The sequence below is a fragment of the Equus caballus genome, chromosome 19, assembly GCF_041296265.1.
Source record: "Equus caballus isolate H_3958 breed thoroughbred chromosome 19, TB-T2T, whole genome shotgun sequence".
NCBI classification, from domain to species: Eukaryota; Metazoa; Chordata; class Mammalia; order Perissodactyla; family Equidae; genus Equus; species Equus caballus.
Genome location: NC_091702.1, coordinates 67,226,083 through 68,379,515, shown reverse-complemented (window position 1 = coordinate 68,379,515; position 1,153,433 = coordinate 67,226,083). Strand labels below are relative to the sequence as shown.

The 1,153,433-nt window shown below is 37.4% G+C and overlaps 2 protein-coding genes and 1 long non-coding RNA gene across 13 annotated transcripts; 2 read left to right on the top strand and 1 right to left on the bottom strand.

Moving 5' to 3' along the window:
• The first annotated feature begins 303,142 nt into the window (after positions 1-303,142).
• Positions 303,143-1,083,176, top strand: EPHA6 (EPH receptor A6). Of its 11 annotated transcripts, XM_023623978.2 has the most exons (20): positions 303,671-303,829; positions 372,691-372,755; positions 418,912-419,032; positions 452,543-453,206; positions 650,942-651,097; positions 664,803-665,138; positions 796,926-797,050; positions 840,110-840,157; positions 840,564-840,726; positions 869,549-869,657; positions 873,543-873,613; positions 876,697-876,822; positions 902,949-903,134; positions 947,332-947,457; positions 962,648-962,709; positions 984,628-984,837; positions 1,051,848-1,051,997; positions 1,068,252-1,068,445; positions 1,079,474-1,079,623; positions 1,080,624-1,083,176. In XM_023623978.2, the coding sequence occupies exons 2-20, from the start codon at positions 372,751-372,753 to the stop codon at positions 1,080,736-1,080,738; spliced, it is 3,117 nt and encodes a 1,038-aa protein (XP_023479746.1). In that variant the 5' UTR covers positions 303,671-303,829; positions 372,691-372,750; the 3' UTR covers positions 1,080,739-1,083,176. The 11 variants fall into 11 exon arrangements, with proteins under 11 accessions (XP_023479743.1, XP_023479747.1, XP_023479745.1 ...); XM_023623975.2 differs by lacking the exon at positions 418,912-419,032 and having other exon boundaries at positions 303,143-303,829; XM_070243946.1 differs by lacking the exon at positions 840,110-840,157.
• LOC138918939 (uncharacterized) lies at positions 952,639-953,193 on the bottom strand. Its single transcript, XR_011428709.1, has 2 exons — positions 953,005-953,193; positions 952,639-952,878 (listed from the first exon to the last, which is right to left on the bottom strand). It is a non-coding gene; the product is annotated as an uncharacterized lncRNA (long non-coding RNA).
• A 12,241-nt stretch (positions 1,083,177-1,095,417) lies between the features above and the next one.
• ARL6 (ADP ribosylation factor like GTPase 6) lies at positions 1,095,418-1,136,151 on the top strand. Its single transcript, XM_001504416.6, has 8 exons — positions 1,095,418-1,095,677; positions 1,098,590-1,098,739; positions 1,104,360-1,104,421; positions 1,104,844-1,104,912; positions 1,109,752-1,109,846; positions 1,124,259-1,124,388; positions 1,128,150-1,128,205; positions 1,133,297-1,136,151. The coding sequence occupies exons 2-8, from the start codon at positions 1,098,617-1,098,619 to the stop codon at positions 1,133,320-1,133,322; spliced, it is 561 nt and encodes a 186-aa protein (XP_001504466.1). The 5' UTR covers positions 1,095,418-1,095,677; positions 1,098,590-1,098,616; the 3' UTR covers positions 1,133,323-1,136,151.
• The last annotated feature ends 17,282 nt before the right edge of the window (positions 1,136,152-1,153,433 follow it).

Below are 1,153,433 nucleotides of genomic sequence, written 5' to 3'. Positions count from 1 at the left end.
CTCAACACATTTTGTAAACTATAACCTGGGAGAAATTAAAAGGAGACCCTGTGACGACAGTCTCGCAGGTTGGGAAAGTGTGCACACGCATTTGGTTGGATGTTGAATGTGAGCTTTAACAAAGCCGTTCAGGGAGAGATGAGGGTGGAACCACTTCCAGTGGCTCTGAAGAGCTGCCTTTGCAGGAGACACGCTTTGCGTTTTTGTCAAACATTTCCCTTTGGGATGCTCCAGTCAGACGAAGCAGGCAAACTCAGATTTAGGGTGTTTCTATTGAAACCATGCTTATTGTACCAGAGGATCTGGGGGAGAAGGTGCTACACTGGCGACTGGGATTAGTAAATAAATGACAGATTTCTGATGTAAGAACTCTATCTAACAGGGTCCTTTTTCTGTGGTTACTTTCATGTGGAAATAACTGGATGCTAATAGATCAAAAAGCTAATATGTTTCCAAGGGAACTCGAGTCAGCAGTCTGGACTGTAATGCCCGTGACTTTTAGTCCTTACAGCAAGCCCCAAGGATCCTAAGACTATAGCAAAAGTAGTGGATTCCAAACCTGGGCAGAAAATCCTTTAAGACATTCACCTTGAAACATAAGTTTTTCTGACTAGTTTGAAATAAAACTTTTTTCACAAAATCTTGCTAGTACTGGCTGGAGTTTGTTCAAGAAAATCCATTTCAACAAACGCTCAGTACTCACTATGCATTAAGCACTCTATTAGATACTAGGTTATATAAAGGGGTGTGTGTAGGCGTGTGTGTGTGTATGAATGTGTGTGTGTGTGAATGCGTGTGTGTGTGCCCTGAAACCTATAATTCAATATGCTGAAAAATTTTTTAAAAGCATCATTCTGGATTCTTCTCTCATCAAAAGAAATCAAAGCACTCCCCACTGCTAGACTGAGTTATACTTATGAAGAATCTTGGAGAATAAAGAAACTTTTGAAAAATTACATCTTCTGTATCTTTACACTTACTGATCTTGTTTAATTTCAGATTTTCTTTCAACTACATTATTAAAGATATTTCCTCTCTGACCATTATACTTCAGACTTCCAATTTTTTAATGTCATTTTTTAAAAATTTGAAATTAACCTTACTGAGTTATAATTTATATACAATGAAATGTACCCATTTGGAATATAGAGTTGGATAAAATTTGATAAGAGTATAAACCATTGGAATTATCACAACAAGTGTAATATAGACTATTTTCTCCTGAAACATTTCCCAATGACTTTTTGCAATCAGCCTCCTTTCCCGACCTTCAATCCGGGAGGTTATTAATTTGCTTTCTATCACTCCGGTTTGGTTTGTCTGTTCCATAATGACATATAGTGATTTACACAGAAGATCCTTTTCGTGTCCAGGTTTCTTCACTCGGGATAAGATTTTAGAGATTTATCCCAGTTGTTATGTGCATCCATGGTGAGTTTATTTCAGGCCAGTACGTATTGTATGAGTATAACACTATTTGTCTTTGACTCACATCTTGATAATAATGTGGGTCGTTCCCAGTTTTAGGCTAATATGAATAAAGTTGTCATAAATGATCTGTATCCAAATCTTTTTCTGGACCTAGGAACACTGGACAGAACTTGAGCACCACAGTTGGGGGCCATTTTAAAAAGTGAAATTATCAACAAAAATCGCAAAAACTTGTGGCACTAAACAGACTGTGAAAATGGGTCTCCGGGACTCTTAACTCACCCAGTCCATGGTGTTTGTTATGGCAGCAGCGATGACCAATGCATGTTTACAGGGGGATTCCAGTTTCCGCTGCTCTGCGCACGTCCACAAACGACTGTGAAAGTGCCCCCAGTGTGATTGCGGAGTTACAAACACATTTTAGTGAGCAGGTAAGTCTGCAAACATGGAATCCACAAATAATGAGAATCGTGTGTGTGTGTTAGATTGATACTTGAGCGTGGGATTGAATTATCAGCTCATGTTGTAAATATGTGTTTAATTTTTAATAACCTGTCAAACTGTTTGTCATTTGATCCTTCAATCAGCAAAGGATGAGAGTTCCACTTGTCTGAATGCTGCCAGACAATTGGTATTTTCAGTCTCTTTTATTTTTTGCTATTAAAGCGTGCGTGATTATCTCATTATGAACGTTTTCCTTCACAAATTTATTGGCATATAATGTATGCAAAAAACGGCATGTGTTCAAAGTATATTTTGCTTTTGAGAAATCACCCTTCTTGAGCATTTTGTGTAATGAAATGCATCAATTTTCAGTGTGCAGTTGGATGGGTTTTGATAAATGGACAGCCCCATAAAACCACAACTGTCAAGATATCAGACATTAATGTCCTTCCAGCAGTTTTTTATTCCCTTTGCTCACTTACCTTCCACCCCAACCACAAGGTCATGGTCTCTCAGCTTCTTCTGGAAATGTTATGGTAGCTTCTGGAAAGCTTAAAATTTTTGTGTTTATGTTGGATCTATGTCCCATCCCAAGGTAAGTTTTGTATTGAGATTAAGGTCACAATTCATTTTTTTCCATATGGACATGTACAGTTCATGCACCATCTACTGAAAAGACTATCTTTTTTCCTTAGAACTTCATCAACACTCAATTGTATAGGTTCATTTCTTACTTCCATTCTTTTCCTTTGACTCATTTGTCTATCACTACACCAACACCATGTGGTCTTGAATATTTAAATGTTACGGTAAAATTGAAATCAAGTATAGAGAGTCACACTTGTGTTTGAAGTGGTAGGCTCTTTCTAAGTCTAAAATTCTATGATTTCATTAAATAATTCATTAATTCAACTAACAATTATGGAATGCTTACACCACATCAGCTACTTTGTTCTGCACTGATAATAAAAACAAGAAAAGTTTATTTCTCGAGATCTCATAGTCTGAACATAACGTGAACTAGAAACTCTTAAAATAGAAATGTGTATCCAATATGACAAAAACAGAAAATGCAGGAATTAAATTTATCTGTAGAGGGCAGAAAGTTACAAGACTAGCTACACCTATAGTGGGATTTTCAAATCCTTCCTATCACATGACAATTCAAAGACAAATAATGCAATCATGTTTGTAAGATTTGCTGAATAATAATAAATTCTGGTGCAGGGAGACCGCAGAGCAAATATATTTGTTTCAATATACCAATTAAGATAGTTATGGTTATAATTTAATTCAATGTTGGGTCAACAAAGAATAACGACTACATTTGAAAGAAATCCAGGTGGTAAAAATTAGTAAAAGTTAATGCCCTATTGGATATGTATGTTGCAATGGTGAAGGAGAGTAGTTGTCAGAGAGGAAGGCAGCAGGTGGCTAGATGAACTGGGTTGTCATAAACTTAGATTATAAATTCGAGAAGGAGGAGGTGCGAGTAGTAGATAATTTAGAACATCATCCAGTTGAGGTTCTTACACTCGTTTATGGAAAGGCCATTAGGTCAGTATAATTGTTTGGGCAAGAAAAGCAACCTTTTAAATGTCAGTGATGCATCCCTAATCACATATTCCAGAAATTATCCCATTAAACAAGTGACCTGGATCATAACTGTATTATGTCCATATTAAAATCACTCTCTTTGAAAGGCTTATGGAGCATTGATAGATAGTACTTCACAATTCTATCAATTATATATTATTATTTAATGTGAATGCATGTTTTGCAGTTAACTTATTCATGAACATTCTCTGAGACGTAGACTTCCTCAAAATTGATCCAATTATAAGAGTCATATAAAACTGGAAAGCATTTCCATGGTTGTTCACAGCATCATCTACTCCAAGTTTAACCTTTTCATCATTTATGGTTATTATTTCAGAGATACAATTAAGTAATTGCTTGAACACATGCATGAGTAAAAAATAACTCTAAAATATTTTAGTCTTTTGAGGATACCCACATGTCCCATATTTATGAATAAATGGAATAGTTTTTTAGCAAAAAGCAAGTATATACTTCAGGATCATTGATTTTCACAAAGAAATATTATTTATTTTTCTACACACTTGTTATTCAGCTAATATAAACATCACTTCAGTGAACAATATTCAGTATTTTTGGCTTTGATAACTTCTGGTAACGTAAAGTATGATTTATCTGCCATGAGCCTATTCTGGATACTTAGTAAGGATATAAAAAATGGTAGCAGTAATTTGACAATTCTCTCTCCAGTGGTGTTAAACTGTGTAACCGAATCAGTCCATATCATCAGTATGCTGCATAACTGTCAGTTCACTATTTTCGCCTTCTCGATTTCGACATTCTAGTCCACCATTGTATCAGTGTTATTAATAATAAAAATAGCAAATATTTATTGAAAATTGATTACATGACAGGTGTTCTGCTCAAACTTTGCATTAATTAATTCATGAGTCTCCAAATGTGTTGTTTCATTTCTAGAAGTAACTAAACTATTAAGAATGAGAGCCTTATAAATAAAAAGATTTAAAATTTCTTAAACCAGTTTTTTAAAAAATAAGAAAATAAATAGCAAATTATGCAGGTTAAAGTGCAACAATCTGTCATATTGTCCCAAGGACGTTGGGTGGAGGTTCTCTCCTTTTGAAGACCATCTGCTTTCAAGGGATGGGGGTAAGAACCCTCAACTTGGGTTCTAGAAGTAGGAACAATTTTCCAAAATTCTGAGTATTATTTATGCTTCTACAATTGAGAGAGATGAATCCAAGAACATATCCCCTTAGGTTTCATTACTGTCCTATTGCTGTCAATATCTGATAGGGTTCTTTCTATTGGGATGTGAAAACTTTCATTCTCTAATGTTTCTTCCAGAGGACCAGATCTGAGTCTTAGATGATTCAAGGATTGCTTAGGATAAGGTTAATGAAAGACTACTGGTCTATGTTAAAAAGAGGTTGGGGTGTACTGCATGGGTCCCCTACAATATTTGGCCATGTCTGCTTGTCATAGTGTGAAGTCTAGATTCATAGGTGATATTTCTAGATACATAGGCCAGTCTGTCACTAATTCATAGGGTAAGAGTTGAAGAACCCAAGACGGATTAGATCTCATTGTCATTAAATAACTGACTATAACATAATAAACTGGAAACTGATAATAGAAAGATATTTAAAAGTTTCATCTATTTGGAAACTAAACAACACATGCTTCCAAGAAACTCATTGATCAAAGAGGAAATTAAAAATAATATTGTATTTGAATTAAATAAAAATGAAAGTGCAATACATTAAAATTTGTGGTGTGCAGTTAATGATAGCACTGAACATTTACTTAGAAGACAGGCCTCATATCAATGATTTAAGCTTCATTTTAAAATCTAGAAGGAAAGGAGAACAAATTAAACTCAAAACAAGCAGAAGGAAAGAAATATTAAAGACCATCCTCTTAATGGAATTGAAAATAAACAAACAAAAAAAAACACCAAAAAAATAAAGAAGAGAATCAATAAAACCAAAAACTGCTTCCTTGAAAATATCACTAAAATCAATACAATTCTCACCATAGTGAACATAAAACACATACACACAAATTACAAATATTAGAAAGGAAGAGGAGAAATCATATCATACCTTATCAATTAAAAGGATAATAAGGGAATATTAAAAATTTATGCACATAAATTTGACAATTTAGATGAGATGGCATAATTTTTGCAAGATCCTAACTAGTAATCATCATTCAAGAAGAAATAATTGTGTGACTAGTTCTACTTCTATTAAAGATTTTGACTCTAGTCAAAAAATATTGAACCTAAGAAAACCACAGGTCCTGATGGCCTTCCTGGTGAATTCTACCAAACATTTCAAGAAGAAAAAGTACTAATTCCATGCAAAGTCTTCCAAAAATGAAAGACAAGGGAACTTTTTTGAATTTTTTCAAAAGGCTATCATTTCCTTAATTCAAAAATGAAAGACCTAAAGAAAAATTTATAGGCTGATGTCCCTCACGAACATACACAAAATTCTTCAGTAAAATACAGCAATATATAAAACATAGAATTCAGCAATATGTAAAAAGTACAATATAAGGCATCATAACTAATTTTGGTTTATCCCAGGAATGCAGGGCTGGTTCAACATTTGAAAATCAAACAATGTAATTCATCATATTAACAGACAAAAGGTGAAAACCCCTATCTTAATAGATGCAGGAAAGTCTTCAACAAAACTGTAACATTTACCCATGATAAAAGGTCTAAGCAAATTAAGAATAGAAGAGAACATCCTCAACCTGATAAACAGCATTAAAAGCTATAACACACACAAAAAGCGACTGCTAACATCATAATTAATGGTGAAAGACTAATTGGTCTTTCCCGAAACTTGGAACAAGTTAAGGATATCCACTCTCACTGCTAGATAAATACTTCTATTACATATCATACTGGAGGTCTTAGCCAGTGCAATGAGGCAAGAAACATAAACACAAGGTTTACACACTGGAAAGAAAAAATTAAAATTCTCTATTCACAGATAATATGTTTGTTTATGTAGAAAATGCCACAGAATCTACAAAAAAAGTTATTTGAACTAATAAGTTTAATAATGTCACAACATGCAAAGTCAATAAGCAAAAATCAATTAAATTTTAAACACTAACAATGACTAATTGAAAAATCAAACATTTTAATGTACCACGTTCCATAACACAAAAATATGAAATAGTTACAAATCTATCAAGATACGTGTAAAGATCTATATGCTGAAAACTACATAACACTGATGAAAGAAATCAAAGGAGATCCAAATAAATGGAGATATGTGCTATGTTCATGGATTGGAAGACTCCATAGTGTGAAGATGTCAACGTCACCAATCTGAACTACAGATATATTGCAATCCCAATAAAAATCTAGGCTGGATTTCTTTTTATAGAAATCCACAGCTCCTTCAAAGGGAATTAAAATAGCCAAAATATGTTGGAAAAGAACAAAGTTGTAGGGCTTAAACTACAAGATTTCAAGACATAATGTAAAGCAGTAATAGACAAGACAGTTTGTATTGGCAAAAGGATAGACAGATAGATCAATAGAACAGAATAAAGAGTCTAGAAATAAATCCATACATATGGTCAATTGCTTTTCAACAATTTTGCCAAATTCTGGCAAGGATACAGAGTAACTGAAACTCTCATACATTGCAAGTGGGAATGCAAAATAATACAGCCACTTTGGAAAAATATTGAATGTTAATTATAAAGTTAAACATCCACCTGATGTATGACTCAACAATTCCTCTCTAAACATTCACCAAGTGAAATGAAACTTTATGATCACACAAAAACCTGTGTGAGAATCTTTATAGCAGATTTAGTAATAATTTCCAAAAACTGAAACACCAAATATCTTTCAACTGGCTAGTGGATAAACTACTAAAGTACAGCCGTAAAATGGCGGGCATTATTCAAAAATAGGAAATACAGACTACTGATAAATGCAACATAATTTAATCTCAGATATATTATGCTGAATGACTGAAGTCACACTAAAAATGGCTGTCTACAGTATAGTCCATTTTTATGGCATTTAGGAAAAGGCAAAACTTTACATAGAGAAACAGCTCAGTGATTGTCGGAGGCTGTGACAGGAGAGGTTTTACCTACAAAAGTGCACAGGGAAATTTAGTGGGGGGTGGAGTAGTTCTGCATCTGGTAGTGGTGGTTACATGACAGTAGGTGATTTTTCAAAACTCAAAGAATTGTACACTAAAACCAGTGAAATTTTGCAATCTGTAAATTATACCTCAACTGAAAATATAACTTTCATTGATACACTAATCTGTGATTTTGGCAAAAGTCTTGGGAGGAATTCAAAGAATTATGTGATGCTGTTATAATGAAATCCCTTTCATTTCCATCTGCTTATTTATTTAGACATTTCCAAGTGCTCACGTTATAAAAATGAAGCATAGCAATAGAATTTTGCCAAAATCTATCTCATTCTAGCAGTAAGTGATAATTAGTCATGGATGCATGAATTAATTGTGAAGCATACAATTTTACTTCATTCATTTCAGTAATAAATGTATTTTCAAAGAAAGTTTATTCACATGTAATGTTTATCTATTAAAAAGTAATACATTAACAATGTGAATTAGTATATTAACATCAATGATGCAAAAGAAATTATTTTGTATTTGAGTTCTTTAAAAATAAGCTTATGTATAATTAATGATATATGATGAATAATATGGCAATAGTTAAATAATATGCCATATTATATATTGATATACAATATATATTAGATATATATTGATATATACTGATATAAAATATATAATTTAAAAGATATGACTTATCACTATATCATATTCTTTTCAAATTTGTGATATATTAATATATAAATACTAATAGTATTGTCACTATATCATTAGAAAGGTAAGCTATTGTGATAAATGACAATATTAAGCATAAAATATGTCATTACAATAAAATTTTATTGAAAGACAGGATGCAAGAACAAGTTCAATTTTACCTGTTTCATAGTTAAAATAAAAGAAAGCAAAATATAAATCAGAATAAAAGCAGATGATTAGGGGATTAATTAATTTGGTCATTGTCTCTAAATTGATAGTGGGACTAATCTAGATCCTTGTAACACTAACTCCACCCGTGGTCTCGTTCTTCTTTGCTATACTGGCAGAGTTTTCACAAAGATTCTTTGGAGGAAACATACAGAAATGGAGGTGCTTTAGTTTTTTGTTAAAATTTTCTTTATCAATTACAGACTTGGCATTATTTTTCAGTGCACCCTGTGTAAAAGGTCCTCCGTTGTTCATTCTTTTCAGAGTTGACCTGGACAAAAAATTCCCCTGTCTTAATCAATGTGTTACTTGGCTTCCCTTTTGGGTCTTTTGCATACCATTAAAGTTAGAGAAACTTTCATTTTTGCCTTTTCTAGTAGGAAGTTTGAAGTGAAACATAAGGATAAGTTGTTACAGACCACTTCAGCTTGAGCTGTGGCTTTTCCTCCTGTAGATGTTTAACACATATGTGTGTGTCTTTTTTTGTTTGAAAGATTTATGAGAAACATATATAGTGTCATATTTATACTTCTTATTCAATAGATTTAACTAATTATCACAATAATCTGTAAGGGAGGTATTCTTTTATATTCTAAAGAATAAGTGAATCTCAAAAACATTTTCCAGTATTCTCTTTTATCAAGTGATCTTTTATTTTATCCATATTACTAGGTCAATCTTATGCCTAGTAAATTTCTAAAGAAGTTTAATGATAGACCACCTCAAATTATTTTTGGAGTAAGTATGAAACAAATAGAAAGAATTTTGCAATCCTTAAACTATAAATGAAATTTGAAGACTTGAAAGTGGGTAGAAGGAAGGAAAATACATTGTTATTCAACATTATTTTGTTTTGTTGTAAATATCATCATAATATGCTATTATAAAAGACTTGAAATGAAATCGGTTTATGTCTAATTTGAATTTCAGAAACAGACAACTTGCTGAATGTTGGAAGTTGATATGAAACAAATGTGGAAAGGTCTTTCTAAATGTCACACTTATTCTTTTCAAACTAAAATTAGATTAATTTGGCTCAATAAACTGATAGCATTTTGCACAGCAACAATTTGCATAGGATATCAAAGTCTCTACTTCAGTGTGCAAGTAGAAGTGTAATTTACTATCTTTTAAAAAGTGAATCATTAGTATTACATAGATATTGCCTCTTAAATGCTTCCTTGAATAATAAAAGGTCCCCAAAGGAAATAAATTAATTTATTTAAAGTTCTATATCCCTAAACATAAACTTTGATGGAAAATGGTCATTAGTAAATGCAAAATTAATTTTAGGGGAATTTTAGATTTGTTTGGATTCCATTTCTGGAGAGATTCTAGAATTAGCGTTTTTCCTGTACTCAAAAGCATTCTAAACGAATATGCTTTTATTTCCTAACTACTTTTTGAAAGCATGTGAGGTAAAAGCTGTGAACGGTAGCTAAATGCAGGATGTCCTGTTTTATCATTTGGGCAATTTTACCAAAAATTATATATCACAGGTGTCTTAGTGGAAAACCTGAAAGATTTTGACATAAGCCATATGCAAAACACCCCTGGGACTTTATATAATTTCACTTTAATTCATTTTTATAAAATAAAATTGATATTTTGGACACTTTTTTCAACTGAGTTTATTACTTTTTAGGAGAAATATATTATCCCAATATAATTTACAGTTTTTTGGAAGAAATAATTTTTATGTCTCCATTAGCCAACCTAAAGCTTTATTATTTCAAACGCAGATGATTTTTCAGGCAAAACTTTTGTAGAACATAACCGATTTCTAGGATAAAATAATGATGATAGCATTAGAAGGTAAGAAAGTGACTTCAAGGTCATCCAGAACATCTCAAAGTAGCTACGACTTTACAGGCTTTTCCCCAAATGAAATCAATCTCTGATTGGTCCACACATTTGTGTATAGTTGATAGGAAATAATCATTCCTATCTCTATTGTGCAAATGACAATCCTGCCTTTTCTGCTTTCACCATTCTAAAAAAACTATGTGAGTCAACAATATATTTTAGACCTTTAATTGCATTTCTTATTTCAAATACTTATATTCACAACGAATAATTGTCGTATAAAGTGATTGTGAATTTTCTTATAGACAGTTCTAACTGAATTTGGTTTTGTTCATTATTTTTCTACGTCTTAAATGAGGGAGACGTTCTAGAGATCCTCAGGTGGTCGTTCGGGCAGAAGCATTGAGTGTAAAGAAGGCAAATCCATGTCACATAGGATCATGATGGAAGTGTTCATATGTAATTAGTCTGCACCAGGTTGCGCCAGAATTGTGCCATATTAGGAAGTCACTGTTGGCCTCTGCGGTCGACAGGTTGGACAATCAGCAGTGGTTCTACACAGAGAGAGCTGAAAGATTGAAAGTCCATGCTGTTGAACCCTTGTATGCACTCTACCACTGTTGCCAGGGCAACTTTATTCATAAACATTGAATATAGACATGGTTGGCTGAGGAAGAAAGCTTACTGATATCTACATAACAGGTTATCTTGTACACCTGATTATTAAGATCCTGGTCTACTGAGATTTGTCTTTGATGAATAGTCACATTAGACACAAATACATGCATCCTCTGTGCCCGTGTAGAGAGTTCTATCCACAAAGCTCTTTCCCAAGTTTTCTAATTGTCTTCTTTCCACATACCTGACTATTCAGCCAAACCATTAGCCACTGTATACGAGTCAGTGTAAATCTGTACCTCTCACTGTCTCATCTTCCATGGGAAATAAACAACAACTTGGACTACTTGATGTTCTACCCACTGAGAAGCTTTTGCTTCATCAGGGCCAGCTCAGTGCAGGTCTGTGGCGCTTTAGCTGTCCACTCTCGTATAATACCAATAAATCATCCAGAACCATTGCTCCCCATGAGTCCATAGAGGCAGTTGAGATGGAATAGGTGATGTAGCCAGAATATGAGCCATGGGCTTCTGGGCAATGTGCCCAGGCATCTTGTGCCTCAACTCTTGCTCAACTCAAACTCACACATACCACACACATTTGATGATCAGCGCTTTTGGCGTGGTCAACACCATGGTTTGATGTGCGAGATAAAATACAGCTCTTTTTTTTTTTTAAAGATTTTATTTTTTTTCCTTTTTCTCCCCAAAGCCCCCCAGTACATAGTTGTATATTCTTCGTTGTGGGTCCTTCTAATTGTGGCATGTGGGACGCTGCCTCAGCGTGGTTTGATGAGCAGTGCCATGTCCGCGCCCAGGATTCGAACCAATGAAACACTGGGCCGCCTGCAGCGGAGCGCGCGAACTTAACCACTCGGCCACGGGGCCAGCCCCCTAAAATACAGCTCTTGATGGACATTTAAGATGGCATGTTAGCACGGGGATTCATAATCAAGCACCCATTATTGCAGTCAAGACACAGAACAGTTACGTCAGCACAAGGATTCCTCATGGTGCCCTTTGAGTATATACCTTTAGAAAGATAGAATTTCCAATCCCAATAAAAGTGAATGTGATAAAATATAGAATATAGTTTATGGAGAATATAACACTTTATTGAGCAATATTAATGAAGACTGGAATAAAGGAAAGGATATACCTTGAACATGGAAATGAACATTCAATTTTAGAGTTTACAGTCACTTCACATCAATCTGAAAATTCAGTGCAGATCCAGCGTGGAGTCCTACAGAGTTTTGTTTGTTTCATACATTGAACTTAGGAAAATTGATGCTATAATTTTTATATAAAAACTAAGAATATAAAAGAAACTAACATAAAACTAAAAAAATAAAAACTAAGAAAAAATAGTTTTTGGAGAAATATAACGATTTTGCATGACTTGCAGTGCTAGATATCAAGATTAGTGTAAACCTCTAGTAATTAAGGTAATACACTATTGGGAAGAACATGTAAATATCAACAGACCAGAGGAGAGATTCCAGAACTATAACTCAGCATACGCAGTTCAATGATGTATGATGTTGCAGGTGTGTGGATGGTTCCACATCAATTAATTTTTATAGGAAAAATTAAATTGGACTCCTATTGTGAATCACACCATAAAATCATTACCAAATATGTTAAAGACCAAATGTGGAAAGAAAAACTCTAAAATATTTAAAAGAAACCATTTGATAACTGTGTAGGAATGCATTTTTAAAAAATATATAAAAGTGCAAACGTTTAAGGAAAAGATTAATAGATATGAATTTATGAACTTAAAACACCTGCTCATCTAGACAATACTGAAGTGGAACAAAAAGACATTAAATGTCAGAATATATTCATCATGCATAAATCCCAATCCATGACATAGGTTATTTGAATTGGTATTATTTATTGAGCTGAGTTTTGATTATACAGATGTTCATTATGTTATTTTTGCACATTTGTGATCACAAATATTTCATAAATATATTTAAACCATTAAAGCATCATATTGGCTCTTAGTTTGTCATAGTGATTTTATTCCAACTTTTCCAAATGTTTTATCATAAACAGTAATAGATTACATCAAGATCATTTTTGACATCTATTAACAAGCTCATCACATTTTCTAACTGACTCAAAGATGTGAAATACTATATCAATACATTTATAATTTTGTGCTTTCCTTGAATTACTGAAATGTTTTATTCAGTTATAGTGGGAAATTACTATTTTTTTATTGAGGTCATAAAGATTTATAACATGTAATTTCAGGTGTACATTATTGTTTATCGGTTTCTGTATAGACTGCATCATGCTCACCAACAGTAGACTAATTTTATCCATCACCGTATATCTATGCCCTTTATCCATTTCACCCATCCCCCAACCCACTTCCCCTTTGGTAACAACTAATGTGTTCTATTTACCTATGCATTTGTTTATCTTCCACATATGCGTGAAATCACACAGTGTTTGTTTTTCTCTGTCTCACTTATTTCACTTAACATCATACCCTCAAGGTCCATCCATGTTGTCACAAATGGAACACTTTAGTCTTTTTTAATGGCTGGGTAGTATTCCATTGCACATATATACCACATCTTCTTTATCAAATCATAAGTTGATGGGCACTTGGGTTGCTGCCATGTCTTGGCTATTACGAATAATGCTGCAATGAACATAGGGGTGCATATATTGTTGAATTCAAGTTCTTTGGATAAATACCCAGCAATTGGATAGCTGGATCACATGGTATTTCTATTTTTAATTTTTTGAGAAATTTCCATACTGTTTTTCATAGTGGCTGCTCCAGTTTACATTCCCTCCAAGAGCGTATGAAGTTTCCCTTTTCTCCACATTCTCTCCAAATTTTGTTATTTTTTTTACTTGTTGATTATAGCAATTCTAATGAGTATAAGGTGACATCTCATTGTAATTTTGATTTGCATTTTCCTGATAATTAATGATGTTGAACATCTTTTCATGTGCCTGTTGGCCATCTATATATCTTCTCTGGAAAATTGTCTGGTCATATCCTCTGCCCATTTTTTGATTGGGTTGTATTTTGTTGTTGTTGAGTAGTATGGGTTCTTTATATATTTTGGAAATTAACCCCTTGTCAGATAAATGATTTGCAAATATTTTCTCCTAGTTGCTGGGTTGACTTTTTGTTTTGTTGATGCTTTCCTTTGCTTTGCAGAAGCTTTTTTAGTAGTTCATTTTTTCTTGTTTCCCTTGGCTGAGTAGACATGATATTCAAAAACATACTGCTAACGTTACAGGCTCTTAACATCAGCCCTGATATCAGTTCCCCCACATTGAACCCAGCGTATATGGGTTAAAACTAAAACCCACCACCCCCTTTCCTGCTTCTCTAGCTCCACTCATATGTAAATACCTGTTTCTTTAAACTTGGACTCGTTGAGCTTTACAACTAAATGGGAGTTACAAATTGTTAAAAGCCCAGGTGGCCTGATGTTGGAGGCACACTAAAGTTTAGCTAATCATGTGTCCTTGAAGTTTGCCAGGAAAGCCTCTGTCTCAAGAATATCAAGGAGCGGAGGCTTCCCAGACCTCAGCTCCTCGACTCCCGGCGCTTGAACCAGCCTCAAACAGGAAGACGAGACAAGAGACAATGGCGAAGGATGCCCACCTGCCATCCTCCTATCTCACCCTCCCCTCCCACCACCTTACTGCAAGCAGGCTCTCAAGGCCAAACACAGGCTGGTGGGAAAACACCTACCTGCACAAGCTACATGCGCCCCCCTCCCCTACCCAAAACCCCAAATAAAAATCCCTACCCATTCCTCATCGGGGAGCTAGCAATTTTTGAGGCATGAGCCCTTGCTTTGCTCCCTGTGCCTGGCATAGTAAAAACCTTTCCTCTTCCACTCAAGACTCTGTTCTCATTATTTGGATTGGCATCAGGTTCAGAGACTGAACTTTCGGTTACACTAAGGCCGATGTCAGAGTGTACTGCCTATATTTCCTTCTAGGAGTTTTATGGTTTCAGGTCTTGCATTCAGGTCTTTAATCTATTTTGAGTTAATTTTTGTATATGGGGAAAGATAATGGTCTACTTGCACTCTTTTGAGTGTGGCTATCCAGTTTTCCCAACACCATTTATTGAAGAGACTTTCTTTTCTCCATTGTATGTTTTTGATTTCATTATTGAAGATTAGCTGTCCTTAGATATATCGTTTTATTTCTGGGCTTTCAATTCTGTTCCATTGATCTGCGTTTCTGTTTTTGTGCCAGTACCATGCTGTTTTGATTACTACAGCTTTGTAGCATATTTTGAAGTCAGGGATTGTGATGCCTCCAGCTTTGTTCTTTTGTCTCAGGATTGCTTTGGCTGTTTTGGGTTTTCTGCTGTTCCACATAAATCTGAGGATTCTTTGTTCTATTTTTGTGAAGAATATCACTGGGATTCTGGTTGGGATTGCATTGAATCTGTAGATTGCTTTAGGTAATATGGACGTTTTTACTATGTTTATTCTTCCAATCCATGAGCATGTAATATATTTCCATTTCTTTATATCTTCTTCAATTTATTTCAATATTGACTCATAGTTTTCAGTGTATAGGTCTTTCACCTCTTTGGTTAAATTTACTGCTAGATATTTTATTCTTTTTGTTGTGATTGTAAATGGGATTGTATTCTTGACTTCTCTTTCTGTTAGATAATTATTAGTGTATAGAAATCCAAATGTTTTTGTAAGTTGATTTTGTATCCTGCAACTTTTCCATACTTGTTGATTATTTCTAATAATTTTCTCATGGATTCTTTAGGGTTCTCTATATAGAGAATCATGTCCTCCAAACAACAAGAGTTTCACTTCTTCCATTCCAAATTTGGATACTTTTTTTTCTTTTTCTTGCTTATTGCTCTGGCCAAAACTTCCCGAACTATGTTGAACAGGAGTAGCAAGAGTGGGCACACTGGTCTTGTTCCTGTCCTCAGAGAGATGGCTTTCAATTTTCCCCCACTGAATATGATGTTGGCTGTGGGTTTGTCATATATGGCCTTTAGTATGTTGAGATGCTTTCCTTCTATACCCATTTTATTCAGAGTTTTTATCATAAATGGATGTTGGATCTTGTCAGATGCTTTCTCTGCATCTATTGACATGATCATGTGATTTTTATACCTCATTTTGTTACTGTGGTGTATCATATTGATTGATTTGTGGATGTTGAACCATCTCTGCATCCCTGGTATAAAGTCCACTTAATCATGGTGTACGATCCTTTTAAAGTATTGATGTATTTGGTTTGCCAATATTTTGTTGATGATTTTGACATCTATGTTCATCAGCATTATTGGCCTATAATTTTCATTCTTTGCATTTTCCTCATCCGGTTTTTGTATCAGGGTGATGTTGCCTTTGTAGAACGAGTTAGGAAGCATTCCATCTTCTTCAAGTTTTTGGAATAGTTTGAGAAGCATAGGTATTAAAACTCCTTTCAATATTTGGTAGAATTCTCCAGAGAAAGCTTCTGGTCCTGGACTTTTGTTTTGTGGGAGGTTCTTGATTACTGTTTCAATCTCTTGTGATGAGTTTATTTAGATTCTCTATTTCTTCTTGATTCAGTTTTGGGAGGTTGTATGAGTCTAAGAATTTATCCATTTCTTCTAGGTTGTCCAATTTGTTGGCATATGGTTTTTCATAGTATTCTTTTATAGTCCTTTGTTTTTTGCAGTATCCATTGTAATTTCTCCTCTTTCATCTCTAAATTTATTTATTTGAGCCTTCTCTCTTTCTTTCTTAGTGAGTCTGGCTAAGGGTTTGTCAATTTTGTTTATCTTCTCCAAGAATCAGATCTTAGTTTGATTGATCCTCTCTACTCCTTTTTTGTCTCTACTTCATTTATTTATGTTCTAAATTTTATAATTTCCCTCCTTCTGCTGACTTTGGGCTTTGTTTTTTCTTCTTTTTCTAGTTCTGTTAGGTGTAATTTAAGATTATCTATTTGAGATTTTTCTTGTTTGTTGAGGTGAGTTTCTATTGCTATAAATTTCCCTCTTAGTACCAATATTGCTGCATCCCATAAGAGTTGGTATGTTGTGTTTTCATTTTCATTTTTCTCCTGGTATTTTTTAAATTTCTCCTTGATTCAAATGTTGTTTAGTAGCATGTTGCTTAGTCTCCACCTTTGTGACTTTCCCAGCATTTTTCTTGTGGATTATTTTTAGTTTCATAGCATTGTGATCAGAAAAGATGCTTGATATGATTTCAATCTTCTTAAATTTATGAAGGTTTGCCTTGTTTCCCAGCATACAGTCTACGTTTGAGAATATTCCATGTGCACTTGAGAAGAATGCATATTCTGCTGTTTTAGGATGGAATGTTCTATATATATCTATTGGGTCCATCTGCTCAAGTGTTTCATTTGCATCCACTATTTCCTTGTTGACTTTCTGTCTGGATGATCTACCCATTGATGTCAGTGGAGTGTTGAGGTCCTCTACCATTATTGTGTTGCTGTTAATTTTTCCCTTAAGTCTGTTAATAATTGCTTTATATACTTTGGTGCTCCTGTGTTAGGTGCATATGTATTCATAAGTGTTACGTCCTCTTGGTGGAATGTCCACTTTATCATTATATACTGCCCCTCTTTGTCTCTCATTGTGTTTTTTATCTTGAAACCTGCTTTGTCTGACATAAGTGTCAACATCTTCTTTCTTTTGTTTGCTATTTCCTTGAGTATTGTCTTCCATCCCTTCACTCTGAGTCTGTTTTTGTCTTTAGAGCTGAGATGTGTTTCTTGGAGGCAGCATAACGTTGGGTATTGTTTTTTAATACATCCAGCCACTCTGTGTTTTTTGACTGGAGAATGCAATCCATTTATATTCAGAGTGATTATTGATATATGAGGGCTTAATACTTTCATTTTATCTCTTGTTTTCCAATTGTTCTAAACTTCCATTGTTTCTCTTCCATTGTATTTCTGACTGCCCTTTCAGTTTGGTGGTTTTCTGTGATACTTTCTCAGTTGTCTATTTATGTATTGTTTCTGGTTCTTCTCTGATTTTCTGTTTTGTGATTACCGTGAGGTTTGTATAAAAGATCTGGCAGATGAGATAGTCCATTTTATGATAGCCTCTTATCTCCGTTAGCCTAAGCAGGTTCCAGCCCTATCTTCCCCTTCTGCGTTATTGTTGCCAAAAATTATTCTGTTTTGTGTTGTGAGTTTGTGACTAAATTGAAGTGTTCATAGTTTTTGTTTTGATGTTTTCCTTTACTTTACCTTTTATGTTATAATTAAGTGATTGCTAACTTGTTCTGATAGAGAGCTGCAGTTTTCTGACTTTGCCTGTCTATTTGTCTCCTTGCTCAAAGCTTTGTAGACCTTTCCTTTTCGTTTCAGGTATGAGGGCTTCCTTCATCACTTCTAGTAAGGGAGGTCTAGTGGCGATGAACTCTCTCAGCTTTTGTTTATCTGTGGAAGCTTTTACTTCTCCATTGTATCTGAATGATAGTTTCACTGGATAGAGTATTCTTGGTTGAAAGTTTTTCTCTTCAGATTTTTGAATATATCATTCCATTCTTTCCTCACATGTAAGGTTTCTGCCAAAAAATCTGTGAAAAGCCTGATATGGGTTCTTTTGTAGACTGCTTTCTTCTGCCTTGCAGCCCTTAGTATTTTTTTTTTTTTTTTTTTTTTTTTTTTTGTCATTGACTTTTGCCAGTTTTACTATTATATGCCTTGGAGAAGGTCTTTTTGCATTGATGTAATTAGGAATTCTGTTGTCTTCATGTATTTGTAAGTCCAGTACTTTCCCCAGGTTTGAGAAGTTCTCAGCTATTATTTCTTTGAACAAGCTCTCTGCTCCTTTCTCTCTCTCTTCTCCCTCTTGAATATCTCTAATCCTAATGTTGCTTTTCCTAATTGAGTAGGATATGTCTCAAAGAATTTCTTCATTTTTCTAAAATCTTAATTCTCTCTCCTCCACTGGAAAGATTTCTATATTTTTCTCTTCTAAATCACTAATTCTGTCCTTCTTCATATGCAGAATTTCTGGGTTTTTTTTTTTTTTTTTTTTTTAGTTCTAATCTCTTTTGTGAAATAGTCCTTCTGCTTATTAATTTTATTCCTGGGCTCATTGAACTGTCTTTCTGAGTTTTCTTGTAACTCATTAAGTTTCTTTATGACAGCTATTTTGAATTCTCCATCATTTAGATTGTAAATTTCTGTGACTTCACTGTTGGTTTCTGGAGACTTGTCATTTTCCTTCTGCTCTGAATTGTCACTGTAGTTTCTCATAATGTCTGAAGAACTAATCCTTTGCTGGCACATTTGTGATAGTAGCAGGTCGCAGACTCTACCTGCTACAGGTGGGGGGATCAGGAGTGTGTTTCTGATGCCACCCTATTGGCTGGAAGTTTCATGGGTATGGTGTGTGCTCTTGTAGGCCAGCATAAGATTCGTGCACCCACTGGATTACCACTGATTCTACTTACAGTTGTAGCAGCTGCTGTGCTTAGTAGGCAGGGTTTCTTTGTGGGGTCTGAGCTGGGGCCACTTGTTAGGGCCACAACAGCATGGTGGGCACTCTCACTGGCTGGGACAGCATGCACACGCTTGCACATGGCTCCTTCCACCTCTTCTTACTTTGCAGTGATAGACTTTCCCACTGGAGGGGCCAAAGCAGCACATTGGCACTCCTGCCAGCCAAGAAAGTATGCACACAGGGCTGCTATCACCTCTTCTCACAGTCGTGCCAATGCACATTCCCCCTGGCAGGGCCACGGCACCACAGTGGGTACTCCTGCCAACCAGGGTACTGTTCACCCTCAGCCTGGGCTGACCCCGCCTCCTTCTAGAGTAGTGCTGGTCACTGTGTGATGACTTTTGCCCTGGCTTCCTGCTCCTGGGAAAGAGGAGATGAGTGCTCACTTACATCCCTTACTTCCTGGGGTCCCAGTCCACCCACCTTCAGATGTACAGCTGTGCCGGTCTCTCAGGTATCCTGTTGTGCTGTGTGGGTATCCTCTGTTGGTCAAAGAATGTCTTTTCAGTTGTAACTCAGAGGGGGAGAGATAAAGGGAACAGCCCACACTGCCACGTTACTGACATCACTTAGAAATTATTTTTTAACTACTGTTTTCTGTTTTAGTTAGGATTTTTATATAATAAGCAGTACTGAACTACATGTTTTCTATGTCTGATGTTTTCTAACGTCAGAGAAATCCTACATTTATAAAATATATCCAGGAGCTTTGTTTTTCTGTAATTTGGAAAATAATATAGAATGAAATATCTATGAACCTTGAAATACGAAATAATGCACTATTATTATTTTATTATTCTTTTCTCCTTTTTAAATTCAATTTGTAAATAAACCTTTTCTTCCCAGGCATCCATTTCATCCTATACAATTTATGAGTGATATGTATGATCAATTTTGTAAACATATTTTGATGTATGAAATAGGATAGATTCTTTATTTTACATTAATAAATTCAATACATAACTACTAATTCAATTGTACAATAACACTCAAGATTTCTATATACAAAGGTATTTGCTCTCTTCAATCTGTCAAAAAAGATTAATGTCATATTTAAATTTCCAACACTCTCTCTTTTGTTTCTACTTGGTTTTGATTTATATATTTTACTATGATAGGTGGTCCTAAACAAAAGAAATAATACTTATGTAATTGACCTTTTTCTCAAAATAAATTGACCATCTGTTTCTGTTGATGATTATTGCTCTGTATTGTGGAATCACTGTAATATTATTTCTTGATGGTGGATTTGCCTGATAAATCTTTGTCTGTATTGTCATATTTGGCCTTTCCTTTTATAATGCGTTCTCTCACAAAGTGCATATGGATAAAAATTTTTAACTCAAATGACAGTCATTGATTTAATAGAGTTACTGATTACATTAATTATAGATATTCTCTTGACTTATATGTTTGATATTCTGCCATGTCAGCACATAGACTCTCTTTTGTTTTGTCATCTTTGTATATGCTTGATATTACTAATAAGAAATTATTTCATGTGGTATATGACTCCGGTCATTTGCTTGTGGTTTCATGGAATGCTATGTTGAGAAGTATTCTGAAGCAATGAACTGATGGCTACCTGAGTTACTACACCAGGCAGCAATATAATCTATTTGTCTTGCTAGCTGAGTATAGGAAAATCTAAAATGGGTGATGGAGAAGGAAGAGTATGGATACTATTTAAGGCCATAGGGCCAACTGTAGCTTCCGGCAGATATGGTAACTTGTTTTGGTTATCTCCTTTAAATACCTTCTCAGAATTCCAACAGGTCACTCTTTAAGAGTTTGAGTTGCACCTCCACACTTGAGAAAACGATGGCAGGATGTTCTCATGCAAGATTCAGGTCTAATAAGAAGAGGCTAACAGATTGGGCTGTGCAGGAGCAGCCTATGCCCTCTCAAGGTTTGGTCAGTCCTTCTTTCCCACTGGCCCTTGCCACTTGGTGTGTTTTTTGGCTGGTGGTCAATTCCACAGTTGAAATCCATGTCACCTCTATCACTGTCTCTGCATCTAACATCACTGCCTCTCTCATACTCTTTCTATGACAAGAGTCAGTCTTCAGTATAACTCACTGCCCTAACTGAGTTGGAAGTTACAGACTCTCCAGCCTCAAGGTATGACCAATCAAACTCACAGAGACTGGAATCTTACAGAAGTGAATAATATAATCCTAATTCAGAGAGACTTTGGCTGCCAAGAGGGCTTGGATAACTAAACCAGATGTGGTGAAGTTAAAGTACCATGTGGTAAACATTTCACAGTGAGATGAGAGACAGGAGATGAGAAGGAGCCAGCAGATTACTTGCTCATTTCTCAGGCCAGAAGGATGGGTCCGAGGTCTCACCAGGGATGACAAACGTGAACAAGAAGGCAACTAAGTTTCATTTGAGGCTGAACTTGGTAATGTAGCACATTGTGCTTGCTCTCCCTCCTGGCTTATTGTACTTCTGTTGAACTATATGTTATAGTAAAGACCACATATTTGACTATCAAATCCAAGAACAGTGCCGTAACTTTTATTTGTCTTTTTAATGATACAAAATATATGCAATGTTACTTTCTTCTGTATCATCATTTTTTAGTTTTTACTTCAAATCTCAATATTTTTTATTGAATGGCATTAGTTCTTCATCCATTATTAAATCTTACGTTTAAGTTGGTTTCCTTGTTTGAAAAATTACGATATATAATATGCACTATTTGTTTTATAATCAAAGATATGACTCCTACAGCTTTTCTTTTAATTCTTAATTTCCTATACTTGGCACTTTCTTTGGGTGTTAAATTTTGATGTAAAATTTTGAACTGAATAGAAAACAAATATATCTCAGTGATATATGTTTGAGCCTTTTAATATTTTAGATTATATTGCAGTTGTTAAAAAAATAATTTCATTTTGTCTAGAGATCTATTTTTACATTCAAATATTCTTATCTAAAATTTCTCAAGGTATGTTTTCTCATTTTCTGATAGGCTTCTGTTACATTTTACTTGTTATATTTTATTAAATTCCACCGCTTTTTACATATTTCCTAATTTTGTTCAAAGGATCTATTCTACCATCAATGGGTATCACCACAATTGCATTTAATCTCTTATTTCTAAGTTTGTTAAATTCTCTAATTGCTGGTCCAGTATAGTGACCCAAAGAAAATGCAGTCTCACTGGGATTATGTGAAGGTAAATGATATAACATATTTAAATGAAGTAATATATTTACGGCACGTAGCTCAGAACATGGTGCAAACTCAAGCACTCAATAAACGTTAGATATTACTATTACTTTTGTTTTTACTGTTATCATTTGTGCTAGGCTGAAAATGTCCTCCTAAAATTTCAGGCACCAATCTCCAGAATCTGTGACCATTACCTTATACAGCAAAAGACTATTAAATTAAGGATCTTGAGAAGGGAGATTAGCCTGGATTGTTTGGGTGGGCCCAAAATGCAATCACCTGTCATAATAAGAGAGAGGCAGAAGGAGATTTCACACAGACAGGAGAGAAGAAGACGACGTGATGATGGAGGCGGAGATTAGAATGACGTGGTCATTAGTCGAGGAACCATGGCAGCACCAGGAGCTGCAAGATGCAAGGGACAGGTTTTCCCCCAAGAACCTCGGGAGGGATCACAGCCCTAGTGACACCTTGATTTGGCCCAGTGATACTGACTTCAGACTCTGGCCTCTAGAACTGGGAAAGAACACATTGCTTTTATTTTAAGCTGCCAATTTTGTGGTAATTTATTAGTGTAGCCATAGGAAGCTAATACATTGTTACTACAATCACTGCTTCAGGTTACAGGAAATATTTTGTTTAGCCTGGTATCTCTGTTGGAGAAGCACTAACATATAATAGCGGATGCACCATCTATAACTTAACACGATAATAGGAGTTTTTAAGACAGGAGATTTTCTTTTTTGTTTCAACTAAAAGATATTTAATTGCAGTGATATCATTCAGTTTTCTATAGGTTGCATGAGTGTAATCAAAGAAGACTGGGCATGTTCAGTTTTTAGGCTGTATTTAGCAGTAGTGACAGAAATGGAAGCATCCTGAATTCATCATGATACTCCTCCTTCCTGTATAGCTCAGATAGTGTCTCCGAATCCCTCTTGAAGCAGCACCCAGGAAACAATTATCAAGTGATAAGAGTGAGCACATGCATAAAAGCAATGTGCTATCTTAAGCAAAAATTGTCAAATGGCAAAATGGAAGAAAGCAGAGTCACTATATTTTTCAGACTAGAAGTTTTATTCAATTTTATTCTAACTTCATTGCCCTTACATTCTTATTTTTGTTTCTCTCAGTCATCAAGATTACAACTGTAAAAAATTTTTCCAAGAAAAGTTTAACATCAATATTCTGTTTTGCTGAATACTTGGGATTATCCTTCTGGTTTCTCATTTTGGCAGAATATGCATTTCTAGGAAAATTGTATCTACCTCTAAAATTGAGATATTATTTCATCATCTCTGTTATTAAGAATTTCAGAAAGATAGCTATTCGATCTGATTTTTATTCCTTTATATAAATGATATATATTTTTTTAATTTCCCTTATTGGGATGATTATAGTATATATTGTCTGAATTATTCGAAATGTCAATAAAACAAACCAAATACTCCTATCACATGGATATATGAACATTGTGAGCCTAAATCTACAGTGATTGTATAAAACTGAATATTAAACAACTGAGGAAGAATTTTAGGTAAAATCTGATATATTTTGTTCAATAACCATTTGGTCACAACATAAAATAGGGAGTAAGAGTATGGATCCCGGAGCCAAATACTCTCCATTTCTGTTTCTCTTCTGACACATACTAATTATGTCTTAATTTTCTCAAGATTTATTGTGGGATTTAATAGGTGTAAAGCACTCATAACATTTCCTGAAAACATAATGTTCAATAACTTTTGTCTTTTATTTTTATGCCGAGCTTCAGTTTCTGGGATAAACCTTATCAGGCATGGTATATTGTCGTTTTTCCAGCTTTTTTGATTTGCTAATATTTTCTAAAGACTATTATGCCAAAAGTCATAGGATTATTGGTCTGTAATTTTATTTTTGTAATGGCTTTGTTAAGTTTTTCTATTAGAGTTACACTAGCTTCATAAATTGAGTTAGGAAATATTGCTTCCTTTTCTACTTGCAGGAAAAAAAATTGTCAGTTTAATGCCATTTCTTACTTGAGTGTTTGATGGAATTCATCACTGAAAGCCTCTGGGCCTGAGGTTTTCTTTTGAAAATATTTTTAATAATAAATTAAATTTATTCAATGCATATGGATCTATTCAGATTTTATTTTCTTATATAACATTTCTAAATTAGATTTTCAACAAATTTAAACATATCTAAGTTGTCAAGTTGTTGGCATGAAGTTGTTTGTAGTATTCTCTAATTATTTTCATGTCTGTAGGCTCTTTGCTGAAAATCTCTTTATTTTTTTTATTGCTGATTTTTCCTCTCTGGTTTTCATGAGGTGGAGGGGAGAGATTGTTGATTTGGTTGATATTTTAGAAAAACCAGGCTTTGACATGGTGAATTTTCTTTATTTTCAGTTTTATCTATTTCATTGGTTTCTGCTCTAAACTTTATTATTTTCTTTCTTCTACCTGTTTTGTATTACTTTTCTTTCTCTTTTATTGTACCTTTTTTAAAATTTTTATTGAGGTCACATTTGTTTACAATATCATATAAATTTCAGGTGTACGTCATTATATTTAAACTTCTGTATAGACTGCATTGTGTTCACCACCAAGTCTATTTTCCATCATCGCTATACACTTGTGCCCCTTCACCCCTTTCATGCTACCCCCACCCCTTCTCCCTCTGGTAACCACCAATATATTCTCCTTATCTATGTATTTGTTTATGTTCCATGTATAAATGAAACCAGATGGTAGTTGTCTTTCTCCATATGACTTATTTCACTTAGCATTACACCCTCAAGGTCCATCCATGTTCAACAATTATTAAATAATAAGAAGAGAAATAGCAAGTGTTGGAGAGAATGTGGAGAAAAAGGAACTCTCTTACACTGCTGGTGGGACAGTAAATTGGTGCAGTGAGTATGAAAAACAGTATGGAGATTCCTCAAAAAACTAAAAATAGAAATACCATATGATCCAGCTATTCCACTACTGGGTATTTATCCAAAGAACATGAAAACACTAATTGGAAATGTTCTTCTTCTGTGTCTTAAAGTAGAACCTTAGCTCATTGACTTTAGAACACTCTTTCCTCTAATATAAGCATTTATAACTATGACTTTTCCTCTACACCCTATTTCAGCTACATCCTAACAAATTTTTGTACGTTATAATTCCATTCTCATACCAGCTCCTACTTTTATTAATGAAACTATTATATACATAGCTTTGCGCTATGAAATCTATCACCTCTGCTTCTCTTCCTGCTTTTCATAGAGAACTGATCTTTCCTTTGCCCCCTTGGCCCTGTCCTGCTCAGTTTGGATTCTACCCCACACAATGTCTCCGTCATGTTGAGCTTTGTCTTGGCAGGGTGTTGAGTAGTGTTAGTTTAGAGTATTTCTAGGGTTCTAACTGCTCCAGCACTGTAAGTTTCACGTTACTCATAAAGGTGATCTGAATAACTCTCTGGTTTCCATTGCTCTTTCAGACTGGCCCAACATGTTTTCCAGTAACTGGCAATTTCAGCAGAAGCCAAGTTTATTTCTTTGTGCTTCTTCCCACACAGATACTGACACCATCTGTCTTGTACTGCCAGTGGTGTGTCCCCACTCGCCTGTATTTATGGGTCAGTGGGGATATTCTGCCACCAAATTTTGTCACAGATATTGTCTAAGAATCTTCAGTTTTACTATTCTAGTAGGTTTGTCTGTTTTCTGGAAAGTTTGGGAAGATAAAAAAGAACAGTATCTATGACCAGCTCATCACCATCTTCTCCAAACCCTCTCTTTTGGAAACTCTTTTTATCCCCATTTTATATAACTGACTTTTATGCGTCTATGACTTATTTTATGCATTACCTTATAAGCTATAAATATTAAAATAGATATAGATTTCAATAAGCATAGGGCAAAAAATTATAATTATTCCAACAGGTAGTCATTACAGATCAATTTCTAATCTTCCTTACAGATATGAGATACATATTCAATAAACTTATTGCATTTCAGCTTCTTTGTAAATAAAATCTATGGTTCAGATGTATAAAATGTCCACATTGTGAGCTTTGTTTTAAACACGTAGCTTGACAGGGTTTTTCAGGGAATTTTCTAGGTAAACTACAGCATTGATTTGGTAACGAATATACAGCACAGAATAATTTCTGAAACTAATACCTACTCATTTCAATTCAGCAGAAAATCAGTTGGGTCAGTGAGGATGCAAAATAAGTATACTGTGAAAACAAAATGGCTTCCCCGTATTGGCTCTTTACTGCCTTTAGGGCTTTACATGTTTCGCTAAATTGAAATTTCATACCCTAAGAATAGCTCTGTGGCTTCCTAATCCCCTGCTTTTCTGATAACGTCCTTTCTAGAATAGAAAAAAATGAGAAGTTAATTGCTTAAACTCTGAAAAATGCTTTTCTTTGAACTCAATGAAGCACAAAGATAAATAGTGTATTACTAAAGGGAATTTAGCTCTATTTACGACTGCTTGTAGTGTGAAATTGGTTGCATGTGATCTCTCAAGACTTGCTTTCTTTTTAAAACATTGTACACCAGCTCTGACTACAGAGAAAGATGGGAATGGAAAAAAAATTTAGATTAAGGGACTTTCTTTTACTTAAACAACTTTTCAATGGTTCTGTTTCATTTTTCTGGTGTAGTGAGTTTTATGAAAATCTTAACTGAGGGCTTCCGCAATGATGCACTGTATTGTATCTACACTTGTCATTTTCTGCGATTCTTTCATTTATCATCCAGGATAGTCATTCTATTTAATAATTGTTTATTGCAATACATTTGTTTTTCCATGTGTATTCTGAAAATTTCCAACTAGGCATACAGAATCTCTCTGAAATCAGCATTTGGGTTTGTCACATCCCTCTAGTCCCTAAACACAGCTCTGGGCATCATTCATAACATGAAGTTTGTCTCACGTGCTTTATATCATTCAGAAAGACACAAAGTGTGTTTACAAATAATGTAAATTATATGCACAACTGAAATAAGATTTGAAGTATTTCACTACAAAACAAGAATTATCTTAACTACAGAACTTACACACATTTTCTATGAATTCTAAGTTAGTGATACATACATATAATACACCATGGAGACAAAAAGTTAACAGATTACATCTTTTTAACCATTTTTATATTGGTATTCCATCAAGTACAAGATTAAATGTAATTTTCACAAGGCTGTGTTGCACTGTTTTGTCACTGTTTTTATTTATCTCAAGCTTAGTGTTGTAACAAGTCAAAGTTCCTTGAAGAAAAGAATTTGTCACATTCTACCATTGCTTAACACTTATTATGGAAAAAAATTCAAACACATACGAAAGTTTAAGGACTGATACAAAGATCAACTGATATATTACATGTAGACATATACATGCAATGACTGTCAGGTTTATATTTTCATATAGATAGGTTGATCCATTTGAAAACAAGTTTCAGAGCTAAGATGTATTACAACGAGTTGGCTTCTGGCCATGTTTGAATAACGTATCTGCTATAAAAGTGGCTTCATGTTAGGCACAACACAGTAAAACTACTGACAATCGGTGATAGAGCAAGCACCTTGTAAGTATGCAAAGTGCACACATGTGATACACAGATAAACATAGATGGGAATGACGGATGACTTCTTAAAGAAGTAATACTGACTGGAAGACCCATAAGATCCATCATAAGCTCATTTTTGTATGATTCAAGGGAAGAGCAGAGGTTCTTTCTTTAATTTTTTTTCTCTACTTCTGTCACTCGTAATTCATATATCTAGGTCATCTCTCAGTATGCCTCTGTTAACTTTTTTTTTCTTTCTTTTTTTTTCTGCTTTTTCTCCCCAAATCCCCCCAGTACATAGTTGTATATTTTTTAGTTGTGGGTCCTTCTAGTTGTGGCTTGTCGGACATGGCCTCAGCGTGGCCTGATGAGCATGCCGTGTCTGCACCCAGAATCTGAACTCGTAAAACCCTAGGCCGCTGAAACGGAGCACATGAATTAACCACTCCGCCACGGGGCCGGCACCATCTATTTTGCTTTCTTAACAATGGGTCAAATTCTCTTGCTTTGCTTCTTGATTTTTGGTCATACGATATATATTTTGCTTTAAAAACTGGAGACTGCAGGAAATATTACTCGCTCCCAGGAAAAGTCAACCTCCTGTCTCTTTCAGGTAGCTGGTGTGGGTAGGTGAGTCAGTCACATCTGTGCTACAGCTGAGCTCGGCTTTGTTACTGCCTTCGTCGATCAGCTCACCACTCACTCCCAGTGTCTGGGAGGCAGCGTCAGGACTTAGCCTTCAATGAAGCACTGGGTCTGAGCACAGCGGGGATTCTGGTGTTCATCACAAGATCTGCCTCCAAGATGCCGACATGCTTACCTATGGAGAGCCTCTGCTCTGCATGTGGACACCAGATTGGGGGGCTACTCTAGTTGGCTTTGGTCTTCCATCTCACCAGCAGCTTCCTACTCCTCAGAGGAATACAGGGGCACTGCCCCCTCCATAGCCCGCCTCAGGCAGTGAGGGCCCGAACCTTCTTATGGGATTGCCCATGGCTCTCTTTTCCTCACTGCAGCTTGTAGCAGGACATTGCCTCTCACTTACAGAGGGTGTGTTCGGACACTGGGGGCCTCTCCCAGCTTTCACCTGTTATCTCTGGGCACTTGCTAAAGGTCCATGGAAAGTGCTGGCCAGTAGCTACAGATGCGCTCTGTGGCTGAGGTTCCTGCAGATTTTAATCTTTTGTGCCGGGCCATTTGACGACAGTTAAATATGATTAAAATATGGCTCGGTGCTCCTTAATCCCCTCTATAGAGTATTCCTCTTTGCCCGAGCGCTCCATCAAGAATGAAGGCAGAGATGGATAACTTCTTTCCTAGAAATGATAACTTACATTCTGGAATTTGGTTCATTCAACTTTCTTTGCACACTCAGCTATCTGATAGGCTTGAAAAATTATGTTGTTTTAACTTATCCAGTTTGCTCTTGTGTGTAGGCTGGGAGAAATAATCTCTGGCAAGTTTCTATATCTTAATTGAAAGTTGTAGTATAGCAGCTTTGTCTTTAAGGAAATCACTGGAAGTTGGACACATCATTTATGATTGGATGTCACAAACTAGAAAATAGCCACCAGGGAGGTTGGACAGTGTGGTGGGGTGACCAGGTGCCCAGCTGAAACTTAACAGTCTTTATATTAAAAGGCAGAGGGAAATTACGAATCTGTTCTGCAGATGATTGAGAATAATTTGGTTTACATCCTTGCTCTCACAGGAATTTTTTTAAACCTTCCAGCAAGGAGATGATACTGACTTAGTTTTCTGAGTCACATTAACACTTTTTCCCCAAAGACATTGTTAACTAGCAGAATCCCTAAACTGCACCTGCTGTAACTTCATCCTCATTGCTTCTATCCCAAAGAAGGGTCATTCCCCCATTATTTCCATCTCAAAGAAAGACCAGATAACTTTTTATTAAACCTCTATTCTCATGCTCTCTCTTAAAGATGACCTTACTGTTATGAAACTAAAGTGATGAAAGATGTCGGTGAAGGCTGGCTGCTTTCTTTCCTTTCTTCTACGCTTCCTTTCTTGCCAAGACACTTTGAAGAATCACCTATTTAATAGTTTTCCAGGGCTTCCATAACAAAATACCACAGACTGGGTGCCTTCAACAACAGAAATTTACATTCCGTTTCCACAGTTCTGGAGGCTGGAGTCCAAGATCAATGTGGCAGCAGAGTTGGTTTCCTCTTGGGCCTCTTTCCTTGGCTTGCAGATGGCCACCTTCTTGCTGACGTTTCATATGGTCATCCCTCCGTGCGCATCCACCCCACAGTGTCTCTCCATGTATTCTAATTCCCTCTTCTTAATGACCTTATTTTAGTTTAATTACCTCTTTAAAGGCCTTATCTCCAAATACTGTCATATTCTCAAGTATTGGTGTTTAGGGTTTCAACATATACATTTTGGGAGACATAATTCAGGCATAGGAACATATTAATGTCATTTAAAATGTCATCTCTAATAATGTTAAATTTTTAATGATTAACAATGCTAATTAAAGCTAGACTTAAATCTTTTAGCTTTTTTAATATTGTTTTAAACTCACCAAAAGCTAGATTTAAAGAAATGCATTTAGTATTAAATTGACTTATATCACATATTTGATGATTATAGTGTATACTTTCTCCACTGTGACCTTCAGATACCACAAATAAAGAACTTAGCTTATAGACTGAGAAGGAAATATAGGCTATTACAAATCAGAAATCAAGTAATCTCTGCAGCTTTATATTTCATATCATCCTGGGAATTCTATAATTTCATGAGATGTCAATACATTTTCTATTAAAAAATGTCTAGATAAGTAAGTTTTATAAAACGTATCCAATTAAAATAAAATATTTATTCAACGTTACAGACTTTATAATACCTGAATGTTTACTTTGAATCTTAAAGATGGAAGTGTTATTATGGCCATGCTTTCCTATAATAGAGAGAGAACAATGAGGGTAGAGCAAGTTCTTCAGAATTTGTTCCAGCTTAGGCTATATGCAAATTAGGAAAACACATTATCTAAATACAATAATTAAGTCAGCAGTAATCATAAGTAAAAATGAAAGGGTAATGTTAACAGGGAAAGCAGTTATTTTATGAATTTTCAGCTAGATTTCTTTAAATAACACTCTCGGGTGTTTTTAGATTTTATTTTTCTGGATGCTACAATATGTAAAAGAGAGGGAAAGCATGTTTTCAGAAAGCTAAGGTTTTCTAATAAGGCATAATATTCCTGAACAAAATACTAGTGCTTCATTTGTTTTTTATAAAAACATAGCAGGTAAAATTATACATAATTATTTTATTCTATTTTTTATTGAGGTATAGTTGACATATAACATTATATTAGTTTTAGGTGTACAACATGGTTTGATATTTGTATGTATTGCAAAATGATCACCACAATGAGTCTAGTTAACATCTGTCACTGTACATAGTTATAAAATGTTTTTTCTTTTGTAATGAGAATTTTTAAAATTTAAGTGACACTCTCATTTATTTCTGTAACATGTTTATTTCATATTCATGTATGTTATCTTGTTTGGTTTTCATAAACATCCATAAAGTGGGAGAATACGTACTATCACTCACACTAAAAATGGCACACACTGAAATTCAGAGCAAAATGTCAAAAAACACATTGGGATAGTTCAGATGAGAGATCAAGCATTTGAAATTCAAACGAAAAACGATTTTTTATCAAGATATCACTTTGTCTAGATTAATTTAAAGCAGCCACACTTACAATACAACTGATCTGATCAAGAGGTATTGAAAAGTATCTGTAATATCTAAAATTGCATATATCATAAACTGAAAACATAGTAGAATATACTTCAATCTTCACGTTTGCATAATATTTTTTAATGTGGAGATTTTATACCTTTAATGACAATGTGAATTTTAATCTTAGATATTAATTTGGTAATTACAACATTTATAATTCAAATTTTAATTCTACATTCATGGATATGACATATTTATAAAAGAATAAGCTCCCATTTATTTTTGACCCTCTAACACATTATTATATGCCTAATTGTCATCACCTTCTCATTAACTACTTAAATTCTAATGTTTGATTAAAAAATTATATGATTCATTGGTAGACCTCTGTTCTGTTTCCTGCATCATATATATTTGCTAAAGCTCATCTATTTCATATATTGAAATTTTATATTAAATAGCTTTGTTTTTGTTTCATAAATTATTGTCCACTTTATGGTGGAAACAAGCTTTTCAAAATCAATATATGAACACTGGAGAAAACACAGAATAATATATACTTGTGAGCATTGAGAGGGCCAAGTATAGTGCATCCTCTTAAGCAAGTCATCAATTTGAGTACATTTCCAATTTCAAGAATTCATTATGTTGGCATTTAGAAAGAGCCATTCAAATGTCAACTTCTCTTAAATTCAGAAGCTGAATAGCTCCTAAGAGATCTGACAGAAGTGGGTAAAACAGAAAAACAATATTAAACAGATACACACAAAAAAAGTCACATCAGATAGCCAACAAATATTATTGGAAAAAAGTCTGTCACTGAGTATCATTTCTTTAGGGAAATGTCATATTCAGATTTACCAGAGGTTGTCACAAATGACAGTGATACGAAATACAAGCATTACCTAAAGAGTACATTAATTTTCCCTATAGATTGAACTAATATATTAAATAAATTTTGGTTAAGATGTAAATTAGAGAAGAACTACTTAAATTTTCAATCTTGAATTAAGTTGGCAAACCTAATAGAAATTCAAAACAACAGCTGTAAAAAAGAAAACAAAACTAGTATATAATCCAGTATAATTCTATTTATCATGCTGACTCTGTTAGAGAAAAACATTTATTCCAGAATAAACAAATGTGCGGGTGGGATCTCAACAAACCCAGTAGAATGAGAAATACCTGAGGTCCAGTCCTCACTCCATCAGCAACTATTCCAGGCATGTTTTATTTTTACCACAGCGGTTTTCACGTTACATAGTGACTACTTTATTCCTTTTTTAACGGCAATTTGAAACAAAGGATTACAGAGTTCGATGACCATTTCGATGTCTCCTCTTCTTAGTGCTTCTAAAGGTTGAAGCGTCTCAGAGCTCATTTGTGGGCCTCCTCTTCTCACACATCGCTTCCTTCACAAGGAATCTCACCTGTTGCCAGGATTTTAAATTCCATCTATAGGGTAATTCTAACATTAATATCGCCAGAATTGTTTTTGCTTCTGTGCTCCATACTCACAAAGACAACAGCATTCTTGCTGTCACCTCGGTCACCTCATTGTGTATCTCATTAGAAGCACTAAAAATGCTTCTCCTCCAGTCTCCCACACCTCAAACAGATGCTTCATTTATGAGCCAGTGAGACACTTTTTTGACACCATTCCTGTCCATCATCCCCCACACTCAAACCAACGCCAACTGCCTCTGATTTTCTATTAGTTCCCTACTGCTGCAATAACAAATGACCACAAATTCAATGGCTTAAAACAAAACAAATTTATTCTGTTACAGTTCTGGAGGCCAGAAGTCTAAAATCAGGATACTGGCATGGCTGTGCTCCTCCTGAAGACTCCGTGGGATCATTCATCCCCATGCTCTCCAGATTCTAGAGGCTGCTTGCATTCCTTGGCGTGTGGCCCCTTCCTGTGGGCAGTGTGTCATTTCAGGTCTCATTCTCTCTCACCTCTGCTTTCATCATCCCATCTCCTCTGACTCTGACCCTCCTGACTCCCTCTTTTTCTTGTAAGGATGCTTGTGATTACCTTGGGCAACCCAAATAATCTTAGATAGTCTCCACATCGCAAGGTTCTACAAAGTCTCTGTGACTCTGTCAACTGTGATAGGCACCAGGAATAAGGATGTAGACGTCCTGTTCATCCTCCCACAGTGTCCCTCAGAAAGTTTCTTGAATGTCTCCTCTTCTTTCCTTCTTCCTTACCCTGCCACCCCAATATACCATCACCCTTTCCTGGAATAACTTCCCAACTGATTTCCGATCGCCACTATGCATTCTTCCAGGACGTTTCCCACTTAGTGAGCATGATTGGTCTCAGTAAAGAAAAATATTATCATATCTCCCTGCTTAAAACATTTTAATAGCTTATCTTTGCTTTAGGATTAATTTTATGTCTTTAATGTGGCCCTGCATAATCTCACTCCTGCATAAAATCCTGTGCTTCATCTGATGCTTCTGCTCACTTAGTTACCACACAACAGAGACCTGCCCTCCCGTTTAGCCATTCATTATATGTCTTTGCAAGTGCTTTTACTCTGAGAGCCTTCCCCTGGCTCTTTATAATGCCGTTTGGTATTACAACATCTATAACGTAAAATAACATAAGATGACAAGGTCCATATTATCCAGGAGATTTATACTTGTAACTTCCAGTACTTCAAACAGAGCTCCAAATATTTTCAGTGCTTCTCTTCCTTTAGGTTCATGAATTGCAATGCAAACGTGCGTCTTCTGCAGCAGGACTTTGCCATCTTCATGGACGGGCAGTTCATCTGCACTTGCTTTCAGGTTCATTCTCCACCCCTCACTTTCTGCATCCTATGGTGCTAGGAAATAACTCTCCTGGCTCCTTTGCAAACCACCTTCCCACTCTATTCAGCAATGGGAGGTCCTGCTGGATGACTGGAGGACAGGAGGAAGGCAGAAGCTCAGATGTTCATCTCACTCATGGCGTCGGGGAGCATGTTTGGCAGAGACCGAGTCTTCTCCAAGTCTTCTCTAGTTTCTGACAGTCAGCACCTCCATCGTAGCCCCAGCCTCTGTCGGCCGGGTTTCCCTCTTCAGTTGTGTGGCCCTTGTTCCTGACCTCTGTTAACACTATATGCTCCCTTTACTCCTCCAGCCATAAAGATGAAGATAGCTTTCTTACTGATTGTATGTGTCAGGGTTCCCCAGAGAAACAAAATGAATAGGATGCAGATATACACACCACACAATATATGTATAGATAAAGAGATATATCTGAGGCATATATACGTACCACATATACATACATATTATATATGTATATGAGGTGTGAATATGAGGGCATGTATATACAAGCGTAGAGATATATATATATATCCTTATGGTGGCTGACCCAAGATCTGCAGGGTGAGTTGGCAAGCTGGAGACCCAGTAGAACCAATGGTGTAGTTCCAGTTTGAGTCACATGAACTCAGAACCAGGAGAGCCAATGGTGTTGTTCCAGTGGAGGCCAGCAGGCTTGTAACTCAGAAAGAGCTGATGTTTCCATTTGAGCCAAAGACACAAAAAGAATAATGCCCTAGTCAAAGGCTGTCAGGCAAGAATTCTCTTTTACTCAAGGGAGAGTCAGCCTTTCTGGTCTATTCAGGCTTGCCACTGATTGAGTGAGGCCCACCATGTTAGGCAGGGCAATCTGCTTCACTCAGTCTACCAATTTCAACATTAATCTCACAGACACACCAGAATGCTGTTTGATCAAACACCTGGGCACCCTGTGGCCCAGCCAAGTAGACCCAAAAATTAACCATCACACTGCTGTTGCTAGTTTCTGGGTGGCCTCACTACATGTTCTTTGTATTCTCAGGTCTTCCTTCACATGAAAAAAATAATTACCTGATTTAATTCTTTTTTTGTAGACAGAGAGCTGGATGGATCTTCACTGATGGAACAGGTATCCTTTTGGAAGGGGTAATTTCTATTCCTTATGTTCTAACTACCCCTAAAATCTATATTTACTACAATCAGTTCATCTTTTTTAAAATGGCCCAGAATTTGTAAATACATGTATAAACATTATTTTTACTTCTCTTCCCAATTATTCCCTTTGGTGAGTCAGGTATACATGTATGCATTCATTGTCCTTTCCGTCATTGTTCCTTGCTTCTAAAGGAGGATTTTGTGTATTTTGGGTTAAGATGACACTTTTTGAACAGTTTCTCCTCTTTTTTCAAAACAGTCTATTCCTCAGCTTATAAATTGTCTTATCAAGACAACTGTTTTATAGATTATTGAGTGAATGCTGAGAAAAATAGCATACATTTACCTAATAAATTGGTAAGTTCATACATCATACAAAGACTTGTAACATCTTAAGTGTCATTTTATGATATTATTGCTTTATTTAAATAAATATCTATAAATAAAATTGAAACATGGTAAAGCTACCATATCTAAATTATTTGTCTTAAAATGATTCAAATATAGTTAAAATAGAAAAATTACTCTTTTAATAAGCTTTGTCAAAAAAATTACAAGCAACAAATAACTACTACATATTAATTAAATGTAGAGTGTGAGTTAGAAGACAGTGAAGAAAAGTGGCAGGGTTTGCTTCCTAGAAAGCTCCTGTCAATGATCAAAACTCCAGCTTTGCTAGAATTTAACTTGCATCAAGAAGAAGTCACTAGGCTTGTTCAGAAAAGCAATTTTGCAAACAAAACTGTCTAAGGAGCCTGGGATGCAGAAAACCGATTTGACTCGATGTTACCTATAAACACTGAATATCGAGGATGCTTCTCACAGTTGACAGACAGCCCCCCAGAGCTCCGATAGGAAGGCTCTTTGTGAAGGAGATTCTGTAGCAAACCTGGAGATTCATAATTATCACCCAAAATGAGCTCACTTGGAAGTGCAATATCATCTTTGAGGCTTAATGTTTTCCAGCTTAAATTGTTCACTAGAGAAATCTAAGTCCAGATGGGCAGCAGAATAGTTGTAGTTTTATAAATACCTCTGCTTATGTAAAAGGCTTAAACACTCCTCAAATGTGAAAGTCTTAGGATAGAAATCCGGAGTTAAGTCTAACCAAATCTATTAATATTTGAAGAGAAATAATTTGCTCTTTGTTCAATTACAATATTGTTGAAAATAACTTTTAATAATTTTAGGTAATTTCAATTGCATTAGAGACTCCCTGCAAAATTTTTATAGAATATTTTATGAGAGACCAATGCGATTGGAACATCTATTTTTCTGACAATTGAGTGAAATTGTTTCATATTAGCAAATCTGATTGTTAATTAAATATATTAATATTAATCAGAATTTTTCATTCCTCGACTAATAAGAAATATTTAATTAAGCTTTTACTTTCTTATTGATGTGAAGACTATTTTCCCAAGCAAATCCTTTGAGGTTTATTTGAATACTTGCCATGTCGGCTACCTCTCTGGATTCATGGAAATCTTAAAATCAAGTCTTAGCAGGGAGCATCCATTGCTCCACAATTCCCATACAATAAGTACTAATTTTTGGTGATCTGTATACTGGGAAATAATCCTTCTGGTTCTATTTGCTCTGTTTCCACCTCACTTTTGCTCGTCCTGTGTCTCCACACCCAGTGCAGAGCAACGGGCCTTGGCAAGACACGCCATCACCAGCCTCCTCTCCACCCTTTCCTTTGCTGCAGAGGACCTGACCCCTACTGACTACACCATGCTCAGAGTCTATATCCTAACCAGGTAATGGCTGCAATAAACGGTGAAAATTGGAAAAGAGAGTCTTCTCATACCACTCGGAAGCATCTCGAAGGTGAAAAAATAACCACACATACGCAATACGAAAGCAATTTTAAAGTAATAGAAAAGTGACTGACAGACAGAGTGAAGCCTGTATGCCCTAAAGATGTTCAAAAGAGTTCAAAAAAGGAGACAACAATTATCTCCTCCTTTCTCCAAAAGAAAAAGAAGCTTTGGATTCACTAAAGGAAAGAGTTTGTTTGTAAATAAGGAAGAAAGTGAGTGTGTGTTTCGGGGGGGGGGGGGGGTGGTGGGAGGGCATATGCAAATGCACAGAGCTAAAGAGTAACTGGCACTTGCTTACATGCCCAAGTACCCTTCTCCCAGCACCGAATAGCTAAGTGGCATGTCACCAAGCATCCTTTTAGTTTTGCATCTAGTCTAAAAATTATTATCTAACCATTCACTTTCTATAAAATATCACTACTGTGAGTTTACCTTTGATTGGGCTACTGGAAACCAATTGAAACATTCACTGTTGCTACATATTGTGAATTTGCCTTTCAAATATGTTAAAAAAATAAAGATGATCTTGAGTTTGGTGATGAATTTTTAAGCACAACACAAAAGGCACAATCCATGAAAGAAATAATCAAGTTGGACTTCATTAAAATTAAAAGTTTCTGCTCTGTGAAAGATATTATCAAGAGAATGAGAAGAAGAGCCACAGACTGGGAGAAAATATTTACAAAAGACATATCTGATAAAAAAAAAAACCTACTATCCAAAGTATAAAAAGAATTATTAAATATCAACAATCGGAAAATGAAAACCCCTATTAAAAAATGGGTAACCAAAGAAGATATACAGATGGCAAGCAATCATATGAAAAGATGCTCAATGTCACACGTCATCAGGGAAATGCAAATTAAAAGAACACTGAGACACCATTACACACCTATTAGAATGGCCAAAAACTGAGGCTTTCACAACACCAAGTTCTGGTAAGGACGAGGAGTAATAGGAACGCTCATTCATTGCTGGTGGGAATGCCACATGGTACAGCCACTTTGGACAACACGCAGTTTCTTACAAAATGAAACATATTCTTGCCATATGATCCATAAATCATACTCCTTAGTATTTATTCCAGTGGGTTGGAAACTCATGTCCACACAAAAACCTGCACAGGGATGTTTATAGTAGCTTTTTTCATAACTGGTAAAACTTGAAAACCCCCCAAGCTGTCCTTCAGCAGGTGAATGGATAAACAAACTGTGGTCCATCCAGACAACAGAATACCATTCAATGTTAAAAAGAAACTAGTTACCAATCCATGAAAAGACATGGAGAAACTTTGAATGCATATTACTTGGTGAAAGAAGCCAATTTGAAAAGGCTACATACTATATGGTTCCAGCTATATGACTTTCTGGAAAAGGCAAAACTATGGAGACAGTAAAAAGATCAGTGGTTTCCAGGGCTTAGGGCAAGGGTGAGATGAATAGGCAGAGCCCATAGGATTTTCAGAGTAGTGAAAATACCCCGTGTGATACTATATAGGTGTATACATGTTATTATACATTTGTCCAAACCCATAGGATGTACAACACCAAGAGTGAACCCTAATGTGACCTATGGACTTTTGGGGATTACAATGTGTCAGTGCAGGTTCCTCAGTTGTAAGAAATGCATCCCTCTGGTGGGGATGTTGACAGTGGGGGAGGCCATGCCTGCGTGGGGGCAGTGGGGCACATGGAAGCTCTGTGTACATTCTGCTTAAATTTGCTGTGAACCTAAAACTCTTCTAACAATAAAGTCTACTAAAAAAATTAGATCCAAACTAAATGAGTTACTATCTCCACATACCTAACTCTCTAATGTGATTTTTCTTCACATACATGGACTCTTCATAAGAAATCTATAACCGCTAAGGTATTCAATATATGATTTCTGCCCAACCAAATAGCAACTGATGAGTGTGAACAAAATGTCAGTGCATTTTAGACATACAATGTCCCAAATAACTATTCTCCATGAAAATAAAATAAAGTAATAATATCAATGAGTCACATATTTTAATTCTGATGAAGAGAAATAGAGAACCAAACTGTTATTATCTGAGTTTTCATGGATTGACAGCAGATTGCTTTTTTCTGTAATAAGATGTTTATTCATAATTTGTGTGTGGATTTGGTCTATTTTCCGAATTTTCCCCTGGAATGTGGTTAGCACTGTTTTATCTACATGCTTCCACTAGACCTGTGTTTAGAGTTATTTGTCCATTTTGCCAACAAAAAGTAGTTCTTATTTGACTCTCTCGTGCATGAGTGCTTGCCACCATTTCCTCCTTGCACATCATTTCCAGCATTTTGTTTTTTCCTCTGCAATCTGAATTCAAGTATATTCAAGTTGTTCTCCAAATCTTCTTGCTTGCTTGCTTGCTTGCTTTCTCCTTCTTTCATCTTCTTAACTGTCAGTTCCCTATGACAGCAGCCTAAGTACTTCTGTGTCATCTGTCCAAACAGGAAAATTACAAATCATTGTGTTCACAGGACTCTAGTGGAATGGATGACTCCCTGCCCAATTACACTAGATTAGTCTAACTGTTTAACAAGCCTGTGCACTCAACTAGAACTTCTGATTAGCTTCTCATGGAAATATAAATAAAAGTGGACAGACATGGGTAATCAACATTTGAGGAATAGTTTTACTATAAAAGAAAGAGAACAAAGCAAACAAGTAGAAGCAATGGAATTCTAAGTAAAGAGTTAATATGGAAAAGAAAATAATGAATAAATGTATAACTAGTATCATTCTATTGAGAAGAGAATATATTGACCCCTTATACAAGATCAGTGATGTTCTAATAAGGCAACATATAGAGACTCAAAAATTAGATATAGAAAGTAAGCCCAAGGTAGCAAAAGTCAAAAATTAATAGAATAAGGACTTCCACTTCCAAAAAGAAGGAGCTGACGTACTTTTCCCTATTTTCTCTTCTAAGTAAAAATAAAACCCTGGATATTACGCACAAGACAAATACAAGAAGATACCAGCAGGTGGAGAGAAGGCAGCAGCCAGCTGGGAATCTCATGTCCCAAAGAACAAGATGGTAGTGACTTTCCCGGGATTTCTTTTTGTCTCCTATACTCCAGATTTGATGCTGACAAAATGAAGACACAGAATTGGGCAGAAACTGAATAAGCAAAACCTCAAGGACCCAAACAAAAGCCGACGTACCTGGGAAAAGGCAGCACAGCATAGGAAGACAGGAATTTTCAGGGACAGCTGCTCTACCTGGCTCAACACCACAGGAATGGAAAACTGTGTCTCTACTCTTAGCCATGCCAGCAGATTCCAAGGAGGCGGCCTAGACTTTCACACCTGCCAGGCTGTAATGAGGAGCCCCAATCTCCCACTTCCAGGTGTGGTACCAGTGAAGGTGGAGGAGAGAGCTGGGACTTTCATGCCCAAGGGGCTGTAACAAGCCCCCAAGAAACCAGAAGAGACCATGTGGGGAACCTGGATTTCCACCCACATCTGGCAGTAACAAGAGGTACTTCCCTCTCCATCTGGGGTCATGTCAGAGGAGCCTAGAGAAGGCCCCCTCACCATTACCCGGAGAAAAGGAGGACACTTCTCATCCCGAAGTAAGGAGGCACTCCTACCCCTGCCAGTCAGGGAGCTCTTAGAAGAGGCTTTGTGTGAGCCAGAACTCCCATCGCACTGAGCAATAATGAGGAGCCCACTTCCTAGGGTCTCAGTGGAGGCAAAGTGGGTAAGCTGGACTTCTGCCCCTACTTGTCAGTAATGAGGTGGTCATTCCCCTGCCAGAGAGGTGTCAGAGGAAGCCAGCTAAACCAGAAAATTTAAATAAGATCCAGAGTCTCCTAATAGAAAACTCAAATGCCCACATTCCAATTAATAATTATTTATCATACTAAGAACCAGAAAGATCTCAAACTATATGAAAAAGAACACAATCATATGCAAACACTAAGATGGCAGTAAGACTAGAATTATCTGACAAAGATTTTAAAGCAGCCATGACAGAAATGCTTCCATGAGCAATTATGAACAATCTTGAAGCAAATGAGAAAATAAGAAGTCTCAGCACAAAAGAAGGTAATATAAAGAGGAGCCAAGTGAAAAAAAGAGAACGGGAAAGTGACATAAAAACTTCAAAAGATGGGCTCAACAGCAGAATGGAGAGAACTGAATAAATAAGAAGTAAATTGGAAACCATAGCAAACAAAATTGACCAGTCTGAGCAACAGAGAGAAAAATACAGTGAAAAATGAATAGAGACACAGGAATCTGTGGAGCCATAGCAAAGATCTAACCTTCGTGCCATTGGATCCCAGGAGAGGAGAAAGAGAGCAGGGCTGCAAAAGTCCCAAGTAATTCATTGCTGAAAACTTGCTAAAGTGGAGAAGAAATATAAGCCTACAGATTCAAGAAGTGAGCAAACCCCAAACAGGATAAACCCAAAGAAATCCATCATAGTCCAAGAGACGTTGTAGTCAAACTACCAAAAACTAAAATCAAAACGCTTGAAAACAACAAGATGACAATGACACCTTATCTTGTAGAGGTGCAGCAGTTCAAGGAGCAACAGATGCCTCTTCAGAACCATGAAGAAAGCATTATCAGAGAAAGAGATCTTTCAAGCGCTGGAAGAGAAAAGCTAACTAATGAATGTTTCGGTGAGAGGACACAGACCAGGGAGAAGACAGTTATTCAAATAAATAATCGAGACAAGTTTACTGTGTAGGAGGAAATATGTAGAATTTTAAAAACCTCTGAGTAACTTGGACAGTGAATGTAAAAATATCAGCACTAGGCACAGCAGGGTGAAATGCAGAACAATAGAATAAAGGGACAATCCTAAATTCTTCCACAAAAAGGAGAAAATGTTCCTGGGTCAATGATCAGGAATCAGGAGGGCATGGGATTTTCAACACGTATTTTCAGCATCTGTGCCTGAACAATAAGCAGTTGTATTTTATTAAATGTTTTAAAATAAACAAAAATATAGGTTCAACCACACGAGAACAATGAATTCACTCAGAAATTAGCCTTCTTAAAATTGCAATTTTTAAAGACCATTAACCTAAAGTAGTATGGAGTGTAAATATTTATGATTTCTTTTTAAATATGAAAATTAGTATTGCAAATAAACAATAAGTTATCTTGTACTTTGTAAACAATTAAGTGCTTGCTTATTTGTCAGAAATAATGTAAATTTGAATACTGAAAAGGAAATAGGTATGTTGAAAAATTACTATGACATTTACCCTTGGCAAACAAAAGCAAAGAATGTAAGGCTATTAAGATCACAAAGAGAATTAATTGTTATTCAGTTATTAGAAAAACAAAAACCTATCAGTTGGAGATAAATGTCATGTCCTAAGGAAACAAGAGACATATGAAGGTCAAACTTAGTTTATCCTGACCTTGTCATTTGTCTCGGGAGCCAAAATTAATGAAGAAAACTTGAGATTACACTGAAGCCCAAAGCAAATGCTTAGTCTAAGAACTAACCACAGTTGGTAATTAACATAGCAAATCTAAGCCAAAAAGCATAGAATAGATGTACCAGGGCAAACGACATTTTCCTATCTTATATTTGTTGTTGCAATGGTAATGAGAGAATGCATTCAATGAGAGAATAGCTCTGAACGTAACTTTTATTTAACACTGTTTAAACGATATAGTAAAATGAATAAGGAATTTTCTTGCCATGGTATTATCTGTCTGTTCTTTTCACTGATTTTCCATTCGACAATATCTAGTGTTGCCTTAAACACATACATACGTGTATACATACACACATTAATAGATTAATTTATTAAACAATGCAGTTGCTGCAATATTTTCCTTCCCTTTCCTCTCTTTTTCAGCATAGCAAAGTATGGAAAGAAAACTGTATCTAGTGCTTAAAACTAAACGGTAGTGTATCTTTAAAGTGAGTGCCTGGGAATATTGCTTCTGGTTATAAAAGGGGAAAAAGAGAGTAGTAACATGCTTTTTGTGCCATTCCTGTAACATTTAACAGGAGATACCCAAGTTTTCCTGTTTCAAAGTGTTTTGTATGTCTTTTTCCATGCCATGGTCAAAGGAATTGGCTGGCATAGCTCAGGGCAGCAGGGACTCAAATTTGAAACCGCATTGTGCACAGCCTAGAAACTAAGCTTCCCTGGGCAAGGAGATGAGGCACCTCCTATGAAGGAATTCACCCTCAGGAAAAAGTAGAAGAGTCCCACAAATAGATTCACGGTCATTAAGCCAAAGTTGGAGAGAAGGTTGATTCTAAACAGAAAACAGTGTTTGCTATCCCCAAGATTGTCCTCTAGATAAGTTCTCACAGGCTCATACTTTAGTCACAATGTAAAAAAATCCATATAAATGGAAATTTTTTAAAGCAGAGGGAAAACAGAGATTTGACACCTTGACTGTGGATGCATCAGCACTATGGGTAGTAATGTGTTCACCACGTGTGAAAGACATCTAAACTCAGGCACTGGCGTCCTCAACACCAAGAGGAAACAGCCGCATTTCTGCCTTAAATGGATATTCAGGGCCCTGCTGTCATTATAACATCCACAGTAACAGCATAAAAGAGTTGTTATGCCCCAATGGCCTCAAACAGGAGACACAAAAAGTGACAGATACAATATGGCAGGTGAGAAAACTAGACTGTGAAGCACAGGGGAGGCATAGCCACAAGAGTCTAGGAACAGTTTGCATTGTTATCCTGGGAACAGAGGATTCAGGGTCATAACAGGGGAGCACGGTGGTGAAAAGCTGCAGAGACCTTGGACCCACCATCGTGAGTTTCCACTCTCTACACTAGAGAGGTTTTGTCTGAATTTGTTACCTGTTTATTTAATAAGAGCAACAATTAACAACTTTACTTTGAGAAAAAAGTCCTATGTTTTCTTCTTGAGCAGCCAACAAAAAAGCATGTCTGTGCTACCCAAACTGTACTTAAATATCAGAAAACAACTGCAATGCATAGGAATCACCAAGTGGTCAAGCTAACCACAGAGGAGCCTTAGCTCAAATAAAATCATATCCAAATGAGTCTATCATTGTGATATTGTCATAGTCAATGTTGTTACCCAGTCAAGAAATGCTCTTTTTTTTTTTTTTGAGGAAAACAAATTGTGTGAGACCAGCTAAGTTTTAGAATCCCGATGATATAATCACAAAATAAAATGCTAATGACAGAGTATATTTAGAGATATTTTCAATAATGTCCTCTTTTTAAACATGTGTGGTAAGGGTTTTCAAAATCTGTTTAGCAGTGCACAGACAGAGCTCTGAAATGTATCATTGGTTTCCAATATCTTTCAATTATGATTATCAACTCTATTTTGTTAACACAAGAAAGGACTATGTGTTATGACCATGACCTTTAAGAATAAAACTGGCTTCCACCCTACTCACCCCCAATTTAGCACATATGTACAACGCAGTCTATTGTTGTTAAATATCCTCTCCAATGTCTATTTAGCAATCAGGTATTTTCTTAAAGATGTTTGTAAATGACTAATGCTGGACTGATGAAGACAAGAAGATGTTGAACTGCATATATTCATATCATTTTCACCTGAGCTAAATTATTAATCATATCTTCCAAGTTTCATTATTTCCAACATCTCTGCTACTCACATTATTGTTTGTGTTGATTCATACTTATTTTCCCTATATCACGTTGGTGAAATAATAAAATAGCTTAGAAAATTAAAGCATTTATTCATTTTTCTTCCAAAATAGAGTCATAAAGTTTTGGAGTTATGTGAAACAGAATTATTCCTCTTTATTTGGGTGTACAAATAACATATATATGATGAAAACACGTGCATTGGTTTTATTGTCATAAATTATTTTTGGGAAAAGATAAATTAGCAAGCATATCTGGAAAAACTTTATAAATTGTGCATTATTTCATGTATAAAGTGTTAATCTTTTTACTCATATACTATTTGCAAGTAAAGATGAGAAAGTTTGCTCTTTATTCTCTAAGATCAAATGCAATAAAATCACAAAGGAACTTGTCCAACATTGACAAAACTTCATCATTTTAGATAAAAATAGCTGAACAAACTTGATCAGACATTTGAACTATATTATGATGGTACTTTTTAAATTCTCTCACAGGAGACTCATAATCATGTTCTATTCCCGATTATATTGTGCCCAGTGTTTTAAACGCCAGACTAACTTTCAGCGAACCACCTCAAAACAAGATGGCGTTAGTTTCAATTCCAACCCTAAGGGAAAGCCCTTAACCTGTGAGTGTGGGAGCCTCCCCTCATTAGTTTAATGAAAGCTCCAGCATGTTGTCTCAGTTGACTCTTTTCATAAATAACTCTTGTCCAGCTTAATCCCCTTTCTTGAACTATTCTTCAATAATTTGCAGGCAATTGGTGGTTTTAACTTTTTTGCCGTCATTGACAATAAGTATGTACCGCTGGGCTTAGCCAATTAAGCCATGATATATTGTGATGAATCACTAATTTCAATCAGAGCATACACTAAAGGATAGCCTTATTTTTTATATACTTCGTTAGACCGCAAAGTAATCTGTTTTAACATTTAAGTTTGAGATTTTCCTATATGTAGTAAAAAGATGGCTATTAGTTTGTTTATCCTTTTATATCTTGCAGGAGTATGGAAAAAACAATTTCAAAAGATTAATAAAAAACTCCATTTAAATCTATCAATAAATTTTATCAAGAAAACATTTTTATCAAGTCCAAATTCAATATTATGACACACGATGTTGGAAATGTCAAAATTTTTGCACAATGCAAATATCACTAAAAAATCTAAAGATCCTTGAAAAGAAGCTTTCAACAAGTGGCCTGTGAAAGCAATGACCGTCTTTTACTTACTGTTACTACTTTGATCAATAAGACTAGAACCAACACTTTCTGCACTTTTATTTAACGGAAACTGAGCGTAGGATGAAAAAGAGTACAGACTGGCAGAAGATGTAATGTGACATGAGAAACTGAAATAGGGAACATCAAATTCAAACACCATAGGACAGACTGAGTTTGGGTATTAATGGAAAATAAAATATGTTTAGCTAGAGACTGGTAAGCAAGGTAGATGCCAGAGATAGATGTCAGCTGAATCTTGTAGGTCATGATTAGTAGTTTAATTTTCCTTTTAATTCAATGAGAATCTTTTGAACACAATAGTGACATGAATTGATTTACATTTCACAAATAATTTAGGGGATATTTAAATGTAATTATTTTTCCTGTAATTCAAAATATTTTATTTTAGAAACAATTATTCTGGGAAATGACCCAAAGTTTTCATCAGACTTCAAGAAAAATGTTAAGACCACCTGGATGAATTAGGAGGTTGGAGAAACAGCAAACGTGGAAATAGAAAAAAAAAAAGAACTAAAAGACTACTACAGTACATCAGAAATGAGATAAGGATGGTTTGGCCTATGACGGTGGCACTAGAAATGAATACAAATGATTAGATTTAAAATATATTTCAGAAGTAATGCCAAAGGACTTGCCAGTGGGTTGAATGTGGAGATGAGGAAAACACGGAGGCTGACTCATGGGCTTTTGTTGTCAGCAGTTGTGTGGTGACACTTACGAGGTATTCTTTCCATACATTCTGAGTCCTGCTCAAAATTAGCTCTGTTAAAAAAAGAAATACATTTTACTTGACATTTCTTTAAATAAAAATACAACGGAGGAAATATAAGTTTGGGGGAACGAATCACATAATTTATTTTATTTTTTTATATTCTAAAATGATCGGAACTAGAACAACATGATCTGATATGATATTCAGATTGAATTATCAGCATAGAGTTGGTTCATTCTGATAGAATTTTCATTTCTGAATTAGCACATGTGAGTTAGCTACAAAACAAGTAAACTTACCTCTATACAAATGATGTAAATTTGTCTAGTTTTTTCAGTCACATTAGATTATTTTATACTTGGCACCCAGCAGTCATGTGGCCCTTTCCATTTATCACTGGTGTTTGTATTACTCTGAGATATTCTCATTTGCCTTTAGATTGTTATTTTTTCTTGTTTTCAAATAGGGAAAAATCCCAGGTGCCAAAAGTTATTTACTTTTGTGGGGAATCACAAGGGAGAAATGAGAGCTGCTAGTTGGAGAAAGAACAGAAGTGAATTATCAAGTTCAAGTGTAATGCATTTAAGCAGAGGAGACAGAGGAGAAATTAGAGGCCGAATCAGAGGTGAGGAAGGAAAGTGAGGAGAATTTTAAAGAACACAGGAACGGGCAGGTAGCAGCAACCAGATTGCACACAGAAAAATGATGCAGCTCTAATGATGATGTGTCAGAATGACAGGTGTGACAGACACACATCAGTAATGCAGGTATTCACGGAGGTGCCTTCCAGCTGCAGGCAAACGTGGACATGGGCCGAGTGTCTTCAGTGCCCTCTCACCTCCCCTCCAGCACCCCCGGGTACCACCTGAAGCACTCAGTGTCCTCGCCCTGACCTCCTGATGTCGGTGCTGTCCCTGCCTGGCATCCATGCAAGTCAGCAATTTCTGGCCAACACTCCACAAGTGATACAGTGTATTTACCTGGATTACGTTCATTCAGGCCCTGACCCCTTCATGACCAACCAATTCAGGAAAGTGCTCTCATTGCTGCTAACAGCTGGATGTGTTGGCCATCTAAACGTCATGTTTGTATCTCACTTCACATATCCAGAGACAAAATATCTCGTCTTAAAGAAGGATGATTAGAGTAGGAAATGAGGACAGAATGTGGGTCTGACAGGTAGCAGGCTGGCTTTTTGAGAAATTGTTTCAGGTACGTGTCTGCTGAGTAAACACACACAACAATAGCCCATAAAATATCATCCTGCTCCATTGTTGTCTGTCCCGTTAAGAACAATTTGAGGAAAAAGTGTAATTGATAAGTTCTACTTTTTGAGTAGATAGTCTGTCAGCAGTGAGATGAATTATATAAGAAACATAGCAATAAAAAGGACTAGTAGAAATTTTCCTAAAGAAATAGAATATGTACAGAAATTTTAAGAAAAGCCTCATTTGTGCTAATTCAAGTGTATCATTTTAGTAAAAATCGTATTTTAAACTGAAACTGTTTATTTAATGACATGTTTTTACCAACCCAGCATATAATTCCAAGTTTATTTTTTCCAAACTTTACAACATCATAAACCAGCACTGAGAGACATGCATATAATTGAATGAATAAAATAAAATTGTATGTCAGTGCTTTACAGAATAGCACATTATGTTATACTGAGAAATACTGTAAATAGTATTACTGTGTAAATCAAAATATCTTCAAAATGCATTGTATATGTAACTCAATATAGTATTGAAGAAATCAAATATTATTTAAATAACTAAATAAAATTTTCATTAACTGTAGCAAAATAGAATAGATATAAATTGAATATTTGATAAACTATGATGAGAAAATCAACATAACTATTATATGAATTAGTCCTTTATTTATCAATAGAATTCTTATTTTTATATCCTAATAATTTGTGTTGAAACTGAATTGCCCAAACAATTAGTTTGAATTCTTTATTATTTCACTGGCTTTACAAAATGTAAAACTACAGCCCATATTTAGTCTCAGTGTTTTGGAAACTAACAAAATGTTGTTCTGTACAAAATTTAACTTATTCAGAAAAGCATTTACATGTCTCAGTGATCTATTCATAATAAACGGCAAAAAACATGAGAAAGCAGAAGCTTGTGTAATGGCAGAAAGTGTGTCTGTTACAATTTGGAAAGGAGATAACGTACTTAATGTACCGTATAATCTAGATAAGGATGTTTCTAGCGAGTATTGAAGGTACCAGCCAATTTCTGCTTGATGCTTACAGTAAAATGCAAGAGAAGGCTCAACAAAAAACTTTTTGAACGTAAGAGAGGAACGACCTTCTGGAAATTCCCAGCCTCTCGAGGTGGCAAAGCATGTTAAAATTGAGCAATGCCGTCTGGGCAAATCCAAAGCATATTCAGGAAAATAGTCATACCAGTTTCTACTGCTACTATAACAAATTACCAAAAACCTACAGTTTATAAACAACACAAATTTACTATCTAGCAGTTTGCAGATCAGAAGTCCAAAATGGGCCCTACAGGGCTGAAATCAAGATGCCACCAGAACCCCACTCCTTCTGGAGGCTCCAGAGGAGAATCTGCTCTGTGCCTTTTTCAGCATTTATAGCTGTCCACAGTCCTTGGCTCACAGACATATCCCTGTGACCTCTGGTTATGTTATCACACCACCTTCTCTGACTCAGACTCTCCTGGATATCTTATAAGGACCCTTGCCATTACCCTGGGCCCACCTGTGTAATCCGGGATGATCTCCCCATCTTCAAGACCTAACACTTAATCACTCTGCCAAGAGCTTTTTGCCACGTAAGGTAACATATTCACAGGTGTCGGGGATTAGGGCAATGACATCTTTGCAGGATATCATTCAGTGGTCTACTATTAAATCACAAAAGTCTAATAATAGAACCAAGGATGTGACAGTAAAATCCATTGTTAAAACCTTGTATCTAGGGATGTACCCAGGGCCATGCCTCAGAGAACTGATATGACAAATAGTAGCTTCTAAGAATGCAAGGCAGTGTTGCTCAGCAGCCTAAGCAGAAGCACATGTAGAAAGGTGATTTACAGCTGTGCCTTTTGTCTAGTGAATTTAACCCAATAACGTTCATAGGGGACCCAAAAAAGTATTAAGAGAATTGCACTCCATGGTCAATTTGCACTGAAAGAGACAATGATAGAACTCAATGAAAAAAGTCCCTCCGATGGTACACAAAGGCTTCCTTTTCTCCACATCTTTGTCAACACTTGATATCTCTTGTCTTCTTAAAGATAGTCACTCTAAAAGGTGTAAAGTAATATTTTACTGTGGTTTTGACTTGCATTTCCCTGATTGGTGATATTCAGTATCTTTTCCTGTACCTTTTAGCCATTTAGGTGTCTTCTTTGGGAAAATGTCTATTCACTTCATCTGCCCATTTTTCAATCAGATTATTTGTGCTTGGATATTGAGTTACGTGTGTTCTTTATATATTTTATATACTAACCCCTTATCCAATATAAGGTTTGCCAATATTTTCTCCACTTCTGTAGGTTGATTTTTCATTTTATTGATGCTTTCCTTTGCTGTGCAAAAGCATTTTAGTTTTATATAGTCTTGTTTGTTGATTTTTGCTCTTGTTGATTGTTTTTTTGGAGTCATATCCAAAAGAATCATTGATGAATGTCAAGGAGCTTCCTCCCCATGTATTCTTCTAGGAGTTTTACAAAAAGCATGAACATTCCTCATAATATTAAAAAAGTAACTACCACATGATCCATCAATCCCACTTCTGGGTATATATTCAAAGGAAATGAAAACAAGATATCTGAACTCCCATGTTTATTGCAGCAATAGTCAACATATGGAAACAACCTAAGTGTCTGTCAATAGATGATGGACGGATAAAGAACATGTGGTATATATATACAATGGAATACTATTCAGCCACGAGAAAGAATGAAATCCTGCCATTTTCAGTGACACGGATGGACCTTGAGAGCATTACGCTAAGTGTGATAATCAAGTGACATGAAAGAGGTGTTAGCTAACGCTATGGTGGTAATCACATTGCAATATATAAGTGTATCAAATCAACATGCCATCCACCTCAAACTTACACAATATGTCAATTTTATCTCAATTTAAAAAAAGGGAAAGAAAAAAGTCTATTGGACATTGACACTTCTGTAGCAGTAAGCAGGCTGAAGAAAGACACTCAACAGCAAACATGGGCTATATTTTGTGCAAAAGGAGAAATTGCTCAGAGGCAAGTTCCAAGAGCCACAGAATATCGTCCTCAGACTTTGAGCCCTAATCTGGGAACTAGTAATATGTGTCATTCTGGGTTTCAGAAATGTTGTAGAATAGTGACTGCTGCGTAGTTCCCATTTTCCTCTTTATTAGTAAGAAGGTCCATGCTGGTAATTCTGCATCTGTCCCACTATTGTGTTGACTTTATGGAAGGTAGAGAGGTCAGGCAAATAACTTGTGTCTGTAGGTCACAGTTCTCAGATCAAGAGGACCTGCACTCTAGACACCACACCTGAAGTGTCTCGCCCACACCTGAACCCAATTTCAAAGACGAGATCCTGGGGGCTGGCCCATGGTGTAGTGGTTAAGTTCAGCAAGTTCTACTTCAGTGGTCCAGGGTTGGGGGTTTGGATCCCAGGTGCAGACCTACGCCATTCATCAGCCATGCTGTGGCAGCAACCCACATATAAAGTGGAGTAAGACTGGCACAGATGTAAGCTCAGGGCTAATCTTCCTCACACACAAAAAAAAGACAAGATACTATATTTGAGCTGATGTTGGAAATGGAGGAGAGTTTGGAGAACATTTGGAGAGAAGAGGTAGATTTTTCATGAGGGGGTGGGCATGAAGGCATGAATCACTGAAGGCCAGAAGATGGACTGAGCTAACCATTCTCCAATGATTCTCACCTCCTTGTATTTACATGCTTGTGTAGTTGCCTCCCGCATTAAACAAGGCTGATTTGTAAACCAATTAGATATTGTGGACATGATGCTACGTGTCTTCTAAGACTAAATCAAAAAGACATTAAAATTTCTGCCTTCATCTCTTGTATCACTCACTCTGGGCAAAGCCATCCAACATGCCACATGGACGTTGAAGCAGAGGTCCCTGTACAGAGGCCCACTTGTAGAGACAGTAGGATCTCTCACCGATAACCAATACCAACTTGCCTGCCAAGTCTGCGAGTAAACTCTTCAGTGGCTCCTCCAGCCCCAGTCAGCCCTTCAGAAGCCTGCAGCTCTGGCTAATGTCTGTGAGCAACAGACCCAGCCCAGTTCAAGAACTGCCTGGCCAAGATGCTTTGGACCCTCAAAATTTATGAGGGGTAATAAATATTTACCATTATCTTAAGTCACTGGTTTTGGGATAACTTGTTATGCAGCTATAAATAACTGATGCATGCAGTTTGTCTCAAGAAGAAAAAGGGTAATTTTATTTTCCATTATGGTTTTCACCAAGGCATCCTTATATGCACATACAAGTAAACTATTCCATCCTATTCCCCACATAAAAGAAATATAACTCATATCGGAAAACTATTATATATGACAGAACAATCTTCTCTGACTTCAGCAGTCCCACCATGAAAGCCACTTATTTCAAACATATAAGGAGATGTGATGGCCAGTTTCACTTCCTTGGTTTATAGAAAGCTTCAATTTCAGAAAACATTTGTTTCTGATGTATATCCAACTTCAGTTCTATTTTCTTCCATCCAAATGAAATATAACAATTCTAGTAACCACATCCTCCAACAAGTGACTCAATGAGTGTTCGTAGTACGCTTCTCTAGCCAGGAGATAACCAGCCTCCACTCCTCAAACATCTATCAAACAAAAGCAGAAAGAAGCAAGCCACTCAGGTGAAAACACAGGTCTATTTCTTGAAAAATGAGAAACTACTCAGAGGTCAGATACAAGAGCCACCGTGTATCATTCCCAGACTTTGAGCCCTAATCAAGGAGCTGGCATGTTTAAAATGCTGCTTTCAGAGAAGCTTTCCCAGCTTGCCTGTTTTATCATCACAGTACGCCTAAAATGAACTGTACTGTCCCACTTAAGAACCCGAGCTTTTCAGGTTTTTAACACGTGGTAGATGCTTCACTGATGGTACTAGAAAGAAAACTGCAACTTCTATTATTTTCAATTTTATCCATTGAGCATATCTAGGAGAAGCTGAACAATCAACGTGTTGCTGGAATGATCTAGGATTTATGAGATTTCATTGCACATCAAATTTCAGGCACCTCTGTATTATTTACTTCAAGATATAACGTTTTTTAAACACTTATAACATGTTTATATTGTTTGCTTTGTAGGCGAATGCCAGCGATTAGAATGAGTACAATGAATTTCAATTTATCAAAGCAGGATTTTAAAGGTAGTGGTGGAATTTATAGAAAATGAATTTCTATTGTCTGCATATTGCACAATGTCTATAAAATATGCTAATTAAGGAGGATTCCAAAACAACAATGGATATTGTCAATGTTCCTATCTTTTAAGAGGCTCAATTATCTCACATAAAACATTTTTAAAAAGCAGAATCTTCTCCTGTAGTTACTGTGAAAATTAAAGAAACCAGTGCTTTTAATCTAATGTCTAAAATAAAATTTTAAATACCAAAGGTAAAACCAGATGCTTGGGTCCACAAGGGCTTTATATCCATCAGTAAGTACCTCGCAGTGCACAGGTGTACAGGAAGTCTTTGAGACACACACTTTTCTCGCAAACCAAGACTATTTCTGTTCCACAGGGATGGACTCACTTTTCAAAAAATGTTCTGGATTGATATATAAGTCTTATGCCAAATTATCCACATTCAAGTACTGCAAAGTTACAACTTTAAAGGAAACCTGGACACAAGTTTTCCAGCTGGAAAACCTTCTCTTTGTAGGTAACTTACGTGGGCAGCCAATTTGCAAACAAAAATTTGTTTGGAGAGAATAGAATCTGAGTAAATGGAGTTAGTAAAATCATCTGCAATTTTAATTACGTCAGGCTTACAAATTCTGAGTCATCCATCTGGAAAATCTGAATATATCTGCCACAGTAAGCAAAAGGTCAAGTCCTTGGGCCAGGACACAGTATTCTTGGCACGTTTTGTGTTGACAAACTTGGTCTTCTTTCTTCTGTAGTTGTTGAGTAGGATGTTGAGATCATTCTGTGCACCAAATGCTGATCTGGAATCAGAATTATTGGGTGAAAAAAGATCAATATAAATCTTCTAAAAATCTCTAAAGACTGATCAACATTTCCTGACATTTAGTCTTTCAGAGACGAAGTCTGAATGTAATCTGATAACTTTTTTGCTTGCTTTTTGTTTTGTAAATAACCTGGTGTTTTCGCATGGATGTATGTTGGTTATCTTTTCCTTTATCATTATAACTCAAAAGATACACAGGACTCTCTTTCACTAGTTTTGTCTGGATTCAGCAAGCACTGTGAGGATAGCTACCCAGGCAATTTGTCTAATCAGGAAATTCTCTCTTTTGTATTATAAGTCTTATTATTGTTTTTTTCCTTTATGCCGATAAACTAATACTAAAAGTTTGTATCTTTTTTTCTTTATCCCCAACGCCAAGAAGGTTTCTGTTACTGGTCTCACACTTAGTATTCTAGGAGAACTCCTCACAATGTCCTGCGAATCACTATTACAATTCCGCTCTGTGTCTTCTTTCCAGCCTCCTGAGTGAGTGGCTCATGATTTTGCGGTTATGTGTTCCATTAACCTTCAGTTTCTCCACTTTCATCCGTGTGCTTGTATCCCGATAGGATGTTATGAGTCGTCACTCTGCTATCCTTCTTCTGGATGTTGCTCTGTGACCTCTCACTTTCATTTTATAGAGGTGATATTTCTTGCACCTTATTAAGAACATAAATCTCATCTTTACAAATATTCTTTCTTTGATTAATTTTGGGCACCTCTCCTACAAGCCTATGATTCTTCTTTTCTCTTATTTTTCAAAATATATTCCACATTTTGGACTTTTTATTTTTTTTCTGCTTACTTATCTTTGATAAAATATACCTCCAAACAGACCCAATACGTGCCAAGGAAGAAAATATGAGACTATTCCTTTGCTGTTGCCACTATTCATCTGGGTGCGTGCAGCATCCTACTCTCCAGTCTACAGACTGAGACGGATGGCTCCATCTCTTCACAGGAAGCCTGACATCTTTAGTGCCTTTATACAGGACGACTCTCCCGGATTTGGGGGCTGTTGCTTCACTATGACCCACCTCTTAGATATTTTAATTTGGAAATATATTGCCCTATGTTTCCTTCTGGTTTTGCTTTTGCCTATAAATCCTTCGTGCTGGAGCTATAACTGCCAGATGAAAACTATGGCCAGCAGTCCGTACTCAGCATCCTGATAGATTGAATATCAGTGAGGAAGTCTCAGAAAGTTTTTGGAAAGGTATAAACTGATAAGGACTAAAGTGTAACTTATTTCTAGTTGCCCAGGTCTTATAGTTGGTAAAATAAAACATCTCTAAACCAACAAGCACAAATCTGTTGGGAAGGTAGGCTTTTTCGCTCCTACCAGGCAAACCGTGCTTCCCCAACAAATGAGTGTGACAGGTACAAACGACCCACGATGTTTCAAGTGGATGACACGCCTCCAATTGTTTTTACCTCATATGAATAATCTCAGATTCTGGAAATAGGTTGGTCGTAAGTCTTAGTTTTCAATGACTTAATTGTATGATTTTCAGTCGTGTTCTAGTTTCCCTGCCAAAAACATATATTATTGGAATATCAAAAGAGAACACATAAAAATGTATAAGAATAGATTGCAGTCTGCTGATTAAGCTTAATTTTCTGAAAATTTCACTGACTAGATCTTTCAATGTATTTAATCAAAGCCATTTTCATTGTTTTGTACCAGCCGAGAAAATTTCGTTGATATGAACTTTCTGAAAATTAGGCAGCCCCATCATGTGATGAGATCAAAAATTGAAGGCTCTATTTAAACAAAGTTTATACCAGAGACTTTATTCGTCTAGAAAAAGTACATCAGTAAAGAGCCAACTGCCAAGTTTCTTTAAAAATCCACACCTAAATTTGAGGTGTCCAGAGAAATCAATGTATTGGGTATCACATCTACACACTCCTGATCAGCTTCTACCTAATACTTTTACAAGAGTCTCATATATGATGACTATTCATACATTTTAAAAGACAGCAATGAGTTTGACCCACCGTTGTGTTCAGTGACGCATCTCCACAGACTAGAAATGTGGTCCACAAGTGCTTAGTGAGAGAGCAACTGTGCAAACTCGGTGGCTCCATGACCAAGTCACTCCCATCAGGTCAGTGGCACAGGGTGTGGTTTGCTGACTGGTGGATGACTCTCACTTTCTTCTGGGGAGAGCCAACGTGGAGACTGTTCTCATAACAATGCTCAGTCATTATTTGCCTTTTTTCACTGTGCGAACGTTTGCACCGGTGGCCCAAAAGTAACGGTGGGTGGAAGTCCTGGCAGTGGCACCAAACTGGACACGTAGTCACTGGATCGCTCACAGCCATGTACTCAGGGGAAAGTAAAATGCTGGCCTCCCTTTATAAACGTCCTTGATGAAATAACGCTGCCATCAATTTTATTAAATTTAGACTCTGAGTGAGCATCTTTTTAGACAGTCAATGTGATGATTTGAGGAGAATGCATAAAATACATAAACTCTTTCTTGTAACATCATTGCTCTTGAAATGACTGACAGACAAACTGCTTATTCAGATTTGGATATTTGAGGAAATAGCATATTAAAATATGACAATATGTAAGAAGGCTATTTGTAAATATTTTTGTAGTAGCATAAATTTGGAAACAATTTGCGACCCACATTAGGAGTCTGCTTATCAAAAATATGGAATATTAAGACTACCAAAATATATGCAGCCCTATAAAATGGAAATATAGTTAGAGGTTCTTTGATAGAGAAAGAGTGATAAAACTGTGTAGTAACAAATGCAGATTATAGAACAGAATGTGTTGTGATGCCAATTATCTACATACAATAATGGGGAAAATATCTGAAAGAATTCACACAAAATGGTAGGAGTGCTTAAACTTGTGTGGTTGGATTTAGGGTGATTTTTTTTGTTTTTATTTTTCCTTGTGTTTTTCTTATTTGTATTTCCTGATTTACTTTTCTTCTTTTTTTTTTTTTGGTGAGGAAGACTGGCCCTGAGCTAACATCTGTTGCCCACCTTCCTCCTCTTTCACAAGGAAGATTGTCACTGAGCTAATATCCATGCCAATCTCCCTCTATCTTGTATGTGGGATGCTGCCACAGCACGGTCCAAAGAGCAGTACACAGGTCTGTGCCTGGGATCTGAACCCACAAACCCCGGGTCGCCAAAGCAGAGCACCTGAACCTAATCACTCCACCACCAGGCCAGCCCCTGATTTGCTTTTTAGTATAATTAATGAGTATGTCTTGGGTAATAAATACGTAAGGTGAACAGATGAGTAAATATTCAAGCGATTTTGGCATCTTGTCTCCTCAATCTTGTGAATCCTAGGCAGCTGAGGAGAGGATGTAAGAACAAGAATTTTGGAGATGTTTTTAGTAGCTCCTTCTGTACTCACTGAAAACCTTAATTTGACTCTGCTTTGAGGCTGATTTAATCACATGATTAGCTAGTGCCTTAATTGGCAAAAACTAGTTTCCTTCATCTCCTAGGAGCACAGCCATCAAATACATTAACGAATAGAAGAACGGCTCGTGAAGACAGGTCAGCTCACCAACCAGGAGCAGCTTTCTGAGTGTTTATTAGGTGTTCATTACTTTGCCGTGAAAACATTGTTTTTCTGAAATTTGAAAGGAAGCATGCCCCAAGGTTGCTGAAAATTACTTGTGTTGCTAAGTGTTTGGCAGAACACAATGGGAAAAGATGTCAAACGACTGTGCCTCCCTGATGAGCACTGTGTTTTAAAGGTGAAAGGCCCTGCAACGATTATTTCCCCAAGTTGCACATTGGTGTACATTAAACAATACAATTTCTGTCAACTACTAAAATAATCTCTATGATTTTAGGTGTCACTTAGAACAATGCAGTATTCTTACAGAAGAACCATGATGTCTAAGGGACGTTTATTCAAATATATTATCTCTTTTTCCTGAGATGAGTCCAGGCAAGTCCTGAAAAGAGAGACGACACCCACTCAGCCAAGCATATTGGTCACAATAAAGGAAAAAACAAGTATTTACAAAAGTATATACTTATCTATTTAAATGCAATTTGCTTTTCCAGTGCCGCTGCCCACATTCGGATGACTGGGCTTTGCAGGCGAGAACCTGAAAGTGCAGTTGCTCTGCTTCTGGTTAGGATCTTGCACAACCTGACGAGGAATGGGAAACCGTGTTGCTGCTGAGAGACACCATGCCTAAAGTGATTACGCTTCTCAAGCCAAATAATGAGAACTATGTCCAGACAATGGACAGCAGGATTGAAATTGAGGTGCCCCTCACTCTATTTATGGCCAACCATCCAAATCTAGCTAGCCCAACACAATTTTCCAACCTCATTGCAGATATTTTTCCAACAGGGCTGGAATCATCCAAGGAAGTGTAAGTTGGAAGAGAGGATGCCCCAAAACTCTCCTTTATCCTTTATTCCTTAAAAAAAAAGTACAGTTAGTATGGAACAGATAAAATTACAGTATCTGTTTTTGCCTTCAACACAGACACTGCGCACCTATGACTATAATTTAGTTTGGGCAATTATGAGCTGGCTTGAGTCACATAAGTTAAGACAGATAAATATATTTTTGTGGCAAGTAGTACTTTTCTAGCATGAGGCGAAGAAAAGGCTGAGTGACAAAACGTTCGTGAATATGTGAACTATAACCCTTCACAGTCAGATACTAAGATGACAAGCTTTCATTTCCCGAGGGCTTGTCTCACTCAAGGAGAAGGTAGTGAGCAGACAGATCAAAATTAGAGTTCAGTTAATTAGGTGACAATCATTTGACTAATTAGGGAGCATATCTCGAGGGCAAGAGATATAGAAATGGGAACAGAGGAGAGGTGATTTTTCCTGTTTAAAGGTAAATTTATCACATGAGAAAAATGCATTAAGAAAAACAAAGCTATAAAATTGCAATGTAGATGCAGGAACAATGTTTAAGGAATTGAGTCTTTTTAAACAGCAATGCTGACGATTGAAACGTCTTCAAACAGTGCTGAGTATGTGGTGCGAGTAAGTAGACAGGACAGGGAATGAGAAGACTCAAACAATTATTTCCCCACACTGTGAAGTCCTGACAGGCAGCATCATGTAGTGGGAAGTGCAGAATCTGAATGTTAGGAAACTAGCAGGCCATTATTCTAAGCTGTGCCACTAACATTCTGGAAAGCCAGCCCCGAAGTTCATCTTTGTGAGCCTCAAATTCTTCCTCTACAATGTAAGATGGTGGGAGTAGATAACTTCATGACCTCCGAGATTAGTTTCTTTATGGATGCCTGTTTTTGTCACTAAAATAAGAACATTCTTTTCTCTGATTAAGCTGGTATTAAGATTACTTTTGAATTCTTTAGATAAGAATACTTTTAAAGCTGGGTCATTATAAGATACAACTCAACAGTTAATAGAAGGTGATCTTCAAGGTCTATGGCCCAACACTACAGTACGAGGAGAAAATTAGGAATCAAGACAGCCCTGAAAACAAGCACAGTTTGCACAGGGCCACTGTAATTTTCCTTTAATCTCTTAAATTCAGTTTAGATCCTCCCTCTTATAAGCAATACTGATGGAGAGATAAGTATTTTGTGTTCAAATTTTCAATAATCATAATAACGGAAGAGTATGGGGGCCAGCCTTGTGATGTGTGGTTAAGTTCAACGCACTCCGCTTTGGCGGCCTGAGTTCATGGGTTCAGATCCCGGGCATGGACATCCACTACTCATTAGCTGTGCTGTGGCAGCAACCCACATACAAAGTGGAGGAAGATTGGCACAGATGTTAGCTCAGGGCTAATCTCCCTCAGCAAAAAAACAAAGAGTATGACTAAAAAATAGGTCCCAATCTCCATGTACTTGGTACCTCACATCTCTACATGCTATGTTAAAGAATAGTTGGACAATTATGTTAGGAGGTAAAAAACTCAACAATGGCTTTCTTCTAAATTTCAGTTTGTCAAAAACCTTTAAAAATAGATTACTGGATACTGACCAACTTCTCAAGTTATTAAGAGTATCTAACATTAATTAATGATAAATAGTCTACCTTGAAATATTTTCTAAGCAAAACTTACTTATCATACGCTTTTTCATAAAACATAAAAATTATCCTAAGTGTAAAGATTATTATAAATGCCAACTAGTGAAATTTTATTGTTATATTTAAAGCTAAATTCACCAATTCCAGTAAAAGTTTCTTGTAAATATTTCCATTGTTATAGGAACGGTGTTAATTTCCATGTATCAGTTAAAGAAATAGAAACAGAAGATAATTCATTACACCTGAATGATATCTTAATGCCACATGTCAGGCAGTTTTGCATCATTGTTAAGAGTTCAGAATCTGCAGTCAGATTGTTAGGTTAAGTCTCACCTCTACTGTTACTACTATGTGATCTTAATTGTATAACATCTCTCCCTTGGTTTTCTCAGGATGAGCAACATCATGTTACTCTGGATGAGTGTGGGAGGGCCACTGTAACAAAGCACAGGCACACCTCAGAGATATTGCAGGTTCAGTTCCAGACCAACACAATAAAGTGAATATCGCAATAAATGCCACACATTTTTATTTCCCAGTGCGTATAGAAGTTATGTTTACACAATACTGTGGTGTATTGTGTGCAACAGCATCATGTATAAAACCAGCAACGCACATATCTTAATTAAAGAATGCTTTATTGCTAAAATTGCTAACCATCATCTGAGCCTTCAGAGAGTCATAATCTTTTTTTTTTCGCTGGTGGAGGGTCCTACCTCCATGTGGATGGCTGCTGACTGATCAGGGTGGTGGTCACTGAGGGTTGGGGTGGCTGTGGCAATTTCCTAAAATAAGACAAGAATGAAGTTTGCTGCATTGATTGACTCTTCCTTTCATGAACGTTGTCTCTGCAGCATGCGATGCTATTTGATAGCATCTTACCCACAGCAGAACTTCTTTCAAAATTGGAGTCAGTCCTCTCAAACCCTGTTGCTGCTTTATCAACTGAGTTTATGTCATATTCTAAATCCTGTGTTGTCATTTCAACTCTCTTCACAGCATTTTCACCAGGAGTAGATTCCATCTCAAGAAACCCCTTTCATGACCATTCTACTACCTAAACTCATGCAAGGGAGAAAAACAGGTTTCTTGCCATGTCTGCCCTTTACAATGGTCTTTATACTACATCTCCCACTTTATCTCAGATTTCTACTAAAAGCCTATTGACTTCATCTCTGTGACTCAAAAATGCTCTTGCTAACTCAAGGATTTCTCAGTTGCAACTTGGGAATATTTTTACTCCAGTTTTTTCATGGCTGACTTTTCAACTCTCAGGTTTCAGGGCAAATATCCATTCTACCAAGCGCTGTTCTTAGCAATAGATGACATTTATTCACTGCTTATTATTCCTGTAGTAACTCTACATGCTATATTTTAATTAAATCTCAGTTCAACACTATAGGTTAAATTCTCTTATTGTCACCATTGTATTGACGATGAAACTGAGGCTTCATTAGGCTATTAACTTAACCAAGTACCATGGTGTATACCCTGTCCTGGAGCCCAGATTCTTCTGAACCAAAGCTCCTGCTGTATTAATGGCTGCTGGGTACAAACTCTCAGTTACAAGAAGGAAATTAGTTTGGCATTTCCTCATTGAAGAAGATGCCAGAGATTCTGAAAAGCTGGTGCATAATTTGTAATCATAGAAGTTAAGGGCCTTTACGTGTAGGAGTAGACAATTTTGTATGCCTCAGTAATTTTAAGATTTTTTTAAAAGAATACAATAACATCCATAATTATAATTCTCAAGCATCAAGAAAAAGTTTTCCTTAGGAAATTCTTTCCATCAAGGCATAAAATAAGCGCAATCAGTTTTAGAAAAATGCCTATGTTAAAATAAATGCTAAATTTGGTGCTTAGAGGAAAATCTTTCAGATACTTAACAGTTACTCCACTCCCTGATTTAAAAAAGGAGTGAAGGAATGTTTGCCAGATCACCATCAAACCTGCTTTCTTACATGTGTTTCCCTCTGAAATGAATCATTCACATGACATAGCTCAGATGATGGCATCTTGTGAGAGTATGAATGTCAGGAAGAGGAAACACAGATGCAGATTCAACATTTGTAATTGAAAGTAAAGCAAAGTTTTCTGTTTCTTTAAAAAGGCACAAAAATGTAATGAACATTTGACTCTATGTATTGTTTATAAAAGAATCCACATCAAGATAGCAATTTGTCCCGCAATATATAGTAAAGATAGACAATCATGGTTAATATAGACATAGGGTTTTGAAGTACTAATTAACACAAGTGAATAGGAAACATAATGAAGGACATATTCTATGTTAATGAAAGAACTTATCTTGAGACTTCACTTTCTCAACACACCCTGTGGAGTTCCAAGAGTCAGAACTGATCCCATAGTGTGCAGTTTTTACCACACCCAGGACCTTTCACACTGCTAGCCAGAACCAAATGGATAAAACTGATTAGCCTGCTGTAAACCTATTCCACAATTTCATAGGAATCTAAGATAAATAAGGAAGGGTGCATTAACATTTGTTTTCCTTCAGAACTTACTTTCTTATCTTTGAGAGTATTAATTATTAAAGCACAATTCATTTTGCAACATTGCAAAGCAATGTCAAAATCTAGCTCCTTCCAGGGCCAGCCCAGCGGCGCAGCAGCTAAGTTCGCACATTCTGCTCCGGCGGCCCGGGGTCTGCCAGTTTGGACCCAAGGCGCAGATCCACGCACTGCTTGTCAAGCCATGCTGTGGCAGTGTCCTACATATAAAGTAGAGGAAGATGGGCACGGATGTTAGCTCAGGGCCAGTCTTCCTCAGCAAAAGGAGGAGGATTGGTGGCAGATGGTAGCGCAGGGCTAATCATCCTAAAAAAAAAGAAAATGGCTCTTTCTAAAGGACATAATCATTAGAAGAGATGCCTGGTCCTATTGAAATTTCCTGGTAACTTTCCTAGTGCACATGCTCTTAGCCTTGGTTTTTCAGAAATATCTATTTATTTATTGTTATTATCGCCCTGTGGCAGTTCTTGAGAAAGCTCCAAAGTTCATGTCTTGCCAGATACTGACAATGCAAAGATAGGTCTAAGCCAGTTCAGATTCCCATTGTTATTGCACGGCTGAAACAGTAACATCCTCGGTTTCCAATTGAAGGAATAAGGTTTCATGAATTTATTTATGACCAGAAATCCTGCTGCCAATGTTGCTCTCGCGGTCCTTCTCAGCAATCTTAGTGTAATAGGGCAGCAGTCACCTTGGTTTAGATTAAACTTGCAGGCGGGGGAAGCTTGAGACAATTTGCAACCTTTTAAAATGGGAATCTTTCCTTTTTATTGAAAAGCCCCACAGGCAAATCATGGGAAACAAACGCAATTTTGAAAACTGTTTCACTGATGGGTTTTTAATGACAGCGTTTGATGTCTATTCGAAGGGAGATAATCAGCGTCTCCCCTCAGTTTGTGAAAGTCAGAGGAGAAGGACAGAACAAGAGACACCCCATAGCAGATGGTCCAGCGTCCAGCTCCAGCGATGACCGTAAGGGGCTGGAAAGGAGGAGATTGTGAAAATGGCAATGTGAAAAAGGGGAATAAAGTGTCTTTCCCTTAATGGCATACAATACCATCCTTACTGATCTAAGTAGACAAGAGATGGGTTACAAAGTGAACTGAATTCTGAGATGAGCCATACCTCCACGATTCCTTCACCGGCGCTGGAAGCCTTTTAAGAACTGGCACAGGAAAACTTGGTGAGCAGTCATACCCGCACTTTGCAAAATGAAATTTACCCATCTCTGGATTTCCTTGCTTGGTGGCACTAGGGAAGTATAATGAAAGCGTAGTATCTAAGGTTTTACAGATAAATGATATAAGGAGCACTTGGTGAACTGGATGATGCCAGTTAGGAAAAAAGAATACTCAGGGCCTGTGAAATTGTCTAAATTGAAAATCTGCATGAAATAACCATGAGTTAATCAGATTTAAACATCTCAGCCAGGCAACAGAATACTATTACCTCTCAGAGACGTTTCAAAGAAAACTATCAAATGATGATCCCCTATTCAGAACTGGAGACAACTCCCTTCAGCATTTGTCCCCACCGATGCCTGGAGTTTAGGAGGGGAATTTAGCTTCCTAATTACGTTTAGTCAATCCTATAATCACAATTAGTCCATTCCTCTTCTAATATCGCAATTGATGGCAGGATGAGCTCAGTTGGAATATCGTGGTTGTCAGGAGAGTAATGCATTCTGGATAATCTGCAGTGTGAGTATTACAGTGCCAGATACCAATTTTATTAAACACTGTTGAGTGATGTTGGTGTCCTAAGGCAAAAGATCAACTTTAGTAACTGAAAAATAATTCATAGTTTTCTGTCAATGTCTTTGTTATCAATGCTTAGTTTAGAAAAAAGCAAAGGTCTAGCTTGTTGTCAAGAGGCAGTTTTATTTTCTAAAACAAATCACTTAAACTCTTTAAACTCAAACACCCTTATAAAATGCAAGGGTCATCTCGCTGAACTCTACACCTGTGCCAGTTACTAAAGACTCCAAGATAAATAAATCAGATTTTTCCCTACGCTAGCCACAGACTAAAGAATGGTGGAGATGTAAACTAAGAACTGCAGTCCAGTGTGTAGTGTAAGCTAGTGTGAGCAGAGCTGGCCCAATGGTGAAGCGGCTAAGTTTGCACGCTCAGCTTTGGTGGCCCAGGGTTCACAGGTCTGGATCCCAGGCACAGACCTAGCGCCACTTGTCAAGCCATGCTGTGTTGGCATCCCACATAAAATAGAGGAGGATTGGCACAGATGTTAGCTCAGAGACAATCTTCCTCATCAAAAAAAAAAAAAAAAGCATGAGCAAAGAGTGTGGGAGCAAAGAAGCATGGTAATGTGAGAGTGTGGCCTGAGTGCTTCCGCGTAACAGAGGATTGGTGATGCTTACCAATTTGTTCACCAGTTGTCTACAAATTCCAAAACCTGTGCAATGAAAATGTGAACAGCTCTTGTCAGCAGTGGTCCTCTCAGTTATCCACACTAACATTCTGGATATGACCATCATGCTCTATCTTTCTAGGTGTAGTGTATGTGTGATAGTACTATCTATCAAAGACTTCATTAGTCTTGTCTTAGTAAACATTTAACAATTAGGGAGAGTTAAACCGTTACACAACTAGTTCATTAAAGACTTCATTACTGTGGTAAAGAATCTGGGTTTCGTCAAGTATTCCCAGTTTTAAAAATAGAGAAGATGTGTTTATATGTCACAAATTTAAAAAAAAAGAAGAACTATCAAAAAAGAATGACAGCTAAATCCGTTCTTAAATGGCGGGCATGGTTTGAACTTGAGGGAAGGAAAAGGTGATCCTAAAAGGAGTTGGGACGCGCAGCGGCCTCAGTGAGGGCACACACAGAAAAGTGAGGCTTGTGCACCGGACCAGTGGCAGGCAAGGAATTATATTCGTAAATCTTTGAAATTGACATGATGCCCCCATAGAAATAATTTAATAAATTATAATTCAGCCAGAATATGTATTGTAGCTGTAATTTAAAATTATGCCCCAGAATGCAAATACACAACCATATATCAAATATCATATTTCAAGGCCTCATTGACTCAAGATGTCCTAACAACAGTTGTACTTTCTTCCCAGCATCACCAGCTCCAAAAACAAATTTAAATGTAAATAATTAACATTGTGGTAGGTTTTAGTTTGATGTGGTGAAAACGGTGGAACATGCTAACATTAGGTACTAGCGTCAGCAGTATTCACAGGAAAATCGCTTTGACTTTTCCCTGCTTGGAAATACTGATAGACAGTCATCCCAATGTTCCAAGAGGCAGCGACTCTTTCTCTTGATGGAAAACGTTGTAACTTGAGCTGAAGCACCAAGGATCCTCATCAGAATCACATTCTCAAGGCTCCGAAGGAAGGAAAGCATTCTGATTCCAGCTAAGTAGTTTATCTCTTCATCGTCATTTAGTGCCTCTCCTGTCAAGTGTACTTTTGAAATAATCTTTGACAAGAGAATGAAAAGACGTCCATGAGGGTGTCCTGAGGGGTTCAGCCTTGTGGAATCGGCTCCCTGCTTTTGCCTGTTCAAACTGAGCACGACTGCCACACGCCTCTGTGCAAAGGGAGCAGATGTATCTGGCAAAAGAAGCCACATGAGAGCATGAGAATCTAAACTCAGGCCAAAGACGGGCAGCGCGGTGCAGCCAGCCGGGAGAGGTAAACGCCAGGAAGGGCTGATGTTTCGGAAAATAGTCTCCAAAGCAGCAGCTGAGTCAGAAGGTGATAACCTCCCTGCTGGAGGCCACACAAGTCGAGAGAGCACCCTCGGTCCCGACCGCGGCCGGGCCTGCCCCCAGCTGCAGAGTCGTGCGGTCGACGAGAGTGCTGGGGCCACGCACACATTTGTCCAGCAGAACGTAGGGAATAAAAACAGAGTGGAAAAGAAGAGAATTGTTGCGTGCCCATGCCATGATTTTAGGACTGATCCTTGCACGTTAGAGACAGACAGACAAAACAGTCTTTGACACACACGTCGGCAAGTGATCAATCCAGGTGGGGACCTGGAAGTCAATAATTCATACAAAAACAGAGTATTTCAACATTAGGACAATTAAAAAGTGAGTGGGAACAAACAACTCTCCACTTTAAACCTCTACTTTAGGACAGACATTCCAGTCACCTGTCTCCATCTATGTTGTTGTCATTAGCGCCGTCAAGTGGATTCTGTGTCTTAGCACCCCTGTGGGCAGCGGAGGGAGCCCCCGCTGGTCTTTCTGCCCCATCCTTTCACTTTCCGGTGCCATATCAGACAGTGCTCCGCTGCTATTCACGGGGTTTTCAAGGCCAGTTTTTCGGCAGTGGGGGGCCAAGTCCTTCTTCCTGCTCTGTCTGAGTTGGGAAGCTCTGCTGAAACCTGTCCACCATGGGTGACCCTGCTGGCATGAGAAATCCTGGTGGCAGAGCTTTCAGCATCACAGCAACACACAGCCACCACAGCACGACCACCAACAGATGGGTGGTGGGGTTCTCTGACCAGGAAACATCTAGCCACAGTGGTGAGCACCAGATCTTAACCACTGGAGCACGAGGGCTGGCTCTATCTATGTAAACATATATTTATCACACACATATGGCTGTGTGTGCATATACACACACATAAACACAAATAGAATAGACAACTAAGTGCAATAATCTTGTGACACATATATGTATACACACACGTATATATACACGTATTTGTGTGTACTCATGGTAGCCATACTGTCTTAATTTAAGGTCAGAGCAATCAGAATACATATTAAAGTGGAATGAAATTGTTTTCTCAGATCCTCACAACCAACAAAATATTGATTTTCTCATGTCTCCTGACTTGACTGTTTTTCTGTCATTTAGCAAACTTGCTTATTTTTGTGATTTGCAATTGTCTTCAGCCTTTTTCTATCGCCCCTAGAAAATGGTAAATTCCTCAGGTCCATTTAATCTTATTCAACTCTGCATCCCACACACCTGACTTAATTCTTTGAGAAGGGTGGGCTTTGGCAAAGTCTTCTTGCAGCCAAAGTTGGTCAAATATGCTGAAACGCAGCGCACAAATATGCTGACACTTCCTGTTGTATTAATTTCCAAGGCCAGCCATAACAAAGAACCACAAACTAGTTAGCTTAAAACACAGAACGTTATTCTCTCTGGAGGCCAGGAGTCTGAAATCCAGGCGTCAGCAGGCCCGTGCTCCCTTGAAGGCTCTAAGGCAGAATCCTTGCTTCCCTCTTCCAGGTCCTAGTGGCTCCAGGCATCCCTTACTCACGGCGGCACAACTCCACCCTCAGCCTCCACCTCACATGCCTTCTTCTTGGTGTGTCTGTGTCCTTTCCTCTTCTTATAAGAATACCAGTCATTGGAGTTAAAGTTACTCCAGGTCCAAGATGACTTAATCTCCTGATCCTTAAGTAATTACATCTATAACGTCTCTATTTCCAGGTAAGTTCACATTCCGAGGTTCCAGGTGGACATGAATTTTAGGAGGACACTATTTATCCCACTATGCCTATAAATTAGACACGCCTATTAGTCAGTCAATAAGTGCATCATTTCTTCATCCACAAATATTTATTGAGCCTACCATAAATCAAGTGAATGAGAACACCAGTGAACCAGACAGATCCTTTGCTCTCAAGGTACTGCTCACTTTTGGTTGCAGGGGGCGAGGAAAATAGTAAATATCAATAGACAAGTGACAGAGAAAGAAGAATGGATACCTATATATGAAGGTACACAAGTAGAAATAGATATATAGAGAGAAGTAGAGCTAGAGATGGAGAGGTGATGAGTGCAAAGAAGAAAATAGAGCAAGATGAGGAGAACGAACATTACAGCATCAAGGTTGTGCTCCTTTGATTTGTGTCAGCAACATCTGTGTAAACCTTTAAGTCACATTTTGAATAGGAGTTTATTTAGCTAGTATTATTGTAACTTAAATGGCTCCTCAAAATGAATTCCTCTCATTCTCAGAGGACTTTTTTGTGCAGCAAATTATAGTAGATATTTTATCAAATTATAACTTTTAACACTAATTTTTGAAAACAGAAAGAAGGCATTTTTAATGGTCTTTCATGAAAACAAAGATATACTTTTTTTTTTTTTGCTTGAGGAAGATTAGCCCTGAGCTAACATCCATGCCAATCCTCCTCTACTTTGTATGTGGGTCACCTCCACAGTATGGCTGATGAGTGGAGTAGGTCTGCACCCGGGATCTGAACCTGCGAACCCAGGCTGCCAAAGCGGAGCACTGAGAACTTTAATCACTCAGCCACGGGGCCAGGCCCCAGATGTGCATTTTTTAATGAAATGTAATTCAAAAAGAAAAGAGTCACTGACTAAATGTGGCAGAGAAAAATCACAGATTTGTCTTCCAGAACTGTGATGTTGAGATTCAGTTACCTCACTTAAAAATAGGGACAGAACAGATCTTTCAGTGGACAGTGTGAAGGTTAAATGAGATAGCAGACGTGGGGGTGGTAACCCAGCACATTATCCGGAACATACAGGGATTTAAGCAAATGTTAGTTGAATCTAAACGCCTCTTTAATTACTCTTTCTCTCAATATTCATGATAAAAAATGTAACATAATCTTTGCTATCATCATATAGCTATTGACTGTTTTATTGTAATTGAATTGAGTTTATGGCCTCACCTCAGTCCATAATAAGAGTTTTCATTAAGAACTCCTGAAAGAGATCAGAAAAATGGCATCTATTGTTAAAGGCTACTATTCAGCCTCTCTTTTTAATTATTTAAACTATCAAATTCAAATCTTCCTTTTAACTATCTAAAGGTATCCCTCCTTAAGTTAAACATGTTACAAGGTAAGTTACTTTAATGTAGACGTGGTTTCATCACACCTGCAGGAAATTAATCCACCGTACACATCCCGCATTGCCTCCTCTGACAGTTGCAAGAAGAAGGATACTGAGTAACGTCCTCACTCAGCAGCGCCCCCACAGTATGATAAGTAGTTTGTGAATAACACGGGTAATCAGAAAAGGCAATTGCATTAATTTGAGGGTGGGGGAGATGTCATTCTACCTTTAAAATTGTGTCAGTCTTTTGGACTGAAAAACTTCTTCTGATTAAGAGTGAATATTTATCTCCCATTTCATATGCTTTTGCACTAATCAAACTGGTGCCAAGCCTTTTATTTTTAATTCGACTCTAGATACTTTTCTAGTTACTGTCAAGAGATTTAGATGAAGTATGTGTTCCTTTTGACAGAACAAACCTGTAAGAATACTTTCCTCGGTTTGTCATGCAGTATTTAATAATTCTCCCCTTGAATTTAGAGTTTCTTGAAACGGGCTGAAATCTAAAAATATTTCTGGCAGAAGCAGTTATACCAGACATCTTAATTATTATGTTTCCAAGGAAATGACAGGCTGTGTAAGGGGGGCTGGCATGTCTCCCTGCAGCTATGTGCTTTTTATATTAGAACTTTAGGCTATTATAAATCACCTCGGCCTGAGTCTGGCATGAGCACAAGCCGCAGATATAAACCCCCTGCCACGGAGCGAGGATTGTGTTAACCCTTCACATTGCTCCTTACTGTCTGGTGGTACTCTACCCGGAAATAACACTTCTAGGAGCATACAGATTTCTAAATGGGCAGTGCAAACATCTGACTGCCTCGTGTTCTTTATTTTCTTGAACTTCTGTTTATCCTCCACTGCTGGAATCACCCCTAAAGATCAGATGGAGCAGGAGGATGGAGTGCGCTGGAGGGCAGGAGGTTGGCAGTTGTTCCATGGAGCTGATGCTCTTGATAACTATTGTTTGATCTGAGTCCCTGCCTCCTCGCTGAACGCCATGTTTCCACATCAGGAGAGCAGCTTGATCTTTGCACCTGCTGCCTCCTCGTTACAGGGAGGGAGAAGCGCTCGGCGGTTTTTGACATAAGCAGCTGACATGACGGCACCGGGCAGCAAATTGAACAGAGCGGCTGAGTTAAACTGTTTCCTGTTGGGAAGGTATTTTGAATTGTGCTGCCACACTCTTTCAGCCTGCTTCCTGAATTTGGGCCACTTCACTAAGTATTATTCTATCGCCAAAACCCTCAGCCAAGTTTAAGTCCTGCTGCTAACAATTGAAAAGGCAGTAATCAGCAAAATTGGCATTCTCCAGATACAGGGCAGTGTCAAATGGGGCCAACTTGACTTTGCAAGTGTTATTAAACCTCCAGGATTATGTGACTGATATATTTCATTAATAAAGTGAAAATAATGCTATTTTTTACAAATGTATTTATAAAATGCTTTATTATCTATTGAGAGAAAACAGTGGAGCATTATAAATGTTAAAAGGCTTTGGAGATACCAGGAAATGGGCCCGAGTCTGGTTTGGGATCTAACACATCCTTCTACATTACCTTGGATGTGCTTGAATGTCTGTTTATCAAAAACAGTAAAACCCATAACAACCCATAAAACAAACAAACCAAAAATCCAGACTTGCATGCCTTGCCAACTTCATAGTGCAGTTGCAAAAATCCAATGAGAGGAAAAATGTGACAGTAGTGGAAAGACTGTACAGTGCTATGAAAATGCACATTTTTATCACCAATTCATGAGATTTCTTTTATTGTTAGAAACTGCTCGTTCTCTTCCGAGAGCACAAATCAGCAAGTAGTGTACGGATGAAATAATGAGAGTGTGATTTTGGTAATGAGTGCCTACTCGATAAATTTATGAAGAAGAAGGACCTTCATTCACACCAGAGCATCTTGTCAGTCTCTCATTACCAATAAAATCCGGTGAAGTCCATCAGGATACTGACAAAAGCAGCTGGCAGGGACTCCTGCCTCTAGACAGCGGAGCCGAGCTCATAAAAGCTCGGCCTCTGCACCACTTCTTGATTAGTTATTCCAGAAGATTTTCCAAAGAATTTATATTTAACCTCATTATATATTATGTTTTATAGGTGGCTTATCTTAGCATAAACCTCAGACATAAGGGAATATCATTTTCAAATAAGATCATTAACAGAAATTGTACAAATGTGACATGATAATCAAGAATACTCCCCCCTTGCATCCATGTTAAATTTTTTGTTCGTTATGTTGAATATTTGGTTTTGTACCCAAGATAGGCAATTTCAAGTGTTGATATAAACAATGACTTAGCCACTTACTAAAGTTAATTAAATATTCTCTTATTGCTAATTACAATGCAGCTAATAAATAACCTTGGATTATAAAAATAAGGAAAAACAATTATGTAATACCATTTTCAAGTATCTTTACTTTCTAGTCAGTTGTTAATAGGGAGATAAGAAAACATATCCAGTATAAATATTTTTATTACTTTCTGATAAAATGAAATACCAACTACCAGGTAGGTTGTAAGTTATGGAACTGTGCATCAGTCTCAACATCAACAGTTCACTCTCGCCGTGGCTTGCTGCAGCACAGCGTGGTCCCTTTTCTGAGCGAGTGCGCCCATTCCCCGGCTGCTGTGAGACTTGACTGTTACTAGCTCATAGATTCCTCCTTCTTTGGAAAATTGCCATTCGCAAAATAGAAGCTGCCTCATCTGAGAGGCTCTGCCCACCCAGGGGCAGCCCACAGCCAACGACAGACTCAGAGGGGAGCACAAAATCCTGGTCCCCTCCCCTCAAGATGGAATCAACTTTGCGTTACAATTCACGCAATTTTGACTCAGCTGAGACCACATCCTTGTGTAGATCTCCACGGTGTCATCCTGCTTTCTTTATGCAAACCTTTTCTCCTAAGAGCAAATCCTGATAAACTTCTTGCTCCCACATCTTTGTCTCGGTCCCTGCTTCTAGGGAAGACTAAGAAATTGGTACCAGGAACAGCCCTAAGAAGCAGATTCTAAGGATTCTGGAGTTTGATCATTCACCAGCTAGTGAACAATGAGAATCCCATGTCTCCGTAGTGGGATTTGATGTTTCTTAACATCCTGTGGAACTCAGTTCTAAGATTTTTGCCTGCAGTGAACGGGGGGAGAAGAAGATGGACTGGCTCATCTCCGACGTTGGAGAGGTGTAGGGCGAATCCAATTCTAAGGACCATGAGTCAAGTACCTATTATTGAATACTACTGATGCTCTAAACAAAGAAAATTACCAGTTTAAGCAATTAAATACCAAGTAAAAGAAAAGTGTGAGAGCCAGAGGGGCTCCACGGAAGCATTTAAGCAAGCTTCAAGGGAGCCAAAGCACAGACCAGGATCAGGACCCAATCCTAGAGTAGCAGAAACTCAGAAAATGTTGAAATCACAGTTTTGGCACGTGTCCAATATCAGGACCGTGATAAGGCAGGAAAGGGAGCCTTGGGACTGGAATATTTGGGTAGATGCTCTGGAGATTTTCCTGAGCCTTCTAGGTGCAGAAATGGTCAAATCCTTATCAGAAAAAGAGCCCTCTGCTTCTTGAGGATTATTGTACAACTTCAAATGGGGCAAGTGTCCTACCAGATGCTTGCCTGCTCTGGGTCTGCTCCCACCTGTCCTCCTGGCCACCGAACTGTAGTGCAAGCCCTACAAGTTTTTTTCATTTTTGTAATGCAAGTGCCTGAGGTAGGCTGTGATTGCCTAGGCAGCCACTTCAAAGGGGCATCCACTTGAAGGAAGGCTCTCTGGAATAAGCACGCTGCCAGCCACAGGACTAGATAAAGGGCGAGGCCGCCTCCCCCACTGAGGCTCCTTTCTTTTACAGATTTTGGTTGATTTCAATAACTGACAATTTGGGCCACTGGGTTGCGTTTTTTTTTTTCCTCTTCTTGTTCTTTAAATTCCTGCTGTTTGGTTTTAAATTTATCAATGCAGAGTGAGCCAGCGAAACCCTATGCCCCGACACTGAACCCCAATAAAAGCAGAACCCCAGGCCCGTGCATGCCCTCTCTCTCTCTACCCATGACCTCACGGTGTGGCCCCAGGTGTGCTGTGTAATTTCCAGGTCCTGTGAGTAATAAACTTTTATTTGTCAAAGTTTCCTGATGGTTACTGCTGAAGGGCATCTTGCAATCATGATAAGGACCATAAGGGCTGGTTCAAACACAGCATTGGTTATTGATAGGCTGAGACTAGCATAAAACACAAACCAATCACGAGCGTGGCCTGACTGTGTAAGGAGTAGGCCCGGCGGGGAAGGAGAGATATTATAAACTCTGTAAGCTGCAGGTTCCGGCTGGTTCGTACCAACAGGAAACAGGAGTACATGCCTAGGAGTGGATCATGAGGCTTCTGGAACGAAGGTGGCATGATATAAAACTGGATCTATGAGAGTTTATCAACATGAGGATCTTCTTCTTTGGCACAGAATTTAACACCCTGGCAAGAGCCCCCAGATTCAAGTTCCTGGAATGCACATGTTTTGATTTTTGAGAAATTCACCTTGCACTTCATTACCTACAATTTGAATCCGTGAAACCCTGTAACGCCTCAGAGCTAGGTCTCTGCTTTGATCTCCCCAAGTTTAATATGCCATCTCTGTGACCTGTTTTGCCTCAGGCATACCTGTCGCGTTCCTGAATCAGCAGTGTCCTGGTCTGTATATCTCTCTTCTATTAGCAAGAATGCTGGCTTTAATGTAGTAGAAATGAATGCATCATTTATACTCATGGGCCAGGCATCCTAACATCGTCGCAGAAGGGCTGCCAATGCTCTGACATCCACAGCTGCTATGGGTTCCCTAGTTTGCTTCAGATCCAGCTTGGCAGACCCCAGGGGATCAGGGACCACTGCTGACATGGACATGGTCACTCTCATGTGATCCGTTTGTCACCCTCTGCTGGAGAATGATTGTCCTCTATGCTTTACTCAGGCTGTGCCTCCGCTAGACCACCTGATGTCTCTGGATCCTAATTATAAACAATATTGTTAAGAGACGTTTCTTCTTGTTCAGGCAATGACAATAGCTCTCCAAGCAAAGGGTCAGCCACTATCACGAGTTTGAAGAGTTATTCATGGTTTGGAAGTTAGTTAATGCTCCATTCCTTCCCTCTGCGTGCTTTACCCAGAGCCAAGTTCCTGGAGAGAGTATATAAGAAACAGCATAAAAGTGTGACATGGAAACCTGTAGGTAGGTGCCATGGGCCGCCTATGAATTAACATATGGTCTTTAATTTTTCCATATGATATTGAATATATTCAATATTATATAATAATAATGGAAAAAACTAAATATCTATAAATAAAAATTACATTTATAAAACATCCAATTATTAACTCTTGATTGATTCATAGAAAATGTCTTGAAAAACTTAGTAAAACATTTTACACTTTTCTGTAATACCTGATTATTCTCTTTTTCGTGTATATAGATGTGTGTATACATTGCAGCTGAAGTATTTTTTATTTTCTTTTTTGCTAGTTGGATAAAGAACAACTTCTAAAAACTACAGTTAAATGACACTGTATTTTAATCCATTCTCTTGGTGTTTTAGAAACCTTTGTATATCATCACCTTAGGCAGTTACCTGTCCGTTCTACCCAATCAGCAGGCTCTGGATTAAATGGCTTAGAAAAGATGCGAAAGGAAATGAAAACTCTAAGAGGCAATATTTCTTTACCGTACAGTTTGTTCATATGTCCAGCCCAATTATTTTCATAAATGTTTCCCATTGTTGAATTTTTTATTAAAAAAGTGTGAATCATTTAAAAAATATAAATTACCCAGAAGTTTATTAGTGATCCAGTAAACATAAAGACTTTTATTTATACAGGCAAAAAATCTATATTAAATATGAACTAGCTGAAGTGACCGTAAGGTGAGTTCCTCCCTGTGTTTAGAGCATTGTTAAATCTGGTTCAGTGGTTGTTATATCAGGCATTCATCTTTTCCTCACTACGGTTTTACTCTTCATCAATAAGTGACTGAATACGGCTTCCCCAAAGCAATACTGAATTCTAACACTTTGCTTTACAAAATCTATACAAGAATAAGTAGGGTGACTTTTCATTACAAAGGTTTACTTTTGTATTGAACTATAACACACAAAAAGTACACAAATAGCATGTCCATACATGTAAATTATCTCAGAATTCATACACCCATTTAACCCCCAAACATGGTAGAAAATAGACCATTCCCTGAGTCTCAGAGGCCTCTCCTGCACCCTCCAATTACCTCCCTCCTACGTCTTCAGAGTTGAATCATATTCTGACTTCCAACATCACAGATTTGTTTTATCTGCTTTTGAATTTTGTTTAAATGCAACTACTTGGGTGTTACTGGGTACTTTCACTCAACAGTTTGGGAGCTTCATTTACATTTTTGTATACAGTAGTTCATTCATGTTTACTGCTGTATCACAGCCCATTGACTATATAACAATTTGTTTATCCATTCTTCTGTAGATGAACATATGAAGGGTTCACTTTTGGCTATTATAAAAGTGTGCTGCTATGAACGTTCTCGCACATGAATTTAGTGGACATTTGTATATATTACTCTCATGTATATACATAGGAGTATTAAATGAATTTAGAAAAACTGCAGTATACAAAGTTAAAATATGTAAACCTATTGCATTTCTCTGTACTAGCAACAAAAAACTGAATAGTATTTTTAAAAATCTACTTCTAATAACGTTAAAGCCAAAATAATTAGGAATGAATATTTTCAAAGATGTGCAAAATCTGCACTGAACTACAAAATATTACTAAAGGAAATTAAAGACAACCTAGAAAATAGAGAGATATACATGTTCATAAATTGGAAAAGTTAATATTATTAAGCCATCAATTCTCCTTGGATTTCTCTATATATTAAAAGCAATCCCAAAAATAATCTCAGCAGGACTTATTGTTTTGGAAATTTCTAATTTTAATCTAAAATGTATATGAAATGCAAAGAACATAGAATATAAACAGACTTCTTGAAAAAGAACAAATCTGGAGGCCTTACATTACCCGACCAAGATGTAACGTGAAGCCGCTATAATCAGGACAGTGTATAACTGACACGAGGATCCACAGAATTGGACCCAGACTTATACAACTATTTGATAACAGTGTAAAATTATCCAATGGCAAAAGAAATTGTTCTCAAAAAAGTGCCAGAATAACTGACTGTTCATTTGAAAAAAATTAACCTTGACATCTTCCCCACACCTATATCGAATTTAACTTAAGGTGAGCCATATCTGCACATAAAAGCTAAAACCATGAGCTTGTAAAAGAAAACATAGGAGAATATTTTTTTGACTTACGGGAATGAAAAGGTTTTTTTAGACAAATCACATAAAGAAATAACTACAAAAGAAAAATTGATAAACTGGATATCATCAAATTTAAAAACATCTGCTCCTCTAGAATATATTGTCAACTCTTGTAACTCAATGATAAAAAGACAAGCAACTTAGTAAAAATAGACAAAATTTTAAACAGACCCTTCACAGAAAACATACAAGAATGGTCAAAAACAGGTGAAAAAAATTGCTTAACATCATTAAATCATCAGGGAAGTTCAAATTAGAACCATAATGAGATATCACTACAAGATTTATCCCTTCATAAATAACTAAAATTTGAAGTTTGATTTTACTGAGCATAGGCGAGATGTGGAGGGATAAAAATGCTCATCCATTTTTTGTGGTCATATAAAATGGTACAACTACTTGGATAAAGTTCAGGCAGTTTCTTATAAAAATAACACACACCTACCCCATCACCCAGCAATTCCAATTTTAGGTTTACCTAATAGAAATAAAAATATATGTCCGTAGGTGACTTGTACAAAATTGTTCATATCAGCTTTATTTACAAAAGCCAAAATCTGCAAATAAACCAAGTGCTTATCAATAGTGGGATGAATAAACAACTATCATGTATTTATACAATGGAATAATACTACTAAATAAAATGGAATAAACTACTAATACATGCAATGGCATGGATAAATCTTAAGAAATCACTATGCTGGGTGAAAGAAGCCTTAGGTACAAAAATCCATAATATATAATTCCATTTACTTGCATTCTAGAACATGTTAAACTAATCTATGATGGAACAATCAAAACAGTGATGACCTCTGGGAGGATAGGGCTGGGAATTAACTGGGAAAATGTATGAATGAGTTCTCCAATTTGATGGTAATATTCTATAGCAAGATGGGATTAAATACACGCATGTATGCATTTATCAAAGCTCAACGAATATATACTTAAGACTTGTGCATTTCATTGTAAACAGAAATCTGCATATACTAAATCTGTAAACAAATATAGAATTCTAATTAATAATATGCATGCCAAAGTATGACACAGGAAGTGTACAGTTGTCTGCAATTTATTTTAAAGTATATCAAAATAAAATATATCAATGGATGGACACCAGGATGGGTACAGAGATAGATGTGAGATAAAAACATGAATGGTAGAAACTAGATGGTATGTGAACATTAACTCTAAAATTCCTTAAATTTTTCTGTATGTTTTAAAATTTTAGTAATAAAATGTTGAGGAAAAACTAATTAGGACTTTTGCTACCAGCCATGCTGGATTAACTGTTACCAGACTTTCTTTCTAGATGTAACAAATAGAAAACAGAGCAAAATACATGAAATAAAGTTTTTCCAACAGCGGACAACAGAGAACTGTGATCCCGGAGAAAAGAGAAACAAGCAGAAACACAGGTTTGCCCACGCTCTCTGGCTGGAGATATTTTCCAGAATGAAGATCAAGGAGGGAGTACTAAGCAGGGCACAGTAGACCCTGAACTGAAGAGATGGAAATCAAGTTCAGAGTAAGTGTGGTAGCTAGAGTTTGTGAGACAGAATAACAGAGAGAAGGGAATAATGCAGAAAATGAGTTTCGGAAAATTTCCCGGGGTCCCCTTGACATCACCATGAGTGTAAAGTGCAAATTCACAGGGTGAAAGTCCATGCAACCAGTCAAGGAACTACTGGGAGCTGTAAGCTGGAATTATCTTAGAGCCCACACCCATGAAACATTTGTGTTCCCGCCAACTAGAGTAAAGAAACTCCACTGACAACTCAGAACATTCGACAGCGATACCTGGAGGGCAAATGTGATAGAAATCCCAGGATCCAGGCTCCTCTAAACCTGCTGTGGAAAATCTGGATCACAAGTCCCCAAAGAGTCAAGTGGATGTGCAAGGAACTCACATGCTTCCCAAAGTGAACCTCAACACTCCTTAACGTGAGATAAAAAGAAAAAGTCCAGACACCAGGAAACCTACCTTGTACAATACCAGGACGCAATAAAAAAACAATTACTGGATACCTAAAGAAGTGAGAAAACATGGCCCATAACCAGGAGAAGTTCAACCGTTAGAAACGAGCTCAACAATGGCAGCAATGATAGAATTTGTAGACACGGACTTTAAAGCAGCTATTATACCTCAAAATTTTAAAGGAAAAAAGAATTTATTGTGAGGAGAAATAAAAGATATAAAAGGAATCATATAGAAGTTTTACACCTAAAGATATAACATTTCAAATAAAAAAAATTATTGGGTGACTTAAGAGCAGGTTACATATTACAGAATAGAGTATGTGTTAACTGGGAAGACATGGCAATAGAAATAATATGGAAGCATCCAGAGAAAAAGACTGAGGACAAAAGCAGTCCCAGTGGCCTAGGGGACAATATTAAGCTGCCTAGCATACACGTAACTGGAGTAACAAAAGGAGAGAAATGTGGACAGAAAAAAATTTTTGGAGAAATTCCTCTTATTTCTTCTCTGCTAAGAAAAATATTGTTTCTTAAAGATTTATTTCAATCCCCACTTTCTCAGTGTAGCATCTTCTTCATCTGCAGACAAACTAATTTTTCTTTTTCTGAATTCCTAAGGAATTTACCCTTCACCACGCTCTGAAAGTTGCTTGGCCTGCCTTTTCATTTTTCTTAGATAATTCCCTTATGGATACTTACTTGTAAAACTAAATCAAAACCTCCCGTATGATTTCCAAATCTTTTTCTTTTATGTACTTCACAGTGGACAGAGCAGATGATGAGTATATGAAGAAGAGGAGGAAACTATGTTTATGAAACTCTGGACAGCAGCTGACATTATTGTCCTCAATTATTCACTCTTCCTTCTCTATAGATTATACCATCCTACCCCCACTGACTTCGATCATTAATTCCCTTTGCTTTCGCATGATTACTCTGCTTTGGCCAATGGGATGTGAGTGAATGGGATGTATGCTGCATCCAGGAAGACATTTTAGAGGCATTCTCAGTTTCCACTGCTCTTTCATTCCTGTGCCCTGTGCTAGAGAAGGGCATGCCCCAGAAATTTCTGTCCACTGAGGTAGCAAAACAGGAAAACATATTGTGCAGTCCTGAACCTGGACTGCGTCCCAAAGCAAAGTCACAGTAGACAAAGTGACAAAAAGAAAGACTCATTTGATGTAAGTCACCAAGAATTTTAGGTTGTTATTTTGTAGCATGTCACGGCAAGACCTCATAGACCCAACCCCAGCATTTAGCATCTGAAGGTCCTTGAAGAAGACGTGTAACTTTTTAACCTAAGTGAACATTTTCTTCATCTGCATGTGGAGTAACGCAAGCCGCCTCCTAGCAGAGACTCTCAAGGATCGTCGTGAAAATCACCGACTGAGATTTTTAAAAGTCTAGTGAATCTTTGGGTTTAGTTTTGAAATAATTATTTAGTTTTGAAGTATGTAAAATACTTACAGTATGCAATGAAATAACTGTTTAATACGTTTCAAAATAAAACACATAAATTAAAGAACACTATAAAACTCTGATTTATTACTTATATGGTCTTGAGAACACGATAATATGTTAATTTGACTTAAATTTCTGTTTGAGGGATCAGGGAAACTTCAGATGATGACTTCAAACCCAATTCTCAGTTATGTACCTTATTCATTTATTCCATCGACCCTGTCTCTCCTATAGTAAAAATTTGAAATAACCATGTTAAGTTTTTAAGGAAAGGCTATCTTAGTCATTGTTAATGTCACTTCCACCTCACAGTCTGCTTGGAATTTAGAAGAATGCCCCAAATATTATAGATAGCTTTTAAGAGAATTGGAGATTTAATCATGTGTTTTTCAATATACTTAGCTTTTTCATATATACTATAATAGTACTTTGCTAATAGAACACTATGATGAAGAAAATTATAAGATTTACTAAATTCTATGAAACATAAAAAAGTAATATTATAGCAGTAAATGAGAACTCTACATAGGTAAAGGTCAAATCTGTTTCTTAAAGGCAGAAATGTTTAAAGATATAGTGGTAAGCACACTGATATAATTTATTATTAATTCCATAGAGACTTCTTTTTTCAAAACTTAGATTTTTTAATTACATATTAAATATGATTTGCAGTTTGTGAGCTGAGATTATATCAATGCCTTTGGCACTACTTATTTAAGAGATGACCTCTTACACATTTTTGTAAATAACCAGTTGATCCCTGTGATATTTTTTTATCTTAAGCAGATTAAAATTCTAAAGCCAAGAAGAAAGAATTTATTAAAGGAATTTTTTCCTAGCAAAATAAGATATTACATTTCTTAACAAAAGCCAGGCTGTGTTACATTTGTTTTAATCATGAGTTTGAGAGTCTAACAATTTGAAAATAGTATATCTATTTACAGATTTATGTAATATTTTAAGATTTCCCAGGGAAGGGGTTGTATCTAATGTAGCTGCCCCTACTCATTCTTGTCAGCAAGGAACACATAACCCGCTGAGTGAACATTAAGTAGAGATGTTGCACTGTACAGTGATGTGCTGCATAACAACATTTTGGTCAAGACGGACCACGTATACAATGGTGGTCCCATAAGATTAGCACCGTAGGTCGTAAGTGAGCAGTAGGTGTGCCATCCAGGTTTATTTAAGTAAACTCGCACAACGACAAAATCACCTAATGATGCATTTATCAGAACCGGTGCCTGTCGTTAAGCGACACAAGCCTGTGATGTGGAAAGAGTGAGAGAGAAATATTCCCTCTATCACTGTAGACACAATTTAACAGTCCTCCTAAATCAATTCTTATTTTGAATTTCTTAGAAATCCTTGGTTTTGGCAATCTTAATCATTCAGAAAGACTGGAATATAATCTTTTAGTTCACTTTACATGACAACTAGATAAAACAAAATTTAATGTTCCCCTCCACTTCATATGTATATATGAATATAACAAAGATTCTTTCCTTGACCAAACTTTCGTCATGCCCCTGAGCCTTCTCCTGGGAACATCTGTTCACTTCCCAGTGAAATCTAGTTTAAGCAAGGAGCCTGCTAAGTCAGTCTCACCAGAACACCGCACCCTCCGCGTGCGATCACCCCTGATATCCGATCAGGTCCCTCATCCTCCACCTTCGTCAGATCACCCTGGCCAGCCCTCAGCAAGAATCCTCTGAGGTCAGTCTAGCCAGAAACCTCCTCATCCCTGACGTTTCTTCTTAATAATTTTCCAACCACTGGCCAACCCCACCCCGCTCCTTGGCTATAAATTCCCACTTGCCCATGCTGTGTTTGGGGTTGAGCCCAATCTCTCTCTCCCACTGTAAAATCCCATTGCGGTGGGTCCCTATACCTCTTGCAATGGCCTAGAATAAAATCTGCCTTTACATCTTTACCATCTTTAACTATTCATGTATAGTTGATACAATATCTATTATAAAATTATTCCATATTAAAAATTAAAAATAATATCTTGCCCATTCTGAAAGAGAATAGACCTAAATGAGTCACCTATTCAATGACAAATGTCAATTAAGCACTTTCTGTAATGAGGCACTCACTGCACTAAGCATATTATCAAGGATCCATCAACTAATAAAACTAATAAAAAGTTCTTTGAAGCAATATGCCTCATAGTATTTTTTTTGACCACTGGTAAAACATAAACTAAAGTCACGTATTACACCTAGTATGTCTGTATTTTGGTTTTAGAATCCCAAGAATACATGTGATTCAAAGGTGTATGAAAGTTTCAAAAACCGTAGTAATCCCAAAAACTGAGAGATGCCAGTTCAGAAAATTAAAGACTCTAGAGCTCTACACTTCTAACACCTGGCGCTTCTAATATGGGTAATCAATGGGATACACTTTGTCCATGAGGTTGATTTCGTGCAACAAAGATTTCTGTAAACGCTGAGAAGTACCCAGTATCTTCCTACTTTCTCTTTCCCTATCTTCTTTTCCTTTGCCATCCCTCCATCTTAACAAGGCCCCAGAAGTCTAAGAATTTGGAATTGAGAAACTGGTACAAATTTTTAAGAGTTAGAATCTTATTTTATTAGCAGAAAGACAGAAGTAATGCAGAATTATTCTGACATAAATTTTGGTATGACACCACTTACGTTGTAGATAGAGAGTGGAGGCACAGAAATACTGCTCCTTTCTCAGTGCTTTCTCACTTATCGACTGTGACTTAGAAGTTCATCATAAAAACCAACAGCGATGGTGATTCTGCTGCCGTAAAACTGCCACGGAGTGTTAGAGATGATGATCATCCTGCTTCACCCTCTTTATTTTAAGGACAAAAAAAATTAGATGTAGAGATTTTCTCAGGGAAGCACAGGCTTAATCTTATACAATAAATTTAACCTGCAATCTACTCAGAAAATATTTTCAATGCAGAAATCACTTTTGGCTTCCCAAAAGCTATTGAATTTTCTTTACTTTTTCTATTAGAATAATGATTCTAAATGCGTTTATAGGAAGTATTATTAGTTACTCGATCAGTTAGCTTTAGTTTCATAATAAACTACTCTAAAAGCTAGTAGCCTTAAACATCACATGTTTATTTATTAGCTAATCATTCTGGGGTTAGCAATTTGGCTCAAGCTCCGTAGATCGTTGTGCTTCTGGTCTTTGCTTAGAAGCTTCTAGTCTGCTTCCAGTCTGGGCTCATGCTCTCAGCTGGGCTTACTTTGCACCTGCAATCAATTTCTAGTTTCATGGAAGTCCTAGTTGATTGACCTTTAGGACACATCTATTCTCTGTGGGGCCCCCGTCTTCCAGCAAGCTAACTTGGGCTTCCTCATTCATACCCGTTCACAGGGCTCCCAAGAACAAAAAGAGAGCAAACCTCAACACAGAGCTTTTCAAGGCTCTGCTTACGTCAAGGTTGTCCATGTCCATTGCCCGAAACAAGTCCCAAGGCCAAATCCAAGGAGTGGGAAAATAGACTCCCTTCTTGACGAGAGAATCTGCGATTATCAATTTTGCAAAGGTGCAAATGCAGGGTGGCAAGATTCTGTGGCCATTTTTACAAGCTACTGCCACTAGATTAACTCAATTATTTATATTGCTGTTTACAAGTTCAAGTATTTTACTGAAAGTCTTTCCAGCAACTTGAATTAAGTAATGTGAATAAATCTAAAAATTCTAATCTAATTAATTCATATGATGGGAGCCACAAAATGGAGGCTGCCTACATTGCAAAACGTAACCTCTGTCAGCCTGCACTTAGGGAAAACCTAACACACACAATCACAAACCTCCAACTCACCTGACCCTAGAGGACAGACCCTGCTGGCCTTATAAGGAAACCCCCTGCCTCCTGGCCAGTCAGGCCCGCTGTCCACATAGCCTCTTCTAATGCTCTGTAACACTGGCTCTCGCCCAAAACCCCTTGGGAAGGGTGCACCACTGCTGGTGAGGACCACACTCCCCAGTCCATGGATTGTTTTCTCCTGAATAAAGCCTGTGACTAAATGGTATTATTTTTGTCTTTTGACAGATCATAGTCTTTGCAGATTGCTCACTGGGTTGTTCTTTTCCCCTTCTGATAGTCTTAGTCTTTTTATTGGAATATTTAGTCCATTACATTTAATCCCATTATTTGTATATTTGTATTTATATCTACCAGCCTACAATTTTTTTGCTATTTTGGCAGCCAGCTTTAGGTTATCTTTACTCTTTTTTTACCTTATTTTAGTTGTATTGAATATTTTCATTATTCCATGTTTCTATTCATTTAGAAATTTCATCAAGTGGTGTTTTAGCAGAAAACAAAGTTCTGAATTTTGAAAATATTTTAGTGAAAGAATTTATTTTATTGTATATTTTATTGTGTATTCATCGCATTCTCTCTCTTCTCCTTCTGAGACTCCATCCTGGTCGCAGGGTCTGACACACTCAAGGGGAAGGGGTCATCCACTGTTTGCACCAGGGTGGGGATCTTGGAGACTATCTTACAATTCTGACCACCACAGAGAGCAGTGTTCCACAGATCTGAGGATACCATTACCTTCTATTCTGTTTTAATAAGCTACAATTATGTTCACAACTAATGACTTATCTGTATTCAGAAATAAATGTATTTTTTCTGGAAGAGAGAAAGATATTCTAATAGTAAAATTCCTTTTTAAAGAGAACTCCTGCTACTAAATTAGAGCCAAGACAGAGTAAATTAATAAAGTTTTATAAGAAGTCACATACATTAAGAAATATAAGAACCTGTTTTGGATAACAAGAGGGATGATGCTTCACCCACGTCACTAAATAAATTGCAATTTCAGAACGGATAAAATGCTAAGTTTGTTACTGCACAAAATTGGGCTTCTGTTGTCTGATGCACATAAAGGTCACTTATTATGGAATCAGCTTTTGAAAAACAGTAGTTTTATTGCAAGGTCAACCTGCAAGGAGACAGGAGGCGATGCTCTCAACTCTGTCTCGCTGATTCAGGATTCGGGGCAAATTTAAGAGGTTAGGGAGAGCAGGCTGGTACTCGGACAATCTGGTTGGGCAAGTTTTGATTGGGGGGCTTTAAACAGTTATGGTAGGTGTGGAGGGGGCTTTAACACTGGCTCTTCTTAGACGATGGCCTGTTGCCTCTGCTGAGAGTCTGACTTTCAGGGTCCAGTCATGTCCTGGTTCTTTGGTTCCATCGGGGTAGAATCCTTGGTTCCTGTGTCCCTCCAGATCAAGATTTTCTCTTCTGCACATGCTCTGGTTATGTGACTTTGCAAATTCTCTGAAAAACAATTTCAATTACTCTGTTGATAAGTTGGGGTCAGTTTGGACTGGTCCTAGAGGGCACATGGTTACAAGTTTACAAAACTATTATTCAGGTTAGATCTATTTAGTATGTAGATAACACCAATCACTGGTTTCTCTCGTTTTCCCTGCTGATTACATTTGAGTATAGATCTTTTCCTACTCGGTGTAGAAAACGGACATCACGGAGAGAGGAAGAGTAAAGGAGGTATTGAAATATGGCAACTTGGGAACAGCTTGTGTTAGAGTATTCTTTGAGATAAAATGCCAGTCACAGAAAGGAATCAAATGAAGCAAGTATTTATTGATTGCCTAGTATTTGTCATAGTGTTTTTTGCTGCTTACCTTTGTAACCCACAAATTTTATATGACCATAAAATGGCTTTGGGGCTGGCCCGGTGGCGCAGTGGTTAAGTGTGCATGTTCTGCTTCAGTGGCCCAGGGTTTGCCGGTTGGGATCCCGGGTGTGGACATGGCACCGCTTGGCAAGCCATGGTGTGGTAGGTGTCCCACATATAAAGTAGAGGAAGATGGGCATGGATGTTAGCTCAGGGCTAATCTTCTGCAAAAAAAAAAACAAAAAACAAAAAGGCTAACCAATAACACTCAGAGCTTGTGCAACATCATTAAATATTATTCCTTGTCACCAGCCATCATAGCATCCATGAGTCATCTCTAAGGGAATCAAGTTGATTCTCTCTCTAACAAATGGAGGAAAACTACAATCCCGTCCTACAGCCTCTACTCATTAAAACTAAAAGGCAGCGATTCTCCTCCCTGAACTGGTCATATAAGCAGACTTAATCGGCTTTCATTAATTCCTGCCCAGCAACAAATAAACGAATGTCTCTGGAACTGCTGCCATTTACAGCAATTCTTAAATGTTCCTTACTTTTTCCTTTTGATTTTGACCCACCTCTAACTCAACCCAGTTTTACCTATCATCAGCCAACCCTTGTTTATTATTTCCCTGATTTTGTCTTCCTTTTCCTGTTAGATTTGCATACTAATCACAGTTTTCCAGACCTGATTTTTGGTGTTCCTCAAGGCTTTTGTTTCAGAGCTTTTCTCTTTTCATCCCTGGTTGCCACAGATAGGCACTATCACCCAAGCTTTATCCTTTCAGAATTAAACCATTGGCATAACGTAATTTATCTCGACATCCACCACTACCACACCTCTCCCTCTCCCACCCTAGGAAGGGAGATACAGAAGGAGGTACAGATGCCCACAGAATGTAAGCAGAGATACGTCAAAGAGAAAGAAAGCGGAGCAAATTTATGTCAAGCTATTCACAAGCCTTAAATAACAGACAAAAAGCATTATATTTACACTTAGGGGCAAAATAAGAACTAAATGGGAAAAAACAATGCAAGCAAATCCTTTAGCACAGTGCCTGGCACATGGTAAGTACTCAATAAATATTAATGTTAACTTTCTGTGGAGTGATGTGTTGCTCTGGGGAAGAATTCTCACTCATTTGCTCTATTTGTGCTGAGATAGTCCCCTAAATAGGCATACTTTAGAAAATCTCAAAGTTGATGGAAAGCAGTAAATATACTTGGGGAATTCATCCAGGCAAATCTGTTTTCATAACTTTTCATTCATTTCGGTTATTAAGATAACCTTAAATGAAGTGGAATCATAGTGATTATCCAGCACAAATGACAATCTAGCAACATGAACATGCCTATTACATACAGACAAGTATAATATTCACTCTCTCTTGTTTTTATTTACCTCATGAAACGCTTCACACATTGTATTATGCTGGTGTTCCTCTTGCTTTTTAAGTTATTAAGGATTCCCTCGGCCACTGTCAAGTTGTATGATTGAACTTTTAATAGATATTTAGTTGGGAGTTCTAATAATAAGGCTAGATGTAAAATATCAAATGTATACAAGGTACAAAAGAAGAATGGCATTCACATTTTATAGAAACCTCTCCTGGGGATAAGGAAGTTCAGAAAAATTTTAATATTCAGTTTTTTGTCTTTCAGATCCACTTTTATTTCAAAGTGTGTGAAGCAGCTGTTCCTCTCTCCGTTTTCTTTCTTTCTTTAAAGATTTTATTTTTTTCCTTTTTCTCCCCAAGTCCCCCAATACATAGTTGTATATTCTTCGTTGTGGGTCCTTCTAGTTGTGGCATGTGGGATGCTGCCTCAGCGTGGTTTGATGAGCAGCGCCATGTCCGCGCCCAGGATTCGAACCAACGAAACACTGGGCCGCCTGCAGCGGAGCGCAAGAACTTAACCACTCGGCCACGGGGCCAGCCCCCCTCTCTCCGTTTTCTTACAGCAATAGATACAGTAGCAGAATATTGTACAGGGAACTGGGACCTGGTTGGTTGTATGCACACGCGTTGACTCTTCTATGGTAGAAGCATTCAACATACACTCACACTTCAATTTTTCTGTCTTGCAAATTAAACATCTTATTCCAAATCACTTCACCCATTTCAGGTCATGAGCTCTGATCCACGATTACCAAACCGACCTACTACGTCAACATAAACAGTCGACTTGTAAAGTAAATACCAATTCAAGCACAAATATTGTGCCATTTATTAGAAAGTAATCCAGGATTCTTAGGTGGTCTATGTGACAAATTCATTTCGGAATGTAGAACTGGAAAAATATTAACAGATTTCTTACTTAGTGTAGAATAGCAACAGGAAGAGAAGGATTATCTTTAGTTATACCTGCGTCGTTTCTCTGTAATTAATGGCTGATGGAAACTTCTTGATTGTGCCTGGACATTCTGCTGTTTTGCTGTCTTTATGTAGAGAGAGAAAAATAGTTTATAGGAACTATTTCCCCAAAACTTAAAAAATTATTACAGCTTACAGTATATTTTGGTGGAAATATTGAAATTTGAGGACAAAAATGCCGGGGTTCTTGTCCTAACTCTGTCACTATGCTTGTGATTTCCATCAAGTCACTTTATGAGCTTTAGTTTTTTCATTTACAAAACTGTGTAATTATTTTTACTTTACTAATTAACCTCACAAGCTTTGTTTGGGAATCAAATGAAACAATGTACATAAAATTACTTTGTATACAATAAAGCTCTCTAATAAAATTACTCATTACATGTGTAATATTATAAAAATTATAACATTCCACTTTTATTTTTCTTAAAGATTGGTACCTGTGCTAACATCAGTTGCCAATCTTTTTTTTCCCCTCTTTTTCTCCCCAAAGCCCCCGAGTACATAGTTGTATATTCTAGTTGTAGATCCTTCTGGTTCTGCTATGTGGGATGCTGCCTCAGCATGGCCTGGTGAGCGGTGCTGGGTCTGCACCCAGGATCTGAACCAGTGAAACCCTGGGCCTCTGAAGTGGAGCACACCAACTTAACCACTCAGCCATGGGGCCAGCCTCTAACATTCCACTTTTTAAAACATGTTAATTAACCCTAATTTAATATATTTATACAAAGCATTATCATTAAAAAACAACTAGTCTCAGTTTGTTGGAATCTAATATATGTCCAGTACCTCTTATTTCTTAGGCCCTTTTAGTTTTTCTCTACATCAATGTTTAGAAAGTTTGTTTGGTATACTATATTATTACATATTTTGGGATGAAAGAAATTAGACTCAGAGTAATAAGCAGTTTGTCCAAGAGCACAACCAATAAACCTCAGAACCTAGGTTTGAATTCCTGTCTCTGATTTTGAAGTGAAAAGTCGTGAGATGCCCACTTCTGTCTCACTACATTATTAATCACAGCGGCAGTAAATGTGTCATATACAACCTACTGAAGATAAATGTTAAGACTTTGACATCCAGCCATCAGTCAAGCATCACTCATACTTTATGAAAGTCCATGTGCATGCATCTGTATACAAAAAGAATCATCTCTTCCCAAAATATGTCCCCTTCGACATGGAGTCACCTTTTTAAAAGAATGGTACTGTTTTCCTGAACATAAACTCAAAATGCACAAGTGAACTTGGGGAAAGGCTGCCTTAGCTCCAGGGACCCCAAGTGTCTTGAGCTCATTAGTATTGACTTGTTCCAGTAAGTGGCACTGACAGGCACAATCTATTGGCTGCAAAATGGGAGAAAAAGAAGATGGTAGAGGAAGAAAGTAAGATGTTATGGATACTTAATAGCCTCATTGTCAACAGTTTTCAGCCCAACATCTAAGAGATCTATTTATAATAACAGAGGAAATTTTGATATGTCTAATGAGCAGGGTCAAATATAAGAATGCTGGGGGATGGGGGGTTGCTTTGTTTTTTTTTCGTTTTTTGTTAAAACAAGCAATGCATGAGAAATGCTTGTTTAAACTTGAGCCCCTACTCAAACCTGTATCTATGCCTCACATAATTCTCTATATCCTGCTTTTAGTTTCCACAGATGTGCTGGATCAGGGAAAATTGTGGTCAGGTTTATGGATAAGTGAAGAGATGGTTAACTGTAGGACATATCCCAAAGAAATAACAAAACAATCGGATAGGGCATGAGTCTTAGATGAGGATTATGGTAAAGATCAGGGACAAGATGCGATAATGTCAATGATTCTACAAGATTCACAGCTGAAATAAAGGTGTTGCTGAGCAATCTTCATGCAAATAAAAACCATTTTCTTTTAAGGAGTCAAAATGTCCTGGTGCTTATATTAAAGCAAGCATGTCAAGAATGATTCAAAAGTCGTTATTTACAAGGCAGTAATACTTTTCTTCTTCTTTAGCTAACAGTTTCAGGCTCACTTAAGACTTGCTGAGTTTCCTGCCATGTACCAGGCGTTTCAGATTTAATTACTGAAATCCTCATCGTGGCCCTATAAGTTGGTATTAATAACCCTACTTTGCAGATTAGGAAGAAACATCAGTTGCTCAATGTAATGCATTTTAAAAAGCGACTGAACCAAGACTAGTTACTCAAAATCCAACGTTCCCTTAAGTATCCCCAGCTGTGAGGACGTTTTCTATTAGTATTGAAATGCCCCTACCAATTTTGGTGGAAATTTGGATCTGACAGACCTAACACAGACTCCAGATGATTCTGCAGGTCCCTTACTCTGTCTCACCAGCAGGCCCACCCTGATAACATCAGTTTTCCGGTGCCTCACATTCATGCTGCTGGGACATGTCATAAAACCACATAAAAGCATTTACACAAACTAAATTCTATTATCTTTGTGCTCAAATCCAACGATTCAGTCCAGCAATGCTTTAATCACCTGGCTGTGGATTACCCATCTTGCAGACTCTGTTATACTGTTGCATCTCTGTAATACTCTTCAGTAGCTTCAGTAAGATGCTCTTCTCTTGGTGGGTTCAGTGTTGTGTTAAAACCTCATTGCAATGTTAATCTCATTATTTATCCGCTGAACTTTCTATTGTTGAAGGTAACCCAGAGCAAGTGCTATAGCAAACGTGGAGGTAAATTGAAAATAAATCATGTTAGAGACCTGAGTTATGGACAGGAACTAAAATAGCATTAATTCATGGAAACTTAGGGAGGACAGGGTTTCGGGGGATTATGTATTCTAAAACAGAAATCTCCTCCGTGACCTCCCTGACAAGGGACCATTGTAGGTTTTCTTTTTGAAGGCTACCTTTTTATTCCACAGAAGGATGAGGCAATTTCAAAAAGTAACAATCTATTAACTGTGCTAGAGAGCCTGACTTCTAAAAGATAAAATCCCAGCTCTCTAAATTCTATGCTTCTCGCAGTAGAAATGTGGCAAATATGGCTTTGTTGTTGTCTGTGAACAGCTTTTATTGAACAGGTTAAGCCATTGTTCAACCATGACTCTAAATCGTCTCCAAAGGAACGCCTGCTTCTGAATTGACCAATTGTCAGTCATGCGCCCTAGTCTCTTCCACCTTAAAAAGTGCATGGCCTTCCCAGGGTGCACAGCAGCACAGAGTAGCGTATCTTTCACATATGATATTAAGCATTGTAAGAAAAGTACCCATTCAGGACAGACTTTTAAATCTATGGGAATAAATCAGTTTGTTCTCATAAAATTTCTATTCCTTTTAGCTTTAAAAAAATTAACAAATATTTTCATATGTTCAAATGTGGATTGTAAGGCAATATGAAAATTTTTAGATTAGATAAGATATTGTACTTTTGATATCTTTTCTTGTCTTATTATATAATAAAAATTATAAAGAGCATATATTTTCAGTGGAAAATACAATTGAAATCGAGCCACATTGCCCCATAGGGGCAGACGTGGCCACATCAAGTAAACGGGTGAGCCTCTTGATGGACATGGAAGGAAGTGGCTGTCAGGATGTCCTCAGCATGAGAAAGGAAGATTGTCTCTGAGAAGGCACAGCTCTGCCTCTCACATTTGCTTCCAGCTCAAACTCTCAAAGACTAAGGCATTTTCTAGAGAGAGAGGCCTGTTAATAAAACTTGAATGATTATATTTTCAGATAAACATGTTGCAAAATCCCCAGGTACAAAGTAATCCTATTTTCTCAGTAAAATAAAACAAAAACAAGAAATATGCTATTTCTGCATGTATTGGCATATTTAGTGGACAATTTGAAGACTTTAATTCATCAGCAGCATCTACAGGTGCTGTTGTGTCCCATGGCTGCTGACACGTAAGTTTCAGACACTCACATGACTCTCTCCTAAAGAACGCTCAGAAACATTGAGGAAATTTTGTCGGGTGCCACATTGATGAGGTCCTAAAGTAACCAGTAGGGGTTAGGCCCAGAGACATAGAGTAACATATGCCAGAGAAGCTCAATTTGTACTAAAGGCTTGTGGGGTTCATGTTACATATAAACATTTCAAAGAGTAATAGCCCTAATAACTTTTTTTCCCCAAAAGATATTTTCTTAAGAGAACATTTTTTTCAGTTGGTAAGATTATAAGATGACTTTTTTAAAGTGCTTTGAATTGGATTTATATGTATAAACTTAATAAATGGTAGCTATTCATATGCAACATGAGGAGCCTGCATGTTATTTTAAGAACTGTAAGTAGTGGAATCTTAGGAAAGAGCACCATTGCAGCAACGAGGAAGTTGGATAAGGGGTAAGCAAGACAAGCAATAAGAAAGTCAGTGATGAAGATATTCTGGCACTTGGGCGGGACAAAAATGGGGAAATGTGTAGAGTTCTGGGGAGAGGTTGAAAGGCAAATTTAAGAACCCACTGGGAAACTAAATCAATAATACTTGACATTTATCACACTGAACAATATGTGCCAGGGACTGTCAAACATAATTTTCTCTCTCAAATTTCTCTGTCTAGTATGGAAAATATAAACACAGATAGTTTTAAATATGTGGCACTATGCAAAGAAGTCCTGAGACACTATAGCAGACACTGCTAATGCCATGCCTTGTGTCAGCTCAACCCAACTGAATTCACCTGCAGCTACGGTCCAAGGTGTCCAGGAGGCTGATGGCTTCACCAGAAACTCTTTACCTGAAGACTTTTCAGCACTTTGGGAGTTTGCCCCACCCACCACAGTAGGTTGAAGGTGAAAACTGAGGAAATTAACACATTGACACTAGAAGAAGCTGTCAACCGACAGGGGCTGGAATTGGTGGTCCTGTTTCCTTTGGGACCATTATGATGTGTGTTCCATATGATTCTCACAGAGGGTCCCCAGTGTTATTGAGTCCCTGTTTCCTACAGTGGTAAAATGTTTGTTGACACTCTGCCTAATTTCATTGTCTCATTTTCCTTATTCATTCACTTGTGCTTCCTAAGAACACTTCCCAAATTAATAAGCTGCACATAAGTCTTTGTTTCACCATCCTATTTTCTTTGGGTGGGGGTGGGGCATGAATGGACTACAAAGTAGAAAAGTTGGAACCAGAGGTGGCATTAGAGAACAGTCTTCAGAACGAGCTTTAGGAATTGTGTCACTTGCTGGTCATGTCAACAAGGACCACATTATTGGTGGTAAATGGGATGCTGACAATCCTAGGCACAGTGTTAACCTCTGGTGTGGTGTAGCTTCCCAATTACTAAGATCCTCCCCATGGTAGACAGGGATGAAGTATGCGTGGACATGCACCGGCTTAAACAAATTCTCCTGTACTTGAAAAACATGAGACAATATAAACCAAAAGCATGGATCGTGGAACTGACTGGCCTTTGCTGGACAAGTCTTAACAGGAATAACAGAAGGCACTAAGCTAGCCTCCTCTTGGGGAAGATCATTGATGATTTCTTGGAGAAGATGAATATGCAATAAGCTATCAAATTGAAGTGACAAAAACAAACATTTCAAGTAGTAGAAGTGAGAAGCATCACTGTGTGTGGGAAGAACTATAAGCAATTCCTTGTAAGCTAGAGTCAGGGGCTGGGCAAAGCGTCCAAGGCCAGGTCAATGAGGCTTTTATAGCCATTTCAAGAAACTTGGACTTTATCCTAGAGGTGATAAGAAATGATTCTTGCAGGCATTCTCAACTCTACCAAACACAGAAAATGATTTGACTATTTTCTTAATTTTTTTCAAGGATAGTGCATAGCTAGTACCATTAAGATGCATAGGAGAGCAGTTAATTCATTATATTTAATGGATGCCTAAGGACTTTAGGATTTACTTCTTGCAGAAACCTATTTGAGAAAAGCTCAGGATTTTATAACGGAGATTACTATAGCCTTATTTCAAATATACCGCTCTTTACTTATACTTTCATTCTTTAAAATTAAAATCAAATTGAACGGGACAATATACTTATCCTTCCCTCATGTTCACAAAGAGAATGAAACCAGACTACCTGAGACAAAATATCATATTTCTTAACAAAAATATCTCACTATCTCATGAAAGATAACTGTACTGCCTGAAATAATGGAGAAAGAGTTTATCTCTGCTATTCCTTTTTAATTCTGCATCTAACCTTCAAAACAACTCAAACACAAAACACAGCTTCGTAAATTATGTTCAAATTCAGTACTTTAAAATCAAATTTTGGGGCACTAGCCCTATGGCCTAGTGGTTAAGTTTGGCACGCTCCACTTTGGCAGCTCATGTTCACAGGTTCAGATCCCAGGTGCGAACCTACACCATTCATCAGCCATGCTGTGGCGGTGACCCACTTATAAAGTGGAGGAAGATTGGTACAGATGTTAGCTCAGGGCTAAGCTTCCTCAAGCAAAAAAGAAACAAAAAGAGAAATATTGGCAACAGATGTTAGTTCAGGGCAAATCTTCCTCAGCAAAGAAAAAAAAACATCAAATTTTTGGCTGTGAATTGAAAGTTGGGATTTTTTATTCTCTTAATTATGCAACACATGAGAAATTTGGTTTTCTGTTTGGTTTCTGCTTTTCTAAGTGTCTATATAAATTGGCTAAGCAGAAACTTTGAATGAAGAACAACAGAATGCCATTGTTATTGTTAAAAGAATTTCAATTTTAGGCATGAATATTGAAGATACCCCTGACTAAATTTGCAACCTATTATGGCGAGTCAACAAGTGAATGCTTTCTCTCTGTCTATCTGATTCCATGATAGTTATTTAAGCATCTTGCCAAAATGCTACATCAAAGACACTAGTAGCTACATGTCGAAAAATAGTATGTATGAGCAACATATTTATTCACAATTCAAATTTGATTATATTTTATAAACTTATTGGATTAACACCAGAAACAAACCAGACATGAGATAGCATTATATTCAAAACTCCTTTTATCCTTTGATTTCAGAGACTAAATAAAAAGAAAAATTAAAGCTAAAAGCTTCAATTATTCCAGGTCGTATTAATCATGATATGCTAGTTCTGCTGCCAGAAAAATTAACAATCCAAAATCTCAGAGTCTTAAATCAACAAAGGTTGTCTTATTTTTCGTCCTCATCTACATCCACACTGAACGTCCAACGCAAGAAAGCTGGACAGCAGGTGTGGACAATGTTCTAAGCAGCTGCTCATAAATCCAGGTTGACTGGGGTCAGCAATGTGATTGCATTTGCTGCAACTAAGGAAGAGAGAATTTGGCAAACTCCTGACTATTGTTCTGTATTTCATCCTAGAAATGACACCTACTGCTTTGTTTACAGCCCAATGGCCAGAAATAGTCATATCTTCCCACCATGTTACAAGAAAGCTTAGAATTTTCATATTTCGTGTGCTCAGGAAGAAGAGTAAATCTGGATAGTCATAAGCATTCATAACATCTAATACATATGCTGAATTACTAAGGACTATAATTCAATTATCAAATTTTAAGGTGAAAACCATAAATATTACATCATCTTCACTATAATGAATTAAAGCAATTGGTTTAAATTACACACCTTGAAATACAGTTATAAAATAAATCAGATTTCTTGTTTACTGTCCACAGACTTCTTTCAAAGAGATGCTATTGGAACCAGCAGATCTTGACACAATCCCCTTGAGATTACGTAAGCACTTTGATTGTCGAGAAGCTGTAAGACTCGTTTATTCAGACTTGGTGAGCAACGCAGGTACTCAGATTTTCCTGAGAATTAGAAAAAATATTCTGAATTGAAATATATGCCAAATCATTTTTACTAAATATAGCAAAAGTAATAAAATGCTTGGATTCTCAGAATAAATTGAATCTTTAGAACTCAGCACTACTTAATTGAACCCCTTGTCCTCCACATCGTCTGTTATTTACTGTCCCCTGTTATCTATAGTTTATATGTCTTTATGGATTATTTAAGCAATACAAATAGAGTATGTTGAGAGGTCTGTATACATAATATAGATATATGCCATAAATTAATTACACAAGTCACATGACTCGCTTCTCTAAAGCTTTAATTTCTTTCTACTCCTGAGAGGCCATAAAGAACATACAGAGCACAAAGGCACAGACTCAAAGGTGATGCGCCCAAAATCAATAGCCATTGTCCTTGCTGATGGGTAGGATTAAGGTGTTGATGTTTCTTTGAGAGGTTTTTCTGTGTTTCACCTTTTACAATCCACATTCTTTCCCATTATAATCCTGGTACCCACAGACACATAGTATAAAGATAAATCCAATGTGAAGTCATCAGAATTTCTAAAGTAAAAAATATTTTTTGAAGGCAAAATCATATTTGCAGATAAATATTCTGCATTTGATGCGTTCCACCATTTTCTGATTCTATCAACTTTGGGAAATTACGATTTTCCACCTATTGATTATAGCCTCTTAAAATATACTAATAAATATTCTAGTTGTCCATCAATATCCATTTTCTCTTTCCATAGGTTGATTCTAGAACTTGACATTTGGAAATATTTTCTTCTTACCCTCAATTTTATATGGATACTAAACTGTTAAACTAGCTGCTGACTTTTACATTCAAATTCAAGCATTAAAGATTCTTCTTAAGTAAAAGGACATTCTTCTTAAGGACACAAGTACATATTGATTATATGTGCTCATAATAAAAATTAGCAAAATATATTCATATATATTCTTTGCAATTGTATAAGAAATGTTATTTTAAATATTTAACAAAATTAAAAATCTATCACTTCTTTAATTTTTACTCCTCCTCCTCAATTTTCATATTTTGAGGGAGTTAAGAAACCAGTTGAAGGCTATGTCAATTTTTAGTTGAATTCTACACAGTGGTGTATCAGAGTCAACCCAAGTTTCAACCTTGTTTACCTGATAACATGTGAACTTCTTTTTTCCAAAGTTTGGGAGTTATTGAGAGTGAAGATAAACCAGGCATCACGTGATATTTTGAACTTCCCTGTTACAATGAAGAGAAAAAATAATGAAATGAAAGGGGAATACATCTCCAACTGCTTGTGTGAAAATGTACTCAAAGCAGTGGGGAAAGAATGGTGAGATCTCATAAAAATAAAAATGAAATGGATAATACATAGGTAACAAAAATAATCCTTCAAACAGAATAAAAGATATGATTAATAAGCATATTTTAATTTCATGGACAAACATAGCTCTCCATTTTAAGATTATTTCAAAACTATTCTAAGTAAGATGTTAAATAAAGGGAAGGAGGAAGAAAGGCTCATTTATTGGGTCTGATTCTGTGCTATGCACATACTATCCCTTTTATTCTTTTGTAATGTTACATACAAGGAAAATGGCCAAGATGAATAACTCACGAAAGTGACTTGTCAAGTAAGATCTTTCCAACTCTAAAGTCGGGGTCTACGACCACAATTCTGTGCTATCTTAAGCATACTAATGCATTTGTACATCACTTTGCAGAGTTTCAGTATGTGAAAAATAACCCATAAAACTAGAAATAGAATATTATTGCTGCACCCAATTCTAGAAAGGTGAAACACCCCCAGAGAGTTTTCCAGTACCTGAGTTTACCTAGTAAATAGTCCAGGATTTTTTTAACCACTTAAACCATACTCTTTTCTCCTCTGTGAGGTTTTTCTTTGATATATAGTTTGGAAGCAAACAAAACTATTTGTTTACATACGTATTTTAAGATGTCTTCAGTTAAAAGGATGTTAAATATGTTTTTGGTAATGGCATTATCTTTTATTAGCCTCCAATGTGTGAAAACGTTTGCATATTTATAAGATTATTATGAATGAATGAATGAAATCATAAATAATGTTCAAATGTTGCTTCTGATAAAGTTGCTTACTGTATTCCAAAAATAATCGTAAACTTCACTTCTTACAGATATTGCTATAAATATCTTAGAGCAGCAGAAGCCACTTGTTATGCAGGAGAGTTTTCACTATTTTCTAATAAAAACTTTAAAAGCGGGACTTTGGGGCATAAATCATTGAGAGTAATTCTTGATTCTTTTCCACATCTGTTTGGACTGTTTCGTGTCAACTTTCCCTGTTTGTTTTACTTTACGTGTTACCTTAGACTCTCGATGTGCGACGAGAACTTCGTTCTCTGTTTAAACTGGAAGGAAGAACGCTCCTCTATGTGATGAGCGTTTGCCGCGGCAGTGGCTGAGCCGGTAGCGTTCCAGCTGATTGATTGCGTGGCTGACTGATCCATCACGGCCTGACTGCCGGGACCAGGGGAGGCAGAGATTATAAAAACAGCCTGTTTTCTTATATGGAAAACAGTTTATTTTAGCTCTGTGTTTTTTAAAAAATCTATTCTCTTCATTCCCTTTAACTTCAACTATGCAATTTAAACGTTAATCTTTAAGACTAGAGGCAGTTTACGTAACATTATAAAATGAACCCTTCAAAATTAAGAATCGGTTATCACGTGTTGCTTTAATCCCACTCGTTTATAGAGCTCGTTTGTCTGCAGGTGTCTCTCTCATTGCCCTTCCACGACTCACCTTTCTGGACAACGCAAAGGGAGGCCTCACAGTCACTCAAAGCTCCACACAAACTAGATTTCACTACTATATTTTCTTCATTATTTTGCAATGAATAACATTTTTTTCTAATTTTCCATATATAATCTATTCATATTAAATGAGCTCAGCTATTACAAAAAGTTTAAGAAAAAAAGTTAACGTTTCCTGCAATACCACCCTACTAAAATATTCACAGTTAACATTCTGGGGTAAACTTTTCGCATATTTTTACGTGTGTGCATGTGTGCATGTGTGTGAGTGTGCATTTAAATATTTAAATCTGAAGCAACTCTACTTATAGTACATGTATACATATAACCATATATATTTTTGTCACTTTGTACTTTACAAAAGTGGTATTATTTTTGCATCTTGGCATTATGTAGCCATTAGTGGTTATGTGATATTTCACTAAGTGGATGAACCAGAATTAATCATCTATCTGTCAATGGAGGGATATTCATTATGCTTCCAGATTTTGCCTCTACCAATAATGCTGTGATAATCATTGTTTTGCATATATTCTTATGTTTTGTCCTTATGTAGGTATGAAACATTTCATGACTCTGTGTTGAGTCAAAAATATGTGCATTTAGAGGCTGGCCCGGTGACAGAATGGTTCAGTTCCCAATGCTCCATCTTTGCAGCCGGGGGCTTGCAGGTTCGCACCCAGGCTGCTGAAGAGGAGCGTGCCGAACTTGAACTGCCAGGCCATCACGGCTGGCTCTCTCCTTGTATCTTTAATGTGCAATTTCCTATTACTGGTGAATTCGAGTGTCTATTTACATACTTACTAAACATTTGGATGTTCTTTTTACTGAGGCACTTTTTATTCACTTGCCCACTTTTCCACTGCTTATTGTCTTTTCCTAATTAATCTGTAAGTTTCTGCTGTAAAGCATAGATGTTATCCCCTTATCTGCTGCATTATCTGAAAATATTTCAATTTTCATAAGTTTCTGAATTACTTTTAGCATGTATTTTCAAATAATTTTAAATTATCAGACTTATCTTCCATATATTACACGTTACATGAGTTACATGTATCAGTTAAAATTATCCATCACTGCTAAAATTTTAAGAATTTTATTTTATGATTACTAATTAAATTTGACAGTTGAAATGATCTGAAATTTTGTTTTATTTGTGGTTTCCTGTAGGGGTGAAATTTTTTCTTCCTGGTAAATAACCAATATTATAATCAATTAATTAAGTAAACCTACTTTTCCCCACTCAACTGAAACACAATCTTGGTCATATATTAAGTTGCCACATATCACCAGATCAAATAGTGGACTCATGTCTCTATTCTTGATCTATTTTGTTTTTCCATAATGCACTATCTTCACATTTTGATTAGGCAATATTTACTGTAATATGTAACATCTGGCAAGCATCCCACACTATTCAACTTTTTCATTATGTTATTACATCTTATTAGATATTTCTCCATCAATAGAATTTAATAGTCTATCCAAATGTAAAAGAAGACATTATTGTCATTACATTTGAAAGAAAATTAAATTTATCATATAGTAATCCAAGAAATAGTCATAATTTTATTGTCTTTCTGCCTAAGGACATTTATAGACTTCATTTATTTGGAACTTCTAGATACTATGTAATGGCTGCCGCTACTATAAGTGAAGATCTTAGAGCCTATGTTTCCAAATTCCATCACACATCCCTATCTTGGGACAGCTCCCGGAAACCACCAAAGTCAGGGGGCAGCTCATCCCTGTTCAATGGGAATTACCTCGTTTCAAATATTATGTATCAGGAATTTTCTCAAGATGCAAGCAATTGTTCACCCAAGAAACCGTTGGTCTGAAATGTGATGATGAATGATTCAATGATGGCAAAATAAAAATCATCCCTTTTGCTTACGAATGCACAGGTCAGCACATAAATCGAGTGCCCTGGAATTTGTAGAAAGTAGATGAGCATTCACTGGTAACTCAACTTAGAATTCCCACAAAGAAGGGCTTCTGGTCTCAGATATTTTATGGGATTAAACTAATGTTATTTTAATAGGTAGGCTAACAATTGGCTAAAGTTATTTCATTCACGATTTCTGCCTTATAACATGGTATTTGAGTCAAATATTTGTCAGATCATTAGAGCAAACTCAGATCAGTGTTGATTGAAATAACTTTATATTTCTTTCAACTCTCCCTAAATCTCTCTTGGATAAAGAATTGGAATAGTTATCCAGTAAGCAATGTTTTTATACTTCAATAATCTAATTTCATAGCCAAATATCCTCTTGAAACTCTAGGCCTAGTATCTGAAGTTATCTGCAAGATTTTAATAAAAATTTTCATTTCCTCCTCACTAAAAAACTGGTGAAAATCTTAAAACCTGACAAGGCTTCTGAAGAGTTTCTATTCTAATCAAGTCCAGATTTTTCTTAGTTTTATAATCGCATCTTGTGAATTATCTGTTTTTGTGACTCAGAAAATATTTAATCAATTAAATTTAAGTTTTCTAGAGTTCCTTTGTATGAAAAGAGTAGATTTCTGGATTATTGAATGTTTCATATCATTACGGTTTAAATTTATATCAATAAGAGAATTTGTAAGATATAAAATTAAAGTCAAAATTATGTAAAGATCAAAAACCATCCATTTGTGGGTGGTTGAGGTCTGGAGCTGGAATGGCCTCTAGTTAGGTCTCCTCTGGTTAAAAGCCGCTGGCCCTGGGCAATTAGGAACACTTGCTGTCTTCAGTTTTCTTACCAAATTCACAAGTTTGTTCTGGGGGTTAAACGAGGTAACACAGGTAAGTTGCTTATAGGAGTGCCAGTATGTTAGTTATCATAATTGCTTTTTCATGACTTGGACAATTTTGAATAGCTCTTACAAACACATGTGGACACAGGCAGAACAATTTACACCTGTGCTGTCAAGAAACAGTCATCTCAGCAGATCTCATCAAGATGGCGGTGTAAGCAGACTCTGGACTCATCTCCTCCCACGAACACAACCAGGTTACAACTATTTTTGGAAAAATTACCCTGGAGAGAAAACTGAAAACTGGATAAAAAGAACCCCCACAGCAAGGGACAGTCCTGACTAAGGCGGAAGAGGCAGAAATTCCTGATGGAGGGGAAAAAAGCCACCTTTGGGAGCAGCAGAGCTTCCCAGCTGGCCAGGTGGGAGCCACCCTAAGGTACGCAGCCCCCCCTGGAGGAGTGAGGTCCGGAGCAGTGGCAAGACTCCTATAACCATCCTTCAGACTCAGCCCAACTGAGACGAGGGTCTTACTGTCTGGCTTTGCTGGCTATTAACTGCAGCAAGGACACCCCAGAAAAGCTATGGGCTGAAAGCCGAAAAGACCCAGGTCTTAAAGGGCCCACGCACAAACTCACTCACTGCGGCACCTAAAACCACCAGCGAGAAGGCTGACAGTCCTTTGTGTGTTATGGGGGCATCTTGGTGAGAGGAGGGACCTCTCCAGAGACTGAGACATTGGTGGGGACCATTGTTCTGAACTGGTCTAGGCATGCTGACACAGACCCTGGTGGGTGCCATTGAGGTTCGTCCCTTGGCCTGTTAGCCCAGGGGTCTGCCACACCCACTAGAGCACAGATTTAATCCAGTTCAGCCAGGGCAGGCAACCCCCCCTAGGGACCGGCCCCACCCAACAGCAAGCCCTCAGGCTACTTTTCATCCTACATTGAAGGTGCCTTGATCCTCTACAGGCAGGCAAGGGTGTCTGCCTCTGTGGGGCAGTGCCTGTGTGAGGACCAGGAGAACTGTGGGTGGCATTGGTGGAGAGGTGGGGGCCTCTGTAGTGTGGCGTCAGGGTACACTCCAGGGGGTTGAGAAGTTTGAACAGACCAGGACTGTGTTGAAGGTGTGTGTGGTCCTGTGGGGTGTGAGGCTTATCAGTGGCACAAGACCTGTGCTTCACAAATAGCCATAAAAAGGATCAGCCCCACCTTCCAGAGCCTGAAACAATTGTGTGCTCCAATGCCTAGGGCAAGCCCCACTCAGCTGCTCCTAAGAGAACTGACAACAGACTTAGGCCTGAGGCCTGTAGCAACTGTAATCCTCCGAGCCTAGCAACCAGCTACACTGGGCACCAACCCAATTAAGAGGAAAACTGCAATAGGATTGTGCTGATAGACTTTGTAGCTGACGGTGCTGAGGCTCCCAAACTGGATTTACAAACAGCTGGCCAGGGAAGGAAAGACTAGACTCCCTGGGTTCCTACAGTGGGAGCATCCCTGCCACAGCAGAAGGACACAAGCAACCCACAAAGGGGTCACTCCTGGATCTTCTGAACTGGTGACAAGAGGGAAGCACACTGCTGGGCCCCATAAGGCATCTCATACATAAGGCCACTTCTCCAAGATCAGGAGACATAGCCAACTCACCTAATACATAGAAATAAGCACAGAGGAAGAGGCATAATGAGGAGACAAAGGAATACTTTCCAAGCAAGGGAACAGGGCAAAACCCCAGAAAAAGGACTAAATGAAACAGAAACTAGTGACCTACTCGATAAAAAGTTCAAACAAAATATCATGAGGATGCTCACAGATATGGGGAGAAGACTGGATGAACACAGTGAGCTCATCAGCAAAGGACTGGAAGATATTAAAAAAAATCAGAAGTGAAGTATATAATACTGGAAATGAGAAATTCACTAGAAGGACTCAATAGCAGAGTAGAAGATGCAGAAGAATCTATCAGCGAGCTAGATGAAAGACTAGAGGAAATCACCCAAGCAGAACAGAAAAAAGAAAAAAGAGTTAGAATGAGAACAGTCTAAGGGAACTCTAGGACAATATAAAGTGTGCTAACATTCAGATTATAGGTGTCCCAGAAAGAGAAGAGAGAGACAAAGGGGCAGGAAATTTTTTTGAAGAAATAATAGATGAAAATTTTCCTAATCTGAGGAAGGAAACAGACATCCAAGTTCAGGAAGCACAGAGAGCTCCAAAGAAGATAAGCCCAAGGAGGTCCACACCAAGACATATTATAATTAAAATGTCCAAAATTAAAGATGAAAAGAGAATCCCAAAAGCAGGAAGAGAAAGACCACAAGTGACATATAAAGGGAAGCCCATCAGGCTGTCAGCAGACTTCTCAGCCGAGACCCTACAGGCGAGAAGTGCTAAAGTGCTAAAAGGAAAAAAACTACAGCCAAGAATACTCTATCCATCAAGGCTGCCATTCAGATTGGAAGAAGAGATAAAGAGCTTCCCAGACAAGCAAAAATTAAAGGAGTTTATCACAAACAAACCTGTTCTACAAGAAATGCTGAAGGGATTTATTTAAGTGGGAAAGCAATAACCACAAATCGAGATTTAAAAAAAAGATTATCAAAAAAACAAAACAACAACACAACAACAAAAAACAGGCAATAAAATCACTTGTAAAGGTAAAAATATAGTAAACCTAGCAGATCAACTACCTGTGAAGATAATATGAAGGTTAAAAGACAGATGTACTAAAATCACCTATTTCAATGATAAGAGGGTAATGGATGGACACACACTGAACAAGAGACTATATCTGATTTGAAAAACATAAAATGTGGGAGGAGGGGAGTGAGCTTTCTAAAAGTGCTACTAAAACTAGAGCTTTTAGAAAGAGGTCAAGCTAAAGAGTCTGTCAACTCGATACAGACTGTCATATACATAGAATATTAAATAGGATCCTCATGGTAATCACAAATCAGAAACATATAATAAGCAAAAAAGTAAGACAAAAGAAATCAAACATATTACTAAAGATAGACATCAAACCACAAGGGAAGAGAGCAAGAGAAAAAGACAGGAACAGAGAAGAACTACTAAAACACCCAGAAAAAAAAGTAACAAAATGGCAATAAATACATATTTATCAATAGCTACTTTAAACATCAATGGACTAACTGCTCCAATCAAATGCCATAGGGTGGCCAATTGGATAAAAAAACAAGACTCATGTATATGCTGCATACAAGAGGCACACTTCAGTCCTGAAGACACTCACAAACTGAAAGTGAAAGGATGGAAAAAGATATTCCATGCAAATGGCAAAGAAAAGAAAGTAGGGGTAACAATACTTATATCAGACAAAATAGACTTTAAAACAAAAACTGTAACGAGACAAAGATGGGCACTACATAATGATAAAGGGAACAATCCAACAAGAAAATATAACACTTGTAAATATCTATGCACCCAAAATAGGGGCACCTAATACATAAAGCAATTATTAGCAGACATAAAAGGGGAAATAGACAGTAACACAATAATAGTAGGGGACTTTAACACTCCACTTACACCAATGGATGGATCATCCAAACAAAAGATCAATAAGGAAACACTTGCCTTAAAGGACACATTAGACCAGATGGACTTAGTAGATATATAGAGAACATTCCATCCAAAAACCACAGCATACACATTCTTTTCAAATGCCCATGGAACATTTTTGAGGGTTGATCACATATTAGGCCACAAAACAAGTCTCAATAAATTTAAGAAGATCGAAATAATGCCACGCAACTTTTCTGACAACAAAGGTATGAAACTAGAATTCAACTACAGGAAGAAAACCAGAAAAGCCGCAAAAATCTGGAGATTAAACAAAATGCTACTAAACAATGATTGGGTCAATGAAGAAATCAAAGAAGAAATCAAAGAATAAATCAAAAAATTCCTGGAAACAAACGAAAATGAAAACATGATATGTGAAAATCTGTGGGATACAGCAAAAGTGGTTCTAAGAGGGAAGTTTATAGCAATTCAGGCCTACCTCAACAAAGAAGAAAAATCCCAAATAGACAATCTAAAAGTGCATCTAAAGGTACTGGAAAAAGAACAACAAACAAAGCCCAAAATCAGCAGAAGGAAGGAAATAATAAAAATCAGAGCAGAAATAAATGAAACAGAGACTTAAAAAAAATGGAAAAAATTAATGAAACCAAGAGCTGGTTCTTTGAAAAGATAAACAAAATTGACAAACCCTTAGCTAGACTCACCAAGAAAAAAACAGAGAAGGCTCAAATAAATAAAATCAGAAATGAAAGAGGAGTGATTACAACAGACACCTCAGAAATACAAAAGATAATAAGAGAATGCTATGAAAGGCTATATGCCAACAAATTGGATAATCTAGAAGAAATGGATAAATTCTTAGAAACATACAACCTTCCAAAACTGGACCAAGAAGAAGTAGAAAATTTGAATAGACTGATCACCAGTAAGGAGATCAAAACAGCAATAAAAAACCTCCTGAAAAATAAAAGTCCAAGACCAGATGGCTTCCCTGGTTAATCCTACCAAACATTCAAAGAAGACTTAATACCTATCCTTCTCAAACTCTTCCAAAAAATTGAAGAGGAGGGGAGGCTTCCTAACTCTTTCTATGAAGCCAACATTATCCTGATACCAAAACCAGACAAGGACAACCAAAAGAAAAGAAAATTACAGGCCAAAATCACTGATGAACATTGATGCAAAAATCCTCAACAAAATACTAGCAAGTCAAATACAACAATACATTAAAAAGGTCATACATCATGATCAAGTGGGTTTCATTCCAGGGATGCAGGGATGGTTCAACATCCACAAATCTATCAATGTGATGCACCACATTAACAAAATGAAAAATAAAGCCACATGATCATCTCAATAGATGCAGAGAAAACATTTGACAAGATACAGCATCCATTTATGATAAAAACTCTCAATAAAATGGGTATAGAAGGAAAATACCTCAACATAATAAAGGCCATATATGACAAACCCACAGCAAATATCATTCTCAATGGAGAAAACCTGAAAGCTATCCCTCTAAGAACAAGAACCAGACAAGGATGCCCACTGTCACAACTCTTATTTAACATAGTATTGGAAGTCCTAGCCAGAGCAATCAGGCAAGAAAAAGAAATAAAAGGGATCCACATTGGAAAAGAAGAAGTGAAACTATCACTCTTTGCAGATGACATGATTTTATATCTAGAAAACCCTGAAGGTTCCACTAAAAAAACTTTTAGAAACGATAAAGGAATACAGTCAATTCGTGGGATACAAAATCGATGTACAAAAATCGGTTGCATTTCTATACACTAACAATGAAGTGGCAGAAAGAGAAATTAAGAATACAACCTGATTTACAATTGCAACAAAAAGAATAAAATGCCTAGGGATAAACTTAACCAAAGGGGTGAAAGATCTGTACACGAAAAACTATAAAACATCGTTGAAAGAAATCGAAGAAGACACAAAGAAATGGAAAGATATTCCATGCTCTCGGATCAGAAGAATTAGCATCGTTAAAATGTCCACACTTCCTAAAGCAATCTACAGATTCAATGCAATCTCTATCAAAGTTCCAACAACATTTTTCACAGAAATAGAACAAAGAATCCTAAAATTTATACAGAACAACAAAAGACCCTGAATAGCCAAAGGATTCCTGAGAAAAATGAAAAAAGCTGGAGGTAGCACACTCCCTGATTTCAAATTATACTGCAAAGCCATAGTAACCAAAACAGCATCGTACTGGCACAAAAACAGACATACAGATCAATGGAACAAAATTGAGAGCCCAGAAGTAAACCCACACATTTATGGAGAGATGATATTCTACAAGGGAGCCAAGAGCATACGACGGAGAAAGGAGAGTCTCTTCAACAAATGGTGCTGGGAAAACTGGACAGCCACATGCAAAAGAATGAAAGTAGACCATTACCTTATACCATGTGCAAAAATAAACTCAAAATGGATTAAAGATTTGAATGTAAGTCCCCAAACCATGAAACTTCAAGAAAACATGGGCAGTACACTCTTTGGCATTGGTCTTAGCAGCATATTTTCAAGTCCCATATCTGACTGGGCAAGGGAAACAAAAGAAAAAATGAACAAATGGGACTACATCAAACTAAAAAGCTTCTGCACAGAAAGGAAATCACCAACAAAAGGAAAAGACAACCTAACAATTGGGAGAAGATATTTGCAAACCGTGTATCAGATAAGGGGTTAATATCCAAAATATACAAAGAACTCATTCATCTCAACAACAAAAAGACCAACAACCCAGTTAAAAAATGGGCAGAAGATCTGAACAGAGATTTCTTCAAAGAAGATATACGGATGGCCAACAGGCATATGAAAGGATGCTCAACATCATTAGCTATCAGAGAAATGCAAATCAAAACTACAATGAGGTATCACTTCACTCTGGTCAGAATGGCTATAATTAACAAGACAAGAAACAGCAAATGTTGGGAGAGGATGTGGAGAGAAGGTAACCCTTGTTCACTGCTGGTGGGAGTGCAAACTGGTGCAGCCACTATGGAAAGTAGTATGGAGTATCTTCAGAAAATTAAGAATAGATCTACCGTATGATCCAGCTATCCAACTGCTGGGTATTTATCCAAAGACCTTGATAACACAAAGTCATAAAGATACCTGCACTCCTATGTTCATTGCAGCATTATACACAATAGCCAAGACTTGGAAGCAACCTAGGTGCCCATCAAGGGGCGAATGGATAAAGAAGATGTGGTATTTACATGCAATGGAATACTACTCTACTACTCAGCCATAAGAAATGATGAAATCCAGCCATTTGCAATAATATGGATGGACCTTGAGGGTACTATGCTAAGTGAAATAAGTCAGAGGGAGAAAGTCAAATACCATATCGTCTCACTCATAAGTAGAAGATAAAAACAATCAAACACATAGCATTGGAAATTGGATTGGTGGTTACCATGGGGGAAGGAGGGAGGGCAAAAGGGCTGATTAGGCTCACATGTGAGGGGATGGACTATAATTAGCTTTTGGGTGGTGAACATGATGTAACTACACAGAATTCAAAATATATTGTGATGTACCTCCAAAAGCTATATAATGTTATAATCCAACATTACTGCAATTAAAAATAAATAAATAAAATGAAAAATGAAAAAGAAACAGTCGTCTCCAGCTATCAAACCAGTCTGTCTGGTTTTCTTGTCCAATTTGGTTTGTTCACATACTGCTACAGCCAAGTTTTATTTGCGGATATGACAAATTTAAAACATAGAAAGAGAAAAGCTCTTGAGAACGTCAGGTTGAGGGAGTGGCTATGAGTCTGGTGATATGAAGTTTTTATTTTTACTTCATATTTTACTTGACCAGCACTTCTTCAGGGCCTGCATGTTCTAGCCCTTGTGCGATGCTCTGGAAAGAAATGGTTAAGAACAGACTCTGAAGAAGGTTCAGGCCCATTTATAAAATGAGAGTTTAAATGAAAGAATCACTAAGGACTCTTCTACCTCCTAAACTGGAAGAGTTTCTGTGTTCCAAGTAAAGCTTTGAATACCTAGTGTGGCCAGATGGAGAAAATCAATCTTATTTATGTATATATATATTTATAGTATCATATATATGTTTAGTTGTCTATTCATATATTTTTCCCTGAAAAGCAATTTGCAGAAACCAAGACAGTATTTGCTAAGTATTATAAGCACATACTAATGGGCAAAATTCTATGGGTTTGAATGTTAGCCCCATGAGTTAATAGCTGTATGACTTTGGCCACTTTCTTTAATTTCCTGTGTCTCCATTTTCTTTGTCTATAAAATGGGGATAATAATATTAGTTACCTAAAAGGAACGTTATGAAAGTTAAAGAAGTTATTGCGTATAAAGCACTTACAACCTTGCCTGAAATGTAAGTGTTTTAGAGGTGTTAGGTAGGGGTCAGGCCCATGGCTGAGTGGTTAAGGTCAGGCGCTCTGCTTCAGTGGCCCAAGGTTCTTCCAGTTCGGATCCTGGGCGCGGACATGGCACTGCTCATCAGGCCATGCTGAGACGGCGTCCCACACAGCAGAACGAGAAGGACCTACAACCAGAATATGCAACTAGGCACTGGGGGGTCTTTGGGGAGAAAAAGAAGAAGAAGAAAAACAACACAAGATTGGCAGCAGAGGTTAGCTCAGGTGTCAATCTTTAAAAAAAAAAAAGTGTTAGCTAACGTACTATCATTATACTTAAGTAAATGTGGTCAACCTTCTAATTTCCACTGTGTTCTGATGAAGTTACAGCAGGTGAATACAACCACATCTCCAGTCCTCTTGATCTAAACAAAACTTATCGAGAAGGATAATTTCAGGCACTGAGTTCTCTCTGCTCTAGGTCTGCTATCCTCCAGGTTCAAGGGTTAACAGAAAGACCCCCCACGCTTGAAATAAGACTATTCTTTTCCCAGGAAGGATCAAGATCTAGCCCTTCGTATTCAGATAGGACCTTGCTTACCCATATGTCCTACTTTATCTGTAGGAGTCTAGTCACATTCCTTATTCTTTCACTAATTTTGCCTCGGTTGTCTTATTATTAGTGATAGAGGCATGCACCTAAATGATTCTTCTAACATTTTGGCTGTTTAGTACCATGAGCTCTTTCATCCCATTTTATTTTTCCTCTGGCCTTCATTTGCCATTCACCTCCATGGTTCTGCACTAGACTGCATGACTACTGCTAAGTGCAACCTCTCTGTAATCTCAGTTTCAAACGCCTCAACTTTTGAGCACTTTCGCCTATCTGTCCCACTCACTCTTTCTGGTGCCCTGACTTCAACACAACTTTCACTCCACTGGTAAGGTCTGTTGATCCTCTCAACCTTTCACTATCCTTCACCCCTCCTTATATCCTCTCCTCTCCTTTTCTAGCTTACATTTCACGGAAAACTTTATAAGCATTATTTTGTATATCTATTTAAGTTGGTTATTTGCTCATAATCATAGAATAAAATTCCATCCTGATTTAACTCGTTCTCCTCTGGGTTTCTACCTCTAACACACACAGCTGAAAATAGCTGGAGAAAACACAGCCACGTTGACACATCACACTTTAGACCCATGATACAAACTTCAAATGGACACTCAGTGCTGCTTGGCAATTAGACTACATTTTTCCGGTCCATCTATGTTCTTCCTATCTTAAACCATTACCCATTACTTCATACTGTCTTTCTCTTCAAAGCTCAGTTGTCTCCTCCCTACCCTCAGTCTAAACTTCTGAATACACTGAGAAAATCAAAGTGATAAGAAAAGAACACACAAAGTCCTACCTCCATACCCACCATTTTCCTGCATCTGTATCCAGATTTCTGAATTCTCTCCCGTTGCTCAAATTGAACTGCTCACTGGTGACTGACGCTAACATATCTCCGTCTACCTTAGATGTCATCCTCTCTTTCACACTGAGACAGCATTCCTGGAATTCTTGCATCTCTACTACATCATCCCATACACATAGGCATGTAAATATGATGATATTTCTCTTATCTTAAAGAAAATCCATCTCTATCTCTAGAATTTATTCTTCAGTGGTCTACCATCTTCCTAGCCCTTTTACGTGAACACTCCTTAAATGAGTGCTTTATACCCTTGCTACTCAAACAGTGGTCCTTGGACCAGCACCATCAACATTATTTGTGAAATTGTTAGAAATGCAGAATCTTGGACTCCACTCCAGACCAACTAAATCAGGATCTATATTTTAACAAGATTCCCAGATTATTTGTATGCACATTAAAGTTTGAAAAATATTGGTTTATATTTCTCTCCAATACTACTTTTCCCATTCTCTCTCAGACTCCTTCCAATCAAGATTTTACTCCTAGAATTCCACTGAAATTACTCTTATCAATGTCACCAATGACCTCTTGATTGCTAAATCCAATGGTCAATTCACAATCATTATCTCATTTGAAATACCAACGGAATTTGAGAAAACGTGTCACTCTTTCCTCTTTGAAATACTATCTTCATTTAGCTCCTCCAACAGAACTTTCTTATTGATATTCTCCTGTGTTAAATTTTCCTCCCCTCCCTAACCTCTTAAAGCACTCAGATCCTAGAACTTTTCTCTTCCCTGTTATACACCCTACATTACAGATCTCAGGAATTTAAATGTGTCTATAATCTGAGAGCTCTCAAATATTTAACTCCTGATGCAGCACACTTACCTTCATTCTTTGAACTCACATATATCACTGTGTACTCCCCTACTCCACTTGGATGTCTAACAGATCTCATCTCCAATTTAAAATGTTCATTTTGAGTCTTTAGAGTCCTCCATAAGACGCTCCATCCACAATCTTCACATTGTCACCTAATAACAGCTCCATCTTCCAAGTATTCATGACGAACATCTTTGAATCATCCTTGACTTGTTTCTTGCTCCCGTATTCTGCATCCCATCTATCAGGCTATCATATTGCCTCAATCTTCAAAATATATCCTGAATCCAATTGCTCAAATCAGTTCCCCTGCTAATCATCTTAATTAAACTACCATCATCTCTTGCTTGGATTACAGCGATAACCTCTTTGTTCTTCCTGGTTCTACTCTCCCAACCTTACAATTTATTCTCAACACAGCTTCCAATAAGTTTTTTTAAAATCAAACTTGGATCAAGTGTTCATGTGCTTAAAACCCCCAAAGAGTTCTCATTTCATTCTTAGTAAAAGCCGTTGCTCATCCTGATGCCCAGAGCACTGCAGGATCTGGCCTTTGGAGCGTCTCTGGTTTTGTCTCCTGTAATTCACCACCTTGCTCACTCCACTCTTGTGCTCTTGGCCCCCTTATGCTGTTTGAACAAGTCGGTTACCCTTCCACTTACAGGACTTTGCATTCTCTGTGCCATCCGCCTGGGATTCTCTTTCTGCAGATGTAAGCCTGACTTGCTCTCTCACTTCCTTCAAGTCCTAAATGTCACCTGTTCCGTGACACAGAGCTGATCATCTATTTAAATTTACCCCTCAGGCCTATTCCTCTCCTTTACTCAGCTTTAAAATTCTTCATATAATTTATAAATTATACTATACCATACAAGTAAAAATTATTTTTTCAGTTATTGCCTTTCTCTTCCATATTGAATGAATTTTTTTTGGCTCCTCTGTCACTTCTACATTATTAAATTTGAAAAATAGTAATGCTCAAGTTATTTATTGGATGAATTGATAACACTGACTATCCATATTGACTATCCAAGGTATCGGTTTTGAATATACTTTTATTACATGAGGGAGGATGAAAAGTGTATTATTTTGTTGTATTACCTTAACAATATATTTAGTAGCAAGAAATATGGTGCTCGAGTAAAATGCTGCTGTATAGAGATAAATGTATCTTTGGGAATCCTAGTAGACAAATACCTCAACGATAAACTCTCTCCATAAGATGCCTTCTCTATTATTAGAGCCCTGATCACAAATCATGGATGTGAAGTACATTGCTGTAGCTCAGATGTGTATTTATTTTAAGGCCAACATTTCTCAATTAAGAGAGAAAGTCGGCTTTTCCAAGATAACCATTGGCAATCAAGAAAAATAGATTTCCCAGCCCTTCTGGACTTTTTAAACAATCGGATCTATGGTTATTCATTGACTTAAGTTCAGAATTTACTCCTAAAAATGATTTTACATGTTTATATATGATGTTTTCAAATTGTACCTAGAAGGTTTTGTGCCCATCTGCATCCAATCCAATAATATTTCCTTAGGAGCCCCTCTCTCTTGCCACCTGAGGTTCTATGTACTATAGAGCAATCTTCCTTCCTACGTGGACTTTTCAGTGACATCTTTCTTTCTCTTTGATTAGGTTAAGAGGCTCTGCTGTGTATATATATGTGCCATACATATAGCACACATTGCCTCCTTAATCATAAAACAATTGATCTTTTTTGACCCACGTCCTACTTTGAAGTATGTTATCTAATTTTGAGATATTTGGGAATTTAAGAGCTATTTTTCTATTATAGTAGTGTCCCCTTATCCACGGGGCATACATTCCAAGACCCCAAATGGATGCCTGAAACCACAGATAGTACCAAACCATATATATACTATGTTTTTTCTTATACATACATACCTATGATAAAGTTGAATTTATAAATTAGGCACAGTGACAGAATAGCCAAAACTGCCAGCATCACTACTCCTGCGCTTTGGGCCATTATTAAGTAAAATAAGGGTTACTTGAACAAAAGCACCGCAATACCATGACAGTCAGTCTTATATCCCAGATGACCACTAAGTGACGGATGGGTGGGTAGCGTATGCAGTGCAGATCTGCTAGACAAAGGATGACTCATGTCCCAGGCAGGAGGAGCGAGATGGCCTGAGATGTCATCAAACTACCCAGAACAGTGGTCAATTTAAAACTTATGAATTGTTTAATTTTGAAATTTTCCATTTAATATTTTTGGACGGTTGACCATAAGTAACTGAAACCATGGAAAGCAAAACTGAGGATTGGGGGGGACTACTATATTGATTTCTAGTTAATTCCACGATTGTCTGACAATGTACTTTGTATGATTTCTAGACTTTTAAAATGTTGGCTTTTTTTGTTGTGTTTTGGTTTTTTGACCAGGAGAGATTTGCCCTGAGCTAACATCTATTGACAATCTTCTTCTCTTTTTTCTTTTTCTTTTTTTTCCCTGCCCAAAGCTCCAGTACATAATTGTATATTCTTGTTGTAGGTCTTTCCAGCTCTTCTATGTGAGCTGCCACCACAGCATGGCTACTGACAGACAAGTGATGTGGTTCCACACCCAGGAATTGAACCCAGGCAGCCAAAGCAGAGTGCACAGAACTTCAACCACTAGGCCATCAGGGCTGGGTCTATACTTTTAAATTTTGTCAGGTGTGTTTGATGGCCTGGAATGTGGTCTATCCTGGTGAATGCTTTTTGTGAGATGATAAGAATATGTTTGTAGGAATATTCATAAATGTCAAAAGGATTAAGTGGATTGATAATCCTGGTCAGGTGAACTATACCCTTACTGACTTACTGAGAGGTGTTGAAGTATCCAACTATAGCAATGGATTCATCTGTTTTCTTTGTAGTTCTATCAGTTTTTACTTCATGTATTTTGATGCTCTGTTATTAGAAGAGTACAAATTTAGGATTATTATGTCTTCTGGTAAAATGAACACCTTTATTATTATGTAATATCCTGCTTTATCCCTAATAATTTTCCTTCTTCTTAAGTTTGCTTTGTCTGGAACTAATGTAGTGAGGGCACTTTTCTTCTGGTTAGTGTTAGCATGGTATATCTTTCCCTGTTCCTTTACTTTTAACCTGTCTGAATCTTTATATTTAAAGTGGAGTTTCTTATAGACAACATATAGTTAGGTATTGATTTTTATCCACTCTGAAAATCTGTATGTTTTAAGTGGTGTATTCAGACCATTCACAATTAAAGTGACGATTGATGCAGTTTGTGTAATATCTACTAGGTTTGTAACTGTTTTCTATTCTCTGCCTTTATTCTTTCTTTCTTTTTCTCCTCTTTTTCTGCCTTTTATGATTTAATAAGGCATTTTATTACATTTTATCTCTTAGCATAGCAATAATTCTTTTTAATTTGTTAAATGGTAGCCATAGAGTTTCCAATATATATATTTAACTAATCTAAATCTACCTTCAAATAGGTGTTTCCCCCTCTCTTGCCTGCAACTTTTTTCAAATTTTCTCTTTGTCTTCGGTTTTCTGAAGTGTGTATATGATATGCCTAGGTGTAGTTTTTTTGTTTGTTTTGAGTTTTCGTTTTGTTGTTGTTGACGTTTTTGTATTCATCATGTTCTGTGTTTTCCGAGCTTCCTGAATTTGTAGTTTAGTGTCTGTCATTTATTTTGGAAAGTTTTTGGCCATTATCACTTCAAATACTTCCTCTACTCTACTCCCTCTTTCTTCTCCTTTGCAATTTCAATTACATATATATTATACTTCTCAAAATAGCCTCACAGTCTTTGGATGTTCTAATCTGTCTTTAACTCTTCTCTCTACGCATTTCAGTTTTGGAAGTTTCTACTGAGCTATCTTCAACCTCACTAATTCTTTCCTTGACCATGTCTAGTTTACTGATGAGCACACCAAAGGCTTTCATCATTTGTGTCACTGTGGTTTTGATTTCTAGCATCTCCTTTTGATACTTTCTTAGACTTTCCAACTCTGCTTACATTACCCATCTGTTCTCTCACGCTTTTCCTTTAGAGCCCTCACCACATCACTACGGTCATTTTATGATTCCCTGATGGATAGTTCCAGCACTGGTGCTGGATCTGAGTCTGGTTCTGCTGCTTACTTTGTCTCCTCACACTGTGCTAACTTTTGCCTTTTTTGATGCCTTGAGTTTTGTTGAAAGCTGGACATATTGGATCAGGTAATAGAAACTGAGGTAAATAGGCTTTTAGTGAGAGGATTTATGTTAATCTGGCTAGAAGTTGGGCTATTTTTAATTTTTATTATTTACTGTATCTGTAGGTACCAGAGACTTCAAAAACCTTTAATGTCCTTCTCTTTCCTCCCCTGTTGTCTTTACACTTCCCTAGAACGCCTCCTCAAAAACAGGGTGTCTTACAGCCCATTCAGCTGTAACCCGCTACTATTACACTGGAGCCCTGTTGATGTAGTGGGAGGGTGAACATAGCTCTGTACTATGTGAACTATAGTTCTGTAGTCTTCTAATTAAAGCTAAGTCTTTCAAGAGGCTTATATCTCAGGGCTGTGACATTCACAAGTGTTTCTCCTGTAGTGTAGCTCCTTCCCTCATTAGATGTTACAGAAAGACTACAGGATCTTAGAGTGAGAGGAATGCCCTTCTCCAACTGGGATAAAGGTCTAGTGAAGTCTTATATTCTGGAGAATAGGCCTTAAGGAGAGCTTATTTAATAATAATTACCCTTTCCACAACCATTACTCTTCCCATTACCAGAGCTATGAGGGGATCTGCACTCTGAGAACCTGGTGATCTTGAGAGAGCTGACAACAGCCACACAGACTAGAGGCCTACAGCAATTTCCTGAACCTGAGCCCAAACCTGAGCCTAGAAACCAGCCACACTGGTGGCCTCTTCACTTAACAGCAAAACAGCAGCAGGTGTGTGCTATTATACCATGCAGCCAACTGTGCTGGGGCTCCCCTACCCAGTAAAGTAACTAAGGGGACCATAGCAGCCACATGCACTGGAGCCTTACAACCAGCCAGCCAGGGTGACAGCTTAGCTTCCCATGCACCTGCAGTAAGAGCAACCCCACCACCAAAGAAGGACTCACATAGGCCACACAGGGGACACTCCAGGAATATTTGGAACTGGTGACAAGAAGGAAGCACATTGCTTGGCCTCACAAGACATCTCTTACATAAGGCCACTGCCCAAGATTAGGAGACATAGCTGATCTACCTAATATGTAGACATAGGTACAGAGAAATAGGCAACATGAGGAGACAAAGGAATATGTTCCAAATAAGGGAACAGGACATATCCTCACAAAAAGAATGAAACAAAACAGAGATAAACAATCTACTTGACAAGTAGTACAAATTGGTAGTCATAAGGATGCTCACTGATCTTGGGAGGAGAATGGATGAACTCAGAACATCAACAAAGAATTGGAAAATCTAAAAAAGAACCAAGCAGAAATGAATAACACAATAATGGAAATGAAAAATTCACTAGAAGAAATCAGTAGCAGAGTAGATGATACAGAAGAATGGATTGGTGAGCTAGACAAAGGCTAGAGGAACTCACCCAAGCTGAATAGATAAAAGAAAAAAGAAATAAAAAGAAAGAGGACAGTCGAAGGGAACTCTGGGACAATATCAATCATACTAACATCCATATTATAGGTGTCCTGGAAGGAAAAGAGAGAGACAAAGAGACAGAGAATATATTTGAAGAAATAATAGTTGAAAATTTTCCTAACCTAAAGAAGGAAACAGACATCCAGGTACAGGAAGCAAAGAGAGCACCAAAGAAGATAAACCCAAAGAGGCCCACACCAAGACATGTTATAATTAAAATGTCAACAATTAAAGATAAAGAGAATCCTAAAAGCTACAAGAGAAAAGCAACAAGTTACATACAAAGGAAATTCCACAAAGCTGTCAGCTGACTTTTCGGCAAAAACCTTACAGGCTAGAAGGGAGTGGCATGATATACACAAAGTATTGAAAGGAAAAAACCTACAGCCAAGAATACTCTACCCAGAAAGGTTATCATTCAGAACGGAAGGAGAGATAAAGAGTTTCCCAGACAAGCAAAAACTAAACGAGTTTATCACCAATAAACCAGTTTTACAAGAAATGTTAAAGGAACTTATTTAAGTGGAAAAGACCACAAATAGGAATAATAAAATTATCAAAAAATAAATAAAATAAAATCACTGGTAAAGGCAAATATACAATAATGGTATATGAAGGCTAATATGAAGGTAAAAAGACAATAATACTGAAATTTTCTATTTCAATGATAAGAGGCTAACAGATACACACACAAAATGAGGTTAAATATGATATCAAAAACATAAAATCTCGGGGGGAGCTAAAAGTAGAGCTTTTAGCAAAAGGTCAAACTTAGGAAACCATCAACTTAATATAGATTGCTATTTATATAGGTTATTGTATATGAACCTCATGCCAATCACAAACCTGAAACATATTTTAAATACACAAAAAGTTAAGAGAAAGGAACCCAAACATAATACTAAAGAAAGCCATCAAACTACAAGGGAAGAGAGCAAGAAAGGAACAAAGAACTACTAAAACACCCTGAAAAAGAGTAACAAAATGACCATAGGTGCATACTTATCAATAGCTACTTTCAATGTCAATGGACTAAATGCTCCAACCAAAAGACAGGGTGGGTGCCGACTCAGTGGTATAGTGGTTAATTTCATATGCTCCACTTTGCCGACCTGGGGTTTGTGGGTTTGAATCCCAGACATGGACCTACACACTGCTCCTCAAGTCATGCTGTGGTAGGGTCCAATGCACAAAAATAGAGGAAAATTGGCATGGAAGTCACCTCAGGGACAATTTTCCCCAAACAGAAAGAGGAGAATTGGCAATAGATGTTAGCCAATCTTCCTCACTTAAAAAAAATAAAAATAAAAAGACAGAGTGGCTGATTGGAGAAAAAAACAAGACCCACATATATGCTGCATACAAGGGACACACTTCAGACCTAAAGACACTCACAAACTAAAAGTAAAGGGATGGAAAAAGATACTCCATGCAAATGGCAATGAAAAGAAAGCTGGGGTGTTAATACTTATATGAGACACAATAGACTTTAAAACAAAAACTGTAACAAGAGACAAAGAAAGGAATTACATAATGATAGAGGTAACAATCCAAGAAAAGGCTATAATACTTGTAAATATCTATGCACCCAACACAGGGACACCTAAATATATAAAGCAATTATTAACAGGCATAAAAGGAAAAATAGACAGTAATACAATAACAGTAGGTGACTTTAACACTCCACTTAGACCAACGGATAGATCATCCAAACAGAAGATCAATAAGGAAACATTGGCCTTAAAAGACACATTAGACTAGATGGACATAGTCAATATAGACAGAACATTCCATCCAAAAACTACAGAGCACACATTCTTTTCAAAGGCACATGGAATATTCTCGAGGATTGATCACATATTAGGTCACCAAACAAGTTGTAAGAAATTTAAGAAGATTGAAATAACACCAAGAATCTTTTCTGACCGCAATAGTATGAAACTAGAAGTCAACCACAAGAAGAGCAGAGGAAAAGACACAAATATGTGGAGATTAAACAAAACGCTACTGAACAACTATGGGTCAATGAAGAAATCAAAGGAGAAATGAAAAGATACCTGGAGACAAAAGAAAATGAAAATACAACATGCCAAAATCTATGAGATACAGCAAATAGTGATACAGGCCTACCTCAGCAAATAAGAAAACTCTCAAGTAAACAATGTAGCAGTGCACCTAAAGGAACTAGAAAAACAAACAAAGCTCAAAATCAGTAAGAAGAGGAAGGAAATATAAAAATCACAGCCAAGGGGCCAGATGGGGGGCATAGTGGTTTTGTTCACACACTCCTCTTTGCTGGCCATGGGGTTCACAGGTTCAGATCCCAGGTGCAGACCTACACACTGCTCATCAAGCCACACTATGGCAGCATCCCATATACAAAGTAGAGGAAGATTGGCACAGATATTAGCTCAGGGCCAATCTTCCTCACACACACACACACACACACAGAAAAATCAGAGCAGAAATAAATGAAATGGAGTCTAAAAAAACAAGAGAAAAAAATTAATGAAACTAAGAGCTGGTTCTTTGAAAAGATAAACAAAATTAACAAACCTTTAGGTAGACTCACCAAGAAAAAAAGAGAGAAGGCTCAAATAAATAAAATCAGAAACAAAAGAAGAGAAATTACAATGGACACCTTACAAATACAAAAGATGATAAGAGAACACTAGAAAATACACCATACAAATGCTATGAAATGTAGACCAACAAATTGGATAATCTAGAAGAAATGGATAAATTCTTAGAATCATACAACCTTCTAAAACTGAATCAAGAAGAAACAGAGAATTTGCATAGAACAATCACTAGCAAGAAGATCAAAACAGTAATCAAAAACCTCCAAAAGCATAAAAGTTCAGGACCAGACAGCTTCCCTGATGAATTCTATCAAACATTCACAGAAGATCTAATACTTATCCTTCTCAAACTCCTCCAAAACATTTAAAAGGAGAGGAAGCTTCCTAACTCATTCTACAAGTCCAGCATTACCTTGATACCAAAACCAGACAAGGACAACACCAAAAAAGAAAATTATAAGCCAATATCACTGATGTACATCACTGCAAAATCATCAACAAAATTTTAGCAAATTGAATACAACAATACATTAAAAAGATCATACACCATGATTAAGTGGGATTTATTCCAGGGATGCAGAGATGGTTCCACATCCACAAATCAATCGATGTGATACACCACATTAACAAAATGAAGAATGAAAATCATAAGATCATCTCAATAGATTCAGACAAAGCATTTGACCAGATACAGCACCCAGTAATGATAACAACTCTGAATAAAATGAGTATAGAAGGAAAATACCTCAACATAATAAAGGTGTATGTAACAGACCCACATTTGCTATCATAGGAAAAAACTGAAAGCTATTCCCTCTAAGAACAGGAACCAGACAAGGATGCCCACTTTTGCCACTCTATTTAACATAGATTTGGAAGTTCTAGCCAGAACAATCAGGCAGGAAAAAGAAACAGAAGGGATCCAAATTGAAAAGGAATAAGTAAAACTGTCACTATTTCCAGATGACATGATTTTATATACAGAAAACACTAAAGAATGCACAAAAAAACTATTAGAAATAATAAATAAATAGTTACAAGATACAAAATCAACATACAAAAATCAGTCGTGTTTCTATACACTAGCAATGAAGTAGCAGAAAGAGAAATTAAGAATATAATCTTATTTCCAATTTCAACAAGAATAAAGTACGTAGGAATAAACTTAACCAAACAGGTGAAAGACCTGTACACTAAAAACTATAAAACATTGTTGAAATAAATTGAAGAAGACACAAAGAAATGGAAAGATATTCTGTGCTCTTGGATTGGAAGAATTAACATAGTTAAAATGTCCATACTTCCTAAAGCAATCTACAGGTTCAGTGCAATCCCTTTCAACATTCTAATACCATTTTCCACAGAAATAGAACAAAGAATCTTAAAATTTATATGGGGCAACAAAATACCCCAAATAGCCAAATAAATCCTCAGAAAAAAGAACAAATCTGGAGGTATCACACTTCCTGATTTAAAAATATACTATAAAGCTAAAGTAATCAAAACAGCATGGTACTGGCACAAAGATAGACACACAGATCAATGGAATAGAATCCAGAGCCCAGAAATAAACCCACACATCTGTGGACAGCTGATTTTTGACAAGGGAGCCAAAAACCTACAATGGAGAAAGGAAAGTCTGTCCAATAAACGGTGTTGGGAAACCAGAGCAACCACATGCAAAAGAATGAGTAGAACAATGGAATACTACTCAGCTATAAAAAAAGATGAAATCTTGCCTTTAGTGACAACATGGATGGACCTTGAGGGTATTATGCTAAGTGAAATAAGTCAGAGGGAAAAAATCAAATACTGTATGATCTCATCTCATAAATAGATGATAAAAACAACAACAAACAGAAGGAGAGATAGGATTGGTGGTCACCAGAGGTAAAGGGCTGAGGGAGGAGCGCAAAGGGGGTGACAGGGCACATGTGCACAGTGATGGATGGTAATTAGTCTTCAGTTGGTGAGCATGACGTCGTCTACACAGAAATTGAAATATAATGATGTAAACCTGAAATTTATATAATGTTATAAACCAATGTTACCTCAATTAAAAAAAAAAGAACCTGGAAGTAAAACACATGAAAGTTTGGGTCCCCCTTTCAGATGTGGTCTCCAGGATTTTCTCCCTCTCGGGCGAGTCCATATTGAGGATCCAGCGATTGATCAAAATCCCCAGTATATGGACTCACTGGCTTCTGTTCCAGGTAACCAGCTATGGGCTGTGACTCTCTAGATTTGCCTGACTCTCCAGATTTTGGATGTGGTGGTTTGCTCTGCAAACTCAGTTCTCTGATGTTTCCAAGAAAAATCACTGATTTTTTTGCTTGCCCACCTTTCTATTGTTGTAGGGATGGGCATGACAACTTCTAAGCTCTTTACGTATTGAAGCAGAAAGCAGAAGTAACACAATTTATCTTTATCACTTAATTACTGCCTCCTTATTCCACTGGACTGGAGTGGAAATGTGCCGGAAAACACTGGTGCTGCCTCTCTTCTTTACACACGAGCATCCCACGCCTTGAAAATGCATGCGGAAGAAACGCAGTAGATTTTTTTTAATGTATTTGCAGAATGAATTAGTAAATGAAAACTGAACACTTCAAAAAGATACTTTTACTTTCATGAAAATATAGACGAGTTCTTTAAAACAAAGAAGCCTATTTAAATTCCATTTTTTGACAATTATGTAAGAATATCAAGGGAGTTAAAATCATGTGTTGTCTTGTGGAAAAATTAAGTCAAACGCTTAATTGGAGATTTATTATTTTAACTACATTTAGCTAAAGCAACATTTTAAATGTTATTTCTAAATATATTTGTGATTTTATTAATAATTACCAAAGGTCTACAGGTAATGTATAAATTAATGGAGAAAAATATTGTCCTTCCTGAGCTGGATCTACCAATTTTTCATGATATAGAAATGGCAGCAGATCATAGACTGCCTATTTATTTACCTTATTTTGAACTTCTTGTATGAAGTAATATAGGTTTTTCATTTAGATTACTCTCACAGTCTCAAAATGGAGTAAATTTCCATCCCTTAGATAAAATTTTTATGAGTTGACTTTGGTGTCTTTCTTGGGTCCTTCTCTCAACTTTCAACCTGTTTTGCATGTTATTGGTGGAAGTGGTTATTTAGCCAGAATATTGTATGGAAAACTCCCAAAGTGCATTGGGAAGAATATTGGTTTTGTTGCCTTTACACTTGATTTAAAATCTTGGCTCTGCCTCTGGCTGTTTCAGTAACCTCGAACAAATTTTTATTAAACCTGGAAGCATCCTTGGTCTGCACTGTTAAAAGGAATAGCACCATTTGCTTTATGCTTTGGTTGTGAGTAAAGTATCTGGTGCATAGCAGGTGCTCAATATACCATAGGACTCACCCCTCTTTCCCTCTTTGGAGGCAGTACATGATGCTTACTTCCACCATAGCTGTTTGCATTTGGGAGGGATGGTTTTCTACTAAAAGGAGGAAAACTGCCCACTCTCTGCTAGCCTCAAAGAGGATTGGCTGAAATTCCATAAGATTAACTTTCATCTGGTATCCAGCCCCTAAATTCAGCTTTATTAAATCATTCATTTTTGTCATCAGATACAAGAGACAAAACAATAGAATGACACAAAATCTTGCCAATTAAGCAAAATTCTAATATGTTATGAGAAACATAAATATTACACCAGAACTACGGAAAAATGCACATTGATGAGAAGGGAAATCTTAATCAGAAGGTTGAATGTTGAGCTTAGAATCAATAAAAATAGGTGGGTTGTGCATCCTTATGTCAACTTCAACTGTGGATTTGGAACTAACTTCCCAGGTGCTCCAACTCCTTGAGCAGAACTTGGGTAAACCTCTTATGCTTCTCTTTTTCCTGACTCTGCTAACTAGAACCTTCAGACAATTATTTTAGTTTTTATATAGTGTTCACTAGAGTTGAAAAGTTGTCGTTTTTAAGTTCATTCTAATACTGAGGAAATATCAAAGCCGTGACATTTCAAACCGTCACCTTAGTGTCAGTTATATGTTCGAATGAGAAATTTCTTTCATTATATGCTGTTTAAAATAGTTTCACAATCAATGGAAATCCATCTCCAGGATCCCAAAGTAAACCATCGACACCCTGTTCACTCATTTGACATGCATCCTACCACAGAACCTACAAAACTGGCAGCTGTGAGACACATCGGTGCCAATAATTTAGGTCACGAACATTGGCTCTTCCTTACAGAAAGGTTTTCTTAGATCTCAGATCCATTGTATGCCAATTCCTGTCAGGCACTGTCTCTGTGTCTATTTCAAATGGGTTGTGTTTATTTCTTAGGCCTTCCACGCTCTTCCTCTCTGATTCCGTCCAATCGGCAGCTTCGTGATTTTCTCTACAACCCACCCTCCTCTCTCCAGCTCCACTGCTCCTGCCTTGATCCAGTCTTACATTGATTCTTCATAAGGACGATTTTAATATTATTCTAAATCATTTATTTCTCTGATATTTTTATAGTAATTCTCTCCATAATATTGGAGTAATCATTATGAAAAATTTCTATCCTTTATTTCAAACTACCTTTTGGCTGATTTTCAGATCCCAGGATGAAACGTGCATTTTCAAAATCACATAACATTCTTCTGCCCAGTGTTCTCCCATTTTAACACGGAATAGCTTCAAGTCCAGTTCAGGCGTCACTTCCCACTATGAACCTCCTCTGATGCCAGGACAGACTTGTTTCCACCGCCATGTGATACAGTGGCGTGAACGGCCTTGGTCAAGTTACTCAGTCTCTATGACTTGAGTTCCCCTCTCTGAAGGAATGTGTGTAATATATGTAAACATTACAGTGTCTGGAACTAAGAACTGTGTAAACCTAGCTATTTTATTATTATTATTACTATTATTATTATATTTATTCTAGCATAGTTTTGTGGGTATATCTTTCTTTCTCACTAAACCATAATATTCCTAAGGTCAGGAATAAGTCGTCCTTTTCATCTGCGAAACCAACACAATGCCCTCATTTAGTAGGTGTCCATAAACACATGAAAATGAATAAAGGAAAATAATGAGCTAGCATCAACTAAGAAGGTGTCAGGGAGAGACTTGGTGAAACACGGGTTATCACCCTGAGTGAGGGGAGAAAATCAGTGACTCTGTTCACTTCAAGACTTGCAGAAATGGCTACAGGGAGCATCCCATCCCGGGGGAAAGAAAGGGAAGGGAAGAAGCATTAAAAGTTTGACAGACGGCCTTACATCAGAAACTGGCATCCTCAGTAAAAAAGAAAAGTATATATATGCACATTTAATATTGGAATTTGAGTGTGTTTCCTAAACAAGGAATTGAAAAGAGAAATTATGATTATTGTATCGGGTAATCTGTTAATCTATTGCTGTGGAATAATATACCTTAACATTTATCAGTTTGAAATCAGCATCTGATTATAAAAACAATTTGAAAAGTTGAAATCTTTATTGTTACTATTTTGTCCTCTTTAGCATCTGCCAACCACTGTGACTTTCAATCTTTCTTCTACGCCCCTTTTTATTTCATCTAAAGTATTAACGTTTTCTGAAGATTCAAGCTATCTCAGTTGAAGAAGTCATTTTTCTTTCTCTTCTCTCATTTCAAAGACAGGATGAAATGGTGGGAAGATCAGAGACTTTAGAATAAAGAGAAATGGCTTTGAATTCTTAAGCACTTACTGGTATTTAATTTCTTATCCTCATAATATGATGTTCTGATTTATAGTTTTAGGTCAAAAAACCTCAACCTCCACCTTCACCTGTGATCCAAAGAATATAATTAGATCCTTTATGTGCCCAAATTACAGAGAATTCAGGCTCCTCTCTCTTCAGGCTCCTTATTTGGCAAAAGTCATCGAGGTGTTTATCCAAATGGCAAATGTCATTTGCTCTGTCTCATTGTTTGAGCAGGGATTTACCATAGTCACCTCCTGAAAATCTGTAAGTTCACGACTACTACTGGAAACAGGTGACTCAGAGTGACCTTCTGCCTTGTTGGGATAGTCACAAGCTGGAGGCACCCAGGATGTTGACTGTCTAGAGAATATCCTCTCCAGTGCTGTTCTTGTCATCACTGTGGTGGGGTGAAGACCACGCCAGCAGCTCCCACTCAACAGCACTGACTGTTTCTGTTCTGACACTGGAGCGGGAGTTCAGCTCTGCCCCTTTGCGGCTGGTAGACTCTTCAGCTACCAGTAACTCCCCCTGCAGCTGGAGCTGTTACCAAGACAGTCATTGCTAAAAACAGGATATTTGGATAAGATTTTCTGTTCTACCCTATGATGGTTGCAAGCAGTGAGAAGGTGCCTTCGTGACCGTCAATGTCCTATTCAGATCTCATTACAGCTCAACGTAAACAAGAGTGTTCTGTAATAAAATTTGCTTAGACTTTAGAAGTTTTAACCCTTTGTCCTCACTCACTCAGCTATTTTCCCAGAGCACATTCCCGCTCAGAGAAGGGCTGGTCAGGCGAAATTATGAGGGCCGCTGGATTCCTGCAGTGAATTTGTCCAGTGGTCCTTTGATTTCACACATATTGTTTCCCTCCATTGTCTTTGCCTTTACTGACAGATTTCTGCAACTAAAAATTTCGGAAAATTACATGCTAAGAACATTCCTTCTCATAGATAGACTCCCTCTATGCCTTATGAAATTTTGATTCTTTCTGCTCCAGAAAGCTTAAAAATTTGCATTCTTAAAGTTTCTTTCAGATTTTTGCCTCATCAATCATACTTCTACATTGTCGTCATCAGGTCCTCCATCCTCTGTCACGCGTAGCAGCCGTAGAAGCAGCTCTCAATTGTCTGACAGCAGTGATTAAAGCAGATACGTTCGGATCTCTTTCAGTTCTAACAGTCTACATGCTTTATCCAAGACTTCAGTGTGTTTATACTCATCAGATAATGGACTTTCTAACATAAAGTTAATGTTTTCTAATTGAAGAATATTTTTAGAATAAAAATGAATTAAATAGCAATTATTCATGAATCAGAGTTTTTTTCAGTTTTTGTGTGTGTTTTCACTCATTTAACACTCAATTTGGATTTTCAATATTATTTCCTTTCCAATTGTTTTACTTATGTAGTGGTTTATTCTTCACAGTAATGGTTCAACAACTCATACATTGACCCACTGACAATGATATTATGCCAAAAACAAGATATAAGTTATTTTTCCCTATGTAGCAGAGTAACATAAGGATCTCATCTATGTTTTAAGACGGTCAGCTGCCAGTATGTGCAAAGGGGAGAGAAAATTTTGTATGCTCCCTGTGAATTTTAGAAATAACTTTAGTAAAAATTCTTCAAAATTGTATAACGTTTTTCTTTGTTAATCTTGTGCAAGTTGAACAACATGGTTTTCTCCAAAATATTTCTTCAGTTAATAATTTCAGATAGTCTACTGTAATAAATAATGGAATTACTTAAAAGCATAAAGAATAAATGGGATTTCTTGTTTTTATTTTCTCTTTACCCCTAATGGTTTTAGGAACTCAAATACTTTCAAAGTAGATTAAAATAACCTGTTAGAAACAATTCTTGTGGTAAGTTTTTCCTCAATGTATATAACATAGCGCTATCTGTTTTGTTTCAAGTTCCAAAACTATAGAGCATTTTAGGGAATGCCAATATAGCAGGAGATTAGGAAAGCTTCCTTTCTACAAGTATTTTAGTGTATTTCTTGTATTTTCAAATATATGGGAACTGGCCCGGTGGCACAGTGGTTAAGTTTGCGTACACTGCTTTGGCAACCCAGGGTTTCGCCCGTTCGGATCCGGGTGTGAACCTACGCACTGCTTATCAATTTATGCTGTGGCAGGTGTCCCACATCTAAAATAGAGGAAGATGGACACAGATGTTAGCTCAGGGCCAGTCTTCCTCAGCAAAAAGAAAAAAATATATATATATATATTTGGACTTGCTATAAACACACCTTGTACATACCAGAAAGTTAGCTCTTTTATGAGTATGATCTTTGAGAAAGATTCATCTTACTATGTGAAAGAGATTTCCACTGTCAAGTGAGGCCTTCCATTTTAGAGATGGCCCATGGATTTTGGAAAATACTCAATACTATATTGTAGGTGTATACACATATAAAAATCAAAGGAGACACATTGCATAATCAGTTGTGTGCACTCCAGCTATTATGAAAATAAGAGGAAAATGATAATTCTTGCAATTTTCCTATTAATGTATAATTTAATAATTGACCTTGAACATGCATCAATGTTTTAGCCCCTAATATACAGTGTCATTTTCCAGGGTCAAATTGTGTTTTAAAAGAAGAATACCTAGGGGCTGGCTTGGTGGCACAGTGGTTAAGTTCATGTGTTCCACTTCGTCAGCCCAGGGTTCACCCTTTTAGACCCCAGGTGCGGACCTATGCACCACTTATCAAGCCATGCTGTGGCAGGCGTCCTACATATAAAGTGGAGGAAGATGGGCACAGACGTTAGCTCAGGGCCAGTCTTCCTCACCAAATGAAAAAGAAAGAAGAAAATGTACTTTATTTCAATGTCTAAATGGCATTGTCTAAATGTCTAAGAGCTCAACTATGCACAATAAGAGGAAACAATAACAAAGAATCTCCTCACCAAAGTATTGATCGCACAGCTTTTATGCAATAATAGTACATTTAGTTCCCATTTCCTGACAAAGGCTCTGGAAGAGGCAGCGTGACGTTGAAAATTTGGAGAGTGGAAAGGAGTAGGACAAAATGCACGATTTTTTTGAGAATTTTTTAAGATCTTGCTGCTAACACCAGTTTAGAAAGCGCCGTAGCATGCTGGTGCGTGAGGCTCCTTTCAATACAAAAGAAGCAAAACCATGTCTATTGTTCAACATTAAAATACTCCACCCCTGCAGAGAACACCAAAATTGTCTTCTGTTTATGTCTTTTTCTTTGTGTTTTACTGTTTTGTTTTACAAACAGGTAAAACTTTATTTTGGATCACCACGTCAAAGATTTGAAATTTCTAAATTTTGTTAAAATTTCAACAACTCCAAATCAATCCATCTTCTCAAAAAAACCCCACATCCTATGTACTGTAATTAACTCTTCAACTTCAAGTGCCCATAAGTCAGAACCTTGCCGGGAAAGAAGTACTGGGGTTTTTGTGTTCCATCACATTCAGTTATGACAACATAATAGAACATATAATATTTGTAAAACTTTCTTTTGTTTGATATAATTCAGTGTATGCCAGGCCTAACCTCTTTGAACAAACAGAAGTCTACAATTATAATTGCAGAGCATGAGTTTCAAATGGTTATTAATGGGAACGTTTTCCAAGCATTATAATACAACAGGCATAAAAATAATACAGGAGCAAACTGTCAGTTGCAGCCACCGAGGCAAATCTCAGCCCTTGCAGTCTGGCAAAGAAGCTCAATGGAGAGCGCCCTCAGGCAAACCCAAAGTAACAACGTGATTTCGACTACACCTGTTCTGATCCACTGCCATCGTTCCCTGACCTAGCAAGTGGCTCCTCCTTCCATCAAATCCATGCAAGTTTCTGCTTACACTTAGGATAATTTTGAACATCGTATAAATGACCTGCAAGGATTATATGGACTGGTTCTGTACTAATTAGGATTAGATTTGACTTCTAATCTCATAAACCCAAAGTAACAGTGTCTTTTAAAAAATTAGAAATGTATTTAACTTCCTCATCCATGTAGACACTCCAGGGTCTCTGTGTAAAGTCCTGTACTGTCAGATAGCTGGGCTCCTTCTGCCTGTTTTTCCACAGTGCATGGCCATTTGCCCACCTTGTCCAAAAATCTCTTCCAGTTCTAGCTACTATATCAGCGTTACAGACAAAAGGAAGAAGAAATAAAGGACACAGCCCATCACTTAACAGATTATAGAATTGGCACACACTACCTCTGTCCATATTCCACTGACTTAAACAGGGCCACAATTATGCATAAAGAAAGCTAAGAGATGTAGCCTGTAGTCTATATGGACAAGCACCAAAATAAAAGTTGAGGATCCTACTATAGCTATTCTTTTGCTATTCTTTTCCAATTATTTCTCAGTTGAATAAAGCTCTTCTTCTGCAAGATTCCTCTGAAAGGATAAGAATGTACAGTAACTGTTGAATTCTTGCCTGTAGAAAAAAACCCTGATCTTCTGGAGCCTTGTTAAATGAGGACATCTCGGATGGTTATTACATTCTTGGCTTACATTTTTGTCTCCTTGAGTTTCTTGAAAATAGCATCTCCATTTTTGTCCAGCCTTATATATTGCTGTCAAAATTCTGATGACAACCTGATTTTCTCTCCTTTGTTAATTAATGCAACTTTTCATCTTGACACCCATGGAATTAAATCCTTCCCTTTAAGTCCCAGAAGTTTTACTTGCACATCTTGAACTGGACCATCTCAGGTCAAACTTCCCAGAGACAAGGAGGATCACTTCAAAAATGTAGATTCAGATCTTCTATTGTTTTAGAAAATCTTCTTATACTTTACCTTGAAATTAGTGCTTTTTTCAAGTCTTTTGTTTTAATGTTTCACAGACTCCAAGATACTATGCTGAATATTCTTACGTTGGCACAATATCTATAATTTTCTCTCTCATCCATTTACCACTCAAGTTATTTTTTCATTTCCACTCTATTGATGATATTTATTCGTTTCCTAAACTCTCTTAATTACAGTTTCACTTCAATCTATTCACATTTGATCACATTGAAATTTAGTATTCAACTTTAAATGATTTTGTCTTTTTCAACTACTTCTTTCAGTTAATTTCAGTCAACCATCATTTCATATCTCCTGTTTTTTTATCCAATCCTGTGGTGAGTTTTTTATTTGAAGTATTTTTTCTTTTTATGAGTGCAAATGCTTGCTTAAAGATATTTGATTCAGGTTTCAGAATTGTAATGCAGTTTTCCTTTGTATTGAATCATTTTCTTAGTATCTTTTTTTTGCTGAAATGTTTTGATTCTTATTGTCTAAATTTTGCCCAAAAGAGTTTGGCCTGTGGAATGTGGCTGGAAATAATCAATACCAACTCCTGGCCTAGCTTTTAAAATTCTGTTTCCTGCTCCTTTCTGTCTTTCTTCTCATGACTGCAGCCAGTTCCAGAGGATGTTGCCGGGGACGGCAAAGCCTCCAGTGTACGGCAGAGAACCCCTTCCATGTCTGCTCACCTTCTGACTGTGACATAAGTGAGCAGCAAACCTGCCTGCAAACCTGACTCCAGCTCTCTCTCTCACTCTCCTCCTCTCTCTATTTTTTAAATTTAACACACATAAATGCAGTCTTTACTGTACACTACTAGGTACTTTAAAAGCACAAATATTAACTAATCCTAAGGCACATTTAGGTTAAATATCTATCACACAGCTGAGAAGCATAGGGACCAGCAGAGAGCTTGGCTATGTCGTTTTGCTTTATAGCATCATACTGTATTGCCTCTCCATTGGACCCTTTTCTTATGTACTTCATTGTCATTTATACTATTTTATTACATTGTATATTAATATGTCTGAGGTAACAGGAATTCAATTTCACATTGTAAATATTCAACCAAAAATAGGCTGTTTTAATATTACTGTGAAAATATGAGCTGCTTCATTCCATTAGCAACTCATTTCCATCTTTAATTCAAGTGCAAATTTACTAAGGTCTTCCATCTATTTATTATTTAGTATTTATTATTTAATATGATGCATACTGTGCACTTGAATAATGTAGTTAACTAATGAGGAATAATTTTGATCCATACAAAGTGAAATTATAACCTTATTTGGAACATTATATAAAAAAGAAGTTCATAGATAATAAGCAACTGAAATAAGCTATAACATGTTAAAATACTATTTCTCAGTATAAAATCTTTATCTTTGGAGTTCTTTTCTTGAGGGGAGGTGATTGCATTCTGATATGCTAGTAATTTTAATGTGGCTTTTATTAAATTTTATTTCATTTTTTAGAATTTTGTAATATGGTGTTTTTGAACATTCTTCATAATTTGTATTTCACTGTATATTAATTTTGTTTTACAAATCTGTTGTTAGCAGATTTATATGACACTGGGAGAGGTTCAGCTATTTAGAAATTGGAACTATTGCTTTGATCTTTCTTCACAAAAGCTTGCTCAACCTAACACAGCATATTACGTATTAAAGAAATACATAATCCTCATTTATGTATTAGGAATAACGTTATTGCTTATGGTTGCACAGTGGTCTACCTCTTGTGGAAATATGTATTCAGCTCATTGCTTTAAATGTGACTGCCTTGCCTTAGGACATACTGATATCCTGCGTGGATCCCTGTTTAATTCTTTCATCTTCCTGAGTTATTTTCTGGATATACTTTAATTTTATTCAACTGACGCAGAGCTACCTCTGGACTACTTTTGAAGATCCGTTTAATATGCTGTTAGGAGTGATATAAAGACCCATTCAACTATCTTATTTATCTGCCAATTTGCTTGAATTCCTTGCAACAAAAATGTTTATTCAGTTTGAAATATTTTGGCCAAATGACTAATGATACCTATAGAAAGTGGAAAGAAATTGATGTATGCTCCTAAAGAGCCCATGTTTTCTCCATTGCTTTCCCTATTCCCTTACCACTCACATGTATGTGTAGGATCCAATGAGGCTTTAAGGAGTCATTAGATGGGAAGAGCCAGGATCACTCAGCCCCCACTAGGTTAAGACAACCCAAGAGAACTTACGCAACGACTGTGCATGCATGGGGAAGGAAATTTTATTATTTAACCCACGAAGATTTGAGTTTAATGTTATTGAGAATATATTAACTTACCCTGATTCATATCAAAGTTGAGCAAGTTGATATCAGAGACTAAAAATATGAAAATATATAATCCGAAGTAACACACAACCAACAAAATTTCACAAGGAAAAAGAAAACTGCAATTCAATACCCATCTAGAACAAGATGCAAAAATCCTTAATGAAACGGTCCATATAAAATCCAACATGTAAAAAGGATAATACATTTCAACAAGTGGGCATTTCCCCAGGATGTTAAACTATCAAAAAATGTAATCCATCATATTAATAGAATAAGGAAGGAAAACCACATGATAATATCAAGAGATAGAGAAAAAGCATTTGACCAAACACTCATTTAAGTTAAAAGCTTTCAGTGTACTAGGAAGAGAAGGAAAGTTCCCAACCTGATAAAAGGCACATATACAAAAACCTGCAGGTAACAACATACTCGACTGTGAAAGACTAAGTGCCTTTTCCCTAAGACTGGAACCAAAGAAAAGCTGTGACCTCTCATGAAGTCTATTCAATGTTGTTTGTAGGTCTCAGTGTAATTAAGCAATAAAAAAAGAAATAAAAGGCATACAGAATTGGAAACAAAAAACGTAATGTTATCTTTATCCATAGATGATTTGTTTGTGCCCAAGGAAAATTAGAAACAAAAAAAGTAATGTTATCTTATCCATAGATGACATGTTTGTGTCCATGGAAAATCCTAAGAACTGGAGACTTCCAGAATAGTGGAGTGAAGAGCTTGGTGGACTCTTTCCAGAGTAGCATCCAGTCAACTGGTGATAACTATAAACACCAAATTTTGTAAAGGGAATACAGCAATTAAAGAAATATTTATTCAAGAAAATCAACTAAATCTCAGAAGAATGAAAGTCAGTGTCCCTTGAGCTACAATACACTCCTATATACTCTCCCCCACCTCCCCACACTACGCCTTCGCAGCCTAGTGTATAGAAACTTCACTCCAGGTGGGTGAGGCCAAGAAGGCAGCTTTCCAAGTCCCAATAAAGGACTGTGGTTCCACCCTGGAGAGGAAGGCCACCAACATCTCTCACACACCCTCCCATCTCTGTGTGGTGGAATCTCTATCATGGTCATGTGCAGCCAAAAGGACTAGAGTTCCTTTCTCAAGCCAGCCTCCATTGATAGGACAGAAGCTCTACCCCAAGCAGACAGGATAAGGGTTCTGCTCCCCAATCACTCCCACTTCAACTCCCTATAGACAGAGATTCTTTGCCGGGAAGGGCAAGCCGAAATCAGGAGGCTAAACTCCATATCTGGCATGTAGATTATAGTTATCAGCTGAGGGAATCTCGACAGAGATTCTGCCAATGGGGAAAGGCAGATTTTAAGAACAGAGAGATCCACAGCTCTATCCAAAAGTTCTGAACCAATTCGGAGGTTGGTGAAATTCATACCTTAGGGGAATTGAATTGTTGAAAAAAATGGAAATCAGAGGTGAGAGATTAAGAGGTCATTGCAAGTTCCAAGGTATTAGTAGCAGTGAGAGAAGTGATAGAGACATCCATGGAAAAGACAGCTTAGACGGGTCTTCCTGGGGTTAGAGAAAGCCTGAAACTGAGAACACTCTGTCTATGAAAAGAGGTGTAACTTTAATGAGACTGTGGAAAGTGATATTGGGAGTTGTCATAAGAAATATATATTTGGTCTTTGTCCCCTCTCTGGCACAAGGCTCCTAAAACCCTTGGAATTTCCTAAGTGTTGAGAGTGATAAAAGCGTCTCTTGCTATGTTAATGAAGTGACTTTTGGAGAGTCCCTAAAGATGGAGGCTGGTTTCCAGTGGAGCTAACCATGTAATTGGAGGGTTGGAATTTCAGTCTCACCCCTGGACCTCAAGGGAGGGCAGAGGGCCTGGAGATTGAGTTGAATCACCAACAATCAATGATTTGATCACTCATGCCTTTGTAATGAAGCCTCCACAAAAACCCAAAAGGACAGGCTTCAGAGAGCTTCCAGGTTGGTGAACACATGGAGATTCAAGGAGAGCAGCGTGCTTGGAGAGGGCAAGGAAGCTCCATGCCCTTTCCTTGTACCTTGTCCTGTGCATCTCTTTCACCTGGCTGTTCATGAGTTATATCCTTTTATAATAAAGTGAACTAGGAAGAAAAATGTTTCTCTGAGTTCTGTGAGCTGCTCTGACAAATTAATTGAACCCAAAAATGGGGTCGTTGGAACCTCCAATGTATAATGGGCAGGTCAAAAGCACAAAATGCAAAAAATGAATTAGAATGGATTTTCAGAACACACCAGAACTGTATAGGCCTACACTTATTAAAGAAATTGAATTGATATTAATGACCTTCCAAAAGAGTAAGCACAAGGCCCAGACGATTTCACTGATGAGCTCTACCAAATATTTAAGAAAAGAATGATGCCAATTTTCCACAGCCTCTTCCAGAGAATGGAAGTAGAGGGAACATTTCCAACTCATTCTATGAGAGCCACATTAACCCAATCCAAACCAGATAAAGACATTGCAAGAAAGGAAAACTGAAGCCCAATATCTCTCATGAACACACATGCAAAACTCTACAAGAAAATATTAGCAAATCACATCCAACAATGTATAAAAAGAATTATATATCACAAAAAGTAAAATGTATTCAACATATGCAATGTTGGTTCACCAATCAAAAGTCAATTAATGTAATCACCACATCAACAGACTAAAGAAGAAAAATTATTTCATCCTATCAATTGATACAGGAAAAATCATTTGAAATATACAATGTCAATTCATGATAAAATTCAGAAAACTAGGAATGGGGGGAACTTCAATAACTTGATAAAGAACATCTATAATAAACCTAAAGCTAACAGCATATTTAATAGTGAGAAACTAGGTACTTTCCCCTTAAAATCTGGAACAAGGCAAGGATTTCTCTTCTCATTACTCTTATTCACCACCATACTGGAAGTCCTAGATACTGCAATAAGGCAAGAAAGTATATAAAATTACACAAATTTGGAAAGAGGTAATAAAACTGTTTGTGTTCTCAAATGACTTGATTGTCTATGTAGAAAACCCCAAAGAATCAATGACAGAACTCCTGGAACTAATAGGTGATTATAGCAAGATTGCAGCATGTGAGGATAATATACAATTGTCAGTTGCTTTTTTTACTCTTGGTGAGGAAGGTTGGCCTTGAGCTAACATTTGTTGCCAATCTTCCTCTTTTTTTTTTTCTCCCCAAAACCCAGTACATAGTTGTATATCCTAGTTGTAGATCCTTCTAGTTCTTCTATGTGGGATGCTGCCTCAGCATAGCTTGATGAGCTGTGTGCAAGTCTGCACCTGGAATCTGACCAGCGACCCCTAGGCGACCAAAGCAGAGCATGCAAACCTAACCACTATGTCACTGGGCCAGCCCCGTCAATTGCATTCTTACATGCCACCAATGAAAACTGTATTTCAAGGTTTTTTTAAAAAACTACAATTTACAAGAGCTCCAAAAAATAAAATTCTTAGAGAGAAATTAAACAAAATATGTACAGGAACTATATTCAGAGAATTACAAAACTTAGATGAAAGGATCCACAGAGGATCTATATAAATGGAGAGAAAAAGCGTGACCATAGGTGGGAACACAATGTTGTTAAGATTATCATTCTTGCCAACCTGATCAATTGACTTAACTCAGTTTCAATTAAAATCCAAGCAAAGTATTTGTATATATTGAATTAGCATTTCTAAAGTTTATATGGAAAAGGAAAAGACCCAGAATATCCAACAAAATACTAAAAAATAACAACGTTAAAAGACTGACACTATATAACTTCAATCCTATTATGCAGCTATAGTAATCAACACAGCATGGTATTGGTGAAAAGATAAGCACGTAGATCAATGGAACAGAATAGAGCCCAGAAGTAGACCCACACAAACAGAGCCACCTGATCTTTGACAAAGGAATAAGGCAATCTAATGAAGAAAAGACAGTCCTTTCAATGAATGGTGCTGGAACATGCAAAAAAGGCTAAACATAGACTTTACAACTTTCTCAAAGGCTAACTCAAAATGGATCAAAGACCTAAACGTAAGATGCAAAATATATTCTTTTAGAAGATAACATAGATGACCTTAGTTTTGGTGATGAGTTTTTAGATGCAACATCAAAAGCACAATCTATTTTTAAAAACTGACAAGTTGGACTTTATTAAAAGTAAAATCTTCTGCTCTGCCAAGACACTGTTAAGAGAATGAAAAGACAAGTCAATGACTGGGAGAAAATATTTGTAAAACACATCTCCCGTAAAGCACTTGTATCTAAAATATGAAAAGAACTCTCAAATCTCAACAGTAAGAAAGAGAACAATCCGTTGTTTTAATGGTCAAAATGCCTGACAGATGCCTCAAAAAAGATCATATACTTCATGGCAAATATGTATATGAAAGTGGATTGAACCTTATTTGTTAATAAAGAATGGGAAATTAAAACAAATAAGATCACAACACACTTATTAGAATGGCTAAAATCCAACAAAACAATTGACAACATCAAATGTTTTTGAGGATGTGCGTCAACAGAGCTCTCCTTCACTGCTGATGTGCAAAGTGGTAGAGCCAAAGTGCAAGACGGCTTCTTATAATGCTAAACATGGTCTTACCAAGTGACTCGGCAACAACCCTTCCAGATATTTCATCAATTAAATTGAAAACTTACGTCCACACAAACCTAAATAGGAATGTTTGTAGCAACATTATTCATAATTGCCAAAGGCTGGAAGCAACCAACTTGTCCTTCATTAGGTAAATGGATAAATGAATTATAATATATTCATATAATGTAATTTTATTCAGTGATAAAAAGAAATGAGCTGTCAACACATGAGAAGCATAGGTGAGTCTTAAATGCGTATTGTTAACTGAAAAGAGCCAGACAGAAAAGATAACATACTATATGATTCACTATATGATCCCAAATATGTTCATTTCTGGAAAGGGCAAACTTTAGATACAGGTAAAAAATAAATAAATATATAAGCAGTTGCCAGGGATTTGAGAGTGGGGGTGGGGGAAAGTTGAATAGGTGAAATACAAGGGACTCTCTGATGTGAAACTGTTGTGTATGATCCTGCAATGGTGAATGCATGAGGTTAGGCATTTGTCAAAACCCAAAGAACTTTACAGCATGAAGAGTGAAGCTAAATGTATACAATTATTTAGGAAGTTGAGGGATCCCGGGATGGAATGCAGAATGTGACACAACAATCTAAGTGTATTGCACATGCGTGAAACAAGTCACTGAAGAGGTTGGGAGCCTGGTGGGGGAGACGTGCTGATGTAAGTAACTTTGATAACAAGTGGGTAATATAAGACTAAAGGAAAAAGGAACTGTGAATAAGCACTGTACTCTAATTGATAAAGTTTTTCCAAAAGGGAAGCAATTCTTATACTGCTAAACACGCATGTTGGAATTGAACCAATAAGCAAATGTATAGTAGATAAAGGAAGCCAGGTTCTCACTGTTGAAGTGGGAGCTTACAGACAAGCAAAAGGAGAATCGAACAATCCATATGGTAATAGATTATAGTTGTAGCCATCGGTATGAACTCATAGCTTAATATAGATGCAGATGGCTACAAAAAGAAATATTTATAGGTAAGTGTATATACACGTGTTAGCATACACATGTATTTCCTTATTCTGTCTGGTGAGCTGGCCTAGAAGCAATGACCCCCAGTAGCAAAGAGTACACCTAGTAGCAATATCTTTGTTTCTAATACCATTTCCCAATAAAAGAAACCAGACTCCTTGGAAAATGACTGATTCTAGGACTTGAGCAGGAAATATACATGGTGAGAATGGAGCATACTGTTGAGTCAGATAGAAAAATAAATCAACAGAGCCTACATTGATGGGATGTGAAAAAGACAGAGGAGTCAACAGAAACATCTCCCAATGGCCAAAGGTGGAACATTTGAGAAACAAAATAAAGCAACATTGAGCCATAACTGAAAGTATAAAATAAACATCTGTAAGTCCATACTGAACTGACATAAATAAATGGTTGAATAAATAAATAAATGGAATAGAAAAGACAAAATCTCACTTGCAGAAGAATTCCAAATAATTTATGAAAAGTACAAGCTATATGGTATCCTAAATGGGGTCCTGGAACAGAAAAGGGGGAATAAGGTAAAAACTAAAGAAACACAAATAAAGTATCAACTATAATTAATGATAACATATCAAAATTGGTTCACTAATTGTAACAAATATACCATATTAATGCAAAATGTTAATAATAGGGAAAATTAGATGTGGGATATATAAAAACTCTTTGTACTGCCTTGTTAATTTTTCTGTAAATCTAAAACTGTCCTAAAAAGTGTCTGTTTAAAAGAAATAAAAAGATGGGGAAAGATACCATGCAAACATTAATTTTTAAAAAGTAGAAGTGGTTATATTGACATCACACAAAGTATAAATTCAATTTATTTTGGACAGTTATATTTATGAGAAAAGCTCAAGAAATCAGAAATATAAAGACATTACAATCTTAGTTTCATGCTTTCTATTTACCAGAATTACTTTTATATACTCTACCTCGAAATCAACAAATTACCTCTATAAGATGTTTCTACATGATGCTGCAATTCTAAAGGTTGGATTTCATTATGAAATGTTTGTTTCCCCAGGTATTCTCTCTTTCGTGTTCTTGTAAATTTGCTAAGAAAAATGCCTGAGGCTTACTCATTCAGAGAAAATAAGAGGTAAAATACTGAAAATTTGGAGCAAAATTGGCTATTATAAGTGAAAGAGTAAAAAATGTTTCCCACTTGCAGCAAGATATTTCCTGTGCTCAAAACTCAAGGAAAGAAATTATCTGAATGCAGAAGTCATGGAAAAAGATAACAAAGTCAAATTTTTTTTAAAAAACCTTTTTAACCTATTCACATATAAAATTATCATATTACAATACTTCTCACAATAAATATCATCATGCTAAAGGTTATTTCTATTGCAAGCCAAGAGATAATTCAAATTAGTATATTATGTCCTTGTGTCTCCTCAAGAAATTGTAACATTATTATACATTTCCTTTTATAAATTACTGTAAAAAATATTTTAAAATCATTTTCTTAACGACTAGTAGTCTTTAAAAAGGCTTTAACTCCATAAGATATTATTGTATGTTTAAACTTCAATAAGTATAAATAAAAATAAAATAATTTGTCTATAATTTATTAGATTTAATGTTTCCATCAATAAGGTGAATATGTTTTTACAAATCTGTATCAATATGGTCAGGCTTAAATCAATATGAACTGTGTAATCTTATTCATTTTATTCAAAATATCATTGCTTCATAGATCATTGATATTTAATCAATGTGAATTTGAGTTTCCTTAAGGAATAGACATCATTTTTACATTAACTTTTAGTTTATTTCCTTTACTATTTAGCAAACTAGATAAAGCAGCCAACAAAATACATGGGGATGAGAATTAGGACGACACGTGTAAAATTTATGTTGATCACATTCTTTAGAAATATATCATGGTCACATTTATGTTTCCGAGATTTTTAAAATTTCTATTACCTGTATAGCTGTGGAAAGACTATTTATTTTGACACACATGAAATACCTTAAAAACGAATTGAAAATTTATAAGAAGTTCTTGATCTCCAGCCCCACCTCTACCATCTCCAACACTTCTCTCCTTTCATATGACAGCAACAGAGGGCAGAAAAGGAAAAGTGAAATTGTGAGAACCTAACGTATTTGCAGAAACACAAAAAACATCAATGAGAGAAATAAGAGTTCTGCTGTGCCCCCACATCTCCAAGCCCACGAATTGGTCAGATCCCATTATCTACAGCTCACATCCATTCCCATTTGATCTCATCCTTTTCCAATGAAAAACCAGTGGTACACTTCACCCATCCCAACCCCGCCCACTATAGAGTCAGCCTCCACCAGTTCCTGCTTACTTTCTTTGAGTAATGAGCAGTTCTGCTCAATATAATATCATTAGCATGAGGAGGGAACTCATGACAGTCTCTTCTAGTGGAAGCCCCCGACTCTGCTTTGAAACCTGCAGCCGTATGGTGTTCTCTCACCCACAGGCTTTCAACCACGAAAACACTGCAGCTCCTCTGCTCACTCTGACGTATTTCCAGATATCCTCCAACCATCTCAGCTTCCTAAATTCAGCAGTTTAATGAAAAAATAAATAAATTCACTTCAATTAGAACAGCAACATAAAAAATGTAAGAACAAAATTAACCAGAAATGTGAATACTTACATGGAGAGATATCATAAAAATCCACTCGTTGACCCAAAGGAGGCTAAAATAAGTATACAATTTCAAAGGTGGAGACACACAAATTCTTAACAAATTAATATGGAAATCCATTGTGATCCTTATCAAAATCTAGTTTGGTTATTTTCTTGTTTTGCTTAGTTTACCTTAACTTTTGTTATTCTTTTGTTAATTTTGGAAACTTAATAAATGAGTATTAATCTTACCTGGTAAAATAAATATTTGTAAATAGCCATTAAGTTGATTTTTAAGATGTTTTGAAAATCTGATACTATATCAGACACTAAAAGTATTATGAAATTACAGTAATTAAATTTAGTGGTAATGGGCCGGCCCTGTGGCTGAATGGCTAAGTTCTCGTGCTCTGCTTTGAGAGTCCAGGGTTTTGCTGTTTTAGATCCTGGGCTGGACATGGCACCACTCATCAAGCCATGCTGAGGCAGCGCCCCACGTGGGTGCGACCAGAAGGACTTACAACTATAATATACAACTGAGTACTGGGGGGCTTTGAGGAGAAGAAGAAGAAGGAAAAAAAAAATTTAGTGGTAATGTTTCATGATTAGACAGATTTAACTGAAACAACAATCAGTGACTAATCTAAAGTATAAATAAGTATTTGTTACATACTAAATACCATATTAGTAAATTCTTTTTCAGTTCAAAACAATGTACAAAATTCCTCAAGGAAAATTTAAGGATGTCTTAAGGAAGGGTTTGAAAGGTGCTTAGATTATACTCGTGACACCAGGAATAGATTTGCTCTCTCTCTTTTATTTCCTTTCTCCTCCCAAATGTCTCCATTTTCAGCCAGCTTTCCATGCTTTCTTTCAAGATAAATGTTGTAGCATGACATCCTATATCCTTTCACATTTAAGTTCGGTGGGAAAATCGCAAGAATATCTTTCCCAGAATATCTAGCAAAAATCTTAGTATGTCTTTTTGATCAAATGGCAATGCTGAAACCAGTCAACGTGCTAACTGACTGAAGCCTGCTCCATAGATGCAGTTGCTCTATATATGGAGTTTGGAGGTGGGGCCGCACTCAATAAGTCACACAAATTATTTAAGTATTCCCCCATATGGCTGTTGCCTAAAATAATTTCCATCTCTATAAATAGTACATACATGTCTAGCTTTCAAATTAGCACATTCTAATTTTCAAGTGTAGTTTTATTATTTAATTGTTAAATAACAGCAAGGCTGAATTTCTTTCATAGAGAGAAGGTTGTAAAACTGCGTGATGTAATGCAGGAAGAAATGGCATCTAAAATGAAGGTGGATATATTTGTTTTGACGAAAGGCAAAGGACAATTCTTCTACTGGTAGAGCAGTGGGTATATATGGGAAAAAGCTGATGGTTGGTATCACAGAGAATCAGGAAAAAAGATTACACGATGAAAATAAAGATGAAATGATGAGGTAAAAACCTTGAAGAAACCGTAAAAAGTACTGAAAAACCAGGTTAATAGAAGATGGCAGTGACAGTCCTCTTGAAATTGGAAAACAAAAGTTTTAGTTGCATCTAGGCACACAATTATATCATTTTATCCAAAGTAATTTAAAGTTACTGCTGGAGTGGACATGTGGTATGTTTGTTTGACTGGGGTTTGCAGAACAGCTGCAATAAAAGGATAAAAAGGGCAGTGAAACTGAGACTTACGGCAAGAGATTAACTGATGTCGTAGAGATGGGGATCTGGGCTGGAGGGAAAGGCAAAAGAGGTTTGAAGTGAAAAAATGCATAGAGAAGGAATGGGAGATGTTGATGAAACTGCAAAGATGGCTACTGCTATGGAGAGAGTGGTAGAGCAGCAAAAATAGGAGACTATGCTCAAAGAATGCAACCCGATTTCAGAGCTGAAGAGATTTCAGGAAATAAAGTTTCAGTTGTGACCATGGGAATGAGGTTGCTAAAGTGACATCTGAATGAAGTTCATTCAAATTTAATGGGAATGCATGAAAGTTTTAATTTCTTCTCTAGGATAGTCCAAGTTTAACCAATGTTGTAACAGAATGGTTCTAGGGTGTTGGTCGGAAGAATTGGACCTAGCCCCAGATTCCCCAAGTTCTGTTTTCCAGGAATAGATTTAGAAATGCAGAACTGTAGATGACACAAGGGTCCTTGACCAGTGTTTAATGTTTCATTCATTATGTGATAACTCACTCACTCATTCTTTCAAAAAATGTATTAAGAACCTTTCTTTTCCAGGCATTGTTATATAGATGAGGGATATAAAGAATAATATGACATAGTCTGTCTTAAAGAACACAAGGTGTATTATGGGTATTGTTATGGAAGAAGACAAGACACAGAGCAAGAAAGATGGAAGAGTAGAAGGTGGGAAAGGGAAAGCAGAGGAGAGCTCCATTCTCCAAAGCAACTGGAGCAACGGGAGGAAGGAAAATTGATGCTTTACTCCAGAGAAATCTTTTCAACGATAGATTTTAAAACTACCAATTAAGATTAAACCCATAATCCTCTAATCAAAGAGAAAAGAAATGCTTCGACTATCTGAAAACTATCCTAATCAGGAAAATTACTGGAACTTCTCTGATTAATATATTCAAATGATTATTAACAAGGAGCAATGTGGCGCCTTAACACAAAAAACTTAAAATATTAAATTCAATGTATTCTCATATCCTCCCAGTGAATAAAGAAAATTATAAGATTTAAATCTGGGAAAATAAATTTAACTCACACTTAAATGCTAAAATATACCATAAAAACTACTTGTAAAATAATCCATATAATTCTAGGACATATACGTCACTCTTTATTTGTAGTATTTTCTTCCGTCTACTGTGTTTTTCACAGAATTGTGGAAAAATATTTTTCAAGTTATCCCAGAGAAGAAATCATGAATACCTTAACACATAATTTCTAATTTCATGTGTACTAAGAAGACCTTCAAAATCTAGCCATTATGCAGTTTATTCAAACTTTTCATTTACCACCCTTCATGTCTGTAAATCAGCTTCTCTGTGACACTAGGATGATGAACCGTGCCCCCGGCTCTGCTTGCTGCTAAACTTCAGGCACTTCTGGGCATGTCTAATTAACTTTCAGGAAAGTTCTATTTATACAGAGGTCTTAGGGCAAGAGGAGACAGACATGACAAACTTGGCCCAATATCATGCCTTCATCTTCTGAGTTACAGAGCAATTCAGCGTACGATACGGTAACCATCATACAGATTTAACACTTGGCTTAGCCCTCTATGAATTTATCTCTCAGTCCTATGGCACTCAGAGAACAGGAATGAACAGCTGAAAAAGACTGTGGACAACTCTTTAAAACCTTCGGGTAAACTGAGAACTTTTTTGAGATATTCCTAATAATGTAATAAAAATAGGAAAAAGAATGCTTCTACACATATCTTTCGAGATAAGCTAGGCTGTGCTTCGTAACACAAATGCAGAAATCACTCTAATGTGAGTTGAGAAGTCTTTCTTCAACTTATAGCTAGACCATCTGGATCACGTGATCTCTGGGGTCACAATGTTAGGGAAGAGAAGACACCTGAAGAAGGCATACCAGCTCTTAAGTGCCTTGGCCAAGAAGGGCCTGGAGTCACTTCCTCTCCTAAATCAATCCCGTAGTTCAATCCGCGTGTCTCACCCAACTGCAGAGGAAGCTGGGAAATCACATGTTCCCACTAGCCCAGAAAAAAGGAAATAAAACAGGATTTGGTGAAATCCAGCCTCACACCAACCTGTCACTTTGATGCAGATTAATCTCTACTTTCAGCGTGAGGTGTTCAGGGTATGAGCAGCGTTTCCCAGAAGGCAGAGAGAGGGTACTGGGTTAGCAGGTGATGCCTGGACTCAGATCCATGCCAACCAGCACACGGAGACTTGATAATGAAACTACACTCATGAGGGATGGAGAAACTAAGGATACACATGTTTATTTTATGCTTCCTCTTATTTCCACTTTTGTTCAATATTTAAGTGGTCTTGCTTTTAATTCTCAGGCTGGTGCAGTAAAATAAAATTACTGTTGACATCCTGAAGTTTTTATCGGTGACCTTAAGGTGAGCAGAATTTAAGCAGTTGGTCTTTGAACTTCCAGCTTGGAGTGTTCTTGTTCCGTTCCATTCTATTATGTTCTGTAAATATTTGTTGCTCCTTTTTATGTGTGAAGCATTACTAATGGCACTGAAGGAAATAGAAAATTGAATAAATGTTTCTTGCCCCAGGGAAACTTCAGACAAATAGAATGGTGAGTTAAATTCACAAATAATTATGGGAGAAAACAAACAATAATTGCAGTAAATGGGGTGCAAAGTGCTGTAGGAAATGAACAAAAGAGAACACATCTAGTTTGGGAATAAAGAAAACCTGAAAACCAGTCTTCTAAAAAGAATATATATCTTCTCTTTAAATTTCCATCCCGATGTATCTCATGGATGTAAACATGAACTTTGTGGGAAATAACAAGTCAATTCCTGGTCTTTCTCAAACCCCAGATTATAATTTCCGCCTTCCGGTGGAACACATCTAGACTCATCTTTCTCCCTCTTCCTGACTACTGGGACCACAGTTTTTCCAGGCTTAAAATCTATTTGTTTTTGTGGATTTTCCATTATGTATAATTTTTCACATTCGATCAGCTGAAATTCACTTCCCACTGTCCACACTCTGCCTTGTCAACACAGAGCTTTGTCTCCCTGCTGTACCTTGCTGTAATCTTACCCTCTCTGCTCTTCAGTCCCCTCTTGATGCCCGACTCCTGGCGCATCCCTCATTCCTGCATTGAATGCTCTATCTTCTCTGAATCAAAAGGAATGTTCAACTGTTCAGAATCTATTTGGCTTATGACTTTTTATCCTATCCACTATTACACACTTTTGCTTACTTGTTGTATTAATAGCCCCACTACATAATCATCTGCTCAAAGGCAGGAAATGTGGTTGACAATATCTTGCACTTATTAGGTACTTCACTAACATTTTGAGCTGAAATGAACTCTCTAAACCACACTACTTGATATTAAAAGAGAAAATGTGAGGTCATCAGGAAGAGATGCTGAAATGCTTTTTAAATAGTCTCTTCAATATTCTATACTGTACAATTTAAACAATGATAATTAGAGAATTGATTGTATCGGTGGTATATTTCTAATTTTAAATTATTTCTCATTGGCAATGCTTTGTAATAATACAATTTACTAAAATAATGATAGACTTGGTTTCCAGAAAGAAAATTTTGCTGCTAAGATCCAACAGTTTCTTCTGGCCCCCCAAAATATAGAAGTTTTAGACATAGAAAAAGTGTTCCACTTTACCAGTTTGTAACAAAGAAGTGTTGTAACATTATTAACTCTAGGACTGCTTACCAAGTCACACCAGACCTTGCAGAAATAGGTTCAAATTATTTATACATTTTTTATGCTCCAATATTAGTAACAGGTTAAGGGGAGGGAACTATTTAAGAAAAAAAATAGACCTTTTAAAGATCTCGAGTGGAAGTACTGCCAAGGAAAAAAATTACGGGATCATAGAACTCTAGTAAAAATGTCAACTTGCCTGTTTCAGTGTTTTATACATTGGTTAGTAGCTGTGCCAGGGTATCTTTTCACAACGGAGAAGAATAAATTATGACACCATTCCGTGAAATATATGGACCCCCAGAGAGAACACTCTCCTTCATAGATCCTGGTGCACTGTGGCCTCAGTTCAGCTCATAAAACATAGACCTGTCAAAACATCTTATGATTAGTAGAGAAGTATATTTTGAGTATTTCAGGGGAGTACTTGGTTTATTATTCAGACTACAGATTATATTTCAAGGGAAAATGTCTAATACTAGAAACAATAAAATTATGATTGTATGGTATTATATCGTGTCTTTTTGGCAGAAAGTAGGCTCATTCATTAAAGTAAGAGACTTCATTCTCTCCAAACATATTTAAAATTTTATGAGATTATTATAACAATATAAAACATAAAAGCCTAAATCACCAAAGTTTTTAGTTTATAAAAAAATAAAATCTGGAAAAATTCCTTTTTTCTGGGTCCACGATCTTAACCACTTTAAGACACTATAATTAAAGAATGTTATAATTGATAGTTTGTATATACATAAAAATTCACTATTGAGTCATTCTTACATAGCCATGATAGATAAAGTGGTAAAATAGATCTAATTATAAGTAAATATTACCTGAAGTTGAGGTGAGATTAAGGGAGATAATTTTATCTTTCTTTATGGAAAAAGATGGTGTATGAAGCCTACACTGGCAGGGACTCTGTCACAAGCAGTGGGCAGGATCCCAGAATGAAGAACTAGCATCAAAGAGAGTTATACGAGCCATTCATTCCCTACCATATCATTGTTGATTGAGTACCTACTAGGCGCATTTCACTTCTCAACATAGTAGGGAAAGAATAGTAAATAAAACAAAGAAAAGCATATGCATTGATTTGATACACATGTATTGCAAAATGATCACCACCCCAGTATTAGCTAAGACATCCATCTCATCACATAATTACCATAATTACCATTTCTTTTTTGTGATGAGCATTTAAGATCTACTCTCCTAACTAGTTTGAATTGTTTAATTTGGTATAATTAATTATAATCACCAAGTTGTACATCAGATCCCCAGAATTTATTCACCTGTAGCTGGACGTTTGTAGTCTTTGACCAACATCTCCCCATCTCCCCAATTATTTGTTTTTTAATAAAGATGCCAATGCAACCTAATAGTTAAAGAAAGAGCTTACAACAAATAGTGCTGGAACCATTGAAGATCTGTAAGATAAAAATGAACCTTGACTCCTAACTAAGATCATAAACAACAAATAATTTGACCTAAAAATTAAATCTGTAAAGCTCTTAGAAGAAATCATATGAGAATGTCTTACTTATTGTGTATAGGCAAAGGTTTATGAGAGAGGACTCAAAGTGGTGGCATCAAAAGATAACATCAAGAAAGTGAAAGACAATCCAAACACTAAGAAAAACATTCACAGAATATATAGCTGATAAAGGGTTGGTATCCAGGATATCTACAGAGGTCTATACACCTCCATAGTAAAATATATACACATATTTATTATTTAAAAATATATATATTTAATAGATACCTCACAAAGAAGGACATACAAATTGTCATACACATCTAAAAAATGCTCAACATCATTTGTTATGAGAAAAATAAATCCACAATGAGATCTCATTCTACACCCATCAGAAAGGCAAAAAGTAAAAACAGACTAGCATTGCCAAATATCAGCAAAGATATGGAGAGATCGGAACGCTCATACATCATTGATGGAATAGTAAAATGCCACCACATGCTTGGAAAAAGTCTGGCAGTTTCTTTTAAAACTTAAAAACTCTAACTAAAGAAAAACAATTAAACAAACGAAAACTGTTATCCCATATCACAATAATTCCACTCCTAGGTATTTACTCAAAGAAATTGAAATATATGTCCTCAAAAAGATTTTTACAATAATGTTCCTAACAGCTTTATTTAAAATAATCAAACCCAGAAACACTACAGGTGTGCATCAAGAGGAAAATGGCCAAACAATTGTGATGTATTCCTAGAATGAAATATTATCAGGAAGTAGAAGAAACTATTGATACATGCAACAAATTGAACCAATATGAAAAAATAATGTGCTGAGTGCTGTAATAGCTAAAACTGTGTGGTGCTGGCACATGATTAGACAAGCAGACCATTGGAATAGAATAAAAGTCCGGAAACAGATCCAAGTACACTTAGAAATTTGTCAGATCTTGTATGATAAATGCGGCATTTCAAATCAATAAGACAAAGAAGGACATTTTAATACATGATGCAGGGATAATTGGTTAGCCATTTGGAAAAAGATAAAATTAGATTCATACTTCACCACCATACCCAAGGACTTAATTCCAAATGGATCATCTATTTAAATGCAAAAAAAAATGGAGTCAAAAAAGCACTAGAAGAAAACGTATGAATTCCTCTTAAATTTTGGTGTCAGGGAAACACTCCCTAACTATAATTCAAAAGCCAGAGACAATAAATTACTATGGATGACTTTACCTAGAAATGGCAGCAAATTTTATAGCAAAACAAAAAACTCACATAAACAAAGTCAAAAGACAACTGACAAACTTGAAAGTATGTATCACAAGTTTGTAGTATATACTACAAGTGAAGGGTTAGTATTCCTCATATGTAAAGAACTCTTACAATTTAAGGATACTAGGCCAAAAAGACAATAGGAAATTAGGAAAAGGACGCAGAAAACAGTTCACATTAAGGGATAAAAATAGCTCTTAAGTATGTGTAAAGATACTCATCCTCACTCATAATTAAAGAAATATAAATTAAAATCTCATTAAGGTAGCATTTCTCATTTGTGAGGCTAGAGAAAATGAAAAAGAATGGCATCCCACCCTGTTGGCAAAACTATGGGAAACCTGGCACTCTTCTACATTGTTGCTGGGAAGGTAAACACTAGAGCCCTTCTGGAGGGAAATTTCCAATAAACTCACACAATTACATGTACACTTACCTTTTGAGCTAGAATTCCCATCTCCAGGGATTTACTCTGATGATACACACCTCCAACAAGACAAAAATGCATATGTACAAGGCTTTTAATTGCAGCATTATTTGTAGGTGCAAAATTTTGGAAAAAATCCAAATGTCCATACCTATAAGAATGGTTGAGGCAACTATGGTGCCCCCACAATGCAGCATGATGCATCTGTGAACAGAATGAGGAAGATCTCTATGGACAAATACGGAGTGATATCCAGGATATATTGTTAAATGGAAAAGCAAAGTACAAATTCATATATATAATAGCTTTCATGTAAAAAAAGAAGGGGAGAAATAAGAAAATACATGTTCATCCACTCGCTAATGCAATAAAAAAAGTGACATGAAGAAGTCAATTAAATTGATCACCTGTAAGGTGTGAGTAGAAACTGGGTAGGAAGATTAGGGAATGCAAACAGAAATAGGTTATCTTCTCCTCACTTAAGCATAAGTAATTAATAATCATAGTTTTCTATACAAAAGATAAGAGCAAACTAGTTATTAACTACAGGTGCTTTCTCTTTTCATCTGCTAATATGATAACACATATTCTGATCAGTGTGTAGAACTTTTCCTCCTTATTTATTTTCTCTGCCTTAAATAAATCCCTAAATGGTCATTTGACTTTACTGAGACATTTCAGACATTTATTTTGGAAGCCTCAATTCATTCAGGATTACCGCTTTCTTGACAAAATATGCTTCCCTCATCTGTCTTACTTTATAAAATATGTATTTAGAAAAATTGGAGGCTTTGGAGTCAGAGTCCTGAGTTTGAACTCTGACGATAATAATAATTTAGGATCTTTATTTTCTTCACATGATGTTTTGAAGATAAGTTAAATAATAGGTAAACTATCTAATACTCAGGAAAAGTACCCAGTAAATGGTGTCCTCTCCTTCCAAATTCCTTACATACCTTAAAGAGTTAAATGTACAACGCTCAGCAGACCTAATCACTAAATAATTGCACGGATTGTTCAAGTAAAATTAATTGGATAATGTTTTTTTAAATCTAGTTATTTTGGCCTACTAAAATAATTTAATTGACAATGTGGCAATTGAAAAATTTGTAGATATTAAAGCTAATATCAATTGTTTAATTAAGTTTTTCAAAGAGCATAGGACTGAATAAAGATAACTTTCAAAGATGCTTAAATTTTATTTCCTATTTGGTCAAGTTTTAAAACGTCATTATTTGAGCAAGAGAAGATTCAACTCTTATGTCAATAATGAACACCACTTGTGAAAGAATAGATCCATTCTTAGTAAATCACCTGACTTTGCGCGCATGCTTTAAGAACATGGACTTAAAGTGTGTCTTCAAGTAGTATTTAACTTGATTTTAAATCCACTGCTCCTTTAGTATGTGACCAGTCACTTGACAACTGAAATTACTTTCATGGACATTTCATTTCCAACTAAGCCTTACACATCTGTTCTTCCCACAAATTACAATTTCGAAATGATCATAATTCAGAATTTGACTATAAAACAGTAAGATTAAGTGATTTAAATGCATCAGTATGATCTTTGTTCAATGCAGCATATATTCATAAGGCTCCCTCAAGTTTAAGATGTAAATTATGATATATATTCTCTTTATTTGTATATTAGATTCACAATAAAAGGGTTCGATGGTTATTACATATTTATGACTATCCAGACATCAATGTAAGATTATATTTAAGATCAAATTTATTTAAAGTGAACTACTCAAAAGAGCAAGAAAATGAACCATTCCATAATCTATCTTTCTCTTATCTGTAACATCATAAAAAGAAGCAAATTCACATCACCAAAGGGAAAAACATAATTGAGACAATGATACTTTAGATAATAAGACTTCAGTCTTCAATGGCACTTTCACAAACTGAATTGTACAAAAATTTAATTTGTAATGTAATGATTGCTGAGAGGTGAGTATTTAATTTAAGCTATGTTAATTGACTACAGAATTTTGCCAGTAAACAATTGAATGAATGAGTGATGAAGAGATTAGTATATTTTTTTATGTATAAAGCTGCTTCGGCAGACTTCTAAAGGTATACATTTCTGAGTATTTTCTGCTTCCTGGAAGGAGTCTAATCAAATATCGTAGCATAAACCACTTCAATAACATGGGAAAATGTTTTTTCATTATTTAGTCTTCACCTGTAGTGGCCATCTGTTCCATCATAATTCCACTCACATATGCACTAGATGTTTTCCTCACAAGTATAAAGTTAGCAACATGGCACTTCGTATTTTCAGTTAGTATAACAAATCATGCAGCATATTAAAATCATAAAAACATGTTTCATATCTAAGAATAACACATGACCTATGATATGACCAGGAGCTCAAATACACTTTAAGTATCAAGCAAACTTACCCAAATGATTGTGTGTGTGTTTGTCTGTGTATCTCTGTGTGTGTCTGTGTGTGTGTGTAATGTATGTGTGTGTTTTGATGAATAGTTCCAAAATGTTTTGAGAACTTAATTTCTGTGGATGATTTTATGATGGATGGATATTACAGACTTTACCCCGGAATTTAGCTCATCTTTGTAAAAAGGAAAACAGTTACTTCATGCACATTTGAGCTTAGGAATATAGGAATAGAAGTATGAATAAAACTATCATTTTTGCAACACAGAAGGAACCTCTGAAACTTCAAATACAATTCCAAATTCAAAGTTTCATCCATATTTCCAACAAGCATTTAACAAGCTTGTTTACGGACCTGCATTAACAGGGGACCTTATCTTTCCAGCCAGTCAGAGCATGAATATATAAAATTGAATTTTTTAAAGTGCTGATATAGAATTATGACTTGCAAATCTTAGTCATACAATATGTAAATATACGTTGAATTGAGCGAATTTTTCTTTATTTTAAAAGTAGTGAATACATTTAACACCATGGTCATTATTCAGAATCCAAATAAATATGACAGGTACACATGCCTATAAACAAAAATGGATGTAGTCCACTCCCAGCTACAAAACACTGAGCAATTAACTCTGACAATGAGTATTAAATGTGCCATCCCTATTTTACCCCCAAAAAAGTGACTCAGAGGTAGAAACAGTTAGATATTGTTATAGACTGAATTATGTCTCCCTCAAAATTCATATGCTGAGGCCCTAACCCCCAGGACCTTAGAATGTGACTGTATTTGAAGATAGAGCCTTTAACGAGGTGATTAAGTTCAAAGGAGGCCTTTAGGGTGGGCCTTAACCCAATCTGACTGGGGTCCTTATAAGAAGAGGGCATCTGGACACACAGAGAGGCACCAGGAATACCTGCAGACGGAGAAAAGACCATGTGAGGACACAGGGAGAAGGTAGCCATCTGTAAATCAAGGAGAGAGCCCTCAGAAGAAACTAAACCTGCTGACACTTGACCTTCGACCTCTAGCCTCCAGAACTGTGAGCAGATAATTTTCTGCTGTTTCAGGTACCCAGTCTGAGGTACTTTGTTAAGGCAGCCCTAGTTGACCAATACAGGTACATAAAGAGAGATTAGATAGATAGATAAACATAGAGGTAGTAAAGTAACATAAGAAACAATGAAAATGTCAGTATTTAATGAGTTAGTATACTTCAGAAAATCCAAATAAACCAGAGAGATAAAGAGAACATTGTGAAAAATAAAATTTAAGAGAGCAGAGTCCTATAGAGCTCCTAGGTAGGCAAAGGGCCATTGTTAGTGCAACCTGGAGAAGCATCTCTTACACACATGGCACCTTCCATATCCAAATCAACTGCATGGCCAATCCAAGTGTCTAATTATTAGTAATCCTGAGATAGGATTTGTGAAATGAGTTGAGATAAACTCATTGTAATAGATCAAATTTACAACAGATACAAAGGAAATAACAATAGAGAAAATAATTAAATTGATTTTAAATATTTGTGCAATGTACCAAATTAAGGCTAGTTGATCACTTGGCAACGCACTTTGAGTTAAATTCCAAGTACAAAGTTGGAAAAGTCAGTTGGATAACGAGAGTGTTAACTCATAACAACACTGTGTCTTGTGTACTCTCAAACCATCCGTAACCTGTATAGTCATCATTTGACACATAAGTACTGAGGGCATACTGTGCACAAGGCATATTTCTAGGCCTTGGTTATACAACAGCAACTAAAAGAGACAAAGCTGGTGTCCTCAGAAAGCGTATGTTCTGGTGGGAGTGATGATTAGTAAAGAAGCCCATGAAGGTCAAGGAGTGATTAAACGTAATGAAAATGGAGGATGTGGGCATGGCAGGGGTACTGTATTTTTAAAGAGTCATGTTGTGAGCTGAATTGTGTTTCCCAAAATTCCTATGTTGAAGTCCTAATCCCCAGTACTTCAGAATGTGACTGTATCCAGATATGGGGTCTTTAAAGGGATATTTAAGTTAAAATGAGGTCATTAAGGTGGGCTCTAATCCAATATGACTGATATCTTTATAAGAAAAGTAAATTTGGATACAGCCACACATAGAGAAAAGAGGACGTGAAGACACAGAGGGAAGATGGCCATCTGCAAATCAAGGAGAAAGGCCTCAGGAGGAACTGACCCTGCCAACACCTTGATGCCGGACTTCTAGTCTCCAGAACTGTGGGAAAATAAATTTCTGTTCTTTAAACCCCTCAGTCTACGGTACTTTCCTATGGGAGCCCTGGCAAACCATACGGACGGTCTGGGAAGGGCTCTCTGGGGAGATAACATTTTAGCAGAAAGCAAACTTCAATGGCTCTGAGACAGGACAACTAGACATCTTTGCAGCTGAAGTAGATTGAGCAAAACAGACGAGTACAGGAAAATTAGATCCAAGGAGTTGGCAGAGGGCAAATAACATTTTTGCCTGCAAGACAGTTTGCCAGGTTCATTGATAAAGAAGAATGTATATTCATTACCCCAATTTCTGTCTTCTCTGCCAGAACACTAACCTGAAACAGAAAAGCCCACAACTGAAACGCACCTTCCAGAATTTCTAGTCTCTGAAATCTCATTACAACCAGTGCTGTGAAGGTTGAAGAAAAGGAACACTCCCATTGGTTGTTGGTAAAAATCTGATCAGCACTATCTATTCAAATTTCAACGAGAAACATCCATTGACACAGCAGTCACGTCTTTAAGAATCTTACAAAAATGAAGACATAACTACTAAAGGATATAAGTACAATGATATTTATTATACCACTGGTTACAAGAGAAAAAGTTGGAAAATATTTAACTGAAAATAGAGCACTTTATAACACACAGCTTAGAGAAACAGATATCAGTGAAATATGCAAAAGAAAGAACCCGGTGACAAATAATTTGGTTTTTCTTTCTCCTCAGAGTATAATTTTTTATCTCTTACTGTGTATGATATATAATAGATTGGAACATGGCCCTTTATAGTTTCAAACAAATTTTGCTACATAATTTTATTTGTGATAACACGAAGAATCAGATATTGTCTCCATTGTAAAAACAATACACAAGCAATATAAGGTTGAAAATGGTAAAATTAGGGACTCCAAAACCTGTTTCACATTAGAAATTCATGAGGAGCTTTTAAAAACACCAGTTTCCACATTTCACAGTAGACAATTAAATGAGAATGGGGGAGGGAGTGATGCCTAGGTAGTTATTTTTTTAAATCTGTCTTATGTAAAGGCTCTAATGTTTAGCTAGTTTTAGAACTATTGGGTTAAGTGACTTGATAAAAAGGTCTACACATAGATGAGGTTAAATAAAGGAGGTCCAAAGAATGAAATGCTTACCACATCAAAGCACAAAAAAGTTTTATTTTACCTTTGAAATCAATGTAGAACTTGAAGAGATGTGCTGGATAGAGCTAAGTCTAATTTTCCTCCCGATGAAACGCTTAAAAGCCTGGATATACACAACGTTCAAAAACACATACCTGATATGAAAAGGAAGAAATGAATTTCCTTTATGCCAGAAATGAAGGGGAAATTCAAAGACAAATCAGTAAAGAGTTTCAATCCTAGCTATAACCTGTGGGGCGCAAGGACAGGGGCTCTGACCTCCGTGTGGAGAAAGACGACATGGATTTGGGTCTGCGTGAATGAGGGAGCTGGAATTAACAGCTGTGCCTGGAGATGGAAATCTGGATGGGCTATGCTTTCTAGGAAAAGTAGTAAGAGCCTCTCCACCCACCAGCCTAGGTAAACGATAAGGAAAAAAACAAGAAATGTGACATCAGAGAAGTGAGAAATCTGTGACCTGCCTGGTGTCAGAATCATGACATAGGAAATTAATACAAAAACAGAACTGGAGCCAGGAGCCCTTAGAGGCCTAAAAGAAACACAAGGAAAACCAAAGTTTAGGATCACTTTCAAAATCCAGGAGTGTTGACATACCTTGAGAGAAATCAAACAAAATAAAAAGAACAGCTCTTGCGAGAGGATATATTCAATGGGAAGGAAATCATCCCCAGAAGGAAGGAGTAAAATCCTAACAGCATAGTTAGCAGAAAATTTGTAAACATGCTATTAAATAAAATAAGCAGTAACTGTATAATGAAATAAAACGGGAATGTTGCGAATTTTAAAACCAAACAGTAGACCCTTTTTCATGTAAGGTGGGAGGAACACAATCCAGTTTCATGTTTTCTAAGGCACTTTTATTGTCTGAAGAGAGAGATCATGAAATTGATTTATTTTATATTTTTAAGTCAAGTAAACATGTTTGGAATGTAAGTATATAGAGTAAAATAGCAGAAATATAACGGGAATAATACAAAATCCAAATTAGGAGAGAGAAATAAAAAAATACAACCATTATAATGAAAAACAAAAAAGGAAGTAACCAAAAAAAGCATAGTATTTGAAAACACAAAATGAGCACATGATAATGTTACAGCACAAAGTTGGGTTCTCCTACTCAATGCCCATAAAAAAAGCCAATTATTACAGTATCAGCTTTTGGGAAAAGAAAACAGCTTTATTGCGAGATCCACCTGCAAGGAGACAGGAGACATAAGCTCTCAGATCTGTCTCCCAGATCCAGGGCTCGGGGGAAAACTGACCTGATGAAGGGGACGGCGGTCTGAAGCGTGGGGATAGATGAGTGGAGGTGAAGAGAGGTGAGGTAGTTGATGGTCTGCGTAAGTGTAGTCAAGCTCCATGGCTCTTCATAGACTCATGTTCACAAAATGGTGCTGTTAGCATGATCTGAGGGTGGAGTTCTTAGCTCCTTGAGGTCAATCCGCACAAGCCCAGTTGATGAGTTGGTGTCTTAACCAGCCTGAACTGGACACGGAGTTGTTTCTCAGTTCCTGGAAAGCCACTCTTAATTACTCTGTTGATAAGAAGGGGTCAATTGAACTGGTCCTCAAGCGCCTGCAGTTATAATAAGATGGTGGGCAATAGTCCATATGAAATATTAATTAAAATCTTTTCCTAAATTCATAAAACACACTTGAAAAAAACAGATTCTTAAATTGTATTGAAAGAAAAATCTAGCTGTTTTTTATTCAATATACAATCACAATGAAACTGATATTTTGAAAGCAAAGGGTAGAAAATATAAAGCATGCAAATGCTAACTCCAAAAAAACTGGGACAGCGTTGTCAATAGTGGATAGAAGCAAATTTAAGCAAAGAACAATAAAGAGAAAGAGGCCAATAAGATTAAGAGGAAAATTTTTTCCAGAATAACAAAATTAAAAAAAAAATGCTTGTTCTTAGCAACATAACCTCATTAGACAGGGAAAGTATATATTGAGAGAATATGGTGGAGAAATTGATAAACTCACATTCACTGTGGGAGATTAGAAAGCATCGTTCTCAAAATGATATATGAACTAGAAGGAACCAAACTAAGTACACAGAAGACTCAGCTAACACAATAACTGCACCTCACAGATGCATAAATAACCTTGCATAACAAGATAGAACTCTTTGCAAGAACCATATGTGGAACATTTACAAACTTTGAACTTCATTATACTACAAAACAATTCTTAACAAGTACCAAATTACATAAATCATACAGACCATGTGCTCTGGAGAAAAAGAAAATACAAAAAGCCATAAACAGGTGGAGACTGCCAGCTAGCCTACCCTTTAAATATTTTCCCTTCTTTGGCCACCCGCTGAACTACATTCCCAGCCTCCCTTGTCGTAGGGTACAGCCAGGCCCCTGAGTAGACTGCAGTGAAATGTGAGCACAAGTGACAAATGCCATTTCTAGGAATGCTTCATGCTCCTGTCGCTGCTGCTGGCTGAGCGTAGATTAGGAGCAGGCCGTAAAGCACAGCCTTGGCAGAAAAAGGAAGGAGAAGAATTTCTGAGATGATCACCATGTGGAGGAGAGTCCAGGGACCCCTGTGCAGAAAGGGTGGAAACATTAAATTTTGACTTCACTGTTACAGCCATTTAGCCTTCTCTAATACAAATACCAGGAAACAGGACTTAATGGTTTGCAATTTAAAACTACACTTCTAAATAATTAAAAGTCACAGAAATATCATAATGTAAACCATTTAATATTCAAATCTGAATGAAAATGAAAAGTTATAGAAATGTGACAAATGCAGCAAGAGATACTTAGCATATAATAACTTTAAAATTTAGGTTAGAAAAATAAGAAAGATGTAAAATTAATAAGCTACGTATGAATTTAAGAACACGGAAAATCAAAGAGAGGAGAAGGAGGGAAATAATGATAAAAGCGGAAACTAATGAAATGGGAAGCAAAGGAATAATAGATACTATCAACAAACTCAAATGCTAGTTCTTTGAGAAAACTAATAAATTTACTGACTCTTAATCAAGAAAGAAAATCTGAAGAGACAAAAAACTTCTAGAAAATGGAACATTAGTACAAAATATATTCACAAAGATAACACCATGACTGCATACCATATTTTAGAGGTGATACTGAAAGTTTAAGAAACAGATAAATATTAACTTATGCAAAATATTGACTTATTTTAAAAGGCAAGAAAATTACAGGTATTTTTGTGTATCTAGTTTAATGTAATAGCAATAATGCAGAAGGGTATTTTGGTGGAGAATTTTATATAGCAGTTTGACTGGGCCACAGGATGCCCAGACATTTGGTCAAACATTATTCTGGGTGTGCCTGTGAGGGTGTTTCTGGATGAGATGAACATTTAAATCAGGAGACTGAGTAAGGCAGATTGCCCTCCCCAATGTGGATGGGCCTTCATCCAATCCTTTGAAGGCCTCAATGGAACAAAATGGCGGACCCTCCCCCAAGGAAGGAAGGTTCCGCCTGCCAGACTGCCTCTGAACTGGGACATCAGCTTTTTTCTGCCTGCAAACTCAAGCTGAAACATCAGCTCTTCCTGGGTCTCATGCCTGTTGGCCTTCAGACTAGAACCACACCACTGGCTCTCCAGGGCCTCCAGCTTGCTGACACCCTCTGCACATCTAAGGACCGGTACGCGTCCATAATCCTGTGAGCCAATCCTTAGGATAAATCTCTTTCTCTCTGTCTCTCTCTTTCTGTGTCTGTCTGTCTGTCTCTCTGTCTCTCTCTCTCTGCCTCTATATATATCTGCTATTGTTTCTGTTTCTCTGGAGAACTCTGAGTAATACAGCACTGAAAGAAAAGAAAAGCATGAGACAATTCTCTTTGTGAAAAGAAATGCAAAAAATATAAATGAAATAATAGAACACCAGTAACATGGATGCACATGTGTTTATTGACACAGACACACAGACACACACACACACACACACACCATGATCAAGTGGGATTATTACCAGGAATGTAAAGAACATCTTTTTATGAATATTGCCACATGAATCAATTAAAGAAAAAAATCATGATTTTAGCAGTAGCTGTAAGAAAAAGCATTAGGTAAAATTTCATCTATGACAAGTATTTTAGTAAAACAGAATTATAAGAAAAAAATTTTAACTTAATAAAAGCTACCAATCAAAAATCTGCAGCAAATATTAGTGTGATAAAAGAATTGTAAAAATATTATCTTAAAGCAAAAACAATACAAAATTGCCTACTATTATGGATTCTGTTCAACAGAATATTTGCTAAAAGTCCCATCAGAGCCAATAAAAGTAGAAAAAGAAATGAAGCATACAGAAATCGGAAAGGAATCATTTTAAATGTTGTCATTATTTTCTGTAATTATTGTCCATATGGAAAACTCAATAGAATCTACAGACACGATAATAAGATGAATAAGCAAAATTAAAATATATAAAATCAATATGAAAATCAATAGTTTTTATGCTTAGCAAAACTAATTTCTAAATGAGATTTTAAAAACTCCATTCACAGAAACAGTAACCCATGTGGTATATAGGAAGAAATGTGTTCAAGATCTTTAAGTGAATTTATTTTTATAAAATTGCTGATGCGCATTAAGAAGGCTAGGTCAATAAGTGGAGTGAGAAACTGCACTCACGCAGAGAGACTCACTGTCGTAAAAGTAACGTGTCTCCAAAATGAATCTTTAACTTCTGTTACTGCTAATATCTCTGGAGAATTTGAAATTTTGATACTAAAATTATTGAAAAAGAAACGAGTTTTTTAGAATGTGTCAAATTAATTCTCAGCACTCCAGAAATGTATTTCATGCTGCCCTCATTATTCAATGCTCCTTTTACTTCTGTGACTCTCCAGTATCCTCCTAATACATTGTTATTTATGTTTTTGATGGTCTGAGTTATCATCACTGTGACCCAGAGAATTTTAATGAGCACATCTGCTTGAGTTCAAACTGTTCATTTAAGTACCTATGACTCAATTTCTTCAATTTACTGAATATTTTCCAAGTTTCCTTCAAGCACGCAGAATCTTTTTTCCCCTGTGTGTTATAGACATGCAAAGGAAAACGTACATTCTTTCCCTTAAATCAGAAGCCACCTCTCCTAGGAGGTTTAGAGAAATTAAAATAGTTGCCAAACTCGTCCTTAGCCCAGGTACATTAGGCAGCCTTCTGAATACTGCTGTGCTAAACCTGACTTCCCTGCCTTCCACACACGAGTGATCCTTACGATCCGGCCTTTCTAAGACTATAGGATGCAACAGTTGCTGGCAAGACTTAGTGCCTGCAGGGATAGTCAAAGCACCACAGCAACAGCCCGATCTGGCCCTAAGGCTCTTCCAGTCAGCTTTGTTCCCAAGGTCCGCGGCCAAAACTATCCGTTGTTATCTGGAGAAGAATGCTAGAAGAAAAAGGAAATTAAATGGATTTTGTCATGCTCTGTTGAAAAAAACTGGTAACACTGATTTCATGCAGTGGAAAGGAACCTGATACTTTTAGTTGGACTGCAAAATGAACATTTGTCTTCTTTCTTGAATAACAAGTATTTATTTATTTACAAACTAAATCTTCCCTTAGTATTAAAAGAACTCATAAGGTTTAAAATTCTGAAAAATACAAATAAGCACAAAAAGGCAGTGTAAGTGACACATAGTCCTCTCCACGACTCACATTTATCTATTGCCCTCATTATTTTTCTTTTTGTGGAAATGGCACAACCTTTTGAAATGTCTAGGTTAAGGTTTGTTGTGACAAGAATTCTTTATGTAAATGAGGAGGATCTCTGGAATTATTCAAAGGTTTTAAAAGAATATCTGATAATTAATTAAGTATGAATGTATAGTTTTATTTAAATTAGTCTCTGGCAAAGAATTCTCTAATCCAAAGCTAAATATTCACTTAGAAAAATGTAGTGAAAGCAGTAAAAAAAACTGGCACATCTCCAGTGATAAATGATGCGGGGTCGGTGAGCCAAGGAGTCGAAAGAAAGATTTCTTAGACTCTTAAGATCTGGCAGTAGTGCTCTTTTATTTAGAAAATAGAATAGCATGGGGACAGGACCTATGAGCAGTCAGAGCTTCTGCTGCGTGGTGACAGGACCCACGGGCAGTCAGAGATGCTGCTGGAATGGGGAGCTGCTGCTGCAGCCGCTGGCATGGGGACATGACCCATGGGCAGGCAGAGCTGCTGCTGGCATGTTGCTGTTGCTGCTGCCCTTCTGCTGCAAAGTTGGGTGGAGAGTAAGGCTAAATTTAAGGCATAGGTATGTGAGTTATCTCTTTACAAGACCAAGGAATATGTAAAAAAGTTAAAATGGTGTCAGTGCCCCTGGGATCCGGCCATTTGGCGGTCCCACAACTTTTAGATAAGAATCAAACCGGATTGAGTAAATGGCAGGTCACCGCTTGAATATTATCCTCAGCTAAAGACAAAGGAGGATTTGGCGGGGGGGGGGGGGGGGGGGGGGGGGGGGGGGGGGGTCAGTTACATGAAGTTGCCAGACAGTAAACAACTTAAGTTCTTGCCTCTGGCATTGATTAAGAGTTTCTAGAGATAAGGCCATCCCCCTTCTTCCTGGCACAGAGAGGGAGGCATCTTCACAGATAGAGGTTTTCCTTAGAAATGTAAATCTTTCCCAACAAAGGGACAAGCAAATTCCACTCCTTGGAGCCTGCTTCTCATCTGTAGTTTTAAAAGTAACCAGGCTAAAAATCCTCATCATAAACCGTTTTAAAATTAAGCAGCCTAAAAATCCTCATCAATAAACAGTAGCCAAAAATATACATTTAGTAGAGAATAATCTCTTTATTATTTGCTCATTAGCTTATCCAATGTAAATTTCTTTTTACTTTTAATTTAACTTACGAAAAAGTCTAGGTTGATTCCTAAGACTCTATAAAATTGCATGAAATTTCTGCTTTAATGCCTTATTAGCTATTTAGATATTTTAAGCTTCTGTGTCTCTTGCTACTAGCACCAATTAAGAGTTGTGAATGTAATTTGCACTTTCTTATTAGCATTCACATGTAGAGAGTACTTGTCAAATGTACTGCCTAGAAATTAATGCTTCAAAAGGACCTTCTTTGTCAAGAACCTTGCTGAATCATCGTGTATACACTTTGATTGAGAATGTCTAACAAACAGCTTCAAAGTGGAACATTGACTGATGCTGCTGGTTTTATGTTCTGCTTCCAAAAGATTTTTTTTAAAAACCACAAAGCATTGAATTACAATTTAGTGGCTCTTCAGAAGTTATGATTGCTAAGTATTTCAAATCAAGTTATGATGCAAACATTTTTAAGTCATCTGGCTCATAATGAGCAAGAAGGAGCCCATTACAACTCTACACTGGAGAAGCAAATGTGGATCCCCAGGCAAATACCACAGTTACAGTGTGCTAAGAGTCTCACCTTCATAAATAATAACCCAAAACCCATGGATGCAAAAGATGCCATAAAGGTTTAGAACCCGGCTCTCTTTATCCTATGCAAATGCTATTTCCAAGATGTCTTTGAATGGAATATCTTATTATTAACTGATGATAAATTATTTTTAAATAAGCAAAATGTAAGACTGTGAGATAGAATCATCAACTCACTTTAGAATTCTAAGTATTCTTCTCTTCTCAGTGAAATTTTGACACTACTATTTGACCCAAAAGTTTATCTGAGTGTTCCACGTTTTTTGTGAATGTATAGTTTCATATCTTTACTTTGAGCAAAAACCCTAAAGCTTTATTGTAAATAGTGATTTCTGTTCAGGGATCGTGTATTTGAAATGGGGGATAGATCACAGGAGAGAGCCATTTAACCATTTATCTATTCATTCAAAAATATAAATAGAATTCTTCTGTATGCCACCACACTCTGATAGGCACATTGTTTCTATGGAGAGATGACAGAGACAAACAGGACTTTCTCCCTTGAAGTGGATATGTTGGATGTATCTAAATAAGTTTTCCAGTATCATTCACATAGAGCTGGGTGTCATCATTAAAAAGCAATATGTTAAAGTTTTGAATAATATAGATCTTTACTATGATTTTCATTAAAAGACAGTAGAATTTACATGGTTCATTACATATCAAACGTTCTTAAAAATCTTTTTTCTAAATCTTTCTCTCTTTCCAGTATTTCCAACTTACAGCAAGCACTAAAATTGCTGTTTCTCTCTAATACCAGCACAGTTCACTCATTGCCACATTGCTACAGATCCAAACCCTCCTTCCTCTTCTCTCTTGGTATATATATATCCAAAACCTGACAAATAGTACCTGCCATGGACGGCTCTCTGGGAAATATGAATTTCCTTCCACTCTACCGATTTTCTTGTGAGACTAAGACACTTCTACCATTATAATATCCCCATTACCCACAAAATCTGGGAAATAAAATTATCCATATAATAAAAATGTATCTTGTGACATTCGATGGGACGGTTAGCATATTCAATGTTGATATGCTCTATATAGCAAACATGAGCTCCCATCACCTCCTATGGATGTGACTGGCCTCTGCTCCTTTATTGGCATTAATAAAGAGTCCACTCCACAATTCTACGTGCTACTAGGTGAAGAAGAAACCAGTTCTGATGCACCGTACTTACTCTGACTTCCATATATCCAAAAGCAAGAGGGAAGGCAGGGTACCAGGATTCCGTTTACTTTGAGTAAGACTGCCATTGCCTGGCTCCATTCGTACACAGCGAAGTGAAGAGGCACATGAGAGATCTGCTTTCACCTGGCAACCTCTTCACCCCTCCCCCCAACAACCACTATTACAGCCTCATATCCACCACTCATTTTGTGTTCATGGGAACTTTTCTCTTTATACCCATTAGTCTAGTCAGTGGCCCCAAAGAGAACTGGTCCACACAGCTCTAACTCTCACTCTCACTCTCACCTCTCCCAAACTTTCCCGTGTCACCCTCTTCCTTCTGTAACTCAACAGTCCTTCATCGCCAGAATCACTTCCATTCTCAACTTCTTTGATATCATCTTCACTCTTCTTGTTTTTAACCAAGAACTAGGTCTGTCTTATAAACCCCAGGGACCCTCTCAAGTTAAATTATCTTCAAAGATTGTACCTCATCCCTGTCTAAATCATTCTTCCTCCCCCCTCCCTAAAATTCCAATTTCAAATTACACTTCAAAATGTTTACCTCAGTCATAATATTTAGTGATACCAAATGTCTACATAAAAGACTCTTCCAATTCTCTGACACTCTTCCAAGAATATTTAATACTCACAAAAACCTAGGAGGTAAATATTAATACCCTATTACAGAGAACTCCCTGAAAGCAGCATTTATTCTGAGTTTCCAATAATTTTCCTTCACTTCTCCATCATATCAATCCTAACAGGTTTTCCTGATTGACAAAAGTTTTCCTTTGTCAGCACTATGTTGACAAATGTTTATCTCCAACTAGACCCTTTACTCTTGAATTTAATGAATATGTACACCTGATTACCTGGCACCTTTCTGGACACCTCAAACTTACCATGACTGAAATTCTTACCCTCCCGCTTCTTCACATGGCTGTCACATCTCAGTAAATGGCAAATTTATACTTTCAGTTGCTCAAGGCAAAAATCCAGAGGTTATTTTTGACTCTTTTCTTTCTCTCACAGCCTGTACCCAAGCCATTAGCCTATCCTTTTGGTATCATCTTCCAAATACATATAGATTATGACCAGGTCTGATCACCTCCAACACTACTACCCTAGTCTACATAAGGTCACCATAGGTCATTGTCCCAACTGGTACACTTTCAGGAATAAGACACTAGGATTAATTCACCAGAAAAACAAGTACACACTGGGACTCTTCTACCAAAAAAGGTCACTTTGGTTAAAAGCTGTCACTCTAGATCAAAGCCACCATCAAACTCTAGCCTACATGGTTGCAATAGCCTTCTAACTGATATCTCTGCTACTCCTACATTTAATTAGCAACCAGCACTCATAACCTGTAAGCCAGGTCACATCTCTCCTCTGCTCACTACCATTCAATGATTTCCCATCTCCATCAGATTTAAATCCCACATTCTCACAATCGCTTGAAGGCCCAGAGGATCTCGCCACCACCAGTCTCCCACCACCTCTTTGGCCTCATTTTCTCTGCTTGTTTTATACCCTTGTAACCATACTTTCACCTAACTAATGATAGAACATGCTGGGTCATTGCATTTGCTGTTCTTTCCGCTTGAAATGCTTTCTCCAGATATTCCCTGGTTCCTCCATCACTTTTGTATATTTTCTGCACAAATCTTACCTCAACACACGCTATTTAAAATGGCACCCCAAAACTCCCTACCTCTGTTCTGATTCATGTTCTTCATAACACTGAACACCATCTGGCAGGTTATATTACACTTAATTATTTATTTTCTGTGCCCCCAACTATTACGTAAATTCTATGAGAGGGGGCATGACTATCTTTTCTTAGGTAATATATTTCCAAAACCTAGAAGAGTATCTGGTAAATATTAGGAACTCAATAAATATTTGTTAAATAATTTAATAAATAAATGAATCTCAATAGAAATTTGATCCAAGAAAAATGGAAGAAAGTTGTGAAAATATTTCCATATTCAATGTGTTTGATATTCATGAAGTCAGATGTATGCTTTATAAATGCTCAGAGTCTAGTCGGCAAATTCTTCTCAAAAAAGCATATAGCCAATGAAAGTCAAAGTTGATGTTTTTGATTTTATTTAGAAAATGTTAAATCATTATGATAGTCTAGAAAAATCTCTGGCCGAAGGGATATAAATCACTTGTGTAGCTACTCTGCTCTCAGGCAGGTAGAGCATAACCCCCTCCTTATGTTGGCTGTGCATAGTAAGTTCCTGCCAAGGAGTACAGTATGAAGGGGGACAATTTTATAGTGGGGAAACTTCTCACGCACGACTTCAGCCAGGTGATCAAGATTAACGCCAACAATATTAGACAATGTAATAGAATGTACCCTGGGTGTGATATGATGAAAATGGCACTTTACTTCTGTGATCTTCTTTTAAAAAACCCATTACCCTAGACTAATCATGAGGAAAACAGCAGACAAATGACAATTAAGGGACATTCTACAAAATACCTGACCAGTACACCTCAAAATTGTCAAGGCCATCAAAAATCTGGAAAGCTTGAGAAACTGTCACAGTCGAGAGGAACCTAAGAAGACACGAGGACTAAATGTACCGTGGATCCTGGAACAGAAAAAAGACATTAGGTCAAACCAAGGAAATCTGAGAAAATGAGGAACTTTGGTTCATTATGAAATATTATTAAATAACAATGTATCAATATTAGTTCATTAATTGTGACAAATGTACCAGACTAATACACGACGTTAATAATAGGGGAAATTAAGTATGGGGTATATGGGAGCTCTTGGTACTATCTTTGCAACTTTTCTGTAAATCTAAAACTATCCTAAAATAAAAATAATATTAAAAATTTATAACAAATGATAATTTTTACTTATTAATATTGTCAATCTGTTAAGAAATTATCTACTCTGAACTTGACACTGCATCCAAAGTTCATATAACAATGATTTACAGTATTGATTTCCAATAGAACTTTCTGAGATGATAAAAATGCCCTAACTCTGCACTATCTGATGTGGTAGCCAGTGGCCAGATGTGACTATGAACCATTTGAAAGATGGCTAAAGTGACTGAGAAATTTAATTTGTTATTGGGTTTAGCTTTATTGATATGAAAGTAAGTTGTCACATACAGCTATTAGATTTTGAATGGTGCAGATACAGAGTAATCAATTACACATTGGTCAGAGAGGTTTTGAAGTTAGTATGATTTATTAGTTCCAGTGTAACTTTTGTTGTGGTTTGGTTGTTCTACAGTTTACTACAATAAGGGCTTATTTTCCTTAAAAAGTATAAGCAAATGACAAATGTAGATTTACCTTAAATCATTAGCTCTTATGCAAAAATAGCCTAACATAGAAAATATCACTTACTTCTGAATCGGTGTAAAAGTGATGATTAAAACTGTGAAGATGATTCTACATTCTACAGTGTTACATACTTAACTAATACAAAGTGGACAAGAGAAAATAAAAATCAGATAAATATCAAATTGTGCTTTAAGTTATCAAGAGGAAAAAACGAGGATCAAACTTATTAGTACATGTGTAGAGGCCATTTAATATTTCCAGCTTCCAGCAGGTACATCACACAGTTCAACAAGATTAGGGCGAATAGAGTGGCTGCTTGCTGAAAACATTTCAAATTAGAAGGAAGGCATACCTGAGGTTAGAGAGCCTGTATCTCCATCAGGGGACAGAGAGGCAGAAATGGAGAGACAAAATCCTTCTAAAAGATGTAACTCTGAAAGACGATCTAAAATAAATAAAACTGCAAGAACAAAATATCAGGAATACGTAATAAAATTACCTTATAACAAGCAGTGTTTCCAATAGCTATGATTTGTATTTGTATATTTAGGGTGATTTGTTTAAAAGTTAGCAGTGTTTTTCTAGATATAACAAATTGTAGACAAGCGATCATTCTTTTTATCTCCCTTCCAGTGCATACTTAAAGTTTTAGTAGCCTGTACTGGAAAACAGATAAAATCTGACCGTGCATTCTATGTTTGTATCTATATTGAGCAAAGGTTCTATTATAGTCAAACAAAAGTCAAGTCAGCACTTCTTTTTGTGTGGAATTTGAATAAACGGGCCCTGAAGAATAGTTCCTGACTGAATTTTATTAAAGATTAGTTTTCTAGTGATTGTTTTTATTACAAGATCTCTCTAGTGTTTGCTCGTCTGACATGGTTCCCTGACTGGAATTTCAAAGAAAAACCTAATATATTCTCAGTTCAGAATATCATAACTTCCTAACCCTCTCCTGTGGTTAAAACGTGTTATTCACTTAAGGTCAGCGTTATGAACAAAATTGAAAATATAAGACTTGGGAATGATGATGTGAACCAACTATAAAAATACATCAAAAGCAAGAATAGGCACATCTGTCTCCTAGGAAAGTCAGTTTTTATTAAAGATTGTCTGCAGAGATACTAGCGTATTTTTCCTTCTTTTAAGAAATCAGTGTTTTTTCATTATTCTTTCTATTCATTATTTGTGGGTGTCCTACTCTTTAGAACAAGCAATTGTTAGGGGGTTTTTTGCCTTGGAATAAACCTAATTTCAATGAATTAATGTTTTTGTCATTGGTTTCAATTAAATGGATATTTATATTTAAATATGAATCACTCACTACAAAGTTACAATGATTCTTTTACAACTTGCTGTGTATTCCATAAAAATTAAAGTGAAGGCATAATGTAAGCACACATTTTGCTTATTATTAATTTTTCAATCAGAATCCAGCATAAGTCAATCTCAATGTACAACTATTAATCCAATAAAGATTGACCTATAGGTATTCAATATATTTTTGCTGTAATTCAAATTATAGCATTCCAGGATGACAGAGTAAAAACAGGGCTAAATGCAGTAAATTTTTTTTCTTCTCTACTAATCTGAATTGACATTTAATGTGACTAGTTGTAAAAGTAAAACATGTCAATAATAGCAACGTTAAAATTAAAAGAAATAAGCAACATGCAAATTATTCTTTCAAAGATAAAAACTGAACTTATACATAATACCAACCTTGCCATCACTTATGAACTCAAAATGGTGATGTTCTGTGGCAAAAAAAAGTCGACTCAAAATTGGTCAAATTACATCTCCCCCGTATTTGATAGATTCCAACTTTCATCTCTCTAAATTAGGATCGCTCCGGGGAGTTTGCTAGAATTACCTCCACAGATTTCCAGGGACATTGGATTCTGTAGACAATAACAGTATTCAAGAACAGCTTAGGTGCTGACCAAAGGAAAGGGAGGCAAGGCATAGAGACAAAACAGAGGGTCCCGGCGTCTAGTCCTTCACTGCTGGGTAAGAGGCAGCTCTATGAGCGGGGCCCCACGACCTGGAGTTAATACTGAAATCCCTCAATGTTTTCCCAGTCGTTATGGTTGCACAAGTGTACACCAGCCAAATGTGAGTTCTGTGTCTAACACAACCCTGCTCTGAGGACGCGTCTACTCCAAAACCTGAGTCCATAATACGGTCCCTTCACAGAGTCTGCGGCAGACGCTAAAGGGTCTGAGTTCTGACAGCAGACGCCTTCAAAGTTGGGTATCTCTCAGGCTCATGGGTTCCATGGGCAAGGTAAGGCATTTTGAGATGCCTTTTCAAAATTTCCTTTAGGACAGTGGGTTGTACTGTCTTCTTATACTGATATAATTTCTACATCACTTTATATACAAAGGCTCCAAAGTTCAAATATTTCAATTAAGTATTGAGCTGACTTTATCCACTAGTACAGCAATTTGACTGCACTAGGATTGGGGGAGCATCTATACCAGAGAGTCTCTGGAGTTTTAATGACTTACCTGGACTTCGGGCACTCGAAGGCTTCTTTTCTACTGCCATTCCCCCACGAGTTCAGTGACAGCCTCCTTTCCTTCTGTCAGGAAATCCTGTTTGTCTGGCTGCACGCGCAGCTGGCTGAGCAGTGCGGGATAGGACGCGGGGAGACCAAAGAAAAGATCCGAGACAGCAAATGAGACATATATGTTTACTGGGAGCTACTCATGGAGAAAGTTCAGTGGCGGCCGGCTCGATGGAAGTGTGCACCCGCAACCAGGGGTGGGGAGGGGGTGCTTACATAGGCAGGTGGCACAAACGCTATGTGCTGGCCAAGAAGGGCTGTCCCTGGGACGACCAGCATTCCCTGGAACAGCAGCTCATTCAAACGGGCTCTGCATTCCCGTAAGACCTAATGTTCTTTGAGGAAGAGAAGGTAGGATCCGGCTGGCCAGGCCCTGATTGTTACAAATCCCGGCTTCTGGGCACCTTGCCCAGAAGGGAGCGAGAAGGACACATGGCTGCAAAGTGGGCTTGCAGGATCTTGCTGAGCAAGCAAGGCCCAGGCCCTATGCTGTTAAAGTGAGCTCTCCGTACTATATTATGGTAGAAAGCCAGGGGACTGTAATATCTGATGGCAGCATTGTAGGTAAATAATGAAATGGAATTGACTGACTTCTGATGGAGAAATGGAGATAAAGTCATTGATCAAATCAATCGCCATATGTCAATGCTTGGTGAGTGAGACACTGACTCTACTGTAATGGTCATTTCAAAGACATAGCAACCTGAGACATCATCTTTTTTAGACTTCTATAGCCCACTGCCTATCTTCAAGGTTTCTTTAATTTAAGATACATCAGTGTTTTGTGAAGAAAACCAGGGTTTTGTAAGAGTATGTGATGTTCACTAGGATCCTAATTCTCACATCGCCATGATTAACAAAGATATTTTTTATCACACCCCCTCAAATGCAGTATTATCTGGAATTAGGGAAACTCTGTGGCTTCCGATATGCTCTTTCAACTAACATTTTCCTAACCTTTAAATTTATGGCCTGAGTCATAATATTCTTTGCTCTTCTAACTGTGAAGCCACAGTAATTTTAGCCCAAATTTGGTTTCTAGTTTACTCCATGCCCCTGGGCAAAATCACATGTAAATACTCCTGAATTGGCATACTTTGGTCATCTTATTGAAAGCTAAAAAGGAGAATTATAATTTGACCGCTGTAGTCTGAATGTCCCTGAAAAACTGCCAGTTTATCCCACCCTAACACTCTGAGGATAGCAGTAGGTTTTAAGGTGGTGCCCTTAGGCTGGTCTTTTATTTCTTCAGTTTTTATGAATAGTTCCTAATCAGAGCTCTTGTGATTTAACCTGACCCATTGGTCCTTTGTATTAGAAGCTTCTTTTTTCTGTGTGTGATGCTGTATTCCCTGCTAATAATTCAGGGTTTATTCCCTACCTTCACAACCGCTCTTAATCCTACAAATGTCCCACTAGAGCCCCTTTTGGAACTCTTGCTCTTCCAGTTACCTATTGCTGTGTGACAAACTACTTCACAAATTAATGGCTTAAAACAACAACCATTTAATCTTATTTCACAACATTTTGGGCCAGGAATTCAAGTAGAACTTGGCTGGATTATTCAGGAGCTTCATGTGGTATTGAATAGACTCACCTGGTGAGTTCAGGTGAGCTGACGCTTTGATGGTATGGCTGGAAGACTGGGTTCAACTGGGCCCCCATCCCTCCACATGTAGCCTCAGGCCCTCTCCATGTTGTCTCTCCGTTGAGGCCTCCAGGCTTCTCAGGTGGTAGCTCAGGACTCCAAACGTGAGCGTTAAGAAACAGGAAGTAAAGCTATAAGTCTCTGAAGGCTTGGGACCAGAATGAGCAGAGCATCACTTCCAACATATTCTAAGCATTGTCAAAGCCTGATTAAAGGTGAGGGACCATTCATCCCACCTCTTCATTGGAGTAGTGTAAAAAAAAGAAAACTTACAGCCACCTTTAATCTACCACAACGAATCCTTCCTGATTGAAACTCCACAGTCATTACCTAGGTGGTTCTTAGCACTTACAAAATGAGACCAAGATTTGGAGCATCAGGAAGCAAGAGACCCAGACCCAGCAAGAGGGGTGAATATGTTAGGTAAACTCAGGCTGCGATGCTCAGCTTTTCCGTAAGTTCCTTACCCCCACCCCTATCCCAGTGAGAAACTTTTGGATTTTTTTTAAGGCATCATTGGGTCATGTTTGGTATATTTAAACCAAGAGGAATCTAGGGAGATCACGCTGAGACATGACAAAAAGTCGTAGATTTTATAGCAGTGGTTTGTTGCACTGTCTTAGACTGCATGTCTCTATGATGGGTACTTTTCAATCCCTTTGTCTTTATGAGCCATGTGTAAAGAGACTTCCAGAATTGATATACCTCCCTCTGGAAGCAAGCCTACAACTTATCTGTGGTGGCAACATTCTGCCCCATAGATTTGGGACCCACTTTTTACCGCTAGGTGAGCTCACAAAAATAACCAACCATTAAGGAAGAGTAAGTCACTATCCCTGAATGTCCAGAGGGGCCCACTTCTTGGCCTTTTGAAGATAGAAGTAAATATCACTCCCACAGTAGTAGGAGGGAACAGATTTCTCCTTTCTCTGAGCTGTCCAATATTTGATCTCCCTTACCGCAAAACACCTGCCTGACTGGCTCCCACTTGATCCTATCTAAGTGGAGCTGAGGGAGACGTTCTCTCATCTATCTGATCATGCCTAGTGACTGCTCCTTTGACATCTCCATCTCCTGAAGATTAGGTTGTTGTTCTTTTCCTTCAGCAAACTTTTTCAAACAAGATGAGCAACATCCAGGAAACTTTCTCATGTCCTTTCCCTTTCCCTTCTTTCATTCCTACTGGTTGTTCCTCAATGGTTCATGCAGGCAGCCTGCTGGATTTCACCCATGGGACTTCTATACGCAACACTGGCTTTTGTGACAAAGGATATCTCAGTGATTTGACACAATAAAGGTTTATTTCTCACTCACAATATCTGTCCCAATCTGTTACTCAAGGACGCAAGCTAACAGAAAAATTCCCCAAAATTTGTGCCTCCCAAATCTGAAACACGTGTCTTCCCTGGCTGCTGCAATGGAGGAAGAGTACTCCTGGAGACATCTCATTTCTCTCCTATGCTTTGGGGAAGATGTGACGTGTTTCACCTCTGCTCATGGTCCATAATCTAGAACTGGTTCCATGTCCCTGCCTATTGCAGTGACCAGGAAGTATAGTTCTCTGAACCAAGAAGAAAAGGAAAACTGGACACAAGTGAGCACTCACAAAATAAACCATAAGTTGCATGGTAAAAAATTTCTTCTCTTAACCTCAACAGCAAATTTGGAGATAAAGTCAAAAGTTGAGGTATTTTATGGATATGCAGATCTGGATGGCCTCCTTGGCTACAGTTTCAGGCCCTGGGAAATGAAGACACAAATAAAAAATGGAAAAATTTTTAAAAAGCAAACATGCAAACAAACAACTCTGTCAATATCACATTTGGTTTAGGGCAAGATTGAAACATCAGAAATGTATTAATTAAGTATAAAGAAAGTAACTAGACATTATTATTTGAAAATTGTTTATGGTAATCATATCACATTCGCTTCCTTACTTCATTTAAAGCATTGCTCAAATGTCACCTCCTCAGAAGATAAACCTTATGTTAACTTACCTTTTGAAAGTTGCAATTGTTATCTCACTTTTTTGTGCCTTCTTTATACCATTACAGTATTTTATGAAGTGTGATCATATTATATATTAATAATACTTTTCAAAGGGACAATACATTATACACTTTTGATATACCTGCCTCTCCACCTAGAGTTCAAGTCATTGAGGGAAGACATTCTCTTTGATTCTCAATCACTTTGAACAATATCTGAAAAATAGGCATCCAATGCATATTTATTGAATGAATGGATGAAGAAAAACTCTGAAAGAATCAATCTACTACAAAATGGCTTCCATGCCAGCAATTTGTTCAAACTATATTCTCAAAGATAAATCAGAACATTCTTTATATAAAAGCAGATAATCAACCATCAAAAAAAAGAGAAACTTCCCCTCAGTCCTCAGCCTGCTTCGTCTGCATCAAACCAGCCACCTCCTTTCCCCGTTCCCTCATCTCTATCCTTATTCTTATCCGTTTGCTTCTGTGACATAAATTCTGTTTCTCTCCCTCTCCCTCTTTAGCCTCTTTTTTATCCTTTCGATTTTGACTCTGTTCTTGGAAATTTTTAATAGTTTCTTTTCCTCTGCTTGACATCAAGCTGCAAACATTCTGCTAAACTCTCTCTCTCATTGATAATCTCTTTCATAGTGGTGCTTCATTTACCTGCTTTGACTATTATGGTCATTGCTGTAAGCACCCAGATTGAACTGTACCTTGAACTGATGATCATTCCAATGACTCACTAGACTTATCAACCTAAACACCTTGCATTTAAACTCAAAATATTCAACTTAACTTTCTTGACACTTCCAGATGAAATGGAAGATGAAGCAGGCATGGGAAATAGAACCACACACACATCAAATATACACACCACATATTTACACACTCTACATACACACATTTCAACCATATATATCACATAAATTAGTAGTTAAAAAACTTTTTCAAAAAATATATAGTTGAGTTTGAAAGCAAAGAAAGAACCTCTGTCCATCTCAGGAATGGATGGAGAAATTCCTTGCCCTATGTAATTGGAAGTTGAAGCTGTACCGCTCGAAGGCTTATCAGGATGAGAAATATGTTTCAAGACTAGAGTCTTAATGTAATGTTTAGAGTAGTGGAAAATTGATTCTCCTTTTGAGCCTGAGTAATCCTATTAAATCTCTGACTATCTCCAGGCATTGACCTGGCATTTAGTACCAAAAGGAGCACCTCCGTTTCTTAAGGAATACAGGCCAAATTGCAAATTCAGAAACCTAAGCCAAAACCAGGTTCAAAGAGATCAAAGAGAGAATAGAATACACAAAATAATTGAACATTATTACAGAGAACAAAATACAGAAAGTAAAATGTACAGGTAACACAGTAAAAAAGACAGTTAAAGAGAGAATTACAAAAAGTAATGAACCATGAAGAAAGAAATACAGAGAATACAAAGAGATGAAAAATAGATGAGAAGAAACGCTGGAACGTAGACTATGACTGACTAATAGAATTTCAGAATGAAAGAATGGAGAGAACGAACGAAAGTAAATGCTTGAAGAAACAATAACACAATTTTCCAGAATTGAAAAATATATGATTCTCATATTTAAAAAGTACTAATGTTCTAAATAGGATTAAAACAAATCCACTTTAGTCTAAAAGTTGGATATGGTTGAAAAATGACTTTTCTTTAACAAGAAAAAATAAACAAGAACACTTTCAAATGTAATGACATTAGTGGTTAAAATCTTCATAGCATTATTAACTACTATGTAATAATAATAATTAGATTCAGGTAGTCTCTCAGGGAAGCCACTATATACATGGTTAAGCTCTCTGCTTCTGGTGTCAATAGAAGAGACTCACATCCCTTCTCTACCATTTACCAACTGGGTAGCCATGAGACTATCACTTAAACTCTCACGGCCTCAGCTGCATCAACTGTAAAATGGGGATATTCATAGAAAATTATATATGTGGCACAGTATCATTGTCAACAAAATTTCATAAGGAACATTAACAATTCATTTTAAAATGAGATATTAAATTTATCTATAAAAATAAAGTATATTCATTAACATTTAGTACTCATGAATTATACATTAAGTATAACATTTATAACTTTTTAAAATTTGCTTTTTTATAGTTCAGGTAGCTATATAAGGTATCATCCAATAATAAGTATATAATTTTTTCAAATTAGGAACTTCTGAGAGTAAAGGAGAGATTTATTAATGATTATACCAATACCATCATGGTATAATTCTGCATTTTCCAAAGTCAAGCAATTTGTATGATCGTTCTACCCATGATAAAATTGGTTTTCAATCATGAATTTCACACTGTTAAATTGAATCATATAATCACATAGAAATTGGTACCTCTGAAATAGATGAGCATACCCCACTGGTGTCATATCTAAATCTGCTGCTAAACTGAATTCAATAAAGAGGTAATAATTTATATATTTTTTGCATTCAAAAAGTATAATGCTATGTCTACATAATTCCAGTTCTGCTAAAATTCTTTAGGATTCTTTAACTCAGTGGTAACACCTTTCACAAATTCATATTGTATTCTTATACTTTAAGAACTGTTCTATTAGCTTGGACTCATTCCCGTTTAGTGCTGATTTGGAAGCAATATCAGATGCAACAGAGGGTGAATTAAAAACCTGTTGAAAAAAATAGTTACCATCCTGTTCGAATGAAACTATTCAGAATCATTTTCAATAGAACTAATCCTTGAGAATGGGCTTTATTTTATGTTCTCTAACTCTTCAAACTTGAAGTGCTAAATAAAATGGATATTTCAAGTTTATGGATTTTTAAAGAAACTTTAGACAGCAAATTAATTTTTGTATGGATTCCACTTCCCCAGAATAGAGATATATCACTTATTTTGTTTAAATTTAAGTGAAATAAAATTAAACAATATATTTTGCTCCTCAAACAATGCAAATAAAGATTTAAACAGGAAATTTATTCAACAGATATATATTTACAGTCTTCCAACCCTAAAAGAACAGCCATATGATGCATGCCTCTCTCCTACATTGAGGCAAAGAGTTTATAACAAATACATGTTAAATGGAATTACCTGTCCATAGAGGAGTGGCTCAGAATGAACTCATACCACAGTAAAACTTTTAGTATATATGTAGAAAAGACAATTGTGTTTTCTCTGGCTATTAGGAAGCAGTAATTCTAAAATGTACTGAATGCATATTAATCTCTAAGCATGTCAACCATAAAAATTTATGTAAGAGAACTGAGAATGAAGGGGTCGGAAGAAGAGGGGTGGGCAAAGTGGGCCTCCTTAAAGGACAGACTGTCAGTCTGGAAGTACCTGGATTTGAGAATAAAGTCTCTTCCTGCCCATTTAGTGGCTGGTGAGTAGAACTGAAGAGGATGCAGGAGCCTGTGGATTCCTCAATCAACACTGGGCTGTATAGGATAATTTAGGATGAAAATTCACCTCTATTTTGAAAAATTTTTATTACCTTCTGTGTGGTGGTCAGCTGACATTAATATTTTTGGTTGCTCTTTGTAACAGGATGTTCTGTCTTATCATTCAATGTGAGAGTCAAAGTATGGGACTGCTTGTGTCATCCATAGGTAAGGTCCCATTTGAAATCTTCATACTTAATGAGATGATTCAAAAATTAAGGATGAAAGAAACGAAAAATGCAAAAGGAAAATATTGTGTTAGGTACAGGGTACCTGCTCATCCAATCCACTTTCTGTTCTTTCTGGACATGGCTAGATTACATTTCCCACCTTCCTTTTCAATAAAACGTGTCTAAAGGGCTAAGTCCTAGTCAATGGAGTATGAGTGGAAGTGGTCAATATGACTTACAGCTCAGACCATAAAAATCTCTCATATACAATATCCCATGCTCTTTCCGTTTCCAATGGCTTTACAGATGAACAGAGTGGCATTGGGTCTAATTGCTGAAAATAGTAGACACACAAGACGGAAACGACTGATTTGCCGCCTCATGATTTGGAGAAGAGCCAAACACCAAAGTACTTACTTTGAGCTTTACAAGATGACAGATTAACTTCTGTGGTGTTTAAGCCTTTATGTATTTTCAAGTTTGTCTACTACTGCAGCAATGGCCACCTGTCTAATAACAAAGTTGTTCACGGAAGTGGGATGCTTCATCTGATTTTACTCAGTCCTCTTCTTCTTTGAAAATGGGCCACTGGATTTGACCATCAGGTAGTCATGGGTGAACTATAAGAAAGCAGTTTTAGTAGAGTAAGGATGAATCATAACAGAGAGTCCAGGATGTGAAGATTGGTGTCAGGTGCAAAGAGGTGTTTTTTCAAAAAGTTCTGTAGTCTAGAAAGATAGCTAAGAATTTAAGCATACAGGAAGACAAGAATAATGAAAAACTCTGATTTATTTTTAGAATGAAGATGGTTTGAAGGCATTTATAGGTCATGGAAATGGACAAATATGTGGGAGGAAGTAATGGTATGTGAGAAAAAAGGATAAAATTGATGAAGTAATGAGTTGGATAATGCAAAATTGGTAGATTTGAGATAATGGGTAGAAGTGTTAGATGTGGAGAAGACAAAAAAAGGAAGTAAGATGAGTGGAAATATACGAACATATGCACACAAATATACATGCATATATGCATACAGACGTATAACGTAGGAAGTGAAGATGCAGCTCAGAGTTAGATTCTTGGCGGTATTTGAGGCTTGAGGAATAGACGAGAAAGAGTATAAAAAGAGCAGAATAGGAAAAGCTCAACATTTTGATGGCCTAAACAAAACTGCAAAACATAACTTTGCAATGGACATTTGTAAGTAAAAATAAATTGTAGCTAAGAAGATATCATGATTTTGTTTTTAAAGAAATTTGTACTCTACTGTATATTATTAGTCTTCTGCCAAATATCGTACATGTTGTATCATCAGAGAAACAAAATGACAGTCAAAAATGGCAGATTACAAGGGCCAGCCTGGTGGTGTAGTGGTTGAGTCCATGCACTCTACCTCAGCAGCCTGGGGTTCACAGGTTCAGATCCTGGTAGCGGACTTGTGCACCACTTATCAAGCCATGCTGTGTCAGGCATCCCACATATTAAAAAGAAGTAGAGGAAGATGGGCATGGATGTTAACTCAGGGCTAACCTTCCTCAAAAAAAATGGCAGATTACATTAGTATAGATTTTGTGTCAAGTATATTTCACTGTGTTCTAATTCTTTGAAAATTCATAATGTATATGTGGATTATACTATAACTCTCAGTTAACCAAACTAATTCCAATTTACCATTCCATGTGAACAAGAGTTTACTGTGTATTAAAATGCATACCTAATCTGATTCAATGGTCTATGAAAATGTCAATTATTTTCAGAACAAGCTTGAGGAATTTAGAATTGCCTCAAGGATTTTATAGTTGTAAACATATTCTGGGAAATGTACTTGTAAACTCATAGTTTAAAATTGTTCGTGTTTTTAAGATTCAGACTGATGCACCCAGAGAGTAGGAATGCGTGGATAGTTTTTAAGAATTTGATCAGATACTTTAATGCTTGCAGTGTACCACAAAGGCAAACATTTTCATCATAATGCTCATGAACTCACAACATAACTCATAAGATTTTGGTATTTCCTGTCTATCATTTCCTTTCCCATATCACTGTTTTGGAAATAGGATTTTTCTTATACATAACCTAGATAATCAGGATATTAATCATTTATATGCTTTTAGTAAAATATTTTCTAATTATCTAGTGAACCTTTTCTAGAATGTTTTACTGATTCTCTAAACCTCTCAAAATAGTCTAGAAAATCAATTACCTCATTACAGTGTAAAATATGTCTTCGGAACAGCGTATAAAATTTGTCAAATAGATTACTTTTCATCACACATATTCATATTCTAGAACCAAGAAACTGCGATTTCTTTCAGTTAATTTGTCTAACTTCCAGGGAAATTGAAAATTTCCTCTTGTTTATCTGTGAGGCACATAACCTATTATTCTAAAAATGAAGTTGTAAGATACTGAATTAAAATCCCACTTCCTTAAATACGGATAAGATTTTGAGTATCCGAACATTTCTCTGGCTGTGGCACATATTAGAAAACGCTTTAGAAGGGAACACGTTTTGAGAGAGTGTATGAAGCTGAGCAGCGGTGGCTCAGAAATGGAACATGTCCCCTAGAGAAATAAGTCAGGGACACGCTTCTTCCAAACCGTTCTCTTTGATTATGTGAATAGAGTTTTCCTCACCAAAATATTGTTTTTTCTCAAATCTAAAGAATTAGAATGGCCTGCCTTTCCCTCAAGTGCACGGCAGGAGGCTTGAAAAGAGCACGTGGTGAATTGGGATCAGAAGGTGACTCAGGAAATGCCCCGGCTGCTGTCCAAAGGCAGCATTCCGAGCACAGTCCCGTAGTATCTATCCACAATAGTGGAAACAGCCGTCCTCGCTGTCCTCACCAGAGACGAGACTGTCAGGATGCAGCCTAAGCATTTGAGCAGAAGCGTCTTCTGGGCTAACAGGGCAGAGGGCAGGAAACCTGGACTTTTTACTGGTGTAACACAGAGCTCTGTCCCAGTGAGACTACAACACTGTCCAGCACGGACAAGGCAGATGGAGAAATTCCTTACAGAATCTCACATCACTGGGTGCACATTTTATAGCCGTTAAAAAATCAGGTAAGGGGCTGGCCCAGTGGCATATTGGTTAAATTCACACACTCTGCCTTGGAGGCTGGGGGTTCACAGGTTCAGATCCCAGGCAGGGACCCAGCACCTCTCGTCAAGCCATGCTGTGGTGGCATCCCACAAAAAGGCAGATTGGCAACAGATGTTAGCTCAGGGCCAATCTTCTTCACACACAAAAAAAATAAGGTAAATTTAACCTCAAAAACCTTATATATTATCATAAAATAGGCAAAGTATCATATTATGAAGAGTTATTAGGTTCTAGAATCAGCAGACATAAATCCTGTTTCTGTTTTTCAATAATTATGTAACTTATCTTCAGTTTTCTTATTAGTAAATTGCAATATTCACATATAATAAGATATAAATGAATGTTTAACTTGGTACATTATGTTAGTTGCAGATATTACAACTGAGTTTACATATCAATCAATTTATACACAGATCTTCCTTGACTTATGATAGGGTTACGTTCTGATATAAATCCATCGCAAGTTGAAAATATTGTAAGTCAAAAGTGCATTTAATATCCCTAACCTACTGAACATCATAGCTTAGCCTAGCCTGCCTTAAATGTGTTCAGAACACTGGCATTAGATTACATGAGCAAAATCATCTAACATAAAGCCTATTTCATAATAAACTCATGTATATTATACATATATCATGTATACTGAATATCTCATGTAAGTGATTGAACACTGTACTGAAAGTAAGAAACAACGGTTGGACGGGTCCAGAAGGGTTCTAAGTGTATCCTTGTTTACCCTGGTGGTGGTGGGGCTGACTGGGGGCTGTGGCTCACTGCCACTGCCCAGTGTCGAGAGAGGGTCCACGGCATATCGCTGGCCCGAGATTCAAACTTTGAAGCATGGTTTCTACTGAATGCCTATGACTTTCACATCATTGTAAACTTTCAAAAGCGGAAGTCAACCATCTTAAGTCGGGGACCAACCATCTGTATTCCAACTGCTTCCTTTGATGAAAATTTAGGGAACATTTATAACAATGTGCAAATGTCTTTATTTGAATAACCAGAACCTTTAAGAAAGTAAGGACTGCCTCCTGTCCTGTCACTTAATTTGCTGTATCTGTAATTTGATCTGTTACAGGAGCTCAGCAGAAAGCCAGAAAATGTGTCTGTGTATAGTAAACATTTTCCTTTACCAAATTCCTCTACTTATTTTTACATAATGATTTTCCGCCAGAAATTTTTAAGTGTGTTATAAAATTTCTAACACATTTTATGTGCATTTTCTAAAACATTAATGTTTGGTAGAGTCAGTAATGAACTGGTTGTTCCTTCTTATCATTTATTCAATTGATTATCTACTCCTGAACTTGCATCAAGGTCTACTCCTAAAAGAGAAGAGAAACATAAAATCATTTATCTGGATAATTTAGTCCCAGAAGAATTTGGCTGCAATATTCAATAACGTCTCCTACCTTTTTTCCATCATCTCTGTCCTCTTCGATCCTCTTAGCAGTGTCCGCATGGAACACAGCCCAGTGGATACAGCAATATCCAGTCTTAAGGCAACTCTTTTTAAGCAGGATGCAAAAGGCAGCCTCAGACGCACCAAGCTGTGCTTTATAATTTAAGGATGCTTCCCCAAACTGAGAGCCAGGAAGTTAGCTGTGACTGCAAGGCTCCTGAGTGGCTTCACAATTGACCTCACACCGCCCTATGGATTTGGCTCCAGCCACATCCAGTATGCGCTTCATTCAGTGAGCTCTCATCCCAGGTTCAATGTCCCAGCTGCTGCACCCCATGCACCCTTTATCACATCACTCATTCTTGTGAATTGAAATTGTATACTGCTTCCCCAACCCTGATGACAATCTGGTTATTCTGCTAGTGGCTGAATCACTCTCCAGATATGGGCTAATGTGTCCCAATTACTTCCCACTAGCCCTTCTCTCTCACTGCCTCACTTTTGTGTCGATGTCCCCACTTTTGCCTCTGGATCTGTTTTTAACAGATGGACCCATCAGAAATCAAATTCCCTCCATGTTGCTCCTAGTGATGATCATCTAGATACACCCCTACTCTGTCCTGCCTCATTTCAGGTGTCTGTCCCACTTCCAGGGACAGCCCTATCTTCTCTGTGCCTTAGATTGTCTGCTCCATCTCCTCAGGCCTTCCTACCGCTGCTGGCTTTTCCCTCCCTATTATCTGGGGCTGCTGACGATGCTCCATGCCTGTGCCACCTCCTTTCGCTTTAGCTTCGAGAGAAAGTCTATCTGATCTGTGATTTATACTTGCATTTATTTTGCTTTGCACAGATATTGCAATTGTCTTTACTTAATATTTTAAATTATTTTCCTGAAGAATGTATGTTAGAATACAATACTTACCCTAAAAAGTAATGTGACCCAATCTCATACACTTACATAAAAGGTGATACTATCTTTAACCCAGCTAGATTCATGGACGTGCACAGAGCCCCACCATGAGAAGGATTCCATGCTTGGTTTAATGCTCTGCTGTCACCATCTTGAAGTTCTTAATAATTTCATCTTTGCACTTGTGTTTTGGAGTGAATTCCGATGGAACAGTGGAGCATGCACATGAGTGGAGAAGTTACCTGCAATATGCTTGTCCTCTATCCTTTGTCACCCTTTTCCCATATAGTATTTGAGGTCCCCATAGCACAGAATTCTGCTGGTCTCATGATGCATGGGAGCTCAGAGAGACTCAAAGTGAGGACAATATAGGCTTGTTTTGTCTATGGCTGAGTAAGTAGAGGCCTTGACTACCCGGCGAGGCCACACTTTCCATTAGAACCAGAATTTGCTTCGTACAGAAAAGCAACAGCATGTTAAGGAACATGAATGACAAAGGAATCCTTTCACATACTTCCTTACTTGTGTTATTTCTCTCTGTTAGCCAATCACTTCCGCTGAAAATGATCACATAGAAGGAAAGGGGAAGAAAGAGCCCACACAGCTCCTTTCCTTCAGCCCTGCCTTCCTCATCAGTGAGCTGAAGGGAAAGGATTTTTAGTAAAATCTGTGTACGTATATCAAGAAGTTAAATGAAAACAGTTCAGTTAGTCTGGTGCAGCATTTCCACTGTTCTGGTAAGAACGAAATACATAGGCATGTAAAAGTATGGAATACAAATTGTATAATTTCAGTAATTCTGCATACAAGTTCAATGTTCTATTATTTGCATTTAAAATTTGAAATGAGCATTATAAAAATCAATGGTAAAATTCATGCTAATAATTTATATGCTTTTTACTTAGAAATTAAATAAAAACACCAATATAGGTCAAGAGGGAGATTGTGGAAGAAATTTTAAAGTTTCATGTTTTAGTACTTTTACTGGCACTTTTTTTTCTGCTTTTTCAACAAATGCCCTGTGTTTTCACTTTGCACCAAATCTCTTGAATTATGTAGCTGGTCCTGGTCCTTAATAACATGTTTGAATATCATTAGCTGATTAATCTCGTTGCATTTTTAGTGGTCACAGTGTATTGATAACAAGAGTAAGTTTACCCCATTTCCTCTCGGGGGGTGTCCATAGCTGACAGAAACATACATGTTGGTTTTATCCTCTCTTTTATTTTATCTCCTCTTCCAACCACCACCAGTAAAGTCTTATATAAAACTTAGCAGTGTTTCTCCTTGATCAATGAGGTGTCTCTCTTTTCTAATATTTTCTGTAGCAGACTCTGGCCCCCGGGGACTTAAACACATTGATGCTTCTGTTCTGCTATTTTTCTTCATTTAGTATCTCATCCTTAGAGAGCACAAAGGACAAAGCGATTGTTTATCCAGGTGTGGTATCACTGTTGTTACGCACACAACATGCTGACTCTCTGTACCCTTCCTATACTCAATGGGATAAAGTAAAAAATATCCTAATATATATTTTTCTGCTATTTCTCCCCAAGTGTTTGTAGCTGTCGTTTCCTCTAGCTATGTGAATAACCTTACAGATACGTCAAGATTTAGATAAAAATTAGGTTCTGGACTGGACTTCTTATCTGGCGGCCTCTACTTTGCCCTCCTGATCCTGGAGAGGTCCACATAGTATGTCTTGTCGGTGGAACATTACTTTTAAAATAAAATTAATTTGTCCCACTGTACTTCCATTTTAGTTTCAGCATTTGACATGACACTTGCTGCATCTTTTGAAAGTTTTTTCAACAATATCTGCGATCTGCTGGTTATGTTTTTGTACTTATTTTAGAATGACATTTGAAACGTCTGTTTAAAATTTAGCTTAACATGTTGTACGCTGTGGATACATAAAATAAATTCATAAGAAAGGAAAATATATTAAATGGAACAAAATTTTTTAAAGCATTTTGCATCACTTATTACCCAAAAGATTAAATTAGTATATGAAATTTGTGTATTTATCAATTATATTAAATTTAAAATTCTAATGTAATAAATTGATATTAAATTTATGTTAATATAAATTTATATTAAATTTTATATTTAATTTATATTAAATTTAAAAATTTAGAGACTTCTAAAGTATCAAGTAGCTAATGCAGTTAGCCCTAAAGAAGCAGTGAAATAAACTTCTGTAACATTTTTTTATTTAAAAAGTAAAAAATTTCCTGTTGAGTAAAACAAAATAAAGTATAAATGATATTTCCTTGGAATGTATGGATTTTTTGGCAAATAGTTTAACAGCTGAATTTTCTGTCGCAACATAAAGGACAGCAGAGCATGGCACCGTGTGAGGGCGGATTCTGACAGCCAGCCCGGTGAGGCTGTAATCCAAGCTCCATCTCTTTCAGGGCAGTGCCAATAACGCAACGTACGCAACTCCCTGCGCCTCAGCTTCCCCATCAGGAAATGAGGATGCTAGAACTAACCTCATAGGTGTGTTACAGTAATTATCTAAGGTAACATTTGTGAAGGGTGTAAAACAATGACAGGCATGTAATATTTGCTAGATGTGTCTGGGTACATAAAATTTAAGATTATTATACTTTATCGTATTGATACTCCTTGTTATGCCTAAACATACAATCATAAATAGGTGGATATAAATGACTCCAAAAACTGATAAGCCTACAAGCAAATGGCATTCAGATACTATTTCTGGTGATGACAGAATTTTATATTTGTGAACTTACTGCATTGTAAAGTGTCCTGTAGAATTTTAGATTCTGCCTAGACGCACAATTTAGGTTGCAACGTGTGAATTAAATATGCTTTGCTACACCGCAAAAAGTAAATTCAAATTTAAATCAATTACCTAAATATATGTGATATAGGGAATCAGAATGCCAAAGAGGCACAGAAAGAAAGCTGAGCCATAAGAGTAACAAGGCTGACACGTGTTGCGTGTGATGATATTAAAATATAAACCAGTCCAATCTTGACTTAGCACTAAAGTTTTTGCCTAATTATGCTAATTTCTAAATAATTTGAGATTTGTCATAATCAAGCATTGATCCAATTGATGTAACACTCATATACTCATTTCAACAGTAGAAAATATCACTTTAAGATACTCACGTCAGGTCTTAGAGTACCTCGCTTTCATCCACTGTCAAATTAGGGCTGACACGAACAATATTTTGTCAGCTTCATACTAAAACCTGAAATTGAGTGGGGTTGCGATCACCAGGAAGGGAGCAAGGGTCGATGGAACCCAGGCGAAGCTGGTTCTGGTTTGCCATTTCCGAAGGCGAGGTGATCTGAGCCCTTCGTGTCCAACACCCAGGCTGCAACTCATCCAGCAACAGCTCTGGAAACTGATGAGTGGGGCATCCTGGAGCTGATACCAAAGCCACGGAAAATCAGACGCCATCTCATGGCTCTCATTGGTTTGGTTCTCATTGTTATGCACGTTAACTATCTAAACCTACAATCTGAATGAATGGATCCATTTTAGAATAAATAACTTAGCATATTACTAAATAGTATTATTAAGATAAATTGAATCTATATGGTCTTAAAATTTTAGTAGAGAAATCAGACGGGGAATTGAATGGAATTTCTTCCATTACTGAATTCCTAGCATGCAGATTCTTACTACACATTTTGACCTCCAGCCACTCTGGACAATTTTTTAAACCTGACATACAATTTTATACCTCTATTCTTCTACGTAAGTCATTCCAGAGCATCTTCTGTCCAAAGTCCAAATTAAGCTTACTTCAAACGTTGCCTCTTGTCTAAAGTCATGACTGATCAAATTCCCAAAATGAACTGTTCTCCAGGTTGTGTTGCATTTTCAATTGGTTTCTATACATATTTTGTCTTATATAAGAAGGCCTTTCCTATCACGAGTAAGAATCTATTCTTCAATCTTTAAAATTATAAAAGAAAATATAAGGCTTCTAACCAGATTCTAAATTTTTTCCTCAATACTTTAGAGTTTTTTTAACCTAGGTTTTAATACTTGTTGAAGTTGAAATCTCATTTTGATTTTCTCTAAATGGGTTATGAATTGTCCTAACTTTATTAATTAGATATTCCATCATTTCCCTCAATTTCAAAGCCACCTTCACTGCACACTAAATGTTCATCTACTTGTATGTATTTCTTGATTTTCCACACTGTCGCACTGCTTGATTTGTCCCTCAGTCCCAATATTATATTATTTTCATTACAATACTTTAAAAACAAGTTTTGATAGCTGAGTCCCAATATTATATTATTTTCATTACAATACTTTAAAAACAAGTTTTGATAGCTGAGAGGACAAGTTCAAGTCTTCCTTTTCCCTCCTCCCAGCTCTGCATTTTTTCCTCCAAAATTCATCCAGCCTGAGCTTGCACAATCTCACTTCTATTTATGAATGTAAGTATTCAAGACTCCATTCAATGTCAAAGAAAGAAACTGTTGCAGTTTTGATTGGGATAGTAATAACTGTGTAGACTAACATGGAATATAATTGATAGCTTTACAATATAGAGTTGGGTATCTACTAAGTGGGTTTATGTTAGGTTTATGTTCAGGACTACTTTTATTCCCTTCAATAGCATTTTTAAATTTTTCGCATAGAAGTCTTATGCATTTCTTATTAGGCATATTACTAGATTTTATATAATTTTTTTCTGAAGTGGTTTGGGATCTCTATTCTATTACATTTTCTAATTGGTTGCTCTTGTTGTATAGGAACACTTGATTTTCTTATTTTGATCTTGTTTCTGGCCACCCTGCTAGACAGTCTTAAATCTCATTGTTTTTAGTTGGTTGTATTGAGTTTTCTACGGAAAGCACATCATCTGAAAATAATGAGACGTTTAACTCTCTCTTTCCAATACTTATACTTCACTTTTCTTTTCCCTTCCTTAATATACCTATTAGGACCTCCGCCATCATCGTGAATATTAGTAAAAAGAGTGGCATCTTTTTCTTATTCTTGACTTTAATCAGAGTGATTCTACTATTTGACAAATATAACATTTGATGTAAATTTCTTCTATACATTTTCTCAGTATTCTGTAAGTTTATTTATAATTATTGTTTCTTTCTTTCTTCCTTCCTTCCTTCCTGTCCTTCCTTTTCTTCCTTTCTTCCTTTCTTTCTTGTCATTCTGGTGGGTGTAAAATAGTATGCCGTTGTGGTTTTAATTTGCAGTTTCCTGATGACTAATACTGTTGAACACCTTTTCATATGCTTCTTGACCATTCTTGTATCTTCTTTTTTTTGAGATATAACTGACATACATTATATGAGTTTCAGGTGTATATCATGATGATTCAATACATGGGCATATTGCAAAATGATCACCACGATGTCTAGTTAACATCTGTTACCACACAGTTACATTTTTTTTCTTGTGATGAGAACTGTTCGGATCTACTCTCTCAGCAACTTTCAAATATACAATCCAGTACTTAACAACTATAGTCACCATGCTGTACATTTGATCCCCAGGGCTTGTTTGTTTTATAACTGGAAGTATGTACATTTTGACCACCTTCACCCATTTCCCCCACCCCCAACCCCTGCCTCTGGTAACCACCAATCTGTTCTTCATATCTATGAGTTTGGTTTTTTTTAGATTCCACGTATAAGGAAGATCATACAGTATTTGTACATCTACCTCTTTGTCCTTTTCTCCATTGATAGAGACATAGGTTGTTTCCATGTTTTCTCTATTGTAAATAATGCCTCTATGAACATGGAGTTGCAGATAGCTCTTTAAGGTAGTGATTTTATTTCCTTCAGATATGCACTCAGACATAGAATTGCTGGATCATACGATAGCTCTATTTTTAAGTTTTTGAGGAGTCACCATACTGTTTTCCACAGTGGCTGCACCAATCTACATGTCCACCAATGGTGCATTAGTGTTCCCTTTTCTCTACGTTCTCACCAACACTTGTTATATGCTGTCTTTTTTATAATATCCATTTTGTCAGGTGTGAAGTGATATCTCATTGTGGTTTTAATTTGCATTTCCCTGATGATTAGTGGTGTTGAGCATCATTTCATGTATCTGTTGGCCATATGAATGTCTTCTTTGGAAAAATGTCTATTCAGGTTCTCTGCCCATTTTTTAAATGGATTGCTTGTGTATTTTTGCAACTGATTTGTAAGAGTTCCTTATATATTTTGAATATTAACTCCTTATCTGATATATGGTTTGCAAATATTTTCTCCAATTTCTTATGTTGTCTTTTCATTTTACTTAGGCAAATGCTGCACTGATTTTGCTGCCTCTGCTAGAATATCAGTAAAGAAACTCAAGGTCTGTGCTGGGACTGAAACCAGATGGGCACTCCAGATAAAGCTATTTGGGGAATTTTCATGGGTCCTAAAATATGGATTACTTGGTATCACTGATGCTTTGCAATAATACAAGAAGCCAGCAAGTAAAAGAAGAAAGAATATTCAAAGAATGTAAATGTCTCATCACGTAAAACAAGAAAAAGGTTATTATGTTCCCATCTGCAAATTCCTCTTAGAAAACATATATTTTACTTCCTTATTTTTTAATGCCACTCATAGAAAATAAACTGTAGAAAAATATCTCAAATGCATTAAAACAATGACACATATAAGATTCACACAGCGCATTCTCCCAAGATCATGGTTTACTTAGTTGATTTCCCCTACTTCCTCCTCCTTCACCAGGGCAAGCAGGCTATAAAATTGTCACCATGACTTACCCCTTCATCCTCATTTTTTGGAGAGTCATGTCCTACACTGACTCTGGGTTTGGTCACGTGATTGCTTTGGGCAATGAGACTTTAGCAAACATAACATAAGCAGAAGTTTGAAAGTTCTTGTCCATTGGGGTTTGCCCTGTGTTGAAACTGTTTGAAAGTAGCCACTACATGAAATGCAGCCACACCAGGAAAGCTCACTGAAGAGTCTCATCCAAGAAATCTTGTCTACATCTAGACTTGATTTAGATGATGAAATCAGGAGACTCAACTTTTGGAGGAGGGTGAGTTTATTTTCCTCAAGAAAGGGATGGAAATTAGTACAGCTGGAGAGTGAAATGAGACAAATTGTTTGCAACATGGAGATCATATTCCCCCTTCTGGCATCTTTGAACCGGGCATTTCTCCCCACAGACTCTGAGACTGACCATGTGACTTGCTTCGGCCAATGAGACCATATCAAATGTGATGCAGGGACACACTTCAAGAGCGTTTGCTCATAGGGCTTTTGAAATGTGATCACCATGTGAATTGGCTCAAGGCAACTATAAGACACATGAGTGAGGTCATCCAACACCAATAAGCCCCTAGCAGACCCACAGCTAACTACAGCCACACGAATGAGCCAGGCAAGACCAGCAGAGGAATGACCCAGATAAGCTCAGACCAAATTCCCAAACCAAAGAACCATGAGCTGAGAAATGACTGCTGTTTTAAGCCACTAAATTTTGGGATACTTCATTATGCTGCATAAGCTAACTGTTGGACCCCAAACCCTATCCTTCACCTTGCTAGTCCACAGCGTAACCCTGTCAATAACTGTAGTCAGAGAATAACTTTCTGTCTTTGTGAAAAAAAAAACTGGATAGAGCATAGTTTCTATTTTTTCAGACTTATTCATGTAAAAACATTTTAACAAATATTTTAGATAGCTGAGAGAAATATGATTTTCTACTATTACTTTTTACTGACATTAATTATTAATGCTTTGCATTTTCCTTTCAATTGGTGCTAATTGAAAATACTTCATACTGAAGATGTGTGACAATTTACAATAGAGTCAATGAATAAACAAACCTTTAAAAAATAGGATGCAGTGCTATTTCTCCAGTAGCTGATAAGCAACTGCAGGTTTCCACACATCTATTGGATTTTCCAAGAAAACAAGTTACCATAGCAACTCCAACATCATATGATATGCTTTTAGACTACTACTAGTCACTAATATTTCTTTAAATATGAATACATGTATAAATATATCAACTCGTGATTAAACACATTGATTCAGCCTCAATTAGGTTGTAAGATTGCTACTTGTTAAAATAAATACAAAATCCTGATCCAAATACTTTTAATCATTTCAACTGGAGAAACAAATGGCTGTGCAATGGATCTCAGAGCCCTAAAATTATACAAAACTCCACTGATCCTACTATCTCTATGTCAGATATTGAAAGCAGCTTGGGGAGGTCCAAGAAAGAATACCAAACAGAAATCCTTAACAAATACAGGAGAACTCTGGACCCTAATTCCCACTTCTCAACCATCAATTATTGGAAAAGAAGAGGCAGCAACAAGCATGGATGTAGGCAAAGAAGCAAACCCAGTACTGTAATTCTGAGCATCCTGTTACTTCAGGAAAAGGAGTTAAAAGGATGCTGGCTTAGAAGCCTCAGGTTTAGACTTAATGTCTGTGAAGTGCCTTCAAAATTGCTTGGGGGCGGGGATGGGCTTTCTTAGTTAGACAAAGGGTCTTCCCGAGATTTAAAAGTGCATCTTGAACTATTGAGATAGTCCTTGTCCACAACACTCCAACTAGTCCATTCTCACATGGTCATAAGGGATGTTTTCCTGAAAGTTTTATCTAATCATGCAACTCCTATGCTTAAAAATTGCTCCCGCTTCCCCACTGTCTGCATCCTATTGTGGACACTGCCGTTACCCTGGTGAGGAGCTCCTCTCCTGGTTACAAACCTCTGTGGGACATTTCAGATCCACGTAGGCAATTACAGAGGCCCTACCTGGCAGGCCTCACAGGAGAAAGCTGCTGGCCCCCACCACACATGCACAAACACACACACTCACACACATACATGCACACACTCACACACATGCACACCCCCCAGGCTGGGGCACAGCCAAAGCATTGCAGTCCCTCCAGAGTTATAGTCAAGGACTCAGGTCCCTGGCTCACCCTGCTCTTTGCAGGGTTGCATTCCCAACCCAGGAGCCTTCGTCCTAGATCCCTTCACCTCAGGCCTGGGCCAGGTCTTCTTGGGGCACCTCTGAGGAAGCCTCCTTATGGGGGGCAGAGAGGGACCCTGAGGCATTTGCCGATTCTGACTCAACACCCAGTACTTTTCCACTCAAAGCCCCTCCCCTCACCTTTCCCCTGACTTTAGGGTCCATGAAACCGCTAGAGGCTTTCGTTGGGGGCTTCCTCAACAGTGAGAGAACCCCCTCCCCTCCAACCCATGTCTGCCCTGACCCTCCTGACCTTTGACCCGTGCATGGTTCCAGGGGAAAAACAGAACTCGAGGGAGCCCATGCTTTCTCTGGGGTTAGCTATTGCTTACACCATCTCAGCAAGTGATTTAAGGCTTAACTCTTCCATTTGGGGCTTGTTGCTTTAATCCTTTAACCAGCTACTCAGACACCTGACAGCTCAGCTCCCAGGCTCCTTCCTCAGCTGAGCCCCTGGCACTCAGCCCTGTCAGTTTCCTCCTTACCTTCAGGGCATCATTTTCCTCCCTCCGCAACTTCCCCCACGCCTCGGATTCAGCCCCACTGCACCTGCTCCAGTCTCCACGTTTATCCGTTCTTACTAGAACCCTCCCTTTCCCCCTGCCACTGAATAATAGAAAACTAACTAATATCCCTGAAGAGCGATGTAAACATGACTTCCTCTCCGAAGATCTTCCCACCTCACTTACACCTGGCTGCCTTCAGACTCCTCCATCTTGTAAGAGCTTTACCACAGTTTTACATACACCTGGTTATAGCACAATTTCTATGTCTACATATTTCTTCTTTTAATAATGATTGAGCTTTGGGCTGAAAGGGCTGAATCACATTTTTGTCAATATCCCTAGTTCCTAACCCAGGGCTTAGCACGTAAAAGATATTTAATAAAAACCCTATATTCCTAATGATTCTTTTTCTTAGATTTCATCATAAAAGTGAATTAAATGTCGTGTTTGGTAATGTGTTGAACATAAAGATGACAGGAGTAGGGAGGAACACGTGATTGTGATGCTTAAATTGTTTGTGGGAAGCATATCTGAACTTGAATTCAGTTTTGCTCAAAGATTGTTATATGAAATTATAGTTCTGACGTTCCTATGAATTGATATAATTGAAAAGCTACACAACAAGAAACGCTTCCTCTATGCTCTAAAGAATTCCTGCATGTAGTACTCCATGGAAAATGACTGAGGATTGAGTTTTACACATTCACGCCATGAATATTGCTGAAATAAAGCATAATATTAATAAAGCTTAGTCTTTGTGTAAAAGAATAGTGCTTTTCTTATTTTGTGGGTAAACTAATTAAAATTGTAACTTTCAGTCTCAAAAATATAAAGTAATTTTGACAAACATTTGGTTTAATGTAAAACCAAGAATTATGCTAAAAGAAAATGTAATCAGCTCTACTTTTAGTTTTTAAACCAAAGAAATGTGGACAGGATTTTTTTTTTTAATTCCTCCTTAAACGAATCATTGTCACACCTCTCTTATGTCAAACCCTGTGCATTAGGTTCTTGGTCTTGAACCTCACAATTTTTTTCTTTCATTTTAAGATTTTAACATATTCTAATTTTCTTACTTTATTTTAATTTTTTCTATCCCCACCTCTCTGTTTTGCTCTATTTATTCCACTTTTTCTTTCCTCTCTTGTGCTCAATCTACAGATGATTAGTCAGATTATGGAAAGTCACATTCACTTATACAAGGTGATATTTTTATGTAAAAATGCTTGTGTTATTGGAACAGCTTTTTTTAGGCAAGCCAATAAGCCATTTCCTGTCACAATCTGAAATAGCTGTATCATATAGGAAAATATATTCTCTTCCACATTAGTCATTTCTGGGTTTTGCATGTGATTCTAACATCTGTTCTTTCGTTTAGTTGATATTTACTGATCATGAAGTGTTAGCCAGGAGTGTTGTTCAAAAAAAAATGACTGTTCTCAAAAGTTTCAAGTTGGGGCCAACCCCGTGGCCAAGAGGTTAGGTTTGCGCACTCCACTTTGGTGGCCCAGGGTTCGCCGGTTGAGGTCTCACGTGTGGACCTATACACCGCTCATCAAGCCGTGCTGCGGCGGCATCCCACATGGAAGAACCAGAAGGACTTATAACTAGGATATACAAGTATGCACTGGGGCTTTGAGGAGGAAAAAAAAGAAAGATTGGCAACAGATGTTAGCTCAGAACCAATCTTCTTCACCAAAAAAAGCACACCTTTAAAAAAAAATTTCAAGTTTAGGATGTCAAAATCCATGTCTGCAAATATTTACTACAAACATGATGAGCACAAAAAAAAAAATGACCTCATAACTTGAGTCTTCCTGAGGCCTGAAATACGCTTTGAAGGCTGTCAGTCACCGAATGTTAATCTTCTACCACTTTCCAGACCCCAGACTAGGTGTTAAGGTGTCCAGCGTCCAATGGTCAACAAAACCAACACACTCTCCAAGGTTGAGAGGGAAGAGTTAGCAGGAGGGATGGGAGATGAGAGAGGAAGGACACACCCAGAGCTGTGAAGCCAGGAGACAGTCTGGTATACACAGAAAACAGAAAGATCTGCTGTGCTCCAGGCTGTTTTGTCTTTGTTCTTTTTGGGTGGTGGGGGGCTTAGACTACGACGGGAACACTAGATGTAGGGTAAAGAGAAGTAATTAGACAGTTGTCGAGGAGACTGTTCTTAAAGGGGTTTCTGTAGGATGAAGGAAGTAACCGTTTCTTTCTTACACACAGCCTGTGATTTGGAGCACTTGTGCAAGCTCGATACGCAGTTAGAGAGATGGGATCACAGGCCAAGATGGGACCGTGAAGTTGCCCTATGACTACATCTCACAGTTCCTATGTGCCCCCTGGGACCAACCACCTTCAGCGTCAGTATAACAGCTAAATGATTAAAAGAAAAAGTTAAGAATTAAACACTTAGTCCAACTTTTTGTGCCTGAATGGGTAAAACTGATCTTTTTCAAATTCACTTGAAATACATTACCAGCGGCTGGCTCCGTGGCCGAGGGGTTAAGTTCACACGCTCCGCTGCAGCGGCCCAGGGTTCGGATCCTGGGTGCGGACATGGCACCACTCGTCAGGCCACGTTGAGGCGGTGTCCCACATCCCACAACTAGAAGGACATGCAACTAAGATATACAACTGTGTACGGGGGGGTTTGGGGAGATAAAGCAGGAAAAAAAGATTGGCAACAGTTGTTAGACCAGATGCCAATCCTTAAAAAAAAAAAAAGGAAGATTGGCAACAGTTGTTAGCCCAGGTGCCAATCTTTAAAAAAAAAAAAAAGAAAAGAAATACGTTGCCATAGAATGTATCCCCTCGATTCGTGCTCTCTGATGGTTCATTCACTGTTCACACAGCAAATCTTTTTTAAGCTTTTACTATATGATGGTCTTTGTTTTTCATGCTGAGTCTCCAGCTATGGGTAAAATGGACGTCATATATAAGGAAGCAAGATAAATAAACAAAATATATATTGATGTTTCCCAAAGAAAAAAATGAAGCAAGAAGGGAGACACAAATTGCAGTCATGAGGATGTCATATTTTAGACAGAAGTGGAGAGGGAAGGCACTGCTGACGAGATACTTAAAACCTGAAGGAAAAGAGGGAGTGAGATACTTGGATACCGGGGAGAAGCGCCGACCGGGCAGATGGACGAGCCAGGAGCAAATGCCCTGAATCCTGAGCTGGCCTGGCAAGCAAGAGGGAACAGTAATGAGGCCAATGTGTGTGTGTGTGGGGGGGGGGGGGGGTGGCGGGTAGAGGAGAGGAACAGGGTGGAGGAGGGGCCTATTCTAACCGTAAATCATGTGCAAACTCACTGTGGAGTTTTGAGCAGGAATGACATCATTGTCCTCGACAGGGTGACTTTGGTGAGTGTGTGGCTAGAAACAAAGAGGGACTAGCGCAGAAGCTGAGAGAAGTAGGAGGCCCTTACAATTTGAGCACAGCCAGAGGGGGAGGTGGCTTGGACTGAGGTGAAAGAAGTGCAGGTGGTCAGAAAGGTTCTTCCCATCACCAGGGGTGGCCAACTTGAGGCATAAAGGAAGTCCCAAATCCAATGACGTGGCCATACTGATGAGTTCAGAGAATTAGTCGTGATTCCCGCGTCACTTTCCACGAGAGCAGTCTAAAGCATTTGCTCTGCCTCCTAGTTAGAAAGCGCACAGGAGGAGCGAGGCTGCAGTCGGTGAGACAAGAGAAGCTCTTCACCCCTCCTTGTTTAAGTAGCTGCCAAATACAAAACGGGAAGTCGAGTCATGAAAAGATCAGCCTGGCTTCCAAAGTGATAAGCAGTGAAGGCCCCCAGAATCACAGAATCATGGGTCACAGTCACAGGCTGTGCGCTGAAGAAGGAAATGCAGGACTCTGCAGCGTGCTGATGGGCTCCACGATCTGCCGTGTAGCCTGGAAAGTACGCAATATCTCTGAAAGCGGGTAATTGTGACGCCAAAGCACAGGGCTGGTTGTGCCTGTTAAACGTGAGTATGAGAGACTATTAGAACAATGTCTGGAACATGGAAACAGCCACTTAAATGGTAGCCAGCATTTTATCCTTCCTGAGGCTAAAGAGAATAGCCTCATGGTTTAATTCATCAATTTCTTCCCAAATTCAGCCTACGTTAGACCCCAGGAGAACACCATCCCTGAAGCATAAGCTGATGTAGCAAAGGAGGAGATCAGGACCAGAGGTCAAATATTGCTTGAACTAAGAGATCTCATTGGAGCAAACTACAGCACCAAGTTACATAAAAATTTCCAAAATATATGGATATGAGGGTAACAATTAATGAAAGTCGGCAGAGTAGCCTAGCGCCTTACACATGTAGACACTCAGTGTACGTGTTCAATGAATTATGTTTTTTATTTATGTATTTTATTTTATACATACCTGCATTAGCCATTGATTTGGTATAAAGACTCACTCTGCTCTCTTTTAGATTCTCAAACAAATGATCAATTATAGTTTTTTTCCCTTAAAATTTATAACTGTGGAAGGCAATTCGATCAAATAAAAAAAACTACTGATTTAATATAGTCTCAAAAAGTGTGACTGACATAGTATTTGTACTGGATTTCAAAAAGAATAAATTTTTTTAATGTGTTTATTTACTCTGGTAGGAAAGTGGGAATTTAGTATTAGAGAATTGGAAATAAAATTCCTTACTGGATGTTGGAAACACTTGGTTCATGCTGACTTATCTTTCGCTGCATAATGACAATGAGCTATAACTGAAGTGGGGAAATATCTGTTTAAATTCTATATGGAGTAGTTCAGTTTCTAAGTGCTATGTTCCCACAAGCATGGAATTTGTATTTTTATCTCAATTGTTACTTATTTTCCATTCTCTGAGCAGTAAAGCAACACGTCAGATTACCTTTCAGAAGATAGTTAGAAGACTATTTGGTACTTGTGTGTATATCTATATCCCTTCCAGTTACTAATAGCTCCTTTTGGGGGGAAATATTCCAAAATGTTTTTTCCCAGGAATCTAGCATCCTGCCTCTTTCAGAAAAACCTGCTCGGTTACGTGGAGTTGCATGAATGATAGTCAGCATCTCGTGGGGACTAAGTAAATAAATAACGTCATAATAAATCACTCCTGTGTTTGTTGGTAAGCTTAAATAAGATTATACAAATACAATGCTTCATGAATAGTAAAATCTACATGCTTATTATTTATTTGTATAATTAATTTCTTTTGCAATATTTCCAATTGGTTTTCAAATAAAAAGTTAACTAGAATAGAAAAACTAACTTACAGAAAAATTATTTTTACACTTTGTTAAAAAATGAAATTCAACTGGGTAAATTTGAAGACCTAATTGGCTTTATTTAATGATTCATAAATCGGACAACATCCCATCTCAAAAACAGAAAGGCGCTCCAAGGAGCTGTACAAAATGGAAGATGTTTAAAGGCAGAAGGACACAGGGCAGGGAAGCTATTCTGGCAAAGAGCGGATTGCCTCAGGCAAGGTCACCTTCCTCGGCAGGAAGGCAGGGGTCCATCAGGCAGAGGACCTCACTGGTGCTGACCAGGCCATTCCAGGTTGAGCGGTTAAAGTTCACAAGCCCGCAGAGGCTGACACTGAGGTTAGGCATGAAGTCTTGGTTTGGTGACATGGGCTTAGCACAAAGGACTCCATTTTGGGCCTGGGCCTGTGGTTTCTTTTTTAACAACTCTTACATTGGAATTGTTTAGAACATGTTTACGTTAGCAGTCTAAAATATGGCTGAGACACTGATCTATACAGACAGATTTGTCACTAGAAAATTGTAAGAAAATCAGATCCTATTGTTCTCTTGAAAAACTTTTAAGAATTACTCTGAGTTTTGTTGCTTTTATTTATTCAAAAAGAAGCCTCTTTTAGACATTTAAAAGAATAGATTTAATATCTGTACAAAAGTATCTTTTTCCAAAAATGTGACTCTGACCTTAAAATAATTTATTCTGATGCTTGCACTTCAGTATTGTAGTTATTATAGTTAAAGATAAAAAATTGGCAGAAGTTTAGAGAAAGAGAGAAAAATATCAAATTTATAAATAAAAACCCTGATTTTTACATCTATTATCATTTGGGATCATTTCTTTTATTGAAGTCGGTTTGTCCTAGCTTAGTCATCATTCTCTGTCAAAAAAACATTACAGGATATTTAAGTTTCCACAAATAGCTTGAAATTTGCATGTTTATATTTATGATCAGAGATTCAAACTCTATTTATATTTTCACATATTTTCACTTGCACTAAAAGCATAGAAGCATATCTAAGTTAACAAATTACATCATTCACACCAGAACTATATGCAAAACTCGGACTCATTACAGTGCTTTTCTTTAACCTCTAATCAAATTAGTAATTCTCATCTTATTTTAGTCTTATCTACAAATAAATATCAAAATTATCAAGAAAGGATTAACTTCAGGCATTAAAGTATAAGGAGTGCCCTTGAGCCACTTCCCAATGAAACTGGTGACAACTGAAAAAAAATACAACCACTGAAAGCCTCTGGCAATGATCCTAAGGGTGATCCACAAATGAGGGAATATCTGTTCAAGGGCATCTGTGACAATTTGGTAAGAAAGGCATGACTCTGTGGTGTTTGAACCAAGAGTGCTCCCTCTCACCCTCCAACCGACTCAGAGAGTTGGAAACACCAGTCCAGGGGCTGAGCTGAGAGCACAGGGCCCCTCTGCCCCCTGCACCCACACAGAGGGCTCTCTTCCAGGGAGAAGCAGGGTGTCAGCATTTGCCATCCACCCTCAGCATCCGTTACTGAAGCTACGTCCTGGAGGAGTACAGTTGAGGGGGTCCCCTTGCGGATCAGAGGCTCTACTTGTGGGTGTCGTGCTGAGAGCACCGGGGCACTGATCAGTGCCATGGCTCCTGAGGTGGTTTTTTCATCCAGGAGAGGCGAGCTGAGAGGACTCAGGGTGCTGCTCCACTCAACTCCATCCCTCAGCTCCTAGAGCAGGATGCTGCTCAGAGAAGTTGCCATTGTCCCCATCCCCAGCTAAGGAGCTCTGGCTCAGAGATTTTCCCTGAGGGGAGAAACAGACCATAAAACAAAAAATCTCCTAATCTCTTCCCAAAATAACTGACTTCAACTGTAACAGAAAGTGAAGAAGTTGGATCCTAAAGGTACTCTTAAGAAAGGTGGAGGTTATGTTGAAAGGTAATTGAGGGGAGAGTCAAGATACAGGCTGAACTGTAGGTGGGCCAGGCTTCAGAATGTATTTCAGGGAATAAGACAGATGGGAGGAGCCCTCCTAGGGTCAGGACAAAAACCAAACTTTGACCTCAGAAACTGTTCCTTGAAAAGCCAGAATTTGATTGGATTCCTTTGTAGAGCAATTTATGCCCCAAGGCATTGAAGGAAACAAACCATCTGCAGTTAGGGGAGTTTAATGCCTGGGTGTGGCCCGAGGAAGACAGAGAGAGGGTCCTACCAAAGCCACGTTCCTACCAGGATGCCTGCTGACAGACCCAAACGTGCAGCTCCCAGAGGAGCTGTGTCAGAGGCTGGACACTGTGTGGTGGGCCGGGAGGGGCTGGAATTGATTTCACTAAAATAATCCAGTCAGTCACTAAACAAAAATAAACAAACAAATAAAAATAATAACCCCAGAGGGGAGAGACAGCAGCACCTAGAGATGTGACAATATACTATTTAAAATGTTCAATTTCTCATAAAAATATTACAAGACGTACCAAGTATGACCCATACACTGAAAACAACAGCAGCCAACAGAAATTGCTTGTGAGAGACCAGGTGTCAGATTTATTAAAGAAAGATTTTAAAGTTACCATTATAAATATGTTCACCGAACTAAATGAAACTGATCAATGAAAGAAAAGAAGTCCTGCTGACAATGCTGCATTAAATAGAGAATATCAACAAAGAGTAAGAATTATTTAAAAAAAAAAAAACACAAAGTATGGAGTTGGAAAATTATAGTAACTGAAATATGTCGACAAAAATAATCCATAACCAATCTACAAATGAAAATTTGGGTGAGTTGACAAATAAAAATGGCAAGTAATAGGATATATTGGAGTATATGAGGAAGCCATTTTGTGTAAACCTAATTCGGCCTGACCTTATCTTTCCAAAAGGACCTGACCGAGGCCATTGAGCATGCATTGTATATCTGCTTTAGATATTCCCTATGGCAAGAACAAAGGCCCTTGAGATAAAGGTGCAACTTCCCTCTCCCTCCCAACGTTGGCATTTCTTTAAGGATTAAGCATATTTCCTTAGGCTAGAAACTGATTGCTGCTCTCACCTGTGACCACCCAGCTCAAGACAATAGACTTGCCTCCTGCTACGCCCTCCGAGAGAGCAGACCCACTACCTTCTGTGTCAGTCAAGCGCTGTGCTGACAGGGCAATCTTGTGACTACTGTGGGAGGGACATTTCAATGATATGTGAAACAGCCTGTTTGGGGGTATATAACCACTCTGTATACCTCACTTCTTTGGTGCCCTTTCTTCCTTCAGGAAGAAAGGTCCCGGGCCATGGTCCTCAGATTTCAGCTTAGAATAAACTCACCCAAATGTTCACTTATAGATTGGTTATGGATTATTTTCATCTACAAATAAAAATTTCACTTGAGAGGCTAAAGAGTAAATTTGAACTGTCAACACAAAGTGACCAATAACAGCTCTATAGAGAAGAAAAATCAGGTGAGTTTATTCTGAGCCAGAGTGAGGATTATAACCCAGGAAGGCCTTAGAAGGCGTTCTGGAGAAGCATGGTTTTCAGTACAGTCTTATATCTTTTTAGAACAAAGAACACACATTAAACACACCCAGGATACATTTTCATCAAAGTTTCAAAGAGGATTTTAGTTGCAAATTAGCAGGTCAGCATGACCCTGATGTCAGGAAACGGACTAACCCTGGCTTTACCAGTAGGGCTAGGAAGGGAAGTCTGCTCTCTTATCCTAAGAGGGGGCATTCTTTACTTTAATGGTTAAGCAGGTGTACAACGTATTTGATAGGCCATAAGTCAGGCTTTTTATTTCAAGTCAAATAAGTTTTAAACCTGAATAGTTACCCTACACACCTCCATATGTGAAAATCTCTTGTCAGAACAAATGCACTTCAAGATAGATTAATAGAAATTATGCAAGCCAAGGAAGAGAGAGAGTCTCAGAGAAACTTGGGGCACAGTTAAGAACACCAACATACACTTAATGAGACTACCAGAAGGAAAGAAGAGAGCAGGGGGGAAGAAAACTCAAGGAAATAATGGTTGAAAAGTTTCCAAATTTAGTGAAAATTTTTAACTTACACGTCTAGGGAGCTCAACAAACTCCAGATAGGACAAGCACAAAGAGACCCACAAACTGATGCATCATAGCAAAAATGGTCCAAGTCACAGACAAGGAGAAAATCTTGAACACTTTACAGATAATTTCTTCACAAGACTCTTTTTGCCTTCAAAAGATCCCAGGGCTAGGAGCCCAAAGATCTGAACTCAAGTCTGAAATGAGCTCTGGCAATTGCTCAGCATCCCCCAGTCCCAATTTCCTCACCTACGAAACAGAGTTAATATTTTAAGCACACTTAAAACTGTTCTTAGAGTCAATGAGGCAATATATACGAAAGCCTTTTGAAAAGAAAAAAGGTCCTAAACAATGTAAAATGCTTTTTTAAAAAAATACTTTGAGTGAAAATGTTTTGGGAGCTTAAACTAAGCATCCAGATTATTCCAGTTCACCCTTTGGAGCTGCTTCACCATAGTGTTGTCTGCCTAACCCACACAACAACTGGCAGAGACGAAGGAGGTCGTTTCTGTATTGTAAAAACTATTATTCTTTTTAAAAAGACACAATTTGTACATCAATACAGGCCAAGAAAACACATTAGTGATAGTTGAATAAGCACTAGATCAAAAAGCTCTAAATCAAGCATTTGAGGATTTATTGAGTATTTTAATATTACCATGTAATTATAAAATATGCTAGGGGATTCTAAAAAGTTGTGCTTATATTCATGTTTATCAATTCCTTTAGAAGAGAAGCATGTATCTATTTCTTTTTTTTATATAAAATTAGAAAAAGAAATAGTATTTTGAATAAATATAATTTATATTGATAATACTTTGATATTAACTTGCTATTATCTATATAATAATGACTTGCTATGCCCTACATTTTATGTGTGTGTATATATATATATATAAATTTGTGGTAGAAGTGAAATACACAAGGAAGACACTGATTCATGGAAATGATCTAGGTTATATTTTCTTAGAAATTGGTGGAAATCATGATTCTGTTTCAGCAAAACAGCCAAATGCTTACTGAGATGGTTTTAATTTTGACAGACACAAAGATAGTCTTAATTTTGATAGGTCATAAAAACAGAGTACAGATAGCAGCGCCTGTGAATAAAAGTAACAGGGATTTCAACAAGGTCGAGGGGTAGGATTTTTCCTCATGTAAAAAGAAATTTGGGGGCCAGCCAAGTAGTGTAGTGCTTAAGTTCACGTGCTCTGCCTCGGCAGCCCAGGATTCACCAGTTCGGATCCCAGGTGCAGACTTACACCCCACTCATCAAGCCATGCCGTGGCAGTGCCTCACATACAAAATAGAGGAAGAATGGCATAGGTGTTAGCTCAGTGACAATCTTCCTCAAGCAAAATGAGGAAGATTGGCAACAAACGTTAGCTGGGCAACAATCTTCCTAAGAAAAAGAAAAGAAAAGAAAAGAAAAAAGAAATTTGGAGGTAGGTTGTTTCAAGTGCTCATGCAGCCTCTTAACAATATCATCAAGATTGTACGTTTTTCTGTCTTTTTCTCCATTTTCTTTTTTCCATGGTTGCAAATAGACTTCTCCAAATCCTAGTATGATGACTGATAAAGACATTAAGAAGCAGGAATGAGGCGGGGCCAGAAGCAAATGGGACTTTTACCTCACTTATCAATGAGAGTAAGAAAAATATCTATAAGCCTCTCAAACTGACTTCTCCTTCCATATGCATCTAATCTGCCATGACTGGAACCATGGCCAACCTTAGCTGCAACTCAGACAAGAATATATCTAGTCTTATGTTTTTGTCTTAATATTTAAAGAATTGCATTTGAGAAGATGTTGAGAATAGCTAGCTTTTGGATTATCTAACCAACAATGTCTAGCAAAAGTACTATGAAAGAAGAAACTATTGGATAATTTCAAAGCATATATGTATATATACAATTCATTCATGAATATTGAATGAGTTTCAAATATTCCAATGAATGAGATAATCTTTGGGCACATTTTTCAATCTACAGCTAATTTATGTATGAAACTCCCTTCTAAGTTATCATTATTTTCCAATAATAATTGTGTTTTCACAAAAAAAGTAAAGTCTGAATTTGGTGCTAATCTACGAATAATATGTGATTTAAATTCTTTTCTATTGTTTCCAAACAGAAGTCTCAACCATTGTCCCTAACAAAAAGTTTCTGCCACCAACTCAAAGACTATATAAACATTTTTTGTCTGTTCACAAATACCCAGTTCTCTTATTCCAAGAATATTTTCTCTTTTCCACCCATTTGAACTCAAGCATAACCACGGGGACATTTTTTGACCCATTGCTACATGACTTGTCATGGGAGGAGAATTCTCCCCAGCCCCAGTGAAGTGGGGCCTGTGCATGTTAGTTTTTACCAATGGAAAGTGATTGGAAGTGATGGATTCAACACCTGATTAGAAGTAATAGGAGTCATCACATAAACTGGCCTACTTCTCTTTTTATTTCTCTGGATAAATACATGAAATATAAATTAGTTTATGTACTTATATCATCAGAAAATTTTTAGATAACTTCTTACATATTAAATAAATAAATGCTTAAAACCACATGTGATTCTTATAAACAGTCACTAATTATCACTTGACTACACTGTGTCCTGTGGGGAGGCATCCCCATCCCGTTGAACTCTGGGAAATATATTTAGGTGTTCTGTACAGGTAGAATATACAAGATCAATGGCCAACAGGACCACAAAGACATCACCCCAGCTCCCTTCTCAGGGGCATTTGGTCAGGATGGACGGAGACTCTCTCAGTTCGGGGGGAGAGGGCGGTGAAGGGAAGTCATTGAGTCCAGGGACTGACTGTTCAAGATGATAATTCTGGGGCAGCTAGTCTTATGAAGTGTTTCTCCCACCCATCCTCATGACGGGAAGTCTTGCTCCAACTGGTAGCTTGTCCTCGCTATGGCCCTGATGGAGGCCAAGAGAGAGCTGAGTCATTCTAGGTCATAGTATATGTCATTACCCTCAGAGGCATCATGATCCCAACTGAGGCACTGACAGAAATCCTAGGATTAAAGATGCTTTACAAATATTACCTTGCGTTCTTAAAATGAAGGCTTATTTAGAAGCAGGAGCCTGTATCAGGAGGTCTCATACATAACTAAATACATTGAACTATTTTGATTTACTGAAGTCTGTACTTTCAAACTACCTCACATTCTCAATGCTTAGTTCTATATAATTTAAGAACATCTGGAATGATGGGCTTCTAAATTATTAGAACATATTACTTTATTTCTTGGGGATATATTTATAAACTCCTCGGCAAATTATATTTAACTATTCCTTAGGCAGTTGTATTAATTCATTACTATTGTTGATAAATACTAAGATTAAACTATATATGCTGGGATATTTTTAAAAAACAGTTGTAAACATTTTTAAAAATAAATCTAAATATTTATAAGAACACTGAAAGGAAAAAGGAAAAGAACAAACAGACGATTTGAAGCAACGGTAATGACAAAAATCTTTATTTTTTCCTTTTTGATGAATTCATCAGATGCATGTAACATGCTCAAATAAACCACATGTATTTGACAGAGATATGCTGTGTAAAATCTTGGCTAAGTTTGTGTAGCAAGTATAGTTATAGAAAGGTTGAATAAAAATACTCTACCCAAAGTAGCAAGTATTGTTACAGAAATCACATGTATCAGGAAGAAATAGCCAGCATTGTTTTTTCTATTGCAGGGACATTTTTCCTCTCAAGCCATTCAACCATAACAAATTTGAAGTCATGTATAGAAAGCTACGTAATTCCTTTAAAGTAACATCTTTTATTTCATAAGAAAGTAATAGTTGGTGAGGTTCAGTAAAACGTCATGGATGTTGATCAATGTAATGGTCTATTCCCCACGTGTCTCTCTTGTTTTTCATTTACAATTGAATGTCGATGCCTGAGACTCTGCTGCCCGTTCTCACTGAATTAGATGATTTTGGCTAAGGAAGCATAATGATGATCATAAAGTAACTATGATAGCAAATGTCTCACCTCAGAGTTGCGTTAAATGAGATGCTGCTGGTTTGTATCAATCCTCCACTTGCCTGAGGAAATAAGATTTTTTGGTAGTTATGATGAGTTGCAACTTTTATTCAGCATTTTATTCTGAAAAAATCTTTGCTCTCCATTTATTCTAAAATTTGTCTAGGAAACCATAAGTTGAATATTAAGAATAAAATATTAGGGTTTAGGGAAGAGAGAAAGATCATAACAGGTCTCATTTGTAACAAAAAGAAAATAATTTATGAAAGTTTGACTAAATCAATAACTAATTGTGATGTATTTATCTTATAATGAGTGATTATAATACTTTACAATAGCAACTAGTCTTCTTTGCCCCATTATAAATTAGTTAGAACCACAAATGCAGTAACTGCATGGTTCTTATTGATTTTACTTACTGAGAGATTTGTAGCCTGACTGTAATCTATTTAGTCATAGTCACTGATTCAATATTCAAGTAAAACAGCTAATATGATGCAAATATTGTCTTGCTTATTACTTAAAAAGTGAAAATAGAGAGAAATTTTTGTTGTCTTATTAGGAAAAGCAATAGTGCAAAATGATGTAAAAATAATGAATCCACTTAAAATACCTTATATAGTCCTTAATACCATTACAGCTAATGAGGAGCTCTGGAAGCTTGGTTATTCTTTTTAAATAACTTTCATTTGAGTGTAGAGTTGTTAAGGCATGAGACTAAATTATGTCTAAAAATAAAAGTGGAAACCAATGTATGTATCTATGGTACACTAATTTGGTAGTTTAGTTTTTGGTTTGGGTTTTTTTTTGCATGAATCTAACTAGTACTCGCCTTAGTTACAGGCTAGTTGATTATCTCAGCAGTAAACGTGTTTGCACCACGTGTCTCACTTCCACCCCTCACCCCTGGTACCACAGACACCATCATCTTTCCAAAGGAAACCAGCCTAGATGCAGAGCCCTATTTTAACAAACGTGGAATAAAGTTGTTAAATGCCATTTTTTCAATGCTTCTCCCTGATTTTGTTTGGTCATTTTCTGACTTTATTTGGAGGTCAAACAAAGATTAAAGATAAGTAAGAAAAGTTGAAATTATCTTATTGAGTAATGAGGATAGGGATGAGCTTTCAACATGAGCTCCAGCGGTCACCTCTCCTGTGTTTTAACACGTCTCCCTGTGCAGTATCCTGTCTACACCTGAGCAGCTTCCACAGCTATAAGACCCCCTCTTTGCAATGGTACAATGTGTCCTCTACTCAGAGACTGGTGATCAGTTTGGAAACAAGGCTATAGCCACTCTGTATTCTTAATAGTTTCAGGTGACACTACAATCAATTTGCTTCTTGTAGTAGGAAAACAAAATAGCTCCTCTCTATTTTTCCTCCTTATCTGTAATAATTTTTACACCTCATAGGTTTGACTAGAGATCTTGTCCAGGATTCAGATGGCATTAAATTCATCTAGTCCTTCAACAGTCTGGGGGGCACATACCAGGGGCCCAGCAAAGGGAACCTCCGTCTCCTAACCTAAAGGATCCTTTATGAGCTCAGCAGAGGAGTCAGGAACATGGATAAAAAGTCTTTCTACACATCAATGATTTAATAAAACAGCTGTAGAAGAAGAATGTATAAAGTACTATGGTAGCAAAGAAAAAGGGGGCATTTAGTCTGCCTGCTTGGAAAAGGAAAAGCTCCATAGATGAGATATTTAAGTGCATGTTGAATGATGATTAGGGGTTCACCAGATTACAAAGGTAGAGATGGGAGATAACTGAAGCAGAGAGAGCAACATCTGCGAGGAACGGACGTAGGAAAGTGTACAGCACTTTCTTGATCTAATTCTTCACCGCTTCTGACGAATACACTGACTACAGACTCATCAGTCTTTGGCTATGGAATCGACCACACGACCTGCTTTGACTAACGAAATATGGGATGAAACAACACTGCTTATGTCTTTAGAAGCATCATATATTTTTAATCACTCCCATATGCTTTCAACCTCTCCATGAGAAGAGCATACCTTGGCTGCCTATGGGTTGAAAGAAGGTGGAGACATGCAGAGCAGCCCCAGACCTGAAAAAGCTGCAGCCTAGAGGAGGGCTGCCTAGTCAACCCACAAATTCATATGTGAGAAATAAGTGTTTAAGTTGTAGGATACTAAAGTATGAGGTTTTATCTTATGCAACAAAGCTGTACTATTGCAGCACAATTCCCTGGGAAGCAGCTCAGGGAAAACAAACCTGCAGTGCTGAGTTTCTATGTGTAAGGAGAACACACACAGAAGATGAGCTCACAGCTACGTGGGGACCAGATCAGAAGGGCCTTTGAATGGCCACCCCAAGGTTTTATGCCTCACTTTTCAGGCATTGGGAAGCAATAGAAGACTTTTACATACTGTTGTTAAAAGCCAACCTAATCTTAAAAGATTATGCTGACAGAGCAGCAGTGGATAAATTAGAGAGGATAGAGGCTAGGGGCAAAGGTTGAGAATGATGCTGTTGAAAGTCTTCGGTAAGAGAGTTGGAGATGATGAACTGAAGCATGAGGATGTGGGGAGATAAAGCTAAAGAAATACAGAGAGGAGTTTCACAAGAGAAAGGGAGTGAATGGATGTGGTGACATGAGGAGGCAGCTGCCCAGTCAGAAATTCGGTCACTGCATTTTTGGTTCTTGGTCAGATGTAACCTGTGCTGTTGATGTTCCATTAGAACAAGCAGGAGAGGAGGTGGAGAGCCAGGTGCCAAACACCTTAATGAATCCAAGAAGTGATTTGGAAATTAGTAGCTATTAGAAGGTAGAACAATAGTAATATAGTGAGGCAATTTGATCTCAATTGGAGGGATTTTTAAATAAAGGAGAGATAAAAACTGATTGGAAATTGTTGTAAAGGGCCAAAAGAATCTTTTTAATATGTTTTCTTCAGGATATGGAGACATAGGGTGGAATCCTCCATTTCTAGAGGGTGGTGAGAGCTCTAAATAAGATAAATCGCCGGAGAGCATACATAATCTAAGAAAAGTTTTGGTATGTTGGGATATTTATTGACAATTCAATATATTTGTTAAATGTATAAGTGAAAGAATTATACACTAATTCAGAAGATGCCTGATAGCCTATAGCAGTAGTTCTCAACTGGATCGATGTGGCCATCCATGGACATTTGGCAATGTCTGGAGGCATTTTTGGTTGTCACGGCTGGGGGGAGAGTACAGGGGAGGTGCTACTGGCATCTAGAGAGTAGGATGCTGAGAAACACCCTACAATTTAGAGGGCATTCCCCCACAACAAATAATTATCTGGCCCAAAATATCAATACCGCTGAAACTGAGAAAATCTGGTCTGGGGTTTAGTCTGGGGCTGTAGATGAAAATCGAGACAGGAAGTGATCTGAGAGGCCAAAGCACAGAGAGAACGCAATTAAAGGGCTCAAAAGAACTGTTGTTCCTTTTGGCTCTTGTTCATCTTATCTTAAATCCTAATTCATATGGTTTTCTGAAGCACATGGGAAAACCTTGTGTGTTGTAAGTTTTTAATAAATGCTTTAAAAATAATGTTTCTACCCAAAGGAGTGTGAGCATAACTCCCCACTCCTTAAGTGTGGTCTGTGCCTAGTGACTTTCTTCCAAAGAAGACAGTGTAGAAAGGGGAAAATAGAGTAATTTACAGGTGAAACACCTGACAGACACCACTTCAACCAGGTGATCAAGGTCAACATCAACAGTGATCAATCATCTTCATACTACATACTGTTGATATGATGTGATGAAAATGACACCTTATGTCTGTTCTCTTCCTCCCAAAGCCCCATAACCCCAGTCTAATCATGAGAAAGACATCAAAAAAATTCGAATAGAGGGCATCTTACAATGTACCTGACCAGTCTCCTCAAAACTGTCAAGGTCATCAACAGCCAGGAAAGTTAGAGAAATTGTCAAGCCAAGAGGACCCTAAGGAGACATGACAACTACATGTAACCTGGTGACCTGGATGGGATCCTGGAACAGAAAGAACATCAGATGAAAAGTAAGGACATAAACTATGGATTTTAGCTAACGATATTAGTATATCAATATTGGTTCATTAATTGTAGCAAACGTACCACACTAATGTAAGATGCTAATAATAGGGGAAACTGCGTAGAGGGAGAAGGCATAAGTGGACTCTCTCTAGCATCATCTCTATTTTTTATCAATCTAAAACTGTTATAAAAACAGTCTACTAATAAAAATTTTGAATAAATGAAGAGTTTTTAATCAAAAATATAATAATGATAATTGTAGTCTATGCTAAAATTTGATAAGCAAACTAAAAACTGAAAATACTTCTTTGGAAGTTATTTAGGAGTTTACTTACAAAGTAACATTCAAAAATGAGATAACTTATTTTTCTCCTTTTCCATATGTTTGTCAGATAAAAACTGCAAACACATAACAATAGCAAAAATGCACTGAATATATGCATATATAATAGCAATGGAAGGTTTTTTTCAAATGTTGAGGTATGAAATATTAGTCTACTGGACTCTAGTCAATAGTAAGGCTGTAGACATATCAGATGATAGCTTTGTTCCCAGCACAAGAAAAAGCAAAGATTATATTTAAAAGATGAGTTTCTTTGACCACAAGAAGATTTTTCTAATGGCTATTCTCCCCTAAGATATTCATGTGAATTTTAATTTTCCCACATTATAACTAGGAATAGGCAAAATTTTAGCCATAGCTTTATTTTTTATCTTTTCTTAAGCCAATTAAGATTTTAATCACATTTTATAAACAAGCCATGCATGTTCTTCTTTGAATTCTGAACATTCTTAGTACACAAAACAAATTAAATCTGTGGAAGCAAATCTATAATTATATTACCATAGAAATCATGTACACAAAGTAACATAACATAATTTTATCTTGAAATGCATTTGTATATGTTTACCCACACATTTTAAATTATTCATAATTGGTTATATAAGTAGTCTAGAATTTGTTTTTACCAACTTTATATATAATTGATATATAATATTGTATAAGTTTAAATTGTACAACATAGTCATTAGATATACAAATATATTGCAAAACAATTACCACAATAAGGTTTATAACACATCCATCATCTCACGTAGTTACAATTTTCTTGTATGTGGTAAGAACTTTCAAGATCTACTATCTTAGCAACTTTCAAATATACAATAGAGCGTTGCTACCTATAATCTCCCACTGCATATGATATCCTCAGAACTTATTCCTCTTAGAGTTATAAGTTACAAGGAAGTTTGTATGCTGTGGCCACCTTCACCCCTCTCCCCTGACCACTCCCACTGCCCCCACTCCCATCCGTGGCAACCACCAATCTGTTCTCTGTTCCTATGAGCTCAGTTTTTCTAGATTCCACATAAAGTGAGATTATATGTTATTTGTCTTTCTCTGTCTAACTTATTTCACTTAGCATAACGCCCTCAAGATCCATCCATGTTGTTGCAAGTAGCAGGATTTCCTTCTTTTTTAAGGCTGAAAATATTCCATTCCATATATATATGTATGTATGTATATGTGTATATATACACACATATACATGTATGTATGTATATATATATATATATACACACACATATACCACATCTTTTTATCCATTCCTACATCAATAAACACTTAGGCTGTGTTCATGTCTTGGCTATTGTAAATAATGCTGCAGTGAACACAGGGGTGCAGATATTTCTTCCAGATAGTGATCTCATTTCCTTCGCGTAAATACTCAGAAGTGAAATTGCCGTATCACATGGTAGTTCCATTTTTAATTTTTTAAGGAATCTCCATAATATTTTTCATAGTGGCCATACCAATTTATATTCCCACCAACAGGGCACAAGGGTTCCCTTCTCTCCATATCCTTCCCAGCACTTATTTCTTCTCTTTTTAGTAATAGCCCTTGTAACAGGTGTGCAGTAATATCTGATTGTGGTTTTGACTTGCATTTGCCTGATGATTAGCGATGTTGAGCACCTTTTCATGTACCTGTTAGCCATTTGAATATCTTCTTTGGAAAACTGTTTGGGAGCTTTGCCCATTTTTTGATTGGATTATTTGTTTTCTTTTTTGTTTTGGGTCTTTTTTCTATTGAGTTGTAAGAGTTCTTCATATATTTTGGATATTGACCCCTTATCAGATCTGTGGTTTGTAAATATTTTCTTCCATTCAGTAGGTTGCGTTTTCATTTTGTCAGTTGTTTCCTTCGTTGCATGGAAGCTTTTCAGTTTGATGTGGCCCCACCTGTTTATTCTTGCTTTTGTCACTTGCGCTTTGGGAATCACATCCAAGAGATCACCGCTACACTGATGTCAAGAGAACTTACAGCCTATATTTTCTTAGAGGAGTTTTATGGTTTCTGGTCTTATGTTTAAGTCTTGATTACTTTTCAAGTTAATTTTTATGAGTGGAGTAAGATAGGGGTCCAGCTTCATTCTTTTGCATATGGCTATCCAGTTTCCCAAGCACCATTTATTGAAGAGTCTTTCTTTTCTCCGCTGAGTCTCCTTGGCTCCCTTGTCAAGTGTTAGTTGACCATATATGCATGGGTTTGTTTCTGGCCTCCTGAGTCAGTTCCATTGGTCTATTTGTCTGTTTTGATGCTAGTGCCACACTATTTTGATGACTGTAGTGTTGTAAATAGTTTGAAGTCAGGGAGTGTGATGCCTCCGGCTTTGTTCTTTGTCAGGATCGCTTTGGCTATTTGGAGTCTTTTGTGGTTCCATACAAATTTTAGAATTTTTTTTTTTCTCTTTCTGTAGAAAATGCTATTGAGATCTTGATAGAGAGTGCGTGGAATCTAGGTAATATAGACATTTTAACAACCTTAACTCTTCCAATCCACGAACATGGGACTTCTTTCCATGTATTTGTGTCTTCTTCAATTTCTTTCATCAGTGTCTTATAGTTTTCAATGTACAGAGCTTTACCTCCTTAGTTAAATTTATTCTTAAGTATTTTATTGTTTTTGATGCAGTTGTAAATGGGATCATTTTCTTTAATTTTTTTTTTCAGGTAATTTGTTGTTAGTGTCTAGACATACAACTGATTTTTGTATGTTAAATTTCACAATGATACTTTAGAATTTTTTTAAAATAATGCTCACCATTCTGAGAATGCTCTCAATTTGAAGAGAAATACAGGGAGAGAATTAACATTTATTGAGTTTGAACTCTTAACATGTGCCTTCTCATTTATTTTCACAGCATTGATATCCTCATTTGACAGAAAATAAGACAGGCTGAGAAAGTCTAAATTGAATTCAAACAGAAAAGTGGATTGCTAAATTAAAATGGTGGCAAAATCGTGTTATGGGTATTGAATGATATGGAATTGAAACAGTTAATACATCCTAGAGCAAACAGATTTCATCTTAAGGGCTAAGGGTAGGTTTGAAAAATATTCTGGGAAAGATCTTGGCTCAGCACGACAGGTAGCTGCTCTGCTCCTAAAGTGAGGAGCTGCTGGGATGAAGGGCGCGGTTCCCCTCCCACTGTGCGTGCCTTTGCATCCGCCATGGTCCCAAACTCCACTGTGTCCATCAACTGACAGCACAAAGGGATCTGAAGTCTGCAGTCTTGTGTTCGGCATTGACAACACAGAATTCCACAGCTCCATCGACACTTGCACGCTCTTGCACACGTTGCTTCCCTGGGAAGCTCCTCATCAGTTTTCTACCTCCGCACACCGTTCTTTTTAAATTTATTATTTCTTACATTTTATTCTCATATCCCGCTCTCAGTCTCTTCTTCCTCCCTCCAGGAGGATTGTGGATTTGGAATAGAAAATAACATCACATAGAAAACAATTTAACAATAACGTTGCCAATTTGAACCTATATCATAAATTTGAATACCTTCCTACCATCCCATAATTTCACTCTAGGAACAAGAGAACTCTCACACGTACACAAGGAGATAGGCACAAGAGTTTTAGAGCAGCATTTTTATAAATAGCAAAAGTATATATATAAACAAATGAAAAAATAAAAGGAGAAGGTAAAGAAGCTTGATAAAACTTACTGTTTATCAAGAGGAACATAGAATGTTTTAGTTTCTGCGTGCAACTTAAGGCTGTGCAGTAGTAAAAGCAAATGATGGAGAGCTACACGTATGAACACAAATAAAGCTCACAAACATAACATTATGCTAGCAGCAAGCTGAACAAAAATTTATCTAATATATCCTATTTATATGAAAAAATGCGATTTTGCAGAATTCTTAGGGATCCATACATATATAGAAAATTGCAAAGAAATGCATGTGAATTATAAACACCAAATCTGTGATCTTAGCTTTCTCTGGGTGGGAGAGAAGGAAATGTGTTCAGAAGGGGTAACAGAAGGGTTAGAACATATTTGAAAATTGTATTATTAAGAAAAATAATGAGCACATTTCTGGGTGATAAATAATCCATACTTAAATTTAAAATGTAATTATCTTATAGCGTATATAAACTAAAAGAATAAAAACTTGTCTGTGAAGAGGCATAATTGTTGAAAATCAAACACTCTCATGTTTCTCATTAAATTATTAAAAATTGTGTGGAAAACAAAAATCCTATAATTGTGTAGTTCAAAATAATAAAGGAGTTTATGATCCAATGAGGACAGAGGAATGGGAGAATTCAAAAATGTAAATGGATAAAGAATATATGGTAAATAGAGTATGGATTATTACAGTTACAAGAATACGGGATAGTTTCATCTAACTGGATGGATTTAGGAAATCAAAAATGACAGCAAAGGTGTGTGTTGGACACTTGCTTGCACCTTCTGGGCCAAATAGTCTAGAGACTATGAAAGAAAAAAATGAAAATAGACTGGATAGAACAGAGATAGTCCCTTTAGTTATAGCTAGCTATGGATTGCATCAATTCCTCAGTGAGGCTCATTTTTAATTTGATTACATCCTTGGTACCCTGTCTCACTGTTACATTAACAAAATAGAAAATTATACATTGTTCTCTATCTACTGTGCAGAAACAGTCATTCTCAACTAATTGTTTTTAATCCTTAAAAGTTTCCAATTTAAGCAATCTCTTTCCAGATTATTTTTAGAGACATCTGAACTAGTCAATTAGGACTGACGACTGAAGTCAAGATGCTGGTGTCCAGGGTGAACAGAGCAAGTAAGCGTTGATGTTAAAGCAGCATTTCCCAAATTGCGATGAGTGCCCTTCCAGCTGCTAATAATTACTCATAACTTTAGAAAGGTTTTTGGAAAGGAAACTTGGGTTAAACAAAGTTAGATAAGCTCTGTCCGTATGAATTCTCAAAGCCTTTTCTATGCTAATGTGCCTGATGAATTATTGGGTGTGGGGTACGTTAGCAAGCTGTTGTGTGCTTCCCAAATTTATTTGATAATGAAACATTTTATTTTTATTAACTCCCTATTAACATCTCAATTTTGTCTTAACAAAGCTTACTTCTAGCTGGGTGTGGACGTGAATAAACGTGCCAAATATTTTTTAAAATTTAAGAAATTATCAAATAATTGACCTTTATACACAGTAAGATATTTATGGAAAATGTTGTATTTCAGCTTTCACTCAATCTAAAAACAACAGCTTCCACTCAATCTAACATTTTTTTTAAGGGAGCATTTTATCTCTTTCAATCAACTGAATATTATCATTATTTTTCTGGCCTAAACTTAATTTGAACTTAGAGAGAAATAAGATGAAGTATGAAGAACTTTCCACCAACTGGAACAACGGAAAAGACCACACTGAGAAAGAGAGTTCTCTCTTCCTGAACCTTTTTTCAAACAGCAGCTGAACGGTTCGCTCTGGGATATTTAGAGTATTCCTACATTACGTAACCCCTAAAGTACACTCAATGTTTTGGTGTTCATAGATGACAAGCGGTCATAAAGAAATGGAACATCCACTTCCATAATAAGTGTCTAAGAAATTGTGAGAAGCCATTCAACCAGATGATTAAGTCTTTTCTCAGCTTGAATGTTTCTGCAAAAATTTACTTCAGTATTGGCACTATACAGTAATGACACAAAATGTACACAGGCATGGGCTTAGGTAGCTTCAAAGGGATTCCAATCCTAGACAGAGCTGTTTTACCGACACGTAGATGGATATCAAACATGACTGAATCACTCATTCTGAAGTTGCCTAAGTATAAGAAATGCTTAGGTCCTCATAATGGATTCAGGAGGCGTTTCCTATAATCTTTGAGAACTGTGTTTAAGTTTCTGGGAAGATAATTGACTACCTCCACCATAAGAGCATACCGCATTTAGACGAACTGTGCTATAGCGAGAAGTATGGTTTAAAATTACCCTGGAGTGAAAAAGCTCTTGCCGCGAAACACAGTGCTGTTAGTTTTGAGAACTAACATTGAATATTGGTATAGTTGTGTAGATAAATAAAGTAAAAGTGAAAAAGCACACTTGAGAAAATAGTAGGAAAAGGAATAAAAATAATGATTTATGGTAAGTCAGTATAATTTAATGAATTTTAGCATTAGTTGTAAATGAATGAACAACAGAATTCTTTGGTATTCCTTCATGTATAAAACAGACTTTTTAAATAAATGAGGTCAATTACCTAGGCTTGCGTTAGCACGTCCTCACATATCTTTCCCTGGAGAGGAAGTCCTGCTGAAACAGCCGCACACAGTTTACAGCAGCAAGAAATAGAAAAGATGGAGCAGAGCTGGAGCCGTCGCTCACGCCCGCTGGACCGTCATCATCTCTGCTCTCTAGAGATGATTACAGAAACGGTTTTCTTTTTCCTTACATCTATTTAGTCTGAGTGCAGTGGCCAGAGAACTGCCAGAATATCCTGGCTTTTCCTCCTGAAGGATGTGATAACAAATTGTAGAAAAGAGAAACAAAGGAACGTGGAAGAAGGGGAAGTGGTGAAAACAGATGCAAGCAGCACATGTTGTTCATGCAGGGACCAAGAGGAAAAAAATCACTCGCAATAAGGGCCTGCGGTGGAGGAAAAGCAATGACTCGGGGGCCAGGAAAGCAGCCCTGGGTAGCCCTTACATGTGAATCTCTTTTCACAATGTTAAAATTAGGGGAGAGGATTGCACAAATAAATTTTGAGGTATTTTCCTTTTTAAAAATTCTAGACCCTGTGTTCAGATTACAGTGCTCTTTGTGTGAGTGTGTGTGTATTTTCTCTCTTGCTGAAATATTCCAAGATCTAAAGATACCTGGAGTATTAAGAGTTCTGCATGCAATTCCAGTGTATGGAAGGGGTCTTTCCCATTTCCCACACTAAGCAGTTCTCTGACCCCTGCTAGGTGTCCTACAAGTCAACTCAATTCTGACACTACCTACCTAGAGATAGCCCCACATCACACAGGTTAAGGTCTGAGTCCTGCAAGACTGCCACCCCACCACCCACACACACACTGCGGAGGTCAATTGCAAGTCCACGTTGTCATCGGCGCTTCTGTCCGACAGGCTATAGAATGGGTATTCCAACAACCCCTCCTTTAGTTCAATTAATTTGCTAGACAGGCTCCCAGAACTCAGAGAGTTTACTTACTAGATTACGGGTTTATTATCAAAGGATATATCTCAGGAACAGCCAGACAGAAGAGATGCACAAGGCAAGGTGTGTTGGAAGGCTGAGGCACTTCCATGCCTTCTCTGAGCAGCCACTCTCCCAGCATCTCCACGTGTTCGCCAACCTGGAAGCTCTCAACTCGTCCTTTTGGGTATTTGCACAGGCTTCATTACATAGGCAGGACTGATTAAATCCTCAGCTGCTGGTGATTGGTTCAACCTCCAGCCCTTCCCGCCCTGGAGGTCAGAGGGTGGCGCTGAAAGTTCCAATTCTCTAGTCACATGATTGGTTCTCCTGGCAACCAGCCCCCACCCTCAGGTGTGGTCCAAAAGTCTTCTCATTACCGTAACAAAAGACACCTTTGTCACTGTCATCATTTAGGGAATTCCAAGGGTTTTGGGGGCTTTGTGCCAGAAATGGAGATAAAGACCAAATGTAAATTTTTTAGGATAAATCACAATATCACAGGTATACTAACTCAATTTTTGAGTGAGGCTAAATATGAGTAAATTAAAGTCATTTTAGGCTTTTAAAAACCCATGCCAGATCGTTCGTTTCATCTGTGTTGGACAACTTCTTAGGCAATGAGTGATTTTTACACATCCGTTAAAATTCACACATATTTTTCAACACTGTTAAACCCTTAAACACGTAAAATAGAAGACAGACATTTTTCTGCAGACCATAAAGAAAAAAGAATTTCTAGATATGACCCTAAGAACACAGGCTCCAGGCTTATCTAGTTAATATTCTCCCAAGGGAAATGTTCTAGCTAAAATTCCATGGGGATAATGTCTCCTTAAACTCAACATCAAGAACCTAATCTTTCTTCCTGGTAGAAAGTCAGAGAAATAGGGTTCATTCTCACTAGATAAATGTGTTAGCAACAATAACAGTCCAGTCACAACATCAGAGAACGGAGGTTTCATGGTGTCTCTACTTGACAGCACACCCCCTCCCCATTACAGTATGGCTAATTTCATGCTGCTACGCCCTCCTCCACAAATGTTTTTGCATCAGAAACATGGGGATCTCCACCCATTGGTTCATTACCCTCCAAAATCCAACCAGAAAATTTATATTAGCCGTCTTAGCAGGAATATGTTTGAACAATTGACGTATCTAGACATTTATTTATTGGACTGTTTTGACCAATCCTTTGTTAACTCTGAGTTACATATGTTCAGTGAAAATGTGCTGACTAGCTGAAGCCCAAGTTAGTATCCTAATCCTTTCCATATGTATAGATTTATTGTTTCGGTGTATGTCTTCCTCCAATATAACGCACATTCCACAAGAGCAAACTTGTTGATCATTGTTGTATCCCGAACACTTCTGACAGAGTTTCTGCACATACTAGATTCTTGATAAATATTTCATTAAGTAATGAACAATTATTTTCCTTAGGAAACTTGCATGTAGCATGGGTGGTTAGGCCAAGAAGAAACTCAGGACAATCCTGGGTGACCAAGAGGACTCTTGGGACTCCATGGTTTTTCCTTGCAAAAGAGCATTTTAAAAAAATCTGATAACATTCCAACTCAACCTGATGAAGAGAGAGATAAATGGATATGGATGTTTGCTAAATCAGCCAAGGTTTAATATTGGATGTTAGAATCATGAGTTAGATTGATTTATTTTGTTTTTTGGTTTAGTAGTACTTTTTGTAGTTTATACAAGGGGCAAATATTGCCTTATTCAATAAGAAAAAAAATATATGCTCTAATAAGTTAAAAGGGGAACCATTATTTAACCTCTAATATAGCGTAAAATTTTGCAAAGAAAATATTGAGTGGCTTAAAATGTGTTGCTACATTTTGTTTGTCAAATATCTGGAATTGAGATAGTATTTGGTATCTAAGATACCCAGGACACTCAAGTAGTCCAGACATCTACCACCTCCAGAGACTCCAGGTAGAAAAATACATGCCCATATGACAACGTATCGTTGCCTAGCTGAGGCTATTTTTTCCCAAAGTCACTGGTATTCTTTTCTAGAGAAAGTGTAGAACATCTTTTGCCAAGATTAGACAGAACTGAGCATAGCCTGTCTTTTCCTTCCAGGCCCACGTTCCTTTCTGCACAAAATGACAAAGTTACGTGAGTGAAAGGAAAAGAAGTATGAGAAAAGGGAAAGCAAGAAGAAAAAAAGAAATAATCTATCTCTAAAACCTGGAGCGTAAGTAGCCAAATTTGCACAACCACTTCTTTCCCCATCAGGAGAAGCCTGTGAACAGAAACAAGCCAGCCTTATTTAGACCCTTCCAAAGCACAAAAATGAAAGCATACAAAATGGTTGAAATCCACAGAAGACAGGGAGATTGTGGCACTGAAGCAAAAATTTCCTGCCTTTAACCTGGGTATATCATGTCTCTCCTTTCTTTAAGAGGGAGAAAATAGGAAATTGGAAGGAATCCAACTCCCCAATCCATGGTCTTTTATATTTCCCGTACAGCATCGAAATAAACTTTGTGTATTTTTGTGTTTACTTGTATATTAACTCTTCTCCCACTAAAATGTAAGCACCATGAGGGAAGAACATGACCTAGAATATAGTTAACACTCAATAATTATTTGTTAAATAAACTTTATTCAATTAACAAGAACAACAAGAATTTAACGGTTAGTAAGCTTATAAAATTCCTTATATATACATATATAAATGAATGTGTGTGTGTGTGTGTGTGTGTATAAAAGGAGACCCTCATAGTTCCGCCTCTGGCACAGTCTCTGATGATGGATGACACGAGCATTCTTCCATCTGTGTCCTCCTGTACTGATTCTGAAGCTGTAACCCTACCAGAATTCTACAATCCATGGACCAGACTGAGAAGCTCATGAAGTCACAGCCATGTGCTGGCTTTCTTCCTTCATGTGACTTTCATGGTCACATTATTACAAGATGAAGATAAATGTATATCTCATGTGTTAGACGTAAATCTCTCTTGTTGTTTCTCTCCATCTCCTCCTGCTTTTGACTTAATCAAAACCATGAGGCACCCTGAATCTCCTATGAAGCCTGTTTCCCTTCAATCAGTCTAGAATCCTTTGCTACAGTGCCTTTCATATTATAATAAAGTAGACTTTTATGTCTTATTTTTAAACATTTTGTCACAGTAGTCACTCTCTTATTGTAGATTTCACTCAAATGAATATCATAAGCAAAAACCCCTTTCTTATGTTATGCTCGCTGTTATGATCTGTCTTAACTTTGAAAAGAAACTTTTGAGACCTTAATATAGACAATACTGCAATGAATTTCACTGCTTATATTTGTGCAACAATAATAAAAGAAACTCTGTTTCAAGAGAGCTTACACAAAAGCAGCAGGAGAATTTCAATGTATTATAAATCGTAAGCATGAAAACATAAATTTACACTGTACTGTACCCTATCTGCTCCATGAGACAATCTAAGCCAGAAAAACACAGTATGGTCACATCTACCTCACACAAACAATTAACTTTGGACAACCAAATAACTTGGATATATCAGTTATACAATGAAAATACATCAAGCTGAGTTCTTTCTCTGACAAAATAGTGATATATTTTATTATTTGGAAATGCAATCCAATTATAGATCTTGAATGTCAAAGTTTAAAGAAGCATAATTTCGAGTGATTTACTAAGCACTTTAAATTCAATTTATTTCAGTTATTTTTCCTACATATTTACCAAAGCTGCTTTTTCAAATGGCTTATGTCAAAAACACCATATAATGGTAGGGTATTTATAGGCATAATGATTATCAGAGAGAACTATGTAAACATCAATAAAATTAAATGAATGATTTCGTAATAAATAAGAAAAAATGAACTCTTGAAGAGAGGCTTTGTTAAAGGATTGTAACTAATTGGATGAGTAAGCATAATAGTGTGATTATACACAGGTGTTTGTATAATGATATTAATAACAAATAAAATTATTTTATAGTATTAAAAATAATTTGATATGTTGACTTCCAAATTCAGTTTAATCTATGTTCTTAATCACTTGTTTTCTTTTAAAATAAAACAAAATGAATGAGTTTGGCATTTCGATATGTTTACTAAAAAGTAATGTAACCTCATTCACGAGTGATTCAGTTAAAGGTAGGCATTGTTACAATTTTTAAAATATATTGGACACCAAATTTAAATTCAATCTAAAAATATATGTAAACCTTGAATGACTTGGTTTACGGGCATTTTGTCATAATTCTTTTGAGCAATCTATGACCAAAGCTTTTTCAGACGAGGCATTAGATTTACACAGACCCAGCTGCACTTTTGTTCTTTGGTCTCTTTCAAGGAGGAATTCTATTTTAGAGTCATATTAAATTATAATACCAGACTACATGCCTCAGCAGAGTACAATTTTTTTTTTTTTTTTTTTTTTTTGCAAAAACAAATAGTATTGACTCCTGGTTTTAGTTCTGACATGTAAAGACCTTGGAAGTCATTACTCCCTTTTACAGCAAGCAAAAGCTGAACAAACTGAAAATCGATGACTTTAATTAGGCTCATCTGAGAATTGAGGTCACAAGATAAAGCCCAACCCAAAATCTGTAGAGACAGGAAATACAGAGAAGCACAGCCTACATCAGCTCACCAGGGTCAGAAGCTACTAGAGCTATAAACTGGAAGAAATGCTTAAATGATAACTTTGACAAATTTCTAGAGGCAGAGTGTAGACTAGTGTGAGAATGAGAAACCCCTGGGTTCCATGATCTTAGGAAGTCCCCAAATTTTTATAGTTTTAACATTCAGAAACCTGACCAGGTTCTCATGCTGAAGAGGCAGGAAACACTGTTGTGTTTCTGGTGAGGGTGAGGAAAGAAAATCATTTTGATATATGTCCAGAGTATTCTTCATAACAAACGATGACCAGCAAGAAAAAAACTTTACCAGAGGCTTATATGACATAGGGGGCAGGGAAATTACCCAACTATAGCCCCTTGACCCTCTCTGTTTCACCTATGGGAGAGAAAGGAAAGCTGAGAAACATTCGTGAGATCAAAGACCAGGGATACAGATGCACTAAAAGAATGAGACAATCAGAGGACTACAGAATGTCTCTCTTCCCGCCACGTCTTACCTCTACATCAACAGGGATTCAGTATAATAATGCTGGGTTACAGCTGAAAGAGCCGCAAAGTTCAGAATCTATTTAACAAGGAGTGTTTAGGGAAACCCAAAAACCACAGGTGAGATTTAAAAACAAAACAGGGACCCTAGAGGAATTTGAAGCTTCTGGCACCTAAAGTTACGGCAAACATTAAACACAGCCCAACTCCCAGAAAGATTATCATAAAACTTCACACCAAATCCTATTTAACTGTTCCTATTATCTGATATATCACGCTTGGGTTTCAACAAAAACTACTAAGACAAGAAACAAACACACTTACAGTCTAAAGAGACAAAACAAGAATCAAAACCTGATTCAGACATAATGAAGATATTGGATCTATGAAAACTGGAATTTAAATAACTATGATTAATAGGCTAAGGGCTCTAGGAAAAAGCAGATAACTTTTAAAGAACAGTATTATGGTTAATGAAAGTGGAGAACATATGAGAACATAAAGAACAGGTAGGTAGTGTAAGCTGAGAAAAGGAAAGTCAAAGAAAGAATCAAAAGAAAATACTAGAAATCAAAAACAGTGTGACAGAGTTGGCGAACTCTTTCGAGCTCACCAGGGAAGTATCAGTAAGCTTGAAGACAGGCGAACAGAAACTTTCCAAACTGAAATGTAAAGAGAAACAATGAAAAAGATCCAAGAACTTTGGAACAACTTCAAAATGTGTAAATACATGCTATTGGAATACCAGAAGGAGAAGAAAGAGACAATGGAGTTGAAGAATATTTGAAGAAATAATGGAAGAAAATTTTCCAAAACTAATTGCAAATGTCAAACCACAAAACATAAAGTACCTCAGAGAACACCAAACATGATAAATATCAAAAAATCTGAATGTAGATGTTTCATATTCCAATCATAGAAAGCCAAAAATAAAGAAAAACCTTGAAAGCAATCAGAGAAATAAAACATCTTACCTACAGAGGAACAATGATAAGAAATACATTGACTTCTCATTAGAAACAGTGGAAGTTAGAAGACACTAGTAAAATACTTAAAACGCTGAAAGAAAAAAACACCAACCTGGAATACTACATGTAGTAACATTATCATTCAAAAGAGAAGGGGAAAAAAATACTTTCTCAGACAAATAAAAACAGAGAATTCACTGCCAGTAGACCTACCCTGTAAAAAATGCTAAAAAATGTTCCTTAGGGTGAAGGAAAGTGATATAGGTCAGAAACTCAGATTGACATAAAGAAAGGAAGAGCATCAGAGAAGGAATAAATAAAGGCAAAATAAAATATTTTAATTTTCTTATTTCAAGTTGATCTAATAGATAAATATTTGTTTAGAGTAATAATAGTAAGAATATAGTGAGCGATTACAGCATACCTATAGGTGAAATGAATGAAAACAATGCTATAAGGGACAGGAAGGAGGAATTAGTAATATCCTGTTACAGGGTACTTGCACTACCCATAAAGCAGTATACTATTATTTGAGAGTGGACTTAGATTAGTTATAAATGTACGTTGCAAATTCTAGGGTGACCACCAAAGGAATTTTGAAATGAAGTATAATTGATATGCTAAGAGGGGAAAGAAAATGGAATTGTATAAAATGCTCCATTAAAAGCAAAAACGCAGAAAAACAGGAAAAGATAAAAACTAAGAATGAATACAACAAATAGAAAACAGTCACATGGAGGATATAAATCAACTATTTCTATAATCACTTTAAATGTGAATGGTCTAAAAATTTCAGTTAAAAGAGAGATATTGACAAAGTGGATTTAAAAGAAAACAGACTCAACTAAATGTTGTCTATAAGAAACTCACTTTAAATCTAACTCAGATAGGCTAAGAGTAATGGGATGGAGAACAACATAGCATGCTAACACTACAAAAGGAAGCTGGAGTAGCTATACTAATTTCTTAAAAAGCAGAATTCAGAATAGGGAAAAGTCATCAGGGATAAAGAGAGGTATTACATAATGATAAGGAGGTCAATTCTCCAAGAAAACATAACAGTCCTCAATGTGTATGCACCAAACAACAGTGTCAAAATCTGCAAGGAGAAATAGACAAATCCATTGTTACAGCTAAAGACTTCAACTCTTCTTCCAGTAATTAATAGATCACTAAGAAAATCACTAAGGATATGATCAATAGAACAGAACCATCTATCAACTAGACCTAATTAACTTTTATAGAATGCTTCATGACAAAACAGCAGAATACACATTATTCTCAAGGTCGCATACAACATTCTCTACTATAGACCACACTTGGGGCCATAAAACGCATCTAACAAATTTAAAAGATTAGAAATCATGCAGAGTGTGTTCTCAGACCACATGGAATTAAATTAGAAATCAAAAACAGAAAGACAGCTTGAATTCCCCCAAACATTTGGAGATTAAACAAAACACTACTAAATAGCATATTGACCAAAGAAGTCTCATGAGAAGTTTAAAAAATATTTTTAATTAATTCAAAACAAAAATTTATCATAATTTGTAGGATGCCTTGAAAGCAGTGCTTACAGGGAAATTTATAGCATTAAATGTGTACATTCAAAATGAAGAAAGATATAAAATCAATAATCTTAGCTTCTGCCTTAGGAAACTAGAGGAAGAAAAGCAATTTAACCCTAAATAAATCACAAAAAACTAATAAAATAAAGAGCAGTAATGAATGAAATTGAAAGGAAGAAAGCAGTAGGGAAAAATCAGCAAAACCAAAAGCTGGTTCTTGGAAAAGAAAAATAAAATTGACAAACCCATAGCCAGGCTAACCAAGAAAAAAAAAGAGAGAAGACATAAATTATCAATATTAAAAATAAAGATACCCATTGTTACCATTGATTCATGGACATCAAAAGATAATGAAGGAATATTATGAACAACCCTATGACTGTAAATTTTGTAATTTGAAAATTGCTGAAAGAAACAAACTACCAAAACTCACACAAGGACAAATAGATAATCTGAATAGGCCTCTACCTATTAACAAAGTCAAATCAATAATTAATAACCTTTTTATTTAAAAAAAGCCCATATGGATTCATTGGTGAATACTGCCAAATACTTAGGTGCAATTCCCTACAATCTCTTCAAGTAAATAGAAGCAGAACGAACACTTCTTAACTCAATCTGAGGCCACTATTACCCAAATATCAAAAACAGATAAAGACATTACAAGAGAGGAAAACTACAGACCAATATCTCTCATGAACATAGATGCTAAAGAAAATATTAGAAAATTGAATCCAACAATATATAAAAAGAATATTATATCATGACCAAGGGGTAATTATTCCAATTATGCAAAGCTAGTTCATCATTTGAGGATTGACTAAGGTAATTCACTATATCAACAGTTTAAGAAAAACTGTTATATGATCACATGCAGAAAAAGCATTTGACAAAATCCAACACCTACTCATAATAAAAACTCTCAGCAAACTAGAACGAGAGGGAAACTTCTTCAACTTAATAAAGCACACATACAAATATCCTACAGCTAACGGCATATTTAATGGCAAAAAACTGGATGCTTTCCTCACAAATTAGGAAGGACAAGCCAAGGATAACTCCTCTCACTATTACTTTTAAACATTGTCCTGGAAGCCCTAGCTAGTGCAATAAGACGAGAAAATATAATGTAAGGTATACAGATTGGGAAAGAAAAAATAAAACTGTCTTTGTTCACAGATGGCATGTTTGTCCATAAAAAAAATCCCCAAAGATCAACAAAAAACATCCTAGAACTACGAAGTGATTATAGCAATATTGGAGGATACAAGTTTAATGTACAAAAGTCAATTGCTTTCTTATATACCAGCAATGAACAATTAGAATTTGAAAGTAGTGTGCATAATGGCATACTCCAGAACACCAATCACTCCCAGAGGTCTGCTGAGACCTCCCTGTAAACTATATGTCACAGGGGAGGGTCATGGGAGAGAACCTGGAGAGCTCCCAAAGTGTAACAGACATGGTCCACTCTTGTCATCTATCACTTGATCAGTGATTCTCAATTAAGAGAGATTTTGCCTCCCAGGGAACACTGGAAATGTCTGGAGACATTTGGGGTTATCAGAACTGGTTCAGGGGTGCTACTGGCCTCCAGGGTGCAGAGGACAGGTATGCTGCTAAACATCCTACAACACACAAGACAGCCCCCCAGAGCAAAGAATTATCTGACCCCAAATTAGGTTGGAAAACTTCTCTAAGTAGATACACATGCCCAACCCATGCTTAAATTAGATGCTTTCAATCAAAATGAGATTTGTGGTTGACTGAGAAATAGTCATGGCTCCAATCACAATGGAATTAATTAAAATATTTATATACATCTAATAGATATATCTGTGTAATATTCACCACAGAGAGAATAAGGACGTTTTGCTTATTTTTAAAAGTATATTATGAGGAACAAAAGAAAAGTAAACAAATAATTTTCAGAAAAACTGAACCAAAAGTAAAAACCTTGATGCTTACATTTAAATTAAACACATGTCAGACAGAGGTATTTGCATGGTTCATTCCTTGGTGATAGAAACTTGAATGTATCTTTCAGGTGGACGAGAAAGTGCATTTCCAGGGCTCTCCTTGTCATGTATCAGGAGATCTAGCACTGCTTTTGCTTTGGGGATTTTTTTAAATTTATTTTTCAGAATTTTGATAAGATGCAGAAGCCAGAGAGCTGTTTTCTAAGGAAAATCGACTTTCATTTTTAAAATCTTTAATCATGGAGCAGTAGGGCTGCTTGTAAATTAAATAAGCACAGAGTGTGGCGAGTGTCTCACTGTCTGCCTTACATCTCTCTTTTTTGCGAATCTCCGTCATTAGTGTGGAGTATGTGGCTGGCGTTCCAGATACAGAAAGACATTGCTCCCAGCTAGGGACTAGTGAGCTAAAAGTTGATAGATCTGCCACTAAGATTCAAAATGGGTTTCAAAAATCAGGAACACAGTCAGACTTTGAGAGGGTTGACTATCTAACGTTAAAATAAGGAGCATATTGAATTTCTCATTCAAAACGCTGAGGAAAATAGGTCTTGACACAGCTTTCAAGAAGCATAAGAAGCAGAAACTGTAATAATTAAACTGAGACATATTACAAAAAACTCAGTTGGTTAAAGTATTCTTCAATGATATATTTTCCCTTTATTTTCCAAAATTCAAGAAAGTATTTTGGCTGATTTTATTTAAATATAGTGCAGATAGATTCTTTGATACCAAAGTTTATATATGCCTTGTTTTTAAAGCTTAAGAGTCTCTGGATACCTTATGATTCAGCAGGTTTTAGGTCAATTTGTAACTTACGATATTTTAAAATTTAGCACACAATTAGCAAATTTGAATTATGTTTAGTAGAATACGTTACTTAAACATAATACAATAATCATTTTTTATAAATTCTTTCTTAAACTAAAAACAATCTTCAGTTCTACAAGTATAAATAAAGTAATGCTAATCTCCCCTTTGTGTCTGTCACATCCTCTCCTCCCCACTGCAACCCTCTCATTTGACTGAATTTAAGGAGACTTTAAGTTGACTCACATTACTCACGTGAGTTCATCCCTTGGCCTCATACTACCTGTGTGAAGTTGATCACTTTACTTCAATCAACCTTTCTAAGGCTCACGCCTCTCATCAATCAAATGGAAATAATAATAGTAGCCATATCTCAGGACTGTCACAAGCACTAAATGAAATACAGCAGATAATACAGAGCTCTTCATAAGTTAGCAGGGGTCCTATCACCTTTTGGCTCGGCTTGCTCTGCTGATGTCCGTGGCCCAAGCTGGAAGCTTCTTTAATTAAAGATGTGCTCTTCTGAAACTTGTCCGGGGCCTGAAGGCGATCCCCTCCTGACTCAGGTTCACTTCAGCAGTGGACCAAGGCTCCCCATGGGAACTTCTCGTAGACTCTGCTGCGGTCACCGCGCTGCTCACGGGGTCAGACCTGCCGGAAGGCTGCTGGCATTTACCTCAGCTGCCTTCCTAGGCTCAGCCACACTCCAGAAATCTGGTCAAGTTAAACTCCTTCTCTCCCCATCCCTACCCAGGGTTCAAAGCCAAAATTTTGGTGCAGGCACTCCTCAGGTTGAATTGGGGTAGGAGGTATTGGCAGGAGACTCAAATGTCACAACTCCCAAAAGTCCAAAATGTGAATAAAGGCAAAATGCATCTGCCATCGCTCCCCTCAAATTACTGTGCACATATGCCTTTTTGTCTTTTCTCTCACATCTTTCCTTTCTTCTTAACCCGTTAGAAATAGGAGGGGTAAGTTTCTGCCCCGACATCAGCTTCATGCTAAAGCTTATGGCAAGAGAGAGTGAAGGAGAAAGAAGGACAAGCTTACCCATAAGGGCGCCTAATTTCAGAAATTTCTTTTCTATCACTGTTATCATTAATATTATAATCAATATTCATTTAGTGAAGAAATCTATGATTATGATTAAAACTGGGCTTAAAGCCAAATAAATAATCCCATGCCTTAGATTAATCTGATAACCCCACTCACCACTATTCCAAGAAGTAGCACCACCGAATATTATTTGTAGTATTTGTGTGTAAAACATACACACACACACGCACAACACTACATACAATATTACATTCTTTCAGGAGGAATTGTGAGTTTCTGAATGCTTAGAATAGAGGTGGTTTTCATAAATGCTAAAAATAATTCTCACTGATGAATTGAAACCACCACAGTGTAAATACTGCCATATCCCGTGATTAAAGCAATCACAGGAGGGACTCAAAGAATTTGCAGAAAATATTTTTTCTTCAGAATTGCTAATTTGCTGATAATGAACTCCTTTCTTCGTTATATCACTAATGGAAATTAAGGGAATGTTTTTGTCTTTATTACATTCATTTCTTCCTGCCAATATATTCCTAAAATATATTTTGTGACTAATATTGAAGGCAATAGTTAATTTGGCTTATGTTACCAATTTGTTCCAGTGAATTTTATTTACTGGCCATTTTATTCTCTCTCATAAAGAATCACCCTAGTAAAGAGTAGTTTTCAAAATGTGACTTTTCAGAAGTTCTTCAGTCGCTTTCCTTCAATGTGACCAAATGACTGCGCAGTTCTGGAGCTGTCTATCCCATATCCCTGGTACAACTGGGTTGGTTCTCTTTAGAGCGATCTTTCTATTCCCAACATAGGGGTGCACGAGTGCTCAGAGGTCCATAATCCGGGTGAGCTACATGAACCCATCCCAAATCTGAGTGTAGCCACTCATGGCACAGAAGGTGATCTTTTTAGGACCCTTCCAGTCAGCAGTTTGATGGGCTGCCTGCGTAGTTTGATTGACAGGAAAAGAATACCCATACCCAGCATTATTGATAGCATGTGCCACAGGCCAGGGTTCTGGACCAGTATTGGTAAGGTCAGATGAATCAGATGAATTAAGAATACTAGCCCTATCTTGTTCCTACTTAATGTACTACTTTAGGGCCTTTCTGGAGTGGTGGCACCCACCATGGCAATCCTGAGGAGCTAGAGGGGGTCAGATGCCCACATATCCAACATTGGGATTGATTCCTTTGCTGGGCATATGAGTGAGCCCACTGTTTAAAGGTATTTCTTTTAGATGTCCATCCTGTGACCAGACACCACAGGAGCAGCAGAAGTGTGAAGCTGACCAGATAGATATTTAGTAGGAACCTGTATGGGAAACTCTTCCCTTCCGGAAGAATTACACTTGTGGCCTCGTCCTTAGATGCTCATGGGGCTGCAGTTTTAAGAACCTGACCTGGTTGTGCACACCCTGCATGTTGACCAGGGGAGGCAACACATTCAGGTGTAAGGAGATGGACTTGGGGCTGGGTATGCCACACCAGGACCCCATCTTCTCCCTTCTTTCAATGGTGCATGTTCCATCCCAGGTATGGTGCATTTCCACAGGTACAGCTTGCAGCAGGACAATGGGATCCCAGTGGAGACTGAGTGGTTCCACTCACCCAGGGGTGTGAAGTAATTCACCTATCCCAGTAGGACATCTCATGCTAATTCCAGCAGGTAACGTGTCTCCCAGGGTTAACAGGGCTTGGTGTTCTCAGCAGCGTAGCACATTGACCCAAGGTGTGACTTGGGGCAATGGCTGTTCCCTGTGACTTCCACACCTTTATGGTATTGGGTGTCTCGGCTGGGGTCTCGAGTCTGGCACGTGGGGCAACAGGCCCTACTAGTTTGTCATTCAATGTATTAAAGCCTAGGATAGTATGTTAGTCCAACCAGACTAGGTGGTCTTATCTGTTAGTAATTTAGTCTGCTGCTTTCATATTCCCTTCCTACTTTCTACCAACCCTGCTGCTTATGGATTCTAAGGGAGATGGAAGCTCCAGTCAATGTTATGTTCCTTTTCCAAGTCTTGCATATCATGGCTTTTGAAATGTGACCCCCAGTCACTGTCTAGTCAACAAGGTCATCGGTACACTGTACTCAGCTTCTCTGATCCCCTAATGGTGGCAGCCTGGTTTGCATAGTGACAGGGGAAAGCTTGGGTTAGGCCAGAAGCAGTGTCTACACAAACCAGGGCATATTTAAAATCCTCTCTTGCCACAGAGAGGGGGCCGATATAATCAATTTGCCAATCCCTCACCAGCTGGGAACTCCCATGGATGACCCCAGACTCCTTTGGCAGTTGCCTTGGGCACTGTTGCGAACACACAGGAAACGCTGTGACTGCATTAACCAAGTCACTATATTTCAAGGGCAATCTGGCATCCCTGGCAATGCGCCATCCCACCCAGGTGTTGCAGTGACCACTCTTCCTCTGCACCCAATCTGCTGTGTCTCATGAAGGGGCAGCTATACCAAAAAGCTCAGCAGGAGTATTTCCCTCATCACGAATGTTTCCTGAACTGAGGGCTGTCTTTCTGGCTGGGGCTGCTGTTGCTGTGCTTTTGTTTTCCTTTGTATTAGGGGTCAGAGGGCACAGGATGCTCTGTCTGTTTTACTGTCAGTCACCACAACATCCTTCTCTTTACTTTCCTCACTTTCCCCAGGATTCTACCACTCAGCGTCCCTATCAGGCTTTGTCACAAGTGCCCAAACCTTAACCCACCTTGTTTGTGCCCTCCTAGATCTGCAAAATGGCATGCTTGGGTCTCTAACTTACTATCCTGCTCTCCCATCTTGCCTGCCAGCCCTGAAGCAAGCATAGGAGTGGGAAAGCACACGTCTTTTTCTAACCTCGGCTTCCTCCAACTTCCTAACTTGAGCTTCAGCCTCTAGTTGGGCATTGGTGGCCACAGTAGAGTCCAGCCCACTGCAGCAACCATCCATTTCCCTTTTTTTCTGAAGTTCCTCAAACAAGCACATTAGACCAGCTGGTGTTTTCCGGGTGTCCCCATACTCACACGGCAGTCCACAAGCATCTGACGTAAGGACATCCCTTTCCACATAAGGGTTGATGGCCAATTCAGGATGTCCCCCACGTCTGCCTCTTTCCCAAGACTCATTTCTTCAGCCTCCTGGCTGGCTTACCAATTGTTGGGAGTTCCCAGGGTGAATTCAAAACCAGCCCCTGTAAGCAGAGGACAAGGAGAGTCTAAAGAAAGAGGCAGACCACTCCAGATTGGGAGGTTTAATAAGCAAGGGAACTTACATATGAGCCTTGTCTCGGGAGGCCATGAGACAGGCAGATCTCTGTGCCCACCCACCAGAATCTTACAGTTTATACAGAGGCCTTAATGAGGTTCGGTCACCTACACAGTCCAGATGGTCTCACCAACACCTTACTCTCTCATGGCTGTGTCTTGAAATGGCTCTTAGTGTGGGAACAATAGGTAGATGTACGTTCCAAGGACTGGGGAGGGGTGAGAAACATTGGATTGCCTGCGTCCAGCTTGGGGGTCAAAAGGCGGTCACATCCTCTTGATGACCTCCTCCAACATGCAGAGTGTGGTTGTGAAGAGTAAGTGAGGCAATGAATACAAAATGCTTAGCACAGTGGCTAGTGCACAGGAAGCACTCCAGACCAGATATTTTTGTGATGTATGTATGGCTTTATCTCTAATAATCCTCTGTCCACTGATACCTCCTCCATTCAGGCCATGATATCTGTGTCCTAAAGAGGGCTTGGCTTAGTAGACCAAAGCAAGGGCATCAAATTATTGTACTTTAATGATTATTGTACACCAAGGCCCAGATGGAGGACAGAAAGGTGTGGAAGAATGCTTACCTTACCAGTGTTTCTCACCTGAAAGAAAGTGAAGGCTCACATTGAGACTGGATAGGGAAAGAAGCTAGAGGCCGAGCAAAGTTTCAGAGGTCAGTCAAGCCTTTGGGAACCTGAGATGAAAGGGAGCCAGTGCCTGCTTCCCAACTGGACCCTTGGGAGGCAGCAGTTTCACCGTAGTCCCCCTGCCATCACAGAGGCACAAAATAGAGCTTCTCATGGACAAGCTGTTTAGGATGCTGAGGCAGGAACAGGGAGAGGCTGTCCTAGTGAACATCCTGGGAGCACAGAGCAGTCCAATGTCCCCGATTTCTGGAGGAATGTGCGGATGTGAGTTGAAAGGAATAAAGTGCCTACAGACCTTGAGGATCTCACAATTATGACAAGAAAAAGGACCAAGTGTGGCCCACCTGGGCCATCTATCCAGCAAGAGGCATCTCTGTGCATGCTAGCTAGAGTTGTAAGCATGGCTGTTAATTAACTTCTCACCAACATAATGCCATAAAGCTACCTTAGACCAGCAGATCTTAAAAGCCAATCTGGTTATAGGAACTAAAGGAAAAAATACTGAATGGACAGTATAAATATAAAATGACTAAGTTTATCTAGAATTGACCAAAATTAGATATTTTTCCCTAAAAGCATTGTCACATTTTTACACATGTGAAATTGTGGCCTGTGACTTTTAATCTAGGACACTAAATAATAGTTATTATTCTTATTAATAATTAATAGTCATGTCAGAAATCCAACAAAGCTTTTTCAAAAGGTGAAGAAGCACAGATTTTTAGAATTATCTTATTTAGATAGATCAACATGGCTATCAAGAAGATATTTTCCTTACATTAAAAAATTATTAATCTTATTAGTCTGTCAGCTTCCTATGAACTCTGGCATGATAGAAGCCGATTTAAAAGCAGTGGACAGGATCCTGTAGCATGAATGCAATTTAACTTTACAGCTAGCCCTGAGATTTGTGACAAAGCACTGCTCAGTCCCTGGAGTAACACACACCCACGGATTAAGTGTCAGGACTGGAAAATTGCGCTGTAGATCATGTCACGGCAAACCTAAGAAGGCTTATACCATGACATAGCCACAGCTTCTGATATGCTAAAATTAGTTAACTTGAAAAGATCTGTGGTTAGAGTTAATTTATTTAAATTATTTCATGTTTCCCTTTGTGTAAGTCGTTCAATAACTAGACAAATCTAATAAAATGAAAAAACTTTAAGATAGTACATAAACTATTAAAATAAATAAATTCTATAATTATCTCCTTTGCCTAAAGGTGTTATATAAGCTGTAAGTACTACATTTGATTTCCGTGTTAATGATTTGTGAACTAAACAAATGTATTCTCAATAGGAAAATTTGAAGCAGAGATGTCTTCTAGTGAAGGCACATTACATGGCATACATTTAAAGAGTTGACTCAGTTGAGACTTAGACTTCACCAACCAATAGTAAGGGAAATAATATGCTGCCTCAAGGACTGAATACCTAGTGCCACATCTAAGGATATCACAAAGAGTATTTCCTAGTCATCCCACACAGACTCGACAGTCTTTCCTACAACAAATTACACTCAACAGTGTATGTCGCTAGCCAGCTGCCATTTGGCCCTGACTTCGTGACCCAGTAGGGAGTTTGGCTTGTGTATAATGGAGATATGAGGCCTCTCCAGACCTTCCCTGACATTTCCTTATGTCTCTCAATTCCTGGTCACCTGCTGTGCTGACTGAATTTGCTGTTCACTTCCCCATTTCATATCAAAGTTCATCATAATTACTAACATCACTCAGAAGCTACATGTCTCAGGATGCAAACGGCCACATCTATGCATCAAGCTTTCCACTTGAGATTTTAGCCAACCCATGATCTTAAACAGAGTGGGACTTTCTTTCTATATTTTGTATGACTACTCGGGACAGATCAATTTTTCCTGTTCTTGGTGTTGTTCTCACATTGCCCCAAACTGCTCAGTTCACAAATAGAGAAAATTTTATTTTATAATTCATAAAAACATAAGCATTTAGTAATTTTCATTAATTTTTTAGATGTTTTAAGTTTTTCGAAGAAAAAAAAAGATAAAATGCCCTAAACAATAAATGTGTTTACTGGTTTTTCAAACTGAAAAAATTGGATGTAGTTCAGTTTCAAGCACAGTTTGATCTGAGATCCACCTTAAATTCAGAATAATGCCTGTACTGAGTTTAGCACAGTGGCACATCGGGTAGGATTAGCCTAATTGACTTATACCAGTAAGGACCCAACTCTGAAGTTGAGGGTGGGATTAACTCTACCCAAATCACTTGCCTAATTGATTAGTGTAGGGTAAAATGTTGGACATCTATACATACCTCATAAACCTACGAAGGTTTATGAAGGTATTAAGATATACAGAATTCATAGGAAGATATATTAGCATTTAGAAATGCCTGAGCTATTATAAAACCAATCCATTTTCTCCCCAAAAAGAGACAACCCAAAATTTCAAATGCCTATGCCTATATACTCAAGTCCAGATTCTCCAGAGACATTCTATTTTCTTTGTCAGGCCCTCTTCATGAGCCTCTTTATGCTCTCGTGATATATGGTTAAATGACAATTTATCTTCCTACAACATTTGCCTGATCCCATGGTCATAATTTGATGACTAATAGCTCCCTTTCGAAATGAGAAGGGTTGAGTAGAATACAGAGTCCACTGGCCATAGCACATATTGTAACTAGACAGCAATGCAAAGACTCTGCCCTAGCAGGCTGGTGAATTCTTTGGTCAGTCTGGCAGCTTCCAGTTTCACTTTCCGGGGAATAGCCCTTGTTCACTGTCCACAGAAGGATAACCAAGACAGAAACTCATAGCTTGGAGACAACCCAGCTGAGTATAACTTCCATCTGCCTTATCCCAGCCGAACCACAGAGATGTGAGTGAGAAGTAAAGGCTTTTTATTGTATGCTACTGAGTTTGGGAGTGTTTTCTTACAAAGCATTATTAAGAATACGGATGGCAGTGACAGATTTGGTACCTGGAAGTGGGGTACTGTCACACCAAAATTTTTAAATATGTAGCATTGTCTGTGGGCCAGTAGGGGGTGGGGGGAGAGTATAGGTTGTAGAAGACTGAAAACTTAGATTAAAAAGCTTTTAAAAGAGACAGGAAAAATAGAGACGTGTTACGTAATGGCCAAACATTTGTGACAACTATCACTTGCAATAAATTTGAAAAATAGGAAATATACCTAATGATCTTGGGTTACTAGGAAGAATGTTAAAAGCATGAGCTGCTCCTATTAGCTGCATATGGTAAATTAAAAAAAGAAAAAGGGACAAGCTCAGGGGAAAAATGGCCACTTTGCAAACAAAATTGAGAGAGTATATAGAAAGCCAAGAAAATCTGGAACTTAGCATGTTGGAAAATAAAAGCATTTCCCAACTCCAATAAAAAACTCAATTTAATATAAATATTGGGAGCTAAGTCAGTCCAATAAACGCAGCTAGAGGTATAGCTCAAATCAAGGGTGGTGTCGGCCATCTCTTCAGAAAGAATTACGTGGTGCTTCTTAGATCTAGTTCTTCCAGAGCAGACAATGAGTCAAGCTTCAGCTGCAAGTAATTTATCAAAGATGTGCTTCCAGGAGAAAGTGTCAAGGAAGTGTAAGAAGTAGGACGTGGAAACGGACCAAACCAAGCAGGGTGCAATTTTTAAGTCTCAGACTCAGCCTGAAATCTTGGGGAACTCTATGCATAAACCAGCATTTCAAAGTTTGTCTCTCTTCAAGGCAAGGAATTGGGCTTATTTTTGTATGCCACTGAAATCTGTGGCTGTCAGATACACCACACGATTTTAGATAAAGCTGACTAAAATATTTACTTCAAAATTTGGGATTGATTCCGTATCCATTCCATCCCATGATACCCTAACCAAAGCTAAAGCTCATGCTGAGCTATTGTCTCTGAATCTACTAGTAAGTAATTTCAGTGTTCTGACAAGCTCTCCTATGCTCATTTTAACATTTATGGAAAAATTTAAGAGAAAATAAAATAGTGGGATAGGAGTAGAAGATCATACTTCCCTTGCCCTAAATCATAAATTCCGCTTTCTCCATTGTCTCCATGCTTTTGCTGCCATCTGTCTTGTTTGGGGCAGAGACAGGCCAGTCCAAACCTACTCAACTCCAGAGTCCTGGGCAGGCGGCCATTTGGTGATTACGGTCCCCGGGCAGAAGGTGCTCCCTTAGCGATGTTAGAAAATACAGCTTCGCGAGCCTAAATATATCTCTTCATTTAGACTTCACTGAGGCCTAAAGAAAGTTGCTCCAAACCCTAATATTCTGAATTTTTCTGAGAGTCCTGCTCAATATACGGTTATATGACCCAATAGAGCCCACAGGTTATGGAGGAAAATCCCACCATAGCTGTTGTGGCTACAGTGACGTAGTACAGTGGTCAAAGGAGACAGTTTTAAGAGATGAGGCCACATAAATGTTTTTGGGGGAGGATGAGGTGGAGCAGGGTTGTCAAATAAATAAAAGACGTCCAGTTAAATTTTAAATTCAGATAAATGAAAAGTTTTAGTACTGTTATACCAAATATTACATATGACATACTTACATATTTTTTAAATCCTTGTTATCTGAAACTCAACTTTAACTAAGAGTCTGTTTTCCTTGTTGTTTTGTTTTGTTTTTGCTAATTTGTTAATCCTGGGGAGGCAGGGGTATCGGAAGGGCATATCGTGTGGAATATTATAACCATTACAAGGTTTTAGTCTTTAAGTGGGATGAAAAAACAATGGATAGTTTTAATATAAGGAAAGACATGATCTGTCTTACATTTTAAAGAAATTTTCTGGCTATATTTGGGAAAATAAGCTGAAAGGGAGAAATGATGGAAGGAGGGAGACAAATTAGCAGAATAATTCAGGTAGTAAGAGCTGGTGACGCAGTAAAATTATAGGAGTGTTAACAGTGCTAAGTGGTGCGATGCAGCATTTATTCTGCAGGTGATGTAGACAGGGCATGCTGATGGATCAATGGTGAGGTATGAAAGCAAGGAGCCAAGGAGGGATACAGTGGGGCTCCCCAACTTGCCGACTGGAAGAAAAGAGCTCCCATACACTGAGATGAGAAAGATTACAGGAGAAACAGGTTTGATGGGTGAAATGAAGAGTGCTATTCTGGACATGTTAAGTTGGAGACATCTGATGCATATCCAAGTGGATCTGAGGAGAGATGCTCAGGGTAGAAACAAAAATTTGAAAATAATATGTTTATAGATGATATTTAAAGTCATAGAACTGTGATGATATTCACTATTATTTTGGAGGTTAAGCCTTGTCCTCCTGAGTCAAAATTTATACTTGTTATCCTGATGCATGCTGAGATCTGACCCCAGCTATTGGTCAGATGGCCACAAAAGGTGATTGCCATTAAGAAAAACATGTGTTCTCCTGGCCAAGAGAGTGCCCAGTGAGGTTACTGTGAGGTCTTCAAGAAGGGAAGCTTAGTGTCCTTAGAACACTGCTATAAAAATTTCTGGTGAATTTATAAATTATCTCTGAAATAAAAGAAAATCAGTGCCTCGGAAACAGCAGATCTACGAAAATTAGTGGTTCTAAGATGTCTTTAATACATAATATCTTTCATAAACTGAGCTTCAATAAAACATTGATCTTACCTTAAAATGCTTCTATACTCTGTTTATAAGTTCAAAACACAGTGACTGTTTTTAGAGCGGACAAAATATCAATAATTCATGCTATTATATTAACATAATTTTTACCTGTGCTTTAATGATTTTTTGTTTTGTTCCCTGAGAACTATGATCCTTCTGTGATATTTTTACTTGGTCCAAATACCTCTCACTTTATTATGTTTTCATATACGAAATAGCAAAAATAAAACTGAAAATTTAATTACGTAACTAAAACTCAAAATTACAATTTTAACCAACTTAAGATACTTAATAAATCAATAATATTCAAGTCAATTCATGCGGACAATACATCCTTGGTAACAAATATCTGAACCAAAATTCCCTAAGGTTCCATAGGTTACTGATTGTGAAACTCCGAAACAGTCCTTAGGTCAAGCAGTGTTGAAAATAAACGGAAAGAATATTTCTTTTGGCAGCACGTCTCAAAGCCTTCAAAATGGTAATGTTCTTTGTGAGTCTGAAAAGTTTCTGAGATTTATTTGGATGTTATTTTTAGGACACACTTTAGAGAGGAAAACTTCTCTAGATGCATAATGGTGATTATGTGTATTTTTGTAAGCAGATTACTAAAGCAAAATTCCAAAAACCAATGAATGAGAGGAAGTTATTTTTAAAGATATTTATCTATGGACTATACTAATACTCAACTATAGTAAGTAAAGAGACAAGATATAGGTAGATAAGTATACAAGTAGATAAATATAGAGACAGACATTCAGATATACTGATTGTTAAAACAATGGGGTTTGATCATAGCTATTGGTTTCAGATAATTAAAAAGGACCATATCTTAACTTATTAAAGAAAATTTATTCTGCGTATTTATATTTTGAAAACAGTACATAACTTGATCTACAGTGTACAAGAGCCTCTACATAAAGTGAGTTTCAACAATAGAATTTTAATGTTTGAAAGAGTTACAGGTTAAATTCCAATCTTCCTTACAGTGAGGAAATGATCTTTATACTGTCCCTAACAAATTGTTATTCATCTTTGTCATAACAATATATTACACTAAGCATATATTAACATGTTCAAGTGTATGTATTTTTAATAAGACAGATCTTAGCTTAAATCTCAGATACATGAACTTAGTTATATAGGCATCGGTTTTTTTACTAAAATTTAAATAACGGTGTGTAGTTCATAAGGTGTTTTGGAGGATTAAATGGCAAACTTCACGAGGTGCAGAACTTTACATAAGGTCTGACACTCACATTTAATATTATTATGACTGTTACTAGCATTTCTAAGAAATGTTCAAGCAGTACCTAGAGTCTCAAGCAATCTTCCTAAATCTCTGAAACTAAATTAGAAATCCAATTTACAGTGAATGATATCAGACAACCGAAAATAGATGTGGCTAACATTATTGACTTAGAGTTTTATACTCTATTCTAAGAGATTGATGCATATTAACTCACTTAGTTATGACATACTATTGTTATCTCCATTTTACCTATAAGAAAACTGAAGCACAAGGGTACAGTACTACCAAATTCCAAACAGCTAGTAAAGGGCAGAGACAGGAATTGAACGAGCAGCAGCTGGGCTCCAGGAAATCTGCTCTTTATTCCTATCCTATGCTGCCTCTCTAGCCTTAGGTGGCAGATAGATTAAATAGATTATTGAAACACAAATAAACTAGGGAGGGAGATGAAATAGATAGAAGAGAGAGAGACTTGCTCAAGGAACATGGGAGTGAAAGTGGTCTAAGCTAGAGTGATAATAGACCTAAACAAAGGCTTTGTCAACCAAGGGGAGGCTGGTGAGTAAGAGGTGAGGGGTGAGGGGATAGTCAGAGTGAATATCGTATGACTAGTCCTCAGAGTTTCCCAGTGGGGCGGATCTCATGGCTTTGGCGCCCTACCTGCCATATGTCTCCTTAATGGAGTATAACGCTAGGTTACCACAACAACATCCAATAAATATTTGAATCACGTAATTCCTTCTCTTAGCTCTGATTCCACCAATTGGTTTATTCATTAATTTACTATTCAGTGCCTATTATAACCAGGCACTGTCATATGAACTTGAAATATATTGGTGACCTAGGCAGAGAAGTTGCATCTCTAAGATATTCTACTGTTTGTACAACTATTGGAAAACTTCTGTCCCTCCACCCTTGAGTCTACTCGGTAAACACCAAGTAAGGACTCAGAGGCATACACCCAGATAGGAAGAAGGACATTTTTCTGATCAGTTGGAACAAGAATCTGTGGTGAGGGAAATTGCCAAATATCAGTCCCATGCCCAAATGCCTTCAACCATCCCTTTGTTTCCAGAAAATTCCCTAGAACTCCAAATCTCAAGAGACTGAGATTTTACTCATACTCCCTTCAGATATAAGAGATTGTGACATAATGAAAAATTCTCCTCTCTCCCTGAAGCCTGTTCCCAGAGCCAAGTCCCCTGAGAGTGGGAAGCGCAAACGAGGAGGAAATAAGAAAGCCATCCTACCTCTGAATCCCCTGACAATGCCTCAAATATTTCTGGGGAAGGTTTTCAACATGCACAGCCACAAACCCTCCACATTAAAGAGATAGTATACATCTTCGGTTAAAACACTACTCAATTCTTCATCATTCCCCAAAGATTCGCTATATATTAGGGGAAAAGATTTTAAACCTGCAAAGATGTTATAGCAGAGCAAGAGCGTAATGTTGATGTGGTAAGGATTGAACTGTATCCCTGATTGATGCAGACGCAAATAGAAGAAAAGCAAGAAGCAACTGTGATTGACGCGAAAATCCCTAAATGTTTCCCTTTACTCACAGGAACAAATAGGAGTGCTCCCAGCCCTGGCCAGACCTTAGAGAGCTGGAAACTGGGGAAAGGGAAATGAATATTATGATGCCCATTTCATGCTTGGCACAAGGGCAAAAGCAAATTGTCTCCAGCATAATTGATGCTGAGTGGGACTGAAACCAGGCTACGAGGCTCTTCATCTTAGTAGGAGTTTGGCCATAATCAAAGCACCAGTGCTGACAGCAACAACATGAGAGGGAGAAGCCAGAACATACCTACAACCACCTCTGGTATAACTCTAGGGCTGGTGGCCATGGAAGCATCTGCTAAGTATTCATTAACGTATTCTAGTGAGGGACACTGCAGTGACATTTTTACAGCACTCGTGTAGCTAAAATATAAAGCCTGCAATATTTATCAAGTGCAATTTATAAATCCATTTTTTATAATCCCAAGCAGTTGAGAAGCTTGGCAGCCAGTAAGTTCATTTTCAGAAAGACAGTTTTATCTAAAAAACGCTTTTAATCATTAAAAATGTGTACGACTTCAGAAATTTAAACTGCTTATCTAAATCATCTGAATATTTTGAGGAGAGTATGGTTTTCCTAAATACAAAATATTATTCACACTACTTCTTCACTTTCTAGTATTACAATAACTGGAAATGTGTTTCATTTTATAACAAGCATTTTATCTGTACCAACACCATGAAATAATCTTGAATAGATCCCTGTATTGAATTCATATGTTTTTAATTCTGTGTAATTGATAGAAATTTAATAATCATATTATATTTATATTTTACACCCAACAGAATTTGCACATAAAGAGTTGAGAGTTTTGCAGTCTTGTTAGCTCTCAGAACCAGATCACAAATGTTAGTTTATAATGAGTTTGGCAAATATTATTTTAGCTACCATAGTAGAAAATGTCTTAAACGTAAGATAAGTGAGCTCAATAGATATCACTTTTAAAATATGGCAAAATATATAATATAAGAAATATTTCCATAATCTGAAAAGAATGACCCATTCTGATTTAGGCACAAATAAATTCATTCATTCACCTGTGCATTCAACTTCTCAGGCATACATTCATTTAACAAATACTTGTTGAGCAGATAAAGTACCATGAACTTTATTGTCCTGATAAAAATGGTGAACAGTAGACAGTAATTGTTCTTCTGAACTCAGTGTGGAAGACAGAGAAACAGCACTCTGGTTGAAATTCTGTGGGCTGTCATTTCTCACCAACCTACGGTCAGTGGAGCAAAACCTCTTGTGTTCAAATTCTGACTCAGCCATTTCCTAATTGTGTGGCTCTGGTTAAATTACTTGACTTTCTTAAACTTTAGGTCGCTGTTCTATCAGAGGAGTTTCCTCTGCTTTTGAAACATCATAATAATATTAGGTAAGGACTGTAAGGATTAGATGAAATAATATATGTAACTATACTAATACTATTCTAATAGTTATGTTTTTAATAATTTATACAAAGTAAGAGCCCAGAAGTACAGTGACCAATTCAAGTAGAGCGATGTTTCTGATCATCTATGCCACCATTATCATAGAATAAAAATAGATGCATTTACTGCTACTTTATTGTTTCAATTCCTGTACCACAAAAAAAATAAAAGATTGATAGACACTCAAACTTAAATTCAAGGGGGCTTCCTCGTGACCGAGTGGTTAAGTTCGCACACTCCACTTCGCCGGCCTGGGGTTTCACTGGTTCGGATCCCAGGCACAGATATGGCACTGCTGGTCGGGCCATGCTGGGGTTGCGTCCCACATACCACAACCAGAGGCACTCACAACTAGAATATACAACTATGTACTGGGGGCTTTTGGGGAGAAGAAGAAAAAAAGAGAGAGAAACTAATTGAAAAATTAACAAATTTTTATGTGTGAAACATTAGACTTTATGAAAAAAAGAAACCCTTTCTCCTCCAGGATAGCAGGAGGTATCTCTGCTAACGTTGCTCCTTAATGTCTGCAGCTTCAGAATCCTTTCACATCACACTCCTTGTCATAGACACCGATCTTATAATGATGCTCAAAGCTTAGGTGGTCCCACAGTCGAAAGAAAAATTACATATGAAGTCACAAAACATTTTCCCCATCTTTTTGTTATAAGAATGATGTTTAAACTGGTCCCATTTATGTGCCAGGTATCTGATTTCCTTTTTTTACTGACATAAGGTGAATATATTTGAGTTTGTTTCTATTCCTTCACATGTGTTTACTTACACATAGTGATTTATAGCCTACGATTAAAAACATGTTGTGTTTGATGTCGTGAAACTATTGTTCTGAAGGTTAAAAAATTTATCCATTCATACTATTTTTCAACAAAACTTGAACATCTATTTATTTAAAACCTTGTAAGATGGCTAAAATAAAAGACCCCTAAAAAGGGAGTGAGGGGGTCAAAGAAGGAACAAGAACAACAGGGCAGTCCTCTTAGGATGCAGGCACGCCGCAGAAGGTAAGCACAGCTGGACGCTGGTTTGGACAGCCTTCCCCTCTTGGGAGATGCAATCTGAGAGTATGCTAGAGGTGGATGTCATTGTTACAGAAAACACACACCACCCAAAGACTAGGATTTCCTAAGCACCACAAAGCATAGAATTAGATCTTGAAAATGTTCATTTTTATTGGTTGCAAGTCACTGAAACCAAGAAACTTAGTGGGAGGTGACACAGGTAGCTCACGAATCCAAGGGAATATTGCACAGACAAAGCTTCAACACCTCCTTATTTCAGATATATATCCAAAATTTCAAATTTCCAGGAAAGAGACTGAAGAAGGTTGTGGCAGGAGTTCTCTACTGGATCATTCTGTTATAACTCAGTGGGTAGATCGTATTAACACAGATGTAGCAGCCAGAAGCACCATGAGTATTTACCAAAGGAAGAAGGGGGAATTGCTAAATTCCAAGAAGCTATCCTAAATAGCAGTTACCATAGAGCTGGCAATGTTCAATCAACTGATCAACTTCACCATCTTCAGACCTAGAGCAAGAACAAGAAAAGACGGGTATACAGAAAAATAATCTCCTCTCTGTACCTTAGATCCCATGTATTGCCAGAATGTATGCACACGAGGTTCTACTCAAGTGCTGAAATAAAGTCGGGGTTAAATATTGGGTATATATATAAGAGTATCAGTTAGGCTGCTTTAAGCAAAGGTGATATTCTAGCATTTTCAATTAGGTAGAAGTTTATTAAGGTTAGAGTGCAGCAGTAAGTGACTCAGGCATAGCTAAGTGGCACTGTCATCCTCACATGGGACTTCCAGGTCTGGGTCCAACAAGCTACTCCTTTTCTTAATCAAATCACCTGCTAAGCAGAGAGAAGGGAGAAAGGAATTAAGAAGCACATGCTCATTCCTTTTAAGGAAAAGACCTGATGATGATCCAGAGCACTCCTGTTCATTTCTGCTGATCACAACTTAGTCAATGTTCACACTCATATGCATGAGAAGCTGAAAACATGGTGTCTAACTGGGTCAACCGTGTGGCCTGTTATAACCGTTACTATGGAAAAATGGAGGCCTGGGCATCAATGACAACAAGCAATCTGTCACAAAGCTTTTAAGAAGCTGAGAAATGAGGCCAGCAAAATAAATTAAGAATGGGAAATGTAACAGGGACATGGCAAGACCAGAAGCATGAAAACTTCTAATTCTCAAATAAACAAAGTGGCTTGAGATTTTCCAAAAACAGAGCCCTCACGTTACAACAGAGATTTCAAGTGTTTGTTGAAACTCAGGTTCCCAGCATGAACCTAAAAATGTCTCAAGTTTCTTTTGACTCTGAAGAATAGCAGAAAATAATAGTAGAAAATGTATAATAAGATTTGACCTGACCATAAGGCTTATGGCAAAAGCAGATGAATATAAAAGTTGCAATACAGATCCAGTTTTTTTAAAGTATTTATTTTTCTTGAAATTTAGTTTTAAATGATCATATTTCCTAAGGCTTATTATTATAGGCTTGAATTTATTTTTTGTTTTTAAAAATCTATTGATAGTAGTTTGTTTCATTAAGGAAAACTTAAGATAATTCTGGTTACTCCATCTCTATGCCCATAAATCTCCTCCCTGTCCAGTGGCAGCTGGCTAAATTACATAGAGCGTCCTTTAGAAAAGCAATGTTCAAATCATGCAATATGTAAAATGTAACTCTTCTAAAATTATATTAATTTATTACAGAATTGTATTGGAAGCTTCTGGAAAAATAAGTGTCATATGTCTCACTGATTGGACAGCAGTAGATAATTTGGTTCCGGAGTTACCGATATGTGTGTTCGTATTCATTCAAGTAATCATCCATGTTAAAGAAAATATGACTAGATGTATATTAAACACCAAACATTCCACACCAGACACAGAGTGTTATTTCTAAGACACTGCTATTCTGCTCAGATGTGACCATTGGAGACAATAATCAACAAAGTCTCTCCCCAAAAACAGAAAACTAGGAAAACTTAATTGGCTGGCTGAGACACCCAGTCCAGATATTAAATTCAGAACTTATTTAGATCATTATAAATAAATGTGTATTCATTATATTTTATTAATACACTCATATATATTCATTTCATTCTGTGGGTAAAATCAAATTCCATCATTCTGTGTTTCATTGCTCAAATTGTTCCAGCTTTGAACACTAGGAGTTCCTCAGGATTGGCCATCTTTTATTGAGCACTTGCATACTTTCTGGCCAAGTATTACAAACTCAAACTATATTTTTCCTGCCCCAGGCCTGGAATCAACTAGTTCTTAAAGCATCTGTGGTTCCTTTCATTGGAAAATGGGGTTGAAAACCAAGATCTGAGTGCTGGGTGTTGTTGCCAGGATGCCATTGCTTCTGTGGCCTTTCAGTGGACACAGCCTTTCAGGAAATGTATGTGTATGTACTAATCCATGCATAAGCACACATCTGTATTTCTTTGTCTCTCTACCTACCTGCCTACCTATCCATCTATTTGTGAGAAACATATTTACTAACCAGATAACAGCATCTGTGCACAGTTTTTTGAATTTAGGTTCCCAGACAAGATATTTTTTTTCCAAGTTAATTAGGTTATTTCTTTTCTTCCCCACCCACATCAATGTGGTTATGTTTTTAATTTTTAATTGTTAGGTTTATTTTTTAGTGTTCATATTCTGCTCTCGTTTCCCCAGCATTCTGGTTGGTTCTAATTGTTTGTTTATTTGGGGAGGTGGAGAGTTATGAGACACTTATGTGGTTCTAAAAGTCAGAGCTACACAAAATGATGCACTCATAGAAATGTCACTTCCTCGCATTGCTGCTACCTGATCCTGCCCTTTTCTTTCTACCCGCTCTCCACATGTAGCTTCTAAGAGAATGTACCTATAGAAATTAGAGTTGCATTCATTAGCCTGCTACCTCGATCTCTAAAAGGTTACACACAACTGTAACGTGCTTCTCTTCTGGGTACTATATTCCAAGGGTAAAATGCACCTTCTTGTTTTCCTACTTATATCACACTATGGCCAGTTTTGATATGTACATGTTATCTGTATACCTACATTGTCTTTTCTCTTACAGCTGTATAATGCTAGTGTTATTTGTATTTCCCTTTTATTTAATATATCTGTCTTCTGTTTAAATCATCCAAATGCTCTTCGAGATGGTAGGACACAAATAAACAAACAAATCTTGAGCTTTCCTTACTCTCACTTAGACTATTTTGAGAACTAGGTGGAACCTTCACTTCAAGTGCGACAGAATTTGAGGAAATGTCAAAGCAGAGATTAAAAAAATAAAGACAGATACAGTTGTGTTGTATGTTTTTTTTTTTATGGTTTTGTGTTCTGTAATAATTTAACTCCCATTAAAATTTAATTAAAGTTCACCTGAGAATAAAGAGAGTTCAACAACTTTTTGAAGTAATATGCATTGTAGTTTTAGAAATAGATATTAAATATAACAATGGGATATTCCTTATACGGTCAATCAAATTAAAAATATCCTGAAATGTTCACTTGGTTTTACTTTAAGAAACTTTATACTTTTAATTCTTATTTATATAATACTGTATATAATATACTATATATGAATATATATATGCACAACAGAGAGAGATTCTATACATCTATTTCCTCTCAAATTCACCATCTATAGTTTGTATGTTTGTGTTTTCAAATGAGCAAGCCAAAGAATCAGAATAAGTTGGCTATACAGTCTATGAATCTATTTTATTCAAATAATGTAGGACTTGGTGAAAAGAAATCTGAAGCCTTAGTATAAGAAGATCCCAAATATTTCATAAGACACCTTTATACTAAAAATTGTTGCTTATCTGAAACTCAAATTTAACTAGGTTTTCAGTATTTTATGTGATAGTCCTATCCTAGTGGGATAGGACTGGATCAGACTTAATAAGTTATTTAGAAAATAAGGTGACATTTCACCCACGCCTAGGAGCATGGAATAAAATTCAAAGGTTTTACACAAACATGGGGCTTAATCAAATTCTAATGAATATATGCATGGAAGTTCAATTATGTTTTATTGCTGTAAACTCATAAATACCTGAGAGTTTCAACATGGCTCCGTCAAAGCCCACTCTGACCCAAGAAGCATGGGTCACCTCCACGCAGGGCCCCTGTTACTGCTCATGTGCTTTTTAAGACTAGGGCCAAGGTCGGGAAGATGATGAGAGGCTGTACGCAGGTTTCTTTTATTGCCTACAGAATCATTACCCTAATTCTACATTTTCCTGTATTTCCATCATGGGAATCAGGCTTGGAATTAGGGAGAAAGAAAAGCACAGTCCAGCACTGAAAAACAGCGGGCTAAGTAGCTGAGCTTAGTCCCTTTCCTCTGTAGAGAGAGGGGTCCAGGGTTTCATAATGGGGAAAGTTTCATAACCAGGAAGCCCTTGATTCATTGGCTATCCACACGGAAATTTAGGAAAAGAATGAACATAATCCAGGTGCTTGTTTCTGAAGGAGTTTTTCATTGATTTTTTTTCTGTTTGGAATTTTTCGTTTGATTGTTTTGGTTTTCCTACTTGAATCATACACAAAGAGAGAGACAAAAATAGAATTATCTAGCATTTCAGAAAGATAGCAAGAACAGCTGTAGCAAAGGCATAGAGAATAGTGGTTTTAGTAAAAGTGGTAGAATAGGATAATTTTAAGAGGGCAAGAAAAGTTGCTATCTTTTGTATTTATCCCTCAATTATATTTTGCCACTAGTGTTACAGTACAAATGGAAAAAAATTACTAAGTGTGTGCATTTGTTGCCCTAGTTTATGAAAGAGCATCAACATTTTCTAACTGTGCATAAATAAAAGTAAATTATTTAACCAAATTGTGTTGGGAAATAGCAAAGAAGAAAAAGATCATAATTATGTTTTGTTTAATGTATTCTCCAAGGTAAGCATGGTAATTTGTTTCATGACTTGTAATCCATATGAGTATTTCTAATAGGTTTTCTTTCAGATATTTATCTGTCAGTCTCCAACTCATTAGTGTTGGTTATTAATATTTGATTTGGAAGTAAAACCTTAATTTGTAATATAATATAAACCAGATATTAGCCGATATTTATACATTGTTAAAAGTATAAGCAGTCCTCACTGTACGTAACAGTGCAATACCATAAAAACGACTGTGCAAGCTGAACTGTGCAAAGAGATCTTACCAAAAATCGGAAAACCTACGATACACAATTCTATGACCTTTAAAAATGTTTATCAAGACGTTAAAACTCTCTTAATCTTGGCTATAAATGTATACATAAATGAAAAATAATAGTAAAACTAATATTTCTTTTGTACACTGTAATTTAAAACATTAGAAACATTAAGAATTAAGGTGCTTTATTTCTTTGTAAAAGAACATGTCAAAAGGGGGCTGGCCCCGTGGCTGAGTGGTTAAGTTCGCGCGCTCCGCTGCAGGCGGCCCAGTGTTTCGTTAGTTCGAATCCTGGGCGCGGACATGGCACTGCTCATCAAACCACGCTGAGGCAGCGTCCCACATGCCACAACTAGAAGGACCCACAACGAAGAACATACAACTATGTACCGGAGGGGCTTTGGGGAGAAAAAGGAAAAAAATAAAATCTTTAAAAAAAAAAAAAAAAAGAACATGTCAAAAGCAGTTTGAACACGTCTGCCTCCTCACTATGTAACTCACGAGATGGGGCAAGCATCTTCTCTAGGCTTTGGAACATTGTTATACTCCCTTCTAAGTTTTGATGAGCTTCCAACATTTCATCCTTTCCACTTTCAACGTCATGAAATATCTCCAACATTCCTTTAATGTGAAGTTTTTGCCAGCATCACTCCTCTGAGGCATCTTCATCCATTTCATCAGAACCACTTTCTGAGTTGCATCAGTAAGTTTGCCTTCACTGAGTTCCTCTAGCGTCTCTCAAGTTATCCTAGAATTCCTTTTACACCAGATTCTATTCTATTTCCAGCCTCATTACTTTTTGTTTCCTTGCTGCATTTTCATCTGTTGGCCAATTCCGTCTTTTGATTATCCATCTCTGTAAAATGTCACCTGAGTTATCTGTGTGAACTGAATAACAAAAGCATGGTGACCAATTACTGACAGATCTTGAAAGAAGGGACGTGACTGGTCAGTGATCATGATGTGCATCTCCTGTTTACATAGAGATCATGGAGTGAAGTGGTAGCAGCGAAGTATGTACTTTACCTGATTACCCACAGTTAATACGCTGCAGTAACTGAGATTTGAACTGTGTTTTTAGGGTGGTGGGTTAGTTGACTAAACCATGGTAAATGAAATTTGTTCATATCAAAACTGCAAAGCTAGAACTGTGTATTTTTTGCAACCAGAATGAGGCTGGATGTTAAATTTAGTTGGCAGTGAGCGCTTCCTTCATTGACTGATCAGGTGGCTCAGCAGGGTTAACAAGAAAATGGTACCTTACAGAGGATTTAGCTTTTCCCATAGACTTGACAAGAACCCCTAAATGCACAAGTACCCAAGCAAATATAGAATGTAAGTAAAATAGCTTATCATGGAAACCCAGATTCGAGACAGTACTCTGGTTGCCTCAACCATATGGACACATATAATCCTCTCTTATATGGAAATTCTAGAGTCCCCACCACTTCTCAGCCTCTATATCAAGTGTTGTCATCAGCAAGAGAGCCTAACAGAGGAAAAATAACTTTATGGAGACCAGCATTCAACTGGAACTTTGAAAACATTAGTCTCCGAATGAGTATTAACCAAAGAGAGCTTCTGCTTTCTCTCCACAAAACTATTGGTCTCTGAGTCTACCAGCTCATGTCCATTAATGTTGTCATTGTCCCTAATTGTTAAACTTGGCACAACAGTTAATTCCATCACACCACATTGCACTTTTGGTGTTGTAGAGATCACACCCTTTCCTCCAACTCAGAACACATTCTTACCTGTCTAATCGTTTAATATTCTGCCACATGAGTTCTCTACTCTAAAATACTGTGGAATTTCCCAAATTGTGAATATTATGTCCACATTATATACAACTACAGTTATGTGCATTTCTTCTATTAATTAATTCTCTTTCCATGGAGAAAAGAATAAATAACTTAAGAAAATAAAAAACACATTTTTTATTATATTTATAGAAACAATATATTTTATCTTTAAATATATATATAATATTGTATATAAGCTGAGAATTTGCAAAGGCTGAAAGAAAGTTCTTAGCAAAAAAAAACAAGTTTTAACAGGAGAAGATAAAAGCCATCTTTCCCCAGAACTATGGATCCTTTAAATGTTTTTTTTTTTCTATAGAAACAAGGAAATTTGTTTGTCGAGGCAGACTAAAACTCTGTGGTTAAGATCTACAGGAAAAGAAAGCCCTAAAAATACTATTTTCAGTAGTGAGGACCTAATGGTAAATTCTTTGATCTGACGTTACCAAAGTTAAAGATTGTTGTAAATGTCAGCAATCAAATCTACAAAGGATGTCTCCAAGGATGGGATTAGGAAGCAAACACATCCTGAAGTTAACTGTTAACCTCAAATTATTTCTCCATACTCTATCCAGCAAAACATCAATGAGATTAGCATCAAGGAAAAATCACAGTAATTGATACTCACTAATAAAGATCAGCCACAAGAAGTAATTAGACTTCTATGAATACCCTGAAGACCTAACCCTCTGCCTGTGTTGCAATCTTCAACTAGAAACCCTTAGGAGACACTGCCTCACTATGGGTGTTGTAACATGGAAGTGTGGAAGATTAGCAAAGACGAGCACTAGGATGTGGAGTTGGGAGAGAAGCAACTGGACTTGAGAGGCAAGAATCAGCAAGTGCACCAGAGCACTACCTTCAAGGAGATCAGGGGGAAGAGTCATATCTGTGTCACAGCCAGCAACGGGCACATTTCAGAATCAAGTGACTCAACTGAAGTGAAGAATTCTCAGTTCGTATGCTGAACTATAAAATCATGGGATAAGTAAGCAAAACATGTTGACCAAGGCTCAGTTATCAAGCAACAAGACTAAGCTAGTGTTAGAAGTCCAGAGCATGCATCTGTCCATGGCAAGTCTCTTCTAAAGACCTAGGATTCATAGTGTTTCCCTCTCTTCCTTCTCTACCAAATTAAAATCATGCTATAAAATAAACCATATAAAATAAAACGTGCTCTGATTACCAACTGCTTTGGAAACACTCTGACCTTGGGCAGTGCAATATTTAGTTTTAAAGGACAATGCCTCTGGGAGTTCAGAGGCTCTAAGGTGGACATTTGGATCTGAAAATCATCCAGTTTCCTAACATTCCTGGGCATTAAGAGCTTAAAAAGACCTTAGTCATTTACTCTATTTGGCCATGGAGACGTTTTCACTTCACTCAAGTGATATGGATCTTTATTCTTCCTTCACTCTCTATTCAAAGACAATTATTAATGACCTACAATGTGGCAAGAGCTTTATTTGCTGTTTATTAAGAATACAAACATAAATAAGAAAGAGTTCCTATATTTAAGAGCTTAGATTTCAGAGAATCTTGAGAGATGGAGGGAGGTGGAAGCAGAAGATTCCAACACCAAATTTTGAGTGTATTAAGGTATTGACTCAAGCATTTATTATCTTTCTAGAGAGGTAACTAGAGTAGAAATTGGTAAATACTCCTAGCCCCATACAGGCAAACTTTTTGCAAATGGTGTCAATTAGCATGTAAGATATTAGATATGGGGCTAATGGAAAATAGTGTTCAGAATACTGTAGATCATGCAAAATTGATCTTGACAATGGCAGTGGATGGTAATGACATTGGGTAGGATGAGGGGTGACATCCGTCATTGTATTTATATTTATACTTACTTTGTGTTTATTTATTTATTATGTATATATTTATATAATTATACGTGTAAAATATTTATATTTATATGTATTATATTTTATTATGTATTTTATTTATATTTCTTGTCATCAACTTGTGTTGTGGTTATATGTTTTCCAGTGTCGTATAGAGGACAGGAATATTTTCAGTTTTATTCTTTATTATATTCTAAATGCTTGCAACATAATAGGTTCACAATAACTATTTGTTGATTACTATGTCATGTAAGAGCAGGAATGGGCCTCTATTATCATATTTTTCTTACCCTCTGACAATGTTATATTCGGAGAAATGCATCTTTGCAGGGTAAAACCAGAATTAATGTCTGTGAGTTGACACCGCTTACTTTGTTAGCCCCACAAAAAATTATCATGTCTCTGGTAGCCATGTGGGCTACAAGCATGAAAGGAAATACACCATTTTGTGGAGAGGTTAAAATTTTACCATGTCATTATTGCTTGATAATGAGGGTTACCCATTACAAAAGCGTTTTCTGTGGTGAGGGGCATGTGCATGAGATTGGTATGCATTAATTAATACTGAGAAATACAGACAAAAGCCATTCATTCAGTCATCTATCAGTCTTCTGATTCATCAAAGATAATGCCAGTGTGCTCTTAGTATGCCTTTTAAACATCACTTATACTTGCTAATCTCCTTTTAGGGAAGACAAAGCAGGTTTTGTTAATAGAGACTTTGTTAGGCAACAATAATTGGCTGGAATTTTAAGGTCTAGTTTGGTTTAAATTTATTTTGCATAGTTTTCTATTATTATGGTAAGTGGTAGTGTTTTTAAAAATGATGCAAAGTTTTAAAAAATATTTATGTTTAAAAAAATCAGTTGATTTAATCAAAACTAAACAATCTGACAGAAAATACTTGGACATGGTTAAAATTATAAAGGTGATATGAAAAAGAATGAAATTTGGGAAACACTAATTAAAGTCCAAGGAGATAAAATTGGTTCATTATCTGTCATTAAGCATAATGGAGATATCAAGACTAGAGCTTTGCCCGACCTTAGGATCAAGGTCCTCTTCATAATAGTGTATGAAGACAGAGAGACAGAGAGACTGTCCTAGAGGGAATTTCTAAATGCCCTGCTTCAATCTCCGCAGCTCACATGCTTGTCAAATAATAAACTTACTGTCTTCTTCTGTCCTAAGATTTTCTCATCTTGATCGCCTGCTCCGTTGGACGTACGAGCCAGTGGACATTTTGATGGTCAATTGGTTTTTGTCCTCCTTCAACTCTGACCGTGGGACTAATGCACTCCAAATTGCCCCTAAACTCTAGCTTTCCCATAATTTTCTCTACATCTTTGCACAACCTTGGGTTAATCTTCTCCCAAGGCTAATACAGGTCCTATGTTTTCAAACACCACTCTCCCCAGCCTGAGCTCTTGACTCTACATCTGTGTGGTTGTAACCCAGGGGAACAATTCTAACTGTTGTGTTATAACATAATTCTACTCAGAAGTGGATTTACCCTGACAGAAATGAAGTATAATTATCATTGGTAAAAGCACCTTTCAAGATCATGTACCTAATTATTTTCTGTAATTTTGTGTTCTTTTTCTGAGAAAGCTGGAAAAATTATATAAGCTTCAGGCCCCATAAAATGTGGATCAATGCTAGCTTCAACTGTAACAATAAGAATGATCCAGTCATGTTACGAAAACAATAAAACATTTGTAATGAAATGATGGGGAAAATTATAGCTTGGACACTGATGATCGAAACTACCTACTCTCTCACACACCTTATTTTCTAAAATAACATGATTTTATTATCCATTACTTTCATTGGCATAACTTTAATCTTTCAGAAGATTCTTGCTCAGGAAAATAAATTTACTGTTCATTAGATGAACTTAATGAAAGACCATCAACTCTTCAATACAAAAAGCACCAATAGTTTATGTCCTAAGACCCTTTGAACTCTCAGACCCAAAAGGCTTGCTTTGCTGTTTCTACAAATCCTAAAGTGTTATATCCTGATTCCCACCCAGTCCTAGTTAACCCCGCTCACTCTCCATACTGGTATATACACATTAAGTCAAACTGCAAATACTCAATAAAACTGACTCTTTTCCACCCCCCGTGAGACACTTAACAAAGTTCTCTTGATAAGGTCTTCTCTCTTGTCAGGGTGAGCAATAAACTCAAATCTGTCTTATCAATAGATTGTGTTGGTGATATTTGGAGAGTCAGCATACAGCACCTTACAAGCCCTTTTATGTGTTCATATACCTGCAAAGAATCATTTTAGTTGCAGACGTATCTAAATCATGACTACACTGACTGGTCAAGAGGATATAACGTAGTAATATATATGAACAGATGAGTCCAACCTGGTGACATCCATGGTTACCTTCACTAATTTTGTTACCATCCTTTGGAAGGTGAAAATCAGAACTTTAATGTTTAAACACTAACTCTGAATTTTCTACAATTTTTCAAGGCCTTCTGAAAATATGTGGGTTTTGAAAAGTAACACTTGATTGTTTTTTTATGGGAAAAAAATGGGGGAGAGTGAATTTTTGGAATTGATTAAATGTGATTATGTGTAAAATTTCCTCTTCTTTCATTAGATTTCAAGTAAGAATCTTAGACCACCAAGCTTTAGTTCCAGAGATAGGAGAAACAGAAATCAACTAAAGAATGCTCTGTCTCCATTTTTGATTTGTTCAACCTAATTCTTTAATATTTGTGATTCCCTGTCCTTATTTTCCCTATAAACTGCAATCTTAGAACAAGAAGCAGGAGGGGCAATGGCTCAAGCCTGCAGAAAAGGGAGAGGAGATGGCATGACGACACTACAAAGATAATTATTGACTATTTGGACATATTCATGCATCTTTTTGCAGCAAAGACAAAGCACGGATCCTCCATCCCTTTTCACTTCTGCATCCACAATATCCTGCTTCTTTCCTTTTCCACTCAAATCTTCCCTGGTATTTATTTAAACCAATTTCATTTTTGTAAAAATGTGTGGGATAATGACATGGGGAGGTAAAAAGAGGATGAATGAAAATCAAGGGCCCACAGTCCCTAAATAGGGGCCCTGTATTCTTCTGTGATGGCCGCAATAGTAACAAGCTTGGTAATAGCTCATGTTTGTGGTATTGGCTTTCAAGATTGGACCTAACATATTGCCAGAGAGGTAGGAAGAAAATAAAGATGAAGATTTAGGATTAATTTGTTGGGAGAAAAATGAGAAATGTGAAGAACCTCAAGCCGTATCAAGAAATATGTCCCGAACCTTCTATCAGCATCTCTTTATGACTTAACCATCTACTTTTGACCTTTCCTAAAAAGAGAAATCTAATCTTTGTTTAAAGAAAGCTTTGGTATGAAAAATTCCATAATAAACAAAACAAAAAAATAAAACAGATTTGCCAAGCAAAACAAAGGAAAAATTATAGAGGATAATTATTTTTCCAGATTTTTTTCAAAAGAAATGGGTAGGTACACATCAAGTGATTACACTTTCATGTAACTATGCTAATATTATACAGTAAAAATAGTGAATGTGAAACACCAACTATGTGTGACATAAATAGAAAACATATTCTACTAATATGTTAATATTTTTCTACAGTTTGAATTATTTTTACATTTCTATTACGTATCTCAGCAGTCTTTTTAGATTGCAAGTTCTAAGAGGTCAAAATCTTTGATTTTGAGTTCTTTGAATTCTCCAAGTTAGTTCAATGTGCACTAGAATTTTGAAAACCTGTGACAATTGCATGAGCTAAGATGTTCATTTTTAGTTAGAGATACTCACCCCACAACTTGCTATTGTGGAGGACATGTCCCCCACATACGTTGATTTGTATGTGTATGTAAATACCTCCATGTATGCATCTCTCTGAGTTAGGCATTTGAAATTCCAAATTGACTTCTTCACCTCATGTTACTGCTAAAATTAAGACATTTATTAGCATGATTGCCAGTCCAGCAAAGAGGAGAAAGTTTTTTTAGAAAAAGTTGGTTTCTGGGAGTGATCTATGTCATATTTCAAATGTTTAAAACTCTCCCCCATGACAAAAAGAACAAACTAACACTTGTCAGATGTCTCAGCAGAAGATGAAAATCAATTGTTTCCTAAGCACTTTTTCCTCAGTCTTTAATTATCTCCAGAATTGTGTGTAATATCAATATTTTCCCTCTTCACGAAAGTCAGCCCACAGATGACTACGCCACTGCTCCCCTCCTTGCTAGCTAACATTTGGAGGTGGAAATATAACTCATTTTGGAAATCATTTGAACGGTAGCTTTTCTGTTTTCAGAGTATTGGAGTCACCGGGACCTGAGACTCTGGATTTGGGTTTCCACTTACAACGAAAGAACTATGCATTGCCTGATTCCACTATGGAGGCCAGAAATCAGATCACAGAAAGCTGTGCAGCAATGCTAAGAGGACAGACTCTATACTTGTGGTCTGCAAAGGCTGAAAAAAGCTGAGACTGTATATTCACTGATATGTAACTTTATTCTTGCTGAAACAAGGTCTTTTCCAACAATAAATAACAATTTTCTCCTGTTTGACAGGTTTGGAATTGTTACTTTGCTTTTAGGAAATCCATGAAAGGGGAAATATTAGTCCCCATGTCCTGGAGCAGAGGTGGTAAGTCAAATAAAGTAACTCTCTAGGGATCACACAACTGTTTTCATTTACATAAATCAATATCATTCTATCAATGTCTCATTTGGAAAGGATCAACTGTAGGAGAACTCTTTTGCTAAATGTCAAAAGAGTCACTTAGGATGAAATTTCTACCCTGGATTATCTGTCAAACTTCAATGCCATGCAAAGAGGGAAGAAATCGGACATGCTGATATGCCCAGCCACAACCCCCACGAAATTATTTGGTACCTTGAGAAGGGGCCTAAGCTATCAGTCCACCGCTGGTACAACTAGCACCCTGGAATTACTTCAACACCTTCCACCTTGGAGCAAATGGATGTTCCCCAGAGAGACATGGCTTGGCAAGCAGTGGGCTAGATGGTGGTCAGTCTTTGCCAGTTCCCACAGCTAGGTGCTTTTGTGCTATTAACTAACTGCACAACCATATGTGCCAGGCTGGGGCTCAATCAGCAGCTTTGTGCATCACTGTGCTGATGGAGTAATTGCTTTGTGTTTTATCTGGCCTGCTGTACCTCAGGGTTGTGGAATACTTATCCTTATTAATTAGGTACAGAATACGTAGTCTGTATTCCTATATAGATAAGCTTTAAACGTCATGACAAATTTTGCTTATGTCATTCTCTTTATAAGAAATTTCATTAGTATAAATCTAGATGCAAACTATCACTACAATACTTATCTCTCATTAAAAGAATTATATGAATATCTTAATGATTTAATATTGACTCATAAGATTAGTGTGAGCCCCATAATAGTGCTATTAGTTATTAAGGCAAAAATTCATAGGGTATACAAAAATAGAAATATGATAAAATGATAAATGACATCAACCAGGTATGCTAACTTATATTATATTGGTCTAAATTTTAATATAAGAAATTGTCCCTTTGTTTGACTCAATATCCAGATAAGTGATCCAGTCACAATGTCAGACCTCATCAAGATAATCAGCTGCTGTGTGCCACCAACACAAACGGCATTTAGTATCAAGAAGACAATTCTATACATACATAATGTGGTGTCATTCAGAACATGATGTCAACTATCTTGAATTATCTAGGCAGCAGAATCCTCTTTTCCGATCCATCTAAAATCAAGGGTACCTCTGTCATTTGTGTTCAATCTTAGCTGATGTTTCGAAAAAATCTGATAGCTCTATAAATTTATTTAGCCACATACTCCTTAGTCCCACTTTGTGGCAGCCGGAGCATGACTAGGCCACTTACATAAACCTCTCAGGAATTTGCACACTGAAGGAATGATGCATAAGACTAAAGCGTTAGTCAAAGAATGACTCAATATGGTGGCCACGGCCAGAGACTGACCAGAGTAGAGTCAGGCGTTCAGCAATACTGACTGCCCAGCCAGGAATCAGAAACACACTATTCCTTGGCTGTTTGTGCAAACTTGATTCTCAGAACCTGGTCGTTTTCTGAGCCTAATTCTCCCACCTTTCCATTGATTCCTTGAGCTACTAGACATCCCTTCAATAAGTTTATTTTTTGCTTCATTCAGATTGAATTGGTTTTTATTGTTCTCAACCAAGAACTCTTGAGTGACACAAGCACGTCGAAGGAATTAGGGGTGTATCAGAGAGACTTTTGTCTTCTGGGGCGTTTCACTCACAGTGTTGCTATAATAACTACGTAGCTCTATAAAAATGTCTTTAATAGTCATAATGAAATTTTCAGCTTGGGAAAATTGTTAATGGTCAACATTTCCTGAAATCCTGAGAGATTTCTCCAAGGTTCTGCCTCTTCAATCTTAGAAGCCTAACTATATTCCTATTGTGAATTCAGCTACACTAAAGCATGGCATGTTTAAAATTATAACACGTACCAATGTACTATTCTGTATATTTTTACTCAAGAAATTCTTTTGAATTTCATGAATGTAGTGTAATTTATACAAGCATGATTGGAGCAAATAATCCATTTTCCAACCAACCACCAAATACCATTATTTGCCATTAATTTATAACTCATGGTTTAACTACAATAACACACAAATGATGTCCAAAATTCTACCCTATATTAAAACACTTATTAGATCAAAGTTCCACATTAACTTGTGAATGATTTTAACTCTGAACATTATGCAGAATAAAGTAGAACATGAAGTCAAAACTTCTAGAGCTTGTATATTGCTTGGCAACCTAACTCCTGGATCAAAATATCTGTAGGTCATTAAGTAAGAAGGAAGGAGAGGGCAGACTTGCCTCAAAAAGTTTTTTGAATTGGAATTGCCTTATCCAAGTACAGAAACTTGTCTGTAAAACATGACCACAATTACTTTTTAATGATTTTATACTGGCTCATTAGGAGAGCAAAAATATTTAAGAGTAATCATGCAGACATACTTGTGATATAGTTAGTTTACATTTAAAAGGTGATATAAAAGATACTTAACTCATAGTAAGGAGAAATAGTTTATGAAATTTTTTAAGCTAAAATTTCAAGTTATATATAGCCAAATCTTTAGTAACAAGTAATGGAATTCTATAAAACACTTTATTACCCTCGTCTCTTTTTTCAAAATTATATCAATATCATTTAATAAGGCAAATACAACACTGTTCTAAAAAAGCAAAAATGATGATGATGATAATACATACATTCATACATATGTACATACAGAAATAGATCTATACTGTATATGTATATATATGGATATATACACACATACAGAGACAGAAATATACTGAATGCCTATTGTATGGCAGGCACTGTGCTAAGTACTTTACAAGCACTAGTTCATTTAATCCTCAAAATAATCACAAGATTGGGGCCACCAATTGGCATAATTGTTAAGTTCACACACTCTGTTTTGGCGGCCCAGTGTTCACAGGTTCAGATCCCCAGCACAGACCTAGCACTGCTCATTCAGCCATGCTGTGGTGGCATCCCACATGAAATAGAGGAAGATTGGAATGGATGTTAGCTCAGCGACAATCTTCCTCAAGCAAAAAGAAGAAGATTGGCAACAGATGTTAGCTCAGGGCCAATCTTCCTCACCAAAAAAATATAAAAGAAATGACAAGGGAATTAGAACTTTTTCCTTCCTTTTCTGACAAAAAGGGAAACCGAGACTCAGAAGCAGTAAGCAACTTGCCCTGGAGGGAATGCACAGCTGGTGAGGCAGCAAGTACTCAACTATATTTACATGCCTGCTTCCTCCACTTAGCAAATTCTACATTGCAGGTGGTGCTCTTGTCGCCATGCCTAGATACTACTAGTAAGTCATTCTTATTGGCATTATTATTAATGGCTACTACCAATGCTTCCTCATCCACATTTTGATCTGGAGTAACTAGCCTTCCTCATAGATCTGAACTGAATCATGTTCTAGCTGACTTAAGAGGCTAAGTCTCAAATTCTGAGCAGTGATAGCAGAGCCTCGTGTCAGCTCTTCTCCTCTTCTGGGAACAGGGCAGAGCTTTAGTCCCGATTCCAGCTGAGAACAGAGTCAGGTGCTTCCTCTTGGACTTACCTTCTATATGGTGCCTCATTCTACCAGGAGGGGAACGAATATGAGCATCCTGCCAACCAATAATTATATCCAGCCTGATTTTGTCCTCAGGAATCAGGGAAATGACTGCAATATGGATCTGTGGCCTACGAGACCCACCAGGAGATGAACCAGGGCCAGGTTGTCGTTTTCCATCTGGCCTTTCTACAACTTCACTTTAACAAGGGGCTATGATGGCATTTTGCATTCTTTGGTGTCAATGTCAGCTAACATCCAGAATCCAAAGGCCCTAAAAAGATATTAGTATTCTCCTTTCCCCACTGTATAGATTTTCTTATAAATATATTTAGGCCCATTTGTCAGAGTATTGGCTGAACATATTTGTATGGTATTTCAGGCTTCTACCTTACTGGTCACGGCTTCCCTTTCAAACGATGGGCTTTATATACAAAAGCTGACTCAGGTCTGGGAACTCAGAGAGAGATTGTGCTTTTCCATTGTGATGCCTGACATCAGCCTTCTGCTTGCCTGCTCTTGATCACTTTGGGCTACATCAGTCAGGCAATATACTTCCTGACTGCTCATCTATCTTGTCCTTAGGAACACTACAGTCTACTAGCTCCTGTCGTAGGTCTATTAGCTACGGACGAGGCCTCCCTGACCTTACGGCTCATTAACAATTACGTTCACCCTGCCTCTGAATTAAACGCTGCCACCTGGCCTCTGCTATTCTGTAACCCTGTAACCCACAGTGACAATGGAGAGATCAGTTGCATAACAATATTTCCTACTACCAACTCTGGCCTACGGAAGAAATACATCACTGAGCTCCTCAACAATGCAGGTGTCCCCCTCCAGTCACACATTCCTTATCATTTTAGTCAGGATTTGTCAAAGTTAAGGGAGAGAACTTTCATTTAGAAAAAAATCTCTCTTATCTAGCTGAATATTCTTTCCTACTTCGTCCAGTACCCATAAGATATATTCCCAAATATGTTATGTTAGTTACTACCCGTGTATGAGCCAGATGCAGCAGCTCCTTCATTGGATGATCATTTTCTTTCAGCAGCTGGAGAGTACTCCTCTCTTTAAGCTTTACAAAGATGCAACCCAGTTATTGCACTAGAAGCAATGAAGACAGTTGGAGGCAATGCACGAGGAACACAAGCATCATCACACAAGGTGTCCACCTCATGTGGAGCCTTTGCTTGATCTCCAATTAATGAGCAGATTTTCTCTAATGAGCAGAGATCTGTGATCCTGCACCTTAAGAGGCATGAAGTATTTCCATTTCCCACTCTTGTATATATCCCAGGTGGTATTGGTCCCAGGGGGATTAGATACCCAAACCCGACTCACAGCTTGGAGCTGACCTGGTCAAGCCTAGATCAGATGAGTTGCAACCAACTCACAGACCAAGTGTGTAAAATTAAATATTATTATTCAAATCCCTGAGTTTGGGAAGGCTTGTCATACAGCAATACTATTGCAACAGCTGACTATTACAGAATAGCATCCACCTCAGAAACTAAGACATTAAATTCTCATATATGATTTCACACTTTCTCCCAAGAGTCTGGTGATCTTCTTATTTTAATATTTGCCAAACTAATGTGTCTGTAAATCTTGAACACAGCATCCATGTTCATTGTTTACAAGAAATGCTATTCCCAAAGAAAGCATTTTTCAGCTAGCATATATTACAAAGGACTGAGAGTTCAGCAACCATTTTTCCTAACTTATTTTAGATTGTGACCAAATAACTAACCAACCCCCAAATTAATAAATAAATGAATGAATGAATGAACGATTGAATAGAATTTAAAAGAACTTTGGTTTTCCACAGACTTGTTTTTAAATGTTTGATATACAGCTATCCTTTTGTTCATTTTAGCAGACTGTGTAACTCACTGAGATATAGTTTTCCAACTGTAAAAAAAGGAATAATCATACCCACATCCAAAGACCTGGTGTGAAGATATAGTGGGATACATGCGAATTTGCATATCATATCACAGGACCTGGGGGACAATAGGCATTCAATCACCACTGGGGTTTTACCCCTTCTCCTGTCCCTCCTATCATTATATTTAAAGGAGAACAACACTAGACTTTAGCATTTGTTTCATGACTATCTCTATAACTTTTGATCGTATGAGAAGAGGCAGAACATATCTAACCATTTTGATATGTAGCTTAATTTTTGTTAGACTTGTCCAGATATATTTTTTATATGATTATGCTGGTTTATCTTATATGTATGAATGATTTGGGAAATCAAGATTCCTAAGAAACTTGTGAGGAAATCATGCCTGTATTTGAATGCCAATGTGACAGTCATTCTAGAAGTGCACACAGGATGTTTATTTTGAAGTGCTGAGTTTTTCTGGCACTTTATACTGTGAAATCTTAATTCATCTTGAATGTTTTAAAAGATATTTTGAGAAACAATGGATATAAAATTGAAATGGAAACTCTAGCCAGGAATCTGAAAGCACATTTTAAAAGTGGTTATCCATTAATTTCAATTTTTTAAGTGTTGAAAATATAATAAAATTTAAAATACAAGCAAGATGCTTGGATAGAAAGTTGTTGGTTCTTCCCTGACATTCACTTCTCTCTGCTCCACCACTGATATTTGAAATTCCTGTTGACAAATTCACTTGTTGGTTCTCAGCCACCAGGTCGGAAAGACTGCCTCCGCCCTCAGCTCCAGAGGCGCGTGGGAGTGAGGCTCCTGAGTGGCCTCAGCCTATCAGCAGATCATGCTACCAACACAACCAAGCAGATTCTTAACTGAAGGTTCCAGGCGAGAAAAGTTCCTTCCTTTGAGGAAGTCATTGAAATAGACTCTAGCTGTGTGGGAAAGAGGATGTAGTCTGGAGTGTCCCTTTTTGATCCCAGGAAAAACTTGCCTGAAAATGGAACCAACCAGAGAAAGCAGAGCCAAGAACTTGAGAGAGAAACTAAGCCTAGTATCGTCTTTTGAGCCTGAGTCAAGCCTTACCTGAAGTCAGAAGTCTCCCTGGAAATTTAAGTTATCTGAGCCAATAAATCTGAGTCTTGTTACCTGTAACTTGCCATGTAAAGCATACTAACTTGTTAAATAAAGAAAAGAGGCAAGAAACAACTTACATAATTTTTGAATAATTAAGTAGGCCCAGACAACTCTCTAGGCCAACTGTCCTCTAAAACGTGACTCCGCAAATTAGTTTGTTTTGATCTCACAGCTCCAGAATTTCAACAAAAGGCTGACACGCTACTTACAGTAAGGAAAAAGAAAAATTGGGAAATGTCACTTCTGCTTTCATTGTGTTGCCCATAACTGGGCACGTGATCCTACCTAACAGCAAGGTAACTAGGAAATTCAGTCTCCCTTGTGCCACATTAAGTAAATAATTAAATTACTTTAGTAATTTTTAGAGACAACATATCATATACGATCATAAGCTCCAGAATCTGTCTGTGTGTGAATTCTGCCTTTGCAGTTTAGTGGTTGACCTTGGGTGTCTCAATTAGAGGTGCTATAACAGAGTACATAGACTGAGTGGTTTAGAAACAAGAAAAAATTATTTCTCACACTTCTAGAGGCTGGAAGTCAAGATCAGGGTTCTAGCATGGTCAGGCTCAGGTGAAGGCCTCTTCCTGATTGCAGAGTGCTAACTTCTGGTTGAATGCTCGTAGGGTGGAAAGAGAGCGAGCTAGGTCTCTGGCCTCTTCTTACAAGGGCATTAATCCCATTCATGAGAGCTTTACCCTTATGACCTGATTACTTCCCAAAGGATCCACCTCCAAATACTACTACATTGGGGATTAGAGTCAACATATGAATTGGTGGGGACACAAACATTTAATACATAACAGTAAGTAAATTAACACCTATGTGCCTCAGTTTCCCTATGCATATGATAGAGATAATAGTACCTACTTCACAGGGTAGAGTGAAGTAAGCTAGCATATGTAAAGAACCAACAGGACCTGGCAGCTAGCATACGAAACAAATGTCACCTATTATGATTATCATTGCTTTTAATTAATTAGGAAATTTTGATACCATCCACATTGAGAATTCTTTAATTGCACTTCTACACAACATGAGCTTAACATACTCCCTTTCAATCAGATAAAATGCTAAAATACATAGTCCAAATATACCAAAGTTTCAACTATAAAGGTTCAGTGAGCCACCAAGGGAATTTAATAAAGCTTTCTTAGCATGAGCACTGCATCATCAACAATACAGTGATACGTTAACAGGAACTTGGAGGAAATGGTGAACTTCACTGGGTTGCACACATAAACGTGTCAATATAAGGAAGAAGCGAATTACTGAAAAGTTATTAGTGATTCTGCATTGCATTGATTTATGTCTTAATAAAGGGCAGGCTAGCGTATGTTGCAGTGGTCAACAACCCCAATATATCACAGGCTAAAGCAACCAAAAGTTAGATTCTTGAATTTTCAACAAGTGTTTATTGGCCCAGACAACTCTCTAGGCCAACTGTCCTCTAAAACGTGACTCCGCAAATTAGTTTGTTTTGATCTCACAGCTCCAGAATTTCAACAAAAGGCTGACACGCTACTTACAGTAAGGAAAAAGAAAAACTGGGAAATGTCACTTCTGCTTTCATTGTGTTGCCCATAACTGGGCACGTGATCCTACCTAACAGCAAGGTAACTAGGAAATTCAGTCTCCCTTGTGCCACAGAAAGAAAGCAGAATGGGGTAGTTTCAAGCACCACGTAACACCTACCATACGTTAAAAAGTGGAAATGAGGGGCTGGCCCCGTGGCCGAGTGGTTAGGTTCGCACGCTCCGCTGCAGGCGGCCCAGTGTTTCGTTGGTTCGAATTCTGGGGGCGGACATGGCACTGCTTATCATACCACGCTGAGGCAGCGTCCCACACGTTACAACTAGAAGGACCCACAAAGAAGAATATACAACTATGTACCAGGGGGCTTTGGAGAGAAAAAATAAAATCTTAAAAAAGAAAAAGTGGAAATGAAATTGTTTATACTCTCAAATGAAAATGCAATGTTTTATGCATTACAATAAAAAGATCATTATTTTAAAAGTACATGTTAAATATGATTAAAATAAACATGAGTAAGTAGTACTGTACTGAAAATATCATAATTTGTCATGAAGGGGTGAGCTTAGCAGTCTAGACTGTAACCACTATTCCTTAGAAATTTGCAAAGACTTTTCCACCCTTAGTCTCCTCTGATTCAATGTTTGTTTGTATAGTCTCTTTCACAGTTCTCTTATTTCTTACAAGAGTTTCCCTTCAAGACCTTTGAGACTATGATATCTGATAAAATTTATTTAATCTTTTATTAGAACATCTCTGGGGAGGCGTCAATACTGCAGATTAATTCTGTTAACTCTAAGACACAGTAAAGATATTTGGTTTATTATCAAAACGGAGAAACATTAACAAGCATTAGGTCAGGATCAAAAGTGGCCGCGCTCTCCGAATTCCTTGGCCTCTGAGTTTCACAGGAGAAGAGTTCCCTCTTCTATCTGTTGGTCTCAAATACACACTCAGCAACAACCACGATCAAGGAGGTATTTCTCCTGACACAGTTCCACAGTTCTCTAATTTGGCCTGCAGCAAGTAGATAAGAAGCTCTTAGCTAGAGATTTCCATTTTAATTTCATATTCATTGTTTACTGAGAATTTCTTTAAAAACATTCATTTGAATCCCAAAGTGATTTTGGGATGGAGTCACTGAAAATTCCATTAACTTCAGTTATAGGCAACACATTTAAAATCTACTTGTGAATTTATATATTCAACAACAATGAAATTACCTATGTTATTTTATAATAGGTATATCTATAATGTCACAAATTCAAAGAATAAAAGTTACTCTCTAACAACATCTTTAATTTTATTATTAGTATCCACACTTAAAGAAAATATATTTTTCCTCTCCCAATTTTCTAGAAGACACAATTATTTTCCTTCTTACTTATTTTTTAAAAATAGAATAAATATATGGTCTAAATTTATCCCTAATCAAAGATAGAACTGGGCCAATGTTTGGTGAAACAACCTCCCTTCATCAATTGGCCATAACTCCATAACACCATAATTGACCATCATTGACCATAACTCCAAAGCTAGATTAATTCCATTGAGTTAAGAAAGAATTAAAGCAAAAGATAGGAAGAGTGACTCTACATAGCGTGGAAATTAATAAGATAAACCTCAACTAAATTGGAGTCAAGAAGGCCTATCAGGGGACCTCTCATGCCCTGGCCCATTGTCAGTTACACCAAAAAGTAGGAGACATAGACACTTGGGTCTCCGGTAGGAGGTAAAACTACCTTATGACTAAAGGAAGATTTCTCTCGCCACCTGGCAACAGCCCAGCCACTGAAGAACTGTTGCCACCCTGAACTGTCACTTTTCCCCAATGGACTTTCATTTAGAACGGCCCCTCCCTACTCTTCCTTTTTCTCTATAAAAGCAGCTCTCCTCCTTTGTCCTCCAGATTTGCCTATGGCTCGCCTTAGCATTCACATTCCAAATTAAAGTTCTTTCCTGATCTCAAATAAACCCATTTATGCTGGAGAAATAATGGACTGTCTATTTGTTTAAGGTCAACAATAGTTATTGTTACTTGGAAATGACAGGAGAGTATACAATACAGAATATATATTCATATATTGAAAGGAATGGAGTGCTTCAAGTTTTCCAGAATGATGGAAGCTTGGGTTCGACATGAACAAGCAATCTTCCCTCCCAATTTCTTCCATAACATAAAACAGTAGCCAGAGAAAGCCAATAAAACAGGAAGGCTTTTAATAAAAAAAAAAATATTTGCAAGTGACAGAAAATTTAACATTTAAAAAGGCTTTAATGAAAAAAACACCATTAGAAAAACTGTAGAAGAAACAGAACTCTCACATACTGCTGATAAGAGTGTAGATTATTGTAACCATTATGGAAAATTGTCAGCTTCTACTAAAGCTGAATACATGCCTATCCTTTGACCTGGTAATTAGATGCCTAGGTATGCACCCAACAGAAATGCATGCATATGTCCACTGAAAGACAAATTCCAGTATGTTCAGAACATTGCTATAAATAATAGCCTTCAACAGAAACTACCCAAATGCTTATCAGCAGAAAAATGTATAAATAAATGTTGACATATTCACATAATGGAATCCAGAATATCAATACGAATAAACAAACTGCAACTACACATGACAATATTAGCACATCTCACAAAGAAAATACTGAGCCAAAGAGTCTAGACCAAAAAAATCATACACACTCAATTCATATAACATTCAAAAATGGCAAAACTAATCTACACTGTTAGACTTAGGCCCGTGGTTACCCGGGGACGTTACTAACTGACTGGAAGGGAGCTTAAGCGGAGCTTCTGGGCTGATGGTCACGTTCTGTTTCCTGACCTAGGTTTGAGTTACACAAGTTTGTTCAGATTGTGCAAATTCAATATTTGTGATATTTCAAAAATTATTTTTTAAACTCATTAGTAAAAGAATGTTGGTTCACAAACTGGCCCCCATACACAGAGCGCAAAGAGAGACGGAAGAAAGAGGCAGACTACCCCGGATTGGTAGGTGGCAAGTTTAATAGGCAGGAGAAGTTACATACGAGGCTTGTCTTGGGAGGCTGTAAGACAAGTAGATCACGGCACCCACTCACCAGAATCTTAAAAGTTTATACAGAGGCCTTACCTGGGTTCAGTCACAGATACCACCCAGATGGTCTCAACAACACCTTACTCTTTCAAGTCTGCCCCCTTAAAGATGGCTCCCACTGTGGGAATGGTGGGCAGAACATACATTCCAAGGAGAGAGGGGTAAGGGAGCCTCCAATTGCCCAAGTCCAGCTCGAGATTTAACAGGTGGCCATGTCCTCTCAATGACCTACTTCAACAAAGAGGCATTTATTGTCTCACATAACTGAAAACTTCAGATGTAACACAGGCTTCACACAACCTGTTTCTCAGGTACACAAACTGTGTGTGCCCATTTCTCAGCTCTTTTCTCATCTGTATTGACTCACAAGGCTATGCATAGTGTGAAAAGTACATCCAGCCATTCCAGACCTTTCCTTTCAAATATAAACTCAACGGAGAAATAAATTTCTCATTTCATAGCTGCCTTGTGCCTAAGCAGACTTTAGTCAGCTCTGTGACCATTCTGTGAGTCAATCAATAGAGCCACCTGGAAGAGAATGTGCTGATGACTATGGTTTCAGTCAAACACCCTCCTCTGAAGGTTGGTGTGGACCAACTACAACTTGGACTGAAAACTAGGAAAGAAGATTTTCTATTTATAAAAACAAACAAATAAACAATTAAAAAACAAGCTTCTTACCAGAAATAGAGTGAATGGATGCTGTGTGTCAGAGGTCGAGATAACTCTCTAACAATACAGAGGAGATTTGGTTTGACTCTGAGGGCTAGATCAAACACCATTGTTCTGAGTGTCCTAAGGGAAAGTTTCATCTGCCCTGCTTTCTTGAGTGAGATGCTTAAAGAAACCGGGAGGACCATGAATATGGCCCACTACTGGGCTGAGTTGCTCCCAGTTCTTGTGGTGACTGATGTCTGCTGGCAGGGACGATTATTGCCTGCGACGTCACTGTTTGAAAGCATGAGCAAGCAAAGAAAATCAAAAACAGAGGAGGAAACAAATAGCCATCTCACAAGAAGTGGAACTAATGGAAATGTCTATTGAGATAAATAAAGTAAAAAGATCTGTCAAGGACATCAAATATAAAACAATTTGTGGAAAAACAAAACAAAATAGATTTTTAATTTAAATTTTTCAATACTTAAACTAAAAAAAAATAGTCACAGTTGAAAGTTAGGTTGACTAGGAAGATTTACTGAAAGAAATGCAAAATATGTAGAAAGAGCAGAGATAATGGAAATCTCTAATCAAAAGATGAGTTATTGAGGGCATAGTAAGAGAATTTTCATGAGTGTAAAAGAAGTCCTGAACTTTTAAAAAAAGGAAGTGATAGACAAAAAGTAATATTTAAACAAATCAAGAAACTTTCCTTTATTTGAAGAAAGATTTGTGCCTGAAGATTGACAAGATTCCCAAGGTCGCAGGGAGGATTAATAAAAAAGGTCAGATACTTATATATATCCTAGTGAAAATTTTGAATTCCAACAGTAAATATAAAAGCTTATAGGCTTCTAGAAGAGCAAATAACCTTCAAAGAAAAAACAATCTGACTAATTTATGGCTTATTTAGAATATTAAAACTTAGCAGTCAATGAAATATAATCTACTGAAACCAAATGAGTTAGATTCAAGTTACTATTCACTTGTCAGAGAAAAAGAATGACATTTTCAGATATAAATAGATTCAGAGTATATATTACCCATGTGTTCTAAGGAAAATAACCATGAAAATAAAATAAACAAATGCCAGTTAAATCAGAACTAAGATATTGCAAAAGATGAGGATCATATTGGGGAAAGAGTGGTAAGGAATGACTTGAAATTTACATAATTGATTTTAAATGGATAACGTCATTATGATTGGAAAATTGTAATAGTAAACCATGTAAAACAAGGTTTCTTAAAAGAAATGAGACAAATTGTGAGAGAAACCCTGAAAGCAGATTTCAACAAAATCCAGACCCTTGAAGCTATAGAGAATGGAAAAGGAATAAAAGCATTTTAACTGTCATATCTAGAAGAATGATATGCAGCAGAAACTCTTAATAACTAGTCAATGCCCATTTGTTTCTTTCTTACTAATAGAAATTCAATTTTATTCATGGCAACAGTGTATCCAAACAAAACCTGACGTTTTCTGCCACACCATGAAGATGGAAGAGCTGTGTGACCAAGTGCTGGGCACTAGATATACATGGAGGATTTGGTGTGATGTCTGGAAGACTGCTAAATGGTTGCTGACTGGGCTGGGATATGTGACTCGTCTGCTTTCTCTCTTTCTCCCCCTTGATGTAATCCAAAACCAACTGAAAGATAATTTTGTAAATAAAATATTCTCATAATGGATAACTTTAGCATTATATTTATATTCTTTTGGGGAATGTCAAACAATATATGCTCAATACATGTAACTGAAAAGTAGATTCAGTAATTAAATTAAATTAAACAATATAAAGTTGGTTATGATACTTTTGTGCAAACAAAAGCATCTGATCCATTCAAAACAAATTTCAATCCCTCATGAATATATTATCTACCAAAAGTGATGAATTGATTGTATACTTGTGGTAATTTTATTTGTTACATTGTTTGATACAGTCCAAAATCTCGAGACTTTGAAAAGATCCTTTAGTAGAAATAAATTCCTTATAAAGTAACTGATTGTGATTAAATTTGTTAGTTAAATAACCAATTCCGCCTATTTGTTGTCATAAGACACAATGAGGAGGAAAACAATTTTCTCTTGGTCATATGATTCAGGAGTGTTCTTAAAAATATATTCTTGCATTAATTTTTCTACTGAAATTTGAATCATTATTCTTGAGTCTACTCCTTAAGCTTAGATCAACATGACAATTTTTATTAAAATTATTAGAATCTTTTACAGAATTTTAGAAACCAGTTTAAACAATTAATTACATAACACCTTACTACTGAGTATTGAAATAAAACAACCAAACAGTGGAACAAATTTGTGAAGAAGAAGAAGAGGAAAAAGAAGGAAACGGAGAAGGGGAGAGAAGCAGGGGAGACAGAAGAGGAAGAGGAGGGGTGAGAAGGCCGTGCTGAAACTCGCTGACGGATTGCAGGTTGAGATAAGCTGATAGATATTTGTACTTTTCAACTAATATATCAACTGATTGTGTCAAAAAAGCCAAAATCAGTTTCTAGCAAATCATCTGTATATAATATACGGCTTTTTAGCAGATGTTAACATTTACTTATATATTTAAAATACCTTGTTTATTCATTCGTAATTCAGTGCAAAATGTTGAAACCTCTCATTCCTCAGATATCCTAATGCATATTAAGTTGAATGAAATAACAACTGAGAGAGCAACATATAGCTGTCAATCACAACATGCATACATTGGAATGTATTTGTCAAAAGTCTGTCCCTGCAGTAAACTCAGATGTAACTATTAGTTCTTACAAACATTCATGGTCTGAGGAGTGGATCCATTCTGTTCTCCTTCAGGGATCTCTCCCTTAGTGGATGACTTCTCATTACTGTGACCTGAAAAGCTGCAGGTTTCCTTATCTCTAAAATGGAGTTAATAATAGTTACTATTTCATGGGGGAATTTTAAAGATTAAATAAGTCATATATATAAAGCACAATATCATATCACATATTAACTTAATGATAGATATTAATAATGATAGATATTATATACTGAACAATTTAATTTTCTATTTAATACCTAAGAATGGATTCAGCTGTTTGTCTATTTCCTGAGGTTACTAGATATTGGAAATTTCATTATCTAGTGTAATGATGTGAAAAATATACCTAATTGAAACAAGGAGTAAACATGTGTAAACCCATAGAGAGATGATTGATGGACAGATAGAGTTGTGCTTTGTCCAAACGGGCTGTGCTACTTCTTGTAAATCTTGGAGATGCTCTATCAAACATAGAAGTAGCATCAGCAACTCAGCATTCATTGACGAAATAGGACTTTTCTTAAAATTTATACTCAAAAGTTTATCTTGTTTTATTGTCCTATTACAACTTTTTAAGTGAATAATTTTTCATTTCCCAATAACAACATTTTATAATGAACTGAAAATAAAACAAGAATGAATATATAGAAGATTTCTTTACATTTAACTTGCTAAAAGCTCAAATATTTAAAGAGATTCTTATATTCAGGTTTATTTTCTAAGGAATCCCTGTAAATTCAAGTATATTTCTATAAATCTGTTGTTAATCCTCTCATAAGAATGTCTCCCATAACAATAATCTTAGAATAAATTTTAATCATTCTCATGGATTTACCTGTAGAAAAGCAATGTTAAAATGATTTTTTTCCACTAGAGTTCTCAGATTTGGTCAGTACACTGATATTGTAACTTACCAATTTGTCTTGAAGGATTCTAAACCCTAAAAAAATGAATTCAATTTCCAAAAGTTCTTAACTTAAGGTCACAGTGAGTGTTGGGAAAAATTTATATTATTGAAGTTACACAGCTGGCCACTTTTTAAATAAACATTTTATTTAGAATGATTTTAGATTTACAGACAAATTGTGAAGAAATACACATAGTTTGCATATATCTCACACCCAGTTTTCCCTACTATTAACATCTTACAATAACATGGTACATTTATTACAATTAAGAAACCAATATTGATATGATATTGTTAACTAAAGTCTATACATTGATCAGATTCCCTTACTTTATACCTAATGTCTTTTTTTAATTCTAGGATCCCATCCAGGATGCCATACCACATTTAATCTTATCTCTTTAGGTCCCTCTTGACTGTGACAATTTATATTTAATATTTCAACTGATATTCTAATCACCTGATTTTTAAAAATTTTGCTCTTTAAATTACTTTTCCCTTTTAGAATGTTAAACTTTATATTAGTACACATACATTAGTGTTCTTAGGAGTATTGGTGGACCCCACTCTAAACTGACCTTGTCTTTAATTACCTACCAATGAAATCTCAAATATATTTTGTACTAAAGTATTCTTCAAACAAACACCTGGCCACTGAGAATTAGTTAATATTCTTACCTTTTAATTCAGCCTAGTTTAGATACTGTTTAAGCAAATAATTTCTCTTGGAAAATTTACTGTGTCTGCTGAAGGAATAATATAGAATTTGTTTCTAAATAATCCATGAGCATAGATACAACATTTTATTACAATACACTGGAACTTGTATTAGAACCCTAGTATAAATAAATACATAATAGTATCCTATTGAATCTGTTTCAGTTCTTAGAAATGAAAACTGAGTGAAAGTTAAAGGCCATTCAAGAATTTGCTTTTCATAGAATTTGTGCTGCAGGGAAGATATCAAGATGAAGGACTTAAATATTGATGGCTGGCATAAAAAGTCACTATGGAAATATCTTTGAAAACACGGACATTGATGGAGAAACATGACAATCTGTTAAAATAGTTTTATACAAAACTTAAAATATGGCAGTCTCTAATAAATATTCTCTAGTGGCTGAAAGAGTTAAAGAAGTACTCAAAACTGTCAAAATTATTGCCTTAAGATAGTGCGCTGAAAATTTTAGCCTAAAAGTTTGATAGAAAAACATAGTAAAAAATTCCTGGGAAACAGCACCATACCCAAGAAGGTCCAATGTCCAGAGAAAAGACAATATGAAAGACCAGAATATATCCACCATAAAATCAAATGTTGAAGAGAGAGAATAATTTGAACAAAAATGTAATAATAATTCTTAAGGAATTTCAAGTATAACACACACACGCAAATTTCCAATTTCTTTTTAAACAGAGAGAGTTTTATTTGCTCTCTCTCTAACCTTCTATAACAAATAATCTCAATATTATTTTAAATACCATTTTAAGAAGCCGACAAAACCTTAATTCCAAAACCAAATTAAAATAGTACAAAAATAAAACCAATCTCACCAGTCATTCTAAGTAAATAATGTGAAGTAAAACATTAGGCAGTTGAATACAGCAACTTTTCAAGAGCATACTCTCCTAAGACCCTCGTGGACAGTTGTCATATTAATAGCAGCCAGCTCCTCTGGATCGTGTCTCTTCCACTTTGGTAATTTCCCACATTACCCATCCCAGATCTGTGTTTAGAAAGCAGAACTTACCTAGCAGCTTCCCTTGCTTCCACACCGGGAGTCTTTGATTCACAAGAGAAGGGGTAAGCATACAGAGTCCATTTTGCTCCAGGGAGAAGGGGAGACAGATTGCAAGTTCTAGAGTTTAAAGTGGCTGAAGTTCTGCAATGAGTTCCTCCATTCAGTGTGATGAGAACGTTGTTTTTTTCTTCCGTGTCTGTGCCCAGCTGCATTGGTTTACGAGACATGCATTTTCAGTCTGAAAGCTCTGAACTCTACTGGAAATATACTGAATTGCTGATATACTACAATAAATTCATTTTCTGTTTATTTAAAAGTGGTTCCAAACTATTTAGAAGTGCTATTTGAAAGGAGAATTGTGACTGACACAAGCACTTTGTAACAGTAAGTCAGCTATCATATAATTGCAGGCAATCTACCAGTAGACTAATTTCCTCAACAAATTAAAACACAAAACATATGATTACACAAATTGTGTCAAAATCACATTTGATTATACTGAAGATATGTTCAAAAAAACCTAAGCAAAATATAAGTAGACTTTTTAGCAAAATTTGATGACAATGAGGTCCAGGGACAATATCTTACAGATATAAAACCAACAGTACATAGGGATATATGCGTAAAGATAGATACTATAGCATTTTTCATAGTGGTAAAAAGTTGCAAACAAAGTGAATGTCCCTCAGTATGAGAATGGCTATGTAAATGATGGTATATCTCGGACATGTAATGTCATGAAGCTATTAAAAAGAACAAATTCTAGTTGACTGGAAATGATTCCATCAGCTGTTGAGTGAAAAGAGAAAGATACAGGTTAAAGTATATAATATAATCTCAGTTTTTTAGGAGGATTGGCAGCAGTTAGCTCAGGGCTGATCTTCCTCAAAAAAAAAAATAATAATAAAATAATAAATATATAATCTCAGTTTTTTGAAAATCAAAGCACAACAAACATATTCCACTTATATATATTTGAGATATATATATATATATATATACGCGCATAAACTTATGTGCACATGGTTACATGAGTCAAAAGAAGAAGATAAAAGAATGAACACTTGGTTCTCAGCATGAGTTAGAGCTCACTCACGGAACAGAGTGGGATCAATGGGTGTGGGTTGTGCTTAGCGTACAACCCACACTTGGAGATGTCAAGGGGGACAAGGTTTTTAAAAAGGAAAAGAAATAGAGATTCAGATAACACAAAAACAAATGAAAGCTAATATCAAACCATAATGCTCATGAGTGATATTACTCCTCTTAGGTACCTGCATGCACCAAGATATTAGGTTGAAAACAGAAGATACAATTTCTTCATAACATCAACACATGAAGGTGAACAGCTCCTCGAAGCAGAGGGCATGTGCCTTGGGGAAATGGAGCAAAGTAGGGCAGGGCCACCAGGGAATCACTGGTGGTGCTGGTTGTTTTTGGGGTTTTTGGTTTTTTTGTTCCTGTGTTTTGTAGAAATGAGAGAGTTGTGTTCTCCCAGAGAAGCCAAAGACCTGTTTTCTAAGAATGTGGTTGGATTTGAATGGAAAGCAGAACCTGGGGAAATAATAAGGGACCAGATTCTTTGGGAATCAAAAAAGTCTTAGGGGAGAGTTGACCTGAGCCAGGGATAAGACAGCTGCTCATGCCTCAACTTCACACAAACTTATTTTGAGTTACTCCCTCCTCAGAAGGCCCTGAACAGTGTTCCCAGAGGGGACGACACACCCAAAGGCTGTCCATGAACCTGGGAATAGAGAGAGTTTTTATTTATTTTTACTTCTCTAAGAGTTTCATTTTGGACTTTAAAATTAAATGTCAAACTCCCAAAATTCACAAGCACAACAAGCATAAACTTAGGAAATTCCTTGATCTAACTTTCAGGATACCTTTTTTTAAAATTGATATATAATTGGCATATAATATCATAGAAGTTTTGGGTGTACAACATAATGATTTGATATTTGTATATATTGTGAAATGATCACCAAATAAGTTTAGTTAACATCCACCACCATACCTAGTTATAAATTTTTTCACTTTTAAAATCTACTCTGTTACTAACTACTGTTTGTTTTATGTTAGCCTTTAGTGCCACTTGACATTTTAAACTAGATACATCTATTATTTTGATAAAATTAATTAATACAAAATAAGGTTTAAAAGGAAAATCAAAAGCTCCCCATGTGGGTCCTGTGTCTTGTTTTAATGTCTTTTCTCTATTTAACTGGCTACTTAAATAAAGAAGTGAAAAATAAGTTAGTTATGTAAAAGGCAGGTTCACATAGTAAGATTATTTTAAATTTTCCATTTTTAACTATGTTGAAAAATTAACATACACACATATACCTTTTTTTGCATAAAACATGTAGATAAGCCCAACTGTTTTTACACTTCAAAATATTTTTCTAGCCAAGCAAACTATACGTTTTGCATCACTTTTGCTTATTTCTAATGATTTACGCTTTACCCTTTAACCATTCAGCTATCTCACGTGCCATGCCATGCCATCTCCTTCCTTCAAGCTTTCCTGGATCTTCCAAATACATGATTAATCACTTTTTCTGTAAACTCCCATAGAAAGTTACTTACACCCATACTTAGAATTCAACATATTGTTTCTTTCTGCAATTTAGTCTTTATCCCCTTGCTGAATACTTTCCCTTCATCCCTGTAGGTTCACTCTCCACCCTTGTCTACCCTGAGCTCTGCCTTGAAGCCTGTTCCATCAGTGAGCTGCAGAATGGGGAACCCTGGCAGACAAGGAGAGGAAAGAAAGAGAAGAGAAGTACGTATCCCCCAGGTTCCCTCCATTCCCTCCATGGGAGGTCGTTTTAGGCTGGCTGTAATCCTTGACCAGTGCAGAGTCCCCTTGCCTCTCTCCCTCCTGTACCTGCTTCCTCCCTTCCTCACAGCAGTCCTGGGGCTCTCACCCTGACGTTTCCTCTATCAAACCTGCTACTTTTTATAAAGCAACTTTGTGACTTAAACATCAGTTTATCCTGATTTGAGTATGTCATCTCTTTTTTCTTGATATCCTGAGTTATAAAATTACGTAGGAAATTGTAACTTCTGTTGATGATACAGACCATGCCTTGTGCACCCCTTTATCTTTGTATCCATCCGGGGCAGAGTTCTGTCAATGTACCACGTGCTTAATAAACACGAAATCAGTTGTATTGGATATCACCATGAGATGAACGTATTACTGAAAATTTCATGCATTACATATAATCTTAACAGAACCACTGATTTATAGTCTTCAGTTAACCAACTGTGGAAATATGCGACGAGTTTATTGACAATACACTGCCTCCAAACTGACAAAATAAGGCAAAGCTACCTAAAACACTTTAAAGAGTCCTCTTCTTAACAATAGGTCTCACACAATACAAACTATTGAAGGACTGTTTCTTAATATATTATTTTTAACTACTTAAAATTAAGTATGAGATACAGTAATTCTTAATAGTACACTAAATAACAATTAATGTGAAATAAAGTCTGTAGAAGCGAGATGAATCAACGCAGAAAAATACTTTTTATTTTTCATAAAATTGTTGAAATTCTAAATCTAGAAATCATTACCTGACATTTTCACTTTAGTATATTTTCTGCTGATGCTTCTGAAAGACACCTCTGATAATACAAGTCCCTCTAGTGGCATCTGATGTGAAATTTGTAATATAAATAAAAAGTTATTTTTCTTAGTGCTTATAGAATACATTAAGATATTTAAGAATTCATTAATAAAATTCATATTTAGAAACAATGTTATCTTCAGTCATTTATTTGTTGTAATATTTATTCTTGTTGACATATGATATGTATTTAGTCTTTGTCTTAAATTAATTTTAAAATTGATAAATAAGATCACATTTTCGAATTTGAAAGGGATAGTTTGACATGAGGCAGGGGGAATATATTCCTTGAGCACCTAATCTGTGCTAGGTGTTTTATCCATTAATTCATTTAATTTGATCAACAATGAGCTCATAAAATAGATTTTATCATTTCCACTTAAAATAAAATAAAACCAGAAAATAATGTCACATGTCTAATTAATGACAGAGTAAAGGGTTCAAACATAGGTTTATCTAAAACATTTTTTTTACTACACATTCCACTTAAAATAAAACTGTTTGAAATGAAGAGAAAGACTGACATGTAACCGGAAAATTTTGACAGCTAATTCTAAACTGACAAGGAAAAGGGCAATACTAAGCTGTGAGAAGGTGAATGGGTCAAAAAGAGGTTTCTAAATCTCTGGAATTCTGATATAATTAAATTGGTTCTCTCTCATTGTCTCCCACATTTTTCTTTTTAACCAGATAATGTCTTACTGAAAGGCAAATTGATAAGTATTTTGCTTCACGTTTAAATGAAGTTTTAAAATTGACCATTTAGCTTATTGTATTTATGATGATTATTTATGCTCTGATTTCTGTTGAAATAATGTAAGGGATACCTCATAGTAAGTAGTATCAGTCCATGTAAAGATAGAAAATAAAATACAAAAAATTTATGTGATAGGATTTCTTACCATAATCTTGATTTTTATTCTCAGAATCCAACACAAATAAGCATAGTTGCACGGGAGATGGAGGGAAAAAATTTTAGAATATTTTCCCCAATTTTCCCAGAAAGAACTACAGAATATCAAAATGTTGCCAATTCTACTTTATTTCTATTTTCATTAAAGTGTAATCTCTGAACTATAAGCATGCTATTCTTTTAGTATTCATGTGTCTATATCTGGTTAATATTTTAATATCATGCGATTTTAAAAGCAAATTTAATATTTGCCCATTACCAATTGTTACCAGTATGCCCCCCAAATGATACTCCTTTCAGGTAGTGAAAAAATAACTTTAGTATTTCCATATTGTTACCTAATTAAATACTATCTTTGCAATGTGTTCTTTCTCTGCTGAGGATGAAATCTCAACCAAGAGCCAGAGTTAGCTGTTATTCACAAAATCATTCTCATTTGATTGGGACACATGAGATGTAGATTGACCTTGGATTTCTGAAAATGACTTTTCTCCTTGAGGGTGTTTTCGCAGGCATAGAGAATGTAGGGCATAGCCATCCTCTGTTGCTGGGGATTTTCCCCTAAAATGTCCTTGGGATATGCATCTTCTATGGCTGTTTGCAGATAATTCCTATCTTCTCTGGACTTTCAGCATTAAAATCAAACCTCCTTCAACAGTCATCTCCCAAACAGTCCAGGTGGTCATTTTAAACATGATCTAAGACAAAATCAGGTTGTTTCTTTCCCCTTTGGCGCAAATTTGATATGTGGGAAATGCTCACATTTAGTCTGCTCCCTCTGGAGTGCAGACAGTTCCCCACCTCAGCTTTTATTCTTCTGACCCAGGCTGCTTCAGCAGGTCTCCCAACCTTTAGACATCAGGATATTGTTTCCAACATCAATAGATCTCTCCATTTTTGAAGCTCACACTCCTTTGCGTGAAAAGGAAGGAAAGCAGATTTTGACAGAATACAGTGATGATTACCTCCTGTTCTCTATTTTTTCCCCCATATTCTCAAAACTGCATGTGTTAAAAGCTATTACTTGGATGGCTAGTGATGGCCAGGGACTGTGTAAGCTGGAAAAATAAAGGCTATTAGCTTCCAACTGAAACAAGCCCATGCTGAAAAGAAGAGGTACTTTAACTCGAGATGAATTTTGAAGATTCTGAGAATCATTTGAGCTTATTATTCAGTCTTATGTCTTTTGAGAAGAATCTATTCAATGTTTATTCACATTTTATTATTGGATTGTCTTATTACTGGATGTATAATATATATTGGAGTCAGCTCCTTTATCATATATATTGACTAAATATTTTCTCCCAGTTTGTGGCTTGTCTTTTTATCCTTTAAGGATGTTTTTCAAAGAACAGAGATTTCTTTGATGACATCCAACTTATCAGGTTTTTTCTCTTTCATGGTAAATGCTTTTTGTATTCTCTATAAACACTTTACCTTTTCAAATCTTTATGATGTCCCTAGACATCAAAACTTTAGGATGTTGGGGCTGGCCCCGTGGCCGAGTGGTTGGGCTCGCGCACTCTGCTGCAGGTGCCCCAGTGTTTCGTTGGTTCGAATCCTGGGTGCAGACATGGCACTGCTCATCAAGCCATGCTGAGGCAGCATCCCACATGCCACAACTAGAAGGACCCACAACGAAGAATATACAACTATGTACCGGGGTGCTTTGGGGAGAAAAAGGAAAAAATAAAATCTTTAAAAAAAAAAAAAAACTTTAGGATGTTATCTAGAAGTTTTATACGTTTAGACTTTATTTTCATATCTATGACCTATTAAGAGTAATTTTTTGTATATAAAGTCAGAAACAAGATTAATTTATTTCCATAGGAGTATTTAGTTGTTCCAGCACTATTTTATGAAAAGAATAAAACTATCTTTCTCCATCGAATTACTTTTGTCAAAATCCAATTGATCATATATGGATGGATCTATTTTGAGACCCTATATTTTATTCCATTAATTTCTGTTTATGTCAATATACATCCTCTTGATTTATAGTAGGTCTTAAAGTCAGTCTTTTAGGAATGGGCCACTGTCCCTAACCAAGACTCCAGAGTAGTGGCACAGAGATTTGCCCGATGAGAAAGACAGACCATAAGAACAGAGTTTAAATCTCTTGCCATGGAAACTGACTTTATTTGGAACAGAATATGGGGAAATTCAACCCTAAGGTCACTCTCAAAATCAGTGGATATTTTGGTGGTAATTAATTAAAAGGAGTCTAGTAGATACATGAGACCAGCAAGCTAAACTACAATCCAGTTACTTTACCAGAAAGAACTAGAGGAAGAGACAGCTAAAAAAAAATCCTTCCTCATGTTAGAACAAACCTCAAAGTCTTGCTTCTAGAACTGCCCCAGGAAAAAAGCCTACATTAAATCAGATCACACTGTAGAACAATGTATGCACCAGAATATTGCAATAAATAATAAATCAATCAGCAATGACTAGTATAGCCTAACAGCTGAGTGTGATGCCAACTGAGGCACACAGCTTAACTGAAGGATCAGGAAAATGGATAGTCAAAGACAGCTCTGCCCAAAACACTGTCATCTCAGGGTCACTGGGGACATGCCACGGGTGGGCCCTCTGAGGAGTGACGTCAGAAGCTTCACACTGAAGGGAAAATGAACCTTATAACAATAGTCCAGCTAAGTTGCTAAAAAAAAAAAATAAACAAACAATGCCCCAAAGTAGGAGAATCAGTAACCAGAGCTGCTAAAATATATTATCTAAAATGTTCAGTTGTCAACCAAAAATTTTAAGACAAGAAAAGACACAGAAAAATGTGGCCCATTTGCTGAGGAAAAATGCAGGTCACAGAAACTGCCTAGGAGAGAGACAAGATGTTGGAGTAGGACACAAAGACTTCAAAACAGCTATTAAAATTATGTTCAAAGAACTAAAAGAAACCATGCTTAAAGAAGAAAAGAGGATATGATGACACCATCTCATCAAACAGAGAATAACAATAAAAAGATAGAAAATATTAAAAAAAAAAAGAACCGAATAAAAATTCTGGAGTTGAAAAATAAAATAATTTAAATGAAAAATTCACTAGAAGAGTCAATGATGTGAATTGTTTGAAGAAGAACCACCAAATATGCAGATAGATTAACAAAGATTAAGAACAGAGAAAAAAAGAATGAAGAAAAACAAACAGAGCCACAGATAAATGTGGACACTGTTAAGTGCACCACCAAAGCCCTAATGGGAATATCAGAAGAGAGGAGAGAGCAGAAAAAAATACTCACAGGAATAAGAATGGCACATCCCAAATTTGATGAAAAATATTAATCTACATATCCAAGAAGCTCAACAAACTCTGAGTGGGATAAACACAAAGAGAGCTACACTCAGACACATCATAGTAAAAATGTTTTTAAAAGACATGGAAAAAACCTTGCAAGCAACAAGAGAATAATGGCTCATTACATACAAGAGAACTCCAATAAGATTAACAGTTGACTTCTTATCACACACTGTAGAGGTCAGAGACAATGGGATGACATATTTAAAGTGCTAAAAGAAAAACTGTCCCCCAAGAATCTTATATCCAGCAAAAATATCTTTTAAAAAATGTAGCTGAAATAAAGATATTTCCATATAAATAAAACCATAGATGATTGAGTGCCAACAACCTTTCTTACATGAAATACCAAAGTTCTTCAGACTGAAAGAAAGTGACACCAGACAGAATTTGAATCCACACACAAAAAAACAAAAAGCCCCTCAAAAGGTAATTAAATAATTATAAAAGACAACATTAATGTATATTTCTTTTACTTTCTTCTCTAAACTGGTTTAAAAAGCAATTGTGTAAAATAATATGTAGTGTCGAGCCTATAACACATAGAAATATAAGAAATCTGACAATAACAGCACAAAGGAGGCAGGTGTGAGCAAAGCTATATTAGAGTAAGGAGGTGACACCAGATTATTATCTGAACCCACAGGAATGAATAAAGAGATCCAGAAATGGTAAATGAGAAGATTAACAAACTTTATGTGAAAGGATTAAACAATCCAGTCAAAAGACACAGATGGTCAAACTGGATAGAAAAGAAAGATCCAACCATATGCTGTTTATAAGGGAGATTCTTTAGATTCAAAGTCACAAATAGTTGAATGTGAAAGGTTATAAAAAGATATCCTGCAAACAACAACCATAACAAAGCTGGGGTGGCTACACCAATATCAGACAAAATGAAGTTTATGTCAAAAAATGTTACTAGCAATAAAATGGGATATTCTATAACAATAAAAGTGTCAATCTGTCTGGAAAATATAACAATAAAAAATATATATGTGCCAAATAACATAGCTCAAAAATACATGAAGCAAAAACTGACAGAATTGTAGGAAGAAATAGACAGTTGAAAAATAGCAACTGGAGACATTAGTACCCTCCTTTTAATAATGGCTATAAAAATTATGCGGAAGATCAATAAGGAAATAGAATATTTGAACAACTCTATGAACCAATTAGACTAACAGATGTCTAATAAAAACAACAGCAGAATACACATTCTTCTCAAGTAAACATGGAACATTTTCCAGCATAGACCACATGCTAGGCCATAAAACAAGCCTCAATAAATTTAAAATAATTGAAAGCATATAAAGCACGTTTTCCAAAAACAATGGGATCAAAACAATAACAGAAAACATTGAGGAAATTTCAAATATGTGGAAATTAAACACATGCCTAAATAACAAATATGTCAAAGGAAAAAATAAAAAGGTAAATTAGAAAACACATGGAGATGAATGAAAACGAAGACAACACATCAAAATTTATGGGATGCAACTAAAGCAGTGCTTAGAGGGAAATTTACAGATGAAATACTCATATTAAATAACTCCAAAAAAAGTGTTCCATCTCAACATACCGAAAAAGAAGGGCAAACTAAACCTAAAGCAGGCAGATGGAAGGAAATAATAAAGATTAGAGCAGATATTAATGAAATAGATAATAGAAAAACAATAGATAAAAGCAATAAAACCAAAAGTTTCTTCTTTGAAAAGAACAATAAAATTGACAAATCTCTAGCTAAACTGATCAAGAAAAAGATGGAGAAAACTCAATTCCTAAAAGTATGAATAAAATAGAGGACATGAGTACCAATTTTACAGAAATAAAAAAGATTATGTGGGAATAATATGAACTACTTTATGCCAGCAAATTAGATAACTTAGATAAAATATGCAAATTCCTAGAAGACCCAAATTAGAGCTACTGATCAAGAAGAAATAAATATCTGAATAGACCTATACAAGTGAAGAGATTGAATAAGTAACTTTAAAACTTCTCACAAGACAAGCCTAAGTACAGGTGGCTTCACTGGTGAATTCTACTAAACTTTTAAAAAGAATTAAGAATAATCCTTCACAAACTCTTCCAATAAATATAAGATGGGACACTTCCCAACTTACAGTATGACACCAATATTTCCCTGAGCCCTAAAACAGACAAAGACATCACAAGAAACCTGCAAATCAATATCTCTTATGTATATAGATGTAAAATTCCTCAACAAATTTTTGCAGACCAAATCTAGCAACATATAGAAAGAATTATACACCATGAATAGAGGGATTTATTCCAGGAATGCCAGTTTGGTTTAAAATCTGAAAATCAATTAATCTAATCCACCATTTTCATAGAGGGAACAAAACGTGATCATTTCAATAGACACACACACAAAAACATTTGGCAAAATCCTACACCATTTCATGATAAAAACACTCTGTGTAGTAAAAGTTACCTCTTCCTCTGTGTTGGGAAGAAAATCTAGGATTTCAGCCTAAGATGTAGACTGCTCAGAATCTCAGCCTTCATCCTCTCTCTGGGCTGAGCACCTTTGGGCACCGCAAAAGCTGTGCAAAGCTATAAAGCTATCATGCCTGTAGTCTAGGTAGAGACCTAAACATATGGAAGGACTCAACCAGAGCAACAGAGGTATGCTTTGCATGGTATGCATTCCATGCTATGGAATGTTAATTCAGACAGTGCTTTAGATATCTTCATAGAGTTTTCCATGTCCCAGAGTGGACATGGAGTAGAAGAATGTGTTCCATGCACCCAGGAGTAACATGGATGTAGTCCAGAGAGCCACCAACATATATGGTCTTGAGGAAGACTATAATAAATTAATAAGCCGAAATCAGAACAAACAAGGAAAACACAAGATTAAGTGTGCTTCAGCAGAAGCAGGTGTGAACAGAAAACTGTGAGACTAGACGTTCCTAACCCCACCGAGATTTGATGTCCTTACCACCACCACCACCAAAAATAACAGAATCTCTTTACAGATAGAGTAATAATGCTGGAGAAAGGAGTGTGAAGATCCCTGAAAGAAATAATGAGATGGTATTTCTGACAAAATAGAAATCTGAGATTAAAATTAATTTGAGTTGTAAGAAAAAGTTATATTTTTTGCACCTGAATTTGTGGAATAAGATACGTTACTTGCTAACTTATCACAGATATCATAGCCACCTTTAATATCCAGGCCATGAAAAGAATCCCAGAGCCTCTTGGAAATGACTCTGCTTAACTTACATTTCTACCACCCAAAAAGGCGTATCTAAAATTGAGATACAGCTGAGCATAACAGCCAAGACTATTCTATACAGCTCTGTAAGGATAAACAAGATGGCACTTGACTGGGACAAACTTTGGGGGAAAAAACTGAATAGCTTGATAGATCTCAACTTTAACTTTGAGAATTTTGAATTTTATTGACAACATTTTAACCATACAGACTTCATAATTTATGTGACCTTTCTGTCCCACTTTCACTTGATCACCTAGACAATGCCAAATGCTTAGTTCTCTATGAACGCTGGAGAACTAACATCATTGGCAGGATTCACTTTCCTAACTCCTTGGGGTTTACCTAAAAACCTTCTCCCTGTGGCACAGCAGTCTGTTGTTGATGTTCACCTCACCCAACCCTAGCCTCACCATTCATGAATTATTGTCATTGTCTTCATCTCTGTGGTGTTCAGTTAACTCTTTTTCAAGTGCACCAAGAAGACTTCATATGTTCCTCCACCCTGGCAACAAATACTCTAAATCATCATCTCTGTGAGTTAAGACTGTCCTACCCCAGTAATATTAATAAGAAATCACTGTGGGACCACACAATTGAAAGATTCAAAAGCAAAATATGGCATTTCACACTCCTGAGGATTTTTCTTTTTAAACTAAACTTACCAACACTTAAGCTCTTTTCCTGGGATGCAGAACAATGATGAACACAGAGCAAAAAGTCTGACCTTCTAAACTTCCATTCATGCTTTTGCAAGCTCTGTCTACAATATCTAAAGCATTATAATGTGAACTTTTCCATGTGTAAAATGTTCACATCTTATTTATATCCAACCTTTGAGCAAAGACAATTATACCAATTTCAGTTGTTATTAAAAGTCAAATTCTGAAGTACTTGGTTTAAAAAACAACATATTCTTCCCATGCCTGAAGAAACTTGCTAACAAGTCTGCCTGATTATATATTCTATACCCATTATCTATAAGAGGGTTGTTTACTCCACTAATGAGCACAGAGAGCCAGCAGATGTCTAGAACCAATTTGGCAGCTTCTAAACTTTATATCCCTATTCCAAGAATCCATTAGTGGCAAATAATTTTTAGAAACTTAAATGTCATAATTCTGCCAATGCTACAGCCATAGGAAACCTAGAATTCGAAGATCACATTGCTATACAATGTTTCTCCCTGAAAATCAGCTGAAAGAATTGGTTAAGCACTCTTATATTCACATAGCATTATCAATATCAGAGTTAATATCTTTAAATTTTGCCAACATTCCCAACCTTAAAATATTGACTGATTTCACCTATCAGCTTTTTTGGTGGCTGCAGGTGGGAGAGAAGGACAGGAAGCTCATGTCTTTGTTGGCCTTATCACAATTAGGTTTTTTACAGAAGTCACAGTTTAACAAGCTCTGGCCAATTGATAGTATCTACTCTTAATTTTCTGCTTCTGATACAGAGTTATCTTACTTCACTATTTGTTTAAGTGTTATGGAATGTTTTAAACTATTTTCTGGGAAAAATTCTACTTCAAGAACCCTTCTGATCCAACCAGATAAAAAATAGGACATGCCTCTGTTGAGAGATAATATACGTCAGACTCCTGAATTGACATGATAAGAAGTTAACTCCAACATTTGAATCCTATTCTGATTCATATTTATAGTCAATAATGTAAAATATGGTATTCCAATTACTAGTGTCAGTTATAATATTGGACTGACTGAAAAGTGGTACTTATCATAAAATCACATGAAATATTCATTACGAGGAAAATGCTCTGTCAGGGCACTTTTTTCTTTGTATTATGCTAGGATCTTTATAAGTATATTATTAGGTCAACACAAAGCTGATTACCTAACTGTATTATCAGAGTTATACAGACATACATTTCCTAAATTATAATTTAATTATGTGGTTGTGGTATCTTTATGTGACGACACAAGAAGTATCCATTTAAAGATTGATTCTGTACCTCTTTATTCTACAAAAACTTATTGAAGGCCTATTGAATGCCCCATAAATTGTGTAGAGGCTGGGAATAAAATATCAAATAAGTCAAGGTCAGATGCCCCTAAGAAATTTCAGTTTAATTAGACAAATGAACACATAAATTATTAAAATATATAAACATAGTTGTCCTTTGGTATCTGCAGGGGCATTGTTTCCAGGCCTGCCCATGGATACCAAAGTCTGCAGATGCCCAAGCCCCTTATATAAAATAGCACAGTATTTGCGTATAGCCTACACACATCCTCCCGCATACTTTAAAGCATCTCTAGAGTACTTATAGTACCTAATACAATGTAAATGCTATGTGAATAGTTGTTAGACTGTATTGTTCAGGAAATAATGACAAGAAACAACAATCTGCACATGTTCAGTGTAGATCCAACCATCATAGGCGTTTCCATAGGTTATTTGAATCCATGGATGTGGAACCCATGGATCCGGAGGATGGACTGTATATGAGTTGGTATATGCCTGGGTTGAGATACATCCATGGTGCTCTGGGAATACAGTGATGGTTCACTTAATACAGTGACCGAATACAGTTTCAATTATGTTATTCAATATCCCTTATATAACATGGGAATCACATTTATTTCTCCAAGAAGTCAATGAAGAGAACTAAGTTTATTTCCATAGAGAAATGTTATGCTTTCTTTTATTGTATTATGAGAACTGGATAGCCTAAAGTAATTTGCCTTTTCATTCTAACTTTAGTTCATTGCAGTAACTCATCCTAAGTGCCTGATACTTTTTTTTAATATCTTTTCCATTAGCTTTTGATGTTTACCTTGTAATTGCCTAGTTTTACATGTTTTTGATTTTGTAATTTTTCAATTGGCCAGGGTTAGAAGATAATCTGTTTTAATCCTCTAACGTTTCGATGATTAATGATTAATTTAGGCCTTGAGATTGTAGGTATCTGACCAAGATTACATATCTAGTTACCTGCAGAATTTAGATTAGAAACCAGGTCACCTGAATCCTGGAACTTTACTTTAGTTATGTCATCTTTCTAAAATATAAAATAGAATAGATTGTGACAAATCACAAAATGAGGAAAGGAGGAAGGAAGAGAAGAAAACAAAGAAGGAAAACAGAAGGTAAGAAATTGGAAGGGGTTTAAAATGTATTTTCTCAAGATTTTGATATAAAATTTTAAAGAATGCAACGGTCAAAAATCTTACCATAAGGTGAAAATATTATTCTCTTGGCAATTTTTCTGAGATAAAAAAACACAGCCCCAAACTCAAATAAGGTGTTTAAATGCAGCAGAATTTGTCCCTTTCCTCAGGGTCAGTGGCATAGGTGTATTTTAAGTTGTAAGCATGAACAAGAATATTTGTCCAGATGCTTGAAGAACAATGAGAATCACTCTTGCCTCTTTTGCTGTTTCCTAAAATAGATTGCCGTTTTAAGACCTAACTGCTAACAGCAACAGCTCAGGCCTCCACCTTAGCAATGCGGCTGAGATCTAGTTCAGTACAGGTTCTTGATTCATGAGAAGAAACAATTTACTAATGAATCTTATTTTAATTTCTTCCTAAAATACTTATAAACATCTGTTATGTGTTTGTTCCTGTGATATGTAAAGTTAAGGAAGCAGCAGCATCTGCTTACAACTGAACAGCGCTAAACCAGCCACGTATGTCATGTTTGTTTGACCAGAAAACTGCCTCAATTTTATATCAGTTTGTTAGTGTTCAGAGAAAAAAATCACATGCCTTGGATACCAAACAATGCTCCCTCAGAATTGTTCCAGTTTTCTATTGTTGCATAACAAACTGCCAAAAAACTAGTGACTTGAAACAGCAATTTATTATTATCCTTCAATTTACTGAGACAACAAGTTTACCGATGGTTCTTATCTATCATTATCTATGGTTCTCTGGGTTGACTGGCCTCAGCTGGGCAATTTTTTCTCAGGGTCTCTCATGCAGCTGGGGCTGGAATCTTCTGACAGATCAATCAAGATGGCTCACTCACATGACTGGCAGCTGATGCTAACTGAGCTGGGAGCTCAGCTGGAGCTGTCAAGCAGTGCGCCTGCAGCAGCTTCCCCATGTGGCTCAAGCTTCTTACAGCATGGTGGGCCATGTTCCAAGAGGTAGAATCCCAAGCATTCCAAGAGGCTCAGGCAGAAATTGAAAGGCTTCTTATGACCTGGGCTCAGATGTTCTAGAATATCACTTCCACTGCATTCTAATAGTGTAAACAAGTTACTATGGCCAGTCTAGATTCTAAGGGGATGGGGAATTAAACTCCACCTTTTCATGTGAGGAAGAGCATCTGTATTCCAAGAGAAAGGAATTGATAGCAGCCATCTTCAGATATTATGTACCAAAAGAGGTCCCACCAGTATTCCACCAGAGATGTAAACGCATCCCATGACTACATGAGAGTGTCCTACAGGGAACACATCACACCAAAACATTCTTCAATAAATAATTTTGGATCTGTTCAAGCGTGTAAATAAAATTATGATTTTGATGCATACCTCCCCACAAGTTTCACTCTAAAGAACCCAGTAAATATGAATTTACCCTTCATATTTTAAAAATAAATGATTAATGCTGTTTACTCTCACTTTAAAGAATCTCAATATTGCTTTTTTATTCAACGGAAATGAAAGAGAAATTAATTAATCATTATATTTTTTCTTTGTTATATTTTTCTTAACTACCTTCGCATTTTCACTATTGAATGGTTATTTCCAATTAGAACAAGACTGTCAAGATAATTAGTGGACATAAAACTGTCATTGACAAAAGATATATTAAGCATGTGTTCTATATACACAGACATCAAAAACAGATGAATATCCTTTTTGCCCATATGGTTTTTATTTACCATATTCTGCTAAGTTTATCTGCGTTCTTTCCCTAGTATAAAGCTAGAAATAACAAAGAGTATAATTGTGTTGTGTATCCCAGAGAGCTTTTGTTACAGTAGTGTATTAGGAACAACCCCACCATGGTTCACACAGCTCCCCAGCGAGCGGTAATGCCTTCAGCCATATCAATACTGCCCTTGCTTAGTTATCTTAAAGATCTGCTGTCCATATTAATGTTTTTACCTTCCAAACATTGATGGAAAAATCACAATATCTTATGGTTCACATTATTTGGGTCCAAGGGTCTTATCAGTTATTATTAAGCACAGCATAAGTCTCTCTACAAGAAAATGTCTTTTGATAAGCATCCTATTAGAATTCTCCTTCAGGAATGTTTTCAACATGCTTACCATCTCATACACCTACAAATATTCTCACCTGTTCATGCTGATATCTTCCCTCTTATTAATTATCAACAAATTTATCTACCCTTGAAAGGCATATTAGCACTGCAATTACTATTATTTTGTGGGACTATTTAGTTAATATTTTGTCATTATTTTATTGGTATAATATTAATAGAGTTACTGTTGTTTTTTTCTATTAAATTCAAAGCAGTCCCAGAAATGCTAAACGACGCACTTCAGCAGTCAGTTTCAGTTTGCAAACCGGTTGAATGAACCCCCAGAAGTGATAACTTGTAGATTGCTTTGGATGGGCTTCTAATGCTTCTGTTGTTGTCAAGTTACCACCTGAAGAACACTGTTCCAGTTCTTCAACAGGGTAATGTCACTCCTGTAACTCGGAGCAACAGTGCACAGGTCATATAACCTCATTTGCAGTGTCAGGGATTTATCAAGCCCCATTCCATATTTCCTAAATCTACTCTGGTATAAAGTGATGTCTTGAAGACATGTGAACCAATTACTGCCTGGAGCATTACTATTGTCCTACAAGGTGTTACCTAACCTGGAAGGAGATGAAGAGGCAAAGATTTCAACAGAAAATCAGCAAGATGAGAAAAGAAATCCCATTTCTGAAAGAGAAGTTACAACAACTTGAAACAGAAATGGTTGGCCAGCTCAATATTCCCTGCCAGTCTGACCCTGGGTATTTCTCTGCCTGGGCCTGAGACTCCCCTGAGCACACCTGCTCTCTGTCCTTGCTAGTATACAGAATAAAAGTGTGCGACCTCACAGCAGTGCTGCTAACAGGCCACTAACTGGATGGAACTACAGATGGATTTCTAGAAGACTGACAGATAGAGCAGGACAAAGTAAGCTACGTGTCCCTGGGGTGTTAACTTATGACTCATGGGATGGCGTTTAAATGAAAATCTAATTTGATTTCCTCCTGCCGCCTTACACTTTTATCTTTGAGGAAGGAAATCTTCCCCTCACCGAGATAAATTTGGACATATCCCATGAGCATTCTGTTTTAGACAACGGATAGTTAGTTAACCTCATAATCATAGACTCAATTCAGAATATAGAACATCGATCAAAATACTAATTAAACTTGAATTAATTCCAGAGTCTGGTTTCTGAAAACATGTCTCTCCTCCTCTGCTAAGCCCTGAAGCAGGCCACCTGCTTCTCGGTTCAGCGATAGAGTTGATCTCTACGCTGTCTTCTCAGTTAAGGCTTTTCACTCTGGCTGTGGTTTGCTCCACCAGCAGAGGGAAAAGATTTAAGGGGATAGGAGGATTTTTACTTGGATTGGGTGATTTCTCTGTTTATGGGTCTTGCAGGGCTTTAACACTGACTTTTCTTCTTTCTTATGAGCTGCTGTTGTAAATTTTTCAGATATTTTCATCTCTGGCAATCCTTATCATGCAGTTCCTTTGAAGTGAGAAGATGCACCTCTACTCCAAATTAACCTTATGACTCATTCCACATTTTCTGCAAACCTAGTGTTTATCTCCTATTTTTTAGGACTTTTTAAGGACAGTTTTAGGTTTGCAACAAAATTGAGGGGAAGGTATAGAAATTTCCCATATACCCCTGCCCCACACAGACAAAGCCTCCCCCATTATCAACATCCTCCATCAGAGTGGTACATTTGTTACAATTGATGGACCTATATTGACACATCATTGCCACCTAAGTCCATAGTTTACCTTGTGGTTCACTCTTGCTGTTGTACATGACAAATGTATGGCATGTACCCATCATTATAGTGTCATACAAAGTAGTTTCACTTCCCTAAAAAATCCTCGGTGTGTACCTATTCATTCCTCCCTGGCCCCTAATCTCTGGCAGCCACTGATCTTTTTATGGTCTCCACAGTTTTCCCTTTTTGAGAATGTCATATGGTTGAAATCACACAGTATGTAGCCTTTTCAGATTGGTTTTTTCACTTAGTGATGTGCATTTAAGATTCCTCCATGGCTTCATAGATCATTTATTTTTAGCACTGAGTAATATTGCATTGTCTGGATGTACCACACTTTATCCATTCATCTACTTAAGGACGTCTTGGTTGCCTTCTAGTTTTGGCAGTTATGAATAAAGCTGCTATAAACATCAGCGTGCAGGTTTTGTGTGGACATGAGTTTTCAACTCCTTTGAGTAAATACCAAGGAGCATGACTGCTGGATCGTATGGTAAGAGCATATTTAGTTTTGTAAGAAACCGCCAAACTGTCTCCCAAAGTACCTGCACCATTCTGCATTCCCACCATAATGAGAGTTCCTGTTGCTTCATATCCTCAAGAGCATTTGGTTGTCAATGTTCCAGATTTTGGCCATTCTGATAGGTGTGTAGTGGTATCTTGTTGTTTTAATCTGCGTTTCCCTGATGACATATACCCTTTTTTTTTTTTTTATTGCTGGAGTTCCTCAGCATTTTACTGTCCCTGTGAGACTGAATTAAAAATTACCTGATGGAATATTCATTCTCATATGTTCCACTCATTCCTTGCCCAACAAATTGAGGTTCAGGTTGCTCCCGTTGCAGCCATTTCTATCTTATTTTCGCAGACTACTTACGCTTTCACAGGAATAATAGGTTATATTTTCCAAAATGGCCACAACAAGATCTTCCAGCATTCAAGCTCTTCTTACAATGTGATGTTCATATTCCTCCCATTGAGATGTGGGGCATACATTCTTGGAAAAAGCCTGGACCACATAAAGAGGCCAAGTGTAGAAGTTCTGACTGACAGTCCCAGCTGAGGTACCAGCCAGCATCAACTGCCGGACATGTGAGGGAAGATGCCTTGAGTCACCCACATCCTTTGAGTCATCTGAGCTGAGGCCTCAGACATTGTGAAACAGAGATGAGTCCTGTTCCCTACTGTGCCCTGCTGAATTCCTGCCCACTGAGTCCATGAGTATAATAAAATGATTGTTTTATGCCGCTAAGTTACAGGACACGAGAGACTGGAATGTCAGGAGTGAATCATGCACCAGCACTCCAAGTCTCCCACAGGCAGCAAACACATTTTGAGCCTGAAGGGGTCTGATGCATCTCTCTCAATTTGTACCACTTTACCTCTGTACCACCACTTTACCTCTGCAGCAAGATAGATTTTTTCACAGAAGTTTCTTCAGAATCCTTCCCCTGTAAACTCCAATCCTTCTCCCAAAAGATGAGGCAAGGGGACATGGAATAGACTCATGTTAAGTTCCTTTGTACATGCACACAATAATCTGGCTTTGTTGTACCTTAGTATCTGCCCAGCATCAAAACATCAATTTTAACATTTGTCATACACAGTATAAAGCATCCATAGAGGGTCGGCTCCGTGGCCGAGTGGTTAAATTCATGCGCTCTGCTGCGGTAGCCCAGGGTTCGGATCCTGGGCATGGACATGGCACTGCTCGTCAGGCCAAATTGAGGCGGCGTCCCACATCCCACAACTAGAAGGACCTGCAACTAAGATATACAACTATGTACAGCGGGGGTTTGGGGAGATAAAGAAGAAAAAAAAAAAGGAAGATTGGCAACAGTTGTTAGCTGAGGTGCCAATCTTTAAAAAAAAAAAGCATCCATATAAGTTTTGAGCAGACATGAGAGCTGTTTTTCCTGTGGGGCTCCAGAGACAGGCTTTACCATACCCACAGAATAACCAACAACAATACATGACCCAGGACAAACTCAAGGGCCCACCTCTAAAGAAATAGAACTGCATTTCTGGAGAGGACAGGGCTTCCTAAAATGGGTTTTGTTTCCCTCAGAGTAAAGAAATCATTATTCTGGCATGAGGATGGATTGGAGCATAAGGAGCCTGAGTGCTCCTAGCCAGGGTAGCTGGAAGTAAACTTTCAGTCACCTCTCCAGTGCAGAAGAGAGGCCTGACCTGCAAAGAGAATTATGCTATAACAGAGAACATCCACACTAATTTATTAGTTCAGTCCTTCATTTAGAAACATGAATGGAAAGCAAAGATAACCAGTCTTTTGTGGAAAATGAATCTTCACTTCCACACTCTCCCCCCTAAAATAATAAGTTAAGGGGCCATCCCTGTGACATAGTGGTTGTTTGGCACACTCCACTTCAGAGGCCTGGGTTCACAGGTTCAGATCCCAAGTATGGACCTACACCACTCGTCAACCATGCTGTGGAGGTGACCCACATAAAAAACAGAAGAAGATTGGTACAGATGTTAGCTCAGGGCCAATCTTCCTTAGCAAAATAATAAATAATAAGAATAAACAAAAAGCTGATCTTGGAGAACAGAGATATTTTTAAATAGTATAATAGTTGTCCCTATAAACTTTTCTTTGCCTGCCGAACATTTACTTTTTTTCTTTTTGAGAACCATCCCTCTACTGCTTTCAATGTGCATGGTTCTCATAGTGATTAACCTGTTCCTTGGTATTAGGGGTAGAAATGTGAACCAGTCCTGAACCATGAGAATTCTGTATCCTTCTGGTAATGGTGATTTGTTAAAGTCTGTCCATATGACCAAAGTTGAGCTAGAAATAGCCAATGAGGGGCCAGCCTGGTGGCGCAGTGGTTAAGTGCGCATGTTCTGCTTCAGCAGCCCAGGGTTCACTGGTTCGGATCATGGGTGCAGACATGGCACCACTTGGCGGGCCATGCTGTAGCAGGCGTCCCACATATAAAGTAGAGGAAGATGGGCACGGATGCTAGCTCAGGGCCAGTCTTCCTCAACAAAAAGAGGAGGATTGGAAGTAGTTAGCTCAGGGCTAATCTTCCTCAAAAAAATAAAAATAAAAAAATAAAGATTCTGAATGATCTGAGCTGATATTGTGGAAGAAGAATGGAGGCAAAACTCTAGTCATGATTGAGAATAGAAAAAATGACTTCCCTTCTGAAAACATATAGTTCAAAAGTTAGAAACATTGCTTCAAAGTCTTCTTCAATAGCTCAATTTATGGTTTGAATAGGCTTTTTCAAAAAAGTAAATTTTTCATCCGTATAATTAGGCACCTGAGCCATTTCTAGTCACTAAGAAGATAAGCATGAATCACCATCCAAATCATTAGGCAGTCCTATCCTTCCTACCTTCAAAATATATGGGAAATTCATCCACTCCTTCCTCTTGGTCACCACCCTGAGACAAACCATCATTATCTTACTCCAGAATTACTGCCCAGACCTCCTCTTTCTTCTGTCTGCTTATATTCCCACCTGCATTACAAAGAGCAGACGGAGTACTCTCCAAAAGGTAAGAATCAGCACTCTGCTTCTCATTAGCAAGTCATCCACGTGTTTTGGCTTCATCACTTGTAAATGGGTACCATAAGAGCACCTACCTCATAGGGCTGGGAATAGGAAATGAGCTGGCAGGTACAAGGCTAGTGTGAGGCATGGCAAGCACCCAATACATATCGACTCTAGAAAGTAAGATCTATGCAAGCGAGCTTTTTTGTCTGTTTTGTTCATCACTTTAGTACTCAGTGTCTTGACAAAATGATCTGCATGGAATGCAAAATATAATAACTGAATAAATCTGAGCTAGTAGGATTGGGAGATGGGTGCCATTTAAGACAAAGATTTTAAGAAAAAAGAGAAAGAATATGCTGCAAGAGTCACAAATGTGTAAACACTGCACCATGAGAAAGAAGAATGAGGTCATTTGGGAATTTAATCACAATTGGGAAGAAGATTCACTGAATGTATTCTGTGACCTGAGCTTAATTTCATAGAATTAGATAAATTTTACATAGATAGACACACAGATATATGCAAACTATATTTGTATGTTTGTGTATAGTTGGGTCAACATTCAAGCATACAGAGAGGCAGGATAGCAACTAAAGGCACAGCTTTTGGAGCTAGACCGCCTGGTTCACACTCCCGCTTTTGCACTTACTGGCTGGGTGACCCTGGGCCAGTCTCTGTGTCAGCTTTCTAATCTCTAACACAAGGATAATAATAGCAACTACTTCAGAGTGCTGTTTCGAGGATTGATTGAACTCCTATTTGTAATTAAAATTTGCACTTGGAACAGTGTCTGGCACATAGTGAATACTATATAACTGCTTGCTAAGTAATATAAAAATTAATACTTTTTATTTTATCATATTTCAAGATTTCCTTAGATGACATTTTTATTGGATTTTCTTTTTTTTCCTTAGCTTGGGCTTATGACAAATTCAAGTTATAGAACGATATCATCAAGTGACAAACTTTAGGATGATATAAATGAAACAGTGGTTAATGGAGTCTCTGGTTTTCCTGCGAATCCTCATACTTTAAAAAATCTGCTATCATAAAAATGCAATCCTGACAATGTTTTTACACGTAAATTGAAAAGTCAAAAAAGGAAGCAAAACAAAACAAAAAGACAAACATTAGCATCTCAATGGAAAAATCTCGCTGCTGCTTTGACAGATCTCTGAGTAAGAATCTTAGTTTTGGAAGCTCCACTACTGTTACCGGGTCCCTCCGGTCACTGTAATTTTGGAACCCAGGGCAGTGGACCAGACACAGTGGGCATAGTGCGGGTGATGAGAGCTCCTGAACCATTTTTAAAATTGCAGCATCTGAGATTAGGCACATTAGGCAAGTAATTCTATTCAGAATTGAAATTATTTTTAATAATATTATGAATTTCTCTCAAAGTGACTACTTTTAATTTCTTCTGACCAATTCAATATAATATGCAAAAAGCACATCATATCAGGCTAGCTTTGAAGACAGTGTAAACACACACAGTAGCAGAGCTATTGTTCAAAGTGAGCTTCATTTTTTATCATGATAAACATGACTGTGTGTGACAGAATTTCTATAGTAAGGACAAGCTGTTTTTGTAGAAAGTTGTACTGTATGTAGTCCATGTTTCCAAGGTTTTCAAATCCCTTTCTTATTTTCCCCCATTATCAACATGGAAGTGGAAGTATTGAAAATAAAACTAGAATATATATATATAGAGAATGTATATGTGCTCTCTCTCTACATATGTGCTATCCAATGCATTAGCCACTGCCATATGTAGCTATTTAATTTTAAATTTATTAAAATTGATGAAAAGTAAAAATCAGTTCCTCAGTCACAACAGACACATTCAAACACTCAAACCCTACATGTGGATGTGGCTAGTGGCTTCTCTATTGGACAGGAAAGCATCGCTAACATTGCAATAAGTTCTACTAGGCTGTATTAATATATAGCATTTGTTTTAGATAAATAACATATAATCTTCATACTTTATTTGAAAATTGCACATATTCTCAATGAGTAACTTTATTTTTTTCCATTGGATAAAAATAGTCAAAAACAAACATGAATAGACTTCCCATTTCTTATATATTTCAAACCACGATGCATAAAAAATCATGAGCAAATAAATTAAGAATAGCCTCTGACTACATATTAATACTAAGTCAATCTAGTGTTTATGTTTGCTTTTCTTTACTGTTAGAATTTTTTTTTTACCTATAAAAATGGCAAAGATATTACAATTGAATTCCATTTGGAATGTCTGTCTACTTCTAACAGGATGGAGCATAAATGAAATACTAGGAAGTCTCACCTGGGTTCTGCAGTGGGGTTCAGTTCCCCAAGCAGAAAACGCCATTTTCATAACAACTCAGAATAGGCACATGTAAGTGATATATATTATTTATACATAATAATTTATAAAGTTATGATGACTCAAGTCTACAATGATATTTAATAAAGAGAAAAAAGGCAACTATATACTTATTTACAGTTGAAATATGTATTAAATTATCTTTTATAAAAAAATAATTAATAAATATTAAAATAATATCTTAATAAAGATAGCATATTTGACTGAAAAGATAATTAGTAGTTAAACATATAGTATTTAGCACACACTTTTTGTAGAGATGTAAGAAACATTCTTTGGTCTTTAAAGATTTTTTTCAAGGTCCTTGGGAAGATAGGATATGTGTATCAACGTTAGGCAACAATATGAAGAACTATATGCTAATTGTCAAATGATTGGCATGAGCGAGTTATACAGAATTTTTAATCATCTAATTAGATTCAGCAATGTCTATATTCCATGTAAACATTTTAACAGTCATAGTAAAGAAACTCACTCAGATTAAAATGAGATAAGACCCCTGACAGAAAAGGTAAATATTAGGCATATTCAGTTTTTACTGGGTTGTTATAGCTCACTTGGGAATATAACAAGATGTCACTCAAGATTTTTTCTTTTATTTTTCTATTAAGTTTAACACACACACACATACACAACAGAATTTAAAAATTGCAAACATGATACCTGATTTCAAACTAAACTGAAATATTATAAGAAACAATTTTATAGAAAGAATTTACCCACACAATCCAGCTTAAGTGATGCATGAAGGAATCATTTCTCTTCAACTGATTTTTAATCAATCTGTAATTCGATTGTAGTAAAAGAACACGCTTTGCATTATTCATATTAAAATAATTAAAATGTTTAGCTGCTAATGGTTGTTCATATCGATATTATTAATAAATTTAATATTTAACTGTTTGACATACCCAAGTATTTTTATGGCAAAACCTAGCTTTGCCTTTTCCTGAAGCAGAGCATAAAGTGTCTTAAGGCAGGAATAGTCCAAGACAAAACACTAAGTTGATTTTGATGGACTAATTTGACTACTTGAATAGAAGTTGACAGCAGTATTCCTGTGTTTCTACCTTACTTGTTACGATGGAAATAAGCAGGCATATTTCAATACAGAAAGCTTTTCTTAAAGGTAGTTTTACTTCTGTCATTAGTTGTTCCCTGTTTGATGTTTAGAATATGCTCTTTAATGGTATTTATTACATTTCAATGAAAGCAAAGTTGTTTTAGCACAGCTGATCATTCTGGGGCAAGAATGATAAACTAAATAATATGTTACCAGCAAAACTGAAATAAATTTAAACATAACATTTAAAAAATTCTCTACATAATTTAGCTAAAATTACTTTTTGTGGATACTTGATGCCTCACAGACTATTAAGTAAATTTTTATTAAAAAATTCAAGTTAGCTGAATCTAGTTGAATTATTTGGCCATTGTGCATACCCATTAGTATTTGTAATTGTAGTAAAAGTCCACGCACTGGCTTTCAGAGGATGAACCAATCCATACCAAGAGTAAGTTTAACTGAAGCAGAAGTAGTAACGGTAGAGACCCATGCCTTAGAGGGTGAGGGTATGACTCCTTTCCTCTTACATATCTAAAATAATAATATAACATAAATAAAATAATCTATAATAGTCACTCCATTATGAGATTACATAGATGATTTGTACTGGAATAATTCATATATCTGTGCCCTTAATATAATATAAACTTCTGATGGTTAGGAACTAAATCCAAATAATCTTTGTGCCTTCCTGTATAATGCTCAGCACAAACGCACAGGAAAATCTCACGTGGTAAATGACTACTGATTTAGAAAAGTACTAGAGAGGATGTTTTCATTGAATTACAAACACACACATTCACATATATATAGTTTATATATGCATATGATATATACATATATTTTTCTTTTAATATAAAATACCATACAAGAACAAAAAGCAGAATAAACCATAGTCCATTTTTTGTAGCCTCAAGTTCACTTTTTCCTGTGAGGTTTTTAAGATTTGATATGCTAACAATACACTAAAATACCCAGCACAGTTTTGAAGGTCTTTTTTTCAGAAAAATATTACCTACCTCCTAATATCAAAGAAAAATTTCTGAATAATGTGTATGTTTTCCCCCAATTACATATTTTCTTAAAGCAAAGGGCCTCAAATTAACTACATTGACTTTGTGGTTTTTTTTTTTTTTACTTTAGCTGTCCACATGTTAAACTGTACAATTCAATCTTTTAATTACTTTATATTTTAAAGTTGATGGCATGATAACAACAACACTGTTGGCAGCATCTCTAAATTTTATATGAACAAAAAGACTTACACAGTTGTACCTATTCAAAGTACTAAGCTAATATTTTAAGACCTGATGTTTCGACACACTTGAGGATCACACTTTTTATGTTGCTTCTTCTTTGACCTTAGAGAAGGTAAATTACAGATATAAATGGATTTACTTTTCTACCAGAATACTTAAGACTTTCTCAAGCCTTGAAACATTCTGAGTATTAAACATTATAATCCTTCTCTGTTTTTTCTCAAAGGAATTAATTGCAGGTTAAGTCTCTCCTCCTTTCATCATTTTAAAAAGCAAATAATATTTGTGAATACTATTATTTCTACTATAAATTAAAACAGACTAGTGTTTAGTGTCATATATTCTTTATTTAACAAAAATTTAATCATTCTTCCCTGAACTCAGACCATGTTTATCATGAAGAACAATGGTCTGAGAGAATACAAAAGAATTCTGAACAAGATAGTGATGAAAAATGAGACAGGAACGCTTTTCTGAATATGGGTATGATTCAAACGGACAAGTGCAGATAAATCTACAGGAATATTGTGTCTGGTTCATTGAGTGGCTTATAATTTTGAAACTGTGACATGTCAGCAAATATATCAACAGTGGTAGAAAATCAAAAAGGAAGTATATTTCTAAGTGCAATTGCTTCTCGCTCTCATAAGATAACCATGACTATATTTAAAACAAGAAGTTAGCTTTTAAAAACAAATTATTTTTACTTATTACTATTGTCTTCTCTGAGCGAAGAGAACTGAGCACATAAAAAGAGCTCAACAAACATCTTAGAGTGAATATACACGTACACACTGAGTGTATGTATATGTGTGGATACAAATACATATATTTATATGTATATATAATGGATAACACAAATGGCCAAATTATTATAACAATTCTTTTTATCATGTTTTGAAATTGATAATCATGTCAAACCCATGGAATCCCACTATGAAGGTCAAGATAATTACATTTAAATTCCTCTTCTTTGGGATGAGTTTTTACCTAAGCTCGTTATCTTCAGACATGCAAGGTCATTATCTTCGAGACACGCAATGGGCAGTATCTAAACATGTCCGGTGTGTTTCATTTCAATATTGAGAAAGATTTTGTAATTATTTCTTTTCTTAAAGTCCACAACCAGAATATGACTATCAGCTATCTGACCAGCTAGTAACGTTACGTCACGCATGACTGTGACTCATTTAAACAAACAAACTGGGGGTTGCAGGTGCACCGCGGGCGGGGCGCCGACAGAACGCGCTTCCCCCGGCCCAGACCCGCTGCGGGGACCGCCAGTTCCCGCCGCGCACGGCCCGCGGCCGCCGTCGGGCGAGCCCTCGAGCAGGACCTCGGCGCTCTGCCCTTTCTTCTAAACCGGAAGTTCAGAAACAGAGCCACACGGGCGGCATTCTGAGACAAGTTACCAGACGTTCCTGGGGTCATCAGCACAGGGCATACGGTGGGCATTTGTAAGCAGCGTCCTCTTCGGACGCAGTTTTTCTCTTAGTTGTTAATGAAGTCTGTAGAACGATTCGCGGTCAGGCAACATTTAAAACTCCAGACTTAGTTACAGAAAGGTCATGGCAACGCATTCTTTGGCAGTACCGAAAAAGACAGGATTCTGAAGGAAAATCTCGGTGCAGCCATCACACACGTCTAAGCACGCGATCCCTCCTCAACGACGACTGGCGCTACCATGCGGCCTACACCCGCGGCGCCCTAGCCACCGACCGGCCGCCCGCGCCCTCCGTCACCCGGGCGGCGGCACAGCGCCCCGCGCCCCGGGCCGCACGCCCGCCGCGCTCTCCGCCGCGGGGGAACCCGGGTCAGGCCGCGCGCGCCGTCGGGGACAGCACGGGCCCCGGGGTTCGCCCGGCCTCGCTCCCGGTCCCTTGCTCCGTTGCCATCAGCGTCTCCTCGGGAGAGCTCCGAGGCGGCGCGCAGCCTCACTCCACCGCGAGCCCGGGTCCCTTCACCGACGACAACGGGGCCGCCAGGGCCAGTGCCAGCGGCGAACGCGCGCCCGCAGGTCCCGCCGCCGCCGCGGCCCCGCGCCCTGACCCGCGCCCGCGTGCGGCGGCGCGTCCCTCACTGCGGGCCGCGCGGCGGCGGCGTTTTCTGGTCGACTGTCCCCCCCTAGCGCCCGTCTCGCGGCACCCGCGCCCGCCCGCCCTGTCAGCCCTGCGTGCCGCCCGGCCGGCCCCCAGCGCGGCGTCGGGGCAGCGAGGGCGACCCTGGCCCCGCCGCCGCCCCCCGCGGGCCCCACGGCTGCGACAGCCTGTGACCTCCGCCGCGAAGTCCGCGCCACACGGTGACGCGCAGCCCTCGTGAGCCCCGGCGGCCGGCTCCCGCTCGGCCTTCCTGGGACCGGGCGCAGCGTCGGCGGCCGCAGCCTGAGGCGCTCGCCCGGCCGGCAAGTTTGGGCGAGCGGCGCTGAGGGGCGTCGGGCCGGAGCTCGCCTAGGGCTCGGCCCGCCCGCGCGGAGCGGGGAGCCGGCGGCAGGCTGACGAGCCCGCCAGCGCCCGCCGCCGCCGCGGAGTGAGGAGCAAAGTGCTCGGGGGCTCCGCGCCGCCTCAGGGTCGCCGGGGGAGCGGCCGCCGAGGTGGAGGAGCGCGTAGGGCGGGCCGCGGCCAGCGCCACACCAGCGCGGGGCTGAGGCCCGAGCCCGCTCGCTCGGACCCTCGCGGCCCCCGGAGCGGCCGCCTCACTCGCTCGGCGGGAGCAGAGTTCCCGCGGCCCCCGCGCCCCCTCGCGGGGAGGCGCCTCCCCACCGCCGGCTCCGCGAGCGTCCGCCGGTCAGGACAGGCGGCCGGCAGCCGCCCCCGCCGCACCTGGCGTCCCCTGCCCGCCGGGAGGTGCCCGCCTCCGCCCCGCCCCGCCCCACGCCGGGCTCGCTCCTGCGCGCGCGCGCCCCGGCCCCAGTGGAGAGTCCGCGCGCGAGCGGGACGCGGCGCTGGATGCAGAGCCGCTCGCCGCCAGCCGCCCGCCGCTCCCTGGCGCCGCAGGCGGCGTCCGCCTCTGAAGCCGCGGCGCCCGCGCCCGGGCCGCCCGGACCTCCGCGCCCCGGCGCCGGGTCCTCGCGTGGCGGCCGCCCAGGGACAGCGCCCGCGGGCCGGGCGGAGGAGGAGGAGGCGGAGGACGAGGACGTGGACCGGGACCCGCGCACCTGGCCGCGCCGCCGCCGCCTCTCGCGCCGCGGGCGGAGGAGCGCGCCGCGGGGAGCCATGGGCGGCCGCGCGGTCCACGGGCTGCTGCTGCCGCTCGGGCTCCTGCTGCCGCTGCTGACGGCCGGGCCGGGCGCCGGCGCCCGCGCCCCCAGCAACCAAGGTAAGGGGGACGCGCGGTGCCCCGCCGGGAACTTCGTGCGGACTGCCCCTCGGCGCCGCGGGCCTCCCCGCCTCCCGAGAGCACGCCCGCGGCCGGCCGGCGCGGCGGTCCCCTCCTGGCCGAGCGCGCGGCTCCGGGGCGCGCAGACCGCCCGGCCGCGGGCAGCGAGCGGGGTCCGCCGGCCGGGCGCGCGGGGAGGTGGCCGCCCCGCGCCTCTGCCGGCGCCGAGAGCCGCGGCTCGCGCTGTGGGAGCGCCTGCCCCGCGCCCGGTCCTCTCAGGCCGCGCGGCTGGCTCCCGGAAAGTTTCCGCATGTCCCTGGCTGGGCGCGCTCGTTGGCGCTGGGATGACCACCGGGTGTCACCTGTTCTGTCACGCGTCCCGGACTGCGAGCGTCGAACTTGGGCTGTAGTTAGCGTTTAACATGTCCGTCCTCGGGAGCACGGGCGGGTGGAAGACGGAGGTCAGGGGACAGAGTGCCGTTTCTGGGCGGGTGAGGAGGTTGGGAAAACGGCCGAGGCGACGACAGCCGCCTCCTTGCCCGTGAGCGTGCGTGCCGTTTGACTTCATTCAGCGCTAGGACATTCAGGGTCGGCGTGCGGCTCCCGTTTGCGCGGGGGGTGCTGTGCGTGCGTTTCCGATGATTACGGTTTTCCGCCGGATTGCGGTCGCAGACCCAGGGAAGCTCTGGGTCGCCCCCGCCGTCCTGCCCTTGCGATGCCGCCCGCCGGGTGCGCTCGCCCTCGGGCTTCCGGGCGGCCGGCGTTGGGGTCAGACGCGCGCGTCCCTGCGCCTCTGTGGAGGGGGAGCGCGTGTCCCCTCACTTGGCCGCCTTTTTGTGGCGCGGAGAGGAAAGCCGTTGTGGATAGTGGGAAAGGCAGACGTTGATGGCGTGGTTTGTGTCGGTGTCTAGGGCTCCGAAGAGGGGTGGACGTCCAGAGCAAGTTTACCGGCAGACTCGAACAGTTAGTGTTTCCATGCGGTAGCTTCCCGGTTCCGCGTCTGCTGTTCGCTGGGAGCCCGGGATGCGCCTGTGCCCGCCCGGGCCTGGGCCGCCGGCGCGAGTCCGGACCGCCGCGGGGCCGGGGCCCTTCCACCAGAACGTGTCCCGTTACACCTGACCCTTCAGATGTTCGTATTAAATTCAAGAGCGTAGAGTAGGTGTTAAGTTTTTGTAGTAATTCTTGTTTATTTTAATGACTTTCCATTACTTTTAAAAGACATTTTACCTAAAATATTTACCAAGCATGTGTGATTTGTGTGTATTTTTATCAGTTTTCTAAGAAATTTTTTTTTCTTTTAAAGATTGGCACCTGGGCTAACAACTTTTGCAATCTTTTTTTTTTTTTCTTTTCTCTGCTTTATCTCCCCAACTCCTCCCTGTACACAGTTGTATATCTTAGTTGCATGTCCTTCTAGTTGTGGGATGTGGGACGCCGCCTCAACGTGGCCTGACGAGCGGTGCCATGTCCACACCCAGGATCCGAACCCTGGGCCGCCGCAGCGGAGCGCGAACTTAACCACTCGGCCACGGAGCCGGCCCCCAGTTTTCTTAACTTCATGTTAGTGAATGAGTGTTACTCAATTTACTCATAAGTTAAATAGGATCTTTAAAGATAGTCTGCTAAAACTCTTAATTTGAATTTGTATTAATACGCTAAAAACATGGGCTGTGCATGAGATTACACTTGGATAAAATACAACCTAAGGGCTAAATTGTGTAAAATTTAGAGGAATTCTTCAAAAGAAGATTATAGAGAAAGTGTCCTAAGATTTTTTGATCCGACACAAATGTTTGCTTATAAAATGCTTTTTACAGCCTAAAGTTATAGTGAATAGAAATTATGCTCCATAATACCTTGGGATAACGTGTGAATACGGGAATCATCACAATGATGGTTAATAAAATGTGAAACTTCAAAATTTTATTCTTATAAACATTTTGGCGATATTTTCTTAATTTGTAGTTTCATAAATAGGTAGCATGAATCAAAACATATGTTACCATTTTTTAAACACGTAAAACATGAGATGTTACAGCATTATTATACTATGTATACAATGTAGAAATATTAACGTAAAACAAATTAGATATCTTATACACATAGTAAATATCAGTAATATTAGTATTTAATTTCAAGTAGATGGTATTTATTTTCCTAGTAACTTTTTAAGAGCTAATGGAATTCATGTTTTATTTTTAAAATTGGTTATTTTATGGAGGGTAAAATTTCATATTTATATAACTTGCCTTCTGATGAAGGATATTCACGAAGTAAATTTTTAATGTTATTTATCTATTTTTACCAAATTATATAAAATCTTTCATGGTTGAAATGAGTGGATTCACCCTCTTCCTCTTGCCCCCTTAGTTCTCTATACTTAGGCAGGGTAAAATGATGGTGATGACAAAAAAGTGAACTATCTCATTTTTAACATGGTGCTTAACATGGTACTAAGTCACTTGACTATAAGAAGCATCGCTTATGTTTTAACTGGCTGTGAAGCTTTGCACTATAAAGACAAAATAAATCAATTTGACTCTCTCTTCCTATTACCTAAACCTCCTTGAATCGATCAGAAAGTAGTGGTGCTTCCTAGATCACTTCATCTGATTAAGTAAGTGAAAACATGATTTGTATTCAAGTCTTTCTTATTCCATTAATTTTCCCTCTACTTGAAACCACAGTATTTGTTAGGTGTTGGAAATTTTTATTTTAGGAAAAGCACATTTTACCTTCTCAATATACCTAAACTTTTGTTTCTGTATTGGAGACACAGTTGAATATAAAACAGTCTAGTTTTATATAAGTAACCATATATATAAACTACATGGGTTAGTAGCCACCAGGGGTCCGTTAACTCCAAGATTATCCACTTTAGCACACAGTACTGTAGAGCCTAAAAGAGTTGATGCATCTCTCAGGGTGTGACTTCATGTTTCCAAAAATCGTCAGATACTCAATTCATTAAATTAAAATATGGTTTGGATACAAGAGTCTGGTGAGCTCATTTTATGACCCAGATTGTGTGAATTGCTCTTATTTTTTCTCCAGGGAATTCAGTGACAAATGAAATAAACAAGCAAACTGGTAGTTTGATACATTATTTTTATTGAATTTGTTAATTTGAATGACTTGAGTATAAAATCCACTGAGTTGTATGTAAATACAGGTGAGCATACCTAAGCAGAAAAATATCTGCTTAAGAAAATTCATAGCCTAAAATTAGTTGAACATCCATAATAATTGTTCATAAAACTGAAAGTTGTTTTTATATTTATAGAAAGGAGAGGAGTGAAATCTTTTTAGAAAGTTGAAGAGTGAACTTTACTGAAAATGTTAAATATTTTGTTAAATAAGGAAAATTAGATGGTTTACAAAGAATATTTCTGGAAAACCTTTCATTTAGATGAATTTCATTTTTGGGGATAAAATATTCATAGTTGTAAAGGTGCAAGAGATGGTGATCTCGTGCCTTATTGTTAAGTATAAAAACAACCTGGAAAGTAATTTTATTCTACGTTTACAAATTGAAATAAATCATTATGTAGTTAGTCATTATGTTTAGTATTCAAATTAGAAAGATAAAATGTCATTGATACACTTTGGTTGTCTAAATGATGTTTGTTGAGTTTCACATAGTCTTAAGGTTTAGTCTTAGATATAGTCTTAACTATGTCTAAAAGCTTTTTCTTCCCCCAAAATTATACGGTGATCTTTAAGGATCTCTTCTTCAGCCTAGAAGTAACATGAATAAAGCAATATTATTTGGATTTTCCTAAGGGGAAAAGTATGTGTCTAGTGGCACAAGACAAAATTAATGGTTAAATTTCAGCTTTTTACTTTTTTTATATTTTCAAACTTTTCTATAAGGAATTTGTGGTTCTTTTATGTTACAAAATTAAATATTAAAAAAAATTAGAGTAGAAATTCTTATGTTTCTTAGCTAATCATTACTAGTATAGCTGTAAGTACAAAAGGCATCATAGATTTCTTGTTTTTCCTTCTGTAAACTCTTTCCCTGTCACAGGCACCATATCTCGATCGATCTCTCTTTATCTCCTCACTACAAGAGTACTTTTGACAATATACTCCGTTTGTCCTAAATGGTGGAAGAATAGATCCTATTTTACACTGTACCTCAACCAAACCCCAAGTAATAGAAGTTTTCTTCATTGTGTTCTTGACTCAACACTTCTTGGGAATACAAAGATGATGGAGATCAATACATAGAGTTAAGTAATCAAAATGCAAACATTGTCAACTGTAATCAAATTAAACTTATACAGAAGGATTAAATTGTTTATACATCTACAGTGTTCTTTTTAACAGTAAAAAATGTATATAATTAAGGTGTGCAACATAATTTGATATATTGCGTCTTTAGCATTCTGATCAACTTGCAATGTAATTAGACTGACATTATTTCTCCAAAATTGGGAATTATATTACTTCTGCTTTTGCCTTATTTTATTGAGTATTGTTTTCTAGAATTCATATTTAGATAATGGAGATAAAAGGATAAATAAGGCAGATATTGTCTATGCCTTCGTGGAACTTATTTTCTAGTAAGGGAAACTGACAAAAAACAAAATAGGATGAGTAAATAAAATGATAAAAGTTGTTAGAAATGCTATGGAGGAAGCAGCAAAGGCATTGAGATAGAGAATTATATTTTAAACGTGATGGTTGGAAAGGGCTGTCAGGGAAGATGACATTTAAGCCACATTCTTTGGGAAGAGAAAGAGCTAGTCATACAGAGTGGGAATAAGTGCATTCTTTGTAGAGGGAACTGCCTGGGCAGTGACCTTGAACAGATATGAGCTTGACACATTTGAAGAACTGAGTCCAATATGAGGAAGGAAAAGGGTAGCATAAAGTGAGGTTTGAAAGACAGGAAGCAGATACACAGAGTAGAAAAGGAGCCATGGAAATGAGGTGAGTTTTAATATTATTTGAGGTAAAATGGGAAACTGTTGGAAATTTTAATCAATTTTGTGTGTGTCTGTGTGAGGAAGATTGGCCTTGAGCTAACATCTGTTGCCAGTCTTCCTCTTTTTGCTTAAGGAAGATTGTCGCTGAGCTAACCTGGGGCCACTGAAGCAGAGCACATGAACTTAGCCACTACGCCACTGAGCTGGCCCCACAGTTTGCCTTTTAAGAGTATTACGGCTAGTCAGGAAAGAGATGATTAGAAGAGTAGAATTAGGAGTCTGTTGCAGTGTCCAGGAGAGGAGTTCTGGTGGTCCGTCTTAGAGTGGTGGTAGTGAACATGGAGAGAAGATGGATTAGAGGTATATTTTGGAGTTAGAATTTATGAGACCATCTTATTCTTACAGAGAAATAAATGTAGGGATTCAACATTTGTATCATTTCTTTCAAGGACTCCAAATAAATTTTCACTTACTCCCTGTAAAAATGACCTTGCTGTATAATTATTGATAATTGACGGGATAAGAGGGATCGGGTAGAACGAAAAGATATAGCAAGGGTGAGATGCCTATTTTCCACTTCATTGAGCTCAAACTATGATTTAAAATATAATCTTCATGGTACAGTCTTGTTATTTCAAACCATTGTAGATAATGTACACTTGGATCAAAAAATGCAATTTATTGATGCATTTCTGATGTAATAACTTTCCATATATAGTTATTTTTTGTTAGAAGGAATAATGGCACAAATGGGTGGTGACATCTTCACAGAGCAATATAGTAATCCTACAGAGTCTAGTTTTTAGCTAATAAAGAGCAATATTTGGAAGTTTGGCTTATGTACCGGGTTTATTCATCTCTGTTATGATCAGTTTACTGTTATGAAAACAAAAAATCTAAGTGCTACTAGATGTAAGTGTGTTTTCAGATATTTTCCATTAGTGTTCTTTTCTCTCTGGATTTTATTTAAATGAAGAGAAAAAAATAAATGTTTAGAAAGTTTGTTAGAGACCTAGAAATAAGACTTCAGGATATATCATATTCTTGGGGGTGGGAACAAGGGAAGAAACTTAGGCTTTTCACTGAACAACAGTAAATTACATGTGATTTAAATTTCCCACATCAGTTAATTACCCATTACTTTGAGTTGCCCTTTAATAGTACTATATGAATGCAATTATTAAATATACAGAAGTATTAAAAGTCCTAACTTAAATGACAGTCCTATATACTTAGTTTGTACTTAGAAAATTCATACTCTGGATATGCTTCATTTAAACATTTCCAAATATTCTTAAATATATATTCTAACATATAAATCCTACACTATAGTGCTTAGAATATTCTGGGAAATACTATTTTTATAGTTATTCCCTTCTGGTAAACATTATGACATCTTATGGGATATACAATTTCAGTTGTCAATGATAAATATTCTACAACGGAAAGAAAACACTCATTCCTTAAGCAGATATTTCTTGAGGGTCTGCTGTTTGGGAGGTGGCGTGCTCACCATGTGTGAGGGCTTACGGAGGGCGCCTCCTCCCAGAAAAGATGATCCAGTGAAGAGTGTCCAGTCTGTTTCTAGATCTGGCAAGAAAAATTCCTGTTTTCTTAAAATTAGATCCAGAATCAATTAGAAAACTTCAAAAAAAGTTTCTTATAATATATAATAGTAGTGGTGATCAGTCCTCATAATGTAAAATATTTATGTACCATTTTTGTGAAAGTAATGTATTATTTCATTACGTTTTATCTCAAAGTTAAGAGAATAAGTCACTCAACAACCACATGTTAAGCATCTCCCTTGTGTCAGGCATTATGCTAGGTTGTGAGGCTACTACGATATTTGTGATACAGTCTCTGTTTCTTTAAGAAACTGAATCTGCTCTGTTGATGTTATATATCCATGAGTAATTGATATTTACTCTTTAATTACTTGATGATTCTTTTTTTTTTTTTGCAGGGAAAGATTCTCCCTGAGCTAACATCTGTTGCCGATCTTCCTCTTTCTTTTTCCTCCCCAAAGCCCCAGCGTGTGGTTGTATATCCTAGTTATAGTTCTTTCTAGTTCTTCTATGTGAGCTGCCGCCAGGGCATGGCTGGCAGCTGACAGATGAGTGGTATGGTTCCACGACTGGGAAACGAACCGGGGCCACCTAAGTGGTGAGAGTCCAAACTTTAACCACTAGGCCATCAGGGCTGGCTCACTTGATGACTCTTATAAGAGGACTTTTACAGTATATGAAATTGTGTAGGAGAGAGGGAAGGGAGTAAGGAAATACTACCAACCTTTTAATGTGTTTTATTTGTAAAATTGCTTCACAAGAATTTTCTCATGTTAGTTTTATGGATGGGTATATATTCTCTTTAATTACTTGAAAAGGAAACATATAAAAATGCATTTTAAAAACATTCATGGGTGCAAAAATAAATATTTCACATATCTAATGGCTTTCTGTGGACTGACATGTAGAGTGAGCTTTTGGTCAAAGGATATTAGACTGGCTTATTCTGCTGTGTGTATTTAAGGTGGGTTAATTGTTAAAAACCGTAATTCATGTTGAAGATGTAGTTTTCCAGTTTCAGATAGGAGCAAGCCTACCTTTTAGTTGAGCTTGGAGTGAGAATTGGGATGAAAGTGTATGTTTTCGGTCCATGTCCTGAGATATACATTGAGCTACTTTCTGAGGGTACTGCGGAGTCCTCTGGCTGTTGGCCTGTTTGATGATCTGTACTTGGGAGACATAATTGAAACTCATCACTCTTCCTCCCATTCATTTCATAACTTCAAGTGTAAAAGTCATACTTACTTTATGATCATAGGAGATCCAAGATAACGACTCCTTAGAAACTGAATGTTCAGGAGGTAGAAGTAGTCAATTTATTTTGCCCTTGTAATGTTAAGTATCTTTGTGGATATCTGGAACTAATAAAAATTAAGCACTATATGTAAATATATATAATTTATCCGTTTACTATGTTATTTTACTAATAAAATGACAGTAAAGTAATTATGTCTTCTTTCAGGTTGACTGTTCTGTATTATGATACTTATGTTTTTGGTACATGAGCAGTGCAAAGAGAAACACGTGCTTAAATAGTACATAGAGTGTAATATCTAGAATAAGGAACAGCACTTGCCGACAATTAAAAAAATCGATATATGAAGTTTGCCTACCTGATGATTATAATTAGGTATATTTTAAGCAAGTTAATAAAGAGAAATATTTTGTATACTAGGAAATAAAAAGGTATCACATTAGTATGTATTTCAAGTAAGAATTATCTAAAACTAATTAAAACAATTGCCCTCAAATTTGAATTGAATTATATCCGAATATCACCTTTAATTTTTACTTTTTAAGGCAGAAATTTGTTCCTTATGTTGCTATAAGATGATACTTTAATATTGCTGAAGATAATAGAAATTAAATATCTAGTTAGAGAATTAAAATATAGTTAATCTTATATAGTTATCAATAAATAAATTATTCTAAAAATTGACGTCTTGGGCAACTGAAATTTATATTTAAAAATCCTGGTTCAGATCCTGGGTGCGGACATGGCACTGCTTGGCAAGCCATGCTGTGGTAGGCATCCCACATGTAAAGTGGAGGAAGATGGGCACGGATGTTAGCTCACGGAAGTTAGCTTCATCAAAAACAACAACAACAACAACAGAAAAAATACTGAAAATTTCTTTCCACTCTCCCTCTGGATTTAAAGTATACTCAGATAATAGTTGTCTTGTGAATCCAAGTAAAAATAATTCCTCGTTGTCATTAAGCCTGAGAGAAAATAGCTGAGCAAACTAGTAGATAGCATTGCACAAAATCATGAGTTTGTCACTTTCTAAAAATTAAAATCTATACATTGGTTCACTTGTTAACAGTGAGTATGATGCATCAACAAAAAATAAAGAGTGTAATAGCCAGGAAAATTTTAGAATACTAGAACATTTAATGAGGACAGTCCGATGTTGCCTTGTCTCAATTTAGTGAGGGGGCAGTCAGGAAGAGATCTCAATTTTTCTCTGGAAAAGAAACACCAAATTTCAGAAGTATATTGTTGGTATAGCATATTGCTTAGCATGGTTTAAAATAAGTAAAAACTAACATGCTCCAATTTTATTGTGATTTTTATGACACTATATTAGAGCAAAAAGTTGCCTCTGGCACAATAACTTATTGTCTTATGGTATTATAGTGTAATAACTTCATTTTATAGATTAGAAAAACTGTATTCACTCATGTTATTAAAATAACACATTGGTAGTTTGTTTAATAAAAATTATATGTGTAAGAACCTTTATAATAGTCACTAGTTTATGATCATAAATATATATATATATACATTGTTTTTTAGATTTTTCAAGAACTCTATTACCCAGTAACGTGGAATTAAAATTTAAGAATTTATTTTAAAGATTAGTGTTCTAAAGTTTTAATATGCTTGTTAAAGTGAAATGAATAATTTTTTTCCTAAAAATGTTACCAAGCGTTATAATCAGATGAAATTGTTCGCTTGTTTCTATTATAAAGTTCTTGAATACTTTTTTGTTGAAATAAAGCTATAGTTATCTTTGGGTTTTTTCATTTTTATTTTTATTACTTTGATATAAACACTTCAGTTCTTAATTTATATGGTTTAGTCATGTATATTTTCCTAAAATTCTCAAACTAGTTCAACAATGTGTATATTCATCCAATTTTTAAATGAAATATATTGATACCTGTTATGTTTTTTCACTGTGCTGGGCACAGGAAATGTAAAGGCAAGCCACCAACCCAAACTTCTGAGAGCTTAAGATTTAACTAATGAGGCTATTTTTATGTCGGTGAATAATTAAAACATTAATTTATATATCAAAGTAATATGGATTTAGCTGTTCCTTAGATAAGTTCACATCTGCGAACTATTGTTTACAGGGAAGAAAACATAAAATTACTACTCTCAAGGATCTGTGAGTGAATATATGGAGACACTGAGAATAAATATTCATTATATTGAGCATGATCATATATTGGCCATGACTTTGTGCAACTGCTGGAAATGAAATAAGATCTACCCTCCCCCACCCTAAGGACAGTGTTATAAAATTAAAGAGATATACCTGCCAGTTAAATACTAGCAATATAGAAAAGATTTTAAAAAAGGGAAATAATATAAAATTTTACAAACAAATTAGATGTTTGAGTTATACATGGGAGATGAATGAATCTCACATTTATCAGCATTCGTCATCATGAATATATGAAAATAATTAGAGAATTAAAATGAAGGCCCCTCCAGAGACCTCCATTTTTGAGTTACTTTGAATTATTTTCTACTTAAAGATTAAAACTTACTCTGCATATAAGGAAAAAAATAAATATCCGAGTAAATAATATCTTAGATTGAACAAAGAACTTTTAAGTACGTGGTAAAACTTGTTTTTTGCATTGAAAATTTTATTATTCCTTTAAGAAATAATATATTTACTGATGGTGGCTGCTTTTAAAAATGTAACACAAAATCTGAATTTTAATGGATTATGTGTGGTTTTGTCTACTGATATTTTACCATTTGGTGAATTTAAAATTGGCAGTACCTGTATGATTTACAATATATACAATTTAAAGATTAAAAATATTTCTATAATTTCTTGCTGTTTCCTACCATGTTAATTTCTTGTTTTATTCTAATTCTTTCATAACTTTCATAAAAACAAATATTAAGTATTTGTTTTTAGCAATGTTGCATAACTTTGAAATTCCTGGTATTCTTTAATATTTATTTTAAGAAATTAGGTAAATTACTGTATAGTAGATCCTGTATTTTATATCTGGGAAATGTGCTTGTAAAAGCACATAGACTTAGAAATTACTGCCAGAACTTGGTATTTTTAAACAGAGAAAAATCAATAGCAGATTATCCATGATTAGCTGTTGACATTTAGATTTGTACATTTAAAATGTCAAAAAGCACTCAAAACTATCAGTTTAGTTTCTAAATTACAATAATATTCTTATTTTTAAATTCCACATTTTATGATCCTCATCCTCCCTCCAATATAAAGATGTTCTTTTAAAAAAGAACAATTAATTGAAATAATTACAGATCTTTTCATAAGCTGGACTTTAAATAATTGATTAACTGAAAAAATTACAGATCTGATGATAACCTAATGGATTACTCATCTGTTTGCATGCATCTAGGTTTCTTATTATCATTACAATACCCTAGTGTAGGCGTTATATCTAACTTATGAAAATAAATATCTTTATGAGGTATATCATGATTGAATTAATGTATTTCTCTTCCTTTAATCATTACACAATACTAGAATATGGTTATTTGTTGCTATGTGATAAAGATTATTTTAATTATATCCCAGAATGTATATGATAAGTCTTTAAGTATTTTCTCCCACAGCAGATGGTTTACGTAGGCTGTCAGAATCTGACTTGTAGCCAGACTTTACTAGATTGATGATATTTCCTGGGTTTGATATCTTAATTGTAAAGTTTAAGATTTTGTCTACACTCCATCAAACACACACACACACACACACACACACACACACAGTACTTATGATATTGAGCCCATTCTCTAGAAGCACCATTAGCTTGGTTGGAAGTCCTGCTCCTGATGTGGCACCAGAATCCAGGAAGCTTATATGGTTCCTATAAAACTAAGGAAAAACCACTGATATCCTCTGTAAAATATTTGTCCCTGAAACATTTATTGTCTAAGATTATCATGTTCAGTGCAGTTGCTTTCAACTTCCCATTTAAACGTTTGTACTTGGTGCTGGCCCAGTGGCGTAGTAGTTAAGTTTGTGCACTCCAATCCGGTGGCCCTGGGTTCGCAGGCTCACATCCTGGGAATGAACCTACACACTGCTCATCAAACCGTGGTGTGATGGTGTCCCATGTACAAAATAGAGGGAGATTGGCATAGATATTAGCTCAGCGACAATCTTCCCCACCAAATAAAGAAAGAAAGAATTTGCATTTAATTCTATTCCAGTGCAAAAGTTGGGAATATTTCATGTGAATTGGCTATTTTTAATTTATCTCCTTGAGCTCTTCTTAAGTTGGAATGATTAAGATTTTTGCTTTTGTTATGTCTAACCTCTTTATATACGGCTTACATATGTCGTGTTAATTGCAAGTATTTCCTCCAACTTGTCTTTTAATTATGTTTATTACTGTTTAGGTCTTAAGATTGGCTTCACTCTCCAAATTTTCCCACTCATTATTCTTTCCCATTTAAAATTTTCTTCTGAAGACTCATGCACACATTGATCAATAGGCAGTTGGGAAATGAAGTGCCCATTTACCAGTATCCTAATAGTACTTTATGTACCAGTGATAGGATCCCTGGAAAAAGGTCAGTTGTAGAGTTACAGCTAATGGAACTTATTCTGAAGTGGGGTTTCTTATCTCCCAATTGAAATGTAAATCATCTCAAGTCCACTTTCCTGATATCTGCATGAACAGGAATGGCTACCTACCTAGTTATAGGTGGAAGAGATGGGGAGGGACAGGCAGGCTTCAGCATGGGAATGTTTACTGCATGGACCACCGAGGCCAACACAAAAGCAGATGCGTGCAGCTTTGCTCCAGGTGTGACTTTACACACATACACAGTATTCTCATATTGTCTAGCTCTGAAAAGCTTCTCCTCTGGTGGAAAAAGCTAGAAAGAAGTTGGGAGGAGGTTAAGAATTTGAGTAAGAACTTAGGCTGAATGTTTAGCTGAAAGCAAGGAAGTTTCCTTCCCCAGTTCTCATTTCTCAACAGTTAATATTTTGGGAGGAGTTTATAGTTTTGTGGCGTGGTGTCTTGATCTTTTTCTCAGTTAATTTTCTGAGTTTTTTTTTTTTTTATGTGTAGAGAATCTTTGCACATCCTATTTAACAGTATTTTCTAGATAAGTTATGGCTTTGGGTTAATATATCATACCTCATAGGATGCTGTGACAACAAACATTGCTTTTGAAGATGTAAAGTGTTCTAGAAAGGAATTAAGCAATGTGTTGAAAAATATTTGTACACTTGGATCCATTAATTCCGCTTTCATGAATTTAAATTCTAGGAAAATGATTAAAGACAGGCCAAGATTTATATACAGGGATTTTTATCTCAGCCTTGTTTGTAAAACTGAAGAATTAGAATAAAAGTAAATGCCCTCAAGTAGGAAAATCTTCATAGAAAGATAACTTCCTTTATATGGAAAAATCTCTTGAATGACGGCATGAGCATCAACAGGAGTCCCAAATTCCTCTGTGTGAGATAGTGGGAAAACTTGTGTTTCTACAGAGAGAGAGCATAAGAGAGATGATAGGAGAACTGGAAGGAAGGCTTGCAAGAGGAGTGGTCTGATGGAGATTCTGGGATTGTTGTTCTATGAAGTTGTTCGCATGACTGGGATATTAACCATCCCCGCCACCATCTTCAACTCCAAAATTTCATCAAAGTCTGTTATTCTCTAGAAAAATAAGAACATACAAAGTAGGAATAAATATTCTCCAAGGAAGGAAGACCAGTTAAGTCACCCCCTATCCAACCTAAAAAATTCCTGGAGATATCAGAGTTTAACTGTACCCTGAATGGGTTTCTACAGAGACTTTGTCCTGCCCTTGTAGGCTGTTCAGAGCAGCAGCTGCATCAGGAATTTTATTCTCATCAGGTCCTAAAGTGAGTCCCTAATCCCTTCAGAGGAGGAAACATGGATCTATCTAATATGACAGCATTCCCACACAAAATTTCCAGAGGGCAAAGAACTAAAATAGAGAAGAAAAAAAAGTGACAAAGCCACCTATTATGTATGTTCCTTTATCTGGAAACACAGGTGAAATGTATGAGAGATGGATTTCAGAGATGCAGAAGGGGAAGTGGTAACTTTAACAATATGGAATCCTATTTCATATGCTTTAAACACGCTCACTCCACTTTCATTTGTATGACTGCATAGAATGGCTTGGCCATCTGTCCTTTGCTCTTGGAAATGAGCCTTGAAGTCAGGGATTTGGCCATAATTTCCAGCCAAAGTGAAAATAAGAGAATGTCTTAGCAGAAGTGAAGACACGAGGCTCTGTCTACCTCCATCTCCTGTTTCCTCGATGATAAACACGATCTAATTCCCCAGCACATCCATAGCTCCATCATGCTGAGCTTTCCGGCACATTTTGCATTGACAACCACCAGTCCTAGATTCTCCTTGCAGCCTGATAGCCAGCCAAGAGCTGATTTTACAACCTCCCCGATTTTTAGCAACCAGAGGATTAATTTTGATTGCATACTGTCACTAACAAATGAATCTCTAGCAAGGTTATACTTTGAATGGCAACATTTCCGGATTTGGAGAAATTGTAAAAAAAAGTAGTGACTCATACAGACTGGTTGGGGTAACCAGGGTCAGGAAATAGATCCCTACAGCATCTTGTAAGCAAGCCTTCAGACTTGGATTATATTTGTTGGCTGTGTTTTGGAGGTTGGAAGCTATCCCATCCCAACTCTATAATGGTTGTAAAAGAGGGTACCCTGTGGCATGCGCACTGCTTTTTCTTAGGCTTGTTTATCAAGAATGCTTTTGCTTAAAAGTTATGAAAGTTCCTTTTATATTTTATTTGATGGGGGTGGGATTATTGCTTTCACTTTTGGCAAACTTATAAAGGAGAAAAAATAAACCCTCATAGTACAGAGAGGAAAGAATACAAATACAGTCATCTCCTTTTACTCCAGGCAGTGTAGTTCCTGTCAGTAATCTGTGCTCCCAAACACAGTATGATTTCCCTTTCCAATAAAATTGTACTAGAAATAGCTGGATTAGGAGGAATCTCTGCTCTTCAGAAGTTCTCAGAGAAGCTTTGTCACTTGCTTGCTCTGCTGTTCTTGGAAATACCTGATAATTCTTTAGTGTTTTGGTATTCGACAATTAATGTGTGCATATTTCTTCTTAACCCGAAGTATATGGCAGTTGGTGACAGTATAGAGCTGTCTTCCAACCCGTGGGGAAATAGAGGAGCATCTGCTTCCTGTCCCCTGGTTCTTTTCAACTTTCTGATTTGGTGATTGAAACCTTGTATCACATGCTTATGATTATCACACATAGGAAATGGAGTATATTTGAAATAAATATTATATGTTAGGCTTGAGTTATGGGATTTTGTTCAAAATTTTAAAAATAGTTTACTTAGCTATTACTGTAGCTCTTATAACCTTTTAGCAGTTCTTTCCACTCTGACCTAATACTTACTATCTGTTTTCACACACACACACACACACACACACACACAATCTGACCCACTTATGCTATTTGCTCTATAAATTCAAGTTTTTTTCACTGGAGTACAGTGGTTTACATAATTCCAAGTATCTTGTTTTAGTGCTATAATGAAAAGAACTATAAATTTAAAGTGTGTGTACGTTTTAATTTTTCTACTGTATCTTAGGTCCTATTACATTAAGTATTCCAGATATAACTTGCTTGAGCCTGTAATTATTAGGAAAATCAGTTCTAATTTAAATCCAAAATAAATGAGTAGTATCTTTGTGCTTAAAGAGGATATTTCTCTAAAAAATTCAAACATGTTTTACCACTCAGTAGTCTCTCCCATTAGTGCACATATAAAAATGTGTGTATCCCCAACTGATGGGGGATTTGAGATACTAGGAAAAATAGAGAAAAAGACCAACTACTTTTCAACTGTGTATATTGATTTAATTCTACCACTTTATTTTTATTATTCCACCTCTATAAGCTAAGTAAGCAGAGTAAATTACTGGCCTTATTTTACTAATGGAATTTATATGGATGTTAAGTTCCTTGGCAAAGCTGATAGAACAAATTAGTAACCACAAAGGAAAAAGAAAGCAGGTCTTAAGTCTGTCAGATCAGTGTACTTTCTAAATGGGAAGGAGGATTTCAAGCAATTCCTAGAATATTAAAAATGTAAAGATATGAAATTTAAATGTTGTTCCTCTGTGTAAATATCTTGAAAACTTTTAAAAACACTGAACCTGTATCCCCTATAAATAATGATAATCTGTTTTAAAAGAATAGAAGAATTATTTGGAAAAAAAGAATTTGTAAAGATGAATTTCTTTCCATGCATTATACAATTTTCTTTTTTTATTAGCAGTTGATAGTTATGACTTTAAGTAATATTGTCATTTTACTCTCATTTTCTTTATAGTTTTTTTTGTGGTTCTAAAACCCTTTGCTGTGTTCTTTTCTTCTCTGTTTATCACCTGTTGAGTCATTTGTCCTGATATGTTTAAAGTGTCTGCTAGCTATTTCCTGGCAGTCTTGATTAATGAGCAATGATGACAACTTAGATACTTAATGAGAGGCCAGGCAGTTTGAGTCTTCAGACTGTGACCCTCCACGTGGGCTATTTTTGATTTTCCCTCAATTCGGATTGAGCATAGAACTTTCAAGTCTTAGTGTCTGTAAGAATTGCAGCAGAACTTGTTCAAATGACAGATTGCTGAGCCCCACTACCAACAAGTTGGGTTGAGTGTGTTGGAGATAGTGTTTAGGACTATTCATTTTTAATAAGCACTCTACAAAATTTAGATGCAGATGGTGTGAGAAGCCCTGTCTTAGAGATTACCAACTGTAGCCACTCTAGTTTTTTGTTTGTATTCAGTAGGAATTAAAGGTAGCTAAAATAAACAGAAAATAGATTTATAAGATGTTGGATAATCCACAGAATCAGATAATCCTAGACAGGCAACTTTAAAATAGGATGGGAGAGGGCAGCACCGGGACCAAGGGATCAGGATTCATTATCAGTCTCATTGGGCTGAGTTGATTTCAGCCCTTCTCTTCCTGTAATTGTATTACTCAGCTAAAAATAATCCTGCAAGGGTGAGTCTGATTGCCCTAGATTGGCCCCTGCATCGTAGGAAGAGCAGGACCCCTTGATCGACAACCTTGCCATGACTGGACACGATGTGGGGTAAGTAATATCTTAAAAATGCTGAGTAAAACAAGCAGAATAGATACTGGGTGGCCAAAACCTAGCACATGTCTAATCACTGGTCATGTAATAGAATCATCCAAATAACTTCTTTTAGAATTTTAGCTCTTCCACTAAAAATCCAATTATAAAGTGAATATGACTTTGTATAATTAGAGTCTATAGAGTTTCCCGGTTCAGCCCAGGGGATTTAGGCATCATTTTGCTACTGCCCTCAATAGAGTATTAGCAATTTAGGAGGCATATTATAATAGAATCATGAAACCAAACTCCCCAAAGGGGAGCATATATTTGCTTTTACTCAATACAATTTGAAACATCCCTAGTCATGACAAAATTATTATCCTGCAGTTTATAAGACAAGGTAAGATAGGTGGCCTGAACTTACCGTTTCTTTACGAGAAATTTGGTGTTTCGCCAATGGATCATGCTATGTTCAAAATTTCAGTGCATTCAAAATACTGTATGTTGTTCTGGTCATTGCTGTTTGCCTGAATAACATGTCAAAATTTGTGACACAAAATATTGTATCTAATATTGATTCAACTTCCAAAGACAATTATTGTGCTTTTTAAAAATAAACTGATTCCTAATTTATACAGCAAAATCGATATGCTTCTAAACCTTATATTTTTAAAACATCCAGTAACTGACATTTTAAGGGGCTTGAATTTTAAGATAACCAGTGTTTTGTTTTAAAATAATTACTTTTCTGTGGGCTGTTTCCCCAGAAATAGCTGCCCAAATGCAGTGGTATAAACTCTGAGTTTTTGAGTGCTTACTCCTTGGTCAGCACCATTCTAAGTACTTCAATGCATTTATTCAATTATGTCATCCTCACAACAACCCATAAAGTAAATAATATCATTATCTCCATTTTATAGGTGAGGAAATCAGGACACAAAATAGGTTAAGTAACTTGGCACAGTGTTAAAGGCTATTAGTTACAGAGTGTTATGGGTTCAGTTGTGTCTCCCCCAAATTCATATGTTTAAGTCCTAACCATCCAGTGCCTCAGAATATGACCTTTTTGGAAATAGGATTTTTGCAAATGTAATTAGTTAAGATGAGATTATACTGGAGTAGGGTGGACTCCTGATCTAGTATGACTGATGTCCTGACAAAAAGGGGACATTTGGACGTAGACATACTCACAGGGAGAATGCACGTGAAGATGAAGGCAGATGTTGGACTTATGCACCTACTAGCCAGGGAGCACCACAGATTGCCATCAAACCACCAGAAGCTGGGAAAGAGGCATGAAACAAATTTTTCCTCACAGTTCTCAGAAGAAACCAATTCTGATGACATCTTGATCTCAGACTTCTAGCCCCCAGAGTTGTTCTGAGCCCTACAGTTTGTGGTACTTTGTTATGTCAGCCTTAGAAAACTAACACACAGAGTAGGGATTGGATTTAGACATTGTGGCTCCAAAGCTTACATTCTTAACCAACATACTATATTGTCTTCCTAAAGGTAAGACAATTGAATAGATACATTATCTCTTAGACTATGAAAGAGATCTAGACTAAGAAAGCTAATCCAGACTGGGAGCTAGTAACGTTTTTCTGGAGCTTGAAGAGCCTCTTTGCAAGGGCATTGTATTAGAAAGGAGCCTAAAGTATTTGTTTCAAAACTGACAATGAAAAAGAAACAGAATAACTATGACTAAATACAATTGGAAAAGATCATGATCTGAGAATCCAACCATAAATTACAAATTTGTATAAATTAAGTTTATTTTAAATATCAAAAAAATAACATCTCCCTTAATTACACTCTAGAGAAAGATAAAACTCTTAAGGAAGATCTCTGCCGCTCCTGTTTGATTGATGACTGTTTACATATATCTCAGAGCATAACATAGTGTTGAAATGTTAGTTGCCATTCATCAGGTGACTAGTGATTACAAATCATTCCAGACAGAGGGAGTAACAAGTATGAGGACGTGGAGAACACATGTGATAGCATTTTGGGGGAGAAGCCAGAGGTCTTTAACCCTGGCTACACATCAAAATCCTATTGGAGATTTAAAAAAAAATCCATACTTGGGCCAACCCAGATTTACCTTTATAAACACATTTTTTAAAATGAATTTGGATCAGACTCTATTTTGGTAAGACTCTATTAAGCATGTAATAGGCCCTCAATAAATATTTATTGATCTTAGTGTAGTTATAGTTAGCTTTTGTTAGCTGTTGCAGCCACTTCAGAATCATTTTTAGTTATTTCAGTGAGTGATGTGAAAGAAAATTTATTTTTCATTATTGGAAAGTTAGATTTTCATAAGGGTATTCTAGAATAACGAAAAAGATACTGTTAATGATGACCCAGTAGCTATCACTGTGATATGCTGATATATTTATTGATGATTTACTGATAAATAGCCCAAGGATGCATTATTTGGTAAGCAGCACATACACACATTCCTCCCCTACCCACACCATGTTAGCGTTAATGTAAGGCACACTGACTGCATTTTTCTATGATCTTGAAGCTTATAGTCATTTCCCTACCTTTGTTTTTTTAAAATTATGCTACATGCAGGTTGAAAGTTTTCATTAGTGCTTCAAAGGCAGAAAAGAAAGAAACTAAAAAAATTATCTGGGATAAAAAGAAAAAGCATTCAGTTTCACATATAAGGAGATGTATGTCACCGCTCAGTCCTACAACAAGTAAAAAGCTCAACAGACTGAAAAACCAGCTCTTCTTGGATCCGTAAGAGAGGGTAGGGCACGGGGAACTGCTGACCCCAAGACTGGGGAGACAGACAGGCAAATACAGGGAGTCAGTGCTTCTCAGAGCAGAGACAAGCAGAAACAGCCGCAGGAACAGTGTTGGATCCATCCTGTCCTGCATCAAGAAAATGACAAGATATACCAAAAGTCAAAAAACAGGATTTGAAGAGACAGAGTAAGCATCAGAAACAGAAATGGCAAGGATGTTGGAATTAGTGGTTTTGGAGTTTAAAACAACTGTGATTACTGTACTTAGGGCTCTAATGGATTCATTAGCAGGAAAGAACAGATGGGCAGTGTAAACAGAGCTATGGACATCCTAAGAATGAAACAGAAATAAATGCTAGAGATAAAAAGCACTGTAACAGAAATGAAGAATGCCTTTGATGGGCTCATTGTTAGACTAGACATGGATAAGGGAAAATTGTCTGAACTGGAGGGTATGTCAATAGAATCCTCAAAAAAAAAAAAAAAGAACAAAGACAAAAAAAGTCGGAACAGAATTTCTAAGGACTATAGGATAACTACAAAAGGTGCAACATACAGTTATTGGTTATATCAGAAGGAGAAGAAAGAGAGAAAGGAATAAAGAGAATATGTGAGATGATAATGTTTGAGAATTTCCCCCAAATTAGTGTCAGACACCAAACCATAGATCCAGGAAGCTCAAAGAACACCAAGAAGGATAGACGCCAAAAAATAACACTTAGGGACATTTTCAAACCACAGAAAATCAAAGATAAAGAAAATATCCTGAAAGAAGCCAGAGGAAAAAAATTCCTTACCTGTAGAGGAACAAATAAGAATTATATCCATTTTCTTGTCAGAACCATGAAGCAGGAAGAGAGTGGAGAGAAATATTTAAAGTGTTTAGAGAAAAACTCTACCAACCTGGAATCCTGTACTCTACGAAATTATTCTTCAACAGTGAAGGAGAAATAAAGGCATTTTCAGACAAAATTGGAGGGAATTGCAGACCTGCCTTGCAAGAAATTTTAAAAGTTCTTTAGAGGGAAGGAAAATATTGTACAGAAATTTCGATCTACATAAAACAAAAAAGAGCATCAAAGAATAAGTGAAAGTAAGATAAAAAGTTTTATTTTACTTATACTTAATCTAGCAGGTAACCCTTTTTCAAAATAATCATAGCAACAATATATTGTATTTTATAGATAGATATATGTGAAATGAATGACCCAGTGATACTAGGGACAGGGCAGGAAGTAGGATTATTTTGTTATTACAAGGTATCACACTTACCTTTGAAAGTGGGCATGCATTACTTGTAAATGTGTCTTGAAAACTCATGGGCAACCACTAAAAAATGAAAAAAGAAGTGTAACTCATATGTTAATAAAGGAGAGAAAATGGAATGATGTAAAAGCTTAAGTAAAACTGCACAGGCAGAAAAAGAGTAAAGACAAAACTAGGAACAAAGACAAGGCCAACAAATAGAAAACAGTAATGAATATGTTAGCTATTAATCCAGTTATATCAATAATTGCATTGAAAGTCAGTGATCTAAATGGACCACCTAAAAGATAGAGATTGCTGGAGTGGATCAAAAAATAAGACCTGACTATATGTTCTCTATGGAAACCCACTTATATAAAGAAACATATGGATTAAAAGTAAATGGATGGGAAAAATAATATACCATTCTAACACTAGTTGAAAGAACACATGAGTAGCTGTATTAATTTCAGTCAGAATAGACTTCACAGCAAGGCAAGGTATTAAGGATAAAGAAGGGCATCACATGATGATAAAGGAATCAATTCTGTAAGAAACATAACAATCCTTAAAGTATATGTGCCTAACAAGAAAGCGTCAAACTTTGTAAGGCAAAAACTGATGCACCTGTCAGGAGAAATAGATGAACACAATACCATAGTTGGAGACTTCAACCTTCCTTTATCAGAAATGGTCAGATCCAGTAGACAGAAAATCAGTAAGGACATAGTTGAACTCAACAAAACTATCAATCAACTGGATATAATTGACATTCATAGACTACTTCATCCTACAATAGCAGAGTATATGTTCTTCTCAAGCTCACATGAAACAGTCACCAAGATAGAACCATAAAACACACCTTAACATATTTAAAGGAATAGAAATCAAGATTGGTGTCAAGATGATGGTGTAGACAGACTCTGAACTCACCTCCTCCCATGGACACAACCAACTTACAACAGTTCATGGAGCAATTAGCCCTGAGAGAGAACTGAAAGCTGGATAAAAAGAACCCCAGCAACAAGGGACAGTCATGACTGAGGTGGAAGAGGCAGAAATTCCTTTCTGGAGAGAAAAAAAAGCCATGTTTATAAGCTGCAGAGCTTCACAACCAGCTGGGGCAAATGTGGGGTGCCTGGATATGTTTCAGGCAGGCCAGTGGGTCACATCTGTGGGGCAGGGCATGAGCAAGGAGTAGGTGGAGTGTGTGGGGACCTCTGCACTCAGGTGACTGGGTTTGCTTCAGGGAGTCAGGACGTGCACATGGGCCAGGACTGTGTTGATGGTGTGTGTGGACCTGTGGGCCATGGGGCAGAAGGCTTGTGCTTCTCCAACAGCTACATAGGGGATTGGCCCCACCTTCCAAAGCCTGAAACAATTGGTTGTCTGGGGCCAGCCCCACTCAGCTGTAATCCTAAGGGAGCTAACAACAGCCTTGCAGGCCAGAGGCTTACAGCAATTGTAAGCCCTTGAGCCTAGCAACCAGCCACACTGGGGGCCTACTCACTTAATAGAAAAACTGCAACAGGAATGTGCTATTAGACCTTGTAGCCAACTGTGCTGGAGCATGCCGAACCTGACAAAGTGACTGAAGGGTCTGTAGTACCCACACGCAGCTGAGAATTACAATCAGCTGGCCAGGGGTACAGCACAGTCCCCCTGGGCACCTACAAGAGCAACCCTGCCACAAAGAAGGACACACATAGCCCACACAGAGGCTACTCCTGGAACATTTGGAACTGGTGACGGGAGTGAAGCGCACAGCTGGGCCTCATAAGGCATATCTTATGTAAAGCCATCTCTCGAGGATCAGAGATGTATCTGATCTACCTAATACATAGAGATAAGCAAAGAAAAAGAGGCACAATGAGGTGGCAAAGGAATACACTTCAAACAAAGGAACAGAATAAAACCCCAGACGAAGAACTAAATGAAACAGAAATACACAACCTACCTGAAAAAGAGTTCAAACAAAAAGGTGTAAGGAAGCTCACTGATCTTGGGAGAAGAATGGATCAACTCAGTGAGAACATCAACAAAGAATTGGAAAACGTAAAAATGAACCAATCATAAATGAAGCATGTAATACTGGAAATGAAAAATTCATCAGAGGGAGTCAATAGCAGAGTAGATGATACAGAAGAATGGATCAGTGAGCTGGACAAAAGACTACAGGAAGTAACCCAAGTTGAACAGATAAAAAAGAATTAAAGAGAACAAGAACAGTCTAAGGGAACTCTGGGACAACATCTACCACACTAGCATTTGTACTTTAGGTGTCCCAGAAGGAAAAGAGAGAAACAAAGGGGCAGAGAATCTACTTGAAGAAATAACAGCTGAAAACTTTCCTAACCTAAGGAAGGAGACAAACATCCAGGTACAGGAAGCACAGAGAACAGCAAACAAGATAAACCTAAAGAGGTTCACACCAAGAAACATTATAATTAAAATTACAAGAGAGGGAATGCTAAAAGCCACAAGAGAAAGGCAACAAGTGACATACAAAAGAAGGCCTATAAGGCTCTCAGTTGACTTCTCAGCAGAAACCATACAGGCTAGAAGGGAGTGGCATGATATATTTAAAGCACTGAAAGGAAAAAACCTACGGCCAAGAATACTCTACCCAGCAAGGTTGTCATTCAGAGTGGAAGGGTAGATAAAGAGTTGCCCAGAAAAAGCAAAAATTAAAGGAGATCCTCACCAAAAAATGAGTTTTATGGGAAATGCTGAAGGGACTTATTTAAGTGGGAAAGAGAAGACCACAAATGGGAATGAAAAAATTATTTTTTTAAAAGGCAATAAAATCACTAGTAAAGGCATACAGTGAAAGTAGCAGATCAGCTATCTATGAAGATAATATGAAGGTCAAGAGATAAAAGTACTAAAGTTAACTATTTCAGTGAGATGAGGGTAATGGATACACACAAAAAAAGAGGTTAAATATGATATCAGAAACATAAAATATGGGAGGAGAGGAGTAAAAGAGTAGAACTGTTAGAAAAAGGTCAAACTAAAGAGACCATTAACTCAATATAGATTGCTATATAAATAGGTTATTATGTATAAACCTCATGGTAATCACAAACTAGAAACCTGTATTAAATACTGAAATAATTAAGAGAAGGGAATCCAAACATAATACTAAAGAAAGCGATGAAACCACAAGGGAAGAGAGAAAGAGAAGAAGGAAGGAACAGAGAAGAACTACTAAAACATCCAGGAAAAAAGTAACAAAATGACAATAAGTACATACTTATCAATAGCTACCTTAAATGACAATGGGCTAAATCTTCTAATTAAAAGGCATAAGTTGGCTGATTGGATAAAAAAAACAAGACCCATTTATGCTTCATACAAGAGACACACTTCAGACTTAAAAACACTCATAAACTGAAAGTGAAGGGATGGAAAAAGATACTCCATGCAAATGGCAATGAAAAGAAAGCTGGGGTAGCAATACTTACATCAGACTAAACAGACTTTGAAATAAAAACTGTAACAAGAGACAAGAGTACTACATAATGATAAAGTGAACAATCCAACAAGAGGCTATAACACTTGTAAATATCTATGCACACATCATAGGAGCACCAAAATGTATAAAGCAATTACTAACAGATATAAAAGGAGAGATAGACAATAACAGAATAATATAGGGGACTTTAACACTCCACTTACACCAATGGATATATCATCCAAAGAGAAGATCAATAAGGAGACATTGGCCTTCAACGACACATTACACCAGATAGACTTAGTAGACCTTCCATCCAAAAACCACAGAATACAAATTCTTTTCAAATGCACGTGGAACATTCTCCAGGAGAGATCCCATATTAGGCCACAAAACAAGTCTCAATAAATTTAAGAAGGTCAAAATAATACCATGCATCTTTTCTGACCACAAAGGTGTGAAACTAGAATCAACTGCAGGAATAAAATCAGAAAAGCCACAAATATGTGGAGATTAAACAAAATGCTACTGAACAATGATTGGGTCAATGTAGAAGTCAAAGGAGAAATCAAAAAATACCTGGAGACAAATGGAAATGAAAATACCACATACCAAAATCTATAGGATGCAGCAGAGGTGGTTCTAAAAGGGAAGTTTATAGCAATTTAGGCCTACCCCAAGAAACAAAAAGAATCCCAAATAATCTATCAGTGCAGCTAAAGGAACTGGAAAAAGAACAAACAAAGCCCTAAATCATCAGCAGGAAGGAAATAATTAAAATCAGAGCAGAAATAAATGAAATAGAGACTAAAAAATGAAAGGAAAAATATCAATGAAACCAAGAGCTGGTTCTTTGAAAAGATAAAGAGAATTGACAAACTTTTAGCCAGACTCACCAAGAAAAAGAAAAGGCGCTAATAAATAAAATCAGAAATAGAAGAAATTACAGTAGACACCTCAGAAATACAAAAGATTATAAGAGAATGCTATGAAAAGCTATACATAAATGATATTGGATAACCTGGTAGAAGACGTGGAGAAATTCTTAGTATCATATAACCTTCCAAACCTGAATCAAGAAGAAATAGAGAATCTGAATAAATAGATCACTAGTAAAGAGATTGAAACAGTAATCAAAAACCTACCAGAAAACCAAAGTACAGGGGCCTGGCCCTGTGGCCGAGTGGTTAAGTTCATGTGCTACTCTTTGGTGGGCCAGGGTTTTGCCACTTTGGATCCTGGGCATGGACATGGCACCACTCATCAAGCCATGCTGAGGCATCATCCCACATGCCACAACAAGAAGGACCCACAACTGAAAATACACAACTACGTACCGGGGGGGCTTTGGGGAGAAAAAGGAAAAATAAAGTCTAAGAAAAAAACCAAACCAAAGTCCAGGATCAGATGGCTTCCCTGGTGAATTCTACCAAACATTCGGAGAAGACTTAATACCTATCGTTCTCAAAGTCTTCCAAAAAGTTGAAGAGGAGCAGAAGCTTCCTAACTCATTCTGAAGCCAACATCACCCTCATACCAAAACCAGACAAGAACAACACAAAAAAAGAAAATTACAGGTCAGTATCATTGATGAGCATTGATGCAGAAAAAATACTAGCAAAATGAATACAACATTAAAAAAAGCTCATACACCATGATCATGAGGGATTTATTCCAGAGATGCTGGGATGGTTCAACATCTGAAAATCGATCAACATGATACACCACATTCACAAAATGAAGAATAAAAATCACGTGATCATCTCAATAGATGCAGAGAAAGCATTTGACAAGATACAGTGTCCATTTATGATAAAAACTCTGAGTAAAATGCGTATAGAAGGAAAATACCTCAACATAATAAAGGCCATATATGACAAACCCACAGCAAATATTCTCAATGGAGAAAAACTGAAGGCTATCCCTCTAAGAATAAGAACCAAACAAGGATGCCCACTTTCACCATTTTTATTTAACATAGTATTGGAAGTCTTAGCCAGAGCAATCTGGCAAGAAAAAGAAATAAAAGGGATCCAGATTGGAAAGGAAGAAGTGAAATTGTCACTCTTTGCAGATGATATGATTTTGTATATAGAAAACCCTCAAGAATCCACTAAAAAACTTTTAGAAATAATTAAGTGAATATGGTAAAGTTGCAGGATAAAAAATCAACATACAAAAATCAGTTGCATTTCTGTACACTAACAATGAAGTAGCAGAAAGAAATTAAGAATACAATCCCATTTACAATTGCAAGGAAATGAATAAAATACCTAGGAATAAACTTAACCAAAGAGGTGAAAGATCTGTACAGTGAAAACTATAAAACATTGTTGAAAGAAATTGAAGAACACACAAAGAAATGGAAAGCTATTTTGTGCTGTTGGATTGGAAAAGTTAACATAGTTAAAGTGTTCATACTCCCTAAAGAAATCTACAGATTCAATGCAATCCCTATCAAAATTCCAACAACATTTTTCACAGAAATAGAACAAAGAATCCTAAAATTTGTGGGGAACAACAAAAGACCTCAAATTGCTAAAGGAATCCTGAGAAAAAAGAATAAATCTGGAGGTATCACACTCCCTGATTTCAAAATATACAACATTGCCATAGTAACCAAAACAGCATGGTACTGGCATAAAAACAAGCACACAGATCATTGGAACCAAATTGAGAGCCCAGAAATAAATCCCCACAACTATGCACAGCTAATTTTCGACAAAGGTGCCAAGAGCATACAACAGAAAAAGGGAAGTCTCTTCAATAAATGGTGTTGGGGAAACTGGATAGCCACATGCAAAAGAATGAAAGTAGACCTTAGCTTACATCATGCACAAAAATTAACTCAGAATAGATTAAAAACTTGAATGTAAGACCTGAAACCGTTAAACTTCTAGAAGAAAACATAGGCACTATGCTCTTTGACTTCGGTCTTAGCATATTTTCAAGTACCATGTCTCACTGCCAAAGAAAACGATAGAAAAAAATAAACAAATGGGACTACATCAAACTAAAAAGCTTCTGCACAGCAAAGGAAACCATCAATAAGATGAAAAGACAACCCAACAGTTGGGAGAAGATATTTGCAAACCATATATCTGATTAGGGGTTAATATCCAAACTATACAAAGGACACATACATCTCAATGACAAAAAAGCTAATAACCCAATTAAAAAGTGGGCAAAACATCTGAACACGTTTCTCCAGAGAAGATATGCAGATGGCCAACAGGCATGTGAAAATTTGTTCAACATCATTAACTATCAGAGAAATGCAAATCAAAACTACAATGAGATATCACCTCACTCCAGTGAGAATGGCTATAAATTAACAAGACAGGAAACGACAAGTGTTGGAGAGGATGTGGAGACCAGGAAACACAAACACTGCTGGTGGGTGTGCAAACTGGTGCAACCACTATGGAAAACAGTATGGAGATTCCTCAAAAAATTAAGAATAGAACTGCTTTATGACCCAGCTATTCCACGGCTGGGTATTTATCCAAAGAATGTGAAAACATGAATGGTTAAAGATGCATGCATCCCTGTGTTCATCACAGCCTTATTCATAATATCCCAAACTTGGAAGCATCCTAAGTGCCCATCAAGGGATGAATGGGTAAAGAAGATGTAATATATACACAATGGAATACTACTCAGCCATAAGAAATCATGAAATCTGGCCATTTGTGACAAGATGAATGCACCTTGAAGATATTATGCTAAGTGAAATGTCAGAGGGAGAAAGTCAATACCGTGTGGTCTCACTCATAAGTAGAAGATAAAAAGTGACATTCAAACACATCAAAACAGAGATTGGATTGGTGGTCACCAGAGGGAAATAGGGGAGGGAGGAGGGCAAAAGGGTTGATTAGGCACATGTTTGTGGTGATTGATTGTAATTAGTCTTTGGGTGATAAACATGATGTAATCCACACAGAAATTGAAATAAAATGATGTACACCTGAAACTTATATAATGTTTTTAACTAATGTTACTGCAATATTAAAAAAAAAGAATAGAAATCATACACTGTCTGCTTAGAACACAGTGGAATTAAACCAGAAATCAACAACAGGAAGATAACTGGAAAATCCCAAAATATATGGATATAAATGATACACTAATAACCAAAACTGAATCATGAAGAAATAAAAAATCTGAACAGGTCAGTCACTATAAGTAGATTGAATCAGTAATCAAGAACTTCCCAACAAAGAAAAGTCCAGGACAATTTGGCTTCACTGGTGAATTCTACCAAACATGTAAAGAAGAATAATACCAATCCTTCTCAAACTCTTCCAAAAAATAAAAGAGAAAGGAACACTTGTGAATTCATTTTATGGGGCCAGCATCACCCTGATGCCAAAACCAGACAAGGACATTACAAGAAAATAAAATTATAGGCCAATATCCCTGATGAACATAGATGACAAAATTCTCAACACAATCTTAGCAAACCAAATTCAACCATACATTAAAAGGATCATACACCATGATTCAGTGGGATTTATTCTAGGGATGCAAGGATGGTTCACCATCTAGAAATCAGTCGGTGTGATATACCACATTAACAAAATGAAGCATAAAAATCATATCATCTTTAATAGAAGCAGGAAAAGTATCTGATAAAATTTAACATCCATTCATGATAAAAACTCACAGCAAACTGGATATAGAGGGAACATACTTCAACATAGTGAAGGCCATATGTGACAAACCTACAGGTAATATCACAGTGAATGGAGAGAAGCTAAACACTTTTCCTCTATGATCAGAAACAAGACAAGGAAGTCTACTCTTGCCACTTTTATTCAACATAGTAGGGGATGTCCTAGCCAGAGCAATTAGGCAAGAAGAAGAAATAAAAGACATCCAAATCAAGAAGGAAGAAATTGTCTCTATTTGCAGATGACATGATATTATGTATAGAAAACCAAAAAACTGTTAGAACTGATAAATGAATTCAGTAAAGTTTCAGGATACAAAATCAATATACCAAAATCAGTTGTGTTTCTATATACTAACAAACTCTCAGAGAAATTAAGAAAGCAATTCTATTTACAATTGCATCAAAAAGAATAAAATATCTAGGAATATATTTAACCAACGAGGTGAAAGATCTGAATACACTGAATGCTATAAGACTGATGAATAAAATTGAGGTAGACAGAAGTGGAAGGATATCCCGTGTTCGTGGATTAGAAAAATTAATATTGTTAAAATGTCCATACTACTGAAAGCAATTTACAGCTTCACTGTAATCCCTATTAAAATTTCAATGACATTTTTCATAGAAAGAAAAAGCCATCCCAAAGTTTGTATAGAACCACAAAAGACTTGGAATAGCCAAAGCAATCTTGAGAAAGAAGAAAAAATCTGGAAGCATTCACTTTTCCTCATCTTAAACTCTATTACTAAGCTATAGTCATTGAAACCAGTATGGTATTGGCACAAAAAGAGACACGTAGCTCAATGGAACAGAATTGAGAGCCTAGAAATAAACCCATGGATGTGTGGTCAGTTAATTTATGATAAAGGAGCCAAGAATATACAATGAGGAAGAGATAAACTCTTCAATAAAAGCTGGAAAAACTGGACAACCAGATGCAAAAGAGTGAAAGTGGAGCTCTATCTTACACCATACACAAAAATAAGCTCCAAAAAGATTAAAGACTTGGATGTAAAACCTGAAACCATAAAACTCCTGGAAGCAAAGTTAGAGGATAAACTCCTTAATGTCAGTTTTGGCAGTGATTTTTGGATTTGACATCAATAGTAAAGGCAAAGACACTGAGGCAAAAATAAACAAGTGGACTACATCAAACTGAAAAGCTTCTGCACAGCAAAGGATACCGTCAACAAAATGAAAAGGCAGTCTATGTAATGGGAGAGAATATTTGCAAATCATGTATCTAATAAAGCATTAAGATCCAAAATTTTTGAAGACCTCACACAACTCAATAGCAAAAAACTGAACAATCCAATTAAAAAATGGGAGATGAACTGAATAGATGTTTTTCCAAAGAAGACAAACAGATGGCCAGCAAGTGTATGACAAGGCACCCTAGAACAGTAATCATCAGCTTAGTGCAAATCAAAACCACAGTGAGCTATCACCTCACATCTGTTGGAATGGCTATCATCAAAAAGATAGGAGATAATTATTGGAAAGGATATGGAGACAAGGGAACCCTTTGCGCATTGGTGTAGTGACTGTGGAAAACAATATAGAGATTCCTCAAACAATTGAAATAGAACTACCATATGATCCACCAATCCCTCGTCTGGGTTTATATCCAAAGGAAATGAAACCAGGATATCAAAGAGATACCTACACTCCCTTGTTCATTGCAACATTATTCACAATAGCCAAGATATGGAAACAACCTGTGATGTCAGTGGATGAATAGGTAAAGAAGATGTGGTATACATATAAAATGTAATATTATCCAACAGTGAGAGAGAAAGAAATCCTGCTGTTTGCAGCAACATGGATAGACATTGAGGGCATTATGTTAAGTGGAATAAATCACACAGAGAAAGACAAATACTGCATGGTATTCCTTATATGTGGAATCTAAATAAAAGCCAAACTCATATAAATAGAGTGAATACAAGTGATTGCCAGAGGCAGGAAGGTGGGGGAAATAGGGAGAGGTTGGTAAAAGGGTTCAAACTGTTAGCTGTAAGATGAATTAGGACTGAGGATCTAGTGTATAACTTGGTGAGTATAGTGGATAACAGTGAATTGTATAATTGAAATTTGCCAAGAGAGTATAATTTAAATTTGGATGTTCTCACCAATAAAAAAAGAAAAGAAAATATGTGAGGTCATGGATGTGTTACTTTACTAGATGGGACAAATCCTTTTATGATGTATTCATATATCAGATCATCACAATGTACATTTTAAATATCTTGCAATTTTATTTGTCAGTTATACCTCAATAAAGCTGAGGAAAAAGGAGAAAACACACAAAGAGAAAGACAAACTGAAGGCAGGGTAATTGACCTATGGCATAAATTATCTGTTGACCTTCCATAGACCTAATGACAGACTACTTTCATTCAAGTATCATAATGTCATATCTTTGCCTCTATATTCCCAAATGTGATATATTTATATATTATTTCTGAGATGTGTTTTATCCTCTATGATAGAAAAATACTCAGTGGGAAAAAGTTTAAAAGTTTTCTAAGAGTATTTTTATTCAGATTTTAAAATTAAATTGTAATAAATAAAATTTTAATTGGAATATGTTGATACTGTAACCCTGGAAAGATGGCAGTAACTGATGTTTTTATTTCTTAATGTAATGCTGCCCTTTCTTTGTATTATTTATATTTGTATTGATTTACTTGGGCATTTGGGTGTATAAAATAGAAAGAGGTGAATGGAAAGCTTGAGATTACTAACAAATCTCTGTAATTTTGGTTTGAGTTTGATTTGATTTGACTTGTCCACGATCACTTAGCAGTTATTGACAAAATGAATATTAGAACCTCTACAATACACTGAAACTTCCATGTAGGATAGAAAATGGATTTTCATTGATTTTCCAAACAAGTGTGATGAGACATACCTTGTCATTTCTAAGTGGAGATATACAACTTTGGCAATGAAAATTACACAAAAATTATTGCCAAGAATTTCGCAGTGTTAAGGGGAAGTGTTTGTATGAAATCTATATCATGTTCTATATGATAGAGGTAAATTCTATAGGAAAAAAGTCAGATATGATCTGGAGACTGCATATTATTTTTAAGGAAACTTTGTGCTATATCAGGTCTGCAGCACTTGACAGGTAGCTTTAATCTCTGACTTTTTCCACAAACAGGATAGTCATATATTTCCTCTCTCATGCCTTCAAATTACAAAATCACTTGTCTCAATCATGGTTCATGTGCTTGGGTAACTATCAGGCAAAAACATTTAGGCACTTTCCATTTAACCCAATTTTTGCTAATTTATTGAAATCATGGGAAAAAATATGAGGAAGCTTAAGGAAGTAAGAAAGTCTGCCTGTCTTTTCCTGAGCACTCAGACTAATTAGTCTGATTAGGTTGGCTGCCTGACACAGGTCTTTTTGTGGCCTTGGGCAAATATTTCAATTTCTTTGAGCCACAGTTTTCTCCTTGGTAAAGTGCCCATAATCCTTGAAGTTTCTATTTATAGAGTTGTTGCAATAGAATGTTGTTTGTCAAAATGTTTTGAAAATTGTGAAGTGCTACCCAATTGTATTATTTCATTACTGTTTCTCAGAAATGCTAGAACACCTTTAAACGTTGTCAGTCGAGTCATTTAATCATTCATTTCACGTTTACTGAACAAACATTAATTGAATTCCAGAAACTGTGATTCATGTCGGCATTAAAAAGATAAACTATCCTACCTCCCTCTCAAGTCAAGAAGAAGAATGGGAGAGGGAAGGGTGGGTGAGCCCATTGTGTTCAGGTAACCCTGTGATTGTGCCTGCGCACAAATCTGCCCAATGTGGCTTGTGACAGTGTGCCTTGTCTATGCTGCCAAGATAAATGGTCTGGTCCTGGGTTATCAAAGTGAAATAAGGCAAAAGGGGAAAAGAAGTCTGTTGTTCTCTGTAGATTATTTCTCCTATCAATCTTGAGAGGTGGGTGCCATTATTATGCACTTTTTATAAATGAGGAAACTGAGGTACAGAGAGGTTCAGTAATTTACCAAAGACTACTCAGGATGAGAACATAAAAAGAAAATAATGTGTGAGGGCATCTAGACTGGGCAATGTAAGATGGGGAGGCCAAGAAGAATTCATGGATACAAAGATTAGGAGATAGTGATGGCTTTTCATATCTGCTGTTGTACAGGAGATATAAGTATGCTTTGCATCTTCAAGTTGTATTCTAGAAACTGATGGAAATAGCTTCTCTAACTAAGAAGGTAGCATTTCTTGGGACAGAATGGAAAAATGTTAAACTTGTAACTATAATTCAATGCGGTAAACATTCTCTGGATGGAACGTGCATAGGGTTTCCTGGAGAGTGAAAAAGGGTGGTGTGACTTACTCTGCATGGGGGAATCAACAGAGGCTTTTCCCAAAAAATAATGCTTGCGCAGTCTTTTTTTGTGTGGTAAAATATACATAACACAAAACTTAGTATATTAACCTTTGTAAGTGTACAGTTCAGTGGTATTAAATGCATTCATATTGTTGTGAAACTTTCACCACCATCTATTTCCAGAACTTTTCTTGCACTATGGAAACTCTGCACCATTAAGCAAGAGCTCCCCATGGCCGAGCAGCCCCTGACAACCACCATTCTACTACCTATCTTTTTTTTTTTTTTTCCCCAAATCTTCCCTTTTCCTCCATATCCCAGACTTAGGTAACCACTATTTTACTCTCTTGTTGCTGTGAGTTCAGCTTTTTTTCCCTGAGCATAAGTGAGATCATGTAATATTTGCCTTTCTCTTCTGGCTTATTTTGCTTAGCATAATGTCCTCCAAGTTCATCTGTGTTGTTGCAGTTGGCAGAATGTCCTTCTTTAATGTTGAATAACATTCCGTTGTATATACATATCTATACCAACGTCGTCTTTATCCATTCATCCATTGATGGAAATTTAGCTTGTTTCATATCTCAGCCATCGTGAATAATGCTGCAGTGAACAAGGGAGTGCTGTGTATATTCAACATAGTGATTTTATTTCGTTGGGATGTATGCCCAGAAGTGGAATTACTGGATCATGTGGTAGTTCTGTTTTTAATTTTTTGAGAAACTTCCTTACTGTATTCTGTAGTAGCTGTACCAGTTTACATTCATGCTGGTGATGTGCAAAGGTTACCTTTCTCCACATCCTCACCAGCACTTACTGTCTTTGGACTTTCTGATAATAGCCATCCTAACAGGTGTGAGATGATATCTCATTGTGGTTTTGATTTGCGTTTCCTGATAATTAGTGATGTTGAGCATATTTTCATGACTGCTAGCCATTTGTGTATCTTTTTTTTGAAAAATGTCTATTCAGGTCATTTGCCTATTTTTTAATTGGGTAATTTGACTTTTTTTGCTATTGAGTTCTGAGTTTCTTACATATTTTGGATTTTAACCCTTTATTGAACATGTGGTTTGCAAATGTTTTCTCTGATTCCATAGAGAATTTCATTTTGTTGATAGTTCTTTTGTTGTGCAGAAGCTTTTTAGTTTGATGTAGTCCCAGTTGTTTATTTTACTTTTGTTGCCTTTGCTTTTGGCGTCAAATCCAAAAAGTTGTTGCCAAGACGAATGTCAAGGAGCTTTTCCCCCTATATTTTCTTCTAGGAGTTTTACATTTTCAGGTCTTACATTTAAGTCTTTAGTCTTTGAATTGATTTCTGTGTATGGTGTAAGATAGGAGTCCACTTTCATTCTTTGGCATGTGGATATCCAATTTTTCCAACACCATTTACTGAAGGGACTATTCTTTCTCCATTGCGTATTCTTGGCACTTTTGTTGAAAATCAGTTGATTTTCTGTGTATGCGTGGGTTTATTTGTAGGCTCTCTATTCTTTTCCATTGATCTGTGTGTCGGTTTTTATGGACAGAGTCTTGAATGACATTATTTATGATGGAGAGTCAGCAGCGAAGGGCTTTTCCAAAAGATTGAAGAGGCCATTCCAAGACACACAGAGAGCTAAAGAGCTTGCCATTTCTGTGAAAGAGCAACTAACTTGGTATAAGTGTCTTTTAGGGGTGCCAGAAGGGATTGGAGACAGAGGAGAAATTGAAAAATGAGGTGATCCTGAAGCGTTTTTCAGATCAGCATGTTTCAATATTTTACTTTTATACCTTTTTCACTATGATAGAATGTCTTTAAATAATAGCTCATGTAATCAGGTGTAATATGAGAATTTTGAGAAAAGGCATTTTATTTTGATATTATGTTATTAAAGTATAATAAATTTAACTTAAAATTAAATCAAAACATAAGGCAGAATTTCACCTTTTTATTTGGTAATTAATACATACTTTAAAATTAAGGAGTTATTTAGGGAATATTTATATTTTTTCTATAATTAAAAGTATATTTTAGTATACCAATTAAAATGCATCTACTTTATATGGCATAAAAATCTCTTTAATATTTTGATATTTGAAATTTATCAAATTGGCACTAACATTCTCAGTGGTTCACTTTTATGTTTATCTTCTAGTTCTACGTGATGAAATAAATAAGAAGTCAAACTGCAGTTTCAAGTACTTATCTGCAAATAACACATTTTGTGTGTTGAAGGCCTCCCCCAAATAAAATAATGGTTAACTACATACAATCTATACTATTTTTTATCTTTTTAGTGTAACTCTACATCAGTATTGTTCATTGTTCCTACTTTACTTGGTGGTCACTTACAGATTTTAAATATCTGTGTGACTGAGAATGAGCAATTTCACATAGCTAGTTGAGCCTGACTGAGAGGAAGGCTGATGGAATGCTTGGTTTATTTCCATAAACTGCCATTAGTTCACATTCCTATGGCTTCCATTTTAAAGGGAAAAAAATTTAAGTGTTTAAACCTATCGATTTAAAAAAAAAAGAAACTGGAAAGCCAAAATGAAAAGTTGTCATTTGTACATTTAATACTTTGTATCAGATACCCAAGGGTTTTGGAAGACACTAGTTAGGAAATGTTATAATTGGTTAGATACCATTAGTAGGTTTTAAGAAATAAGTATATAATGGAATTAGTATTTTGGAATGCTCTCTCCAGAAGTGACTGAAATGTTGTGGAGACTAGAGTCAGTGGTATCAGTTAAAAAATAGTTGTAGTAGACTAGGAAAGAGGAAACAGTGATTTCTAAGAGCCTTGTCAGCTTGATAAAGATTTGGTATCTTGGTCCTAATGGGGTGGGTTGTTGGTGTTGTAGGTACTTACCAGGCATTTGTTGGCATAGCAGTGAAACTACATATTGGTGAGTGTTAAGGGGGAGGAGGATTAAATAATCCAATGTCTTTTTACAAATGGTTATTCTGGCCCCAGGATGAATAGTGGTTGGAGAGGGCAAGAGTTATTAATGGACGACCAGTTAGGACACTATTGCTTTATTCAGGGAAAAGGTTATGGTGATTTGGACTTGAACAGTGGCAATGAGAATTAAAGGAGTGGGTGGATTTGAGAGGCTCTTACACCAACCATCGAGTGATCCAATTCAGAAGTAATGTGTAACTTAGCACTCAACTCATTGGCCAGAGCTCATCTCATGTCTGGATTCATCCACAAGGGGAGAAGAAGTGCTATCGTACCGTGTGCCCAGAAGTTAGAGATCTGAATCTACTTGTGAGCAGGAGTGGTGACTTCCTTAGTTTGCCCTTGTGGTAACCAAATACCCAACTTATTCTGCCTCTTGCTGGCAAAATACACACTCACTTCGTGGTGGAAATCTAGTATTTCTCTACTCTTGATCTATTCAGAATTATTTCTTTTCTCTTGACCTATAGAGTCAAGGGACATTCCACAAAGGTGCTATTATTTTCATCTTTATTAACTAGTGTGTCACTGGTCCAAACCACTCTTGCAGGAAGTTTAAAATGCTTTTGTTCTGGACTTTGGACCCATGTTGTGAGAAAGAGTGATAGCAGTTTTACAGATTGAGCGGATGATAAGAGGATTGATGGTAGAGGTAAGACTAGGGACATGAGTTTCTTGCTGGATACTGTTGCTTGTGTATGGGACTGTGGTGTGATTTCTCTCCTTAACTCAGACTTGACCCTTTCTTATGGAGAAGGTGGGGTATTGGGAAGGGCAGAAAAAGCACCAATTCAAAGCAAAGAGAAAAAGCACAAATTCAAAGGAGATACTGAACGCTGATTACTAGACAGTGTCTTGGAGTGGGACAGAAAGAAAAATTTGTTAAAGTTGAGTCATTAGAGTGAAAGAAGGAGATATAGTCCCTTCACCTCATTGTGTCAGTCAAGTGAGTTAACAATACTGAATTTTTTTTAAAAAATCAACTTTTTTCCCCCAAAGTTTTCAGGAAACCTATCAGAGCCATAACAGTAAAACAAAGATTATGTAGTAATTAGCACTGTTTGTACAATATTTCTGGTTTACTGTTTTCCAAGCACATGAGTAGGATTACATCTCTTAGCTACCTTTGGGTTGGGTGAGGCTGTGTGGCTACTTCTGTGTAATGAGTTTAGATCAGAAATGATGTGAGTGTTACATTAAGTGCCAGTGTAACACTCTCTAGCGGCTCATTTTCCCTCTTCCATGGCAACCAGCAGTGATCTGCTGGTGGCTTCTCCTTTAGCCTTGGGTTCTCAGGAACTACCATGAGCAGAGCCTCCCTCCAAGACCACTGTGGAGCCCACTGAACTTTTGGAGTTTTGTTTTTCTACAACCCACCTAGCCTATTTTGATATACCTAACAACAGTATATATTGGCAAACTTTGTGATCTTCCTAATATGTGAGGTAAAAGTTAATATTACAGTGTATCAATTTGCATTTCTTTATGAGGAAGGGTTAGTATCAGATGTGCTGTGAGAACACTGAAGCTGCTGCTTTTGCCGCCATGACTGAAGCTAATTCTGCCTGTGCTTCTTACCATACCCACTCGAGGTTAAAAGTCCTCGGTGTGGACATTCTGTTGAGTACTCTTAGGTCGAGTTCCCTGTGATACAGCTGCCAGGAAGCCAAGTGTCTGCCCGCCTTCAGATTCTCTGGTAAGAGGCAGCCTCCAATCTATCTTGAGTTTTCTCCCTGACAGGAAGATAGGATGCAGGTAAGGGCATGACTCCGGGTCTGAGGTCATAGGCAAGAAAATGTCATCTCTGAAAATCTTTTTTTTTTTTTCCGAGGAAGATTAGCCCTGAGCTAACTACTGCCAGTCCTCCTCTTTTTGCTGAGGAAGCCTGGCCCTGAGCTAACATCGTGCCCATCTTCCTCTACTTTATATGTGGGACACCTACCGCAGCATGGTGTGCCAAGCGGTGCCATGTCCACACCCGGGATCCAAACCAGCGAACCCCGGGCCGCTGAGAAGCAGAACGTGCGAACTTAACCGCTGTGCCACCGGGCGGGCCCCATCTCTGAAAATCTTCATCAGAGCATGAGAGAACCAGAAGTGTTGTCAGTCTCATACGGGAAAATGGGGAACTGCATCCCAGGCCTCAGCATGAATTAATAAGGTTTACACTGGCAAGAAATAAGATTGTGACTACGAAACCAAGAATAGGTGTGAGCTGCGTTTTCCCTGGTCTTTTATATCTGGTTATCAGCACGTGCGGACAAGGGTTGGAGCTGTTTTTTATGAAGAGAGAAAAGAAAAAGGTGACATAGCTGCTCTCCAGATGATTATATCTGAGAGGTTAGGCTTCCTCCAAAGTATCACTTCGCTCCCCAACCTCTAATTGTTTCTTTTTTTTTTTTAAAGATTGGCACCTGGGCTAACAACTGTTGCCAATCTTCCTTTTTTTTTTTTAAGGATTGGCACCTGGGGTAACAACTGTTGCCAATGTCTTTTTTTTTTCTTTTCTGCTTTATCTCCCCAAACCAGCCCCCGTACACAGTTGTATATCTTAGTTGCAGGTCCTGCTAGTTGTGGGATGTGGGACGCCGCCTCACCGTGGCCTGACAAGCAGTGCCGTGTCCGCGCCCAGGATCAGAACCCTGGGCCGCTGCAGCAGAGCGCGAACTTATCCACTCGGCCACGGAGCTGGCCCCTAATTGTTTCTTTAGTGCTACATTTTAACTCTAATCTTATAAACAGGCTTAGGTTATTATTTTAATCCTTTAAAACATTGTTAGTTTCAACTTTATGCTAACATGCTCTCATTAATTAATCCATTACATATGGTAATGAATATTAAGACCTTTAAGGGTTTATTGCACCTTAACTGGTTTTACTTTCCCTCTTAGAAAATCCTTAATTTTATTCAAGACATACTTTTCTAATGTCTTACCCTCTTTTAATATGAGCAGAGAGAATTCCCCAGAAAATAAAACCAGCAGCATTGCTTTGCCCAGGTTGCAATGTTACAGCTCAAACATCTTTATTTATCTAACATCTTGGGTTGAGGGTGGTTGGTTTGCATGTAATAGCTATTTACTCTTGATATATATTTTAAAATATTTATGTCGGCTTTTCTACCAGCTATAGTTTTCAACTCAATGTCTTTAAAATTGGTGTAATCGGTATGTTTAAAGTGCTCTTTTCTATTAGAACCTCAATTTAGAAAACATAAAAGTGCCTTCATCATAGCAGAATTCATACTTAGCTTCCACTAAGCATCTCTCTTTATGTGTAGGATTTCTTTTGTGCAAATCGATGCACATCTTTTGTCATTTTCAACTTGTCAGAGTAGAGCTGTCAGCACTCAGGATTACCACTGTTCTCATATTTTTGTTAATGAAAATATAGCCCAGAGAGGTTGAATTGGACAAAATATTCTTGATCAAGCTGTTACCATTATTTTACGTATTAACCCTAGGTTTTTTTGGCTTATTTATTTATTTTAATCTTGCAAGAATAAGAATTCAGGACTTAGTTTTCTGCTAGAAATGAACATTAATGAAAATATTTTGTGACTTGATAGCTGAGAGTATGTGAAGATAGATGAATATCTGTATAATGTATGTTTGAAACACGTGTTCATTACATAATACTCTTAAGTTATAGACGAGAATATTTATAGAGCTCTTTCTTTAATGAAATCAGATTTAGTTTAGGTTAGAAAGAGAGGGATATTTGTCAATTGTGAGACAGTTCTATCAGTGAGGTGGCAGTGAACAGATAGAAAGGATCATGAAGTTGGATTTTAACCTACAGAAATCATGAACTTCTTTTTCTAGCAAAGGAAATTTGGTCGTGAGTGTTCAGACTAAAGGAATTGCTTTGGAATGAGGAACAAGGGATGCTTTGAGTACAGTTATTACCAGCCAGCCAAACATGGGCTGTCTTGAGGTCATATGAATTATCACTTTGAATAGACCCTTGGAACAGCTTTTGTTTATATGACACCTTGATAGGGATATTTATTTTAACAACAACAATACTTAAAAATAATAAATCTTTTCCTTTTATTGACCATTTCTCTAACTTGTACTTTTCATTGTTTTTTTAAAGAAAAAACCAGTATTCCTCAATAGGTATGCTTTATTTGAATGTATTTATATTTATGTAAAATACTCAAAGTGTGTTGGGGCCCTGTCAATATTTCCCACTAAATCCTTCTTTGCTTAAACCTGGACCCATTTGAGTCCCACATGTAGGCACATTTCCTATCCGGGCTGAAGGGTAGGAGTAGCCCTGACTTAAAAGAAGTTTCAGCAGTCTTTAACACTGCAGCAAAGATTCTGGTGTTAGGTTAATCTTGTATATTCATTCTAAACTCTAGGTTTCTCTGTCTTTTTCCTAAGATCAAATCATGATTTGGTCTAGTGTTGGCAGCTCTGTGCTTGAGTCCTTGCTTGTATTTATAGACTTCCTCAGTCAGTGTTTGTGGTCTGCCATGAATACCTATAGTTAAACTTACCCTGACTGACTCTGTGACTAAATATAAAAATATATGTCATGCATTATTCCTTTGCCTTTCTCAGTTATCCATATTTAAATTGAGACTAGCCTCTGGATATTTGCTAGTTTCTCTAGTCATGCTCTGACATTCATTGTTTTTACCTCCCAAAGATAAAGCTATTGCTGTATCTGGTTTATCTTTTAGAAACAGGAATATGATGAAGCATTTATGAGATTATACAAATTGCATTTACATAGGTATAATGAAAAATGTGTCTAGAAAAATCTCGGAAAAATCTTGGAAAATAATTTTTACTTAAAGGATTAAAACAAAATACAGGTACGTACATCAGTGAAACAGGATAGAGAACCCACAAATAAACCCACATATATGTGGTCAATTAATTTATGACAAAGGAGCCAAAATATACTATGGGAAAAGGACAGTATCTTCAATAAATGGTACTGGGAAAACTGGACAGCCATATGCAAAAGAATAAAACTGGATCACTATCTTACACCATAAACAAAAAGTAACTCAAAATGCATGAAAGGTTTGAACATAAAACCTGAAACCATAAAACTCCTAGAAGAAAACAGAGATGGTAAGCTCCTTGACCTAGATCTTGGAGATGATTCTTTTAATCTGACACCAAAGCAAAAGCAACAAAATAAAAGAGAAATGGGACTACATCAAACTAAAAAGCTTCCACGAGGCGATGGAAACCAACAAATGAAAAGGCAACCTACTGAATGGGAGAAAATTTGTATATCATATATCTGATAAGGGGCTAATATCTAACATATACAAAGAACTCATACAACTTAATAGCAAAAAAAATTCTGATAAAGAAATAGGCAGAAGATCTCAGTAGACATTTTTCCAAGAAGACACACAGATGGCCAACAGATACATGAAAAGATGTTCAACATCATTAATCATCAGGGAAATGCTAATCAAAACCACGATGAGATATCATCTCACTCCTGTTAGAATGCCTATTATCCAAAAGACAAGAAATAACAAGTGTTGGCGAGGATGTGGAGAAAATAGAGCCCTTATACACTGTTGGGAATGTAAATTGGTGCAACCACTATGGAAAACAATATAGAGTTTCCTCAAAAAATTGAAAATAGAGCTACCGTATGATCCAGCAATTCCACTTCTGGCTGTTTATCCAAAGAAAACAAAAACTAGCTCAGAAAGATATATGGACCGTCATGTTCATTGCAGCATTATTTACAATAGCCAAGATATGGAAACAACCTAAGTGTCCATCAGAGGATGAATGGATAAAGAAATTGTGGTATATATATATACAGTGGGATGTTATTCAGCCATAAAAAAGAATGAAATATTGCCATTTGCAACAACACAGATGGACCTCGAGGGCATTATGCTGAATGAAATAAGTCAGAGAAAGACAAATAGCATATGATCTCTTTTGTATGTAAAATCTAAAAGCAAAAAACAGAAGTCAAGTTCATAGATACAGAGAACAGTTTGGTGATTGCCAGAGGCAGGGCATGGGGGGTGGGAGAATGGGTGAACTATTTTTGTTTTTTTTTTTTTTGTTTAAATAAGTTGACTATTAATCAAATTTTTTTGTTTGTCTACTGATTCTGAGTGATCCTAAAACATATTTGTATAAAGCCTGAATTATTTCTTTTTTTTTTAAAGATTTTTTTTTATTTTTTCCTTTTTCTCCCCAAAGCCCCCCAGTACATGGTTGTGTATTCTTCGTTGTGGGTTCTTCTAGTTGTGGCATGTGGGACGCTGCCTCAGCGTGGTCTGATGAGCAGTGCCATGTCCGCGCCCAGGATTCGAACTAACGAAACACTGGGCCGCCTGCAGCGGAGCGCGCGAACTTAACCACTCGGCCACGGGGCCAGCCCCCTGAATTATTTCTATATTAAAAACCAATTTGCTATTATTGGTTTGTTTTCTTTTTTAAGGTTAAATTTATGAAATATCTGAGTTGTGATTAGCCATTTCAGAATTGTGGAACAAGTTTTATCAGAGTATAATAAAAGTCTGATGAAATGTAAGAGTGCCAAATCATCCCACGAGGAATAAATAAAAATTAATAATTTGTGTAAGTGTGGGATGTATCTGATGATAATTCTAATAGAATTTGACTTGTGAAGGAGTGAGAGACAAGTATAAGATAGTACTGGGAGGGAAGAAGTGAAGAGCATGAGAGAGATCAAGATAGGTATTGAGAAGGGCAATACTAGCTGAAATAAAAATTTTAAAAAGTCAGCCAAGATGATTCTAGCATGTGTAATTATGTTCTAAGGGATGCTGATCACCAACTCATCCAGTCAATGTGACACCAAATAATTGAGAGATAAATCATAGACTAATTAAGGCCATTTTTGACCATGTGAGGATAAAAGAAATAAAATGCATTTTATTTTATTATTTTATTTATTATTATTATTCTGTATATTTCCTGAAGCTGCGTTTGTCATGTTCACTACTGTTTCCCCAGCCCTTAGCACAGAAACTAGTACAAAAACAAGACAAATATTTTTGAATTAGTGAAATTTTAAAAGTGAAGAAAGAATGACTTTAAGAAAGTAGCTTTTATGATCAAAGAAGAAAATTGATTTCCAAATTTTAATGGATTTCTCCTCTTTAGATAGTATAATTAAATGGTAGCATGTAAAATATGTAACTTATATTTCTCCAAATATAATCACTACGTAAGAATTCAAAGTGGGGTCTTAAAGGAGACTCGTTAATTTGGTGAGCAGAGTATTAGGGTTAGTCTTATGCTGTGCCCAGTTAACTTTTGGTCAGCAGCGTTAGCTCCTGTGCTATAATACAAAGGCTTACTGTCCGACTGGAAAAGAAAATATACTCCTCACTTCTGTGACTTTGATGATGCTTTTCTGCTGATATCAGTCCAACTGTCTTGGCAATTGCTCTCCATAGATTACTAAAGATTTTTTTTGTCTTACTTCCTTGTTTTTTTTGCCTGCCTTAACTTCCTGACAGCCATCAATGAATTCTAGTAGTAAATTTCTAATGTTTACCCACAATGAAAGCTAATTAATTATTTTATCACTTTATCAGGTCTTACTTGATTTGAGTTACTAGGAAAGGGGAACCTAGCACATTTCTATATATCCTTATAGATCATAGGTTAAGGAATTTGTTATTATAAAGAGTAAGTTCCAGTGGACGCACAATTCTTATAGAATCTGTTCTGTTCTCCTGATTCAGAACTGGCTCTAGTTTGCAGTTACAGGATATACTGCAAAATCCAGGGTTGATTAGCTAAACTTGTCCTAAGCAGTGATCATGTATTTGAATGTCTATTTGAAACGTGAGTGATAGATCCCAAAGATTTCTTAATATTTGAGAGTAAAATTATAGAATTAGAAAGTTATGGTCAATGAGTACTTGAATAAGACAAAAATAAGAAAGCTTAGATCTGTAAAATAGTTTTTCCGACTGTGTGTTGAGACCCAGTAGGTTAGTAAATAAAATAAATTTAAAAATAAAAGGTGTGGGGATGGCCCAGTGTCATAGTGGTTAGGTTCAGCACACTCCGCTGTGGCAGCTGGGGTTTGTGGGTTTGGATCCTGGGCGCAGACCTGTACCACTCATCAAGCCATGCTCTGGTGGTGTCCCCCATACAAAATAGAGGAAGGTAGATACAGATGTTAGCTCAGGGCCACTCTTCCTCAGGCAAAAAGAGAAATATTTGCAACAGGTGTTAGCTGAGGGCCAATCTCCCTCACACAAAAAAATAAGATAAAAGTGAATCGAATATCTAAAATTATATCAGAGGCAATTTTTTAAATGAAAATTTGCTTCATTTTTATATTTACTGTTTCCTACTGTAAACTACATTTGGATTGTGGGTAGCCAATAAGGTTGAAAGCCTTTGGCCTGAGGCAGTGATTCTCAAAATTTAGTGCACAGAAGAATTTCACAAGGAGCTTGTTTAAAAATAAATAAATAGAGAGAAAGGGAAAGAGAGTTGCTAATTGCCTATCTCCACCCTATGGGATTCTGACCCAGTAGAGCTGAGGGAGGCCAAGGACTATGCTCTATTTAACAGACGTCCCAGATGACTAATACCAGTGGTCTTTATGTCACATTTTGAAAATCAGTGCTCTTGTGAAAATAAAGGAAAGAGACTGTGAGCCTAGAGCTTTCTTTTATGGAGGTAAAGGAAAACATTCTCTATTCCACTTGTTATACTGAGCCAAACATACTTGGAAAAAAGTGAAATAGAATTAAATCATTTGAATAATTTTGTAGATTTGATATGTGGAAGTGATGTACAATAACTCCTTTAGTACCTTGAGAAATTAAATGTAATCAAACTAGATTTCCCGGTTGGTTCAACCAAAAGATCAGACCAAACTAAGAGAAGACTATTTATTGGATGTGGTATACAAGCAAGAAACTAAATTTCTCTTTAAATTCCTTTCAGTCACCTGTTATCCCATCTCACATCTCTGATTGTAAGGCCGTTATTGATCCTTTCCATAGATGCAGCTGGAAAGTGACACAGTCTTAATGACTGTTCTTAGACCATGTCCATACTGTTCCTGGGGCCATCTACTTAGGCGAGTGTCAGTGGGAGTGTGTTGGGTTTTATGTCTCTTCTGTACTGTAGCGATATCTCTTCCTTGGTTCTGATGCAACTCTTTTAGGGTGGACCCCACTCTCTGACTTCTTTCCATCAAAACATGCTAACTGATATCTCTCAGAAGCCTGATTTATCTTTCATTTTTCTCCAAAAACCTCAAACCGTAGAGTGAGGGACTATTTATTTTTGCCTCAACTACTTTGTCTTGTGTAAGAAAACAGTGCTTGGTACTGCTTGTAAATAAAAATATAATTCTAGCAGGTCTCATTAGGGAATAAAATTTATATCTGTTTCTTGATAAATTATTAACCAAAAATATTCTTAGAAACTAATTCTAAATATTCAGTAATTTTTTGCATTTACTGACCCTCTCATCCCTGCTCCTAAAGGGATATAATTATAAAATAATGTTGGATATTTATTAAAACGTAGATTGACATTTTAGTTTTTTTCTCTTCTAAGATGGTGAGATGACACAAACAAACCTCTTTGGAATCCCCTACAATCCTTTCACATTTTGATTTTTTTTTATTGCTGTTGTGCAAAATAAAGTAACATTTCTCTTAAAGAAACATACACTTTTAATGGACATGTCATGCTTACATTAATAGATATATATATGAGTGTGAATTATAATCCATGAAGTGATGAAACAAACAAAAGGTTCTTGAGATTCTAGGATTATAATCTTTAAGAAGAGAATTATATAAGAAATTCTTCTTGCTAGATTAGGGGGTAAATTATATGAAAAAATGAAATATTTTTGTGTTTTTGGACATCTAGGAACTGTGTAATATCATCGGAAGCCAAAATACAATTTTACCTCAAAAGATATACAAAAAATCATTTCAAGTCACTCACAATTCAGTTTGGTCAGGTAATATAGGGTAAATATAGTAAAAAAAGTCGTGTTTATTCATTTAGTTCACATTATTGATTGCTTGTTAGCTAGTCACTGTACCAAGTCAATGTTAAGATAGGACATTGTAACTATATGAAATGATATGTTAACTAAACCTATTGTAACCATTTCACAAAATATGTAAATCAAGCCATCATGCTGTACACCTTAAACTTATCATGTATATCAGTTATTTCTCACTAAAACTGGGGGAAAAAAGCTCTAATAAAGCCCTACAGATATGATCAAAACACAAAATGATATGGGAAAATGATTAACTTTCTTAGGTTATTTGGTTGAGTTATAAACTGTTTTTATGCTTTCAATGGAAATCCCTAATAAATGGAAAGAATATGGCAGATCAATTCACCCTATTAAATAGTTGCTGTGTGATTATGTCAGCATAGGAAGCATCTCACATAAGCCACCTTGTATTTACTCACTTTAAAAAAGTGTCAGCAGTATTCTGACTTGTAAATGAGCTTTGGTGGATTGGGAAGCATAGTAAATAAGATGGACTGGAAGAAGAAAGGAGAATATGTTAAATCTTATTTTTAATTACATATATGATGTCAAATACACTTAAAAGGATGATATTCTGCATTGTATTCAATATCACAGGAGAAGTATTCATGATGTGAAAGTTCAAGTTCAATGTCTAGAATGACCCACCTTTAATGTTCAATATACAGTCCCAGAGGTAACCCATATACTTCATTACCACCTGACTTAGTCTAAAGTAGCTACATACAACTCTCTGGGATCTGCCCATATTTTCTGTTTGTTTAAAATTTTTGTTTCTTTTTTTGATACAGTCATTACTAAATTTAGTGACCTAATTCTTTCCCTGATATTCCAGAAAACCGCAAGTCATTCATTGGCTTCTGTAACACTAATAAAATGTAAGCATTTGTTTATTTATTTAATTTTAAAAAATAAAAGAACATGGAAAATTTTTTTCAGGTATATTTTATAACACTCACAGTTTTCTTGGACATAGCAAAAAGTAATCACTTGGAGTACTGTTAGCAGTAGAAAAAGTATCCATTCCACAGGCGCTTGCAATTAAAAAAAAAATCACTTTTCCAGATGGCTTTATGTTTGCATGTGTGTGGGTGAACATTCTTATGTATACATATATTTCATTAAATTCATGTTGCAATTCAGATTTTACTCTGTTTTTAATATGCTTTTTTCCCGTAATAAAATTATACTAATATGTATTAAAATTCTAAACAGGTGATGATGATCCTAGATTGTTTTAAATTATTTTGAATATTTCTACTTTAATAGTTTATTCACATCCAAATTTTTTTCCTAAGAATACCCAAGAAAATATGTTAAAATAAAGATTTGTGAAGACTCTTAGTGACCACACTGTTATAAAAATATATAAACTTTCATATTTTAAAAGTTTCATTTGAAAACTCTATTGACACACCTTACCGTGCTATATAATGCTAAATGGTTTTTCAAAAGTATTCAAGAATTTCTTGAGATGGAGTAAATTGACCATGTTTCTATCCTTAAAAAATAAGATGTATCTTATGCCAGACTAGATTGCATTTGTTTTTCTTGTTCTTAGATCATCTGAATAACTTTATGTTTATATTTCTTATAAAAATTTCTGAGATTAGTAATTCAGTTTAGACACATATGGAAATAATTGGGATTCAAACATTCTTGAATGATGTAACTATAATTTTGCTTTCTGGTCTACACAAAACACAGTAACTGCTTTTCCAAGAAGAATTTGAAAAAATGGAAATTTCCTAGGGGAAAATATTTGCTTATCAAAAGCTAGAGGTGTCTTCTGGAGCAGCCTTTTGTTGGTTTTATGTTAAGAAAAGCTCCATATAAAATCATGTAAACTTTTACATCTCACTGTGTTAATTTTTTATAGCTGCTTATCAGAATCCTTTAATCAGAAAACCAAGAATGTGTGGGATCCTCTAAAATCTCACGTCCTAGAAATCACTCTCTTTCACTCTTCTTGCACTACAGGCTGTTGGATTTCCTTGTCTCTTAACCTGCCCTGTCCTCTTTTCCTTCACAAGATCAGGAGGCCTCAGCATAGTAGTTGGGTACTTGGGCAAGTCCAGCTGGCTATAAATTCAGATGCTTGTGCCTCTTATTAGCTTTGCTTCCTGGGGTACCTTTGTTTCTTTCCCTCTTCAGGACTTTGCTTTGTTAACTGGTGAAGTGGAAGTAGGAATGGGAACTTTTTAAAAAATGTTTGAAGTAAATAGCAAAGAAGGTGATGCATGTAGAGCACACTTAGCTAAGTGCTTGACGCAAGGAATCATTCAACAGATATTAGCCAAAATTATTATATTACAATTCAGGTTTTAAAAATGAGACTCGTAAACTCAGCTGAAATTTCAAAACCAAGAACAATATGTAGGAACTGTTAAAAGATAAACTGAGGCATCTTAAAAATTTTAAGAGTTTATCTGAGCAAAAATTGATTTAATTGGGCGGCACCAAACTGAAAGTGGTTAGGAGCCCTCCACCAACAGGAGCTGGGGAAAGACTTTCATAGAGAAGACGCGGAAGCAAAGCAAGGGGTTATTTGATTGGTTACAGCTTACCTGGCACCTTATTTGGGAACACCTAGTTGGATGTTTGTGATTGATTGTCCTTAAATTTTGATTTCTTAACCTTGAGGCATTCACAGGCTTACGTTTTGGTTTGCTTACATACCTGCTAAAGCATTAGAACCACCTCAGTTTAATGGCCTCCTTGTTTAAATAACAGTACTGATACCTGCATATCCTAAAGTGAAGTACTAGACCATCCCCTGTGTGGCTCATAGTTAAAGCTTTTTAAAAACCTGTGTTTCCAGCATTAGAGATGACCAGTTTCAGCTATTGTAAGTGATTGGGTTTTGGGGGACTGGAAGGAATTGCATTCGGGGGTGGAGAAGGAATGCTTTAGTGCAGGGGACATTAAAGGGACAACTCAAAGGTTAATTTGTGTTTGCTGTAATTTTATGAGCATAGGATGGCAGGGGAGTCTGTGACTAGGTGGCCCAGGACAGGAGAGCAGAGGCAGAGACAGAGCTGCATCAGGAGGGAACTCCATAAACCAGTGCCCAGGGGTCAAATGGGTGCATTTCTGTATCCTAAATGTGGGCCTTTCAGAAAGGAACTGTTCTGGAACCCTTTGGAAAAGGTACTGCCTCGAGTGCTAAAATGGCTTCCTGGTTGGATAATGTAATCTAGGAGCTGAGGAAGAAGTTGAAAATAACTAACTGGAAGAGGCACTATTTTCTTCAGAATTGGAGTTTCCCAGCAGGAGAATTTTCTGAAAATGGTCACATAAGGTACAGTCAGCTTTGATCATCTTCCAGGCCCAGAGAGCACCAAAGCCAGATGAAGAGTAAACCCTCATGAAAAACTGTACCCCTCTCTACTTAATCACTCATTTTGACCCCAGTGAGTTAGAAATAGCAGCCAGTGGGTGGCAGAGGATGAAGGGAGTCAATCCCGTACCCCTTCATCACCACATGCTTCCAGGCCTTAAGCCAAATCAAATAGATGAAGTGCAAAGTTATTTGAATTTTGGGTTTTAGTTCTTTTCTTGCACTAAATGTTTTAAATTTCTGACGTATGACATATTTTGACTAAAAAGGCGTGGCAAAGTAATGTTACCTACCTGAGATTTCATTGGAGGATGGAATAAAACTAGCTCACAGAGGTTTTTTTGGAAGGGAGCGTGGCAGAACAATAAAACCAAATAGAAATATACGTAAAATAAATAAGATGAATGACTATATAAACTAAAATATAAATAAAAGTAAAGTCCAACTCTTTCAGTAGAATCATGACTTAATATAATCAAATGTGCCCTTAATGACTATGTAGCCTACTTGCAGGAGATAGATATCTTGCTGCCCTCTGGAAGCATGAATGCTAGTTATGGAAATAGAATTTTATGGCATAGTAGGAAGATCAATATAGGAAATTAAAATCTCGTGCTAACACCACCTGTGTGATCTTTAGTAGGTTTTCTAGTATTTCTGAGTCCCGTATTCCTCAGTCCCATATTCCTCATCTGTAATAGGAAGTGATCTTATGTACTTAGAGAGTAACAGTACAGTACAGATCTGAGTGAGTGTAAACTGTGATGATGAACAAATATAAAGATAAATAATATAAACTGATGTATGGTGTTTCCAATGGGAAGCATAAATTGGCGGACATACTACATGTATTTGGAGGGAAGAGAGTTCACTGTGGCCTTGATCAGTTGGAACAGTTTTTTTATGCCAAGGCTGCTGTCATTTCTCATCTGGACTCTTACAATAGCCTTCAGATAAGTCATTGTGCGTGCTAGGTCCTAGAAAAAAGTTGGTGACCAAAGTGACTAAGGTCCCTAAACTTAGGAACCTTCGTCTCCTGAGAGATGAATGATTAAATAGTCACAGTAAAGTCATGCTTTTTTGCTAGGGTATAGGGTACATGCATTAGTATGAGGAAGCCCATTAAAAGTGATACTTCCCTACCATTAGGTAAAAGATACCACAAGAGACTTCCGACAGGAACTGTCATTGAACTGAGACCAAGGGTAGGTAGGCACCAAGATGAGAGAATATTAGTTTCTGACAAGGCCCAAAGAGTTTGATGTTTTTGAAAACGTGAAATAAAGTCAGTAAGGCCTGAATCACTGAGTTTGGGGGCTGGAGTGCTGAGAAAAGAGGCTTGAGAGATGAATGTCCAGATCCTGCAGGGACACAGAGGCATAATGTTGGTCACTTGAAAATTGCTTGGAATTTTTGTTGAGTTAGCTAATCATCACTAGTCCAAATACTTATGAAAAAAAACCAGCTAAAATTGTTTGACTTGGTCATAGTAGTGATTTAAACATTGTCTTTCTGTTGTTTTCCTATAAGCTGATAGGTGCTCTTATGAATATGTAATGTGTAGTACACACTGGGGAAAAGATATTAGTCTAGAATACTTCAAGAGGTTCTGCTCATTGGAGGCACTAGAACATTGACTATGGTTGTTATTTACTATTATCTCAATTCTCAAATTAATCTCTGAAAGTGTACATTTCTTTGGTTTATTGTTTAGGAGTCTGTTTTGTGTCAGTCTCAGCCTATCAAAAACCAGTGTTGTGGTTGGACCGGCCCTCGTGGTTTTTATTGTGATTGCAAGATGCCCTTCAGCAATAACCATCAGGAAACTTTGAGAAAATAAAGGTTTATTACTTACAAGACCTGGAAATTACACAACACACCTGGGGCCATGCAGTGAGATTGCAGGTAACCAGAGAGCACGTGGGCCTGGGGTTCTGCTTTTATTTGGGTCGAGGGTAGGGCCTAGGATTTCATGGGCTTGCTCTTCATTGGTGACTTTAAAACAGAAGAGCCAGAATTTGAAATGCAGGAAGAGAAAAAGGTAGCTCAAATGGTCAGTTACTGAAATCAAGCAATTTTTCTAAAACAAGGGAGCCTCAGTGCCCGGAAGCTGCCTGACTCTTTATCTAGTCTGGGGCTGTTTGAAGTGGATGCTTCAGCATTCAAAACTTCTCAGGCACTTGTCTTACAAAAAAGAGAAAATCCAACTGTCGGGGCTTATACTACAGAGTCATCATAAAGACAAGAAGATAATTAATTGAGACTAAAACCAGTTTATGGAATAAAAACAACATGTGATAACACGTTTTACTGTGTCTTCCTAGCCAGTGGTCCATCATTAGTGGGGTTGAGTCATGTTTTTGGGGCAACCATTAGAAAAAAAGAGATTTTGTTGAATTTATGTAATACTGGAGAAAATAACAAAGAGAATGTAAGTAAGGAAAGGCTTAGTGAATAAATACATACTTGCAAGTCATGTTTTGTTTTTTAAATTGACCAAATATTTTAGCTTAGTTTCATCGTTATTTATGGTGGCATGGTAAAAACATTTCATGATAATGTGTGGCATTTTTGGAGTTGACCTGAAACAAGTGGAGTATTAATCTTCTAGAAAAAATAGAAATTCTAGTTCTTATCAACATGAGTTTAATACTGTATCAAGAAGTTTAATCTTCTGGACAGGATGAATTCAAAGATGTCTCCCTAAGTCACTCAATTTCACAGGTTTGAGTCCGTTTACTAAATGCTGTCAGCCTCTCTACTTTTAAGGATTTTATATGGTACATAAATTAGTTTGTTTTTGGAGTATCTTGTTCATCTCAAAAAGTACTTCCTAATGCAACATGGTTTGCTCTCCACCAACTTGTTCCCCCTCCATTCTATAGTTACTTGAGTACCCTGCACAGTTCTTGGGTTTACACAGTGCTCAACAGATGATTGACAAAGGTGATAAAGAGGAGGCAAATGACTGTGTTGTCCGTGTTTTTCATATCAGTAACTTCCTTACTTGGGATTGGGGCCTTAGAACTATTCATTTAATAGGTTACTCTTACAGTTGCTTTCTGTAGAATTGCTTTGAGTTAAAACTGTTTTAGTATGTCATCCATTTCTCTATAAACAAGATGACTAGGATATCATTGCCCTTATAATAAAAAGTATACGAGATATTTGCCACTGACCCCATGGTCAGAGTTACCTACCTCTTGCAAATTATTGCTGATTAAGATTACTGCTGGTAGCTCTTGCTGATTATTGTCTGTCTGGCTCCCCTGCTTAGAAAAGAGATGACCCTTTCCCCAGTAATAATGTGAAATCTTGACTCTCTAGGGGCTTCCATGCTTCCCTATATTCACAATTTGCTCCTCTAAGGTACAAAGGCATGTCATCAAAATTTATAACTATGTCTCAGAGCAATAATAGGTATGGAGATTTATTAATATTATGTCTTATATTTTTAGATTTTAATACATCTAGTCTTTATAAAAGTACCGTAAAGTTTGAATTTGTATGAAAACCCAACCAAATAGGGGCTCTATAAAAGGTATCATTCTGACCACTTCAAGATGAAAGTGTGAATTCAGTAAGATTCCTGTATTTAACTTCAAAGATATTGTAGCCACTTCTATAGCTCTTTTAAAATGCTTTTAATACTATTTGATGTTCCTTTCCTTAGCCATTCTCCAGCTTCAGTGGCCATAATACATTGAGTATATTCTTTGTCAAGAGCACTAACTGATTTATTTTGTTCTGAGTAATTGGTTCTTCTTCTAGGTATTTTTTTCCTTATATTTGAGTGTAATCTTTCACATTAGTTATATTTGAGCATGTTCTTCCAGATAATTTGTATATATGTATATATTACTAATCTGAAAGATTATGCCCAAGACTATTTCAAATATACTGTAGTTTTTATATATAAAATCTCCCCACTATGTTCTCGTTGAAATTTCTTTTATTTAAGTTGTTGAAGATACTGAATCATTGTGATTTCATTTCAGTAGTTTTCTTTTTTTTTCTTCCTGTATGATCAGGATTTGAGGATTATTATTGAAGCTTTGTCAGTGTTTTAACTCTGCTCTAGTAATTTATTTTGACACAATCTGATAGAAGGCCACAAAGTTATTGCTTTTGAAACATTAGATTGATAATCACAGGGCCATAACTACTCCCTCTCCAAAGTACTCTTCTCAGTGCTTTGCAGCTACTGAAAGTATACTGTATTTTTGTTTGTGTACTCTGAATTACCCATTTTTATCAACATTTTGAGCCATTTACTAACTGCAGAATTAGATGTATCTAGTTATTCTAAGCTCCTCAACCTGTTCATTTTCATTTTGCTATTCAATTCAGTTATTCATTTTTAAAATATTCAATCTTAGAGAAGACTCTGGGGATTAAAATATACAGTTCTGGCCCTCAGGAGTCTATAGAAGAACAGTTACGAGGAAATACAAAGAAATACATACATTGTGGTAGAATAAGATAATTACTTAGTGAATTATGTACACATTTCAATGGGGCATAAGAGTAAGAGCATCTAAATCTTTCAGGGGTACGTTAGGTAAGGTTCTGTAAGAAATCACATTTAGCGTAAGCCCTAAGTGATGACTAGGAGTTTTCTTGCAGGACCAACAGAGTGAGAGTATTCCAAGCAGAAGGGAATAGCATGAAATGTGGAGAGGTGAGAGGACAAGGTGAGTCTGAGGATTACCAGTATATCAGAGTAATGTAGGATGGGGTACTGCAGAAGAAATAGGACAGGTAGATGGGACCAAGCCAGGAAGTGTTTTGCATGTAATGGAATGGAATTCAACAGGTTCCATACGTGGCATTTTACCATAGGATGTCAGTACATATTCAATGGGAAAGAGGTTTTAGTGCCAAAAAAGTGAGGAATACTGGCTTAAAAATAAAAAATACTGGCTTAAAAACAATATCTTATTTCATGTCTTCTTCGATTCATTATTATATAGTTCACATCATGAATCTGAAAGGAAAATAGAGACTAGTTGAACTCTAATTGTGACTTCCTTTCTAGAGGCTTTCCATGAGCCTGAAATCTAATCATACCAATTCTCATAATATGTGGTTATACATTTATTTTATAGTTTCTGTTTTTCACATTAATTATAATCACCCTGAAGGTAAGGACTATGTTTATTTTGATTCACCTTTATATTCAGAACCTGGTAGAAGGCTCGATATATACATTATGAAGAAATAAGTGCACATTTATGGAGAATTCTGTAAGTGATAAGGGAGAACACTGAGGTTCCCCTTATTTTGAACAGATAATGGAAAAATTGGACTTGTATTTTAGGCAGATCACTGAGGCTGCATTGTAGGAGTTAAATGAAAGGAACAAGACCAACAGACCCTAGTCCAGTTGAGAGATGGAATACACAGGGAATAGAAAAACTGATAGATTTGAAGATGATTTAGAAAGTTCAGTGTGTTAATTCTGTATTGTTGTTGTAACAAATTACCACAGATTTAGCTGCCTAAACATCACAAGTTTATTCTTACAGTTTTATAGGTTAGAAATCTGATATGGGTCTCCCTAGGCTAAACTCTAGGTGTCCATGGGACTGTGTTCCTTGCTAGAGGCTATAGGGGAGAATCCATTTCCCTGTCCTTTCCAGCCTTCGGAGGCAGCCCACATTCCTTGACTATTGGCTGCTTTCCTTCATCTTCAAGCCAACCGTGTTGCATCTCTCTGTGCCTTTCTTCTCTAGACACAACTTTCTCTGATTCTGTCTTCCACTTTTAAGGACCTTCTTCACCAAATAATCTAGGATAGTCTCCCTAATTTAAGGTCAGATGATTGTAAACCTTAATTTTATCTGCAACAATAGTTTTCCTTTACAAGTAGCATAGCATATGCACAGGTTCCTGGAATCAAGACATGAACAACTTGGGGGGGGGGGCATTATTCTACATGCAGCATCCATTTTGCAAGCTGATAGATAAGGAGTGAGGGATGAGTCAACGATCAGAGACAGGTTCCTAATTTGAGCACTTGGGCAGATGCTGGGTGCCAGTAACTGAGACAGGGAAATCAGGAGGTGGTACCCATTCGTGGGAAAATAATGAGCTCAAATGCAGACATGCTAAGTTTGAGGAGGGTCTCTGAATTGTGTCTGAAGCATAAGAGATTTATGCTGGAGATATGTTTTGGATATTGACAACATTGAAAAAATAATTGAAACTCCCAGACTGTTAAATTTTCTCTGAAAAATGTGAAGACAGACAAAACAAGAAAAAACGGTTTCCTGAATAACATTCAATTGTGCATTATTCAAAATATGGTAGTTTTAGATTGTATGATGAAATAAAGTCATGAGGCAAGAGAAAACTATTAATATTAAGATAAATTTCTCAGAAGCTATTTGCATTGAGAAATCAATGGTTTAAGTTTTTTAAACTCTTCTTATTCTTGGTCAATAAAAATAAAGGCTACAGTATGTCTACCTCTCTAAAGGGCAACCTAATGCAAACAATCTGGCCAACCAATCACAGACTCCATGGGTAAAAGTTTAGATTCCTCCCAAAATTGTGGGTCATGGTCAGCAAATGCTAGTCTCTGTCCTTATTTGAAACTGTATAAAATCAACTCATAGTCACTGGGATTATTTTACTCACATGTAAGAATCTTTCTTGGAAAAAAATACTGCTTTGTAATTAAAGAGATTCTATAGGTAGAGCTGATTTTCCTTCCAAAAAATAGAAATTGGGCCTTCCAAAATTTAGCCAATAATGGATAGGCTATTACTATGGAAACTATAATGTGTCTTCTAAATAGTGTTTGAAATGCCATAGTTGAAGTTGGCAGTATGTATATTTGAAAAACAATTTAAGTAGAAAACTTCTCAGTGTTTCTTCAGCACTATTCAAAGTTAAGAGCTTTAAAATAGATAGATAAAATTCTTTGTTCCTTAAATATAAATAGACCTAAGGGATTTAAAAAAGTAAAACAGAGTTACTCCTTTCCGGTAATTTGGTACTTTCCAAGAAATCTTTGATCTGTAATTTGGTCTCTTGAATGTGTTTACCTACAGGGAAGGAGATTCTCTGGGGAGACAAATCATCAGTGAATAAATCGTCTTTCTCACTTATAATTGGTCTCCTGTATCCCTGATTATCAAGAATCAGTCTCCTAAAATATGATCACTCCTCCTTGGAAGGATAAAACTTGAGTTTCTCAGCCATGAGAGCTGAGGACAGATTTGGATCCTGACGACTTCACCAAAAGAGTTTCTCAAAATTTTACATTTCTCACCATAAACTGTGTCTTGGGCAATCAGTAAATTAAGAAAACTGATCAGTGTCTTATAAAAGTAGCATCTGCTTTCTTGTGCTTAATTATACTTGGGAAACCTGCATTGGATAAAATATTCTCCATTTGCCAAAATGTTAAAATGGCATTATCATTTCTATTACACTTACTTTATTGCACAAGATCCTGGTGGTAAACACTTTGACACACAGCACTTAATGACTTTCCTTTCCTACAGGGTAATGAGGAAAATGCCTATTTCTTTTTGTTTTGCTTTTTTTTCTTTTGTTTTTTTTCTGCCAACAATAAGGCTTCCCATCTGTCATTCTTTTCTTTATACTGAAGCCATGCTGCTCCTGGCGTGGGTCACATTTGTAAATGCTTCATTTATGAACCATTCCTCCTTCTGACTCCTCTATAGTACAGAAATGTCTCACAAAAGATCAGCTGTCTTGCAGTTTATGTGTATCTAAATCTGGCATTGCATTTGCTCTGTCACTTCCCCAATAGTTTCCACTAGGAAGTTGTCCTACATAATTCTCATGACTTTATTTATCAAATAATTATGCTAAAAGCTGTTTAATGGCTAAGTGATATGACAACTCATTGTCTTAGTATTTAATTTGTCTTCATATTTTTCCTGCCCATTTCTCTCCTTATAGACAATTCTGTTCCACAGGCCGTATTACTTACTAAAATCCTCAGTACAGTTCAGTTTAGCAATTCAGAAGACAACACACATTCTTTAGGCAGTCAAGGATGTTGAAATTATGGAAAAAAGGGTTAGAAAATTACTTTTTTATTTAAATTATTCTTTTGCAGCATCTCTATAGAATGTATATTATTGTATGAACAAGTATCATGTATCATGGCCTGACAAGCATGTTATATAAGCATCTGACTGTGAAATCTAAGTGTTCGTGAACAGTTTAGTTAGCTGCATTAGAGAGGAATCTTCAACATTGGCAATTTTGCTTCACCTTTTTTAGAGCCTAAAGGAGCTCTAAAAGGAGCTAGAGTGTGGATATTTCTGGAATCAGCTGGAAAGAGAGGATGGAGGAGTCACGAAAAAAATAGCATTGTCTTTAGATATCTCTTGAGGATTCTTCTAGTGGATCATTTAACAAGGGAAGCTCAAAGGGCGAAGAAGAAACAGTCATGACCCATGACTGAATAGGCAAACTTGTGTTTGCTACTTTTAGTTTTCCATACTAAGCCGTGCTGCCCTGAAGAGTGGCTAACAAGATCAGAGTCTGTTGAGAACCAGGTTGGGGTGGATACTAAGGCTTAGAGAATTACTTGGTTTAAGGCAGAGCAACTCTCAACAATTGGTAGAATAAGAATTATGACTTGGCCAAATTTACACAGGCACACAATACTACATCAAAGTATAGAACCCACGAAGTAAATAGAAGATATAATCTAAACAGAGGGTAATTTCCTTGGACGCGACAGAAGTTGGAGTTTTAGCAATTCTCTTTCACTGTGTTTCTATGAGGAATTGCTTATGTGGTGTGATTTTAGGTAGGCTGTGAAAGAGTCCCAAGTCACTGTTGCCTGGAGGGTGCTGTAAGCAATTCACGTGTAACTTGGATAAATAAATAAATGATGCAGGAAGGGATAAGGGGAAATAACTGTTCATAAGCACATTTGTGTGCTATCTTAGTTAAGATCTTTTCTTGATATGATGAGTGCTTTCAGTGGGGCAGGATAAGAGGGGGATAAGTTGAACACAGTGTGCTGTCAGAGGTGGGGATAGATGCACAGGGTTTAGACTGAGAGCGAGTAGCCTGAGGGCACTCTCTGATGAAAGGGTTGGGGCCAAGGTAGAGCAGAGCAAAGGATTCCAAAAGTTACTGAAAATGTTTGTCTTCTCACAATCCATTCTGTGCTCAAAACAAATGCCTACTTTGATTTTATTTTTACCCCGAAGACCACTTTGTCCTGTAATCGTATCTTCGAGAGATTATATGTGAATAGCCTTTGACGTTGTCTATTACAAACTGAGCACAATGGCCATTTAAATTTTGTCCAGTGCCTACCTTTCTACTAATCCTGCACTACATTTTAAATAGTTGGTTAGGAATGGTTTTTCCCAAGATACGAGTTTCTTGCCCAGGCTCCCTTCCATTCACTCCGTTTATTCATTCATTCATTCATTATTTTATTCAACACATACACACAGACACACACAGACCTTGCCCTTGAGAATATCGTCCTTTCAAAATTGTTTAATGTGTATATTTTTCAAAATTTTCATGATACAACTAAGATTTTTACCTGATAGTTTTTTATTTCTGATGACTAAAGCTTGGATTAGAAAAATGTTTATTTTTGATAATGTTTACTTCAATTTTTTTAGTCTTTCACTCTAGGTAAAACACTCTGTCTCGACCCTGACAAGTTTAGCAGGTATTTCTTGTATTTAGGATTATTTTGGAGAGTATCTTTCAGGTAGAAAATTATTTCCCTTCCTGTTGACTACTGGGATGCATTTCTACAGTCTATTGATTCCTTGGCATTTCTATAGAAACTAAGATAAGTGGTCCAGTTACTGACAGTTTTGATGGTGATGTTGATGTGCTGCTGGCTGTCTGCCCTTTTAGAATGGCAGTTTAATTCTGCACAGTCTACTAAACAGCCGCAGCCTTTCCTTGTCCGCACCTGCTGAATAAGGGCGTTTTAATCTGTTGTGTTATTTACATGTTTGAATAAACTATGGCATGTGGGTTGACACAAAAATTCTAATGTCAGAGTGAAAAAATGACACCAGGTACTCTCTTTGAGAGTAGACGTATTGTTTTAAAACCTTTGTGTGCTGTGCAGTAGCTAATGTAGAGTCTTAAATATAACAGACACTCAGTAAATGATTATTGAAATAACATTGAAATATCTTAATTTAAAATCAAGTAACATTTTTGTTACTTATTTCCATATGTCTAATGAAGGAAGTTAAAAACAGTTTCCGTTATGTCCATGTAAGTGTAATGGAGGTAAAAAACAACATTGAAGGAAAAAAAATTTCGCTTTCATTTTCAGGAAAAAATAGTCTCTCATTTACTCATATAATTTTTTCTTATATTCTAGTAAAAGTAATTTTCTTCTTCTTGATGTAAAGACAGTATTGTTTCTTTTTAAAGTAAATGTTTCAATAGTTTTAAGACTGTTCGTCTATTATAGTGGTTTTGCATTGAGATTGTATTATACTGTAGATAAGACTTTCAAATTAGTAATCATAATCTCTTCTATTAGAGCTATAAAAATGATGATTTAAGTGCATATCAAATTGTGAGTTTCATAATATTCTTCCGTAAAAAAAAAGAGGAAAATGTCCAAAGCCCATGAAAGACATGATAAATGTAAGAAATGAAAGAACTAGAAAGGCAAGAAGCTTCTCTGATTCTATGTAAGCAATAGGGAGCAAGTTCAATGGTTTGGGCTAGGTGGGGTATATTTAATAAACGTTGTGAGTTTCTGTGAGAGATGAGAAACTCACAACATTTATAAAATGTATTACAAGACTAGCAAATCTAATACTAAAACCAAATAGTCTTTTTTGCCTAAACTCTGTGTAATTGAAATGAATGGAAATAATACAGATCCTAAATGAAGCTACTTAGTTTATAGATCAAAGTGCTGAAGATGTCAAAATGGAAGAATTAAATATTATGGTTAATTAGGAACATGCCAAATTTCCTTTCTCTTTTTTTTGTTTTGTGAGGAAGATTGTTGCTCACTTAATACCTGTGCCAATAAATCCTTTATTTTATGTGGGATGCCACCACAGTGTGGCTTGAGGAGCAGTGGTATGTCCATGTCCGGGATCCGAACCTGTGAACCCAGGGCACCGAAGTGGGGCATGCACACTTAACCACTACACCACCAGGTGGCCCCTCCTTTCTCTTTTTTTAACCATAGAGATAACTGAGCAATTTGATGTTCAAAGCTGGACTTGTGAGGTGACTCATTGATAAGTCTTAATGACCTTGCTCAGGAGCCCAGGAGTGAACCTGTCATTTAGTGACCTCATGACGGATCAGATCCAGACCTGGGTTCTCCTTGTGTCTCTGTAGGAAGTCTTCCTGTCCAATGGCAGGCTTTACAAATGATTATGAGGCTTCAGCGAATAAAGCTGTGTCAAGCAGGATAATGATAGAGGTTTTTAGAGCAAAATGGGAAGGTGTGGAAGTGAGGATGAACATAACTAGTTATATTTTAATCAACTACTAACTATTCATTATTTGGGTAAGGTTTTCAGTGGCAGTTCTTACTCTACGGTATAACTTGCCTTCTAAATAGTGAACTAGCTTAAATCTTTTCGTGTCCTTTTTCTCTAAGGTGATGTGAAGAAAAATAATCTCTGGTTGTTATAGCTTATTTTTCCATCAGAACTAAAGGAGTGATCTGATCTGTTTTCCAGAAGGGAGACAGAGACAGAGGTTTGGACATGCTTTCTGAAAAAGATACCGTTTTCTAGCAGAGTAGAGAACTGAAGCGTATGAGTTTGAAGTTCTTGACTTGATTGTGTTCTCTGATTTTGAGAAAGGTGTTTAACATCACTATGTTCATATATTACCTCATCTTTCAAATAGGATTTCCAAACTCAGCTGGGATATAAAAATTAATCATGAACAACATCTACTTTAGAAACAAACAAGCAACAACAGAAATAAGAAAGCCACAACAAAACAAATGCTATAAGTACACCTAATGAACAAATATTGATCTCAGCTTCTTGATAAAAGTAGTTTCATTATTTTTAAAAAGGAGTGATCCTCTTTGGAAAATATTGCCTTAAAAATAGTACCAATAGGGGCTGGCCCCGTGGCCGAGCGGTTGGGTTCGCGCTCTCCACTGCAGGCGGCCCAGTGTTTCGTTGGTTCGAGTCCTGGGCGCGGACGTGACGCTGCTCATCAAGCCACGCTGGGGCAGCGTCCCACATGCCACAACTGGATGGACACACAACGAAGAATATACAGCTATGTACCGGGGGCTTTGGGGAGAGAAAGGAAAAAATAAAATCTTTAAAAAAAAAAAAAAAAATAGTACCAATACACAGAAGGACATACCAGTGGTAAACACAATAATCCTATGTTTATTTAAAGTAATCTGTGTTTGATTTTTTAGGAATTAAATATTGATCCTAACTCTATGAGGGTTGATACCCAGAGTGTACAGATCTAGAAGTAAAAGCTTTGGTTTTTGTCAATCAAAAATATGCCGTTAGAGGGGCCAGCCCGGTGGTGCAGCGATTAAGTTCACACGTTCTGCTTCAGTGGCCTGGGGTTTGCTGGTTCGGATCCCGGGTGCAGACCTACACACCACTTGGCAAGCCATGCTGTGGCAGGTGTACCACATATAAAGTAGAGGAAGGTGGGCACAGATATTAGCTCAGGGCCAGACTTCCTCAGAAAAGAGAGGAGGATTGGCAGCTGATGTTCTCAGGGCTAGTCTTCCTCAAAAATGAATGCAATTATGTCAAGACTAGATTAGATAATGTGGTAATCTGAATGTCAGTTTAAAGCAGGATCTAAACAGGGTGACATTCAAATAGACTACTGCTAAAATTTATAAATATATATGTGCATTGTTTATATATCTGTAATTTGAAGTCTTCTCTGGTCATGATGTCAAAACTATTCCTTTTGTTTATTTACCTGTTTATTTAGAGCAGTGGGAGGTGTATACAGTTGGTGGACTGTGGAACTATAAACGGCTCCACTGCTGTGTTGTTACTAAGTGACTTAGTAACTTACTTTACCTTTCTAGACCTTAATTGTAAAATAAAGACTCTAAATTGAATGATTCTTAGAAGGAATGCCTTAGCGCTTTTTACATGAAGTCTATTGGAGAAAGTTCCCAAACCTGTATTTCCTGTTGTCTGAACTTTTAAAGGTATTGATAAACCTTTGAACTCAATTCACGTCATTAACTTGAATTTTTACAACAAATTATCCTAAAAGAATAGCTACTTTCTTAATGGGTTGATTGATCTCTTCCTTGTTTAATTTTTCAAAATGATATTTAAATAAAATCTCATCCTTTCTTACTGTGCAGTTGAAATAAAGATGATCTTCTATTATATACTATGAACCTATAGGCTAATTGTTTTAAAACTAGTATCCCTTAAATTTACTAAAAGGGATGTAGACAAAGACTTGATAAATTATTCAAGGGCAAGAAATTAACACTGAGCTTTCTAATCTTAGGTACTCATTGCTCTCATATTTAATCTGCTGTTATCAACCTTAACTTTATCATTTGATATCTTCTTTTAGAACACAGTAAAACTTTCTTTTTCCGAAAGAATGAGTAAAGGAAGCACTAATAAATTAAGAGATATTTTTAGAGAGAAATATAATATGCTGGAAATTTATTTCTAAAAGTAGGAAAATTTTATGTAGTTTTACAAGCATATTCTATGTGTTATGTTGCTTATTAAACAAAATAAACATTTCAAAACTTTATTTTGATACCACGAGCCTACTGCTACTTCTGTTTACTTTTTGTTATCCAAATTCTCATTTATTACGATATGAATAAATAATTATATTTTCATGTATACTCTTGAAATAAACAATAGGTGTTAATTTTGCTGTATTTAAAACCTTGCCATTAATAGTAAATTAAAAAGTATTGGCTCCTTGTTGAAGTGGCTGTCAATGTGGTGTTATTTCCCTTCTTTGCTCGACAGCACTTGTGTACTCTGGTGGGACAGATAACTTTTGCTGAAAGCCAGCAGGAGGAGCTCTCACCTTGCTGGGCCCATTGCAATTAGTGTACCTGAAAAACCTGAATCTGGGGATTTTATGTATGAAACAAATGATAAAATTTAAACATTTATCACATGTAATGGTATCAAAAATTTCAAAAATCCTCAGTTTTATTTTAATACCAGTGTTCATTCACTTGTCTAGAATGCAGATTTAAAATTTTACTGTTCTTACAGGTTTTTAAAAGGTCTGATTCCAGTTTAATGAGGAAAATAAAGCAATTATGTAAATCTTGTCTCTTGAAGCTACTAAGAAACAAATTCTTCCTAAGGATCTACGCTTTTGTAGATATATATGTTTTTCTTTTTTGTTTGTTTTGAAATGAATATACTTCACAGTTTACAAATTATGAATATTGAGAACAGAGCAGCCTAAATATGTTTTAGAAAAAATAATTATATCAACTAATTAATTAATTAGCTATAATTTCTATATATAATCTATGAAAAATAAATCTCTCTTGTAGACTACAGTTCATGTTAGAGATTTTTGAACATTCTACTCCAGTAAACCCATTGATTTAAATAGCATGATTTGTAAGTAGTACTGGTAAATTTTCTGTAGAAACCATTGATGAGAAAACTGGATACAAACTTAGGAAGATTTGGAATCCGCAAAAGAAATAGTGATGTTTCTCTAGTCTACAAAAATAAAAGAGACAGAAAATAATGAAATTTTATATTCAAGCTTAAAGAGATAGGAAGAAAACACTGTTAAAAGGTTTAAAGGTTTTAAATGTTTTAAAGGACATTCTAGCATCAGTCTTCCTTGGGTGGAATCCAGATCTATCACTTGGTGATCCCAAGGAAAATTACTTAACCTTTCTGAGCCTCAGTTTTCTCATCTGTAAATTGGTATTAAAAAAGAAACAACTTGTAGGACCATGTGGAGATTACTTGAAGAAGAAAGTATTTAAAAAATCCTTCCTGTAGTGACTATGAATTAATATCGTTATTTTACCAGCCTGCAAGGGAAATAATGATGTATTACAAAATATAAATGTGCTACATGAATAACAGTCTATTCAGTGCCCAAAAGTAGACACTGGTATTACATACTTCTGAATTCTTTTCAATAGTATATACCAAAAATAAAAATAACTTTTATTTGAGAATGAGATAAACTTATAGGTTTGAATATTCATTATAATGTTACTTTCAACTTTTTTCTCTAAATATATGAAATTATTTTTGTTACACTGAATGAAACTAGATGCCATCAAATATCATTTTGTATATTTGTATGTATGCATATATACAGTATATGTGTATATATATATTTTTTGTGTGTGTATATATATATTGTCCTCACTGTACTTTCTGTTACTTCCAGTCTTATTGGAATTGTATGTTAATATGGAGTAAATTAAACTATGAAAAAAGTATTTTAAAAAGCTGTAGCCATTCTTTTTGTGGGGTTAGCAGCCATTGGAAACCATTAGCTAAATATATTAATTCATTAGGAGTAGAAAATGGTGTAGCTTGATTCAGTCATTCCTTCTCCATTTATTAACTAAAATATATCAGTAAGAGAAACATCCCTTCGTTAGCTATTTCTTTATTCAGAGGTAGTTTGTATAGAAAAAGTGAAATAAATACTTTATTCTTTTCAGATTATTTACAGTTTTTAAAATATTGGTTTTCTAATTTTCTGCCAAAGTTATCAGTAGGTATATTTTATCATTATGAATGAGTGGATTTAAGCATATTTGAAGTGTTGCAGTCCCTTCTAGTCATTAACCTTATATATGATCAAATAATCCATTTTTGGCCAGAGGAAGCCTGTGCAGGTTGATTCCCAGTCCTTTTGACATGACCCTAGCAGATATTGATATCTTCCGTGTTTTCTGCTAAAAGGACCATAAAACACCACCAATGAAGTAATCTGACAATAAATAAATGAATAAATAAATAAATAAATGGAGCCTTAATCTGATCAACCTACTAAATATATCTACCAATTTAAAGAAAATATGAGGAATGGAGGCGTATGTTCAATGATATCTTTATACTGGAAAAATCTAGAATGTGGGACAAAACAACCTACATTTTTTTCTTTTTTTTTTTTTGCTGAGGACGGTTCACCCTGAGCTAACATCCATTGCCAGTCCTCCTCTTGTTTTGCTTGAGGAAGATCATAGCTGAGCTAAGATCTATGCCAGTCTTCCTCTATTTTGTATGTGGGACACTGCCACCGCATGGCTAGTGAGTGGAGTAGGTCTATGCCTGGGATCCAGACCCATGAACCCTGGCCACCAAAGTGGAGCGTGTGGAATTTTAACCACTTGGCCACAGGGCTGGGCCCAAAACAACGTAGTTTTTTTCAGTAAATTTGATGTCAATTAGTAAAAGAGATAACTGGCTAGTCATTAGGGAAACATGTATTAAAATGACAGTGAGATACTGTAGCACACTTGTTAAAATGCTTTAAAAACTAGACAGCACCAAGTCCTCATGAGGATGTGGAGCAGTTGGAAAATCAAACATTCTGCTAATGGGGATGTAAAACTTTGTAGCCTTTTTAGAATACAGCTTCACAGTTTTATAAAAAGTAAGCATTCTTGGGGCTGGCCAGGTAGTGTAGTGGTTAAGTGTGCGCGCTCTGCTCCAGTGGCCCGGGCTTTACTGGTTTGGATCCTGGGTGCGGACCTCCACGCCGCTCATCAAGCCATGCTGTGGCGGCATCCTGCGTATGAAATAGAGGAAGATTGGCACAGATGTTAGCTCAGGGACAGTCTTCTCCACCAGAAAAAAAAGTAAGCATTCTCCATATAACCTGGTAATCCCACTTCTAGTTACTTACCAGGGAGAAATGAAAGCACAGATTTACACAAAAATCTGTATGTGAAAATTTATAGTGACATTACTTATAAGGTCTCCAACTGGAAATAGCCCACATGTCTGTTGACTATGGGATTCCATAAGGTAGAAGAATACTTTCTTGCAAGAAAAAGGAGCAGGCTATTGATGCACACAACAAAATAGATGAATCTCAAATGTGTTATGCTATGGGAAAGAAACCAGGCTCAAAGGGCTACATGCTCTGTGATTTCATTCATTTGACATTTTGGGAAAGGCGAAACCATAGGGACAGAAATCAGATTAGTTGTTGCCAGGAACTGGGTAGGGAAGGGATTCACTATAAACAATCACAGAGCAAATTTTGGGGGTGATGGAAATATTCTATGGCTTGATTGTAGCGATGGTTACATGAATATAGGGGTTTGTCACAATTCATAGAAATGTACATTTAAAAAGGGTGAATTTTATTCTAAGTAGATCATATCAATGAGTCTAACAACTGAAAAAGATGGTGTGGGAAGCTACAGAATAAAAAAACACTTAAAGAGGTATGTCAGCTCACTGTGATGTATGGCACTTATTTAGATCTTGATTTCCTGTTAAGTTGAGACAATAGCAATATTAAACACTAACTGGATATTTGATGACATTAAGGAATTACTATTATGAATTAAAATATTCTAGTTATATTAAAAAGAGTCTTTATTTTAGAAATACCTACTGATATTTTTACAGATGAAATGATACAACTACTGGATTTTACTTTAAAGAAATCTTGGAGTGGGAGAGTAGGTAAACATGTATAAATGAAATAAGATAAGCTGTAAGTTGGTAATTACTGAAACTGGGTGATTAGCACATGAGGGTTCATTGTGCTGTTTTCTCTACATTTTAAAAATGTTTGAGAGTTTTCACAATAAAAATTATAGTATTATAGCTCAGTTTTGCAGATGTACTTTAGTAAATACATTTTAACAATACTGAAAGAATATTCTGCAACGAGTAAGTAGAGTTTATCCCAGAAATTTAAGCATGGTTTTATATTTAAAAATAAAAAAAAATCTATTACAGTGATGCAAATAAGAAAAACCACAGGATCCTTACTATAGACACTCAACAGCAGATGCCAAGAAACGTACTCCCAATGGCATTCTTTTAAACTACACATAAAAATACCCATTTTCTTACCTAGATAAAGAATCAGAACTCTTGATGAGATAACAAAGCATTGTTTCTCAGTGTGGTCCACGGCCTACTGGCATCTGTGGGACTTGGAAGTAGCAGTTAAAAATAAAGATCTGCTGAATAATGGGCCCTACACATTTACATGCTGGAAACACTACAAAACACCTCCCCAGTTGATCTCCATTTATCTTTCCAGCCTTGTTTCTGTTCTCCTACTTTCCCAAAATAATTCCTACTCCTAGTTCTCATTACAGCAACTCTGAACTGATTTAGTCATGTCTCAGTTACTTTATAGAAAGTATTCGAAGAAAAGAAAAAACAGTATTTGTTTCTTATCACATCTGATTGAAGACTCCCTCATCCTAGCCCAGCTTAAATTGCATCTCCTTTGTGAAATCCTCTCAGCCTGCCCTACCAGCCTTAGCCCAGCTTAATTGCTAGGCTACTATATCGTCTCTTCTATTTTAGAATTTAACAGAATATGTTGTAATTATTTGTTTACATGTCTGCATTTTGATCAGATTATGAATTCCTTCTGTCAGGGAAAAAGATGCATAATTTTTATTTTTGTTTTTGCCAAACTTAGCAGTAAATATACAACCTAGCACATAACAATAATTATATAATGTATGCTTTGAAGAAATTAGGTGTAGTCAAAATGAGTTGTTTTCATACTTTGTCAATCATATTTAAGGGCATTTAATAACAGAGAAAGGAAATACAGAAGCCTATTTTAATATAGTTTTTCCTTCCTTTAATGTGGTATAAAAAGACTATATATGAAAGTGGGGTTCTGGAACAGTGAAGGTGGTTATTTCATTAATTTTAAGAGCTATTAAAAATGACTTTGTTAATTCTGTTATTCAGTTATTTATTTCATTTTGTATTATTAAAAACAAATTACATATTTTAAACTTAACTTACAACCACCTCATACATTTTATCATTTCTTAATATTATTAAGTATTAAATGTTAATATTTGGTATATACAAATAATTTTACAGTAAGTAATGCAACTTATTAAAGCTAATGCAATGAATAATAGGGTAGTTAACATTAATGATTTAAATACTTTGATATATTTTTGCATCAATTGAGAAATTCATACAAGGTTTCTTTATTTAATTCCAGTTGTGTTGCTTGATACAACTACTGTTCTTGGAGAGCTAGGATGGAAAACATATCCATTAAATGGGGTAAGTTTAAACATATTTTTAAAAATGTCATCCTTGTTAGGATTTTAGGGGCTGTTATGATAATTAAAGGAACAGTGGATCTTTTGCTCTATTTAGTATGAATTTTGGCATATAACTTAAATCCCATAGAAAAGATTAAAATACAGTTAGGACTGGTAATCAATGGAATGATGTGTAAAACATCTTTGCCTTCTTCTAAATTGGCAATTGTTCTTTCATGTAGTGTTTATAAGTAGAAATATTAGAATATCACCCATATAAATATTTTCTTTAGAAATCAATTTCTGTGTGTAAGTTCAAGAAACTTTTCTGTTTATACGTTCATTAAATTTGGTGACCTTAATGAGTATTTGTGCATAAACAAACTTTAGGTTATCTTACATAAGTGGATATTACAGATATTAGCAATTTTGTTTTTATTAGAAAATATGTTTTTGAACTTGGAGAAAAGATGCATTATGATTAGGTTTTTGTTAGCTGGGAGTAGTTGCTTTTGAAAGGCTTACAAGGATGTGTAATTTACAAAGGACAGTTTTTTCAGGTACTAACATTGTTTTAGCTATGGTTGTATTTGACTTTTTATATGTTTTGTTATATTTTGCATAATTTTCACATTGCAGTGCATTTCTACTTTCTTTTTCATTTCAAGCTAAAATAAAAGGGTGGTTTGTGAAGGTTTTTACTTTGGTTTTTGTCTGTTTAAGCAAAATCTTCAATAATAGAGATAGTCAACTGTTTTCAGATACGCTTGGGTTAGCTTTTCTTTCTTTTTCTAAAAATTGTTTTTTTTCTCATTCATCATATATTTACTTGATATTTTTACATTGCTTCTTCCATTACATTTACAACTTTAAATCTGAAAGGAGAAGTTGACCCAAACAGATTTTATTTTTTTAGAATCATCCAGGTATTGCTGTTTAAATTTGACCTTTTATATCAACAATTATTCGTTAAATGTGTGCATTTTCAAGTAAAAATTCCTATGAAGAGTTAAGTCTTCTTGTCTTTGTTAACAGACTGTTTCTTTAGATTTGTTTGTTTTATAGACTGGTTTTATTTTTTCTGAAGTTTTCACTTTATTCTAATAGAGCTCTCATCGCACCATTTCTGAGGAATATTTCTTTTAAGTTAAGGTTATGCTTTTACTCTCTTTATCTTATTTCCTTTAAAATGATTAAACATCAGTATTTGTTGAGTATGTTAAGTATGTCACATTTATCACGGTTACTTTCAAGAAGTGAGTGAAACTTTTTTCCTAGAATACCCTTCTAAGATATATGCATATCTCCTTTTCTCAGTAGACAGAGTAACTTACAAATAATTAAACGGTTTGTAAGTCCTACTTTTCCATTTTTCTGAAAAAAGTGACAAAAATATATGGGAGATATTGTCACTGGTCTCATGTAGTCATAGCCAAAGAGTCATTTGAGGAGCAGGAGTTACGCCCCGCGCTGGTGATCGTCTTTGGTTGATCAGGGTGCATTGCAGAGCAAACTAGTCTCCAGGACACACAGGGCTTGCAGAGTTACCAGTAAACTTCCTGCTCTGGGTCTTGAGATGATTTTTGTCTAGGTTTTTGAAATGGAGAATTTTTCTGCGACTTCCTGTTTATTGGTTACAGAGAGGAAGGGCAGAATTGTCTAACAAGGAACTCACCTCATAGTTTTTTTTCCTTCCTTTCTTTTTTATTTTTCTTTTGAGGAAGATTACCCCTGGGCTAACACCCACTGCAAATCCTCCTCTTTTTGCTGAGGAAGACTGGTCCTGAGCTAACATCTGTGCCCGTCTTCGTCTACTTTATATATGGGACGCCTGCCTCAGCATGGCTTAATAAGCAGTGTGTAGGTCCGTGCCCAGGATCCGAACCGGTGAACCCCAGGCCACCAAAGCAGAGTGTGTGCACTTGACCGCTATGCCATCAGGCCAGCCCCATAGTTTTTCTATTTGCCAGATGCCACGCTAAATTTTATATTTTATTTTCACAATGTCTCTGTGAGATATGTCTTAGTTTTGTTTCCCGATTGGAGGAACCTAGTCATAAGGAATAAAAATACCAAGAAGTTATAGGCCAAATAGTGACTGGTGGACTCTTCTTCAAACTCAGGTATTTTCACTCTAGGACCTTTGTCTCTGTCGTTAGAGAGGAGCGCTAGAAACTTCGTGAAAGTCCAGTTTCTTGTGTGTGATATTTGCAGAATTGATTTAGATTTCTTTTCTGCCCTTGATAAACCAAGTGCTGGACCGAGATGTACATTTTGGACACTAGCCAAGGTGTAGCAAGAGGAAAGAGAGAAATAGAAGGGGAAAGAGAGTATAGTAGAAAGAAATATGGTAGAATAAGGTGGAAACGGAAAAGATGTTTAAAATTTATTGATGGTTAAAATTATTTACTCTCATCACTTCTATAAATCAAGCACAATTTATCCCATGAAAGATGTGGAAATTGAGTCTGAGGTACATTAAATAACTTCTGCAAGGTCACAGAGCTAGGAAGTAAGACAGCAAAGATTCTAAGCCAAACATATCCTGATCTTGAAACATGGTGGTCATTTCTCAGCTAAGTGCTTTTTATTTCTTCTAAGATTCTAACATAGAAAGATAAGGGCCAGTGACCAATGTGTAGACTACAGAGGGAAAAATAACACGTGATTCAGACATTAAAAAGTAAATCTGATGATCAGTTACCCTGAACTGTCACTGTTAGAATAGTCTGTATCACTTTTAGATTATGCACCAGATAATAATGCATATATGCCAAGTGTCAGCAGTAGGAATACTTGAAAATAAGAACGCATGGACATATTTTAAAGAAGATCAGATAAGTAAGTTTTAAAGAAAATATACAGCTTAAATTTCCTTGTTATGAAGGGGATAGATTACTAACAAGAATGGAGTTTTACTTAATGCTGTTTATAGGTTAAAACAAGTAAGGAAATAATCAATAAGGATGAAGAACTTTGAAAAAAAGTCTACTGAAAATGGCAAGAATGAAAATCATTAAGACGTCAATACTGGTTAAATAATTTAAAATCTATGGAAACTGTTAATCAGTTTATAACATTTAAACCAGCATTTATGTCTGTATATTAAAATTGTAATTATATCTATTTGAAATGGGCGTAGTTTTTCAGGTTCTCAGGTTTATTGAGTCATGGTAGTTTGGATGGTCATTTTAAGTAAAGTTGCCCTTTTTTCAGACACTAATTCAGTTAGTTTTACAAATATGTCATGGGTAGGAAAGACAACTAGATGATACATTTGTCAATTTGATGACAAAAAGTATATTTGGTATGTCTCTGAATAAAATATTTCCTAGGAGTAACTTTTTAATTGATAAATGTTTTTCTATAAAGAGTTGAACTAAGATTTTTTTTTTTTTTGAGGAAGATTAGCCCTCAGCTGACATCTGCCAACCCTCCTCTTTTTGCTGAGGAAGACTGGCCCTGAGCTAACATCCATGCCCATCTTCCTCTACTTTATATGTGGGACGCCTACCACAGCATGGCTTGCCAAGCGGTGCCATGTCCGCACCCGGGGATTCGAACCGGCGAACCCTGGGCCGCTGAGAAGCAGAACGTGCAAACTTCGCTGCACCCCTGGGCTGGCCCCTGAACTAAGATATTTTTGAAATCATATAATGTAGTATATAAAATATGTCATTTAATAAAAGATTTCAAGATTTTCTTTTTTTACTTAGAAAACCTGCTCCACCAGTAGAGTCATGCTGATGTGTTACAAGTCTAGGCATCTATGATGTACCTGTGATTAAAACCATTACTGGTTATGTGAGTACAAGGTGAGCATCTCTGGTTAGTGAATTTGGAAAAGAGATGAGTAGTCTTGAGCAAATGACTTTTTAGGCTTGCAAACATGAAAAGAAGATATTTTCTAAAATGTTTGCTTGTCAACTCGTTTGCACCAGCATTTAAAATGTCCTTTATTTTCTTTTAAGCAGTGCCCAGAATTCAATTTAAGAAACTTCTGTTTTATACTCTTTGTGCCAAATACGCTGCTAGAGTGCTTGAAAGTTTTTTTTCTACCCTCAAGGAGTCTTGCAGTGTAGAGATAATTCTACACAATCATAAGGCCAAAGAGATTGTCTTCGATAGTTTTGAGTAATATTTTGTGAAAGAGTAATAAAGGGAGGGATTAACTCTGATTAGGGAAAATTGGTAGTAGAATGTGACATATCGACTCTTTCTGATAAATTGTGAAGGAATTGCACGTGGGCTGGAAGAGAAGGTAGAAACCACCTTTTGGGCAAAGGGAATGTCTTGAGGAAAGGCACAGAATTCATAAATGTGTGCATGGGGTTTTAGGAAGTTGACAATCGTTTGTGTGTCTAGAGTGGAGGGATGTGGTGGATATAAGACTGTGCTCATGGGCTAAGCTGAATTGTGGGAGACTTGGAATTTCAGTGTCTTGATTGATCTAGATAGTATATATCTCAGCCCCAGTAAGTAAAAGTGAAAGTAAAAACTTTCTAGATTCACTTAAACAAACAAAAATATTGAAGCTTTTTTTTTTAAGACAGTAGTATAGACTCTTGGAAATGAAAGATGTCTTGGAAAATTGTAAGGAAAGGATGTTGAAAATATAGGTGATGTGACATTATTGATATATTGAGATCAAAGTGAAATTAAATAATTAGATTTGTATAGAGGTTGAAGCTTGGATTTGAAAAGAATGAATACACCAGAGAATTTGGGACCCAGTGGTCATAACTCTTAACATTGTGCTCTTACTGTCTAATGTCAAGAATTTTATATCTACATAGTTCAAAACTCTTAAAATCCTTGTAAGTGTCTCATCCATCCTTTATCTGTACTCTATTAAGATAATAAAATTATGATGATCTAACAGAGTAGCTAACAGAGTGCCATGATAATCAATGAAAGAATGCTGCATGAATGAACATTTTTGCATAGCACTATAGAAATTATAGGTGAATACTGAAGAAGTGTTTTCACAAACATTAAGTGTAAGAGTATGCTGTGGATTTTCTGTTTGCTCTGAATAACTATTAACTAGTTAATGCTAAGTCTTACTCTGTGAAAAACTGAAGGACCTGTTTCAGTTTTGAAAATCCCAGGGGAAGGAGACAGCTGATCTTTAAGAAGTCATGCCATTTTAGTGCTAATAAGAAAAAAACATGAAAGAGACTGCTCATGCAGTAACTTTGTAGAAGGAAGAAATTAAAAAATGTGTATCTCCTGAGTTTATTCTTGTAACCTGACAATATATGAAGAATATTATATATATTTTCTTGAAATGTTGTCTCCTGTTTACTCCTTTCCTTTTGATATTTTTATTTATTCAGTTTATTTTTAGGCAGTATATAACATTGTAGATGAAAGAGAAAAATGCAATTACACTAAGAGGGCCTGTGGTTAAATGTGATATTTAAAATCCTTAAAACCCATTACAGATGGAGTCCCATTCAATGCCACACAGCGGTAGGTGTGGCATTTTGGGGCATCTGGCTCAATATTGACTTTGACTAATAAAAAGCACCTGCTACTAACCAGAAAAATAAAAGACTTTCGTAAGATTAAAAAGGGATTTCATGATTAAAACTTAGATTGTTCCCTTTGAGCTTTAGTAATTATATTTGAATTTCTTAAAATTTAATAGCTATGGGGCTTTTTAATTTTGATATTGTAATTGAAAAGGTAAGTGACTTGTTTGGGTAGCCACATACTGCTTATTAAATGTACTTATACCTGAATAAAGCCTGACAATTAAAACATAGCATTTCATAGTAATAATAATTCCATAAGATATTATTTGATTTATACCTAAAATTATGTATATTTGATGTTGATAGAAGTAACTTGATTTTTAAACACTCCATCAACTCACCTGAAAGATTTTCACTATTTATTTTTATTCATAGTAGTATTTTTTAGCAAGAAGATGAAAAATTTGCTTATCCCAGATATTTTTCTTTTACTCTCCTCTTTTGTCAACTAAGAGGTAGTTAAGTTTTAAAAGCTCATTTTTAATGTAAATGTGATAGATCTTTGTTACAAAGTTCTAGTGGACATAGTTACAGGCATGCCAGTATTCAAAATCAAACTTCCTTTTCAGTAATGAAGTACATTTTAATAAAAAATTAAGAGAAAACTGAATGTTAGTAGGAAAAAAGTGCTGTTGGATATTAAGCTACATTTTATGTTAGTTGAAAACTAATTAGATTAGAAATTAAATTAGAGATTAGAAAACTAATTAGATTAGAAATTAGATTAGAGATTAGAAAACTTTGTGTTTCTCACATTCCAAATATTGGTTTTAAATAACGTATCCTATGTGTATTTTTTGTATTCTGTGACTCAGGTGATCATTAGGGTTTGAATAATGGAAGATCATACAAGATATGTGATCTTATCTGTTAAATATAATGAATTGAAATTAGGAAATTTATCCTGAGATATTTAGGAAAAATAAGGACACAACGTATTCCTGTCTAAATATAAGCTGGACTTAGTAATTCAGTTACTAATGTGTTTATAATGAACAAAACTAATGATTTCTGTGTTAAAAGGGGCCAATATTTTAAATAAACTTCGTAGAAAGATACTTTATTCCGTAAATCAGAGCCCATCACTTTCTAATATCATTGTTCCAATGTTGAAAATCAAAGATAGAATGTGTTTGTGATAGAGAATGGAATATCTACTAATAATTCATCTCTGATTTTGTATTGTAATTTCTGTATTTCATATAGTAAGAACAATTTATCATAGAAGCAGACTCCAGTATTGCATTTTGATTCATTTTATAGTACATTGAAATTATCCATAACTACATGTATATGTTTGAATTCTGAAAATATAAACTTTAGTGATAATTTTTGTTAAAAATGGATTGTTTAGTTATTGTTTTCAAAACTGATATCAAAATAAGTTTTTTCCTGAGAAACTTCACAAAATATGTGGTAGTTTTCTAAATATCCATTATGTTAATTTCAATCATGTTATTTCATATTTCAAAGAAATTGCTTTTCAGTTTTGGAAGTTTCTATTATCATATCCTCAAACTCAGAGATTCAGTCATGCCCAGTCTACAAATGAGCCCATCAAGGGCATTCTCCATTTCTGCTATAGTGTTCTTGATCTGTAGCATTTCATTTTCATTCTTTCTTAGGACTTCCATCTCTCTGCTTACGTTATCCACCTGTTCTTACATGGTCTATTTTATCCTTTAAAGCCCTTAGCATATTAATCATAGTTTTTTAAACTTCTTGATCTGATAATTATAACATTTCTGACTCTAGTTTGGATGCTGCTTCTGTCTCTTCAAACAGTGTTTTTGCCTTTTAGTAAGTACACCTTGTAATTTTGATTGAAAGATAGATATGATGTCTGGGTAAAAGGAACTGTGCTAAATAGGCCTTTAGTAATGTAGTGGTAAGGCATGAGGGGAGGGAAAGTGTTGTAGAATCCTATGATTAAGTCTTAGTCTTTCAGTGAGCCTGTGTCCTGGATGGTAAATTTCACCAGTGCCTCTCAGTTTTATTTTCCCCCATTAGGTGGAACAGGATTGCTAGAGGGAGCTGGAGTTGGTGATTTCCTCCCCTACCTGCATGACTAGAGGGAGCTGGAGTTGGGTATTTCCTTCCCCCTTTAGGGAAGACTGGAGGGAGCTGGAGTTGGTATTTCCCACCCCCTACATGAAGGCAAGAGGCAGCTGGAGTTGGTATTTTCCTTCCTCTACGTGGAGGACTAGAGGGAGCTGTACTTGGGTGTTTCCCTCCCCCTACAAGGAAGACTAGAGGGAGATGAAGTTGGTATTTCCTTCCCCTTATATGGTAGACTAGAGGGCGATGGAGTTGATATTTCCTTCCCGCCAGCTGGAAGACTAGAGGGAGATGGAGTTGGTATTTTCCTACCTTTACACTGTAGACTAGAGGGAGATGGAATTGGTGATTTCCTCCCCCTGCGCAGTAGACTAGAGGGAGATGGAGTTGGTATTTCTTTCCCCTACATGGTATAGAGGGGGATGGAGTTGGTATTTCCCTCCTCCTACATGGAAGGCTAGAGGTAGATGGAGCTGAGTGTTTCTTCCCCCTACAAGATAGACTAGAGGGAGATGGATTTGGTATTTCCCTCCCCCGTATGAAAGGTTAGAGGGAGGTGGAGGTGGTGTTTTCCTTCCCTCAATTTGGTATGGTTCTGATAAAACCCCAGCAGGTTAGGCTTTGTTAAAGTAGTTTCTTCTGAGGGCAGACCTTGTTAAAAAGAATCAAATGCTGTGGCATATTTCTCAATGGTTCCTTTCCACTTTCAGCTGTCACAGATATTATATAGTTGAGTGAAGCATTTGTTAACAGTTTCATAATTATGATTTTACTCAATTTTCCCTAACCTTCTACTTTCATGCATTGAACTGTCAGAATTTTTCACTTTCTCTTCACTTCACTCACTATTAATAGCAGGTGAGTTTGTAAGTCCATTTAGTCTTGAAAATAAATCAAGCTTTTGTTCCTTTGTGTACATTTGTGTTATTGCTATTACTCTTTACTAATCCATAAAGGAAGACTTTAGAGCTTTCCTGTGGTGTGCAGGTTGAGTAGTAGATTGTGACACTCCCAGGGGCTGTTAAAACCTTAATACCTCTTAACTATTTAATACCTGAGCAACTGTGATTTGTGATGCCTCGCTCTCTATTATCTCAGAATATTCCTAGCTATATGGCATCATCTGAAAAAAAAAAAAAGGATTTCTGCCTTATTTTTCACCAGTTGAAAGAACATGTATTGGATAATGATGAAATTAATTCTGTGGTGAGGAAGAGAAGTAAGAGAAAAGCAAGTAACAACAACTTAGGAAATCAGATGTGAAGTATTTATTGATATCTGTGAATATATAATTAGCTTCATGTTCTTTAGGCAGCTGAAAAATAAGTATGTATGCAATTCGTTTTCCAGTGTCTCTGCTGTTTCTTAGTGTATAGTCTTGATGGTGTCAAGCCAAGATGAAATCTTGCCATTTGGGACAAGGATGGACCTTGAGGGTGTTACAGTAAGTGTATTAATTCAGATGGAGAAAGTCAAATAAAGAATGATTTTATCATAAGTGGAAGATAACAACAACTAACAAACAAATAAACTGATACAGAGAACACATTGGTTGTTACCCTGGGGGACATAGAGGGTTGGGCGAAAGGAGTAAAAGAGAACATGTGTACAGTATGGTAGTTAGTCTTTGGGTGGTGAACATGATGTCATCCATACAGAAATAAAAATATAATGATGTACACCTGAAATTTATGTAATGTTGTAAACCAGTGTTACCTCAATAAAAAAATTTTAAAAACCCTCCCTTATTGTATAATCTAACAAACTAAGATTCTGGTTTTATCAGGAAGTTCTAATTGTTTTAACTAGAGTTATTCAAAATATTTATAAACTATTTCATTTATAAATGAGTCTACATGTAAATCCAAAGCAAGCACATACACCTGTTAAATTCTCTTATGAAACCCTAAGGGACTAGTAGTGAAATATTTAACAACTAGGTGAAACATAGTAGACCACGTATTTTTATAAATTTAATTGTAGTTCAAGTGATTGACTTACTCTTAAGCTCTACAATCAACCGCCAAATCCTGTTGATTCTGCTTCCTAAAGCTCTTTCATATCAGTCTATCTTCACTTTGTCAGTTTGGCTCTGCTCATTTCTCTCCAAATTACCATGGTTGTTTTTTGAATTATCCGCTTGCTTTGGGTCTTTCTCCAGCCCTTTGCATCAACCTTACAGCCCATCCTTGGTGCCATTCCTAGAACAGATCTTCTAAGTCATACCCTACCCTACCTACTGCTTACTTACCCTACGCTGCTGCTTCCTTTACCTTCTGTCTAAGCTCTGACTCATTGTCATCTTCTGATATTCCATGAGCTTCGGCCACTCTCACCTTCCATATTTTACAAAAGAGACTTTTGTATTTTCTTCCATGCAACTTCTTTCTCTTATCTCTGGATACAAGACTGTGCTGTTGAGTTTATCTGGAAAGTTCTCTTGCCAACTCCCACCTTCTCTGGCTTTTTTCATTTGGTCTTTTAAGGCACAGAAGATTCTCCAACTTTTTTGGGAAGACTTATACTGCTGAAGGTTGAATGAGGCAACTCCTTTTTGGGACACCTGGGACTCTGAATTTCACAGCATTTGTATATCTGTTTCTTACTAGATTGTGAACTCTTAGAGAAATGGGTTCAGTGTCTCATCTGTATCTGAGTTAGGCAGCTTAGTGCCTTCCATATGACAGATGTTCAATGAAAGTTGAATAATTAAATAGATGTACAAGTAACACATTATTTTAGGTAAGATATTGGTTAAATGCTGTATTTTGTAACTCATTGGAGCTGGAACAGCTTGGTACTAACTTTGGGCAGAATTAGCTGTGAAAAAAAGACTAAATTATTGTGAAAATTGAACCATGTTCTTATTCATTATTGGTCTTGAGTACAGGTAGAAAAGTTTATACATTTACTCTCATTTTTGTATTTTACACAGTCCAGTTTATTTTCTCACTAAAATTGAAGTTGAAAGATGGGAGGGGAAATATTTACCTATGAAATAAAGTCTATAAAAGAGCTTATAAGCTATTTAAACAGCACTAATCAACACATAATATCCCTCCAAAGAATTAATGACCAGTTTAGAACAGTTGATGAGCTGAATCACATCTGGGAAATATTCAACCCAGATGGTTATTAATCCTGTACCTTGTTATTAAGATGTAAATAAAAAATAGAACATATGGATTTTTAATGGTTGATAGATGGGCTGCAAATTTTAGAGAATTTATACTAATCAGTCAAGCTTTCAAAAAGCATAGGTCAGCATTAAATGTTAAATAGGTTTTTGTAATCTGTTTTCCATGCAATTAGTATTTTTTAATGTACCATAGTAAGCAAAATAAGTTCTTAAAATGGTTTGACTTTTATTTTAGTAAAGCAAAATCTGTGTGCATAAATGTAATACTTAACTTAGTTTTCTCCCCCCATAATTAGGTAGCAATATATGTACCAAAATATTTCAATGAAATGAAAAAAGTCATTCAACTAAAAGCAGGAAGATAGGATTTTAAAAACATATATATATTTTATATATGTGTGTATATATATTTATAAGTATAATATACATAAATATATATATTTATATATATATGTGCATGTATATATATGTATATATAAACATAGAGACACATATATTTTATCCTTTGAATGTTCATACATTCTGTAGACGATATTTGGAGAGGTAAAATTAAATCTATATTGCTGATTTAGATAGCTCAATTTAATAATCTTATTCATTTAATCAAATTATATGCTTACCGTAAATGCAGTGCTTTCTGATACACATTAGAAGGGATTTCTTCCTCATCATAAGACAAATATTGGAACCATTCAGTCAATTCCCTATATATTTCTTAGCAGCTCTTGGATAATTTTAAATTCTTTCTCTCCTTGTAGGTGAATCAGGATAAATTATCAGTAATATATTTCAGTGTATATTCCAATGTATTAATCATTTTTTGTGCAGTCTAGTGTTTATTTCATACCAATATGTGTGTGAGTCTATACATATATATATATATATATATATATATAATATTTCTGATTGTTTCTTCTTGCTTTCCTCTCCTTTTGCTTCATTTCACTCTGATTTTGCCTCCTCCACCATTATTTTTACTCTTTTTATAGTGGAAGTTATTCCATCATTTATATCATTGACATCTTAAATATACTTATCAATCTTTTCAGGCTGTGTTGTGAAATTATTTTCATCCATATGTACTTTGTGTCATTATTGATTTTATTGGCTCTCTTCCCTAGTGTTAGATTTCCTCAGCTTGGTTCAGTTCTTTCTTGCCAAACTAGGTCTGCAGATTACTCAGCAACCACGTTTGTTTGTTTTTAGCTTCAGTCCATGTGTTGAGGTGGGCAGTGAAATGGTGTAAAAAGTCAGGTTTCAAGCAGTAAGCTTGGCCTCTGACTTGTCTCATGTGAATGGTTTTTGGTTCTCTGCTTCTCCTGAGGAGTTCAGATTACCAGCCACTGGTACTTGCTTTCAGACTGAAGTCTCAGCAGACCTTTGGCTTCGGGTCTCCTCATTGCAAAGGGTTCAGTTTTTCTTCCGAGAAGTTCTTATCTTTTTTTGTTCTGGCTGTGTGGTTTTGATTTTATCATTTTACGTTTTATTTATCATTTCTCTCTGTTGAACAGAGAAGGGTCATCAAAACAAGGGACTTTGACATCACCTTGAATAGAAATTCAGCATAAAAATTGCCTGTTCACTCACCTGTTGGATAGAGGATCTTTTAAATATGTTAGTTTTTGTAAATTTTTCATTTGTCAATTAAGGTTGCATAGTTTTTAAGTGCAATCAATTTATTTAAAATTTTAGAACCAGCCCTTTTGCAAAAAGGCTTTCAAGATTTTATATTTTTAAAAGCGTGAACAATGTTTCTGTCCTTTATACTGTTAGTCATTAAAAAACTACCACAGCGCTGGCCCTGTGGCCGAGTGGTTGAGTTAGTGCACTCCGCTGCAAGTGGCCCAGTGTTTCGTCACTTCGAATGTGGGCGAGGACATGGCGCTGCTCATCAAGCTGTGCTGAGGTGGCATCCCACATGCCACAGCTAGAAGGACCCACAACTAAATATACAACTAGGTACTGGGGGGCTTTGGGGAGAAAAAGGAAAAAAATAAAATCTTTAAAAAAAAAAAAAAGAAAACTACCACAAAACTAAAACAGCTATTTTCCCCAATATCGTTCATAGTATTTCAGGAAAAAAATCATATACAAATAGTTGTTACAGTTTTATTGTAATCAAGAAAGCAGTAAGATTTTTTAGAATTGTATTTTATTGTCATTGCCTGCTAAGGTCTCTACAAATACCAGTACCTTGGTAACAAAGTTTTTGTACAAACACCAATTGCCATCCAATGCCAATTGCCTGTTTTATTTTATGTGTTTTATACTCAGCTTCAGGGAGATGCACACGTACGCACACACACACACTCTGTCTCTGTTTTTCAGTGTTCTTAATGCCCAGTAGTGATCTTGCTGTGTGTGTATTAGCAGACTGAATTTCTGCTTACAGCAGCTATTTTTGCTCATCCTCTCATTTGCTTTCAACCAGATTTTGGCAGGTGCTCTCACCACACCACACTGGATAAGGCAGAGGGCAAGGTACCCTTTGCTTTTTGTCCTTGAAGTTTACACTCAATCATGAATGCATCTTATGTTTTCCCAGCTCTAGCCTGGCTGTTCTGTTCAGAGACTTGCTCTCTGTTTAGAAAAGCAGTCTGTACCCAATGTCTTCAAAATATGCTCTTCTGCAGTCTATTCCTTCTATATAAAACTAAATGTGTCATTTGTGCCTGAGCAGATGTTAACAAATATAATCAGAAATTCTAATGTAGCTACCTATATAGAGAACAGCAAAATAAAGAGGGGAGGGGGCTAACTAAAATTAAAGTGTAGTTCAGTGACTTTATGTAAGAATTTTTCCAAATAGATTCCAAAATTCATAAATATTCTGTGAGTGTGCTGATTGACAATATGAATAACGTAACAGAAATCTTCCCAACAAATTTTGGCATTTCAGGGCGCAGCCCAGTGGCGCAGCGGTTAAGTTTGCACGTTCCACTTCTCTTTGGCCCGGGGTTCGCCGGTTCGGATCCCAGGTGCGGACATGGCACCTCTTGGCAAGCACCATGCTGTGGTAGGTGTCCCACATATAAAATGGAGGAAGATGGGCACGGATGTTAGCTCAGGGCCAGTCTTCCTCAGCAAAAAGAGGGGGATTGGCGGTAGTTAGCTCAGGGCTAATCTTCCGCAAAACAAAAAAAAATTTCGGCATCTCATTATATAAGATTTGGTAATTTCTCCCTTTGCCCATGGAAAGTATAATATAGGGTAATGAACTAGTCCTCATTGGTGAACTAGCCAGTGCTGCCACTTAGTGCTGGACAGTTCTCAAGGCAAAATGTTTCGTTCCTTAGTTCAGAATTTTTTTAATCCTAAACTCTTAAGACTTCACTTAAAAAATAAATGAAAATGAAAATTGTTGACTTTATAATGTTTTACATTACTTGAATTTTAAGAAATTTTTGAAATAAATATTGCTTAAAAATGAAAACCTGTATTGAAACTAGTGATACCTAGTTGGAATTTAACTCTCAACTGGCACAGTGCCTAGAAACGAACCTCAGCCTTTACGTATGTTACCATATTATATTCATTATCCAAACTAGTTTTAATATTAAAGCAATGAACTCTCCATAATTACTTAATATTTGTAATATGACTTAAATATTGGTATTGGGAGCCATGCAAAAGGTAAGACATAGATTTATGTTGAAATAGGAAAAACATAGCTTATAGAAGAAATCCATCGCAGCAAGAACAATAGAGGATAGTTTTATAGCCTCATCAGTACCTTCCTACCTTCATCCCCTCACTCTCACTACACTGATCTCCTTTGGGGAGTCAGAGCAATTACTCAAAATTTCAAAGGATTCTTTGATTCCCAGTTTTTTCCGATTCATAAGTTACTTAAATAATATGTATGACCAATGACTTTTTTTGTATACATGTAAGAAATGTAATTTTTAGAGAATTTCGATAACCAATCATTACTAGTTAAATGTATAACCTAATCAGGTATTATTATATATAATATTATACATTATATCATGTATTAGTTTCCTAGAGCTGCCATGATTTTCCCAAACTGGTTGGCTTAAAACAAGAAGAATTTAGGGGGCTGGCCCCATGGCCGAGTGGTTAAGTTCGCACGCTCCGCCTCAGGCGGCCCAGTGTTTCGTCGGTTCGAATCCTGGGCGCGGACATGGCACTGCTCGTCAGACCACGCTGAGGCAGCGTCCCACATGCCACAACTAGAGGAACCCACAACGAAGAATACACAACTATGTACCGGGGGGCTTTGAGGAGAAAAAAGGAAAAAAAAAAAAAAAAACAAGAAGAATTTATTTTCTCAGAGTTCTGGAGGCCAGAAGTATGAAATCAAGATATTGGCAAAGCCAAGCTCCCTCTGAAGACCTTAGGAAAGAATCCTTCCTTGCCTCTTCCAAGCTCCTGGTGTTTTCCAAGAATCCATGGCTTCTCTTGGCTTGTAGCTGCATCGTTCTACTCTGCCTCCATATTCACATGGCTGTCTCTGTGTGTGTCTGTGTCTTCACATGGCTTTCTTACAAGGATACCAGTCATTGGATTTAAGGTCTACCCTAATTCAGTATGACCTTATCTTACTTGATTATATCTGCAAAGATCCTATTTCAAAATGAGGTCACATTTACAGGTTCCAGATGGACATGAAGCTTTGGGGGATGCTATTCAACTCACTAAATGTCAGCATATGAATTTTCATAGTGATATAAGATGTATACTTATGATTTAAAGTAGAGCACTGTGACAGTCAAATATGTAGGCTGATTCATTATGAAGTCAATACTGTGGTTCGGTTTATGTCTCTTTGAGATTAACATCTGACATTCTGTGTAAACTCATTCTCATTAAGGAGTAGTTGGAAAGCTAAGGAGAGTTAAACACATAAGCATTAATAAAAAATATTTGTTAGTTATGTGCTGGTAAAATGATTAGTGCTCTCTGTCATCTGTCTTTTAGTATTTCATTGTAAGTAGTAGTCCTGTGTCATGGAGGATGCTGTCTTTAGTGAAATTGGAAGAAATGCTGTTAAATACAACACAGAGAATAATGGAAACAAAGGGATTTGTGAATTTGCATTTTTTCCCCTAATTTCAGGAAATAATCTTACTTCACAATTTAGATATGGTCTCCAACAGCTCTTATATAGATCTTGAAGTTTTGAAATGATGAAATGTATAATCATTTTCTGTGAACTCTTAGGGGTGCTTCCCACTGTCAGGCTTTGGCCTGTTATACACCGGGAATCATGGGCAATTAAAGTAAATTATTATCCAAACTAGTTCCTTTTGAAAATGAAGTGGATGACTGTGGGACAAGAGATGTAGACAGGGTATTCAGTCCTGCTGGCTATTTATTAATCTACTAATCTTTTTATTGATACTTGGAATAATTCTCTCTTACGTGCATCAACATAGAAGAAAAGTGATGACCAGACATAGCTTCTCTCAGTTACGAATAATGTTTCACGGTCATTGAACTAAGGAGTAAGTGGGTGTGAATTTGGTGAGATGACAGTGCAGATTGGTGTTATATGTTTTGTGTAATCCCACAAAGGGGAGAAACTACATATGTAATTTTGAGGAAAAAGTAAAAGCTACTGTCTGTTTAAAATTTCACATGTAAAAAATTAAATATTCTTGTATACATGTCTTCTCTATCTCAAGTGCTTGGATAACTGCAAATGAAATTAAATGGTATTGAATATCATAAGAATATCATTGAAAATATTCTGAAAGGAGACTAAATCTTTTTTAAAAAAACTCCATTAATGTTGATGATGCTTCCTAGGGGGAAAGGATCAGAACTTTCTTTTTAGGATCTTCAATTTTAAATAGCTGCAAATTCAGTTATATAAGTTCATCTGTTGAGTCTCATTTATAATAGAGGATATGTAGAAAGATATATGTTTCAGGGATATATTTTTCAGTCTTCAGTTATAAGAAAAAAGCAAAAAATCAAAATAGAGGAAGAAGGAAGAAAGTGAATACAGTGAACATAAAAATAAAGGAGTTGAGGGAAGAAAGCCACTTGCTTTTGAGGAACAGAGAATATGGCTGTGATAGGAAGCATGGAAAGAGATGTTGGTTTTGGAAGTTCTTTATTATCTGCAGAATGTTACTGAATAAGAAGGTTTACATGGAGTGCTTTTGCACTCTGGCATGTGCCGCTGCAATTAAGCATCCTCTTTGTCTCTGTCAGTCATGCCCCCTCAAAGACTGATTTCAAAGAATTGCTCTTTATGAGAGGGAGGACGTGAGGAAACATTTGAAAGAACAAGTGATTAATGGCATCATTACTGAGTCCTATAGCTGTTATGCAAAACCTACAGTCTTTCTTTGAAAAAGATGGAGAAGTCTGGAGTATCCATGGATTTCCACGTTCTGAATCTTTGACCCCAAATGTATTAATATAACAGAAGATAAACTTGACTGTCTGGCTAGATAGGAAGTGATGATCAGTGTTGATTCTGACTACACTTTTGGCTGGGAGTAGAAAAGAACTAATATCATTTCTGTTTTATGAATTATGACATTTGATGCCTAGAGGCAGCATGTTAGGAGAGAGGCTAAAACTCGTGGAGAATGAGGCCTTCAGTAAGACAAGGCAGCGCTTGTCAGTCAGTTGATGAGACTCTCATCAGCCAGGGGATTCTGAAGCTCTCTGCGGTGGGCACCTTAGGTGGTTAACCCAAGTGTATTTATGTGACTTGCAGCAGGCCCAGCCATTTGAGTTTGTTAATGAGGAAATAGCACATGTGCTGGCTATCACAGAAGAAGAAAAATACATAGATGTGTATGTGCACGCTTCAGAGGATTGCCTCATGTTGTATGTATGCTTAAGTGACAAAAGCTATTTCAGGACTATATGTATAACGTAACCTTATATTTAACCTTAGAACAATACCTGCAAGAGTTATTGGCACTATATATGTATGCACAATAGACATACAATCAGAAAAATATTTGGTGAGTGTCTTCCAATTGGTTATACTGTGGTAATCTTATTGCCTTCTGGATTCAGGCTTGGACTTAGAGGACTTGGAGAAGATGACTCTTACCTTTTTACTTTATATCCTTAAAAAAAAGAAAATGGAATTATAGATGATGTTCACGTTCATTTTTCCATACCATGAATATTTTTTTTTTTGAGGAAGATTAGCCTTGAGCTAACATCTGCTGCCAATCCCCCTCTCTTTTTTTTTCCTTTTTCGCTGAGGAAGCGTGGCCCTGAGCTAACATCTGTGCCCATCTTCCTCCACTTTATATGCGGGATGCCTACCACAGCATGGCTTGCCAAGTGGTGCCATGTCAGCACCCAGGATCTGAACCGGTGAACCCCAGGCTGCCGAAGCAGAACGTGCGAACTTAACTGCTTCACTGCCGGGCCGGCCCCTTCACATTCATTTTTATGCTTTTATTATAAGCAAAGAAATGCTTGGACCTCTAAAAAGGGATAGAATTATTAAAATTTTGGTGTCATGTTAGATAGAATAGAAATAAAACCAAATGATTTATGACTTAAACTCACATTGAAGGAACAACAACACTCCTCCTATGTTACCTAATGGATGAGAAAAGTGTCTTAGTCCTTAGGGAAAAAGTAGAGGGGGATTTGTTACGAAATCCATCTTACCAAGGAGAGCAAGGAGGGAACACGCTTCATTTTCTGGCAGAGAGTCTACATGGATAATTATGATTTTAAAGAGTTTTCAAGTGACCATTGGTCACCTTCCAACAAGTTGTAGAAATAGTGTTATTATAAACTATTTGGATATGCAGTTATGTCTACTAATTTTGTATTACTGTGTCAATTCTGCCAAACATCTGTAAAATATACAGTCTACATAGAACCAAAAGAAAGGTTGAAAATTGTCCTAGAAAGTATTTTTTATCTATTGTAGTTACAAATAAAGTACAGGGACTTAAAGACATCACTATGATTTACTACAGAGAGTGGGATGATTATGCAGTGTCACAAAACTTGCTGCTAATTTATCAATGTGTTATTTCCAATAAGAAAGACAATGAAGAGGTGGAGCAGAACCATGGGAAGATTTGGGGCAATGGAGACTTTGTGGCATTCCTTAGTACCTCATGGGATTGCTACATTGGGAAGAATGGGCACACTTGCTGTGAGATTGAGCAGATATTTGGCAGAAAGTTATTATTTTTTTTGGTGAGGAAGATTGTCCATGAGCTAACATCTGTTGCCAGTCTTCCTCTATTTTTTATGTGGGGTGCCACCGTGGCATGGCTTGATGAGTGGGATGTAGGTCCGCACCCAGGATCCAAGCCTGCAAACCCCAGGCCACCAAAGCAGAGCGCATGAACTTAACCACTGTGCCACCAGGCTGGCACCAGAAAGTTATTTTAAGGCAATGAATTTGTCTTGTCTAGCAGAAAAACATGTCTTCTGAGGGGGAATTATAGCAGGAAATTGTTTACAAACATGTTAGAAGGACTGGAGGAGTAAAAGGGGAGCAAATATACATCAAGATCATTAACTGCAGGAAACTAATGTTATGCCTGAGGCTGGAGGGGCAAAAGGAAAGTGATTTTCTAGAGCCCCCCTGGAGGGGAGCTGCTGTGGCCACTGCTGCTGTTGAAACTACTGACTCCCCATTTTTCAGCAAGCCAGGAGTCACACACCTACACTGATGCTGCAGGAATGTTGGGGCACACAATGCAGCTGAAGCTCTTGGATTCATCTGTGCCATGGCTGGAGTCCACATCTCAGTTGCTGCTGCAGCATTGCCAGGTGCCAGAGCCGGTGAGGCTGTGCTGCTGAGACGGCTGAACTACCCGTGTGTCTGCTGCCAGAGCCAGAAGCAGTGGAGGGGAAAAATGCCATTTATCCTCCTACATTTAATATCCCCCCAGTGTCTCTCATCGACAGGCCCCAACTGGAAGTCAGGCAGCAATGGATTCTAGGAATCGTCGCCACGTGTACTAATTGTATGTGTTAACAAGTATACATTGAGCATCTGCTGTGTGCAGGTATATTTTAAACACTGGGGACTTGAAAGTGAACACAACAGAGAAAGCTTCTGCCTCCATCATGCAGAGAGAGAAAATAATTACATGTATCAGTTACTATTGATGTAAATGATGATAAGCACTAAGAAGAAATAAGTAATGAGAGAAGAGAGACAGACTGATAGTGAAATGGTACTGGCGTTGGAGGAGATCTCACTGACAAAGTGATATTTGAGAATGGGTGTTGGGCCATGTGGGTGTCAGGGAAGAGGGATCTCGGGAGAGGTGTCATCTAGTGCACAGCCTTCCAAGGTGGGTGATTGTCAAACTGAGGAAGCTCATGCGAGCCAGCATGGGTGCTGCCAAGTTGAGGACCAAGGGATATGATATCACTCCCTCTCCTGCGTTATCATCAGTGAGCTCATTTGACTCAGATATTCTGTGGAACCCTCTTTGAGAGACTCTGTTCGAAAGATGCAACAGAAATTTGTAGGTATTTGTCAGGATTCCAGTAGTGGCAGTATTTCTAAATATGTTACAGGGTGATGATATGCGTGAAGCTCCTGCCAAATAAAATTAGCTCTCAAAGAAATGAAAACTATAACATTTTAGTTGTTAAATTAAAATTGCAAACAGACAATAAGACCAATAAAAGAGCGTTAAAAGTAGGTGTTCTTGTTCATGCTGATAGCACTGTATATACTGGAAAGCAAATACATACCACAAACCATAAAACCAAAAACCTTCTTTCCTAGTATTACCGTTTATGAGAATCTTGCCTGGAGAAAGCAAAAGTACATCTGATAGGTACTTGAAGGTGTTAACCACCTAGGTGCGTAACATTTCTGAGAGAACAAAGAAAAATAGCTTTAGAACTTGAAGTACATTAATTGAACATATTTATGATGCTATAAATAGAGTTTCACTCAATCATAGAATACCTACACATTGTAGAATCTCATATTTTAAGATTTTTTAATTAGAATAACTTTGTAAGTAATGTGAGTACATACCTAACCTAGTAGGAATGTGTTTTATGGTGACTTGGGTGTATTAAGAACTCCAATATCTTAAAATCTTTCCTGTTCTGTGAATAATTTTATTGGAATATTTTGTTTCAATATTCTTTGAAAATTATTCTAAATAGGATATAGAATGTTGTGCCTGTGTTTGGCTTTTTTTAATGGTGATTTTAATGTTCAGAATTATTTGTCTGAGCACGCAGTTACTCCCTCCATGACACTTGGCTTAATCATCCAGCATCCTGAATTCATCTAATTAAGTGTGAAAATACAGATTAAAAAAATCACGTAGAATATTGTTGTATCTTTCTGCAAAGGAAATAAATACAAAATTAAATTAAAAGTTATGAAGGTTATCTAAACCAAACTATTTCACAATTCTCTGACGCTGGATTCTGGAATGGTAAATGCATCTGAATTTAAATATCTTATGTTTTTTGTCACATGTAGAAAAACTTATAGCTTATAAAAATAGCTTGCAGCGTGTAGGAAAGAAGACTATTAATTATTCTCATCAGGTTTTTCTTACTATTATTAGGCTCACCAAGAGTCACAATCTCTATAGATGCTCAAGAAGAGAAACTGGTTTTAATTGACCATATATGGATCTTTTAAATATAGTAAATTTTTAGGCTACAAGAGTAATGAATTTTTTCATAGATTATCTACACATTGTAGGATCTCATGTTTTAAGATTTTTTTAATTAGGATAACTTTGTAAGTAATGCAAGTACATACCTAACCTATTATGTAGGAGTGTGTGTGTATGTGCATGTGTGCATACACACATATAAATGGATTAGGAGTTCAAAACTCAAAATTACATCTTAAAAAATCAGAATATGATAGGTCTACTGAGTACAGATCATGTTGAAAAATCGTTGAGAAACCTAGTGAATTACTGAAAATGTTTTTTCTTTCTTTTCTTGTTCCTTTTTTAAAAAAAAAACTATTCAGATTCGTTTACCAAGAAATTGCTAAGCATAGCTGTAAGAGAGAGAGGTGCTAGGCAAGATAATTTCCATCCCCTACTTTCTCTCTCTCTCTCTTTGTCTGTTTTTACTTTTATTTCTGCAGATCCTGCAGTCTCAGATTTCCACTCTGTTCTGAGACCAGCACTGTATGTGAAGTGGGTCAGTGTCAGCCATCTTTGGTAAGTTTCACTTGAGCCCAGGCCTTTGTCCTCCCTGGTTCTCTGTCTCTTTGCTCTTGGAACTCCATTCCTACTGCTCTTACACCTGCTGAGCAGTGCATCAGACTCTCTTATGAGCATCTTTCTTTTTATCTTTTTCCTTTTTTATTGCTGAGAAAGATTTGCCCTGAGCTAATGTCTGTGCCAACCTGCCTGTATGTTTTAGTATGTGGGCTGCCAGCATGGCCTCTAACAGAGCGATATAGGTTGGTGCCTAGGAACCAAACTAGGGCTGCCAAAGTGGAGTGTGCTCAGCTTAACCACTAGCCACTGGGGCTGGCCCCACTGAGCATCTTGAGCACTCCACCAGCAGAGGAACTCATCTCATAGGTGTTCCCCTTCAGACATCCTGACGTGCCATGTACACTTGTACCCTGTTCTACCTTTTATTAGAATACCTTTGTGTCTTTGCACCTTTGTCTACAGTTTCAAGTTATTTCATCATTTTTTGTCTTAATTTTTTATGTTGCTTCTTGTGGTCCATACAATTACATTGCGGCAGCAGAATCTTAACAGTAGTTGGCTTGGGGCAACCATGGAGTTAGGACATAAAGAATTTTTTACTCTAGAAAGTTTAGGCTAGAGTAGAAAGGTGCTGCAGGATTTGCACCACTAGAAGTAAGTAGGAGAAACCAGGATGTGGGGGAGAATCAAGATGTGAGAAAGGACACAAGGTTCTGCAAGGATAAGATGATCAGGTCTAGGTTTCCAAGACAGTGAGTTCCTCATAAATGACCCCTGGAATTCTGGTAGGAGTGGTAGGCTGTGAAGGAGGAGGAATTGGGTACTAAGGAACTGGAGATAGTAGTAGACAAAAGTAGGTCCCTAGGTTGAATTTATAAATGATGACTTCCTGCCACTCGTCCTACTCTTGATGAGATCTCATGGAAGGTGCTAATTAGAGGATCTGCAGAAATTTTTTAAAAAGTATAAAATTTCTGTTATCTGTCATTCATTAAAATGTGTTTAGCACTTTCTTGAAAATTTTGCTATAGAAACCTTGAATGCAAATATTTTGATTGAGCACTAAAATACTTTACCTTGTTTCCTTATTATTGTTTATTGTGCACCTATAATGTTCAAGGACTGTTATAGACGTAAGTATTATACACCCCACTGAAAAAATTGATTGTTCCAATTGTCTGTTGATTATGATGATGGAAAAGTTACAAATAAGATTTATCAGTTTCTGGTGTCTTGCAGCTATTTCTGCATCTTTACCTATTGTTGATAACAAGGGAAAAATTATTTTGATATTTCTCTCCTATTGTTTTATAATTGCCTTACTTTTTTCATCCTTTGTTTACCTTGATATTCTTAATTTTAGTATCTTTAATGTTTGGTAAAAGACATCAGGTTCTTGAGAAGATACAGGGGTATTTCCTATTTTTGATTTTCTTAATTAATGATTGATTTATTATTGATTTTAAGATATCCAACAGTATTTCCTCGAAGTCATATATATGGTATAATATAACAAAATAATTTATAATGTATTCTGAGAAACTTGGGAAAATGTCAAAGTTCAGTACCATTTAAACAAATAGATTAAGATAAAAAGTTTTTTTTTTGCTTCTATAAGTCCATATTACATGTTTATATATAATTCTGTTCCAAAGGACAATTTAGTCTTATTTATTTATTTAATTAACAATTCTTCTTTTATTCTATTAATACAGGAATAAAACTGAATAACAATTTGAAAAATGTTTCAGATATTTCACCAGAAATTTGCCATGTCCTACCACCAATGATAGAGTATGGCAAAATGAATACTGACTTGTATAGCTTTTTTTGTAAGATTGAATTTTATATTGCATGTTTCTCGTATTTTGTGTACTTGGATAACTTACTATTAGTTCTTATCTGAAGTCAGTAGGTAGAGTAAATATTATATTTCTTAATTATTTTAATTCAAATTTTGCCAATTTTCATTTCATATTCTGAGATAATATCTATTATTGACTGAGTGCAGTGGAATCTAGGGACAACTGGGTGGGAGGGTTGGCTGGTATGAGAGGATTTTTTTTAGAGAAAGAGAAATAAGTTTTGAGTTGTTTTTAAAGTTTTACAGTAAAGAAAATTTTTTCTGTGTTCTTATTGTTATAAATGTTGATGACTTTGAAAGCAAAGCTATTTGCGTTTACTTGGAGGCTCTGTGAGATGAAAGGATCATCTTAATCTGGTTTTAAGGGGATGGCTTTGTTGACGTTAATCTACTATGAGCCAGAAATAAAGTCTTCAGAGATTGGTAAAATAATTGAAGCAGCTGGGAAGGATAAAGAACAGGAGCCAAAGGTTTCTTTAACTTTGTATTGATTCAATTAGTTAGTGATATAGTCTATAAGGTGTCAGCGAGAGATATAGAGAGGTGTAGACAGACTTTTGATGATAGGTATGATTTTTTTTATGTTCATTTATCTGGTTGTTTTTGTTCTGTCCTTATCTTAAAAAATAAATAGTTTGCAGAGCTTTTTCATGACAGCTAAGTGGCATATTAACTTTCTAAAGAATTGGTTTTTAAACTAATATAGTTAGTTTAGATGAGGATGATTTGGGCCCAGCTTTCAGATAATTAAGAAGGAAAGAATAATTTATTTTAATTTCTTAAACTAGTCCACCAGATTCATAATCTTTGGACTCATTTTCAAAAATAAGTACCAGGGAAAAATTCTGGCATAAAAAATATATATGAATTTTGTTTCACAAATATCTTTCAATGCTTGTTTGACTGAGTTTTATTCTTTTCTGCTGGCTCACCTCTCATTGGCATTTGGGGAATGGCTAATATTCACCTATGAGAGATTAAACAAATGTATGTTTGTAATAAAACTAGCAGTATATATCTCTGGTTTCACTTACTAAATTTATTTGTTTTACCTCTTTCCAGAAAGGATATGAGGCAACTGTTATAACACTGTACTTTCTCTGTAAATTAATTTCTAACTTTGAAATTAAAGAGGGAATCACTTTAATATATTCTAAATATTTGATCTTAAGAAGCTTTCACAGTACTTTTTATGTTGAAAGTGCTCAATATGTTTTTTATATAAAGGAACGAAGTTGAAAGACATGACAAATCTCAGTAAGTTGCATAACTCAACAGTTGTGTTGTGTGAGTAACTGTAATATTGTGGTCTCAATCCTCCACTTTCTTAATGGGCCACTTGGGATGGGAGTTGTGAATGTTGATGCTGCTGCTGAATTCTGCTGCCTGACCTTGAGCAAGGTCCTCTGTGTCTCTGGGTGTATATTTCTTCAATTATAAACAATATGGGAGTTGATCTAGATATAATCTAAGCTTTCACTCTTCCATCATGTGTCTGTGAATAGCCCATTTGTGCTTGCACACTCCCATAAATATTTAGCTTAATTATTAATTACTGAGGCTGTCCAATCCATCTCTGGATAATTCTAAGTGCCAGTAAAGTCTTTCTCATATTGAGCTAAAATCTGTCTTTCAAAGTTTTGTGTTGTTCATAAATGTGCTGTGTGTGCCCTCGGTATATTCATAGAAATAACTGATGAAAGTAGTATACAGGACTGGTCAGGGCATTGTGTTTGGGTTATGTTTTTTAACAACCAAAAAATCTGTTAACCCACTTTTAAATAAGTACGTTTGGACATGGCCATTCAATTAGTAGTAATTGATTAATTGTCCTTGTGGTTTCAGCCAACATTTCTCCATTGTGCATGGAGGGACATCACAGAAACTTGACAGATGCCTTGCAAAGTCATGATCCATTTTGATGAATGCATTTTCTAGTAGGGAACAAAGGAGGAAAGGAAGGAAGGAAGGAGGAAAGGAGAAAGGAAGAGAAGGAATGTCAGAAGGAAGGAAGGGAGAGAGGAAAGAAGGAAGAAATTAATTTATATGAGTAAGACTTACTGTTAGAGAATCCATAGGGTTCTTTATACTCATGAATTTTGCCTTTGCAAATGCCATTTCCTCTACATCATCAATTTTTCCATTTCCACCAAATGTGCTATAATATCTCCCATGTTTGAAATAATCCTCCTTTAGCCAGTGTCCATTTTTTTTGGCTCACATTCTCACAATTTTTCCACTAAAACTGGTCTTAGTAACTCTTAAAATCGTTAACTTCATATTTCCAAATATTTTGGTCAGTTTGCATTGTATTCGCCCTCTCACAAAGATTTGGCAGCATTGATCACTGCCCCTCCTCTCTCGTTTGTAAATACTGTGTTCACCTGACTTCCAGGTTTTTGTATTCTGTGTGTTTTCCTTCTATTTTATTGGCCTTGTCTCATCAATAGTGACAAGTGATCCCATCTGGTTGGTGGCTTAAATAACATTAATTTAGCAGTGTGTCCTAAAATTGTGTGTTTTTCTCTAGTGTTACCTGTGAACTCCAGGCTTTTGTATCTAACTCTCTATTTGACATCACCGCTTAGATGTCTAATGGGAATCTCAAAGCTCTCTCCAAGAGGGAATTGTAGATTCCTGTCACCCACCAAAAACAAAGCAAAACAAATCCCCCTCCCCCATTCTCCTGGTCTCTGTAAATCCAAGCCATAATCTCTCCAGTTGCTTGGGCAACAGACGTGGGAATCAGCCTTGCTCTCTCTCTGCCATCAAATACAGCTTCAACTTGACCACTTGCTGGCAGATTCACCACCACCATCATAGTCCTGAGCTGGCAACAGCCTAGTAACTGATCTCTCTTCTTTCTACTTCTTGCCTGATTCTCCCCACAACTCCCGTGGAGATTCTTGAAAGTTAGATCCTATCTCTGCTTTGTTCTAAACCCCCAATAGCATCTTTTCACTCTTAGAGCACAATTCAAAGGACTTAATATATCCTGCAAGGTTCCAGGGGTCCAGGCCCAGTCTCCCTCTCCAGCCCCACATTTGTCACTCCCTCTGTCTTTCATTGTGCTTCAGCCATTTTGGCCTTCTTGCTCTTTTCCTCAAACTTGCCTTTACAGATTTGTTCTTTTCTGTCTTAAATGCTCCTTGATAAAGTTTTCACATGACTCCTTCCCACATCCTTCAGTCATCTGCTCAAATGTCACCAAACCTGTCTGAAATAACTTTCTGAATTCATCATTCTCTATCCCCTTCCCTTCATTCTTTTCTCCCTAACACTCCTTTAGTGTCTTTTCCCATAACAATGCAAGCTCTTTGAAGTCTATTTTGTTTCCCTCTCTATGTGGACTTCCTGGCCCATGGTAGGAGCACAATAATTATTGTCGACTGAAAAACCATTGTTTTCCTCTTAAATGATAACTCATTTCCATTGCATTTACAATAGTTTGTGCTTGTAAATGCCTTCTGAATCATTTTACTTTGATATATTTGCTTAAAATATGATGATGACGTTTCAACTTTTTTCCTGAAAATCAAGCTGCTGTATTTATGGGACAAAATGCTATTTGGCTATTAAATTAAAATGCCAGCCTTATAAACACTCAACACATATACTTAGAAATATTATTTATTTAGCTACAATTTTAGAAATTTTGTATTAAATCTAATGAGTGTATATTATAATCATAAAAATTAAAATATCATTGTCCGTTACCTTGATTGTGGTGATGGTTTTATGGGTGTATGCATATGTCTGAAGTCATCAAATTGTATAAATTAAATTTGTGCTTTTTTTAATATCAATTATATGTCAGTAAAGCTGTTTAAAAAGAAAATATCAGGGGGCTCGCCTGGTGGCATAGTGGTTAAGTTTGTGTGCTCCGCTTCAGCAGCCCAAGATTTGTGGGTTCAGATCACGAGCATGGACCTACGCACTGCTCATCAAGCCACTCTGTGGTGGCATCCCATCCCTCATACACAATAGAGGAAGATTGGAACAGATGTTAGCTTAGCGACAATGTTACTCAAGCAAAAATAGGAAGATTGGCAACAGATGTTAGCTTGGCCAATGTTCCTCACCAAAAAAATATATATATATGTATATCAGGACTGAGTTAAATATTTTATTTAAAACTCATGTTTTGTGATAATAGGTCAGAAAGTGGATACTATTTCTATTCATTCAAATTCAATTATTTTTATTTGAAGACACTAAAGCTTCATCTTATTCTTTTTTAAGTTAATCTTAGTTTAATAAAAAGTATGGTCCTTTTTTAAATATGGAAGGCTTTCACTTCTTAAGAACACTTATTTTAGTAGAAAAATTATGGATTTATGTAGTAAAATATGAAAAATGCATGCCAACTTTAAGAGGGCAGTTTCCTTTGAGCATACCCATGAAATAGAGCAGAGGATGTGACCTTTCATGGTATTTGTAAAAATTTATTTTTTTGAAGCAAAAGATATGGAATTAATAAAATCAAGCTTTAACATTTGTTCAGAAGTGGTGCTGGGCAAATTCTTGTCTGTTTCATATTATTGCTTATAACTTTTGATATGATTTAAATGCTTTTAATAAAAAAGCTAAACAATTAAAAATAAGAAAATTGATCGTACTGTGTCATATAAGTGAATCTACAACTGGTAGCAGTTAGCTCTATGTCTAGTTTGAGTAAGTTTGCTCTTAAAGCTAGTGTAGTTTTGTTTTTTTTTAACTTTTTAACGAATTTGAATCTATTTCAGTGTATAGATTTAAATGACCTTTTCACATTTTTGACATTATTTCTTCTAAAGTCATTTGTTTTTCTCCCTTCTATTACCTTTCCCATACTGAAGCTAGCCTGTCTCAATTTAGATGCCTAAGAATTGGAAGACAACAAATTATGACACGAAGTAGCCATCTTAAATAAATTTAAGTAATTTTGGATAGGGATGAAGCATACATAAATGAAATACACTTAAAAAGAAGAAGTTATGATTCACCTTCCACAAGTTTCTGTTCTTTTTAATTTCACCGTTACTGTCAGTGGTATCATCTCTCTTTTTTTCAGGTTTTTATTTCTGACCCCATTCAGCCAGTCATTAAATATGCATAATAAAACCCTCCTATAATGGTATACATATGGTCTAAAATTTGTTTGCCCTAATAGAGTATCGTGTCATGTTGAAGTGAATAAAATGGGTAGGGTGAGCCTTCTGAGTAAATCAGGATCAGCAGTGAAAACAACAGATGTGCCCTCATGAAATTTATAGCCTAGCAGGAAACAGAGAAAAGCAAGCATGAAATTCCAGTGTCTTGAGATAAGTGTGTTGGTGCAGCAAATACTGGGTGCTGTGAAATCAAAGGAAGTACCTACCTAGTCACAGAGGGTAAGAAACGCTCCTTAGGGGAGGTAGATCTGATTGGAGACCTGACGGTTGGGTAGGATTTAGCCAGGCAAAAAATGGAAAGACAAAGGTTTTTGAGACGTAATCACAAGCCCTTAAGAGAGGGCGCGGCGACTTGAAGAAAGGAAATAGGTTGACTCCGCAGGGGAGTTCTGAGAGAGGGAAAGCAGTGTGAGACGGAACTGGAGAAGCACCCAAGAGGAGTTTTGAAAGGCCTGTGTCTGCCACACTCAAGAATATGGATTTTATTCTAAAAGGATTACATAATCCAGTTCACACTTGTGGAAGCTCACTGTGGCTGCAGCTCCATTTTACTATGTATGTTCACCTTAAAATTGTTATTAGGGGAGAATTCCCTAACTTGCCCACCTGATCACATCTCTCTTGCGTATGCTCTTCTAGCACCATGCACTTCACCTTCAGAGTGCAGGTTATGATCACAATAAAAAAGTAAATTATGAGACTGGACATTCAGTCGTTCTTCTGCGTCTGGGTCATGATCTCTGAGAGTAGAGTAGGTGGAGAGTAGACTGTGTGGTTTATCACTCTGTGCTCAGCATGTGTCTCAGTGCCTTTTCTATGGTAGGGGCTCAATAAATAGTATTGAAGGAATGACCTATAGGGATCTAAGTACCCAAAATAAGATAGTTTTTAAGATTAATAACTTAGCTAAAGATACCTAAAAATATGTATTGATTTTAACCTCTTTTCTTTCTCATTCTTATCTCCCTGAATGCATTTAACAAACAATTATTGAGTGCCTTCCTGTGCTGAGTATTGTAATAGAAACTAAGGAAGATAAGTGATATAGTGTGCGAATAATAAATATTTTAAAGTTAATAGCTGCAGTTCAAGCAAGGTGTATTGTAGAGATACAATCAGCAATATCAAATATGCAACTGAAGATACAGATTTCTTCCTCTTATTACAACTTTAGAAAAAGTTTTATATATTTGGATCTCTTCTATTCCTGAAGCTGCGTGTCAACTTTCAAATGATGTTTTATCCCAGTACAGAAAGAATTGCCCCAAGTAGAACTTCTTATAAAGGATAATTACAGACTTGCTGTTACTAGTTTCTTAACAAAGATAAAACACTGTCCTAAAGATCAAGAGATGTGGATGAATCTGAGATAGCTGCCTTCTTTGATGTTCTTAAAAATCTACTTAACTGTCTTGATGAGTGTATGCTTCTCTATTTAGGAAAGTTTTATGTATTTGAGTATTTAAGTTAAAAATAAAACGTTTTTTAACTGGAAAAGTGAGTGTGATTTTAGACACCCTTAGTACTCGTGTTTTTAAACAAGCCGTTCTATTTATAAACAGCTGCCTCAAATGTACTGATGGAAGTACCTGAATTCAAAAAGATCTGTTTAGAATTTTGGCTTCCAAAGTGAATATTACATTGAAAAATATCTGACAAAATTAGTTTCAGCTTTTAAAGTTATTGCGTATGATTTAAAAAGAACAGGAGTTCTAGAGAAGCCAGATCAGTTAAATTTATGCAGTGTGTGAAGAAACTACTTCATGATCTTTGGCAGAGCTGAATGTCAACACGCAGAGTTTAGTAGAGAAACTCCTATCAAAGGATACAGATATTAGAAAGAAAGAAAAGGAAGCTGAGAATCTTCTTGTTTGCCAGGGAAATAGGAAGACATGCACATTCTGGAGTAAAGTTACCTAGTTCTTCAATTTTTCCCCCACACTCTTTCTTTTATTCAAATAGAAATTAAAAATATGTTGAAGATCATCTAAATTTCTTTTGTGAGATTGTGAGAAAGTTGTGAGGTGAAAAAATCAGATTTCACTTCAGCAAAATTACATATGCAAATTGTGGAAAACAATGTTAAGAAAAAACAAAACTTTAAGATAGGTAATTCAATTAAATATTTTTTGTTAGTAGTATTTAAATATTAAATATGGGTACTATGGATTGAATCTAAAAGTTTATGAAATTATGGGCATATCAAGGCATGGACTTTTTGAAAACTAAAAAGCGCTGTGAAGAAATAAGATGTCTTTAGAGAGAAATAAGGGAAAAGAACTTAAAGTAAACCATGGCAGCTAACAGTAAAAATTTAATGTAACGATATGTCACATAAATTCAAATATTTTTCTTTCTCTTGTTTTGAAATCGTGCGTTCTTTTATTCATGTATATTAATTATTTATATTTTAATGTTAATGAGAGGCAGCTTTTCTGTTATTTAGGCTAATTTGATTCATCTATACCTGGAGAAAATCATTGTTTCCTGGTAGAAGCTATGGAATTACTGTTTTAATGCGTAGGAATGGTTAAATTGTTGTTGTTTGGCTAGAATGGGAAGTGACAGGGAGTGAATTCCAGGAATACCTACTGTGTGCCAACTACTTCACATATATTTTGAGATTTAATTCTGAGAAAAATTCTATCATTTATTCTCATTTTGTAGATAAGGAGACTGAAGCTTACAAAGGATAAGAAAATATCTTACATGGTACCAGCCTTTTTCGTTCAGGGAATCAAGACTTAAAGGGAAATGTGTGTCGCTGCCTCTTCTTGCGTTTTGTACCACCCCTGCCCCTTCCCATGATGCTGGCACTGCAGCAGTAGTCATAAAAATAGTGATAGCACACACTTTCCGTGCTTATTGTGTTCCAGACACTGTCCCCAGCACTTTATATACATTAATTCTATTTAATATGAAAAGGAAACCTATGAAATATGAGCTCTTTGTCCTAGTTTTACAGGTGAGAAAGAAATTGGGAATTAGGAGAAACCACTATTATTTGAGGGTTTGTAGGTTCATGTAGTTCTAGAGATGCACATAGTGAAATGCAGGCCTTTGATAAATTGAAGTTTTTATAGATGCTTCGGATTTCAATGTGGTTTTAAATATACGTTATCCTTTTAATAATTTATTATTAAAATTCTGTTAATTGAGTCCTGGAAAGGTGAAAAGGAATTCAAGTCCTAAAGAAAGAGAAGTTGGAGAATAGACCTATTCATATTTGTGGATGGAGAAAGAATGATGTGGACATATTTGAACTTGGTTCCAGGGTTATCTAAAAGTCTTAATTAAATTTACTTTTTGACTTCTGAGTTTGAGAATAGAGCTTTAGGGAACCAATCCACATCAGTTGTCTGTAAACAGGGATCTAACTGGAGATAGAAATTGTGATTTTGATCTCTGTAGAGAAGAAAGAAATAAAAACCTAATTGATAATTCTCATAATTATCCATCTCTCTTTTAGAATTTTCCTTTTTTTTTGTATCATCTTTACCACTTTTGGTAATAGTAGTAGTATTGTTGGCATTACTTGATAGGTTAATAAAGATCCTGCTGTACTTAACTGAAGGTCTGAGGAAAACAAAATGTATGTAGTAGTCTTGAAGGAACTGTAGAGAAAACAATGAACCCCAGGAAGAAGGACAGAAGAGAAGGACTCCAGTATAGATGAGTAATGAGAAGGAGATGGAAAGAGCTGTGCTGAAATGGTAGCGAGTAAGTTGGGCCTAGTATGGCACAATGCATAGAAGACTGTCCTTTTGATTAAAGAACTTATTGTTACTTGAGGAGACCATTATTATAATTGTAGGTCTCCACAACAGAGAATCAGTGAGTTTGAAAGACTGGGCAACCAAGAAATACAAAAAGCCCCCGAAATTGCAAAGACCCAGTTTGAATAACTTAATAAAATTTGCAAAATGAAAAATCAGTATGCTTTATTAATTGACTTGTGTAAACTTTAGTAAACTCCAAAAGTGTGGAAGATTTAGTATTTGTGAATCATTACAGTGCCATTAATAGTTTTCAGTTTTATAATCACAGCTAAAGACCTTTTTTCCAACAGAACTCCTTTAATTCTCCTACATAGCATCTTTCAAAATTTTTTTGCCATATGCAGAATAATTTTTACATTGCAACCCACTACACATACAAACTTATTTTTAGAAAATCGTGAAAATACTACTTATCCTTACTATTTCCTATTCTACTTTTTTCTAGTCTCCATACCCCTCCTCTTTTTCCTTTCCCTCCCCCCTTCTGTCTCTTCCCCATGTCTGTGTCTACAGTCATGACCCACTGAATTATGTTGATGACTCAATTCTGGTTGAGATTTGCAGTGCATAGAGATTGGAGCAAAAAAAAGATTATGATTTGTAGATAATTATTACTAAATTTGCAAGTATGCTAGAGGTTAAAATAGGTTTTGAAAAGAAAAAGCAGCTAATGCTATCCTTTTCCAACTGGATAAAATTACATTGTAAATTTACATATTAAATTTTTATAGTCTAATATTATTAAAACATGAAAAAATATCCTTTTAAATCCTTAGCTTTAAGATTTTAAGAGTTATGCTGTGATAAATTGCAAGAAGTATTACTATCAGTGATAGTTAATATGTAAAGGCATTGCCTGATGGCCAGAATTTTTGCATGTTGTGAAGTTCTTTCAGTGATGGAAGGCAGCAAAAAGATGAATAGGAAATACATTAAAAATCATGTAGTGTACAGTTTTATACTTTGGAATCTTATAATGCTTTCTGAATAGGGTTTTAATAGTATTTTAAACAATTTATATGGTTGGCTTTAATGTTCTTTTAGTGAAAATAAATATGCATATTTCACATTTCAAACAGGTTTGAAGTGTGTATAAAACATGGAGGAAGAAGATATCACTCTAATCTTTTAAAGAAATGAGAGGATTAAGATGTTCATGGAATCTAGAAACAACTTAGAACATGTGCTAGCACCTCTTTTCAAAGAGCTTTTGAAACAGAGTGTTTTGTACAGGCTCCTATCAAGAAGGTTGATGTTTGAGCTTATAAAGCAAATGTCCAGAGAATCCTACCGTGTGATTTCAGTTCTACCCTTCTAGGAAAAAACGTTCACGGCCTAAAACTTTTAAATTGCTTATTATTGTGTCACTGAAACTGTGATAATTTATACAGTCTGTACCAGGGAAAGTAGAAAGTTCGTATTTTGAAATCTTAAATAATTGAGTATTTTATAGAGTTAAGCATAAGTTGTCTTGATTTTTATGAAATGGTGCTTCCAGAATTAACATTTTCGGAGATAGTTTACCTCAGTCTATTTTACCATTCTTTATTCTAATTGTATAGTCAGTTACTTAGTAGTGTTTCTTATTTGTCTTTAAAAGGTGTTTAGATTCCAGCTTATATAGGAGGGATCACCAAAAAGCAATTGTGGTCATTTGAAAGCATAATATCTGAGTTTTGATTTATTATTTTATTTAACATTCTTGTATACTTAAGTTTCTAACTAATAAACAGGTTTCTATGGTGGAGAGAGGGATTTCTTTTTTATAATACTACATAATGAATTTAATGTGTTCCTGAATTAATTTTTAAAGTAAATAAATGAGGAAATATTACTTTAATAAAATATCTATGTCACAATTTCTTAATATAAGCAGGCAAATTTTATAGTTAACGTAAAACCAAATCTAAGTTATCCCTCATTCACTATGCTACATTGTTCATAAATAAAATATGGGCAACAGTAGAATATAGCCATATTTAATAAGTGTGTAATTGAAATAAAGGCCTACTCTTTGCAAGGTTTAAGGATATGTTGTATGTTTTTACATTAATATTGTAGGTGAGGAAGAAATTTTTCTCTACCCTTTTGGGTTCTTCTGGCTGGTCCAAGAATTAAATTGGCATGAGACAAAATAACAGGAGAAAATCAAACAAAGTTTAATAACATGTATATGTGGGAGAAACGCAGGAAAACTGAGTAATTCACCAAATTGGCCAAAGCTACGCCCTTAAATACAATCTTCAGCTAAAGACAAAAGAAGATGTTGGAGATTGTTTGGGTCCTGAGAGGGGAGGAAAACAGTTCCTAGGGAGATGGAAAAGCAAGTGCTTGGTAAACACATTTGCTATGCCTTTCAGGGACAATGGGACATGGAGAAGTCTTTGATCAAATGGGTCTGCTAGGTTCCTCCCTGTCTACCACACCTAGTTCATATTGCATAGTTATCTATGGTGATAGCTCCTTCTTGGAACAGGCCTTCTATCTTAAATTCTTTTAGGCAGTTAAGGGAAAGATCACAGTTTTTTCCTGAGCCCTTTGTTCTTAAATATAATCAAGCCAAAAAGACACATTTTGAGGTGACAAATTCTGCTCCCCTACAATATCAACAGTAGATAGTTAGATAACACATTAGAATCTGCAAACCAGGGATGATATGAAGAAGTACATCATGAACTTTACAATTAGAGAATCTTTTGGGGAAGGACAAAAGCCCATAGATGCAGATTTGTGAGCAAGGATTAAGTTTACATATCTATACATAAAATGCTTAATAGCAGAAGTTTTAGGAAGAATTCAATTAAAGTTTGTGACAGGATAATAGATTCCATAGAAATTCATAAAACTGCATTAATATTATATACAAAGGAATGTTGTCTCTTGCTTAAAAATGACTCATTTAGGCACTTTAATTTGGCTTGAGGGAATTTCTTTTTTAAATTTATGTCTATCTCTATAAGAGAAACTATCTTTTTCCAGTCTAGTGAGAGAAGGATTATAATTGGCTGTAATAACTTTTAGATATAGGATACTATTTAAAGTTTCATAGATGTAAAAGCCTATATGCCTTTGGCCAAAATAGAAATGGGTGTCCATCTCTAAAAATACTTTTCTTAATATTTCTTCATTTGACAAATCACTGTGCTGCAAGCTCTTTGTGCTAATAAGTGCATTGTGAATATTTTTTTCATTTTCCATACTGTTTTGTCCAAATAGTATCCTACTTCATAGAAGAAGAAAAGGAGTACATGAAATCATAGTGGATTTCTGAGTGTAGATCTGTAATTTGTGAAGTTCTTCTTTGCCAATTCCCCCATTATTTGACTCAAGTAATCATTAAAATATAATTTTTTAAGTAGTGGCATATGTAAAAACTAAAACCATAAAGCTTCTAGGAAACAGAAACAACAGGAGACCATGTGACGTAGAAGTAGGCAAAGATTTCCTGAAGATTATTCAAAATACTTGCATTACAGGAGCCGGCCCAGTGGCGCAGTGGTTAAGTTCCCACATTCCGCTTCAGCAGCCCGGAGTTTGCCAGTTCTGATCCTGGGTGCGGACATGGCACTGCTTGGCAAGCCATGCTATGGTAGGCGTCCCACATACAAAGTGGAGGAAGATGGACACGGATGTTAGCTCAGGGCTAATCTCCCTCAAAAAAAAAAGAAAAAAATGTGCATTAAAAATTAGGGAAACAAGGGAAAAAGCAACAGAAGTTGATTTTATCTTGTGCTTCTCATCAGGATAAATGGTGGGGGAGGAAAATATTTTAAAAATTTACCAAAACAGTTTGTGTTTATATGAATTTTCTTTATCAGTGACATAGCTTGTCTTCCTACAACAAAAGATGTTTAAATTTGAACTTTAAAGTAAAACCAAATTAGTTCATGGGAAAAGTGATTAAGTGATGGGAAAGTGTGAAGAATTTAAGGGTATAATTCTCATCTACCTTTAAGATGAATTAGAAAAATCCCTGTTCATTACACTACAGTGTAAAGACAGTAGCAGAAAATATTGAAGAAAATGAAAACATGCCCTTGTTTATTCATTTATTCAATAAACACTATAATTACTGAATGCTTGTGTAGTGCCAAAGACCTGCTCTGCAGGAGTTCTTAAAAGCTAGAGTCAGTGGAGCTCCTGGTCAAATAAGTTGTGTTTATACAAACCAGCCAACCAACTGCAGACATATTGCCACTTAGATAAACTATCCTTGTGTTGATATGTATACATTTCTTTTGCAATTTAATTATTCCAGAAACCTTTTAGGAGAACTTTCTATATGGGTGTATATTTTTAATATGTTATATTTTAGTTTGTATATAAATTTTAGGATGTATATTTATGTGTGTGTGTACTTCCATATGTCTTCTGGAAGAACCCCATTTTTCTTTTTTGAGAAAGATTAGCCCTGAGCTAACATCTGCTGCCCATCCTCCTCTTTTTGCTGAGGAAGACTGGCTCTGAGTCAACATCTGTGCCCATCTTCCTCTACTTTATATGTGGGACGCCTGCCACAACATGGCTTGCCAGGCAGTGCCATGTCCGCACCTGGGATCCAAACCAGCGAACCCCAGGCCGTGAAGGTGAAACGTGCAAACTTAACCACTGTGCCACCGGGCAAGCCCCAAGACCCCCATTTTTCAAAAATAAAAATAGCACCATAAAATAGTTTCAACTTAAATAAAATTTCTTGTTCTCTCCAATGAAAATTTAAATAATGAAAACTTACAGACATTGTAGAAAAATAATTTGTTCCAGTTTTGAGTAGAATTTGAGACAGTAGTTTATGTAGCCTTTAAGAGGAAGAAAGTTTTATTTAATCCAGAACTTTATGGATTACCAAAAGGCATTAAATTTAAGCCATCTTCTGCCCATAATTCTTTAAGGCCATTAATTAACTATGTAAGAAAAGTAAGTTAATTCTAGTGCAGATGTTCAACAATACTGTCTTTGTCTAGACTAATTATGTTTTGCTTTAAGACTAAAGATTATACATATAACTTTATCTAGAAAAATAGTTAGCAAAATACATGTAATAAAAACTCAGTGGTGACATTGTTATATGTGATTTTTATTTTCTTCATGAGTAGCACTACAATGAGAACATGTTACTTTCTAAAAGTGATTAAAATCATGTGATAATTAAAAATCAGTAGGCACTTATTTTTCTTTTCCGGATCATACACAAATAGAGGAACATATTAGTTAAGTACATAAATCATTTTACATGTTTACTCTTTGTATTTATTATTATATTATCTTTTCAAGTACATTTATGTTTGGTTAAATTTTTTAAAACTTAAAAAATATCCAGAAAAATTAAACGTATTTTTAAAATCATGCATTTTTATCATGGTTGTTTTTCTCATATAGGTTGTTAAAATATTCATGATTGTCAATTGGCAACGGCTAATCTCTCAGTGCCCCCATAAATCTCTTCAATTAGAATAACTAAATAAAACTAAATAAATTAAATTCCAGAGATGGTTTTGAAATTCATAAAAAAGTCATAACTTTTAATGCACTATGCGTGTATTTGTGATAACATAGAAGCCAGTTTGATGGAGCTTCTATTGGCCAAAATTGTGAAAATTTAAGCATCAGAAAGAATAATGACTGACGTTGACTGAAGTATATTAAGTGTATTAAAATCCATTGGTCTACCTTGATGTTCAAAAAAGAGGGGGAGAGAGAAAGAGAGAGAAAGCTTAAATAAAAAAGCCTTATATTTGATGATAGCTGTTACTAACAAATCCTTACTCAGAAAATTTGCAATTAAAGAGAAGAATTAGGCATTTATACTCATGTCTGATAGGACCTCCATCTTGGGTCACCAGATGGTCTCCTTTTATGTGGGACAGCTTTGTGTAACAGAAAAATGCCTCCTACTAAATAAAGAAGGAATGATAGAATTAGAAAATCACCATTTTTAAAAATGTAATGGAATAATTAATTCAGCAAAGATTGTCAAAGTATGTTAAAATCACTAAGTGAGATATTTGGGGAAAAGAATTGTTCAGGTTAAAAAAAGAGAGACAACCAAATGCATAATGTAGGCCTTGTTGAGCTATGTAGGCAAATTTGAAAATGGACTACATTTTTAGGTAACATTAAAGAATCAGTTTCAATTTTATTAGGTATGATATGGTATTATGATTATGTAGGACACTTTATAATTAAAATATGATATCTAAAATTTACTATTAAAATAATTAAGATGATAAAAAAATATAATACGGTATTTGTAATTAAATCTAAATGATGCAGCCCAGCCAACTTTATATCTTTTTGTAGCCTTTCCTATTTTGAAGGAAAATTTTCAAAATAAAATAGTTAAAAAACTGTTAGAGAATACACTTCAATTATCCAGCCTTTCTTTTGCATTTTACTACTTTATTGAATGCCTATAAAGGGATAACTTTCTTCCTAGTATTTAACATATTTCATATTACTTAACCACACAAATTAGAAATAATGAAAAAAGTGATAGATATTCAAAAGAATTAATCTCTGGTATTGAGGAGGAAATTAAATTGCCTTAGTACATCTCCCTTCTACTAATGATATATGTAATTCTTGAATCTCCTAGTTTCAAAAGTTACAGACCTTCCTTTGTTGTTCATGTATTAGTAAATTTAACTAAAAATGTTTGTGAAAACTTAAATATTTTCTTACTTTTAAAATGTAGACTTTGCCACAAATATCTAGATAGCAAATAGTCCAGCTTCTTAGGATTTCTCTCGCTCTACTTTATTTCCAAATGTCCCCAAATGAAATTTGTATGTTATAATAGAATTGCCTTGTAATTCTATGGTTTCATTAGCACCTTGCAAGAAGTGGGAAAAACAGGAAAGAGTTAGGATCAAGTTGCAGATCATTATGAAAGTACAAAGCAATTTAGAACATATGAAAGTTTTTTGGAACAGAATGTAATATGAAATTAAAGGAGTACAGAGAAAGTTTATGATGAAGTTTGAAATTGAAGGAAAGTTGTGTGTGAAACAATTAGTTCTGGATGGAGGAGTCAAAGAGAAGGGACAGAATGTGGATATCTGTTTCCATTTTGGGCTTCCGTAACAGTACTTTGATGATCATCCTGTCATGAAACAGGAAGCGGCCAGACAACAGTTGTCATTATTTGTAAGAATGACTTTGTTCCTATGTTTCTTCCTATAACGATTTATGACAAAATTTTTTATAACAGTTGATGAAAAAGCCTCTGAAAGTGACATCATATTTTAAAAACTTAGAAAACAAGTTTCTTACATAAAAAATCATATTACTTACTAATACTTTTACAAATATCTGAATATTATAGTATTTTCCTTTCCCATACATACCACGTCAACATTCACACAAACATGCGACCTTGCTGATAGTTTGGTATTGAAGCAGTTAGCTGAATTTATGTAAGTGATTTTTTTCGAGGAAAGAACTTCTGCAAAATAAGGATCTACAGCCAACCACATGAACTCCGTAAGGATCAATAATAATTTAAAATATTCCCCTCAATAAGCCTTAAAAGTAAATTTTATTTACATCAAGTAATCTGCAAAATTCTAAGGTTTTTGATACCAATCGTTGCTAGGAGTAAGTTGTACAAGGGAAGAGATTTTTATGTGCTTTGCTTATGACTATGCTAAGTATCCAAAAATTACTTGGCAAATAGTGAGCATGAAATTAATAGTTACACTTCTGTCAGCACCATATAAGAATCTGCTTCAGCAAATCTAGTAATTTTTTTAATAGTGTAAAATTCTGCAAGTAAGATTGCTTGAAATAATGCAAATGTGTATATTATGTACTTGCCACATGGTTCCCATTTATACAGCAAGCTCACCCTTGTCATTTTATAAACTTGTCAGTGATGCAACCCTGCATTTTACTCAGTTGATTTTTTTGGAACTTAATGTGTAGCTTTAATATTGGGTTTTATTATATTAGCCAATTTAAAAGGCTAAAAGTGTTTTGATTTGTAGTACTTTGTGTGCAAGTTGGTCATTGGAATTGACCATTGGCATGTCTTTTGTGTAAATTGTCTGATCTTGCTTTTTACTATGGCCCTTGCTTTTTCTGTGGCCCTTGCTTTCTAGATGTTTCCCATGTGTGTCTTTGAACTTCAGTCCTTGATACAATTTTAATGATCATTAGCTAAATATTTCATCCTATGAGTTAGATCCTATTTCTTCATCCTACTCTGTCACACTAAGAAAAAAAATGCAGTATTTATAACCAACCCTAAAAGAGGAATAGCATAATGCCAACAATGACATTTTAGTAGTGTATTTATAAAATGTACAAAGCAAAAAGGAAACAGAAGCCACCTCATGAACATCCTTTGGTCAGTTGTAATATTTAAACTTTTCAAGGAGTACTTTAATGTTGTTATTATATTTTTAATTTGATGCCCTTGACTTTGAAATAACTCAGATTTCTAATATTTTCCAGAATTTAATGCTCTTGTTAATTCAGGAACAAGCTACTTTTCCAACAACTTTACTGCTTTTGTGACCATTTATAAAATACTTTATATATTTGTTTTCAGTTTGGTTTCATAACAAACACATGATGTCTATAATTAAAATCTCCTAAGTTCATAATTTAAAAAAGAAGCAATAGTTTTCTTTTTATTTGTTTTTCCTGGAATTTGCTGAGCTTTCTGAATCTGTGGGTTTCTCTGTGGTGAAATTTAGAAAAATTTTTGTCGTCTTTTTCAAATAATATTTCTGCCCCAGTCTCTCTCTCCTTTCTATCTGGGGCTCCAAAACCATGTGCAAGTCGTCTTCTTACTGGCCTCAGGTTACTGAGGTTCTATTCCATTTTTTTTTCAATCTTTTTTTTTCTCTTTATACTTCAGTGTGGGTGATTTCTATTAACCTGTGTTTGAGGTTCACTGATTCTTTTTTCTGTTTTGTCCAGTGTGCTTTTAATATCATCCAATGGCTTTTTTATTTCAGCTGTTGTATTGTTCAGTTCCAGAATTTCTTCTTGGTTGCTTTGCTTTGTTTTGCAGTTTTTATGTCTTTCCTGAAATTCTTTATATCCTCATTCATTATAGTCATCTTTTCTTGTAGATTCTTTAACAGATTTATCATAACTATTTGTCCTCTCCACTAAGTTCAACATCTGGTTTGTCTATTTGTGTTTGATTCACAGATTTTCCTCTTGATACTGGTCACATTTTCCTGTTTATTCATGTGTTCAGTAAATTTTTATTGTATACTGGATATTACTGATGATGTATTTTAGAAACAGGATATTGTAATTTTTCTCTAAAAACTTTAGTTTTCTTCTAGCAGGCAGTTAAATTACTCATAGATCTCCTTCATTTTTTGGAGGCTTGTTTTTAGGCTTTGTTCGGGATATTTCAGTCTCTTATGGTTTTGTATTTAGTTGTGGAGACAGTCTTTTAGTCTGGAGGCAAGGTCCTTGTTCCCAATGCATAGCTTTACTGGTATTTCCATGGAAAGCCAGTTTTTACAAAGCTCCGAATTTGTTGGGACTTGACTGCAAACTTACCTCCCTGGAGGCACGCAGCTGCTCAAATCCCCACTAAGCTCTTCCAGGCTTTCAGCTATTTCCCTCTGACTGTTTTTAGTCTTGCCCAGCACAGGACCACTTTTAGAGTCAGCTAAGTGTTGAGGGGTGTGTACATGCAGCTTTTGGACTTCTCCTTCTCTGGCTCTCCACAGCCGCACCCCAACCCACTTTCCAGCTGCTCTGAAAGCTGAAAAGTCCACCCTCTGGTTCCTCAGTAGGAGGGCAATACACTGCAGCTCTTCCTCTCCCCCTCCAGCCACCCCAAACCCTACGTTATAGTCAGAAGAGTGTCCTCACTGTGGATAGGTCTTCCAGAATGAGGGACTCCTCCAGGCTGATCACTTTTCTTTCAAGGTTCTTATCTCCTTTAGCTTCTACCAGTCTTCGCCTCTTCCAGTTTCTTCATCCTCCCTCTCCAGAGTTTTCTCCTATTATTAGCAGAAGACTTAGTGCAACGTAAGCTATTCTGCCATTATCAGAAGCTGAAAATATCCTAGTTAGTTTTTTCAACAGTCTTTTAAAATAACTAACATCTGATAATAACATCTCCTTCCTCCTGCTTGTCATCCTATCATGGCTTCATGTTACTTTGACCTTCTGCCAAAATGATATGTAGATATTTTTATTTAATTTCTTCTTTTCTGGGAAGTTTTGCATATCTTTAATATCATGCCATACAACTAAATGAAATTTAATCTTAGAGCTTGTTTTGCTTTATTTTTAGGTCAGAAAAGCCATTACTTCACCAAGAGTGCACTGGAGTTATCTATCTAGGATGGAGCATCTGGAGTAGGAAAGTCCCAGTGTTCCAGGAGTAGTGTTGCACCCTACCTGTAGACTGCTAATGGGGACAGGAGGAGGAGATGTGGATTAGTGTCCTTTCATCTCCCAGACTTAAGGACCTAGTTCAATTTACACCTGAAAGCATCTCAAAATCAGCAGGCACTTTGATCACCTCTTTCCCCTGCACTTAGAATATGTGCACTGAGTTGGATTTGGAAATTTACCCTGAGACTCCTTGTGTTTTTAATGGCAACTCAACTGAAAACTCTGTCATTTTTCTACCATAGCCACTCCCGTTGTCACACATTGAATTTTTCACTGCAGGCTAATGTTCCTTAAAATGTACACTGGAGGGAGATGTCCCATGGCGTTTTTCACCAAAAATAGGGTCACATAGCATACCACTCTTGATAGGAATTCCTAAGTTAAAGTGGAATTTTATTTAAAGACTCTGAAATATTTTTCAATTATAAAAATAAACAATCCAACACAAATACACACACAAAATTTAAAGTTCGTTATCTCAGATTTTCCAAAATTTATTTCACCAAAGAATCCTTTTTTGGTTATTGTCTTGTTTTCCTCTCTTCCTGTTGCTATGCAGAATTATTCTGTGTGCCCCTGTTAAGTTCAGGGTGGTCTCGGTTCCTCCGTGTAACATTACCCATTGTCTTCTGTTGGTTCTCTATTACCGTGTGAGCTAACTAGACACTCACTAGGAACTTTAAAACACTTATAATAACCAGCTAATTGTATTAGTCTTTATTTTATTCTGTAGTGAAGTTTTTAATCAACAGTGTTTATGAGCTTGCCAGCATTCTCTTAATTTGCTTACTCATCTTAATACCCAAGTATCCAATAGCCTTAGAAAATTCCACCTTCCTTCCTTTCAACTGAAGTTTTATAGTCCGTTTCTTATAAGATACTGCCTTAAATTGGCTAAAATAATTTGATATTTAAAATTTTGCTAGTATCAACTAGTACATATATATATGTACATCTGTCTAATCATTTGATATACTCTTCCAAAGAGAAAAAGGAATTTACCGTTTTTCTCCTGTTATAGCACCTGCGGCTTGTGAACGCTATATTTAACTGCTAAATTGTGGAAAATGAGGTTTTGCTGATTTCACCTGTATAATATGCCTGATTTGTCTGTCATCTTTAAAAAGGTTTCTCTTGGACTGTGCTTTTGTTCAGCAGCAAACCTTTCCCTGTTTTTTTTTTTTCTTTCACAGTCTGCTCTTTTCAGTCTTTGGAATTCTGCTTGCTTGTGCAAAGTGACAACCTGTTGGCCAGAAACTTATGAAAATCAAACTAATTTTACTGTAATTGCATGTTTTAACTTTGACATCTTCAAACTTAAAAGATATATTTTAACATTGAATCCTTCATGAACTCTTGTCAACTTAGTTTTGTAGATAAATTGGAAGGATTTCATTTGCTTATGTTACAACTGATCTTTAAGACATCCCAACTTCTATTTTGTAGGCTTTTTGTCACAACCAGCTGTCTCTGAGCATACTTTCAATTCAGCAGGTTTTCTGATTGTTCAGCGTTAAATTATTTTCTTTAAATGTCTGCAATATCATGTTGGTGAACACCTTCACCTTAAAAGTTTCTGTTGTTAAATCCCAGATTAATTTTTTCTCAGAATATTGTACTGTTCATGCTAAAATAAGTTATTAATAGTTTCCCTTCCAAAATGTGAAATATATTTTCCTGTTTTAATGTGGCTTTGAAAAGACCAAATATAGATTTCTAGAATAATTATGTAAAATATGTCAAGCAGAAATAGATATTTCTACTGATTTTATGTTTTATTAAGCAAACTACATGTTGAGTAACTATAATTTTACTGTCTGTATGTATAACTCTTGTAGTCATATTGTGAGTATAGGAATATTTGTAAAAATGAGTTTATAGTATGTATATTATTTTACAGTGTTTCAAGTATTAGTGAAGTTTAGATAAAGGTATAAATTTAAGAATGAGTAATTAGATAGACACATGAAATTGAAATAAGTATTAACAAATTAAGTACTATAAGGGATTCACAAAATTCAAATGTCTTTTCCTGAAGGACCATCAATCCATGAAAACATAGGTTAAAAAAAGTCCTGTAAAAACGATAGCTTTAATATTGTCTTTGCCCCTAGTATTATAAAACTTAGTCTTCATTACCTGTTTTTTATGTAATAGCACTGTAAATAATAATGATACCATGTATCTTTTATATCTACTTTCAGTTGTAATGTAGGTATTCAGATAATATTGGTTCTGTAATGTCCAACCAAGTCTGTATGAGTTTAAACAATCCGGTAACATTGAGAGCATTTCCATTAGTGCTTACTGTTTTAGCAACCTCTCTTCTTGAAGTATTTGTTACTATGTTCATTTTCACTAAACCTGAAGGCAATACTCACATTAATAGCATTTTTATGGATTTTATAAAACAATTGTAACTAAATTATTAATAATTTTACTGCATGTTAGATAGTCGATACTGGGGAAAAATCAAGTAAAAATATATTTTTTATATTGTAACTAATTACACTGATCATTTGAGCAAATTAAGGATGATATATATCTGCCAACATACAGTCTTGCTTTTCCATTCAAAATTAGAAATGTAAGTAGTGATATTTTCATTTTTGGTAAACACTGACATATAATTATATGACATATATATATAAAACTATACTGTGAAGTGCACATGGAAATAATTTTTATTTATCCTTATTAAACAATGCATTTCATTTTTTCTAGACTATATAACAGCATATAATATTCAAATATTTTTGATTTCCAGCTTACAAAGATAGCACTTCAAAAGTCTTAGATTATTCTGAAGCATCATATTTTATTTTATGGAAGCAGTACCATCCTAAATAGTTCAGTGTTCCTTAGAAATCATTTTTGCATATGTGTAGTTGTAAGATGCTTCTGATCTGACTCACACATGTATATTTTCAAATATAGCCTGATTTGAGTTAATACAATGATACAATGTAATTATATGTATCTCAAGTATATTGTTAATTTTACATAGGAGGACTCAGTAAAAATGAATACGTAGTGTCATATCATATAATGCCTTCACTAGGCAACGTTGCTAAAACAGTATGGAAAAAACCTCCTAAGGAAAATTTGATATAGCTTTCCTATGCTTTTCCAGACCTATTTTCAACACTGCTAAAAAGGGGGGAAAATTCAAGAAGGCACCGAAGAGGCCGCCTCACCAGACCCTGATGTTCCCTCTCCTCTGGATGTGCATGCTGCAGCTCCATAGGAGCCAGGTTGGAAAAGTTTCTAGGAAAACAACATTTTCATTAATAGTATATATTTTTAAGTAGAAAGATTATTTTTCTATGACATTTTGTCTTTTTAGACACCAGAGTTAAGTATGTTAAAAAGTCTGTGTTTTCAGCTTGAAGATAACATTTATTTCTTGTTATTTTTTTTAAAATATCAATGACAAACATCTGGACTCTCAAAAATATTTTTGAAATGTAATGGCTTTAAAGCATACAAAGTTAGCTAATTAAGAAATGTCACGGTTCTATTTTATACAAACTTAAGCTGCTATTAATCCATTATAATGATAGAGTATGAAGTTATATTATTATAAAAATTTTATCAACTTTGTCAAGCTCTTCTGTGTATACTACATAAATGGCAGCTGGTAGTTTCTGTAGTGCTCTTTTTTCCTATACCTCAAGCTCAAGAAAACATCTATTATTGCTATTGATTTTAAGTGAAGGTAATAAACATTTATCCAATGTTGTTATTTCTCTATACCTGGGAGGGCTCTGGAGAAACGGATCAGTACTTAGCTAAATAACCTTAAAAGGGCCTTTTTTCTTCCTAAGACTAATCTCAAAACTTAAATTTCAGATTTTGTATAATTTGAAAGTACAATGAATCTCCACTCAGAATATTGAAATGCGTTGCAATAAAGAGGAGTGATAGTAATTCTGTGAATAGAAGTTGCACATAATAATTATGAGTATAAATAATGTATTTAAAAAAAACGCAGTCAAGACTTTTTAAGATATAATTGCCTAGCTATAATCAATATATAACCATGAAGAATTAAAAAAATAATTTAACTTTGACTATAGGAACATAATTAAAGAAGAAATAAGTGAAGTTAATTTTTAAATAAAAGATCTAAGAAAAGCAATAAATAATATCCCTGACATTTTTAATTCTAAAATAATAGGTGCACAAGAAGTAGGAATTATCTTTGCATGTGTAGAAGAGCTGACGTTAACTAACATATATCCAGATGTTCACTTAATAAAAGTGCGGGTCCTCTAAAGTTTAGGACAGCCCTCTGCTTATAATTCTCTTGGTAACTTTTCAACAGAAATATATACAGTAGTCTATACTTGATTTATACCCTTACACATTTTCCTTGTATTATAATTATTGTTTCTAGGGAATGTGTTTTTTTATTCTTCTTTTTCTTTCCTTAGCATTAAATTGTAAGCTCCTTGAGAGACATGATCATATCTCAATCGACCACTTATGCTTCTGTCTCCTACAAGATCTAATAAATTGATTTTCACATATTAATTACTTAGAAAGTTTGTTGATAGAATTCAGTATAGAAAATCAGGTGTTAAAAACAAACAAATACTTGGCCTTTAAAGAAGTGCTTTATTGACTTATTTGAAAATAGGCCATAGATTCCTAACATTTTGTGTTAATTCAAAAGCATTTATGAGTACATCTGCCTGGAAACTGTAAAGCAAATTTGGTTTATGTTGCTAGTCTCTTTTCTTAGTGGCCTAAGACAATGCTCATTTGAATAGAATTAGAATGGTGGTCCAAATTGTATTGTAAAATCCTAACGTTTTCATCTTCCATTCAGTATATAGTCAATGAGACTGAATTTCCAGTTATCAGCTTTATTTAAACATAAAATAAATAATAATGTAGGGTTCTTTGCTTTTTATGAGACAAATCTGTCTGCTGCAAGTTCAGTAGGTATGGTATGGATCAGCAAAACTGAAAAAAGACAAGGCAGCAATTGTTAAGGGAAAAATAGACTAAGGAACAAAATTTTCTAACAGGTTGAGATTGAGAAAAAGGAACTTCTTTATGTTGTTAATCAGTAAATAATTTGAATTATTGTGTTAAACAATTTTTTTTTTTTCAGTGAGAAGGATCATAAAGAGATCACCTTCAGTAGTTCATAGTAGCAAGTGCAGATAAGCTAATAGCTCTCCAAACAACTGCTCCCAATGGATGAAGCCAGTCTCAAAGAGGCTGTAAGAAAGGATGATAGTCCCTTAGAAGCAGTCTGGGGACTGAGAGATAATTTAGTTCAGCCCTCTCATTTTGTCTCATGATAGGGACTATATCTATGTCTATATATGTGTATGTATGTATACATGTATATACACACACACAGATATGTGTATGTGTGCACATGTACACGTGTAAACAGATGTGTATGTATCTGTTTGCATGTATATATAAACACATATATACAGACACGTGCAATCATATTAAAAATTGTACGTGAAAGACAAGCTAGCAGCCTATATTTTCCTGGAGAAGAAACTGTAAATATTATCTATTAACTGAAAATAAAGGTGATAAAGAAAATGAATATAAGATTTTGGAAATTGTCATTGAAATGTAAGAAAGATTAATTATGCAATTAGTGATATATGTTTTTTCTCTGATATTGAGTTTTACCCTAATGCATAATCAATTGTATTTTATATATCAGCATATAAATATGCTGCAATATGTTTATCTCTTTCCAACTACTACACGTTTTTCTATAAAATCCGTTGAAAAATTATCTCTCTGTTGTCTCTATTACCTCACTGTGAAAGAGCTGTCTGTACTTCCCATCTTATCTCACAGAATCACTCCAATTAGACTTTTGTCCAACTGCTCTGCCCAAACAACTCAAGATCACCTATAACACTTACAGTGTCAAATTTAGAAGTTCATTTTCAGCCTTCATCTCACTTGAATTATGAGCATTTATCACATATAATAGCTACCTGTTCTTTGAAACAGTTGTATCGCTTGGCTTCCATAACATCACTTTATTTTGTTTGTTCTTTTTCCTTTTCCATTTCCTTGGCTAGTTTCTCCTCCAGAGATCAGTAATTTGACTCTTACATTGCCATTTGATCCATATGGTCTTATTCAATCTCAAGACTTTAAATATGTTAATGAATCCTCAATTTACATTTCAGCGTGGACTTCTCTGAACTCAGACTTGTCTATCCAGAATGGATATCTGTCAGGAATCTTACGTCACATATCCAGATCTGAACTCTTTGTCCACCACCTCAACCTGCTCCCTCCACAGTCATCACCGTTTTGCAAAGGAGAAGTTCTAGCATTCCAGTAACTCCAGACAAAAGTTTAGAGTTATACTTGATTTCACCGTTTCTCAAATTTTATAATCGATTCTACAGCAAATTTCTGTGGCTTAAACATGTATTCAGAATTTGATTGCCTTTTAACACCATTATTGTTTCCACTCTGGTCCATAATACCATCATCTTTCCCTGGATTAATGAAATAATTTCCCACGTAGATTTATGATTCCATAATTACCATCCCTCCAATAGTCTATTTACTTTTGTAGACCTATGCTGTCCAGTATGGAGCCCCAGAGCTGATGAGTTCCCTGAAATGAAGTCATTTTCATTCACCCTTTCTTGTCTGAATTGCATATCTGAACAAATTGAATGAGCATCTCACTTGTATATGACCAAGACTAACAAAAGTTGTGTAAGCCAGATATTGGAGTTAGGAAAGGTTCCCAATTTATGTTCTAATAAGGAGCATATATTCCTAGCCTGAAAAAATAAAAATACAGACCTGTATGACTTTGGTCAGAACATTTAACAGTTCCCTATGTACTTTCCTTATCTGTAAAAGAACTAAAATTATATTACTTACCTTTATAGATTTTTTTAGTGTTAAGTAAAAAAATAAGCGTAAAGCATTTAATGCAGTGCAAAACAGTAATTATGGATTTAGATCCATAATAAAGTGGTGACTATTATATGAATCTATAATTACCAGTAAAATTGATAGAGTGAAGTTGAAAACTTTAAATATATCTTTTTTTCTTTTTTTTGAGGAAGATTAGCCCTGAGCTAACTGCTACCGATCTTCCTCTTTTTTCTGAGGAAGACTGGCCCTGAGCTAACATCTGTGCCCATCTTCCTCTACTTTCTATATGTTGGACGCCCACTACAGCATGGCTTGATGAGTGGTGCCATGTCTGCACCCAGGATCCGAACCCGTGAACCTTGGGCCGCCAAAGTGGGATGTGCGCACTTAACTGCTATGACACCAGGCCGGCCCCAAAAACTTTAAATATATCTTAAAGGCCACAGAAAAGTGAAGGAGAGCAAATTTGCTATAGTTAAAACCATTACGGTTCTGATGCACAGGAAATAATATCAGACCCCCAAATTATGGCAAAACTATAGTAAATCAGCATTTTCTCAGTAAAATTCTCCATGTGATTTTAAAAAATGGAAATCTGTACATGTTTTTGATGGATTATTTTCCCCTCACACTTTTAAATAAGTACAAGAGCAAAAATTGTGATTTTTGTTTTCACTTTGGTAAAGTGTACTTTCTTTGTTTCTTAAAATAGATATCCGCATTTAAAAATTGGACTGCTTAAAAGATCCACTGTTTTCATCTACACTTTATATGCTTTGTCTGTCCTATAAGTCACCAAGGAAACCTTCTGTTATTGCTTATCAACTACCACATAAAAGAAACTGAAATTCTTTGTGACTACTCAATCTCTTTTCTGTTACAGTTCATGTCTGACCTTTGTGTAATTTTATATATTTTAAAATATATTTCAAAACTTATGGATCAGTGCATTCTTTAAGCTCTAGGAAGATAGAGCAAATCTTATTGATGTTACTTTCTTTCCCTTAAAGTTAGGAGAAGAGATATTAGATATTTAAAATCAATTTTAAGAAAAAATGCCAACAAGTATTTAAAATGTAATTACATTTTAATAAAAATTAATTAAAGACATTTCATATTATAATATAGATTCATGGTGGAAGGAAAGTATTAATATCTAGTTAGTGATTTTTTTTTCTCTGTTTTCAGACATGCTTCCTTGCACCACAAATTCAAGGAATTTATAGATGTATACTTGATCCAATATTGATGAGAATCTGGCCAGGTTTTTATTAAACCAAACACCTATACCTAATTGTCAAGATGGCTTACTGGGTAATAATTAACCAGTATTGATACACCAGAGAATTGGAGCAAGATACAAAGGCTTAAGGGGCCCCAGAGCTGAGGTGTTTCCTGAAATGAGGCTCTCTGCACCCAGCCTCCATTGCCCTTTCGACTCTGTGTATCATAAATTCTGAGTGGAGGGGACATTTGGAAGCCCTGTCTTGGAGTCTTCTGCTCTGCTCTTGCCTGTTGCAGTGTATGGCTTTTGTTGTGTACCCTATCCTTTCATAACACTAAACAAGTGTGGTTTTAGATGAAGCCTTGGTGTTATTGTGTCTGTTGCACTTGATTGTTAATTCAAAACGAAGAACACTGCAGCTTATTCATAGGCATATTCCAGGTCGAAGGTAAGTGAGAGTCTGGCCAGGTTACTCATTGATAAAGAAGGAGTTGTAGGTAGTTTTTCACTTCTTTTAAATTTAATTCTAATATAGGATTTAATTGAAATTATTAAAATGAAAATGATAACATAAAACAAAAGTAGCTACTAGAACTAAAAGGTCTGAAGTATCTAGAAAGGGAGTATAATATACCTGATGACAAGATGGGCTATGGCATGGTTCAAATCTCTTCTCTGTCATTTATTGGCTGTGGAACTTCGGAACCTAACCACTCTGTGCGTCAGTTTCTTTATTTATAAAGTTAGGTTAATAATAATTAATGACTTCATGGGATTATTTTGAGAATTAAATGAGATTTTATGAAAAGGGCGTATAATATGCTAAATAATGTTATCTATTAGTACATGAAATTAAACCTCTATAATTAATAGAAATTGCAAGAGAATGATATAAAGTTAAAATAGGTAACAATTTTAGTGACTAAAAAACATTAAAAGGGGAGGAACAAAGAATATTTGGAATTAATTTTATTCCTGAAATGTTTAACTTAATGCAAATAGGATTTTAAACTGTATTTTTTTTTGTTCTCTCCCTGCTATTCAAATGTCTGTGTTTTCACCACTTTATCCTCTGTTTTTCCTCTACTCTTAAACTTACTCTCTCTAGGACATGGTGATATATTAATTTTCTGCCAATGTCTATGATGTCTAGCTAGTTCTTCACTATTACACGTTGACGTATTTTACATTGGAATTAGTGATTTAAGAGAGGTGGTGGTACTTAACTATAATTTTGTTATAATTTATACCACATTTATTTTTTATTCTTTTACTGTTCCTTGGTTATAAAGTATATTTTAGTGTTGACTTCTTGGCTTTTTATTTAGTTAAGAACTGATATTCAGTGTTGGAAGTGGCATCATGATAGTGAAAAAAGTTCATTTCTTATTCTTTAATTGCTTCACTGTTTCAGATCTCATTTTTTTTTAAAGATTTTATTTTTTTCCTTTTTCTCCCCAAAGCCCCCCAGTACAGAGCTGTATATTCTTCATTGTGGGTCCTTCTAGTTGTGGCATGTGGGACGCTGCCTCAGCGTGGCTTGATGAGCAGTGCCATGTCCGCGCCCAGGATTCCAACCAACAAAACACTGGGCCGCCTGCAGCAGAGTGCAGGAACTTAACCACTGGGCCACGGGGCCAGCCCCTCAGATCTCATTTTTGAGAAAAAAATTAACTGAGAAATTCTCTGGTAGAAGGCAGATTTTCTCCAGCATGGTCAATATTTGTCTTACAGCCAGATACTAGTCCCATAACATCTATTTTTCTATCCTGCATTGCGTTTTATGTATCACTTGATTTAATTCCCTGTTCTAATATACTTTATCTCATATTTGTGAAATAAAGAAATCAAAGTGTGCCCTCTTTAGTTTTATCTTTTATTTTTAATGAAGATAAGCTTATTTGATAAATCAGTAATATTACAAAGTACTCATTACTAGCTACTCAGTTATTGATACCTGCTAGTAAAAAGGCACAGCATTCTTTGCTGAGAGAATTCAAGTATTTAAGAGACAATCCCTGACATTAAGATGCCTGTCATCTAATAGACTGTAAACTCTACAGATCATCATAATTCGGTTTTATATAATGTCTTATTTTGTAGTTTATCAAATATCTTTGCTTTTGGAGATATCCTCATATCAGTTCTGTCAAGTCATTCAATGTTCTTTATTGTACAGATATAGAATTTGAAGATTAGATAAGTTTAAGTAAATAACTTAAATTTACTCAAATCAAAGTGTTGAAGCCATGGTTAACATCACATCTTTTGATTGAAATTTCCAGGTTGTATCATGCAACTCGTTTCTTTACTTACAAAAATGGAAAACAATTCACTGAGTCTATTATAGTAAATGCATAGTCCATACGTTTACGGCAATTCAGAAAAAGAAAAGATCTCTATGACCTTGGTGGTCATGAAAAGTAGTGTAGTCTCTGAGGAGGAAGAAATATAAGAGTTAGAGAGAAGAGTCAACTTACTGTTTCTCAGCCACCTAGAAACTGTGGTTTACTTGGTTCAAGTTGAGGGCAGAGAAGGTGGATAGGCATAATCCTGACACCTAGGGTTCTTGGAGAAGTTAATCCTTTCTCTTCACCCAAGCTGGGTACTTGTCCCATTGCTCTATGCTATACCAGGATGCTACACCATAGTCATTTAGCATCCCCAGATATACACATCCAGACAAGAGAGTGAGCTAGTTGTGGTCTGAGCCTTGTGTTGAATGGCCTGATAAGCACCACTGAGCGCATTCAATAGTACATGGTAGGGATGTTACTAAACTTACTTTCTATCATTCAGTGTCAGGGTTAGGATTTGAGTTCAGGATTTTCCAGATTTTCCATAGCCTATGTTTTTCCATCATACCATGTAAGTTAGGTTTACCATGCATTGTTGTATGCTAATCAAGTATTTTATTTTTTAAAATGAGAAATAGCATTTGGATGTTCAATTTAGTATTTATAATCATGGAAAAATGAAGTATAAGATTTACAGTTCTAATTATTAAATCACTATCTGTTGAGAACTTTTATCTGGAAACTCCTTTAACATTAATTGAAAATTGCCAGTCAGTTATCAGAACTACATTTACTTCTAATTTAAAGACTTATCATGCATGTTATCATCTCTTTTTTCCAGTAGTGAAGCAGTTTCAAAATTGTTTTAAAAGTTGCAAAACTATACATGCCAGCAATAAAAAACTCAAATAATTCCAAAGTCCATGAAGTAAAATGTGAAAGCTTCTAGCTCATGCTTTCTTTCGTGGAATTAACTGCTGTTAAAACTTGATCTCTCTCTTGCAAGCCTTCCTTTTAAAATAGAAATGGTCCAAGTCTACACATTTTTATGCAGATTTATGTTATCTCACTTCACAGTCTATCGTGGGCAACTTTCTACATCAGCTCGTGCTGATCTCATATTTGCCGTTTCCTCGTTCTCTTATACCCTGTATCCAAACTGTTAGCAAGTGCCATCAGGCCGACCTTAAAATATATCTAGAACCATTACCTTCACTGTCTGGCACATAACAGGTTGTTAGTAAATATTTATTGAATAAATTGTTGAGTGATTTGAATGATTAATGAGCTATATTAACATCTGTATATATTCTGAACTATAGATCAACCATAATTTTTCCATTGACCTATTATAAATACTTCATTTGTCTCTAATTTTTCACTATTACAAGTACTGCTTAGTGAACGTTTTTACGATATATTTCCATAGGGCATATTTCTAATAGTAGAAATGCTGTATCAAAGGGTACAAAAACTTAATATGTGCTGACAAGGTGCCCTTCAAAAAGATGGATCATGTGTATCTTTGTAATACTGAGTGTTTTTATCCATGGGCATGCTATATCTCTTACATTTGTTCAAATTTCCATGTATTTTAGTGAGTTTAATTCGTACATGGGAATAGACTGGATATTTATACTATGCATGAGTTTTCAGTGTCTATGCAATAACTATTTAAGGTATTCAGTAATGCATATTTTCGAAGGAGGCAGAAGGAAAACAGTGTTTGGTATATGAAGAATTTCCACTGAAGTCGTGGAAGTTAGGGTTGGTTCTGTTCAGTACTTGCATTAGCACTCCCAGTCTTTTCTTAACTTATTTTTGGTAAATTTCAAGGTTAATGGCAAAAATAAATGTATGAGCTAAAATGAAAAGATATGGTAATGAATCTGCGGAAGCAGGCAGAAATTTTATAAATAAGGGTCGAGTTTGGTACTTTTTATTGAATATTTTTTATTTTAACCTTCACAGACAGAATTTAATGATTTAAAAAGATACATAATGAAATAGTCATTTTGTTATCCATGTCAGTAAATCTAATATCTGCCACCTTCTCACACATTATGCTAATGACTTTTCAGATGAATGCGTTTTAATTAAAAAAATAGGAGTCACTTGAAAAGTGTTAGGTTAGGAGCAAATACAAACCGGTTTGTGTGATATCAAAAATGTTTTGAAGAATCATTTGCTGGTAGCTCTGAGGGATAAAAATGTTTAAAACATGCCTTTTTCATAGTTAAGTGCATCAGTATTCAGTAGGAAATGAAGAAACATGCCCTCTGCATTCCTGGGCTAATGTTTCAGCAGGTTGGTGTCAAAAGGTTGCTAACTAGAAAATGTTCCATGTTGTAAAAAGAATATGAAAGTAAATTTTAGAACATTATTTAATACATGTGAATCTCTTTACAGGTATCTTCCTAATAAGTCTTCTGAAGAAGTGACAATCCATGCACATAGAGAAGTGGCTTAGAAATTGGTAGTTAGAAGGAAGTTCTCCCTTTGCATTCTCCCCTCTCTAGGAATGTTAGTGAGAAACTGCTAGTAAGAGGCACATGGGTGATAGTAACTATTCCTGATGAGTGAATCAGACAATTTAAGCACATCCAGACAGCTCTGACCCGTTGGACTGACTGAACTGCTGCTCACCAGCATAATTCAAATGATACAGATAATGCATTTATCCCAAAGCTGGAAAACAACTATCAGGTTTTTGAGGTTCTGGGAAGAAATCTGATGGACTCTGTTGGCATTTTCGTTCCCTCTATTTGAATATTATGACTTTGGAATGAAAAGAAGATATGTGATGCAGACAGCAAATTACAGAACATAGAATTCCATAAAGAGGGCTTCCTGGCAAGCTAGACGACACATTTCACAAAGACTTGAATGGATTAATTTGGCAGGATTGTCCTTATGATTAGGAGGCATTAAAATAAAGCTTAATAAAAAGGGAGAAGAATTTGTCCAGATAATTCCACAAACCTGTGACAAATAGAAATGGCAAGCAATAGGGTATATTGGAGTATATGAGGAAGCCATTTGGTGTAAACCTAATTTGGCCTGACTTTGTTTTTCCAAAAGGGCCTGACATGGCTGTTGAGCATGCATTGCATATCTGCTTAAGCATTTGCTATGTCCCAAAGGCAAGAACAAATGCCCTTAAGATAAAGATGCAACTTACCCTCCCATTGGCATTTCCTTAAGGAAAAGTCTCCCTAGGCTAGGAACTGATTACTGTGACCACCCAGCTTGAGACAACAGACCTACCAGCCTACTGTGTCCACCAGGACAGCAGACCTAATACCTGCTGTGTCCATTAATCACTGTGCCGACAGAGCAGGCTCCTGACTATTGTAAAAGGGACATTTCAATCATATGTGAAACATCCTCTTTGAGGGTATATAACCACTCTGTACACCCCACTTCTTTGGTGCCCTTCCATCCTTGGGGAAGGAAGGCCCCGTGCCATGGTCCTCACATTTGGGCTCAGAATAAACTGACCCAAATTTTCATTTATAGATTGTTTATGGATTATTTGCCTCGACACCTGGTACAGGAGCGAAAACAAAAGGTATAGAAAATCCAATGAGTGATGAGAAAAGTAATGAAGTAAAATACTTATGGACTTACCTGTAACTGTATTGAATACAGCAGGACTACTGTGCAAAGTGATTTGGAAAATAAGTGAATGCTGACAAGGAGTCATTGAAAGGAATTTGGATAACAGTAATGCACAGATTGGTGGATCAAAATGTAAGATCCAAAAAAGGAGGGAAATCTCTGAAGTTGCAGAGTATTTGGAGAACATAAAAGGGAGAAAAAACAAATGTTGACTATGTTGGGTGGCTAAGGACATTATCATATTACACACACAGGTTCTCAATTTAATTTTGAAAATTTGAACCAAATAAAGATAGAAAACTGAGCCTCTAATATCTGGAAATCTTTTCATATATGCAGAAACATGCTTTACTTACATTTAATGGAAGTCTCCTGTTTCACAGTGTAAAAAATATGTAATTAGGAATATATCAGAGACTCAGAGAACCTTGTAACTAAAACAATAATAGAAGTTATTAATTTTCAATCACTTGTTAATTCTATCAATGTAGCACTGAATGGCGGTGTGAAAATCATGGAATCTTTGGGAGTGAATAACCAAGTTATGTTGGAATTCTCGTTAAGTAAAACAACGGGGTTGGAAAGAGTCATAATTTAGTTATGTTAATTTTTGTTTAACTTAAAGAGACTTCTAATGGTGCACATGCATGGGATCTCCCCCTGGAACTGAACTATTAGACCACAAGAAGGAGAGGAAACGTAGGACAGCTATGCCTCATAGCATCTAGTTCAAGAGAGCCTGAAACCTCAGCAGTGGGAGTTGGTGGGCCTGTACTCTCTTGTTCTCCAAAAATGTAACTCAACTATTCATTGAAAATTGGATTCTTTCTCCATGCTCTACTATCATGCTTCCTTTAAGATTTTGATTTTCAGTTCTGCTTTTTACTAGTTCTCTGACTTTAGAATATGTTACTTAACTTCCGTAAGACTTAGTCTCCTTATATGTAAAATGTAAATAATTATATTACCTACCTTATAGGATTTTTGTGAGGACTAAAGGTGATATTGCATGTAAAGTCTTAACACAGTGGTTGTACTCATTTAATAAATACTATTAATAATATTGATCAATACTTTATAATATTGGTAATGATATTTATTAAATGATTTAGATTAGATTTTCTTGTACTGGCTATTTTTTCTGAGGAAGATTGGCCCTGAGCTAACATCTGTTGCCAATCCTCCTCTTTTTGCTTGAGGAAGATTGCCCCTGAGCTAACATCTGTGCCTGTCTTCCTCTATTTTGTATGTGGGATGCTGCCCCAGCGTGGCTTGCCAAGCCCTGTGCAGGTCCACGCCCAGGATCTGAACCTGTGAACCCTTGGCTGCCGAAGAAGAGCACACGAACTTAACCACTACACCACTAGGCTGGCCCCCAGTCTCATACTGGATTTTTGCGTGGCATTCTTACTGTATATGTTTGTTGGAGGGAGAGATGGATGATAATGGACCATTCATGAAGTACACATTTTTTTATTTCTGTTGCCAAAATTCACAGTCTTCATATTCACATAGGTGAGTCTCTGGCAATACTGTCTCATATTTTTAAAGAGTCACTTTTGCTCCTCTAGCATTAGTAAATGGATCATGAGGGAGCAAGAGTGAAAGTAGGGAGCCTAGTTCGATGGCAGTTGCAATAGTACTAGGAAGAGGTGATGATGTTGGCAACACAGATCACTCTTGTACTTTTGCCTTGATGACCTGGTAGATTGTGGTTGCATTTCCTAAGATGGGTAAGGCTGGCAGAAGAGCGAGGGTGCAAGGATAGAATCAAGAGTTCTGTTTCAGCAGTGTTTTGTGATGCCTATTAAACAGCAAAGTAAATATGTCAAAAAGGCTGTTGTATATATGAGTTTGGAGTTCAGTGGAGAGGTCAGGGGTCTAGACATAAATTTGGAAATTATTGGCATGAGGATAATGTTTAAATCATCAGACTGACTGAGATCAACTGGTGACAGAACATAGACTTTAAAAAGTAGTGGGGGTAACTTGTGGTTTTAGACACCTCAGTATCTAGTTCTGTGTAAGCTAAACTTCCACATTGCTGTCATGGTCTTCATAATCACTGTATATAATAAACTTTCAGATTTACTTCCAAGTGCTAACTAGTTTTGCCACCCACACCCTACCCCGCATCCTGTGTTTCTTAGTTCAAATTTCTAGAAAAGAATATCTGGTTGACCTTCATCAACCTAATAGTTCCTGACCATTAAGTTAGGGTCTTACCTCCCTTCACTAACCTGAATGACATTCCTCCAGATTAGGAACCAATATTTTCAATATATACTGCATATTAGATATTCTGCTATACATCGTACGTGTTATCTCATTAAATGATTGAAATAAGCTTTGAGATAGGTATGTTTAATTTTATTTCTTTGATTAAGAATTAAGGCTCAAAATAAATCTCCCAGATCACATAGCTTGTAAATTATGGAGTTGGTATTTGAAAACAAGCCTATGTATCTCCAAAGTCTAAATTTAAGAAGAAAAACTTATAAGAATTTTAGACCTGGGGCTGGCCCAGTGGCGCATAGGTTAAGTGCCCACGTTCCGCTTCTCGGCGGCCCAGGGTTCACTGGTTCCAATCCCGGGTGTGGACATGGCACCACTTGGCAAGCACCATGCTGTGGTAGGCGTCCCACATATAAAGTGGAGGAAGATGGTCACAGATGTTAGCTCAGGGCCAGTCTTCCTCAGCAAAAAGAGGGAGATTGGCAGTAGTTAGCTAGGGCTAATCTTCCTCAAAAAAAAAAAAAAAATTTTAGCCCTGAGTTACTTATAGCCATGTTTACCTGTATATGAACAAACTCCATATACTACAAAGCAGACAAAAGCCAATAAAAAGACACTAGAGAATAGGGCTGAATATTCTAACAACGTTTGAGTTTTGGAATCCATTCTTCTCTGAAACTAGCTGTATCCTTTCCTTTTCTGAGGTACTGTGGAAAGCAGTCAGTTCCACCTATTTCCTTATGATTGTTCAACTTGCAGTGAAACTGTCTTAAATAATAGAGACATGATGTACAACAGAGAAAGGGGTGAATATTATTATTTAACATATTTATTAATGTTATTAAATTAACAAGGGTATAATTCACATATTATAAAATTCACCCATTTAAAGTGTACAATTCAGTGATTTTGATATGTTCACAGAGTTGTGCAACCATTATCACAATGTTTAGAATGTGTTCATCACCTCAAGAGGAAATTCTGTACCCATTAGCAGTCTCTCACCATCCTGCCCCACCTCACCCCGCCCAGGCTCCAACACTAGGCATACAGTCTACTCTCTACCTCTGTTGCTTCTCAGCCTTTGGGCTAAGATCAAGTTACTTTCTACCTCTATAGATTTGCCTATTCTGGACATTTCGTATAAATAGAATCATATCATATATGTGGTGTTTTGTGACTGACTTCTTTCACTTAGCATAATGTTTTCAAGGTTAATTTGCATTGTAGCATGAATTTCTTTTCATTCACTTAGCATTTATTTATTCTCTTTTATTGTCAAATACTGTTCAGTTATATGGATATACCACATTTTGTTTATCTGTTCCACTTTAGGCTAGTATAATAATGCTGCTATGAACATTTATTTATAAGTTTTTGTGTACAAGTATGTTTTTATTTCTCTTGAGTATATAACTAGGAATCACATTACTCTGTGACTTGGTAACTCTGTGTCAAATATTTTGAGAAATTGCCAAACTATTTTATAAAGTGGCTATACCACTTTGCATTCCCACCAGCAATGTACGAGGGTTCCGATTTCTCCATATTTTCACCAACATTAATTATTATGTCGTTTTGTTTGTAGCTATCCTAGTGGTTTCACATTTTAATTTTGATTTATGTTTCCTTAATAGTTAATAATTTGAGAGATTTTCATGTGCTTATTAGCTAATTTTCTATTTTCTTTGGGGAGATTTCTATTCACATCCTTTACCCATTTTTTAATTGTGTTGTCTTTTTGTTGTCTAGTTGGAAGAGCTCTTTCCACTGGATACAAGTCCCTTAACAGATATATGATTTGCAAATAGTTTCTTCCACTCTGTGGGTTATTACTTGCTTCATGATATCATTTTCAGCACACAAAATTTTAATTTTGAAGTCTAGGTAATCTATTTTTTTCTTTTGTAGCTTGTTCCTTTGGTTGCATATCTAAGAAACCATTGATTAATCTAAAGGTACAAAGATTTTACTCCTGTGTTTAAGATTTTTATAGCCAAGGCTCTTACATTTAAATCTATAAACAATTTTGCATTAATTTTTGTGTATGGTGTAAGAAAGAGATCCAGCTTCATTTTTTTGCCTGTAGGTATCCAGTTGTCCTGAATATTATGGTTTTTGTTCAGTGATAAATACATTGCTCATGAAGTGGGGTAGGGTGGATGGGCCTCTACTTGGGGAGATTAGGGAAGCTTTATTTAAAATGTAGCATTTGAGAGTTTCCTGAAGTGTAAATAGAATTTGGATGGGTAGAGAGGCACCAGGGAAGAGAAAGATAGGTGTAGGTGGAAAAGAGAAAGGAGCAAAAAAGGTAAAATAATTGTTTCACTTTGGCTACAGCATGGTTTGCAGAGAAGCTGGACTGTAAGTATAAACAGACCCTGAGAAAATGATTCAACTGCAAGAAATGTCTTTGAGGAGTGCCCAGGAGTTATCCCCCTTGGAGGCAAGTGAGCTGTTGTATTTGTAAACCAGTTTTCTGGAGTCCTGTGGTTAAGGACTGCTTGGGGACGTGTGTTAATACCCCAGAACTGGCATTATGGATACCTTTATCAAAGGAACTTGGCCCTCTCTTCAGTTGATGGGCTTGGAGTGCAAGAACTAGTGAGTGCAGAAAGTAGTCTCGGATAATGATGTTACTGTCAGAGCTGACATCAGCTTTGATGTCACCTGGTCTAGAAATTCTTCGGTTTTGTAGGTTCCAGCAGGACCTTCATTGGTTTCTCATTTATCTCATTTCTGGGGACATCGTGATCTGTTAGCCAATGTCACTGATCCCTGTGTGGCAGTACCTCTGGTTGCCGTTCAGGCTTGGCTGCCCATTTTGGCACTTGGAACAATTACATCCACCTCCCCTCTTACAATTAATTGTTGCCATCTGGCCTCTGCCAGTCCAAAATTCCATCATTCCTATTGAAACCAGGGAACCAGTTTCATAAGCAGACCCCCAACTCCACCTTTAAATCTGGGCTATAGAGGACAACCACAGGGGAGTTTCTCAGGATGGGCTGTTCTCATTAGCACATTCCTTTTAGCTCCAGGGAAGAGTTTGTCTTCAGAACCATCCCAAGAATATAGTCAGCTGGTGGAATCTCTAGTGTTATTTAATAAATCCAGTCTAGCATGCTCATCTCTGAACTTTTGAGCCTTTCACAGGTATTTTTACCACTTTTACTCTAGGTCATTATCACTCCCCCACCCCACCCAATTACTGCTTCTAACATCCTAACAGCATATGAGGACTGGCTCCAAGTATCTTTAAGTTCTGGGTCATAGGTGAGTGGTCCCATATCATTCAGTTCTCTTTTATCTGGCCTTATATTCTGCTGTCTCTTGTCCGATACTCTTGAAATCCATTCACAAGCATGTTTTCACAGTTCCTGCTTCTACAGGGCCTGCAGCTGTAGAGGCCAGAGCCTGCAGCTCTTTAGATCCATAATACCTCCCTCCCAATGAAGGGAGAGTGCTTCCACTGTTGGGTTACACTGAGGGTTGACTATAGCTGTTGGCCTAGAATCCTTGAAGGAGGTGGAGAGGGAAATCTGAAGCGGTCAGGCTTCACCTTGCCAGGTATCTACTTGTGGCAAGGCCAGTGCGTGTCCCCCAGGCAATGGGGAGGCTGTTGTCCTCCAGCAAGGATGAATGTGCCAGTTCTGCAGGCCCACAGCTTTTACAGAACCCTAGGGATTCAAGTTCTTAAATATATCCATCCTTTCCATTCTAGAGCTTAGATCCTTTCCTCTCCATGTCTGACTTCACATAAGAGATCCAACAAGGCTGTGAATTCATCCTTCTCTGTAGTTTGGTTCCTTCTGCAGGTCAGGTCAGGTCAGGTCCTGAGCTTGATTTGCATCCCTAACTGCCTTTCAGCTGCAGGAGACTAGCATCTCTGTAAATGCTGTTATATATACATGTAAAAAATCCTTCTGTTTCACACTATGCCTTAACTTGGGTGTTGCTGAGTTGAGTATGTTGTTTTTCTTCCTCTGGTGCATTGATGGTATTTAACAGTAATCACTGTTCTTATAATAAATTACCTTTGCTACTGCGGTGAGCTCTCTTAAATCCTGGAGATACACAGACCAATGCCACCCTTCCCACTGATGATATCCTGGTCCACCACAGGGAGGAATGCTAGTAACTGAGATACTTGAGAACGTAGGGGTCATCACTGTCCCACTTACTCCCAGCTGTGGAGTCCTTTTGCCCTTTGGCCAGTGAGCAGTCCACTTGCTGGGGTTCCTGCTTCCTAGAATAGTTTTTTGTACCAGCTGTCTTGTTGCAGTTCTCTGCAAGCTGATGCTGAGACAAGAATTTGAGTGCAGCTGGTTTATTTGGGAGATGCAGGCCTCATGCGTCGGGGAGGAAATGTAATGCAGAAAAACGACGGCAGCAACAGAGGTGCTTTATTAAGCTGTGTGATACCATGGATAACTGGAGCTTAATCCCCCCAGGACATTCAGGGAAACGGTGTAAAACATGCATCTCATACACTAAATTCTGTGAGTTATTTGTTGAGGGCTTTTCTCCTAGGGATCTTAATTCCTCAGCACTTCTGACCTGGTGTGTACGAGGAGACTTCTGCAGTTTTGGGGAATAAAAACCCAGCCCTCATGCACTGAGTTGTTAGAGCATCCTGAAAGGTTGAAGGAAATGGATAGAGCACTGACAGCCTCTGCTGCAGGGAAGAAGTGAAATTAAAGTTATTTTGTCAGACCATGGAGAGCATGGAGTGCCATTCAAACAAGTATTTAAACTTGCATATCTCTTACTTTATTTATTTAATTCTACTTTGTACTCCATATTCCTCTTCTTTCACTATAGACATCTATTCCCTTGTGTTTGAGGTGAAAACCTTTAGTTCATATATGTTCTTAGAAAATGTAAATTGTCTTCTAAGTAGATTAATTTGGTTTTCATAAATGATATTGTACTATAGATCTCGTTTTCATTGTCACTATTTTTTCATCAGCCCTAAGTTTTAAGATCTTTCTTGCTGGGTGTACATTGACTGTTTCAGTACTAACTGCTGTGAATGTAGTATTTCACTCTCTTGTTCCATAACATTTTACTTAACTCTGGTGATGACCTCCAGCTTCTAGTTACCATAAATCATGCTGTGATGAACATACTTATCCACTTCCAGTTATAGACCTGCTGAATATTTCTCTCGAGTTTAGATATTTGTGAGTGTGTGTATGCATGTACATGTCCTAGGGTCCATGAAAACATAAGTGCTAGAGGAATGCCCTCTGCAATGGCTGCAAGTTTTCTCATCAACAGTGCATGAAGCTCTAACTTATCTACATCCTGCAATACTTGAGAAGTTAGAGCTTTTTCACTTTTGTCAATCTTAACGAGCCTGAAATTTTGTTCCAGGTCTGTTTCAGTTTAAGTTTCAATGAGTTTGTGAATCTTTTCATGTATTTGGTATTATCCTGTATCCTTGGGTATTTTTTTAATTGAAGTTGCTGTCTTTTTTAAATTAGTGATTTGCAAGAATTCTTTATATAGTTTAGATTTTTTCCTTTATAGGTATTAATATGGCAAAAACATATCCAAATCTTTCAACTATCAGTTTTGTCCATGGTGTTCTTTTTTGAGTAGAAATCCTTATTTTTACATAGTCAAATTCACCAAATTTTCATTTTATATTTTTTACTTAAGGTTATTGTTTAAGAAGTCTTTCCCCAAAGACATTTGTTTACATTATATGTTAACTTTATGGTTTTACCTTTCACATTTATATCAGTTGCCTTTGAGGATCAACCTTTCTATAAGGGATTTTGTAGAGATCAGTTTTATTTTTCTTCATGTAATCAGCCACATTTTCTGCTGAACAGCCCATCAGTTCCACTGTTATTTTGTATACACCCATTATTTGATGTTTGCTTCTCATGTAAACATGGCCTGTCTTTGAACTCTATATCCCATTTCCTGATCCATGCGCCTGTTACTCTGCTAATATGCAAGATTTTATTACTGTGAGATTATGGTATATTATAATATCAATAGGACAAGTCATCACTCTGGAACCTTTTCTAAAAAAATTATTTAAGTATTCTTGAAATGTTATCTTTTCTTATACACTTTAGAATAAGTTTACTGAGTTTCAAAAAAATAGGCATTTATATTAGAATTGAATTGAATTGAATTTGTAGATAAATGTGGGGAAACCGGACATCTTTACCATATTGAAGTATCCCATCAGTGTTACAGATTACAGTGTCCCATCCAAGAGCATCAGATGTGCTTCCATTTATTCAGAACGTCTTTTGAGACTCTTACAGGGAGCCACGTGGCAAAGCAGAAATGTGGTTCACAGCGTCCAGTCTTAGCACCACCAAGCAGAGAACAGAAGGATGCCTCTGAAGCTGAGAGACAATAGCTTAATAATGGCTCAGATAAGAATTAACTGTTCCTTACAAGTTTGTCTGAGTTTACATAAGTTCACTAAACTAGGGTTTGGGGCATTTATATTTCTGCTCCCAAGTTAGTTTGAGCCATGTTTTTTTGTTTTTGTTTTTTAGTGGTGACTATATTTTTATTTTATTTTACTTTATTATTTATTGTAGAAACATTGAATTATAACATTGTATAACTTTCAGGTGTACATTGTAATGTATTTTGAATTCTGTGTAGATTGCATCACGTTCAACACCCAAAGACTAATTATAATCCATCACCATGCACGTGTGCCTAATCACCCCTTTCGCCCTCCTCCCTCTCCCCTTCCCCTCTGGTAACCACCAATCCAATCTCTGTTGCTGTGTGCTTGTTTGTCATTGTTTTTATCTTCTACTTGTGAGTGAGATCATATAGTATTTGACTTTCTCCCTCTGACTTATTTCACTTAGCATAATACCTCAAGGTCCATTCATGTTGTCACAAATGTCTGGATATCATCATTTCTTATGGCTGAGTAGTATTTCATTGTGTCTATATACCACATCTTCCTTTGATGGGCACCTAGGTTGCTTCCAAGTCTTGTCTATTGTGAATAAGGCTGTAGTGAACATTAAAGGTGCATGTATCTTTATGCATTTGTGTTTTCAAGTTCTTTGGATCAATACCCAGCAGTGGAATAGCTGGATCATATGGTAGATCTGTACTTAATTTTCTGAGGAATCTCCATACTGTTTTCCATAGTGGCTGCACCAGTTTGTACTCCCACCAGGAGTGTACAAGGGTTCCCTTCTCTCCACATCCTCTCCAACACTTGTTTCCTGTCTTGTTAATTATAGCCATTCTGACTGGAGTGAGGTGATATCTCATTGTAGTTTTGATTTGCGTTTCCCTGATAGTTAATGATGTTGAACATGTTTTCATGTGCCTGTTGGCCATCCATATATCTTCTTTGGAGAAATCTCTGTTCAGATCTTTTGCCCATTTTTTAATTGGGTTGTTGGTTGTTTTGCTGTTGAGACGTATGAGTTCTTTGTATATTTTGGATACTAACCCCTTATCTGATATATGGATTGCAAACATCTACTCCCAGTTGTTAGGTTGTCGTTTCATTTTGTTGATGATTTCCTTTGCTGTGCAGAAGCTTTTTAGTTTGATGTAGTCCCATTTGTTTATTTTTTCTTTTATTTCCCTTGCCTGGTCAGACATGGTACTTGAAAATATGCTGCTAAGACCGATGGCAAAGAATGTACTGCCTATGTGTTCATCTAGAAGTTTCATGATTTAAGGTCTTACATTTAAGTCTTTAATCCATTTTGAGTTGATTTTTGTGCATGGTGTAAGGTAGTGGTCTACATTCATTCTTTTGCATGTGGCTGTCCAGTTTTCCCAGCGCCGTTTATTGAAGAGACTCTCTTTTCTCCATTGTATGCTCTTGGCTCCCTTATCAAAAAGTAGCTGCCCATATATGTGTGGGTTTATTTCTGGTGAGCCATGTTTTTTTTTTTTGTTGATGTTGCTATTACTTTTTATAGGGGAGTGATTTGTTGATTTTTTTTGTAGTAAATAATATTGTTACATTTTTATTATCAGAAGTATATGAATTTCCTAGAATTGATTGGGAAGACTTCAGTTTTCTGTGCTTAGAAACTGTGTTTTTAAGAAGAATTTTATGCTTACACATGGAATATAGATTCTATTTCTTGTATAATCATAAAATGAAAATTTAAAAATTCATAAATCATGAGGAAGAAAGTAAAATTCACTGATAATCTCTTCTTTGAGAAATAACCACTGTTATTTCAGTTTTGTAAGAGCTCTTTCCTCAGCTATGTGTGTGCTTCTATACTTTCTCTGTGAATACATGTATATATAAAATTATCTAAACACAAATGCATTATTATTATATAATATTTTATAACACATGGGTTATATAATATATAATAAATTATGTATAATTATTATATAATGTTATATAATATATGCGCATATTCTTTTTAATGGGAAATATAGTTAGCTCATTGTTTTATAATTCAATTTTCCACTTAATATATTTTGGATATTTTTCTGAGTCATTAAATGTTCTTTTCAAAATGAATTTTAATGACTGAACGACATTCTGTCATTTCACTATTCCACAGTTATTTTTTAAACCTTATTATGATAAAATTCTAGAAGTGAAATTACTGGATCAGTGCGTTAAGTATCTTCTTAGAATTCTTAAATATATTACCAAGTTTTTTGTGATTGGTATCCATCATATGCCAATGTTTTTTCTAGGAAGTCCTTTTCCTCTTAACGTTTTTGGAATATTTTGTTTTAGTTGTTAACCTTATTAACAACGTGCAGTTGTGTAACAACTGTTCTTTTGTGTGCAGATGGGTGTGTTTTAATTATTGCAAGATCCTTTGTTTTGCCAAGCACTTTGATAGATTTTTGTATTCAAGTGTGGAAACAGGAAGCAGAGTGGTGCTAAACAGTGAATAGTAAATGAAGTGAACTTGGCATGTTTGAAGAAAACCGGACAAGGAGAGTGGATCCATAGCTAGTATGTGGGGTGCAGTTGCCTTTGGTTTGTTAGAAAATCTGGGCATCTTGACCTTGAAAAGTGGATATTTAACAATTACTGTTAGATAACTGACATGAATATTTTGTCTTCTGTCATGAGCTGTTATATATTTTCTACTTAATGTTTACAGTTTTTTCTTCTCACTATGACTCATTTTTCTGGAATGTTCTAGTTTACTGTATTTCCACTTTCTCAGACGTGTATATATTCAGTGACTTTTTTCTATTAACTTGTAAACTGTTGCATTTAGTTTAAATTATTGCCCTAAATATTGACTATTTTTAATGTATGTTAGATCCATTAAGAATATGTTAGAGATGATGCTAACTTTGAATGTAAGCTTCCTGACTGTGGGAACCATATCTATGTAAATATATAGGTGGGTCTTAGCTTAATTCCACGTCCTTTTAATTTTTAGCTACTTAGGAAATGTGCACTGTTTTACTTATCAGATTTATGAATTGTAAGCTTTCATAGAAAAAATGTAATATAAGCAAACACACACACACAGACATATATATTTTCCATGTATTTCAAGTGTATATTCGTATAAAAAGTATCTAATAAATATTTGTTGATAACACCCTCATGTTCTTCTGAAACCTTCATGTTCATCTCTTAAAAATATTGAATTAATTGGAAGTATACATTATATTAACTCTAGTCATTGTCGTTTGTTACAAAGCACCTAAATATAAAAGTACCTAAGTTTATTGGTTCCATATAATATGTTTCTGAGCTAAAAGATTTATGTTCCCAACATGACCTTAAAACTCTGTGTGATGCATCATAAGGTTTTTTATTACTATGCTAACAGCGATTTTAGTTTATTATTCTGTGGAATATCATATGTAATATCCAGGGATAGTTTTTTTCCTTCAGGTTTGCAAGGTAAATGCTTGTTAAGTATTGCTGTTTAGTTAGCTTCAAATATTATCTTGCTTTTTTTTTTCCTGAGAAAGATTAATGAAACTTTTTGTAAAGCTTGTTTGAAGTAACAGAGTCAGTTTATTACACTGTCAGGCTTATTGCACAATAATGATTGTGTCACATCCTATTTAAAGGCATGCAGTTCTTTTAAACAGTCTTATAGAAAGAATATAATACATCTAAGCTATAGTCTAGGTAAGTAAGAATTTGTAAGATTAGAAATGGGCAGGGGAAAATTCCCAGCTTAGGTCAGCAGTGTAAAACTTTCTTTCTAACTACTACTAATTTGATATTCTAAAATAATTTATATGTGTGTGTGTGAGGAAGATCAGCCCTGAGCTAACATCTGTAGCCAATCCTCCTCTTTCTGTGCTTGAAAAAGACTAGCCCTGAGCTAGCATCTGTGCCTATCTTCCTCCACTTTGTATGTGGAAAGCCACCACAGCATGGCTTGATGAGCAGCGAGTAGGCCCATGCCTGGGATCCAAATTTGCAAACCCCTGGCCGCCAAATCAGAATGTGAAAACTTAACCACTATGCCACCAGGCCAGGCGCCTAAAATAATTTTTTAATAGTTGGAAATAAGTACCACAGAGTTATTTGAAAAGAATAGTGTCTGTACTTTTACAATTTTCCCACTTACATGCTGTTTAAGAATCATTAAATATAAATATGCCACACAAAATTAATTACTGTAACCTATTACAATTTTATTCAAGTCAGACATTCATTTATGGCCCATATAATTTATATCTTTAAGTCAATTAATGCAGACAAATCTCAATTTGACCTTTCTAGTGGCTGATGATCATTAGATATGCTTTCGCATGTGGCATTCTGATATCAAGCAAGTTTTGACCTACCAGGAACCATTCCCATGGAACTGTTGTCCTGGGTAGAGTTACAATTGTAATTGAATTGTGAAGGTCTAATATATTTTGAAAAGCCAAGTCAAAATAGATATCCTTGTGAAATGCTAAACAACATAAATGGGCCAGAACACAAACTAAGAAGATACGTACAGACTCCTCTTATCTTGAAAGGATCTCTCCACACTTATTTCACACACTGCATGTCTGTAATAAGAATGCAGTCTTCTCCAGATTCCTGCATGAAGATGGTGCTTCTGCCCATGTCGACACTCCACCAAACCCCTGTTAACAAACCCAGTAGGTATCGCACTGTCTTTATTTTACTGGACCTTTCGGCAGCATTGGATATGCTCAAATATTTCCTCCTTCATTAATCATTTTCTTCTAGTGATCTGTACAGAACGTCACAGTTTGGGGGTTTCTTCTCCCAGTTTGCATCAACATGTACAGTTTAAATATTCATTTATTTCATACTTTGTGTTTGCAAGAATTATGATTTATAATTTAATATACTTAAATATTATACCTTTTAGTTAAAATAGAAAGCTAATCAGAGGCAGAGCTGTAGACTTTATTAGTAATTAGAGCAAAGATAGATTATCTGACTGGATCAGTAATTAGTCCTCTATTGAAGGAAACCTTTCAGGTAGCTTGGGTAATATACCACCTCCTCAGTCCACTCTCTCTCCTGATGCAGGCACGTATTTTTGATACCATTTTCCTCTCCTTCTCCTCCCTCCATCTTGAAAACACGCACACACATGGATGCTGTGCACCTCTCACTTCTAAACCTGAGTCTTCATATTAACTTAAAATCTTGCACGCTGGCATAATACTGCTGAGTCATCTCATGTTAAGTCCCCTGATATTTCTCTTTTTAGCTAAGTTTGTGAGATTATATGCTTTCTATATTTGTGAAGTCCTGTGGAAACTAGGATGGTATTCATGTATTGTTGAACATAAGACAAATAATTAAGATGAATATTTACCATATCTGTATTGTAAAACTCCTATTTAAAGATGATATTTGCAGCATCCTATTCTTTGGTTAAGTGAAAATCTGAACTTTTTATGCTAGTTAAGGCTTTCAGACGTTCAGAAGATGGATTCTATTTAAGAATTTTTAATCTTCATGAATATGTAACTTTTTTATAGGAAGAATCATTCCTTCTTAATGAAAATTATCCTTCTTGCTATAATATTTTGATCCTGTTAATAGGACAAATGCACCAAAAGTCATAAATTTGTCTATAAAACTTACTTAGTCTCAGCAGTTGTCTTCCACACATGCCAGTGAGTTCATACTTGTTTTTATTAAATATCTTTGTAGTGCTAATAAAAAAGTTTTATGTTTGCCCAGAGTGAAATGGAAATGTATCTGTACATGATGCATTTTGCTGCTTGTTTTATTCTCTGAAACTAGTTATCATTTAAATGCAGAGCCTTCACTTTTCTGCTGCAAAAACAGATTTATGTTATTAACTATATGCCTAGCAGCAGAATTCGGGGCACTAATTTTCTAAGTTTATGGCAGTATATTGACTCAAAGTGAATATTTAAGTGATTCTGAGGAAAATATCACATTAGAATAAGAAGGTCCCCTTAACAAGCTTTTCTTTGGTAGAGAATATTAGATGCTTAGGATTTAAAAATTAAGCCACTACAGCGATGCATAATGAGATGCCCGTGTGCATTCAACAACTTTCATTTATTTGAATTTTGCAAGGTAAGAGGTAGAATGTTTGGAATACATCAGATATGTGCCATTTTACCAAAGGAAGGCCTCTCTTCATTCTTAGCTATTCTGTTTTATCATTCTTAGAATGCAGTTGAAGATTTTCTCCCCTAGCCTTACTCCCTTCTCATTTAAAGTTAGTTTAATCTTCAGGGATGATTAGTTACAGCCACATACTATAAAACACCTGGTAACAAATTAAACACGGAGCCTAACTATGAATTACAGATTTATCATGAGTTTGTTGTTTCTTTGTTTTATTTTAATCTATCTTTAGATTATCTTGAACTTTTAGGAAAAATTTGAAATATAATAGGCTATCTCATTTCTTTGTTAATCAACCATCTACCACTGTAATGCTGCCTAATGTAAAAGGGCATTTGGTCCTCTGGATTCTATATCTCCAAAATGATCTTTTGTTATATTCTATTTCCTTTATATATCGCTTCTTTACATATTTATCATAACCCTATTTCAAATAAATAAATCAAGAAAAAATATTTTTCCACCGCATATTTATCTCCCTCTCAGTTTATAGCTGGGATCTGTTACAAATGGAGGCGGAAATAAATTTAAGTCTTACTAATTTTAATATTAGAGTGTCTAGTAGTATTGCATGTGACTTTTTAAAAGGGAGGCAGAGGAAAGGGAAGAGAAGAAAGTGATTCCACACACACAGACCAAAGTACTTACTCATTTAGGAAGCACAGGTAGGGGTGAAAACCAAAGTAGTGTTCTATAGCTGGCTCATTCTTTAGTGTGCTTCCTTCGCTAGCCCCTCCTAGCAGCATATTTACTGGTTTTCTCTGATTTTTCTGTTGTTCCTGGAGTCAGACCACCCCTGCAGCTGTTTCTGGTCCTGAGGTGTTGGGGTGTGGCATTTTCCCTCCCGTCTCTGTTTGGAGATGCAGAGGTGAGCATGCTGGTCTAAGGGTAGTTCTCTTTTCTTGAGCTACAAGTTTTCTTGAGCCAGAGCTTTTGAGGAAGCTGTCAGGACTTACCCCCGACATTTGAAATTATAATTAGCTTTTCCACAGCGTTTTCTATGCTGAGAAATAGATACCTGTTTTATTTTAAAACTTCTAAGTTTATTTTTTCAATAAACATTTATATTCCTGTTGAATTCTAAAGATTTTCAGAGGAAAACATATGCATTTGAGAGATTTAGGTTAGAACTTTGGATGTTTGGGTCAATTTACCAGCAAACTATCTGAATATTCCTGCCTGGAAAGGTGATTTGATTGCCTTATTTTGTTCTCTGAGAAAAGAAAGCAGTCTGATTCCATAATGCCTGCCAGTTGCTTTAGGAATTAATTTCCTTGTTCCAGCTTTCAATGCCCAACAGGAATCTAGCTTTTTGGCCTAGTTTATTTAGCTTGCTGTGAAAACAAAAATTCATTGTGTGTGGGCGGGGATGGGCTTTTAGAGAACCCTTAGGCGTAAATGGAATGAGTACTGTTCATAGCTCTTCACACTTCCTATCACTTCTAACAAACATTCACTTTAAATGATCTGCCCAAGAGATCCAGCAGTGGAGAAATATTCCTAGGAGCTGTAAAGCACTAGCTGTATGCACAAACTTTTAACTTTAGTCCTGTACCAAGTGTTTTCTAGTGGGTGAAAATTTCTGCCCCTGTTTAAAATAAGCACACATGTAATGTTCTCCAGTGTGAAATATTTAGATGTCATACACCTGATAACTATAGAAATCGCATGATGAAATAATCAAACCTGTCATTACTTCTGCTATTAAGTTAGTCAATTCTGTCAGCTACTTGCTTTTATACAATAGGAACATAACCCAAAATATTCCAACTCCTCCATCTCATGTTGTTTAATTTTTTATATTTTCTTATAAGATTTGAAGCACCAATAATATGTAAAACAATTCACCAATATATAATGTACAGCAGAGCTCTGTAAAGCAAAACTCAAGTCATACATGTATTAAAGGATAAAATGAGGCATATTAAAATTTCTAAGTTTATTTGAGCAAACATTGATTTGAATCAGGCAGCATCAGACCAAAAGTGGTTAGGGTCACCTCACCAACACAAGCCCAGGGAAAGGCTTTTATGGATCAGACGTGGAAGCGAAGCGAGGAACTATTTGAGTGGCTACAGCTTAAGCAGGTGCTTTATTTGGAAACACCTAGTTGGCTGTTTGTGATTGGTTGTCCTTAGGTTTTGCTTTCCTAACCTTGGGGCATTTACAGAATTTACTATAGCTTAGGTTTCCTTTGCTTTTGTAGGCCACCACGGCATTGGAGCCACATCAGTCTAATGGCCTGTTTGTTTAATTACTTTAATACATGCTTCTGAAGAACAGAGTATCTTGCAAACTGTATCTGCTTGTATGGCCCAGATGAGTAGAACAGAGAGCTGCTTCTGTCTGTCGTCATTTCATGAGTCCTTTTCTTTGGGTCAGGGAGTGGAGAGATAAATTACTTGTGATAAAGAGAAAAACTTTGTCACTTGGAGTGTCTTGCTTAGTGAAGCTTTTGGTTAAGAAGAATTGGTTGTCCTCCACAGACTTGCCAGGAAGAATGTCTAATGACACATTTGTTCTAAGAATGTAAATGTTGGGTATGGTATGGTAAAGCCAGTGTGGCCACAGGAGGACCAAGAACTAGACTTGGAAAAAGGAAGTTTATTGTACTCACAGGTCCCAGAGAGGGGGTCACCACATGCCATGTAGGGCCACAGAGGAAGCGATGGGTTTTGGTCAAGTGACAGAAGATAGGAGTGAGGGGAAAGCCTGAGCCAGAGCCCTTATTGGGGTTTCTGTGGCAAAGGAAAGGCAGGCAGAGTGCACAGTTTAGGATTGGCTAGTTTGAATAATTCCTGCAGGCTAAAGAGGTGGTTTCTAGTTGCCTGATACCTGACTCTGGATGATTTAGGGCAGGGGAAATATTGGATTGGCTAGGTGTGTGAGAGGTACGTAAGGAAGTGGTTGGGGCTACAGACTCAGGTTTGGTTGATTTGCATTTGATAGACATGCTCTAGGCCCAGAGCCCTTTGCTATCTCTTAAGAACTGGCTAGCCCTGGGAAGGGCAGTCTCTCCCAGGCCAGGAAGTCCACCAGCAAAACATCATAAGATACAGAAAATAAAGTTAGAAGGCCTGCTTCCAGTCCTTGTTCCATGCAACACTGGGCATTTACGTTAATTCCTAGATATTAGAGTCCTTGTCAGTAATGTGAAAATGAAAATATCTGTCTTGCTTTATTGGATTGATGAGGAACAAATGAGTTAACATTTGTGAAGATGCTTTGACAAGGATAAATTCAGTATAGAAATAGTTGACTTAAGGAGTCCTTATATCCAAGGTACTTCTGAAGTTTGTGAAAGAAAGAACTCTTTGGTATATAACTGATTCTTGCTTAAGCAAAACCTCTCAGTGAGCAGGATACCCCAAGTTACAAGACTTTTCCATTCATCCTTTTGTAATTCATCTATCCACTCCTTGATCCAAAGAGAGGGCTTATAAAATGACCATGAGGCAGAAGAAGCTCTCTGTTCTACTCATTCAGCCCATACGAGCAGATATAGTTTGTAAGATATTCTACTCTGCAGAAGTATGTATGATTTCATTTTTACTTTACTGAGCTCTTTTCTATATTATATATTGGTAAATTGTTTTATATATTGATATTTTATTTTAAGTCCTACATAAAAAAATATTTTAGAAAAACATGAAATTGAGGAGTCTTGAGTATTTTGGGTTCAGTGCCTATTGTGCAAAAGAAAGCAGCTGACAGAGTTGAGCAACTTAGCAGAATTAATGACAGGTTTAATACATATTTTCATCCTGTAATTTCTACAGTTACCAGGTTTATGTACATATACATGGTTCACAGCTGGAGAATGGGTTATGTGTTTGTTTTAAATAGAGGCAAAAACTTTTACCCACTGAATACACGTGCAACAGGACTAAAGTTGTCAAAAAGTATATGAATATATAATAGTGTTATACATTAATTTCTATTCTCTCTTCTCCCTCTACCTTATTGAATCTTACAGTTCTTTAAGGTTCGAGTCAAGTCCCTCCTTCTTGACCAAACCTCCCAAACCACCCCAGTTCATGAGTGTTGCTATCGTTTGAACACTTAGCATATTTATTAAATATACTGTTTGTTTCTTGCACTCAAATCTATGCTATCAGTTGTGTTTTCATAATTTATTACCTTAAACATAAAAAGTCTAGTAAGAGCTAGCCTTTTCTTCTTTCTTCATTGCCCTTTTGAAACTTAACACATACTATAAATTCGCTAAGTATTGTTGATTGCTTATTAACACATATTCTATAAGATTCACAGACTACTTTATAAGGTGAAAGATTTTTGAATTAAATGTTTACACTGATTGCCTAATAATGAAGTAGAACACAGAGGTTTTTAGAATATTATATTTAACTCTCTTTGATATTAAAGAGTAATTACAATATCTTATATTCCAAATTGGATTTTTTTAATCATTTTTTTATCATTACCATCTTTCGACTTGGGAAGGGAAGACCCTGCTCTGTTCCTTGATTTTCAGATGGTCTTGCCCATTCCCTTCTCTGGCTGTACCCCTCTTTGTAAAGCTATGATCTTGAAGGATAAGGAGATATGCCACTTAGATAGGATAAGGAGATATGCCATGCTTTCCTTCTGTACCATACTGTAGCTAAGACCCCAGAATTCTTTGCTCAAATAGCTTCAAGTATTCTTTCAAGAACTTAACGCCTTCTTGTTGGGGCCCATCCTCCACTGGGTGTACTGTGCCACTCGTATGCTCAACCTAGGTTGAATGGAGGGCCAAAGTTGGCAGCTTTTTCCAGCAGGAGAGGGGCACAGATTGGACATGAGGGCTGGGATGCTTATATATGTGCATATGTGAGGCACTTCATATAATGGGGTAGCACTTGACACTGGGAAGGGAATAGAAGTGAGATTGACTAAAGTTAACAGCTGGCTTTCTGTGGACTATACATGCTGGCATGGAATACAGAGGAGTCCAAGTATTTTAAATTTGAACCTGGTCTTCCATGTTGTTACGGAGGTATCTTTGCAAAGTAGGCAAATAAAACATACTTCTTGTTTGATGTTATTTAAAGAATGATTTATCATTTTCAGTATTTAGACATATGGTATGTGAGCTCTCACACTCCCAATCTTACCTCAGGCCCATGATGTGTAAAGGCCTTATTTATTTTAATACTTGAAAATTATAACTAAAAGGTTATGTAACTACATGAATACAAATATAACTATATGTAGATGAAATATTTCCAAAGGATACATTATGCCTAAAATATGATACCATTTTACATCTAGTGATGTTAATATTTTTTAGTAAATTTCATAGGCTTTTAGATCTTATACCAATCTTGAGTTTATATTCATGTTTTAGTTAATCAGATTCAAATTTAAAAATCTAATTTAAATGGCTTTCAGTATTCTTGGATAAGATGAAATTTAGTAGTCGATCTTTTTTGACTATTTTGGTACCTGAATCTAATTTTGGTTCCTAGAGAGAGAAAAAACACTTTTGTTCATCAAATTTAACACAGAAAATGATGCACCATTCTGTTAAGCCTCCTTATGCAATGTCTTTGAGAAGAACCACATTTCTCATTATCTGCACATATTTTGTCATTTCCGTATCCCTTGGTTCAGATCATTCCTGATTCAGTGACTGCATATTATATTCTTCGCATTCCTGACCTTTGTTTCCATCTAAATATTTTTTCCCTCAAACTCAACATATTTTTAAATAGATATATAATGATTTTAGAGTTTTTTTGTCACAAGTGGCAAATTTTCACATTTTAAATTAATCTCATATTTTATGTTATGAGATTTGATTGGTTGAGGGGTATGGCTAATACTTTTAATTTGAACAGATATAATCTGAAGGTGCTAAAATGTAATTATTCAAACAGTTTATTGAGAGTATAGCTGTATACTCCTATATGAGAGAGTAGAAGATGCAGGGTAGACAATAATAATTATGTGTATTCTCTGAGAAACAAAAGCAATTCTGTTTAGAAATTTATCTGAAATAAGAGTAATCACTGGATTGAGTACCTTAGAGACTCTCCAATGGATAAAAAGCTAGAATTTGGGGCACTGATTTTTACGGTTCTCAGATTTTATTATTTGCATCTTATTTCTGTAGTTATGTTCAGAATGGTTAGTTTGCCATTTAAATGAGCTATGACATTGCTGATTTGCCTTTAAGTGTAGGAGTCAGAAGACTCATGATGCACTAGGATAAAAAGCATTTAGATGAGTAGTTTCATGTGTCCCCATGAGATTATTGGATCACCCCTGATAAACAGTGGGTGTGTTTTGCAAAATTATACCCACAGTTCTAAAGGAACTCATTGTTTCTTCTGGAAAATACCCTCTGAATTTCAAGTAAGTAACTTACAAATGAAATTTTTAGATACAGATTGTTTTTAAGTTTGCTTGAGGGATAATATAAATTCTTTATTTGTGGAAATTTACAGTAGATAATTGAAAGTACTTAGTGTCATAACAGTCCTGTAGGCTGAAGAAAGTAGCCATTCTATTAGAGGCTATGCTAATTGAAATTCAGCCAGCCTTGATTAAGTGACTCTCTACAGCCAATTAAGATGAGAAACTGCAAACAGGATGCATTAAATAATCTTGTTATAAATCGCTGAAGTATACTATCAAGAAATAGAACACTTATTCACTATACAAAACAGTTTATCGTTTCCAGTATATTTTAATAGAATGAGAAACTATGATGACTAGCTGTTTTCCCAAAAAGGCTATAAAGTTACCAGAATGTTTTTTGTTTATTGAAAATAATTATAACTATAACTACACAAATCAAATACAATTACAGTCTAAATTTATAATATAGAATTATGCAATATTAGATGTATAAACACTGATAATGTCAATTAATTTCAAAGCACTCAAAGATTTTAATTAAATTTTTTTAAAAGGATAAATAAGGCTTTTCTGTTCAAATAAGTGGCAGAATGTTTGTAATGTAAACAAGCAGGAGTGAAGATAATGCAAGGATCTAGCTCAGAGTAAAAGCCTGAGTGCTTAAAATGCTTGTAAAGGCTATTTTTTGCCCCTTCTCTGCTCTCTGTCCAGTGTCCACGCATGCTGTTCCTAAAATACACCTGTACGTTCCTGCCTCAGGGTATTTGTATTTACTGTTCCTCTTGACGAGGTTCACTCTCTCACCTCCGTGACATGGTTGAAGTGTCACTGCTTCAGTAAGGCGTTATCTGGCCACTGTATTTAAAATCGTAATGCTCTTCTACATCCCCCTACCTTATTTTTTCCCAGTGTAGTTACTACCATATTATTCAATTTACTAATTTATGATTTTTGTGTCTCCCCTCACTCTAAGTAAGCTCCAAAAAGACAGGGTTCAGCTAGTTCACTGCTATATTCCCTGTGTCCTAAATAGTGGCTGATAAACATTTCTTAAATAAACCTAAGGCATTTATCTATGTCTGTTTTCTATCAAAATAGACATGAATATTTAATAATTGAATATGAGGACAGATAGGTAACCAGAGTACATTTGTCATCCATCTCATTATTTGATCAGATAATGGATATATTTTCTGTTCTTATAGTGTACCAGGAAGTATTTGAGGTGCTTTACATATATTAACTAATTTATGCCTCCAACAGCCCTGTGACACAGGGGCTATTATCCACTCCATTTTACAGTTGAGGAAACTATAGGTTAAATTAAGTAGCCCTAGCTCATGCAGCTAATGTGTAGGAAGGTAACATTCATATCAGGACAGCTGGTATGTCCAGAACCCATACTCTTAACCAAAGGCTCGTGATTAAAATCCTCCTGTATTGTTGCTTTGTGTAGTTTCATTTTTATCCTTTTTATTCCTTTTTCTTTTGCTAAAATGGAAAATTTTGGAAGTTATATCTCTTTAACCACTGTGGTTTTATAATCATTTAATTTCTTTTCTTTTTACAGTGGGATGCCATCACTGAAATGGATGAACACAACAGGCCCATTCACACATACCAGGTATGCAATGTGATGGAGCCAAACCAAAACAACTGGCTTCGTACAAACTGGATCTCCCGTGATGCAGCTCAGAAAATTTATGTGGAAATGAAGTTCACCCTGAGGGACTGTAACAGCATCCCATGGGTCTTGGGGACTTGCAAAGAAACATTTAATCTGTATTATGTGGAATCAGATGAGTCCCATGGAATTAAATTTAAGCCAAGCCAGTATACAAAGATCGACACAATTGCTGCTGATGAAAGTTTTACCCAGATGGATTTGGGTGATCGCATTCTCAAACTGAACACGGAAATTCGCGAGGTGGGGCCTATAGAAAGAAAAGGATTTTATCTGGCTTTTCAAGACATTGGGGCATGCATTGCCCTGGTCTCCGTACGTGTTTTCTACAAAAAGTGCCCCTTCACTGTTCGTAACTTAGCCATGTTTCCAGACACCATCCCGAGGGTTGATTCTTCCTCTTTGGTTGAAGTAAGGGGCTCTTGTGTGAAGAGTGCAGAAGAGCGTGACACTCCGAAACTGTATTGTGGAGCTGATGGCGATTGGCTGGTTCCTCTTGGAAGGTGTATCTGCAGTACAGGATATGAAGAAATTGAGGGTTCTTGCCAAGGTAAGAAACAAACATTCAAATAATATATCATGCATTTAAATGATGATTTTTAAAGGGAAATTTGTTGTATGTTTATTTTCAAATAATAAATTTTCAAATGCTATTTATTACTCGCAAAATTAATGGTGGGGGAAATGCACTCATATTAACTCTAAGATAATTTTGGATTTTTTTCCTCCTGGGATGGTGTATGAAAATGTAAAATAAATTATACACCGTAACAAGTGCTTCTCCATATTGCCTTCAGTAAAGTAGTTAAGTCGTATAAATTGCTGTTTTCATCTAATTTTTATAACGGAAAGCAGCATCAGTAGCAGCAACCAAGAGCAAAAGAGATTCAGAGTGGGCTTTTTCCTGACTCTCATGTTTTGGTGGTTTATAGAGAATGTGACATTTAAAGACAGTTTGAAAATAATTCTTTCTTTGATGTTGAATTGTAATAATTGAATAGTACCCAGATAAGCTGAAATTATATTTAAATAAGTGAGGAATTCTTATATATGCATATGAATCGTGTATTGGCAAAAACATATAGGATAGTTTATACAGGTATTATGTGTTTGGTGATTGAATACTGACCATATCAGAGATTAATTTATCCTTTGCTAAAAGGACGGAGAATAAATGAGAAAAAACATACTTTTATGCATATAAGGGTCATGAGTAATAAATGAATTTTTAAAGGTTTTATCTACTTATAAAACACTTGGGTTCTTGAATGTTGAGAAATTCAGGAAAACCTCCAATGATGAATATGTTTGATCAGTGGAAAATATTAATCTTTGCATGAAAAGTCTGTGGTATATTTTTATAAAACATAAACTAGCTTTCTTTCATTTAATTATTAAAATATGTTTCATTGAAGTTTGTCACTATACATTGAATTGAAAATTTTAATTCATTTATAACAAGGATTTAGAATGAAACAAAAATAAGTCATAAATGATGCTTTGAGGGGGCTCTATAAAATAGTTTACATTGGAAAATGCACTATTGAAAATTTCATGCATATGAATAATTATTCAATAAGATTAAGAAGGCAATAATAGCTGACAATAAAACATATTACATATACTAACCATGTAGTTTTATCACATTTTAAATTAGTATGAAGATGGGCATTAATTGGTAAATTAAAGTTTTAAAAATGTTTAAAGAATAATTATCTAAGAATTTATGTGATTAGCTATTAGTAAATATTGTATTTTTTATTGCATTGACCACAGAATTAGAGGCAGTGACAATCATTGATGGCTAGATGTAGATTTTTTTTACTTAATATGTTTACTCCGTAAATTTCATTCTTATTTGTATGCCTTAAAATCTTTCAGTTGTTGGGCAAAGATGATTTTGGACAACTGGTAATTTTATCAACTTATCTGGAGGTACTGCTAGATTCATCTGTTTTTGTGGCTTGTTGTCTTTATTATAATTTATTTGATGGCAGAAGCATGAGAGAGTGGGTACAGTACAAATATTCATCACTTTCTTATAGTGGGTGAAAGAAATTGGAAGAATTAAGCTTGAATTCTAAATCCCTGGCTTACTAACTTTGAAATCACAGTTCCCTCATCCATAAATAAAGTAGTGGTTATTATCAACTAATGGTGAAGTATATGGAAAACTATTAAAAACAAGCATATATGCCTGGTTCAAATTGAATACAATAAATTACTGTTTACAAACACAAGGAAAGTCAGAGTGGATGTAGAGACCTCATTTTTAGAGAAGAGGTATCTTACACTACCAGCAGTCTCCATTTTAAAGCATTTATTTGTATGTGCTTGATGCTTCATATTACCTCTTTCTATGCCCTCTGAGTCATCCTCTTTATTTAGAAGGATATCCCATATGCCAGCTGCCAGTGTGAGCATCTGGGAAACATTCTTGTTTGACCAGCATGTTCTGAAGTACTTTTTCTGTCTTCCGAGTTATCACGGACGCCGTTCTCACCAGTTGTCCCATTGTGTAACCTGGGCTGGCCTCTTATTGCCTCCACCAGCAGCTGCCTTGTGGCTCTGCAGACCTCTACAGTGAGTTCAGTGCCGGAGCAAATGCTGTGGGTGTGCCTCTTTGCTATAGCAGCAGCCCTTGTCTTATGCAAATTATTTGCTTACACTCTGCAGACCTGGACCAGGCTCAGCAGAGAGGTTCTTCCGCTGGTCCTTTCTGGGCTCACTCATGCGCTGCGTCATTTGGCGGTTTAACAGGTGGGACATGTAAGATGGCTTCACTCATATGTGTGATGCTGCTGCTGGGACTTTTGAGGCTGACTGTGTAAATCCTGATGGCAATTTAGATGTGTTTCGTTTTAGGAAATTATTCTGGTTTTTTCTTTCTTTCTGTTATATCCATTAAAAGTAGTTATTCACTGTATATTCAAGTGACTTCACAATTTGGTCTATTCTGGCCTATTCTGTTCTAACTTTTGCAAATTCTGTCCCCCATTCTGTTTTTTTTACTTTTGAACAATCCATTTACTTTTCATATCTCTTGCTGTTTTTCATATTTTATCTAGCTGCTTGGTGTCCCTTTCTTCTGTCTTTTTCTGTGATGGAATTTGATTCATCTTTCAAGGACTAGCACAAATGTCATATATCTGGGTGGTCACAAAGTTAATCCCTCTATCCTCTGTGCTGTAATTTGTATTAATCATTTACTTACGTGTCTGTTTCACCAGGGCTGTCAGATAAAAAAGCTTTATTTAAAAAATCATCTGTGTAATGAAGAGTAAGAAATTTGATGTGAGTGATCATCAGGCACTAGCACTGGTCTCTACTGAGTAAACGTAGAAGTTGTCGGTATACCTAGGGAGTGCTCTGTTTCTTCTTGTTTCTGTGAAATAGAATTTTCTTCAGGAAGGTTGCAGTATTTTAGATCTGGAAATACTTGGAAAATGCTTTTATTCATTTTATGAATCAGGATGCTAAGTTATGGAGAACAGAATTTATTACCTGGGGCCACTCAATAACTAATACTAGACTGAGAACTAAAGCCGAGATATTTCTCAGTCTGGTCCTGGTGTGTTTCACTCCCTCCTCCCCTGTCTTACTTCCTCCCTTTCCTTTCCTTTCTCTTTCCTTTCCTCACTCCAGGCATCCAAGTCCTAACCTGGATAGTTATTTCTTGCCTGCCAGATAGAGTGCAGAGAAGCGCAAGTGCCTCCTCATTAACTAGGCCCTTTTTGCCCTGTGTTTATTTTCTGAAGTCTGATATGGGCACTATTAGAACAGTAGCTATTCTTCCTTTCTGAAATTCAGGCTACCGAGAATGATAGAAAAATAGATAGATTTATCTGGAACTTTGCTGTCAGAGATGATAAATAGAAAAAATTCCAACGAGGCTTTAGGGATTTTCATAATTTACATGAAAGGGTTTGAAAACTCTTGGTCTGCTGTATAACAAAAACACAGCAAGCTACTTTAGAATAAATCTGTATCTATCCATGCTATGAATATCTAATGAGTGATGTATATTTATTTGTATCTGAGTAATTTATTATGATATTTTATCCTAAAAGTTGTACTATTGAATATTTGAACTTGTGATTCCTTTCTCTATAATATTGTTAAGGTATATCTAGATCCAAATTCTAGAAACACAAAAGAGAGAGGCTGTTATAACTATGCTATTATCAGTCAGGTTTAAATAGACATAAATGTTATATTAAGCAGATCTGCTAAAGTTAAAAGCAAACACAGTAGTTTAGGTTACCCTGTTACACATAATATACAGTTTTTTATCCTTGGGTCAAATCTCAACGTATTTTTCACAACTATTTTTATTTTATTTCATAGGTTCATAATTAAAACTCTCATCCTTGGGCATGTTGTCGTTACAGATTTCAATTTTTAATTTTTTTGCGTGTGAGGAAGGTTGGCCCTGAGCTAACACCTGTTGCTGATCTTCTGCTTTTTGCTTGAGGAATATATTGAGGAATATATGACAAAATATATATTGTCACTGAGCTAATACCTGTGCCAATCTTCCTGTTTTATCTGGGATGCTGCCACAGCGTGGTTTGACAGGTGGCGCTAGATCCACACACAGGATCTGAACCTGTGAACCCTGGGCCGCTGAAGTGGAGCATGTGAACTTAACCACTATGCCACCAGGCTGGGCCCCAAATTTCATTTTTTAAATTGTCTTAATTTATTCCACTAAAGGTTTGAATTAAAAAATAATGTTGATTCATAAAGCATAAATTTACATCAAATGGTCTTTCACTTCATATATCTAGGAATATTTTAACACCATGGAAGAAATAATTGGAAACAATTAACATGCAAAATTGAATGTAATTTTTGTTCAATTGTGAGGTCTGAAGTGATGTGAATCCCTAATGAACTCCTCTTGGATATGAATATAGAATAAATCTTATTAAGGTAGTGGCACTTATACTTTGCAATATTAGTAGGGTCTCATATTTTAGACGTCCTGGGAATATACACATATATATCCTGGCAGTGTGTGTATGTGTCTGTATATATACATATATATATATATATATATATATATATATATATGCTGTGCAACGACACCTTCTTTAAGCATCACATGATACAATTTAACAAAATAACATTTGGCTATGGAAGTTAAAGTTCTAAAACTTTGAGAATGTTTTTAAAACTTTTTCTCTTTATAGAAACATGCTTTTATTTAGTTTTCCTGTATTGCTGCTTTAAACTTCAGGAGGAGAGTTTGGTGGCAGTTCTTGGACCATTGCATTATTGTTCAGAGAGTCAAATGGGATGTGCAGGCCTTTGGTGACACAGCTATTGATTTGATCTCCTGAAGGGTGTTGTTATCAAGGCTTCATGGCTGTCCTCTACTGCGGTTCAGAAACGTTTATGCTCTGTGTTTATGATCTCTGTCTAATCATGTTATCAGAGGTGATTGTGGAAGCAGAGAGCGTAAAGAAATTTTGAGACACCAGGATTTGCTGACATTAAATAAGGGTGTTTGGGGATATGAGGAAAAGCTGATAGGTGAGATTGCAATCAGGAAAAAAGGGCTGCCTTTTTGGCCCAAATAGTGTTTTCACTTTCTACAGGTTCTCACAAACTAAATATAAACTCTTACAATACAACCTTCAATTCCAAATAAAGCTGCTTTTTCATGAAGCAATTCCAGACTTTTGTCCACTTTGAGAAGAAGGTGAAATCTAGAGGCTCAAAGGAGTCTAAGAGTAGAAGGTATTATTTCCAAGCAAAATGGAGTAACATTAAAGAATTATATTGTAGTTTGTTCTTTGTCACAATTTTAAAAAGAGGTTAAAATATAAACTGAGTTGAAATGATAATTTTTAGTAAATCATTTCAACTTCAATTTTAGTCCCTGTTTTACTCTCTGCTGACTCGAAAGCTATAAATTGTATTTCTATAGGGGCTATCCTTAATTTAAAAAAAAATCCTCTCTTAACACATATATTTCGAAGAGGGGATAAAATTATTCAGCATCTCTATTCTATTTCCAAACAGGATGCACCATGCCACCCACTGAAATTGCCACCTTTCTCGTGAATATTTTCTAGAATTTTAGTTCTATCTTTTAAAGAAACTGAATTAATAGGTTTATAAAGTCAACACTTAGATACACCAAGATATGTTAACAGTTTTTGTATATGTTATTTTTTCTATTATCTCCTTTCTTCTGGGTTCAATATTCTATTTGCTGAAGTATATCCTTTGGTAGATCTTTTGTCAAGGTTCTATAAATGTTTAAGCTCTTTATTTTGTGAATATCTAAAAATATCTTTATTTTGCCCTCCCTCTTTAGTGATTACTTGAGTTTAGAATACTAGGTGGACTGTTATTTTTCCTCAACACTATTATTTCCCTCTCCATAAGAATCTGTCGTTGCTAATGTTCTTCTGACTGTCTAATTGTCAATACTTGGGAGATTATCTGTAGATTCCATATTTTTGGTCTTCTGTTACTCTGAGATGTAGCTGGTATGAACTTATTTTTTCTTCCTTCGCATTCTGAGGAAAGTGTGCTCGTGTGTTACTTTCTTCTGTTCTCTATTTCTAGATTGCCTGTTAGATGTTTGTTGGAGACTTTAAATATTGTTGTCTTTGTCTCTGATATATTTTTTTAATATTTCAGCCTCCACACTAATTTCTAGATAACGAATTTTCTTTTCTTTCCTTCTTTTTTTTGGGGGGGGTGTGAGGAAGATTGGCCCTGAGCCAACATCTGTTGCCAATCTTCCTCTTTTTGCTTGAGGAAGATTGTTCCTGAGCTGACATCTGTGCCAGTTTTCCTCTATTTTGTATGTGGGATGCTGCCACAGCATGGCTTGATGAGCAGTGTGTAGGTCTGTGCCCGGGATCCAAAGCTGCGAACCCCAGGCTGCTGAAGCAGAATGCATGAACTTAACCACTAAGCCACCAGGCTTGCCCCTGAATTTTCATTTTGATTACACTTAGTTAAGAGTTTATCTCATCTATTGAGTTGTTTTTAGCTTTACTAGTTTTTATTATTCATTTTTTAAAATTTCTCGCTTGTTATTGTTTCATTTCTGCCTGCTTTGTTTCATAATTTCTTTTTCTCTTGTATGGATGTTATTTTATCTTTGTGGAACTTCCAAGTCACATTCAAATTAATTTTGAGAGAAATTGGGTCTAAGTTAATCTCTACATCTTGGTATACATTGGCTATATTTTTAAGTTCTAATGCAGATTGTGTACTTTGGAATTGTAATTTATAGGCTAACTTGTTTTCTGTTTCTTTGTGTGTGCCTTTTTTTGTTTTTTTTCAGAGATTTTGTAGTTTTACTAATCCTGCTCCCTGAGGTCTTATGTGGAGACAGATTAAAGAGCTCTTAAAGATTTGCTAAATAATTTATGTTAGTATTCCTGGTTGACAGGAGTTCCACTCCATCGAGTGATTCAGGGATCCAGGCTTCTTGCCTTTAGTGGACCAGCCATCTTGTAGAGCCTCCTAGTTATCTGTGTCCAGCTCAGAGATTGTAAAAGGAGATTTGGAGAAGGCACATATGCTTTTCAGCCAACTCAGATCTGAAGAGGCACATCATTTCCTTTCACATAGGAGCAGGGAGAACTACTTAAACAGCCACAGTTAGCTGCAAATAGGGGTGGGATGTTGTTAAATGTTGTTCCAGCTCACTAGTCACTTCCCAGAAATAATTCTCTGTCATGGAAGAGGAAGTCCAAATTTTTGTAGGTACTTGGTCATCTCTGCAGTAGTCTTCCACTTCACCCATACAGTGTTTGTGCTCATCCTTATATATTTGATAATACAAAGTTTTCTCTATCAGGTTCAAATATGTCTTCTTGTCAGCTGGTGACCCACAAATTAAATGACAAGCCATTGACCACAACACAAAATATGCAGTGATTGAAATGAATAGAAAACTCCCATTAAGAAAGGAGAGCAGTGGGAGCCACACAGCTGTGAGTGCTCCATCGCAATGATGGGCAGGCGCTGTGAGGAACCCCAACAGCTCTGGACACCTATTCAGTGGGACATTCATATCCACTGTTCTTGGTGACACCACTGTTCTCAGTGGCCCTCGGCTCCACTATCTGAGAGCTGCTTTTATCATCCTGATGATTTCTGAAGTCGCCATTAGTGACTGAACAGCTTTCATACCTGTTTCATGCTCATCTATTTTGGAGGCTTAAGGGTCATTTTATAGCTTTGGGCTTTTGTAGACCCAACTCATGATTTGTTGGCAATAAGATTTCCTAAAAATCATAGTATCCTGTTAATGTATTTGTTAACTCCATGTTCCAGAAACTACACGCAAAAGCCTACATGCGAAGTTCTTTCTTTGACGTAGTTTTCCAGTGTGTTTTATTTATTAATTTGTCTGCTTACCTCTTTATACGCATGCCTCTCTCAACTTAATGGCAACTAAGTTGAGATCATTTTAAATCATAGAGTTGAGTAGATCTCAGACATACGGCTGAGTCTCTTTGTTTAACTAGGCTGTCTTAATGTATCTTTGATGCTGAAAATGGTTTTTCTTCGTTTTGTCTCTGTTTGATGGAGAAGAAATCACTTTTTCCATTCCTAAAAGGACTAAAGTTCTATATTTTTGTGTTCCTTTTCCTTTCAAATTTCAACCCAACCAGTTCTTACCTGAGCTCATTTTCCCAGAAGTCTCTTCTTAGATGCATCAAATAGCAGTCAGCACAAAGAAATCAATTCCTAACCTGCCTTCCAAGTTATTGCAGATAAATTTTCCAAAGATGTTCCTACTGTACAATATGTTCCCATCAGTGTGGACTCCTATTGCACTTTTACACATCACCTTCACCCAGATCGCTAAGCTGATGCCACATGTTTTAGGCTTTTGTTTTGGGTATATCCCGCTTGAAGGGTGTAGAGATATATATGTTTAAGTTAGGGTGATATTTGAAAGCTGAGATAAGTAAATTCCAAATTCTAGGGCCTTAACAGGTAGAAGTTCATTTTCCGTTTCCATTACAGTCCAAGGTTTTCCTACTTGTTGAGGGCTTTCCTTCGCACACAGAATAAGAGAATTAGACATTTTCTATCTGTAGCTCCATTGTCACCTATGCCACTTATAGTCATATGTATCCAATTAGTGGAAGAAGAAGGAGAGCATATAGAATACACACCTTCTTCTTAAAAGGCTGGCACAGAAGTGACATATGACTTTTGCACACAATTGCCATACTTGTAAAAGTTATACAATCAATAGATTCAAGGTTTTCTTAGTGTAATCTATAATATTAAACTATGTCCAGTACAAAATAATCAGGATTTTTCCTTTTCATCTACAAGCAGTAAGCTATGTATTACTATTCCATCAAACCAAGTATAAACTGAATTAATTATGCTAAATTAAACAAGTAAAAGAAAAGTTACTTCTATAAGTTCAAACCTTATCTTCTGTGCATAGAAATAAATAAGATTCAACTGTTTTGCAGAAGGGGTGATTATTTCCATGTAGCATCCACAAATAGCAACAGAGAATATTCACGATAAACCTTCCTTTGGAATATTATGCAGTATATTGAATATATAATGGCAAAATTTTACCAGAGAAGAAAGAGATCTCATTTTTGTTATATAGAAATACAATATAATAATAAAATACTGTATTTAATAAATCTCTGTGTAATTCAGATTAAATCATATTCTAATCATCAGAACAACTATAAATAGTAAAATTATAATATCACATATCTTAAAATTTGGGGATAATTTCGTGTTATAAGTTTTTTCATTATATATCCAGAACTAGCATTGGAACTACAGAAGTGTGATTGACTGTGTATCCTCCATATGAACAAAAATGTAATAAATTGCATTTTTAGAATATTCTCATATCTAAGCTCTAGGGAAGTATGTTTCAAAGAAACATAGTTCTAAGGAAAAGAGGCACCAAAGGAAAAACTTGATATGGAAAAAGGAGTGGGTGGGACAGGGTTGAAGAGTTGAAGAATAGGTATCTGATATAAATATACTTAAAATGTTTATTTAGGTTTAAGATATCTTGTTATCCTTTGTGAAAAAAGCATTCTTGATTTCATTTATATTAACAATTAGTATGATTACCTGGGAGGTAGTGTTAAACTCAGATACTCATGATGATGATATTGGGAGACATTCTTTATACTTTTGAGTCCTTTGAAATAATGACTTATAATAAGAATTAAAGAAGTCACTGGTGTCCTCAATTATGCATGTGGCCTTTTTAAGAAGTAGCTCCTTTTTGTGCCTGAATGTCTTCCTTTTGGCATACACGATACAACACAACAAGCAATTTTAGTATTATAAGTAGTTCCCCATCATGATTCTCTGTGAAAAATAAACTTTAATAGCCAGTTACTATTTTCGGTCTGAGCCTAAGATAAACCACCTGTTTTTAGAATGAGTTCCAGTAAATAAGGAATACAGTATTATGGAAAGTGGTAGTCCTAGTTTTACAGGGAACTCTAGAGTGGTGATAAATTTAAAGGGATAGAGATTTCCGGTTGGCAATTGCTCTATACAAGGACTATCACCATAGAAAAGGAAGGATGCAGTACCAAAATTGATGGGAACTTTGGGAGCACAAAATAGCTTTGCTTTGTCTTCAACAGAGGACAAGGAAAGAGCATGATTTATTCCCATTATTTGACAGCCTCAAAATTGACTGCTATAAAAAGTCATGAAAACCCCTTGAAAGATGCAAACTCTGTTCCTTTGGACAGAGATAAACACTGTCTTGGATAGAATTCTTTAAACAGAGTTACTGTATTTTTTTTTTGTCTTTTTCTTAAAATGACTAATATTTTCATTTCTTTGCTTTATTTCTATTCTTGTTTTAAAGTTAGCTACTATTCAGGATGGGTTATTTTTCACCCTACCACACTGAAAAAGGTTATATTCTTTATCTCTGTGATAACCAGTATTTTAAATAAAATTAAACTATAAAAATTATAATTGGTGTAACTTTAAAATGGCAATAAATATGGATTATTTGAGAGCTTTTCTAAAGATTCTCTATAATTTACTAATTACATTATGACCAAGGGCATTTTCTTCTTAAAGTCTACTTGTATGTGAGTATATTCACATGTAATTGCAGATTGTTAATTGTGAAGTAATTTGCCATGCATATGAAATACTATGCTTAATTATGTAATTTTCAAAATTATTCTATAAAATAAATAGCATATGTTAGGTAAATTTTTTTTTTTTTAAAGATTTTATTTTTTTCCTTTTTCTCCCCAACAAAGCCCCCCAGTACATAGTTGTATATTCTTTGTTGTGGGTCCTTCTAGTTGTGAGATGTGGCACGCTGCCTCAGCGTGGTTTGATGAGCAGTGCCATGTCCCGCCCAGGATTTGAACCAATGAAACACTGGGCCGCCGGCAGCCGAGCGGCGAACTTAACCACTAGGCCATGGGACCAGCCCCGAAGGTAAATATTTTTATTCATGATGGTTGCTAAAGTTTTTCAAAAGTTTTCTGGCTTCTATTTAGGTTACCATAAAATTTCTCTGTATACCTATTGATGACACGTGTTATAATAATATGTTTCCAATCAATGTGATACACCACGTTAACAAATGAAGAATAATCACATCATCTCAGTAGATGCAGAGAAAGCATTCAACAAGATGCAACATCCATTTATGATAAAAACTCTGAATAAAATGGGTTTAGAAGGAAAGCACTTCAACATAATAAAGGCCATATATGACAAACCCACAGCAAATATCATTCTCAATGGAGAGAATTTCAAAGCTATCCCTTTAAGAACAGGAACCAGAGAAGGGTACTCACTTTTTCCTGATCTTATTTACCATAGTATTTGGAAGTCCTAGCCAGAGCAATCAGGCAAGAAAAAGAAATAGATGGGATCCAAAGTAAAAAGGAAGAAGTCAAACTGTCACTTTTTGCAGATGACATGATTTTATATATAGAGAACCCTGGGGCCAGCCCAGTGGCACTGCAGTTAAGTTTGCACATTCCCCTTCTTTGTGTGATTGGTTCAGGTCCCGGGTGTGGACATGGCACCGCTTGGCAAAAGCCATTCTGTGGCAGGCATCCCACATATTAAGCAGAGGAAGCTGGGCATGGATGTTAGCTCAGGGCCAGTCTCCCTCAGCAAAAAGAGGAGGATTGGCAGTAGTTAGCTCAGGGCTAATCTTCCTCAAAAAAAAAAAAAGGAAAACCCTAAAGAATCCACCAAAAAAGTATTAGAAATGTTAAATGAATACAGTAAGGTTGCAGGGTGAAAAATCAACATACAAAAATCAGTTGCTTTTATGTGCTAACAACGAAATAGCAGACAGAGAAATTAATAAGTTAAATTTATTCATAATATTTGTTTTGAGTGATGTAAAGAAGAATAAAATAATTATATATACACACTATGTTCTTGGATAAGAAGTTTAAATATTTGCAAGATATAAATGTTAATTTAGAATTGTAAATAAATCACGCTCAAAATTTCTATTGTTTTTGCCAACTTGAACTCAGCAAAAAAATTATAAATTTATATGAAATAATAAATGGAATGACATACAGATTATTTCAAAAGAGCAATAAAGAAGAGCAAGATCCCTGTCAAATATTAAAATATATTCAAGGGAAAATATTTAAAACTTGTAGTATTAATTCCCAAAGAGAAATAATTTATCCGTGGTACCAGGTAGGAAGGGAAAAAATAGACTAAATTAAATGAAATAATTTAATCTGTGGTAAAATAGAGATCACTCATTAATGGGGAGAATAGATGGATTGTTTAATACAGTGGTTCTTACTCCACAGGGAGTGAGGTGGGGAGGGCGGAGCAGTGAGGATTCAGGTGTGGGACCAGCGCTGCACTCTGCCAAGGCCCCAGGAGTCAGCTTGGCTGCTGAAGTCCTCTGTCTTTAGAAGGCATGTGATGAGCCTCCATGGTGCCTTTGTTTAGGGATCTATTTAGGGCAAGAAAAGTCCCACAGAGAAGTTTCTTGTTGCAATAAAATGAAGGCTAAGGCAGAGTTATAACAAAAAGATGCTGATTTGTAGAATATAAATTAGGATTTTCATGGAAATTTACAACTATAATGGAACAGTAATTTTTGAATAATAAAAGAAAAGGTGAAAGAGAAACATTACTAAAGTATTAAAGGATGAAACTTTTGGCCAAATATGTTTTTGGTTTGTGTTTGTTTCATGAAGCAGGCATCATCTAGGTATTAAAAATGGATTTTGGTCAATCTAAGGAAAACCCTACATTATTTTTGATACTGTTAAAAAATTATTCTGACCCTTGTTAAAGAACTGTAGGGCAGGCTTATTTGGAGGGGACTACTACAGTGGAGTTTTGCAGTAGGGGCGAGAAATTGAGCTCAACTGAATACAAGGAAAGGTGAGAAGTTACAGCTAAGGAGCAGGGTGGGGTCAGTGGATGGAAAATTACTCCGAGGAAGTATCAGGGGTCAGGGGGCTTCTGGGTAAACTAACTTGACAGGATTCTTGGTGAAGGCCGACCAAGGTGATCAGACATCACCTGGGGCATGGTGGAGGATGAAGAATTCATCAGATATTGAGGGTGAGGATTCTCTCTCAACTGGATCCTACAGGAACAGAGACAAAATCCCATGGTGGACCTCTTTGAGCAGGGGTCTCAGAGGAGCCTGACCAAAAGTTTGGTCCAGGAGGGACTTTGTCAGTATCATGTTAACGCCCTGTAGCAGGGTTGGCAAACCGCAGCCTGCCTGCCATTGCAGCCTCTTTTGTAGATAAAGTGTTTTGAAGCACAGCCAAGTCCATTCATTTACGTGTTGTCTGTCAGTGCTTTCAAGCTACAGTAACAGATTTGAGTTGTTGCTTCACAGGCTATAGGGCCCATAAACCAAAAATATTTGCTAGCTTGTCCTTTACAGACAGTGCTTGCAGGCCTCTTCTTTATAGACAAATTAAAGTATATCTGGGAAATAGAAATAAAATTATCAAACTTGTTCTTTTGAGCCAGTTGTTAGTGTGTCACATGTTTAGAATTATAAATATAGCATAAAACCTCTAGTGGAACTGTTTTCCTCAGAAGTTAGCCGTCTTTTTATCCAGTCATTTATTAAAGTATCTGTGCTAAGGAATATAATTTCAAAAGCGTTTGATAGAGGATTTCATATTGATCTATTTTGGGAAACAGAGTTAGATTTTTATTAAAATGCAGACATATCTGAGAGAAAAGATCATGTTAGTGAAAATGTTGGGGGGTGTGTTTTCATTAGAGGAGCGTTAGTTCAGTGCTGGCTGTGTGCTGCTGAGACCTTCTTGATGACTCTCCTTGGTACCAGCCTGGTAGTTCTCTCGTCTGCCACATCTGGGCTAGTTGCCTTGCTGGACACTGAAAAACTATTTGTTAAAAATTGGTTAGTTAATAGTTTATATTCTTTGTGTACACAGGAGCAAATCTTAAGTAAAATTTCAATTGTCTTCTACTTAGAAATTACAAGAAACCAGATTTTATGTGAACTCATAAGACTCAATTTCCAGTAGGTTCCCGATTTTTTCTCCCTACTTTCAGGTCATATTGAACTTCCAGAAATGCTAGCTATGTGTTTATTAATGTATGCCATAAGCTTAGCAAACATTTATCGCCTACCTATTACATCCTGGAAAGCTGTGAATTGCTATGAATCCTGCTGCACAATACATGCAGACCTTGCCACACAATACACTTTAAATAATTGTGCTGTTGCTTTTATGAAGGGACATGCATTCACATGGAGCCCACGATTTTATATACGTACTTTGTTATACTATAAAATATATTTAGAATGAATATTTAAAAAAATTCTTCCCAAGTTGTTGATAAAATCTTGAACAAGTGTCTTTTTACGAAGATGTTTCTAAAATAAGCAATATATTATGCCTGTTTAAGGTATAAGAAACTTTATTTTTAGCTTAAATAATAGTTGCAAATTATAAAGGATGTTTTGTGTAACGCTCTCTGTATGCATAGGAGTTTTTTGGAATAAATGTCTTCTATAGTGCCCCCTGTCAAATTTATCGTTAGTATATTTTGTCGTTTATTTATTTTTATGTTTGTTTCTTGCTGTCTCCCCCCACCTCTCTTATTTATGTCCTTTGAAGAAATCAACTTAAGCTGCATGGTGAATATTTTATCATTATGTTCATTTATAGTTGAAGTTTCTTATACTATGTATCTGATTAAGCTTTCCTGTAAAATATGGATCATATTATGGCATTCTTATAATATGTGTATAGTTGGATAGTCAAGTCATTTATTATAATTCATCACAACTAAGGATTTGGAAAAATCATTTGATGTTTGATGTTAAGATGTATTTTCAGAATTTTTTTACAGCAAATGTTATCTCCTTCCCAAGGAATTGTCAGTCTACCTCATGCTGTTCACTGTTTGAAGAGAGTCTTGCTCTTCAGATAGAAGAGTTCTTTCCTCCCTCTTCCTGTCCCTCCCTCCCTCCTTTTAATGATGTCCTGGAATAAATACACAAAAATTTGTTTGGAGGAAATGGAGAAATAATTGTTTAATACATCTCTTTTATTAAGATTCTTTTCTGTGTGTATACCTGACATCCTTAAGAAGGGACTGTGATCTTTGAACCGTAGATATTGGTGATGCTTACACAATTTGATGGTCTGACTGCTAAATGGAAAACATCGTGCAGTTCTTATGCCTACTAATCAAACTTTAAGGGAGACTAGCATTGCATGTACAAAGTATCTTTCAATGAACATTACTTCAAAGGGATGATCAAAGTATGTAAGAATTCCTAAAGGATATAGCAATGCTTTTTTGAGAGAATTTCCCTCAATGTGATAACAATGAATGTTTGCTTATTTACAGTCTGGTGGCGGTGGAGTAGTGATATTTCATGAGAAATGTCTTAATTTTGATATGACAGCTTGACTTTTCTCCCAGATGGCCAGCATTTCCAAGTTGTCTTATATAATTCATAAGCAGGATGAAAGTGTTAATTCTGATTAGAATGATTCCTAGTTCATTAGTGGGTCTAATGAATCCTCCAAGGATAGGTAAATTAAGCTGAAGATTATTGACAAAAGTTTTATCAGTGGAGAAAAATATAATTTCCAAATCACTGAGTTTTGTTGGTGTACGTTTTCACTCCATTTCATAGAAAATTATGAGTTAAAGTTAGGAGTTAAACAAAGAAAGTAACATTATACATCCAAAGTATTGTAGAAGAAAGGCTTACTAGTTGATGAAAACTCATGTTGTGAGAAAACCAAGAGTAACTTATGTTAACCTGGAAAACCTAGTGCAAAGATAAAAACTTAATGCTTTTTCCAGCTCTGTCACTAAACAGGCCTAGAAACAGCAGTGGACCCTTTCCCCAGAAATGTTATATACACCTGTATTCTTTCCCAAAAGATCCAGGAGGGCTTGGATTACAGCTGATTACGTTTTTTAATATAGGAGCACTATCAGGATCTACCTGGACCACCATAAATGTCAATAAAATGTTTTTAGAATAAAAGTATAAGTGTTGTAGGGACAAAAATCATGAAAACTGTTCCCATGTCCGAGGTGGAACAATTATAATGTCAAAAAGTAAACATATATAATTAACATTATATTATTATTATTTTATTATTTCATTTAAATATAATACAAAATATAAATTTAAAAATATGAATATAACCTTTATTAATTATTAGTATATATTACTTATTATAGTAATTATTTATTAACCTGGTTTATAATTCCTCTCTCCTTGTCTTTCCTGCAGCTAGTCACTGTCGCTTTGTATGTTAGTCTGTATACTTTTGTTCACATTTCCTAGAATTTAAAATTATCATGGGGATCATATAGTATGCACTCTTTTGCCTGGCTTCTTTAATTCAGCATAATTATTTTGACATTTATCCATGTACTTGCGTGTATCAATAGTTCATTACTTTTTTTGCTGAGTAGTAGAACACTGTTTGGATATATTGCAAATTGTTTATCCATTTGTTTGCTGATAGACATTTTGATCATTTCCTGTTTTTGTCTGTTATGGATAAATTTGCTAAGAACATTTATGTACAGTTCTTTAATTGGATGTATACTTTTATTTCCCTCAGGTAAACACTATGAGTAGAATTTCCAGGTCATATAATGGATGCATACTTAAATTTTAAAGAAAATGCCAAACTGTTTTCCAAAGGGGTTGTTCCCTGCAGCATTATATAAGAGTTTCAGTGGCTCCACATCCTTGCCAACACTTGATGTGGTCATTCTTTTTAATTTTAGACATTCCGAAGGTGTGTAGTGGTATCTCATTGTGGTTTTAATTCTCATTTCCCTAGTGATTAATGGTGTTGAGCATCATCTCCTGTGCTTATTTCTCATCTTTGGTGAAATGTCTGTTTACATCTTGTGCCCATTTTCAATTGGGTTGTTTGTTACCTATGATTGAGACTTGAGAGTTTTTTAGACATTCTCAAAACAAGTCCTTTATCAAATATGTGACTTGAACGTAATTTCCCCCTCATCTGTGTCTTGCCTTTTCATTCTCTTAACAGGGTCTCTAAAAGAACAGAAGTTCCTAATTTTGATGAAGTCCAATTTATTGGTTCTTTTTTTTAATGGAACAGGTTTTTTGTTTGTTTGTTTTGCTTATCCCAGAAATCACAAGCTGTTTCCCTATGCTTTATTCTGGAAGTTTTATAACTTTAGATTTTATATTTAGGTCCAGGATTTATTTTGAGTAAAAATTTCGTCTATGGTGGGAGGTATTGATAGAAGTTTATTTTTTGTTCATTTTATTCATTATGGATATCCAATTGTTTCAGCATTGTTGGTTGGAAAGCTTTCTTTTATCTTTGCACGTTTGTTGGTAATAAATTTAACATATATGTTTGGGTTTAGTTTTAGACTATTATATTCCATTGATCTGTTTGTCTATTTTTATACCCATACAACAATATTGATTAATGTAAATGTGCAATCAATCTTGAAGTCAGGAACTTCAACTTCGTTCTTCGTTCAACTTTGTTCTTCTTTTTCAACATTGTTTTTGTTGTTCTAGGTCTTCTGTACTTTTTGTATGAATTTTAGAATCAAATTTTCAATTCCTACTAAATAAAACTACTTGGATTTTGATTGGGATTGAGTTAAATCTGTATGTCACTTTGGGGAAAAATGACGTCTTATCAATACTAAGTCTCCTGACTCATGAACGTATTATATCTCTCCACATACCTTCTTAACTTCTCTCAGCGATATTTAGTTTTTCGTCTTGGTCTTCCACACCTTTTAGAAGATTTGTGTCTAAGTATTTCATATTTTGATATCATTGTAAATATAGTTTTGCTAATTTTGATTTCCAACTCTTGCTCATGTTTAGAAATACAAATAATCTTTGTATATTTGTATTTTGTATCTTGCAACCATCCTCAACTCATTCACTCTAGAATGTTTTCATATTTGTCATAGACTTTTTTGTTCATATTTTCATGTCATCTATGCATAAAGTTTTTTTTCTTTTCAAACTAGGTATTTCTTTTTATCTCCTTGTTTTGTTGTCTAGATCTTCCAGTACAATGTTGAACAAAAATAGTGAGAAGAGACATTTTTGCCTTATTCCTGATCCTAGGCTGGAAGCATTCAATCTTTCACCATTAAATATGATGTTAGTTGCATTCCTGGGATAAGCTCCCGCATTGTCATGGTTTAATATTCTTTATAAATATTTTACATTTCACTTCTTAAAATTTTTAAAGGAATTTTTCCATCTGTGTACATGAGGGCTATTCACCTGTAATTCTCCTTTCTTGTAATACTTCTTTCTGGTTTTGTTATCATATAATACCAACCTCATAGAATGCATTGGGTGGTATTTCCTACTTTTCAGTATTTTGGAAGTTTTTGTTCAGAATAGGTATTATTTACCTTTTAAATGTTTGGTAGAGTTCACTATTGAAGCTATCTATGCCTGGGCGTTGGATTGTTTCTTTACGTGTATGTGCTGATCCTCACTCAGTGCCAAGGAGCCCCTCTGCAGATCTGAGTGTTCTCTTTTGTCATCCATCTCCTCCCCAGTAATGTATAAAAATATATACATTGTATATATAGATTATGCATATGTATGTAGATATATACATATTTATTACATTTTTATTTTTCCTACATGTGTGTCTCTCAGGATTAATTATGCACGTGTTTTAATCTGTGTAATAAGAGGAGGATGAATACAGGTATGATATTTGAATATAGGTGTAGCAAATGGAATTATTGGCCCCCGTTCTTCACTCCTCCTTGTGTTCAAGTTCTTTCCCTTATAACTTTGCAGTTCTTTCCACTAAAGGGCAAGTGTTTTTCCAGACTCGTTGCCTTTGGCCTCAGCTTTATGACGTATTCTGGCCAACAGAATAAGAACCTAAGTTATGTTGCCAGTTCTCAGCCGGCATCTCAGGAGGCCTGTCTTGATTTTTGTTTGTTCTCTTTCACTTCTGCCAATACCATGAGAAGAGCTTTACTGGTATTTGCTGGAGCAGACTGAGCTTAGACTATAATAAGGAAGCAAGCCCATCCAGACACAGAGATTGAAGCAGAGTCACCCTGCCAAGTCCAGGCTAGATCAGCTGACCCAAGCAACTCCCCAGAATAAATGCTATAGAGAGTATTTAGATAGAGACAGCTGAATCATCTGACAATAATAAGATATGAATAATGTATACAAAATGCTAACAGATCTGGTCATTATATCAAAATGATGGGATAATACATCATGGAACCCTGATCAAACTAGAAAAATACATCATTTCTAGGGCAGCCCAGTTTACAAAAACCTGAAATAAGTCTGCACAGTCCCAAAGTCTATTGGAACATGGATCAAGGATCAAGAAAATGAAGGCTGGAGAGACAAAGCTGTAACAATCAGTGCTAACAAGGATAGAAACTTGGGAATTATATTATGATGATCGGCCAGAGCAGTCATGAAGTGAGAAGTACGTATTCTGTTATCTAGACTCATGGAGTAAAAGCTCTGTTCAGTCCACAGGAGAGGTTTCGCAAGAAGAGTTGACGCTGCTCCAGTCCGGTAACTGTTCCTAGACCTGTGAGTGAGATCTTACTCGCTGAAGCGGATCTGACCAAAGTGTTAAGACTCCACCTTAAGGGTTTATTTTTTTTTAATTATCTTTTTGTAATTTGAATGTACTCTCCATACAAGTTTGTGCTTAAATCATTGTCAGCGAAGCTTTTCTTCATTTTGATGAATCACCAGTTATAAAAAACCTTTAGTGTGTATATCTGGATCTTGTGGTCCCTGTGTGACTATTAGAATGAAGAGACTTGAAGAATGAAGAGTGAGCAAAGCCAGGTAAATGGCACTTTTTCCTCATTAATTCATCAGCAGGTTCTGTAGACCCTATCTTCAAAGTTTACACCAAATCTGTTCCCTTCTTTTCATCACTGTTAGCATGATAAGTCAGATCTGCACAGGAAGAGCCTAACGCTTCCACATTTGCACTCCAACAATCCATTCTGCTAGGAGCGGCTGGTCTTGTCTTTTATTTTCCATTGGCTTCATGTTATATTTAAAATAAAATCCCAGCTCCTGGTCATAACCCAGCAGCTGCCCTGCCCCAGTGGTCTGGCCCTTGCCTGCCTCAGCAACTTCATCTCCCACATTTGCCACACTTCATGTGACTATGCTCCTCCTCCCATAACTCAGTTTTCAGAACTCTCCAAGCTTCTTCCTTTTTGAGGGCCTTTGCATTAATTGTTTCCTCTGTCTTCAGTATTTCTCCTTCTGTAATAGGCTGCTAGGGCTGCCATCACAAAATGGCACAGACTGGGTGGCTGAAAACAATAGAAATTTATTTTCTCACAGTTTTAGAAGCTAGAAGTCCAAGATCAAGGTGCCAGCAGAGTTGGCTTCTGATGAGGCCTCTCTTCCTGCTTGCAGATGGCTGTCATCTTCTTTTTTTTTTTTTTTGAGGAAGATTAGCCCTGAGCTAACATCTGCCGCCAATCCTCCTCTTTTTGCTGAGGAAGACTGGCCCTGAGCTAACATCCGTGCCCATCTCCCTCAACTTTTTATGTGTGGGACGCCTACCACAGCATGGCTTGCGAAGTGGTACCATATCCGCACCTGGGATCCTAACCAGTGAACCCTAGGCCACCAAAGTGGAACATGCACACTTAACTGCTGTGCCATCGGGCCAGCCCCTGGCCATCTTCTTGCTGTGTTCTCACATGGCCTTTCCTCTGTGCATGCACACTTCTGGTGTCTCTTCTTCTTCTTTTAAGGATACTAGTATTATCGTATTGGGTCCCTGCCCTTATGATTTCATTTAACCTTAGTTACCTCCTTAAAGGCCCTATCTCTGAATAGTCGCATTGGAGGTTAAGGGTTTAATATATGAATTCTGGGGACACAATTTCGTCTACAACACCTTCTCTCCCTCCCCTCCCACTTAGATCATCACATGACTGATGACTTTTCATTATTCATGTCTTATTTCCACTATCACTGCTTCGGAGAGTTCCTCCTTGACTTTAGATTATTCCTGGTTTATTGTAACTCTGCAGGACCAAGGATGTGTGTGACTCTGTTGACTCATTACGAAGATCACTGTACCTAGAACTGTGCTTGGCACATATGAGGCACTGAAAAAACATTTGCTGAATGAGCGCATTCTTCCACTGCTCTGGTTATGGGGCACAGTTATTTCTGGATGGGACACACACTTTATAACAGTACATTTATTGTGCCGTTTCTCAGACCTTCATGATCCTGATGTTCACGATCCATGGTACTATTCAGAGAGAACACAACAGCGTTATTCGAAGTACACCACTGAGTAGAGGAACTGCTTTCTGAGGAGTTACAACCCATTGTTATTTAAATAAGGTATTGTTTTAATTTTTTCCATAATTTTCCCCAGCTATGTTATAATGGAACTTGTCTTTTCTCTCACTTGGGGCCATCTTCATTGACTCTGTTGCACAGATGCACTAACTTTTCAGCCACTTAGGTTATTATTATTATTATTATTCTATTAGTTATTCATTTTAAAATGTCAATCTCACATTCCACTCGAAGCTTTTCTACACATACGGTCTGTGCTGACAGCTCTTGTGCTTCAAGAGTTGTGGGTGTGGGTGGGCTTCCAGACACCTCTTCTCTCTCCCACTTCCAGATTCCTGCTCCATCTGTGATGTGGCAAGAGCAGACGTATGTCTCCTTGCAGGACTCAGTGAGACTGCAGTCTTCTTGCTGTTGGTTGTTCCTGCCTCTTAGGTTGACACTCGCTCCAGTTGTCTTCTCTGTAGCTGGCCTCCCAATGCTTGTACTTGTCCTGTAGAGTATCCGTGTGCTTTGCTCTGAGATTATTTACTTGTTGTTTCATTTCTTGGATCATTGAAGAGGCAAATCAAGATTCAGCTTCATTTCTTTCCATCTCTTTATTCTTCGTTAAAAGCCAAAAAGGACTCTTTGTTAGGGTGCCTTTTCCTTGTGGTGACTTGCTTGAGAGAGTGTTAGCAGGTCTGCTGAAGCCCAGGAGCCTTATTCAGATGCGTCCCACCCAAGGAAAGTTCCTGTCCTTGCCTCATCAAAGAACAGGGACCAGCCTGGTGGCATAGTGGTTAAGTTCGTGTCCTCTGCTTTGGCGGCTTGGGGTTTGCAGGTTTGGATCCTGGGCATGGACCTACACACCACTTATCAAGCCATGCTGTGGCAGGCATCCCACGTATAAAGTGGAGGAAGGTGGGCATGGATGTTAGCTCAGGGCCAATCTTCCTCAGCAAAAAAGAGGAGGATTGGCAGTGGATGTTAGCTCAGGGCTAATCTTCCTCAAAAAAACCCACAAAAAAAAACAGGAGGACAGGTTACTCACTAGAGCTTCTTATCTCAGCACCTCCATCTCTCTATTTTGGTCCTTATTTTCATGCCTCGGCAACATGAAACTATCTATGGATACAATGTCTCACCAACTTTTTAGAAGAGAGAATAGGTCTGATTTAGAAATTTGAGGGGACATTTTATGCAACCTTAGATTTGTGAGGGATTCTTTGGACTGCCTCACTTCACATTTCCCCAAAAGACCATTCCCTTTCATCACTGGTTATTGCTGTGACGACTGGCCATTGAAACTGGTGAATCCTGAGGAACCCTTCCTTGAGTTAGCTGCTCCAGCTGTAACAATTTGTGGATTAGGAGTGTGGTGTAGATTGCTAACAGTGATTAAATTCAATGTGGGCCTTCACTGAAATTTCTGGCTGTGGGAAAAGTCCCAGTTAATATTCAGTTACAGTAGGATTTTACAGCATAACATGCTTTACAGAATGTATCTTACCTAAAATGAGGATTTTATATGAAAACGTTTTCTACTTTTTCTCATTTCCTATTTTTATTTTACTTGTAGTTAGTCATTCATACTCGCAAGTTTTGTAAGATTAGGCTATATAAAATATTTTCATACTTTTCTGAACTTTTAAATTTCTAATTCATATGTTAAATATTTTAAGTGTTTTAGTTTACACTATAATTTTGTTTTCCCTTTATTTTTTAAAATTTTGATTTCTTCTCCACAAGAGATTTCTCACAACCAGAACCCTATTTAGATTTCAAGGACTTTATTTTTATAGTACTTATTTTTATAATTTGCTTTCTAAAAGCTGTTTTTCATGTCATTTTACTGCTATGTATATATATTAACCTCATAAAACTTCAAGTATTATACAAGCGAATGAGAAGAAAAAATAGTCTCAGGGAAAATGCATTTTTCAAATTTTGTATTATATAACCTTAGAAATAAGTTCTTAAGATTTTTTTTAACTATTTCTTATAGTGTTTCTTTTAAATTATTTTCTATTTATGTGCATTTAGAGAAAAATCTTCAAATAGAGAAATAATCTCATTTTTGCCAAGGAGTTATAAAATTCAATTACTCATAAAGACAAATATCAGCCTGAGTAAGGAGTCATCTGTAAGATTAGCAGAATGACTCTGTGGCAACATTTACATGTCATACTCTGAAATTGACTTTTTATGCATTTAAATAGAGGCAATATTTTGCATTTGAGTACATTACAAAGGAAAGTCAAATAGCAAAGCTTTTCCCTCTCAGAATTCAGTCTCTCTCTCTCTCTCCCTTCCTTCCCCTCTACCTCTCTCTCCCTCCCTCACTTGCTCCCCCTCTCTCTCTATGTATGTGTGTTTTCCTTAGAGGAATTCTCTTATGAGGATATCTGGTGGTCAGTTCATTTCTCATTCTTTTAGAACAGAAATTTGCATATCAAAGTCCTGATACAAATAAACATACTCTATCATGGTCCCATCTGGTATTCTCATTCTACTGAGACCTAGTGTAGGAAAAAGGCGGTAGATTGGAGAAGACAGTCTAATTTTTCAGCTATAGGCTGGTTTCTTTGAAATGGCAAGATACACAAATCTTTTCCATATGTTTACATTTTTATTTCTTTGAAACTCTTAAAGCCAAAATAAAGTATTAGCCCCAATCATGAGAAGGGGTGGTAAGGTGTGATTAGCAGGTTGCTATTGCTGTTTGCTATGATTTCATATAAAGAACATTGTCATTTTTATGATTATAAACTGTAAGCATTATGAGTAAATCAGTTTTTAAGCTTTAGAGTTAGCACACATATCCTGACACATTTTATTTCTAATTGATCTAGGAGAAATTCTAAAAATAAACATTTTATATTCTCAAACATGAAGAACTTCAACAAAACATGAAATGAACACAGAAATGTTTTTTTCTTTCAGATCTAAAACTTAGAATATAAAACTCACAGGAAAATCTAGTCCAAATTTTCAAAATTCAAGAAATTGTTTACATGATTCATTTAACTCACATCTTCTGTGAGCCAAGTAGTGCATTCAAACATACTATATTGAATAAACACATGCTCTGCTAGCAAGGAGTTAATATTTGCAAAGCTGCTCACTAATTGTTTCCTTTCTTTTCTTCCCGTTTTAGTGTTAGCTTAAGTGACTCTTTGAGTCTCATTTATTTGAAAAATTATCTAAAAAAAACCCCCAAACAAACCACTGCTTAATGACAAGCTTTCTGGTTTTTGAAGTTGCTGAAAAATGGAAATATCTTTTGTATAACAATAAGCCTTTGTAAGAAGTTGGTTATGATTTTTTTTTTTTAAAGATTTTATTTTTTCCTTTTTCTCCCCAAAGCCCCCCCAGTACATAGTTGTGTATTCTTCGTTGTTCTTCGTTGTGGGTTCTTCTAGTTGTGGCATGTGGGACGCTGCCTCAGCGTGGTCTGATGAGCAGTGCCATGTCTGCGCCCAGGATTCGAACTAACGAAACACTGGGCCGCCTGCAGCGGAGCGCGCGAGCTTAACCACTCGGCCACGGGGCCAGCCCCGAAGTTGGTTATGATTTAACAGAAATGTTGCCTTCATAGGTGCAATTTTAAGAGGAGCCAGTATAGTTTAGCGATGAGTTTAGCGATGCAGGCTCTGGAGTCAGACTGGCTGAGTTCAGAGCTCAGTTCTGCCACTCACAGAGTAAGCTGTTCAACCATACAAAACTGGAGAAAGCAGTACCTGGGTCATGAGGTTTTGTGAGTATTAAATGAGATAATGTACATGGAGGACTTAGCATAGCACCTGTGACCTTATAAGCATTCATCCTGTTAGCTGTAATTGTTATGCAGAATTTCAAAAAGAATTTTAATAAAAAATAATTCAGAATCCTACTAGGGAGGAGGGAGAGAGAGAAAGATACTAAGTGAGTGAGTTGGGACTAAAGAGAGCATTGATTAAAAAAAAAAAAAGGCTCTGACATTAGTGGTTTGATCCTGGGCGGAGTAACTTTGTATCTGCTCCTTACAAGTGAAGGTGTTGATGCTGCCTGAAGAATGCTGGTCTCAGTGGAATTTCAGCTATTTTTAGTCTGTTAAGAATTGGCATGAATAAACATTAACAGTCAATGAAACCTCCATCTGAAAGCATCTAAGTGAATCCAGTTGCTTGTTTAATGTACCAAAACCCAACCTTCTAATACTTTGTAATGGTATCAGTTCTTCTTAAAACTGAGGAAATAGCTTCTGTCCCAGAGGTGTACTGTTTTTACAGAAAGTCTATTTTTATTGACATCCTTTGTGTCCATAACTACTATTATCTGGTTAGAGTAAAATATGTTGCTGATGACTCGTTTCTGTTTCTAGTAGTTCTTAATCAAGAATGATATGCAATGCAGACACAAATTTCTTTCCTTCATTCTTACTCCTAATTCCCATATCCTGGTCCCCAAAGTGGAGTTGGAGGTCTAAAATTCTGGTCAAAACTGTCAGTGGCCAAATTTTCTTTGTTACTATCTTGTTTCTTAAACATATTTGGCATCATTTCAGAAATTTGATGTTTTATTTCAATATTCCAAAAATGAAAAGCAAAAAAGAATTTAGAGAGGATATGGAGGGTAGGATTAACAATGCTTGATTGGTGCATTAAGGAATGATTGAAGGAACTGGTTTATTTTGTATCGAGGGGAAAAACCTGAAGACTGACTTAGTAACTAGGTATATAGGGGGAAAAACTAAGTTGCAGCTTTTAGTCCCTGGGTGAATTTGTGGAACTTATTTAACCACTTTTAAAAAGATTCCTAATTTGCAAGATGAAAATAATACTCCTGCCTTGTGACCGTTGGAAGAATTAAATGAGATGGTGTAGATTAAATGTTGAATATAGTATCTAGTAATAATAGGAGCTAAATAAAAATGTCCTTTTTCTGTCTTCTTTATAGATGGTGTGATCACCATGAATATCAGAATGGGACCTTATAGTTGTGATTACCTGAAATGTTCAGAAGGGTTATCAAACATGCTGCAGTGGTTACCTGTGGAGTAGTCTCTCTCTCCCCCTCACTCATTCTATCACTGTATTTCTATCTTTTCAAAGAAAAAAATGATTTTTTTTCTGGAACAGATACAGTGCTCTTCACAATTAAATGTTATTTCCAAAAAAGCTTATAAAGTGATGATTTTTAATATGTTTACAGATATTATTTGATTTCAGTTTCTTGAAAAAGATGGTGCAACTGAAAACAATTAAATGTGATTTCTCATATAGCTGAAAACAACCAACTAGTAAAATATTTATGTTCTTATGAATCATAATTAAATGTAAACTTTGTCATTTGATAATTTTGTTGAATTGTCGGACTGATAAAGGCCTTTTCCTTAAGTATAAGCATTAACCTCTGTCAGTATTATTTTTCCCTTTAATTACCAAGTATTATAGACCCAGACATTTAAAATAAAGTAAAAACTAAAAGAAAGGTTAGAAAATATATATCACAATTGCAGGTACATTACACTTCTTGCAAAATAATGATAAAACTCCAGTATGCATGGAACATCCTACTTCACTTTTTGATTGAGTGCAGACAGGAGAATGAGTATGTGTTTACTTACTTTAAAATATGGAATTAACATAAATATGATAGAGAATTTGATTAAAGTGTTTTCAAATTCCATTCTTATATGGCTTCTAACTTAGGATTTAGTTATTATAAGAGGAAAAATATCTTGTTATTTAAAAAAAATTAAAATTCCATGTGATATCTTTAATAATAATTTATTTTAATAAAGACACTTTTAAAACTGATTTGAAGATGAGAAAAAGTTTCAAAATAATTTATACATGAGAAATACTGATTCTCAGAATTCTCAGAAATCGTGCTGAATGAAGTTGGAGAAGAGTACATACTGAAGTGCAAAAGAATGCATAATGACATATAAATTTTTAGAAAATGTGAGCTACTCTGTTCTGACAGAAGCAGACCAGTGTTAACTAGGGCTGGAAGGCATGAATTGCGAAGAGGCAGAAACTGGCAGGGGGATGGTAATATTTTGTGATTCTGTTATGGTGGTGGTTTCATCAAAATGCATCAAATTGTACACTTTAATTGGATGAAGTTCACTTTACGGAAATAAAATCTCATTAAAGTCGATATTTTAGGGGCTGGCCTGGTGACGCAGTGTTTAAGTACGCACATTCCACTTCCGAGTCCCAGGGTTCGCCTGTTCAGGTCCCTAGTGAGGACATGGCACTGCTTGGCAAGCCATGCTGTGATAGGCATCCCACATATAAAGTAGAGGAAGATGGGCACGGATTTTAGCTCAGGGCCAGCCTTCCTCAGCAAAAAGAGGAGGATTGGCAGCAGATGTTAGCTCAGGGCTGATCTTCCTCAAAAAATAAATAAATAAATAAAAATGAAAAAAAAGTTGATTTTTAAAAAAAGAACAAGGACAGTGGTTTCACTTCACTAGTTTTAAAGTAAATAAATTTAAGAAAATATCAAGGCATTATTTTTCTTAACCAATGGATTAAAAAAAATAATAAACCCCAAACCAACTATAATGGTATCATTTAAATCTAGTGAGGGTGTGATGACTGTGGCAGTAGTAATTGGTCAGACTTTTGGATAAGCAGTTTGGTGATACATTTCCAGGGTCACTAAAAATGTCCCTGCCCAAAGGGCTGATTAGGCTCACATGTGTGGTGATGGATTATAATTAGTTTCTGGGTGGTGAACGTGATATAATCTACACAGAATTCGAAATCTATTACGATATACATCTGAAAGCTATATAATGTTATAATCCAATGTTACTGCAATAGAAAAAAAAGAAAAAAATGTCCCTGCCCTTTGACACATCAATTCCACTACCGTGAAATTGTCCTTGGGGTAATCCAGAAAGATAAGGGACATGCAAAAAGACCTTCTTTTCAGAGTAGATTATTTAGTAGTTTTGAATCTTAGTCCCAATATTCAGCCATACAATAAACATCTCCTCTTTTCCTGAAATCAATCTAAATCTATTCTTGATCCACCTTTCTACTGAAGAGACAGGAATTCAACCTGAGTCGTTATTCCTGACTTCACCCAATTGTGCCAAGTTGCTGGATCCTGACTCAATACCTGTGAATTGGGGACACCCCTCAAATCATCTCCTGTTGGTCTGCACTGGACTGCATCCCGACTGTACCATTCAGGAGTCTCCTGTTTTCCTGCCACTCTCTGTGCAAGGCCATCTTTGGAGAGAACAAGGCACCCTCTGCCTAGAAGCCAGCCTGTTTGGCACCCTGCATGGCCACGCCTTTGACATCTTGCCATCATCCAGAGGTGGAGCTGTTGGGCAGGGCTTATATCCTCACTACTTCAGTAGCCCCTTCCAGTCAGACAGATGGAAAATCCAAGTTCATTCTTCGTGGAAATGGCATTGAGGTTTGATAAGACTGTGCTAGAAAAGAGCCCCACATCACAGCTGCATAGTTCCAAGAATGTCCGAAAACAATGCCATTGTGCCTAGTCACCCTCCAAAATCATAATACATACTTTTTGAAGTAATGAAATCTTGATGATAAAAAAATATATATACAAGTGTATATTGTGGTTTTACAAATCAAACAACATTTTCTAAAAATTATTGTGAACTAAAAAAAAACCCTCTGACCTTGGATTTCATGGGGTTTACCTTAGTTGTTGTCTAATACACTTTAAACTTATTATTGACTACAGTTTGCCCCTTTATCTCACACAGGATAGTATTCTGTCTACATGTAGTCTTATCCCTCTACATTGGCACTTGAAAAATGAAAAACACTTCCTTGACAAGTTTTAATGAGCATTCTTTTCTCAACTGACGTAATCAGATTACTCTAACGGTTAAAAAAGAAAATATAATCTACTTCTGAATTATAATTTCATGTTTGTCCAAAAAAATGATCTGGTCCTGGTCCTGAGTTTTGCACTTCCTGACCTCCAATGAAATTTTAATGTAAAACGGATACAGCAGACTAACTCTGCTCTGTTCCTTGGGGATAGCTTTACAATCTATAGAGTTATCAGTGCCATGGCTGTATATTGTCACAACCTCAATATTTTCATTTTTTATAGACTTAATATATAAAATTATTTATTGCCCATGAAAACACCATTTACTGTAATATGAATAGTTCATTCAATTTTCTAAAAGAAGTTTTGGTTTCTATCAGAATCTCTTTTAATTTCTGCATCAGCAAATGTATTCTTTTAAAGCCATTATTCCTTGCTTCAGGTCACCTCCAGCAATAAATTGTGGTTTAAAACACTTAGAATTCAGTTGTATCTGAGCAGGTGGCTTTTTTGACCTTTCCTTTACCTGATTGCTTAAAATATTCCAGGTTTAGCTATTATTTTTAGTAGATTACCTACACTAGTAGTTGTTTCAAAATAGCATAAGCAGTCTACCAAAAATAATACACACACACATACACACAAGCACTGATTTTAGGTTCCAAACCAAATTGTTCATGGAACTGCAATATATGAAACAGTTCGATGCAGAAGTCCTCTTGTACTTCACTTTGAACTTTTATAGGACCTCAGATCAAGAAGGTTCCTCAGAATGCAGTTTGAAGACTTCCTTGACCGTTGTTGTACTGTGTGAGTGTTAAAAATTCTTTTGAAAGAAATAAAGCTATAGCCGTATTTTCACATGCAATTATATTTCCAGAATATAATGCAAGACTTCCAAGAGTAATTTGAGTAAATGTAAATCCTGTTCTTTCTTTTTAATGCCCTGTTCTTTGTTTTGCTCTCAATTAAGATTTTGTGTCTACAAAATCCGTTTAGAAACGAGAAGAAATTCTTTATATAGGATAATACTTATAGGTCAAAATCACCCCCGTTTTCCCTCTAAGAAGCTTTTCACTGATATTTTGGCTTATCCCTCCCAAACTGCTTTCCCCTACCTTTCTGCCGTCTTCTTTTTTCTTGTGCTAGAGCAAGCACCTTACCTTTGCGGCAGTTCAAGTCCCTCAGCAGGATGCTTTTCAGATAAAATTTCTCTCTTGTATAGAATACACAGTTGAGAGGTGACTTCCAGTGGCACATAACTTCTGCAGCCACTAGGACTTACTCCACGTTGTCCTTCTAGCATCCTCTATTTAATATCTCCCCAAGTGTATTTTGAAATAGTGAGAAGACTCTTCTAGGGCTGTATTACTTGTTCCTTGATTCTTTGGTATTTAGTGTTTGATTCATGTATCTATAAATCTGTGGTAACAGCTCTTAAGATTTCATTTGGCCTTCAAAATTACAGTATTTTTGTAGCATATTCCGTGTTCCAAAATAATTTTCTTTATATTTTCAACTTCTCTGTAAAGATGGATGTTTCTTCATTTGTTGTCAGAGATTTCTACTTTTAGAGTTACATCTCTTCTTCTCCTCTTTAGTCACTTGTTGTGTATCTGAATTTTTCTTCATGTGATGTGACAAAATATATGATAGTGCTGTGATTAATCTTTATTGTATTTTCAGTAATTAGGGTGATTTGAAAAGTGTGAATTATGTCATTTAGGTTTTTATCACTTTCTGAGATATTTTTGCTCTATTTCTCTCATAAGAGTTTTGTCCTAGAAATAAAGTAATTTTGTTATGTACAGAATTAGACATATCAATTAATTTTGCCAGTGACATTGATTAATAACACAGAATCTAGTATCAAGCTGACCTGGGTTCAAGTCCCAATATGCTGCTTCCTGATTTATGATGTTGAGCAAGATAAAGGTTCTGTGGCTTAACTTTTTCTTCTATTTCATAGGAATAACAATAGGTCTGAGTATTAAATGTAACAATGCCTTCAAAGATTGCAGCATGATTATAGGCATTGTAGTAAACACGAAACAGATGCTAGTCAGTACTATCTCCTTTATTAATATAGTGATTCTCTTCATGACCAGAAGAAAAGAATCATTAAAAACTGAGTAATAACTGCTTTTACATTTTAATTTCTTGTGATTTTCTTCCCTAACTTAAAAGAATGTCACTGGCAACTAAGTCATTGTTTCTGTCCCCCAACTTGGAGATTTTTCACTTCTATAGGATCCCCTTTACATATACAAAGCAGGATTCAATGGAGAAAAGGCTTGGTTTTAGAGTGAAAGTCCTGGTTTCCATTCTGGGCAGTACCCTATGCTGGAGTTTTCTCTTGAATAAATTCTTTAATCTTTTACATTTAATTTCATCATCATAAAATAGGAATAATAATCTTGTTAGCTGATTGTTTAAATGAAAACGTATATGTAATGGCACTCTAGATACCCTACCCAAGTCTTGTTTACTGAGCAAATGCACCCGTCCCTCAACTGTTGGCTGCTAATTGCTCACAGCTGCCCCCTTCTCCAGGAATTACCTTTGGCTGGGAGCTGCCTGGCCAGAGAAGTTATGTCCCCTGCCAACCCCTGGAGAAGCACATAGCCATTGATGGATTGACATGGAGTTTCAAAAGGCCAGACCCCTTCCTTTAGTGTAAGAAAAGCTGCATGGTGTAATCCATGTTCTGTAGTTCCTTGTGGGATTCAGCTAGACCTAGGCTCTGAGACCGCCTCCTCGCATATCTCCTTCCCCTGTCCTGTCCTGGTTCTTTCACTCCCTTGAAGAGACATTCACAATACATTACCTGTGTCTGAATCCTTGTCTTAGGCTTTGTTTCTGGAAAACAGATCTAACCAAATATATGTGAAATACTTTGCTATAATGCCATGGTAAACAGTTTTTTTGTAAGATAACACAATAAACAAACTCCATCATAAAAGATAACCTCCATTAGAAGGTTTTTAAGAATATCTTCAATACTGAGATTCCTTTTTTTTTTTTTCCTTTTTCCTTAGGTGGATTAGCCCTGAGCTAACATCTGTTGCCCAGCTTCCTCTTTTTTTGCTTAAGGAAGATTAGCCCTGAGCTAACATTTGTGCCAGTCTTCCTCCACTTTATATATGGGTTGCCATCCCAGCGTGGCTGAGGAGTGGTGTAGGTCCATGCCCAGGATCTGAAACCGTGGACCCAGGCCACCAAGTTGGAGCGTGCTGAGCTCAGCCGCTATGCCATAAGCCAGCCCCTAAGATTTCTTTAATAGGCAAAACATTTAAGTTTCTTCATTAAAAAAATTAAAACTCCAATAGAATTAAAAACTGTATTTAAACAAACTGAATGGTGGATTTCTTAACCAGATTTATTAAAGAACTTGGTATTGCGAGATCTGTGCTAGTTACTAAGAACAAAACGATAAATAAGACAGACACAGTCCCTACCCTCAAGGACCACGGAGGAGTTACACACACACACACACACACACACACACTCCTACTTGAAAACCACAGTAACACTTGAAAATTTCCATGAAGTACAAAAACATGAAATAGAGAAGAACTAGAAGTGTAAAGTTAGTCAGAGAAGATGTCTTTGAGCAGATGGTAGTTTTTCTGAAACCTGAAGAATATGAGGAGCTTCTAACAGAGTATGTTTGCAGAGAGAACATCATCAGGTGAAGAGGCCTCTAGGCAGGGTGGATTTGACTTTTGCAAGAGGATACCCATGTGTCAGGAGTGTAGTGAGTGATGGCGAGAGTGACGAGATAAAGTTGAGCAGATGGGAAAGACTGAGATCACATAGACTCTTCTGCCATGCCAGGGAGTCTGGACTTCTGTCTGTACGTGGTGGGAAACCACTGAAGGACTGTAAATGGTGGAAGGTGGGGAGTGACATGATTTGGTAATGGGATAGTGGATTATAAGAGGCAAGAAAGGAAGCAGGGAGACCAGTTAGATGGATGCGAGATCACATTGGATAGGACAGGGTGGCTGCAGTAGAGAAGAGAGGAGGTATTCTGAGAGCGTATTTGCAGATTGGTAAATGTGGTAGTTCAGGGCCTGCAAAGGAGAGTTGGCAGGTGGATTGAATATTAGGTAAGAAGACAAAATGGGAGAAATCAAGGATATGATGCCAAAAGGTGGTGAAAAAACATTTTAGGAGGAAAAAGAGCCCAATTTTGGGCGTGTTAAATGTGAAACTGAAATGAGGCATTAAAAGGGAGATACTGAGTTGTATGTAGCAGCCTAGATGCACTGGAAATATTTATCTAATAGTCAATGACATAGCAACATCTTTAAAGCTTTGAAATGGATGAGCCCAGTTAGGGAGAGAATATAAAGATAAGGTGGCCTGAGACTCAGTACTTAAGTTGGCAATTAGAAGGACTTGGGAAGAAGACTGGAAAGGAGGAGTTAGGAAAGAAGTAGAGAAAACCATAGAGATGGTACCACTGAAGTGTAAAGGGAGAAAAATTCAAACATGTTTAACTGTGTTGAATGCTGCAAAAAGGTCAATTAAAATGAAATTTGGGAATGAATGGTCCATTGGAACTTGAAACTTACAGGATTCAATCAGATGACCTTAAAATTTGGGGAGTGGTAGAGACTCGGGCAGGTTGGAATAGATTAAAGAATGAATGGGGGTTGAGAGAGTAAAGTTACCATCAGTAGAAAAATCAGGGAGAAGAAGAGAAATGATTAGTTGAAATGGATTATGAGAGTCGTGGAAACTTTTGTTTTTTAAACTGGGAGATAGTAGAATATTGTGTGTGTGTATATTTTCATTTGATTTCAGAAACTTATCAAATTTGAGCGTTTTATTTTTAGATTTTAGTTTCAAATAGCCTGTAGAAATAGAATGGTTTAAAATGGACATTTAATGTAAAACTTACATGCAGCAGTTAGTCAAGAGTTAAGAGAAAAAGTGGCAGCTGTTTGCTACAGTTTACAGCTTTTGATCCTGGCTGTTTTGTTGCAGCCAGGGGACATTTTGAAGTAAGCTGTTTGACAGTAAGTCCTTGTAGTATAATTGGATATTGAGCAAATTACAGCCTCAGAGTGAGCCCTTGTAACCTTTACACTACAGAGTTCAATAAAACTGCAGAAGACAATGAAGAGGAAACAAGACTCAGAAAAGAGAAAGACAACAGAACAACCCAAAACTTGGTATATCAGCCTATTGTTTGAGACATACTGTAGATTCCAGTGGGCCTTAGGACAGCGTTAAAATGAGAGCCACATTGAGTAATTCTAAAAATATTAATGATACTATTACTACGAATATATACATTTGTCAGAATGAAATTCTGATGTCCATTTGGAAATAGTGGATTTAGGCATTCTCAACTCTTAGTGCCTTTATTTTAGATAATTTTCAAATATTAATTTGGGTCTCAAGGCTCAAAATGTGTGAGGTGGTCCTATTTAAGATCACCTTGGAATTAAGATATATTCATCATAGGGGCCGGCCCGGTAGTTCAGTGGTTAAGTTTGTGCATGCTGCTTCCACAACCCAGGGTTCACAGGTTCGGATCCTGGGAATGGACCTAAGCTGCACTCATCAAGCTATGCTGTGGCGGCATCCCACATACAAAAAATAGAGGAGGTTGGGCACAGAAGTTAGCTCAGGGCTGATCTTCCTCAGCAAGAAGAGGGAGATTGGCAACACATATTAGCTCAGGGCCAGTCTTCCTCACACACACACACACACACACAAAGACATATGTATCATACAAATGAGCTAATATTATATGATGGGAATTCTCATAAGGACTTTGAATTAATATCCTAAATATGGATCCTATTTCATAACATAAAACAACTTTATGATCTCTGAGATTTTATACCAAATAGGTTGTTAAAGTAGGAAACATAAGATAATAGATCTTGATTAAGGTGTGCAATCCATTTTCAGTCTATCATGGCCTTTGCTCTTAAGGATAGAAAAGCTTATTATGAATCCTTCATGTTATGGGAACTTGAGATCCTTGGAGTGTTTTCTGTATTATTATTTTGACTCACTTTCTCCAATCAATCCTAATTGATTTTAACAAAGCTGTAACGATCCAAAGATTCTTATTCTCTCTGGAGATGATTCCTGAAATAAAATCATTTAATTCTTTGGCTATGTCAAATCCGGCAGAGATAGTTTATTTTATAATCAGTAACACCAAAGAAGTGATGCAGCTGTTTACTATGGAGTAGGGAAATTAAATTAGCCATTTGTTCTCTGAGTCTTACCTGTATTTTATGTATGCCCATGGATTCAACATTTTAAAACCTGGGTACAAACCACCTAGGAAGGGATGCCCTTTTTTATGACTGCCTGTTCCCAAACCTGCACATTTTTATCTGTCTCTCCACGTCTCAGAACTTTCTGTTAGACTAGAAACTCAACATTAGGTGTATGCTTCCCTGTAGATCCATCCTTGGTTCCAGCCATTAGAGAACTCCCAGGCTTTCAAGCAGGCAAGGTTACTTGGCAGGAGGGACTGTGGACTTTTTGAATCTCAGACTAGGCTCTGAGTAGAAAAGCGTGAACTTGTGTACATCCAAATACGAGCAGTAAGATGAGACGTTCTGCCCTGTGTACAATCAGATCAAACTAAAATTGTGGCACCCCTTACCGCTCACGTTCTCTCTACAGGCAGTGGAGGGCCGGGTGTGATGACGTGCCCTATGGTGTAGCTTCCTGCCAGTCGCTCTCAGCAGGTGAGCCCTCATTGCAGACAGTAGGTAGTGGAGGGCAGCTCTGGTAGCAGAGAGGCAAAGTTCAGCCCCTCCCTGCTGCAGCCACTGACTCACAGGAGTACTGCTTTGATCTTGCAGGTCATCCTTTTCTGTCTAATCCTGTAACATAGGTTTTGTACGTAAAGCAGACTGGACTTTCATTCTTTGTTTTTGAAATTCCTAAATATGTGTAAGTGACCCAAGAGTCTTATCTTCTAGAAATCATGGGCCAGAGGCAAGACTGCTCAGGCCTCCGTGGTATGTTGAGCAGAGGGAGGCGTAATGTCTCAGCAGCAGCTCCACAGACAGGCCGGCTCTCCCTTGGCAGGGGCAGCCAGTCAGCTGTGTCTGCCCAGACCAGGGCCGTTTGCATTCCCCTTTTGGAACTTTGTTTAGCCACGTGTCCCAGAGGGATACCCTAATCCTCTGAGCAGGAATGTAATAGACACTTTTGAAGTATACGCCATGTATTGGGAACCCTGGAAGACCTTTCAAAGAGTAGAATCGTTTTCCGTGCTGATAGTCTTCAGCACAAACTAAGACAGCACTGACTGAACCTGTACCCACCTGCAGGGGCTCCAGGGTAACGCTCCTTTTCAAGGCAGGCTCTTCCGCTGGAACACTTCACCTCTACCCTCACCCTTGCGTTATGACTTGCACTTGTCTGACTCCTCAAGGCCACTGCTTTTCCCAACATCCAGTCAAGATAAGAAACATCTAAAATTTAGCAAGTATAAAACCCAATATCTTTATTATAAGGTTTATATAGATGTTTCCAAGCATTTTTAACATCCTGGAACAGGAAGAAAATATATCTCTTCAGCATACTGGGGTCAACGTGCCTGTTTGTTGCTAGAGGTGACTGACCCCGAGTGCTGCCCCAGGCCTGGCCAAAAGCCTTGATGGTTGAGTGGCTCAGTATCCACACTGGCTGGAGGGGTCAGTATCTACACTGGCTTGAAATCCCTGGTCTGCATACAACATTCAGTTTGTTAGCCTAACATTCATGCTTTTTCACAGACTATTCCCCTACATCATCTCTTCCTGCTTCTCCAAGGCATCCTACCCTCCAGCCACGCACAGTCTCTGTACTTTCAGTATAGTTTTAAGCTCCATACATTTGCAGATGTTGCTTTCTGCACATGTAATATCTGCCCAGTTTTTCTTCATCTGGCAAAGTCCTACTTGTCCTTTAGGATTCAGCCAAATATTTATAATCTATCTTTTGCAGAAAGATTTAATCATTCCTTCTGTATTCTTTAGCATTTTGCTTGTATCACAACCTTAAAATCTTTCACGTTGAATGTAATTATTTCTTTATTAATCAACAACTCTGAGCAAGAAAATGAACTTTCAGTCAATCAACTTCTTTATGCCGGGTATGCTGCATCGTGCTTTCATATAGAACACTGAATTTAAGCCCTTAAATTCTGTAAGGTTGGTTGTCTCAAAACCGTTTTCGCGTGAGAAAACAGATATTTAGAGTCATTCTACAGTTTTCCTAAGTTAAAATATCTGCAAACAATAAAGAGTGGATTTCTTTTGATGTTCTCAGACTCCACTGGCAATGTCCCTCTCACCAGCACAGTTCTTTAAAACCCAACTTAGCAGGAAGGTGCCTTTAAAATGCTTAATGAATAAAGAAAGGAGGAAAGGGAGGATAGAATAAATAAAAGAAGGAAAAGAGAAAGAAAGTGATCAATACACCCAACAAACTGCAAACTACCAAACAGAAATCTCTGGGCTTGTATGTGATACACAGACTTAGTCAGCCTTTGACTTTCAAATAAGTATTGGACTGTATACCTTGGAGCTTATGGATACAGTAAATTTACTGAAAAAAATCGAGTAAACTACAAAAATTTGGTGACCCCAACTTTTTTTAAGTTATAGTGTATGTATTAAGGTAAACACCAAGAACTTTGTCTAACTCAAATAAAAATGAGTAAGTCTTTAGAAATCCTTAAGAAAATAACTTTTTGCATGTGGATGCACTTGTGGAGAAAGCTTTATTGTAAAGCATTTGTCCAATTTGAATATGTTGAAGTTTAAATATGTAGTTATAGATATATTCCAATATCTAATATTATATGAATGACATTTAATTTATTCATAGCTAAATTTGGATGCAAATATTTTAATGTTATGCTATTTTTAAGATTTAATATGATATCTAAAGTGATATCTAAAACATCATGTAGTGAAGTTGAAATTCAGTAGTGTATAGTTAAAAAAATGTAGATTCTCTTTTTCAAATGTACCATTTTAAAGAAATATCTGATCCTGATATTTCATACCGTGTAGAGTTCAGTCAAGATTATTTCCCTGGCAGATGGCTACATGCAAAGCTAATTGTAGTATGATTAAGAAGGGTTGGAATGTCACAAAATGATAAATTACCATAAGTAGGACAGAGCAAAAATCATGTAGTCACCATTTATCTGACACAATCTCAGCACTTGTCTCCTTTATCTATTTCATTTTCTTCGCTTTCTTTCATTTTTCTTCTTCTCAATAAAAAGAATACTCAATATTATCATAAGTAACAGAAAAGTATAGATAAATCTAAGTCTGAAATTCTAAGATGCCCAATTTCATTGTTTTCTGATTAAAAAGGAATACATAAGCTTTTTAGAAATATTTTGAATAAAGAATAATTACCCATAGTCCCATTACACAAAGACTATATGCTTTGTCCATATATTTTTTGAATAATTGTAATGGTAGAATGGCTAGGTGTTTGTCAGCAGTATTAACCACTCCCTTTCTTGAAACAAGTTGGGTACAGATGTAGATATGTGGGTACTTGTAATGGTGGAAGTTTGTGGACCATCTCTTTTTATTGACTTCATTTTCACAATAAAATAAGAAGCAAGGTACCTATCTGAGAGTGATCGGATGCAGAGATGTTGGAGATTTAAAAACAGAGTGTGAAGTAGACATCCAGGAGTCTGGAAGTGAATGGACTATGGAAGCATAGTGTGATTTTAGGGAAGCATTAAATTCTTCAAGAAACAGAAAATTCCTATTTTATGCAAATTCCTCCATTGATTTAAAAAAAGAGGTTCTTCCTAACTTATGAATCTAGTATAACCTTAATACCAAATCTACACAAAGTTAACGTAAAAAAAGAGAAATCAAGCCATTTTCATATTTAAACAAAGACATCACCATCCTAAAGAAAACAGAACACTGAGTGCAACAATGTTTAAAGAGTAATACAGCAGGACCTAATTGGTTTTATCATAGATATTTATTTTAACATAATATCTTTTAATGTAATTCATTGCCTTAGCAAATTAAAGGAGAAATATGATCATCTCAGAGGAAGTGGGAAAATACTTTGATAAGATTCACCACCTTTTCATGATAAAGACTGTTGATGTAAAAGGAATAGAATGGAATGTTCTTAACACAGTAAAGCATTTTTTAATCAAAACATACTTTATTGTGACTCTCTAGATGAAGTGGGGGACTTGTCAAGATACCCACTGTCATTATTTTGTTCAGCATTTTGATAGATGCCTTCAGTCTAAGGATAGAAAACATTTAAGAGTAGAAAGGAGGAAATAAGATAGCTATTATACAGAGATATTATTATCTATGTAGAAAGTCCAAGATAATAGGGCAATAATGTATACAAATCAATGAGAGAGGTCAGCAGTATCACTGAACAGAATCAAATTACAGAAGTCAGTAGTATTTCTAGCTACCTATAAGAAACAATTAGAAATTATAATTGAAAGGAAGATTCCATTTATGCTATGATCAAAAACTATAGGGGTCCTAGAAAAGATAAGACAAATCCTGCAAAATCTTGAGAAAATAATTATAAAACTCTGTTGAAGGAAAAAAGAAAAACTTAAGTAGGTAAATATAACTATATTCATGGATGAGAACCTTTGATACTCAAAATATATAAATGGATATCATGAATGTTGACAAACTGGTATATAATTAGTCTCAATGAGAAATTCAGTTCAATTTTTTATTTAAAGTTTGTCTTGCTTGATCTTGTTTAAGAAATCCACATGTACTCTATCATCATAGATACTCTATATATTCTTTTAAATGTTTTGACATATTTGCTTTCCATTTTAAGTTTCTATCAATCTGGATTTTGAATTGTATATGGTATGATGATAGGATACATAGAATTTCTTAAACAAGACCTATCAAGACAAACTATAAAGAAGGATATTGACCTTATTGATTTAATCAATATCCGAAATTCTCTAAGAATATAAGAAACTATCAAAAAGGTGAAAATACTATCCACATTCTGATTGAAGGGATTAGTAGTTCATATCATGTGCCTGAAGTCTAGAGATAGGAAAACTTTGTACAGATTATTAAAAAAAATTAAATCTTCAGTGCAGTGTGCTTGAATCTAGCTATTTGTAAAATGTAGGATGGGTTATTAAATAATTGGTTTGCATAACTTAAGTTGGAAGAAAAGAAGCAGAGATCGTTGGGAATATAGGTTCACTAAAAACAAAGCTTATCAAGATAACTTAATTTTCCTTCTGAAGGAATAACTGGAGAAATGCTGAGGTTGATGTCAATTTCAGCAAGACATTTGACAGTCACTCACAGTAGCCTTATAGACAAATGAAGAAATAATCAAGCTCCAGGACTCTTGACTAATGGATCAATGTCTACTTTAAGAGAATTCTTGAGTTATGTTATGCAGCTCTACTCAAAGAAATATAGTGTTTTAGCTTGATCAGTATGGTTGATAAAGATATAAAATGTGTTTTTGTTAACACCAAAAAGAATGCAAATATGGAACATATAAACAAATCAATAAAACAAACATAATGACTGCCTAAGATGAGGATTTATTTTGCACTCTAGGTAAAGAGCTTATAAATTAATAAGAAAGCTAAGATGATGATTTAGTTGTGCTATGGCCAAATCTATTGAAAGGAGAAAATTATCTTTGGCTGGGAGAATAAGACACTAAGAATGTGGTAACTAAGTAGTGACTTGATGGACAGGTCAGGTTTCAGAAGCAGGGACTGATGAGAGAGTTGTTGCAGGGGGAAGCGTCTGCATAGCAGCAGAGGCGTGGAGGTGAGAAATCGTGGGACATGTTCACACGTGGCTCAACTATGACATCTAGGGATCCAGTTAAAGAATCTTGAGTGCCATGTTATGGAGTTGGGTCTTTATTTGTTAAACGATGGCATTGAAGGTGATTGAACATAAAGATTATTCTTGCAGCAGGATGTGGGATGTATTGGATTAGTAAGAGACTTGTGAAAAAGACAATTCTGTAAAATGTGATGTCATTCTGAGCTGTGCCATCAGTGATGGATGGGATTGATGGGAGAAAAACTGTAGTGTCAAGTCATTAGACCTCTAATATTTGTATATAGGAAACTCATTCATTTGACAAATATTTATTGATTGGCAGGTAGTGAAGATAAAATAGTGAACAAAATCAGCCAAAAATCCATACTCTCAAAGAGCTTATTTCTAGTGGGGAGAGACAGGTAATGAACAAAAACTGCACATATAATGTATAACTTAGAAAATAAATGCTATGGAGAGACACAAAGGCATAAAGAGGGAATAGGAAGTGTGCTGGGGACAGGTGAGTGTGTAATTTTATATAAGGTGATCAGAAAAGGCCTCACTGTGTAGGTGATGTTTGAGTGAAGACAAGAAGGAGATGAGGGAAGCAGCCCTAGGGGTATTTTGGGCACAACTTTTTCTGGTAGAAGGAACGGAAAGAAAAAATGCCCTGAGGCAGATGTCGGAGGGGAAGAACATAGGGGCCAGTGGGCCTGGGAGGATTGAATGAATGGGAGACAAGATCAGGGAGGTACTGGAGAGCCACCTCCTGTGTAAGGCCAGCATAAGGGCTGGGTTTTCCTCAGTGGGACACAGGAGCTCCTGGACAGCTTTGATCAGAGAAGGGTCATGGTCTGACTTGTATGTTAACAGGATCGCTCTGGCTACTATGCTGAAAATAGAATGAAGGGAACAAATTGGAAGCAGGAAGACCAGTTAGGTTACTAGAATAAACATCTGAGAGCAGTGAAACATTGTCCTAGCAATTTGAGTTGGAGAAAGTATGACCGTTAAGGGTGAATCCAACAGAGCAGTTAGGAAGAATACCAGATTTCTGGTAAAGATAATCATGCTGGTGTGGAATCAGGTTGAATTTTAAGTGTAGATAGTGCTTTCAAGTGGATTTATTAATCTAAATTTAGAAGCCGTGTGCACCCAGAGCTTAATGGTCAGTATAGAAATTACTTGGAAAATGTGCTGAGTAAAAAAGCATTGAAATTTCAAAGGACTTAAAAGAGGAGCATTAGGGTAAGTAAGGATAACTATCTTTAAGTCTTTTGAAAACTGCCAGACAGAAGACAAATCTGATATTTTCTTCTGCTAACCCCCTCTCCTTGACAACTGATCTGGGGCACCGTACTCAGCCTATGTAAGGTTCGGGTCATGGCATCACTGAGAGGTTTGGATGACAGTCTTCCAAATAAGTGTTAAATCCAAATGAGACTAGGAAGAGACTGGTTACAAAAGCAGATATTGTGTCTAAGAGATCTTGATTAATGTGAAGCTTTCAAGCCAAAGGTGAAAAGCAGACATACCAGAAATAATTCACCTCTCAATTAGTGGGTGGATTCAGTGACTTTTTATCTGCTCTTGGGCTGTATGTGACTAGGCTGAGATGTGTGTCAGAGTTTAAAAGGCACAGCCAGTAGTAATCCTAGAGGAGAGTGTAAAAGCCAAAATATGTGGGTTATTATAAGATTCAGTTGCATACTGAAGGCTATGTTTCCCAAAATGGAGTGTGTTGATTTGAGAAGCATTAAAAATTACTGCTAAGCTAAAATGGAGGGCCCCAAGTCAGAGAGATTTTTATAAGTGGAAATTCTAGCAGATGTGAGGAAATAGTGCTAGTGATCTCTGTATTTTTCTCCAGTTCTAAAAATATGTGACTTTGAGACTGATACTTATCGTTTTGAGCACAAAGATTGCCTATGATAGCTGCTGCTATTTACGATTTTCCCTTTATTTATTTGTAACTTCTTGCAGCCTCAGACAGGAGAAACTGAAAGATACCTGCTCATTTGTTGGGTACTACCCATGCAGAGAACTTTACCATGAAGGCATCAGCATTCTGTATTTCACCCTCACTTTTTAGGAATAAAGTAGACTTAAAAATGCGATTCTCAGCCTAACCTTGGAGTTCACTCAATAAATTTATATAGTAATAAAGAACTTGAATTTACTTAGCCCTGGTATGAAGAATCCTTTTAAGTGAGGCTTCTATTGATTGAAAATATGGATCTTGTCAGAAAGAATAAGTTTATCCAGGAAATGTGTTCTACGATACTGTTTCAGACAGGCTTATCAGGACCCTCAGAAAATTAGGGAAATTGGGGATACCAATACCCTACTGTAGGCACTCTGTGAGACAATTAATAACTATGTGCCACTCATTCCTTTATCACTAAAGAGCCTGAATATATTTCTGCTCCCAGAATATCTGAAAAACGATCACTGGCACGTGTACAGTTTGGAAAGTGTAACTACAGAGCTGTCTTTGTTGTCTGATAAATTGAACAAAGAAATACTTACTCAGTCTCCTCTTTAAAGAACTACAATATATGTGTTTATGTGTGGCCCAGGGTTTCTGTTGCTTAAGGCCTGGCCTCTGCTCTCCAGGAATTGCTGTTTTGTAAAAGAGGCAAAAATGTATATAATAATTTTAATGCAAGGTACTATATGCTGTGTGCCATATGAGTGACATGCAATGTTATACAAAGTCTGATATGAAATCACCTACGTCAGAATAACGAGAATGCTTTTTGAGGATAGAGATCCCTTGGCCCTACCCAATCTAAAGCCATAAAACAAAAACTCTGGGGTGAGACTTAGGAATCTGTGTTTTGAAAGCTCACTGGATGTTAGATATGGTATCCCAAAATTATTCGGCAAGTGCTGCAGTTGTTACCTGGACGAAGATCACTTCCAGTTATTCTCAATCCAGTCAAGTTCACTAATCCAGTTAGTGGTGCTCAATCTTGGCTTCACAATGGAGTTAGTTGGGAAGCTTCACTGATGCTTAGATCTCACTCCCAGAGATTCTGATACTGTTCCAGTTTGCAGCCTGGGCCCTGGGATTATATAGCCAAACATAGCAGGTGATATATTCCAAATGTTATGGCCATTGGATAGCATACATCTTATACACTATCCGCCAGCCACAGTGAACTACGTTCGGACTCCAGAATGATGATGATAAAAACAATTGTGACAGTCATCATTTATTTGGTTATTATTATGTGCCAAATATTAATTTGTTTAACCTTCGTGAAAACCCTTGAAGTAAAATGCTGTTCTTATTCTCATTTTATAGATGAGAAACAGCTAAAGTGACTTGCCTAAAGCCACACAGCTAATAAATGACACAATTGGGTTTTGAACCCGAGCAGTCTGGCCCTAGAGTGTGCTCTTAGTACTACATCACCCACGCATGTGCTGTGGCCCCAGACCTCTCTCCTGTCCTTGGACTGTGTCATAGTGTTTATACTGCTTGGAAATACCTTCCTCCAACCTCTCATATGATAAATTTTACCATTTTCAGTGCACAGCTCAAATGCCACCTCCTGAAGGACATTTTCCCTACCTCCCTACCCTGAGAATGAAAATTCTTGTAGCAATTGTAAGTCTTTTAATTTTGTTTTTGTTTTATTGGTCTGTCCACATTAGTGTGTGAGCTCCATGAGGAAGAGAATGTGCTGTATACAAACATGTAGTTGCCTTAACCATGTCTGGATATAATAACTATTCAGTACTTGTTGACTAAGTGAATGATTAAATGGAGGAATGTATCACTGAAGGTATGGGAAAGCAAAAGTGTATTTTGGTCTCCTAAGTGAATTAAGTTAATTGAATTGATTAAGAGGAAAAACCAAAAATATATCAGAAACTAGATAAAGCTGCTTGAATTCCTGACTGTGGAGTTTAGATTTCATTTGGAGATAGTGGGGGATTCTTGAAGATTTTAAGTAGGAAGTCACATGATACATCGTTTTCACCAAGAGGACTTAAGTACACCCAGGGGGACCACCTGGGAAACTCTTTAAACAAGTCTTAACATTCAAATCATCCTGGATACAATTGTGTCTCTGTCCAGGGAGGCCTGCCTCCATCCAACCAAAGACACACAGTGGCTTGTGGCAGTGGGGGGTGGGGGGGGGGGGTTGGGTGGGAGGTAGAAGTGGGGAAAATGTGAGGATAAAGGAGTGGTGCTAGCCCATATCCAAGGGGTGAGGTAAGGCCATCAAATGTAGGAGTTGGACGTGCAGCAGGTGGGAAGGGAGGCACATGTTGCAAGAGAAATAAGAGTAATGAAGAACAGAAGCGAGGACAGCTGTCCAGGAGAAAGCTCTGTTTCTAGTTGATGCTGGGTGAATGTAAGGGGGAGAGCCTGGAGGGTTAGGAACTCAGAGTTCCAGGGAATAGTGACAGGAGTGTTTTCTGAAGGTGAACCTGGCAGCCGTGTGCAAGATAGCCTAGAGCAATGGTTGGCAACCTGGAGAACTAAGGATGATTTTTTTTTACATTTTTAAATGGTTGGAAAAAAATTTTTAAAGAATATTTCATGACGTGAAAATTATACAAAATTCCAATTTAAGTGACCATAAATATGGTTAGTTGCGGGATACAGCCATTATTGTTCAATTGTTTATGGTCCTTTCAATTGCACTACAATAGCAGAGATGAAAGTTGCAACAGAGACACATAACAGCCCACAAAGCATAAAATTTTATCTGTCCCTTTACAGAAAAAGTTTGATGAGACTGGAAAAGTTAAAGGCAGAGATCAATTAGGAGCCTTACTTTGGGTATTACAATAGCCTCTGAATAAAGTAATAAAGACATTTTATCATGTAGCTTTCATAAGTTGAATCTGTCAAAATTAATGTCATCTCAGGGAATAAGTGACAAGGGGTGTAGGGCACAAGAGGAGTTAAGAGTGGTATGTTAAAGGGCAGGGGTTCTGTATAGAGCAGACATGAGTTAAGTCTGGTCTGGAGAAGGACTAGGAAGCTGAACTGGAGCAGAGCTGTGGGCCCAAGAAGAAGAGAGTGCTGTGGAATGGGAGCATGTGCCAGTCCTAATATAGAACCAATGAATGAGCCAGAGTTGGACTGAAAGGAGAAGGATCAGCATTAGTTTCTTGAGCACAGAGGGCACTTAATAAAGGATAACTGAATTGAGTAAACTAGAAGTGATAGGGCAGTCGAGCAACTTTGAAATCCAAGGAGACCGTGGAGAATAAGGAACCGAGACCCTGGAAAGGCTGTAAAGAGTGGGCAAGGGCTGGGCAGCTGGCTGCAGGGTACTCCCAGCAGTCAGCCTGAACACTGAGCTACTATTTCCTGCACAACGTGCATTTGCAAGACACTCAGTGCACTTCCGCATGTTGTTTTATTGAGACCCCTTACGCTAATCTGGTAACGCCTTCCATTTTACATTTATCAGAAAGGAGACTCGTGAGTAGCACTCCAGAGGCAGATTTACCATGTAGCTAACAAAACTTAAGCTTCAGGGTCCTCAATTTCATGGGACCCTCTCCAGGCCCCGGTGTCTTTGTCTTAAAGGAAACCTCAAATTATGTAATTGCGGGACCAATAAAACCTTGATCTGCCCTTGTGTTTCACCCAACGCAGATGGAATTGGTCAGGGCTGGAACATTGGATCCAGAGCTCTTTCTATTGCACCTTGCTGCCCGCTGGCTGCCTTTCCTAGCTTTCATGGCTAGGTGGGAACCAGTTCCTATGGGGCTCACCCTACTGATGAATGGACTACATTCTAAGCAACCAGCAGATGGAAGAAAGCATGTAGACAGGGAAAGCAGCAGTTTCTGACATGACGTTTTGACAACCGAAAGCAGGTGAAGAGAACTACCTGAATCCCTAAAAAGAGACACTGCACCAAGGCCTGCAAATTTAGTATTCGTTTAGAATGGTTTGTTACATGAATGGCTAAAACTGGGCCTCTAGATGCCCTGTTATTCAAAATACGTCATCCTTGTGAAGCTACTGAAAATAAATATCACTATAGAGAAAAGACTGTTTAGCTTACAAAACTCAGTATTTCTATTCAACTTTCTTTTATTTTCCCTTTTAAACAACTTAGTAAGTATATCACTACAGAATGGTATAAAATATGACAAAGTAGTCACTAAACTGACTTAAGTAACTACTTTAAAAAGGAATAAATGTCACTTTACAAATAGTTACATCATTATGCACCAAAATGAGAGTGACGTGTGCATTTATTTTGAAAAACATCTAGAATGTAACAACAATTATCAACAATAAGAAAGAATTATTCCTTCTAATTGGTACTTCGAAAAGGTACTATTCTCAGAAAAATTAAATCCTTCTCTGCTTTTTACCTAATACTTATCATTTTATTTAGCCTATTTTATATGACACATCTTCATTTTAGTTTCTTTGTGATTTGTTCAAGAAGAATACTTCATTCTCCGTAAGAATCTGTTCACATGTCTGTGTGTGTGTGTTTTTACCCCCGCCTCCCATCACCCTCTCCGCCATTTTTCATTCTCACTATTTTTTTTTATTTCCCTCTTGGGGAAATAATGAGGATGATTCTGCTTAGCTGTATTTTTGAAAAACTGAATCTAGATTGTGTATACTTTACATGATTTTAGGAAGTTGAATGGGAACTGGGCCAACACATTTAATTTACTTTCTTCCTACAAAGTATTGCAGACTGACTCTTACAAAGCACCAAATCAGAGCTACACACTAGGGCAACCTTCATCAGAATGACCTGGGTTGCTTATTAAAAGTGCAAGTGCTTGTGTCCTGGCTAAAACCCACTGAACCTGAAGCTCTGAGGATGGAGACTGGGGATATGCATTTTTAACACACTTCCCAAGTGATTCGTATTCACATTAAGGTTTGAGAACATGGGCTTATATATATAGCCTCCTTTATTGAAGTCCGAGGAGTGTTGCAAGTGTATTATGATGTAGTTGCTAAGAATAAAAGGATATTCTTCTCCATAGAGGAAACTTGGGAAATCTTAGCTTAAAAACCGCTTCTAATTAAGATTCATGAGTAGAAATGGTTTGTTGATAGAAAGACTTTTGCCTGGGTCATTAATTTTTGGGTAGGTTTATCATCTTTCAGGAATTAGATTTATCGGAAACACACAAGGGTTCGCCAGCTGATACTAAAATGAACAGCTAAGTGCTTGAGTGTGGTAGGAGAAGTTAAGAAAACAGAGTAAGTTGTTAGATAAAATGTAATGGGGAAAAACTGTCCTCCAGGCATCTATTTCCTCGTAAAGCATTTGAAAATGATTTTTTCTAATAACAGATCATATATGCATTTTTTTCAAGACTGTTATTGTATTAAACAGCATTATCCTATTTTTTCTTTAGCACTCCTTTGATTTCTATATATTTTTTTTTTAGGAAGATTAGCCCTGAGCTAACTATTGCCAGTCCTCCTCTTTTTGCTGAGGATGCCTGGCCCTGAGCTAACATCCGTGCCCATCTTCCTCTACTTTTTTTATGTGGGATGCCTACCATAGCGTGGCTTTGCCAAGCGGTGCCATGAATGCACCCAGGATCCAAACCAGCGAATCCGGGGCCGCCGAGAAGCGAAGCGTGTGCGCTTAACCACTGTGCCACCGGGCAGGCCCCGGATTTCTCTATTTTTAAATAAAAACAATATATTTCCTAAGGGATGACAATAATGAGAAGTGTAATACTTAAAAATATAGCAAAGGTTAAGAATAGATCACCCTAGAAGAGTCAGCTTTGCATCTTTAACTTGGGAAAGTTTTGATATGACATAATAAATTATGGCATTTTAATTTGCAAATTTATTTAATTTCCTGTGCAACATAAAACATATTCTATACTTACAGTATGATTTTCCTAGTATTATTAGTACTTTCTTCTATAAAATATGTTTAATATTACTGGAACCAGAATATCACCCTTCTAGTACCTCAGTTATTTAGAAAAAATCAAAATCAATACTTCACACAAATATTTGGAAATGCTCTTCATCTCTTGATGACTGATATCATCACTGGAGTAGACAGTACAACATCCAGAAACTACCTTAAATCCATTTTAGCTACTGATAATCCTGTGTGCCTGGAAGAGTCATAGTCTACACCTGTTATCTCAGCCTGCTTCTCAGTGGTGCCCCTTCACTCTCAGTCAACCTGGTTAGATTAACAAAGTATGTGCTGCCCTGAATTGAACCTTCTTGTGTAGTGATAGGTGAGAGCCCCTTCTCCCGTGTAAGCGTTTTCACAGATGTTTTCTCTGATCACTATCCCATGATAGGAGCAGAACCATTGCCACGGGAGATGAGAGGAATGGGCCTTCCAGTTTAACCTGCTGCCTCAACTTGGAGGTGTTTGTGCTCACAAGTCTCATTACTTCTTGTTGGTGCCTGGCTCGTGTTGTATAGCACCTTCCCGGAGTGGAAGAATGTCTACATATATCTGTGCCGCTGCTCTTTTGGTAAAAGGAGAATTGCTTGGATATGGACTCAGCCTTTACAGAGCCCTGTCCAACAGTGCAGGTGAATATGAACAGAGTGGAAGAGTTTGAGCACAGTGTTTGAAATCTTAGCCTCTGGAGTTAAACAGACCTGGGTTTGCAACCCGGCATCCTCATTCACTTGCCATGTGACGTTGGACTACTCGTTCAACCTCTCTGTGCGTCAGTGTCTTTGTAAACTGGGGATATTGAAGGTCCTTTCTTCCTTTCCTCAGAGATTTATTGGGAGCTGTGGCTGAGATAAGACATTTATCACAGAGCTTTACACATAATGCCTGTTATCTTGACTGCTGCTACCACCACCACAGCCACCACTACCAATACTCTTGCCTCTTCTAGATAAATTAGTGACTTCTAACAGGAAAATGTGAGGAAGTATTTGGAGGATGAAGAGTTATATGTGATTACTATCCCTGTCTGCTGCTTTGTCCAGAGATAAGAAATTGCAGGCAGTTATGTAACCCGTTCTTGCATTCAGTCAACAAATACATACTGATCTGAGCCAGAAACAGTAAGAAGGAAAAGAAGAGTAGCCTAAGTATGACTTGAGTTTAAACACCCTACCTGTCAGCAGGATGCCCAGGATACTTCATCACAATTATTTTCAACTGCCCTCCTGCCTTTTTCTTTCCACATATATATCAACATTTAAAATTGAAAACTTCGATAACTACATCTTATCCCATCCTGCCCTATGGAGGAGGCATTAGGGGTAGTGCCAGGTAGCAGTCATATAGTGCTGGCCTCACCTGGGCTCACTCAGCCAGCTGCGTACAGCTGGCAGGCCACATGGGGACTGGGCTCAGCAGAGGAGGCTGGGAGAGCCGCATCTTCCTCCTCCTGTGCTCTTTCCTCCTCAAGAAGGCCTTGTGTGGCAATGCAGTGCTCCAGAAGGACAGGCCCCAAGGTGAAAGGACATTTTAAACGTCTGCTTGGGTCACGTCTAATGATGTCACATGGGCCAAAGCAAATGACATGACCAAGCCCAGAGTCATTGTGGAGGAGACTATAAGCTGTGAAAGATCAGGGGAGTTGGTATTTTGAGAGTCCTTAACGTAAGCGCTTATCTCAACCATCAGTCATGGTGGTTGTTTTTTAATAGAAGGGAAACACCCCTAATATGCACAGGACTAGGATACTTTTGGCCACTGCTATAGCTGAGCTAGGTGTGAGTATCTTTTCTACTTCAGGGATGAAAGAACTTCTTATTTCTCAGATTGGAAGGGAGAATTGAGCACTCTTGTAATGTAGCCTTACTTTATACCCTGATCCTTTAACATTGGTAAGCACAAACATTTCTATCTCTGTAGAAAAGACAAGATCGATTGTCTAGTTTTTTCTCTTCTTATGCTTATTATATATTGTACTCTCATTTTTCCTAAATAATGATATTGATTTTCCTATGGATTTCCTATTTTAATTTAAACAGTATTTTTACCACATCTTTTAGTTGTAAGAAAATTAGAATAATTTATAGTATTAAAATGCACTGCAGCAGAAAAATTGGTAATGCTTTTAACAGTCATTCTAAAATTCAATAATCTGCATTTGTTCTTAAAAATATTACCATACATGTCTACATGTACAAAGGTAGGTATGTCTCTAAATAGTATATATGAATATAAACTCATATATGCCTTTTACTGGGAACATAAAGCTTTAGTATAATCTGATTAAGAGTAGGGAATTTTTACTAAGTCCTTTTATCATTGTTTTTTACTATAAGTATTCAAATGATCAAGAAATAATTTTTGAAGTCCTTAAATAAATCAATAGCTTATCTTTTCTTATATAAAGGACCAAACAAATCATGTAGTGAACTTCTCCTTAATCATTTTTAGCCTGCAACTGGACTTTTAAAAAATATTTAAAGATCTGTGAATCAGTTCCGCTGATTTAAAGGGTAAACTAACAGAGGTAGCTTGAGGAAATCTTCTTAGTGAATTATGTCAGTAAGATTATTTTTATATTTTCATGTTTGAAATGATTTCTCAAAAACTCAAAAACCTCAGAATAATGCTGGAGAGAAAATGTCTTTCTAATCCCAACTGAAATCTAACCTTAAGAGGTTGGATTTGTCATTCTAAAACTTGGGAGTGTGGGGTGAGTAGGGAGGGTTTCTCTGCCTGAACAGTGAAATCTTTAGTTCAAACCCTAAGAATAGGAGATAAAGAATAAGACAAGCCTTAAGTAAAATATACAAAAATAAAGCAAGAGGAATGTAAGAAAACTAGTGTTTTCATGGCCGTAAGAGCAAAGAGAGGGATCCCAGAAGAGAGGCAAGCACATCAACACCCCTGAGCATCTGATCTTCAGAGTCATTGAACCCAATATCCGAGAATCCAATTTTCCCTCTCAAATGACTTTATAATAATAGCCTATGCAAAATAAAACCACCTGTCTCGAAGGAAAGCACCTTTCTTTCTCTTGCATTACAAATACTTTCATTTGAAAGCAAACCTCTGGTAGCTTAGGGCAATCCTGTCTCTTGGGGAAGATAATCATTTTAGGGTTTGATAAGTGTAACACACATCGCAATTCCTGCAAGAAATTTGACTAGTATAGGGTTTTCTCTTTTCAGTTATTAAAATGAACAAATTATTTCAGATATCTCCTCATCAAGAGTGTTGCTATGTGGGGTCACAGGAAGATCTCACTTTTCACCTATATGCATTTCTGAAAACTATGAAACAAATTAGGTCATCATAAATTGGCTCATATTTTCACCCTAATAATTTGACTGATTAGAGTTTTTATTCCTGATCAAGAATTTAGCACCAGCTTCATTATAAACATAACTAAAAATAATTACTAGGCTAATTAGATTGTAATAAATATTCATAACTATTGAAATTCATTTCTCAAGTACCATAAAATAGACAAATGTGTTACGCATATACATGAAATAAAAGAGCTACTATTTATTGAACACTTCTTGTGTTCAAAACATCAAATTATATACTTTCATTATATCACCTTATCCTCTATTAGATGTTATCCTCTTATTATAGATAAGAAAACTGAGACTAAATAACCAATATGGAATCAATAACTAAATTAGTGATCTGAGGCACCTTATTATACTCTGTGCCTTATAATTTAGGGAAACTAATGCATTACAAGGTATATATACAGAACTTAAAGTAATTTCATCAAATGAGCATACACATGTAATAAGAACTTATATTTAATTAACAATTGTGCTGGCCTCTAGAATTAAGTAAAGCTATCTTGTGAATAATTTGGATGACCCAGATATCAGGAGAAAAAAGTTCAGTGAACTTCTTCTTTTGTTCACAAATTTTCTCTTAACAAAGGATTACGTATTCAAGATTTAATTAATATCCTGCATTATAAAGAAAGTCAGTTAACACTCAGCCCAAGAACCCCGCTAGCAAACTCGAGAGCTGAAATCCTGGAATAGAGAAGCAGATAATAGTGGCTTGGGTGGATTAGAGATTCCAATGGAATGAAAACTTGCAGAATCCTGGTAACAAACAGTAGAAAATTAGGTGAAGAAGTCTGTAAAAGTTTTCTCCTGAGACACAAACACCAAGGAAATGGATGTGGAATGTGGATTCCAGAACAGGTGGAGGTGGACCTGAAGATGGACAGGAATTAGATGTTAAACGGTTCTAGTACCTAATATTCCAGTGTGTGTGTGCAGTGGTTTCCACACTGCCAGGCATTTCTCAGACACCAACCTGGATGTCCTACAATTCACTTCCATTCTGACACTTCTACCTAGAGATAGCATCAGATTCCACAGGTTACAGGCTCAGTCCCACAAGACTGACCTCCCCCCACCTTCAGACGCCAATCGCAAGTCGGGGTTGTTACCTGTGCTTCTGACAGACATGCTAAAGATGGGAGAAACAACTCACTTTGGGGATTCTGTTAATTTGCTTGAGCAAATCTAGAACAGAACTCAGAGAAACATTTTACTTACTAGATCACTGGTTTATTATCAAAGGATCTAACTCAAGAGAAGCCAGATGGAAGAGCTGCAGAGGGCAGGGTGTACGGAAAGGGCGAGGAGCTTCCAGGCCCTCTGAGCTCGCCAGTCTTAAAATCTCAGTGTGTTCACCAACCGGGAAGCTCTCCAAACTCCATCCTTTTGGGTTTTTACCAAGGCTTCATTACAGGATGTGGTTGAACTCAATCTCCATCCCCCATGGGTCCCCAGGGTCAGGGTGGGACTGAAGTTCCAACCCTCTAATCATACAGTTGGTTCTCCTGGCAGCCAGTCCTCCTTTAGGGACATTCCAAAAGTTGCCTCATTAACGTAACAAAAGACTCTTTGATTGCTCTCATCTCTTAGGAAATTCCAAGGGTTTTAGGAGCCCTGTGCTCCTGTGCTAGAAACGGGGCTGAAGACCAAATATATATTTCTTATGATAAATCACAATATCACAGATGTGAAACAGGAATTGGACAGGAATGAGAACTATGTAAGTTCCCTTTTCAGCAATAGGACTATCAGAATGCAGTTGAGAAAGAGATTCAGAGTAGAGAAGAGGAACAACATTGAATGGGAGAGCCAAATGAAAGTGACACTGCCACAGTAAATAGTCGTATCCCAGCGTGCAAAAAGCAGTTTTGTACCTTGGACCCAGAGGCAACTTCCTTTTGTTCTTCACCTCAAAGAAAGCCTGAGCAGCCGATAAGCTGCAAGGAAGCGTCAGTCCTGTGTTTCTGGATGCTGATGGAGTTAGAATGCATGCCCAGAAAACAATATATGATCAAATGATAATACCACTATAGGTTTGTAGTAAGGGAAGATGGGGAAAGTACAGGGAGATGAGAAGGTGAAAAGAAATAAGGCTGAGCTTTGGATATCCCATCTCTGGAAGTCACTTAATACTTCCTGGGAAGGAGTGGAGATTAGTCAGTAAATAGGAAAGTAAAAAGTGGTCATTCATTCATTTAACAACCTTTCAAATGCCTACAATGTGTACTATGTACTGTGCTGGGTGCTGGAAATGCAGACATGGGAAGGCATATTGTACACCTTCAAGAGGCTCCACGTCTAGTTGGGGAGATGGAGAAGTGAAGCAGAAATTATCTAGAGGTGAGTAAGGATTCATCGGATGAATGAAAGAGTGGAAGGACACTAGTTCAGACTTAGTCCTTGGGAGCAAAGAGGAGAAAGGAGGTGAAGATTCCCAGAGAATTTATTCTTGGTTGTGTCTTGACGGTTGAATAGGAATTACACAGGTATGTAATGGAGCGTGAGTATTCCGGGAAAACAGAGTGACACCTTAAACATTCTGTAGTTGTGATGTAGCCTTGTGTTTAAGAACAAAATGTGGCATTGATGTATCAGGCAGTGTCCAATCAGGAGACAGAAACCACACAGTAAATTGGACAGGAAAAGTTTAATATGGAGAATCATTGACTATAACAGGGTTTGAGTAAGGGGGCAGTGTCTAGTAAGAAGTAATGAAAACTATAAAGAACAAAGGAATAGCAGATACCAAGAGTAGTGACCTCCTCCAGGCTGAGATAGAGCTCCTAATAAGATCCCTCTCCCCACCTGCACCCCATAACCCGAGGGCCAAGATCCATACCTTGCTGGAGAAGGTGTGGGTGTGGTTCAATCACTGTGTGACACACAAGTTGCTGGGATGCTGAGCTGGTAGAACTTGCTAGAAATTTGCCCCCTGAAACTTGCCAGAAATTGGCCCCCCAAGATGTGGAAGAAAGATGTTCAGAGAGACTTCTGACCAGAGGCTACAAAACTGCCCAGGGGAACATGAGGGAAGCCACTGGCTGCTCCTGGCCTCTACACTGCAGGAGCCAAGTGCTGGACAAGTTCTCCATGGTGCTGGACAAGCTCTCCGTGCTGCGGGAACCTAACCTCTGTGTACTGCAGGAGCCAGGTGCCGGACAAACTGTCTTTGCCCTAGGAACCTGGTGCTGGACAAGGAAGATGCCGACACTGTAAGAGCCTAATGGTGGAGCAGGTGCTGGACAAGCCACTTACCTTGCAGGAGCAGTTGAGTGCACGCACCAGAACCAGCAATGAAAACCACTTCCTCCTCTAGTGCCTCTCTATCGCCCTCTGCTGACAAAGTTTAGCATTGTCACAGCTGTTAAGGAAAAAATATTTAAATGGTCCAGTTCCATTTTCGCAAAGCAAGCCGTGAAGAATGAATTTGGAGCTGAGGGACAATAAATTAGTAGTTGGCACAATAGATTACAGAGTGCTTGGAGTAATTGTGAATGGTGTTGGACCAGGAAGCCAAGGTCAGATGATTGTGAAAGGAGTAAGGGCTTAGGGGATCCTGTAGTCCACTTTCTAGAATGTGTGGAAGAATCTTGGCTCGGAATCCAGCACCTTATGGACTATAGGTATCCAAGTGCTAAATATCTGCTTATGCTTTGAGACTGTGGAGAGAAATCTAAGGAAGAAAACTTGTGGGCTAAATTTGTCATACAGTTGGCTCTATTTTTATTAACTGTCAATTCATATAGAAGCCTCAGTTTCTTAGAACCATGTGTGGCGTAATATGAATATCAGATTGAGCCAAATATAAATAAAATGAGCAATAATTAAAGATTTGCTCCTGCCAAATTTTCAGAGACTCTCACCCTTGCCCAACAATCCTAAACAGATTCCTTTCTTGCAAAATTTTCTCAAAGAGCCAACTGCCTTTCCCTACTAGCATTTATCTTAATTTGTAATTCTGTGTTGTCGTTGTTAGTGCCATCAAGTGGATTCTGATTCCTAGCACCCCTGTGGGACAGAGCAGAACCCTGCCCAGTCTTTCTGCTCCATCCTCTCACCTTCCTGCGCTATGTCAGACGGTATTCCTCTGCTATTCATTGGGTTTTCATGGCCAATTTTTCAGAATTGGGTGGCCAGGTCCTTCTTCCTGGTCTGTCTTAGTCTGGAGGCTCCACTGAAACCTGCCCACCCTGGGTGATCCTGCTGGTATTTGAAATCCCCATGACATAGCTTTCAGCATCACAGCAACATACAGCTGCCACAGTATGACAACCAACGGACAGGTGGTGTGGTTCCCTGACCGAACAATGAACCTGGGCCATGGTAGTGAGGGTGGTGGATCTTAACCACTAGACCAGGGCTGGATAATTATATATTAATGCACAGTATTTGATTAAACCTGTATTCCCTGCTAAACTGTAAGCTTCAAGAGAACAGAGACTATTTTTATTCTGGATATCTTGCATAATTCCTGGCATGTAGGAGGACATCAATAATAAATGTTGCTAAACAAATTATTTTAGATTTTGCTAGGAAGTTCTTGAAAAGATGGACAGATAAGTTCCTATTTTCAGTGCCATTCAGAGACAATGATGTCTTCATTAATCTCATTTAAGTCTGGAGTGCTTCTGATGCCAGCAAGTGGTGCTGGTCAAGGACAGTTACAGTTGTCTTTACAATTACATATCCCGCTTATTCCCCTTCTCATTCTCAGAGCTGCTGTGATTTCTACTCTCAGGGAAGCTTCAGTGCTGCACAGCTCCCGTCCTCCAGCCACAGTTGTTTCACCCTGACGGCTGCTTCAGGGTTCCTCCTTTAATGATTGTTCTCTTCCCAGAAAGCAAATAAATGGGAAAGAGAAAAGGCTTGATTAAGTTCTCAATTTTTTTCATGGTGATTTACTGCTAAAATCTATGCAAAATATATATGCTCACAATTTAGGTAAAGTATATTTGAGTTTAAAAATTTACTGCCAATTGAAAATACATATCTGGTAGGAAAATTAATACCTTGAGCTGTGACTGTCAAAATTCTTTGAACTAATGGGCCTTTACAGGAAGTACATAATTCAGAATAGTTTAAAATATGCAAACAATGCACAAGGAGATTCATATAGCTATAAAATTATTCTAAGCCAGAACAAAATTTCCCTGATCTCTAAAGGGATTTACCTATTAATTTTTAAATTCTGAACATAGTTGACATTTCAAATTGAATCGTTACTGAAATAATCATATAAGATCTCTTGGTTAAATGTTCAAAGTAGAGCCCATGAAATGTGCATGTTACCAAATCAAGGCGAAGGGACTTTCTTCTAAATGCGTGATTTTTATCTGTATAAAATGTTAGATCCCTTTTATTTAGAAATAAAATCCCTTAAGAGTAAGATGCACTTGCTCTTCAAAGAAAATTCTGGGTTGGAACTCAAGGGGTTTATGCAGTGTTTATTCTATAGTTTACTTATTGTGTATCCATTGTTTGCAAGGAAGTGAATTTAAAAACATAAAACTCAGTTTCTGATTTCAAAATAATCAGACTCTGATGGTTAACATTGGGGAAGTACACTATTTCAAGGCAGTGTTACGTATCAGTAATATTTCCCAAGACCAAATTTCTCAAAGTGTGTTATGTTACCTTCGATGTCACGTTAAATAAGTTTACGTGGTACATGTATGAACATTTTATAATTTCATTTCATTCTTAATTTTGTATGCCTGCCTTCCTTCTACTCTATTCAGAGAATGTGATACTAATTGTTTATTTTTTGCTAACCATATAAAGTTTACTTTTTAAATAAATCTAACTTTGTTAAAGCAACTTGTTTTTTTTTAGAATAGTTTTTTTTTATTAAGGTTATGAAAGTTAACATCCTTGTGAAATTACAGTTGTATATCATTATTAGTCATGTTGTAGGTACACCACTTCACCCCTAGTGCCCTCCCCCCACCCCCCTTTCCCCTGGCAACCACCGATCAGATCTCCTTATCAATATACTAACTACCACCTATGAGTGGAGTCACACAGAGTTCGTCTTTCTCTGTCTGGCTTATTTCACTCAACATAATACCCTCAAGGTCTATCCGTGTTGTTGTGAATGGGACGACTTTGTTCTTTTTTATGGCTGAGTAGTATTCCATTGTATATATATACCACATCTTCTTTATCCAATCATCAGTTGCTGGGCACTGAGGTTGGTTCCATGACTTGGCTATTGTGAATAATGATGCGATGAACATAGGGGTGCATGGAACTTTTGGAATTGCTGATTTCAGGTTCTTAGGATAGATACCCAGTTGTGGGATGGCTGGGTCATAAGGTATTTCTATTCCTAACTTTTTGAGGAATCCCCATACTGTTTTCCATAGTGGCTGCACCAGTTTGCATTCCCACCAACAGTGTATGAGGGTTCCCTTTCTCCACAGCCTCTCTAACATTTGTCATTCTTGGTTTTGGATATTTTTGCCATTCTAACAGGTGTAAGGTGATATCTTAGTGTAGTTTTGATTTCCATTTCCCTGATGATTAGTGATGATGAGCATCTTTTCATGTGTCTATTGGCCATCCATATATCTTCTTTGGAGAAATGTCTGTTCATGTCCCCTGCCCATTTTGTAATTGGGTTGTTTGATTTTTTTATTATTGAGTTGTGTGAGTTCTTTGTATATTATGGAGATTAACCCTTTGTCAGATAAATAACTTGTGAATATTTTTTCCCAATTAGTGCGCTGTTTTTTTTGTTTCAATCCTGTTTTCCCTTGCCTTGAAGAAGCTCTTTAGTGTGATGAAGTCCCATTTGTTTATTCTTTCTGTTGTTTCCCTCATGTGAGGGGTTATGGTGTCCAAAAAGATTCTTTTGAAGCTGATGTCAAAGAGTGTACTGCTGATATTCTCTTCTACAAGACTTATTGTTTCAGGCCTAATCTTTAGGTCTTTGATCCATTTTGAGTTTATTTTAGTAAATGGTGAAAAAGAATGGTTGATTTTCATTCTTTTACACGTGGCTGTCCAGTTTTCCCAGCACCATTTGTTGAAGAGACTTTCTTTCCTCCATTGTAGGCCCTCAAAGATTAGCTGTCCATAGATGTGTGGTTTTATTTCTGGGCTTTCAATTCTGTTCTATTGATCTGTGCACCTGTTTTTGTACCAGTACCATGCTGTTTTGATTACTGTAGCTTTGTAGTATGTTTTGAAGTCAGGGATTGTGATGCCTCCAGCTTTGTTCTTCTTTCTCAGGATTGCTTTAGCAATTCGGAGTCTTTTGTTGCCCCATATGAATTTTAGGATTCTTTGTTCAATTTCTGTAAAGAATGACATTGGAATTCTGATTGGGATAGTGTTGAATCTGTAGATTGCTTTAGGTAGTATGGACATTTTAACTATGTTTATTCTTCCAATCCATGTGAATGGAATGTCTTTCCATCTCTTTATGTCGTCATCGATTTCTTTCAAGAAGCTCTTGTAGTTTTCGTTGTATAGATCTTTCACTTCCTTGGTTAAATTTATCCGAAGGTATTTTATTCTTTTTGTTGCGATCATGAATGGGATTGAGTTCTTGAGATCTTTTTCTGTTAGTTCATTGTTAGCATATAGAAATGCTACTGATTTATGTATGTTGATTTTATACCCTGCAACTTTGCTGTAGTTGTTGATTGTTTCTAATAGTTTTTCTATGGATTCTTTGGGGTTTTCTATATATAAGATCATGTCATCTGCAAAGAGCGAGAGTTTTACTTCTTCATTGCCTATTTGGATTCCTTTTTTTTTCTTTTTCCTGCCAAATTGCTCTGGCCAAAACCTCCAGTACTATGTTGAGTAAGAGTGGTGAAAGTGGGCACCCTTGTCTTGTTCCTGTTCTGAGAGGGATGGGTTTCAGTTTTTGTCCATTGAGTATGATGTTGGCTGTAAAGTAACTTGTTTTTTAAAAAATATTATGTAAATAATGATATATATGGAACACAGATGTTCACAATCATAAAATGATACTCTAATGATTGATGATTGAGAGATAACTCTCAAAACTCTCATGGTAGGTGTTCAATAAATATATGTTGAATGAATGATTAATGAACGATACTATGTTCTCTTAGAACTTTGTAGTTTTAATAAATAGAATCAAAGAGGGCATACATCTAGTATATTTATTTTTCCACTTAGTTCTTTGTAATTTGTTTCAGAGTGTTTTTACACCTGCCACTACCAATGTAGTATTTGACTGTGCCTCATTTTCCAGGAACATCTATGACATCTCTTCTGCCAACAGGATCTCCTTTACATAACCTACACAGAAGAAAGACTGAAGAAAAACAACATTTACAAAGTAATCCCAAAGGTGCAAATTTTATAATAAAAACTACATGTAGGAATTGCTCAACATATTAATTAGCTGTACTTTTTATATATTTAAATATCAAAAAGCCATTTATGCTGTTGACTTCAGTTATAAAACAGACTATATGTACTGGGATTTCTGGGTTTTAGGAACCTTAGGGAACAGAAAGTTGTCATAAAATATTTCCAGGCGAGTTCTAAGAAGATAGCTTCCAAATGGGATGAGTTTATCTTGATCAGATTCAAGAGAAGTAGGTAGGTTTATCTTATCAAAACAGATGTCCATGGCTACCACCTTTTCCTACATTTTGTGGTAAGCTGCCTTGCTGGGGCCTTCTCAGAACTCCGAATATCCAGTCAGCTATTTAGGGACTGTAGTGATTAAGGACACAGATTACTTACAAGTATGTGTTTGCACTTTTTGTTTTAATGAAGCTAATTCAAAAGCCAAATTTCTACATGTCTGAGCTCTAAATGTGTTCTGAAGTATACCCAAGTCAGTGCAATAGCAGGTGGGACTCATCCAGGGATTAAAAAGAAAAGAATCATCACCAGATAATGCAAATTGATCTGAAAGGGCAGATAGGATATGGAGCAGAGACTTATTAGTTTAGCAGTTTAATAGACCAAGAGGGAAAGTGTGCCTTTATCTTTTGTCTCAGAGCCTCTCAGAATGATATTTAACACTATGCACTTCTCCAGACTGAAGAGTTTTTTGTTCTTCATAGTATACCTTCAATTTTGGAATTATTTTTCTCTTTTTCCTCAGTTACTTTCAGTAAGTAATGGTAAACTTCAAAAGGGTTTATTATTTAGTTTATGCTGCTTACCGGTATCCATCTGACTTAGGCAAAAATCTAATTGGCATACTGGACATCATAAATTTACATCATGTAATCTCTTGAGTATTAAATTTGTTCAAATATTTATTCAGTGTTTGCTGTATACTAGGTTGTGTTGCGTCAGGAATACAAATATGAATAAGACACAATCCATGGACTAAGAAGCTTCAAATTCAGGGGGAGGGCACTAATGTTTTCTATCTTGTACATTTTAATTTCAAAGTAAGAAATATAAAGATTGTAATTAATAAACTATAGCTGGGCATTTGGATCTGATGCTAAAAAGAGAAGTCTTTAAATAAAGTTTGAAGTCAGTAAGATCCATCTGATTGTTGAAGAAATGATGACGACTGAAATTGTCCAGGAAATACATACAGAAGAGAAGCAATGGTGGGAGAGGAAAGAGAGCCAAAGAAAGAATATAAGAACAACCAAGCCAATTGGCATAAGCAAATCAAGAGAGAGCAGTGTGTAGTGGGACATACAGGAGCAGAGGTTTTCAAGAAGCAGAGAGGATTGACCTTCTCAGTTGCTGTGAGAGAGACGGTACCCTGAGGACTGAGAATAAGCCATTGACAACTCCAGCCAATTACATTCATCTTTGAGACACCCATTCTACAGCAAGGGGAACGGGTTAGGAGAGTCAAGAAGGCTGATTTCTGAAATGTGGTGAGAAAGAGAGTGGTGCTAGCTCAATAAGAAGTCACGGTTAAAAGAAAGTTTGCTTAATGGTGGAAAAATTCTACTCAAATATTTTTATGAGTGATGGGTAAAAGCCAATGGAAAAAGAGACATTTAAAACCTGAAAAGAAAAGGACAGAACAAGCTACAGGAGAGGGTTGGAACAGGATCGAGAGTCTAAGCACAGGTGTTCAGTGTGAGAGGAAGCTTGAGCACCTCTTCCTCTGAAACAGGAGGAAACTTTGAAGGTATGGTGTTGTGGGTAACTTTGGAGGTAAGGCAGGGCACTAAAGGAGATCTGTTGGGGCCAGAGAGGAGGACGATGAAACACAGACTTAACAGAAAGGAGCTGAACTTCAGCTGTGAAAGAGAATAGTCAGCCAGCTAGAGATGAATAAATGCCTTTTCCAGAAGCACCTAACGACATGGGTGTGTGCATTCCCACCATTAACAGTTGCCATGTAAAAAGAAATATTCCTTGCCTGAGACTAAAGGAATCAGAATTTTCAGGAGTGTATGTCTGTGACTATATATACATATACATATTTTTACACAGGCATATATGTAGATATATATATATGCACATATACATGCGTATATAATTAAATATATATAATATGCAATGTATATTATTAATATATTATTGATGTGTATTAGAGAGGGGGAGAGAGACGGACAGACAAACAAACAGGCTCATTCTTTTCTAAAATTCTAAGGCAGATATTTCCATGTAGTTATTCTGATGTCATTAAAAGTCAGAAAAAGTGAGCGCTTTACTAGGGTTAGGAGAAATTTACTTCTATAAACTTTGCTACCTTGCTTGGGAAAGGAGTTCTAACCATTTATTAGAAGATAATACATTTAAAGATTTCCCCAAATAGTATCTATTTGGTAGTCTAATGATGGAGTGTGTAACAGCTGTAAGTACATTAAAGTGTTTCTGGCAAAGTAAACATCTATTTTGTATTAAATATGTTAGAAAAATCAAAACCGGGTTTTAAAAAATATGCTTTTTTAATTGCTCATTTTTAGAGATTGAGCATTTTAAAGCAGTTACTCATAGGATGTGCTTTATCGTTATTAAATATTATAATTCAATATATAATTAAATAATAGGACCAGTAAAGAAAAGACAATGTGTAGTAATAATGTATTTTCTCTCTATAAGAAGAATGATGCTGTTTCTTAGGAGTGCGACCTCTCTGTTTCTCCAGCGTCGCTGGCTCTTTCAGGCATTGTGATCCTGCTCTTGCTCTTTTTTCGTCCTGGAAGGCTCTGCCAGGGATGTAGCATGACTGGTTGTGTCGTTCGTGTCTCAGACTGCGTGTCAGCAAAACCTCCCTTGACTGTCTATCTAAAAGCTTCCCTCCCACCCGCTGCTCAGTCTGTTGTGACTCTGGGTTTTCTTTGGAGCTTTATCATTGGTCAAGATTATCTTGTCGTTCATTTGCTTGCCTGTTTGTTTATTGTGTGTATCCCTTGATTACCATGTAATTCTAGGAGGGCAGATACTGAGTGCCTGGAACATAGCACTAAATAAATATTGCTTAATTAATGATGAGAAAATTAAATAACGTGTATTCTGTCTTTTATATTTGGCAATGTCATTGACTAAGCACATTCATAACACACAGCATTTCCGTAAAATGGGACTGCTGTGTCAGGGAAGAGAACTTGGAATTGAGGAAACTGGAGATGGGAGGCCATGGGGGCTACCAACAGGATTACATTCTCTGAACCGGAGGAACTCAGCCTTAATCTCTTGATACATTGGTTTGCCCACATCAGTCGGGAGGTACATTAAAAACAATATAGTGCTGATAATAAGTGATTGAGGTTTAGGAGTAATTTTCTTATGAAATATTGTAGAGCTTACAACATTAGCTCTGTAATGTCATTCACATATTCCTGTGTGGGAGAAGAAGAAATATTACAAAGAATCAATATAGTGTCAGTGACTGTTTCTTAGGGCGTGTTAATAGGGTGATCATTTTTAATTACTATAGTGTTTTTACCCTAAAACTTTTTTAGCAATTGGAAAATAATTTTTATATGTCCTTGAGAATGTTTTGTGCCTGCTAGGAGTATCTTGTGTGTGTGTCAAAGTAGAAAATAGTTTGAGAGCTTCTGCTCAAAGTTATCTTTGTTTGTAGGAAAACAGGTATTCTGAGCAGGCTGCTTAACCTCAGCCCTGATTTCCCTGAGGGGAGAGAAGATGATCAGTGTGTCTTTGTATCCACAGAACTTTATCAGTGATACACTGAAGATGGTCTCAAAATTGTCTGTCAAATAATAGAATTAATTAAGGAAATTGATGTTGTTATAATTTAACTGTTATGGGAAGACTTTATGAGATGTTTGCCATCAATCAATAGAATTAACTTTGGTAGTCTAGACTTTTAAAGGGTGATTACAGTGATTATTTTCCCCAAAGTATCCCATCATTAATTCAGGCATATCCTACTAGAAAGAATGGATTAGATCCACTATTTGTCACTGATTCCAGCAAGATGGGGAGACTGTCCTACGTGGGTGTTGGGTTTGTAATAGCCTAGGTCATTCTTTCCAGACTCCACATAGACATCACTGTTCCCTCTTCACCTCGCTACCATTCTTGACTCCTACCGTAAAAATAATTGAAGTAAACAGTGTTATTTATAGGGGATTATCTTTTTCCTCTGGCCTTTAGAGACTGTTAAGAGTTGAATTATGCCCCCATAAAGATGGTGAAGTCCTAATCCCCAGTACCTGTGAATGTGGCCTTACGTGTAAGTAGGGTCTTTGCAAATGATCAAGCTAAGATGAGGTTGTTAGAGTGGGCCCTCATCCAATATGCCCTGTGTACTTATACAAAAGAGATTTGGACGTGGCGACAGACATGCATAGACAGAAGACAACGTGAAGACACAGGAAGAACACCATATATAAGCTGAGGAGCTGGGAGGGAGGCATGGAACAGGTTCTCCCTCCAGCCCTTGGAAGGAACCAATCCCGTAGACAGCGTAATCTTGGACTTCTACTCTCCATTACTGTGAGACAATATATGTCTGTTGTTCAAGACACCCAGTTTAAATTATTTAAGCCACCAAAGTTTCCTCAAAATTCATATGTTGAAGCCTAAATCCCCGATGTGATGGTCTTTGGAGGTGGGCCTTTGGGAAGTAATTAGCTTCTGATGGTGGATCCCTCATGAATGGGATTAGTGCCATAATTATAAGAAGAGATAGGGGAGAGATGATCTCTCTCCCTCCATTAAGTGAGGATACAGCAAGAAGGTGGCTGTCGGTAAAGCAAGAAGAGGGCCCTGACCACAACCAGACCACGCTGACACCTTGACCTCAGACTCCAGCTTCCAGAACTGTGAGAAATAGACATTTGTTGTTTCAGCTGACTAGTCTATAATGTTCTGTTAGAGCAGCTGGAACTAAGACAGCATGGCAACCAAGAAAGACACAGTATCCTCTTCTTATTCTGAAAAGAAACTTCAGAGATTTTGCTCCACCATGAATTTTGCTTTAAGAACATTTACACAGCTGATCTTATTGTGTTGGGAAGGTGCTGCTTTACTTTGCACAGGGGGAGATACATCTAATGATTTCTGTTTATATCATGCAATCAGTTAAACTTTTTACTTTTTTTTAAATTTAAATTTAATTTAATTTAATTTTTAGATGAGGAAGATTGCACCTGAGCTAACATCTGCGCCAGTCGTCTTCTATTTTATATGTGGGACACTGCCACAGCATGGCTTGATGAGTAGTGTTGTAGGTCCAAGCCTGGGATCCAAACCCACACACCCCGGGGTGCTGAAGTGGAGCGCACCCACTTAACCACTATTCTACTGCACCAGCCCCAGTTAAACTTTTTAAAAGCAACTTTTTAAGATGTTAGTAATGCATCCTCTTTATAAAACAAAATCCAAACAATTCAGAAGGAAGAGTATATTGTAAAACAAAAAGTTTCTCTCCCATCTTCATATGACCCTAAATGTGTCTCACAGAGATAAAAATTGCTAAGATTTTCTTTAACATTCTTTGGAAAATAGTCTCTGCACATCTAAGTGTATATATGAAAGATTATTGCTATTTATAACCCATTTATTATTAAGCATAGTTGCCTCTCCTTTGGTGGAAGTGTAAATTGTTTTAAAATAAAATGTATGCCAGATTCAAAAAACGAAAATCAGTATCTCACTATTGGGTTAATTACATTTATTTGAATCCCATTAAAATTGTGTATTTTTAGCATGTTTATTGAACATTTATATTGTTTCTTTTCTTTTCTTTTTTTTTTTTTCAGGGAAGGATTCGCCCTGACCTAACGTCTGTTGCCAATCTTTCCTCTTTTTTTTCCCTTCTCCCTAAAGCCCCAAGCTTAGTTGTACATCCGAGTTGTAAGTCCTTCCAGTTCTTCTGTGTGAGCCGCTGCCACAGCATGACAACTGACAAATGGGTGGTGTGGTTCTGCTACTGGGAAACGAACCTGGGCTGCCAAAGTGGAGAGAGTGCTGAACTTTAACCACTAGGCCATCAGGGCTGGCTCTATATTTTTTCTTTTATGAGTTTCCTGTTCATGCCCTTCATTTATCTGCCTATTACTGATTAAAATTTTCTTATTGATATGTGAAAAATATATGCTGTTTCTATGCAAATTGAAGAGTACCATAAATACATACATTTTAAACTTGGATACCTTTCCATATATGTACAATATATCACATGTTGCATTTTATGAAGGTTCCAACATTTATTTTGCCAGTCTCCCTCTTGATGGGCATTTAGATTGTTTCCTTTTCTTTGTGTGTGTGTGTCTCTATTATTTGATTACGTATGTAGAATGTTGATAAAATTGTAATTGGTATGTCAATGGGAACATGCATTTCAGATTTTGGTAGATATTTCCGCTTTCTTCTGGAAAATGATCTGTCTAATGATCCACTCACAGAACAGGGCTCTGCGTGCTCCTGCACGTCTCCGTAATAGATCGGAGGGTCCCACTGACGCCTTTGAGAATGTTCTCCATATACCCTGTTATCAGAATGTGGTTTCTGGTGTAGAATAGTGTCTGCTTTTCAGCAGCTGTAGGGAGCAAAAAAAAGGAACTTTTTCCCTTAATTTTCTGGTATTTTTTTCTCCAGCAATTAGGACAGCCTTCAGATTCAAGGCAAAACATGGGAATTATATTAGTATAGAGATGGGGAAATGAAGGCAATTCTGAGGGAGTTAAATTATACATAATCAGAAAGAGCAGAAGAGAATTTTAGCATATGGAGTATGATGTAAGATGTTTTACATTTGTGTCGTTTTTGCTGGTTTGAATTTTTTGCTCATTTAAAAATAAATATATTCATGTTGATATGTACGTTTGGAAAACTCGGTAATTCGATGTCACATGTTCACAATATTGTTTTTCCAATTTTTCATTTGAACGTTGACTTTTGTAGGTCGTATTTTTACTACCACAATAATTTGAATTTTTATGGGGTTTCTAGATACTGTGCCACACTTTTCATGGCAATAATGGTATGTTTAGCTTTTAGAAAATCTTTAGCACTTTAGCTTGTATTTTTCTATTCCTGAGTGAATATCAAAGATTTTCAGTTTAATATGTATCATTATGAAAAACATACTTTACATAACATTGTGTATAGTAGAGATAGATTGTATTTCTCCCCTTTTACTTTTATTACAGTGGGCAAATTAATTAATTTACCAATGCTTATCATTTGCCACATTTTAAAGATAATACAGTCTTCCATGTATATGCACGATAACATTGCAGTAGTTCTGAGACAAGGTCATAAAATGGATTGTAAAACTCTCTGGTGCCAGAAGTGATAACTTTGTAGCTACGGCTGCCGCAGTTCAGTCTGTATGCAATGGGGGGAGATCAATGGCCGGATATGGAAGACATTTCATATATTGGTGTTTTCTTTGCAGTGACTCATTTCTCCAAACAAAACTTAGCTCAGAAAGTAGTTTTCCTCATCTAAAGCCAGAGAACCTCTAAAATTGCCTCCCTTGCTATTTTTGCAAGAGGCCTTTGGAAGAGAATATTCCATGAGGGTATATGATGAACCTAAACTTAGGATTGTGTAAAAATGTGTAATAGTAATAAGTATAGAAATACTGGGTCTATAAAAATACAATTGATGACCTCTTGACATTTCACAAATTGAACAACAGAAAAGCAGTTCATGCTGAGAAATGGACATTCTTCCAAACTTTCAATTTAAGAATATACAGTGCTTATATACAAAGCATACGTGTGCATATTTATAGGCTTAATTAGATCATTTGTGACAAAAACATACACATATGCATTGTATACTTTCATAGTTATATTTGCACTATGACATGAGTAACAGACTTTAAAAAATGATGACCTATTCTTTTTTAACTGGAGGTGTTTTGCTGTAGTTTTTTTTTTCCTGAATAAAATGCCACTATCATATATAGAAAGAAAATATTTATGTCAAATTGTGACTAAGGAGAAGGCATAAGAAGCAGAACTCAGAATACTCTTGGTCTACTCAGGAGTTAAACAGAGATATTAATAGAGAATGAATGTGTCTATTGAAATAAGGCACAAACTGATAATTTTTTCTTCCAAAGATATTGGAAAATATCTTCCAAAACTTACAAGAAAAAATAAAACAAATTATAACTTTACAGATCAAGGGTTAAAGATGTTAACCTATAAAGAGCTTTTGTAAATTATTTTTAAAACTCTCCCAATCAAAAGTCAGACAAAGCACAAAAACAGGCAGTTTAAACAAACATAAAAAAATACAGACAGCTAATATGTAGAACAAGGTTTGAATTCATTGTAATGAAATATAAATTAATACTCAGTGAGATACTTATTTTGCCCTATCAAGCTAATGCTTATTTTAAAAATTATTCTACTTTTTTTCTGGCCAGAGTAGATTGAAACTGACATACTAATGGACTTCTGATGTGAGTACACATTAAAATAACCATTTCAGGACAGTATAGTCCTGTCTTTGCCTAAAGAGCAAGAGACTTTTAGTAGTTCAAACACTCTGACCATGCCATTCCACTTCTATTCTAAGGATATACACAGCAGAGATTAGAACGTATGTTTACTATAATATTTAAAAAGAGAAAAATTATTTAGATGTCTAAATATAAGAGATTGTTTATCAACATTATGATATAATGACAATGAAATTCTAATGCATCCATTAACATCATGTTTTAAAAACAACTTGAGAAAATGCCAACTGCATCGTGATAAAATAAAATTTTAAGCATCAAAATTTGTATATCAACTTAGAACAGTATTTAAATTTTTGCATCAAAATTTCTTCCAGATAAAAACTAGCCTATTATTTATTTATTTTTTTTTGTGGAAGATTAGCCCTGAGCTAACATCTGCTGCCAGTCCTCCTCTTTTTGCTGAATAAGACTGGCCCTGAGCTAACATCTGTGCCCATCTTCCTCTACTTTATATGTGAGACGCCTGCCACAGCATGGCTTGCCAGGTGGTGCCATGTCCTCACCTGGATCAGAAACGGTGAACCCCGGGCCACCGAAGCGGAACGTGTGCACCTAATCGCTGCACCACAGGGCCAGCCCCAAAACTAGCCTGTTGATGGTGAACATGATGCAGTAAATACAGAAACTGAAAGATAATAATGTACATCTGAAATTTACACAATATAATAAACCAATATGACCTCAATAAAATAATTTATAAAATTCTGAAAGAAAATCTATCAAAAATATTAGGTGTTTATCTTTGTGCATTGGAAGGTCATGTGATTTATGTCATATTTTATACATTACTTATTTCCAGTTTTCAAAAATTAGCACATAGTACTTTTAATATTTGAAAAATACAAAAACAGTATTATAAAAATTCATGAATTAGATATGGTATTCACACATGTACAAAGGAGAAAAATGTATTAAATAACCTAATGTTTATTTCATTAGATTTTTAATATCATTTATGTATTATGTATAATCATATAATGCTTTTTCAAAAATATCTAGTACTAAAGTAATGATACTTACTAAATGTAAATTACTTTTTTTTTCTTTACCATTTTTATACCATTTCCAGCATCAATTTGTCAGCTATGTTCAATTTTTTTCCTGCTTTCATTTATCAGTATTGTGTACTGTTAGGATATTGGCCATGCATACAATCCTTTTAAAACTTATATTTAGAAAACCTGTATTCAATTTCAGTGCCATGAATTTACTGCTTTTCACATTAGTATAAAATTCTCCTATTTATGCTATTAATTTTGTTCAGAATCTGCCAGTGCTACATGCATGTAACACCTATAAGATAAAAATACTTATGAAAACTTACTCTCATCTTTGGCCTATGGCACAAGCAGTAAGCATATTTATTTTTTCTTTTATCTTCTGTCAGAACTGCTGCTATATATGATTAAATTTATTCCGCATTGACTGACAACTTTTTTTCACACGTTTTAAAATGTAATAACTGTTAATGTTCATAGACTCCTGTAACTGTATGTCGAGAGCAGTCTGGTGAAATTTAACATCCCTCAGTACTTCTTATAGCCTCGCTTTCCTTCTCATGTTACAAATATTTGAGTTAGAAAACGCTTTGGCTTTATGATATATAGTAAAATATCTTTGAATCCCTAAGTCTGTCCATTCTAATTTAATATTCCGTTCTATAACTCAGATCTACCCCATGAGAGCTATCCATTTGAACACCAGCTAATTCATTTGTTGTAAGGATTAACAGTTGTTTTGTGCTCAACCTGCTTCAGTCTGTTTGAGCAGGTGTCCTTTATGAAGACGGTGCTGTCTCACAGCCACTTTCTCTGCCATTGCCATCCTTTTTTGGAAACGTGGTTCTAATTTCACTCCTCTGACTCTGCCTGGCCATTCCTAATTTATATCTTCGTCATGAGTCTTACAAAACCATTCCTTAGTGTGACAATGATCTTATACTCATTTCAGTATTCCTTTTTTTTTAAAAAAATAGAGACTATTAACTTTTAATAATGGAAGATTATCAACCAGTTGTTAGTTTTGACTCTGTTTGGAATTCGTTTCCTGGACAATTGTCTCTGTTTTCATATCACATCTTGTTATGCTCGGTGTTCACACCACTTCTCCAGAGCTCTCACATACAGCATGAGAGTCATCCTTAGCTTCTCCCCTTTCTGTTTCTACCTGCCACCTTTCTCTGTACTGCTATTATCAAGCCCTGTTCATGTTCATAATTCCCAGGTCATCTTTCTTTTCCTAAACTCTTCTTTCAACCAAAATCTATACTACTTATATTCAGTACTACTCATAAATGAATGTTTACCACCACTTTAAGTCTTTCTTACAGATATAAATTTTCAGCATTTCTATTTATAGAAGTTTATTCAACAATCATGTTCACAAAAGTTTGCAAACATAAATGCACAAAGATAATCACTGAGTCATTATTTGAGATAGTTAAATGATGAAAAATTTCTAAGTATTCCTCAATACAAAAATGAGTAAATTAGATTATTGTCTATACACACATCGAATTGTATTCAGCCAGTAAAAAGAACAAGGTAAATCAGAGGTGGAAAGCTGGCCATGATATGGAGCAAAGTGAAAAAAACAAGTAATATAACAGTATAAGTAATATGAATCTAGCTTTATTTAAAATAGAAATTGTATGTATGTGTTATGTGTTTGTGAGTGGGTATAAATGCATATAAAAATGTTTGACAGATGCATGCCAAACTGTTAAAATGCTTCTTCAGGGATTTAGATAGAAGTGCTTTTCATTTCTGAGTTTTAAAAATATATATTTACGCACACATATATACTTTATATATGTATATTCCTATATATTTTTAAAAATGTATGTACATTAACATAGAAGAGATGCTATTATATTTATAGTATTGAGAAAAAAATTAAATGATCGATTATAGTAAGGTCTCTTTCTTTTTATTTCATCTACAGTGTCCCTATGGAAGCAATTTTAGCCTACTTTCCTTTGCAAAACATCAATTCCTAAATTTATTTGCATCAGTCACAACAAAAATGACAGATAGAGCCAAATATCCTTAACTTTTTCCAGGCTTTCATTCCCTGTGTAGTCCTTATACAACGCACATGCATGTGCGCACACACACTCACTCACTCACTTACATATTCACTTCCACTACCCTGGAATTGTAACGGAACTCAGTGGGTCCGTCTCTTGGTGAGTGTGGAGCCGAAAAACACAACCAAGTCTGAAGCGGGTGAAGAATAGGGTTTCTTGGGGTCGGCCCAGTGCTGCGGTGGTGAAGTTCCCGCGCTCTGCTTTGGCAGCACAAAAAGACATTTAGTTTCCTCCTTGTGTGGAAAACATTTGACAGACTATGTTCAGTTATGGATCAGATTTTCAGTCACCCTTTCCTTGCTGAGTCTGGTCACAAAAATAACACAGACTCCTCCAACTTTCATTATTATACCAGAAACGCTATTCTGTGGAGCGTTCTCTGCTTCTGGTGTGCTGTGCAAAGTCCTTGCTCACTGAGTCTAATGCAGCCACAGGCAGGACTTTAAATGTATCCAGATGTCCCACATTCTTTGCAGTTACCATTCTTGGTGTCTGGAATTCCTCTCAATTTCTATTTCCCAGTCATTTACCTTTTGTAAATCCAACTCAGTGCTCATCCACTCAAAAAACTTTCCCAACTAACCCCTTAGTTCCAGTTATGTGACTTGCACTACTCTTTTTGTCTTTGTATATGTGTATTTTGAGAATGTTGTATTTTATATTTAGTTTTCCAAGTGATCTTGTCCTGTCTTCTTTTTGGATTGTAAATTCTTTCAGTCTAATTTAAAGGCTCATTTCTTAATGTATTTATGTAATTGTTGTATTTATAGACAATGTTGATTTCAGGGTTTAAAAAAATTTTTCTTTCATTAGTTCATAATAAGCTCTAGGGTCATGGACTTTGTGAAATAAACGTGGTAACCCTATAGTGTCTGGCATAGTTTTGTGTACTCAGTAGTTGTGGGATAAATATGTGATAATGATATGATAAATGTGAAAATAATTTACATATCACACTTCCTTGGCACTCATTATTTTAAAACCTTAAATATTACAAAGATCACTTGTAAGTCTAAAGATAATATTTAAGAAAGATCCTAGGGGGGCCTGCCCGGTGGTGTAGTGGTTGAGTTTTCATGCTTCATTTCAGTGGCCCCGGGTTCGCTGGCTCGGATCCTGGGCATGGACCTATCCACACTAATCATTGGGCCATGCTGTGGGTGCATCCCACATACAAAATTGAGGAAGATTGGCACAGATGTTATCTCAGGGGCAGTCTTCCTCAAGCAAAAAAAAAAAAGGAGAGGAAGATTGGCAACAGATGTTAGCTCAGGGGCAGACTTTGTCTCACATACACAAAAAGAGAGATCCTAGAATCATTAGCAAAATAGTATATTTTGTGGTTTGAGTAATTACATAGAAATAGTTTCAGCACTTCTAAGTTCTATGAATAGTACCAATTTACCATTAAAATATTTTTGTGTGTGTATGTGTGAGGAAGATTCACCCTGAGCTACCATCTGTGCCAATCTTCCTATATTTTTTGTATGTGGGATGCCTCCACAGCATGGCTGATGAGTAGAGTAGGTCTGCATCTGGGATCCAAACTTGCTAACTCAGACCACCAAAGTGGAGCACACGGAACTCTAACCACTTGGCCATGGGGCGGGCCCCAAATGTTAAAATATTTTAAGATCACAAGATACATGATCATTTCAAAATATTCTACTATGAAATGACTACCAATAATTTATAGCTGGCTCCTGATCTTAGGATAAAATGACCAAGTAAACTAAAATTTTATAAAGAAATGTTTCTGTCCCCAGAAAACAGTTTACACAAGTTATATGTATGGTCAACATACAAAAACTTAGTTCTATTTTTAAACATCATTCCATAAACTCAACCTTAGGAAATATGTGGCCTTTACTTGTCAGCTCTCCCTTTTGCCCTCAGAAAATCATAGTTTGAATGATGGAGTTAAGAACTTTGTCAAATTGAGTCATAAAATTTATGTCAAACTTGAAGTAATGCTGCTGTAAACATAAAGTGTCATAGCACATGGCCAGCATATTTATGCACTGTGATTCTCTGATAAAATGGCTGCATATGACCTTAAGCCAGTTCCTCTGAAGGTCCCGAAGAGTATCCAGTGCTCGGTGACACATGCTTTCTGTGAGACAGGCACCACAGTAGCTTGTTTATAGCCTAGTAGCGTACATTTCACAGGTTTACATTTCAGTTATCAGAGTGTTATCAAAAATAACTTAATGCCAACTCAGTTAAGATAGAGTGATAGTCTGAGCTAAATGTTACCGTGTGATTAGATTTGTTGTTTCTGTTTCATTTACACTGTACTATTTATTAACAGGCCTCAGGAACAAAAGAGAGCTTTGATTTTATTTTTATTCTTAAAATACTTTTCATCTCTTTTTAGTTAGCCAGACTGAGTATATTTCTCATATCAATGAAATAAATCAGGAAGTACTTTCTTTGAAATTGATGAGATAAAATTTAAAGTTCCCACTTGAGATCTATTTATTTATATGATGACATTATAAATTAAAATTATTTTAATATGCTCTGGAAGTTATTGGATTATGCAAAATCAGTATGTAATAACTATCTTAAAGTCTTGAGCTATAATATTGTCTTCTACATGCTGAAGTTTAAACTTTTGTATGTAACAAAGGCCTCATCTCCTCCAGTATTTATATTCGGTTATAATTTAGATATGTGCCAAGCAGGCATTCCTCAAATTATGCTTCACCTTATTGTACTTACTAAAAAACGATTTCAAAATTAATTGATTTTAAAAAATATTCAATTTAAAGGAACACAGTTATGAAATACTGTTATTGATTGTATATTGTTCTTAATGTAGTTTTACAATATTAAAGTTATTATTGTCCTATTCTCTTCAGTGATACACTTAGAAAATGGAAAAGTATTAAGTTACATGTGCTTGCCGATAAATATAAATATAAATATACACACATACAGGTGTACCTTGGAGATATTGCAGGTTCAGTTCCTGACTATTGCAATAAAGCAAATATCACAATAAAGCAAGTCACATTAACTTTTTGGTTTCCTAGTGTGTATAAAAGCTATGTTCGCACTATGGTCTTTTTTTCTATTTTTGTTTTTGCTGAGGAAGATTCACCCTGAGCTAACATCTGTTGCTAGTCTTCCTCTTTTTTATTTTGTATGTGAGCCATCTCAACAGCATGGCCTCTGACAGATAGTGGTGTAGGTCTGTGCCTGGGAACTGAACCTGGGCTGCCAAAGCAGAGCACACCAAACTTAACTACTAGGCCACTGGGGCTGGCCCTATTACTGTAGTCTTTTAAGTGTGCAGTAACATTTTGTCTAAAAAAATCTACATACCTTAATTAAAAAATAATTAATTGCTAAAAAAATTGCTTCCCATCATCTGAGCCTTCAGCAAGTTGTAATCTTTTTGCTGATGGAGGATCTTAGTAAAAAATGCATTATCTGTGAGCAAAATAAAATGAGGTATGCCAGTACACGTAGACATCTGTACACACATTGGCAGTTATTTTTTAACATTCATTTGTTTTATTTTACTATTTAACATTTCAAACTTCCTAAAGATTTAAATATCCACTTCAATTAGATTCATCCAATAAATTTATATCATAAAGAAAAATCAAGAGATTTTGTACATGGAGGATTTTTTGTTATTCTGATGAATAAATTTTAATGAATTATTAATTTTCATATCTAAAGAATATGCTAATGTATAATTTATAGCTTTTTAAAAAGTTTCAATTTTAGCCTATATCAAATTGCATACTATTAAAATTACTTTAAGAGCAATTAAATACTTTGGAATTGTTAGTAGAGAAATAGGGCTCATGGTTTTTGAGATCTCTGTAAAATATGTTGAATATAGTCCAGTAGAAAAACAGATTTGTGTGTTGTTTTCCTATGGATAAATCATAGAGGAGCCTTGATGTCTGTCCAGGCACTGCCCTTGCCAGAGAAAAGTTAAGTGGCTCTTTTTAGGAATGCCTGACCTGTGGTAAGAAAAGACCTAGATGGCTTAAAGAGCAAGAATTGTGCTCATCCTCAGTGAGGTGGGTTCTTGGAATCTGAGAAGACAATGGTGCAGCAGCTTCTGTACCTGGAGTCTCCCCCCTGTTCCCATGCTGCAGCAGGCCCTGGAGGAGCTTGAGGGAGATATTTCTGATGGCAGTGTATTTCTGAAGACTGAGCTTCGAGTTCATTAATTTGGGAATGCCAACGAAAGTCCCACCAACTAAATCTAGCATGGGAAAGTGGCCATGATGATCAGACCAAAGACTTGGATGATGAGAATCTCAGTTGATCTGAAAACTTACCTCTTCTCCCAAGATTTCTTCACTCCGTAAGAAGCCAGAGACACTTTATAACGCCAACAAAGGGTAAAGGGCCTGCTAGCTAGGCAGGTGGTTTCAGAGCCACATTTAATTGATTTAGAAAATGGAAAATTAAATGATTAGAGTTATTTCTCACTTGAGTAATATGGAGCAGATTTATACTCAATTGCAAGGGTTTCCCTATTAAAGTGGAATGTGTTAATTGCTTCCTCAATTAGAGCTTCATCTCAGATAATAGGAGTGAGTAGACACTCACTCTGTTCATTCCTCAGACCAAAGAGGAGTTTTTTTGCCTGGCAATTTATCAGGGACTCGGCTGCTGAAGTCTCCCTGCTGTTCGATGCGATCATTATCAGCACAGCTTTTATTTATTGAGTGCTGAGCAGTCCAAAACAATTTAAAGATATTTTGACCCTCATTTTCCCTTAAGACATTTTTTAGTTGAGGAAACATGTTCAGAGATGTTGTCACCTGTTAAGGTCATGGAATTGGTAAGTGGAAGCCCTGGGATTGGAGTTGAAGTTATATGACTCTAAAGTTCATGCAGGAATTTCAGTCACTATAAATTTTGGGACAATTGATCTTATCAGCTTTTTGGCAGGTACTGAGCTAGGATTATCCACATGAGGTCAGTTGACCTTCCCTGGGACTCACTCTATCTCTAATCTTTGATACCTCGAGCTCTTATGTCCACCAGGTCTGTTAGGTCTCTGGAGAAGGATGCCTGAACTCCAGCTGTCTGGGTAGCATGGGCTTTCTTGCTTCACCTCTGTCAGTCTCGTTTCTCATGTTTCCCAACATCTGATGATACAGATTTCCTGGAACACACTGTGTGTTTGATGTTTTTGTTCCTTCTGCTTCTACTTCACTCCAACTTCCTTTGCCCCTCTTGGTCTTCAGGATTATTCCCCACCTGCGATCTCCATACCTGCCTGGGAGGGCTCTGGTCTTTTCCATCACTTTTTGCTTTGTCAGTTCCTAACACCTCCTCCCAGTGTCTGTGTTCTTGGCTTCCTCCAGATATGAAACACAAGCCCAGTCCACCAAGGCATGGTCTGCTCAGCATTCTTCATGGAAAGAGTCCTAGCTAAAGGCAGCATCTAGGTGTAACACTCCTGACGCTAAGGACGTTTGGGAAAAGAAATGCGGATGACCTAGCACAGCCTCTTTCTGAGGGTGTATTGGTTATGTTTGATAACCAGTAAGGCACTGAATAGATGCTAGCCTAGGACAAGAGGAAGGTCTTAGCACCTTCTTCTCTGTCAGGGCTATTTACCGGATCTTGAAGAGGACAGGACAAAGGAAACCAGGGTCAAAACCAGTGTGGCCAAGTGCTCACTCAAGAAGTTGGGTACCAGGCATTTATCAGTTCGTAGAGAAGTATTTCATACTTTAACAACGTGAAAGGTTGTATTGGTGAGTACTGGCTGAATAAGCTCTGACTCTTACATGTCTGAAAAACAAATAATTTTAAAATTATTAAAAATAATTACTATCAAATCTATTATTGAGATGCTAAATATTACATGATGTTTTCACAGCCCACTTTTCTAACTATTGATGACAATTATTTACAAATTAAAATAGTACCTGAGTCAATAGTCTATGGGATTATTTTTCTCTAATAGTTTTTATCCAGTGATGTTTCTGATAATGGGATGTCACAATCTGAAACTCATACAAAATAGATTTCCCTTTGATGATCCCCACAAAATGGGGAGAATTCTAGAATCTCAGAAGTCTTTCATTTTCTACGTCTCTACATTGTTTTCAAAGGGAGCCACCCAAACAAATTGTGATCAAAACTCTCCGGACCTATTCTTTGTATCTGAGTGTCAGCAGCTTTGAACCCTATGATATGTAAACAGTAATAAAATCTTTTGTGACTGTTCACAGGCTCCACAGTATGGCCAGCTTCCACCCTAGGAATCTCTAGAAGTGGAAAAGTGACTTGTCCAGAGCATTTGGTAAACCCATCAAACTACAACACTTAGAAAGTTGAGCAGTTCATAAGTTTTATGACCTATCCAGCTTCAAAAACTGATGTAAAACTGATGTAGTGCTATTTTAATTAAAAACGCATTGAAAGATTATTTTCACCACTTCCTGAGTAAGGACCAGAGCGATATAAATATATTGAAATTTTGTCTGTGTGTCTAATTGCTGAGTAGAGCTCTGCAGTTGATAGTTTAAGTACTAATTATTTTAATGTAATTATATTCAATTATTGTAATTACTATTCAGATCTTATGTCCTAATAAAGAGACACCAAGGGCCTTTTTCACGAAATTTATGTTCCCCACATGCTAGAAAACAGATAGGGAATTTAGCTTAGTTTAGTTGAAATAAGCTGTTTGCTACTTCATTTATTTCAGAATGAAATAAGTTACTACTTCTTTTGCCTTCTTGGTTAGATATTTTGACCAGAATATTTTATAACAAATACTATGAAACTCTTTGAAATTAAAAAAAAAAGAAATAATGTGAATTCTTTGTATGTGAGTTATGGTTTTGAACATTGTATATATTTACTCGTAGATGACAGTATAAATTCACATCTTTTTTCTTGTATTGGGTGTTACAGTATAAAGAAAGAGGTTGGTAGACCTTATGAAATGTTTTATTTAATCTCAATTTATAATGTGTGGCTATATATTCAACTCAGTAAGTGTATAAATTACAGGACATAGAAGATTTTAAAATTCAAGAAATGGAAGGAAAAAGGCAATCTACAGTAACTAAAAAACAAATTCTAACTTCTTGCCTTAAATGACCCAAATTTAATTTGTTTACATTTCACAAGGGAAACACCTATTTACCATGTTCTCTTTGATATGGTACATATAAAGCTGAAATATTGTGTTTCAGCTTGAATAATGGAGTCGCTACCTCAATTTCAAACATTCTGTACCTGAAGTTGGCATTCATGACAGACTCATTGACTAAACAAAATTACTCAAGTCAAAACAATTTCTAGAAACTTAGGGACTTGAGATTTACTTTTAAGTTGCTTTCTTAGTATGGGGAAAAGAACTTGAGGAAATTATAAAGATTGTACTTTAAGAACCAAAAAAAAAGTAAAATTGTATGTTGTAGAAAATAAAAGAACTAGATGTTTATAACAGGTGGCTATAGCCACTAGAGATTATAATAATCTCTTATAAACAAACATTTGTAGTGTCCTTAGCAGGTGCAGTCGTTAGCCAAAAACTTTGTGTATTATTATAGTTAATCTTCACAACAGCCCTGTGATTAAAATATTACTCTTCTCTCATTTAAGTGGGGCAATGCGTGTAAACAACACTGTCCCAAGAAAATTGACCTATATAGTTTCCTATCTTGGCCAGTTTTCAGACAGTAGAATGATTTGCAAAGTAGGTTTCCCCTTGATGTTCCCCACAAAATGTGGAAAATAGTCTCAGAAGTCTTTGTCATTTTCCACTCTGTACACTGTTTCCAAAAGGAGCTACCCAAACTAATGGAAACCAACAATGTTAAGACCTTTTCTACTATGGATCCAGAGTATCAGTAACCATAAAAACAGACAAAAACCTATAGAAATCTGTGCACACTGGATCATATTTTTAGGATGGGCCCAGTCAGAGCCAATGTTGCTATAAGAATCTGTAATCAAGAGAAAAAAGCCAAATGTAGGAGCCACCATTTAATGACTGTGGCCTTGGGAAATAGTCTCTCTAAGCTTCAGTTTTTAATTCTGTAAGATCAGGCTATTATCTGTGTTAAAGAACTATTGTGAAGATTAAAGGAAAAGTAATGGCCATGGTTTGCTTAGTGTAGACCCATTACTCACTCATTGAGTGTTAGCTACTTATTATTACATCCGTCTTTTAGTCGTATGGGCCGTATGTTACTGTTTCTGTCAAGATGGCTTTCAGTCTGGTTGTCTTGGCATCACTTGTGGTACTTCGAGAAAAAGAAATGTGAAACCTTTAAAAAAAGAAATGCTCAGGTTCTTCTCTGTAGCATGTCATTTAGTGGTGTGGTGCACTTGGTGGAAAAAAAAAGACCTACTTGATTCTGATGGGTTGAGAATTCTCAGTTAAAAAGGTTTTTTCTTTTTAATGTATTATTTGGTTAACAATGTTTTGTTTGCTTGTTTTCTTTTACTTTAAAACATCATCAGCACTACATGTAACTAAATAAATAACAAATAGAACCTGTTCCCTGGAAAGGCATAGCTTTGATTTTGCAAATCCTTGCCACATTTACTCTTTCTTTAATATAACAAAGTGTGTATAAACCCAGATCTTATTCTTGTGCTAAGCAACGGGGATGCCATTGCTGGAATGGGAGTGATGACAGCAGATAAGGTTATGGACAAAATATCCATATTTAAGTTCCACATGCAGCTCCATCAATATCTGGATAGCATTCCCTAACCTGCAAAGGCATGGCTTCTGTAAATTGTCTTCGAGGACCAAGTTTAGACCTCGGGAAAAATGATGTGCTTGAGTCTCTCCTTGAATACAGATTTGGGGGCCTGTTTTTTTCGCTGAATTTGGTAGACAAAAGTATGTCTACAGAGTTGTCTGAGACAGTTTAGTCAGTATGTCTACTATTATTATTGTTGTCATCCTCGTCATTATTATACACTGATGAGTTACCAACATTCTCTTCTCAGCTTATATAAAAAGCTGGTTTCTAACGTGATTGGTGCTCTGCTCAATTTGAAGTGTGACTCCTTGATGGAAAAAACCATATATATAATATGAGCAATTCTTTTCAGACCTGTCTAGGAACTTCAAGAGGACATGCAAGGGCCAACATGGGTCTTAGAGTCAGACAAACTTAGGTTCTTTTCCTGTTTCACCACTAACTAGTTACATTAGTTAGAGTTATGCTATGACCCTTCCCCAAGTGTCTATGGTCTAACACTATAGAAATGTCATGGAGCTGTCCTCCACAAAGTGATTCAGGGATCTAGGCCCCTGCCAGCTCATAGCTCTACACTCCTTGTAGGACCTCAAATTCTTCCTCATCCAGTTTGTGTACATGGTAAGAGAACATGGAGAAGGCCCACAAGCTTATTAAATATCTTGACCTGGAAGTGTCACAGTCATCTTTACTCATTTGCAAGGATCAGTCAACAGCCGTGCCTACATAAAAAGGGGGGCTGAGAAATATAATCTCTGGTTGTGCAGCAACTTACCAGCTGTAACTCTACATTTTGAAAAAGAGAATACAAATTTCTAGTGGCTATTGAGCCATCTTACCAAGCTGTGTGCCTTCAAATAATAAAAATTTCCATAATTATGATTCCTTATTGAAAAAGGCATAATATATCTGGAAGATAGGTAATGAAGATTAAATGAGACAATGTACGTAAAGAATTTGATGTATAGTCAGGCATAATATGAATTCTCAATATACGGTGCATGCTATCATCATCTTCCTCATATATGCTCTGTGCTCCATGTACATACGGTGATCACTTACTCCTCCTCTCTTTAGTAGAGTGATGTAATATTTCTGTCCCATTTATTGTGAATGATGGGTAAATCTCATAAATTTATAAAATTACAACTATTTGTTTATGCCCTTCTTTTATGAGCATTCTTTCCTACAGGACTAGTAATGCTAAATGCTTCCTTTTTATGGCTAACAGCTCTGTCAGGAAAATACAACTGCTTTTCTGGGATTGAAAATTGCTCTTTTTGGTCAGTAACTATGCAGCTTCAGACAGGATATGGTATGACCAAAGGAGTTTCCTCTGGGCTTGCCGCAGTCACAGCCAGATCACCCCCAAGCTGCTGACTTGCTTCATTGGAAAACCTATGCCAGGGGCCAGCCCAGTGGCGCAGCGATTAAGTTTGGGTGTGGACATGGCACTGCTTGGTAAAAGCCATGCTGTGGTAGGCATCTCACATATAAAGTAGAGGAAGATGGATATGGATGTTAGCTTAGGGCCAGTCTTCCTCGGCAAAAAGAGGAAGATTTAAGATTGGCAGTAGTTAGCTCAGGGCTAATCTTCCTCAAAAAAAAAAAAAAAAAAGAAAAGAAAACCTATGCCAATCCGAATATAAGGACTGCTATGTAGCATCAGACTGATGTGGCCTTTCAGTAAAGTTTCTTTTATTCTGTGTTCTAAAATATGTGCTTACTTTTAACTCTGTGCTCTATTGATTATGTTGTTTTTATCTTCATATTTGTAAACTACATATCATCTTAAAATTTTCATATGGAAATTCTAAAACACTAGAGCAAATCATCAGACAGTTTCTGTTATTAGAACTCTGGCAATAAATAATTCTGAAACGTTAGAGAAAAGAGTCTGTGACTGAATAGAATTGAATATTCTGATCATGATATCAAAAGTAAACAGTAACTTTTAATCACTTTCCATTCTCATTATAGTTCCTATCATAACAACTGTTTTCTGTTTTTTAAATGGAAGAACAAGCGAGCAACAATTTAACATCAATTGCCCCAGTCTCTTAAAGATTGCATTGTCGTATTCATTTACCTTCAAAGTTTAGAAATAGTAGTGCTAGGCAGCTATTTATCTTGAGTTATTAATATTTCTCAGTTATTAAAATCCGGTTACTTCTTTAATGTTTCAGTGATTGAAGTATAAATAAGAAATAGCGGAAAATGTCAAGTGTGTTGCATTCTGATTAGCAGTATAATTGTAAAGTTCTTTTAGTCTCGCTACATAAACTATTATTTTAGCCTGTACATTTTAAAAGGCTTCAGTGTTTCCATGGGGAAGACTTGCAGGAAAAAAATATTTGGAGGGACATGAAAAGAAAAGTGGAAAGCTAAGACATTGAAATGTTAGGACTAAAGAGTGTGGCCCTCACTAAAGAAATGTGATATCATTAAAGAATAAAGGACTCAGGGCAAAGGAACTTGATTCTAGGTCTGATTCTTCCTAGTACAGGGTGTGTAAGTTCTTGAGTAAGACATCTGTAATTTGGAAGTCTTAGTTTTCTTATCTTTAAAATGAGGATAAAAATGATCCCCATTCCCTATGATTAGTGTATGATTTAAAAACTAAGTATAGTAAGACAAAGGGCTGCCATTGAAACCAATAAATACCCAGAAAAGTAGAATTTTTAATGGAAAAAAGTTCCTGTTTTCTGTAGTTGGGGTCTCCCTGACCATCCTTTATAAAATTATATAGCACAGGCGATAGTGTTTCCCATTATTGCAATCCTCCTTAGATTAATGAAATCCCTGATTTTTAGCTAGGCTTCTGGCTACTTAAAATAATGACTACATTTCCTCACCTCCTTTACAGCTGTGTGTGGCCATGGCACTAAGTTCTGGCCAACAGCATGTGGGAAAAAGTGATGTGCATAGCTTCTGGGATACATGCTAAGAGCAGTGGCCTTCAAACTTCAGTGTGTGTCAGCATCACTTGAAGGGCTTGTTAAAAACCAGAGCTGGTTCCAGGCTAGAGTTACAAATTCAGCTGGGCTGGAGGGAGCAGAGGATCTGCATTTCTCACAAGCTCTTAGAGCGATGCTGCACTTCCGAGGCTACACTTTGAGCACTTCTGCCTCCTTTTCCTTTAGTCCAGCCTAATGCTCAGCACGTGAATGTGGTGAGTAGCGCTGCATCTGGAGCCATAGACTGGAGGGTCCCATCCTAGGACAGTAGATGAGAAAGCTGGAAGCCTGCCCGCAGGATACTGCAGAGCTACTACATCAGCTGTGGACTGCCTACATCAACCTATGTTCTTCTGTGAGAGAGAAATAAACTTCTGAATTGTGTAAGTCCTGTTAACTTGTATTTTCTGTCAAAGTCAGCCAAACCTCATTCCTAGAAATAAAGCGTGTTAGAATTGAAGCAGCACTCTCCCTACCTCCCTGTCCCTCTGTCCCTCGGTTCTGACAGTGGTCTGTGGTAGCCTTTCACCCAAACACCAGCAAATTTTAAGCCTAATATCCTATCAAAAACTGAGGACTGGAGGTGCTGGCCCAGTGGCGTAGTGGTTAAATTTGCACGCTCCGCTTCAGCGGCCCTGTTCACCCGTGCAGATCCTGGCGCGGACATACACACCTCTTATCAAGCCATGCTGTGGTAGGTGTCCCACAAATAAAGTAGAAGAAGATGGGCATGGATATTAGCTCAGGACCAGTCTTCCTCAGCAAAAGGAGGAGGATTGGTGGCAGATGTTAGCTCAGGGCTAATCTTCCTCAAAAAAAAAAAACAAAATTGAGGACTGACCCAGTAAGAAATTCATTGTATAGTGATGAAGACATTTTTGAGCTGAAAAATGCGTTTTGCTTTACTTCCTATTTCTGACTTTGGTCTGACAAAGTGATTTTATATGTATCTGACTATATGGAGGAGGTCATATTTGTAAAATGTGTGTTTGTATGTGCTTACTTAACCTAAGTAGATACAAATATATCCTATACTTGAGTATTGAGTTTTTATAGCAAAGCTATATTTAGAGTGGTTTAAAAGTGTGTTGTATATAGATATTTTAAATCTATGAGCATTTCATAGCAGTACATAAACACTTTCAAGGGTAATGATTAATAATGAGATTTGCTGAGGGTCATAAGTGTTGAGAGTGCTTGGCCTTCAGCCTCATGCCTTACGATTTTTCTGAACCACTGAGGGTAACTCAAAAGGCATCTATAACCTGTCATGGGTTGTGTTGATCAGGGCGTTTAAATTATCAGTGAGACATGTAAGAATAGACATGTATGAAAAAATTCACGTATTTTTTACTGAAAGCTAAAATCATTGGTAAACTCTGGCATTTTTTACTCCATTCTTGTATTTTTTTTAAGGCTTGAATAATTAGGAGTGGTTTTAATGATGGAAGTGTCAATTTCAATTGAAAATGGAAAACTGAAAGTTAATACTTAATTCTATATAAGAGTTACAGGATAAGTTTTTGCTTTTGTATTAATATTTAGACCTGTATTGAGAAAAATACACAAGTCAAATAAAGCCTTTGTCATCTCTTAACCAACTTTTTAAATCATAAGTAACACAAGGTTAAATTTCCACATTTCTTAATGTTTTTCTTCATTGTAATTCCCTGAGAAAATATACAATTTTAAATAATCGCTTAAATGACAATTCAAATTCCAACAGAAAAATTCCATTTCTCATTAGAACAGTTATATTTTGACATTATGAGAATGAAGACAAAATATAATTTAAGAAGCTACAAGAATTTTTTAAATGTAAGTATAGAACAAAGTCATAACCAGTTACGTAATCAACATTGCATTTTTCTGACGGAAGGAGATATACCAGCTCTTTAAAAAGGAAAAAACTTTTAAATTAAAAGCATTGAATTTGAAAAACAGAAAATGTTAAAATGTTAATTATACCTGAATGACCATCTCAATGAAAATAAACTCACATTGGTTCCTTATTTATAATGAAATCATCATGTGACACTTTTAATACATTACTTTATGTAATGGTTATTTGATTAAAATTTATAACTTCACTGCCAGATTGGAAGATCCTGAGTACTGAAATATGTCCCATATTTTGTGACACATGTGTCATATGTCAATCCTGTGTCTATAATAGTAAAATAAATGTTTTTTTAGTAATTGATGAATTATCTAAGTTTGTGCTAAGAAATACTTCCCAGTATTTTAATCACACAGAAGATACATCAGAAGAATACGTGCAGCTAATATGTCTAAAAGGAGAATTCAAATTAGGCAGCGGTGATTAAATCACTTTTGTGGATGTGAATAATGATGTGGATGTGAGTAACACAATATCATTAAAAATGTCGCATTTCCCCTCCTGTCAAATTAAAATATTGCAATAACAGTGTAAAATAAATCTTAAGTTTAGGAATTTGAATGTAGACAACTCAAGTCATGAGATTAGGGGACAATAAAAACACTCATATATATAATATTTACAATATATTAAGAACTTTTCTAAGTGCGTCATAGAGAAAGCTAACGAACTTCTCACAAAAACCTTTTGAGATGGCATCCTTACTGTCCTCATTTTGTGGATACGGCCACTGAGTGAGGTAGAGGGAGCTCAAGGTCACATAACTGGCAAGTGGTAGAGCCAAGGGTTGAATCAAGTCTGATTCCTGGGTGTATGCTCTAAGCGGCCTTTTATTCCAGACCTCTAGAACATCTAAGCAATTCACTTTATTTTTTGTATTTGATTATTTCAAATTATTTAGATATTATGCAATTTCTAGAACTGTTGGGAGTAACAAATATAAATTGTTGGCTTAACTGTTGATTTGTAGGATTATTTAAATCTTTCTGCTTTTTTACATCACCTTTCTTATGCATTAGATCTGGGTAGGCAACACCTACCCAGATCTAATTTATGGGAGAAACAAAACAATTCCGAGCAAAGTATAACATGATAAATTAAACAGAGGGGTCTGAGTACATTTTAAATGTGAATCAGTTATGTCATGTGGTTATGGTATATTATGTGAAATATCTTAGCCTAAATTATGGTGAAAAAGTAGTTGGGCCTCTAAGACCATTTCTAGGACCTTATGATAAAGAAGTCAGTAAGGTGGGAAAAGACAATACTTTTTGTTATAAATCTACAAAAGAAAGGAGGTATCTGGAACACTTTGGAGGCCACATCATAATTTATAGCAGTACAATCTGCTATATCTATGAGAAGAATAGAGATCTAATTGCTGTGTGTTCTTTCCACCATTGATGAATGTGTTTGCTGCTGTTTGATGATTGCTAACAAATTGGTGGCTTCTGCAGTCAGCTTTACTATCAGAGTGCAGTTCTATTATATTCTCATTAACATCATGATAGAATTAACATTAAGAAAACACTTTCAGCAAGAATTTATAAGATTCTGTACAATTAAGCATGTAACAATGTGGACAGAAATATTGCAGACGGCTGTATAATAATAAAAATTTTAAAATATTTGTAGAAGTAGTCAGGGACCTGAGACTTTGGACTGTTGCATGCTGGGTTGTTGATATGTTAATGTGAAGTAGTTATTTCAGTGAGTTGAAGCTGAAAGTCAACATGTATATTCATTAATTTAGTTTAAGCTTCCTTATTGTTAATCACAGTTGGGATATCTATTTTCAGCAAACTGATCCATGACTTTCACATCATGCTTTGCCGACCATAAAATTTAAACATCCTTTCCTGTCAACTTTCTAATTTCTAACTAGGAAATGCTTTTTTGATCATTGAAAATCTTAAACACTTGTTTGCCTCTAAAATTAAGAATGGATTTTTGTCAGAAATCTGTTCAATATAGCATATAATTTGTGTTTTGGTATTCATAGATATTTTCACAATTTCTTTCAGTAAGCATGTTCATTTATTAAAGTATTAGATATTTCTTAATAAGAATCTCTTTTAGATAGTGTATTATGTCGGAAACAATACTATTTGTGCATCTAATCCCCCTTTTTTTCCTCTTTGTCACCCATTTGGATGAAATTTCTGAGCATCCCTTGTAGCTGTAGCTGGGTGAGGTCACATAAGTTAGTTTTGGCCACCAAGATTGTAGATTAAAGTGATATATGCCACTTCCAGGCCTGGGCCATTAAATGACCTCTCATGTAGTTGCCAAACTCTCTCCCATCTTTCTTCTCATACCCTAATGATGAAATTCCACTGGAGAACTCCAAGTCCCCTAGGGTATGGAGAAGCGTAAGATGGAAGAAGCCTAGACCCTTGAGTGATCATATAGAGCAGAGTCCCTCTGCTGACTACTTGAACTGTGAAGTGCCTGAGAAATAAACCTGTATTAAACTAATGAAATTTGGGGGTTCTTTATTGCAGCTGTTGGTCTGTCTTGACTAATGTATCTGAGATTAGCAAAATAGTGGAAGTTGGAGAAAATTAAGAACAAAGGAGTCTCCCCACAGTGTATATGCGTATATTTGTAGGCGACAGATTAAAATTCACTAGAGGATGCCATAGTTTACGGGGATACTATCATATTGGTCAAAGCAACTGTACTATGGATATAGTGAGAACTGGCAAAACAAAAAGTTATTAAATAGAAGCCATCTTTTACTTTAAAATTCAATCCTATATCTCCAGTCATAATAGAATAAAAGATGCAAACAGGCAGTCATATAGTGATCAAAGCACACTATGTATATATAATCAGTAACACAGTAGAGCTTAACATTCTCTATGCAATTTTGATGAACACATAGAACAGTAGAGAGATCAGTTTTTTATGGGATACTGCAGGTTTCTTTCTCATTATCACCCAGACAAATGACAAAGAGAAATAATAATGACAATAATCATTCTTTAAGTGTTTCGCAGGTGCCAAGGTTGTCTACATTGTCGTGCATTTCCTATTTATACATTTTCCTGTTTATGCCCACAAACTGACTTTAGTGGTGGGAAACAAAGTCAGAGAGGCTGGTTAACTTGCCCAGATCACATAGCTCTTAAGTGATAAGGCTGAGATTCACCTCCAAGCCTAACCTATTCCAGAGACAGCACATCGTTCCCTTGCTCTGGGAGAGAATGGAGCAAGTAAGAAGGAACCAGAGAAGGCAACTAAAATAACCAAAGGCACAGGTTCCAAATATTTCACCTTTATTTTAATAAATTGTAACTTATTACTGTTAAAATTCTCAAAGCAACGTGTCAGGTATTACTATTTTTCACTTTTCTGTTTGGATTGAAATATCTATATATTTTAGACATTATTACTTATAATTCTCTCTGTAATTTTGCCAGCTTCAAAATATAAATGCCACCTCCTAAAAAGTTTCCTCTAAGTAAAATATCCAGAGAAATGCACGTTTGCCTGTCTTTTATCTCCTTTGCAATCTGTCAGCAGATTCATTTTGCTAAAACAGTACATTACTGTTCTATTCAAAACTTTACACGTGCACCTGACTTTAGTATATGAAAAGCATAGCATTTCATAAAGTAAGGAAGAGGTGATTTTTTAAGTAAATGTTTAGAAACTACTAGCTAGCCACCTAAAATAAAATTTTGCTTGCATGTCACACCTTACACTAGGGAAAATTCCAGATGGAATAAACAGTAAAATAAAAATAAATGTGTGAAACATTAAATCTCAAAAGATGTAAAAGAAATCAAAGGAAAACTTTATTTTTCGGTAATCTCAGCCTATGGAAGGCTTTCTGACGTTGATATAACACCCAGAATCTACAAAATGAAAGATAAATTTAGTGACATGCAAATTTTTTAAAAATCTTCAAGTCTAAGACCACTATAAGCAAAAACAAGCAAAAAACTGGGAAAATATCTGAAGCTCATTTCATAAACAAAAGACCAATTTCCCAAATGCACACAGTTTCTGTAAATCAATAAGGAAAGGATTAGAAATCCAATAGAAAAATAGGCAGGAAATATGAACATATAACTCATAGGAAATGAAATCCAATTGACTATTAAAGACAAATTGATATTCATAATCAGGTAAATATATACATAATATCTATATCCAAATATAATTTTTACCTATTATTTTGGCAGAAAACAAAATGTTTGGCAACACACTGAGTTTGTAAGAATGCAGAGAAACTGGTACCATCCCACATTGTTAGTGGAGGTATAAAGTGGTATAGCTTCAATGAGGGCTATTTGGCAATATATTTTGAGATAAGAAATGAATATTTTTACATACAGCAATTTCACTGTCAGGAAATTATTCCTTATATTTTCTCATAAAGATATGAAATAAAACATGGACGAGATTAATTGCAGCTTTGCTTATAATACCTAAATATTGCAAAATAAAATGAGAATTCCGTCAATAAGAAATTAGTGTATCCATACAATAAATAAAGCATGACTATAAAAATGAGAAAGATGATGTGCCCTGATATGAAGCAATCTCTAAGATATATTATTTACAGGGAATGTAAGAAGCGTAACAGTACATAGGCTTCTACAGTTTCTGTAGAAATATTAAAAGAGTTTTCACATATGTATATACTTTTATAGTGATAAAGAATATCCAACAAGGACTTGCTAACATTGGTTGGCTCATGGAGTAGGAATTGGGTGAAAAACAAGCATGGATGAGAGGGGGCATTTTCATTATAGATCCTTTCATTCATTTTGAATTTTGAATGATATGAATTTATTTCTTATTCCAAAAATAAAGTAAGAAACAGTTTGGTATTTTGTGAAAATAGGGTTACCAAAATAGTTGCCCTCCTAGGTATCTACCCAAGAGACATTAAAACATACATCCATACACAAACTTGTACACTAATGTTTATAGCAACATTATCTGTAATAGCCAGAAAGTGGAAACACATGAAATGCCCAGCCACTGATGCACAAATAAACAAAATGTGGTATGTCCATACTATGGCATATTATTTGGTAAAAAAGGAATGAAGAACAAATATATACAAAAAACATGGATGAACCTCAAAATCAATAAGCTTAGTGAAAGAAGGCCATCATAAAAGACTATTTATTGTATGATACCATTTATAGGAAACGTCCAGAATAGTCAAATCAATAGACACAGAAAGTAGATTAGTGGTTGTTTAGGGCTGGAGGGAGAGGGGAATGAGGAGAGATTGCTAATGGATGTGAGATTTCTATTTTGGATGACGGTAATGTTCTAAAATTGGATTATGGTGATGGTTCCACAACTCTGTAAATATACTAAAAACCACTGAATATTAAATTACACAATTAATTGTGTGAACTTTATGGTAGGTAAATTATATCTGAATAGAACTATTAAAAATAGATGTATAACTTCCACATTGTTTACAGGATAAAGTCATTTGTTCATTCAAAAAGTATTTTAGGACTTCTGTTGTAAGCACTGTGTTAATCCTTTCGGATACACAATAACTGAGATGTGGTCTTTTGTCCTGAAAGAAGTAATTCCCAAAATAGGGAGAAGAGCAGATACCTACATAATGTAAAGCTACGTAAGAAGTTCTGTAGTAAAGGAACATACAGGATACTTGGAAGCAGAGAGTAGGTAAAACTTCCTAGAGAAGCTGGGGAGGGCTTCAGAAAAGGAGATAACATTTGAACTTTCCTTAAATATCAGAAAAGTGTCTCCAGGTACTGAACAATGGTGAGGAAATTCAAGGCAAGGTCACAAAGGCATGACAGTCAGAAAAAGTGGTGGATGAGGCCACAGTGGCAAATGGGAGCCAGATTGTGAAGGGCCTTCTGTGCTTTGCTGAGGAATTAAAGCTTTATTTTGTATGAAGTAAGGAATCGTGGGTAATTTTGAGAAGGAATTCTGTGTTTGTTTTACAAGTCTTTTTGTGGCAGTGTGAATACTAGATTGGAAAGAAGTGAGGTTAAAGGTATGGAGACCACAGAGGAAGATACTGTTTTGTGCACTGAGGAGGAATGATAAGGATCTGCTCAGGATAATGCAAAAGGGATGCAGCAGTTAGATTTAGATATTTCAAGACTCGATAACTCACCACAGGTGTGACTAGGGAAAGGGGTGAGTACTGCAGTTTGACTAGGTGGATAAAGGTGGGGTTACCAAAGAAAATGGGGACAGAAAATTCACCATCCTTGCAACTTCACATCTAGTCAATGCCTTGCTCATCCTAGGTACTCCAAGGTTCAATGAATGGATGAATGACGGAAGGCACTAGTTGCATACCACACTGTTTTTCAGGATTCTGTATTTATTAATACTACATTTCATATAAGTTCATTAAATGACATTTTCATTGAAATGTATTTTATATGGGGGGAAAATCTGCCTGAAGATCTACGAAGTTAACAGTGATGAGAAGAGCTGCTTACAGTTTCATCTGTCCTTCTTAAGCTGGTTCTCTACCTGGGGTCCCTGCTTCCATTCCTCTTCCTTCCCATAACCAAGTCATCTTGGACAACCTGTCTGTTTATATATTTGTTTTGCCCCACTTTCTTCATTTGACACCTTTGTTCAAGACCATATATTGTTTTCTTGTTGCCTACTGAATCAAGTCTATACTTCTCTACTTTTCCTAAAAGCCCTTTTATAAACTAGGCCTATTTTCTTTCTCCAGCTCGTGTAAGGATGGTTCTTTGTAACTGGCTGAACCTCATGTCTGTTCCCTATACAAATTGTTTCAACCCTTGTTTGCATGCTTTTGATCATGCTGTTTCTGTTCTGGAGTGTGTATCTCCAATCTTATTCAGAGTCCATTTCATGCCCATGTCTTCCATAAGGACTTCCTTCATTCTGACAGATTAGGAAGGCTGAATCTCTAGAGAGTAAATAAAGTGTGTACTACATTATTTATTATTTAATGAATGTTATCTTTTGGTATTCCTCATTGTCTTTCTCTGTTTTATTTCCTCAAATAGATTGTGAGTTGTTCCAGTCTAGGGATCTCATTTTAGTTGCTAGCAGGTCATTCCTTTTCAAGTGAAATTATGTGTTGTGTATTTTAAACATCTTTATTTTAAAGCTTATATTCTAGGGTTTTCAAATAAAATGACTTGATATTTTTCTGAGTGTCAGAAGTGTTATTGTACATAAGAGACCTAAGTTTCCCTTTCTAAGTTTGGCCTCATTCAAAACATAGCAGGATACCTTTTCTTGTCTCTGAAGCCTTTATAATTCTAGCTGGTACTTCCCGTTATCATGTGGTGCAAACCTCGGTAAATTGCATGCTAGGTAAAAGCTGCCATGGTGTTACCCACCACAGGAAGTAGTAGGAAAAGAGTGTTAGTAGAAAGTCAGTGGAGAGCGCAGTAGGAAAAGGAACACATGAAAACAATATGCTGGTTATTATCAATAGTTAAAACCAACTGGATAGCAAGTGTTCCCATTTAGAATCAATCGATGCATGCCAAAATAGCTTAGTCAGCATGAACTATTGATATTTGCAGATCCTGTTCATTCTAACTCTGGTAACGGATTGGACAGGAAATGACACTGAAGGGGCTTCAGGAAACACACAACTTTTATTGCATTTTTAGACCCTATATGACTGTTTCTTCAAAATATGTCCACAGTACCAGGAAAGAATGACAGTACAGAAGAAAAGAACAGGATGCTTGGCTCAAATACAATATGTGATGCTACTGATACGACATTGTAGACTCATGAGATCTAAGAGATAAAGGAGTATTTTTCAATAAACCTACCTTCCCGTTCTGCATACTTCTGGCAACATTCACTGCTTGAGAGGTTCCAGGCAGAGAATTTACCATCTTATAAGGGAGCCTGTCCCATTTTTGAATAGCTTTGTTCCACAGTCTATATTCCCCAAGCTATCCCAGGAATGAGTGGGCAAGGTAAACATTAACAACTAGTGGATTTCTGGTGTTGCACTCACCCTCTTTAAGACCTTGACTTCTCCTCCAAATACTCCTAGTTATTTCTGGAAATTTCCAAGGCTTAATATGAATGTGCTCTAAGGACTCTTTATTGTGTATACAATATTCCAGTCAACATTCTCCTTTCTTTCTCTGGCTTCCAGTGTTGATGTCCAAGGCTCTGCTGGGCACCAAACACAGGAGCCATTCCAGTGGCAAGTAAAACATTCCTGGAACTGTGAATAGGGCAACCAGAGTGACAGATGACAGACCATCCTCATAACCAGCTCTTTGTCCTATTGCACTTGGTACAATAGTTACAAAGAAGTATTGATTTATTGTCAAGTTTTTCCTATTAGAGTATAGGATGATTGAGAATAAGAACTATGATTGATTTAGATCACAAATATTTGTTGAATGAATGAGCAATTCTAAGCTTATGTCCTCAACCCAAATTATGCATTTTTCGCTTTTCTTTGGGTGAGTTCTTTTTTCAGGAAAGGCTGCCTGATCAAACATATAAATGAACCTCTTGCAGTCTAGCTCCTTGTAGACATGCGTGGCTCAAATTCAGGGTGAAGTCTGTTTAGGCTGAAGGCAGAATCCAAGGTAGTTTTGCAAAGTTAGTTTTGGTATAAAACAAAACTGTCTCCCATGGGCCTAGTTCAGCCCAGTGGAGCAAAACAGAATAAAACTTCTACCTCTACAGAGGAGGGAGAGCGATGTTAGGGCCTCAAATATGCAGCTTCAAGACCACTCTCAAGTTAAATTTTAAAGACTTAGAAAAATAGCTCTCAGTAACCCCATTACTTGTAGTGAAAAAGTGAAGAAGCTAACAGCTGCTACTTTTTCAGCTTTTATAAAGTATAGAGGTTTCTTAATGCTCGGAGAAGGAAGCTGGGAGCAAAATCATGAGAAGCAGAGACCTTGGAGATGGGGATGTCAAGAAGATGTGTAGCATTCACTTAGTCATTAACTGCAGAATATTTATTGAACAAGGCACTGTGACAGATGCTGACAGAAGTAAACTAGATGGACGATGCTCTGACCTTATGAAGCTTATGGCCTAGTGGAGGACAGACAAAAGGTTACAGTTATTCAAATCATTAATGAGAGTTGTGATAAGTATGGAAGTGATCATATACTAGCCTAACAATTTCAACCATAATAAGCATTGCGCTAGAAGGGCTGGTGTAGAGGAGGCATCATGTCGAGAAACATATTTTAGATCAATAGGAAATGAAATTCTAGGACATATTAAGGGACATTGAAATATTCTTTACTATATTTCTTCTTGGGGAAATAAAAGGGTAAACTAACTTTTTATTTCAGTCTTTATCTATAGGGATAGATACTTTACATACTCACTGCATTTTATGTTAACACCCTCCTGTGAAAAAGGTGAAATTATCTTCATACATAGGGATTAAAGTGACTAAAATATTTGCAGGTGGGGGTAGGTGATGGGCACAAACTGCTTAGACGTGGTCATGGTAGCACCGCAGTGGTGGGGATTTGCCACTTACACATCTCTCTCAGGAGAAACTTCTGGTAACTGCCCACAGTTACACAGCTAAATGGCAGCCAGAAATCAAACTCAGCTCCGTTTGATTGTTGCATCTGATTCACTTTCTTTTCAAAAATTATTTTCCATGTTAAACCACATTGTTCCTGATTTCCTTTATTATCGTTGTTGTAGATTTAATTTTGAAACCAAGAAATGTTAAACACCAATGTAAGTCCTTCATTTCACAGAAGAGGAAACTGGAATTCAGAGAGAAAAGGTGACTAGCTCAGAATCTTACTAAGATTAGATCAGAATTTTCATAATTTGCAGGAAGTACTGCAAAATATATTATTACATATATTTATGTTTAAACAAATAATTGACATGCTAGTGAGAAGATAGTGTTTTTCCTGTAAATTTTATTATTGGGGATCTTTAGAAAACTGGCAAGAGCTTTAATGTGAAAATGATACCACCTATTGAGCTTTTGCAACTGTTAGTGACGACTCCCCCACACTGAGCCAGGGATTAATGGCTCAGTGATATTCCTGGAGGTTTTCATCAGTACAGGCTTCGAGATTATGTTCAGCAGCAACAATAATCCATTTACAAATGCAGAATTGTCATGTGAAAAAGTTTAATTGTTATTCATGAATTTCTTCTTTCCATGTTATAAAATATATCCTTTGAATTGAGTTTTTAAGATCTGTTATTGTGTTGTTCATTTGTTGTGAGTGAATTTTTTAAAATTTTATTTGACATGTACCTAGTTAAGTACTTGTTTTCAGCTTTTAGCATAATAAGCAATATGTGCTATCGTAGCTTCAATTTTCCTGCCAAGTAGAGAGCGACAGCTGTGTGGCAATATGTAATGCATATTTTCATCTACAGATAAATTGGAAGGAAGGAAAAACAGCCTCTGGGTGGGCAGGTCACCATCATTTAAATGAATCGTTAAAATTATATTTTCCCTAGAAACAAAAGTGTAATTGCTTTTCTGGTTAGATGCTCACCGAAAGGCCTTATTTATATTATTGTAACATTTTCTCTCAATTTACAACTTTCCCAAGAATCTTTGGATCTTTTAGTTTTTGTTACTCTTCTCCATTCGAGCAATATGCACTTATTTCTTAGTAAAGCTCCATGATATTTGCATAAATTTATCCCTGAAGGACAGAACTGCTCAGTACATGGCATTGTGAGACTTTGTCTTCCACATTCATGTTATTGGCAAGCAAGGGAACTGAAGCTCTAAGTCAACTGCCACTTAAGGAAGGTTCTTAGTCTCACCCTGACTGAGGAAAGAGACAGGAAAATACTGGCTCAGTATTTTACATGTGCTATATTTTAACTCAGTTTCAAAGTTAAATAATAAATAATAATTATTTGTTTATTGTTTCCATTTTATAATTTCATATTTTCCTTATTATTATTATTATTGTCTACGTGTGAGGAAGATTTGCCCAGAGCTAACATCCATTGCCAATCTGTTTCTTTTTTTTTTTTGCTTGAGGAAGATTAGCCCTGAGCTAACATCTGTGCCAGTCTTCCTCTACTTTGTATGTGGGATGCTTCCACAGCGTGTCTGATGAGGGGAGTAGGTCTGTGCCCAGGATCCTGAACCCATGAACCTGGGCCGCCACAGTGGAGCAAGTGGAACTTTAACCCCTTGACCACGGGGCCAGCCCCATATAATTTATGTTTTATCACTAATTGTAATATGTTTGCCCATCTTCAAGAAGGCATGAGTGCCTTAAATGTATTTCCAAATTGTGTTTTAGTGTTGCTGCCTGAAGCTTAAAATTCCTTCACCTGCGTTTCATTTTATATTATGTGGTTTGTAAAGATATGGTGTTCATTTGATGATTTTCATGGATAGCAAAGAGGAAATTTTAACTTCTATTTTTCCCTACGTGCAATTTCCTTGAGTTTATAAGTGATATTTTGGTATTTTATGTGCTGACGTCTTCATTTTGAAACTTCCAAAAGGTTAGCCTGCGATAATAACTTCTGTGAAAGCTGTCGCCTGTTGAAACAGCACAACTGTGCATGAGTTCTTTGATACTATTACTAAGTTTGATTCCACTGTGGACTCCAGTGATGTCATTTGCAATTAAAACAGTATTATAGAATAAGCCTGTTAACTCTGGTGATCATTTCTGCAATATTTAAGCCTATCAGACTAATCACATCTGGGGACACTAATCACATTTAGGGACATCGGAAAGGGGGAGAAAAGTTAAGTCCTATTTCTCCAGAGTTTATTTAGGATTTGAGGATTTTATTGGTTCAAAGTTGATGATAGCTTCTATTGTCCCCTAAGTGCATGAAGAAGTTAACTTTGTCCATGAAGCTTAGTCAACATAGTCTAACCTTCTGGCTGAGATGATACAGCATAGGGGAGTTTCTTCGAACCTCCCTTGATGCATTAGTATACATTTTGAACCTTTTTTTGCCCAAGCAATATTTCACAGATCTTTGTTCAGAATATTCAAATATGGATCTGTGTCCCTTAATATGGGCTTCTTAATGCATGCCACTTTAGTTTTTTCCTCCTTTTGAAGTTTTCCCACAGAGTTAAACACTGTCTACCCCCAGTCATCATTACCAATAATTGACAGGACAGCCTTCATCTTTCCTCAGTGGTTCACGTGAGAATCATTGTTTTCTCTCTGTCCAGTCATGTTTGTGAACCTCAGGGTTCAACAGCCTGGTTTTTCTAGCCTACTGTCCTTATGTTCTAACATACTTGACATGCTTTTAGTTACATATTCCAAAAACAGCTATCACTTGGCATCTCTACTATGTGTGAGAGCCTCGTCTCAACTACCTCTGCTTCCCTCAGGCTCAGCAGTGTCCTATAGACAATGATTGTCCAGAATGTTATATTTCTAAGTTGTTGTACTCTAACAGTTACCTGTAACCATTGTTTTGATTTTTATTTATCTTGTTTTAGGTCAGATTTCCTGGAAACTGACCGTGAAGCAGCATTTGCGTTCAGGGCATTTACTGGGACATCCTCTAGGGAATGATACCTGTGAGGGATGAGGGTAGTGCGATGGGCAGTGGGATCAGTTCAGTTGAGATGCAGTTGAAAAGGGGCTTTACCCAACCTCAAAGGTTGCTCTGAAGCTTAAATGGCTATTCAGTGATATCTCTGTTTGAGTGAGAATATCCCGGTGGTCCCCTTCATCGACAACTCATCAGTGTGAGCTGCAGGCCCCACCTTGTGTGAGTGGCTTGCCCTTTGGTCCAGGGCAGGTCCCAAGGAGGCCCGATTTGTGTTCCCTCAGCAGCCAACACACTGCAATTGACATAATGAAGCCTTAGTCCACACAAGGGGATCTGAGTGCCATACCATAGTACGTGCAAAAAACATCTCCCCTAGCTTTTTTTCTTTTTCCACCCAGAAGTAATACCAATCAGTGTCAATGTCTTTCTGTATCCCCATCTCCCCCTGCCCTCCCCTAACTCTCATAGCATGTCATTTGTATTTCTGTTGTGGCATTTCTTGTCTTTTATTTTACTTTTTCTAATGTGTGTGAGTTAGATTCATAACTACAAGCTGTGGGTATTTGAAGGAGTTTGTTCTAGAGGTTTTTCTAATTATATTTCTTACTGTCATGCACACAGAATTTAATCTTTTTAAAAATATTTAATGGAAAAAGTGTCCTATAGACTTCTTCATAATTCACCATAAAGAAAAATAAAAAAGAAAATATTTTATGCATGTCTAGAGTCATGAGAGATATGATGGGAGATTGAATCATTTTTTATTTCATTTATAGATTAAGTCTAGGCATTCTCTGCCCTAGCATATTAGACTACAGAAATAGTGCTGGTTTTGCTTGGGGTATCTTGGGACAGATGGCCAGTTCCTGATCACTATGAGGAGGTGATTACTACCTCTAACGTAACATCTGCTGCAGTTGTAATCTTCGTTTAGAATATAAAAGCAAAAATTGGATGTAGTAACAGCAATATTATCACAGAGGAGCTCCTTGATGAACAAGGCCCTTTCCTCTCTATGCCTCCAATCAGACTTTTTATAAAACCTGAAGGAGAGCTTGCCACATCAGCAACTTTTCATAATGATTAACCTTAGGTTACATCAAAAGGAATCTGAAAATTCTGATACAGATCTTCAAGTAATAACAGATGACTATTTTGTAAATTCATATGAACAATTCCTTATATTTTAAAGATTTTTAATTTTACCAGCAAATATAACTGAGTTCAGTATACATTAGAACTACTGGATTAATTTTAAATGTCTCTTGTTACACCACAACAAAATCTTATCACATGTAAAAGCATCTGCTTAGATTATCATCAGTGCTCTTTTATTATTTCACAATTTCAGAGTTTTACTGTAATGGTTGTAGGTTTGCTATAATTTTATTTCAAATTGTCTCTTCTCTCAGTAAATATAAATAAATGATAATCACTACACTGCTATATCTTCCCATTTAAGATATATTTAATAATATTCTTGCTTATAACTCTATAGCTTATCATAATTTCCTTCATTTGATTAAGATCATATGAAAAAAAAATCTCTTTTTTAGCTGTGAATCCACTCATTCATTCAAAAACCATTTTGGAACTCCTTTTTGTAGTTGGGGATTCAAAGATGAATAAGAGGCATTTTTTTTTTCTCTCAAAATCCTCCCAAGTGTAGTGAAAGATACTTATGTATAAGCTGATCTAATACAATTGGATAAGTTTTCTCTGGTGCTGTGAGCAATGCTATCAGGAACACTGAGAACAGAACTAATTCTTGACAGAAAATTTACTGAGAAATAAAGTGAGTGAAGGAGGTCATATTGGAGCTGATCCTTGACTGATAAGCCTCATTTCTGTTCTGCATCTTGAGTGTGCATGAAAAATACTTCCAGGATAGCTGTAAAATAAGCCATGGGAGTCGTAGTGGTTCGTGACAAGAACCAAAATTAAAGTCGGATATTAAAGGGCCTTAAATTATTGTACTTTGTATTTAATGGATAGCTATTTAAGGATTTTTTGTTTTGAGAAAGAGAATGACTTAATTATATCTTTGTTTCAGAAAGGAAGTTTTAGTTGTGTATATAGCACAGGTTATCAGTGGAAGCCTAAACGGAAAGCAGTTTAAATAATCCAGGGATGAAATTATTGAACTATGAATGAAGGAGAGGGGGTGGAGAATTCTCGGAGTTTTAGCTTGAATGACTGAATGAATGGTGATAGAGTAGTTAATATAAGGTATGTGGGAAAAGGAACTGAGAGTGACAGGAAATAGTAATTCACTTTGAATGTCTTGTCATCTTCCATGTGATTTTGGCACAACCAGATCTGTCTGTTCCATAGGAAGTTGTAAATTTGTAATTCAGCATCAGGAGTGTGTATGCAGCAGCTGAAATTACTGAAATGAATAAGCATGCTGAGAGAATGCTGGGAGGGGGAGAGAGAAGGAGGGAGAGAATGAGAGAGAAGCACCGTTGAGGACTGAAGTGTGGAAATAAAACTTTAAGCTATGTCCCTGTGATTCTACAACATAAATCATATTCTCTGTGGGCACAAATCCTTTGTGTAGCTGCAGTCATTGTATATTTTCATTTAACATTGTGCCTGAAGTACTTTCTCATTTTGTTTTAGAATGAAAGACCTTTTAGGATGCTGTAGTTAAATGTATTTTAGGGGCACTGTCATTGCATTTTATCTAAACATATCAAATAACTGCATATAAAAGGGACTTTTAAACAGGATCATCCTTACATTACCTAACTGCCTAAAACAGAATCACAGTACCTAATGGTCTAGTTTCAAAAGATGATCAATCATGTAAAGAGTTTTTGAGTTTTGGCCCAAAGGTGAACAGAAGATGAGTCAGCACTCGAACTTTTCTTCTTAACTTCCTTTCCTACAGAAGGTTTTCCTCTGCAGTCAAAGAGAGAAAGGAAAAAAACTAGGAGGCAAATTATTTGCATGCATCCAATTTAAAAACGTTTGCTAATTTTAAATATTTTATTTTAGATTATCATGCTCTTTAGTCAAGGTTGGAGGCTTGGCTATGTTCATTTGCAGTCAACTATGCACCTGAATCTCAAAAGATTCCTTATGCTAGAGATTAATTTGGTCACAAGGAGAAACAAAGTATTAGATGAATGCTACAGTATAATTATTTTATTCTTAAAAAAGGCACAAAAATGTAGTCCATACATTTGGTTGTTACTTTGTATACAAAGAACTATGTATTATTTAATGTTATGTTCATCTTCTTTAATGTTTGGCACAATGTTAGAACACAATGAATATCCATTTAAAAATTTCCAGTGAAAGGAATATTATGTATTTTTAAACTTCATTTCAATCTTCAAATACTTTATCAAATAATTGGGATGCCAAGAGTTCAAATTTATTAATTTGAATAAAATCATTAAATGATTATACTGGATTTAGATTAAATTTTAAATCACTGGTCCAGAGCAATTTTATATACAGAGGATTATTTAAAAGTCCTCTGGGTCTTTTGTACCTATTTCAGAGTACCTGTCAACTTCTGAGTCAGAAGGTTATATAGGTTCAGTGTGCATATTATTAAGACATGCACCGGAATATTCTTTTCTCATACTTAAGCTTTCTAGTTCAGTTCTGGAATCCTTCCAATCATAAATATTCTAGAATCAGAGATTATTTTAGTTGAAAAACATCTTGAAAACTACCTAATCCAATAACTTGCCTATTGTGTACAGTACATTTGGCAAATGTTCATTCAGCCTTTGCTAAACCTCCTGAAGATTGGTAATTCACTATCTTTTGAAGCGTCTCAACATAAAGATCTTGTCTAACGTAAATCTTCTCTTGCCTAGTCTTAACACAATAGTTCCTTTTCCGTTTCTCTTGGGAAGTGGCTTCTAGTTTCCTTACCAAATTCATTTGAATTTGAATACCTGGATCCATTTGTACAGTGTAAAACCCATATGTTTTAGATTCACACAAACACGGCTTAAAGTACTTTTTCCAAACTTTAGTACCTCTGATCTTGGCAAAATTATTTGACTTCTCTAATGTTCAATTTTCTTATCTGTCAGATGGTATTAGCAGCATATATTTCATAGTGGTTGTGGTGAGAATTAAACTAAAAAGTGTCTGAAATATTCCCATACAATACCTTAGTAGTTTTAGCACATTTTCATTTCCTTTTCTGAGTTGCTGTAGTTACTGGTAGATCAATACTATCACCTCAAGTATTCTAGATACTACTAGTAATACAAAGATTGCGTTACCTTTTGGCAGTCTCATTGTGCTGTTTACTCACAAGGAACTGTCAAGGAAAATTTCAAGTCATTTTTATACAAGAGCTGCTGGCCTTTATATCACCCACATACATATACTTTTTTTTCTCTTTATTACATTATCAATGGGATAATGCTTCATGTTAGAATCTGCCTCTGGCTCTAGCTTGTTAAGCAATCTTTTGAACTTTATTCAGTCAACCAGTGTGTTGACCCAAATTTGTCATTTGTGAATTTGATAATTGTTCCTTCTGAATCGGTGATGAAACACTGCAACTAGGAAGGGAGCAGACCCAAGCCAGGCTACTAGGAAACTATGCACTGACCCATTACTCTGTACTGTTCAGTCTTGCACCCACTTCCAGTCCATCTTACTGTACAGGATCTAACACATTTCTCTAGCTGCATGATGCCTACAAAGTTATCATGAGGGAAAACCTGAAAATGCCTTGCTGAAACACGTAGGATGATTATACATGTTCATCCCTCTGGGCACAGGTCAGTCAGGGCCATCAACTAGGGGCTAGTGTCTCCAAGAAGACCAGGAACAGGCTCAGTGAAATGCTGAGTCCAGACCAGAGTCTATGAGGTATCAAAAATCAAGCCACAGAAACCGTACCAACTGTAAGAGCAGAGCTAAAATCCAAAGAGAAATCCAGTAGCTGCAAAGAAATGAAATGGAATAGGAAAAGATTGGGAGAGAAAACAGGAGAATTCCTAGTGATTATGAATGGAGGAAAGGAAGTGTTTATGGTTTGCCTGTGCAAGTGGAGTTGTCTGAACTTATGTAAAGGGCAGAAACAGAACGAACCAATATACATAGTTTCCCATTTTGTTATTTTAGTTATTAACTCTACTTTTAAGCGGGGGTGGGGAGAGGAGTGTTTCAATCTGTGGAACGGTTTTTGGGAAGCCCACCATATTATTTCCCTTTTTGCCACCTTCCTCTGCAGAAGCTCTTAACTATTCCATTTATTGTGTGTAATTAAATCAAGAGCAACATAAAACCAGTCTGGTAAATGGACCGCCGTCTTTCTTTTGAAGCTGAGACTCATTTCCTTACTTCCAGTGTTGCAGCCTTCTTGTCCCAGTCTCACTGTCCGCTAAAGTCACTGGTAAAGTCGTCAACTCAAATGCAAGCCTCCTCGTAACACAGGGATCCAATTATTCTGTGTAAGGAAACTTGAGCTAAATTAGAGCAGATATCAGCTTGAGATCCCAAAGCCATCTGGAGTTCAGATTCCTTTTTTGTCAACATATCTGATATTTCTTTTTGCTTCAAAAATTATTCTTTTGCATTTTATTAAAATTAGTACTTTGATGAAGTAGACATCCTATTTTTAGTTTGTAATGTGTATATTTTTTAAATGTACATAATTTTTCTTTTCCTAGAAATCATAATTCTTCTTAGAAACTGGGTACAGATGAGTTTTATAAAACTTGGTGTGCAGATGTTATATGTTTTTGTAAAAAAGTTTTATAAAACTTTGTGTGATATAAACTCAGTTTTTGAGTTTAGTCACTCAAATTTGCATGATTAGGGAAGTGGAGAAGCATAAAAATTAGTAACTGCCCTGGCAAATTAGAACAGTAAGATGATAATGAACTGACTCAAATCTGCTACTAGGCAACTGCTAACGTGAGGAATGGGTTTAAAACCCATGGTTGAAAACCATGGTTGTTTACTAAAAGAGTATTATTTATTGCCATGTTTTTGTTAAAAATAATTCCTGGCTCTTACTTGAGTTTTGTCTCATAACTTATCGTTAAACTGACCTCAAAAATTCAAATGTGTTTAAAAGAATGTTATTTTCTAGATCATAAAACCACAACCCTGGTCTTATGGGATATTTGAATAAAGTTAACTAGGGTTTTCTGTCACGGACCAAATAGAGTTTTCAGCATCCATGGTACATTAAAAAGGAAGTGTAAACATTTCATATTATGTTGGCCCAAAATAATTTTATAGTTAAATGAAAATAAACACTGGATTCTAAGTAATATATAATATGTAGAAGACAGAATTAATCTAAATTGAGATGATAAATACCTCTTCTTAAATGCTTATTAGTTTGGAATTTTACAAATGACAAAACAGATTCAGAAATGTTACGTCCTGCCAAGATCACACAATTGTTGAGAGAAACGGGAATTAAACCAAAGTTCGTATTCTTTTCAATATAAGCAACTTCAGATGGAAGATACACCCCTTTCCCTCTTACCACTTTAAAGAGTGAGGTTTGATGATGTCTCCCAACCTCCCAATACTCTAAGGAAGTCATTTTCATTTATTTTGAGATCTTAAAACCTCAGCGAACATGATAAAAAACTATAGGTACCTTTGCTCCAGAAAAATTCACAAATGCACATTCATGAGCTGGATTTAAGAAGTGGCCTGCTGAATCGTTATCCAAGGTGCTATATTGAGGTAAAGAAGATTGCTTTACAAGAAACCTTCTTAGCTGGAAGGTTTATTTTCACAAGTCTCCTGAGGAGAGAGATGTGAACTTAAAGATTTGGCCCACCTCTAGCCCACATGGCACTTTGGTGTACATTCCTGCCTCCAGGTGGGTCCAGTTGGATACACTGGACAGCTTCAGGAATCCAAATACAAACTAGTTTTCCTCCTCTACTTGTCCTCTTGGCTGGGTGCCACTGTGACCAATCACAGGGACCTTGCTCAAAGGCAGAGGCTCAGGGAGCAAAAGAAGGCTATATAGCTACCTTCTCAAGAGGTTGGGTCCAGTTAACAGCAAGATTCAATTTTTACTAAAAGGATTATGCTAGGATAGGGCTGCCCTTCCAGGACAGAAGATAAAGGACTGTTGCTGCTAGTGCCCATTTCTGTACTTCCCCTAAGCAGAGTGATCTGCGCGAGCTCTAAAATAATGCTGAACAGATACATTGAGAATATATTGAAGGAGAACAAATCATCAGCCCACTCTGCTTTTCAAACTGTCTGGCCTGCGTAGGTATTTTGGTCTGGCCTGCACATACATTAAATATTTTCTATACATTTCCAGGGAGTTTGTAACCACTCGATGCTTATAGATGTTGCTATGTACTTCTTCATTAGTTAGTTTTTCAATGAGAACTTCTTATGTCCCAGGAACTAAACCTGTTTACAGATATGTCTTCCATAACAAGAAGAGTAATTAGCATAGGTGATAAGACTAGACTTAGGTTATAGTCTAGAAATTTTTATAAAATTCATGTGACGTCATATGTCTCGTTGAAAATAGGAAAACTATGAATAGACACTTCATTTTGGTCCTCTCTTGTTTGAGCTGGTCTCAGTTTCTTCTGATGTCACCGAGCTGTGTGCTTGCTGGAGGAATCAGCTTGAATTTTGCATGTCTCTATACTTGACAATATCATCTCTCTGACACTTGGTCACAAAATAAAATGGCAATGACCTTCAATTGAATTTACACATAGTTTTTAAGAATCAGATTTTTTTAATGGATTTTAGAATTACCTGCTGTTAATACCTCATGTTGGTTTGGTAAGCATGGAAATCTATTGATTTTATGTGTTCCAATTTTCTACTGAGTGGTTAATCCTTTTATAAAACAAAATGTATTTCAGTGGGAAGAAAAAGAACAGTAAAAATATCTTTAGGGTGACAAAAATCTCCTGGCATCATAGAAATTGAGTGATTTATTATTAGTTTGTATGCAACATCTCATTGTGGACAACCAGCAGTGATAAAAAGCTGAAAGATTATTTCTAAGAGATTGTATCATCCAGGTAGAGGATATGTGTTTTGTTACTAGTAGCCTTAAAAGCCATTTATTAACAGTGTTAATTGTATGAAGTTCTTTATATACAAGCCTGTGAAGGTGGAAAATCCGTAACAAAATCATATGGTTAAAATATAAATGTGTATATCTATAAAATATATATATGACATATTGAGAAAGCAAATCCTGATATTTGTAAAAATAAAAGGGATGATAATGTTATTTGACGTTGTAATGTTTGAGAAAGTATTTATAACACTATCTTATTTATATCTCTTTGTATACAAACCATTATTCTTATGTATATGTAGATTTTACCTGGAATATTCTTCTTTAATCTGTTTTAGATTAATCTGTTGAATCTGTTTTAGAAATAGCTATAACCCATGCTGCTTTTAAGTTTGATATCAAAAAGAATGCTAATGTTTTTTATTTTCATTTCATCATTTATCCAAGGGAAGATGAAAATCACAAATTAGGTACAAATTCACAATATTTGTAATAGTTTAAAAATGTAAAATAATAACACATATATCCAGTACCATTAATTGTGCCAACACTTATGGGTTGCATTGGAGGCGTTCTTCTCTTTAAAAATTCAGTATTGAGGGCCAGCCCGGTTGAGCAGTGGTTAAGTTCACACATTCCGCTTCAGCGGCCTGGGGTTTGCCGGTTCAGATCCCGGGTGAGGATCTATGTACGGCTTGTCAAGCCATGCTGTAGCAGGCGTCCCACATGTTAAGTAAAGGAAGATGGGCACGGATGTTAGCTCAGGGCCAGTCTTCCTCAAAAAAAGAAAAAAAATCCAGTAATGTATTTAAAAATTCACGTGAGCTGCTTTAATATATTTCCATGGTTAATTATTCATGTATATGATACCCTAGCTTATCATCTTTTTTTTCCTCCTTGTATAATTGTATTCCAGGAAAGAAGTTCAGTTGGCCTTAAGCAGCATTCAGGTTTTGGCTATGTAATGCTCAGGTTTATTGCCGTCAATACCTCCCCTTTCCTTAAATTTAGCAATATGTGAGTAGAGGCTAAGCCAATCAGACAAACCCTCAAAAAATTGAAATTAGGAGCATAGAAACTATGGTAAGATATGTGTGTCATTGAAGCGTTCACCCATTTTCAGACATGTGCACAATGGTAAGTCAGTGGAGAAAGCAGTCTCAAGGAGCGTCAGAAAGCTAGGCTGAACGCAGAGAGAGAAAGCATCAATAGACCACTGTGGTATAGGCAATAATGTACTGAAGTCACCGTGTCCATTTCACGGGAACAAATTGCTGAATTTTGCGGAATTTTTGCTTGCAGGTTGACTACAATTGGTTTGAAAGCAGCCAGCCGTGATGGTGTATTTCCACCATGGAACCTGGCAAACATTCCAAATCAGAGCTGTCCTGTCCCTGAGAGCTGCATACACTGCCAGAGAGACAGAGAGAGAACAGGACAGTAGTTCCCTAGATCACTGACAGCTTACCAGTTCCCAGCTCTAAATGCTTGCTTTATTTCTGTGAAATGCTTTCATAGCCTTGTAATAAACCCCACATTTATATTATGCTCACTTTACCTAGTTGCCACAAAGAAAAGTACATCTTGACCAAGATAGCTTTAGAAAAGGAGCATCCCAAATAATGAACTAATTGCCACAATTCTAATCAATATAAGTAGAAGATAAGGAACTGAGGATGTAATGTATCATATTTACATCAAATGCTGACGTGTACACGTGTTTGTGTCTCTGTGCTTCTTTATTGACCCCATATAGTTTAGATTCAGTCCCAACTAACACTGAATGGCAACTATGTTGGCACCATGGGGAGACATTTTTCCATATGCATTTTAGTGCAAATCTGATCATCACCAAGAGAAAATTTAGGGAGGGAGGAAGAAAGAGAATTAATGAAGTGTTTTAAAAGATATTTGAATATTTTATTAAGGATTCTGTGGGGTTTTTTTTTTAATATGGAGCTGTGGCCAATTTCTGCCATGTGGCCAATTTCTGCCATCACAGGAAAAAGGAGAAGTTAGATTTGATTGGTTGGAAATTCAGCCTGATTAAAAAACGGAAAAAAGAAAAAGAATGATGCTAACCTGGATTACCTTTCTGGATCTTTCCTAGTATTGCTTTCATGCCGCTTCCTCTAATGTCTTTTACAGGAAGATTAATGAATATCTTGTCACAGATTACCTTAAAAAGACTCATTCTTCGACATTATTTTGAGAGAAGGTTACCACTCCCCCTTCTCCATGTTCTTTCTCACTCCAGTTGAACTTCTGGATACAGATAAAGTGTAAAATTCAGTGATGCTGTGACAATCCCATTGATCTTGGCAAGACATATCCAAAATTATATACTTCATCCTAAGAGTTGCTAAAACCCTGTAACCACTGCAGGTCATGTCTTTATTGACCTTAGACATCTTAATGTTAGATATCAAATGCCAGCAAGGAGCATGAACAGTTACAGATCCATCTTTTGACTTGCTAAAAGCATCTTTACCAAAATACAGTGACTGACTTTTTTAAGGCTTTCCAGATCTTAATTGGGAGGAGCTCCACCTCCCAAGTGCCAAAGGAGGGATTTTACCTCATTAGAAGAAGGCCAGCTGTATTGCTTAGAGAAATCTAGGATGTCATAAAAGACTCTTGGAAAAGGACATGCCTTTGGGCCATCAGATGTAAAGACAGAAGAAACCAGTGTCCTGCTTGTTTTGTGTTTATTTATAAAATGACACCAAAAGAGACCATTATTTTCCTCTTTCGACTTAATGTCTAATGATATTTTAGGGCAAGTGTTAATCTTTAGCTGAGAAGATATTTAATTTGGCTATATATTGATACATGCTTCTATTGATTGCTTCTATTGATTGAAATGACAACATTTCTAGAATATTTAAGATCACATCTGTTATCACTGTATACATTTTGGGTTACTTTTCCCCATTAATGCAAGAGTATGGGTAGGTATTCATTGGAAAGCAACGTACAGCTGTATAATTTGTCTTTGGCATTGTGAGTAAAAATTTAAGGCAGGTTACTTTTTGCTGTCTTAATTACTCTAAATTTAAAATAGGTACCATATTATTCTCTCCTTCTCCCAAGAGGAATAGAAAAATGACTATAAAGCCCTTATAATTATGTGAATAAACAAATGATGAAAGTTAAGTAAATATTTTTAGACAGTATTACTTAAACACATAAGTGGTAAAGTTTTAATTATTATTGGAATCACAGGCTGCTGATCAGATACCCCAGGAGATAGTCACACAGACACACACGTGCACACGCACCTCTTTCACTCTTTGACATGCACCTCTTTCAAACCCAGTTAAAAGAGCTTTCAGATTGTTTTAGAGTATTCATTTCAGTTGTAATAAGGACATAAGTATAGCCTATTGATGTAATTCATCTTTGTAGAAGACTGAGAAGTGGCTTCAATCAGAGTCACACATCCCACTGTGCTTTGGTTTAGTGAATGGATTACAAAATGAGACTTATTCAAGATCAAATGGCAAGCAGGCTTGCGTCCTAAGGCTGTAATTATATGACAAAAGCCTATCTTGGTGCCGGTATGGGATTTCCTACTACTTTAGAAGACAACTTTTTTAGCCTTCACAGTGTTGCTGGTCTCAAACTTTTGAAGAGGTCTGTGCTTCCTTTCCTTGACTCAGGCTTGAGATTTATTGATTTAGACCTGGCGGCCACGTTAACAAGTTATTACACCCACTTGATTCTGGTAGCCAGGGGATTGTAGTTCTGTTGTCTCTGAATCCGCCACACACTCTGGCAGCTTGGAGCGCAGCCCAGGAATACTGACTCGAGGTGTGAGGCTTTAGGCAGCATTCCCTGAGTGCAGAAGAAAACAGTCATTTTCCTGTTTTTCTGAACAGCTGTTTCAGTCCAAAAACAAGCAAAATAAAAATATAAAATTCATTCAAGATTTAGCACAGATGACAATAAAGTTCACAAAACTACTCCAAATAATTACATAAAGAGGCAAGTAAGAAATGATTTATTAACACATCACTACTGAACAACTTTCTCCTGGGAATTTAGATATTGCTAAAGAGAAAATTATATATGACAGTTGTTCAAGAAGGTAAAGCAGACTTAATTCAAGGCACACTATTGTGATGGGAGTACCAGGGTTACTACAGTGGGGATTTGTAACAGGAGAGAATCAGGCTCAACTCCAAGTACTACAAAGAAAAGTGGGGATTGAAAGCCCAGAAGCAGGATCCTGGTTTCAGTGGGTGGAAAATTGCCAAGAGGAAACATCAGGGAGGACTTTGGCTAAACTGACCTAACAGGACTCCAGTAAAGACAGGCCAAGGTGATCAGATGTCACCTGGGGCATGGTGGAGGATGAGGAGCATGATCAGATATTGAAGGTGATCAGATATGGTGGGTGGGAGATTCTGATTAAACTGAATTAGCTGGATTCTTGCTTAAGCGGGACAGTGCAGAGATGACCACAAAACCCCAAAAGTGACGGCCAAGTTGTGGAGAGAATTCGGAGAACCCTGAGCAGATTTCGGTGAGATAGAGAATCTTTGTCAATTTGTCACACAAAACATGGTAGACTGCAGTACGTAACATCACACTCAAATAACTGGTACAAGGTTTTGACAATATTACATCTGTTTTCTTGTACTCTGTACTAAGGAACAGTGGAAATTCAGAGCCCTTACCTGGGTCAAAAAAGTATTTGAAATAATACAGGATATCAAATTACATGCATCAGAACTGAAACTAGTTTGTAAATTCAGTTCTGCTGATGTTTAAATAATCGGAATTAGTTTACTGAAAATCACATCGGTAGAGCATAAAGAAGAGGATGGGCCATTAGGAGGAGGCACAGGAAAGAATAAGTCAAGTACGACAATGACAGGCATAAAATAGTCATAGGGAAGTACCATTCCATAATGATCTTGATGAAAGGGATGTGACTTCTATAATTTCATCTGCCTTTCTGTTGGATTATATTACTTGGTAATTAGCTTGTTGGGATTAGAAACAGTGTAAATCCCAGACCCTGAAAAGTGTATATTTTTTATTTAGATTATATATTTTATTTAGATATTTTTACATTTTCCTTTCTATTACTACCTGAATTTTTATATCCCCTTGGGAATCACCCAGCTGTAATCATTCAGAAATCATTTCCTGAGTGTCTATTGTGTGCAAAGGTACCATGGTAACTTATGTGTTAATTGTGTGCAGTAAAACTATAATGGAACTTCAGAGTTTGTTGTTTGATCAAAATAAATACTATTTGGTGTCTGTCAAAGTGGATTTTGTTAGTGAGATGTTTTGCTTTTTCCTGAGTGGTGGCGTTTGGAGATGATCACTGATTTCTTGAACCAGCCTTTGTTATTTCTCTCTTGGGGTATGCGTGTCTGTGGGATTCTGTGTTCCCCTCCTACATTCCCCTGATATCTCAAGCTCTTTCTCGTTTCCTTTATTTGTTCCCTAGTTGCCATCTGTCAAACCAGATTCACAATTCTTCTACGTATGGATCATTATGTCCAATTTGCTTTTGTTGTAAATTGGTTTGCCATAATTCAGGTGTACTATAATTTTTATAGAATCCTGTTAACTTTTTTGTTGTTAACATCTATGCCCTATTTGATTATACAGGTATTTCTAATTGACTCAGATTTTCTGACTCTTATTTTAAATGCTATTTTTGTCATCTTTCTATATCAGTTAAAATATACCCATTAATTTAAACAGACTTTACAATGTGAATTACAGAATTTCCACTCGTACATATGCTAAGTTACCAGTTTCCTTTTGTATTCATATATCATTCCAGTTTGACAAATTCTTTAGCTATTCTCATGACAATATGCTCATTAATTCATCTGACATGAGGGGAACATTAAGGAATATAGACATGAATAATGCTATGACTACATAAAGCTTCTAATAAAACTATGTCTTTTCTAGGCAATGTGTACTTTCCTAGATCTGTCAAAAGTGAAGAATATTTTAGTTATTCTCCCTGCCATTTGCCCTTGGTTATAGCCAAACTATCTTTTTTTCTAGTGAGAAGGGCTAAATTTGTTTCTGAGAGGATATGTTGCTGCAGTTTATTATTACTATGATTATTTTATTGCAACCATTTATATGCCACTTAAGTTATACAAAGTGCTCTTTAATCATTCAGTAGTTAATTCTTCCATCATCCCATGGGGGAAAATCAATAGGGCAGTTGATTTACACCTGCGAAAACCGTATACTGTAGTGGCAGATTAAAATTACCATAGCAGAAGAGAAAGAGAACCAGGATTTAGAAAAGTGATATTATGTAAGTTAATTCCCAAATGTGTGCTTTGCTGAATTTTTGCACATATATCAAGTAAAATATACAAAAGTCTCTATTATATGAATATAATATTGGTACGTGTGGGAATTTTAAAACTGTACATGAAAGCAGTAATATATATGTAGGTTTATATTGAAATGGATGGAGAGATAGATGAAAAAGAGAAGGTAGATAACACTTGTCAATATCACTAAAGAACTGTAGAAAAAACAGAAATACATCAAGCCTACTTAGAATATTTCTTAGCCATAATAATGATTAAATTGAATTGTAGCAAGGGAAATATAAAATAATTGTAATACTAAGTTCTTGGTGCCAGAGTCTGGGTAAAATGATAATCAAATAAAGATGAAATATAGGAAAAATCTGTGAATTTTCTTAATAGTTTTGTTTTGCACAATATTTGTCACAGAAATGTAGTTCCTTTCTTTCTCCAAGAGAGGAAAATCATGTACACGTGACCTTACTTGCAATTGGAAAGCTAAAAATGACCCAACCAGATGCCTGGTATTATCGAGGCAACCTGCCAGCAAACAAGTAATGGCTCAGAAATATTCTGATCTCAGTCAAGGTATGGGGAGTAATGAACAGTCTCCTCTTATTGTACTGTCATTCCTGTAAATAATAAGCAAGAGCGATGCTTGCTTATTATTTTTTGTTCAAATATTATTATATTTTGTTCAAAGTGTGTGGCTGTCTGCTTCTACGTTAGTATACAGGCAATGTGTCAGCAAATCAGCTCTGGGGGTTTCAATCATAATCTAAATGATCTGCCATGTTAAAAGCAAACAGGTATGTCTTCCACCAAAAATTAAAAAAAAGATTAGGCAAATTTAAAGTGTGTAAAACCCATAAACCCATAAGTTACATGGTGCTAGAACAGTGTCATATTACACGTGTCAAAAATCTGTGAAATCCATTGTACAAAGAAGCTAGCCCTCAAATTAGTTTGGTGATAATGAAAACAAAAGATATATGGAAATGTATTTTAATTAGTTATAAAGTTCACAAACTAATCAGAGCCTTTGCTTTACAGAGCATTTAGTATCCATTTTGAAATCAATGCATATATATATATTAATTCATAAAACAGTTGATGAGCACTTGCCTTATGTCGGGGATTGTTCCAGGGTCTTGAGAGACAGTGCTTTCCAAGAGAGGTACTCAGGATTTGTTAAAGTGCTATCAAATGTTATCTTTAAAGTTCTTTTCACATTTTGATTGCTTGATTTTGGAGAAATCCCAAATTATGGGAAGTGAAAACCTGTTACATTATTCACTCAACCTATTGTCTTTAGTAATATCTTACTTTACCCCTGTATTTGGCAACATAGATGGTTCCATTTCAGGATGATATTTAAAGAGTTACTGACATGTTTTCTTGCTCAAAACTATTTTCACCTGCTTATTTCCCTGCCTCAGATAGTATAATGAATAAATATCCTCTAAATCACAGCACATCTTGCAGGGTTTAACACATTAATCTATTATCAGTTTTATTCTACAATCCCTAAGATGTTAGTTTATCAGATTACTTTACTCTTAGCCAATTGAGGATACAAGGCTGAGCAAAGGGACAGTTATAGAATATGGAACATCCCCTGCAGAGTGTGGGACTGAGAGGAGCGTTGTCATGTAGAGAGGTAGATGGATAGGTGCACAAAGTAAATGTACAGAGAATAATCAGTCTGCCTTCTCCCAGGGCCAAGCTGGCTACCAAACTCAGTAGATACAAACTAATAAAATGGAGAAAATATTACCTGCCCTTGAGGATATTGCACTCTTCTACTCACTCCTATTACAGCATAATAGCATTATATAAAACAGCATATATATAAAGTTTTAAAATGGAATATTAAATAGTGAGTCCATAAATAGTGATAGGATCAAGAATAGAAGATTAACTGGTGTTAAAAGCTTCCAGGGATTGGTAAGAGTTGAGATTTCTCTTAAAAGATGGTGAACCTAGACTGTAGAGGCATGACATCCAGTGGAAGTGTGTGGCCAGCCTACTGGGACTGAAATAAAGGCAGATAATGTAGGAAAGTGACTTATGTGGGCGTGGAGTACTGGATTAAGCCGTGTACGTGTGGTGCGGTCAACTTTTGACAAACAAAGTTGCTGAAATCTTAAGTGAGTTGTTTCAGATATTTAAAGCATTTTCAAATTGAATGAGTAAATTGGTGTAAGGTGGTTATGACCAGATTTTTCAAATGTTATTTGTTCATATCTCTGTCTTCTATTTTCCCAGAAAAAATTAATTTATCAGAATCCTTATTAAATATTTGTTAGAAAATATCTACACTTGACAAAAACATTCACATTGACTCTGAAGACTATAAATGTTTACATTCAAGTGTTAGGAGCTAGAATTACAATTATCAGGAAATACTCCTATGTCTAATGGTAGTTTGCAAACATAAAATCATAATGTTTTGTAAAATATGTCTGAATATACAGATGGGAAATCAGAAATGATATTCTGAATGTTTTCTATTCTTGAAATGGAATAATGGTATTCCCTTTTGGAACTTGTATTAAAATTTTAATGTTAATTGATATTTTAAGAGTAGAAGTGATGAGAATACTATATGAATGTCTATACCCCTTAGGAGCTCAAAGAGGTCAGAAGTGTCTTCTGTAATAATGGGTTTAATTTGTTCCCAAGAGGGAATTCTAAATTTTATCCCTTTAAGCATATCAACATAACTCATGCTGTTAATTGTATAGTGGATTAATGATACTGATTATGGTATGTAAAATTCTATTAGCAGCTCAGAGGGTGACCTTAGAAAAGTAACCTTATATTTGAACTAAAGAAAATTGCTTTTGTGTTTGTCTTCATGAAATTAAAAATTTTTTTTAAACCTACATACATATAACACATTGCAGAAAATGACTAGAGTCAAATATCAGTTACAAACAATTGAGGAGTTATTTGATATAAGGTTCATATTTTGTATGCATTATATTTACTTATCCAAATGGGGTTCTCCCACTGGATAAGATGTTTTATTGACATAAGGAAACAGCAGCTCTTTCAGGACATTATTTCTAAAGCTATATATTTAGACTGAATATATGGAAAAATAAGTAAATTTTTGATATTTTTTTCAGACAGAATTGCTGTTTGAAACTTTAATGAGGAAGATAGATCAGTGGTTCCTAACTCTAGACAAATGTTAGAAGCATACAGGGAGCCTTTAAAAAATACTGATATCTACGTCCCACACTCAAGAACTTCTGAGGTAGTTGATTCTGTGAGAGTCTTGGACACTGATGTGTTTGCAGATATACCCAGTGATTCTTGAGTGCTGACAGAGTTGTGAACAATTGAGAGAAATCAAGTATCATCTGTTCTGAAATACGAGAAAATATTTCCAAGATTTTAATATTGGATTTGATTTCAAAGCAATTAACCAAGTAAATTATTGATTATTAAAATGATTCCCCCTAGTAATACTTTGATGCATATGTTTTATGATTAAAAACTGAAGAATCAATAAATACATCTCAAGTTAGGGGAAAGTCACTGCATTATAAGATAAATATATTAATATAATGAAAAAATAAAATTTCAAATTTACTTATTTTTCCATATATTCAATTAAAGAAAAAGAAATCAAGAAGTAGACTATTATTAGTAAACTCAACAAGTAGAAGAAAGAAATTTCAAATAATAGTACCAAATAAATAACTATGGCCCATTTATTTTAATTTAGAAATATATATCTTAAAGTGTTTTCAACATAACTGAGCACATGAATCAAAATTTTAAATACTTAGATTTATTATTTTATAAAATGTCAATTTTAAATGCTTAAGAAAAAAATTTGAATGGCATTGCTTACTTACTTTTCACAGAGCTCAGCATGATAGCATCGTGTTTGAGATAAAAACACATCAGTCTTTATAGCTTTTAACTTATGTTTACAAAATACAAATGACCATTCCATTTTAATCTCATATGGATTGTTTAGTTTGTCCAATAATACATTTTTGAACTATATACCAAAAAAATGAAAAGACATGGGAAAAAATGTGTTGACTTTTTTTTATTTCATAAGAAAATAGGTGTAAAATAAGCACTCCTCCTATTTCCCTAAAGTCAGGAGAGAGTGCAAGCAGGAAGGGAATACCCAGATGACACTTGAAAACATATTTGAGTTATTGAGCTGGTGCCCAACATGCAGGAGGATATGACGTGGTGGCACAATGTTGACTTTAAAAGAACACTTGCATTCAAAACTTGGCTTTTTCACTGAGGAGCTGCATGAAGCTGAGAAAAATCACTTAATCTGTGCAAGCCTGTAAATTTCAGAACCTGGAACTTTCTAATCCTAGAGCCTCAACCTTGTTGGTTAGATCCTGGCATCCATCCCCAGTCATTTCTCTTCGAACCATCTCCACTGGAAACTTGAAAAACCATTTCTACTTCAAAACAATTTGCTGACACATTTTATTCATTAATTCTTAAAATATTTAATAAGTATTTTAAGGGTTGTTAGAGCCATGTCTCTCAAATTTTAAAGTGCCTTCAAGTCACCCAGGAATCTTGTTAAAAATGCAGATTCTGATTCGGAAGGTCTCAGCTGCCATCTGAGATTCTACAGTGCGATCTGTCCCCCAGGTGATGCCAGTGCTCTTGATTCTTATACATTAGCTTGAGTAGTAGGATATAAAAGGACTCACACTTATGGCTGTATGGACAAGTAGATACTCTGGGGGACCTTTGGATAAAACTAGATCTTGGATTAAGTACAAAAAAAAAGTAAGTTTTATTGCATTTCTGGGTTTGCTGGAGGGTAAAAGAAGCCTCAAAACACACACACACACACACACACTCACCCCAGCAAGCTGAAACTATAGGCAGAAGTCTTGAGTGGTAAGCATAAAATGGGGTTGTCCTGAGGTCAAAACTGCTGTCAGTGCTGCACATATAAACAGAGCCTTGGCCTCCTCGCAAGGTAGCCAGTCTGGACCTGAGATTCCTATACTGGATCAGGAACCCCAGAAGGGGATTAAAGTGATCCCTGTTTGGTGGTACTCAGAGACTGCTTGAAGAGTCGTCCTTTGCATTTTCTTTCTAGAAGAGCATTCCTAATTTTGCCTTTAGGATCCCACACACAACATTCAATGAAATGTCAGCTCCTGGACTAAAGGAACTCTGCTCATGGAGCCAAGCTCCTATGAATCAGCAGAAACAAAACTCAAGCACACCTCGATGTATAAGGGCTTGGACACCATATAAAACATCTAAAGAACTAAATGATAGAAAGAGGAAGAAACCATCAAAATGAGACAATATAAAAAACTTTTAAAAATAAAAAATATGACTAAAATGAAAACTCAGTAGATAGGTTAAATAGCAGAAAAAGGTGAATAGAGGAGGGAAATGGAGATAAATTTGAATAAATTTCTCAAAATGCGACACAGACAAATAAGTAGGTGAAAAATATAAAGACATATGGCGTGGAATGAGAAGTTACACTATATAGCTATGTAGTGTCCCAGAAGTAGAGAATGAAGTAATTAAAAGTACTTAAAGACGTAATGACTAAATATTTTCCATAATTGATAGAAGTTACACGTCAACAGATTCAGGAAGCCCCATGTATAATAAGTATACATATAGACACACTGAGACGAAATTTCACACCAGAGAAAGAAGATCTTAAAAGGATCCTGAGAGAAATGGGACATACCTTCTATGAAAGAATGACTATTGACAGATAGAAAACTTCTGAAAGCTTTAATGCAAGCCAGACATACATAGAATGGTATATTCAAAGTGCTAAACAAAAATAACCATCAGTCCAGTATTAATTATCCAGCAAAACTATTTTTGAAGTGTGATGGTTATATAAAGATGCTTTCAGATGAAAAAAATACAGATTTTAACACCAGTATTTCTTCACCAGTATTAATTCACTAATGGAATTTGTGATGGTGTTCTTCAAGAAGATAAGTCATATTGGAAAGGATGTCCTAAAAGAAAATAGCATAAAAATACCCAAATCTCAATCTCACTCCTGATTATCTGTGATAAAATACCATCAAAAGAATTCTCTCCGGAATGTAAAAATTCTTTGTAATCTGCTTTGACCGAGGGGAAGGCTTCTAGTGTGCTTTGGTGAATTTTCTAGCATTGTGATCTACTTTTAATGGAAATACTTTACTTTGGTGATTTGAAGCATTGTTATAGAGTACAGAATAAAACATAGTATTAAACTGCTGAGGTCTCAATTTTTTTCCTGACAATTTTATGCTGCTTAAAGATTTTTAAATTGGTTCATTCTCATATATTAGCAAATTCATCCCAAAACGTTTAGTTTAAAATGTAATGTTTAGTGTATGCTTTGATTGCTCCTTTAAAATTAACTAATATAGACCAGTATATCCTCTGAAAAGAATTTTAGAATAATGTATCCATATTAAGCGACCAGCTGTAGCTTTGGCACTGTTGACCCATCTCTGCTTTTTGGATCTCTGTCCTTGAACGTTGAACCTCAGTCCTGGTTTCTGTGACAACGTTTCTAGCTTGAACTCTGTTCTTGCCGTCCTTCGTTAGTATCCTTTGCTGGGGGTCTCCTTTCACCCTTGCATTAACCATGGCTGCTGAGAGTTCCGCAGCAGCCTTGTCTTCTCATTCTGTATGCTGCTGGAGGATGTTATCTAGTTTTATTATTTCCAATACTATCTATATGGTAATGTCTCCCAAACTGTTTCCCCAGCCCATCTCTTCCCTTAGATCCATTTCCAATAATCACCAGCCTGTTGAGCATCTCTATGCTATATCCTCAAACTCCGGCATCTTAAACTAATCTGTCCAAAACTGAAATGTTTCCATATTTCCCTACTCCCTCACTCCTTGCCTCATATTCCTTATCTTAGGCAACTCACAGGAGTAGTTACCTTATCAACTAAGGAGAAATTAAAAAATGATACCTCCTCTCCTCTTATTCTTGTATTTCCCATATTCAATTTTATGCATGTCCCATAAATTCTACCTCTCTTTAAAACTTTTTCTCCATCCCTGGTTCATAACTTCATGATTTTGTCTCGACTATACTAACAGTTTTCTGATTATTTCCTCCGTCTGATTCCTTCCACCTCTAGTTCACTCTCCACAATACTTCCAGAATATTCTTTATAAAATTCAAAGAAGTTTAAAAAGGAAATGAAAAGAAAAACATTTACAATGTGTTGGAGTGATGTCAGTTTCTCCTTTAATAAAAATAATTCAGTAAATTTAAAAATGCAAATCTTATTTGTCATGCTCTTACTTAAAATCAATAGGGAAAATAATCTTCTCTTAACTTCCCACCCTCATTTCAACAAAATACAAAAGACATTGTCAAAGCCTGTAGCATAGTAGGCTCCAGTCACACGAAACCATTTGCTTCCGTACATAAATCTCATTTTGCCCACTTCTTCCCTGGCGAAACCCAACTCATTCTACAAAACTTATCATGGATGTTACCTCTTCTGACTGAGCAGATTTTTTTCCATCTCTTTCTGATAGAGTGAAGTGCAGATAATATTTATAAAGGTAATGAGATATATTTGAACACAGAGTTATTTTACAGACATGGATATCTGCCTTTGTGTGCGTTATGGTCTAGGTGTCTCTAATATTAACTCCCACCAAGTCCCCCATGCTCTCTGGAATAATTTTATACTTATTTGACTTTTCCCGTTTGCTGACTTTATCTTCCTTGTGAAAAGAAATTGCATCTTTTATTTCTTTCTCCCCTCTGCAGAACACAATGCCAGGCACAAGGTAGACATTCAATAATTCCCTGTAGATTTAATGAATTAATCTCATCCTGATTACATTTTCTTGTTATAAAGCTTTTTGACTAGTAGAAAAAGTTCTACCAAGTCTTTCTGGAAGTACAACTTCCTCCTTAGTAGTAATGAAATGAAATATTTTATTTATTTATTCATTCATTCATTCATTTATTTAACTGATTAGTTATATAACAGTTATACATAGACAAAACTATACAAACATGCATCAAATTGATGGGATTAAAAAGCAGTTGTGCAGGGGCCAGCCTGGTGGCGCAGCAGTTAAATTCGCATGTTCCACTTTGGCGGCCCGGGGTTTGCTGGTTCAGATCCCGGGTGCAGACATGGCACTGCTCATCAAGCCATGCTGTGGTAGCCATCCCACATATAAAGTAGAGGAAGGTGGGCACGGATGTTAGCTCAGGGCCAGTCTTCCTCAGCAAAAAGAGGAGGATTGGTGGCAGATGTTAGCTCAGGGCTAATCTTCCTCAAAAAAAAAAAAAAAGAAAACAATTGTGCAGGCCTAGATTGAGTGCATTCCACAGGATCTCTGACCAGTACTCCCTGAGACTGTGTCAAGGTCATGAAAATCAAGAAAGGTCTGAGAAACCTTCACAGACCAGGGGTGACGTGACAAACAAATACAATGTGGCAGCTGAGATTGGATCCTGGAAAAAAACTGGAAACCTGGTAGAATCCAGATAAAGTCTGGAATTTAGGTAACAGCAGCGTGCTAATGTCAGTATTTTAGTTTTGACAGAGGTACTACGGTAATATATGGGAACTGAGTGAGGGCTATGTGGGAACTAACTCTCTGCACTAACTTTGCAACTTTTCTGTATATCTAAAATTATTCCAAAATAAAAGGTTTATTTTCAAAAACTCAATTGTAACTTAACAAGTGATTTAATCGTTAACATAGTACAACATACAGATTTTCCAATCAGTATGTGCACTCAGAGAACACTTGCAATAAAAGCATACTTTGAATTTTAAAAGTGAATATCTTTTCCAAATATTCACTGAAAAGTTATAATTGTTAAAAATGCAAATATTCTTTTTATTATATGCTACTTGCTATAAGATTGATTTTAAATTGAGGTAATCTAAATGCTTTCATGATCACACACTACAGTGCTAATGATCTGTTTCATATCAAAATTTGAAGACCTTATTTTTTACATGTTTCTGTCAAAATTTTTGTGTAAAATCTGACCTTGAAATCAATGGAACTTTACGCTGATTTTTATCTACCTGAATATTATGTATCATTTTCAATTTTTATGTTTTTAAAATCTCTCACAGCAAAATACATTTTAGCAATTGGTCTTTTCATCTATTACAAAAATAAAGCATACCTTTTTCTGATATCAGGGGACATATTTGAGGGGTGGGCAAGCATACATTTGTTTTTCCCTTTCATTAATGTTTTGCTGGAGGGCAGATGTCAATGTAGCCACTTTCATTTTTTTACCCCTCTTGTTGAAAGCTCCTGTAGGGAAATTTTGCACATGCATTTCTTTGATGATTCTTTTCATTTTTATCCCCTGCTGTAACTTTGACAGTCAGACTGGCAGTAGGAGAGAGAAATAAAAGGAGAAGCCTTAAAGAAATGTTATAGCCTCATTCTGTGAATTTAGAAGATGACAGGGTTTTTTGGCTTGCTTCCTCTGGCCCATGACTAAAAGAAGAACTGTCACCAGGTTACAGTGCTAAGGGGAAGTAATGAGAACATATTTTCTCATGCAGGCTACCTACAGGACTTTGATGCTCATGGCCCGCCCACATCAATCTGAAACTCTGAGGCTAAAAATTGCTGTGGCTGGATCCAAAACCACATTACTAGGAAAGAGGCTTGACAGTCATCTGTGTACAGGTTTCACACAGTAGGCATATAAGAATCATTTATTAGTGATAATAGCATGCAAATTTGCTTTTCACACCATTGTACCAGCAAGAGTCTATAATCAGTCAGTTTGTCTGTCTCTACTGTATCTAATGTATTCTTAAAAAGAAATGATGAAATCAGTATGGTGGGTTTGACCCCATTTTTCTGTGCAAAGGTGTCTCCAACTCTTTGTTAGCCAACAAGGGATTGCCTTTCTAGTAATGAGGATTCTTGAGGCTATGCAATAGCTAATAATATTTCCCATTGGGAAACTCAAGAATTGCCTGTGAAAAGACTTCAAAAGGTGAAATTTCTTAAGTTTACAATAAATCTTGAGAAGGTATAAGAGTAAATTCACTTAGAATAGAAATGAGAAAGAATTAGCCTCTGATGGTTATAAAATGGTGAAATTTATCATTTTAAATACATACTTTTTTTAAAAAAATAAGATATGCCAAATTTTTTAAATGTTTGGTCTAAAGAATGATATTTATTTAAGATTAAATTTGCTTTCTTTTAACTAAATGTAGTTAACCTTGTTAATTTCTTAAGAAAACTTTAAAATGTATTTAGAAAATAGATTCTAGAATTTCATGAAATTACATTCACACACATTCATATATATATTTAAATGTATATTATAAAAAATAAAGTGGAATGTTGTCCTTTACACATTAAAATATGCAAATAAAAATTTTGAAATTGCAAAATGTGAAATATGTTCCACAAAAAGATGAAATATTGTATCCTGAATATATTTTTTTAGAGTTGGGACCTGTGCAAATTTAGAACACAGTCCACACAAGACCACTTGCAGTTCTGACATCAGTTGGAAATTCAGAGATTTCCAAAACCACTCAGATTCAAAAATTCAATGGAAGGATTTACAGAATTCACTGAAACCTGCTCTGTTCATGGTCACAGTTTCTTTCAGCTAAAGGGTACAGATTAAAATCAGACAAGAGAGGGAGGGCATAGTAGAGTCCAGCGGAATTCGAAACACGGAGCTTCTACTTGTCCTTTCTCTGTGGAGTCAAGACAGTGTTACCCTCCCAGTGTCACTGTGTACAGTGCACACAGAGCATTGCCAACCAAGAATGCCCACCCAAGTGTTGATGTCCAGAGTTTTCTTCCTCGGGGCTCCATTACGTAGGATGATTGCTTCCTCATCTGACTGATCTTAGTCTCCACCCTGTCCAGATCTCAACTGATACCAGGTGACCCAGAGCCCACCATAAATCACATTGTTGGTGTGACTCACAGCCCCCACCCTGAGCCCCTTTGTAACTGTCTGGTTGGCCCAAGGGCCCCAAGCAAAGATACATCCTAAGGGCTAGAGATTACCTCTCAGAAGCCAAGGGTAAGAGCCAGATCTCATTTTGGGTAAGGTTTAGTTCTTTACCATAGGACCTAATAAGTGTGTGTCCATGTTGCTTCCACTTTACTTTTTAAAGCCGCTGCTATATTCCCAGCTCAGAACACAGCACATAGACACTGTTATTCTGGTTTATCCATAGAATTGATTCATCCTTTTCCTTACGACATAAATGTTTTTAATTAATTCCAGCTCATGGAGTTTATATATATATACGCTCACATAGACACAAGCACACACGTGCATATAGTCATGAGCCACATAACTACATTTCACTCAATGATGGGCTGCATAGGTTTGTGTAAGCACACTCTACGATGTTCGCACAATGACAAAATCACCTAACGGCTCATTTCTCAGAACGTATCGCTGTTAAGCAATGCATGATTCTGTTTGTGTGTGTGTGTGTGTGTACATATATATATATATATGAATGTATGCATATATCAATATATATGTATATCAACTAGATTTTGCCAAGGTGGTGGAAAGTTTCCTTAGCCTTACTGAGTTTTGTGAATTTAACTCCCATCTTCAAAGTATCGGAAGTTTTAGAGTTTGCCTTATAATGTATTCTTGTAAGAGGCCAACATTTCCCTCGTAGATTATGGTTAACTTTGGTCTAGAAGCAGTGAAGTAATTATCTTTTCTACTTGTCTTGAGTAAAAGCAATAGAACAAGGAACAGTCTCCTTCTCTAGTTAAAAGTTAATCTTAAGACTAAATAAAAGCACAGAAACCTTCATGAATACAGTGATAATTTGAATGAAATTTTCACCACCACCTCCTAATTCAGGGCTTCACTATTGCGAGACAGTTCTCTATGGGTCTCTCGTGTTTCTGCGCATCTTTTAAGCTGCCTTTGTTTTGGACTACCTTTTCAAATATAGTTAATGCCCTTGGACAAAAGAGACACTGTCTCTCTCTGGAGCAAAAGGTTTGTTTGCTGTCCAGTGTAATAAAGTTAATGTCTCAGTCTGGGGCAAAATTTTGGCAGCCTTACTGCTTTATATAAAAGATTCAGTTTCCTCTCCTATAATGCAGCCCACTGAGTATGCATATGTCACCCATTTCTGTGGGAATTGGGGCTTGGGGAACCAACACAAATGCTGATATCTGGTTACCCCTGCAGCTGTGAGTAATAAAGTTTTTGTCTCTGATCCAGGAGTGTCTTGTCCTGTGCCAGGATCCATGAAATTGTGGCAGATTAATATGTAAGCTTGCAAGTAGGATAAATCTCAGCCCTTTCACAGTTCTTGACACTCACTTCCTCTTCCCTCAGTCATAAAAAGTGTTTCCTTTTAGTCTCTCCTTTTAATTTCCAACCTTTCTAATTCATCATAATAAGCCACTGTCTGATCATTCATTCTAATGTCCACCTCTAACCAAAATCTCATGGCTACCCATTTCTTATTGATTAAAGTGCAAACTTTAATTAATTCACTAACTAATTCATTTATCAAAAATTTTAAGGCATTTACTACCTACTTTTTAGGCACCTGAGATAAATGATGGACAAGTTAGTCATGCAACTGGCCCTCATAAGCTGGAGGACAAGTGCAATGCTTTAAGCTGGAACTCTCCAGCATTGGCTTAATGTACCTTCCTTGTCTTATTTTACACTATTCTCTTCAGAGAACCTATGATCTGTCAACCTAGATTGAGTCCCACAGTAGGTCCTATGATTGTCTAACATCTGCCTCTATTCATTCCTATACCTAAAATGCCATGCTTCTGGATCTGCACCTGTTAAAAACCACTCTAAGGGCTGGCCCAGTGGCATAGTGGTTAAGTTCACATGTTCCACTTTGGCATCCCGGGGTTCTCAGGTTCGGATCCTGGGCATGGACCTACACATTGCTCACCAAGCCATGCTGTGGTGGTGTCCCACATACAAAATAGAGGAAGATTGGCACTCATGTAAGCTTAGAGACAATCTTCCTTGGGCAAAAAGAGGAACATTGGCAATGGATGTTAGCTCAGGACCAATCTTCTTCACCAAAAAAAGACAAGAACAACAAAACCCCCAAAACTATATGCTCTACAGCCCTTTTTAACTACAATTTCTTTATAAGTTCTTCCGTTTTAACTCCACTTAGAAGTGATCGATCTTTTCATTCGTCTCCTTTCATATGACTCTCACTTGTAATCATTAAATCCATTTCTTTACCTTGTACCAGATGATGGCTACTTGATAAAATTTAAAATATCCTGTGTGCCTTTTATGTCTTAGTGCATTATCCTTACTAGGTAGGTGCTCAATAAAATTGGAATGAATAAAAGACTAAATACAGACATGTGGAACACCATAAGCTTCACAAGCCAAGCCAAAGTTTTCTTTCATCACCATCATCTACCAGCCAGATGGAATTGTTAGACTGACTTTCTTCCTTCTGATCTGGCTGCCGTTTGAGCACCAGCACACACAAATCATAGGCCTGCTAGTCTGAGTTTAGCACTGTCTGGGCCTTATAAGCCTCATTTTTAAGAACTAGATAAATATTATAATTAGATTTTGCACCTTACTTAGAAGCTTCAGAGCTCCTTGTAAGTAATAAATAACCTGAAAAAAAATCCTTGACAATCATTGCATGCAAAGTTTCATGCTACAAATGAAATAAGTAATTTAGTTCTATTTTAATGAATAAAATAAACATAACTCTCTGACATCATTATTAAAATTACTATAATCTATATTAATACTATTCTATAATTAATTTGTTATTAATCAACACTTTTTTCGTAATAGAATTATATAACACTGTTATATAATCGTATTTAGTATTTTTAATAATAATAAATAAAATTTATTGCATTCTTACTGTAAGTATTATGTTAAATGCTTTTCATACAGTAACTCCAATAGATACTTTTTTTTTTTTTGAGGAAGATTAGCCCTGAGCTAACTCCTGCCAATCCTCCTCTTTTTGCTGAGGAAGACTGACCCTGAGCTAACATCCATGCCCATCTTCCTCTACTTTATATATGGGACGCCTACCACAGCATGGCTTGACGGGCCGTGCCATGTCCGCACCCAGGATCCGAACTGGAGAAACTTGGGCCGCTGAAAAGTGGAACGTGCGCACTTAACCACTGAGCCACCGGGCCAGCCCCTACCAACAGATAGATTCTATTATCATTTCTGTATGTAATGTGGGAAGAGAAATTAAAGTCTAGAAAGATTGAGTAATTTGCCTTGGGACTTAAGTAACCTTGAGCATTAATGGCCATAATAATTGAGAGACAAGATAGCAAACATCAAGCTTTGTTTGAGGCTTATGCTCCTTACGAAAGTTGTTTCACTTTACAGTGTGGTCCTGGACAAGAGAAGCAGAGAAAAGTTATCCTAGCAGACTGTTTAGGAGTGTTTGTCCCAAGGTTTTTAAAATCAGGGAAGGAAAATAATAGTAGAGTTTGTAGTAGCAAGTGGAGATGAAATTCACTGCTGCAACAGCTCTCTCTTTAGTATTTTATAGTAAAAATGAATTCTGTAAAATGGTTATAGTAAAACCATTTCCCCAAATCATAAACTAATTCATTCATTCTTGAAGAACAATGTGTATAAAATATTTTGTATAAGTAATTTTGAATACTTGAACAAAAAGTAAAAATATTACAGAACTAACATTAACATGTGTAGAGGAGCAAAGTGTAGATGATGTCGTCTCTGGTTTGACTAAGGAAAGACTATATGTGTTGAATAGTATATAGAATTAGACTTTTCACATTGCCTTGACCATGAGTCAACGTTCGCTCAATACTTCTCCTTTACTTCAGTTCGGCTTCACAACTAATGGTTTCTTAAAGCTAACGAAGAAAATGATTTTAATGATTAGTTCTTTTCTACCTGTATAATTACTTCATTGCCCACTTCCGTCGCTCTGTCTCCAGTAAGAAAAATAAGAAAGGAAACTGACTTAATGCCTTTTTCTCCTCAGGTGAGACCAAGGTGGGCGTACTGGGATTGAGATCAAAGCCATGCTGGGGCAGCACTTTCTTCAGTGCCTCCTATGAACTCTCTTCTATTATTCTTTCACCTGCCTTGTATTTCATAAATAATGCTATCAAGATTTTTAGAGACTGTACTGGTAAAAAGAGTACATTCTCACCTAACGATCATCCTCAGAGTGCTAAATAGGCACAGATATCAAAGCGTCACCTGTGTTAAATATCAAGTAAAATTTTAAACCAGTGAACTCTAGCATACAAAGAGAAAGATTGAATTTAATTAATATATTGTATAGGTATAACCTTGCCAATTTGATAGCTATTTTAAATATCCATTATGTACACTTTTCACCATAAAGAGTCAAGGCATGTAATTTCTGGTAAGATCAGAATCAACATGTAGCTTTCATACAACATAGTTTTTCTTCAAAGTGCTTGACTTGTTTTAAATAACAGATCAGAAATATAACTCTAGACAGTCAAATTATGATTGCATGAATAGTTTAACCACAAAAATAAGATGATCCATTCCTTCCATTTCACTTAGTGTAATGAAATTACTCCTTGTCATCATTCAACCTTGTATTTTCAAAATGGTTATTATTAATTTAAAAGCAAAGTGGTGCCAGTGAAAAGTTTTCTGAACACAACATGAATCACTTTCAAAAAGATTTAAAAAGCACATTTTAAATAAGTAACCTAAATGGGACCCAACTTCCAAGCATAGTTGGTATTTGATGAATGTTTATTGAATACAAATCTAAGTAATAGAGTTCAAAGGGGAAAAGAAAACAGTTGCCTAAGGAATTTTTTTCTTGAAATTGCTAGGAAGAACTGATATCTAATAAAATGCTAGTGGTAGTCATTTATACCTGAATTTTGATTAATTGTGCCATGTAGAATTTTGTCAGGTTATGTGGACTCTTCCAACCATGACAACAGCTCTGGTCCTGGAAGCTATGCTGCACGTGACCAGAATTCAATTTCTACTTCAGGCCGCATCTGAAATTCCAGCATGGTCAAGTCTGGCGAACACTGATGGTCCCTGAAAGTGTTTGCAAAATTAACCTAGTGAATTTTAATGTGGTATCTCAGAAAGTTATACAATTGTTTTTTCTTCTAATACAACTTATAAAACTAACTTAAATACAGAATGAAAAATTATATAAACCATGATTTAAATTTATTTACTTCAGTTATCAAACACAGAAAAAGAATGAAATGTAATTGGAATATTTTATTGTGAAAAGATTAAAAATATAATGACTGCATTCTCCTATAGAAGCGTTGTTTGTTTGTTTTTAGAAGAATAATATACATTTTTAACAAAGTATTTTTTGGTTTATAATATTTATTATTTCATTAAATTGATCAAGCTACAGTTAAAATGAAATATACCAATATATGAAAAAATTATTCAGGCTTCAATGGAAACTTATCAGGATACTGATACATCTAAATTATCACACACTGGGATATGTTTAGTCTTTTTCCATAAACATAGTAAAATGAAGTTTTTATCTTCATTTTTCTCTTCTGTTGAATATTTCCTTGTACACTTTAAAATTTCCTATCTCCAGTAAAATAAACCTATAACATTTATAGTAATACATTGACTACTATTATGTACCTGTTTGATCAAATTTTATGAACATTTAACTCACTCTATTTTTTTGCAAAGGCTCTCTGCACCTTAAAGATCAATCTCTATTGGGTTCCCTCTCGACTGGCAGTTCAAGAGACATATTCCTGATATCACATGGGACAAAAGATGCCACAGCCATCTGAGTTAGTTCAGGTGATGGAACTAAAATATATATAATTTACTCACATTATTAGACATTTGAAAATATAAATTAGGTGGCTATACAAGGAAACCACCCTGGTTCTATATGTGATGTAATTGATATAAGGATTATACTGTATTGCACTGTTCTGTATATTTTCTAGGGAATTTCAACACTTTGAGGCTTCAATATTATGGTTAACTTTTTATAATACCTGAGGGAAAATTAGAAGATTAAATTTTTTCTTACCTTAAAGATAGAATAAGTAAAGATTCCTTTAAAATATCAAAAGTAGTATTGAGAAACGAAAGAAAATTCCAGCTTCTGATGTTGCTCTGCATTAACAATACTGTCAAGGTTTTTTTTGTTGTTATAGTGGAAGACCTTAAAAAGAAATCTAAAAGACCTGGGTGGGCTCTGTTCCTCTGTAGTATGCTGTAAAGAATATTCTAGAAGTCATTTCATTTCTCTGAGACCCATCTTTTTCATTGAAAAAGGAGCATAATAATGCCCTTCCCAAGTATCTGGATGATTGTAAATAAACATCATAATAAATATTTAAATTACTGAATACAAAAATACTTTAATACTGTGTATTATTTCTCTTGCTGCCATAACAAATTATCACAAATTTAGCAGCTTAAAACAACACAAACTTTTTTATCCCATAGTGTTTTTATGTCAGAAGTCCACATTGATTCAACTGGTTTCTCAGTTCTGGGTTTCCTAAGGCTGAAAGCAAGGTATTGGCTGGCTTGGGTCTTACTGGAAAGCTTTAGGAAGAGCTGGAATGCTTCCAAGCTCATTCAGATTGTTGGCAGAGTCCAGTTCCTTGTGGTGGTAGGACTGAGATCCCATTAACCTGCCAGCTGTCAGCTGCCCTTAGTTCCCAGAGGACTCTCAGGTCCTTGCATGTAGCTCCCTGCCTTTCAGACCCAGCAACAGCATGTCAAGTCCTTCTCATGCTTGGGAGCTCTTTTACTGCCCCTTCTGCCATCTCTCTCCTCTGCTTTTGCCTCTCCATCTCTCTTCTGCTTCCAGCTAGAGAAAATGCTCTACTTTGAAGGGTTCATCTGATGAGATTAGGGCTACCAGGATAGGTGGATAATCCAGGACAATCTTCTTATCTTAAGGTCTGTAACCTTAATTATATTTGCAACATTCCTTATACCATGGCAACAGATTCACAGGTTCCAAGGATCAGGGGATCAGCATCTTTTGGATGCTATTTTTCTGCCTACCACATACTGTAATACAAATGTGATGTTATTTTATTAGCTCTGTGAGTGGGAATAGGAAATGAGCTTGATAAATTTAAATAATACTCATCAAAGTCAAGGACCTATTAATGTTAAGACTGGAGTGACTAAACATCTTTTAATCAGACATAAGTTTGATAAACACCCAATCAGAATGCTGGAAGGAAAGGGGGCTTTGTGGGTTAATGGCCACAGCTGAAGCAGATTCCATAATAGACACTAATTCTTAACATTTTAAATATAAATGGATATGCTTAACAAAAATTTCCACAAAAATGTAATTTAATAAATCATATTAATTAAGCAGATGAATATGAACATGGCATATATTGTCTGCAGTGATTTACTTTGATTAACAGAGCTATTGATCCCAATTTAAAACAACCTTGATTAATGTGAGATCAAAGATGTTAGAACTGCATATCACAGGTATAGTGAAATGAAAATATTAAGAAAATTTATTAGCAAATGTAAATCCTAGCTGAAACTACATATATGCGCTTATATGCAGGCTAATTTGCCTCCATATAATTTTTAGTTATCTGTCATTAACATAAATGCTTTATTCTTGATATTTTAAGTTATATGATAGAGAGAAGGTCATCTGCACTTCTTATAATTTTAAGAACATTGCCTGTTTTAATCTTACCTGTTTTTTATTTTTTTGGGGGGTGAGGAAAATTGGCCCTGAGCTAATATCTGTTGCCAATCTTCCTCTTTTTGCTTGAGTAAAATTGTCCCTCAGCCAACAGCTGTGCCAGTCTTTGTCTGTTTTGTATGTGGGATGCCACCACAGCGTGGCTTGAGGAGTAGTATAGGTCTGTGCATGGTATCTGAACTCGCAAATCCAGGCTGCGGAAGCCTACCCCAACTCTTACGTGTTTTTAATGTCAATTTAATACTTTTCTGTGTGAGGAAGGGACTAAGTAGGGCCGTTTCCATGTTGACATTCCCGTGTTTTAAAATATAGCCCTATTCTCACATACATTTGAAATGTACTTTTTGGAAGAAAACAAAGATATTTGTTATACACACACATATTCATAACTAATTAATGAGGAAATGCTCAGGTCAATTACAGTCCTCATTTCTGTAACTACTCACATGGTCATAGCTAGTATGTGTAACTACCTTCTTCGACTGCCGATTCTGTATTCCCTTTGCCTCCAGCAAGTACTTCAACTGGTTTTGGTTCTTTACCTGTTGTGATGACCCAAACCTTCATTCCTGAAGGGTCTGGGCCATTGGTAGTCCTGCCTGGATTGGGTTGTTGTAGTTTTCCATTGACCTTCATTACAGGGCATAGATACCCTAAAGGATCTCCTGTATTCCAAACATACTCTTCCTTATCTACATTATAGAATACTGGTCCAATTTCCCCTTGGTAGTGAGCATCAATCACCCCAGCCAGCAGAGTCACTCCCTTTTTTCCAGTTGATGCAGAGGCATGAGGAGCCCAAAGTGTCTGGGCCATTGTGTTAACTTCCCGTTCAATGGAATCATTGTGTGTCTCCTGGTAGAAGCATTCTTTCCTTTGGAACTAAGACTTCCAGGCTAGCAGAACATCAGGTCGTGGGAACAGAAAACAAACGTTTTGCTTTGGGGTACTAGGGGTAATAATGAGTGGTGTCAGTTCCATTTCCACCGTTTGGTTCCTAGGCTCTTGAATTCTGGCTAAGAGAAACAGCACCATGTATCGGATGCTGATTCAGAGCATAAACACCCTTCTGGAGGGCCTTACCTGTCCTTGCAATGTATTGCCCTCTAGCTCGTGCTGTAACTGAGTTTTCAAGAGGCCATTCCAATGTTCTGTCAAGCCATTCAGGGAGGTCTATCCACATAACTGTTCCCTAAATTTCCTTGTCCCCAGTTTTCTAGTCATATACCTTCCAAGTCTGTGACCATCCAGCCAAAAAGTTGGCCATAGCCTGTGAATCACATATCTGGCCATTTCTCCTTCCAAGCACAGTGAAAAACCAGACACACTGCTTAAAGTTCTGTCAAATGTTCCTCTGTCAACTGATTGTGGGGAACTCTCCACTGGGCCAGAGGTGCAGGCTAGGAGACAGAAGGCAGTGCAGCATGAACAGGAACCAGGGGCATTTGGGCCACTTCGTCATATAACTTACTTGTGCCTTCACAGCCTGCTCAGGGCCAATTACATATGTAGCACTTCCATTTGATCATGGAGTACTGCCTTGCACGCCCAACTTTATCACTTGGAGGTCATATAACACCCATTTCATGATGATCAGCTGAGACCACATGGTAACATGATGTCACATGTGACCACAGAGGATGGTAGGACTTTGCTTCAAAATCCTAAGGGCCTGCACTGCATTTTACTTCCGAACGGCATCCCTGTCTTCCACTGACACGTCAAGCACTGTTGGAACTGCTAGATCATACGGCCCAAGTGGCAGAGCAACTTGCACATCAGCCTGGAACTGTTGCAGAGCCTGTTCTTGTCGGGGCCCCACTCAAAACTAGCAGCTTTTGGGTCACTCAGTTTATGGGCTGGAGTAACACATGCAAATGAGGTATGTGTTGCCTTCAGAAATGAAAGCAGTCCACTAGACATTGTGCCCCTTTTTAGGTCATAAGTGGGACCAGATGCAAGAACTTACCCTTTACCTTAGAAGGGAATATCTCAACATGCCCCATACCACCACTGGACCTCTAGAAATTTCCTGAGGTAGAAGCCCCCTGAACTTTTGTCAGATTTACGTCCCACCTTGTGACATGCAAATGCCTTATTCATAAGTCTAGAGTAGTTGAAACTTCTTATTCTTTAAATCCAGTCAGCATAGTGTCATCAGTGTGATGGACCAGTGTGGTGTCTTATGGAAGGGAAAAGCTTCTTTTCTGTTAATAGAGATCAAACAAGAATTTAGTATGCTTCCTATCTATTTGCCTTCTAGGAACACCGTGATCAACTAGACAACACCATAGGTCTGTGTGGTCAGACTGTTCTAATTGCTGCCTTGACTACTGTCCATCACAGCAATGATACCCACCTTGCCTTGGCAGTTGAGTGCTGCCACTTGGCCTTTGCCACCCCAGGATCCAATTACTCCCATTGCATGTACATTTCCCAATCCAGTGACTGGAGTTCCCACTGTAAGGGTTGGCTTACAGAGCAGAGTAATCATAAAGCATTCTAAAGAACGTGGGGTCTCCTCTCACAAATTTTTTTCTCATAGTCATCGTTAGAGTGTGTTTTCCAGACCCTCCCAGGGTGGGTGAGTAGGTCTTAAATGACAAATCCACTCTAAAGTTTCAGTCTCTCGCTGCCTTTGAATCCTTTCCTCTACATTAAACCAGGGCAGGTCTGGCTTTTCCAATTTGCTCACCGTGGGCCACCTGTTGATCCATGTTTCAGCCCACCAACCAACCAACCAACCAACCAACTAAAATGTTAGAGCCCTTTGAAACTTCCTGAGCCATAACATTAAATTTATAATTTCTGCTTAGTAAGCCATATCAGGAAAGTTAGCCTGATTTAGCTTTATGTTCCACCATTATACCACATTCCTTTTTTTTCTTATTGAGATAAAATTAGTACATGACATTGTGTAAATTTCAGGTGTACAGTGTTATAATTTGACATCTGTATACACAACAAAGTGATCACCATCAAAAGTCTAGTTACCGTCCACCACTATACAGTTGACTCCCCTCACCCATTTTGCCCACCCCCCAACCTTCTTCTATGGTAACCACCAATCTGTTCTCTGTATCTATGAGTTTGTTTTTGTTTTTGTTTTGTTTCTTCATTTATTTTGTTTGTTTGTTTTTTAGATTCCACATAGGAATGAAATCATATGGTATTTATCCTTCTCTGTCTGACTTATTTCACTTAGCATGATACCCTCAAGGTCCATCTGTGTGTCCCAAATATCAAGATTTCATTCATTTTTATGGCTGAATAGTATTCCATTCTATATATATACACCACATCTTCTTTATCTATTCAACCACCAGTGGACACTTAGGTTGTTTCCATATCTTCGCTGTTGTAAAGTTGTAAATAATCCTGCAATGAACATAAGGGCGCATATATCTTTTCGAATTAGTGTTTTTGTATTCTTTGGAAAACGACTCAGAACTGGAATAGCTGGATTGTATCATACTTCTATTCTTAATTTTAAAAAAATATTGTTGTCTATAGGGGCTGCACCAATTTACATTCCCACCAACAGTGTACGAAGGTTTCCTTTTATCCATATCCTCCCCAACACTTATTTTTTGTCTTTTTAGTAATAGCCATTCTAAGAGGTGTGAGGTGATATCTCATTGTGGTTTTGAGGTGCATTTCCCTAATAATTAGTGATATTGAACATCTTTTCATGTGTGTGTTGACCATCTGTAGTCTTCTTTGGAAAAATGTTTATTCAGGTCCTCTGCCCATTATTTAATTGGGTTATTTCTTTTTGTTGTTGCTAAGTTGTATAAGTTCTTTATATATTTTAGATATTAACCCCTTGTTGGATATATGATCTGCGAATATCTTCTCCCATTGAGTAGGTTGCCTTTTTGTTTTGCTGATGGTTTCCTTAGCTATGTAGAAGCTTTGTAGCTTGATGTAGTACCATTTGTTTAATTTTGCTTTTGTCTCCCTTGTCTTTGGAGTCAGATCCACAAAGATATTGCTAGGACCAATGTCAAGGATCTTACCTCCTATGTTTTCTCCTAGGCATTTTATGATTTCAGGTCTTGTGTGTGGGTTTAGTTCTGGGCTTTCAATTCTGTACCTTTGATCTATGTGTCTGTTTTTATGCCACTACAATACAGTTTTGGTTCCTATAGCTTTGTAGTATAGTTTCAAATCAGGGAGCATGATACTTTCAGCTTGGTTCTTCTTTCTCAAGATTGCTTTGGCTTTTTGTGATCTTTTTTATAAAATTTATAAATTTTAGAATTATTTGTTCTAGTTCTGTGAAAAATGCCATTGGAATTTTGATAGGGATTGCATTGAATCTGTAGATCCCTTTGGGTAGTATGGACATTTTAATAATATTAATTCTTCCAGTCCATGAGCATGAGCATATCTTTTCATTTATTCATGTGTTCAGTTTCTTTCATTGGTGTCTTATAGTTTTAGTGTACTGGTCTTTCACCTCCTTGGTTAAATTTATTCTTAGGTGTTTTATTCATTTTTTTGATGCAATTGTAAATGTAATTCTTTTCTTAATTTCTCTTTCTGGTGGTTCATTATCTGTCTGTAGAAACACCACAGATTTCTGTATATTGATTTTGTATCCTGCTAATTCACTGAATTCATTTATTCTAACAGTTTTTTTGGTGGTTTGGGTGTTCTATATATAGCATCATGTCATCTGCAAATAGTGACAGTTTTACTTCCTCCTTTCCAGTTTGGATACCTGTTATTTCTTTTTCTTGCCTGATTACTGTAGCTAGGACTTCTAATACTGCATTGAAAACAAGTGGCAAGAGAGGGTGTCCTTGTCTTGTTCCTGATCTTAAGGGAAAAGTTTTCAGCTTTTTACCATGAATATGATGTTAGCTATGGGTTCGTCATATATGTCCTTTATTATGTTTAAGTGAGTTCCCTCTGTACCTACTTTGTTGAGAGTTTTTGTCATAAGTGGATGTTGACTTTTTTCAAATGCTTTTCCTGCATCGATTAAGGTTATCATATTTTTGTTGTTGTTGTCATTGTTTTTGTATGTGTGAGAAAGATTGGCCCTAATCTGATATCTGTTGCCAATCTTCCTCTTTTTCGCTTGAGGAGGACTGTCACTGAGTCAACATCCGTGGCAGTCTTCTTCTACTTCGTATGTGTGACACCTCCAAAGCATGGCTTGATGAGCAGTGTGCAGATCTGCATCCTGGATCCAAACCGCCAAACACCGGGCTGCTGAAGCGGAGTGTGGAAACTTAACCACTATGCCACCAGGCCAGCCCAAAATTATGGTGATTTTTATTCTTCATTTTGTTAATGTGGTATATCACATTGATTGATTTGTAGGTGTCGAACCATCCTTGCATCCCTGGAATAAATCCCACTTTATCATGGTGTATGTTCCTTGTAATGTATTGTTGAGTTTGGTTTGCTAATATTTTGTTGAGAATTTTTACATCTGTGTTTATCAACAATATTGGCCTGTAATTTTCTTTTCCTGTGATGTTCTTGTCAGGTTTTGGTACTAGGGTAATGCTGGGCTTGGAAAATGAGTTTGGAAGCATTCCTTCAATGTTTTTTGAAGAGTTTGAGGATAGGGATTAAATCTTTGAATTTTTGGTAGAAATCGCTAGTTAAGCTGTCTGGTCCTGTACTTCGGTTTTTTGGGTGGGTTTTAATTATTGATTCAGTCTCATTACTAGACTTATAGACTAGTAATCAGTCTATTCAGATTTTCTGTTTCTTTGTAATTCAGTCCTAGAAGATTGTATGTTTCTAGGAATTTATCTGTTTCTTTTAGGTTTTCCTATTTGTCGGCATATAATTGTTCATAGTAATCTCTTGTGATCTTCTGTATTTGTGGTATCAGTTGTAACTTCTCTTTCAGTTTTAATTTTGTGTATTTTATCCCTCTCTTTTTTTTCTTGGTTAATCTACCTAATGTTTGTCAACTTTGTTTATCTTTTCAAAGAACCAGCTTTTAGTTTCATTGATCTCTTTGACTGTCTTTTTAGTCTCTGTTTATTATTTCTTTCCTTTACTGACTTTGGGCTTCATTTGTTCTTTTTTTCTAGCTCCTTTAAGGTTAAAGTTAGATTGTTTATTTGAGATTTTTCTTGTTTTTTGAGATGGCCTGTATTGCTATCAACTCCATCTTAGAATCACTTTTGCTGCATCCTAAAGATTTTGGTATGTCATATTTCTGTTTTCATTTGTCTCTAGGTATTTTTAAAATTCTTCTTTATTTCTTCAGTGATCCATTGCTTGTTCACTAACATGCTGTTTAATCTCCACGTTTTTGTGTTTTTTCCAGTATTTTTCTTGTTGTTGATTTCTAGTTTCATACCATTGTGGTTGGAGAAGACACTTGATATGATTTCAATCTTCTTGAATTTATTGAGATTATTTTGTGGCCTAACATGTGATCTGTCCTGGAGAATGTTCCATATGCACTTGAGAAGAATGTGTATTCTGTTGCTTTGGGATGGAATGTCCTGTATATGTTTATTAAATTCATCTGATCTAATATATTGTTTAAGCCTGATTTTTTTCCTTATTAATTTTATGTATGGATGATCTATCCATTGATGTAAGTGGGGTGTTAAAGTCCCCTACTATTATTGGATTGCTGTCAGTTTCTCCCTTTAGGCCCATTAATATTTACTTTATGTACCTTAGTACTCCTATGTTGGGTGCATATATATTTATAAATGTTATGTCTTCTTGCTGGATTGATCCCCTTATCATTCTGTAATGCTCTTCTTTGTCTTTTGTTACAGTCTTTTATTACAGACTTTGTTTAAAGTCTATTTTTCTAAGTATAGCTACACCAGCTTCCTTTGTTTCTGTTTACAAAGACTATCTTTCTCCATCCCTTCACTTTCAGTCTGTGTGTGTCCACACTGAAGTGAGTCTCTTGTAGGCAGCGTTTAGATGGATCTTGTTTTTTCATTCATTTAGCTGCTCTATGTCTTTTGATTTGCAAATTTAGTCCATTTACATTTAAAGTAGTTATTGATAGGTATTACTTATTGCCATTTTGTTAATTGTTTTCTGGCTGATTTTTTAGTTCTTCTCTGTTCCTTTCTTCTTCTCTTTATCTATTCCCTTGTGGTTTGATGGGTTTCTTTAGTGTTGTGTTTAGATTCCTTTTTCCATTTTGTTTGTGTATTTGCTGTAAGCTTTTGCTTTGTGGTTACCATGAAGTTCATATATAACTTCCTATGTATATATATCAGTCTGTTTTAAATGAGTGGCAACTTAAATTTGAACACATTTCAAAACTTGACATTTTTCTTCCTCTTCACATTTTATATATATATATATTTTTTGAGGAAGATTAACCCTGAGCTAACATCTGCCACCAGTCCTCCTCTTTTTACTGAGGAAGCCTGGCCCTGAGCTAACATCCGTGCCCATCTTCCTCTACTTTATATGTGGGATGCCTGCCACAGCATGGCTTGACAAGTAGTGCCTAGGTCTGTACCTGGGATCCAAACCTGTGAACCCCAGGCTGCTGAGGCAGAACATGTGAACTTAACTGCTGCGCTACTGGGCTGTCCCCTATATTTTTAATGTCACATTATACATCTTTTTATTTTGTGCATCCCATAACTAATTATTGTAGTTTTAATTAATTTTACTATTTTTGTTTTTTAACCTTCATACTTGCTTTATATGTGATCTACTACCTTGACTATATATTTACCTTTTCCAGTGAGATTTATATTTTCGTATGTTTTCTTTTGACTAATTAGTGCCCTCTCTTTTCAGTTTAAAGAAAGCCACTTAACTGTTCTTGTAAGGCTGGTATAATGGTGATGAACTCCTTCAGCTTTTGCTTGTCTGGAATACTCTTAATCTGTCCTTCAATTCTAAATGATAACCCTACCGGTGGAGAATTCTTGGTTGGAAGTTTTTTCCTTTTAGCACTCTGAATATGCCAGGCCACTCTCTTCTGGCTTGCAAAGTTTCTAATGAGATATCTGCCAAAAGCCTTATGGGGTTTTCCTTGTATGTGGTAAGTTGTTTTTCTCTTGCTGCTTTTAAGATTCTCTCTTTGTCTTTAACTTTACCATTTTAATTGTAATGGGTCTTGGTGTGGATCTCTTGGGTTCATCTTATTTGGAATTCTCTGGGCTTTCTGGACCTGTATGTATATTTTCTTCCCCCAATTAGGGAAGTTTTAAGCTGTTAAGTCTTCAAATAAGTCTTCTGGCCCTTTCTCTCCCTCTCCTCCTTCTGGGACGCTTATAATGCAAATGTTATTCCACTTGATATTGTCCCAAAGGTCCCTTAAGTTATCTTCATTTTTTTTATTCTTTTTTTCTTTTTGCTGCTCTGTCTGGGTGAGTTCTGTCGCTTTGTCTTCCAACTCACTCGTTCTGTCTCGTCCTTCATGCAGTCTGCTGGTGAACCCCTCTAGTGTACTTTTCAGTTCAGTTATTGTATTTTTCAACTCTGCAATTCTGTTTGGAGCTTTCTTACATTTTCTGTCTCTTTGTTGAAGATCTCACTGTGCTCATCCATTCTTAACCCAAGTTCCATAAGTATCTCTATAACTATTACTTAGAGCTTTTTGTCAGGTAGATTATTTATCTCCATTTGATTAATGTCTTTTTCTGATATTTTGTCTTGTTCTTTCATTTGGAACATACTCCTCTGTCTCCTCATTTTGCCTGATTCTCCATATTTGTTTTATGTATTAGGGAAATCAACTCCCTCTCGCAGTCTTGAAGGAGCAGCCTTGTATGGATGTTACTTGGGGCCCAGAAGCACAATTCTCCCTGACCAGCAGTGCTGGCAGTCAAAGGGTGTCCCTTGTGTGGGCTGCATGTACTTGTTGGCTCTCATGGGGTCGCAGGAGTGGCATGTGGGGGCAGGGCTGCTTGCCTGCTGCATTAGTGGGTGGTATCTGCATGAGCAGCACAGGGCCAGCAGATAGGGCTGCTCTGCATCAGGGCCACATGGAGCATGGGGCTGGTGGGCAAGGCTGATTCCCCACTGCATCAAGTAGTGCTGTCCATGAGCGGGGCAGAGAGCTGTTCATCCACTCCTGTTAGCAGTTTTGAGTCAGAGTACAAAATTGGCACCCACTGGTACCAGCATCAGCAAGGTAGAAGGAGCCTGTGAAAATGGAGTCTGCCAGCATTCCTTCCTCAGAGAGAGTCCTAGCAGACTTCTGCCCATCTGGCAGGTACTTTAAGATTAGCAAATGAACCTCCTTCACATACGGTCTAGGCTCTTTCTAACTGATGCTCCTTGCACTGGGTACCAGGGTGATTGGGTCTGCATATGAGCCCTTTAAGAGCAGAATGTTTGTTCCCTACTGCCGGGTGTTTCTCCTAAATGTAAGCCCTGTTGGTTTTCAAAGCTAGATGCTTTGGGGGCTCATCTCTTTGGTTCATGGCCCAAGAGTTGGGCTGCCTAGCATGGGGTACAAATCTCTTGCTCCTCAGGGAGAAGCTCTGTTTATTTATCTAGTCCTTCTTTTTTTTCTTGATATCCTTCCTGATTGTGGATTGTTGTGCCACAGGTGGGGTTTTGGCAAGAGCATGTCTCTGCCTCTCCTATTAGTTTTGATGTGGCCCTTTTATCTTTTATTGTGGAGGAGACATTCAGCTAGTTCTCAGGCTCTTTTCAGAGGGATTTGTTCCACACGTAGCTGTATATTTATTGTGTCCATGGGAGGAGGTGAGTTTAGTATTTTCTCACACCACCATCTTGAACCACTTCCTATCCCACATTCTTAATATTCCTTCTTACTCATGTTCCCCGGATACCTGTCTGTATAAATTAGAACACTTAAGTAGTTCTTCAGGAGTATAGTACATGTCCTCATGGGTCACATCTTGTACCTCACCTTTAGTGTCCTGCTGAGACTTGAGTAGAGTTATAGGTCTAGAAGCAAATAGGGGTGGTGAGGGTGAGTCCTGAGGAAACTCAGCATTGTCTTGCACAGCAGCTGCCTCAGGGGAGGCTGTTATTCTTTCCTCAGGCAGGGTGGGGTCAGACCCCTCAGTTAGGGGTGCAGAGCATACTCCCAGTGGGGGTGGGGAGAACTCTTCTACTGGCAAAGAAGATTCATCAGCATTTAGAGGGCTGATGTCCTCAGCTTCATCAGGGTCTTCCTACACATCCCACTCAAACTTATAGTATTCCATTTCTTCCCAGTTAGTGCCCTCACTTTAAGAGTAGACACCCATCAAGATGAGGAGTTCCACTTGCATTGTAATTCAGCCAGTCACAAGAGGAGATTCTGCATTTGATTTTCAGCAATCTCAATATTGAAGTATCATATACACAGTCTCTTGGATCTTTGCTTCTTAGAAGTGGTGGATTAAGAGTATCCAGTTGAGATATTTTGCATATTTTCATTGTCAGATCATACCGTAGGTAATCAGTGCTCTCTCTACTGCTGGAAGTAGAGTCATTAGCATCTTTAAATCTAGGTAGATCATTTTTTGTACCTATATGTACCCACAGATGGCCATTCAGACATAAATTCAGGCGTTATTTAGTGGCTCAGATAACTAGTACCTCTTGCACGTCTCCTTCCTGGAGCTATACATTTTATGTATATTAATCCAACCTTTTCATTTTATTTTTTTCTCTATAAACAGTATATCATTCAGTTTAATCCAAACTTTGAATATAACACAATAATAGATAGCTATCCTATTTATGAATTAAACATGTTTCTGTTAAAATTTATTTCCCTAGATATGCCTTATTTTCATGGCAGCTCTAACCTGACACTGATAAACAACAAATCAAGTGAAATATCTCTTTTGACCAAACATCACTGAAATCCCCATATAGTCACTTTTATATTAATAAACAAATAGATTTACACAAGTTAAAATGTTTGCCATTTGATCTGAATTTTTGCCACTTAGAACATCAACAAGAATAATATAATTTCATACACTTCTTTTTAGACATTGAAATGTGTCTATTAACAGTATTTTGTCTAGCATCCTTTTGGGCCTACCAGCACAGAGGTCTCTTCTTAGGTGTTAGAACTTGCTTCCATATAGAAGTTGAAAGTGCCAGGTTGCTGCTTCCCAAGGCTCCCTTTCAGCTAGGGCATGGCATGATGCAGGGTCTGCAAATGAGTCTCACTAGTGGGAAGTATCAGTACTCTATCTGCTGAGAAGTCATGGAAACTGTGGCAGATCGATCTGATTTCCAGAGACAGCAGAGCAGCAGTTCTAGTGGCAGTGTGCAGTGACCCATGTTGGTGGTGCTGGTGGTTCACACTGTGGCAGCTGGTATCCAGATCTAGCTGGAAGCTTGGAAGAGGTTCTGTGCCCTGGTTTTGAATGTAGCCTCTGATCCAGTTCTCACACTCTCCCGAAGGTTCTGTGAGCTACCCGATATTCTTTTAATTAAATTACTAGCCTGCCTGTATAAACCAAATGTTCTTACAGCAGTGACTAAGGCCATTTTGCACACTGATTTGCACACTGTCTTAAAAAAACCTATATAAATATTATCATTGTTGACCTTTATTTTGGATGATTTTCTTTTTTATGTGTTTTATGCAGACTGTTGGATTTCCGTAAGTTTAAACTACTTTTCTTGTGTTCCTTATTTTTTTCTCCTCTGTTACTTTTTAGTGTTACTGTTTCCTTTAAAATTACAAAACAAATACAGGCTTGGTTTAAATATTACTTAAAATTTAGAATTGGAAATACTGAGTACTTAGTGTTAAGGACATATTGGATTCATGTGGCATATATGGTTCCCAGCAGTCAAATGCTATTTGGGAGTCTTTTCTTCATGATTACGTAATTTACGCTTACTTTCTTTCCTCTCACACCTAATTAGTTGTCAGATCCCATTGGCTCTGCCTTCATGATGCCATTACATATCCTCGTTCCTACTACCACCATTCTATTCAAGGAAAGGACCCTACTAACTCTTTCTGGAACTTTTATTTAATGAATCTCCCTTTCTTCAATCACTTCTGCCTTCAATTCACTTTGAGGCCAATTTAATGTTACAAGAGCAGAACTGTTACAATAATCTTTATTTCTCACTACTGCCAGCTAAGTTGAATGTGAAATCCACAGCTTAACATGTAAGATCCTCCACACTATGGCCTCAGCCTACCTTCTCAAACACACTTGTTACTGCTCTCCTCCAACTCCAGAACTACAGCAAAACTGGCCATTCTATTGCTAAATAAACGATGTCTGACTTTTTGCATTTGCATCTCTTTGTTTGTGATGGTATCACTGGCTGTTACTTCCTTATTCCTGAGCTATAATCGCTTCCTTGGAGACACCATCGGTACACCAAGATCTCCTTAACTGTTTCCTGACTCCCCAAGGAAACATAACCTTCCTGTTCTCTGAAATCTCACAAGAGTTTGCCTAAAGTCCGCTTCAGGGGTTGATACTGTGCTATATTTCCAACATCAGATTACATGATTTTTTTATAAATTGTCCCCAATAGTGAATCTTCTGCAGGGTATACATATTGCTTTAAACTTACAAGATATATAATAAGCATTTCTTAAATTTAGTTCGTTCATACAGGCGTTTGGTGAATTGCAGGTTGCAAAATGATCATGGGGCAATGGAAATCAGAGCAAATAAATTTACATTGTCTGGCTCTAAGGAGGAATAGAAAATGTCTGAGGTTGGTAACGAGCAGAGAAAAGTCAGAGTGTGTGGACTGAAGTGAGAAAGACTAGAAGTGATTGTTATTGCCGGGGATCGTTATGACTCTGCCAGTTAAGTGTTCTGTAGGAGGGAGTGAAGCTTCACTAGCATCAATGAGAACCATTGTGTGTAACAAATTATCTAGAAAGTAGTAGGTAAAAAGCTTCATATTGGAAGTTGAAATGGTATTATCTTTTGGTGATTAATGATTTCTTTGAAAGTGTATTTTTAAGTATTCAAAACAAAGTGCAGTGTGTCTATGCAAAGCAAGTTAGCTATGAAGGCTGACAAATACACCTTTAGTTTCGATGTAAAAAACAAGTATATGACTAGATTTCTGCATACCTGTGAAAATATGAGAAATTATTTCTTCCGTTTAGATCAGGCTTGCCTTCTAAGGGACCTCTGTGTTTCTTTAATATTGAATTTGGGTGATTGTTTTATTGTAGAAAGCAGTTACTCTCCTAAAGGAAGTTTTAAATTTAATGGAACAAGCATTTGGTGATACTATCTGTTGTTATGTGCAAATATTTAAGTGCTACTATGAAGGACAGTACATGTGGCTCTTAGTCCTGAATACTTAACACATTCTAAACACTTAGTTTTACTTGAGAAGATACGGTTATAGTTAAAAAAAGATGCCTGATAATAAATTAACAAAACATCTGTGTTTTCACCGTTTGTCGTTAGGGTAGAAAAGTGGAAGGCATGTACTTTCGTCCTTTTAACAAAGCAACAAGCTTGTGGATATTGGTTTCTGTAGGTGGAAAAAACTCTACCTATCATTTTATGTATCCTGAGTAGATTGTTTATCATATTAGGTTGGAAAATCAAATTAGAATAGAAATTAAAAGTGTTCTCTCATGATTAAAAATAATCCATATTTTTTCAGATTTGGCAGATATTTTAGAATCATTGTTTTTAAAGAATCTTTGGAAGAATGTTGAATTAGATTGCAGTGCCAGGGCTGCCATATACAGTTATTCAGGCTGCAGACTGCGTAACTCTATGGGCCCCATATACGTTAGAATGGGTTATTGTAATTTTGCAGTAACAAATGGCCCCTAAATCAGAATGGATTATCATAACGAAGTGTTTTTTTTATTCCTGCTCATGTTACATGATCACTGCTGATCCTTTGCTGCGTGTCACCTTCATGCCATGTCCTAGGCTGGAGATATATCTTTTATTATGAATTTCTCATCATGATGAAAGGGGGGAAAGAAAGCATAGTGAAGCGCACCTAGGCAGCTTAAGCTTCCACTCAGAATAGTAGAGGAACTTCAGTTTATATTTTATTGGACAGAGTGATTCAAATAACCACAGTTCACCAAGGCATGGATGCATAGTCCTCTCATAAGAAAGGGCAGGGAATTTTGGAGAACAATAATATAATCTACCAGAAGCACCACTCCTATGAATGAATTATGAGGCCTTTATGTTTTTTATTTCACTTAGACTCTGAATTTTTATGTTTGGAGTCTCCCTGTACCTTCATTTTAGTTTAATTTCTTAAAAACTCAACTATCTGTTGAGGTATGGATATTCAGATTTTTTAAATTTTATTTAAAAGTAATCTGTATCCAAATTAACTAGAGAATTGACTTATACATGTCATTAAATTTGAAGTTCAAAACCCTGAATATTAATGGTGAAACTAGCCAGCTATACCTCTCTGTGCTTTAAAGTATAAGGTATCATAAATTATTACTTTTTTCTTTTTTATGTTATCAGACTTTAAAGAACAAATAGTGTTCATTGAGATGCTTTTCACGAACAGCCTAATTTATCCGTCATATTAATATATAATCTCTTTAAAATCAGCAGTATTATTTATTAATAATGAATTCTAATGGATAATGTTTTTAAATCTACCATATATTGAGGCCAGAAGCTCTTTAAAAAGGAAAGAGACAACTCACAACTTTCATTATTAGTTCCATAGCATCAATTTTAATTCTATTAAGCTTTAATTACTTATTTCATTACTACACAAAGTAAGATTTTAGACTTTCTCTCCTTGATTTCAAAAATAGGAATATTTAAATAATAGTTGGAGGTTATAATAGAATTCCATCTTAGATAGATTTTTGTCATGAGAATCTACTTTAGATTTCACTTTTAAAGTAAATAAAGACTATTCCATCTATTTTATGTGGTGACATATACTCTTAAAATAGTTCTGTTTACAGTGTTGCTGGTAGAATTGGAAATATCAGTTGATATAACATTATAAAATAATTGTATTCTCTTTACTGTGACTCAAAATATTGTTTGTAAATTCTGACATCTACCTTTTCATTCTCACCAAAGATTCTGACTGTGCTGTTCTTTATTCTAAAGCACTCCATGTAAAGTATACATGAAGTGGCTTCTTACATTGGTGTCAGCTTGTTATAGATAGCAACATTTGAGTGCCAAATTCTTTATACTCTCTAAAAATGTCCAACACAGCTAGGTTTTCCTCTTGCACTGAAACACAGTGTTGTTTCTTCATTTGAGCTCCAGATGAAGTTGTTTGCTGGTGTTTAGTGACCAGCGTGAGGTGAAACATGCACATCTTCAAGCGCTCAATTCATATTCAGTGTGGAATTCCGTGTCTGAGGCTAGAAGTACAGGAGACACGTGGTAGCTTAGCTAATAAGACACACGGATTCACTAGCAGGTTCTCTTCTCTTATTTCATGTTCCATCTAGAATATACATTCATTCAATGCAACGGCTGGTAGAATTACCCTCAGTGTTTGAATAATCTGCATTCTTCTCTTCCCCAACCCTCTATCCCCTACCCTCTTCCTCTCCCCATCTAGTTTAAATATCACAAGTATCTTGTATGTGTAGTATGAGTCCACTGTACACCTCTTTAGATGCTTGTTATGGCCTCTCTTTGACAGACTTATTCTCTGACACATCATCTTGTTTCATTTGCAGGTGGAATCACTGTCAAATTAATGTAAGTGCACAGATATACATTCAGACACTAGTGCTTCATACAGTGAAGCCATTTGTATATTAATTCTCATCTTCCCTTTTTCTCTCATTTAACCTCACCCTAGACCTTCAATTAGAATAAATGAATTGACTTTCCCCTACTAAAAATAGTTTATAGAGATTTTAACCCTTATTTACCTACAGTAGATTTCATGTGCAATGCAGAATGTGAACTTGAACAAGGAGGCCATAAAAGAGCCAAAGTAGAATAAAAATGAAGATATTGTTTGTGTCCACTTACTGAATTCTCTCAACAACTTCAAGAATAGGTGAGAGCTTTGTATGGGATGGGGTTGGGGAGGGGAACAATTTTATAGGTGAAGGCAATGAGCAAGTGAAAATCATTACCATTAATGCAAGTTCATTTATATGCACAATGGAGTCAAGAAATCCACATTATGTACACTGACAGGCCACTCTTATGAAGCTTCTCTTAACACCTTAGGTATAAATCTCCATGAATGAGCTCTAAATGAAGCTATAATCATGGATAAAGTTGTAACATAAAGGCTTGCGCTGGAAAGAGTAGGAGAAATGGGACCAGGTCTGAGAGCAGGTGAGAAAAATAAGTTCCTAGGAATCATACCTAGGCCCTCTACATATTGCTGATTGGAGGGCCTAATATCCTTTTCTTTTTTCTTGATTATAATGCAGATTAAATTATAAACTCACTATTAGGTGTAGAAACTAACCAGGAAAGAATTCTGTCTTCTCTAGAGAAATCAGTACTAGAACACAAGATGTTAGTACCAGCTGCAGGTTTATGAGAGACGGAGACATTGATTTCACATGGTGTGGAGACAAAAAATGTTAAATCAATGTTTGTGGGGTGGAGGAATGAGTGAATGTCAAAAAACTAAGTACAAACATTTCTTCCAAAGGCGTAGAAAGAGATTATCTACCATCTAAGGAATGAAAGGTGAGAGAAGTAGATAAAGGTTGGATTTTTTTCAATCATGGAAGAAATAAGTAGCAAGATTAAAGTGTAGAAGTGTGATATCAGTGGGAAGAATCTTGGGGAGAACAAGATGGCGAGGAATCCAGTCAGCTATGTTCCCAAAAAGGAAGAGGAAATGAAGAAGGAAACAGTAAAAGTGGAGAGGGAGACGCACATGCAGCAGGTATTACAGAGGCAGAGCCAGAGGGTCTTGGAACTGGTTTGATATCGTGTCTGGGTGAACTTGGACCCATAGCTAACTCCAAGATCCAAGTGTTAGTGACTCTGAGAATGGCAGCTCTATTACCATAATTACAGCAAACTGGAGAAGGAGCAGATTTAGCTAGATGGGATGTAGTTAGTGCAGAGAGGGAAAATGATCCATTCAGTTCAGGACATAATGAATTTAAATACCCATCAAGAAAGATGACCAGAAGATGATTTGTAATAAGTTTGTGTAACCTGTGAAAGGTCAAAACCATGGAAATCACCAAGAAGCAACCCTGGAGGAGAAAGAATATAGTAACAAAAAGAAACTTTAAGGCCTATAGATTAAAATTAAGGAGTGTTTACAAGAGAACAAAAAGTCCATACTATCATACAAGCCAGAGCAGAAATATCAAGAAGGAAGCACATTCAGTATCACCCAGTGCAATATTAAGTTGGAGAACTGAGAAAGGCACTTGATATCTCGTTTACTGGCAACCTTTAGGAGTGTGGTTTTCATGAAATGGTAGGAGTGGAGTCCAGGTTGTAGTGGGCCAAGGAGGTGGTGGGTGCTGGCATGAACATGCATGGATAGATTGCCCTTTTGAAAGTTGGCTGTGAGACAATGGTTGATTTAAAGAAGTGTGTAGCAAGCTAAATGGGATATAAGGTTCAAGAAATGTGAAATATGCAGGAGTGCAACTATCTTAGCTGTTTTCTATTTCCTATGGAGCTTTGCACAGTTCTTGGCACAGAGAAGTCTCTTAATAATTGTTGAATTAAAGAATAAATGAGCAATAAGAGCCACTGGAATGCTGTTTACTTTCCTGTCCATAATCCTGACACTCTCATCCTTGCAACTATTTCCAGAATAGATAGCTAAAGCAGAACTATCTAATTGCATTGCAATTCTTATTCATTTTAAAATCCCTGACTAATACTTATACATCAAGGAAACATGAATTTCTGAGACACAATTTTAAGCAAATAAAAATCAGTCGTATGGTTAGACACAATGCCAAATAGTTTTTTTTTTTTATTATTGGACTGAATGAATACTTCGTTTTTAAGTATTGCGTCTGACCCATGAATATTTGTCACTGTAGGTTTATGTACATCTGCTTTAATCATAGCATTCCAAAAGTGTCCTGTCTTAAAGGAATTGCTCTGAAACTTAGAGATGTACTTACCGTTGTACTATTTGTCAATAGACCAACTGGCTTTCTCCGACAGTGGCATTGTCAGTCCACTGCCCTGTTACCCACATGGCCAGTTCCTTAACACCAGCAAACTGTTGGAGTTTCGGGGAATCAAGAATAATCTATCTACATTTTTATTGAGCAAATAGCATGCTATTCATGGCCTTGACCTTCGGTAACTGATGATCTGAAAAGTGATTCATGGTCAGCAACAATAAAACTATTTCATAAACTTACAGAGTTCCATAAAACATGATTTGATATTTTAGTCTAACTTGCTAGATTTTGTCATTTTCTATTACTTCTCATGCCATATACTATATAAACATATCGAGATGTTTTCAAATGTCTTAGAGATTTTGAGTAGACCTAGACTTAAATTTTGAGAAGTTAAAAAATTTACTAGTGGTAATAAATATAAATGTAAAATGCCATAAAATACTTATGAAATATATTAAAACCAAAATGTCAAAAGTGGCATGCTAGCAGATTCTGGAAATACGATTTATATTAAATATTTTAAAATATTCAAGATATTTAAACAAACATGAGCATAGTCGTTTGGTAGGGCTGCCATAGCAAAGTACCACAGACTGAGTGGTTTAAATAAGAGAGGTTGATTTGATCAGGTTCTGGAGGCTAGTAGTCCAAGATCAAGGTGTCAGCAGGGTTCATTTCTTCCGAGGCCTCTCTCCGTGGTTTGTGGGAACCACCTCCTCCCCGCGTCTTCACATGACCTTTCTTCTGTGTGCCACCTCTGTCTATCTGTGTCCTAATCTCTTCTTTCTTTCTTTCTTTCTTTATTTACTTATTTTTTAATTGCAGTAACATTGGATTATAACATTATATAGCTTTCGGATGTACATCATAATATATTCCAAATTCTGTGTAGATTACATCATGTTCGCCACCCAAAAACTAATTATAGTCCATCCCCTCACATGTGAGCCTAATCACCCCTTTTTCCTTCCCCCATCCCATGGTAACCACCAATCCATTCTCTGTTGCTATGTGTTTGTTTGTCGTTGTTTTTATCTTCTACTTATGAGTGAGATCCTACAGTATTTGACTTTGTCCCTCTGACTTATTTCACTCAGCATAACACCCTCAAGGTCCATCCATGTTGTCACAAATGGCCGGATTTCATCATTTCTTATGGCTGAGTAGTATTCCATTGTGTATATATACCATGTCTTCTTTATCCATTCGTCCCTTGATGGGCACCTAGGTTGCTTCCAAGTCTTGGCTATTGTGTGTAATGCTGCAATGAACATAAGGGTGCAGGTATCTTTATGCTTTTGCTTTATCAAGTATAAAGACGTCAGTCAGATTGGATTAGGCCACCCTAAGAGCCTCATTTTAATTTAATCATCTCTTTAAAGGGCCTGTCTCCAAATATAGTTACATTCTGAGGTGCAGTGGGTTAGGCCTTCAGCATATGAATTTTGGGGAAACTCAATTCAGTCCATAACAGTGAGCTAAAGTATTAGTAGAAATTTCTGTTCGTTCAAAAAATTTCTCATGGTTCAGACAAATGTGGAAAAATATTATGAAACACATATCTAGTAAGTCCTTTGTGGACAGTAAATAAAGAGTCCACTGCATTGTAGTGATTAAAGGATTATACTTATAACCATACATTTGGATTCTAGTCCCCAAGTATTCCAGGATATCAGAGTGGGAAGATTTTTGGAAAATTAAATTGAATTACTGTTGTATCAGGAAACAGAACATTGGCTAGTATCTCAATTCTACAAGTATTCCCAGCAAGTTTCCTCTTATATTTATCATTATGAAATGATTGGTCTACTTCTTATTCAAGTAAATATAGTCTGTAGTTCAAAGAGGAGGTTAAAATATAAGTTCATTAAATGTGTAGATTTCTAAGTATTAACTATCCTGCCAAAGTCACATACGATGCATTCAAATGCAAGCATGTAATATGTGTATTTTCCAAGCCTTTTACTTTTCTTTGTGCATGGACACTCTCCAGTATGAAAATAAATCATGCAAGTACCATGCACAATAATTGCTGTTTTAAATTCTATTTAATAAATTTGAATTTATCTAAAATCATTAGCCTATTCATAATCCTTAGAATATCTGGTAAACTGATTTTGAAGTATCTGTAGCAGACACACAGTGATTGATGACTCTTTCTAGATAAACAAGTAGGGAAGCTAGAGTATGGCACGGACATCTATTTGAGCTCCTGAAGCTCTCTTTCCTGAGAGTATGCTCGATTTGGATGGCTCCAGTGCACAGTGACTGTCCCAGAGGCTGTGGCTGTGCTTTGGATTCTGACCTCTGAACATGGTGATTCATCCAGCAGCAGGCACAGCTGGAGAAATTAGAACCCCCCCCCACTGTAAATTGACCCTTGGAGTGGACAAATGTGACAGCCCAGCGTTTGGAAAGTGAGCCAAGCTGGTGACCAAACTCCAGAGAAAAGCCGACAAGCCTCTGCCATCAGGGTCCCAGGAGGTGCCAGGCCCCTTCCCTTCTGGAGACTGCATCGGGTGTACAGGAGTTTTTAGATAAACTGCACCCCATGTTTATTTCTTCCATTTTGCTAGTTTGGCTTATATTGCCTACAGCTAAAATAACATTAAGATATCTTTCTAATATATTCTCTTTTTGTTTTTTTTTTTGTTTTTTTTTTTTAAAGATTTTATTTTTTCCTTTTTCTCCCCAAAGCCCCCCGGTACATAGTTGTGTATTCTTCATTGTGGGTCCTTCTAGTTGTGGCATGTGGGACGCTTCCTCAGCGTGGTTTGATGAGCAGTGCCATGTCCGCGCCCAGGATTCGAACTAACGAAACACTGGGCCACCTGCAGCGGAGCGCGCGAACTTAACCACTCGGCCACGGGGCCAGCCCCCTCTAATATATTCTCTTAAGACAACAATTTAAAATTTTCTTGAGAGAACTGTTCCCAGTGAATTTCTCTCAGAATATTTTTTTTCCTGATGTATCATTATAATTCCACATTATTGACTTTCTTATGTAAAGGGAAGCAATATTGAAAATAATTTTAAGAAATACACAGAACTGTAAATTTCAGATTGACGCTTTTTATGAATTGTTTTTTACCAATTAGCTATTCAGAAGCGATACATTTTCTATTGTTAGCATATCATGGTTTCTCTACTGGGACATAAGCAGCATTTTACCATTATGGAGAATTAATGAAGTTAAGCTAACTACATCTTTATTGGTTTTTTTTTTTTTTGATCATTTTCTTATTCCTATTTATGTTCTTCTCTTTTCCACTTAAATAAGTCCCCTTAGCATTTCTTGTAAAGCTGGTTTCTTGGTGATAAACTCCTTTAATTTTTGCTTGTCTGGGAAACTCTTTATCTCTCCTTCCATTCTGAATGATAAACTTGCCAAGTAGAGTATTCTTGGCTGTAGGTTTCTTCCTTTCAGCACTTTACATATATCATGCCACTCCCTTCTAGCCTGTAAGGTTTCTGCTGAGAAGTCAGCTGATAGCATTATGGTGTTTCCTTTGTGTGTAACTTGTTGCCTTTCTCTTGTTACTTTTAGATTCTCTCTTTAATTCTTGACATTTTAGTTGTAATGTGTCTGGTGTGGGCCTCTTTGAGTTTATCTTGTTTGGTGCTCTCTGTGCTTCCTGTACCTGGATGTTTGTTTCCTTCCTTAGGTTAGGAAAGGTTTCAGTTATTATTTCTTCAGATAGATTCTCTGCCCTTTTGTCTCTCTATTCTCCTTCTGGGACACCTATAATACGAATGTTAGTGTGCTAGATGTTGTCCTGGGTGTCCCTTAGACTATTCTCGTTCTTTTTAATTATTTTTTCTTTTATCTGTTCAGCTTGGGTGATTTCCTCTAATCTTTCATCCAGTTCATTGATCTGTTCTTCTGTATCATCTACTCTGCTATTGAGTCCTTCTAGTAAATTTTTCATTTCCAGTATTGTATTCTTCATTTCTGATTGGTTCTTTTTCATATTTTCCAATTCTTTGTTGAAGTTTTCACTGAGTTCATCCACTCTTCTCCCAAGATAAGTGAGCATCCTTATGACTCTTTGTTTGAACTCTTTGTCAGGTAGATTGTTTATCTCTGTCCTTTTTCTGGGGTTTTGTCCTCTTCCCTTACTTGGAATGTATTCCTTTGTATCCTCATTTGGCCTCTTTCTCTGTGATTATATCTGTGTATTAGGTGTGTCAGCTACATCTCCCAATTTTGGAGAAGGGGCCTTATGCAAGATATGCCTCATGATGCCCAGAAGGGTGCTTCTTTCTTGTCACTAGTTCAGAATGTTCCAAGAGCGTCCCCTGTTTGGTCTCCATGTGTCTTTGTGTTGTGGCAGGGTTGCTCTTGCTGCAGGTGCCTAGCAAGGCTGGGCTCTCCCCTGGCCAGAAGGTTATAATGCTCAGCTGCATGTGGCTGCTATGTACTCTTCAGTTACTTTATCAGATTTAGGAAGCCCCACCACAGTTGGCTGCAAGGTCTAATAACACATTCCTGTTGTAGTTTTTCTCTTAAGTGAGCAGGCCCCCAGCGTGACTCATTTCTAGGCTCAGGGGCTTACAGTTGCTGTTGGCCTCCAGCCTGCAAGGCTGTTGTCAGCTCTCTCAGGACAGCAGCTGATGGGGCTAACCCCAGGCATTGGTGCACCCAATTGTTTCAGGCTTTGCAAAGGGGAACCAATCCCCTATGTGACTGTTTTGGAAACACAAGTCTGCTACCACTGACAGGGCCTAGTGCCTGCAGAGCCAAACAACCTGTCAACACAGTCCTGCCACATGCATGCACCCCAACCCACTGAAACAGATTCAGTTACCCCACTGCAAAGGTCCCCCACACATCCTGTCAATGCACGCCCACCCCTCATACATGCTCTGCCCCACACAGTGGACCCACTGGCCACATTGCACAGGTACCAGGCATCCCACCTTTGCAGGCCCCCAAGTTGCCTGAGGCCTTGCCGTTGGCTGGGGCCAGTCCCTAAGGCGGGCTGCATGCCCTGGCTGAGATGGATTAAACTGGCACTCTAGTGGGTGAGACAGACCCCTGGCTAACAGGCCAGGGGAAGAAATCCAATGACCTCTACCAGTGTCTGTGTCAGCATGCCTCTATTAGATCACAGTAATGGCTGCCATCTATGTCTCAGTCCCTGGAGAGGTCTCATCTCTCACCAAGATGCTCCCAGAGGCTATCAAGTGAGTCTCTTCTCACCAAAGGACTGTGCACCTTTCTTTCTGGTGAGTTTAGGTTGCTTCCCAAAAGGGGTGAATTTGTGCATGGGCCCTTAAGAACAGGCTTTTTCCCCCTTACTTCCAATAGCTTTCCTGGGGATGTTCCCCCTTGTAGTTAATAGCCAGCAAAGCCAGATTTATGACACTCATCTTGGTTGTATTGAGTCCAAAAGCTGCTTACGGTGGTCACGCTCCCCCCCTCAGGTCCCTCACTCCTCCATGGATTGCTCCCAGCCAGCTGTGAAGGGTTTGTGGCTTCAAGGTGGCTTTTTTATCTCCGGAAGGCAATTTCTGCCTCTTCCACCTCAGTCAGCACTGTCCCCGGCTGTCGTGGCTCTTTTTATCCAGTTTTCAGTTCTCTCTCAGGGGTAATTGTTACAAGAGTAGATGTAAATTCGTCGTGTCCATGGGAGGGGGTGAGTTCAGAGTCCCCCTGTGCCGCCATCTTTACACGCTCTTGTAACTGCTGCTTCATCTTGTTGGAAACATCGAGAAATCAGCCTAGTTTCAACCAGCCCTGATGGTTTTGTGCAGAAGAAAGTGGTCCAGAAAGTCTATTCCACAGGAAAGTGCCTTTAAGAGAGTTGACATTGTTTTCACTGATATTTCCAAAACCTATGACTTCCCTCATAGCTTGAATTATGTGAATGATAAACATAAGGCCATAACCATTTTTTCCTGAAAAGAAGGTGGCTGCCTGAGGCCCTATAACTAGGGAAATTAAAGACAAAAATTTATAATAAAAATGTCTAAACATGGACAATTTTCCCCTTTGTTTCTTATGGAGGAAGAATGCATGGATATTCAATCTTTTGTTTTCCTTCACTTAAGATTTACATTGTTTTCAACATTATTTGAAAATGCTTATTTTAAAGCTCAACCAAAAGTGGTAGTGTTCATGAAACTCATTTGCTTGTTTAGCTTAATTTCATTTTAGTAACACTTTGCAGTTGAAATCCATACAGGGCTGTCACATACATATCTGCTTTTCAGATGAGAAGGTGTAACCAAACAGAGTCAGGGTAATTTTACAAATATGACACTCTCTGACTCAGGCTTACCTAGAACTAAATAGAGTTCCATAACCTTGGAAGAATGTTGGTTATCAGAAGAAATCAAATAAATACAATTTAAATCAATGATAGACAATTTTAAATTAAAAATTATTAAGTAAAATGAAGATGTTAATACTCAGGGATAGTAATTGAGAGGAAAATCATTCCTTTTATATAAAACTATTAGAATCAGTAACACCTTTCTGCTAGCAACTGAGCAAGGTATTGAAAAACAATATATGTAATTGTTTATTATTACTCAACAGTCCCATTAGGAATTTATCCTAAGAATAATCCTGAATGAGAATTAGCTGTTTTTCAAAAACGTTATATTTTGTGTGTGAAAACTATAAGAAAATAGAAACCACTTAATGTGTAATAAGATCCTGGGTGAGGACATGGCACCCTTTGGCAAGCCATGCTGTGGTAGATATCCCACATATAAAGTGGAGGAAGATGAGCACAGATGTTAGCTCAGGGCCAGTCTTCCTCAGCAAAAAGAGGAAGATTGGCAGCAGATGTTAGCTCAGGCTAATCTTCCTCAAAAAAAAGAAAAACACGAATACAGAAAGATGTTCATATTTTATTAGATGAAAATAATGGTTTGTAATAGAGTGCATATACACACACACACAGGTACATGTTCACAAATAAAATTCATTTTCTATGTATGAAACAAAACATATCAAGGATATATATCATAATATTAGTAGAAAATGTTTTATTAGTTTGATTGAGAACAATATTTTGCTTATCTGCAGTGAACATGAATCTCCTTTGTTATTACAACCATAAAATTTATTTTAATATTTCACTTATGTTTAAATATAGGCATTTTTATTTACCGTTTTCCTTTGAATGCTATGAGTGATGAGTTAATGATATAGAGCATTTCTGAATACCTAGAACTGGAGTAAAAGTCTTAGCATCAGCAATTAGTATGACTTTATTTATAATTATTACATTGTCACAGATTAGAAAAAAATGAGATTACACTGAATTATACTATTGTACAGCTGTATTTTATGTTCTGGCTATATTTTATGAGTTAAAACGGAGTATTGTCATAAATCTAATTCAGAGCCTTTCAGCTGCATATTTTGAGGCTAAAGGAGAGGAGTATCTCATAAAAATTATTCATATTCTTTATGAATTTATGTAAAAACAGGTAGGTAATTTTAGGTAGGATTTTACCTTGTAACATCTTTTATCTTCTTTAATTAAATTAAAAGTGATGGCCTTACTTTATAATATTAAAGATGCTAGTGATTATTGGCAGTGTTGATTGTGTGTGTGTGCACACTCCTGGACGTGTGTGTTTTCCTGACCATAACTTCAGGTAAGATCCTGTCACGTCAATGTTGTAAATTTGTTCAGACTCCAAACCTTTTTTCATTAAATTAACCAATCGATGTCTAAGGTGATCAGTGGATTCTACAACAGCTGACGTACCTTCAGCAGCAGTTCAGTGGATTTGCTCATTCTCTATGTTATAGTTTAAATTGAATCAGCTGTTTTTCTCAAAATAATATAATGGCCCCACTGTTTGAAGATTTTAAAATCATCATTAAAAAAATATGTCATATAGGGGCCAGCCCCGTGGCCGAGTGGTTAAGTTCCTGTACTCCACTGCAGGTGGCCCAGTGTTTCATCAGTTCGAATCCTGGGCGCGGACATGGCACCACTCATCAAGCCACGTTGAGGTGGTGTCCTACATGCCACAACTAGAAGGACCCACAACTAAGAATATACAACTATGTACTGGGGGGCTTTGAGGAGAAAAAGGAAAAAAATAAAATCTTTAAAAAATATATGTCATATAGAGATATAGTTTTACAGACAAAAATGTATATGTGAAATAATTTCTGTATCATTGTTTTGGAGTAGTAGAGGTATGCCTTTGCCATGATATTTTACTTTACAAGCCACCCATAATAGCTTTTGTTTTTTTAACATGTTGAGATTGAGTGTCCTTCTAAGAAAAAGGAGTGGTTATCAAGGTTTGTTTTAAAGCAATGGCAATTAGTAAAATGTGGTATGTTTTTCAAAAATAGGGGATTGGTCTTGTCTCTTAGGTTCTACACCCTGGAAATAACTCCCCAGTCTACTGTTTCCATGGCCCATGGTTTTACCCTTTGGGAGGTCCTTCCTTTCCCAAGATGTTCCTTGGCCATATCTGCAAGTAGATGTTTGACAATATGGTTTCCTCAGGACCTAAGGAGACCTCTCAACCTGCTTCCTGTTTATAGAATTTGGGCCCAATGGTTCTTTTTAAGTTTTTAACTCTTCTAATCCAGACTAGTAGCTCTCATGGCAGTACAGCTCACGACTCTCAACAACTTCTTTGTCTTTTTATCTTTTGGACACTGTTCCATGTGTCTAACTCACAAATCTTGTTGAGGTAATGGCTGTTTCTCAACTGCCAGTACCTAGACCGGATCAGGTTTCTTAGGAGGGCCAGGCCTTTAGTATCTTCTCCGTGAGCCATTTTGTCCAACTGAAAGGATTTACTGAGTGCCAAATTAATCAATTCAAAGGTTTTAATAGAAGTGTATGGTAGCCTAGCCCTTGGGTTAGTTTATTCAGCCTTTGCCACTCAAAACATTTCTCAGTGGGTGGAGATGAGGAACAGTTGATTCCTTCAACTGTGTAAGACATGAATCTTGAAAATCTCTCTATTCACTTCCATTGCTCTTTGTAAGACAGCCATTTTGTGTGTGTGTGTGTTTGTGAAAGCTAATTTTTTTTTTGTAACTTTGTCAAATACAGCCAATAGCACTTGAGACACACTAGTAACGTTCAACTTCCCAATCTTTTCATCTAAAACTGCAAGCTGGTATGTTATCAGCTGACCAAATGTTTCACCACTGTATAATATGGGTTACCTTCTTTAGCTCAGGAACTCTTCCCTGGTCTGGTCTAGGAGACAGTACTGCACATTTTAGGGTTTTGTTTGTTTGTTATAGCAACACCATATTTTTATAGCCGATTTATGTAATACGTCTTTTACCTTAAGTCGGTTATGCTGTGATAACAAATGACCCAAAATCTCAGTGGTGGCTTAAAATAACAAAGTATTACCTCTTGTTTACACTATTTGTTGACTGTGGGTGTTAGCCCGATGGTTCTTCTTCATTCTGTAATACAGGTTGAAGGAACACAGCTCTTTTCTGGCATTTGTTGTTCTGAGGCAGAGGAAAAAGAGAAATGGTAGAATGATGTGATGGCTCTTGAAGCTTCTGCTTAGAAACGACACATATTGTTTCTGTCCCCATTATATTTGCAAGACACAGGATCAAGCCTAATGTCAGTGGGTGGATAGGGTGGGGAGGTGCAGCCCTCTCATAGTTAGGGCAGCAAATGATTATAAATAAATATACAATCTTCTATACTCTCCCTAGAAATCAGGAGAATGCAACTTAAAATAAGAGTGAGATACCATTTCACACATATCTGATTAGCAAAAATCAAAAATATTGATTATGCCAAGTATGTTTGAAGATGTGGGAAAGTATGAATTCTCATTTATGGCTCTTGAAACTGTAAATTGTTTTAATCACTTTAGAGAAAAATTTGGTAACATCTAGTAAAGCTGAAGAGTATATAGTCTATGATCCAGAAGTTCCATATTTTTCCAATAAAATTTTCCTGCATGTACACCTGAGAACATATCCAAAAATACTCTTTAAATACTTGTTTAAAATTGTTTAAGAAATATGCCTTGGAAAACACAAGCATGCTTTCAGGATGCAGAATCATGCAGGTCCTAGGAAAGTTAGGTCAGGTGAGGGTTACTGCCTAAAATAATATTATTGTTACATAGGTAAGACAGCGATCAGTGAGATTAAAAATAATCCTACTGGAATTTTGTAAGTCATTTTCTCCAAACAAAATTATAATGCTTTTAAAATGTTTTGGACAATTCCATGTTATGATTTAGGCTAGAAACTGGTAAAGTAAAGTAGAACAGAATTCTAGTTATATCTCTTTACAAAGATGAATGTAGCCTCAGAAATGTCCTGTTGTTCTCCCCCTCTTTTCAGCACAGAGTCCTTTAATTTTACCTTTTATGCCCGCTCTGTTTTGGAGAAGGGAAATCATTGGGTTTGATCCAAGAGGTTACAACTATTTTAGGTCCACTTTCTCCATTTCAAGTTTAGGTCATTGTGTGCCCTCTACCTAGTTCAGAAACTTTAGTTTCTACCAGATAAACCATTTCTACTTTTGCAATCCAGAAAAAAAAATCAGCATTTGAAAAATGCATGTGAATTTGCTGAAAATTTCATGTGCTCTTCTAAGAGTTCACAATTTCGCATTTTAGCAGAGCTTCCTTAACTATTTGCGACAGTGCCTTGTGATGGATGAGGACGTGGATTACACTTGAGTGGAAATCCCAGAATCTCTCATAAATTGACCCCGGATGATTGGGTGAGGCAGTGAGCAGGGTCAGTAGAGACTGCCTGTGAGAGTTTGGGTAATCTCAAAGTCCGTGAGGTCTCAGTGAGACATAGTAACCACTGAAAGGAACAGCATACAACCTCCTAATCTGTACTTGTAGCAGATGCTCTCAGGTCCCACCCTTTCACTCCTATCACTTCAGAATACTCTGGCCCCTTGAGGCTGGATTTCACTTTGTGTGGAATTAATGTGCCCCAGCAGCAGTCCTCTCTGACTGACTCATGAGAATTGGAGTATAAATGCCCCAATTCTCTCACCCCATAGGTGGAATCATCCTGAAGCATGCATTCTACTCTTGCTCTCATGGTTTCCCCAGATGGATTAAAACTCCAATCACCCATACTGGTACATGGCTTGAAAACATCTTCTTTATGTGCTGCCTTCACCTCCTTATTTCATCCAGACCCTATCCCTTTCACTTTCCAAATAAACAGCTTATCCTGGATTCTTGTTTCAGAGTTGTCATAAGAAAGAACCCAAACTAAGATAACATTGTTGTCTTATTTATTCTAGCTCAGTTTCTTAGAAGAGTTTGTAAAGGATTTGATTTCAGTTCAAAAGGAAACAGGAGAACTCTTCAGTTAAAACGCACATTTAAAGTATCCTAGTGTCTGAAAACAGTGCTGGAGCTGAAGGACCCTACCCAAAAATCTGCCTGTGACTGTTTAAATTCCCCTGGCATTGTCATTTCTATCAGACTTACCTTAGATTCTGGATTTATTTTAGCTGCCACGTCTCATCTGCTTGCTATTGCAACTTCCAACTTCTGAATTCTAGCCCAGTAACTACAGAACCGCCTATCCTGGCTCCACTTTTGCCAGTCTGCACAAGATATGACATAAATAGCCCTCTGGATTGCTCAGCAGCATGTAAGAGGACCAAAAGGGACAAGGTGAAACTTGTGGGCACTTTGCTTTGGCCCTTCTAATTCTTGAGATTTTATTTAGCTGAAGGAACCCAAACCAAAGTTTACATGGGGTTAAAAACCAAAGTTAATAAAATGGAGATTCTCTTACTGTTATTTCTTTCCTTTGTCCAATGATGTTCTTGAAGTAACAAAGCCACTTGAAAGGAAAAGTTTTTAAAGCAGACTTAACATTAAAAGTACCAGTGGCTGACCACTTTTTATCTAAGAATAAAATCTAAATCAGGGAAACAAAGTAGTTTTCACTGGCTTGAAAGTTGATATTCACATATATGTAATTTCCTTCTACTTGGATGATGGCTGTGGTTCAGAAGCGTCTGCATTTATTCAACCTGCTCTCACTGCTCACTCTGTCCCCAGCTGACCAAACAAATCCAGTGCTCCTGTCTCCTGAAGGAATTGGCTTAATTGCAGTTGACCAGAGGTCGCTGGCCAAGCAGAACCCCAGAGCCCTGGGGCAGTGGCATTGTTGGTGCAGGCATAGACGAGACAAGGAGACAGTCAGAGCTAAAGGAGCGTTCTCCCAGCTCCCCTTCCACCTTAGCGATTGCAGGCATCTCCTCTGAAATGAGTAACATAACAATGAATTTTATTTTGATTATTGTTAAACCCTTGATGAAAGCTGTGTCTGTCTTTTCATAGAATGGACGGGGGCGGGGGTGTGAAATTAAGGCAATTATCTGGGGTCTTATTTTTCTTAATTTCATCCATAAATGTAGGAATGCGCTTATGGGAAACACACATCATGTCATGGCACTTGTCAACACTGGCAGTATGTTAGACTAACCTTGGGAACATTGGGGACGCCCTCTCAGATTCTGATTTAATTGGCCTGGGGTATGACAAGGGCATCAGCAGTTTCCATAGTTCCTTAGGTGATTCTTATCGAACCCTGGGATTGAGAACCACCTGCTAGAGAACTGGATTTGGAGCAAGACAACTTGAGTTCTAATCCTGGCTTTGCCACTTTAGGCTGTCCTAACCTTTGTGAAGGTACCTTAGTTCTTTAAGCAACTAATGCTTAATTTCAAATTAAAGAAAAATCTTTAACAAATATAAATATTAATTTGATAATTGTCTCTGATGTCAGGGAATTCATTAGCTAGTGTGAGGGTCTAGAGATGACCACAAGTTAACTTTAGTAAAGAGCTGAATTGCTATAAATAAATCATGGAGAACAATGGCAACAAGCAATTGCCTTTTAAGTAGAAATCTTAATCTCATGAGGAAATGATGATTTGATCTCACCTTCAAACACGAGTATTCTAGGTTAAAGAGCAGCGTTTGTAAAGGCTCTGGAGAGTACAGAACATGTCTGGGGAACAAAAGTAGTTTAAAGTGACTACATTGATAGACTACCATCACACCTTATTGCCTCAGGCTTCTCATATATTGTAGTGAGATACATCCTTCCTACCTTATAAATTGGCTGTGATTGATTGAATGAGATGGTGCATGTATGATGTTTCACTGCATACCTGATCCATATTAAGTGCTCAGTAAACTATTTATTTCTGTCCTAGATGGTGCTTTCAGTCTGGCAGCCTCTGTGCCTGTGGTGCCTCCAGCAATGCAAGCATGCACACTCAGCATTTTTACTTGTATTGCTTAGTTACACACTGACTGACAATCTCCATTACCCGGAGTCTTTGTATAATTTCTTAGTCCTCTCATCCACTTTAATTCAATAGATATTTACTGAAAGCTTAGTAGTGTTCAGCAGACCATATAGGAGTCCCTATGTTAGGTGTAAGTGGATAGCAAGATGAATGTGGCATACTCTTTGCACTCCAGGAGCCTGCAATCCAATGGTTGAAGTAGACATGTGTGTAAATATCTAATACAAGGCCAGTGTGGGCATAGCTTTGATTGCCAGCTGGAGGTAGAGAAAAGGCACATCTGGAAATCCGATACTTCTGTGTAGTTTACTTTTTAGTTAGGCCTGAGTATAATGTCTGGTTTATGTTGGAAACATTTGGCAAAAAGCCTAAGGTACTTTGATTCAGAAATTACACATGAATGATAATCAAATTGCATCTTAGGAAATAGAGGAAAACATGTCTAATTGCTCAGTTTGTGAATTTTATCTATTTTTCAATAACCAAGCAAAAAAAAGCTAATTTATCAGTTGGACAGTTATACTGCATTTCAACATGAGTGTGTCCAAGATATCAAGATATATTTTATAGAGTTTGGTAAATGAAAATTTCATTTCCTCTAATAACTTATCAAGCAGTAACCCTTGTAAGTTTCTCTAAAGTCTCTTAACTCAAATCACTGAAGTAGTTTACTCATTAAACATGTCTATAAAAATGACAACACTGAAAAATTGTCTCGAGAAGTCTCTTCATTAGCATTGGTTTTGCTGGTTTCTTAAATCTTATATATTTTATTAAATGTTTAGGTTCTTTTTCATACTTACAGTCAATATGGAAAAATTAAAAGATATTGGAAACCTAAAATCTATGAATAGTTTTTACAAAAACTTAAATTCATAATTGGGATGCTCTTATCCTCTCTACAGTTTATGAAAGTCACCTGATTCATGTTAGCTTATCTCCTAGAGAAAATAAAACATACAACCATTCGGGCATTATTCATTGTTAAAGAAAAGTAAACATGTCTAAAAATAGTATTATTTAATCAGGAAATACACTTGAATGGAAAACCGCCAGAAAGCAAACATTAAGTTCTTTTCAGTCATTTAATAACCTTTTTCTCAAGTTAAAGGAACAGAATTATATCTTTTTGATATAACACTAAGATATTTTAATTAAACTGCTTCCATCTCTCATCACATTGCACTGCCTCAGTGTTCTCATCTGTAAGGCAGAAATATGTATTGAGTAAAGCTAAATCTGGCTTCCAGTCTTAATTAAGAAATTGCCATTATATGCAGCAACACATACGCTTTACATTTCCCAATCCCCAGTACCCAGTGAAGACATAAATTCCTCACTGCCTGAATTAACACTGGCACAGAGGCACATAAGGACCAGAATTTTCATCACTAGCTCATAATTTTTGATTGCTCATCGTTGGCAAGGTACTCTAACTAGGCTCTCTGATGGGTACACATATAACCAAACATGCTGACGATGTTGCTTTTACATCTGAGGGGTCTGCACACGCAAAAGAGGAAGCTCAAGGACATGACAGAGTATTAGAGAGAATTGCATTTTATGAAGTAAGGAAAACCACTGAAAGGCTAGAGATATAAATGAATATTGCCCCTCAGATAGAACTCTTATATACTCTTCATGTAAGAAACTCCTTTATGATACTCAAAATTAGGCTCTTTCTGTGAGCGAAGATCATGTTTACTGTAGAACTAAGAGAGAACTGTTGACATTGATTGAAAACATTCTGAAGAAATTTGAGGTTTAAGCTCTGGTAGGGGCATCCTGAGGGTATCTTGAAGAAAAGATATTAAGGAATATATCTTCTCCAGTGAGCAGTGATAACAATTTACTGATAATTGAACTGAAAGATAGTTGAACCTATATTGACTGTACCAGTCATATTCACTCATTCAGCAAATACTTATTGAACAAACTCCTATTGCCAAATACTGTTCTAGGCACAAGGGATGAGTCATAAACAAGAATGATATTTCTTGCTGGCAGGACTAGCAATAAAAAGTAAACTAATAAATGATCAAAGGAATTTCAAATTGTAGTAATGTTATGCAGAAAAAAGAACACATGATTTGATATAGAAAGGCTGGTGAAGGGGTCACTCCTGAAGCACAAATATCTTTGGTGTTTTCCAGAAGGACTAAGAAGGCCAATATGACTGGAACAAAATGGAAGTGGAAGAGAGGGATTGGAGAGGTCAGTAGGGGCTGGATCTTATGGACCCGTCTGTTAGGCTGTGTAAGGAATTTGAATTTTATCCGCAATGTGAGGGTAGCCATTAGAGAATTTAAGAAGTAAAGTTAAAGATAAGTTACTCTAGATTCTGTCCTTCAGTGCTAATGTACATTTTTAAAGATCCTTCTGACTGTGTATCAGACTCTGTTGTAAGGTGGTAGGGCAAAAGTGGGAAGAGTCATTGGAATATTTCAGGCAAGAGATGAAGGTGATGTGGACTTGGGTATTGGCAGTGGAGATGGAGATAAAGGGACAGATTTAGCATCTATGTTAGAGTTAGTGCCACAGGAACTGATACAGTGATTTGCCTGCTGGAGGCCAAGTTAGGAGACCACATGAGACTTTTTGATGTTTATACATGTTGTTTGTAAGGGTGAAGAAGTTGCTGCAAAATGAAGTGTACCCAATTTTGAACAAAACCATAGTGTCTGCTCTAGACATACTACAGGTAGCTCTGATTAAGATACTTCAAGGAGAAGGAAAAAAATTAGGGAAAGGTTCAGAAAAAGCTAATACAATGTTTAGGGAATAGAGTCTGTAGAATGATGTGTGTGGAGAACAAAAAAACCAGCCCAAAAACCAAATGAAAAAAAGCCAGTCCATGGCGTCAGGAGGCTTGAGTTCTAAGTCCAGCTCTGCTGCTATCCCAGGGTATAATTTTGAGGAATGAGCTTTACGTTTCTAAAGTTTGGCCTTCTCCTTTGTAAAAGAGGAGTGATGTGGAAGAAGATGATTTCTGTCATCACTAATAGCTTAAACATTTCCTAAGCCCTGTTAGTGTTTTGCTTTGGAAAAATGATGGGTGAGAGATGCAGGATAAAAGTGTATACAGTTATGTGTTCTAGACAGTTTTTTCCCACTAACTGACAGAATATTTTTAACTTGAGGAACAGTCTTTAACTTTGTAAAGAGTAAGTTTTACCCATATGAAAGACAGTACTATTTAAGGAACAGTGAAATTATGAAATATTTGCCTTATGTATTGACATAGCTATCCATTCTCCAAATAGTAATTGATTTCTTATGTACTAGTTTCCAAAAATAAAAAGATTCTTTACAAGGTTTGATAAAATCATAGTAAGAGAATCATTACATAGCACTTACTGTGTGCCAGGAGGTACTTAAGTGCTTTAGAAACATTAACTCAGTTAATTCTTAGGATACCCGTACAAGATAAGTGCTGTTTTTACACCTACTTCATAGATGAGAAGATGAAACACAGAGAAATTAAGTAAATTTCCTAAGGTCACAGGGTTAATAAGTGGGTGGGCCAAGATTTCAATCTAGAGTCTCTTGCTCTAAGTGCCACATTATATCTGAGGTTGATAAAGGAAGGACTGTATTCTTTCTATGAGAACTTAACACAGTTCCTGGATTCCTGTAATAAATTACCTTCTTCATGATGAGGAAAAGATCAAAGACTCAAATTCCGTAGAAAGGAATTGTGAAAAAATAAAAAGAATTTACAAAGCAAAGACTTTTCATGCACTCAGCAGAGCTGACTGAATCAATGAGCACACAGTATGTGGCTGGTGAGTGGACCCACACTAGAACAGGATTCAAGTGGATTCTCTACACCCAGCGGAGTTTCCCTGCTGATCTCCAGGGTGAGTGGATTAGAGTGGTTTAGAAGACATGCTCTTCCTAACGGATAAGAGGAGAGGGAAAATTCCCATCGGGCATGTTGTAGAGCTATCCACAAGGCTTTAAGTTTCTTAAAACTTCACGTCAAAATTGGGCAGTTGTATGTATGTAACTCTGTTGTAAATCTTGGACTTATTTCAGTCAACAAATTAGATTACCACAAAATCACATTCTCTTGTCTCAAACAAGAATTTTTATTCCACTGAGTTGGAAGATGTGGAAAGACTTCTTTCTCCCAGATTACCTTTCTACCATAAAGCAAACTTAATCTATTGTTTTTTTATTTGGTTTCATTTGCTTTGATTTACTTTGAGGGGATATAAAAGTTACTAATATTGGATATGAGTATTTGGATAAAATCAGACATCACAAAACTTTAACATTAGTTTGCTAAATCCTAAAGTGATTTTTTGATTATATAAGATAGAATATATTCTATTAAGTATAGTTATGGTATTATACTACGTATCTTAAATTCTGTTTATTGGAAAATGGCAATTTATTTATGATATACATGACTGGGATATTTGCTTAGCCATTACAGCTGTTTTCCTGACTGTTTTGAGCATGGGGGAGTTCTTTCTTGGCATTATGAATTTCTATGGGCTGATTGACCTTAAAACTTATGGACCCAGCTTTTATCCATTGCTTATAATAAGCTAGGCACCAGCTAAACACATTACATAAATTATATTATGGATCACTCCAACTGGTGGGTCTGTTCTCATCTCCATTTTACAGATGAGTAAATTCAGACTTCAGGGGTTAAATAGCTTACCTAGGGCAACGTATTTCGACCTATGGGATTTGAATCTAAGATTTCTGTGTCAAAAGCCCCAAATCTCATCCACAATGAAACAGTCACCATCATCAAGTATATTAAATATATTTAATAATTATGTTTAAACTGCTCTTAATCTATATCTTGTTCTTTGTCCACACTATTTTTAAAATTGTTTCTCTTCACAGTGCCACCTTTTCCTCTTTTTATCCAAGTTGGTTTCCTCTGGTATTCAGAAACTTGTGAAACTCATTTTCATTTCCACCTCTTTTTTTCCCTCATTCTTCTTCCCATTCTACCTTTCCATAGAAAATGTCTGGTTAAAATGCCACATCTCCAGGCCAATTTTAGCTGCTCCACCCCATATTAATGTATTTTTTCTTGAAACTCCGAGCATTTATTGTCTGTACAATTTGTGAAGTAATCACATAACATCTAATATTGTCATATAGCTTGAGATATATGTTCCTTACCACTTCAGGGACTGAGTCTTATGTGACCTGTACCCCAACTTCTCTATTTCATGCTAAGTGAATAGTAACTGCAGTGAAGTATCCATTTACCAAAATTGTTCCACTTGAGAATAATAAAAAGTTACTGTACTTGAAAATGCGGTATTAGCTAAACAGTTTTTGCAATAGCAGTTTTTTTATATTAATTCTCCAATTTGTAAAGGTGCAAAAAAGGAAAATTACATATGCATTCAAATTAAAATACGCAGTAAAACATGGGAGCTGAATATATTCATCAGTATGGCAATTTGAGACAAAAGTTCTAAAACTGTAGGCTTCAGAGTAAAAGCATGTATTACAATTTAGGGTTAATTTTCTAAATAGTGCTTGAATATGATATTTCTTTGGTAACGGATACAGTAAAATGTTATATTAGTTCCAGGTGTCTTTTGCAAGTGTTCCTGATCCCTTAAAGAAGCTGTATCAGAATATTTATAATTTAGTAATATTTACTGAATATAAAAAAATTTGGTTTTGTACATCAAAGAATATCAAAGACCACCAATTTATTTAGTTATTCATTTAACAAATATTTATTTAGCACCTAATATGTAGTAAGCACTGTATTAGAGAATGAGAATTTTAATGCAAAGAGTTACTTCCTGCAAGTGTTCACACACTGGTGTTACGGTGTCATGGAATCAGACCCCTGCAAACAATCAAGTACCTGCTATGGAGGCACATGCAATATGCACTTGGAACAGAGAGGAGAGACAGACAAATTGATCTGTGTTGATAATGCAATTGTTTTGGTCCAATAGCTAATTTTACCTTAACTATCTAGAGTATGTCCCAATTTAAGGAAATCTGATATGCAAATGTATAAAATAAATTAATCAGAGAGTTTTCAGTTGCATAAAGAAAAGTTTGCTAAGAATTGCTCCTTCTTAAGAATATTTACACATGCATGGATATAAAAGATTTACGCAAAATTTTGTATAGAGAGAGCTTCTGATTAATGGGATTTATAGCTCTATAATAGAAAACTACCTCTATGGTTCCAGGTTTTCCACTTATTATGGGTTCATGAAATGCTATAACTGGTTTTGTGCAAGATCTCCTGCTTACCATGGAAATTGGATTATCGAAGCACCAGGTTACAGCTGATCTGCGTGGGTATAAAACAATCATTGGGAAATTCAGGCTCAGGCCAAAAAATTCAATATATGGAATGGCTCTACATGTGTGGAACTAGATATGAGACAAATCAAGAGACCGTATTCTGATCAAACACATCACATCTGTAAAAACTGCATATCCTAATTTCTGCTGATCCCACAGCCTTATAGAGCGAGTGCAAGCAATGCTTTGGAACTTCTGAATCTTGAGTGTCTGTTCTTGCCAAATACAGCATTTCACCCTTGAATGTGCCTTGTGATCCATGAGCATCTCTCATATCCAAACCATGCTGGCTCAGTATAGTACTCTACTTGTATTGGATAGAAGATGCTGTTCTCATTTTCTTCAACTCAATATTTACAGAACATTCCATTCAAATGTAAACCAATATCTTGGTAAGCTATTTTAAAATATTAATAGGTAAATAAACTAATAACATTGTTAGCTTTTATTCAACATACAAACATTAATTGTGTTATTGAATGCAAAGTAAAACTCAAGGTATCATTATGAAATTGAAGCACAACAGTTTTACTGTGAAATAGAGAACTGCTTATGGTGGAAATACATTGGAAACATCCATTCGCATTTCAACCAAAGCTATAAGTAACCATTTCAAGCTTCTATTGAAAATAGAAGTGGATAATATCTGAATACTTCCTTTGGGAAAGATGGAGTCAATGAAAAAGTTTAGAAATTTTAAGTCATATTGTAGTGTTGTATCTTTGCAATTTTTAAGAAAAACATATGGTGAATATTTTGAATACCTGCTTTGCTAAGTTTTATTCTATAGGGGGTTTTTTGGACTAATTTTTAACTAATTTTGACTAATATGTATATTGGTTAACTGTGTATACAGGTAATCCATCCAGCTTATATCTGAGTCTCTGCTATGTCTGCAGTATTGTCCCAGTGCAATGACATATACAAAAAACTTACTTTTAAGTAATTTACAATGTAGTTGAACAGGCACGCCTCTTTATAAGAAGTAAGAGCAGATGTCAAAATATGGGATGCAGATGATAATTGCAATAGTAGGTTATGAAGGAAGAGAGAACTATGCATAAGGATTGCCTGGAATATCTTCATATATTTAACATATTTATATATATGTACCTATATACATATTTTGTGTGTGTGCATGTTTATGTATATACATGTGTATTCATACAATGATAAGGTATTGTCCCAAACAAAGTTTGGGCTAAAGAATCAGTGAGAACTGGCTTGCTCATATGTCATCTCTGTGACCATGAGCACCTGTTAAAGCCTTTGTCTCCTCATGTGTGAAATGTGAGTATTAGCACCTACATCATTGTTTTTTTTTGACTTAAATAGAATAATATTTGTAAAGTGGACAATAAGCTGTGATTATGATATCAATTATAAAAATGCTTGTTAATGCTACAAAAAGAAAATATATGCTCTTCTTGTCAGTAAAAATTTTTGTGTGTAATTCAATAATTTTCACATGCATTTTCTGCACTGTTCAGCTACCGAAATGCATGCCACAAATACATGACAGCAGGACATTCACAATTGTCAGATTGAAGAATGGACTGTAAGTTTGTTGCTAAGCCAGCAGAAGATAGGGTTGTCAAACTTTCCCAAGGCGTCAGAGTACATGAGACTTTGAGCAGTGATGAGTCAGTTTGGTCAAAATGTTCAAATCATGCATAGAAGCCACCTTATGATAAGTATATTCTTCAGTTCTAGGCTGAAAGGTAAAATGTCTTTCTTACTTTTTCCATAAAATGAGGTGGTCACATAAAGCATTTTTTATGAAATAAAAGTTGTTGAATATGTTTTTATTTCTAATGGTCTGAATAAAGCTGTATTTGTTTTGCTCCTAACAAAAAGAAGTGTCTAAGAGAATATAAAACTACTGGTTAAACCATGTCTGTCAATCAAATCCCAGAAAAGTGTTTTTTATCACTACAGTTTATAATCTAAATACCATCATCAATTGTCCTTTAAAAGTTGTGGTTCACTCCTTCACTGCCGTAGATGAGACAGTAGAAATGCTGTTCCAAATATAATGGGTAACCAGTGTGCTCTATGATGAGAACTCGGATTATGAATTAGAATGGAGCGATGACTTAAATTTGGCCCTCCTAACATATGACCTTGAGCAAGTGTTCCAGTTACCCAGTGCTGCAGAAGGAGACACCCGCAAAATTTAGTGACTTAAAGCAACAACGGTCATTTATTTTGCTTATAAATCTGTAATTTGGGCAATGTTTAGCAAGGGCAGCTCACCCCTTCTTCATGCAGCTTCAGCTGGGGTGGCTGCCTTGGGGCCAGGAGGATCTACATTCCAGGTGGCTCACTTACCTGGCTGGAAGTTAGTGCTGGCTGTCAGCTGGGAGCTCAGCTAGAGCTGTGGGCCAAGGGACTAAGTTCTCATGGGCCTCTCCATGGCTGGTTGGCCTTCCTGTTGGCATGGGCTAGCTTCTAAAAGGAAGCATGCCAAAAGAAACATGCAGAAGCTCTGTCACTTTTTATGACCTACCCTAGGAAGTTGCATTTGTATACCAAAAAATTGTACACCAGGTGCTTTGCATAGTGTCTGCCTCAGGCTGAATGCTCAATAATTATAAATGGTTTTGCTGTAGCTATTATTACTAATATATCTTTCAGTGAATCACCAGGTGTTTTCTCGTTGGGAATGGTTTTACTTATAGAAGTAAATTTAGTCTGGCATAAGAAGTATGCAAGAAAGGAATATTGAAAGAAAAAGTTAGAAACTGCCATTACTAGATGTCTAGAAAAAATAGTGAGATAAGAATAAGAATCTCTGATTAGGGGATAAGAAGTTAAATAGCATCTCATTTCAGGTATTTTGGAATATGGTGATAGATTCAAGAAGTGCACTTTTAAAAAGCACTGCTAAATACGAAGGAAGTATTATTAATGCAGACTTAAGTAGGGCTGACTAAACTATACCTGGGAGCACCAAAGGAAATAAAAATCACATCAGGAGATGAATGTTGGAATACTTAAAAGGTGATCGTATCCACAGAAAAATATGGTTAGCTTTTAATGTTGTGCCTGTATTATTACCAGATTGCATTCAAAATGGTAATAAAAGTATGAGGAGGATCCAAGATGGCACCGTGAGTAGTCCTCTTTGTCTCTCCCCCTTCGAGTCTACAATTATTTGGACACTTATCACTTAACAAAGGATATCCAGACAGCAACTCAGGACGTCTGAGAGACCCACGCGACTATGCATCGGAAAGTGGACGGACTTTCCTCCGGGAGGATGCAGAAATAGGTGAAAACTCTCCGACCCCGACCGAACAGCCTAGTACCTGCAAGCGGCTTTCTTCCAACAGATGCCCCCAGAAGATCAACACACATCTAGGGCAGGAGCGAGCACACAACAGAGGAGTGATGGTGGAAACAGGTGACCAGAACCCTACCTAAACCCCCTGCAATTACTCCTAAACGCAGAGGGAAACTCTAGAGTTACACACCTGAGCGCCGGGGAGAGTCTCTCCCCGCCATTGGCGGGGAGATCCCGCCTAGTGTTCACAGCGCCCGGAGGGTCCCAGAGAGAATCACTGAGGGTACGGAGGTCCCCCGGCTGCCACTGCGTACACGGTGGGGCTAGGGATTGCCGGAGATCTCGGAGAGGACTGGGGCTGGGTGAAGCTGCAGAGGCCGGCTCCATGCCCTGGAGGGGAAGCTCCAGAGTTCCGCCCGGGCAGCAGACAAAACTCTCTGTCTGCCATTAGCGGAGGGGCCACGCCCAGCATTCACAACTCCAGGAAAGTCCCGGAGAGAACCCCAGAGGGCGAGGTGACCCCCAGCTGCCGTTGCCCGCCCTGTGGGGTAAGGGATTGCTGGAGATCTCGGAGAGGACTGGGGCTAGGGGGAGCTCCAGAGGCTGGCCCTGTGGCCCAGAGGGGAAGCTCCAGAGTCTGCCTGGGCAGCAGACAAAACTCTCTGTCTGCTATTAGCGGAGGGGCTACGCCCAGCATCCACAACACCGGGAGGGTCCTGGAGAGGAGAATATCAGGCAGGGCAGCAGCTGACCAGCTACCACTGAAATCAGGATCTCCGGCTATCCCCCGAAACAGGGCAAAGGGCTCCCCGAGTTCCTGGGGAACAGGACTGGGGCTGGGTGGAGTTCCAGCGACCCAGCTCCGTAGCCTAGGGGGAAACCCTACAGGCTCACAGCAGCCTCAGGGAAAGCCTCTGCACAGCACCAGTAGAAAGCACCCATCCGGCAGCCACAAGGCTGGAAGACCCCGGGACAAAAGTAGCATAGCTAGGTGAACTAACCACAGACTGTAGAAGATGCCAATAGCTCTGCTGCGACCCATAGTGGAAAAGTGAGATTTTGTGGGTGCTGACAGTGACAGACTGACAAATATAAGTGATCCTACCCCTGGCCGCTGGAAAAGCCCATAACACCGTTGTAGACCCCAAGGAGGGAGCACGTCTAGGTGGGCTGCAACAGTAGGCACCAGCAGCCTGAAGCCCCCCTGTGACGGCCCCCACGGCAGAGGAGGGAATCCAAAGGACCACTGTGACTAAGAGGAGGGGCCCAGGCCCAGTTAGCAACTGCGGATAGGGTTCCTGGTTGGTGCAGTATAAACAGCTGCACCCCCACCGCAGCAGCAGAAACAAGTGAAAGGAGCAACTAATCTCTATCTCCATGTGGAGGCCAAATCAACAACATCAAGCAATATGAAAAAATACATTGAATCTCCAGAACAGAAGGAAAATAACAAATACACAGAAAACAATCCCAAAGAAAATGAGATACATAACCTAAATGATGATGACTTCAAAACAGCCATCATTAAAATACTCAATGAGTTAAGAGAGAATTCTGACCGACAACTCAACGAGTTCAGGAGCTATGTCACAAAAGAGTTTGATACGATAAAGAAGAACCAAACAGAAATATTGGAAATGAACAACACAATAGAGGAGATTAAGAAAAATCTAGATGCACTGAACAGTAGGGCCTATAATATGGAGGAAAGAATTAGCAATTTGGAAGATGGCAATATAGAAATGCTGCAGGAAGAGGAGGAGAGAGAAGTAAGACTAAAACGAAATGAAGAAACTCTCCGAGAATTATCAGACACAATTAGGAGATGCAACGTAAGGATTATAGGTATACCAGAGGGAGAAGAGAAGGAGAAAGGGGCAGAAAGCCTATTCAAAGAAATAATGGCTGAGAACTTCCCAAAGCTGGTGAGAGAGATGGATCTTCAGGTGACAGAAGCCAATAGATCTCCAAACTTTATCAATCCAAGACGACCAACCCCACGGCATATAGTAGTGAAGCTAGCAAAAGTCAACGACAAGGAGAAAATACTAAGGACAGCCAGGCAAAAGAAACTAACCTACAAAGGAACCCCCATCAGGCTATCAGCAGAAACTTTACAGGCTAGAAGAGAGTGGAATGATATATTCAAAAATCTGAAGGACAAAAATCTACAGCCGAGAATTCTCTACCCAGCGAAAATATCCTTCAAACATGATGGAGAAATAAAAACTTTCCCAGATAAACAAAAATTAAGGGAATTCATTGCCACAAAACCTCCTCTTCAGGAAATCCTCAGGAAAACCCTCATTCCTGAAAAATCCAAAAAAGGAAAGGGGCTACAAAACCATGAGCAGAGGAGATAAGTAGAAGGACAACAACAGACAGTAGCAGCTCTTCATCAGAACAGATTAAACCATGGGACGAGAAACAAAGGAAATTGAAGAAAACCGGAAAACAAGACACAAAATGGTAGTGGTAGGCCCCCGCATCTCAATAATCACTCTAAATGTAAATGGATTGAACTCCCCAATCAAAAGACAGAGTGGCAGGATGGATCAAAGAACAAGACCCAACAATATGCTGCCTCCAGGAAACACACCTCAGCCCCAAAGACAAACACAGACTCAGAGTGAAGTGATGGAGAACAATACTCCAAGCTAATAATGAACAAAAGAAAGCAGGTGTCGCTATACTAATATCAGACAAGGTAGATTTCAAAGCAAAACAGATAAAGAAAGACAAAGAGGGACAATACATAATGATAAAAGGGACTCTCCACCAAGAAGACATAACACTTATACACGCACCCAACACAGGAGCACCAAAATTTGTAAAGCAACTCTTAATAGAACTAAAAGAAGACATCAACAACAATACAATAATAGTAGGGGACCTCAACACACCATTAACACCAACGGACAGAACATCCAGACAGAAAATCAACAAGGAAATGATAGAATTAAATGAAAAATTAGACCAGATGGACTTAATAGATATATATATAGAACACTTCATCCAAAAACAGCAGGTTACACATTCTTCTCAAGTGCACATGGAACATTCTCAAGGATTGACCATATTTTGGGAAACAAAGCAAACATCAATAAATACAAGAGAGTTGAAATAATATCAAGCATCTTTTCTGATCATAATGCTATGAAACTAGAAATCAACTACAAGAAAAAAGCAGAGAAAGGAGACTAAACAACACGCTTCTGAACAAACAATGGATCATTGAAGAAATTAAAGAAGAAATCAAATATTATCTGGAGACAAATGAAAATGAGAACACGACATACTAAATCATTTGGAATGCAGCAAAAGCAGTCCTAAGAGAGAAATTCATCGCAATAAGGCTCACCTCACTAAACAAGAAAAAGCTCACATAAGCAACCTCAAACGACACCTAACAGAACCAGAAAAAGAAGAACAAACAAAGCCCAGAGTCAGTAGAAGGAGGGAAATAATAAAAATAAGAGCAGAAATAAATGATATTGAAACAAAAAAGACAATAGAAAGGATCAATGAAACAAAGAGTTGGTTCTTCGAAAAAATTAACAAAATCGACAAACCTTTAGCCAGACTCACCAAGAAAAGAAGAGAGAAATCGCAAATAAATAAAATTAGGAATGAGAGAGGAGAAATCACGACAGATACCAATGAAATACAAGAGATCATAAGAGAATGCTATGAAAAACTATATGCCAACAAATTGAACAACCTGGAAGAAATGGACAAATTTCTAGACTCCTACAATCTCCCCAAACTGAATCAGGAAGAAATGGAGAATCTGAATAGGCCAATCACAAGTAAGGAAATAGAAACGGTAATCAAAAACCTCCCCAAAAATAAGAGTCCAGGACCAGACGGCTTCTCTGGAGAATTCTACCAAACATTCAAAGAAGACTTAATACCTATTCTTCCCAAACTGTTCCAGAAAATTGAGAAAGATGGAGTACTCCCTAACACATTTTATGAAGCCAACATCACTCTGATCCCCAAACCTGACAAGGACAACACAAAGAAGGAGAACTACAGGCCGATATCACTGATGAACATAGATGCAAAAATCCTCAACAAAATTTTGGCAAACCGAATACAGCAATACATCAAAAAGATTATACACCATGATCAAGTGGGATTTATACCAGGGACACAGGGATGGTTCAACATCCGCAAGTCAATCAACGTGATACACTACATCAACAAAATGAAAAACAAAAACCACATGATCATCTCAATAGATGCAGAGAAAGCATTCGACAAGATCCAACACCCATTTATGATAAAAACCCTCAATAAAATGGGTATAGAAGGAAAGTACCTCGACATAATAAAGGCCATATATGACAGACCCACAGCCAACATCATACTCAACGGACAAAAACTGAAAGCCATCCCTCTGAGGACAGGAACAAGACAAGGGTGCCCACTTTCACCACTCTTATTCAACATAGTACTGGAGGTGTTGGCCAGAGCAATTCGGCAGGAAAAAGAAATAAAAGGAATCCAAATAGGTAATGAAGAAGTAAAACTCTTGCTGTTTGCAGACGACATGATCTTATATATAGAAAACCCCAAAGAATCCATAGAAAAACTATTAGAAATAATCAACAACTACAGCAAAGTAGCAGGGTATAAGATTAACGTGCATAAATCAGTAGCATTTCTATACACTAACAATGAACTAACAGAAAAAGAACTCAAGAACTCAATCCCATTCACAATCGCAACAAAAAGAATAAAATACCTTGGGATAAACTTAACCAAGGAAGTGAAGGATCTATACAATGAAAATTACAAGACTTTCTTGAAAGAAATTGACGACGACATAAAGAGATGGGAAGACATTCCATGGACATGGATTGGAAGAATAAACATAGTTAAAATGTCCATACTACCTAAAGCAATCTACAGATTCAATGCTATCCCAATCAGAATCCCAAGCACATTCTTCACAGAAATTGAACAAAGAATCCTAAAATTCATATGGGGCAACAAAAGACCCCGAATTGCTAAAGCAATCCTGAGCAAGAAAAACAAAGCCGGCGGAATCACAATCCCCGACTTCAAAACATACTACAAAGCTACAGTGATCAAAACAGCATGGTACTGGTACAAAAACAGGTCCAAAGATCAATGGAACAGAATTGAAAGCCCAGAGATAAAACCACACATCTATGGACAGCTAATCTTCGACAAAGGAGCAGAGGACCTACAATGGAGAAAAGAAAGTCTCTTCAACAAATGGTGCTGGGAAAACTGGACAGCCACATGCAAAAGATTGAAAATTGACCATTCTTTTTCACCACACACCAAAATAAACTCAAAATGGATCAAAGACCTAAAGATTAGGCCTGAAACAATAAGTCTTCTGGAAGAGAATATAGGCAGTACACTCTTTGACATCAGTTTCAAAATAATCTTTTCGGACACTATAACTCCTCAGTTGAGGGAAACAATAGAAAGAATAAACAAATGGGACTTCATCAGACTAAAGAGCTTCTGTAAGGCAAGGGAAAACAGGATTGAAACAAAAAAACAGCTCACTAATTGGGAAAAAATATTTACAAGCCACTTATCCAACAAAGGGTTAATCTCCATAATATACAAAGAACTCACACAGCTTAACAACAAAAAAACAAACAACCTGATCAAAAAATGGGCAGAGGACATGAACAGACATTTCTCAAAAGAAGATATGAATATGGCCAATAGACACATGAAAAGATGTTCATCATCGCTAATCATCAGGGAAATGCAAATCAAAACTACACTAAGATATCACCTTACACCCGTTAGATTGGCAAAAACATCCAAAACCAAGAGCGACAAATGTTGGAGAGGTTGTGGAGAAAAAGGAACCCTCATACACTGTTGGTGGGAATGCAAACTGGTACAGCCACTATGGAAAACAGTATGGAGATTTCTCAAAAAGTTAAAAATAGAAATACCCTATGACCCAGCCATCCCATTACTGGGTATCTATCCTAAGAACCTGAAATCAGAAATCCCAAGAGTCCCTTGCACCCCTATGTTCATCGCAGCATTATTTACAATAGCCAAGACGTGGAACCAACCTACATGCCCAGAAACTGATGATTGGATAAAGAAGATGTGGTATATATATACACAATGGAATACTACTCAGCCGTAAAAAAAGACAAAATTGGCCCATTCACAGCAACGTGGATGGACCTCGAGGGTATTATGTTAAGCGAAATAAGCCAGTCAGAGAAAGATGAACTCTATATGACTCCACTCATAGGTGGAAGTTAGTATATTGATAAGGAGATCTGATCGGTGGTTACCAGGGAAAAGGGGGGGTGGGGGGAGGGCACAAAGGGGGAAGTGGTGTACCCACAACATGACTAACAAAAATGTACAACTGAAATCTCACAAGGTTGTAATCTATCATAACATTAATAAAAAATAAAAATAAAATGGTAATAAAAGTAAAAATGGGGTCTAATCCTAAAAACTACTACGATAAACCTTTTGGTCTCCATACCTTATTTTAGCTTCCAGAATAAAACCACCTGCCTTACTCTCACACTAGAAGTAGCTTTAGAATTTTGACTTTGCATGTCACCAGCCTCAGACTACTAAAGTATTTCTGACTTTGGATTCCAATTAATGCCCTGTTCTTCACAGTTGTCCATCTCTTGAATGAATATGCCTTTTTCAAATCATCTTTAACATATAAATTATGAATCTATGAAAGAGAAAGTATGGTGGAAGTTAAAACTAAGATCTAGTATATCCACTTTATGCTTGTTACTAACAGCTTACATGAGTTTACCATTATAAATCCCTGTTTATTTTGTTATGTCACATATTTTAAAAAATAATAATATATAGTTTCTAGGTTGGTGTCCTCTTCTTTAGTTAACCAAAAGTTTAAAACCTCACTTCTAGTCTGAGACCTGGGTGGTGGTCTTTTGTTTCAGTTCTCAAAGTCTTTGGTATGTTACGTAGAATCAAATCCATTTATGTGCAGCTTGGAAGTAAGCCCAGGACTTCATGAACAAGTGTATAGAATTTATGTCTCAAGCTCCTCCTTTGCCATGTTCTTCCCAGTACTTTCTGGTTCCCTGTGGCTCCTCTTTAAGGTCTCTTGGCTAGAAGGCTGACTGGAGATTTATTTCCTCCACTTCTTCAACTAGATCTGCATCCAGGGCCAAGCGAGAGGAGGACAGAGAAAAAGAGAATTGCACTGGGGTTGTACCCTCTCGGAACCACAGCTTCAGTGAGTGCAGAAGAAGTCTTCTTCTTAAGAATCTTGCCTCCTGGGGTCTCCCATTACTGGCCACCACCATCACCACCACCCGCCCCACCTCCACCACCATCTCATTGCTTGAGGGCTGAGCAGGAGAGAACAGATTCAAGAAAGAGAAGGAAACAGGGAAGGCATTTCTGCATTCTCTCCGGAGCATTAGAAGGTCCGTTTCCCACTTCCAGAGCCAAGATGAGCAGGCTTGTCCTTGAGCTCTGTCTGGGTCCTGGTACCCAGTTCCCGGTTTCCAGTCCCTTCAGTCCAGGCTCCAGCCCAAGCATTGGAGGAGGCGGGAGGTGGGAAGGAGAGAAGGATGGTAAACTCCTTACCAGCCTGGTAGTACTTCATATTTCGGTCTTCTCCAGTATACCTGCCTCTACTTACTTTTCTGAGTTTTGAAGTATGTGCTGAGTATAGTGTGCTCCGATTTTATGGATAAGCAGGAGAAAGAGGATGCAGTGTGCTTCCTCCACCCTTTCCAGAACCAGAGCCCCTTCCCTTGATTCTTCAGGATGAAAATCTTGTAACTTACAGTATATTTTTGTATATCTAATGCTTTCCTATTTGCTTATTCAAGAGAAAATCCACTTTAAACATTCTTTGGTGGCAGCAAAAAATTAGAATTAGTAACAGGACACTTGTGTACATTATCTCAGATTGACTTTATAGTAAACCCCCTGCAAGGAAGTTGAATATTTTGAAGCACAATCCACAAGTTTATTATTAATAAACTTGTATTTGGTCTTGAGATTTTCCTTGGGTTGTCATTAATAGTTGATTCTGAAGAAACAAAATACTTATGCTTGGGGCTGGCCAGTGGCATAGTGGTTAAGTTCATGTGCTCCACTTCTGTGGCCTGGGTTTTGCAGGTTTGGATCCCAAGTGTGGACTTACACACCACTGCTCATCAAGTTATGCTGTGGCAGTGACCCACGTACAAAACAGAGGAAGATTGGCACAGATGTTGGCTCAGGGACAATCTTCCTCATACAAAAAGAGGAAGGGGGCAACAGATGTTAGCTCAGAGCCAAGTTTCTTCACACACACACACAAAAGAATATTAATGCTTATTTACCCTTAGGTTTCAGGGGTTCTTATTCTTTTCTTTTTATTTTTCAATTTCCTAATCTTCTCTGCCTTCTCTTACATGACAGCAAAATTTAATTTTTGTAATTGCAGAACAGCATCTAGGAAAACAGTAAAGATACTGCCTATCCCAATTTTTTAAATTTCATGAATTCTAATGTTTTGAGAAATGATGCAGATCACATATTTTACTGATAAGTCATTCAGGTTTGTCTAAACTTACAGACTATTGAACACCGATGAGGGAAAGGCAGTCAATTATATTAATATCAGTTCCTGTCACACAAGACAATTCCATGTTTCATCAAATGGTGAGAACTGCACAGCATGATATTCCAACTAGAATTTCTCATGGTCCTTTGTCTCAGAGTTCTCTGATAATAAAGACAAACCTAAAAAACATTCCCAGCAATGTATAGCCTAACCATTCAATTTTTAAAATAAAGTGTGTGTAGAATCATTTCTTGATTTTGTTTTTGTTTTTGTTTTAGCAGAGACATAAGTGTGTGTGTGTGTGCATGTGTGTGTGAGTGAAAGTACTTTCCACTGTATATCGATCAATACCCAGAGACTTCAGTTTTCTGAGGACAATGAAATTTCAAAAATTTGAATTGCAAGGTATGGATTCATTAGTTTTAGTAGTATTTCAGTAACTATAATCATAGTGAATGTGCTTTTAATACATGACTTTTCTATAAAAATTAATTTGACCTTTATAATATGAATCACATCTTTTGTTGTTATTTTAGGAAATCATTTAAAGTTCCTCAAATCATAAACATATTTTTGAAGTAGAAAATTTTTAGATTATTTATATCATTTTATAAGACTATTTTTATATTTTATATTTGGTAGACCCACCATTACCAAATTACATTATGCTTATTCTTCCAGGATTCTTGCTACTGTTATCAGTAGGTACATGGCAACAGAAAAATCAAGAAATCATTTCATAAATATTTCATAAATAATGGTTTGATTGTAATTTTATTGTTTTCAACTAAATGTACTCCATTTATATGATTAAAAATTTAGTAAAGTGGAAACTTTTGTTAAAGATAGTTGATTGAACATATCAATTTACCCAAATTCCCCCAGGACACTTCACCAAAATGAGTAAAGGAATATAGAAGGTTTACACTAACAAGGACAAAGCAAGGGGTGAAGGGAGGAGAAAATACATCAGGTGAGAACGGTCAACATGTCAACAAAATTGCAGAAAGTGAAAATTGAATGGAGGAATGATAACTCACGTAGCAGTGGAACTTGCTATGACTGCCTACAGGGAGAGAAGCTTCTTTCACTTTGTGCTGTTCTGTTGGGTGTATACCAAGGAGTGGAATTCTTAAGTCAGAAGATACATCTGTATTCATCTGTATTAACTACCACCAAACAGTTCCCAAAAGTGACAGCACAATTTAAACTCCTCAAGCAATGTTGGAGAGCTCATGTTGTCCTGTATCCTCACCAACACTTAGTATTGTGTGTCTTTTTCACCATAGGCATTCTGGTAGATGGTAGTAGTATTGCATTGTACTTTGAAATAAGTTTTTAAAGTATGTCTTTGAGAAACTAGGTATTGTAGATAGGAGAAGGACATTATAAAAGGGAGTGAAATATGAAGACAGAAAAATAAGAACACAAGGTGGTTAAAACAGGCTGATTTTTACTTGGAGCCAAGATGTGGTAACATCTGTTGCCTGAAATAAACCTAGAAAATCCATATGATATATATGAAAAATAATTTTAAAACATAAAACATCAGATAGTGAAGGACAGTGACCCCGGAGAGATGGTAAATAAAGGAGGAGGGCCCTGCAATTGTCCCAACTTATTAGTGTCTTGAGAGAGTTTCCAGGCCATAGTGCAGGGAACAGGGACCCTGACAGAATCCAGTAGATTCCCTCTGTGGATTGAGAAGACAGATCTGAGAGTCCCATAGACCAAGAGAGCCAGATTCCACAAGATTCATGAGAGTATGAAAGAGGAGAGCACTTCCCTGAAAGAGCTCCAGAGAGCTGCAGAACTCCCCAAGTATTCACCTGTATTTAAGCAAATAAACCAACAAAATGAGATCATAAAAAGCATGCAATTATTCTTTAAAAAGGCAGAAAAAGAAGAAAATGGAACAAAGAACAAATGAAAAACAAATAACAAGATAGACTTTAACCCAAACATATCAGTAACCACATTAAATGTAAATAGTCTAAACATCCCAGTTAAAAGACAGAGGTGGTCAGATTGGATTTTAAAAGAAAGCAAGACCCAGGTAGGTGCTGCCTGCAGGAAACATGCTTTACATATAAAAACACAAATAGATGCAAATAAAGGGGCACAAAGAAAACTCCAGGGTTGATGAGTATGTTCAGTATCTTGATTGTGGAGTCACAACTTATTAAATTATGCACTTTACATGCCATTTTTGCATACCAATTACTTCTCGATAAAACTGTTAAAAATAGTATGGTATATGTGGGGAGTGGTAAGAAGTCTAAAATTTCTCTTAACAATGGAAGGTGAATTTGGAAAAATAGATGTGAGTTCAACTGTGAAGGAATTTAAATCCTCAACTGAGTTTGGACTTTGTGTTTAGAGACCACGTGTTAGCAGCTATTTCTTTAAAGGGCCAGATAGTATATATTTCAGTCTTTGCAGGATGAGGCAAAGTTGAGGATATCGGGTACCTATATAATCATTTAAAAATGTAAAAACTATTCTAGTTCACAAGCAATACAAAACCAGGTATTGAGCCAGATTTGGCCAAAGGGCAATAATTTGCCAACTCCTACTACAGACAATAGAGAGATGCTTGGTCATCTCTCCCATTTAGAAATGTAACTGGCAGTACCTGTAAAGTAGATCTCAGCAAGGAGAAAGCAGGAGCAGGCAGATCTGAGATGAGTACAGTAGTCCAAGAAATATGGCTTTACATAATAAGGCTGTAGTATGATGGATGGAAACTAAAAAATAGAATCATTGTTGATATGCTTTATCCATTCATCGGTTGGCAAACACTTGGATTGTTTCCATATCTTGGCTGTTGTAAATAATGCTGAAGTGAAAATACAGGTGCGTAAGCCTCTTTGAATTGTTGATTTCAAGTTCTTTGGTTAAATACCCAGTAGTGGGATAGTTGGGTTGTATGGTATTTCTATTTTTACTTTTTTGAGAAATCTCCATACTGTTTTCCATAGTGGCTACACTAGTTTGCATTCCCACCAGCAGTGTAGGAAGGTCCCCTTCTCTCCACATCCTCTCCAACGTTTGTTGTTTTTTGTCTTGGTAATTATAGCCATTCTAATGGCTGTAAGGTGATATCTCATTGTAGTTTTGATTTGCATTTCCAGAATAATTAGTGATGTTGAACATCTTTTCATGTGCCTATTGGCCATCTGTGTATCTTCTTTGGAAAAATGTCTGTTCATATCCTCTACCCATTTTTTGTTCAGGATGTTTTTCTTGTTGTTGTTGAGGTATATGAGTTCTTTATATATTTTGGAGATAAACCCCTTGTGGGATATATGATTTGCAAATGTTTTCTCCCAGTTGGTGTGTTGTCTTTTCATTTTGTTCCTGGTTTCCTTTGCCTTGCAGAAGCTCTTTAGTCTGATAAAATCCTATTTGTTTATTTTTTTCTTTTGTTTCCCTTGCCCGGTCAGACATGGTACTTGAAAATATGCTGCTAAGACTCATGTCAAAGAGCATGATGCCTATGTTTTCTTCTAGAAGTTTCATGGTTTCAGGTCCTACATTCAAGTCTTTCATCCATTTCGAGTTCATTACTGTGCATGGTGTAAGATGATGGTCTACTCTCATTGTTTCACATGTGGCCGTCCAGTTTTCCCAGCACCATTTATTGAAGAGACTCTCCTTTCTCCATTGAATGCTCCTGGTTCTCTTGTTGAAAATCAGCTGTCCATAGATATGCGGGTTTATTTCTGGGCTCTTGATTCTGTTCCATTGATCTGTGTGTCTGTTTTTGTGCCGGTACTGTGCTGTTTTGGTTACTATAGCTTGGTAGTATATTTTGAAATCAGGGAGTTTGAAAACTTCAGCTTTGTTCTTTTTTCTCAGGATTCCTTTTGCTATTCGGGGTCTTCTGTTGTTCCGTATAAATTTTAGGATTCTTTGTTCTATTTCTATGAAAAATGTTGTTGGAACTTTGATAGGGATTGCATTGAATCTATAGATTGCTTTAGGAAGTACAGACATTTTAATTATGTTAATTCTTCCAATCCAAGAACACAGACTATCTTTCCATTTCTTTGTGTCTTCTTCAATTTCTTTCAAGAATGTTTTATAGTTTTCAGTGTACAGATTGTTCACCTCTTTGGTTAAGTTTATTCCTAGGTATTTTATTCTTTTTGTAGCAATTGTAAATGGAATTGTAGTCTTAATTTCTCTTTCTGCTACTTTGTTGTTAGTGTATAGAAACACAACTGATTTTTGTGTGTTGATTTTGTTTCCTGCAACTTGACTCTATTCATTTATTATTTCTAAAAGTTTTTCATTAGATTCATTAGGGTTTTCTATATATAAAATCATGTCATCTGCAAATAGTGACAGTTTCACGTCTTCTTTTCCAATTTGGATCCCTTTTATTGCTTTTTCATGCCTGATTGCTCTGGCTAGGACTTACAATACTATCTTAAATAAGAGTGGTGAAAGTGGGCATCCTTGCCTGGTTCCTGTTCTTAGAGGGATAGCTTTCAGTTTTTCTCCATTGAGAATGATATTAGCTGTGGGTTTGTCATATATGGCCTTTATTTTGTTGAGGTATTTTTCCTTCTATACCCATTTCATTTAGAGTTTTTATCATAAATGGATGCTGTATCTTGTCAAATGCTTTCTCTGCATCTATTGAGATGACCATGTGATTTGTATTCCTCATTTTGTTAATGTGGTGTATCACATTGATAGATTTGCAGGTGTTGAACCATCCCTGCATACGTGGAATAAAATCCACTTGATCATGATGTATGATCTTTTTAATGTATTATTGTATTCGATTTGCTGGTATTTTGTTGAGGACTTTTGCATCGATGTTCATCAGTGATATTGGCCTGTAACTTTCTTTTTTTGTGTTGTCCTTGTCTGGTTTTGGTATCAGGATAATGTTTTGCTCCATATAATGAGTTAGGAAGCCTCCCCTCCTCTTCAATTTTTTGGAAGACTTTAAGAAGGATAGGTATTAAGTCTTCTTTGAATGTTTGGTAGAATTCACCAGGGAAGCTATCTGGTTCTGGAGTTTTATTTGTTGGGAGGCTTTGGGTTACTGTTTCAATCTCCTTACTGGTGGTTGGTCTATTCAAATTCTCTACTTCTTCTTGATCTAGTTTTGGAAGGTTGTATGATTTGAAAAATTTATCCATTGCTTCTAGATTATCCAATTTGTTGGCGTATAGCTTTTCATAGTATTTCCTTATAATCTTTTGTATTTCTGAGGTGTCTGTTGTAATTTCTCCTCTTTTATTTCTGATTTTATTTATTTGAGCCTTCTCTTTTTCTTGGTGAGTCTAGCTAAGGATTTGTCAATTTTGTTTATCTTTTCAAAGAACCAGCTCTTGGTTTCATTAATTTTTACTATTTTTTTAAGTCTCTATTTCATTTATTTCTGCTCTGATTTTTTATTTTTAAAGATTGGCACCTGAACTAACAACTGTTGCCAATCCTTTTTTTCTTTCTGTTTTTTCTCCCTAAATACCCCCAGCACACAGTTGTATATTCTAGTTGTGGGTCCCTCTAGTTGTAGTACGTGGGACGCTGCATCAGTGTGGCCTGATGAGTGGTGCCATGTGCATGCCCAGGATCCGGACCAGAGACACCCTGGGCCATCATAGCAGAGTGCACAAACTTAACAACTAGGCCATGGGACTGGCCCCTCTGATTTTTATTATTTCCTTCCATCTGCTGATTTGGGGCTTTGTTTGTTCTTCTTTTTCCAGTTCCGTTAGGTGTGCTGTTAGATTGTTAATTTGGGATTTTTCTTGTTTGCTGAGATAGGCCTGAATTGCTATAAACTTCCCTCTTAGAACCACTTTTGCTGTATCCCATAGATTTTGGCATGTCATATTTTCATTTTCGTTTCTCTCTAGGTATTTTTTGATTTTTCCTTTGATTTCTTCATTGACCCAATCATTGTTCAGTGGCATTTTGTTTAATCTCCATGTTTTTGTGGCTTTTCTGATTTTCTTCCTCTAGTTGGTTTCTAGTTTCATACCTTTTTGGTCAGAAAAGGTGCTTGGCATTATTTAGATCTTCTTAAATTTATTGAGACTTATTTTGTGTCCTAATATGTGATCAATCCTGGAGAATGTTCCATGTGCATTTGAAAAGAATGTATATTCTGCGGTTTTTGGTTGGAATGTTCTATATATATCTACTAAGTCCATCTGATCTAATGTGTCTTTTAAGGCCAATGTTTCCTTATTGATTTTCTGTTTGGATGATCCATCCTTTGGTGTAAGTGGAGTGTTAAAGTCCCTACTATTATTGTGTTACTGTCTATTTCTCCTTTTATGTCTGTCAGTAGTTGCTTTATATATTTAAGTGCTCCTATGTTGGGGGCATAGATATTTACAAGTGTTACATCCTCTTATTGGATTGTTCCCTTTATCATTATGTAGTGCCATTCTTTATCTCTTGTTAAAGTTTGTGTTTTAAAGTCTGTTTTGTCTAACATAAGTATTGCTACCCTCACTTTCTTTTCTTTGCCATTTGCATGGAGTATCTTTTCCCATCCTTTCACTTTTAGTTGTGAGTATCTTTAGTTCTGAAGTTTGTCTCTAGTATGCAGCATATTTATGGGTCTTGTTTTTTTTTTATCCAGTTGGCTACCCTACGTCTTTTGATTGTAGCATTTAGTTCATTGACATTCAAAGTAGCTATTGATAACAACGTTTTTATTGCCATTTTGTTACTTTTTTTTTTTTCTGGGTGTTTTACTAGTTCTCTGTTCCTTTCTTGTTCTCTTGCTCTCTTCCCCTGTGGTTTGATTGCTTTCTTTAGTAATATGCTTGATTTATTTCCTCTTACTTATTTGTTTACTTATTATAGGTTTCTGGTTTGTGATTACCATGAGGTTTCTATATAATATTCTACATATATAGTGATCTATATTGAGTTGATATTCTCTTTAGCTGGACCTCTTTCTAAAAGCTCTACTGTTTTACTCCCCTCCTTCCACATTTTGTTTTTGAAATTGTATCTAGTCTCGTTTTGTTTGTGTCTATCCATTACCCTCTTATCATTGTAATAGGTAATTGTAGTACTTTTGTCTTTTAACCTATATATCATCTTCATAGGTGGTTGATCTGCTATCTTTACTGGTTTTTTCCCTTTACCGGTGATTTTATTGCCTGGTTTGTGTGTGTGTGTGTATGATAATTTTCTTATCCCTATTTGTGGTCTTCTCTTTCCCGCTTAAATAAGTCCCTTCAGCATTTCTTGTAGAACTGGTTTCTTGGTGATAAACTCCTTTAATTTTTGCTTGTCTGGGAAGCTCTTTATCTCTCCTTCCATTCTGAGTGTTAACCTTGCTGGATAGAGTATTCTTGGCTGTAGGTTTTTTCCTTTCAGCACTTTAATTATGTCATGTCACAGTGCTCTTCTAGCCTGTAGGGTTTTGGCTGAGAAGTCTGCCAATAGCCTTATGGACTTTCCTTTGTATGTCACTTGTTGCCTTTCTCTTGCCACTTTTAGGATTCTCTCTTTATCTTTAATTTTGGACATTTTAATTATAATGTGTCTTGGTGTGGGCCTCTTGGTGTTCTTCTTGTTTGGTGCTCTCTGTGTTTCCTGTAGTTGGATGTCTGTTTCCTTCCTTATGATAGCAAACTTCTCAGCTATTATGTCTTCAGATAGATTCTCTGCCCCTTTGTCTTTCTCTTCTCCTTTTGGGACATCTATCATACAAATGTTAGTGTGCTTGGTATTGTCCCAGAGTTACCTTAGACTGTTCTCATTCTGTCTAATTCTTTTTTCTTTTATCTGTTCAACTTGGATGATTTTTTCTAGTCTTTCTTCCAGCTCACTGATCCGTTCTTCTGTATCATCTACTCTGCTATCGAGTCCCTCTAATGAATTTTTCATTTCCAATATTGTATTATGCATTTCTGATTGGTTCTTTTTCATATTTTCCAATTCTTTGTTGGCGTTCTAATTGTGTTCATCCAGTCTTCTCCCAATATCTGTGAGCATCCTAATGAGTTTTCGTTTGAACTCTTTGTCAGGTAAATTGCTTATTTCTGTTTCATTTCGTTCTTCTTCTTGGGTTTTGTCCTTTTCTCTTGCTTGGAATGTATTCCTTTGCCTCCTCCTTATGCCTCTTTCTCTGAGCTTATATCTAAATATTAGGTGAGTCAGCTATGTCTCCTGAGCTGGGAGACGTGGCCTTATGTAAGAGATGCATTTTTTTTTTTTTATTGAGTTATTGATAGGTTACAATCTTGTGAAATTTCAATTGTACATTAATGTTTGTCAGTCATGTTGTAGGTACACCACTTCACCCTTTGTGCCCACCCCGCACCCCACCTTTCCCCTGGTATCCACTAAACTGCTCTTAGTCCATAATTTTAAATTCCTGTAAGAGATGCATTTTGAGGCTCACCAGTGTGCTTCCCTCTGGTTACCAGTCCAAATGATCCAGGAGTGACCCCTTTGTGGACTACTTGTGTCCTTCTGCTGTGGCAGGGTTGATCTTACTGCAGGTACCCAGGGAGTCTATTCTTTCACTCCCTGGCTGACTGTTTGTAAATTGGGTTTGGGGAGCCTCAGCACCATTGGCTAGAAGGTCTAATAGCACACTCCTTTTGCAGTTTTCCTGTGAATTGGGTAGGTACCCAGTGTAGCTGGTTGCTAGACTCAGGGGCTTAGGGTTGCTGTAGGCCTCAGGCCTGCAAGGCTATTGTCAGCTCTCTTAGGAGTGCTGCTGAGTGGGGCTGGCCCTAGGCATGGGAGCACTCTGTTGTTTCAGGCTTTGGAAGGTGGCGCTGATCCTTTTTATGGCCATTTGTGAAGCATAGGTCTTCTGCCACTGATGAGCCCCACCCCCCACAGGTCCACACACACCATCAACACAGCCCTGGTCCGTGCACACTTCCCAAAGCCCTGGAGTGTACTCAGTCACCCCACTGCAGAGGCCCCCACCTCCACCACCACCCCCCACAGTTCACCTGGTCCTCACATAGGCCCTCCCCCACAGAGCTGGGCACACTCACCTGCCTGTAGAGGATCTAGGCACCCAGTCTATGCAGGCCAATAAGTAGCCTGAGGGCTTGCTGTTGGGTAGGGCCAGTCGCTAGGACAGGCTTCCTGCCCTGGGTGAACTGGATTAAATCTGTGCTTAGTGAGTGTGGTGGACCCCTGGGATAACAAGCCAGGGGAAGAACTTCAATGGCATCTGCCAGCGTCTGTGTCAGCACACCTGTACTAGGTCACAGCAATGGCTTCCACCAATGTCTTAGTCCCTGGAGACATCTCACCTCTCACTGAGATGCACCCAGAACCTATCAGGTGAGTCTCTTTTCACCAAAGGACTGCGCATCTGTCTTTTTGGTGATTTTCGGTTGCTCTTTGAGACAGGTGAATTTGTGCATGGGCCCTTAAGAGCCAGATTTTTTCAGCTTTCATCTGATAGCTTTTTTGGGGGTATCCCTGCTGCAGTTAATAGCCAGCGAAACCAAATAGTAGGACAGTTGTCTCAGTTGTGCTAAGTCTGAAAGATGCTTATAGCAGCAATGTGCCCCCGCTAAGGTCCCCACTTATCCAGGGAGGGCTGCGTACCTTAGGGTGGCTCCCACCCAGCTGGCTGTGAAACTCCACGGCTCACAAAGGTGGCTTTTTTCACTCCAGAAGGAATTTCTGCCTCTTCCACCTCAGTTAGGACTGTACCTTGTCGTAGGGGTTCTTTTTATCCAGTTTTCGGTTCCCTCTCCATGGTAATTTTTCCAAAAATAGTTGTAACCTGGTTGTGTTCCTGAGAGGAGGTGAGTTCAGAGTCTACCTACACTGCCATCTTGACGAGATCTCTAAGAAAAAGCTCTTATGTATTCATAGAAAAGACTTGCAGCCAGTAGAAAAGGATCAAAGGATGTAAAAGGCATAGACAAGCATAACTAAACAGCCACTGAAAATGTGAACTAATGAGCACAACATGACTGGCAGTCAAGAAACTTCAATTAACGTAACAATGATATCTAACTCCACCTGTTATCAAAGAATGAAAGAATAGGGCCAGCGCTGGTGGCCTAGGGGTTAAGTTCTGCCAGCTCCACTTCAGCTGCCCGGGTTCGTGGGTTTGGATCCTAGGTGCAGACCTACACTGCTCGTCAGCCATGCTGCGGCAGTGGCCCACATACAGAAAGAGGAAGATTGGCAGCAGATGTTAGTTTAGGGTGAATCTTCCTCAGCAACAACAACAACAACAAAAAGTGGAAGAATGAATAACATTAATTACAGGGATTAGAGGGGTGCAAGTTTAGGGTGCTCTCTTACATTATTGTGAGTTGTTAGAAATGTTTAAGAAGGAAACATGGAAATGTGTGTTAAGGCAAAAAATAAACATACCCTGACCCAGAGCTCTCACTCTTAGCAACTGAAATAAAGCATAGTCACAAGGATGTTGATTGCAGCGCAGTTTAGATAGTGTTTCTCTCCACTGGAGACGGTTGATAGAAATACTGCAGACACATTACAAAGAATTAACCCATAACTTTTGACCTGGAGATATTTTCATAATATTGTTGATAATTGAGAAAAACAATCCAAATTATATCGATATTGTCCCAATGTTGTAAAATTAACAATAATCAATCCTAGTGATCGTACGTATCCAGCAATGTGTTGGCACTTGAGGAAAGTGATATTTGAAGAGGAAAGGAGAAAAAAGGGTGGAATAAGACAGATTTTTAAATGACATTGTACAGTAAATACCGATACAAACAGAGTGTACATGTTATGATCTCGTTTATATAAGCATAAATGTCTTTGAATATTCAAATAAAGAGGTTCTTAAAAAAAGGGATCGTAGAAAGTGAAAGTGTGAACTGAACATCTGTATCTGAACAGCATTCTCTAAAAGAAGAAATCAGAAAGGACTGCATCAGATAATCTTTTACTCCCTGACAGTGTTTGTGCAGTATTGACATATGTTGGAAAACATTCTTATCTTGAGTGGTTTCTGGAAATGAAGTTTACATTTCCTATAATTAGACAAATAAGGAAGTGGTAGAGAAACAAGAAGGGATGTATAAGCAAACAGTTTAAAAGTTCTCAAGTGGTCTCCCATGGCCAAGTGGTTAAGTTCGTGTGTTTCACTTCTACAACTCAGGGTTCACCAGATCATATCCCAGGTAAGGACCTACACACTGCTCATAAAACCATGCTGTGGCGACATCCCAAATAGAAGAACTAGAATGACTTACAACTAGGATATACAAATATGTACAGGGGCTTTGGGGAGAAAGGAAAAAAATAGGAAGATTGGCAAGAGACGTGAGCTCAGGGCCAATCTTCCTCACCAAAAAAAAGGTCTCAAGACATAGGTACTGATATCCCATTGTTAACAGAAATACAAACAAAATGTAAAATCACTAACTGAATAGATACATAGAATGCTTTTTCCATTTACAGAGTCCTAGTTCTCTCATACTAGGCATTATTGAATTATTTATTCATTCACTCATTAAATTTTTCAAGCATTTGTAAAAACTAAATACGTACTCAAAGTATGCTCAGCATTGTGAATATGAGAATGGTAATGCCCAGGTCTGGCTTGTGGCAGTTACAAGAAGTTGAGGTGATAGATGTGATGAAGTAGTTACAATGTAATAGGATACAAGCTAAAAGAGAGGTGTATGCTGTATACCGTTAGCATGCACTACATAAGGAGACTGCAACTGCCTAGAGCAGAGGGTTTCTGTCACTTTTAACAGCATCATCCTGTGTTTTCAAATGAAATATTATACTAAACCTTAACGTTAAAATACAGTAATATTTTAACAATCCAAATATATTTTATAAAAAGTTCAACATTTTAAGGTTTTCAAAGGCTATTTTGATTTACACAAACATTTGAAATCAAGGATAGGGTTGAGTTGCTGTACCAATATCCAATTTGTTTTTGTATTTTTTGCAGTAGGCAAAAAGTTCAAATTCACATGGATAGTAATTTCACTCAGGAAATTTTTTTAACAGCCAGCTCACCTTGCAATATGAGGATAATCATTTTTGAGCTGCAATTGAATTACTTTCAAAATATTTACTGTTTCATCCCTTATAGTAATTCAGCAAAAAAAAAAAAAATACCCATAAATTTATAGTAAGACGAATTATGCTGTGACCATAACATGCATTGAGTATAAATATGATCTTCTGCAGGAATTAAATAGCAGGGCACTTACACTCTGTCCAGTTCAATGAAACAGGTGTGTATTGAGCAGCTACCATATGACAAGCTGTATCAACCTGCCGTTGTGGAGCTTAGAGCCATTAAATGTGTAACTGCCAAGGTGATGTTGCAGGAGGTCATCAAGAGGATGTGACCACTAGTTGACCCAGGAGGACCCCGGCAATCAGAGCCTCCTCACCCACCCCCGTCCTTGGAATGTGTGTTGTGCCTTCTGTTCCCAGAGTGGGAGCCATTTTCAAGGGCACAGCCTTGAGAACAGTAAAGTGGTGTTGAGACCATCTGGATGGTGTACGTGACTGAACCCACGGAAGGCCTCTGTATAAACGTTTAAGATCCTGGTGGGCAGGTGCAGAGATCTACTCATCTTGCGGCCTCCCAAGACAAGCCTCGTACGTATGCCCCATTACTTATTAAACTTGTTGCCTACCAGTCTGGAGTGGTCTACCTCTTTCTTTGATCTCTCCTTGCCCTCTGTGTACAGGGCTGGTTTGCGAACAACAGGTACACTAGTGTGGAAAAGACACAGGTGCCTGGAGAAACTAAGCTAGTCTAGGAAGTCAGGAATGGCTTTCTTAAAGAAGTGAGACTTGAAAGATGACTAGGAGTTAGCAAGGTGAGTGGGTCATGGGGTGGAGATGGAGAGAAGAGATTTTCCAACAGAGGACAAGGCTCAAGGCAGAAGAAAGAGCATGGTAAGCTCCTAGAAATTAAAGGGCTCCCTCAGCAGTTCATTCATTCATTCGCCAGATGCTTATGGAAAGCCAGATAATACCTGGCCCTGTTCTAGACCCCGGAGAGACACTTCAGTAAACAATCAGACGAAAGTCTCTGCCCTAATGTGGCGCACATTTTAGAGGGGAATGGCTTAAAAAATTAAACGTACCATGTGTCAGATGTTCTGTTCTTTGGAGACAGAAAAAAAGAGTGGAGGGTAATACAGAGAAAAGAGTGGAGGGTGATATAGAATTCTGCAGTGCTAGGTAGCTGGAACTGCAATTTTACAGAGGGAATCTGGGAAGTCTTCCTTTACATGTTAATGTTACCATTTTACAGGGTAACATTTAAACAAAGACCTGATGCAAGGGAGGGAGCAGACCCTGCAGATGGCTGGGTAAGAGAGGGAGGTAAAGGTCAAGGCAGGAGCTTCAGCTGCCCAGAATTCCGAGGGAGCCGGTGTGGCTGGAGAGATTGCCTCACGTGAACGGAGAACTTGAAAATCTGGGTCCCAGGGAGCAGATAGGGAGTGAAATCATGCAGTGCCTGGTGAGCCCTCAATAGGGCAAAGGCTTTGCTAGCAGAAATGAAAGGCCGCTGGGAGCTCCAGCCCGGGTGCCATGGTCTCATGTGTTCCAGAGAGACCTTTGCCTGTCGGGTTAAGAATAAGTTAAGGGTGTGTGAGAGGGGAGTCAGTTCATCTGATATGGTTGCAGTGGTAGGGAGGACCAAACCGTGGTGAACTTGTAATCCAAGGTAAATATTGTAAAGTTTAACATAAAGATGGTGGAAGTCATCACAGTGTTTTTGTTGTTGTTTTTGGAAGATTCACCCTGAGCTAACCTCTGTGCGAGTCTTCCTCTATTTTGTATGTAGGTCATTGCCACGTCATGGCTCTCAAGTGGTGTAGGTCCGTGCCCGGGATCCAAACCCATGGACTTGGGCCACCGAAGTGGAGCATGCCACACTTAACCACTAGGCCATGGGGCCAGCCCCTCATTACAGTTTTTTAAACAAGGGATATGATGAACAGATTTCTGTGTTCAAACCTGCACTATCCACTAGCCCCATGAGGTGAGAGGGCACTTGAAATGCTAGTTTGAATTGAGATGTGCTGTACGTGTAAAACGCATATCAAATCACAAATACTTAGTACAAAAAAAAAAAACCTCAAAAAATGAAAAATGTTTCAATAGCTAGATTGTGTGTTGAAATAATATTTTTTGTAGTTTTTCTTGTTTTATGTTTGTGTGTGTGTGTGTGTGTGTGTGTGTGTGTGTAAGATTAGCCCTGAGCTAACATCTGCCACCAATCCTCTTTTTGCTGAGGAAGACTGTCCCTGAGCTAACATCCGTGCCCATCTTAGTCTACTTTGTATGTGGGATGCCTGCCACAGCATGGCTTGACAAGTGGTGCCATGTCCACACCCGGGATCCAAACTGGCAAACCCTGGGCAGCCAAAGTGGGACGTGTGAACTTAACCTCTACGCCACTGGGCTGGCCCAAAAATAATATTTTGAACATATTGGGTTAAATAAAATATGTTATTAAAATTAATTTCATCTGTTTCTTTTTAGTTTTTTAATGTGGCTCCTACAAAATGTAAAATTATGTATGTATGGCTCACTTTATATCACTGTTGGGCAGAGCAGGTTTAAAAGAACATGCTGTCTACAGAAGAGATTAAAGTGGGCAAGAATGGGTGTTGAGAGACTAGTTAGCAGCACTTTGAATATCACTAAGCTATTCAAAGTATTTTAAGAGATTTATAGGCATTCTAAGAAGATTCTAAAGGAAGGTGACAAATTAGCTGAAAACACTTCAGATATGAAATTATTTAAATTATTGTTTTCTGGTTACCAAAGAAAATAAATAAAAGGTAACAGTGTTTTGCTGCACAAAATTAAATTATAAGCAGGGTACTTTATATGCTAAACAATGTTTATGGCTGAGATTTGAATGGCTGATAACAGAAAGAAAGCAAAATATTTATGGGTCTTGTCTATGTGTCTTGTAGGTTTTGTGTCTTATATCTATAGGTATATATCTATAGGTTTTATATTTTGTATCTATAGGTACGTGTAGTAAACTTTTAGTGTAGTCCTATAGTATACACATTCCTAGTTAATTTCAAAATAGTCTTATTTCAAAAGGTGACTTAAAAGCCCTTTATAATAGTATTTAAATTAGCATTGGAATACACAGAATGCAAGCTCTCCACTTAAATTTGTACATTCTCTGTAGATTGATTGGTTTATTAGATTTATAAATATTATAATAAATCACATAAAGATATTTAAATTTCTAGTTGGGTTCAACATTTAAAATTATTTGGCAAAGTATTACAAATGTATTCTAGGGAATATTTTCAGTTTTTTTAAAATGCATAATTAAGTAGGAAATAATGATTTTATTGACAAAATATATATAAGATGGCTTTATTGCCATCTTATATATATTTTGTATCTTGTAACTCTATGTCATAAGATTAAATTTAGAAATTAAATATTTTTTAAAGAATATTTTCTGAAAATATTAGTGGGTTTAATTATATATTATTTACATACTCTGAATTTTTGACAGGCTTAGAGAAATATTTTGATGACAGAGTGTTTTTGTTGATTAGCCATATAGTATTAATTAATTTATCAGCAAATTAGAGAAGGGAGTGTTCTTGATATTTATGTGTTACCGCTCATCAGTTCATTTATATTGAAACCAACTTTTTAATAGTAATTTGACTGTACAGAATGGATCATTTTACTTCTCTTGAATTGTTTGATTATTTATAAAAAGTATTGTTATAAAAGCAAACACAAACTATCAAACATGATACAGTTATTGCATACAGACGTGTGCCTGTGTGTCCCTCCTCTCATGCTTTGTGCCTGCTGGAGGGTGAGAGTCAGTGGTGCACGGCACACACTGGTAATGGAGCTGCCGTCATTCAGATCTACACAACGTTCATCCTCTCAGGTCTAAAAGGAATTTTATTGGGACTCATTTAAGTAGGAATTAAATTTACCTCAAAAAAATTAAATGGCATTTTTTTCTCTTTTCTTCCTGGATATATAGAAGAAGTCTTATCAATAGGTTCGTTATTGTTGAATTAGGATTCTTGTATGTTTTTAAATAAAGCATTTTGTAAAAACACGTTGGGTTATAACAGTTTGTTAAAACATTTTTTAAAATAATATGTCACTGGAAAATTGCTCTTCCTTTGTGCTGTAGAACAGCATTAATTTAGAAAGTGACCAGCAGTGGTTTTTCTTTGAGACGAGAGCAGCTAAGCCCCACCGTTCAGGACCGTGGATGCATATGTACACAGGAGCCTTTTTTCTAAATCTTCCATTCCTGTGAAAATGACAACATGGATTTATCAAAGAGAAAATGAGTTTCAATAAAATATTCCATCACGTAGCGTTAGTCATTTACACTTCATTTTCATGATTTTTTGTGAAAATTTAATCATTTGCATACAATTTTCATGATTTTTGCCATATGTTTATAGCATATATGCATACCTTATTTACTTAATATTTTATCTACCCACTTTTTTACTTAATTCAAAATTTTTAAATTAATTTATTTCAATATAATAAACAGAAAAAAAGCCATAAAAATAAAACAATGTGATCAAACTATAGCTAGACCTTGCGAAAGTCTCTGAGCCTAAGGTCAGCTCTCATTTTGTTAAAAGAAAATTCCACCAGTAAGAAGGGTGTTAAAGATATACCAGCACCACACTGGGGCTTTCTCCTTGGTATGCGGAAGAACTGAGGGAGAAATGGAACATAAATGCATTTTAAACAGTGTGATTCGATGTAATTTAATATCGTCTCCCAGAAATACACAAAGTCATCTTCTTACTGCCAGGTATGGGCACCCCCACACTTTGCTAAGCACTGTAATTTTGTGTGTGTGTTTCAGGTGTGCTTTTTAAAATTAACAACCTCAGCTAACATGTGAAGTCACAGTGTATTACTAATTGTGAATGACTAATTTCATTAATTAATATTAACATATACTATTGACTTTTCTGTGTGTGACACTGAACTCTGAGATCCAAAGTGAGTATAAATTAAAATATGTCGTACATGTACAAATAAAAGAACTCTAGCAGTAATAACAAAAAATTGTTTCTCCTGTTTTTACAGCTTGCAGACCAGGATTCTATAAAGCATTTGCCGGGAACACAAAGTGTTCTAAGTGCCCTCCGCACAGTTTAACGTACATGGAAGCAACTTCTGTCTGTCAGTGTGAGAAGGGTTACTTCCGAGCTGAAAAAGACCCAGCTTCCATGGCGTGTACCAGTAAGTGGATACATTTTGCATTTGGGAATCCTGTTTCCAGCGCTTTTGGTCTCTTCATCCTAAATTTTTTTAATATAGATATGTAAAATCCTGTACTGTTGGTGCTATTTGTCTTTGATAACAGTCAAGGAAAAAGTTTCTCTTTGTTCTCAGCATAGTTGCTTTTCATCTGCTTGCGAAGAATGTGTTTATCCCTCAGAATTCACATTGATCCTTGACATGCAAGTGCCAGCACTGGTTTGAGGCCCTGTGCATTTTCCCTAGCCATGATCTGTCCTTAGGAAGCTACAGCAGTTTAAGGCTACCTGAGAATTTATAGGCAAAACTTCTGTTCTTTGCTTCATCCCTTGACCATTTTAAGGCACATCAGTTTAGGCCCATCAAGTTTACTGTGTGGGGGGCTTCCAGAGGGAGCTTTAAAAGTCATTGTGCTGTTGTTATGCAGAAAAGGTTGAGTTTGTCTTTAAAGGAAAGTATTTTTGAGTTTGTCCATATTTCACTTCTCACCTTCTCTCCAATTTTTGGGTTGGAACAAATAGAATATTAAATCTAGTGAAGGTCATTTTAATGCATGCACTGAGAGTTTTAAATTATTTGTATTCTATTATTAAACAATTGTGAAATATCTGTACAGTTTTTAAAATAAAAGTGAATATATTAATATATTGTTAAGTAATGCAAAAAGTAAAGTGTCACCTCAATAGTTATAAAGTCTTGTTAAATTCATAAATGATATAGTGAAAATTTCCCCTTATTTTTGATGAATTGGTGCCAAAATATAACTTATCTTATGTAATTCCATAGAGGCAAAAATAGGTTGAGAATTGTGAAATGCCACATATTCCTTAAAGACAATGGAGATGTCCCATTTCTTTTAACTGATGCAGTTCATATTATTACAGACTTTGATATAAAATATTTTTATAGAACACGTTTAGTAGAAATGGAACACGTTCATTAGTAGATGTAACTTTTACTTTCTGATTGTAAATGCTGAGTGACTACTTTCTTCAGAAAATTGTAGCCTGGGAAATTACTGCCTCGATATTTTTTTCTCTAGGAACATATTTTAAATTTATAAATAGGAAAAAGAAAATTCTAAATGTAATTTCTTAGGTATTGTGGAAATCGTTTTGAGTTGGAAAAGCTTGCTCTTACTATATGTTGTAATCCCTGCACGCTTGCTGTACATGATTCTGTTACACTGTGGACAGCATGCTGCGGCTTGAGCAGCTGGTGGTGGTTCAGATGGTTGCAGTCCTGCCAAGCCAGTACCCCTCACAGCGTGGCTCAGAAACCGAGTGGAGCTCCCGAGCTGAGTGACAGAAGAGAATCTCCTGTTTTCATTTTGTTAGGAGAGCGTAAATAGATGATTAACAAGCTGAAGGGATAAACTGGTTCCCATCAGTATAAACCTTCAGTGAAGTCGCAGAATAGATAGTTGGAAAAGCATACAGATCTTTGGAGTGAGAGACTAGTTAAGGAAATAAATATGGGATGAACAAGGTCTATGAACCTGGTAAACTAGTCAGTCATGGTTGAATCAAATATGCGCATTTATCAGCTAAATGTTTTATGTTTCTTGGATTTTCTTTCTTTTTTAAAAAATTTTCTTATTCTTACTCTTGGTATGGTAAATTATGTTTGTAAAATGGCAGCCTGCTGTGGCTACACTAAGTGGAAGCAGCTACACTAAGTGGGCAGAGCTGTAGACAGGGACCAGCATGCTGTGTGGCCAGCAGGGATTAAAAGACAGAACCCCCCAAAAAGGTGAAATTTTCAGTCAGGTCTCCCAGTGCAGCCTCAGGCGGCTCCCCACTCAAGGCTTCTCTCTGCTTCCTTGAGGACTGCTATGCCATGGTTTAGCAAAGACTCAGCATGGCGTGCTGGTAAGTTCACCATCTTTTAGAGCCTAATTATCTGAGTGTATATCTTGGTTTTGGTGCTTACTAGCTGTTTAACTTTGGGAAAATTATTTAACCTCCCTTAGCTTCCATTGCACTGGTAGGTAATAACAGTACCTACCACATTCTGTTGTTACAATGATTAAATAAGTTAATATTTGAAAAGTGCTAAGAACAATACCTAGCACATACTAGGTGCTACGTAAATGGTTATTTAATACGTAAAGCTGTTTTCTTATGACTCATTTTGAAATAGTTTCTGATAAGCTAGTATTCAAACTATTAAATACTTTATGTTGGTACTTTTATATTGGGCTCACAGCTTCCATTATTTGCATTTATATAAACTGAAAAAAAAATAATGTACTGAATTTTTAAGAACTTTTCACAAAATATTTTGTCCTGTACCTCTATGCCTATCTGATATCAGTAAAGTTTTTTGAATTACGCTCTAAATAGATGAGAGACCCTAGCAGTTATCACATTATATGCAGAAAAAGTAAGAGCTGTAAACTAAACTCCAATGTATCATGGCTCCTAAAAATGAGAAGGTTAGATTTTTGGGGAAGAAAAATCAGAAAAATGACAAGTATGAGGTCATTGAACAATTAGTCTTAAGAGGACCCAGGGTAAGTTTACCAAGATTTGAACTTTTGAGGCCAAAAAGCAAGCAGTCAATCTTTCTAGTCTTACATTAACTGCTGACAATAGCCAAATTTGGATAGATACAACTCCCTCACCTTCTAGATTATGCATCTATGAATCAGCCATTCTTTATTACCGTTATTCCAGTAGTGTATTATCTAACACTGAGGATTTGAGTGAGGTAAACAATGAATCCCATCACTTTTGGGTGTTTCTTCAGTCTTAGAATTTCAAACTATGCTTTTAGAGAATCTCCTGGGGATTTAAAAGGAGGCTTTTTTTCCCTTAGTATCAGAGACGGGGAGATTTTGAAAGTATGAGTTTAAAAGAAAATGAAGGACTAAAATGTTGGAAATGATAAACCAAGGCATTTGGCCAGTAGGTTGCCTAGTAGAGAAAGATTTCATAGATAAGTGTAGTCCATGATCATATAAATGATATGATTTTAATGACTTCAGAGAGTCTGCCCCTGCTCCTTAGCACCATCATCAAAACAATAACAACAACCCTTGAAAATGTGATTGCACCATTAAGAGTTTTATAATTTCTTTGGGTTTTCACTGTAGAGGTAGGTGTCTTTTGGGGGGGGGGGAAGGGGGTAGATTAACCCTGAGCTAACATCTGCTGCCAATCCTCCTCTTTTTGCTGAGGAAGACTGGCCCTGAGCTAACATCCGTGCCCATCTTCCTCTACTTTATATGTGGGACGCCTGCCACAGCATGGCTTGTCAAGTGGTGCCATGTCCGCACCCAGGATCTGAATCTGTGAACCCCGGGCTGCCAAAGTGGAATGTGTGAACCAGGCTGGCCCGGTGTCTTTCTTAGTTTCATAATCTTGAGACATATGAAATATATGATTTATTCACATAAAGATTTTTTTATTAAGATTTTATTCTTTTGGAGCTGTTTTAGATTCACAACAAAATTAAGAGAAAGTATAGAGATTTCCCATATACCTTTCTTCCCTGTTATCAACATCTCCCCCCCCCAGAGTGCTACATTTGTTAGTCTGTGAACCTACATGGACACATCATAATCACCCAAAGTCCATGGTTTACAGTTGGGTTCACTCTTGGTGTTATACCTTCTGTGGTTTGGACAAATGTATAATCACATGTACCTCCCATTATAGTATCATACAGAGGATTTTCACTGCCCTAAAAGTCCTTTGTGGTCCACCTGTTCATCCCTTCCTCCTTCCATCAGCCCCAGGTGACCACTGATCTTTTTCCTGTCTCCATAGTTTTGCTGTTTCCAGAATGTCATATAGTTGCAATCATACAATATGCAGCCTTTCAGATTGGCCTCTTTCACTGAGTAATATGCATTTAAGATTTCTTCACGTCTTTTCACAGCTGAAGAGCTCATTTCTTTTTAGTGCTGAATAATATTCCATTCTCTGGACATGACACAATTTATTTATCCACTCACCTACTGAAGGACATCTTGGTTGCTTCCCAGTTTTGGCAGTGATGAATAAAGCTACTGTAAACATGTATGTGCAGGTTTTGTGTGGACATAAGTTTTCACACTTATTTGGGTAAATACAAAGGATTAAGATTCCTGGATCACATAGTAAGAGTATGTTTAATTTTGTAAGAAACCACCAAACTACCATTTTGCATTCCCGCCAGCAATGAATGAGAGTTCCTGTTGCTCCACGTGCTTTCCAGCATTTGCTGTTGTCAGTGTTCTGGATTTTGGCCATTCTGATGTGTGTAGTGATATCTCACTGATGTTTTAATTTTCCTTTCCCTGATGACATGTGATGTAGAGCATCTTTTCATATGCTTTTTTGCCATCTGTATGTCGTCTTTAGTGACGTCTCCACATAAATTTTTTTAAGTGTTTCAATTGGCTACAGTTAAAAAACAAAAAAGATGCCTCATATTCAAAGCTACTTGTGGGGGTGCTGTGATCCTTCAGTCTTCTATTGCGCCTGGCTGTAATTGTTAATTTTCTTATCTGACATTTTGTTTCACTAACTCCTTTCTCACAATCTTTGAGTATAGTCCTCCAAAACAAACGCCTTGGAAAAACAGTCTTCATTGGTTGTGGCTACTTCTTCACTTTTACTTTTTACTCTACTGCGTTCAGATTTTTGCTCTTCATTCTACTGCAATCAGATTTTTCTTCCATCACTTCAAATCAGCTGTATAAGGAAAACTCACCAATGATCTTTGCCATTTTGTGTTAGAAACATTTTTATCCTGTTATTCATGATACATAACTCTGTTGATCACTCCCTTTTTCTTGAAACACCTGTTCCCTTTTTTCTAAGACATTGCAATCTCCCCTTCACCTTCTTAATTTTCTGACTATTGTGTTTGTCACCACTGATGGTTTCTCTTCTTTTGCTCACCCATTAAACATTAATTTTCCTCATCTTTCTTTCTTCTCCTTCTTGTATTTTCATAGGTTCTCTTTCTCATGGCTTCAAATATCATTTGTAAATAGATGGTGCCCATATTTTTCTTCATATTCTGGCTTCTCTCCTAAGTCTAGCCAGTTAACTCTGGGATCTGACAACCTGTGTGTCCTATGGAAACCTGCACCTCTCTGACCTTACATCTTGCTCTCCTTGGTTGTTAAACTCATGGACTTCCAAGACGCTCAACTTGTCCTCGTCCTTGGTGCCAGTGGTTTCCTCTACTTAAAATGCTCTTCCACCATGTCTTCTTATGGCTGATTTCTTTTTGCCATTCAGGCTCAAATGTCAGCTTTTAGGACAGGCATTTCCTAGCCACTTATTCAAAAATATAATCCATCCCAGTTACTCTTTTTAATAACACATTTTATTTCTTATGGACTGTGTCACTCTTTGAAAATGTCTGACTTATTTGTATACGCACTTCATTCTAGCCACACCAGACTACAACAGCCATGGGATCAGAGGTGTTCTTTCTTTGCCATCATCTCCAACATTAATAGTACCTGGCAGATACTAGTTAATAAGTAAATATAGGATGAATGAATAAATTAATAATTTTAGCTCAACCTGCAAAAGCCAACTTTATTGTTTTCTACCCCAGTCTCCTCATCCACCTCGGCTCATTTCCTTATCTCCCTCTCCAATTTTAATTGTTTTAGAGTCTCTCGAGCAGTTCTAATATCCAGTTATGGCAGCAATATACTTGTAAGTTTGGGCCTTCTTGATTTTTTTAAAATTGATTCTGATCCTTTTGCGTAAACTGCAAAATTTATTAAAAAAATTGGGTGTTAGAAATATAAAATGAAGCACTGAAATGTTTTCTCTAGTATTTTAATCTAATTCATAAACTCTTTATTTCATTTCTCAGATGACTCATTAATGTGTGTTCCATGCTTTAAAGGATGAGCTGGGGGGACACTCCACAATGTCAGGTCTTGGTCAGTTCGGGCTGCCTCTGAGAGCAGTTCAGAGCACAGGAGACCCTGCTGCCTGCCAGGACATCTGTTATCATCATAACTGTTTAAGGCTTTTCCAGGCCAGAGGAGAAAAACATCACCGAGGTTGACAAAACAGGAAGATAGAGTTACTAAGAAAGTACTTGTCAAGCAGAGAAGGCAGAGAACATGAAAGGAGCGAGAGAATTGAAGTGAGAGTCTAACATATGGATGTGTGAAAAGACAGGCAAAATGTAGCTCAGCGGCCATGGCATTTTTACTCTGTTTCTCATGTGTTTAAATCAATCGGAGGATTGTTTTTTTTAAGCTACTGAACAGGTGCTGGAAGATTAATACATTCAGCAAACTTGTCTTATCTACTTAGAAAAGTTCAAAACATAAAATGTAAATCATATGTGGGTAATTCTAATGCACATCATTAAGGATTTCACTTTTTTTTTTCATCTAGATATGTAATTAAGTATCTTGTGGGTAAAACAGTCTCTTCCAACTTCATTCTTAACACACAGGCAAATATGTCTCTGTGTCTTTGTATTTGATGCACAGTGACAGTGATTGGGATGAAGGTGTAAAAGTTGAAGTTATTTTTGCTGTAAGGCTAACATTGTAAAACATGCCTTCTTCATTGCTGGAATAATGGACCACTTGAGAAAGTCATTATCTTCTCACTCTTACTTATTTTTTTTTTCTTGAGATTTTTTTTTTCCTGCTGGGAAAGATTTGCCTTGAGCTAACATCTGTTGCCAAACTTCCGCTCTTTTTTTTTTTCTGCTCCCCAAGGCCCCAGTACATAGTTGTATATTCTAGTAGTAGGTCCGAGTTCTTCTAAGTGAGCCGCCACAGCATGGCAAATGACAGACAAATGGTGTAATTTTGCTCCTGGGAACCAAACACAGGCCACTGAAGCAGAGCACACAGAACTTTAACCACTAGGCCATCGGGGGGTGACTCCTCTCTCACTCTTATTTTGAGTAGAACAAACAGTGCATTGAGATGCAGCAGGAGAGATGTTCCTCATTTAAGCTGCCCCACTCAGGTTTCCCTGCTCTGGGTGGTACATCATGCTCACATCCAGGTCCACTGCTCTGTTTGCTCTCTGTCCTTTGTTTTCCCCCCTTTCTGTGGTTCTTTTTCTCTTTGTCTTTTTAGGCTCATTTTGCATGGAGAAAACCATTCTGATTCCTTCCTTTTCCATCTCACAACTGAAATAGGAAAGTGCAACTAATTGCTTAGGTGGTGCATTGTAAACACACGGTAGCAGCCACAATTTTTCAGAGGCCAGAAAGGAAGAAACTACAAAGATGGATTTTATTACTTCTAGCAGGCTTGTCCTATCATAGAAAATAACTCTAAATATTCATTCTGTGTATTGCAATGGTATATTTTAAAATTAAAACGGCCCTTTACAGAATAGTCACCTGTATGTAATGAATCCCAGTTTCCCCACTATGAATCACTGATGTAAAAAGTCACTCGAGCTTCATAGAGTTTGCTAAATACAAATACTTCAATTTTTATTTCAGCCAAGGTTCTTTTACCAAATCACCTGGGAGAGGCTCCTCTATAGGAAGAGGTATTAAGTGTCATTGTGCTGATGCTGAAGAATTGAGTTACTGCTTGCTGCCAGAGTGCTGTTCCTGGCTTTCACAGTTGGAATTCAGAGGGAATCGTCCCATTCAGTATCATCTACTTGTACACGACAGACCAATTACCAAGAAGCATCCATATTTGGAAAGAGAGCATTCATAATTACCCTACAATGTGATGCATTTTGAGAAAGGTTTACTAATTCGCTTTAATATATTCATTTATTGTTTTGCTTTTCTCTCCCAAATTATGATAGTGCTTAGGCTCTTCATATTACTCTTTTCATTTCTAATGAGTGTTTAATTAAAAATAATTAACTCAAACACAGAAAGTGTGGTATGTAGGTATCTGTGATTTTTTTTTTTCATAGTATTAGAGAAACTGGATGATATTTGACTCAAAAGACCCAAGGCCAGACTGCTCATCATTTCATTTGTATTTTAGGGTGCTTTTATCCTGCTTGTGGTTTTGCCCTTTACCTCTTGGCCTACACAGCTATAACACAATTCTGCAATTGTTACAGTTAGTTATTCTGTGAGATTATAATGAGTTCTTTTTCTGGATTGATGAGGATAGTTAACTATTTTTTGGAATTTTCCCAAGGTAAAATTTTGTCCGTGCTCTGTAGCATAGAAATTTTTAGCCACAAATGTTTGCTTTACAGGTTTTAGAGTGTCCCCAGAACTGTATTTTGAGAAGCTTCTATTCCTTCTAAATGGGTGTGACGTGGGTGGCTGCCCATTTTGCTATAGTTCTTAATTAGTTCATCTCATTTTCGTAATATGAACATCCTCTTCCACTTCTCAAGTGATTTTCAAATCATGTGGATCTCTCCTTAATCAATAATACCAGGCTCTTGCAAAGATTATAACCTTGAACTCTCTACTCTCCAGTATTTGTCAAAATTTGCACGGTGTGAAAAAATAACTCTTGGAAGACTGCACAAAGCCATGCATTCTATTCATTCCCTTAGTTAAAGCACATATCACCTTGGGATCAGGCTGGACCAGGATAGACTTGTGTACATGAATACAAATATTCCAGTGTAATATGTACATTTGGTAAGCATCAACCCACCTCTTCTATAAAATGGAGATATCAATAACTACCTTATAGATTTATTGTGATAAGAGAATGAAATAAATCGTGTGAAATATTAAGTATATGCCTTAGAACAAAATGAGTATTCAAAAATGTTGGCTATATTTTTTTAGTATATTCCTATGAGGTATAAAAAGTGATCAGTTCTGCCTGAGGACAATAGGAAAGTGTCACAAAGGAATAACACCTAAATTGGAACATGAGGATGACTAAGAATTTGTGGAGAATCTAAAAAGAATTATCTAAGTCCTCATTCACAGTACTCTGAAAACATTAATGGATGACAAGTCTTAATTTTAGACATAAATTTAGTTACTCAAGTAGATGCAATAATATTGAAGAAAATGAGAGGATGTGGAATGAAAAGGATTTGAAGTGCACATGTGCTGTATTTTGAGCAATATTTACCTTGACAATCCAATTTTGAATTTCTCTTCTGTATGTAAAATTATTTTTAAATGCTCTAAGATAACATTATTAAAAGGAATCTGTTGTAGGAAGGCAACAAATTGCTCACTGATTTGTGTGTCTTGAAAATTTATGTTTGATGATTCTCTTTAAGCAAAGCTCTGTAAAATACTTTTAATATTTAAATTGATTTACCAGACTTTTTCCCTCTCTAGGATGATTACAGTATGGTAGAGTAAAAAAAGAAAATCTAAACATGAAAGACCTAGGTATCATCCTACCTCTGTTGCCCCGCGTGACCTCAACATAATTACAGTGCTTTCCTGGGCCTCATTTCTTTGTGTGAATAAATCAGTTTAGAACCTGCGCTATGGTGAGGTTGAAGCCCCAGTTTGTGATCACTCGTCATCCATTTCCAGATATACACACATTTTAGGAACAAAACTTATAAAGCACAAAGTTGTTTAGAGAAGCATACAAAATTTTGTTTACAGCTACTCCTATTAAATACAGTTTTCAAAGATTATATAGGAAGGATATTAGATTAACGATATAGATATGGATATAAGTTAAAATTAATAGTGAGAGTGGCCGGCCTGGTGGCTCAGCGGTTAAGTGTGCATGTTCCACTTTGGTGGCCCAGTGTTCCCCGGTTCAGATCCCAGGTGCACACCTATGCATCGCTTGTCAAGCCATGCTGTGACAGCCATCCCACATATAAAGTAGAGGAAGATGGGCACGGATGTTAGCTCAGGGCCAGTCTTCCTCAGCAGAAAAGAGGAGGATTAGTGGCAGATGTTAGCTCAGGGCTAATCTTCCTCAAAAAAAATTCTAAAAAATAAAAATTAATAGTGATAATGCAAAGAATGAAATGACTTTTAGAGTTTTAAATTATGTATATGCAAATCTGACAACTTAAAATTTTAGTATACTATTAAAATCTGCAGATATACTTTTTCATTTGTTTATATGTATTTATTTTTCTTTAGCAAATTCTACAATTTACTCATTTACAAAAGTGTATAGCTCAACATCTCTAGATGGTTCAGTATATTTTTCAGTGTTCTCTTTGACATATATTAACACAAAAAAATTTTTCTCTCATTTCTAAACTCATAGATATGAAGGAATTTGCTTTTTATTAGGAAACTGTACTACTACAGTCTTGGTTGCCATTAAATTAACAAACATTTAAATTATTGGCAGGTGGTAACTTAAGAATTGGTGAAATATAGTGTAGTAATCAATAGCCTTTGATGACTTGATATCCTCCATTATTTGGATAAAAGTTTCATTGTTCTTAATGTTAAAAAATTCATCTGCAAGCCACCATTAGCTATAGAGTCTCTGGGTGAATAGTCACTCTCCAGGCGATATGAAAAAGACCCCTGTTTGTTTATGAGTCAATACAGTTCTAATCAGAAACATGAAATAGAAGCCTACAGCAATCAGTGCAGTAAGTGAAATATGACCCCTCAGTTTTCTCCTCCTGTGTAGCCTTTCTTTAAGGGTGTTCTGCAGAATGTTTTGGGTCAGTCGGCCAGCGGAGTCTTGCTGTGGGCACTGAACTCATCCTCCATGTGGTATCTCGTAGGGCTAGAGCAACTGCCTCGGATGTGTTGTGGGAAATACAGTTCTGCTTAAAAACATTTTCCATAAAAAAAACTTAAAACAAAACAAGCATAAAAAAACAAAACAAAACAGAGGCCCACCTGGCCTCTGCTACTCGGAGAGGAAGACAGGGGCTGCAGGCCCAGTGCTTTCCCGGGTGGGGAAGAGACAGCACTGCCACAAGGTTCCCGTAAGCTCACTGTGAGAGCACTGTTTCTTTATTCTTTAAAAGTGCAAAGGCCGAATCCAAATCGAAGCAAAAAAAAAAAAAAGGAAGAAGATTAAAAATGTGTTTTCCAGACAAACTAGTAGAAGTAAAATTGTAGTTTTTATGTAAGGTTTATTATCTGATGGGCTTGAAAAACAGCTAGCTGCAAATCAGAATAATTGCCCTTTTCTTCTGAAGCCAGTCTGGGGGGGTGAAGTGTGGAGATCGCTTTTCTTCTGTGTGAATTGCTTGTTTCCTTAAAAGAAAAAAAATCAATGTAAGGAAATCCCTTGGAGTTCGCAATACAGAGGTGTCCAAAAGAGTTATTGCTGCCACAATTTTTTCCAAGTGTGGCTCATAATCTTTGTATAATTAATAAATGATAACAAAGCAATCATGCTACATTCATAAAAGCCCAGTGACACATAATTTAGTTGAATCTGAGGATTACAATTAATTGTCTCTCTTTGTTCCAAGTTCTAAATCTTAGTAAATGATTCACTGCATGTCATTACAGCTTAATATTTGCATGAAATCACAGTTTAGCCGGCATAATTTAGCAGCAATTAAAAACCTATTTAATCGTCATGCAAATTAGTATGAGGGCCCTTGAGGGAGAAGTGTGTCTGCCTTTTTTTGTTTTTTTAAAGTATCTCTAGGTGGACAGTTGTATACCTGCAGATGCTCATGACATAATTGATAACATTTTTCCTGTTCATGGAACTATAAGTGAATAATCCTATTTTCCATTATAAATAAAAGAGCAACAACATGAATGTGTCGTTCTGTAGGAAGATGTTATCATGGTAACGATAATGAATCTTTATCTCCCAGGCATACATCTAGGTTGGAAGAAGAAAGCCACACTTGTCCCTCTGCTCTCGTTTATAAATTCCTTTCATGTCTTCCTTAGCGAACGCAGGCATTTCTGTAACTCTATAGAACCTGAAAGGGTATAAACCATTGGCATAAAGCAAGGTGTGCAGAACCCTTTTAGAAAAACTGTCCCATTTCTGGGTCTCGCTTTAGGTGGTGTACATATAGGTTGCTGAGGTCCCTACTCATCAGGTTGCTGATAGCAGGATCCTGCAAAAAGAAAGAGGAAAACATATAATAACACTTCTTAATATCTCACTCCCAATACAGTCATTAGATGGTCGACGAAGTGCTTTGCTACTCTAGCACCATGTGACAGATCTCACTGCTAAGTCCCTGGACTCGTTCGGATCATTCCACTCTGCAGTCAGAAAGCTCTTTAAAACACTTCACTTCCATACGTAAAATGTGGGTTACTTCCTGCTCTACGTAGAAACATATGGAGACTGGTTCCAATGAGCCAGAATTCTTGCATCATCTAGCCCCTTCCTTTTCCTTATAACTCACTTCTTGCTTCCTCCTTTTGCATTCTAGCCACAGTGACTTTCTGCCAGTTCCATGACTATTTTAAGATCTTTCTTGACTAAATAACTACACACCTGCCTAATATTCTTCCTACCTCTCTGCACGTCCTCTTCAGCACCTCCATGAGGCTTCCTCAGAATGTTTCTCAGACTGGTCCTTCTCAGAGTTTTTATTTCAGCTCCTCTCCTTTTGATTTTCATAATCACACTTATTATCATTTGAATTCTGTTCTTCTGTTTATATGTATGTGTGTTTAGCCATGCAACTAAAATGTAAGTAACAGGAAAGTAGGACTAATGTCTGTCACATTCACGCTATAAGCCGAAAATCTAGCAGAGTATCTGGCACACATAGTAATTGCTAAAAAAAAATCTTTATTTAATGAATGAATGATTGTATCTTGAAATCCCAGAGGAGTCTATATCAGAGCTTGAATTTCTTTCTATGAAGAAAATGTCACAGAGAATTCCTGCCTATCTTCTAAGCAAATCTTTTTGATAGCAGAAATGTAAAGAATAGCTATAGATTTCTTAAAACTAAGCAGGAATGTTATTTCATTAGTTATTTATGCAATGAATTATTTTTCAACATGTCTGTCATAAGCATAGTCTCTTACAGAAAGGGTTCTGTGACATTTCACGTACGGCACATAGGGCACTGCCTGGCACCTTGTAGACCATCTGTTCAGTGAGTGACATGAAACTCGAGCCTCAAGGACCCAGATCTAAGTGTAAAAGATTGTTGACACAATTTTAAGAAAAGGCTGGAGTAGTTCAAGGATATTAAGTGCTTTGTGCATTGTGATTCGTAGGGGAAGATAGTGGGAAAGAAGGCTGAGGGAAGATGCTTCTCTCTCACCCATGAGCAGCTTGGTTTATGCAGTCTTGATGACAAATTTAGAGGATTATGCGGGTCTCTTTATTAGCTTTTAGGAGCACACTTCTTTGTGTGGGGTGAAATTAACCTAGATAAATTGAGTTACCGTTTCTTATATACACCCAGTTCTCTCCTTTCTGCAGAGTTCTTTTAGCCCACGAAATTGGCAAAGCCCGAGTGACAGCCTTTGTGCTGCCTCCAATGTCCTTTCTCTCCCTCTTCTTCCAAACTGTCTGTCAGCCCTAAATTTGTGGTCATTTATTCTCAGTCTGTGAGAAACAGATACTTAGAGATTGTCAAAGGTAATGAAAGGGAGGTTTAGTTACACATCAAGCTTAGTATGAAGACTGAAAGACTGAATACAATGCATTTTATATAAGTATGTTACTATTTTTTTTCAAATTTTGAAAATTATGATATGATTATTAACATGTAATTAAAACCATCACATCTCATCAGAAGAAAGACCTCGAACTAATATAAAAGACCAACAAGTGTTTATTGATGAAGTTTTCAAGTTAACACCAAAATTCATTGTCCTATACATGTACATTTGTTTTCTAATTGCTTTTCTCTAGGGCCACCTTCAGCTCCTAGGAATGTGATTTTTAACATCAATGAAACAGCCCTTATTTTGGAATGGAGTCCACCAAGTGACACAGGAGGGAGAAAAGATCTCACATACAGTGTAATCTGTAAGAAATGTGGCTTAGACACCAGCCAGTGTGAGGACTGTGGTGGAGGACTCCGCTTCATCCCAAGACATACTGGCCTGATCAACAATTCTGTGATAGTTCTTGACTTTGTGTCTCACGTGAATTACACCTTTGAAATAGAAGCCATGAATGGAGTTTCTGAGTTGAGTTTTTCTCCCAAGCCATTCACAGCTATTACAGTGACCACGGATCAAGACGGTAAGTTCCACTGCTGTTCTCTCAGCACAGACCCATCATTCCCTTTTGATGCGTAATATCACTGGTGGACCCACACTTGCCGAGGTACAGGTGTGTACTCTGTACACTGCAGAGGTACAGGTGTGTACTCTGTACACTTGCCGAGGTACAGGTGTGTACTCTATACACTGCAGAGGTACAGGTGTGTACTCTGTACACTGCAGAGGTGACTTTCTGGTTGTTCTTATTGTTTCCCCAGGTGCAGAAAGATACTTCTGGGATTACTTCTTAGTGGTATGGTTAATTAGATACAATACTTCTCTCTAATGTCTATGCACTTATGTTTTTGGTATAATCCTATACCAGTATCTTAATGAGCCAGTCCACATTACTTGCCAGCAAATGTCAGACATAGATAAAATGTTGCTAAATGAATTGAAATTGAGCTGTCCCACTTATGCTACCATCCCTTTTCCATTTCAAAGCATATAGTAAGAATTCATGTTAATTATAATTCCTCTCTATGTTGTAAAAACCTTGCAGCTAACATGCTTAACCACGATCCACTCTGAAAAAAAACAGCAAAAAGTATCCAGCAATGTGCCCAAATTCTGTTGTTTAGGTGCAGTTTGTAAAAAGTAGTTAAACTGTCTTCTTAAAATATCTACTTGCTTTCAGTTAAATGTTCCCTTTATCACACTATAGATTTTTACTGCAATGTAGTTAGGCACGAATACTCGTATCATTTTTATAAGTATATATTTTCTTTAATTCCCCGATAACATAATTTATTGTAGAGCATGATACAGAAAAACCTTCAGAGATTTTAAAAACTCCCTTTGAGAAGCATTCATAAATTATGTGGATACACAAGTGATTGTCTTATAGCAGGAAGTATTGTTGTATGTGAACACATAGAGGTGAGACAAATTTATACAGATAAAACTATTCTTATACACTGCATTTGTTTACGAGGTCTGCTATGACAGACACCACAGACTGGGTGGCTTAAACAATAAAAGTTTATTTTCTCACAGTTCTGGAGGCTGGAAGTCCAAGATTAGGATGTCAGCAGGGTTGGTCTCATTCTGAAGCCTCTCTCCTTGGCTTGTAGATAGCCATTTTTGCGCTTTGTCTTCACATGGTCTTTTTTCTGTGCATGACTGTCCTAATCTCTTCTTGGAAGGGTACCATGGCATTGGGTTAAAGCCCACCTGCATGACCTCATTCTACTGAATCACCTCTTTAAAGGCCCTGTCTCCAAATACAGTCACGTTCTGAGGTACTGAGTTAGGACTTCAACATATGAATTTTGAGGAGATGCAGTTCAGCCTGTACCATACATTAAGGCAGTATACGGTGACATTTAAAATATAAGTGTGTCGAAAGTCTTGGAATACTACTCAGCAATAACAAGGAGCAAACTGTTGATACACACAACTTGAATGGCTTTTCCAGTCAGCATAGTGCCCTTAAATTTCAGTCTCCAAAGGATGCATGCTCTATGATTCGCTTATAGAACATTCTTAAAATAACCTAATTATAGATATGGAGAATAGATTAGCGGTGGCCAGAGTAGGGATTAGGGAGAGAAGGATGTGGCTATGAAGGAGGAGCAGGAGGGAGCCTTGTGGTGATAATACAATTATCCCTCTTGATTTTGGTGGCAGTTACACGAAGCTACATATGTGATAAATTGCATAGAGGTACACACACACACGAGCCTTGTGGATTTTACCAATGTTAGTTTCCTGGTTTTGATACTGTACTACAGTTATGCAAGTAGTTACCACTGGATGAGGCTCAGGAAAGGGTGTGTGGGACCTCACTATACATTATTTTTCAAAATTTTGGGAATTTGGAATAATTATTCCAAAACAAAGGTTTTAAAAAATTGCTGAACCTGTAAAACGTGCAGAAAGTTTAATATTCTACTGAAAACGTAGTTGAAATGAATGTGACCATTTTATTCAAAATATTACATATAAGTTCACTTTGCAGATAATCTTCAGAAATGCATCTAATAAATAAAGGAAAGCCAGATAGTACTGTACAATCACCATCTTTATATTTCTTTGCAGCTTTCCCTTTCATTTAGCAGGTAGCTCCACATCACAGAATTTGCTTTATAGTTGTTCAAAATGGAATTCCTGTCTCCTCTTTTTTTTTTCTTCCTTCCCATAGTGTCAACAAAATCTTGTCAAATATATCTTCAGGATCTTCTGCTCCTCTCTGCATTAGCAGATTATTTCTATGGCTTTTTTGCTGCCACCTGATAAAAAATTACAATCCAGGGGCTGGCCCAGTGGCACAGAGGTTAAGTTCTTACGTTCTGCTTCGGCGGCCCTGGGTTTACCATTTTGATCCTGGGTGGGGACCTACACACCATGTGTCAAGCCATGCTCTGGCAGGTGTCCCACATATAAAGTAGAGGAAGATGAGCACAGATGTTAGCTCAGGGCCAGTCTTCCTCAGCAAAAAGAGGAGGATTGGTGGCAGATGTTAGCTCAGGACTAATCTTCCTAAAATAAATAAGAAAATAAATAAAAATGTAAAAAATACAATCCAGGGCCAACCTGGTGTAGTCGTTAAGTTCGTGTGCTCCACTTTGGAGGCCTGGGGTTCACTGGTTCGGATCCCAGGCATGGATCTGTGCACCGCTCATCAAGCCATGCTGTGATGGCATCCCATATACAAAATAGAGCAATATGGACACACATTTTAGCTCAGGGCAAACTTCCTCACAAAAAACAAACAAAACAATCCAGTACAATCATTCTTACCTATAGGGTATAAACAATTGTTTGGTGTTTGGTGATAAAGACAATATATCACTTTAAATAAAATAGATATGCAAATATGTTTACATAATTTCATATAATACAGCAGCCTTTCATTCTAGGATTAGAATAGAGTTCATTTAATTTAGTTTTCTGCTTATCAGAAGGATAGATTGTGAATTGTTTTTCACTTTTAAAATGAAGGAATTCATGAAAAGTGTATTGCTATAAGGACAGAAGATATATTAAGCACAAAATCAAATATAGTGTCCATATATTGAGATTATACTTTCTGAAATAATAATATTTTTTTTTTTTGAGGAAGATTAGCCCTGAGCTAACTACTGCCAATCCTCCTCTTTTTGCTGAGGAAGACTGGCCCTGAGCTAGCATCCATACCCATCTTCCTCTACTTTATACGTGGGACGCCTACCACAGCATGGCTTTTGCCAAGCAGTGCCATGTCCGCACCTGGGATCCAAACCTGCGAACCCTGGGCCGCAGAGAATCCGAACGTGGGAACTTAAACGTTGTGCCACCAGGCCAGCCCCTGAAGAGTAATATTATTAAGCAATCTTCCCCAATTTATCTTTGTTTAAGAATATTATAAAACAATTATTGTTACTTTAATTCAACTTTGTTTTAGATATAAATAGTGATAAATCAAAATATATTTAAATTTTATTTGAAAAGTACATAAAGGCCTAAACTGAACTAAAATATTGCCACATATATACATAATAAAATGTTATGAGCAGCCTGACACTTTATGAGCCACTGTCTCCACGTCATAATTTTGAGAGTCACCAAGAAGGTCCTCTTCCTTGTGCCTGAAATTCTCATGTTAGAAAATCACATCTTTAAAAATGCAAATACTCCAGACAAGGGTAACATTATGAAATAATTCAATATGTGGAGGTATCAGTTACTCTTCATATCAGAAAGGGTCAGATCATAGTATTGGGTAAAAAAGGATCTTATACAAACTAGAGTGTCCCAGAACCAAACTTCAGCTGTCATCATTGTGTGGCAGCCTTCAGAAGATAACAGTTTACTGTTGCAAGTAGAGGAAGAGATTTCCCTTCATTCCACTTGGGTATCTTTGGAAATTCTCTTTGAAGCAACTTGAGAGGCACTGTACAGAATTATCTGATAACACATTATAATTTTCTTGGACTGAGGGGACCACAGTAGATTATTTGACTCATTATCTGTAGGTTACATATCATTGTTTTTATACTAAAATGGAAAAATGATATGTGCTATTCATAAATCTTTAATTTATTCAACATTTACACAATGGTGAGTGAGCCCTTATGAACCTTATACTCTGGTGGGGAGGCAGATAATAAACAAAGCATTTGACAAATATGTCATTAGTACTGTGATAAGTCCCACCCAGAGGAAGCCCAGGGTGCTAAGCACATATATTCCTCAGATCTGGAGGATGAGGTCTGGTCTTCCTCAGGAATTGGCATTTAAATTAAGCTCTTTTCTGAGAGATGAATAGAACGTGACCAAGCAAAATGAGGCTTAGAGAAAGGTAAGAATTCTGAGCAGAAGGAACTAAGCAAAGGTTAAGCAATTGAGGGATTAGCTGCTGCTGACTAACGTACCAAGAGCATCTAAGAGACTGATATATTGCAGAGGTACAGCAGGATTTGAGGAAGGAAATAAAGGTTTAACCTAAAATTTGGAGAAATGAGTGCGTATCTGCAAAGCAACCAAGACAACTTAGGGAGTCAGCCATTTATCAGAAGATGCTGATGCGTTATCAGGGTCACAAGTAAGGAAAAAAGAAAATCAGCAGAATAATAATATTGTACATGGGGTGACAGTTGAATGAGTAAGGAAATAAAATATTAAAGACCAAAAACTATAGACAATTATATTAATTGTGTTTTTACTACTCTGTACAAAAAGTGTGGAAATGAGGATAAAGAGGAAGTTAGCATTGAATTGCTTTTTCTTTAATGTAGTCGACTATATGTATATGTCTTTTCTCATATTCAAGAAATATTAAAGAAACCACATTAAACAACCCTGACTTAATTGTTTGCTCTCTGTTTACAATTAAACAAAAGTTAAAGAAAATTTTTTTTCCAAATCACTTAGAACCTCTTAGCTGTAGTTAAGAGAAACATTCCTTGATGATTCTGATTCTAGTTGGATAAATAAGATTATAGGTTTAAGACTATGACTCTCATAATTAGGAATCTTTGCAATAAACCTTAATTAACTGACTTCTATAATCCCTAAGAGCTATATTTGCAGCCTTCTATTTTCACAGTTTATTTAAATAGTCTTTAAAGGTGTCTCATTTGGAGAGCAAAACTAGAAAGGCAACACCTAGAACATATTTGATTTTAATCCTCAGTGCATGATAGAAAAACTAAGTGTGTAGTTCAGTAAAAGTAATTATTCAGGTCACAGACAGTAGAGGAAAATGTTAATCATGGATAGTCGACCTGAAACAAATTGTGTTTGCAGGTATCCTGACATGTGCAAAAGCCTTTAGGGACCGTGTTCAAAGTGAAAGACGTGCCAAATTACAAACCAATTCTTCTGATATCTGCTAACGGGTCTTTAAAGCCGATATTGTCAGGAGCTGGTTGTCCAATTCGTTGGCTTCTTAAGATATACATTCAGCATGCCTGTCTCTGCCATTGGGTGACTGTTCTGTATAGGTCTCGCCTTAGGCTCACACTGTGATTGCAGATTTCATATATTTGCTCAGGCAACAATAATTAATTGAACTGACACTGAAAATAGATTTAAATCAAAGGAAATCTCCATGTATTTATAAACTTGATTTCCAGTTCACTGCGTTGTGGAAATGCAGTCTATTTCAAATGCCAACCTTTCATACATTGCTGGCGTAGGTAATTAGGGACATCGTGAACATTCTTTTGCCTTTACATCTATATTTTAATGTGTTTTATGTCTGGATATTGCTCACAGTCCTGACTGTATTTTCAAAATTCTTGATAGCAAATATTCTTTTTGCTAAAATTCTGTGCAAGTCTGTTCAAAGTAAAAAAAAAAAAATCAGTATAAAAGTTTTAAATGCTTACTAAAAATACACTGAATACAAGCCAGTGGCGTAAGTTAAAAAAAAAGGCAATAACTGTAACTTAAAGTGAGAGATGCTGTACTATTTATATCTTTATATTTCTTAAACATAAGAAAATTGCGTATTGAAAAGCTACAGACCTTATATTGAAGGATAAAATTTTCCTACCTCCTCAAGAAATGTGTTTCTCTTCTGAAAAGTGCACTGAATATTTTATTTATGGAAAATAATTGAAATGTCAGTCTAGTTAATCATAACTAAATAACTTATATGGTCCAGGGGCCGGCCCCGTGGCCGAGTGGTTAAGTTCACGCGCTCTGCTTCAGCGGCCCAGGGTTTCGCCGGTTTGGATACTGGGCACGGACATGGCACCGCTCATCAAGCCATGCTGAGGCAACATCCCACATGCCAGAAGTAGAAGGACCCACAACTAAAAATACACAACTATGTACCAAGGGACTTTGGGAGAAAAAGGAAAAAGTAAAATCTTTTAAAAAATAAAAAAATAAATAACTTTATGGTCCAGCCAAATATTAAATTATAATGACATCTAGATGATTGTAAACTTTATTTTTACAACTGAGATACATCATATTACTTCCAAGTCTCATGTCTTTTTGTGGCATGCATCTTTGAGTAAGTGAATGATACAGAAAAGGCCCTTAGCACTTAGCAATTAATTCACTGCGTTTGGTCAGTGGCTTAGCTCTCAGTCAGCAAGTGCAGAAATTGAACTGCTCCCAGTTATGTACAATAGTACACACTTCTGTCTCACTGGATCATAATCATATTTTTTAATATTTTGATTTCCTGACGAATATGTAAGCTTCTTGAGAGCAAAGATGTTGTGTTATTAGACTAAAAATATCCTCAACCTACATTGTCTGTAACTTAGTAAATCTCTTTTGGCTGCATTAACAGGAATTGGAGATGATTTGATGATCTTTTATTCATTAATCTATCCAATTATTAATCAAAAATATTTATTGAATGTTTACTACCTGCCAAGAACTGTTCTGTGTGCCAGAGATGTATCAAATAAAGGAGAAAAACAAACAAGAAAACAGTTATCACTGTCCCTGTCTTTATGGATCTTATCTTTCAGTATCAGCAGTGTAGTGATGATGCGTCCCACGAAGGAGAGCTGAGCCCAGTAAGAGATTTGCAAGTAATGGGGTTGGGGCATCCTGCAGAGGGAGCACAAAACTACCTTTCTTGATAACATGACACTTGAGCAGATCATGAGCTGAAGAGAAAACCTTGTGAATATAGAGACTTCCAAGCAGTGGGAATAAAAAGGGCAAAGCCTTAAATTTAAGTAGGAATTTGTCTAGAAAGTAATAAGAAAATATTGTTGCATATACATTCTTTAGCATATACTAAATTTCATGCTCACTAAATCTTCTGGTGCTATATTTAACAGAATTTTCAACAATAGCAATCATGGTTTTTCTTGGTGATCACACATTGCTAGAGAAATGTGTTTAATCCTAAACTTGATTTTAAGCAGGTGGATTTTAGAGTCATCGTCTCTGAGGAATTCTGATTTGCACATTTTGCAGGAAAGATGACTAAGTATTTTCTTTAGTCTAAAATAATAAGATCTTATTGCTATTATGATGCCCCCTACTACTACATTAACAATTTTAATGGCATTTGTCCCTACAAATTGAAAAGTAGTGGTAGAGGTTGTATAGTAAAATATTTTAAATCCTGTAAAAATAACCTGGTTAGCAGTGAGGATAAGTGCTTATGATATGCTTATGAATAGTTTGCATAATCTGTATCCATCAGAGGATATAAGTCTCTACTTTATGTTTAGGCGTACGTCCAGAAAATTGTCTGCCCATTTTCAGTGCAGTTCTTTGTTTTGAAAATGGAAGCTAATTTAGTTTCACTAACTAACTTCTATCTGCAGAACAAATTGATTTGGATAACTGATTCATATGCAGTCACTATTAAACATTAGGGTTTTATTTTCTTAATATTTTCTAAAAACCTTTTTCATTTTAAAGTGAATATTAATAAGCTCTGTAAAAACATGAATGTATAAGAATTAAACTAAAATATTTTCAAGGTTGATAGATTATTCTGATCATTATTTAAAATGTGAAATGGCTTCCTACTTAATAAATACTCTTCACTGTAAAAATTGAAAAGTAATTACTGACCTTTTAATCAGACTGAAATTCCATATAGCATCTTTAGATTAAATATCCTTTCTTTTCTTCCATGTATTCCTCAGCACTTTTCTTTTTGGTTTGGATTCTAAAAGAGTCAGTTCCAGCTACATAATTTGTGATGCCCAGTGAAAAATGAAACTTCAGGACCTTTTGTTCAAAAATCAGGGGGAAAGGGCCCTTAAAGGTACTAAAATATAAAGCTTTTTCCTTCTGCAATTTCTCTCTCTCAACTTGTCATGGTGCTTTTTAATTGTCATTTAATGTCCTTCTAAGTAAGAAAAAGTAAAATTTCAAATTATTAGCACAAACTTTACCATTCATCTTTATGTTGCTCAACACCACTTTTAAATGCAAATATAGGAGCATTTAACTGCTAGGGCAATCATCAAAATCGCACAATTCTTTTCCTGTAGTCCCCACCTGCTCCCACCCCCGCCACATCCCCAGTTCTCAGGGTGTCTCCAGTAGAGCAGAACAGAAAAATACAACCCAAAATCAGAAAGGTTGGAAGGAGGAAGAGAGGGTGTCCCTAGCCTTGAGATGTCCCAGAGAGCACTCCTCTTCAGGGGGATACTTGCAGGGAGAATGAAGACACCCCCAGGTTCCTGGGGCCTTCCCAACACAACAGTGGACAGGAGAACCCCAAGGTCTTTAAACCTCCTCCCAGAAACTGTTAGCTACCTGGGTGGGGTGGGAGAGAAATTTGTCCCAGACTAAGACATGGCTTCTCCCAGGGCTAGCGGACCCAAACTAGACCCTTCCTGTGTACATGTCCAGACCCCCACTGGAGACAGAGGACAACCCAAGAATGCGGTCCTCCCTGCTCAGAGGTCAACACAGTCTCTTAACCCAGGTGGAGGGTGGCAGCAATCAAGAGGGGGGCAGGGTTTGGAAGACTGCATGGCAGACAGTAGGGGAGTGTGCCTGGGAAAACACATCCCTGGAGATGGGGACACGTGGCCAGAGGCAGGACCTGGCTGTGGAGACACGTGGCCAGAGGCAGGACCTGGCTGTGGGGAGGTGGCCAGAGGCAGGACCTGGCTGTGGGAAGGTGGCCAGAGGCAGGACCTGGATGAGGGGAGGTGGCCAGAGGCAGGACCTGGCTGTGGGGAGGTGGCCAGAGGCAGAACCTGTATGTGGGCACCTGATCAGAAGCTGGACCTTGCCCAGAGCTGGGGCTTCAGGTTTCCAACACATCCTCCATTGTCCCATCAGACATCACTTAGAAAATATGAGTTAAAGATAAAATTGTTAGGAATTTCAGGATGGCATTAGCTGAGCATCAAACCCTAAGCAGTGTCGGCAGCTGTGCAACTGCTTAAGTCACACCCTCGTGAGGCTGGTCCTGGAAACATTTTACAAAGTAGTGATGCATTGTTTTTCCCATTTACCTCTATGTGTTAGTCAGCAGACAAACACAGTCAGTGACTATGCTGTGCCAAGTACTGTGCTGTGTGCCGTGTAGTGAAAAAAGATGCATGTGTTTGTGTTTGAGATGTGGTGTCTACTGTGGAGCAGTCAACAGTCAGTCTTTCATTCTCTATGATTTGGAAGAGAGAGCTTGCCTGAGTAAAAAAGACTAAATTAAATATATGATATCTGATTCAATATACATTTTCAAGAACTGAGTGCCTGAAATATGACTTAATACACAAGTCCACAAAATATATATAAAGTAATAAATGATGAAATAGTGAAATGACAGGCAGTGAATGTTGACATTTCACTTATCTGTTTTTATGAAAGAGAGCCGAGTTTTTTGGCCACACATTTATTCTGTTATTCTGAGCAAAGCTTTTACTAAAGAAAGATTAAAAACAAAAACAAAAAAAAATTGAAAAGTAATTCCATAATTTGCCTAATGGTATTCTAATTATTTTAACATTCGAATGGGCCTAAGGGTGGATTTCATAGCTATGGACCCCTGTGCCCTGCTCTGTATTGTTCTGCTAGGTCACTTGCAAGGTGTACCCTCGGAGTTTTTCCTCAGAATATAATTGACATGACTCATTGAATTATTTATATTCCTCCTTTTAAATTGGTACCCAGCTTACATATTTCTTAATTAAACTTTCATTAAAGCAAGTAAATAATATTCTAAGGAAGATAAATATATCTATAATATGTGGCTATAAATGTACTTTTCTTTCCATTTCATTTAGTATTTTAAAAACTTACTTTACTCTTCTGCTGAATCACTAACTGTCTAACATATGTATTCCCTTTTACTTTGTAAGGCTCACGTAAATTGATGTCCTCTCTTTTTGACTTCCTTTTTCAGCGCTTTTTCGTATAAATAGTGAATGATTGACTGTTTTCTATCTATGAGTTTAGATTATGTTTTGGTAAGTTTATTTGATAATTATGTCCTATCTCATAATTTTATATTTTTAAAGTTTTTAAATTAATTTTCATAAAATTAAATGTGTTGGTCAATTGTTGATATGAATTGCACATTCAGATTCCTAGAAATTGGGAATAGGTTCCCCATTATATTTTTATGAGAATAAATGTTTAATGTGCAGAACAGTTTTGAATATTTAAAATGTTCAACTGCTGTTTTTATTTAGCCATTTTACAAAACATGAGATACTTGTAATAAGAGAAAAATTAAACTCTATTTGAAATGCTGCTTAATTACATATTTAAATTTAAACTATAACTGACATGCAAAATTATTTCCTAAAATAAACTATTTTCCAACATTTGAATTTTATTAACCTAGTTGCTGCCACCTCATGTTAGTTTTATAATTTTATCGTAAGGTGATGATTTTCACGTGCCTTAAAGAGTCTCAGGAGAATGTAACTTCAGCTCCAAGCCATCAGGCAGGAGGCACATATAAATGTCATAAGTAACGTTATATAAGTAAATATGTTTATATTACAAATAAATGGGGTTTTTTAATCACATTTCAAATGTCTCTCAAAAAAATTTCCATTCCTCTTGTAGCATTTAACAGGCTCTTTTAGGGTGGCCTTCCACGTATTTTGCCTAAAATCTTCCTTCTGCCTGTTAGCCTATTTAAGACGAAATATGAAGATACATCGTGCTCAGGAGTTGAAAGGTCTGCTCTCCGCTTCGTCGCTCCATGTGGGCAGGGAGAACCTCAGCAGGACTTTCCAGTTAGGTTATCCCTGCTTACTTCATTTAACGCTGACTAGTGTGTCATCGCCAGCCCAACTTCTGCCCCTGTTCTCCAGTTCTGTGTTTCTGGTCTTGTGGAGAAGTGTTATGCATTAATGGTTATAAACTTAAAGGAGCCACAGGAGGAGTGACGTATTAGACTGAGGATTCTTCAAGAGGTGCCTCTTGGGTGCATTGTCAGGGTAATCTGAGCGCCTCTCAGTCGTTCTCTGAAGTGACTGCCGTGGCGGTGTTACACTCCGGAGGAGACTCCTCTCCAAAAGGAGAATGAGAGCCAGAGTCAAGAAGGCTGCTCAAAGTCCCAATGCTTCCACCATGTGCTTCTGTTGTCACCAGGTCACATGGTGTCTCCAAGGAACATTTGAGCAAAGGAAAAACCAGAAACCTACTCTAAATAGTGTGCACTTAACTCATGATGACCAAACAGTGCATTTAAATTCACTCTTATAGCGGAGACTCTTAACTTTTGCAACTCAGATCCTTAAAACAGGAAAGTGTTCTGTAAAAATTATCCAGTTTTTAAAAATTCGTTTTTGTGGAATCCACAAAATGAAATTCCATGTTAAAATATTTCAGGGTGCCTGAGGATTCTTTGATATCACTAAGCTGAATCTAATGCACTCATACTAAAAATATGTAACACATTTTGAATATTCAAATAATAAGCATTTTAAATATAGCATAAATTAAAATAGATCAATTACTTGTTCATGTCAAATTTAATCAAAATATAATGGGAAAAAGTCTTAGAGGTTTATATTCAAATCTCTTTAAACAATAGTGCCTTAAATTATTGATCTAATAAAACTATAAGAATAGTTTCTTATAAATGCCATGCCATATAATTTTATAATTTGAAAAATAAATATTAGATGTAGCTAACTTATGAAAAAATAACTCATTTGTTAGAAATAAAATTTTAGAAATAAATTGTTAATATAATATGTAATTTTTATCTCAATTTTCTCAATAAAAAGTATCCATAATAATAGATGAAATGCAAAAAGTCACCAAATTGCATTAGCTTTCTGACTGGTCTTTTATTATGATACATCCTTGGTCCATCTTCTTCACTCATGAAGAATCAGATAAAGTTTTAATGATTTTTCAAGACAGAAATCATCGTTCTTGCACTATGATCTAGAACTGAATATGTTTCTCTAGACAGTTTTCTACAATGTTCCCACTTTTTTCATTTCTCTTATTAATTTTAATTTCATTTTCTACTTTCATAATTTTTCCCCCTGTGGTGGCTCTCAGTCTCAGAGGAGGGAATGAAGTCATATACCTGCCTTCATGTGACTTTTAAACCCAGTGTGCTTTTCGGTCGTCAGCAGCACCATAAACAGAAGATGGAAGAGTTACCCTTTCTTTGACATAAATTTAGCTAAATGGACTTAATTTTGTAGGGAAACTATAATTTTAGAATCAAAAGATGCTAAAATCACTGTTGCCTATTCTTTAGATAGCTAAGAAGAGTTAATATATTTGGGATTTAAAACAACCAAGCAAAAACTCAATTCTTCGCTGTCTAAACTTAACACATAAACATGGCAAACAGGTGGTATTGCTGTACTGGATTTTGCATAAAAAGCCTTTTCTTTATTTTCAAATTCTTACTTTTCAAGAACTAATCATTTTTTTCATGATTCCATTTCTTCACTGAAATTTTGCTTAATTTTAATTATAAAAGTTGTCTTAGAAAGTATACAGCAGGTTTCCATTATATTTTCCAAAAATTCCGTGTATTGTGTTTGTATATTGAAAATGTCATCTATTGCTAGGACAATGAAGGTGTTCAATAAATGCAAAATATATCCCTGCTCCATTTGGATATGGCGTTTTTAATGGATTTTTGCCCAAGAATATCCTCTTAAAACATGAAGAGTATATTTAATCAAAAAGTCAATGATCAATCAATTTAATCAAAATTCAATAGTGAGTAATTAGCTCACATTTCAGGAATTAATTTGTTTTTCTAAGGAGATGAAAAGAACAGTTTCTGATCAAAGGAACAAAAGAGAGAGCCTTGAAAAAAATTCTTAATCTACAAAAAGATTTAATATAGGATAAAGAATACATCTGAAATCAATGGGGAAAGTATATATCACTGAGTAAAATGTGTTGGATTTAATATAGGATAAAGAATACATCTGAAATCAATGGGGAAAGTATATATCACTGAGTAAAATGTGTTGAGGGAAATTTATTATTTAAATATTTAAAGTTAATGCTTAACTAAGAAAACACCCTCAAACAAGTTCTAAATGATTAAACAGATAAATGTTAAACATAAAATCTTTGAAAAAGTAAATACAGGTAAGTATATGAGTAAGTAGTGAATGGAGAACAACACAAAAATTAATTACAAAGCAAAAGACTGGTAAATTTTATACATCAAAGTCGTTATAAAAAAATGAAAATAAATGATGAGCTGGGTAAAATATCTGTGATAAATAGACTGTGGTAAAAATGGGCAAAGGACAAGAGCTGTCAATTCTCAGAAGAAATGTAATTGCCTAATATGCATTAATAAAAGACTCCACTCTTGCTAAAAATCAAAGAAATGAAAATTAAGACAGTGATAGGTAATTTTCTTATAATTAAATTGGAATTGTTCTTTGTATTTTGTGAAGTTTTCTTTGGTAAATGATAATGCTTATGTGTGCCTAGGGTGTGATTTTGTCAAAACTGTCATACCACTACAGGAGTAACTACAAAATTATATGGCAGTGGTTTCTAGCACCTTAAAATTATTATCCTCTTTAAATCCACTACTAAATATTAGTATCTAGGAAAGATAAGACATGTAGACAAACTATATATGTGGACTAACAAGCATTATGTATAATAAGAAAATGTATAAATATCCTAAATGAACAAGAATAAATAAGTAAAATGTATTATCTCTATAAGACAGAATGTTAAATTTATTGAAGAAAACAACGCTAGCAATATTGTGAGTGTCACAGGATTGGAAGCACTATATACATCATCACCCAATCATGTCAGCCATTGCTGTACACGTATAGTCATAAGAAAATGAATGGCAAAATTGTCTAATGTGGGCACTTTGTGTGTGTGGGATTACAGTTGATCATTTCTCTTAAGTGATTTGTAAAGTCCTTCATGATCTGGCCCTGATTATACTTTTATGGCTCCTTATATTTACCCTGTCACAGTACTTACCATGCTCTGCATTTCAATTACATGTCAATTTTTTCTATTGGATTGTCAACAAACGTTTTATATCCCCAAGGCCTAACAGAGGACCTTTCACATAAAATCTGTGCATTAAATATTTACTAAATAAATTAGCAAATTAAGTGTGTGGTTATGTATACATACATTAGTCCATGCATACCCACACACACACACACGTGCGTGCAAATGTGATTTTCAACTATACTAGAAGTGAAACTTTTAAAGCTTTAATACCATGATAATTTTGACCCTTAGTGGTAAAGTGCTCACTGAGGACATCAACATCAAGCATTCTATTCATAGACCCATCGTCCTGGAATAGACCTACAGAAGGCATAATGTTCAATTGTGTAAACCTAAGCAGGAATGCCCTGAAAATATACAGGAGAGATTATTTTCCATTTGGTTTTATGGATCTCTAGGGCCTGAAATTTCATGACCTGTGTACATAGTATAGTCTGCTATTTACCGTCTGTATACCCATGAATTTATACCTCATAATATCCTTCTTTTTTTCTCTTGAAATGTCCAGTAGTTTAGTCATGTATAGAGACAGGAAACAGCTGGTCAGAATCTGATCAACTCTGAGTTCTAGTCCCTGAACTGCTACTATCCAGCTGTGTAAATTCGTGAAAGTTATTTAATCTTTCTGGACCTCAGAGAGTTCATCTGCAAGATGAGTATATCACATGATGAGCGTTCTAATATTCAGTAATTGCATTGAATAGCATGATGAGCATTCTATGCACACAGTATTTTTATATTTGAAATCAGTTTTCTATATAATTCCAAAGACTTGATATAATAAAAATAAGAAAATACCATAGTTAATAAATATGCAGAACTCTTTTTGACACCATCCCTAAAAAGACACCTCCTCCTAAAAATGTGTTGTAACTTTCCATGCGCATGGCTCCTTCTCTGGGTCTTACACTGTAATATTTCACAGAGTTCTTGAAAGTTTGTCATGGTGACTTCAACTTGTGCAGTTGTTTTTAGAAGGTAAGGAAGAGAGTCTCAGTAATATTTCCTCCCACGTTCAAGTCCATATCACTTTATTATCAGTGAGAAGAAATAAAAATCCTTATAGCTTTTGGAAAATAAAAATATATGTCGCATTAGAAACCTGACTATGTACGTAGAAACAATTTTCACAGTTTGAATATAACAAGCATGTCTCTTCCTCCTCTTCTTTTTTTTTTCACACTGCTGTCTGTCACTTTCAACTTTACCTTTTTCTTTTCTTTCTTTCTTTTTGGTTTACTGCTTGTTTTGATCGTATTCTTATTTTCCAAGATTGTACCTAAGTCACTTTCTTCAAAGTGATTTGTGTGTGTTCTTTATTCCATCTCTTAATTCCATTATGTAATAGATTTCTAATATAATTTGGTCTTCCAACAATAGAATTTAATCTTCATGAGAGCTGGGCTTTTTCACTGTATTTTATTGGTTGGTTCACTCTATCCCCAGAGCCTTGAACAGTACTAGGTGCAAAATAGCTGCGCAGTAACTATTTGTTTATAAATGAATGAACAAACATTTATTAAGCCATAATACATGGTCAGCACTTTGGTCCATCATATAGTATAAGTAAGAAAGGAAGAAGCCAATGTGGCTTCCTCAAATGTCTCCCCTACTCTAATTAAGAGAGGCATCTAATTACTCTAATTAAGGGTTAGGAGACTGAAAAAGGCTTTCAAAGAATTAAGGGAAGCAAACTTTTTAAGTTAAGTGCTTAAGTTATAACATACAGATTGTGAATGCCTTAGTTCGGAGAGGAAAGCTTAATTGAGCTGGATTACTTTCTGGAGGAGCTTTGCCCTAAAGGAAGAATAGTATTTGGAGGGGCCATACAAGGGGTGGTGAGCCTTGAGATTAGGAAGCCATGCAGGAGGAACAAATTTTCACAATTTGTTTCTGGCAGGGTTGTAGAAAAGCCTAATTCTTCATGTGTGTATCTGAAGAAGCCTTCACTGAGTCAGGATTTACACCGCAATCAGTCTTTGATAAGAAAGTTATAGAAGCATGATCATTAAATTTAGGAAACACTATTGCACAGGGTGTTATGGACTAGGTCTTAGTAGCAATATTATATTCTGCTTCCTCAACTATGAGCAATGCTGGATAAAAAGATTTGAGTATCAAAGATGAGATTTGCCAGAGGGAGAAGCTTACTATTGAAGGATTTTCTTTTAAGGAGGCAGGCTCAGCAAAAATAGTTTCCATCTGGGATCAAATTTCCATGGCCTGTTACAAGATGCAGTTTTGATAGTGATTTATAAACAGCCATTTGAGTGAGATACCCATAGCCTTCCCATAGCAATGTCTCTGACCACTAAGCACTTTCTGGTCAAGCCCCTAGGATTTCACTGCAGAGCATTCAGTTATAAAACAGGTTTTCATTGATCTGAGCTGTTGAGTCCCTAACTGTAGCTTATTTTCACTTTGATTTTGAAATCCGTAAATGCCAGTCACAGCATTTAGGAAGTAAAATCATTGGCACGGGAATTTAAATGAAGAGTGATAAATCAAGGCTGCCAGTGGCTACTGTCTCAGCCAGATGCAAACACCACAACCACAGTTTCTAATAGCCTTGCATGCCTAATTTAAAATTAAATGTGACAAATTAAGCAGGAAGTTAATTGCTATCTTGAAATAAATAGTCTGATGTTGATTGGAAAGGGCATCATAAAGCTGTGCGTTACCTTAACAGAATAGCCAGAGGAAATACTAGAAAATAAAGATGTACAAATAATGATTAGTTCAGGTAAAAAAAAAATGGGGTGGTGGTGTCAGTTATTACACATCTGGTTAGATGAGTCCAGGTGTCTGAGAAGGAGATCTCCTCTGAGAACAGCTTTACTTGTCTAAAAACAGGAAGTGAATCCACAGATGCATCAGCATCTTGGTACCTACATGGCAGATGAGAGAGGAGGCCCCAAACATTGATCTCTGCCACAGCTGACCAGACATCGGAAGGCCTGTCAACCCCTCTCGTGCCAGAAGTGCTAAATGGACAATCAAACTTAAAATGAATGTGACCTTAAAAACCTGGAGATGCTATAAATCGCAAAGTTCCTAACTAGCTCTGTGTTTATTTTTCTGATGGCCCTTATTGTCTTTAGACATTTCTTGGACAACCGCTGCTTCTTTAAGTGACTTCCTCTTTGACTTAATGATTTTTAATAGTGTTTGAGGAAATGTCTCAAGTAAGAATCTGTTCTTTGGAATCCAAATGGACGTTAGGAAAGATATAGTTCAACCTTCATTTAATGTGATAAAGTTACAAATAGCTTACTGTGTCAGACACTGTTCCTAGCACTTATATTAAATCATAAAATAAACCAACTCAATAAGGTATTATTATGGGCGTTATCCAGGTGAGGGAACTGACACAGAGAGATTAAGTAAAATGTCACCATCACCCAGCTAAGACAGGGACAAACCAGAATTTGTAAACTGGCAGGCTGACTTCGGAAGTCTGAGCTCCTAACCATCAGGACACACTGCCTTTTATGTGGTAGTTATAAAACTCTATTTACTTACAACTTATTCACACCAGCCTTCTTGTTTCTCTCCCTATTGCAAGTCAGAATCATATCTTCATCAACAAATAAAGATTAAACACAAAAATGAAGATAGCTCCGTATCGTACTCTATAGAAGGCATGGTGAGCCATCGTGGTGAAGGTATAGACTCTGGTGGCTCTTGAGCCGTCCTTGGAGTGCGTGAACCTAGCCTGTCACCACAGTGTCTTGCCTAAATTGAAGGAGACTGTGAGTCAAAGGAGGACACTGAAATTCAAAATTATCCTTCTCCACTTAAACAGAAATCGATCTTGATCCTGAAACAAGTATTTTTGCTGTTTATTTTATTCATATGTTTATAGTATGGCACAATTGATAAATTTTAGAGAAAAACAAAATTAAAAGATGTATGTAATAAAGGAAGAGTTCAAATTTAAAATGCGTGTATTCTCTGGTATACCTCTACAGATTCATGTGATTAGTCAATTCCAAAGGAAACATATTTGATAAAACTCCACCCACTCTGCCCAGCCATGCTAGTCTTTTTGCTGTTGGGTTCACACCCAGCGACATTCCTGCCTCATGGCCTCTCTGCTTTTTGTCACCTCCTTCAGGTCTTTGCTCAAATGGTGCTTTGTCACTGAAACATTCCATGGCCACTATTGAAAATTATGGTTCTTCATGTCCACCACTCCTAACTCCATTCTCCGCCTGCCTTTTCTTCAGAACACTTACCACCATTCCCATTTTACCCAAATGTTTATTTTCTGTCTCTCAGCAACTTTACTGTGAGCTATGTGTAGGCACAGACTTCTGTCCTGTTTATTTGCTGTATTCCCAGTGCCTAGAATTGAACCTGGCTCATATTGGGCACCCAGCATGAGCTTATTGAATGGATGAATAAGAGAATAAATGAAGAATCTTTAAAAGTTACAATTTCATGACAATTTATTAACCACTTTATAATTAACCTAAATATATCTATAAATTAGAATTGATATAAAGTTCCATAGCAAAACTAGTGAATATTTACAGTTCAAATATCTCTTTTGACATTTTCATGCTAGTCAGTTATTAAAATACTCTCTATAATCAGCATTTTGTTTTAAAAGACAATGTTAGCTACTGAGCAGAATCAATTTATATTTATTAATGACCATACCTACACTATGAGCATGGCTTATAGATGTGTCAAAATTACTTTAAAGAACAAATGTTTAGGGGTCGGCCCTGTGGCCGAGTGGTTAAGTTCGCGCACTCTGCTTCGGTGGCCCAGGGTTTCGCCAGTTCAGATCCTGGGCGCGGACATGGCACAGCTCACCAGGCCATGTTCAGGTGGCGTCCCACATGCCACAACTAAAAAAATATATACAACTATGTACTGGGGGGATTTGGGGAGAAAAAGCAAAAAAAAAAAAAGAAGAACAAATGTTTAAAAGTGTTGTTATATAGCCAGTCTAAATGGTTGCTGCTTTGTAATTGGAAATAAATTGAATTCATTACTGTGTCCTCAGGGCCTAGTGAAGTGCCTAGCACCCAGGAGATATTCATAAACATTTGCTGAATTAAGGAAGACATGATTAAATAAAGGAATGCATTTTTATGATAAATTTTCATGATGCTTTACTACATGCCTTCTGCTTTGTATACCTAGGCAAATAAGGTTTGCAATGTGACATATTCACAGTACAACTACTTTTCTTCATTTATAATAACGTACTAAAATCTATAAAGATATAAAACATGTTGTTATACTTTGGAAATAATTTCATAAGGAATTTAACAATTTGAATTTATTTATTAATATGTTTGTAAAAGATGTAGGATAAAAATATCTTTACGTTATAGAATTTTGGATGATTATATCAAAGCTATTTTCTAAGTTATACCATCTTTTAGCATAATTGTGACACACAGAATTGAGAGAAGAAAAATGAAGAGATGTGTGTTGCTAAAGAGAAGAGAATTATGTGGTAGACAGACATGAGACCGAGGCTCCACCGTTCCTGGTTCTCACTCTGATTCTGGGCACAAATTTGGGTGAAATTTGAAACATCATTGTAGTTTTCTATACCAGAGGTTTTTCATGATATGAACAGGAAAGTTTCCAATATTTATTCCAAATAAAAAATGTGAAGATTCTATGTAGATAGGTTCCAGATCTGTTCATGTATTCCCCTACAATCTAGCTTTTTTTCTGTAAAAGGCCAGATAGTAAATATTTTCAACTGTGTGGGTCATATATTCTCTGTCAGACTGCTCAACTCTGCCCTTGCAGCATGAAATCAGCCCTGGACAATACATGAATGAAAGAACATGTCTCTGTGCTAATCAAACTGTATTTACAAAAACAGGCACTGGGCTAGATTTGGCCCACGGGCCACAGTTTGCCACCCTCTGCCCTAGATGGTTAATCTTTTTCTTAAAGTAATTGGTTGCTTTTGCCGTATACATGTAACTTGAAATCTGAAGAAAGGAAAAGGAAAGATTCTCTGAAGACCTGGAATGGTTTTTCTCATTTAGAAATAGTCATTTTGATGTACATAGCTGGTAATTTTATTTTTAAAAATTTTAAAGGGACATGAAGAAAGATATTTATTTAAGGCTTTTAGTCTTCATAAAATAGTGTGAGGCGTTGTTAATCTTAACTGAGAAAATGAAATTATGATCTATTTTTATATAAATGCATACACATAAGTTAAAATAATGTATATTAAAGAAATTTTAGTATTACCTAAACAAAATTCTCTCAGCCAGCATGAGGAATGGTCAAATTTTATGTTTCTCCAGTTCTTCCAATTCCAAATTCCATTTGAGGATGAGCAACACAAAACTAAATTTAATAGAGATAAGTAAAATGCTAATTATTTCAAATTAACAGGAATTATTTCTGCATGAGTATTATTTACAGAGGTTCCATGTTTTAAAGCTTTTGAGGCTTTTATGAGGCTTTCACTACCACTAATGAATAAAACTTATTCCAGCTGTTTATCTTTCACTTTGTTGCTTAAGAAGTTTGTAAATCCAGTACAAGAGCTGTGGGCAGAGGACTGAGTGGATTGGTGCAAGATGAGAGGACTGCAACACTGAGCTGATTTGAGCTGTCAAGGCAGAAACATAACATTTGTCTTAATCTTGCCTTGATAAACCACACAAACCCCTAGAAAACTGGTAAGAATGAGCTGAATATGTGGTACGAATATTATACGAAGAAGAGTAAGAATTTTAAATTTGGTATTTGGCTTTATTTTTTTTAAAGATGGGCCTGTACATAAATCTTTCACCAGAGCTTTCCAGAATATGATTCATGTAGATAAAGTCATTTGTATATCAGGTCAGCTGGTGCTCCACTCTTCATTAAAAATAAATAGGAATAAAGAGGTGTCGTCATGAAATAGAACGGGAGGCAGAACTATTAAGATCTGTAGTTAATGTTTTGTAACCACAGCAATTTATTTTAATGTTGAAATATGAGTTTAATCATCTTGTTAGTGAAAATTAGCTGACTACATTTTTTGTTGTTGGATTCGTTTGCTTGTTCAACTCGTGAATGTGCATTCCTCTACCAGTGAACATTCCATTGATTTGAAAAAGTAAATAACAAATGACTTCAGTTTAAACAAATGTAGAATATTCTCTCTCTTTTTCCTCTTATTATTTTTCTATGGCTCTGTATTGGTCGGAAATCACTTAATGTTTCTTCTGAACACAGATGGTTGGTCCTCTGTGGTCTAAGACACTTTCTTGCACCCACTTAAATAGAAAACTGTAATCCAATTTAGATCTGCTTTCATAATGCCTGTCAGAGTCCAAGCCCTACTAGAATAGGAGTTTAAGATCAATAGACAGGAAGGAAGGAAATAACACAGAAATATTGTTCACCACATCTTTCCTGAGATACAGTACCTGTCATGTAATAGACCTGCAAATAAATGTTGGTCGACTGACTAAATAAGTGAATGAATAAATGATAAAAAAACCTTGTGTTTAATATTTACTATCTTTTCATTTCATATTTTAAATTTGAAGTTTATTTACTTTGGTTTAGGAAGTTTAGTTTTTATTTTCCTCTCTTGATCCAAATGGAAAAAGATACACATTTAAATCTGAAAATCACCGATATATGATCACAAAGAGGTAAGGCTAATTTGAGGGAATTATAGGCCCAAGAAGGAGTTGTATAAGGGTTCCTCTTTGCTCTTCTAACCAAGACAAATATTCACTACGTGACTTTGTTTTCTGAGCAATAGAGAGCTTCCCAGGAAATTATGTCTGAAAGTGGAGAGAAGAAAGATGAGTAAACAATTCCACCATTTAGGAATGCATCTGGCTACAAATAACAGGAAATCTGATTGTGTTCCTTAAATTAAGAAGAGTTTATTTTTCTCTTATCACAAGAACAGAGCTAGAATCTTGCTGGAGGTGGTTGAACTATTTCATGATAATTCATGACTTTAGGATGCTTCTGTATTTCCGTTCTATCAAAGAAAATGTATTGGCTTCTTCCCTCCTCATTGCGAAGATGGTGGCTGCCCGTCCAGAAAGCATTTCTGTTTTCCAGGCAGAAAAAAGGATGAACGCACAGCAGAATGGCAGCAAGAGCCATCTATCCCTTTTCGTTGGTAAAGAAGGAACTTTAGCAAACTGTAAACTTGTTTAGATTTCCTTGGTCAGAACTCGGCCTCTTAGATATTCCTAACTGCACACAGGCTGGAAAATCAAGTCTGGTGCATTTCAAAGTCTATAGGGGAAAAGGACATCAAAGAACTCACTTGAAAATGGATGTTGAGCAGACTAACCTATAGTGTCTGTCACCACAACCTTTAGCAAGTTTGTTAATTGAACCTCATAAAAGAAAGAGTCTGAGAAAATTAACCAACACGAATACTTAAATGAGTTATAAACAGTATTTAGATTATAATTCTCTTTGTAGGATTCGAGAAAGCAGCTGGGAGGCTAAATCCTAAAAGCTTAGGGGTGGTTATTTTGGGATGTGGAATGATAGCTTTTTGTTTTTACTATTAGTATTTTAAAAATACTTTACCATAACATCTTTTATTTTGTTAAAAGAATGAAGAATAGACTTTCTAGGAAAATGATAATAGAGAAATTAGTAAGTTATTTATACGTTAGTGTTCATTAAGTAAATAGTTATACCTTATAAAATATTGGAGATTTGTTAAACCGTACTGTGTGATTAGTACTACTTACCATGAAATAGTATAGGAATGAAAATGGTAAGGCATGGTGGCCAACCTCAAAAGTAGTACTCGGGTGGGGGAGAGCTTTACATTTTTTTATCTGCAATACACAGTTGAGTTAAATCCCTATATTGTTGGGCCTGATGATAAGAAAACTTTCTCACATTCACAAAAGGCAAGGCATAAGTATTTGAATTTGCTTTATTTTTAGATAGAAATTCAGGAATTTACGTCTCCATCACATTGGGCAATCATACTTATTTTTATGGCACTTTAGCCTTGTGGCTAACCATTTCCTCTTCATGATCTTGTTTTAAGCTAGAGTCCATGGGATTAAAAACTCTCTCTCTCTATGATATATACATGTATATACATATATATATATATGTATGTATGTATCATACTTAAATGTTTACATGAAACCATTAAGTAATTTTTTTTAAAGATTTTATTTTTCCTTTTTCTCCCCAAAGCCCTCCGGTACATAGTTGTATATTTTTAGTGGTGGGTCCTTCTAATTATGGTATGTGGGATGCCGCCTCAGCATGGCCTGATGAGCAGTGACATGTCCGCACTCAGGATCTGAACCAGCGAAACCCTGGGCCGCCAAAGTGGAGCGCGCAAACTTAACCACTCGGCCATGGGGCCGACCCCACCATTAAGTAATTTTGAAGAACATGTAGGAAAGTTTTGTCTGATCTAGAGTTAGTAAAGTTTTAGTAATCCAAAAAGCAGTAGAAAAATACCAAAAGCAAAGATCAGATGTTGCATACACACACATACACACAAAGATTTAAATTCTCAATATATCTAAAATAAAACAGATAAATAAGGCAGAATTTTATTGTAATTTTCATAACTATAAATATAAATCAGTCAATGTGAAAAGCACTAAAAGCATCATTTTAAGTCAAAATATAATTAAACAATTGTAATAAGAATCAATAAAAGTTACTTATAAGTTATTAAAGTAATTGTTTTCATTAGTAAGCTAAAGGAATGCAAACATTATAAATGGGAATTTTTACCTATCAAGTTAGTAGTGATTAAGAAATACATATATTTGATACTGGTGAGGGCATTACAACATAAAACTCTTACATACTGTTGGTGGGAGTTTAAATGTGTTTGAACTGTCATGTTAGCACTATTAGGACACTTTAAATGGTCTTACCCTTTCACTCAGTAATTTTACTACTAATAAGAAAATCACAAAAAGGTAGAAAAGTAGATTAAAAACAAATATTTAACAAAAGAAGAATGATTTAGTAAATTATGAATACTTTCAAAATAAATTGTTATGTAGGGGAAGAAAAATTTTCCCTTCTTCTCTTCTAGGTTCTTTGACTGGCCTACTAATTAAATTGACATGAAACAGGTTAACAGGAGAAAACAATTAATTTGGTATATACAGGAACCCCATAAAAATATGAGACTCCAAGTGACCAAAGCAGAGAGTTTTCTACCTTTTAGACAAAGAAAGAAATGTGTGAAGAATTGACAAGACAAAGGGATTTGGGCACGGGGTATTATATTGGTAAAGAAGTAACAAGGTTTGTTTATACAGACTTCTCAGCCCTAAATGCCCTCTCTCTCTTGATAAGGATGCCTTCTACCCTCTTAGTACAGGGAGGGTACCTTTCCCATGGGAGATTTATCTTTTGCTTTCAGGGGGCAAACGAGGGTCAGAGTGTCCTTCTTGAACTGGCTGTTTCTCAAGTACCTTTAATTCAAAATAGTAAATATGCCAAACTGGCATATTTTGGGGTGACATATTCTGCTCCCCTTTACACCAAAGACTAAACTTACCAAAGGTAGAAACAATGTACTTTGTATCACTGTATCCTTCACACATCCCTTGGATAAATAAAACAAAATATACAGGAAAGAAATGGCAGGTATTTATTCATGTGGTTCAAATAACAGAGGAAACTAAATAAACCAAGGGTGTTAAATCACAGATTTACCTGACAACCAGTTTATTCTTATGATAATATAATTTTGGATTTTTATTACTTCTGTAATTGTCTTTATTAATTAAGATACTTGGGTATTAACATTTGTAGATATTCAAATTTATTGGTAGTTATTGCTAATTTCACAATCCAGTATTGCATGCACGTAGCATATACTTTATGCATTTATACTTTGAGTTTTGATTGCCTAGGCATTGTCAATAGGAGTGTAATTTTCAGAAAAGCCTAAAAATAATGGTATAATTAAAAGGTGTCAATATTTAGATTGACTTCACAATTAGAGAAAGTAAAACTATTCTAAAGAATAATTTGAAAACGTTTTGAAAAAATCTTTATTCCTATTGATTCTCCTACAAATACTGCCACCAGGGTTTCTACTTCTGTAATTCTAGAATATAAAAGAGAATATGTTGGTAAAGAATCTCCTTCAGGGGAATACTTTCATCATTTTTTTCCTGCAGGTTAAGAAATCCTTTTATCCTGCAAAGACCTCTTTCTGTCCTTAAAGCATGTCTTGCCAAAAATTAATGATAGATGTAATGTTGGCTTTCTATAGGGTATATTATTGTATTTGTAATTTTTCGTGATAGAAGAGAATATGCTTTTTTGTATTAAGCAATTCAGATTTGCCTTAGACAACACGATTCTCTGAGCAACACCATTCTGCCTTTTTGACAGATATGCATTCAAAGCTTCATGGCATAACTGAATTAGGTCATCTTGCTACAACCAAGACAAGGCGGAAATGCCTCGTTTGACTGCTGTTGCTCACTCGTCCTCACCATTTAAACTCAGTAGCAGTGTTGCCAAGTTTAGAGAGTCTTCACGATACTCTCCAGTGTCGCACCTATGAAGAGCGTCTCCAGTGCACACTCAGGCTGCCTTTTCTTCTTTATTTTAACTTCTTCACTCATAGACAACTGCGCAATATTAAGAACATATACAGTTAGTATTATTGCACAACAGAGAGCCTGCAGGTCAGTCCCTGAATTCCCAGAGCCAAAAAGTAGTCTGTGGCTAATGGTGTAATTTTCCCAAACCCTATCAGGGCCTAAGTATGCGGGCCATTGAGAATTCAAAAGTTGTATATAAAGCCTTTCCAGACCATGTCTCATATTTGGGAATGCAGGTACTCATTAACCCACTCACCTGTGCTAATTAGACAGTAATGACCAGATGATGGGTAATCAAGGACTAAATTGACTAATAAAATTTACATCCAAACTGGGACATTTCTGAAATGAAGGAAGAAGCTATTTATAATCATACTGGCACACCAGGAATTTATCTGGATGGTCCCCAGCAATTCTAGATATAAACAGATTAATGCGCTGGTGGAATGAATGAGCTTCTGGAGTGACACATTTCTGATTGTGCAACCTTACTCACCAAATCTGTAAATTCTCTCCTAACTTTATTCAAATAAATAAATATTATTACATACTAAATATTTTTACTGCCTTTGATGTACCTACTGTCTTTAAATTCCTTTAAAAGTTTTTAAAGATAAAAAAGTCATCCAGAGTTTCTCTTATAATTTATACAATATTTAGGTTTTTGTGCAGTTTAAATTAAGCCTATTAATGTCATATGTATTTTCAAGAATAACAAAATCAATGGCCTCTTCTTAAAGGATCTTCATTAAGCATTCATTTCATTCCCTCTCTTATTTTGATTTCTCATAAGTTTCTTTAAAGCAAATATAGTGAAAATTAAAATCAGAGTTTAGACCTAGTGGCTGCTAGTTTCTTTTATCCTATTAAATATTATTTCTATCTGTGTGAAAGAATAACATGACTTTGAATTTAGGACTAGTAATTTCATGCTGCAACATTAGACATAAAGATGTGTCCAAGATAAAAGGTGACCCTTTAATTGATAATTTAGTGTATACAGGCAGTTCTTTAATTTTTACAAAAAGGATGCCTGAAAATCTGCTTTAAAGTTAATAAATTGAACTTTAAAGTTAATAAAGGGATTCCCTGCTAGCTACATATGTTATAAAATATCGAACTGCTTTTCTGCAGACATGGTTTCCTCTAGCCCGGTCAAATCCAAGCAGGTGGGTGGAATGGCCAAATGGCTAGTCAGGCAGCCCAGATCCTAGTCTTCAAATAGAGGGTTCCAGCACTCGCTAAGTTCATGAGGTAGGGGTGGAGAGAGGTCTACATCCTTTCTCCCACCAGAAGGGCCTCCACATGATTTTCAGAGTAGTCTTACTTCATGCCTAACAGCACGGAGGGCACTCGGCCACTGTCTACAAGTAATGAATGAGGATGGGTGGTTGGGGAAGGAAGGCGAAGAAGTGAGGAAAGGGGACCCACTAGAGGTCTCGCAATTGTAGATTTCCCAGTTCCTGAGCACTGGAGACTCCTGATGGGGAAAATTCGAAATTGGAGAGTTGGGAAAAGCAAGAGGGAATCTCCAGCTTGCTTGGGGCCAAGGGGATGATGTTTTACTAGGCATTATCAACAGCTGCTAACTTGTGCAGTCAGGCCTAAAAATACCCCTCTCCTCTGCCTGGGTGACCACCCACTCCTTGGTCCCAGCAACAACCATGGGAAGTAGGAATTAGACATCATCAAATAATCAGAGACAGACAATTAGTTGAACTATGCTTGTTTCTGTTGCTAATTAGGTATCCTAAAAAGTTGAAAATAGGAGTCACTACCAGGTTAAATTTGTTTCATTCTAACCCTAGAAAAGATTACAATCACTAATGAAACAGTTTGGGAACAGAAATATTAAGGTAAGCACAGTTTGCTAGTTTGCTATTTATTCTCCACAAACATATTACCAATAAGCCATTTTTTCTTTGATAGGGAAATTTGAATGAATCCAAAGAGGTTGAGTTTTAAAGCACTATAATAATGTATATTATATCTACATAACTTCTCAGTGGGTCTTTCCAGACATTTTAGAATGTTTCTTAAATACTCACGTCACAAAGTGAGAACACACAAATCATAGAGTACGTAAAGGACCAGAACATCCATTCCTGGTTTTGTTGTTATCATCAGTATATTCTAAAAATATTTGTTTGGAAAGATAAACATGTTATTTTTAATCTGTTGATATTGTTTACAATTTATTAACAGTGTTCTCACTGTGAATGTTAGAAAATGTATTTTAAAAACCTCATCTTATTAGAACTCCCCTACCAAAAGTGTGCAATTTTATAAAGAGGAAATGTCATCTAACAAGTGTGACTAAGTAAAAAACAGACAGCCATCGTCAGCATCTTTTGAGCTCCCTCAGATTGCTCAAATGAGAAGAACAGGGAAACCTAGAAAGCAAAGCACGTCGGAAGAGGGAAGTGTAAATTCAGATCAGGTCAGGCTTGAACGAAATGAAAGCACTTTACCAGAAACTCCAAATCTAGTTACACAATACATCATGGACAGGAAGCCAGGCAGAGAATCAATGACAACTGCTTATGATCAAGGTGGATTCAAGGATGGAAGAAAAGAGCAAAAAGTATGTGTTTAACGTTGATTTTTACTGAAGACACCAGTGACATTTTCACTTCCAAATTTTCTTAACGAGAAGGAAGGTCAGAGATAGTAGATCAAACAGTATCCAATTCACAGGTGGTGTTAATCCTGTTAAAGAGTAGAAATAACCGGGAATAAATTTTATGCTCCCAAGCATTTTGAAATAAAGATAAAATTGTAGAAGCATTAGTCTAAATATGGGGAAAGTAGCTTAACTGCTGGATTTCCTAATCTGTAAAGTAAGGGTTGATAATTGTGTCCCCCTTGAAAGATTGTTGTGGAGATCAAAAGTAGTGATATAGACGAAATTCTCAGAACAGTTCCTGGCAGGTTGTAAGTGCTCACATAAAATTATGATTTTTGTTATTCAGCAAGCCATGTGAATCTTGACTATAGATAGAAGGTCAGCAAGGAAACAAAGGTTGCAAAACAATAATGTGATAAGGCTCACTAATATCTGGATCACAGCCTTGATTCTGCCCTCTGGATGACCTTTCTAAAGCACTTCATTTTTCTGCGCTTTTACTCTTTATAAAGTCAAGAAATTGAATTAGATTATCTCAGTGGTCTCTTCTAGCACGTCTATGATTTTTAGGACATGCGTCAATAATCTTAACATTTTTATAGAGTTGAGGTCTATCAGATATACACATTCTTAAACCATTTTAGCATTTATATTTTCTTTGTCTCTTCATAAGGTTGTGAATTTCATACATTGTACAAACATGAGGGCAAGTTCCAATAACAAAATATTTCTGGGATTCACTCTTGAAGCTAGTCTTGTGTTAAATCTCTGTTGCCCTTTGATATGTAACTGTGAGTGTATTAGAACATGTCCCACATGACAGCAATTTCACTCCACTTCTCTGTCTCAAACAGTAAACCCAACAGATGGCATAGTCCAGATCTTGGAATTACTCTGTGATTACTAGGGACATTTTGTCTTTAATCGATATATTTTTGTCTACATAATTCAGTCTCTTGGTAATTGCTGCACTATTTTAAAATTAAGTAAACTTTTTTATCTGAGTTGTTTGTAAACAAAAGAAATTGACTTTAACTTAAGCTACATAGGTATCTCACAGAAATTAAGACAAATTGAACTACACATCTAGGAAAGGGTAGGGACTAAGGCGTCTGGGATGTAGGAAACGAGGTATTTAGAGCATTGAGGTTGAGATGACTAAGCTCCAACTGTTTTTGTACTTTGTCAGTACTGTCAGGGCTCAAATAAACAAAATAAAGACCCTGACATTTCTAGAAAGAAGTCTCCCGAGGAAAAATGAGAGATGGGCAAGAAAAGTTAGGTGTTATCACATAACCCTAGGGAGGTGTCATAAAAAAAAAGGAGAAGAGGTTTTTTCAGTTTGTAAAGTTATGATCTAAATTGTAGTCATTAATTCAGAAAATGTGTGTGTGTTTGTGGGTGAGTGTGTGTTTTAAGGTCACTGCTTTATTAGAATTATCCATTTAAATACAATAACTTCTCTTGGGGAAAAAGCAGCATATATGCCAAAGAGAAGGATGGATCCCATTTTAATTTGTATTTTAATTTACAGTCATTTTATTTTAACTTTTATTTGCATTTCTCTCTCTCTGAGTAAATGGAGACATTTTTGCATACTGCTGAGGGGAGTGAATTCTCAGTCTCCTTCATCAGTATCCGTACTGCCCCAATCAGTCTCTCACTGACTCGAGTCATCTTCACCCACATGACAGGACATTGCATGGAATCCCCAAAAAGAAGCCTGAGAGGACTCAAATTATAAGGCAAATGAAATAAACTGAGGTTGTAATGGGAACAGTATTCTCAACATCATCATCATTATGAATGAGGTTTACCCAGTGCTTCCAATGGGCCAGGCCTGTTCTGAGGGCTTTCCAGATATTAACACATGTAATCCTTACCATCTGCCTAAGTGTAGTAACGGTTTATTAACCTAATTTCACAGGTGAACAAATTGAGGCACAAGGGAGTTCTTAATCAGTAAGGGTTCTGGCAAGAACCAGGTCACACGCAAAGGGGGTTAGCTAAAAGGAATTTAACTAAGGAACTGTTTATAGAAGGATATGCAAGGTGAAGCGAGCCGACCGAGATGGAGAGGTCTGAGGCTCTAGCATAGCAGGGAACACTGCCTTCAGGAGTCCAAAGGAGAGAGGGGAAGGCCTTCTGCTCTGCGGCCCGAAGCTGCAACACGGGAGCGGGAGCCATGGAGAAAGGCAGCCCTTGGAAGTCATTGGAGGGGCAAGAAGGGAGCAAAGGGGAACAGATACCTTACTGGACTTCCTCTTCCTCTGGACCCATCCTCCCGTGGGTCAGACCCACCTGGCATCCAGAGGGCAAGGTAGCTCAGGTGTTGTAGTTCATAGGGGTCAGCTTTCTGGGGGAAGAGAGGGTATGCGGAAATCAGCCTAACCAGCACGTCTTAGTTCCCTGACCTGATCACACGGCTGGCGAGTGCAGAAGCTGGATTAAGTCTGTCTTTGGAGAAGCTGTCTGCCTTAGCAGTCACCCCCATAAGGACCTTTGTGACAGTTTTCACAAGAACGCATCCCCTCAGCTCCCACCTGCTCTAGGAAATGGCCAGCCACAGAAACCTTCACTCTAATATAGAGCAATGCTTCCTCTTTTGAAGCCTTCTCGGCCTTGCTTGTTTGTACCCTTGCAGCCAAAGACTACCAAATGAACCTAAAGACCAACGACCACTTCCAAAAATCTCACCTTAACAGAATGCTTGCCCATCAGATACTGTCTCAGGATTTCCTCCTTTTATTCTGTGACACTTTCTCTTTTAACCGCTGAAGGCTTATGGAAATAGAGCAAATAGGTTCACCTACTGAAAGTGTATGAATAAATAGCCTTTGTTAATTGTATCTCCAACTTTGACAGTTCTTAACTACTGTATTATACTTTTCCTAGCAAAGAACAGAATAAGGTACAAGTGCATACTGCACTGGCCAATTACAGAACCAATTTGAACATCAAAATAGATAAGGTCAGTAAGAGATGATTACCTATTGCATAAAATAAGAATCAATGAATTTATACTGACAATAAAAGTAAAGAAACAAGCAAATAAGTAATTAAAAAAATAAATAAGGGGAAAGGGAAACTTTCTTACAGTAGAATGTTTTCTGATAAATATAGGAGACCTGAAGGACTTAGATAACCAGCATTTTGCAATCATCATAGCAAAAGTATGTTCAGGCATGAATTATCAATGAATACTAAATCTGGAGGCTGGGAGGGATTTGATAAGGAGCAGGATATTTACATGTTCTCAAAGAATATTGCCCAATTACTCATTAATTAAAAAGGGAAAGTTGTAACTATGAGATGGATAAAACAGACACCACCTCAACAAAGTGATCACAATTGTCGTCACCATCAGGGGTACATGGATATCATGTGCCTCACATGTAAGAATTCAGTATCACTTGTGCGTTATCTCCAACAAACATGCATAAATGAGATGCAGATCCTGAGAGAGTGAGCAAGTAAAAGATGAGAACATTACACCAAAAAGCTAGGAAGAAAAGAACAAGAAAAACACGTAAGGAAGGAAGCAATATGGACAGAAAACAATTAATACATTTGAAAACAGAAGAAATGCTGACATGTATAAATCAACTCAATGACTGATTTTTGAAAAAAAAAATACACCGGTAACTTGCAAGTGAGTATTCTCTTCAATAAAAGAGAACACTAAAAATTGAAAATTAAAAATAAAATTGAAGAAATAAGCACAGAAAGAGTTATTATAAATTATCATTAACAAAGTACATCATAATAATTAATATATCAAATTTGAAAACCTGGATGAAATTTATGATTTTCTAGGAAAATCAAATATCCTTTTAAAGGAGAGAGAAATTAAAAATAGGCAAACTTGGATGAAAGTCAAAGTTTTATCAGAGGCCTGAGCAGTGTCAGAGTTGGATCCTTTCACGTTTAAGAGAAAGATAATTTATGTCATTTGTAGAGCCTATGTAGAGCCTAGGGAAGAAAGAAAATCTTCCAGACTACCTGAGACAAGCCAGAATTACACAAAACCTTACAAAAATGGCATAAAAAGAAATATTTAGACGAATTATTCTTATGACTATCAGTGCTGATAGCATAAATAAAATGTTGGCTTCATCCCAGAAATGTGAAATTATCCAATGTTAATCTATGAATAAAGAAGCAAAAAATGACCATTTTAAAGGATGCCTCCAAATCTGCAGACAAAATTCAATGGCTTTAAAAAGCAGAAGTGGAAACTCTTTGGCAAATTATTTACAACATTTAATATGCAAAACCCCCCAGAAACAGCATAATGCTCTAGTGAATCAAGCAGTCAAGTAAAAGGAGGTAACATTTTTAATTTTATATCTTTAAATTAGATTTGAATTTTTTGCAATGCTTGTGGATTAATTCTCTTTCAAAAACTATTTAAAAGATATTGTGAATAAAGCAGAAAAACTTAGAAAATGTCACCAAACTTTTGTATAATGTGGCGTACACAATAAGAGCTGTGTGTGGCTGATTCGGAGTTTCAGGACAGTATGTGATTCTACACTGTGATAGCCAAGGAGTGTTTATACACATAGCAGTTCAAAAATTGAACACATTTCCCATTAAAATTAGATTTCTTACAGTATTTACCGTATCCACATAGTTTTGTTTTCTTATCAGGCATTTCCTAACAGTTATATTGAAAGACTGACAGTTTCAGCAAATACTCAGACCTTGAATGTCAGCCATTATATAAACAAAGGGTGATACTGGAAGATTAACTTTTAGTAAAAAATAGACTAAGATATACTACCACAACCAAAATTCTTTGTTAGATATTTTCTCTGTTATTCCCTATTCTTGACTTGGAATATGAATTTTCAGGTTAATCACCAACAATATTAAAAAGAAAAAAGCATACTTGTAGATGCGTCTACATTATGTAAAAAAATGACAAATTATTTTTGGAAATTTTTTAGTCTTATTTTATAAATTAATATTTGAAATATAGGATATTATTTTGTGAACATTAAGCAAATAGGAATAAATATCTCATAAATTATGACACATATTCACTGATACTATAATTATGCTAATCTTTATCTTACATTCACTACTTTTCTTTTTACTTTGATTTGTGATTAAATTGGCAAAGAAAATGATAGGATGTAGTTTTCTCAAATAGCCTGTCTTATGTTCAGCATGCTTAAGCAATCTAAGCTTCATATATTAAAAAATAATAATTAATGGGGGCCAGCCCAGTGGCACAGCAGTTAAGTTTGCACATTCTACTTTGGCAGCCCGGGGTTTGCCAGTTCGGATCCCGGGTGTGAACCTAGCACTGCTTGTCAAGCCCTCTCGTGGCAGGCGCCCCACGTATAAAACAGGGGAAGAGCAGCATGGATGCCAGCAGGGCTGAAAACGAGGAGGATTGGCAGATGTTAGCTCAGAGCTAATCTTCCTAAATTAAAAATTAATAATAGTAATAATAATTAAAATTACTATTAAGTGATAACATTTGGACACATTATTTGTGATAAATAATTTGTTTTATGTTATGAAACTTAAGTTCTAAAAATGGCAGAGTCTCAGGTTTCAATCCAGGTGGTCAACTGGTGACACGAGCTAAAGCGAGTTTAGTTGTCTCTAGTTTAGTGTTATATTCCAAACTGTAATCTATACGTAGAAATGTAGTAAATTCTGTGACCTCAGAATCCTGTTCTTCTAGTCTTAAAAAAAAAAGTTCTTCCAAGAATTCTGCATTACACGTCTGCGTTCCCTGTTGCTTAACTCACTGAATGGCATCTAATGGACATGCATGTTTGATTGACTAAGTCCCTGTATCAAAATCATATAGCCCTGCATTTCTTTAAGAAACCTATGTAATGTTCACTCTTCGTGACCTTGTACACCTACTTTGCATAGAATTAGAAGCAATACTTCTTTCCAGAATATATATTTAATCTTTATTGTTTTACAAGCTTTTAAAATCTGTGCCCTTTTGTTACTTTAAAAAAGCCTCTGCAAGTTTCACTTTAAAATTTTTTCCGTGTTTTGCAGGGAGAAACAGCCTTGTTAGTTTAAGAGCTCTTGTTTCTCTTGTAATCTTTAATCTTATTATGAGAACATCTTCTCCCTTTAAATCTTTACACTTACTTATTTTACTTTTTTACCCATGAGTCTTATTTTGCCTTTCCTCTCCCATTTCTTTTGTTTATAAATTTTAATTGTATGCTTCAGTTCTTACCTCTACTCCTCTGCTGAATCGGGTTTTCTAAAAATAACGTTTTCCAAGTATGTGACTGCTGATTCCATTCTCTGAGGGGGGACTCATTTCTGAAGTGCTAATTCAGCGCCATGGGGTGAAAGTAGTGAATGATATGATGTGAAAAAGAGAGTGGACTATCCCATATTTCACCCTATTTTATAAAACTGATTCATTGCACTTGCTGTTAAGTTGGGAAGAAACAAATCCCCAAGGGCATTTCTTTCCAGTCCCAAAGAATACAGATATATCAAATCCTTAATTTGCATACCAATGCAATAATTAGAGTGATAGGTATACATTAATTGTATAATTGCCCTCTTTTATTTTAACATGCTTATGGTTACATGCCTAGTGTTTAAATGGTATTAGGTGTGGTAGTTTAGAGGAATTTTTGACCACGTGTCTGTCCAAAGCTTGTTTGAGCTATGTATGGGATATTCCCATCCAGTAAACACTGCTGGTGGTCATTGGTCTGGTCACTCAGTTCAAGTGTAAAACACAACCGCTATTCATCTTTTAAAGGTAAACTTCAGAGACGTCAGTGATGGTTAAGTATCTCTATTTTGCCAAATATTATTTAATTACACAAAAGCATGACTGTAATTAAATAAATGTAGGCTATTGCCTATGTAGGATATTTTGTCCAGGGTCTTCAGGTTTTTTTCTTCTTTTTGTCATTATTTACAGGAGCAGTATGATAAATGTGACTCTCTAAGTGTTCATTATACAGTTATACAATATCTAACTAATTTGCAAAACCAGGGAAAGTAGAAAATTAGATATGGTTAGATTTCTACAATCAGCACATTTTGATATGATAATTCCAAAAAATAAAGCGAACACTTAGAGAGTAGCCTTTAAGAAGGACCTAACATACAATAAATTAACATAATGGTAAGTCGTGAGATAGGTTGTAACTTTATTTTTAAAGTAGAAATCTTATTAATAAATTATAAAATTTAAGAAAATTATTTGGAAAAATCTGCAAGAGTATGAGATAAGCTTGTCCAAATAAAAATACCAGATTCTTTCTCATAGGTCAACAAATTACTCACTTAAATGACCCTGTTTCATTTGTCTGCTAAAATATGACCATTAAACAACATATTCCAATTGTTACATATCTAAAAATATTCCAAAAATATATTCATATTTATATAGATATACATTTATATGGAATAAAACATATTCCAAAATATATTTCAATAATATGTACATGCTAAATTTTTGACAAAAATACTTGAAAAATCCATCCTTTCTAGCTAACATTTGTGATCACTCTCTAACCAGCACTAGTATCATCAACTACTTTTTCTTTCTACTAAAGTTGGTTTTTACTTTTGATGCCAATTTTTTAAGTGAATGTTTTGTCTAGCTCTAGATTTAAAAATGAAAATACCATTTTTCTTATTGTAATTGTATAAAATAAATGCAATTTAAAAGCAGCAGTTCACATAATACCAAAGTGAGGGCACCGAGAGAATGTAGCAAATGGCAGTCCAGTTCGCTTTGCACGTCCCTGTCTTGGATGGATGAACTCTAAGTTAGCAGCATACTCAGCATACTGTATCTCGCCATGAAAACATCGTCTTGACAACGTATTTATATTTCAACATTCTTGCATCCTTTTTGACATCTTAATAAATGGTTTACGTAATTACTCTAAAGGAGTTTTAAAGACAGCTATATTTTGTTTTCATTCCTTTTCCAAATCCCTTGACCAATCATGTATCAAACATAGTACCAGATTTGCCTTATCTGATAGCTCAGTTTACCGAAGCATTTTATTTCCATTCCTGTCATTGTCTCCTGAATTTGCCCTAGTAATGGGAATTTCAAACCTAGAGATGGGTTTTGATCAGGTTTTATGGCTAATTCCTATAAGGAATGATGAGGTTGTGATGTGCACAGATCAGTCTTCTGGTGGCTGTGACTGCTTTCTCATGAGCACAGCGTTCATTAGCAGTTATCTCGGTGCCAAAATAGTATCAGCTCTTTTTGTCTCATTCCTCCTTGCTTCTTTCCAAGCAGTGGGAAGAACTCAGTAAGTAATTAATTAGAGTGTGAAGGCTACTACCTCACTTGACAACTCCTTTTAAAAATGAACTATACTCTTGAGTCTTTCTTTAAATAATTTTTTTAACCTTGACACACATTTTTTCTTTTTTTTTTTTTTTGAGGAAGATTAGCCCTGAGCTAACTGCTGCTAATCCTCCTTATTTTGCTAAGGAAGACTGGCCTTGAGCTAACATCCATGTCCATCTTCCTCTACTTTATATGTGGGATGCCTACCACAGCATGGCTTGCCAAGCGGTGCCACGTCTGCACCTGGAATCTGGGCCGCCAAACCCTGGGCCACCGAAGTGGAACGTGCACACTTAACCGCTGCACCACCGGTCTGGCCCCTAACCTTGACACACATCTAAATTGCCTATAATGTAGTGGGAAGGCATGATTTAGTCCTAGTTACCAAAAATATAAAACAGAAGCAAATTTTCCATTAATTATAGATAAAATAAAGATTAGTTAGTATTTGTTAGTAATAATTGTAACCCAATTACAATAGTCCACACATATACATTGTAATATTTTTGGATTGATTTCCTTCTAAACCATTCTACTCTCCACCAAAGCTCAGTAAATACAAATGTAACCGTTACAATTTTTTTCTGAAAGTCAAGAAAGATAAAAAAAATCATGCGTGTACTTCTAATAAATATATAAAATCAGATTAGGAATTTGAAATTTAAATTCAAACTTTATTGCAGGCTTCCTGATTAACTTGGGAAAATCACTCATTGCATTTCGTTCTACCCAGTTGTCTGATTTCAAAGTGGTTACATTCATTTATTTAACATGTATTTTTAAAACACTGCCAGTTGATGATCTTATGAAATTTTTCTCAATGCTTGCAGAATAGAATATTTCTTGGAACAAAAGTTTACAGAATTTGGTTTTATTATTATTATTAACACAGAAACTTATTGTATAGTCTACCAAACTTTAGTTTCTCTTAAAATCCTCCTAACTGTCCTTTGACTGGATAGTTTTCCACGGCTGGTCTGTGTGTGTGTGTGTGTGTGTGTGTGTTGTGTCTGAGACCCCATAGTTTTCCGGTTAACGAATCTATGGCTATGCAAGCGCATCCTTTTCTTATTTAGGTGAGCTGTCCCTTCCAAACTCATGAAAGAGCAGCAACACAAACTGATTTAGGTGGAGGCAGATGCCCCAAGGAGTGAAAAGCATTGTTTCACCTGGAACCAGCACAAAGAAGAACTAAATGAGAGAGACTTTGTTTACCTTTAAGTTGGAAGGAGCTTTTCATATTACAAAGCTTCCTAGGAGCCCCAAAGCAGCCCTTTGAGAAGAATACATGAGTATTTTTGTTGTTGTTGTTTATTTTTATCTGAAAGAAGTTTTAAGAGCACCGTCCAACGGCATTAGAGACATTACAGGACGATCAGAGGAGACGGAGCCCATGATGAAGGACAGACTTGTAGGATTTGATAATTTTGTTACAAAACTATGTATATGGTTTTATATTCTTTCTACTTAAAAGGGAAATTTATTTTGTGGAATTTTTTCTCTTCTTAATAAATTGCCAAATCACATATAGGTTCCTTGAAATCCAGAGAAGCAATTATCCTTTGACTTTTCTAAGGTTGTTCCTAGGTTAGAAAAGAAGTCTTTTATTCAGCATATTTCATGAGGAACACATAGCCTGTACGGAACAGCAGGTTGAGCTGAACCTATTCAATAATAGATTGCATACCCTTGGTTAATTTATTAGCCACCTGTTTCATTCTTACAGTATAAGAGAAAAATTAGGATGCCATCACTACATATGCAACATTTTGCATTCTGAACATTCAGAGGAATGTTTCAAATCAGGTGAAACCTCAAGAGTGAAATTAAGGATAACAAACATTCATAACTTTCAAGAAGATTGGTATAAATTCCATATTTATCATTTTCCTTTATTATTCCATTTATCATAATAGCCTTTTATTCTAAAGATCTAAAATAAATGGAGAAAAATCACACCAAGAATTCCTTCAATCTTGGATTGGCTTAACACCAACGCAACCAAGACAAAAACAGTTAATGCAGTACTCGAAGCTTCATTGTATCTGCCTGGAGTAAAAACCACGTGGATTCCAGAAATAGCTTGAATGAAGACTGAAAGTTTCTGGGTAACCCGGATAAAATACAGTAACATTGTCAGACATCACTCTTGACTTTCATGTAAGACGGTGCTCACACCGCACCCCAGGCCCTCGGGTGACGTGTACCCACTATCCAGATGATGATGTTCACTTTCCTCCCACAAAACATGATCACACTTGCACACACATGTAGTAGGCAGCGGATCAGCCTTGGTAAATCATGGCCGTGTTTGTGAGGATCTGTCAAGCACGTGGTAGGATGTGACCAGAGCTTCTGAGTCCTCATTTTGCAGTCTGAATACCAGGAGACTTCCCAAAGTCAGAACTATTCTGTGAGGCGCACTCTGCAGTGAATTTGGATTAGCGGGGCCTCCCAGAGGGACAGGGTTCAGGGCAAGGAGGGCAGTATGCTTGAAACTCGCTGGAATTGAGAGCTGCGTGATAGTAGGCTTGCAGCATGACCTTGCGCGCTCAAGGCATGACAAAAGGGGCAAAAACAAACACGTACCATCTCTGCAAATTTACCCTGGCATTTAGAATGTGCTTCAGTGAGATTTCATCCTGTCAGAGCCCTGAAATCATGTGTTCACTTTCCTCAAGTCCCACTGAAAACAGTGCTTCTTGTGTGTGACCTCAGGCATCCAGAATCACTGTCTTCAAGTTAAACTACTCTGCCCAGCCCTTGAGATGCTACCTTCCAGCTTCTGTGGATCCAGATAGCCATCCTAGGAGGAGCTTCCAGCACCGGCAGTGACCACTTGTCCATCTTCTCTCTCTACCTTTACATAATCTTGTCTTGGTAAGGTGTTTAAGAAAAGAGAATGACAAGTGCTAGGTAGGAAGCAACTTTTAAATTTAAGTATTTTCTATTTCCCCTACGTATTCGTCAATCCAGAATGTTTTCCCCTGCTATTTGTCAAATGCCTACTTGTCTTCTAGAACTTAGTTTAAGAATCACCATGAATTCAGCATGCTGACTAACCCAACTTAACTATTACCTCCTTGAATATTGATTATTTAATATTAATCAATTCATTTAACAAACACACAGCCCTCACTGTGTGTCAGTGTGCAAATTGCTTTTCAAATATAAGCGCATATATTTCTCACAACAGCACTATGAAATACTTATTATTTTTCTCATATTATAGTTAAGGGAGCTGAGGCAGAGAAAGAATAAATACCTTGTCCGTCTTGGTCAAACAGATAGTGTAAGTATTGGAACCAGGTTTCAACTCAAGCACTGGTTCCAGAGTCTGCACGTCAGTCATTTTGATCTGTTATCTGGATGGAATCTTGTTATCTGTGATCTTATCACACTGTCTTCTGACGATTTGCTCACATCTTTCTCCCTGGTAATATTGACAAGATCAATCAATATTCATTAAACAAATGAATGCTGTGATATGCGTATCTTTCTTTAGATGACCTAATAGTATGCTTCAAACCACTGGCAAAAAAATCACCCTACAGGCTGATCAATGTTTAACTCATAATTATACTATAACCCTGATATTTGTCCAGCAGTGCTTATGGGTCACTCACCTATATGCTGAGCAACGTGGCTGTTTGTTTGGATCATGTCACCTAGCAGAGAAAGAGCACAGGCATTATAACAAATCCTTGTGGTAGAAATAAATAGCTAGTAATACATATGCACAGTATTATTCTGCAAAACCTGTCAGAAAGTACAAAAAACTGAAGAGCTCTTGTCATAATACAATATTAAAAATAAAACGTAACACTTTTTCCTAAACTGCTGTAAATCATTTTGTCCACAGATTTTTCTAAGCGTTCATGTTTTCATAGAAATTTTCTTAAGTAATGATATTTTTAATCACAGGCAATTCTTTTTAGTAATTGTCAAAATGACAGCTAACTTTAAGTAATATATATTGTCTTTTCATAGGAAAGCATCATATCTGGTGGCTTATGACATTAATTATAGGCACCATTTTAAAAATGAAATGTCAAGAATGATATTATATCACTTACCTCTACACATAGTTTGATCTTTGCCTGCAAAATTAAAGACTCAGTCAGCAAATCCTATTGCCTTTTAAATTTTTTTCAGAGAATATGTTATCTTTCTCATGTAAGAGAGGAAGTTGCTTCCTTATAACATTTTAGAATTTTCTATACTCATTGGAAATATTGTTCATTTTGGCCTAAGCCACATTGTGGACTCAGACAAAGTAAACATTCACCAAGTTCTGTGCCTGAGTCTTTTCATTAGCTATGTGCTCAGTATTGTATAGTCAGCTTTTCTAGGAAATGATTACACATGGCAAAAATGTTATGCTTTTTTGTGTAATAAAAAGCTTAATGTTGCTGTGAATGGACTCTTCACTCAAAATAACAAAACCAAGAAATGAAGAGAGACAGAAAGAGACAGATGGACGCTTGTTAATGAAATTACCTATAGAACATTAAAGACAATTCCTCTAGAATATTAAAAGGTGTTAGACATCTTTCAGGGCCAGCCCCATGGCCTAGTGGTTACATTCAGCGTGTTCCACTTTGGCGGCCTGGGTTTGGTTCTCAGGTGTGGACCTACACAATTCATTGGCGGCCATGCTGTTGTGGTGACCCATGTACACAGTAGAGGAAGGTTGGCACAGATGTTAGCTGAGGGCCACTCTTCCTCAGGGGGAAGAAAAAAAGATGTTCGACATCTTTAAAGAAGTAGAATCATTCTGTACTGAAGCACTTATCAAAAATAATTAAATAATTAAAAGATTTTGATGTTGGAAAGCTAAATATTATAAAGATAATAATTCTAAATTAATTTAGACTTTTGATGCAATCTCAATACAAATCCAAAGAGAACATTATTTAAAATATAAAAAAAGTTATGAAATTTCTCTGTAAAAGAATGTTTAAGAGGAAAGGAAATACAGAAGATCTCACTATTTCAGATACATACTAAGATACATATCACAAAATGGAGAAATTCATATAAGGTGTTAAGTGATTAGAAAATATATTGATCAATGAAAACAAAATCTACAGTCCTCGTTATTTATAAGATAATAATAGTCATGTCAGATTATCACATCATAATTTTCCCTAAATAAAACACAGCTGTATAACTGTGATGGGTAATTCTGTGTGTCCATTTAGGGGGGCTGTTGTAGTCAGCTGTTTGGTCAAACACCACCCCAGATGGTGCTGTGAAGATATTTTTAACATGTGATAAGCATTTAAGTCAGTAGACTTTAAATAAAGCAGATTTCCCTCCATAATGTTGATGGGCCTGATCCAATCAGGAGAAGGCCATAAGACCAGAGGCTGAAGTATCCTGAAGGAGGACTTCTCAAGACCAGCATCAACTCTCCCCTGGATTGCCCACCTGCCAGCCTGCCCTGCCGGTTTCATACTTGCTAGCCCCAAAATCATGTGAGACAATTCCTTAAGATAAGTCTCATTCTCCTATTGGAGATGTAACTAATATATATCCTATTGCTTCTCTTTCTCTGGAGAACTCTGACTAAAGTAATTACATATATATATTAAATTATAGAAAATAAAGTTAAGTACTTGTCAGACTTCTCGAGGTGGATGAAATGTCTATGGTTCCCAAAAATACAAATAGATAGGGGTGACCATAAAAATTTAAACCTTCTGTATGTAAAATATTAAAGTAAAAATAAAGAAAATTATTTGGGTCATGTATTGATTCTGGTAATTTTATCATAAAAGCTCAAATATTTAATAAGACAGTTTCTAAATAACCCAAATTTGAAAAATGGAAGAAATGTGCTGACAGGTTATTAAAGAGAAAATGTAATTTTCTCTTACTAAGAGAGTAGATCTTAACAGTTCTCATCACAAGGCAAAAAAATGTGTAACTATGTATGGTAAAGCATGTTAACTAGACTTATTGTGGTGATCATTTCCCCATACACAAATATCAAATCATTATGTTGTGCACCTGAAACTAATCTAATGTTATATGTCAATTATATTTCAATACTTAAAAAAAATAATACCAGAAACAACAAAAAAAGGGGGGCAATCTTGCATTTGGGACAACAATTTCAAAGATAATTTCCATGTACTAATTTATTTACCATTTACTGAACACTTATTTTTGGCGGTAGGGAAACACTGGTGAATAAAGATGGCAAAGTCTTTATTCTCGTTTGACTTACATTCTCATGCATTCATGGGTGGAGGGATAAGCAATAAAAAACAGACAAATGAATAGTACAGATTACAAATAAGTGATCTGAAGGATTCTGAATCTGCATTTGAATCTGTGATAAGAGGGGGTGAGAACTAGAATGGTTGGTTAGGAAGGCTGACACCACAAATCCTGGAAGGAACCAGCCATGCCTAAAGGGGTGTGGCTACAGAATTCCAAATAGAGAGAAGGACAAGTAAGCTACTCTTCAGTTTAGAGCAACATTTATGTGTTTTAGAAACAGAAGAAAAGGGAGACCAGCATGGCTAGAGCATAAAAAGTGAGGATGAGAGATGAGAGAGAAGAGAAGTTGAGGAAGAGGAGAAATATTCAAGAACTAAGTTGTTTTTGGCAGTTATAAGTTACCTTAAGGAGCTTGGGGAAAAAATGTAACTTTAAAACAAAAAGGGAGGAGATCTTGGAAGATGGCAGCGTAGGTGGACTATAACTCACCTATCCCTGTGGACACAACAAACTTACAACTACTCTTGGAACAATTACCCCTGAGAGAGAACTGAAAACCGCATAAAAAGAACCCCAGAAACAAGGGATAGTGCTGACTGATGTGGAAGAGAAGGAAGCTGCCTTCTGAGCCATGGTGTTTCACGGCCAGCCAGGTGCAATCCTAAGGTAGGCAGCCTTCCCTGGAGGAGCGGGGGAATGGGGTAGGGGGGCATTACCACCGTAAGATCCTTTGTTTTCAGCACAACAAAGACAAGTGTCATAATACCTGTCTTTGCTGGATATTAACTACAATGGCTAATACCCCTAGAAGTTCTATCAGACATAAAGGGGGAAAAAAGCCTCCTCTTAAACACAAATTCACCGATTTCAGAAAGCAACCTAAAATCACCAGAAAGAAAGGTGCATAGTCCTTTGGTGAAAAGAGACTCCCCTGATAGGCTCTGGGAGCATCTTGGTGAGACCTCTCCAGGGACTGAGACATTGGCGGCAGCCTTTATAGTGACCTAGTACAGATGTGCTGATCCAGATGCTGGCAGATGCCATTGTAGTTCTTCCCCTGGGCTGTTAGCACAGGGGTCTGTCCCACCCACTAGGGCACTGATTTAATCCAGCTCAGCCAAGGCAGGCAGCCCACCTTAGGGACTGGACCCACCCAACAGCAAACCTTTAGGCAACTTGTGGGCCTGGATCCTCTGCAGCCAGATGAGTGGGTCCACCTCTGTGGGCCAGGGTGTGTACGAGGAGTGGGTGGAGTGTGTGGGGCCTCTGCAGTGGGATGATTGGGTCTGCTTCAGGGGGTCAGGGCACACACGTGGGGCAGGACTGTATTGATGTTGTGTGTTGCCCTGTGGATGGTGGGGCTTGTCAGCTACAGAAGACGTATGCTTCTCAAACAGCCACATAGGGCATTGGTGCCACCTTCCAAAGCCTGAAACAGTTGGCTGCACCCATGCCTGGGGTCAGCCCCCCATCAGCTGCCATCCTGAGAGAGCTGACAACAGCCTTGCAGGGCAGCCAGCGGTGCTGGGAGCCTACATACTAAAGATAAAAACTGCAACAGGAATGTGCTCTTAGACACTGCAGCAAACTGTGTTTGGGCTTCCCATGCCCAACAAAGTGATTGAAGGGTCCATAGCAGCCACATAGAGCTGAGCATTACAACCAGCTGGCCAAGGAGAGAGCTTGCCTCCCTGGGCACCTGCAGCAAGAGCAACCCTGCCACAGCAGAAGGACACAGGTAACCCACATAGGGGTCACTCCTGGAAATTTGGACTGGTGACTAGAGGGAAGCACACTGCTGGGCATCATGAAGCATCTCTTACATAAGGCCACTTCTCCAGGATCAGGAGATGTAGCTGAGCCACCTAATACAAAGGTATAAGCACAGAGAATGAGGAGGCAAAATGAGGAGGCAAAGGAATAGTCCCAAACAAGGGAACAACACAAACCCCAGAAAAAGAACTACATGAAAGAGATTAACAATCTACCTGACAAAGAGTTCAAAGAAAAACTCATAAGGATGCTCACTGATCTTGAGAGAAGAATGGATGAACTCAGTGAGAACATCAACAAAGAATTGGAAAATATGAAAAAGAACCAATCAGAAATGAAGAATACAATACTGGAAATGAAAAATTCACTAGAGGGACTCAATAGCAGAGTAGATGATACAGAAGAACGGATCAGTGAGCTGGACGAAAGACTAGAGGAAATCACCCAAGCTGAACAGATAAAAAAAAAAAGAATTAAGAAGAACAAGAGCAGTCTAAGGGAACTCTGGGACAGCATCTAGCACACTAACATTCGTATTATAGGTGTACCAAAGGAGACAAGAGACAAAGGTGCAGAGAATCTATTTGAAGAAATAGTAGCTGAAACCTTTCCTAACTTAAGGAAGGCAGCAGACATCCAGGTACAGAAAGCACAGAGAACAGCAAACAAGGTAAACCCAAAGAGGCCCACACCAAGACACATTATAATGAAAATGTCAAGGACTAAAGATAAAGAAAGAATCCTAAAAGCCGCAAGAGAAAGGCAACAAGTGACATACACAGGAAACCCTATAAGGCTTCAGCTGACTTCTCACCAGAAAACTTACAGGCTAGAAGGGAGTGGCATGATATATTTAAAGTGATGAAAGGAAAAAACCTACAGCCAAGAATGCTCTACGTGGCAAGGTTATCATTCAGAATGGAAGAAGAAAGAGATTTTCCCAGACAAGCAAAAATTAAAGGAATTTATCACCACAACACCAGTTTTACAAGAAATAATAAAGTGCTTATTTAGGTGAGAAAGAGAAGAACACAAATAGAAATGAGAAAATTATTTTTAAAAAAGGCAATAAAATCACTGGTAAAGGCAAAAATACAGTAAAGTTAGCAGATCAACCACCTATGAAGATAATATGAAGGTCAAAAGACAAAAGTACTAAAATTATCTATTTCCGTGATAAGAGAGTAATGGATACACATGCACCATGAAAGAGGATAGATATGATATCAGAAACATAAAACATAGGAGGAGGGGAGTCAAACAGCAGAGGTTTAGGAATAAGTCAAACTAAAGTGACCACCAACTTAAGATAAATTGCCATATACATAGGTTATTATATATGAACTTCATGGTAATCAAAAACCAGAAACCTATAATAAATACACAAAAATTAAGAGAAAGGAACACAAACATAATGCTAAGGAAAGCCATCAAACCACAAGGGAAGTGAGCAAGAGAAGAAGAAAGGAACGGAGAACTACTAAAACACCCAGAAAAAAAGTAACAAAATGGCACTAAGTACATACTTATCAGTAGCTATTTTAAATGTCAGTGGACTAAATGCTCTAATCAAAAGGGAAAGGGTGGCAGATTGGATAAAAAACAAGACCCATATATATGCTCTTTACAAGAGACACACTCCAGACCTAAAGACACTCACAAACTGAAAGTAAGGGGATGGAAAAAGATACTCCATGCTAATGGCAATAAAAAGAAAGCTGGGGTAGCAATACTTATATCAGACAAAACAGACTTCAAAACTTTAACAGGAGACAAAGAAGGGCACTACATAATGATACAGGGAACAATCCAACAAGAGGATATAACACTTGCAAATGTCTGTGTGCCCAACATAGGAGCACCTAAATGTATTAAGCAATTATTATCAGACATAAGAGGAGAAATAGACAGTAAAACAATAATAGAAGGGAACTTTAACACTCCACTTACACCAATGGAGAGATCATCCAGACAGAAGATCAATGAGGAAACAGTGACCTTAAGGGACACATTAGACCAAATGAACTTAGTAGATACAGAACATTCCATCCCAAAATGGCAGAATAAACATTTTTTTCAAATGCGCATGGAACATTCTCCAGAATTGATCACATGTTAGGCCACAAAACAAGTCTCAATATACTTAAGAAGACTGAATTAATACCAAGCATCTTTTATGACCACAAAGGTATGAAACTAGAAATCAACCACAGGAAGAAAATCAGAAAAGCCAAAAATATGTGTAGATTAAACAAAATACTACTGACCAATGATGGGGTCCATGAAGAAATCAAAAGAGAAATCAAAAAATACCTGGAGACAAATGAAAATGAAAAGACAATATGCCAAAATCTATGGAACACAGCAAAAGCAGTTCTAAGAGGGAAGTTTATAGCAATACAGGCCTACCTCCACAAACAAGAAAAATCTCTCATAAACAATCTAACAGTGCACCTAAAGGAATGGCAAAAGAAGAACAAAGTCCAAAATCAGTAGAAGGAAGGAAATAATAAAAATCAGAGCATAAATAAACAAAATAGAGACTAAAAAACCAATAGAAAAAAATAATGAAACAAGAGCTGGTTCTTTGAAAAGGTAAACAAAATTGACAGACCTTTAGCTAGACTCACCAAGAAAAAAACAGAGAAGGCTCAAATAAATAAAATCAAAAATGAAAGAGGAAAATTACTGCAGATGCTTCAGAAATACAAAGGATATAAGAGAATACTATGAAAAACTATACGCCAACAAATTGGATAATCTAGAAGAAATGGTTAAGTTCTTAGAATCCTACAACTTTGCAAAACTGAATCAAGAATAAATAAACAATTTGAATACACCAATCACCAGTTAGGAGATCGAAACAGTAATCATAAACCTCCCAAAAAACAAAAGTCCAGGGCCAGATGGCTTCCCTGGAGAATTCTACCAAACATTCAAGGAAGACTTTATACCTATCGTTCTCCAGCTCTTCCAAAAAGTTGAAGAGGAGGGAAGTCTTCCTAACTCATTCTATGAAGCCAACATTATCCTGATACCAAAACCAGACAAGGACAACACAAAAAAAGGAAAATTACAGGCCACTATCGCTGATGAACATTGATGCAAAAGTCCTCAACAGAATACTAGCAAATCAAATATAGCAATAAATTTAAAAAATCATATACCATGATCAAGTGGGATTTATTCCAGGGATGCAGGGATGGTTCAACATCTGAAAAATCAATCAATGTCATACACCTCATTATCAAAATGAAGAATGAAAATCACATCATCATTTTAACAGATGCAGAGAAAGCATTTGACAAGATACAGCATCCATTTATGATAAAAACCAAATAACATGGGTATAGAAGGAAAATACCTCAACATAATAAAGGCCATATATGACAAACCCACAGCTAATATTCTCAATAGAGGAGAACTGAAAGCTATCCCTCCAAGAGCAGGAGCCAGACAAGGATGCCCACGTTCACCACTCTTTTTTAACATAGTAGTGGAAGTCCTAAGAAGAGCAATCAGGCAAGAAAAAGACATAAAAAGGATCCAAACTGGAAAGGAAGTGAAATTGTTACTACTTGCAGGTGACATGATATAATACATAGAAAATCCTAAAGAATCCACCAGGAAACTTTTAGAACTAAATGAATACAGTCAAGTTGCAAGATACAAAATCAGCATACTAAAATTGCTGTGTTTCTATACACTAACAACGAAGTAGCAGAAAGAGAAATTAAGAATACGATCACATTTACAATTGCAACAAAAAGAATAAAATACCTAGCAATAAACTTAACCAAAGAGGTGAAAGATCTGTACACCAAAAACTATAAAACATTGTTGAAAGAAATTGAAGAAGACAGAAAGAAATAGAAAGATATTCCATGCTCTTGGATTAGAAGAATTAACATAGTTAAAATGTCCATGTTTCCTAGAGCAATCTACAGATTCAATGCAATCCTTATCAAAGATCCAGCAACATTTTTCATAGAAATAGAACAAAGAATTCTAAAATTTATATGGAACAACAAAAGACCTCAAATAGCCAAGGAACCCTGAGAAAAAAGAACAAAATTGGTGGTATCACACTCCCTGATTTCAAAATATGCTACAAAGCTGTAATAACCAAAATAGCGTGCTACTGGCACACAAACAGACACACTGATCAATGGAACAGATCAAGAACCCAGAAATAAACCCACACATCTATGGATAGCTAATTTTCGACAAGGGAGCGAAGAATATACAATAGAGAAAGAGAAGTCTCTTCAATAAATGGTATTGGGGAAACTGGACAGCCACATGCAAAAAAAATCAAAAGACCGTTAGCTTACAAAATACACAAAAATTAACTCAAAATGGATTAAAAACTTGAAGGTAAACCTGAAACCATGAAACTTCTGGAGAAAATGTGGGCAATATGCTCTTTATCATCAGTCTTAGCAGCATCTTTTCAAATACCATGTCTACTTGGGCAAGGAAAATAAAGGAAAAAGTTAACAAATGGGACTACATCAGACTAAAATGCTTCTGTACAGCAAAGGAAACCATCAACGAAATGAAAAGACAACCTAACAATTGCCAGAAGATATTTGCAAAACATATATCTGATAAGGGGTTAATATCTAAAATATGTTGGATGTTAATATACATCTCAACAACAAAACTAACAACCCAATTAAAAAATGGGCAAAAGATCTCAACAGACTTGTCTCCAAAGAAGATATACAGATGGCCAACAGGCATATGAAAAGATGTTCAACATCACTAACTATGAGGGAAATGCAAATCAAAACTGCAATGACATATGACCTCACTCATGTCAAAATGGCTATAATTAACAAAGCAGGAGACAATAAGTGTTGGAGAGGATGTGGAGAGACAGAAACTCTCATACACTGCTGGTGGGATTGCAAACTGGTACAGCAACAATGGAAAACAGTATGGGGATCCTTGAAAAAATTAAGAATAGAACTACCATACGATCCAGCTATTCCACTGCTGGGTATTTATCCAAATAACATGAAAACACAAATGCGTAAAGATGCTTGCACCCCTTGTTCATAGCAGCGTTATTCACCATAGCCAAGACTTGGAAGCAACCTAAGTGCCCATAGAGGGATGAATGGATAAAGAAGATGTGGTATATATACACAATGGATACTACTCAGCCATAAGAAATGATGAAATCCGGCCATTTGTGACAGCATAAATGGAACTTGAGGGCATTACGCTCAGTGAAATAAGACAGAGAGAGAAAGTCAAATGCCATATGATGTACTCATAAGTAGAAGATAAAAACAATAACAATCACATAGTGACGGAGATTGGATGAATGATCACCAGAGGGGAAGCGGGGAGGGAGGAGGGCAAAAGGGATGATGAGGCACACGTGCGCAGTGATGGATGGTAATTAGTTTTTGGGTGGTGAACACGATGTAATCTGCACAGGAATAGAAATATAATGATGTACACTAGAAATTTATAGAATGTTATGTACCAATGTTACTGAAACAAAAATAAATACTTACTGAGAAAAAACCCTTGATGGCACTCTAAAAATTAATTTTTAAATCTCAGCCCTTGAGGAAGAAAAACATAAAAAAGGAAATATACTTACTCCCACGAATAATCAGATATGCAAATAAAAATGACTACAGTATCCCTAGCAGCTTTCAAATTAGGAAATAAAGGTGTATTTTTATCCATAATATATATATTTACACAGCCGTGCACATCTAATGTTGACGAACGTCAGGCAGAACACCCACTCTTGCGCATACTTGATCAAAGCGAAAATTAGTGTAAATCGGCAGGTAGATTATTTGGTATTATTTACTGAAAGCTATTCAGGGTTCAAGTTTTTTGAACAATAATACCTATTAGATAACAACTTTAAATAACTTGTCTCTAAAGAAATAATTGAAGCATGGGGGGAAATGTCATGGTCCAGGATGTCCCCCACCTCATTATTAATAAAAGAGTCTTAGGAACAATCTTATTGATTTCGGGTCACTCCTGCAGTTTTAGTGGCATGAAGTCCTGTCACTGCCCGCCACTCAGACAGCCCTCACCAGTTAGTGTGACTTTGTGCTGTCTCTCTCTACGTCAACCAACAACGCTTCTCAAAGAAGCTAACAATAGAAGAGTGCAGCAGACTGTCCAGCTCAGCCAAGGTCACAAGCACCTAACGAGCAAATAGGAACATCAGTGTGCTCATGTAAACACATTTGTTAATTAAACGACTATTAGTTTACACTGAAAGAGCTCCCTCTCAGCGTATGGGAAAGGGCCGTGGCACTTACTGAATCAGAGTTAAGAGCTTTAACCAAGGGAGCTTAATTGTTGCTGCCGGCAGTCTGCAAGCCTGTGTGTACTTGAAGATTAAACTTGAAAAGTGAACTGTTTCTTTGCAGCCGCCCGTTTGAGCCTCTCCTCTCCAAGGGTGTGGAGGACCCTGACAAGCCGGGCCTATGGAATAACTCTCTTCTGTGAGCTTCCGTTCTGACCTCTGCTGTTGTTCTTCCAAGTCATAAATCTCAGCAGAAGAAGACTTTCTGGCTCCTGAGAGGGCGAAAAGGCATTTGATGAAATTTAACATTCATTCTGAATTAGGATCATTAATATGGCACAAACCATGAGAACATTCAGTAAGGTGGCCAGGTGCAAAGCTGAGGTACAGAAATGAATAGCGTTCACATTTACAAGCAACAGTCAGATGACATAGCTCCTTATATTTATTCTTGCTACCAATATTTTGATGGTTTTACAAATTGCGCTCTTCAGATCCGTCCCTGGCTTCTCTCTTTTGAGCCCCTCGTTACCTTAGTTCAATTCTCTTCTGTCTGATTATAATAGTCAACTATGATCCCTTTTTCCATTCTTGTTCCCCTCAAACTTATCCCTCCCCAAACTGCCAACGTGAACTAGCGCTTGGACTCGGTTCTTTCAGATCTCAGTAGAAACCCCCGCCTCTAGAGGAAACATCCGAGTTCTTGGCACAGCGGCAGGGCACTTGACACCTGCCACCTGCCCACCTCTCCAGTCAAGTCCTATGCGCTTCCAGCCCGCGTGCTTCACAAACCAGGGACACAGAGTAAACTCGGTGTTACTTCAGACTCTGTGCCCTTGCTGCTTCACACATCTGTCCTCCGCACAGAATCCCTGTCTCCATCATCTAATCTCTGAGTTGACTCCTACTTATCTCCCACAACTCCTCTGGAGCTTGACTTCTGTGGTATCTGCATTGATCCACACGGAAGAATAAAACGAACACTTGCTCCGTGCGCTCTGCTGTGTTATACCCAAACCTCGGCTGCAGAACTTGTTTCACTATTGTATAATTATTAGCTTGAGTGTCTGACCCACTCGTACAATATCAGCGATTTATAATTACAGTTACTAGTTATTTGAGCTCTATGACCTTGTCCAGAGTGTGGCCCATCCTGTGCACTCAGTGGGTGAGGCTTAATCTAAACTGAGCTCTGAAGCCCCGTAGTTTCACTGTGTCAGACCCCTGAGGTCAGAGAGAAGTTCCATGGAAGCAGAAATTAACTTTGTGATGTGTTTCAATATGTGTGAGCTTAAACCAGTATGCCAGATATCTCTCTCACTTATCCTTTTGACATTTGCTTTGTTATTTTGTGTGGAGAATTCAAAACAGAACTGCGACATGATAACAAAGGCAATATTGTCCCTGAGTGGTTGGTTTATGGGTGATTTTTATTTTGTATATAAATTTTTGGACAGTTCAGAAATTATGAAGGAAGCTAGGTAAAAATTTGAGTTAATGTATAAAATGTATTATAAAAATACACCTAATATTATTTCTAACAAAAACACAGTCTTTTTTTTTTTTTTTTTTTTTTTGGTGAGGAAGATTCTCCCTGAGCTAACATCTGTGCCAGTCTTCTGCTATTTTGTATGTGAGTTGCCATCACAGCATGGCTGACAAGTGGTGTAGGTCTGCACCTGGGATCCAGGCCTGTGAACTCAGGCTACTGAAGTGGAGCTTGCCTTAGCCACTAGGCCACAGGGCCAGCACCACAGTCTGATTATTTTGTGTGCTATAGACATAAAAATAATATTTAAAGATTTATTTTCACCCAACACTATTACAATTTATTGGAAATAATACTGAACAATTTAGTAATATTGCTGTTTACTTGTCCACAAAACTTTGATCAAGACACTATTAGTTTCCAAATCTGTGAGGTTAAATATTGTACAGGAGATTTTTTTAAAGATTCAAATGTATTAATAGTCACTAAAATTTAATAACTGCAAAACTAAATACAAAATATTTAGTAATAAGTATTGTGTTTAAATCTAAATGAGTACAAAACTCTAATATGAAAATTGCTTATTATACTTAGAAAATACTTTTTATAACAAAGATCAAATGTCTGTTATCTATACACTAAAAATAAGTACTGAATTAATTTAAGAATTACTGTGTTGTTGGAAACATATTCAGGTACTTCTTATGTATTTAATTGTCTTTTTTAATTTACTTATTCCCAGAACTACTTCACTAATTAGATGACAAATTTTACTGTAATTTCAAATAATCGTATATGTATGTACCCTGGAAAAAGTAGAATGAGCAAACACATTTTGATGCAATGAAACCCTTGGAGGAAATACCTAATAAAACTTATGATGGGGGTCAGCCCCGTGGCCTATTCGTTAAGTTCTGTGTGTTCTGCTTCAGCAGCCTGGGTTCAGTTGCCAGGTACAGAACTACACCACCCATCAGCAGCTATCCCATGGCAGCAACCCACATACAAAATAGAAGAAGATTGACGCAAGATACTCAGGGTGAATTTTCCTCAAGAAAAGAAAAGGAAGATTAGCAACAGATGTTGGCTCAGAGTGAATCTTCCTCAGCAAAAAAAAAAAAAAAAAAAAAAGACGATGAACAATGAAAATGCTTCTAGGACCCACCTTTGTAATTTAGAAGCAATATAACAAAATAAAAAGTTGAGCATTTTTAAAAAGTCATTGGTTTAACTGTTTACAGTAACCACCATAAGTCATTGAACTATCAAATAATAACTTCACAATGTATTTTTGAAAACCATTATTTATTCCAAAGAGCTAGTATAAATCTTCAGAAAGCAGGTTAATCACATAACTTTTTTGGCCAAAAGACTTCAGTGGCTCTTTCTTTTAGGGTAAAGCCAAACTTCTTAACCCCCACCCCACCCCACTCTGAGGACTCCGTAAAATCTATTCCTTCCTTCCTTTTCAATACTATATCGGAAGTGTTTATGTTGTAAATATCAGAAAACCCAACTCACAGAATTTTGTTCTGCACAGAGAATACTTTCTCACAGTGGGTTTGTTGGCAGAAAGTGGTGTTCTAAAGGCTGTTGGTAAATGCACATCAACTTGGAAAGGACAAACCCTCTCAGCCTGGAAAAGCAAGCCACAGCTGACAGCCTGATCTCACATGTGGTAGGATTTACAAGAGAACCGTTGAAAAGTTCAAGAAAGAGGGCACTGAGATGAAAATGAGCTTTATGAAATACACCCGAGTCTAGGGTAACTTGGGCTTAGTGTGAGCGAGGCTGATTACTTCCTGTGGAAATCTGTGTGTAAGGTTTGATGATCATTGTTGCAAAGTTGATACTCAGTTGGAAACGTGTCTGATCACACTGCCCTGGTTGTTAATGCTGGTGTTGGTAAATTTGAAGTCAGTATCTCAAAGGTGCCCTTCTAGCTTAAACAGTAAGTCCTCAAGAAATGCTGGTCCTCAGCGGAGTGTTTTTTATTTATTCTCTACCAACGAGATAATAACTTAATTCACTGTGCTCTTTTTTGGGCTTCCAAAATGTTCATGAAGTTTTTCAAACATAGAAATTCTTCCATAAATATTTATTGATGATTTGTTTCTCCTTGAAATATCAAAGTAGTGACTCCATCATTCTCTCTCTAAAATCCATATGTACAATCCTGTAATCATTACAAAAATTTTTGTTGTATGTGTAGCTAACCCTGTTACTTTTTGTGTAAAGTGTCTACTTCCTCTCTCTCTCTCTCACAAACACATACACAGCGAGTACGCATCTCACTCTCCTTTTGCCCCTGGAGACAGCTCGATCAACCCGATGAACAATCTAGAGGAGAGAGAGGTGTTATCAGGTGCCCACCAGCGGCCCCCCAGCTCTGGGGAGGTGGATGCCTTTGCAAGGCTGGATGCTGAAGTACCAAAACTAGAAAAAGATTTCTTCTGGTCCTATTCTCCATGCTGAAACATGGAAGTATTGACAGCACACGGCCCCCATTTCTTGAAGATAGGAACTCTAGCAGCCAAAAACACTTTTCTCTGGGATGAAGGAGTTAAAAATGGATGATTCTAAGCAAAGTTTTAAATCTAACTGAAGTGCTCTCATTATCCTAATTTCCCTCCCCAGCCTTGTGCGTCTTCCTCGAGCTCCAGGAATTGTCTCTGGCTGCCCTGATTTCTCTGAAGACCTGACCATACACAGCCCCTTGTACTCTGAATTCTCGTTTGGATGATGCTTTCACCAAATAAAACTGCTGTCTATTTTGGGTCGATGTTTTCTTCTTTTTGGGTTTTTTCCGATATAGATATCAAGTTGCTCCAACATCATTTAGTGAAGAGAGCTTCCATTCCTTTTTGAATTGCATTGACAACTTCAAAGAAATTAAAAAATTCAAACGGCTAGATTGTATTCAGACTCTGTTTCATTGATTTGTCCTTCTTGTGCCAGTACCACACTGACTTTATTGCTGTAGCTTTACTATAAGTTTTGAAATCTGATGGAATATTTCTACAGCCTTTATTCTTTTTCAAGATTGGCTTGCCTAGTCGAGGTCCTTTGCATTTTTGTATCTGTTTTAAAATAAGCTTATCAATTTTTACCAAAAAAACTCAGTAAGGTTTTGAATAGGAATGCATTGGGCGTATACATCAATTTGGGGAGAATTAATGTTTTAATAATATTGACTTATATCAGTCAGGGTTCTTCAGAGAAACAGAAACCAATAGGATATAGAGAGACATGAAGAGGAGATTTATTGTAGGACTTGGCCCCTGCTTATGGGGGCTGAGCAGTCCCACAGTCTGCTGTGTGCAAGCTGGAGACCCAGGAGAGCCAGTGGTGTAAGTCAGGACAAGGCGAAAGGCCTGAGCACAGGGGCCACTAGTGTAAGTCCCAGAGTCAGATGGCCTGAGAACCAGGAGCTCCAGTGTGTGAGGGGAGGAAAAGGTGACAGATGCCATCCCAGCTCAGAAGAGGGAGAGCATTCCAACTTCTTTCAACTTTTTGCCCTATTTGGGCCCTCGATGGACTGGATGATGCCTGCCCACAGTGATGAGCGCCAATCTCTTTCCTTGGTCTAGTCACTCAAATGCTAATCTCTTCCAGAAACACACCCACTGACACACCCAGAATTAATATTTTACCCACTCTCTGAGCATCCTCTAGCCCGGTTAAGTTGATACATATGATTAGCCATCACATGAGAATTTCAGTGACTATGGTCTCTCTCCATATGTTTAGACTTGAATTTATTTCAGCAATATTTTATTGATTCAATGTTGAGATGAAAGACATCTTTCATTTAATTTATTCATATCTAATTTATTCCTATCTAATTTATTCCTATTTATTTCATTTTCCAATTTTTTGTTGCTATTATGTAGAAATGCAATTGATTTTTGTACACGGACCTTGTATCCCACAACTTTGCTAGATATGCTTATAATTTCTAAAAGTTATAAGACCCATAAGATCCCGTTTTTCTGCCATGTACACAATCATATCAACTTGCAAATAAAGATAGGTTTACACTTCCTTTGTAATTTTTATGCCTTTTATTTCTTTTTCATGCCATATTGGACTAACTATCCATTGTAGTATTGTTGCCGTATGTATTTTACTTGTATATGTTTTATAGGCCCTACAATGAATTGTTATATTTTATTTTAAATAGCCATTAGTATTTTGAAGAAGAATGTTTAATGGTTTTATATTTATCCATGTATTTATTTTGGATACAGCCTTGATTTCTCCCTGAGGATCTAGATCTGGATTCCATCTGGGTTATTTCCCTTCAGTTTGAGCGTCTCCTTGAGCAGTTCTCATAGTGCATGTCTGTTGCTCACAAACTCAGCTTTTTTTAATCTCAAAATGTTTTGTTTCATCTTCATTTGGAAAAGATAATTTCCTAGTAATATGGTTCTACGTTAACTGTTTTCTTTCAATACTTCAAAGATACCATTTTGTTGTTTTCTAACTTAAGTATTTTCTGATGTGAAGTCAGCCATCAAATTGTTGATGTTTCCCCTGTAGGCGATGTGTCAGCTGTTCTCAGAATTTTCTTTTGTCACTGGTTTTCAGCAATTTGACTAAAATTATGTTTAGATGTGGGAGTCCTTTGTATTGTCCTGTGTAAGGATTATGACTTTACAAGTTTTGAAAAATGTGTTACTGTTACCCCTGATATTTCTTTTACTCAATTCTCTTTTCTCCTACTGATCTTCAATTGCACTTATGTTGGAGTAGATGTTGCTGTTCCACAGATCTCAAAGGCTGTGTTCAGAATATGATCATCATCTTCACTTTGTGTTGTGGTTTTGGTTTTGATAATTTCCATGATCTGCCTTTAATTTCACAATCCTTTCTTTTCCTGTGTCCAGTCAACTTTTAGACCCAATAAATCTTCATTTCATATGTCATCTTTTTAGCTCTAGAATTTCCATTTGGTTCTCTCTCTCATTCTCTCTTAGTATTTCCATCTAAATATTTTTTACCTGTTTTCCATTTTCTTCCTAAATTTTTTACATATGTCTAATAGTTCTTTTTAAACATTTTTCTGAAAACTTGAATGTCTGGAGCATCTGTGGTTTGCTTATATTGATTATTTTTTCTCTTTATTATGGGTAACTTTTTCCTGCTTTCCATATCTTGTCTTTTTTTAGTTGTAGGCAAAATATTGTGTTTCAAATTTATTATTCTGGAATGGACTATTTCTTTTCTCTGTCTAGCAGCCAATGTGAGGGACTAATTCATTGATTTTTTTAATATTCAAACTCTAGGGGCTGGGTTTCACTTTTAGTTAATTTTAGTGCATCTGTGGCTTCATAAGTTTGAAGAGGGATTGAGTGCTCCCTCATCAGGATTTTGGCCTCTGAGTGCCGGAAGGTTAGGAAACCTCTGTTTCCAGCTCTGCTCTTACTTACAGTGCCACCTGCTCAGCACAGAGTCCCATGGGAGAGCTGACAAGCAAGCAGGTCTAGCTTGGTTTACAGGGCTCTCCCAAATTCCAGTTTAAATCATGCCAGCTCATAGATGGCTGTTGAAATTTGCCTGTTTTGTCCATTGGAAAACAAAAAATTTCCCCATTGTCAAAAAAAGTTCCTCCCTCTGTAGCCAGCTTGTTTCTTGACCATGCAAACTGGCTAAGTTACTCTCAGGATGGAGATGGCCATTGGTTCCTGCTCACCTTGGAAGGGCTTGGTTCCTTTTGGAATTTAGTTTATTTGGACTTCTTTGTACCCTGTGAAATTTCAATGACCTTAAATACATATATTAAAAATATGTTTTTAGCTTGTGTTTTCTCATTGTTACAGTGAAAGTGATGGTCTTTTATGACTTTCTATATCTAACTGGTATTGGGAGATCTGTAATGTGCTTTCAAAAGCATGATTTGATGTGGTTCGAAGTGTCATAGTTTCTCTTTATTTTCAAGATGCTTTGTACTTTACGTGAATTCCCCTTTTTGTTTTCCAAGTCATTATCTTCATTGTGATTTTAATTTCCTTTATTTCAATACCTATAATAACCAATTGCAGGTTTCTAGTTGAATGTAATGCCTTGCTAACCATTCTCCTCTCCTGCTGAACGGTATAGTTTATTTTAGAATTTTCCACATGCAAATTGAAACAAAGGGATATCTAAAACTGTACACACGTACAGTTGCATGAACTTCTCTTCCTTTACACTTTTAATATTCATCATTATGATATTCCAAATATCCTGTGTGGTGTACAGTGAAAGCTCCCAATTTAGTGTATATTTGTGTATGATAACATTCTTTGATATCCAATAATTTGTTTCTTCTAATACTCAGTCACTTAAACAGCACAAGAACAATAAAAATATAGTGACTGATTTTATTCCATAGTATCATTTCTACTTTTATCTAACCAGTAGTGTGCATAGAAGTTGGAGAATGTTAGAATTCAGTAATTGAGAAGAACAGTTCAATAGTGGATCTTGATTCACTGGAAACTATGGTAGGGGTTACAGCTAATGACTTATGTCTTCCAGCAGTGGATCTTTAATTCATGCTGGGTTGGGCTGCTTGGTGCAGTATACGGAAGCTGAATAGCTGAGACCACCCACACACACTGAAAAACTTCTTGCTGAGTCACAAGCTCAGATATGAGACAAAGATAAGTTATTTTTTTAAGTAAGAGAGTAATAAATTCTAAAGTGTTTCTAAAATGTTGGAGGATAAAAAGAAATTGAGTAGAATAAAGAAATTAAGTAGGCGCTGGAAGTAGGAGGGAAAACAGAAGTTAACTTGGAAGATGGTCAAAAGTAGGTGATGAAAATTGATGTGACAAGTTTGGAACCCTACTCAAACTTTCTAGCATATACTGGTAATCAATATCACACACACAAAAACTCTTTACATCATTATCACTAGCTATGTCTTTATCAAGAGCTGTTTCATTGGATGCATTATAGGATCCAAACCATCCTATAATGACTGGAATCATTACTTTGAAAGCCAGAGTATGTGTGACTCCTGGTTGCATACCTACCATGGTAGAAATATATAAACCAGTGTGGATCAAACTGATTCTATTCTTCTGAGGAGGAAAAAGTTCTCTCCGGAGGAGATGGCAGATACAATGGATTAACTACAATTCCTATGATCTTCTACAGATGTTGTGAATGAAACCTATGAATTCAGGTTTTTAAAAAAATAATACATGTTGTCATCTAAGCAATTAACAGCAAGATATAGCACACCGTCCCCTTTCCACTTCATTTTTTGCAGATCATCAAAGTAGGGGCCACAGGATGCAAAGTTTATGTAAGCAAAATAAGGAACAGAATAAAAATGCACAACCATATGCCCATTGAATGTATTAACTGCCTGGCATTCAGTCATGGCATTATAATGTAAGCAACAACTACACACCTAAATTTCTTTCCCCTCAAAAGTGGGCAAGAATATATATGTATCTTATATATTTATATATTTGTATATCTTCACTGGTCTCTGTAAAAGAAGTATGAACAGTTAAGCATGGTCCACTCTGTCCAAAAACTTGTCTATGGAGAGAAAGAGTCATAGAGAAAGGGAAGAAATGGAATCAAAGAAGGTACAACATAGGAGCTATGTAGCATAGAAATCAGACAGTGAACTTCATGTGTGTGTAATATTTCTTAAAAGTGAGGAGAAGAGGGTACCATTAGTGAGATTTTATTATTGGTATAAAGTCCTATGCACAGAGTGGTTAGAGCATAAGAAGGATTTAGAAGACGTTATATCGTTTGTCCTTTAACAACCTTGTAAGATGTTTGTTATTCCCATTTCACAGGTTAGAAAACTGAGGTTCACATACTGAAAAGTGACAGAGCCAGTATTGGACCCAAGCCTTCCTATTTCACATCATTTGTTTCTCCACCTTTATTTGTATCTTTCTGTTAGTCTGTATAAAATTTCAAAACAAAACAAACTACAATCATAATGCTAGTACATGAAGCTATGTTTCATCAAACTCAGACATATTAGAACTGACTCTACATTAAGAATGCTTATGGAAATTTCGTTGCTTAGATAAATAGTTAATTGGTTGTATATAATTAATGATTTTCAAACATCTTTTAGAATTTTAAATTATTGAGTCATATGCTATAATTACTTTACAAATGATTTAGTATTATAATGATTGACTAAGTTCCATTTAATGCATTTCCCTCCAGATGTGGGAAAATATTCAGCTGTCTTCCTAGCTAACTGCTGGACATAAACCAAAACAGACAGATGAAGAGTTCCATAATTATTGGGCCAAAGTCATTATAGGCTTGCTGAACTTTTTAAAAAATCAATATTGACAGCTGACAAGTTTCATTTTCTACACTGAAAAAGTCTTAAAATGAAAACACCCTATACATTGCGTTGGGCTCCCTGCCCCAGGACCGCCAATCAAGAGGAAATAAGTAATGCATGGTGTTCTAGGCAGAAGGAAAAACTCACCAGTGAGGCATCTGGACAGAGATTGCTGTGTTTTCTAAAGTGTCGTGTGTTATTTGTTCTGGTGGTCCCCGTAAGAGCATGGTGTTATAATCCAAACTTTGACACTATAAAATATATTTTATCATTCAGATTCAGGAATGTAGATATCGGAATAGCCTCATGAATTTATGCCATTTATCTTTAGATTCATATTTCTTTAATCGCATTAGAATTATTCACATTCTTCAGCTAAAATGCCACTCTACCATGGAGTCAACTTTGTTTCTAGTTCCGTTTCACAGGTAGTGGTCTATTCAGAACTGGAGAAAGACAGGAGAACTGGGAGCGCCACACATGTTTGGGAGGTTTTCAGGAAGGCTTCAATGTATTTTAAAATGTTTATAATCTAAACAAGCAGATTCTTTAAGGATGTCAAAATAACAGCACAGATGCTGTTATTATTTAGTTGTGTGATCCTGGAAAACTGGAATAAACTTTCCAGCCCTCAATTTTCTTATCTATAAAATGAAAGAGCTGTACTAGATAAACTCTCAAAACACTGTTTTCACCTGTAGATCCAAACTTTTTGACTCATTAATATATTTTTAATTAATTCCATATCATACATAGTTGTAATACCTAAAACAACAATGTGTATGTATGTCATCAATTCAAACAGTACTTAGAGTTGCCCTCTTAGGACAGACAAAAAGAAACAGTGATCAAAGTCAGACCATGGTGGCACTGTCACCCTTGTGGTGGTTTTCTGAAGGGGGAGGTTATCTCCAAAAAAGACCTGATGCTGCTTGTTGGAACTCCTGGAGACGACCAGTTTTACAGCACTGTCACCCAATTCTTCTGAAAGTTCAGTTAAAAGAAATACTACAGAACTACAAGCCCATTCTATTTTGCCCTTCTGTGTAACCCAACCACACAGATGTTTTACCGTACTACAAAAAGAAATGTTTTTACTTTTAATTCCATGACAAAAGCTATTTTGACACTCGTCTAAAATTATAGTAATCATGATAATAAAGTAACAAAATTTTCCCGAAAGTTATCTTAAAGTTTAAAAGTTTCTTTCCAGTTACTTTTCTTAGATACACCCCTTGGTTTGAACTGATACTAGATTATTTTACAAACTCATACCTTTGGGCTCCTTTTTATACTCATCCTTATACATGAGTTATTTTTTTATAATGTATGCCTTCCATGAAACTAAATTCTCTAATAATCCTATCTATTCCTAATGTGCAGTGTCTGACATTCATCCACAGAATCCTTCAGGACAAACAGAAGCAAGTGGTGGTTGTGGGAGACGAGGTAATTAGGCATAGGAGGTGCCGGTTCTGTGATGGTGCCTAGAGCTGCATGGAGATGGCCTGCAGTGCACAGGCGGGGTGGTGATAGGGCACAAAACAAAGGGACCACAAGGAGCAATTACGCAGAAGCTGGAAGAGAACCATTGGTTATAACCCAAGTGGAAAGGGGACCAGAAGGGCACATTTGGTTTGGTTTGGCTTTTAAATTCAAGTCTTGTAGGCAGTTCTGAAAATTATCTCCTCTTGCACACAAAGGACTCAAGAGCCAGAGTTCTAGGTCTCAGTATATGGATAAAATTGGGAGTTTAGAATCACCAGGAGCTAAGGGCTGTTCAGAGAAAATATGTGAATGTGTAGGGGAATCATAAGGTTCCAACTGAAGCAAAATAACACCATCATGGGGCATTATAATGTTGAAGTCCAGAATAGTTTTAAAACTCTGAATGTAAAGAAGACAAATGTAAGAGGACAGGGATATGAAATTGAAAGGATCCTAACAAACTAACTGGAAGGCATTATTATTCCGTTTCAGTAACAAGGAAATTTAGGCTTAGACTGCTTGAAGGACTTGCTTAAAATTAGGTAGCAATTTAGAGGTGGAATTCCAGCTCTATAACTAAAACTTCCCACATCTTTAATCAATTGAAAATAAGATATTATCTTAACACCTCAGTTCTAGTTGGAACTCAGCTTCTGGTGCCCATCCATCCAATCTCTGTGCTTGTTTTCACCTTCAGTGTTCTTGAACAAATAGATTTTAGTCACTGTTACCTTTTCTTGACTGTATTCTGGCCCCTTCCGTTCTCAGGCAACTGAAACTCTTATTGGTAAAAACTCTTCTATAACCATTAGTTTGCTAATTCAACGGGTATTTTTCAGTTCCTGTTTTACTTCACCATACTGCATGAAATAACAAACGATTTAGCATCCTGATAGGAATGATGGAAAGCAGAGTGCAGACTTCTTGCCTTCTCCTTCACTCCCTGAGCTCACTCAGTGACTCTTAGGTGGATTGATGACCAGGGCATGAGCTGCCCATGGTATTAGGTAAATACCACAGTCAACGGATGACTTTACTTAAAGTTATCCAACAAAATTGAGTTTCTGTAATCATTTGATAATGTATCACTACATGCTTGGTAAGGTTTTTTTTTTCAAGTGAACAAAATATTAAGTGATTCTTTCTATTTAAGTAAGTTATTTATGTAAAAACTGAGCAATTTTCGAGTAATAGAACTTGTCTTTCTAGAGTAACAAGCAGAAAAAGGAACTGATTTAACTAAGTTCTGTGACTTCAAACTTGACGGAACTAAATGAAGGTTGATGGTAGTCTATCCTTTTATGCTTAGCGTTCTTCATAGAGAAGCTCTCTTACAGTGTCATGTGCACAGTTCTCATTGCAGAGACTTTTTTTATGTAGAGCTTATCCAACTTTTTGCTTCAATTTAAAATCATTAACTAGTTGCATCCTCTGTGAAAAAGAATGGCTCTTAATACTTTCTTCACAGTAGAACTTCTGTTAAAAGGCACTCTTAAATTTAAATCAAATTTTAATCTTTATATTATAAAATTAAAAAATAACTTCTAGGTGCCAGCCCCACGGTGTATTGGTTAAGTTTGCATGCTCCACTTTGGCAGCCCAGGTTCTTGGGTTTGGATCCTGGGTGTGGACCTACACCACTTGTCAGCCATGCTTTTTCATTATTTAACCACTTCAGTATCTAGCCTCTCTCAGCATTTCTGTGATACTTTCTTTCAAATATGGAATAAAAAATGTATATGTATTTCACTTTTTTAAAAGAGGAAAATAATTTATTGTATATATAAAGGCTATAAACTTTTTCTTAGTATTATTTAAAGTATTTGTATATTCTGAACCAGTCTCAAAACAAATGACATTTATTAAGTAAAATTAATGGGACAATTAAAACTTGTAAACAGAAAATACGAATTGTGACTCTGCTAGTTATGTGATGATTTTAGGGGTTGTTGAGATATTCGCACAAGCAATGAATTACTTGAAAACCTCTGATGACTATGGGACATCAATCCATTTTCACAAAATCTCATTTTCAAAACTTTCACTAAAATCAAGAACTAAAGATCTGCTTAGTGCCACACCACCTTTGCTTCTCCATTTCTTCTTCTCTGCCATCGATGTGTTGTTTCAAAATTGGCCTGGGTGTGTAATCTTACCACTCACTTTCAGGAAATAAAATTCTATCATATTTCAGACCAGAGAACACAGAAATATTTAGTGAAACAAATACATTTTGTTGGTAAATCAAATCTCCATCTTAACTAAGAATGACGCATTTTTAATGATTACTGTCCTCCTTGACATCCTGCTATGATATATAAACAGATGCATTTTAAGTAATAAAAAAGAGGTATACTTGTAGTTTTCTTTTCTTTCTCTGTCATAAAACCTTAACTTATTTTTACAAATTAGAAGGCAAATCATGGGGAAATACAATGGGGCATCTGAATTACTAATCTTCTGCTGGCTGAATCTTTTCCTTAAGAGAGACAATGAGCAAAATGATAGCTAGAGGTCTCCTCGCCCAAAGCTCATATTCCTCTTCAGCTCATGGGCCCCCCAAGGCCATGTGTGGGGGAGGACCCAGCACAGTCTGTGACTCCGCTGACGGGTAGCTGAGGATGGGAAAGAGAGAGAGGGGTGACACTCCTTTGGACCCAAGGGCTGCTTCCCTTTTCCTGGGCTTAAAACCTAACCTAATTCTGACCTTGAAGGGGCAGCTTATTTGCCACATCATTCTCTGTTCTCAGGGGGAAAAAAGTATGAATTTAATTATATCCTTGTCAAGCGGTAATTCCATTTCAAAAATTAATTTTTGGTGCTTTGGAGTTATTACACATTAAAAAATATTGTCACACAAAAAACCTAGGTGACCTGTCACAAACATTATGAAACTATTGACCTTACATAACTTCATCTGTACAAGTATTGATTTTTTTCTGTCTTTATTCTGACATTTCATATGATTTCATCTAAGATTCCTCACTGTAGAAATGTCAGGTTGAGGGTGTGCGTTTATAGTTTGGGGAAAGCAACCTTAGAAACGGGTTTCTGCTTATCTGTTAGAGGCAGTCGGCTGGCTGCATCAACGTGGAAAGGGATCAACATTAAGTTATCACACTTACTTTTCCAGAGGTTTCCAGACTGCTCTCTTGTTCCCTCCTGAGAGCTGAATTGGGTTGTCTGGGTTTGAGATGTCAGTAATTTCTTAACTGGCTTTGAAATACTAACCCCGTGAATATTTTTAGTTTGAGGACTTCCAGGGGTGAGTGACACAGCTGTTCGCTCACTACAGCTTCTGCTGGGAAGTCGATGGGGTCACTAATACGTTCCCAAATGCCAATGCTCACGACAGGAAGAAATCAATATTTTAACACAGTCTTATCAGATAAATGTTTGTCTTGCCCAAATTTTCAATCTAGATTCTTTATGTTGCCTCCCCTCCCCCATGGGAAATAAATGACGTTTTAAAGATCTTGAATGAGGTCTGTGACCAAAATATGTGAAAATATATGTCTCTCTTTTGCTTGGCTAGCTATTCTAAAACCACCTTGGCAGTGTGTTAAAAAATAAAACAAGGACTTCAAATGAACAATGAATAATTTATGTGTAAATAGACTGACTTTTATTAGTATAAAAATTGGAAGAAAAGTCAACAAATTATTTGTGTTACTATAGACTAGTTTCAAACCAACCAACAGCATGTAAAAATCATATTTCCAGGCAGAACCAGCTACATAATTTGCAAAGCTCAGTGCAAAGTGAAAAGGTGGGGCCCTTTGTTCAAAACTATTAAGACTTTCAACAACAATAACAAACATTAAACTAAGTGCAAGGCCTTTTCAGGCGTTGAGCCCTCTGTGGCCACTCAGGGTGCGGACCCCTGAAGCTGCCCTGTTTGCAGGTCCTCTCTGTGAAAAGATAACGTTCTAATTCCATTTGCTAGTGAAGAACTTGACTTCCTTACACTATGGTTTGCTTTCCTAAAGAAAGCTACCTCAAACTGAGGTAATCCGTATACAGATTAACTAAAATACCATTAGCTAACTAAAGTTAAAAATTTTTTTACATGATAATGTATCACATCCTTGACTATTTGTTTTCTTAAGGTCTCTGAATTAGAGATTTGTCTTTAATTTCGTATTACTAGCTAAAGTAGAAACAAAATAAAAATAAAATGCAAGTAAATTCCACTTAATCATTCTTATGCCAACATTTCCTGTTTATGGAAGGCAGATCCAGAAGCTTCAAGCATCTCTCCATCTGTCAGCGGATCTGCAGAGAAGAGCACTGTTGATGAAAAGGGCAGTTCACACAAGGTGACCTTTAGAAGTTAGCCAGTGTTCTCAAAATGACACTGCTTTCCACAGCAAGTGAGAAACTATTATCTGGGTTCATGTTCTCAGTCATGTGCTATCAAAGCAGTAATAATTGATTTAAAAGGAAAGAAAGCACTACAATCTGACCATATCTCATTTATTAATGAAACATTTTTCTACTGGCCAGAAAACAACATTAATGGAAGAAATATCATGCTATAAAATACATTGGGAGATTTATTCCATATGATTCTTGAATCTTAAGTGTTTATAATGATTTAAAACCAAGTCACTGTACTAAAATGCAATTACATTAGTGGCATATTTTTTTTTCTTTTAATTGAATGGAAAAACTAAGTTTTTTTTTTAATCTTTAATGTTTTAATTATGGTATTTGATTCAGTGAAGAGCAATTCTCCTAATGAGAGCTGGCCTACATAATGACATTGCTCAGTGTATTATTTAACTAATCAGATTTTTCCTTCAGTCCCAGCACTTATTGCTTTCTTATACATATTGAAAGCAGATGCTCTTATGCTAGCATGTGTATTAATGTTAATTGAAGTTATTCAGGTGGATGAGAAAGAAAATTAGACCCCTCAGGGTATCATCTTCCCTTGCAGTTTAAAAAAGGCTCTCAAGAGCTGTGTATATTAATTTGAACAAAGGACTCTACTCCACATGCCACTGTAGATTTTCTAAGCATTTGATCATGCAACAGAGAATGTCTCTGACAAGATATACACCTCATAAAAAGAGTTCAAATAATAAAATGGGTTTATAAAAAGAAATTCTACAAAACTTGTAAAATGCGGGGCTGGCCCCGTGGCTGAGTGGTTAAGTTCGCGCGCTCCGCTGCAGGCGGCCCAGTGTTTCGTCGGTTCGAATCCTGGGCGCGGACATGGCACTGTTCGTCAGACCACGCTGAGGCAGCGTCCCACATGCCACAACTAGAGGAACCCACAACGAAGAATACACAACTATGTACCGGGGGGCTTTGGGGAGAAAAAGGAAAAAATAAAATCTTTAAAAAAAAAAAAAAACTTGTAAAATGTAATTTTGAGTATAAAATTATAAGGAAAATATTTTATTATGTTCATTAATTTTGTTGAGAAAAATTTTATTCTAAAAAAAGAAGGAAATACAAGGTACAAAAAGGTATATGCATATATGAAAGAAAAAATAAAATATAGCTAAAAACACTTATTAACAAACGATGTGAATTGTTTGGAATAAAGTATATATACTTCAGGATGAGGGAGGAATGTTGAGAGGAAAGAACTCATTGATTTAGTTAGTGTGTCAAATGGTCATATTTACATAAATCAGTACCCAGGTCTGTTCCTAAATAATGGGACTTAAGAAAAAAATACTGTGTCCATGAAACTGAGGAAATATTTAAAATCTTTTATGCTCTGTAGAAAAGAAAGCTCTAGAAATTTGTCCTCCAAAGCATGTATTTAATTCTACATTCAAATCACCACATAAGAAATACTTTAAGAGGAGGTCAGATAAAATTGCGAAATGCAAATGGTATCTACTGCCTTTAAGCAGAATAAAACTGGAAAGAAAATAAAATCTTTCTCCCAATAGTACCACAACGAGAAAGAACTACAGTTTCGAAGCACAAGAGAAATTACAGATAGAAATATTTTAGTGGAAATGTAAAAAACTGAACTAAAACTGAGAAACAGTGTAGCAATGGAAAATTACCTCTTAAATTATCGGATTGAGAAAGATACTGTTGGAAATGTAAACCTGAAGTTGCTCTCCATGTACTCAGTCTATGAACTGAAGCAGTTTCTCTCCTCAGATGGAAAAGGAAAGTGCGCCTTCTGTTCCGTGGTTCTCGGTAGCCCGCAGAAGGTCTCCGGAGCCCTAAGAAGGTTCCATCTCGTCCCCGCACAGTTCCAACCTCGCTTTCCACTCTGGCCCTCACAGACCCTGCTCCTGCTCCCTCTGTCCTTCCTCCCTCTCTGCTCAGACAGATGCCGTCTCTCCCACCTTTACAGATTCCAGCTACCGTGTGTTGAGGGGCCACTCAAATGCCACCCCCATCTCCAAGACTTCCCCGAACCTCGCAGAGCAAAGGGTGGCCCCTCCTCCAGGTATCCATAGTCGTCCTTCACAGTTTAGGGACATATTTCATTGTTTCTTCTGTCTTGTTTCTTTATGCTTGTTTTTTTCTATGCTGCCAGATTCTGAGTTTTTGAAGGAAAAATATAGTATGGATTTACACTGCTCTGTAAATGTGTCTTTTGCACATACACATTCAGTAAATGCTTAATAAATAAATTAAATATGAACAGATGAGTTTTAATTTTCCACTGGTTTCTAATCTGAGCCACCCCATTCCGAATGGTGTAATCCTGATCAACCATGTTGCTCTAGAGGCTGGCTGGCTGTAACTCCAGGCTTTCGTACTCACTGCTGTGTGATTTGAGGCAAGTCACTTAACACCTCTCTGCTTCAATTTCTTTGCCTGTAAAATGGGGATAATAATACAGGAACTGTGTGAGGAAATAGGTTAGTTCATTATGTCAGTTTGCTAGTGCTGTGATAACAAAGCACCACAGACTGGCTAGCTTTACGAACAGAAATTTATTTCACGTGGTCTGGAGGCTGGGCGTCCAGGATGAAGGTGTGGGCACGGTTGGTTTCTTCCGAGGCCTGTCCTTGGCTTGCAGAGGCCGCCCTCTCCCTGTGTTCTCCCCTGGGCATTCCTTTGTGCGTGCACAGCCCAGGTGCCTCTCAGTGTGTCCAGATCTCCTCTTCTTACAAGACCACCAGTCACATTGGGTCAGGCCCACCCTAAGGGCCTCATGTTAACCTCGTCCCCTCTGCAAAGGCCTTTTCCGGATACAGTCACGTTCTGAGGTGTTGGAATTTAGGGCTTCAACATATGAAGGGGCGCAATTCAGGCTGTGGCGCCCACCTAAAGCTTGTGAAGCAGTCTCTGGCGCATGGTGCTTAGAGCTTGGTGGTGTGGTGTGCTCTTTCTCTCTCGTCAGCCTTGTTCCCTCTGGCTTCTGATCTTTCTGGTATCTTTGTCTTATAATCTAAAAATAATTTCAAATTTGGATTCCCGTGGCCACCTTCTCTATGCCTGTTTACCTTAAAAACTGTTTGCTCTCTGCTAAGCTAACAACTATATTTCATTATCCCATCATATTTAACTGAAAGTTTAAGCTTCCAGGAATCTCCTATTTTCTCAACTCTGCTTATTAAAAACTTTACTGTGTGTTAAGTTGCAAAGCATTTTCCATTACCACAGAATAATTCAAGAGATAGGACTAACTGAAATGTAAGAAATTTGAGCAGTTTGATAGGAACGTGTATAAAATATCATATATATTGCATGCACGTTATACTATTGTACGACAAAGACTTACTGATCTGAGCTATCAGTGAAATACTGAAAGTCATCTTCCCTGGCAGTCACTATATTCAGAATAATTTGTCACTCTTAGGGAACTCCAGATGGCACAAAAACTGAAAAACACCAAGTCATATACATACTGCAGTCTAGAAATATTCCCATGGAGCTTCCTTCAGTTGTGACTGTGCAACGACTGGGTTGTAGCTACTGTGCAGACGGGCAGGCGCTGCGGCTCGCGGCGTCCGCGGGATCCTGTCCAGTCCCCAGAGAACTCTGGCTTTGACACTGTGCACCAGCCACTCTTTCTTCTTGCTTTCAGCAGATCACATTAAACAACATATATCTCATATTTTTATTCTGAGTAAATGGTTCTAACTAGCTTACTAGTGATCAAGCAAGGGGAAACAAGAATTAATGAAGAAAATAATCTGACCGGGAGGTGAAAATGACCCCATCTGCAGAGATGTAAGTGCCCACAGCCCATTTTTGAGGAAAACTGAATTAAGGATACTCCCTTGGAAACCACTTAGAATTTAAGAAGCTTAAACTTTTATAACTTGAGGCAGAAATATGTGCTCTTTACAGAAGCTTCCAGTTTTTTTGGTCTTCAGTCAAGCAAACAGTATTGGTAGAAATTGGAAGCACACATCATGAAACAGCAAAACCTTTCCCACAGCAAAGGACAAAATAATTTTACACAAAATGTTGAACTGCTGCAATTTGAGAAGAAAGCACTGGAAATCTGATGAGATTTCTAAGAAATATGATTTGCCTCATTGCAGATTCTCTGAAATTCGATGTGAGAAATGTCTTAATTTGCATTAAAACTGCCTAACCAATCCACTGATGCTCCTTAGCACAATGTTGTGTATCGAAGTTTTATGAATTCAAACAAGAACTCCCATCAATAATTTCCCTGGTATAGAGTGGCTTCTCAGTGGCAAGTGGAGAGTTTAATCTTCCAAATCCTGTGAATAACACTCTTGCCATGGAGACTATCAGACTTTGTTTTACGAGGACAGTTAAGCCTAGAACACTTCTTATTGTCACTTTTAAATTTAGCTACATTTTGAATGAACCAGGAAAGTTCACTGTTAAAAGTAGTAAGCAGTAACTTACATTATAAAATATAAAAATACTTTTTAATGCAACGAACCCTCCTCTATTTTATTTATTGACTAACTGTAAGTTAGCATATTAAATTTCCTTAAGTGCAATTCTGTGATACTTTCCTAGAAAACTAATTCAGCAAATGCCTTCTTTGAAATGCATTTCCAGGTTCACTTTGCACATATTCACATAAGTAAAGATTCCATTTTTAATAAAAGATATTTTCCTTTTGTGAACATGAAGTGAAAATGAGAATACATATGAATTACTTTACTGTTTACATGCAGTATGCCATAATATAAACAGAGAAGGAAGTCAATGATGACTAAGAATTTTCAAGTTTATCTTTTAATATTAATTTGTCCATTTAATAATAGCAGTAAACTAATTACCTGCTGACATAAATAACATCTTTATAAAAACATAACTACATTTTCTAAAGCAAAAAAATTTACTGAGAAGAATAGTTCTGGTTTATATTTTTAATTGATATTTTTGTTGAAATGATTGTAGACGCACATGCAGTTGTAAGAAATGATACAGATTCTTGTGTATTCCTTACATACGTGGTCCAGTTTCCTGCTCAATGGAAGCATTCTACAAAACTATAGAATAATGTCACAACCGGGATATTGGCACTGATGTCATCTGCAGTTTCGTTCAGCTTTCCCCTCTTTTACTCTCCTCATGTGGAGAGTGTGTGTGTGTGTGCGTGCGTCTGTAAGTTGTATAAAATTTCATCACCTGTGTAGGTGTGTGTATTGAGATGCTGAATATACTAGCCCCACAAGGTTCCCTTGTGTTGCCCTGTCATAATCACATTTACCTCTCTCTGTCCTCTTTATTCCAGCAAACATTAATCTCTCTTTCGGTTCTTAAATTTTATGATTTAAAAATATGTAAATGGAATCATACAGAATGTCACTTTTTGAGACTGGCTTTTTCCCTCAGCCTAATTCCCCCTGGAGACTCGTCTAAGTTGTGTCCGTACCATATTTCTTGTTGTTGCTGAGCAGTGTTCCATGGTATGTGTGTGCCCCAGTTTGTTTAATCATTTATCTGTTGAAGAACATCTTTGTTGATTCCTTTTTTTAGCTGTTGCACGTAAAACTGCTGTGTACATTCCTGTACAGGTTTTTGTGTGAACATAAGTTTTCATAAGTCAGGGATAAATGCCCAGAGTGGAATTGTGGGGCCCAGTGGTAATTGCGTGTTTAGGTATATAAGAAACTGCCAGGCTGATTTCCAGGGTGCTTGTACCATCTCCCACTACCACAAGGAAAATATGAGTGGCCCAGTTTCCCTACATCCTTGTATATGGTGCCATCGCCATTTTTCATTTTAGCCATTACATTAGCTATATAGCTGTATCTCATTAAGGTTTTAATTTGCTTTCTCCTAATGGCTGGTGATGTTGAGCATGGTTTCATGTGCTCATTTACCATCTGTACATCCTCTGTGGTGAAATGTCTTTTCATGTTCTTTTCACATTTTCTAATGGTATTGTTTGGTTTTTTTACTATTGTTTTTGAGAGTTCTTTATATATTCTAAATACTACTCCTTTGGCAGATGTGTAGTTTGCAAATATTTTCTCCCAGTCTGTAGCTTGTCTTTTCATCCCTATGCCATGGGCTTTCACAGAGCAGAAGTTTTTAATTTTGTTCAGGTCTAATTTATCAATTTTTCTTTTCTGAATCATGCTTTTGTATCAAGTCTGAGAATCATTGCTGAGCCCTAGATCCTAAATATTTTCTCCCATGCTTTTTCCCTAAAAGTTTTATGTTTTACATTTAAGTAAATTTACATGTCCCTTGTCTGTGATTCACTTTGAGTTGGTATTAGGTTTAGGTTGAGGTTCATTTTTTTGCCTTTAGTTGTCTACTTGTTCCAGAATAATTTGTTGGAAAGGCTATATTCTTCATCCACTGAATTGCTTTTGAATCTTTGTCAAAATTCACTTGAGCACATTTGTGTGGGTCTATTTCTGGATCCCTATTCTGTTTCATTGATTTATATATCTATATTTTCTCCAGTACCACACTGTCTTGACTACTATAGCTAGAAAGTAAGCCTTACGATCAGGTAGAATTTCCTCCTCTCTATTCTGCTTTGTCAAGGCCGTTATATCTATTCTAGGGTTATTAACTGTCCATATGAATTCAAGAATAAGCTTGTCTGCGTCTACAAAAGAATTTGCTGAGATGTTGATAGGAACTGCACTAATCCTATAGTTCTACTAGGGGAGAATTGACATTTTTACCTTGTTGAGTCTTCCTGTCCATGAACAAAGTGTACGTCTCCATTTATTTATCTCTTATTTGAATTCTTTTCTCAACATTCTATAATGTTCAACATACAAATCCTGTAAATGTATTATTAGGTGTACATGTTAGTATTTCATTTTATTTGGAGCAATTATCAATGGTATTGATTGTTTAATCTCATTTTCCACTTGTTTATTGTTAGTATATAGATATGAAATTGATTTTTATGAGTTGATCTTGTAACCTACAATCTTGATGAGCTCACTTATTAATTATGGGAGGGTTTTTGTATATTCTTTGCGATTTTCTAGGTAGACAATCACGTCATCTGCAACCAGAGATAAATTATTTATTCTTTTCCATTCTGTATGTTTTTTATATCTTTTTGTTCCTTTTTGCAGTTACTAGAACTCCCAGTGCTGTGTTAAATAAGTGTGGTCAAAGTAGACATCCTTGCGTTGTTTCTGATTTTGGGAGGAAAACATTCAGTTTTTCGCCATTAAGTATGATGTTATCTGTATGTTTTTATAGGTACTCTTTCTCATGTAGAGGTAATTCTCCTTTAATTCCTATCTTGCTGAGTGTTTTTATCATGAGTGGATATTGGATTTTGTTAAATCCTCTTTTTGTGACTGTTGATCACATGATTTTTATTCTTTAGATTGTTGATGTAGTGGATTGCATTGATTAATTTTCAAATGTTGAACCAGTCTTACATATATGGAATAAATCCCATTTGGTCATGGTGTATAATTCTTTTTATACATTGTCAAATTCATTTCGCTAGTACTATGTGAAGATTTTTGCATTTAAGTTTGTGAGAGAGACTGAGTTTTGTTTCATGTTTTGGTTTTGTTTTGGTATTGTATTTGTCTGGTTTTGGTGTTAGGCTAATATTGGCCACATAAAATGAGTTGGGAAGTGTTCTCTTCTCTTCTGAAAGATATCATGTAAAATTGTTGTTAGTTTTTAAATTTTTGGTGGAATTCCTCAGTGAAACCATCTGGGCCTGAACAATTCTTTTAGGAAGATTTTATATTATGAATTCAACCCTTTTAATTGTTAAAAGGCTATTCAGATTCTCTGTATCATCTTGGTTGAGTTTTGGCAATTTCCAGTCTATTTCTTCTAAGTTGTCACATTTATAATTTTATTGCCTTTCTTCAAAGAACCAGATTTTTGCTTAAATGATTTTCTGTATTATTTTCCTTCTTTCAATTTAATTGATTTCTGCTCTTATCTTTCTTATTTCCTTCTGCTTGCTTTGTGTTTATTTTGCTCTTCTTTTCTGGTTTCCTGAGATTGATACTTCCATTATTGATTGAAAACTTTACTCATTTCTAAAATATTTTAGTGCTATAGATTTTTCTCTCATCACTGCTTTACCTGTATCCCACATATTTTGACATGCTTTTGTTTCCATTCAGGTCTGCATGTATTTTAATTTCCTTTTAGACTTTCTCTTTGACTGATAGTTTATTTAGATGTCATTGTTTAATTTCCATGTATTTTGAGATTTTTTATTGTCTTTCTTTTATTGATTTCTCATGTGATTCCAGTATGGTTAGAGAACCCACTCTAAATGATTTCAATACCTTTATATTTGTAGGGGTCTGTTTTATAGCCAGTGGTAATAGTCTATCTTCATGAACAGTCTATGGGTGTGTATTAGTCAGCTCAGATTGCTATAACAAAATACCATAGACTGGATGGTTTAAACAGCGACATTTATTTCTCACAGTACTGGAAGTTGGGAAGTCCAAGATCAAGGTGCCAACAGGTTCAGTTCTTGGTGAGAGGCCCCTTCCTGGTTTGAAGATGGCTGCCGTCTTCGTATGTCTTCCCATGGTAGAGAGAGAGCAAGCTCTCTGATCTCTTCTTATCAAGGGCACTAATCACATGGTGGAGACCTCACCCCCATGACCTCATCTAAACCTAATTACCTCCAAAGACCCCACCCCCAAATACCATCACATTGAGAGTTAAGCTCTCAACATATGAATTTGGGGAACACAAAGCCGTCCACAGCAGAGTGCTGGAATAAAGAGTGTCTGCTGCTGTTAGGTGGAGTGTGTGTTTCCCATGTTTGTTTTTAATCACTGGTTTCTATGAAGGAAAATGGCAGAGCTAACCAAGAACTGTGTCTTACTTCTTATCCCTGTTGGACTTTATTCCTGTATTTGATTTAGTCCTGCTATTATATAAAATTATATGCTAATATATTTTTTTTCATTCTAACAGATGCAAACCAACCAGCACATTCCCTGTTTGGGTGATTATTTTCATTTCTTCTTTCTATTCTTCCTGAAGTGCTTAGAAAGTTTTATTTTAATTTTTAGAGAAAAAGAGATGCAGAAATTATATTCTCTTAATTTTTATGACAACTCATCGAAGAGAGCTCAGCGTCTCAGGTGTCTCTTACCACATGACCTACATGGAATAATAGCCATTTATAGGCAGAGAAATTAATACACGAAGAATAATCACATTGCTCAATGTCACATGTTCAAGAGGCAAGGCCCACATGCTTAATTCGGGTCTAGGAAATAAGGTGGTGCATTTTTTGCCCAGATTATCTAGGATGCAACTAAGTGGAACAGGTGTTGTAATACGCCAACAGGACTATAGGACGAATAAGATTAGTAAAAATAGATACCTAACAAGACTTCTCCTTATACAGTGTTCTCTCCTCATCTCATGTAATACTTTAAAAACACCAGAATGTCTCAACATTTCAAAAACTTTTGTAAGACATAAAGAGAGACCCATATCCTGCATAGGTTTTGAATTGCAAATTGATGGATTTTATTGGCAATGCTGAGGACGAAATAGGCAAATTGTAATACTCTGCTTTCACCTGGAGGTGACGTACCTGATCTCCGGCTTATTATGAAGCAAATTTACAGCTTCTTCCAAGTCACCGCTCGTTTCAAAGGAAGATTTTCAAATAGTAAATTACACATTAAAGACCTAAGTGACCTTAAAAGTTATTTTCATTAGTCCCAGATGCTCATTATTTTGAGGAGTGGTAGACTTTATCTGACTTGGCCTATTTCCTAAGTCATTCTATTTCTCTCCTTAATATTCTCACTTTTTCTCTTTCTCCCCATTTCACTTGGCTAAAAGAATAAAAAGAAATAAAGTGAATTCTACTTTTACCATGCCAGGGTTTATCCAGGAGATATTTTCAAGAAGCACAACAAAAAAGGACATGTGACAAAACATTTATTGCCGCAAACACTTTATTGGCATCTGTTCAGCATTTGTGCTATAAACTTTTCACACGCAAGGTAGAAAGGAGTGAAGCTAACTTTCAGGAATGCCACATATCTACTACGCTTGACCTATAATTAGGAAAATCAGTCTATCAGCCCAGAAAGCCATACCAGTTTCACTCTAATAAGCTCAAGAAGCACAGTGTTCATAAAGGTAAGTTTTGTTAAAATAAAATTGAAAAGGTTTAGTTAACAAGCCAATAGGTATATCACAGTAGTCATGTTTATAGCATGAGAATTTATCAAGACCCTCTTGGACCTTTGAGGAGGGCTTGGTTTCTTGTGTATACATGTACTCCTCTGCTTGGGAGAGCGTAACCATCTAAGAACTAAGACGACTTGATGAATTGGATAAGGGATGTGGGGTCAGACTAAAGGAGGAATCAAGGATGACTCACAGATATTTGACTTGAGCAACTCAGTGGGTGGATGTTGTAGCCATTCACTGAGATAAGGAACACCAACAGAGGAATGACTTTATTTTAGCCATCCTAAATTTGAGATAACTCTCAGTTTTCCAGGTGAAGAGGATTTGGGAGTTTGGAGCTCAGTGGAGCGGATCTCAGTTAATAGTTGGTTGTGATTTTTTTCCCCACAGATACGTAAAACCTGTTAGCCTTCGAAACAGGTTTCATAGGCTAGGATCCTCTGCCCAATAGCCCTGCCATGGTATACTATTCTTCTTGTTTACCTCAGGCTGGATCTCATGCCAGTCAGAACCAATCCTGGGTCACAGTCACAATGTCTGATCACAGGAAGTGTGCAGTTAAAGCTTGAAGAATTAGGCGATATACCCTCTCCTTCCTGTCACAAATCAGGTATTTCTTGTGCCTAAGATGAACTCCTAGGTGTCTGTGGGGTCTCTGAAATGCATCTTCACCCTGACATCTCTCTGGATATCTACCTAGATCACATGGCTAAATTTTTGTCTATTTTTGTATTGTGGCCTTGTCCTAAGGACACTAGTCTCCTATTTCAACTCAAGTGAATCATTCTCTGAATTTCAGAAAACAAGATGCTGCCAACTCTGTTATAGCTGACTCCAAGTATCACCACAACCAAGAAATTCTAGAAGCCTTGCAAACACACATCATAGCAAATACCTGAGACTGTGTCATCCAGGTTGTAACTGTATCATAACTTTGGAAACCGTGGTTTGAGGTCAGGGTGTTAACTGTGTTACTCAGCCCCTGAAGTCTGTTGTAGTCAGTCTTATTTTGGCTGCAAGTGACAGAAATGCAAAAAAGGGCAGGTGAGATGTAATGGAAGGGCCCTGGGCATTTCACATAATCAAAAGGCTTGCCATAGGAAACAAGTCTTCCTAGGGACCTCGGTGACTGGGACCAGGAGCTCAACTACCACCATGGTTAGCTCTCAGTCTCTGCCTCTCCTTCTCTACCCATTCTCCACTGCTGCATGCAGGCTCTTTCCAAGAAGTTGGAAATATGGCTATCTACTGATCCAGCCTGAAATCATCTCTGCTTAATAATCTCAGAGAAAGGAGAAGGCTGACTTCTCACTTTCTTCAGTGAATTAACAGTGTGTGATTGGCCTGACTTGGGTAACCCATCCACTCCTAAACCATTCACTTAGTCAAAGAATAATGTGATGGGCACTCCTACCGGCATCACATGGAGAGTGGAGGAAGCCAGAGGCTCTATAATAGGAGGCACGGGAACAGGGGTACTGGGCAGATGCAAACAGCAGATACCTCTCCAACGTCCCAGCATGCTTCACAACTGGACCCCACAAGGTCCAGCACTTAGATCATCGAAGATGACTTCAGCCTGATGCTCACTCTGACACCCCAGACCTCCACCTCTTCTTTACTCCTTCCTATTCCCTCCTTTAAAGTTGTTTCTACTTATCCTGGAGAGAAGAGAATTAATAGTACCTGAGCATCTCCTCCATCGTGTATTTCACAGTGACAGCTGATTGAAGTGTTTAACAACATAGGCCTTGGGGTCAGGCTGATCTGAGTCTATATCTTGACTCTGCCACTTACCCTCTTGACCTCAGACAAGTTACCTCATATCTCCATGAAACAGGGATGCCAGTACCAACCTTAGGAAATTGTTGAGATTAAGGTATAAGAAGGGCCTTTCACAGGACCTGGGACAAAAATCAAACTTACAATGCTATGAGGCAAGCCACAAAACAGAGGAAGAAACCACACATATTGCAGAGGCAGATAGCAGTCCACAGCCAGCTCCTGTGCATCCTGTGGCTCATGACCCTGTCCTGGCAGAGGCAGCCCACATCCTGAATAGAGTGACAGGTATGAGGTGGACAAGTGGCCTTCACTGATGCCACGGAAGGACGTGAAACAGAATGGAGCTCTGGCAGCTTAGCTCCCATTGAGCTGTTTGAAAACTAAACCCCATTTGTGCCAAGAGAAGTCACATGCTGGGCCAGGGCCAGCTGGCTTGTCACAGTGCCTGGGATCTGTGCAAAACAGCGATAACCTAAATATTTTTTCCAAATGAAATTTTAAAGAGATAAAAAATTTATGAGATGGACATTTATAGTCTATTAAGGACAAGTGCTACAAAAGATAAGACTTGTTCCAAACAAGGTAGCATGAAGGATTTGGGTTAAATATTGAGTTTTCCAAGGGTAAAAATTGTTATTCAGGCAGTTTCTGACCAAAGGCTTTTGTGTGTGTATATGTATATAGAAGGTCCCTGTGGCTTTTGCACTCCCACCCCCACCCCAGTTGGAGGTGTCACTGTCACCATTGTTGGAGCCCTGTCCATTGGGATAAGAGCAGGTAGGAATCCAACTAAATGACAAGCTGGGTGGGTGGGGAGAGGCAGGTTTGGTTTATGCAGGAGTTCAGTGAAATCATCAAGGACCTGAATTCTTTCTCTTCAGCTGATATCCTCAGCCTGTCAGCTTTGCCCTCAGGCTTTTTCCTTGTGAAGTCAAGATAACTGCAGAAGCTCCAGTGTCACACTTTCACACAGCCATGCCCAAAGCCTGGGAAGAGAAAGTGGGTGTTTCCCTTCTCTGTTAGTCTGCTGGGCCCCCATAACAAAACACCACAGACTGGGCAACTTAAACAGCAGACATTTGCTTTCTCACAGTTCTGGAGGCTGGAAATCCACGGTCAAAGTGCCGGCAAATTCAATTTCCCGAGAGAGCTCTCTCCCCAGCTTGTCGTCAGCTGCTTCTCACAAGGCATTTCCTGTGCTTTCGAGTGGAGAGAGAACCTGGTGTCTCTCCCCCTTCTTGTGAGGACAGTGGGCCTGTTGGGTGAGGGCCCTACCCTTATGACTTCCCTTAACCTTTATCACCTCCTCATAGGTCCTGTCTCCAAGTACAGCCATGTCGGGGACAGATATGAGTTTGAGGGGGTTACACCTCAGTCCATAACATCTTACTCATGTCCCTTTTAAAGGATGAGAAAAGTCTTTCCTAGAGGCTCCAACTCAGCCTCTCAGTTAAGTCACCCACTGTCGAGAGGAACAAAATGACCTGGCTGTTTACTGGACAGAGCCAGAGTGGGCCCAGCCTCCCCTTAAGCACCTGAACACCCACGGAGTGAATGGAATCTGACTTTGCTAGCAAGGGAGAAGGAGAAAATGCCAGCTTGGAGGCGACCACCAGCGCTGGGCACAGTGGCTGTCATAAAAACAAATCGGAACTTTAAGAGGTTCTGTGCATTTAAATTTAAAGGGAAAGAAGAGCCTGAGAGAAAAGAGAACAACTTAGAAGAGCTGGCCCAACAGCTGGGGCCTCTGTCACGCTGTGGTGGTGTGCTTTCAGCCAAAAATACTAGTATTTTCTCCCTCACTGCCTGATTTTAATATATATTAAGTTTAATGTATATTTATTTAACATTAAAAAATATATATGTATTTCAATCTTAAAAAAAAAATTCCCACAACTAGAAGGACCTGCAACTAAGATATACAACTATGTACAGGGGGGTTTGAGGAGATAAAGCAGAAAAAAAAAAGAAGATTGGCAACAGTTGTTAGCTCAGGTGCCAATCTTTAAAAAAAATAATATATATATATATGTATATGTATTTCAATTGCTTTGACTTGCCTTGAAAATATAGCACTTAAAAATTAATTTTTAAAAGACATATATTCTCTTTTGCAAAGTATCTTCCTGTGTTCCACATCTTCATATATTTGTATTAATTCAATAAAATAAATTTCCCCAGAAACATTACTGAGAAAAAAATGCACTGACCAGTAGAGATTTCCATTTGAGGAACGGGTGAGACAGCGGGCGACTGAGAAGAGTGAAGCTTGCCGGACAGAAGATGTAGACACACAGAGAGGATGCATGTTGGAGCTAAAACGTTCTGAGAGTTTTAGAAGCTCTCAGAGAGGGGAGCAACAGAATAGAGAGAGAGAGAAAGAAAAGAAGAAAAATGGCTACAAAGGCAACTGTGGTTCTTTCCAAAAATTTGCCTGTGATCAGTCTCAGGCGAAGAGCAGAGACAGCTTCTTTCCTTCTACTTTCTAATCCATATAATTTTGTGTTTGCAGAATCAGAACGCAGAGCAAATGTAGTTTATGTGTGTTTTATTTTAATAAATCTTCTCTCTGATCCTGATTTTTTTAGTTGAGGTATAATTTACATACAGCAAAATTTATCCTTTTAGTTTTACAGTTTAGTGAGTCTTGACACACGTATACAACTGTGTAACCACTGCCACAGTGAGATACAGAACACGGCTATCAACCTGACAATTCCCTCATTCCCTTTGCCGTCAACCTTCGATCCTCACCCAGCCCTGGCAGCCAGTCTTGATTTCTGTCTCTGTGGTTTTGCCTTTTCCAGAATGTCATACAAATGGAGTCACATTGTCTGTAGCCTCTCAAGTCTGGCTGTAACACCTTCACTATTTGTCCGTGTTTTGCATGTATCAGTAGTTTGTTTCTTTTATTCCTGAGTAGTATTCCATTGAAGGGATTTCCTACAGTTTGGTTATTTGTTCTCCAGTTAGTGGGCATTTGGATTTTTTTCCTAATACAGGGCTATTTTAAATAATATTATTCATACTGTAAAAAATAGTATGAATAATAAAACATTCAAATACAGTGTTTGTACATAAGTTCTCAATTCACTTGGATAAATACCTGTAAGTGGAATTGCTGGATCATATGATAAGTGTGTGTTTAACTTTATAAGAAACTGCCAAATTACTTTACAGAATGGCTTTATCATTTTGCATTCTCGTCAGTGGTCTATGAAAGTTCCACTTTCTCCATATCATTCTCAGCACTTGTTATTGTTTTCATTTTAAATTTTAACTATTCTAGAAGGTGTATAGTGGTGTGGTTTTAATTTGCGTTCCCTAATGGCTAATGATGTTATGCAGGCCTTTTTTAGCTTGGAAAGAACGTCATGGATTATATAGTAGAGAGAGCATGCAAGAGAGAGAGAAGGGGAGGGAGGGAGAAAGAGAGAGTAAGGGAAGGAAAAGGATTGGGTTTTGCCAGCCAAATGGTAAGTCTGGAGTAAATGTCTGAAGCCTGAGCAAGAATATAAATTCTGGATTGTTTATTCCAGGGAAGTCAAATAGAAAAACGAGAGAAAGTAAGGAGACATGGGCATATGGGTACGTTCGTTATCAATTGGTACTAATGAGTCTTAGATAAGATAAAGTGTATAAGCTTCCCTAAGGTAAGAACTGTATTTGTTTTGCTCATTTTTACATCTCCAGTGCCAATAATGGAGTAAATGTACAAACACTATTTACTAAATGAATTTAATAAAATCATTCAAAGAATATTTTGATTTTTTACTTTGGGTGCAGGAAAGAACAATGTACTCACACAGTAATTCTGAGAAGGTTAATACAGTATATGAAACTGACTCAAAGGTACCAATGGAAATGAATTTGAGACTGCCTACTAAGCTCCCATTCCAGAAGCAAATATTTGGAGGGGAAAAGGTTGTGGTTAAATGAGTCAAGTTTATAGATACTAGAGTAGTACTTCTTACAGAAAGTGCAGTAATGAGTTATTGCCTTTGGCAAGCTTCAGTGGTATGGCAGCTTCCTTGCTAAAACTTTGCATGCTTTTTTGAAGTATTTTATCAATTTAAAAGACTCTTTCCATAAATTTCAGTATTTCAGAAATGAGCTTCTGTATCAAGTAAATTTTTTACATTTAAGAATTGAATTTTTCAAAAGTGAATCTTTTTGAGAGCCATATATCAAGATTTTTTTTTTTCCTGAGGAAGATTCGCCCTGAGCTAACATCCATTGCCAGTCTGTCTCTTGTTTGCTTGAGGAAGATTTTCCCTGAGCTAACATCTATGCCAGTCTTCCTCTATTTTGTGTGTGTGTCACCACCACATCATGGCTGCCAATGAGTGGTATAGGTCTATGCCTGGTCACTGAACTCAGATGCTGAAGTGGAGCACACCAAATTTAACTACTAGGCCATGGGTCTGGCCCCGAGGTGAGATATTTTTAATTAAAGAAGCATCAAGTTACAAACATCTACAGTTAATCACTCTACAGACTTAACTGATTTTCTAAAATTTTGTGGTACCAACAACACTGCTGTCCTTTGTTTAATGCTGGATAAACGTTTCAAACTTGATTTTTGAGCACTCATATTTTTGTGTTTGTATGTGAGAGAAAATTATTTTATATACATTCTTTCTGTGCTAATACTAAAAAGTAAAATAGTATGAAAATGACAATGTAGAGTAGGATAGTACATGATTCCTTATAAAGAATGGAATGCCATAGACCAAACATTTTTTCTAAAATTCTACATTTATCCTTGAAAAATATAAATCTGATAATAAAGATTATCCTGTTATTGTATTGCAAATTCAGTTAACTATGATATCTAAATATTGATTATCATCTAATTATTTGATTTTATGAATTTTTTCTTATTTAACTTCAGAGTTTAAGACCAAGTGAGTGTGCATGCGTATTAAAACTTGATAGAAATAAACAGCAGATCTTTCTAGGTTTAACCTTACTTTCTTCCAAGTTATTTAAAAACAGACTTGTTCCACATGTGAAGTAGAGTAGATAATTTTTTGACTGTGTAGTAACTTTTTCAGGTCACTTGAGAATCGTTACCATACTTGAAAAGGTAATTTATCATGATCAGACTCAAAAGGCATTTCTTAAGCAACTAACTGTGCCTGACTAGGCTAGGTGAGCACGCAGACAGTTACATAAATGTAATTCATGAAATTATGTAAATACAGGAAACTAAAGGCTCAGATAAAATATTAAATACATTAACATCAAAGGGGTTTTTCACCATGCACTGGTCACAGATCTATCCATGAGGTTTATTGTAAGTTCGTTCATGGAGCGGAAGAGTCTGGGAGCATATGCACTTCCATGGGACTCAGATGAGTCCTCATAGTGCTCTTCTGTGGTGGATGAGGGAGTAGTATTTATGGAAGTGATGGAGTGAACTCAGCAGTCCTTTTCAGGTTTGGTTACCATGGTAGTAGAATTTTACCAAATGGACAACTATCAGAAATAATTCAAATATGTAACAAATGAGTTAAACATTTCAATAGCTTTTTGTGGTGCCTTCCTAACTATTGTGCCTTTATACTGCCTATAAAAATAGTTTACATATCCTGACATTTATTTAGTACTTACCTGAATATTGAAGCATATATCCCATCACTGCTTCATGTGGCCTTAAAACTGATCTTAGTATAAGTTTCCTTGCATTATTAAATTCCCCTTTCAATTTATTTTATATCAAAATTCCATTTTACTCTTATAAAAATTTCTAATAAAAGTGAGGAATATTACCTTAAGACTTATCTTTGATCAGGATTTTAGTTTTTAAAAGCATCAAAGGTGTATTACATGAAATGAAAGAAATCAAAGTTCAGGCCCATGATAAATCTCTGGGGTAAAGCTGACTTCAAGTATGTGAGTAATACTTTGACAATTATAATCACCAGATGTACTTATCTTTCTCTTCAGGCTGATCTTCAGGCCCTCACACATGCGTTTGTCATCATCATCAAGCAGTATGTATTGAGGCAAACGTGTACAGCACTGTATAAAACGATAGCAAGTTAAAGTGATACATGAGAACTTCCACAAGATATTTTCAGTTTTATATATGCCTTCCCTGTGTGGTTCCAGAGCTTTGTAAAACTAAAGGAATGAGTCATGGAGAGAAGGCATAAACATTGTGGTAGACACAATTGCTTGCCTACCACAAAGCATCTTTTTTTCTTACCATCATAAAGACGATTTTGTTCAGGCAGTAATGTGCCCACCCCCAAGGGAAAGTATCATTTTCTTCTAAACCAGTGCTTTCAATGAGCCTTTTGAGGCAGAAAGTCTTATTTGAGTATGACTTTCTGCCGTTGGCATCATGTTTCCCGTATGTGGCCGCCACGATTCAAGTTCAGCTTTATGTCCCAGTCAAGGTGACAATAAAAACAAAACAAACAAAATTGCTCTCAAGGTTTTCAAATACCCCTTAGGGAGTAGTTCCACTCCTAGTTGAGAAACAAGAGTCTAAATTAATCATGTCCTCCTCTGTTAGTTTTTGGTGTAAGAGCAGCCGTGTGATCTGGTGCTCACTGATGTTATGTCCAGGTGATTCTTATGAATTGCTTCTGGGCAAGTTTTCACATCCTGACAAAAGACATTAGCACTGGGAAAGAGCTTTGCCTTATTCTTCCACCCTTCCCGTTTTGGATGCTATTGAAGAGGATGGACTATGTGGGATGGTGGCAGTGGTCTCTTACTCTGAAGCAAAAAGCCTGACCATGAAAAGTCGTCACACTGAGAATGATGGGGCAAAATGATAAAAAGCCCTAGGCCCTTGAAGACATCGTCAAACTGCTGAAACACACTAGGAAGATGTGTAAAGGTTTTTGTTTAAGGCTTAATTAGCCCTGTAATCAATTATGGATTAACACAGTGCAGAATGGTTGAAAAGCCCCATCTAACAAATTTGTTGTATTGGATATTTTCTTACAATTTTGTTTTTATATTATTTTACAAATATAGTGACCCCAAGAAAGATATTGTAGAAAGGCCACAATGAAAAGGAAGTAAATTAAAACTATTTAAGTTTTTATGAAAATAGTATTTTTGTATACAGCAAGTATACCTTAAAGGATGCCTTAGAGGACACCTCAGCAGTCCAGTCCTCATCATTTGTTTCATTTTTTGTTATAATGGCTCTTCAAATGGTACAGCTGCAGCCTGAACACATCCATGATGTAGAACTTAATAACCTCCAAGGCGTCCCATTCCATTTTTGGACAGCTGTCATCATTAGAAAATGTGCCTCAGTCCATTCCAAATCAGGCTCCCTATTGTTTCCCGTACGTTGGTTCCATGCTTAAAGTCCTATAGAAAAAATTTAATCTCCCTTTCTTGCTAACAGGTTCTAATTAGGCAAGGTTAACAATAGGAAGGCAGTGGTAACCTGTGGAGTGAAACTGAAATATGAGTTGTCAGAGAAGTCCAACCTGGCGTATCGAGGCCTTGCTAAATGACCTTGTACATCTCCTGCTAAGCTTATTTGGTCTTCAACTCACCATCCCTTCATTGTCCTTTTAGTACCATTAAACCTGCCATCCTCAAGCTCTAAAAATGAACAACACACTGCATATGTTCATTGCTACTTTACTAGGGACCAAAAAAGTGGCAGAAGTCCATCCTTCTGTTTGTGCCAAAGTGCAATTTGTCGATTGAAAGATGTTAGTTGATACAGTGGGAATGGGCTGGAAAAACTCATTTGGCATGCCAACAGAGCTCTTATACAATGATTTCAAATTTTAAAAATAGACTTTGGCCAGCTTTCAACGCAGAGGTGACCTGGATTAGGTTATTTAATGCTCACAAAACAGCAACTAAACATATCATCAGACAAATCCTAAATCCTGAGCGATGTCCATTTGGTTTTCAACTGAAAGAGACTATTGTTTTTGTTGTGATTTCTTTTGTCTTTTACATTAGAAAATTATTAGCAATCATATACTTTAACTCTTGTCAATTGGGAAAAAATTGAGGTTTTAAGTTTTATCATGTTCAAATTTTTGGAAAGATGTACATTGAAGGGAATTATTAATAAAAACAAATATGTTAAAACCATTTCTTCCCTTCCTGAAATGATTCCGTTTTGAATGACAAATAGGGGCTACAACTTACTCTGATGAGTTTAAAATTAAAAGTAGAAGTGGATCTTTAACTTGAAGTAATTGAAGAAGCTATTTGGGATTAGAAAATAACTCAAAATCATTAGAAGATGATTATATATGATCCAAGTTGGCTTAGTTTTTACTGAAAAGAATGTTAGCCTGTAAGTAGGAGAAAGAAACCGTCTTTTCCTTCAAGATGTCTGTGTGTGGGGCTATGAGGATGGAAGATAGGAGGAAATATTAACCATTACTAATATAATATGACTGTTATCTCTTATATTGGTTTATAATTACAGTTAAAAACAGATTATCACATTTGAAAGAAATATTTAGTAACAAACATGACCCCCAGTTACTGGAACTGTGTGTAGCATTGGTCGTGAAAACAAGATTGACAAGATAAAAAACACATAGACCAATACAAAGTTCTAGAATTCTATGCTACGCTTAATCAAGAAAATGATCAGGAGTCCACTGATAAGATACTGAGCAGGTCAATTTAACTGCTCTAAATTTTTAATGCACTACAAGTTTGTACAGATAGTGTCTGTCTAATTCAATATTTCACACATTTACTAGAATAGTTATTTCCCTTAAAAACACTCTGTGTTTATGAAGAAAGAAATGAATGAACAAATCAGTGAATGAATGAGAAAAAATGCACATCAAGAGTGTGAATTTTAATTTAGCAGCAAGAACTTCTGCCTGTCTTTAAAAGCTGAGTAGCTTCTATTTGGTGAACCATTCTACAGATAACTATAAACCCTGGAAAAAATATTAATTAGAAAGGCTACTCCCTGAAGGCCCTGGGGATCTGCTAAGCCCAGACGGGCACAGCGAACGCCGACACCTGGAGGACGAGGAGCGACAAGACGAGTCCCCGTTTCACAGTCTTTCTTGACATCATCCCCTAGTCCATGCCATGCTGGACGTACCCAAACTGGGAGAGAAAACCTCAGTCTGCCAGTACACAGACCAGAAGCCGGAGTGTGGAGTGACCGTACAAGTGGAAAGTGAGAGGAGAGAAATACATGAAAAGAGGGAGCCACCGAGGGGAGCCCTAAGTTCTATGTGAAAACTCCACCCTTGTCCTGGCTGATCCTGGAAGTGCACATGTGTGGGGCAGATTCCAAACACCCATGCTAAGGCTAGAAGCACCTTTCTCAGGTTTCAGATGATACCCACCGCAAAGGACAGCATTTGTAGTTTGAATTCAGACAAGTTATCTACTTCCAAAAAGAAAAAAAAAATCAATAAATTTAGAGGAATATAACAGAATACAGAACCTTACAATAGTACCATTCACAATGCCCAGGAAACAATCCAAAATTACTTGAACATAAGAAGAAATAGCTCAGTGTAGCTCAAACTTAAGAGGAAATACAATTAATGGAGACATCTCAAATGACCCAGATTTTGAAATTAAGAGGTAAGCTTTTTTGTTGGTGGTGGTGAGGAAGATTGGCCCCGAGCCTGACACATGTTGCCAGTCTTCCTCTTTTTCTGAGGAAGAGCGGCCCTGAGCTAACACCTATGCCCATCTTCCTCTATTTTATATGTGGGACGCCTGCCACAGCATGACTTGATGAGTGGTGTAGGTCTGCCCCTGGGATCCGAACCCATGAACCTGGGCTGCTGAAGTGGAGCACCCTGAACTGAACCACTACGTCATCAGGCTGGCCCCAGATAAGCATTTTAAAGCTATTATTATAACCACGTCTAAGGTTGTAAAAATATCCCAGTAGAAATTATAGGACAGAAAAATAAAATATATGAATTTAAAAATTCTCTGGATGAACTTACCTGTCAATTGAAGATGACAAGAGTCAGTGAACTCAAAAATAGATGAGTAGGTGTTATTACAATCTGAAGAAAAGGAAAAAAAAGATTTTAAAAAAGAAAAAGACTGGTGCCTCAGGACCCATGGGACAATATCAAAAGTATATTTGAATTTCGGGCAGTGAAGAGAAAGAAAATGGGACAAAAAATAGTGAAAAAATAAAGGCAAAAAATTCCCCAAATTGGATAAAAACACATAAAGTTACAGGTAGATTCAAAATGATCCACAAATATCAAACAGAATATATACAAGGAGCCAAACCCTGGCACATTACACTCAAACTATGTAACAAAAAGAAAATCTTGGAACCACGGGTAGAAATAGTTCATATTCTGGGCTTTTAAACAGTCAATACATCTAAGTGGATTCAAATAATGTTGCAGATATTCTCTGACTAAAATGGGCTAAATTAAAAATCAATAACAGTAAGATACTCAGAAAAAAACCAATTATGTGGAAATTATGCCATATGGTTTAATAATCCACAGAAGAAATATCAAGGGAATTATAAAATGTTTGGAAGTGAATAATTGAAACATATCAAACCAAAATTTGTGAGTTGCAACTAAAGGAGTGCTTACAGGGAAATGTGCAGTTTTAAATGCTTATAGTCTAAAAGACAAAATGTCTAAATCAATAGCTTAAAGTTGAGAAGCTGGAAACAGATGACCAAAATAAAGGCAATGCAAGTACAAAGAAGGAACGATGAAGTTGAGAGCAGAAATCAGTGAAATAGAGGACACACTCACAAGACAGAAAATTAACAACGCCAAAGCTGGGTCTTTGAGAAGGTCAACAAAATGGACACAGCACTAACTAGACAGCGCACTGGAGAGCCAGTGAGAGACACAGATTACCAGTGTCCTGGATGGAGGAGGCGTGCCGCTCACTCATCCAGCAGGCACAAAGAGATAACAAGGGAAGACTACGAACAGCGAGCAGCGTTATGCCAACAACATTCCACAGCATCGATGAAGAGAAGTGATGTATGAAACCTCAGGCAGGTAGCAGGGGACTGGGTGTGCAGATGTCAAAGAAGGACGGCAACACAGATGTTCAAATGACCAGGTGCAGAAAACACAGAAAAGAGAAGAAAAAAATCTCAGCAGCAAAGGTGAGAGCAGGAGAAAAGCTAAAGCGTTATTAGCTATTTTCTGTATGCAAGAGAATTAACTTAATTCTTGCTGGTAGAATCTAGAGATATAAACGGAAAAGAGGGAGCTGTCTTGAGGAAAACTCTCTCGGAAAGTAGAGAGTTCCTGTCACCCCAAGTGTGTGACTGTCCTTCAGTTACATAAGAATCTTGATTATGTGACTCTGATCTGATTTGACTGAATTTCATTGCGTTAAAAAAGGAAAACTACCAGAAATAAAACTTCCTCAAAAACAAAAAAAAAAAACCCAAAGAATATTTTATTTTACTATTAAGAAGCTGTGAAAGTAGTACTTCATTCTATATAATGACCAATTCTACAAAGTTCTGCAATTATTTCTGGCTATAAGATGTTATTTTCTATAATTCTCTTAGTTTTCTAAGTTGTATAAAAAATTACCACCTATTTAGCAGCTTAAAACAACGCATATTTATTTTCTCAGGCATAGCTTAAGTGGGTCCTCTGCTTTGGGGCCCCCAAGGCTTATGTCAAGGTGTTGCCTGGGCTGTGTTCCTTTTTGGAGCTCAGAGTCCTCTTCCAAACTCACATGGTCTTTGGCAGAATTCAGTTCCTTGTGGTTGTAGGACTAACGTACTCACTTCCTTGAGGGGCTGCTCTTTGGTCCTAGGGGCCCCTGCAGCTCCTTGACACTTAGCCTTCTCATAGGCTCTGTCACCTCCTGGCCACTTACATCTTCCAAACCGATGGAAGGCTCTGCTCCAGTCAGCCAAGGAACCTTCTCTAACACGATGTAATCACAGCAGTGACATCCATCCCGTTTGCCATGGTTCGGTGACAGGAGGCAAGGTTCTGCCACACTTAGGGGTAGGACGGTTATAGAGGTTGTGAATTATTGGGGTCTTGATAGAATTCAGCAACTAGTTCTCAAAAATAAGTCATTGTGGTGTTTGAATAATAAAGTGAGATGATTTTTCAGACCACGATAGTCCATTTTCAGAGCGCTAACGCTAGTTTTGTAAAATTTTCCATATTGGCTAGTTGTTGTATTAGGCTTGTCTTTCAATTTTATAGTTTGTAAGTAGGAAAATTTTTAAGAGAGAAAAAAATTTTCTAAAATGTAAGTGCTTTACAAATTTGTGTGAAATCTTTAATCAACTTTATTTACACACATTAAACAATACTACTGGAAAATATTAATAAATTTTTAAATATCTTTTTACAGATTTGATGACAGAATTTAAACATTAATTTTTTTCAAATACTGTCAATGAACTTGATCAGACATGTTGCAACATTTTCAGAACAAATTCTTTCGTGTGTATGTTTGGAAGAAGGAATGAGGTCATATGTCTTCGTTTCACATTGTGAATCTAATAAGATTATGACGGCATGAATTTTGCTCTGCATTATTTAACTCAAACTGCATTTGGTTAGTGTAACCTGAGAAAATAAAATTTATTTTAAAAATAATGTATGTAACTCTAAATGCGATCAGAAGAATCAGCTATATAGGACATAATCTCAGATCATATAATTTATAGTATGAGGAGAAAAATATGTAAACAAACAAACAGTTAATTAGCTTGCCAGTCTTTGCTGTCTCCCCTTGGGCGTGCTCGGATTGCTTAGCTGGTGTCCACGCGGAAAGCTTCTCCGTAGGCTTCTGTTGGCCCTGTGAGCTCACTGAAGCTCCCTGAGGAAGGTGTCTCTGTGGGGATGTTACTCAGCACCCTCTCGAGATGTGCCCTTTGGAGTGTTTTCCCAATACTGTGATTGTGGTGCCCCATGCTGAGTCTTCCATCCAATGAGAAGCAAGCATTGCTTTGTTGTTATACATCTGGTAGGAACCTCATTCTTTTTTGTGTGAACAGCACAAAAATTTCATTGGTATGCATCATTTTTGGCACAGACTAGGCAGTCTGCCTCATTAATGTGCACACCTAGAGTTGCTGTAACTATCAGTAAGAAACTGTGTTAAATAAATGGCTTTGTTTTTTCACCTGCTAGGCTCTAATAGCTTCCCCAAAGTAATCTTGGTCTAACAGCTTGAGTTTTTTGCAAAAGCGATCAAATGATCAATTCTTCTTAACACTAAGGGGTAAACTTCAGTGCTGTGCAGAATGCCAGGTGCAGAAACACTTGCCACGAACAGCAGCAGAAATTTAATGTGAGTCATGCAGTTTAGCATGGGTATCCACTAGCAGATTGTTTTAAAGTTGTTACACCATGTCTGAGCAAAATGAGATGGTGGGACTAAAGGAATGAGGCAGTTGATCTAAAAATATGTTTTCATTCATTCAGAAAATATTCTTAAACATCTACAGTGTGCCAGACTGTGCTAAGTGCTGAAGACAAAGCAGTAAATGAGGCTGACATGGTCATTGTTTGCATGGAGTGTACATTTTGGTAAAGGAGAGAAACAAATACATGCAAAATTCATCATTTGATTACAGTTTGATAGGAGCTGTAATACAGTAGAATACAATGTGCAATAAGAGTAGATAACTTGGAGATTTAGATGTCTCATTTTCACAGGAATTAATGGTTCTGAATAAAGTACGATTGAGTTTGATAGAGATTGATGTGTATAATTTTGTTGTGCAGTATTGCCAAGCAGCATATCTATTTTTGAGCATGCCCACATGTATTTTTAAAAGAATTACTTTAAACCATATATCTATGATAAAAATCACAGTACCTTATAGCCGAAAGTCTTTCTTATTACAGGGAAAACCCTTCACATGCAAAATTTACAATTAAAATTCAGAAAATGAGAAAGTGAAAGTTTTCATAATATCTAATTATTAGTTCATATTTATTATTTATTTACACATTTTTAGGCCAAATAGTAATTTAAGAATGTAATTTGTATATTATGTTTATGGGCTATGTTTATGGGCTAATAAGATAAGATTTCATTTTTACTATTTCTGATTCTTTCTTTAATTTTGTCCATGATATATTGTGTTAAGTTCATTTAAAGGAGTTGTGTATCTGGGCATTTTGAAAATGTTGGTGTACCTTGTTTCATTCTATTTTATGAAAAATACATCAGTAAGAACCCTGTGGGTTAATTGAATCCACAGTCAAGCATTCACACATTAACTAACTTGAAGGAAAGTCTATTCTAGTATGCAAACCACAGAGTCAAGGTGTCAATTTCTCTTTTATTTTAATCAGATCATCCATTCTGAAGGTACTTATGGTAGAGGCATATGTGGAAGTTCATTAAAATTGCTGTCATGCTTCTGAAAAAAGAACAAATCCTATGTTTGAAATGGAAGTAATTTAATTACTTATAGGATTCAAGGAAAATTCACTGTGGTTATACTTTGCAGATTTTACTTTTTTTGTGAGTGTAATTTATGGAGTTTAGGAAGTAATTTGAAGGTGTTGATCTTAAAATTAAGAATTCTCTGCAGACATCATCAGTCCTTAAACTGGAGCCAGGTATTTCAGGAGAAGATGTCGGGGGACTCAAATACCCTAATGCCCCTGCAGTGAAGTCAGGAGAGTCTCAGGGGCTACGCTGACAGAAATGAATTATTTCTCTAGGTTATCTAAGCTCATATTTTTTTCTAAAATTATAAGTTTTAAGCACCAAATTGAAGTGTGGGTTTGTGAGACAACCATTGGCCTGGGAACCAGGACACCAGACTTTGTACATCTTACAAACTTCCTGGCTTTGGGGTACCAGGGTTTGTATTTCATTGTAAAGTGATGGGGTAGGTTAATAATTAACCTCAAGGCTCTTTTAGCATGAAGTTCTACAGTCTACAGTGGGCATATAAACTTATTTTTTCTTTTTTTGATTTTTATACATTTTACTTTTAAAAAAAAAAAAAACCTGAATTATCTTTGGTAAACAGTGTGGCAGTTTTCAAAAAATTAAAAATAGAATTCCCATATGATCCAGCAATTCTACTTCTAGACCTATACCCAAAAAAATTGAAAGCAGAGACGCATCAAGATATTTGTACACCTGTGTTCATCACAGCGTTATTCACAATAGCCAAAAGGTGGAAGTAACCCAATTGTCCATCAATGGATGAATAGATAAACAAACTGTGGTTTATGCATACAGTGGAATATTACTCAGCCTTTAAAAAGGAAGGAAATTCTGACAGATGTGACAACATGGATGAACCTTGAGGACATTACATTAAATGAAATAAGCCAGTCAGTAAAGGACAGATACTGCATGATTCCACCTATCTGAGGCCCCTAGATTCGTCAAATTCATAGAGACAGAAAGTGGAGTGATGGCTTCTAGGGGCTGGGGGAGGGGAGAGTGGGGAGTTATTGTTTAATGGGGACACTCGGTTCCAGGTGAACGTGTTCTGGAGATGGATGGTGCTAATGCTTGCACAGCAACATAAATGTACTTAATGTCACTGAACTGTACATTTAAAAGTGGTTAAAACAGTAAATGGTATGTTACATATATTTTACCACAATAAAAAAAGTCCTGAATTAATAGGAAAATTTTGAGAAAAATTACGAGGACAATTATGAAGGGATCTAATATCCAGCATCATTCCCTGGAGGGGTTGTATTTTGATGGACCCTGCTAGTGTTACCTGAACCAATTTTTTGAAGTTTTAGTCTTTTTTCTTTCACATTAACCTGCACAGTGGTTCTCTCCCCACCTGTCACAGGTATTTGCGGAGGCATCGAGGAGGCAGGGTGAATTAGAGATGTGGGCAAGAGCAGGGTGCAGGACGACTTCCATGTGATAAGAGGGCCTTGAATTATGCCACCAATAGCAAAATTTCAAAGAAAGAACCTAATCTTCATGATTAAGATCATGTCTTAAAAGAATATGCAAAAGTTACCTATAAAAACATAATTTATTTTCATGCAAACTTGGTGCCTTGGATTTATATGAATAATAGTTTAAACCAGAAACTGATCATTATTTGCCCTTAGCAGAGTCAAAAGCACTGATTCCTCAAAAAAAATTTCCCTTTCAAATAATGTATAATTTATTTTGGAATTTGCTCAGTGTTTACTTTGAAAAGTAAATGGGCCTGATTTTCTCGGAAATCACTTCAAACGATCAATGGGGCACAAGTTAAGACTTGAATTTGGTATATATCCATCTTCAAGTCAACTATCATGAACTTTCCATTCCAAGAGAATCCAGTTTCTCAGATTGACGTAGACTTTAAACAGAAGGTGAAGCTAACGTGTTTGGGTTTCAAAGGACTCCACTGAATATGAGGGAAAAAAGAAAACTGTGGTTAACAAACAAGAGATCATCAATATCTTGAGAACTAGATACACTTTACTAAAACCTTGATATATAGAATGCATTCGTGGAAAATTAAAGATGTAGACATATTCATTTTATAGTGATTTGAAAGGCAAATGACTATTTCTTTTCAGTATTTCTTAATATTTAAAAATATTTCTTAACATTTTGTGTTAAAAATAATAAAAGAAAATGTCAGTACTTTATGTCACCAAATATTCATTGAGCACTTGTTATTTATCAAGCAATTAGCTGATTCTAGGGGTCCAGATCTGCATAAGGAGACACTGTCTTAGACGCCACGGAAGGGTGCGCGTGGTTAACAAGAGTGATGTGTTTGGGGTAACATGAGACTCTGTGGGAACTGATAGAAGGGAGACCTAATCCAGACTAGTGAGGTCCACAAACTTTCCCAAAGGGTGAAATCTAAGCGTAAACTTTAAAAAAATGATTCAGGCTCAGCTATTATAAAAACTAATAAGCCAGGGAGACAGTAAAGGAACAGAAAAGAGATTCTTGCTTAAAAACCATAAGCTAAGTTGTATATATATAATCAAAATTTGTTTAGTATATATTTAAACTGCTACCATATGATATGGAGTTTACTTAGAGACATTTTAAAGACATTCCTTTATTTGAACTAAAGATATTCCCAAACGATTGAAGGCTCAGGAATAGGTGAGCCTCGGGTCCTATAATATTCTACCTTATTTCTTCTAAACATTGCCCTAGCCACCATTCATCAAAACAGATAAAATGTTATGACAGAAAAATTACAAAGACATTTCAATAGATTATATTTTTCACTCCTCTATTTCTAGCAGTGATCACAGGTTCCCTCCTATGTTCCTCTGGTTTTCATGTGAAGAGTCCATGGCTGAATTTGAATAAAAGGTTGTTTGGGGTTTGTTGGTTTTAGTACTGCCCCCCCCCCCCAGTAAGATCTCTTCTATTTTAATCATCCTTAGGTGAGGAGTTTTATTTTGTTTTGTTTTTCAACAACTATGTTTTGTAAGGAAAAAACAAAACTCTTTGTGGGGAGTAAGACTCATTCACTCAATGGAGTAAAACTCTTAATTACTACAATCTGGATTCAAAACCTACCGCTGCACCGTCAACATTTCTCTCCCACATTAGTTGTGGAAAAACACTGAAAATTCAGCAAGCTGTCTCTAAATGGGCCTAAGAAAATTTGGTATGGCATTGTATTGAAAGGCCGTATTGATTTAAGACCTCTCTAACTATAGAAACTCCACACTGGGATTTATTGATCTTCTGCATGTCCGTGTAAACTGCTTTCCTTGCCTTTAGTGTTCTAGGCAGTTTGTTCTCTCATATATTAATAGAAGCAATATGTTAGGTAGAACACTTTTAGTAATTAGTTAATTAATCCAGCAGATATTTATTCACCATCTACTGTGTACCAGGCAGCATTTGTGGTGCTGACATCAATGCACTGAATAAATGCAGTAAGCAACAGCTTAAAATTTTCCAGTTATGGGATGTTTAAAGTGGTAGAGTCCTCTTGTAAACTCATTAATAATTAGATGGCATCATTTAGATAACTAATGGAGATGCACTGTGGTCATATGTGCGTGCGTGGAAATGCTCTTTCTGTGCAGGTTTTTTGTCAGTAGAGTAACTAATCTCAGACTGGAATTAATAGCACCCCACCATGGAACATGCCATTACTGTTTTCTCATTACTCTGGAAACAAAGAGTAAGGGTAAGCAGTATCTGGACATGATAGTGAGCAAGCCAACAAACAGTCTATGTTTGGAAAACTAACGTAAAGAAAACAGTATTCTGTGATTATGTGATTGTGTAACTTATAAAAAGCATTGTATTGTAAGTTAGAGGACTTGTGTCATGTGCCACCTCTCACCACTGTTTAAAAAATGTCACCTTAGGGGCTGGCCCCATGGCCCAGTGGTTAAATTTGCACACTCCTCTTTGGCGGCCCAGGGTTTCACTGGTTCGGATCCTAGGTGTGGACATGGCACCGCTCATCAGGCCAAGCTGAGGCAGCGTCCCACATCCCACAACTAGAAGGACCCACAACTAGAATAGACAACTATGTACTGGGAGGCTTTGGGGAGAAAAACAAGAAAAAAAAGAAGATTGGCAACAGTTGTTAGCTCAGGTGCCAATCTTTACCAAAAAAAAAAAAAAAATATATATATATATATATATATATATATATATATAGCCTTAAATCCCTTGAGTTCACTGAACTTCATTCCACTCCCTGTGAAATGAAAACAGGAAGAGCTGGCGTTTACTGAGCACTTACCCTGTGCTAGAACCACGCTCAGGGCCTTAAATGTGCTGATCCACTGAGTCCTCCCAACTCCGCAGGGGAGAGAGTAGTACTCTTCCCTTTGCACAGCAGAAGAAATGACAGTTCGGAAATCAGAAGCTTGTCCAGACTCACACGGCTGGTGAGTGAGGACTGAGAGGTGAACCCAGTGAGTCTTATTCCAGAACCGTGCTCTTAACCTGCGAGTGCTTTGATGAGGCTACAGTGAGAAAATAAAAATGGAAGAACTTTGTAGCCCATTGTGTTCATACGCTGAAGTATGGTAATACCACGATTAAAGTGTGAATGGTTAACACTTCTTCTGTTCTTAGTGAACTCCTCTTTAAAGTAAACAGAGGGTAAGTTAACCCCCAAATCAGCTAAAACCAGGTCCCGTGCTCAGACCTGGCCCACTGAGACACTGAAGGGGAGCAGGGGGGAGTGAGGCCTGGCACTTCCCTTCTGGCTCCCTTCCTGCAGGGTTATTTCCAGCTGGCTGTGCCCCGGGATAGCAGGTCACTGCTCCCTTCCAGGCCCCTTCTTTTTCTGACTCTTTCCTTTGGTTTTCTGGTTACCTGCTGACTTCCTTCCATTGGCCCCAGAGACGGTAAAGAGTTGTTTGTTTTTTGCGTTCTTTTTTATTCTGTTTCTGGCTCTGCATTATCCCTGTGCTTCCCCTACATCCCGCTCACACCTGTCATGCAGGCCCATATTCCCTTTTGTAAACTCTTCCTAAATTATCCCACTTTGGATGTACCATCTGCTTCCTGTTGGTAACCTCATTGGTATGGAATACTTGCTCTTAGGAGGCATTTTGGGGGGTTTCAAGTAACATTGGCAGGTTAATACAACTAACTAAAACATCTGTGTTAAAGAAGAATAAAAATAAAAATATTCCAGTGAAAAGTCTGTCTCCTCTCTAGCTAGAGTCTCTTAAATAATGCGCACATTTAAAATACAGAAAGAGCTCTGGAGCATGCTCACGGGTACCCAGATCCTGACTGTGGTTTCTTTCTGCCTCCTTTCTTATATAACGTGGCATTACTTTCACACTTCCTAAATAATTCATGCATAAGTTCGCAAGTTCAACGTGCTGACTTCAAAGCTCAAAATTTACATGTTCTTTGTTTGACGACATTGCCATATGTTGATAAACACTGAACCCATCTGGAATATTTTAAGCCTTTCCCTAATAATATTGTAAAGAACCAAGTGCCAGAAACTGTTTTTCTGAGACAAATGTTAGTTAATCTCAACCTGAAGACATATTTTAATTTTTCTATGGTCTTGATTATATTTTATTTGAAAATGGAAAACAGACTAATATACATTGACAGATTAAAATGAGAGACTATATCATTTATGCTTCTACTATAATATATATAAATATTTATCAAGATAGCAAAAGAAGTCAGTAGTATTTCATCATGTATAAATTTACTAAATTTGAAAATATAAATGCCTATGCAAAGATAAGTAGCGTTTTTATTTTCATGAACTATATTGCGTAACTAATGGATTTTCTTTATCTTGTAAACCACATATACTAGTCAAAGCTAATAAAATGTATTTATTGGATTTAAATTTGCTACATTTTTATTTATTGAAGAATTCAGCCTGTTTCAGTTGTGTTATGTTTTCAGAATGAATGAATTAATGAAATGATACATAAAAGAGACGCATTTGGAAAAAAACACATTTTCCAAATTCCAACTTCAATTGTCAGTTAACCTCTTTAAAAATCTCGAGAGAGGCGTGCAGGTAAGCTTTCATTCATTCATTCTTTGAACATCCATGTATCAGGTGCTTATTATATGCCAGGCACAGTCCCAGGTGCTTGGGACACTGATCAACACTATGTTCGAGTGGTAAAAACACAGATAAACAAGTAAATAAATGATTAAAGTACTTACCATTATGATTACTACTGTGAGAGAAATAACCTAGTTGCTATGAAAGATATGTTGACCTATTTTGGATACAGAGGTCAAAGGAAGTGTCTTTAAAGAATTGACACTTGAACTGATATCTGAAGGATGAGAATAAGCCAGCCACGTGAGTGGCATTCCTGAAACAAGAAAAGGCATATGGCCCTGAGCTGAGAAAAGAGTTTTCCTATCTTGACAGAGGACATTTGTAGCTGGACTGTAGTAAACGAGGGAGCGAAGTATCATGGAATAATGATGGAATTTTGGGTCCGAGGAGCCAGAGAATGCAGGTAAGAAGTGTGGATTATATTTATTCTTCTTGGAAGACATTGAAAGTTTTCAAACAAGTGACATTAACTGAATTACCTCTTTAAAAGGTGAGTCTGACTGCCCTTTGGGGAGGGGATTGGATGGGGTCAAGCATGAAAGGAAAGAAATTAGAAGACTTTTTCATTAGTTCCGTCAAGAGATAAAGGTGGCTTGGACTGGTGTGGTGGCAGTGGTGACGAAGAGAAGTGAATGGAGTCAACATATGTTCTGAAAGTAGAACTGACGGGACTTGCTGACTATGGTTTGGATATGTAGTGTCAAAGAAAATGGGGGAGTCGTGGTTGACCCCCAAGTTTCTGGCTTTACCAACTATTTAAATGCTGATTCCAGTGACTGATATTGGCAAGACCAAGGGATCATCCAGTAGTGACCAGCCTGGCCTAGGAGTCTGGCCTCAGCTTCTTGCCCTAGGTCTGATGTGGGTCTCCTCTGGGCTTTCATTCTTGGCTCCTTTCACTCCCTTGTTTTATGTGATCCATGAGTCCTACTGATTGACTCAGTGACACGTTTCATGGATATAATTTAATTTCTCTGTCTTCTTTATAACATTTATATACTGATAATCAGGGTGTCCTTCCTATATTTTGTATGTTGTAAATCATATCTACAGTTACAGGTCCACTTGTTTACCATATTTCGAGCATGTTACTTTTATTGTCAGGCTGCTAATATATAACAAGAAGCTACTAAGAGAAAAAAATCAAATTTTTTAATCTTCTATTCTCTCCATAAAGATGGTAGTTTTATGAAAGTAGAAACCATATATACCATTCTAGTCCCCACATTGCCTAATAATAAGAAAAAAGTAACTATTGATTTAAAGTTGAAAGCAAAGCGTTAGAGCGATCCCTTCACCCTCCCCAGGTACCGCCCGCCACCTCTGGCCGCATGGTGTCTGCAGTTGTGATGGCAGCAAACTCAGATGAAAGAGGTTTGGAACTTATAAGTTACTTGCGATAACTGACTGGTGCACAAATAGAGACTTTAAAGCTTCTATTTATGAGGAAAGTGACTTGATTCTGCCAAAGAGTACTTTTCATTTCGAAACTCTCAATTTTCCTGAAAATTAGCACAAGAAATATTAATAATCATTTCTTCATTCATTAATTCGTCTAGCAATAAGAATGCTGAATATATGCCAATCTTAAGACTATAAATATGAATAAGAGAAAGTTCCTGATCCCAAACAGTTCACTGTAGAACAGGGAAAAAGTATTGTCCTGCCACGTCTGTCTGCCACTCCTGTAAACAGCGTCGCCGTTGTGCGCTGTATTATGGACGTATCCAGCATATTAGCTGTACTTTGTAATTTGCATACCATGTAAGGCCAAAGATTATACAAAAGTGAACTTCAAGATTCTTGTTATACAATATTTGTTAAGTGCTCGCCAGTATCACGGTATTAGTTTAAATGTCGTGGAAGCTAAAGGAAAGGAGGACATACATGGTGCCTGTTGTATGTTAAACAGTCTTTATTTTATTTTATTTTACTTTATCTTATTGGCTGTAACATGACAGTTTACCTAACGCCATACAGGATGACAAATGAACATTTTCCAGCGTTTGCTCTGTGCTAAGCATTGTGCTTTGAGTATTAGAAACATCTGATTCACATCTTTGAAGCAATATTGTATGGCTGCAATTACAATCAACATTTTTCAGAAAAGAGTCTGAAGTCCAGAGAGTTTAAACGAGTTACACAAGATCACGTAGCTGACGAGAGATGGAGCTGGGATGTAAGGCAGCCATCTGATTTATTTCTTTAGGTACTGGAGAATTCTAATTCTTTCTATTTCTGGGATTATGAGGGAGAGTGGGAGATGGAGAACCTGGTCCTGTCTAGAGCTGAGTTTTACTGTAGCTAAATATGTTTAATCCATGCAAGAAGGATCCATGGGTCCTAAAGCCTTTTCATTATAAATATCAATTTTAGCATAGCATTTTAGCTAATATGTTTTATGTTGAAGGTACAGTAAGTTCAAACTTCACGTCAATTTTTAAATTCACTTCTTAAAAGTAAGCGTGTAGACAAATACAGGGAAAGGGGAACTCATACGTTGCTGGGGAGCGCATCACTTGATTCCTTCGCTTTGGAGAGCAGGATGGTGTGAAGATGTCCATGTACTTCCTGCAAGGCAGCAGTTCTCCTTTCAGATCCCTGTTTTAAACACATTCTCACATGTGCCCAAGGAGATGTACAGAGATGTGCAATGCAGCCTTGGGTTTATAGCAGTAGTTTGAAAAACAACATACATTTTTATCCATGAAGGAATAAGTAAATAACTTTTGGTATAGTCATGTAATGAAATATTATACATCAGTTAAAATGAATGAACCAGATGTCCATGCATTAACATAGATAAATTTAGAAATATAGACTATGAAACATTGAATTAAAGGCATAATGCACATAAAATAATTCCTTTTAAGTAAAGTTTAAAAACACTCCAAACAATACTACATTGCCCGATACTGCATTTCATACTATTCTATTTAATATATAGTACAATATATATTATATTCTTATATCACCTGTAACATGTTATGCATTTTTAAATTTATATATATGTTTATAGTAAACAGATGAAAACATTGACGAAAAAGATACATACCAACTCTAGGTTAATGGTTACTTTTGGGGTAAAAACAAGAGAATTTGATTAAGGAGGTTATGAAAGGAACTCTTATTTATCTGGAAAGTGTTTTTTTTTTTAATTACACAAAAGCAGATGGAAACCAAATCCTTCAAATGTTCCTGTTTGTTAAAACTAGGTGGTGATAACTGGATATCCATTACACTATTGCACTTTTCTGTTTGCGTGTATAAAATTTCATAGTAAACAGAAGGCTTGCACTTGAAATTCTCTTCTTGAGAACATTTTTGTGATTTACATTATAAAAGAGATTTGTTTCTCCATTTTTTGTTAGTAATTCCTATTTATGGAATGTAATTTTGCAATGAAAAGTATGTTTCTAATCCCTCTTTGAAATATATGTTTTTATATTAAATGGCTATAACAAAATTGAGAACAAACATTTTGGTTGAAATATAGCTTTTCATCCTTTTTGCAATTTTAAAAATGCACCATGTCTGTGATCTCCCATTTCTAAAATTCAACCTTATGATGGCAGCTTAGTCATAAAATATCAATCACAACACAGGCTGTGGGAATCAGCTGATGACATTCCTCTTTTCCGATGAGTCAAGTAGTTGAAAAATTTGTAAGTTCCCAGCTACTGTGATCACATCCATTTCTTTGTTAATAAGGAAAGTAAGTCATTTTAAAAGATAAGGTAAAATTAGAATGTTATTTCACAAGTCATTTACTTTTGAAGTCAGAAAATTTACCCAAGAATGACCTGTTATTTGAATTCATCAGCCACAGTTAGTAGCTATTCAGCCTTTTAGGAAATAGTACCAATAATAAGAAATAGTGCTTTTGAGATATCATAATGTGATTTGAAAGATAAAGATGATCATTTTTAAAAGAAAATGGCATTTGATTTTGAACTTACCTTGTATCACTATTTTCCTTTATATCAGTAAGACTTCATATATTATAGTCGATTTAAAAAGCCATATAGCAATCTCATTCTATATCCTTATATAACAAAACTTTTAGCTCTCTTCAAAAAATTTTACCTGTTTTTTAAAAAATAAATCAGTTGTGTTTGCTATGTAAAATTATTGAAAAATAATTTATATCAAGCACTTGATATATAATTCTTAAAACAGAAGAAAAATTTTTGTTGTTTTTTCTTTTTAAAAAAAGGTGTTTCTCTGTTAGATCCATGGCTTTTGTTTTTCACTGGAGGCAAAACTTTTCAGAGCTTTTTCAGAAGCCAAACTATGTTCTCCAATTTTATTTTTCTTTACGTGGGGAAATAATAGCTATTTGAACTCCTTTTGTTTCAATACTTCTTACATTCTAGGCTCATTATATATTTTAAAAGACTAAAGTAAAAGTTAAGGCACAGTTCCAAACCTCATATAATTTCCCATTCCCATTTCCAATTTAAAGTCCTGTGCCGCGTAACAACGTTTTGGTCAATGACAGATTTACATATACAATGGTGGTCCCATAAAATTATAATGGAGCTTAAAAATTCCTCTTGCCTAGTGAAATTGTAGCTGTTGTAACATTGTAGCACAACACATCACTCACGTGTTTGTGGTGATGCTGGTGTAAACAAACCTACTGCACTACCAGTTGTATAAAAGTACAGCACATACAACCATGTACAGTACATAATACTTGATAATGAATGGCAGTGTTACTGGTTTATGTGTTTACTATCCCATACTTTTTGTTTTTATTTTAAAGTATACTCTTTCTACTAAGAAAAAAAAACGTTTAGGGGCCAGCCCTGTGGCTAAGTGGTTAAAGTTCCATGCACTCCGCTTTGGAGGCCCAGGTTCGTAGGTTCAGATCCTGGGCTTGGACCTGCTCCACTCATCAGCCATGCTGTGGAGGCATCCCACATACAAAGTGGAGGAAGACTGGCACAGATGTTAGCTCAGGGATAATCGTCCTCAAGCAAAAAAAAAAGGCAGGGTTCACAAGGGATGTTAACTCAGGGCAAATCTTCCTCACAAAAAAAGAATTTCGCTGTGAAACAGTATGCAGTGTTATACCAGCAGCAGCCTCGTATATCTCGTGTTTACCACATCTCTTGATTGCATCATTTTCTCTTGTGCTTGATTTAATCTTGTGTTGTGTTATTCATCATGGCCTCTAAGCATACAAAATCTGTTGCTAATGTTGCCAGTAAGAAGCCATTTTGACTGATTGACCTTGTAAATAAAAAGTGACTTGGGACTACAGAGGTGGAAAATCAGTGATGGTTATGCCCACCAGCCAGGCATGCCCCATTCTACCATAGCTAAGATCTTGAAGAAGAAGAACAACATGATGGAAGCTGTTAGAGGATCTGATTCATTGAAGGCAACTAGACTAACAGAAATTGGAGAAGGGCCCATATCACATATAGAGAAACTTCTAATGGCCTGGATTGAAGACCAGACACAGAAGCGTATCCCTCACGGCACCATGATGATCATAGCCAAAGCAGAAAGTTTGTTTGTGATGTTGAAAGAGAAGGCCTGCCCAACCACAAAGTTGAATTTACTGCCAGCTCTGGGTGGTTTAAATGGTTTAAGAATCATTACTCATTACATAATGTGAAAGTGAGAGGTGAGTCTGCGAGTGCTGGTGTGAAAGCAGTTGAAGAATTTTTGGAAACTCTAGATAAGCTGATAGTGGAGGAAAATGACTTGCCAGAGCAAATATTCAATATGGATGAAATCTCCCTATTCTGGAAACAGATGCCTGAAAGGACTTTCGTCCACAAGGAGGCCAAGTCAATGCCAGGTTTCAAGGCTTTTAAGGTCAGGATAGCAATCTTGCTTGGGGGCAATGCAGCAGGCTACAAACTGAAACCCTTTGTGATCTGGCACCATGAGAGCCCCAGGGCCTTCAAGTGTATCAGTGAGCACACACACCCAGTGTACAACAGCAATGAGAAGTCATGGATGACCCCACTTCTCTTCCAAGATGCCCTCCTGAATTGCTATGCCAGCAAAATGGGGAAGTACTGTGGAGAATGGAGAATATAACATGCCATTCAAGATTTTGCTTATTGTTGATAACGCTCCCAGACATCCTCCCTTTATTGGTGATCTTCATCTCAATATCAAAGCAGTGTTTCTCCCTCCAGACACCACCTCTTTGTTTTAACCAATGGATCAAGGAGTTATAGCAGCTTTAAGGCCTACTACCTGAGCAGGACCTTTGCCCAGGCTATTGCTGAAAATAAGGAAGATACTGATGCAACTCTGGAAGGATTACAATGTCTGTGACTGCATCAGGAACCTTGCTTGGGCTTGGGGTGATGTCACCAAGGAGTGTGTGAATGACATCTGGAAGAAGACACTCAAGAGGTTCGTCCATGACTTCAGAGGATTTGCTGAGGGTGAGGAGGTTGCAAAAATCAACAAGGCTGTAGTTGAGATGGCAAACAACTCTAACCTGGGTGAGGATGAGGATGACACTGAGGGGCTCCTAGAGGCGGCTCCTGAGGAGCTGACTCATGAGGAGTTGTTGGACCTGGAACAGGAACACACAGCCGGAGAAGAGGCAAGAGAAAAGGAAACTGCAGGAGAAGAAAAGGAAGAACCCCCAGGAAAATTCACAGTGAAGGGTTTAGCAGAAGCTTTGGCAGACCTCCACAAGCCCCTTAAAAAGTCTGAAAACATGTACCCCAGCAGCGAAAGGTTTTCATTAGTAGAGAGGAATGTTTGTGGTGCGTTATCTGCTTACAGACAAATCTATGGTGAAAAAAGAAACAAACCAAGCAAACCACGTGGGCATATTTCTGAAGAGTGACCCCTCCTCAAGAAGAGCCTCAGGCAGGTCCTTCAGGAGGTGTTCCAGAAGAAAGCATTGTTATCATAGGAGATGACAGCTCCATGCGTGTTATTGCCAGTGAAGACCTCCCAGTGAGACAAGATGTGGAGTGGAACACAGTGATATTGATGATGCTGACCCTGTGTAGGCCTAGGCTAATGCGTGTGTTTATGTCTCAGTTTTTAACAAAAAGTTTAAGAAGTAAAATAAAATAAAATATTTTTAAATAGAAAAAAGCTTATATATGGATATGAAGAAAGAAAATATTTTTGTACAGTTGTACAATGTGTGTCTTAAGCTAAGTGTTATTACAAAGCTCAAAAAGTTAAAAACAAAATTAAAAGTTTGTTAAGTATGAGCCAGCCCTGATGGCGCAGTGCTTACAGTTTGGCACTCACCACTTTGGCAGCTCAGGTTCACTTCCTGGGTGCAGAACCAACCACCTGTGTGTCAGTGGCCATGCTGTGGAGGCAGCTCGCGCAGAAGAACTAGAACCACTTCCAACCGGCTTATACAACCATGCACTGGGGCTTTGGGGAGGGGAAAAGAAAGAGTAAGATTGGCAACAGGTGTTAGCTCAGGGCGAATCTTTCCCTGCAAAGAAAAAGGTTTATAAAGTAAAAAAGTTGCAGTAAGCTAAGGATAATTTATTATTGAAGAAAGAAAAATATTTTTTTTTTATAAATTTAGTGTAGCCTAAGTGTGCAGTGTTTACGAAGTCTGCAGCAGTGCACGGTGATGCCCTAGGACTTCACTCACTCTCCACTCAGTCATGGGCTCACCCAGAGCAGCGTCCAGTCCTGCAGGTCCATTCATGGTAGGTGCCCTATACAAGTGTACCATTTTTTATCTTTCATACTGTATTTTTACCATACGTTTTCTATATTTAGGTACACAAATACCATTGTGTCACAGTTGCCTGCAGTATTCAGTACAGTAAATGCTGTGCAGTTTGTAGACCAGGAGCAGTAGGCTAGACCATATAGCCTAAGTGTGTAGCGGGCTGTATCACCCAAGTTTGTGTAAGGACACTGTGATGTTCGCACGACTATGAAATCACCTATGACACATTTCTCAGAATGCATCCCCATTGTTTAGCAATGCGTGACTGTAATTCCTGCTTCCCACATTCACAGGTGCTGTCAGAATTCTCCAATCACCAGACTCAGAACCTTCACTCTCCCTGTCTTTCATCGCTTTCACCTTTAACATCCTCACACTCACTGACCAATCTAGGATCAGTTACCAAACTGTTTGGGATCTCTCACTGCCGCTCTTTCCCAGTCTCCTAGAGCCTGCAGCCGGGATTCCTGCAACATCTTCTGATGTTCTCCTGGATGCCATCCTCTGCTCATCTTGACAGCCCATCCACGTCACTACTCTTTCCACACTTTTTACTGCAGATTTAAATATTTACCCTGCTCTCTAATGATATTTACAGCTTCTTGTTTTCTAGCTCTTGAGACTTTCTGCAGTCTTGGTCAACACTCATGAGACCTAACGCTCTTATAGGACAGATGTTTATTGAGCACCTACTGTGTCTTAAGCCCATGTAGGGACAGGGTACACAACAGTGAACAGGGCAAAAGTGATTCTTACTGGACCACCTTCTTTAGTGTCTATTTTTCTGTTTCTCCACAAAGTGAAGAGTATCTCTCATTTCCCAACTAACAAAACCTGACAGTTCATGAAGTTAGGAAAACACTTACTACGATTTCTACATACACTGGTCATCCTGTTACACATGCCTGTGTTTTTCTCCTTGCATAGTAAAAGGGGGAGTTGTCTTACTCGTTCAACTACCCCTCCCCCCACTTCTGTTGTTTTTGATTTAAGATTAACTGCTTTCACATCACTGAGAAAATACCAGGGAGAAAAATTGAGTGAATTCCAAAATTATTACCGTGTTAAACTGTGTAGCTAAATGACAGTTTAACCACATTCTTGTCCCATAGGCTCCTAGGACAGGCTGAGAAGGAGGGAGAGACTGAGGTGGCAAAAGCTATTGAGTAAAGTTTATTGAATATACATTTTCTTCTCTTTCATTTATTTAAGCCACAAAGAAAATTAATCAGTTTTTTTCTAACTGTAAAGAAGAGATTTATGGTGACAGATGTTAAGTAGTCTTATTGTAGTGATCATTTCACAGTAAATACAAATATCAAATTATTATGTTGTTCACCTGAAACTAATATAATTTTATATGTCAATTATACTTCAATAAAAAAAGATTTAAGAACATAGTTTATGAAAAAAAGATGATCAGTGCATATCGTAGGTAATATTTTTCTGCTTAATTTCCTGAGGTAATTAACGTATTATGTTAATGAATAAAATTGTTTTTGAATGTTTGAACTCTTACTACAGATATAAAATTAATGCTTTAAAAAATTAATAATGGAATACTACTCAGCAGCTGAAAAGAACAAACTGGTAATACATGTACCAAAATGGATGAATGCTAATTTATTATGCTGAAAGAAAGATCCCATACAAAAAAAAGATTAAATGCTGTTTGATTCATTTATGTAAAATTATAGGAGATGAAAAGTAACCTGTAGTGAGAAAAGGCCGATCAGCTGTTGTCTGGGGACAGTGGGGGAGGAGGACTGGATTGCAAATGATGCAAGGGGAATCTTTTGCTGGTAATAAAAATATCCAGTAGCTCGATTATACTGATGGTTTCCAAGGTGTATACATATGTCAAAACTCATCAAATTGTACAATTTAAATATATAAAGTTAATTATATATAAGGTGTATTTCAGTAATAAGGGGAAATATTAAATTTTAATAATTCACTATAATAATAATAATGGAGAGAAATACCAAGATAAATACAATCCAGATTTTTTTCCCGAAATGGTACTGATTTTAGTAAAACTAAAGCATAGAATTGTTTTAAAAAGGTAAATTGATCTACATGTGGAAGTATTCAAAATTAAATAAGCAGGCGTCTGATTGGAAGATCATCTGGCTAGTAGAACTGGTTGATCGTGTGTTCCAATTTCTCTTCAAAATGTCTGTAGAGCACATATAACAACAAAGTGAAAAAGAAATATTCATAGGAATGCAGTTGATTAGGACTAACAGTGTTGGCAGAATCGGAAAAGATTCTCTAAATCGTCAAGGCAGAAAGCACTGGACTGAATAAGTTTATCACTGGTTTACTTTTCTGAAGGTAAAGAGCGCTTTCAGCCTTTCTTGCTGTCTTTGTTGCACTCTGACAATCTCTTTTAATTGATGCATTTAGCCAATCGCCATTCCAAGTGCTTATTGATATATTTGCATTAATATCTACCATATTTGTTAGTGTTTTCTATTTATGTATCTTGCTCTTTGTTCCTATTTTTGTCTTCCACTCTTTTTCTGGCTTTTGCCATTTTAATTAAGCATTTTATACAATTCCATTTTCTCTTCTTTCTTAGCATATTTGTTATACTTCTTTTTTCACTACTTTTTAATACTGTTTTTAATGGTTGCATTAGAGTTTGCAATATACATTTAAGCCTGATCCAGATCTATTTTCAAATAATATTATACCACTTCACTGTCCTGCCTTCCTCCCATTACTAGGTCCCCCCAGAGTTTTTACTTATTTATTCATTTTTTAAAGTTTATTTTTTTATTGAGTTAACATTGGTTTATAGCAGTACATAAATCTCAGATGTACATCATTATATTTGTATTTCTGTGTAGACTACATCATGTTGACCACCGGAAGACTAATTACCATCCATTACCATGCATATGTGCCCTTTTTCTCCTTTCACCCGCTCTCCTTCCCCTCTGATAACCCACCAATCTAATCTCTATGTCTATGCATTTGGTGGTTGTTGTTATCTTCCACATATGAGTGAATCATACAGTGTTTAGCTTTCTCCGGCTGACTTATTTCAATTAGCATAATATCCTAAAGGTCCATCTATGATGTTTCAAATGGCAAAATTTTATCTTCTTTTATGGCTGAGTGGTATTCCATCATGTATATATACCACATATTCTTTATCCGTATATATCCATTGATGGGCGCTTAAGTTGTTTCCATGTCTTGGATATTGTGAATAATGCAGTAATGAATATAGGAGTACATGTATCTTTTCAGATTCCTGTTTTTGTGTTCTTTGGGTAAATACCCAGAAGTGGAATAGCTGGATCATATGGTAGTTTTATTCTTAATCTCCATACTGTTTTCCATAATGGCTGCACCAATTTACATTCCCACCAGCAGTGTATGAGGGTTCCTTTTTTTCCACATGCTCTCCAACACTTGTTATTTCTTGACTTGTTAATTCTAGCCATTCTAATGGGCATGAGGTGATATCTCATTGTAGTTTTGAGTTGCGTTTCCCTAACAGATAGTGATGTTGAACATCTTTTCATGTGTTTCGTGTGCCTGTTGGCAGTCTGTACATCTTCTTTGGAAAAATGTCTATTCACATCACTGCCCATTTTTTAATTGGGTTGTTTGTGTTTTTGTTGTTGAGTTGTATGAGTTCTTTGTATATTTTGGATATTAACACTTTGTTGTATGAGTTGCTTATATATTTTGGATTTTGACCTCTTATCAAATATATGATTTGCAAAAATCTTCTCCCAATTGTTAGGTTGTCTTTTTGTTTTGTTGATGGTTTCCTTTGTGTGCAGAAGCTTTTTAGTTGGATGTAGTCCCATTTGTTTATTTTTTCTCTTTTTATTTATTTTTTATTTTTTATGGGGAGACATGGTATTCAAAAAGATACTGCTAAACCAATGTTGAAGAGCATTCTACTTATGTTTTCTTCTAGTAGTTTTATGCTTTCTGGTCTTACATTCAAGTCTTTTTTTTTTTTTTAAAGATTGGCACCTGAGCTAACAACTGTTGCCAATCTTCTTTTTTTTTTTCTCCCCAAATCTCTCCAGTACATAGTTGTATATTTTAGTTGTGGGTCCTTCTAGTTGTGGCATGTGGGACGCTGCCCCAACATGGCCTGATGAGTAGTGCCATGACCACGCCCAGGATGCAAACCAGTGAAACCCTGGGCCGCTGAAGTGGAGCACTCGAACTTAACCACTCAGCCATGGAGCCAGCCCCTACATTCAAGTCTTTAAGCCATTTTGAGTTAATTTTTGTGTATGGTGCAAGATTTTGGTTTACTGTCATCTTTTCCCCCAACATCATTTATTCTAGAGACTTTCTGCTCTCGATTGTATTTTCTTGGCTCCTTTGTCAAAAATTAGCTGTCCATAGATGTAGGGGTTTATTTCTGGGATCTCAATTCTGTTCCATTGATCTGTGTGTCTGTTTTTGTGCCAGTACCATGCTGTTTTGATTACTACAACTTTATAGTATATTTTGAAATTAGGGAGTGTGATATCTCCAGCTTTTTTTTTTTTTCTCAGATTCCTTTGGCTATTCAGGGTCTTCTGTTATTCCACATAAATTTTAGGATTCTTTGTTCTATTTCCATGAAAAATGTCATTGGGACTTTAATAAGGATTGCATTGAATCTGTAGATTGCTTTAGGATGTATGGACATTTTAACTATGTTAATTCTTCCAATCTAAGAGCACAGAATATCTTTCCATTTCTTTGTGTCTTCTTCAATTTCTTTCAACAATATTTTATAGTTTTCAGTATACAGGTCTTTCACCTCTTTGGTTAAATTTATTCCTAGGTATTTTATTCTTTTTATTGTGATTGTAAATGGGATTGTATTCTTGATTTCTCTTTCTGCTATTTTGTTCTCACTGTATAGAAATGTGACTGATTTTTGAATGTTGATTTTGTACCTTGCAACATTGCTATATTTGCTTATTATTTCTAATAGTTTTTGGGTGGATTTTTTAGGGTTTTCTATATATAAAATCATGTCGTCTGCAAATAGTGACAGTTTCACTTCTTCCTTTCCAATCTGGATCCCTTTTATTTCTTTTTCTTGCCTGATTGCTCTGGTTAGGACTTCCAATACTATGTCAAATAGCAGTGATGGAAGTGGGCACCCTCGTCTTGTTCCTGTTCTCAGAGGGATGGTGTTCAGTTTTTTCGCATTGAGTATGATGTTGGCTGTGGGTTTGTCATATATGGCTTTTATTATGTTGAGGTACTTTCCTTCTATACCCATTTTATTCAATTTTTATCATAAATGGATGCTGTGTCTTGTCAAATGCTTTCTCTGCATCTGTTGAGACAAGCATGATTTTTATTCCTCATTCTGTTAATGTGATGTATCACATTGATTGATTTGCAGATGTTGAACCTTCCTTGCATCCATGAAATAAATCCCACTTGATCATGGTATATGATCCTTTTAATATACTGTATTTGATTTGCTAGTATTTTGTTGAGGATTTTTGCATCTGTGTTCATCTGTGATATTGGCCTGAAATTTTCTTGTTCTGTTGTCCTTGTTTGATTCCGGTATCAGGATAATGTTGGCCTCATAGAATGAATTACAAAGCTTCCTCTCCTCTTCAATTTTTCAGAAGAGTTTGAGAAGGATAGGCATTAAATCTTCTTTGAATGTTTGGCAGAATTCACCGGAGAAGCCATCTGGTCCTGGACTTTTGTTTTTTGGCAGGTTTTTTTATTACTGTTTCAATCTCCTTACTAGTAGTCATCAGTTTATTCAGATTCTCTATTTCTTCTTTTTTCAGCTTTGGAAGGTTATATGATTCTAAGAATTTGTTCATTTCTTCTACATCATCCAATTTGTTGGCATATAGCTTGTAGTATTCTCTTATAATCCTTTGTTTTTCTGCAGTGTCCATTGTAATTTCTCCTCTTTCATTTCTGATTTTATTTGTGTCTTCTCTCTTTTTTTCTCGATGAGTCTAGCTAAGGATTTGTCAATTTTGTTTATCTTTTGAAAGAACCAGCTGTGTTTTTAACTCTCAGCCTCATCCACACCGAACTTCCCACAGTTTGTCAATTACAGTTCGGCTTTTCCTAACCTGGCACTGGTTCCTGTGCAGTTTCTGCTCCTGAGTCTCTGCCTAAGAAGCCATGGCTCCCTGTCTTCACCTGTGTCTCTCCAGTTTGGGGACAGAGGTTCACCCTGTGACCTCACTTCTTTTATGGATCCAAGAAGAGTTGTTGATTTTTTAGTTTGCTGAGATTTTTGTTTGTTGTTAGCATGAAGTGGTGCCTTTCAAGGTCCTTACATGCAGACCCAGGCCCACTGTCTTTACGTTGATTCACAAATGCAAGATCTGAACCAGAATGTTGAAGAATCATTTCTGCACCCGTAGGTGCTGCTCTTTTGAGAAGTGAGACTTCTTGCTGGCACTATTACTTTCCACATCCGTTGAGGGATTCATATTCATGAGAACACTGTAAGATAAGGAGAACAATGTGACGAAATGATGCATTACATCAAAGGCGGGTTGGAGGAAACAAAAAGAATATAAGTAACGGTTTGTGATGCATATTCTATATTTTCAAGCTGCCAAAGACTCAGATAATGGGAAGAAGAAAACATTTAGTAGAACTTCATTTGATAGAAATCACCTAGAATCTGAAAATGCAGTTACATCCACCTGTCGTTCAGATCTAGACCTAAGCAGATGAAACCAGCCCCACGCGGACAGCAGTGGAACAGAGGTGATGCTCCTGTGTTGTGTTGCCAAAGCTCAGAGAAGGAAATCGAGAGATTTCTTTCATTTGAAAGATTAACAACAACAAAAGCCATCATGTGACCAGTTAGAAACACTTCAGAACCAAAGAAAAGAACATAATACAGATGATTAGGAGAAAGTTCAGACCTCTGAAAAACTTTTTACTGTAGGAACTAGAAACAGAAAAGTATTTATGATTTTCAAAAGGATGTGCTTTGATCTCATGGGGAAAAAAAGTATAAGGTGGAAAAAGAAGTTGACTGCAAAGTGAGAGATATGATTGCTAGAGACATCAGAAAAACAATAAATGATAAAGAATAATAAAAGTTGACGACAGAAAAAAATGTAGGAATGACTAAATTAATAATGTGGAAGAGAGCTTTACAAAGCTCATTTAGCATTTTTTAGGAATAGGAAAGTGATTAAAGCAGTGAGGCAGAAGTTCATGGGAGAACAGAGAGCAACTCCAGCATGTCGGTGCTCCTTAGGAAGTATCCAGAAGAGTAGAGAAGAACCTGTAATTGAAGGCAAATCTGGAAGTCATCCAAAAAGAATTTCTGCATTTATATTGCCTAGACACCATCAGGAAACATGTTTTGTTATAGATTTTTTTCAACATAAGGATTTTTAAAAAACGTATCTTGCAGGTTTCATAATAGAAGAAAGTTATCAACAAAAAGATCATCAGACTTGTACTCAGAATAAACCCTAGAAGGTGCTCCCTAGATATGAACTTCTTCACCTTCTGCTGTCACTGACTGCTTTGAGAAATACACATGCACTGAGGTGCACAAAATTGAGCTCACAAGTTAAGGGAACTCACAGTCTGCCAAAGCACACCCGTGGAACTGCTTAGCCCTCAAAGTACACTAGGTGTGGAGGGCAAGCATCACGACCAAAATTTTATGCCCAGACAAGTTGCATTTCTTATGTGAAGGGAATGAAAAGAATTTGAGAAATGCAATGGCCACTCATATACTTACAGGAAAAAAGTGCTTACTGACACATTTCAACTCTATCTTGATAATGTTATAATAGTGGAAATCTTTAAATTTCCTTTTTAAATATGCTTTCTGAAATCTCCCATCATTAAAGCAGCATCTCCTTCAGAACTTACCACAATTTCAAAGATTACTCCCTATGATGTGTTAGTTTACTTTAGTGTAGTTTTATTTCATTCATGATTATAAAGACCTCTCCTTCCTATAGATGCCTTTTCTCTTTAATCTAGTCAATTGTCCTTTCAAGACTGTGGCATTTTCTTCATGACCTCTGTTATTAATTTTAGACTGCATTTGCTTGAAAGAGTTGCTTCAACTCTTCCCAATTCTCCTGTAATACAGATATTTTAGTTAGCTTATAACTGCCAAGTCAAAATAAACAAATAAAACAGAGCAAATTTTCTAATGGAAAATACCTGAAAGCATTTAAGGTAAATGAAATACATAGGATTAAAAAATTTTCTCGAAATATAGCTACTATATAAAGTTCCTGAAAAGATTAGTTAGCTTAATATTGAGAATAGCCTGTTTACTTATTACTGATGCCTGTTTTATCCCAAGTGCTAAGCTATTACTTTGTACAGATTTTCGCCCTAAATTCCCCACAACAACTTTACTAAGCAGATGCTATTAGTATCCCCAGTTTATAGATGAGAAAATGAGGTACAGAGAAAATAAATGAATTGCCAAGAGTTAAGCTGCTAAGCCAGAATTCAAAATCAAGGAAGTCTAACTCCAGACTTGGCTTTTTAAAATCCTACATTATACACCTATGTTAAGTAGGCCACATCACACTTAGGAAAAGTCAAGTTGAAGAGACAAACAAGAGCCAGCTGGTGGTGTAATGGTTAAGTTTCTGCGCTCTACTTCGGCAGCTGAGGTTGGGCAGTTCGAATCCTGGGCATGACCTACACACTGCTCATCAAGCCATACTGTGGGGGTGTCCCACGTAGAACTAGAAGGACTTACAACCAGGGTATACAACTAGGTACTGGGGCTTTGGGGAGAGAAAAAAAAAAAAAAAAAGAGGAAGATTGGCAACAGATGTTAGCTCAGGGCCAATCTTCCTCACAAAAAAAAGAGAGAGAGAGACAAACATCCCACTTTCACTCAATTCCCATGTTGTCTTCAGAGTACAATCTTGTGTAAACGTTTTTTGTTTTCAGCGAGTAAGAATGCTAGCAGGCTTAGAAATTTTCCTGGTGTGTATATTGTATGCAAATACAACATTTTGTTAAGACTTAGGAATGTTAGAAGTATTTTGGAACATCAAATAATCATGCCTAATTATTGAAACTTCAGTAGGTTGTGAGCTGTGGTCATTTTTTGTTTGGTCAATTTAAGATCCCTTCACCATTTGGTGGGGCCCAAGAGACTGCTCAGCACTTAACCTAAACATTGGAGGCGTTTATAAAGGCGTTCTGTTGTCATGTGTTTAAAGAGAATTAAGTCAGTCATTGCTTTATTGTTATTTTTCCAGTAGATTTTCATATTTATACTAGGAAAAAAAGTATGTGTTTACAAATAAAGCAGAATTTGATTTTACATAATATAAATGTCTATAATGTTAACTATTTTGAAATGTCTATTTAGGTGAACTATTGTATGGGTGATGAGTATGTCTTAAATGAAAGTCTGATAAGCATATTAACAAAAGACTGAAATTACAGTAACTGATTCTGACAATTTCAGTAAATGCCAAGAAACATGGTTCTTACAGCAAGTTCATGGAAATGTTCGGATAAAATATTCATGAGTTCTCTACTAAGAGAAAAGCCTCTCATGGTCTTGTTTGACAGAGGATGACCTTTGTGTTAACGAGCTCCCATCTTTGCTGTGAGTTAGGTTTAGATGCCCTGCTTAGATGGGTAAAACATAGCATCTTGTTCTTTGTGTTTTCTAGCATATGTGATAATTAACAGAAAGGAAGACTTTGAAGTTTTGAAATGAAGTAAATGGGTTAAAAAAAAAAGGCATTAAGAAAGCTTTGAAGATCAATTTCCCAGCAGGAAATTTGTCTAAGCAATTAGGATCCACCCTGATTGAGCAAGTGCAGTCGTGCTCAGCTGACATGCTCTGTCAAATAACTACAGCGTTGCTACCTTTAGTGATCTGCGCTGGTCATGCAGTCAGCCACCTGATGGTTCCTACAAAGATGGATCACTGACAGTTACGTACGAAAGACACTTTATGAGGATAAAATCAGTTGAATGTACTACAGTTTTTAAATATCAGGAAAACAAAACAAGCAGGAAAACATGAATTGGAAAATTTTCAACTAGATGTACTATAGATTCAATCCAGGTTCCATTTTAGTGTTTGTGCTTCTTGCTTTAGTGTTTGTGTTCCTTGAGAGGAAAGAGAGCATTATTTTCTTCTGAGATGTATTCAGGAAACAATAGCAGTTAAGGTCAACAAGAAGTCATCTACTCATGTCCTGAAGATTTAAAAGTTCGCTGAAACAACCATCTTTTCCACCACACCCTTTTAGCAAATAAGGTATTTTCTGGTCCAAAGGAAAGTGCCACATTAGTTTTTGTGGTAATAGGACACCATTGATGCATTTAGTCAGTAATTTACTTAATGGCCTGACCCAGAGGTCAGAGTTTATTCTATGGTATTGAAAGATTAATTAGAACCTCAGTGTGTAGATGTAGAGAATAGAGTGTGGACTCGTTAATATTTTTTATAATGATCTCTCTCTGTAAAGTCATGTGAAAATTTGATTTTAATAAAGAAATTGACATGACATGTCCCTGGGCAGGGAGTAATTATGCCCTGTTATGAGAAATATGTCTATCTTCTGCCAAAACTCTGACATATACTGGACACATCCAGAAACATTGCAAGAAGGGCATGACCCATATTTGGTTAACAAGTGCTTGCAGAATTAAAACAAGTAAAATGCCAAGTTCATATTATTGATATTGTTCATTGAAAACACTTGCCCTGAAAATTAGATTCGAGCATATGGGCATTGGTTCTAGCCTACTGTCCTTCAGGTGATCAAGTACCTGTGGATGACATGAGATTTATGTGTGTTCACTGATATACAATTAATGTGACCTGGAGAAATCCAAGAAAGTATATTAATTGGAATAAACGTTTGAGTTTTCTAGACTTGGCCTCTAGATCAGCAGTCCCCTAAATATTTCTACAGAAGATTAGTTCTGTGACATGCTTTTCAAAAAAGTGCTTCCTAGGTCAATTAAGTTAAGGGAATGTGTGTGCTCTATGGCCGTCTCCACCACTGACAAAGCAGAGTAAGACATTAAAAGCTCCGATAACTCCTTCAGTAAGGAAAATTGTTTGACTTTTTTCAATCTAGTATTCCCCAAAGTATACTTAACTAAAAAATCCTTTTCCTGTGCAACACATTAAAATTCTAAACATCTAATTTTCTGGAAAATGATTCCTAAGGTAGCACTTACCAGAGATATTCAAATTTAATAAATATCCTTTGGGAAATATTTGCCCAAACTCTCTCATACGTGAAGAAACAAGTTTTTCCTGCAAGGCTCTCTAGCATGTGGAATATGGAAAGTTTTCCTAGATTTGTGATGTTGACTATTGCGCAATTTTCTATAGGATTTATTAATGAAATGGCTCTTTTATCGCCACACAACGTTTATTCAGTGCTGTCTTTTGTCCACCTCAGTAATAGTAGTGAACACTTGAGTGCTTGCAATGTCTCAGGAATTATTTTAAGTGCTTTAAATGAAATAGTAAACTTAATCCTCACAAAAACACAGAGTGGTGGATGTTTTCCATTTTTTTAGAAGAAAAGCTTGAGGACACAGAGAAGCTAAGTAAATTGATCACGGTCACGTGGCCAGTGAGTAGCAGAGCTGAGATTCAAACTCGAAACAGCCTGGCTCCAGAGGCCTGGTGCGTAAACCCAGTGCCACACTGCCACTCACCATGAGAGCATGTGCTGAGACTCCCCGATCTTCTCTCATCCCCCTCAGTTGTAGCTTCAGCTTCCCAGTGGCTACTAGGATGCTCAGGGAAGAGGAAATCTTGCTTCAGGGGCTTGAGACGCTTTACAGTGCTTCTGAGCCAACAGTACCATCCACAGTCACATCACTACATTGAAGCCGCGCTGTTGCCCTGAAACTGTCTGGGAGGAAAGGCTTTTCCTCGGCCCTCTTATGTTTACTGTCTGGAGGCATGCAAATTAAATTGACAAAAGACAGATTACCAAGAGAAAAGACAGATTTTCATTCACATACAAGGAGATGGTTAGAACTGGAGACTTAGGTAACATCTTGACAGTGGAATGTGGGGGAATGAGGGTTCTTGGTTTCTTAGCCTGATTCTGACTTCTTTCTGATGGTGAGTCAGTCCTCCCTGGTTTCAAAACTCCTTGGGCTGTGTATTGGGGGGGAATTTATGAAAGTTGAATTATTTGTGGAAGCCCTGCTTTTAGACAGATAAGTAGGGTTTAGGGGAAAAAATCATAAGTCTTCACAGTGGTGTATTCTGGTTCCCTTCAAAACTCAAATGGACAATGACATATAGAAAGTGAAGAGGGCAGCAGAACAACTTGAAATGTGGGAAGATGGTGAGTGAAGTATGGAAAGCGATCTGAGCAAATTATTCCCAGGTTTTTCTGAAGCAGTGTGAGGGAAGGAAACATCCTACAAATACAAACCAAAGACAAGTATATACAAATTAATATATGTAGTAAAAAAACTGCCTATCAATTGAAATTGACCTCGTAAATCAAAGCAGAAGACCATGATAAGAATTACAGTAAATGATATAATCCTAAAATTATTAAGGACAGTACTACATACATTCGGGGTGATATTGAAAATACTTAAAATTCTATGGCGTAGGCATTAGCCAGATAGAAGAGTGCAGGCTGCACACCAGTGGTACGGCCACGATGGTGTGGATTGTGTGTGCCAGCTGAGTGTCACCATTGCAATGCCAGGTCTTTCCATTTCCTCACCTCCTATCACCTTAGTACAGACTAATGTAGTTTGAGTATTCAGAAATTGTATGTTACTGAATTCCAATACTTAGTTTTTGAAATTAATATTACATTTTATGTATTTTTCATGTATACTGTACAGTTAATTTATTATAACCTAATGCTAAGGAAACGAGTATTACTTAGTTGCATAAACTCATCTTGCAAATGTGTAGACTAAAAAAATTAAATTGAGTTTTATCCACATACTTTTTCCCCTAGAAATATAATTTAGAAAAAAAACCAAGAATATATAGCACATCATATTGCACTTTAAGTGAAGTGTAAAAATGTGGCAGATTTGCATTATTCATTATTAATAATAATTAGATCATTTTCATTTTTAAAAATCTTTGTAATTTTGTTAACTTCTGCAGTAAATATGGAGCAGTACCATTTGGCTTATTAAAAAAGTAGTCACAAAAATCCAGGGGAAAAAGTGTAACATATGCACTGAATGCCTTTGAAGCTACTGTGAAAACGCGAAGTAGAATTATGAGCTAGCAGCCAGTGTGAGAAGACTCAAGCTTTTTCTCCACATGCAGTGATTTGTAAACAACAATTACTAACTAGAGAAAATGAGAGGAAAAACACAGGGCTCAGCGAGGTATTATTTTATGTCAGTGATTTACTCTGCTATTTATCAATGATGAGAACAAAATCACCCATATCCTCAGGAAGCCACAAATGTTTCATGGCAGCTGTGGGAGCATCTGGCTACTTGTCCTACACGAAGACTACTTCCATCATGGAAGAATCAAGATGTATTCCTCTCGCCTTGAACCAGAAACAGTGCCAGTGAATCTCCTGTTGCATTGCATTATTTCTTTAATGAGAGAACAAAAGCAGTTTTACCATCTCATTTCTGGTGAATTAGCAGGAACACTTCTGCATCCTCTGAATCAGTGTGACAGCACCATTCAACATTCCCTAGAGTGGCCGGCAGCGAGTGCTTCCTTTCTGTATTTTCTGGAAATACACACACACACACACACACACACACATATATACACACATATATGCCTGTATAAAATTGTGAATATAGCTTTCATTCCCAAAAAGTAATAGAGACAAAAGCATAGCTTTTTAAATATTTTACAGCTAGATTATATAGAAAACATATAGAATCTTAGGATTCTATCCTACAAAATCTATGGAATCCAGCAGATTTTTACTCATCAAGAGGTGTCAAACTGTGGCTAGGGAAAGTGAGAGCACAGCTTGTGAGGTGGAGCTAGTATGGGACGATGAAAATGGGTTTAGAATTAGTGAAAAGGCAATTGATATTTGGAATACTCTCAATCAATATTCAACTAACAGAATATTTTTGGTTTTGCTTTTATTTCTGAGTCCAAATACTTTTTCAAGTGAGACAGTTAAATAATGGAAAGTATTGAAAATTCAAGAAACTAACCCAGGATGGACTTTAATATTATACAGTTAAATTATACCATAATGTCCTTTTTCATCAACACCATATATTCAAACTCTTATCGCTTTGTAATAATCTTTCCTTATTTTCTAGTATTATTATTACTATTATAGATTATTACTATTTTCTTGCGTTAATTCTACTCTCATAAAATGATGGTCATATGCATGGAGTATATTGTCAGTTGGACAGTAGTCATATGGTGCCGTAGAGGATTTATAGAACAAAACCACAGAGGGCAAGACAGTTGTCTGAGAAGCCTTGAAACAAGCTTTAAACCAGTTTTGAATAAAAGATATTCACGTGAAAGGTACCTAATGTGCTCGTGTGGCACTGTGCCTAGGTCCCCTGGGGACTCAGATCTTGACATGTGCCGCAGTCGTTGGGATACAGTCCCTAAGTGCTAGACTCTGTCTGGAGTCTGCTCCTTTCTTTCCTCTTATGTGACTGTGAATAAGTTGTTTCCAATCTGATCTTATTTCCTCATCTTTAAAATGAGAAGGACTGTAACCTACGAAGTTACAGTGTGTATTAGGTGATTTAATGTGTGTGAAAGACCATGGGAAGTTGAAATGTGAAGTACAATGTATTATTATGTATTCTATAAAAAGAAATAGCAGAAGCTTAAGATAAAGGCAGTCAATTGCTATGTCATAAGGAATAGACAATAACTGTCTTAGGGGTTCAGACATCAAAATCAGTTCCATCTGAAGTGATCAAAGAAGTTTTAAGCTAGTCCGGGGTACTATCTTAAGGGAAGAAAGGTAATTGTTGCTATTTTATTTTATCGTTTGAATGGAAGCCCTTAAATGTGAAGCTCTCTTCTAAAATCCCTAGGGTTATCCATGGGCTATTTCACAGCCCTGAGATGTGACTGAAATTTTCTTGTCTATTTATGCACCTTAGGGATACAACAGCACATAAAAAGATTCTTTTTTTCTTTTGAGACGTCCAATAAGCAAATCTATAACACTTATGAGACTAATTTTCATCAAGCTTCTTGGTTTAAAACACTTTTTAAGCCAATGGTCTTTCGGCTAGCTTTCTGTGCAATTTTGCATCATCATATAAACTCAGGGATGACAAAAATACAGGGGAAGACTAAAATTTAAATGACTCCTCCATAAGCCGCATGTATTACTTTATGGTCACAGCTTATAAATATATTCATATTTAGGCTTAACTTTTTGAAATTTATTAACATTTTGAATTATATTTTTGAAAAATCTTCAGAATATCACATGAGCTAAGATTAAGATTAATTAAGCTCTTTGAAATAAAATTCTGTTCCTTTTAAAGCAGTTTCAAAAATTATGGACAATATTGTAATTTGTTAATGTAACTTTAAAATCAGACAGTTGTTAACTATTGGACAATTGTTAGATTGATTTGTGTTCTGCTCTCGTTACATCTGGTTTTACTAGGCTGGCATCGTAGACCACTAGTAAGGGTTTGATGCCATTCCATTCATACATACATATATATATATCTTTTTTAATAGAGAACCCGGTAGAGAATAGAGAACTGAAAACCTTCTTCAGTTTTATTCAGAGCAAAGAAACAAGAAAGTTTAGGTCCCACTAGAAGAAACTCAGCCATGAGTTTGGAACCTACTCAAACTACAGGCAATGAGGACAACATTCTCCTGTGCTGTGGATTATCTGCTGCCGTTGTCTGTCTGCTGTGAACAGTTATACACAGCCGTGCGGCCCGTGTTTGGAAGAGTCCGCACGGCACCGCAGTGTCAGGACAGCACCTCACGTCTCTTCACACCACTCGTTGTCCTTGCACCTCGGCTCCCTCTTCTTCGGAAAGTCATTCTCGATTTTGAAAGTCTCACGAATCTCATGAGTTTTCTGCTCAACTGTATTGGAAACAGTCTTGCATGTAACGCCAAGCAAATCTTTGGTGTCTAAGGAGTTTGCAGCCAGAATAAGTTCAAAACGTGTTCCTTGGTCAACTTCCAGGAATTCTTAGTCCCAAAGAGGACATCATCTGTTCCTCTTTCTTTGTTCTCATTGTCCTCGGGAGGAGGGTCATGCTGGTGGTGGGAGCACCACCGACTGACCTTTGTTAATATCACTGAATTGACATGCGGTAGAGGAAGTGGGCCATCATCTCCATCATCCATTCCCAAATCTTCCGACATGGTCTTGTTAGTCATGCAATTTTGTCATACAATAGTTATGCAATTTAGTTATACAATTCGGGGGTATTTGCTATTTACAAAAGCATTTTGAATCATGGTATGCATGCTGTTTTGCAACTTATTTTTGTCACTGTAAGTATTACACTTATTTTTGCATTCCTGTGTATCTACATCATTTTTAAAACAGCCTCATTGAAATCTGTTGTATGGATTCTTTTAAATGTCTAAACTTTTTTTTAAATAAAAGTTTAAAGCAGCAGTAAAATTTGTCTGTAAACTTTATCCATTCATCATATTATCTTAAAGATGTGTGTTTTTGCAAGCTTTATCAGATAGCTGCTTCCTTTCCGCAATATTAGTTAAGATGATTTTAGTCATTTACTTATAAAGAACTTTCCTAGTCATTTTAATTGAATTTTCTCTCTATTTTGATGTTATTTAAGTTGGCTCATTTTTTCCTATACCTGGAACATGATGCAAACTTTTTGGTGAATCAACTCAGGCCCAGAAGTTACAAACTATCTTCAAATATAACTAGGATATTATATTTTAAATCTATTTATATAATCTTCTATTGTAATTTCTATAATTGTACAGTTCAAATAATAGTACTTTTACTTATAAGAATTATTAGAAACCAATGTTCTGATTTTAATATAATGGGATGTTATGAATAAGGAAATTGTTTGAAGTTAAAATGAGAAGGGACAAATTCTTAATTTCTCTCTGTGTCCAGGCCCACTCCGTGAAATTTTGGTGAATGGCATATGCTAAATTCGTAGAAAATACTGGTACAACATCTATATTTTTACTGAAATTTGACAGGTATAATAAGGTCAGCAGAAGCTCAAACTGGTCTAATTTGAGAATAATTTTTTTTCCCTTATATTTCAAAAGAAACTTCATTTTATAGCATCTGTCATATAAAAAGTTTCTCAAAAACCTCTGGAATAATGTAAGAGTCAGTAGAGATGTATGGTGTCAAGTCATTCCTCTTTTTTTTTTCTCTTTTTTTGAGGAAGATTAGCCCTGAGCTAACTACTGCCGATCCTCCTCTTTTCACTGAGGAAGACTGGCCCTGAGCTAACATCCATGCCCATCTTCTTCTACTTTATATGTGGGATGCCTACCACAGCATGGCATGCCAAGCGTTGCCATGTCGGCACCTGGGATCTGAACCAGCGAACCCCGGGCCGCTGTAGTCATTCCTCTAATGCTACATATTGAAGTTTCCAATATCGTCCACTGGAGTTCTCATATTTTATGCACAAATTTTTCATTGTGCTAAATAATTTTATAGAGAAAATTGCTTCATATAATTTGGATTTTCTGAACCATACTGTGTATTAACGTACTGCTTTTGTAAAGAGCTGTATCAACATACAGAGGGCACACATTTTAAACAGTTATGAGTTAAAGCAGAGGCTGTAGGAAGCAATAGAGGTCCATATACACCCTAAATGCTGCATTTTCTATTTCAGAGAAGGCCAACACCATATGGAATTTCACTTTAAAATAACGCTTCAATTCAGGCATTTGTTTTGAATATATTTAATAAATTGTTTTCTTAGTAATCCACATTTATATAACATCTGAATTTGGTATATTGTGACAACACTGTAGTTACCAACAAATATAAGGCAGAAAATACATTTATTCCTCCACGTGAGAAAAACTGATTTTAGGACACAAAAGGGCAGCTATTGATTTTTACTTCTGATTCTGAAAAGTCAGAGAAGGAAAGAAATAGGCAGGAAATAAGATGTTGTGGGGTTTGTCAGATCAGCAGCTGAGTGGAAGACTCGGCGATGTTTCCTGCGTCAGAATTATGCATTCAGAATAGTTTTCAGTAGAGTTGTGTTTCTGATCTACATTTCTTCTTAAGCCTACAGTATCTTAGCTTTGACCTTCAACATAAATGGTTGTTGAATAGATTACCACATTCTTGAAAATAGTTTTAATACAAACCTGTCTGATTACTACGTTTTCTGAATCTCAAATAGTTTACCAAAAACGATGTAACAAAAATTGAAAAGTGCACAGCGAAGTTAGTTAACAAAAGAGATCTTATTCATATTTAGAAAAGTGTTGTTTTCTCATGCTCCTAATTAAGATTGAATCAATTTTCTTAAACATTTGCTTTATACCGTGTATCTTATTTCATTCCCATAAATCCTCAGGGTGGAGACTGTTTCCATTTTAAAGATGACAAAGCTGAAGCTCAAAGGAGTGAGCAATTGTTTAATGATGAGACGTGAAGGTGAATTTTGATATTATCTCAAAATGTCAAGAAAGAAGTGGAAAATTAACATTTTTGCTGCATTTCCTCTTAAAATTAATCCTACTTTAGTATTGTAATATGTTCAAAATTAAAATCTCTGCTCAAAACTGGAAGCAAGGAAGGAGACAGTGACACAATATCCTTCTTGCCTTCAAATCTATTAGTTCTTGAAATTTTTAACTATCAAACATTATCACTGCTATTCAAAATCACGCTTCAGATTATTGCAAATATTTCTTATTTTGAGCATGTAATTGAGATTAATGATATGTCATGAAGCGATGTATTTTTCTAAAACTCTATCAACTATTGCTAATTCTTAGTCATCTACTGAGCATATTAAGTTTATATTTAGGGATATGTGTGTGTGTGTGTGTGCGTGCACGCGTGAGAGTGTTCGTGTGTGTGTGTTTAGGTGAGAGAGACAGCAAGAGCACAGTTTTACGCACATGTGTTTGTGACAATGAAAATCTTAACAGTGAATATTAAGTAATAGAATCTTAGTGTTAGGATGGCCCTTGTAAGCCATTTAATACATTTTTTCAGCAATGCAGAAAATCCCTCCCCACACCCCTGCTCACTACTTACCCACTTCTCGCCTCAGCAGTTGTGCTAAGAGTACACTGCCTCACCAGGCCGTCCATTCTGCTGAAAATTTCGACTTGTTAGAAAGCTCTCATATGGAGTCGTTGTCTTCTTCCTGAACCCTCCCCCTCGGTCTTAGTTCTTACCTTGGGCAAAAATAGAATTAACTTTCCACTTTTGCTCATCTGCCATCCTCTTTCTTCTCTCTTCTTCTTCCCTTTTCTTTCTCTTCCTTCCTTCTTCTCCTCCATCATTTCCTTTTTTAGTGCTTTTCACTGTCTCGTTTCTTTATCCTTTTCCTCCCCATGTCTCTTCCCAGAAAGATGTGTGTGTGTGTTAAAGGAAATACAATCGATGACACAATGAAATGTAAATAAAGAACAATAATATAATAAATAATATAGACCAGAAAGCACAACTCAGAACAGACTTTTAATTCTATATGATTTTCCTCATTTTTTTGCTCAAGCACCAGTGAGTATAATTGCAAAGCACGAACACATGATAGTGTTTCTCCCAGTGTATGCTCAGGAAAGAGACACGTTACACTCAATACCATAATTTTACTTGTGAAATTTTGTAAATGCAGTATTTATCACGTGAATTGACATTTTTAAAACCTGAGAGCATACTTCGAAATATTTCTGATCTATATCTTGTTTTGAAAATGTTTATTAAATATTTTATTAAATATTTATAAGAACAATATAACAATATCTGCCTCACGTGCTTTTCTTCCAACGTAATAAGAGTTTAGTGGTAATATACGTTGTTATCTATTTTCCCCATGTGGTTGAGACCTGGTTATGAGTTGAAATATACATGTGATACTTAAATTCAGCAGTATTGGTGCTTTACTTTCTTTCTGCTTTCTATCTCTTTTCTATACCTGAGAATAACAATGTGGTATGTTAAGCCATGTCACAGCTGTGATAGGCTAATAATGGCACTCAGATATGTTCATATCATAATCCAGATCCTGTGGATGTTCTCTATGGCAAAAGGGACTTTGCAGTTTTGATTAAGTTAAGGATTTTGAGATGGGGAGAGTATCCTGGATTATCCAGGTCGGCCCAATGTAATCACAAGTGTCCCCATAAAAGGGAGGTAGGAGGAGACATCTACAGCAGAAAAAGCTGTGAGCCAAGGAATGCAGGCAGCCTGTGGAAGCAGGAAGAGGGTGGGAATGGCTTCTCCCTGGAGCTTCCAGAAGGAACCAGCTCTCCTGACACCTTGTAAGACTCATTTTGGACTTCTGACATCCAGAACTGTAAAATAATAAATATGCGTGGTTTTTGAGACACTCATTTTTTGGTAATTTGTTACAGTAGCAATAGGAAACTTACAACAGTTCAACTCAGTTCTCTTTCAAGACCTTAATTTTGGATATATTTGTGGTTCATAGGGAAATTGGTAAGTGTTAAAGAATAGATTTCTAAAGCAGTTATAAAAAGACATCTATTTAACTACCTGTTATTTTATATATTCTTTACATTTAAAAAGTACTCAATCTGTTTCCTTAAAAAATATTTTGGACACTATGGTCCTACAGATTTTCCCTATTTAATTCACAATCTGTCAGGTTTCTCTATTCTCTGCCTTTGTTATTAGAAAAGAGAGAGATTTTCCTGTTTCTGATGATATCACCTTAAGTTATAGATAATATAGGACTAATTTTTTTTCCAGTTTGTCCTCAGAGTTAATGTTGTTCTATTTTTGTTAAAGCCTTTAGCTTTGAATTTCAAGGGTCTTTCCCAAGGAAATATCATCATGTAACACAAAACTTGCTCACTCTTTCTACTTCTTTCTGACATGCCAATATGGCAGGTAGCTTGACAAGACGTTAGTGAAAAATGTGCGGAAATATTTACACAGAAAACTCTCACTACCTGTGGAGGCCACAGTGAAAAATCACTTTATTACTGATGAGTCCAAATGACACAGCAGTGTCAGCACTTGGTTACACTGAGGAGGACCTGAAGCATTATCTTTAAAGTCTTTCCAGCATAATCTGTGCCTGTTTAATTCCTACTTTATTAGTCTTATGACTGGCTGATTTAATGTGCTCACTGTTAAGCTTGCCTTTAGGCTGCTGTTTTCAGTAATTTATACCACACACCTCTACTGGCTATTATATCATTCCTTTTATAATTGAATATTTTAGCCATTCAAGTAATAATTATGGAGACTATATCAAAATAGAATGGGGATTAGACCATATGATTTAAAAATAGAATTATAAAAAATTATGTATGTTTTACAGCTATGTAAAATTCAGATATTTACCTATGAAAGGAATGTGCAAAAGTGGAGAGATTTTAGGGTTCACATAGTTCTTAGACCTGAAGTCCATGTCGAAGTGAAGAATCTGTGCAGTCAGGGAACAGATTTTCCTTGTTTCTATTTTATAGAAGTATGGGAGAGGACTCACAAAATTTAGATGATGCGCCCATACAGTGAGGTAGCCGTCGAAGGCTTGGACATAGAAGAGGGCGTGCCTCTGGTCAGTCACTAGTTCTGAGGTGCTGCTGCCAAAACTGAATCGAAGCTTCGCAAAGATTTTATCATTTGACCTTGAGTGCTAAATAATTATGAGGCAAAATGTAATACACTGGTAACACTGTTCTATGACATTGCACATTAAACTGAAAATTAACCATAAAATTGTGTACGTGAAAAGGACATTTTCAAAAATTGTAATGAATTGATATATTTAAATCAACTTCTAATTTGTATGATTCACTTTAAAGTTATAGTTTTTCCATAAGGCACCATTTAATACACTATAATTCGGAAATATTAATGTTTCCAACAGGGATAAATTTATTAATAATAGTTTATTAGTAGTGAATATGACTCAATTTAAATATGAATTATCTGAGCACTTTTTCTTATTTACCACATTCTCCATTTCTCTTTTAGACTATAGCAAAAGCTCTTCTATTGCTTAGCAATTTCTGTAATTATCACTCATGTTTAAGAATATATTTTAGTCCCACAATAATGCTTTCATCGAATAGCTGGAATGAGTTTTAAATATAGTTTCTAAAGTACTTATTTCCTTAGGAGAAACAAACTTGTCATTCTCATAAATTTAAGAAAATATTTTATCCTTAAGCTACAAAGGCAACATTCAGAAGTAAAATACAAACTTAATACTTGTCTTTCTTTGGAGTTTAAAGTATATTGATCTTAATCATAGAGAATCAATTTTTTCAAATCCTGTTCTCACCTGTGATTCGTACGTTTGAATAGATTTCTTTTATTTCTTTTTTTTCTTTCTTTCTTTCTTTTTTTTTTTTTTTTGAGGAAGATTAGCCCTGAGCTAACATCTGCTGCAAATCCTCCTCTTTTTGCTGAGGAAGACTGGCCCTGAGCTGACATCCGTGCCCATCTTCCTCTACTTTATATGTGGGGCGCCTACCACAGCATGGCTTGCCAAGCAGTGCCATGTCAGCACCCGGGATCTGAACCGGTGAACCCTGGGCCACCAAAGTGGAACATGCACACTTAACCACTGTGCCACCACGCCAGCCCCCTGAATAGATTTCTTAAAATGAATTGGAAAGATATCATGAGTTCATAATGATATTTACATTTCTAATTTTTATTATCATGAGTTTACTTCTATAGAGTTATTGCTTATCTTCATTGATCTGACATCCATATCTCGTTTCTCCCCAGGAAAGAAAAATCCTAGTTGTCAGTAGCACCAACATAATTACTCATTCACTTTATCCCTCAATATATACACACAGATTCAGAATTACAATACCAGTACTACCACCAACAATATCATTATTAAAAATAGTTTAATAATTTTGCATTTTTTTCCAGTCCTTAAAATATACCCCACTGGGCTGGATGCTAAGTTACCATGTTTTAAGTCACTTTAAGTAGTTCCTCTTGGAGGCTATACCTCCAACTCAATAAACAGGTTTCTTTCTTTTGTTTATTTTAAAAATTTTTTTAGTTTGCTTTTTTAAATGTTAATTTGTTTCCTAATCATTTAAGATATTTACATGGTTCCAAAGTAAATCTTCAGGGAAAGTATATTCTGAGATGTCTAGCTTTTAACACTGTAGTGTCCATCCTGTTGCTTCTCACCCCGTAAAGGTGAGCATTTTTATTATTTTTTATTCTTAGGTTTATCCTTATTCTTACTGTATAGTTTTTTATACATTTTTTCCACCTTACTTTTTCACTTAAAAACACATCCTGAAGTGATCCCACGGTGGTATTTATAGATAGTCACAATTCCTTTTTACAACTTCACAATTCACCAGTGGATGTAGCATAGCTTTTTCAACCAGTCTTTTATGGATGGACATTTAAATTGTCTCCAATCTTTACAAATAAATCTTAGTGAGTAGTCTTGTAAATATGTCACTTCCTATCTGTGCAATGTCTTTTTGGAATAGATTCCAAAAAGCCAAAGTGTAAGTGAACATATAATTGGCCTTAAATTGTTGAATTTCCCTTCCTAAGAGTTGTTCCATTTGGTATTCCCACCAACAATGTATTAAAGTGCTTTTCCCCCACAGCCTATCCAACAGAGCCAGTGTCCAACTTTTGGATTTTTTGCCAATCTGATAGATGAGAAAAGGTATCTCAATAGATTTAATTTGTATTTCTCTTTTTATGAGTGACGTTTAACTTCTATATAAAAAACTACTGTTGTTAGGGGCTGGCCCAGTGGCGTAGTAGTTAAGTTCTCATGCTCCACTTCTGTGGCCTGGGGTTTGCTGGTTCAAATCCCAGGTGTGGACCTATGCACCGCTTATCAAGCCATGCTGTGGCAGGTGTCCCACATATAAAGTAGAGGAAGATGGGCATGGATGTTAGCTCAGGGCCAATCTTCCTCAAAAAAAAAAAAAAACACAAATTACTGTTTTTAAAAAGGAGAATACTTAAAGATGAGAAATATGTTATTAGAGAAAAGAATCTACACTGTATGCATTGTGGGTAAATTTTGGAAGTTTAACGCAAGATTACTTTAGGTTATGATTGGATTGTTAAAACAATGTTACATAGAAAAAAAGACATGATTCTTAAAATAAAATTCAGAAGTTATATATTTCAATTTTATGCAGATATCACAGAAAGCTTGCAAAAGAAAGAATCCTCACATTAATAAGCAATAATTTACTGTAGTTAAGAAGTTTGTGATATAAACTTCCTTAAAGTACTGAGACTTTATAAAGAACCTAGTCTTGAATATCTTGTAATTGCAGAGGATTTTTCTATAGCAGATTAAGGTTTGATAAAACATAGGAGCTAAGTGTATTGTTCTTCATGTCATAGCTCAAAACCAAAGCCAGTTTAAAGAAAAATGTCCTCCTCTAACAAAACCGAAGATGATGAGCTCTGGCCCTTATTTCTGGACTAATTGAGTTTTTCCTATGTTCCCTAGTAGTATTTCTAAATATGTTTTAATACTTTATTTGGATTGAATGAGTAGATCTTAAGTCTATCTTCTTAATCTGACATCAACAATTGATGTCCTGTTCAATAAGAATTACATTTTCTTTGGAAGACAAAATATTAAAGAAAGGATTCTGGAGAATGATTCCTGCCAATTAATTCTTAGTTGTTTTCTTTCCTTTCAGCACCTTCCCTGATAGGTATGGTAAGGAAGGACTGGGCATCCCAAAATAGCATTGCCCTATCATGGCAAGCACCTGCTTTTTCCAATGGAGCCATACTGGACTACGAGATCAAGTACTATGAGAAAGTAGGTCTTATTTGGAGCTTTCTAAAATACTACATATACATATATAGATATATATATATATATGTATATATTAAGCATGTTGTTATGCTATATTATTTTACTTTAAAACTTGTTCTTCTTTGGCATAACCTCATACCTCCCGTGTCTTTGAATACTCTCTAATTTACTTTTCTGCTTATAACTTCTTGATTAATTTGTCTCGTCTTATGTCAGATTAGAGTAGAAGATACAGATGTTCATCTCTGTCATGACTTACTCTAGAGAGTTTTACAATATAGTAAGAAGTGGCAACTCCTGCAACTAGTTACGCTTAGTTGACATTGTTTCCAAAATCTACTTGGGAAGAAATGGTAAAATGGAATTAATGTAACCTACAGTGAGTTTGTGTAGGCCATATACTTTGCCAAAGAGTTTAAGGTTACAGCCCACTATAATTTCGAAAGGATAATTTAAGGGATAAATGGAAATAGCTGATTAAAAATTTTATTTACATTTAGATCTGCTGTTTTATTTTATAAACTGAAGTTCAGTGCAATATCTCCAATTACGGACAAATCATACGTTCCCTAAAAAGGGAACCACATTCATCCAATCAAAATTTTAGAATTCAATAAGGTTCTGAAATATGGTAATTGACATAATATCCATGTTTTAGTGGTAAGATAAACGATGTTATGCAGGAGTTTATCTTGTAAGAAAATGGCAACGATCCAGAGCTAATAGATTACACTGGCCTTGGAAGCCAAGGATTCCTAATTCATGTTCTGCCTCTGACTCTCGTTGTGCTTGTGGCCAGGAAAAAGTCAATTAATCTCCCTATGTCTCGGATTCACATTTACAAAATGGAAATAAAGATATCAACCCTTCTAGTGGGTTGTAAATATTAATTATAAACAGACCTAAAGATGAAAAGCACACTAAATCACTATTAAACATCATTTAAGAAAACAACAGGAAAATATTTGGCATATAATATAATATAATATAATATACAATCAGAACACAATAGCATGGGAATAGCGTACAAACTAAATAAAAATGACTATCTTTTTGTACATAAATACACAAGGCATAGTCGACCAATCAAAGGTATTAGAATATCAAACCTTTCAGAGAGAGCATAAGATGATTGACAGCATTAAAACTTTTTCCCAACTATGACTTCAGATTCTAACTGTACATTTTCCATATCTACATCTATAACATGGTTTCTCCTTCCAAGCAACTATTTTTATAAAATTTATAACTAGGGCAACTTACAACAGAACATTTAGTTGAAAGTGCTAATTTCCTTCTTTATTAGGAACCTAAATATTGTACAGTAATAAAAGTAAGATACAAAGGACTAGATGTACAAATGATCCTGTTTTTGGAACACAAATATTCCCCCCAATATGTGTATATTTGTGTACGATTATATAAGTGTAGAGAAATATAGACTGGAATACAGTGTACCCCATGCTGTTTCAAGTGTTTCCTATTGGGTTGGAGTGGGGTGGGGGACAGAGGTACATAGAAAGAGGCAAAGAAGAGAGAGGGAGGTAGCAAGCACAGACAAATATGGTTGGGTATATGGATGGATGGATGGATCCTAAGTAGCTTTGGTAGTTGTCTTAGATCGAGTTGCCCAAAAGTAGACCCTGAGACAGGAATTCATGGGCAAATGATTATTAAGAAAGCTCCCAGGAGAAATGGTAAGAGAATGAAGTAAGCAGGACTATGAAGGAAGATGCCAACTAAACTCAGAATGACCAAGGCGAGCCCTGGAACCTAAACTACATCTCTGAGTTCATCCTACGGAGACAAAGAAGCTGAGCTTCCATATTCTGGCTCCAGTGGGTCATTGGTTACAAGCCTTAATGGAGATGTACATGTAGTTTGCAGAAAAGAGTCATAGGCACTCTGGTGCTCTGTAGCGGCTCCAGTAGCCCAAGTTTACGTCTCTAAAGAAGGTGCGGGTACAAGCCTATAAAAGCAAAACACGGAAGCTGGGGGATGGGGGTAGGAACAGGTGAGGGTGATCGCAGGCGGCACACCCACTGTTAACCGAGGCACTTGTCTCAGAGAGCGGACAGCGTTTCAATCCTCAGCTCGCTGTAATATTCACATTCTCCTCAGTCTTTAATTTATAGCGTTTAAACCTTACCTTTCCTTTTAATCAAAGTTACTCTGTATCGCTAACTCATAATAAATCCACGAACGATCAATATTTACACTATTCTCTGAGGAATTCATGCTGTTTTATTAAGTTCTCGTTGCGTTAGGAGCATTATTCTGTAACTCACAAAAGAAGTTAAGCTGCTTGGGATGTGAAGTGTCTACACATGTCTGAGGTGAAACAGCATGCTGTTGTTACCAGTGACCTGTGCTCAGAGAATGAGGTAGATTAGAAATAGGCCCTGGGCTGGGTGTTCAAAGATTCGAGTTTGACTCAGACCTCAGCTTTCTTTGTCCTGTTTCCTCATCTGTAAAATAAGAGTCTAGGAAGATAATCTCTTACAGCTCTAGCTATGTCCAAATGCTACATTTGTGCCTACACAGTTAATAGATACGTTATCTGAACCCCCAAAGGCTGTAGTTTTTTGTTTACAGCTACTGAAGTTAAATATGTGCATACATTTTAAAAAATGCTTCACCACAAGGAGCAGTGTTCTCCACACTGTAATCAAGGCCCTGCTCTGTTGTCTTGCGCGTGGAGAGAGGCCTGGAGGAGGAAGCAAACTACTTAGAGAGTCCCTATTCAATTCATCATGCTTGCCCAATTCTTAGTTACTTTTCTCTTTTCATGCTCAAAAAGCCCTTCATTTTCTTTGAACTCAAATGAATACTGTTTGAATATGAAAAGGTACTTAAAATAATGAAGAACATCAAGTATAAGTCACCAAAAAATTTCTATTTTTTATTTACTCACCAGCAGTGCTTTTCTTCAAAAACAAGCCCTACTCATAATGAGGGAACTGTTTTAAAAAAATGAAGACAATTTAGGTGATACAGACAAACTTTCTCTAACACTTTATGAAGTGGATAGTCTCCATTCAGAGAACTGCAAAATGAGGCAAAGGCAGGAAGGGTTTATGGGATAAAGTATAAAGAACATGGAAAGAAAAACAGAAAATATCTAGTTGGTTGGGGCCACATAGTCCACCTTGTTTGGCATGAGAAGGAACACAGAAATAAGTAGAGCCCAGAGTCGTCTTGGCATTTGGGGGCTGGCTACTGGATGCACTGTGCTTCTGGTAGAGTGGAACACTTACAGGGACACGAAAGTGACCTAAGTTTCATTTGCTGATGTGGCACCTGGGCGGGAGCAGCTCCATCTGGGGCCTAGGAAGTTACTTCAACAGAATCGAGACATCATCTGCTCCTAAGCACTCGGTCTCCACCTTCAAAATGGTGCAAACTGTCTTGCAGTCACAAAATATCAAAAATCCTGTTGAATATCAACATACCTTTCCCTTATCTATACTCTTCCCTTCTCTCTTTATCCTTTCTAGTCACATTCTTAATTTTTTCTCTCCTTTTTCTCTTATTTCTCTTGCATCTGTGTTTTTAAATTATGTTTACTAGAGTTAGTCTTGATTAGAGTCATGTGTGTGTATCTGACTCCCTCACTGGTTTGTAAGCCCCTGAAGAAAGGAGGTCATTTCTTGTTTGTCTTTGTCACCCAACCCCCAATGTGTTTGCTTTCAATCAAATTCTACATAAATTAATAAAATCCTCTCTTTGTTCAGGACTCATACACAGGAAGTTGAAAAAGGTCACCTAGCCGCTGTGAAATTACACATAGCAATTAAAAAAAGGACAGCCTGCAAGACGTCCTATTTCTACCTATTTCTTCCTGTTTCTTTCTAAGAAAGACGCACACACAGATGTCCATCAGCTGAGAGAATGTTCTGTTAATCACTAGAATGTAAATCACGAGGGCAGGGATTTCTTTTGTCCACTTTAAGATCCCTGTGCTCAGAAAGGCATATAGCTAATAATTCCTACACAATAATAGATGACTAATTTTATGCCAGGTACTTTTTAAAGTGTTTTGCATGGATTCAATAATTCAATTCTAATACAACTCTTTCAGATAAATACTATTACTCTTCCCATTTTACAGATGAGGAAACTAAGAAACTTCACCAAAATTGCACAGCCAGTCAGTGGTTGTGAACGCTGGCCGTGATACTTGCATCACAACTGGGTGTCTCAGAAACGTCAGTGCTTTCTGCTGATGCTGATTTTCTAGGCTCCCTGAAGCCAAATACTTCATTACTCTCTGATGCCCATCTTGCATCTGTAAAATGGCAGCAATAAAACATACCTGTCTCACCAGGGCGCTGTACAGCTCCACTAATTACCAACTGGCAGCTCATTTTGCAAACATGAGTCCCCCATAGCAGTTCATTATTCTTACACCCAGCATTTTAAGACACTGACTGCTAAAGTCTTCTCCTTAAAGTTCTCTTGTTAATTTTTACCACAGTCAGCAGTTTTTAGATTTTGTTCAAGAAAACTCATCATAAGAAAGGAAACATTACTTATATCCAGAGGGTAACTAATTATCTACATAAAATACTGAATTAAAGTAGCTTGCCATTGTTTTGCCTTGTCCACCAATTATAGAGTAAGATATCTATGAGCTTTATGTAAAAATATATAATTTCAGGTCACGAGACTAATGTTTAACAAAAAGCTGAGGAGATTTATGGGAAGCTTTTTATTATGGGAACTATTTTCATCACTCGGATGATTTAAGGAAGCTTCGCTGGGGTCATTTATGAAAGTCACATGCTTCTCAATATCAAGCTTTGCACAATGTCTTTGCTCCTCTGCTCCCCTCCTGTTCTACTTTCTCAAGATAGCTTTTCCCTAGATAAGAATTCAATACCTTTCACTCATTTTTCTAAAGATACATAATCAGTAAACCTTCATTTTTATTTGATTAAAAATCTATGAAGCAATTATTATAGAAATAATCAACTGAAGACAGAAAAAAATCTTTCCTCGTGGAATGGTCAACATGCAGCTTCATTTTCTTTTGTTGTAGTTCCTCCACTTACACGTTTGTTCAAGGGAAGAAGAGAATTTCTCTTCACCTGCACGAGTGCTACTCTTGCCTCCATCCACCATCTAGGCACAGGAACATCTCTCCTTCATCCTCTGCGTCCTCCTTCCCCCGTGCCCAACCAACCTGTGCATTTTGTAACCTAAATGTAAAGCTAAACGCGTTATTACACAGGAACTAAGAAAGGGGTGGTTGAGCAAAGGGCATCTGGGCCACCTGGATCACCTGAGGAGCTTGTTGACTGGAGGTGGGTTAAGGGGGTTGGGATGAGGATGTGTAATTGGAACAAGCTCCCGGGGGGTTGCTCGCACTGCTACTCCAAGGCCCACGCTTTGAATTGCGAGTCTCTAGGGTCTTTTCTCATTACCCCACTTTCTCAAGTGTGGACAGAGGGGAAATAATCACAACCCTCCAAACATACTCATGACCTTAAGTGCCACACCTCTTTATAACTGGCAGGACCTCGTAGATGTCACGTGGTTTGTATGATTTTAGAACCTAAACTATTCGAGGGAAGCAAAATGCGGTAAAGAAAGGACCAAGTCTGTTTCAGATGCAGTTGAGTGTTTCAGATGCAGTTCACCTGAGATGGTGAATAAAGTTAATTAAAACAACATTACCTGAGAGAAAATGGACAGCAAGGGAATTCACTGGTACACACACTCTCTGTGGAGATTTCGTGGCCAGTTTCCACGTTGTGCAGCAGACACCACACAATGCAGAAGCCTGTCTGGTTTAGTGAGCCCAGAGAGTCCCTGGTGTCGGGAGCAGAGATTCTCGTGGTAGCAAGCCTGGGATCGGTGCCAGTGCTGCACCAACAGCAGCATCCGGATGGTTTGAACATGTCGGAATAGGAAGAGATGAGATATTTACACCATTGCATCAGCATAGAGTCTGCACGCATTTGAAAATTACAAGTGTCTACTGACTCCTCTAGTGTTAAATTGTCTCCTATTTCATAAGAGTTATACTATCTTTTGTTTGATTTGAAAGATGGGTTTGTTTAAAATTATAAAAGCTGGATTTAGTATGTCAAAGATTTGATACATCTGGAAAAGGAGAAAATAAAGTTGATAGAACTAAGTATTCTAAATATATTTCATTCAAACCTTTAGAATAAACCTAAATTTATAGACTGAAATGAAGGTTATAAACGTAATGAGTATTATAAGTCTATAATCTGCTTTCCAAGAATAAAACAATACTCTCTCCACATGCTCAGAGGGCTAGGATTCTTACATAGTCTCCAGAAATGCAACCTGGGCCCTGATGCTCTTTCGTAACACCAGGTAGGGCTGCACAGTAGTAACACCAGGTAGGGCAGTGCAGTGGTAACACCAGGTAAGGCTGTACAGTAGTAACACCAGGTAAGGCTGCACAGTAGTAACACCAGGTAAGGCTGCACAGTACTAACACCGGGTAAGGCTGCACAGTAATTGCCACTCCTGCCAACTTGCTATATCTCACTTGGCTCTAAACTCCACAACATTTTCTTTCAATTTCACATCCTAAAGTCATAATCAGTTGCTTTGAAATTCCTGGTCATGCTTTTCTTAAATTGCTATTTCATCACTTTCCTGAATTCCATGTCTTTATCTCTTTCTTAATGGGGGTAAAGTAAACTAAGTTGTTTTTCAATTCTGAAACTCCATGATTGCATAAGCTTATTATTTTAATGTGTCTTGCTTTGCTGTGCAAGGTGATAAGAAATAACCAAGTAAGAGTAAAGTAGGAGTGAGAGATTTTATGTTTCCGATGAAAATATGAAATATGGAAAAATTACAGAAAAGTATATAAAAACCTTAAGAATGAAAGAGTAATTCAGTTTCTTCTACTATTTGGAAATCTACATATTTCACAACCAAGTTTTGTCCTTCTAAGAAAAGAGAAAAATATAAGGCTAGTTTTAAGTGATTAATTACTCACATAAATTTCCACCTCCTCTTAAAAAATACCCTCGATGAAGTGTCTGGGCTGATGCCCACCAAGAATCAGTGTAGCCATGGAATATGAAAAATTAGTATTTTTCTATTATATTTTCATTCCTTCATAAAATTCCTTCTGGGGACTAACAAGGACACAAATTCAAACTTCCTCTAAATTTCTGATCTGGTTTGGTGAAAATCAGAGGAACAGGAGTCCCACAGAGAGGTGTTATTTGACTGTAACATTGCCTTGAATTCAGGCTGCCTTCAGTCAGCCTTCAAAGGACTACCCTTCCATTAACAGAAAACGTAAACATCATGTTGTTACCTTTGAAAGCCAAACATACAAGTCAGACATCTAACTTTCTATCCTAAAAAGATGAAAGAGTGCATCCTACTATATGATGCCTGTGGGTAAATCTTGCCAGATTTTCTAATAGAAATTTCACACTAAGAGTTGCAATTAGATTATGTCTCTAAGCCTTCACAGGTCTCCCCTGGTCACAGCCTTATTAAAATGTCCACTGAGACATACTCCCAGGGGAGAAATGCAAGTTTTGCTCATTTCAAATGCCGTGAAAACTACAGCGATATTTTTCCCTATTCCTTAAACAATTACCATTTGGGGCCAGAAGTACAAACATAATTACCAATCCATAAATTTACCTTTTCTCTTCTGATACTCTGCTGCCACTCTCTTCCATCTGGCACTCAATAAAAAAATTTATAAATTGAGTAAAAATGCATTTATTTCTTCCAAGGATTTTGAAGCCTGTAATTGTATGAAAAACCTTGTGAAGTTACCTTGAGAGATTTTCTAAAACAGATGAGGTGACTGTTCACAGGTGCATTGTTTGGCTCCGTTTTCCTTCAGGGATTTATTAGGAAATGCTAATGGAGGGAATATGGACCACCTGGCAGAGGAGCAACTTTTCTTGGTAGCCAATCAGGAATTTGGTGTGGTTTCCTCCCTGGAAATAGTTCACTCGAGTAAATGCTTTTGTGAAAGGTGTGTACGTGTTTTTAAACCGTGCATTTTTAAGCATGGGTTTTATTAGTCCCCATAGACTTCAAAACATTGTAATACTATAAAGAAAATCCAACCTTTTATACAAATTTTCCTTAATAAATATATGAGCATCTCTGTGCCTCGGCTTCCTGACTTTATCTGCAGATTTTTTACTGCCAGAGGGGAGGTCTGACATGGAAGGTTTCTAGTGTATCCAGAGTTGGGAAACCTGCCCTGTTGGAGCAGGGAACCCTTATTTACTGAAGGCCACAATTTGATTTTGTTGTATAAATTAGAAAAATTAAAATGAGTCAGAAGTTAAAATGCTTGCAATTCTAATCGTAAAAACTACTTTTTCCAGTCTTGAGTAAGGTAGAGAACAAAATCTTGGTATTAATACCTAAGGTGGATTATGAAAAAGCAAAAGCAATTCTAGCATTTACTCAGTGCCCTTTACCTGTGTTAACTCATTTTAAGATAAGTTAATTAGCTACTAGCTAATTGAGAGACACCTAGCTACTTCACGATTCCCACTTAGATTTTAACCTCCAACTGGCAACTTAATGAGAAACTGTAATAAAATATATTTACGTATTGATGGAACATTAAAAGTGACTGGACTATTGCTTATTTCTTTTTTCTTCTGTCCCTTATTTAATTTTTGGTGGCTCTTTAGTTAATTCACATTGATATTTATGAAATAAAGTATTTGACACTTAAGAACAAAAATGTACTATAATTTAAAATCACAAAGCAATTGAAATGAAAGTGAACTGGGTAGTTCTGCTGTCACCTCTGTCTCTGACTAGTTGTGGACCTTGGGCAAGCCGTTAAACTTCCCTTTGCTTAGTTTCTGTCAACCAGATTGACAACGGCCTTATTACATTTTCAGCTCTTTTTCAGCTCCTCAAGAACCAAAGGAAGTAGTACTCTGTCTAGTCATGGATTTTGACAGACCTGAGTTGAAATTCAGGCTTTGACGCTAATTAGCTATGGGACCACAGGCAACTAGTTGTATTTCCCTAAGCCTTAATTTCTTCATCTGTTAGGAGAGAAATGATAACAACCACATAAGCAATTATGAATAATAAATTAAATGAGACTTTTAAATGTAAATCATTTCACTTACTGCTTGGAAAGAGTAAGTACTCAATGCATACAACCTGCTAAAATTGGCGTTAGTTTCTGTACACTACCAGTGCTGGTTTTACTGTGGTCCAGTCCCTGCATAGAAGGTCCTTTAAATTTTTGTTACCCAAACTTAAATTTTTGTTACCCAAACCACAAGCATGAGCATCAAAAGGCTTATTCTCTTCTATAGATGATATGGTAATAAGTCAGACACATGTAAATACAGTAGCTCATATGTAAAGTACAGAGCAGAACCAGGACCTACATTTAAAAACTACCTTCTGCATCATTACTAACCAACTGATACCATCCCATAACATTATTTTATTGTCTCTGAATAAGTTTTAGTATAAGCATGTGATAATATTCTAATTTGGAAATTACAAAATTTATTTTTTAAAATATAAATGTACATCTTTTAGGAAATATAAATCATTTGACTTTAAATAAAGACAGAAAAATTATTCTTATAACAGATATAAATGGACAGTAGTCTGGCCTAATTATGGAAAATGTATCATTATTACTGTAGTTTCCAAGTACATATTAGACATATAGAGGATAGCAAGGATATATTTTGCTTTGATACACGATTCTCACCCTTCTATTTAAAACAAGTTCTTTATACTGTATGAGAACAGCTCATGAAGCATGGTGTTCTACTTATTTTGGCAGATTTTATTATTTCCTTACTCCCTAGTTGGAGTAAATTACTTTGCTGTGCCTGCTTTTTCATCTCTTCCCTCATAGTTTTCATTTCTTCTATGCCTTCATATCCTTAAAGGCTAGAGTAGATTATGCAGATGCTCTATGACAGCCCACGTTCTCTTTCCCTTGTTTACCATCTTTGCAATAGCACTCTTCCCTCCCTGATTATTGATCATTCACGGAAGTTGAGATATATTGAAAAGTGGGCAATATTGTGGTAAATATATAAAGATTTCATTTACAAAGAGATTCCAAAACTGAGAGCATGAGAGCCCTCTCATAATTATGGAATTTAAAATATGAATGGTCATTAGAGTTAATTTAATCTAACTGTCTTATATATCTTAGAAAGCTAGACCCAGAATAACTGTGGCTTGCGTGACCTTGGCCAAGACCACATTACAGATGTGCTGAATGCAAAGCCAGTCGTCTTCTAATATTCCGTGTTCTCTTCTTAGAAAGCACCACCAATTAGGAGATGTTTCATAGGCTACCCTCACATGAAAAGATGATAAACAGTAAGCTCATCTACAGATGCAGCAATAGTTTTCTATTGCTGCATAACAAATTACCCAAAAACTTAGCAGCTTAAAACAATGAAAGTATGTCATCTCTCAAGGTGTCTGAGAATCAGAAATGCAGGAGTGGCTCAGCTGGCTGGCTGTGACTCAGGGTCTCCCAGGGGTTGCACGCAAGCTGTCAGCTGGAGGCTCAGCTGAGGCTGTGGAATCTTCTTCAACCTCACCCATGTGACTCTGGAAAGCTTTGGCTGTTTTGTCACATGGGCCTGATGGCCTCTAAAAGGAATGCACATTCAAGACCAAAGAGGCAGTGTCTTTTATCACCTAATCACACACAGACCAACCCTAGTAAATTATGGGAGGCGTTGCATAACTGTAAATACTAGAAGGTGGGGATCATTGGGGTCAATCTTGGGACTGGCTGCCATATCAGGCTTCTTGGAAGAATCTATGGTGTTTCAGTTTGGCTTCAACAGAAAAATGATCTGTCAGGAAATGCTATGTACCTATTCTGAAATGCCCATGGTTTTTAAAAAATAGTTCAGTAATAAAGCCATTTCAATTTTTAGAATTTCCCTGGAAGAATGGATAATGCTGTCCAAAGTTCAACATATAAACCTTAATACATACAATGGATCTCTTTTTTTCCAAATAATTCAGTCATGTCATTTAAGTAGCCCATGTAGCTATTTTTCTGTCTCTAAAATAAAAGTAAAATAAACAACCTAACTACATTTCCAAGCAATCTCATGCTTACTCCTCATTATGAAGATTAAAAAGAAAAACTTACACCTTCGACCTTATATTCAGCCACAACTAAGGATTTATGTTGCTCTGACTCTTGCAAGACCTTAACAAATTTTGACAAAGTAGACCAGATCCCATGAGCGCACAATTCCCTGGCTTTACAAAAGGATAAAGCCACCTCGGAAACAACAGAGGTCTTCTCTCCCTAACTGATCACTCCTAGCTAATAAAGAAATATAGGAAAGTAGTTAATATTGTGTAGTTAAAATTTAATTTATGAAACAGATTTCTAAACTTGATAATATGAACTGACACAGTGCCTTCTCAGGTTATTAATAAATGAAATATTTGGACTTTTCCCAAATCAATATTAATTGAAGTATCAAAATATGTAAGTATTGGGGCCAGCCCAGGGGCGTAATGGTTAAGTTCATGCCCTTAGCTTCAGCAGCCCTGGCTCATGGGTTCATATCCCTGGCATGGACCTACACACTGCTCCTCAGGCCATGCTGTGGCAGCGTCCCACATATAAAGTAGAGGAATACAGGCACAGATGTTAGCTCAGCGACAATCTTCCTCAAGCAAAAAGAGGAAGATTGGCAATGGATGTTAGCTCAGGGCCGCCAGTCTTCCCTGCCAAAAAGAGAACAAATAAAACGAAAAAAAAAAGCAAGTAAGTATCCTGCTGCAGGGTTGTATAAGAAGTCGTGGGAAGATTAATAGATCAACTCAAAGTATGAAAAGATTAGCCAAAGTAGTAGTATGAATCCGTGCACGCACATGCACGTGTATGTGTGTGTGTGTGTGTAAGTAGAAAATTAAATCAAGAAAGGCCATTTCCCAAGAAATCTGTATCTGGATTTGTATTACCTAGTATATTCAAGTAAGTGTTTTAACAAAGGCCTTGCTAGAACCAAGGCATCTCCCGGCTTCCACCAATCCTCCGAGCTCTGCTATTTGGCTCAGCTTTTCTAATTGTTAATCAGCACATCTCTTTAAAAAGAAATTTCTTTGAGAAAATGCATTACTTTCTTAATTTAGAAAGATAGTTAACATCCTCAAGAAATGCATCAGACCTTTAAAATTTAGAAAAAAAAATAATTACTACAGAAGCGCTCTGAGTTAAACTATCACAACAGAACTCTCTTCGCATATTCCCACTTGGTGGGCGATGTGTAGTAAGGGGCTTCATTTCCCGGCTCTGCTATTATTATCCTGACTGCTCAGGGGGAGACTTAAGTATCTTAGACTCCCAGATGAGGGGGAAGAAACCTGTCTGTGTTCTGCTTCAAATAAGTAGAAATAATTATGAGGCTCCTCTGACCAGATTTAATTTTTGCCTTGGAGAGTAAGGCAAGGCCCCTTGCAACAGCCATTATTAATGACACTGATATAATTATAATTTGAAAAAAAGGAAATCTGCACAGAAAAATCAATTATAAACCACCAATGTTCCTTGGGCTCTCAGAGAGGTTCTGTGCCTACTGCTCCTCCTGACCTCTCCATTAAGAGACTGGTTGGCTGTACTCCTAATGGTTGCCTTCAGTTATTCACAGGGGATTTCTAAGCTTTTGTGTTTCATACTAAAATGGCCTGGAGAGCATTTCCTGATTGTCTTTCCTGCAGAACAGAAAGGTCAGTCTGAGGAAAACAGTAATCCAGGTGGCTTTGCTCTGAAAAGGTGACTCAGGATCCTCTCCAATTAGCACCTTTTGTTATGCAGACATTGATTCTCGTAAAATGAAGCAAACAATATATGATGGCATTGCCGTCTGAAAAATTACAGGAAAAAATAAGAGTCAAGATAGTCATTAGGAATAGTTATCGGTATCTGAGGCGAGCCTGGTTTGAGCATCTGCGTTTATCAACCCTTGTTTTGTCACATTCCACTTCTCTTAACATTAGTCCATGAGTGTCCCATTAAGATCATCCAATATTAATTAGTCTCCAGATGTGAGTGGTGTTTGTAATTCTGTCTTATCTATTCCTTTGACACCTTGAATCTCGGAAAATTTTCTGGAAGAAAATACAGCTGAAGGGAAAATTTGAGATGAAGACAAACGTACAGAGTGGTATGAACTATCGCGGGCACAGCACCGCTGAGGTTGGGATGTGAACTTGTGAAAGGCCAAGCAGACTTAAACTGGCCCTGCATAGGTTCCTCAACTTGATCATATATGTCCTTTGATTAAAAGATCTTGCCAGATTTTTGACCAAGTTCATAGATTGAAGGATTTTTCTTGGTTTTATTAGAGGAACTTATTAAGGAAGTGGTCTTTGAACTGAATGAGATCTGGGACTTGTAGGAAATGTATTCAAGGATTTATTTGTATCAGCCCACAAAATGGACATTTCAAACACTTTCATGTACACTCTCTGATTTCTGTCTCTTTGTTAAATTAGATGATCAGAAGCAAAGTGTCTGCGGCACATTATCTAAGCCTCTTGAGAAAAGATTACTTCAGTCAATTGAAATCCAATAACATGCCTGTACTCTGCCTTCAAAACATCGGTTGAAGTTACTGTCTGCTGATTTATTCATAGTCTTTATTTTAAGAAGCACTTGTATTTTCCTACTTGAGTGCTGTTTGAGGAAAAATCTAATTTTCTAACTTTAGTATTATATAGTTTGTTGTAAAAAAATATATGTTTCTGAGTTTCACTTAATTGCTAGGAATTTTAAACCCAATTTTTGACCCAAGTACTATAATCTGTGGAATACAGAAATCTAAAATATATACTTCTTTTTATTCTGAAAAATGAACATTTTAACATGAGTTAATATTTTGTTATAATATAGGAAAAAGTGAAGATTAGGAAAAAAGAAAAAAGGAAAAAAGGAAAAAGTGAAGATATAGGAAAAGACAGGAAAGGAAAGAAGGAAGAAATTAAAATTTATTAAATATCTATTATGAGCCAAGTCCTGAGCTACGCATTTTTGCTACCCGTCTGACAGCAAATCCAGAATTCTTTCCTTCATACTTTGTTGTCCCCTGAAAATTAAATCCAAGACTTATAATCTAAAGTTACATTAGAATTAGTTAAATGAATTTCTGTAGTAAAAATCCTTTATGTATACCACTTTAAATAATTAAAAAGATAAAACATTTTCATTTTTGGCTTAGATACTAACCCACAATGGGAAGATATTTAATATTAACAGTTGTGGCAAAACAGGAAGACAGGAGTGTTCCAGCAAAGCGAACAGTTGCGCAAAAACCCAAGACAGACACGAAGCTCAAGGAAGGGACGGTTTACTCTGGCTTGAGTACAGTAGGGGAGGAAGAGGAGATGAGGCTGAAAGAGCCTGGAGAAGAAAGCCAAGTACACACTTCCTCCCTCCCAGGCATCCACCTTCCCTCCACCCTTCCATCCACCTTTCCTTCCTCCCGTCCTTCCACCCTTCCTTCCTTCCATCCTTCTTTCCTTCCTGTATTCATTCTTCCTTCCGTCCTTCCACCCTTCCTTCCTGCTTTCCTTCCCTCAGTTAAGGAATATCTATTGAATATCAACATGTATGCTGTTTAGCACTGCAGATTCATGTTAAGGATGATATTTAAAATTTTAAATAGTGCTTTATTATATTTGGTTAAATATTCTTAAGATAAATTAACGCTCATTAAAAATTTTTTCCCTATCATTGACTATAGAATATCTTCATATCTTTCATTAGTACTATTTTAACTTTCAATTATTTTTACCCAATCCATTACTCAGGAAACTAATCAATTTTATACCTCCCATTCACTTATTTTCCTTTAGAAATGTACAAATCAGGATAGGTGTTTATAAATGTCTTTCTTTAAAATGTTTGCAATCATAATAGTACATTTGATTCATAAGTTTAATTTCCCAAAATATTTAGTTTGGAATGAATCCAAAACAAAATATTACAATATTTCAAAATAGAAAACATTTCAGTAAATTTATATCCATGATCAAATGTTTATTAAAAACAATGATAATCTCCATGTCTTTAATTGCAACTTTATTTTATTCTAAACATATATGTCATTTACTAATTAAAGAAAATTTTGCAGGGACAAAAAGGAATTTCAGGTTTCCGCAGCCCTTTCTGGGGCTCTGCCCGTCCCCAGTGCTGGACTGTGAGTTCCCCTGGGGTCACAGCTGCTGCGTCTTTCTGTGGCTCTGCCCGTGCCCCAGTGCTGGACTGTGAGTTCCCCTGGGGTCACAGCTGCTGCGTCTTTCTGTGGCTCTGCCCGTGCCCCAGTGCTGGACTGTGAGTTCCCCTGGGGCCACAGCTGCTGCGTCTTTCTGGGGCTCTGCCCGTCCCCAGTGCTGGACTGTGAGTTCCCCTGGGGCCACAGCTGCTGCGTCTTTCTGGGGCTCTGCCGGTGCCCCAGTGCTGGACTGTGAGTTCCCCTGGGGTCACAGCTGCTGCGTCTTTCTGTGGCTCTGCCCGTGCCCCAGTGCTGGACTGTGAGTTCCCTTGGGGTCACAGCTGCTGCGTCTTTGGGTCTCCTCCAACTAGCACTGCCGGACAGATAATTCAATAAAAATTGAGAAATAAGTGACTATAAGAATGCATGATTTATTACCCTTAAACTTCCACTGTCTTTTCTCCTGTGTTTCTATTTTTTGTGGGGTTATTTGCTGAGGAAGATAGCCTTGAGCTAACATCTGTGCCAATCTTCCTTTATTTTGCATGTGGGTTGCCACCACAGTGCGGCCACCGACCAGGTGTAGGTCCATGCCTGGGAACCAAGCCCAGGCCACCAAGCAGAGCATGCCAGACTTAACCACTAGGCCACTGGGGCTGGCTGGCCCTCTCCTGTATTTTTTTTTTAGTTGAAAAAAGTGCTGTGTCACTTAGTATTGGTAGAAAGTGGCTTATTGGCTTTTAAGAGTGATGCCAAAGTAGGTATTCTGAAAGGTTCTTCCTTTGCAAAATAAATAGCTATGAATAAGGCATACTCTTGCTGTTAATTTTGGTCTCACAAAAGTGAAAGGAGAATTTCAATGCCTTTCCCTGTGCAAAAGGAAAAAAAGACCTGAGCGTGAAGGAGAAACACAGCTGTCATTCTGGTCTGTGGGCTTTCTCTGAGTCGGTTTCTCAGTGCTTTGAATGCACCACTGTCAGAATCAGTGTTTGGCTGCCAGCCAGCAGGGGTCCTGACCCTGCGGCTCCTGTTCTGGCCCAAGACACTCAAGCAACCCTGAAGCGGTACCATGTCGGCAGCAACCCCTGGCTTCTTACAGACGCAGAAGTCCTCTCAGGAGAAAGCTTTCAAAATTCAGGACCCAAAGACCCCACAGATTATGATCGGGCAATAATATCACAATCAGAGAACACCAAGCACAGGAAAAAGCAAGACATGAATGAGTCAGCAGAAACAATCAGCAACTGATTTAGAATCCCAAGGACTGCGTGTGTTAAAGAAGCATACATACAACAGCTGTATACGGAACAGTAAAAAAATAACAAATTCAGTCACAAAAGTGAGAAAAAGACAAAAAGAATAGGCAGATTGGGGGGAAATGAAACTTCTAAAATGAAAAAATATAATTATTGCAAAAAAACCCTTAAGCAATGGATTAGAGTCATACATTGTGTATTTATATCTGTACATAGACAGATAGATAGATAAGGAGATAGATACTTTCATTATATATATGACAAATAATAATAAAAGAAGCATTTAATAAACTTAAAGATGTATGTGACAATATTGCCCAGAATTCAGCACAAAGAGACAGGTAAAAAGAAAATATAATAGAGGAGTAAAGAGGTGTAGAGAATAGATTAATGTACACTGAGCTGGATTCTGAGAAAGAAAAAACAGAAGAAATAGACAGGATGTAATACATGAATAATGGCTATGAATTTCTAGAAGCAATGAATCCAGAAAGTATAACATATCCAAAACAGGAAAAGTAAAAAGGATTCATGTCTAGAAAATTTAAAGAATTGCAGAATATAAAAGCAGCAGAGAAACGAGACAATTCTTTTTTTTTTTAACTAATACATGTGGGGTTTTTTTCTTTTTTTTAATTGAAGTAACAATGGTTTATAACATTATAAAGTTTCAGGTGTGCATCATTATATTTTGATTTCTGTGTGGATTCCATCATATTCACCACCAAAAGACTAATTACAATCCATCACCACAAACATGTACCTACCCCTTTCACCCGCCTCCCTCGCCACTTCCCCCATGCTAACCATCAATCCATTCTCTGTGGTTATGGGATGGTTCATTGTTGTTTTTATCTTCTATTTATGAGTGATCATATGGTATTTGACTCTCTCCCTCTGACTTATTTCACTTAGTAAAATGCCCTCAAGATCCATCCATGTTGTCACCAATGGCCAGATTTCATCATTTTTTTATAGCTAAGTAGTATTCCATTGTGTATATATACCATGTCTTCTTTATCCATTTGTCCCTTGATGGGCACCTAGGCTGCTTCCAAGTCTTGGCTATTGTGAATAATGCTGCAATGAATAGGGGTGCATATCTTTACACTTCAGCGTTTTTCTGTTCTTTGGACAAATACCCAGCGGTGGAATAGCTGGATTGAAAGGTGGTTCTATTCTTAAGTTTTGGAAGAATTCCCATACTGTTTAGCATAGTTGCTGTACTAGTTTGCACTCCCACCAGCAGTGTATGATGGTTCCCTTTTCTCCACATCTTCTCCAACACGTGTTATTTCCTGTCTTATTAATCACAGCCATCGTGACAGGAGTGAGGTGATATCTCATTGTAGTTTTGGTTTGCATTTCTCTGATAGTTAGTGATGTTGAATATCTTTTCACTTGCCTGTTGGCAATCTGTATATCTTCTTTGGATAAATGCCTGTTGGAATCTTTTGCCCATTTTTTAATTGGGTTGTTATTTTATGTGTGTTAATGTTATTTTGGATATTGACCCATTGTCAGATATATAGTTTGCAAATATCTTCTTCCAATTGTTAGGTTCTCTTTTCATTTTGTTGATGGTTTCCTTTGCTGTGCAGAAGCTTTTTAGTTTGATGTAGTCCCACTTGTTTCTTTTTTCTATTGTTTCCCTGGCCCCATCAGATAAGGTACTTGAAAATATGTTGCTAAGACAAATGTTGAAGAGGGGAGAAGTTTCATGGCTTCAGGTCTTACATTCAAGCCTTTAATCCACTTTGAGTTGATTTTTGTGCATGGTGTAAGATAATGGTTTACTTTCATTCTTTTGCATGTGGCTGTCCAGTTTTCCCAGCACCATTTATTGAAGAGACTTTCCTTTCTCCATTGTCTGCTCTTTGCTCCCTTGTCAAAAATTAGCTGTTCAGAGATGTGTGGGTTTATTTCTGGGGTCTTGATTCTGTTCTGTTGATCTGTGTGTCTGTTTTTGTGCCAGTACCATGCTGTTTTGGTTACTATGGCTTTCTGGTGTATTTTGAAATCGGGGAATGTGATACCTCTTGTTCTTTTTTCTCAGAGTGAGTTTGGCTTTTGGGGATCTTTTGTTGTTCCATATAAATTTTAGGATTCTTAGTTCTATTTTTGTGAAAAATGTTTTTGGAAGTTTGATAGGGATTGCGTTGAATTTTTAGATTGCTTTAGGAAGTATGGACATTTTAACTATGTTAGTTCTTCCAGTCCAAGAGCATGGAATATCTTTCCATTTCTTTGTGTCTTCTTCAATTTCTTTCAACAATGTTTTATAGTTTTTAGTGTACAGATCTTTCACTTCTTTGGTTAAGTTTATTCCTAGGTATTTTGCTCTTTTTGTTGCGGTTGTAAATGGGGATGTATTCTCATTCTCTTTCTGCTACTTCATTGTTAGTGTATACAAATGCAACTGATTTTTGTATGTTGATATTGTATCCTGAAACTTTACTGTATTCATTTCTTATTTCTAAAAGTTTTTTGGTTGATTCTTTAGGGTTTTCTATATGTCAAATCATGTCATCTACAAATAGTGACAGTTTCACTTCTTCCTTTCCAATTTGGATCCCTTTTATTTCTTTTTCTTGCCTAATTGTTCTAGTTAGGACTCCCACTACTATGTTAAATAAGAGTGGTGAATGTGGGCATCCTTGTCTGGTTCCTGTTCTTAGAGGGATAGTTTTCAGTTATTCTCCATTGAGAATGATATTGGCTGTGGGTTTGCCATAGATAGCCTGTGTTATGTTGAGTTACTTTCTTTCTATACCCATTTTATTCACAGTTTTTATCATAAATGGATGCTGTATCTTGTGAAATACTTTCTCTGCATCTATTGAGATGATCGTGTGATTTTTGTTCTTCATTTTCTTAATGAGGTGTATCATTTTGATTGATTTGCAGATGTTGAACCATCCCTGCATTTCTGGAATAAATCCCACTTGATCATGGTGTATGATCTTTTTCATGTATTGTTGTATTTGATTTGATAGTATTTTGTTGAGGATTTCTGCATCAATGTTCATCAGTGATATTGGCTTGTAATTTTCTTTTTTTGTGTTGTCCTCATCTGGTTTTGGTATCAGGATAATGTTGGCTTAATGGAATGTGTTAGGAAGCTTTCCCTCTTCTTCAATTTTTGGAAGAGTTGAGAAGGATAGGTATTAAATCTTCTTTGAATGTTTAGTAGAATTCACCAGGGAAGCCCTTTGGTCCTGGGTTATTTTTTGGGAGGTTTTCAATTACTTTTTCAGTCTCCTTACTGGTGATTGGTCTATTCAAATTCTCAGTTTCTTTTTGATTCAGTTTTGAAAGGTTTCAGGATTCTAAGAATTTATCCATTTCTTCTAGATTATCCAATTTGTTGGACTATCACTTTTCATAGTATTCTCCTATAATCTTTTGTATTTCTGAGGTGTCCATTGTATTTTCTCTTTCATTTCTGAGTTTCTTTATTTGAGCCCCCTCTCTTTTTCCTTCATGAATCTAGCTAAAGCTTTGTCAGTTTTGTTTATCTTTTAAAAGAACCAGCTCTTGGTTTCATTGATTTTTTTCTATTTTTTCTTTAGTCCCTATTTCATTTATCTCTGCTCTGATTTTTATTATTTGTTCTTTCTACTGATTTTGGGCTTTGTTTGTTCTTCTTCATCCAGTCCTTTAGTTGCACTGTTAGAGATTTTTCTTGTTTGTTGAGGTAGGCCTGTCTTGCTATAAACTTCCCTCTTAGAACTGCTTTTGCTGGATACCATAAATTTTAGCATGTCATATTTTCGTTTGTCTCCAGGTATTTTTTTTTTTTATTTCTCCTTGATTTCTTCATTGAACCAATCATTGTTCAGTAGATATTTGTGACTTTTCTCATTTTTTCCCTGTAGTTGATTTCTGGTTTCTTACCTTTGTAATCAGAAAGGATGCTTGGTACTATTTCAGTCTTCCTAAATTTATTGAGACTTGTTTTGTGGCCTAACATGTGATCAGTCCTGGGGGATGTGCCATGTGCATTTAAAAAAAATTTGTATTCTGCAGTTTTTGGATGGAATGTTCTGTATATATCTACTAAGTCCACCTGGTCTAATGTGTCATTTAAGGCCATTGTTTCCTCATTGGTCTTCTGTTTGGATGATCTATCCATTGGTTTAAGTGGAGTGTTAAAATCTCCTACTATTACTGTGTTACTGTCTATTTCTTCTTTTATCTATTAATAATTTCTTTATATATTTTTGTCCTCCTATGTTACGTACATAGATATTTACAAATGTTATATCCTCTTGTTGGATTGTTCACTTTTGATTATGAAATACCCTTCTTTATCTCGTTACAGTTTTTGTTTTAATATCTATTTTGTCGGATCTAAGTATTGTTACCCTAGCTTTCTTTTTATGGCCATTTGCATGTAGTATCTTTTTCCAACCCTTCACTTTCAGTTTGTGAGTGTCTTTAGGTTTGAAGTGTGTCTCTTGTATGTAGCATATATATGGGTCTTGTTTTGTTTTGTTTTTTGAGGCAGATTAGCCCTGAGCTAACATCTGCTGCCAATCCTCCTCCTTTTGCTGAGGAAGATTGATTCTGAGCTAACATCTGTGCCCATCTTTCTCTATTTTATATGTGGGACGCCTGCCACAGCATAGTTTGATAAGTAGTGCATAGGTCTGCTCCCAGGGTCCAAACTGGCGAAACCTGGGCTGCTAAAGCAGAGGACACAAATGTAACTGCTTATGCCACCTGGCCGGCCCCCGGGTCTTGGTTTTTTTATCCCATCAGTCACCCTATACATTTTTCTTGGAGCATTTACTCCATTGATATTTAAAGTAGCTATTGATAAGTATGTACTTATTGCCATTTTGGGGGGATTTTTTCTGGGTGTTTTAGTAGTTCTTCTCTCTTCCTTTCTTCTCCTCTTGTTCTCTTCCCTTGTGGTTTGATGGCTTTCTTTAGTATTATGTTTGGGTTCCTTTCTCCTTCCATTCTGAATGCTAAAGGGACTTACTTAAGTGAGAAAGGTCTTCTGACCTTCATATTATCTTCATGGGTGGTTGATCTGCTACCTTTACTCTATATTTGCCTTTACCAATGATTTTATTGCTTTTTTTTTTTTGATAATTTTCTTATTCCTATTTATGGTCTTCTCTTTCACAATTAAATAAGTCCCTTTAGCATTTCTTATAAGGCTGATTTGTCCACCTGGTCTAATGTGTAATTTAAGGCCATTGTTTCCTCATTGATCTTCTGTTTGAATGAGATATCCATTGGTGTAAGTGGAGTGTTAAAGTTCCCTACTATTATTGCATTCTGCAGTTTTTGGATGAGTATTAATAGAGTATTCTTGCTTGTAGGTTTTTCCCTTTCAGCACTTTAAATATATCATTCCACTCCATTCTAACCTATAAAGTTTCTGCTGAGAAGTCACCTGATAGCCTTATGGGATTTCCAAAGAGGACAATTCTAAAATTAGTTAGACATATAGAAGAGACCATTGACAAAGGAATGGAAATTAGAATTAAAGCAGATTTCTTAGCACAACAGAAAGCAGAAAATCAAAGGATATTACCTTCAAATTTTTGATAGAAAACATTTGTGAATCCAGAATAATCTATGAATAGCAGTAAATAAAGACATTTAGAGATAAAAGAAGAGAGAGAGTTTGTCACCAAAAGACCTACCATAAAGGAACTCCAAAAGGATGGGCTTCAGTAAGAAGAAAAGCGAGTCCAAAAGGATAATATAAGAAACAGGAAATGGACAAATCAAATAATAAACATAAAGTAAATCTGGAGAAATATTACTTGTGTAGAATAACTGTATTTGAGGAAGAGAACTCTAACACTGTATAAAAATAGCATGTGTGGGTCAAAGAGAAATCATAAAGGAAATTGAAGTATTCTAATGGAAGGATAGTGAAAAAAATTACATAGCAAAAAGCATGCCATGCAGTTTAAGCAGATCATAAATGGAAATGCATAATACGTTCTCATATTATAAAATGATAAAGTCAAAAACTTAATAAGCCAAATATCCTACTTATTAATTTAACAGAAGGAAAAAATAAAGAATAAATCCAGGAAAAGTAGAAGGATGGAAATACTTACAACAAGGGAAGAACTAGAAAAATAGAAAACAGAGATATGCTTCAGAAGATGGACAAAACCACGTGTTGTAAAAGATGAATCAGTTATACGAGACTTCAGATAGACCAAATAAAATAAAAGAAAGAAAAGGCTAATGATGAATGAGACTAATAATGGAGGTATAATAACAAATAGTGTAGGGACTGAAAAGATAATAAGCTTACCCAGATCAACTTTGTGCAAATAAATGTGAAACCATGGATGAACTAAACAAATAAAAATATTATTTACTAAATATGACTGAGGAACAAATAGACAACTTGAATAGTTATTTAACTACTTGTTTAACTAATAGTTAACTAATAATTTGAATTAGTGAATGAAAGTTGTTCTAAAAGTAAGAGCCTCTGGCTTAATTGGCTTTAGGAGTCATTTTGTTAAACTTTCAAGGAATATGTCCTTCCAAACATATACAAACTCTTGCTAAGAACAGAAAAGAAGAGGGAATTCTTCAAAATGCATTCCATCTGACCAGAATAAGCTCCTAACTAAAATAGGACAGCAGGAGAAACAATAACTCAGAAACACAGATACAAATTCCTAAACTAAATATTATCCAACTGATCCAGCAAATTATAAAAAGGAAAGAAAAATGACTAAATTAGGTTTATTTCAGGAATGCATGGGGGTTTTAACAGTACATAATTTCTAAATGTAATTTACCATGTTGGCAGATTAAAGAAGAAACCTGCCAATAGATGCAGAAAAGCTATTTGATATCTAACACCTATCCTTGAGTATAATTCTTAGAAAACTAGGAACATCAGATAACTTGCTTCAGGTAAATAAAACCAAGCAAATATTCTACTTAGCAAGGAAATATTAAACCAAATCTCCTAAAAACAGGAAGTACATGAAAATGCCTGTTACCATTTCTTCTACTAAATATTTTAGGACATAGCCATTTCAATTAGATTTAAAATAAAATTGTGAAATAGTTGTAAAAAGAAAACAAACATTATCCCAGACGATATGACTCTATACATAGAAATTCTCACCAAATTTACATACAAGTGGTTTCAATAAGTAGATTGTAGCAGGATGGCTGGCTATAAAAATTCAATTGCGTTTCTACACATCAGCAGCAAAAAGAAAACACATTTTTCAAACAAATTGCATTTATAATAGCAACATAATCCGTAAAGTATTTGGGAATAAATCTAAAATATATTTCAATATGTGCAAAACAATTATAAAACTTTATAGAAAGACATTTAGAAACACGCAAACTGGGGGCCGGCCCCGTGGCCGAGTGGTTAAGTTCGCGCGCTCCGCTGCAGTGGCCCTGGGTGCGGACATGGCACCGCTGGTCAGGCCACATTGAGGCGGCATCCCATATGCCACAACTAGAAGGACCTGCAACTAAGCTATACAACTATGTACCAGGGGGGATTTGAGGAGATAAAGCAGAAGAAAAGTAAAAAAAAAAAATTGGGAAAAAACATGAAACACTCAAATAAATGGAGAGTCCACATTCATGGATAAGAGAGACTATCATAAAGAGATCATTTTCCCCCTAATGATAAGTAGACTCAATGCATTCTAACAAAAATTACAGCACGTCTTTTTATAGAAATTGACAAACATTCTAAAATCGATATGGCAGGGAAGAGAAGGGGTGGTCATGAAAGACAAAGATATTTCTGACAAAAATAAGTCAGAGTTACATGCCTTGACAAATACAAAGTGTTACTCTAAAATATAGTGATTAAGGCTAAGTGATAGGAGGTCACAGAATGAGACAAACTGATGAATGTATCACAACAGAGAACCCAGAAACAGAGCTACACATACACGCACCTTAAACATAAGACAGAGCTACACGTACACGCACCTTAAACATAAGACAGAGCTACACGTACACGCACCTTAAACATAAGACAGAGCTACACGTACACGCACCTTAAACATAAGACAGAGCTACACGTACACGCACCTTAAACATAAGACAGAGCTACACGTACACGCACCTTAAACATAAGACAGAGCTACACGTACACGCACCTTAAACATAAGACAGAGCTACACGTACACGCACCTTAAACATAAGACAGAGCTACACGTACACGCACCTTAAACATAAGACAGAGCTACACGTACACGCACCTTAAACATAAGACAGAGCTACACGTACACGCACCTTAAACATAAGACAGAGCTACACGTACACGCACCTTAAACATAAGACAGAGCTACACGTACACGCACCTTAAACATAAGACAGAGCTACACGTACACGCACCTTAAACATAAGACAGAGCTACACGTACACGCACCTTAAACATAAGACAGAGCTACACGTACACGCACCTTAAACATAAGACAGAGCTACACGTACACGCACCTTAAACATAAGACAGAGCTACACGTACACGCACCTTAAACATAAGACAGAGCTACACGTACACGCACCTTAAACATAAGACAGAGCTACACGTACACGCACCTTAAACATAAGACAGAGCTACACGTACACGCACCTTAAACATAAGACAGAGCTACACGTACACGCACCTTAAACATAAGACAGAGGGGATGCCTCAGATCATCAGGAAAATTATGGCTTACTCATGACGTGGTGCCAGGTGATCTGTCTGGAGAAACAGAAACAGAAACCAGATCCCTGCTTCAAACCATTTATAAAATTAAGTCCAAATATTCTAAGGACATAAATGTGATAGGAAAAACAAAAAATTTTAGAAGAAAAATATGGAAGAATATCTTTCTCACTTTGAGTAAGGTAAAGATTTAATAAATAAAATGCAAGTCCTTACCGTAAAAGAAAAATTGATAACTTTAATTACATTTAATTTAAAAACTCTTTCTTTCAAAAGACCCTATTAAGATTGTAAAAAGGCAAACCACATAGTGAGAGAAGGTATTTGCTATGTATACAACTAGCAAAGGATTATTATCCAAAATACTTAAGGAAACTCTGTAAAACAATATGAAAAAGTATAATCCAATAGAAAATGTTGACCTATGTAAGAAAAAATGCTCAATTTCATTAGTAATAAGGAAAATGTGAATTCAGACCACAATAGGGTAACATTTTACACATCCTAGATTGGCACAAATTAAATCTGACATCTAAGAGTTGGAGATGACGTGGGGCAATAGGAACTCTTACATTGCGAGAATGGGCGTAAACTGATAAATCATTTTGGAAAATAATTTTATAAATTTCTACATTTTCATCTCCAATGACCCAGCAATTTCACTGCTATGTATATACCTTAAAAATCTTACGTGAGGGATCAAGCCAATATCCTAGAATGTTTAAGGAAGCATTATTCAAAAAAAAATCCAAATTGTCATCGTGAGCAAAGTAGCTAAATAAATTGTGGTATATTGAAACCTGAGCAATGTGTGTTAGCAAAAATGAAGGAACAAACGTAATGCCACAATATGATAAACCTTAGAAACAATATAGTCGCACAAGACTCCATACAGTATAACAATATTTGTAGAAAGCTCCAAGACACACAGAACTAATAACTGTATTATTTATGCACTCATACAAACGTGATAACACTGATGTTTTCAGCAAGAATACGATCAACACAAAATTCAGAATAGTAACTACCTTTCTGAAAGAGGTGGGAGACTGGGGAAGGAAGGCACATAGAGCTGCATCTAAGTTAATGGAACCACTGAGACAGAAGACAATTTGTAGAGTATTGCTCCTGAGATCCCAGAATTGATGTTAATTTAGTGTATCTTAAACTAATGTTTCCCAAAGTATGGACTGCAGTGATAGTCTCAGTGGATGTTTTTTATCACCACGGGTTGCATGGTCAAATCAATTTGGAAAATGTAGCATATGTTTTCCGTCTCTGGAGTTTCACGAATCACCCGGGCATATTAAATGCTCACAGAAAACCTGCAGCAAAGTAACTTAGCTTTATTTAGCCTAGTGTTTTCCAAATGTACGTGACCTTGTGGTAGCCATGAGAGCACACTGCTGGGGTCTTTCTTCAGGAGAGATCCCACTGCAAAAGGGCTCTGGCTGCCGCCCCCTAGGACCCCGCACGTTGGGTCAGGGCTGGTCCTTGGGCCTCAGGCATCAGAGCCTCCCTGGGGCAACTCCGAGTGGCTCTGCCCTCTGAGCCTTTTCCACGCCTCTGTCCTTCATTGTTTCTTCAGAGGAATCTGACCTGCCTCGTGGGTTGTGGTCCCAGGGTTCTCCCTGCCTGCTTCATCCTTTCCTGTCTTACCTGCACAGGTCTTTCCCTCCATAAGTATCTTCACTTTCAACATTGTTTTGGAATCTGCTCCCCAGAAGACCCAAATTTACGCAATTATAAGTTGTTTGGTTTTGGGTTTTTGTTAACATAACAACACATATTCCTTGGAAATAATGTTCCGTGGAAAACTCTGGGATATGCTATTTTAAACCAAACCTTGCTGCTGCCAAGTGAAGAAATTATAAAAATACAAATGTATAGCTATTTGTTTTAGCTCATTCATACTTTTATAGTAGGAAAATATTTTTTTTTTAATGATGTATGTGTCCTTTTTTACTCTGAAGCCTTTGTTCTTCACTGTCAAAATGAGGGCTCTGGAAAAATCGTCCTCAGCACCACGGTAGATCACTCCAGTACTTTTATTAAGGAACTTTGCCGTTCTGTTTGCCACTTGGTTTATTTCACTGAAGTGAGAATTTGAAGCAAGAGCTCTAAGGAAGAAAAAGCAAAAGTAAATATGTTTTGAGCTATTTTATTAATTTTTAAATAGAACTAATTTTATATTTAAATAAAATTAAATAATTCAATATAACATTTTTATTCAAACTGATGAAAAAATCGACAAAGTAGTTGTTGCTCATTGGGCATCACAACATATTCTATGCAATTAACCTATAACCAAAAACATTTTAACAGCCTCATTCATTTTAAATTTAAAGAAAATTTTAAATGATTTAATGACCATGGCAACTATGGAAGAAGATAGTTCCAATAAACCAAAATCTCTCTGACTTTGAATCATATACCTAGAGGTGACCTCATGGAATCAAATCACAAATAATTTTTCCAAGATGAGCAACTAAAATGTCAACAATATATAAAATATCTCAGGAAATCATTCATTTGTTCATTATTCTTTAAATATGCTTATTAAACTCTTAGATGGCAGACACCTGTTCTAGGTAATGTAGATTTTTGTTGGAACAAGCCTCAAATCCTAGAACTTGCAAAAAATAATCTAACTTACAATTCATTTTCAGGTGCTTATGACTAGAACACATTTGGTTTCAAAATTATGATTTGATTTTTATTCGGAGTAATTAAATAATTCTTTTGGATGGGCATATTCAAATCAAGAAGACTAAATTCATTACTTTAATGAGGTAAAGTTTAAATGAACCTCTCTTCATGAAGCATCCATATTGGATACTTTGTGAAGTGCATTATTCTTAATGGTTTCAAAATGTCCTTCCTCAGTACTCCTGCAAGGGGGGCTGACTTAACAGCCTACTATTATGTACTCCTTCCTGAGCTGTTAATAGCTTTATAGTCTTTCAACGAATACACCTGCTGCTCATAAAAACATTTATGTTGCTGCAGAATTTGGCTGTGTTTAAATATCAGTGTTTTCAGTGACCTTGAAGAATCCATACTGGTCTTATTTTTTTAGGGGAAAAAAAAACAAGAAAATACAGCTGTCTATTTACTTGAGTATATCAATAGAAATTAGAAAATAATTTGATTATTACAAGGATTCTAATATTTCAAAAGATTTTCTTCTTTAATGGTTTTAGCTTTCTGGGTAATATCTTATACTATTTGTGTTTGTTTAGATTTCTGTTTTTGAAATTTTGTCTTAATTTATATATGTTGAAAAAGATAGGTTTATATTCCTATATATATCTGTATATTTTAATTAGAAATGATGACAAATACTGTTAGAACTATCAACACTTCCACAGAATGATTGAAAAAGTAAAAATGTTAGAATTAATTTAGATCCACCTTAAATGTTTAGTAATATAAAATCATAAGTCCATTCTGAGAAAAGTAAAATCTTAGTGGAGGAAGTATTCTGCAGTTCTTTGTGGTCGAATGCAATATAAATTAATTGGTTTTGGCTAGGTTTCAGTTGGCAAAGGCAAATTGCTCCCAGAACCTGTGTTTGGTCCTTCTATTTCACAAAAGGGCACTTAAAGAAGGCAGTCAGTGCAATTATTATTTCCATATGGCTCTGGATTCTTGTGATTTTTGTGGGTAAATCACAGCAGGTGGAGGCATGAAATCTTTCTCTTATCTAATTTAGTTGTGCCCGAATGTGTATAGCTGTTACAACTGCTGTTATCGACAACTCCTGGTAATTCTCCTCACTATTTAGTGAATTATGCATGATAACAGTTTATTTTAGCATATTTAAAATGATGGAGGTAGCTGACAGAAGAACAGTCCCTCTTACCTCCTGAAACATGGGATTCAAGGATTATCATAAATCACTATTTTTAATCTCAGAATGGTCATGTTGTACCAGTGAAGGCTGTGTTAACAACTAGTCAACTGGTCATGCCCACTGGTAGAAGAAACTGATCTGAGGCCCAAGTAAGTGACTCTAAAGGAGGACCTGTCGTCTGAAGCAATCTCTAGACATTGGTGTGGTGCTCACGCATGGATCTCAGCAGCACACCTCATCACTAAGGCAGCAGACTCCCGGGCGTTTGGCTGATTTGTCCATGAACTTTCTTGACATGGAATTACAGGAAGAAAGCTCCTGTGGTTCTGGGTGATTAGTTTACTGTATAACCAATGCGATTCCCATCCACTAACTCAGAATATAGTTTATTATTAAAATACTGTGTCTTACTGTGAGTGAGATATTTCCAGCAACTGCATGGATGTCTGTTTAATCACATCAACAGCAACAGTAATCGTTCGTCTGACATTTGAAGAGGATGTTCCAGTTTAGAAATCACTTTCATACGCATTTGTATTTGACCCATCACAACAATATTGTGAGGTGTATGGGTGATGCTGAGGTTTCAACGCTCATTTTTCATCTGAGTATGCTGTGGCTCAGTGATGCTAGAATGTGCTAAATTCATCTGTCTTGTGTGTCACAGAAAGACAGCCTTGTTTCTCCAAATTCCAGTCCAGTGCTTTAATTAGTGAGGTCACTCATTTTATCAGTAAATACAGAAGATCCTGTCAAAACTGTAACAGAATTAGAAATCTCAGTTGAAAGTCTTGAAAAGCTGCTAGTCTTGATCTGCAGCATCCTCCTAAACTCATAATGATGGAAAAATAGAAATGAAAGTGCAAGTAAAGAAAATCGGCTTGGCTCATTCTTTCTGGTTTGCCTTTATAGAAGAGCTTAGATACATAATTTAATTGTTACAATAAAAAAATAACTATTTCATTCTTCCTAATGAGACTCTTTCCTTACATTGAAAAAACAAGAGGTGAATATGTTTCTTGATACCAGTGGTATTTGATGAGGACTCAAAATCCCATGAAATAGTAACAAAATATAATCTATGTAAACCTTTGTTAGACTAAGTACTTTGAATTTCAGAGGTTCTTATACTATGATTAGGATTGTGGATTATTTATTATATATAGAATCTCTATAACTTCTTTTTACACCTCTGTCAATATATTAATAAAAGGGGAATATGAAATCTAACATACCTAATATATAAAGTTCTTGGTGATGTACGGCTGTATCGCAATATTTGCTGTTGGAAGCTATGTAGTATAATAAATGGCAGCACAGAATCCTGACCTAGACTCCCTGTACTCAAATCCCAGCTCTACCACTGACATTGAGTGACCTTGGGCAGCCTACATGGCCTCTCTGTACCTCAGTTTTGTCACCTGTAAGACCTACTTCACAGAGTAGCTTTGAGGAATTTCTGGGTATTGGGAGTGCTTACGGAGCCTGCAACATAGTTAAGTACTATCAAAGTGTTAAGATTAAAAAATATTTTTAACTGCATTATGTCCTGTTTATACTTTCAGTAGATTTGTTTGGACTAACTTGTCATTTCAGGCTAAAAAGTCATAATCCTTCCAAAGAATCAGATAATTGGGATGTTTAAGTTGATTAAGTTTTATGTGTTAAGACAGAATCTTCAAAATTCCGTCAACCAACCTGGTGACAAAAAATAGGATCAATTAACTATTCCACATTAGACTGGGGACTTGAAATGCAGATTAATGTTCCATCTGCTTGTTCCAGTTACCTATTACTGCATAACAAACTGCCCCAAAAGGTGGTGGTTTAAAAATAATGGTTTATAAGTATTATATCTCATGAGTCCACAGGTCAGATATTTGAACCGGACAGAGCAGGGGCAGCTCCTCTCAGCTCCCAGTTTCTGGGATGAGGGAAAATCGGCTAGGGGCTGGAACACCTGGGGACTGGCCGTGCATCCTCATCTCATCACCTCCCCCTGTCCCTCCTCCTTCCCGTCTCCTCCCCCACCTCACAACCTCTCTCTCTGAGGCTCAGCCACATGGCCATCTTGGGCTTCCACCTAGCTTGACAGTCCCAGGCTAGTCATACTTCTTAGACACTTAGATTGTAAGGCTGAGCTCCAAGACGAAAGTGGAAACTGCCAGTTTTCTTAGAGGCAGGGCCCGTAGCTGGCAGCTCATCAGGCTGCTCTACTTTATTGGTCAGATCCATCTCAGGAGGGGCGCAGATGTGACTTTTCAACGAGAGGAGTGTAAAAGAGTTTGCAACCAGCTTTAGTTTGCTGCGCTACTTGCCTTACACCTGCATAGTTTTACATTATCTGCTTTGCTTGTAATTTGTACTACTTTAAAAATAAATATTTTTCAGTACTGAGCCAAAGCAAATGTATTAATTTTGAATATGTATGACATTCTAAATCTCAAAGTCCATTTAGATAATTATATCTGGAAATATTCTAGGGTAAAAAATAGTTAATTTATAAACATAAAGCAAAAAAAGAAAGAAGGAAAAGAAAACTTCCTCAAAGAAGTTTTTTCAGTTCTTTGAATGGGGACTGTACAATGGTTTATGCCAATGTATTCACTATAGATAAAATAAAATTATGCAGGTCAAGTTACCCAGACTTGAAAATGAGGTGGTTTCTGAATGTCCAAGGAAAACCACCCACTCCCAGCTCCCCAGCCCCCAAGCACAAACTGCATGGATATTTGAAACGGGCAGCATTTGTGACCAACGCCAAAGAGCAGAGACCTCTTCACAGTGGTGGGATTTTCTTTCTTTTTACCCTAAATTTAACTTACTACTTCATCATAGATAATTTTCTCTGTTTCTAATTTGATTTCAAAACTAGCTTATATACATATGAGTAAATAAATAATATATAGCAACTGTTTGATAATGATACAGGTAAAAATAATATTTCTGGAAAATGAGCTTGCTTTGCCTTGCATTCCTCTACTTTCATTTAATGCTGTCTGTAGTCATTTACACATTTAATGTTCCTTGGGATTCGGAGGCCCACATTAGAGGTAGAGCAACTGTGTGTGTACGTGTGTGTGTGGCCTGCAGGAAGCTTTCAATTGCTACAATCTGTTTATTACTATTATATCTCTCTGTGATGAGATATTACTCAGTTTCCAGTCACAGTATCTTGATAAACCTGTATTTTATTATAAATCTTGAGGTATTCATTTGATGCACGTTTTAATATTACCAGTCCTCTGAGGAAATTCAAAATCAATGACTGTGTTAGGTCATTAACTGGAAATATTGGGTTATTTAGAATGTAATAGGACGCTGTTCAAGTCAAGACAGTGTCACGTACAAAGAAGGTTTAAAGTCTCTCCTTTGGGGAGGTGTGACTGCATTCTTTGAAACTTGAATTATGTTTTGCATCCTTGTAGATCAATCTTAGCAGATATCTTTATTTCAGTTTTGAACAAAACAAATACATCTGTCTTCAGATCACAATTACGACCTACAAACACATATAAAAAAAGTTAAGTTCCACCATGGTGACAAAATACGCTTAAGTGGGAAAGATAAAAATGAAAATGAATCTTCACAAAGTGTTTTCTTCCTGTTCTAAATGATGCTTAGGCATTCTCATGCTTGTATATCTAAATGAATTTCTGCTTCCTTTTCAATGCAAGAAACAGCTCTTACATCACCATGTTTTGTGGCTGATTTGGACCAATGTAGGACTTTACCTGATATTCACAACTGATACTGTGTTTCAGGGGACACTTTTCTACAAAACCTTTTCTCATATTCTCTTGGCATTCTCATCCAGTGAAATCCTCCCCACCTCAACTTCCCTATTATTCACTTCAATTCTGTTGGAAAATCCAGCACCCAGCAGACAGTGGTGGAGGCCAGTCACCTGCATTTACTTTCTAGTTATTTCCTCTTCAAAGATTTTCTCTGCTAGCCTCTATTTTTCTCATCTATCATATAATTCAATTAGCACCACTGTGAAAAAATTTAACTGCTCTATATTTTTGTTTCTTAAAAACATATTATTTCTTCTAGCTTTTTTAAATGTTTAGTTTAAGTGAAGTGTAATCCTCAAATACTCTTATGATTAAGATTTTTCCCTTTCCTTTCCCCCTTCAGGTAAAGTAATCTTATCCATCCTCAATACTCCACTAAGTGTGGATTCTCTAACTGGTTCACTCTCTGCTGTGCTTCTCTTCCTTTATCTATCTGTATGTTATTATTCTTATCACCAAGTTTACACGTGGTTTTAAAATCATCAAAAACTTTAAGAATGAATGACAAATTTAAAGTTGTTGTTTGTCTATGATATACTTTTAGGAAAATCATTTAAGGATTTTGGGGTGGAGGCACAGTGTTCAGGGGCAGGCATCTCAAGCTTTAAACATTTAATTTTTACTGGAACACCATTATAAATATTTATGGAGTAATAGAGTTCAGAAGAAAAATCTATATCTCATCTATTCAAAAGTAGGTTATACAAAAACAGATGGGAAAGTTAAAAGTTAATAAATACTAAGAAATATGTACTAAAAGATATTTCAGCACAAATCTCAGTTTTTTTAAAGGATACTGTTTTGTAAAATATTTTTTGGCAAGTAAAATCTTGGATGTTCTCCACAACGTTCCTAAGCAAACCAGCCAGCTCTACTGGCACATTATTGCATTTTGATTACAGAAGCACTGTACGCCAGCAAACCAGTTTTTTCCATCTCTCATTTGAATTGTCATTAATTTATGCAAACTAATTTTAAATTGCTATAACAATATATAGAATTTAAAAGCTAAACTTACAGAGCAATTAATTCATTAATTTCTTTATTCGATCATTTGGCTAAGATATCATGAGAGCCGGCAACATGCTAGGTACCATATTAAGCAATGGACTATAGAGGTTGGCGGGCAAGCAGAACACACACAGAATTTTTGAAAAGACCTCTCACAGCATCTGCAGAAGTACCTTAAGGCACAAGCTTATCATTGCCCTGGATTAAATGCACCACCTATTGATAATGGCTCCTGAAAGAAAGCAATGATGAAACATCTGCTGGAGCCTGTCAAAGGGTTTTGCACGTTATTTTGCATTTTCCTTACAACAAGCCTGACCCTTGGCGGTGGTATCGCCTCCTCTGTTTTCAAAGATGAGCTGACTACAGCTATCACTCCATTGGTCTCATCCTTGTGCCAGTATTTTCTAAAGGTCGCACTATAATAATTCACCCGTTTTCCCTAACAGTAAATTTAAGCACTATTTCAAGCAGTTAATTATCTGCATATAAGGTATCTGTTTTCTGAAAATCAAGTATGAATTTTTATTTCCAGATCAATATTCTTCTACCATCAGGTGTATTTTGGCACTATCCATACTATTGCTCAACATCTGATGTTCAAGGAATGTATTTATTTTTCATTTTACGTGAAACAAGATACACAAATACACAGATATATTTGGAAGGAATATAAGGAAAAAAGTCATTGATGCATTTCAAAGCGATTTAGGGTTATCTCCTACTTTGGATTACAGGGGATAATCAAGAGTTGATTGTAGTAAATTATAGTCATGGCATACTAAATGATACTTCTCCAAAAGTGCAGTCAGAAAGTAGTCATGTACTTAGTATATCTATTTCTATATTTTTCTTACTTATGCGTAATTTGTAATTTTGTCATAGCAGTGGCCAATTTTTACCTAAGAAAAATTTTTCAGAACACCCTACCCCTAGTTTAGAACACCCTACCCACTAGCGTCTTAGCCTGTCTTCTCCCCAAATTAGAAACTTCATCTTGTCTACTTAAATGAGCATGGGAAAAGAAAGCAGCTCTTGGTTAGAACCTCACTCTGATGGTTATTTAAGGATGTCAACATGTACACTTCAAGGCCAAGCGGCAGCTTCCAGCCTCGGAAGGCAGCAACCAGGAAAGCTGAGGTTATTCGCCTTTGGCGCAGTTTCTCCTTCCGTGCCTCCTCATCGTGGAGTCAGTCTCGTGGGAGAAGATGTCTGTAATCGTTCCAGCTTGCTTTTATCCCTGGGGCAGTCAGCTGTGTTAGACATCAGCCTCGTCTTCCCCTGATGGTGGGATTAATTTACATCTGGTCACTGCAGAACAGCTGGAAGATATCCCACTGTGTGCCTGTCCACTGGAGCAGCAGTCTTAGCAGTCCAGTTCCCCAGATACAGGGCCAAAGCCGCACCAGATCCCCTGAGTTAAATGGTCCAGCGTTCCTTTACGGATATCAGGCACTGAACCTTGAGTAAACACTAACTATGCATCCAGCACTCCTTTGCTTTTTTGTTTTATTCTGTGTTGTTTGTTGAGGGAAATATAGACCACATTTTTGAGAAATTACAGTCTACTTGGGGATATATATTGATACACATTGAAATAACTAGATGAAGAGACCAGATGGTTTAAAATTATTCCATCATTCTTTGAATCGTTCATTGAAAATCATGCAACAAAATCAAAGAATTTTTAAAAAATAAACTCCTCCATGTGATCTGCAAAATCTGTTAATATGAAACTTTTAAATATTATCTTAAATAATATCTAAAATTAACTGTTTAAAAACGAAAGACATCAAGATACACGCACATCCAAACCCATGTAATATGACCAATGTAGAAAAAGGAGGTAGAAAGAAGGAATGAACACATATAAAATCAAAATTAATGAAATTGAGTCAAGAAAAGTATATTTTAAAAAATTAAAATTGAGTTTTTTAAAAGACTGATAGAATCAACTTGCCTAGTAGGCAACAAAGCTTACCTCGTAGAAGGAAAATGTTATTTATGGATGAGATTTTCAATGATAGGGCAAGACTAGATGTACATTTGTATCAATAAATATAAAATACAGGAGCCAGCCTGGTGGTGTAGGGGTTGACTTTGTGTGCTCTGCTTCTGTGGCCTGGGGTTCACTGGTTCAGATCCCGGGTGCAAACCTACCCACCACTTATAAGGTCATTCTGTGGCAGGCATCCCACATATAAAGTAGAGAAAGATGGGCATGGATGTTAGCTCAGAGCCAATGTTCCTCAGCAAAAAGAGGAGGATTGGCGGCAGATGTTAGCTCAGGGCTGATCTTCCTCAAAAAATAAAAATTAAAAACAATTTTAAATAAATATATAATATAAATTTAATGGACAATTTTCTGTTAACTACCAAAACTGAAAAAGAAGAAGATCTAAACATAGGGTAAAATAATTTTAGAAGATGCTCAAACACCTACCCCTGGGAGATATTTCAATTCAGCTTTCAAGAAACAGATAATTCCCATGTTATATCAGTTATTCCAAAACATTAAAAAATGGAAACTTTCACAATACTTTTTCTAAATGTAGCCTAACGCAAATATCATAATCAGAGATTGATGATAAAAAAGGGAAAAAACAGGAAAACTCTAGGCCAAAATCACTTATAAACGTAGGTTTAAAGATTCTAGTTGAAATATTATCAAATTTAATCCAAAATTGCAATAAGAGTTATAATGCTAGGTCATGAACAGTAGGGCTTCTCTTAGGAATGCAGCGGTAGTTCTTCATAAGCATATACTACATCAAGGGGAAAAATATGCAATTAACTTGGCAAATACAGATAAATTGTTTTATAACATTCAGAATCCATTTCACATTTTGAAAAATGAAACACAAACCAAGTTACACTGTAAGAAAAAGAAGAAAACTTCTTAATTCGCTATCTCCCAAAAACCTGTCAGATATAATTATATTTAACAGTTACACATGAATAGCCATTCCATTAAAGAACAAAGCAAAATAATATTCCTGCCTTTATTGCTACTATACAATAGTCTATTAAAGATCTTTGCATTGCAGTAAGACAAGAAAAATAAGAGATTTTCTTTTTGGTTTTTACAGTAAAACGTTATAGATGTACTCATAGAGGTGTTGCATATTTTTTGTCATATACTGAAGTCTTAAAATGATTTCTGTTGCTGTGGTAAATGGAATATTTTAAAGTATAATTTTAACTGGTCGTTGCTAGTGTATAGGAAGGCCACTGATCATTGTATGTTGGCTATGTCTAACTGACTTCTCTTATTACTTCTAAATCTTTTCTGTTAAATCTCTAGGAATTTCTAGGGAGACAATCATAATTAGCAGAGAGAAAATGATGGTTTATTACAGCTCAATCATTAGGAGAGACATTTTCCACATATTTTTAAAAAACTATGGCAGATAATTAAGTCAGCTTTAAGACAAACCTCTTTGTATACCTTATGGTTTGGCTAAAGTAGAATAAGATTCTGTCTCTCTAAAGAGCTCTAAAAATGGAATAGATTCACACTTCAGTGCGATGAATCAAGGCAACTGATACAAGAATGGAAATGGATCACTGTTTAGGGCTCTAAGCTGTTTTATGATTATGCCTGTTTTATAGACTTGCTGGAACTTCAGTTGATGGGCCCACACAGCTCATTCTGGTGCACTGTTTTGCAAACCCTGCAACTGGAGTGCTCCAGGAGTTAAGTCTCTCAGAGACTGATCCATTCTAATTAAATCCGAAAAGAAACTGGAGAACCAACCAGAATGTCCATGTGTTAACTTTAGAGAAGCCCATCCTTTGCAGGAACAAATCTACATATGTCTGCTTCTACAGCACCTGGGAATCCACATTAGCATTAGGAAGATTCTAGCGTCAGAGTAAAGATATGAAAAATCTAAGGAATCCTTCAGCCAGGGCAAGATCAGTACCTGCCTCCAGACAGGGCTTCTTCTTGTAGTGACCAATAAAATAAAATCCAGATTCGGTGTCGCTCTCCTTTGGGAAGCAATTGTTAAACCCTGACTCAAGCTTTCATTTCCCTGGGGTCATGTGAAATAACTTCCTTTCATTCAACTAAAATATTTTCAGATTTGCTAATATGATTGTTTAGGCAACAAGATTCTTTGATAACTTCAAACTTGATGTATCTGGGCCACGCAATTCTTGATTTGTCAGGAAAAATATACTGGAGATGATGAATGATGTTTTAAATGTGGTTTTAATTTGCTTGGTTTTGAGAGGATTATTGTGGAGACATCTCCACAGTCTTCTGTCATCTATTGTTTGATGAATGAGGGTGTGTGTTTGTGTGTGTGACAGAGAGGCAGAGTGAGAAAGACAGACACAGAAACGGAGAGAGACAGGATTAAAAAATGGCTTGGATGTCTCCTGTCAGAGACAGTTATATCCACTTTTAATATTGTTTCATTTTCTCAGGAATTTATAGCTTCAGTCTCCTAGCCAGCAGAACAAGAGCTTTACCATTGGCTTAATTAGGACACTCCTAAAAAAAAAATAATCATGGTAGTAGTAGAGTGCTAATTTCTAAGAGCTCTTTCACCTCTTCCTGATAATTTTAACTTGATATGACTTGAAAGGGTAAAGGAAAATCCAGCCATCCTTTCATCTGTCCTCTAGTTCTGTTCTGTAAATGAAGCCATGCAGGGTACCTTCACACATCAAAAATTCTAGAAGAATCCCCTTTATCAAACAAATTCTATTCCCTAAACAAGAATATTTTATGTTCCATTCAAAACTGGGTGAGTTACAAGCCCCCTGTATTTCCTCGAATATGTCTATATGACAAAATATCAAAATTGAATAAAAATAAAGGCAGAATGATTAGATGTGTTAACATTAGTAGAAAATAATCTTATCTTTGAAATAAGTTATTAAAATCTGTGGTGTTGAGAATTGTTTTCTGCCCTTGAACTATTCCTTGAAAGTCTTCTAGCGCCATCACGACATTACTGTCTCGTTCATAGGCTGTCTTACGTTTAAAGTTACTTCTAGTGATTAGATGATCAAGAACATAAAGTGTGAAAGAAATGACTTTGGCTCAGAGTCTAATGTATGAGCATATTTGGCCTGGACATATCAGCCCAGATTGGCTATAGTGAAACAGCAGAACTTGCATGGAAGCCACTGACTAGTTATGTGACTGGCTTTGGTAAGTTTCTTATTCTTTCTGAGCAGTTTCATCACATGCTAAGTGAGAATAAAAATATTACCAGTTGTTCTTGCTTCACAAAATTATTTTGAGTATTACATAAAGAATGTGTGTGAAAACACCTTCAAAATTGTAAAATATTGCATAAATCATGGTTGTTATCTTGTGATTGCTGATACATCTTTACATCTGTATGTCTGAAGAAAAAAAGTCTACAGCAGAGTTTTTAATCACATACATAATCCAGTTAATTTAAAACTTAAAAAATAAAACAAAGAGGTAACATCTTATAGAAATCCCATTAGACCCTAAGACTTTAAGAGAAAGCAAACCAGCTGAAAGATGACCACTTTGTGACTCTCCTTCCATCAGTGGCAATACTAAACCCACGAGAGGGAGGTGAGGAGTGATGAGAATGAGTCACAGTAGAAGAGAGGGGACTTGTATTTCTGACATAAAAATAATTGTGGAATTTAATTGCTTAGGGAGAGCTTTGGTGATTCTGTGAGCTAAATCTGTTGGAGTGTCCTAGAACCTTGCACATAAGGAGCGTTCATTGGAAGTCTGTGGAATGCATGAATTTCTCCGTGAGTCAGTCCAAGTCTTGGAAGTGACTTATCGAGGCACATAATAGAAGTAGAACCAAGGTCAAGCACAAGACAGGAGAATTCCAACCCAGAATTCCCTGTGTGCTGCCTTCTGTGGATCCGGCCAGGTTAGCTCTGATTGTACAAAGATGCAGCCACAGGGATGGGAACGGAGCCTACTTCTTCTCACTAAGTTATAGTTTCCAGATTGAATGCTAACAGGGTCCAGCTCTAGGCAGAACATCCCTTTTAGTTACCATGAAGAGTTGTCACTTGAAGAGATAAAGCTAGACGCAGTATTTTAGGTAAATGAAAGGCTCGACGTGACAATAAGGTTAGGTTCAGCAGCTGGGAAGGAGCGATGTCTGGGTCTAAGCTGCCGGGTCTGCCCGTGGGAAGAGAGCCATAAAGGTCAGCAGCTCTAGAGGATAAAGCATGCATGTTCTGTTTGGCAGTGCCCTGTGTTCACACTACCTGGTTCCAAACTATTTTTTTTAATACATGAGGATACAAATACACAAAATAGAAATTACGTATATTTTTATTTTAGAAAATGATATACGTAACGATCTATTAAAGTACATTGTTACTGGATGTTTCCCCACAATGGGTGCCATCATCGTACTCATCCGAGGAGAGGTCGTACAACAAGCAGGGTCACCTTCACCCAGCATTAGTGCAGAAGACGCAGGGCTCTCGCAGGAAGCATTGCTATACTCTCCACAGTCCAGTGCACTCCCAGCCCACGGCATGATGCCCTGGGAGCTTCACTCCGTGCCATTTATCTACCGCCTGACAACCTGTTCTCAACCCATGAAAGAGTACAATAATAATCCTGGATCTCCCACAAAGAATAAAAACATCATCTGTTTTTGGAAATTAGTAAACTGATAATGTAGGAAAACTTATGGAATATAAGTAGTACAGTACTTAGAGTGAAACTGTAGACAAATTATATTTGAAAAGCTATTCTGACAATTAATGAGTTAAGCATGAAATGTAAGAAGTTAGAAGACAGCACAACACAAAGAGGAAATAAAATAATTTATAGTAAGAGCAGATATTAAATATAACAGAAAACAAAGAAACAATAGAGAGGTGAACAAAGCCAAATGTTGGTTCAGACCTCTGGAAAGCTTGATCAAGAAAAAAAGAAAATGCAAAAATAAACGATATTAAGAAAAAGAAGATGATTTTACTGTGGATTTAGCAAAGAAGAAAAACATATAGGAGAGTCTTATGAACCACGGGATGAAGTGGAAGATGTGCATGTCACACGACCAGCAATTCCATTGTAGTACAAACTCCAGAAAAACTTTCATACACACGCTACCCAGGTGTGTTCAGAGTTGAGCCTGCCAGGATGACTAAAGACATGGATAGCTCTGTAGCAAAGCACGTCTCTACCTGGGGTTGATGTGTCAGCAGAAAGGCACTTAGCCAAAGTTCTGGGACAATAGTGCCCAACGCTTGTCATGGGTGAGCTCTCAGTGGTTTCCAAGAGCTTGGAAACACCAGGAGGAGAGAGGGAGCAGGACGCTGGGAGGAGGAGCTCTCCTGGCTGCTGCTTTCTGAGCCCTCCTCCTGGGCAGGCTCAGAGGTGGCAAGAGGACGTAAGACAAGGCAGCGGCCTCCGCGGGGCTGGGATTGAGGCTGAGGAGCCATGTCTGCTCACTTCCTACTCAAGGATTTTCATTCCAGGGCTGTGCTACAGATACACTTGTGTATGTAACAGCAGAAATGCTGTTATTCACATGGGGGATCCTTTACTCCCTGTAATTTACTGAGTAAGAAATTACTATTTAGCTATGTTTTGGTGAAGAAACAAAGACATACTATATAATTATTATGGGGCCTTCTAAGAGTAAATTTTGAGTCTGTATCTTCTCCACTTGAGGATAAGACTAAATACTTTTCTTCAGAGCTTTAAAATTCTTTCAGTTATCTTTTCATGCTGTGAAACACCACTCAAAATATACCATAACTCTTATTTGCAAAAAATTCTCTGAAAGGTAGAATATTCTCCTCTTGTATGTGAGAGTGAACAAGCCAAAATGTCTTTGCAAATTTCTACGGGAAATAATATCATTTCTTCTATAGTACACAAACGTCTTTTTTCTCTCTCTCAACAGTATGAGTGTTAAGTCCCCGGATTGTAAAGGCCTTGATCTAAGAAAGCTCCTTCTTTTAGGCCTTGGCAGATGATTACTACCACCAATGATTTTATATACTTTATTTCCTTGGATTTTAGCTAGGTGGATATTTACTTTCTAATCTTGAAATTACCTGGAGAAAAATATAAGTTGCAGTCTGTCTGTTTTGTCTTTTTTATTTAAAATGTTGCTGTTATTAACTCATTTTTTCTTTTTACTTCCTGTTTAATAAATAGTTCCATTATTTGGGGTATAGATGGCAAGCTCAATTCCTCAGCTAGACACAATAACCATGTAGCATATAAAGTTCTGACAAATAAGGCCATAGAGTTTTAAAATGATCTTTAAGATAAATATTTCTTTCTCAAAAGTAGCTTAAGGGAAATGATTTTCATAGTCTTGAATCTTAAAGCATCACCAGCGAATAAATGCCATTTGACACATTCTCCATATGTGCAGATTTTTATAACTTCATTTGTTAGTTAATAAGATCTCCTGAACAACAGAGATTTTAGGCAAAGGCTAGATGAAATATTGATGGGAATATTATAGATAGAATTTAAGCATTAAGTGAGTGATTCAGTTAATGACCTTGAAAGGCACTTCCATCCCTGAGAATCTCTATCTTTAGATTTATAATGAGAATAGTGAAGAATTAACTTAAGGACCTGGTGACCTCATTTGACCTATGAATTTAAAAGAGTTGTTCACACAAATACAGTTGGGTTTTTTTTCAGATACTCTATTAAAATACCATTACAAAGTTAGTGGACAGTACTGCTGTACACATACAGTGTAAGTTTAATTTGTCCCCACCTCAGCATGTGTCTTACATGCACGGGTAAAATGAACAATGCTGTTCTGGCGCGGGGGCAGGAGAGCCCTCTCAGAAGACGCTGGCTGACTGGGTCATTCTGTTATCTGAGGCAAGTCCGTGTCCTGTCAGTGGGAGGTGGTTAGTGGGGAGTAGCTGGGTCGTTAAGAGTAGGTGACTGGGAACCAAGCCTCCAGTCCTGCCTCGGGTTCCCCAGGTGTGGTGAGTCTCTCATACCTTTCTGTGTCTCTGATGCGCCTTCTTGGGTAGACTATTTTAAAACCCACTTCACAATCACTGTGTAACTTGTACATCTTTAAAAATAAACTGTGGTATCTGGGGGAGGAGTCACTTCTCCCTCAAGAGAAAATTTTCATCGTTTTGTGTCTTAAGTTGACTCAGTTTCCGTTGTTGCTACTGGGAAATCACTGAGTTTCAGAACAAAGCAATTGATTCGGGATAAAAGATTTCAAACTTTAAAAAACAATTAATTTATTTTTCCTTTCACCCACAGGTCTACCCCCGGATAGCGCCGGCATTTTGGCACTACCTGCGGGTAGAAGTGAGTAGCGGGTACTTGAATCCTCCCACCTTGCTCCTTGCACTCGGCTGGTGTGGTCTGATCTGATGTGCCCATTCTGCTCAAGATGCAGCCGCCATTCTGTGTCGACACGCTCTCGCGCCACCACCATTCCTTAGAACTGGGTCAGAAATCCAAATCACCAAAAATACGAGGCAGTTTATATAAGATTAATCATCTCTCTGAATAAATTTCCAAGTCAAGACCATATCATATACATCATAATGAAAAATAATGAAGTGCTAAATTATGGAAAACCATGCTTACACTTCCTTTTAATCAATACTTTTGATATTTAGAGCATACTTCCTCAGCTTAAGTTTGGAATGTCTCTAGAAAAAGTAGAATAACGCTGCTTCATTTCCTTTCTCCTCTCTTCTGTCCCCAGGAGCATGAGCAGCTCACCTACTCCTCCACGAGGTCCAAGGCCCCCAGTGTCATCATCACAGGCCTCAAGCCGGCCACCAAGTACGTATTCCACATCAGAGTGAGGACAGCTGCCGGATACAGTGGCTACAGCCAGAAGTTTGAGTTTGAGACTGGAGATGAAAGTAAGTTTCACACAGGACATAAAGCAAGATGTTAATTTAGTGCTGTTTCAGTCTGACCTGATGGTTAAAAATCTCATGTCCCAAAATTCCAGTAGTCTCATCAAACAGGATTCTGTTCCTGTAAATACCCATACACTCATTTCAGTTAATGTTTTGGTGTTAACATTAAATACTTCCATGAAATACCTTCCACTACCACAAGTGTAATGTGGCCCAAATATATCTCTGAATGAATTATGCAGAATTCATCACTTACACTGTGGCACAGAGTCTCAGTGGGTAGTGCTAGCCTAACTGCTCACCAGTCTTGGCATCGTAATATGATACTAATGAAAACTTGGAAGAGAATAAAGCCATGGGCAAATGATTTTAGCAATTAGTTCAAAACTGTGCAGCTTTGGCTTGGTATCTCAGTTAGATCATTAAAGCAGTGGTCAGGAGACAAACTCCACTGAAATACACCTTGTAAGCTTACATATGATGCATGGGCTTGATTTTAAACTCAGATTTATTCTTTAGCCTCAATATATTAAAAACCAAAATGGGAAATGAAGGGAGTGAGGTGTTCCAACATCATGTAACATAGGCTTTGAAATGTCTTATTTGTTCTAAACCCAACCATACCGCTGAATTCTTTTTGGCTCTTACATTCATCTTACTACTATCTTTGTAAGAATAATATGCGTGGCTTTTGGTATATACCTCTATGGAAAAATGCCCCAGTATCTAATTATACTAAAAATCTGTTCCCATCATTGCTAAAATACCTATACTCATATAATAATTCAAGAACAGCAAATTTATTATAAAAATTCTTTATGAATAATGACAATAATACCTACCATTTATGAGCCTCTAATAAGTCCAGACATCATGGGAAGTATTTTACATGTATTTAAAACTTTCCACATCCAATGAGACAAGTATTATTTTCCCAATTTTACTTATGAGAAATCAGAAGCCTAGAGAAGTTGAGCGATTTGTCGAGATTCATGCAGCTGGTAAGGAGGTAAGCGAAGATTTGAAACTGCGGGCTGTCGTCTTCCAGGGCCTGTGCTCCTTAACTGCTCCACTGTCCTGCCGCTTCCTTTCGTTTGGATTATTACAATATGCTGATAGTGAGGCCACTCACTAGGCCACAGCTCCTCCACCATCACTCCCTCAAATTGAAACTACTCGGGCTTCAGATTCTGTGGCAGAAGGGGTGTTTTGTTGTTATTTTGACGTTGATGAACAATATCGATCCATAAGAACTTCTCCGTTAAAGTATATCTAACTAAAAAGTGGAAGAGCACTGACATTTAATGAGGAAGGAACACAGCTTAGGGAGAGAGAGTAAACTAAAAAGAACACTCGTAACCTGGATGTTAGAATCAGTGATAGTCATTTATAACCCTGTGGAGACTGTTGACTTCTCAAGCTAGAGATGAAATTATTCAGAGTAAACTGTGATTATCACAAAACATAATTCCATAATCAAAAACAGTATAAAAATATCCAAACAAGTGTCCCTTCTGTGTCCTGTTGACTGTATTTCCACCCGCCCTCACATCAAGCCTTAGCACAGGTGCAAAGCCGAAGGATGCAGTGCAGTTAGAGAGCGGTCCAGGAAAGAGTCACGTCGCTGTCTCCTCCGGGCTCTGTGTGTTGCATCCCTGTGTCTCAGGTCTCTTTCTTGATTTCGCAGATGAAGAAATCCACCAGATTTTTTAAAAGTATGACATTTTTGAGTATTACAGCATTAAGTCTAGAAATGCCCTCAGACAAACCCATGGGGCTAAATCTGAGCCATCTGTGCTCATCTGGAACCTATAGACGAAGCGATCTGGTTTAATTAAAAACAAGTTCTGCTCTAAATGTTAAAAATCTGATTTGGTTTTAACTCTAAAGTTCAACTCACTATGCTTTCAGGACTAGAATTCTTCATATGTTATATAGAAGATAAGTTCTTTGACATTCCTTAACAGAAAGGTCCATGCTCACAATGACCCAGTGCAATGTTTATTCATTCAACAAAAAGTACAGGACACTTAATATATGCGGTATCCCGTGTGAGGCTCTGGGAATGAAAACGTAACAATAATACCTACAGCCTTTGCTTTCACAAAATATATAGTCTACGTTCATGGGAAAAAATGAAAATTTAAATAAAAAATATAAGATTGGATGACATGTCCTGGCATAAAGACATGCCAAGGGTGCCATGGGAGCGTGGAGAAGAGGCCCTAATTCAACACGAATGGATCACAGAAAGCTTCTGGAGGGTGAGGCTGGGGCTAGTTCTTGAAAGGGGAGGAGTTAAGGAATAGCAAAGGCACTGAGGCCTGAGACGCGCGAACAGTTTAGAGAAGAGCAAATAGTTTGTTGTTTCCACAGTGAAGAGACTTGAAAGATAAAATGGTGGGAGCCACAGGCGGGGTCTCCCACAGGGACCCAGCGGAGCACTCTTCTGGACTGTTAGGGGTACCGGGGCGCAGGCAGACGCTGAGGGTCCACGGGAGCATTTTAATTAGGGAGTAGCGTGACCCGTAACGTGTGCAAGACTCCACGCTGAGCAGTTTACACTGATCATCTTTTTAATTCTGCCAGGGTTATACATCTGTTTTTAGAAGCTTAAGTAGCTTCCCCCAAATCTGATAACCACTGAATGGAGGAGCGGGATTAGAACCCTAGAAGCCTGTGACAATGGCAGCAGCAGGCAGCGAAAATCATGTTCTGAATTACAGTTTGTAAATCCCATGACAGTGACTTTCATTAGACTCTTGAGGAGACAAAATGTTTGAGAAGAATTTGAAAAATTTCTTTGTCTAAACCTGGAGTTTGGGTACATAGACTGCCTCTCAAGTCAGTTTACAGCCTAAGGGGAAATCATTTAAAGGGTCATTTTTTATCTGGTTGGCTTTCAATTGCATTTTCAAAGCATGCTGTTTATATCCAGAAGAGAATTTCTATGAATAATGTCATAGTAGGATATGGGTAGGCTGGCTATAAATTTAGGAATATAATGGTATGAATCTCAGTCCACAGCCTCCGTCTTTTCCTCTTCATTCACTCCTAGCTCATCTTTAAGTTTTTACAGCTTTTGTTTCTCGAGCAGTGTCTGAACTATTGTAATGTGAACTTTGTTATCAAGTCACCTCTTGTGGATTCTGTTTAACTAACTTTATAATAGGGACACAGAGATGGGTGTGCGCGGGGGGGATTATGTACACACTCATTTGATAGTCTGGTTGACATTTTTTAAGGTAAGTGAAATGAGGTGGTTTACAATTAATTCTCTTTAGCCATACCTATTTTCTTTGTTCAACTTTTGGTTTGCTAACAACCAATAAGACAATAATATAAAATATGACTTAATTCCTTTTCAGAATCATAATGTTCTTAACCAACCACTGTGCTCTACAAACGTGGTGGCGTCTGAAGGCCACTGGTTGGTTTTTTTCCAGAGGCAGAATATGCTAGTGGAAACTGGCTAACAAACGTAAAGGTTGCTGGTTATGACTGCCAGCACTGTAAAAGAACCGATTTTAACTAGAGCTACTGGTGCCTCTCTCCCTAAGTCCATAGAACAAGTTACATATGTGTGTATGGAGGTAGAGATAGACAGATGGATGGATACATGGATTGGTAGATCTAGATAACTGATTGATAGATATGCAGATAAATAGGTAGATGGATGCTCACTCATGTATAGTCACAGAAGACTTTCCTTTTGTGTTCTAATGCTGACATTTTGTATGTCCGCTGATCTCTCCCTGGACTGCGTATATAGCTAAATATTGTGTCCACAAATGGCATTCCTGAGTGCCTGTTGTGTACCAGCCTTTTCATTAGGCACTGTACTTGATCCCCCCACCTTTTTAGAATGGATTTAACAAAATTACAGTAAACTACAGAGTCAGTGATAAGAAAATAAAAATACATAAATATTCCATGTGGATCTTCTTGAAAGATAGAAGGAAGATACATAGGCATTAGGTAGAAGCTGCCTAATATAACAATTTTCTCAAAATTAAAACAAAATTCATATTATGCCCCAAAGTATCAAACACACACACACACACACACACACACACGTTAAGTACAGGCCTTTTCGGCTTATTTGGTTGAACAACAAGAAATTTCAACCACCTCATATTTGTTATTACTTCTCAGTTAATTTTCTGGAGAAGATGTGCTTCTTTTCAATGGAGAAAAAGATGAGAATTAAAATTAAAATGTTATCTACTTTTCTATTATTTATCCAATAATGTTATCCATATCCTTACAAACTGCTTGAAAAAACATATTTGATTCAATTTTCACAATACTCTATTAAAATTACACCTATGTTTTTTAAAAAGAAATAAAAATAATTTAAAGATAAGGAAATCAAACATTTATTTTTATTTAAAACATCACCAAGATTTTATCCAATATTCAAATGTATTTTAGAGTAACAGAAAATAATTTTATGTATGCATTTTTAAAAGCAAAATAAATCTGGCTAGATTGCAGCCAGTTTGAACATTTTCCTTAAATATTTGAAAAGATCCTGTGAAGCTATCAAAAGGGAGTAGAAGTCATACTTCGAAGGCCTTTTTAACAAAAACTGGAATTTCGCACGTCATAATTTGCAGTTTACCTTTTCCAGTGCCTTAGTGGTTATTCACATGACCCGGGAGAATTAATACATTGCCAGCTTACAAGCAGTGCGTTCCTTTTCCCTGAAAAGATTAATTAAACCTTAAATTTTAACAATGCGTGAATTTAGCTTTCCACCTCCAGGCTATAGAAAGCACTTTTGTAGCACAAAAGCCACATCTGTTGACATTTGTAAATGTATTGTTTACCAAAAGTAGTAACAATGAAGCAGATTTATGTCATGTAAAATAACCACACAAAAGTCTTCAGGATCAAGCTTAACTAACCAAACTATAAATTATTGAATCACACTGGGTATTTCAGAATAGAATCTTATGTCACATCTTACCATTTATACAAAAAGTTTTGTGTAAATACAAATGAATGAATTTAATCACTTAATTATTTTGAAAACATTCATAAGATTTAGCTGTTTTTAGTATGGTTTCATATTTAAGCAATTTGATTAATTTTAACAATTTATAGATAAGAAATAATCCTGGAAATTAAGGAGCAAGATTGTGTGTCTAGTTCCTTCTTCCCTAATCTATTCTTTATATCCTCATTTGACTAATTTTTCTCTACTCCACTTTGTATGCTTAAAAACCCCAAAACATTGGGTATCTCCTACTGAATAAAATATGAATTTCTCAACAAGTATTCAAGTCCCCCTCCAATCTAACCCAGATTGACATCATTCCTGTCCTCTCTGCCTTAGTTAGTATCTTCTCTGAGAAAATGGATGGATGCATCATACATAAAGTTTTCTGAATCATTGTCGTTTCTAAGCTTATTCTATGATTTCCAGCTAGAATATTCAGAAACCTATCACATTACGAATAGTCAGTACAGCTCACAAGCTACCCCTCCTGAAATGTTCTTGATCAGTCCAGTGAGAAATCATCACTTTCCTCGGACTTTCTATAACACTTAATTGTGCATGGGCTTCATTCTTTGCTAAGTTGTTAGTTCTTTGAGATCAAGAACTATAGTCTATATATCTTTGGTCTCATAAAATGTCTTGCACGTAGTTTCCAATACACATTTAATCAAATAAATGAAGAACTACACTGAAATTACATATACTGGAATTAGCAATTTTCAAAAGTCTAAATAAAATGTGGAAGAATGGCATGCTGCCTACCAGTGTGAAAAGAAAGGATCCGATATTTTCATTTGTCACAGATAAGCAATATTGCATGCCTTATTTTGGGTAACGAACTGTAACTGGCTTGAGTCATGTGGAAACGACATGTGCAATTTTAATTACAAATTAATTGTTAATTCTAAAATTTAGGGGCATTTTAGGTAGAGTAAAATGACATTTTTGTTGTTTAAAATATTTTCTTCCTTAAACTCTTTTTTAAAAACTCTTCATTATGTTTGATCCAGTCTATTGAGTGAAACACAATCTGTACAGCTTCAATTACTTAGGATGAAATTAGCTCATCATTATTAAACAGTAGCCAGGAATTTGGGGATGATTATTAATGGTGAAGCATGAAGCAGAAGGAGGACCAGCTGACCCTGGTGGAGTAATAAAAAGTTAACTAATCAAGCAGGAGGCAGATTTCATATTTATGAGTCTACCCAGAGGAGGACGAATTCCAGTATATAAGACTTTAATTTGAAATAATCTCCAATCAATAGCACACTTTCATTGTTGGCAGCCATTGCTATCTAAATGCAAACATCAGTAGGAAAGAAGAGTTTTTTAGCAGTTAGGTTGTTGAATATAAATTGGCCTACCTTAAGAGGTAATGAAGGGCCCTCATAATGAGAATTTGTGCTGAATCTAGCTGGATACTTACTCAGCATGCATGAAGGAAATCCCTGCTTCCTTTAGGAGGTTGTGACAGAAGTTTCATGTAACTTCCATCATTGAGATTCCATGACACCAGGTAATATGTATTGAGTCCTAATGGCCCTGCTAGCACCACTCTGTTCTTCCTGACTCATAAGACACTTACAACCTTTGAAGTGGGTACTATTATCTTGCCCATTGTATGGATCAGAAAACTGAAGCACAAAGAAGTTTAGCAACTCACTAGGTTCCCGCAGCTGATAAGTGTTGAAATGGGCTGTTACGGCATCAGGCCGTTTCATCCTAGTGCTCAGAACCCAGACTCAATTCCCTTTCTACCTATTCAATATTTTTGCTTTCCTTGTTCAGCTCAGTCATTACTTCTAATTTTCTACATGATTATTTTTTCTTCTTACCTCCAGTTCTTCACTGTCCCTTAAATAGTTATCTTCCTCCTTAGCATAATGCATGTTTGAATATAAACACAGATTGTCAGGAGACTATAATTAGTTATAAATGACTGTGCATCAAGTTCAGAGAGCTAAGCCTGTTTTAATACAGATTTCTGGATTAATATGCACACAATAGACCAAGTATAAGACTCTAAAGGGGCAAAATAATGCAGTCAGTCGGACTGCCTTGAGTGGACAAGGACCTCATGAAGAGTAACTATTTGCATAGAAAATGGAAGTTTACTTTAAAGAAGACTGCATTGACAGAAAGATATTTTGCTTCAGTTTTGCCTGGATCAAATAAAGATTTTAAACAATGGGAACCAGGCTTATGTCCCGTAAGATAGATTGAAGGTCTTAATATGAAAAATATTAAAGATCACAACTTTGCTAAATGGACTGGAAAGAAAATTGTTAACTATTAACAGGTACTTAGAAGTTGTAAAATGTGCATATCCACGTGCAGTGTTAAAATTTGACTCATATCTAAAAGGAAACTAACAAACAGCAGTGGATTTCTTTCTTTTTTTAATTTTTTTTATTTTTATGTTTTTATTGAGTTCATAATAGTTTACATCAATGTGAGATTTCAGTTGTAACATTGTTTCTTGACTGTCAAAACATAAGTGCTCTAGGGCTGGCCCCATGGCTGAGTGGTTAAGTTCGCGCGCTCCGCTGCAGGCGGCCCAGTGTTTCGTTGGTTCGAATCCTGGGCGCGGACATGGCACTGCTCATCAAACCACGCTGAGGCAGCGTCCCACATGCCACAACTAGAAGGACCCACAACAAAGAATATACAACTATGTACCGGGGGGCTTTGGGGAGAAAAAGGAAAAAAAAAATCTTTAAAAAAAAAACGTAAGTTCTCCCCTTCACCCCCTGTGCCCACCCTCCACCCCCCTTCCCCTGGTAACCACTGAACTGTTTTCTTTGTCCATGTATTTGTTTATATTAGCAGCGGATTTATTTCTTAAAGCAGAATATTAGTTTAAGTCAATAACTTATAGCAACATATACAAAAATATGATTTCTTTGGGATAGAAGCCATCATCCACTGACTGGAAGATCAGGAACCATTTCCCACTCATTTATACCTCCGATGTTGCTCTGCATATACCTGACAGAAGGCATTCTATGAAAATCAAATGAATTGATCTTATCCAGTAAACACTCAATGGGTGTACATCTGTTGTTTCAAACAGATTACATGTATTTTATTATTCTACCCATATATTTTCAGTATCTTACTTTTGCTGGTTTATTTTGGTCAGATATGTTAATAACAGACAGCATGCTGGATGCTGGCCACAGGGTAAAAGTCTCAGATATGGAGGATGAGTAAGTTCTGGAGACATAATGTACAGCACGGTGACTGTAGTTAATACCGTATTGTATATTGGAAATTAGCTTGGAGAGTAGATCTTAAATTTTTCACCACACACACACACACACACACACACACACACACACACGGTAACTACAATGGATATGTTAATTAGGTTGATTGTGGTAATCATTTCACAAAGTATACTTATATCAAAACACCACGTTGTGCACTATAAATATATAGAATTTTTGCCAATTACACCTCAATAAAGCTGGATAAAAAAGAAATAAAGATAAATAATATATGTTCTCTGTCTTCAGGAGGCTCACCACTGAACTCACTAGAGACTCTTCCAGCGGACTTCCTTGTTTATGTCATTCCCAAACTCTAATTTTAATTTGACTTGATTTGAGATGAGATGGATTTTTTTCCCATCAGCCATCATATAAATTGCCTGAATTTTTCTGTCAAGCTATTTGACTTTACAACTTTGAATTCTTCTAGAGAGCAAAAATGTTCCTCAGACATTTCAAATTACTCTAAATTTAGTGAAAAATACATTCCCTGTGTAATGCTTGGAGATTTAGAGCCACTCTTCAGATGACACAAATCAGCCTTATTGCCTTATGTTTTGAAGTGGCTTTTTTTAATGTCACCTTTCAGTTGTTAGGAGGCGTCAGGGACAGTGGCGATGGGATGATGAGTTAGCGGATAATCAGAACTGCCTTTGTCATTCTTAGTTGTGGTTGCTCGCTCAGCCCCGTCTGCGCAGGGGCCTGTACTCCGCCCAAGACGGAGTGTAGAGCTGGAAGGGTGTTGTGACGCCCTAGGGGCCTTCCAACTAACCGTGGAGTGTGCATAGTGGGGACACACAAGCGGGCTTCTTACAGGAGCAAGGTGGCAGCCCCCAGTGCTGGGCCGGAGCTGCTGTTGGGAAGTCGTGGGCTGCCAGGATGAATGGCACAGGGCCTGGGCGCCTTTTATGGGTTTATTTCCTATTTCCTGACTGAATTCTGTCCTCATGGTTGTCCATCATTTTCAGCTGGAAAAGTTTGAGAGTTGAATGAAACAGTTGTCCAAATGTCCAAGTCAGGTGAAAAGTAGTTTATATAAAATATATAAATACTAAATATTATCTGTCTGTGTCAAAATGTAAAGACATGGTTTGAATTTTTTTATTTGCACAGAACCAGTAGGCAATCAAAATAACTAAAAATTATCTGAGGTGATGTCTTTTAAATTTGTGTTAACCCAGTGCAAGGTGTGTGTTTCTGCTGTATCTCAGTGTGAAGTCACAGTACTGAGGGGACAGACATCTATAAAGTGAACCAGCCAACTCCACCTGGGCCTGTGGGGAGAGTTAAGAAGCAGCTTAAGTATTTTCATTACACTTTACCTTTTCAAGGGAAACAGTGGATCAGTGAATTTATACTGAGTAACAAGAATTCTTGGCAAAATAGCAGGAGCCCTTTAAAGGATTTAGCTGTGTGTGCACAAACTGAGCATGACCTGGGTGAGCACATTCCTGTCCTGTAGAAATGGGCAGAGTAGCGGAGTCTGGCAGCCTCCTACTGCCAGAGAGAAAACAGCTGATTCACAGCAAACTGAATTTCATATTCTCTTATGCTTTTGGAAAACTGAGTATCCTTTAAAAAATGCTTTACACTAAAGTTATTTTCAAATTAAATAACTATCTTATATTTGCTGGATACAAAACCAAAGAGCAGACTAAACAATTTTTTCAACAGTTTCAGCATTTCTGTCAACAATAAACTGCCCCTTACTTACTGACGTTAGTGTACATATGTGTGCATATATACATACATGCATTCTGCATTTATACACACTTCCTAGTCTCATTCTGAAATGAAGGAATGAAATTGGCAATGTTTTCAATATTGTTGCATATACTGTTATCCCTTGAAGTCAAAGTTTATTTCTAAATTTGATATAAAGTTTGTTCTTAAATGTGACATAATGAGAGAGAAAGTGAAGGGTACTTGAAAGGAAGCAAGCAGAAGAATATTTAATTGTCTCATTTATTCATTCACTAGATCCAAAAATATTAATGGACAGAGGTAGGCATGGGGGTTCGAAGGTGAAAAGAGTAAACTCGATCCGTGCTTCACAGAAGCCAGTGAGAGATTCTGAAAAGCAGGCGGGAGCACAGCACAGGGCCATGTGTGGGGCTCTGGGAGCACAAGGAAAACCCCGAAAAAACTTGTATCAAGGAGAGCTTCCAGAAAGAAGTGGTACCTGAGAGGAGACTTTAGCGTTCAGTAAAACCTGGCCATGAAGATGGGGGTGGAGCTCGAGGAGGGTAGGGTGACAGGGCTGCGGAGTTTCTGTTCTCTCCTGTGTGCAGGTGTAGAGATGAAAGAGCATGGAACTTTCTAGTAACTGAAGGAATTTCAGTGTGGCTAGAACCATGGCTCACAACACGTGGGCCCTGCACCAGCAGCACCAGCAACACCTGGGAGCACGTTAGAAATGCGCATTTTCAGCCCCACCCTAGAGCTACTGTAATCAGAAATTCTGCTTCAACAAGCTGTCCACTGGGTCTGATGCCCACTCCAGCGACAGACCCAGCAGCTTCATCAGAGAACGGGGGGTAAGGAATGATGGGGGCCACGATCTTGGTACAGGACATACCAGGCGAGGGGCTGGCTCGTAGGCGGGGGCGTGCAGTGCTGTCCCTTATCTTGCCCCTGAGGCTAAAACCTCCCGGAGCCTTTTTATTTTTCTTGCAGTCTTCTGTAGTTTTGAAGACAGGCAAGCCAGTCAGAGTGAGCTTCCCATAACTGACTTCTCTGGAACCGTTGCTAAGACATCTCATTATTTCCTCACCTTCATTTTTCTCACACTAAAAATAAAACGTTCCAAATATCTTTTTCATTGTCACACCTATAGCTGTCATAACTTCCGAATTCCCAAGACACTATTTTAGCCTTAAGAATTCCCCTACCAAGGTGCTGGAACCTGGGGAATTATCAGTTTAAATTCTGACACTGCTTGCTCTCTGCCCGCCGGTAAGCCTGCATATTTCTTCTTGACAGCTCTTATTCGGTCTCTGGACTTTCAGAACACAGTGAGTTACGACTGCTCACCAGGGTGTCCTGACGAAGCTGGCACAGAGCCATCCCACACCAGACCTCCACGAAAATTGGTTGGTGCGGAAGTCCTGGAAATTAAGTTATCTGGGAAACTTCATGAATCTAGATACGTTAGAGTAAAGGTGGTACAGCCGCAAAGCAGAGTTAGACGCCAAGAGGTCGCCGACTCATCTCGGGCGAGGCTATTCGGTTGTGTTCCAAATGGTACAGGCAAAATGATACGTTCAATTAAGGCCCGTAGGACTTGGTATGTTGGCCTAGGAGGGTTCTCCACTCTAGACATTAATTCCTCCCCAATTAAATAAAGAGAATGGGCTAAATTATCTTCCCTTGCTCTAAAAATGGGAAACTTCCTAGTGAGGTGATTAAGGACTTGGGCCAGACCAAGCTCTGCCACTGCCTAGGTCTTAGGAGGTGAGGAAGGCAATTTAGCCCATTTAAGCTTTCATTTCCTCTTTGGAAAACTGAAATGCGTTCATCTGTTTGTCCACCGATTCATTCCACAGAGGCTTGTGAGAGCGCGCTCTGTACTCTGTGCCGAGTGCCGTTGCACAGCCCCGGACACAGCAGACAGACGAGACCTTGTGTCCTAGAGCTGACGTTCCCCAGAACAGAGACGGTAGACAAGCAGTAAGTAAGATGTTTGGGATGCCAGGTGCCGCGGGGCGTGGGTGCTGCCCGGATCGCGCCATCAGGAGCAGCGCTTTTCCCTCAGCTCACGGGGGTGCTGCCTGCTGAGGCTCCTCACGGAATTCCTCCCCAGACGTTGCCTCCGTCCAAAAGAAGCTGCGCCCCCAGAGTCGTTCCCTCTCCCGGGGCGAGCAGGATCCACACTGGTCAGTGAGCGGTACAAAGCTTCCCCCCACTGCTGGTGTTCAGGGCGGGTCTGAAGGGCCAGCTCTGCTGCAGAACTCCCTGAGGTGGCTAGGTGTCTGTAGGCCACGCAGGGCGCCTGCTCCGTTTCCCCCTGTGCCGCACGCGTCCATGCTGAGGTGGCTTCTCAGGAAGCCTGCCGCATGGGGAGCTCCACTGCAGAACCTGTGCCCAGGAAACCCTATCTGAGTCAGATGAGAGGTGCCCTGGAGAAGAGTAAACCCGAGGAGGAGGGGAGGGAGTGCCTGCCTCCTGCCATGATCATTAAATGTTAGCTATGGCTGTAATCCTAATTACTACCCCGAGCTAGCTGCTGGCTAAAGCTGCCTGGAGGAGGGCCCTCACCTTCGCCTGAAGAAAGGGAAGCACATAATCAGGAAGGACAAGGAAATTTTTCATGCTGGCAACTGATTCAGGCAATTCACTTTGGCAGGTATTTCACAGATAAATAGCTAAAGAGAACTAGTGCAGAAGAATTTTGCTTAAAAGCTCAAGCTTTGGACTGAACCCTGGCTTTGGATCTTGGCTCTATCACTTCTAGATACAGAGTTGGAGCAGGTCACTTAATCTCTCTGTGCCTCGGTTTCCACATCTGGAAAATGAGGCTATGAATAGCAGCCACTTTCCACTGTTCTCCTGAGTAGCAGTGATTCCGTGTGAAGTACTTAGAAGGTCAGCTAGTCCTCCTGCGCCGAGAGCTCAATAAAAGGTGATTACTAATATTGATATTGTTGGTATTAATTTTCAACCCTGAGAGTCCATTCTAACAACCTCAAATTTGTATTTAAAAAACAAAACCATATTCTGTATTATCTTCTTACATACAGACACCCCACTATAGCAATCAAGTCATTCTCTGGTTCTTCCATTTGACATTTATTTTTCATGCCCATTAGCTGAGCCTTGAGATTAGTTGGCTGGTCTTGGTGTTAGTTTTTATTTAATTTTTATAGGTGACGTGTAAAGATAAGTGTGATTCCCCAAGATGTGTTGCCCTCCCAGGGCGTGAGCACTAGGGAAGCAGACTGAGGTGAGGAAGCTCCTCCACACTGGAACTTCGGAGACAGCAGGTCTTAGCCAGCGCAGCGGGCAAGTCAGGGCCTGGGTCAGTCCCGTTCAACAACATCGCCTTGTGGCCCCAGAACCACTGCCCCTCCCTCCAGAGGCCATGGTAATCAAATTATTTACAGGTAGGACCACTTTTCTTTTAACTACTTAAATCATAAAAGGTCTCAGTGCCAAGAGACTATAGAGCATAGTGGTTAGAAGCTCAGACTCTGGAACTGGACTTTGTCGTTAGTGCCGAGTAGATTCTGACTCCTGGCACCTCTGTGGACAGTGGAATGGAGCCCTGCCCGGTCTTTCTGCACCATCCTCTCACCCTCTGGCACTGAATCAGACATGCTCTGCTCCTGTTCACAGGGTTTTCATGGCTGATTTTTTCGGAAGTGGGTGGCCAGGTCCTTCTTCCTAATCTGTCTGAGTCTGGAAGCTCCACTGAAACCCGTCTACCATGGGTGACCCTGCTAGTATTTGAAATCCTGGTGACATAGCTTTCAGCATCACAGCCACATGCAGCCATTGCAGCCACCAGAGTATGACAACCGACAAATGGGTTATGTGGTTCCCTGATTGGGAAATGAACCCAGGTCACGGCAGTGAGAGTGCCAGACCTTAACCACTAGACCACCAGGGCTGGCTGGAACTAGACCGTCTGTACTTCAATTCAGGTTCTGCCACTTCTCTCTGCATGACTATGGGCAAGTTGATTAACTGCTCTGTGCCTCAGTTTCTCCATCTGTAAAGTGGAGCTGATAATACTACTGTCTCCTATGGCTGTTGTGAAGATTGCACGTGAGGATTCAGAATTGCGGAGGGCATGTGTCAGCTCTCTGAAAGCGTGTGTTGTGGTAATACTCACTGCTCTTCTTCTGACGGAGACTCCTTCGATGGGGCCAATGTGATTTTTTGATGAGCCTGTGCTGTGAGTCAGCTGCCACTCATCTCCATAAAGAAGAAGAAAAAAAAAAAAAAGGAAGAAAAAGAATGTAATTCTGGCAGGAAACCTCCCTTAGGGTACCCTTTATGGACTCCTCTTCAGATTTCAAGTAGAAATGATCAGACTTATGTACCCATAGGCACCCACCCCACTATACATTTTTTAAAAATTAAATAAATGGGTATCTGACTGATTTCCTTGGACAGGAGTAAGCAACCCAAAGAAGATCAAACTTAGCTGTACATTGAGAACTGTGTTTTGTCTCAGAATAGGTGTTCGTTATGCTGTTGCTTCTGTAAGTAAGAAATACAGAATATCTTGTTTGAGGACGGATTTTACTTTTTCAAATTATGGAATAGATACAGGTTTGAGAAAATCTGAGCTTTCTAAAACCACATTTTTATCTTGCATCATGACTGGGAAGAGGGCTGCTCCGTTCTTTTCCAAATTAATCCAAGCTGCTGGCAGACAGAGTGAGCGGGGACATCCCACGGAGACTTGGGCGTCTAATTGCCTTTAGCAACATCTCCTTTCTTCTGTCATGTCCTGTGTAACAGCTCGAAATGCCTTTTGAATTCCTCTGAATCGTCGACAGCTAATTCCCGCCCATTGGAGACCCACTTCTCAGTGTTTGTATTTATCCATCCTAGGAGCTGCACCTTTTTATAACTACCTAGCTGTCTTTTTGTCATTTTCTCTCTCTCATCCTGCTTAAAGGTCTGCTGGGATGAAAGATTTCAACGTATGTTAAGCAAAACCTTGCAGTCCAGGCACCCAAGTAACACCCATGGGGATTTTTTTTTAAGTTATATACCTTCACAATTGCTATTTCTTTGAATTTCGCAATATTTTTAAGGACTGTAAAAGTATATCATTCATGATCAGACTCTACCCTACCCTTGAGATCATTAATAGAAGCAGATATGAGAAATGTAATGAGTTTTAAAAACAAAAAATCTTCTGCATCTGAAACTGTCTATATCACCATTTTCCATTACTGGGGAAAAAGAAGGAACTTAACACGTGAATTAATCAAGCAATAAGTATGTAGAATTTAGAAATTCTTCTCGTGTGTTTTAAAAGTGACCTCTATACTCTTTTTTGCTAGTCATCCAGAACTATTTAATCAAGAATTTTGTTTAACAGAAAATGCCCAAACATATATATAACTAATCTAAGTGATTAGTGTCATTATAGAGATGAGAGAAAATTACAAGGATAGTTATATTTCATGTTCTAGGAAGAAAGCTGAATGCTTCAAGCAGTAAGTAGCATGACTTTTCCCACATATATGCTAACATCTAAATTACCCTTAATTTTTATAGGAATGCTTTCTCAGAAAACTTGATTAACTAAACAGAGGAATGTTGATTTTTTACTTGCATTTCTCTTCTCCCTAAAAACATTTGAGGCAGTTGAAAAAGTATATATGAAATGTTTAATAAATTAGATCTAGAAGTAGAAAATTAGATCCATAAAAACAAGAGGGAGCAAAGTCTCCTTTTGATCATTGTTCGTAGAGATGCACCATGTGTGCGCCATGTCTGCCCCGGAGACTTCTGGCAGCAGCCGGACACCAGGGAAGTGGTCACCCTCTCGTGACGGGAAGCACAAGCACTGTAGGAGAGAGATACAGAGGGCAGTGAGGTTAACGGCCTCAAGCGGAGTTTGTCCAACAAATGCAGAAGTTTGTTTGTTTGGTACAGTGTTTTCTGACCGCAGCCTTTGATACAAGCAGACCCAGGGTAAAATGTCACTGATTGAAGGTGATGTTTCCATGGTGGGAGGGAGAGAAGGGGGACAGGAGAGTTACTTAATACATTCCATGCATACGGACTTCCAAAGAGAAAGTGGTCTCAGGAAGCAAAGGAAAAGAATCGCCCTCCAAATTTCTTTTCTAAATATTTCATCTTTTGTCCTTTGTCCTTTGAGGAACTGAAAATTAGAATAGCCCAAGACCCTTGGATTGCAGGTATCAAATATACCACGAGCTAGGTTAAGCACAAAGAGAGAGAAGAATCTCCCAGACGGGACCACAGAGGAAACATGGGGAGTAAACCTAGCCTTCAGAAGGACTGAACCAAAAAATCAGAAAGCTCTGGAATTGAAAGGCAGCCAGCCTTTTGCTTGGTGCACACAGCCTCTCATCTCTGTTTCTGCAAAGAGTCCTACCTGCATCTGCGTTCATTTAGAAGAGGCTATCTATCTGCCCCATGGCTTGCAAATTCACATTTCCCCTTCATTTCTACCATGCATCAAAATCGCCAAACTACGCTGAATCCTAATTGCAAATTCCTGGAAGAGAGAATGTGGCTGGCCCAGTTAGAGCCAGATCTCCATCCCTCATCCGTTTCCTGAGACTGGGAGCTAGAGACAGAGAGAACGTCTTCGAGGCCCCTCCCTAGGGATGGAGGCAGTTTTCAGAGACAGCGCTGAAGAGATACCCCAAAGATGCTTCCTGAGAATTTTAAGGTTAGTCTTTAATGAGGGGTTAGAATGTGAATTCTCTATTTTTGTATCAGGGGATGGTGCAAATGCTTTAAAAATGAGGAGAAAAGATACAGGAATCTTTCTGCTATTGAAGCTGAGGCGCCCAACCAACATTTTTGCCCATGCGAAATAAAACCTCCCACATTTGCGCTGAACTGGGCTTCAGGCAAAGGAAAGATTGTCCTTAGGAAGCAGGTTTGAATTTGCTCCTACAAGTAAGCCTCTTCTAGGTGGAAAGCCCAGAGTTTCACACCACAGGAGACTGAAAAAAAGATGGTTCTGGCCTGGAAAATTTTTAGGGCAGGTGTTCCAAGTCATCAAACAGAAACCCGAGGAGCAGTGCGCCCAGGGAAGAAGGTCTATATTCAGCTGCCTGGTTCTGCCACCTGCTTTCCAGGAGGAGCTGTGGAAAAAGTGTGCTTGTGCAAGATGGAATGGGTGATCTTGTTGGTAGGGTTTTGATCAACTGCCTTTTTGTCTGCCCTTTGTCTGATTTTTTAGTTTTGATAAAGTTGACGACCAGCAGTTCTTTCCGGCAGTAGGATGGCATAATTACTCGTGTCCAGAAATCACTTACAGTCGTTGAGAGTTAAGCCCATATCACCGCCGTGTGGGAAGAAGCTTCTCTTTGTAGCAGCCACAGAGAAACGTACCCAGCTTGTCTATAGTCAGGATCGTGGTGTGAAGACATCAGTTCAAAAGACGAATAAATGAGTACAGTACTGATTTATATTGCATGAAATAGTGAATGGGTGTGTCAGGAGACTTCCCCCTTAGTTCACCTTGAGTAGTGTTTGCTCCCACGTTTTCGGAATCGTAATACTGAGCCTCAGTTTTTAGTTAACTTGATTCCCTAGGTTATGAAGTCAAAATTTAGTGAAAGATCAATGGGCGAAGCAAACAATCTTATTTTCTTGAAAACAATAGTAGTAAATAGTAGAGTAATCTTGTCTAAAGCCGTCTTGTTTCCGATACAAAATATTTAACTTGGAGACCTCACACGTGGTTTAAGGGAAAGCATAACATAAATATCTGAGGGGACCCTGAGAAAGTTGATCCAGCCATAGTTTTGTAAGACTGTAAGGTTGGCCCTTTTGAAAATAGAGTAGGCTCTCTCTGAATCTTTCCAGAACCCATTGTAGTGATTGGTTAGAGGCTGAGGTAAACAGTTTGGTGTGACTCAGAACAGACTTCAAACAGTTTCAAACAGTGATCCAAAAACATCCCCTACAACTTACTCACCTCCAGAGTATGATTAATTAAGTTTTGGCATAAAGAGTAGCAGGTCCCTGTCAGATGCCTAATGTCTAAATTACTGTGCTTGGGTCCAGGAAGCTAAGAGAAATTGCACCCCCACCCAACATCGGTGGATTCCACGCTTCCGTAAATACTTGTACTGAAGCCATGTGGGGGACACCTGTGCCATCGAGTCTGCTCTGTTATTAACTGAGAAAATTAAGTAACAGTCTTCCACGGGAATTTGTTTAGCTCTAGATTTGGTGGTAATGAGTTTATAATTAGATGGATTTAAATTGGGCAGATTCTTCTACTATCTGATTTTAATAGGTTGTCTTGCTAAACTAGCCAAAAATGTCTGTCCATGTTTTTATTTTTGGTTTGTTTGTTTGTTTGCTTTTACATCCATGCAGTTTTTATTAAATCAATATGAGAGCCATTAAATATAGGATAGACAGGCCTGATTTCCCCCTAACATATCAGTCTATTAAAGAAAAACAAATGGAGGGGCTAGCCCAGTGGCGTGGTGGTTGGGTTGGAGCACTCTACTTTGGCGGCCCAGGGTTCGCAGGTTCGGATCCTGGCGCTGACCTACATACTTCTCATTGAGCAGTGCTGTGGCAGCGTCCCACATGCAGATGGCAGAGGATTGGTAGGGATGTTGGATCAGGGCGAATCTTCCTCAAGTAAAAAGAGGAGGATTGGCAACAGATGTTGGCCCAGGGCAAATCTTCCTCACCCCCCGCCCCACCAAAAAGAAGAAAGAAAAAAGAATCTCTACTCACAATTTTATAAAAGTAACCCCCCACCCCTTTTCACCTTATTCTTCCAATCTTATCCATCCAATTGTGGGGGCAGACAGACTCAGAAGGCTGTGTTCAATATCATTTTTTTTAAAATACGAAATGGTAATAGAAAACATCCTGCTCAGGCAACATAATAAACAATGAGAAGTTATGCATTTAGAAATATAAAAACCCACTTGCTCTCCCCTCCCCTCATATTAGGATATGCATATGGATAAACATAGTCAAATTCTTTCCTCTTTGGTTCATTATATGAAATAGAACTCTCAATATCAAGTGACAAAAACCCAGCTGGGTAATGAAAAGCTTTATTGCCTTTATTGAAAAGTCAAGGAGTGGTGTGGCATTCAGGCCAATCCAGGCTCTCCAGCGGTGTCCTCGATGCTGCCTCAGTCTCAGTTCTGCTTTCTTCTCTGTTGGGTTTATCTTCAGGCAGTTTCTTCCCACATATTTGAAAGAGTTGATATCTTCAGTAAAAATTGTAATTCAGTGCAAAATCACATTTCCATCTCCTCTACTCATAAACCTGAGTGTGAATGGTAACTCGAGAAAAGCACAAGCATCCTGACTGATGTCATCTTAATTTGTCGTAATCCATCCCTCACCTCTCTCCAGCTTCCTGTTCTGCCTCTTGACCTGTGTCTCTGACATCTCAAAGTACATAGAAACGACTGAAGATGTTGAGCTGTTTTATGTGTGCATATTTGTCATGTTGCTTCTTCAAACTAGAATGTCCCAATATCCAATGGTCACCTCAGTGACCTGTGAACTCCCAACCATTCCAGACTTAGCTTCAGGAATCACCTCCTTTATAAACGTCCTCCACTTCTGCCTTCAGAGGTTATCACTCTCCTCCTCTTCCCTCCTGACCCCTGAACATACCTCCACTTTAGCAACAATTTACTTTATTACAATTAAGGTTCACTACTTACTGCCCTCACTAAAGAGAATCTACTGGAGGACAGGAAACCAAGCGGGAGTTTGCTTTGTCTCCCCAATCCCTACATCACAGTGTATAGCACATTCTAAATGGTTAATGTTTTTGTTGTTTTTGAATGAATACATGAGTCCTCCCTTATCCACCATTTCACTTTCCATGGTTTCAGTTACCCACAGTTAACCGAAGTCCGAAAATATTAAATGTAAAATTCCAAAAATAAACAATTCATGAGTTTCAAGTTGTGCTCCGTTCTGAGTAGCATTATGAAATCTCACACCATCCTGCTCCATCCTGCTTGGGACATGACTCATCCCTTGTCCAGCGGATCCACGCTGTAGACGCCACCCACCCATTAGTCACTTGGTAGCCTCTTGGTTATCAGATCGGCTCTCGCGGTATCGCAGTGCTTGTGTTCAAGTCATCCTTGTACTTCATAATGGCCCAAAGCGCAAGAATGGTGATGCTGGCAATTCAGATACGCCAAAGAGAAGCTGTAAAGTGCTTCCTTTAAGTGAAAAGGTATAAGTTCTCGACTTAATGGGGAAAGAAAAAAAATCTTATGCTGAGGTTGCTAAGATCTATGATAAGAACAAATCTTCTATCCATGAAATTTTGAAGAAGGAAAAAGAAATTTGTGCTAGTTTTGCTGTTGCAACTCAAATATATATGTACAGGAAAAAACATAGTATATATAGGATTCGATACTATCCGTGATTTTGGGCATCCACCAGGGGTCTAGATGAGGGGACTACTGTAATGAATCAAAGAATGAGAATTTCCTCAAGAAACTTTCCACAACTTTTTCTGAATAATCAATGTGTGTTTTTTTATCAGAATTATTTTCTTCAATTTTTTTTCTCTGAAAAATAGATTCTAAATGCATCTTTGAGTTTATAAGCCTATGAAATTTGTGATCTCCAATGGCTATATATTATAAAGCTGTTTACCTCAAACCACACTAATTGTTATATTAAGAAGCTATAACCTCAAGTGCATATACATACTTCCCAATATGCAAATACTCACTATTAATATTATGGTACGTGTTGAATAGTATTTGAAATAGAACACTATTGGTTCCAGATGAGTGATCTAGGGAATTTGTGAAATTTGTAAGGAAATTCTATTCTACACTAGATCCAGAAAGAAAAAAAAGAGGATGAAATATGTATGTATGAAAACATAAGTATTTCAATTGCAAAAAATATTATCAAAGACCTTTCTCAACTGCCAGTAACAATATGAAATATAGACAATTACAAATTAAATCTTTGACATTTAGAATGTAAACAGTAGTTCCAGGTGTTTAAATGCTCACTCTCTTTTCTTTGTTCTTTGGTATTTGTCACATGAAGCCTTCGTGCAGCAAGGCATCCTGACTGTTATTAACACACCCAAGAATCTCTTAAAGGAAAAAAGAAGACGGTGTTTTATCCTGCCGCACTACCTGTGTCTGCTCTGCCTCTCCATCAAGTTGTACCAAACTCACATTTTCCAATTATTCCTGTGTCATGTGGCATTTTTATCTGACAAGTAAATTAAGGTTATCAAGAAGAGTGAATCTTGAAATCTTCTGTGTCCCAATGTAGCCACAGTTTGATGTACTGTGTTGCTCTCTTTCCGGAGAAGTGGCAGAGCAGTGGAGGAGAGGCAGCTGTGAAATCACTTTCTGAAAAAGCGCAATTCCAGCTAAGGGTCTCCACTTCAGCAGAAGTGACCCATGGGGCTTGTTTCCATCCACTGAGAACTCAGTGATTTGCCTAAGTGAGCGGAACACAGTCTCTTGACTTTCTCTCATTTGTTTTTTTCCAATCTTAAGAGGTATTTTTCCTCTTCATAGATGGCATGAAATATTGAATGAATGTGAAAGAAACACGTTAACGCAATACCATGCCAGCATTTCTACCTGTGGGTGTCTGCTCCATTCAAAGCCTCAGCAGAGACATTTGAATAAAGAAGTTTAACTCACACTATTTTCTATTCATTTGTCTCTGAACATATTAAATACCCAAATACAAATGTGTAAGGGATCATTTATGTAACTAGAACGTTTTGAAGCATTATCATTGCCGTACTCATACATGAGAACTCTTCTTTAGCCGGGGCGTTTAATGCTTATATCTAGAATGTGTTCTCTCTCTCTTCTTCGTGAAAATATACAGTTATTCATCTCCATACTGTAGAATGCACTGTGCTAATGCCATGTGATAGAGAAAGTTGAAAGCTATTACTTATGCCCTCAGGAAGCTTATAGCATAGTTGAAATGTGCCAAAAAACTGAAATCCTCGAAAATGAATCAGTTTTGATAGTTGAAGTATTCAGAGGTTTTGCCTTATAAGTATTATTTTTATAATTTTTAAATATTTTGAAGAGAAATATTTTCTAATTATGCATCTACAAACTCCTGTCCTTTTAAGTAAAATGTCTTGGACATATTGCAGCATTTTTTCATTTACATTGGACGATCATGTCAGTGTTGAGTTATAACATGGTGGGTCCTTCGGTGCTCCTTGAATTTCATAGGGCTGTTTGATCCTAGATTCCTGGCTCCTAGTAGTGTGCATTTTGGAATTTTACGTCAGATTCTTAGTTTTCCCAGTTCTTCTGTCAGTGTGTGCTTCCAGTCAACTCTCTCTGTTTAGAGATCTCACCCCTAGCCTTAACTTGCTTAATTTACTTCTGCTGTACATATTGTTTTGTGAACGTGGAAATCAAAAAACAGGTCTGAGGTAAGAATGCAAGGCCTCGAAGCTGTTCTATGGAGTAAACTGTGCTTTCTTCAGGACGGGAACCTCTGTCAGATGTCTCCTTGACGCTCTGTTCTCCTCCTTTAGCCGTTGCTCCACTGCATTCCACATAATTGAAGTTGCCATCTCGCCAAATTCAAATACATATGATAAGATGATTATCTGAACTAAGAAAATAGCTGTTGGGAAAGAAGAAAATGGGGAGGAATCTAAGAAATACTTAAAATGTGGGAATGACAGGTTGATGAGCACCTGGAAAGCAAAGGAGACCGTGGTGTGAGGGCTGATTCAGAGGGTTGGGCTGGGTCTCTGGGGGTGCTGTACCCACTGGGAGGGGCTGATTTTACCCTGTAGGCCATGGGGGAGACTCTGAGTATGTTTAATTATTATTTTGAAGAGTAGTTATCTGGTTACATGATGTGGGATGGATCAGGAAGAGACACTGTGGAAAGGCAACCTAATAGAAAACTATAAAATTAGCTAATCGTGGGAGGCTGAAGCCAGAAATGAGGCTGTGCCAGTGGTAATAAAGACAAAATAATCTAAGACATGATAAAGGTTTGACTCTGGACCTGTGTTATGGGGAAAGATAAATCTGACCTCATGTGCTAAGTCCAGGTGGCCAAGAGAACAACGTCATCTACAAACTTGCGAGACTGTGTCCATCTGGGAAAGCATTTCCTCAGCTGTCATTCACGTCTCAGCTCTCGCCTGCACATGACCCTGCAGTGCTGAGACTCTACAGCGCCTGGTCTCTGTTGTACACTGCTAGGTCGTTGTAGAAGTGCCTCATTTCATAAGGTTAGACCAACCCTGCCTGCAAGATAGGACCTGAGAGGGAAATTTTTTTTTTCCTGAAAAAAAAAAAAAAACCCAAGGATTTCCTGTATTGGTTGTCAATAAACCTTCAGATTAATTTACTGGGTACTATCAATCCATTACAGTGTTGAGATTTCTGCTGTGCTTAAAAAAAGATCATTTTGGTGAAATGATGAGATAATATCATTTGAGATTTCATGAAGAATTGGGAGTTATAAATAAAACTTGGATATGAAACAAGTATATACCACCATTTATTTCACTGAGCAGCATTTTGAGAAATATTTTATCCCCCCCAAAAAAATCATGTAACTGCTGTCTTCAATAACTTTAAAAAGATGATCATAACAGAGAAGAGTTAACTTTAAAAAGCTATTCCACAGTAAATACCATAGAATACAAATAACAGATTTTACTTTGAAATGTAAATATAAACTAGAATAATCTTGATTACAGAGAGACAAAATCATATGCCTCTATAGAAGAAAATTCTTTGGTTAAAAATAGCCAAATTGCTTTTCTCTCATACTTTCCTAAAAACATGAAATCTATTTTTTTTTGCAATCTAGTTTTTAAAAGTATTTGGATTCCAAGTAAAGAACTTCAGTTTTTTCTCTTTAAATAAAAACAGCTAAAGCAAACCTCACTTAATAATGTCCCCTGGAGTTATGCCAAGCATTGGCTAGGTGCTAAATCCTTCCTTGGTAACAATTTTGCAACTCTTTTTGGATAATTGCCTCCTCTTAAGGAAGTACGCTTCTTGCCAAACCACAGAATGAAAATTTATCATTTTAATATATATATCTTTTTCTGAGACTATAACTTCATTCCATTAAGCAAAAGAACATTTCCAATCAGGTGGTCACAAGTAAACTTCGTTTCTTACCATGGATTTCATTGTTTCTTTTTAAGGACAGGTTTGCTCTCCATGGTGTCACTTAGGTGAGTAAATCATATACATGTATACATTTTCTCCTACAGAACTAACTAGAAATAAGCTTCTTCACAGGATTGAAAAAGTGAATAGATGGTACTCTAGACAAGCTTTCATAACAGAGGAATTTGTAGCTGTATTTTATGGAATCCGTTTGGTAGATGATTTTATGGTTTATTTGTTTGTCTAAGTGTCTGTTTCAGTTAATCAAGTCTTTGAGGCCTCTAACCAAGGAACAGCTCCTCCTCCTTCCAACACACCATGTTTCCAAACTCCCACTCAGCTGACTCTGCCAGGAACTGTTTCTTCTCTTCCAGATGCCCAACAGTCTCCCTTTTCTAACAGTTCCTCCACTTGTAATTATTTGCTCCATGTCCATCTTCCTCACTGTTCTGTACATACAGGAGGACAGGAGCTGTTTTTGCTGTTCACCACTGTATCCCCGGTGTCTGTCACTTGCCTGCCATGTAATATATGTTCAATAAATGCTTTTTTGAATGAACCAGTAAGTTCTTAACTGCAGCTTCAAACTTCTAAGCTTAATTTACTGAACTTGGTTAAATGTAGAAGTCTGCACTTTCCTGGAGCCCCCGCCTTTCAGGAAGCGTTATCTCCAAGAATACAGAATAATTGGATTCTTCTGATAAAACAGTGTTGGGCAAACTGATTTCACACATATAGTACAGTGACCTTCAGGGTAAATCTTCTTCACTTATCTAGTAAAGGTGAGGATGTAGACTACTTCTGGGTTATTCTGACCTTTTCTCACCAGAATCATCCAAAGCACACAGTCGTTCAATCCATTCAGTCAAACGGGTATTTATTGGTCTACTACTACGTTAGTTTCCTAAGGCTGCTATAACAAATTATCATACACTAGGTGCTTAAAACAACAGAAATTTGTTCTCTCACGGTTATGGAGGCCAGAAGCACACCATCCCCTAAGGCTCTGGGAAAATCCTTCCTCGCCCCTTCCAGATTCTGGTGGCTCCAGGCCAGGCATCCCCTGGCTTGTGGCTGCATCACTCCAGCCTCTGCCTCTGTCTTCCCATGGCCTTCTCCTCTTTGTCTTCTCTTCTGTCTCTTATAAGGATGCTTGTCATTGGATTTGGGCCCACCTGGTTAATCGAGGATGAGTGAGATCCTTAACTTAATTATATCTGCAAATTCTTTTTTTGTTTGGGAGTGAGGGGAGGAGGTAGATGGGATGTCATCATTTAATTCACTGTAAATACTGTAGTGAATAAAGTCCCTGCCCTCATGGAATTTGCAGTCTAACCAAAAGACAGATTGCGAAAAAAGTAACTTCAGTAAAACATGCTGGAAATTTGTAAGTAGTGGTAGTACAAGCATCTATGGAAACATGTCTGTGGACCTAACCAAATCTAGAAATCCAGAAAAAAGCTTCCCAAATGATGTGATGTTTACATAGGAGGATTGAATAGGACTTGACCATGAGAGAGAGTTTGGTGCATTGAAGGAACTGAAGAAACTCAGCGTGGTTAGAGACTGGTAAGAGATGGATCTGGAGACGGATGCTGGAGCCATTTGTAGAGCCTCTTGTTGACAAAATTACTGGCTTTGGGCTTTACCCTGAGATCAAGTCAGAGCTCTGTGATTGACTGGCACTAATATGATAAGAAGGCAGGAGTTACTCTGTCCAGACCAAGGCCTGGGGCATAGGTCTTAAGTGTTCCTCTTTTTTCCACATGGCAAATCTTGTTCTTCCCAATATTTCATTGTAGCCTTTATGGATAACACAATATCATAGTAAAATTGCTCTGAAATATTGTAATAAGGATATGTAATTCATCATTCTCATTTTTACAGACATGAAACCAAAGTAGTCAAGCAAGGCTGTGATTGTTCTAGGCTGCACAGAAGAGCTGGGTCTAGCCAGTTGTTCTGTTAGTGACAGTGGTGGTGTGAAATACTAGCAGTAGTGTGGGTCTGGAGCCTGACAAGTCGGGGCCGGATTGCCAGTTCTACTGTGTACACGATGTGTGGGCTTAAGGCAAGTAGTGCAACCACCTAAACTAGGAACAATAACAGTACTGACCTATTAAGGCTATTGTGCAGATAAACTTGGTGATGAATTTGTAGCACTGAGCATACTGCTGGAGGATAGTTTCCTATTAAATAAATAGTGACTGGTGATGATGAGGAGGAGGTTCATAATCATCCCAGCCCATCACTCACAGCATTTCACTCCCAGTACAATAGAGCATCACATTATACACTCTTATTTTCAAATGACTTATATATTGATATTTATTATATATCACAGAGGACTATTTAGGATTCCTAGTACACGGGTTTAAGAAACAATTACACAGGAATATGCATTTTTCAAAGTGTCACAATTTAATATTCTGCTATCCAATTAAGATTTTAATTCAGGCAAAATTCATAAATATATAATCACAGTGTGAAAAAGATATATTAGTTAAACTGGCAGTTTACTAAGCAATTATTTAAGTCCAACAACACAGTTTTCTATAACAAGGTTTCTGATTTTCAGAAAGCACCCAACTACCTAATCTCCCCCATCTGGACTTTGAATACGTGATCTTGATAAGTTACTTGCAACCTGGCAACTGGGAAAATATATGCTCTGGTTTTAAAATTATACTATATATTTTCCAAATACAGCAGTTGCTAAGTAAACAGTGTTTTCTTTTTAAATGCCGTCTTCTTTATCTTCAAAAAGCTAATGTTTTCTATAACATCCATTCCTTACAATTTGTTATTGAATAATTTTCAACGAGAAAATATGACATTTTAGAGCACACATTAATTCCCATGATATCAGTCCTATTTTGAAGATTAGGAAATTTGGTGAGGACCTAATAAAAAATCTTTGGTACATTATTCATTGGATAAGATGCTACTATTTAACTCATCTCTGCACATATTATGAGCTAAAACTCAATGTTGAAATAGATTGCCTGAAAATATCTTGATTAAATCATAGTGACTAAAATCTAACTCCAAAGTTTAATAAATTTCTTACTGAAAACTGAACATCATAACTATTTGTTTTTATCTACATTTAGTTTTCTTAAAAAGCCTCTTTAGTGCTGTGGCTGGTTTCTTTCTGACTCAACAACAGCATTTTGGGTTCAGATATTCTCAGTAGATATGTCGTTTTTATGAGGAAGTTGTTATTCTGGATATAAATTTGCACATAGTATACTGCATACTTGATTCCCAGAAAAAGATCTACTTCTGTGGAAGCCTTAAAATTCTCAAGTTTAATAAATTATTAAGGTAGAGAAGTAAGTGATTTGCTTTTCAGTGTATTCTTTCTTTGATTCAGTTTGCTGCTTACAACTGATTAGATTAATAGATATTATTTTTATAGTGATCAAAATAACACTCAAGCTTTACTGAACTTAAGGGATGTTAAAGGGACTGATTGATTTAATATTTTAGAATATTGGTAATTATTTACTCTGAGTTATAGCATAGGAAGGAGAAATGAAACAAAAATCTAGACGCCTGAATTCTGGTGATAGTCCTGTGTGAGCTTGGGCAAGTTGTTTAACTTCTCTGGGCTTCAGTTTTCTTACCTCTGTTATTAAGCAATTGCTTATATCCCACCCAATAAAAATTATATCTGATTAAAACTTCAATTCAATGTTACTGAAATAAAAAAAATGTTTAAAAAATGAAAAAATCTTTTAGCCATTTAAGAAAAGAAAAAAATCATTAAAGAATATTTAAAAAGAACTATTCAACCGAGGAAACCTGCCATATTCTTCTATACTGTAAAGTTGGCCCACGTTGTTCTGTGCCTTTGTGGTAGGCAGCCTCTAATACCCAGATGATGCCCACCCCTGGTATCGATGCCCTTGCATGATGCCCTCCTCTTGAGTGGGCTGGACCTAGGTATTCACTTCTAGTAAATAGAATACGGCAAAAGTGAAAAAAAAACCTCATTAATATAGAGAATAAGTGCTAATGAATTAATTGAACTAATGTATTTTTAAAGATTCCTAAACGGTTGGTAAAACATGCAACTAATGTGGTTTTAAAAAATGATTATGTCAATGAGAGAAGTAATATGTTATTACCATACGTTATCTAGTCTTTTCTTCAAAAAAGGAAGGTTTTAGCTATCATTTTTTAATTACTGTCAGTCAGACATCTAAGCACCTACTATGTACACACTTGTGCTGTGGAGATGGGAATGTATAGCTTTCGTGTGTTAATTAAGCTCTGTGAAATATAAAGAAGGTCATTCTTAAAATAAATTATACAATAGTCTTTCCACTTTGTGGAAATAGACACCAAAGCAGCATGTGAACCTGGTCTGAGGGCCTAAGTGTTCAAGGAAGTAAATTAGCAATTATGTAAACAAAATTCCTCCTTTAGTCCTTCTGCTGATTTAATTTTGCAAGACGTACTTATTCTTAAAATGTGGGTTACTAAGAATCCATCTACTTTATTAGTATTTTTTGTAAAAAACAGGAAAGGGTTATGCTATGGGTTATGACTTCAACTCCTTATTTTGGGTTTGCGTACGTGCCGAATAAAGGGCACGTACAGTGTGTTCTTCTGGTGTCCTTTACCATATTTTCAGTCAGGTGCTGCGTTGTAAGATAATGTCGTGCTGACACGTCACCCAGGGAGTTTTCACGTTGTGTCTGTTTCAGCTTCTGACCTGGCGGCCGAGCAGGGGCAGATTCTCGTGATAGCCACGGCCGCGGTCGGCGGATTCACGCTGCTCGTCATTCTCACTTTGTTCTTCTTGATCACCGGGAGGTAACTGAAGCATCCCGGCTTGCTGCCGAGACTTGTGAATAGCTGTTCTTTTATGCACTCTGTTCAAACGCGTTCACGTGTCACAAGGCACACCTGCGAGAAGCACCGGGCGGCTTCCGCTCTGACAGTGAGCTTCAGGCGGCACCAGAAACTCCAGGCCGCCTCTCTGGGCCGCGGAGCGTGGCTGCTCTGCGGCAACCAAACACTCCATAAAACACTCGGAAAGCTGCGAATGATACATTCCTACTGAATAAGTGCCTGCCGCGCTTTCCCTTTACTACCGTCATGTTACACCATGAAAGGGATTTTTCCTGGAAAAAAAATAATTCAAGAGAGACTGAGCAATTTATATAAAAGTTCTTTATAAACTTAGTGTTACAGAAATGTGTTATTTTTATTCATTAAATATTGAAGGCATCTACATTAGAATTATATTAATTGGTTTTATAAATCCAGTATTTCTCTACATTAGAGTAATGTGGATGAAAATTTAGAGTAGCAATAAATTTAATGTAGCAAAAGACCTCGACTTGGATCCTGACCGGCTAGTCAAAGTGCTTCACCCTCCAAACCTTAGACTGCAGTTTTTACACGGGTTTGGTATGACAATGCATTGAAATAATGTATTGATTTTTAAATATATCGGATTGTTACCATGAGCCAGGTACTCACAATATAGAAAGGTGTGAATGAAGATAATATGTATGAAATTATTTCCAAGAGTATTTCTTATTTAAAGCTTGATGTTTGACCCAGGCTTTGGTGGGAAATCATGAATATCCTCAAATCATATTTTCATTCCTGCAAGAGGAAAAAATATTCCTTCTAGGTTATTAATAGGGGCACAAAAGAATACATCGAGAGTTTTCTTGATAATCTGAAACACACACATTCCGTAAAATACCAGTGTCGTGATTTAAACTGTAGTAAAAGTGCCAGCCAAATAGTGCACACCCATGCTCGCTTCCTGAAGTGCGCCGCCTCTGCTGGGAACGCTGACAGTCAACAAGGAGCAGGAGCAAACAGCCACCGCCAGAGGCAGGGGTTCAGTGAACTATGGACATCCTTTGTTTGATTTATTTTAAAACTCTACTTCCATACTAATATTTTATTTAAACTCATTATAGAATTACAGAGGATATGCATTATGAAAAATTATCTACAATTCTGACAGCAGATCAAATGTATAGATCAATAAATTGACAACTCATTGGAAGACACGTATCAAGTGTGGGTCCCTGACAAAATGTAACAGCTCCCTATGAAGTGTGTATCGTATTTAATTGGAGCAAACCCACTTTTACAGAACTTATCAAGGATCAAAGAAACACGTGAATATCCTAGTATGGTCAAGTTGAAATGGTGACTTCTTCATGAAACTAATTGTAGAAGGGGCACATGTTTACTTAAAATTTCCATGTATGTAAACAGATATAGTATTGCCCTTGTAATTAATAGAGTGTCTCAGAGTCTCCTCTCTGGGGAGGCTGATTAGCTAATAGAAGAACACTAGCTACAATAATAAGGAAAAAAAAAGATACGAAAGAATGCAGAAAATAATGATAAATTCATCCTAATAAAAAGTGGGAGTCAGGGCAGACCACAGCACCACCATCAGATGTGGTCACCCAGCACTCTCCTCTCTCCCTGTATGCCTCGAGCTAGCCTTGGACAGCTCTTTGCCATCCTCACAGCTTTGGTACAACCATCTTTTATAGCAGACAGAAAAATTCTGGAGACTCCAACCCAACTAACCATTAGTCTGAAAACAAAATATTCAATGCCATAGCCTACAGATACCAAACACGGCCTACAAAGTCCTTAATCGCAGGGACAACTGGTTAATGAAAAAAGAACAAAAAATCTCATATGTGCTGGAGGTGTAAGCTTGTTTGCTAAAAAAAAAAAAAAAAAAAAAAAAGGTTAAAGTTCTTAACCTATTAGGACTCTCTTGCGAGAAGAAGGATTGGAAGACGATTATGTCTAGGAAAGGGAGAAAAAGAAAATCTCAGTGGAGGGTTAAACATACAAGCCTGGAAAAAAGAAGGAAAGAAGGGAATAAAGTCACATTGACAATTTGGTTAAGTTAAAGTCAAAATGCCATACTTCATGGGCTGCTACATGTTTAGCAATGCTTATTAGAAAAGTGTTGAGCAGAAGAATAATCTCCACTATATTTTCATTGCCATTTCTAATGTAAGTGCTGCCCATGCATTGTGCATTTGGGGCTCCGACGTCTGGATAACACTCTGTTTATCATGGAGTGCACAAGTTAAAGACAATCAGTTTGGAGCCCAGAAGATTATTCAGTTATTCAAATGTGATGGGCTCCTATAGGCTGATCTTAACTCCAAAGACGCAAATGGTATCATGTGAAGTAGACCTTGATAATTAGATAGGATGGCTAATTTGATTCAGAAAGGTTCTTATTTTCCTATGAAAGTTCCTTTGAAGAAGTTTGGGGTACTTTCTTAAGTATGATTTTATTTAAGTAGCAGTATCATATTTATCCCCAATTTTCAAAAATGCCTGTAATTTCATAATAGAAATTGACTTAAATGATATTTTATTTTAGTGATTCTTCTCTACAGAGCAAAATTGAGCAACACAGAGCACATACACATGGGAAAAGCATTTCATTAAAAGAGAAAATATTGCCTCAGCACATAAATATGGCAAACTTAAAAGAAGGAATTACAGTCGTTGTAGGCTAAATAAGTTTGGCCAAATAAACTTGAGAGATGGGCTCAAATGTTATCCTTACTTGGAATTCCTGAAGCAGATTTTGAATATCACTTAAAAAGAGAATTTAATGATGAAGAAAAATTTGTACTAAATTATTTTCAGCTTTCAATTTCCATGTTTGCCAATTTATATAACAGCAGAAACTGCTTTAACATCCTACGCACTAGAGAAAACAATTTCAATTACATAAGATAACAAAACTTTCATTCTGAAATATTTCTTAAGCTTTTTGGTAGGGAAGCATTCTTGGAAATTATTCTATGAAAACTCTAAGAGATTTCTGAATGAATACTCAATTTGCCGTAGGTTTTGAGGCAAAATTCACATTGGAAGATTGAACTGAGTACCACAGATGTACTCTATTTAACTATTTGGAATTAGCAGTTTGATGGACTGTCAAATCGTATGGATGTTGATGGATTTATTCATGTTGAAGAAGTCGTGGGAGATAAGCACCTGCCTCTGTTCTTTAGAGCACCATTATCCCGGGAACAGAATATGCCGCTACCGCATTTCTGATATTAAAAAAATCATGCTGCTTAGCACTGCAACTGAAAGACAGTTGTCTAAATTTCTGAGATTCTGACTCAAAAATATTTTTTCTTTTTGGCTTTTAATGCATTTCTCCAATTCTAGCTATTAGAAGCCATATAAGGAACCAGCCATGATGGTTATTGCAAATTATAAAATATTTTCTAAGATTCCTATCATTTGGATCAAATAACCCACTTGAGAGTATTTTATCTGGGGCTAATTTTGATTGTACAAAAAACCTTGTATGGGGCTGGCCCCGTGGCCGAGTGGTTCGCGCGCTCCGCTGCAGGCGGCCCAGTGTTCCATTGGTTCAAATCCTGGGCACGGACACGGCACTGCTCATCAAACCACGCTGAGGCAGCGTCCCACATGCCACAACTAGAAGGACCCACAACGAAGAATATACAACTATGTACCGGAGGGGCCTTGGGGAGAAAAAGGAAAAAAAAAAAAAACCTTGTATGGAGTATTTTCACATGTTATAAAGGTGTTCTTAAAAGTGGTCTTCATGATAAAAACTTTGCCCATGGGTCTATGTATTTTAATTGATTTTGGTTCTTATCTAGCATCATTCTTAAAATAAGATTCTATTTTCCTTTTTAAAAGGTGCCAATGGTACATAAAGGCCAAAATGAAGTCAGAAGAGAAGAGAAGAAACCACTTACAGAATGGGCATTGTAAGTAAGATGGTGGCTCCCTTCCCTTGTTTTATGTTGTTCCAGCACTTCAGGAGTTCATTTTAAAATTGTATTCGTTGAGTTGAGAAACTCCAAAAGAGTCACTTCCAACCTTTCAGCATTAAGACTTTTCATCTGGTTTCCAGGTTTGTTGGTGGAAATTGCACCTGCTTCTCATTAAATGATATTACCTTTTTCCTAATTCTACTTGCTGGAAAACAGGACAGACTGAATATGCTAAAAATACAAGATGACTGATCATGTCTAGTTATTTACCTCTCACAATGGCTCCAAACGTGAGTTGGTTTTATTTAGTGGAGCATTAGCCATAGAAATATTAAGCAATCTTTATTCCTTCTCATGGGGACTGTCATTTAAACATATAACAAATCAATTTACAATTCATTAACACTAAAAAAGAAAATCAGCTCTTTAACTCTTAGAATATGTATGAAACCCTTGAGCTGACTACAAGGTTATATTCGTTTGAAGGATCTCTTCCCAAGCAAGCTATAATTACCACTATAGTTGGTTTGATAATTGCCACCCTCTCCTCCCCACGCCCACCTCCACCTCTACCTCCAAATGGCAGATGACTTTGTCAAGACAGTTTCTCTGTCCTGAGACGCTGAACTAACAAGAAAGGGGTGTTCTCTGATTAACCAAAGCACGGAGATCATATGTGAGGCAAGTGTTTAACTGTTTAAACTCATCTTCCACTTCAACTTAAGGAAAGGAATAAGAGACTTTTTGATCTATAGCACCCTCCAGGGGAGGGAAAGAATTTAACTGAGGAGATTATAAACTAGAAGGAGGGTTTAGGGCTGTTTCTAAGGCTCACATGATGTCTCAAAGAATGGTCCAAGGACCCTCTGCATCAGAATGTTGCGCCCTTGCTCACCAGAGTTCTGACTCAGAAGGTCGAAGGCAGGCCAGGACTTGGCGTTCTTCACAAGCTCTCCCAGGCTGTTGCTGCACAGTCAGTCTGAGGCTCCCTGTGCTGGCAGAGGAGGGAGAGCTGAGACAGCCGGCACCAGGATGGGAGGACCTGGAAAAGCTGTAAACAGATGCAGAGACCTGGATCCAGACAGCTGGACAGATGGCTTATGCTGGGCAACCTTAAGATTCACTATGGGGCGTTTAGTACTGAAATGCAGAGGAAAAAGATGCTCCTGAGGTATTTATTGTCTGTCTTCCAGCTAGCACTTTAGCATAAACTAAACCAGATGGGCCCAGCAAGAAGCAATGAAAATAACCGGAGGCAGCCAAGGAAGTGGAAGAAGATAACAAACCAGTGCTGAAGAAGGCAGGGATAAGTTAAATAAGGAGCCAGGTGTTCAAGACTGGAACTAGGTCTCAGTTGTTTTTCCCCTACTACATATTTGTTTATGAGGAAAAGAAAGTGACATTAACTGATTGATTTATTCTGCAGAAATGTGTATCACCTTAAGTGATTGAGTGGTTGAATTGTTAAGACCATGTATGATTTAATAAATGAAACCTGTTATCTGTGCCTACAGGAACGTTGTCAATGTGACCATATGTCCTATTAGATACCACTAGTCACCTAGCCTTAATCACTAGATTTGAGTTTATCTTATTCAATCCGAAATCACAATTCCTACAAAGTTACAAAATATGATATAGAGTATGAACTAGAGGCACCAATTCTCTCTTCTCCTTTCCTCCAGTCTAAATTTAAGGAAGTCAAGAAAAGCAGAGCATTTCAGAATCATTGTCAGGTCTAAGTTTGCCTAGAAATAGGCTTTATTGCTGCTGTTCTGAGAAGTCCTATCTTCTCGTGGGTGAGTACCCCATCCTAGAAGGCAGCAGGCAAACAGTAATAAGAGAGGGTGGCAGACAGAGTCCTCACGAAGCAAGCAACTGCTAATAATGGGCCTTTCAGCTCCTCCTCTAAACTTGCCTTACCATCTTTTGTTTGCTTGCTTTTGAGATTTTCTTGCAAGAGCATGTTTCTAAGAGATCTAGACCACACTTAACTCAGGATGTTGTACAGCTTTCAAAATCTAGGAAGCAACAAACTAAGTATCATCCATATTGCCACAAATTTGCATTGATCTTTTAATTCCTGCTAATTTATATTCAATAAAGGTTTGCTGTGTTCTTATTACCTGTAAAACCATAGCTAAGGTATTTGGAAAAATGCAAAGATGCATAAGAAATGGTCTCCTGTCCTCCAGGAGCTAGCAATCTAAGGTGGAAAGCAGAAACCGGTGAGTAGAACAGGGGACTGCCGTGGCAGTCGGTGACTTCTTCAGAAACTGAGGAAGTGCAAATGAACAGGCAACCACACCTTCCCGGTTTTCAGCCGCCCCTGTTCCTCATCCTAACTGCCAGAGGTCTGTGAGCACCACCCCCAACCAAGAAAGAGGAGCATCTACACAGCCAAGGACAGATATGGGCCTTTGAATGCCACCCTTCCCTTCAGGATAGACAAGGGGTCCTCTCCAGGAGCAGGTGCAGACTGGCAGTGGAAGCAGCTACAGGAACACAGGAAATGGCCATGATCCTTAGTGTTGCTCCCTGTCATTGTGTGGCAACTGTCCTTTACTGCCAGAGTTTCTGGAAAGGGAGAGACCACAGGACTGGGGCGGAGGTTCAGGAAAACCCAGTGCCCTAGAGTCTGAAGGATCCAGGAAGGAATCTAGGAGCTTGTTCTGGGGAAAGGCTTCTGCTCGTTTGCCCCCTGCCCTGACCACGCCCCGACCACTCCCTGAGCTAGATCAGACATGGAATACGTGGGTGGTGGTGGCTAAGTGAGCTGATTAAACTTTTTACAGAAATATAATAACAGTGTGTGTTCTGGAACCTGTCAGCTCACTCTTTAGGAAACTGCCAGTTCATTTTACATCAAAAGCTAGGTAATAAAATTTTGATTCCAAGTATTCAAATCTTTAATGGGGCAGGGGCAGGGGGATGGGACAAGAAGAGAAGAGAGAATTGAATTTAAGTAATTACCAGGAATGACTACTTCAGTACATCATCACTCCTCATTTTAAATATTCATAAGACATGTGATTACTAAAATACTCCAGCTAATTCAGCCTTTTCTGTTGTTGCAGTACGCTTCCCAGGAGTTAAAACTTACATAGATCCAGATACATACGAAGACCCATCCCTCGCAGTCCATGAATTTGCCAAGGAGATTGATCCCTCAAGGATTCGCATTGAGAGAGTCATTGGGGCAGGTAACGGAAAACCTACACTTTTGAAGATATAATTCCTTAATGGTTTTGTAACTGGTTTATTGACATGATGTTTTTAAATCTTACCGGTTTTAGTCGTTGAAAACATATAAGAAATGAGAAGTAGAATTATCATATGTATGTTTTATTTTTTAGGAAGCGTTCTAAGCACCCATATTCAGTTTCTAAACAATGGGAAAAAGCCACAAAAGTTATTTTTAACATCCTATAGTCTTCTTTCGGTATGAAGATAAATTACAATGAAACTAGAGATTTAGGAAATTATTTTGAAAATACACTTTCAGGAATCTGTCCTTGATTATTACAGATTTACTCAAGACCAGCATTTATAGACATATACTATAATTAGTATTCGTATTGATGACATTGATGCTCTGCCAGATTCAGTAGTGTTCTGAGAATCATTGAGGATAAAGTTAGTTTCCATATGACTTTATATAATTGTAATGAAAATTATAATTTTCCCTATGTAGAATGTTTAAACACTCAGAACATTATATTATTCAACTATTCTGGGTAAATTCAAATTTATTGTGAATCAGCCCTCAAGAGTTTATTCTGCATTACTAAGAGCAGAGGCTAAGCGGATGTAACAAGGAGGCCCCTGAGTGTTGATTCCTCTTTCCCATCTTTGACCCCAGGCGAATAGTCCACGCGGGCAGAGTAGCTGTCATTCAGGAGGCCTTGCAAGGAGCTGAGCTCCTTTGACTCTTTGCTCTGCCTTCCCCTAGCGTGTCATCCTCAGGATGGTCAAAGCTGGGTCACCAGCACATCTACCTTCCAGCCTGTGAGACGAAGGAAAGAGTTCAATCTCAAGTCAAAATTAACCTGGAAATTACAAACATATCTATTTGCGCCTCAGTGGTCCAAATATAATCATGTGGACACACTTAAATGCAGGAGAGTTTGGAAATATAATCTCTGACCAGGCAGCTGTGCAGGCAGCTGACAAGGGGAAGGGAGGTATTAGTAAACAGAGAAGGGAGACTGCAGCCTGAAGGAGCATTGATCTCCTCTAGGCGCTGGATACCTGTGTAATCCTTTGGAGAGAGTAGAACACGGCAAAGCATGACAGTTCCAGCCAGGTGGTGTGTCTTTGCCAAGGCCAAAGAAAGTACCTGATTCTCCTTCGTCCGTTTCAAAGCCCTTCTTCGCCCGAAGGACCAGGTACATAATTTGCAGGGACCGGTGCAAAAATAGAAATGTAGAGTCCCTTGTTAAAACATTATAGAGAATTTCAGGACAGTGACCACAGAGCGTTAAACAAACGCAGGGCCGTCTGAACCCAAGGTTCTGTGTGAAGCTGCCACCCAGGAAGCTGACTCTGTCTCCCAGGTACACAGAGAACTAGCACTATTTCAGGAATTCCAGGGACCTCTGGAGACAGTCCTTCCTTCCAGCTCCTCATTCCCTCTCCCCAGCGGATCATTTCAGCTCCCGCCGGGCCAGGCCTCCCTCTGAAAGCTGACGCAAGAGTCCGGAACGCCTGATCCTAATGCTCGTGGCCGAAGAGCTGTTTGATCAGAAAGAGTAAGAACCTAGGGTGAAACCAGACTCTCCGCCCTCCTCTGCTGAGCAGGAAGCACACCAACAGCAGTGAAGGCAGACTGAAAGAGCGATGGTGTTATATCCATTTAGTTTAGGGGTTCGTTTTGTTAAGACAGCAGAAGAATAGAGAAGAGAGGAGGCTGGATAATTCCATTGCCCCTGTATTTGGCTTTCTTCCTCTGGCCGTGAGAAACGGTCGGGCGTCCTCTGACACTGCAGTGCTCGATACTCACGTAGATGCAACAGAAGCATTTTCTGTCTCACCACTTTGTGCATAAATTAAATGCCAATATCTGAAATCATAATGTTGAGAGATAAAATCAAGTATCTGACATGTAAACAAAGAAAAAAAGAAATCCAATTTTTCTGTAGTTTTTGTATTTTTTTAACCAAAATATAAATTTTGCCTGAAAAATATATAACAGATATTGCCAAAGCAAACCATAGCTATTAAGGAGACTATTTTAATATCCTATTCCTCCTGCTTTGTCTAAATTCTAGCAAGTCATAATGGGATTCCTCTCATTTGGCAAATACAAAATATCTAAACTATGTAGTCAAGCTGTACCTCAGTGTCTTTTTTTTTTTATATTTATTCTCTTTGACTATTTCAACTTTCAAATATGCTGAATGTGCTTCTACTGTCTGTTTTCAGAAAAATCACAGAAATAGAAATGCTTATGAGACAAAGCTATTGTGATATAACTTTCCTCCTTGTGCCCTGGCCAGTACTGCTGAGTTGGTTAGCTCCATTAGGTCAGGTTCCTAAAATTCTGTTTGCATGTAGGAAAAAACTGGTGACTGTGTGGACATTTCCCACAGCAGCAGTGTGGAGAAAGCATTTTTCAGTCAAACTAAAGAATTAATAGAGTTGTGTAGTATCTATGGCATCCTTGCACAACTGGTTACTTGCCCAACTTGTTAGTGTAAATACTTTCCTTAGGTTGTCTCATATCCTTTACTTTTTCCCCACCTGTTTGATTGTTTCTTCTCAGACTCCGTTTCCTCATCAGCTGTGTACATTAGGTGAAGTGTAAAGTAATTGGCCCAGTGGCGGTGTAGATGCTGGACAGAGGTGGGGTGGAGTTGGGGCAATGGGAGAGAGAGACAATATATGAGGCTTCAATCCTTGTCAGGTCTGATTAAGATGTTGAGAGTCACGATAGAGAGGGGTACCTAAATTCTCAATTCATTGCTGAGGAAAAATCCACAGACCTGCATGATTTTTGGTGAGGAAATAGTTAAGAATGGCTTCCAGGTTTCTAGTTGGGAAAAACAATATGTAATCAGTAAATATTTCTTAAATGTGTTATTAAAAAATGAACCCCAAAATAGCCACATTAAAATTTTAAGAAAGAAAAGAGCATAGAAAATGATATCACGCCTAACCCAGGACATTTCTTAATACATTCACTGAAAAATGTTTATTACATGGCTGCTATCTACTTATAGAAAGGTACCATGCTATTTCGTTTTTTCATATTAAGTCACTCTGCTTATTAAAGACATACATATTCAACCTGTCTTCCACAACCTTTGTCCTGGGATTTTCAACTTTATAACCATCCAAATATTACATGACAGATCCTTAGAAAATTTAATATATCTCTTAAAATGTATATTTTATATATACTCTTAAAATTCTCTATTTTTCACTGTAAATTTTACTGTTTTTTAAATGAGTTTTCTAGGACACGTTTTTTTGTATATCCCTATTCTGTTTAATAGTGGCAGCTCATCTTTGTTCATCAATACAGGCCTGAATTTCCATGAAAATGCACATTTCCATTTAAATGAAGTGAGCAGCTCTCTTGCATAGGAGACTATCAAGATCATCCATCTCCTTTGGCTTTTTGCATCATAAAATGAAATCCCATGGCCAGAGGACTGTGGAAAAGAAATTCTCAGGCGAAAAGAGCCAAGTCAGATTAGGGTAGAATCATTATTTCACATGTATCTTGAGAGATAATGAGCAAACTGGTAAACTGCGTTTTAATCCTGGGCTAGGAAAGGTCACTGAAAGACTACCCTTGTTTCAGGGCGGTGCTGAACCGAAACCGTTATCAGAAAAACTTGCCCAGCAGCGTATCTATAATTTTGAAATATTATTCCATTGAAAAAAATCATTCTTGTGTCTCTAAATCCAAGGGCACCTTCTTATGCCCGACCTTCCCTCTTTCCCTAGTCTCATGGAAATGCACAGCGTCTCCCCGTCGCTTATATTCGATCCCTTTATCTTTACAAAACTCATTATTGCCTCCACTGTCAGCCTGCTCTTCTGTTAGGTTAGTGTCACTGCATTTCTTCTCTTCAGAGAATAGTCAGGAAGTTTTAACTGTTGGTTTCTCAGCAGTCATCGGCAGGTAGAAGAACGTCAGAAGGACCACAAAAAGGTTATAAAAAGTGCGTGTCAAACTAGCAATTTATGCAGGTTATTTGGCTCCATTCTTGCACCCCCATTTAGGTCGTTTAGCTCCTGGTTACACACGAAGCTGTGCAGGGAAAAACGCTCACTCTTGCTCCTCTCCTGACTTCCCCATCCCCCAGCCAGCTTCTCCTCTCTACTCCAGGATCCATTACTTTTCGTTGTCTTAAAGAAACTGTCTCACCCCCTTTATTATTTCGGTTCCTCTCCTACAGATGATTTTATCAGCTGACTGTCTTGCAAGATTACTGTAAGGATTAGACATGACGCATACTGAGCATCTGCCATACCACAGGCATTCAGTGAGAGGGTGGGGACGCGACTGTCAGGCTGAAAGTAAAAACAGTTTTTATATTTAGTTGAGATGGCTGAGAAGAATGACTCTCCATGTCCAGCCCTCAAAATACTTTATGACATGAATATCTGCCCATGTAGAATTAAAAAGTCAATGCCTTCAGTAACTTAGGGATATCTATGGTTTTCAGAGTTAGTTCAAAATTAGTAATTAAAAATTGTTTCATTTTTGTCAGTACATTGAGCTATACCCATATCAACAAATTCTTTTCTTTTTTATTTTTAAACAAAGTCAAAACTTACTTTCCCCTATGTCTTATGAGGTTTGATTTATTATATGTGTGTTTATTTTTTCTTTAAACTTAACAAGCCATATGATGAAATCAATTTAAAACAAGAAAATTCATTTCAATATCTTAATATAAAGTTATTGTAAATTATCTCACGTGTGCATTTCTCAGTCTTACAAGCTGCCTCATCATCTAGTTATTTCATAAATACTTATTTAATAAATGAGTAAATAAATGAATAACTGAAAGCGTATAGAATTATTTCTAAGTAATTATTTTAAATGACTGTCTGGTTATCAACAGAAATCTTCTGTGGAGTATAAGTTAAAGTACAACTCAATTAAAAGAATATGAAATCCAATGCATAATTTATACAAAATAAAAATGACAGAAGAGCAAATCTATAGAAGACAATTGTGAATTATATTGCAATACTTTATATCAATAATTTGCTTGATAAATTAAACTAAAAGTATAGAACTTATTATATACCTTATTTACATAGTAAAATACAGAATCTTACAGAAAAGCTTACATTGAGATTTTATTTTTCTATTGAGTTTGTATAACAGACAAGGTAATGTTGATGAGTTTTTTTATAACTTACAAAGAACTTATTAATTTTTCAAACTTTTGTCCTTTGTCTTTTTCTTCTAATTTGTGTATTGCTAAAATATTTGGTGAAATAAAGGAAACTTGATATCTATTTTCAAAAAGTACTCCAAGGAGACAGGAGAAGACTGGGTACATCTTTTATAGAAAGAAAAAAATAAAAATAATGCTACAGTCTCTTCAGGCAGAGGCAGAGGATGGAAAAGAAGACTCGTACATCGACAATTTTTACTCTGTATTGCTTATAGCATGTGAGTTATCACTTGCTACAAAACAAATTACCCTAAAACTTAAAACAAAAACACTTGCTGTCTCACGGGTCCTATGGGTGAGGAATTCCGGCTCCGCTTGGCTCTGCAGGTGTGCTCACAGGGTCGCAGTCCAGGTCTCACCTGGGGCCCCCCTGGGCCAGGATCCACTCCCAAGCTCATTTGTGTGGCTGCCATCAGGACACACTTCCTTGAGGGCTGTTGCCCTGAGGGCCTTAATTCTGAACTGCCTCTTGGCTGGAGAGCACTCTCAGATTCCTGCCATCCGGGCCTCTCCAACATGGTAGCTTATTTCCTTAGAGCCAACAAGAGGGTCTGCCAGCAAGATAGAAGTTGCAATCTTTTGCAACCTACTCATGGAAGTGACATCACCACATCACCTTTGCCATAATCTGTTGATTCTGGGTATGATACTAGGTCCAGCCCACACTGAGGGAGTTGGGGGTCACCAAGGTCTTGAATACCTGGATGCAGGGGTCATTGCAAGTCACCTTAGAAGTCTGCCTACCACATAGAGCAATTTTCCAAACTCAAACCTCACTTGGAGTTTTAAGTTGGATATGAATATGTTAAAGATGGCGGGCTCTTATTCAGAAAACAATCTAGGGAGTGAGTTTGGATAAAAATTGGATGCAGTTCTGAATTTCTCTCCTGTTAAAAAGTAAAAGCTGTTTATGCTCTGCTATTGTTTAGCACCACCACACACTCATAACGCTGCCTGAGAGACCACGTGTGCTCCACGTGGGTGAACAGTAAGACGTGAATTAAGGCCATGAGTATGCTTGTGTGATTTGTCTATGTCATACTAAGTCCATCCAGCATCAGGTAATTAGTCGATTGTTCCCAGAGTGACACTTGTGTTCTCAATGTAGTTGTCTGTGTGTCTTAGCTAATGACTTTTGTCTTTGTAGACCATCCCCGTTATCTATTGCTGTGTAACAAACCATCCCAAAACTAAATGTCTTCAAATAATAATGATTTCATTTGCTCATAATTCTGTGGGTCAGTGATTTTGGGCTGGTCTCAGCTGCAGCTGGGGGTTTTGTCCTCCGATCTCAGCTGGGGTCACTCCTGAGCTGTGGCTCAGCTGGACGGGGTTGCTGTGAGGTGGTTGGTCTTGGGGAATCTGAGCAGGAATGACTCATCCCTGCTCCATGTGGCTTCTCTGCCAGCAATAGGCTAGATGCGACAGTCTCAAGGCACTGTTCTAAGTACATGAGAGACAGATGTAAGGCCTTGTGGGCCTTGGCTCTGAGTTCCTACAACATAATTCTGACACTTCGTGTTGGTCAAAGCAAGTCACAAGGCCAGGCCAGATTTAACAAGGTGGAGTGAGACACAGGTTCTGCCTCTTGAGGAGAGGAGCAGCAGAGCCACAGTGCACTGGGGCGTGCATACAGAGTTGGGAGGAATTTGTGGTCATGTTTTACAACACATAGCTGGTAGTTTAAAAAAACAAAGTGAATCATTATTTTTCAAGCCTGGTATGGATAACAGATTGCAAATTTATTTCCCATTTTTGTCTCTTATGCCATTTTTGCTTTTTACTCCTAATGAACGATGTTCATGTTTTCGTTGTTTAGTGACCACTTATTTATCTGCCTGGGATAGGAACTATGAGGTTTGCAACAATGAAAAATAAAGGAGCTCAGGCTCAGGAGGGAAGCTGTGGAAAGTGTAAGACATAAGGTAGAGCAGAGAAGAAGAAAGGCCAAGGTGGAAAGAAGAAGCGTCATAAGTGAACAAATCATATATATAAATCACCATTAAAAACGAAAGAATGTAGAGATCACTGCAGACTAAGCCATCAGATCACAGGGGGACCTGGCGTTTGGACACATTCTTACAGGTAAGGAATGCCAAGATGAGGCAAGGGCAGTTTGGACAGAGGAAGAGAGACGGAAGTGGTAGAATAAGACGCGTGAAGAGGAATTCTGGGCAATTTCAGGAGTTTTAGAGTTTGACAACACTGGCTATTTATTGTACCTAATTTCTCTTCAAAGACTAGGCTTTTCCCTTTTCTTGACACAAATGTAACTCTATCCCTGCTTCTTGGCTATTAGTAATGGTTAGTGCCTTTTTAGTTTAGTGGCTTTTTAGTTTTTAATGACATATAAAGTTTAAAATAATCAAAGACAAGAAGAATGATTTTTTCTTTTACTGGGCAAGTAATAAAAATAAAATGCCTTTGCTACTTCACGATTGTCGTGAGAAGCAAATGAGGTGAAGTGGATTCTATCCGACCATCCAAGCTTTATCAGAAAGTGTTCATTACCTCACCCAGCAGCCCATTCGCTTCCGAAAAGTCCCAATAGATGGAGAATCTTTGTGAGTGAAAATGTGCTTCCTCAAACACTGTGTGTAATCTTATAGCACTACCCACTGGTACTTGTTCTGCAGAATTGATCTTATACAGAGTAAACCTAATCCTTCGACCATAGACCATCACCCTTCCAATAGTTGAAGACAACGTGTGAACCTCATTAATCTTTCTTTTCCAGTCTAAATGTCTAAACCTTTCAACCATTTCCATCTGCTCTGATTTCTGGATACTTCATCATTCTGGTAACCTTCCTCTGGAGAATGACAGTTTTTCTCAGTCTTTTCAGATTTGAACCCAATGTTCCAAATAGTTTCGAATCAATGCAGAAAACACTGGGCCAGCCCCTTTCCTGCTGTGCCTCGGTTATTGCAGCCTGAGTTTGCATTTCCTTTGCGAACAGCTGCCACACACTGTTGGCACAGGGAGAGCTCACTACTGGCCAGTCCCTGGGGGTCTTTCCCAGATGAGTGGATATTAAGCCAGGCCTGTTTCTGTGCTTGTCTGACTGACATTATGATGCTCAGTGCAAGGCTCTATTCTATTTATACACCCATACCATATCTCTATATAAACCACATATATTCTCTATCTATCCAAAGTTATATGTGCCTTTTCATATTCCCACTTTGTAAATATTCCTGTTAAGTTTCCTCATGGTTCTACAGGTGAATTTTCCTACACTGTTCCTGTCCTTCTCCAGCTCAGTTAGATCAGCCGGTTCAATTTCCGGTATCATCCGTGAGTTGTTCTGCCTTGTAGGCTGGCTGTGTCTGTCTGTCATAACTGAGCTCAGCATTCCCTGCCCTCTCCAGTTTCTTCTTCATTGGGGTAACTGTGTTTGCATTGTTGGAATTCTGTATTTTATAGATACCTATCTCTCACTTGTTATAGAATCTCTGATCATGAAATAGTACCCAATCCATGTACATTTTTTAAACTCCCACCCTAAAGTTTAATATCTGCAATGTGGCCAGGGCTTTTTTCCTGGAATGTTAGGTATTTAAAGTGAAAATGGTCAGTTTTCCCCAAATTGCCAAGCCTTGTACTTCATGGGTCTTTATTCAGAACTAAGTCCGGATAACAGTTCCTGTTGACTTTTTGAAAGATGGAAACAGCAGCGAGGCAGGTATTTCCTTATTGCTTTCACAGGGGAGAAAATAAACTCACAGGATGGGAAAGTGTGTCACGTGAGGACTGCTTAGACTTGGAGCACGTGGGCTTTCCATGTTGTCTAATTCGGCTCTTTGTGTACGTGGAAACCTTTGATATTCTGTTCCTGCCGGAATCTCTCCTATGTTTCTCTGCCTTGCTTCCTCCTATCAGGAAAGGTAGTCTCTCTTTGATATTAGTAGTCAGCAAGAGTCACTAGATGTTTGCATGTTTGAAGCAAGCTTTGCACGTATGATCATCTCCTTCAGTCCTCACAACACTAAGAATCACGAGAGTCATATATGTATATTTTGCAGACAAGGAAACTAAGGCTTAGAGAGATTAAGGTACTTGGTCAAAGTGAACCAGCTTATAAATAATAAAGCCAGCTTCAACCCCACAGTAGTCAGAGTTCAGAGCCCACAGTCTTATTAACCACGACTTTATCACACATAGCCTTTTATATTTGTGAATCTAATCTCAGTTCCATGAAGGAATTTCCTCCATGAAGCAATCTTCTTCTGGGACTTGTACAATTGCTATTTCTTAAACCATCCTTCATTACCACAATCTCGACCTATCCTCGGTGAATTTGGCTATGTTCTTTGCTTTCATTCCAGTCATGTGTCGGTCTGTCTGTCAACAGTCACTTCCCAGCTCCATGATTTGCAGGGGTAGAGTGGATCACCACTGCCACCACCTCCTAGCTGTGCGTGTACAGATCCACTGAGAAACCAAGTGCCTTGGCAGGACCAGCATTAATGTGGATGTTGACTGTGTCATGAGGTCATTCTTCAGGGCGAGATCACAAATTTCCCTCTTTTGAGGTATGGTTCACGTGCTCTTATAAGCCACATCAGCAAACTCTGTCATCTATGCCTTCAAAACGTCTCCCAGAATCTAACCATTTTTTACTTCTTCACAGCTACAGCCCTAGCCCTACCCACCAACATCGCTCCCGGCTCCTTCTCCTACCTTCCCCTCTGTGGTATGTTCTCCACACATAGCATGGAAGACCCGTTGAAATGTGAGCCAGGTTCTGTTTCTCTTGCCTCAAAATCCTCCAGTCACTTCTTGACTCATTCAGAGTAAAGGCTGCTCTCCTCCCTAGCTGCCTCTTCAGCTTCACAGCCCACCACCGCTAACTCGCTCAGCTCTGGGAAGGAGCATTCCTCGCTCGTCTTCAAACATGCCTCACGCACCCCCATCGCGAGACCTTTGTACCTGATGTCCATCTGACTGCAAGGCTCTTAGCTCTGGTAATGCCGCAGCTCCTGCCTCACTCCCTACTCCTCCAGCCTCAGGGGACATGGGACTCCTCAGAGACACCTGTGAGGACACCTGTGAAGAAGCAGCCTTCTCCCCACGCTCCTTCCCCCACACCTGGATTTTCCCTGCTCAGTTATCACCAGCTGACTTGTATTTGTTTTGTTTCATTGTTCAATTGTCTGTCTCCCTCTTTGTGTCTCTTCTTCAGTGCTATACCCTCAGCCCTTTCAACAATACTTGGCATGTCGTAGGTGCTACAAAACTTTAATGAGTGGACAGAATTTGCAGTTTACAAAAATGATGAAAGTCATCCATTAAATGACTTTTATCCTCAAAAGGGTTGTAGCCTTGGGGAGGATTGGGTGAGGGGAACAAGGTAGAAATTCTCCTTATACATTCCCAGGGTAAGTGTTGGCAGGGAGGCAGGATAAGGATGCACCAGCCCCTCAGAGGCAAGGCAGGCGAGTAAAATTGAGGGATGAGGGAAGGCCAGCCCAGAGACGGCTTCATCCTGCAGATACTGGAGAGCAGTGAAGAATGTTAGGAGAATTACACAGTCAGATTTGTAATTAAAATGACCTCTCGAATGTCTTCTGGAGGAAGCTTTCAATAAGCAGTGGCTGGCAGCAGAGAAACCAGCAAGAATTCAGGAACTTGTGAGAGCTGTACACACAGAACAAGTCTTGGTTTTCTGACCAGAGTGACTGAGAGGAAGAACACAGGGATCTTCAGGAGAAGATTTGACATGTTGAGATCTATGTGGAAGAATCCAGTAGCTTCTGAGTCTAGGCTATTTTGTTGTTGTTTTTGTTTGTGACTATATTCTGAATCCTCAATTTTAGCGAGTTTTCAGTTCTAAGTATGTACTTTATGTTTAGATGTTATGACAATGACTTCTACAAAAAGGTGAAAAGCACTATTCTCTTGATATAGTAGATGACACTTCATTACCCATCACCTGTACTCCTGTGCAGAAAGGAAATGCCTGAGACGCTATAGAGATTAGTTCCAGTGCAGAGCCCGGCCGGTGGGAAGCGAATCCACACAACGCAGTGCCTGTTTTCTAAACACGCGGGACCAGGTCAGCGAGAGGGAAGTGGAAAGTGAATTCTTGCCAGAGTGGGCGGGAGTGTCCTGCTGGAGGAAGCTGTGAGTAAAGTTCAGAGGGCTCTCCCCAGCTCCACGCTGGGGGCTGGCCCAGTCACTGCAGAGGCCAATACCTGGCTAAGGATAGAAAAACGAGGAGGTAGGGAAGAGAGTTAAACTTCATTTGTTAAAAAGTAAATTTGAAAAAACAATAAATGTGGTTGTTGTCTTACATTCAACGTGTAGCCTCTCAGGGTCCGCTTGTTGGTTGATAGGACAAACGTCCACAGGGCTGGAGAACAGTGACACCTTGTACTTTACTCTGTGGAGTGTGTCAGCACTCTCTGCAAAAGCAATAGTCAAAATTTTAACTTTTAAAACCAAGTGACTTGAATTAAAGAAAATAGAAGGTCTTGTAATGAAAAGCACAAGCCACCACTCCTGCCCTGCCCCATCCAGCTCCTGGTCCTGCTCCTCGGGCAGTCCTTCTTAGCCGACCCTGCGTTTCCATTCGGATGGTTGCTTCCACGTCCACCTCAAGGTCAGACATCATCCATAGATTTAGCTTCCTTACGACACCCACCTCTCCTCTCAATATGGCTGCCACCTTGGTAATCGATGCTATGTTTACAACATTAAATATCATACTCGTCTCTATATATTATTTGAACAACTACAGGGACTATTCTTAATACTTATGGTAGTTTCTTACCTATAATCAAAATGGAAATGTAAGTTGTTTCCCAAGTACTGTACTAATGTTTGTAAAATGTTTGTGCCCTTTCTGCTAAGATTTCTGATGTGGGAGCTCTGCGTAGTCAGACGTCGTTTTCTGCTGAGCTGGGAGGCGAGAATGGTGTGGCCTCTCTGAACTTGACTGCTGAATTGTACAGGTGCTTTCTGATGAGGCCACCTTCTCCAGAGTGGGCTTGCTCTTCTGCGTCCTCTTGAGGTTGCTCCTGAAATTCATTCACGGCTGAGCTTCTCTAGAGCAGGGCTCAGCAAACCATGGTGCACCGCCCAGACTGCCTGTTTTGCTGGGACGCGGCCACACCCATCTGTCTACTTATTGTCTACAACTGCCCTCCCTGCGACTGCAGAATTAACGAGTTGCAAAAAAGTTGGAATTTTCTGCAAGCCTAAAACTGTCATCATCTGGCCCTTGATAGGAAAAGTTTGCCACCCTCTGCTCCAGGCCACTCCAGACCAGAGCATCATTCAGTGTATCCAGACTCTGCCACGTGAGCGACTGCCTTCACGAAGCCTGCTCTCTGCTTCCATTTGCACTGAAGCATGGGTCTCATCCTTTCTCCTGGTCACTTATCTAAGTTGGAGCCTCTGTTTCCTGTATCCTGTGGTCTTTCTGTTTACCATCTTCATTTTGCCAGAACAAATCCTCCATTGGTTTCCTCACTAAGAGTGGAGAGTTTGCAGAGCAATTACATTTTCTGAGTTCTTTTATCTCTGAAAATGTTTTTTCAATAAATACAATAAATAATTAGTCAGGGCGTAGACTTGTAAGTTGAAGACACTTTTCCCTCTGAATTTTAAAGTCATTGCTCCGCAGTCTTGTAGCGGGCAGCCCTGCTGCTGGCCCCTCCAGGCCTGGGGGCTCTGCCTTGGCGTTCCGTTTTGAGGAGCTGCGCACACTGAGGCTCCTTCACTGTGGGACGTGAGCACTTTGAAAATCTTCAGTATTATTTCTATGTGATTTTCGTCACTTGAGTTCTCTTTATTCTCTGTGGAATTCCTGTTGGTCATTTATGAAACCCCTGGATTGAGTTTTTACCATCTTAATCATTAAACTCAATTTTCGGTGTTTGGGTTTGTTCTTTGTAAATGTAGATTTGTTCCAGGTATCTCTCTAACTTTCTTATTCTTTCTTTCTTTTAGCATACAGGTCTTTCTTGACAGATGAACTGTCTTGTCACACATCATCACTGTTCCTCCTGGTGTCCTTGTTTCTGTTTTATTGTCTTTGCCTCTCTTTCACGTTAGGGACTCTTCTCACATGTGGGGTGATCCTGGCTTTCCATCGTTTCACTGAGGTGCTGTTGGGGGCTCTGGGTGAGAATGCAGGCATGTTAACCTTGAGTGGTTAGGGGGCTGTTTCTTGGAGATACTCGAATGCCAATATGCAGTTTGTATTTTCCCTGGGAATATTCATTTTTTTCTAGAAAGGAATCTTTTGCCATTTTGTGGGAATTAGTGGTCAACTCTTCCTTGTAAAACTTTCAGACTACACTCTTGCCCCGTTTGGGGCCCACGCCTCTCTCCTGCCCTTGGCCATAGTGGGTGCATCTAAGCCACGAGTCCATCTGTGGTTCCGCCACGTGAATTTCTCTCCTTTCAACAAAAGCAATCCGTTGCCTTGCTTTGTATTCCCCACTATACCCATTAGTCCTCCCTGATCACTCTCCGTCTTCAAAAACTTGCTGAGCTCTCATCCACTGAGTCTCATCCCTTGTCCTCTGTCCTACAGGGCTACACCTGGTGTTTTCTTTTTTCTGTTACTAGAGGGGCATCAGAGAGGGGATGAAATAAGCATGCTTTATGCTACATCTTTAACCAGAAGCCAGGCCTACTGTGTTTTCAATGCTCATACCTCAAAAATAAATATACTCTTCTAATGTCTTCTAATATATATTGATTTCTGACTCTCTGACTCTCAAAATTTATTTGATTAAATAAAACATAAAAGCAAGTGATGGATGGAGAAATAGGCTGATCTATTTTTATCTCAAGATAGCACTAGTGTGTGGAAATACCAGTTTTATAGTATCTCAAATAAAAATGTCTCCATATATGCAGACTAAATGGAATATATTTTACTCTTTAGTTGTGGGGTTTTTTTTTTCTGACAGTTGTTCTTTTCTAATCTAAAGGAAACATAGCATCCATGACAGGTGGCACACAGCTTTCATTTATTCCACTGACACGAACAGGAACATGCTCGTACTTTCCCTGATTCTAGATTTTCTGTGCAGTGAAATACAAAGCAATTATCTGGCCTTCCATATGTACAAAAGAGAAAGAAACAACAAGTGTTTAGCATCTTTCTCTGCTCTGCTGCAGTCTTATATGCCGGCACAAAGTGCTTTTCAAAAGTTTCTGAAAGTTCTGTTTATTAATCTCAATTTCGATGAGTTCTATGATAAATATTCACATTATTACAAATGCATGTCTCTTTACTTCCATTGGCCTATTGTTTTTTAAATTCTACACTTTTTTCTTTAACTCTTTTGATTTAAAAATACAGGGCTAAACTTAGAACAGACTTGAAACTTCTGATAATGTTGCAGCTGTTGGCCATTTCTTGCATTTTAATCTAATCAATAGGACTAGATGTTGTTCATGTAATTGCAGCAGATCCTTCTGCAGAGCTCAAGGAGTGGAACTGAACCCATTAATTCCCCTTTCAGAAGTGATGAACAGTGCCATCTAGTCTTGGGTGGCTACTGCTTTCCATGACTAATTTGGGGACACTGAAAGCAATATAGGCTTAAATTTGAGGTTGCAGTTACCATACGAAAAGTATAGATTTTTAGTTCATTAAAAATTTAATTCCTTCCACATACTGTTCCTATCCTTAAGGACAACAGGATTATCACCCTGGATGAGAGCAGTGAGGCGCTCCAGCAATGAGAGCATGTTAGCAGACACCGTGGAGAAGAGTATGTTTGTCTCCCCTTGAGATTCCAAAGTATGTGGATCTCTCTGGACGTCCCAAATTAGTTAATTCTATTATTATCCGTGGCTCATTTAAACAAGCTGGAAGGACCTAGTATTTTTTAAATTTTCATAATCTGTTAGTTCAGTAATATATATTTTAAATGAATTAATTTATATAAAGCATTTAAAATGATACCTATTACCTACTTAACTATTATTTTTATTATTTCATACAGTGGGAAGCAATGAGTATAGGTATATTAAGAAATAGCAGTTTTTCCAAGTTTTAAAATGGACGTGCTCAAGCTCAAAGGGTGGCCTATTGTAGCACTTTGTAAGCAACAGTTTCATAATTTCTGAGGCAGCATTCAGTATTAGAAACAACAGTTCTGGGCTTTAGCTTCCTACGTCTCTCAACAATGAGATGGATAAAGACGTGTCCCAAAAGTGGAAAGCAAAACTTAACAGTCGTAGTACAGCCAGAAGTTAATAAATCTGCCAATATGGTGGAATTTTTGATACACTTCCTTTAACTTCTAGCTCAAGGAGGAAAAAATCAATGAGGCTGGAGGATGTGAGCAATACAGTTAACAAATTCTATAGAAAGGATAATAAAGCCAAATTAGCAGAATCACATTCTCTTCAAGCACACGAAGTACTTATGAAATTGACCGTGTACTAGGCCATAAAGAAGTTTGCAACAAATCACATTTTTACGGGATACATTTCTAACCAAACTACAATTAAGTTAGAAGCTAATAAATAGAAAGGTAACTTAAAAAATTAGAAAGTTTAAAACATTTTCAAAGAACTTGCTGATTATTTTTAATGTAATTAAACAACTCATGGGTTATTTTAACATAAATTGGAATATCCCCGGAAGTAAATGATAATGAAAAACTGCATCTTAAAACTATGGGCACAACGAATGCCTGTACTTTAGAGGTGATTGTATAGCCTTAAAATACTTATTTTAGAAATGAAAAACTCCTAAAAATTAATTAGGTAAGGGTCCAACTTAATTTAGAAAAAGAGAAATAGAATAATTGCAAAGAAATTAGAAATAGGAAAGTAGGAAAGAAATATCAAAAACAGTAAAATAGAAAACAAAATAGCAACAAAATCAAGTTATTTCCTTAGAAATATTATAAAATTCTAAAACTCTGGCAAAATAGGTTAATAAAAGCATAATGCATAAGTCAACAATATTACAGAAGACAAAGAAAAATGTATAACTACTCATAAAACAAATATTTAAAAATCAATAGGAGAATATTATAAACAACTTTATGGCAATAAATGTAAAAACTGGATAAAGGAGACAAGTATCTAGAAAGCTGTGTTTTACAAAAACTCAGGAGGAATAGGAACCTGTACTCTCCTATATCCGTTACATAAACCGCATCAGTATTTAACAGGTGTTTTTTCCACAAAGGAAATTTCAGATTCAAATTTTGAGGGTTTTTGCCAAATTTTACCCAACACATAAATAGAAAAAACAGATAAATCCAATTTTACACAAACTCTTTTACAGAATGTTAACATTTTACTCCCCAGAGAAAAGTATGAGCTGGAAAAACACTTGTTTGACTTGTATCTTGGATTAATGACGTGGTGCTGGGCATTTTTCTTAGGTTGGGGTGTCTCCCTAAACGAAAATTGTTTCATCACTTCTTTTGGCTTTGTTTCAAAAAGAATATTGTAAGTGCTTATTGTTCCGTTAATGTAATGGAGTTAAATTACAACAAATTTTAAATTGCAAAAATATTGCTCTATAATGCTTATAATAATAACTCATATGACATTTGATGGTAAACGCTGGTTTTTAAAAAATAATGGAAAAAATTGAGACTGACGTCAAACTCTTTAAAAGGGGATTTGTTAAAATTAGTTATGTTATGTGTAATAGCATGGAAACTGCATATGCTGGAACATAAGTGAATATAAAGTACGTACAGAAGAATACTATACAGGATGGTTACAGCTTTAGGAAAAGAAAACGTAAAATTTATGCTTAGGAAATAGATTAGAAGGATATACACCAAAATGAGATTGATTCCAGTTATTTGGTCTATGGGTGATTTCTTCTCTTCTTTCAAGTTTTGCTCTAGTAAATGTTCACATTTTAATATGACTCAATTTAGGTTGTGTCTTACAATTGATAACATTCAGAGTTTAACTGGTGCAAGTATTTTCTTCCTAGAGGTACATTTAATAAATGGTATATATTGCAATCTAGGACTAGGACTTGGTGAAAAACAGTATTTTTTGAATAAATAATGTAATGAAGCATAAACTTTTTAAAAAGATAAAATATAATGAATGTCTTCTGAAAGACAAAACTGACTAAAGAAGATTTTACCTAAAATAATAATAAGGTTTACATTAGTGAAAATAGTGCCTTAACATGAAAACAAATTTTTTAATGTTTATTATTTTATTAGAATATCTGCCTGTTATTATCCCTTGAGAATAAATAAAATCTCATTAAAATGTCTCCAATTCTGAATCATGGTTTAATTTACAGAGGTATTAGTGCTTATCTGTGCATATTTTCTTTAGTTTAAGATAAAATGATCTAATATTATAGTTTTATTTATAAACCTTTAGTATATTAAAGCTAAGCAAAGTCTTTACTGCTATTAAAGTCCCAGATAATATCATTTTTAATAGTAATTCAAGACACTCATTGGCTTTTTAAATTAAAATAATTATCTATGTATTTTGGGGAAGATGCTTTTTCTCCCGTTTTTGAAAACATTTGACCACTGTAACTGACTGGCTACTGGCTCCTCTTAGTCATGCTTGTCCACACACAAGCCCTCCACCACGAATACTGATAATTTTTATTGCCTGACTGAATTCCAAAATGTCTTATTTGTGCTAGCGCAGGAATTCACACACACGAGCAAATGATATTCTCTCATGGTTGCCGCCTCAGATAACACCTGAAAATGTTCACATAGAGACTTACATCCTGATGAAGGCGTCTGTCCTGAGGATGTCTGGCCAAGCATGTATTCAGTACTCATTAGTTACCCATGGTAGTCACTGTGATAGACACTGGGATGACAATGAAAACAAACTTTCACAGCACAGTGAGAGAGACAAAGGAACAGAAACTTACACCTGTGGGCGAAGTGCTGTTAACAGGAGAACGTAAAAGGGCACATTGCAGAGCAGCCAGAAATTGTGCTTAAAAGGGGGGTATTATCCAGCCTAAAATGGAAACTCATGTTTGAGAACTCACTTCCTGCCAAGTCTGTGCTTGAGCCATATGTGTATTATCACAGATTAGCGGCTTAAAAAAACAAAAATTAATGATAAAGTCAGAAGGCCAAAAGTCTCAGTGTGTTAGAGTCAGAGCATTGACAGTACTGATTCATTCTGGGCACTCAGGGGAGATCTCTCTCCTCGGCTTTCCCAGCTTCCCAAGGTCTCCTGCAGTCCTTGGCTTGTGTCCCTTTCTCCATCTTCAAAGCCAGCAGCATAGCATCCTCAAGTCTCTTTCTGACTCTCTTACCTCTGCTTCCATCATTCCATCTCCTTCCCTGATGGTCCCACCCGCCTCCCTTTTATAAGAACCCTTGTGATTACATTAGGCCCGCCTGGGTCATCCAGGATACTCACGTCTCAAGATCATTAACTGACTACATCTGTAAAGTCCCTTTTTCTACATAAGGTAACATATTCACAGATTCTGTGGATTAGAACATGGATATCTTCAGAGAGCCAATATTAAACCACACACAGCTACAAAATGAACTAAGGGATGAAGATGGTAAAGTGGGTTTTAAGAGATGCTGTGGACTGAATTGTGTCCCCCCTCCAAAATTCCTATGTTAAAGCCCCAACCCCTAATATGACTATATTTGGAAATAGTGCTTCTGGGTTTTAATTAAGGTTAAAGGAGGTCATAAGGGTGAGGTCCTAATCTGATAGGATTGGTGGCTTTATAAGAAGAGGAAGAGAGCGAGATCTCTTTCTTTCTTTATGGCCTCAGCAAGGGAAAGCCATGTGAGGACATGGTGAGAAGGCAGCTATCTGCAAGCCAGGAAGAGAGCCCTCACCAGGAACTGAATCAGCCTGTGCCTTGATCTTGGACTTCTCAGCCTCCAGAACTGTGAGAAAATAAATCTCTGTTATTTCTGCCACCCGGTCTGTGGTATTTTCTTATAGGAGCCAACGCTGACTAATATACAAGAGATGATAAGATGGCCCCTAGGAGACTTCTGGGGGGGTTATACGAGTCTAGAGTTCAAGAGAGAAATATGAGCTACAAGTGTGCATTGGGATCTGAACAGCCTAAAGGCAGTAGTTGGTGCTGGTGAGAGACATTGCCCTGAGATGGGATGTACACTGAGAAGGGAACATAGCTGAGCAAGAGCCATGGTTTCTAGTGGTGCTGCTGTCCCAGGCAGAGGGCTCAGCAGCCTGACTGTGGGCGAAGAGCCCAGCAGGTGGGTGAATTTGTCCTAGGTTTCATTTGCAGGGAGGACATGGCCGGAGGGCAAGTGGAAAAGTGTGGTAACAAAACTAGGAGCTGCCAGGGGTAGGGCTGGGTACCTTCACTTCTGCACAACAGACAGTCACGTCTTATTGATAAGGAAACTGAGACGCAAAAATGTGGAGTAACTTTCTCTGAGTCATGGAGATTTTTTAATTAGATTTTATTTCTAACGTGATTCTTCTGATGGCAGAATGGATAATTAATTTTGATACAGCATCAAGCAGAGTTTTGAAATGCAAGTATTTTTTATTCTAAAGAGTAGCAGGTGATATGAGAGGCCATCTGGCGGCGGCTGATGTACTGGATTAAAACGCTATTCTAGGGGTAGAGGTGTCAGCAAGTTTGAAAAGTCAAAATGACTTGAATAAGAGTACTCGATAGGTAGTATCTGGACATCAGGATACCAGAGGTAGAGAAAATTGTAATCTCCTTGAAGACAGTGTTGTATTCAGGAGGATGTTTTAGCAGAAAGTAATAAAAACTTACCCAAAAAGACAAAGAGGCTGGAAGGTTACGTGGGAAAAAATGGAAAATTTGTTACTTAACTCACTCACTAAAGAAATCTCTACCTATTTTTTGATAAGGAAGTTAAAAACCTCACTTTCAGGTCTGAAAGAAATCCTGCTTCCTGGCCTAGACCTTAAGAACTGAGCAATGAAGGTGCTAGAGCAGCATGTCTAGCGTTTCCTCTGTGGTATCAGCACAATTTCAAAAGACTCAGTAGTTGCATGGAACCTTTCTAAGACTCGAAAAGCTTTGCAAATATTTACATGTTGATCACTGTCTCTCCAGAAGTAGATAGGTGGTAGGTATTCGACCCACCCACAATGGTAGTGAGGCAGGAAGAAGTACTATGACTTCCTCTAACGCCAGGAAACAAGTTAGTGGTGGAGCCAGAAATAGAAGCCCTGCCTTCTGAGAACCCGTCTTCTCCCAAGTCTTCGTCGACTCCTCCTTTTGACAAGCCTTGTTAAACATGAGAAAACTTTCTGTCAAGTTGAATCAGAAGTATTCAAATATGATCTCAACTGGTGTGAGATTATAAATTTTCTAAAAAGGGTTGTTCTTTTTCCTACGTAGAAGGTGTGCTGTGTGTTGGGAAGAAACCAGAAAGAATTAGTCATAGGGATTCTGATATTTCATCCTTGAATGACAGACAGGAAATGCAATTGGGTAGTGACCCTCCTGTAGCATTAATAATAATGGAATTTACCTTAAGACCTTAAGAGACTAATAGATTCATCTAGAACTGAATTAAAAATCTGTTCTATGTTTTTCGTCTATGGCTCTTCTTTTTTAACTCTTTATATGACACTTAAAAATATTCTTCCTGTTGTCTGTATACTCTGGAAGGAAAGTGGACTGTGTACAGTTAAGTTAAAAAAACAAGCTGACTACAGAAAATATTGAGGCATCTCTCGACTGCACACAATGAAAGGAAAGCAGAAGAGACTAGGCCAATAAAAAAACTAGCATGCTAGAAAGTTCTCTGTCTTCTGGCTCTACTCTAAGATATCCCAACTTGGAGTCTAGAGTGATCTTTTCCCCTCATTCATTCATTTCATTCATGCACCAAATATTAAAGAGGTGTCTTCTGTTCCAGGCGCTGTGGATACAACAGCAGATAGGGACAGTCAAGGCCCACGCCTGCGTGAGTTTAAGTGGACAGGACAGGATCAGGGGAGGAGTTGAAATGGAGCAATAGTTATTAAGTGAGTAAACTAGTTAAAAATGAGTTTGAAAGATAATTTCAAATAGTGGAAAGTGCTACACAATAAATATGTTACGTCAGTGCTCTCAAGTCAAAGACCCCAGCAACACACTATAGTTCAGAAAGTTGGGTTTATCCCTCATTTCAGCAAAGAAAACACACAGCATGGGGACTGCAGTGTGTGTCAGTAGGAGGGTTTTAAGAAGAACCAATTATAGGTTTGGCGCCCTGGTTGGGTGATTTGGGAGAGGGTCTAAGGAAGCAGGAGTCCGCCCTAGATTAGAAGCGATCAGAAAGCACCGGCGATTCTGTGGCTGTCTGTTTTAATTGCCTCCTGTTCGCCCTGTGGGTGAGCTACAGATTCCCACCCTAGGGTTATGGGATGATTGAGTGCCCTATATTGGACAGATGAGATTGACAGATATTCATTAATTACGCTCACAGCTGGGGGGAGGAGGACATCACACGCCACATGGGGGGTGGCACTTGGGAACCGAGTGAACCCCCAGGGGCTGTGGGAGACAGGCTTTGAGGTACCAAGAGGGTGGGGTGCCTGCCCCCTGGTTCCCTCAGGAAGATGTGATGGGTTTCTTTGAGTCGTGCCACAGGCTAGCCGGAAAGTGAAACCTGTTCCTCGGGGACAAGGAGCTGTATCTGATCCATTTGATAAGGAGGGGTGTTTATCTGTGGGAGCAGAGTGGGGAGGAGAACCGTGGTAAGGCCATTTGAGGCCCTCCCCGTTTCCCCCAGATATCAAAGCAGCACACACTGTTGGGCCCTAATTTCAGGTCTTACACCACAGTATCTTAACGAATCTTATCTACAGGGAGTGGAGATTAGAGCAAGGATAAGGTTATAACTGGTACAGAAGTAGCCGTCACTCATTTTAGCCAAGAGAGGAGGGGATGTTTAGTATTTTTGCACTCTGACCTTGCCTTTGTCTGTGCTCAGGCAGAATTATGCAGTGGCCTTGCTCTTTCTCATTTTATCATGGTCACAAAAGTAACCTTGTAAAGGGCTGGTATAATGTCTGATAGGAGAATCACATAACCCAGCTCTGAGCGCAAGGTCAGCTTCTGATGGCTCTTTTTTTCTTTTTCGTTTGGAAGGAACTGATGGTAGTTGGAGACTAAAATAGATGGGTTGATCAGAGAAAAAGTTTTCTGAAGGAGGGACCTCAATTCTTGGCCTTTACTACTGCGAAGAAGCCATCCACATAGAGAAGGACTGAGGGGGACGGGGACAAGGGAGGAAGAGGGGCGGCTTGTGCAGAGTCCCGTCAGAGGGAAACAGCAAGTGTGAAGAAAGAAGCGCCTTATTACACCCGAGGGCTGTGTTTAAAAACCATCAGGAGTGTGGCTCTTTGTGGCAGTGACCCTCGGGGTCTGGAGGAAGGGGAGGACCGGAATCTCGAAACAGAAGGAGTAAAATCCTGGGAAGCCTCCAGGGGATCATGGTGTGAGAGTCCTGCAGGACGGATTGTCCCTCATGCCTCCGCGGCCCTCTCACAGGTTTAGTTCTATTTTATAGGCTTCTTGTGGAAAGGCCAGTACTAATTGGTATTTTAATATGGCCCTATGTATTATACGGCACAACTGCTTGTCCAGAAAGGTTTTACCACCATCCATGGAGGTAGGTGGGGTTGTTAGCCAGTGAATGGCCTCTCGGTGGCAGAAGATCCGTTATCCTAGATGGAATTTTCTTTGCTCTCTTGAAGCTGGATAGACTGTAGTGATTTTTTGCAGACCCTCTAACATGCGGCATCTTGGAGGTAGGTCCCCATTTCCATTTTGTCGTGCAGGAAAACTAGTACATGGTTTCATCATTCCATCCGCCTATGGGCATCCAGTTGCTGTATTTGAATGCTAGTTGGTTTGAAGACACCATTGTCACCAGTTGGTAATTTAGCATACTAACACAAGAAAATATTTACTATGACAAACACCCCAGACAGCAGAGAACAATGCTTATAAGCATGGACTCCGGAGCCAGACTGCCTGGGTCCAAATTACAGCTCTACCACTTTCTAGTTATGTCACCGTGGACAAGTTACGTAGCGTGTGTGCCTCAGTTTCCTTATCTGTAAAGTGGGGATGATAGTGGTACCCACCTTGAAAGTTTGTCGAGATTAAAATAGATATTTAGTTTTCAGACCTGGCTCATGATAAGCACTATGTAAGTGCTACCTTTGTAATAATGATGGTAACAATGTATCAGAAAAGAAAAAAACAGTAGTTAACACCATATTCTTCTAGTCAATGAGTTAACAATGGACTACCCAATATATGTAAACATGCACAGATCTTACTGAGGAAAGCTTTCTCTTGTTTACGGTTATAGGCGGGCCCCTGCACTTGCTACATGGCATCGTCTAGTGGACCAGTCTTTGGCAATATCTGAAAGCATGCGTGTAATTTAAAATATTTCTTCCTCTCTGCCGGGTATGTCTGATACATCCAGGCATACTGCGGGTAAGGGTTTTAATACATTGTATGACTGAATTTTTGGACTTAGCTGAAGAATGTGGTAGGAGCCTCAGATCTTTCATTGAGGTGACGGTATTTAGTGTTACTGAAATAAGTGTGATAATAACTTGATCCTGCAGAGCTTGACACGAAGAAAACACCTGCATGGTGTTAATAAGATACATGAGTTTCAGACAACAGAAAAGCAAAGAAAATTACCAGCATGCCTGCCTTAATAAAGTACCCACAGAATTCTCTATTCATTTCCCTATATTCAGAAGTTTATTTGAATTACGATGAAATGTTAACAGAAAATCACTAGATTATGAGCTTATGGTAGGTGAGGGGTTTTAAAATATTGCTACATCTTTATATTTACTGGCAGATTTATTGAGGCAAAACAAAAGAAAAAAAATATTTGTTTTGTGCTGGATATTCATTACCTCAAACTAAAATGATCTGAGAACGGATTTCAAGTATGTTAGTAGGCCTGGATGTATCAGACATTAATTTAAACACAGTGCATCCCTTTTCTCTCAAGGTTCAGAACCTCAATAGAAAAATGTTGAAAATTTCTATCACTTGCCATTTTTTTTTGTCCAAGAGAAATCTTTAAAAAATCAAAAACATTATTACAAGCAAAACTGAAAACTGTGGCTTCTTTTTCCTGTGAGCATAAGAGCGTTTAACCCCAAAATGTTGAGAGTGTCAATAAGTAAAAAAAGATTGTTCTTATTTTGATGTCAGATTTATGCAAGATTAGTAAAACCCCAATATCATATGCACTGAATTTAGAGAATACGTTCTGTAGCCAGTGTTTTGTTTGCTTCTGTAGCACAAAGAACAAACTCTCTTATTAGACTGCCTTCTTTTTATAGCAGACATGTTTATGCATAATTTAGGAAGCAAGTTTTGACTTGTTTCCTATCTAGTTTCATTTTGGGTTTTTTTACTTAAAAAAAAAATCTTAGCATCTACACGAAAAGGCAGTTAGTATTCATGTATAGTCAACGTTTAGTTAACTGTAATGAGCTGGTCCAAAGAAAATATGGATAACTGAAATCTACGGTACTATAAAAATTGAATTTGATCCTCTATACTTAAACTTACATTGCATCCAACTATTGGCCAGACCCGCCAGCCAATACACCAACTAAAGATATTTGAATTTTCATTCTTTTCACCTTTATAAACATCTATATAAATTAAAGCACATGAATAACACTTTACAGTTTATAAACACTTTCACATATATTATCACTTTTGATCTTCCCAGTATCCTTGTGGGGAAGGGATGTTGTTGGCTTATAGAAGATTTTATTATTATCTTCACTCTATAGATGAATGAATTGGGGATCAAGCATCATGCTCTTAAGTAAATGCAGGTACTTGGCCCTAGAAAACTCAAGTCTGCTGTTCCAGCTGTCCTAACCTTACTGCATTGCACAGAGAAAGCCTCCAGCCTTCTGTCCACAATCACCCCCCAGTCAGCCTCATCTCCCTAGTGCGCCACGTCCATGTCATTCTCGTCACTGTTTCTGACCTTTGAATCTTTGTCTTCACTTCCCTCACTCCTTCATGCACCCCTGCTTGGTATGTCCTTGTTTTTCTGGAACATCCAAATCCTATGCTTCGTTCAAGGTCCAGCAAAAGTTCCCTCTCCTCCAGGAAGTCTCCCTGCTCCCACTGTTCTTGCTTAACTAATACAGCATTTGCAAGAATTGGTTCTTACCTTCTTAAGTGTTTCATTTATGTCTGAATTCTCCTACTAGACAGCAAGCTCCTGAGAACCAAGTCTTTACTTCCTTGAAACTCGTAGCCCTCTAGCACTGGGTGTATTTGTAGTAAATTCATGATAAATATTTGGATATTATTTAATCTGGCCAGTGGAGCCATTGCCGAACCGTAGATTTTCTTACTGTATTTATATTCCAACCATGTGGCTTGTAATTTAGCCTGTGTAATCACTTTCTATGGTTGAGTTTAGCGTGGGCTTTTCAATATGTTTTAATATACCAGTTGACCTGAGCACTGATTTCCATTGGTGGTAAAGCCCAGGCTTGTGGCCTTTGGAATCCAATCAGCTACACGTGCCTGATGGCTGCCTGAATGGAGCCGCCGCTCGGCCCATATGTCAGCGTTGAGAACAGGAACAGGAAACGGGCAATGAGTGCCTTTCTGTAGAACTCCATTAGCATCGCCCATGCTGCTGGTTGTAATTTCTCAGCAGATCAGGGACATCTGTCAATGGTGGTTCCTGTGGTACAGTGTGTGAAAATGCCTCCTGTTATTCATTATACATAACGCTGATCGAGCAAATTGTCATTCCAAATTTAAGTTTTAAGAAAGAAATCTCCATGTGGAGATGACGCACTTGAGTGTCACTATGTTAAAAAACAAGAAGATAGTACTGTGGGACAATTCAGTTCTTCAGGAATATAGGTATTCTGTTTAAACAAATAACTGCTTCTGTTCATATTTTAAGGTGAATTTGGAGAAGTCTGCAGTGGGCGTCTGAAGACACCAGGGAAAAGAGAGATCCCAGTTGCCATCAAAACTTTGAAAGGTGGCCACATGGACCGGCAAAGAAGAGATTTTCTAAGAGAAGCTAGTATCATGGGTCAGTTTGACCACCCAAATATCATTCGCCTAGAGGGTGTTGTCACAAAAAGTAAGTCACTGATTCTCTTCTGTACTTATTTTACGTATCTATCTCAGTTCCTGGAAAAAAAGCTTAATAGCAATAGCACAGCCACCCTGGGGATAACTTCGTCCCATGTCATCTTCTGATATCACCCTCAGAGTCCTGATATTAGGCTATGACATTATCAGAGTTTGCATTGGTCACCAAACAGCTTTGAAATGGTATTTATTGCCTGTAAATCATTTGCTAATTTAACTTGAAGTAATGAATCAAGAGTAAAGGTTATCTATTTTTTTCTCATTTCCATTAGCTATTCACTCCTAAATGTCAATGTTAATTGAAGAAATAATTTAAATATTTTGGATCGTTAAAGTAAAATACTTCCGTTTGGAACTAAATTTCATATACAAATATAGAATGCTTTATCTGAAGTAAAACTTGTAAACAAAAAGTTCTGTGTGGAACCCATCTACATAAATGCCATTAGAACTAAATTATTTTAATTTGTATAAAATGAAGAAAAGAATTACAGTTTTTGAAATAAAAATCCTGTTTTTAGAGAAATAGTGAGATCAAAGCCATTTCTTTGAAAAGTTTCTTAGAAGTCCAAAATTAATCCTATACTCTAAGAAGTAGATTGCTATATATTCCCTTTTATTAGAATAATGATAGGGCATAAAGCTTAACTGTATTTCTCCTTACTTTATTCTCTAATGAATTATAATGTGTAAAATCCAATTCAAAATGGCATTAAAAACCTCAAAAAATAATGTAAATCTTTGAGAAGTAGTTTTCTTTCATAAAACTTAAATTTCTTTTAAAACCATTTAAATGAAATTGAAATTTTATGTCATATTTGGAAACTGGAAAGTATAAAAGCTTACAAAACACATGCTGGAAATTCCTAAGTCCTTCCCACGAGGCCTGGGCCAACATACTGCCCAAGAGGAGCAGAAAATTACTGATGCTCAATATAGTTTGGAGGACACAAAAGAGTGTTTTTGATGACAGCTGTTGCTTTAGTGGCCTTAATGGGGCCTCCAGCGTTCATGCCCTCGTGTTATTCTCTCCCTCGCTGACTCTGGGCTTGTCCATGTGACCAGCCTTGGCCAATGGGACATTAGCAAGTGTGATGCGAGTGGAGGCGTCTTACATGTTTGCACATTCGAGCTTGTCCTCTTGCAACACTCCTTCCTGTCCCTGGCCTCTGGTGCTGAGTGAAGCCAATCCATGTGGTGAGGCCACACGCAGCACTGCGAAGAAGAGAACTGAGGCTCTCCTGTCCGTCTCTCTGTCTGAGCTCCCAGTAGACAATCAGCTTTGAATGCCAGCCTTGCGATGAACCGTCTCAGACATTAGGACCCAACTCCCAACCAGATGGCTGCAGCTGCAGTCAACGTCTTGTGGAGTGAAGGAACTGTCCAGCTCCATCCTGTCAACTTATAAAATACTAAGAGTAGTATGAAACGGTTGTTGTGTAAGTCACTAAGTTTGGGATAGTTTATTACACAGCAGTAGATAAACAAACAAGATGGACCCCAGTTAGAATTCTGCTCCTGCCGGTTAAGACTTGTGCAGCTTTGGGTAAATTGTTTAACATCTCTATCCTTTATTTCCATGTCTGTAAAATGGCGCCAAAACAATTCCTACTCAGTTAGGATTACATTTCTAAATGTATAAAGCATTTAGCACAGTGTGTAGCTCATAGAAAGTCCCATTAAGTGGTAGCCATCATTGGTGCTGTGTGCCAGGCAGTTTACCATTTCACTCCACAGCAACTCTTACCAGTATCATTATCCACTGACACTCAGGTTAATTCACCTGCATGGGTCCTCTAACCCGTAGTAAGTGGCATGACTGATGTTCAAACTGAGTCTGTCTGACTCTAAAACCCATGGCTGGTTGGTTTGCTTGCCTTTGCTATTTCACAGTGAATACATCATAGTTTAGTTTACACTTTAATTATTTTATCTGAATTAAATAACAGTAAATAAACTGCAATCTGATTGCAATAACATAATATTACTTTTTAAAATAAGGAAAATATTTAGGAGAGTGAAATAAATACCCTAAAATATAAAATTTGGAAAGATCCAGCTATGCCACAATACCTAGTAAAGATTATAATCTGAAAGAGAGAGAGAAGAAATAACATGGTAATTATTTCTTTCATAGTTTCTGACTTCCTTGTCACTAATTTAGCATGAACATTTCAAGTTATTCCTTCTGTGCTATATCTCCCTGGAAGGAAAATGATAATTTTAAAGTTGGCTTATGAATCTTTGCAAAGCATTTTAAATAACAATTTAAGTATGTAAGTCCTCTTATGTGTATTTATGCATGAAACATATGGAAATAAGCGTCCAACAGTAAATACAAGGATTGAAAAGGATCAGATCTTTATTTTCTCCCTTTGATAAATCACATTATGTGTGTTTTTCACTTATTCCTATGTGTTTTATTCACATACTATCACCTATATATCAAATATATATAAATTTATATATATGTAAATTAAATTATATGAAAAGGGAAAGAACTTATAGCCCTATGAAGTAATAGGGATTTTTTATCCTAAATCAATTGAATAGGTTTAATAAGATAGTCTGTGGCACTTGTCTGCCTATTTGAAATACTCAGCATATTTCACATAAACATTTAACCCACAAACACAGTGAATCCTTAATATCTCTAGCAATCTTGTCTAAAAATGAGACCAGAGACCTTTATGTAGCCAAATTTGTATGATCCCTAAGTCAAGGTCCTTGTTCTATTTCAAGAAAAAGGGGGGGGGGGGGAGAAAAGAAGAGAAAGGATAGATTCCATATGCTTTTGAGTAGCAATAGCCGTTACAGTGTTAACTTGGAAGAGAGTCCCATAGCAGCTGTCGTGGTGCTGCTGTGTGGGTGATGGAGATGCAGAAAGGAATAATTCCCGCAAAGATAAGTGGACGTATTTACACTGCTATCTTCTTGCTCAAGTGCTATGGGATTTTTAGGAGAAAGGCAATAAATAAGTGAATGCCTCATTCCCATAAATACATGGTAATTGTTCCAAGATTGCCCTTAAGTAGCTAAGAGATAGCCAGCAATTAATGCTCCCTAAGGACTACCCTATTGCATAAAAGATAATGCTGACAAAGATGAAGATGCAGTATGGGTTTATCTGGTCATGTTAGTAGAGCATCCTGGGTTCTGAGAAATAAATGCACAGACTCTCTGTTGAAGGTAATGCAGGACTATAGATCAAAATCTTCGTCAGATCCTTTTATAAGTTCTTATTATGCATCCTTTTTAATCTATTATATAGGTTTTATCTCTGAGAGAACACTTTTGCTCTTTCATATTTGGGCACATAACTACTTTTATTTTAAACTTGAAAGTTAAATGATTAAAAGCTGTGTTATGTAAAAAGTGTGTCTGATAAAAGTTGACCCAATTTATTTGGTACACATCACAATTTCATTAACCTGTTAAGATACACCTGATATAAAAAGCTCAACCATATGCTTAGCACAAAGTTTTTCTCCAAGAAGCAAACAGAAGCCATCACTTAGAAGACAAACTGGTATCCATTAGTAGCTCGGGCAGTAGCAATGTGTAACAGGTAATGTATCCACCCAGTGTCGTTAGCTGTGTAACCAAAAGAGAAAGTGCTACCCTTCTATAAAAAGATGAGAATTGTGGTTAAATAATGAGGAAATACAGGGCAGTAACCACACTCCAGTTTCAATGCCTGGTGATGGAAGAACCAAAAGGAGAAATAATGAGGTGCCTCTCTCTCAGCTCAGTAGGTAAGAGCTGAATTTAGATACACTGACCATATCTCAAGTAAATCCTAAGTCCAGTAAGGAGTAACAGAGCCAATCAGGATAACAAACAAATCCCCAAACATAACTTCATTTCCTCACAGGACATTCCTAAAGTCCCTGTGGGACAGTCTAGAAGCTGTACAAGAAAGTGCCCGGCCTTCTCAAACCCTCTTTAAATACTGCAGGACATTGTGGATTCCTTCCAGATGGTTTTGATGGGTCCACGTGGGATCTAAATTGGAGGAGAGTAGCTTCAAGGCAGTGAAATATGTCATACAGTAAATGCACAGGAACTGCCTCTCTGCCCCTAAGTAGCCTTCTACTTGTCCAGTGATGCATCCCCCAAGATTGCCACCATCACTGTTGCCACCAGTATGACGTCACCTCTCCACCTGGCTGTGTATCTTGCCACCAGCCACAGGGTCTTGGGCAAGTCACTCAACATCTTTAGGCCTTGGTTTTTCCATCTGCACAACAGATTGAAAAGTGCAGATTGGACTAGGAAACAGTGAAGTCACATCTCATCCCAATATTTTTGTATTTTATTGTTTTGCCAAAAGAAAGCAGTGATGAGATGGTGGCGAGGAAAATGTGTGCCAGTGCTAACTTAGCACCCCACCTCTGACTTTATTTTTAGTTCAGGTTCATATCGGTGATCCAAGAAGGTGGGTTTGGGGAGACACAAAAATGCCTTTGCTAAAGTTCATCTTACAGTCTGTAAAGTAGGAAAGGATAGTTAAAATTGTCCTCAAACACAATCAGGGTTTGGGTCCATGGACTACCTGTGGTAGGTGTGAAATATTCTGCAAAACTGAGCCTAATAAAATTAGATGATTGTTTTTTCTGGAATTCAGCTATTCTGCTAGCTTAAGTAGGCTAAGAGTTTTGTTTTGTTTTGTTTTCCAAGAAACAATTACTGAGCACCACCAGGTGTCAGACACTGTTGCTGACCAAAAGCGAGAGCCAGAGAAGAAGTGCTCAGTGCTCTTGAGAAGCTCCTTTGTGGCTCCAGTCCACTGGGAGCAGCAAACATGGAGGCTGCGGTTTCCCAGTGTGGTGTGCCGGCTGATGGTTTGGATACAGCTACTCATTCATCCATTTGTTTAGTGAATATTTATGGCGTGCCCACTCTTCTAGTCACTGGTGATATCATAGTGAAAAAGGCAGAACTTCTGCCTACTGGAAGAAACAGAAAGAAATGTAAACATAGGAATATAATTTTAGGTGAAGAGAAAAAAGCTGAATGAAGTGAAGGAGAAAGCCATGCCAGGGATTGGCAGGGAGGCTACCGGGCAGAGGAAGCAGCTCTAAACCCTGTACTAAGAGAGAATTTGGCAAGTTCTAGGGGAGCATCAGAGATGACTGGAGCAAAGTAACCACAGGAGGGATTACATATTGAGAGAAAAGAACGGACTGGAGGCAGGCAGAACAGCGAAGAGGCCTGTGTAGTAATCCACGTGAAAAATGATGAGAACACAGATTAAGTGAAGATAAGAAGAAGGGATCGATTCAAGAGCTCTTTCCAAGATTAAATTAAGAGACTTGACTGACTGATTATTTGTGAGGAATGAGGGAATGGAGACAGTTTTGGGTGACTTCCGGGTTTCTGGTTTACATAGTAGGGAGATGGAGAGGAATTCTGGAGAAATAACAGATTTGGAGGGAAAATAATGAATTGTGATTTCGACATGATAAGTTTGAAGTGCCTGAGACAGTTGAAGACTTCCAGGAAGCCTCTGGAGCTGAGGTGGAGTCTGGGCTGCAGGGCACATGAAGGCACGCTCGCCGGACGGTGAGTGCCGGGCTGGTGGTGACGGGCTGGTGAAGCCTTAGGGAGGATGAGATTACCCAGAAGGCAGAGAGGAGCTTGTCTTAACAGGCAGACTGTTGAAGGAAAGCTTATAAAAGAGGCAGAAGGAACAACCTGAAGGAGGACGGACAGATGTCTAAGAATGAGGGCAAGGTTAGCAGAATAAGATGAACTGGGAAGCCAGGAAGATAAGGATTGAGAAGCCTCTGCTGGATGGAGCAGGAAGGAGGGTGCCGTCCATTACAGATGCTGTGAGGGTGGAGGCCAGATTGCGGTGGACCGTAGAGTGAGTGAGGCATGTGCGCACACAATCAGACTGATAGGTTAAAAAAAAACAGGTTGTGTTGATTTCTTAAATTCCAAATGCATAGCATTCTTTAGGTTATTCATTCCTTCTAGGAATATTTACCATGTGCCTAACTACTGAATGCAAGCACTTTTCTAAGCATTAGGTCCTGGGCAGTGAATAAGAAGGCCAGCATGCCTGCCCTCGGGGTCAGGGCCCTGGGTGTGACCTCCCCTGCTTTCATTCTCCGCCATTCTTCTTGAATCCCAGATTGCATTCAGGCTAAATGAAAAAAGCATCTCAAAACTGACCCTCATTTCTCCCATGTGTCTTCTTTTCCCTAAATCCCAAGGAACTGGAATAAAATGTACCAGGTTGAACCTGAATGGGTACATAGATAATGATGATATGAAAGGAATGTCGAGACCTGGAAGGTCCCGCTGCCTCTGCGGTTACAGCCTCCCTTTTTGCAGTGACATACTAGGCTAGATCATTTGCTGAGGTGGTGGGTAGAGGCTTGGGGTGTTGGTGAGTCTTTGAAGTAGCTCCTGAGGAAACTGGAAAGATTAGAAGGGTTGTGCGCATCACTGAGGACACAAGAGGACCTGGAGATCATGACCGAAGCTGCTGCCCCCCAGAGCGCTGTGGATAAATGAGGGAGAGAGCAGAGCAAGCAGTGGGAAAACATGCATCCGGTGAGGGAAGGGTGAGAGGCAACACAAGAGAAGAAGTGATTTTCTATATTTTCTCTCTCCTCCCGCCATCCTTAAAATTTACTATTTGCTGTTACTGAAAATAGTGATGAATAACTCTAGTGCAGTTTCTGGAAACTCAATGGATTCTCAGGGTATTTACTGCAAAGGATTTGCCATTTGGAATTATAACGTATACATATTGATAAATAGAAAATGAACCAAGTGTGGCTGTAACAAACAGTAACCAGATGACGTAGTCTGGGGGCCCAGTGTCTCACTCTGTTCAAGCGGAACTGGAGCTAATTGGGATCACAGCGCGAGTGTACGTCCCTCATTACAAGAGAGAATACGCTGCTTCTGTATTCAGGAGGAATCTGTTCCTGTCCCGTCAGTGTTTAAGTGTCTGGGTTTTCTCAAGGTCTAATCACCTGACTGGATCTTCCTCTCACTCGCTGTCTGCCCCTGGTCTCTCCCTTCTGCCTGCTAATTACTGGGGAGACTGTCATAAGAAGTAACAGGCTAAAAAGTCTAGTAACAAGTTGGTCAGTGTGAACATAACATTGTAAATGTAAGAACCCGGAGAGAAAAGGGAATATGAATACAACTTTATGCATACATAATGTTGCCTTTTAATACTTCTAAATAGAATTGAATAGAGACACCTGGAGGGTGAAATCTTACTCCTTTTCAAAAAATAAAAATTCATTCCAAATCATTTACGATGTGGTTTGTTCTGGTAAAGAGTTTGATGGCTCTGAATTTGAGAAGGGCTATAGATAGGTTCTATATTATAGACATGAATTTGCATCCTTGACCTCAGGGAAATGAGAACCATCCTGCCAGGCTGCAAAGTAAGATAATCAATCCTCACTCAGGAACTTTCGCCAGGTTCCTGACGGTCTGATGCAGGGCTGGATAAAGACCAGAAGAAGTCTTACTCACTGAAAATGATATGGACCCCCAGTATATATCATTTCTAATAAAAAAATTATCCATAAAATTAATGAATGGAAGTCCAGCAATCTCCTTATTTAATTCCATGGTGATTACTTTAATGCTTATTTTGTTGTTGGAACATATTACTATGACTTTCCTTAAATTTTCATTTCAATGTAATTCCAGACTTATAGAAAAAGTTGTGAAAATAACGTAGTTCCCATATAAACTTCACTCAGTTTCTCTGATGTTACTATTTTACATAACCAGAGGACTATTATCAAAGCCAAGAAATAAACATCAGTACAGTACTATTTACTCAACCGCAGACTTTCATCCCGATTTTATCAGTTTCTCCTCTGGTGTGTTTTTCTGTTCCAGGATCCCATCCAGGACCCCGCTTTGCATGTAGTTGTCACATCTCCTTAGTCTCCTCCAACCCATGACAATTCCTCAGTCTTTCTTGGTGTTTTATGACGTTGACACTTTGCAAGAGTACTAGTTATTTTGTAGGGTGTCCCTCAGTTTGGGACTCTTGGAAAGAAAGTCTTTTGCTTTCTCATGATTCAGTTTGTGGCTATGTGTCTTTGGCAGGAATATCACAGCAGTTATGTACCTTGCTCAGTACATTGTACTGGGGACATCATGTCCACATGCCTTGTTACATGGGTCACTTGAGTCTTCTAGATTACTTCACTGTAAAGTTACTTTTCCCCTTTTGAAATTAATATGTATTTGGGGGGAGATAATTTAGACTATGCAAATCTCCTGTTTCTCCTCAAACTTTTCCCCTCTAATTGTATCATCCATAGTAGATCTTGCCTGCAACAATTATTACTGTATATTCTAATGGTGATTATTCTATTTCTCTGTTTCCTTCTATATTTATTAGCCAGAATATTCTTTAAGGAAGAGCTATATTTTAGGGTGTTCTATAAAAGGAATTATACAATAGGAAGCCTTTCGACTCTGGCTCCTTTCTCTTAGCAGAATCACCTGAGCTGCATCTTTGGCGTTGGTATTCTTGAGCAGTGTTCCTCAGTATGGATGGCCCATGGTTTGCTTATGCATTCAGTAGTTGAAGGACATCTGGGTTGCTGCCAATTTGGCTGATTATTAATAAAACTTCTATGAATATCAGGTATAGGTTTTTATGTAAACATATATTATATTTATGTTAGGCAACTACCTAGGTGTGGAATGTTATATGCACGACCCAAAAGCCTATTGTTTTCTTAGTCCTTACCTGTAATGTCAGGACCTCAGTACTCTTTTCCAGTGCCCCTGAGTTTTTTCTGGGACAAGCCCACCAGTTTGTCGCTGCAGCCATGCAGCAGGTACACCGTCTCCTGCCACTGATGGGCTCCGTCTCACCTGCACACTGCCTCCACAGCCCTTGTGGAGGCACCACCAGTCCAGCCACTGCCCATCCATAGAGCAAAACTATCTTGCCGTTTATGCATTTATCCATGGCCTCCAAAACCCCCAAATTTTGCTGGGTCTTGTGCTGAGTGAAGCAAGAAGATAGGCTTTCTCTGGCCACTTGGTGCCTCTATTTTACATTTAGATACAGGCTGCTCTCCTGTACTCTAAGAAGCCAATCCCTCTGGAACAATGTTGCTTGTTTTTATGATGACCCTTAATTTCCTGATAATAAAGGGCTAACCCGGCCACTCCATTTTCTCCGCTCGGTCTTAATTTTCTTTTCTATTCTAGCTTCACGTCTCTCTTCCCTCAACCTCCCTCCTCCCAGATCTCCAATATATACCCCTGGTATATATTTATCTCACTTGCTTTTGAAGAGACGGAGAAAGCCTGTGGTGTGTCCAAATGGGGGTTTGGGGAGGCCACGCTCTGTTGAGGACAGTGTTCATCTTGTTTACTGTGGCGCCCAGCCTCGTGGTGAGCATGCAGTTATCCCTGAGTACTTTGAAGGAGAGTGGCAAGAAACCAGGCAAAAGAAGGAAAGTGTGGGGTAGAATAGAAAGAGGGAAGAAAGGAAAAGAAAGAAGGAGACTAATTTTCAAGGACTTCAAGCCCGATTCTAAATTCGAATTCTCTCTAACATCAGTCACATTTGTATGAAATTGGCAGCTTTTCTCATAATTGTGCCTCTCTGTACTTTTGAAATTTCTCCTTCGTCTGAAGAGCAATCATATTTTAGCTGTTTTTCTCCTCTGAAATCTTAACTGGCTACAACATTATGCTTATTTAGCTACATGTCTTTTCTGCTGTAGACCAGAATCAGCTAGAAAGTAGGACCACGACTGATTCACCTTTATATACTCCACATCACCTGATCTGTGTTTTGCACGGGATAGCACTCAATCCCAGCTTCCAAATGGATAAAGGAACACAGTGGTGTGTTTCCTGGGCCAGAGAAATAAAAGTAGGCACAACTTAGTCCACTCGTGATTGAGATACAGCAACTGCATGATGTGAGTTGATTGATGTTTTTATTAGGATACATCAATCACTGTGAGAGAATTTATTCATTTTCACTCATCACAAATGTCAACCAAAAACATCGGTGATTTTTTTTCTCCCTTTCATTCAGATGCACTGGCTGTTTCAGCCCTGAAAATAATGCACTGACCTTTCCCCTAAACATTAATGGCATGATTCTATTGAAATAAGTTCAGTTTTCATTTTGGCATAGCCATATATTGTGTGGGACATGCTATTGTATTTGGTACTGGAATCCATAAATACAAAACGCTGTAGCACCTCTGTAACTGTCACCTTCTCGTGTCCTAATCACTGAAGTATCCATTACGCTGAGATGGAAGTACACAAAAATGCCTTCCCTTCTCTGGGGCTTCTGTGATGTAATGGTTTCTTTAATGTAGGTTATATCTCACTGCAAGAGTTCCAGAATATTCCTTGGGGAAACAGGTCTTGATGGGAAGGAGAGGCTGCTGGGGAAACTCCAAAAAGAGAGGGGCTGCTTACGGAGAGGAGAAGCATGGGTGAGCCGAGGGGCTTCCTAGTTTGTTCCAGAAAACGGCGCAGCTAGTTATTTCCCTAAAAGAGGATTTATAATTAATATAATTGCTTCTTACACAGTAGCTACTAAATGTACTAAAACAAAAACCGAAGCTTCCCTTATGTCAACTCTCCTGTTCCACATTTTTCTTCCCGAATGAAACTGCGATCCTGGGTCACGGGGTTGAGTGTCATAGACTCAGAGAATATTTCACACTAACTACCTCCATGTAAAGAATTTGGAAGACCACATTGATCAAATGATGAAAGTTCTAATTATACAACATTTAAAGCTTAAAATTACTATTTTGCATAAGATGGAACAAATGAAGGAGTTCCTATAACTAAAATAATGCTACCAGTCTTTCGGTATTCCCCAGATTTTAGCTGCAAAGATTTAACAGGGCAAGTCTTAGCTGCTAAGGAGGCCCACCATTCAGTCTAATTACAGAGGCCTGCTCTTCTACCACTGAAGAAATTGAGAACTGGCCAGGAAAGCAGAAAGAAAACAAGACTGGTAGAGAAGCTGGTAAAAATGAAGAAAACCCCTTTCTAAATCAAGTTTGAGTCCGTTCAATGGCTTATGAAGAAGCTAGTTGTAAATTTAATGGAATGGGGGATATATTTTTGCTTGTGTTAAAGATGTCTCCCTTACAATAGGAAAGTAAAACCTCTCATTTAAAAAATAGGACATTATTCAGAGTCATATGAGAAAAGCCATACTACAACTTAGAATCTTGATAAGTCCGTCATCGAAGACAAAATAAACCTATTTCCACCATTAGCCTCAGTGGGTAATATGAGAGGTAGGAACTGCAGTAAATGCTAGTTTTGTGGTTTCTAAATTTTGTCCGAAAAGCTCCTCTTCATTGATGCAAAAATAGTAAAACAATGATTATCTAGTTATAAATACTGTATATTCTGATTTTAAAAATCTGTAACTTTGTTTTTTGTTTTTGATGTCTCATAACCCTTGTTCTTTCCTGAAATGAACCTTGTTGTACAAAACGTTGCTCAGGACTGTCAGGTTCGGGACAGTTAAAGGAGGACGCTAGGGACTTCTGGTGCTTTCAATTAGAGAAATCTCCATGGACTGAGGCAATTTTCTCCTAACTGCTCCTCCTGCCTCCGTTCCTGCCCTTGCCCACTCTTCACACTCAGCCAGACCGATCTTTGTAGAAAAACGTTTGCCAACTGTACTTAGGAAAAGAACCCTCCAGTCTCTGCTTTGGCCTCCAAGGCCTCTGACGAGCTGGACCCTGCTGCCTCTCAGCTGTTGTCTTCTGCATCCTTCTCCTGGCGCCTGTGCTCCAGGCAGAGGTGGGCCTTGTGCACCCCAAGCTCACTCTCCCCAGGGCTCCCATGTGTCCTTACCTCCTGCCCCAACCCTCCTAAACAGCCCGCAAGGCTGGCGCCTGAGAACCTGGAACCCACTGAAGTCTAGAGTAGAGCTCCTCCTCGCCTGACTCTCTGTCCTGGATGCCTGCTCTGTCTCCCCACCTTGTGCATAGAATTCTATGAAACCATGTAGGCTTCGTTCAGACATGCTCAGAATATTCTGGGCCAAGGGAGATTCTAGCATCTATAAACAACAGAGAGTTGCATCATGAATGAATTAATCATTTTAAACAGCGACATCATTAAAACGGTGTCATACTAGCATTTCTGGAGTTTCCAGTTTTACTCATGCCTTTATTTTGGCACGTTACTAAATACAGATTATTTAGGGCAAATAAATTATTCGGTTTAAAATTTGAAATAAAATATAGACCAGAGCAGAACTATGTATGTTTCTGTAAAATATTTTTATCGTATATCAAATTGGATATGATAGGATTCTTACCTTTTTATAATTGTTTATAAACCACAAATACTCTGAAAGTGGAATTATGTAGTAAATAATGGAATTATCAAACACTGCGTATGTTGAGAATTATTTAGAGAAGTCTTTTCAGTTTAGGTGGATTAGCCTGTTTGCAAATTAGTTAAAATGAGCCTTAAAAAAAGCTTAAAGCAGGATATTTTTAAAAAGTAAGTTAATTTTACAAACCATGTTTATTGGAAAGCAAGGTAAACTTTTTCTGGTTAAATGGATTCCGAAAACAACAAACTCGTCATTAACTGAATAGTTTTTTAGCTCAATAAAATTATTTTCTAAACCAAGTTTATTGTTTAGGAGAGAACAAACCAAAACTGTAATAGTCTTTATCTTTGGATTACAGATTTGGAATAATTTTGTTTCTGTTTTTGTACTTTTGCAAATTCCTGTGTTTTCTACAGTAGACAAATACTGTGTTGGTATTTTGTTTCTAAGCTAAGATGAAAAATTTATTCATATTAAATGAACAACCTTATGAAATTGCCACTTTTGTAGGTCAAAAATTGTTGAATGTAGGAAATTTATGTGATTTCACCTAAGGGTTAGGTTTCATTTCTAATAAACTCAATTTGGAAGTGAGTTGGCCAACTTATAAATGGAATGTTATGTGTACGCATAATATTTTTTTATAACTGAACCCTTGAAACAATTGAGGGAAACATCTTGCCAAATAAAATAGTAAATTAGTTAGTCACGTAAATCCAGCTCATGCTAATTTAAGGAAAAACAAAAGTAATTTATTGGATCACTTAACTGAAAAGTCCCACAGAAATCCAAGAAGAGCTAGATGCAGGGGCTCAAATGACAGTGAGGTCACGTGCACACAGACAAGACCTCTGCTTGTCTCTGCACGCTCCCTTTGGATTCCTTTTCAGTCAGATTGTTCCCACTCTTTCGGAAGCTTGGCTCCCTGCGGATCCAGCGACTAAGTTGTCCTTAGTTGGGCCACGCGCCCGTCTTTGGTATAATTTTGTCTAGATGGATGGAATGCTCTGGCAAGACTGTGTCACATACCTCCCCCTCCAGAAGAAGTGATTGACAGGAATAGCTTGGAACCCATAAGGAGCACTTCTCAAAAGGAAAGACAACAAACAAGTAATCGATGTCCACTGTATGGGCTTTAAAAAAATCTCCATAAAAGTAATTTGTTTGGTTTTGCTAGTTACAAGCATAACTCTTTCTATGTTTGCATATGTAATCTATATATAACAATAATATGCACTATCAGATTGGGAGAGTGATTCATGAAATAACAGGCTGGGAAGAGAGTCAAATATTTTAGGAAAACAAATACTATTCGTAAACCCAACAACTTCGCCCAGCCATGGTTGAGTTGTTCATTAACTACAATTTATGTTTTCTTTCAATAGCTGCTTATAAAAAGAGCTAAGGAAAACATGGATGGACTTTTTTCTTTTTTAAATTTATATTTGAACAAAACCGAAAATTTAAAGAGTAAAAATAAATCACAAACCTACCATCTAAAATATCGTTAAATATAAAATGTGGTTATCCTTCTGCCGTGTAATCCCATCCCCTGGAGTTGACCCTGTTAATAATCCGGGCATGGGCTCCCTAAATCTTCCGTAAGCCTGTATAAATGCATCTATATCTATACCTCTCTCTGTGCTGTTTTATAAACAGAACTGGAATCATGCTATACAAGTTAGTTGCAATTTTTTTTTTCAAATTTGGCAATTATATCATTTAGGATTAGGTTTGACTGTGAGTAACTGAACAACTAGAATCGCGGTGGCTTAAAATAAGATAGAAATTTACTTCTTCCTCACTTAAAAGTCTAAATAGGTAGTACAGAGTTTTTGATGGCCCCAGTATCATTAGGGAGCCAGGTTCCTTCTATATCATCTTTCAGCTCTCGTCAACATAGGACTCAACCTTAGGATCCAAGACGCTGTCCGAGCTCCCCCTGTCCTGTCACCCTGTACCTGCAGGAGGGAGAAGGCTGCTTCCTGGTCACCTTGAGAACATTCCGTGAAAGCTGCACTGAGAGCTGCTGCAAGGGAGGCTGGTGGGGGCGGGGGGGGGGGGTGGTTAGTCCTTGTCTTGGGGTCCTGTTATCTGTATTTGTCATGCCTTCCCAGGTTCTGTATTTTCTAATGTTCTGACATCTGGGCCTTGCTGATCCTGAGGAGACTTCCCTCCTGGGCTAACCAGTTCCTAGAGGAAGTAGACAGCTCAGCTGCAATGGGCCTTTCCTGTGCACAGCAGCCAGTCCAGAGCCCACACTCCCCAACCACCTGCTTCACTGGGCCCTCACTCCCCAGCTATCACCCCCTGTCCTAATCACCCACACGCCCCAACCACCTCCTTCACTGGGCTCTCACTCCCCAGCTATTACCCCCAGTCCTAATCACCCACACGCCCCAACCACCTCCTTCACTGGGCTCTCACTCCCCAGCTATCACCCCCTGTCCTAATCACCCACACTCCCCAACCACCTCCTTCACTGGGCTCTCACTCCCCAGCTATCACCCCCTGTCCTAATCACCCACACGCCCCAACCACCTCCTTCACTGGGCCCTCACTCCCCAGCTGTTATCCCGCTCTCCTAATCACCCTCACTCCCCAGCCACCTCCCTCACTGGGACATCACTCCCCAGCTATTATCCCCCTGTTCTAATCACCTGAGAGCCATGTATCAGACAACTGAGGGCAGCCCCTATACCCTGAAGTCCATTGAGATTATTTAAACGGCCCAATCCTAGACTTGCTTGGCCTGCTTACACTGCTTCACTCATTCCTTCTGCTAAAACCCCAACATTGGCTCTTGTCCACATCTTCCCTCACTCCCTCTTCCTCCTGACCCACTATGGTACTTCCCCCTGTGGCCCTGTGGTGCACCATGACTCCTGTTTCTAGGCATCTTTGAGTATAAAACTTCTTCCTTTATAACCGTCATTCCCAGGCTGTGTGTCTTACCATACCTGATCAAAACAAGTCCTGGGTACATTTTCACACATTGCCTGATAGTGGTGAAGGTTGTACATCACTTTCTGAATGTACTAAAATCATAGAATTAAAGACTTTTAAAAGGGTGAATTTTATGGCATGTGAATTGTATCTCAATAGAAAAGTAAAACAATGGGTTTTGTTACAGTAGAAAAATGAAATAATGGCTATTGGGGGATGATGGCCATGCTGGACAGTGTCATGCTCCAGATTAGTACATGCAGTTATCCTCTTTCGTGTCTGCCCAATGTTACATGGATATATTATATTTTATTCAAGCTTTCACTTAACAGTAGACATTTAGATTGCTTCCCTTTTGTCATGTTATAAACTATGCTGTAATTTACATCCACATCATACTTTTATTATCATAGGATAGATTCCTAGAAGTGTAATTGTTATGTCAAAGGGTGTGTCATAGTCTTTTAAAAATAAATACTGCAAATTACTTTCCAAAATATTATGTCAGTTTAGGATCCTCTTAAAAGATTGAGACCCCTTTGATTATACTTAATTCTACCTGCTATTTATCTTTTTTTACCAATCCAGTTGGTTGTAAAAGCACCTCATTATTGTTTTAATTTGCATATCTTTGACTATATGTGTAATTTAATGTTATTTTTTATTTTTATTGGCCATTTTCCTTTCTTTCTGTGACAGTTGCCTGTTCATGTCCCTAACCCTTTATTATCCTGGAGTATACGACTCATTATTAACCAAGGACATCAATAGTAACCTGCTGTCTATGTCTGGAAATGTATAAGATAGTCTCTTCATCTTCTGTGACCCCAAGATACATCCAAGAATATGTCTTCTTTACATTAAGCCTGACTACTACTCAGCGTCCACTTGAAAACTCATTTTTTCTTCACTTCAGGGTGGTTTTCTTCAGTTGTTTCTTTGAAAATTATTTCTCCTCAATTTTTTCACTCCTGCTAGAACTCAGAATATGCACACTTGATATCCCAAATCTATCCTCCTTTATATTTCATATCTTTATTCAAGATTTTCCATTCTCATGTGATTTTAAGGTAATTCTTCCATATTTTTCAAAATGAGCATTGAGTGTTCAGTAATGTCCTTCTTTTTTTAAATTTCTTCAGCACATTTTCCTTTTTCCTTCACAATATCTTATTGTATCACAAGAAGAATTTTCAGCACACGTTTTTGGTTACTCTTCTGTTTCATCAACTGTATCTGCTTTAGAGGGGCCATCTGCTCTGGTGCTTCAGCCTGGTCTCCTTCACTCAACTCCACTTAACTCTTCTTTACCGATTCATGTCAGAGGGTTGGTTCCATTAGCAAAGGTGCAGGTTGAGTCATAGTAGGTTTGGCAATCAATAAGAGATTGATCAGATTTTCTTTCCCAGTGTAGGGCTTCTCTACTGAAGCCAGGAGTGGGTGAAGGAAGAGCGGCCCTTGATTCCCTGGGCTCTGCAGCTGGGGTGGGAGGTCCTTTTCCAGCGGTTCCAAGGCGTATTCATCTCTGGCAGGAATGGCAAGCTTTTCCCGTAGCCACAGGCAGCTGGCTGCAGCAGGACTTCCTCTCTAGTGAGGGGAGCACCCACTTAGCTACTGGGCTCCAAAGACAGTTTCAGGATTGTCGGCCTTCACCTCGGGTTCTGCAAGGTGAGCCTTTCCCTGGGCCACTGGCTGCCTTCCGTCCAGCAGCAAGCGGATCTCAGACATTTCCCCTCATGTTTCTTTGTTTCTTCCCTCTCCCAATGCATGGCTGTTTGTCTTAGGTCCTCTCTCCCCTTTCCTGAGCTTTCTGCTGCACATTCATCTTCTACGTGTGTAAGTATGGATTTACAAACGTACCCATGTATAAGGCAATATTAATGCATCTTAGAAAACAAAAATGGGAGTAAAATGATACTTTAAAGGCTTTGATAAAATATGTCTAAGCCTTTAATCTTGAATGCTTTTAAGAAGCAGTACAAGTTTTTAATACTCATGGGCAATATACATGTAATATTTGATACATGCTAATTTTTTTTCTTATTCCTGTGTTATTTTCTTTCTTTCTTTCTTTCTTTCTTTCTTTCTTTTTAATTGCAGTAACATTGGATTATAACATTATATAGCTTTCAGATGTACATCATAATATATTTCGAATTCTGTGTCGATTACATCATGTTCGCCACCCAAAAACTAATTATAGTCCATCCCCTCACACGTGAGCCTAATCACCCCTTTTGCCCTCCACCCTTCCCCTATGGTAACCACCAATCCAATCTCCATTGCTATGTGTTTGTATGTTGTTGTTCTTATCTTCTACTTATGAGTGAGATCATATGGTATTTGACTTTCTCCCTCTGACTTATTTCACTCAGTGTAATACCCTCAAGGACCGTCCGTGTTAATACATGCTAATTAAAAATATTTCTTTTTTTATCCATTTTGTCCTTGACTTACAAAGAATAGCAAAAGTTAGAATATGAATATCTGTGTTAGCTTTAACCCTTTCTACACATGCTAATGAGACAAAATACAATAATTTATGCACATTAAAATATTTGTTTTACAGAGTTACTTACTATAGTATTTATTGATAACTTGCAGAAATTGGTAATAAACTAACCAATATGTGTGAGACATTCTCAGAGTTGGTTTAGGGACAAAATATATGTTATAATCTCAAAAATATTGGAAATAATAGATGCATGGCATGCGTAAGATGAATAGTAAGCTTTGAACACTTTGGAGTAAACACTTTAGAAGGTTGACTAAAGAGATTATTCCAGAACAAGCAAAATAAAAACAAACTACCAGTATTACCAGTATTTCACAGTACACATAACCAGTATCAACAGTATTGCACAATACACATAGCTGTTAATAAGAGCAAGATGAAAACTTGAATTAACTCCCCAAATTCCAATGAAATGATAGTAACAATGCAAAAACAGAACAAATCTTAATTAGTGTTGAGAATAATGGGAGAGACCTCTAGAGTTGTTGATGAATATGTACAAATGGAAGGTAGATAGTTTTGAATAGATAGATGAATCACAAAGATGGGACATACAGCTCAGAAAATCTGCAAGAAAAACTGTTGGGAGCATTCTTTTTAGGAACAAAGAAGTTCCAAAGCAGCAGAGAGAGTGGAGGTGGGAAGGTACTCAGAAATCAGGGTGACTCCTTAAATAAATTTCTACCACACCACTGTTGCCCTCTGCTCAGTCCCTTTCCCCACTTCCTTGTCTCAGAGCCACTGGACTTAGCTCAGAGCCAGGCTAAAAGGGGCTGTTTACTTTCTAAAGAAGCAAAGAAGTTGCCTGCAGAGCAGTAGAGCTCTAACGTGGTGCTGCCACCCCGGAGCGAAGCTTCCTTACTCTCTGCAAGGGACCAGGCGTAGGGAGACTTGTCTGCTCATCCTCCATCCGTGCATCCTGGAAGGAGACCTGCCGGCCAACAGCTGTGAGTCAGCTTTCTCTGCCAGGGAAGCAGCTGTTGAATGGAGAACAGACAACAAGGTGAACAGATTTTAAGGAAAACCAAGGGCACAAAAGAGAAGCAACAAGAGGTAAAATACACAGCTAATGACCATAAAACTTATTCAGGAAACATAAGGAAACCCTTTTTTTCCCAAAAAAAAAGTCTATTTGATCTTCTCACACTAGAAAAGATATTGCAGCCATAAGATAAGAACAAGCTGCCATTGAAAAAATAAAATCCAGCCAAACTATCTAGAATAAGGATCAAAAACAAAGAATAATTGTTTAGATATCCAAAGAATGAGAAACAACTCCTTTCTGAAATCCTTATCGAAATAAAAATAAAAGAATCCATGAAATAAAAAGATTCGAATTCCAAAACAAGTGGTACATGAGCACAAAGAAAAGAAATCCCAAGAGGATAGCTACGCGAAATGCCCTGAGAGCAAGTGGACTAAATCAGAGTCGTGCTAGGTCTCCCAAAGGATGTCTTCAAATTACGGAACGGCGAGTGGAGCTAGAGCATCCACTCACTAGTGGCTAGCGACTAGTCACATGTGCCTATTTGCATATAAATTTATATTAATTAAGATTAAATGAAATTTAAAATCTGTCTTCTTAGTCACACTAACTGAATTTCCAGTGCTCCATAGCCACATGTGGCTGGCAGCCCCTAGATTGGATGGCACAGATATAGAACATTTTCATCATTGCTGAAAATTCTGTTGAACAGCTTTGATCTTACTGATATGGTGAGCATATTTCTTTCATTCATTCTTCAGCAAACACCTGCCGAATGGCTTCTCTTTGAAGAACAGAATAGGCTGAAAATAAAACATCTATGACAAGCTAGCAAAGGCCATGTCCTCCTGTGTCTGTAGAGCCCACCAGGCAGAGAGACAATAAACAAATAATGCATCGTATCATAGAAGGGCTTGACAGTGGCCAGAAGGAAAACTAAAGCAACGTAAAGGGATAGAGGAAGGGCCTTCTGAAGTTGGGTGTGAGTAAAGGCTTCCCCGAGAACGTGAGGGTTGAGGGAAGTGAGGTAAACCGCCACAGGAAGTCTGTAGGAAGCGTGTTCTAGGGAAAGAGAAAACCAAGTAAAATGACCCTGGCATGAAAAACTTTGAGCATACAAAGAACAGCAAGAAGGCCATTGTGGCTAAAAGAGCAGACAAGCAGGGATGTGGCCGGAGGCAAAGTCAGAGGAGAGAGCAGGAGGCAGACCACGCAGGAACTCGCAGGCGAGAGTCAGCAGTGGGCTTTCTTCTGGGAGAATGGGAAATGTTTGAGTTGGGGGGTGTGACATGATCAAATTTATATTTTAAAACCATCACTTTAGCTGTTTGGGTGTCAAATTAATTATAAAACTGCAAGCATAGAAGCAAAATTTATCTAAAAACTTCAGAAAAAGTAAATTATTTACCAGAAAGTTCCTGGTTCAAATGTGAAGCAAACTGACATGTGGAATGATCTGTAATGGAGTGTGGGAATTAAGCCTTCATTTAACCTTGAGGCCTTAAACATTCTCCTTCAAAGGACAGGCTTAGTGAGCGAATTGTGCTTCCTTTTCTACAAATTCATCGCAATAGTGGGTTTTGCAGAGAATAATATTTAAGCAAACTATTATAAATCCTATTTATTAGTATCAAATGTTTAGAATCAATCTACAAGCAAAGACTGAAATAAAATCATATTAATAATTACAGATATGAGGTTATACAAATTTAAAAATAATTAGGTAACTGACAATTCAGAAAGTGGAGGCTGATATAGGGACATGAAATTTTTTCATCTCACGTAGTGAAATGTTGATGGAACAATTAATAGTAGTTGAAATGTTATTTAAAAGCATTGAGTTACTTAGTAGGGATAAAAGCTAAAATACTAACAAAACTCAGAAAGAAGTCAATATTTTAAGAGGGACTCAATTGATTCTGTTTAAATCGGATCAATCAAGTAATACCAGTAAAAACACATTACTTATAATTATTATAATCCCTAGAAGAATAAATCAGAAATGTATAAAAAATACTTACCTCTGAGAAGGTTTACAAGATCCAGTAGACTTTTTCTTGGTGTTTAATACTATTTTGAAGTACTTGTGTTTTTAACTATTTGCTTGTCATGCTTTATAATAATAACAATAATTCTATTACATAGGACTTAAAAATATTATATTACTGATACTGTATTACAAAATAGTACTCAATTTTTTTCTCACAATAAAATTTAAAACTGATTGGCAAAATTACGCATTTTAGATGCTGAGTGAATGGTCCACTTTTTTTTTTTTAATGTGCACTTTGTTCACTCTAAGTAACCACAACAAACATCAAAAACAATATATTCACAAAAATGGGCCATAGAGCTGGTTCAGGTACAATAAAGGCATATTTTTCAAACTGTTCTCAGCAGCTCCAGGCCAAGGACATTGGCAAAACTTGCATGGTTGCAATTTAAAGAAAGAATAAATAGATAAAAATTGGAAGTCATACTGAGCATTAAAAATCCTTGATACATAGGTCATGACAAAAATTCCCATGCAACATTTTCTTTCCCCAAAAGATAAGTTAGCCATACGTAATGGATCATGTCCAAGGAAGAAAACAGAAGAAAAGAATAGTAACATTTTGTTGTATTTGATCAGTATAGAGATTTACTATTAAATGCGTAAAGATCTCTGATGCTAATGTCGAGCTTGAAAAAGTTGTCAGCAGCTTTTACACCCTGTAAGACCAGTTGCTGCATAATCAGAGGTCATAGAGAACGAAAGCTTAGACATGTTCCAAGTAAATGTCTGGCATACACAGCACCTTAGAGGCAGAAAAAACTTGAAAAGCACTATTCCCAATGTCAGAAAAGAGAGTAGAAAATGAAGGATAGAGGTGACTTTCATCAGCATGGAGGTGATATCCATGATATGCAATCCACACGCCAAGGGAGAAGTGGTTTACAGAGCGCGCTGGAGACCAGAAGCAAGCTAAGCAGTCTTCTGCCAAAATTCTTAGGAAAAAAAAAAAAAGACAATTTTGTTTCACAAGCACATAAAGAAATCAATTGAATAAATATCAAAAGGAATCTGAGCTGTCAAGCACAGCTCCTTGAAGCCCCTATGTTAACCAGATGCCATGATTTATAAAGCACATAATAAATATTCAAGGAAAATGAGCTTAAAGAAAAAAAAATAAACTAATTGTACATTTGTAGTAATAGTCTTATTATTACAGGTGATTATTATGGCCTACGATTACAGGTTTTAAAGAAACAGGAATCTGTTGGACTATCTGTGTATGATTTTCAAATTCTGAAGAGAAAGTTTTTAAAGTCTGCTTTCTAAATAATTCTAACTTCAACAAGTCATAATCACTGAGCACTGATAGTAATTAAATCTCAGAATGTACCTTGAATAGATTAGATAATAATGTAATAAAATATCAGAATTTACAAATTATGAATACAAATATATATTCCCACATATTTATTAAGATCTTTAAATTTTCAAGTTCTTGCCACTGCAAGAAATCATAAAGAAAGGAAGAGTCTTTATAGGATTTACCAAGTAAACACTGGAAGAGAAGGTCAGTAGTAAAACCATCTAACCAAGCACCCTCAATTTCAATGAGAAACCTAAGAGTCTAAAGAATCACTCTGCTAAAAATTGTGTACTTAATTTTTGCTAAAGTGAGAATTATATAACTAGCACTGATTCGAAATCCAATTTTGGACAATGACGACTTGAAGTCAATTTTATATATTGATTGTCCAGGTTTATTTGCAAAATGTATTTGTCAGGGCCCTTTTGGTGAGAAGTCACAGAAATCCAAGTCATTGTTTTAATCCAAAGACTGTTGTATCTAGATCCAGGATCAGTTAGCTGCAGGTGTGGCTGGATCTAGTATTTATAAACAAAAATAGTTGCTTTTGGTCTCTTGCCGATGCTTTATTCTGTAGTGGCCTCACTCTCAGGGTGAGCTGTTGCTATAAGGCAGCCTACTGTATCTTGAGATTTATCACCTACCTACTTCAACTCCAGTGAGTTGAGATTTATCACCTACCTACTTCAACTCCAGTGAGTAATAGCCTTTATTCCCTAACAGTAGAGACAAAGTCCTGGAATTGAGCTTTGTTGGCCTGACATGCTGTAGGCTCACCCCTGGAGCTCAAAGGGGATAGAGGGATGGATTTAAACCCCACGACTACCAAATAGAAACTGCATGAAATGAGAGAAGGAAAAGTTGGTTTTAAGGAAAATCAATGTGCTCTCCCAAGACCAAAGGAACATGAATTGCAGGCGAGCAAAAGCAAGAGATCTCCACTATTTTTAATTGGGTTTATTTTTTATTCTTAAGATGATATCACACCTGGTATGCTTAATATTGTAGGATTGTAGGAAGAACATTGGGAATGGAGGCAGGAAGAGCTAATTGTATGACCTTGAGTAAGTTGCCAAGGCTTTCTTAGCCTACTTTCTTCATATGTAAATCATTTTAAAGGTACATTCATCGTTACAGTTCCATGAATAATTTGATGAAGAAAAAAGAACCTGGTAAATAAAGGCTGTGTGCCAAAAATAAATCCAGGCCTGCTGTATCACACAACTTCAGAGGACATCATTCACACAGAATACAATAGAAGAAATCCAGCAATGTTATCTATGAGATGGGGCCAATGCCTTCTTTAAAGAGCTCTATGAAGATTTAATATGATAACATGTGAAAGCATCCAGCATAGTGTTGGCCACTAATGTGGATTGAATTGTGCCCCTAAAAAAGATATGTTGGTGTCCTCTCTGCCAGTACCTCAGAATGTGACATTTGGAAATAGAGTGGTTGCAGGTGTAATTAGTTAAGATGAGGTCATACTGGAGGAGGGTAGACCCTTAATCTAATATCACTGGTCTCCTTATAAGAAGAGGAGAGAGAGACGCAAAGGGAGGAGAATGCCATGTGAAGACCCAGAGACACATAGGGAGAAGACAACCATGTGAAGATGGAAGCCAAGATTGGAGTGATGCATTTACAAGCCAAGGAACACCAAGGATTGCTGGCCATCTCCAGAGGCTGAGAGGCGTGGAGCCAGATTCTCCCTGGGAGTTCTCAGGAGGAATTAACACTAGCAACATCTCGATTTCAGGCTTCTAGTCTCCAGAACTCTGAGGGAATAAATTTCTGTGGTTTCAGCCACCCATTTTGTGGTACTTTGTTACAGCATCTCTAGGAAACTAATACAGCCACACTGGAGTCAGTCATGGTTAGTTAAATTTGAAAATGCTTTAATGTTTTCTAAATGAAGTATTACTCACATATTTTAAGTCTGTTGACATTTTAGAAATTCCTATTCCACTCTAGAAAGCCTCTCCTGTCTGACTCGATACCCTTCTCTCCCAGCTCTCCTCCTATCCCTCTAACTGTTCTCTGTCTTTATCGTGTCCTCCTTTTCCTCTTCCCTTCAGTGTTGGTGGAGTCCAATATTCAGACATCAACCCTCTTCTCCTTTTACTGTGGGCATCAATGACTATTCATGGTTTACCAAATTCATAGTTACAGCCAACATCACTCTCCTGAGCTCCAAATATGCATTGGCCAGTTGCTCTTCTCCTTCTAGATATCAAATGCACAGCTTAAACAGAGTATGTTCAAAACAGAAGTCATAATCTTTTTCCCAAGTATGATTCTCCCCCAGCATAAACTCAGGAGTTATCACAGATTGTTCCTTTCCCTTATCTTTCACATCTAATCCAGAGCCAAGCTATGTTAATTTCTCCCTTCTACTCTCTCGTGTTTATCTCCTCCTTTTCATCTCCATTACTAACTTAGTTAAATCTCTCATCATTTCTTTCCTGAATTATAGAGAATCACATAATGTGCATCCCTGCCTCCATTTTTGCTGTCTCCCAGTTCCTCCTACCCACTGCTGCAGGCGTGATCTTTATAAAAGGCAAAACAGATAAAATTACTCCCTACTTAAAAATCTTCAAGTTTTCCCACAGACTGATGGATGGAATCCAGGTTCTTGGGCAGAGTATTCAAGGCCCGCATTGATCTGGCACTTGCCTCCTCTCTAGGACCATTTTTGCTAGTTGCTGTGTGTTCTCCAGCTCTATTTAACACTCAGAGCCCCAGAGAGCACCACGCCCCCAAGCAGCTCCTTCTGCCCATGGTGTCCCTGTCCTCTGTCCCAGTGCCAAACACTTTTCCTCTTTACATTCAAATCCAGACTTTCCTCCTCTGTATAGAATTGTGACTTCCTTTTTATCCCTACTCACATTTATTTTATGATTTTTTAATTTTTTTTAATTCCTTTTCTTTCCTACTCAAATATCTAACAGGGCACCTAAAACACAGTGTCACCCTTGTTATTTTATACTCGTTTTTCTCCCCAAGCACCTCATGAAGGCGGGATTCTCCATGATGTGTCTCCACATATGGCACATAAGAAGTGCCCAGTGAATGTCTGCTAAATTAATGAACAGAAATGAAAAAATAAACAAATGGGTGAACAATGTGAGATAAATGCTGAACAAGCCAACAGCCCCCTAGGGAAGCATTTCACTTGTGACTAGATGTACACTGGACTCCGTCTACATCAGCAGTAGGTGAAAGCGCAGAATCTGGAGTCCAGTAGCTTGGATCCCCTGCTTGGTCACTTATTTAGGCGACTTGGGGTGAATTTTGACTTTAAGGTGAATTTTGCAGACATTTCTCTGCAAAAATTGGGATGGAATAATTCTTCCTTCATTGAGTTGTTAGGAAAATTAACTGAATATATATTTATATGATTAAGAATGTGTTGGGGCCTGCCTGGTGGTGCATCAGTTAAGTTTGCATGTTCTGCTTTGGGTAGCCTGGGGTTCGCTGGTTCGGATCCAGGTGCAGACATGGCACCATTCAAGCCATGCTGTGGCTGGCGTCCCACATATAAAGTAGAGGAAGATGGACACGGATGTGAGCTCAGGCCCAGTCTTCCTCAGCAAAAAGAGGAAGATTGGAAGCAGATGTTAGCAATACTTTCAGTGACACAGATTAGAGGCAAGACTTTTGTTTTCATTGGAAAGAATTCTTATTCTTTCTGTCTGCATATATTGAAAACCTGAATGCAAATTATTATAAACAGCATTTCTGTAGCTCCTGATACTTTCTGATCTACACGTGAAAATACACCTGTTTATGACAGGGTTCTTTCACTCCCAGTGAGTGTTGACAAATGTGTGCTGTAATCTGTTTGTACTCCCTGATGGCTTTTCTCCGCACTGCACTGGGATGCAGGACCCGAGAGGGATTGTGGGAGTCACCCTGACTCCTGTTGTATCAAACCTGGTCGAATCCTACGTGAAAAAAAGAGATTCCTTTAATGTGCAGAATCCGCTGGCGCTGCTCCTGGGCCACACTGCGGATTTTCATTTTACCTCAGCTGCCACCAGCTACTTGATGGTTTAAGTCTGTAGTAAGTAGAAGAATAAATAAATTAAAACAAATTTGTGATACAAATACGAATGTGAGGGGCTCGTAGAAGTGAGTGGTCAGGAAAACTTTACGGAGAAAAAGAGGCATGATTTGGGAGTGAGAGGGTACCTGGGATTTGAACAGGCAAGGAGGTGGAATGGAAGGCATCCTAGGTGGGGAGCAGTGTGGGCAGAGGGACAGGACCAGAGCACACCTGTGTTTTGGAGATGGGTGCACTCAGTCTACCTTAAGCCTTAGGTTTCTGTGGGGAGGAATCAGGATATAAACTGGAAAGATGTGTTAGATCGCACTATGGAGAGCCTTAAATGCTCAACGGTGCTGTTTTAACCCTACCCAAAATGTTATAGAAAGTGGTTAAGATTAGAAAAACTTTTGAAGATTAGAAAGTTTTGAAGAATAGAAAGATGGCAATTCTTCCTGAAAGGGATATTGTGCAAAACTGCCAGAATAAACTAGAGCTTAAATTCAGGCCAGACTTCAAGGAAATAATCTCCTTCCACCAGCAATTGTAGAGTCTAGAAGCCAGAATGTGGCAGCAGAGAAGTCATCTTCAGATTCTGTTAAGAGCTGAAGGGTCAGCAAGAGAAAGATCAAATGAAAATAGTTCATATATAGAATCAGGAAAAAGTTTGAAACTAAAAGTCTAAATTCAAGAGTAGAGTCTGGGATGGACCAAATCGGCATGTGGTGGGCAGAACCCAGGTCAAATTATGTCATCATATATAAACATCTCACATGTGTCACAGTAGGGACATGTCATTTGGGGTAGCCATCTTGCTTGTTACAAAATACTGCTGCCAGGGTGGCCCAGGAACTCAATAAACCCTAATAGGAAGGAGGAGAGCAGAGGGACCAATTAGCCTCCTACTGCAGAGTCAAAATTCAGAGAAGTGAGGGCCCGGGGTAACATGGCAGAAACGAGATTGTAGGGGTCGGCTCAAAGAAGCCTCAAGAGGAAAACACTCCTTTTTAAAAAGGTTCTAAAGTTAAAAGCCTTTTGAAGCAATTGCATATGTCAGGTAATTTCTCCAAAACTTAAGTGCTAATTAATGGATTCTGAAGCTGACTTGCAAGCTAAATTCTTTTAGAAAAGTCACTCTCTCAGTGACCTGGCTATTGCATTATCATCTCAAATGCCATTTTTTCTTATTATTTCATTATGATGTAACCTTCAAAGGACAAAAATTACATGTAAGTCATAAATCTTATTTCCCTAAGACCAAAAGAAAGTACATCTTGAAACTTATAATAAAACTCTTACTTCTATTTTACACTACACAACAGACACACATTAGACCCCAATTTTTCTGTTACTTTGACTCACCATAAATTTGCTGTTAAATAGTTTTTAATTGAGATGAAACATTAAGAACCTACAAAGAAGTGAATTCTCAGTTCACTAAGGACTAATTGCCAAGCCCTGCAGCATTTATAAGCGTCAAGGTCAGTGTCAAATGTGGAAGGTCAATGAAACTTGCTCGCAAAAGAGCTCTGGATGCAGACCCACCATTGCAATGGAGAGCGCCCTATAGCCCTTCAGGACACCTCTATGGCCACTTTCTATCCATGAAATCATAAAGTTATTTTGATCCAGTTTTACTTTTTTCCTTCAGTCAGCATTTTATGCATATTATATGCAAGCTTTCCTTTTAATCTGGGCAATTTATCTAAAGTAGAAGCTTTCTTGGACCAAAAGTCTACCTGGTTCTAATTAATGCCTGTGTCAGCTTAAACTCTAATCCCTTAGTTGCTCTTTTTCCTGTTTTCTGATTTTGTTTTAGGCTGGTATATGCTTATTGGATTATAAGGCGCTCATGGTAGTCTAAGACATTAACCACGCAGTCGAGTGTAATCACAGTTAATGATAGCCCTGTGGTTCTTGGCCTTCTGGTCCTCAGATTTTAAGACTTAGGAAAGTATAAAGGTATGAAATATTTTTTATTTTAGGATTCCTCTATGTTGTTGTATAGCTGGCTCAGGAGAGACCAACTTTCCTGATGTGATCTTATTTGCCTGTTGTAGGCCTGCTCTGTGCCAGACACAATGCTGTACAATTTCATGTGTAGCTTTACTAATTCTCACAAACACCACAAAGCTAATTATTATTATTTTCCCCATTTCACAATGGAGTTCAATTCAGAGTTGTTAAGCAACTTATTCACTATCACACAGTGATAACTGTAGGTCTATCACACAGTATAGGCAGCAAAGTCAAGATGTGAATCCATGTCTGTCTGACCCCGAAGCTCATGCTCTTTAATTATGTCAGGTTAAATCTACTTTCTTCCCACATCTTCATAACAAAATACAGATAGATTACACTGCACTGCTGTGTGTGTGACACTGCTGAGCTAAGTATGAGGCAAGAAAACAGTCAAGTTTCTGAGTAAAGAATAATATCAAACTCTTACTGTAGCTTTTCGGTAGCATCGGTGTCTCTGTTGAATAACTGTGCCTCCCAATGACTTGGTTTGTAAATTGTGGGACTACTTAAAGGATGGAGAGTGTTGATGAGGATCTTAATCTTTTTCTTACTTGTGTACAAGGAATTCAATATGCTTGACAAGGGCCGAAACAAGCAAGAGGAATTGAAAAGAATAAATATAAAGCAGTGTGCTTTTAGATTGTATTAAATAGAGTCAGGCTTTGATGCAGGTCAACTGAAAAACACCAAGGGATTTTGGTTGGCCACAAGTTCAATAATAGATAGCACCATGACATGGCTATTACATAAAAGCCGACTCCATTTTAGGTTCCATTGATATGAGAAAAGGACCATATTTAAGGAATGAAAGAGTCCTTTTATAGTCTGTGTCTTGTGTACTGTGACCAGTTCCAGATGACGCATTTTAAAAGTAACAATAGCAAAGCATATTTTTTCCAACAGTCGGGTAACCAGGATGGTGAGACTTTTAAATGTGTCTGATAGATCAAGATATTTTTATCCTGCACTCAAAAATGTAAGGAGAAAATGGAAGGGAAAATAATCTGTCTCTCCAGATACCATTTGTGTTGTCACATGCAACTATTTAAGACCATTGTATGGAAGCTGCATGCAGACAAGTTTTTTACTGATTTTTTTATTGACTAGGAAAGCCCAAAAATGAAACAGACTGACACATAGCATAGTCGCAGAGATGCAAGTAGAATAGTAAAAGAATGTCCAGCATGTACAGGCTCTCTTCAGTTCTAAGATCCCATGCCTGAATGACAGCCATAATATTTTTCTTTCATTTTATTTATTAACCTATCATGTAATGTGGACCAAGACCGCTTCACCCTCTTTCTCTTTTTTTGGTGAAGAATATTGTCCCTGAGCTAACATCTGTGCCAATAGTCCTCTGTTTTATATGTGGACAGTACCACAGCATGGGTTGATGAGTAGTATATAGGTCCACACCTGAGATCTGAACCTGCAAACCCCGAGCCGCCAAAGTGGAGCATGCAAACTTAACCACTACGCCACCAGGCCAGCCCCCACTCTCTTTCTTTTTAAGCAGCTTAAAAGAAAGTATTTGTTTAATTAATTTGACAAAGAATTGCAGGTTCCTCTTGGAGAAATCCAAATTTTATCATCAAATAGAGGAGTGGTTTTTTGGTTGTTTTTGTGTGTGTGTGAGAAATATTGTCTCTGAGCTAACCTCTGTGCCAGTCGTCCTCCATTTTGTATGTGGAATGCTGCCACAGCATGGCTTGAAGAGCTGTGTGTAGGTCCACACCCAGGGTCTGAACCCGTGAACCCCAGCCCACCAAAGCAGAGTGCGCAAACCCAACCACTACACCACCAGGCCAGCCCCTAGAGGAATGGTTTTAATATCTATCCTAAAGACTGAACTTATAGAGTCATTCAATCAACAAGCATGTATTGAGCAGCTAATAGGATACTAATACAAGTCACAGTCTCTACTTCCAAGAAATATAAGTCTAGTAGAAGTGACAAAGAAGTAGCTGATTAATACTTGAGTGCAGTAATATGTGATAAATAAGTGAATGAAACTCACAGTAAGCACACTGGCACTATCGAAAGAACAATAAGGATAAAAGAAGGTTTCCTAGAGGACGTAACCTGCAAGAGTCTTGAAGAATGACTAGGAGTTAACTTGGTTAAAAAGATGAGGAAAGGATACGTTATTAGCAGAAAAAGTAGGTAGGAAATTTCTGTAAAGTTTCTATAAAGTTTCAAGAAATTTCTAGATTCCACAAAAAGTTGTTCGGTGGATTTTTCCCTTGAGTAATCCAGGGAACAGCCACATCTACCTGTGGCAGGTATGCTATCGATGTGGGAGAAAGTTTGTCAAGCTCATCCACTAAGGAGTTGTAGCCCTCCCACCTTCCCTCCGTCTCTCTCACCAGCCACCCTGACCAGCTAATGTTCAGGTGGAAGCCCGAACTTTGGCCTTTGGTCAGAATGCTCTAAGTACATCTTATGCGACTGAGTACATCTAAGTACAAGATGACATGTACATCTTGACTAGCTTGGATTCTTCGGGTCAATAGTATTTTTTGCCCTCAAGTTATCCCAAAGTTATAGAACTTAAGTGGAAAAATAATTCAATTCATGCAGACTACTTGTTTTTCTAAGTTCAAATTATACCATCTTTAATCTATATACTTAGCTTTACTGTTGAAAGATGAAAATAAAAAATCACTCATGTATAAAACTAGGTTTAGAATTAAAATTAGGTTAGAAACGACCCATGGGATATTTGCATTTGTTAATCAGAATTCATCCTTGTCAAAAGAAAAAGGTTTATTTTGAAATAATGGTAGAAAATATCTGTTAAGAAAGATTCATTCCGTCATTCATCAGTTTTTAAGGGCTGGGGAAACAGCGAACAAGAGCCCATGATATTGGCCTCAAAGAAATTACATCTAATGGTAGAGATATGGAAGAGCAGTCTAGAATAGCCAAAATGATAACTATGAATGCTATTTCAAACTCAAAGTGTGAGATGAAGTTAGCATAAGGTATAGATGCAGTTAATTCTGGGACCAGGCATGTTAAGAGGGACAAATCAAACTATCACTTTATGGTTAGATTCTATTGGAAGTGACAGAAAAGCCCAAAAAGCAATGGATTTCTCCCAAAAAAACAACATCCAGGGGTAAGCTATGTATGCCTGGTAGGATAGCTTCATGATTCTCGAAGACCCAGGCTCCTTCCTTGAGTGGCTATCTTCGGAGCACTGCCCAGGATGGCTGCTTAAGCTCCATGCTTCAAGGAGGAAAGAGTAAACATGGTCATCTTTCCTCCATTGGGGTCACTTCCCCCTACACTGCCTGGTCAGAACTTGGTCACACAGCCTTATCCGGATACGTAAGAGGCTAGTAAAATATCATTTTTATTCTGGCCAGCATGTGCCAGCTCAAAATCAGGGGTTCTGAAACTAGGAAGAAGGAAGTAGCTACTGGTGGGCCACAGTCAGTCTCTGCCACCATGAAGTCAGATCACGACTAGAGAGGCAGGACCTGCATTGTCATCAAGTGTGAACTGAGGTGGTTCCTTCTGTGGGATACCCAGCTTGTGCTGTAAGCATGATAGTCTTTAAAAGTTGTTTAATATGGGGTATTTTCACATAGTGGAGATTATTAAGTTTTTTCATAAGATACACATTATAAATCAAAGGAAAAAATCTCAGGAAAACTTTTTCTTTCATTTAAGACAGAATGAAAAAGTCATACATTTGTTCATTGTTTGAGATTGTGCTAAAAGTTTGGTAAATCAATACTTTATAAACACACTCACATATATGCACACAAACATAAAGCTTTATCTTTTCGCAACCATTTTTCTTTGATCTATATGTCTCATTTACCCAAAAATCTATCTCCCCTTCATTGTTATTTCTTGACAAGCCTATTCCACTATCCAGTGTTTATCTTTGCCAGCAATTCTTTCCTATAAATACATTTTGCTAGATTATAGTTAAATCTACACTTAAATACAAACTTTTGGGGACGCTCTCCACTCAGACTTTGCGGTTACAGTTAAGCAATGATACTTGTTTTTTTGTTTCCTGAAAATACTTCGTCTCCTTAGGTCACGGTCATTCAGTGCTGTGAAAATGTGATTTGGAAAGGAAGTTTAAATGGGGCTCCCTAATTAGTCCTCACTCGTTTCTATCTTCCCCACCCCGTATCCAGTTACCCCAGAGTTATATGCACCCAATTAAAGAACATTCCATTTGAGATTTATATGCCTTTGAGTGTGAATGAGCAGCTCTCAGTGATGGAGTCGGAGCCAACTGCTCTCTCAGCTGAAGTGAATCAATTCTTCCAGGGTCCCGTTTAGTAAATTACCTCGTCCCACGCACTAAATTTGCCTCACATGGGCAAACAGCTTTCTTCCAGGGAGTAGTTTCATCACCCCAGATCTCCACTGGCCCAACCTCATTGATGCTCAGGGTGATTCATGTGACACGGTGTTTACCCACAGCCTCAGACGATAAGACTGCACAGTCATTAGTTTCATCTAAGAGCACCTGTGCCAGTATTTAAAGGGTAAATGAGAGGGCTGTTTTGTGGGGATTTTTTTATAAATTGAATATAAATGAAAGTGCATGATTGTTCCCTAAACTCTGAAACTGTAAAATGTGGCGATAAACTCATCACTGTGTAGTAAGATGATGTGGCCCCTTAAAAGTATCAGTAAACAAGCATCTTTCTCTTTGCATATTAATGCAACAATGTGTACACAAAATGACTCAATTTAAATAGCAATAAAATTGAATGTAATGCTTTGAAAGCAGTAAGTTTTTATTTTTAGCTGGCAAATATAAACGTCCTTTTAATTTAACTCAGTCCTGTTCTTCTCTTAGATATTAACTGCAGACATTTATTGGTTCCTCTTTTGAAAACTAAGATCCAGAGCATAAAATCCTTTTTGTGGTGCCATAATTTGTTAAATAATGCTTTGAAAGTGGCTGGGTGCCCAAAGAGCCCACGCAGAAATAAATGCACTCACACTGCTTCCAAATGTTCTCCCCTCCACATAGATCATGTCAGGAGCTGCCGTTTCTCTCACTGTCGCTATATCCAAGAAGCTATAATCATTCACCACTACTAGCAGAACATTTTAGCACACTACCCAAATCTACATCCAAGCCAGTATTTAAAATGTAATAAAAAGCATGTACGTTAAGTGAACCAGTGATCTAATGACATAAGCGTCTGAAATTGTCTTGGAACTACCTCTGAAGAATACATTAATAGGGACATTTTCAACAGTGAACACCGCCTGCTAGCTCTCTTTTTCTCACTTTTTCTCCTTATAAAATCTATGAATCTCCTTCAACAGTTCTCACAGAACAGAATGTGCCTGGTTCCTCATTTTGAACTTGGTCTAATGGCCTTCCAAGAACAGCCTGGTGGTAAACAGTAGCGAAAGTGGGGGCAGAGCAAGGGGCTGGAAGATTGCAATGGAGACATTATTTCAGGCAATCTTGACACGCCTAGTTTCTGTGGCTTAAGAGTAGTAAAATCAGGCTTATGTGACTCTGTTCCCATTTTCTCCCTTATTGTCAGGAAGAGTGTTACCTCAGATCAGACCTGAGAGTTCAATTAATATAGTCCTCAAAGGCATCAAGCTTAAAAAAAGGAATTACCTCAATAAAAATTAAAACATACATTAAACTGGATAATGCCTGACTCTTTTCAAACCCATTTCACACTCATGAATGTCTTTGAAACTAGAACCCAGCAAGCTGTTATTAGTTGGCTCCAGGCCACAGTTGACATGGAACTTGCTGGCTCATGTTTAAGAGAGTTAGGCCCACAGAGAAGGAATGCTGAGTCAGTCTCTCCCCTCACAGAACTTCGTCTCAGCTCTGTGCTCACTTTTGTTTTGGTCTTAAACTGTTCAGATTGCTCTGCCCTCAAGATCTCTCTCTTTGTTCCTTAAATATGTAAATGAGAGGCACAGATGCCAAACTGAAAGAAATGAAGAAGCAGACGTGTGGAGGCCCCATGTCTGGCCATTAGTGCCATTCAGTGTCTGTCTGTCTGTCTAGGAATGAGAGAACACATGAGCTAAGGAAAGTGGCTTTACATGTCATAACATTTATATGACTCTAATGATATTTTGACTAACTTGCTAAACAAGTTGCATGGATTTTGTCGTTTCACCCTTAGAAGTCGCTGTCCAAACCATTAGTAACATTGTCACCAACAAGAAGACATGGATATGCTTTGTAGTTCCTGTTTTGAAAAGTTACCTTCACAATTGACCCCATATGCAACATACCATGCTGATTTCTGTTCTAAATAAATAAAAAAGAAACTCTTCAAGGAACTTGTAAGGTGCATTATGAGCAGAAAGATTTACATTACCAGGCAAAAGGTAACTGTGTTACACGTGAGGGGGGAGGAGACAAGAAAGGTGGTAGGGAGGACCTACTTGAATGCCGGGCATCTGTAGACACTCCTGTATAACTGTCCTCATAACACACTATTTTCCACATGTCACCAAAATGGGAACTGAGCCTCAGGGAGTTGAAGTGACTTGTGAACAGTCATTCAGCAAGTGATGGCACAGCTAGGTCCTGAAACTGGATCCTTTTGACTCCAGCACCAACTTGCTGCCTCCTGACGGAGCAGAGATGAGGGCAGGATTCTTCCAGCAGTGGCGAAATGGAAAGCCTCTTAGAAGAGGTGGTACTTGAGCAGGGCATTTCGAGTGGGTCAGGCCGAGATAGACATCTCACTTTGTGCTGGAAGGAATGAGCAACACATGCGAATGACAATGAATGTTCTAGTGTGTTCAGAGCAAAAAGTGAGGGATTTTGAAGCCATTCTGTCTTGGGTTTGTGCTCATCAGTAGGGAGATTCTGAAATCTTTTAACTGAGGAGTGACGTGATCTGAACTGGAAGGACTCAGGGAGGTGTCCACCTAAGTGTGCGTGCCATGCCTGGTTGCAGTAGGGGCATGGAAGCAAACCCCACATGCTTGCCTCAGGCAGAAGATGGCTACCTGGACAAGTGGACATGTCTTTGCCACCACCACTATCATTACGGTGCCACCCCATCAGACATTTATGGTACCAGAATTGGTATAAAGTCATTGGGGTCTTGACTAGTTGTGTTCTCTGTTGGCTGCTGTCAATTATTTTCAAGACTAATTGTGTTCCCTGATTATTTTCAAGACCAAAACTTCAAAATGATAATTACTAAATCAAACTATCCTGCCATCCAATCCACACCATAGAGATGCCAAATGGGTACCATTCTTACCTGAAAAAAGCTAACAAAACTTTGAAAGAAATTTAAATATCTTATCCTCGAATGAGAAATGCTTGGTATGTATTAACACATTTGTTTGTAGATAGCACTGCCAAGGTTGTTATCATCAATATCCGGAAGTGAAACTAAATCCAGAATATCTTCTTTCATACGTTGTCTGTGAGACAGCAACAGAGTGATGTGCCTGACAGCAGGATATTCTAGCAATGAATGGTCAGTCTGGTCTGTAGGCAACCTCAGAAAATTACGAAGAGGCAGGTGCAGCCTGCTTCATGACCTCTTTCTCCAGTGTGCTAAAGGTGCAAACCTCCCTTTAATAATGTGGCCGATCTACCCAGAGTTCATAAATATTCAATACACAGCACACCGGCTGTGAAGCTAAGTAGATCTAGCTCTCATACACATTGATAAGTGCTGCTTAACAGCTCCTTGGCTGACTCCTTGGCTGACTCCTTGGCACCTGAGGTGTAAAAGCATTTTTTAAAGATCATATAGTTTAAAAGTCTGACCCCAGAATGAAAAGGCTGGGCAGAGGTCCGCCAACCAAGGCCCCGTGTGGTGCTCCGTCAGGAGGGCATGCTTTTCAAGTTCAGCGCCCCCTTCCCACTTCTTAGACAAAAGAACTCTAGAATCTTAGAATTTTTAGAATTTTAGTCTGTGATTCCTAAACACTGACACTTCATAAGCATTTAAAGTGGAAAAATATAAATCTCATTGAATTTTATAATTGTGCACAGTTTTGAGGATATTGATATTATGAGAGTGTACATGGTTTTAAAAGCTCTGATATTGAGAAAAAATTATTTGTGCAGATAAAGTCAAATTACCTTCGAACTATTCATATGAAGATGACTTTAATTCAACTCGATAAATATCACATGGAGCCCTTACCACGGGCAGGCTCTGGGATGGGGCACGCAAGGAGAGTAAACTGCACCTGGCTCACCCCTGCTCTGAGGGGCCTCGTCTGGTGGGGGAGACACACCCATAAGCCAGAAGTCACCAGGTGGCACCCACAGGCTGAATTCAGCTAAGAGGAGTGTTTTATTTGATTTCGACAGTGTTCTTTAAAACATTTGAATTCCCTGTCCTTAACCAGAACTTTCGCCCTTCAGTTTGGCTCAATGCCTTTGTCACCAAGCTGCTATGCTTATTTATTGAACCTCCCGGGCTCCTAAAGGCATGTGAATTTGGTACCGTGAAATAGTAAACAAGTAAATACTGTCCCGGATAGTGTTCTGCCCTCATTATAGCAACTGACGTTTTACGGGGACGCAGAGGAGCGGGGGCTGGAGTTCCTCCCCGGTGTGTCGGGCGTCTTTTGACAGAGGCCCGAAGGCAAGAAGGGCCTTCCAGGTGGAGAAAACGTCATGTAAGTGTGCAGATAGGACAGGTGGGTCCAGGGTAGGGAATCAAGGAGGAGAAATATTTCTCCCTCATTTATTGAACACATACTGTCAGCCACTCCTAGGCACTTCCCATGTCATCCACAATAAACCAATATAAGTGACATGTTTATTATTAGCTCCATTTTTCAAATGAAGAAACTAAGTATCAGAGAAGGTAAATAACTTATCCAACAATCATCAGTTAGCAAACGATAGAGTCAGAATTCACAGTCCTGCCCGACCTTGGGCCTGGGCGTTTTCACCACTAAAGCCGATGGACCCATGAGCAGTGGCTGAATTGTTCAGGACACTTTTTTGGTAATTGAGATTCCAAGTCCCAGCGAATATAAACATAGGTGAGACCACTGGATATAACCCACATTTGGGGAAAATATAAGCTTAATTTAATGTGACAAATGAAATAAAAAATTACGTAAAGAGACTTTTAGAGCTTAAAGACAACGGAGGGAAGTTCGAGTCCATCATTTTACAGATGAAGAAAGTCAAGGAACTTTCAAAAGTCAAGGAACTTCTATTTTAAATACAAATTAACATTTATTTTTCAATAAATATCTTCTTAACCAGCTTCAAAATATTTAAATTCTCTTTGCTAAAGAGATAAATATTTGCAAAATATTTAAATTATCTTTGCTTTAAAAAATAATTTGTAGCAACCATAATTTTATCATATATATCCTACAAGTTTAAAAATAACTCAGGGAAAGCTAAAAATTTCCTTTTAAAAGCACTGAAGAAATAACTCATAAAAATCTAGCCATGAAACTGCCATTTTTGCTTCATTACTTTTATTGTGACCTATTGAACAACGAAAAGATGAGAAATCCATAAAATTCATATTGCAGTGACCTGAAGGATAAAAAAAAGTCGAAAACAAAACAGTAATTGTTGCGTGAGCTTTAATTGTATTTGGTGTTGAAGAATCTGCATGGAGATTAGCTGTACATGTAGCTAAAGAGGAAAATACTAATTTAATTGTAGGCATATTTCCATTTTTAAGAATTTAGGAAATGGGCAAAATTCTGTAATTGCGTCTTTGGCTTGGCTTAGCTAGAATTACTTGCTGAAAATAATAGTGTCCTATCAAAAATTATCTGATTTCCTACTTCTGTGCTAGGAATGTGTGTCATAGTGCCAGGAAAAAAAATAGGTGATTCAATAAATACTTACTGAATAAATGAATACGTTTATGAATGTATGAAAGGATAAATGAATGAGTTATTCATGAATGGAATAGTTCTCTTTCACATTGTAGGCCTAATTGAAAATTAGCTCTCATAGAGCCATTAGAAAGCTGCTATTGGCCTAGGAAGCAATTGAGCAGGCAGAGTACTTCCTTAGATCCTAGCAAGATATTTGCCTAAGGAGCAATTTGTCACTTTTCATTTGATCATTTATTTATTCACCTACTCAACTTGCATTTACTGAAACCCTTCTCCATGCATTTTCTGATCAAGTCAGAGGAGACGAGACCGTGCTGGGCTCCCTGCTGGCCCACCGCATGCATCAAAATGAGGCGGGAATCTTTTCTCTACTGAACGAGGCAGAGAGGCTTAGTCTTTCCTAGACTGCATGTTATCATGTAAAGAGACCCAAAATAATGGTCCCTGGGATAAAAGATGCATTCTTCCGATACCTTACATGTGAACAGCTCCTCTTATTGTTGCTGGTCTTCCTTCAATGGTGATGTAACTGTTAGAGTCTGAGGCTTTATCTACCTTCGCAGAAAACTAGGCAGCGTATGCTCAAACAAACATAATGGGCCTATGGTTTCTTTTACTTCTCTCAGTGGAGGACAGCGTGTGTAATACTATAAACTACTATAACAGAGAAAGGAGGGAGAGGCACATAGGAGAGAAAACACGAGTGGAGGGAAACCCACGCAGTCCAACAGAGAAAGGATAAGTAAAATTAGATAGATAGACAGACAGACAGATAGGCATATGTATAAATAGATAGTGAAGGAGAGGATCTTTGAAGGTTCAGAAGTGAGCATTTGTCAGGGAAAAAAGCCCTTGGCAGAGCATTTGGTTTAACAGACTGTTGTCACTGAACTTTGAATTTATTCATACTGTAGTTCAGAGGTGCCATCATTAATCACAACCACAGAGTTATGGAGTGGCTACCATGTGCCAGTTACAGAACCCGATGCTGGATCCTTAAGGATGAAGAAATGATCCCTGCTCTGAATGCATACGTACTCAATCCTCAGCTCTCCAAATTTTTAGTCACATTCCTGTCAGTAAATGTGTTTGAGCCAAAACTTTCTACTATATGAATACTAATTTATGTACATCATATATATCTCCTGTTTTACTGTATTATGTTTTTATATTTATTGTAAAACACACAAAATGTAAAATAAAAGGAATGAAATTAAAATATTTTGAAATAGGGGCTGGCGCCATGGCCTAGTGGTTAAGTTCAGCATGCTCCACTTCGGCAGCTGGGGTTCCCAGGTTCAGATCCCAGGCGCAGACCTAGACCACTCATCAGCCATGTTGTGGCAGCAACCCACATGCAAAACAGAGGAAGACTGACACAGATGTTAGCTCAGGGTGAATCTTCTACAGCAAAAAACAAAACAAGACAAAACAAATTTGAATATTCATTTTATACATTAATAGCACAAAATTTATCAATTTAATGTCTGATTGTAAGTTCAGTGTATTTTTTAGGGCCAGATTTGCTATGATACAAGTGTAAATCCATATTTTTAATACTCTGCCCTGAGATTTTGTCATCTCTTTTTAGATCAGCTTAGATCATCCTTGCATTCATATTGTAATCGACAAAGAACTCATTTTAGGAGCGGAAGACATGGATTTTCCATATTCTATGTGTTCACTTGGGCCTTGTTACATACTTTACGTCTGAGGCTGAGAATCTCCGTGTAAGGAGCAGAGTGGTCTTCTGGGATCATTGCCTTGGACCAGGTGAAAGCAAGGCCCTGCCCCAATTGTTCAAGCTCTTGAAGTAATTATTTACTTCATGAATACTTTAGCATTTTTCTCACTGTTTTATTGTTTAAACAACTGATTTCCAAAATTCTCTGATCACACACCTCAAACAACAAAAATGTTTGAGCACCTTCCATGGGGAAAATTATATTTTATTTACAGTTTATTTAACACACACACACGAGTGTGCATGTATTTTAAGTTTCCAGTTCTAACTTGTGTATGTTTGTTGAGGCCTGTATATTCTTTGTCCTCACATAGATCAGAGTGGATGTCTGCAGAAATACACCCCAACGGAAACAGTGTGAATGAGTCATGTCTCAAAAGTTCATACTGTGGGGATGATGCCCCTAGTAAACCTTTTGGGCAAAATTAAATGACTGATATGTAATCTTCAAAGAAGGGGTTTCTTCTATTAGGGTTTTGGGTATGTGTGTGGGGGTTAGGTCTGCGTTAGAAAATTTAATCAATCTTTATTTCACTTTCTCATCTAAAGATGTTTCTTTTGTTAAAGCATTAGGACTGTTTAATAATATTGTCTTATATTTGTGATCATTTATTTTTGTTTAATCCTCACAAACAGCCCATGAGGTAGGGCAGGTTGTTATTTTCATTTTATTGATGAGGAAATTCAGATACAAAGAGTTTAAAGTCGTAGTTTGTCATCTTTTACACAAATTCTTAATGATACCTAATTTCCAATGTAAAGTTATTTCAAGTCTCATAAAAAGTTATCCTTCAGGTACATCATTATAGAGTTATTTCAGTTGTTTCATAGAGTTTGTGTTAAATCTATTTTATTACAATTATTTAAAATCTGGTTACTCTACAGACCAGATTACTTGCAGATAATCTGAGTAATCAGAACCCTCCAACAACTGATCAAACCAGATGTCAAAATGCAGGCATGTCCACTTCTGCTTTTTCACATTGTGGTCTCATTATATGACCCCTTGACCAGCAACCATTTTTCAAAGATTCCTTACCTCTAGTACCGTGTTTCTCAGTGGGTGCTACTAGCATCTGGAGAGAGAATTCTCCTTTGTTCAGGGAGAACACCACTTATTGCAATGCCTTTGGCGTCCATTCCGACCCCCTGCCACTAAACACCAGTAGAGTCTTTCCCCAGTCATAATTTGAATGCTCCTAAGGGCATTAGAACCACTGAGCTGAGGAAAGACAGATGGATCTCCAACTCTGCAGCCAGTGACTTAGGTTAATTTACCTTAGACCAGCAGTCAAGAGCGTCTGTCGTCTGCTTGATTTCCATAAGTGTTTGAAATTATATTAGGGTAGGGTTGCCAGATTTAGCAAATAAAAATACAGGACGCCCAGTGATCTGGCAACTCAGTATTGGAGGCAATATAATGCTAAAGTCACATTCTGGTCTCTCTTTAACTCACCAACTCAGGATCGTTAATAAACTGGAATCTCAGGTATTTGAGATTTAGAAGAGTGTGTAAGTGACACATCTTACATTTCAAGCTTGTAATGGCTGGAGGGATGCTCTCCTCACATAAAAATCTAATTTTTATTAACAAATACTTAGTCTACTGAATGTAACTAAAACAAAATACTTGCGGAAATTTGTATTTCTCCTGCTACAGATATTAGACGTTATTTCTTCTTCAGCTACAATATAATTAATAAATTCCACAATTACTTAAAAAAAAAAGTCAGAGAGAATCAGCAACTTAAGCAATAGGGCAAAGCAGACTAAAATTATTTAATATCAAATCTCAAAATGTTCATGAACTTAATTTCTTGTGGATTAAGAGATAAGGGAATTATAAGCAGGAGTAATTTCAGTTTTCCTGATTGAATTGTGAAAATTTAGAGCCGTGGTGTTTTGTGCAATCTCATGGACGTGACTGACCTTAAGGGGAAGGATGATGAGGCATAATTATAGCATAACATGATATCTCAGCTGAATGGGTATTCGTGTACACCAGCTTTTCTGTTTGCTTCAGGTTCAAAAATGACACTTCCTTAACGAGGAGATGCCACAAGAGATGAAAGACCTTTTAATCCATGGTGAAGAAACATAACAAACCCATCATGAATGATGCAGCAAGTTTGGGGAAAAGAAAGCTGCTATTAAATATGACTGGCTGTCACAACAACAAAGATAGTAATCACTGTAATCGTAGCGATAAAATAATACTTGTATTTAGTTTCTTTCAAGGAGTTAAAATAATGGACATCTCTTCTAAGTTAAAGTTTTGAATAATGTTGGCAAAGATAGCCAAAACTCAGACAAAAATCTCTAAATGTGAAGCCTGTTAACGCTATTTAAAGTCATTGCTCGACCTGCTTTTGTTTTCTTCAGATTTCCTTTAAGATAGTTACATTTATATCCTTTTTCTTTCCTATGCATGTCTATGTTATTCTTTTTCCTCATGATTTAGTATTCTTGAACCAGGCTTCCTATTATTTGGCTTCAGTAAATCCATAATCTGCTAAAATCAGATTATTTTTGTTTTTCATAGCAAATAAAAAAATTTACATTCTTGTGATTACCTTCCCTGTTGTAAAATCGCCATTTCTTTTGTGACTTTAAATAAGAATGCCCTGTAAATATTTGATATCATTATCCCCACCTGGTATTCGCTGACGCTCCTTTGTTATGAGTATTTTCTCGACAGTGAGGAAAGATTGCAGTGTGGAAAACGCGTGTGTGGGAAACGTTGCCCGTGGGCACACACCACCCTGTGCTCAGTGATAAATCTCCTGTGCAGGAACAAAGGAGAAATGAGTTTCCCCATTCCTGGAAAGTTACCTCGGAGCACTTTCTGGCCTAGCACTTGGGACTTTTGCCAGACTTCTTAATGTTTAAGGGACTCCAGCTCTGCTGGACAATCATCCTAAGCCCAGTAAAATCAACAACAAAACCAGTCTGTTCACAGTATATGATTTTCTTTCTGTGCTTTCCTGAATCTAATGCACGGTGTATGGGCCTCACCCATTAAAACATTCATTGTAGCTTTATTCTGTCATAAAGACACCTCCAAAGATCTTAGAAATGCTGGCTTTTCTTTATCAACAACTTTCTCCGTAGAATCAAGATAGAGAGTATGGTGCACCAGATCCCTTTAATCCTGGCCAACATTCAAAGAAGCTTCAAATTTTAACCTATTTTAGGTGCAAAATTTGTCAAGGAACAGAGTGAAGTCTCTTCAAAACTGCAGGACTTGCTAAATCTGAGGGTAGGAGGAGAGATCCCAGGTCTGTACACACGAAACCCGCTGGGCCCGATGGCGGCTTCAGAGGGCCCGAGTGAGATGTGTTCCTTACACCATCAGGGTACCTGGCTCTTAGGATGTTCTTGTGATTTAAACTTAGAGATGCCACATCAATTACCTGTGCTGCCCACACACTGATCGTGCCTGTGTATTGAATTTCCTTCCAAATGGTTGTAGTGTCTTTCAGGTCATTGAGACTCCAAATTGTAATGCTGCTTGTCCAAAGTGCAGGGTTTCTAATTTATATTCAGAGGATAGCAATCTCCCAAACAGGAAGTGGCTCATTATTTATTTTTAACCTATAGTAGGAAGATTTTGTCCTGGGAGTCTGCCATTTATGTGGTGTCCCTTCCCCACGCCACGCCTCAGTTTGCTGGCTTGTAAAATGAGGACGTTTTGACTGGATGATCTCTCAAGTCCTTTCCAGCACAGATATTCTTTTATTCTATGATTCATTATATAATTTTATGGATAAATTTCTGAGTAGTTTACTGTTTTTTATCTTTGCTTCACAATAGCCTTTTTAAAAATGATAAAGCATGTGGTTCTACCTTTGCAAACTCTCATGTCTTGTCCCTAATAGAAAAGTAAAACAAATTAAGAATTGTGTATGTTGATATGCCTACTATTATTTCAAAAACATGTAATTTCCATATGGTATAAAAGTGTTCATTTTCCGCACGAATAGTGATCCACCTGTGGTGAAGCACTGCCCTCCCAGTGTGGCCAAAATCTCACATCCTATCATGTTGTCATCGCACATTATAGCTTATGTAGAAGGGAATTCTGCAAATAGACAACATCAGTGACTTCCATTATATCCCCTGTGTCAAATGTAGGTTTAGAAATTTTATCTTAACATTCTGATGCTTCTGAACCTTCTTTATTAAATGTAGCTAGGTAAGGGTAGATTTCTTTCCAAAAAACTAGGTTGATTTTTTCAATTTATGAATAAAAATGTGTTCCATTCCTTTTAATTTCATAGCTTCCTTGTAAGGGTTGATGTCTTTGTTGATTATGTTTTGTTCCAATTAAATGATCAACAATTTTTCCACAAAGAAGATTTTATGATTAATGTCAATTTTTATCTCTTAAAAGGATCCTTCCCAGCCATTGGGGTGGAGGCGTTTTGCCCCAGCTTCCTGAGGGCAGGGTTTTTAAATAGCATCCAGGCCCCGCATCCAGTGCCAGGGGGAGGATCTTTGCCCCCCAGGATTCCTGCTGGTAGGTATTTCAGGTGAAGTTTTCTGCCGCCACGTACAACAGGACTGTGCTCACAGTTGATGGACCCACAATGTGAAAATAAACATTTCTAAAGTGTGTTGTTGGAAAGAAATCCCAGTGACTTTTTTTAAATGCAGGAACCACATTTATGATGCCTAATGCTGTGAAAATTGTTTAAAGGAAGTGGAAGAAGGATCTGTAATCTGATCACTCAGTTAGCACAGTGCTGCCTCTTCCAGGAAAGATTTTATGTAAATACAACTAGCACTTCAGGCCCCAGAGTTTAACTCAAGGATAAAACAAGGTTGAAGTAAAGCCACTTTGCCACTTAGAATGTGCTAGAAAAGAGAATTAAAAACTGAGGGTTATTAACAGAAAGAGTAATTCCATATCTGGATGAGTTTATAGAGATTTAATTAAAGTTCCATTTCACTAAAGAAACATGATTTGAAGAAAAGCCAGAAAGTAGCAAATTTGGAAGAAATTTGTGAGAAAGAAAATTAATACAGTTTTCTCTAAAAATATCAATCTGATCACAGCCATATTTTATGAGAGAAACAAAATATTGGATATTGAGCATTTAAAAATACAATTTCACAATTTAGTAAGTCACTGTGTGGATTATCCGTGGCATTATTATAATCACAAATTGTTTTCTCCTTGTCATTTTGTGAATATTCAGCCGGCTTCCTCCCTTAGACCTGAAGCATGCAAATCCACTTTATATTTTATATGTATCTTAGGAAAATGGAGTTAGGATACTGATTCTTGGAATTTTTAAATCATAATTCTTGTGTTTTATCACAATTAGTAATTATGCTACAAATTATGTTGATGACACCAATATTTTCAGGAGGGCTGACGCAGCCAGCAATAAAATGAGAACATTTGAAAAGCCTGGGAAATCCAATAAAAGCAAAATCCCGTCATGCACATTTCTTACTCTTCTTATCAAATTATACCATCAAAGCCTAAAATTATTGCACTGACATTTTTCCTTTTCCTTTCAATTACCCTTGCCTCCTTAATTAAAACACAAAAAAGTAACAAACCATACATATGTTCCAGTGTCGTTTGGTTTTATCGTTGGATAATTACTGACGCGGTCAGTGGCTTTGTGGCCAACAATGCCAACTGACAGAGGAGAAACCAAACTTGTGTGAATTCAAAATTAGTGATTTTAATTCTAATGAGTGTTATGCCACTTTTTTTCTCCCTAGAAACAAAAATGATATCAATTGCGCAGGAATCTTGTTGTCGTTGGTGGTGGTGGTGGTTGTCGTCGTGGTGGTGTTGCAAAAGATTGGAAATAATCTGTATAAGCTAAGCTCTCAGAGTTGACTGCAAATATAAAAATGTAGCTTTCATATATATCATTAATATCCTAGTGATTGGAATTGAGGAGATAAACGGATGATTTGTAGTTTAATGGCTTAATCTTTAACTCTTAATGAGAAATCTTGGTAGATTTAGGTATGTTTGGCAGAAATGACATTACACAGTTTGGTAGTGACTTGAATTATTTAACATCACTGGTGAAAAAAAAATAACCCTTGTCATTTAGCCACTGAGAGTGATAGAAGCAAGATGCTGTTTCTGTAACACTTACAGAAGCAACTTTCCAGAGGGGGATCTGAAGGAACGCTCTAGCACTCTGTTCTTCTAGGCTTCAAGCCAAATTTGCCTCCAGCTTTCATAGGAGAGAAAACTCAGTTCAGTTTTCATGACTTACATACAAATCAGGTGTAACAAAATTGCTTCATAAAAAATTTATAGGTCTCAACGTGTTCCTGTGCCCTCACCCTGAAATTAACTCGGTCCCTTTTCCCAGCTTCTCTCACGTTGGTAAGTGGTCCCTGGGCACTCTCTCTGGTTCTTTCCAGTAATGACGGCTACTATTTCAAATGTAATTCTTATCCTCTTCCATTCAACCATAGCTTATTTCCCAAGAATTTCCCTTATAATTTTATGTAAAGAGGAATGAAACATCAGTCATGAGAAGTTTTTATTGTTTCATGATTTTAAAAAAGCCGTGAACCTCCTTTGCCATCTAGTAGCTGAAGTGGTGACGCTTCAGGGTTCGGACGGCAGTTTGAGCGCAGAGAGCCTTCCTGCCTCGCCCGGCGCCGTGGCGCTTTCAACAGTTGGCTGCAGGTTGATGCCCACAGGCAGCAGTTAATTTGCTTCCTAGCAATCGATTAAATGTTACAGTACTTTGAGGGTCTCTTAAGACATTTGCTGTGTCTTTCAAGGAATCACAAAACCTGTTCTAATGATGGTGCTAATTTAGTTTCCAGTTACTTATCTTAATCAAATTCAAATGAGATACATGATGATGTCTTGTATAAAACAGTTTCTTTGCATTCACGTCACACTGTGCTATCAAGGAACAATATTTTTACAGTACTTATTTTTGCACTAACTGCAATAATAAGAGAATTGTCGAATTATGAGACCCAGAAAGCAGACAAGCCTCAAATCAGTATTTATGTAACAGTTGTCAACTGTTGTTATGACCTTTCTCATTTCTAGAAAGGTCATAATAACAGGTTATTATTCTTAGTTTCAAATCAGAAAAACACCAGGAAGTAATTGGCTGAACACTGAATACCAAGTGTATTCATATATTTAATGCAGGACCTTTCACATAGCAGATGCCCCATAGAGTAAGAAAATGACAGGAGAAAGGAGAGAAGAGAGAAAAGGTGGGAAGAGAGGGGAGGGGAGCTGAAAAGAGAAGAGGATGGGGAAGAGAGGAGAAATTAGAATGACATAACTGAAGTTGTATTTTTTAAATCAGTCTTCCCCACTGTATTCCTCCCTATTGAAATCAAATTCTGCCTCCTCGAAAAGGATTAATATCCCCCTTCAAAATATGTTATCAAGTGTATATTCTAAAATGATAATAAGCTTGTTCTCTTTGCTCTGTCTAGTTATTTCTTTGATTTAATTCTGTAGTCAAGTGTATTTGAAAGTGAGATAGAACATATTATATGCCATACAGTATTGATTATACATAGGGTCTTAGACTGGTGGTTCAGCTTACAACAGACTTTGCCTCTGCCCAAATCCTTTATATTTTTGGTTGTTTCATATGCTCACCATATACAAATAAAAGCAGAGTAATAAAGTCATTGAGAAGTGAAATTATGCAATGGCAATGATGGTGTAATACGTGGAAGTTTCACTGAATCAGTCTTCTCTGTCGCTTCACTGCAACAGCTCTCTGATATCATGAGAAATCTTAAACTTACTTTAGATCCAAACATTACAATGTGTCTTAAAAACTAGGCTTATTTATAAAATATAAAGGTATATTCATTATCTGGCAATTACTCAGAAAATGATATCTTAAGTTGGGTATGATTAGATCAATAAAATTCCCACTTACATTTTTCCGGCAGTTTTCTGTTGCTGTGGGAGACTTGATCACATTTTTCACTAACGAAGTAACTCATATGAATAGATTAGATTCTAGACCAAACTCACATGCATGCTTTACACTAACAAGCTCTGTTGAGTACAAGCCAAGTCTGTGAAAGAGAAAACAGGAAACAGGCAGCCTGTGGGATTTAGAAACAGACAAATTCTAAAGAAGGTCCACGTTGGAGGTCTCCCCAGTCCTTGCTTTGTGGTGGTTCCTGGGAGCTCCCTGGTTGTCTGAGGGAATGCTCTTCTGAAACACCATCTCGCTTTGTCTGCCTGAGCTTTAAATACAATCCTGAGTATCTAACACCTCTTTTGACATTTTTATCTGAGCCTCTCTTCATTGAATGCCATGTGTCAGGTCCAAAGGAAATGGCAAAGATGGACGAGCAGCTGTCTTCACCTTCTTGCTTTGTCAGTCCCGTGGACTCCATCTCTGCTTACTCTGAATCAAATATCAGGAGAAATATGAACACTCGAGGACTCAAAAACCAGATTTGCAATTACACAGTATATAATTAATAATCCTGTTGAATGTTATCTATGTTTTTACACTTTAGAAAGAGACTCAAAGGAGCCTTATACCCAGATAGCCAGACCTCTTCATATCCTCATTGCCATCCCCTGACTAGTGACATTAGGAGATGAATTCACAAGCCCATCTTCTGTAGGCCAACAACAGATCCAACTAGATCATTCCCATAACAAAGGTCTCACAGTGCTGAGCCAAGATAAAATGTCCTTAAGGTCCACTAACAATGAGTATCAACATTCTCCCTTCCATACTTTATGTGCAATCCTATCTTTTATGGAGTCAGGGCAAATATTGCATGCACTATTATCCAGCCGAAAGAATTTTTTCTTTATTCAGAAGGCATGTAGTTTAGATGTTTAGGAATAAGCCAGGAATTATAAAAAGGTTGAAAGTGCAGAGGCTCGCAGATCTGGTGAATGTAATGTTACTGGGTTTTGACGCATTCTGAAAAAGTCAGTAACTTTGTTTTAGATCCTCAATTTGATATTTCAAAGTTAATCGCTTTCGACAAAACAATTTCTATTGGCTATAGTTCTTCTGAGGATGATTATTCTTTTTTATATTTTTCAGTAGTATATATGACAATTTGCCTTATTTTATCTTTTAATGAAATATTATTGTAATAAATATACACAAAAGATAAGAGACGGTGGTTTACTTTTTAAGTAAGAGGGCTGCAGGGAAAATACAGCTCTTGTCCAATTGAAGGTGTATATTTTACACATTTCTGTGTATGAGAATGTTGTCCGTTGCCCTGAGCAAGGCATGTGGGCAGGCGGGAGTGAGTATGTGTACCTACTTAAACCAAAAGCCAATTATAAAGGAATAGGAACACTGGATTCACTGTGCAAAGTAAAATCCTCAATACGTGATTCAAAATGTAAACTGTGGTAAAAAGGAAAGCCTTCACCTGGAGTCCTGCCTCCTGGTTTCTCTATTCCTGGTCCTTCGTGTGACTTCAGGCCCCCATGGGCCTATTCCGTGCCCATCTGCACAGTTCCCCCCAGAGAGCTCTCCTCCTGGGAAGCCTGTGCCGCTGCAGACTTCAGAAGGAAGCCATGCAGAACTGCAACTGTTTAAATCTAGGATGGGGACCCTGGGGCAGGACCGGGCAGGAGACCAAGATCGCTCTATTTCAGGACTGAGGAGAGGCATAGCGAAGAGAGGTCACTGAGTGAATGACAAAGAGAGCACACCCAACCAACAAAAGCACAGGAAGGTGACATGAGTGATGTATTTTTAGTCATACACCAATAACAACCCCTTTAAAATATTTGCAACACTGTTATTGCTAGGTGAGAGGGTTATTTTAAAACACCTTTTGGGATATATTGATAGCTTCTAAAACCAGTGCAAGAGGGCTGGCCGGATAATGTCATTGAGCTCACTCTGCTTCCTCTATTGCTTCCAGTCAGTGCGTTCCAAAGGGCACGGACGTCATCCTTCGGTTCTTTGGCTTCCTTGAGGAGAAATATACAAAAGCTTAGAATATGACTTAAAACTTGAGGAAGATAAGTTGATGATATCACTTGGAATAAGAAAAGTCAGGATGGGAACATATACAAAATTGAAGGTATAATTCAAACCTTCAAATCACATTGTTTATGAAAACTTTGTTGCAGGGTTTGTGAGTTTAAGGACTCCTGTGGACAGTGGTACAGGTCGTGGACTCAGATTCCTTATGGAGTATACTTTCTTGGCCAAAAATAATGTAGACTCTCCTCCACAAGAAAATGGACGTGGGTTCGTGTATGTGAATGTTTGCAGACAATTCCAGGAGGTCTCTGGACACTCTAGAACCCATAAATGAAGAATCCCAGGTTCCGAAAACCTCAATGTTCTATATATAAAGTTATGTTTAACTGACATAAGTGAGCACCGCCATATTTATGTAAGACTGACTATAGTTAAAAGAAGAAAACCAGAGCAGCAGGATGCGTTTGATGTCAAGCTCTCGAACATTTACAAAGAGAATTTCTTTTTTTCCCCGCAAGAAAGACATGAAACATCTTAAAAGAGCCTTTAAGTAATCTCCAGATTTTTTTACTAGTTCTTTTTACCTCTCTGTTTTCAGATTCTTTAAATTGTTTTAGCCTTTGACCTTAGCTATGCCTTCTTATTAGGATAAATGCTTCTTTTATCTCAGTATCATTTGAATAAGTTTGAATCAAAAATCTAGACCTTATATATATAACTTTAAATTCTCAGTTGAGAACATATATCTACCCTCTAGAGAGTATCATATTTTATTATTACAATATCTATTGTGCCATCTATTTTGGTTCTCTTCAAAGAAATATCAACATTTTCAAAAAGTTCATCCAAGAATCATTTTCTTCTTACAAAATCAAATTTTGGAAAACTTTACACAGCTTGCTAAATTAGCCGAGTCTCCATTTGAATCAGTGTTTAATCTGTGTGTTGGTTGGGATGGCCACGTCAGTGTGTTTTCACCTTAATTGGAAATTTAGTAGGAAACTGAGCTGCTCCAGTGCCCCTGCTCCTGCACCGGGCGCATGTGTCCTGTGGGCCCCTGGGGAGCTTGAGTCGGGACATTATAAACAGGCCTCATCTCAGTGTTTGTCCTTTCCCTTGTGCGACACGGCACCGTGGAAGTTGCCTGTGGCATAGTGTTGGATTTTCTTAGTTCTGTTCACAAAAGTCTTACAGAAAGTGTATTTAGCAAAGTTGAACTTTTTTAACAAAAAATTAAACCTTTTGTAAGAGTTGCAGAAAAGATTCAAAAATAAATAGTAACTTTCCTAAGAGGAAAAAAAGGAAAGTAGTTAGTAGTTTAATTTATATCATAAGTATGATTCATTTAACAAATGTTTTCTCCATTATATTAAGATTTCACCATAAATAACCTACGTAGTTAGGATTAAATATATCCTGTCTAGTGATTTGTTTTATTTTTAAATTTTCTGTTGATTTTCTTTTGATTAGTGAATGATACGAAAGACCAAAAAGCTGAATATTCCATCACTTATATAACCATAAGACCCTTCTGAAACCAGAAGTGAAGCATAGCATTTGAAACATTACTGGAAAATAAGAGACCTTCTCCCAAAAGTTGCAGGTCCCTTTCTTAAAACATTCTGTTGTAAAGGAAGCTTAAAATCATTATCATAAACTGATGTTTGGGAGACAGGGAAAGCAAAATCTAAGTTTTCCCAAAAGTTTCCTTAGCACATATTTCCTGTTTATATAGAACCCTATAAGGCTTAATGGGGCTTTATAATCCTAGAACTTCTCAAGGACATAACATCTTCGGAAGCAACACAGTGACTGGTCCATAATGGCTTTCCAGGATGTGTTTCTAAGATGAGGCACAGAGGTTTAGGGTGATGCTTTGTGTTCTCCAGATGACTAATGTAGACCCAAGAGCCATTTGGGATGTGATAAGGTGGTCAGGCACTCACACTCAGGGCCAGAGGGCCTGGCTTCAAGCCCTGGCTCTGCCAGTTGCTCAGTGTGTATCCTTGGACAAGCTGCTTAAACTTTCATGCACCAGTAATCTTATCTGCTAAATGGAACTAGTAATTATACTCACCACAGGGGTTGGTACAAGGATTAGATGAGTTAACACACATAACGCCCTTAGAACAGTGCTTGGCACATTGAAGAACTTACTTTTAGAAGTTAGTTATCATTTCATATGTGCTGATTTAGATGTCGTATCTATTTTAAAATTGTCTACACAACGGGTTTTCACAAAAATAGACCAAGAACAAAGGCAGCATAAAATTATTTGACTTGCGGTTTAATTTGGTTTTGAACTTAGACTTTATACAGTATTTCAAGTCATGAGAATTCTCTGTTGTGTTTTGTTCTTTGACTACCTAGTGGTAATTAAACTATTGATTGTTGTGTAATCAATTATTTCTTTTGTAATAGTTAGAAAGCAAAAAGTCGTAAATCAAATAATTTCAAAATGTGCTTTTAATTTGATCATTATCATTATATTACTTTTAAAACATAGATGTAATACAAAATCAAGAAAGCCATTCTTAAAAACTCATATTTTTATTAAAATTTTGCAATCTAGTCAGTGTCTCCTAGTGGAAACACAGTCTAACATTAGGCATCTTTGGCAGTAACTTTCGTGTCAACCAGACACTTGTAGTTAAGGAGAAATCTTTTACCCACATGGTAATTTCCAGTAGAAAGAAGGACAGTGCAGAAGATCGGTGAACTTAATTGGTGCGGATGGTACGCCAGTGCTCTCTGGAACTGGTGGGAAGAAAATTATGTTTAATTTCTCTAGTCTCACACCTTTCATATACACTGAAACAAATCTAGATTAAGAAATGCTACTGTTTTCAGAAATGCAGATCACCCTTCCTAATTTCTGCTCAGCTGTTTTATCACAGGATAAAATAATTTATTCTTCAGCATTTCTCCAAGGGCATTTGAATAACTTCTAAGTTTAAAAGCAAAATAAAGAAATTAAGAGAAAGCACGCAACCAAATCAACATAGTTATTATATAGATTTAGGGGTTTCCAATATCTCTAAAGTTAAAATCAATTCCAGATTAACCGTAGACATCTTGTCACCAGTACAAATCTATAGAGTACAGAAGACACAACATAGCTTGTTAGCTAGGAGCAAGAATCTACTTCCTACAGAAGCTCTTCCTAAGAAACAACATATTATAATGTGTTATTTAAAGTAAGAAAATGCCCATTTTGATTGTTTTACTCTAGGAGAAGCTATCTTGTTCTTTAAGCAGCTTTAAAGCTGTCATTTTCAGGTATATAGGATTTAAAAGGACCTTTGACACTGTCAAGAAAGCTCCTAACTATACTGACCTTAGTCATTTTCATTAACCAATTTAACTCATTCTTAACTCTGAAAACAATTTCTTAGCTCAGGATTCAACATCTAGTCAGTAAGGTAAGCTATAACACTTGCATTTGTCCATTCATTCTTTAAGCTCTTATTGAGTGACTCAATATTTAGTATCAGGTATTATGCTCTGTGTTTTAAACACATTATCTCATTTACTCTCACATCTCATGAGATTTAATCCATCTCATGTGATGGAGGAGGTGTTGTTATTATGTGATATAAATATGCAAATATACAAATGAGGAATATATAGAACACAAATGAGGAGACCAAGGCAGTGAGAGATGGTGGTGAGTGAGTTGTGAAAGCTCACATGCCCAAAGTGGAAAAGCCTTCAGCCTTGTGCTCTCTGACACTAACCCATAACTTCTAACTGCAAGGTGCTCTGCACACAAGGCATAGGATGACCAACCATCCCAATTTGCCCTGGACACGAGAATTTAGTACTAAACTTGGAATTTACTTTGTCATATAAAACATGTAACTAGCAGTCATTTTTACTTTGCCATAGCACATAAAAGAACTTTCCTGTCAGTTACAAACTACAATACAATATAGAAATGATCCATTTTTAAGATAACTGCACAAAGGGAAAGAAAGGAAGGGTACGCCAGCATGTGTGAGTGCCAGCTGTTGCCAGGCACTGTGATGATGATATGTTTTCTCATCTAATCCTTTGAAAAATCCTATATGGTATGTAATATTATCCCCATTTTATAGATCCAAAAGCTGAGAAAGCTACTATAACTTGTCCAAGATTATGCAGCTAATAGGGAACAGAGCTGAAATTTGAATTCTGGTTTTTCTTCAAAACCATATATTTTACAATGCAAATAATTTAGAAGTTTTGATTTGCTATTTGGTTATTTCAGTAACTCTTATCTTGATCTAGAATTATTCTCAGAGAACATCTTTATGTGTGTGTTCTTTCTGGCATTCCATTCAAAAAAATAAAAGCACCTGCTCTGTGCCTCGCTCTGTGCACGGCGGTGGACTTACAGAGAAGAATCAAGTGCAAGTCCTGCCCTCGTGGGCATTTTAGAGTGAAAGGCAGACGCCTCTGTGTTGACGTCATAGCACACCGTAAGTGTGATGTAGTTATTTGGTTAAGATCTCAAGGCAGGAGAAAGTAAACAATCAAATCTTCCTAACGAAGGAAGTGATCTGTGGGAGAATGGACCCTGGATTTAAGCTGTGCTTTCTATTTAAGTATGGGATTTTACCAAGTGGAGACAGTGAGAAGCCATCCTTCCAAAGAAGAGAGGAAGGTACAATTCAAGGCATATTAGGGAATCGTGAGTCCCCTAGAGCATGTGAAGCAGGAGCGAAGGGAAGAGAGGGAGGTCAAAGATGGCACTAGAAGCAAAGCAGAGGAGAGATGATGAAGGCAGTGAATTGCCAAGGCATTGAGCCTGTGGCCCTGAAGCAAACAGTACAGTGAGTAAAGCAGTCTTTAAACGGCGGGGACAGACATTAAGCCCTTTGTAGTGATTCACTGATTTTTAGTCTGCTCTCCACCGGAAACCCCATGAAGGTGGTAGCTTGTAGTGATGGAGGCTGTGTCTCCAGAAACCAGAAGAGCACTTGATACATAGTAGGCATTTAAAAAGTATATTTGATGGATCCCTCAGTGTTCAAAATTAATGGTTGTACAAGTGTTGGCTTGTGATGGGGAAAACAATAGGAGTAAGAAAAACAGGAAACAATTACTGTAGTACCTCAAGCAAGAGAAAATACAAGCAGAAGGTGGGCGGTGATAATAGATTTTCTATAGAAGCAGCACAACTTAGTAACCAATGGACTAACAGGCCTTTGATAAGGTGAGAAGTCCCATATGGAAACGGGTTGAAACCCAGGCAACTAGATGGATGGTGATGTTTTAATCAAGACGGGAATATAGGAGGAAAAGAAAATTCAGGGGAAATGTTAAAGTTTGCATTCAAACTCACTGAGGATAAGACTCATGTGGGACATGATCTGATACTTGCTAGGCAGCAGAGTAAGAGGAAAACAATTCCTCAATTTTAGTTCTTATCTTGTGAATAAAAATAATTATTTAATATATTATAACTTTGCTCAACTTTATATCATCTGTATCTTTTGAATGCCTTAGAGGGATAAGAAAATTATTTCCTTTATTATCAACTCCGTTTGAGATTATAATTATAATTCACTATCTCAACAGCAGAAACAGAGGAGGTAGAAATAGATTAAATAATTGGCTCAAAAAGTCCTGAATTGTAACTGGGGGAAAAATACAAGCGACCTAACTGTCAATCCAAGTTATCGCCACAAATTTTATTACCTGGTAGGCAAAATATAGATGCAATATAATGTTAAATAAACTAGAATTGATTTAAATCTGTAATAGAGATTCAGAGTTATTGAGATCTGTTTAGATTCTTCATGTTACTGACTGCACATTAAATTGCCAAACTGATACAAAATACTACATCCAGCACAAACTCATTACTTTTACGAAAATGTTAAATCTCTGTAATTCCTTTCTTTCAAAAAACTTCTCTGAGACCAAAAAAAACCACTATTTCACCCGCAAGTATTTTTTCCCAAGATTTCCCGAGAACATTTAAACAATGTCTTTCCTTTGTTTTCTTTAACAGCACAAGAAAAGTATAATCTTATGGTCAGAAGGTTTCTCAACACCACCTGTATCACAATCATCATAAGTGTTGGGAAGCTGCAAATTTGAAAAAAGATTCATTAGTCAATAGTCCAGAAAAGTCCCAATTAAAGGAAATAATGGTTCTTCTCTGTTACGAAAAGATGATATTGGATTTTATGATTCTTTATGTTCAGAATATAAATAAGAGATTTCTTGCAGGATCTTGATTCCAATGCAGTTTAAAATATCCATAACTATTTCTGGGCTATTTATGAAGGAAAACAAAAGAAATTCACTTTATGTGACTTGTAGAAGTATTTTTGAAGCTCTCTTAAGTCAAACTGATGAGGCTTCTAAAAAAGATCCTCCTCTGGGTGGAGCTGGCCCCATTGCCTAGTGGTTAAGTTCCACTTGCTCCTCTTTGGCAGCCAGGTTCAGTTCCTGGGCACAGACCTACACTACTCATTGGTGGCCATGCTGTGGCTCGCCCCACAAACAAAATAGAGGAAGATTGGCACAAAAATATTAGCTCTGGGCAAATCTTCCTCAAGCAAAAAGAGGAAGATTGGCAACAGATGTTAGCTCAGGGTAAATCTTCCTCCAAAAAACAGAGCTGAGAATTTCGAGACTTGACTAACATTCAAGAATGCTGGATTTTGTCTGTTGACTTCAGTACAATGCAAATACTAAGGTAATTCTGTGACATGAGACACTTGGAGTAACTGGCTAAAATTGTAAAAAATGAAATAAGCTGAAATCTTTTGAAAATATAAAAAGAATCACCTCCAAATATATTTTCCGAGAGCAACAAAGCATTATATAATTTTTACATATTTAAAAATAAGACAGAAAAAGTACTGTTTCCACTAGACTTCTCTCACCTCACCATCCTAACTTGTATAATTTCCCTTATGCTTATCTAGTTCCTTGATTATACAGTGTAATCATGGACCATCAAGTTCCTCTAATCACGGACTGTAAAGTTCCTTGTAATCTTCACAGAGTAACTAACTTCCCTACGGAAAACCACTAGGAAACAAATTACAGGTTAGATGCCAGCAGTGTTCTGAAAAAACAGTGCCGTAGTTTAAGAACAGCTGCTCTCACTTGAAGCTACTGCACAAAATACAAAAGATGCAGAGCTCAGGTGTGAAACTGGCAATTCACAGGAAACCACGGGAGCCTTCTCATGACTTTTTATTATCTTTAATGAGAAGATAAAACTTGTCACTGATGAATTTTAAGATTGCATACAGTATCTCTCAAGGAGTTATAGGTAGAACTAATTTCAAAGTACTTTGTATTCAAATAGATCAGAATCTTGCTGGAATGCTTCAGTGTTACTCTCTGAGGAATTGTGAAATTGATGAGAAAAATCAGCTTGTTTGGATGAGGTACCTACTCTGCTCTGCTCTGTGGGCGGTGACCTTGAGAAACCCAGTGAATGGGGATACAAAGCATCTATGGGAAGATGACAAAGGAAAACAACCTAATATAAAACCAGGCACAGTATTTCGTGGCACAGAACACGAAATGTTCTGTGTGCAACGGTGTACAATACAGTAGATGTGATGGGAATGCAACTGTAGGAAGCATCACTGTGGGAGACTTTCAAGAAGGAGGTGCCGTGTGTAAACTCTGGGGACCTGTAGGGTGTTGTGAAGGAGCGGAGCAAGTTGGGAGATAACCCTGGCAGGGAAATACCAAAAGGGAAAGGCAGGAGACAGGATGGAACAAGCACAGGTGACAATGACAGTGGTGGAGCAGCAGATAAGGCTGGTTGGGAGAGATGCGGTCCATCGCTGGAGAGGCCCGGGTGGGCCTTCCAGCTTTGATCTATGAACCAAGTCTGAGAGGCGCCGATGGCAGAAGGGGAAGAGCTGAAGCTCTGAGACAGACTGCCTGATACTGCCCCTGCTAGCTGTTTGACTTTGGGCAGGTAGGCTAGTTGTCCGTCCCTCTTTTCCTCACCTGTGCAGTAGGGACAGTGCTATGTGTATCAATAGAAGTAAAAATGCTTGTAAGCTGTTTTTGTACTAATACAACTGGCATTCTTAGGGAAAGGGTAAATGTTTTTTAAAATACATTTTTGAAAAACTAAATATGTTTCTCTGGCAGCCGTGGTCAAGACAGATTGAGAGGGTGAGACCGCGAGCAGGGGAAGAGCTTGGGCAGTCGTTGTAACAGCCAGCTTCCCCTAACAGCCAGAATCCGTTATCATTCAAACTGGAATCTTGGTCTCAGAATTTTTATGTGTAAATATAAAAATGACCTTTTATTTTCTGTACCTTGCTAACCCAGTGTTTGCACCAGGCTCCTTTCTCCAAGCTCTCTGAAAACAGTGGCCAAATAAAAGATTTCATGACAAACTTTCAGATTTAAGACCTGCATCTTCTAGATCCCTGCCTACAATAGTGCTGACAGTTCTTTTGACCTCAGTATTTTCTGATTAAGTTCTTCGTCTATATTTTGGTGAAGTTAATGGCTGAGGAACATTGGAGAAATCCACCAAAATGGAAAACTTCTTTGGGTTCTAATTCTGTGCATGATAAATTGAGAGCTTTATTACTACATTTAACCTTTAGCACTTCTTTTGTTAAAATATAGATTCCAGTCTAAAATCTAGCGTTTGCAGCCATGGTGCTAATTTGCTACAGTTACCCTTTCTAACCCACAAGGCTTCGAATTCATAAAAGGAACATGAATTACAATACGAGATCTAATATTCCATCATTGGTACACATAATTTCTTTCTACATCTTCTTTGTGCTCATGAGGGAAAATCTGTGCACAGTGCAGACTGAATCGCTAAAAATTCCAATGAGAAGCAAGAAATATAGACGTAAAAAGTATGTCATACATGTTTATTTGAAGTAAATATCATTTTCCCTTCATCTGAAGAGTATCTTTTAAACTTGAGCAACTGGGCAGAACAAATAGATTCTTTTCTTTGAAGCAAATCAAAATTATTTATGTCAAATATTCTACCTAATAGAGGTCTATTGGGAACTGTAGCAATTGCGAATAGATATGGTAAAAAAGAAATAAATCATGCTCAGTTTCTGATTTTAGCTTCTTTACAAGACTACGAAATCAGAGTTCCTTATTTGTCACCCATGCCCTCGTTGTTCTGTTGATCTAATCTATGTCCAATAAAGAGATGATCAAGAACTATTACAAATCCCACCAACTCTGTGGGTTCATCAATCTACTGACATTTTTCTACTTAAAAGCCCTTAAAAGCAGACTATGACCGATGGCTTATAATTTCTTAAAGAGAATTTATGAATTTCTCCTTTCTGCTTTGCCTTAGGAATATTTCAGAAATGTCTGGTCTAATGTAATTCAGCCATAATTACTGCGTCTCTTAGGAGAAGCTGTCCCAGAGCTGCCAAAGCAGCCGCAGTCACTGCTTCCACCCTGCCCTCAGCTGGTGACTGTCTTTTAGGGAAAAGCTCGGGACAAAAGAAACAATGTACACAAGTGATTGCAGGGCTTTAGAAAAGGAAATGCTTAATTCCTTTGTAATCCATATAGGAATTTATGTTCTTTTTATGAACTCAAAGAAAAAATACTGTTAAGAAATGGAGAGGTGCCTGTGTATATAATAGTACTTTTATAGAAGCGTGTTGGAAAATGAAGTTCCTATTAATAAAATCAGATAATTTAGCTGCCACAGATGGACATCTCCAGCTGCAGCACATATTCCCGCAATTGCTGTAATCCTTATGTGTTCTCTTGCTCTCTTTGCAGGCAGACCAGTAATGATCGTGGTGGAATACATGGAGAATGGCTCCCTAGACTCCTTTTTGCGGGTGAGGTGTTCCTTTCTGATGGTGCTTAGTTGAGCTATTTTGAGTTTTATATTTAAATCATTTATCATAAATTAATTTTTTCATAATGTTACTCATGGATTTTTCCATGAAGGATAGCAGCATTTCTCTAGTACTGTGACCCATTGCAGTGTTACTAAGGGGGGAGTATGTACAGATAATAATATAATTGATTTCTCCTGTAAATTCAGTTGCCATGTTAATATATATATATTTTTCAAATGATGTTATAAAGAAAGATTAAATGAAACTCGGTTGCTTTGCATAGCCATTCACCTGGTCTTAACAATTTGAACTATCTAGTGTGATATTTTGTGCATTATCTATAAAGCTGAACCTCTTAAATTGATGTATATTTACCAATAATAACTCAAGTTCATATCAGAAAACTTATCAGCTTTGTCCCTCTTTAGTTAATTTGGCTGACTATTCATAAAACAAAAGGAGAAAGAATAAAACTCTAGCAGCGATTTGTTGTGGAACAAAACTTTTTAAAGCACTCTTTTGAAAGTGACTTATGCTTGAAAGTGTGGTGTATACAAACATCATTTGTTTGATATAGTGGTACATAGAAAGCAGAGCCGAGAAGGCACCGTGAAGTTACCTCAAAATGCACTTATAATATCTTAACATTTAAAAAGCCATCCCATGCTACAAAAACATTCATTGATAGTGAAAAAAACAGAAATATAAAAAATAATCGCTGGACTAAGTATTTTTCATCCCCAGCAGAGGTCACATAGTTACATGTCACCATATTCTTTATTATCTATCTATTCAGAGACGTAGCCATTTTTCTTACTTAGAAAATGACTGGACTTTTACTATTTGGAATGTGTTCTATTGTTTTTCTTCTTCATTTTCATGCAAATAAGCAGTCTCAAGCGTTCTTTCTTTGCTTCATTTGTTGCTCCACGTTATTTGGACAAGTTCTGTGCACCTCACCCTTTTCTCTTGATCTCATTTTCATTTATTTTTCTTGATTCCTTGCCCTCTTCCTCCAACTGCTCTCAATATTAGCAGTGATGATGTATTTACACTGTGGCTGGACTTGATGTCCAGATTCAATGCCAGGAGCTGGATTCAGCAAAATCGCCGAGCTATTATGGGGCAATACTCCTCGCACAATGCATGCTCTCAACTAAGTACGCTCGCTTTAAGGCAAAATGAAATTCATAGGTGTTTGGGACGCAAACTATTTCTTCTTTTCTGTAGCTGTTCTCAGAATGTTATTTTATAGCTTGTGTTCATTTCTCCTGTAAGTATGCTAAATTACTTTAGAAAAATTTATCAGGAACATCTATGGTACTTGAAATGCATATATACTTATGCCCTTCAATTATGTTTATTCAAAAGTTCATTTTTATCAGATACATATCAAAATGACTTAATATCGATGCCTGGGATAGGTTTGTTTTTTTGTATCAACTATATCCTGGAGCTGAATATAATGGCAAATAATGGAACAGATAATCTAAATTGCTGCTGAAAATTGGATCAAATGACTGCCACAAGCAAACTAGGAGAGAAATGTCAGCTTCAGATATACTTTTTATCCTGCTGAATCATGAATTAACTAAAATATGTTATAAAGAAAAGATAATATGTTATAAATAAAAAATTTACTTATAAACATCCTACTACATGTTTATAAGTGGTATGTTTCATGATTTAAAATTTGAAAACTAATATTTTTCAGCTGTTATGCACCATGTAGATGAGACACCATAGAGTGTGGGGAAGAATAGATGTTCAGTGACGGTGGCCTCTGCCAGCCACCACCCCCATGAGAGCCTTAATACATGTCATCCCAGCTCAACTTGGCTCTGCCACTGACCAGCTGTGTGACCTTGTGACTTGGGCAAGTGACTGACTTCTCTGTACCTCTGTTTACTCATCTATAAAATGTGAATATTAATAGTATCTACCTCACACAATTGTTATAAGTATTAATAGAGCTGATTATTGCAAAGCTTATAGGATAAAGCCTGACACATTGTAAGTGATAGAGTAAGGATTCACACTCAAGTCTCTGACTGAAGAAGCCATGTTCTCGTACACTATGAATTCTATCTTTTTATCAAATTACTCATTACTTCTTAGAAGTCTACTGCCATCTCCCCATATGGTCTTATGTCCCCTCTGCACATGGAATTTCTATTAAAATAAAAATCATGGGAATGGGAAAAAAAACAGAGGGCCAGTACTCCCTCTTTACCCTTCTTTGAGATTCTTATCCTCCTTTGTAATCACATCTCATGTATCCCAGAAGCTCAAAGTGCTTTATAAACCTTATGTCAATAGCAGACACTCAACTCCCCATGGCAAGCAGAAATAAAACATATAAATATATACAGCCCACAAATTCCCAAAAGTGAAGTCATTTTTCAAACTGCTCCTTTAGAATTTGATAATCTCAGCGTCTGTGAGCACAGAGAGGAGGAAGTGGCTGAGTGCCTTGCGTAGTGGGGACCCTCCACGGCCCATTAATAGCGTTCTGTGCCAACGGGAGGCAGAAAAGGTTTCCCTTTGGTCTCCCACACTGTTTGAAAATCACTATTTACTGTTGTATGAAGGAGTGGTAGCAAACCAAGTACAAGATTACAATCCAGTGCCAGTGGTGGTGGCTGGCTGGCTGTGAGAGATCACCAGATTCATAAATCCTCCTCTGTTTGAGATCCCTGTGGACATTCCCCCAGATATATATTGGCGGGGGTGGTGTGGTTAAGTGAGAATGTTTGGGTGTACATGTGTGTGTACACATGTGTATGGAAAAGGGGTGTAGGTGTGTCTTTAACTATATGTGTGCTTTAATTTTAAAATAAAATGCATTCTAACTTAGCAAGGAGAGCAGCTGCCTGGCTGTCTGGAAGGCATGACCTCACTCGTGTGCAGACTTTCCTAACTTGTCCAAGGAAATTCATGAGTGTGAATTAATATTCACCACCATCCCTGTATGGTCTCTCTTCAACTATAGATATGGATTTTATAAACACTTTTTTTTAGCAGTTACCTGGCAACTGCTTGTCCATAAATTTTTGGACCTCCATTTTTATAACAATATTAACTAGCAATCCAAATAAAAATAGTTAAATAATACTTTAAAACTTCAAAATATCACGTCAATCACAAAAAAAGATTATTTCTTTATTTTATAACATTTCTTTAATGTGGATTTGTTTATTGTATCACAAAATTCAGTTATACAAAAATATAATACCATTGGTTTCAGTTCAAGATGGTACACTGTGTTCATGCTGCAGCCTCCTGTTCTCACCTCAAATTCTTTGACATAAGAGAAAAGATATAGGTACATTATTTACAAAGCACATGAGCAAGAAAAAAGGAGTGTCATCCATAAACAAAATAACACAAAAATGGGAAAAATTAATAAAGACAAAAAGCAAACAAAATTGGATTGAGTAAGGCAACCATAGCCCAAAACATGCTCAGGAAAGGATGGTTGGGAGCAAAAAGAATGTATGCAAGGGGGTACCTCAGACTGAAATGAAGGTACAGAGGAGGAACAGGATGGCTGGTAGTTGGGAGAAGATGAGGAGTTTAATTTGGGTCGTGTTACATTGTACATACCTATGGAACCTGCAGTGAAAATATCCAAATGGCAATTAAAAATATAAATCTGAAGCTCAGCAGAAAAATCTTGGCTTAAATTAAAGATCTTGGAGTCCTTAGCATAAAGGTGGTAATTAAACCCAAACTATGACATTTCCTAGGAAGAAGTTCTAGAAAAAGAGGAGGAGTTGAGCAAGGTTGTAGCTCTGTGCCATCCCAACCTGAGGAAGCAGCGCAGATGGTGTCTCCAAAGGTAACCAGGAATGAGTGGTCCAAGAGGAGCGAGGACAGGGAGGCGAACGTGGCTTCCCTAACCCAAAAGAAGAGAGCGTTTCAGGCAGGAGCAGATAAGCAATTGTATGAAGTGCAGGGGAGAAATTCTGAAAGACAGACTGGAAAGCATCAATGGCAGTTAGCACTTAAGAAGTGTTCCATGATCTCAACAGGAGCACTTTCAATGGGTTGATCCCAGGTAGAAGCCAGATGCAGAGGGCAAAATGAGAATGAGAGATAGACGGGAACTATTATCTAGGTGGGGACTATTTTTTAGGGAGAAGTGAGTGAGATGGCAAGGCCAGAGATAAATCAGATGCTAGTAGACAAAAAGAAAAATGAAAGGAATTTTTAAGATAGGAGTATGATTCAGACAATTTATACGCTGAGGGATAGGGAATTTAAAAAATTAAATTGGTAAGGCAGGCTGTCTCAGGAGACGGGGAGGGACAAATTCAAGGACTTTGGTGGAGGATGGACTTTCAGCAGCAGAAGCCCCCACATCTTCTAAGACCGAAGGACTGTGCATCCTGGATCTAGAGAGATTCATGTGGAACATGCATTAAATTGAAGGACAAGATACCTGATGTTGTTGCATTTCTATGTGAAGTAGGAGGAGAGTTTATGTGGGAGTTTGAGGACAAACCTTCATTTAAGATGAATGTTTAGAATACTCGCTCAAATTAAAAAGACAAGAAGCTGATGAGAGAAAACAGCAGGACCCTCAGGAGCAGCTTCTACTCCAGGAACAGTTTCGTCTGGGTGCCCGCAAGGGCAACCAGCTAAAAATATTTCCCAAGGTTTTTAATGATATGCAACCTAAGTGGCCAGGAGGAGAATCTTCTGGACTGCTGGCCCAATAATTTTTATTAGTTACATGCACTCTTCCTCCACTCCTGCCAGACCCTGTCTTTGGTCCTGGGGAAAGTAAAGCAGTTAACCAGTCATGCTGACATCCAACTGATGTGGAGAACGTGATGTGTTTTGGCAGCGGTGTGCAAGCTTCCACAATTTTCTGCAGGAACGCTCGACCCCCAAAATGTGAGAATGGAGAAAATGGAGGCTATTGTATGTAGAGCAAGCACGACAGAAAAACAGGGGTTCTGAAGGGGAGTTGGGTGGCTGTGGAGGAGTCTCCCAGGTAAGCAGCCAGTGACTCCAGGCTGGATGAAGAAGGAAACAGAGGCTGATAGGCTAGAAATAACTAGAAATTCTATGGGCCGGGAGTCTCCATTATGTGAAAGAGGAAGCATAGTTGTGAGTGAGGGTGAGAGCTGAAGGAGAAGACTGTGGCCAGAAACTAGGAGATTGGCAGTGGTTTGACAGAGCCAGATCATTCCGGCTTGCAGGAGAGGGTTAGTAATAGTCAGGAATTGGGGAGCTAGCCGATTGTTAAACTGTTAATACCTTGAAAATGGCCATAATGGGAGTATTTACACCACCGAAATTGGCAAGTGCTACAAATCAAGGCTCATTTGTTTTCCTTCAGAGAAGCAGATTACCAACACAGCAGATCGATCTTTAAGATTTCTGAAGTGGGGTTGTTTTAGGGATGACAGTTTCCAGGTGTGGACCCAGGAGTCAGCGGCTAAAGTAAAAATGAAGATGAGTATCTTGAATTAACTAATGAAAATAACATTTATGTGTGCTTTTATGAGTCAGGCATTGTTCCAGTCCCATGCATTAACTCACCTAGTACTCACAACGTTGTGAGTAGGTGTTACTATTAGCCCCATTTTACCAATGAGGAAACGGAGGCAAAGCAAATGAGGTGATTTGCCCCATGTCAAACAGCTGATAACTCATTCTTTCATGTTTTTGCACAAGTATGTGTTGACAGACTATAGTAGACCAGGTACTGCTGTGGAGTTTGCAGTACAGAAGTGAACAAAACAAATTTAAAACATCTAATGGGAGGAGGAATAAGGGATTCAGCAAAATATCTGGTACATCAGATAGGGGAGCAAAACCAAGCAGGAGAAGTGGAGGTGGGTGAGCTCAGGTTCCAGTATTAAATGGAGTGGACAGGGAAGGTCTCACTGAAGAGTGGCATGTTAGGATGGAGGAAGGTGAGGGAGCAAACAGGTGGATACGCAAGGTGAAAATCGAGAGTAAGAACAGCGAGTGCCAGCATCCCGAGGTGGGAGCATTTTACACCTGCGGAACTGCAAATTAAGTCTTTATGCCTGTTTTTCCTAGGACAGAGCTGATTCATGCCTGTTGTCTCTTCATAATTATTAGTAGGGATGCTTTTCCTTTGCAGTTAGGATAATGACATCGAGAGTTACCCTATCATTATGGCTAGAGAAGGGTAGGTGGAGAGGAATAAAAGATGAAGTTGAATTGATGGAGGCAGAAAGGGGCTCAGATCTTGGAGGGAAATTGTTCTCAACCTTAGCTGCACATTGTAATCACTTAATTTAGAGAGCTTTTAACAATCCCACATTTCAGGCTGCACCCCAGACAAATTAAATCAGAATCTCTTGGGTGGAACACAAGCATCAGTATTTGTCCACGGTGCCCCAGTTGAGTCTAATATGCACCCATGTTGTAAAACCCCTGAAGTGGGACCTTGAGACCATGGTAATGACTTTGAGCTTCCTCTATGTGAAATGGGAAGCCACTGCAGGTTTGAAATAGAGGCAAGACATAATCTATGTTTTAAAAGGGTCATTCTGGTTGCTGTACTGAGGAGAGACTACAGTGAAGTACAGATGGATGCAGGGACTCCAGAGGCTTCTGCAATAATCCAGGTGAGGAGATGATGGTGGTTTAGATGAGGATAGTTGAAGTTGAGTTGATGGAAAATGGTAGATGCTGGGCTGTATTTTGAAAGTAGAGCCAATAGGATGTGCTGGTGAGTTGGATAAAATGTCTAAGTGAAAGGGAAGATTCAAGGACAACTGTCATCTACCAAATAAGGTCAATAATAGGCAATAACTACTTCCTACAGTTACTGCAAGTGTTATAGTATTAAATGGCCAACAGACCTAAAACTCCGAGAATAGTATCCAGCACGTATCAAGGTTTCCATAATGTTATTTATTATTATTGTAATATATTTCAGAAGATGTCAGTAAGAGTTTAAAGTTGTTTTTCTGTTACTTCCTAGTCTGTTTTTTCTAGAGGCTAAAAATAGTTTTAATTTTCACCATTTAAAAAAAATCTAGCTATAGCTCATGAATATGAGTATTTAAATAATATATATAAGTGCATATCAGCATTTCAGAAGCCATGTGAGTCATTTGAAGAGTTTCCTTGAACAAATGCAAAGCAAATATTAATTTAAAAAATTAAAGGGCTCTTTTAAATATTTATGTACTCAAATTATAAATCTAGTAAAGATGGCATTTTACCTTATGCCGGTTATATATTAATAATGAGAGCTGTATTTTATTAGCACATTTTTCTTGTAAATTGTGTTGTGAGGAGTTATATTTGTGCTGGGGTATAAGAGCGAAATTAATCTACACCACATTCATTTTCTATTCAGCAGTGAAAAAAATTGAAGGTGCATTTATCTACCAATACCTGTTTTTAAGCCATGAAAGTTATTGTTGAATTACATCCCCTTAATTACATTTTTTCAGAAAAAAATATGTGAAATTTCATGTAGACAAATGCTGTTATTTATCATGCTTGTGCCTGCTTAATGCCGAATACTATTGTAAAAGTAATGTGACAGTAAACATCCAGGTATATGAAAGCATAGTGTGCTTTCAGCCAAGCATATGGAAGGCTGAACTTCGTATCTTTAAATTAGGAATTAGAGCATCAGCTTCCAATAGCTTGAATTTCTCTCTTTAAACATTTTAGTACTGTAAACTTGTAGTTTCATTTGTAGTACCTGGTATCATGATAGTATTTTATAATTTTCCTTAACAATTCTCCTTTTGCATACAGGACTTTATATTGATTTTTTAAATGGCTTGTAATTTATAATTATAGTGATATATAGAGAAATCCCATGCATTTTCCTGAACTCCTCTGTGGTCATTCCTACTCTCCCATTTGGACGATGCAAGAGATTTTGGATTCACAGAACTAAATATTAGACTCTAATCTTGTGGTTCTCAACCACACCTGCAAATCAGAATCTCCTTCCTAGAGAGATTTTGCAAAATACACATGCATACCTGAGCAGATATATATGGTAATTCTGATGCACTCCAACGATACTTCATCAAGGATTGGCACCTGTGACACTCCAGCCCAGAAGATGACCAAAAACAGTTTAAATTTTCTTGGCTTTATTGAAGTGCAGACACGGGAGCAAGTATAGGTTACCTTCACACAAACCTAAGCAAAAAAACATCAAATTAAGTGGTAAGCTTTGTTAGCTAAAAATATATTACACTCGGATTCATTTTAAGTTCTTAAGTCTGAAATCCAACTGCCATGTTTCACAAATCCATATCTGCTTTTCTTCCTAGATTTTTAGGTATATTAGCAATGACATTTTTAGTTTCCTTATGATTGAAATTTCTGATTCCTCTCTTGGTGACCTCTCCCTTCTATAACTAAAAATATAACTGCCTAGCTTAAGTTCAAATCCATGATGACTACAAAAGAAAAAGCCTTGAAGGATTTAGTAAATATTCTATGGGATATTATAATAATATTTTCAACTGGGGAGGCCACAAGAACCAAGACCAGTAAAAAGGAGATATTGACTCCTATTTGTTCGATGGTAATTTTAAAACAGAATGATTTGGTCTTTTCAAATCTATACATAACCTTAGCCATTTCTTTTTCAAATTCAGGACCATTGTTAAAAGTCACAGCTTAGGTCAACTTTCCTATTTAGAAACATATAAATACTGAATTTTAACTTTAACCTAAACTTGGAGAAGTAATCCTCCAAGGACTGTTTTCTGTAAAGTCACTTATAAATCAATTGTTCAGAACTCAGGATGCGTTTTCCCATAAATATTTCTTTTAAAGATATTGCTTAAGTCCCTAGGCAGATCCATAAAAGCCTCTTTAACGCAGACTACAGCTAACGGATGTAACTGCCAATACGGAAGGGAGCCAGGAGTTTCCTTCAAAAAAAGAAGAGTGTGTTTTCCTCCTGCTACAGGACTTGCTTCGGGCAACATTTTTTTAAATGCCGTTTTCTGTAGCATCCACTTCTTTCTTCATGTTCTCTCCCCAGGCCCTCAAACATTCCACTTTTACTGTTTTAAGGCCCGTGTGATGGCACACCCTCCCCAGCCCCGCTTATCCCCAGGCTAGGCCTTTCTCCACCTCCTAGAATGGGGTGGACCTCACCCCACCATAGTCTAAGTTCTCATTCTCTCATTGCCACAGACTCTAGCTGGATATGGGCTTAGGCTAATTCATGCTAGTATGTGATTCTCAAATACTATTTTAATTCCTCCAGTTGATTTTGCATTTTTATATGAATTTGTAAACCCAAATAGAATTTTTAAATTTTTATTTTATTGTGGTAATAACACAACTTAAAATCTACTCTCCTGACAAATTTTTAAATGTACAGCACGTTACTGTTGACGTAGGTACAGTGCTGCACAGCAGATCTCTGGAGCTTGTTCATCTTGCTTAACTGAAACAAGCGGATTAGTAACTCCCCAAATCCCCTTCCCCCAGCCCCTAGAAACCACCGTTCCACCCTTTGATTCTATGAATTTGGCCTAAATAGAATTTTAGTAGTGAAATTTCAGGTAGCAAAACAAAAAGAGGTGAAAACATGCCAAAAGTATGGGTGAGAATATTTTTGGACCGAGGGACAATCAGGAACCCAGAGATCAGCTCTTCCCTGTTGTCGTGACTCTTCATAGATTCTCGTCTTTTGTCCCTTATGAAACCATCGCATTTCTGACCACATCCAGCTTTCTCAGGACGGCCTTCAGCAACCCCGAAGTAGGGGAACAAGAGGCTTACAAAGTTTCCACCGCCATACACCTCCATCTCCTGTAAACCGCTTAGTAAGCTGCGTTTCCTACATCGCCATCTTATAGCCCAAGTCAGCATTTCAGAAGCAATCATTTTACAAGGCTTCAGCTAACCCTTCTATTTTTGTCATTCTGTTTGGAAAGGCTGGTGCCATTTCTTATGACTCATGGCTAGTGAACCAAAAAAGTCTTTTGACATACATACGAACCAAAATCTCATTACTTCATTTTGAAGCATAAACTGTCCTTATGCAATAGTGTTCCTTGCACCAGATTTGTGAAGAATCTTTGGAAGGAAGTTGATATTATTTATTTTAGGTAAACCTGAAACTGCATAGTGAATTGGATTCTTTGTAAAGGTTTGTTAAATGACGATGTGCAATTTTTATTAATTCTACCCAAGAGCAGCGGCTTATCGTCTTCGGCTGTGGTATTGTTTATCACACGTGTTCAACATTCTCAGAGCGCCGCATCACTATAACTATTTACTCCACACAAAGGAGGGCTGCACCTTCTCCAACAAGAACGTGTGAGAACACTGGTTTATATCGTGGGCCAGTAATGGTTGTGGTGGGATGTATGGAGAAGGGATCCCTAGATTCCTTTTGCTGGTGAGACATTCTTTTCTGATGGCATTTAAATAGGCTACATCGAGTTCTAGATTTAAATCATTTATTATAAATTAATTTTTGCATGATGTCATTCATACTTCTCATTTACTCATGATTTTCTCGGAGAATCTCTTATCATAAATCTAACTTTCCATGAAAACTACTTCAAGAAAATATGCTACTACTGACTAAAAGCTTGAAGCACTTCACTCCATTAAGAGGAAAACAGAGAAACACAGCTAAGTTCAATCCAGCGAATATCTGTTGAATATCTACTGTGTGCCAGGCACAGTGCCAAGCCCTGAGATTGCAAAGATAATCAAGGTAAGGTATGCTCATGGCCCTAGTGAGACCATGGTCAAGCCAGCAGAAGAGAAGACACATTCACCTATCGTTTTAGCCAGTGTTAGTGTAGACAGGATGCTTTTAAAGCAAGAAAGAGAGAAACTCGGTCCAACTTTTTTCCTCCACTTTCCCGGCCAGTCCCCCCTCCTCTCAATCTATTGCAGGTCATGCTGGCTATGCCTCTAAAATAGATCTCAAACCTGACTCAAGCCACCAGTTTCTCTCTCCCGTGTTACTCTAATAGCCCCCAGTCTCTCCACTTCCATTCTCTATGCACACGTCAGAGAATATCACTCCTCGGTTAAAATACTTCCCTAACTTCTCATTACTTTCAGAATGGATTTCAAACTCTTCCCCATGGTGTACAAGGCCCTACCTGATTTTGCCTCTGCCTGCCTCTCCGGTCTCCCTCTCACTCAGCAAGCTACAGCCTCTCTGGCTTTCATTCCTCAGGCGTGACAAACTCATTCCTGACTCAAGCCATTCGCATGTGCTGGAAACTGTTCACAGGCTCTGTCATGTCACTCTCTTTCACATCACTCCATTTTATTTATGTTATGCTTCCTTGTTATTTAAAAGTATCTCATTTATTTTTTACCTGTTTATTTTCTGTCTCTCTGTCTCTAATTAAATGTAGGTACAACTGGAGCAGGCACCTTTCTCTTGTGCTTCCCACTTTGACTCCAGCAATTAGAGCAATGACTGGCCTATAGTAGATGCTCAATGAGTATTGTTTGGAAGAATGAACTTGGGGATTCAGTGAGGACCTCCTAGAAGAGATGATCCTTTTCATGAAAAACTCAGGTGACAAAAAGCTAGAAGGGCATTCCTAGAAGAGGAAACTGCATAAGCAAAGCACATTAGATGTAAAATAACATGTTGTAGGGATAAATTAAACGTCAAAAAATTGAATCAGAATAAGGATGTGAGACAGAGGTAGAAGCAAGGGTCACGGCTTTGTGTTGAACACTGCACTGTATTCTGTCATTGAAGGGCTTTAAGCAAATAAGTAACAGGGTGATGTTTGTGTTTTCATAGAATTTGAATGTATTTACTTAAAAAAAATGTTAGACAATAATGTGCTGAGTTCAGGACAGCCTAGCACTCAAATCCTACATTTGTCCTAAGCACAGGCTCAGTACCTGAGCTCAACCTCAGACGAACAGACAGCTTAAAGTAAGAGGCATAAAGCATCCGTGGGGTACAACCCAGAAGGCAGGGCCTTGAGAACCATCGTCAAGAGAGTGTGTTAGCATGGAGACAGCGTGCCGGGCCAGTGACTGCCCATCCAGTGGATGTGCTCTGGGGTCTGAGAGAGGGGCTGTTGGCGCTCAGAGCAGACAGCATTGTGTGTAGCTTTCGGAAGCCTCCTTCCAGTCACCTCACCCTCCCTGTCATTGAGAGGCTAAGCTGCATGCTTCTCAGCAGTCAGGTTGAGACAGAAAAGAAGAATGAAGACAAACTGAATTCTAGCTACTAAGCTCTAAGATTCAGTGTGTAAATATGCCACACTCGCTCTCTTTTATTTGAATCTGCCTTCCTGAGAAAAAACCATATGTCATAAAAAAAATTCGTAGTTTCTGTTTGATTAATCTCTAGTAGGAAGCCCAAAGATATTAAATCTCAGTGCTCTCACATTTTTCTCCTCCCCTCATAAACAATTCAATTTGAGTTAATATTTATCGAGTGCTGACACAAGTATGGCAGGATCGCGGATGCCGCGATAGAGGTGCTACATGAAAAGGAGAAAACCCGTGTGCTACTAAGAAAAGAAAACAGTGTTTATTATACAAGAAACAGGAGTAACAGAGCAATAGGAACCAGTGCACTACAAGATACTGTCAAAGGTGATTTAATCGTCACTGTTTATTAGCCGGCCACCATTTTAAGAAAACCAGTGTATCCTCAACCACATTGAGGAGGCTATGTTGACTAGGACTAGTAAAAGAGATGTAGGTTTTATTTGAAGGAGAGAGTTGCATCATTTATAGAGAAATATATTTGTGCCATACCTCATGTGTGAATAAATAGGGCAGTTCCTCTCAACCAGACATAGATAAATAGATCCTCATTTGTTGGTTTGTCTGGAGGGTTCTTGTTTGTTTGGTTTTGGTTTTACGGTCTCAGAGCTCTTCTGTACCTGGCTGTATTAAGCCAAATTACGCTGCCCGAACTAGCCCAGACTGGATCATTATGGCAAAATTTGAACCAACTCTTTTTCAGACAGCTCCACTTAGTAAGAGTACAGCCTCTGGAGTTAAAGAGCCTGGATCCCAACCCTGCCTCCACCATTTGCTGGGTTGTTAAATCTGTGCCCTTCAGTTTGACCATCTATAAGATGGAGATAATACCACACTTGTGTCACAGAGTAGTTGCAAGGATTAAATGAGATGATACCTGTAAAGAGCTTCCACTTGTGACTGGTTTGTAATGGTTAAGGAATGTTAGTTATCTTTTCCCCTAGAATAATGTGGCAACAATTGAGGTATGAGTTCCCAAAAGAATACAGAACTATTTCTGGAACTTCTTTTTCATCAAGCCCACATTTTATACACAGCAGATAGGTAGCTGATGGATAGATAGTTATAGAGATTATCACAGATTAGGCTCCCTGGGAAACAGATTCTTGAAAAGAGATGTGCGTGAAGGGACTTAACTGGGGAGAATTCTCAGGATCAACTCCCTTACTCCTGTGGCTTCTGGAGTTTTGGAAGCTGGTATTTCTTAGCTGAGTCCCTCTCTGGGAAATGTCCTTGGCTGGAGTAAGCCATCTCACGCAAGACCATGACACCTTTAGAGGGGCAGCATGCATCCAATGATTGACTGATGTGGGAGTTCAAGGACCCGGCCCCTTCTCACTTTGGACCAACTCTGAAGAGTTATCTCAGATCCAGAACATTCCGTGGGATATGCGAAGGCCTTTGTTGTGAATCTACACTTTAATTTTTCCTGCTGGCCAATCCTTTTTTCTATCCCCCACAGATGTTGATCCTGAGAGTGTTTCGTCAATGATTAACATCTAACGAAATTAACATTTTACTGCTTCACCACGTACATTCTTACATGAAACTATCCTTTTTTCTTTTTGAGTTCATGTCACAGAGAAGAATGTGAAAATACTAGTACAGTTTGTTTTGATGCTATTACCTTGATTTGTACTAAGGCTTCTGCAGTTTCACCCTGCGGAATTTTGAACCATTAGTCCACATGTCAACATAATGGAAAAAGGCAAGTGCATGTCTTATTGCTATTTTTTTCTGCCTAAAGCCCCAGCATATAATTGTACATCCTAGTTGTAAGTCATTCTGACTCTTCTATATGGGATGCCACCACAGCATGGCTTAATGAGGGGTGCGTAGGTCCATGCTCAGGATCCAAACCAGCAAATGCTGGGCTGCCAAAGTGGAGTGAGTGAACTTAATCACTTGGCCATAGGGCTGGCTCCTATAAAAAAAGCTTTGATCTCAAGGACTCCTGAAAAGGCCTTCGCCATGTGAATAAGAATAAGTGTACTACATTGTGTAGTGCCATGAAGAACATGGAGAAAGTGGTTTATATTCTTTTCAAAGAACAAAATCTCATTTTTAAATGATGCCACTTATCATTATTAGAACCTGGATTGCTATGTTGCTGATATGAAGGAATTAATTCAAATCTCTTCAAATGTTGGTAACAAGAAAAGTTAAAATCATTTAAAAATAACTTGTATGAAATAGAGGAGGAGGGAACACTCCCAAACTCATTTTACAAGGCCAGCATTACCCTGATAACAAAGCCAGAAAAGGACACTATAAGAAAAGAAAACTACAGACCAATATCCCTGATAAGCATAGATGCAAAAGTCCCTCCAAGAATATTAACAAACCAAATTCCACAGTACAATAAAAGGATCATGCAAGATGATCAAGTGGAAGTTATTCCAGGAATGCGAGGTCGGTTCTACATCCACAAATCAATCAATGTGATACATCACATTAATAAAATGCAGAGTAAGAATCATACGATCATCTCAATAGATGCAGAAAAAGGATTTGACAAAATTCAATATGCATTTATGATAAAAACTCTCTACAAAATGGGTATAGAATAAATGTACCTCAACATGATAAAGGCCATATATGACAAGCCCACAGCTAACATCATACTAAACAGTGAAAATCTGAAAATTTTTTCTCTAAGATTAAGAATAAGAAAAGAATTCCCACTCTTGTCACTTTTATTCAGCATAGTATTGGAAGTTCTAGCCATGGGAATTAGGCAAGAAAAATAAATAAAAGGCATCCAAAGCAGAAAGGAACAAGTAAAACTATCTCTATTTCTGGATAACATGATATTATATGTAGAAAACCCTAAAGACACCACCAAAAAACTATTAGAACTAATACATGAATTCAGCAAAGTTGCAGCATACAAAATCAATATACAAAAACAGTTGCATTTCTATACCCTAACAATGAACTGTCAGAAAAAGAAACGAAGACAGCAATACCATTTGTAATTTTATCAAAAAATAAAATAAAATACTTAGTAACAAATTTACCCAGGATAGTGAAAGATCTGTACACTGAAAACTAGAAGACATTGATGAAAAAAATTGAAGAGGATACAAATAATGAAAAGATCTTCTGTGCTCATGGATTGGAAGAAATAATGCCATTAAAATGTCCACACTGCCCAAAGCAATCTACAGATTCAATGCAATCCCTATCAAAATTCCAAAGGCATTTTTCACAGGAATAGAAAAAGCAATCCTAAAATTTGTATGGAACCACAAGAGGCCCCAAATAGCCAAAGCAATCTTGAGAGAAAAGAACAAAGCTGCAGGCATCACACTTCCTGATTTCATAGTATATTGCAAAGCTATAGTGATCAAAACAGTACGGTATTGGCATAAAAATAAACACATAGATGAACGGAACAGAATAAAGAACACAGAAATAAACCCACACGTATATAGTCAATTTATAAAAAGGCCAAGAATATACAAAGGGAAAAGGATAGTCTCTTCAATAAATTATGCTAGGAAAACTGGACAGTAACATGCAAAAGAATGATCCTGGACACCTATCTTACACCATACACAAAAATTAACCCAAAATGTATTAAAAACTTGACCATAAGACCTGACTCTAAAATTCCTGTGAGAAAACATAGGGGATAAGCCCCTTGACATTGGTCCTGGCAGTGATTTTTTGGGTCTGACACTAAAAGCAAAGGCAACAAAAGCAAAAATAAACAAGTGGGACTACGTCAAACTGAAAAGCTTCTGCACAGCAAAGTAAACCATCAACAAAATGAAGAGGCAACCTATGGATTGGGAGAAAACACTTGCAAACCACATATTTGATAAAGGGTTAATATCCAAAATATACAAAGAACTCATATAACTCAATACCAAAAAAACAAATAACCCAATTAAAAAATGGGCAAAGGGGCCTGTCCCAGTGGGGTAGTGGTTAAGTTCAGCGCACTAGGCTTCAGTGGCCCGGCTTTGGTTCCCGGGCCTGTCCCAGTGGGGTAGTGGTTAAGTTCAGCGCACTAGGCGTCAGTGGCCCGGCTTTGGTTCCCGGGCCTGTCCCAGTTGGGTAGTGGTTAAGTTCAGCGCACTAGGCTTCAGTGGCCCGGCTTTGGTTCCCGGGCCTGTCCCAGTGGGGTGGTGGTTAAGTTCAGCGCACTAGGCTTCAGTGGCCCAGCTTTGGTTCCCGGGCATGGACCTACACCCTCATCTGTCAGCAGCCGTGCTGTGGCAGAAGCTCACATAGAAAAAGAGGAAGATTGGCAACTGACGTTAGCTCACAGCTAATCTTCCTAAGCAAAAATGAGGAACATTGGCAACTAATGTTAGTTCATGGTGAATCTTCCTCAGCCAACAACAAAAAGGGGAGAACACCTGAAGACATAACAGATGTCCAACAGATAGATGAAAAGATACTAGACACCACTAGTTGTCAGAGAAATGAAAATCAAAACCACAGTGAGATATCACCTGACATGAATAAGGATGGCTATTCTCAAACAGGTGAGTAAAATGCTGGCAAGGATGTGGAGAATAGGAAACTCTTACGCACTGTTGGTGGGAGGGTGTACTGATACAGCCACTATGGAAAACACTATGTAGGTTCCTCAGGAAATTAAAAATAGAACTACCATATGATCCAACAGTCCCACTTCTGGGTATATAGCCAGAGGAAACTAAATCATTATCTAGAAGAGATATCTTTACTCCCATGTTTACAACAGTGGACAACCTAAGTGTCTGTCAGTGCATGAATGGATTAAGAAAATGCAGCATATATATAATGGAATATTATTCATCCTTAAAAAAGAAGGAAACCCTGCCATTTGCCACAACATGGATAAACCTGGAGGGCATTATGCTAAGTGAAATAAATCAGAGGACAGACACTGCACGGTATCAGTTACATGTGGAGTCTAAAAGAAAAGTCAAAGTCATAGAAACAGAGTAGAAAAGTAGTTGCAAGGGAGGGGAGAGATAGGGAGAGGCTGGTAAAAAGGTACAAACTTTCAGTTATAAGATGAATAAGTTCTGTGTATCTAATGTATAACATGGTGACTATGGTTGATAACACTGTATTGTATAGTTGAAATTTGTTAAGAGAGTAGAACTTAAATGTTCTCTCCAAATAAAAGGTAAATATATAACCAAAAAAAAATATCACGCATGATAGCCAAAAAGTGGAAGTAACTGTAATGTCTGTCAACTGAAGGATGGATAAACAAAATGAGTAGAATATTAGTCATCAGTAAAAATAATAAAATACTGACACGTGCTACAACGCAAATGAACCTTGAAACCATTATACTAAGTGAAAGAAGACAGTCACAAAAGACCAAATACTGTACAGCAATGACTTTTTAGATACAATAACAAAGGCACAATCCATGAGAGAAATAATTGATAAGCTGGACTTATTAAAACTAAAAACTTCTGCTCTACAAAAGACAGTGTCAAGAGAATGAGAAGACAAACCACAGAGTAGGAGAAAATATTTGCAAAAGACACATCTGGTAAAACACTCTTATCCAAAATATACAAAGAACTCTTAGAATTCAACAGTAAGAAAACAACCCACTTAAAAAATGGGCCATGGGGCCGGCCTGGTGGTGCAGTGGTTAAGTTTGCACGTTCTGCTTCTTGGCGGCCCAGGGTTCACAGGTTCAGATCCCGGGTGGGGACATGGCACTGCTTGGCAAAAAGCCATGCTGTGGTAGGCATCCCATGTATAAAGTAGAGGAAGATGGGCATGGATATTAGCTCAGGGCCAGTCTTCCTCAGCAAAAACAGGAGGATTGGCAGTAGTTAGCTCAGGGCTGATCTTCCTCAAAAAATAAAAAATAAAATAAAATTAATTAATTAAAAAATGGGCCAAAGAGGGGCCAGCCCTGAGGTGCAGTGGTTGAGTTCACACATTCCACTTCGGCAGCCTGGGGTTGGCCAATTCAGATCCTGGGTGCAGACCTATGCACTGCTTATCAAGCCATGCTGTGGCAGGCGTCCTACATATAAAGTAGAGGAAGATGGGCACAAATGTTAGCTCAGGACCAGTCTTCCTCAGCAAAAAAAGAGGAGGATTGGCAGTGGATGTTAGCTCAGGGATAATCTTCCTAAAGAAAAAAAGACCTTAACAGACACTTCACAAAAGAAGATGGAAAATAAGCACATGAAAAGATGCTCCACATCATATGTCATCAGGGAAATATAAATTAAGACAATGAGATACCATTGTGCACCTATTAAAATGGCTGAAAGTAGTAACATTGACAACACCAAACGCTGACGAGGATGTGGAGCAACAGGAACTCTCATTCATTGCTGGTGAGAATGCAGAATGGTACAGCAACTTTGAAAGATAGTTTGGCAGTTTCTCACAAAGCTTAAGATAATTTTACCATAAAATTCAGCTGTCACCTTCCTTGCTATTTACCCAAAGGAGGTGAAAACTTAGGTCCACATAAAAGCCGACAGCTGTAAACTCCTATAAACACGCTATAAGCACAGATGTTTATAGCAACTTTATTTATAATTGCAAGACATGGACGCAACCAAGATGTCCTTTAGGTGAATAGATAAATAAACTGTGGTACAGCCAGACAATGGAATATGATTCAGCACTAGAAAGAAATGAGCTATAAAGCCACGAAAAATCATGGAAGAAGCTTAAATGCATATTATTAAGTTAAAGAAGCCAATCTGAAGGCTACATACTGTATGATTCCAACTATACGACGTTCTACAAAAGACAAAACTATGGAGACAGGAAAAAGATCAGTGGTTGGGGAGGGGGATGAATAGGTGGAACACAGAGAATTTTTCGGGCAGTGAAAATCCTCTGTATGACACTATAATGGTGGGTACGTGTCCTTATACATTTGTCTAAACCCACAGCATGTACAACACCAACAGTGAACCTACTGTAAACTGTGGACTTTGGGTGATTATGATGTGTCCATGTAGGTTCATTGATGGTAACAAATGTACTACTCTGGGGGGCTGTTGACAGTAGGGGAGAGGCCACGCATGGTAGGCGCAGAGGCTATATGGGAAATCCCTGTACCTTCCTCTTAATTTTGCTGTGAACCTAAAACTACTCTAAAGAAGAAAAAGTTCTCTTTTTAAAAAAGAAATAACTTGGTGCTTCGTGCCACCCTCAGAATAGATAGGAAATTAAATTTCAACTTGGTGTTAAGCAACTGTTTCTCTTTATGATGTAGGAGTTTATGTTACCAATTGATTTTTCAGGAAAGTGAGAGAATTTTCTGATTCATGATAAAATTATAAAAACTGTATATAATTATAATAACAAGGTTTTATTAAATAATAACTATAGTCATGTACCACATAACAACATTTCGGTCAACGATGGACCATGTGTATGACGGTGGTCTCATTAGATTTGGTACCACGTAGCCTCAGTGTACAGAAGGCTATGCCATCTAGGTTTGTGTGGGTACATTCTATGATGTTTACATGACAACAAAATCACCTAACAACCCGTTTCTCAGAACATGTCCCGTCACTAAGCGTCTCTTAACTGAATTATTATAATAAGTCAGGAACTGTGCTGTTTGTTTGGTGTGTGACTCCCACTACAACTCTGAGTCAGATTTTTCTATCCTCATTGTACAGATAAGGAAACTGAGGCACTCCTTAGTTTCCAGATGGTCCATTAACATTTCCTACTATTCAGAAATTCTGCATTGACAAGAACTGTGACGCGAGGCAACTTCATTTTCTAATGGGTAAAAGAACTACCTCTTTAAATTTAGTGTAATGTTTTCTAGGACAAAAGAGTCTGTGCTTTCCGTTCTACTCAAAGGTTTCCAGGTTCCCGATAGAGGAGAGGTTGGCAGCGTACATGATGGAAGAGGCACCTTTCACGTAATAGTGCACTGTCTAAGAAGATGGATTGGAAACATACAGAGCTAATAACACCAAAGATTTTCTTTGCTGGGTTAGCTTTTATACATTAATTATACAGAAGAACCTGCCTAAATGGACGCTCCTGCTGTGGGATGTTTCATTTTAAGAGCGCATTCTTTTCCTTACTCTGCACCTGAGTTGAGAGATATTATCAGAGAGCAATCATGGAGATAAGCTGATAGACTAAGACAAAGTTTATTCCATTTGTAGCATAAGCTTTTTCATTTAACTGACCAATGGATCATCATCAAATGGGAGACTGTGTCACCGTGATATGGGCAGGTCATCCCTGTGTTAAACTACTCTCTAGTTCTAAATCAGATATCCCTGAAAACTGCTTTAACTTGGCAAATTTTTAAGATGCTCTTATTTATGCCTCTGCCACACTGTATAAGATAATACAGCCTGTAGTCTCGTCCTAGATATTCATTTTTAATGTCAATCGTAAATAAATGTTACTTGATGTGTACAACCAACTTGAGAACCTTCCCCTTTTCTCTGTAACTCCTTTAAAGACAGCAATTTCCAAATAACTAAATACAACGATATTGTTATTTTCCAAACTGAAAATATTTTTATTTTCATTTTCTCTAATTTCTGGGGTACTATTTTTATCCAGTCTTATTGGTGCACATATCTTGCCTGGAGGACAATTGGATTTTTTTTCCTTTTTAAAAAAAAAACAGGGGCCGGCCTGGTTGTGTAGTGGTTAAGTTCACACACTCCACTTCAGTGGCCCAGGATTCGCTTGTTTGGATCCCGGGCATGGACCTACACACCACTCATCAAGCCATGCTGTGGTGGCATCCCACGTAGAAGAATAGAAGAACTTGTACTGCAGCTAGGATACACAGCTATGTACTAGGGCTTTGGGGAGTAAAAAAAAGAGGAAGATTGGCAACAGATGTTAGCTCAGGGCCAATCTTCTTCACCAAAAAAAAAGGATACCTTAAAAAAAAAAACACTTTTCAATCCAGGTGAGAGGACTAAGTAGTCCAGGGGCTGATGACTACATACCAGTGCTCTGCCTGGCTTCTTATTCCCATAGCTTCACTTAATCTTCCCAGCGGGGAGCTAAAATAGTCCTGTTTCCAGTCATTTCCAACAACTGCCTTTCTGTTTGCTCTGTACAATGAAGGAATGGGAAAATCTAGTTACTTTCTGTTTCATGTGAGTTTTCTTTCCCCTGTAGCTTTCCTAAACTTGCTTCTCTTTTATGCAATAAGTTTTCCTTTCTCCTGAGCCATCATTTCCGCCGCATCTCCAGTGACCACACCTTTCCTCAGGTCCTGGGTTCCCTGCCCTTCTGCCCACCTGCACGGCGGGTCCAGGGCTCACAGCTTTGGAAAGGGAATTCTGTTTTCTTGGTCGTCATTGCTATTACCTTATTTGACTTAAGTTCCCCCTTTCTTAAAGTTTTGAAGTCGTTTTTTCTAGAAGTTGATTTGGTTGGTTCCCTTCTATCCTTTGTTTGTTCTCCTTCATGACTTCCAGCCATATTTCCCTTTTCTTTAAATGTCAAACAAATTCTTGCGTTCCATTATGAACATAGTCAATGGCCAGCAAACTTGACACTTACATTCATTGGACCCCACAAAATAAATTCAAGAGTTTTGTTTAATACTATACCTGTGTGCATGCGCGCGCACACATGCACACATGCACGCGCACACATGCACACACGCACACATGCACGGTGCATTAAAGAAAATCAATGTAAGCAACTGTGATTCTCTTTCAGAAACACGATGGCCACTTCACAGTCATCCAGTTGGTCGGTATGCTCCGAGGCATCGCGTCAGGAATGAAGTACCTTTCTGATATGGGTTACGTTCATCGCGACCTGGCAGCTAGGAATATATTGGTCAACAGCAACTTAGTATGCAAAGTCTCTGATTTTGGTCTCTCCCGGGTGCTGGAAGACGATCCAGAAGCCGCTTATACAACAACTGTAAGTTTGCATACTCTTTCCTATGTACTTATTGTTTTTAATGTTATTAGAGTAATTCTGTTTTTGTTTTCCTAATTTTCTGCTGTCAATTCTCATTTTCCCAATTTTACATCATTATTTAATTGAGAAGCATTCGCTTTATTTGAGCGCCTAGTGAAAAAAAAAAAAAGAGACATTCTTAAACTGGACTGCTGTCTTCCTTCCGCTGTACTGCGGCTCTGTCTTCACATCATGCTCACAGTCCACGTCATGACTACCTTCCCCAGGAATCGGCCTCTGCCTGAGGCATTTTTGATGCTTCAGGAACTATCTCCTTTGAGTGGAGTTCTGTACAGGCCAATGGTGCAGCCACTTTATGAGTCAGTGATGGTGAAGAGCCAGGGGTTATGAAATGACGTTGTTTTTCTCACAGCAAATGTTATGGAATGATCTGATCACACTTAAAAATGAACAATATAGGTTTCTCTGCAGATATATAAGTACTCTATAAACCTTTTTCTAAATGATACTTGGGAAAAATGTGAGCAGGAATAAAAGGCTAAGACTTGAGGACCAAACCATCACGTGCAAATTATATGATCTCAACTTAACTCATGAATAGTTTCAGCGTTTCTGAATGCCCCAAAACCAGTTCAGTCCACTGATCTATTTGGTTCTTGTTTCAAGGAGCTCAGCCTCAAAGTCTCTCTTCAGCTATCTTATAGTTTTGTAAAATTATACTATATTCTGTTATTTTTTTTAACAAAACCCTTACCATTGACTCATTTGACAGTCAACTTCAATGAAAAACGTCAGTAAAACTATTCAAGATGTTTTTCTTCTCTTCTCTTTTTCTAACTTTATACATTATTTTAAAAGAGGCAAATCTGCCATTTAGTTCCGTTTTATTTCATTTTCTGTGAGATTTTTTTGAAACTTCGCTGTGTTCACTTACTCCAGCATGCGTGCAGTTTAATATCATGAATGAAACGTGGTATGCTCTTACCATGTTTGCTTTGTAGAAATGCACTGTATTAATGTATCAATGATATTTTCACTAATTTCTGCAACAAAGAAGTACAGTTCTAAGGAAAATAATCCCTCAAAGCCTGATATATAAGGTAGCAGTATCTATTGATCTTTTAATTTGACCAAAAACTTCATAAAAATAAAAGTCTATCAAGTCCAAAAATAAATTGTCCATTTTAAGAAAAGCAGTATTTTCAACTCCATTTTCTAATTGGAAAATGTCATAATTATTTTCATTTTTTTCAAGGCCTTTATTTTCTTCTGTTTTTACAAATGCATAACTTTAAGCAACTTTTCAAGTTATAAAACAATGCATAAGATTCTCTTATATATATTATTCCCAACCTTGGAAAATAGTGTTTAAAATTATTATAAAAATATTATAAAATATAATAAAAATTGCAGCAAATATAATCTACTAAAATAATAAAATAAGATAGGAAATACCACTAGAGTCTGACTGTGTGCCTGTAGAGACACGCTTGAGATCCCTTAATAAATAGTGTTTGGACTGCTTTTCTACAGGGGAAGCTCACAACTAAATTTAAGATACTAGTAAAACTGTCAGGGTAACCCAAATTTTGAAGCAAATATAGGTTTGTTGGGTCAGATTTGACATCAGGATTCCAGGAGTGTTCTTCTGTCTCACATGATTATAAAGACGGAGAGGCCAACAACAGTGCTGTTTGAAACTTAAATCTGACTACAGAATTAAACATCGAATTAGGTGTTAACACTCCAAAGTGTGCCTCTTAAAAGCTATAGATTATGTCTCAATTAAGAAATTAAGAAATTAAAAATAAGTCCCTAAATTTGAGGTATCAATTAAATGGCAAATAATGTAATCAAATATTTTTTCAAAAATCTCAGAAATACCTAACTGCTCAGAGAATCCTGGATCACAAAATATCGCACGCTGAGTGCTTGACTTACAATAAGCAAGGACATTCAGTGCTTAAAATAGCAGAGCTCTTGCCTTCGAAGAGCCCACCCCCCGACAGAGCAGACTGACTCACCCTTCCTTGCTATTCAGTGTGGTCATAAAGGTCTGAAAAAGAAATATGGAAGCCCCAAAACAAGGAGGTCTAGAGAAGACTTCACAGAAAGGTAAAATTTGAACCAAATAGTAAAAGATCTCATTAGGCAAACAGTTGGGAAAAAGGTTCAGATAGAAGAACCAGAAAGAAGAAAAGTGATGGAAGTTTGAGGAAGTGAATGGGCATGTTGATGGAAATGTGGGCGTTGAGAATGGGGCCAGGGCCAGGGGATGGGGCAGGTGTCTTGGGAATCATTGTGAAGGCAGTCAGGTGGCACTTCAAGAAATTCTAAAGTTTTTCTATAGAAATTAAGAAACAGACAGTGATTGATTTAAATAACAGCTACATGCATGTAACAAAATACATGCCTGTCTTAGAAGATGTTGTTGACAACAGTCTGAAGGAAGGAGGATTGAACAATAGGAGGACTGGCCACAGGGAGACTAGGTGGGGCTTTATTGCTGTAGACCAGAAAGGCCATACTTTAATTAGGGCAGTGGTGGCTGGAATAAGAGGGGAGAGAATTGAAAATTATTATGAGGGGCCGGCCCTGTGGCTGAGCGGTTAAGTTCTTGCGCTCCGCTTCCAGGGCCCACGGTTTCGCTGGTTCGGATCCTTGGCGCGGACATGGCGCTTATCAGGCCATGCTGAGGCGGTGTCCCACACAGCACAACCAGAAGGACCTACAATTAGAATATACAACTATGTACTAGGGGGGCTTTGAGGAGAAGAAGAAGACAAAAAAAGATTGGCAACAGATGTTAGCTCAGGTGCCAATCTTTAAAAAAAAAAGAAAAGAAAATTATTATGACTGTACAATTTGCAAGACTCAGTAACTAATTAGGTATGAATTATAAGGAAGAAGAAAAACTCAAAGATGACACCAATATTTCTAGATCGAACAACTAGTTGAATGGAGATGCTGTTAATCTCGACAGAGAAGCCCTGTTAGAGATGGCCTGGCTGAGGGCAGTGATTGCAAAGCAAAGTTTTAAGAAAAGGTCACAGGGACTCTGTCCCAAATCATCAAGACTATACCACATTCTTTGGCATTGTTTTTTATGCCAATTTGTTACACAAATTTTGTGTAAAATTTTTAGGACTTTACGTAAATGTACTTAGACCACAAATACTTTTTGTATTTCCTGTTAAAAGGCACGAGATGGTTAGAAAACTTCACTGCCTAATGAAGACGTACCTCAACTCGAGCAAAGCCTTAGAATAAAGTGCAGAAGACAAATTGTCATTTATGTGAAAGGATTCTCTGTTTTATGAAAATAACTTTAAAGAGCAAACTCCCTTGATATGTTTTTTAAAAGTATGATTTGATTTTTTAAAGTTTTATCTGTATATAACTTTCTTGGAACATATCTTTTACCTTAAATGATTTTGATTTTTTTCCTTTTGTGTAAGTATAATTGCTATTTCCTCATTACTTGTAAATGTTTTTATAATCTGCATCAGGAAGAGTTTGGAGGAAAGAGAAGATGGGGAAAGTTTTAAAAACAGGAAGACATCATGGATAAAGATCTTTTTTTTGTAATCTTCAAGAAAATAATCCTTAGAACAGTATGGTACATGGAAACTATCCCTTCCTAATCAAAATAGGGGCAGATTAAATAGGCATTTTCCATTAAAATGACTTTGCCACTTTAGAGAGCCACAGATCACAGCAAAGAGCAGTAAGAACTGGTAAAAAGACAGGCTGGAAAGATAGAGCAACAGTCTGACTCCAGCACTGACTGTGGTACTGGACTGGTCAGCGTGTGGCAGACCAGCAGGACAGCCACCGGAGCCAGAGTGGCCAGACCAGAAAGAGATGTGACAAGAGAGATTATGCTGCCAACAGTTAGTGAGTCCTTTAGCACCCTATTTAGAAGACATATGTGTGTAATATATAAGAATGTATTATCTACATTATAAAATACACTAAAGCAAATAAAAGGGTGAGATTTATACCTAAACAGTGGAAATTCAGTATTTCTTCCTGCAAATTCAGAAAGCTTGCACGCCCTGTTCAGGTCCAGGCCCAGTCATTGAACATGTACTCAACACAGTTTTATTGTGGAGCTACCATGTTTAAGGCCCTATTCCCTGGAGGGCCAATAACCAAAATCAAAGGATTCTTGAGAACAGGTAAATGACTACACAGGGAGGACCAAGAGTACCCAAACACAGTAAAACATACTAAAAGCAATAGAAGTGCAGACGCCAAGAGTGGGCCGTGCAGCGCGAGAGGCAGCAACAATGGTAGCAGGTTTTCCTGGAAAGCCCTGTCCTGAAATACATCAAGCCTTTGCAAAGGAACCTAAGAACTGCTAATGGCATGAAAACCAAGAAATGTGCCTTGTAAGCTAAAGATAGAAGGAGAAAAATGCACCAAAACAGGCCCTAGACGAGGACTGAGGCCCTGCCTGTAGGTGCAGTTCGATGAAGAGCTTACCCAGCGCTTCGTGCGGGAGATGGGTGAATGCTCATGAACCACATGGAAGGACACATGTGCAATTAGTGGCATGTGGTGGACTCGATCTGCATGAAGTTTACTGAGCTTGGATTGTTCTCATTTGGTTACATGGTCCCCTCTCTGGTTATAATTTTGGCGCTAAGAAATCTCTTCCTTTTCCGACACACTTTCACATGGACGACAGTTGCAGATCCAGTTCCACAGGAGGGACTCTCTCGCATTTGAATATTGCTAAGCAACCAGGCTTAAACTGAAAATGTTAAGCCTCTTTGCTCTCAGTTATGGAAATGAGGTCCTTTTACCTAAAAAAGAGCATTAAAAGATATATTATGGCTAACACTTATCTGTTTTGAGAGATAAGTTTTATTTAAAATATAACGGCAGTTACTGTTCAGATTTTTTAAAATTATGAGTAACTCCTTTTCTTATATTTTAAGGATCAAAACAAAATGGGAGAATCATTTTATCACAGCATCTGCTAAAAATTCTAAGGTTCCTTGATTCTAACTTTCAACCATGGATAACCATGTTATCCAAGGCAAATTTTGCTTTTTTCTTTGACAGTTAGCAGCAATTGCATATAAGTGGTTTCTTTCCGTTGAATACAGAGCCTCATTATTGACAACACATACATGATCTGCATAATCACAGTTCTGTTAACATCTTAATTCTATTTACTTTGCATTCGTAAGACCTTTTCCAAGCTCCAACTCTTAACGTCCCCTATTTTACATAAGATAGGAGAGAAATCAAATCTCCTATCAGTCTAAGAAGGCATTGTCCATACCCAACAAGGAGATAATTATGGCAAATTATGGAGCAGCAGGAAGGGATATATTCACATGTGTATTCTGAAGTTGGAGGAGATCTGAGCAGCCTTCTTCCTTTACCTAATTCAAATGTTCATAAATTGGCGTGACTTTTTATGTGAATTTTTAAATCTTGACACATGCCCTACTTTGAGTAAATTTTTTTTCTTTGAGGAAGATTAGCCCTGAGCTAACATCCGTGCCCATCTTCCTCTACTTTTTATATGTGGGATGCCTACAACAGCATGGCTTGCCAAGAGGTGCCATGTCGGTACTCGGGATCTGAACTGGCAAACCCCGGGCCGCCAAAGTGGAACGTGCGCACTTAACCACTATACCACTGGGCCAGCCCAAGAGTAAATATTTTTAATAAAAGTGAGATAAAATTATTTGAGATCATTCACTATTCTCTGCCTTTAAGTACTTTCATTTAACATGCGTAATTGAGATTTGCCTGGAAACCAAGCTTAACCTGCTACTAAAACATACTCAGAATTTTCACTCATTTGTGTCTCTTTTAAATAAAAGACTTACTATAAAAAGTTATGCAGTTAGAATTTTTTTAAAAAATGCTTTTGCTTAAAATCATATAATATCCACTGCACTGAATAAAAGGGCTTGTACTGAGAAATGTCTCCAATTTCTTGGATTTTGAAAAATAAAACTGTATCCTTTGAAATCCTACCACAGGATTCTCTGTCCATTAAGTCATTGATGGTGGAGGTGACACTGTGCTAAGATACAATATTTGGTAAAATGCATCTTACACTAAGTCTACCCTGGGTGAACCAGGGCCAAACCGTAGAACGACTTTTACTTCGATTGTTCCTCAAGGTTTAGCCAAGCTATATATGGAAGGCATGCGACAGTTTGGGGCACAAAGGCAGACCCTCAGGAAGAGGACCATGAAACCTGCTAGCTCCCCAAAAGCTACATGTCGCAGCATCAATAAAGTCTAAGGACAGGCTCCTGCACAGAATTCACTGAAAAATTCCAGTAAAGGAAATGACAGTTTCTTCCAGGCAAATGTAAATTCAGCACCGGAGTCTAAAGAAAAAAGGTGAGAAAATAGCAATGTTATCAGAATGCTGTAATGTGAAGATTTAAATAACTTCTTTTTCAATAAAAAGATGGCAAAGAAATAAACCTTGGGAGAATGAAAAACAATAAAATCCTAGCTGGATGAACAATTTATCACTAAGAAAGGAGCTATACCATTTGGGGAAAACAACAAAATGATTCTTCCCAAAAAAAACAGTTCTCAGTTGACAGATACGATGATAGCAGTCAGTCAAGATCAGTCCAATCTATAGACCGTTATAATTAGCTCAAGAGGAAGGAGTCAGTGTGCCAATATTACGTTTCTTAATTTCAAAGGAAAATGTGCCCTTGAACCAGCAAATGTTTAAGGGGCTAATTCATGAGAAGAAAATCTGACAGTTTTTATTTACCTTTGTCAATATAAACTTTTTGTAAAGGAAATTATAATGATCTAATGTATAAAAGCTATATTCTCAGAAGTTAGTGTCTCCACACTTTGAACCCAAATGCCAGCAAGCAAATCCACAACAATGGAGATGAAAGGGCAACACGGCTTTATACAAAGGCAGAGAGGAAGTGTGTTGAATGCAAAGCAAGAGTTTTTTCAATGACCGTTCAAGAGGTGAATGCCAGGTACACCAGCTTGGATCACAGGCTGAGAGACCCCAAATCTTGATAGTAGTTGCCTGATGGTGGTACCAGAAGGCACAAAACTTCCTTGAAATGTACTACTTGGGAGAATTACAATGGCAGATCTTGAGTGTAAGATGGAAATGGGAATCAACAATACCAAAGGAAATTAATATCTAAAGAATCATTTCCTGAAAAGATCATCTCTGAAGCTTAGGAAGCAATGTTTTGTGATCATTACAGAGCTCTTTGTAATAAAACAAATGAAAAAGATTTGAGGATTATCATACATAGAGAAGAAAAGGACTGAATATGTGGATGGCTTTATGGGAAACCTTGAAGATAGAGAGGACCAAGCAGCTCAGTCATACATTCTAGCGAGAATCTGTGCTCCGGGAACACCTCTGTTTGTCATTTGTGCAAAACATGTACAAGAACAAGCCCTTTGTGGGTGTAATCCCTGTGTCTTTCCAGTATGCACTTTAAAGAAAGGACCCTAAGGCCTTGGACCTGGGAAGGCATTACCGAGGAGCAACCACTAAGAAGCTCTCTGTTCAGCACTCAGGGTTTAGTGTGTAACTTACAAGCCTTTTTTTTCCTCTAAAGCAATGAATCCCTTTAGTTTTGTATAAAACCCTGGAGAGCATGAGACTTATCTTTTACATTTTTGAAAGTTTTCCAGCACCTAGAATAATAAACTACTTAATGACTACTTAACTAATTGTTGATAATTAAACAATAGGAAAAAGGTAGAAAGAAAGTGATTGAGACTATAAGACATTGTTTTCAGTAGAATTACATTTATTTCTTCTCTGATATCATCATTTAATCATAACCCACCAAATGAGTAAGCCTAAAACAATTCTTAATGCATTGTAAGAGATGAAAAATTTACAATCAGAAGCAGCAAATGTAACAAACATTGAAGCACTTATAACAACGGGTCAGGATGTTCACAGAGGGGAAAATTCTGCTTTAAAGTCTCTGAAAACATTCCAGCAAGTGCTTTGAGCACAAAAGGATGCCTACAACATGGATGAGATCCAAGACAAATGGATCATAAAATTACATAATATATAATATTTGAACACCCGCAAACATCTGAAATGCATCCAGTCCTTCTAACCTAAATGCTAATCAGTGGGCAATAATCAAATGCCAGTCACAGTTGTCAAGATACTCGGCATACACCTTGACGATTACCCAGGACCTGCCGGAAATACCAAGTGCTGGGGTTTTGTGTTAGCAACAGCCAACACTGTCTAACTCAGAGTTCCTCTCCCTGCTCCCGGTGATTTTAGCACAAACCCAGGCTAAACTGATTTACTGGGAAAGATCAATCAGCAGATGTTCAGCAAGCAGAAAGTACAATGCTCATTGGCCCATCGTGCTTGTGTAGAAAAAAGACAAAGTACGACAGTGAACACCAAGCTGCTAACTTTAGACCTAGAGTTTCAAAGATACCACCTGAAGAAATAAAGTCGTTAATAATACTTAATTGTGAGTTTTATCTCTGATGTTGAAAGAATGCTTTATTCCATTGACAATAAAAAAACTAGAAAGAAAAACATAAATGCAGAATAAATCACATGAAAGCTCTATGGAAAAGCTTACTTATTCCCAGTGGAAAGAGTTTTACATCAATGGCAAACAAATGGGAAAAGATTATCAGTTATTTCTGCTGTTTGTGGCAGACCCTATTAGCTGCTTACCCAACCCCTCTTATCATCTCTTCCTTACTAATAAAGTCTTTAAACTTGGATGTTGGTAATGAGCTCAGGCCCAGGAAATATATTATGATTTATATAAGCCAGTTATATTTATACCATTCTCCTTTGACACTTAAATTTTACAATTTGGTCACTTAAATGTAAAAGGAAGTGAGACGGGTGGCTTCCAGAAAGATTTCTGGTTGAAGTCTAACAGAAATAGGCTTGAAGGAGAGCTGTCTAGTCCTGGCCTTTTCTATTTTTTGTGGCTTGAGTATAGTTTTTGGAAAGACATAACGCTTGGAGTGGGACAGCCATCTTTCAGTCATGAGGCAACAGGCCTAAGGTGACAAACCCTCTGCTGAGGATGGCCAAGTAGGAAGATCAAAGAGGCTGCTTCTCTGGTCAAACTGTTGAGCTCCTGCGCCAGTCCAGAAACCACTTACTCCAGTTATTTGTTTATAATTTAGTTAAATGTCTTATTTGCTTGAGCTCCTAAGAATTGGGCATTCCATGACCTACGGGCTTCCATCTGAAGACATTCTGATACAGATCAACACATAGAAAACCTCCATATTAATAGATAATGTGAGCAGAAAAATGACAAAATGAAGAGTTTAAGTAAAACATCACCTCAGTCATACAAACTGACTAGGTTATCTAAGCAGACTATAAGTATACAGTTAATTTGAAGATCCAATAATCATAAATTATTCATTTAATATGTATTTCTTACTATTATTAGGCAACAAGTTGGACAATGGAGATAAAAGTGCTTAGAATCTGGGGAAAAGACAAACATTAAATGATCATGCCTTTAAATGCTTAGTTACAGTCTGAGATTGTATACAGCACATGTATTGAGTGCCTACTGTGTGCCAGACACTGTTCTGGGCATTGGTGACGCTCCAGTAAACAAACTTTGTCATGGGCTTACAGTCTTGAGTATGGTGGGAATCAAGATAACAGAAAAAGTTAAAAAAAATAAAAGAATCTCAATCTCAGATAGTAACAAATAGTGGATATAATAAAAAAAAATGAAAGTAAGTAGCTACCTTGGAAGCCATGGCCAGGAAATACTCCTTTAAGGAGGTGGCACATTGAGGGGTAGAGGAGAGTGTGGGAAATGAGGACAGAAGGGCCGAATCTCTAGGTCATGGGAAGGAGTAAACATTTCATCTAACTACAAAGGGAAACTTTGGAAGATTTAAGCAGATGATGATGTAACACAATTTGTGTTTTTAAGAGCTCACTCTGGCTGATATGTTGAGAATGAATTGTAGAGGGTCAAAGAGAGAGATAGCAAAAAGATTCATTGCACCAGCCTAGACAGAAATGATGGTAAGGTGGTGTCAACTGGTAATAGAAAAAATGAAGAGTGGAGGAGAGACGGGATATTTTGTGTCAATAGCTCCACCTAGATGTGTGTGTGTGTATTTTTTTTAACAGATAAGGAAATTGATGCCCAAAGAAATAAAGCGACATGCATAAGTCACATGGCTGTTACATTGGAAATATGTCAATTAACCGTTGCAACAATGACAGTGTTAAGGGAAGGTGTCTGTCCCTTCTCTCCTCTTTCAATACTTCCCACTGCAAATTCTCTTCCGTCATGGCAAGCTCTCTCCATCTCTCACCTCTGACGCCCCTGCAGAAGGCCATGGACAGCAGTAGTTGAAAGCCTTGAAGGCTGAGAAATAAGGAAAATTGTTTCCTAGTCTTTGGTGGCATATATTACAAATGCAAACAAATCTCTAAAGGCTTCTTTGTCTTTTGCTTGTTGAACTTTTTAAATTATTCTGCAAGGAATATTTTCTTTTTATGATAAGAGAAAGAAAACAATATATGTTATAAAAACAGAGAGAGCAATAGTTCCTGGCAGAGTTCCAAGATGCCTTTCTGACCAGTGTATCAAGAATTTCTTCTTCCTAGTATTAGTCAGTGACTAAACAGCATGTTTGTTTGATTGTTTTAATGCAACTTTCATCCAAAAGATGACTGGAGTTCATTTTACTGGGCAACATTTATTTTTAAAGAAAGGTAAGGAGATTAGGAAATGAACATTACCATTACTGATTTTTTTTAATGGAATTCTGGGCAATATTCCAAGAAACCTCAGGTTCTTCCACACAATTTCAAATTCAATACATATCCCTCATTGTCACCACAGGGCCCACCATTAAGCCCCACAATCATCAACTTTTCCAAGCCTATCAGCAATCATTAGGAGAGCGAAAGCTAGAAACAGCACTACAGAATCTTGAAGTATGCTTTTGAAAGACATAAAACTGAATTTCAAACATTATAAAAATGTATCAGCATCCTTATTAAAAAATAAATACTTTTTTCCCCATTTACTCTGTTTTTTCAGGTGGCTATCCTTTGGTTGGTTTATGCTAGTTACTTACCAACCAGGTTTTCATAGAGCGGACATGGTTCGTTACAGGAAAGCAAAGGGCCACTGAAAAGGTGGCAGCAAAGACTTTTCCCCAAACTCTCCCTAGGGCCTCTCTCTGCAAGGAACAGCCCTGAATGCATGCACGACCCATCAGTATATTCGGATCATGCCCTGTTCAAATTAAGGTAAACACACAAGGTTTCGGTGTCCCAAGTTTACTTCTTTACATTCACAGTAAGAACAGGGTGTTATTATATGAGGCACGTGCATTATTCAGTTGTTGAACCATGCTCTTAATCAGTGTATAAAATGTGTCACAAATAGGCAGCTGCTAAATGAATTATACATGTAGATAATGTTTTCTAGATTACTCCTGCCTGTATATATTGCATAATTTAGGTCCTAACACATTCTGATCCTTAATTCTCTTCTTTTTATAGAAACTGAATCATTACCTTGTTCTTTTTAGTGGCTCAAAAGTTTGCTTTTCATATATGCTATAAAAGTAAAATCTCTTCAAGGGAAGGCAACATTTTTAATTTAAGTGTTTATAGCATATATTTTTCTAAAGGCTCAGATTTCTTTTTTTTTTCAGGAAAGTTTTCTGGCTGTTCCTAGTTAAGTCGCAAATACATTTGCCCTTAAAAGTAATTTCTGCTAAAAGAAAAGCATAAATTCAGTAGAACCAAGCCATACTATTAAATAAAGTAATAACTAAGGAAGGCAAAGAGCAAGCTGTCATACCCTCATCTTCACCCACCCTTGGTAGAACTTCATAATCAGGGCATTTCATAGACCAGCGTGTGTATGGAATCACTAAATAATGGAGAAAACACTCAAGACATAAAATGAGAGAGAAAACAGTGAGTTATAAACTTGCAGCTCTGATTTCTCTTTCAGTTTGGCCCTAATTCAATAGACAAACACGGATCGTTAATTTAAAATCCTTGTGCCGGGGCTGGCCCGGTGGCCGAGTGGTTAAGTTCGCGCGCTCCGCTGCAGGCGGCCCAGGGTTTCGTTGGTTCGAATCCTGGGCGCGGACATGGCACTGCTCATCAAGCCACGCTGAGGCAGCGTCCCACATGCCACAAATAGAATTACCCACAACGAAGAATATACAACTATGTACTGGGGGGCTTTGGGGAGAAAAAGGAAAAAAATGAAATCTTTAAAATCCTTGTGCCTCAATTTCCACATCTTGAATAGAATTAATAAAACTGTCCACTCTGTACAGAAATGTTATGACAAATAACAAGATCATCAGTAAGCTACAGCATGGGTCATAGCCACTCTTGAGATGAACACAGAAGAATCCTAAGGCACTTACTTAAAATGCAGATTCCCAGTTTCTAGCCCTGAGGGTTAATTTTCCTCACTAGGTCTGGAGGAAGAGGAGCAAGGTCTGATCTGCAAATCTGGGTTTTAGCAACCAGGCAAGTAACTGTGAAACGTCTGTTATCTGAGGGCCCATCTGGATTAACTGCTCCAATACAGTCTAGACACATCCAGCTATGCCCTCTTCCAGCCTCACACATCATAAATAAGACAGAAGTCACAAGCAGGTGACAGATTGGTCCGTACAGTGGGAAGTGGGAGGGAGACGACGGGAGGGAAGTGCGTGGACGATGGGGAGTTAGTTGTGGTTACTCTAATAAGAACACCAAACAATAAAAATTAATAGCTTCTTTGACATTGTTCTCAAATATGTACTCCATGTAGCCCAAGTATTTTGTTTTTGGCTTCTCATAGAAGGTAGTTTTCAGGGTAAAACATGCTTAATAGTAAAGAATGAAATTGTTAGTCCCTATGTTATTTTTTTTCTGGTGTTAACTTGTTTTGATGGATTCCGTATTCTTCACTTTGCCACTGTCAATGAAAATAATCCATAACCAATCTATAAATGAAAATTGGGGTGACTTTATTCTGAGCCAGATCTGAGGACTAGCTGAGCCGGAGGCCTTCCTTCCCCAAGGAAGGAAAGGCACCAAACAAGTGGGGTGTACAGAGTGGTTATATACCCTCAAAGAGCATGTTTCACATAAGATTGAAATGTCTCTTTTCCAATAGTCATGATACTGTTCTGTCCGCACAGCAATTAATGGACACAGCAGACAGTAGGTCTGCTGTCTCAGTAGGCACAGCAGGGTGGGAGGTCTGTTGTCTAGAGATGCATGGCCACACGTGAGCTGTGTGGTCACAGGTGAGCACAGCAATCAATTCCTAGCCTAAGGAGAGATGCTTATCCTTAAGGAAATGCTAATGTGAGGGAAGTTGCACCTTTGTCTTAATGGCATTTGTTCTTGCCGTTGGGACACAGCGAATGCTTAAAGCAGATAGACAATGCATGCTCAGTGGTCACATCAGGCTCTTTTGGAAAAACAAGGTCAGGCTGAATTAGGTTTACACCAAATGGCTTCCTCATAGACTCCAATATATCCTATTGGTTGCTATTTGTTTGTCACTACTTGCAGTTTCTTCTGTTTAAAATATCTGTGATGATCATTTTTCTCCAATATTGACTGATGTAGAAATGTATACCTCTTTCTGGGCACTTACTGAAAACCTCTAAAATTTTGTGAAAATACTTTAAACTATGATATAACTATAACCTGTGGCTAGAACATAAACAATTTTCCTCAGATAGCAAAGGTGCTGAATTTTATCTCAGAGTCTTAAAACAATTATGTATAGTTCCAATTATGCCAGTGAATGTTTCCTGTCTCTAAAGTTGACAGGGTTTCAGGGTCCTTGCAAATGATTAGGTATGCTGGAACTCCAGAATGCCGTATAGGAAATAGGAAGAAACCACTGGAATTGCAGTTTCTAGTGTTGACCTAGAATCTCTCTTCTGGTTCTAAAGTGAGACTCATTCTCCACACTCAACACTAGAAACTGCAGTAGTCTTAGGATCGCTTTATAAAAACTGCACATGCTGAGAAAGAAAAAAAGACGTGAAAGCAAGATAAAGAAAAACAAACACTTCACGAAAACCTCATCAAATGATGCCACCCAAGGGTCGTGATGCGTGTGTGCAGATACGCCCTCTTGTGGTGAATGACTGGGACACAGGACATTTGAAAAGGTTTCTGGAAATCAGGGAAGAGCAACCTTGTTTTTCTTAGTTTAATATTGTCTGAGACAGAAGATATACATTTTAATGAGCCCTGGTCTAAAGGGATTTTACTTATGTGTTGTTTATTAAAGCTTAATAACTCTGAACTATTCGCCCATAAGAAGGAAGGAAGGATCTGAGAAGCCCCCAGGACATAGTTGTGTATTCTAGTTGTAGGTCCTTCTGGCTCTGCTATGTGGACGCCACCTCAGCATGGCTTGATGAGTGGTGCTAGATGCTCACCCAGGATCTGAACCAGGGAAACCGTGGGCCAGGAAGCAGAGCATGCAAATTTAACCACTGGGCCTCCTCCTCCTGGAAGCGCCCCTCATTGACATTTTTAAATGCCAATGCTAAGCTTTCTTGCATATGAATGAAACCCATAGTTCTGAGAACATTTAACAGACTGTGAAGGTGTCTCAGAGGGCACAGGGCACGGAGAGAGCCTACAGACTGGGAGACAAGGGGAAAAGTGTGGAGGATAAAAACCCAACAACCTGCTTAAACCCTCATTAATGAAGAGAGGGAGAGTCAAGGGTTAAACCTGGAAAGAATATTAAAATATAAACTATCCCAGTGGATTTTCTGTTGTATCAGGAAAATTGCTAGAAATAATAATAGCAATTGTAGGCACTATTTGAAAAATAAATGGCACTTATTTTATGGATATGTTTTCCAAAATTTACTGTGGAGATGAGGATAGTAATACATAAATTAATTTTGAATAAAGTAATTCTAAATTATTTTCCTGCATTACCACAGATTATACCTTAGGTTAAATAATCACAGATTGTAGACTACATTTGCTCCAGTAAGAATTCCCCCATCCTGCCAAAATAATTACAATTTATTCAAGTATTGGCAATAGCCCAGAAAAATATAAGCAATTTTAGCACCTCTTAAGATCATACGAAGCCAGCCCTGGTGGTCCAGTGGTTAAGATCTGGCCCTCTTGCTGCCCCACCAGCGTTAGTGTCCTGGTCAGGGAACCACACCCCCCATCTGTTGGTGGTCATACTGTAGAGGCCGCATGTTGCTGTGATGCTGAAAGCTATGCCACTGGGATTTCAAACACCAGCAGAGTCACCCATGGTGGACAAATTTCAGTGGAGCTTCCAGACTCAGACAGACCAGGAAGAAGGACCTGGCCACCCACTTAAGAAAACACTGGTCATGAAATGCTATGAACATCAGTAGAGTATCTGATAGAGTGCCAGAAAGGGCTAGGATGGCGCACAATGGTGAGGCAGGGGTCCACTCTGCTGTCCACAGGGCCACTAGGAGTTGGAATCCACTCCACAGCACTAACAGCAAAGCAAAAATCATTGGTCATTTTCCTTGTTCCGAAATGAGGGAACATAAGGAAGTCTTGAGAACAAAGCAGAAAATTTTCTGTGATATTTTGAATTCTGTTTCTGCCTAAATATTCTTTTTTTAAAAGATTCCTATTCTTGAAAACTTATAAAACATTGAAAGAGAGAGCATTATAATAACAATCTTAAGTTATAATACCATTCATTATACTCCCATTGGTATTTTACACTGTTCTCTTGATTTTTTAAAATATGCTATAGACTCATTTTTACTAATTTTCTAACTTTGAATTTTTGAGGTTAATCTAGGTCATATTTCCACCAGTGTGGTTTCTAATAAAAGTTTTTAAAAACTCCTCATGTCCCTCTACTCTCTAAATTGCAGCAAATGCGGTACAGATGAGTCCGAACTTCATAATTTGAAAAGTGTTGGGACCAGACTGTAGAGTCCCTTGTCCCTCACGTACGTAGCTTGAATTTAGCTTCCATGCCCATGCAGGATGGAAGAGAAGATGAGTAAAGTAGGCCACAATGTACAAGAGATAGACAAGCAAGAACAAGAAAAACAAAGTGAAATATGAATGTGGCAGAAATATGCCCCATTCAAACAGCACTCTGTGAGGTGTACTCCTTGTCTCACTTTGCCTGCACTGGCCCAGAATCTTAGCTGTCACAGGCAGAGAGGGCCTGCCAGTGAAGGTATCCACAGATGACAATATCTGGAGAGAATTCTTCAATGCTGGATGGGTTGGGATGACAAAAGGATTAGTGAAAATGGCCTGAACCTATATTATGAAAATAAAACAAAATACGTTTTACCATATATTAAATTAACCATAGGTCTACTCACATCCAAGAAAACAACATCTTAATATTAATTCCCAATTTCTTCTTAGTAAAAATTGGTAAAAAATTGTCCAAGACAAGTTCTCTTTTGCTCTAATCTGAATTCTTCTTCCAGTTTTCAGTGACTCCTTTCTGTATCTTGTCATTTCTATCAATACATTTGCTCAAAGTTCATTTTGAGTGGTCTTTTTCACTGTGTTTCTAAGGTGAGTTACTTCCTATAATAAAGTGGAAAACACTAGTTCCCTACTGTCTGTCAATCCAGAAATAACATCTCTTTGTGTGGTGCTACGGCACTGGCAGTCTCTTTCTGAGTCTTCATTCTCTGCACTGAATTTTTCATATAAATGGGAAAATATTGATAAATAGATATTTTTTGAAATAAGATTATCTAAAGCAGCTCGGAGTGAAAAGAACTGTAGTTAAGCCTGGACTCCCCAGTGTTGGTCGGCTTGCGCAGAGTTGTTTTAAATGCCCACGTCCTTCTTAAGGAAGGTATTCACATGGTTCAAGAGCCTCCACTGGCTTCAGCGCTGAAGAAACTTTTCAGAGCACTGGAGTTTACGATGGGTGGGACACTATTGCTGAGACATTTTATAGTTCATAAAACTTTGGTTTTCAAGCTGTGAATTCTATAATTTTTAAGTAGTATAATCGAGTTTGCAGACACCCAGACTAAAATACCTATTAGAAATTTTCTCACCTTAACCCTCTCAGTCACTTTGGGCTGCCATAGCAAGACATTGTAGACCTGGTGGCTTGAACACCATTTATTTCTCGCAGTTCTGAAGGCTGGGAGTCTACTGTCGATGCCAGCTCACTCAGTTCCCTGGCTTGTAGACAGCCGCCCTTGCACTGACCTCACATAGTGGAAGGAGAGAACTCTGGCCTCTTCTTCTTCTGCCTCTAAGGACCCTGATCCCATCGTGGGGCCCACCCTCATGACCTCATCTAAACCTAGTCTCCTCTGAACACCATCCCCAAATCTCCTCTGAACACCATCACATCATGGGGTTAAGGCTTCAGAGTATGATTTTTGGCTGGACACAGACGTTCAGTCCATCACACTAACCAACTCCTTAAGAGCTGAAAACTGGGAGAAGTGTGAAATGCTCCTTTGAAATATCCATTTTTTCTGTGATGGTTGTTGGATGTTGGTTGGTTATTCTTAAACCAGGCTATTAAAAGAGAAATTCTTGTACTTGAGTAAAAGAATCCTAACACTCAAGTTCTAATGAGCTGCTTTCATTTCCAGGGTCCTCCTTAAGCACTACTACCCATCACATCTCTCAGGATTTCTCCCTGGGCTTCACACGTGCGCACGAGTGGGAGGTTTGCATGGTTGGGTTCCTCTCATGGATGCCCTGTGGTCTTGGTGTCCACAGTGCGCCAGCTGCCTGGACAGATCCGTGCTGCTCTGAGACTGCTCCTCGGCAAACTTGTGAAAAGGGCTTTGCTTTTTGGGTGGAAAACTACACATCCCCCCTCAGTCTATGTGGAGACATGAGAAGCCTTGTTTGTGTATGACTTAGGCTGCTGTCTTATTGCACAGGGCTCCTTTTGTGTCCTGGAGACCATCTGGAGCTCAGATAGGAGACAGGTCTTTTTAATATCTCAAAATCTAAGAGCTGAAGGAACGGGGAAGGGGAGATGAGGAAGGAGGAACTGGAATCAAACCCCTTTGGCTTTGGGCTTGGGCAATCAGCCTGTCCCTTTTTGCAAACATCTCCTGTTTTCCACTTAAAAGAAGAAAGGAAAAGCTTTATAAAAATAAATATTAATTAATCAAGTGAGAAAAAAAGGCAGTAAAGATGAAATATGTTTCAAAACATTAAAGAAAATAACCAAGGATTAAGCAAGGCATGAATTGGAAGGTTAGAAAGTGTTTGAAAGGCCCTTGGAAACAGAAGCTTCCTGAGGGCGTCCTTGGTGGCCAGGACACAGGCCCGCCCCCCCTGCAGCCAGGAGGCCTCTGCAGCATCCAGACAGAAGGCATGAGAGCCAGCTGCTGCCGAAAGAAGGGGGCTAGCTCATCTGCCAGCTCCCTCTATCTCTGACAGTCAGAATAAACAGTCTTCCGCCCTTCAGCTGATTTCTCATAAAGAAGGATTTTATGAGGGACTTGTATTATTTCTTAAATTGCAAAATAAAATAAATTAAATCTTCAGGGAACGCTTAAAGCTGCCTAATTTTTTTATGGTATTCTTTTAGCATCTATTGTTAAAAACTGGAATAAATACTCACTTGCTTTAAATGCCCACCAACAAGAAAATAGAACAAGTGTGGTGTATCCATGTGACGGGGCAGGCAGCAGACACTGACAGTGTGTTGCCCATATTTCTCATCTCCCTTATCCATTTTTATGTACACAGGCTCCCAAGATGCATTTACTCCACCAGTCAGCACCTGGGGCCTTTTTGAAGGCTGCCCTCAGCTCTGCTGTCACCCTCTCAGTCTGCAGGCAAAAAGAGCAGGGCAGCAACTTGGAATTTATATCCTGCAGGGACAGCCTTGGACCAATAACGTGAAGAGGCAGGGGTATAAAGACTTCACCCTCTTGCCTCTGACCTGGATGACTCTGGGGGAGAAATACAAAAAGAAATGTGTGAGGGTGATAAACAGCAAGTTCAGAGTAGGAGGTACCGGGGTGGGAGTCACGGGGAGGGGAAAGACATCTGGGAGAGGAGCTCCTGGGGCTTCAACTGTGTTAGGAACACTGTATTTCTAACGTCAGGTGCTGAATATACAGGTGGTCATCAGTGTTTATGTGACTTTTATGTCTCTGAAATGTTTTATAATATTTTAAAAGAATTTTTAGGAAGATTGACAAGATAATGACTACATGCTTTTTATTAGAATTAAGACATACATTGTCATATTAAAAATGTTAAAAAGATCCAGCATCCTCACATTTGTTGTTCAAATAAGGCACATCTACCCAAATCCAGAGCTAAAAGAGTAGAAGTCCTTAAAATAAAATCTATAACCACTAATCTTCCACTTCTGCCACTGACCCCACCTTTCCTGTCCTTGACGTAGCTCATCCTGCACGCTTTTCCACGTCGTTTCCCTCGCTTGTCTTCCCAGCCTCCATCTCATGGTCGGCCATTTCAAGAATGCACATTAATGCCTTGAGTCGTCTGTTCCCTTCATCTTCAACTTCCTCAAAGCTCCCTTTTACCTACTTCTGTTTCCAGGCTCCTGAATGTTTCTATTGAAGTGACAGAACTCTGCCCACAGGATTCCCTACAAACTGGTACAATGGAACAGCTGTTTGTAGGCACTTTGAGACAGAGCTGTGTCTTCATTGTTCTTTCTATCCCTGTATCACTTTGCTGGGGCTGCCATAATAAAACACCACAAAGTGAGCGCCTTAAACAACAGAATTTACTGCCTCACGGTTCTGGAGGCTAGAAGTCTGAGATCAAGGACTCTGCAGGGTTGGTTCCTTCTAGGGCTGGGAGAGAATCCGTTTCGTGCCTTTCTCCTAGCTACTGGTGTTTGCTGGCAGTCTTTGATGCTCCTTGGCTTGTAGAAGCATTGTCCCTGTCTCTGCCTTCATGTTTATATCGTGTTCTCCTTGTGTGCACATTCCCCTTTTATAAAGGACATCAGTCATGTTGGTTGAGGGGCCCGTCCTAGCCAATATGACCTCATCTTAACTAATTACATCTGCAACAACCTTATTTTCAAGAAAGTTCATATTCTGAGGTACTGGGGGTTAGGGCAACAACATAGGAATTTGGGGAGACACAATTCAGTCCATAACAGTCCCCTCTGTCTGAGATCAGAAGCAACGAGAGGTTGTCTTTCCTTGAACCAAAAACAGCCCTCTGGAAAAGAGGCTCTGGTTTGTTACCCACTAAATATTCCAAATATTCCTTGAATTCAACGGAAAAAAAATGAAGCCATTGTCACTTTTCTTTTGACTTGACCCTTTACTTAAGTCAGTGTCGTGTTGTCATGTGCAATATTCCAAGAGTTTGTCTTCTAAATATTCTCTCACTTGCCTCTTTCCACTACATGGAGAACATTATTTTCCACATGGGGTAGTCGGGAACACTACAATATTAGTTTCTCTAATGGGTTCTTCTGACTTACAAATGCTGAGTTTATTTTGGCTTGCACATGAAGTTGATTGCATGCATTCATAATTGACTTTCCTTTTTGATTTATTAATCAGAAACATCATATCTCAAAATGATAATTAGCTGGCAAGTTGTGGAAAACGTATACAGTTATTTATAGATATCTCCCACTTTCTCTCTGCATGTTAACATTGTCTAATAAATCATATAACTGTAAAAGAGACAGAATACCCAGACTAAAGCTCCTACTTTTATTTAAAGTTTGACATTTTAGAGTTACATTCTTAAACATTCACAATGTCTATGATTTAATTAATCTGTTGCTCCATACTTTGACTCTAATATTTTGAAATGGCCTCAGAGATATTTTTACCATCCAACATGGATGGGTGTTGGATTACGTGTTCTGAATTTATTTTACACAATATCATCTCAGAAAAGATGTTGCTGTAGATGTATAGATATAGATACATTTCAGTTTTCCCATTTACAATTTCACTCACACTGTAAAAGAACGAATTATTGTGCCCACATTTGAGCATTTTCATATTTAAGTGTGTATATATAAATAAATGTGAAAGGTATTAACTGATATGACTTCTCATCTAGGCAGATATGCTGAAAGCGTCTGGTTGCTTCAAAAGATTTAAGCAGGGAAAACTGGGGAACCTACAGCTAGAGCTTTCTGATTAGCTTTTAATTCTTTTCTTTTTTAACAAGCAGTTACTTTCAGAGAGGGAGGGAATGAAGCAGTTGAAATAAGAAAAAACGTCTCTTTTGTAGAGAACAGCCTGGGCAAGATCTTAAATAACATGGAGATCTTTATTATTACATTATTATCTCAGCCCACTGGAGAACTCAGTGCACCAGTGTCTGAAAGGTCAAAATTCTATCCCCATTTCTCATATTTGCTCTTTTTTTGAGCAAATTAGAGACACGAATGACCCAATAGAAGCTGTATGCCTTTGGAAGCTGCTTCTCTTCAAGCCTCTGTTGATGCTTTCATATCTTTTTGGGATCAAAAGAGCAGGACAGTGACCCCACTTGCCTTACAGAGACAGCACTAAAGCTATGGGCTGCTTAACCAGTTTTTCTCACAAGAGAGATCACCAAGAAAGGCTCACCATATTTCTTTCCCAATTGAATTTTTTTTTACGTTTATGTTGAGAACTGATCTGTGACAATTGTGTCCTGACAATCATAGTCTTTTTAGTAGGTAGCTGTATCAACCAAAACGCTTGAGGTGGCAGAGAGTGAGCAGCCACCCTCACAAACTTGCTTCACATTAAAATTAGAGCAAATCAGACCAATTCTGCCTCATGTATTGACACTGATCATAGAGACATTTATTAACAAACATTTAGAAAACATTCTTACGCTTTGTTCTGTAAGATCAATGAAGTCCCAAGTCTCCATTCTTATGGGGTTTCTCTAAATATCTTGTCTGAAAAAATAATCATTCAAAGAAGATGTTGGGGAGGAAGATAATTTCTCTACCCTCTAGGTCCTTCTGGCTGGTCTAAGAATTAAATTGACATGAGACAGAATAACAGGAGAAAAATCAAACAAAGCTTTATAAAATGTGTACATGGAGGAAACCCAGGAAAACTGAGCAACTCACCAAAATGGCTGAAGCTACCACCTTAAATACCATTTGCAGCTAAAGACAAAGGAGGATGTTGGAGGTAGTGGTTTGGGACTTCAAAGAGGAGGAAGGCAATTCACGTGGAGATGAAAATGCATATGTTTGTTAAACAATTGTTTGCTGGGCCAGCTATGGACAATGTTGTCTTATGGTATTAGGTCCTTCCTGGAACAGGCCTTCTATCTTAAATTGTTTTAGGCAGTTAGGGGGAAGGTCAAAGTCTCTTTCAGAGTCTTTTGTTCTTAAAAAGAATCAAGCCAACAAGAGACATTTTGAGGTGGCCAATTCTCATCCCCTACAAAACCTGAACAGGATCCCAGGGCCAAGAATCTGTAGCCATATAGGCCAGGCAGTCAGACATCTTCAGACTCGCTGTCTGAGCCATTCAGGGATTATTGAGAGATGAGAATCCATCCCTCAGGTGGCAGGTTAGCTGTAGGCCTGTCTGCATTCCCCTGTCGGGATTAGGCAAGAGGAAGAAGTTACCCCTAAAATAATTCAGCCGATCCACACATCTTGAATGCCACCGATGCCACCCATGAGGGCCCACTTCTAACACCCATTATGCTGGTTAACAACCCATCAATTTAACCAATAGAATTCCTCTTCTGATGTTCATTATGCTAATTATTAAAGCTCCGGGTATTGGGTATTGATCCAGTGTAAATAGCCGACTCAATTCTATTAGCCCTCTCTGCAATCTGGACTTCCTTTTAGAATGCTAGGGAGTCATCATAGAGCTGTGAGATCCCAATAACTGCTCACCTGGAAAGTGTAACTTACACTAATTGTAAGTAACTCACAGACATCATAGCACGAGAGCCAATCTCTAAGATACTGAGATCTTTGTAATACTATAATTCTATTATCTCTCCTCCTTTCCTTTTCTTTATGCCCACACTCTCCTTGATGCTAATAAGCATTCTCTTTGGCTTCTCCTCTTTCTTCAGTACATATGTCAGTGATTTCTTATCTTGTGCCTCCTAGGAAATAAGCTTTTCCTGTCACTACCTACACTGATATCTTTTCCCAGAGAAGTCTCTAGACCACCTGCTTCAGAATCATCTGGGGTAAATTGTTCAAAATGCAGATTCCTGAGGAGCACCTCTGAGGCTCATCTAGAAATCTGCAATTTTAGCACCCACACCCCTCCTCATGATTCCTATCACACCGAAGTTTGAAAACACTTTGTGTTTTGCATGTTCCAGTTAAGTAGTAAGATCCATATTAAACATAAACTGTGTGCAGGTGGGTTTTGTCTGGTATTTTTACTTGGTGCATCTACTTTTCAGCACATTGTGGAACCTTCATAAATATTCAATAACTGTAAAGCAAACTCTCAATTATTCAGGTGTGAATTAACTAGCTGATGGATTATCCAGGCTCTCTGCTTCTTCTGCTTTCTCCTTAATGCGTTTGGCTATTTCTCTAGGGAACAAATCACTCATCTGTTCCAACTTTGTTAGCAAGTTTTGATGAAAGGCCCAGTTTCTGGGCATATTGAAATGTAGTTGGGGTATTTTCTGTGTAATAAATATCCTACCCAAAGAACCATCCCTTCTGCAGATAATGAAGAGTTAGCTGTAATATCTACCAATCCAACAAGGGTAGAAAAGACTGACCATACTCATTTGTTCAGAAATAAAATATTTCATAATTAGCTTTCCAAGTTACAATACATATTGCTAAATATCCACATAAAACACCATAAATACAGCTAGATTATTGGGTAATTAAACACAGGATAAAAAAATGCTTCCCACAAGGGTTTGAAAATACCATTTACTGGTGTCCTTAGCCAAAATGAGAAGAAATTAGACAAAACAGGGCAAAGGAACCCTTTCTTCTCAGATACATCCACACAGATATGGTAGAAAACAGACTATTTGGCCATCTCTAGTACCTGGGTGAAAAAGACCTACCTACTTCACACTCTTTCTGTCTCTTATGCCATCTCTCTTTCCATAGGGTTTTCTCAGGTCTCCTGGGATGTTATTGCTGTGTGATATGATTACAGGTGTATCAAGTTCTAGGACCTTTCTTACTCAATGGTAGATTCTTGTATATCTGCAACTGTCTGCTCATGCAGCATACATGGCCTGGATTCACAATGCCTTTAAACAGAAAAAACTCCTTTTGATGTGAACAATGTCTCATATCTTAATGAAGTTTTAGCATGCTCATAGTCACTCAACTCCAGTGTATTCACTATCCACAGAGGTCCTTTGTAAATCACCACCACCACCACAACACACACTCCTATTTCTTTGTTCAAAACAGATATTGTGAAGGCTTCTCTAATTTTTTCACTAGACTGCTGTGATCCATCTGCTCAGGATTCCTGGGCCTTCCACAAAGGAGGATTTCACTCATCAGACCTAGGAGCTGTGGGATGGCGGAGGACTCTAAGGACACCTAAGTTTAAATTATCATAGAGGATCTTCTAAACAGTCTGCGTTCATTTCTTTCAGGCTCCTTAGTGGCCCTTATGTGGTGTTAACGCAGTCACTGACCATATATTTTTTGGTAATCGCCCACAGCCTTGGTTTCCCATCTGTAAAAGTGTAAGTGATGCCGCTTATGTGGTGCCTTCTGAACTTGGCCCGTCTCTCTCGCAAATGGCTTCCTGTGAACAGACCTTCGGCTAGAACCAGGAGACGTGGAGTTTAAGAACAAGTTCACAAACAGCCATTCTATTCAATCATCACCTGCTCCTCTCTCTCAATTCTATCAGTCCAGAAGGCTGGGCAAGTTAGGGTGGGAATAATGACAGAGGGTGTGTGGGCTTCTTTAATACATTCTTAAGGCTGAAGCAGGTGAGATAAATTCTTATCCAGTCACTGTAAGGCTTTCTGAAAAAGCCTGCTTCGGTCTGTTGCTGCTGGATTGCAGCTCCGTGTTGGGAAGGATGGGTTTAGGAGAGCATATTCAGTTGGATTATGCCAGTGGCATAGTCCTTGATGGAAGTCAAATGTAATATGCTTAATTCACACATTCCCTTATTATTCTTTAATATCGAGTCTCCTCGCTGTAATCTTGGCATTGTTTGCATGGGAGATAGTACTTTAAAATACCTCTGACTTCGGGTAGATAGATTCTGGCCAAAATGATTTAACACTTTTTTTATTTAAAAAAAAAAAGCGCCCGATGTAAGCAGGAATTGTTAAGAAACTGCTGCAGGAGTCTGATGGCAAAAGATGAAATCCTAGCATAGATTTTCAATGTCAAAAAGAAAAAAAAAGTATGAATAGACGTTATGATTTTGATCATCTTCTGTTCAGAAGGTTTAACCTCCTTCCCTACACACTGCAAAACTGTGAGATTCTCATTTCGGTCAGAACACCTTTGACCGGCCCAGCGTGGGTGCTGAGAACTTGATTTAGGGTGCCCTGGGCACTGCTGGACTGTGCAGTCCATCACTGTTCCTGAAAGGACGAGTACTCTGTGCCTCTCAGATGAAAAATGGGAAAATTTCAAAGAATCTAGTTAAATCCCAATTAAATTTAGATCCAAAATTATATTGTTCCTTTCCCGGCCAAAGGGACTAAATTATATAATAAGTCTTTTTCAGTTCCAGTTTCAAGTTCTGGTTCTTACCTATTAAATCACCCAAAGTGCTTTTACAGGCCTACAGCATGCTATTTTCTGCCACATACTTCTTCTGGCCTTTGTAGTGATAATCCCATGCTTTTCTCCTTGCGTCTCCTCTGAACAGTGTTGTGCTATGACAAAACTACATTTATTTCTGCAAATTAGGTGGGATTTTTTGGCTTTCAAGATCAGAGGTTTATTTACTGTCGTTCTTCCTACATATGGTGAGTCGGGGTACGGGGATAGTTAGGGGAAATTTAGGTAGAAAAGAAGTGTTGCGTTACCAGTGAAAACAGTGCAGATCACAGGGAGGCAAAGAGCTGAATGCATGGAGGAGAGTGGAAGGATCCTGCTGTGTTCCTAGCCTGCCATTCTTCAGTTTTAAAAGAAAGGCAAAAAGGAAGGAAGGAGAAAGAAGGAAAGAAAAAAAAAGAGGGAGGAAGGAGGAAGGGGAGGGGAAGGCAGCCTCTATAGGAGGGAGGAAGGAAGGGAGGGGAAAAAATACCTTTGAATGTGTTGGAATGAGTCTTCCTTAAATCCTGCTAAGATTGATTTTACTGTTACCATTTTGCACGAGCAGCTACTCCCAAGGTCATGTGAGAGCAGAAACTTATTCCTTACTCTAAAAAACTAAACTTTATATTTTTCCTTAAAATTGATTTTGCTGAAACAGATTTTTCATATTGAAACCTCGGCTTTGATGGTTCACTTTCCAAAGTGGAAATGATCTGGGTAGAGGGAAGGAAGTGGAAAGTCCACCAGTTAGAACGTCCCCGTACCTCATAGTAGAAGTGCGCAGGGCTGAGTCTCGTCATCAAATGCCTGTGCATCTGACTGTAAATAAAGTCCCTAGGGAGAGAGGCTATTAGCAGAACCCTGGAGAACTCTCTTTAGGTGAAGAGGCCTCTTTAAAGATTAATTATCCTCCCACCACTTCCCCATCACTAGTTTCTGTTTCCTTTCTTTAAAGTCACAGTTGCATGTATTTGGTTTGCAAAAACCCATTTCCGAGATAACATCACAATAACCTCGATGTGAAAAAGCTTAAGGGAAGAAGAGAAAAATAGAGACAGGAAGAGGAAGAAAGAGAAGGAAGAGGGAGAGACAACTGGTGTTACCCAGGCAGGGGAGTGGCATGAATATTCCAGCAAATTCCAGACACAGGATGGGGAGAAGAGGAGATTAAACTATTAGTTTGGATGGATAATATCCCCATCCGCTTTTCACTGATGGAATTTGAGCTGAGTTAGTACTTATTGGAACATGAATGTCCTCTGCGATTATCCAGCCCAGTGTTGGGATGTTGTCCAGTGGCCTGACCTGAGCTGGTGGAAGATGGGTTAGGATCAGGTTGAGGCTGCCAGCTCCACGTTAGGTCATTGTAAGGACAGGTTACCATAATCTGAGGCCCTTGAAACAAGCTTTCCTAAGAAAAGGCCCCCAAAACAGAGTGAACTGTGTTCATGGGCCTCTATAAACTGGGCCTGTTCACCACGTCTGTCTGTTTCAGAATCTGTTTGCTTAGGTCTTGTATTTCTGAGTGCACTGAGGAGCAAAGGGCTCACATCCCAGCATGGCAGCCAGGCCGCCTCAGTCAGTGCTAGCCTGACGAATATCTGACCCGTGTAAGAAAAATTGCCTCCTGCTTCCTGCAATCATTTTTAATTACTTTGTCTACTATTAACAAGAATACATTTTACCCTGATTTAATGATATAACTTACCTAGTAGTATGGTGTAAAAGCTTTTCCAGAAAAATCTTTTAAAAATATTCCAAAGGAAAAAGCGGCATTTTGTAAGAAAGAGCTGCGCTTAAGTGATGTGAATGCAGAAAAACACAAAGAAACCTGCAAGCTAAGCACAACATTGTACTGAGCAAAAGAAAAACCTAGATGGTTAGGTAGTGATTCATTGCCCAAGAAATAATGTCTATGTGATGAAAGCATATTAACAACATTGTGTTTCTTTCTAAGTACCTGGAACTGCCTTCTAACCGAGTGTATACATTGTCTCAATTCTACTACCCACCTAAGGATTTCGTAAGGCTACACTGATCCACACCAGCTCGCTTACTAATGCTTCATAACACACTTAGGCAAGCACAGTTGGAATGTACTTCTTTTCAGCAATTCAGTTTTATCCATTTGAGCGTGCAGTTTTTAGGAATATTTGGGTACTTCTTGCTATACAAAATAATTTTCCTTTTATTAATTAGTAGACCCATTTTCAACCTAAAGAAGATGAAAACAAATTTTCTCTAGACAGGACCAGCTTCTGCTGGTTTCTGCTAGTGTTGTAGCCCTTGTGACTTAGAGGAATCAGGAAAATTCAATTACTGAGTTTGAATCAAGTCCTTGAAAAGTACAGTGCAATGGCTTCTGCTTATTGCAACCACTTTAGGAAATGGTTATTTGAGTCTAATAACTGACTGATTCAATTAAAAGGAGACAGAGAAACCATTTGCTGAAGCAGGCACTGTGTTCATGATTCACTGCTGCCTTCTAAAGCACATCTCTGAAACCTCAACCTTGGAAGCCAATGGTTCTCCATCTTTTCCCATCCTAGTCTACTTGATGGGTTTGGCACAACCCATTTTTTACTTGCTTTATCAGAAATTCTCAGCCAGGAGGTGGGGTGTGCATTGGAATTTGGAGGGAGGTTACATGAGCAATTGGAACCTTGCAAGACTCTAATATATCAAGATACACAGCCATATGGAGATGTTTGTTCCCAATTAGATGAAGATCACATCTCTGGGGCCTGTGCTTTGCAGGAGACAAAACGGGAAATAGCAGTGCACTGTTATTCATTTAATTCACAACAAGAATAGGAGAACGCAATCAGACACCTGCTTCAAATCTGGCTTTATGATTAGATAAAACCTGCAGGCCTTGGGTCAGAAGTTTAAAAAGCAACTAAGAACCAACAGAAAGTGACTTTCCAAAGAATCTCCAGAGCATAACCCTTGTTTTGGACCCTAGCAGACCAAAACCTCACTTCGTCAGCACAATTTTGGAATTCCTTTTATGATACATAGGGTGATTAACTTGTCTGAAACACTTGTTCTCTATAATCTATGAATACGTATTTATATACTTTATAACAAAAACTAATTTATTCCATCAGATCTTTTCACTGAACTTCAGGAATGCTTACATACATAAATTGAATCTTACATCAAAAATAGACTATTGTCACAGTGGATGTGAGCCTGTAGTCTTTTAACTTGATAGGCAAAAGGAATGACTGCCTTCTCCAAATTCTAAAATGTAAGCAGGAGTAAAAAAAAAGATTGGAGGTGATTAAAAGTGATCTGATTCTGGATGTATTCTTACGGTAGAGCCAATAGCACTCCTACAGCACTGGATGTGAGAAAAAATAAAGAAAGGAGTAAAGGAAAATTCCAAGGCTTCCTGACAACCTAGACGGGAAAATTACGTGGAGGAACAGTTACAGAGGAAAAAAATTTGCTTGATTTTGTGTATGTTAAGTTTGATGTGCCAATTAGATATCCAAGAGAAGATGTTGAGTAGAAAGTATGCATCAGGCTAGAGTTCAGGGAAGAGGTCCAGGCTGGAGACAAAGGTTTTGGAGTCACTGGCATATCAATGGTACTTAAAGCCATGAGAATGGATGGGATTGTCAAGAAATGAGAAGAGTCCTTGTACACTCTGAGTGGAGGGGCTGAGAAGAGGATAAGGAGGATTCTGAATGGAAATAATCATCAAGGTAGAAGAAAAGTGAATGAGTGTGTCCCGAGATCCAAGTGGAAAAATTGTTTTAAGGAGGAAGGAGTCATCGAGGAAGATGGGGATTAAAAACTAGCCACTTGATTTAGTAACAAGGAGGTCAGTGGTGTCTCTGAAAGAGTAGTTTCAGTGACGTGATAGAGGCAAAGGTTTGATTGGAATGGATTTAAAGAAAAACAAGGTGTTTTGCTATAGAGGGAAGCAGACAAATGGGGCATTGGCTGGAAGGAGAAGTGAGGTCAATAGAACATTTTTAAGATGCTTGTATGCTTATGGGAAGGAAGAATAGATGATGCGGGAGAGAAAGGGTAGCTTTGCTGAAATTATGTCCTTGAGTGGATAAGAGGAAGTAGAATGTGGTGCATGAGGTGAATGATTGGCTTTAGATGGCAATACTGACTGTTCATCTCTAGTACCGGAAAGAAAACAGAGTACCTGGGTCCGGACGTGGTCTTGCCAGTTTGTTGAAGGTCTCTTCAAATAGCTATTTTCTCAGTCATGTTGGAAATGTAATCAACTAAAATTGAGGATGAGGGAGGAGGTGTGAGCAGTGTAAGAAGAAGGAATAAGATGGAATAGTCATCTAGGATAGTACGAAAATAAACTGTCTAGAGTTTTGCCACCCACTGTGGCAACCACTAGCCACATGTATCTGTTGAACACTGAAATGTGACTTATATTACTGAGAAACTGAATTTTAATTATATTTAATTTTAATTTTGATTTAAAAATTTATGCTCATTCCATTCTTTTGAAAACTTTGAAGAATGTTTGAAAAAGTTTGATTATATAACTATGATTTCAACCATAAATTTTATGAAATTTAAATATAGATCAAGCATTTTTGATGAAAGTTTAGCATCCAAATTGAGAAGTGCTGTATGTGCAAAATACACGCCAGATTTCATAGAATGAAAATAAGTAAAATAACTCATTATTTTACATTGACTATATATTCAAATGACAATATTTAAATATATTGCACTAAGTAAAATATATTTATGCTAATTTAACCTTTTTGTTCTATTTTTAATGTGCCTGCTAAAATGTTATAAATTACACATATGGCTCACATTGTATTTCTATTGGAAAATATGGGCTGAGGAAAATGGAATATGGTTGTAGGGAATTCTTGAAGGCTCACCTGAGGTTAGTGGTCATGAATTTAAAGTGAAACCAGTCATCAAGGTTGTATGATTTTCTCCAACTGTGGTCAATGGTACATGTGTCTTAGGCGTGGAGTAGGCACACAGTTGGATTTAAGCAGGGTTGGGCTTTTGTTGAGTACAACAAAGCAAAAAAGGGTCAAAGGAGTTGCAGGTGATTTCAAGGAAATTATTAAAATGATTGACTGTGAAATTTAAGCTAAGTGGTGAAGTGAGGACATGAAAGGGTTAAGAGAAATGAAAAATAGTAGGACCAATGGATTCCTGGACTTGGTGGGTTTGATGAATTATTGGAGACAAGGTACCAGAGGAACTAGAAAGATAAGACAGGGTGGTTAGAGAATAGGCTGCTTGAAATTGAGATTATGTATGTGGTGCAGTTTAGGTGACGACAAGATCTAGGGTATGATCATGGGAGTGAGTGAATGCCTGATACAAGGTGGAGAAGAAGGGGAATTAAAAGAACTGAGAGGCCAGGAATTGAGTGGATAATTAAAATCAACAATAATTTAAAAAGGAATAGTACTGGAGAGAGGGACTGGAATTTAGAAGCAAAAGTCTTCAAGAAATGAGGGGGAATGATTTGGGGTATTGATAGATTACTACAACAAAGTGGGAGACAAGTGGAAAGACTGGTGACTTGAGGTTCCAAGTTGGAAGTTTTGAGGTAGGAGGAAGGAAGTACCTGTTTTGGCCCAGTGATGTACGGCATATAGGACTAGAAAACCAGCCATGACATGAAAGTCATACAGAGGTGATGTGTTCCCAAGGAAAATTCAGTTTTTAATTAACAAGGAATGGGTGAAACATCAGAGAAGAGATTGATGATGGGCCATGAGGCACAGAGGGTGCAGTGGAATGCTTTCAGAGTTGAAGACCAGAGTGTAGGAGATAGGATTGATCAGGGAGACTGGTGTTTCCTATGGTGAATGACTCAGTGGGGTTAAAGTGCCAGTGAGATGGCCCTGTGGTTCTCGAGGCAGATTGTGGAGGCAATGCTGTGACTATTGGGACTGTCTGGAGCCTCCCTTCACTCCTGCTCTGGAGGTAAAGAATCCCAGGAAGGTGATTTAATTGTTCCTTTACTAGCATTTGACCTGAAAGCTTGGCAATCAAACTGAGAGAAATAAAATCTTCCATATGGTTATATTCTTGTCCGTTTCTCCCAGGACTCTCAAAGTTTTGCTTTACATGTTTTAAAATTGGCTATTTGATATACAAAATTTTTTAAACTATTATTTTCTTCTTTTTGATATGAATAGTACAAACCCTGGTTTCACTTTTGTTTTGGGTGAATTGAAATATTTTTACACGTTTTTTCATATTTAACCTTAATAGGTCATTTTGTTTTGGGTATATGCCTTGCAAATAACATATAGGTAGGTGAGGGTACATATGTGTTTGCATGAGACTCAATCTGAGAGTCTCTATCTTTTAGTAAAGAATTTAAGCCATCACTATTTATTGTGGTAACTGATGTGCTTAGGGTTACTTCTGCCATCTTAGTTTTCCAAGTTATCTTTTTCTACGTTCCAAGTTTTGCTCTATTAATCAAAATAACTCTGCTTATTTCTTATTCATTAGTGATTTAGAAGTTTTCTACCAGTAGCTACCTTTAAATTGCTTTTAAAGCATATTTTGTGTCCCTACCAACTCTCAGACAGGAATTTGCCTAGCTTTTACTTCTCTCGTCCCACCACTTCCAGGGTTTTAGCGATTAATCTGGGATGTATTTAATCCCTTTCCTCATTTCAGTGGGAATTTGGACCGTGGAGGGCTCCATCAGACATACAGTTAGGTAGTTTCCCTGAACTACAGGATGATCATGGAACTCCATGTGTAGTAGTACACAAAGCGTATTGATTCCCCAAAGTGCTACACCAATAAATCACTGCTTCTACTGTGTGAAATCCGTTCTGCGGTACTGGTGAGCATGGTAAACAAACTTGCAGGAAGCTGTTTAAAAGCAACACTAAGTATCTCATGCCTGATTAATGTACTATAATATGATACATGCTTAATGAAGGAATCATTAACTGGAATATAATTAGATGTTTACTTCAGTCCCTAGTCAATCATTTGCTTTTAAATACACCTAAGAGAAAATAACCTCAGCGACTTTGGTCTTTACCTCATCTCGTCTTCAGCATGAATAGAGGGGAGTCTGTGGCAAGTACGTAGAGCCACCAGACCCCCCAATATGCCAAAGCGTTTTTCTTTGAGAAACGCTTCCCTGGGACACCCAAAGAGGGTGTGTTTTTAAGTTATTTTTAGTTCTGTATATCTCTGTTGCTGATTCACCAGAGCACATTAACTGACTAAAGGCTCTCAGGAGGCTCAACATTAAGACTCTTTTAAAACCTTTTGTAACCCAAAGTTATCTGACCAGATGATCTTTTGCTTACCTGCCATTGGCAATTTACTTCTAATGAAACTTATTCCAGGAGATGCTGCATGATGAACTGTTGAGAAATGGTTAGAGGAGTCACTTTCACTTCTTCAGAGTTATCTTGGTCACAGAGCTCCCACAGAGCTCCTTGTATCTTTGATGTCTTTTACAGTTTAAGTGAAATACCTGACAGTTTTGACTTTCAGCTTCCCCTTTCTCCTTCCCTGCTCAGGTCTGCAAACCACTCAAATATAATCCAATAGTGGGAATGGACCGAGAAATCACAGTCACAAGCATGTAGACTCAGACTCATTTCAGTCTCTGATGTCTAAGGATTGGTAGCAGTCAGGCTCGCAATGGCCACTCCCTTTTCCCTCACTGTGCTTTTCCCTGGGAGAGTTCCCTGTGGAAACAGACTTCTGGCAGGCATGTCTGTCTCTCTCTTAGGCTCTCAATTCCTTAAGGTAGCCATCTGATAACGTATCTATTTTTATACTGCTACTGTTTAAAATACAAGTGCTTGAGCATTGCTGAATGAGTGAGTCATGCAACAAACATGAAAAGTGAAAAATGGTTGGGTTCCCCAACTTCTCAGTAACTTCAGATAGAGACGTTCAACCTAAAAATGCCAAGACGTGACTTTAACTATATTGTCATGGTTTGTTTACATGTCAATGTCTAAATATTTGGCACACTGAAGTGTTTTAAATGAAAGGAGACATGAAATTAAAAGTACTTCCTATAAAAGTGAAGAAGTAAAAAGTCTTTGTATTTTTACTTTTGTACTGAAAATCCATTAAGCGTTTTTTAATAACTGCTGTAACACACACATGTAGGAAAATATACAGAATCAGCGTCAGGATTAATAAAAGGCAAAGGTGAGTAGGTAAAGACACAAATGATAAGACATTAGGTTTCTGGATCAATAAGGAAAAAGTAAATAGCTAACAGAAAACGTGGGAAAAGAAAGCAGTTCCCCAAGGATGAAATACCAGTGACAGAGAACAGGAAAGGTGTCCACCTCACTAGTAATCAGAAAAATGCAAAGTGAAGCTACAAGATGGTATTTTCAAACATCGGGCTGGCAGAAATTAAAAAGATTTCTAATATCCAGCACCAGCAGTGATAAATGGAAATAGGCACTTTCATACACTGTTGGTGGGCGTGTAAATTGATAAACCTGTTTTGAAGAGCATTTGGCAGTGTCTCAAAATTTCAGCTTGCAACTTTCAGCTGACCAGGACTCTCGTCTACAGAAATAATTTCACATAAGAATAGAGACTTATGCACAGGATATTGATATCAGCATTGTTTATGACAGAGGAAAATTGAAAGCAAATTGAATATCCTCCAATACAGGAATTTTAAATTAATAATTATACATTCATACTATTTTAATGCAGACATTAAGAATAATGAAGCAGAGTTTCATGGACTCATTCAGAAAGATCTCCAAAACGTAAAGTTAAATGAAAAAATTAAAAACGTATTGGAAATTTAAAATTTGAGCATAATAGTATTTATATAAATTTGTGTGTTTATTGAATGAATGACTGTGTGACTTGCAAAGGCTCTTTAAGCTACTCCGATATCTGGTGCACTGATCTGTTTCGAATTAAATGCTGTTTATAAATGAAGAAGGAAAATATGCTGAAACGTAGTTGGTGTGATGCTCACCAAGCTGGACACTTGTTACTGCCTGGGAAAGGGATGAGGAGGAGCTAACGCATTTTACTCTAGATGGTTCTGTATATTTGAATCATTTGTACAAAAATGCAGTACACATGTAATTTTAAAAACGTACTTGGCCTCTAGTAACCCTAAGGTTTGTTACAGCCGTCAGATAAAGCCCGTCCCACTTAATACATGCCAGGCAGCTGAAAGTTTATAATAACTGATTACAGAGATGTGAACAGCATCACACACTGACTCTAGGAGCGAGGAGCCAAATTGTTCCTTAATCACTGTCAGCCCCTCTAACCGAGTGATTTAAATTAAGTCTCTTCCTCTCCTTCTTACTGAGACTACTTCTCAGGTCCCCTGGTGGGTTACGAGGCAGCAGCCAACCCTCATAGACGACTCTGCTCACCAAAGGAAGGTGAACGATGTCGTGAAAGCCGCCGTGACTTTAAACAGGTCAAAGGCGTGGAGACGGTGGTAAAATGTCTCAACTCTGACCCCTCAATAGTGCATCTTTCAGAGCACCCTCGGAAGCTACAAATAGGATGATTTAAGGGAAGTCAATAATCCCCAGGGATTAATGAGGCTATCTGGAGGTGTCAGTGTTTACATCCCACCTGAAGCATGCCCTTTTCTTCATTGACCCTTCTGCTAATTGATGTAAAGGACAGACGGCGTCTATCTATACCACCACACAATTTTACGGTGCTGAGCAAGCAACGTCTCAATTTCCTCCACAGACTATGATTCCTCACTGCTCATCTTGAAAACCCTTTTGTAGAAGTAATGATCTTCCTGATAAATTGTGGTTGAATCATTTGTGCTCAATAGAGGGTGCATTTAGTTCAAGCAGTACATTTTCCAGCAGTGCGAACACCAACACGGAAGCAGCCCACTGTGCACAGCGCACACGTCACACGGCTGTTTCTCCAGTGAAGGACACTGGAAAACCACCTGAGAGCTCATTTTCCTCTTGATCTGTCGTCTGTATACTCCATGGACAGCTTGTCTGTCACTATTCAATGGTTCAAAACAAAATGCACTCTCCCACATTGGACTGTAAGAATTTATAAACACAGAGGTTGCCCACCTGATTACAGCTGAAGTGTAACAAATGTCAGCAACTGGCTGTGACCTGACCACATCTTAATAACAAACAACAAGATCTCCCTTCCATTCTGAGTGCATCTTTATAAGATTTATAGAAACTTTTTGTGGTGCTTCTCCACAGATCGTTTCTATAGGATATTTCTGCATTTTTCAGTCAGAAATCTTTAGAAATTGTTTCCCCTTTAAGAAAAAATGAGGCCTTAGAATATTTTCAAATTATAATTTTTAATTAAACTGAATTCTCCTAATGTCAGATTACTCAGCCCTTATTGACACCATGCTCTTGTGGCTATGCACAGTTTTAATTGCACTAAGGTGGTGTTTTGGTTCCTGACCACTGCCTTCCGTGTAGCTCTCTGCCTGTGTCACCACAGGTCCTCTGATGGCGCAGTGACATTCATTCAGCCAAGATAGCTCCCGGAAATGTGTTAATTGGGAAAAATTATAGAAAATAAACAGCATAATAACCCCCAATACATCAGTGCAGCTGTAATAACTACAAAAAAGATAATCAGGTCACCCTCTGAGGTGTTCAGTCTCTTTTCATATTTGGACCAGAATCAAAGTAATGAAAAATGAAACTTTGCAATTTTACAGAGAGGAGAGTAGCTGGCAAAAATAGCTTGTCACAGTTTAATGTGAAGTTTTCTAGCTTATTAAAAATTTCCTTTTGGAGTTCTAAATTCCCTGAAGCCTTGTCAGTCAAGGGCAGGGTAGCTCAAGGGTTGAGTCTTTCGGCCGCTCACGAGCCCCACAACAAAAGGCCCTATGTAGTCTTTCCATATTACTGCTCTGCCCCTCCCTGCTCAGCCAGCTGTTTCTGGTTGCAAGATAGCTGCTGCAGTGCTGGTCATCCCATCCAGACTTATTTCCAGAAGAAGGAAAGGAATTGCTCGCTAAGTGTTCCCAGAAGCCCCTAGCTGACGTCCTCTCATACGACATTGGCCAGTGTGTGTTCCTAAATCAGTCACAGCAGAGACAACTGGATTAACCAGCAGTGGCTCCCTGAAGGTGATCATGTGGAAGAGGGTGGGTTACCCAACACAATCATAGTTCTGCTCAAGAAGAAGTAATAGGTGGGTGAAAGTTTGCTGGATGGCCATTACACAGCACCTGCTGCTCCCTGGATTTACTGCTGTTATGTGTATGCCCAACTCTCCATGAAAACATGCTCCCTGAGAAGGGGCGCTGGTTTATATGCACATTTGTATGTTCAATGCATGTCCTATGTTCAGTAAATCTCAGTGAATGAATGGATGAATTTAAGAACAAATATTTAATTCGTAAGAATAGAAAAAATTTACTGTGAAGTTAACAAAACTTAAGTTTTAGAAGTCCCTTGTAAGAACCTAAGAACTATAGAAATGTGTTCCTATGATCATCTAGGATTATAAAATTTGCAAAAGTAAGATATTTTAACTGCAGTTGGTTAAAATCGCTGACTCCACTCTGCCTGACTTAGCCCCGTCACATTTCTCCCAGTGTTGGAGTCACCGCAGGCATTTTGGGAATTCAGTTATCAGACAGTTGAGTTGGGGACACATTTATTTTTAGTTCAGTGGGACATAGTCCTGTGTTTCTCAATCATTTCCACGTACAGTAATGTTATTGCTAGCCACCTGGTATAAGAATGCATTACAGAAATGCCCCTCTGCCCGCCATGCTGAGCCACTGAAGGTGATACAAGGATGCGGGGCCAGAAACATCATCATGATTGGACATGACTTACCGTACCGGTCCTGAGAGAGTGTGTAGCAAAGGAAAAACAGGGATTGAAAGGGAGGGAGCCACAAACTAGTCTGCTCAAAATTTTTTCAATTGTCAGGTATGTAAAATTATGGGTAGAGGATGCAGTTCTTATCAAGGTCCAATCGAAATGGAAGGCCTCCCCTGTCAAAAATATATTTGATAATGCAGTGTATACAATTTTTAAAGCACCATACCTCTTTTCCTCTTGTTAATTGTACCCATTCTGACGGGTGTGAGGTGATGTCTCATAGTTTTGATTTGCATTTCCCTAATAATTAGTGATGTTGAACATCTTTTCATCTTATTTTTTATTATTCTATTTTATTGTTAGTTATTGTTAATCTTACTGTGCCTCATTTATAAATTAAACTTATCATAGGTCTGTATGTATAGGAAAAACTATAGTATATATAGGGCTCAGTTCTACCTGGAGTTTCAGGCATCCACTGGGGGTCTTGGAACACATCCCCTGCAGATAAGGGGGACTACTATCCAGCAGTAACCCCCAAACCTCAGTGACTTAATACAATAAAGATTTATATCTTGCTCACTCTTCATGTCCTGTAGCTAGAAATTGTGCCCTATGTGGTTGTCACACAGAGCCTTGGTGTGACAGCACCTCCACCATCTGGAATAACTCCAGCCACTGTAACAAGGAGAAAAGGAACGACAAATAGCTCATTGACTCTTAAAATCTTTGACTGGAAGTGACACCCCTCATTTCTACTTACATTTGGTTGACCAGAGCAAGTCACATGGCCATGCCTAACTTCAAAGAAGTGGGCAAAAGCAATCCCTCCATTTACGCAGAAGGAGAAGAACAGATAGTTGTAAACAAGCAATAACGATGACCACAGGTACTATTATCGCCAGCTGACATTTAGGAAAACTGAATCATGGAGAAAATTGACTAGCCAAAGATTACACAAACAATAAAATGCAAGGTAAGATTCAAATACATCCTCCAGAGTGTACAAGCTTAGCTGCTATGCTTCTGCCTCCCCAGCTGCACATTCTCTGCTGAATCCGTAAGCCCTGGAATAGCAAATGGCATTACCCCAAGCATTATGTTCTTGCAGAAAAATTATGACAAGTAATACAAGTAAGATCCACACATTCTCTAGTTTAATGAGCAAGATAGCTTAAGCTCTCAATCATTATATTCATTCAACAATCATTTCTAAAGCACATTCAGAAGTTATAATGAATGTAGTTATTCATTTATGGGAAAGGTAAGAGGAGGAAACCCCCTAAATGACTGGAGGAGGAATTATCTGGAGGTTAAAGGGTTGTCTGTTGGAATTCTAACAGCTATGATGATGCATTGCCAATGATCGATAGCCTGCCCTTCCTTCTTTCTCCCCCTTTCCCCATACTTCTTTCCATCTCCTCTTCTGCAAAAAATGTATTGCATTCCCAGTAGATGGCAGGTGTTAGGAATTGGAGAGATAAACAGGAATAAGGTCTATCCTCTGTCCCCAAGGAACTCAGAATCACAGCCACAAATGAGATGCATAATTGCAGTATAAGATTCAGTGAGACAAGCCGAAAGTCTTCTGAAATTCAAGCCCTACACATATGCCTGGTCTTATAGGGGCAGGACAAGGCTACACTTTGCCAGAATACGTTTATTACAGCCCTCAGCCTGTGAATTTGTTAGCATCCTCTCTAATGCATAAGACCTTTTGGTTTCGTTCACTGATACGTTTATAGCTGACATGCTCTATCTTTCCTGGCTTTTGTACCCTCATTTGTTTATACTGACACATGGTGCTGTAGCTTTATGCCTAGGTAAGATTTCAAGTGTTTTCACTGAAATCATTCAGAATTATAGTAAAGAGATGCATTTATAACCATCAGGGAGCCCTGGATCTTGGGTGTTGTGTTCTTTGGCATCTGTTAGTAAATATCTCACTACGTTCCCTGGCTTTAGGGTATACACTGATCACCTGTGGCACAGCAAAAACTGTCTCCCATATTTTGTGGAGAAAATTCTGTGTGACTCTCAGGGTTCTGAGGGTTGTTTACAACCATCTGACGAAAAGTCTGACTTGTACATCACCTGCGATGATTTGCGTGTCAGGCTTTTTGTCTCTCATGGTGCGTGACGAGGACAAATGAAAGTCCTTTCCCCCGCAATATCTCTCCTGCTCATAAAAGTTACTTTTCCAAACTTTAATTACTGCATGATGACCTGCCTCCATTCTTAATGTCAGAGGTCTTACTCTGCTTTCTTTTCCAATTACATCTTTTTCAAGTGCTTTATGTGTTTTAGTCTGCCATCCATCCTTCGCTGTAAAGAACAAAGATAACACATGGACTATGTTACAACTATCTAGTGTTAGAACTCAATCTATGTCTTCAATTTTCTGTAGAGAAGTACAGGTGGTTGTACATTTCTTAAAATATTATTGGACAAACTGGCTATAATGAAGTATTCAAAAATGCTGGTGTTTTCAAGAAGTTCAAACTGGAAGCAAGTATTTTGTTTCATCTTGTCAGAGATTCTAACATAATGCAGTGTAATCAGCACACTCCCTATTCCAGAATGCGACTCTGAGGAGTTGTGAGGGAGGATCCTGAATTAAGTTATTTTCTACTATTTTCCTTTCTGGACGTGAGGTACACTTTGCCACATAGCTTCTTTTACAGCAGATGCTGTATAATTTTGTTGAAACCATTAACATTTTTAGCATTACAGAAAGTTTGAGAAAACAAAACAGAAAAAGAAAGAGCTATTTCCATAGTAATGCTGCATGATAAGAACGCCCCCACCCCCCCAAAAAAAATCCTGATGGCATACAGCTGCTTTTATTTCTCATTCCTGAGTTTGCAGACCAGCTGCGGCAGCCTTGCTTACAACATCGTTTAACGTCAGGCTTGCTCCGCATTTCTCCTCTGGAGCCAGGGTGAAGGAGCAGCGGCTCTCTGGGGCATGCCCTTCTCCTGGTGTAGGGCAGGAGCGCCAGAGGGAAAGCCTAACAATGCAGGCATATTAAAGCCCTGGCTGGAGGGACATATGTGACCTTATATTACATTGGCCCAGCAAGTCTCCTGCCAAGCCAAAGCCAGGGAGGCAGGAATTATGCTTCCCTCACAGTGATTAATGGCCGGGGCCAGGAGGAAAGGAAGACTTGTGGCCAAATATTACAATCTACCATAAGTGTCAATTATGACTCTCTGTCTTCCCATGTCAGATATGGTAATTGCCAGTGGAAATCTCTAGTAATATATTTCAGTGTACTTTAAGAACAGCCACTTTTATTTCTCGAAGCATATTTCTTCTCTTAATTGTTATGCAGCTTTCTACTTCTATTTGTCTTTGATACCTTCAGTTTAGGTCACAGAATAATATATGTTTTTACCGTAATTTATTAGGATTAATATAAAGGAACCTAGTAAAGTGGTTCTTTTCCAAATGAGATTATCACCTTTCCTTTTTAAGGTAACGTGTATTTCTACCCACTTATTTTCTAATGGAGATTATGACTTTTTAAAAAAATAACTGGAATGCCCACCCTGTGGCCCAGTGATTAAGTTCAGCATGCTCTGCTTCAGCGGCCCAGGTTCAGTTCCCAGGTGTGGACCTGCACCACTCGTCAGCGATGCCATGGTGGCGACCCACATATAAAATAGAGGAAGATTGGCATAGATGTTAGCTCAAGCCTAATCTTCCTCAAGCGGAAAAAAAAGAAGATTGGCAACAGATGTTAGCTCAGGGGAATCTTCCTCAACAACAACAACAAAAACTAACTTAGCTTTGGCCCACTTCTAAATTTAAGAAAGAAATAATTATTTCATTAAAAGGGTAAAGCTCTTTCTATCCATAATGGAGCCATGCCTTCTATCCCATATGAAGACATCAAAATATTTTCTATATATTTAAATTTGTTATTATTCATTCAGTAAAACAAATATGTAGATTATACCAGTGTTTTAATTGTTCAACATAGTTTTACCTTTATATCTTCAAAGTTCTCCTTCTCTGTGAATCTTGACATGGCCTGTATTTACTGCAATATTTCATAACTTGAAACAATCAAGAGATTTAAAAATCTTTGATTGAGTTTTGCACACATTAAACTCATAACAACAGATAAGACTTCAAGTAAATGCATTTTACACCAGAGTAACATCTGCAGATAATGGGGTCTTATAAAGTCATATGAAAGTTCACAGAATAAACAGTAAGCTTCGATGTTTATTAGAGTTTGGCCAAAAGGTTTGTGTTCATTTGAACATCAGTGGTGTTCTGCTTATTCGCAAGTCCCAGGAAATGGCATAGAGGACAGTTTTTCCTTCCAGTGTCATGGTAAGACATATGTCCAATTCCATTAAAGTCAATGATAGGCTGAAAAACATGTTGTCTGGTTTTGGTTAAGCATACAAAAATTAATTTTCTTCTAGAGGCTAGGGATTTTTGTTTTTCTTTTTGGTTTGGATCTTTCCTTCCAGATTTGAGAGATGGGACCTGTGAGGAGGGTAGGCAGGTGTCTCCGTCGTTAATGACTTCAAGTGAAGGTGAAACCTCAGTGGCCCCTCCTGGCAGCCCTCCCTGGGCTGCGACTGAGCGGCTGGAATCTTGGAGCCTGGCTCAAGTTGCTAAGTGAGCCAGTCGTCTTTCTGTGTTTTATTTTTAACAGCTTTATTGAGATGTAATTTATATACCACAAATACCACTATTCAAAATGGACAATTCAATGATTTTTCGTGTGTTTACAGAGTTGTGCAACTATTACCATAATTTAATTTTAGAACATTTTCATCATCCCCAAAAGAAAGCTCCCTACTCATTAGCAGTCACTTCCCACTTTCCCACAGCCCTCGTCAGCCATCAATCTACTTTCTGTCTCTATGTATTTGCCAGTTCTGGACATTTCATACAAATGGAATCATGCAATATGTGGTCTTTTGTGACTGGCTTTTTTCACTAAGCATAATGTTTTCGAAGTTCTTCTGTGTTGCAACACATATCAATACTTCATTCCTTTTTATTGCCAATTACAGTCAGCCCTTGATATCAGCAAGGGATTCATGCCAGGACCCCCGCGGATACCAAAATCCACGTATGCTCAAGTCCCTTACATAACATGGCGGTAGTATTTGCACATAACCTACGCACATCCCCTCGTATATTTTAAATCATCTCTAGATTACTTTATAATACCTAATACAATGTTTACATGTTTAGTACAGATGCAACCATCGTAGGCCTTTTGGTCCAAGGAAGAGGAGAGCTGACTGTAATATTCCATTTTATGGATATACCACATTTTGTTTATCTATTCATCAGTGATGGACATTTGAGTTGTTTCCACTTTTTGGCTATCATGGATAATGCTGCTGTAGACTTCTGTGCACATTTGCTTCCATCTCTCTTGGACGCAGACCTAGAAGCGAAGTTACTGGGTCATGGTAGACTCAAACATGGTAACTCTATGTTTAACTTTTTGAGGAGCTGCCAAATTGTTTTCCGACAAAGTGGCTGTACCATTTTACCATTCCACCAGTGAATGAGGGTTCTAATTTCAATACATCCTCACCATCATTGTTATTGTCTGTCCTTTTGATTATAGCCATTCTAATGGGTGTGAAGTGGTGTCTGACATGACTTCGGCTTGCATTTCCCTAACTACTAATGACGTTGAACATCTTTTCATGTGCTTATTAGCCATTCAAACATCTTCTTTAGAACACTGTCTACTCAGGTCCTTTAACCATTTTTAGAATGAAGTTGTCTTCATTATTGAGTTGTAAGAGTTCTTTATATATTCTGGATACAATTCCCTTATCAGATATATGATTTGCAAATATTATCTTACATTCTATTGGTTGTCTTATCACTTTCTTGATGGTGTCGTTTGAAACACAAAAGTTTTCATTATTATGAAGTCAAATCCAGCTATTTTTTCTTTGATCACTTGTGCTTTTGGTGACATGTTTAAGAAATCATTGCCTAACCCAAGATCACAAAGATTCACTATTGTGTTTTCGTCTAAGGTTTTTATAATTTTGGCTATTACATTTAGATCTGTGATCCACTTTGAGTTAATTTTTTTTGGTAAGATTTTATTTTTTTCCTTTTTCTTCCCAAAGCCCCCTGGTACACAGTTGTATATTCTTAGTTGTGGGTCCTTCTAGTTGTGGCATGTGGGATGCTGCCTCAGCATGGCTCAATGAGGGGTGCCATGTCCGTGCCCAGGATTCGAACCGACGAAACACTGGGCCGCCTGCAGCAGGGCACACGAACTTAATCACTCAGCCACAGGGCTGGCCCCCATTTTGAGTTAATTTTTGTGTGTAGTGTCAGGTAGATTGTCCTACACCATTTGTTGAAAGACTGTTTTCCTCCATTGAATTGTCTTAACCCCTTTGTCTAAAATCAGTTGACCATGAATTTTTATTTATGACAATTTATTTTTGGATTCTCAGTTCTATTCCATTGACCTGTATGTCTATTTTAATGACAGTACCACATTGTCTCTATTATTATAGCTTTGTAGTAAGTTTTAAAATCCAGTAGTGTGAGTTCACTAACTTTGTCCTTTTTCAAGATTGTTATGGCTATTGGGTCCCTTGCAATTCGGCTTGACTTTTAAAGTCAAAATACAAAGCTCTTTTTAGCCCATTTTCTTTTTTTGTTTGTTTGTTTGCTTTTTGCCTGTATTACACATAGTAAGCCTAGTAAATTATCTCATAAAATGGATGATATGGGTGGATTGAGGGAAGGTTTGTTGACTTTTATGAATATACATGTTTTCACATACTAAAACATCTCTAAGCTTTAGATATTATCATAAAGTTCTTGCTTAAAGAAAAGGATATATTTGAATATCATAATCTAATAATCTTAACACTCATTTCATACAGCAGCTTATTTATCTCCTTGCACTAAAATATCCACTGAAGCAATAGTTGCAAAGTAACACTGACGTGAAAGTGATTAGGTTTAGGAGGGCAAAAACCACATGACATCCTGAGCAGCAAAAGAGAAAAATCACTCTAGCTTCTTCCGATATGCTTACTTTGAACCTTTAACTATACAAACCTATTTTGTGAAGAAAAATGACCATTTCTTAAAACTAGAGAAGAGCAGTCAGGGAAATGGTTTGTAGAACTGGGACAATTGTTGCTGGTTTCATGCTCTCCCCAACAACTGTGGTGTTTCCTCGAATCTGAATTTGCTTTAGTGGCAAAGGTATTATGGAGAGGCTTCCGTAGTGGGCATGGCCTAAGATTTCAATAGACTCACCTCTCCATTCTCAAGGTTGGAGAATTTGTACTGTAAAACATGAACTTCATTGTCACCACCTTTTTTATTGCATGCGACTTTTTAAATTTAGATTGTATCGTACTGCGAAGTGTGTTAAAACAGGTTGTTTTCATCTCGCTTTCCTCTTCCTGTTCTTAGTAGTTATGCAGAATTTTCTGGCTGAGTATAGTCGACTGTCTTATTCCTTATATCTCTTTTTCAATGATAGATTATTAAGAAGTACTTCTGGCATATGTAGTAAACCTTTTGCAAATAATCAGTATTTGATTAGAATTCTTAAAGAAGATGCTTGGAGGGCATTTCAAAAACAAGGTTTTGTTGTTGATTTTCCAACTCAGGCCTTTTTAGGGTAGAGTTTCCAGAAATGCCATAAATCTCAAAAAGGCCATTCTTGCCTTAAACCGATTGACCCCTCAGTGCTGCATCCTCAGCCAGCTCAGGCGTTCTGCTGGACCTCACTGCCACTCTCTGAATAATTTACGTGATTTGCAGTGCCTCGTAGAAAGCACTGAAGCATCTCTGCGTGTGACTTGTTTGCTTTTGATTTACCGTGACAGCTTTTCAGAGTAGTGGAAAGTTGCTGAAAACTTCTCTGCAACATTATGTTTTCCCATTCAAACTCAGATGACTGTGGCTCAGTTATCAGTGACCTCAATTTTCTGCCCTGTTGTTTTTTAAATTAAAAAATACATGTGGGCAGTCTCTTCACAAAGTCACACATTAAATAGCATCACTCAGTAGATCATTATCCTGTGCGCACCCTGCCATTGCCCGTGGTTACTGGACCTCTAGAAATGAGGGGAGCATTATGAGCATCTACTGAGATATTAAAAGCGGTAATATTATTAATGCTTCTTAGAGTCCACTGGGATGTTTACATTGCAACTATGAAGGTGACTCAGAGAGTGACACATGTGGTTGGTAAGTGGCCCTTGTCAAGGCTTCATGATCGCCTGATAATAATAAAGAAGGTAAATGAGGAAAATACTGTCTGCTTTAGTGAGATGGGTGTTTGTAAAGAAGATTGAGCACATTTGAAGGCTCTGCCCTGCACAGAACATGAGGAGATGTAGAGGACCCACAAGTGGGGCCTTGTCATTTAAATGAGTCAGCCAGGGAAAATGCTGAAAACATCAGCCAAACACCATCAATCAAGCAGAGGAGTTCAGATGTCTGGATCAGTAACACCAGTATATGTCTCAAGAAAACTGTTTGATTATCAGAAACCTGGAATAAATAAAACAAAATCATGTCTAGTCTTCTTCTGAGGAACAGTTGTTCCTACTCTTTGAAGACTATATCAGGATGATTTCATGGATGGAATTACCAGCAAAAGTGATTGCATTGAGGACATATGAACCTGTGTGTTTCACTGTTGAACAGGATTTGTGTGGAAGAGGAAATGATGTTGGTAAGATTGTGTGTGCTGATTTAAGACCGTTGTTTCCCAGAATCCGGGTCTCAGAGCAAGTGTTTAGGTAAATTGAAAAGGCAAAATAAAGTAATATTTGCAAAATGTCTATCAAAGTATCCAGCAAGCACTCAGTAGTTGTTAGCCATTCTCATCGTGATTATTATTATCGTCGTCATCGTTGTTTTCTTCTAGCAGATGGCTGTGGTTATGCTCAGTCAAGTAGACACTGATATGCATGAAGGTCTTCATCAAACGTAGCAGAAATAAAGACCTCCTTTGTACTCGGAATATTATCCCCATACTTGTACCCTCTTTTAGCTATTTAAATTGCAAATGGTTCACATTTAACTTTGATTATTTTTTATCAAGCACTGAAACAGTTATCAAAAAACCTAGCTTCTAGTGCGACTCTCCCTCTCGCTCTTGTGTGACCTGGAGTAAGTCTTATTCTCTCTAGGCCACAGAGTAGATGATATCTATGAGTCTCTTTCGTAGCTAATATTCTGTGGGGTAGTTCAAGGGGCAAAATTGCAGCAAAGATATTATAATATATTGCATTCACTTTTAAGCTGCCCTTGGAAGTCACCTCACTTCTGCCCCAGGCAAGCTCCACATCTTGTTTAAGAGTGTCATTTCGCTGAGCATACTGCAGGCTGCAGAAACGTCCATTGCACAATGCCAGGGCTGTGGATATTAAATATTTACTAGGGATAAAAACCTGCCTTCACCTACTTGGAACCAAAAATTGAACTTTTAAAGAAACTATTCCATCACAGACAGATGGATACCTGTTGTCTTCAAACTGTCTTTTACTATTTGTAGTGCCTGCGACCTTCATGTGAATTCTATAGCAAATGAAGTCACACTTTTTTCAGCTGTTTATCCCTGGGCAGTACCATTTGATATGAATAGTATTCCATCAAAAGGCGTTTTTTCCTGAGGAAGTCTTGCTGTAATACATCATCAGAGTGACAGCCCGTATGTTATACGTTACAATAAAACATCCCAGAGCAAAGGTACATGTGATGATGAATTATGCTAATATGTCATTGTCATTATCTTATCAGCACTCAGAGAGTGATTTAGGGAGATACATCATCAGTGAGAGATTATCTGATTCCATATTACTCAAAAAATGACACCATCATGGAAAACCACCAGCAGATTCAGTTGATTAATAGGGTTGGTGATATTCCAGTGCCAGAACTTATGTATAGTGGTATATTAAAATGTCCTTTAAAACTGAAAACAAGTTAAAGAAAGATGAGTCCACGAGGTGAGGTTGTAAAAGCACTGTCAATTTAAATACTATTACCGTAGACAGAGTGGAGAGTTAAGTATAAACCAAAAGTCATCCTTTGTCCTTTGTTCAAACATTTGACAGAGATTTAGTTCTACTTAATTATCTTTAAGAAATCTGGGAACTTCTTATAAGAAGCTGTCTGTTGCAAGAGCGCTGACTATCCTATATATCTACAGTCTGCAGGTGACATTTTGTAATGATATATGCATTATGCCCCAAATCACTGACCCAATCGGATGTATCACAATACTGTTGTTGAGTGACAACTAGTCTATTCAGGACATAGGCTGATCATTCTTGTCATAGCATCTTCTTTTCCACAGAACCTTGCACACATCAGGCACTCAAAAGACACTTGCTGAAGTGAATTAATGATTTTTTCTCATTAACTTTCTATATTCAAAACCACAAAATCACAGCTGACACCAAACTGTTAGTTTAAAAGAGCCAGACACCATGGATTGCAAATAGAAAACACTGCATTTTTCCCGGCACTGCTGTTCTCTCCTGATCGAGGAAGCAAGTACTTCCTCTTATTCCTCACGGCTTTCTAGCTAAACTCTCTGAGCTGTTCGTAGTCAGAGAGGCTAGAGAGAGGAATAGGTCAGCAGAGGACAGGTCTCACTTGATTGATAATGTGTTGATCAGGAACTTACGATCTGAGCTTGCTGGGTAATTAGAAGTAACTTTCTCTCTCATGGAATCCTTCCATAGGTTCTTTGGAGACCTGCTTCCAATCAATGCACATCTCTTTCTGGAAGATTTCCTCACAGTCTCTGTGCTTTTTAGAGCTTATGATCATTTCATTAATCTCTACTTTCCAGTCATCTACCTCTCTATTGGCATCTTACACTTTTGGAAAGAGTCCCTTTGAAAAAAAACCCAAGCTGGCCCCATCCCACAAGGCCCACATCTGATCCACAGGGAATATCCTCCTCTGCCCTGTTTTCAGTGAAAGCACAGCTGGATACTAAGGTAATAACAATTACAATAACTTACTGAGTGCATACTATAGTCCAGGCATTGTTACATGTATCAACTTATTAAACTTCCCCAAAAAGAAAAGGGTGGCATTATTCTCCTCATTTTACAGGAGAAGAAACTGAAGCATAGATTAATTCACCCAATGTCAAGACCCAGAGACGAAAAAGCCAAGACTTGAGCCTTGGTGGTCAATAGCTTCACTGTGCATGCTCTTAACTACGACACCAAATTGTGGGTTTAGTGTGAGCACTACATACTGTATTCAGTTTTACAACACATACCAGTGTTCTCATTAGAACAGGTCCAACCAATGCGGGTCTCAGGAATTTTTTAAGCTTTTCCGAGCATGGATTCCAAGCAACCGCCTTGTATTCCCCCAAGTTAAAATGTCCAAACTACCTAAAGCAATCTACAGATTCAGTGCAATCCCAATCAGAATCCCAATGACATTCTTCACAGAAATAGAACAAAGAATCCTAAAATTTATGTGGAACAACCCCCTGAATAGTCAAAGCAATCCCAAGAAAAAAGAACAAAGCTGGAGGCATCACAATCCCTGATTTCAAAATATACTACAAAGCTGTAGTGATCAAAATAGCATGGTACTGGTACAAAAACAGACACATGGATCAATGGAACAGAATTGAAAGCCCAGAAATAAAATCACACGTCTATGGACAGTTCATCTTTGACAAAGGAGCCAAGAACATACAATGGAGAAAAGAAAGTCTCTTCAATAAATAAACGGTGTTGGGAGAACTGGACAGCCACATGCAGAAGAATGAAGGGAGACCATCATCTTACACCATGCACAAAAATTAACTCAAAATGGGCCAAAGACTTGAATGTAAGACCTAAAACCATAAAACTCCTAGGTGAAAATATAAGCAGTACACTTTTTGACATTGGTCTTAACAGCATTTTTTTCAAATATCATGTCTACTCAGGCATGATAAAGAAGAAGTTAACCAATGGGACTACATCAGACTAAAAAGCTTCTGCAAAGCAAAGGAAACCATGAACAAAACAAAAAGTCAACCCAGCAACTGGGAGAAAATATTTGCAAATCATTTATCCAAATCCCAATGGCAAATAAAAATTCTCCCAGTGTTCCTACCAAGGGCACTCTTTAGATTTGACATGAGGTGTCCTACAACTACATTCTCCAAAAATAATTATTTCCATCTCAGCCTCTTCTACCTCAGTGATCTGGGTACTGAGCAGCAGGTCACAAAACCAGTATTTTTGTTCTTTTGTTTTTAAATCTCCCTCTTGAGCCTTCGGATAACATAGGACAGGTTTATAATGTAGGATCCTTACTATGTATTATTTTTTTCTGCTTGGCCTTTTTGGGCCTCAGCTACAATTGAGACAAAAGAGCCTATTTCAACATCCCTTCACAAAAATAAAGCCCATTTTCTGCAACCTAAGAGTTGAAGATACGAGAGTGTACGGCTTCTAGGAACAAGTGGGTATGTCTCTTCGTCAGTAATAAAAATCTTAAAAGATAAATGTGTTCCAGACCTCAAGAAATGTTTCAGGGTCCTGAAAGGAGTTTATACTGAGCTGATTTATGTGTGCAATTTCGGTAGGGCGTCTGTTCTAGAGTGCTTCCAGGGACCCGCCGGTTAGATCATGATGAAGGTGGTATCAACCTGTCAGTGAGCTATTTGGCTTGGAGGTGTGTTATCAATTTCCAGAGCATCTAAAGTCCTCAACGTAGCCAGCAGGAAGTGGGGCGCTCCGCATCCTCACAACCTTTATGTCAGTGTGTCCCGTGCCAGCCTCTCCCCAAACTGCTTCCGTTTAAAACCCCCCAAGAACCCTCCCAAACCAGGTTGAAGGGGTGTTCTCCTCCACACATTGTGCCTGGCCTTAGTTTTATTGGCATGTTAAACGAAGCAAATTATTAATGAATTTTTAAGATAAAAGTAAAGCATTAAAAATAGCCAGAGTATGTTTGTTTTATTCATCTATTTACTAATAGAGAAATAGCCATTGTCTTAAGAAGAAAAAAGTACAGTGATGAGCAAGCTGCTTCACAACGTAATACTCAACATAAAAGTTTTTTGTAAAACTGTGTTTTGTCACCTACAAATGTCTCTTCCATATGAGAAATTTACCTCAACTCGTCTTTTGCCTCTCAAAGTTGAAAAAAGAAATTCTAGTGCTTAAAAATGTGAAACAAATTTCAAGGTAACAACAGTAAAGTTAATGTGTAAAGCTCTTTGTGTTTATGGAATATTTTATTCATAGACCTTCACTGGATTTTGACAGAAGAAATAATACTGGGGTTGACCTGGTGGCATACTGGTCAAGTTCATGCACTCCGGTTCAGCAGCCCAGGGTTCACTTGTTTGGATCCTGGGCATGGACCTACACACTGCTCATCAAGCCGTGCTGTGGCAGCATCCCACACAGAAGAACTAGAAGGATGTACAACTAGGATATACAACGATGTACTTGAGCTTTGGGGAGGAAAGAAAAAAAGAGGAAGATTGGCAATAAATGTTAGCTCAGGGCCAATCTTCCTCACCAAAAAGCAAAAAACAAAGCTTAAAAATATGCAAAAATTAAAAAAAAGAAATAATACTAGTAATTGCTCTTCCATGAGCTAAGCACTATTGCAAGTATTTTAGATGCATTCTCTTCTTTAATCCACAAAGCAACCCTATAAGGTACTCTCATTATCTTCACTTTCCAGGAAGTGAGATGAGAAAATTGAGGTATGGAGAAGTAAGGAAATTTGCCAAAACACGAAAAGCCCCTAAGTAGCCAAGGCAGAATGCACATCTAAGCAGTGTGGCCTGAGGGCCTGAGTTCTTTGCACCTCGCTCCCGGGTTGTAAATAAAGAATATAAAACACACAAAGGAACCGGACATACAATTCCCTGTCCAACACAGAAGTTAACTCCTAACTCGGCAGGAACACAAGGCCTGGAAGAGTAAACTAGGCCTCACAGAAAGACCAAGAAATGTCTAGAAAACAGATGAAATTACCTCCTTTTCTTTAGCCACGATTTGCTGTAGCACATGTTCAGATAGACATGTAACAAAATACATTTTCTCTGAAGTTGCATATAACTAGAATACCCTGAATTTCAAGAGATGACACAATATGGATTCTGTGGCAACTGTCTTAGTTCCCTAGAAAGCAGAGCCTCAGAAAAGAACTTAGAATGGCGAGGCTCCATTTGGGAGGTGCAGAAGCAGGACAGCTAGACTGAGGGAAAATGGAGTGAGGGAGGAAGAATGGGAGGCAGTACCGTGGTGTATGCACCTCTGCTACTTCACACGGACAGTAAAGAGACACAGCAGCTAAGAGAAGCGTCCACTCACCGTGCAGAACTTCTCCAAATGGGCTCTAGGGAGAAACCGTGCTCTGAAATCATCCATGGAAGAAGGAGGAAGGAAGGGCTTCTCTGTGCAACTCCTTCCCGTCTCCCATTGGCCAGTGTGGGCCATATTGAGTTAATTCCCCCAGGATTCTGTGTGGAGTGAACAGCACCTTCAATGACCACATGAGATGCCAGGTTTCACGTTCTTCAGTGCGGTGTATCACTCAAGTCCAGAAACTGTGGAAGTCACAAATTCTGAACCTATAGCTGACGGACCTCAAAGAGTGGAAGTGGACTTGGCATTCCCAAGGCAAGTGCCCGGTCAGCCCCTGGGGTGGCAGCGTCCTCCAAGGGGCAGATGATGCTGAGAGAAGCTGGCACATTCCCTAATATTGGTGTAACTTTTAGGAAATCAACTTCTTCAGCTCAGCTGAACAGAATTTTGAATGTCAAGGCCACTAAGAAAGAACTCTTTCCTTTAAGGTATGACAACATCTAGGTTGTGGGGTATAGAGGAAAAAGAAATATACACATACCCATACACAATACACATATATAATATATGTGTACATGGATGTATATTTTATATATATATTTATACAATTTCCTTCAATATCTCAAAATATTTGGTCCTGCATATTATAATCCATTCACAACCAATGAATTTTCAGAAACATAATTCTGAGAAGATGTGGGTTTTCAGAGCCAGCATTCCATCAGTGGTAGGCCAGGGCGGGCCAGCCCTGACACAGCAGGGAGAAGAGTGGAAGGAAGAAGTGGAATGTTAGGCCACCTCCCACAGGGTACTGGCCAGCAGGTAGACCTGTGTGTCTGAGGCTGAAGAAGAGGGTGTCTCTGTTGGTGAGCGAAGCATAGCACCCAGAGCATCTGGCAGCAGGAAGGCATACAATCTGTGCAAAGCATAGTTTATGGATTTTAGGGTCCAGGATTCCGCTATCACTTTATTCTCATGAGATCTACACACTAGATGGGGCAGAACAGGAATGGAGGCATGAGAACCAGACAGGGATTGATCTCAAGGCCCAGACAGGAGCTAATGGGCCAGGAGGACACCGCAAGCTGATTCCATGCTCAGTCACACAGCTTAGGGGCTCCCTATCCCGGGTGGTCGTGGCCCCAGGGCCTAACAAATTGCTTAGGATGCTGGCACCGGCTGAAGATTCCTTCTTGGGGAGATCAGAGGGCTGTGGGGGCAGGAAGTCAGAGTTAAGGCCAGACAAGTCATTTCATTACTAACTTACCTGAATTAGAGTACACTGACAGTTTACTATATTCTTGAAGCAAAAGTTTTATAAAGCATTTTTTTCTATCTGATATTTAATACATATTTCAAACTAGCAACAAATACAAAAATTCTTTAATCTGTTGCGTGTTTTGATCATCTACGTTAACATATTTCTCATGGTCATGGAATATATATATATATATAATTTCATTTAAAATACTAAAATTTAATATTGTTACTATTTGAATTTGTCCAGTAATGATTCCTACCTTCTTGACTTTGCACAGTATAATTTATAGTTATTTGACATCCATTCTCCTGTAATCCCTTCCTTCTTCCTTTCCATCACCCATCAAGTGTAATGCAGTCAATTCCTCAAATCATAGGTGATAGAAATAATGTATAGAGATACCTAGCCATTTCCCCAAATTTATAAATTGAGTGCCAAGCTGAAAAATGTGTCGGGTATCAGCATTCCTGATTCAGTGGCCTCAAAGGCAGCCCTTCTTGACAACCTGCGGGAGTATCCTGCTCCGACAATCTGAGCCTCACACGCCAATTAAATATAAAAACAGATTTGAGTCTTTTTCACCCAGCTGCACTGTCAAGGCTGGTATAACTTGACTGTCATATAAAGCTCTTTAAATCAGCCTGCCAAGAAAATGTGATTGTAGTACAGATTTTAGCATTCAGAAATATTCACTTCCCTTTCACTTACACAGATTTTGAGGGTCAAAGCTATGCATTTTTATCAGATATTTTATTATCTTTCAACCTTTGTGAAGACCGGTGTATTAGAATAGAGGAAGAACGTTTTCTCCTTTAATGCTGAAGTGATCTGGTACAAGGGAAATACTAATGAGGATTTTTATTACTTATTGAAAGTTCCCATTGGACAAAATGAGAAAGTTTTATAAAAAGATGGATACAATGTTTAAATTCCATAATGCTTTTGGAAACTAAGCATCTGTTCAAAATAGATGAGCATTTAGGAAAGAGATAAAGTGTAGAGTTTTGAATTTTCTTAGAAACATCATGCTTCCAAGAAGAGTTGCAGTGTGTTTCAGAAAAATGCAAACCGCAAGAACCCTGATTTATAAATCTAAGCAAGACAGAAACTTAGAAGTAGATTTTTCCATTTATTTTAAATGTAATATGGTTCTTATAATGCCTAATGATGATGAATTTTTAGCCTTTGTCTGTCATACAGTGTGTACAGCAAGCTCGTCACTGTTTCCCGTATCATTGTCATCCCACTGGTTATACTTTTAGGAGGTAGCATACAAGTCACTCTGGCTTCAATTCCCATGGGGGATTGAATCACGTTTTTTACAGGTTAGATCTTGAACTCCACCATTTAACGGTGTGAACTATTAAAATGTCTTGGACTTTCTCTTCAAATAAAAAAATTCTAAATAAAGAAATCCAAGTTTAATACATTTAGGTTCCCATCCCCATTTTATCATCAACAATGTGAGCATTCACTGTACTAAATGGAAGATGTCTCTTTTTCCTTAAATTATAAAAGTTAATCTTCCCTTTTTAAGAGATACTTGTAAGAGAGAGGGTGGGATCATTTTAGGGCTCATGAAACTGAAAGATTGACAGCAGCGGCTGAAGTCAGGCAGAAAGCAGTCAGCCCTGGGGAAGGCTTGCTGACAGCCACGCTAATGCACTACAGTGCTTCATGAAACTTCCTCTGGATTCCAGAAAGAAGCCATTTGGGAAGAGCCTGTCAATAATCTAAAACTGGGCCAAATGGTTCTGGTTGTGGACTGCTAGCAACTGTCTACCCAAGCCTAATTGGAGATGACCAAGCTCATGTTTCAAATGAAAAATACGATCATAGCCATTCTCGAATGAAATGAGCTTTCCTGCAAATTAGGATGTTATTTTTTAAATAGAATATTGGGTTTAACATCTCAGGTATTTTTCTACCAACAGATATTTTTTTCTTCCTAAATTCTCAGGGCTCTGCTTTAAGTTCAGTTTCGTTTGCCATAAAGATATGAGAATAAGTTTAATGCTGTGAAAGATGTTTACTTAGGGCAATGGTATGATAAGCAGAACTGAACACATAGCAACCGGCCCATCACATCCAGCTTTCCAGCCAACACCTGCATTAAAATCACCAATGATTTTAAAAAACAAAACAAAATACAAAAATCAGATTGAGGTGTATAGATAAAAACCACCATGTCGAAAATAGTCAAATAATCTTCTTTTGTACTTAAATAATGGATGAAGCTTAGGGTAACCATAACTGCTGTTTTTGATGCCTTGAATTGCTTCAGAAACTTGACCTTGGGCTTGTTTCTCAGGAGCATAACATTGAGCCCATGTGAAGTTCTTTTCCTTGAGCAAATTTGTTGTCAGAGGGGGAAAAATAACTAAAAATTGATCCTATAGAATTTCATAAATGAAACACTGAAAAACAACCTTGCTGAGTTATTTCTTTCTTTTATCCAGTCCACTATATATGTGAAAAAGCAAAAAAAGACAAAAAGTTGGACACTGGTCCTTCTTCCCCTTCAGGTAAAATGCTTAAACTGTGAATTTACTATGAACTAAATCGCACAAAAATTATTATGAATTAAATGGGAAAAGTTAAAAGTAGATTGTTTTTCAAACATGGCATTATTAATTTTGAGTATTATAAGAAATCTTTCTAGTCTAATTAGCACATCCTTAGAGGATTTGCTCTAACACATACATTTAAAGTGTATGTAAGTGATGCTTCTCTAGTGTATGATGGTTCTTGAGAAGAGAATTTTCCAAGATTAGTGTTTGAATATTCCTCCCTCAGCTTTGTTTACAGGATTGATGTGGACTCTCCATTTAGATGTGTTAAGCAGAGTAAATGTCATCCCAGCCTTCTCTGGAATACGGTAAATATCTAATAAGAGGAATTGAAATAGATGTCTCCAATGTATAAAAATTTGGTGTCATTTGTGACTGTTACAGAATTATTGAATAACGTCACTGACTTCCTAGACATGGCAAGAATGCCTGCTGCTTCTTCCCTCTATTTGTCACCTGTTCTCCACAAGCAGTCCACAGTGCAGCCAAAGGAAGCTAAAAAATAACAAAACAAAACCCTTAAGTTGCTTGAAGCCTTTCAGTGGCTTTCCGTTGCCACAAGAAAAGGTCCAAATCTTTTAAATGCCTCAGGAAGCCCTTTGTGATCTTTTAAGCCCTTCAAGGCCTCTACTCTGTTCCTTCTGTTGCCTCTGTCTCCCCCGATCCCATACTCTGCTCTCCAGCTGCACTCAGGTTCTCTTAGTACCTCGGAATCTATGGTGCTCTCACTCTTGTGCCCGCCTGGACCATTCTTCCCCGCCATCCCTGGTCCCCTCCTCTCCCACACCTCTTTTGTTCATCTAACCCCAGTCTTCCACAGAGTCTGAGCCTAGACATCACTTTCTCTCGGAAGTCTTCCTGCATCTCCCTGTTGTGGCACCTATCACATTTCATAGCGCTGTCTATTGTGTGTCATTAGGCCCCATAGATGATAAGCAGCATCAGGATCTTATGCTACATCTCCAGCATTCCTTTAACTAATATTAACTGAGTACCTATTATGCTCAGACTCACTTCTAAGCACTGAGAAAACAGCAAAGAACCAAGCAAACAAAGCTCCTCCCCCAGGGAACTTGTATTCTGCACACGAGGAATATTTGTTGGCAAGAACAGAGTGAAAGAAAACAGGACAGGAGAAAACAGAGAGAGAACAGGTGGAGAAGAGCACACAGAGTGAAATATGAAAGGGCCGGAGACATTCAAGGTAAAGATGGACAGGGCTCACAGAAATCCAGCCTGATCGCTTGAAAGACTCCACCACACCACTGGATAGGCCTTCTTTTATTTAAAACCTTACCATTGGCTTGTGATATCATTTGAAGGTGACAGAGATCATCCCTTGCTTCATTCTACCTGCAGCCAGGTACCTCCAAGTTCAGTCACGTTACGCCACTCAGCAGTCCAGCAACGTCCTCAAGAGCCACCTGCTGTCCGCAGTGAGCAAGGCTTCAGCACCCAATGCTATCCTTAAGCCTGAGCAAAACAAGCTGGAAGCTTATTTTGGAAGTATTGCTTTTCCAAAATTTATTCACTGGGAAAATCTGCTATAAAACAATGAATATGTTACACAGGTAAAATTAGACCTTTCAGCCTGCTGGGTCTGATGTGTGATTGCACACCCTTACTGCAGGAGTTCTGCCAAAATTAAAAGTAATTTTACTTTGTTGAATGGACACTTAGTGCAAAAGGTCAAAAGAGAGGTTTAGGATCCCTGTCATCATCATATACTTAAAAAATAAAAAGAACTAATCCACACCACTTTTTACCACATGATACAGATCTTTAAGCCACAGCAAAATTAGGGTGAAAACAAACAAACAAACAAGAGAAATAAGAACAAATTGTGTACAATTTTGCATACAGAAATAGTGACAGATGTATCCCCAATTATAAAATTCTATGTTCTAGGAATACGTTTCAAGTTTCGATGACACTCTGAAACCCTATTGCCTACCACTCTAAATGTCTAACTGGGCCTTTGGTGACGTGGCTAGTGCTGGCGTCTCCAACTTCACAGCCACTGATTGCCTCTTCGGACTCTAATCGCAGCAATTTTAGGCAGCTTGCAATTCCCTGGACACATTATGCTGTTCCGCCCCTCTCTGCCCTTGAGCTCGCTGTTCTCTGGAAAGGGGTGCCTGGCCTCTTTGTCTTACTAGTCAAACTCCTTTTCTTTTAAACTCTACCTGAAACATTACCTCTATTGTGCCACCTTTATGCCTACCCACAGCCATCCCCAGCAGCTGAGCCCCTTTCTGCCAGCAAATGACCCTTGTACGGACCTCTGTGGAGCCTTTACCCTCTGCACCACCAATGTTGGTTTGCATCAACCTCCCTGCTACGTGATCTCCCTGAGGACAAGGAGCACGTCTCTGTGACAACCATCTGGCGTGAGATGTGTTAAAAAAAAAAAAAAAAAGGTCTGATCAGAAAAAGATTAAGAGAATGAATGAATGAATGCCGCCAGTGACCTTTGGTGCCTCTCTGGGGGATGCCCTTTATAAACTGGAAATTCACGTGGAGAAATTTCCCTCTCCTCCTGTGCTTATCACGAACCAAGCTCACAGTGATCACTAAGAAGGAACTAAATGGCGAAGTGTGAACTCCACTTCTGTGGTGTGGTTCTGAGGCTGTGCCTCTCCTCTTATGTCGCTTGCCTAATTCATGCCGTCGAGTCATCCCCTCAGCAAATAATCATTAAATTCCTATTATAATCACAGCACCATACTGAAGACTGTAAGGTAGATTACAAAGAAGAATGAAAGACCCTCCAAGATCTTTATAACCTTTCTGGGAAGACAGTACATCCACATTTTAAAAAATCAAATACTAATCCACGGAAGGTGCATGGCGCTGAGTGCCAGATGAGCAAGGCGGACAACGGGTGTCACAGGCAGGCGCCAGATGAGCACGTCACATCATGAGCAGAATAGGAGCTGAAGGGAGAGCTGACAGGACAGCGTGCCGTGCTGCAATAATGGATGAACAAAGGTTTGACCGTGTAAATTTTCTCAACTAAGACCCTGAGGATGTCAGAACACTGTCCTCCATATTTTAATCAGTTTATCCCAACTAAAAACTTACTCAGAATGCTAGCATTTTAATAATTCTCTCAGCCAAAGTCTACCTTGAAAATAGATTTATTTGTATTAAACCTTTTTTGGTATTTGCAGCTCCAGGTCCTTCCAGACTTTTCTCAAGTTCTCGCCTACCTTTGGATGTGAGCCCCTGGGTCCTGTCCTCCCCATAGAGAGAGGCTTCCTCAGTCTTTGAGAAGATCGTGCACCCTCCCCTCTTGAGTGCTCATGAGTCTAAAGAGCTGGACCCAAGTAGACTGTCCCTGGAGATGGAACTGTGCCGTCTTGTCTCTCCTCGCTTACCCTCGGAGCCAGCCTTTCTGACAGTGGGTAATTTGAGGCCACAGCTCCACTCTGAACTGATGTCTCACAGCACTGCCTGCGACGGCCGCCAGAGAAGATCTCCTTCTCAGGTGTGCTCGGTGGGAGCCCCGTGGAGCTGTCAGGAGAGTCTCATTCAGTGTGCACAGTGCCCGAGGGCACATCAGTGCCAGGAAGCTGTTCTCACACAGAAAAGGAGGCTGTTTTTTCTTCTGTTTTCACTGCTGGGTATTATGTGTATTTACAAATCATAGATTAAAACTTCACATGAACCACAAGATCACACAGCCCAACCCCCTCGACTTACAGAGCATCTGTAACTTGCCCAAGACCACAAAGCAGAGTACTGGGAAAAGAGGGATGAGGAGCCAGGCTCTGGGCTCCTCTCACCGTGTTGCACACGATCCCTCCAGAGTAAGCACCCAGGGTCTATGAGAATCACCTGTGTATGTCCCGGAGTCCTACACACTCTCTCCATCCTTTTTGAATATTTGTTTTCCAAGAAAGCTTGCAGATAATCCTCATATAAATATGGATGAGCCTCATTGTACCAGCTCTCTTCCTAATGACGGGATCTGAACTTTTCCCAAGTAAATAGCATCCAACCATGGATGGAGGTAGATGGTGTACATGTTAATCTCTGCTTATTGTCAGTGTTATTCTCACAGGGCAACATGATAAGAAGGCGAAGTAGTCACTCTTTGGTGGTGTACATCCACGTGAGGCCATTCAAATAAAAATGCTTCCTAAACGCTCTAGCCTTGTATACATGAAGAATAATGTCGTCATTTTATATAATATATCAGCATTTAATGTATCAAGTGTCCCAATACTAATGGGTCAAAAGCATTAGTCCTTTACTCCCCTTTTATGATTTATGTGCATTTTTTAAAACTATGACTTCTGTGCTAATTTTCATAGATCTTTGCCATTAAAAAAAATAGATAGGAAGCTGAGAAAACTTCATTGAAATACTCTGGGGAGGGAGTAGAGGGTAGCTAGTCTTCTGTAGAGTGAATTAAAAAGACAAAAAGGAGAGAGAGAGAGTAACTGGGGAGAGATGATACAGGGAAGAGCGCTACCATTGGGGAAGAGCGTTTGTCTCTGTGGGGATCAGCCTTGCCATTGGGTCCTCACCAGACAATCCATTTGTAAAACCATAATGAATGACAGGTGGTTTTGGAAAAACTGCCTACCCTGTCAGTGGTGTTTAAGTTACTACACACAGATACAATGGCAATCCTCATAATAACGTGTATGTTTAATTCTCGCACATTACAGTAACATTGGGTCCTGCTTTATCTACCCTATAGGATGGCATAGAAAATCCAGTTTAACAGATGTCCCCCAGAATCGTGTTATTCCCTTAATGATGCATCACCTTTGTTCTCATCAGAAGAGAGTACTGAGAACCAGGTGGAAATGAATTATTTGCAGGAGCAATTCAGGAGGAAGCAGGTGAAAAAGACTCTAATTCTTGAGGCTTTGGGTAGCACAATATGCACAGTTTTATTACAGGAACAAAAAATTATCATTCACTGAGCCGTTTGTACATTTAGACAATGAATAAAAATGTAGTGTCATTCCAGGTAGATAGGGTGAGGAGAGGAGAATGAGGCAGTCTTTCCACATGTAAGAATTTTTTTCAGAGAATGGAGAACAATGCTGGCAAGTTAGCCGTTCATGTTTATTTGAAGTCGTTCCTTATCTGTCCCTATTCTTTATGGAAAAAATGGCCTAAATAATTTCAAAAGTAGATGAGTGTTTCGTAATCAGGCAGTGAAGTTGGGTTAAAGCTCCAGTGAGGGGGGAACAGCAATACCTTCTGGAGCCGGGAGGAAAACGGAAACAGGTCACGTGTGTCTGATGAAGGACTGAGAGAGCAGAGTGGAGTGGTGGTGCTCTGGGGGGGCCCCGCCCATCTAAAGGCATTTAGAGTCACTAAAGAAACAAACTTAGCCGTGAAAGACCTAACTGCAGGCCTGTTTCAGCCCAAGGCAAACAGTTGGTGGGCTCTGGATGCATGAAATCCAAGACCCTGAGACCTCAGTGAACACCCACCCAAAGGTCCCGGCACAGGCAGTGAAAGCCTGGGGAGCAACTGTAAGGAAGTCTGTCTTACGTAAAAGTACAAAAATGGTTTATTTCATACGTTTGTGGCCTAAAACAATGCTATTTACCATAGATTTCTACAGTGCTTATTATCCTATAAAAAATGATTATTAAGAACCAATGACTTGTATTGTTAAAATACTATGCCAAAAATAGGGTCTTTTGCTTACAGTAAGAGTGTCTCAATCTGACAACTGTGAATCCCATGATACTGATGCAAAATGGTGTGTGTGTGTGTGTGTGTGAGTCTACATGTGCATTTTTGAGGGATGAAGGTTTGTAACTTATCCAGTGTGTCACAACCCCACAAAGAAAAGGGAAACACTCAGGAAAAGGCAAGAAATCCAGAGACAGTCATTATCTGGCAAGTCTAACTGTAGGCAGAAATCTGGCTGCCAACATTCAACCACAGATAATGCTCTTTGAGGACAGAATCCTACTTGTGAAAGAATAAGTTGAATGAGATATGTCTTCATTCTTGGAAGGGCACTGGAGGGGCGATGGCAGGAATGCAGGCTTGGGACCAACTCCCTGGACCAAGATGCACAGATCTCCTCACACTGGACCAGACCAGGTCTAAGTTACCAGAACTGAGTCAGACCTTGTCCATCAGCAGAACTGACTTGGTGCCTCTGGCTCCTGAAAGCCTTTGTGGGAGGAGCTAACCCTGAGCCTGGCCACTACAGGGTGGGCTCAGTGACTCTAGAGATGAGGGAACTGGGATGCTGGTCTGGGCTGGAAGCCAGGCAGGTCCAAAGAAAGGACAAATTTTAAATACATAAGTTAAGAGAACAGATAGCATTCACTGAGTGTCTGCCATGTGCTGGCAGCAAAGAGGAGCTTCGTATGTACTATCTCATTTAATCCATGTAATGATTATGTTATCTAGAAGCAAAATATGAGAAGCTTTCTCCTTTGCATCCACGAATGAATTCATTCTATCATAGTTCTCAGTCTGTCTTCAAGGAAGGACAGATATTATCCCTTTATTTAAGAAATGGATGAAAATTCACACAGTTGCCCTAGAGCAATAAGGCTCAGTGAAGAAGGGTGGTCCACACCCCTCTAAGAGCAGGATAGGGGGATGTGGTTTTAAAAGGCTTACATTATAATACAATTGTGCACCATAATACTAAATTTGGTAATACTAAATACATAATACTACATTTCTACAAACTAGAAAGAGATGCTCAGAGATAGACTTTTTTCTCAAGATCAGTAATTCTCAAGAGAAAGAAGAAAATCCCCCTAGTGTAGTTGTCTGTATAATTAGTGTGAGAGATCTTTCTGTGATTTGTTTTGACTTCCCAGGACACCATAGTGAATTAAGGCAGAAGATCCCAGAATGCTGATTCCTCCACCAATGCTCCCCAAACCAGACCACCTCTGCCACAGACAGTCCCACTGATAAGAAATTATAATGTAAAGTGATCTTCCAGTAAACACATTAATTCTTCTTTCGTCTGGCATCAGTAAGTCACCATATGAGTTTTCCAAATAAACAGTGGTTATGCATTAAGAATTAAAAAACCAAAGGGAAAAAAAAGTCAATGTCCTGGTTGCATATCTTTCTAAGATATGTTATCCATGCTGTTGCCTTCTTAAACAAAGAGTGTTCGGGTTATTTTAACTCTTCCTTACCACTCAGGCTCATCACCATGACCATTAATTATTGGCCTGGGATGTAAAACCAGAGTGTGCTTGTCTCCTTTACTATCTATCATCAGACCATCTGTCACACACTCTAGGTACCAGCTCACATGGTCTGTCTCCTTACAATGTAGTGGAAGCTGAGAAACTGTGGGCAAATATTGAAACTCATTATAGCTTACCATTTTATGATCATTAATTCAAATCCCCTCATTTTGCTGATCTGAAGTGTAAGACTCAGAGTTAAGACTTGCCCAAGGTCACACAATGGATTGGAGTAGAGTTGCATCTCACTTAGAATTTTCAGCTCATAAAGAAAAATACTGTTTAGTCAAAATTGCCATTAGAAATTCCTTAAGTTAATCTGTAAGCAAAGCATCTACATTTTCTGTACTGTAATTCTTACATTCATTGAGGTTTGGGCACTACAAAGATAGATTGAGGAAATATGAAAAGGAAATTCTGCACATAGATTGTTGTCTATTCAAACCACATGCATTTAAGATAACCATCAAATCCAGTGAATGAGAAATGGACACTTTTTTTTAAGGGTTCTTGTTTCTCAATGGAATTTTCCTGTTTGATTTCAGAATTAAGCCTCTCTAACTTTACAGTATTTCAGTGGATGGTTCCCTCTGCTGAAAATGAGAGGATTCGAGTCTAAAACTCAGATGTGTGTTAAACACACCTGTACTACAGCCCCACTCGGGAGGCGTAGGGTTTACAGAAATACAGGGCTCCTGGCTCCTCTTCTGCACTTTTTCTCCTACAACTCCACTTCCTACTTCCTACACAACCAGCTCTGAGGATGACTTGCAAAACAGGAAAAAGGTTTGCTGACAGTCTTTCCAGTAGCGATCCATTGCTTCCTTCCTGTTCCTTCTTGTCCTCTTAAGTGATTAAGCTTGCTGCACAAGGCAAGGATTAGTAAACGAGAAGCCGTTTGAGGTACATTCACTCATTTTGATTAGCATGTTTGGCTACTTTTGTTTTCTCATAAACATATGGTAAAGCAACATGTAATGTTCCAATGATTGTGATTTCAAATCTAAAGTACTATTTGTTCAATCCTGAAACCTGAAACAAACATCTGGTGGTTCATGCTCTCAGAAAAAATACCTTAGTGCGTTTCCTCCGTCTGTGACTCAAGATCATGGGCAAAAATGAGTAGATGAGATTAAGCCAAAAAAGTTTGTTGGTCCATTCAATTAAAAAAAGGAAAAAAAGGACCAGGCTTCTGTGTTTCCTCTTGAGTAGGGAAGAGTCAGAGACCTGCTTGTGGTGATCTAAGAGTTCTTCCTTTCTGTCTCATCTTGCACTGATATATAAACTGTATCCAGTATATATCCTCCTATTAGAATAAACGATTTGAATGCTTCCTTATCTGCATCCCATATACGCTCAGAATTATTCCCATTTGTACATACTCTCAGGTTCATGTCACCATGTACTTTTGTTAATTAGAATTGTATCTCCTATATTAAAACTTCTGTGCCAATTTTTCATACTTTATTTTAAGATTTATTCTACCTCACACTTTCCATTACAAGATGACACTTGGAACAGAATTTAAAATAAAGATGTACTGTCCATTTTGCAATGTTGCTCATCTTTGGAAAATATATTTTGACTTTTTATAGGGGTAGTCTGTTAGTCTGTTAAGGCTTCCATAGCAAAATACCACAGACCAGATGGCTCAAACAACAAAAATGTATTTTTCACAGTTCTGGAAGCTGAACATCCGAAATCAAGGTGTCGGCAGGTTTGGCTTCTCCTGAGGCTCTCTTCCCGGCTTGCAGGTGGCCTTTCCTCTGTGCATACAAACTTCTGGTGTCTCTTCATCTTCTCATAAGGACACCAGTCCTATTGGATTAGGCCCCACCCTTATGACCTCATTTAACCTTAATTAACTCTTTAAAGGCCCTGTCTCCAAACACAGTCACATTGGGAGTTGGGGTTCAACATATGAATTCAGTCCATAACAGGTAGCGATGCTATTAATCAAACATTCTGTAATATCGACCTCTTGAGGAAAAAAATAAAATCTTAGGAAGGAAAGTGACAAAAGTATCATTTAACGTGATATCAAGTTATATGAAATATAAATTTATATGTGAACCATTTATGAGATATCATTTATCAGTGCATGCACATAAAATAACCCTTAACTCCGCTTTTTAGCCTGTCTTAATAGAATTCAAAGATTTAGCAAAGGAACAGCTCAAAAGACTAGCAATTCATACTTTCACATACTGTTTGCCAGAAGAGGCAAAGAAAGATCCAGAATCAGAAATACCAGATGAGACTGTGGTTCTTGCTTCTGTTCTGAGGTCAGACCTATAGATTTAGTCTTTATTCTCTGGAAGTTTGGCTTCCATGTTTTAAACAAGCCTGAGCGTGACTTAAGTGGCTTCAAAGTGCAGAGCCCAAGACGGAGCCGTTCCAGCACAAACACTCGATGAAACACAGGCTGGTGTGGTGCTGGTGCACAGTCGGAGCGTCCTTGTCCCCTCCCCAAGGACAGACCACACTAGTTTTTTCATAACACTGCTTTTTGTTCTGTTGGATCATTTACAGTGTTCCCATTCCTGAATTCTTTTAATGCTCTGGGTTAGGGTTGCCAGATTTAGTAAATAAAATATAGGATGCCCAGTTAAATTTGAATTGCAGATAAACAATGAATATGTTTTCAGTATAAATATGTCTCATGCAATATTTGGGACATATACAAAAAAATACATTCCTTCATGAAACATACTAAAAATAGTATTTCTTATTTCTCTGAAATTCAAGTTTAACTGTGGGTCGTATATTTTACCTGGCAACTCCACTTTGGGTTCAAGGATAAATCCTCCCCGTGCATCTCCCTTCCCCAGCTGGCCACCCTCTTACACTGCTCTCGCCAGCTGGGTAAATTGAACTTCCTGGTCTTAATTGGTGCTTCCTTTAACTTCTGCCCCAAAGCTGAAAGCCCCCGACTCCAGGCCTCCTGCATCAGGCAGCTCTTATGTTTGGTTGTGGATGCTCAGGGTTGAAACACTGAAGTTCGTTAGCCAAGCTCTCCCCCCGCTGCAGTATTGACTTCTGAGCATCAGGGCCACATGATACCCTAACAGTCGCAGATACGAAGGGCTTCAGAATGCGGGCGGGACCTCGAAACCTCTGGCCCCTGGACTCAGTCTGCTCACCTGTAAAATCAGGGCGCTGGATTCAGCGCACTGAGCCCGGCGGGAGACCAGACGGTGAGAGGTGTGTGCCCACGAGAGGGCCTTCACGCGGGTCCGACTGCCGAGCACCCTCGGCGAGGACCGGGCGGCCGGGGCGGGCGCTCAGGGCGCAGCTCCCGCTCTCTGCCGCCATCTAGCGGCGGCGGCGCCCTCCTCCGCTCAGCGGAAACTGCACGTCACAGGGAGGAATTGTTTTATTCTTGTCGTTACAGCAGAAAGGGATTTATAGAGTGTCTCAAGAGATAAAATGTAATAAATGCTGATAAAAAGTATAGCACAATAGCAGACTTTAATACCTGAACAGTATAGATTAAATTCGTGCAATTTAATCTCTGTAATATGTTCAAACGATAACTTCAACGCTGAAGAACAAAAAATATAAACTAGCCTAAAGTGTTCTAAAGAAACATTAGCCTTCTCAGGTGCACTTGCATAATGTTCAAGGATCGTTTTATTTAAAATAACTGTAATCACAGCAGATGGAAAGGAAATACAGTTCTGATAAACACTGACTTGGGAGAGAACGTCTCAGTTCTGTATTTAACCGTTTGTCTTGAATCAAGTTAGAACTTATTATCATTATTATTTATACATGCAATACAATGTTTAATGAGTGTTGAATGATATTTAGTTTTAATGTCCTATAATCTGGAACTTTCTTCAAGTGGCATGATAGTGGGTTTAATTGTGTGGATCTCAAGTGAAAATAAATTTCTCTAATGAATGAAATAAAATATTTCTGAAGTGTGACTTATTTCCCATTAAAGCTCTTTTCACTGAATAACTATTACAGGAAAATATTTCTGACATTTTAACATTTTTTTTTTATTTAAAATGCCAATGCTATCATGCAGCACTTAGATCCTTCTAACAAAAGATATTTAATTGGAATACCACTTCGTTTTTTAATACACTTGTGAGCCAGCTGAGAAATCTCCAATTTGTTTTGCAGGGTGGGAAGATCCCCATAAGGTGGACAGCCCCAGAAGCAATTGCCTACAGAAAATTCTCCTCGGCAAGTGACGCGTGGAGCTACGGGATTGTCATGTGGGAGGTCATGTCCTATGGAGAGAGACCTTACTGGGAAATGTCTAACCAAGATGTAAGTGCCTCCCACAGTTACACTGCCATTTTGTGAGTGTAAACACATTAGTGCTGAGGGGGAAATGTGCCTTTTGCCCTCACTCAGATTAACCCTTATCTTCGCCAGAGTTGCTCAGGGTCTGTGGCTGAGTTTGAGAAGCTGAGTAACCTTTCGCTTGAGCTGTGTTTGGTGTTGTAAGGGCCCGCGGACTGGCCTGGCCACATCAGTACCTGGTCTGCATCTTACAGCTGAGATTCCCACATGTTGTTCTAATGCATCATGACTGTGCTTCTGCAGCAGCCTTCACCTATAAGGAACAAAAAAGAAAGAGTACTGTTTGCCTTTCATTTCTTCCTTGGGGCAATTTAATGCACCACGGTAGGGAGCAAATTAATTTAGACTAGACATCACTTAGAAGAAAAAGAGCGAATGCTTTCAGGCAATGTGCTATCAATATATGTCATCTACTTTTCAGATATGTGATCCTCTATGCAATCTGCTCTTTTCTCTGTAAAAATTACCTGGTGGTTAATGTTATGGAACAGGATGGTTAACACACCTCTGACCTCTATGACCTGTCCAAAGTGATAGACAGAAGTCAGAAAATGCAAGCACACTGACAATGCAAAGTGTACCATCAGAACGGAAAATATATTTAATTTCCCCCTTCTTCACTGCAGAGTTCAGACTCTGTCCACTCACTTGCCTCCCTCAAGGGCTCTCACGGTTTCTGAGACAATGGCAAAGGGAAATTGCCTCCAACGCAATTCTGAATGTTCACAGGTGAAAACAGAGACCACGTCACTATAGAAAATCCCCAAACACACTCAGAACGCAACTATTGCCACATCTTTTCCCTTTGTTCCAGTCAGTTGCTTGAGCGGCACCTCCACGCCTCCCACCTCTCTACCCCATCCCGACCTCAAGTTGTCCACGTATCGCAAGGACTTGTTCAGTCACAGAGGCAGGTCCTCCTTTTCTACTGCCAGGCACAGAGTCTGGCTTTGGGTTAGCTCACCATGGCTCTTGTTCCTCCCTACCACAAGACATGGCTTTCGAAGCTGGGTGCTGCTCAGTCCTGAGGGTGCTGCTGTCTCCGTGGAGAATGTGGGGTCCAGACACCCACGTGCAGCAGGTTTGAGTCATGCACATGCTCAGCCATCGCTCTCAAAGCACCTCAGCCAAGTGCACAGCCAGCGGGGCTGGGTCCCGCAAAGAAGCTGCCCTTCAGTGCAGAGCAAGCGTAGCCAGCAACCTCCACTCCACTCCCGGCGCCGAGACTTCGATCCAGGCCGTCTGCCTGCAGGCCTGGGTTCCACTATTCTTCAGGCAATTTTATTTGAAGGGCCTCTTCCCTGCCACCCGGCCTTGTTTGGGGCAACTTGTGACTGCCTCTCCAGCTCTTCTTAAAATTGAATCTCAGAAGCAGAAATTTGTCCCCTCTCTCCTAGAAGAAACTCATCTCTTTTTTTGTTTTTTGTTTTTTTGTGTGTGTGTGGAAGATTGGCCCTGAGCTAACATCTGTGCCAATCTTCTTCTATTTTATGTGGGATGCCGTCACAGCCTGGCTTGACAAGTGGTGCTATGCCCATGCCCGGGATCTGAACCTGTGAAACCCAGGCCACTGAAGTGGAGCACATGAACTTAACCACTACACCACCAGGCTGGCCCCTCATCTTGATTTTTTTAACCAGTTATCCGAGATGACAGTAGCCTTGGATTCACGTACCATAGTTTCTGCTCTAGTCCAACCCTAGGACAGCGCTTACCTACTTGTCTTCTTCGACACGGCTAAAATGGGCCATTCAAGCAAATCTGCAGAAGACAAAGTTGTCTTCCTGATGGTTTCAAGTCTTCACGGTACGGAAGAGCCCTCCCGTCAAGCACCCTCCTCGATGGGTGCACCATTTAGTCCTTGTCTTAACCAATTCCCTTTCAGATTTATAATTAAAAATTGCCCAACTCAGAAGGCTCCAAACTTTACTAATAATATAGCCTTACCAGCAGAAGGTTCTTGAGCATTCACAGCTGACGAGTGCATTTCCTTGCACGTCTGTACAAGTACTACTGTACTAATATAGTCGTTTATTCACTTAAAAATATTCACTGGAGGGGCTGGCCCCGTGGCCGAGTGGTTGAGTTCGCGCGCTCCACTGCAGGCGGCCCAGTGTTTCGTTAGTTCGAATCCTGGGTGCGGACATGGCACTGCTCATCAGACCACGCTGAGGCAGCGTCCCACATGCCACAACTAGAAGAACCCACAACGAAGAATACACAACTATGTACCGGGGGGGCTTTGGGGAGAAAAAGGAAAAAATAAAATCTTTAAAAAAAAAAAAAAAAATTCACTGGATCCCTTCTCTGTGCCAGGAACTAGAGCTGCAACAGAAAACAAATGTTACACCTGGAAGGGACCGTAAAGGTTGTCTAGTCCACCCCCAGTCCAAGTTGGGCATGAAACTGAGGCATGGGGAAGCGACGTGATCTCGCTAGAATCAGTAGTGAGTGATGGTGGAAGTAAGGCTGACGGGAGCCAGGAGGGAAGGGGGAGGGGCTGCTGGTTTGGCTGACAGCCCGAGTAGCCCCCACCTGGGGCCGGTGGTGTCTTGTCCTCATGGAGCCTACATTCTAGCGAGAGGGAGGCAGAGTAAACAAAGTAAATAAGTAAAAGATATGGGTTGTAACATGATAATCACTGCTTCTTCAGGGGAAAAAAGCAAGAGAAGAAGATGAGAAGTGCTAGAGGTTTGATTTTAAATGTCATATGCACTGCCAAACACATTCATGAAAGTCATACGTTTATGGTCATAAAAGTCCTAATTTGTCATTCCTATTAGATATTCATGTGTAGTCTGTCTTATGATAGGATGACACAAATAAACACGGAGAAGTTCCATCATTTTTGCTGCCCCTGGAATAGCACTTTACTGCCTGGGTCACATCATGCCACCAAGTTAGTGGCTCTGGCTGCTGTTATGTAGACTATAATTCAACCATGAAAGTCTCTTAACTAAGACCTCAGTTTCGTGACCAATAAATACAATAAAAGGATGGCTTAGGTGATTTTTAATATCCCTTTTAACAGTAACATGCTATGGTTTTATAATCTCTGGAGGAACGGTTATCATCCTTGTCTCAGCAAAGGAATGATGCAGATGTTGTTTTCTGAAGTTTAGGACATTACTGAATCCATGGAGGTGCGGGAATAGATGGGACTTCCACAGAGCAGAGAGGGGACAAGCAGAGATACCAGAGCACAGGACAGATTTTTCAGGAGCGCGGCCTCGAAGGGAAAAAGCCCAAATGTGTAGTTTCCAGCGTAGACCACCATGTGAATCATTCCTAACTGTTGCCTGGAGTGGTCCAAGCCCTATTGTCAACCCCTCCCTTCCTGGATCTTGTCCAGCAGTTTGCCCAGCCATCTTGGCCCTGTGTATTGATGATCTGTGTCCAAGATGACCACTTAGAGAGCCATTCTGTCTATTAAACCTCATTTGGCCATGAAGGCTATATCTGGAACCAGAAGGGGCTGCTGCGGCCAGGAGTAGACTCCGCCTTAAGCCCATTCTCATTCGCTCAGGATTGCCAGCGCCCACAGCACAGGCTGAACGCTCCCTCCCCCGAGAGCTTGGATGGCCCTGGAGGGCCAGGTGGGAGCCAAGCTGGTGATTTCCATGGGCTTTGAGTGGTTACCAAACAATATTCAAGCGAGAATCTGAAATAAGAGGAAAATAAAAAGTTCTGTGGGGAAAAAACAAAAAAAACAGATCTTTGAGGTCATCGATCAGTAGGAGACTAGGGGAAAGTAGTAGGAGCTAAAATCTTTTGTGTATCTTGTGAATATTTTTTTGCTGCTGCAGTAAAGAAAGTTGGAATTCTGTTTAGCTTAACATATTGGAAGTCAGCATATCTGTGACAGATCCTGTAACCAGAACCTCTGTTTGGAAGCAGAAATAGCTTAATCGAAGCTTTCTCAGCTGCCCCTCTCCAGCACTGGTTAGTCCCCATTTGTCCTGCATTTCTCATCTGTTTGGTCAGAGTATAGTCTTAGGTTTGACTTTCTGCAACCCAAGTGCATTTAAATAAGGAAAGGAATGTTTTGGGCCATAAAAATTCAACTATGTTCTGTTTCAATATTTTCTATTTTTACTACATTTTGGTGAATTTAACTAAGCTGTGGGCCTTGCTAAATATGGCATGTTAACATGTCTTATATTTTAAATGAGTTTGGGAAATTTCAGATAGTTTTTATTAAATAGCCCCTCCATTCTTCAGACTGTGGCATATTTTTATTACAGTTGTGAGTTTGCAGAATCTATTTTAGTGAGTAATATAATGAATTTCCCAAAAGTCAATGGTCTCGTACATTAGGGAAAGGAAATGAGAGAAGCCAGAGTGTGTGGGACACACCATGAAAGCCCTCACAAGATAACAGCCATCCCGCAGTTGCTTACTGACACAGTGGCTGGACCAGGTGTGCATGCGGGTGGGCACGGAGAGCTGGAAAACCCAGTCGTCACTCTCAGAGAGCCCGCTGTGCAGGGGAGGAGATGAAGTCTGCTCCCTGCCCCGACGTGGACGCATAGACTGTGCACTCCTCAAGTGTTGGCTTCTATCTTTTTTTAACTGAAACAACATGGTGTGAATGCAAAATAGTTATTTTTTAAAATGTATGCCAAAAAGACGTGTATACTCTATTGTTCAGGGTTCTTTTGATTATAAATGGCAGAAACTCAACCCAAACTAACTTAAGTAAAAATCAACTTTTTTGTTCATGAGACTAAGAAGGTAGTTTAGTGATTCTGGATCCCAGGGTTCTTGCAGGATCTTTAATGCTTCCCTAGGTCCACTGACCTCATTTTTTCCTACTGCAAAGGCCTTCTGTGCTATTTTCTTTAGGCTGCAGGGCTCAGCATGCCAGCTTAGCAGCTTCAGCAGAATGAGACCTTCTCTCTGAAAATTCATATACCAATCCCAGAGAAGACTCTGGCTGGCTCTGTTAGGGTCCTGCCCAACCCTGGACCAAAACCATGCCAGGAAACAGATACTGTGATTGTCACAGCTGATTGCAGTACCTGCCAGCCTGTGCATTCAGAGGCGGGCGGAGCACTGTGCCTGGCAATTTCCCTGTAATCACATGGAGCGCGGAAGAAGACCCCAAAGGAAGGCAGACGTGCTGCCAGAGACACTATATTGTCCTTTTGTGGCATACATTGTTCTCAAGAGCAGCTGTATTTATTGCAACACCAAATACCACCAAGTATTATCATGTGTATCCCTGTATTCTAGTGTGGCGGCAGACGTATTGGAAAGATCACGAGAGCTCTAGAGCAGGGTTTCTTAACCTCTGAACTAGTGACCTACTGACCTGTTGGGCTGAATGATTCTTTATGTGGGGCTGTCCTGTGCGTTGTAGGATATGTAGCAGCATCCTTGGCCTCTACCCACTAGATGCCAGTACCACCCTCCCATTGTGACTACCAAAAATGTCCCCAGATATCGCCCAGTCAGAGATGGGGTACAAAAAATCATGCCCAGTTAAGAGCCACTGCTTTAGAGACAGAAAGACCTGGGTTCAAATCCCTAATCTGCAACTCACTGACTATGTAATCTCAGGCAAGTGGGTTAAGCTTCTGAGAAACTGTCTATAATGAGGTTCAAAATAACTGCAGGATTTGAAAGAATTAGAAAGGATGTATGTAAAGCACTTGGTTTAGTTACTTAATGCGAACAATCATAGTTTGCACCCTTTGAGCTCATGAGCTAAGTATTTTAGATTATTAGCTCATCTAATCTTCAAAATAATTCTCTAAGGTAGACACTATTGTTGCTCCCATTTCTAAGTAAGAGAACTGAGGCCTAGAAAGTTTAGGTAATTTTCCCAAGGTTACTTAGCTGGTTAAGGGAGGACCTGACATTTAAGGCCCCTGCTCCTCCCAAGTACACACTTGTACCCCCCGGCCGTACTGTATGAGTCTGATTTTCTTTTTTTTTTTATTATTTTTTTCCTTTTTCTCCCCAAAGCCTCCCGGTACATAGTTGTGTATTCTTCGTTGTGGGTTCCTCTAGTTGTGGCATGTGGGACGCTGCCTCAGCGTGGTCTGACGAGCAGTGCCATGTCCACGCCCAGGATTCGAACTAACGAAACACTGGGCCGCCTGCAGCACAGCGCGCGAACTTAACCACTCGGCCACGGGGCCAGCCCCATGAGTCTGATTTTCAAAGGGGGTCTCCAAACCGCAAAAGCTCTACACAACGAGATCAAAGCATCTTAATGATGTGGCACTCTGTCACAGAGAGGTGTTCCCATTGGTGGCTGTTAGCAAAAGAATGTAGACTCACTCACTGCTGTTTGGAACCATCAGTCTTTTCTGCAGTATTTTGTGTCTTGATATTAAAAATTTATAAAATGTACCATATTTATTGTATTTATTAAAAGTATTTAAGGCAGTAGCTTAAAATCAAATTGTAATTGTTAGCCTATCACCAGAAACACACCACAGGCACACTGAAGGTGTCAGCTCCTTGTTGCTTTCCAGCATTTTTTTTTCCCAGGTATTGCAGGATTATGTTTTATGCTATTTTCATACAAGTTCAAAATAATTGCTGAAGGGAGCACATGGTGATGCTGGGCGCGGCCCAGGCTCCGGCGATGACGCGGGGCACTGCCCGCCCTGCAGCGCTTGCTCGGCGAGGCGTGCTGACAGAGGAGACGGGCGCGGAGCAGGAGCAGAGGCGACGTTACAGAGCCGAGTGGGGAAAACCCGAGCGCGGCGTGAGCGGGAGGGCACGGGGCGCCAGCTAATGACCCGAACGCAAGGCTGGAGTCTCAGGTTCTGTTCTGTTTTGTTTTTCCCTGACATGATACTGGCTTTTTGAAAAGTGAAAAACAAAATCTGTTCTTCTTGAGGCAGTTTGAAAGCCAGAGGCCTCCGGGTATGGTCTCATTTAGGCCCGAGCTGCAGAGCTGGTCCGGTTTCCTGGAGAAGCAGCACTGGGGGACATCCCTTCTGGCCTTCAGGGCCGCACGCAGGGCGCTGCCTCAGGGTTTGGGGATTTTTTTCCTCTTTACTTTTCAAAAGCTTTGATATAATAATGGGTTTTGCTTTTTATTGCTTTCTGAAGCTTACCCAAGGAAAAAAATTAAACTTTATATTTAAGATTTTCTTTTTATAGGTGACGTGGTTGGAAACAACCTTTTGACCTGGTCTGAATTGATTTTTTTCAAAATTTAAAAAGGAAAAAAATAACTTTTTCCCATATGCTTGTTTGTCCTCATAATTCTATAACCTTTCTCAATTATAGGTCAGTACTTCAGCCAAGAATGGTGGATGTGTAGAATCCACTTACCTAGAAATGCAGTATGATTTTATGACTCAGAGAGTCCAGTCATTTCCAATTTTTGTCTCTGATTAGATTTTCCAAACTCCACTTTATTATGTAATGGTCCTTGCGTAATGATCTGTGTAAGATACAGTAAATTGCTAAAGGCCCATTCCCATGATTTCAACCTTCTATATTACAGAGGGAATTTTTGCATCTATTTGAATATATATTCTACCAAAGTAATTTTCAAAATGGCCTTCCTTTTCTCATTTTTTCAGTAATTCCTACTGTTGGTACATAAGCAATAGCAGCATTTTAATTAAATGCATACTAATTACACTAGTGTGATGCATGTCAGCACAGAGGCAAGAGTAATAGAGGGTATTATGGGATGCAATCCCTCACCACTGTAAATAATTCAGATCATGAAGTTCCAAGTAGAGGAAACCAGGAACCAATATGCTAACCACAGCATAATTTTCAAGGGAAGTGTTTTCACTAAATGACCACAAAGCTAGAAAATGTATACATGCCAACATCGTTTTCATGAAAAATTAATCATACCTTCAAGTTCTGTTTGGAAGAAATATGTTTGTAATCCTTAGCTCTTATAATTTTTATTCCATCTTTTGTTCTCTTTGGAGCATTTACAAAGAGGGCATTTTAAAATCCCCTTTTCTTTTGTATCCATGAACTGTTTTCCCGTAACGTTTAGATTCTTTTAGTGGGCCCAGGAAATATATTATTGAACGTTGCCTAGTATCTTTCTAAAATCAAAATGATGCACCAGCGAAGAAACATTTGGTTTTTTCCCTAAGAGTGCTTGGGAAAATGGCTCTGAGTTTTAAGAACATTGGCTTCTTAAGGAAAGAATAGTTTCAAAAATGTATATTTGGAGTCTGTGTTTATATTTCCAAACCAGCACAGCTTGTTAGAGGGGAACTGGCGCAGGAAAGAGCACCTGGGTTCCCCTCCTGCCGGTCGCGGTTCCCGGGCTGCGCTCTGGCGCGTCTGGATCCTCATCTCTCTGCTGGCAGAGCTCTGTGGAAAACAGTCCTTTCAACAGAGGCCAGATCTGGATCTGGAGGTTGTGGAGCCTTGAGCTCCGGGGATGTTAGCAAAGGCCCTGCAGAGTGAGCCTTCCATTTCAATAGCTCTAGAAATGCAGCTTTTTGAGCTGAAAGGTCCTACTGCTGGCACTGAATCCTGTTCTTCCTTTATTAATGTGGAGACAGAGACTTGCCCACCCAGAACTTGTTGGTGACAGCTTATGACTTTGATGCAATCCGGGCTCTGTCACTAAGGCTCTCTCGACAACTTACACTGAAGCTCAGCTATGTAGAAGGTGTTCGTCTTCTCAGTCTCGGGAGGTGTGCCTCCTGTCAGGGGTAAAGATTTCCCAAATGATGAATCATGTCAAGAGCAATCTGTGACCCGTGACAGTCCCACACTTCCTTTGTTCCGTGTACCGTCCACTCCCTCAACAGTCCGAAAGGTGGTGACCTGCCAGGACCAGCACTCTCCATTTTTCATGGGTTCTTGATATTCTATCGTGACTTCCAAAACATGAGGTTTGAGAGCTGTTGTAAGTGCAGAGTTTTAAGAAATTCTTTATCTTAAAGTTAAAAAGGAAATCATAGGTGTCCATGCCCTAAGGATTTACAAATCACAAATATGCCTCTGAAAAAGTGTTTTCTGTCTGTTTCTTATTCTTTCTCCGTTCTGTCCCCTTCTTTCTCAATGTGCACTGAATGTCGTTGGGGTCTTGGTTGCCTTTCACTGAATTTTTAATCCTGGATGTTGAAAATATTGAATAAGGAAACAAGGATAGGATTAGAAATGTTACTAACTTATATCCCACTTCTTTCCTTCCTTTCCCCCATGTAGACACAACCTTTCCATTGCTTATCAGGAAAATACATTACCAGTGTTTTCAGTATTATTGTATCATGAATCCAAATACCCTGATATGTAGAAGTAATCGTTATCACAGCAAGTAAGTGTGTACTGGGACCCTTTGCCTCCCCAGCCCCCTTCTCCCTGAAATTATAGCTTTTCCACAAAGTCATAAGGAATGTGTAGGGAGAAGATTTAAAAAAATTATTTCACATTCCATTTATTAATGTACATTTCAGTCCTTGCTAAAATTTTAAGACACGTTCCTTTAAAAGAAAGTAGGAATAACCAAATTCAATGCGCTGCCTTTTTGGAGATAGTTAGCAGGCTTGTAAAACGTGCTTACCCGCACAGCCCAGCAGCCCTTGTTTCAGGTACCATTCAGGGATGTCTCGGCGTCTTCGTGTGGACTGTCTGTTCCTTGTCTGCTTGTTTTAATGAAAGGTGCACATGGCCTGCTTTGATCCTGGAACTGTCAACACAAGTGGAAACTCATCAGATTCAGCAAGAGCAGAACAGTCTGCTGTGCGCCCCAGCTGAGCCCACTGTTGATTCTAGGCTGCTCAATGACAAGGAAGCAGGACAGGTTATAGAGAATAATTTCTGACAGAATCGAATTTCTTGCATCTCTGCATGGAAATCATCACTGCAGTCATTTTCATATTTTTCACTTCATTTTAATTTTCTCCTTACTTTTTTAAATAAGGGTACAACCTTATATAACTCTTCTCCAAAGGATGACAGCCTACAACTGTCATAAAGCTGAACTGGTACAGAATTCTCTCCAGTTAATTATCACCACTTCACATCCTAAAATAACAACCTCAGTTAGTCTTTTAGACAAAGCACCCCACGTGCTCCTGGCTCCCTGTCAGCCCTTAACTAAGGAGTAAAACAAAACTTCTCACAGAAGATGTGTTTATGGAGATAAAGGTTTTCTCAAGCTGCCCCTAAGATACTGCTTTGGTAGATCACATGTATGACAGCTGAGCTCCATCCTTTGACTCGACAAGGTGCTGTGCTAGATGCTGGGGACGCATGGAAAGAAGAAGCAGCTGCTGCTGTTGGGGAGCTCAGGTCGCCCAGCTGAGAGGCCGCAAGTGTCCTGTAGAGGCCAGTGCAAAGGGTGAGATGGACGGTGGCCCGGAGTGAGGACTGAGGCCAGGCTTCTGGTGGGCCACGGTGGAATTTCAGACGTGAGAGGAACATGAGCCCGGTCCACATCGGCAGGATTGCTGTGGGTGCAGTGTGGGAGAGGATCGGAGCAGGGAAGTGGAGATAAGGAGTCTGGTTAGGAGGCTGGTGCCATGATCAAAATGAGAAATAATCATTTGAAGAGAGGATTAAAATGGAGCAGATTTAGGGGCTGGCCCGGTGGTGCAGCGGTTAAGTTCGCATGTTCCTCTCCGGTGGCCCAGGGTTCACCGGTTTGGATCACCACTTGGCAAGCTGTTCTGTGGTAGGTGTCCCGCATATAAAGTAGAGGAAGATGGGCATGGATGTTAGCTCAGGGCCAGTCTTCCTCAGCAAAAAGAGGAGGATTGGCAGCAGATGTTAGCTCAGGGCTAATCTTCCTCAAAAAAAAAAAAAAAAAAGGAGCAGATTTAAAATAGGAGCAAGGTGATAGAACCACGTGACTTAATTTTAAACATCAGGGAAGGTGGAGGCCCCAAAGACTCCCTGATCTCTGACTTGAGTCACTGGAAGAAGAGTGGTACCCTTTGCAAAGGACAGAAATCCCGCAGGAGGATCAGGGTGAGTTTTGAACAAAATAAACCCAAGGCCGCTGTGGGACCCCTGATGAAGTGGAGTGTCCTCCAGGTGATGGGTCCAGAGATCTGAGAGGAAGCGGAGCTGGCGCTGCAGCAGCGGCGGTCACGGCAGAGCTGGGGGTGTGAGGGCATTGACAGAGGCCTCAAGATCCAACTCTGGGAACCATCAGGGATGGGACAGGTTTTCCCGTCCACCGCCGTGATTCAGAGGCTACCAGGAGGATAATAGTCCTCCATTCTTCAAGGAATTGCTAGCTGTGTGGTGTCGGCCCAATCTCTTCATCAGTTTGAGCTTCAGTTTTCTTACCTATAAAATATGTATAACCATACTCACATCATAAGGTAAGCACTAAATAAAGTAAGCTATGTGAAAAACCTAGCCCAGAACTTGGTGTTTAATACGCTCTCAAAGTTGTACCTGTTACTTGAATCTGAAATCAGAAAGCTCAGAGAAAATTGAACTCACCATCACTCCCGCCCCCAAACTGCTTCTCCTCCTGGGTCCTCTCTCTTTACCAGTTGACTAAGTCGAAAACCCAGAAGGTCTTCGTGTCTCCTCCCTCTGCTGCCACATCTAATCTCACCCCATCCTGTATTCCTGTCCCACCCGTCCCCTTCTGTACTCCACGGCCACTGCCTCCCCTGAGGCCGCCCTCCTCTCTCTCCGGGTCACCGTGGGCCTCCTGCTGGCTTGCCCGCCCTCCGATGCTCTCCACATCGCAGCCAGAGGAGCAGTTCACTTACTAAAATCCTCGTCCCCTTTGCAAACAGTCTGTTCGTAGCATGCAAACTCCTTCACGATCTCAAGGAATATAATTGTTACTTAAGCTTTCAGCCTCAAATCTCACCATTCCTCTCTTTGAAGACTCTATTCTAGCCGCAGGAATCTACTTTCATTTCCTGATCAGGTCATATCTCGTCTTCAACCCAGCCTTCTGCACGTCCTTCACAATTCAGCTCACCTCCTCTGAGAAGCCTTCCAGGCTGGGTTACGTGTTCCTTGCACATGATCCCTGTTCCAGGTGGCACTTAGCACGTTCATACTCCTCAGTCTCCTTCACCAGCCTGTGCATTCCCTAAAGACAGAGGTATTTCTACTCATTATGTTCTCCTTATACATAGCGTGCTCAAGAGTACATTTAAAGTGGGGCTGGCCCCATGGCCGAGTGGTTGGGTTCGTGCACTCCACTGCAGGCGGCCCAGTGTTTTGTTGGTTCGGATCCTGGGCGCGGACACGGCACTGCTCATCAGACCACGCTGAGGTGGCGTCCCACATGCCACAACTAGAAGGACCCACAACGAAGAATATACAACTATGTACCGGAGGGCTTTGGGGGAGAAAAAGGAAAAAAAAAAAAGTACATTTAAAGTGCTTAGTATATATCTGTTTGGATGAGTAAATAAAAAATCCATTAGAAAGATGCTCCATCTTTTAACCATTTTTGTGAATCATATCGCTTACATCTCTCTCTGGCTATCTTCGAAGCAGGCTTTTCAGACGTGTGATCTTGGGCAAGTTAAACCTCTCTGTGTTTAAGTTCTTGTCTATAAAATGGAGATGACAGTAACACCTGCCTCGTAGGGTTATTCTGAGCATTAAAAGAGTTGATCTGGGGGCTGGTTCGGTGGTGCAACAGTTAAGTTCGCACGTTCCGCTTCAGGGGCCCGGGGTTTGCCTGTTTGGATCCTGGGTGCAGACATGGCACTGCTTGGCAGGCCATGCTGTGGTAGGCGTCCCACATATAAAATAGAGGAAGATGGGCACGGATGTTAGCTCAGGGCCAGTCTTCCTCAGCAAAAAGAGGAGGATTGGCAGCAGATGTTAGCTCAGGGCTAATCTTCCTAGGAAAAAAAAAAAAAAAAAGACGATGCATGTAACCCATTTAGAACTGGCACCTGGAAGTACCCACGAGCTCTCAGGAATTGTGAGCTGTTATTATTATTGTCACTGTTGTTATTTTTGTTAGTACTATTAGCCTATAAAGCAGGACCCTTCATGTTTGACACCTGTCATGAACCAGGCGGCTCAAGACACGTTTCACAAGGTCACAAGTTAAAGAACTGAGGGAACTCAAAAGCCCAAGGTCACAAGAAGAAAAGTCAAGAGCCCTCATCCTCTCCTGTCCCCACAGAAAGGCCTGCTGAGACCAGACACACTGCTCCACACATGGTGGTTAAAGGTTGCAGGCGAGGGGCCACGCTGTCTTGTCACACTCTCCTCTTACAGGATGATCATGAGGGCAACTTTGTCAAAAGAAAATAAGCAGCCTGCCTGGCACCAGGCAGTGTGGATTTGGGCATCAAGTTTACAGGAGTTGACTGGGAAAGTCAGCTCCCCTGCAGCTAAGGACCTCGGGCACTAGGAAACGGCAACCCCTTGGACAAGAGGAGGAAGCCACTAGTCCCACAGGAAGCTGAGTTTGGTCCAGTCTCAGAGAAGAGCAAGTCCCTGCAGCCAGGCGACCAGCGTGAGGTCACGAGATCGTTTTGGACAGCGCTGCTTGTTGCACCAAGTTTTTATTAGTGTTTCCTTCAGAGGGGACTTCAGATGTTCACAGTGGTGCCTTGAATCCATGTGGGGTGCCTTCAGGCTCCAAGCATCCTAAGGATCTGCCCCTCTATCAAGGAAAATCCAAAAATTTCTTCTAATAGCTCTTCTTTAGGTCATCAGTGTTTATTCATGTGTCACGCGCTGTACTAAATGATGAGAATGCAAAATCTAGAGAAATAACTTCTGCTTTCAAGTATGTATAGCCTTAGGGGAAAGGACGATGAAAAAATTACGATACAAGGTAACAGATACAGCAATAGAAGAGTGTCCAAGACTTGGAGGCATTCAGAAATGACTGTATTTAATCAGAGGTTACATTTTGCAAACTGGGAAGTAAATATGTTTTTGATTTACCCAGAATATTAAACGTAGGATCCAAATAAAACATTGAAGGGGCTGGCCCTGTGGCCTAGTGGTTAAGTTCGGTGCACTCTGCTTCAGCAGCCTGAGTTCATGGATTCGGATCCTGGGCACAGACCTACACCATTCCTCAGCTGTGCTGTGGCAGTGACCCACCTATAAAGTGGAGGAAGATTGGCACAGATGTTAGCTCAGGGCTAATCTTCCTGAAGCAAAATAAACCATATCGAAGTCCATTTATCAGATTCTATGACAAAAGATAACATGGTAATCACTCCAAAAATTATGTAAATGGTATAAAATTGGAGAGGAAGGTGTTGTATCATGAAATCCAAAAAGCATTTCTGGAGGCTGGCCAGAGGGAAAGTTTGGAAGCTAAAAGAAACTAAGTTCAAATTCCGGCTCTGCTACCTATGCTGTGTGAATTTAGGCAAGTTTCATAACCTCTCTGAGTCTAGATTTTCTCACTTAAGAATGAGCATAATAGTAACTACCACATTGGGTTATTTTAAGCAGTAAATGAAGAAAAATATGCAAAGCACGTAGCACATGAGGGATACTCCACAAAGGCAGCTAATTTTTTTCTCAGAAAATAACCTCGCTTGTCATCTATATTCTGGGCATGTAGAATTAGTAACTGTGGCAGATTGACTAGTGAGCTCTCCTAGGACGGGATGTTAGAGTCCTTCTCGGTTGCTCTTGAAAACTACTTATAGTAGTTCCGGTGCATTACAAGCGTTTTTACACACATTGACTAAAATGTGTTGCAAAATGTCTTAAAATCCAAGCCTAGTTGGTAGCAAAAGTAGTCAGAAAACAGACGAGAAAAGTTCCTGTTCAGTAATGGAATATAAAATGAGGGGAAAATGCTGGAGTCTCGACAGGTTAAAGTGTTCTGGTCGCAGAGCCAGCGAGGGGACTGTGAGAAAGTGCTGCCTCTGATGGAGCTAACGCGATGGCTAAGAGCTTCCGGAAGCCACGTTACTGCTCCCTTCACACCCTGCCTCTGCATGAATTATGGATATTTCAGAGTCATGTCAAGAAGTGTCAGTTAAAAAAGAGATTAAAATAAGATGCATTTTTTTAAATTACAGAAAGCATGCAGACGATGCTACAATAAAGAGAGTTTTTCTGTCAACAACATTAACACCTGCATTTTGATGTTTCTGTGGTTGATGGAGGGCAGGGGTTAGGTCAAATTGTACCTGTAATTAAATATTAGTCTCTTCCTCAGTTTTCCCACCTCAAAAACCGGGAAAATAAACCCTTTCCTTTGTCTTTCTCCCAGAGATGGTGTGAGAATAAAGGCTGACATGAATACCTCTGAATACCTCATTAAAAAAATAAGCTCCATAAACTCAGGGTCAGTTTTATTGCATTGTCAGGAAATTCCCAGGTGAGTCATATATTAAACAGATGAGTATCCTGCCTTATCTTGTATGTGATGTCCTGAGCCTAAAAAAAAGTGCTTGCTGTCATCTTGTTACTCTTAACTTGGACTCCTTATAGAGATTCCTTTCCCTAGCGTCCCGCAGGGTAGCCACTTGCCGCATGTGGCTGTTTAAAATTTAACTTCAATCAATTAAAATTAACTAAAACTAAAAATTCAGTTTCTCAGTCCTGCCAGCCACATTTCAAGTGCGCGACAGCCACCTGTGACCCCCTGCTTCCGTGCTGGACAGAAAACATCTCGTCAGCACCGAGGGTTTTGGAGAGCGCTGGCCGGAGGATGCTCAGGCTGAACACTCCTGCTGCTGGCCACTGATAGCGTTTCAAAGATTAAATGACCCTGGAAGTCACGAGAGGACTTCACAGTTACGTCAGTGTCAGACTAAGGGAAAGCCTGAATAAGTAAGAGGGATTAAATAGGCAATAAAGAAGGAAGAAGGGATGATGGCTGGAAAAAGAATGCACACTCACATTATTGTAAAGGATAAAAATTGATTCAGTAATTCCGTGCTTTGGCACAAGTACAGTTTTACGGAAAGCGTTTGTCGCATGTGGTTTGCACTGAATGCGTCCACCTCAGGCTGGCTGTCTTACGCCCTAGCTGGGTTTTGAGACATTTCAGATAAATCACACAAGAACTGTTTCTCGACATAGTGATGGAACTTAATCTCCCTTCTGTATACCACATGTTTAAGAAACGTATTTTCCTCACAGAGGGGTCAGCAGATGCTAGAGAGATACTTGCAATTCTTGTTCTCAACTTTGTATTTATCCCTGTTTGGACACTTTATGCTCACAGGTAGTTCCATGCTTCCCATACTCTGGCTTCTACTTCCTGTATACAAAGGAGTTATAATTTAGCATGAGTATTACTTATCCCGAAAAGTGAGGGAATAACCTGTGTATGTTTGCATTTAGGTCATCCTGTCCATTGAAGAAGGTTACAGACTCCCGGCTCCTATGGGCTGTCCGGCATCTCTGCACCAGCTGATGCTCCATTGCTGGCAGAAGGAGAGAAATCACAGACCCAAATTTACCGACATCGTCAGCTTCCTTGACAAGCTGATCCGCAGTCCCAGTGCCCTTCACACCCTGGTGGAGGACGTCCTGGTGTAAGATGCAGAATGTTGATTTTCCCTCTTGACAACCCTGATTTCTTTCAGGCTGTAGACAAGACTAACAGGTAGAGAGGAGAAGGTTTGCCTTGATAACCGTCTAATTGTTAACCTTTTAGAATATTGTTTATAAACTGTATTTTATCAGCTGAAAAAATGATTTATTAACATTTTTAAAAAACGTGTTTTTTTCACAAGAAAACAGGTTCCCCTTTTCTTTTCTCCACACTGAATCTTTCTGGATCACTTTCTTTCTGTTTTTTCCCGTGTGGGTCTTCGGTATTTATAGATCCCTCCTTTATTTACTGATCCTTCCCCACCTTGATAACTGGAGTTTGTGTGTCAGCAGCCCTGTAAGGTTCTCATCCAGTCCATGTTCGGTCCCTGTATTTGAACTGGCAGGCCAGGCAGGGGCAGTGTGTGAGTCAGCCAGGACCAAGGATGCTTCCTGCAGATATGATCACACGCAGCTGTTGTTACTTTCCACTCCTAAAACCAGAAAAAGGTGACAAGACAAGAAAATGAAGGCACTCGTCTGCCATTCCGTCAAGGTCAGGAGAGTTGAGGAGATCTACTCACCTGTCTCTGAAAGGCAGTGATGAGAAGAGGGAGAGGAGAAAAAAAACATTCTCGTCTGTGTCTGAAAATATCACATTTAAAATATTACTAAGTTGAAAATATATTTCCTTATTTAGGCCAAATTGTACTTAGAAACAACCAAAGCATTTCCAAAGATCCCTTTCCTGACTCAAGATGGCCAACAGGATACACAGATGCTCAACCTGAGGTCACAGGTTCAAGTCAGGGCAGGTTTTAATGACAATAGGCTGAGGGCTCTTCAAGGACTGCTCAGGCCAGGCCTCAGCTCTCAGCAGAGCACAGAAGAGTTCACCTCTAAATCACTAATTGGCAGCCTCAGTAAAGTGAAGCCAAGCATGAAATAGCCAGAGATTAAACTGTTACTCTCCCCATCTTCCCTAACGCAGGAAGGGGGAGGGGAAGGCACTTGGGGTTTATCATAAAAGCATGGGCAGTCATCGAAGGGTTTTAAGCAAGAGAATGGAGTGATCACATTTGCGTTTCTGAAAAATCCCCCTAGGGCTGATTTAGATCGAGAGTACGAATCAGGAATAAGCCTGGAGACAGTCAGTCATGTTTGCAGCAGTCCAAACTAGCAAAGATCAGAGCCTGGCTTATGAAATGGGAAGAAGCTTGGGTCAGGGGTTAAGAGATGGATTTATTGTTAGCTGAGGAGAAAAATTTGTCTTGGTCATTGTTGACTATGGAAGGAAGAGGAGAGAAAAGAATCAAGGGTATTTGTCAAGTTTCTTAGACAAGCTGGCTGATGGTGTTACTACTAAGGAAGAGAGGAAGAAGGACACGTTTTTGGAATAGAAATGAGACCATTTTGAGCAGGCCAGTTGAAGACACATGTGGGGCATCTAAGTGGAGAGGTGCAATAGGCAGTTGTATTGACAGGTTGAACCTCAGGTGAGAAGATCTGGGCTACAGATGTCGGTTTGGAGAGCCACAGCATACAGGTTGTAGCTGAAGCTCTCAGCATAGGTAAGATGACCCATGGAGAACATGAAGAATGCAACCTTTTGGAACACCAAGATTTGAAAATGAACAGAAGGAGACACCCCGAGGATACTGAGAAGGAAGAGCCAGACAGGCAATGGGGACAGCGGGGCAGGAGCAGAACCACGGAAGCCAGCAAGGGAGAGAGTTCCACGGAGTGATGTCCAGGCTCCACGAAGCTCCAGCAGAAGAAGTGAAGTGTGTCCCTGTGTTTAGCAACCAGGTGCTCAGGTGTTCACGGGCGGCCATTGCAAGAGCATTTCCAGTAAAGTTGTGTAAGACAGATTGAAACGGAGGAAGAGTGAATCTGAGGTCAGAGAGAAGAGCAATACAAAGCACTAATTTGTTTTTTCAAGAAACCTGTCTCTGAAGGGGAAGGGAAGTAGTTAGAGAAAAAGTTTCTTGGTTTTGTTTTTATATGTTTTGGTGAAGAGACGGGCATGCTCTAACAGTGAGGAGAAAGAGCTAGTAGAAGTGGACTGTGGAGTGGGTGTGCATTAATGGAAGAGAACCCTGGCATCTCTAAACTGAGGTCCCCTCATCTGGGCCTCGTATTGTGGTGCGGGGTACCAGACCTCGGCCAGTGCCCGTCTGCAGAGCTCTATAACTTTCTAGGAGTGTAGAGGCAGGCAGGTAAGAGCCTATTCTTTGAAGAAAAGCAGATAAAACCATTTCTTCCCTGCTTTTTCAAGATTATGAATGTTTGTCATATTTGGAAAACACTGATGGAGGATCTAAGATGAGAAAATACCAAAAAGTGAGAACGATCCAGAGGTAAAGTCAAGATGAGAGCTCGTGTCTGAGGCAGAGATTTAAGGTTCAGTGGGGTTTCACGGGGTTTAATGGGTGGGCACTGGTCCAGTGGGCAGGCCAGGGAGCGGTAGGCTCTGTGACAGCACCGCCACACAGCAGCCCAGGCGGCCGTGTTTCTTAGGGAGCGGCAGTGAGATTCCATCTAAAGTCTAACGTTGGAGACCAAGTGGAACTCTTTGTGACTGACCAGCTTCCCCTGTTTCTGATAAAGACATGTGCTGCTGCTTTTGCCCTTGATGTACTTGTTTGAGGAACAAAAGAAAGCAGGGTTCTAAGGGTATCGTGTCTGAACGTTTGTCAGCTTTCTTGTTTCCACAGCAGCCTGAGTGGGTTCCCTTGTCCACCCTTGACTCCCAGTGCCACCCACCCACCCTGTCCTTGATCCCAGAGAGCCGAGACTGTTTAGGGAGAAGAGACATGGTAGACTGAGGCCAGCAATGTTAGCTGAAGAATGCCTGGTTTGTGGTATGCTTGTAAGACTGTGGCACTGCCCCTCTACCCCCAAGTCCCAAAGCCCAGCTGTCCATCCCAGCATGATGCTGAATGAAGGAAACACGCACGGTGTAGAATTCCAGTCCGTCCTCCAGGTACCTCTCACACAGGTCAAGGGGTCCAAGGGTAGAACCCACAGCAACTCCTGTTAACTCCCCTTTACTCTCCTCTCCCCAGAGCGGCAGGCTCCCTCACCTGGCTGAACTGACGAAACTCTCTCATCCACTAGGCCATGTGTGCCCCTTGTTTTTTTTCTGAGGAAGACTGTCCCTGAGCTAACATCCGTGCCCATCTTCCTCTACTTTATATGTGGGATGCCTGCCACAGCATGGCCTGCCAAGCAGTGCCATGTCTGCACCCGGGATCTGAACCAGCAAACCCTGGGCCGCTGAAGCAGAACGTGTGAACTTAACTGCTGGGCCACCAGGCTGGCCCCGACCATGTGGTTTTTATTCCACTGTAATTGGCTTTTTCTCAAGAATTCACTTGAGAAGCTTTCGTCCTTTTTCTTGGCATAGTAAGAGGGGAAGAAATTAAGGCTACAAAGAAGGATGAAGTGAAGCCCAGAGCTTAGTCTTTTTATACTAGCATATTGAAATTTCATAACCTTACACCTGTAATCTTTCCTTCCACAAAACAGAACACCAACAGAAAACACGTCGGCCAGAGAAGGCTTTCATTATTGGATGGCTAGTCCTCTTGTGCCTGACACGCTCCCGGGGAGGACTCAGAGCTCTGTGCAGCTCCCAACCTTCTTGCTCTCTCTCTTCCTCAAGAAAGTAGATGGATATATGAGTTTTGTTATATAAAATGATATTATAAGTACAACTTAAATCCAATTGGTTGTAAAAAATAATTTGCACAGGGACCTATTAATACAGTCAGTCATCCTTTCATAAATGTGAGTTTCCAACTACCTTCAATTTCCTTCGTTCTGCAATGACGCCTTATCGCCTCCTTTCAGAGAATTGTCTGTAGCTGTCCCCTGGGGCACAGGCCCTGGGGAGAAGGCCCTGCTGAGGCCCCAGCTGCCTGAAGAACGTGTCAGGAGCAGTGCCTGGCTGTGGCCTTTCAGCCACTCTCGCTCCCTGTCCCTGAGCCTCACATCAGTCCTGTGGCTACTCTCAACCCCAAGTCACGCCTTCTCCCGTGGAGCGCAGGGTGACATCTGGGGTCGGGTAGTTCAGCAGCACAAAGCGGACTGATGACTGCATGGTGTCCCTTCACCCAGCCCTCCCTTCCCCACCCCACCTACACTGTCCCACATATTCCTTCTCCAGCTGCCTCAACCCAACCCCTGTTTCCTCAGACACTGAGGCCGACCAAGTGCACTAGGTTGAAGTCAGCTGGCCAGTTCCCTTTGGGACAGCGCTCCAGCGTACTGGAAAATAACACTCTCCTCCAGTCCCTGCTCCAGGTGCCCAGCATGTCACTGACAAAGAGTTTTACAGATTATGGGCTTCTTGACAACATCAGCTAAAAGGTGGCATCCGGGGATGGGCAGCAGTTGACCAGATGGACCAGTCCACGCTAGTCTTCTGCCTCGGAAATCACATTCAGCTCAGGCCAAGGCTCTTAGGAGTGTTCTCGCTGCCCACTGTGCCATAGGTGGAGATCTTGTAATACTTTAGCTCTTAGGAACTGAGCCACCACGTTCCTTAGTCCATATAAACCTACTGTTGAACTTTCGAGCACTTGGCTTCCAGTAACCGGAGAATCAGGAAGGTAGGGAAAAGCTCAAACCAGTCCCGTAATTAGGAACCTCTGCTTTGGAGAACTGAGTGAACATTACAGGACTAAATGGTGCCACCTCGCTTCCTCAGTTAGTAGAGCAGCTAGGATGCTGTCTTCTGAGGGCAGTGGCTTTCAACAGTTTGATAAACATCCTCCCGTTCATTTTGAAAAGCTCTTACTTACCACTACCTGAGCTGCACAGAATCAGCATATGCTAAGTTGTTTGTCTGCATAGACCTAGTCACGGTCAAATTGTTTTGTTTGATTTTTGTAACTAGCACTCTTAATGATGTTTTTCATGACTGAGAAATAACGGACTGGCCAAAACCAGCATTGTAATTGAGAGATTAGCAAAGCTTTGTGGAAGGAAGACAGAATATTAAATATTAATCAGGAAGTGTGAAACTTCTACCTTTAGGAAATCTAAATTCAATTCATGTGAACTGTTGGTACAAGATAATGCTAATGCTAATGTTAATACCAATACTGATGCTGACTCAAATTCTGGTGTACAGTACCAACAGGAACTGTTCCTGCCATTTGTACAGAGCCTACCATGTACCCATTGTTGTAGTAGGCAAATTTGTCTTTGAGGTCCTTTATCTCCACCCCTCAGACAGGGATATGGAGAATCACAGAGGCTGATGTCTCCTGGGCACCCAGCAGGTAATTAGAAGACCAGGCATTGGAGCGAAGTTCACTGGCTGCAAAGCCCTTGTTCTTTCCACTACACAGTACACAATCACGCAAAGGGCAAGAATTTTCCCAGTACGGCACTGTTTCAGAAATATGATTATAGGAGAAGACGGTACATGTTTACATTTCCAGATAGATTTTCTCTGGACTAATCAGACTTCACAGCTGGGGTATATTAAGATCCCAAAAAGAATTTGAAGTGGGGCACAGCCTGTGATTTTATGTTCCGCTAAGCACAGACAAGGAGGTGGAGATGCGTCCTCATCCCTGGGAGTAAGTAGCAAACACATAGTCCGTACGTCTGCCCAACATCCACTACAGTGCTCGCCCCTTGAAGAACAGTGCTTGGGAAAAGAAAGTAGCAACTACAACAAAACGGAGATATGGGGAAATATGGCAGCAACGTCCTTCCAGAATCACATCCTCAGGCATCTTTGTAGACTGGATTTTTCCAGTGTTGGCAAATACGTGCTCTGCTGCTTCTCCTTGTTGTGGCAGATGTCACTAACCATCACACTCTCCCACTGAGCCCACTGCTGCCTCCGTCTCCCTTTCAAGACATGTGACAGCCACTCCCAGTGAATCGTAGTTGGCATGTGATGTGAAATCTATTTCTGTCCCTGCATTATTTCCTCACAAAAACAGGCTCTCCTTGAGGTTCGCTGATCCATTAGTCTGGCTGTAGGGACCCTGTGCTGGGGGCTCGCAATTGTGGGAGACTTTAAAACAGGATTATTTCTCCTCTGCTTCTATCCCTCCTGATGTTGTCACATCTATAATTCTAAAATTTGCTTTGAGTTTTATGCCTGCCTACTTCCTACCAGTTGTCAGCCTTATTATGAGAATTAAATAATCATATCAATAAAGCACCTGGAGACTTACTGAAAATAAAAGGCTGACAAAAAATAATTTATGCTCCCTATTCAACCCTGTGGAGAGTCAGACTGTTACTGCCCACAAGCATGAAACGGTCACAAGATATATAGGATAGTTCTATGCATTTTGGATTTTATAACATTTTGAGTAAAATTACACTTTAAAATTTTAAAAGAATATCAAAATACTTTAATTAAATTTGTGTTCAAGTTGACCATTAGGCCTAATTGTAGGAGGGGCAATGTTTTCTTTTTTATCTGATTAAATAAATTCTTCCTTCAAAGTTTAGATAGGTAGTGTGTGTATTAGGAGATTATTTTATGGCTTAACTAGTGTGACGTGGAGTCCCTGGGTCATGTGAGGAGAAACTCCTGTACAAGCAGTGACTGTGACTAAGGCGAGTGCTGCTGTCGTGCTCCTGGGTCCTCTAGCCCCATGCTCCCCCACTCCTCCATAACTGCCTCTTCCTCCATGCTGAAACCTTTAAAGACAGAGAGAAGAAGGCGTTTTCACAATACAAGGAGTAAGTTAAGTAAACAGCACATTCATTGATAGATTGATTGACCATTACATCAGCAGGCACTTGCTCTTCCATTTAATGGAATTAAATGAAAATAGATTATTCATCATGAATCAGCCATTAGGTCATAGACTAGACTTTTCTGTAAAGAATATTCACGTCTAAATCATCACTTATTTAAAGAGTTCCTGTAATGCTTTCAGCATTGTGCTAAGGCGTACAGAAAATAGAAAGATATGTGAGATATGGTTCCTGCCATCAGGGAGTTTTAACTTACTCTTTAAAAGAAGAAAATTCTGTCTTATGGATTTTTCCCAAGGAAGTAATTCAACTGGAGCAAAAAGATACATGCTGTAAGACTGCATAATCTTCTACAATAAAAGAATGTTATTAGCAATCTAAGAGTCTAACTTCAGGAGATTAACAAGTTATTAAGCATCAAGATATAGAATATTATACACTCAATTGAATAGTAGTTATGAAGACTGTTGAAACGTGGAAAATATTCATAAATATGTAAAATAAGGGCAATATGAAATAGAACGGACACTATCTGTGCAGTCCCGCTGACCATATATAATGTAAGAGCTGGGGTAAAAGCATGAGTAGATAGTAAGAGGAGAAGAGCTTCAAACATGTCAGGGTTCATATTAAAACATGATCTTACCTGCACTAGTGTTTCTCAAATTCTAACCTTTCTCTGATCATTTTTAATAGATCTATTACTAGTATATTTACATGATAAATATTAAACATGGAAAACTTTTAAGGATAAAAACCTTCTTGCTCTTTAACGGCAGTTTTGATCCCTGTTGACAACCTATCTAAGAACTTTCTAAATTAAAACTAGTTCTACTGTGAACTCCGAAGGCTCGGTAGAATAACCCATCAGTGCTGTGCATTTTTTCGTATTTGGATGTGTGCATTCATTGCCTTGGAGACTGGATCATTTTGTCTTCTGGCTAGACTCCAGCCCTTCTCTGATCTCAACTGACCATGATTCCTACTGGAGCCCCAGTTCTGTCCCCTCCACATTGTTCCGAGGACACCAGCTGACCCACAGTCTTCCGTTCTACAATATGGGCTTTGTCTCGTGTGAGCTGCAGGTCTTGCTGCAAAGACGTTTCTCACGTGGGCAGCTCCCACTCATCACCAAATAGCAGAAATTTCTACATGCTCAGCAAATAGCAGGCTGAATTTATCATTGTACATGGTTGATAAGAAAGGGCATTTATTGTTTATTAGATGATATTCCAGAGAATTCATGTGAGGGTGACGGTACTCATCCCTCAGGCAGAGAATAGCAGCATTTTTCAGCTTCGTTATAAGATGAGGTGAAAGAAAAGTTATTGCACAGTGGCTGTGAACAATGAGGGGACCCTGACCTTTCTAAATCAACTGCCAGGGCAGCAGTAGAAAGGCCAAAGAGTAACTAGGTCACTAAAGATGCGCGGAGGGAAAGGGAGTTGCGGTATTGAAACATTCTGGGAGCAAACAGTGGATGCTTTTCAACAGAGAAATCGGCCATTTAAGTCATTTACTATACAGAATGCCCTTCCATGACCTTTCTATACTAAGGACATAAAATTAGCACATTACATTTCCACTCACCAATTATAGGAAATTGTGAAAGCTCCAGAGTTATTCCAGCGTTATCTCAGGAGAGAGAGGTGGGAGTGGCCTGACTGTGTCTGCTTCAAGAGTGGCAGAGGGGCACGGAGGGAACTTACCAAGTACATTCTTTTAATTTTGTTCAGTTTCAACAAACTTCTTTTACAAGTAACTAAAAGATAGAAAAGCCACACTGTTTTAAAATAGGACATTCAGTTTTCTAACATGTATGGTTTTATTTATGTTGATAAGCAATAAGGGTACCCAGGTCATTTTGATATTTAGACTTAGTGCACTTCCTACGGCAGCTTTTCCTTAACGTGCCCTCCATAGAAACTGGGCAGATAATTTAGGAAGATGATGTAGAGGCCATTCTCAATCCTCTTATATACTCACACTGCCCATTAGAATTGTGAAGACTCTGAGAAATGCCACAATTAAAAACCCTGTTTAACTCTGTTTGCCATGGAGACCTTTATTATTTTGTATTTACATATGAATTTTTATTTTTTTGATAATACTGATTAATATAAACACTTCTAGGAAACAAAGAAATATAGCAACAATTAAAGTATTTATTGTTAGATGCTATGATATGACTAATCTTTGTTTAGGGTCAAATCATAAATTATTCTGATATCAATTAGAATGAAACAGCCCACAATCAAATAGCATTGCAATTTGTAACACAGGAGGAGAGAATGTGGCTTCACAGCCTCCAAATAGGAAGGATGGGAACAGAATTGAGAAGTGGTAAAGGGACCCTTGTCACTGTTAAGGGTAACCAGACTCAGTATGGACAACAGTGGAGCCACAAGATACAAGCATTTAGTTTATTCAAATTCCAATTATATGTAAAGAGCAAAAACCCCTGGGTTTCCCCATCATCTCTCGACACCCCCAACCCCACCTTCAACTGGACCCCACTTTAGAAAAAGGGAAGTCAAGGCAGCAATCAAAGAAAAACCTAAGAAATGAATTCTAGGCTATTAGCAGGGATTCTGCCCTGGACTGTTCCAAGGGGCATCTTTCAAAGTCTGCGGGACCGCACAGTGTACAGCCTGTATGGCCATGCATAACGTCTCTGGCTTGTGTGCTCCTAAAGACCCAGGTCCTGGTGATTAGGTGTAACTTAAAGGATTTTTAAGGGTAATTTCAATTGTTAGAGGTTTTCAATTTTTACCTATGCACTGACCTTACAACCTAGCTCCCACTCCCATGTGTTTTTAACAGAACATTACCAGGGTTATATAGCGTGCATATCCCACTCTGCTTCATGGTGGAGAAATGCTTATTTCACGTGGTTTAATCAGATGTGCTCATATACTACCAGTTTCTGGTTAAAGCTGAAATGGTTCAAATGTGAATGGTAAGAATATTACGATGAAATATTCCAAATATGAATGTTAAAATCTATGGCTAGTTAAGTCTCTTTGAATTCTTTAACTCTTTAAAAATTAAAAACAAAGTAAATGAAAGTTGGATTAACCTTCAATATTCTAATAAAAATAATTCAGTTGTTCATGTCTAATGGGGAAGCTTTTCATTACCTAGAAAATACTGATTTAGCTCAAACATCAAACATATAAAAAGACAGTTACTGCTTTACTATTTAACATGAACCCTAGACCTAATAATTTTTCAAATGATATATTTATCATCCCAGAGGGCTAATGACATGCTTGTTACTAGAGATGCACTTTTACTGCAAAGTACTTTTTACAACCAGAGAAAATATTATTAACATTAATTTTCATGTCTATCTGTAAGGAGAATAATATCATTAGTTGCCAGAAAGGCTTAAATACACAATTCTGAGGTGTTTTTACTATAATTTCTAAGGTTAATTCCATTTTTATTCTCTCTGACTTTAGCTTATATAAAACTATTTTGTGTATACATAGGTATGTATGTATACACACACATCCACTAGCCTTTCCAAAGTAATACCTTTTTATTATTTTTATATTAAAACTACAAAAATATCCCCAACTGAAATGTCCTTTGCCTCAGATCTTAGGAACACAAATAGAGATTTCCGTATCACTTGCTCTCAGACTCGTTGGTGCTGGACTCCTTCTTCTTGTGGATTTGGCCTTGTTATGTGCCTTATTAATGTCTGTGCTTCGGGCTGTATTGCCCTCTGCTAGGATGTGTGTAAATCTTATTCATGCACTTGAGCTCTATGACAGCAGAAATTCCTTCATAATAAATAATAAATTCTTGTTGAATGTTTGAGAACAAATAAACGGAGTCTCGATCAATGAATTCTCCATAAAAACGAGAAGGCACTAGCATAGCGAATGTGACTGTGACAACGGGAAAAGGGCGCTGGCTTGGTTGCAGGTGAGAAACTGCTGGAGTGAACTGCCTGCCATAAGGTGGGGGCTTTTCCTCAGGTGTGAAAACACAATTTTACGCAAGAGAAAAGAGTAAAGAGAAGTCAGCAAGAAGCGGGCTTTGTCAAGACATATCAAGGATAAGATCCAGTAGTGACAAAAAGCAGAAAAAGACAAAAGAAACCGACAAGTAAAACTCACCAGATAAAAGTGGCTGATTTGAATATGATGGAAAATTACAGATTTTTTTAAATGGAGGATGAAAACATCAGATGTAAGAATATTGTAAAAGGAAAAAAGAACGTGGGGGATTTTTTGCTTTATCCAGCTTTTAAGTGATCTCCATGGTTTTTTTCCTTGCAGAATGCCAGAGTCCCCTGGTGAAGTTCCCGAATATCCTTTGTTTGTCACAGTCGGTGACTGGCTGGATTCTATAAAAATGGGGCAATATAAGAATAACTTCATGGCCGCAGGCTTTACCACTTTTGACCTGATTTCAAGAATGAGCATCGAGTAAGTGGTGCTAGGGTTATTACTGTCTTTAGATGCTCCACTCAGGAGACTATACATTCAAATACTATGTCAAGAATCCCGTAGTTAAACTATTTTTCCTAAGGCTACTTTGGCATTTCGACCTCTTTCCTCACCATTTCTGACTATCGTTCTAGTGAAAATTGGACATAACACTTTTAACTTCTATTCTTTGAAGGAATATGTTTAATTCAAATAGCTATTTTTAAAAAACATGCTTTCCAAAATGCATCCCACTCTTGTTCACCTCATGGACTTTACGTCAACATAGTCTTACCTGAGCATATTATTTATGATGCACATTTACTATCTTGTACAATCAATTCCTGTTATCTTCAGCAATGCAGTAACGGTAATCCTCTCATTTCAGAGCTCCCTCTCTCTGTTATAATGGTCGGGCATTTGTTCACTGTCTCAAAGATTTTCCTTTGCTGCCTGCAATAAAAATGCTCAAGATGTGCTTAAAAGACTAGGGAATAACACTAGTAGGTTAAGCCATATGAAATTCCCATTGTTTTAAAATGGTAGTGGCAATTGCATGTGGTTCAACATAATACAATGGCGTTCTTTTTCAGATTATTGAAAGACCATGAGAACTCAAATGGAGTCCACATTATAGCTCTACCCTACATACTGACCGTTTTGCCCACACTGTTGAAAATTTATATAATCACCTAAATTATATAACCTTTAGGTCTGTGAAGTGTCTAAACATACATAGGTACCTGAATTTGAAATTTTTCCTTGTACCCTTAAATTCGAAGTTAATTTGATGTATTTTCTGGCACCAGGAAGAAGAAAAAAGTAACAGACTCTTGACGTTCATTTATGTCTCTGCTTAAACTCTCATTTTACCAGCTATCCAATTTTTGGCAAATTCCTAGAGCAAATCTGACATGGTGCCTATTTACCACATCTAAACGTTCGTTTCTCCTCTCTCATCCTTACCGGATCTAAACGCCACATTCTCTCTGTCTCTCAGGGACGTCAGAAGAATCGGAGTCATCCTCATTGGACACCAGAGACGAATAGTCAGCAGCATACAGACTTTGCGTTTACACATGACGCACATACAGGAGAAGGGGTTTCACGTATGAAACTACTGCAAGCACCTGCGTTTCGTGCCTCAGCATTTCTAAAACGAAAGATACCCTCTCTGCTGATTCTCCGAACATCGCTTCACAAACCGCAGTCTCCTGTTCAGACTACGAGCGCACCTTTTGTTTATGCTTCCAACCCGGCTTTTAAAATCGTGCTTCACAGGTCCTTGCTGAACAACCTGCAGATAAAACCGCGGCCCCTGCAGAGCCGCGCTGCGCGATGGTGAATGCTCGGCACGGGTGTGTAGCTCGGTCCAGCAGTGCTGGGGACGTGCCCACGCCTCACCCTGGAGTCCGCCCGGATGCGGCTGCCTTCAGGGTGTGTTCAGAGTTTGATGGTAGATGAAAAAGAGAGAGTCGATCTTTCTTTCATGTTTTGTGATCAAGTAGCTTCCAAATTGACATGAAATTTATTTTTTAGATAATTATATTCAACTCTATGGGTCGTTTTGTTGGTTTATTTTATAATAGTTTAACTGTTGATGCCTGATGTTGATAGATTTGCAGAAATGACTGACGATTTCATGTAGTGAATTCTTGTCAGGTGTGACTGTGGTGAGAATGGGGTCATCGGGGAGGGAGAAACACCCTGGGCTTTTAAATCTTCCAAGGCTGAGTTTGTTTTTTTTTAAATTAGCTTTATGGTGTCCTACATCTTTCATAGTAGGTGGTAATTGAGAGGTTTCTGCTCTAACCTTTTGCTAACTATGGTATGTTTCTCCACGACCTTGTGGAGGTCACGCCTGAAACACCAAGAATGAGTCCAGTGCTCTAAAGGCTCCCGTAGAGTGAAGCATGGAGTAAAACCATGGCCGTTCCCTTGTTCATCTTCACAAGTTTGCAAAAGTAATTATCAAAGCGCTGAGAAAATTAGTTACTCTCAGTAGAATTACGTTGAATAAAAGATCTAAGATTATACCCTTAGATTTAATATAAAAAGATTAATTAATTTAAGCAGAATTTTATGATAGCTATATGGAGGTCCAAGAAAATAAACACAGCTAGCTGACTGTCTGATTTAGGTGCATTTTGCAAGTTTAAGAACTTTATATTTTTTCCGTCAAAATAAGTTACATGAACATGCTGAGCTGTTTTCCAAACCTTCCAAGAGATGAGTATGCCATTGCATACTCCAAAGAGGCTATAAACAGATCCGACACAAGAGCATATATAAAATGTGTGTCAACCTGGGTCCCTACTACAGTAACATAAAAACGTGAACACAGCTAAGATGTGTTGTCATAACCTTCTCAGATGCTGCAAAAAAGACAGATATACTTTTCAGTGAGTTCAGCTGAGTCAGCTTCTCAAAGTAGTGCTATCTTACGAACAAATTCAATTATAAAATCAGCTGTTCCCTGTGAAACTAAAAAAATGACTGGTGTGCTAGGTGGAAGAGTGGGGAGCATATGTTAGAGAAAAAGAGAGCAGGTTGTCTAAAGATACTGATTTACTAAATCGGTTTTTATTTGATCTCAGAGATAAAGGTGCTCTACCCACATTCTCAAATTCCTACCTAAATTATATTTTTGGGTGATAGTAGCTTTCTTGCTATTAAAGGAGCCTCATTTTTTCTTTTTTCCTTATTTTACGCCTTGTCAATCATCCCATTAGACTAGACCCTTCCACATATTTTCTTTTGCTGATTTATCTCCTGATTTTAGCCTACCACAGCTAAATTTTCCCCATTTCAAAAACAAAGTGTATAGAGCTACAAGGAACTGTCTTTAAAATATTCCTTAAAGTATACTAAAAATGAAAAAAGTGGGAAATCCATCACTGTTTGAGTAAGTGTGTGAGAAATAGCTAGCAACGTTTTCCAGCCGTCCCCTGCATGGTCATGCCTCACTCACAGACTCTGCAGTTTGCTTGATGCATTTACACAAACCTGGATACATTTAGAGGAAATATAAAATTTCCATATTTATCTGTCTTCAAATATATATTAAATAAGAACAGATATAAAACAGATTAAATTTATTAATCATATATATTTATTTTTATAACAAAAAAGGTATTTAGAAAAATAAGGAATAGAATAATTATGGTCTTCCATAGGTCTCTGTCAGCAACATCTGTATACTTTGATGAAATAAATTCTATAAAGTATTTAAACTTCTTTGGGATGGGCATTCAGTGCTTTGCAAGATTAAAGTTCTCTGTTAAAAATTTTTTTCTTAAAGAAGTCCAGTGATTTTATTCTATATGTGGTTAACTTGTACTTTTTTTTTCTTGCCTAACATCTTTTTCTAGTATTACAAAACTACCTTTACACTTTGTCTCTTACCCCAAATCTTCTTTAAAATTTCTTTAAGTTTACATTTATATTTTCAGAACTGTAAGCATGATAATCTCAAGTGTAATTTTCAGCCTCATCATGGCTAGAGCAAGGTTGAAATGTGTGTGCAAGATTAAACAAAAACATTTTATCAAAAGATCTCTATTTCTTTACTGCCTACAAACCATGTACTCCATGATCCCAAGGGAGTTATAATGTTCAGGAATACTAACAGTTAAATTGCCAAATTCATTTGGAAATTTTACTTGAAATATTTGAGATTTACTAATGCACATATTGAGTAATTAAAACTGTTTAACATGCATAAGCAGAGAACTTAATTATAGAAAGAAAATGAGTTGCTTCCATAAGTCACAAGCCTTCAGGAATAATCTTTGATAACAAAACTATGCATATACATTCATGTACCTGCTTTATTTTAAATTTCTTAATTTATACTACTGAGGGGCTTTGCGGATTTTGAAAATCAGAGAGTTGAAGAAACCATTTTCATTTTATCTTCTGAGTGGTCAATCTCCAGTCTATGGTCAGCTCATTGTTTCATAGCATAAGGCATACTGGGAAAAATGTGAAAGTGCATGATCAAGAAGAGAGATTAGGTCTGTAAATCATTAAACTGAAGAGGCAGTCCGGAGTTGCAGAGCTGTTGGCTTAACAAGAATCAAGAATTACAGAACTTTTACACTGACATAACTTTTGGTAAATAAGTTATGCATGCCATAGTCAAAAAAGATTTATCGTGTTTCCCCTCTGTATTACTCTTTAAAATCTATCCGACTATCACCTGAATAAAACAGCCCTCCAGCTACAGCTTTAAGGGCGGTCTCACCCATGAATGGAAAACAAATCCAAATCCAGTGCTTGAGAATCAAAGTCTTGACAGAAATTCTTCTGAAGAGGTGGTGAAGAGTGAATTACACTATCTCCCAACCACATTTCCTAAAATATCCATATTTATATCATTCCCTACCAAACTTCTGCTCTGTAAAGCAGTAAGTAAATCTCTTATCTCAAAATTGTCACTAATACCAGATATCTTTTTTCTTTTCCTTTATTAAATTTTCTAAAACTTCCTTTCTCAGCCCGCTCTCTTCTCTCTTTATTCCCCCATCCCACCTCTCTTCTTGTCTCAGCAAATCTGAAAAGAACTTCCAGATCTCTTCAGAGGAGGCTGAGGGTGGAGGGACAGGGAATGCTGCACAAGTCATCCTTCTGTGTTTTGGGTCAGCCCACATAAATGGGAGCATTTGCACTCGCAGAGGGTACGAGTCCTGGCTTTGCATCAGCTAGAAATTAATTGCTTTGGAAAATAATTTCAAAATGGTTGGTGATGATCCTTTTCTGTATCTTTATATAAGGAAATTTATTATTATTTTTAAAGGTATTAGTATTCTAAGAATCAAAAACTTTTATTATCAGTTCACAGTTGGTGTCCATGTCTTTATGTAACAAAGAGTTAAGAAGCTGATGTATCACTTCTTTTAGTAGGATCACCTTAACTTTTCCAAGCTCAAATTCATTTAAGTAGAAGAGACTCAATATTTCTTCATGTTCAATCCAAAAAGATTTTACTGCTTTCTATATGAAGATTCCAAAAGAGAGAGGCATACGCTGCATCAAACTGATGGTGTTCTTCCATTAGGACGCCAGGCACTCATGTCACCTAACTTTTGGTTTTTATGATCAACATTTTCAACAAATTTCCAAACTTTATTATGTTCAATAAAGGGAGTGTAAACTTGATTTAGTTCAGTTTAACAAATATCTATGAGATGTCTCCTACACGCATAAAATTTTATGGCAAAAATGAGTTTGGCTGTACTGTTCTTACCTTCAAGTGACTCTTGAGCTTACAGCTCAGTGGTCAGAGCCTATTTGCTGTGGCTGCTGTGATTGCCATGTCCCTAAGGGTCAGCTCCTTCCATAGGACAAACATACGCTAAACAAATAAATAAAACCTTGCCCAGTGGGAATCGGATTTTCAATCCCTATGGAAAGAAATTATGTTGGACCTCAGATCTCCTAGAACAGTCCACATTTCCTCCAGACAGCGGGGAGCATGATTGCTGGATTCTCTAAGACAATCTCCCTTGTTAACAGTTGGCGCCTCAGGAGTCACAGGTGGCAAGCTTTTCAGTTCCTGTGAAGCTCACTATCTCAAAGGTGCCTCCAATTCGAAAACATTAGCCATTTCTCAAAAACAATTCTGGAGTAATCTCTTGCCCGAGCCAATTCACTGGTCGTAGTAAAAGGAATAACAGTATGAACCTGCAATGGCTGCATAAAATTCTTTCAAACATGGTACATTTAACAGTGGAAGGGGACAATTACTTGTTACTAGATCTGATGTATTACTAGGTGAAACAAAGGAAAAGAAAAATCTTATATTGCAGAAAAGTAAATACCACATCTTTCTCTTACTGTTCCCTTAAAAAGCCAAGTATTAGGCAGGTATTTCAAAGATTTTTCAGGATAAAAATATATTTTTTATATTATAAGGGGATGTGACATGATATACATGTCTTCTGGGAAAAGGTCAAGATCCAGACGATACAGGTCATCAAAATGTGGTTTTAACTAATTCTCTTTCTTCTGACTAATAATTAGGTTCAAATTTCAAATTAATGATGGACTTATATAAAATGTACAATAAAGGATATTTACATCTAATTGAAAGACTTGGGTTCTTTGCTCTTAATTCGAAAGAGTTTTTTGTTCAATTGGCATTTACTTTTCTAGGATTTTAGAATAGATTTGAAAGTCTACCTTTAGCTTATGAGTGTTGATTCAAAATTACTGTATTTTAAAATGAAACAAAAAATTAAAAGAAAACTTTTCAATTACTAAAGGTAGCAAAGCACTATTAAAAAAGAATCAACTTCATCTTTTAAAAAAGAATCTGGCAAATACAAAGTTTTGTGTATCTCCTAATGATACCAAGTCACCTCCATTTTGTTATATTTTTGCACTTTGCCATTGAAAGTAAAGTTTCTTTCTAAACAAAACAAAGGAAGGTTCTTGCTTGAATTTGGTTAATTAGAGTACTGAATCTCTATCATTAAGAGAACTTTCGATTTGTTTCATTTAAAGGGAAAAATCTCAAAGAATTCCACTACCTCTAGATACACCTAATTCATCCTTAAGAATAACAAAGATGTTAAAGAAAAATTACGTGACAGATGAGGATGAAAGCTCTGAACTGTAATATAAGGATGTGGTTTCTACTGTTGATTAGAAAATAAAGTACAGATTAACAACACAATTTCCCAGGAGTTGTAAATTAGAAAAGTGTCAGAGTTAGTGAAAATCTTCTCAAGTAAAGCTCTGTTCTCGTCCATATTTCTCCAATATTTGTAATCTCCGGCTGTCTTCAGCTTGTCATAATAAACTCACTTTTGGTTAAGTTATCAATTCAAATAATGAATCAGAAAAACTGAGATGTGGCTTTAAAGTGTTTTACAAGATAACAAAGTGAGGCCAACCCTGCTCCAGGATTCCTATTTAGCCTCAGTCTCCATCTCATTAGCCCTCCCTGAAGGGAGAACCATCTTTATTCCACAATAATACAGTAATATCAAGAAGACTCCAAGGACATGAGAACCTTCATTTTTCATATATGTAATTCAAATTTTATATTTAGGCATTATTAACTTTGAAGATAGATGTCCTTGTTTTCATGGGTTAAATAGGGGCTTAGATGACAAGCAATATTGATGTGAATGCTTCTATACAAGTTTTTCCACATTTGCAGACCATCATTCTTAACAGTCTTAATTCGCCTCTGTTCTGTAAAGACTAAACATCGTTTAACTTTTTGAAACCAGGATAGATGTGAATAGTGCTAAATCATAAAGATGAGTAAACAATACACTTTCAAGATTTTTACCTAATTTAAAATGTACTCTTCTATTGCTTTTATAACCAATTAAAAGTCTCTTTTCTACATTTAGTAATTTGTAGAATTAAAGTATGCATTTAGATAGAAATTGCTTTTGTTAAATTTTTATTTACACATATCCTTAGAGAGAAGCCAGGATATAATTAATTCTATTAGCTCATTTTTCATACAAAGTAATAACTTTTGCTCTCTTTAGAATTATCTACCCAGTAATACCATTGGTGGTAATGAAGTTTTTCTTTGACTTTACATACTTTATTGCCACATATTATTTTTGCCTTTAAAATAAATCTGTGTCAAACTATGGTCTTTAGAACTCTATGACAAAATCAGTGGCCACTCATTTGCTAACCAACTGTTTCCTCTGTCGGTGTGATTGATGGGAGCCTTGTTAAATTTAACGTGTTTGAATATCCATTGGTATGTTATCCACAGGCATTAGTGCAATATCTTCAAAAGTCTTTAAAACAAAACAGAATTTCATGGAAAATATGATAAACAATGACTGGGGCTTTTTTAAATTTCAGCACTCCTTGGAAAATAAGGTTTAATGTGGACAAATGTTTGTCATTGAAGTTTTCAATGTGATGCTTTAATGTTTAATGTGATGTTTTTTCCCATTGCCATATACATGTATTCAAAGAATATTGTATTAATATATCTATACTATGCAAAAATCTCATTTTCTTCTTACAAGTATGGAGTTTTGATATAATTTTAGGTTTTTAGGTCTCCAAGGGAAAAAACCCAAAATGTGAAATGGGAGCATTTTTTTGTGTGTAGTGCACAATACCTGAGCAGTCTTAACAAATATGAATATGTGTAGCTTGATTTTAAAGATTACCATACGTGCTTTATTTCTGATACATTAATCATTTTGTTACTCACACTCCATCTTAGATTGTGTCACTGAAAATTTGAATAACTACAGGATATAAATGTCTTTGGCATTTTTCACAAACTATACTTGGGCTTAATTTTCTATGTAGTGCAAACTTTGAAAACTTAATTTCGAATTTTGAAGGAATAATTGTAAATTAACAGTCTATGTTTCCTAAAATGTTAGTCATGTTATACCTCCTATAATAAGCTTATTTTTAAAAAATCAGAGGCAGAGCATGGATGCAGAACATGGAAACAGACCAAGTTCCATTAAAATTGAGGAAAAGACAAAAAGGTAATATAAAAAGGGGATTATGTTAAAACTATGACCTCAATAAAAGAAAACTATTAGGAATGAGAGAAAATTATGTCATGTTACTCTTACTGATAATTTTGAAACTAAAATTCATTTTGAGGATGGGAATCTCTAAAATAAACAAGTTCACTAATATTTGTTAAAATATATATTGGTATATAAAATTACAAAGAACTCTTACCAAAATATCAAAAATAGAAATTTATTTTAAAAAATTGTATTAATAGACCAAATGATTACAATTATTAACATTCCATACTACTAGTTCTTTTGATTTCTAAGATGTATATAATCAAAGAATTTGCCAAAAAAAAAAATACATCGAATACTGGACTGTCAAAGCACTTTATACATATTAATCACTCTCATTAGTAATTGAGTCTTTCCTTCTATTATTAAATGTAAAAACAGTCAATATCAATTGTAGATAAAAAGAATGGAGTGGAAAGAGTAGTCTTAGAATCAATTTATGCTTTTATACAGTTACATAAATCCAACACATAGTCTAAATGTTTAAAACATATGGTACCTATATATTAATTTCTGTTATATCTTATGATCTCTAAATGTTTATATTCTTTCAAGATTGTCTCTCTTTTCAGTTGTTTTAAGTATTAAACAAATGAGCTGCTTTATATTTTATATTTCCAGTCAGTCTCATAATGCTTGTAACTTTCCAATTCTCAAAGTTGAAGCCAAATGCCATAACATAGTGGCTAGAAGTTATTATTTTTGAAGTTACTCTTCTTTTACTTAATATTGGCCAGATATCTCATAAAGTCTGCTGGAGAAGGCAAACTGCTACTTTCTCATGAATGGAAATACAACAAAAATCCTCCATTGGACTTTGTGTATTCAAAATAGTGAGCATATATTTTTAGTTACTTTTCACTGCTTACTGTTTATTCAGTTTTTAAAATTTCACCAAAAGGGATGCTTCAAACAAAAGTGAAAAGTCATTCCATTTTTCTTTAAACTGCTTATTTTCTTTAGAGTTTCCAAAAATCTCTTTGAGGAAGCAAAGAATTCCCCTTTCCCACCCTACAACTTTGATGAATGAAATAGTTGGGTATCTATAGTTTAATATGAAGAACAACAACAAACCATCATTTGTCCAGTCAAAGCTCTTTACACTATGGGGACCAGATATAACAAGCAAACAAACAAAAATCAAAGGAAGTCGTGCCTGTTTGCTGGTCCTAAGTTATATAATTCCTAAATTACTGTGTATACATATAGAATGATTTAAACATATTTATCAGAAGTGCATTCATTCCATTAACCGTTTATTGCACACTATCATGTACCATGTCCTGTTCTAAGAACTGAGGATACGGGTGACCAAGAAAAGCAAAAGCCCCCGTCTCATGGATTTGACCTTCTAGTGGTAAAGACACAATAAAGAAATAGTGATGCGAGTTATGCTGATAATTACATTAATAATGTCACATAGCAGGACTGTGGCTTCTTTATATTAAGTGGTAAGGGAAATCTTCTCTGAGGATGTGATATTTAAGTTGATAACTGAAAAGCATGAAGGCACTGGTCATGAGAAGATCTGGGGGAAGCACATTGCGGCAGAGGGAACGGCTTAATGTGTGCGAGTTTGGAGTGTTCGAGGGTGGAGACAACAGTGTGCTTGGTACACAGCAGATGAGCCAGAGAGAGACAAAGATGAGACACGGTCAAAGGACATTTATGAGGCTACTGCAATAGTTCAAGCAAAGAAATGGTGACTTTTGTTCAAGTGGAAGTAGTGATGATGGAGACAAGCGGATGGATTTGAGGTATGATTGAAGACAGGGCTTGCTAATGGATTGGGTATGAGGGATGAAGAAGAGAAAAATCAAAGCTAAATTCTACATTTGGGGAATGAGAAACTGAGTTGATGGTGGTGAAGAAACGGGTTTGGAGGGAAAAGTCAAGAGTTTAGTTTTAGCCATGCAATGCCTGAGATGCCTGTTAGATATTCAAATGGAGGTATCGAGTAGACAGCAGTATAGGAGAGTTCCAAGGAGCAATCAGGGCTAAGCATCAAGATTTGGAAGTCATCAATATATACGTGGTATTTAAAGTTTTGAAATCACCTAGGAAAAGGCTACAAGATAGAGAAGTAGGCCTGGATTGAGGTCCAGGACATTCCAATATTTAGAAGTTAGGCAGAGAATTAGAAGCCAACAGAGAACACTGAGGAGTATAAGGTAAGGTAGAGAAAAAGGAAATACAATTGGTCATCTGGATTAAATGCTTTTAAGAAGTCAAGATCAGAACTAAGAAATGGCCATAGGGTTTGGCAACATGGAAGCTATTAATGACCTCGACAAGAGGAGTCTCTATGAAGTAGTGAAGTCAAAGCCTGAATGAAGTGGATTAAGAAGATATTTTAGGAAAGAAGGTGGAGTCAGTATCTATAAACAACTCTTTCAAGAAGTTTTACTGCAAAGGAAGCAAGAGAAATAGGGCAGTAGCTGGAGGGAGACGTGGGGTCAAGAGAGGTTTTGGTTTTGTGTGTGTGTGTTTCTAGAGAAAGGATGCTAGAGCATATTTATATGCTGATGAGAATGATCTGGTAGAAAGGGGGAAACTGATTATCCAAAAGAGAATATAATTATAGAAAAGGCCTTGCGAGGTAAACGGTTAGGATTCATAGTATAAGTAGGGAGGTTAGTTTCGATGAGAGGAAACACAAAGAACTGCCACGGGAGGGAAGGCAGAGTGTGCAACATGCAGGTAGGCTGGTAGATTTGTGGTAGAAAGCTGTGGTAGGATGTTAACAGGTGAGTAGTTTTATTTTACCAAGATGAGATGAAAATCAATATGGGGAGTGGGAAAGGAGTATAGGTTGGAGGAGAGAGGTGTAAATAGTTGGGAAAGAGAACATAGATACAAATACATGTATATATACTTACATGCAGTCAAAGGGCATTTGTGTGTATGTAATACACCATAGGAAAAAGACCTATTGTATATATTATTTTAAAGCCATTTTTACTAAATATTTTTGAGACATCTTATTTGAAAGAACTGCAACTGAATTCTCTGCTTTCCAATGACTCTGATAACAGAATCCTCTTTTCCATGGCGTGGATTGAGGAAATCTCAATATCATAGATACTTCTCATGTTTTGTTACTTATTTTTGTCTATTACAGTGTAAAAGGCAGAAACATTTTGCAGCTATTCTAATTCAAAGCCTATGAAAATTAAAATTACTTTAATCCTGAAAGATGTGTACTGTATACTCAAGCTGTCAGCTTCTTCAAAATACTGTTTTGGAGGGTTTTGAGCCCCCATCTGAATTAAAAAAATAAACAAACAGGCTCTAATCGTTTAGTAAAACAATACTTTTATATTGTTTTGTTTTCATATAAAAAACATTAGTACCATCTATCATTTAGGAGAAATACACAGGCAACATGCTGGTTTTGTTCACTGTGCCCTCCTTGTCCCGCAGGAAGGATGTGATCTTGTTGTTGTGCTGGGAGCTTTATTTCTGGGTAGGCTGTATCTAATTCAACGTGCTGGCATTTATAGGCGCATACCTATTCCTTGGATTTGATGTACAATCAGATTGTGAATAACGGAATAAGATTGCTCTCCATTTTTTGCTGTTTTAGCACAGCCAAAAACATAAATATATATGTACGTATAAATATTTATTTGATTAAACACAATATTTAAATGACCATGTCAAATATTAAATGGTAGATGGCAACAGTTGCAGCGTATTCAAAATAATAGTTATAAATATCTTGGGGTTGGCCCGTGCCCGAGCGGTTAAGTTCGTACTCTCTGCTTTGGCAGCCCAGGGTTTTGCCTGTGCGGACATGGCACCGCTCATCAAGCCATGCTGAGGCGGCATCCCACATGCCACAACTAGAAGGACCCAAACTAAAAATATACAACTATGTACCAGGGGGCTTTTGAGAGAAAAAGGAAAAATAAAATCTTTAAAAAAAAAAAAAATTTGTAGCACAAATCCTAAAAAGTTTACTAATTTAATACTAAATGGTACATTAATATAAAATACCCAGAGAATACGTGTCTAGGTTGAGACGCTTAATCCTTCAGAGAGCAGTATCTGACTCATGAAAAACTGCAGCTGAAAACATTTTCCCTTCCTCTAAGTATGAATGATTTTTAAAATGTATCTCTTTGTAACCTGTCATAAGGTTACTTACCATCAATTATGGATTTAGGACTGTACCTATCAACTCTTGCCAAAGGGGGAAGATCTGTTTGTGAGAAGAGGGACGTGCGGCACCGTATTTTTTCCTCTGGCGTTCCATCACTATTTAGAGCTTCAGCACAGGCCTTCCACTCAGGTTCCTCACAGCTATGTCCTCTTTTCTGGTTGTATCACCATAGGATAGAGAGAGAAACACAGTAAAAGGGTGTTAACAATAAAACTGCAATCCTACCTATTATCTGCTTTACTCTAACAGTGAAGTATCCAGACTCACTTGAAGGTGGTATAGTTTTCATCTTATAAAAATCTGTTGTAATATTCTGATGTTCCATGTAAATTTTCATGTGCTGGCATGCCTACAAGTTAATAGTGTGATAGAATGCTCGCGCTCAGTGAGGGATTGTTCGTGAACTGCATTACATATGTCATCTATCGACGTGCTGAAAGATTATGGTGTTTAGCAAAACTACCTGCTGAGCAACATAATAAGATTTTTGTACAAAGTACAAATTACTAATTATTGTATTTTATTTTTCTATGATTTCCTAAGAGGCATTATCAGGGTCTTACAGATGGAGTAAGCCTGTTTATTAAAATATCTATTAGCAAATAAAAGTTACAGTTCTGGTGGTTGAATTTGTGACTTTTTTGTATTGTTGTATTGATGCGTATTTAATATAATTTATTTTTCAGTCTATTGAATCTAGATGTTCATTAGATACATTAGTAATTCTGGATACAAAATCATAGCTAATTTTTCAAAATAATGTCATTAAGGTCAAGACATAAATTCACATAAATCACTATAAATAGTTGGCACATATTTTTGTAGTGATTTTATATCAGCAAAATACTTTCTGAGACTCCAGGAAATTAAATCGTTCATTGCAGAGATAATATTGTACACAAATTGCAGATGACCAAAAGATACACATAATGTCCAACTGTTCAAACAGCTTTAGACTATCAATATTCATTCCAAAAACTTCCCATAAATCACAAATCAGGGATTTTCGACATTCTTTTAAAAAACATAAAAGTATCCTGAATTAATCAGAATAGATATCTCTCATTTCTTTTATAATTCTTTTACTACATTTCTAAAAGCCAGTATGAAATCAAACCTAGTAATAAAGTATCTGAAACTTTCTTCTCTTATACAGGTATCTTAAGAAGCCTTCAGAAAATCACCTATCATTTCTAAAGCTTCTTATTCTCATAATAAAATGAAGAGAGCCACACTATCTTCTTAAATCAAGTGGAACAATTTTTATGCTGAGCCTGAGTGTACTCCTGAGAGCTGTTTCAGTTGGCAAAGCACCAAAATAGCAGATTCAACCATATGAAATATTTGTGGTTTTTTAAGATTGATATTTTCAAAACTGGCATTTTCTACATTATTGAGTAGATAAGTAGAGTAAGTTTCGTGACCACTATTTCATCTCTGACAATAATAAGCCATGACATCATCTACACTTACCTATTTACTTAGCTGATTTTTTTTTGTAAAACAATTATGTATCCGCCTAAATTTCCTGAAAAGTTGGATACCCAATCTCCCCATTACATTTCCATTTTCATCAAATGTTTTGCACTAAGCAAATATAGAACTCAACCTAGGGGCAGAAAAAAGCAACTCCAAACAGGAAAAATTAAGTCTGTCTGCTAAAGTTTTCCGAAACACAAGATTTCTGCTTATTTAAAGAAAAAAAATGTGTCAAGTTCTGACTATAAGCAAATTAGCTTCCATCTCTTATCAAAGTGAGTCACACAGAAATTAATCAAGACCTCCCTGTAGATGCATTCCGAGTCAGAAGTGCAAGGACAGCACTTAAACATCCTACCCATGTAATAAGGAGTTCAGAGCAAGGACAGCACTTAAACATCCTACCCATGTAATAAGGAGTTCAGAAGAGGAAGACAGGAAAGTGCTCACTAACACCCACTGGGCGCAAACACGCACAGTGTACACTTCCGTTAGCTAGTCCTCAAAACCACCAGGTGGGAGAAAGCCGCAGCGCAGAGATGGGTCACCTGGCCGCGGCCACACACTAAGGCAGAGCCTAGTTCCAGACTCCACTTTCACAGGCACACGTGTAAGCCAGTTCTTTTGGACACGCCACTGTAGGGGTTTGGTTTTGTTAGGTTTTGCCTCTCGGCAGATTCACTGGCTCAGATCACACTTTTCCCCATTGTAAAACTAATGTAACCACATTTGAAAATCTGGAAAATTTTCCAAAATTAAGTTTCCAAGATCAACTTTCCAAGTTAACCATATCTGAGACTTGGAGAAGTAACAGGAACGGCACCCCCTGACCATGCCGTGCACGCCTTCCACGCTTCCCTCACCCCGAACGGGCCGCCTCAACCAGCAGGACAAGGAGGGGGCAGCGGAGGGGGTCCCCGCGCCGGGCGAGGGGACAGGGGACGAAACCCCGCTGCGAAGACGGCCGAGCCGCGCACGCCACTCTCCGCGGGCGGGGCTGACGGGCGAGGCCGACTGAAGGTGGACAAGGTTCCTGGACGTTCACAACTCCGGCCGCGTCCGTCCGCTGGAAAGCGTCGGGGCAAAAGGCGGAGAAACGCGCGGTCGCAGTGTGCTCCGCGGAGGCGCGATCGCAGCACCCTCGGGGCGAGAGGATGCTCGAAGCCCCCGGCCATCGACCCCCTCCCGACCCCGCCGGGGATTCTGCGGCCGTCCTCCGTCCCCGGAGACCCCACCTCGGGGACTTGTCCTCGCGGCCCGGCACGCCCCCTTCCCCACGGACGCCCGGGCCCTTCCTCCCCACCACGTTCGCCGCTCGGCTTCTCCCGACTCCGGGCCCGGCGCTGTGGGACCCCGGGCGACTCAGCGACCGTCCCGCCCTTGCCGGTGTCGGGTCCTGAGGCGGCGGCACTCCCGACATGCCGTGCGCCCCCGCGGGGCCCTCGGCCTCTCGCGGGAGGCAGCAGTCCCCCGCACCCGGCTCGCAGGCCCTTCGGTCCCCCTTGGCGAGCCTCGGGCGTTTCCGGGAGCTCTTCGTCAGTCAGCCGGAGCTCCGCGCCGACTCGCGGAGCCCCGGGGGGAGTGGCCTCGGACCGGAAGGCCCTCCGGTTGCCAGGGCAGCGCCGCGCGCCCGGCCCGCCCCCGATGCTCCGGCCGCCGGTTGGGGCTCGTGGGGCTGCTGTGCTCGGACCCGGGCTCCGTCCCGTGGGAGCACCGAGAGCAGGGCAGGGACGCTCGCACCAGACTCCGGCCCCGAGGCGCGCCGAGCGAGCGGTCCCTCCCGCGCCGCGCCCCGGCTGTCGCCGCGTTTCCGCCGGGCGGTGGTTCCCGAAGACCGAGGGCTGGGCAGGAGCAGCGGGCGTGCGCGGTGAGCCGGCGCGGGCCGAGGGTGGGTGGGTGCGTGCTTGGTTGGTTTTAACGCTGCCCAGTGTGGGCGTTTGTGTTTGGTATGTGGGAAGTGTCATTGAAATGTCACCATCAAAACGGGAAGCCGAGTCAACATGTGTATTTGGGGTGGGAAGGGTGTGCTATAATGCACTCTAGAAACGTTTACAAGTTTCCCGAGCGCCCTGCAGGCGGCTTTCTCGGCCCGACCACCCGCTCTCTGCAGCTTAGGGTCCAAGCTCTTAACTGGATAGCATCCTGCGTCTTGAGGACTCTGCTGGCGACCAGTTAATCCTTTAGAAAACAGTTTCTCAGATAACAGCCGGGAGATTGGGATTGGCTGGTGTGCAGAGAGACGAAAGCGGTCAGATAAGAAATTGGGAAGATAGAGGGGAGCCAGACGGTGAACAACCTTAAAAGATGCGCATAGGGTTTGGACTTCATTCTGGAAGCCGGTAGTTCTCGATAGTGACTGTACATCAGACACACTGTGTAGCTTTTTAAAAACAGATGCCCTGATCCCATCTTCAGAAGTACTAATCCAAGAGTTGATTCCAGTGTGCACCCAGGGTTGAGAATCATGGCTGTAGGAGTAGAGCTACAGGAAACTTTAATTATATCTCCCACTGTAAACCTAGGACATGATAAATAAATCTTGAGTGGCTTGAATTATCTTTTATTTCCTTCTTTCACACATGCAAAAAGTAAACTTACAGAGTGTATAATTACTAAGGAATAGAAGGACGTATGAGGCTGTATGATAGTTGTTTATAATCAGTAAATGTAATTACATCTTTTAGAACAACTGATTTCTCTTTTAAATTGTATGTCCCCAACTTTTTCAGTAATAAGCATTAGGTCTTTGATAAACTATGAAAAAGGAACGGACACAATTCGAGGTTCTACGAAAAATGAATATTGAGGTATCAAGCTTTTGACAGTTGATGCCTTAGAGTAGATGCCCACAGGGGGATTATATGAGAAGTAGTCATATTTTTAAAAATCTGTTCAAAATTGTATGGGAAACAGAAGCTTTTATAACAATATATTTAGTACAGTAAATAACAAAGTGAGTAACAGCAAATTTACTTTGAATTAAAATGGTCTGTGTGAACTGTTTCATGATATCAGAAGGCTAACTTAAAGTAGATTCCGCAAATGCCTATCCTTAAGCTGAGATTTAAAGGAATGGGTTGAGTGAGATTTTAATCTCCAACACAAGGAGAAAAGTTGATTCGAGTGACCCAAATGGAGGACCTGAGATCAAACTCATCCGTTGGGTAAGACAGTGTGGCTCTGTCTCAGGCCCCATGCTTGGATGGGGCACTGACCTGCTCTTTTCTGCGCGTCATTGGAATTCAGTTTTGAAATTTCCATCCATAATGATCTCCCAAGGGGCCCAAGCAAGTCGACGATGCAGCCTCCTTTCAGATGGAGTTGTCTTGAAAGACTTATGGTCTAAGTTGCTGCAGCCTCACATCCTTCAGGGTATGGCCTGGCCTGGGATGATATGGGATAAAAAGTTCTGAAGGAGCTGTGAGATGGCAGGCTTCCAGAAGCTTAGATGGAGATGAGAATAAATAAATGAGATGAGATTAATATTCCGAGAACTTTGGAAATGATGGTCCAGAGAGTAATAGGAAGTAGTTGGAACACAGGTGTATGGTGGTTGCTGCTGTACTCGTCCCTGTAGCACCTGAGGGCTGTCAAAAGGGGCGTCTCTCTTCTCCCACCGCATGGTAGTGTTCTGGGAGGTGACGGGCCCAAAGGGAGCCCTATGGAGAGTTCCATATGGAGACCTGAAGTCTAAATTTAACAGCACCTTAGAAAAATATGAACAGCCAGAAAATTGCCATATAGCACCAGTGTGTCATCAGCAGTTGTGTCTGACTTCAGAGTACTTCTGTGTTTGGGTTGCTGATGGAGTTTTTTTTTTAAGTTGGCATTGGTAGGATTTTTGTTTTCCAAAGAGAGAATTAATACACAAATAAATAAACACTTCTGGGACAAGTTAACAAAGAAACTTTTATAGTATTTGAAAAAACTAGAGTAAAAGCTAAGATTAGTACTTACTTTCTTATTCTTTATTAGTATACCTTTTAAAGTTCTTTTAAAATAATACTTAACAGGATATTTCAGATAAGTTTTAACAAAACACATATTTATTAAGGTTCGATTAAATTGTGTGTATTTTATACATAACCTTCTTCCTAAATGGGTTTGTGGTGACTCACAAAGATGTATATAAGGACTAAGGGAAAGTTAAGGTAAATATATCAGTTAGGATTCTTTGTTTCTACTGATAGAAACACAGCCTGAGCTGGATGTAATCAAGCAAACGAACAAAAAGAGTGACTTTAATACTTAGTACTTCATATTATTGCAAAATATAGCAATGGGCTGGCTTCAGAAAAAGATTTAGCTAGTGGCTCAAATAATGTAGCCAAAATCTAATTTTTCTCTATTTTTCTGGTCTGCCTTCTATTTTCTAAGCTTCAGCATCAGGCTCTCCATGAACGCCGTTGCCCAGACATTGTTCCAGATTTCCAGAAAAAGCAGCAGATATTTTCAAGTATCATGAATGGCAGACTCCACATCATACTGAGTTTAATGACATTTTCTTCTTAAATATTATAAATTACAATGAGAAATGTACAGGTATTTCAAGGGCATTATTCTGTGTTGCCAGGGGTTATAAGCTGCCAAACTGCATTTCAGTTAAGGCTCCTTTCCAGTAATCAGCTTAAACTCGGTTTACTAACGCAAAGCTACATTGACATAGTTTTCACAACATCATTGTGTCTTTAAATGATTAAAATTTTTGATATGGATGCTCATATTTTCCAGACTCACGGTGCCTGTGGGTAATATATCTTTCTTTTGCCTGACTTGCAGCTGGTTTGTCAATGTTGGAGTCACATTATGGGATTGCTAGACAGACTCTCAGTGTTGCTTGGCCTGAAGAAGAAGGAGGTTCATGTTTTGTGCCTTGGGCTGGATAATAGTGGCAAAACAACAATCATTAACAAACTGAAACCTTCAAATGTGAGTATCTTTGTTAGATGCTTTTCTTGTTTTCTGCTAGAGAAAGTTACTGTGAAGAATAGTTTGTTTGCCATTATAACTTCATGTAATCATATTATGAAATCCTTGTAGTAGCCTAAAGCGATAAGTATCGGTCAGCTGTAGTTTGCAGTATACCCTTTATGTGGGTATACAGGTACATTTTGATTATTTAAACTTGAATATTTTCCAAATGCCTTTTTTCCTCAAAATATCTTCACAGATTTGCTGAGTTTGTTTTCAGGTAGCATTGCCTTCTTTTTGGCTCCTTCCTCACAAGAGGAGCAAAACAAAGGGAAAGTGACTCATTTTTATAGGTTCCTGAGAGTGTGATGTGCTCCCCGTCAGCAGTGAGCAAGGTGACTTTAAGCCATTTAAGTAATAAGTAGGTGAACATATTGTTTTAATAGCTGGACAGTGTATAAGCTAGTACATTCTATACATGATGCAGAAGTTAAAGTTAGGTTCTGCCTCATGTAAAGAAAACCCACATGACACTGGACTAAATAAGAGAGAGGCTTCTTTTTCTATCATCTAAATAAGCCAGAGGAGGGATTCCAGGGCTGGTATAGCAGCTATGTGGTCCCAAGAGATCCAGGCATCTTCTGTCTTTCCACTCTGCTATCCTTAGTGCCTTCTCCACCCTCAGGATCTCTACATGGTCACCTTGGTTAACTATCATGTCGATAGTCTTAAGTCTCAAGAAGGAGAAAAGAAGAGGGCAACAGAATAGGCCTTCTTGCTAAATAAGCCCTCTTGAAAGAGCTGACCCAGAAGCCCCACTAATGACTCTTACTTACAGCTCACTGGCCACCCCTATCTCTCCGTGAGGCTGGAATTTTTTTTTTCAGAGCAGAAATAATAGGGGTCCTGTAAGTAAGACGGGAAGAATGAATATTGGGTAGGAAACTAGCATTTACAGTTATAAATACATTTATTTAGGTAAAAACCATTAATCAATTAATGACAATTGTTGAATAAAAGATAATATAGACTGCATACAGATAGGGCAAAAATTAGGAAGCTGGTACTGTTTTTGTTTATTTTTTTATATTTTTTTAATTTTTGAGGAAGATTAGCCCTGAGCTAACATCTACTGCCAATCCTCCTCTTTTTGCTGAGGAAGACTGTCCCTGAGCTAACATCCCTGCCCATCTTCCTCTCCTTGATATGTGGGATGCCTGCCACAGTGTGGCTTGACCATCGGTGCTAAGTCCGCACCTGGGATCCGAACTGGTGAACCCCGGGCCGCTGAAGCAGAATGTATGAACTTAACCACTGTGCCACCCGGCCAGCCCCAAGAAGCTGGTACTCTTAAGTACTCTTGGAGAGTGGGAAATGTTGCTGTTCGATATAGTAATTAAAGGTAGACAGGGAAAAAGACATTCTTCCTCAATAAGGAAAAAGGCCCAGATACATTGGAGTCTGTCTCCTGACCTAGGTGATTACAAGAAATTTCTTTATCAGTCCTTAAGAGGAAGATATACCATCCTACCCAGTTGGATGGGGTCCAGAAATGAATTTAGAGAACCACGGATGTCTGGCGAAGTAGGACCCTACCCGCCTGTGCCTGGGTGCGTAATCATGCTGTGAACTGGCTGTCACTAGATCCACCTGGGCTGCAGTGACTGGTGAGCTCTATCTGCACAGGAGCCGTAGGTGCGCAAGATTACAAGGGAGTGTCCTTAGGTAAGGGCCTGTTCTACAGGAGGCCTTTCCATTTTCTCCACATCAAAGAATAGTCTCAAAAGTAACTTTTTGGGGGGGGGAGCGGTAAAAGTAGTCTCAAATAAGTACAAAGTTATTGAAGCCAGAGCCACAGTTAATAGCCCCAAAATAGACCGGCCCCTCAGTGCCTACTATACTCGCACTGTCAGAAATAACTTTCAAAGAACAAAATAGAAATTATAGTCTCCTCTTTTGTCGTCCCCAGCAGTGTAGTGACCTTCTGTCCCAGACATGGTTATTACCATAGGAATAATCTTTGCTATGGATGGGAACAAGTTTTTCCCCTAAACAGGGTTGGTCTTTTGAAGACTCTTGCTCTTATTTTTTAACTTAGTTATGGAATTTTTTTCATAATTTCTGTCATTTCTAGGGAATTGAGGCAGAAAGGGAAGGAGACAGCCTGTGCTCAGTCTGTCATCTTGAAATATTTTAATACCCCTGTTTCAGACTGGTCTTGTGAAGGACGTATTGACCCTGCCTCACTTACCACATTGGTCAGGGAGAGCCCCAGGAAAACCCTGGTACAGAGCTAATAACTGAGGCTTTTTAATTAATCTTCTACTGCCTTCCAACATCCCTGCCTCTCTGTTACATCTGGTCAGTTATGGAACCAGCCTCAACAGCTCCTGGGCTATTTTAAGGGGATCACCTAATTGCTGACACCACTTCCTGAGCCTTAATCTTTGGGCAAATATCCTGTCTCCTCGTAACGATTCATCTCTAGATCCTGAGAGCAGAGTAAGTGTCTTTGTTTTTTTTTTTTTAACTTGGTGATAATAGACAAGAGGCCGCTTGAAATGGGACTTAGGCCCCAAAACCTCTGTCACTCAGGTAGATATGTAACACTCGCTTCCTCCCTGCCTTCAAACCTAAAAAGAGCCTCTGGTGAGCTTACATCTACTATTAGAAACATTATTCCTAATGAATTAAGTGAATTATAGAAATCTACAATGCTCTTAGGGAATGTCTTATAAAAAAAATTGCAAATCTTATTTATAGTAATCTCTTATTTTTTTGAGATTAATATCATTTTCTATATAATTAGATACTTACTGGACCTAAACTGGATTTTAATATTAAGCTATCTTAATGTTTGTTTATTGTCAATATATTGAGGTTGCTGGTGTCTTTTAAACTGATGAATAGGGAGAGAGGGGGAACATTTTAACCTGTTCACTCTTTTCAAGAATCTGGTCTTAGCTGTCATTTTCTTAGAGATGTACTTTATGAACACCTTTCTGTTAAAATTCCCATTTTCCCCCCATTCCCCGACATAACTGCTCTCATTCTGTCACATCATCCAATTATACATTCTCAGCGTTTGAAACAATTTGAAATTATGTTGTATATTCAGTTGGTAACTTGTTTATTAAATTTTTCCTCATAGTAAATTTAAATTCCACAAGAGCACAGATCTTTTGTTATTCAACACTGCGTCCTGATTACCTAGAATATTGCTTGATACTTAAGTATATTTTTGGATGAATGGACTGATGGGTGATTTCTTTATTTTCATTTTTTGGCAGGGAATGATGACTGATGGCACCAAGGATGTCATTTTCAGCACTTAATGACACTAATCAAATAGGGTCTCTCTCAGGAATCTTGTTCTATTTTTGTTGATGTTTGTCTATCCCTGGGCTGTCTCAGATGGTTTGCTCCACTTAGGTCGTAATTCCTACACTTTTTGCTTGCTTTGCACCATTCACTGTCTGATTTAGAGAATGACTAAATGTTTTATTCCTGGATAGAGCAGGGACAGATGAATGTTGGAGACTATCTTTTGCAATTCCTTAGAAGAAAATGAATCCCACTTGAATCTGGAAGTCCCAGGTCACATATCTTGTCCTATCCTGATTAATTTGTGCAGTTTCTACTTTCTAATTATCTTACATTAGAACTTTAGAAGTGAGGGGAAGAAAAGAAAGTTGGTTAATTTTATCCCTCTTAAGCAAAACAGCAAGTTAAAGGGAGATTCTCTGGAAACAAAGAGTTTGCGAAGCAGCCGGGTGATGTTGGAGGGGCTAGGAGAATGTTCTCATTACAATGGGGGAGACAAGCCTGCTATCTTGAGGCATACTTTCTGAGCTGTCTTTAAACTTTTGACTTCCTCACTTTTTTATTTTTCGTATGTTTTCCTAATAATAATAGCGGATAATTTTATCACATGATTGGCACATGAAAACCCTTAAAATCAGAACAGTGGAACATTTTGGGACAACAAAAATTAGGAAACTCTTTATTCCAAAGTTTGTTGTGTATTGAAGGAACCCTAAGGTACGAGGCAGGAATCTGAATTGCAGGGAGTAAATTCTGTCTACCATAAACAGAAGAACACTAGGCAGCTCGTAGGATGGGAGGAAAGCGGAATAAACAGACGTCAGAAGGTGACCCAGGGCCGCTCTGCAGAGGCCTTCTCCCCGGCACATCGCTGCTGAGGTGACTAGCGCCAGGGCTTTCAGCTTCTGCCTTTCCATCTGAGTTTTGAGTTTCCAGAAGTAGACTACCAAAGTGAACATATGCTGTGGGGCAGCAGTTTCCCCTCTCCTCCTCCTGTTTTCACGTGAAAGCAGCAAGGTGAACTCAAGGGGTTATTTTTTAAGTTACACTTGTGGGAGTGTGGAGAAAATTGGGGACGAGACTGAAATCAGGGAGTATAATTATAATAACAGCAAATATTTGTGGAGTATGTACTGTGGGCCAGACACTGTGTTGAGTGTTTGGCATCAGTTAACTCATTTAATTCTCGTGATAACTTTATGAGTTAAGGGTAATAATAACGTGTTTCACATTTGAGAAAACTAAGGCTTAGAGAAGTTGCGTAACTTGTCTAAGGGAGCACGTGAGCGGGTAGGAGTCATTAGGAGACTGTTGTAGCTGCTCACAGCAGGAAACGGGGAGGCCTGAATAGTGAGTGAGCTGAGGGGGTGGTGTTCTGTCGGGGGCGTGGGAAGGGAGGAGTCAAGAATGACTCCTAGGGTTTTGTTCAGAAGGAGGCGTTTGATGAGGTAGGTGGTCAGTGTGAGGCTTGTCACTGCCTGCGGGACTTGGCGGCAGGTCTCCTGCTGTTCCCTTGCCCCAGCAGTCTTTTCTCCACACATGTTCCCCACCACAGCCTCGGGGCCCTGCCTCTCCTGCTTGGTTGCAGACAGCCCTGTCCCTTCCTCAGGGCACCTGAGACAGACAGGCTTACTGGGGGGTATGTTCCTCCGTGTCTTGGGGTCATTTGTGCTGGCTAATCCCTCTGACTGGAATGTTGTTTGCCAGGATCTTGTGGTAGCTTTTCCCTGTCTTGATATTCACTCCTGGGTCAGATGTTGCCTCCTCAGAGAGGCTTTTCCTGGGCACCCTTCCTCCATGCCCCAGGCCAACCTCCTCTGCCCGGTGGCCTCCCACCCGGTCACCTTTCATTGCCCGCATCACTGCCAGAAGTTGTGTTCATTCGTAACCTAGTTGTTTATTGCTGTTCACCTCCTCTGCATCTTCAGCTCCATGAGAGCAGGGCCCGTGTATATGCACCATCTAGACATGAGGACTGGCCTCCATAGCGTGTATAAACTCAATAAGTATGTGATGGAAGATTAGAAAGTCCTGTGTGTGAACGAACTCAGGGTGACTCACCAAACCACGTGAAGTCCTTGGTAACTTCAGCAAGCCACAAAACGTGAATTAAGACACACATGTTATGCAGATTCCTTATTAGTAAATCTTAAACTTTAAAGAATTCACACAGTTATCCCGTTGCAAAAATTGTAATTTTGTTTAATCCTCAGTGGCAGATTTTAGAATTGGAAATCTGGATGCTTTTTTTTAACCTGACGAAAAATTTTTCTTTGGCAATTGCAAATTTCTAAACTTATTTTTTCTCTTAAAGGCTCAATCTCAAGATATAGTTCCAACGATAGGATTCAGCATAGAGAAATTTAAATCATCCAGGTAATTCACTTTATTATACTTGTGACTAAGAAGTTGTGGGTGAAAAATGATAATATTAGATCTACCTACTCATTCCTCCTACGTTTAGAAAAAGAAATTTGTTGTTTCAGAAGCCTGTAGGCATTAAAATATTTGTACCACTGCCTCTGGGTTTTTTTTCAGAATTTAGAGTTTAGACAAACTCTGATAATGTCGCTAGCAAAGAAAACATCTCTTTTTATATGTTATCCATTGAAAAATCATATTTATATTCAATAAATTCATTTTATGGCACTTGAAGATTGGCCCAAGTTGAATATTGTGTATTCAAGGGTGGTTTCTTTGATTGAAAAACAATTTACAATTTTAAGTAAAAGTTACATTTTAAGTTAGTAGCTTATAATGTCCTGTTTTTGTTGTTGTTTGTTTTTCTTTTTTTGTAGTTTGTCTTTTACAGTGTTTGATATGTCAGGTCAAGGAAGATACAGAAATCTCTGGGAACACTATTATAAGTAAGTATATTTGTGAATATTACTTAACTATATGGTTGTATTTTAATAACAGAAATGATCAGAAATCTAAAAGATTACATGGGCTGGGTTGCAATGTTTATTTTTTTTCCTATAATTTAAGCATATTTCCTAATTTTAAAAAAAGTGCAGTCATACTTGACATTATTTCTCAAATGCTTCGTATCCTTCATGACCTTGGGCCTTTGCAGGTACTGTTTCTGTTTTTAACACTGTTCTACCCTATCTCTCTGCAGCTCAAGGTTCATATCTTAATGCTTTAAAGACTAGCTCAAAATTCACCTCCTCTGTAAAGTGTCAACTTAAAAGGAAATTCATCTATTTTACCCTCAAAATGAGTTCACTCAGGAATAGCCAAAAGAACTGCAATTTGGGACGTGCACGCTATGGCAAACCCTAGGCAAATCCAGAAAACAACCAAGGGCGCTGCTTTTGTAGAGGAAAAGGGAGAGAGGGAGGGGCTGCTCTAAAGGAAAGCCCATTGGGGGAGAGTGACAGTTCAGGGCAGCAACGGCTTCCCATTGGCTGAGCTGCGGTGTTTCTGATTGGCTGAGCCGTGGAGTTTCTCATTGGCTGAACTGTGGTTTCTCATTGGCTGACATGCAGCATTTCTCATTGGCTGAGCTGTGGAGTTTCTGATTGGCTGAGCTGAAGCGTTTCTGATTGGCTGGGCTGTTGCCAGGAGGGAGAGAAACCTTCCTTCAGTAGTTAGGCAGCTGTGCTTCTGGTCCAGATGCCAGAGTCCATGTCTTCCTGTTTGGGGTAACTGCCTGGGGTGTGAGAGCCCCCCACAGGCCTTCCCTGTCCAGTTTGGCTAAGGTTTCTTTATCAGTTTCCACAGAAGTTTCACTGTTTTGCCCAGTCATGGTGCCCCCCATGTCCACACAGTACTCTCTCCATTCACGTGTCTGTCATCATTGTGTACCACAGCTGCCTCCCTAATGGGATTGTGAACTCAAGGCCAGGGATTATTTCTAATTCAGATTATTTTTTCAAGGCCAAGTATGATGCTGGGTAGTAAATATTTATAGAATAAATTTAGTTGAAATAACAGTGCTGTCTAGTGGTTGACCTATTTGTTCTACAATCATTCTAAACAAGATATTTTTCAGCATATGCAAATCAAGCTCTCACTAATTACTTCATATTAGCAGCTGTCAAGGTGCTGGAATCCCTGTGTGTTGTACCCTCTTGAGGTTCACCGTGGTGTTAACGTGAATTCGTTAACCTGCAGTGCTGCCAGGCTCCTCCCTTCCGTAGACAGCATGTGGCTCACTTTTGGAGTCTGAAACTTACAAACAGCAGCCTTTGAGGAAATGCCCTCTTGTCACTGTCTGTAACTCTTGCCTTGAAATGGTATGTGATGACTGCCAGATCAGATTTTAATTTTGAGTGATTGATTCTTTCCTTTAACGTGGGAACACAGGACAGTGTATTCCTCGGATGTGAACCAGAGGAGACGTGTTCCAGGTATTCTTTTCAGTGAGTACTAATAGATTGAAGGCCTCTTTAAATCACGGAGATGCAGAGGAGCTCTGAAGTACAGAGAAAAGAGTGCTTTAGATTTGAGGATCCATTTGAACAAGGAAAAGAGGCATGTTGGTGGTATCCTGCATTAAATTCCCTGGGGAAATGTGACTGTTTTTTTGGTTTTGTTTTGTTTGGGGTGTTTTTTCAGGTAACTTGAGTTTTTAGTATAGAATTGTTTTTATTCCTCCTCTAATTAGTTGGTAAATGATTCCCTTTTTTAAAAATGTATTTACTTCAGCTACTATTTTAAACATAACATTTATTTTAATTACAGGGAACAAAAACATAGAAAATAGTACTTCAACAAGAGGAAACTTTTTCTGATTTTAACTCCTTTTTCTTCAAAATCTTTTTGGAAGAAGTTAATGAATTCAGGAATATTATAGATAGATTGTAGCTTGGTTAATATGGTTACTATTGAGAAGTCTACCATAATAGTAAACTTATTTCCTGTATCTCTATACTTTAACAATTATGAAAGAACAAGTACATTTTAATCTGTTAGACTGAAAGGGGTTAAAAAGATTAAGTCTACTGTTGGCAAAACAGGCCACTCTTACAATGGAAATGTAACATCCTCTTCAGGGTAATTTATCAGTATCTGTTAAAATGAAAAATGTTCATGCCCCAGCCATCATTTTTGCTTTGTGAAAAGTACGGTATCTTTAGGACTAGTGGGCAAAGATACAAAGAAGAATATGTGTTGAGCATTATTTGTACTGACATTTTTAATATCTCAATTATATAAAGAAAAATATTCTTAATAAAAATATGTGCTTAGTATATATAGAGAGAAGAAAATTTATCAGTGGAATGTGCACCACACCATTAATGGCATTTGTTTTTGGAATGATAATATTATAAAGGAAGTTTATTTTGGCATTTATATGATTCTGTGATGTTAATTGTTATATAACTTTTGCATATTAGTCTTACCATTAAAAAAGAAATAAAGTATAAAATATAAGGAGTGCGCGTTTTGTAATGTTTGGAAAATATAGAAAAGAATATAAAAAATTGTTTTCCGTAAATCTCACTATTAATAAATTTACCATTGTTAATCTCTTTGATATGTTTCCTCTTTTTTGAAATATATGTTTTGTACTTTACGTAATTGAGAAAGGAACCCTCTAAATTATGTACCATAGATAGATTTTTATCCTGCTTTTCCAATTAACATTCTATGGTAAGAGTAAATCAAGAAAAACAGGCAAAGAATACAAGTCTAACGGCTGCCCAATATTTTTTCATGTGCCTGTGCCAAAATTTGCTTAATCATTTCTCTATTTTGGGACATAAAGGCTATTCTCAGTTTTTGAACATTATAAACAAACCTTCGTTTAACATCTTGTTGCATAAATCTTTGTCATAGTTCATGTTTCCTTAGAATAAATTCCAGAAATAAAAGTTACTGGCTCAAAGCGATTGAACATTTTTAAAGCTCTTAATAGATATTTCCAGCTGTATCAGTTTCTGTATCTCCTAGTACTGTATGACTGTGATGATGTGCATTTTTTTAAATGATGGGAGAAAACAGTATTAAAAAGTTGTTTGATTTTTATATTCATTGATTACTAATGACATTGAACTTCAAAGTCTTAATTTATGGCCGGAATAAGTGATTCACAAAAAGGTATGAATGTCCAATAAATATATGAAAATATATTGAACTTCACTAGCAATTAATGAAAACCAAGTAAGATAATGTGCTATTAGAATGGCAAAAATGGAAAAGAATGATAGCTGTGCTGGCAAGGGGGTGGAAAAGCACTGGTAGTAGTATGAATTGATACAGTGTTTCTGGAGGACAATTTGTTAGTGTTTATCTGAAACTTTAAATTTTGTATGTATTCCTAGAAATTTTATTCCTTAGCGCAAATCTTAAAGTATCAAGAAATTTTAAAAATGTGTTTAGGAGGGTGTTTATCCCCAAATTTTTCATAATAATGAAAATTGGAAATAACCTGTAAGTCAAACAATAGAAGTTTGGCACAATATTTGATGACACACCCATGCAATGTCATACCTCATCACCATTAAAAGAAAGGCACAGAGAGAATCAGTGATTTTTGAAGTGCCAGTGGGATCTATAAGTGAATTCTTTTTTTTTTAAGTATGCTTTTTTTTTTGGTGAGGAAGATTGGTCCTGAGCTAACATCTGTTGACAATCTTCCTCTTTTTTTTTTTCCTTCTCCAAAGCCCTGATATGTAATTGTGTCTCATTCTAGTTCTTTTATGTGGGATGCTGCCACAGCACAGCTTGATGAGCAGTGTATAAGTCCACGCCCCTCAGGATCTGAACCAGCAAACCCTGGGCCGCCAAAGTGGAGTGCACAAACTTAACCACTCGGCAATGGGGCCGGCCCTATAATTGAATTCTTAAGCCGGTTCACTGGCTGGTGATCAGCTTAGAAAAATCAAATAGAATAAAGTAAAAGCTGTTTCTAAGTATTGTTTCAGGAGACTTATTTCAAATATATTTACATATACTTAGGTGTCTACTGCATCTTAAAGTAAAAGGTATTTCTTACTGTGGTTATGGTAAAAATATTCAGGAAACACTGGTGTAGAGCTTTAATGTTTCATATGAAAGTAGATCAAACTATACTGCACAAAAAGATCAAGGAAATGTACATGTATATTAGAAAGGCAGGGTGTGGAAAAGCAGGGTCCCATTTAAATACAGATGTAGATATTCATATGTCAATGTACACAAAGGAAATGTCAAAATTGATTTACACGAGGGGCTGGCCCCGTGGCCGAGTGGTTAAGTTCGCGCGCTCCGCTGCAGGCAGCCCAGTGTTTCGTCGGTTCGAATCCTGGGCGCGGACATGGCACTGCTCGTCAGACCACGCTGAGGCAGCGTCCCACATGCCACAACTAGAGGAACCCACAACGAAGAATATACAACTATGTACCGGGGGGCTTTGGGGAGAAAAAGGAAAAAATAAAATCTTTAAAAAAAAAAAAATTGATTTACACGAAAATATTAATCATTGTATCTGTGTAATATGGTTATGGTTTTTCTTGTAATTTTTTAAAATTATGAAATAAATCATTAAATTTATCATATTATCATCCAAATAAAAAGAAATTGTTACATGAAATATCACTAATAGTTACTATATTAATCACTTATATAATCTAATAAGAAACAGCACCAAAGCCTGTAATCATAAGTGGACATAAGATATGAGGAGATAATATACAGGTTAGGAAATGCAGATGAATAGCAAACATGGAGAAATGTGTAGGTTTATCTTAATTTTTCTCATTCTTTGTATTATACAGAGAAGGACAAGCCATTATTTTTGTCATTGACAGTAGTGATAGACTAAGAATGGTTGTGGCCAAGGAGGAACTCGATACCCTTCTCAACCATCCAGGTATGTTGTGTCTTTCAGTCTGTGAGATCTGTTGCTTTGGCGTCTGTTTACATAGCATGTTTTGTTCTTGGGTGTTGGCAAAAAGTGTTGCTTACACAATGTAATTATCTTTTATTTAAAATTTTTGAACTTTAAAACATATTCATAATGCAGAATTCATAATATTTTTACCTATAGCACTGTGTATCTTTTAAATTTCAAAGCTATTTGCAATGCTTTCCAAAAATAAAAATGCCTTTTTCTTAAGATTACATAAAGACTATGTGTCAATAGCAAAAAATGCAGACAGAAAACGAGTAAGGAAAAAAGTAAAAAGCCATGTCTTTCAACTCTCATTAGGTTTTTTTGGTTACCATCTTTACATGTGCATGTATGTATGTGTAATCACAGTATTTCTTACAGATTTATTGTGGGAATTCTTTTAAAACAAATCTTTTCTGTTTTTAAATTCCAACTGTCAGCCCCACCCCTTTCAAGATACCAGTATTAACAGTTTGGTGTTTTTTTCTCTCATACCTTTATATATACCATAGCATTCACATATATATATGCACACACACACACACATATACATACATATGTGCATCCTTGCATACATACATATACAGGTACTAAAGGTATATATGGGGTTGGGGGCTATGAGGACTGTCACTGTTATTGACTATAATGGGATCATATTCTATATGCTCTTCTGCATCTTCCTACCTTCAAATAACACTGCATGAAATCCTTTAAGTCCGACTGCATATATGTAATTATTCTTTTTAATGGTGCCTGATATGCCATACTGTGAGTGTATCACCATTCATTCAATCATTCACCTACTGATAGATACTCTTTTTATTTTTCCACACTACAAACAATGCTCCAGTAAGTATTGTGGAACTCTGCATTTCTGGCCTTACTCAAGCCAAAAGATTTTTTTTTTAATTGAGTTAATGATAGGTTACAATCCTGTGTGAATTCAGTTGTACATTACTGTTTGTCATTCGTGTTGTAGGTGCACCACTTCACCCTTTATGCCCACCCCCCACCCCACCTTTCCCCTGGTATCCACTAAACTGTTCTCTTAGTCCACATTTTTAAATTCCTCATATGAGTGGAGTCATACACAGATTATCCTTCTCTAGCTGGCTTATTTTACTTAACATAATTCCCTCAAGGTCCATCCATGTTATTGCAAATGGAATGATTTTGTTCTGTTTTGCAGCTGAGTAGTATGCCGTTGTATATATGTAACACATCTTCTTTATCCATTCGTCTGTTGATGGGCACTTAGGTTGCTTCCATGTCTTGGCTATTGTAAATAATGCTGCAGTGAACATTGGGGTACATAGGACTTTTGGGATTGTTGACTTCAAGCTCTTTGGATAAATACCCAGTAGTGGGATGGCTGGATTGTATGATAGTTCTATTTTTAATTTTTTGAGGAATCTCCATACTGTTTTCCATAGTGGCTGCACCAGTTTGCATTCCCACCAGCAGTGTATGAGGGTTCCTTTTTCTCCACAACCTCTCCAACATTTGTTAGTATTAGTTTTAGATATTTTTGTCATTCTAATGGGTGTAAGGTGATATCTTAGTGTAGTTTTGATTTGCATTTCCCTGATGATCAGCGATGATGAGCATCTTTTCATGTGCCTGTTGGCCATCCATATATCTTCTTTGGAGAAATGTCTGTTCATGTCTCCAGCCCATTTTTTGATTGGGTTGTTTGATTTTTTGTTGTTGAGTTGTGAGAGTTCTTTATATATTATGGATATTAAGCCTTTGTCAGATATATGACTTGCAAATATTTCTTCCCAGTTGGTGGGTTGTTTTTTTGTTTCAATCCTGTTTTCATTTGCCTTGAAGAAGCTCTTTAGTCTGATGAAGTCCCATTTTTTTGTTCTTTCTATTGTTTCCCTTCTCTGGGAAGACATGGTGTCCGAAAAGATCCTTTTAATACTGATGTCAAAGAGTGTACTGCCTACGTTTTCTTTTAGGAACCTTATGGTTTCAGGTCTCACCTTTAGGTCTTTGATCCATTTTGAGTTTATTTTGGTGAATGGTGAAAAAGAATGGTCAATTTTCATTCTTTGACATGTGGCTTTCCAGTTTTCCCAGCACCGTTTGTTGAAAAGACTTTCTTTTCTCCATTGTATGCCCTCAGCTCCTTTGTCAAAGATAAGCTATCCATAGATGTGTGGTTTTATTTCTGGGCTTTCAATTCTGTTCCATTGATCTGTGCACCTGTTTTTGTACCAGTACCATGCTGTTTTGATTACTGTAGCTTTGTAGTATGTTTTGAAGTCAAGGATTGTGATGCCTCCCGTTTTGTTCTTTTTTCTCAGGATTGCTTTAGCAATTCGGGGTCTTTTGTTGCCCCGTGTGAATTTTAGGATTCTTTGTTCTAATTCTGTAAAGAATGTCACTGAGATTCTGTTTGGGATGGCGTTGAATCTGTAGATTGCTTTAGGTAGAAGGCACATTTTAACTATGTTTATTCTTCCAATCCATGTACATGGAATGTCTTTCCATCTCCTTATGTCGTCATCCAATTCTCTCAGAAAGGCCTTGTAATTTTCATTATATGGGTCCTTCACTTCCTTAGTTAAATTTACCCCAAGGTATTTTATTCTTTTTGTTGCGATTGTGAATGGTATTGTGTTCTTGAGTTCTTTTTCTGTTAGTTCATTATTAGAATATAGAAATGCTACTAATTTATGCAAATTGATTTTATACCCTGCAACTTTGCTGTAGTTGTTGAATACTTCTAAGAGTTTTCCAATGGATTCTTTGGGGTTTTCTATATATAAGATCATGTCGTCTGCAAACAGCGAGAGTTTCGCTTCTTCCCTCCCTATTTGGATTCCTTTTATTCCTTTTTCTTGCCCGATTGCTCTGGCCAGGACCTCCAGTACTATGTTAAATAAGAGTGGTGATAGAGGGCATCCTTATCTCGTTCCTGTTTTCAGGGGGATGGGGTTCAGTTTTGGCCCATTAAGTATGATGTTGGCTATGGGTTTGTCGTATATGGCCTTTATTATGTTGAGGTAGTTTCCTTCTATGCCCATTTTGTTCAGAGTTTTTATCATAAATGGCTGTTGGATCTTGTCAAATGCCTTCTCTGCATCTATTGAGATGATCCTGTGGTTTTTATTCCTCAGTTTGTTGATGTGGTGTATCACGTTGATTGATTTGCGGATGTTGAACCATCCCTGTGTCCCTGGTATGAATCCCACCTAATCATGATGTATGATCCTTTTCATGAATTGCTGAATTCTGGTTGCCAAAATTTTGTTTAGAATTTTTGCATCTATGTTCATCAGTGATATTGGCCTGTAGTTGTCTTTTTTCGTGGTGTCCTTGTCAGGTTTTGGTATCAGCATGATGTTGGCCTCATAGAATGTGTTAGGAAGTGTTCCATCTTCCCTGATGTTTTGGAATAGCTTGAAAAGGATAGGTATTAAATCCTCTCTGAAAGTTTGGTAGAATTCCCCAGGAAAGCCATCTGGTCCTGGGGTTTTATTCTTTGGTATGTTTTTGATTGCTGTTTCAATCTCTTTCCTTGTGATTTGTCTGTTCAAATTGTCTGCCTCTTCTTGAGTGAGCGTTGGGAGATTGTAGGAGTCCAAGAATTTATCCATTTCCTCTAGGTTATCCATTCTGTTGGCATATAGTTTTTAGTAGTATTCTCTTATAATCCGTTGTATTTCTGCAGAGTCTGTTGTTATTTCTCCTCTTTCATTTCTGATTTTGTTTATTTGAGCTTTCTCCCTTTTTTTCTTTGTAAGTCTGGCTAGGGGTTTGTCAATTTTATTTGTCTTCTCAAAAAACCAGCTCTTTGTTTCATTGATCCTTTCTACTGCCTTTTTCATTTCAATAATATTTATTTCTGCTGTGATTTTTATTATTTCTCACCTTCTGCTGACTTTGGGCTTTATTTGTTCTTTTTTCTCTAGTTCAGTTAAGTGTAGTTTAAGATTGCTTATTTGGGATTTTTCTTGTTTGTTAAGATGTGCCTGTATTGCGATGAATTTTCCTCTTAATACAGCTTTTGCTGTATCCGATATGAGTTGGTATGGCATGTTATCATTTTCATTTGTTTCCAGGTACTTTTTGATTTCTTCTTTAATTTCTTCAATGATCCATTGCTTGTTCAGTAGTGTGTTGTTTAGTCTCCACATCTTTGTGCCTTTCTCAGATTTTTTCTTGTAATTAATTTCTAGCCTTATAGCATTATGATCGGAGAAGATGCTTGTTATTATTTCAATTTTTTTTAAATTTGTAGAGGCTTGCCTTGTTTCCCAACATATGGTCTATCCTTGAGAATGTTCCATGTGCACTTGAGAAGAATGTGTATTCAGCTGTTTTTGGATGAAGTGATCTATATGTGTCTATTAAGCCCAATTGTTTTAGTTTTTCATTTAGCTCCACTATTTCCTTGTTGATTTTCTGTCTGCATGATTTGTCAATTGATGTGAGTGGGGTGTTGAAGTCCCCTACTATTATTGTGTTGTTTTTAACATCTTCCTTTAGGTCTGTTAATAGTTGCTTTATGAATCTTGCTGCTCCTGTGTTGGGTGCATAGATATTTATAAGCGCTATTTCTTCTTGATGAAGTGTCCCTTTGATCATTATATTGTCCCTCTGTGTCTTTCTTTACCTGTCTTATTTTGAAATTCACTTTGTCTGATATAAGAATTGCAACACCTGCCCTTTTTTGCTTGCTATTAGCTTGAAGTATGGTCCTCCACCCCTTCACTCTGAGCCTGTCTTTGTCCTTGGGGCTGAGGTGTGTTTCCTGGAGGCAACAAATTGTTGGATCTTGTTCTTTAATCCATTTTGCCACTCTGTGTCTTTTTATTGGAGAGTTCAATCCGTTTACATTGAGAGTGATTATTGATGCATGTGGACTTAATGCTTCAATCTGTCGCTCATTATCTTGTTTTCTTGTGTTTCTTTTCCTCTGTGCTTTAGCCTACCCATTTAATACTGCAATTTCTTATGCTGGGTTTCTTAGATTTTTGCTTATTTATGTTTTGTGACTCTGTTCTGTTTTTTAGGTTAGTGGCTACCCTGAAGTTTGCATTTAGAATCTCGTGTATAATAGTCTATTCTCTGGTGGTCTCTTACTTACTTGGCCTATACTGATTTAGACCCTTTGCTCTTCCCCTCCTAAATAATTATTTTCATTTCTTATTCCAACTCATGTTATGAATTTGTAGTTAGAGTGATAAGATCGTCCTCGCTTTGGTAGTTTCCTTACCTTTACCCTAATGCTATAGTTGAATATTTGCTATCCTGTTCTGGTTCTATCCATCGGTCTCCCTAGTCTGTGGTTTGTGACCTCTTTCTCCCTTTTTTCTTTTTTCAGGTATGAGAACCTTCTTGAGGGTTTCTTGTAGTGAAGGGCTTTTAGTTACAAATTCCCTTAACTTCTGTTTGTCTGGAAAAGATTTAATTTCTCCCTCATATCTGAAGGAAATTCTTGCTGGATAGAGTATTCTTGGCTGAAGATTTTTATCTTTTAAAGCTTTGAATATGTCACTCCATTCTCTCCTAGCTTGTAGGGTTTCTGTAGAGAAATCCGCTGAAAGTCTGATAGGAGCTCCTTCGTAGCTTATTCTCTTCTTTTTTCTTGCTTCCCTGAGTATTCTTTCTTTATCTTTCCTTCTTGCCATTTGTACTACTATGTGCCTTGCAGTAGGTCTTTTTACATTGACAAATCTAGGAAATCTGAAAGCTTCCTCAACACACATTTCTCCGTCAATCCCTGGATTTGGTAAGTTCTTTTCTATAATTTCATTAAGCACACTTTCTGCTCCATTTTCCTTTTCCACGTTCTCAGGAATTCCTATGATCCTTAAGTTCTTACTCCTCATTGAATCCACTATCTCTCGGAGATTTTCCTCTTTGTTTTTAATTCTTAGTTCTCTTTCTTCCTCTGTCTGGAGCCATTCAGCCTATCTTCAATTATGTTAATTTGCTCTTCTATGGTGTCTACACGGGCATTCAGGGAATCCGTATTCTGTTTTATCTGGTCCACTGTGTTTTTCATCTCAAGTAATTCTGTTTGATTCTTCTTTATGATTTCAATCTCTTTTGTGAAGTAACTCCAGAACTCGGCTTGTTTCTCTATCTTTCTCTCTACCTCATTGAGTTTTTTGATTATAGCTGCTCTGAATTCATTCTCACTGAGTTTACCTAATTCCAAGTCCTCAGGACTTAATTCTGTGTTTTTATTGTTTTCCTTCTGGTCTGGGGCTTTTATAAATTGCTGGATGGTAGAGGAGCGGTTTTTTCGCATGGTGGTAGAATTCAGTTGCGGTTACAGCCTGTCGCCACTAGATGGGGGTCGAGAGTGGTGTGTTAGCTCTCTGCCTTGGGGCAAGATGGCTGCGCCCACTGGCTTTGTTATGGGGGAGGGGCTGTTACACGCGCCAGTCTGGGTTCAGATCAGTTCTGTTCTCTGGTCTCCCAAGGCCCTTGATTTATAGGGTCCCCGCGGACGGAAGCTTTCCCCCATCAGTGGGTTTCCACTGAATCAGTGGCAGGAGTCCTGGATGATCCCCTGGTCGCGCGGCCCCTCCCCCGCTCCCTCCCGACCCGCGCCGCAGCGATCGCAGACTCTAGGGGAGGGAGCGATGTTCTCTCCTACCGTTCCAGCGCCTCCGAGGCCGTCTGCCAGGTCTGTGTTCTCCGCCTTCTTGGTATTGTAGGTCTCTCACGTGTTGGCATTAGATTTATTCTCTGAAATTCAGTTTTTCTAATCCTTTGTTGTATTTTGGAGGGTCAACTCACCCCACCATTTTGCTCCCCAAAAGATTTTAGGTGGTCTTTGTGCTAGGACTTTGAGAAAAAGATGGTGATTTAAGAGAAATATGAATTTGTTAGAAATGGAACAGGAATAGCATTGGGCTTTCTAACAATTCTTGCTGCTTAACCACAGTGTTTTTTGTATTTTTCTCGGACAACATCAAGCTTATTCAAATATTCGTGGGGGAAAATTATCCAGCCTGTATGTTTTATGTGACTTTTTCCCTTTTAAAAAGTTATCGGTCATTTATCTTAGTCGAGAATACATTTTTGATTCTTCATTCCCTTTATGTTAATCTTTCCTCTTTCTCCCCAAAAAGTGTTGTAATATTGACCAACAGGATGAAACCGTTCCTATCAAATCAGTTTCATACACAGTGAGAACTTTGGTTTCCTCAACTGAAGCCTTGTCCATGTATCTTTATGTACTGATGCATTTATTTTGTAGAATAGATTCCCAAAGGAGGGATTTCTCAGCTGCAGTGTATATGAACTGTTTTTAAGACTGAAGTATAAGTTGTATACAATGAAATGCTCAAATCTTAAGTATGTCGTTCAGTAATTTTGACAAATGCATGCACTCATGTAACTACACTCCCTATCAAGAAACAGGACATTTTCATCACCCCAGAAAGTTCTCTCACGCCCCTTCCCAATCAGCATGCACACTTATTGCCCAGGAATACTAATCTGATTTCTATCACTAGATTCATTTTGCCTCTTCTATAGTTTCATATAAATAGGGGGGAAAGTACATACATTTTTGTGCCTAGGTGTTTTCATTCAGTGTAATGTTTTGCAGAGTCACCCGTGGTGTTGTATGTATCACTTATTTACTCCTTTTAATTGCTATGTAATATTCTATTACATGAATATACCACAGTTTGTTTATCCACTCTCCCACTGATTGACATCTGGGCTATTTCTAGTTTAGGGCAATTATGAATAAAGCTTCTAAGAACATTCTTTTTTTTAATTGAGATATTATTGATCTGACATTATATCAGTTTCAGGTGTACAACAAAGTGATCTGATATTTGTATATATTGTGAAATGATCACCACAGTAAGACTAGTTAACATCCCTCACCACACAGTTGCAAATTTTTTGCGTGTGTGATGAGAACTTTTAAGATCTACTCTTTTAGCAACTTTCAAATACATAATACAGTAATATTAACTATAGTCACTGTGCTATACATGTCAGGTCTTTTCTTTTTTTGAAAGATTGGCACCTGCGCTAACATCTGTTGCCAGTCATCTTCTTTTTTTTCCCTTCTTCTCTCCAAAGCCCCCCAGTACATAGTTGTATATTCTAGTTGTGAGTACCTTTAGTTGTGGCATGTGGGACGCCGCCTCAGTGTGGCCTGACGAGTGGTGCCATGTCCACACGCAGGAGCCACAGTGGCGAAACCCTGGGCCTCTGAGCGGAGCGCAGGGACTCAACCACTTGGCCACGGGGCCAGCCCTGTCATGTCTTAATTATTTTATAACTGGAAATTTGTATATTTTGACCCCCTCAAACCCCATCCCCACCCCCTACCTCTGGCAACCACAATCTGTTCTCTGTATCTGTGGATTTGGTTATTTTTTTATTTTATTCAGATTCCACAAACAAGTGAGATCAAATGGTATTTGTCTTTCTCTGTCTGACTTATTTCACTTAGTATAATGCCCTCAAGATCCATCTATGTTGCCACAAATGGCAAGATTTCTTCTTTTTTATGGCTGAATAATATTCCATTGTGTATGCACACCACAATTTCTTTATTCATTCATCTGCTGATGGACACTTGTGTTGCTTCCCTGTCTTGGCTGTTGTAGATAATGCTGCAGTGAAAGTGGGGCTGCAGATATCTTTTCAAGTTAGTGTTTTTGTTTCCTTCAGATAAATGCCCAGAAGTGGAATTGCTGGGTCATATGGTATTTCTATTTTTAATTTTTTGAGGAACCTCCATACTGTTTTCCATAGCTGCTGCACCAGTTTCCATTTCCACCAACAGTGCACAAGGGTTCCCTTTTCTCTACATCCTCACCAACGTGTATTATTTCTTGTCTTTTTGATAATAGCCATTCTAACGGGTGTGATGTCTCGTGGTTTTGATTTGCATTGTGGTTTTGATTTGCATGATTAGTGATGTTGAGCACCATTTCATCTGTATGTCTTCTTTGGAAAAATGTCTGGGAATGATATTGCTGGTTCATAGGATAGATGTATGGGTAATGTTTTAAGAAACTACCAGTCAGTTTCCAAAGTGGCTATACTATTTTTTTTTACATTCTTAGCAGCAGTGTATCAGAGTTCTAGTTGCTCCACATCCTCTCCAACAATCGAAGTTTTAGCTTTTTTCATTTAAGCCTTTCTACTGAGTATGTAGTGGGATCTGATTATGTTTTTAATTTGTATTTTCCTAATGACTAATAATGTTGAACACTTTTTCATGTTTTATTGGCCAATCTTATACATTCTCTTGTAAAACGCCTTCTTAAATCTTTTGCCCATTTGTCTGATTTGTTTGTCATCTTATTACTGAAAATGTAAGATTTCTTTTTATGTGATATATACAAGGCCTTGTCAAATATATGTGTTTTGAAGATTTCTTTTACCAGTCTGTGGCTTGCCTGTTTATTTTCTTCATGGTATCTTTTAATGAACAGATGTATCTAATTTTGAAGTCTAACATGTCAATTTTTTCTTTTATATACAAGCTTTCTATGTACTAAGAATTCTTGACTTAACCTAAGATTGCTAAGATATTCTCCTGTGTTTTCTTTAGCTTTATAGCTTTAGCTTTTATGTTTAGGTCTGGGATACTTCTTGAATTAATTTTTATGCTTTTTTTCATATAGATATCTAATTGTCCCAGAATTCATTTGTTGAAAAAATGTTCTTTTCCACTGAATGACTTGTAAAAATCATTTGATTTTCATCTGTATGGACTAGCACTTGACTGTATATGTGTGGGTCCATTTTGAACTCTGTGTTCTGTTCCAGTGATCTCTTTCATGTCCTTTCATGCTGTCTTGATTACTACGGATTTATGATAAATCTTGAAGTCAGACAGGATAAATCCTCCAACCCTGAATCACTTTTTCGAGATTGTTTTGGTAGTTCTAGTCCTCCATATTTTTAAATAATTTTTTAAATCAGCTTGTTAATTTTTTAAAAAACACCTGCTGAGATTTTATTTTGATTGTGTTTGAGGATAATTGACATCTTAACATTGGACTTAATATTGAATATTCTAGCTCATGAACATGGTATGTCACATCATTTATTTATGCCTTTCTAAATTTCTCTAAGTTACCTTTCACAATTTTCTGTGTAGAGGTCCTGCACATCTTTCATTCAGCTCATTCCTACATTTTCTGTTTGTTTGTTTGTTTATTTGTTTTGAGGAAGATTAGCCCAGAGTTAACATCTGCCACCAATCCTCCTCTTTTTGCTGAGGAAGACTGGCCCTCAGCCAACATCCGTGCCCATCTTCCTCTATTTTATATGCGGGACACCTGCCACAGCATGGCTTGGTAAGCAGTGCATAGGTCTGCACCCAGGATCCAAACCAGCGAACCCTGGGCCACTGAAGCAGAATGTGCAAACTTAACCACTATGCCACCAGCCTGGCCCCTCCTCTATTTTTTAAGCTATTGTAAATCATATGTTTTATTTTATATTCTAATAATTCATTGTTAGTATGTGAAAATATTGACTTTGTATTCTGTGACATTGTTAAATATATTTTTCCAATAATTTTTCTGCAGATTTTTAGAATTTTCTGTGTATAAAGTGATATTTTCTGCAACAACAACAAAAAAACATTCTACTGCATCCTTTTCAGTCTTTATGTGTTTTATTCTTTTTCTTGTCTTGTTGTACTGGCTAGGACCTCCAGTACATTGTTGAGGAGAAGTGATAAGTCTTGTCTTGTGCCCATTCTTTACATTTAACATTTTACCATTAAGTATGATGTTACCTGTAGGGTTTTCCTATACATCTTTATTAGGTCAGGGAAATTTCCTTTTATTTCTAATTTTCCAAAAGCTTTCATCATAATGTTATATTTTGTCAAATGCTTTTTCTACATCTATTAAAATGATAATATGATTCACATATGAATTATATTATTGATCTCATATATTAAGCCAATCTTACATTCCTGGGTTAAGCCTCATTTGACCACAGAATGTTCACCTTTTTCATATATTATTGAATTGGATTTGCTGAAAAGTTCTGTTAAAGATTTCTATTTTTGTGTTCATGAGCCTTTTTAATTTATTATTTTCTTTTTTGTAATGTCCTTATCTGATTTTGTATCAGGGTTATAGAGGCCTCATAAAATGACTTGGGGAATATTTATTTCTCCTCTTTTTATTTTTTGGATTTGTGTAGAATTGGTATTATTTCTTACTTAAACATTAGATAGAACATACCTGTGGAGCCATCTGGGTTGGGATTTTGTGTGTTGGTGGGGTGGTGAATTATGAATTCAGTTTCCTTAAACGATATAAGGCTATTGAAGTTTTGTATTTCTTTTTTTTTTTTTTTTTTTTTAAAGTTTGGCACCTAGGCTAACAACTGTTGCCAATCTTCCTTTTTTTTTTTTTTTAAGGATTGGCACCTGAGCTAACAACTGTTGCCAATCTTTTTTTTTTTTTTCTGCTTTATTTCCCAAACCCCCACCACCTTCCCCCCCTCCCCCCCCCCCGCCCCCGGTACACAGTTGTATATCTTAGTTGCAGGTCCTTCTAGTTGTGGGATGTGGGACGCCACCTCAACGTGGCCTGACGAGCGGTGCCATGTCTGCGCCTGGGATCCGAACCCTGGGCCGCCGCAGCAGAGCGCGCGAACTTAACCCCTCGGCCATGGAGCCGGCCCCGAAGTTTTGTATTTCTTATTGGCTACTTTTGGTAATTTATAACCAAATTTAATGATTTATCTAAGTTGTCAAATTTATTGGCATAAAATTGTTCAGCATCCTCTCATTATCCTTGTAATGTCTGTAAGATCTGTATATGTTTTTTCATTCATGATATTGGTAATTTATGTTTCCTGCATTTTTCCTGATCAATCTTTTAAAGAGTTTATTAGTTTTATTAATTTTCCAAGAACCAACTTCTGGCTTTGTTAATTTCCTCCATTGGTTTGTCTTTTGTTAATTTCATTAATTTCTGCTCTTGTTTTTATTGTGAACTTTCTGCACTTATACTGTATTTCATTGTCTCTTATCTTTTTCAGATAGAAGTGGAAATCATTGATTTTGCATCTCCCTTTTCTTATATAAGCATTTAGAGCAATACATATTCTCTAAGGATTTAGCATATCTCACAAATTTTGATCTGTTTGTTTTCTTTATTATTTGGCTCAAAGCATTTTCTGACTTACTTTGTCAATTCTTCTTTGACCCTTGGATTATTTAGTAGTGTGTTATTTAATTTCCCACATATTTGGGAATTTTCTAGGTATCTTTTTGTTCTTGACTTCTGATTTAATTCCGTGTGATCAAAGAACGTATTCTGTATGATTTCATCCTTAGAAATATATGGCCCAACATATATGGTCTAGCTTGGTGAATATTCCATCAGCAATTACATAGAATGTGTATTTTACTGTTTTTGGGTGAAGAGTTCTATAAATGTCAGTTGATAGTGTTGCCCACATCTTCCACATTACTACTGATTTTTTATCTTCTTGTTCTATCAATTTCTGAGAGCGGGGTGTTGAAGTATCCACCTGTGAATGTGGAATTGTTTGTATTTCTCTTTAATACTGTCAAGTTTTGGTTCATGTATTTGGAAGCTTATTTTTTAGCTACATACACACTTAAAATTGTTTTGTTTTCTTGCTTGATTGGCCCTTTTATAGTTTTTAAATGCCTTTCTTTTCTTTGATTACCTTTCATCTTGGGTACGCCTTGTCTGATGTTAGTGTAGCCCTGCAGCTTTCTTACACTTTGATGTATGCACCGATAGGTTTTTCCATCCTTTTACTTTCAGCTTGTTTGTGTCCTTATGTTCAAAGTGTGTTTTTTGTAAACATCATGTAGTTATGTTTTGCCTTTTTATCTACTCGACATTCTCTGCTCCAGGATAAATTCCAGCTGGACTAAATATTTAAATATAAAAATTACACCATTAGAGCAATAGAAAAAAGTATGGGAAAAATTTTAAAATAATCTTGGGGCAAGAGGAGGCCTTTCTAACTATAACACAAAACCCAGATTCCTAAAAGAAAAGACTGATGAATGTAACTACATGAAGTTTTTGAATGGCAGACGAACCATGAGCAGTCAAAGATAAGTGACGAGCAAAGCAAAATATTTGCAGTTCATATCATAGCTACTGGACATATTTCCTTACTACTTAATGTGTTCCTACAAGTCAATAAAAAAATAAAAACTTAATAGAGACATGGGGAAAGGATATGACCAGATAGTTCAGAAAAAAAAGAAATATAAGCATCTTTTGAATATACAGAAAGATTTTTGACCTTTCTCAAAACAACGTAAGTAAACACTTTCTGATAGTACTTTTTACTTATCGCCTATCGTACAGAAAAGATCAAAAAGTTTGATGACACTTTTGGCAAGAGCAGTGGAAACACTCATTCTTTTGCATTGTTATTGAGTTAAATTGATACAATTTTTAAGGGAAGGCAGTTTGGTAATCACTGTCTATCAAAATAGCAATTTATGTAACTTTTGACTAGCAATTCCACTTCTCAAATTTATCCTACAGATATACTGGCCCATGTACAAGTGTATTCATTATAGCACTGTTTATAGTTGTAACTCAGTTGGGTACAGGTTAAATTACGGTACGTAGTACTAAAAGAATCTTCCAGAACTGTTGACATAATGAAGAAACTGCTCTATATTTACTGATATGAGACAATCTCCAAGATATGAAATTAAAAAGCAAAAGATAAAATAGAGAGAATAGTCTGCTACTATTTATATAAAGAATAATATGTAATAATTGTTTGCAAATATGTAAAATACTTCTAAAAAGATGCTAAGAAATGGATGATATGGGTTGCTGCTTCTAGGGAAGACGAGTGGATGGCCTGGGACAAAGATGGGAGGGAGATTCTTTTATTCTATGCCATGTTGTGTCTTCTGAATTTTGAACTATTTAAATGTATTATGTATTCAAAACAGTGAAAAATGTTTCCAAAATTGTTACAAGGTAAAAATATCCCGTTAAAATTTCTAGCTTGTCACTAACAATACTGCGACTAACATGTACATTCAGGATCCAGTTTATCTTCCTTCTCCTTCTGTTTGAAGTTTGCCTCCTTCGTTTTGACAGGAAAAGCGAAACAAACAGAATATTTGACCCTTTGATAGGTGCCGTTCAGTAACTACTTCCTGAGGACCTCCCACCTCACTCGTCTTCACTTTAAAGCTCCAGCCAAAGGACAGTCTTAGGAAGAGGGATTTTTTAAATTCTCTTCTGGCTCAAATACATGCCTGACAGTGTATGTCTTTAAATGTGTATGTATGCGTGACATAGAAAGAAATGATTGGAAAACAGTGAATTTCAATTTTAAGGATTTAAGGGAAAATGACCCAAAAAGCTAGAAGTGTGATGATAGTCTTATTTTCTCTTCTAGATATTAAGCACCGCCGAATACCAATCTTATTCTTTGCCAACAAAATGGATCTTAGAGATGCAGTGACATCTGTAAAAGTGTCTCAATTGCTGTGTTTAGAGAACATCAAAGATAAACCATGGCATATTTGGTAAAGTTTTATATTTACTTTTCATTTTATCATTCTGGAAAAAATCTCCAAACTTCAGTTTTTCTTTTTCAAGCTCATTTTATAAGTGACCTAACATGGCAGGATGTAAGCTAAGGATTTTGTTTTATAGAATTGCGGCAATATGGGTATTCATGAATATATTACTGATAAAACCTTCTCAAATCTTTTTGGGCAAAAAGTTTAAAAAGTAATTTTAAAGTTAAGTTAGTTTAGTTTTGTAGTTTAGTAGTTTAGTTTTAAAGCTACTCTTTAAAAGAGTAACTTAGTGTACACACTCACCTCACTCCAGCCTCGCTGATTTCCTTCTGCGTGTTGATCGCATCACCAGCCATGATCCCTCGCAGGGCATTTGCATGTCTGACTCCCTTCATCCGAATTGTTCTCCAAAATAATTCTACTGGCTTCCTCTTGCTCTTCCTTTAGGAGAGAGACCTTTCCTGAGAGCTCTCTAAAATATCGCTGTATCTTACCCCCGTCTCTTGTTTTTTCCTTACTTTGCTTTATTTTTCTGTTGCCATGTGCCCTCTTCTTTTTTCTGTTTTTTGTTTTATAGTCTGTCTTCCTAGACTAGTGCATTAGCGCCATGAGAGCTGGGATTTTAGTGGTTTTGTTCACTCTGTACCCCTGGAATAGTAATAGTACCTGGTCCTCAGTAGGTACACAATAAATATTTGTTCATATGAATAAATAGAAATTGAAATATTAATCTTATTTGAACATACTAATAAGGTTGAACTCTTAAATAATTACTGTCTGAAATTATTACACATTGTTTATTCCAAAAGCAGTTTCTTACTAATATCCTTAACTCCAGGATTCCTTTCTACCAAAATGTTCCAGCAAGGATAACCAGAAGTTATATATTAGGCACTATTTCAGTGCCTACCACTACCTCATGTTAAGCTCCCTTCTATCCACCCACCCACCTCCCCTGCTGCAAGATGTCCTTCTCCTGCCAGTTTTCCCCTTTTTATAAGAAGGTATCTGTGGAGAAAGGCTCAACACAGGCAGAGAAATCCAGTGTCTCTGGACGGAGAAACAGAGAATGAAGGAAATAGTAGGGCTCAGAAAAGAACTTTAGGAGCTCCCCTTGGTGCTGAAAGAGTAATAGAAGCACGCCTGAGGAAGCCCTGAAACTCGGTCCTCAAGGCCTGCAGCACCTCTGCTCAGGAGTGAAACACGGCACATGTCAAGTAAAACCCTCCTGACTTTGGAATCAGAGGAAAAGTCAGTGTTTACTAAATGGTTCTTGAGTTGAAATTTGAGGTTCTGTATTTGGTTGGTAAAGATAGGAGGGATTTTGGGTAGAGAAATATCTTAAGTTAGTGCTTTTGTATTTCTCTAAATCATATCTAAATTGATGTCTAAAGTAGGATAATTTTTAATTTTTTCACTGTATTAAGTATCGTGACTAAGGATATACAACACTCAAAACATGGGTCTAATTAGTAAAAGCAGTCCTGCTTTTAATTTTGTAGTAGAAATTAATTTTGCAAATGTAAAAGTCTTTCCACTTAAAATAATTAGCAATTGAATTTTAACAGCTTTATTTATTCAGTTGTGACATATGAGGATATGGAATATTATATTGCCAGTTTCTGTATTTTCTGTGTAACTTATAGAAGAACACCAAGTATTTGTTTTAAATTTGTCTGTAATTTTGACTTCTCCTTAATTCAAACTGGACATCTCACTGAGTTCCAGTTAGTGTTTCATTTGTTACATTTGTTCTTTATTTTTCACAATGTTCTTTAAAGCGTCTATAAAATTGAAAATACATTATCCTTCTTTCCCTGTGTTAGAGATAAACGTAGTGCTCAGTGATACAGAGATAAAATACTGCATCTCTCTTGCCTTAGGTACAAGTAAATTTACTGGGCAATAAGGAAAAGATCATAGAGAAGTATAGTCTGGAAAATTAAAGGAAAATTTTTGTGGTTTGTCTTTGACCATTGTACTAAACATATAGTCAACTCTGATTTTCAGGGTCTGTGTTCTTGTTCCTCCTGTGTGTTTTTTGACTCGGTCTCTGGCGTGATAAGTATATCTGTTTGCTTATTTACTGTCTTGTGAGGGAGACACATAATAAAACAGGTAAATAGATGTATAAAATGTCAACTGGGAGGATGAAGAAAATAAAGTAGGGTAATAAGAGAAAGAATAAGGAGAGGTGCTTCCTCTCTGAGCTCTGGCTGAAGTCAGGGAGCCATTCAGGCTAAGGTTTGGAGGGATAGCTTTCCGGATAGACAGACCAGCAAGTGCCTGGTTGTGTTCCAGGAAGAGCGAGCAGTCCAGGCTGGCCGGAGCAGAGACACGTAGGGGGAAATTGCAGGAGAGGAGGCCACTGAGGAATAACAGGGGCTATTATCACATAGGCTTTTATTCTAGTTACAGGTCTTATGAAAGGAAAGGTAGGACACAAACGCTTGGGAATTATTAGGAAAAGGTAAAGGGTTTTGAGTAGGGTAGTGACACCTCCACCAAAGGGCAAGGATTCCTTCATTGTGGTACTTGCTTGGGATTATAGGTGTGTGATCAAATCAATACATTGAACTTTCCTGATTTAAGTATTTCAGTTACTGATGTTTTGCTATTGATAAGGATAATCCATAGTTTGCTTTGAATAATTGTATATCTCATCCTGTTTGTTTCTGTCTTACTATTTTAAATTACTGTGGTAAGTCATATTCTTAGTCTAATAAGTAATTCCTTGGAAGTAATTTCTGTTTGGGTTAGAATCACATTAACCCTTTTAGATAATTCCCTACATTTTAAAATCACGCGTGAGCACACTAAAAGGAACCTAATCATTCAGAAAAATCTAAGTGTGTGTACTAATTGATATTATGTGAGTATATTTTGAAAGGAAATGACTAGATCAGTAACATGTAAGAAATTATTAGTCTGCACCTTTGAAAAAGATTATTTGCTACTCTAGAAATCCTCTGCATTTTATTATTTTAGTTTATATAACTTAGTTGTGATTATTTATAAAATAATATCACCAATATAAAATAAGGAGTTAAGTTTACTCTCTTAAGAATGGAAAGACAATGAAAAAACCCTGTTTTAGGTGTTTTATATACATATCTCAAATATTTAATTCTCAACATAACCATATGAGACCAATGGTATTATTCCCCCATTTTACAGTTGCTAAAAGTAGAGACAAAACAGGTAAATAACCTATCCAGGTTCCTGAAGCCAATAAATATAAAATTACAATTGAAATCTACTGGGATTTTTTATTCTAACAGTTTATACCCTATCGATATCAAATTCCATTTCAAATAAGGTCACTCCATCCTATGGCTAAATTACAACCTAAGTCAACCATTTCTAATAAATAAATGCTATTGAGTCATTGGGGCTGGGCAAAGTAGGGTGGTGGACTCAATAAAACGTCCCCACTGGGAAGATGACTCAGAGTATATGTTTCCTTAATGTCAGTCTGTGTAATATTCCTAGAACAATAACTTTTTAGTGATAGACTTTTCCAAATGTTCTACAAATTATGTCCATACAAACGTCAATACAAACGGTGAATAATTTTCTCAAGTCTTGCTCCTGAGCACTCAGACTTTTATTTCCTGTGTATATTCAGTTTCAGTGCGTAACCAGTTTTGCTCAGATATGTTACTAGAATATATTAATTTGCCATATGGCAAAATTGTAATTATGTATTCTTATAGTTCTATAATGTAATGAAATGGATGTATTTCTTATGGATTTTATTTCAGTGCTAGTGATGCCCTAAAAGGAGAAGGATTGCAAGAAGGTGTAGACTGGCTTCAAGGTACATCCCAAAATACTGTGCATCTGCAGACTTGATTTGCTTTCCGTTCACATTTTCCTTTCCTCTTTAACATTTTATTTTTGTTATATCATTGCCTTTTTTCCTCTTGTTTCCGTTTATTTCTGCTGTCAGAAAAAACAATACAGTAAGTATTCCATACTTTGCTCCATTTACTTCTATTACATTTTTCTAAAGGATTTATTTAAATAAAGTGTTTGCATCTTTACAATCAATATATATGACAACTCTAGAAAATAATTTTTATTTATGGCAACAAATTTCTATCAGATCTAGTAATAGAAGCACATTTGAAGTTTGCACTAATTTTTGGCCTACTATCAATAACTGAAAATAAGTCTGCATGGCATGTCTCTTTTAAGACTCATGCCGTACTCATATCGAGCTCCATTTATACATAGCATGCTCACACAACTTTTAACACTCAAGCCTAGTATGATCAATACTGGTATTCTGTTGGTGTTTTGTATATTGCAGTTCTCTTTGTTATTCATCAAAATAGCCATCCTAGCTTGGTACAGGCTTAGTATATCAGGGAATAAATTAAGATATGTCATTTTCTCTAAATGCATTGTCTACTAGCCACAGGAACAGCTTAAAGCACAATGACCCACAAAGAGCAATAGATGTGAATGAACCCAAGTTCCGCAGGTCCTTCTTATTAGAGGACCCTGATGGTCAGGCCAAAAAATTTTCATTTGTGAGCAGAACAATTGAGAATTATTCCTATTAGGAATCTCCCTGCCCTGAACAAGAGTGAATAACAAAATATTATAAATTCTAGTTGTAGTCTTGTGGCTATAAATTTAATTTCTCCTACACTAACCTTTTAATGCGAGTTATGTGTGATTTTTTTATCTTCCTCATGTCACAGTGGATCTAAGAGTAGCCTGCTTGCCCACACATAGAGAGACATAGTATTTCTTTGGCTCAAAGCACTAAATGTACATCTGATAAATATTTGTATGTGTTATTGGTAAAATATGGTATTTTAGTTAACTGCACAGACTATTGTATTTCTTTCTCTGTGTATTTATGTAGTCATCATGACATTTATCATTAAACTGCAAAGAGCATTCTAGTCATATTTTACAATTAAATGAAACTTAGTTGAAAACCTCTAGTGCTGGGATTTTTGTGTGAACACACCAACTTAGTTTCTTAGACTGGTGAAGAAGTGGTCAAAGTTATGAGATTGGTTTTCACATAAAACAGATTACAAAGGAACATTCCAGAAAGACACTAGAAGCATATTTTCAGCCTTGATTTTCTATTTTACAAGTGCCTGTTATTGCTCACAGTGAAGATACAGCATGGATGTAGGTTTCTAATCCAGATTTTAAATTGTAGCTCTTCCCTTTTTTCTTTTCTGGCTATATTTTGTCTGTAACAGTGAGGCCACTAGGTGTCAGGAATGATCCAGCATCTCAGTGCCATTGCCCACGCTGGTGTTACCTAATTTTTGTGTCTGACTTTTCTGATCTATTATCTTCGCATCTTACTTCCCAAGTCTTTGTAAGGAGATACATTACTGGAAGTATTTTTGTGTCCTTGTGTTACCATATTGTTTTACATAAACTTTACGGCAGCTCTCTGCAGGGTGAGTGGTACTACCCCATTTCATGTAGGCAACACGGGATGGTAGTTTAAAGCACTTGGGCTTTTGAGTCCAGCAGATTTATTCCACTACTTATTAATCATTAACCAACATCTATTCTTAGCTTGTGCAGATAATTTTCTTAATTTGTTAATTAAATAAAATATCAAAAATTGTTGTACAGATTAAATAAAACACTGTATGTGGTAAAGTGCCTAGTATAAGAAAATACTCAGTAAATGTTAAATTTACCCTTTTACCTAACTGCTCTATTTGGCAAAGGAGAAAACTTAGTACATAGATTAAAAAATGTGTCAATTTGGTTTTGAATATGAAGTCCTTTTTTTGTATGTCCTGTGTAATAGTAAATAGTTTACATTTTGATGCTCCTAACTGTGTCTCTGGATTTGAAAAGAGGTAAAAACCTATTTTGCAAAATAAGTAGCAGTAAATATAGGAGACAAGTCCTATAAATCAATTTTATTTATATAAATATTTATTTAAATACATTTATTTATTTATATAAATTTTCGGACCAATTTAATCTTATTATTTTAAGGTTGAAAAATTTGGGGTAAAATATTAAATGTCACATTTTGTGCCATGATTCCATTCTCTTTTGGAAGGATTCCCAACAATTACCTATGTATTACAGCCCAAAGACAAGAAAAAACCCTTGAGTAGACTATGAAGTATTCTTTAAAACACCAGAGAATATACAGAAACCGTCACAGAGGTATAAGCTGTCATCTAGCTCTGAAACTTTCAAATGAGATATTTATAAAAAGAAATCCTCCCACATGGCTAATGAAATATTCATTTCATCACTTCATCTGTATGGAAAAAGTTAATAATGCTTCCAGGTTTTAATATAAGACTTATAAATTATACAAATGGATGTTCCAATGAAAGATAGAGAATTGAACACAGGTTTAGTTTCATCCTCTCCTCAAATCTCACTAACGTTAAAGGGACTTTTGTTTAAAGACCTTAACCCACGAAGGCAAAGAATGGGAGTGACAAAAATGGCAACCAAATTTTGGAAGCTGGATATCTCATGAATGTCAAATGACTTAACAGACCCAAGAAAGCTGAATTCGAAGCTAGTGCTGTGGAAAGCTGGTAATCATCCTCATTCACACTGCAGATGCTCTCAAAGCCTCAGATATGGATGGAAATTGGACATAAAAATGAGGTGGGGCTTAAGAGAAGACACATACACATCCTTGCCCCTAAAGAAGACTCAAGGTTCCTTCTCTGCAGAAAGTCAAACAGTGTGCTCTCTGGACTGGAGAACACCAGGCACCGCTGTGTGTGGTAGTGCTGAAGTGAAAATGAGGAACAACTGGAAGTTTCCATGCTGAATATCGTAACCTCTTCTGCCTTCTTCTACTTCTCCCAGAAGACCCTGGCAGTAGGCAGGACACAGAAAGGCGTCTTTGAGGAACAAGATCTCAACCTAAGAAAAGACCTAAAGGTATTAACATCCAAGATTCCCAAGGAAATGGCTTAACTAGATACTCTAGAATGAAGACCACATATGAGAAGATGGCAAAGGATCACCAGCCGTTTGAGGACAAAAACATTATGAATTATGGAACATAAACAAAAACAGGTTAGAGGAAGTAGAATTTATTTAGGGTAACATTTCAAAACAACTATTGGAGAATCCTCAAACAGATAAGAGAAGACATTACTTTCATGAGTATGACCAGGGTACTGCTTGAGAAGGAACAATCAAAGAATAAAAAAATGAGTTCTTGGAAAATATTAAGAGAATAGTAGAAATAGAAAACTCAATAGAAAGATGATAAAATAGATGCAGTTTCTCAGAAAGTGGAGCAAAAACACAAAGAATAGAAAATTGGAAAGAAAAAATAAGAAAAGGGTCATGTTTAGGAGGCTTAATTTCCAAGAATAGGAATTTCAGAAAGAGAAAACAGAGGGGAGAAAATCATCAAATAAATCATCAAACGGTATTTTCCAGAGCTGCATGATGAGCTTTTAGCTGAAAGACCTCTTGAGGGCCCAATGCATTGGATGAAAATATTGCCACACCAAGGGGCATCATTATTACAATTCACCACAGAAGACAATGGAAGATTCTACAAGCTTCCTGAGAAGAAAATAAGAGGTTTCATGCAGAGGATAAGGAAACAGAATAGTGTCAAACTTCTCAAGGGCAGCACTTGGAAGCTGTAAGATAATTGGGCAATGCCTGGAAAAGTCTAAGGAGAAAATAATGGGATTATGTTCTTAGGCAGTTTCAGTGTATTGTGACTACAGAATTAAGACGCCTTCAACCATGTAAAGTCTCAAGAATTTACTTCCTATACCTTTTACTAAGGTAGCCACTGAGAGGCGTACTCCTCAAAAACAAGAGAATAAACCAAGAAGAAAAAATAGGGGAGCATGGAACACGAAAACCAGCCCAAGAGAGTGGGGGGAGAAATCCCCAGGATGATAATGGAGATCCTGGAATGATCGTGGAAGTTCTCACATGAATAACTGGGCAAGCACAGAGAACAACTGGTCCGGATTTGGAAGACCAAGGAGAAAGTGAAGTTGATAAGACTATGTGATGTGCTTCATAATAATAAAGGTTTAAACAATGTGGGAGTTGTGGGGTTGAATTAGTGTTAAGTACATTAAAAAAACTAAGCAGAGAGGCAGCATTGAGGATGAGGAGCGATTATTAACTCCAGGGAAAACAGAATGTGGTAGAGGGAAGGAGGAGTGGCTGGGGCGGCCCACCTGTCTCGGCTGTGAAGAGCTCTCGAGCCATCACGTTGCAGATGACTAGACAACTGTCAAAGGGAGCGTGGGAGCACTCTGCGGGTGCAGATGGGCAGCGGAGAGTGTGAGAGCTGGAGGCTCCTATTACAGTGAAGGAACTGCTATTTCAAGAAGTAATAATCGGGGGCCGGCCTGGGGGCCCAGTGGTTAAGTTCGCACATTCCGCTTCAACAGCCCACGGTTTGCCGATTCGGATCCCAGGTACGGATGTGGCACCGCTTGGCAAGCCGTGCTGTGGTGGGCGTCCCACGTATAAAGTAAAGGAAGATGGGCATGGATGTTGGCTCGGGGCCAGTCTTCCTTGGCAAAAAGAGGAGGATTGGCAGTAGTTAGCTCAGGACTAATCTTCCTCAAAAAAACAAAAAAGTAATAATAAAAGTATATTATTTAGAGATAAAGAGGTAGTCACCCAACAGGAAGTTGGAAGTAGTTGCCTCTGAAAGGAGAAAGAGGAGACGAGGCTAGGGACTGCTGTTTTTCATACAAGAATTAGTTGACTCAACACTGTGCATGTACAACTTGATGAAAGTAAAAACTGTAGTATGAATTGTGCTTTTAAAGAAACAGGTGTATGCATAGGTTTCTACCATGTTCTTAGGATTTGTCTCGGATTACTTTAGAACGTAGATTTTACTGTGTAGAGACTGATAACTTTTTGTTTGTTTGTTTTTTGTTATCAGATCAGATCCAGGCTGTGAAGACATGAAAAGATAGTATTTGGAAACCTCAGCAATTTTCAATTCAAAGAATATATCTTAAGGCAAACTAAATACTTTAAACTTTTTAAAAGATATCTGTGCATCTAAGAATACTGTATAATCATCTTCTTGCATTTATGGACTCAATGAGCTTTTTTAAGAACATAGGACTTCAGGTATGCTAATGTGGCCATTAATTTTATGAAGACTAAATCTTTTCTCAGAAGGGCTCCCAGAATTATCAGCTTCTTGGTAAAAGTCTACATTTGTTTGTAATTAGAATGTTTAAAGGTTAGAGTTATAAGCCACCTCAGTCTCATCATGACTTGTGATATCTTTAATGCATTTTATTTTGTAAATTGTCTATCTTCTAAAAATTTATGGTATGACCTTGCAGTATGATTGTGCTTGTGAAAAAGAACCTTAAATATTTATAAGGGACCATGGGTAATTAATATATATTAAATTTTTACTGTGTGTCACCATCAATGAAACATAAAATGTAATGTACCAACTAGTGTGCTTTATTTATGCTGAAAAGAATAATGCTGTGTTAATATGGCATTTGGTGTTTTACTGTCCAGCATTTGTAAATTATCTGACACCAAGTTAAGCTGTATTTATTTACCCAGTGACTCTTGCACATCTCTATACTGGTACTAGTCTGGCATTGTCCTAGGCAGTGGTGACACAAGGTAAATAAGACATATTCCTCATCCTCAGAGAACTTAAATGTTAATGAGGGAGAATTTTAGAACATTTTCATACATAGTATCTAATTTTATTTCATTGGCTGAATGAAAACATTGCATTTTAAGATTAAGAAGTATAAAAATGAATTAATGTGTGATTCTTCAATAATTATTATAACCAACTTCTTTTTTCTTCTTTAAAATGCCTCCAGTAAACTGAAATTTCCAGTTTTGCTAAGTGGAAGTTAACAAAAGTTTGCTAAACTCCAGTGCTTTGTTAAAATAGGTTGTGACTCACCAAATTGTGTTTTCCCTGAGCATAAACTGCTCCAAAAATATCTGTTAGAATTTTAGACATGTATCAGGCATTTACGGTACACAAATCTTACTTCCCACAACTTAGAGACCACTTCTAATTGTGAACTCTAAGCAGAAGCTTTCATTTTAAATTAATCACTGGGAAGCAGTGTATAGAGCAATGGTGTCAATGCTGAAAAACACTGTATATGAAGAAAACCTGGAATATACAATCTGTAACATCTTAAACATCCTTAGCTGTGAAAATGATAAAAACAGAAGGCAAAAGGTAAGTGAGTAATACAGATGTGTTATAGTAACTGCAGTAGTGGAATGTTTCACAGAGATTTGAATAAAATAATTTTAAAACTACAGTAAAAGTTCGATATAATCCAGTTTCTCTTAGTCCAGAAATCCCTAGAATTTAGCAAATTGAAAGTTATCCAGAATATTCCAGTGATGCAGCATTTTAGCTAGTTTGCCAGCTTCTCATACATTGTTTTGATGTGGATACAAAGTGAGGCCCATTAATCCAGAGTTGCCTCAGATATAAAAAGAACATGATGATGAAAGCACTGAATGTAACTTAAAGAACTGATATACTGTATTTTAGGAGGATGGAGAAAGGGGTGTTTTAAGAGAATTCAAATCCTCATCTACCATTGGGAACATAATAATAATAGCTGTCATCTATGATCACTGTATTTTAAGCAGGATATTATTACACATAGGGGATTTTGCATCATTTAATCCTTAGGGTAACCCTATGTGGTAGGTTCTACTATTGGTGTTTATAGACAAGGAAACTGAGGCTAAAGAAGTTATTTGCTGAAGGTCACAGAGCTAGTAAAACGTGGTGCTGGGATTCAGAATCAGACGACCTGTTGAAAACGGATGGTTGACGAGACCAGAGTATTACAGGTAGAACCACGGGGCTGTCTGCCGTAAGAGTGGCTGAAAGGACAGAAGAGGCTCTCGCTGGTGGGCGACCAGACGGCGGCGGGAGGAGGTCAGAGACGGGGCTACTGCTTGTGTCGTTTGGCTTCTTTTAAGTCTATTAACACTTCAAGCTTTAAACTCTGGGCATAAATGACTATGATAACAATAATTCTTACAGCTATGTTGATACTAAGTTAACTAGTATTCTGCTAATTGACCACAGTACCTCATACCTATGCAAAGAAAAGAGAGAAAAGTACTGACTTTGTCCTTTGTTTCCATGATTCCAAGTCTCGTTTACAGTCTATAAACATCCATTCCTATTCTACCTTTTCACATAAAGATTATGTAGAAGCAAGTTGGGCTATAGTGGTCCCATGATACCGTGTAAGTGTGTATAAGCTGAAGTTATTGCATTCATAATTAACATATTATGCAATTAGAATTTATTGCATTAAAGCTGAAGCAAGTGTTTTTTCATGTTTAGACATCACTGTGTTACAAAGTTTAATTCATTAAGCTCTACCTTTCACTATAACACATGATAAAATGTTGTATGTTTTGCATTTAAATATTTACATGTGGTCCTATTCAGCCTGTGCCTTGTAAATCTCAAAAGGGCTGAGTTGTATATATTTATTTTTCACTTACAGGTTGTCTGCTAAAAATTATGAATTATGTCCTGATTGCTTAAGTTATTTTTTTCCTTTAGAATTTTTGGCACACTACATTGTAATTTCCAAAAATATATGCAATTACTCTTGAGAGTACTTAACGCAAATACATCCTGCATGTAACTGGTACATTAAAATACTGTAGTATTTTAACTGATTTTGTGCATATTTTCTGCTTTCTGATGATTTTCTCTTCTTAGTTTAAAAAATAAATAAAATTGATACTAAAAGTTGACTTAAATGAATGTTAAAATAGGTTTGTCCATTTCTCTGGCTGGAGAGAAATACTATAATGGTTGAGACATGGTTGTTGTGCTTAATTGAACGTTTCAGGTAACTTAGTACGTTTTCGTAGTGATGCTCCTGCTGGGGTTTGCAAGGACTGACTCAGGACCATTACTGACTCTTCCCTCTCCTCACACGAATTTGATGCCATACCTGAAGGCTTCACCAACATGTAGTATTAAACTTTTTTCTAGTGGCTTAAAATAAACCAGGAAGGACAAATTAAATCCTTCTCCAAATTTCAAGTCACAAGTAATGCTAGAAGTCATAGAAGAATAGTAGGTATTTTGAAAATAAAGTTTGGTTAGAAACACAGTAGTAGTAATAAACATTCTTAGAGCTTTCTCCACATGCAGCCGCCTCCTAAGCACTTTACTGTGTTAGCTCATCGGCCCTCCTCAACGCCGTGGGGAAGATGCTCTTACCTCCATTGTATAGATCAGGGCTCAGCAGACTGCCAGTCTGTTTGGGTAAGGCCCTTGAGCTAGTAATGATTTTACATTTTTAAAGGGTTATTTAAAAAAAAGAAAAAGAGCAACAGATACTGTATGTGGCTCACAAAGCATTAAATTATTTACTGTCAGGGCCTCACGTAAAACCTTCGCTGACCCCTGTTGTAGACGATGGACGTGGAGAGAGAAAGGTTACATCACTTGCCTACGGTCGTATTATAAATAAGCAGAGGACCCTCGAGTTTAAGTCTAGACACTCTGGCCCCAGAATCTGTGTTCTTAACCACTACCAGGCTTCTCAAGACACTAAAGATTATTCTGAAGTGGAATAGAACAATTTGAAATTACGTATTTCTTAAATAATTAAAGATGAAAAGTTAGATGCAAATGGCTGAAAAGTAATGCTCTTTGAAATCCTTTTTTTTCCCCCAGTGAGATTGATGTCTTGGCCTTCTGAAGTCTTCTTCCCTCCTTTTCTTTAAATGGGTGGCAACAGAGGGGCAGATTCTGAAACATCAGACATGTGAATATTTTAAGGTGTGACCACACACACATACTGTCCCCAAGCACCTGGCTTGGACTTCCCGATTTCCTGGGGACTTTTACCAATATTTGGAGGTAATGATAACTAGTGTTGATAGTCTTGAAATGTGTGTGGTAAAATGTGCAAATATTTACCATTTAATTTGTGGATCTGCATTTTCAGTTGAGACCACAAGTAACAGCTATAACTAACAACATTCTCTTAATTACACGCATTTCATGGTTATGTGTCAGTGTTCTAAATTTGTGCCATTTGACTGGTGGAATAGCATGTCCTCCATAAAGGACTAGGCCCAGAAATCAGCCTCTCTCTCATTCTCTCTTGGCCAAGTGTGTAAATTCTTGCAAGAATTTTACGAAATACCATAGTGTTGTAGTAAAAGATCACTAAATAGGTTTATGTTTCTTCCAGTTAAATGAGATCATTACCCTGGAGTTGAAGCCAACTTCACGTTAAACCCTGTCTTCGTCGGCTCCGTGGAGTGTGTGTGTCAGGATGCGCTCACTCAGTGATCACTAACTTCCCCGGGGCTCTCTTGGGCAGATTTATAGACATACCTTGCAAATATGTTATTTTACCATGTTTTGGGGTTTTTATTTTGTTTTTGTTTGTAACTCTTAAATGTGATACATCAGCTCTTGCCATTTCTGGAAACTTTATTATCTATTTGATAGAGTTTTTAAGGCATTGTTTTAGATGCTGGATTAGTAATGTTTTAAATACTGTCCACTAATTCAGTGAGTTAGTAGATTCACAAAATATCACTTATCCCTTTTAATGTTGTAAAACCCCCAAACTGTGAATAATTTCATTTCAGTTATGCATAATAGGACAAGATTTTTTAAGAATCAATAGGGGCCGGCCCACTGGCACAGTGGTTAAGTTCACACATTCTGCTTCAGCAGCCTGGGGTTCCCTGGTTCGGATCCCGGGTGGCAACATGGCACCGCTTGGCAAGCCATGCTGTGGTAGGTGTCCCACATATAAAGTAGAAGATGGGCACAGATGTTAGCTCAGGGCCAGTCTTTCTCAGCAAAAAGAGGAGGATTGGTGGCAGATTAGCTCAGGGCTAATCTTCCTCAAAAACCAAAAAAAAAATGAAAAACCCAAAAAATAAAAAAAGAATAAATAAAAAGATTTCCAAGACCGTATATCAATATAGTATCTTGTTAATGTTAAAATTTGTTTTTCTAATATGAGATACATCTAACACAGGACTGTTTTTTAAATGTTAATGATAGGTTTGCTCATTAAAAGGGGGTGTTGGTCTCTATAAAGGCAAGAGGCAGTATTTTGCTGTTAATTAAATTAGATCTTCAGATAGAATAAGCAGAGATATTCAATACTCATCACAGAACTTGTCTATGTGGGAATGAGTATAAACTTAAGAAATGGACTACAGTTCTTTCTCAAAAGAGATGAGGACAAGCCTGAGGCTTCCACTCCATACTAAGTTGGCAGTTTCTTGGTCTTTCCATGAATAGGGCTTGCCCTCCAGTAGGATAACATTCAAGCAGCAACTCTGTTTAGGAAGCCTACAATTATATCTCTTTTTAATATAACAGCAGAATTACTAGCAGTGCAAAGAAGACCTTATTTAGGCTTAGAGATTATACAGTACTCTGTATTTAACTTAATTACATCCTTATTTTTATTAGATTTATCTAAGTATCTGTCTTATGTTGTCTACTTCCCAGAAGCAAACTGAGAAAGCGTATCTGCATCCTAAGGTCACTTTGTAACAAAACGAAAAGCCGAAAAGCCGTAATGCTGGGAGTGTCTCACTCCAAGGAAACCCTGAGGCTATTCAGTTAACTTGTGGTTTTTTTTTTTAAATTTTTTTACCGTTTTTTCTTTAACCCTACTTCAAATTGTTCTTCAAAATGCCTAAAATAATAATGTATATGCATTAAAGATAATCCTCTAAGCCACTGCAATCAGAAAAAAATAATTCAGTAGTGTAACTACAAGTGTAAACTCTAATTTTAAAGAAGGAACCCAAATCCTTCTCTTCCTTCTTAGAACAGTATGGAGTGGGAGGGGGCAGTGGTGCCCTGGACGAAACTCTGATCTGGGCCAGCTTTCAGAAAAGTCACGATTCCGGGTCGCTTCCAAGTCTGTGCAGCCGTCAGTGAGTAGACGGCTCTAGTAGTACCTTCGTTCACTCCAGTCGGCCCGGGGCACAGGCCGGAAGCCAGAATGAACACATTGGGAGTGACATAGCTCTGCATACTGATGTAAAGCTCTTCCCAGGCTATATCATGTTTAGAAAAATGGTATTGTTTTCCTCAAAATTATTCAAGACTTGGACTCCATATTTATTTTAGAGAGGTGTGCATGAGCTTGCTTTGCAGGGGCAACAATTATACTTTGAACATTTGAGTCTTTACTATGCTCCTTTATGGAGGAAGCAGATGTATTTCATCTTCCTTTTTTGCACATCCTAGTCACTCTTGTTTTGAATATCCACTCATCGTCCAGGATCCTATTCTCTGCTGATTTCTATTTTAAGTGTTTTCTAAATAGGGGTATCAGTTCCTAGGATTCCCTCTGGAAAGTCGTAACATAATGTACTACATTGACATATGACATATGACATTGCCATTTTGTGGGCCCAAAGTGACTGAATGATAGCTCTTTCATGTGGTTCAGTTGAGATCACCTGGAAACATGAATGGCTTAATTCTTCAGTAAGGGCCAAAGAAATTAATTGGGAATACCTAGGTAGCAGGCCCCAAAAGAACCTGTGGTGAAAAATTTGGCCACGATACTTTATAGTCCCATGCCTCAAACTAAGCCAAAAATCTGAGAGATTTCTTAACTTTTAAGTTATTGTTTCAGACACATTTTATGAGCCACTTCAGTCTCAGTCTCACCCTCTCTTCTTTCAGCTGCCGCTGCTTGTGGGCTCTGGCCAACTGTGTGTAGGTGCAATCTGACAGTGCCCCACATCTCTCATTTCCTGTTTTGGAGCTTCCTGTTTCTGTTCCCAGGCCCGCACCACTACCATTCCAAAACACACACACCTCAGCAGGGGAACCATTGGCCAGTGGGCGACGGGAGCCAGTGAATAAATTCTTCCCTCTGTTTCCCATCAATCATGGACAGTCTTGAGACTCCCTATATATAGCTTCTGGGATGATTCCTCTGAATTCATCAATTAGTCATACTTTACAGCGGCCAGCTCAGTGACACCTCTTTGTGTTGCCTTTTCTCTAACCTGCTTTATACTTTATTCCCTAAAAAAGTAATAGCACACAATCCCTCTGCCTTGGCAGTGCTTTCTGAGGAACCCAAACTGTATCCAACATTGTTCTCAAATTTTTATCAGAATCACCTCTGGTAAAATACATCCTCTAAATTTTGGGAAGCACTCTCCTAGGATTTTTTTCTTTTCACTATTCTTTTCTTTTTTTGAGGAAAATTAGCCCTGAGCTAACATCTGCTGCCAATCTTCCTCTTTTTGCTGGCCATGCCCATCTTCCTCTACTTTATATGTGGGACACCTACCACAGCATGGCTTGCTGAGCAGTGCAGTGTCCACACCCCGGATGCAAACTGGCAAACCCCAGGTCGCTGAAGTGGAACGTGCGAACTTAACTGCTGTGCCACTGGGCTGGCCCCTTTTTTTCACTTTTAATATAGATTTTAGAGCAGATTTAAGTTCACAGCAAAATTGAGCAGAAGATACAGAGATTTCCCACGTCCTCCTACCCCCACATACACGTGGGCTCCCGCACTATCCACATCCCAGTGCCCTGGGATTTGAAGCACATAAAAGTCACCTCAAGTAAGCATAGTGATAATCAGTCAATCAAACGCTACCTTGGGGGTTCTGGTTTTGGGGAAGTTGATGTAAGCACGTTCCACCCTGTCTCCCCACTGAAGGCAACTAAAACCTGCATAGACTGTTTGAATCATGGACCAGCTACTGGAGGACTCTGAGCAGTAAATAGTAGCAGGCAGATTGGAGAAAACCAAAACTGAATGTGCCATCAGACCAGCAGTGAGTTTGCCCATTTTTTCCCCTTTGGTATCCCCTCTACCTGGGCTTAAGGTTGCTTAAAACCCAGAAGTAGGCACCGCTGCAGAAAGGGCTCCAGGAGAAATCCTCTAATTCTGGCTCAAAGAGTGAGAAAGGAGTCTCCTAATGATCAGTGAAAGTTAAGGAAAATACTCCATTTTTCTTTTCTATATTTGTTTGTGCACCAGCCCCAAGCAATCCAAGGGCATCAGCATCACCGGTGGGTAACCTACAAGCAGCTAAAATTCTGAGGAAAGGGAAACTTTCTCTATAATCAGAGGACTTGTGCTCCCAAGAGGATGTGGTAAACCCCCATTCATTTTGTTCTCTGTGTCTTCCCACCACTTGGCCCCAGACAGGGGCAGAGTCACAGGAAGTGTATGGCAGACTAGGGTACTTAAAACACTAGCTTTCTAGCTGGAGGGTCAAAAACGGAGCCCCAGAGAACTGGAACGTATGGGGGAGATTGGGAGAGGGAGGAGATTGGCAAAGCAACCCCAAAGGTTCTTTATAGACTCTCAGCCTAACCCTCAAGGTGGGTTAGAGTACAAATAGTGCACAGACTTTGAGAACTGAACTACAGGACAGAGTATGGCCCAAGTCCAAGACTGGCCACGGTGGCTCACACATGAGCTAGATCTGAATAAAACTGCAAAGGTTTTTGAAAACAGAAATAACATCGAAACTACAACTCCCACAAGGCTGGTTGGAACTTTTGGCCTGAGCCCAACCAGGTTGAATGCTTGCTAAAACAAAATTATCAAGTCTTCACAGAATTTAAATGAGACTCAGACTCTCATAACATAATATTCAAAATGCCCAGGATACAATCCAAAATTACTAAGTATACAAAACCCAGGAAAAACTCACATGGGAAAAGCAAAAGCTGCTGATACAATGCCAACATGACACAGACATTGGAGTTATTTAATGAAGACTTTAAAACAGCTACTATAAAAATGCTCAAAGTAAGGGTGAGTACTCTTGAAACAAATGGGGAGATAGAAAGTCTCAGCATGGAACTAGAAGGTACCACAAAGAAATGAACACTGTAAAACTGAAAAATACCATAACTGGAATAAAAACTCACTGGATGGGTTCAATTAAAGAATGAAAATGACAGAGGGCAAACTCCATGAACTTGAAGGTAGATGAATAGAAATCATCCAATCTGAATAACAGAAAGAATGAATGAATAAGAAAGATGCAGAGAGCCTTAGGGAGCTGTGGAATAATATCAGAAAGTCCACGTTCCTGTAATCAATGTTCCAGAAGGAGAGGAGAGAGGAAGGAGCATGACAGATATTTGAAGTAATAATAGCTGGAAACTTGCCAAATTTGGTGAAGAACATAGCATACAGATTTCAGAAGCTCAGCTTGAAAGCAGCCAGAGAAAATAACATGTATATATAGGGAAACAATGATTCAAATGACTGCTGATTTCTCATCAGTAATCACTGAGGCCATAGGGAAGTGGTACACCATTTTTAAAGTGCGTTAAAAGAACTGTCAACCCAAAATACTATATCCAGCAGAAATATCCTTCAAGAATGAAGGTGAAATAAACACACTCTTGGAATCAAAAAGCAAGAGCATTTATTGCCACCAAACCTGCTTTAAAAGCTAAAGGAAGTTCTTCAAACAGAAGGGAAATGATACCAGAAGGAAACTTGAAGAACATCTTGTGTTCTGTAAAACATGTTTGACAGTTGGAGACATTGTGTTATGGGGGTTTAATCTATGCAGGTGTAATATGTAAGACAACTACAAAATAAAGGGTCCAATTTGGTGCCTTCTACATAAAGTGGAAAAATATTCTTTCTACGTAGACTGTGAAAAGTGTGTTTTTGTAATATCTAAAGAAGCAATTAAAAAACTATAGAAAGAAATATGGTCAAAAACATAATAAATAGGTTAAAATGGAATACTGAAATATTTTCAAATGATCTAAAAGAAGGCACAAAAGGGGAAGCAGTGTAACAAAAACTGGAGGGAACAAACAGAAAACAAAATGGTAGACCCATCCAAACATATCAATAATTTATTAAATATAAATGGCCTAAACATACCAATTAAAAGAAAGAAATTGATTGGATAAAAGCATTACCAACTATATGCTCACTACAAGTAATTCACTTCAAATGTAATGATATAGGTAAGTAAAAAGGTAGGAAAAGATTCACTATGCAAACACTAATCAAAAGAAAGCTGGAGGGACCATGTTAACATCAGACCAAGTAGATTTCAAAGCAAAGAAAATTACCAGGAATAAAGATAGGCATCACATAAAGATGAAAGAGACAAACCACCAAGAAGACAATTTTAACATAACACCAAAATCAAAATATAATGATGTACACCTGAAATTTATGTAATGTTATAAACCAATGTTACCTCAATTAAAAACTCTCCAAACACTTAGGATTAAACAATCCTCTTCTAAGTAAGCCATCGGTCAGGGGCCAGTCTGGTGGCACAGTGGTTAAGTTTGTGTGCTCCACTTTGGTGGCCCAGGGTCCTCTGGTTCAGATCCTGCATGTGGACCTACACACCGCTCATCGAGCCGTGCTGCGGCGACACCCCATATAGAAGAACCAGAAGAGCTTACAACTAGGGTGTACAACTATGTACTGGGGCTTCAGGGAGGTAAAAAAAAAAAAAGAAAGATTGGCAACAGATGTTAGCTCAGGGCCGATCTTCAAAAAATAAATAATCCATAGGTCAAAGAGGATGCATCAAGGGAAATTAGAAAATATTTGTAATTACACAAAAATGGAAATACACCATATCAAAACTTGTGGGGTGCAGCTAACAACTCAAAGGGAAATATATAGCATTAAATATATCACATTAAATTCAAAAAATAAGGAAGGTTTCAAGTCAACAATTATGCTTTTATGTTAATAGAAAAAGGAGCAAATTAAACCTAAAGCAAGCAGATGAAAAGGAATCATGAAGATGAGAGCAGAAACCAATGAAATTGAAAACAAGAGAGAAAATTAATGAAAGGAAAAGCTGGTTCCTTGGAAAAGAAAAACTGCTATAGCTTTGAAAGGGGTTCTAGGCCTTGGATGGACCTGCTCTGATTCACTTATTCTCTTGTTGCCTGATCCTGATTTATTACATAATTATCACTACTGGAGACAGAAGACGCTCTGTATTGTAAAACCAGCTTTGTGAGGCATCCAATCAGTATTTGGGAGATTGGGGGATATTCTAGGGCCTTGACCGGCCATGGTAAGATGAACTATTTAGAAGTTAGACTTAAGAACTGGATTTAGATAGTAAACAGCAGCATTGAATTATTTCTTATTCTCCTACTGTTTCTGACAACTTGGTGTGTATAGATACCTATGGAAATGCATATGTATGTATGTGTGTTTGAATCAAGACAAATTTAGGACTCTGAAAAAATAGGTGATCTTTTACAAAATTAATTTTAAAAAATGTTTGATTTCCACTTAGAAATTATAACTTACTATGAGTGGCACCCTAAAATTCCATAGAACATTCACTCACTGAAAATATCAAGATAATATGTTATAAACTGTTATTCAGGTCTCCAAAATTTTAAAAATTTTGTGCTTTTTGTTTCACAGATGTACATTTTGGAAATCTGGGATGGCTATATTTCAACACTACTGATAATTTCATTTCCTGCTGTTAAATAAACGTCAAAAGGCATCATGTTGTACCCCATCCTAATATTTACAGTAGGGCATGTAAAGAAAAGTGGGAGAATTGAGTAATCACACTGTTCATGGTTATATAAGCATGTCAAAATCAAAAGAACTCATCCATTGGGGCCAGCCCGTGGCCGAGTGGTTAAGTTTGCCTGCTCTGCTTTGGCGGCCCAGGGTTTCGCCGGTTCGAATCCTGGGCCCAGACATGGCATCGCTCTTCAAGCCACGCTGAGGCGGTATCCCACATGCCACAACTAGAAGGACCCACAACTAAAAATACACAACTATGTACCGGGGGGCTTTGGGAGAAAAAGGAAAAATAAAATCTTTGAAAAAAAAAGAAACTTATCCATTATAGTCAATACTCCATTCACTTTGCAAATAAATGTAATAAGAAGATCCTGTCTTTATATGTACCAACTTGCATTAGTTTATTTAGCCAATCAAAGTAAGAGATATTTGATTAAAAATGGGTTCATTGATAGCAAAGTAAAATAATCAAAATGATACCATATGGGCCAAAAATCAATAATCAAATTGCTAACAAAATAAGAAGAGGAGATATAATTTCTTCTCTCATGTCCCTCTTGCGATCCATCAGCAAATCCTATTTCAAAAAAGAAATTCCAGAGTATGACCTCACACCCACTCCACTAGTATTTCTCTGGTCGAAAGCACAATAAACTTCTGTCTGGATCTCTAGTCTCACTTCCTCGTTAGTCTAGTTAGTCTCTCTGCCTCCCTTCTCCCCCAACGGCAATGTTCTCCTTACACAGCAAGCAGTGTCATTTTTTTTTTTTTAAATAAAACATATCACTGTCCTATTCTTAACTTTCATTTAGCTTCCCATCATACATAGAATAAAATCCAAAACTTTACTAGGGCCTCCAAGAGGCACTACCTCAGATGTTCTGGCTGCATCTGCAGCCTTCTTCCCCATCACCATTGCCCTGACTTACTGCACTCCAGCTTACTATTCTGCAAATGAGCCAAGCCCTTGCTCATCCCAAGACCATTGCATCTGTTCTTTCCTCTACCCAAAATGCCTTTCCCTGGATCTTTGCATGTCTCACTTCCTCATTTCACTCAAGTCATTTCCTCAGAGTTATCATCTCTGACTATCGTATTCAAACCAGCAAACTCACCCTCCTACCCTGTTCTCTTCTCCTGCTATACTTTTCTTACTGCATTTTATCACAACCTGATATTATGTATATTTGTGTATTGATTGTTGCTCTTTCACACTGGAATATAAACCCTATGAGGGCAGGGAATTTATTCACACACTGCATCCCAAGTGCCTAGAACATTGCGTGGTACATATTAGGCCCATATTTGTTGAATGAATGAACGAATATGTAAGCCAATCTTATATGTAATTTTTGCCCCAGTCCACAGATTTTGGGGGCATATTAAAGAAATAAAATTGGAATTTTAGTGAAGATTAATATTTGATTGTGTTAATCTAAATAAAATATTAAATTATTCAGTAATTAACTATTATTATGTGTTCATTCAACTTCTATTCCTAAAGACATTCTTAAGCTTCTAACCATGAGGTAGTAGTATGTGTTCCTTTTCATTGTTTTAAGAATAAGTGTAGACCGAATTCTGCCTCTGGGATGGTGGGATAAATTCCTAATAGCCCAACCCTCCTACAGATAACTATAAACTGTGGGCAACATCAAAAAGTCCAACCACCTGAGGGTTCTTGAAAATGAACAGAAGCAGGCATATTTTGGAGGGGAGCTGAAACTTAGAAGAAGGCACTAGCACGGGCTGAGTTCCTCATTTTGAGGACATTTTGGCCTGAGGAAGGCTGCAGTTACAGCACAGGTGGCTAAAATACTGGCAGAAAACCTGCTATATTTTTGGCCCAAAGAAAAGAGGACAGTGCATGGGACAACTAAAATCACTGCAGTGTGAGGGGAGGAGCATTCAGTAAGGAGAGATCCAGAGAATGGGAGTCTAACATTCTAAGCATAAGCTTCCTGAGGCTCTGGCTGAGGCCCAGACTGGGAACAAACAGGGCAGACTCAAAGCAGCGTTCAGCTAAGACTGAAGTAATTAACTGAGATTTGATCTGATGTCCACAACAAGCAAGGCCAAGTTTGAAGTTTGAGTTTAAGTAATTCAATGTCCCTATAAAACAAAAATGGCAACACTCTTTGGAATTATATAATAGAATCCATAGTCTCCACAGCATAGCATTCCAAATATCTAGAGACAATCCAAAATTACTTGACATATGAAGAACCAGAAAATGGTGACCCATTTTCAAAGGAAAAGACAATGGAGGCCATCACTGAGATGACTCAAATGGAAGGATCAGATAAGGATTTTAAAGCAGCTATAATTACTCAGCTCAGTGAGGCACAGGAAAACATGCTTATAATAAATGAAAGATAGAACTTTTCAGAAGAAAAATAGAAAATAGAAAAAACTAAATGAAACTTTAGAAATGAAAAATATATCACATTAAAAAAATCACTGCATAGACATAGTAGAATGAAAATGACAGAGGAAATAGCAGTGAACTTGGAGACACAGATCAGCAGAAATTTTCCCATCTGGAGAAGAGAAAGAGAGAATTATTGAAAAAAATGAACAGAGCCTCAGGATCTTGTGGGATAATATCAGAAGTTTTTTCATATATTGTAACTGGAGTTCCACAGGGAGAGGAAAGACAGAAGGGGCAGAATAAATTTTTGAAGAAATAATGGCTGAAAATTTCCCAAACTGAATGAAAGCCATAATTTATAGATTCAAAAAGCTCAGCAAACCCCAAATAGCATTAATACAAAACAAACAAACGAAAAACCTAGGTATCGCATGACAAATTGTTGAAAACCAAAGAAAATCTCAGAAACATCTGTTGGGGTTGGGGGAATCAACCTTATATACAGAGTAACAGCGACACAAACTACTGTGGGTTTCTCATCAGAAATGACCTGTACTAGAATACAGTACTACAATAGCTCTAAAGTGTTGAAAGAAACAAAAAGTTGAGGTAGAATTCTAAGACAGAATACTAAGAACAATCTCACCAGCAAATGTGCACTCCTATAAGAAATGTTCTCCAGGTTGAAGGGAAATGAAACCAAAGGGAAACTAACTTTCAGGAAACAATGAAACACAATGAAATGGTATATATTTGGGTAAATACGAAAGACTTGTTTTCTTTAATGTCCTTAAAGTACATATGAATATTTAAAACAAATAGTATAGCATGTTCTAATGAAGTTTATAATAAATATAGATGTAATGGAAATGTCATATGCAACTGCAATATAAGTGACGGGAGGTCACAGAGGACCCAAACAATTGCAAAACTTCTACATTTTATGTGAATTGATACAGTATTCTAGTAGACAGAGTAAATTAAGGAGGTATTTTGTAATCCCTAGAGTAGCTATTTTAAAAATGTAAAGAGGTATGTTAAAAAGCCAATCAATTAAAATAGAAATAGAGTGATCCAAGTAAACATCATCTGTAATGGGAAAAATTGAAATCATATAGCACCAGCCACAAGAAGAATGTTAACATTACTTTTTTTTTTTTTTTAGCTTTATTACACCATTACTTGTGCCAGGATTTTTTGGGTTTTTTTTAAGATTGGCTTTTTCTCCCCAAATCCCTCCAGTACATAGTTGTATATTCCAGTTGTGGGTCCTTCTAGTTGTGGCACGTGGGATAACACCTCAACATGGCCTGGTGAGCGGTGCCATGTCTGCACCCAGGATCTGAACCGGCGAAACCCTGGGCCACCGAAGCAGAGTGTGTGAATTTAACCACTTGGCCACAGGGCCAGCCTCGAACGTAACATTACTTTTGTGATATTTTTGCCAAAAACGCATATCCTGAATGTAACCATAAGGAAACACTAATTGTCCCCAAATGAAGAGATGTCCCTATCCTAACCCCCATCCCCCAAATGGCCTATAACATTTAAAAGCGTCAGTCATGAAAGTCAAGGATAGACTGAAGGACTTTTGCAGAATGAAGGAGACTAAAGAGACCTGACAACTAAATGTGATACATGATTCTGGATGGGATCACTTTGCTTGTCACATTCATGAGACAATTCGCAAAACGTGAATGGTGTCTGAGGATAAGAGAGTGGGATATATTAACATTAATTTCTTGATTTTGAGGGTTGTATCGTTGTTATTTAGGATTTTAGGAGAATGATCATGTTTCTAAGAGTTACACATCAAAGTGTTAGGGATGATGGAACATCATTTTGGCAACATACTTTCAAATGACTCAGAGAATAAATGAGGTTCTTAGCACTATTGTAATTTTTCATTAAGTATGAAATAATTTCAAAATAAGAATTATCTTTAGATAAAAATAATTTTATATGAAATAGTAATATAGAGCAAATGGCATTTTATATAAGAACCAGAACAGAATACAGTAACTGAGTAATTTACTTTCAAAAAACAAAGTCTGAAATTGTGTTATTCATATAAAAATCAACTGCCTGCATATGGTAATAATTGCAAACAGTATGGGAAATGTGAATATACTTATTATAAGAGTTACAGAATTCTTGAAATTTGAAGGTATAATATTAGAAAATATAGTACTGCTGCCAATTTTTAGGGGGGAAGAAACTCACTTTAACCACTAATCACAAAGACGGACCAGGCAAAATTCTGGATTTCAGAATAGTAATAACATTAACCTGACAACTTTTAGTGTGAACTCAAGATGATAGCTGTGAGAAAGGCAATTTATATAAAAATGCCAAACAGATTTCAAACTGATTCTTGTGTACACCTGATTTTGGTCCCAAGTTACATATTTGGTTAGTAAGGAGACTTCTCCAGCCTGATTTACTGGTCTAACTTGTCTTGGGCAGTAACTGGTAGCTGTAAACTCGGATTATGTAGGTCACTTAGGATCAGTGCAGTTTCTCTACCTGCACATTGCTCATACCTTATCATTGTTGTTTACTTTTTAATTATGCAATTATTTTAAAGAATGTAGCAAAGAGTTCACTTAAAGGTAGTTTCATATTAACATACCAAAGCCCTTGAATATCCTTATATTACACATAGTATTTGATGATTCACAGTGTAGTAGCACCCATTTACTGCAATATTTCCTCACCAAACCAGACAGCAAACAGATGTTAATTATATGTCTATTGTTGGCCCTGTATTGTGTGCAATCCTATTGGGCCTTGATATTGCTTTTTCACTAGTGTGATAGTGCTAAGTCTGTTTCAATAGATGTTTTAACTGGTTGTGGTTGCAGGACTTTCTGATGCACTCCTCTGGAGCTGTGATTTGTGAGTCTATCCCTGCCCAAGTGGTGCAGTTAGGCACTTCCTTCTCCCTCTTACCCTGTTCCCATACGAACTTCCCACTGTTCACATTTATCATACTGTCTTGAAATTTGTAGCTGTCATTTAGTTCTGTTTCCTCCTCTGAGACTGAGCTTCTTGAGGGTAGATCGCAATGTGTATTCCAAGCACCAATCACAGGGCCTGGAAGTATTCAGTGATTGTTTATTGAATGGGTGGAAGGCTATAAAATAATTTCATAGATGGGATGTTGTTTTTTGTTTTTCTTTTTTAAAAAAAATATATATTCCTCCCACCAACTTCCCTAATTTCCTGGAGGAATGAATACTAGGTCAATGATCTTTGGATTTTATCTAGCTCTTTATTTCAGGATTTTCCATTTTCTTGGTTTTTGTTTTGTATTTCTGAAATGTAGACTGATTAATAGACTTTTCAGTAAATATGTAAATTTTTTTAAGTTCTCTGACTACTTTCCTGACCTACTAAGAAACAGTGTTGCCAGTAGCTACTTGTTAAATTTTATTTAAAGGTACATTTTTTTCTAAACTAGATTTTGTTTTATTTTACCTACAGAGACCAAACATATCTACAGAATATCCTTAAGTGATAGGTAGAACTAGAATGAAAATCACAGAATTTAAAATGAATAAGTATTCCTCTCAGGCTGCATGTGATTGATAGTTTTATAGAGACAAATTCTATACAAAGTTTTTTATTTTGTTTTGTTTTTGGCAAGGAAGATTGGACCTGAGCTAACATCTGCTGCCAATCTTCCTCTGTTTTTTTTTTCCTCCGCAAAACCCCAGTACATAGTTCTATATCCTAGTTGTATGTCTCTAGTTCTTCTGTGTGGGACTCCTCCTCAGCGTGGCTTGATGAAGGGTGTGCAGGTCCGCGCGCAGGATCCTAACTGGTGAACCCCAGGCCACTGAAGCACGGTCTGCAAACTTAACCACTACACCACTGGGCTGGCCCCTAGAGACATATTGTATACTGTGGTGTGGTCAGCTACTTCATTTGATAATGTAAATGACTGATCATTTGAAGTGGAGTTCATGTTGAACTAGATGTAAGTGGAATCATCGCTTTTTTGAGTTATTTAATACTGTCAACTTAAAAAGCAAATTTGCCTGATACTTTATCTCAAAACGAGTTTATTCAGGAAAAGTCAAAAGAACTGCAATTTGGGATATGCGTGCTATGGCAAACCCTAGGCAAATCCAGAAAACAAACCAGGGCAGATGCTTTTATAGAGAAAGGGGGAGAGGGAGGGGCTGTTCTAAAGGAAAGCCCAATGGGGGAAGGTGCCAGTTCAGGGTGGCAACAGCTTCTCATTGGCTGAGCTGCAGTGTTTCTCATTGGCTGAGCTGTGGAGTTTCTGATTGGTTGAGCTGCGGTGTTTCTCATTGGCTGAGCTGTAGCATTTCTGATTGGCTGGGCTGTGGCATTTCTGATTGGCTGGGCTGTTGCTGGGTGGGAGAGAAATCTTCCTGAGTAGTAAGGTAGTTGCACTTCCTGTCCAGATGCCAGAGTCCAGCTCTTTCTGTTTGGTGTAATTGATGATGTGTGACAAGGTATGGCAGCTTCCCCTACAGGTCTTCCCAGTCCAGTTTAGTTAAGGTTTCCTTTATTAATTTCCACAATACCAACTGTGAGGTTCATAAAAACAATTTGTTCATTTAATTGTCTTCTAGACTTGATAATTCAAAATAGTATGCCAATACATCTACCTATATGAGAAGTAACCCAGTTTCTACCTATCATGGAAACTGACTGCCTAGAAGTGCTTATTTGAGAAGCTGAAAGAAAGAAAAAGAAAATAGAAGATAGAATACAGAAATGAATGAAACTTAAGGATAATTGTTAACATGAAATCAATTATGAGGTTATCTTTTTATTTCAATATTTGAGTCAAAATATTCCTATTGTGACTTCTTGTTTTCTGTTTTACCTCTTTTCATAGGTAACTCCTTTTTCTCTTTACCAGAGAAAGGTTGATTGGAAGAGCTGAGGAATGAATTTGGTTGCTAGGATAGACTGAGGGAAATATTTGATGTAGGGTGCTTTTGTTCATTATTTGCAAAACCAGTTAAGTTATAGTTTGATGAATTTTTACAAATCTTTCAAAATGAAAGTGGAGTCATTGATAAATGTACTTGCTACATTTCTAAAAAATCAGTTATATCCTCTACATTAACACTTGGTTTTATAAACTCCATATGGATTTTTTTGTTACTACATTTAGCCATATTTTTAAATAAAGTTTTAACGAAAGTTTGTTAATGCTATTATTTCATAGTGGAGTATGTAAGATTTCATAAATAAGTATGTTAAGTTTATCTTCAGCATTGTATTCCATACTTCATCACCCCAAATTATAAGCAAAGTGAATAGACTTCTATTCCATTCTATACAAAGAAAACTTATGTAAAGGAAATAATGCTAATCTCAATTTTAGATTAGGTAAAGTCCCCATGTGAAAACTCTGGTTTATTTTCCATGACAGCATGTATGGTTTCCAGCTGCTTTCTCTCTCTAATCAAAACATTTGCTCACAGTAACAGCTGCCTCTATGCCTTGTTTTTAAACCATTTGCAGCAAATCAAACTGGGAACAATGTGTCCATAGTAAGAAAAGTCATATTTCTGAGACATGTATGTCCTAAAACTTCAAAATAATAAAATAAGAAAGCCAATTCACAAGACAGTTATCTTTTTACTTTAACACTTTGTTTCACGAAACCCAAATACACAAAATTTACAATTAACACTGATATAGCGCAGCCCAGAAGCTTATAAATAATTGTTCTTTACAGAAGAGATCCATTTAAAATTGAATATCAGATATGTACAATATGGATCACAGCTTATGCACTCAGATGAAACATTTTGGGGAAACAGAATATAGGAAGTCAGTCTTTCATACAACAGTAAATTATTATTCTGAGTCATTGCCTGTGTCATGCTTATGAAGCTGTATTAATAAAAGTTCATATTCTATATATGACTATTTTAGATAGCATTTGACTCAAAAGATACAACAAACTGAATAAATGTGAATAACTATTTTGGAATACATTTTATAATCTATGTTCGCCAAAGAAATCCTTCCTCTGTTTATACACTTTTTAGAATACAATGGTTTAGTATTACCAAATTTGGCACAGTTTTAGAAGTAAATATTGAATTGTTAATGTTACTGTTATATTTTGGTGA

Excerpts from the sequence above, each read along its gene's own strand:
- EPHA6 (XM_023623975.2), top strand. The coding sequence starts at position 303,460 with ATGCAGAGCCGCTCGCCGCCAGCCGCCCGCCGCTCCCTGGCGCCGCAG. Across the intron at positions 962,710-984,627 it reads CCCTAGACTCCTTTTTGCGG|AAACACGATGGCCACTTCAC; the intron begins GTGAGGTGTTCC and ends ATTCTCTTTCAG. Across the intron at positions 1,079,624-1,080,623 it reads ATTTCAAGAATGAGCATCGA|GGACGTCAGAAGAATCGGAG; the intron begins GTAAGTGGTGCT and ends TCTGTCTCTCAG.
- ARL6 (XM_001504416.6), top strand. The coding sequence starts at position 1,098,617 with ATGGGATTGCTAGACAGACTCTCAGTGTTGCTTGGCCTGAAGAAGAAG. Across the intron at positions 1,104,422-1,104,843 it reads GAGAAATTTAAATCATCCAG|TTTGTCTTTTACAGTGTTTG; the intron begins GTAATTCACTTT and ends CTTTTTTTGTAG. Across the intron at positions 1,109,847-1,124,258 it reads TACCCTTCTCAACCATCCAG|ATATTAAGCACCGCCGAATA; the intron begins GTATGTTGTGTC and ends TTTCTCTTCTAG.